Source organism: Manis pentadactyla, chromosome 4 (assembly GCF_030020395.1).
Source record: "Manis pentadactyla isolate mManPen7 chromosome 4, mManPen7.hap1, whole genome shotgun sequence".
NCBI lineage: Eukaryota > Metazoa > Chordata > Mammalia > Pholidota > Manidae > Manis > Manis pentadactyla.
This window is the reverse complement of record NC_080022.1, coordinates 57,373,204-58,485,032: the sequence shown is the minus strand read 5'-3', so window position 1 is coordinate 58,485,032 and position 1,111,829 is coordinate 57,373,204. Positions and strand designations below refer to the sequence as shown.

Here is a 1,111,829-nt window from a genome sequence, read left to right as displayed (position 1 = left end):
TTGCATCCTATAAATTATCAAAAGCTACTTTTGCCAACTATTTTGTCAGAAATCTGGGGCAATAGTATGTTAGATTGTCGTCTAAAAATGTCATCTCAAACATCATCACATTTTTAAGGTCACAAGACTACCCTTATAGTACTACCTAGAGATGAACTTTTAAAATTGTTATAGCTCATTTTAGAATAGTACTTGTAGCTGTAATAGAGCCTACAGTACCTAGAATTACAACTCCACGTTTGATGTAGCACCTACAAATACCAGAGCAAACTCTCCTAAGGGTGTTAAAGGTACTTCACAGTCATTTCTTAATTTGATCATGTTTTGCTGGTGAAGAACGACTAAAGTAGAACCTTCATGTAACATAAAAACGAAATAATAAAAACCACCACTTATTTACCTTTACCCTCCATAGAAGTCTCGGTCACTAAAATAGGCTGACAGTAACTGGCTGGGATGTTTCAAATAATGAATATGGGTGGTGTAGGAGTTCTGGAGGGCACAAATGCAGCAAAAAATTTGTAGTTCATACACACTGGCTTCCCTGCTGGCCCTTTTGGGGTGAGGCAGCAGCTGGGGCTGCAATTACTTCACCTGCCCTTGTATCCACCTTCAGCTTCTCAGACTTGTGGGCCAGCTGTGTAATTTTATGACAAAGGGATCTGGCATCTGTAGGACACCCATGCCACTAAGGTCAAAAACAACACAACCTGATACCAGTTTCAGACGAACCTTACAGGTTCCAGCTCGTGTTTGTGGTCCCAACTTACTCTCCAACTATCCATCTTCTCTTCCCAACTGCCCATGGGCTTCAGTCTGCAGTATGAATGCAGACCGCTAACAGCTTTGAGACTACTTCACTAGCTCCCACCACAAAGTCCAAATCCCTTTAATGAGTATCTTTTCTAGTGGTTCTGCTTCTTTGAACTCTTGATAAGAAAAATTCTTAATCTACACATTGTTATTCCTCCAAAATATGGTACCTCAGTAAATACATTTTCACTTTTGTTAACTGTTCATGGTGAATGAAAAAAGGCAGGTTTTACATTCAGTGCATCGATAAAATTAGATTTTGAGGTTAACTGCACAGTAATACATTTGGAACATTCAGTATTTTGTGACCTTAGATCTTCAATGTACCCTCTTATAAATTATACTCTAGCTACTTTTTTTTTGGTATAATTAATCTACAATTACATGAGGAACATAATGTTTACTAGACTCTCCCATCACCAAGTGCCTCCCAAAAACCCCATTACAATCACTGTCCATCAGCATAGTCAGATGCTGTAGAATCACTGTCTTCTCTGTGTTGCACAGCCCTCCCTGCCCGCCCCCCCCACATTATACATGCTATTCGTAATGCCACCTTTCTTTCCCCCTGCTTTTTCCCTCCCTTACCACCCATCCTCCCCAGTCCCTTTCCCTTCAGTAACTGTTAGTCCATTCTTGGGTTCTGTGTTTCTGCCGTTGTTTTGTTCCTTCAGTTTATTATTTGTTCTTATACTCCACAAATGAGTGAAACCATTTGGTATTTGTCTTTCTCTGTCTGGCTTATTTCACTGAGCATAATACCCCCTAGCTCCATCCATGTTGTTGCAAATGGTAGGATTTGTTTTCTTCTTATGGCTGAATAATATTACATTGTGTATATGTAACACGCCTTCTTTATCCATTCATCTACTGATGGACACTTAGGTTGCTTCCATTTCTTGGCTCTTGTAAATAGTGCTGCGATAAACATAGGGATGCATCTATCTTTTTCAAACTGGGCTGCTGCATTCTTAGGGTAAATTCCTAGAAGTGGAATTCCTGGATCAAATGGTATTTCTATTTTGAGCTTTTTGAGGAACCTCCATACTGCTTTCTACAATGGCTCAACTAGTTTACATTCCCACCAGCAGTGTAGGAGGGTTCCCCTTTCTCCACAACCTTGCCAATATTTGTTGTTCTTTGTCTTTTGGATGGTAGCCATCCTTACTGGTGGAGGTGATATCTCATTGTGGTTTTAGTTTGCATTTATCTGATGACTAATGATGTGGAACATCTTTTCATGTGTCTGTTGGCCATCTGAATTTCGTCTGTTCAGCTCCTCTGCCCATTTTTTAATTGGATTATTTGCTTTTTGTTTGTTGAGGTGCGTGAGCTCTTTATATGTTTTGGATGTCAACCCTTTATTGGATCTGTCATTTATGAATATATTCTCCCATACTGTAGGATGCCTTTTGTTCTATTGATGGTGTCCTTTGCTCTACAGCTTTTCAGCTTGATATCGTCTCACTTGTTCATTTCTGCTTTTGTTTCCCTTGCCCGGAGATATGTGTTCATGAAGAACCCATGTTTCTTGAATCAGTCACTCATGTTTATGTCCAAGAGATTTTTGCCTATGTTGTTCTAAGAGTTTTATGGTTTCATGACTTACATTCAGGTCTTTGATCCATTTCAAATTTACTTTTGTGTATGGGGTAAGACAACGATCCAGTTTCATTCTCTTACATGTAGCTGTCCAGTTTTGCCAACACCAGCTGTTGAAAAGGCTGTCATTTCCCCATTGTGTGTCCATGGCTCCTTTATCATATATTAATTGACCATATATGTTTGTTTTAATACCTGGGCTCTCTATTCTGTTCCACTGGTCTGTGGGTCTGTTCTTATGCTAGTACCAAATTGTCTTGATTACTGTGGCTTTGTAGTAGAGCTTGAAGTTGGGAAGTGAGATGCCCCCTGCTTTATTCTTCCTCCTCAGGATTGCTTTGGTTATTTGGGGTCTTTTGTGCTTCCATATGAATTTTAAAACTATTTGATCCAGTTCGTTGAAGAATGTTGTTGGTATTTTGATAACCATTGCATTAAATCTGAAGATTGCTTTAGGCAGGATGGCCATTTTGACAATATTAATTCTTCCTAGCCAAGAGCATGGGATGAGTTTCCATTTGTTAGTGACCTCTTTAATTTCTCTTAAGAGTGTCTTGTAGTTTTGGGGGTATAGGTCTTTCACTTCCTTGGTTAGGTTTATTCCTAGGTATTTTATTCTTTTTGATGCAATTGTGAATGGGATTGTGTTTGTGATTTCTCATTCTGTTAAGTCATCATTAGTGTATAGGAATCCAACAGATTTCTGTGTATTAATTTTGTATCCTGCAACTTTGCTGAATTCCAATATTAGTTCTAGTACTTTTGGAATGGAGTCTTTAGGGTTTTTTATGTACAATATCATGTCATCTGCAAATAGTGATAGTTTGACTTCCTCTTTACCAATCTGGATGCCTTCCCTTTGTTTTGTCTAACTGCCGTGGCTAGGACCTCCAGTACTATGTTGAATAACAGTGGGGAGAGTGGGTATCCCTGTCTTGTTCCCGATCTTAGAGGCAAAGCTTTCAGCTTCTTGCTGTTAAGTATGATGTTGGCTGTGGGTTGGTCATATACGGCCTTTATTATGTTGAGGTACGTGCCCTCTATACCCATTTTGTTGAGAGTTTTTATCATCAATGGATGTTGAATTTTGTGAAATGCTTTTTCAGCATCTATGGAAATGATCGTGTGGTTTCTGTCCTTTTTGTTGATGTGGTGGATGATATTGATCGATTTTCGAATGTTGTACCATCCTTGCATCCCTGGGATGAATCACACTTGGTCATGGTGTATGATTCTCTTGATGTATTTTTGAGTTCCGTTTGCTATTATTTTGTTGAGTATTTTTGCATCTATGTTCCTCAGGGATATTGGTCTGTAATTTTTTTTCATGGGGTCCTTAACTTCTTTTGATATTAGAGTGATGCTGGCTTCATAGAATGAGTTTGTAAATACTCCCTCCTCTTCTATTTTTTGGAAAACTTTAAGGAGAGTGGGTATTATGTCTTCTCTAAATGTCTAATAAAATTCAGTGGTGAATCCATTTGGTCCAGGGGTTTTAATCTTGGGCAGTTTTTTGATTACTGATTGAATTTCTTTGCTGGTAATTGGTCTGTTTAGATTTTCTGTTTCTTCCTTGGTCAGTCTTGGAAGGTTGTATTTTTCTAAGAAGTTGTCCGTTTCTTCTAGGTTTTGCAGCTTGTTAGCATATAGATTTTCATAGTATTCTCTAATAATTTTTTGAATTTCTGTGGGGTATGTCGTGATTTTTCCTTTCTCATTTCTGCTTCTGTTTATGTGTGTAGATTCTCTTTTTCTCTTAGTAAGTCTGGCTAGGAGTTTATCTATTTTATTTATTTTTTCAAAGAACTGGCTCTTGGTTTCATTGATTTTTTTCTATTATTTCATTGTTCTCCATTTTATTTATTTCTTCTGTGATCTTTATTATGTCCTTCCTTCTGCTGACTTTGGGCCTCTTTTGTTCTTCTTTTACCAGTTTCAATAACTATGACTTTAGACTATTCATTTGGGCATGTTCTTCCTTCTTTAGATAGCCCTGGATTGCTATATACTTTCCTCTTAGAACTGCTTTTGCTACATCCCACAGAAGTTGAGGCTTTATGCTGTTGGTGTCATTTGTCTCCGTCTATTGCTTGATGTCTGTTTTAATTTGGTCATTGATCCATTGATTATTTAGAAGGATGTTGTTAAACCTCCATGTGTTTGAGAGCCTTTTTGTTTTCTTTGTACAATTTATTTCTAGTTTTATGCCTTTGTCGTCTCAGACGTTGGTTGGTAGAATTTCAAATTTTAAAATTTACTGAGGCTCTTTTTGTGGCCTAGTATGTGGTCTATTCTGGAGAATGTTCCATGTGAACTTGAGAAGAATGTGTGTCCTGCTGCTTTTGGGTGTAGAATTCTGAAGATGTCTGTTAAGTCCATCTGTTCTAGTGTGTTGTTCAGTGCCTCTGTGTCCTTACTTATTTTCTCTCTGGTTGATCTGTCCTTTGGAGTGAGTGGTGTGTTGGAGTCTCCAAGAACGAATGCATTGCATTCTATTTCCTCTAATTCTGCTGGTATTTGTTTCACATATGTTGGTGCTCCTGTATTGGGTGCATATATATTTATACTGGTTATATCCTCTTGGTGGGCTGACCCCTTTATCATTATGTAATGTCCTTCTTTGTCTCTTGCTACTTTCTTTGTTTTGAAGTCTATTTTGTCTGATACCAGTAGTGCTACACCTGCATTTTTCTCCCTATTGTTTGCATGAAATATCTTTTCCCATCCCTTGACTTTTAGTCTGTGTATGTCTTTGGGTTTGACATGAGTCTCTTGTAAGCAGCATATAGATGGGTCTTGCTTTTTTTATACATTCTTTTACTCTGTGTCTTTTGATTGGTGGATTCAGTACATTTATATTTAGGGTGATTATCGAAAGATATGTACTTATTTCCATTGCAGGCTTTAGATTTGTGGTTACCAAAGGTTCAAGGTTAGCTTCTTTAATATCTGTCTAACTTAACTCACTTATTGAGCTATTATAAACACAGTCTGATGATTATTTCTCTCCCTTCTTATTCCTTCTCCTCCACTCTTTATATGTTAGGTGTTTTATTTTTTGTTCTTTTGTGTTTCCTTTGACTGCTTTTGTGAGTAGTTGATTTTATTTTTTGCCTTTAGTATTTGGTTGGTCTGCTTTCTTTGCTGTGATTTTGTTTTCTCTGGTGACATCTATTTAGCCTTAGGAGTGCTCCCATCTAGAGCAGTCCCTCTAAAATACCCTGTAGAAGTTGTTTGTGGGAGGCAAATTCCCTCTACTTTTGCTTGTCTGGGAATTGTTTAATCCCTCCCTCATATTTAAATGATAGTCATGCTGGATACAGTATTCTTGGTTCAAGGCCCGTCTGTTTCATTGCATTAAATATATCATGCCATTCTCTTCTGGCCTATAAGGTTTCTGTTGAGAAGTCTTATGATAGCCTAATGGGTTTTCCTTTGTAGGTGACCTTTTTCTGTCTCCAGCTGCCTTTAATACTCTGTCCTTGTCTTTGATCTTTGCCATTTTAATTATTATATGTCTTGGTGTTGTCCTCCTTGGGTCCCTTGTGTTGGGAGTTCTGTGGGCCTCCATGGTCTGAGAGACTATTTCCTCCCCCAGTTTGGGGACGTTTTCAGCAATTATTTCTTCAAATACACTTTCTATCCCTTTTTCTCCCTCTTCTTCTTCTGTTACTCCTATAATGCAAATATTGTTCCATTTGGATTGGTCACACAGTTCTCTTAATATTCTTTCATTCTTGGAGATCCTTTTATCTCTCTCTGCCTCAGCTTCTCTGTATTCCTGTTCTCTGATTTCTATTCCAATTATGGCCTCTTTCACCTCATCCAGTTTGCTCTTAAATCCTTCCAGATTGTTTTATTTCTGTATTCTCCCTCTTGCTCTTTTAACTCCTGCATATTTATCTGCAGCTCCATCAGCATGGTTAAGACCTTTATTTTGAATTCTTTTTTGGGGAAATTGGTTAAGTCTATCTCTCCAGGCCCTCTCTCAGGGGTTGTCTGGGTAATTCCGGCCTGGACCAAATTGTTCTGCCTTTGCATGGTGATAGCGGTGGCTGTAGGCAGGTAGCATGTGTCAGCTGGGAGAACAAAGTCCTTTCCTGCTTGCTGGTCACCTTGCCCTTCTCTGCTGCCTGTGTCTGTTACCCACACTCCTGGTGCAGCCTCCAGGTTAATCCCCTAAGCTGCTGTGGGCAGGGTCTCCATCAGGGTAGCACAGAGCCCTCAGGGAGTGGCAGGTGCGCCGGGTGTCCTGAGAGAGAGGCGCCCCTGCCGGGCAGCTGCGCACTGGTGACAGCCGTTGGGTCTGGACCAGCAGCTGTGCGCCAGGAGGAGATTCTGGGCGGCTGCTGGGGGCATGGCTCCTCCCGGGCCACTCTGCTGCTGCAGCAGGCTTGCGTGGGCTGCTCCGGAGCTGCTGAGCCTCTGCCACTGCTGGCTTGCACACACTGCTCCCGGGCCCCTTGGCCACTCCCCTCTGGTGCTCGCGGCCACTCTCCCGCTACTGGGCCAGTGTGTCGGGGTCTGTGCCAGCTGGCAGGACTGGCAGGCTGCTTATTGCCATGAGGGGCTTCAGAGCTGCGCTACCCCCCAGTGTTTAGGTCGCCTTGAGTTCCCCGGGATTCCCAGCTGCTGGGCTGAGTGTGCCGGGATGATTTCATCCAGCTGTAAGGTCCCTGTACCTTTAAGACTTTCAAAAAGCACTCGCTTTTCTTTTGTCCCAGGGGATCCGTTTGCAGGGGACCCACTCTCAGGTTTTGCTTTTCCATTTCTCTAATATCCAGCACACCATACACCATGTGTCTGCACTCCTGGTGTGGATTACTAGAGCTGTTTGTTTAGCTGTTCTGGGTTTTCACTCCGACTTTCTTCCCACCGGGAAGCTGGGGTAGGGGTGGGCGCTCAGTTCCCACCGGGTCGTGGTTTGTATCTTACCCCCTTTGTGTGATGCTGAGTTCTCGCAGATGTAGATGTGGCCTGGCTGTTGTACTGTATCCATTGGTCTCTTTTAGGAATAGTTGTACTTGTTGTATTTTCAAAAATATATGTAGTTTTGCGAGATTTCCGCTGCCCTACTCATGTGGCTATCTTGGGTCCTTCTCTAGCTAGCTTTTAAAAAAAGAAACATATGAATTTTTAGTGACAATGTCCTGGGAAAATCACCTTTGCAAAGTGAGATTGTTAAAGAATGTTAACATGTCAATTCCAGTGATTTTTCTTGGGACATCATTTAAAAAAATCTTAAATTGTATCAGATCCTTTCTCTGTGAATTGTCTTAGGTTGCTAGTAACACATACTCTTTAAATATATTCTTGAGAATATCCCCACTGGTAAACAGTATGATTCACACATGAATTATTTTGCTAAACATCTAATTTCACATATACTTTGAGATTATAAAATTAGTATTGCAACTAAAAACTGAGTAAAACAAGACTCAAGAATCTACAACTCTGGAATTAGTCTCATTTAGAAAACTTACTTCTGCTAAAAAAGCCTTAATAATAGGTGTATCCTGGATGCTCCTGAAAGGACCAGTAGCATTTGTTACATCAATATTAAACTAAACACAGCTACATTTACTTGATTAGAGAAGTATTTTAGCCCAGGGATGAAATACACTAGCTACATTTGATATGAGAATCAGAACCTCCATTCTAGTTTAAAAAATATCTATCCATCTTAAAACAGCATGGACCCTAAACACTTAATCTGGTGCCCAACTGAAGAAAATGGTATTGTTTTGCTAGAGGAAATGTTGGCTTGTGCAGACTATGATACCCGCACCAGAACCATTAGTGTTAAGATGGAACTATAAAGTCAAATTAGATTTTTTTTCTTTGTTAAATATCTAACATTTTTCTATCTCCCACTTGTTTACAATCACTACTAGGAAGCTTATTATCCAAAACTCATGTACACAAAAACATAAAAGGGCAATAGTGCCTTCTTAAAGCCTTATCTGCACAGGTGCTTTTGCTAAAACATTACCCCAAACTACTGTGTAGTTTTGAAGAGCTCCATAATCAAATAGCAGTACCACTTACTGACCCAAACAGGGCTACACTTTTCCTAACTACCAACTACATTGCAAGGTAATTATCACTCCCATTTTACAGACAGGAAAATGGTGAGAAACATGTCTCCCACCTGTAAATGAAACCAACATTCATGACTAGACTAGACTCTTATGCAGCCACTCCATTTACTCCTGAATAACTTAAGCAAATAGGACAAACATTTTTCTAATAAAAACCACTTTTATTTTTTAATCATTTTTTACTACCAAATACAGAAAAAAACTCAGTGTGGAGGCAGTGTTTGCTTGATTGCAATTTAACTGTGTTAAAACTTATGCTGCAGTACCCTTTCTGCAAAAAATGTTCACTGAAAAATAACAAGTATGGATACCCTTCACTGTAGCATCTGAAGTCTGTGATGCTATTTGAGCCAAAAGTTCAACCCCTTTTGAAGTCAGTATATATCTGTATTCAGAGATTGTGAGGGAGTAGACTTTGAATAGTTTATCCATGTGAAACTGACAAAATTTTACTTGTTTTGGACTTACAAAAATTGCAATGTCATTTGCCTTAACCTTTATTTACTAAGAGTCTGTAAATTTAAGCAAATGGTATTTGTGTTTAACTTTAAAAATGCTGTGATTATCAGTGTTATTAGAACTTCTTACTATCTATAGACATTCCTTTTGATAAAATCTTTAAAAAATTACTACAAACTATAAAAACAATGCTGTTTTTCTATATGGCATTTCAATTTTAAAAGTTAAAAAAAGTTAAAACTTGGATAAAAGCTACAATCCCAACTCTTAAATTTCCCTTAATCCTAGTCATTCAAACACTATACTCATTTCATAAATGAATTATACAATTTAGTATTGTACAGTAAATACAAACTGTGGACAGTTTCTATACTACTCCAGAAAAGGCAAATATTTTATTTCACCGAAAATATAAATTTACTATTTATAGATAGGACTATATGTGTATCCTCTAAGATTGTTGCTTTGCTCAACCCAGTTTCTACTCAAAATGAAAAATGAAATTACAGTTTTAGATAGAAGTCAAAACAACTTTGACAAATCTGGTGACAACCACTGCAATGATGGATTTCATCTTATTATTATATTTAAATATGTGGACTGAAAAGAGAACTTGATTTGTAAAATGAGGTAAATGTCATACATTCAACAGTGTAAATAAATACAAATAGTTTTACAGGAACATGACATAAGTTTAAGCTTTTTATTATCAAAGTCTTGTAAAACAATTTCAGAAACTGTACATCAACATGGCACAGACTAGCCTACTTTTGTTTTTACAGCACAAAAGTGAAGCTTGAAACTCCTGTAACTAAGAAAACAGTTGTCTAACTACTTTGCATTTAACATGGAATCACTGTGTGCATAAGATCACTATTGCAGTTAACAGTAACACAAATTTATTGGTTTCATACAACTTGAGATCAAATAAAAAGTACATTATCAAGTAGATTTGTCTTACTTAAAAGCATATGAAGGTCAATTTAAAATGCACTACCCTTTTTTTCTAACAGTGAGATTAAAACAAACTAATGAACAAGTGTAAAATTGAAAATTGGGACGAGAAAACTTTTTGTTTACAGGTGGACTCAGGCAGGTAGATTTCACTGATGTAGATGTGGAATAAATTATTTCAGGAAAAAAAAATTCCCAAACACCTTATGAAAAGTATACAACTCTAATTCAAAATATGCTATTTACTCACAGCCAAAGGAAGTTTCATTTGAAATCTTGTTTCTGTAATTAAAGCCTAATTACCCATCAAAAAAGGTTAGTGCACATGTAACCTTTCAAAGTTAAACAAAAGCCACAAAAATTTAGCCACAAGGCTTAAGGATTATCTATTTCAAATGCTCGTTTCCAGATTAACTACAAGAATGTTAATTTGTCATGTCAACAAACAGGACCATAAGTGGATTCATCATGTTGGAGGATTTTAATGACATTTAATATATTCCTGCCACAATTAACATGCAATCAGTGCATTCCCTACATGGCTCTATTACGGCAATGAATCAAATTCTAGAAATACTTGTAAGTGAACTTACTTAAGAAAGGAGATCATACAACATAAAACAATCCATGCCTGCTGTAGATGCATGCAGCTTTTCATTTTTGTTATGAGGCAGTACCAGAATAGTAAAACTGCTTGGTTACACAATCAGATTTCACCAGGTCAAGAACTGGTTACCCATGTATCATTTTGTAAAAGCTTTCGGATGTGATAACTAATATCAGTATCAGGAGCTGTATAACCATTTATAACTTAGAGCTGTATACATCTAGGTGCGAGATGAACAAATACAGCATGAAGAAACCCCACACAGGAATGACACTGATGCATGTGTACAGCGGGACTCTCCGGGAGGCAGGTCAGTCACTCATGTCCATGTCCTCTTCATGATGATCATCCCCATTCACTTTGGACTCTCTCAGCGAATCACCAGTTCCCTTTTCCACAGAACATTCTTTTGTTTTAGGGGAACCTGGTTCTGTCATTTTTTTCTCCTCTTTTTTCTCTTTCTCGCTGTCATACCCCTGCTCCTCTTCATCATAATCCCGTGTAACCTGCTTTGCCGAGAATAATAATAAAAGTAAACTTCACAGAAAAATCACTTCTTAAAAGTACCAGCACCACCCAAAATACCAAAGTACATTAGTTTGTAAACATACTTTTACATCTTTATCACTCTCTGATTTTCTTTCCCGATCTTTTTCCTTATCTTTACTTTTTTTCTTCTTGCTTGTTGAGCGCTCTCTTTCATCTCTGCTTCTTTCTTTGTCTTTATCTTTCTTTTTCTCCTTTTTATGTCTAGGATAACAGTAAAATATTCTCAAGAAGAGATATTTTAAAGCAACCATTCAAGAAGTTTTACTCTTAAGTTTAGCAACAAGTTTAAACTTGTTTAGATCCAAGTTCACACGGTATAAAGAGGATAGCAAAGATCCAATTTCGAAACACTGGATATAAACTGTGGGCAAGTAATATACACAAGACTGAGTTATGGGTCTAAAATGCCCAATCCTAAACAATGTTTACTATAAAACAGTTTCAAGTCATAAAGGGAATACATCAGTACATTCTTAAGCACTTTAATTCCTATAAATGAAGAAAAATTCCAGCACAGTTTTAAAAATGAAAACTGGTGGTTTCTGAAAAAATTAGGACAGATCTAAATGATTAACACAGTCTTACCTCCTTGGAGATGGTGAGCGAGACGGTTTTCTTTTAGGAGACCTAGGCTTTTTTGGGGATCTTGTGCCACTCCTGCTTCGTCGTCGTCGTCTTTCTCTAGAACCACAAATGTGCAAACTAGACTTTTAAATACAGTATTATCTAAAAAGTGCGGACACATCAGCCCATGTATATGCTAGCACTGCACTAGGAACTCCTACAGCAGGATTCTAATAATGAAGCCCCAGTTTCAAATACTATTTTGTGTTGAAGAACCACATGGGGTCCCTTATCAGATATACAACTAGCAAATATTTTCCTGTATGTGGGTTATCTTTACTTTTGATAATCACCAATTTATCTATTTTTCTTTTGTTGTTTACATTTTTGGTGTCATATCTATCTAGAAAACCATTGCCAAATTCAAGGTTATGAAGATTTACTTCATTTTCTTCTAAGAGGTTTTTTGCTTTAACTTTTACATTTAGATTTTTCATCCACCTTAAGTTAATTTTTGTATATAGTGTGAGCTTACTAGTTAAACAAGAAAACAAGTATTGCAGCAAAACGTGTAAACGGCACAGGGAGAAAATGGAAGCTTAGTGTCATATAAATTCCATTTTAAGTGTGAAAAATATATTTTCTGTGGAGTAAAGCTTGGAACAGACAAATGAGAACCTGCAATGCCTCTCATTGATCAATGAATCACTAAACATGGGAAAAATAATTCTTTTGAGGTATTTTAAATATAACAAAATGAATTTGATGTAATTAATTCAGTATACTTTAAGTCACTGAAACTCAGATGTTTCTTCAATTTCAAATCACTCTATACCATAAAATATTAAGTAAAAGACATGAATTTTCTTGATTCTTTACAAACTGCCTTTCAAAAAAAACTTCAATACCGAAGTATGTATCCATGTACAGCAAAATGTTTAATATTCAAAGCCTACTGATGTTCTTATAAATAAAGTGAAAAACAAATTCCCAGAATTCATAATTAACCTTACCTGCTTGCACTTCTGGAACGTCTGGCTGTGCTGTAACTTTTTGGTGGTGTTTTGGAACGTTTTTTTTCTTTGTCTTCCTTCTTTTTGTCTCTAATAAATGAATACATTAGATGATCCAGCTAATATAAATTTACATAGCGTTACATACCAAAACAAAAGCACAATGAGATCTAATTTCATTCATACAATATAAAATCTTGTTCTGATTTTATATAAACTTTTATAGAAACTCTATAGAAGTAATTTATAGAAGTAATTAAAAAAAAACTATTTTCTTGGTATTCCACATAAAACTTCTACTAGAACAAAGTGGACTATGTGGTGAGAAAATAATTAAGGACATTGACCAGTGTCTTAGTATGGTGATAAATACGAATTAAGTCCTACTGTTCCTAGGCTCTTCAACACTCCTTTTCTCTCAGCTGATTATTAATTCACCATGGCTTTGTATCCAAAACTTCTAAAGGGATTCCCTTACCCTATATTCTTTATTTTATTCCTTTCCTTCATGGATGTCCTGTCAAAATTAATAATCATATCACACACCCCATTATATGAACCTCTATCATGAGCCAAGTTAACCTTCTACCTTTTTTCTTGCTGCTACATATTATGGGCTATTCAGTGCTATCAAAAAATATCCCATCATAATGGACTGATACAACCATTAACTAATCTTTTTTAAAATTCTTATAGATTTACTTGTATTCCCCATAGCATTTCCCCCTTAAAATCATCATTTTCCCTAAGACTCTGGACAAAGGGTAATCAATGTATCTGTTGAGGGAAAAATCCCTTACGCCCACAAACACGTACAAACCCATCTTCACTATTCTATACTTTGAAGATTAAAGCATTCCTTTTGTTATTGTAAAGGGATCCCCTCACAATATACTCTCTATTTCACTCCTTCCTTTCTTTGGTTACTCTTCTCCCATCAGTTACTCTCCCCTCATTCAAGTCGTTATCATCTAATTTCTAGATTACTGTTAACAGTAATAACTTGAAATATTAACTCCCTGTTCATCACTTTTCAATCTATTCCTACTGCCTCTGTATCAGGTGCAAACTCCTCTTAGTGTGAACAACAAAGCCATATGTGTATGATCAGTCTCCTTACATTTTTCTGACCTCATTTCCTGGTCCTCCTACACCAAAATACTTGCTTTCAAGAATTCATGCTACCTTTGTAAACAACATTCTCTATCTGAAACCATGGATCGAACTCCCCAAGTCCATTCAAATCTATGAGAATTGAATTCTCAGGAGTCACTTTTCAATTGAGCCTCTTCTAGTATCACTAACAATGTCCCTTCCTCTTTAATTACAGTCATCTCTTTCCTAGTAAAAGTTCCTTGAAGGAAAGAATGTCTACTTCCCCTTTGTATGACAGACGTTTCATTAAGCAAACTTGTTTGACTGATGGATTAAGAAATGGTCACTCTGTAAAGTATGCTGACTAAAGCCTCCTTACAAGCTGAACACTCAGTAAGCAAAGCTATCCCCAAACCTCTATTCTCAGCTGAGTTATATGTTTACTAAGATACATTTTGTTGGCACCCAGCTGCCACATAAATATATAAATGGATAGGAATATAAAATAAAGGGCTGCTTCTAGAAAACTATTTTAAAAAGAGATAAAGGACAGTTGGTAAAAAAAAAAAAGGTTGTTAAAGTATATGTGTGTGGCAATTACAAATGGAAAAAAAAAATCTGGGCACTTTTCAAGAAACAGTCCTCTTGCCACTTTTAAAGGTGGTTCAAATGAAAAAACAGTGGTTTGGTTTTGCAGTACTCAAGACTAGACATACTAATTTAAAGGGGTATGGCCCTACATGAGAAAGACTAGAATGCATATTTAAGTCAAGGTGGGAATGTTTGTTTTTAATGACTCTTTACTTGTAACTCTCTGCTGGTCCCAAATCATAGGATAAGAGACTCTCTGAAGTATGGTTTAGTGTTTGGCACATAGCAATTCTTAATAAATGTTTATAATGTCTTGATGACATATATGATGAAATAAGGTATGGCTATCTGCCATAAATTCTTTGATATAAGGAGGTAGCACTAAATCCTTAAAGAGAGTATCTAGTAAGATAGCTAAGAATCTGGGCCTTCAGCCGTAAACACAAACCATACTTTACAAAAGAGCACAAGAAAACAAACTTTAAATCAGCCTCCTCAAACTTTAAATAATTTCTTCCCAGTCTAGCCCTATATTCCCATCATCACCTTTTGTCATTAAGCTGCACAGTATTTGGGCTCCTAGGACTCTAAAATCTGTCTTTCCACCCAATGTTAATAATCGTACCTGGTTTTTGATGTGCTCCTTGACCTTCTACCTCTCTCTCTGGAATGAGATCTTCTCCGTCTTGGACTTTTGGATCGTCGCCTACTCCTTGACTTAGAATGTGACCTCCTTCTTGATCTGCTTCTTGACCGCCTAATCATGTAAAAGGAAGCCAATACACACTAGCTCTGTTTGTGATGCATGTTATATCACTCAGCATCAGACAGAAGATTCAGATGTACAGGCTAACCACGTACTAGGCTGCTGCCATTACATACTGAGTTTATAAAAAAGCATCTTTGACACCCTAGAAATTAGTAACTTTTAGCACTTGTAATTCTTCACCTTTTATCTTTGCTCAACCTGTCAAGTCCTTCTATGCCCTCTGAAATTACAACTCGAAACTTAAAAATACTGCAAAGAAGAAAATACCTGATTCATTTGCATTTACCTTTCACGATTATACAGCATTTTAGGAGCTTGACTCCTCACTACTATAGGTTAAATTATCAAATACATGTCTACTACATGCTTTATAAATAGTAACTCATGTCTGCCCTCATAAGCCTCTAAAGTAGGTACCATCACTATTCCCATTTTATAAATGGAAATTACTTAATGTGTTTCTAAATGTTGTTCTCCGTAATAGTCTACTTCTTTTACAATTTAAGAGGAATCTTTGCAATGCAGGCCTTATGTAGATTTATACAATTCAGTTCAAATTGCTTCTTTTAATTTAGCCTCATTTCCCTTCAACATGTCACTGTCTATACATGACCATCTCTTTCCTGTTGTGTAGCAAAAATGTTTCTGTGCCTCCTCTCCCCCTCCATCCTCAATCTCATACTTTCTCTCCCAGCACTTAGGAAGTGCAATTAAACTTCTGCTATTGTCAATGATCCTCCTTCCCTTATTTCATTCTCTTCTATTTTGAGAATAATTAAAAATAAACTGCAGTCTTTTACACGGATTTCATTTAACTTCTAGTGACCATTCAACATCTTTATATGAAACATTCTGAATACTGTGTAAACTTTTTGCTTTCACTTTCTCAAGGTTCCAAAAGACAGACATTTTGGAAATGGGAAAGACTTGTGGTTCAAGTCTCATTTATAAGTCAGATGAAAGCATTCTTTATTTAGCTCTTTAAGCCTATTACTTCAGCAAAGGGAGAGCACTTCACCATCAAAGAGCTGTCATTTAAATGAAATCATGAAGTCTAGTTCAGTGCCTTAGTGCAGGGACATATATTTAATATTAACTCCCTCCTTTCCTCTTACGGGTGTACTAATATAGCTTCTGCTGCCTCATTCTCTAAAAGTTGTTTTAAACCCATTGGTAGCATCTTAATGAATTTAATAAATTTTTATTTTAATCATCCCTTACTTTTGATATTTGAACTATTTACTAACATCAATCCTTCTCAATAACACATCTATATTCTAGGAAATTTTCATTTACCTACCTTTCTTGTAAGCTCCACAAGGAAAGGGTCTATATTTACCTTATTCACCACTGTACCCTTGAGCATTTACTAATTACAGATCCTGACCTCAATAAAAGGGTACCAATAATATATTTTTGAGTGAAATACTGACCCTGTAAGATATTAGTATCATCACTTTCCTTAAAGAGTTAAAAAAAATTCTGGAAAACAAAAATTGGTGTTTTTAAAATTAAGTACTATTCATCTTTTAAGGGTTCTGGCTTTAAGAAAAATTTAAGTCAACAATCATTTTAGCTAAACTGAGGTACATTTTACTACCTTTGTAAGTGTACAAAAAAAAACCAGAAAAATTGAACACATTCTTACAGGTTTCTTTCTAAACAAATTGATTAATAAATATAAAATAGCTTAAGCAATCTAATAAGCAGAGGCACTGTATCAATCTATTTACTATAGGGTCTTAAGATAGTTATTTTTCAAGAGTAATATACTACAGAGCCACTTAAACACACTAGTTTATATGAGCTTTTAAAAATCAGAATATAAAGATTAGCATATTATGTCTAAGTAAAAATCTTATTCAAAGTAATGGTCATTTTTCATGACAGGATGTGTTAAGATACTATAGCCCATAATATAGTCTTTTCTCTGTTATGATGTGTTCTTTACAAGTGTCCAAAACCACTTTGTTCAAGGAAATATTTCACTATTATTCCCCACTGGGCAGGTCCAGGTAATTAAGATGTGAGAACCCTAGTATGTATCTGACATATTGCAAAGATAGATACAGGTTCTTGTTTCGAAGTGTTTTGCAGTGTTAAGCTATGCAAAGCGCTGTACTGGAAAATGAGGGTTTTAAGTAGCTCCAACACATCACATAAAATTTTAGCTTCACCTTGAACAACAAAAAAGGAGTTACTCAGGTAGAGGTTAAGTTATGGGAAAAGCATTAGACAGAGGAACACTGTAAGCAAAAAAAGGAAAGATGGCATGTTTAGCAAGTGCTACTGTGTAGAACGGTTGGTTACTGTTTTGGGGAGTGGCAAATGCCAAGTTGGGAAAGACAATAATAAAGAGCCCTGAATGCCATTCTAAGGTTTTATTTATCACCTTATTAAAGGCATCAGGGAACTTCTCAAGGTTTAATAGAGTTGTGACATGATCCAGACTTGGATTTTGAAAGAAATCTTTAAGAATGAAAATGGATGGGGAAAAGTGGGTGATGGAATAAAATACACTTACCCAACAGGACAATCCTGCAACATTCTGCTATAGACTGACTGCTTGTGTCCCTCTCAATTCTTATGTGAAACCCAGTCCCCAATGTTACAGTATCTGAGGTGGAGCCTTTAGGAAGTGATTAGGTCATGAGGGTGCAGCTTTCACAAACAGGATTAATGCTCTTATGAAACAGATCTCAGGTCCCTTACGCACTCCACCATGTCGGAGTACAGTAAAGAGGCGGCCAACTATAGATGTGGAAGAGGGTCCTCCTCACCAAACATCAAATTTGCCAGCAGTTTGATTTGGGGATTTTCCAGCATCCAAAACTTTGAGAAATAAATTTCTGTTGTTTATAAACTACCCTAGTCTTTGGTATTCTATTACAGCAGCTCAACGAATCAAGACGCAGTCCAACACAATGACTGGCCCATCATCTCACATAGTCCTTAAGGTTGAAATTATTTCAGAACACTAACAAGGCACTATTTGCCTTTTTTCACTACAAATGGGTTGACATTTGATGGTGTGGTGTAAAGGTGCTGGCATCTTAGTACAAATCAAGGCAATGGCAACTCAACTGCCCCAGCAGTCACTGTATTCTTCACTGGCATTTGCAGTTTGCACTTATAGTAGAAGAAAACAAACAAACAAACCGCCATTTGCACTAAGGATGTCTTTGATGAAGCAGTAAACAAAATAAAAAAAATTGCAGTTGAACGTTGAACATAGGGACACCAACCCTCCACACAGTTTCAAGCCTGCATGTAATTTTTGACTTCATAAAAATGTAACTAGTAATGGCCTACTGTTGACTGGAAGCCTTATGGATAACAAAAAGTCATTTAATATATATTTTGTATGCTGTAGGTATTATATACTGTATTCTTACAATAAAGTAAGCTAGAGAAAATAAATTTTTTTTTAAATTACAAGTCTCAAAAAATTTTCCAATTTTTGAAAGAAAAAAAAATCTGCATATAAGTGGACCAGTACAGTTCAAACTTATACTGTTCAAAGATCAATTGTATTAATTTTATTAAATGTAGTTCCTTGAGTACTATTAAAGTTGAATTATTGACTAGTAATATTAACTCTAGTCCCTTGAAAAATATTCTGTGCAATGAAATAGAAGTATGAATAAATCACTTCTGATATTTAGTAAAGTTTAGTAAAATTTAAGGAAGACACTTGTATACAAGCTTAACTACTTTTTCCATGAAGATCACCTGTACTAGAAAGAACCGATAAACTACGGTTGCTCAGACTTGGACCCAGTTAGCAGACATATTCCTGAAAAATGAATGAACCCTATCATTTCAAGGAAAATAACCAAATTTGTTGCCAATGAAAAAATCCAAGCTTTCAAGAGGTAGTTCTGGAAAATGTGAACCCACGATTGTAAACTTAATAACTTCCTAATATTTAACAGGGTTTTCTAATGAAATTTGTAGGGGTATTACCAAATGTCCTTTTTTAATACTGTATAACAGAATGTGTTAATACTTGAAAACTTGTTTAACACAATGAGTCAATTATTCTGCAAACCACCACCATGTAATTTCACAAAAGCATGTCTGGGAAAAAGATCCAAAGTGCAGGGAAATCAATAGGTTTTAATGTAATAGAATATGAAATGTTCATTATTATGATTTTATATTCCACACTGTAACTATCTTTTAAGAAACTATCACTTACCAAGTTTTGGTGCTATAACAAAGACTATCAGATTTAGGAAATTATCTGAAAAGACTATAAATTATTTTCCCTTTTCCAATTACATATTTGCATGAAGCTACATATTCTACATATACTAACCAAAATATATTTCAATAAGTAAGTGCAGAATCCTGTACATGTCTTCTGTTAAGCTAAATGTTAATTTGCAAGGAAGTAAAGCAAAGCCACTTTTCTAACTTTTTTGGCAAGTTTTATTTCACACATTAATATGAACTAATAGGTTTAACTATTATTACTTCAAAAGAGTTAATTTTTAATATGGCCAACAGTGACAGCTATAATCCACATAAACAAAAGTTCTCAGGGATTCTCTTATTTTCTACAAGTATAAACAGTCCTCAACACCAGCAAGACTGAGAGCCACTAATATAGAAGAACCTTACAAATTTATACAGGGATGTCATATGCAAAGAGAACAAAATGACTGAGTCTTACTCTAGGCAGGATAAAAAGCTTGATACTGTCAATTAGTTTATCCAGTAATACAAAGAACAATCTCAAACAGAATATGAAGGTGTCATTCGCAAATATGCATGCATTAGATGGCTAATATGCAGGTTGCATGACAACCTTTCCACTTATAAGTATCAGGAGTTGAGTGAAAACTCAGAACTGCAAGTCAAGTTTCAAGTCGTGTTCTTTCCATAGAACAGACTCAATTTAGTGCTAGAGCTCCAGTGCCTTCCTCTGCCCCCTGGATTTTTTTGGGTTTTCAAGTATCAGTCACCCATTCAGCCCATACCTTTTCTTCATTTATACATGTGTGAGCTAATAGCAGTGGTTACTAACCTATTTAGCTCCTTGTTAAAGTGCTTTAACAGGCAGCAAACTAAAGAATGTGACATACAGAAATTATCTTTGTCTTAGATACAACTGACTATCAAAAAGCAATCAATCTTACCTGTGCCTAGAAGATGAGGGAGTCCTCCTCCTCCTAGAACGTGATCTTGACCTCGAGTGCCTTCGTTTTTCTTCTTTCTTATCTGTATTTAAAAGAAAAGGCATCTGGATTTAGAAATCATCAAATCTGAAGATTATTCCCATTCAGGAGTTTTTCTAAGAATTTACTGTAATTTTAAACTTTTTTATATACTCCTTAAATGATACAAGTAATCATTTTATAATCAGAACATTAAAGATTATATATTCTGAAGTGATACAGCTTATCCAAATTAGACTTCTGATTTTCAGCTACCCAAAGTTAATATATTGACAGGCAATGGGATAACCATTCATTTTTTCTTTTTTCTCAAAAAGACAATCTGCAACAATAAAGCATTTATTTTTAGGCATTTGCTTTTCTTTAAACAAATGGCATAACAGAGTATCTTCACTATGGTTAAATAAAAAACTAAAATCAATTAGACTATTCCAACACAGTAAAAAACAACCCCATCTCCAACAACTAAAATATTACACCAAATATTAGATAACCCTAGGCATTACTAACATGTGGAATGGATCATTCCTGGACTGGATTGAGTGGGGGTGGCCTGCCCTGCACACTGTAGGCTGGTTAGCAACACCCCTGGCGCTCTCCTCGGCACAGTGATTATCATCACAAGTAAATGTCTCCAAACAGTCTGTCTCCAAATAAAGTATTTCCAAATACATCTGGGTGACAATCCCAACCCACTCCAAGAATCACACCACTACATGATCTTTTATCAAAATCTGAAAAATTAAAACATGAGTTATTATCCAACAATTAAGTGGAATTATTAGGTAAGTTTCCAAGCCTATGTAATAATCGTTTTTGCCAACAATCATATAATTTAAGATTCAACACAGGTGCGTGACATAATTTACCTGGTTCTATAGCAGCGGAAATTAGGGACTGTGCTTCTCGTACTCTCTTCATGGCTTCCTCTATTTCTTTACTAGAAGTATCTGATTTCAGACTTGGTGAAACAAGACCAGCAGCTACATGATTCAATCTGCAACAGGACCAAGAATTGAGGTCTGAAGTATTTTAAAATGCACAAACACATTTCAAATACCCAATATGTCACGTATCATTTCAGTAAGATAACTCTTCAAGAAAAAGGGGGGAGGATTCCATGATAATTTCGGTAAAGCTATAATATATAATAAAGTACCATTCTTAATATTTTCAGTGGCATCTGCATTTCAGGATGCAGAGTTATGTGGAATAAGAAAAAAACTATTCTGTTTATAGCTGAACATCCATAAACTTTCCACTAACACATTTTGAGAAATGCTAGTATGGGAATATGCTGATGCTGAAGATTTTTGAGTAACAGACTTTTCTTCATAGGATTTAAAAATTTTCTGTAACATAATTTTGTTGGGGAAGAACAGTACTTGTAAGTTTGCATATGAGGATAAATAGACGCAGAGACCAACGGCACACACACCAAAGTTACTCAAGAAATACATGACTAGAAAGGGTTAAGATGCACCGTAAGGGCTTACACACGTAAGACAAAAAAAATTATAGACATCAATTTTAGGACAGTAACTTTTTGTGAGGAGAGTGGGAAGTGTAAAAAAGAATGGGTACACAGGGAATTTCAACTATACTGGTGATTATAGGACAGGCACAACTCGTTTGCTCTGGGATAGCATTTCCCTCACTTCTGTCTCCCTAAGTCCTATTCATCCCTAGGGCTTAGCCAGTCTGATCTCCAAACTAAGTCCTCCTCTGTATAATAAGTTCCCATAGCATCTCTGTTATTCACTGTCGTTAAATGCACCTTTTACTCCATCTAAAATAATGTCTCCTTTCCTGATCAGAAATGTTATGAAGGTGCAAACTTACAGTAGGTACTCAATATATATTTTTCAGTGAATCAACTAAAGATTGCATGTAGCTCTTTTCCTGTCATTCTTGATATAAGAAATTCACGAAATTTACAATTGTTTTGGAACACTCAAATTTCACTAAAACAAAACCTTTATAGATTGGCTTACCTCTGGATCTTTCTCATTTCTAGAAAATAGAATTATGTATTGCATACACCTTGAGATAACTTTCTTTCTAGCTATCCAAAATAATGTGTTCTCTAGACATTCATATACTACATCCCTACCACAAATGGAAACAGAAAAAATCCTTACTTGGGATCAACGGTACTCATAAGCTTCAGCAACTGATCTGCAGCAAGAGACTGCAAAAACAAAAATTTTAAGAGTGAGAATACATAAAACAGTAAACGACTGTTACTTTTTCAATATGGTGAAATGTCCTAGGACAAACTGGCAAACCTACAAAAAGTAACATTCTAGGCACAATGATAACGAACAGAAACATTAATTTCAGCCAAATACATCATATTAATTTTTCCAGTAGTCACATTAAAAGATAAAAAGAAACAGGTGACATTGGTAGCTATAGTACTAGGTATCCAGAGCTCCTTTATGAAGTTAAATATGAAGATTATGAAGTTGGAGAGTCTAGATTTTACAGAACAATCACCTTCTGCTTATTTTAAGACTTTCTAAGTAATGTTTTAAAGAAATACATAAGTTTCCAAAATGCTGAGCCAGTATAATAACCAAAAGATTTCCACAAACGAATTTAGAAAAAAGTTTAGCCAAATCACAGTGTGAGACAACCAAAAATCCTGAGTAAATAAATGACAGAGAAACAAATTATGTACCCAAATTTTCATCCTTTCATGACTGCTTACTCTGACTCCCTGACATATTGTTGATATGTTGGTTCACTGCGAAACTACTCTCTTTGAACTATGTAAAACAAGAAATTCTTCAATGGGTAAGGGCCTATTAATGCAGGGGTCTCTTAGTTCTCTTTTTATTAAGTTAGCATAACAAAAAATTACTACACTATAGCAGTTACCTCCTGCTCTTGAAAGATAAACTAAGTTAATGAAATAAATTCTTTAATTATAAAGTGAGCTCAAAGTTGAAGGTTAAGTTATACCTGAGAGTTCAAGTTCGCTCCAGGAAGCCCAAGTGCAGCAAGGGCAGGATCAAGAGTAGGAGCTCCCAAAGCAGCCAATGGAACAGCGCCAATCTGTGAAATTTTAGATTTTATTCATTTAAAATACCGTTTCATACCAGGGAGACAAACTTTTCTTCTAATGGGCCAGATAATAAGTAACGTAAGTCTGTAGGTTGTGTGAATTCTGTTACAACTACTCAGTGTATGCCACTGTAGCTACAGAACAGCCATAGACAGCACACAAACAAATGGACATGGCTGTGCATCCATGAAAATTAAAACAGGGTCTAGTCCAAGGGCTGTAGTTTGCCTACTTCTGCTATAATACATCATGGCCTGATTTTTCACTCATTAAAGCACATTTTTCCTTAAAATCAGAGTTTAGGAAAAAAATACAAAAAATTTCAATGTACTTTGTGCCACTTTTATTTATTGCTTCTTAGCTCCAACTAAATCCACTGTTCTTTTGCTCTGCTCTGTGATACTGAAAGCAGCACCATTATAGGCATTTCGCCTCTGAAAGCTGGCATGATGTTAAGCTTTAATTGCAGAGGGAGTGGGAAGAACACTGGCAGTAGAAGGGGTTTCTCTTCCTGCTTCCTATATCCCCTTTCTGATTGTGACTGCTGCACCATGTAGGGTACTGAGTAATTTTCAGTGACATCCTCTGGAGCAGCTTCCCAACAAGTTCTGTGGTACCCCAGAGAATTCTCTACTACTCACCCTTTCGAAGGAGGTCTGAATCTTAGCCTTGAGGGGGAAGAGGAGTCTTCTCATCTAAATGTGTTTCTTTCTTGTGCTTTATTCCTCCTCAGCCCTACAAATAGTGGCTGCTTTCTATACCTGTGATTCCTGTATTCATTAGTTTCCCTAATAGTATCCCGTTACTAGTTAGTTAATTTCTTCTAGTAAACTTTCCCTGTTCAAATTACTGTTTGGTTCTATCTCTGCCTGACATAATTCTGAGTAATTAATAATAAACAAAAACCATGCAAAATCCTATAGCTTTGGATGCAGTCTGACCTTCTCTACCTACTCTCAAATAACATTTAGTAAATATATAGTACGAAATTTTCTGTAATTTAACTGTTTAAATATAGTGTTAATACTACTATAAAAATGACGATCTTAGTTATTGCACAATTTTATACATCAACGTTATCTACAAATTACCCTAATCCTCATTTTATAAGCAGAAAAACTAGGGGTTAAGAGACAAAGTCATACTAAAAAAGCTGAGAATTTATGGTGGTCTCTTTTTATGGTATTATACCAACTCTTTCAACAGGCAAATGATATAATAGAAAGAATGCTGCTGCGGCTCATCATTTACTAACTTCTGAAAACACTGACTAGTTACCACCTGAGTGGTTAAAATACATTGTATTAAAGAGCCTTTTAGTTCCAAAATGATATACCTTTTATGGCATATTCAGGGTTAGAGAGACATTATCCAATAAAATTTTTCTCCAATTTTATTTCATTTTCCCTGTATTAAACACTCCATTAAGAATTCACTTTTATTTCTAGCCATCTACTTAATGCAAAATGTAAGATAAGAGCAAAAGATCAAAGGTCTCTGAGAAAGAAAAAGCAAAGTCTGAACTTCACTTTTCTTTCCTCGTCCAAATTACATACTATTTTAAATGGCATGTTCTAAATAAATCTGATGCCTCATGAGATTTTTTTTTCAGTCACTTACGGGTTGAGAGCCAGCAGCAAAACCAATTTTAACAGCTATTTGTGATTTTCAGAATGTTCCTAAAAGGTAACTTCAAAAAAATTTTTAATATTATGATTACAATGTAGCCTTTTCCAATACTATGCAGATGTGACATCACTCTGAGAACTAGAATCACAAGAGCACTGTAAAAGGCTCAAATATGTTTACTTTTGACCACAATTCTGTGTTCCTTTCCATTCTTTAAGGATCCCATAGAAGTAGTACCTGGGTAAGTGGGTTAGGGGTAGGCAGGAGTCCACCACCAGGCAGAAGACCTGCCACTGCATTAGCTGGTGCCAACAGAGACAAAGCCTTAGTCTCATCAGGAATAACTCCTGCAGAGAAACATCCTAGCATTAGAACACATTCTTTTCCAAGACAGAAAACACACAAAAACACCCAGAAAATGTCTCCCTGATACACCACCTGAGTTTGTTGAAAGTACTTATGTTCGCTAAAACATAAAGCTTGATTTCTATGATTATTTATCATTAACTTTATGTCAGAATGAAACTTCAATGTGTGAAAATTTGATTCCTTTTGTCTACAAATGGTTAAGTTTCTAGAGTAAAAAAAAATAGCACAATACACACTACTTTTTTGTTAACACTGCCAAGATTTCATCACCTGTACTCGATTTTTAAGTCATGAACCAAACGTAAGCAAGCACAGTCGGTTCTCCAGGGGTGTGCTCTCAACTTTTCAAAAGCTGTTTTATGAACAACGACTCGTGTCGGCTGCTTCACTATAAAGCACACAGAAAAATCAAGATACACAAGACAAAAAAAGTTTGATTTAGGGGTTAATAATATGGTACAGTTACTATGATTTTCTTTTACACCTACCATACAAATTTTGTAAAAATTAAGAGAAGAAAAGTATGTAAAGGAAATATTCTGTTGGAATCAAGCGTAGGGCTTTTGCTGACTCATGAAAATGAATATGAATGTTTCTGAAGGTCTCTGAATACACACAGGATATGTGTGTGTGGAAGTGAGTGAGTGAGAGAGAGAGAGAGAGAGAATAGGTAAAACAACATGGCACATTCCTTACCTGTACAGTAAATGCTTTATGTTCCAACATGTGCCATGCTAACCATACCAAAAAAATGCTACTGTATAGTGTCAGTTCAAAAGCTAACTTAGCCCATACTCCTAAAGCCAAGAGCGACATGTATGTCTGTTTTTAAAGCCTAATCTGTGTATTCAGATAAAATCTAAGGGTCCTAAGACAAATATTTATGTAGACAATTTAAATTCTATCCAACAGCAAAAGCCCTATACAGATGGATTAAGCTGTTAATGTGCCCAAGCCCCCAAAATGAGAGTTCAATAATACAATTAAACTACATATTTGCAAATACCAGTAGTATTTCTGTAATACATATTAAGAAACTGCATCTCATCATAAAACATACAATATGTACAGGGCACTTAAGAGAAACTGGATAAGCTGCAGAAGAAAACTGTTGGGTGGTATTTTCAGCAGGGCCTGGTATATAGTTCAGGCTGAACCAGGGAAAAGAACTGTAAAACACAACAACAAAAAAGAAAAACCACTGTTAAATAAAGGTAATGGTTCCTTCCACCTATACTGAGAAGTGCCGATAATATAAACAAATGTATACTACACAGCACTGTTATCTTGCTTGTGTCAGAGCTGTCATCAATTTAGATACCAAGAGTTATGGAGGGTGGGGAGGAGATCATTTAGATATAGGGCATTAATGCATCAATATTAACAAACCTACAAAGATTATGGGATAATTTTGCATGCAAAATTATGTCTCAAGAGGATAATATTAAGTATCAACATCTTACTCAATTAGTGCATTTGCAACATTTCTGGCAAACTAAAATCCTCTTGAGTATATTGTGAGACACCTGATAGAAGATCTGCATCCATTAAAAAAAGAGTCATGCATCTGATCCTCTGATTAAAAAAAGACTATTTAAAAATAAAACTACAATTTAAAAATAGCAATGAGGCCCCTCACCAGTTAATTTTCATGCGTCAAGAGTATTTTTTTTACTGCTGCTTTGATAGAACCATGAAATACTGCATGAATGTGTAGAAATGAAAGAAAAAGAAACAGACAAAAGAAACAAACATTAACCAAGGAACCTAAATAACCCCCAAATCCAATACTATTAAGAGTTCCTTCCAAATCCAGCTATCTCAGTTTTACCAAATAAGACTATTCCTTACCGTAAGCTTTGTGTCTACTGTTTTAAAACACTGACCAAGAACAACACCAAAGTACAAGAGCTAAAACTAGGGTGAATGGTGACAAAAGGCATTGAATACATCAGTTATTTAGTAGTGATAACATTAATACAGCATACCATACCAGTAATTAAATACACCAAAAATAGATGTTGGAACTAAATATTCCTGTAACTCTACATATACCTCTAAATATTTCCCTTTCAAAACAAATCCACAAAAATATATATGAAAGCCAGTTACATGATATACTGTATTATGTTCAGGGTTTAGAAACTAGTATTTAGCCAATAAAAATTCTTTAAACTTAAAGCCTAACTAATGTTTTGCACATTATTCGAATGACTTGAACCTTGTTTTAAAACTTGTTTGAATTCTACAAATTTTCTCTTTGTGATAAATAAGTCTTATCCTATAACAGGCACATGGATATAAAAGAAATTGCTTACTCAAAACACACTAACTCAAACATTTATAAGCAAATATTTTTTAAAACCTTAAAATAGGGCTCATACATTTTAGTATCATGGAAACAGATCTGTTGTTATACATCATGCCTTAACCCATCTATTAATGTAATTTAATTATTTTAGAAAACCACAGAGGCAACTTTTCTCAGTTTCAAGGACTAGACATTTCACAACTTTTACAAGGCATGGTGTAAATGCTCACACTGGTATTCAAAGATCTGAAATAGCATCTAAAGTTAACAATATCAATCAAGATTCAGGTTCCACTGACCAGTTCGTTAAGGAAAGGGGAAAGCATGTAAATCCTGGTCAGTATATATATGTTAAATTACTAACTTAAAAATCCAGTAATTTTATATTTCAGTGATTTCTTTGATCAAAATTTATAGTTACCAAAAAGCAAATAAAGTAGCAGTACACTGGGAACAAACTAATTATAAAATATGCCTTAGAAAATTTTACAAAATGGAATTAAAATACTGCTGTCTTGTCACGGTGGCTTTTTTAGATCCCCAAACCCTGCTCATTATTTTTCTGTCAAATTACTTTAACAGCCTAAAATGTAAAAAGAGAGAAAATGTAGTTAACAAATGGTTACACCAGGAAAACACTTGGGGGGCTTGAGTGCTTGCTGGCCTTTAGTTAATGTCTAGAATCCCCTGTAGCTGCAGAGGACCCACTGTTTTTCAGTCATCTGGAAGAGTTTTGCATTTGCCTTCTCCACTACAAAAATCACACACACAAATAACAGAGAGAAGAATTTATTATTTAGAGATATTCTAGAAAATATAGCAAGAATGAACAAGAAAATCTGGCATAAAAACAAAACACCCAGTGCCCATCTGGCACTTAAACTATAGGAAATCTTGAACTTCCATAAAACCAAAATCATTGCAACCCTTGGTATACTGGAATTCAGTGTGGGATATATTTTTTAAAGGAATCTTTCAGAAAGAGTAAGCACTAAGTAAATAAAACTAACCTACTCATTATTCAAAACAGAAATAACATCATGCATTTATTGAAGGTTTCTACTTAAATGTACATGGAGTAAATCATTCACCTTCAGGACTTTTTCATAAAACAATTTTAACTAAGTAGACGTACTTAAAGAAATTACAACTACAGATATGAGTTTAATGAACTTAAAAATGTTTTAAAAGGATGCAAGAGTAAATCTTCTAAAAGCAGATCTGATTTCTAATTTTTAGAATGAAAAAAAAAAAAAAAAGAGAGAGCCTGCTAGTAAAAATACGGACCACAGTATAACAAGGGTTTCAAAATGTTAATAACTTAGATTTTTAACATGCTACTAATGCTCACTCTAAAACTATACTGAGGTAGATGGTCATCATAGGATGCCCACGTAGGTAGGTAAACAAAGCACAAACCTTCTGCATATGGTACGACTATCAAAGCTCTGTCAACGAACACAGTATTTGTCAGGTGCTGTGCCACGACTGCTGAGTCCGGATCATGAAACTTAACAAAGCAGACACGGGATGAGACTGGCAAAGGTGAATCACTAAAAAAAAAAAACAAGTAACATAAGAGAAAAAGAGTATCAGCTAAAACACAGATGATCCACAAACCATTACTTGCATTCCAAAAGTAAAACAGGCAGATAAAAAAAATACATAAGTGCACATATTAGTTTAGTTAATTATTTCAGAAGAAAATTAGTTTCAAATAAAGTATCACACACTGAATTCATGTAGCAAATTGAATACAGACAAAAACAATCAGTTTAAATTTAGAGTGTATCAATAATAGTTTGAAACTAAAGTCTGAGAGTTTGAGCAGACCACAGCACCAAATACTAGTTACTTATTTTTAAATACAGGTAACAAATTTTACTTTGGCTTACAAAACGTCATTATGGCTAACTTTTCAGGGAAAAAAAACAAAACAAAACTTTCCACTCGAAGGACACAAAAATATTGGGGGAAAGTACATCTATTTGATAATCTTAAGTTTTCCTGACTTGACTATTAAATTCTAGTTCTCTTTCACCTACAATATATAACTCCTAGGGATTATAAAAAATAAGGTTCACATACAGAAAAAAATTCAAGCACATCTGAGAATAGTACTCTACCCACTATTGAACAGAAAACTTCAGTAAGTGAAAAAGCCACTTTACAAAAACGTGCTTAAGTGCAAGCTATGGTAGTATAACCAAAAGAGATTAGGTAAGGAGCTTTCTTTTAATGTACAGGGTGGTTCAAATTTCTGCCACAAAATTCTCTGTAGAAGGGAAAGATTAAATTAAAAAAAGGTAGGGATTTCTCCCTAACCCTAAACCAGAATTTATTTGAAAACCAATGCCTTAAGGCAGTAGTAATATCATTTCTGGATATACATTAGACTATGGGGGTCCGTTGGGGGGGTACCCAAGCTCTCTACTCCACATCAATTAAGTCAAAACCTCTGATGAATGAAGTGTACTCAGTGTCTCCTCCTTTAATTCTCCCTGACAATTTTAATATGTAACCAGGGTAAAGTGCCAATGCTCTATTATAACAAGCCAATTACACCTTAAGACTCAATAATGAAAAGGGAAATCCTGTAATATATTCAAATGCTATGCAAATGGCGCTTACTGTTAAACTTTTCCAGTAAGTTAGATTTTCATGGGTTCATAAAGGTATATCGGATTTGGTTTTGTATTTCAAAGATAGTATTTTTTGTTGCTTTTTGAATAATTTTGAAGAAAATTTATCTCAATTTGGGCAGTAATATGATATAAAAACTTATATAATGAGGACTAACATGGAGCCATATAACCTGATAATAACTCAAACCCATAAAGGCATTGCCCACAATAAGCACAGATCCTAACCTAGGTTCAAACTGAACTGGCAATATATCCAAATGGAATTTAAGCCATCTTGTTACAGAAGCTTACTGCTGAGTATTTTTGAAAGGATATAGTGTTTTAAAATGTGGACACAGTGTTTTTGTGAAGCACTACTGGTCTAAAATTTAACAATGTTGCACCCACAGTAGAGGAAAGAATGCCATTTCAGCAGTTTCAATTCTAAAAAGCTAGTACTTTGTATCTCTTTTCTGACATCCACATTTTTAGGACTAAATAAAAATCTCTAAAGGCTGCTATTACTTTATATTTCTTAACCCCCAGAAGAATGCCTTGTGGAGTAGTAGACATTTAAATTCATTAAAAAGTGACCTCTACCATTTCTTTGACACTGCCTATTGTCATTTGACTAAAAAATAAGAAACGACTAAAATATTATGTTCTTAAGTAATATAAATAATAAACAGTTCTTTAACTAGGAAAAGTACCAACTATGCGTTCACAATGTATTTCCATTTACTTGACCATCTTAAAATGATCCATTTTTTTCCTTTTCCACTTATGTCACAGGAATGCTACAATTGTTACTTTGGCTATATCAAACCTGCAAGTGGTGGTGAGGTAAAGATAAAATATGAATAATTTAAATATCACAGAAAAGATAGTCACTGTGAGACAACTCACAAGGGCAAATTATCTCTCCCCACTTAATGGTTTTGTTTATAACAGTTGCTATTTGGACCCACAATTACATCCTTACACTTTCTCAGTTAAAATTAATAAAACACACATGCTAATATTAGAGGACTTAAGCCTGAAATTTTCATACCCTCAAATTTTGTGCAAGTACCACTTCTAAAGATGTAACTGTCTCTTCCCTTTAAGCATATAGCTGAGGCAGGGCAGTTGAGAAGAATGAGAAGCAAGACAGGGAAAAGTGAGCCCTGTATGATAATGCTTTTGCCCTTTATCTAACAGTGGAAGTATTGTTTCTAATGTTTCTTAAAATGCCCTCTAAGGGTCCTTTCAGAATCTGCTGCGATGCACAGAGAAAATTCAGATTTCTCTTTGCCATCTCAAGCCCAATGATTCAGAGAATCCCTTTTATAAGAGGGCTCAGATTCTGAACAAGAACCCCATTTGATGTATGTGCCCATTATAACCACAGAACTGGTTTAGCCACCAATACCACTCTCTTAACTCCCACCTTATTATGGCACTCACCATCTGAATGGAGAATTTTGAGCTTATAAACAAAGGCATCATCTATGTGCCCCAAAACAGCAGGTGTGTGACAAAGGAATTCAGTCAAATTCACCTGAAAACTTGATTCCACTGACATCACATGCCCTTTTCCTCACTGCGTTTCTTAATTCTAAAGAAACACAGTAATGTCACATTTATTAAGAAATTTTTAAATAATTTACTTAATGAATTTAAACTTGTCTGCAGTGTTATAGTAGTAGACTTTAGTTATTACATAACTGACATATGCTTCAATGGGATCATTACCAAATAAATTCTCTATTCTAAAATCCCACTAAAACCAAGCATTTGAAGAATACCTACTAAGAGTAAAAGAATGACTTTCACTTGTTCAGTTGCTTGGCTAAATATAGGAAATACTGATTAAGTGATAAAGGAGAATCATAACATTGAGGTTCTGACATTGGGAGAATGGCTTGGGAACACGTAACAACCTATGTGAATTTTAGTTCACTCATTTGTAGAACAAAGTAAAATACATTCTTCCTCTGAATTTTTAAGGACTAAGATAAAACAGGAAAGCAGCTAGCATTTAACAGACAAGCAATGATGAATTTCCAAAACACATTTCAGATATAACTAGAATTAAAGAAACTTTCTCTTTTTAGAAGAATGATGGAGACACTGACAGATGCTTTCAGACAGCTGTAGGGCTGTCTTAATATTATTTTTCTAAAATTAGAACATTATCTCCAGTGTGATCACTGGGTAAAATTATAGGCCAGTTTTTGGCTTGGAAGAACCAAGACATAGATGGATTCAATATCGAAACAAAGAGAGAAATCTTGAGAAGGCTGTTCCTATGTCTGTCATGATTCCAGTTCCCATAATATTTTCCTCCATAATAGGCATTTAAAACCGAAATTAGAGTTCAGTATGTAGGTTGGGGCTCAGTCACACATGTAACTTTTAGAAATGCTTTCCACCCCAGGTGCTGATGACCCAAGGAACTCATATTGTAGAAGAGGAAGGAAGTTAAACTTAACCTGTCAGTTGGTGATTGGTGCTACAGAGAAAAACAAAAGTTAGTTAAAGTGAATACAGAAGGTAGGGAGCAAAGGTATTGTTTTATACAGAGCCATCAGGGATGGCTTCTCTGGTTTGCTGACATTTGAGCTACAAAACAAAGTAAACAAGTGAATGGCATATACACCTAAGAGAAATTTTGTGGAAAAACCACACACACCCCATAAAAAATTCAAGTGGCAAATGTGTTTACACGAGTCAGAATTTTATATAATGTGAGCCATTCAATCTAATTTTATGAGTAAGAGAGCACATTTTTGGAGTATTTTTGGAATGATGGACCCTTTTAGACTACTTCTAGGACTCCACAGTACATTATCCCCAGTGAGCTGGTTTGGAACTGTAGCAAGCTTAAATAAATTGTCAATAAAGTATTTCCAAATTGTGCAGTTCAGATTACTGAGACTTAAAAAAAAAAAAAATCCACATTAAATGAATAAAGTAAGTATCTGTGAATGTACTATTCAAACTAAGGGAGCCCCTAAGGTAATGCAACGCATTCATTGTACTGAAATCTTGCACATTTTCAAAGAGAAAATTGTATGTGGGAACATACATAAAGGAATCAAAGAGTAAAAATGTGTCAAAATTTATCTCTTCCTCTCATAACAGGAAAGGGCCTCTTAATGCACAGAACCCCAGATCATGTTATCTGTTGTACATCAGTTATTATGGTTATGATGAAACTACTCCTTTGACTATAAAGCAAAAAAGCCAGACTCTCGTCCATCCTGACACCCTCTAAGATACTGACCATGAATTAGGTAAAAGAGGAACTAGTAAATTGCCTACATTTGTTATCTTTTTATAAATGCATCATAAAAAGAGCTCTTCAAAAACATTTTTAAAGACAAGCAACTACAACAAAATTCTTTGAGTAAATAACACGATTAAAATAATCAACTTTGTCACTGTTTACTGATTTTACTAACATTCAATAAAGGATATGTTGAGAAAACTGAACATTTACTTCTGTAGATTCATATTATGAAAGTTATGTCTTTCATTACTAAAGCAAGTCAAGTTTCCATTCAAAATAACTACATCAAAAACATGTTTCCAGAATTCTACACGTCATACAAATTAACTCTGAAACCTCTCTCTGCATATAGTCCCCTAAAAATTAAAAACACATCAATTTGAAAACATTAAGAATCATCTGAAAATATTTTACGATGAAATATGAATTAAGCATTAATTCTTAAATACTGCAGTATGATCAATTTCCATTAGTTTATAGCAGAAATGTACATAGATTGATTTAATACATCCACATAGGATTCCAATTTCCTATTTAATACATAAGTGACATTATAAAACTCTCAATGTACAGTGGGTACTGAGTAACATTTGAATTTTCATTCTTCCCAAAGAGCACATGACTAATTTCAGAAGTGTCATTACTGCAAATGCTTCTAATTATCCTATCTTAATAGCTTCTTTAAATTTTTGTTTGCAGTTAATTAATCCACTCGTAATATTTTGCGATAAAAATAAGAGAAAAAAGGTCAATTCTAAATTTAAAAATCTAAAATTCTATAAATTCCTTAAAAATAACTGAAATATCATAAATATGTGCATTATTTAAACAAAGGAAAACCCTAGGTTTCAGCTATAACCCATTTTTGTCATAAAAATTACGTATTCGGCCTCATTGAATTAACCTGTCAAAACATATTAACTGATTTATATTCACTGGATCACTTAACAGCAATACGAAGTAGTAAATGAACTGCCTATAAAGTTCAATATTAAATGAACACAGAAATGGATAATTTTGCTACTTTTCAAAGAAGCCAAGAAACACCTCATTTTTTTATAAAGAGATCAACCTACATACAAAATACGTAAGTGTAGTTTAAAGGCCCAAAGAGCGACCGCGTTGGTACAATTCAACGAAAAAATAAAAATCCTTCGATTGAGATGGCGTCTCCTAATCCCCAAAACCCTGGCCCTGACTCTCTGCATTATTAGTAGGCCTAATATGCAGATTATTTCATAAGTAAACGCAAAAAGCCAGCCTCTGATTAAAACATTTGTTTTAATAAACCTGGTCCACGGAAGGCTCGACAAGGGCCTAGGAAATGGTTTGGGTTAGGCCCAGGCAGGGGAGGAGTTAGTAAAAACGGTGATGGTGGACGATACTCACTCTGGCGGGAAGAGGCGCAGTTCGTCGATCTTGCCTAGGAAACCGAAGAGGGTCCGCATCTGCTCAGAGCTAGCGCTCGGAGAGACATTAGTCACCTGGATTACCTCGGTGCCGCCGCCGCCGCCTCCGCCTCCGCCCCCGGGCCCGCCGCTGGGGCCCGGGCCCGCAGTGCTAGGGACGACGGTAGTGTTGCTCATGGCGTTGCTCGCGTTCTAGCTCCTGCTTTAACACATCAAACACAACAACAAACAGTGAGAGGGAGGGGGAAGAGGAACCAGTTCGCCGGAGAAGAGACAAGAGGGTGTCCGATGCTACAGACGCTACAGGCTGCTGCCGCCGCCGCCGCCGCCGCCGCTCCGCCCCACCGGTCGCTGGGGAGAGCGCGCGCGCGTGTTCGCGACCACGAGAAAACAAACGGCCACCCCGCGACCCCGCCTTCAACCACCTCTGTCGCGGGCCCGAATTCCCCACAATGCTTTGCGGTGCACGGACGCGTCACCATCGGCTCCACCCCCGCGCAGGCCCAGCACGCCTCGCTAGCGCCAGGAGCGGCGAAGTGAAACGCGTCACCCCTTTTTGCTTCTGTTTTAGACCGTGTAAGTGGGAGGCATTAACTTTTATTTTTTTAAGCAAGGATTCGCTCCTCTGCAGAAAACTACACTGTTAAGCAACTATTCTTATTTGAAATGCTCACGATATTTATTTTATACAGAGTATCATCTACACATCTGTCCAGTTATTAATAAATTTCCACCCTACCTACCAGTATTTTCCTCCCTACCACTATAAAATTTTCTAAATCTTTACCGTACGTATTTTAATAACATCAAGTTTGTAACCAATTCGTTATGTCACCAAAACCATGAAAATATATTTTAATGTTACACGTAGTACCTCATAAACTAATTTCATCCCAGCAGTTGACTTTTGAAAAGCACACTTTACCAAACTCATCACTATATTGAAGTATGTGATCTCCAATTTCTACAGAAAAACTTGCTTTACGTGCATATTTTTACTTAGTAATAATTTACGTTTTTGATTATTAAAAGATCTTTGCCTAATTTTTCAGTTGAACTAGTCTTCCACTTTCATCCAGTGTTATACAATGACTTGCAGTACCCCAAACCTGACAAAATCTTTCATTTCACTGCGCCTTTATACAAGTTATTGGTGACTTCCCTTGTTTTATCTGATATCCTCTTGATATCCTTCCTTCAAGGCCACAACTTCTGCAAGAACAATTAGGGCTTCCTTTTCTCTGCTCAACAAGATACATATATTTGTTTTATTGACATGTTTTTCTCCTCCCCACAAGTGAGTTTTCTGGGTCAACTTAGGACTTAGCGCAATATGTCATATGTCAGTGTCCAATAAATGCGTTGAATACATGCATAAATATGCCTTAATTACAGTGCCATTTATTCTAAGATAACTGTTAAATAATTTTCTTGCCACTGAGTATTATGGAGGCTAAAATCTGAGGCCTTACATAATATTTTCATTAGTAAAACCTCTATGGAATAATGCAGTCAAGGGTGCAATTTTTGAAAGACTGGAACACAAAGTTCTGAGTTTTAATGTGTATTGGCTGTTTTCTTACTACTGAAGTCACTTCTGCTGGTTCTTATACAGAAGTGAAAAGGATTGGTTGAAGGTAACCCTCAGCAAAATTACAAATTACATCTAATTGCATGTCAATCATAAATGTGTATTTGTGAATGTAAAAATTGAAAGATAATCTATTTTCTCATACTGAATCAAACATATGTAACTGCTAGTTGCAGATTCTTTAACGGTTTAATAGTGTATTAGGAACCACAAAATGGAGGCCACCCTAGTGGCCCAGCCCAAATCACAAATTGAAATCTCAATAGGCCTGCACTTTTGTGAAACACCTGTCAAAGAAACCTAGCATACACCAATCACAATTCTCCAACTCAGCTTTAGCTAGCTTACCTTAACCTGGAAAATAGGACCTGGTAGCCTTAAAAGGAAGATTCCTCCTGGCCTCCACCTGGCCAATCATGCCGTTTCTGCATTGCTTCTAATGCTTTACAAAACTCCCTCTTACCCAAATTTCTTGGGAAGAGTGTTCCTTTGATTGTGAGGCACCATACTCCCCCAATCTATGGATTATCTGCCCTTGAATAAAGGACCTCAAACTCATCACTAAATTGTTTTAGTTTTGTCATCTGACAAGTACAAACACTTATTAGGACTACCTACTATGTGCCAAACACGCTATAAATGTTCTAGGATAAAAGGACAAATAACACAAAAACAGGGTTCATGTCCTTTTTTACTTTAATGTTAACATCTTTTTATTCCCTTTGGTGAACACACAGAAGTCTTTCATATTACCCTACACTTTTCTGTATGTTTGACGTATTTCGTAATTAAAATTACATCTTCAAATCAAAGAAAAATTGACAAAATCTTTTAAATCATCAGAAGTCATTTTACATGTAACTTGAAAAATGTAGAAATATATGGTGCTTCCATATGGAGAAACAAAGTGGCAAAAAAAAACATCTTATTCTTATAAGGAGGACTTTTGAGTATTTTCAAATCATCTAAGCAGCTAGAAAAAAATACTGAACTTAAAGCCAGAAAACTAACCTTCAATATTACCCTGTCATTTATGAAGCATCATTTGAGGAAATTTCCACTTTACTTCTAACAACTTACTTTGGTCAGGAGCTGAATCATAGTTTTGAAGATCCTCTTAGGTGTATTAAGTAGATTAAATAATTAACTATCTTGCATTATTATTGCCTGTTTCCCATAGATAAGAAATAGCTAAAGGCAAATAAATATATCAAACCAAATACTATATCCAATCTATACTAGTTTTATATGTTAGGCTCCCATAAACAAGACTATAAGAAGTATGAAATCTGGGGACAGATATCACATCTCTTATTTACTTCAACCCCAGTGTCTCAGAAGCTCTGAAAAAACTCACAAATTCCTTTAAGTATTATGCAAATATGCACCTACTCTATTCCAGGATTTTCCTAGACACTAGGAATACATAGAAAAGACAGGCAATGTTCCAGATCTCATGGAACTTCAGTTCTAGTATGGCAGATTTCCAATAAACAGACACAAAGATATAAAGGAGTACTACAGAAAATAAACCAGCTTATCTGGAGATAAAAGACGTGTTATCTCAGCTGAGTCTTTAATAAAAGAGGAATAAGCCATTTGAATCTTTGTGAGGAAGAGCAATCCAAGCAGAGGAAATAGCAAATTAGAAAGGTCTTACAGGTAAGAAAAAGTTTGACGTTTTCCAAAAAAGTAGGCAGACCACTCTTTGTTGAATGAATACTTTCCAGTTATATTTCAGAGAGAAACTTATATGGAGATTGTTAGTATGCAGAACGTGAAGTGAAAGAAGTATAAACAGGAAAGAGTCACAGCTCATCTTTGAGAGTGGATTAGGGAAGCCTCATGGTTATATTTGAGTAATATATATTGCCAGTCACTATTTCTAATCCAAAGCAAAAAAAATAACCCACCAATTTTGGCCTATTCAGTCATATTATGGTCTATATATGAACATTATTGTGCATGATTTCTGATAGGTTTTAGAAATACAGAAAATAACAATAGACTACCCATATTAGTATCCTACTGCTCATAGTTGGGGAACCACCACTACCACACTAAGAAAAATTTACATTGGAGCTTGATATTGGCTGGAAAGTCTATCAGAGAATATTAGAAATCATATTTTTTTGCTTAATACAAATCCACAGAAACAATATCAATCTCCTCACTTGTAATGAACAAGCTTTAGTTCTTTCCAATCTCAAGCTTCTAAAAGATCTCATCCATAAAGAATGAAACTAGACACACCAGTCACAAAAATTAATCTGAAATGGATTAAAGACTTAAATTCAAGACTGGAACCATTAAAACTCCTAGAAGAAAACATAAGAAGAAAGCTCCTTGACTTGGACTTAGCAATGTTTTTTTTTGACATGACACCAAAACCACAAAAAACAAAATTAAAAATAAACAAGTGGGACTACATAAACTAAAAAGTTTCTGCACAGCAAAGGGAACCATCAATAAAACAAAAATATAACCTATATAATAGGAAAAATATTTTCAAATAATGTATCTGATAGGGGGTTAATATACAAAATAATATAGAGAACTCATACAACTCAACAGCCACAAACAAATAATCCAATTAAAAAATGGGCAAAGTCCCTGAATAGACATTTGTCTAGAAAAGATATATGAATGGCTAACAGGTATGAAAAGATACACAGCAACACTAATCATTAAGGAAATGCAAATTAACACCCTAATAAGGCATCATCTCACACCTGCCATAATTGCTAGTATAAAAAAGATAAGAGATCACAAATGCTGGGGAGGATGTGGAGAATAGGGAACTCTTGTGTATTGTTGGTGGCATTGTAAACTGGTGCAGCCACTACCTCAAAAAATTAAAACTAGAACTACCGTATGATCCAACTGTCCCATCTCTGGCAAGGAAATGAAAACACTGAAGAAGAGGTCTGCACCTCCATGTTCAGAGCAGCATTATTTATACTAGCCAAGATAGGGAAACAACCTAAGTGTCTATTTACAGATGAATGGGTAAATACATTGTGGTATGTATATACAGTGGAATATTATTCACCATAAAAACGAGGAAATCTACCATTTGTGACAACGTGGATGGACTTAGAGGGCATCATACTAAGTAAAATAAATCAGACTGAGAAACACAAATACTGTAGGAATCCATACATGGAATCTAAAAAACAAAAAACTCCTAATTTATGGAATAATAGATCAGATTTGTAGTTACCAAAAGCAGGTGGTTGGGGTGGTGGTAGTGGTGGGGAATCTTCCAGAGGACAGTGTCCAATGTATATACTTTAGTTTTAAGATAAATAATGTACAACATCATGACTATATTTAACACTACTGTATGATGTCATACATATCAAAGTTGTTAAGAGAGTACATCCTAAGAGTTCTCATCACAGGGAAGGTATATTTTCTTCTTTTCTTTTGTATCTATATGAGATAACGGAAGTTAACTATTAACTTACTGAGGTAACCATATCATGATGTATCTAAGTCAAATCATTATGCTGTACACCTTAAACTTTGACAGTGCTGTATGTTAATTATAACTCAATAAAAGTGGGGAAAAAAAAGAACACTTGTAATAAAGATATTTCCAGGAAAAAAAAGATCTTATGTATTTAGAAGGAAGTTCTTCAATTAAAAGATAGAATAGGCACAGATATGTACAATCCCTCTACCTACTGAACACCATGTTGCCAGTTGGATAAGTGAAGTCACCTCTGCTATTGTTAGCCACCACTTTCACACTATTAAAAAGATGGTGGAGCCATCCAGAAACAATTTGGTAAATCTGCACAAGCAACAGGTCTGTTATCAAATTAGTTGTTAAGCAGTTCTTCCCTGATAGAAAATATACTTTCTGAGAACAGGGAAGGATTGTATTAATCTTCATGTTTTTGATGCCTAACATTATGCTGGAACAAAGTCAGCATTTGACAAAAACTTACAAAGTATCATCTATGTGCTAGAAACTTTAGAAATGCTTCACATAATCTGCTCAACAAAGGTTTCGTGGATGCAGATGGGATGCATTTGTTAGATTTACAGGGAAATTTGAAATAAATTCTCAAAGTATTTGGCTATATATTTTTTTCCCTACAGCTATATAGAATGCAGTAAGAAAAACTAGGAGATAAATTGCTGCTTACAATTCTGTTATTGTTAAGAAACTTATATTCCCATCTATTTTAATTCCTATTTCTAATTCTACAATTTAGAAAACTGTGTTTCTATTTTATTCTAACTATATAAATTGGATAAGTCTATAAATATTAACACCTATTTTAAAATCAAAATTGTGAATCTCATGTTTCCCCTTCTTCTGATCCATGTAAATGAAGGGGAGAGACTAAAGGATGAGTTAGTATTAGGGGATGGATGGATAGATGGATGGAAAGACCAATACACACAGCAGGACAGGAAATGTCTACTTAAAATATTTCCAGAGATACCAAGCCAAGATGGCGGCATGAGTAGAGCAGTGGAAATCTCCTCCCCAAACCACATATATTTATGAAAATAAAACAAAGACAACTCTTCCTAGAATAGAGACCAGAGGACACAGGACACCATCCAGATCACATCCACACCTGCGAGAACCCAACGCCTCGTGAAGGGGGTAAGATACAAGCCCCGTTATGGTGGGACCCAAGCGCCCCTCCCCCCAGCTCCCAGTGGGAGAAGAGCAGGTAGAGTGGGAGGGAGAGGGAGCCCAGGACTGCTGAACACCCAGCCCCAGCCATCCGGACCAGAGCACAGACACAGTGCGTGCACGGGGCCCTGGATTCTAGGGAAACAGGGCAGCAAGACCGGTAAGCCGGTCCCTGAGGCCGGCGCCATAGGACAAAGAAAAGCGAGCGGCTTTTTTTTCTTTCTTTGTTTTTTTTTTTGGCGAGTGCTTTTTGGAAGTCTTAAAGGGACAGGGACCCCAAAATTGGATGGAAGCGCCCCGGGACACTTAGTCCAGAGGCAGGGAAACTGGGGGTCTCTGGGCACTCTAACCCCCTGGGCAGCAGGGAGCATGGAGGCCCCTCACGGAGATAAATAGCCTCCCAGCCGCTCCCCCTCCAACGCGGCTCCACCATTTTGGAGCAGCGGCCCGAGACAGGCCACGGGCACAGCAACAGTGGAGATAAACTCCATAGCAGCCAGGCAGGAAGCAGAAGCCCTGTCTGTGCGCAGCTGCCCCAGCACAAGCCACTAGAGGTCGCTGTTCTCCCAGGAGAGGAGGGCCACAAACCAACAAGAAAGGAAGTTCTTCCAGCCATCACTCGTCCCAGCTCTGCAAATTATTTCTATCACCATGAAAAGGCAAAATTACAGGCAAACCAAGATCACAGAGACTCCAGAGAAGGAGACAGACCTAACCAGTCTTCCTGAAAAAGAATTCAAAACAAAAATCATAAACATGCTGATGGAAATGCTGAGAAATATGCAAGAGCAATGGGGTGAAGTCAGGAGGGAGATCACAGATGCCAGGAGATTACAGAAGTGAAACAAACTCTGGAAGGATTTATAAGCAGAATGGATAAGATACAAGAGGCCATTGATGGAATAGAAACCAGAGGACAGGAATGCATAGAAGCTGACATAGAGAGAGATAAAAGGATCTCCAGGAATGAAAAAATATTAAGAGGACTGTATGACCAATTCAAAAGGAACAATATCTGTATTATAGGGGTACCAGAAGAAGAAGAGAGAGGAAAAGGGATAGAAAGTGTCTTTGAAGAAATAATTGCTGAAAACTTCCCCAAACAGGGGGAGGAAATAATCAAACAGACCATGGAAATACACAGAACCCCCAACAGAAAGGATCCAAGGAGGACAACACCAAGACACATAATAATTAAAATGTCAAAGATCAAGGACAAGGAAAGAGTTTTAAAGGCAGCTAAAGAGAAAAAGGTCACCTATAAAGGAAAACCCATCAGGCTAACGTCAGACTTCTCAACAGAAACCCTACAGGCCAGAAGAGAATGGCATGATATATTTAATGCAATGAAACAGAGGGCCTTAAACCAAAGATACTGTATCCAGCACGACTATCATTTAAATATGATGACGGGATTAAACAATTCCCAGACAAGCAAAAGCTGAGAGAATTTGCTTCCCACAAACCACCTCTACAGGGCATCATACAGGGACTGCTCAAGATGGGAGCACTCCTAAAAAGAGCACAGAACAAAACACCCAACATATGAAGAATGGAGGAGGAGGAATAAGAAGGGAGAGAAGAAAAGAATCTCCAGACAGTGTATATAACAGCTCAATAAGCGAGCTAAGTTACGCAGTAAGATACTAAAGAGGCTAACCTTGAACCTTTGGTAACCACGAATTTAAAGCCTGCAATGGCAATAAGTACGTATCTTTCAATAGTCACCCTAAATGTAAATGGACTTAATGCACCAATCAAAAGACACAGAGTAATAGAATGGATAAAAAAGCAAGACCCATCTATATGCTGCTAACAAGAGACTCACCTCAAACCCAAAGACATGCACAGACTAAAAGTCAAGGGACGGAAAAACATATCTCAGGCAAACAACAGTGAGAAGAAAGCAGGGGTTGCAGTACTAATATCAGACAAAATAGACTTCAAAACAAAGAAAGGAACAAGAGATAAAGAAGGACACTACATAATGATAAAGGGCTCAGTCCAACAAGAGGATATAACCATTCTAAATATATATGCACCCAACACAGGAGCACCAGCATATGTGAAACAAATACTAACAGAACTAAAGGGGGAAATAAACTGCAATGCATTCATTTTAGGAGACTTCAACACACCACTCACCCCAAAGGATAGATCCACCGGGCAGAAAATAAGTAAGGACACGGAGGCACTGAACAACACAGTAGAACAGATGGACCTAATAGACATCTACAGAACTCTACATCCAAAAGCAACAGGATATACATTCTTCTCAAGTGCACATGGAACATTCTCCAGAATAGACCACATACTAGCCCACAAAAAGAGCCTCAGTAAATTCCAAAATATTGAAATTCACCAACCAATTTTTCAGACCACAAAGGTATAAAATTAGAAATAAATTCTACAAAGAAAACAAAAAGGCTCACAAACACATGGAGGCTTAACAACATGCTCCTAAATAATCAATGGATCAACGAACAAATTAAAATAGAGATCAAGGAATATATAGAAACAAATGACAACAACAACACAAAGCCCCAACTTCTGTGGGACGCAGCGAAAGCACTCTTAAGAGGAAAGTATATAGCGATCCAGGCACACCTGAAGAAGGAAGAACAATCCCAAATGAATAGTCTAACGTCACAATTATCGAAACTGGAAAAAGAAGAACAAATGAGGCCTAAAGTCAGCAGAAGGAGGGACATAATAAAGATCAGAGAAGAAATAAACAAAATTGAGAAGAATAAAACAATAGCAAAATCAATGAAACCAAAAGCTGGTTCTTTGAGAAAATAAACAAAATAGATAAGCCTCTAGCCAAACTTATTAAGAGGAAAAGAGAATCAACACAAATCAACAGAATCAGAAATGAGAATGGAAAAATCACGACAGACTCCACAGAAATACAAAGAATTATTAAAGACTACTATGAAAACCTATATGCCAGCAAGCTGGAAAACCTAGAAGAAATGGACAACCTAGAAAAATACAACCTTCCAAGACTGACCAAGGAAGAAACACAAAAGTTAAACAAACCAATTACGAGCAAAGAAATTGAAACGGTAATCAAAAAACTACCCAAGAACAAAACCCCTGGGCCGGACGGATTTACCTCGGAATTTTATCAGACACACAGAGAAGACATAATACCCATTCTCCTTAAAGTTTTCCAAAAAATAGAAGAGGAGGGAATACTCCCAAACTCATTCTATGAAGCTAACATCACCCTAAAACCAAAACCAGGCAAAGACCCCACCAAAAAAGAAAATTAAAGACCAATATCCCTGATGAATGTAGATGCAAAAATACTCCAGAAAATATTAGCAAACTGAATTCAAAAGTATATCAAAAGGATCATACACCATGACCAAGTGGGATTCATCCCAGGGATGCAAGGATGGTACAGCATTCGAAAATCCATCAACATCATCCACCACATCAACAAAAACCACATGATCATCTCCATAGATGCTGAAAAAGCATTTGACAAAATTCAACATCCATTCATGATAAAAACTCTCAGCAAAATGGGCATAGAGGGCAAGTACCTCAACATAATAAAGGCCATATATGATAAACCCACAACCAACATTATACTGAACAGCGAGAAGCTGAAAGCTTTTCCTCTGAGACCAGGAACTAGACAGGGATGCCCACTCTCCGCACTGTTATTTAACATAGTACTGGAGGTCCTAGCCATGGCTATCAGACAAAACAAAGAAATACAAGGAATCCAGATTGGTAAAGAAGAAGTTAAACTGTCACTATTTGCAGATGACATGATATTGTACATAAAAAACCCTAAAAACTCCACTCCAAAACTACTAGAACTGATATCGGAATACAGCAAAGTTGCAGGATACAAAATTAACACACAGAAATCTGTAGCTTTCCTATACACTAACAATGAACCAATAGAAAGAGAAATCAGGAAAAACAATTCCATTCACAATTACATCAAAAAGAATAAAATGCCTAGGAATAAACCTAACCACAGAAGTGAAAGACCTATACCCTGAAAACTACAAGTCACTCTTAAGAGAAATTAAAGGGGACACTAACAGATGGAAACTCCTATCATGCTCGTCGCTAGGAAGAATTAATATCGTCAAAATGGCCATCCTGCCCAAAGCAATATACAGATTTGATGCAATCCCTATCAAATTACCAGCAACATTCTTCAATGAACTGGAACAAATAATTCAAAAATTCATATGGAAACACCAAAGACCCCGAATAGCCAAAGGAATCCTGAGAAAGAAGAATAAGGTATAAAAATGTGGATTTCACACCCCAACTTCAAGCTCTACTACAAAGCCATAGTAATCAAGATAATTTGGCACTGGCACAAGAACAGAGCTACAGACCAGTGGAACAGATTAGAGACTCCAGACATTAACCCAAACATATATGGTCAATTAATATTTGATAAAGGAGCCATGGACATACAATGGCGAAATGACAGTCTCTTCAACAGATGGTGCTGGCAAAACTGGACAGCTACATGTAGGAGAATGAAACTGGACCATTGTCTAACCCCATACACAAAAGTAAATTCAAATGATGTAAGTCATGAAACCATAAAACTCTTAGGAAAAAACCTCTTAGACATAAACATGAGTGACCTCTTCTTGAACATATCTCCCCGGGCAAGGAAAACAACAGCAAAAATGAACAAGTGGGACTATATTAAGCTGAAAAGCTTCTGTACAGCAAAAGACACCATCAATAGAACAAAAAGGAACCCTGCAGTATGGGAGAATATATTTGTAAATGACAGATCCGATAAAGGCTTGACGTCCAAAATATATAAAGAGCTCACCCACCTCAACAAACAAAAAACAAATAATCCAATTAAAAAAATGGGCAGAGGAACTGAACAGTTCTCCAAAAAAGAAATACAGATGGCCAACAGACGTATGAAAAGATGTTCCATGTTGCTAATTATCAGAGAAATGCAAATTAAAACTACAATGAGGTTTCACCTCACACCAGTAAGGATGGCAACCATCCAAAAGACAAACAACAACAAATGTTGGCGAGGCTGTGGAGAAAAGGGAACCCTCCTACAATGCTGGTAGGAATGTAAATTAGTTCAACCATTGTGGAAAGCAGTATGGAGGTTCCTCAAAATGCTCAAAATAGACTTACCATTTGACCCAGGAATTCCACTCCTAGGAATTTACCCTAAAAACGCAGCACTCAAGTTTGAAAAAGACAGATGCACCCCTATGTTTTTTCGCAGCACTATTTACAATAGCTAAGAATTGGAAGCAACTTAAGTGTCCATCAGTAGATGAATGGATAAAGAAGATGTGGTACATATACACAATGGAATATTACTCAGCCATAAGAAGAAAACAAATCCTATCATTTGCAATAACATGGATGGAGCTAGAGGGTATTATGCTCCGTGAAATAAGCCAGGCGGAGAAAGACAAGTACCAAATGATTTCACTCATATGTGGAGTAAAGAACAAAGAAAAACTAAAGGAACAAAACAGCAGCAGAATCACAGAACCCAAGAATGGACTAACAAGTACCAAAGGGAAAGGGACTGGGGAGGATGGGTGGGTAGCGAGGGATAAGGGGGGGAGAAGTAGGGGGGTATTAAGATTAGCATGCATAATGGGGGGGTGGGAGAAAGGGGAGGGCTGTTCAACACAAAGACAAGTAGTGATTCTACAACATTTTGCTATGCTGATGGACAGTGACCATAAAGGGGTTTATAGAGGGAACCTGGTATAGGGTAGAGCCTAGTAAACATAATATTCTTCATGTAATTGTAGATTAATGATAACAAAAAAAAAAAAAAAGGAAAGGGGGATTACTCCCTGACAGGATAAAACTGTAAATCAACGATTAATGCATGCTTTAAATATCCTTAATTTTGATCATTTAAAGGGTGTCAGATGATCAGCTATGGAAGTACATTTTTCTGATAATATTCCTTTCTCTTAAAAAAAAAAAAAGCAGTTCCTGTGTGGTGACCTCCAATAAGTTCTTCACAATGGTATAAAGGGCATATCAAAGTGTGCGCATAGGGTCTGTTTGTGTTTATACAGAGGATCAAAGTCTAATTTGGCTACCCAGAAAACGAACTAAGATACGATATGAAGAAGAAATTCCAACATCAACATTCTCTGGAAGAGTCATTCCAGAAGATGATCATCAAAAAACTTCAGCAAAGATCCTGGCGCTGTTGCAGTTGTAGCTGCATTCATCCCACCGGTTCCTGGAATTGCCATTGGAATGAAGAAGGAGATATCTAAGCTGGCCTGTGCATACAGTAAAACAACAAATTTGACTGGATCTATACTGTTGGAACTCAACCAAGAATTAGGAGAAGTGCAAGTTGCAGCGCTCCAAAATCTTGCGACTATAGCCTATATAGTGTTAAAAGATCATATGGGATGTGAACAGTTCCCAGGAATGTGTTGTTTTAATTTGTCTGATTTTTCTCAAACTATTCAAATTCAGTTAGACAATATCCATCATGTCATAGATAAGTTTTCACAAATGCCTAGGGTGCCTAACTGGTTTCCTTGGTTTCACTGGAGATGGCTGGTAATTGTAGGTCTGCTTTGGTTATGTTAATGTGTGTGCGCAATTTAATTAGTAGTTTAAAACCTATACATGCTTAAGTTACTCTACAAGAGGATATGTCAAAGAAATAATCAATATTCCCATGTTTTCTTCCATCTGCTACTTCTATAGCTTTTCTTCTTCCTTCCTAATTACAACCCTTAAATAGAATTTGTGCCTCATATCGAATTTACCGAGTATCATAATTCCTCCAAGTGGTAAAGATACCTCAAGACAAATGCTGGACATAGAAGCCACAGGGCATAAATCTGCAAAGAAGTAAAAAGCTAACCTTTTCAAACAATATGGCTTCTCTCTCACTTACCAACTTTACATTTCCCTGTTTGGCCCCAGAAGATGACTGGTTAGCCAGAGACGGGTAAGATTCCTCAAGGGAGGAACAACCTAAGACAGGCACAGTCGCAGGGGGGCCATCAGGTGAGAAATTGGGGACCAACAGAGGGGAGGCTTAGAACCTCTTCCCCCGTTTTGAGAGAAATCTTCTGCATCTGTGGATGTTTTGTTGCCCTTGTCTAGCTTGGATTAACACTTAGTCTATAGGCACACACCTGATCATCTACATTTGCTCTCTTACAGCACTAAACTATGTTTTCTACCTTTATCTTGCATCTACCTACCACTTCAGCATTTTATTAAAAATAATAATAATAATAAAGGGAGAAATGTGGGATCCACATATAAATCAAGTATAAAAATCAAACGAAAAAAAATATTTCCAAATACTTGTTTCATATTTTTTAATTTATATGGTCTATTAACAGCAATGATTCTATATGTACATTTGAAGAAGTGACAGGGCAGTGTCTGTGTACACCTTGAAAATGTAGGCAAAAATTTATGCCATTTTTCAAATCTTTGTTTTTATGACTAACAGAGGAATTAGTAGTTTGGGCATTAAGATATTGGTAACTATATCAATGTGCATAGTATTCTCAGCTACGGAACATACATATTTCTTGGAAAATCACAATTTGTATAGATTCGTTTGGTTTTTTTGAATTGAATGGGGTCAAGAGGAATATTTGGATGGGGAAGCTACAGGTACTGACTACTCAATACTGTCCTGTATGTTACTATGTAAGACCCTTTGGGAGTCTCATTTGAGAAAGGCTGTTGGGGGAATGCTTCAGAATCTTAAAAAAGAAAAAAAAATCTAGTAGAGTTATAAGTATCTTCACTCTAGTTTCAAGCATTTTAATATTAGTTTTCCCTAGTCAAGGAATTAGATATTCTACAACTGAGCTTCCCCCCACCATGCTTAAAACTTTTCTTTCTCTTCATGATGGAAAATTATTTCTCAGGAGTCTAATAAAACTGGTAAATACAAAAGTATAAAAACAAAAGTGTACTCAACTCAGTAATAGGACCTACATTAAGTGAATGCTTTTAAAATGCCTTTTAATCCTTAAACATTTTTAAAAGGTGCTGCAATAACTAAGAATGCAGGCCTAGGGTCAAACTTAAGGGGCTCTACCACCAATTAAGATAATTGTGACCTTTGGCTTACTGTTTTTCAATTTCTTCATCTGAAATGGTGATAATAATAATACCCACCTCACTGTGTTGTTATGAGGATGAAGTGAGAATACTAAGACAAATGCTTAGAAAAGTTAAATATTAAGTAGTTATAATCCCTACTTTACAGACAAAATATTTCATTGTAAAAAATGAATGGTTACCTCAGTTGGATTCCATTTGATGCCATCACTCTATTTTAGGCTAGTACTACCTTGGACTATTTCACTTCATCATTCACATGAAAGATATGAATCAAATGTGTTAATTTATATGGTGAGAAGAGTTTCTTATTTAAGATCCCACATTTTAACATAGGTTTTTTTGTGGCTTAGTTTTAAAGAACATTATAAAGTAATAAATGCTAAATAGTATAAAGTAATGTTAAATATTCAAACTACAGTATATTAGTGTAAAAAAAAGTAAAAGACCTCTATTCCACTCACCTATGCATGTTCTCAACTACTCTAACAAGTGCTGCCTGCCTATCATTAGCCAGGAGTAAGTCTCAACTCCCTTATATGAAAAATGGGAATAGTGATACCATCTACAGTTTTTAAGATTAGTGATATTATGGACTTGAGGCACCTACTACAGCACATAGGCAGTCACAAATATATATCCTTACAGGAAAGTGTGTTCAATTTCTTTATCTTTTCAATGGACAAATTAGTAACAATACTTCTGTCTTACCTTAGAACATTATTGAAAAATATGAAAATACTTTGTAAACTGTTAAGTGATAGTAAATATGTGAAATACACTATTATTAGATGCTCTTTCTTCTTTAGAAGGTTCCCGCAATGGAAACATGACACCAACAGATCTCAACTTTTCATATTCATTTTAATTCTAAAGTAGCACTTTACCATTAACATGTATAGATAGACGATGGCTAAACAAAATATTCCTTTTTAATAAAACATAAATGTGTCATAGAAAAATCTTTGTAGGAAGGCTTCAATTACTTTTACATTTTTAGAGTAAGAGTATCAATTCTTGCCAAAAGTCACAAACAACTGCACATATGTTTAATTAATCTTAAATTAAAAGTACTGTGACATGGGTCAAAGCAATACTACCGATGTCCAAAGTGCAGATAAAAAAAACAATGGAAAATATTAAGTATATGAAACAATCTGAATTCCTGACACATGCTAAAGCTAAAGGCCTAATACTTTTTCCCCCAACTGCCACCCCAGTCACTTGATGAAACTATGAATTGCGGTTAGTTTCAAGCCACAATTTAGCCTGTGTTAAATCTAAAGCATATGAGACATTGACCAAATAATTATTCTGAAGGAGGGAAGTGATGGTGGAAATGAGTTAAAAAGAAAAGCAAAAAAGTCAGTATCTCAAACATGGAAAATAATTTAAGTATTTAATGGTAAATAATGCTATATTAATGGTAGATAAATTTAGTGATGAGTGCAAAACATGTATCTCTAGAAAGATGAGTAAAACTGGGTTCAGAGATTTGCATAGTTGAGATCAAGTAGTTAAATGTTCACTAATATTGCAGCATCCCATTGATGGTACCTTTCAAATTATTTAAGTATATGTAATTGTGATCTTTTAAAGGCTAAGAAAAAAAATTTATGGAGAACAAAATAGTGGGTGTTTGAAGGGGTTTGAATGTTAAAAACTAGCAAAACTAGCACTTACCTTTTTCTCCCAGTAAGTTTTTTTTTATTAAAGTGTTGTTAATATACAATGTTATGTTGGTTTCAAATGTACATCACAGTGTGTCAGTAGTCCCCATGATCAACTTACACTATGATTGTGAATTATTGTGCCCCTTTATTCCCATCCCTCTCCCCATTCCCCCTCAGTACACACTAGTCACTTCTCAGTGTCTGAGTCTACTGCTGTTTGTTCCTTCCATTTTGCTTTGATTTTATATCCCACAAATAAGTGAAATCATATGGTATTTGTCTTTCTCCGCCTGGCTTATTTCACTAAGCATAATACCCTCTAGATCCATCCATGCTGTAAATTAGCAATTATCTGAATTGCAATTGTGAGTATGAATATTCCACCTCTAAATTTGAGTATCAAATTTTTAAATTAAAATCTATTGACTATGATTGTCAACAAACCATCAAATTTTCATATTTCTCCCCCTTACCAACTTATCTTACACAAAGAATAAAGTCTCAGGGACCTATCTTGTGTTATTAAGACATAAAACAGATGGAAAGCTTGGCTCATACAGAACAATATGTGCCATGTATAATCACTGAATCTCTCTTTTTGAAGTATTGAGCAAATGAAGTTACAAGTTGAATCCAACAGAACAAAATTGTCAGCTGTGGGTGATATAAAGTCAAATTTTAAAATAGTTGATTTTGATTAGAACTAATTTTTAGGCAGATTTATTCGGTAATGGTTTTGTATGTATGAACATGAAGACAGAATGGTATTATAAGGTATACATTCTAGGGTTTGGTGCCCTAATTTTCTCTTTGTGTTGCTTTACTACTTTAAAAGCAAACAAATTCATAAAACCTATACAATTACTGTTGAAATTAAGACTTTAAGTCACAAAATACATCAATCTTAAAAAAATGAGCAAGAAAACAGCTATTAAAGGTTAGGAGTAAGAATCACTGGGAATAATGGAAACCATTTTCAGCTGATTTTAGAAAAACCAATAAGCAATACTACAGTGTTTTTTATTTAATGGAATAAGAATGCTTTATAACCAGTCCTGTTTCAGCTTTCCTTTTTCAATACAAAGAAACAACCAAAAAATAAAACTACAAGTAATTAGGATAAAAATGCTTTTTTAACTAGTTTCTCCACTTTTTTTCACATGAAAAGATGCTAGTTCATAAAAATAAAAGCCTTTTTCTAACAAGAAAATGAAAATGATATTTTCTTAAGGCTGGTGGACTAAAATTCTTTTGTACTGAACGTAGAGAGAAATATAAGACCCAACATTTGAATCTAATAGTAAATATCCTAGAGAAAGCTCACTGCTTCGTGACTCAAAAGAAAACAAAAACACAGGAAACAAATATACAAATGAATAATCTAAAATAAATGCACTGTCTTCATCATAAAAAAATTACCACACACAGCTCCAATAACAAAATATAATTCAAAGTCACATTTGAAATAACGAATAAAAATGCAAAATCTGTTCTGCCTTCAAATAAACAGAATAGAATGTTTTTACAGATTACTTTTAAAAGTTGGCAGTTACAGAGCTGAATAAGAAACAAATTTGGAACTGAAAACTAAAAATTTCAAAGGAAACAGACACCTGCAACAAACACCTTTAAAATTGAGTATTTAAAACATGAAGATCCCACATCCTATAATTTTGCTCTCAATTTTGATAATTTAAAGCAACTTATTAAAAGAGTAAGGGACAAATACATAAAGAAAACTTTGAATAGTAAGTATATGGGAATGTAAAATGTCCAACTAAGAAAATATTCAGTTATTTTAACCAACACAGGTTAGGTTCGACAACTCCAATCAATAATGACACTGTTAAAAAGTAAACCGGTTCTCTCAATAAATAATTTTCGCATAAAATAGCTGTGCTCACAGATAAGGAAATATTCTGAAAGGTAAACAAATACTGATTCAAAATAGGCTAAATCTAAATCTGTTACTTTACACAAACACAAAGTTCCTAGAAATGTCTGCAAAGCAAACTCACTTTGCTCTTTTGATAACATATTTTAAACAAATGTGTGCAAAAATTTTTGCATGAATTAGTGTCATTTTCCTTTCTTTATCACAATTTTTCCATTTGTCTCAATAAATCCATCTTATCAATTTTATCTTTCAGTTTTGAAAAAAATCTAATGTGTAGCAATGTTCAGAGTAATACAGCCGTATTTGGAAATGTCTTATTAAATTTTACTAGTAGAGATAAGACACTCTATCTTACTTTGATAATAGTCTTACTTTCCGTTATGTAACAAAACAGCATATTTTGGCTGATGTAATTCTTAGACTCCAAATATTTTTGGTTTCTTCACTTTCTTTTTCATTTTGCAAAGAAGCTAGGAGAGTGAAACCTTCCATTATTTTACTAAAGTGAATATAATAAATTGTAGCTAGACAAATTGTTACAAAAAAGAGACATCCATTTCATAGTATTTTAACAATATTTTTTTCTCAAAAAAGCAAATACTTCCACTTAAATGCTCATGTGAAAAAGGGTTGGTTCTTTTGCTTGTTTGTGTAATACATTCTTCCTAAAGTAATATAGTTGATATAAAGTCCCACAAATATAACCATAAATAACTATGCTGTCATAAAGTAGCTCAAGTCTAGTTCTTCAAAGCTTTCAGTTTCCATCAATTTGAGACAAAAAACAAGAAATTTCCCGATTCCATGTGGTAATAATTTTTACCCTCACTTGCTCAATCTGCATTTGCTACACAGGTACAAAACACAGTGTACTATGAATAGATACTAGTAAAATTCTTACAGATGTCAGTTTATATCTACTGAAGTATACCACAAGTGTACATTCACTTCAATTTTTCAGAATTACTTTGCCATTAAACATGATATTTCTCATAAAATGCAACAATGTTTCAACATGATACTATAATTAAATGTTGACAATGAAACGTTTAACTTCAAGTAGAAGCACAATAAATAAAAATATGCTTTGCCTTAATTTTTAAAAAAGTTGTACTGAAGAGGAAGGGGTGACTACTGTAACATTTTATACTTGAGCAATTCATCCTCCAAAGGTAGGCCTGCTGCATCCTAAAGAAGAGAAAAAGGTTTCTCCTAATAAATAAATCTCTTTTAAAACATAATTGAAGTATCTCTTAAAACAGTTCCAGAATAAAAGCAAGTGAAAATAACAAAATAAAAGCCACTGGACAAATCATAATAATTAACAAGAAAGATTTTGGAGGACTAACAAAGTTTGGATTAAGAAGAAAGGTTAATATTCCTGGCCACTTATAGAAACTTGTGATCTTTGGCAAGTTTCTTAATCCCTTTTAGCCTCAATTTCTACATCTGCAAAATTGGTCTTGTGCTATAAATAAGAGAGCAAAACAGGTATTATTAGTACTAAGCCTGGCACTTATTCAGGGGCTCAACAGTGACCTTACAAAAACTTCTATAATCCTTGCATTAAAACCTATTCTCTTTTGCCTGGTAGTTTAACTATGGCACTTTTCAACTGTTCACTTTTAGTGTAAATGATTGTATAAAACTAAGAAGAAAAAATAGGGTTAAAAATCGAATTTTACACGTAGGAAGAACCTGGACTCAGGCAAAACTGTGTGATGCAGATTTTATCAGTGGGCCATCAACCTACGTTTCAAATATCCTCTTCATCCCCAGTTGAGTTGATGTGAGCATAGGAGGATATATCACAGCATATACTTTTCAAAACAAAATCACTTCAGGCAGAAGAAAAGTCTAGCACTCTGTACAGTACTAAAGATGTCTAATTCTTAATTATTTGTTGAATCAGTAAAGTTGTGCATTTCGGACAGTAAGAAAACTGACTTATTTAACAAAATTTTCACTTTCTATTCTGAACTGGAGTCCCTTTCCTCACCAACAGGTCAATATTTAAACCTTTACCTTCACTTAATTACTTAAAAACCCTAATTAGATAGGAATTATTATCCCTAAATTAACGAAAAAGGTGAGAGCTTTAACCACGGTCAAGCAAACTGCCTGAAGTTAGTTTGTGAAATACAGAAGAAACTAGGATTCGAACTCGCATCTCTGCAGTTCAAAGTCCGAGCTGTTCTCGCTACACTAAAGCATGCACTTCCACTAGTTTCCTTAAACTGTCCAGTAGCGAGGACATTTACTATTGAGCTTTTTTTTTTTTCTCCTCTGTGGCGAACCCTTCCATTTCACACTGCCACCTGTGCTGGGCTATAAAGTAAATACAACGGGCAAGGTGCACTAATTCTAGGAGTCGGTGTATAGGCCCGAAGAACAGAAATCTGATTTATTTTGCACGCCGGCCGGAGGCCTGGCACCACCTTCACAAGCGACAAACACGGGCTGGGGTCCAGAGAGACTGCAGACCGCGCCCAAGTCTCAAGTTTTAGTCAAGGCCCGCATCCAGGCCAGGCGAGGAGAGAAGGCAAGGTTAGCCTTTCCCCATACTCTCGCCACGACGGGAGCACAGAGGAGAAGGTTGGAGTAGCAGTAACAGGGCAAACAAGAAACCCTAAAGGCCCTCTTCAGTCCATTAAACGCACTTACTTGAGCAAAGTAATTCCAAGACGCACGGCCAGCACCGGCAACGGGAAGGACTCCTGTCTCCTTCAGCCCCAGGCGCTCAGGGTGACGACATCTGGGCCGCGCCACGGAGAGTGAAGGCCCAGAGCCAGGCCACGAGCCCAGCGCAGCGAGCGCGCGCTCACAGCAGGGGCGCGGTGCTACAGTGGCGCCACCTTTAAGCGTCACGGGCAGGGCTCTGCTTCTGGACCTGTGGGTTTGAACATGTCGCGCCCCAAGGGAGTGGCGGAGCGGGATCCGCGGGCTGGTTTCAGGACTGAGAGGAGATACTGTGGTGCTTCGGTACCGCAGGGGCTTTTGAAGGCGGCGAGGAAGAGCGGCCAGTTAAATCTGTCGGGTCGGAACCTCAGTGAAGGTAAGATCCAGACGTACGACCCGATCGTGCGTCCTTTCAGAAAACACTTGCGCCTGGAGCCTCTCTTTCCTCTGGCCTGGCTTTGGCCACCTTTGCCTCTGGCTCGTAGCTGCATCCCCGGGCTCTAATTCAGGCACTTGTCACATTTCCACTAGCTCGGTCAGCCCTGTTCGGTTTCAACTTTTGGTCCGGGAATCTCTGGTGAAGGGATTCTGCTGGCCAAAATGTAAACCGATCTGCTTTCTTCTTATGGCTGAATAATATACACATTGTGTATGTGTACCACATCTTCTTTATCCATTCATCTATTGATGGACACTTAGGTTGCTTCCATTTCTTGGCTATAGTAAATAGTGCTGCGATAAACATAGGCGTGCATGTGTTTTTTTGAAACTGGGCTCCTGCATTCTTAGGGTAAACACCTAGGAATTTAGGTGGAATTCCTGGGTCAAATGGTATTTCTAGTTTTAGTTTTTGAGGAACCTCCATACTACTTTCCACAATGATTGAACTAATTTACATTCCTGCCAGCAGTGTAGGAAGGATCCCCTTTCTCCACATCCTTGCCAAAATTTGTTGTTGTTTGTCTTTTGGATGGTGGCCATCCTTACTGGTGTGAGGTGATATCTCACTGTGGTTTTAATTTGCATTTCTCTGATGATTAGTGATGTGGAGCATCTTTTCATGTGCTTGTTTGCCATCTGAATTTCTTCTTCAGAGAACAGTCTGTTCAGCTCCTCTGCCCATTTTTTAATTGGATTATTTGCTTTTTGTTTGTTGAGGTACATGAGCTCTTTATATATTTTGGATGCCAACCCTTTATCAGATATATCATTTATGAATATATTCTACCATACTGTAGGATGTTTTTTGTTTTACTGATGGTGTCCTTTGTTGTACAGAAGCTTTTTAGTTTGATTTAGTCCCACTTGTTTATTTTTGCTTTTCTTTCCCTTGCCTATGTTCATGAAGGAGTTGCTCATGCTTACATCCAAGAGATTTTTGCCTATGTTTTTTCCTAAGAGTTTTATGGTTTCATGACTTACATTTAGGTCTTTGATCCATTTCGAATTTACTTTTGTGTATGGGGTTAGACAATGATCCAGTTTCATTCTCTTACATGTAGCTGCCAGTATTGCTAACACCAGCTATTGAAGAGGCTGTCATTTCCCCAGTGTATATCCATGGCTCCTATATCATATATTAATTGACCACATATGTTTGGGTTAATATCTGGACTTTCTATTCTCTTCCACTGGTCTGTGGGTCTGTTCTTGTGCCAGTACCAAATTGTCTTGATTACTGTGGCTTTAAAGTAGAGCTTGGAGTTTGGAAGCGAGATCCCCCCTGCTTTACTCTTCCTTCTCAGGAATGCTTTGGCTGTTCAGGGTCTTTTTTGGTTCTATATGAATTTTAGAACTATTTGTTCCAGTTCGTTGAAGAATGTTGTTGGTATTTTGATAGGGATTGCATTGAATCTGTAGATTGCTTTAGGCAGGATGGCCACTTTGACAATATTAATTCTTCCTAGCCAAGAGCATGGGATGAGTTTCCATTTGTTAGTGTCCTCTTTAATTTCTCTTAAGAGTGTCTTGTAGTTTTCAGGGTATAGATCTTTCACTTCCTTGGTTAGGTTTTTCCTAGGTATTTTATTCTTTTTGATGCAATTGTGAATGGAATTGTTTTCCTGGTTTCTCTTTCTGCTAGTTCATCGTTAGTGTATAGGAAAGCTAAAGATTTCTGTGTATTAATTTTGTATCCTGCACCAGATATTAGTTCTAGTAGTTTTGGAGTGGAGCCTTTAGTGTTTTTACATACAATATCATGTCATCTACAAATAGTGACAGTTTGACTTCTTTACCAATCTGGATGCCTTGTATTTCTTTGTGTTGTCTGATTGCCGTTGTTAGGACCTCCAGTACTATGTAGAATTAAAGTGAGGAGAGTGGGCATCCCTTTCTTGTTCACCAATCTTAGGTGAAAAGCTTTCAGCTTCTCACTGTTAAGTATGATGTTGACTGTGGGTTTGTCATATATGGCCTTTATTATGTTGAGGTACTTGTCCTCTGTATGCATATTGTTGAGAGTTTTTATCATGAATGGATGTTGAATTTTGTCAAATGCTTTTTCTGCATCTATGGAGATGATCATGTTGTTTTTGTCCTTCTTTTTGTTGATATGGTGGATTATGTTGATGGATTTTCAAATGTTGTACCATTCCTTGCATTCCTGAGATGAATCGCACTTGATCATGGTGTATGATCCTCTTGATCTATTTTTGAATTCCATTTGCCAATATTTTGTTGAATATTTTTGCATCTATGTTCATCAGGGATATTGGTCTGTAGTTTTCTTATTTTGTGGTGTCTTTGCCCTGTTTTGGTATTAGAGTGATGCTGGCTTCATAGAATGAGTTTGGAAGTATTCCCTCCTCTTCTATTTTTTGGAAAACTTTAAGGAGAATGGGTATTATGTCTTCTCTATATGTCTGTTGAAGTTCTGCAGTGAATCCATCTGGCCTGGGCATTTTGTTCTTGGGTAGTTTTTTGATTACCACTTCAATTTTGTTGCTGGTAATTGGTCTGTTTAGATTTTCTGTTTCATCCTTGGTCAGTCTTGGAAGGTTGTAGTTTTCTAGACAATTGTGCCATAGGTTATTATTAAGCATTTGTGGAAGGAATAAATAGTAATATAAAATTAATTAATTAATTAATAATGTCAAATGCTGAGTGGTATATTGGAATGCATTTATTGATATACCCAAATGGTTTAGTCTGTTAAAGTTTTAGAGAGCAAATTAATTTTGACTCTTAGCTCCATGATGAAATGGATCAGACTTGTTTAGGTTATTGAATAACCAAAACCTTTCATAATATCTGGTGCATAGTATGTACACAATAAATGCTATTGAATGAGTTAATGTGCAGTATTTCATGGGAGAAAAGAAATATGAATGGATGAGACACATGGTATTTGTAACTTATGCATCAAAAAGCAGTCTTGTTACCATAATAAAGAAGGTGTTCCTCTATCTAGATGTAACCTTCAACTTTATTTCTTGTCACTCAACCTCTGACACCCATACCACTGTCACTGTGAATTATTTGTAGTCCCTGATATGGCCATATTCCTTTTCTCCATATCTCCGTATTCCATATCTCCGCTCATGTAACTTTGAGATACTTAATTTCACTGTGCCTTGTTTTCTCATAATATGGGAGTAGTAATAGGACCAAGTAATATTTAAGTGAGATAATACACATAAAGTGCCTGGTACATTAAAAAGTACACATAAAAATTGGGTATTGCTGTTATCATTACTATATCCAATCTAGTGGTTTCCTGGGCTTCTGGTTTTAAATCTCATGCTCTAATTCAATGTCATTAGCAAGAGTTGTCTTTCAAAAACACAGGTCTTATTATATCACAATATTTAATGGTTCCATATAGCTCACAAGAATTAGTATAACGTTCTTAGTGCAACATACAAAAGCCTTTTGAAATCTTACCCTTAAGTATCTGTAATAAGGCCTCCCATCTCTTTTCACAATCCTGTACTTTAACAACAATGACAGTAATAAGAATTGTGTTTTCCTCAAACAACCACATTTAAAGTTTTTTTTAGACCAGCTTTAGGTTTCTAAAAAATTGGGCAGTACAGAAAGTTTCCATATCTATCCTTTCCCCCAGCTTATAACTTCCTCTATTATTAGCATCTTGTATTAATGTAGTACATTTGTTATAATCAGTGAACCAATATTGATACATAATTATTACTCCCCTCCACTATCCCAAGAAAGAAAGCAGGAAGAGTTTATTAGAGACAGTTTGTACACAAGGGAGCCGACAAGAAAATCAGGGACTTAAGAAAGCATTTTTTGTGAGGTTTGTAAAGGCAGTCTTTGAAGGTCCAGGAGTTTGGATGTATGACAATGATTGCTCTTTCTTGATGATTTTATGCCTATATATCTCCAGGTGAGGCATTACTTGAGATACATTATTATTAATAAAAGTCCATAGTTTCCATTACTGTTCACTCTCAGTGTTTTACAGTTCTGTAAGTTTTGACAGATCCATAATTGCATGTATCCATTTCAGTATCATACAGAATAGTTTCACTGCCTTAAAAATTCCGAGTTCTAGCTTTTCATTCCTTACCCTGCTTCCCCTGAAGCCCTGCAACCACTGATCTTTTTAGTCATTACATAGTTTTGCTTTTTTCAAAATGTCATATAATTGGAATCACAGTATGTAGCTTTTGCAGACTGACTTTTTTCACTAATCAGTATGTATTTAAGGTTCTTCGATGTCTTTTTGTGGCCTGACAGTTCATTTCTTTTTATCACTGACATATTCTCTGGTATGGATGTACTATCTTGTTTATCCATTCACCTCTTGGAGGACATCTTGTTTGCTTCCAGTTCTTGCAAATTTTAAGTGAAGCAACTGTCTGTCTTTAGGTTTTTGTGTGGATGTAAGTTTTCAGCCTGCTGAGCTGTAAACATAGGAGTGCTGGGTCATATGGTAAGACTGTGCTTAGCTTTGTAGGTAATTGCCAGACTGTCTTCCAAAGTGGGTGTACTATTTTACCATTCCCACCAGCAGTGAATGAAAGTTCTTGATCTCTATCTTTGCTACCACCTGGTATTATCAGGTTTTTGGAGTTAGCCATTCTAATAGATGTGCAGTGTTACTTCCTTATTTGTTTTAATTTGCTGTTTTCTACTGACATATTGTAGCTCCTGGAGAAGTGTGTTCCGCGAGCTGGGCAAATAAACTGGTATGACTGAAGTCAGTCTCGGGAAAAACTAGATTGAGAGGAACCTGTTTATTGCTCACGATGAAGCCCAGCTTTGTTCTTCCTTCTGGCCTCTGCTCACACTCCTATGTCTCTTCTGTCCTAGTGTGTGATCATCTCCCCTCCTACCCTTCACAGGAGAAATTCTGTGGGCAGATCCCCCTTGATTGACAGGTGTTGGACCAATTACACAACAGTGGGGAGGAGAGAGCAGCTTCTCTCTACGTCTTGTCCCAGAGGCTGTGGGAAGAAACACCTATTGATATGTAAATATAAGGCCTGGCTAGACTTCTGGAAATATTGCAGTTTTACCCCACAAGCCACCTCTCCAGAATTCTCGCCTTATAGCTACTTGCTCCCCATCTTCTGCAATGGCCTCTCTGTGAGAAACCTGGAGCACTGTAAACAGACAATAACAACAGAAATACAGGTAGCGGTAAAATCATGATAATCCTCAAGCTTGAGGATCCAGCTAGGTTCAAAGTCCTATCCAGATTAAGTCCATAGCATGTCCGCTCCATAGGAGGACGGTAGCTGAACTGGTAGGGAGCTCTGTGCACACTCAAGCAAGCAGCAGCTGTAGCCAGGGGTTGGACCCAAGCTGCAAGGACTATAGAAGAGAATAACCTTAAGGGCAATAAGATATGTGTTTTAATGACACTAGCATAGGCAAATCCTGTCCCTCAGGTAGGATGCAGGCAAGATAGTGGCCCTATGATAGTACAGTGGCAGAAGTGATGTCTCATCCTGCTCTAGTATACCAACCTTTACTCCCTACCCTGTGGGAGTTACAGATGGATCAATACATAAGGTATGCTAGGCACATGAACTGGCCACAAAAATAAAACAAAACTTCCCTGTAAGATGCTGTTACCTCCTGGATATTTTGGGTACACTACCATGATCTATGGAGGCCACTCTGCTGTTACTCCAGGAACACACTGGAGGCCAGCTTCCAGGTCTCATCACCAAGGTGCCAGAAGGGCCAGCCGTCACTGGCCCATGTGTCAGAATGTCCAGGGCCATGTCCACTCAACAGTGTGTCCAGAGTTTAGCACAGTTGGGGCTGGCAGCAGGATGTTGCTCTGCTGGCCATATCCTGGCTTCAGTAACTGCTCGTTGGTTTGCACATGCAGTTGTATAGAAGAGGCAGCAGTGTGTGTTAGCGTGTCCACAGGGTTCAAGGCCCCTTTTCATGGCTGCTCATTCAAATGCCATAGCACTGGTCTGTAAGTGGACTGACCAGCCCCGTAGACTATTGGTGTCTGACTTCAAGCCAGATTTCAACAAACCACTGTACCTCTCTATCATGCCTGCCCTGGTAGGGTTTTAGGGCACATGAAACTTCCACTTTATCCCTAATTGCTGCACCTATTCTTGGAACCATGTCCAGTAAAGTGGGTGCGTTGATCGCTCTCAATCACCTGCAGCCGGCCATAGGCTTCAAAGAGACACTCTAAGCCTCTCTTGGTGGTTTGCTGACCTGCACAGTTTGCAAGAAGAGTAACCAACAGTCCAGTAGCTTTTTCGACATACTGATATCCTTCTGATATGGGTAGAGGCCCAATATAGTCTGTCTGCCACCTGACAAGGGGTATTGGCTCCTTTACTATTGTCCCATGTTGCTGCAGGACTTGGTGTAAGTCCCTTTTAGAGCATACAAGGCACTCCTGTGCTCTGCTGACTTCTTCAGAGGTCAACGGCAAGCCCCACTGATGGGCTATAGCCCACATTGTCTTTTGCCCTATGTGCAACAAATGCTGATATAATCATTGGACTACATCAGTCCTATTCAGATTAAATCCTATTCGGGCTTTTCTTCTAGCCAACGCACCTGGGCCAATGTGTCTGCTTCATCACTCCCTGGGGATGCCAAAGGCAAATGGCCAGTCACATGATATATGGTAACTGTCTTAGTCTGACCAGAGGCCCATAGGTCATGCCACAACTCTTGCCCCCAAAGGCGCCAGTGACCAACCATCCAGTTGGCGTGGTACCATGTTGGTAGTCACAGGGTCAAGCCCCGATAGATGGCCCAGCTGTCAGTACAGACAACTATTGGGGAGGACTCTTGGGTGATCATGAACCATACTTCCTGCAGATCAGCCCAATGACTGCTCTTCCCCTCTCTGTCCTCCATGCATATTGTCTCAGTCTTAGTATGGAAAGCCACAGCCTTCCACTTTGGGGGCTGCCCACAGCTGCAGCTGTTTGTATAGCAAGCATCTTCAGGTATAGGGGCTTTTTCCCTCCTAATAAGGACCCTTGGCTACCAATAGCTCAAAAGCAAGTTCTTCCTGCTTTCCACTGGTGTATGTCACTGGCCCCAATAAATGCTGGAATTCTCCACTTAAGGGGCTAGTGCAGAGGGTGCTACACTGCTGTAAATGTGCACCCCATTTGGCTAGTGTGGGCATCTGTGCCGTGCCACTCTGTGGCCTTTAGGTCCAGTCTCGCATCCACCCCATGATGGGATAAGTGGTTATTACCTTTGTCAGAGCTGTTCTGGTGATGGGCTCTGTAGCCAGCAAGGCATGGTACACAGCAGCCAGTTGCTTCTCTATCAAGGTATACTTGACTCTGCTTCTTTCCACAGTTGCAACCAGGATCCAATAGGTTGACAGGTCCATTCACGCCACTGCCATGAGGCATATGTTTTCGTATTCTCATTTGCCATCTGTATATCTTCTTTGATGAGGTACCTGTTTAGATCTTTTGCCCGTTTTTTAATTGGGTTGTTTGTTTTCTTACTGTTGAGCATGTTTGGCCTTTAATTCATCTTTTTATGCCATGTCTGTTCAGTAACTGATGGCTCAGTGAGTAAGTGCTATATAGAAGTAGGCCAGTTGCCTGTTGGTTATGGTTCTTAAAAATCTGTATGGTACAAAGTATGGATAAAAGCTACAGAAGTTTTTATTTTAATCATCAAAGTATTTGCAGAAAATGATTAACTCTCTTTTTGTATAAACTTTTGCTAAATTGTCCCTTAAACTGTTCTACACATTTTTGTACTTTGTAACATTTATTTTTTAAAACATTCTCTCAGTATTCTTATTATCCCCAAATATTATCACCTAAAATTATAAATTACATTCAAAAGATATGAATATCTTTCAGACTGCTGTTAATATGTATGAGAAATTGAAATATTTCATATAAATATATGAGATAATAAATATGAAAGTATATGCTATAGGGAGTTAGACTTATATAAATAGCATTGGTTGTATATCTACTATGCTTTTTACAGATGTTGTGCTAGGTATTGAGGAAACAAAATGACAACAGTTTTTACGCACAAGCGTTTTTCCACAAGCTTTATCCAAATTTAGTAATTAAGAATTATACTTGTTAAACAAATAATAACTTAAAATTTTTTGTTATACTCCAAGTCTTTCTTTCCTCCTTCATATTTATAGAATCACATACATATATTTGTAAAGTATAGTCATGTCTATTCTTTCTACATTGGAAAAATAGAATGTAGCTTTTAAAAGTAGTAAAAATTCTCTTGATTCTCTTGATAGAGCTAGGGCTTCTAGCCTCAAGATTACAGTGCCACTGTTTTAGGGTAATGAGAATTTGGCTTATTCATTATGTACAGTTTGTTTTGACAGGATATAAAGTGTAACATAAACCATATGTTTACCAAGGTTTTACATAACCATGCTTAAATATATATTAACCATGTTCTGCTGTACTGTTTAGCTTGGCTCTGTATTGTGGCTACTGGTTGTTTAATTGGAACTTACTGTGGTATTCTAAATAGCTAATAAGAATTAACTGAAGTATCTAGATTTTAATAACAGATAATTCCAGAACGAAATTATGCTTCCGAGTGAGTAGATATTAAAACAAGCTAATTCTTAAACACTTCATAGAAATGAAAGCAAGACACAAGAGCCTTAATCTATATTTAATAGCAGAATCTTGAGGTGAACATTTTCCTTTTACTATACTGAAATCCAGGGAAGTCTACTTGTTTGGATTATAAAACAAGGAACTAGTTAGTTAATTGAAAATACCATTCTGTTTCTTGTTCTGTTAAAATCACTAAAATTTAGTGTCTCGTTATCTTGAGATGTGTGTTTCAAGTTACTGCCAATGCCAGAGTTTGTGTAATAAATCAGTGCAAATTTAAATTTATCCCTTATATTGTCATGTTCACTCACCTGTACTGAATTAGCTAATAGGTGAATGCCATCTGTCATAGATATTGTCACAGGAAAAATACAGATTGGGAAGAATGGAATTAGATTCAGTGAGGCTTATCTTCACTGTAAAATTGAATGTACCTTTAAGTTAAAGTAATAAATTCAAGCATGTTTTACTCTTGAAGTGAGTGATAAAAATGTTTCCTTTTACTTATGTTAAACATTGTTTCATTTTTTTCTTACAGTTTCCTCCTGGACTTGAGGAAAGAGCAGTTTTTCTTCATGCATTCTAACATAACAATGGCTCAGTTGTTCTAAACAACAGATACATCCCTCTGAATCAACCTTAAGTTATAACTGAGTTAATACCTTCAATATAATTTTTAAATCTTAATCTGGAGAGTGTGTGCATGTGTATATGAGTGTATTTTTTTCTAATTAAGCATTAAATATAGTCTGAAAATGACACTGCAAGATTGTGATTGGTCAATAAGGGACTCTTTCTTTAATGTAATGAAGACATTGATGGTCATGAATAAACTACTATGGAGAAAATTGGAATGTTTATCAATGAGCTTTCCTTGATCCTTTACCGAGTACTTGATTTAAAGTGCTTATAATTGGGTAGGCAGTTCAGCGAATGAATGGTGTTTGTAGGATAAGCTGTTATCAAAATACTATCCTGCACTTAGCAAAAGCCTGTTTGTGCTACTGTTGTTGGATCCTAGGGTTAAGTGACTGTGGGTCCTCTTATTTAATCAACAAATCAACAAGGAAATTGGAAACCAAAGATACTAGGTTACTGGCCACTTTTATTAGTTGCACAGTTTAAACCAGAGCCTTAGGTATCTGATGCTTTGGTTAATGGTATGTCCATGGTGTCATACTTTGTATCTTAGTTATAAAATATTTACAGTATTTTAGAAGATGGGAATCAACATAGGTTAGGGTATAGACCTTAATGGGAATGATTATGATTTTCTGCCTCAAGGAAACAATTATTGTCATATACTATGGGCTAACATTGTATCTATGAACCTGTCCAAAAAAGTCAAAAAAGATTTTTAAATCTCTGGATGTGTTGCTCCTATAGTTTACTGGCTACACATTCTCTTATCCTTCCATGTAAGCACCATTTTAAATGTTTTTTTTTTAAATTTCTTCTCTTTCTCCATCTACCCACTTACAATTATCTTACTCAGATTACACAGTTATTTGCTATCAACCTATTTGTGAGCCCCCATTTGTATAATTAGCTGTTGTCTGTGGAAGAAAGAGTAATTAGTCAAAAAAAACATGTAAAGAGGTCTTTTTCTTTGTTTGGTAAGAGCCATGCTGTCTGTTGTGGAAACCTCTACTCACATATGGCTATTTAAATTTTAATTGACCAAAATTAAATCAAATTAAAAATCAAGTTCTTTAGTCAATTTAGCCACATTTTAAGTGCTTGGTAGCCATATGAAGCTATTGGCTACCATATTGAATAGTGTGAGTATAGGATATTCCCGTTATTGTAGAAAGCTCTGTTGAATAGTGCTACTTAAGGGCAGTATTCACCCTAGGACAAATTTATTCATCCATTTACTTGATATATATGCATGTATGTACATATGTGTGTGTGTGTGTGTGTGTGTATGTGTGTGTATTCCTTCAGATTACCTTGAATATTAAATCTGTATTTTAAAAATTGGCATTCTTTTTATTTTCAGTTTACATTACTGGGATATAATTTATAAATAGTATGTGTACTGTTTTAAGTTCAATGAGTTTTGACAAATATATATAATTGTGTAAACATTACCAGAATCAAGATATAGAACATTTCTAATACTTGAAAAGTTCCTTTATGTCCCTTTGCTGTCAGTCCATCTTTACTGCTAGCTCCACACAACCAATATCTGCTTTTTTGTTAATACAGATTAACTTCTTCTAGAATTTCATTTAAATGGAATTATACACTTGCAATCTTTGGTTTTAGGCTTCTTTTACTTAGTATAAATTTTTTGAGATTGATCCATGTTGCTCATATCAGTAATTCTTTTTTATTGTTGAATAGTTGTCTGTGTATGTATATACTTCAATTTATCTGTTCATCTATAGACGGACATTTGAGTTGTTCTAGTTTTTGGGTGTAATGAATAAAACCGCCATGAGCTTTTTGTTACAGACTGTGTAGACATGTTATCATTTCTGTTGAGTAACATACCTGAGAGTAGAATTGATGAATATGTATTAATAAATATATATTTAACTTTATATGAATTCACCAAACTTTGCTAGTAGTTACATGGGAGAGTCACTTGCTCCACATCATTACCAACACTTGTCAGTCTTTTTAACATCAGTTATTCTTGTGATTGTGTAGTATCTCCTTATGGTTTTAAATACCTTTCATTGATGAGTAATGATGTTGAACATCTTTTTAGCTGCTCACTATCTGTTCGTATATCTTTTGCCAAGAGTTCAGACTTTTTTTTTGTCTATTTTTAATTTGGGTTGTTTGTTAAGCTAGTAAGTTATAAGACCTTTTGTATTTTGGGGATACAAGTCCACAGAAATTGATCTATGTTACTATCTAATATATTCTCCCTGTCTGAGACTTGCTCTATTTTCGTAATTATTTCTTTAGAAAAACTTAAGTTTTTACTATTGATGAAGTCTAGTTTATCAATTATTTTCTTTATGATTTGTACTTTTTCTGTACTAAGAAATTATATCCATCTTGAAGCTGTGAAAATTATCTCCTCTGCTTTCTTTTAGAGTTTTTATAGTTTTATGTTTTACATTAATTCTATGATTGAATTTTTATAGTTTTATGTTTATATTAATTCTGTGATCTCTCTGGAGTCAATTTTAGAGCATGTCACAAAGTAATAGTTGAGGTTCATTTTTTTATCATACAAATTTACAGTACCAATATCATTTGTTGAAAAGCAGTTTCTTTCTCATTAAATTATCTTGGAACCTTTGTTGAAAATTAGTTGCCAATCATTCCCTGGAATTTTTTCTGAACTCTTCTATTGATCTATGTGTCTGTCATTGTGCCAATACACACTGTCTTAATAAACTTTATGGTAAAACATGAAATCAAGTACAGTTAAGTCTTACAACTTCCTTCTATCTCAAAATGAATTAGCCTACTTTATTTTATTTTTTTTATCATTTCAATGTGTATTTTAGAATCCACTTGTTAATTTCTACAGAAAAGCCTCCTGGGATTTTGATCAGAATTGTACTGAATCTATAACTGGGTTTAGAGAGAAATGACATCTTAACTGTATTGAATCTTCAAGCTGTAACATGGTATATTTCTCTGCTTACCAGGAACTCAAATCTAAGTTTTCATAGCAATATTTTATATTTATATACCATAGGTCTTGCTTATATTTGTTAAATTTAATACTGAATATTTCGTGGCTTCAGATGCTACTGTAAATATTTTTTTAAAATACAGTTTGTGATTGTTAATACATAGAGATGATTTTGGTACATTAATCTTGAATTCTGTGAACTTTCTAAACTTATTGCACATAATTTTTTTGGTAGATTCCTTAGGATTTTCTACATAGACGATCATGTTGTCTGCTAATAGAGACAGTTTTACTTTCCAATCTGAATGTCTTTTATTTTTGTTCTTGTATTGGTCAGGACCTCTAGTAAAATATTAAAGTAGTGAGAATGGGCATCCTTTCCTTGTACTCAGTGTTAGAGAGAAAGCACTGAGTCTTTCACCATTAAATATGATGTTAGCTATAAATTTTTCATAGCTACCCTTTATCAGGTTGAAGGAGTTCCCCTTACTACCTAATTTTTTGAGAGCTTTTATCTTGAATGATTGCTGAATTTTATCAGAAGCTGTTCTGAATTTCTTGACAATTGTGTGGTGTTTCTTTTTTTTTCCTGTTAATGTAGTAGATTGTATTGATTGATTTTCAAATGTTAAAGTAGCCATGCATTCTCGATATATTTCTAACTTGATCATGACGTATTATCTTTTTATATGTAGGTGCTACATTTGTTAAGTAATTTTGGTTGTATATTCACTAGGGATTTTAGTTTGTGGTTTTTAATGTTTTTTTTTTCCCCTTTTAATGTCTTTGATTTTGGTATCTGGGTAATTCTGGCTTTATCAGTGAGTTGGGAATTGTTCTTTCCTCTATTTTCTGAAAGGGTCTGTGCAGAATTAGTATCAAATTCTACTACAGAATTCACTAGTAAAACCATCTGTGCCTGGAGGTTTTTTGTGGGAAAGTTTTAAATAGCAAATTCAATTTCTTTAATAGGTGCAAGGCTACTGAGATTTTCTATTACTCTTGTGATCTTTTTTTCCCTTTGAAGGAATTTGTCCATTTCATCTAAGTTGTCAAATTTATAGGTATAAAGTTATTTATAATATTTCATTAATCATTTTAACATCTGTAGGATCTGTAGTGATACTCCTACTTTCAAAGAACCAAGCATTGGTTTTATTGCTTTCTTAATCTATTATTTTCTATTTTATTGATTTCTACTCTTTACTTGTTACTCTGCTTACATTGCATTTAATTTGTTATATTTCAGCCTTCCTAAGATTATAATTTAGATCATTGTGCAATAGAACTAATATGAAGCAAGACTAGCAGTGAATTAGTAATTGCTAAAGGAGTGCAGTGGGTACATGGAGTTATTTCTTTGTTTTTTTTTCCTTTGGTGTCATTAATCTACAATTACATGAGGAACTTATGTTTACTAAGTTCCCCCTTCACCAAGTCCCCCCCACAACCCCCATTATAGTCACTGTCCATTAGCATAGTAAGGTGCTGTAGAATCACTACTTGTCTTTGTGTTGCACAGCCCTCCCCATGCCTCCCCCCACCACATTATATAAATGCTAATCGTAATTCCCCCTTTCTTTTACCCACCCTTATCCCTCCCTTCCCACCCATCCTTTCCAGTCCCTTTCCCTTTGGTAACTGTTAGTCCAATCCTGGGTTCTGTGATTCTGCTGCTGTTTTGTTCCTTCAGTTTTTTCCCACATATGAGTGAAATCATTTGGTACTTCTCTTTCTCTGCCTGGCTTATTTCACTGAGCGTAATACCCTCTAGCTCCATCCATGTTGTTGCAAATGGTACGATTTGTTTTCTTCTTATGGCTGAATAACATTCCATTGTGTATATGTCCACATCTTCTTTATCCATTCATCTACTGATGGACACTTAGGTTGCTTCCATTTCTTGGCTATTGTAAATAGGTGTTGCAATAAACATAGGGATGCATCTGTCTTTTCCAACTCTAGTGCTGCATTCTTAGGGTAAATTCCTAGAAGTGGAATTCCTGGGACAAATGGTATTTCTATTTTGAGCTTTTTGAGGAAACTTGATACTGCTTTCCACAATGGTTGAACTAGTTTACATTCCCACCAGCAGTGTAGGAGGGTTCCCCTTTCTCCACAGCCTCACCAACATTTGTTGTTGTGTGTCTTTTGGATGGTAGCGATCCTTACTGGTGTGAGGTGATATCTCATTGTGGTTTTAATTTGCATTTCTCTGATGACAAGCGAAGTGGAGCATCTTTTCATATGTCTGTTGGCCATCTGAATTTGTCTTTGGAGAAATGTCTGTTCAGCTCCTCTGCCCATTTTTTAATTGGATTATTTGCTTTTTGTTTGTTAAGGTGCGTGAGCTCTTTATATATTTTGGATTTCAGCCCTTTATCGGATCTGTCATTTATGAATATGTTCTCCCATACTGGAGGATGCCTTTTTGTTCTATTGATGGTGTCCTTTGCTGTACAGAAGCTTGTCACCCTCTGTAACCATTTTGTTGGGAGTTTTTATCATGAATGGATGTTGAATTTTGTTGAATGCTTTTTCAGCATCTTTAGAGACAATCATGTGGTTTTTGCCCTTCTTTCTGTTTATGTGGTGGATGATGTTGATGGATTTTAGAATGTTGCACCATCCTTGCATCCCTGAGATGAATCCCACTTGGTCATGGTGTATGATCCTCTTGTTGTATTTTTGAATTCAGTTTGCTAATACTTTGTTGAGTACTTTTGCATCTATGTTCCTCAGGGATATTGATCTGTAATTTTCTTTTTTGGTGGGATCTTTGTCTGGTTTTGGTATTAGGGTGATGCTGGCTTCATAAACTGAGTTTGGGAGTATTCCCTCCTCTTCTATTTTCTGGAAAACTTTAAGGAGAATGGGCATTCTGTCTTCTCTGTATGTCTGATAAAATTCCGCGGTAAATCCATCTGGCCCGGGTTTTTTGTTCTGGGGTAGTTTTTTTATTACTGTGTCAATTTCATTGCTGGTAATTTGTCTGTTTAGATTTTCTGTTTCTTCCTTGGTCAGTCTTGGAAGGTTGTATTTTTCTAGGAAGTTGTCCATTTCTTCTAGGTTTTCCAGCTTGTTAGCATATAGGTTTTCATAGTATTCTCTAATAATTCTTTGTATTTCTGTGGGGTCCGTCGTGATTTTTCCTTTCTTGTTTCTGATTCTGTTGTTGTGTGTTGATTCTCTTTTTCTCTTAATAAGTCTGGCTAGAGGCTTATCTATTTTGTTTATTTTCTCAAAGAACCAGCTCTTAGTTTCATTGATTTTTTTTCTACTGTTTTATCCTTCTCAATTTTATTTATTTCTTCTCTGATCTTTATTATGTCTCTCCTTCTGCTGACTTTAGGCCACATTTGTTCTTCTTTTTCCAATTTTGATAATTGTGACGTTAGACTATTCATTTGGGATTGTTCTTCATTCTTTAAATATGCCTGGATTGCTATATACTTTCCTCTTAAGACTGCTTTCGCTGCGTCCTACAGAAGTTGGGGCTTTGTGTTGTTGTTGTCATTTGTTTCCATATATTACTTGATCTCTATTTTAATATGGTCGTTGATCCATTGATTATTTAGGAGCATGTTATTAAGCCTCCATGTGTTTGTGAGCCTTTTTACTTTCTTTGTACAATTTACTTCCAGTTTTATACCTTTGTGGTCTGAAAAGTTGGTTGGTAGAATTTCAATCTCTTTGAATTTACTGAGGCTCTTTTTGTGACCTAGTATGTGGTCTATTCTGGAGAATGTTCCATGTGCACTTGAGAAGAATGTGTATCCTGTTGCTTTTGGATGTAGAGTTCTGTAGATATCTATTAGGTCCACCTGTTCTAGTGTGTTGTTCAGTGTCTCTGTGTCCTTACTTATTTTCGGTCTGGTGGATCTATCCTTTGGAATGAGTGGTGTGTTGAAATCTCCTAAAATGAGTGCATTGCCTTCTATTTCCTCCTTTAATTCTGTTAGTATTTGTTTCACATATGCTGATGCTCCTGTGTTGGATACATATATATATATAAAATGGTTATATCCTCTTGTTGGACTGAGCCCTTTATCATTATGTAATGTCCCTCTTTATCTCTTGTTACTTTCTTTGTTTTGAAGTCTATTTTGTCTGATACTAGTACTACAACACCTGCTTTTTTCTCCTTGTTTTTTGCATGAAATATCTTTTTTCCATCCCTTGACTTTTAGTCTGCATGTCTTTGGGTTTGAATCTCTTGTAAGGAGCATATAGATGGGTTTTGCTTTTTTATTCATTCTATTACTTTGTGTCTTTTGATTGGTACATTCAGTCCATTTAAATTTAGGGTGATTATTGAAAGATATGTGCTTATTGCGATTGCGGGCTTTAGATTTGTGGTTCCCAAAGGTTCAAGGTTATCTTCTTTAGTATCTTACTGTCTAACCTAACTCGCTTATTGAGCTATTATAAACACTGTCTGATGATTCTGTATTTCTCTCCCTTCTTATTCCTCCTCCTCCATTCTTTATATGTTGGGTGTTTTATTCTGTGCTCTTTTGTGTTTCCTTTGACTGCTTTTGTGGGTAGTTGATTTTATTTTTTGCCTTTAGTTAGTATTTGGTTGGTCTGCTTTCTTTGCTGTGATTTTATTTTCTCTGGTGACATCTATTTAGTCTTCGGAGTGCTCCCATCTAGAGCAGTCCCTCTAAAATACCCTGTCGAGGTGGTTTGTGGGAGGCAAATTCCCTAAACTTTTGCTTGTCTGGGAATTGTTTAATCCCTCCTTCATATTTAAATGATAGTCATGCTGGATACAGTATTCCTGGTTCAAGGCCCTTCTCTTTCATTGCATTAAATATATCATGCCATTCTCTTCTGGCCTGTAAGGTTTCTGTTGAGAAGTCTGATGATAGCCTGATGGGTTTTCCTTTGTAGGTGACCTTTTTCCTCTCTCTAGCTGCCTTTAAAACTCTGTCCTTGTCCTTGACCTTTGCCATTTTAATTATTATGTGTCTTGGTGTTGTCCTTCTTGGGTCCTTTCTGTTGGGAGTTCTGTACACTTCCATGGTCTGATCGATTATTTCCTCCTCCAGTTTGGGGAAGTTTTCAGCAATTATTTCTTCAAATGCACTTTCTATCCCTTTCTCTCTCTCTTCTTCTTCTGGTACCCCTATAATGCGGATATTGTTCCTTTTGGATTGGTCACACAGTTCTCTTAATATTGTTTCATTTCTTGAGATCCTTTTATCACTCTCTGCGTCAGCTTCTATGCATTCCTGTTCTCTGGTTTCTATTCCATCAATGGCCTCTTGTATCTTATCCTTTCTGCTTATAAATCCTTCCAGAGTTTGTTTTGCTTCTGTAATCTCCCTCCAGATGTCTGTAATCTCCCTCTGGACTTCATCCCTTAGCTCTTGCATATTTCTCTGCAGCTCCATCAACATGGTTATGAGCTTTAATTTTAATTCTTTTTCAGGGAGGTTGGTTAGATCTATCTCTCCAAGCTCCTTCTCAGGGGTTGTCTCTGTTATTTTGGTCTGGATCAAAATCTTCTGCCTTTTCATGGTGATAGAGGTGGTTGTGGGGAGCTGGCGCGTGTGTCGACTGGGAGAACGTTCCTTCTTGCTAGTTTGTGGCCTTCCCCTCCTGGAAGAACAGTGACCCCTAGAGGCCTGTGCTGGGTGGCTGCGCACAGACTGGGTCTCTGATTCTTGTCCAGCCTCTGTGGAGTAAGCTCCGTGCTTGCTGTGGGTGTGGCCGCTCTCAGGCTGCTTCTCCACTATGGTGGAGCTGCGTTGGAGGGGAAATGGGAGGGAGGCTGTTTATCACCATGATGGGCCTCAGAGCTGCACTGCCACCCAGGAGATTAGGGCTCCTGGTGTTCCCTCGGATTCCCAGCTGCTGGGCTGAGTGTCCCAGGACGCTTCTGTCTAGCTGTGGGGTCCCTGTCCCTTTAAGACTTTCAAAAAGCACTCGCTTTTCTTTGTCCCAGGAGTGCCGGCTGTAGGGACCTGCTTGCAGGTTTTACTGTTCTGTTTCCCTGGTATCCAGCACCCCACACACTGTGTGTCTGCGCTCCGGTGCGGATAGCTAGGACTGGGTATCTAGCAGTTCTGGGCTCCCTCTCCCTCCCCGCTCCGACTCCTCTCCTCCTGCCGGGAGCTGGGGTGAGGGGCGCTTGGGTCCTGCCAGGCGGCGGCTTGTATCTTACCCCCTTCACGAGGCGCTGGGTTCTCGCAGGTGTAGATGTAGTCTGTCTGTTGTTCTGTATCTTCTGGTCTTTCTTTTAGGGATAGTTGTATTTGTTGTATTTTAAAAAATGTATATGGTTTTGAGAGGAGATTTCTGCTGCTCTACTCACGTCACCATCTTGGCTCCTCCTGGCCCTCATTTTTATCTATTAGTTTCTATGGTAAGCTGGTTTTAGAATGGCTCCACAGAATTTCTCAATAATTAAGGTTACTTATCTTTTTAGGGTTCTCTATATTCGTGGGGAGGGGAAGATAAGTGACATGAATCTTGATGCTGTAAGCTCTTAGAGAAATTGGGGTACCTCACAAACAATGGGGAAAAGAATGATTAGCAAGTCAATGTTTATGGAAAAGCAAATTGATACATGTTCTTATAACAGTACAGTATCAACAGTTGTCCATCCCCTGATTGTTCCCACAAAGACAAAAAGTTTTTTTAATGAAAATATCTGAAATAATGATAAAATTTTAATATTTAATGTAGATGATGGGTAACAGGTATTTTTTATTGTGTTGTGGGCAGACATCTTGTGCTGTCTACCTTCTTTGCCCCAAAAGATAATTTATTTCATTGCTTTTTAACTATAATCATCTTTATATATCTGTGTATAGGTATTAGAGAAAAACATATACAAATGCTCTCCATATTTTCTTTAGGAGTGGAATTGTGCATATCAGCTTCTTCCATACATTTTTTTAATGGCTTTGTATTGTTTTATCTTGCCTTTTTTTTTTTCTTCTGGAGCTCTTTGGTGACATAAGCTGTATTTTGATTAATAACTTCTTTTTCCTTCAAGAGTACCATCAATTTTTCATCAAATGCATATGCCTTCCCATTTCTACTGACTCCTTTGGTATTAGTGAGTAAATATGCCATTTCTGAGCTGATGTGTGTTTTCTCGTTCTCATTAGCCATCCATACCTACATAATAATAAATAATAATAATATATGGTAATTTTGATCTCAAAATAGTTGGGAAGAGTGAATTTTTATTTTGCTTTGCTTTGAAAATAAACATCTACAGAGCACCTACCTCCCAGAGTTGTGATGAGGTTTTATGAGTTAGAGATAGGAATAGATTCACATTCTGTATTTTCATATTTGCTAAGAGATTCATTGACAGAAGTGTAGAGAAGTAAAGGCTGTTTAAGCAGAGAGAAGGGGTAGAAGAGGGATCTTATAATTTATTCTAATATGAATATATGTACCTTGCTTTTTTGAGTGGATGTTAAGTCTCATGGATTTCAGGAGCTTTGCTACAGATTGTACAGAGTACTCATCTTGAGTTGTATTTTAGTGTCCTGAACTTTAAACGTTGACCACACCTTTTCATTTAATCTTGTTTTGAGATGATAGTCATTGACTGCAGAACATAACCAATCATTGCCTTAATTACTATCAGCTCAGAGTTCTAAATCATAGTAAAATGTAGTCTTACTTTTATAAAGGAATGCAGGACTCTATTTCAGATAGTTTTGCTACAACACTACAGCAAATTAATACCTTGGGAACTTCAAGTTTTACAATGATAAGCTGGACTCTCTCTGTTCAACTTGTACAGTCTTACTATATTAAAAGAATTGCTGTATTTGCTGCAGTAGAATTAACACTGTTTTGTGGTGGAGTAAGTAATAAAACTGTTATGACAGGTAAAATAGCTCCTACAAGAGTCTGATAGGCCTTGAAAATAACTCACTGAGAGACAAGACAATAAAGCTTTGCCAGAGTTTGAATCCCATCTCTTACTAGCTATAGAACCTTGGAAAATTGTACATTCTGTGCCCCATTTTCATCATCTGTAAGATGAGAGTAGTCAGAGCACCTACCTCCCAGAGTTGTTACGAGGTTTTATGAGTTAGTATGTTCAAAAGTGCCTGGTATTTGTAAGTATCAGCTATTCTTATTAGCTATTATTACTGTTAACAGTGTTTTCTCATACTTAGTATATACTTCTGATATAAAAGTTATAACATTACCTTATAAATGATTTCCATGCCTTCTGTGTTCTTTTAGTGTACTGGTATAACCAGAGTCCATTCTTTGTCTTGCATATCTACCACAATGTGTTGTGCAGTGTTTTTATAGTAAATGTAGTTGAATGAAGATAAAAGTGAGGTCTAATATGTAAGGTATGTATCACATACTCTATTTTTGAATAAAATCAGTTTTTAATCTAGTTGCAATTCATTGCTATTTGCTTGACTTATTTGAAAGTTTCTTTTAATGTTTCAGAAATTGCTTTTCAGTAGATAAACTGAATAGCTACTATAAAAGTATGTTACTTAGTTTCTCACTTCTTACTTTTTTTTTTTTCTTCTTGTGGTACTGGTGGAAATAGTGCCTCAGTGTGTCTGGAGAATAAATGTGGATATCCCTGAGGAAGCTAATGAGAATCTTTCATTCAGTGCTTCTGAGCGATGGTGGGAGCAGACGGATTTGGCCAAACTAATCTTATCCAACAATAAACTTCAGTCACTTACAGATGACCTCCAACTCCTGCCTGCACTCACTGTTCTTGATGTAAGTTGACTGATTATAAATATGAGTCATTAGTTGAAGAGACTAAAGCTAAATCAGGCTTCCATTAGCAGAAAACCCACATTCAGGTGGTAGAATGCAAGAAAGAATAACATATTACATGTTAGGCATAACATGATGGTTAGGAGCACATAGTCACATGAGGCTTCAAATTCTGACTCTGCCACTTGATAGCTGTGTGACTTTGGGAGAGTTACCTTTTTATGCCTCAGTTTTCACATCCATGAACTAGAACTTCTTCGTTTATACTACTACCTACTTTTTAAAAATTGTTCTTAGAATTAAATGGTTACAAACAGAATTGGCATTTAATAAGTGGTTGCTGCTGTTCATCTTTTGTTTATTGATATTTTTCATATTTCCCGTGCTGTATTTTCAGCTCTGTGACTGTTTTATAATTGGATATTTGTGGCTCTTTATCCCCTTCACCTATTTCAACAATAATAATATTACTATTATTTTTATCATTATTTTTCCAGACATTAAAGCAAGTACTTAAAATTGATTTTTTTTTTTTTACTTGCCTCCTGCACTGACTTAAATTATTGAACTTAAATTTTTGTATGTTTATTCAGGAACTATGTTTTTAGTCTCTGGTTGCTTTGTCATGTGGTACAGCATGAGTAATTTATTTCCCAGTCTACAGACTTCTGGTATACTTTACTTAGGAACACCAAAAATCTTCCTATTCATGTCTGAAAAAGATGGATAGATACAAATTTCTAGAGAACTTTCAATTTTCCTCATTTGTAAATTGAATGGTTTGGCTTAATTGTTCTCTGAAATTCCTTGTACCTTGAAAACTATGATTCTGTGAGAACATGACAGTAGTCCCCATCTTCTTCCTCATTTATTTTTTGTGTGTTGACATAAATTTATTTTGACATTTCTGATGACACAAATCATACCATAAGAAGATTAATTTCTAACCCTCTCATCTCTTTTCGAGATTAAAATTCTGCTTACTGGGGTGGAGGGTTTAAAAAATTTTTATCTTAATATTTTAAATTGATAACTTTTTCATGATTTCTGAACAGCAGTTTGGTCAATTTCAAACTCCTTTTCCTCTTCTATACACATAACAAATGACCAATAGTCCAACTCTATGCTATGAATTAGAAGAACAGGATTATTGTTGAAGGATTTGTACAGTGGCAAAGCTTGTATGGGGTTAATTGTAAGACTAAAATATTGACTTTGTCTTTTGATAACTTTTAGGTACATGATAATCAGCTGACATCCCTTCCTTCTGTTATAAGAGAGTTAGAAAATCTTCAGAAACTTAATGTCAGGTAAAATTTAAGCTACTTCAGTATTGGTAGTATAAAGCTATAAATTTAATATTCTTTATAATTTTTTTCTAACACTAGAACATTTTGTTGTATTATCTCAGAAGGTGCTTAAAGCTGAATAAAAGTTTTTAGTTTTAATTTTAAGATTTTTGATTTTAAAATTGCTACATGTTTTCTCATTTCACAAATTTAAGGCCAATTGATTTTTTAAAAAGTTTTTTTTTATGAAACAATTTTTAGTGATGATTTTACAAAATCTCTGTTGATATATCAAGTTTTAAGTTACTTTTAAGTTACCAAGTCCCAAAAATATTCAGGTGGTAAGCAATAGGAAGAATTTTTTTGTTTAATTAGAATGTCATTGATAAACAATCTTATGAAGGTTTCACATGAATAATATTGTGGTTTCAACATTCACCCATATTATCAAGTCCTCACCCCCCCATGGCAGTCACTGTCTATCAGCGTAGTAAGATGGCAACAGGAAGAAATTTAAAACAATTACTTTATTCATTTAAAATTTCATGGTTTTGATATTAATAGTTTTTCGACTTTTCTGAGGACTTTTGGGGTTCTATGCTTTTGGTACTCATTGATAGCTACACGGGGACTAGACAGCTAAGGCTCTAGTTAACTCTGTTGGCCCCTCAGTACACATTTCAACTTTCAAAAGAATAACTGCTTTTACGTGTTATATGTACAGATATTAGAGAAAAAGGGATTAGGGAAGATTTCATTTAGGAGAGAAAAAAAAGATTTTAAGTATTAAAAACAGTTTGAAAAACTGGTTTATAAAAAGGATATGGTTATAGATCTAAGATAGCATGGTCAAACCTGTTTTCTGCAGGTGAGTTAACTGGTTTGAGGTAAAATAGTTCCTCACATGACAATCTTCATCACGTGAAAAAACTTAAAATTACCATAAATTAGCAAAAATATCTATACATAAAATGGTGTTAATTGATAAGAACTACATCAGAACCTCTTCCCCTTATAAGTCAGACATGGATGTGGCCTGCAGAAGCAGAAATGGGGAGGCTGAGAGGAAAAAGTGAGGGAGTATGGAGTGGATGTGGCTTTAGCATTAGCTTTCCAACTCTTGATACATCTCTGCTCAAATAGATTCCTATAAAATATACAAAAAAATCAATTAAGTCACCAACAGTAGTAACCCATTTTTGAAGTTTTCAGGCGTTCTTATTTTATAAGACATCTGGCATTTTTGTTCCAACTACTTTTATTTTAATGCAATTTAAGGCTATTGTTATCCCTTAAAAGTTCCCATTTCCCCCTGTTACTTTTTAAATAATTGTATAAGGCATGAAAATAGAGTGAAATTCATAAGTGAACAGTTTGATTGACATAAATATGGGAACAAGTTAAGTCATCTCTTAATTATAAGGGGGTTTATCATTGTCAATGATTTGGGACTTGTCCTAAATCTGAATATCTGTAGAAGAACTGAGCTACAAAGTTAAGACTAGGTAGAAAGAAGAGTGGAATTGCATATTACATTCAACTGGACACACTAGGCCCTTCAACAGAAATAACTATTTTTTGTCTTGAGTGCTAGTTTTAAAACATAATCCCTGTATAAAATGTGACTCCACTGTAGTGTATGTGTGTACATATCTTTGTCAAAATTCTAAAACTCAGATACAGTATACAAAATTAAGAATCCAGTATATCTTTCACATAGGTAATATCAAGAGTTGGTTATAGGAAGCAGTCAAAAGTTCACAAATTGTTTGGTTAAGAACCTTCATTTCTTTGTTATTTTTCTTTGAAACTCTTGATTTTATTACTTTAGGTTACTGTCATTTTAGTAAGGGTATATCTTTCACATAGGTATATCTTTCACATAGGTAATATCAAGAGTTGGTTATAGGAAGCAGTCAAAAGTTCACAAATTGTTTGGTTAAAAACCTTCATTTCTTTGTTATTTTTCTTTGAAACTCTTGATTTTATTACTTTAGGTTACTGTCATTTTAGTAAGGGTATATTTTTAGGATGTAAAATTTTTAAGTACTGAAAATTGGTAACCATACTTCATTTTTTAAACGAACCCATGAATTTGGTTATAATAATGCTTTTATAAATATTATGTTGGCACCAGATTATTCAGCATTTATTTTATCAATCAATAGTCATAACAAACTGAAAGTACTCCCCGAAGAAATTACAAATCTAAGAAACCTAAAGGGCCTATATCTCCAGCATAATGAACTAACTTGTGTACCAGAGGGATTTGAACAACTTTTCAATTTAGAAGATTTGGTAAGTTGTGATTTTCCAAATTTTATCTAATTTGGGGCTGCGGGGATTTTTCATCAGACTTAGAAATTGTGTATATGATTGAAATCATGAGAATATGAACAGTTGATTGTATGACTAGATTATCAGAAACTCTGTATTTCGATTAGATCACTAAATTAATAATTGTTTATTTGTTTTTCCTATGTTTTCTTATGAAATCACCTTAGGTTTTAATTTAGGAATAGAGTTTGGGCAAGGGGTGGTAAGGATGCTTTGTTATTCAGAGTTTTTCTGACTTTAAGGTGTCTTTAGCATACCAATTTCCTTTTCTGCAGTTCCTACGTCCTTTTTTATAGCCCATTATGGCCCTCCTGGCCTGGAATGCCCACATAATCCCTTTAAGACCTTCGTTTTCTTCCCCATTTTTCAAAATGGCCATGTTACCTGGCAATATTTTCATTCTATCTGTGTCACATCTGAAACAGAGTTACCCATAAAGTATATAAATACTATTTTAATCATATTATTAAGAATAATAAAAAAAATACACACTTTGTTTAGTGCTTTACATATAGCAAGATACAGTTTTATCTCCGAAAACAGATAAAAAACTTAGGCTTATAAAAAATAACTTAATTCAAATCATGTAACTAATAAATAAGGAATTCAGGATTTTAACATAAGTCAATTTGATTCCAAAGTGTTTCCTTTTTTTTTCTTCCCACTTAATCACTGAGGGAGTAAAATTCCACTGTAAGGTATTGTTACCAACTAAATATGAGTTTGTTTGGTGAGTTGAAATAAAAAAATTTCACTAGAAGTAGTTGTCACACAAAATAAATATTATTTGTAGCAACCCCCGGGGAATCACTTCCAAAGTCAAGGCTCTACAGCAATGGAAAGCAAGTCTTTTTACTAGAATGATTAGCAAGGGAAGGTTTTACACCACATAATAGAGGTGGGTGTAAGTTCCTGCTGGTACAGTTTAAAAACATGTTTCTACATACATAGTTGTGCCTAGATTAATGTTGTAGCTCCCCCCTTGGTGAGGACTTTACTTTGATAATGAGGTAAAGGTAACTTGGGACACTTTTTGGCTTATCTGTAGAGGTGTCCCTTCTCTGATGTGGACCAAACTGATGTAGAACAGTTAGTGGTTGCTTTTCCTCCTGGAACTTAACTGAAAAACATCTATGAAAGACATTAGATGCTTTGGAAATCTTAGGGTTGTGAAATAGAAATGGGTCAAAACAGACTTTTGAGCTGCACAGGGTATTAACCTGTGACAATATCCTATCTGAAAGACTTTAGCTATGTTAGCAGATGGTCTAATACCCAATCTTTATTCCACATAGTTCTTTTCATAGTTCATTCTTGTTCTTTTCCCTACCACATGTTTTGAAAAAACTCATTTATGTCATTTTAGCCTTAAAGTTTATTTTTCACTAAAGGAAAAATTACTTCTTTTACTTCCATTTTGCTGTAAATATGCCCTCCTTGATATTTTCCTCATAGTGTTTGAAATAAAAAATATATACTGTTCTCAAACATTTCTTCAGTTATCTCTTTGTCTTGCAGTCTCATCAAATTGGAAATTAGGTTTGAAAAGTAAAAGGCAAGACACATAAAATGAATGGCAAAGGAGGGAGCTATCAGATTTTCTTATAAAATTTAATGGTAAAAGAGCTTTTTTTAAAAAAGCATCTAGGGTAGAAAGGAAACCTAATAACTATAGCAGTGCCCAGTTGTTTCCTCTTTATCGGTTCCCAGGTAGTCTTTTGCATAGTGAAAGGATGTTTCAGTTGAAAATTGTGTTCTTAAGGACTCATTAGCAAATAAGTCATAAATGTGAGCAGCAATATATTAAAACATTAAAAGTAAAACTGCTTAGCACAATGGCACTAAATAAATATTTATTGAATAAATTACTTAACATAAATACTGATTAATTTATATATCTTTTACTTTATATCTGATTATTAACTGAAGGACTTAAGTGTTTAACTTTATTAGTAATTATGCTGATTTGGGTTCCTTAAAAGGTCTTAAGAATTTGTGAATTTATATCTTTATCAGAAACTTTTTAAATTTAAGCTTTTTATTTTGGAATAAATTTGGATTTACAGAAATGTAAAGATAGTAAACAGATTTCCCTTATTTCCTTCATCCAGCTTTCCTGAGTGTTAACATTTTATGTAACATGCGTATTTGTAAAAACTAAGAAATTAACAGTGGTACAATATCACTAAGCCACAGATTTTATTAGGATTTTCCCAGTTTTTCCACTAAGGTCCTTTTTTTTATTGTTCCAGGATCCAAGTCCAGAATACTACAGTGCATTTAGTGTAACTTTTGAAATTACACGAAATTTATTTTTTAGTAATCTCTTGATTCTTAGACCTCAGAGTATTAGTGTCCTAGATTGTTATATTGTAGGTTATAAAAATATGTTACTTATGATAACAGTATTTTTTTAAATGTGCTGATCTAGCATTTTTAACCTTTTCTGTCTTCTTAATTTATTAGAGTTACAGAATACAATTGTTGAATGTTTGACTACATAAATGAAAGTCTTCAGAGGACAGTTCCTTTAAGTCATATTTTTCTTATTTATTGTTGTCACTGGCCCCACCTAGCAGTTTGTTGATAGCTAGTGGAGTACTCAAATACCATAAAAGGAGTTACTTGATTAATAACATTGTCGTTTAAAGTGAGTTTGAAAACAAAGCTCTGTCATAATTATTTAAAGAAAAAAGAAACAATGACTTAACAAAACATTGAAGTGTAGAAATTAATTAGGCAAGCTTGAATGAATGAACAGCAGAGTACCGTAGACTTCCAGACTTAGTCAAAGCAGACTTGCTGAGATCAGCAGAGGAACCAGGAGGGAATATTTTTTCCTCAAAAAATTTAAATGGCAATTTTTTTCAGCTTTATTTTTCTTTCTTTCAAGAATTTTTCATTCTCACAAAGATATTTTTCATTTCATATTCTAGTTTACCCGAGCAGTTTGCCCAGTTTATCATAGGTACTCAATAAATATTGGGTAAACAAATGGTTTTTTTTTATTGAAAATATGAATGTGATAAAGTATGACTTAATAGAAACCTTTGTGTAAAATATCTTTGAAGTCAGAAGTCATTCTAATTCCTCTCTGCCAAGTTATTAGCACATTGTGGGCCTACAGAATACTGAGGTAATGAATGACGATTTGTGAATATTGGTTACAAAACACATCACCTCTGAAATAGTCTTTTTTATGTTGTAATTCCCTCAAAATTCTGAAATCCCCTTTAGAGATCACATATTTTTAAAAATTAACTTATTCATTCATTCTCTCTTTCTCTTTTTAAAGGATCTTTCAAACAATTGTCTTAGAACTATTCCTGCTAGTTTTTCTTCTCTGTCCAGTCTGGTGCGACTCAATCTTTCCAGTAATCAACTGAAGAGTTTGCCAGCAGAAATAAGTGGAATGAAAAGTAAATTTTCTCTATTTTAAAAATATGTAAATTTTAAAAATATATAAATACAGTTGGTAACTGGATGTACTGTGTTGAGCATTTGGTAATGTACATAACTATTGAATCACTGTGTTATACATCTGAAACCAGTATAATATTGTGTAACAACTATACCTCAACTTAAAAAAATTAAAATACATAAATTTGAAGTTGGTACAACTTAAATTTGGAAAAATAAATTTTGAATATAATTAGTTACAGAGAAGTCAAATCGATTTTATGGTAATAAATGCAAACACTAGCATCTAGTTACATCTTCTGTAGGCCATTATTGTCCAGCAATTTCCTACACAGTTTCCCCCAAAAGTTACTATATTTTGGCATATTAAAAAGAGGAAAAGAAAATTTGGTTATGAATTGTAGTAAAATTATATACTTGAGAGATTGGTTAAGGTTTTGAGCTATGCTATCTTTTCATTCATAAATTCCTGCTCCATAAGTAATAATGTCAAATAATAGTGTAATAATAAAGTTTATCATTGAACCATCATATGTACAGTATTATAGAACTACTATTAAGGGATAAAAAAATTTAAGGTACATTCCGGTATTTTCTAAGTATACTTACATCATCTTAGCATTCTTGATTTAGAGTCCAAAATCATTATAGTGCTTTTTTTTTATTTAAAGGCAAATTGTTATTACTTCTTGATTAATGAGCACATTGCATGTCAGCTCTAGATTATTTACCTTATTTATTCTTTTTGGCTAGACATGTATTAGCCCTCTTCACTCTTTTTTTTTTAACGGTATAATTGGCTACCATTTATTGAGCACCTTAGTATAGATTATGTCTAGTCATCACAATAATCCTAAGAGGTTGCTATCATCAGCCTCACTTGACAGAGGAGGAAATGGGTGCTAACAAGGTTAAGCAAATTACCCAAGACTTTTCATTACCTTTTTTTTTTTTTAAGAATTAAATTTTTTTTTTTCCCTGGTACAATACACATACTAAGTATCCAAAAGACATTTGTTGAATTGAATTTTTTTTTTTTTTTTGAGAGGGCATATCTTATATTTATTGATCAAATGGTTGTTAACAACAATAAAATTCTGTATAGGGGAGTCAATGCACAATCATTAATCAACCCCAAGCCTAATTTTCAACAGTCTCCAATCTTCTAAAGTATAATGAACAAGTTCTTACATGGTGAACAAATTCTTACATAGTGAATAAGTTCTTACATGGTGCACAGTACAAGGGCAGTCATCACAGAAACTTTCGGTTTTGATCACGCATTATGAACCATAAACAATCAGGTCAAATATGAATATTCGTTTGATTTTTATACTTGAATTATATGTGGATCCCACATTTCTCCCTTTATTATTATTATTATTATTATTTTTAATAAATGCTGAAGTGGTAGGTAGATGTAAGATAAAGGTAGAAAACTTAGTTTAGTGTTGTTAGAGAGCAAATGTAGATGATCAGGTGTGTGCCTGTAGACTATGTGTTAATCCAAGCTAGTAAAGGGCAACAAAACATCCACGGATGCAGAAGATTTCTCTCAAAACAGTGGGGGAGAGGTTCTAAGCCTCACCTCTGTTGATCCCCAATTTCTTCACTCTTTTTAAGTCTCCCTTTTGTAGAGGATGTCAGAGAAATGATTTCATATAGTTAATTACAGATCATTTTCAGGTGAATTTGTAAAACTGTGCTGTTTTACTTTAGATTAACAATTATATGTATTTTATAGTTGGAGTGTGTAAGTTCAATCTGCCATAAATCGAATTGACATTTTAGAAGAAGCTTTACTTGTAACTACTGGTGGTTAAAACTATTTGGTTTTGTAATTTGTCAATAAACTTATTAAAAAGTACAGCTAAACATAAAATATAATATCTGGAGTATATAAGAAGCATGGATTTTTTTTCATAAATTGAGTAGAAATACCTTGAGAGAGGGACAGATAGAGAAATAAATAGAAAAATACTTAAAATTTACAGCATTTTTTCTTATGTACTGTATAATTAATGACATGTCCTTCAACCATGACAGTGATATTATAAGATCACAGGTAGGACATTAAGTTGTTATTTCACTATTAATAACCAATCCCAAGAAAAATATCCTAACATTTGTTTTGTTCTTTGTAATTCAAAATGTTTTTACATATATCATTTTGCCATCACAGTAGCTCTATATGTTGGGGAGAATGTGTATTACATTTTAGGGATTCATAAACCTAGGCTTAGAAATTATAAATCATAGAGCTAGGGTTTGATTCCTCTTGCTCCGTCCCCATCACTCTTTCTTACTACATACTGCTTGTATTCCCAATCAGGGCTCTTAGGTGCAAATAGTTATGAAAACTACAGTCTCTAACTTTAAAAGAAACTTTTTGTAGAATTTACTGGCTTTGGGGTGGGTCATATTGTGACATTTTTCTCAATGCTGTAGCTAAAATAAGATAAAATTTATCTGTTAATGGGAAATTAGTAGTTAATTTTGTTAATGTGAAATTGAAAGTAGTGCTATTACTTTTGCAAAGTAGCTTCTTTAAACATAGGAAGAAGCAGTCTAAGAAAGTACATTAACTTAGTCTTAAATTATGTTAAACTTGACATCTCAAAGTACAGGAAAAAACTTGTAAAATATACATTACAAAATATAGTTGTAAAATTGCCTATTCGAACTAGAGGGTTGAGAGTGAATTGTGTTAAGTATATGGTGACCATCACAAGTGTAAGAATCAGTAATATGGATTAGGGAGAAAACTGCTTATTGAAATTATAAGGGAAAGAAGACTTACTTTTCTCCATTTTTGTTTTCTGTTCTGCCTTTTAAGAAAGATCTTGGAACTAAGAGGTGCTGCAAGTAAGAACATTCTTCTTTAGCTATAGTATACATTCTTGTTAAGAGTTAGCTCAGGTGTTAGACAAAGCATGTAATTAAAGTAATAGAGAAAAGAAGGGAAAAACAACAGGGAGGGAGAGAGAGGCAGTATGGACAGATGGAAAAATAGGAGGGATTGCATAGAATACATAGAAATATATAGAAATAGGAAGGAAGTCCTGACACAGAAAGTCAGCTTGCTCATTTTAAATACAGATGTGTTTAAGCCACTGCTAGCTATATTTATTTGCCATTCATTCTTACAACTAATATGCATGTATATATATATATATCTATATATATCTATATATATCTTTATTTTAAAGTTTTTCTTTTTAAAGGTGTATAATTACCAAGGGAAATAATATTTCATAGAGTATAGTTTATACATCTTAGACTACTTTAACAGAGTGCTAGAGTACTTTGTTTTTAAATATGTCTTATAGGACTGAAGCATTTGGATTGTAATTCAAATCTCTTGGAAACTATACCTCCTGAATTGACTGGCATGGAATCACTAGAATTACTTTATTTGAGGAGAAATAAATTACGTTTTCTACCAGAATTTCCTTCTTGCAAACTATTAAAGGTATTATTTATTTGATTATTAATAACTATACATTTTCCAAAAATGAATTATGTAAATGAAATTTTTAACCTTTTTTAACATTGGGAATATGTTTTTCCTATATTTATATTTTTCAGAATTTTAGTATAACTAAAGACATTAATGGTATTGTTAGTAATAGATTTTTTTTAAAGAAATAATCAACTTTAAAAATAATAATTTATCCATGTCATCTGGTAAATAGTTTATAATTGGAGAAATAGTAGAAGACAAGGCCAAAATGGTAAGTTGGGGCCATATTGTAGGAGACCTGGAACACCAGGAAGGAATATATATCTAATTCTGTAAGTTGCTATTTTTTGTGTTTACCTGAACATAATCAGGTCTGTTTAAAATGAATTACTTTCTTTTGGCTTTAAGTATTTAACATTAACATTGTCTTTTATACTTGCTGTGCTTTGCTTCCTTTTATGTATACTCTTTTCATTAACCTGTTAAAGAATTTCTTTTAAACAGAATGGTGACAGTTATAAAAAGAACTGAAAGGTTATCTAATGAAATAAATTATCCATCTGATAATTATAGATTTCGTTAATGGGAAATCATCATATATAAGAATTACTAATGAAAATATTGAATGACTAACTGATTATACTATAAATAACTTTAAACTTAAGCTGATTTGTTTTAAAACTTAAATTTTTCATTAGTATAGTTCTTATATTTGTATTTTATTAATTCCATAAATGTAACTACTAAAGCAGTTCTCTCTTGGTTTTAAGAACTTTGAACTTTCTTCCAGATTAAATTTTATTTTTTAAATTACCAGAAGATTCTTGAAAATTTTATTTTTGCATTTTCATTTAGCTGTAAGATGGCTTAAACATAATTGAAATTTTAAGCATCTTAGTAATTAGAAAGTTGTTTTTTTCCATGTTTTTCAATGATTTGAAATTAAGATTTCAATTTTATTTTCATTATCTAATACAAAATTGAACACAGAAATACACATGATTGATCTTTGGTTTTGTAGGAATTACATGTAGGAGAAAACCAGATTGAAATGTTAGGGGCAGAACATCTTAAGCACCTGAATTCTATCCTTGTGCTAGACCTGCGGGATAATAAGTTAAAATCTGTTCCAGATGAAATTACACTGCTACAGTCTTTGGAAAGGCTTGACTTAAGCAACAATGATATTAGTAGGTAAGTTTAAAGAACAAATGAATAAGAAATTATGGCTGTATTTGGTTATAATTCAAAAGTTAAAATATTTGTAAAAAGCATATAGAAATCTTTTTTTAATGGAATTCAGTAAATACTCATTGAGCAGGTATCATGTGCAGACCTACAAAGAATAATTAGGTTTTTTCCTGTCAGCAAGCTTAATATGTTAATAGAATCAGATATAATTATAAGTTGCTCTAACCCATTAGAACTTAAATTCTAAGAAGTTTGGATTTTTATCTGTTTTGTTTACTGATCTATCTCAGTCAGTGCCTGGGTATATAGAAGGTGCCTGATAAGTATTTTTTGACTTTGTTAAAAGAATTTAAAGCCATGGGAGAGAGAGATTATTTGGGGGCTTAAAAGAGATACGGAAATCACAAGTTATTGAGAAGAATCAGGACAGACTTGTGTGGAAGAAATAACATTCTTAAATGATCTTTAGGACTGGGACTAGGATGAGGCAAGCTAATTGCCTAGATTACAGAATTTAAGAACACCCTCACTTTCAGGGTCATGTCCTACCCTAGTCCCATCATGTGACCTTTATAAAGGATTACCATGATTTTCAAGAGCACTTGTAAGGTCATCAGAATGATTCACTTGGTAGGGGAACTGTTACAAACAAAGCTTTGAAGTTCAGAAAATTGTAGGGATGTTTTCAGAGAACAGCAAGGAATCAAATTGCACTGGCAAATAAGGTACAAGTAAGGAGACTGAGAATTTAGGATTTGAAAGATAAATTAAGGCCTTGTGGAAGAGATCCTTGAAATGCCTGTGAAGATTCAATTTTCGTTAGTTAATGAGGAGCTATTAAAAGACTAAGAACAGATACAATTTGATTGTAATTTCTTTAAAAAATAAATTGGTGAGGATTAAAGATGGTGGCATGAGAGGTGAGACAGATGCTTCCTCCTAAAACTGTATATAATATGAAAATATAATTAATACAACTAATCCTGAGAGAGCAACAAGAAAGAGGACTGCTCCAGACTGCACACACCTGGAGGAAAGAGCAGACCTCACGGAACAGGGTAACTTACCAAAGCTGTGGCCCGGTGGGACCCAAGCCCTTCCCCCACCCCAGCTCACCAGTGGGAGGAAGAGAAATGGGGCGGGGAGGGAGTGGAGGCATGGGACTACTGAACACCTAGCTCTGGAGATCTATGCTGGGAGCACACATTTCATGGTGCTTTCATGATACTCTCATGATTACGGGGTTGGAAAGCTAAGACAGGCAGAATTCCTGGAGAACTGAGATTCCGGCCACTTGTGGAAAGCAGGGATCCCTATCCAGCTGCTCTGGGACAAAAGCTTATACTGGTGTGCTTGTCCCACTGGTTCAGGCAGTGGAGACAGGCATAGCAGCTGGGAAACAGGAAACAGCTCTTTCCTCCCCCCAGGCAACAATACACAGGCCCTGTGACCCCTGACATTGCTTCAGGGGCTGAGCAGCTCCAGAGAGTAGAGCCACTGGACACTAGAGGGTGCCATATACAAATATGAAATGCCAAAGGAACCTGGTACAGAGTAAAATTAATATAACCCCTGAGAAAGATGACATGGACCTCATGACTCTTCCTGAAAGGAAGTTCAAAATAAAAATCATTAACATGCTAATGGAGGTACGGAAAGATATTCAAGAACTCAGGAATGAATTCCGGTCAGAGATCCAATTGTTGAAGAGCACAATGGAGGGTATTAAAAGCAGGTTGAATACGGTGGAGTAGACGATAAATGAAATAGAAACTAGAGAAGAGGAATACAAAGAAGCTGAGGCACAGAGAGAAAAAAAGATCTCTAAGAATGAAAGAATATTGAGAGAATTATGTGACCAATCCAAACGGAACAATATTCGCATTACAGGGGTACCAGAAGAAGAAGAGAGAGAGAAAGGGATAGAAAGTATCTTTGAGGAGGTAACTGCTGAAAACTTCCCCAATCTGGGGAAGGAAATAGTCTCTCAGGCCATGGAGATCCACAGATCTCTGAACACAAGGAACACAAGGAAGACAACACCAAGACATACAGTAATTAAAATGGCAAAGATCAAGGATAAGGACAGACTGTTAAAAGCAGCCAGAGAGAGAAATAAGACCACATACAAAGGAAAGACCATCAGGCTAACATCAGACTTCTAAGCAGAAACCTTGCAGGCCAGAAGAGAGTGGCATGATGTATTTAATGCAATAAAGCAGAAGGGCCTGGAACCAAGATTATTTTATCTGGCAAGATTATCATTTAAATTTGAAGGAGGGATTAAACAATTTCCAGATGAGCAAAAGCTGAGAGAATTTACCTCCCACAAACCATCTTTACAGTCTATTTTGGAGGGACTGCTATAGATGGAAGTGTTCTTAAGGTTTAATAGCTGTCACCAGAAGTAATAAAACCACAGCAAAGAAAGTAGAACAGCTAATTACTAAGCAAATGCAAAATTAAATTAACTATTCCCAAAGTCAATCAAGGGATAGACAAAGAGTACAGAATATGATACCTAATAGATAAAGAATGGAGGAAGAATAAAAAGGAGGAGAAAAAGAAAAGAACCCTTAGATTGTGTTTGGAATAGCATATTAAGTGAGTTAAGTTAGACTCTTAGATAGTAAGGAAGTTAATCTTGAACCTTTGGCAAACACGAATCTAAAGTCCGCAGTGGCAATAAGTACATACCTATTGATAATCACCCTAAATGTAAATGGACTGAATGCACCAATCAAAAGAGGTAGAGTCACTGAATGGATAAAGAAACAAGACCCATCTATATGCTGTCTACAAGAGACTCACTTTAAATGCAAATACATGCACAGACTAAAAGTGAAGGGATGGAAAAAGATACTTCATGCAACTAAAGAGAGAAAAAAGCAAGAGTTGCAGTACATATATCAGACAAAATAGACTTCAAAACAAAGAAAGTCACAAGACACAAAGAAGGACATTACATAATGATAAAGGGGTCAATCCAACAAGAATATATAACCATTTTAAATATCTATGCTCCCAACACAGGAGCATCTACATACATGAAACAAATACTAATAGAATTAAAAGGTGAAATAGAATGCAATGCATTCATTCTAGGAGACTTCAACACTCCACTCACTCTGAAGGACAGATCAAACAGACAGAAAATAAGTAAGGACACAGAGGCACTGAACAACACATTAGAACAGATGGACCTAACAGACATCTACAGATCTCTACACCCAAAAGCAGCAGAATACACATTCTTCTCAAGTGCACATGGAACATTTTCAAGAATAGATCATATACTAGGCTACAAAAAGAGCCTCAGTAAATTCAAAAAGACTGAAATTGTACCAACCCGTTTCGCAGATCACAAAGGTATGAAACTAGAAATGAATTATGTGAAGAAGATTGAAAATCCCACAAACACATGGAGGCTTCACAACATGCTCCTAAATAACCAATGGATCAATAACCAAATAAAAACAGATCAAGCAATATGTGGAGACAAATGACAGCAATAATTCAACATCACAAAAATCTGTGGGACGCAGCCAAGGCCATGCTAAGAGGAAAGTATATTGCAATACAGGCTTAACTCAGGAAAGAAGAACAATCCCATATAAGCAGTCTAAATTCACAATTAATGAAACTAGAAAAAGAAGAACTAAGAGGCCCAAAGTCAGCAGAAGGAGAGACATAATAAAGATTAGAGCAGAAATAAATAAAATTGAGAAGAATAAAACAATAGAAAGAATCAATGAAAGCAAGAGCTGCTTCTTTGAGAAAATAAACAAAATAGATAAACCCCTAGCCAGACTTATCAAGAAAAAAAGAGAGTATACACACATAAACAGAATCAGAAATGAGAAAGGAAAAATCACTATGGACACCCCATAAATAAGAAGAATTATTAGGGAATACTATGAAAAATTATATACTAACAAACTGGATAACCTAGAAGAAATGGACAACTTTCTAGAAATATACAACCTTCTAAGGCTGACCAAGGAAGAAACAGAAAATCTGAGCAGACCAATTACCAGCAAGGAAATGGAACTGGTGATTAAAAACCTACATAAGAACAGAACCCCTGGACCAGATGGCTTCACCGCTGAATTTTATCAACATTTAGTGAAGACCTAATACCCATCCTCCTTAAAGTTTTCCAAAGAATAGAAGAAGAGGGAATACTTCCAAACTCATTCTATGAGACCAGCATCACTGTAATACCAATACCAGGCAAAGAAACCACAAAAAAAGAAAACTACAGACCAATATTCCTGATAAACATACATGCAAAAATACTCAACAAAATATTAGCAAACTGAATTCAGAAATACGTCCAAAAGATCATCCATTATGATCAAGTAAGATTTATTCCAGGGATACAAGGATGGTACAGCATTCGAAAATCCATCAACATCATCCACCTCATCAACAAAAAGGACAAAAATCACATGATCATCTCCATATATGCTGAAAAAGCATTCAACAAAATTCAACATCCATTCATGATAAAAACTCTCAACAAAATGGGTATAGAGGGCAAGTGCCTCAACATAATAAAGGCCACAAACCCACAGCCAACATCATACTTAACAGTGAAAAGCTGAAAGCTTTTCTTTTAAGATCGGGAACAAGACAAGGATGCCCACTTTCCCTAGTTCTATTCACATAGTACTGGACGTCCTACCCATGGCAATAAGACAACACAAAGAAAGAAAAGGCATCCAGATTGACAAGGAAGAAGCTAAACTGTCCCTGTTTGCAGATGACATGGTATTGTACATAAAAACCCTAAAGAATCCACTCCAAAACTACTAGAATTAATATCAGAATTCACCAAAGTTGCAGGATACAAAATTAATACAGAGAAATCTGTGGCATTCTTGTACACTAACAATGAACTAGCAGAGAGAGAAATCAGGAAAACAATTCCATTCACAGTTGCATCAAAAAGAATAAAATACCTAGGAATAAACCTAACAAGGAAATGAAAGCCTATACCCTGAAAACTACAAGACACTCTTAAGAGAAATTAAAGAAGATACCAATAAGTGGAAACTCATCCATGCCCATGGATAGGAAGAATTAATATTGTCAAAATGGCCATCCTGCCTAAAGCAATCTATAGACTCAATGCAGTTCTTATCAAAATACCAACAGCATTCTTCAACGAACCAGAGAAAATTGTTGTAAAATTCATATGGAACCACAAAAGACCTCAAATAGCCAAAGCAATTCTGAAAAGGAAGAATAAAGCTGGGGGCATTACGCTTCCCAACTTCAAGCTCTACTACAAAGCCACAGTAATCAAGAGAATTTGGTACTGGCACAAGAACAGACTCATAGACCAATGGAACAGACTAGAGAGCCCTGATATAAACCCAACCATATATGGTCATTTAATATATGATAAAGAAGCCATGCATATACAACGGGGAAATGTTTCTGTACAGCAAAGGACACCATCAACAGAACAAAAAGGCATCCTACAGTATGGGAGAATATATTTGTAAATGACATATCCGACAAGGGGTTAACATCCAAAATATATAAAGAACTTACACACCTCAACACCCAAAAAGCAAATAACCCAATTAACAAATGGGCAGAGGATATGAAGAGACAGTTGTCCAAAGAAGAAATTCAGATGGAAACAGACACATGAAAAGTTGCTGCACATCACTAATCTTCAGGGAAATGCAAATTAAAACCACAATGAGATATCACCTCACCACCAGTAAGGATGGCCAGCATCAAAAAGACTAAGAACAACAAATACTGGCGAGGATGTGGAGAAAGGGGAACCCTCCAACACTGCTGGTGGGAATGTAAGCTAGTTCAACCATTGTGGAAAGCTATATGGAGGTTCCTCAAAAAACTAAAAATAGAAATACCATTTGATCCGGGAATCCCACTGCTTGGAATTTACCGAAAGAATACAACTTCTCAGATTCAAAAAGACATATGCACCCCTATGTTTATTGCAGCACTTTTTACAATAGCAAGGATATGGAAGCAAACTAAGTGCCCATCAGTAGATGAGTGGATAAAGAAGATGTGGTACATATACACAATGGAATACTATTCGACCATAAGAAAGAAACAAATCCTACCATTTGCAACAACATGGATGGAACTGGAGGACATTATGCTCAGTGAAATAAGCCAGGTGGAGAAAGACAAATGCCAAATGATTTCCCTCATTTGTGGAGTATAACAATGAAGCAAAACTGAAGGAACAAAATAGCAGCAGACTCAGAGACTCCAAGAATGACCTAGTAGTTACCAAAGGGGAGGTGTGTGGGAGGGCGGGTGGATAGGGAGGGAGAAGGGGATTGAGGAGTATTATATTTAGTACACATGGTGTGGGGGATCACTGGGAGAACAGTGTAGCACAGAGAAGGCACATAGTGGAACTGTCTCATGTTGCTTCACTGATGGACAGTGACTGCATTGGGGTATGGGTGGAGACTTGTAATATGGGTAAATGTAGTAACTACATGGTTTTTTCATGTGAAACCTTCATAAGAGTGTATATCAATCATACCTCAATAAAAATATTGATGATAATGGGTTGGATACATTGGATAGGAGTGGTTTTATAGGTGGGAAATCTAAATAAACTCTATTAGATTTATAGAATATAGAATAATATTTATCATTAAGGAATATTTGCTATAGCCAATTCTTTGTGGTTGAAAATGTGTAGATTTATCTCTTACATAATGAGAACCTAAACTGTGGTGACAATGGGACTGGAAAGAGGAGGAAAGATGTGAAAAGCATGATGTGTTAGAATAAGTGTGTTGGAAATGAAGGGAGTAATGACCAAAGAATCACAAAAAGTTATTGAACCATAAAATTTAGAGGTGGAGATATTTTAGAGATATAAAAAATAAGACTCAGATTTACCTAGGATTATATACCAAGACTCAGATTTACCTGGGATTATACAGTAATTAGATGTCTGAGGTTTTGTATTTGGATGTCAGAAACTTATTTGCCATTCACAGGAGGAGAAAGGTTAAGCAAGGCAGATTCTTTTTTATGTGCTTACTTTAATAAATATTTTTAATAATCAAAATGGTTTTCTGGTGCACACAGGGCATATATTAGGTCTTGATAATAGATTTGAATTATTGGACAGTGAACACTCTTTTCACTTACTTCTGTTTATAACAAAATTAATAAGTGATCTGGATATCCCTAAAACTGCTTATCTTACAGTGAGTGAATGAAATAGTCTCTTGCCTCTTACAAATATTGACATAAATTTTTCCCCATGGCAATTTATTTTGGCTACTGCAAGAAAGCACTGGAAAGGAAATACCTAAAACAAAAAGTATGGCAAAATGTTAAGTATATGAAGTAATTGGCACAAATATTTCTGATATATATGTTCTTCTCTCCAGAGTTCTGCATATAAAGTGTGCATATCTCACAGGGCCTAGAACATAATGGCACTTAATAAACATTAGCTTCTTCTCCTCTAACTCTATATATCCTAGATGTTTATTCTACTCACTTTGTACCCCTCCAGAATCTTCTCTAACCACAATATGGATTCTTCGCTCTGCTACCAGTGTAGTTTTATAAAATAGAAATTATCAAGTCATTCTGCTAAAAAGCTTTGATGGTTCTTCATTGTTATAGAACTGTTTTCCAAATATGGCTATGTATCAAAATCACTAAGAAGCTTTAAGAAAAAAAACAATACATATGCTGAGGCACCAGTGAATCAGAATTTCTTACAGTGGGACCATAGAATTATTTTGTTTATTGTTTTAAACAATTCCTGGGAGATTTTGATACCTCTCGTTTTCCAACCAGCAGCTGGACTGTCTTACCAGATAAAGTTTTAGCATAACATTCAAGGGCATCTCACAGTCAGACTTCATTTATTCCCTATCATCTTTCACTCCTACAAGTATCTTACTCTCTGACTATACTGACCTATATAAATGTACTTACTTTTTCTACATTTTGTTCCTTTACCTGAGACTACCCTTTTCCTGCCTTCCCTGCCTGATGAAATCTCATTCTTCTTTTTAGGCCCAAAGCCAAGCTTTGCTGTTCCCTTCACCCTGTGCCCCCTTACTAATTACTACAGATCTAGTCTCATAGCAAATTTACTTGTTTAGCATTTGTCTTATTACATCTGTATATTTTCTATCCTACTTATTTGTCAATGTATAATATACATGGTATAAAATTCACCAATTCAGGTGTATAATTAGATGACTTTTAACAAATGTGTATGTTTGTATAATCATTGTCACAGTCATATAGAACATTTCTGTCCCCCTGAAGGTTCCTCATATCCTTTGCAGTCAATCCCTTTAACCTCTAACAACCACTGATGTGGTCTGTCCTTGTAGTTTTGCCTTTTTTAGAATATCATATAAATGTAATCACACAATGTATTTTTTGTGTGTGTCCATCTTTCATGTAGCATAAAGCTTTTGTGATATATTCGTGTGATTGTGTGTATCAGTAGTTATTCATATTTATTGCTGAGTGATATTCATTATACAGATATACTGCACTTTATTCATGTCTTTACTAGGTAGATGGTGGACATCTGTATTGTTTTCAGTTTTTTTACCATTGTGAACATTCATATAAAAGTCTGTGTGGACATTATTCATTACTCCTGGGATTGCTTATTTGTATGGTAACTGTATGTTTAACTTTAAATGTCTCTGTTTTCTGAAGTGGCTGTACTATTAATATGCTCACCAGTAATATAAAATAATTCTTATTCATTGTATTTTGGTTAATTGTGTATGTTTTTCTCCTTTGTTCAACTGAGAGCTCCTTAAGGGCAAGGATCTTGATATCCCTATGCCAATGCCTAGTGTATGATAGATGTTTAATAAATTTTAAGATTGAATATTTCTGTGTATAAGCAGGTTATCTTTTTTTGTACCAAAGATAAACATGACTTAGCTTATTGAATGAAAGAATGAATTGGTTGATTGAAAAAAAATTATTTTTGTCATCTTTTTATTTAGGAAGAATTTTATTTGCTTACTTGAAAGGCTAAAATCAAAACATTTAGTATCAGGATGGCTATCTTGAGTCACTGATTCATTCAAATTTATATTTTGAACATGTATTTTTCAGTAATAGATACAATTGAGCAAATATCTTACAGCTCCTATTCTTTTTAGCAATTACATTATGACAACTTTGAAACAAATCTGTTTGTTCTTTTACCTCTTCAGTATTTATCTCAAAGGAAAATATCTTAGACCTACATTACTTGGGCTTTCTTTGAAACTATTTTATGAAGCCTAGTTTGTCATATGATGTTAGTTTTATAGTCAATTATTTGGTTGAATTATACTTATCTTTAATGTTTTCCCTGAAATCAATTTAATCTTTTCTAGTCTACCCTATTCATTGGGAAAACTTCATTTGAAATTCCTGGCACTAGAAGGAAATCCTTTGAGAACGATTCGAAGAGAAATTATAAATGTAAGCAATATTGGAATTCAGCTCTGGTTTTAAATTTGAAATTCAAATATGCTTTTTGATCTATAAAACTACAAAGTATGTATTGGTGAATATATTTCTCCCTGTCTTTTCAGAAAGGAACTCAAGAAGTGTTAAAATATCTACGAAGCAAGATTCAAGGTACCTTTCTATTTTCTCATATATTTTGAAGGGTGGTGAAGTGTTAATAGTAATAAACTTACAAGTATTTTGGGTATAAATAACTAGAGGAAATAGTTCCTGGCAGGTGTGACACTGATTTTGAATCCATACAGGGCTACTTTGCTAAGTTCTGAAAAAAAAATAAAGATAAAACACATTTTTCAGGATATGTTAATTTAGCATGAACATGTACCAAAAGAGAAAATAATGCTATAATTTTTAATGCTTTACTAAAATAGTGATATATTCCCATTTTTATTTCATGTATGTCATTGTAGCATACATTAGAGCATTAAAAATTTGTTATACTAGTATATTATTACATAACAAATCACTCCAAAACTTAGTAGCTAAATAACAGCAGCTATTAATTTATCTCTTTTTGTTAGGTCTATGTCTGTTGTTAACAACTCTATTGGTTATGCACAGCTTGGCCTAGCACCATATTGCTAGTCAGTATGTTAACTGAGTAAGACAGTTTTGTACTGGGACTCATTCCTACCAATGAAAGTTTCCTTTCTTTTGCTTTCTTCTATAGAAAAAATGATTACTCTGAAACGAATCAGTTAGAAGTCATATTAGAATAATCAAATTTTTTAAAGACTTTTTTTTAAGAGTAATTTTAGGTTTACAAATTGAGAGAAAGGTACGGATTTCTCATATATGTTCTGTCCCCACACATGCATAGCTTCTCACATTATTGACATTGCTAACCAGGCTGGTACACTTTTTACCAGGGATGAACCTATAGTAACCTGTCATGATCATCCCAAGTTCATGGTTACCTTAGGGGTCTCTTGTTCTCATAGTTACCATAGTTACTTTTTTTAGTTGCACATACATGGGTTTAGACAAATGTATAATGACATGTATCTGTCATTCTAATGTTATACAGTTGCCCTAGAATCCTCTGTGATCTGCCCTGAAAACCCTTTTTTGCTCTGTCTGCTCATCCTCCCTATCCCCCAACCTGGCAACTTTTTCCAGTCTCCATGATTTTTTCTTTCCCAGAGTATCATATAATTGGAATCATACAGTCTATAATCCTTTCAGATTGGCTTCTTTCACTTAGTAATATGCATTTAAGCTTTATCTATGCCTGTTCATGGCTTGATAGCTCATTTCTTTTTAGCACTGAATAATACTCTATTGTCTGGATATAACACAGGTATCTATTCTCCTATTGAAGGACATAGTAGTTGCCTCCAAGTTTTGGCAATAAAGCTGCAGTTTTTTTGCATGTGGATGTCCTATTGTTTCAGCAGCATTTGTAGAAAAGACTTTTTGCTCCTTTGTATTGCCTTTGCTTTTTTGTCAAAGATCAGTTGACTATATTTATGGGGATCTCTTTCTGGGCTCTCTATTCTGTTCCACTGATCTACTTGTTCTTTTGCCAATTCAACTGTCTTGATTACTATAGTTTATAATAAGTCTTGAAGTTGGATAGCATTAGTCCTCGATTTTGTTCTTCTTTAATATTGTATTAGCTATTGAGGGTCTTTTGCCTCTCCATATACACTTTAGAATCAGTGTGTTGATATCAACAAAATAACTTGCTGGGATTTTGATTGGGACTGTGTTGAATCTATTGATCAGAGAAGAACTAATATCTAGACAATATTGAGTCTTCCTATTCATGAACATGGAATATCTCTCCATTCATTTAGGTCTTTGATTTCATTCATCGAGTTTTGTAATTTTCCTCATAAACTTTTATGTATATTCTGTTAGATTTATACCTAAGTATTTCATTTTGGGGGATACTAATGTAAATAATATTGTGATTTTAATTTCAAAATCTCCTTTTTCATTGTTGATAAAAAAGAAAGCAATTTACTTCTGTATATTAACCTGTATATTAGGCTTGTAATCCTGCAGTCTTACTATAATAGTTTATTAGTAGTTCCAGTAGGGTTTTTTGTTGTTGTTGGTTCTCTTGGATTTTCTAGGTGATTGTGTTATCTGTGAACAAATATAGTTTTATGTTCTCCTTTCCAATCTGTATACGTTTTAGTTTCTTTTCTTGCCTTATTGCATTAGCAAGGACTTCCAGTATGATACTTAAAGGAGTAATGAGAAGGGGACTTCCTTGCCCTGTACCTTATCTTAGGGGAAAACTTCAAGTTTCTCATTAAGTATACTGTTAGGTTTAGGGTTTTTGTAGATAGTCTATAACTTCCAATTGGAAAGTTCCCTTCTAATCTGAATTTACTGAGAGCTTTTATCATGAGTAGGTCTTAGATTTTTTAAAATGCTTTTTATGTATCTGTTGATATGACCATGTAATTTTTCTTTTTTAGTCCATTGATATGAAGGATCACATTAATTGATTTTTTTAATTAATTTATTTTGTTGTCATTAATCTGCAATTACATGAAGAATATTATGTTTACTAGGGTCCCCCTTCACCAAATCCCCCCCACATACCCCATCACAGTACTGTCCATCATCGTAGTAAGATGCTGTAGAATCACTACTTGTCTTCTCTGTGTTGCACAGCCCTCCCCATGTCCCCCCAACATTATACATGCTAATTGTAATGCCCCCTTTCTTTTTCCCCACCCTTATCCCTCCTTTCCCTCCCTTTATCCCCAGTCCCTTTCCCTTTGGTAACTGTTAGTCCATTCTTAGGTTCTGTGATTCTGCTGCTGTTTTGTTCCTTCAGTCTTTCTTTGTTCCTGTGGTCTTTGGGTTTGAGGTGAGTCTCTTGTAAGCAGCATAGAGATGGGTCTTGCTTTTTTATCCATTCTATTATTCTGTATCTTTTGATGGGTGTATTCAGTCCATTTACATTTAGGGTGATTATTGAAAGATATGTACTTATTGCCATTGCAGGCTTTAGATTCGTGGTTGCCAAAGGTTCAAGGTTAGCTTCTTTAGTATCTTACTGTCTAACTTAACTCACTTATTGAGCTATTTTAAATACTGTCTGGTCATCCTTTTTTTTCTCTCTTCTTATTCCTCCTCCTCCGTTCTTTATATGTTGGTTGTTTTATTCTGTGCTCTTTTGTGCTTCTTTTAACTGCTTTTGTGGGTAGTTGATTTTATTTTTTGCCTTTAGTTAGTATTTGGTTGGTCTGCTTTCTTTGCTGTGATTTTATTTTCTCTGGTGACATCTATTTAGTCATCAGAGTGCTCCCATCTAGAGCAGTCCCTCTAAAATACCCTGTAGAGGTGGTTTTGGGGAGGCAAATTCCCTCAACTTTTGCTTGTCTGGGAATTGTTTAATCCCTCCTTCATATTTAAATGATAGTCATGCTGGATACAGTATTCCTGGTTCAAGGCCCTTCTGTTTCATTGCATTAAATATATCATGCCATTCTCTTCTGGCCTGTAAGGCTTCTGTTGAGAAGTCTGATGATAGCCTGATGGGTTTTCCTTTGTAGGTGACCTTTTTCCTCTCTCTAGCTGCCTTTAAAACTCTGTCCTTGTCCTTGACCTTTGCCATTTTAATTATTACGTGTCTTGGTGTTGTCCTTCTTGGGTCCTTTCTGTTGGGAGTTCTGTACACTTCCGTGGTCTGATCGATTATTTCCTCCTCCAGTTTGGGGAAGTTTTCAGCAATTATTTCTTCAAATGCACTTTCTATCCCTTTCTCTCTCTCTTCTTCTTCTGGTACCCCTATAATGCGGATATTGTTTCTTTTGGATTGGTCACACAGTTCTCTTAATATTGTTTCATTCCTGGAGATCCTCTTGTATCTTAACCATTCTGCTTATAAATCCTTCCAGAGTTTGTTTCACTTCTTTAATCTCCCTCTGGACGTCTGTAATCTCCCTCTGGACTTCATCCCTTAGCTCTTGCATATTTATCTGCAGCTCCATCAGCATGGTTATGAGCTTTATTTTTAATTCTTTTTCAGGAAGACTGGTTAGGTCTATCTCCTTCTCAGGGTTTGCCTCTGTGATCTTGGTCTGTATCAATTTCTTCTGCCTTTTCATGGCGATAGATATATTTGTAGGGAGCTGGCACGCGTGTTGGGTAAGAGAAAGTCCCTTCTTGCCAGTTTGTGGCCTTCCTTTCCTGGGAGAACAGTGGCCTCTAGCGGCTTGTGCTGGGCAGCTGCGTGCAGACGGGGTTTCTGATCTTGCCCGGCCGCTATGGAGTTTATTTAGCTCAGCAGTTGCTGTGGGTGTGGCCTGCCTCAAGCTGCTTCTCCTATATGGCAGAGCCGCACTGGAGGGGGAACAGGCGGGAGGCTGTTTATCATGGTGAGGGGCCTCCGAGCTGTGCTGCAGGGGTTCGGGTGCCCAGAGTTCCCCAGGATTCCCTGCTGCTGGGCTAGGTGTCCCAGGGCACTTCCATCCAGCTGTGGGGTCCCTGTCCCTTTAAGACTTTCAAAAAGCACTCGCTTTTCTTTGTCCCTGGGACACCAGCTGCGGGGACCCACTCACAGGTCTTACTGTCCTGTTTCCCTAGTTCCCAGCACCCAACGCACACACTGTGTGTCTGCACTCCAGTGCGGATGGCTACGGCTGGGTGTTCAGCAGTCCTGGGCTCCCTCTCCCTCTCTGCTCCAACTCCTCTCCTCCCGCTGGGAGCTGGGGTGAGGGGCGTTTGAGCCTCGCTGGGCACGGCTTGTATCTTACCCCCTTCGTGAGGCGCTGGGTTCTCGCAGGTGTGGATGTAGTCTGGCCATTGTCCTGTGTCTTCTGGTCTCTCTTTTAGGGAGAGTTGTATTTGTTGTATTTTTAAAAATGTATATGGTTTTGGGAGGAGATTTCCGCTGCTCTACTCATGCCGCCATCTTGGTTCTCTTGCACATTAATTGATTTTTGAATGTGAACTAGTCTTGCATACCTGGGTTTTACCACTTGGTTGTGCTGTGTAATTATTTTTATACTTTCTTAGATTGAATTCGTTAGTATTTTGTTGAAGATTTTTGCATGTATGTTCATAAGAGATGTTGCTTTCTAGTTTTGTTTTCTTGTAATGTCTTCATCTATTGTGGTATTAGGGTAATGCTGGCCTCATAGAATAAGATTGAAAGTATTCCTTCTGCTTCTATCTTCTGAAAGAGTTTGTAAAGAATTGGTATAATTCTTCCTTAAATATTTGGTAGAATTCACCAGTAAACCCATGTGGGTATGGTGGTATCTGTTTTGGAAGGTTATTAATTATTGCTTCAATTTGTTTAATAGATACCGGCCTATTCAGGTTGTTTATGTCTTCTTGTGTGAGTTTTGGCAGATTTTGTCTTTCAAGGAATTTGTACCTTTGATTTAGGTTATCAAATTTGTGGGCATAGAGTTGTTCCCAGAATTCCTTTATTATCCTTTTCATGTCCGTGTAATCTGTAGTGGCATTCCCTCTTTCATTTCTGATATGAGTATTTGTGCCATTTTTTTTCCCCCCTTAGTTAGCCTGACTTAGAGGCATAATGATGTTGTTGATCTTTCTAAAGAACGAGCTTTTCGTTTCATTCATTTTCTCTATTGATTTCCTCTTTCAATTTCATCAATTTCTGCTAATTCTTCTTTCTTTTCTTCTCACTTTGGATTTAATTTGCTCTTCTTTTTCTAATTTTCTAAGGTAGAAACTTAGATTATTGATCTTAGGTCTTTCTTCTTCTCTACTATATTCAATACTAAATGCTATAAATTTCCCGCTAAACACTGATTTTGCTGTACCCAACAAATTTTGATAAGTTGTGTTTTCATTTTCCTGTAATTAAAATATTTAAAAATTTATCTTTAGATTTCTTCTTTGAGCCATGTATTATTTAGGAATGTGTGATTTAATCTCCATATACTTTGGGATTTTCCATTTATCTTTTTGTTATTGATTTCTAGCTTAATTCTATTGTGGTCTGAGAGCAGACATTATATTATTTCTATTCTTTGAAGTTTATTAAGTTGTGTTTTATGGCATTTTAAGGTAAAAGAGTGATTAAATATATTAGGTTATATATAAAGTGTTGTGTTATAACATGCCTTTGGTCAGAACTTAGTCATATGGCCACACATGTAAGGGAAACTGGGAAATGGTCTTTAAAAAAGAAAAAAAACAGCTTTATTGTGATAATTCACATACCATACAATTCACCCATTAAAGGCATATAATTAAATGGTTTTGCTTTATTAACAGATTTGTACAGCCATCATCATAGTCATTTTTAGAACATTTTCATCTCCTCAGAAAAGAATTTACTTGCCTTCTGGCTATTATGGTTAATGCTGTAATAAACATTTTTTTTTATTTGTAAGTGTCAGTGTAAATATATATTTTCATTTCCCTTGAATATATATCTAGGAACTGCTGGGTCATGTGGTAACTTTATGTTTAATCATTTAAGGAACAGCCAGACTGTTCTACAAAGCAGCTTCACCAGTTTACAATCTTACCAGCATTGTATGAGCATTCTGATTCTTCTACATCCTCACCAACTCTTACTGTTTTTTGACTGCTTCTAGATGTCCTGGTGGGTGTGATGTGGTATCTCACTATAGAATTGATTTATATTCCCCTAATGACTGATGATGTTGAACATCTTTTCATGTGCTTATTGGCCATTTGTACATCTTTGGGGAAATGTCTATTCAGATCCTTTACCCATTTTTTTATTGGGTTATTTATCTTTTTATATTGAGTTGTAACAGTTCTTTATGTATTCTACATATGTCTTTTGTCATATATGTGATCTGCAAGTATTTTTTAGCCCTCTATGGGTTGTCTTTCATTTTCTTGATGGTGTCCTTTGAAACACAAAAGCATTTTTTAACTAGTCAATTTATTTTTTCTTTTTTTGCTTATGCTTTTGGTTTCATATTTAAAAATCCTTTGCAAAATTCTGTTTTATGAAGATTTGCCCCATGTTTTCTTCTAAGAGTTTTATACTTTTGCTCTTGCACTTTTCTCTGATCTATTTTTCTGTTTTGAGTTAATTTTTACATGTGGTGTGAGATAAATGTAAAATATAATTCTTTTGCATGTAACTACCCAGTTTCCTTGCACTATTGTTGAAGAGACTGTTCTTTCCTCATTGAATGGTTTTGTTATCCTCATTGAAAATCAGTTGATAAATGTCTGTTTTCTGCCAGTACCATACTATGTTGATTGCCATTGCTTTGTAATAAGATTTTAAATCAGGAAGTGTAAGTCCTCCTGCTTTATTCTTTTTCAGGCTTGTTTTGGCTATTCTTGGTGTCTTGCAATTCCATACGATTTTTAGAATTGTTTATTAATCTCTACAAAGATGTCAGCGGGGATTCTGATAGAGATTTCATTGAATCTATAGATTAGTTTGGGGCATTTTGCCATCTTAGGTTTTTTTCATTTAAAAATCAGTAAATGTCCATGGATTAAAAAAAAAATTCAACCAATATACAAGGATATATAATGAAAAATAAATCTACCTCTCATACTAGGCCCCTCCTAAGAAAAATAGTCTCCCTCTTTACACTCTCCATGATGCCAATTAATAAAAGTAGTTGTTGAAAATATTCTATCTCAACATGTAATTTTGGTAGTATACATGTATATTTAAAAAATAATGCTGTGTTTTGCTGCTGGTTTAATATTGTCTCTCTGCTGATATAGTTTGGCAATATGTATTACATGTCCTTTAAAGTGACCTAACCAAACAGCTAGGGAGCTTCTAAATAGCAAAGCATTCATTTGGTAATATTTCCCTTTATATCTTTTGTTTCCATTAGCTATTCTGTGATTTATTCTGTGCTACTTATAAGTAAAATATTCATATCACATTTGCATGGAAAAGAGTAGTTGAATATTTATTGATTAATGAATAATTGAGAAGCTCAATGCAAGAGAAATATACAGTTAGCCCTTGAACATGGAGGTTGAGGTGCCTGTGTATAAATTTTGACTGCCTCAAAACTTAACTACTAATAGGCTACTCTTAACTGCAAGTCTTACTGATAACAAACAGGTGATCAACACATATTTTGTATGTTATATGTATGATATACTATATTTTTACAATAAACCAAGCTAGAGGAAGGAAAATATTTTTTCAGTTTGTCACAAATCTCCAACAATTTTTCCAATGTTTATTGAAAAAAATCCATATATAAGTATATATACACAGTTCAAATCTGAGTTGTCAGCTATACTTAGTAGTATTCAACAGATGTTTATTGAATGCTTCCTGGACTGGCACAAGATCAGGGATACTATTGATGTGCTTATATTATTTTGGCATGCCTTCCATTCTTAATAAATGAATACTAGGACTCTTCTTTTTCACAGTGATGAAAATGAATAATCTTATTTTGCTTCTATCTAGAGTGCTGAAGTCTTTTTTGCTAAAAAAAAATCACAAAGCTGTTTCTTTTAAATGTGTATGATCTTGTATGTTACCATATGATAGCAGTGTTAAGCATTATCTGGAGATTAGTGATGGGGTTGACTGTGTGTATTCATTCATGTTAGGAAATGTCTATTGAAAATAAAATGTCTTATATTTTAAAGAAAAAATCTTAATATAAATAATATGCCAAAAGCTTACTTCATTATGTGAATTACCAGATTTTAAGTGATTGGGGATAATCAGCTTCAATGTGTCCTAAGCTGAAGTAACAGACATACACCCATTGCCTATTTGGTATACATTTTGTGGGAAGTAATGCCTTCCTTTGTTAACGAAGTCCTTTTAAGGGACCATATTATTTTTCTTAAGAGGAAGAATTGCTTTCATTGTTTCTTCTGAGACATTGTGATTCTTCTTCTTTTTTTTTTTTCTAGACCAGTCTTTTATTTATTTATTAAAAAAAATTTTTTTTGGTATCAATGGGCAGTTACATGAGCAACATTGTGGTTACTAGACCTGCCCTATTATCAAGTTCCCACCACATACCCCATTACAGTCACTGTACATCAGCATGGTAAGATGCTATAGAATCACTACTTGTCTTCTCTGTGTTATACTGCCTTCCCTTTGTACCCCCACTGCTACATTATGTGCACTAATAGTAATGCCCCTTTTTCCCCCTTGTGGAGATTGTGTGTGGCTCCCCCTTATCCCTCCCTTCCCACCCATCTTCCCTTGTCCCTTTCCCTTTGGTAACTGTTAGTCCATTCTTGGGTTCTGTGAGTCTGCTGCTGTTTTGTTCCTTCAGTTTTTTCTTTGTTCTTATACTCCACAGATGAGTGAAATCATTTGATACTTTTCTTTCTCCACCTGGCTTATTTCACTGAGCATAATATGCTCTAGCTCCATCCATGTTGTTGCAAATGGTAGGATTTGTTTTCTTCTTATGGCTGAATAATATTCCATTGTGTATATGTATCACATCTTCTTTATCCATTCATCTACTGATGGACACTTAGGTTGCTTCCATTTCTAGTCTATTGTAAATAGTGCTGTGATAAACATAGGGGTGCATATGTCTTTTTGAAACTGGGCTGCTGCATTCTTAGGGTAAATTCCTAGAAGTGGAATTCCAGGGTCAAATGGTAATTCTATTTTTAATTTTTTGAGGAACCTCCATACTACTTTCCACAATGGCTGAATTAATTTACATTCCCACCAGCAGTGTAGGTGGGTTCCCCTTTCTCCATATCCTTGCCAGCATTTGTTGTTGTGTGTCTTTTGGATGGTGGCTATCCTTACTGGTATGAGGTGATATCTCGTTGTGGTTTTAATTTGCATTTCTCTGATGATTAGCGATGTGGAGCATCTTTTCATGTGCTGTTGGCCATCTGAATTTCTTCTTTGGAGAAGTGTCTGTCAGATCCTCTGCCCATTTTTTAATTGGCTTATTTGCTTTTTGTTTGTTGAGGTGCATGAGCTCTTTCTGTAATTTGGATGTAAACCCCCTATTGGATATGTCATTTATGAATATATTCTCCCATACTGTAGGATCTCCTTTTGTTCTACTGGTGATGTCCTTTCCTGTACAGAAGCTTTTTAGTTTGATGTAGTCCCACTTGTTCATTTTTGCTTTTGTTTCCCTTGCCCAGGGAGATATGTTCATGAAGAAGTTGCTCATATTTATGTCTAAGAGATTTTTGCCTATGTTTTTTTCTAAGAGTTTTATGGTTTCATGACTTACATTCAGGTCTTTGATCCATTTTGAGTTTACTTTTGTGTATGGGGTTAGACAATAATCCAGTTTCATTCTCTTACATGTAGCTGTCCAGTTTTGCCAACAACAGCTGTTGAAGAAGCTGTTATTTCCCCATTGTATGTCCATGGCTCCTTTATCATATATTAATTGACCATATATGCTTGGGTTTATATCTAGACTCTCTAGTCTGTTCCATTGGTCTATAGGTCAGTTCTTGTGCCAGTACCAAATTGTCTTGATTACTTTGGCTTTGTAGTAGAGCTTGAAGTCAGTGTGTAATTCCCCCCGCTTTATTCTTCCTTCTCAGGATTGCTTTGACTTTTCGGGGTCTTTTGTGGTTCTATAAGAAATTTTAGTACAATTTGCTCTAATTCGTTGAAGAATGCTATTGATGTTTAATAAGGATTGCATTGAATCTGTAGATTGCTTTAGGCAGGATGGCCATTTTGACAATATTAATTCTTCCTATCCATGAGCAAGGGATGTGTTTCCATTTATTGGAATCTTCTTTAATTTCTCTCATGAGTGTCTTGTAGTTTTCACACTATAGGTCTTTCACTTCCTTGGTTAGGTTTCTTCCTAGGTATTTTATTCTTTTTGATGCAATTGTGAGTGGAATTGTTTTCCTGATTTTTCTTTCTGCTAGTTCATCATGAGTATATAGGAATGCAACAGATTTCTGTGTATTAATTTTGTATCCTGCTACTTTGCTGAATTTGGATATTTGATCTAGTAGTTTTAGAGTGGCTTCTTCAGGGATTTTGTGTACAATATCATGTCATCTGACATTGTAATTATTCTTTGAAGTTTCTTTCCCTCTAACTTTCTTTATGATATAGGCTTTCTGAAAAGATTTTGGTGCATCGTTATAAACCATATATTTTTTACTAATTAAATATTAAATTCCAGACCCAGATTTGAGTTATTGGAAATAAAACATACGACTAAAGATAGTCTCATCAATAATATCTAGAAATCATGTATACTATTTTTACATATTTAAGGAATTTAAAAAATGGCTTTATAATATAAATATTGGCTTAATATAAGTTTTCTTTTACCAGATGATGGACCTAGCCAAAGTGATTCTGTTATTGAGACCGCTATGACACTACCAAGTGAATCCAGAGTCAATGTACATGCCATCATCACATTAAAAATATTAGACTATAGGTATGTAATTCATTTTTTAAACACCACAAAACACATAGTAAACTTTCAGAAATAATCCTTCAGAAAAAGGACAATTGATGAGGAAAAATTCATTAGAATCATTAGTACTTGATTTAGAATGATAGCAATTGCAAAAACAATGATGAAACATATACCTTAAAGTACAATGAACTTAAATGCCCATTCCTGTGATGATATGTGTTTATTATGCCTAAGAGATAGATAGATGGTTATTAACCATTAAATTTTTTTATGGTGAAGAACAGTTTATTATTATAAAAAATAAGAGAGTGACAGTATTGTTTGGTAATAAAATGTTCTGACTCAGTAACTAGCACCCAGAGAAGATTTTATACCGGGGGATTTGCTTTAGTAAATAAGAAACAAGTACTATTTACCTAATGAATACCTCCAAGGAGGCAAACCATTTATATATCTGAATACAAATTAAATAATATGTCATAATAATAATGTGCTGTGGTAGCACGTGTATTAAACCTGAAACAATTGTAATATTGGTATGTAAATTGAGGCAAGTCTAAAATGTTTATTATGAAAATGTATTCAACTGGTCAAAGAAGATACCTATGCAAAAATTGGGAATGGTTGTTAAATATTGTTTCAGTATTATATAAGGCAACAATGATAAAAATAATCAATACTTTCAGACCTCTTGCCATGATTGCCTCATGTCTGGGTAGTAAAATGAAAATACAAAAGAATACAGACTGAAGTCAGATAGGTAACCAGATTTATTTAATTATTTGCACAGCCAGCATCAGTATCTGTCCTCTTTTCCTTAATGTGTCAGTAGAAACTACCTCCTGGGCAGTCCAGATACAGCCTCCATTTCAGTTTTGTTGTGTTTCATTCACGTTTTTCTTACCCCTTGCTTGCTACTCTTTGATGTTTATAGGAATCACTACTAAAAGGCAGCTTCCTTATTTGATGCTGTAACAAACAGTGGTGCTCTTCCACACTTAAACTTTTGTCCCTCTTCTCACATAACATGGCATGGCAACCTAGCAACTTGTCTTCCACATATAATATACACTTTTATTCAGTAGGTATTTTTGGAGCCTACAAGGTATCAAATCCTATGCTAGGTGTTAAAATACACTGAATGATGAGACAGACTTGATTCCTGCCTTAGAATTTCTTAGCTTAGAATTTATTTAATCTCTGGCTTTCCTTCCCTTCATCCTGAGTGTATACCATTTATTGAATCCCTATTTTATGCTGAGCACTCCACTAGGTACTTTACATAAACTGTTGTTTTTAATCCTCCAAACAATTTATAAAATAGTGTTGATACAATTTTATTTGGGATAACAGTTCTCACTTTTTAAAGGCACAAAGCACATAAGACCATACACCTTAGATTGTTTTGTAAATTTCTTTGTAATTTGTTTTCCTCAGAGACTTTAACTGGAAAGGAGTATTCTATTTAAAATATAAATTAATTCTCAATCTCAAGGCATAAATTCCTTCAACTGAATTTTTAAAAATAGCATAAATCTTCAAAGTTTGATAGAATAAGTACTCCATGAGTTGAATATTTCTGACAGAAAAGATAAAAATACTTCATCTGCAAAGCAGAAAATGGTGCCTAAAGTGAAATAAATGGCATAATAACTGAGGTTTAGGTTCTTTTTACCTATCTGTATTACAATGTCTTTCTTAAACAATATTGCACTGTTGTTTTCTGGTTCATATAGTCATTCACTTAGCATTCCACTGAAGATTATTTTAAGTGGATGATATATTAGGCATTAAAATTATTAAAGAAGATTGTAAGGATAATAGCTAATTATAACAACATCAAATTGTTTAATCTGCAAATGTCAGAGTTCTATGCTTTCATTTAAGTATACTTTCACGTAAGATTGAATTTGCATTTATTGGAAATCTTACTGGAAATTTGTGTGTTTACATTTGCAAAAGATCTGGGATAAATAACAATAGCTCTTCATACTCTAATTTCACAGAACTGAGGTTCACGAAAGATAAATCACAAACTTGTTAATTGCAGAACCACGAATAATTTTGTCTGAGGCCATACTCTGTCTACTTTGTTACATGCTAAAGGAGAGATAAATTGGTTTAGGTTATGAGAAAACTAGTTTTGTATAATAATGAACTTTTAAAAATGATTGTTACCTATGCCCAAAGCAAGTTGACAGATAGCTCTATTAGAAATTTTTAAGAAAAGGGGTGACAACAATTTTTAAAATTATACACTTAGTTCTACTATAAGTAGAGGAATCCATTTGCTATACTTCTTATCCATGTACTGTATAACTATATAGACATCCTAGATTCTGAAGATGTATCTCTGCTTTTATTCATACTGAAGTATATAAATGCTCAGAAGATGTGACACTGTGTGACATAATATATTTTTGGAATTCCTAACAATTAACATTCTATAGACTAGCATTCTGTATGTGGCATTCTGTACAGAACTTCAAAATTAACTGCCTTGAAAATCTCCTTATAAAATCTTTAAAGCCCTTTAAAAATAAAAAGTAATAATCATATCTTTCTGGACTGTTAAGAATGATACATTTTAAACCACTTTTCATTTAGTGATAAACAAACAACTTTGATTCCTGATGAAGTGTTTGATGCAGCAAAATGCAATATTATCACATCTATTAATTTCAGTAAGAATCAGCTATCTGAAATTCCAAAAAGGTAAGAAGTATTGATGATGTCATTTCTGTTATGACTCATTCTCAGTTGTTTGCATCTTAGTTGCAAGAATAAATATTTTTCATAGTTCTTAAATTTGAAAGTATATGTAAAATTTCTAATATGTAAAAATCAAGCTTTTAGATTTGCTGTCAGGATAAATTTGCTTTTAGGGATCTTGGATCAAACAAGCTGACTGGGAATGAAGATAGGCATTAAAAGACATTATCTTACTACCTAATTCTTACTTTCTCAGTTTATCCCACAATCTGGTTATTCTTATACAAAACAGTGTTATTCTGTTGTCAGTTATTTCATTATATTTTTAGCCATTTAAAAGGCCAGAGGAAAAAGATAGTAAAGACAAACCTTGCTCTAGAGAGTTTCTAAACACAGTCCTCTTTCTCAAATTTTTATTTCACAAATCACACCTCTCATTAATTTATGATTGTAAAATAATATTTATTCATAAAATTTTAGACTAAGTGAAGTTTCAGACTAGGCTAAATAACTAAAATCATTTATAGTCTCATTGCTAATTTATTCTATCTTCATGGCATATTTTATTTCAAGCTCTTCACCATTTAGAATTTTATATACAAGTTGTATCTTCACTAGTTTATTTTTCATATTTCCCTGTTGTAAACAATATTTTTAAAATCTAACGTTTCTCTATTACCATAAGGTTGGTAATGGCAATATATAAAACAAAAAATATTGTTCTTTAGGCCATATTTCCAGAAGAATTACAAATCTAAGAGTATGGCTGTTGATGCATTCTATCCAAAAACTTTCCAAAAATGTTCTGTCAGTTAGATAGCCAAACATATTGTATCTTTCACTGTATTTTCTTTAGCACATCATTTGATTTTCTTTCCTAATATGAAGACAAAAATGATTTAGCATTATAGTTTAACTTTCACTTATCAAAAAACATATATAACATTTCGTGTTCTTATAGTTAAATAATAGCATACTTTAAAATGACTGATTAGTATTACTTAGAAATGTTCAACTCTTCTCTTTAAGCCTTTGACATGAGTTGCTTAGTAATGATACTTACCAAACTTAGGAATTAATGTTTTCTTGCAGCATGATTAAATGTAATAATAATCTGGATAATAAATATACTTTCAATGTTGATATATTTTAAAAACATTTTGAACTATTCAGAGACAGATGTTATATTATGCAGTCTAAAAAGAAAACTACTATGTTGCAGATTATATGTGTAATAATTTATTTTATGGTTTGAGTTATTAACATAATATAGTATAAAAATTTCTTAGGTTTGTTTTTTCTTTGCCCATAATTGGTTTAAATATAAAATAAATGGGTTCTTAAATTAAAATTGAACATTCGTTGAAAGTCAAATAGAAATTCTTGGACAGATAACATTAAAGCTGCTTAAAAATTATTTTTCTCAGTTACACATCCATACTGATTGAAATTTTTGTTAGAAAAATAAAAGTTACAGAAAACTTAGTTAGCAGAAATAATATAGGATTTTTCCCTGCTATGGCCTGATTGTAGCTTTGAAGTTCTGATGGTGAATTTAAGTGCTAATATTTTTTAATTATTTTTGTTTCAGGATTGTGGAGCTGAAGGAAATGGTTTCTGATGTCAATCTCAGTTTTAATAAGTTTTCCTTTATATCCTCGGAAGTATGTTTGCTTAAAAAATTGACATTTTTAGATCTCAGGTATTTATGGATACTATTGCTTTGGTTTTTTCATTACAACTTATCTTTGAGTTTTGCTTAGCTTTTGCCCTTTCCCTAGTAATTTCCTAAGTAAGTTTGGAAATTAGCCTGTAGTTTATTAATGATATTTTAGGAAAAATCTAAAATTAAGCATTTAGAAAATATTTTAATCAGACATTGATAACTTTTAGACAATTTACAGGGTAAGTAATAAAAAAAATTATTTAAAATATTAGAAAATATTAACACATTCTTTAGAATCATGCTTAAGCAAGATTACAGAAAACACCTGGAAATCGTTTGCTTCACATTATTTGCTTTCCTGAAAGTAAACAGTGTAAAACTGTCAAAACCCTATTCTGGCCCAGTAGCTAACATGGCTTCTCTTAAAAAGAACTTACTTTGTTTCAAGATATTATATGAAACATTCAGGGCCGGAAAATAAAGAAAAACACTATGAATGGCAACGAAAAGAAAAGAGGATCTGGATAATTTTCTTTAACCTATTTCTTTGCATTCAGAAGTCAAGCCTAATATGTAAAAGTCACACTTTCTACAATTCAACCTTTTTGTTTCCTCTGTACTTTTCTCCAGTTGTCTTTACTTATTTATTATAGTGTTGAATGACCCCCTGCTGATTTCCCTCCTTTTCCTAGAGTCTTCTACCTACTGATAACAGACATAAAAGCATATTTTAGTCACTTAATTAGAAAACTCCATGTATGAGTTTTCTATAGAAATTTTAATAGAAAATTTAAATAGAACCTAAGTTGTACTGAGAGAATCAGAAGTGTCACAGTTCTTTGAGGATAATAATATTTGTCTCAAGTTAGATAGTCATTTATTTTTTATTTGCCTGGGCTCTAACACTTTATCTATAAACTATATCTCTATTATCAGTAGGCTCCTACCGTTCATATATTGTGACTAGGTGTGTGTTTAATTTTTAAGTAAAGTTCTCTTGCTTTGCTCATACAATAGTCAGCTAAGTTATATTTGTCTGAGGATTTATTCTTCTTGTATAGATAAATTTTTTTTTACTTAAGGGATTAAAGCAAATCTAATACTCTGCTTCTACTTAGTATAAAATTGCTTCTATTTTGGGGTGGCAATTACATTGGCAAAACAGTATAAAACCACATTTTAGTTTAGTATTAACTTTAGTATTAACTGAGCAGAGAGAATTAATTCATGTCCCCATTGCTGCTGTCTTTATTTCTTTTTGTCCCATTCATCAGCATACATGGAGTTTTCTAATTAAGTGACTAAAATATGCTTTTATGTCTGTTATCAGTAGGTAGAAGACTCTAGGAAAAGGAGGGAGATCAGCAGGGGGTCATTCAACATAATAAATAAGTAAAGACAACTGGAGAAAAGTACAGAGGAAACAAAAAGGTTGAATTGTAGAAAGTGTGACTTTTACATATTAGGCTTGACTTCTGAATGCAAAGAAATAGGTTAAAGAAAATTATTCAGTTGTAATAGCCATCTAGTTGTATATAATTTTCTCACAAATAGTTTCTATTGCACAGCATCTAGAATCCAACTTTCTTGTTAACCTTTCTTATAACATTGTTCCTAGATCCTTTCAAAAGTAAATGAGATTCTATTTACTGCCGTCCTTCATCATGAGATCTAAAAAACACATGCATCATGCAAACTGAAATTCTAGAGTAGAAATGGGTTTGCTTAATACTTATGTAGGAGAAAGCTGTGTTTCTAAATATGTAAAATCTCTTTAGCTTCCTGTCTTTTTTTTCATGTATTTTTCAGTTCTTTTTGGAGTAGAATTTCATGTCTGTATGTGAGATATATATATACCAGTAAAATACTTGTAGTATCAAATGATGTGATATTTACAGGCATGATCTAAAGGGCTCAAGAAGTATTGCCAAGCTCAGTTTGGAGGAGATAAGATGTGAGTTTACAGTGCTTGCCCTGTTAAATCTAGTATTAGAGTTTGATTGCATTATCAGCTGGCTATATATCGGTATTGGACTTTGTGTGCTATCCAAATAATTGAAACAGCTGACTGATTCAGAATTCTCAGGACTCAGCCTTAATGAGATCAGATCAAAGATTGACAAACTGAGCTTATAATTTTTTGTCTGACCAACACTTAATTACAAATTAAAGTTGTAAAAATTTTCAAACTTTGTAAATCATCTTTTTTTCTCCAATTTAGGAATAATTTCTTAAATTCTTTGCCTGAAGAAATGAAGTCATTGATACAACTACAAACAATCAATCTTTCCTTTAATAGGTAAGAGACAGAACACACACATTTGTGACTAATGATTATTCTGGGTAAAATTTGTAAGTCTTATTAGAGAATACAACTAGAAGAGACAAATGAAAAGGCCTTATATTTTTACTTTATTTAAATATCCAGGTTTATTTTCACTTAGATCTACTTAGAATTAAAAGTAATGTTGCTTTTGTAGAATTTTCAACTGATGTCTAGCAGATATTTTAGTTCCTTTTAACCATTTAAAGAAACCTGTAGCCTAGTAGGAGGACATATATGCAAACAAATAATTTCAGTTGCTGTAGTGGAAGCATAATACATAGACAAAGGTGTTCCCTGAGGTTACTTGAAGGTAGAGCAGGTAGCATTAGACTGAGACTTGAGAGACAGACATTTACCAGGTACACAGGGATAGGGCATCTCAGGTAGAGCACATAGCATATACTAAGGCAAAAAGATGTGAGAGCATGGTGTGTTTGGGACACTTCAAGATGTTCAATTATGGCTCGGACCATAAAGTGAGGAAGTAGAGGTGTAGAAGTAATGAAGCTGGGCATATGAATAGTAGCTAGCTCTTTTAGAGCTTTTTACACCAAATGAAACTTAGATTTTATTCTGCAAACACTGTAAAGATACTGCTAATAATTAAGAATAGCTAATATTTATTGGGAACTTATTATCTGCTGACACTGGACCAAGTTCTTTGCATATAATATTTCATTTAATCCTCACAAAAGCCCCACATAGTATGTTCTATTATTAGGTCCGTTTAAAAGTCAAGGATTAGGAGTTAAGTAATTCACTAAAGGCTCACATAGCTAGTAAATTATAGAGCTAGGATTTGAGTCCAGGTGATTTGACTCTAGAAGTTGGTCTCTTAACAACTATGTCATTGTTTCCCATGATGAAAATTGATTCTAGTAACACTTTAAATATTGATAGTTAACATTACTGTATTCCAGCTACTATCCTAAGCTCCTCAAATATATGAATTTAATTCTTATAGCAAGTGTATAAGGTGAACTATTATTATTCCTCATGTACAGATGAGGCAGCTAAGGCATAGAAATGTTAAAATACTGCCTATTTAAGTTTTTGTTCTGTCTGCTCCATTATTTGTTCTGTCTCATATGTAGGTTATAGCATTTTTTCATTATTTAAAAATATCTGCAGTCCTCAGATCTCTCCTAATTTTTATTTGTAAATTGAACGATCAGGTCTCTATTAGTTGTCTGTTGAGCTAGTAATTGCATTGTCAAGTAATTGTCTTTGGGAGGTGGCAAAAGCTAACTCTGATTTCCGTGTGAACAGGTAAGTTACATCTCTTTAAATTACCTTGCTCACGGGTTGGTGCGGAGGATGAAGAGGAGGGACTACTTAGGGACAGTTTGGTCCATCTGTACTGCTGGCTACTGACTCTCCAGTCTCTCTGAAACTTGGAGTTGCCTTGATTTACCCCTCACTAGTTTATTATTTTTTTTACCTCAAGGCAGCAAAGGGAGGGTAGCATGGGGAAGTGAAAAGGCCACAGCCATGAAGCTTGCCTTCAGCCCATCCTTGTCCTTTCTAGTCCAGGCTACAGCTTTCCTTATACTGAAACCATGCCAGCCTCTGTCCCTCATGAGATACTCAATGATTTTGTGTAAATTGCTGAGCATTGCTTTGAGAGCCATCAGCCTTCTCATCTCTCTGTAGCATCTTCAGGAATTCTCTGGATGAAGAATCTGGCAGCCGATGCTAGTTGGTCATCTTTTCAAGAGCCAAAAATGCACTTATTTTAGAAATTTCAGTCCAAGCAAAATATAACTCTAATTTTTACATAATACATTGAGGGTGATTCTATTTCATAAGTAAAAGTGAACTAAGGAAGAATGTTTATATGGGGACATGTTGTAGAAAAATCTCAGGAAGATTTCCTTGACTCCTGAATGTGAAAAGTAAAACATGGGATATTTATTATAAACTTTGTTTGGTTTTATACAGTAAGTAGAATCTGTCCCAAGGTTTCTAAAATGTCTGTCTTCTTCCTATTCTGGAAAATTTGAATATAGGACCTACATTATAAATATAAAATATAAAATAACTTACACTAAAGAAAACTTCATATCATGATTTTAAACTAAAGATCAGCTAATTGAAGGAATGACTTTGCTTCTGATTCCAGTATATTTAGGTGTTCTGGTCATATTTTAATAGGTTCAAAATACTACCTGAAGTACTGTATTGCATCCCCACACTTGAAACAGTTTTGATTAGTAACAATCAGATTGGATATGTGGACCCTCAGAAAATGAAGACAATGAAAAACCTGATCACATTGGATCTTCAAAATAACGATCTCCTGCAAATTCCACCAGAGCTTGGTAATTGTGTGAATTTAAGGTAACTGCACCACTTTGCTAATTCATTCCATTTGTTTGACTGATTTGTTGAAGTGTTTTCTCTTGTTGAGGTACTCTTGCAGGAAAGCAGAAATAAAAAATGTAATGTTCTGTTAAAAATAAAAGGTAACAAAACTCAGAATCCCAATTCTGTTTTTCAAACTTACCAACTTTTTTTAGCTTTGTTTATATGACATAATGTATGTGCAAATGTAATAACTGATTATTTATATGGATACTTTTATCATCACTGTATGTGTATAACCTGAAACTCTCCTCGTGTCAGGGAATTATGAACTCCTTACTATGCAGAGAGGGCTTTTCAAACTCTGATTACAGACAACCACCATTTGTTTCAAGCTCAGTATTGTCTTTCTTATTTCTTATTCTTTGTGTTTGCTGTTATCTCTTGCCTCAAGTACCTTTACCCTGCTTTTATCAGTAATCACCCTAAACATCACCTTTGACAACCTTTCCTCTTCTCCAGGCATAGTCCCTCCTCTAATTTCCTGTTCTGCTTTATTTGGACTCATTTATAAATATCATTTATTTTTTCCTCCTTTAAAAGAGAGTTGTCCCCATGCCTGGAACATTGTAAGCACCCAATAAATGTTTGTTAAATGAATGTAAAGGGATGTCAATAGAAAGCTGTGTAGTTAGGCAGAATGTGTAGGAAGTAGCTCGGTTAGTGAAAGCTGCCTGAGATGGTTTGGCATATTTCACTTGGCTAGGGCAGCACTGGCATCTGCATTGCCACCCATGTCAGTTAATCACAGGAGTCAAGTACCAGGTGATTCTTGCTGTTTGCAGTGGCTACATTCTGTAAAGTCTTTGTGAACACCAAATTAGCAAATAATGGACCATTACTTATAGGGGAGCTACCGTTAGGTTCTTTTGAGCCTTTGGTCATAACATTTTCTTCAACCAATCAATACATACCCTTGTTGTATGTGTGTTTCTGTATTAGGACACCTTATTTAACATCGTTGATTCATTAACATTGAACTAGGCCAAACATCACAGTAATTTATGCCTGAATAAAGCTTATCTAATGTGTGTTTTCTCTCTTAGTCCCATGGCAGTCTTGTGTTTAGGAAAACTAGACAGCACTTCACCGCACTTGCAGGCAATTTTAAACAGTGAAATCACCAACAAAAAGAATAAAATGCAAAATATGTTTACTTATAGACCATAGAAAGGGCTCTTGTTTATAGTATGAGAACTGTAAAATAAGAAGGCAGGGCAACACCTTGTTCAACCTCAGCTGGGAATGTGCCTGTTGAGTGACTCAAATTTTTTGCTGCGCTGTCCATGTACAGAAATGACCTCAGAAGTGCCATGTGTATTGATTTGAGGTTACAAATAAATTTAATGAGTAGACAAATTAGCAAATATGGAGGTCTGTCAATAATAGATTCTACTATAATTCTTTTTTTAATAAATTAAGAAAATTAGTTTTTAAAAGAATTTCCAAGGCACATGGGAGTATTGAAGATATAATTTAGATCCTACTATATTATATGGTACGAATTATTTTTTATACACTTTTGTTTATACACTATTGAAAATTAATATAAAGACTTTTATCTTATAGTTTTAAAAGATATATTACTAGTTATATAAAGAAACAAATCAACAAGCCCTTAAGTCTGAAATTGAACCTCATTTCAGAACGTGTAAACAGATTTACGTATGTGTCAGGTTGAGGGGAGAGGGCAGACTTATGTTAAAATTTCCCAGGGTGGAGGGGGATATATTGATTACATTATAGTTATTGGCACAAGTATTTGTCAGTGTGCTCATTCTAATAGCTGTGTATATATAATTCAGCCATTTAGCATATGGTCATTGTAAGATTAAGAAGCAGGTGGATAAAATGGTGGTTCCTCTAATAGCTGTGTGATCTTGGACAAGTCTTTCCTACCTCCTTGAATTTGTGTTTCCTTATATATATCTTATCTATATAATATATGAAATGGGAATTTTTATCTCTATAAAGTAGGAATATTGATGGCATTTACATCATAAATAATATCTACTTATTAGATGTAAAGTCAGTGAATGTAAATTACTTGGCATGGTGCCTCTCACATAGTAAGTATTCAATTAATGTTTTGGTTATGATTATAGTTACAATTCCAATTTAAATGCTTAGATTTGAGAAGGGACAAATAGAAAAAATACACAAATTTTATTTATAAAATTGAAAATGAAAGTAGAAGAAAGGCCTCCTTAATGGAAGATGTTAACATTCTTAATTTCTCTCTTTTTTTTAGAACATTACTACTAGATGGAAATCCATTCCGCATTCCTCGAGCAGCCATATTAATGAAAGGAACAGCTGCTATTCTGGAATATTTGAGAGACCGAATTCCTACTTAACTTGCAGTTGTTTTAGTCTTGGTCATGTTAATTCTTAGAATTCTTATATTGATAACTAACATTTTCCTAAGGTGGTGTATACATTTATAATGGCGATAACCATGTACAGTGTTCATGCATTTGTTCTGAGTGTTTTGCAGAAGATTCATCCTACTCACTTTCATCTCCCTTACAGCAGAGCAGTTTCTTCAGAAATGAATTTTTATTTGGTGTAGTTTAATATTTTTATAATGACAAAGTATTTTTGTAGAAGTGTGTTTTTCCTCCCTCCCATGTCTGTTTGTGTTACATATAATGTGACCAACTGACTTGAATATGACCATCCAAATTCTACCGTTTTATTATATATGAGATTGAATTGAATTTTATTCAGTACTCTTATTTGGCAGTTAAAAAAACAAGTCTTCATTTTACATGGTAGGACTTTTATGATGTGATTGGTCTCAGTATAAGTTTTAAATTAACACTCACTCCCCTGTTTTTGTTTTAATCAATTTGAAATGTTTCTTTTCTAGCCTTTTCCCCATGTTCTATGAAATCATTTTGTCAGCATTGGTAATATTACAGAAATGCTGCACAAAATACAGCATTGGTAGAAAAAATAGTAAAAAATGTTATAATTTCTGTCACAATTTTGAATTTAAAACAAGTTTTCTTAATCATCTTAATAATGTTTCTATACTGTAATCTCATACTTCTAGATTCAAGAAAAATTTAAAGAGATTGGATCTGTGTATTTCCCACCGAGTGTGAGCATTTTAAAAATACCCTTTTTTTATTTAAAAAATGTACTGAAGACATTTTATTAATTCTATGGATAGCAGCAAAAGAAAATAACTAACAACAGATACTGCATAGAAATCTTGAAATGTACTGTGTTTAAAACCTACTAAGCAGGTATTTGTGTATATAATCTATTCTGTTGGTATATTCTAATCCAGTTTGTGCATTTTTTTAATTTCCAGGGCCTTAATTTTAAAATCTGCTTATACTCTTCATAAGACCAAATTGTAGTCCGTCCTGTGGTAATTTTCTAAAAGGGAGTTTGTTATAGGTGAGCTTAATTTAATAAAAGCAAATAAAACACTTTTAAGTGGTAAAGACACCTCAAGACAAATGCTGGGCATAGAAGCCACAGGGCATAAATATGCAAAGAAGTAAAAAGCTAACCTTTTCAAACAATAAGGCTTCACTCTCACTTACCAACTTAACATTTCCCTGTATGGCCCCGGAAGATGACTGGTTAGCCAGAGACGGGTAAGATTCCTCAAGGAAGGAACAACCTAAGACAGGCACAGTCGCAGGGGGGCCATCAAGTGAGAAAAAGGGGGATCAACAGAGGTGAGGCTTAGAACCTCTCCCCCCCATTCTGAGAGAAATCTTCTGCATACGTGGATGTTTTATTGCCCTTGTCTAGCTTGGATTAACACATAGTCTACAGGCACACACTTGATCATCTACATTTGCTCTCTTACAACACTAAACTATGTTTTCTACCTTTATCTTGTATCTACCTACCACTTCAGCATTTTATTAAAAATAATAATAATAAAGAGAGAAATGTGGTATCCACATATAAATCAAGCATAAAAATCAAATGAGTATTCATATTTGAACTGACTGTTTATAGTTCATAATGCATAAGCAAAACCGAAAGCTTCTGTGATGACTGCCCTTGTACTGTTCACCATGTAACTTATTCACTATGTAAGAATTTGTTCTCCATGTAAGAACTTGTTCGTTATGCCTCAGAAGATTGGAGACTGACCAAAATTAGGCTTGGGGTGGATTAATGATTGTGCATTGAGCATTGACCCGCCTATACAGAATTTTATTGTTGTTAACAACCATTTGATCAATAAATATGAGAGATGCCCTCACAAACAAACAAACAAACAAAAAAATATATATATATACACACTTCCAATTGTAAAATAAATAAGTAACCGGGATGTAATGTATAGCATAAGGAATATAGTCAAAATATTGTAACAACTTGGTATGGTGATAGCTGGTACCTAGAATTATCATGTATATAAATGTTGAATCACTGTGTTGTACACCTGAAACTAATGTAATGTAATACTGTGTGTCAACTACCCTTCAATAAAAAATAATTATCTGAAAAAAAAAAAAATTAAGTAAACTAAAAAAAAAAACACTTTTATTTATACCAAAAATATCAGAAGTAGGCTGATAAGTCATTATAAAACTTACCATGTAATCCTATTAAGTAGACTATTGATAGAATGCATATTAATTTACATAGATAGATGGATAGGTAGACAAGTAGGAAAGTAAATAGAATTATTGATAGCTTTTGGATGATTGAGGCATGCTCATATTATGAAAAAAATCATTGCAAATAAAGATAAATACTGTATGTTCATAATAAAAGTTACATTTTTTTCAAATACTAATTACAATGTTTATGTTTTGGTTATAAAAGAAACATGCTCCTTTCATACTACAACTCTGGCTGACTAAGAAATCTGCTTTGTTATTAAACAAGAGACGCTTTACAATAAGGTGACATTTTATTATTTATACAATAAAGAGACTTTTATGTTATTCAAAACACTTTTTTAAATACTGAAAAAGTTGAGTACACCAAAGCCGAAAAATGGCTCTGCTATACACTGCACAGCATTATTTTAGTCCCTGTATTTTGTATCTGTACAGAAAGCATCTTCAAAATGCATTCTAATCACATTGTACACTTTTACTGATTAGTGTCAATACATAAAATAAAACTTGAGAATACATCTTGCATTTGCAAATTAACTGACAAAGTAATTAATTTCACTGATTCAGTAAATTTAAAATATATATTCATAGGACTTCTTTCACATAAAATGAAGCAGCTTTCAAGGCCTTTATGGTCTCATACTGCAAAAAAAACCACTAAGTACATTCACAATCTATGTTAATAAAGTAGTAAACGTGTCTTCATTCAGTTTTTATTTACATCAATATGTAGTTCAACTAAAAAGTACTGTTAATTGTGATAGTTTTTAAACACATACAAAAATGACAATTTTTATATATAATTTAAGCTCAAAATCACAATTATTTCTCAAAATATTAATTACAATACAGCCATTTCAATTAAACATGTCATGATTTAATTTTTCTATAAAATGGGAATTTTTTTTTTATTAAAGGAAGCAATGTTTTGAATTGGCTAGAGTTTACCTATATAGAAAACCTTAAATGTTAAGAGGTGTTTCCTGACCTCCCGCCCCAAATTTGTATACAACCACCTAGACTAGCAAAGAGACAGAAAAGGCCCCAATTTATAAAGATTAAGCCTCTTTTGCTATACCGCGTGGCTTGTTTCTTCCATAAAAGCTTTATAAGGGAAGTGCGAATAAACTACGCAGTGAAATTCATGCATTAATATACATATGTCTTTGTAAAATGTTAGTGTTTACTGGTGCACATTAAAATGTTCACAAAGACTGCAAAAGAAGGCATAAAGAAGCACTTATAAAGACATCTACCAATTGCGCATTGTGAACTTGAAAATTACTTAATAATATAATGGGATTTCTCTGAAAACAGATCCCAAATCAAGTTCTCCCTCTGGCTAACCAGAGCTCTAGTCATTGCTGTGCTGCACATATGGTAGTAAAGTCAGATGTGAAGAAAGAATGTGACTCTAGAGACTTCATTTTACTAAAATATTGGCCCAAGATTGCATCACTGTAGGAATTTTTCTTAAATATACAGAGGAGTGAAATATTTCACTAACTGAATGATATGACCTCTAATGAAAAGTGGTGTGTGTGTGTGTGTGTGTGTCTAGCATATGGAAAAAATATTAATATAAATAGATAGGATTAGGACTTCTTTATACAGTAATAAAAGGATTATGCCCCAAAACAACTGAGGTCAAAGTAACCAATTATCAAATAGTCTAGGAATGAAAGAATTTTTATGGATACTTAAAAAAAAACCTAAAAATATAGTATCTAGTATCCTTTTACTTATAATTCTTTACAAACCAATTAAAAACCTATCACTATTCTTTGTTTAGAATTGCTGCTGTTAATATAATATTTCTTTGAATAGAAAGAGACCTGAATTTATATTATGGTGTACTTACATACACCTGGGTGGCGGGGAGGGGTGCCCTTGGGTGGTTCTACAATGGGGAAAATGAAACTATAGTACTTGCAAACCTTATTTTGCAAGTTTATTTGAGATGTTGAAATTTACAAATTCAGTACGTTTACCTCTGATTTTTAACTAGGAAAAAATTGCTTCCTATGCAGACAGTGTCATTGTCCTTAAGCGTCCTTTAGTCCCTTCTATGCACTGAATACAAAAGAAACTTGATCGGCTCTGGAGACAAAAATATCCAATTTATCTATCGATTATTTTTCTCTTATTCCAAACAGAATAGTAAGGCTTGCATTTTCAAGGAAGAAAATATAGTTGAAAAATGCTTAAACATCATAAAGCAATATTAAAACGTTTATTACATTCCATCGACATTAGATGTCATCAAAACTAAGCTTAATTTCCTAGAGTAAAACTTAGCATACAACATTCCTTACTGCCCAGAGCACATTCAGGGCATTCCTTACTTCCTTTCCATATTCAAGATCAACGAGAGTTCTCTGAATGGAGAAACTCTACAAGTATTGGAAATAAACATTTATTTCAGTGCACTACGTTCTGAAGATAACTTACCATTCTAGCAAATAATCGGAACTGCTTCATGTTCTATCTGCCTGATATGTTCATCTTAGTTTCCTTAAGGACTTCCCAAAAAATTATGGAAGACTTCCTGACTACATAAGAGATGCTTTTAGTGAGTGCTGGGGAAGGGGTAGAAACAAGGAAAGATACAATGAAATATAATGTGATTTATTTTGTCCATTCACCAAATGCTTTGCTTACTCTAGCTATCATAAAGGTCAATTGACCTGCATAACCGGGCATTATTTAACTTCATTTGTGCAAAACAGTTGCACAAAGAAAAACACCTATGTATATGTGTCTGTACAGAGACACAAAACCTGAGTCACAATAAAAAGTTTTTAATAGAAAACTTTTCTTAATGTAGGAAAATAACCTTTAAAGGGCCAAAAATACCTTTGTACAATACAATCAGCTAACTTTAAAACTTCAATATGCTTAAATATCACATACTTTATAAGACCCACCAAAAAAAATCATTTACATGTGATAATTTTCTTAACTATAGCTGAGATACTCATTTTTATTTTATACTCACATTTTTATTTCTAACATCTATTTTCATTCCCCTGAATTCATTGACTTTACTTGGAAAAAAATAAAAAGCACATTCAAATATGAGGACTGTTTAATTTCTGATGAAACAGTTCCTGCTTTTTATTGAGGACATAGGAGATTTGGGGTTGCTAGCATACAACTTAATGCCAAGCCACAATGGAATTCTGAAATTCAAAACATAATATACGATCTATTATTAAGAGAAACATTGCTTGGAAAAATATAGAGTTGGGCCAAAGGCTGCATGAAGCTATTCTCTCATTTGCAGACTCCCTTTCTGCAGTTAACTCTTAAAAACTCATTTTTCTATGCTCCATGTCCTTAGCTTACAGTTGGTTTCTTACCTTTTCCATTCTTGAATCCTAAATTGTCCCAACTGAAGCTCCTTTGCTTATATTCAGCTACCGTTCCCTATGTCCTCTAGTTATCGCTGTCTTTGTTATCTCTGCTGCTTCTGCAGGAGCTCAGTTCTTAGGGATGACTCCTTGTCCCTTAATATGCCACTTAACTACTCATTTAGGAGAGAATCTGTTTAAATGTCCCCACTGTCTTAATGTTAGATACTGATTTAAGGCTCAGTGAGGACATACTTTTTCCCTGGGCTGTATACATTTCAGAGGCATCCTGAGGATAATTTATAGGAAAAAAGTGCAAGTTGCTTCTTCATGCTGCCCCCAGCTGTCCATTGCCATTAATTGTGCCAGTTAAGTCACTGACAACTTGGAAGAAGAAACCATCTGAACCAATAGGTTCAATTCTTGCATGTATAGTTGGACAGAAGCGCCCTTGAGTATTTGTATCAAATTGGTAAAGGGGTTTTGGGCAGTGTCCAGGAATGCTGTTTTTCATCTCTGGGGTCGGTGGGCCTGATTTGGAGATAGGGTTGGAAATGCATGCATTAGGGTAGGGAATTAGAGGCATTAGCCTACAGAACTGTAGTCTTTTCCTGGCTTTTTATGTGACACTCACCTGAGAATCACTAGAAAGATAGTGCAAAAGGCTGAAAGCAGAGTCACACTTTTTCTGCCAACAGGTTTGTTACCATGGAAACCAACGCAGAAAAATGAAAATATGAAGAGAAGCCGAGAATTAAATATGGAGAAAATTGATAGGGGGTTGGTTTCTACATGGGATTTGAACATTGTGATTTAAAGAAACAGGATGGTCCTGCTGTGGCCAGACCAATGGAAATGGACAAAATGACTTGCCAGTAGCTGGCCCTAGAGGCTGACAAGTGGAGAGTGTACAGAGAAAGCAGTTCGCATGTTATAGTTTGGATAAGGGGAACTCTGTAAAAACCTGTTCCATCCCTCATGAGGTTGAACTCTTCAGCCCAAATGTTAAACATATGATCAAAGGTGCCCTCAACAAGCATGTCCAAGTTTAGCTTTTATAAATAAAAGCAGCCTACTGTAAGAATTCTTTTCTTACCCTTCCAAAGCCAACACACACTACCTGACAAAAGTATTGCACACTTAATATATTATTGCTTGAAATATCTTTTAAGTCAAGATTTAAAAAGTCCCCAAACACCACAACTTCCAAATCTGTGGCTCCCCTCCCCAACAGGCAGTTATTGTAATTTACCTAGAATTTAATGGATTTTTCTTTAAGGAAATAATTATTCCATTGCACCTGATTCAAGTCCTCCCTGTGTATATCTATCATTCTAGAATTGATAATAAACCAGTCAAACTAGACTCTAGGATTCTAGAACACTCTGTTACAAAGACTTAAAGTTTCAGTCTATTCTGAGGAAGGCAGACATACAATTGTACTCTCAGAGGCTCCAGGGAGTTGCATCTGTCCTGTCCCTAAGCTTCACAAAAAGCTGTTTTCAGAAATCCTGTAATGAATGTCACATTCCTGTGACTTCAGCCTTTGGCCCATATTAAGCGCAATTGCCCTGAGGAGATGAAGGAAAGTGACACTATAAGCAACTAGATTTGACCCTTCCTGGGAGCTAGTTTTTAAGTAGTAGTGATATCCTTCTTCACCTGTCCTACCCTCCCAACACACACACAAACTAGAAACATTACCCAGGAAGTAGAAGACACACCACTATTGGATAGATTACATCTGACTGCAAATGGTCTGAATAAAATATACTCTTCGTGCAGTGTTAAGTACACTGGACTTAACATTTCATTAAGAATGCTTATTTCTTTCTCACTAATGACTTGCTGTTCTATTTGTTAGAGTTCCTTAACGAATACTTTGACAATCTCAAGAGTGAGCTCTTGAAATGCCAAAACCCATGAGCTTTTGTTTTCCCAAGAATGCGTACACAGTTCTGAAATCCAGCTAAACACCTGAATTTTCTGACACTTGTAGAGTTTGGAGGCAAACTTGATAATGAACAGAGATTTGAGTACAATAATCTTGTTTATGCTAAAATCACTTCTTACTTATCCATAACTCCAGTGACTTTCAGGACTTGAAATTTCTATGCTTGGTTTTTGCAGGGAGGAAGCCTAAGACCAACCTGAGGCAGGGCTAATCACTAAAGCTACATAACACCCTGCTGTATACTAAGGACAGGAAAGCTGACCTCCTTCTAAGACAGCCAAATAAAACCTTCAAATAGGCAAATAAGGACTTCACAAGTAGCTATGCCTTTGAATTTGACATATAATAAAAGACCACTTCTTTTTATTTCCGACATGGTCTCTAAAATCAGGCAGCAGATGCCTGGAGGAAGACTAACTGGGCTAGATTAAATTAAAGAATCATTCGCTTTTTCTGTTACTTTGTACTGATTGCTTCACTGGTGGCTCGTACCTTGGACAAATGAGCTCCTCTAGGCTGAGAGGGTACCTGACACTATTGTATTTAATAGTTTTACCACATTCATTCATTCTTCAGATAATTTAAAACTGCTATAACAAGTCTTGTATTGAAAATTTAAATTTGATTCCTTCTAATTTTTGTAAAAATTTGATATCTCCTCTCAATTTTCTTGCAGGCTGTGTAAGTGTACCTTAGTTATAGACCCAAATTTTACATAGTTTTTTCTAGTTTATGATACAGTTCATTGTATAGTTCACAAAAGAACCAGTCTTGCCAATTTGGAGATATTTATTACTTTTCAACTATGATAAGTATTTGGAAATTAAAAAGCTGACTTATGAATGGAATGATGGTGTCTGCACAGCAGGCATATGATGATTAAGTTTACAAATCTAATGTACATCATGATGAACTATAGTTAATACTGGGAATTATATTGAATACTGGAAATTTGCTAAAGAGTAGGTTTTAGGTGCTCTCTCCTTCTCTGTCTCTCTCTCCACCCCCCCCCACACACAGAGGAAATTATGTGAGGAGATTAGGTGTTATTTGGCTTGACTAATTACAGTAGTATATACTACTATGTGAATATAGAAGTAATTTCATTATGTATTTGTAAATCATGTTATACACCTTAAGTATATACAATTTTTATTAGAAACAAGAACTAAAAAAGCAGGGCATCACATTTCATTGCTGTTCTTTCTGCATTAAGCTGAGGTATTAAATAAATAGTTCAATTTAATAGTGCAAAAAAGAAAAACAATGGCTTTTTCATGTTGGCCCCTGAGTACATGTAGGTACTGTTCATATACTTTTCATATAAGGTATTTCTCTAACAATATGCCCAAAGTGGTCCAGATGGTCAGGAGCCCTCTGATTGAGTATTTAAGAAGCACAGTCTTACTTTTAAGTGTAAGCATGCTGCACAATCCACTGCAAATAGTTTTGAAAAACTTAGACTTTCCAAGTTGATGCAGAGAGACACTAAATTGATCCAAGGTAAAACCCACCACTTCATCATCAAGTGGCAGCTAATTTTCCAGGCTGTGGTTGAACTCAGGTACTTTCAGAACCTACCTTTATTAGCCCGTTGCTGTTCCACCTCTAGGCTAATCCTAATCTGAGTAAAAAATTCTATGATTTATTTGCTCCTCAAAGAGCAATCAAAAACTCTGGAATTTTGTTGGCTATAAAGCCCTGTTATTCCTCTTGCCACTATAATCTCTGAAGAGCTTCTTTCCTCAGAATAACTTGTGGGAATTTTGATGGCTACCACTTTTTCATGCTTAGAGATGTTGCCCTGGCAGCTGAAATGGTCAACACTGGGGGACCCTTAGGGAAGAGTCTGGGGGATAGGGCACATTGACATTTCTGTCCATGTAAATGGCATGCAATGTGTCTGCATAGTGCCAGGCCCTCTCTAGTTTTTTATTTCCTGGAAAATTTCATCAAAGGTGCTGTTCAAGTTATATTTCTTATTGAACTCAAATGGGTCTTGTTCTGTTCTTAAATACAAGACATCTCCTTAATATGTAAAGAGTGTGATCTTTTTCTTGTATGGAGATGCATGATAAGTATTCAGAATATAGAAGTCCACCAGAATGAGGTACATGTTTCTTAGGCATTTCAAATACAAATGAATTATTTTAAAGCAAAGATTTCCAGAGACACTAAAGGTTAACTGTTCTATTTTCTCCTCTCCTCAGATTCATCTCAAATAGAACAGTACGCCTTCATTTTCAAGCTTCGGTGCCCTCCCCCGCAGGAAGGAGGAGCTGCCTCTGATTCTGCAGCCCCTCTGACTTTGATCCCTAAGAACAACCTCTTGGAAGGGCAAAACCCAATCAAAGTGGAAGCAAGAATCTAGTTAGCCTAGTGACTTCTCCTCCCTGATACGGTTTATTCAATATAATACTGCAGTTATTGACATTTCCACTGTCACTTGAGATGTTGCCCTTTTTGGAAAAGAACATATTTGAGGGACAGGAGCCTTCCTTTCTATGAGAATGAAAAAGGATTCCTTACTCACATTATAAAAACAATAAAGCTGGAATTACCCATTTTACTAGATTGTGAAAGAAAATGATGATACACTGTTTTCTATTATCACCTCATATTTTGTACCTATACCGAAGCATTTATTAGACTTTTTATGCTTCTGTCTCCCCACTAGACTATGTTTCTGGAGGGGAGGGACCATGCTTATTTATATTTATATCTCTCACTGTTCTCAAAATCTTTTTCTCATTAACATTTGTTGATTAAACTGAGTGTACTCTAAGAAAAAAATTGTTTTAATCACTGATAATATTTTTTAAATGATAAACCCTTAGACTGGCTTGAGTGCAAATGTTAGAATGGTCCAGAGGAAGACTTTGGAGAGAACTACTTAGACTCCTCTCTACACTGGACCTGTTTAACCTACACAAAGACCTGGACGATACTCAAATACGAGCATAAACTGTTGTGTTGGGTGTAAGCGAATTTGCTGAAGGTATTTCTCAAAAGTTTAAAAAAAAAGAAGATATTGTCTTTTACCTTTGAGTAGTTTATTATGAGATATTAGCCTAGGTCACAGGTATAGTAAAAATTATTTTTAGGAAATATGTGAAAACATTTAAAAAAAAGTGACTGACATTGTGTGTGTGTTAGAAAGAGAGAGTCCCAAGGTTGAATTTCTCTGAGAAATGGTCACAAACAGAGATCTGTCATGTTTACTTGCAACACCCATGGTTTCACAAAGAACATACCAGAGTGCTGTCCTGCTAGAGAGTCTGTCTTGATCATAATGAGACGGCGTGATTCTGTCAAGGGCAAAATACTTACCGCTAAGTTGAACACCGTCACAAGCACAGATGAAGAATTCTGTCCAAAGACAGAAGGACAGCTAATAAAGACAAGTGTTGTAAGTCAGGAACAGTTTGTCTAATGATTACATAGAGGAAAAATCAAATCTGTAGAATGAGACTTGCTTAATCCTTAACAACCTTTCCTTTGACAGGTGAATTCTGGTTTACTGAACTCCAGTAGGAGTAGGCGGAGTCTGGAGCATGACTATCATTCACTTATTTTACAGGAAGGTGACACAACTGGACAATCAGCATGTTGGTGGGAGAGGGGAGGCATGCAAGGCATGTTTCAAAGGGATCCAGGAATTTTTAATAGCAGTTACTCAGTGCTTTCTTCTCTTCCCTCAGCAGCTTAGGGCTTCACACCCCACCCCAGCTTGCATGACTTTCCTATTTGTTAGACCTGAAAATACAGCTTCCAACGTTTTTACATCATGGCTCAGAGAGAAAATGATCATGTTTTCTCTGCATCCTGGCATGCAGGTGGGTGAACGGACAAGGCTCTCCAGGCCGCAAATGAAAGCACAAAACAGAAGTCCTTGTGGCCTGAGGGCACCACTGTCTTAGTGCCCCGGGGGACTAGGCTGGCTATTGCACAGGAAGCACTGACCTAGAAAGTGCTCCCAGGAATGCAAAATTAAGATTCTCCATAGATAACAAAAAAAGAAAAAAATACTTTAGGTATGATTAATTCCCAAAATCTAGAGATAGTACAGTACCACCGCATTAACAAACAAAACAAGAAAACCGCTATTGGAGGACATGAATAGTACTTTCAAGTAAGTTTTCTCACCATTCTCAGTACAAATTCTTCCTAATTTTCATCCTAATATGTAGTTCCAGATTCTACGACATAAAGCCATGATGAAAAGCTTATGGAAATCTGAGAAGGGATGAAAAAGATGGTGAAATAGAAAATAAGACAAAAAAGCTAAAAGCTGTATTCAAAAGAATGAGACCATGACAGACACCTTTAAAATGTGTGGCCACATTGTGTATAATTTAAATTTGTTCGGGAGATACTTCTTCCCCAAAAAGAGAAGCAGCACACTTGGTGAGCAAACCCCAGATGGTGCACTAAAATCGGCAGGCTTGAGGTCATACAGGAGTTATAAACACCAGCCCCCAGAGAAAGTTGACTGAATTTGCTAAGAAAGAGAGCACTGTATTAACAGTTGGTGATCATGTGGCCAGAGGGAAATCATTTCCTTTGGAGCAAAATACCAGAGGATTTAAATAGTTTTACATAGACTTCAGGAAAGAACACCTTGTTTTCTTTCTACTTTGAGGTTGGAAGAAAAAGATTAAATGGTTGGCAGAGAAACACCATGAGTCCACAAAGAAGTAGGGTTTTGATGGCATTATCAAAGGAGAGGCCCAAACAAGGGTGCTGACTAAGCTCTGAGGGTGAGGGCACTATTCGCTTAGAAGTAAATAGAAACACTGGCCTTTTAAATAATGATGCAGTCATTACAGGCCCTGAAGTTCCAAATATCTAAGACCCAAAATAGCTTGAGGACATGTCACCAAAGCTGCCAGAGATTCTGTGCTCTCAGCACCCAGATACTCTGCCTGAGAGAAGGAAGTGGGGGAAATTGTAAACTACCCCTTGCATCCAGTTATCTCTTTATGAGATATATTTTGAAATACATTCCTTATACACTTTGTAGTAGGGTAAAATCTGATTATATTATGTTAATTACTTGTACAAATAGATAAAATGAAAAATTAGGAGTTTATATGAGATGTCTAGTTACTGGCAGGTGTCAGCTGGTAATAAAGGTATACACACATATACACATATTCAGATTGGACTAGTTTTAGAATTATGTAAGGAAGGCTATGTTAGATATACTTAATTCCCTGTAAGTTTTGGAGAGTTCATTTAAAAAACAATACATTTTAAATAATTTGTAGCAAATATCTTCCCACATATTTTGAATATCTGAATGAAGCTTGGTTAAGATAATGGCAGATAGGCACAAAATATTTGGAAAACACTAGCAAGTTAGGGAAGAGCTATTAAATGGGTGGATATAACAATTAAAGCGAACAATTGGGAGCATGAAAACTTTAAATCACACATTCACCTGAGGTTCAGAGAGAGAGAGCAGAGTCTCTCTCTGTGATGGTGTTTCGAAGGATTGATGCCACCTGAGATATTTAGTAAAAAAATACAGAAACTTAAAATAAGCTCAGAGTTCTAAACTCTTTTTTGTATTAATTGTAGAGCATTGTTCAAATTAATTTTTTCAAAAGTATGGAAAAGGTGTGTTAACAGTTTTATTAACAGTTAATTAACAGTTTTATCAACACAACAGGCATAAAAATGGACTGTCCAGTGTGTAGTTATCCAGGCTAGAGAACTGCAAGATTGCTATAAAATGTAGATGTCACAGCTCCATCTAGTGGCGGCTCTTATAACTGCAGACATGTTCCTAAAAAGTCTGGATTTGTCCCCACTATACATGATGATAGTATATGTCAGGCCTGAACCTAATAATTTAAACGGAGTATCTTATTGAGATGAAACGCATGATTTGTTGTTTTTATCAGGATGGGTTACTGAGGCAAGTGGCAACTTCTTCTCTCGAGGAATTTAAAAACAGCATTAACTCTTTGCTGAAAGTAGACAGATGAACCAGATCCCCTTAAAGTCCATTTCTATTTCAGGTAGACTAATGATTTTCCTCATTTCCCCACAGAACTTTTACCTATGGCTATATTGTTTGTTATTAGCCTTTATTTCAGAAAAGTGCTCTAGTGATATTTTTTTCTGCGATAACTTCATTGATTTTCCTTGTAGTGAGACGCTACATGACAAAAAAAATTTACCTACAACATTACAAATATAGTTGCCAGAAATAAATAGCAATTAAATCTATTTCTAATATATTCTTTACTTTTCATTTTAAATACTTCTTTCTACTTTTGGAAGAGTAGGAAGGAAACCAGAAACCAAGAAGAGCTGAAAGGTCAATCTTCTGGCCAGGAGAATGGGGGACAGGAAGGGAAATCTGGGGCTGAGGGAGGAGCATAGTCATCAAGAGACTGGAGGAGGCGTCTGAATCTGGGTCTGATTTCTCTCATCCAGTTTCTCTCTGTTCCCCTTCATCTGTCCTTGATCTCCCTTCTTTTACCTTTCTCATTCTTACTCCTTTAGTAACTTACTGGTCTCTCCCCTTCATCCAGCCCTCAATTCCGCTCTTCGTCGCTATTCTAAAATACTTACTTAAAATACTTAAAGTACTCTTAATACTCTAAAATACTCTTACTCATTTACTACTCCCAAATAAGGGTACTCCCTCAATTAATATTTAACATTTCATTTTCACTTCATTTTTGTTCAGACATTGGCATTTGTTTCATTCATGTAAATATATAGATACTGGGCTATATACAACCAAAGTACAGACCTCTGGAGAGTGTAAGGCACCATCCTATCAAAGAAAATGATGATGGGAGTTTCTTTCAAGGTATACATATGGCTGCTACATTACAAATTTCATGAAAAGAAGCCATCATCAGCCAGTGAGAAGATTCTCCTCATGTAAAGAGGATACAGCAAGTTCTCCTCATAGAAGGAATTTAAAAGACAGAGGCAGAGTAATTAATACTATTACTATAAGGAAAACATAAGATGAGAAATGGATATAACATTTGAGAATATTTCCACTCAAGTCTGTAGTTAATTTTCTGTGAAACCAGAATAGAAAAATATGGGAGATATTTTTGACAGAAAGTAAAAAGAAATGCTTTCCTGGCAAGGAAAACAAGAACCAATAAGGTAATAAAAGCAACTGTGGTTGGTTAGGGGCTTACCAGCCTGGGGTCTCCCCACTTACACATGGTTTTGCTTTTCAGGGATTGGATTTCAATTTTCTTTTCCTCTCTAAGGGAAGTATGTAATGAAGTCAAATGCTCATGGGAGAATAAATAACTTGCCTTCTACTTGAGATCAGCTGACCAGATTCTGACCTCTACAAAAGTTTGGGAGGAGGGATGTGGTTTTATCCCAGTAGCCCATATTTTCTGTGATCCATCTAAATAGTTCATCATGTTACTCCTATAGTTTTTGCAGTGGCCTGAGAACGTTGGCTGGAGCATATGACATTTTTACTTTCAGGATACAGGTGGTGGAATCTATAAAATAATGCTAAAATACAGTGTGTAAACATTGTTATTCTGAACTATGGCCAAAAGCTGTGGACAGACTTTTCTTTATTTTAAAACAGGCAGTATGAGGCAGCAATTTTATTAAATGTTATAGCTAAAGTAGGGTTGGGGACTCCCTTTTCCCAAGTACCTTTCCCTAGCCCCACCCCTGTATCACAACTCTCCTTGCTGTTCTCCACACCTCCAAATTTTAAAAATAGATTGAGCAAAGTCCTCTACCAAGTCATAATGTACAGGTAGAAGAACTTGAAAAAGGGGTCCAAAACCTGAGGCAACCATGCCCTTCCATCTCCTTAGTTCAGAGTCTCTTCACCTCTCCAGGACTTGGGCCTCTGCCAAAATGAGGGAACTGGGCTTGATAATGTCTAAGATGCCTGTAAGACCAAAATCGCAGCTCTCTAAGTTCAACATCACGCACTCATTTCTGAGAGACTTCTGACATCTATGTTTGTGACTTTTTCCAAGAAGAGAAATAAAACCCACACAAATCAAAAGAATAGATATGTACTCTGACTGTTGCAAAAGTGACTTAAGCAAAAGCCACTTAAACTTTTTGGACCCTATTAAGGTCCTTAAGACACATCAAAGGGAAATTAAAAACAACTGCTGAAATACAGCAGAAGAGCCCAAATGAAATTCTGAGGAGGAGAGGAGGACTAAGTTAAAAGGGGAAATTAGAAATGAAAATTAGGAATAAACTGAGGTGAGTGATCTGAGAAAGTAAAAGGTTCATGCTTTAAGGTTATGCAAATTGAACATCAACTTCTTGTTTAATTCAATATTTATTGTGTGTTTATGTGCCAGGCCCATCATCCATTTAATCATTGTACAAATATTTGTTGAGCATCTACTATGCTCTGAAACTATGACAGGCTCTAAGGATACATGGAAAGCAAAACTTGATGTGCCCTCTGAAAGCTCTTCTGTCTACAATCAATGTGTCTTTAAAGTATTGTCTGATCCTCTCAAGGAGCATACCATTGATAGGAGAGAAAGAACAAATAGCAAATAGCCATAACCAAGGTGGAATGTGATAAGTACTATAAATTCTACAAAAATTAATATGATACTAGTATAAGGAAGAGAAATTTCTGCCAATTAAGATTAGGGAAAGTTTCATGGAGGTGGTGGACCCTGTAGGATGCATGTAATTTTGATAATTTAGAAGGGGAATGGGAAGGGGAAGACATTGCAGTGGGGATGAAGGCTGAGACTGAAATGCACTAGGAGTACTCAGGGAGAGGTAAGGATTTCTGGGTATCTAAAAACTGAGTATGTATAGGTAAGGCAAACAGAAAACAAGCAATCCTCAATTCAGAGAATCAAACTTGGAAGAGCAAATCGATGTTTATAATATGTGAATATGTGTGATTCAACCTCATGCGAACAGTATTTTCATAGGAGGCTGAACAGCATGCAGTGAAAATGTTCTTCATTCCACTAAAGGAAGTGGAGTAAATAAACATGAAATGCAGCGAGCTGATAATTCATTCAGCTTGCTGCATTTCTGAGTGGGTCATTCTAATATTGGATCCTATGGACTACCATGCTCCCTGACAGTCTCTAAGAGCCAGTGGTCTTAGGAGAGACCCTTTGGCGTACTCAACACAGAAGAAGCTCTTCAGTCAAACACTCTATGCCTTTGAAAATATTGAACTCTTTCCCTCCCACCCCATAACATCAGGGGCATATAGACACAGTGAAGGGTGAGTTTGAGGGATGTCATTCTTCATTATATTCTCTCTTTTTAGAACAAACAAACTGGCAAACTTCCTCTCCACAATTCAAGGGATTCTAGTTACTCTTGATCTTATCCAGTAAGGTATCCATTCTTGGCTGTTTCTAGCCTATCTTTGCTCTAAATCCTGGCAAACATTCACTCCAAAGGCCATAGGACCCAGCAGGAGTCCTATCTGTAGTGCCAAATGAAACAACTGTGCTCAGACCCAAATGAGCTGTGACTAGGTAAAATGCTGCTGTTTCCTTTCGCAATACATGGACAGAGGGACTCACCACATTGCCTTGTACTGTCTTTGATCTGGAAGTTCTCTCATCTTTCCACTTGATTGTGAGATTCTGTGCAGAGGAGACCATGTTATATCCCTTGCAGTGCCTGGTATATAGTTGATGCTCAACAAATATTTATAAACATGGCATTTAATGTTTTTGTTCTATTCTTCAATAAAATGTACCCAAATATTTTGAATTGATGAATGACATACCTTAGGCTTCTTAGATCCTGCTACAGTAATTATTTTCCTATAGAGGAAATATGGAGTTTGCTGATGAAAATACAAGGCTTTGTACTAGATATTTTACTCTGAGTATAGCTATACCTGACTATTTGTAGGCTGCATGCTCCTCAGAAGGAAACATAACTGGTACAAATAACACAACTGTGCAACAGTGATGCTTTTAGAAAAAAAGAGATATATATTTGAAACCCAGGAAAAGATTGGACGATTCATTTAATTTGTTTCCTCCACACCCATTTCTACACCTTGAAAATTATGCTGGCTTAAAGAATGAAAAATTTTAAAAAAGAACATTTTTTTTTTTAAGGAGAAAAAATTATTCTGAATTTGAAAACCACACCTGTGGAAATTTGACCCCCAACGTGTTCTTTGGTTCAGGCCTGCATTGATTCTAACCTTAGACTAGTAAGAGACACAGGATTTCAGTGCTTTCCACATTAACACTGCTTATCACAACCTTCCACTTTGAGGTACTGTTTTTAACAAAATTAGACCCCCTCAAAAAAAGTGTTTTGTAGCGCAGGGTAATCTGGGGAGGTCCTGGGGCCCCTGCCGAGGGGTCTTCAGCTGTGCCTGCCCTCCACTGAGACCCCTTTGTTATCTTTAGTGCTCAGTGTTTGGCACACAGCATGAGCTGGCTGCCTGGCAACAGAATCCAACTGGGGAAACTACCGGATGACCTGAGGCTTCTAAAGTTGGAACCTGTGTATTAGTTTCCCTCTCATTTTTCTCTATTTCCCAGAGAACTGTTCTCAGGGAAGATTATGATAATCACATAGTTTGAAACCCAGGGGATTCAGTATTCTTAGATCTTCAATTATTCTTTTTAATCAAAACTTAGAGTGGACTTTTCTTTCTATTTGTCAGAAATTTCTGAATTCTCCAAAGTAGTAGGCGTGCAATTTTTACCCGCACCGGAAAGTGTTTCTAAACCATTCTCTCGCAGACAGTGTCAAAGGTGAGAAAGACTGGAACTTTTCCCAATACCCATCAGCTAGGAAGAGGCAGACTCCATGTGGTAAAACCCAACATTCTAAAAACAACTGGAGAAATGGTCCTATTACGGCATTGCAACTCTCACCCTGACACACAAGCTTTGTTTCCTGTTATCAGAGATGTATCTTAAGTGCACCACTTCTGAGCTTTGATTAACGCTACTATTCCAGGTTCCTTGATCACCCAAGAAGTTCCTCCCAACCTGGAAGCTGGAACTATCAGCTGATACTCAAGGAGTCTCCAGACAATCTGAACTCTAAGGGGACCTGTTGTCCGGTGTCAGCGGGATTCGAGAAGCCATTCACTGTCTTTGGAACATCAGGGGGCGTTGGAGGGACAGATCTATACCAGTCACGGCAGCAATGAAGAGAGGTCAGTTTTACATATTAGAAACAGAAATACTCCCAGAAGGTTCAGAATATAACTAGAAAACTTGACTGCAGCTGCTTTAGTTTTGTACAGTGGAGTGTTTTGGAAAATATATTCCCTGAAGAGTTTATCAAATGAAGCTGAAAGGAGGCATAGGAAAGCTGACTCCCAGGATCTCCTATAATATTAACCCACATGCTTTCTATAGTGCACATCTATCTTATTCCACAGCCTACATTCTATTTTCTTGTTATAATGGATACTTGGGGGATAGTCTTGCTGCGTGATGGGAAATATCCTGGGCCAAAGCAGGATGCTTTTCATAATGGAAGACAGTTGCATTGCTAAAGAAAATAGTTTTTGCAGGTGATCTTGAATCTGAAGATTTCCAGATGATTAGGTAACTACAACCGTAAGAGAGGGCACATCACCAACCCAGTGTTTAAACATTTTATTAAACCTCAGAAAGATTTAGCATTTCTGTGAGAGAAACTTTACCAGAACTTCAACCCTGCTTTTCTTGATACTAGAAAAAGGACCCATCTTAACTTACTAGATTTCATTATTTGCAAAACTTTTTACTGACTCCCATGTTTATATAAATCTGCTGTTTGGTCAATATATCAAGAATCAGTCACACATGTTGCCTGATTTCGAATTTACCAAAAACTTAGAGTGGTAAGCGGTGGCCTTACATTAACAAGATTTTAAAAATTGATTATGTTCTATCGTTGCCTCTTGTTAAGAGTGTATTTGTCAGAATAGATATTCTTTATCTGTGTGCCAAGACAGGGCAGAAATTAATTGAAGACAGCGTTAAAAACCAATAGAGAGACAAGTTGGCAAACACACACTTTTTCCCAAAGCTTTAAATTGTTGTGGAGGTATTGAATAAATTTCATGATTCAAAGCCAAACGTTTTTCTGGCTTCCTTCACCTGATCATGTTAGCAAATTCAGATACTTTCCACTTAATAGTGAATATATAAATCTAATTTTTTCAATGTTTTCCTCCCTCTGAATATTCTTTCTCTTTGACTCACTTGTAAAAAGATTTCAGTCCTACTATTACATAAGCAATTATGTTAGTGATATGTGTATAATCATCTTTAAGATTAAAAACAACTTAATACTGATTTGTCACCCCTCTTTAAAACTGCTTTCCATCTTGAAGGTGATAATCCAGTGTAAAGCTCAGAAACAACCAGGATTGTTTGATGTCTACGTAATTACAGTTCTAATGAACTGGGACACATACAGTTGGTAGAATTCAATAAGGAATAAATTAGCATAATGTAAATACTTCAAGGTCTTGCTGACTTTGAGTATTCCTTGTCAAAAGTACAGTTAGATTTTGAAGTCATTTTGTTTGTTTACATGACCTGTGTTGTCTAGAAGGCTGGAATTATCATAAGAGAGCTTTTATGACATAAGCCATGTAAACTGTTTGAAAAGTTGCCCACTAATGTCTATGTGGCTTATAACATCTGTGGCAATTCTACTAATAATTCTCAGTGCTTGCTCTTTTTTTTCTAGCTCTGATCTTTCTTATTGCCCTCCACTGTGTCTTACTGACCCATCAACAGAGACAACTTCCTCAGTAGAAAGATACCAATAAAACGCCAAGGCCAAGAGGCAAGTCTCTTGGAATCATGATGAATTCCACTCCTTTTTTGTTGTTGTTGGTTTTTCCTCTTGATAAAGCACACCCTTAACCTTTTTTTTGTCATTTTTGGTAACATACACCAGATTTTGATTTCAGGCAGCAAAACGAGTTACTCCAAAAAAGTCAATCCTCAAAAATCAATGTATTACTGGTTTTGGTCACCTATGGAATGAATTAGATTTTCTCCCCCTCAAGTGATTAGTGATTTTGTTCAGTCAACCTAAAACAAAGGGCCTCTCTTCTTTATATATATTACCTGCCTTTCCTCGGCCTGCAGCTTGGCAGTACAATTGACAGCGAGGTGCTCTGGCACATCAGGTTTCTTTCCCAGCTGGGCAGGGGTCCCTTTTCTCTTCTCATCTCCTTCAGAACAGGCAGGATTAAAGCACTGGCCTAAGACAATGCTGTCACATCAGGAGTGCAAGAAGTGTTTCCTAGGATCATGATTCTCTCAGCTTTGTGCCTCGGAAGCATCTCCTGATGCCCTGGGTTTGATGTGCAAACCTGACATAAGAAAAAAGACTTGGCAAGTCCTATATCTGGCTTTTCTCCCACCTCTGCCATAAAAGATTAAATTTTTTGAACTGATGGGATGATTTGAGGTGCTTCATTCTCACCAAACTACACTCATGGGTTTGTTTTTCCTTTAAGTGATCTTGTGAGGCCAGTAAGGGCCTCTGTCTTGATTAATGATGATCATCCTATCATAGCAGCTGGATATGTGGTATGGTGATTTGGTGAGAGCTTTTGATAAAGAAAATTAGGCTCTGAAAGGCATTTCTCATCAGAAACTGTCAATATATTAAAATGCATTTAGAAGTTACTTCTGGGAAACATATTAAATAGGCCAATCATTTAATCATTTGCTAAATGTCAAAACCTATAAAATCATGGCATAATGTCACGCTGACATAAAGCAACATCAAAATTAGTGCATCATCTATAAAATGAAGTATCAGTTGCCTTCAAGTGACAAATTCTATTGCCAAAAAATACCACTGTACTTCTAATAAGTGACACTCATTTTAATAGACCCTACAAAAATACAATATTTTTCAATGTCCCCATAAAACAGTTAACTTACAAATATTTATCTCAGAGCTTCAGTGACATCAATATATGATACTATTGTGAAAATCCTAATAGAATACTTGAAACAGTAGCATATAAAGTAAAATACATTTAAAAATAATAACTATTTGTAAAGATGAGAGAGAACGCATAAAACCAACTGTGGGAAATTATCCTGGAGTTTCCATTTAATATTTTAATCAGGTTAATGACTATATATAAGAAAATATTTTTAAGGGACTATGAAATGAATTTTATGACCATTACAGAGGAAAACAGTTCCAATGTAAAAATAACATTCTGTATTAACTCTGCTTGTCTTTCTCTCCAGTGAGACAGAATTCAGGATTTTATATAGTTTGAAACTTTTTTGGAAAAAAAAGTATTTCTGCCCACAAAACCAGGCATTGAAATTAATAATACAGATAGACCATAGCTCTGAGAAATTATATTTGAAGTTTCATATTTAAATACCAAAGTTGTTTAAATAGCCCCCCCATAACTTTCTAACAAGTCTCTCTTAATGATAAATTTTATCAATCCCCAAAACTCATTTGAAATGATTTAAAAATAGCAAATTAGATAAAGCAACACACAAATAAATTCCACATTTACAAGTAAAGAAATCACAAGGGCTACAGTTTAAAATCAACATAAACTTGAAAGAAATAAAGCAGTACCTTTCCTGCCACCCATCATTCACTGCTTAAATTTTTGGTGAAAATGATTTACCTATAGTGACCTTTAGTGTGGTTCTTGACTCTGCATGTATTATAATTAGCTAAAGGCATTGAACAAATCAGTTTATCCTCTTTTTATTCAGGTCCCAGAGATAGATGACTAATTTATGAAATATTTCACTCTGTGTTATGAGAATTTAGCAAATGAATATGGAACCAAATATAAACACTTTATACCATATGTACAGTTACTTTCATAAGGCATTATCATGTAATTTTTATTGAAAAAGATTTATTATAGTAAAGTCTTATTTTAAGATATATTTTCTTTCTCAATCCGAGATGTTTAGTTTATGAAAATATTGTTTTTCTCTATATTTTTCTTGTATATATGCCAACATATACCTTGTGCTAGAAATATTTTATGGGAATTACAATTCTTTATATTTGTATTTTCTATATAAAGGCATATACAACTTTGAGGCAGTGTTTCTGATGGAGAGCAGAATTCGTAGCTTGTGTGTGCTTCCGTGCTCCGAAATTATATGAAATCCACTTCGAGAAGAAACTTATTTGATTAAAAACAAAAACAAACAAAAACAAAACTGCACCAATGCACAGCCAGAGGCTGACAATTAAAACTAATACATAACCACATGAACATCATATTTATATAGTTAACATTTTTAAGGAAGATCAGTGCTAACATATAATATTATACATTTGGCACTAATGTTTGCCATTGGTCCAGCAATTGGCAAAATTTGTTTCTATGTATAAATTTATTTTTGAACATTAGGTCTGGCTAGACATATCTTCACTATTTATAAAAAATATTTAGACAGTAAGCTCACGTTGAATAACTAGGTCTACTGTGTTCTGGAAACTCTTCAGTAGTAATACAGCTTTTTCATGTTCCATATGTACAAAACTATGTCCATTTGCCTGTAAACACATAAATGAAAGGGCAGTCAATGCAAGATATTTGTTTATCACTTTATCATTGTTCCTAATAAAGATTCAAGGGAGTATTGAACAATTCAAAGTTACCAGTTTTAAAAATTCATAACAGAATTACAATTACGGAAACAACTAATAAATTTTACCCAGCTTCTACTCAGTTTATTAATTCAACAGATATTTATCGAGTGTCTAGTATATCTTACCTGGGATTGTCTTAGTACAATCCCAGCACACTACTAATATTAGAGATACACTGGTGAACAGCAGATAGATACCCTTGAAATATGGGAGTTGTTTTGTTGTTGTTCTGATTTATTTTGTTTTTGCACGAATTTAGTTGAGATGGTTCAAAAGTGTCCACAAGACCATTGGCTTTTGTTATATAATCACTGATATAAACCTATCAACATGGTCAAATATTTCAGTTATGCAAAACAGGACTGGACACTTATAGTTAAATCTTATTTTTGCACACTGAGAATTTCTCAGTTTATACATTTTTATATTAAAGACAGCATTGTTATTTCCCCCATTGCTAAATGCAATTATATTCATTACCCATACCAGTGGTTCTCAATCCCACTTAAATCCTATGTTTAAGAGATCCATCCTTCAGGGGCAAAGTTCACTGACTTTACTAACAGTGAATGTGCTTGCTATGTTCTAGTTAGAAATCATCAATCTATGTGATCAAAATTTATTTTAGACATAATTAGCCTAAGGATACAATTTCATTACTCCAACTGGTTATTATTTGACATTTATATCACAAAAATGCATGTGTTTCTTTAGTGAGTGCTCATTGCTCTTTGATTTTCTCTACATTAAATTGCTTGTTCTTCTGATTGGAATGATTTTTATTATCAATACATAAAGAAGTGGATCCCATAAACTTACACTGTCGTGAAGGCCAAAACTAAATACATACAACCTTATTGAAACTTGTTAGGAATAAATCTTGCAAATTCAATGAGTGACAGCTCTGTAACTGCTTTGGGGGTGCAGCCTGACACTCAGTTGATTTGAAGAGTCAGCCAAATTGCTTGGCAAAGTAAGATAACAGAGCCAGTTAATTGTTTGGCTTTTTCAATTTTCAATTGACTGATACTAATTTGGGGCAGCCATTGCCTGTTACTTTACTTTTTTTAAATACATTGTTAAAATGTGATCAGTATTTTGAATAACCACTCAAGATATTCCACTGCTTTTGGCTTCTTAGAATTTAGAACAGCAGCAGTACATCTCTAGCAATGCTGTGTAATCTTTATAACTTAGATTAAAGTAATGTGACACATTGATTGTATTTTATCACGTTTATTAAAATTGGTGGCCTAATGATGTGACAAAGAAGGTCCTAAGATTTTGCATTTTTTAACCACAGTATGTCTACAAATGAGGGTAATATGAAGGAAACCTAAATGTAAACACACAGAAATCTGTATAATTAGAAGTACAAATTTGTTCTGAATTAAAGAATCTCTCTCTGTCTCTCTGTATGTGTGTGCATGTGTGTGTGTGTTTGTATGTATAGATATACTTCATATATAGCAAAACTAATGTAGAAAACACTTTATATATAGTAATCACTCAACAAATGTATGCTGAACTGAATTAACATCAGAAGAGATAAAGTACTAGGATAGCCCAGCAGAATGAAAAGAGAAGAGGGGGAATTTCCAAGGAAGTTGTTTCTCTGAGGCATATAACAGAAGAGTTTCTTGGTACTCACACCTGGCAAGAAAGTAAAAGCAAAGGATGTAAGTCCTTGTCTTGTTTCAAGCCTGGAGTCCCCTCCAGCCCTGGACATGTGAATAGTTGGCTATTTTAAGTAAATTCTGTCCAGACAGGGACAGGAGTTTTAAGAAGATCCGTGTACATAATCATTTTTGTGATAATTGAAAAATAAAAACACCAGCGAATTTAGAACCTAGGCTTTGGCATAGCAAGCAACTGTGCACATTAGCCCAGCAAGCTAATGTGCAGGACCTTGGTGGGAGGTGCGGTTAGTTCATAGATATGTTTCTTCAGAAGGAAGAGAGACACGGAAAACATTTAAATGGAACTATTCTGAAAAGACAGGAAGAGATTGTGAGAGTAAGAGCAAATGAGAAGGAATATGAACTAAGCTAATTCTGTTGTTTTATAAAGAGCTACACCTCAGAGAGACCAAGCCATGTGACTGAGGTCACAGCTAGGGCTGAATTATGATACCATAATATTCCTTCCTATTATTTCTCTCTGTACTTCAGTAAAATAATAAAACCACAAAGCTTCCAGTGATTTGAACTGGTATTTCATTGATCATGATAAAATAATGAACATTTCCCCTTAAAACTGTTGCTATGTTACCTCCTAATATGATTTTGTTCTTTACGGTGGTTGCAAAGCAGAAATTCTCATTCAGATTGGTATCAGGTTTAATTTAACTTATTCCAAAAATACTGGTACAAATAACATTTAATCCTAAATTAGAATCTACAGAAATGCTGAATCTCTCATTCTTACTATGGTTTTAACTATGTACATTTCGTTCTCAAAAGTTGAAAGACTGTAAAGTCTATCTGTTAGGGCAGTGCCAGGAGTCTTGAAAGGAAATAGATTAAGAAGGAGAAAACTTTTAGGGCATGATCTATACATTTGGCATGTGATTGAACAAGGTATAAGAAACAAACAAGGATCAAACTGTGATGTCCTTAATGGCAGATGGGAACATTGGGGGAGCAGCAAGCTCCATGGGGAAGACAATGGAGTTTGTGGTACTGCGACACGCAAGAGGCATGTTGATCATATATTTAGAAATAAGAGACTCCAGTTCAGGAAAGAGGTCAGAGGGGCAGCATTAGCATCAGGGGTTAGGTTTTCTTGCAGTTTGGTATTAACTACATGGAACATTGAGAGATTTATCAGAATATACATTTACAAGGAAACAGTGTGAAAGACAGGAACCTAACTAGGGGAATGGGACAGGGCTGCAGCTTTGAAGAGCAGAACAGAACCGAAAGACAGTGTTTGCTGCTGACCCGGGCATCCAGAAAAATCCGTCTGGACGGAGGAGGGAAGAGTGAAACAGGGCCCAGTCCTTCCCGCCAGTGGATGGCAGAAAGCTAGCTCTAGCCTGATGGCCGGACTAACAAACAGGGATTCTCAGGGCTACCAATGCACTGAACGAGGGACCAGGAAAGCTGGGTTCTTAAGAGACTGAGGCAGGAGGAGAACTGGCAAGAGTCACCCTGAAGGGGATCGAGGTATAGAGTGCTCATAATGGTAGCAGGAAGTTCAAGAGAATCAAATATTTCCTACTGGCCCCAATTAACCCAAGTTTTCTGTATCACAGAGGGAAGAGCAGAGACAAGGTATCACTAGTTTAATTCTGGCCTAGATCTGGATCCATTTCCAATAAACCAGGCTTCAAGACATTCAGAAGCACAAATCAGGTTCTGATTCAAGACTAGTGAGACCCCTTGTATAAATCAGCCTTTAATATCACTTTAAAGCATCAGCTTTTAGCGTTCATTTGTAAGTTCAAATGAGAGTTACATCGTTCGAAAACAAACAGGCAGCTGATTTCCCAGAAGGAAATCAGCAGATTGATAAATTAGATCACTCCATTAAATAAATAACAGGACTCCACCTGTAATTCTAGTCCCCAGAAATGCTTTGGCTCTACACCAGCACTTCGGTGAACCTCAAGAGGCCTGTTTGAAACGCTACGACTAGGGACTGCCTGGGAATGACTTCAAAATACCAGACAGACTCTCAAAGATCAGAAAGCAAAGTATTTTAGAAAGTTTATTAAAGATTAAATGAGTTAATATGTGTTAAGTGCTTAGGACAGGGCCCAGCATACTATGTAGAATAAGTAAAAAAATGTTAGCTACTATTAGCTGTAGTATTTCACTAATTCTTTCTTGAACTTAAGAAATAAGGCACAAAAATAGGACAAGATATCAAAGGAGCTCTTTTGTTGTTGTTTAGTTAACCCTAATTTGTTTGTAAAGATGAAAATGTAGGGATCAGAGAGATTACATTAACTATTCAAGCTCACACAGATGTAGGTGGGCTTTGGGTCACAGTAGTCAGCTCTCAATAAACTGACACAATTTGTTTCACTGGATGTTGTGAGGTTGTAACAAATGTTTTAAGTTCATTAAATGAATCCACTTTTTAATATTAACTGAGCTATTTCTTGATGTGAAATATTATATTAGGCCTGATGCCAGGTGAGGGGATTGGAAGAAAGGTTTGAATGGAAGAAGGTAGAATAGTTCTAGAGAACCACCTCCTTCCATGCTTAGGATAGAAGAGCAAAGAGAAATTATATTGCTTTTGTTAAAACGAATATGGCTTCCATCTTGGACAGTTCAGACAAGGAATCAGAAAATTATATAACTGCATTTGTGTAGGGCTTTTCCGATTAAAATGAAGAGCAGAAGAAGCACAATATTTTACCTCGTAATGTTTTGTGTGACCAAAGCAGAAGAAAGAGCTGAGGAAATAAAGGCTGGTACTAGACAATGTTAATTGCAGAGTATAAATCCAGTGATGCTTGGAAAAGTAAATGTATATAATCTATGGATTTGATAATTTGAATATATGTATAATATATTAGGTTAATGAAAATTTAAAATATGATGCCATGTTTGGCTACATACTTTTTAAAATATAAACACAATCTATCATGGATTATAATAAAATGTGTACAATTTTGAGGAAATTACAACTTAATGAAAAATGAGAAATAAATGAATTACTTATTAAGTTAAAATGAAGTTAATAAGAAAACAGTCTAGAAAAAAAGATATCTGAAAATTTTATGCTTCAGGGATATATAATTAATGGGTTTCCAGCATAAGCTAATTTGAAAGTATAAAAGAACATTTTACTATAACATTTATGTTATTTCCAGAAGATATCCTTCCTTATTTTAATTCCATTTAACATCTGTGCCACAAAATGTTTTTTAATTGCCCTTTTGCATGATTTAAACATGAAAAGACTGAGGGTTAATGAAAATAATATTTGCAATTACAACAAAAAGTGGAGCTTTGCAATTACAGCTCATCAGTTTACTGTAAAACATACTTGGTTTCTGGATTCCATCCTCTTGTTCCTTCCTAGATTTATCTTTGATTTCCTTCTGGTAAACGCTTTCTTAAGTGGATAAATTATGGATGTTTATACACAGAAATTCTACAGAGGATGCTGTAATTCTCACAGGAATTATCTTCTATCCTTACTATTCAAAGCTTTAAATTTAAAAACTAGTCTCTGAGAAGGCTGGGCCACTGGGTTGATGGGATTATCCAATAAAGGCAGCAAGACTTTATTTAGAATCTAGAAGAGAAATGGGATTAGAGATTTGGGTGTGTGAGTTTTGGTTGATTTAAACTTACCCTCAAAGGACAAACACTTCAAGGGTCATTACACATATATTTTGGGCATTAGTTATGTATTCATACATTAGTACCTTTGAATGCCTTACAGTTCTTGGAATGAAGGAAACTACAAAATACAGCAACCGTATCAGCACTGTAAGGGTGAGCCTTCATGTTGTCCAATCCTGAGAGCCAGATATTATAAGAGACACTGGGAATATGAGATAATTATAATTATGTTTCACACTGACTACCTGTAATTAATTTCCATTTCAGAATTTTAATCTGATAGAGTACTCTCATTAAGTATTGGGAGGTATTTAGGGCTGAGTACACTGCATAATCAGTACGATACGGATGCTATGCCAAGTCATTTGAAAAATTTTCTTTTCTATCAAAAATCTGAACACAGACCTTAAATTCTTTGAGCACTCACAAAAAAATTTACATTTCACTTTTTAAATGTGAGAAAATTTGAACTCTTAGGGGTTTTACTGTATTATTTTTTTAAAAACTTCATAGACTAAAACAAGAATTTCTCTTCTGTCTGAGGTACACATGTAACTCGGCTTGAATGTTTCATGAATTCAGGAATCAAAAGAGACATGGCAAAACAGAATAGACTCAACAGAAGACTTTGTTAATTACTGGTATTGAAATTAAGGTGTGGAACTGATAATAAATGGTAATAAACTGATAAATAATAATCATGAAAACATTTACTTATTTATATGCTCTAATTTTAGAATGCTTGCTTTTCTTTTCATAGAAGATGATGTTGAGTATCTCTAACAAATGAATTCTCTACTTGGTTTGCACTGCAGTTCCCTAGCAAGCTACACTTCATTTCTTTACTTCGAAAAGAACTACAAAATCAACTTCTCATTTTCAGGGGCCTCTGCGTAGCCAAGCTGGTCTCTGTTTTGGTGGCAAGGGCAAGCTTGCTCTTAAAAGGAGACACCTCACATTACTTGGCACAATGCCTTGTACATAGAGGGCATTTAATGCATATTTTCCAAGTAAATAAATAGGAAATGTGATAAATATGATGCTATCAGTAAAGTTTGTCCCAGCAGGATCAGTATTGTATAATGAAAGAAGCTTAAATCAATTATTTAACCTCTTTCAACAATAGATTGTTGTGTGATATAAATGACACAAAATGGGTGCTCAATTAAGGTTATTTTTATTTCAACAAAATTATGGAATTCAGAGCTGTCTAATGAACTTGTCTTTATTGGTTTTCCTGTTTTAATACTTAACAATTTTTTTTGATTTGTGAAATCTACTCAGTCTTTTAATAATTAACTGAACCTTAAACATTATAAACTAACTAAATGGATAAAGAGATGCAGTGATACTCTGGCCTATAAAATCATGCACATTTAAAATATTATTTTGGTTGTCTTCCAATCAGACTGTATTTTTAAAAAATCATATTCTTCAAGTGTATTATATCATTATAAGCAATAATAAGTTTTCTCTGAAAACTAAGTTACACGATTACTGACTCCTCTACCCATTTGTTCCCATGCTCACCTCTTCACACCTCTCTGGTTTTCATTTCAACCACTGAATTAAGGTCCACTATAGGAAAGCATTAACTCATTTGGCCTTGTTGGGAAATTCTTTAGCATAATTTCCCAATATCTTAAGTTTATTTCTTTAAGGGTCCCACACTTCAGTTTGACCATAACAAAAATTTATCACTATTTTCTATAGCCTTTTTAGGGAGAAGTTTTAAAAAATTCAGAGAAATGAACATACTAAACTATTCTTAATTACTCACAATGATAATTATGGACATGAAAACTCTCTAGGATAAATCCATGGGCCCAGTAAGGTGCTTCTATGAGAAACATGTCCCAAAGTGTGTTCTTTGGAAATGGTTAATTGATGTTGTTAGTGAAGAGGGTTAGAACTGGTTAAATATGTTGGGAAACATAAGTTTGTAAGATTTCTCAGGTTCTTAATATGTTTGGTACATTGTGAAATCCTGGAGTCTGAGGTGGCTCTGAAACTTATTTGACTAAGGAACTCTTTTTAAAAAAGATATCTTAAGGAATGCCATTGGGAAGAACTATTCTATACTGAAATGACTCTGCTGTATATCTTGAGTTTTGTTTCTGTCTTTTAAAAAAAGTTTCTCTCTTCCTGGACAATGAAACTATCAGCTATGGTTCTTGCTTCTGGCAATGTGGCTAGATGCAGAGGCTTACTGCTTGGTGTTCTGCAAAACCAGGTAAGAAGACTTCAAGTATGAAATAAAGTCTTTCTTACGAGTACAGGCATGAGAATTAATGCATGGACTTTGTAACATTAACTACAGCTTCTCACAAGCATTGTTTTGAGGTTGTTGAATAAGTTTTAGCTGATTTTGTTCCAGCTAATCACACCTACTGGTCAGTAAGAGGCATACAACTTCCATTCAGACAAGAAAGTTTTGATTCAGTGGTTGTGTACAGATAAAACTTAAGATCCTTATGCAAGACCAAGCCATCCACGACATTTGTTTTAGACTGCTGGGAAGTCTAAACTTTCTTCTCACATTCTGAGCCTTGAAAGCTTTATCTGTCTATCTCTTCCCAGCCCCCAACCTCACTCCAAGTCATCTCCATGCCTGAATCCCCAACTCAATGATTAACTTTGAAATCATAGGTTTTTCTTTCTTTGTGCCTGGGGTCTCCCTCCTCAATATTCTCTCTTTCTATTCCCCACTCACGCATTCTGGCATAGGCCTGTCATCTCAGTTCCTGAAGACTGATCCCAGTCTAGCCCACAGGTAGTCTAGCCCACAGGTATTGCTCCTGCTGTTCATCCTCCTTTTCTCCTCTTGGTTAAGCCTGGAGGAACTACTGTTCCATTGAGAGTAAACCCTCTTGATAGAGCACTCCCAGCCAAACAAGTAACTGAAACTTGGTAGATTTATTTGTTGAGAGTAATTTCTTGAATTATGTGTATGAATCATAGGATCAAGATTTTTTAAGACTAGGAAATAAAAGGGAAATATCTGGTTTATTTGAATGATCATATCTTTCATTATCCTATTTTGGTATCTTAGAGATAAAGCCATAGAACCAGAAATCTGTTTTGGGTCACAAATTCCAAAACTCTGAAAATTATGGTAAGGTAGATGAGACTCTGGAATCATCTTCAATTTGGTATCATATTAATATACCTTACATTAGAAAAATCTGGAGGATTGGTAAAATTTGGATGTCACTAACTTATTATAAATCATTTATTTCTCTTCTGCTTGCTGAAGTTAGGCTCTTGTCTGGGGAAGGGCAGACAGGTAAATGAAGAGGATAAGGGCTGACTGCTATAATGTAACAGAATACAATATACTTACAAGTGAGCTTTAGGCTACAACTGTGGATCATGTTAACTATCCAATACAATAAATGATTATTTTCTAGCCTATTCATCTTTTCAACCTACTAACTATAATTCATAGATTTTCTATATTTAAACATATTTTAAATTGTAAAATGTATAGTGAATTAGACTGATTTTTTTTTAACTGGAAAGAACATTAGAAAAAGAAACAGTGAAGTTAAATTAATGAAATTTCCACTTCATAAATGGTCAAATATTGTGATGTTTATATGGTTCAACCTAATAACATTTTTAAAAATTTTGTGATCCATGTGCTTTTACTTGTTCTCTCTTACTCCTACACAACCTTTACAGAAGGTGAGGCTGTGAGGGATCTGTTCTCCTAGCGTGGTGCTCTTTCCTCATGCCACACTGTCATAACATTGTTATATAACATAGAACATTTTTATATAACTAAGCACAGCAAGTCATTTGAATGTGCTCATTAATTGTAGTGTGTCTATTCTGGTAAAAATGACAGAAAAATCACGTGAATATGCTTTTAATTAACATGATCCCTTAATGCATGTGTCTTCATGTAATTCAAATACCATGCTCACAATATCATAGGCAGAATAAGAAGAAAGTAATGGGTAAAAGAGTTACAGAGAAATAAAGAGATAGCTCTTACGTAATACATTTTGGGTTTGAGAAAGATTTGGGAAAGGTATATCTCTTTTGCTATTGGGTCTTGCATTAGATCAAACCCAATAACTGCCATCACTTAAGGGGCTCATTTGTTGTTTTTTATTTTTATCCTTTTGCCTGATTTTCCAGGTTGTATATTGTTATTAAGGTTTGTAAATAAATTTGTTCCAGTGAGGAGACATCCTAATGATCTTGTAAATGCCAGAAAACTCAATGTTATAAACCTTTTTTTCCCAATGTACTTTAAACTAAAAGTTAATAGTATTATAGAGAGACAAAACATAATTGTCCCTCTTAGCATCTGATGTTGGCAATGATTTTCATTACAATGAACCATTCTTATTTCTTTCAGAGAGTATAATTGGCCACTTGTGCTTTGTAACTAGTATGAATGAAACTAAATATGGTAGTTTATTTGATTAAGGCCTATGTGCATTTTTCTTCTGCTGAAAATTGACTTTGATTTTATTGTATTTGACATGATGAGTTCTATAGCAAAAATGAGTTCTGTAGCAAAAATAAAAGGTTACATTCTTGTTAGTCATCTGGGGGAAGAAGAGACAGCCCAAGTGTGACTCTTTTGCAGATGTTTGGCTTTTAAGTGATTGGGCTTAAAATTCCTTTCTTTTCTTGCCTCAGGTATTTATTTCTCTGTACACTTCATTGTTGCTGTACACCTCTCAGGGAATAGAAATACCAAACCCTCATGTCCCCACATATAACCTTTCTAGAATTTCACAACCAGAGAAGAGCACTCTAACTGAACAACTAGACATTAACTTAATGGTCATTTCCCTTCTGCAGGGTTATCTATATCAATATATACATATATTTAAAGATGGATATGTAATTTTTAAAATATCCATTTGAATATATTTCTTCTCTGCATATGGAGGAAAAAAAGCTTTCTTTTGCTACTTCTGTCATGGGTGAAGGCAACTCCCAGCCTTCTCTCAAGGTATGGAATGCTTCTTTGTCCAACCTGGCCTTCTGATAGATCAGGGATCTGAGATTAACTGGCTGTACATTTTTTTTTTTCAGATTCTGAGATTCAAAATAATTTCCTTGAAATTCAATAAAGAAAAAACAAGCCATTTCCTTCACTAAACAGTAGCACTTATTCATTGTTAGGGAGTTACATTGTTAGTTTATTCTTGGCTGTTTTTCATTTGATCAAATTACTGAACAGTTGAATTTTAGAGCTTGAGGGGACCTCAGATATAACATAAACCACAGTTTATTTTACATATAATGAATGTGAGTCCCACAGACATGATACAAAGTGCTTAAGATCAAAGGGCTAGTAAGGCAATCCAAAAATACAGAGCTTCCATAATAAAGTAGTAAAGAAAAAATTTAGGTTATTTTGTATGTCTTTTTTGTTTCAATGTTTTAACTCAAAAGACCACCTGCTGGCTTTTGTCTCCTGCCTGCATGGAATGCACTCGGACCTGTTGGATGATATTTTTGCTGTGACACTGCCATGGTTGGAGCAACTTGTATTCTTTTCTGAGAATTATCATTTTAGAAAACTTTTCATGATCTTGCTAGTTAGTTTAAAATATTTCTGTGGTGAAAATGTTATGGCAATTATATATATATATATATATATATATATATATATATATATATATATATATATATTAGGGTGTATATAATTATATATATACATATATATAGAGAGAGATGTATAATTATAATATATATGAATTTCTACTTTTCTGGGACTTTTTGAGAGAGTTTAATAGCAGGGCCCTTGTATTCTTGTAACTGCATAGCCAATCTGACTAGAAGGTTCCTTTCCTGCATGTCCTGTCTTTTTAGTATCCTTGAATCTTCAAGGTATTATGTTGAACTATTTCTTTCAATTGCTCCAAAGGTTAAATATCTGCAGCATCAGATAGTTCCACCTAGTTACATAGTGGGAAGTTCCTGGGGTCATAAGTCAAAATACTGAATCTTAAATAAATTTATGATTCTTAAGAGCCTTTCCCTGTGATGTAGGAAATGACTAAGTGGAAGTGAATTCAGAAAGAAAGACAAAGAAAGTAAAGTAGAATAGGTTATACCAAGCATTTATGTAATTGTTTACTGAAATCACCTTTTTTCTGATATGCAGAGCTTTAAGTTAGAGACACAGTCTTTTTCCATCAGGTAATACATTTTAAAAGTCACCATGTACAGCTAAACTTTTGTTCAAACATCTGAATAGGGGGATTAGAAAGATAGTATCATATGATTCACAGTACTCAAACAATAATAAACTTACTGTTGAGAAATTAAGCATATACCAGTTCCTTCTGCCTCATCTGAAGTCATATAAATACCCTGTTTGGGTATTTCATTACTCTTTACTTACACTTGATAACTGTGCATTGATTCCTATATGTATCACTTATATTACTAAATTATACTACTCATTTAAACAAAAATATGCAGAACACACACCCATGTACCAGGTACCAGGGATATAGGATTCTATCAGACTGACTTGGTTTCTGACCTGCCTCTCCAACCCCCCAAAAATAAATTGCCAAAAAGGCAAATAAGAAATGAGAGGACTAATTTTTAATCATTTAACTCAAACCATTAATAACACAGCTACGTATTTGTTTCAGTGTTGCCATTTGAAAGCATTGCTTTTAATCTGTCTTACCTGAAGGATCTTATCACCAGGCTGCAGCAGATTGGATGCTGGTCCATCAGGCTGAACCCTAGTAACAAAGATACCCTATAAGTCAGAAGTAACAGAGGTTAGGATTCTAATACCAAGAACTAGGACTACTTAAAACATTTTTCATTCATAAAGAAAACAGTGAAAAATTAAGAACAATTTACATATGTAAGCTTCAAAGATTATCGTATGATTCATAAATTAATCTCATGGCATAGTCTTATTTCTTTCTTACATAATTTGAAATATAGTACTAAATAATCTTTTGTATAACTTCTGAAATTATCTTGTAACTCTTGATTGAAAATGTTTGATAAGTTACAAATTCACTGTATACTTTAAAAACTTTACTAGAATTACATAAAAATACTGATTTATTTAATGAGCATTACTTTGTATATTACTGAGAATTTTAATAAAAAAGTACATGAACAAATTTAAACATGAAAATTCCAACATGTATTTTAAATAGAAGATTTATGTCTCCAGTTACAAAATCCCTAAATTGAATAATTTAGTTTATAAAGAAGTCAAATTAATTTTGCTGATGATGCATATAATGCAAACAATTACTGAATTTCTACTATATGTTAGGCTTTGATTGTTAGTATTATGGGGATATACAGAATATAACTTCTGACTTCAGTGAGCTCACAATATAGTGGAAGAAAAATCAAGAAAACCAGCAATTATAAGCAATATAACAAGTGTTATGATAAAGGTGTAATAGATAATTTTAAAAGTTGCACCCAGTTTATCCTCAGTGTGTAAGGACTTCCAAGAGGAGGAGATAATAGGCAGCTGAATCATAAAGTCAAGTTTATGGCATCTGCACATGAAAGGGGAGGAAGGCTATGCCAGGTAGAAGGTACAGCATGTACAAAAGTGAGAGGCTTGTTACATTCAGGGAACTGCAGGCAGTTCCATGATGCCTGCAGTGGTGGCAGAAGGCTGTGAGTGGATGGTGCTGGGAGGGTGGGAGAAGATCAGGCGAAAAACTAGGTTGGGCCACTTTAAGAGGGGCTTTAAATAGACATGCTTATCAGTTTGGGGAGCTACTGAAGTACTTTAATCACCGTTGTAACAAGGTTTTAGTTAACATCCTAACAATGAACTGACAAATGGATAAACAAAAAATATATATCTAGTCAGTGAAGTATTATTTGGCAATAGAAAGGCATGAAGTACTGACAACATTGATGAACCTTGAAAAGCAGCCAGTCACAAAAACCACATATTATATGAGTCCATGTAAATGAAATGTCCAGAAGAGGCAAATGTGTAGGAATGGAAATTCGTGTGTGCTAGGGGCTGAGGAGCAGGCGACTGGGAATGACTTATGTGTATGAGTTTCTTTTTGAGGTAATGAAAGTGTTTTGAGGTTCGATAGTGATGATGGTCACATGATTCCAAGAATATGCTAAAAACCATTTAATTGTACACTATAGAAGGGTGAACTTTATAGTTTGTGAATTACATCTCAAGACAGCTTTTTGTTTGTTTATAAGAAATATTAAAATAATAGAAGATAATATTTTAGTTATTTCTAAATATTATTTAGAATATTTCTAAACAAATGTTATTTAGAAAATCATCTCATTTGCTGATCTGCAAATTTAATGACTCTCACTTAACCCCATAACTTTGTATATATGTGTGTGAATGATTTTTAAAAAAGACTATAATTAAAGTACTTTTATTTAGCATTTCAGGTAGTTGTGAAACTTATTAGTTTAAAGCTTTTGAATGATTTCTAGCTTTCTGATTTCAATCTTTTTTCTTTTCCATTTAAAGATGAAACTGCAGATAGGCATCAAAATCCTTAGAAAACTGCCTAACTTTTAACCAGTAATTCAACCTCTAGAATTTATCTTAAGGAAAAAACTAGATAAGTATGCAATGTACATCTACTAATGTGTTCATCATAGTATTATTTATAATAATAAAGATTACAAACCACACCACAATGTCTGATAACAGGGAATCAATGAAATAAATTATGGTAAATCCATACAATAGAATGATATGCAGTTATTAAAAATGAAGTCCTACATGGTGGATATATAAATACAGTAGTGCTTAGTGAAACAAGCAGGTTATAAAATATTATGTGTGGTGTACTATTTTTGTTGAAATTTACTTATATGTATATTTGTATGGGAAAATATGTCAAGGATATATTCCTAAACATTAACAGTATTGCACTGGGTAATGAGATATCACACATACACACACACACACACACACACACACACACATATATATGTATTTCTTTTCACTTATGTTTTCTAAGTTTTTATCTATTTTTCACATATTATCTAATGTTTTCTAATATATTATCACATATATATTTCTTTTCACTGTGTTTTCTAATTTTTCTACAATAATTAGGCACTACTTGTAGTATTAAGAAAATTATAAAATCTTAAAAAATTCTTAGGTTAATAGTATCACTATTTGGAGTGATGCTCAAACAGGTAGTTACTTTTGTCAATACAGTTGTACAAATGGTCAATTACGAGGGAAAAAGAAAAATGGCTGTTTGTCAAGGACAGTTAAATAAGGCACAATAATGCATCCACCAGGCCAGTGAATGGCCCTGGTCGTGAAGACAAATAAAGGCCCTGGAGTCCTTTCCCCACTGGGTACCTAACTCTCATATGCGTCAGTCCAGGAGCCTGTATGTGAAGTCTGTCTCCCTGGCAGTCCCCCTCTAGGCCACTGGGCTCTCTGTACAACAGCAGAATAACACTGTTGACTCAAATAAACCACTACATCTCTCGGTGCTGAAGGTGAAATTGTTTTGATGATTATTTTATTCCAGCAGTCAAAGTCTGTGCTACCTAGGGAATTTGGACTGCTCTTCTTCAGATCACTGTATAGAAAGAGTTTTAATAATGTTTGTGTGATTCCAGACCATACGAGCCAAATCATGGCCATATCTGCCATGGTGGGAGGAGCTAGCAACAGTCTGCAACCCGACTGCTGAATGAATACAGATGCAGTGTCTGGCAGGCTTCATTCCATCCATCACAAAGCTCTGTGGGATTCAGCTGCTGTTCTGACGATTTGCTGTGGAGTTTACTCTTATGGTGGCTGAGTCTTTCAAAGCATTTATTGCTGTTTTCTCAAGCTTTAATATTTCTTTTCAATAAATACATTTCGTCAACGAAGAAAATGCTGTTCATTGGTATAGCCTCCTTTTTCCTCTGTATACACCCTATCAGCCAGCACACTGCCACAGTGGTTGAAACAGATAGGAATGAGTGTTTGATAACGGTCAGTTGCATTCATTATTCGTGGAGGTAGAATGTTTCCCAAAAGACTGTCTGCAAAGGCCAGGGAACTGATTCTTTGTTGTATTATGTATATAAACATTGCCATACGAAAGAGGCCACACAACTCTGAGCCCATTTTGTGCTCTGTTATGATGAATATTGATGAAAAATATGGAAACTTTGACACTGTTATGAAAAAGCTCTTTGGAGCAATGTGTCACTCTTTCCACAAATTCATTTTTAGTCTAAGACTTCAAAGAATACCAAATACAGAATTTGGTGAGGAATCATCACAACATTTGTACTCTGAAAATTAGAACCATAACTTCTTACTGTTTGGTTAAAAGCCATCTCTTAATTTCCAATCTGTAGTAAACCAGCTTGTATGTATCAAAGGTCCAAATTATGGCATCTGATCAACTTTGTAACTCTGCAGCAAGATCTAAAATATTTTGGTTTCTTGTAACATTTGGTAGAGTGCTGAATGTGGGGCAAACTATCATGCAATTTATTCAAAATCAGTGAAACAACCTACATACCTAAGGTTACATAGTAAATGATATTGCCCTAGGAAGGAAATACTTCAGTAACTCTTGTTCAGTGAGGTAGTGTCCACTAGTCTTTGCTGCTGCTTTAATGAGTTACCACAACCTTGGTGCCTTAAAATATCACAGATTTATTTATCTTATGGTTCTGTGGGTAAGAAGTCCAACACAGGTCTCACTCAGCTAAAACAAAGGTGTTGGTCGGGATGCATTAAATTTTGGAAACTCTAGGGAAGAAAATGTTTCCTTGCCTTTTCTAGCTTCTAGGAAATGTCCACATTCCTTGTCTCTTGGTCCCCTTCTTCCATCATCAAAGCCAGTAATCGTGTTTTTTTCTGACCTTCTTTTTATATTCGTATCTCCTCCTGACCACAGGCCTGAAGGATTCTGTTTTAAGGACCTGTGCGATTAGATTCACTCTCCCTGCACTGCTCCCATCCCCAATCGAGGATAATCTCCTCTCCCAAATTCCATAATTTGATCCCACCTGCAAAGTCCCTTTTGCCATGTAGTGTAGCATATTCACAGGTAAGAATTAGGTTGTGATTATCTTTGGGGAGCCATTTTTCCTATCACATCGTGTAAGAAGTAGATAAGAGCATAGCTCTATAGTTAGCCTGTCTGTGTTCACCACTTGAAAATTGGTGACCTTTGGTAAATTAATGAACTTTTGTGTACTTTTCCTCATCACTAAAATGGGTATAATAATGGTATGCAGCTCATAACTAGATTAAGTGAGTGAATACATTAAAAAAAAAAACTTAGGACAGTAGATGGCTCTCAGTATAGGGTCCAAAAATGTTACTGTAGTTATTAGAAGTCTGATAGTTGAGATATAATCCAGGATCTTTTTATCCAGCAAAGCCCATATTGAGAGCTTCTAAGACTCTAACTATACCAGATTTATGACCAAGATATTCTTTACTCTCAATCTGGAGTAGGTTGTAAGGCCATTTGTTGTCTTTCTCCTGTATTTCTAACAGATAAGAGGATTTGCATCTCTTACTTAGAAAAGGAGAAGTTAAGGGGGCTGGGGAGTCTGTCTTGCGTCACAGCGGTTTCCTAGCGCGGCTCTCAGGGATGACGGCTCCGCCAAGGCTCCCTCTCACCGGAGGGCTTTCTGAAGGCTTCTTGGTGCCTTTCAGGGGGCTTTTCATTCCGTAGCTCCGAGACAGGAGCATCAGCTCTTTACAGTGATGGCTGCTAGAATCTGCTTAATGGCTATGACAATTCTGAGTATGTTTTCTCATGCCTCACACCCCGTGACCAGCTCTCAGGTCCCTTAGTGACTTGGCAGCACACAGGTTTTCCCTTAGCACCACCTCTAGAAGGCTCTTCACAACAGAGTGAAGAAGGTAAGTGCTGTAGCTCTTTCCAAAGAATGTAAGGCTTTTCTCTCCTCAGCCACCGATACCTGGCTGTGCTTGAGTCAGCCACAGACCCCGTGGACTCAGGCATCACAGAGGAACTCCACATATTTGAACTAAAGCTGCTTTAGAGAGGGCTGGCCAGACGCTACATTCACGACCTGTTGCCATTTCACATTCTTCTTCATTTTTTAAACGAGCCTTTTATGCAAGTCATAAATGTTTTTTCCCAAAGTACCCATAATGGGTTTTTCTTTTTTAAAGTTTTGCTTTTTGCAAGTAATTTTGAAAAAGGCTGAGTATGAGAGGCTTTTCACAGTCCTAAGCTCTGACCTCGTCATACTGATTACCTAGACTACACAACTCTGGACATAAGCCTTAATGGACCCAGAAAGTTAGACTACAAGGCCAAAACTTAACATTCTAACTTTAGAGGGGAAGGAACTTTATATGGCTTTTTAATGATGAAGGTGAATGACTGTGACAGTCTCAGCTATTGTAAATGTAGACCCCAAAATAGAACTTGTCTTAAGGGAACTGGAGCTTCAATTTATGAAATACGCTTTTCCTTAAAATTCTGAAAATCCTTGGCTCTAGCTGATGCTAAGAAATTGGTTTCTAGGAAGGTCATATCTGAAACAAAAATCGCATACTATAACAATTAAGTTCAAAACACACTGGTTAAATATTATATAAGATATAGTATTTCATGCTTTCATATAACTATGGAAGTTCAAAGAATATTTCTGGAGGAAAAACTGACTCATAAAAATAGCAGCACAACCATCGAGTCAATAGCTCTTAGGGGGAATTTTTATTTTTATTTTTTGGTCAAAATGTGACAAATACTTTCTTTTATGAATTGGGCAAAGTTAGTATGAAGCTTTGTTATGGCTCATAGAAACAGCATTGCACATAATAATAGACTGTATTTACTTGATTCCTGTGATTATTAGAAGAACTGACCCATCAAGATAAGGGTATTATCGATAGTTTTCCTCCTGATGAGTCAGTCAACGGTGTGATGACAAAATATTTTAAGGTTAAGTGCTGAATGTGGAAGATTGGGCTTAGAACAATTTGCTACCTTAACAACTGAGGAATTTGTATGCAGCAAGAGAAGAGATTTATCCTATGGCCATTAGAAACTAAAGAAGAGGGGAGAGGGAGGGAGAGAGAAGGAAGGTAGAGACAGAGAAAGAAAGGGGCACTGGCAGCTGCATATGATGCTTCCATGTATGATTGAACTTCAGCTGACAAAACAATGAAATGTAAAATCCATAAAAGATAAACATAAAGAATTGCTTTAGAAACCTAGAAAATTTGAGCCTCAAAAGACAGAGATACAAATCTAAATTCTACAACTCACCAAAGTTCCCTAAAAATTTCACAAAATCTTATGTACAGATGTTTAAAGAAATTCCAAACTCACGGATTTTTAAATAAAGTAAATATTAAGCTAGAAATCACTTGGTTGCATTTGTACAAAAGTTATTAATGATGCACTGGAGCAACAAGGAAATAATACAACCCATAGCAATTGACAATGTGATTACAAATATCTTAGCAGCACCATAATGGAGATGATCCTAACAGAAGAAATGCACATTGCTTGCTCCTTAGACTTACATTATTCTTTTAAGTCATTGTAAAGGTTTGTTTAGTAGCCCCCCAAATATATATATATAGTTTTTGAGATACTGCTCTTCTGACTTGATGTAAGCATCCAAAAAGTAAGCAGTTTATTTCCTTTTATTTGAGATGCCTTTTAGACATGACAAATTGATTACCAGAATAATTTTTGTAGTTTGATGCTGATCATCATGCACTATTCTCTTTTGGGGAATTTGAACATCACAGTTACAATTATGTTTGGATTTGGTTACTTTATAATTACAATTTTTCTTTTACTAATTGCTCCGGTTTTCCAATTACTATCTAACAGACATCTCTGGGATGTGTATTTATTGTGATGGAAAGTTCATTTGTTTCCTGTTTTTACTTAGTGAAATCTTTGAGCTTAAAAAAGTTTTCTTTCATTTGATTTTCATATTTTCTTTTCAAAGTAAATGATCACTCTTCTTCACATACTTTTCAGACTTTCTGGCCTCTTTGGGAATAATAAAAGTAACGTCTTTTTCTTTTATTTTGTGTAGTCTTTAAAGCCTATATTTATTATGAGACTTCAGCTGGTGGCGAATATTTGGATTGCTGGCTTCATTCAGTTTACTGATTCTGTCAGAGGCCCCGATGGCATTTCTCCTCAGCTTCATACATAGCATAAAATAGTAAATACCATTGAAAACAGGAGTGGGTAACTGTAGATGGCTGTGGATTCTCTTTCCTAAAATAGTGTCTTGTTATTGAATATGGTTTGTGTATGGTGGTGGGTTTTGATCAACTAAGTTTCAAAGATAGGAGTGTTTTGTATCCACCATACTTAAGAAAATAGAATTAGTTACTAAGACCATGTATAGCTTTACTAATTATATTGTAAAGATGATAGGCAATTAAATGCATATTTGTAATTTTGCACCACCTACAGTAATCCTAAACTGTTATTACCTACTTACAATTTAATCTGACTCTGGATTATTAAAAATATAGCTTAAATATGTATATTTTAAATATATATTTTATCATATATATATATGTATATGTAATTAAAAAATAGTAATGTGCTCTAAATTCTGATCTCCTAGCCTAGCTTTCCAGCATAATTCTAGGACCTTAGGTTAATTTGGTGTCTAAGTCTTTCCTGGAAATCTATTCTCATCCATTTGTGGTTTTCCCCCAATTCATTCAAAGGATCTTAGGAAGGACTTAAATTGGAATTTACAGAACTTAAGAATCAACTCTTTGAGTTCTCATGATTTCTTCACACACTCAAAAGAGAAAAATGACACAATAAAAGCGTTTTGCAGTTACCTGGGTTTCTGTTTCACTTAGATTCTTCTGAGCGTATTTGTTGTTACTTGATTTTTTCTTTGGCATCTAAAGGTGTTCACTCCAAACTTCCCTGATCTTGATCAATATCTAGTTTTGCTAATAACTTTCTTTAGCTACCAAACAGATTTGGTTCAACTAGTGATTACTATTTCTTAGACAGACTAGGACTATATTTTTAGAATACAGCAGTGTCTTTTTTTAAACAAAAAACATACTTTTAATCAGAAAATTAAAAGGATTTAAAAGCAGATATGAATGGATCTCACTGCAAAAGATCTGATGTAGTTAATTTCAGGGTTCATACTGAAGTATCTGTTGCTTTGGCAGTCCTCTAGGTTAGATGCCATGGGTGAAACCACTCGTACTTAGGGAAGTATTTCTCATAGATGGAAGCATATCAGAATCTCTGGTACTAAAGTACTTTCAATTTGAAAGATGAAAATAATATTGCTTTGAAAATAGTGTCATGGACACTTTTGGGGACCTTCCCAGATTCCCATTATCAGGTTGGTGCGCTCATTCTGCAGGTGCTGCCAACAGCTCACATTTGACACTTCTCTTGAAAATTATTCTCAGCCTGAAGCCTTCTTACTGGGAAATGTTTGAGAATTTACATCTTCCCTGTGCTTGTCCTGCAGACAATGACTGGAGTTAGGGTAAAAAAGACTTTTCCTTCTCAAGGCGAGACAACTCTCCTTGATGGTAGTGTTCATGCTCCACAGCATCCTGTGCAATCAGGAGTCCACCAATGTACCACATCTTTGCTTACTCTCTTCCCTGCCCTAACTTAGATCTCTCAGTCCCTTATAGATTTCACCTGAGATAAATTCTTCAATTAACCACTTGTACAAAAATACCCATCTCTAGCTCTGCATTTAGGGGAATTGACTTTAGACAAACACAAACAACAAAAATTTAAAAATTGCCTGGTAGGGATAGGAGAATCTATATTTTATGACTAGTGAATCTTTGGAAGCCAAATTCAGGAGATAAAGTTCACCTCTGCTCCTTAAGAACAGAACATCTTTGGGTGTGGAATGGGGTGAAAAGTGGATATTGTTTCTAAATACATATTATTGAGATACATCTCAAATGTAGTATGGGTAAATGTAAAAACGTTCAACAATATTACTCTTGGAGAGACCTGGGAGTTGATTAATTTATTTTTTGTTTGGTTTATTTCTATTAATTTGACTTCATAATATTTCCCAGGATTCTAATTGGTTATAACCTTTTCAGCCAAGAAACTAGAAATACTATGAAGTCCTTGGAATACCACTTAACAAATGTTGTAGTAACTTCATAAATGAAATATGAAAGATTTCACACTTTCCAAAGACCTTTTTGACTCTTGATACTTAAATATCTCTCACTGATGGACCTATCAATACTTGTCAGTTATTACATAAAGTATTATATATGAACTGATTTTTGGTACTCTCATAGTTGGATTGAGAAGTGCCTGATTTTTTTCCCAATGACTAGCAACAAACTTACAAAAAATCTCTAGAGAAGTTAAAATGATATCACAGAACATAAAGGATCAAAAGAGACTACAATAAAAAATTTACTCCAACAAGTTGGAAAACCTAGAAGAAGTGGATAAATTCCTAGAAGCATACAATCCACCAAGATTGAATCATGAAGAAATAGTAAATCTGAATAGACCAATTACAGGTAAGGAGATCGAATCAGTAATCAAAGGCCTCCTAACAAGCAAGAGTTCAGGACCAGATGGATTCACTGGCAAATTCTACCAAATGTACTGTCTTGCCAGTGGGTTTCAGCTCCTGGCAAGTTCACTATGGATTCATAGACTGAGAAATGACAATGGAACATTCTTGGGGTAAAAGGGTTTATTACCTGGCTTGTTCTCCTGGCCATCGGTAGAGCACTAGAAGTATGCCTGCATCCAACAGTCTGCAGGTCTGTAATCCTCCTTTGTCTCTGCTTCCACCCAGAGCACTGGGCAGAGCTTTGTATAAAGTGACTCAGTGAATAATAGCTTCCTGCCTATGGATGTGGAAGCAGTAGTGTAGCAGCAGGCCAGTTACATCATCAAGTAGTTTAGGTTCAGGTGAGAATCCTGGCCATAGGAACCTTCACTTTATCCACATATGCAAAGAAGACTTAATAAATATCCTTAAACTTTTCCAAAGATTGAAGGGGAAGGAATGCTTCCAGACTCATTTTACAAAGCCAGCATTGCCCTGATATGAAAACCAAACAAGACACTACAAAAAGAAAATGGCAGAGCAATATCCCTGATGAACACAGATGTAAAATTCTCAACAAAAATTAGCAAACCAAATTCAACATTGCAGTAAAAGAATCATACATCATGATCAAGTGGGATTTATTTCAAGGATGCAGTGATGATTCAACATGTGCAAACCAGTCAAGATGATATACCACATTATCAAAGCGAAGGATAAAAATAATAGGATCATGTCAACAGATGCATAAAAATTATTTGACATAATTCACCATCCACTTGCTATAGAAATTTTCAACAAAGTGGGTATAGAGGGAAAGTATCTCAACATAATATAGACCATATATGACAAGCCCACAGCTAACATTATACTCAGTGGTGAAGAGCTTAAAGTTTCTCCTCTAAGATCAGGAACAAGACAAGGTGCCCATTTTTACCACTTTAATTCAACATAGTACTGGAAGTCCTAGCCATGGCAATCAGATAATAAAAAATAAATAAAAGACATCCCCATTACAAAGGAAGAAGTAAAACTGTCACTACTTGCAGATGACATAATTTTATACTAGAATACCCTAAAGACTCCACCAAAAAGCTATTAGAACTAATACAAAAAATCAGTGAAATTTCAAAGTATAATATCAGTATATAAAACTCTTGCATTTCTGTATACTAAAAATGACCTATAGAAAAAGAAAATAAGAAAACAATCTCACTTAAAATTGCATCAAAAGGAATAAAATACCTAGGGATAAATTTAACCAAGGAGGCAAAAAACCTGTACACTGAAAGCTGTAAGACATTGATGAAAGAAATTGAAAAAGACACAAATGTACAGTTATCTGTGCTCATGGATTGGAAGAATTGATATTGTTAAAATGTCCATATTTCCTAAAGCAATGTACATATTCAATACAATCCCTATAAAAATTCCAATGGAATTTTTCACAGACATAGAACAAATAACCATGAAATTTGTATAGAGCCACAAAAAACCTTCAATGGCTAAAGCAATATGAAGAAATAAAAACAAAGGAGGCACCACAAACTATATTACAAACCTATAGTAATCAAAACAGTATGGTATTGGCATAAAAACAAAGGAACAGAATAGACATTCCCATAAATAAACCCATGCATATATGGTCAATTAACTTAGGACAAAGGAGGCAAGAATATACAATTGGGAAAGGAAAGTCTGTATAATAAATGGTGTTGGGAAAACTGGAAAGACACAGGCAAAAGAATGAAACTACATTACTTTCTTATACCATACACAAAAATTAACTCAAAATGAATTAAAGGCTTGAATGCAAGCTCTAAAACCACAAAACTCTTAGAAGAAAACATAGACAACAAGCTCCTTGACACCTGTCTTCGTGATGAATTTTTGGATCTGACTCCAAAAGCAAAAATAAATAAGACTACATCAAACTAAAAAGCATCTGCACAGAAAAGAAAACCCTCAATAAAATGAAAAAGCAACCTACTGAAAGGGAGAAAATATTTGCAAATCATATATCCAATAAGGGGTTAATATTAAAAAAATATAAAGAATTGTTACAACACAACAGCAAAAAACAAAATAAAGAAACCAAACCCAAACAATCCAATTAAAAAATGAGCAAAGGATCAGAAGAGACATTTCTCCAAAGAAGACATACAGATGGCCAATGGACATATGAAAGGATACTCAATATCACTAATCATCAGTGAAATGAAAATCTAAACCATAATGAGATACCACCTCACACCTGTGAGAATGACTATTTTCAAAAGGAAAAGAAATAATAAGTGTTGGTGAGGATGTGGAAAAAGGGGGACCCTCATGCATTGTTGGTGGGAATGTAAACTGGTACAGCCACTATGGAAAACAGCATGGAGGTTCCTCCAAAAGTTAAAAATATCACTAATATGATCCAACAGATCCATTACTAGGTTATTTATCAAAAGAAAATTAAAACACGAATTTGAAAAGATATATGCACTCTTGTGTTCACTGTAGCATTTTTAACGATGAAACAGCCAAGATATGGAAAGAACCTGTGTCTGTTGATGGACGAATGAATAAAAAAGATATGGTGTATGAAATCTTCCCAGTTGCAACATGGATGGACACTGAGGGAATTATGCTAAGTGAAATAAGTCAGAGAAAGACAAAAACTGTTTGACTTCATTTATATATGATATTAAAAAAAACAAAACCAATGAACAAATAAAATGAAACTCATAGATACAGAGAACAGAATAGTGGTTGCTAAAGGGGGAAGGTGGGAAGTGGGCAAAACAGGTGAAATGTAGTTAAGGGGCACAAACTTCCAATTACAAAATAAATACGTCATGGGGATGTAACGTGTAGCACGATGACTATAGTCAATGATATTGTAGTGCATACTTGAAAATTGCCAAAAGAGAAAAATCCCAAAAGCTCATTACAAGAAAAAAAAATTGTAACTTTGTATGGTGACATATGGTAGCTAGACTTATTGTGATGATCATTTCCCAGTGTATACAAATATCATTATGTGGTACACCTGAAACTATTATATGTTAATTGTACCTGAATTAAAAAAAAAGTTTCTGAATTCTTTTCCACACCATTTTCTATTTATTTAGTTCTATACTAAATGGCTAAAATGATGTCGCAGACAGAACATAAATAATATGTAACTAGCAACTAATATATCTGTCTATGCCCATGGGCTTTAATTTTATTAAAAAATATTTTACTGATATAAAATATCACAAAATAATAGCAATCTTGATTCTAGATTTTCTGAAAATATTGCTGAGTTAAAATGTCCCAATTTTCTTATTTAAAATGGTACTTTTTAATAACCTTATTTTTTCATGTGTACACCCAAGTGATATTCCGTGAAGAACCAAGTGTGTGTTGTTGTATTTTATTATATTTTTCATAAACTGAAATCCACATCTTCTTTATATTATAATGTCTAGAGGTCATCATTATCCAATTGGCTAAAGCACACTGCCATCCCTTTTAGGAAAGCTTCATATAAACTAATCTTATTAACATGAGATTGTGAGCATTACATGTCTATCAAAGTTTCTGAATAGATTCAGGGTTTTTTTCCAACATGTAAGACAAATAATAGAATAGACAAAAATACATTTTTTATTTTTTAAAAATCTCACTTTTAATGTTCTCAAATAACCAAGTGGCATCCTGAACTTCAAATTGCAATGTGAATAAGATGCAGCTAAAATAATTGTGTTGTAAAATAACTTATGCTTGGCAATTATTTTTAAAACTTCGGTTTTATATATAAAAAAGATCTGTTTCAATCCCTTCTTAAATTTAGTTCAAAAATGCAGTCTATAGAAAATATTATCTCTATCCCTTGCTAATGTTACTAAATGTTACTAATTCATAGATTCTCCAAATTACTTTGCATTACATAATCACTTGACATAGAATTAAGAATGGGAGATACATAAATTATATTTACTAAATGAATTTAGAAATACATAAAATAAATCATATTTGTCTACTAGTTATACAAAATGAGGGAAATGTGGTATATGCAGTTTAATATTTATGTAGTAAATATATATCATATGCTATGTGGAGTTCTAGACAAATGTATTTGCTCTTCATGACTTTTACATCATGGAAAATACATGATGAGTAATAGATATATGGCATACAGTTTTTTCATAACTCAAGAGCGTATCTTTTGCAACCTTTTATTTATGAATCACCCAGTGTCATGGGGCTCAACAAACCTGGAAATTTATTCCTGTGCATTTTTAAGTTTGCTACTGCCAAGCATACTTCTGGATACTGTTATCCCCGGGAAAAGGTATCAAATAATTGCTTTGATTCTGCACATCTAACCCTCTTTCGTTCTTAACATTAATTATATAAAAACTTTTATTTGATGTATTACTCATCTCCATACAAAGAAAAAAGTCCCATTGTTTTCTAGGGGTAGAAGGAGGGCATAAAGAGCTGGGGTGCAATTCCTGCTGCAGGCTGTGTTGGATCTGGAGTCCATCTGTTAGAAGTTATGTAGAATATGATATAACAATTTATTCTGAACTTCCAGAGCATTTTAGAGTTTATTGGTGTTATTTTACAGTTTCAATGCCTCCAATATTCTTCCTTGGCTTGGGATTTTACCTGTATCATAGGCAAATTAAGGCATTTAAAAAAGAAATGGGTTCGTTTCTGCTATCATTTCTGTATATATGTGAATTGCCCACATCAGTGGTAAGGTGGGTGGGCTTTCTGGAATCTGCTGAACATGAATGTTTAGAATAAAACTGTGGAGAATAAGTGATTCCTTGGTCCCAATGCCCCAGTTTGTGCACTTACTGCTCTCAGGTGTTTTGATAGTAGCTATAAAATACTTTCATTTTGATCCTATGACTAGATAATTGCTCATGGGACTTTTCAGTACTATAACTTTAGAACATACAGCTAAAGGGGCTGAGTTTTCTTTAATATCTTTAAATGCTAGGAGCTTAGTCCTCCCTCCTCAAATGAGGCAAGGAAAGATAAACAGTCCTTGAATGATGAATTATGTGAATGCATCATTAAAAAGTCATGCATTTTAAGAGACTTTTGAAGTTACTACAACATTATGGTATTAGCCATCCATTAATCCAGTCTCTTCTTTCTAAAAACATCAAAAAAATGAAATAAAATATAAAAAAATTAAAAAAATCTAGTGGAAGTTGAATTGGTAAATTACTTGAATTTTTCAATCATAAATTATTATTTTGTGAACATCTAACTATAGGAAAAGATTACTGTGGTTTCTTCCATTGGCAGTATCACCACTGTAATGACACCTGAATTCAAAAGTTATATAATTGCTTAGTGATCCACTGTGTATAGTCTCCTTCTAATTATCTAGGTTTAATAGGGAATACATGCTGACTTCCAAGGAACTGCTGAAACAAATATCTAGACTATGGCTAATTAGAGGGCTCTGTAATACTTTCCATATTACAGTATCACATTAGTCTCTCAACTCTACAGGGCATATTTGTCATGTGGCTCTTCTGCTAAGTGGCATTTACAAATAGAGGCATGTATCATAGTACCTATTAAGAGAAAAGGATTGGGAGTCAGATCAATTTTGGCTCAGATTTGTCTTCCACAGATCAGCTAAATGACCTTGGGCAAGTTAATTAACCCCTTGAAATATCAGCAAAATGGGGAATAATAATACAACCAATGCAAGTTATGAAGATCAGATAAACACATTTTATATAAAGAGCCTAAGGCAGTGACCAGCACATTGTAGATACTCAGTAAAAGGCTCTTCTTTTTATTCATTTTATTATTACTATCATAGATTTGTTGGGTCAAATCTTTTTTTCATTCCATAGCAACTTGTTATCTTGCTAGCAGTATTTCTCTATAATAGTAATAAACCAGATTATGACTTTCATCCACTTCATTGGAGGGCAGAGGGAAGTATTACATAGGCCCATTTTAATCCAGTCCTTCACAGTTTCTCTTTCCTAATATAGACATACCTCGGAGGTATTGTGGGTTCAGTTCTAGACCACCACAAAGTGAATTATCACAATAAAGCAAGTCAAATGAATATTTTGATTTCCCAATGTAAATAAAAGTTATGTTTACATTATACTGTAAGCCTATTAAGTGTGCAAAAGCATATGTCTAAAAAAAGTACATACTTAATAAGAAATACTTTCTTGCTAAAGAATGTTGAGTGACTTTTAACTACTATTAATCCTTGTTTTTTCATCTATAAAAATGGATAATGCCTAACATAAAAGTTTCAACAGGGACTGAATGAATGCTAAGCCCCTGGTATAGCTATGGCAATCCATTAAAATGACTTTTCATGAGGCAGAGAGTACCTGGGGAAAAAGTAACCTTGAACAATCTATTTTTGAAGCATATAAAAGTTTCATGGAATATTCTCTTTTCAAAATAGGTTGTTTCCTGTAAATAAAACCTTCTAGTAGACACAGTGTGAGACAACCAACCACTGATTAGGAAGTCACGTGAGGTAGACAAATTTCAGATGACTGAATGATGTACCCTATCTGTATAGGCAGAGATTTAGTAGAATGGGGAGCCCAGGAACACCTTGGAGAGATTGCAGATTTGGTTCCAGACCAACACAACAAAGCAAATTTCACAATAAATGGAGCCAGTGAGTTTTTTGGCTTCCTAGTGCATATCAAAGTTATGTTCACACTGCAGTTGATTTAGTGTTCAATAGCATTATTTTTAAAAAAACAATGTGCATACCATAATTAAAACATCTTTATTGCTAAAAAATGCTAACCATCATCTGAACTTTCAGCAAGTTGTAATCTTTTTACAGGTTTTTGATCACGGAAGTGGTTGCTGAAGGTTTGGGACAGGTGTGGCAATTTCTTAGAGTGAGACAATGAATTTTGCTGAATTCACTGACTCTTCCTTTCACAAATGATTTCTCTATAGCATGTAATACTGCTTAATAACATTTTACCCACAGTACAATTTCTTTTTCCCCACAGTAGAATTTATTTCAAAATTGGAGTCAATCCTCTCAACCCTGCCACTACTTCATCAAATAAGTTTATGTAATATTCTAAAACTCTTGTCATTTCAACAATGTCTACAGCATCTTCACCAGGAACAGATTCCATCTTAAGGAACCACCTTCTTTGCTCAACCATAAGAAGCAGCTCTTCATCCATTCAAATTTATCATGTGATTTCAGCAATACAGTCACATGTTGAGACTTCTAGTTCTAGCACTCTTCCTATTTCTACCACCTCTGCAGTTCCTTCCTCCACTGAAATCTTGCACCCTTCAAAGTTATCCATGAGGGTTGGAATCAACTTCCAAACTCCTGTTAAATTGATATTTTGACCTCTTCCCATAATCACAAATGTTTTTAATGACATCTAGAATGGTGACTCCTTTCCAGAAGGTTTTCAGTTGACTTTGCCCAGGCCCATCTGAGGAATCACTGTCTGTGGCAGCTATAGCCTTATGAAATATGTTTCTTAAATAATAAGACTTAAAAGTCAAAGTAACTCCTTACCCATGAGTTGCAGAATGGACGTTATGTTAGCAGGCATGAAAACAACATTAACCTTGTCCATCTCCATCAGAGCTTTTGGGTGACCAGGTGCACTGTCAGTGAGCAGTCATATTTTGAAAGGAAGCTGTTTCCTTAGCAGATCTCAACAATGGGCTTAAAATATTCAGTAAACCGTGTTGTAAACAGATGTGCTGTCATCCAGGCTTTGTTGTTCCATTTGCAGAGCACAGCAGAATAGATTTAACCTACTTGTTAAGGGTCCTAGGATTTTCAGAATGGTAAATGAGCACTGGCTTCAACTGAAAATCACCAGCTGCATTAGCCCCCAACAAGAGAGTCAGCCTGCCCTTTGAAGCTTTGAGACCAGGTATTGACTTCTCTAACTATGAAAGTCCTAGATGGCATCTTCTTCCAATAGAAGTCTGTGTTGTTTACATTGAAAAATCTGTTTAGTGTAGCCACCTTCATGAATTATCATGGGTAGATCTGCATAATTTGCTGGAACTTCTCCATCAGCACTTGCTGCTTCACCTGCACTTTTCTGTTGTGGAGATGGCTTCTTTCCTTAAACCTCATAGACCAACTATTGCTACCTTCAAACCTTTCTACTGCAGTTTCCTCACCTCTCTCAGCCTTCGCAGAATTGAAGAGAGTTAGGACCCTGTTCTGGTTTAGGCTTTGGCTTAAGGGAATGTTCTGACTGGTTTGATCTTTTATCCAGACCACTAACACTTTCACCATAGCAACAATAAGGCTGTTCGGCTTTTTATCATTCAGGTATTCACAGTGCTTTTAATTTCCTTCAATAACTTTTCCTTTGCATCTACGACTTGGCTAACTGGTGCAAAAGGCCTAATTTTCAGCCTACCTCAGTTTTTGACATGTCTTCCTCACTAAAGTAGTCATTTCTAGCTTTTGATTTAAAGTGAGAGACGTGAGACTCTTCCTTTCACTTGAACACTTAGAGGCTAATATAGGCTATTAATTGGCCTAATTTCAACATTATTGTGTTTCAGAGAATAGGGAAGCCCAAGAAGAGGGAGAGAGATGGGAGAATGGCCAATCAGTGGAGCAGTCAGAACACACATATTTATGGATTAAGTTCATCATCATATATGAGTGTGGTTTGTGCTGCCCCCAAACAATTACAACAGCAATGTCAAAGGTCACTGGCCACAGATCACCATAACAAATATAATAACGAAAAATTTTGAAACATTGCAAAAATTACCAAAATATGACACAGAGACATGAAGTGACCAAATGCTGTGGGAAAAATGGTGCCTATAACTTATTTCATATAAGGTTGCCAACAAACTTTCAATTTGTAAAAAATACAGTTTCTGTGAAGCACAACAAAGCCAAAGACAATAAAATGAGGTATGTCTGTAGGTATAAACAGTTCTCATCTGTCAGTGAACCCAAAATAAATAATTCCATGATCAGTGAATCGGTTGTTCAACTACTAAGCAGTGTTCTGACAATGATATGAACTGGAGGACTATTGTGCCCCATACAGTTTATCTGAGGAGAGCACATTTGACTAGGAATACCTTCGGGTCTTTGAGAGGAGTTTAGCGTGCAAGACCAGATGCTGTTCTAAGCTCTCAAAGTCTGGGACCAAAAAGAAAACCTTATATATGAATTAATGGTGAATTCTCCCTAAAGCCTCTGTTAATTTTTGGACTGTCCCAAGTGTTTCTGCAATAATCTCACACTACCCCAGAATTTAAATTCAACTTCTACTCCACTGAACTACATAGCTAACTTCTTCCCAGTTTTATACTCCCAGCGTTTTGGGATAACTACTTCATGTTTTCCCTATCTGCTTGTATACCAGTCAAACAGTTTGGATGTTTTCTCACATTGGTCCTTGGCATGTGGATGAAACAGTGGGTCCCATCAATCGTAATGAAGAGAATTGGATAAATCTATTAGCTACTTTAATACAGAAAGTCCTTGATGTTTATTTTTTAGGACATTCCGCTATCTTGGGTACTTAGAATTTTGAGTGCCATTACAAAACATTCAAATGTTCATGAACAGCAAGTAAAATAATACAGTGTGCTTCTGAGAATATTTCTTATCCATGACTTGTCTATTGGAAGAGAGTCTGTATCATATTAAAGTTTAAGCTTTACATGACTAGGACTCCCACCTCTGACTCGGGTGTACATGTTGAATTTAAACATCTGTTTAATTTGTTTTCCCTCAACTTCAGCTATAAATCAGCCAACTCAAGAAGAAAAAAACGTGTTTTTCAATATTGGAGAGAGGAGTATTTTTAAAGTTCATTTTCATTGTCTTATTGTTTGGTTATTTCTGCATTGCTACAGACACTAGGTTCCACTCTAAATGTTATGCAACCACTGCAAGAATGGGGCACTGGAGCTAAAGAAATACAATTGAATTTCCAAAAGATTAAACCCTTTCCACGTGGATGGATTAAATTCTTGTATAAATAGTCAGAGCCAATGTCTTTAGATCCTCTGAACACTTTTAACTAAGTATCCACCATATTATTTGGTGCAACACAAAAAGGGGTTAATGATTAAAAGCAGTCTTGAGAGTCTTCTGTAGATTGGAACTATTAATTACTCCATCAATTTTGCAGTAATATAGATTCACTTTCCAGATTGTGAAGTGGTTAAGAGAGTAATCAGGCAAAGACAAGTGCTATTGAGGGGAAACCTTTTCAATGGACATGCATGTTATACAATTCAAACACTATATCTGTTGCATTTAACCCAAAGTGCGAATTATAAGATCATAGAGATAGTTCAGTCTCAGTAAAGTCATCAAAATGTTACAAATGAGAAATTAAATTAATAGTTATAAAATGTTCATATTTGTCAGAGTGGAAGAATTACAGGCAATGATTTGAAAGCCTCACACTTACTGACCCCTTCAGTTGAAAATAATGATAGAAAATCAATAGCACTCAGACATCTTGACTGTCTAGCAATCTGTTCATTCTTAAGTTAAAAATATTTATTACTGTGTGCCTTCCAAAGATATAGTGAAAAGCATATGCTGGTGATGAGAGAAAAATAAGCCTTTTAAATTTCAACTATTTTAAGAATGATGAGATTATTAATTTTTAATTGAAAGAACTTAGGAGATGTAAAATCAGACACAAAAAGTGAGGTGAAGATCAATAAGACATAATGATTTGAGACTTTTAAAAAATACCATCATATGTTTCTGATAATTGTTAACTTTCATACTTTTTATTTTCAGATATACTAATAATTTATTTAAATTTGATAAACATTTGGTCCTACTAAACTGTGATTATTTGTATTCTACTAAATCAATGGTTATCCTCTACATCACTTCAAAATGGAAACGCAGTAGTTACTTTTACACAGACATTTCCAATTAGCATGCTGCTAATTATGTAGAGCCACCTCATATATTTGTCTTACATATGAATTGGTGCTCCAATCAGCTGACCAAAGGAGATCCCATCTATAGGCACTGGGGATTTTTTTCTAGTGCTTTCCACTAATGTATATAGTGTGAATAGTTCGTGCTTTCAGTCTAACCTCTTTCTCTTCATCTCCAGAAAAGAAGAAGAGACAGGAACAAAGAATGGTAGGAAACAAGATGATTGGGAAGAAGTGGAGGAGAATAAGGGATTAAAGGCTGTGTTTCAGGCCACAGAAATCTCCAGAGTAAAGTAATACAACTGTTTTCAGAAGCAGGTCTTCTGATCAGAAAGTAATGTGTGATAGTGGTGAGTTGGAAAGATCTGGACCAGGCTGTGACTCAAAGGTAAGTGGAGAACCTGTGGAGCTTTTATTCATACCTAATTTCTAATTCATCATCCCACAGTCCTATGATGCCACTTAATGCAGTTTAATCTGATGAGGTCAAAAGCAGATAGTTTAAATTATCATCAAATTGTAATTAGTAATTGATTCAAAGCTGAGAGTATTAAACACAGATGGTTGCAGGTCGTGTTATATAGCTCTGGGTCAGGTTTTTAAAATAAAAGGGTCAGGTCGTCCACACTGGGATTAGACAGGCCAGATGCGAGCGCAGGCAGCATGTTGGATGTTCAGGAAATGGTTGAGGTAAGAGCTGGGGTGGTGGTGAACCTCTTCCCTTAATTTGAGAAACGGGTAAGTGTGAGGAACGGCGTAATTTCTCTTCCATGACTTATTCTGTTTTCACAGAATATTGTTTTTCGTGGTCTTTCAGCTCTACAATTCTAAGAGTAAGACACTTTATGTACATAATGACTTAAAGAGAGGTCAGCAGTGGGCCCTGGCACTGAATCATTATATAATCATTCTGTTACTATAAGAAAACATTTTCCCAAATAAGTGATCTGTAAGTAAACTTCTGGAAACAATTTTTTTTGGAAATTCCTTGTACAACTTTCTTTACAAATATATGAATTGTAAACAACACATAAGGCAAAAAGTAAACAACTTTCTTTTCAAAGAGAATGCTTAAATTTATTTGTTCTTCTTAGGATTTGTCAAGCACTGCAGTGAATTCTTGTGCTGAAAGAGTTTCTAATTGGTTTCATAGTTAGCTAGCTAGCTATTAAAGCACAGTAAAAAGACTTAAATTTTCTCTTGTAGATTTTTTTTTTTTTGCTGTAGAAGTGTTTTTCTAATTAAAATTGTCAATAAGAAACTCACTTCTTACCTTGTCAGAAGGTTTAAATGGATTTCCTTGTCCACTTATTCCACCACTGATACTAAATCCAAGGCCAGGATTCTTTTCTATTCTCACACAAAACTATATAAAAAAAATATAAAAAAGTAATCAAATATATATCAAAGTTAAACATCTTCAAATAAATTCACCCCTAGTAGAAAAGATTCACATTTCACTTTTGTTCTCAGGATTAGCCTATGTCAATTTGGTACACAAAGACAATATAAACTCTGACACAAAATCTTTAGTGTTTTTATAGGCAACAGTTATGATTGAACTTAGCTTGAAATTACCTGGACAAGCAGACATTAGGAAGACAAAGATACTACCATGTGCAGGACTAAATTTTGATTAGCAGTTTTAAAAAATTAAAAGCCTTATAAAAAGAAAGGATTATCCATTATTTTAATTATATACTTTATATGCATATATGTTCCAACTAACTAGAAAGGACTGTATGAATAAGTGAAAGAATGTTTACATATGTAGAGTGGGAGAAAATATGGCTATACCACCAAATCATCACTATATTATTACCAATGCACATCAGAACAAATATTGAAATGAGTTGAACCAAGTGTTCCCAGAGATTAGCAGGCCAAAGGTTAACAGAGTTAAGAAAAAAATGTAAAGAAATACATTAGCATATGTTTTATACTTATATAAGTATATACTGGAATAGTTCTTACAGATGACTAGAAACATTGATTTTCTTAAGTAGTTTTGTGTTTTGCCCAGCAATCTTGCTTAGACTATTAATTTGCTTATGGATGGATACAAATGGCCACACTTCTCTCTACATTTAAATTTTCAAGGTACCTTTAATTTCTACCTCTTAGATAGTTCAAGGCAAAGTGAGTTCTCTTCCTGAATTAATTAGCATATATTGTGAGTTACTGGAAACTGGATCAATTAGGTTTGGCCATTTATCCTTAATTCAGTCATATTTCATAATAGTAAATATAATGTTTAACTATTACATAGTTCACATGCAACACAAGAGCAAAAAATTATTTTTATGGTAGAATATGAATGATTACCTTCTAAATTATGGGTAACTGAAATTACCATAAGTATTCTCCCATATTTTTCTCTTAAAGATGTTTTGATTACAACTTTTCCTTTAATTGAATCAGATTTATTATAACTAGTTATCACAGGGTGGTAGAAACTATAGTTTATCATAGTTTTGTATTTATATGGATCATAGTCTGTGGATATGAACATACACTAGTCTGATGTACTGCAAAGAAATATTTTAGCTTTATTCAATATATGAGTCTTACCTTATAATCCTTGTTATTAATCAGTGGTTAATCAGAAAATGAGAAGAAAGGAACTAATATGATTTAAACATGCTATTTTGTGTTTCCCCATACATCTGGGCATTCCCAATTAAATTATTTAAAATTTGAGTTATATCTTCTAATGTGAAAATTTTGCATTGCACAATGTCATATGTGGAGATAAATGCACTTCTGGTTTTCCCTAAGCCACTGTAAAACCTGAAAGGACATGTATGCAACAGATTTTATTTACAAAGTAAATTGCTGAGAGTACTTTTCAGTTGTTCTCCTTCAAGATATTGACTATTTTTATTTTATATTATTGTCAATATGGAAGGCAAAAATCTAAGGGAAACAAATTTCATATGTGCCAAGTATATAAAGAACTGCCTCAATATATTTTTTAATAATAGAAATAATAAAGATGGCACTATGGCTTTATAAAAATGACAAACAACCATAAATACTGATTGGAAGCTAGACTACCCTTGGGCAGGCTGTGATATGGCTAATAGGTGTGTTGTAGCTGTTGTGCCCCATAAAGTATGTCAGAGAGAGTATTCACCTCACATATCAGGAGCTCCACCTGCCCGATAAGACCCAAAGGGGCCATAAAATGTAAGAAGAGAGAATACCTCACAGCCAAGAAGCATTCTGAAACCAAAGAGGATTGGCAAAGAGGAAATGCAGTGTTCTAGAAAAAGGTCAGATCTAGACCTTTTAATAGCTTATTAAGTGAGAATCAGCATTAAATTTTCTATTAAGGTGTTGATATCAACGAAGGAAAATTCTGGCTAAAGATAAAAGCAAAAGCCTGGCAGTCAATGATGAATATGCTTCTTTCAGAGTCTTTTTCCATTATTTGACTTTACCTGATACTTCTGGCCTGTGTTAATCATTCTCTAATTAAAGTACTGGTTCTTATTTTAGAAAGGCCCATGACAAATTGATTGTTATATAGCAGTGAAGCCCTGAGAGGCCATATCTGTAATCTCTGGAGGATAGTGATGTGATTTGCCTCACAATGCCTTAAAATCTAGTAGCAAGAACTAAAGAAATGGTTGCACTTGTGTGTGTACATGTGCATATACAGATAATGTGTGTGTGTGTGTGTGTGTGTGTGTGTGTGTGTGTGTGTTGGCAGGTGTAATTCAGGAATAGGGAGCTGCATCACAGAAAGGCACCAGATGATGATGTAATGAAATAGCTCTTACTATGATATATTTTAGTGACCATTCTTTTTCCTAGCATTATATATTATAAAGCTTTTGGTGGCTACCTGTTCTTGCTGCCTGAGATCCATTCATCCTTCTGGTAGCAATAACCTTAATTCCTCTTTCAAGAGCCATATACTTCTAATTCTCAGCTGTATGCTTTCGGAGAGTCGTGTTATCTAGATGTGAAACAAAACACTGTATCCCCTAAAAATATTATTGTTTACAGGATTGGCAGATAATCCAATCAAAAATATTAATGAGATGCCTACTAGAATTTCGAGGAAAGAGAATCTTGCTTATTTTTGCTGAGAGGTTCCTTGTTATTAATCAGTGGTTAATTAGAAAATGGGAAGAAAGGAACTAATATGATTTAAACATGCTATTTTGTGTTTCCCCATACATCTGGGCATTCCCAATTAAATTATAGCTGTTGAGCTATCTTCCTACCATGAGGGGAAAGCAATTTAGAGATAGGAACCAATCCATGGAGAGAGGGCATGATTTCCACTGAGCCTAGCATTAAGCCTTATCTGAAAGTTTGCTTTTTTCTTGAAGTTTCAGCTTATAGGAGTTAAAATATTTGCTTTTGCTTAAGTCTTATTAAATTCAGTCACTTATAATTAAAAGGCTAGTTGATAAAAAAAATTCAAGGAGAAACTTGCTTATTTGTAGATTCATTTTTCTCACCTTTTATTTTTAAAAGAAAACAAATTATATAACTTGTTTGACAATCCTTTTGGTAAGTAAAGCACACAGAACCTCAAATATCCTGTACTGTGGGAAATTCAAGGTAAGGTTTTGATCTATTGGAAGGTTATTAATTGCTGGCACATTAAGAAGGAACCTTGTAACCAAAATGTTTCACTTATAAGGCCATTTCCAGGCCTGAATCCTGAGAGTATTATCACAGAGAAGCTCTAGTGAAGAGGCATCCACAAATGTTATCTTTTCATTAATTATCTAGAATAATGTGTGGCACATAGTTAGCACTCAGTTAGCATTTGGTTGAATAATTAAATAGATGAATGGGATAATATGCATGTGCAACAAAAGACACACTCAAACATACATTGTTGTAAGTATATTATGACTTCTTAAATGTCCTGAGTGTTTAGAAGGTATGCTAGATCTTCAAAGGATTGCTCCAATTATGTAATTAACTGCTTGGAAAAACCATTATAGTTTGAAAGTGAAAATTGTTGTAGAAATAATGATTCATGCCTTTATTCCACAATTATTTACTGATTTCCTACTAAGTGCCAGGTATCTGATCAGACAGATAAAAATCTTTGCCCTCATGGAACATACATTCTAATGGAGAAGACAAATAATAAACATATAAACAATAAATAATTTCAGATAGTGCAGTGAACTGTGAACAAAATAAAGCAGGAAAGGGGGTATAGACTGATGTAACAGGAGTGAGGAACTATCTTAGGTAGAGTAGCAAAAGAAGGCCTCTCTGAGGATGAGACATTTTAACAGAAATGTGCATGATGTAAAGAATCAAGAAATGGACAATAAGAAAAATTGGAAAATTATTCCAATCAGGAGGAGCAGCAATCTTAAATGCCCTGAAGACATATAGGTCTTTGTAAAGTCAAGGAACAACAAGGTGGCATAATGATACATATACAAATTAACAAAATAGAATTGAGTCTCCAGAAATAAACCCTAATATTTATGGTCAACTGATTTTCAACAAAAGGCCCAATATAACTCAGTGAGGAAAGTCTTTTCAACAAATGGTTCAGGGACAACTGGATTTCCACATGCAAAATAATTATTTTTACCCCTATCTCACACTATATACAAAAAATAAGTCAAAGTAAATCAAAGACTGAAATGTAAGACCTAAAGTTCTAAGAAGAAAATATAAGAGTAAATCTCAATGATCTTAAATTAGGCAATGATTTTCTAGATATGAAACCAAATGTGATGAAAGAGATGTTTGGCTTTATCAAATTAAATGCTTTGGTGCTTCAAAGGAGAGCCTTAAGAAAGCAAAAAGATAACCTACAGAATGGGAGAAAATATTTGCAATGTATACATATATATATATATGTATATATATATATTTATATGATTAGGGTATACAAACAATTCACAATTTAATAAAGACAAAATAAACTAGTTAAAAAATGGGCAAAGAATTTTAACATTTATTCAAATAAGATCCAAATGATTATAAACACATGAAAAGAAACTCATATTAGTCATTAAAAAATGTAAATAAAAATAAGAATGAGATACTACTTTACAGGATGGCTATAATAAAAAAGACAGACACTAACAAGTATTGGTGAGGATGTGGAGAAATTAGAATACTTATTCATTGATAGTGGGAATGTAATATGTATAAAGTGGCAGCCACTTTAGAAAAGAGTTAGAAAGCTCCTCAAAATGGTAAACATAAATATCATTTAACCCAGCAATTTCATTCTTAGTTAACTAGTACTCAAAAATATGAAAACATACATCCACATACAAACTTACAGAATATGAAAACATACATTCATACACAAACTTATACCTGAATGTTCATAGCAGTATCATTCATAATAGCCAAAATCTGGAAATAATCCAAATGTCCATCAACTGATGAATGGATAAACAATTTTTGGTATGTCCATATAATGGAATATATTATTTGACAATGCAAAGGAATGAATTACTGATATATTCTACACTTATCACATTATGCTAATTGAAATTATACAGTTACAAAAAAATTCCACATTTTATATGATCTTATTTATATGAAATTTTCAGAATAGGCAAAGGTATAGAGACACAAAGTAGATGAGTGACTGACTAGGGCTGGGGATGAAAGGAGGGAAGGGAGTATGGAAAGTGACTGCTAATGGGTAGTGGTTTCTTTTTGGAATGATGGAATGTTTAAAAATTAGATTATGGATGCACAATCATATAAATATACTGAAAACCACTGAACTGTACACTTTGAGTGGGTAAACTTTATGGTGTGTAATTTATAGTGATGAAGGTGTTTAAAAAAACAATGACAAGATCAGTGTGACCAGAGAGGAAATAGCTAAGGAAAGAGCAGGAGGGGAGCAAGGGGCAGATCTGTAGGGACTTCATGCCAGAGTAAAGATTTATAAAGGTTCAGGAATTTCCAGGACAGTAGAAGAGCTTTTTAAGCAGAAATGTGACACGATCAGGTTTATGTTTTAAAAAGATCACTTTGACAGTGGAAAACAGACTGGATAGAAGCAACTGGAAGAAGAGAAAGCAATCAGGAGACCACTGAAATACAGGTGAGGGGATGGCCAGCTAAGGTGGTAGCAGTGCAGGTGATGAGAAGTGGAGGGTTCTGAATATATTTCAGTGGAATTTCTGTGTATTGTATGTGGGTTGTAAGAAAGGGGAATCAAGGATCTTTGGCCACAGCAACAGGGTGAAGAGAAGATCCATTAACTGAAATAGGGAAGTCTGGAAGAGAAGCAGGTTTGGTAGAGGAAAGGGCAGGAAATCAAAGCTCCTTGTGACTATGGTGAGTTTAAGAGGTTTGTTGGATATTCAGGTTGAGATATCAACAAGTAGGCAATTGCACATAAACATCTGGAGATAGGGGAGAGGCCAGGGCTGGAGATAAATACATTTTGGAGTCATCCATCCTGGAACTGATTAAGATCATCTAGGGGAGAGTATGGATAGACAAGAGAAGTGGGTCCAGGCCTGAGACTGGGTCACTTGACCATTTAAAGGTTGGGAGCAGAAAAGGAACTAACAAAGAAACCAGGAAAATGGCTAGTGTGTTAAGAGGAAAGCCAGAAAAATAGTGGTAGCCAAGTGAATAAAATGTTTAAAGTCAAGCCACATGCTGAGAGATCAAATGATATGAGGATGAAGATTTGACTCTGGGGCTTAGAAGTAGAAAAAATGCTTTATGGTAATGAAATTAAACTTTAAATTAAATTAGATAGTACTTTTACTTTTAGCTCTCAGTCTTATGGGTTACTATATGACAATGTATGATAAGCTGTGCTGTGCAATTATAAGGTAATGATTTTTTATTGTTACATACTGTATGTGCACTTCACAGCCATATGAAATCTGTATAAAATTTTTCTGAATTACCAAGATTTCTAATGAGCTTGTTCAATAGGCTCAAAAAGGTAATAATAATTATAAAAATATATAAATGTTGATATTCATGAATAATTAATATTTATGATCCTTCTATTTTCATACCTTTCTCTGTTGAGAATTAGGGATGCAAGTCCAACTCAAAATCCTAATTAAATCTTTTGAAAAGACAAATATAAATACTAATGTATAAAATTCTCTGATGTAGCATCATCTAGATCTTTCAGAAAAAACAAGTGCATATCTAGGAAAGAAAAACTCAAATGCCTTTCAGTCTGTAAATAAAATGTAAAAGTTATTCACTTCATTTCCTTCATTTTACACTTAAGAAAAACAAAAAGTTCATATGCACAATTAGTGGAACATGCACATTTATATCTTCCACATACATTTTTGCCTTGGATTATACATCTGATTCCTACTGCAATGTTTATTGAATTCTACTATGTGACTGCACAGAACTTATAAAGTTAATTTGTAGAATTTGTGGTGTTGAGTTATACATTATTGTGTCAAACTGTGAATTATAATTTGAGTTGCAGTATTATTTTGGTATTGAAGAATAAAAATCTGTGGGGAATGTATTTATAAATAGCAACACATTAAGTGGAGCAGGTAAGGTATGGAATGCCCCTGAAATCATATGAGTAAATAACATGCAATTAAAACCATTTTAATAAGTATTTTCTAACCATCTTTATTAAGTTACTGCCTTTTGATTTAAAAATCCAAAATTTAGATAGAACAAATCTTTACAGGGTTTTCTTCTTACATCAGGCACTCAGAATTGTGTAGTTTTCTTCACTTGGCCCTAATAGAAGAAATACTCACCTGGCACCCTTGTAAGCTCTTCAGGCAGCTGACTATACCATCTAATCTAAAGAAATGTCTGAAATCATGTGTCTTAGCTGATTGCTTCATGTACTCCGTGTATGATAAAGTGTGAAGATGATTTTTTTTTTAATGGTAGACTACAGCATCTCCTGGGAAGATTTTGGAGTTTTATTTTTTTACTCCTTAAATATGATGGATGCAAGTCACTTTGTGTAACTCACAGAAGCTGATTATAATATAATTCTAATGTAATGTTATAAGTTCTCTTTCAGGTACACACTTAAGTTTAACGTATACTCACAGGAACAGGCAGGAGACAGCCATGGAGCTCCAGCAACCCTTATATGTTAGGTTAATTAATGGGTATGTCCTCTTGTCTAAGGCAGACATGGACTCAAGGGTGTATTTTTTCACTGTTTTATTCTTCCAATGTGGGCTTACTCCTGACCTCTATGCTTACCTGTAAAGCAGCAGGCTGCATGCAGCACATATGTCACATAGACTCATGAAACTGGGTTTAATTTCAGCTCAGCTCCTAAACTGTTGTGTGATCACAGCAAGACAGTCAACATCTCTGAATCTCAGTTTTCTAGTCAGTAAGAGAAACTGTTCTACCCATTCCACAGCATTACTGATTAGATTAAGTCAGCTAATACTTGAAAGGATTTTGGGACATTTGAAGCATCATGCTGATGTTTTTCTTTCCTATTTTCTGCTTTGGTATCTATATGTTACTTTGCCTTGGATTATACATTTTCAAAAGAGAAATACCAAGTTAATATAAGTTTCTTTTCAAAATATTCAACAAGTTATGGATAATTTATGTATATGCTTAAATAGTACTAACAAATATTTATCAGCTGGCAAATTGTTGAACTGTAGATAATTCTCATTAACCAGGTAACACATAGACCAATGAAGTCAGTTTCTTTGGGGATGACCTCAAGGCATCTGCCTTTTTTAAGCTCCTGAGCAGATTCTAATATACCACTGAGCTTGAGAACAACTGATATAAAATATTATATTATGCAAGGGAGAATAAGGTGAATATGATCTTTAAGTTTCTACACTTGCACTGGGAAACAAAGGGAATAAGAGATAGGATGGATATAATGGTAAACAAGTCTCATGTAGAATGGGAGTCAAACCTTCACTTTATTGGCTTTCTTCATTTCAATACTTAACACAACTCTGATTCTTATCCTCTATTTTATTTGTCAATAATCAAAATAGTTAATACATTAAAATCCCTTTTGTAAGTATAATCCCCTGAGAATGAACATCAAGTGACATGTACATGCTTTTGTGTTGTAGATAATTTGTTAAAAAGGACATCCATTATCAGACATCAGATTTATAGTCCATAGAAATTAATACCTTGAATCTGGATAGCACCTATGGTTTAAATAGTTATTATTTATTTTATTTCATTTAATCCTAGAGTTGAAAACAGACTTGATACTTAATGTTTATGAAAAGCAAATGTATTAAATTAGAATTCTTGGGTATTTTGCCCTAATTGTGATGGGTAGTTTGAAAGTTGAGATGGTTTCATCATTGAAAATGATCACTAAAGTTTACTAAGCACTTCTTTATGGCTACACAAAGTATTCTTTGCATGTAAAAAAATGACATTCATTTTAACTGATTCAATGTCATCAGTAGTATCATTTATTATATGTTCATTGCTATATGAAACTTACTTTAAATCAGATTATAAATGCATTAGTTCTTTAGGTCACACTATAGGATACAGAGTTACATTTTTGTTAATACTAAAACATTCCACTTGTTCAGTACCTGTTGCTTTCAAAGCATTGAAAGTGTTCATGTGAGTTCAAGTCAACACACTATCTGCATAAGGTAGTTTTATAATTCTGAATTGTAGCTGAAATAAATTTAATTACTATTATTTGACAGAAGAGGACACTGAGTCCACAGCCGGCAAATGTCTGAGATCATATGATTAATTTAATTGTGAGATTGGAACACAGAAGTTGGCTTTTAGGTCAGACAAACCTGGTTTAAAATTCCAGCTTGATCAATTATTTCACCAAAGATCAATCTTTCACCAGTTACTTATTTTCTTTGTGCCTTGGTTACTTCACTTATAAAAAAGAAATAAGATTATTGTGAAGGTTAAATGAAATAGTATGTGTAAGCAGAACCAGCAACTTAATTAGTGGGGCCTGCTGCAAAATGAAAATGTGTTCAATGATCATTAAGAATTATAAGTTGGTGACAGAGCATTAAACCAAATACGGGGACTTTCAAAGGCAGGACTTTGTGCAACTACATGGGTCACACGCCTCTGAAACCAGGCCTGGGTGTAAGATACGTAGCATATATAACATATACATACTATACAGTAGTCCCCTCTTACCCAGCCACTCTGTGGTTTCAGTTACCCAAGGTTAACCACAGTCTGGAAGAAGATGATCTTTTGACCTATTATCAGAAGGTCAGTAGTAGCCTGACAGTATGTCACAATGGTTACATCATTCACCTCACTTCTACTCACCATGTAGGCTTTTCTAATCTTACATCATCACAAGAAGGGTGAGAGCATTACAGTAAGATGTTTTGAGAGAGAGACAGAGAGCAAAACTACATTCACATTATTACAGAATACTGTTATAATTGTCCCATTTTATTATTAGCTATTGTTAATCTCTTACTGTGCCTAATTTATAAATTAAACTTTATCATAGTTATGTATGTACAGGGAAATATCATACATCTAGGGTTTGGAACTCTGTGGTTTCAGGCATCCACTGTAGGTCTTGGCATGTACCTCCTGCAGATAAGGGGGACTACATCTAATATATAAAGCATAGTAGACACTCAATGCATGGTAACTGTTGTCCCTTCTTTTTCTATTTGCATTCAGACTTCTTTTCCCTAAATTAATAAATATGTATTATAATGGATATTTTGTCACCTGTAGCATTCCAGTAAGTAATTATTTTTTTAAAGTAAAATCTCTAAGCTTCACTTTAATAGAAATTATTGTGCTTTATCATTCTGCATAGTCTCTTTGTACTGTGATTATGATGTCTCCTTGCACCTAAAAACTATGAATGATTTAATTTTTGTCCATATTGTACAGCTCTCCACAACTTACAATGGGCTTACATGAATCCATTGTAAGTAGAAAATACTGTAATTTGAAAATGTGTTTTAATACACCTAACCTACTGATACATTATAGCTCAGACTAGCCCACCTTACACACATGCTTAAGACACATTAGATTACAGTTGGGCACAATTATCTAAAACATGAGACTCAAACTCCAAATTCTGAGATCTATTCCTAGTTATTCTCTTTCCTGAAGGCTATAGAGATAAATGAAGAAGTGGAGTGTTAGAAAAAGAAAAAGAGATGAAGGAAAACAGTATATGCCAGTCATTTAATGGAAAGTGTTTAAAAGCTGGTAGAGGAGGTGGGGGGGAAGCCCTGGTTTGTGGTGGTTGCTGATTTCCCTGGTGGAATTATCCCCACAATTTCAAACTGTCAGCGTGATGTCATTGAAGGTGGAGTTGGGAAGAGATGCACACGGGAGCTGGCTAGTATGCGTTGGCTCCTGTATGCCACTGGCATAGGACAATATTTAACACGGCCATGGAAGATTTAAGTTTTTACCTTTCAGTTTGAACGGCACATTCTGTTACAGCTATTAAAATGCTTGCAAGCAACTATAAATACATTCTCTGGAAGAATCATCATGTTCCAAATTTAATGAGCATGTAAACTTTAGAATTTAGTAATCCTCTCATTAGCAAATTATAAAATTTATGTACTTTTTGAGAAGGAATGTCAAAAAGGCCTTTATGTTTAGAGCATTCAGAATAATTGCATGTTACACCAAACCTACTATTTAAAGTAGGTGAAAGAGAGGGCATTAATCTCAGTGGACTTTTAAATGTGCTGATTCTGGGAGGGAAAAAACAATCATGTAGCTGCTAATAGGAATAAGTACATTAGAGAATTCAGTTCAGGTTATGATCTTTGTGGGAAGGGATATGAACAATTTTTAACCTCCTAAGATGCCTATGGTAAAGTATAATTTAAAAATTTATTAATTTTTTAGAACCTCTGGAGAATTAAAAATATCACATCATAACCTGATAAAAAATACTTGTTTGGTTTATTTTATCTTAAATCCAACACTTGGCCTAGATCAACAGAATAGGAAGAAATGTCTTTAAAAAGCTTATGATTCTGGAAATGGTTAACACATAATCTCAGCTTCAAGAAGAGTACTAAGAAATAGAGAAGATGTCTTGAGCAGCTGGGATCCAAATAATAGCTTTTAACAGTATAAAGGAAAAAACTGGAGAATGAAGGTAATCTTGTCTGATATGTTTAGAAAATAAAGTGACGTGATATGTGTAGCTTTGAATAAGCAAAATAAAGTGAAACCTTTATTAAGGAGTTAGGAAGTCAGTGGGAGCTTTGCCTGATTATATGAAAGAATGAAATAAGAGAAATTAATTTAATGAGAGTATTAAGATCATAAATGCCTTACTTCCTAAGCTTAAAAAAACTCAATAGATGAGATCCTATTCAGTTTTCTGGTTCTAAGAAAGAAAAACAGACTCTATAATGGAAAATTTTAGATAGGTCAGAAAAGCAGCAATTTTTTTGCTACACAGCATTTATCCGTAGCTTTTGGAGCATTTCAGAAATGTTTCTCTTCTAACTGCTCTTCATTATTTTCTTCATAGCAAAGCTTTATCTCTGTGATATTCAACAGTCAGAAGGTAGGACTCTAAAAAATGTTCCTGCAAATAGAGGTAAATACACAGTTTACTTTCCACACTGTCAATTTCACCAGCAGTCTTGGTTAATAGACCCAGTCCACTGAAGCTCTTCGTAACATTTGAAAGGCATGCTGTAGAGCTAATTTGGAGTTGCAAGTGAGTAGGAGAAGGTATAGGGAAAAACAGAAAAACTGCACCAGCTCATCAATTCTTCCTTATGTGAAGGTGGAATTTTCCCAGCTCTCATAGCCTACATGTTGTAGTCCTTAACCACTAAAAGTAATGGTAAAATCCCTACAAACAGCTCCACTCCATTCGACATTGTGATAGCCTTAATGTGTCCCATACAACACTGATGAGGGAAGGAAAACCATGGATTCATTGGAGTTTCCTAAACAATTCCTGAAAATTATCAATGATAAGAACTTTTCTCACCTGCTCTGGATATCCATCCACACTCCTTTGCCCTTTAGTTTGAATTAAGCACCGTCCAGGCTGAGGTCCTCGAGTGGCCTGTGAAGAGGGGATCTGAATAGGCAATGGTGACTGAAACTGCTGGATGGTCACTTTGTTTATATTCCCCTCGTATGGCTGCTGCTCCCGGCTGCGATGCTGAAGGCTTTGGGACCCCATCAAGGTCTGGATGTGGCTGCCTGCCTGTGGGGAAGATAATCTGTCAGACGAAGATTCCTGGTGTTGAAAGGATGTGATTAAAGTAGAAAACATGCACAGAATGCCTCTCCAGGAAAGTGGCATCATGTGGGCATTCAGCCACAGCCGGAAAGGATAATGAAAAAACAGTAAGGGTCCGCCTACTGTGGTTTATGAAAATGTTAATATTGGAGCAAGGTTGCATTAAACACACTCACAGTCATCTGGTGGCTTGCCAAAGATTATTTTAACTCTATTTTAAGGGAACAAAGTTCAGCCTGATAAATCTCAAGAGGAAAAAGAAATCATGACTTCAAGTGGAGTTCTACCTGCCGTTTCGTTTTGAATAATAGCGTGGAGAGAAATGTAATATATGAAACATTAGGGGGGAAATGATAGAACTTGTTTCCTAATCCTGAAACAAAAGTGTTGTATAGTTTCCTTTTTACTACAGGTGTATAGTAAGCTTGTTCGGGTGAGTATAATTAGTATCAATTTTCTGCATTATTAAATGAAGAATATAGTTTTTGTAATCTTTAAGTTACATTAATAATTAATCATGTGATAAATTCCTGTCTGCATCTGTACCTGGCAAAAGCACTAGATAAGGAAAGGTCTTCAAAGTGAGTCCTCTGTGCAGATTATCTCGTCATGGACTTTTAGAGAGATTCATCAGCACCTCATTTAAAGGGCATCTCTCATCCCTTAAGGGCAGTTTTTTGGAAGAGAGAGGATATGCTTTGGTCACTCATCTTTAAGCAAAATGGTGCATATCCCTGTTCCTTGTTCACACTGATTTTCTCACCTTCATACTAGCACCGGCTCCTTCAGTCATTCTACCTGGTATCTTTTCTACCAAGCAAGCAATTCTGCTTGTGAGCTGGTAACCTAGAACATGCCTTTTAAATTTAAATATGGTTTAAAATGGAGATCTAACATGGGAAGTGAACGCTTGTCATTAATACTTCTAAACCTATGTTTAGTGCTACGCTTGGTACTTTACCCATTGCTGCAGAAAGATCTGAGGGGTTATTTCCTGAATTCATTTTCTTTTTTGTTGATCTTTTAAGGGTAGATAATTTGGAATTCAAGAGTGAATTGCACTTTAGAATTCATTGGCTAGGAAAGTTTGTGAATTTCCCTGACTAATCAAGATTTTTGGTTATTATGAAAAAGTCAGATTGGAGGAATAAAGGAAAAATTATTGAATAAGTATTCAAGGAAGAAATTAATTTGAATTATTTTAAAGTCTATAAAGAAGAGCAACATAAGAGACATAGGAAATGATAATAATCGTGGAAAATCATTTGGAGAAGGTCGAAGACATACTGCTTAATTCCCAACAAGAGGTAATTTCAGTGAAGAAAAAGTTAAAATTATTATCTGACAATATGTAGGGCAAAATAAATAATCATTTGGATATATTTTTAGATATCCAACTGGCTGCCTTGTTACATATATACTTTTTACATTCAAAAACAGTAAAGATATTTCATTCATAAGACTGGAAGAAAAGAGGCAAAAAATTTCAGGTTATAGCAGCACAATTTCAAAACAATTCAGTCCATCACAATTAACCAGTGATTACAAAACTATACTACCATAAATACAACTAAGATAACCTCATAAAGGGCAAATGTATATTTCTCTGTTATATCTATTCCCCTTTCAGAAATCTAAATGAAAGGAGATGTTTCAACCTCAGCCATTCTTAAAGACTGAATAGCTAGCTCTGTGGTCAAATTTTTCCTTATTGTTAATTCAATTCTCTCCTACCTCATGGGAATCCATGTTCTCTTGTTGGGTAGAAGAGCAAAGCCATGGAAACACAGTGTCACATTTTGAGCTGCTGTACTCTGAATGACTCCCTGCCATGCTGAGTTAAGTAGTTAAAGAAAACGACTTCCTGGAGTTAGAGGAGCTATGGGTGTAGGCTCAGTAGGGCTGACTGGCTTGGCTATGGCACATTCAATTGATATTACGTTTATATCTGCTTCTCACCTCTACTGGTATAATATTGGTGGGTCTTCAGTCAGTGCTTGAGCCAGTGGGAAAGAGGAAGACCGGAAATTTATTTGAAAGTAATTATATAGACAAGTAATTTTAACACCCAGAAAAACTTAGAAGGATCCAGAACATAGTGTTAGTTCCACAATACATAATCTACACGAGACAGTCAATAAGGACTGCTTGACATTCTGCTAATGATCCATCCAAAGGTGAAAAAATTATTCTATATATAATATAACTATAGTAGTCTTTAGACTTACTTTCCTGGCTTTTCTCCAAATGGGACAGATATTTCCTTCCAATGAGCTCAGGATTATGCTTTGATTTGAGGGCAAACTCCATACCCTGCTTACCATCTCTAATGACTGCACAGTAACTAGCATTTAACAAATAATAGCTACCATCTAAACACTAGGTACCAAACAGTGTGCTAAAACTTACCTTATACATATCACCTCCTTTAATCCTTACATCAGCATTAGAAATAATTACAATTAATTATTATTATCCAACTTTCCTGAGGAGAAAACTAAGGAGAGGTTAATTCCCAAGTATCTGTGCAACTGGTAAACTGACAGGACCAGTATGTATATCAAGGCTGACTGATTATCAAAGGTCATGCTATTAAACACAAAATTATACTGCAACCCCCTTCCATATTTGCTCTCTCCCCCTAACATAGAATTGTGAAGTGAAAAGGAGCTTTGAAAATGATTGGGTGGTTGAGGTAGGATCTATTAAATTTCTTTAGCAGCTCTTTAATTTGCCAAAGGGCCATTCCTACTAATATAATTAGGGCTGTTATCTATTTTATATCCTGTGATGTGACTTAGAGATTTATAGTTAAGCAAACAGGATGCTGTTCTGTGGTATTTAGTACTTTTTACATGATTATGAAGCAATGAAATTCATGTTCTCAGATGGCTTGGCAAAACATAAAGTGGGCATAGAAGGAGCAAGCTGGGAAATGATTGTTTGCATCAGCAGCGGTTCCCTTCCTCACTACTGGGCTATAGGTTGTAATGAATGGGGATGGAGGATGACAGCCATAGGAAGCTAGGAATTAGCAATGAATTTCGTGTGACGTTAAGTAAACATAAATGACACAACACATCTAAAAGAATAATTATGTGGCAGTGGGAATGTAAAGAAGAAGTGTTTTGACTGGCATGAAAGCTTAAGAAAGGTAATGAGGGAGTTCATGATAAAGTAAAAAGGACTAATGAAAATGTAGAAAATGTCAGAGACTGTATTTGTTCGAGCAGAGGGTTAGCTATGAGAGCGTTGACTCATACTGGAAGGGAATCTGAACACGACGGTTTCTGTAAAGACTGTGCTACACATTCTGAATGATAAAAAGAAGTAGAAAAGATTTGACATTTATTTTGAACTTTCCAGGGAAGGTTGAACAAAACAACATGTATTTGAGGAGAATAGTGATGGAATATGGCGTTTTCAAGTTGACCCAAAAACATACTGTCAAATTTTACAGGGGAAAACTCCAATATCCATAGGACCCAAGAAAACGTTTGTGTCAACACCACAGAAAAGAAATGTTGATTTGATGCCAAATAGCACTGTTCGTGTAAAAATCATCCCACAGCTCATCAGCCTTATTATGAAGAAATTTAAAATGTTTGGGAGGTTTTGTATGACATAAAGGAAATGAATGTCTCACCATGGCAATGCTTTGGTTCACAGAATTCTCTTAGCAAAGAATGTTAGACTGAGAAGTATATTACCCAATTTGGTCATCTGTTTTACCACCCTTCTTGGCTCTCGAACCACTTGGTGTTGCTTCCAAAAATCAAACATAGCCTCAAATGATAACAATTTATACCACTGAGAATATGCAAAGGGAAACACTCATTCTTTAAAATTAAATCCAATAGGTTCTAAAAAATGTTTGGAAGCAAGTGTCAATAACACAATCATATATAAAGGGTAACTCAGGAATTGATTTTAAGAAACCTGCAGCATTCATTTAAATGAAACTGTTCCAGTAATTTTTTAAAACAACAACAAAACAGTTCTATCTTTTTCTTATTCACATCACATATTCTGTAATGACTCCTTTTTTAATATGCAAGTTTTAAAAACTGAGGCATTTCTAGATTTCTGCTTCCAGGTAGATGGAGTAGACATACTTTTCTCTATTCCCTCTGCTAAGAACAACTAAAAATCCTGAACACTATATAAAAACAAATATAAGAAAATTCTGGAAAGTAGACAGAAGAAAGCAGACCAGCTAGGGATCTGGGAACCAAGTAAACTCTGGTGGCGAGTTCCTTGGGTTTTATTTTTGTGTCATATTACCCAGACTGGAACTGAAGAAGCAGACAACCCCAAAATAATAACAGGTACAGAAGAGAAAAGCCCCAACAAAAGACTGGTCTCTCTAGTTTAAGGACCAGGAAAGGGAGAGCCTAGCAAAAAGAAAAGTTTTAGGCAATGACTACTTTACTATACCCAGATACCATAGAAAAAAACTGTGGCTCATCCAAAAATGCCATCAAAGCCCTGCAAAAAGGCACACCACACTCCAGCTAGGGTGATGTCAGAGAAAGCAAAATAGGGTGCCACTACATTGATCCTCATCTGCCTATAGCAAGTCTCTCCCCACCAAAGGCATCAGTAGAGACCATATAAGGAGCATGGACTTCCACTCCCACCCACAGTAATGAGTCAGCTCTTTACCTTCCTAATAGTGTGGTGTGAGATGGCCCAGCAGAGGGTCATGACCTTCACTACTGTCCAGTGATAACGGAGCCACCCCCATGAGATATCAGTGGAGACCATCTGGGGAGCTGGAACTTCCATCTCCACCCAGCAACGCTGAGAAGCTTTGCCTGAAGTGTGAACTGAAGTTGAGAGAGAAAATTTGAATTCCACATCCACCTGGCCAAAATGAGGCCATGCTCCACTCTTCTCCAGTATCAGAGAAAGCCAGCTAAACCAGGTTGAAATACAATCCAGAGTGTTATAATATAATATGAAAATGTCCAGGTTTCAATTTATACCAAGAACAAGGAAAATATCAAACTGAATGAAAAAAGACAATAAATGCCAACACAGAGAAAACAGAGATGTTAGAATTATATGTCAAAGATTTTAAGGCAGTCATTTAAAAAAAAAAGCTTCACAATCCAAGTGCCCATTGACAGATGAATGGATAAAGATGTCGTACATACACACAATGGAATTACTCAGCCATAAAAAGGAAATCTTGCCATCTGCAAAAACATGGGTAGACATAGAGGATATCATACTAAGTGAAATAAGTCAGAAAAGACAAATACCATGTAATCTCACTTATATGTGAAATCTAAAAAACAAAACAAACAAAAATACTGACAACAGCCTGTTGGTTAACATAGGGGAGAGGGTGGGGGGTAGGTGAAACAGATGAAGGGGATAAAGAGGTACAAATTCAAATTATAAAATAAATTATTTTTATGTGGAATGGAATGGAAATACAGCATAGAGAATTTAACCAATAATACTGTAATATCTTGGTATGAGAGTAGGGGTAACTACACTTATTATAGTGAGCATTTAGTAAAGTATATAATTATTGAATCAATATGTTGCATATCTAAAACCAATATAATATTTTATATCAAGTGTATTCCAATGGAAAAAAAAGCTTCAGTGACCAATTGTGCATATGCTTGAAACAAATGAAAAATATAGAAACCCAGTAAAGAAAAATTAGAATCTCAGAAAAAAAACAGAAGATATAATGGGGAAACAAATGGATATTTTAGAGCTAGAAAATACAATAACTGAAAAGCTGAGTGAATGGCTTTGAAAGCAGACTGTAGAGAATAGAGGAAAGAAATAGTAAACTAAAAGATAGGACAATAAAAATTATCCAATCTGAATAACAGAGAGAAAAAATACTGAATAAAAAAATGAACAGAATCTCAGGGACCTGTGGGACTATACAAAAGTTCTAAAAATCATATTATCAAAAGGGCAGGAGAAAAAAAGTGAGGCTGAATAATTAAACAAAGAAATAATGGCTGAAAAATTCGGAAATTTGTCAAAAGACTAACACCTACAGATTTAAGAAGCAGATAAAATCCTGTACAGGATAAATCCAAAGAAATCCATGCAAAACACTATAATTAAACTTCTGAAAACTAATTAAAGACACAGGAAAAATCTTAAAAACAGCTAGAGAAAAATAACACCATGACTACAGAGGAAAAACAATTCAAAGGACAATAAAAGTCACATCTAAAACCACTCAGGACAGAAAGCGGCAAAATATTTTTCAAGAGGTGAGGAAAATAAACTGTCAACCCCAAATGCTATACCAGTAAAAATATTCTTTGGCAATTAAAAGGAAATTGAGACATTCTAGGATGAAGGAAAACACAAAGGCAATTTGTTGCTACCAGACCTATTCTAAAGTGATGGCTAAAGTAAGTTCTCTAGATAAAAAGGAAATGATGAAAGAAGAAACCTTGGAACATTAGGAAGGAAGAACATTGCAAGCAAATATGTGGAAAAATACAATGAGCTTTCTTTCTCTTGAATTTTTGAAATTATGTTTGATGACTGAAGTAAAATTAGGACTCTATATTAGTAAAAATGGTACTTGTATGTAGAGGAAATATTTAAGACAATTATCAACAGAGGGGGGCTTCTGTGCTTTCCTTGAATATACTTTACTGTAACTTGAGGTTTCTATGCTTTCTAAACTAAGGTTTCTACATTTACTTTAACTACTAAGTTATGATGTGAGTAGACTTGCAAGTTACGTAGGATAATGTATATCAGGAACAATCACTAAGAAAGCTACACAGAGATATACTAAATAGATTAAACAAAATGAAATTCTAAAAAAGTGTTCAAATAACTCACAAGAGAGAAAAAGAAAACAGAAGCAAAAAAAGGAAGAACAAATAGAAAACAAAAAATTACATAAGACCTAAACTTTAATGTGTCAATTTTTAAATTAAATGCAAATTGATTAAATATACAAATTAAAAGACAGATATTGGTAGAGTGGGTTAGAAATTATAACTCATCTATATGCAGACCATAAGAAATCACTTCAAATATAACAATGTGGACAGGTAGAAAGTAAATGATCGGTACATATATAATGTAAATATTAATTAAAGGAAAAAAGAGATAGTTATATTAATACCATATAAAATAGACTTCAGAATGAAGAAAATAGAGATATGGATTTTATATATGAAAAAAGTGTCAATCCACTAAAAAGATGCATAAATGTTAAATGTGTACACAATAAACAGAGCTGCAAATCTGTAGAGTAAAACTGATGGAACTGAAAGAGAAATAGGCAAATCCACAACTACAGTAGGAGATTTCAACCCCCTTCTCTCAACAATCAATTGGAGAATCAGACTGAAAATTAGCAATATAGAAAATATAGAACTCAACAATGCATCAACCAACCAGATCTAATTGTCACAGAATGTTTGACCTGACAGCAGCAGAATATACATTCTCTTCAAGTTCCCACAGAATATTTACTAACATAGACCATATCCTGCACCAGAAAACAAATTTCAAAAAATTTAAAAAATTGAAATTGTACAGAACGTGTTCTCCAATCACAATGGGCTTAAATTGGAAATCAGTGACAGAAAGATAGAAGGAACATATCCAACCAAACGTTTGGAAACTAAACAATGCAGTTCTAAATAATTCATGGGTCAAAGAAGTATCAAGGGAACTAAAACAATACATTGAACTGAATGTAAATGAAAACACAACATAAAAAGTTTTATGAAATAGCTAAAGCAGTGCTGAGAGGGAAATTAATAGCATCGAATGCATATGCTAAATGAACTGAATGTAAATGAAAACACAACATAAAAAGTTTTGTGAAACATAGCTGAAGCAGTGCTGAGGGAAATTAATAGCATCAAATGCATATGCTAAAAAGGAAGAAGCCTCAAATCAACAATTAAGTTCTTATCTCAAGAGCCTAGAAAAAGAAGAGCTAAATAAACCCAAAGCAAGCACAAGGAAGGAAATAATAAAAAGAGAAGAAATCAATTAAATTGAAAATGAAGAGCAGATAGAATAGATGAAACAAGAGCTGGTTCTTTGAAGAGACCAATGAAATTGACACACTTCTAGCAAGACCAAAAGAGAAAAAAAGAAAGAAGACATTAATAAAATCAGGAATGAAGAAGGGAATATCACTAAAGATCCTGCAGACACTGTATGAATAAGCTAATACTGCAAATAACTCTACACACATAAATATGACAATTCATATGAAATTGTCATATGAAATGGGGGTCCTTGAAAAACACAAACTACTGTAACTCACCCAATGTGACATAGATAATCTGAATAGCCCTGCAACTATAAAGATTGGAATCTGTAACTTAAAAACTCTCCAAACAGTAATCTCCAGTCCCAGATACTTACACTGGATAATTCTACCAAACCTTTAAATAAAAATCAACACCAATTATACACACTCTTTTCCACAAAACAGAAGAGGAGGAAACACTTCCCAAATTATTTTATGAACCTGGTATTACCCCAATAACAAAATTAGACAAGGACAGTAAAATTTTAAAAAGGTATCTACAGACTAATACCATGCACAGATAAGTGCAAAACCCTTAACAAAATATTGGCAAATAGGGTTCAGCAAGATATAAAAAGGATTTATATATGTATATAAATTTATTTATATATGTTACATAATAATAGTAATTATGTAATAGCAATATATTTTATCTTTTATATAGTCAGCAATATATAAAAAGAATATATACTGTGACAGAGTGGAGTTTATTCTAGTAATACAAAGCTTGTTTAATATTTAAAAATCAACCAAAGCAATGTTTCATATTAATAGACTATAGAAGAAAAATCATGTGATCTTATCAGTGGAAGCAGAATATATTTGACAAAACTTAGCATCTATTCATGATTAAAACTCTCAGAAATATGGAGATGGAGGGGAACTTGGAACTTCCTCAACTTGATAAAGAACATATACAGAAAACCTGCAGCTAACATACTCAATGGTGAAAAACTCAATGTTTTGTCCCTAAGATGAAGAATAAGGCATGGATGTCCATACTCACCACTCATACTCAACATAGTGCTGGAAGTTCTAGTCAGTAGAATAAGCAGAAAAGGAAATAAAGGCATACAGATTGAAGAGGAAGAAATGAATTGTCCTTATTGGTTGATGGCATGGTTGTCTACATAAAAAACCCAAAAGAATCAACAAAAAATTCCTAGAACTAACAAGCAAATTGAGCAAGGTTGCAGGATGCCAGATCAGACGGATTTATGCATGCTAGCAATGAACACGTGAACACTGAAATTTAAATACAATACCATGGAATTACTAGGTCATATGGTATTTCTATTTTTAATTTCTGGGAATGTACTAGGAGAAAACAAAATCACTAATTTGAAAAGATACATGCACCCCTATGTTTACTGCAGCATTATTAACAATAGTAAAGATATGGAAGCAATGTAAGTGTCCATTGGTCAATGAATGGATAAAGAAGATGTGGTGCATATACATAACGGAATAAAACTACACCACAAAAAAGAATGAAATTTTGCCATTTGTGACAACATGGATGGACCTAGAGGGCATTATGATAAGTGAAAAAAGTCAGGAAAAAGACAAATAACATATGATTTCACTCTTATGTGGAATCTAAAAAATGAAATAAAAAATAAAACAGAAATGGACTCAAACACAGAAAAAAATGAGTTGCCATGGGAAGGGAGTAGGGAGGATGAGTAAAAGAGGTGAAGAGGATAAAGAGGTTCTAACTTCCTATTATAAAAGAAATAAGTCACAGGGGATAAAGTACAGCATACAGGGGATATAGTTAATAATACTGTAACATCTTTGTCTGGTAACTACATGTACCATGGTGAGCATTTTGTAATGTATATTGTCAAATCACTATATTGTATACCTGAAACCAATATAATATTGTACATCAACTATACTTCAATAAAAAAGGAAAGAAAAACAATATCATGTACAATCACTCAAAAAACGTAAAATATTTAGGTGTAACTCAAACAAAGTTTGTACAGAACTCATATGCTGAAAACTACCCAATGCTGATGAAAGATATCAAAGAAGATTTAAATAAATGAAAAAACGTGGTATTTATAGACAGGAGGACTTAACATAGTAATGATGTCAGTACTCTTCCAATTGATTCATAAGCTTAACAAATTCCTATCAAAAATCCTAGCAAGCTTTTTTTTATAGATACAGATAACATTATTCTAGAATTTATATTAAAAGACAATGAACCTAGAAGAGCTATAATGATTTGGAAAAGAAAAAGGGGAAGAATCAGCCTATCTTATTTCAAGATTATTATGGTCACAGTAATCAGGACTTTGTGGTACTGGCAGAGGGACAGACAAATAGAAAAATGGAACAGTTCAGAGAACCCATGATTAGACTCACAAAAATATGCACGAATGATTTTTGGCAAAGATGCAGTAGCAATCCAATAGAGGAAAGATAGCCTTTTCAACAAATGGTACTGGCACAACTGGACAACCATAGGCAAAATAAATGAATCTTGACCTATGCCTCATATCTTATATAAAAATTAACTTGAAACAGATGATGGATTTAAATGTAAAACACTGGGAGATGAAAAGTCAAGCTACAGAGTTTGAGAAAAGATTGGCAAACCACACACCTGGCAAAAGATAGTTATGTAGAATATATAAAGAGCTTGCAAAACTTAATTGTAAGAAACTAAACAATCCATTTAGAATAATGTTCAAAAGACACAAGGAGACATATCACCACAGAGGATACACAGATAGCAGCTAATAAACCCACAAAAAGATGTTCAATGTCATTAACTGTTAGAGAAATTCAAATGAAAACCACAATATCACTACACTTGTATCAGAGTAACTAATATAAACCATAAAAAAAAAAACTGACAATGATGAGGAGAAGTTGGATCACTTATACACTGCTGCTGGAAGTGTGAAACGTTAGAACCATTCTGGAAACATATTTGGCCTTTTCTTAAAAGCTAAGTATGCTCATACCATATAATCCAGCAATTACATTCCTGGACATTTATGCCAGAGACTTAGGACTTAAATTCACACAAAAACCTGTCCATGAATGCAACTTTCTTCAGAAGAGCCCCAAACTGCAAATTCTCCAGATTTCCTGTAATGGATTAATGGTTAAACAGACTGGTATATACGTGCCATAGAATACTAATCAGCAATAAAAAGGAAGAAACTACTGATACACACAACCTGAATGAATCTCCGGGGAAGTATGCTGCATAATAACAGCCAATCCAAAGGATTACATACTGTAGGATTTCATTTGTATGTGATTTTAATGACAAAATTATAGAAATGGAGTTATAGAAATGCCAGGAGTTAATTTAAAAAAATAATAGAGGTGGTTGAGATAACACAGTCTTTGGAGATGGATCTAGGTTTTATTCCTTGTTCTGTCACTTTTTAGTTATGCAGTCTTATGCAAGTCGCCTAAGCCCTCTGCTTATCATAGGAAAACTGTAGATAATGGTAAATGCTTCATAGAATACTGTGAGGATTAAAGACATTAATGTAATACATTGAACATACTGCTTGGCACATAGTACGTACTCAATAATGGAAATGAGAATGGGAAGTTCTTATCTGCTGTGTAAAAGTTTCACTGTTCTGTGGGCATAGCAATAAATAATCACCAAAAAGAACTAGTTTAAAACCTGCTGTAATTAATCAGTGACAACTTTCTTAAGAAACTGTTCCTGCAAGTCAGCCAGTCAGCAACAGTCTCAACTCAAGTAAGCAAGCTTTCCCAGTTCAAGGTCAATGAATCCCCAAATATTCCAACTTTGGAAATCCACTAATCCTTGAACTCCATGCTTCTCCAAGCTGTTTGATTCAGAGACTGTGCCTTACAAATTATTCGTTCAGAAGCAGTGACTTACATTTTGTTTCAGGTATTAAGAAGTGGCCTCTTTCATGGACAATAGCATATACAAATTAAAAAAAACAATTCCACCATAAAAAGGCATGATATTACTTACTTTTCACTAATTTGGCCAATATTTTAGGTTGTGGTGATTCATCTCCACTTTTTTCCCACTAGATACCACCATCCCCATCACTGTATATGTTTTCAAGACAAATATCCGGGTGAAGAGTACAGCCTGTGTCCATGACTAAGTAAATCAAAAGATGCTAACTCATGATCTTGGTCTCATTAACAGCCTGCTGTTAGGAACAAAGTTGAATGAAGATTTAGCTTGTCCATAATTAACAGATTTTTATCCAAAATAATAAATGTTGTAGTAGCTACCATTAATAAATTAATTAAACACTTGTATGACAGGTATGTGATAAGTGTTTCGCCTTATAGTTTTAATTGTCAGGACCTTTCTATAAAGTAAATATCACTGTCTTCTCTTCCCAGATGAGGAAATTCAACATCAAAGTTTAATAGGCTCAAGGGCCAATTAAAGACAAAGTTAAGGCTCACACTTCTGCTGCACCCCTCCTTAAGACCAAAAACAACAAAAAAGAAACAAAAAACACGATCTTAAGAAGAAAAAGTTGAGATGATGTTTTTCTGCAGCTTAGTACAGCTTTTATTTCTTAGCGTAATCATCATTTTGCAGGGCTTGTCTGAATATACAGGGCAGTTTTATTACTTTCACAAGCAGTTTTTGTGACAGGCCTTAGTTATTTTGTGGAAAATGGAGTCAGTATCAAGCAGGGAGAGGTGATAGAAATCTTAGAGATGATATAATCAGGAAGTTGGATGAGGTAAATAATTGAGAAACAAAATTAACAAAATGAACTAAATTCAAAGTGATGGAAATATCTGCAGGTAGGTTTCATCATGCTTAGAGTTCCTGATTTTATTTTTTTCTGAGATTCACAAAGGTAAGTAAGAACTTGTAAATGTTTCAGAATAAAGAAAAAGAAGGCTCAGAAACCAAGAACATTTAGGGATATCTAAAATATTTGATTCGTGTGGGATCAAGAATAAGTTAAAGAGGACTCAAAATTTATTTTTAAATACATTTAGGATGCCAGGGCTTTTTTCTTCTGAGCATGGAACAGAGAAAATAGTGTCAAGTTGTGGCAAAAAGTTCTTGCTAACTGCATATCAAGTATGTTGCTAATATAGAGGGTTATTTACTATTGCAACAAGGCTATGCTATAATGTTTTCTGAAATTTTTGGTTGGGTGGGGTTAGTGGGATACAATAGGTTAGTACTATAACATAGTGGTTAGTCTAGGCTGTAGAGCCAGACTATACTGGACTTCAGTCCTGTGCTCCTCAATTCCCTGCCCCTAGCTCCTTGTCCCATAAGTTGTGAAGATGGTATGAGAGTATGTATGTTAAGCTCCTTAGTATGGTGTTTACTATATATTGTAGATATTGTTTTATGTTATGACAACCAAACTATAAAGCTTTATTGTTTCCTCTTGTTTGATTTATATTCACAGAGGGTAGTTTTGATGCCAATAATCTTTGTTCCCCCATCTGGGTATTGGAGGACCAACTTGCACAAATATATGGAAGGGAGCTCTGAAGCTTCAGACAGGAGCAAAAGATGTTCTTTCTCTTGCTCTGTGAATTTGCTGGCGCAGTGCAGCATTTGGTGGAGGGCATTCAAAATATTTGCTGATCTTTAATTTTTTTCGAGTCAAATACCAGAGATACACTCCAGTGCTCCAAATAACAGATAAAAAGGTGAGGTACTATAGGGTCTTTCCCTTACAATAGTAGTTGGCTGATAGGCAGGCAGCATTCCTGGATTATTGAATCTCTATAAACATATTCTCCTATGATTAAATGATAACTTATAAAACATTCCTTTGGAATTGAAAATTACTGACCAAAATGAAAGAGCAGAATATCCATAACAAAAATGATGAAATTAGAGCTACATCGACACTTTTCAATTTACAATTTGTTTTGTGATGACACTGATTTATACATTCCTGAAATGAACTAAAAAAGAAAATGTTAACAAAAACAAAAAAAGTTTGGCTATCCCTTCTTTCACCCTTAAGATTTCCAAGAACCTATAGGTAATGGAGTAAGTCATAAAAATCAAGTGGCAAGAAATGGAATCTTACTGTTTTGACATCCTCTGTCAACAATCCTCAATCATCTGCCAGTTGTATTGTTTAGGTCTTCCAATTACATATGCAATCATGGACAGTTTTATTGCATTGGATTAATTTTGCATTTTCCTTTTGTTTTTAGATTTCTTCTATAATGAAGATAGTATAAAAGTAATTGAGTTATATCAATTCTCTGAAGTAGAATAGTCATTTGTTTTAAGGAACAACTGTCAAGAATTGATGTAATAAGGAGTTTTAATCTGCTACTCTTTCTGTTGCTTTAATCTGTGGCATGTGTTTTGTCTGCCTCTGATTTAATAGCCATTTGATAGATACTCTCTGGGTTTACACCTTTATTAAGGAAATAATTTAGAATCAGGCTGGATGAGAACAATCTCCTGACTTTATGACAGTGATGTCCTTCACTACTGGAGACAGCCGTCTTATTGCACTGGTATTAGGATGTAAAGGGATGTGTTCTGTGAGTTAAAGAATTCATGTTGTATTAAGTAGAAAAATCCAATACAAAAGCGACTATAAAACTAAACAATTTTTTATTCAGCTGTCACTTTTGCTTTAAATTAGAGAATAATTTTTCTCTAATTCATATTTCCACAACCTCCAATTTGCATTAGTTTTTAAGAACAAACTTAATTATATAAAATAGAAGTAGAGTAGGTTTTAAAAATATGTATGAATTGTATAATACTAAAATCAATTGATCAAAAATTATCATCCTAGTTGTTCAGAATAACACATCATAAATATTTGAAATAGATCACTAAGTAGAGGAAATTGTTTCCTTGATTTCTTCAAACCCTCCTAATTCAGCTACTATTACTAAGGACATGAAACTGCCTCTGAAGCATCCCATTTTCATGAAATTTTTGCTTCCTACAGGGCCTGTACTCTTGCTTTGGCAATTAATGCTTGTTTAACAAGCAAGTCTTTATACACATTCAGCCTTCTCTCTTTTATTTCAATAATTTTCAATAATGGGGGCATTGAATTAAATTAGATGATTTCATTATTATTTCTCTAGTATAGCAAAAGTCACGGCTACACTGATTTACTGGAAAAGGTCACATGGTCATCAGTATATAAGCTATGCCTTTAAAGAGTACATTTAATTCATCTGAATAACAGTTGTGTTACTGGTAACATAAAAGGAATACAATGTGACATTTTCAAGATGAGATGTGAACCCTTAGTTTATAATTCCTACAGTTGATTTTTGGATTGTTCTACATACTTAACCATTATTAACAGGTTGTTTTTATCCTGTTTTGTCTAGAGCAATAACCAACAGGTATGCCATCAAGACTACGCTGAGTCTATTCTTGTAAAGACAGAAGCATATATTTGTTAGGCAAGGGAAGTTTAGTGGATGTTTTAATACAGTCTCTAAATACAAGAATCAGAAATTTCAAAGAGTGTCAATGGGTGTTTGGTGGGTGCCTAACAATGTCATCAATAACTGACTTCTAACCACAAAATACACATAAGATAGAATTTTCACCTACCTATCTCACCTACTCCTAAACCCCTTCCTAACCTGGAGGGATATTTGTGTCTGATGGTGGACATGTTATCCTCCCAGGCAACTGACTGCTGCTTTAAACTCCTTTTTCAATCTAAGTGTGAAATTAGGAGTGGATACTTACTATTCACAAAAAAATAATCAGTTCCAGATTATGTCTGGATACCAAAACCCCAAGGAAAATAGAACTATATTATTGTAGATCTAGAGAGTCATTTTCAAAGTCCTACTAGAAACAGACATTCTTTTTTTATTTGGACACATTTGGTGTCTTCCCATTCTCCCTTCAAAATTGACCTGAAAAAGGTGGCTTTTAGGTCAGGAGAAAAACTCCGCATATATTTGTGTAAGAAATGTCTCTCTGGGGTAACAGATTGTGCTGAAATCTTTTTCTTTTGATAATTACAAAAATCTATAACTGTATGATGTTGTCAATCTGCCCTTTCACTGATTGACTTCTGGCTTTTTTTGGTCAGAGTTTACTAACAGTGAATGCATTTGGTTTCTCTTTCTTTCTGAAGCTCAGCAGCCTCAGTAGAATATGCCATTGCTAAATATCAATGTAGTCTTTATTGCTCAATACAAAGTTGTGACAATACGAAGAGTGGGGGTGACAGGAAGAGGCTGAGGGAGCACAGAGAATCTCAACCTAACAACTAACTCAGAAAGATCTCTTTTCCTAATGTTTAGAAAATGTTTGGAGTTCAAAATTACTATATAAATGATTCCAATCAGTTTCTGAATTTCAGTGATGGCCCCAAAGAAAAATTAATTCTGACCAGTAGAAAATTTGATCCTATCAGAAGAGAATAATGACGCTTGGGAAGGCAACAGAGAAGAGGTAGCCAGGACTGTGCTTGGCCTTACAGTGGTGGAGAAGATGTTCTCATTTGTTTATGGACTGATGGAAGTCAAGGCATTACTCATACTGCTTTGGGAAGAAAAAAATAAAAAGCTTTATTTTTATTTTATCTGATGTATTTCCTCTGTACAGAAGGAGAGTTTAGTGATAGAACTGACAATTGCTCATCATTATTTTGTTTCAACTTTACTTTAAACTAGAACAGATGCTCTTGATTCTGATGCTGTTAGTGGAAATAAAAACATTTCTATTTCTCTTATCTCTTATATAAATAAGGCTTACCACAGAGATTTTCTTATCTGCTTCCTCCACGTCTTGCGTTGTTCTCTTAGAGCCTCAAGATCTGTTCTACTTTCTGCCATCCCTACTTTTGCCACTATTTAAATATTTTCTCTCTTATCTATTTCAGACTCCATTTCTATGTAAATGGCTACATCCACTAACCCCTTCCCTGCATTTGATGTAAAGGACTCCAACTGCACTACTGACTGGTTTCTGTTAAATTACAAAAGCCAACAATTATAAATTATAGCTACTTTTATTCTGATTCCACATGTACATATATATACAAAATACTGATAGATAATATTTGTTTTTAATAGAATAGGTTTAGAGAAAGTTACTTTTCAATGACTGCAATTTAATGGTTTTAGTTTTTGTATATATAGCATAACAATAAAATGCTTTTAGGTAAATTGCTAAATTTCTAGGGTAAGTTGATTTTTCTTATGTAGTACTTTTAAACACCTACTTCTCATTTAAAAATGATACTGCCTTCTGAAAAGTTCTATAATTAACTGATTTTCATTACCAAGTGGAAAATCAATACCAGTATAAATCTTATTCAGTTGTGTTAAAACACAGATGATGGCTTGACCATATGGTCAACAGCACGCAATTGAAGATTTTCAAATGACACTTTAGATCTTATCTTAGTAAATATGTACTGAAAGAAACAGCATAATTCCATGTACTAAGATATACAGAATTCCAAAATTAAAATAAGGAATGAGTATTCATTCCCAAAAAATTAATTTAAAAAAGTTTTAATACTTCATAGGGTCTGGAAAAGCAAAAATTTCAATTTGGGGGGCTATGCAAGAATGGATAAAAAAGAACATGAAAATGATACAAAAAAACCCACATAATTTCTCTTAAATGTCTTTTAGCTTCTCAATAAATTCCTGGGCATGCTTCAGAGATCTCAAATATCTGGCAATCCCAAAGTCCTTAATGGCTGAGTTGGCATTGAAGATATGAGAAAGTAATGGGCAAATTCAGCTTCAGGGGCAAGTTTGTGAGCCAAGACTAACTTACTGCATTTTTATACTTTTCTCTTCAAATGTGTCCTCCTGATATTGAACCTTGGTACCCATCTTTATTACTCTAACTGCCAAGTCATTGTGCCTAGAGTAATAGACACTTGGCAAGAGAAGAGCCACTGATGCTAAGAGACTTTTGAATGTTTAGCTTACATATAAAGAATTTTCAGATTTAATACCACTAGGATTTTAAAGTCTCTTTGTTACCCTTACCAGAAGAGAAACATTTTAACTTTCATTTGTTTTAATATGCCACTTGAGCCTTTTTGCTATGTAGGGACAAAGGGCAGGCCAACCCAAGACTGTGCCACTGTGACATGCAGGCTATTTCAAAGTTGAGAACAATCAAAGCCCAAAAGCCTCCAAAAGAAACTTTGACCTTCCACCTCCCAACTGTGGGAGATAACTGCATTATAATATAAACTAGGTGTGGTAGACAGGGAGGGATGTGGCTAAGTCTGTTAAAATTCCTCTCTGCTCCCTCATTGTTTTTGTGTGGCCCAGCAAACATTTGTTTATCAAATATGTACCCTGTTCATATTTCTGTGAATTCCTTCCCTTTTCCTCTGAAGTCTCAGACCCCTGCTCGCTTCTCCTTGGCTCAGGGTGACATGTATACCTCACTGTTTCTGACTGTCTCTGAAACCCATGTCTGTGGCTTCCCCACATGTATGTAATTAAACTTTGTCTTTTTTCTACTGTTAATCTGTCTCATGTCAATTTGATTCTTAGACCAGCTAGAAGAACCTCAAGGAGTAGAGGAAATCTCTTCCTCCCCAACAGGTAGGATATTTTTCTGCTCCAACATTGTAACATAGTCTTACAGGCAATTGTCTTAGAATTTTAGAATCTCTTCCAGGCATCTCTCCAGGGATAGTCAACCTGTTTAAGACTCTCAATAGTTTAAAAGAATTTGTTGTCTCAGAGTTAGTTAAAAACAGCTTTGTCATTCCTATGGAGGAATCTACCAAATCAGAGTATAAAATCAGTCTTTAAAATGAAAATTTTTTCCATTTATATTTCACACTTTGACCTTCATACTATATCTGTTGGATGTAGGAGAGTGATCTAAAATATGTAGTCACTTGTGAGATCCTGGCAAGCAACCTAACCTAAACTCCAAGTCTCTGTTGGGAAAGTCTAAACTCAGTTCCTTCTTTCATAGAGTGGATGAAAGTAATAGTGCTTACCTCATATGTTTGGTGTGAGGGTTAGATGAAGAAATAGATGAAAATACTTAGCACATGCCTGATACAAAGTAATATTTGTATGGTCTGTACACAACGGTTCTCATGGGGACAGTGGCATAATTTAATAGACTGCAACAGTGAAAGCAGTGATGTGAGGATTCTAAAATCCGAATCTTCTGGAACCACTGTTTTCAGCTATTGCAAAAGTTTTTAATAGCACTTCCTCAAGTGCTCATGTGGTACTGCTTGGAATTTGTGGTGATTTACATAGCTGTGACATGTTCTTTTAGCAATGATGCCTAAACTTTTTGAATTAATGGACCTTAGAATTTGAGATTTTGGAGACTGATGTAGCAAGAGAGAATTAGAAACGACCTCCTACTATTTCACCATTAAAAAAAAAAGTCAGTTCAATCCTACCTTTTGCCACTCAGAAACTTAAAACAAAACACCAAGTCAGAATTTAACAACCTCAACATTTTCCCATGGATGAGCCACTCTCAGAAACTTAAGACAGTGACAAGTAGATACAGGAACAAAATTCTTTCTGATAGATGAACACTTTTTGTCTAATTTATGTTTCTAAATCTCTGGATCCACAACTTGAAGGGTACCCATGTTTGTTCTCTAATAGTGCCTGGAGTACTAACAGGCAGAGCCATGAGTATTACCAATATTAGCTTAATCAAAGAGCTATGATAGAAGAGAGAGAATCAAAAGTTCAATCAAAGGCTTTCTAAAATGGATTTCCCATTGAGGCTCTGCATCATCTCAGTAGTTTCTGGTCACGGTAGTGACACAGTTCCAGTACTACACAGTAGTAGGCTGACAGCAGGAGCTTTATAGTGGCATCTCTAGGCAAAGAGGTAAGATATTTAAAAACTCTTCTGCAGAGATGTTGAGAAATAGACTCAGATGGGGAACTGCCAATACTTTACCACTAATTCTCCTTTGATTCCCCACCTCGATTTGTAATTCAATTTCTAATTTCCCACTCTCATAATGACTACTCACTTCATGATAATTGCAAAATTAACATTGACTTTAAAAAACATTCATTGTGCATGAAATATAAATCGAGTAATAGAACAATTTTTACTCCTATTTTGGTAAATCCTGAAGCCCAGGCTAATAATCTCATCACCATTTTTCATTTTGTTAGGTTGATTCTCACTGAGTATTAACTTGATATATTCAATTACTACATAATAAAAACTAAATTTGAATATTTAAAGTATCCTTTACTTCTCTAGTCTGTTAAGTATTAGGTAGGCATATCTATTTATGGGTTCCAAAATCTCAGGTTTTAGGCAAAAGTGTTATGACATGGGTAGTCAGAAAATGCTTGTCATAATAGTAGGAAGAAGGTACATGAAAGATGATAAAATTTTAAAGACATATTACATTATTTCACATTTGATAAGAAGTGTAAAAGGTTAATGAAGTTTTCAGATAGATTAAATAATTATTTTAGTCTTTAATAAGATGAACTAGCCTACAAATGCTTAATCAATACAGGATTGCATGGGTTTTTTTTAAAGCAAGTTGAGAAGCAAATGATCATCATGATTTGTATTGATGATGTGATTAAACATAATATTATGGACTTTGAAAATAGGTTCCGGGAAAAATGGATGTATGAATGGATAATGTAAACACTTGTTAGTTCCGTTTAGAGTAATAAATGAATAAGGCTTTTCCATTCATGAGAAAATTATAATAGGCCTTTGCAACCGTGTAAGTGAATATGATTCCCCTCTCTGGTCAGGCAACCTGTCATCGGCTCTGATAGGTGCTCCTTCCGTTTCCTGCTGCCACACTCATCCTCTCCTCTTTCCCCATAAAGAAGCAGATTTCCCTCCTTTCCTGTTTGAATTTCCAGTGTCCTCTTCACCTGTGCTTCTTGTCAACCTTTAAATTTTATCACATGCTTGCCATCTTAAATATTCCATCTGTCTTCCTCATATCCCCGTCTAGATCTATCATAATTCTCTCTTTTCAAAAGGCAACTCCCTTCTTGACTTTTCTAGGTTTCAGTCTCTACTTATTCCTTAATGTAGGTTCTATGGATCCCACCCCATCAATTAAGTAAATTGTTTCTGTCACAACCACCAATGACCTCTTTGTTACTAAATCCAAGGAGCCTTTAGTCATACTTGCCTTGCTTGATGTTTTTTGGCACCAACTGACAATTCCCTTCTTAAGACATTTTTTTTTCCTATTGATTTCCAAGGTGGCATTTTTTTCCCTTGATTTTCTTTGCACAGTTTTTTAGTGGTCCCTGGAATGGAGAGCCCCATCTATTCTACCACAGCTGGTTAGTTGAAGCCAATCATATTCACTACTTTGGATCATTTGAGATGTAATCAGAGGTTTGTTGAGGGATTTAGGGAAGGAAGGTTTTGCTCTTGAGAGACAGCTACTGGAAACTTGGTGTTTTTCTCCCGATGAAGTTGGAAGAGGAAGCTTGCATCTCCAATTGTCATTGGTAGCCATCTTATAATCATAAGAGGAACCAATTTTAGTTTAAAGTCAACAGAATGAATAGAAGAGTGGGAGGGAAAAAAATTCTAAGTATTTAAAATTATATAACGAAGTCTAAATCTGAGGATTATCCTAGATCCTGGCTACTTCTTATGATGGCTAAATATTTCCTTAATGCTCATGGCTGTTTCCCTTGAATTTCCTATAACTTGCAGTAGAAAGAATCCTATTAATAAAATCTTTGGCTATTCCTTTTCTGTTCTTCTTCCTAAGAACATCTCCTAAATGTGTCCCATGAGTTCTGTGGTATCTACCTGTCTCACTCACTGCTCAATTATGATGTATGTTTTCATGATTGCTAAGTTTTTACCTCCAGCTAGGATTTCTCTCACTGACCTGTATCCCATCTTCACAATGCTAATCACACTATATTATATTTATCTGCAGAACTGTTGCCCTGTAGACAGATTAATAACATGTGTAACACCTGAAAATCAGGGTATTAACAATTATGTTGGGTAAAAGAATTGGATATTTAATGTATTTTTTTAAAAAGCACTGAAGTACTCATCAAGGGGAAATCATCACCTAGATTACAAATAAAGTATGTGATTATGTAGTGTGATGTATTATAAAGCACAATTATAAAATGAACACCCATTAGCTTAAGAACTAGATTCAAAATTCAACTAAAGAAATAGAACAGTACTGATAATAATACTAGCTTCTTCCCTGATCCTATTCCCAGTCTCCAGTTTAGAGATAGATAAAATTTTATGTTAAACATTCCCTCTTAAAAATAGTTTCCTCACTCATGTACTTATGTTTAGGCAATATAGTCTTGGTTTTGATTGATTTTGAGATCTTTAAGTATATTATTTTTAATATGTGCTATCTTCTGAAATTTGGTGTTCTCTCAAATTATATTTTAAAATGTGTATGCATTTCACAATTACAGTTAATTAATTTTCATTGCTGTAAAATATGCCTTTGTGTGAATAAGATGATTTATTCACACACCTTCCTAAGGCTAAACATTTGTTTTTTTTCCAGTTTTCTACTATTGTAAACATTGCAAGTATCTTGAGTAACATGTACAGTTTTTCTAGACTAATACCTTAGGAGGGCAATTGTTGCAATGTAGGGTATATGCATGTTCAGCTCTATTAGATAATTTGAAACCAAAGTATGCCTTTTATTCCAACAAGAAGTACAAAAGAGTTACAATGACTCTTATATTTGCAAACAACTTACATTTTTCAGATTTCTTAATTTTTACACATCTGGTAGGTATAAAAAGCATCTTTTTTTTGTATTTCCCTGATTGATAAAGAAGACTTAGTTTTAAAAAAATGTTTATTTACTTTTCTGATTTTCTTGTATTTTTTTTTTTTTGTATTTGCTATACGTGTTTCCTTATTGATTTGTAAGAGTTTAAAAAAATATATTCTCAGTACCAATCCCTGTCCCTCATATACATTGCCATTATCTTTTCCCAAGTTGTGGCTTTCCTTTTACTTCCTTTATGATGACTTAACATGTAGTATTATAATAACCTACTTATCATTCAGCCTACCTCATTAGGCTAAGAGGTCTGAAGTAAGACTCCATATCTTATTCACTTTTGTTCTCCAGATCTAGGAAGTGCTCAACACATAGTAGAGCTCCCTGGCATGTACAGTTACTCACTGTTTATTGAATGAATTGCTTTGACTTTAGAAATGGTGAATCAATCTTTCTGTAGTCAAATTTAATTTTACACAAATTGGCTACCCCGTACTGCTGAAGCCAAGTGAGTCAGAGTATACATCACACACCTTCTTGTACTTGCACTTCAAAGACGGGTGCCAGGCACGAGTAAGAGGTGATAGTATCTGCAGAGAGGTGGCAAAATGTTGCTTATAAAAATTCATTACCAACTCTGAACATTTGGCAATGTTCATTTTTCATTCTTTTCAATTCACTATAGTTCACCAATCTCCCTATAGTGGGATAATAGTCTAAATTTATCACAAAGTTAGAAATAATGTTAAGACACAAAATATGAATTACATATTACAATGGAAGTGCAAGATTTATGGTTTGTGTCATTAATTTGAAATTGGTTACCTTTTTAGTAATGGTGTCCGGAGGTACATCCCGCCTCCCAAGAGGATAAGGATTCCATTGGCCACTAGGAGATACATCTTCTTGTCCATTGTCTAAAATGTTGCTTTGCTGGGACGGGGTCTATTGCAAAAATGGTATGGCACTCTTTAGTGATGTAGCAGAAGTTTATCATAGTTTTCTGAAAAGCGTCCCTACTGATTATGGTAAAATTAATTTTAATTGCAGAAAAACATATATCCTGAACTAAAAGTATTATTATACACTATTTACTCAGAAGAGTTCTAAATTGACAACTTTTTGGAAGCAATAAGAAATTAACTGAAAATAACCATTTTAGAGTTATTTGCTGAATTTAAAAGAAAAGTTTAGATTATTTACAATACCTGAATAAAAATAATCAATAAAATGAACCCATTGTTAAAAACCACAACATTTAAAACGTGCTTAATTTGTTTCTTTAGTGTGATCTTACCATTTAGATTTGAAACCATACAATACATAGTATACAATTTCCAATATTCCAAACCATAACCTAAAACAAATATTATAAAGCTGCATTGATTCTGGGAGAATATATTTTGCACTAATCCAAAAATAGTGTTAACCCTAGCATAGTGCAAGATTTAATGTCACTATGACATCATCTACAGATAACTTTGAGGGAAAGAGTAAAACAACATAAAAAATATTGTGCTATCAGAATTACAGGGTAAATAAATCATGACTGCTTTAATTCTAAATTTATTTGTATAGTTCACTTATGCATTAAAATTTAAACTTGTCATATATATTTTACTTTTGGCTGACTTACTGCATATTATTTGAAACCAGTAATAGCACCGCTGTCTCTATTAACAGAATATTAAATATTTTGCGTGGTGGGTGGGGGTGGGGGTGGGGCTCCAGAGTCTGACTTGAGTAATAAATAGCAAGTAATCACACCCCCTCAGAAAGATGGCCTCTGGTGGAGGGATATAGTAGTGGGGTATTTTTCCTATGGAAGATTTACTTTTGGCAAAGGGTTTCTCCCCCTCTGACCTACTGGATACACAGGTACTGCTTGATTTCTTGGGGAATTCTTCTGTAGGTGAGTTATTATAATTAGTGTTTCTTATTCCATTTTCTGCACAGGTTTTTAAGGCTCCCTCTGCATAAGTAAAGCCTGGTTAGAAGTCTATGTGCAACTCTGTGGCAGGAATTGTCCTCCAACCCTAGAAAGGATGAACTGGGTCATTCTCTTCACAAGGGGCACAGATGGGCTGCTTGCCCGGCCTCTTCTGGTTCTATGGGATGGTCCTACTTATCCTCCCTTAAAAAACAAATGATATAACCACCCTATTTGTATTCTGACTGCATGCATTTTTAAAAAGGATTGCTTAGAACTATTTTAAAAAAGGATTTATTGTTACATTAGATGAAATTTTCCTAAGGTCTAATGGAAGGTAAGCAGGTAACTCAATTTTCTTTTGTATTTTGGCCATGTGAATCTTAGTCTATTCATAAATCTACTAGAAATTGTGAAAAGAAGAGAAAAGAAACAATTGAAACTCCTGGTTTAGTTAGGAATGAACTTACTTGTGTTTGAAAAATCAAATGTAGATAGTACATTTAAGGTACACATTACTTGAAATAATCAGATAGCTATGCAATTCTTGCTGCCAATTTTCAAGCGTTAGTTTTCTAGTCTTTCCTTTTCCAATATAATATATATGCATATGCCACATGCAGTTTTTCTAGATATAAAAATTAATATCTACATATTAAAATCAAGCACTTATAATTATGTAGGGAAGGTACTAGTGGCCAGTATAGTTTTTTGTTTTTGTTTTTACTTTCTTAGTACCCATTTCTTTTCTGGCTTCCTTTTTTTCACAGTGAAGTGGGATAATAAATATGTCCAACTGGGCAGGTATGTGTAAAACAGATTTTTTGAGAAGTGACCAGAATTCAACACAAGTATCCCATTTTTTCACCATATAATTTCCATCTCCATCTCTGTTTCTTCCACTAAACTTACTTCAACTGCCCAGACATGACTCCCAGTCACAGAGAGTAACTGAAAATTGCAGAAAATTTTTTGGCTCAAAAAAGGCTGAAATTAGTCAGTCAGAATCCTAATATCATGATGCAATAGACTTTTTCACCCATTTAGAAAATAAACTCTCTCTTTTTAAAATGGGAATTAACAACTGCACTAACTCCTTTATGTTACGGGGGCCAAAGAGAACAGACACATGCAGACACATGAAAAAATATTTTCACCAGACAGCAAAATTAAAGGAATTTCCTGAAAGCCATTTCCTTTATTAATTTAAGAACGATCTAGTCTTTTAGTTTTTCTTAAGTGAGACATCGTAGGGGTAACTTAAATTTGTAGAAATAGAAGGACAATGAACAATTGATTAATGTTTGTGGAAGGGGGGAACCCAAAAGAGAATTATGTACTGGGTTCACATTCTTTCCCAAAAGGAGTACAGCTATGTACAAAAAAATTGTACTTTTGATAAAGTGCTACTTTACTGTATATAAATGCAGTTGCTGCATTGTTAAAATTCTAGAAAAGGTTAAAAGGAGCAACTGAAAAATGTAAAAATGTAATGAAGTTTTCACTGTTGAAATTTATCTAAGAAAAAATAACCAAATTGATACTCAGTTATTAATTCAATTATTTCTAGTATTGCATTCTGGATATTTTCTTTGAGGAGAAGAATGAGTCTTCTTTTCCTCACTATATATAACTGATTAAATATAAAAGATATGAAAAATCATCACAATGCACCATTTCTGCAGCTTCTAAATTATGTATATCTTTACTATTTCAAAATAATAGAGAAAATGGTTAGTGTGATTTAGTGAAAAATCAGAAATTATCTTTGTTAAGAAATTCATAAATGCTATGAGAAGTTTTGTTGAATAGATGTAGTACCAAAGATGGGTGTGGACATTGGCAGATTTAACATTTATGCTTTTGACTACTGTGAATGATCACCAGTGTCCATGGAAGAATTTATAATTTTGCTGAGACATAAATGTGCATGAATATGTGTATGTGTCTCTCCCTATGTATATATGTGCCTGTATATGACTATGTGCATGCATAGTGTGTCCATGTGTACATATATGTGGATGTACAGGATTCATTTATATGAGTAAATGGGCTTTGCTGATCCAGTAGCTTTGCTCTGGTCTGTTAATTGATGGGTGTACTGAATGCTTGGGAATTACCCACTGAATTTTGCTGGAGAAATTATATGAAATTATATGGTATTAGAATTTTGCACTTTGCAAAGATCTTGGGATATATCCCTGAAGAACTCAAGGACCTATTTTGCTTAGTAATAGGCACATAGTTTACAGAGGGCATTGCCACAGATTCAAAATGTGTGTTAAAAACTATTTTTCCCAAATTATTTCCAGTGAAATTGTCATATTTTATGTTCTGAATAGCTTTTGAAAAAAGTAGGTATTACAGAGGCAAGTATATGCCAAGCCTGGATCTAAATGATTATATCTTAAGGGATTCAATCTGAAGGTGGTAAGGTAATGTCCGAATGGTTTTTTAACCAGCATTTCATTATAATAGAAAGCATCTGTAAGAGTACCAACATTATTATTTTGGCAATTTTAGCCATTGTCTATGAGGATTTATGTGGATTTACAGACTGGAGGATTTTTTCATAATTAGAAAGGTACGTGAATCCTTCTTGAGAGATAGATAGCCAATAATACATGCAGCAAAATCAATAGGAACTATAGGCATAAGTTACCTAAAGATGCTGCATATATCTTGCTTTGTTTTAAGCAGAGAAAAAGAATAAAATTAAGTAAATAACCTTTGAAATGAGGGTGAATAAAGACATATGGAAGGTTGGGAATATTTCATTCTGAATCATTTGCATAGATCCAGTAAAAAAGGACATTAAAAGTTTTAAAATAATTTGGGTGCAAACACTGTTACCCAAATTTCTATAATTCGAAAGATGGTGGGATTAGCATCAGCTAATGAAACTGATAGTAAAGCCATCTTCTTCCAGGCAAAAATTCCATGAAAGTATTATTTAATACATATATTTCCATAATTTCAACTTCTTGTCCCCCGAAATTATAACTCACATTAATGCTTGTTTTGATAAACCAATAAGCAGTAGGTGCCATGGTATAATATTATGAAGGCAGAAATTAAATTTAAAAAAAGGAAAAAATGATCAACTTCTTCAGTGTAGAAGAGGCCACACTGTAGGGGCTGCTAGATACCTGCAGATGGAAAGTCAGAAAAGGCCCAGTGATTTTTTTCCCCAGCCCTGCTGGTCTCTAGGGCTGCAGTAGTAGGTTTGAATAACTTGTGATTTTCTCGCATTCACAACCCTTGGTCTTTCACTGCTACCAAGCAGATTTCCTGGCATACTGAGTGCTCAGGAAATGCAAGTGGATCTTAAAGGGCACGAGGTAACTACTAGCAATTACTAAGCTTGACTGACTAGGAGAGTACTGTATTTGTGGCCCATAGGGTATGATTTGGGTCATGGTATGTTTTGGATTAGTTAACATATTCTACTTATGTATATACTGCCTCATTCCAAAATATGTACTTTTCTGGATTGTTCTGAAGATGTGAGTTAATACTGTAAAAAAGAGCTTTATCTGCTATTAGAAACTATGTTCTAGGAAAATGTCAGATATCACAAACATTTGTAAAAGTATCATCAAACAGTAAAAAACAGGGACTTGGGTGCAAGGCAGAGTTAGATTTAAATTCTACCAGCTGCTATGCTAGGTGCAGGTGTTACAACAGTAAAACAGTTAAAATGCATGTGTGTTTCCTTGACTCATGAGTCTCAGTTTCCTCATCTATACGGTGGAGATAAATACTTCCTTTGAGGGTCTGTGAAGGTTATGTGAAAAACACTAAATTTAAACTACCTAGTGATACCATTTACACAGCAGATTCTCAGTAAATCCAGGTCTTTATTCTTCTCCTAGTCTTCTACTGCTGTTAATCTGGGTAATAAAAATGGCAGTTTGAACTGAAATTTTAGTATTATATTTCTTTCTGATAACATAAAATTTCAAGACAATAGCTAAGCTCAGTTACAACAAAACACAACCAAAGAAGCACATGGAACCATTAATCACATTATAGAAAGTTGCCTTAATTGCTTTTTGGAGAGGCAGTAAACAAATGATGAATGAATGAATGAATGAATGAATGAATGAATGAATAGAAGGAAAATACAAATAATTTTATAATTGAATAGCTGATTTATGTCTTCAATGTTCTGGTTTAAATAATAGTAAATTTTTTTAGGATATTAGAATAAGCATCAATAAATGAAAACAAAATTAAATTTGTTAAGCTAATTTTGTTAGTATTTATTCACATTCTGTTATTATTTTAAGAGGTTTCATAAAATTACCATAGAAAATATTATTTACTGTTTATAGCACAGAAAGTCTATATTTAGCTTGTAATCCATAAAAAATGTACACTACTTAATATGGCATGTAATAAATATAAAAAAATAGAAATCTTCAAAACACATAGCAAAGTCTGGGGAATTTTTCTTTTCATGCACATAAATATTAACTGTATAAATACCTCATAAAGTGCAGAGTTCTTCAATCTTCATTCACATATAGTTAGATCCTTAATTAGTTTATTAAAACTTGTTTAAAAGAAAATTGAGAAAAAAATAAATAGGTAATGTTTGGTAACCTAAAAAAAAAAACACCTCAAAACCAAAACAAAAATATGCTGAATTAATGCTGCAACTAGCACAGATGGGTCCTCTCTGTCAATTACCTAAATCAATAAAAGATGCCCTGTCTGGGTTCATAATTTGCAAAGACAATTTCAGTGGGACAGAAAGCACAAAAACGTGCTCCTTTCTCCTAACTGCTAGAGATAAGGTTTGGTAAGCACAAAGCATAGGGAAAGGGTCTGGATTTCAACGTCTGAATGTTCCCTGGGGAGAGTACCACCTGTACCAAAGTATGACATAACCCCATTTCTAGAGTTTAAGTGATAATACATGAAAATGTTCAGTTAGATTCCTTGATTCATCCTTTCTGGGACACCCCAGAATCATTTGCCACAGAAGCTAACTAGAGATGGCCTGCGTTATCATTGAGGAATTTCATGAATGAAAAGAGTTACAGGTTTTCCATGAGAGAATGAACAGTTTTGTCAATTTTATCTATTGAAAAATGTTCATAAATTGACATTACTCAGAATTTTAGTGCAATTCTCAAGGCTAACAAGTATTCAAGGGCTGCAAAGAAATCTTGAATAGCTGATAGTAATGTTTATTATCTTAAGTAGTAAGACAAAAGTGTTGTAGTAGGTTTTATGCATTTATATATCAAAGGAAAATAAAATAATGCCTATCTCCTCTCCTGGTGGAAAGGGTTCAGGAAGTAGCCTTAGTCATAGGACCAGTTAGGGATGGTCAGTGGAGCCGAGACAGGGGCATCTGAGAGGCTGCATCTTAAGAGAGGATGACTCTAAAGCTTGGCAGAAAAACCAAACAATTTTCAAATTAAAGAGGCTCTGTAGAAAAGATGTACCTGAGCACAAAGGTGAAGGGACAGAGACTTAGACTGGAATCCCTGGGAGGAAGTAGAGCCTGGAGCACTCTTGAAACTGACTAAGCACCCAAAGCCTACTCTTGGTAGGTTCCCTGTAATGGCGGCATGATAGGAAAGCTGTACCAAATGCCTAAATGCTTAAATTTCATAGGCCCTGAACTGATAATTTGGGGTCATAAAATCTTTTAGGGGTAATGGAGTAATTGCCCAGTCTGGGTTGCCTTCTCTCTTTGGCCCCTTTTTCTTTTGATGTGGATAATAATGTATTGATGGTAATTTTAAAGTGGAGTTTTTTAGTACTTGGGTTATTCTTGGTTTGTGATTTAACCACCAAAGAGAACTCTTTTAGATTATCTCAGTGTCCAATGGAAGAAGGCTGAAAAGTCTCCACATATTATAACTCTAATATTTCTGATGAATGTCATCTTAGAGCTACAGTGAACCCATTCTAGGGTACCCCAAACAGGAGCAGAAAATTAATAGAGCAGTACAGAGGTACCCACTCTATGTCTGGAGAGCAATAAGACACTGAGAAAGAGGGCTTCAAGTGTGTACCATTTTCAGCACTGAATATATCAAAGCTATCTGTATTATTCTATAAATTGATGAGTAAAAAGGGCTAAACTTTAAGCAAAAATAGGGCTCTCCATATGATATAATTTCAAGGTGTTTAAGCAATAACTTCCTTCATACTGAGATCTTTCTAATCTCTTCACTGAATTGTGAAATTCCATAATTTTAGTTTGAGGCTTTGATTCTATTAATTGCCAAGCCCTCCAGGAGAAGGGCCTATTTAAGTTAAGATGTCTCATCTATTCCTTAGTGCAAATAATTTTCAAGGCCTTTTTGAGCTATGGTTTTATTAGGGCAGTGGATGAGTGCCCTGGGCATCTGAGAGGAGAAGAAGAACACGTTCCATGCAAGCAGAGGCTCCTGTGCTGCTGAGAGGGGTGCACTGGAGCCAGCCTCGTGATGGCTGGCTGCACTCCTGTCTTGGGTCTGAGTTCAGTGATGTTTCGTTTGTATCACTGACACTGGCAAACGCTGCAAATCTCTCCAGAGAGAAAGTTTTTCTCTCTGTAGAGAAAATTCCCCACATCCCACTGGTCTTTCAACAGAAGACTGAGGACAGGAAAAACAACATTCAAAAGTTTTTTAGTTAGTTTTTCTTTTTTTTCCCCAAAGTTATCATGGGTGTTGAAAAAGCTGTGAATACAAATGTTTCTTTGATTTTATTACTCTACTACAGTATCAAGAAACTTCCCCAAAGTTAGGGATTTTTATGAAGACTAATCAATAATAAAACATGAACTAGAGTTCGTTTGGCCCTCATTTTGTTGGGATGAGTTTGCTGCATATGTTCATTAGCCTTAATATGAGAGAAGTGTTTGGAGGTTACTGTCATTCTGTTATCCTTACTTTGCATTGCTTTTTTCCCCCTAAAAACTCACTAGATTAACAAGTATACTAATATAGTCATAGTGACATATTGTGTGAAAATGACTCATTAGTTTCCATCAAAATGTAACTAAGACAGAAGGCATTAATCAATTTAAACAGGTAAAATGTGTATTCTCAATTTTGCCTGAATAAAATAAGAAGAGATATTGTTTCCTCTTAGACAGTATATTCCCTTTCAAATGAGCCTACATTTGCATTTAAAACCACATAAACTTGCTACTTTTCCATTAGCCTGGGATGAGTAACAATTTGTTTCTTATGTTTTACCTCTTTGTAATATGTCCCACAAAGATAGAGGCTAAAGAAGCATTTAGAAGTGCCAGCCACTTAATTTCCATTCTAATTTAGGACTCTATGTCCTTCCATAAGAAATCAACTAAGATCCAACAATACTTCCTAGTTCTGATCTCAGAATGCATCAGCAAGAGAAGATAGGGCGAGCTCCAAAAACAGAAATGAAAAAAGAAAAAATACACACACACACATACAGAAGAAAGAAAAACAAAGAATAAAAGAAAAAGAAAATGAATAATAAAAGAATGAGCCTGAAAGCAACTCAAAAGCCATGAACCTGCTCAATCCAAAAAGCAAAGCTGTTAAGCAGAAACTTGATCATCAGTCTAGCTACAAATACTCACTTAGCAGCTCAACTGTTTGTGCTTTGCATGACTTGCTCTTGGGCTTTTTAGACTCTTGAGAGCCTATAAGCAGGGTAGTATGTGCAGCCTAAACACATTAAGTGAACAAACAACATTAACTGGCTTTGGTATGCTGACACATGTAAGGCAGTCCATACTTACTTTCTGAAGAGGTAGTTCTTGGAGATCAAATTTAGACTTAGTCTGCAAGTTTAAAGTCATGCTTCTGCCTGCATGCATTGCTGAAATACCTCCATAGGGCAGCATGCCAAGGTTAACTGTGTTGTGTTTGTAAGCAGCATTCTGAGTAGAGGAAATAATCATGTGACAGGGTGTGAACACATGCTCAACAAACTTGATTATTACATGAACATGTTTAAATTTATAACATTTAACTTTAAGCAGGCAAACGGTAACTTTCTTTTAAACATGCACTTGGTCAGACAGAAGCATACAGTAAACAGTGTTAGTTATGCACATAATGAGTACCATCCAAACTACAGAAAAGACAAAAAGCAAAGATACATTCTGTTTTATATTTGCTGTTAAGTCAAAGGCATACAACCTATCTCTTGTATATCATGACTGTAGTGACTTTAGACAAATATTGTTCGTCTGTGGTAGTCTAGGTAGTCTATCATAATTAGAAAAACTCAGTGAGTTCTTAATGAAATTTTGTCAGCTGCAAATGTCATGGTCTCTTTCACATTGTGAGAGCATCACGTACAAAAGACAAATACTAGCTTCTAATTCTGCAGTGTTTAAGCCAAAGTCAGTCTCCTTTATATTTCAGTCTATGGGTATAATTACAGCAACTCAGAAAAATAGCTGGTCAAAAAAAATCATTCAGTCTGACCATTGGCCAATTGAATATGCTGATTAATTTAGCTAAACCAGTCAAATAAGTTGTATGTGGCAGCAAAGTTTCTAATTTTTTTTATTTCTTAAAATTTACATTTTAAACTAGAGAAATTTCATAATGAAACTAAAGGAATTATGATTTGAATGATTAATACTATTTATCTGATATACCTAAATTCCTATAGAACACTCTGGTGATATTTGCATTGTGGCTACCTGTCAATAGGTGCATCTAAAGCTAGTCCAAGTATCTGATAAATAGTTAACTTTTTTCTACAAAACTTCATTTAAAAATTAAAGCATTTTTGTATGCCCTGTCATCAAATAGTTTCTGTGAGTATAATCCCCATTTTCCACCTATTATGGAAATATAATAATTGATAGCACTTAGCTCTTTTAACTAATTCTCTTATTTTGGAAAAAAAATCTACAGAAGTTGACTTAGTACACTTTTTTACAAAACTGAACATTATTGAACATTAACAGCAGGTAGCTATTCTATTCTAAGGGAATTATTGGCAAAGTAATAATTTTTAGCATCAAATTTCACTGAACTCAACTGAAAGACTATTATATTCTTAATGGTGTGCTTGTCTACTAATTATATTTGTTATGGATCCATGATTATTTCATCCAGAGCTTTTTCACTGTCATCATGCCAAAACTGAAAAGGACACTGAACATTTCAATCTAGAAGTTGAATGATTCTTTAAAGTTTAAAATTACTCCAGTCTAGTGCTCTCTCAGTTCCTATAGATGAGTAGCAGTCTTAGACATATGGGTTCATATTTTAAATATTCTCAGTCACAGTGGGGCTCTGTAGTGGAGGCATGAGCCTTGAGGTCAAACTAAAGGCAAAAACAAGCATCCTTTATCTTTAGCTGCCTCTAAAGGTCAACACTGAGCGAGACGTTTAACCAAAATATGTTGGGCTATTGGCTTATCTAATGTCCAGGTTGTTAGTTCACTTTTATAAGAAATGGGCAAAGACCTTATCGCTTTTAGAGTCACTATTTGATCTCCAGGGTTCAAATCACTCAACTAAACCTCACCGGGAAGGAAGGAAGCACACCACATCTCTGGTGCAGTCTGACTTTGGAAAGAATGTTAAGTAGCACAGCTATATCCAAACTAGTTTTACATAAGAAAAATCTGTGCTCCAGTATCCTGAATTCATCTTGTTGAGCACCTGGAAAGTTTTAAGTAAGATACACCCTGAAAAGCTCAGTAACTCAACTGAGAAGGGGAAACAAATGTTACTTGGAGAAAACAAGAGGTTGAGCTTCCAGGATCCAGTGGATTGAAGCAATTCTCTAAGGTAATTTCATTTCTTGGAATTAAATGTGAAGCTATTGCATATACATTGAAATTGCTCTAAAAGAAAGAAAGACTGAGGGCATTATAAACAAACAGAGGATATGTGGAGACTAATTTAAAAAGGGAGGTGTTATCACAGCAATGGAAAATACATGAGTTTATTTTTAGTTATCTGGATCTGGTTCAGGCAGGGCCTCCGGACTTCCACTGATTCCGATTCCTTTCCCAGTCCTGTTTCTTCCCCCCACATTCCCGCTCCAACTAGAGGAGTCACCTACTTTTCAGTAACTCTGATTGAAGGAGCAGAACCATTTATCTAGGAAACCAATAAATAAATGATGGTACCAAATGCTTAAAATTTTGTCTTTTCTTTTTCATGCTTTGTTTTCACTCACTCCTCTGTTGCCTCAAATTACTAGTCATTGTACATACGCTCCGAAAAGCTTCTTAAACCTTTCTTGACTAGTTCATCTTACCCTGTTAACGTATGGTCGTGTCTACACGAGGCCAGAGTTTCCAAACTGTACTGTATTATTTGGCCCCAAATATTTTCGCCCTCCAAGTTATCTGTCTACATGGAGGGTATAACTTGAGGTAAGGCATGGTGACAACCGACCAGGTGTCTCCCACTGACAGCCAGTCATGAGGCTTTGATGAGTCTCCCTTCAGTGGGACTGAGCACACCTATTTGAAACAGACATTCTGATGAAATATTTTGCAAGGAAGAACCAATTTCCACACTGAGAAACTAACACCCACACTCACATTCATTAGTTCACTCTTTCCCTAAAAATAGTTGTATTGTCATGTAGACACGACCTACAAACAATATAATGATTTAAGAAGAGTACACCTGAAAACGCAAAGTTCAATATTAAGGAAATATATATCAAATCAATACAGTGACCTGTGCTTTTAACAGGACACCAAATAAAATAATAAAACTATTGAGTGAAACATTCTAATCGTATATTGTTTCCTAGATCCTCAGTTTACACTGAGCACTTGAACCCAGAAAATAAGAACAAATGGCCCTATTATAACAGAAAGGACTCTTAAGATTCTGAGGTCAGTGCAGAGCACACAAAGCCCTCTCCACAGAAGCTATAAGGACGCTCCAAGATGATGGTTAATTGACCATAGTTCTGGACAACGAAATACCAGACTTGGAGAGATATGAACAGGCAACAAAAAGTAATTCTAGGCTTTATACAGTATTTTTTTTTTACTCTCCTTAATCACTGTGTGTTCCATGCTTTATTGTAACTAAGTAACTGAACCGGGATTAATTTCCTTTTTATTTTTACATACGAATTTGTACTGTAGTCTTCATAAAGCATTACTTTTGTTGTCTGTAGTATAATTTTAGTTTAAACATTTCTTTCTATGTAAAACACAGCATTCTAAATGGCAGGATTTTTTAAAAATTATGTGTAGGAGGGCATTCAATCTCTGCTTTTTTTATTTTTCTGTTTCTTGCTGGGAATATTATTGCTCATTAGAGGTAATAGCTTTAGTAGTCCCATCACAGTATGGGACACTCTATGCAAATTTGATAAACAAATTAGACCTGGCTTTAATGTAAGTGAGTCTGTGCAGAAAGGGGCACAATAACTCACTTTTTTTAATAGATTCAATAAAAATCCCACTCTTTAGGTCACAAGAGAACAGTTTTGGGTCTTAGGAGAGGCATTTTGCCTTAATGGCTGGATAGCAATTGAAGCATCATCCCATATAATAGAGTTGAATTCTTTCTTACTAACAATATTTAGACTAGGTTTGATAAATAATTCATCTACAGGTTACGGACGCTCAAAGAGCATTGAACAATATCCATGAAAACCTATTATGATCAATTTCCCCACAATATAAAGATAAATAAAATGCTGATCATCTAGTTATTCATGTAGTTCATGCTTCACTACATGTGCTTAGAAATGCCAATAAAGTAAAACTAAAGGCAGGAGGGATATTCTTACAGAGAAATGCCAAACATACCCTGTCTAACCTTCTAGCTTCTATATGTCTAAGCAGCTGTTGTCTCCAGTCTGCAGGCATTTTACCACAGCTCTCCTCTCCCTTCACTGGAGTAGGCCTCGTCTTTATATCACTGTTATCTGATGGCTTGTCACCATAGTTACCCAAGTTATAGTCAGATGGTATTTTTTCCAAAAGAGCTGCCATAGTAGGCCTAGCTGAAACTGGCCTGGTTTGGGAGGCACCGTAACTCTCTGTACTGTAGCTTCTCGCAGACAATGGCCTCCTTTGGGTAAGGTTTTTAACCGGAAAACTTCCCGCCTGAGCTTTCACTTCTTGATATGAAGGGTGTTCGTCTTCATACCTGCCATTCCTTTTCAGGAACTGGGACTCAGTCACTGAAACGCTGCTTTGGCGATCCAGACCGCCCCTATATGGAGGTCTGCCGTACCTATCACTCGGAGGCAGCTCATGAGGTTCACTGACCCTTCTAAACATGGCCATTTCTGTGGAACTCGCCAGGGAGTCGGCTCTTCTCAAGAAGCCTGCCCTGGCCCCTTGGCTTGCAAACTGGGCATTCATCACAGCATCCTCACTAACAGATGGCTGAGAAAATGAAAACATTTGCTCCATTGGTGCGTATCCTCTGTAAGCTCTCGGACTAACCAAATCCTTGGCTATGTTTTTGCTGGGCTGTTGAACGTACTCAGAATTGTGTTGGAAAGGGGGCGGGATCCTCTTTTCGGCCTTAACTTCCACTGCTCCTTGGGGATTGAAGCTTTGGTCAAACTGATAGACTTTTTTTGTCATGGAAGCTTTTTGTTGTTGTGGCCCTTTACTACTTCCGTACGTGAGCATCTCGTCATCCAGCATTGGGACTGACTGGCTTCGAGACATGCTGGACATAGCGTGCTCTGGTCCCAGCATTTTATCTGGTCGTTCATGGCTTCCTAAATGATCACTCCCAGAAGCATAGTTCTCTAGAGGTATGTTATACACCTTGTACGTGCCAATGTCAATCTCATCGATACTCTGTGACTTTTTGAATTTATTGGATTTGATATCTTTCATTAGTGGGGAAAGCCTCTCTGTGCTTTTGCTAATGGAAATAACACCTTTAGAAGATTCTGGGCGGCAGTGGATTTGAGAAAAGACATTACTAAGACTCCTGTTGGGATTGGAATCGTGATACTCCCATGGTACTCCCGGAGAAAAAGGACTGGGTATTTCAGCAGACTCCTTTATATGTTCTTTCCGTTCAGGCAATGGGCTGGTGGTGGGGGTTGTCTCTAATTTGGAAGGGAAAGCGGTCCTGTCTTCAAAAGGACTAGGGGTTCTGGTCCAATTCTGCCAAGGATTGGAAGGAGGCACTTCTGTTTCTGGTGTGTGTCTGTGTGTAGACTGCTCAAGTTCCAGGGGAACGCCAACAATTCTATCCTGCCTAATCAAAGGCCTGCGACTGTGAGAAGCTGCGCTTCTGGATTTTGAATTTAGGAGAGGATTGCTGTTGGCATTCTCGCCTGTGGTCTCCTCTGCGACAAACCCTGTGTTATCATAATGGGAGCTGTCAGTCCAGTTGTCGGTGAAAGCATCACTCATCGGCAGCCGGTCAGGGCGCTGCGGGAGATTCCCCGGGGGCACAGCCTCCCGCTGGCTGAGTAATGGCTTTGAATCAAGAGGCTGTGGGAAAGATTGTGCGATCCTGCGGAAAACAAGGGGAAGAAAAAACAGGAAAGTGAGGAAAAGCTGGGCCTTTGCCAGATAGAGAACAAGCAGCCAAGAATTTCACAATCCTTTGTTTAACGGATCATTCATCCAAACCTCACTTACGGGTAAGATAGCTTATGATTTCATGTCCCAAAAAACCCACCCTTTTGCTCTGCTCTTTGGTTACTTCGTAGTGACCATCACCTTCTAATATATTATGTAATCTACTTACCTATGACACTTATCGTGTAGTGCCTTGTGTCCTCTGCTAGAATGTTAGTAAACTCATGAAGGCAGAGCTTTTTTTTTCTCTCTTCAGACCTAGCATAGTACCTGGCATATAGTAGGTATTAAATACATATTTGTTGAATGAATGAATGAAAGAAATATATAGGTCCTTAGTAAGGGGTCCTAAAACCTATCTGGTAATTAGAACCACCCGATTCCTGGTTCCCATCCCTGGAATAGATTTAGTACATTTCTAAACTATTGGTTGAGTACACCTGTCTTGTAAATACTTGGTATTTATAATGGATCCAAATTGCCTTGAAATAAGTGTACTGAAGACATTAAATCCATTGTATAGGGGCCACATTCACATGTCTTTTTCTAGAATGTAAATGACATTATACCATATTATATATGACGTTTGGTCACTGGCAGTTTATACCAGTGATCACAGTATCTCCAGAAGAAGCTCATTTTTATAAGTTTATTCTAAACCATCACACATTAATAATATTGAATTATATATATTTTTATCAGTGAGAGAAGGACTTTAAAGTGCTTTTGTAAATTGAAAAAGAAGTATGTTTAAAAGTACCTAAATTAATCTCAGCTTATATCACAAATAATGAATTTATAAACTGAAAGTGGTAAGATTGTTATGATGGGCACCGATGAGTAGAAATAGTTCTTCGATTAATTACCAAAGAATGTATTAGTGATATTATCAGTAAAATATGAGTAAGAGTCACTTACTATCTATATCATATAATGATTTTTATTTGTTATTTGTAGTGTAAAACTGCATAGCAAGTTATGAAACAAGGGAATCAGACCTAGGCAAGTACTACCTCACTGAGTCACTTTACTGAGCTCTGTGGCTTTTGTTTTTTCATTTGTAAAATGAAAGTGATACAGAATAGGAGCCATTTTGGAAAGACTAAATATTTTACTTATCTCTCAACTTTCCCAGATGGCGATAGAATGATGATGATGATGGTGATGATGTTGATGATAACAATGAAAAATGTATTGAATATTTCCTTTTGTGTTATGCCCAAATGTGTCCTAAGTATTAGACAAACACTACTTTTGATTAAAAATTTTTTTTCATCTTATCATCTCAGCCTGTTAATTTCCTATCACCTTTCCCTTAGACAATGGTTTTGCTGAATACAATGGATTCACTCACTCTTGGAAATCTCAGGGGGACAACATTTGCTTACCTGCCCCTTTTGTTTTCTATGCCACTCATGTGCTGAATACAATTACAAAATAAAGATGATTCAATTTTTTTAAAACCTTGCTGGAAATAAGCATTTGGGAACAGAAAAGAGGGAATTCTAAACACACCTGTTACCCCACAAAGAATTATGTACTGCATCTTTAGCTGTTGTCTGCAAGGACCCCACTTTAACCCGGGTGTTAGAGGATCCTGAGGAAGCCTGGGAAGGTGAGTAGTCTGAGTAAGTGCCTGAGGAAACACTGTTATTCAGACAGTGAGTTTTGTCAACTTCAGACTCATCAGTTGATTCTGAAATGTAAAGGGGAAAATATTATAGTGCCATGAACATTGACAATTATAAACACAGAATAGCCAAGTATGAAAACAGCATACCAATTAATGTCAGAATACATATTTGTAAAATATTTCTATAGACCATGGTGTATAATAATTTACAGCTGATGATTCATCATGCACATGCATTTGTGGCATATTTTCCACTTCAGGTTCACACTGTTACCTTTTTTGTCCTTCCCTAGCAGAACAAGTTTGGGTGGGTATAGAGGAGTCTCAGCTAATGAAGGGTGAAGTTCCCCAATCCTCATTTCATTAGCTGGATGAACAAAAGAATCCTGAGAGATATAATAATACAGGACAAGGAAAGTAAACATTTAAACATTGGTTAACCAAAATGGCAATATCTTTATTTGGCTCAGATTTAAAGATGGGGCTCTAAAATTAATTCACTGTAGAGCACTGGGAGAAGTGAATCATGTCTATCTCTGAGGTAAGCACTAAAATGTTTTCTTTTTCTAATTTAAATGAGTCCATCAATCATCAGCATTAGTCATTTTTTGAATGCTGTGTATAGTCTGGCACTGTGCAAATAACTGTGGAGGTCCCAAAGAAAGACAAAATGTCACCCATGTTCTCTGGGAGTTTACAGTCTAGTTGAGATGAGATATATTCAGCAGAGGGCTGAATGATAAGCTATATATGAGTATATAATACATACATATATATGATATATACACACATAAGAGTTCTAAGGGGTGAACTTGCTTAAGAGTTCTAAGAGGAAAGTGTATCACTGACCAACTAAAGTTTTTTCATCCTTGGCCATAGTGGTGCACGACTGGTAAATCCTGCTTTTACTGCTAGCTGCCCTCTCAGTTCCTACTGTTACCCAAGTGATCTTGTCTTTAATTTATTTAGTTCTATCAGGCCTTCTTCCTAAGGTTTCTAATTTTCTCACAATCAATCTAGCTTGTTAAATCTTTATTCTAAATCCATTCATTGAGTGTAATTAGCAACATTGGTATAAGAATATAACTTTATAAAGAGAAATGAACATGTAAAAAAACATGAATTTTAAACTTCTTTAATTCATATTATTATTTCCAGGTAGCCAGAAAGAGAGCATTAGGGAAGACAAAAGACCAAATCCTCACTTCCTTCTGCATATAAAAGTCTCATCGATGCCCATGAGTAAGTAGTGATATAAATTTATGCATGACATTTGTCTTTGTCTTATTTTCTTTAAACTTTAGTTAACTTGAATTCAAAGAAGATTTTTCAGTTTTCTCATTCACTAGTACTTGTTAGTTTGGAACATTAATGTAACACATTTTAGAAACATTTTCTTAAATCAGAGAAAGAATATGATTGAGGACAAAACATGTAACAAATGAAATGGATCCCACCTTATAAGTAAATTGGTTGGTAATAATCAGAAACTCTTATTATAAATTTTAAAGCCCCACGTAGTGACAGATTCCCATCCATCTTTGCTTACTGCAAAAAAATATCCATTTCTTTAACTCTTGGCTTAAATCCTCTTTTGGGTTGTTTTTTTTAGGTCTGTATGAGAATATTTGCCTGTAAGAAACCTGGATATATTTCATACTTGTTAAATTATTTTAAGAGAATATTTAACTATATTAGGAGAATACTTAATTAAAAAATAATTCTTTTAAGAGAATATTTCAGTGGAAGCAGACTAAACGATCATCTAATCCAACACTATCATTTTCTAGAGGTGGGTTCTGAGGCTCAGCAAAGCCCAGGCTCACATATATAATTAGACAAAGATCTAGCATAGAGGCAGGATTCTCATGGGTTTCAGTCTGATGATTTTCCCTTATATTGTGCTGCCTCCTGGAGAGCTGAGCTGTGAGCAGATTAGAGACTTAAAATGCAGTATCAGATTTGAAGAAGGATAGGAAAGAGAGTGGGATTGATGGAAATTCTGGAGATGAAGAGGGAAAACTGTATTTTCATGGACTTTGAAAATTACTTCAAAGGTTAAGCATAAGAAACTTATGATAAAGTCTTAAGGTGATAGAATAAAGACTAAAAGCATTTACACATCTTTGCAGAAATTTATAAGTAGAAGTAGATGCACATTTAAGAAATGATGCAACAAAAGGCATAAAATATGTTAAGATTTGTCAAAAATATTTCAATTATAGGGTGACATATTTTTATTCTGTTTCTGCTTTATTATTTATTAATTAGGTTACCTTGGGAAAGCCAATGTTCCTTTCTGGACTATATTCATCAGAAAATGAAGGTAATAGATAATAGGAATTAATGCTAATTCCTGTCTAGTACTAACAGTTTATGAATCTAAATGTAGCTTATTTGTTGAAATAATACTTTAAAAAGGAAATATTCTTATGAAACTTAATATAGGAGCATAGGAATTTCATTTTCATTAACAAAACAAAGAGTTGTACAAGCCCAGAAATGTAAAAATATTTGAGGGTTTCACTATATTTTTCCTATGCCTTATGTAATCAGTGCTCAAGTTATTGTGTACATATAGATCAAACGTTCAAATCTGTGCCCCCAAATTGACTGGAGCTCAGCATGGTAGTTATGGTATAACTCAGACTTAAGTCTCTGACTCTGTTCAAGAATTTCTATTTTTACTTCAATGGAGCCCTAGTAGTTAGAAAGAGAGAATGATATCAACTCCTCATATATGTATCTCTTCTATAGAGTTCTGTGGTCCTCTACTTAGAAAGGTAACACTGCTGAAACAAGAATAATGTACTTACACTGACCCAGTTAGCCTCTGATCTTTATGAGCAAAATGATGAGGTTGCTGATGATAATGAATGACAATGATTCTGATGAAGATTATAATGGCCATCAATTATGGAGACCCCATTACATGTCTGCTACTGTGCTACTATGCTCAACACTTTATATATATTATCCCTGGGAATTATTTAAGTAATACCTTGTTTTTTAAATTAAGTTAGTTATTATCATCATCTTTGTTTTACAGATAAATAAATGGAGGCATAATTCAGGTAGTCATAATTCAAAGTCACAAACTTAAGTAGTAGAATCAGGAATTGAACTGAGATCTGTCCCATTTGAAAGTCTTCTGTGTGACACTGTGTGTTATATTATCTATGCTAAGAAAGCTTGATTCTCAAGTGGGCTTCATAGAACAGGCAAAGTTAACTGTCCAAAAAAGGAAACTGATCACTGACTTTGCGTCTATACATTCTTTTAATGGGTTCTAGAGGAATCAGGTTCTTGTTGGAAAAGTGGGTAAAGCTTTTGAAACTACATCTGTGTTGAAGACAGTGCAAGTTATGTGGTAGGGATTCAAATTTAGTGGGGGTCCCATTATAAGCACATTGAGCCATATTTCTTTTGAGGAGACAAAAGTGGAAGGGAAAGAAAAGGTAAAACCCTTTTTTTTTTTTAACCCATTGCCCTTCCCTTATTAAAACTAAATCTTGGCTGCTACTGCTGTAGTAAAGGGAACTTAAGGTAGAGTCAAAGAGAAAAAATACCTTGGGGTAAGGTGTAGTATTAATTAAAGCATTTAACGATGTTTTCAAGGGTAATTACCATTCTCTGTTTCCAGGAGAAATATGTGGTTCCTCTATAGAAAGAAACCGGACTGAGTCTCTTAACAAAGGGAAAAATCCAGAACTTTCACGAACATGATAGACATGGTGAACAGGTCTCTACTAAGTTTTCTGTAATGCAAGGCTGTGTCTCATAGAAGGACTAAAGGAAGGTGGGGCAGAAGGGGAGAAAATTATCTTATGGAGGGGGAGAGAATTATCATGTGCTATAGTTTTTCTCTGTACCAATAACTGAGCTTGGAGCTTGATATATTTGCTTACATCTCTACAAAAACTCTGTTACTATTATCTGAATTTTTAAAGATAAAAGCAGCCAAGGTTCAGAAAACTTTCAGTGACTTGTCAAGGTCACACACAATTGACAACAAGGTAGAATCAAGATCTGAGTTAATGTCTGTGAGACTTCAAAGCTCTTGTCCTTGTTCCTGAACTGTGCTCTGAGGCATCTGTGGTACTGTTGCTAATTCACAAGGATACATGGGTTATTTTAAATACCTGAGGGAAACAAAGCAATGCCTGGCATCAGTCAGATACTGTGTGAACTAGTAGCTCTCAGTTTCAACTTTCGATTGCATATTCCTTTTGATAAGGGTCTTCATGATGTTGTGTTTTTGGTGGTTGCTGGGATTAAAAATCCAGGTGCCACTTGAAAACCAATGTGAAGTCAAAATTAGAGTTGTAGAGTCCAACATGATTCCAACGTTGGAGGAGGTAGGTGGTGTCCAACAAGTGCACCCATTTCATTAATAAATAGTTTTAGTTATTTAAGAATGAAATGAAAGTATTATTTCTTTTTCAACTTAAGTGGATTATTTTTCAAATGACCACTACATAGGGCATAAATATTTCTTAAGCTGTTCAAAACTAACCACTTAATAAATGGAATTGTTAGGTATTTCTTTTTGTCCATGGTCCTTGTAACAACATTACCAAGATACAAAAGGCAAGAGTTTAGGAATCGCTAAGCCTTTACTTGTGTCACAGTTTTATTCACTGTACTATTCTCATTCCCTCCTCCCCTCCTCTTTTTCTGCCTTCCTCCCTCCACAATATTCTCCCTCATAACATTTTACCTTCATTCATATTCGATTAAGAAATTAATGCATAATATAAAGTATTAGATAATCAGAGTTAGGAAGGATTTCAATTTACTGGCCATTGGTTGATGGCTGTTGTTAAATACAAGTCATTCAATACACTGGTGATGAAATATGGACAGGTATGACAGCAAACACTAAATGAATCATTAATTCAACAAAAACTCAGAGACATGGTCTTTGCTTCCAATGAACCTCTAATTGGATGGAGAGACAGACGTGTTACCAGAGTACACTTGCCTATATCAATCATTCACTTATTCAACAGGAATTTACTGTGCCTCTACTCTGTACCAGGCACTGTGCTAGACACTGGGAGGACAATGGTAGACAAGACAGACATACCCTTGCCCTCATGAAAACTCACAGTTTATAAACAAAATAATCATAAGTATTTTTACTGTATTTAATGCAGATAAATAAGGTGATGTGATAGAGAAAACCAGAGGGTCCTCCTGAGCAGGTTGATCAGGGAAGGCCTTCCTGCCGAGGTGGTCTTTACGCTGAACGTTGAAGGATGAGGGAATGCTAGACATAAAAAGAACTGGGTGCTACAGGCTGAAGGTTTGTGTCCCCTCCAAATCTGTATGTTGACATCTGTGTGATGGTATTTGGAGGTGGGGTCTTCGGGATGTCATTAGGTTATGAAGGTAGAGCCCTCATGAATGAGATTAGTGCCATTACAAAAGAGACCCCAGAGCACCCCTTGGCACCTTCTGCCACGTGAGGTCACAGAGAGAAGATCCATCTCTAAACCAGAAATCAGGCCTTGATCAGACACTGAATCTGCTGGTGCCTCCATCTGGGAATCCTCAGTCTCCGGAACTGTGGAAGTTACATGTTTTTTGTTTATTATCGGCCACTCAGTCTCTGATGTTCTCTTATAGCAGCTTGAATGGACTAAGATACTGGGGGAAAAGCAAACACAAACTCTACAAGGCAAGTATAAAGGAAACTGAGTGCAGAAGGGACCCTTCCTGTTTTTCATCGTCCTGGTTCATATGGCCCTCCCAGCTGCGTTCTCTGTCCAGCACATGTTAAAACTCTTGGCATAAGGTTGGCAAATAGAAAGTGATCAACACATGTTGATTTACCTCTCCCTTTCCCTTTTCCTCTTTTTCTGCTGCATTTATAATCTATTTATCTTGTTTTTCTTTCTGTTATCTGCTTCTGGTTCTGCCTACTTCTATTATTTGGTTGTTCTTACTTTTCCAAATTTAACCACATAGATAAATATATCATGCAGCATGTGATACCTTCTACATTCTTGAAAGTAGGAACTAAATAATTACTCAAAAATGGAATACAGGCAAAACATACCATAAAAATGCTTAATATACACTGATCAGCTAGATATTTGGTTATCTGTATTTATTATATCTGGAAGTTGAAAATATGCAGTGTGGACCTTTAATTTGGGTACAGTAACTTGAGAAGAGAGGATAATGCAGAAAGTAACAGCTTCTCCTTGCTTTAGGATGGCTAAAATTTGGGAAAAGATCTAGAATCTCTATTTTAGAAAAAGTACTGAAATTACCAGTGAAATTTCTTCACCTCAGGAGGAAAAAGCCAAATGGAAGAAAACTACAAAAGGGTGAGAGTTATCTCAGAAATAAATATGAAACTGAAAGCTGAGCTCCAATCTTACCCCTATTTAGATTGGCTTCTCTAGCTAATTAAGAAGCTTAAATAGGCAATGCAAAGCCACTACAGTGCTTTTAAGGACCATAAGAGTAAAAAGATAACTCTTAAGGCTGTGAGGGACCTGGGGACAAGGGAAATCAATAAACGGACAGTTTTTACAGTAATGCAGGACTGAATTGAGGGCCTGAGGAGTAGAGGAGATACAGCTAGATGAACACATATAGGCTTTGGTGATGGCTTCGAAGGGGAAGGCAGTGCAGAGAAAGAAGGAAAAAGAAATCAGGACACCTCCCAAATTTCTTCCTTGAGTGAACTGGTAGATAGCGGTGCCAGCTGAGATCAAGATCAGGAATACAGGAGCAGAAGCAAATTTGAGGGAGAAACATTCAATTTAATTTTGGATTTATTAAACTTAAGGTGGGGCAATTTGAAGATTTGTTTTCTCTACTAGGATTATTATGAAATTTATGACCAAAGCCATCTTTCCCTTACCTCACCTGTGCCATCTCTATATTAAGCAATTTTAGGACTTTCTTATTTTGTAGTAAAATTACTCAGTTTATGAATTATCATGATCTAACAGGATTTTGGATGTTGAACTGTGATTACATGAAATTTAAATACAAAGCATATATGTATTTAGTGTGTCCCTAAGTGTTGGTTTTCTTGCATTGTATATTACTGCAATATTGTAGACATAAAAGAAAAGAGTATTGCTCTGCTTAGCTTATCTGCTATACTTTGGAAGGGAAAAGCTACAATAATACTTATTTTATAAGCAAAAGAGAAGAAGTAATGAAAACGAATATGTATTTACTTAAATTTTCTTCCCTAGATATCCAGCTGTATCCCTGTCTTGTGGGGCAGGCTTGGACCTCCACTCGCGAGAGTGCACACCATGCTTATTTTTGCTCAAGCTTTTCCCTTTGCCTGGAAGCCTTCTGCTTTTGACTTTAAAAGAATCACGCAATTATTAATATGCAGTTCAACTTTAAACTATTTCACATTACTTTTTATCTAATTGGAAGTGATTGCTTATCTCCCAGTTTCTTAGAGTATTATATTCTCTTTTATGTACCTGCCATGTGGTCATATTATGGTCAAATTTTATATAGTATGTTCCCTAATCACTTCATCTGTGTTAAATTTATCTGGCTAGGCTCTGAATTATTTGGGGACTATGCACACATTTTATATTTCTTTTCTCTCTCTCACAGTGTTTAGCACAGTGCTGAATATGTGGTTGGTGTTTAATCAATGGAACCAACTGATGCTTTGAAATGCAGATTTGTAAAAGAGTTTTGCCTGTCTAGATTTTTGAGAAGCAGGTACAGTAACTTCTAGATGTACTCATACCAATTATGTTTCTAATGAAGATAAAACAGTGATAACCAAGTTAGCTGAAGAGTTGATGAGACAATACAGAGGTGACATAAATGTGATTGAATTCTTGTCCGACTACATGATAAGGATGAATATCTAATTCATTCTGAAATATAGGAATAAAGCTTCACTAGATGCCAAAAAGCTAAATTTCAAAGTTATCTTCCCTTTTTTTTCCATAATAGTTTCCTATAAAGGTTGTAACCCAAATACAAAAAACATTAAAAAAAAATTGGCTCTGAATCTGATCAGGAATTTTACTGAGATTTGCAGAATAAAAAAAATATTCATTTAGCCTTTTCTAATAACTCACAATAAAAGTCTGGGATAGCCAAAAGAAGAATATCATGAAAATTATATAATGCATTTACTGGCCAGGCCTAGCTGGGGGAGCAGATTATTCCTTCTGTATACTGGAACTTTTGGAGCTATGTCAATTTTCTTAGGCCATAAGGGTGTCATTTATTTTTGATTTATTAAATGCAACCCTCATCATTTGAAAGACTAGAAAGACTCACATTTTAGGGAAAAAAATTGAACTTATCAAGAAAGAGCTGATCAGTAAAAAAAAAAAAATATGTAGTAATTCCAAAAAATCCAAACCACACTGGCAATTACCAATAACCTTGAAATACCTCCACTGTAATCTCCTTTGGGGCCACAGGCCACTTGTGTTCATATTTTTCTTTCACAGTTTGCTCCGTGTTAGCAGTTGGATTTGAATTCTCAATACGCATTCCATGGCTTGGCTTACCCACCAGATTTTGAACAGATTTTACCATAGTCTTTAAATCCTCTGGGTAAGGAGTTGGATATCGTTTTAGGTTTATTTCAACCTAGAAGTTTATAAAAAGAAATTGAACGTAAAAATACCTTCAGCAAGCATATTCACAAAACGACTCCATTTTATGTGCAGTAGTATATAACCAAATGCAATATAGTGAGTGTTGAGCTGGCTGAGAAACTGCTGCGGAGGAGAATGTGTAGGGTTCTTTTCACATTCAGCCTCGTGGGACATCTCCCCACCCCTGCCCACACTTCTAGATTAAAGAAAGTTTGGATTATATCCTTTCTTTAGACCTACTGCATAAATGGTTGAAACAGCAGTAGGTCAAACACTTAAATGAGTGGTACTGAAAGATTTAATCAAGTTACTTACTATCGGCTGCCTTTATACGTTAGAGACTGTTCCCTTCCTTATCTGATTTATGTCATTATTTTGATGTTAAAAATATCTTTGGAGTAGCAATGCAGGAGAGTGGAGGACACTCCAAAAGATTTATAAGTAGACTCTTCAAGTATTGGAGAAATGAGGGGTTGACAGTATCTGTTACCAAATATCTATCAGCTATGTAAGTTAGCATGGTACATGGAAAGGTAGGGTACCGAAGTCTTGTTAAAACCTAAAAAATTATGTTTCAGGGTGGCTTTTACATTAAGATTTTATCCTAATAAAGTAACATGGTTATGATAAAGAGAAATAAAAAATTGAAACCCTTTTTTAAAGATATTCTAGGGTAAGCATGTAAACTTTGTCTTATGCTTATCCAGATATTTATTTCTATTCTTGAAGTCATCTTTGGGTTATCAATCTGACTTTAGGGAACGTATATATTAATGATTCTTCACATTTAATTTAGAGAGATAAAACAGACATTCCATGTAGAATATCCTACCATCAGAAAACTTTTAATATAACATGGAATTGGTATTAAATTATCCATACCGATTAAGAGGGAATGGGAGGAAAAACAAGAGGCAGATTTACTTAGCCTGATTTATTCCATGCCTTTTTGCATCTGAGGAGAACCAACTGTGCAACCTGAAATGGTTTATGTGAGTGTGGTGAGGATGCGCCTGTGGCAAGTGTGTGTGAGGATGGGTGGCGGGAGGGGAGAAGGTGGAGGAGAAGCTGAAGGAGTAGGAGTGAGAAAGGGACAGAAAAGGAGAAAGAGGGCAGGGCACACACATACCCACCCCACCACCCCCACGTAACTCATGGCATGTAAGAAGCTGATGGTGGTATAGATCTGAGGATTGTAAATACGAATTCAAGCACTTAGGCTCATCTGCAGTTAGCAAATCCACCAACTTTGCTAATCTAGTATTTCTTCCTTGTGGCTCATTTTCCACAGCAAATATACAGGCAGTAGATTCCACTAGATAATGTCTAACATTCCTTTCAGTACTAAAAACACAAAATTGTTTTTCCAATACGTTTTTGGAAAGCTGATGGAAACCAGGTAATTTTGTTAGCTATATTGTTTAAATGTAATTTAATCTTTTAAATTCCCAAACAAATAAGGATGAAGTTGATACATATGGAAATAAAGCCATAAAAATATAGCCCAAGAAAAAAAATTATAAATTGTTAGAATGTTATATCAATATATTTCAAGGCACTTAATTTATAATGCATTCTTAAATAAATATAAAAAGAATGATATCCATGCTAAATAAAGTCCACTGGGATCCATGCATTCTTGGATCTGTTCAAATTGGTATTAAAAATGTTAGTCACAAATGAAACATAAGTTTTAAATTAAATTGTTGAACTTTTAAAAAAGTACTTGCTATCAAAGAGCTAAAAGTCCAAAAATTACATTTAAAAAATATAAATTATAGAATGGCATGGTTATTATGCCAATTAAGAATATTTTTAAATTTTTAATAATGGTATATGAATTAAAAATAATTTTTTCCAATAGGGTGTTGAATTACAACTCTATGCACCTTAAAAATCCTCAATGATAAAATTACATTTCTAAATTTAATCAAAGGCAAAAAAAAGGTGTTCTTCCTTAACTGACTTAAATAATTCATTGAATACTGCAATCCATTTTTTGTAGATGTTATATGTCATCTCTTACAATTAGATAAGTATTTACTAATGGCCATGGTTATATTTTCCTGCTATTTATAAGCAAGTTAATGTGATATTTTGGTCACATCAATAGAATATGTTTGAGTATTTTATCTCTAAAAATATTTAAATCTAGAAACAGAAGCAGATTTGCCATGAAGCTAATGAAGCTTATGCTTTAGGGACTGTCCTCTCCATGGGCTCTTTCTAAAGCCTCCTGAGAGGCACTGTTTATGTAATTACATGGTTATTTTATATATTTTTTCCTTAAAGAGGCCCCTCTCCAAACTCTGGAGGCTCAGGTCTCATAAAACTTGGGTTTGTTCCACCTAGACGTTAAGCTCCTTGTTTCCCATTTACCGCAGAACTTACTTGACTTGGACTCAGAAGACCTAAATTTAAGTCACAGATTTATCCCCCAAATTTATCAACCACTGATCTTTCTGTCCAGTTTCTACTCACGTAAAATGGGAAGGATAAAGTCATGGGTTAATCTAGAACTAAAATGAGGTAAGAAGTGTGAAAGTCATTTGAAAATTTATAAATTCTATGCAGGGATTAGATACTATTTCTAATAACAACTTCTACTTACAGATTTTTAAAATCTGGACTCTTTTGGCAATCTAAATTCTACCAAATATATATATACACACACATATATATATATATGTGTGTGTATATATATATATGTATGTCTAACCATAATACCTGTAACTGTTGGGATTATTTTTCAAATTGTATGCAGCAGCAACTGTTTGTTATTCAGTATCTGCCATGTGCCAGGCATCTTGTGAAATGTTTTATAGGGATATTTATTATTAGTTATTTATATAACAAATAATATTTATTTTATTAATTACATATATTTAAATGTAAACAAAAATGATTATAATTAATAATGTTAATTTATAATTAATTATAATTAAATTTCATTTCAGTTTCACAACCCATTATAGCATTTGTTCCCATTTTCCAGGAAGAAAACAGGGGCTGAAACAGTGTAAATTACTTGCCCTAGTCATATAGCTATAGGTGGCAAAGCCCAGATTCATGCCGCTCTTTGACTTCAAACCTTTTGTTATTGTAGTGTCACTTAGTTCAGAACTATTCTCTGGTTTAGGTGCAGCACCTATTTGCACAATCTTGTGGAAGAAATCGTGTAAGTCTAAAATGTGAATTTTATTGACTTAAATGAAAAGATAGTTTTAATTTTTTAAAGCACAAAGCTAACACATATTTTATAATTTCTTTTTAAATGCAGCTATAATACTTTATCATTTATTATGTTGGTAACAAATATGTAAAACTGTATTTGATAGACATCTACAAATTGTTTTGCCTTCTTACTTTCCAACTCATGTGTGCAGTGATTCAGAAATGAGCAAACATGATCATAAACACATTTATATTAATAGTTCAGTAATGCCCAAATACAAAAGCAGTTTCTCTACATTTTTAAATATATAGGCTAGAAATGTGGGCTGAAAAATATGTAAATTAATTTAGTACACAGGGAGGTGGGAAAAATGTCAAAATGTTTTCTGTGTCACTCACCATAAAGTATTTGCTCATTTTACATATACACTTTATTAAAATGAAAGATTTTTACCAAAATGTTATTTATTTTAATTTTGGAAAATAGAAATGTACCACAACATTCTATGTATTTCAGATCTAAATAAAGTGCAGTAAATGCAAATAGCAGTTGCAAGATGTTGGAGACCCACAAAAACTTAGCCATGAAGAGAATTAATAGCTGGGCATTTAGAAATAATATCTCAAATTCACACAAAATTGTGGTTTTCTTATATAATGATTAAATATTCATTTGATGTGATTATCAATTCCAGTAAGAGAAATAATAGTTAAATGCTTTGACTTGATTGTTAAATATCTTCTTCTAGAAATTAATTGGAACATTTTACAAAGAAAGGAAACCTGTGGTAGTTTTAGTTAGGATTCTCAGCTTGCCTTATATTGTACTAAGAATATAAGACAGAATAAGAATCTAGTCCATTACATGTGGATGATAAGGTTTACAAAAATACAGTGTTCTTTCACATCCCATTGAGACTTTTTCTTTCATTAAACTCTTAAACACCCAACCCACTGATATAAGAAAGCCCTATTTGCCACAACTCCCAAACCAATCTTCTCTTATAGGAATTCTCATCATCTGTACCTTCAAATTAAAGGGAAATTAATGCTTTTCAAAAGATGTTTATCTTTGTACTCAAAGTCCATTCTCAGCAAATCTCAATTCAAATCTCATGCTATTTTAACAATCAAGTTTTAGTTATTTAATCTGCTTCAGAATTGATATTACAAAAAAAAAAGGTGTGTATGTGTGGGGACAATTTAGATAGTATCAACAGTGTCATCAACATTCTGCCGACTATTGGTATCCCCCAAAAATTAAAGAAAAAATCTTTACAAAATAAAAGCATAAATAAAAATGAAGCACCCAACTCAAAAAACATGCCAGATATCCCACCCTTAAGCACCTCATGTTAATGTTTCCTCCCCTCTGACTCAGTTCTCCCCACCCCATTACCAATGTCAAGGCACAAAAAATTATTCGGGATCAAACATTGGCAATTGGAAGGTTTTATATGGTCAACACTTCTTACCCCAAATCATGCAGAACATACCCCATAAACCAGTTTCAAGGTTGCCTCTACATGGGGGATTCTCCTACCTCAAACACCTAGGCCTACCTGTCTGCCACTTAGAGAGGGAAGAGTGGTGGGCTGTGCTGCAGCTGGCAATGGAGTGCACATGCTCCTGTCCTGCTGGAGGCCACTTACACAACCCCATGCCAGCGGGGGGTCATTCGGGGGGACGGGCATATCTGGGATCTGCTGATCACACCTGGCCCATGGTGTGCAGCAATCGCCAGACAGTCTGGCAGGTTGGAGAGTAATCCCACGCTGGCCCCTTTCCCAGGGGGCTTGGCAGGAGTGATCCTGTGGGAGAAGGAATCTCCATTTTCTGGGAGAAAGAGGAGCACTGTAGCAATACTTTCATTTTATCATTTTTCTATTCCTGTGTTTGTTTGTTTTTTCACTCTGGGTAATGCATTTTAAACAACCATAAGAAAAGTAGTTTTTAACTCTTTGTAATAAAATAGTACCAATATCATATGAAGCTAAATTTTTCACACTCTGCAGCATTCATACTATACTATACACACTCTAAGTAGGGCATTATACTCTAGTCCATTTGGAAGTTGATGGCATAGGTCAGTGGTTCCTTTTTAAATTTTACATAAATTAAAGGTCAAATGGTGCTAAGTTTAATGTACATGTAATGAACCAGAAAGTGTTAATTTAGTGTAAGATTCCAGTATATTCCATTCATCATACTTCCATGATGATTTATTTAGAAGTTTGTTTGTGTTCTAATTTGTCCAATAGCCCATGGCACTGGAAATATTCAAATTAGTCAAAGCCAAGCAGTCTGAGATTTTGAAACACTTACTGTTTCACCAAGATAGAAATAACCAAATATAAATAAACATAAATAAAATACTCTCTAAAGTATAATGAACCTACTCTCATGATAAACATACCTTATCACATAACACACAAACAGGGCTTCTAAATAACTGTTTGCATTTACTATATTTTATGTTTTCCTTGACACACATACCAGAGTACATCAAATACACTCTTTTTTTCTTGGATCCCTTGAATATATCTTTTTAGGAAGAAGTATGTAGTTTTTGGTATTTAATGAAGTAAAAGAATGAATCAGAGGTCCAGTATAGAATGCATCATCCATTGTTTCTGGATTTAACATACAAAATCCTTAAAAGAAGAACTGAAATGTTCTAAAGGTCTTTGTTTATTTTTAGTTTAGCATTATGTTTTCTAGGAATTCATAAGTTTAAAAAATGTCTCTTTGGTTATTAGATAGCACTATCCAAGTATTCAGAAACATTATTTCTTTTTTAAACCCAAATCTTTAACAAAACTGTCATTTTTATTTGGGCTCTCCACAATGATATAGGAAGGACTTGTCCATTACCTTCCTGTGTAATTCTCTTAATATTCTAGAGTATGCTGGTTTAAGGAAAAAGTTTAGAAAATGGGAATGAGGGGACAGAAAAGAAGAACACATCACACAATCTAGATCTATTAATAGGAGCATATACAATTATTTAGGACATAATTCACTAAGAGTGAGAGCTGTTAGTACCCATGATGGAAAAAGTGCACAAATAATACCACAACAATTAGTGAGAGATTCAAGATGTTGCCATGATGATAACAAGAAGATCTGATGTTGATAGAATCCATGTCAATTCTGATATTTTCAAATTTAAATAATGGAGAAATACAGATTTTAAAATTCAACCTTGTTAGATTAGTTTCAATAAAAGATTTTTAAAAGTATGTTTTCTTGTGAAAAATTGAAGTTTTTTTTCCTTAAGCAACATCACCTGCACTCACCTCCTTTAAAACTTTTATTCACATTTAAGAAAACTCACACATTCTACTCTTATACCCCAGGGACATAAAATCCCTCAGAGATTTTAATGCCAATGTAATATTAATCCATTGCTTCTCCCAAAAATGTGTATTTTGGCTTCACACAATCTGAATAATGCCTTGCTCGGTGATTAAGAGAAAACCATTTCAGTGTTTCAAAGATGTACTGAGATGCTTAGGCAAAGCCTATCACCCAGATTTATTTGTTTTGCTTTTTCTCACCTTGAATCTCTTTCCTGTTGTTATTCCACAAGATGGGGTGGCATATCAAATTTGTTCAGTCAGAACTGGGAATTAGTCTCATTCTGAAGCACACCAATGCTTCCAAAATTACTATCCTACTATAATGAAAGGTGCCACCATAAGACTTGAAGATGTATCTGACCTTCTAGCAGAGGTCATGCAATTTGTCCCAAAGTCTATTTGAACATAGCAGTGGATAAACAAAATGCATACTTTTTATTTTTAAAATATTTTAAAAGGTTCACCTTAACTTTCCCAGCATTTTCATCATCTTCCTTTTTTTCTTCAAATTCAAAGGCAACAGTCATACGTTGTTGTCTCTGCTCTTCCCACAGAGTAGGGTTAAAGCTGTCACTGTCCGACTGGAAATCTACAGTTAGATTCCAAAGTATTATTGTTTTTTTTTTAACATAAAGTGTTGTTAGCAAAAAATGGCAAAAAGCACTACCAAAAAATACAAAAAATAAGAAAAGAAAGAGGAAAAGTAAAGAAATAAGTAAATAAAGAGAAAAAGAAAGAAGGAAAGAGAAAAGAAGGGATACAATTCCCTTGTTTTTGTTAAATGGTCTTTTAACATCTTAACTCAAATTCAGCTTTCCTAAGTATGCATTAATTATTACTGGGATTGGGGAGTTGTCCAGGGTAGGGAATGGGCTCTCCAGAGAGTAACACTAACAGTAGAGAAAGCTGGACTAAGCATTTTAAAACATTATCTCTTTTTATCTTCACAACAGCACAATGGTGGTTCTACTGTCATCCTCAGTTTAAATGAGAAAACTGTAGCTGAGTTTTAAGAGATTTGCTCAGTCATGCATTTTCTTTGTGGCCAATGCAGGATTCTATTCCCTGTCTGTGTGATTAGAGTTCATATTTGTAACCACTAAACTCTATTAGAATTTTATAAAAGGTACTACATAACATTGGTTTTTCAATAAAGTGTCTAAGATTGCAGTCTTTTTTTTTTTTTTCGCTGTGCATATCTAGGGCAGTGAAATAGAGGGAAATTTGTTTCTAGAGTTAAACAGGTGTGGAAAATCTGGTTTTTAACATTAAAGTCCAAATTAGTCTGAGTGTGCCTCAAATTCACAGGGAAAGAAAGGGCTTATAAATCTTTGATTTCCATCAAAATGTAGACTAATGGTAATTTGTTCTTTGTAATACTTTTGTGAAGATCTCATGAAAATGTAATAAAAGTACTTAGTCTAAATTATTTCTCAAAGTATGACTTTTGTCATATATTTCCTTGTTTGCTGCACAGGATCCTGAAAATTAATTTGTTACATTTCTGCCTTTAACCAATGGGTGACTTAAAGTTCACGAAAAGTTTTCTATTGCCAAGTCTTCTTTCCTCAAAGGGAAACAAAACAAAACTAGGCTAATTCCTTAACATCACACTTAGTACCTAACTAAATCTACCTAACTCCCTGGAACAAATTAGGGATTTAGTCCATAAACCTGGATTTCAGAAATTACCAGCTAATATGAGACTCTTCTCATTTCCCCTACATCTATTTGAATTGAAATATTTTGGTAATCTAGGAAAATTGAAATGAAAATGTAAGTAAAGTTGCATAAATAAAACATAATTTTTACTTAGTACTTTCTTTACACCCTATGTAAACATGATGGCTTTTCTTTAACAAACCTGAAAGATCGATGTTATTGAAGTTTCAAAAATACATACAAAAACAATCCTCTGTTTTCCTACTTCTGAAAGTCAAAATTGGGATAAAAATATCCTAAAATATTCTGAAATGACTCATTGACATTTGTAAATCAAAGACTAAAGACATTTATTATATCTATCCCTGAAAATAAGAAACACAGAAACAAATAATTCCTCTAAAAGTTGGCTTATTCAAGTGAACTGGGTGGATTAAATCATGGGTGGTTTAAGTCGGTTTACTCTTCTTAGAACTACTGTTATTTGGAATTACTGTTACCTGTGCTGGCTTGAACTAAGGCACTTATATGGAGTTCTTCCAAATGGTGAAGGACTAACCTTTAAAAATGTTATGAATAACATGATCAAAGGATAGAAGATTTAATTATTGAAAAAGTGTGTGGTTTTTCAACAAAGTATTTTCATCATAGTTGCTGACATTATTTAGGGAAACTCAAAAAAGACTGGTCATTACTTGAAAGTCATCTCTTCCTAGTTTACTCTTAACATGAAATAATTTAGGGCTTGAGATCACTGGACTAAATGTTTAAATTGTATTCAGAAATTAGGGAACACAGGAAATAAATCAGCTTGTTGAACTTTCCTTAGTATATAATTCCTTTTAGCTCATTTCAATTAGCTGGGTACCATATTTGGTTAACTAATCCTGTGTCATGCATTCTACCAAGAGAAGTTGCTCCTAAAACAACATTATTTTTATATGAGATAAAAAGAAGAAGAGTTATGTTTTAGGAATACTTAATATATTACAATGTGGAAGAGAAGATTCATGCTTAGGGTTAAACCCCAGATGATTTATGTGTGTCATGTAATTATCTTTACAGCTTGACCATGTGCCAGTATTCCCGGCCAGAGATCAGAATAAAATTAATCACTTTTATTCACAATCATTTAAGTACAGAGAAATTTTTACTGACAATTTACCTTCATCACCACGAGGTTGCTGGGGAAACATGTAATTAGTCAATACTCTTTGCTTTGTTTCTGGATGGGCTTCAGTTTGTAAAGGGATAAGGGCTTTGGACTGGAAGTAAAGAATACATTAATTAGATTAGATGGTCAATAGTCTGGACTCAACTGAATGAACAATTAAAAGAAGAACAAAAACAAAGGTAATAAAACAAGAAAGTATAACATAAAACAAGACTATTTCTGAGGAATAGTTTCAAAATGTAAGTTCTTCAAAATGAGATTTTCTTTTTATCTAGTATACTTCTTTACAAAACCTATTCATCTTCACTAAGCAATGTCTGTTTTAATCCTTAAGTGACCAAGGTGTGTTAAATTGTTTCAGCTGTGTAAGCTTTTGGTATGGTTCTACATGTCCTTTCATTTTCATGAACTGTTGCTCTAAAAACACAAATGGAATTTGCTATCAAATTCATGCTCTGCAAGATCAACTATGAATTTAATTAGGTTAAAACATAAGCATTATTTTTAAGAGATATTTTCATAACAAAAGACAGGTCCAATCTAGATAAGCAACTGTACTTGTATTGATATATCACAATGTATTTACCTATGGAAGATAATATTTCATTTTCTATTATTAATTTCATTTCAGAAACACTATTTTTGATAACATATTGATGCCTTGAAAATCTATAGTTCATTGATAATATTTGAATGGCAATTTAATTTTTAACTGCATAGAAGAAAGCAAGTGCCATAATGACTGTTGTAACACAAATATTATTATTATAGCTACATTTTACATTCTATAGAGGTTTATTTAAATTTTTCACAAAAGTAGCCCAATACCAAGAAGTCTGAACAATTCATTAACCAGTAGTTCTGCTTTTATGCTCAGAAAACAATGATAACAAACTAAATTCAAGACTATTTGTTCTCATATGGCTATATCCATTCTTTGGGATAACATTTAAAAATTTTAGGATTACAAGAAAAAAAGTAAAAGAGAACCACTAAACTATGTCAAAATTGTCTATAACCAGTTTTATGGTGAAAATCAGATGTCTTCAACTGCTTCTTGTAATCTTTTGGTTATTAAAATTCATTAACACTCAATTACTGATTCAATTATAATCTGTTTTCATGAGAAAAAGGAATAATATAAAAACACTTTTACAGAAAATACTGCTAATAGTTGCAAATGTCATCTGCAAATTTCCTGAATAAAGTTTTAGTGTCAAGTTGATTATAATTAAAAGTATGAGAATAAAAAAGAACATGGAGGATAATAATTCCCTCTTGTGGGGATTGTGGTAATGATTTCTCATGATTTACCTTCAGAAATATAATTAAAGTATGTTCTCTAAGGACACAGATGTACCACCTAGAGGTAAAAAGCTATAAAAATTATGATTTTGTGTATTAGATCTCTGAGAATGAAGTAGATGTTAATTTGAAGTATTTAAAGAGGATGAGGGCTATAGTATTGCTTTGTCTACAGCAATAAAATACATATTTGAATTGCTATCTTTATAAAAATATATCTTTCAGGGAATAAATAACCTGTATTCTGTAATAATTGTCAAAGGTATCTAATGGTAATTAGTAATTCAAAGTTTCAATTATAATTCATCTTAATAAACAAAATAAATCAAGGAATAAAAGTTTTTACCTGATTGTCAGAAAGCCACAAAGCTGCAAGCTCTTTTAGTTTGGTAAACGAGAATGGCAAATTCTTCAATCTGTGAAAACAAGAAAATTCCAATAGCATGGGTAGATATGGATATAGTCCAACTTCATGAAGAATTTAAAATACTGTAGTATTGATTTCATTCTGCTCTCCAATTCTTTCTTTGTTGAGTAGCCTGAACAATCTTTAAAAAGTAAAAATCTCTTGTTTTCAGTCCTTCAAATGTTTCCCATCATATCTAGGATAAAATCCAAAATTGTTGACTTACTTTGTCAGACCTTACAAGACCTGGTCCCACAAATCCACTCCAAAAGTTTCTGGTTCTTTTTTCCTAACTTAGTCCCATCAGCAATCTGCCTGTCAGCCGACTATGAGAATTAACCAAGCTGTTCTGTCTGTCTGGAATACTCTTTCTCCCATATGCCATGTAAGTAAAGCCCATATACCTTTAGCTCTCAGCTTTAATGTCATTTTCTCAAAGAAGTTTTTCCTGACTCCTCAGTTAAATTATTTCCCCCAACATAGTCTCAGAGCACTTTATTTTCCCTGCTGGAACATACCACAGTTTGTAATTATGTATTTATTTTTGTGATTATATTTTTACTGTCTGATATTCCCATAAAACTGTAGGCTCAATGAGGGCAAGGGGCCATATCTGTCATACTACTAAAGGAATTTACAGTTCCCAGCTTTATGATGACTTCCGAAAGTGTGACCTTTTGTTCTTTTACCCTTCCTATACTGTGTAGTAGATATTCCAAGAGGGAATCTTCAGTGCTTTGAGATATGTCGAGTTTGGCATCAGCCTTGGTATTCAGTTAAAATTATCTACTTAGCTATAGCTTCAGTGTTTGGAGAGCCAAATCACCACAAGTCTGCTTGAGCATACTATCAGATAACCCTGAAATTGTGCATGATCAATTAATCAGGATTACATAGGCTACCATCATAGCTAGTTAGCTAAATGTGCAATACATACAAGCCATGCTGATGGATTTATCGTTAATTTCTGCATGTTCACTCTTTAATATAGATATATCTTTTAGATATAACTTGGAATGAAATTTCCTTAAGTCTTTAAAATGTTGGAATTCTATCAGTCAAATGCTGAATAAATGTATTTTGATAATGGAAATGGAAAATGTTACAATAACTAATAAGGGTTGGGAAGCTGTTCATTTTACATGTAGAAGCAGTTAAGCACTTAAGTAAATAATTTAATAAATATGAAATGAATTGGCAGCTAATATAAATATAGAGAAAGTGTGCACTAGCTAAATAACTGTAGGGAGAATATAATACTCTTTCTGAGCTAATAAATATAAGACATGAATAACAATATAAAGAATAACAATGATTAAATTATATCATACTTTTCTTTTTGTAGAATTATTTGTTACATTAGCATTTGTAACATTAAACCAAATAACATGAAAGCTGCTTCTAGTTTTTAGTTACTTAATTTCATTTAAGCCAGAAATGATGAAGAAAGTTCTTAAGGGACGAATTTTTCACATCGTGTAGAGATGAACTAAAAGGAGAATATCAATTCTACCACATCAAATTACATAAGGGGAAAACTCTCCAGACTCATATACTACAAAATACATAACAAATCATCAACAATCCAGATATAAATGTGGAGTATCAAGGAAAGAAACTGTTAGAGAAGGATAAGTTGCACCGATACCTTGCTTTTCCAGTGACCTCTGTTGAAAGTGGACGTCTGTTTAGCATCACACACATGCAACACAGGAGCAATCTTGCAATTGACAGCTCAAAGGAATCATTGTTTCTGCACTATAAAATGCCACCCTTTTAAAATCTATTATATTATAAATATGAAATTGTAATAATCATGGCCTTTGAATAAAATTTCATATTAAATCTTTTATTCCAGCGTTCATTCTCTGATAGTAATATTCAATTTTAGCCTCAGCTTTGATGTTTAACCTCAGGTTAAGATGCATCGATTAATTTGTTAAAAATATTAATTTGGCTTTCTACTATGTTCCAGTCACTGTACTAGGAGATAAATTAATCTTATATTTCTGGTCTGACAAAGTATTTTAAACTCCTGATATTGTGAGATTCTTGATGCCTTATTCATATCTTTCTGCCTTAGGATCTAGCAATGTGTCTGCCCCATGGTAGGTACTCAAGTATGCTCTATTTGTTGAATAAATAATTCCATTATTTATTAGTAGCTCTTCTGATTATGGGTCATTTAAAGTATTCGATAAACATATTTTCTATATCATCATTCATACTGTTAATGAATAAAAGTTAAGCAGATCAAGAATATAGGAAGGGCTCTTAGAGCTCATCATGAAAACCCTCCTTCCAGGATGACAATAACAGAGCTCAATTCCTATGATATGTCCATGAGCATATTTCCTAATATTATTCATAAGAATATAATTAGAAAATTCTGAAAAATGTGTTGCTGGAAGTCAGGCACAACAATCAATAATGTACTTCTAACATTTTCCTGTCTGATAATCTGGTCAAAACAGGAAATGAGATTGTTTTGACATGACTTACTCTTGCTGCACCAGGCTATATGAAGCTTCCTTGTTACACTGATTTTAAAAATAAAATCCCAAACCTTTTAATAAAATGTTTTATTCTCTTACATGAGAATACTTTGAGCTACCAAGTGATAAGTTTTTGAAATTCACGGTATTTTTTTTTCTTAAAGAAATTGTAACAAACAAATGACAACTCCCAGACTTATCTTGAAAACTTTCAGATTCTGGAACATTCTTCATGATACCATAGATCATCTTTGACACTTTTGTTGTAAAGTCTTTCAGTTTCTCATACAATATTTGTCTGTATTCTATTCATATATTATGTTCTGTAATTGCTTTATCTACTTAGCATTTATCTTCAGTCACTATTTATTTTTATCCTTCCCTATTTGAGCACAATTGAGGTAGAAAGACCAATGAATTGCATTTCACTTTTCCTTTTTACCCATCTATCACTATAATACCTTCTTCCTCTTTGTCCTCCTCTGAACATGACTAAATAGCCATTTGACTGTCCTTACCATATTGTACAACCTTACAATTTTTGAATATTAGCTTATCGGCAATATTCTTACTAGCATTTTGGTGTTAGTGTCGATATATACATTGCCCAGTTAATTTATTGGAGATATATATATCATGTGTGTGTGTGTGTGTGTGTGTGTGTATACATGAAAACATGTACGTGTGTGTGTGTGTATATATATATATATATGTATATATGAAAACGTGCATACATACAAACCTATGTAAATATTTTGATTAATAAATGTTGCAGCTTTTCATTACAATTCTTTTTCCTTATCTTCATAATATTATGCTTTCTGAAGGGGGAGTTTGGCATATGAATTTGGATTATAGATTTTATAAAATTTTAATACACAATATAATTGTGTATTATATTTTAAAAATAAACACAATTTTAAATATAAACAAATCCTAACATTTATAAATATCAGTTTGAAAATAATTTAGCTTCTGCCATTTTCTAAATAAGACATGGATATTTGCATTCCACATACTTCACAAGACATGAAAATGTTTCCAAAATTTTTAACAATGATTTTCTTTTAGTAAATAACTACTATGTGATTGTGAAATGTTGCAGAAATACCTGTTGTCACTCAAATTTAAGACTCTTAGTTTCTGCATTTGTCCAATCTCTTCAGGAAGAAATTCCAGTTTGTTAGAGCGCAGGGACATAACTGTTACATTCTTACAGCTTCCAATCTATGGGTAACAAAGGAAAATAAATAAAGATATACAGTGTAAACTATTTTTTATATTAGCATTTATGACTTATAAGACAATTTAATTTATCTATAGATTTCTTGTATCACTTTTAAGTCTCTTTAATAAGCATATTATTTTATTTTTTATAATCTCGGTCTTTAAAATATATGTATATATTTATTCCTTTATATATTTAGGCAATATATACCTCATACTCTTACATATTAGGAAAGAAGAATTTCTTCATAATTTTATTATTAGAAAACTTATTAGCCTAATTGCTTTAATCAATCACATAGTTTTTGTCCATCCAAACAAATGTAACACATCTGTTTATAATAGGCCATAAATACTCAAAAAATGAAGTACTGTTGACATTTCCTTGGCAAAGCTAGCTTTATTTCATGTTACAATGGTATTTGTCATTTTCATTCATCACTTTTGGCTTTAAAATATTATACATTAATTATTGTTCCTTCATTATGGAAGTGTTCAGTAGAAAATGATAAATTGAAAGTAGACTTCAATTCTTTTTTTGATATTAATAAATGAAAATCCCCATCAGACATAAATCTTGGTGGATCCTGAAATTAAAATAATATTAATATGCAACATGTTACTTTAAAAAACTTACTTGCATTAAAATCTTTCACTTTAGAGATGGAAATGTAATTGCCACAAAATGTTACTTGTAACTGTACTTAATAGCAAAATATATAAATTAAATTATTTAAAATTGTATTCCTTAGCATGGATTAACTTACAACATTTTATTACTTTTCTTTGCAAGCCATGTTTTTAAGTCCAATGCATTTTCTGGGTCAAATATAAGAAATTATCACTTGTCATTTAAAAGATCATGATTAACAAATACCTATATACATAATTTTTATACAAATTCATCACTCAATTCATGAATCTACACTCCTTTGCACCTGTTAAGACAGCCCCCAAACAGATTCATTAAAAGTTAATTAATAAAGCAAGTTTATTCCTCACTTCTCTGGGTAATTCTGGAAGGAAATTCTCATCCACTGCTAATGTTCGAAGACTGTGAAGATAGCCAATAGTAGAAGGTAGCAACTCCAGTTCATTACAGCTGCAGTCAAATTCTTCTAACAACGATAAACTGAAAAGTTAAATACATTAGTTAGACATTTTAAAGGGTAAACTGGCAAAAAAGTTTTGTAAAGGCCACATATTCAAATTCACTAAAGAAAATAGGTTATTCATCTAGTAACTGTATAACATTATTAATTTAATTAACTTTGTCAGTTCAGCCAAATGGTTCACTATCATTTAATAAGTAGTTCAATTTGGTAAAGTAAATATGGTTTGTTTTTTTTCCCTTCCTAAGTTCACCTGTCATTTAACTGAACCATTGAAAATGACAGAAAAGGTTTTGTTTGTTTATTTTTATTCCACTTCAGTGTCATTTATAGCCAGATGTTCATAATGTATATCCTTGGAATGAATGCTCTATGGACTAACTGCCATGGGTAAGTGGAAGAGTGTGGAGCGCAGGTCCCAGGAAGGGAAGATAAGGGGGCAAAATATTAACAACAAAAACACTGATTAAATGTTAGGTATTTTATTAAGCCTTTTAGAGATAAAATCAACTAATCTTTTCCTCATAACAATATAAAATCTCTATTATTTTTTTTATTTTATTGATCAAATGGTTGTTAACAACAATAAAATTCTGTATAGGGGACTCAATGCACAATCATTAATCAACCCCAAGCCTAATTCTCAACAGTCTCCAATCTTCTGAAGCATAACGAACAAGTTCTTACATGGTGAACAAGTTCTTACAGAGTGAATAAGTTCTTACATGGTGAACAGTGCAAGGGCAGTCATATCACAGAAACTTTCGGTTTTGAAATATCTATTATTTTTAAACCCATTTTACAGATAAGGAAATTGACTAAAAAGATTTCAACCACAACAAATAGGAAAGCTGGGACCTAAATGCAGACAGTATGTCTCTGCTCTGTTTTCTTGCCTCTTAGCCTGTACATGTGTAGCAAAGGCTACAGATGGAGCTCATTTCATCCTACAGGTGTGTTTTGTTTGGTATACACAGTATTTTAAAAAGTGTTAGTAAACTCAACACAATGACTCAGACTTTTGCTGCCTCTTAAAAAAGAGGAAGATCTGGCAATGTGGGGGCCTGTATTCTTTTTTGACAGGGAATGGAAACAAAATAATGGCTGCTGCCTTCCAATGAGCACAGTTCTCCAGTTACAATCCCCACCACTCTATACACAGCCAGCTTTCCTCCAGATCTACTGAAAGGAATTCTATGAATACACCAGGGAGCATGACATTTCAATGCCTGGTTTGGGATAGCTGGGAAAGAGGGCCTGGCATAGAGGAAGCCCTAGCTGTATATAAGTTGTCATTGATGTTGTTAGTATCACTACAGTTATTACCATTCATACCATTGTTATTACTGTAACAGGAAGAAACCTCCAAGGGTGAAGAGCTCAGCATTGTAAAGGGAAGAATGAATTAGCGTTAGTTGGAGTAATGTTGTAGAATCAACCTCCTCTTTTATATCTTGGAGTTAGCTGGCTTAAGTGAAGTTTACTTCCATTATTTAGTTAAGAAGTAAAAACAGAAATTAAGCATGTGGGTTTTAAGTCAGTCAGGATGGATTTGTGTCCCAGCTCTGTCATTAACTAGATGTATTATCTTGGGTATAAAAAAATGAAACAAAGACCACAGTTCAAAAACTGAAGCTGATTTTATTTACCTGCCAAGCAAGGGAATACACCAGGAATGAAATTCTCTGAGTAGTGCTTTCGGCGGGAAAAGTCATTGTTATAAGAGGGTGGTATCAGTGGATTCTGCTCGCTAAAGATTAAAAATTTGCATTATGGAGAGTGTGGAATGAGTTCACGTCTGTGTACAGTTAGGTAAATCAAGTCTTATTATTCATGAGTCAGGAAAGAATCAAATTCAGTCACATCTAGTTTGACCCTGACCAAGGTAACTCATGATTCTTGATCCTTAGTTAGAACCAGATGTGGTGAAACGCAACATTTAGGTTTAAATAATATCTCTTAGGGAAATGCTACTTAAATGAAAAATTTTCTTTTATAAAGACAAGTCATATAACTTTTTCTCTAAGCCTTAGTTTCTTTATATGTGCTGTGAGGATATTAATAACCTCATGCAGTTGCTTTGAGAATTTTATGAAATATTGTTAGGTAAAGAATTTACCACAGTACCAGCCATAAAATAACATGCTCAGGAAACATCTTCTTTCTTTTTTGTTTATTAGGGGACTTTGATAAATTCATTTCTAAATCCCTTGAGGCCCCATCATGCAGGGGTGATCATTTGGCCGGGTGACAGGTATGCATGGTTGTGACTGTGGTGTGTGTGTGTATGTGTGTTGGTGGGGGCAGGTATCAGTTTATGTGGAAAACCCAATAAGTTACTTGCTCCTTTAAAAAAGTCTAGCACAGTATTTTGCACATACACTGAACTTAACAAAATTGGTAGAATTGAACATAAGGGGTTTTTATCAAGGGCTTGGGGTCATGAGCTCAGCAAGTGGTCATAAAAATATCAGGGATATTTTTAAAATAAAAATTTCAGATATATTTTTAGAGGTAGAAGTCAAAGAATTAAACAATTAAATATATAAGTTTTTTTTTCATTTTTTTCTCTCTTCATTATGAGGCTAGTCTGGAGTCACAGTAAGGCAGTCCTTGCTTTGCACAGTTCTGATATGCATAAATGTCAGTTTTCATGATTTCAGTAAACAGCATTAGCCTCCCAACATCATGGCTCAAATTTCAGTTACCTCAATATATTAACTATAATTGAGCAACATATAAACTTCACTGTTAACTCTTCAGTCCACAAATCACAATGTAATTAACACATGCACATAATGACTAGTCACTAGTCACATTACCTCTTTCAAAGCCTGTCAGTGACTGATCACTGCATATCCATTATTCAGTTCACACACAGACAGTAAATCATATAGTTGTGTTGGCTCCTTGTCAATCACCAATATAGAGACACTGGAGGCACAGTAATTTAATATTTACAGCACTATTACCATTGTATAAAGTTCACGGTCACCCTAATTCTCTTGGGTATTGATATGAAAATGTGAAAATTTGCTTTTTATCACAAAGAATAACTTCATCAATCCAGTCAATGGATCAAGAATTCTTTCAACTTTGAAAGTCTCTTATTTTACATAGACTTTTGAATAGGGCATCGATGATATAACTGGAGATCATGCAATTTCTTGAGCTGGGTTTCAGAAGAACTGTGACATAAAGTATATACTAGGGAATATTCCAGTACCATGGCAGGAATTAACAGCAAGTGATATACCTGCATTTTAGCAGAAACTTCAGTACAGTGTGCAAATAACTTTGCAGGATTTGAATGGAACAAAAAATGGAGTTGTGGAAGAAATAGCCAACTGTGGGAATATTGCCTGCCACCACTTGAAAGACTGTACATATGCCACCAGAGGAACGTGGTGAAAGCAAACTTGTTGACATAAATGAGGAAAGTGATTGTGAAGAAAAGGATGAAGATGGCCCAGAGGAAGTGGTGCTGGCAATAAATTTCACATTAAAGGAATTCTCAGAGATATTTCATGATATTTGAAGTATGAAGGATAAAATATGGAAGCTGATCCAAGCTTAAAAAGAAGTATGACAGTTCCCTTATGCATACAAAAGATGTTCACTATGAATTGTGACTTACATAATTAAAAGGCAAGCAATTTTCAAACTAATCTTGATAAGTTTTTTAAAAAAAATAATAAATGCTTATCTTAATGTCATACCTATTAAAATCTCAAGTAATTACTGTTTCAAGGGAGATAATTTAGGAAATGCTAGTCTAGTTTGTAAGTGTACTAGAGTTTTTAATTTAGAGGTGGGCAGAAGGGAGAAGAATTTATAAAAACAAGTAAGAAATCATAAAAAACAAATAAACATATTTCTTGAATCCAAATCCCAGAAATTCAAATTAACTGTCAATGATTTTTTACCTTATTAGACTTAAAAAATTTTTTGACTGAATGTGTGAGCACTTTCCATTTATTAACACATTTATCCCTCACAACCTTCTCACTTCTCATAATTATGATTATGATTTCTATTTTAGTAAGGAGGGAAATAAGGCTCTATGTTACTCAGTAAGAAATCAAGGAGCCAGGTTTTGAACCCAGAAGACCTGGCACCAGAGCAAAGGCAACCAACCACTTTGGTAAACTTTCTTTCTAAGGCAGCCTCGTTTTAAACCAGAAAGTCAGGGAACTCTGATGCAAGCACAATGGATAGGGGTTTGAGAAGGCAGTTAGCTGTTAACCTTGAAAGTAAGCTGAATCTAGATAGTGGGTTTTAAACCTTAGTGTGCATCATGATCTCTTGAAGGGCTTCTTAACCCAACGCCCAGAGTTTCTGATTCAATAGATCAGGGGTTGTCTCTGAGCATTTGTATGACTAGCAAGTTCCCAGTGGAAGTTGATGCTGCTAATCAGAGGACTACATGTTGAGAATGATCAGTGTGGACTACACTATGGAAAAACTTGAATATTAGTGTAAAGGAATTTTGGTTTTATCCAGTGAAGTGTGCATGCGTGTGTGTGTATGTGTGTGTGTTGTGTTTTTTTTTTACAGAGTACAGAGGTTATATGATAAATATAAATCTCCCTATTTATTCTATTTCCCAGCTTCCAAATTCTCCTCCCCAAAGACATCCTTCCATGCTCAGGGAACAGAGGGAAGCATGGTTTTTAGCATTTGGTACCTGAATTACAGAATTTTAGATGTAAGTAGATATTATAAATGAGGAAACTGAGTGGCAGAGAGGTTAAATAACTTGTCCAGTTCACACAGTAAGTGGCATAGCCAGGGTTCCCAACCATGCTGTTTAACTCCCAGGCAGTGCTCCCTGAACCATCCCTTAGGAGTCTCAGGTCCATAGAGAACAGACTTACCCAGCTTTGCATAGTTATTTAGATTTTCTGATTCCCAATCCGGTGGTCTTTCTGTTTGACCATATTCTATGAGGGGATGAGTTTTTAAAATATCCATTTGGATTTTTGAGTCTTTATTTCTTTTGTCCAAGACAAAGCTAAGAAAAAAGGTTTAGCATGCAGTTTCTCTTTCTATGGAAGATCCTTTCCCTCTAGAGTAATAGGCCCCATTAAATTACCAAATACTACAAATGTGACTAACTATTACATATATTAAGTGGCATCATAGGTAGTTCAACTAACAGTTTAATTTTGAAATCTGGTAACTCCTCTCAGTCTCAGTTTCTGTTTCTGTTGATGGGGAGATAATAATACATATCGAATAGTGTTAATAGGGCCTTTAACTAAATAAGAATGCATTTATAACACCAAACATATTTGGCACAATGTGAGAACAGCAAACGTTGTTTATTATTATTTTCATTCCATATTCAGTTCTTAGAGTGGCTAAACACAAATTGAGGTTGAACAACAAAAATAACCAATTTTACAAGCCATTTGGCAGAAAAGTCATGGAATCTATTTCAACTGTGAAAAACATCAAAAAAATGAATTCTTCCAGCAGTTTTTAGTAACTAGACTATTAAATATTACCAAAGACATATATAGGTCACTACAGCTGGTCTGAACATCCCTAGAATTTTGGTGCCCAGAGTTCTAGGTAAAATGTTTTGTAATAAAATGCAGACTTTCCACTATTTTAAAAACACTTTCTGTATTTGATCAGGGATGCCATAAAACAAGAGTCATAATAAAATTTCATCTCTAGCCTTTAAAACCTCTGATCTATCAATTCTGAATTCCCTAAGAAAAACAAAGCCATTATTATTATTATTTTTTACTTCATACAGTTTGCTTATTAAGCTATAATATAAAATTTTAGAAATTTAGTTTATTTTTTTGCCATCCATGCAAATACAAAGCATTTGTATGCAGGTGCTACCTTGAAGTGAGAATAGAAATTAGACAATGGCTGTCATAATTTTAATGTCTAAACTATGATGTGCTATAGAACAGAAATCTTCAAACGTTTTACTCTCAGGACCCCTTTACACTCTTAAAACTCACTGGTAATCCTAAATAATTTTTTTAATATGGTTTATATCTACTGGTACCTACCATATTGTAAGTTAAAATAGGGATTCTAAAAATATTTATTTGTTCTTAAATAGCAATAAGCCCATGACACAATGTAAATAATATATTTTTATACAAAAAGAAAACCAGTGAGAAGAGTGACATTGTTTTTATTTTTGCAAATCTCATCAAGGTTTGACTTAATGGAAGATAATTGTATTCTCACATCTGCTAATGTTTTCACTCGGATGTGGTATATTGTTTTGGCTGACTATTATCAAAAAAATCTAGCATTACACAGATATGTAGTTGGAAAAGGGGGGACTATTTTAAAAGCCTTTTGGATAACTGTGATTATTATTTGATGCTACACCAAAGCTCAGCAAGTGACAGTTTTTTAGGGGATAATTGTAATGTGGAATCTGAAAGTATGTGAATGAACTTTTCTTACTCTTCAGAACAATACATTAAAATCAACTGGTCTATTTTGCATGCTGAATGGGTCCTTTACTCATGCCTGATTTTGTAACTCTTGCATTGGTTATTTGGAAAATGTTCCTTCACTGAGTTATACAGATTTTCCAAATGTTGACAAATTTTACAAAACCATATCAACAAATTATATTCCTATCACAGCAGTCTTATCAGAAAAGCCCTTAAGTATTGGGAAGCTGTCAAGCTTACAGTGGCAGATAGTAATTTTCCAAAATTTTAATTTTTGCTTCAAAGCTTAAATTTTATTGTCAGCAACAAATACCATTGGTTTTCCTGAAGTGACAAGTTCACTTTACTCATTTTTGACAAAATGCCAAATATTCAAGTGTGAATAACCATAGTTTGTCAGTCATTCTCTCTCTTTTTAAAGATTTTATTGTTTTAGAGCTGTTTGAGGTTTACGGCAAAGTTGAGCAGAAGGCACAGAGATTCCCATATACTTCCTACTGATTTGTTTCAATATAATTTTTTATCAGTCCATTCCTCTAACACTTCCCTTTTATTTTCCCTGAGACAATAAACAAAGGAAGTTAATGGCACTTAAAAATAACTTTAAAAATGAGCTTTTATGATAAGATTCTTAACCTTTATCCCTCTAAACCAGAAATCAACTTTTGAACTGAATAGGCCCATTTGTCTTCAATGAATCTATTTCTTATTTTAAGAGCAAATAGTTATCAATGTTTTAAAATAAAAAGGAAAATGAAATTGATATGTAAGTAACCTAGCATACTTAAAAAAAAGAAACTTTCCTTTGTCTATTTTCAGGTTATCAATCTTTGTTAATTTGTCTCCACAGTTAGGGTAGTTTCTGTAAGTTTAAATGAGAAATGTGAACAAAATGTGACAAGATACCAATCATGACTTTCATTGGGATAAATGAAGTTGAATTCAGTTCCCCCTCAGTACTGACGTGAAGAAGAAAGATTAATGCTTAAGGATATAATTTGATAGGAAGAGTTTTATAAAAGCATGACGATAAAGATGATTACTTTTGTATACCCCAAAATAAAGTAAATTTCTCTATATATGGGAGAAAAAGGAAGTAACTGTAGAGAGAAACATACTGCATGGTGTGGATGTTAAAATCTCAAAGACGGTCGAGACTTTTATTACTTTCCAAAGTCTGACCACTGGAATCTGAATTTAGCCAAACTGTTCCACTCTTTGAAAGTGAGGTTTTCCCTATCAGGGGTTATTTGTCAACTTGGTGTGAGGAAGTGGGAGAGAAAAGGACCTGAGAAAACCTCTGGGGTTGATGGGTATGTTCCCCTCGATTGCGGTGATGGTTTCATGGCTTTATATCTATGTCAAAACATGTCAAATTGTAGACTTTAAATATGTGCAGTTTATTACATATTAATTATGCCTATATAATCTGATTTTTTAAAAAGCTGGGCCTCCCTCATTCTCCCCACAAATATGTCAAATCTGTTAAATTATGGATTTATATAATTCTTCACACTGAGATATGGGGCAAGACTCCTATAAAATGCTTTACACAATTTTAGAATGATGAGAGCTTATTGATTTTTGACTTTACACAAATTATAAACAAAAGTATTTTTCAGTGAAACACATATATTTCATAAAGAATTGTGACCCAAATGTTAATGACAACATAAAATTGGAAATAAATTGCTCTCAAAGAATGGAATATATATTATCCTTAAAAGGCAATGATGGGCTTTCTTCCCAATACTTCTAAAAATGCAAGCTAAAACAGATGCTTATCTGTTTAGCTTCTAAACATACATTAAATTGCTACAAACTACCAATTAGTAATATAATTTTATTATATTACTATAAGTGACATTTATATAGTACTATTACTATAAATAGCAATTAGTAATATAAATTACTAATAGTGTAATGGTAACATAAACCTACTGTAGAATAAAAATTGATTTGATTTTTAAGACATGGTCAAATGAATTTAGAGCTGCTACTCAGTCAAAAAACAGCAAGTTAATAGTATCTGGAAAACTACAAGCAATGTTATAATGGAAGCTCTGGGTAGTCACTTTGCTTATGAAAGAGTCATAGTCAAGTACTTCTCATGATATATAGTTGGGTATCAATGCAATGTTCAGATATAAAACTAAATTAGAACACATACAAATATATAATTAAATAAAATATGATCTAGAATAAATTTACATATGAATAGGGTTATTGGTATCACTAGTAGAAATGTTTTGTAGTAGAAAACTAAAGATATCCTTTGTTTCTGACTTTTAAGAAGCTCACTGGTAGGAAACTTTGGCACTTACTTTCCGATTGTATTGGGTAGCATTGTAAGTTGATTGTCATCTACTTTTAGAGTAGTTAGCTTTTTCAACAGTCCTAAAACAGAAGAAAATGTATTAATATATAAGGACAGATTTTGGATGGAAATGCAATATAAAAGAAATGAATCACTGGTGATGAATGTTTGTCATGCTAACTGGCTGCACTCTGCTTATATAAACATACAAAATTGTATTTGTGTGTAGTCTAGTTTTGACCTTCCAGTTGCAAAAAACTTATATCAAGGAGAGTTCAAGTACATCAATGCAGATAAGTAAACAAACTTAAGCTCCATAGAAACCCGAGTTGATGGTAATACTACACTTCCCTTTCCTATTATGCTACAAATGGGCCAGATGAAAATTCTCAAGCCAGCTGTGATTTAATATTTAATTAACTCCTAAGCACTAATAGCTAACATTCCTGTTGTGATACAAATTGAAAACAAATCTGAATTAAACCTAATAATCAACGAATGGATACGGAGGTATTGTGATGCAGTGTTTATAATTGTGGACTTGGAAAACTACCACATATGACCTCACACTCTTTGTAACCAAAACTCCTTGCCTTGGATCATCAGTAAGCACAAAAACTTGCGATTTTTAATATACCAAGTAGAACTGGTCAAGAATCGAGGTTACAACTATTTACATTCCACTGTCTGATTTATTCCCTCTGTATACTTATTGCTTGCTCTATTTCCAGGGTATTAAAGAGCAATAGCCACATATAATTGAAGAACAGCTTCCTTTAGCCATAACATAACCTTTAGTATCAATTTGGCTTCAATTATCAAAATCTAATGGCAAAGCATTGACACTTGGTTAATTTTTATTTTACCTTGGAAATATGCACATATACTATAGATTACTTGTTTTGCAGGAAACTTGCTCTGATGGATGTAGTAGGTTCCATGGTCAAATGTGTTTGGGAAATGCCAAGTTACACAAAATCAACAGATTTCTTTGGTGAAGTTTTTCTCGGAGCTTTTAATACAATCATGCAGCAATGTGACTCCTCAAAGTTCTTGTGGAATTTGTGTGTGCAAGCAGAGTATCTTGGATAGCTATATTTTGTCAACATGCTTTGAGATGCACCGCTATAGACTGCGCCCACACTTCAATATTTTGAGGACTCCTTAAAGGCATAGAGCAAATCACAATGAAATAATCCTGCATTGAACTTTAAATTTCAGCATGCTCAATTACAGATTCTATAGAAACACTCAGAATATCTAGTAAAAAGAATGTTATCACTACCAGACTGCCGTGAGAAAATACTACATTATTTGGAGCTCAGTACGTCAGCTTCTGTCCCCAAGACACACTTCTGAAAACAGCAGCACCTGGGAGAGAGGACAATACTCCCTGGCGCAATTTATCTCTGAAGTAGCAACACCCACTGGCATATTCATCTATGTTCAAAGAGTGCCTGCATTACTTTAGCTTCTCTAGTGCATATGTAAAAATATTAGACTCCTGAGTTTGTTCATTAACTGTGAAAGAAAACAGCAGACTATGAATTATAAAAGTTATATGACTTGGTGTCCCTAATCAAATTACTGCTCATGCCCACACCAATGGAGCTGCAGGAGGTTTAGAGCTTCAACAGCACCTCATGTTGAGGGGTCCCAGAAGGTTAGGGGGGACCTCCAACGTGGGCTACAGATGGCTGTGCAAGCACCATGAAGCCAGGTTGCAAAGCGCTCTAAGAGAATCACAGTTCCCAGGTATGAAGTTGTGGTGAGAAAATGTTGAGTCAGGTTAGGGGCTAAGGCCAAAAGGTTGATGAACAGTGTTTTTTTTTTTAATTTGGATTACTGTCTCTGACAAGTGACAACTTTCATGGATGAAGGAAATCAGGCCTCCCTGCTTAGATCCATGTCTGTGGTTTTAAGGGAACTTCCCTCATTTGTATTGTGGCTACTTTGTTACTCACATATTCTATCCAATGACACAAAGAGGGGGTCCTCTTTGGACAGATTCTGGAGCCACTGTAGGAATCTGACTGTCCTGGGAGTGGAAATAGGCTACCAGCCCCACCTTGATTTCACGTGACCTCCTTTGGCAGATGACGCCTTGGCTGCATTTCCAGATCCCATCTGCTGGGACTCTCTCAGGAACCAAAGGCATTTCAGCCTATTCCTTGCCTCTATTTGAGCCCTTCCTCAGTTCCTCCCCTTTTTATTCTGTACTCTCAACTAACAGGTATTAGAGAGAGAGAGTAAGGAGGCCTTTTACTATGATTTTAGCTACTTACATATAAATATGTAATAAGAAGTGGTGTCTTAAATGTTAATGTGTTACCAAAAATAGCTAATATTTACATGGTGTTTACATATACATATACAACAGAAATTTAAAAATCAAATAATTCTGCACCCATCAAATCTAATAATTATGCTAGCTAACACTGACCAAGCACTTACTATGTGCCAGGTACTGCTCTAAGCATTTCACATGTATGAATTCACTTATTCCTCAACTAAATCCCATACTATAACTACCGATTAAACAGATGATGAAACTGAGGCACTGAGAGATTAACTAGTTTGTCTAAGGTAACTTGACTACAAAATCCGTGTCCTTAAACTTACTGAATAAGGTAAATTATTTTGATAGTAAAAATATTTTATCCTCTTTTATTCAGTTTGTCTGCTCTCCAAAGATGCTGATTAGTAAACCTCTATCTAGAAGAGAAAAAGAGCCCCCTTCGTTTTCCCTGGAGACCCCCACAAGGGTAGGGACTTAGCCCATGGGACTTGCTGTTGTGTATATCATTCCATTCAAATACCCCACAGCTGCAGAACAACAAAAATAGGTGTGAAGGAAGTAAATATTTTATTTTGGGTGCTGTTTTCCTTTATTGATACTAAGAAACATCTTATCTTTTGTTCTTCCAAGTGTCAGTGGTCTAATAGAAAATCCATGCTCAGATACAGAAGACAAGATGTAATTTTCCATCCAATCAGGGCCAATGAAGTATTTCAGAGCCTTACATTTCTCAGCCCCCTATCTCAGATATTTCTCTTTTCCACCAAGAGAATTTTCAGAGGAAAGGCAGATATTCTGCATGTGAAATCAGGAACTCTGGCAACTCGGCAGTTGTATAAGGGCAGTTTTCCCTGAAAGAGTAATAGGTTCCAAAGATGGCTCAAGGAATGTCACTCTTTTACTTGGAGAACCACTCAGATTCTAAATGAAGGTGCCTGTCCTAGTCTGTTTTATGCCAGCCAAGCATCCAAATCTGATGTTTTCTATCACCAATATGCACTGCCTTCCCCAAACCAGAAGGCTGATTTCCTAGTCTGCTTTCTTAAAGGAAGATATTTTAAACAAATAGTTATATCATCTTTTATTTCAGTATGTGATATTTTCACTTTCAGGATTTATAATTGGTTTTTTATCACCACCTGTTCTTAGTCATAGCTCCTATTTTCTGTCTTATAAGTTCTATTATTTTTATGAATGTTATTCTCCTTTTATCTATTTGGGGATCTGCACATACTTAACATTTTTTACATTTTTTGATAACTTTGGTTTGCTTGGGATAAATTTCCCTATTTGTTTCTATTTTTGGTAGTTGTAACATTAGTTTTCCTTTCATATTTTTGCATGCTAATTTGTGATGGTTAATGTTTTCTCCTTACCTATGCTAACCCCTCCCTATCTGGCAGTTTTATGATTATGGACACCTGACCCCCAAGTTTCTAGAGTTCAGAACTGAATCTTATATTATTAGCAACATGGGGCTCTCATCTCACGTGGAGATTGCAGACCCGGTCCAAACCAGATGCTATTTGCTATAGTTTTCAGCAGTTAATCTGTATCTTCTCTCTCCTTCCACTGTTAGCTGTGGGCTTTTCAAGGCTCCTTTCACAGAAAAGGGGTTGTTGCCTCAATCTCCTGTAAATTCAGATTCACGTGTTATGCTCAAGGTCCTTCTATGATTTTTTCCCTGCAGAAATGGAACTTACTGCAGCCCCTGCTGTTTGTGACTGGAGACCATCAGGCCTGGGGTCCTCACTGTATTTCCACTCTATTTCAGGTTAAGGTAGATATTCATTCTTCTTAAGTGTGGCTAAATTATTTTATTTACTAAACATTTAAGGAGCACTTACCATAGGTCAGATACAGTTCTTGGTAGTAAGGAGGTGGTGACAAACAGAAATATACCCTTTGAAAGTAAAGTTTTCTATTCTCATTATGTCTTTGAAGATACATGGAGTGGTAATTGAGTAGGACTATAAGTTATATATCTTAACCAGATGGTTGTCTTAACCAAATGACCATCGTTGTCATCTTGACCAGACAGGATGCTCTTTTTAACCATTATACTTCCATACCTTCTACAATATAAAACAGTGTACCCTACCCTTATCTGATCATGTTTCATCCAGGATTTTTAATAAAACTATGGATATGGATCAGAGGGCTTCTCACAAATTTACTCAATCAGAATTTTCAGAGAAAGAGCCTGGAAATGCAGAAGTGAATAAATCTCTCAGATAAGTCTTATGTTGGAGAAATGGAGAAATACTGTAAAATATGTGATTATATAAATAAAAAGGTCATTAAATCTGGAAAGAAAGAAAATCTCACCTGTTTGTTAAAATTGTATTCTCTACTAGCCTGAAAGAATGGTGAAAATGGAAGTAATAGAATAGTGAAGAAAAATTGGGGAAACTGTGTTGTATTCTAGCTTCCCTTTAGTCAGCCTACCTAGGTTGTGATTTAATTTTCAGAAGCATTATGAAGTTCAAGAACATATGACATATCTCATTCAGAGTGCTAAAATCCTTATTCTAAAATTAAGTAATCTGATTGCCCTCCTAGGTGAGTCCTCTCATAAACAATAACAAGATACCTACATAAAAAGATTTACTCATTATTTAAATTAGAGATTTTTATTATTTTGCTCAAATAAAAATGTATAACAAAAATGGATTAAGCACTTGATATATATATACTAACAGACAAATAATCTGCCCTTGTGAATCTTTACAGCATATAAAAGACAATATCTTTTTAAAAATAATAGAACTATGAGACATTTATACTTATTATATATCTTTATATTACAATATTAAAAATAGAATATAGCAATACTCTGTGGATAGAAACTACTGTAATTCTATAGTGATAAAAGGGGACATACAGAGTTATCAAATTACTCTAGGATATATGCTCCTTACAGTAACATTTTACAATTTAGGAGATCTGAAAAAATTTTAAATATGTCAATTTAGTAGGATCGTTTTAATAGGAAAAGTCTTCTTTAATTGAGAACTAAAGTCATCATTTCATTTGAAGATATTGGTAATATACTATTTTATCATCTTGAATAATGAACTTGCTAATTTCTTACTATCATGCTGACAGTATATTCCCTACATCTACCAACAAACTATACATGCCAAAAAAGAAAATGATGTATTTGACATAAATATTCATGACAAAATGGTTACATTCTCACCTATAGAGTCTGGCAACTGTTGCAACATGTTGGATGACAGTAGGAGGTCTTCAAGGGCTTCACATCCAGAAATGTCCATGTCAACTGTTTCTATTCTGTTTTTTGACATATCCAGGTATACCAACATCTTTAACTTCCCTATAGACTTGATGACATTGTATAAACTCTGGGTTAGTTGAGACATTTTAAAGTCACAAAAACTGCAACACTGTAAAATTAATTTTAAATGCAATAGCAACAATAACAATAGTTGACTAGAATGTGGAGAAACTGTCACCCTCATACATTGTGAATAGGAATGTAAAATTGCACAGCCACTTTAGACAACAGTTCGGTAGTTCCTCAAAATGTTAAGTGTAGAGTTTCCATCCATATGACCCAGCAATTCCTAGGAATATGCTGAAGAATTAAAGAGATGTCCACACGAAAACACAAAGGTTCAAAGCAGTATTATTCATAACAGTTCAAAAATGGAAACAACCCAAATGTCTATCAATTGGTGAATGGATAAAAATAAATGTGCTATATCCATATATTGTAATATTATTTAGTAATAGAAGGGAATAAAGTACAAATACATGCTACAAAATGGATGAACTTTGAAAACATATGCAGTGAAAGATGCCAGTTGCAAAAGACCACCTATGGTATGACTCCATTTATATGAAATGTCCAGAATTAGCAAATGTATAGAGTCAGAAGGTAGATTAGAGACTGGGGAGATGGAAGCACAGAAGTGACTGCTAACGGTTTTAGGGTTTCTTTTAGATGTAATAGAAATGTTCTAAAATTAGGTTGTGGCTATACAACTATGTGAGTATTCTAAGCACTACTAAATTGTATACTTTCAGTCAGTGAACTTTATGATATGTGAATTACATCTCAAAGCAGTTTAAAAAAACACAACAATAATCTCAAAGTTGCTAAATAAACAAACAAATAAATAAATAATTCTGCTTCCAAAATGACATCTATTGACATCTTGATTCTTACAATTTCAAATGCACAAGAAATATTTTTAAATGTGATCTGGATTTTATCCTACTTAAGCATTTTAGATATTTTGTTCATTTAACAGTTCTTTTTGAGTATCTACTATGTACTTGTGGGCTTGTGCTAGGTATTGGAGAACAATCATGAATAAGTCAGCTAAGTATGGGAAGACACCTGTCATGATACAAAGTTTTGTCTTTAAGGAGCTCATAGTAGTAAAGGAAAATGTCAGATAAACAAATAATTATAATACCCTATGATCTATGCAGTTAAGAAAGCCTGTAGGAATGCCATAGAAGCACAAGGCTTCAAATTGCCTGAAAGACATTGCTTGTCAAGAAAGAATCTATTCCTGGAAGAGAGAACAGCACATACTTTAACAGAGAGTGTGAAAAACATGGCATGTTTGAGGAAGAGTAAGAATTCAAAGCAACTAAATATAGTGATGAAGTTAGGATTGTAAGAAGCCAACTGTTAAAAGGCCTTACATGTTATGTGAGGAAAAGTGAACTCCATCTTAGAGGCAAGGAAAGCTATTCAAGGCTTTTAAGGTGAGAAAGACAAGATCTGATTTGTACTTTGAAATACTAATGTCAGGGAAGAGTGAAGGGAAGGTCCATTATCACACTCAGAGAAACGCATAAGAAGGATCTGGGAGCAGTTTAGCTGAGGAGATGACAGGGACCTGAATTAAGGCAACAGAAGTGAGGATGAAAAGGTCGTGGGCTCAAGAAAAACTGAGAAGTGGAATGATTGGATTAATAACTATCACTGAGGACAGGGCAGGAAACAAGTCATCTGTGGCCCAGGAGCAAACAGCAAACGCTGAGCTGGGATGTGGGCTACCGAAGTCAGAGCAGGACGAAAGCCTTTATCTTCCTTTTCTTTAAGGACATGATTTGCAAAAAAATGTCCCACACACGGTAGTTCATCTATTTGTCTGGTCTACCTGTGTATACTTTACTATATTGTCTTTATTTATTTGATAGGGTATAAGGAAACAAATAAATAATAAATAAATTGATTATACACAATCAAGCACTTGTTTGGCACTGTGCTAGGTGCTTTATGTATATTACTTAGTTTACTAACTTTACATTGTTGCTACTCAAATGTGTTTTGCAGATCAGCAGCATTGGCACCACCTGGGAGCTTCTCAGAAATGTAGGATCTCCACTGCACACCTGACCTACTGAATCAGAATCTGCACTTCAACACCCATTAAAGCTTAGAGGTTAAGTAGTGTTACACATTGGATTCACTGGGAAAGAGAGACAAAGTTATGGGAAGCATGCTTAGGATGAATATTAGTGGGAAAAAAGGGAAGGAAGGAAGCAGAATGGGGCAGTTGAAGAAACTGGGCTGTGAAGAAATCTTTAGGAAGTCCTCAGCCGGCCCTATTTGGAGCCCTCAAGTTGGTGTTACCCTGCAGCTGTCTTGAACAGGGGTGAAGATGCTGGGCCTTTTTACCCCTGCAGTGATTGGTCATTGGATGTGGGTCCCCTGGAATTGGGATGTGTCCCTGGGTAAGGAGGTTCCCTTGAGCTGAGGCAATTCCTGAAGAAGAAATGCAAGCAGCATTCCCAGAAGCTGGGCACACAGTGTAAGTTCCCCATTCCAGGAGGATGATGCATGACGGAAGCTACAAGTACCGCCCCAAGATCACCCGGTTACTAAGAGCTGGAGATAAAATTCAAACTCACTGTTATTAAATTACAAACTACAAAGTGTACTGATTACACAGACAGTTCTGACTTCCAAGCTCCTATTACCCCAGCACATCTCTCCAGCCCTGTGCCTTCAGCTCCCCGTGTAGTCACAGTTGAGGACAGTCGTGGAGTAGGCGAATAGTGCTAGGCTAGGACGTGAGGACGTGGGTGAGTTAGACCAGAGGGCTGAGTTTCTCCCCATGCCTGGAAATATCACTTGGAAAAATACTATCACTTTCCACCTTAAGGTCATATTTACTTTAGGTCATTCTTCTCTTCGGGTGAGCAAGGAAAGATAATACATGCATTTATGTATATTTCTTTTTTTTTGTTCTCTTACCATGAGAACATTTCTTTCCTCTTCGAAGCTTCCTTTATTGTTCTCTCTAACACAACTCAATGCTTTGGTGTGAAGTTTCTAGACAGGTATTTTTTGGAAGCAAAATAACAATTTGCTGTTTATTTTTGAGTCTTTCTAAAACCTCATTGTCAAACACCTTATAAAGGCCAGGGTAGCCTGGAGTGACAAAGGCCCCCGGGGCCCAGTGTCTCAGAGCTGAGGTTATTGAATGCGGCGCCAACATTCCTCTGTATAGAGGTGTCTGTAGGTGAGAATGGACAGCAAATAAGCAGAAGTCATCAAATGCAAAAGAATATATTGGAGTTTGTTTATAAATATGGATTCAATTTATTGTTTAGTCATTATTTCGGTTGATTGACCTCAGAGTGATGGTCATAAGACAGAACTATGTAGACCAGTTATTGATCAATAGCTATTTGCTTCTCTGAAAAACAGATTGAAAAAATGATAGCCGAGACTTCCAAATGTATTTAAAAGGTATATTAACTTAATGTTTTATGATGTATAAACTAATAATAAGATAAACTTGCTTTATTTTCCCTGTGTCTTATGACACTGAATATTTAGGATTAATTATTCTGTGAAACTGATGAAAATGGGCTGAAGAATACATTCAAGATTAGGCTTTCAAAGCCGTGTGTTTCTAAGTAATTGCATGACAACTATTTGCCCGCACTGGCACTCAGAAAGCCATGCTATTTACGGCAGAGACTCGTGGGGTATGGCCACACAGAGCAAAGCAAAACATGAAATTCAAGTTTACTAACTAAAGTAAGAATCCACTTGAAGCTGGCAGTATATTACAGAAGTCTGTGCTTGCAACAGAGAAATTAGGCATTGTTATCTGTTTTACAGAAGAGTTCCTCACTACCTTTCCATTTAAATAATAAGCATGCTAAGGAATTTGAGGTCTGAGTTGATTTGCAAGGTTGGATTTTGGCCAGTAACAACTGTGACAACTAAGATGTACCTAATTCTCATTTGTACCTTCTATTGATTTTATACTGGTAGGATTTTGGAACATTGTAGTGAACAGCCACCTGTGGAGCCGATTTGAATGACAGTTCCATTTCTCGTGTACTAACTAAAGTACACAAGACCTGGGTCAGTTACTCTTTCTGTTTCAGTTTCTTCATCTACAATGTGGAGATGTTAATAAACTGTATTTTGTAGGGCTGTTACAAAGACTTAATGAGTCAATATTTGTAAAACATCTAGATAGTGTCTAGCCCATGATAAATGCTACGCAAGTGTTTTTGAATAAATAAAAATATTGCAGAAGCAAGTATAATATCTTCCAATTAGATATCATTCTGATTCCTCACTTTGCTCAGGGAACTGATAACTGTCTTACCTGTGTTACCCCAGGATTTGCACATACCTTGAATATGATACAAATCAGGCTCTACTATGTATAGTGGAATCCACATCTGCCTCTCCTGTTATGTGTGAGCTCCTCAAACAAATATATTCAAGGTCATTGAATATATCATATTATCTTTATAACCCTGACATTAGCACAGTTTCTGGTTCACAGAGGTGTATTTGTAAAATGTTTTTTTAACATATCAATAAATAGAAGATGTACATGCTTTTCTGTTTTGTGTCTATGATGATAGAATAAATGTATTCTTTTGATAAGAGAAGAAAGTATTTTTTCCCTAATCTTTTGCCAGATTTTCTCCTTTTTTGTGGTTTCAGGCTTTTTCAAAAGAGAATAAAGTTTTTTGTTCTAGTTGCTTTTGAGATCATTTTAAGAAATGTTTAATGTCAGTTCAAAAGAGGAATAAAATTGGCTCTGGGAACACACATCTAAATCTCAGTGGTGGCAGAATCATTACAAATCTAGCTGCCCTGGCTTCTTAGTCCAATGCAAGGAGTTTGGAGTTGGCCATCACCACCAAGAGCTTTGGTTGCCGTGTATGTGTGTGTGTATGTGTGTGTGTGTGTGTGTCTGTGCATGCACATGCTTAAGTGTATGTGTTGTGAATGGCAAGAGGTAGTGTTTTAAGGGAAGTTATTCACTGAATGAAAAAGGCAGGAATAGTCACACTCAATGAGAAAACAACTACTCAGGAGATATTACTGGACTGACTGTTAGTTGCAAAAGAAAATTGATTCTAACTTTCTATAACACTTTATGATTTGCCACTTGCCATTTTCAAGAATTCAAATATGTTCTATGGGAAATCACCTGAACTGAGATTTTTATTTTGTGGAAGAGCTCTGACAATAATAGCAGAGACCATTATCCAGTAACCTGTATGAATAAGGTTGATTTTGCAAAACTAAGACTTGGTATGATGGATAGCATTTTTATTTTCACATAACAATATGAGATATTTAGCTCTTAAAAAATGGTAAATGGGAAGAGATGAAAATTATAATAATCCTAGGAGTGCAAGAAGAATCTTTGATACATTTTACACACCTATAACATTCACAAAAGGTATATGAAATATTTAAAAACAAATTAGTGAAAAACACTTGGTGACTGGACACTCCTAACAAATGTACTTGTGCTTTGAAATACAAACAGTGATATTTGAGATTATTATCAATTAAAATTTATATATAACACAGATACTAGACAACACGGCATAATAAAAACTTACATACCCCAGGAAGCACCTGCAAAGCATTATTATCCATCCATAACTCCCTCAAATTTTGTATTTGATCCATAACTTCAGGCTGGGAGACAGGTAGGGAGAAAGGAGAGGGAAGAAAACCAAATTAGTCTTTCCTTATCATGAAATAAGATGCAATTTCTTGAAGCTGGAACTTGGGAATCTTGTGTGTTAATCCTCTAGGAAATTCCAAGTTCAACAGTCCTGCATCAAGACTGATAGTCCCTGAGGTGGCCAAACTGGGACTGACCTGGAAATAATCAGAGCCACAATAACACACATGAAAAGGCTATTACTTTCCCTTAACACCCTATAATTATTTTTTGTAACATTTATTATACTTTGGTTACTCAAACTGTCAGTCTTCTTCACTGGAGTAAGAGCTTTTGAAGTGTGGAACAATGTTTGTTTTTTAATCCCTGTATCTTCATATCTCCACTGTTTGCTATGGTACGTGGCACACAGTCGGTTTTTATTATTATGTGTGTGTGTGTATGTGTATGTGTGTGTGTATATATATATATATATATATATATATATATATATATATGCACCTTACACACAAATACCTCCCCCAAAACACAGAGGTATTTCATTGCTGTTATGTGATAATACAGTATGAATAAGATCACTCATTTCTTATCCGTTCATTTCCTCAAGAAATAATTATTTGTTGAATAGTGGTGATGCCTACTATGAAGAGGGCACAATGTAGGGTTTATAGTAATTCAAACCCAGTTGCTGCCTTGAAGTAGCTGATGATCTAACTGGGGAGACAAATGCACATAAATAACTAAAATACAAGGAAGCATAAGCATATGGGAGGAAAGAATAATGTACAGCTCAGAGACAGGAGAAAGAGAATATGATCAAGGTATAACACATAGTGCATAAGGAAATACTTTGATTCTCTAAAAAGAAGCTTTCTCTAAATTCTGCCTTCTGGCCAGGAGACTACATGAGAGGACAGAGGTTGCTTTTTCTCATAGCATTCTTTCTTGATTTGTGATGACCTTTTACTGATTTCTCTCCAGAAATTATTCCTGTACCCAATTGTAAGGCTACCTGCTTCCTTTGAATTTGATTCCTTCTTACCACTCCAAGGATGCGACTTAGGCCTAAACTAGTTAGTACATCGTATTGATTGGGCTAAAAGGCTGGACTCATGGGTGGGAATATGATCTATGCAGAGCAGATAGGAAGCAATGAAACTTTGACTAGGATTTCTGGGGAAAAGACACTTACTGTTCTCTGCTAGATTCAGAATAGAATGCTATAGCCCTGGGAGCTGCAGACATGAAGAAAGGGGGAGAGTCTGTTTCAGTTAAAAGATGGATCCTGATACCATTGTATCAGCCTGGAATTAAGTCAGCCTGGAATTAAACCACACCTCAAGTCAGATGTTTTGTCTCTTCCAACTGAAGGAATTATCACTGAAACAAGATACCACCACAGTTTAATAAAATTTAGGATCTAATTAGGAAAACAAGTATATTTTATAACATACTAATGGAAACAATTATATCAATGTTACAATTAGAATACTGGTTACTGTGAGTCAGCAGGAGTTACACACAAATGAAGAGGACTTTAGAGACTTCCGGGATTACTTTGGAGATAGTCTCTGATAACTTCAGCCTGCAACTGTAATGGACCATGGTACTACTCCTGGGAGAAATTTTAGTTATAACATGGATCAAAGTCTAAAGTTAGAGCATGGCATTCTGCTGTGGAATCAGAGGCAAGTGTGAGTAAGTGTGGGGGATTCTTTTTTTGTGTAAAAAAATATTCCCACCCTCAATTATATCATAGGGAACAAGCAGTGAACTACTCTGCCTCTATATTAAATTTGGAAAGGATGGAAAGCATAAATCAAATGCAGGAAGCACACTTTACTGTGCGGAGGGCTGACTAACAACAGCCTATGCATCCTGCAGAATTTAGGAGAATAGAATTACATACCAGGTTAAGTTCCACATAACCTGATGTATGTAAGAAGATGGAAATTAATGTATAAGCTTGGAACAATGAGCATTATTCAGGATAGACTGTGCTGTGGTAAGAAATTAATCCTGAAATCTTATTGGCTTACACAGCGGGCTTACTTCCCACTCCCACTGCATGTCCGCTGTGGGTTTCTGCCCCCATGACTTGGAGTTACCACCATCTTAAGCCAAAGCAGAGAAGAGAGAGTGTGGAAAACTAGCTGCTGCTTTTAAAGACCTTGGGCTGCAGGTGATACATTGTTTAGAACTGCTTATATGACCTCAACTTAAGTTCAAGGAAGATTGGGAAATGCAGGAGCAGTTAATGGAATATTTGTTGAACACCACTGTCCCTGACACACAGTGATGCTGTATGACTAAAAGAATGACAAGAATGAAATTCACAACACTTATATAATTTAGTCATCCCTTTATTCAGTAAGTACTTGGTAAACATCTTCTAAGTCCCAGACACTGAACCAGAGTCATAGCACACGGGATGGTCTCTGCCCTCAAGAACCTGATGGTCTGTTTCTGGAGCAAACATACAAAGAACATATACATGACAGTATGGGAATATGCAGAAGGGAGACCTATCTGCCTTCGTAACTAAGGCAGCCAGGCAAGAATTCATGGAGCTGAGATGAGAAGGAGTCTGTCAGCAGAGAGGACAGGAGGGGAGGCACATTTTAGCCAGAAGAAGATGGGGAGAAACAGCAGGATTTATGAGTGGGTTCAACAGGCAGTTTGCTCTACTAGAGTGTTACATTTGAAACAGGTGACTAGCAGAAAATTAGGCTAACATGAGAGGGTGGAGCCTATGAAGGTCTCACCTTTTGTAAGGCAGAGAAGACTTACACTGTGAGTGAGGAGCATTACCAAAAGATTGTCATTCAGAATTGATACAGATTTGTGTTTTGTAAATACCACTCTGTCCTCCTGGAAAAAGGAAAAGGAAAAACAGGAAAACATACTAAGGCTAGAAATGAAAGGGATAATGAGGAACACAGAGAAGCTGGATTCAATAATTGTTTAGAAGATGAAAGGGGTAGGACTTGGTGACTGGATCTGGGAGTGAGAGAGAGTCCTGCATGTTCACCGTTTCCCAGCACCAGAATACTGAAGTAGATTGGGTGTATGGGAGAGACTGAACTCAGTTTTGATCATGATTACCTCTAGGTTCAATGAGTCACTAGTGGATATGTGCAGGAATCAGATGGCTATTAAAATCTGAAGCTTAGAGAATAGATCTGAACTGATGCAGTTAGGTATCTTGTGGAAGTAGAAACACATGTGGAGAGCTCGGAACATGAAGGGAATCAGAGGTGCGGTTAACTGAGGAAGAAACCCTGGCGAACACTAACACTGGAAAGCTGACGACAATAGAAGGCAAGAGGGAATGGAGTCCAGGAGAGAAAGGGGTAACTAAAGACCCGTGAATAGAGTTGTATTAAGAGTAAAGAAGTGAGCAGGAGTGTCACTTTAGGTAACATTTTGATATTTCCAGAATATCCCACCTGGCCTTAGTGCATCTCCATATCAATATGTGTTTCCAAGGGGTGTAGACAAGTAGTCCATCTCCATATCAATAGGTGATTACTCTGGGGAGTGAGGACATATCTGGACCTGAGAAGTTGGGTGGGGCCCCTTTTTACTGCAGCCAGGTCGCTAGAGAGACACAGACAGCAGAGGTGGATGACTGCTTGTAGGCAATAAACAGGTTTCTCCCACTTATTTCTCCTTTTGACAGATTTCAGTTTCAAAGGGCTGGGAAAATATTTCCCACCCATAGTTACAGTCATACACAAGAGAGCTGCCCAATGAAATAAGAGACTAAAGATGTCCACTCAATTTTGGAAACAGGATATTGATAACCTTAGCAATAGCCATTTTATGTGATAAAGATATTATAGTGGGTTGAAGAGAAATAAGAGGAAAATAAATAGGGCCAATCAGATAGAATATTTTTTGTATAATTTGGGTGAGAGAAGGGGAAAGAAGTTGAGGAGCTAGGAAGAAAATGAGGGAGTCAAGGGAAAAGAAAGCTGATAGGGAGACCCTCACAAAGAGGAACAGATTAAAGACAAATATGGTATAAAACTCATGGAGTAAATTTCCAGAGGTGACAAAGAAGATGGGATTGATAGCACAAGAAGAGGGATGGGCCTTGAATAGGTGTGAGACTCAAGGGAAGATGGAGAGGGTGGTGTCAGTTGCAGCTGGGCATTTTAGGGGGAAGGCTGGGAGTTTCGGGGGGAAGGCTGAGGAGCATGAGTCAGGCCTCAACTTTTCTTCATCAAGTAGGTAGGAAGACAAACTATTGAGCAGGAGTGCACAAGAATTCTGCACACACAGAGCACTTGGGGAGAATCACGCTTCTGGCATTGTTTGAGGGGAATCAAAGGGGAAGCTCAGGGCAGCCAGGATAGCTTTATCAATGGAAATGATTTAATTCTTTGAGCCAGGCTGAGGACTAACAGTCTAGGGAAAAACAGAAGAAGAAACAAGAGATTTCAAGTTTCCATGAAGTCAGAGAAGAGTGTAGTCAAGTGAGAAACTGAGAGAACTAGAAGGATAAACGAGAAAGCCGAAGGAGTTTAAGGTTTCTGAAGTGTTTCCATGCAATTATACAACTCAAGCTGGAACCCCGGTAGAATGAAGTCTTGGTGTGTAGACAGGGAAAGATGCTGCAGGAACACAAGGCTTTATACACCACACAGCTTTCTCCCTTGGCTGTGTTAGGCAAAGTGGCAGATAAAGCTGACCAATTATTACAAAAAATCTCTCTGGGTTCTACCAGGGACCCTAGGCATCTCTGACTATTTGGAAAGGGATTACTAATGCTAACCTATTTTTCTACTTTACTTTAAAAGTTTTTATTTACTTTACTTAGTAACTAGTAAGGTAATAATTGTCCTATTGTATGGATGAAGGATCTGATAATCATTTCCTGAGGAAAATGAGAATGATTTAATGAGTGTTACATAACTGCCACTGGGATGGCTGGTTACTCAGTTCTTCTGGCTCCAAAGATGACATCATGTTATTGTTCAATATTTAAATTCTGAAATAATGAAGAATACTGGTGGTCACAAATGCCCAATAAAATAATGCATATGCTAGATTTCTAAAAAAGGTAATATTTATATTAAGTGTTATAATAAAATAAACCACTGAAGAAATTTCAGTAACTTCCTAGTAATAGCAGAGACCAAATATATTTAGTGGATCAATATATAAGCTGGTTGGAACAAAAGCCACAGCATGAAGATGATGCAGTGGCATTTCATCATAAACAGACACTTTTAAAGTGGGTCTAGGAACTAAACTCAATGGCTTACATCCAACCTAATGCATAAATTGCCTTTTTTCATACTACAGGACCTTCCTCAATTTACAATGGATTACATCCTGATAAACCCATTGCAAGTTGAAAAATACTCTAAGTTGAAAAAATGTAACCTAGCCTATGGAACAACATAGCTCAGCCCAGCCTACCTTAAAGGTGCTCAGAGCACCTACATTAGCCTACAGTTGGAAAAAATCATCTCACACAAAACCTTTATTTTAATAAAATATTGAGTATCTCAATGTGATTTATTGAATACTGTCCTAAAAGTGAAAAACAGAGTGGTTACATGAGTGCAGGATGGTTGTAAGTGTATCGATTGTTTATCCTTGTGATCACATGGCTGGGAGACTGGGAGCTGCGGCTGGAGAGAGTGATCAGAACTTCTTATCACTAGTGTAGGAAAAAATCAAAATTCAAAATGCGACCTGTGATTTCTACTGAATGCCTATTGCTTTCACACCATTGTCAAGTTGAGAAATCTGGAATTGAACCAAGGTCGGTGACCACCTATACCTTATTCCATGACAAAGTCAATCATTTCTATTAAAAATGAGTGAATTAACTCAAGAATGTCTTGACATATTCAATGCTGGTGACGGTGCTATGAGCTGAGAACTCAAACTGCTTTGAGGATTATAAATAAGGGTAGTCTTTTAGGAAAACATTTTGAATTATGTATCTCATGTCTTGAAAATGTTTATATCCACTTATAGGCAGCTATCCTAATGGAATGATCTGGAAACCATGCCATAGGAGAAATGGCTAAAATAACTCAAACTGTTTAGGCTGGAGAAGAGATGTAGGCATAAAAGACATCTGCCTTTGAATATCTGAGTGTTGTAAGGAGAGGGGCTGGATTTGTCCTATCTTCATCTGCAATTCAGAACTAGCATCAATGAGGAAAGTTGCAGGAAGGTAGATGTAAGTAAGCATCACACAAGGAGTGACATTTTCCCAGTTAGATTTGTCTAAAATGAAGTAGTCTAATTTCCTGTAGGATATAGCGAGTCTTCTAGCAAATGAATACATAACTCCCTAAAAAGTTATAAACAATAGGAATAAAACAGTAACAAAAAAAGGTAACTTCTATTGGATACTTACTACAGCAAAGCTTTTCAAAGGGTTTTTACATAAATTGTTCTCACTGAATCTTTTCAGGGAGGTAGGTACTACAATTGGCCAGGCGGTCAGCAGAGTGGTTAAGAGCACGGTTTCAGGAGCAAGACTGAATTACTGAGTTCAGATCCATATTGCCATAAAATCTTCGTTTGGGTTCCTTAGATGCATGGCAGTAGTATTTTCCACATGAGGATTATTGCCATAGGAGTGTGGGCACATGAGTATTGCTCTAATGAGGATTAACCGCATTAAAACATTCAATGTGCTTAGAACACTGTCCGATTTTAAGTGCTAGTATTCAATGCTCAGGGAACATTAGCTATCATCCCCACTTTATGGACAAGGAGATTTAGGCATAAAGAAGCAAATTACTGTGCCCAAAATTATATGGTTAATACATGGGGAAGACAAAAGGCTGATTCTGAAGTTTTATAAACTATAATGAGTAAAGTTCAAAAGGAAAGAAGTATTGCAGAGGAAAGTTGTATGTGCTTCCTAGCACAATACAACTTGGGCAGGCAGCCTGAGAATGAAGATGCAAAAGGAGATCAGATGCTAAAGACAGACTTTCATTCATTCAACATATCTATTCAGTTTGTATTTACTAGGAATCTATTATATACCATACCATCGAGAAACAGTGGAAAACAAGGCAAACCTACCGTAATGGAGATTACACTCTGGTATTTCATGTTTCCTAGGGTGGGACCCATAAAATACTAACAATTGGACAAGGAAAGTAATTCTGGTTTCATAATTTCCACATTCAGTACTACTCTCCGTGTAGATTGTAAGTTTTGATGACCTTTTTCAAATCTAAATTTAAGAGTGAAAACTATAACACATACACTCTCAACTCATAATTCAAACTAATATTCTTACCTACTTTCACCAAAAAGCCACAGCCACTTTGCTCTTCTACCCTGTACCTACACTGCAGCAGGTGGGCCATTTCCTTAAATCCACTCTTGCTTGAAATAGTTTCCCCATTTTTCAAGAACAAAGCCCAGATGTCTTTACTATATCCTGCAAAACAATTCTTATCCAACCCTCTGCTTTCTCTACACCCTCATTCAAACTTCAAGGAAAACCTAACTCTGCTGTTCTTAAAGGCACCATGCTTTATCTTGCAGTCTTTCCTTTGCAAATGTTCTCTAAGCCTGTTCACCAGATGCTTGATTGAGTTGGTTATCCTTCCTTCTGTGTTGCTACCCATATGGAAGCACTTTGCCTATTATACCTGGAGCTCCTTGAATCAGGGAACTGAATCTTGTTTTATCTTTCTATGGCAACTTGTGCATGCTAGTGCCTCCAAAATTCCATCTGACTTGAACAAAATACAGGATCTGCATTCATAATCAATCTTTTCCTCTACTCCATCTCAGCAACTCCCTCCCAATACCCCACTTAAACTTCACCATCACAAGTATATGTATGCCCTCTGAAGTCTCAGGTGCAAACACGGCACTGCCTGACCATCAGCTCTTAGGTTTCCAGGTCACTTACTCCAGTATCCCAGAACTCCCCTGTAGCAATTATTGATGTGACATATCACTGACATGATGCTAAAGTCAGACAATCAAGGATAAATAGCAAATCAAGGATGAAAAAATAATATTAAATGTAGAAATGGAAATCTTACATTAGAGCCCAGTTGATTAAGGAAATGCTATGATTTTAAGTATTTTCAGAATAAAGAATTTGCCGTTGCCAATGCAATTTTAAATTATAGAATTAGGTGATGTGTAAGTGTTTATTAGTGAAAATCATAATTATAGTAAACTACATAATTTCTATGTTATACCTTTTATCTCTATCTCATTGACGTTTGAAATGTTGAAAATGTGTACATATTTTCATATACTTTTGTATATATATACTTTTAGATACACCATATTCTATAATTTACACATTCTTATGAGCTATTCACTGAAAATATCTAAAACTATTTTATTTCTTCTGTATCAGACAAATATATTCTCCAATACAGATATTTCACTGAATGAAAAAAAAATCTGAGTCTGTTTTTAAAATTACCAGTTAGTCAAGGCCCTAACGTGGATTAATTTATAATAGCAGTGAAAAATGTTCTTAATGAAACTGCTAAGATGTATATTAGAATCTCTATATAGCATTAGTCATATTTTCTACAGATACTGGAAAACTTTTTGTATTACTACTTAATAACATTATTGGATTTTATTTATTAATACAGTGAAATTTAGTCATTTGGCAAACCAATAACCTGAAATCTCTTTACCCTGTTAGTTCCACACTCATTATTGTGAGCTTCTGGAGCAGGGCTTGCATCTTTGAATCTGTAACACTTAGCAGTGTGCCTGTTGCAAAAATACCAGCAATGACCCTTGAAGGTCATAAAGACGTACTGCAAAATTGAAGTGCCTTCTGAATCATAAAAGACTAGTTCTATTCAGAGTAATTTCAATGTAATTCCAAATTCAAATTCTTTGAAAATCAGTAACCAGTATCTAGTGTAATTAGTTCTCTAATAAACTGTAAAATGAACAATTACTTGAACAGAAAATAACAGAAATTATGTCGCCAGTCTGCTAAACAGTAAGAGTTGCATCAGATAAGAAACTGAACTGTCCAGTGTGCCTGCATTATCTTTTCTGCCTGAAAGTCAGTACATGATAAGGCAGGTCATTATGTCTTAGGTCAGTATCTTAAACTTTTTCAGAATAAGTGAGGACCTGTCTTAAAAATTACAGATCTTCCAGTGTGAAGACTATTTTGTTATGTGTTTTGTAGCAAGAGTAACTCATTAGAGACAGGCAAGAACGGAGTCCAGAGAAGACTCATTCCTATTTGGGTTCCAAAGTCATCTTGTCTTCAGTGTGTGTTATTAGGGAATGCTAAAAAAGGAGTCATCACCACCTCTAGCACCTAGCCTAGTGAATGGGTGATAAACATTTGTAAAGCAAAAAAAGAAAAAGATTAGTATTATCTGTAGAAGCCTTTAATCTTGCTGTGGCTCAGTCTTCCCATTAGAGAAGTGGAAACCCCTATGCTTATCCTACTTTACTTCACTGTGTGGTAATGTTAGGTACATTGGTAAAATTTTGTGTGTTAACGTCATGGGTCTTTAAACTGCATGGGTCTTTAAACATAAATTTTTTGAACACTACTAGAGTTCCATGGGTTAAATAGAATTTGAGTTATTAATTTACATATTTTAATTTTATCTTTGCTTAATATGTTATAGTTTATTACTCCTGGATATGTTATCTTCTATTTTTACACATATTCTACTATTTACTCATCATAAGTATAAGTTGTATACTTATTCTCCATTAAGGATCAGATCAGAACACAAATGGCACCAGTATTGCTGGATATTTATTATATTCGTTTTACCATATTCCACATAAACAATATAAACCGGTAAAGAAAATTTGTAACATTCTACAAAAGTTATCCCTAAACCTGGTTATGCTAATATTTATTATTGAAATAACAACAACAACAATAATAATAATAACCTAACAACTTTAATCTCATTGTTATTATTCAAATGTATTTATTCTTAAATATTCTAATTGGCCACTTCTAAAAATTTGATAAGTAATTGCCAAGCACCAACCTCATGTCCAGCACTCTGTTATGGAGTACAGGGGCATGGGCATGTGGGAGAGGGGAAACTCAAGAGTATTATACTATAATCTCAGATAAAATATAGATACAGGCTAATGGAGAAAGATTCTGGATCCAGAACCCAATACTGTGATAAAAATTACAGTAGTACACAAGGCTAAAGGAAAACAAAATGAATTGAGGAAAATAATGTTAGTCTACCTGACAAAATATTATATAGTAATTACTGAGAGAATAAAGTCAATTATTTCTTTGGCCAGATTTTAACATTTCATTGTTTCCACATTTGCTCTAAAGCTCTTTAAAAGTCTCAGCTTTATTTTTGCTGCACAAATTCTAGCATGTGAATTCTACCAATAAGTTATATATTTTTTATTAGATTTATACAACAGTTGAATGAGCTGTTGTTCACCAGGGTATATTAATTTGTCTATATGGTTCTACATCAGTACACCCAAATTATCCTTATTGCTACTGTGTTGATTCCTTTATTAACCCCCATTTGAAGGCTAATTGCTGCTATGTAATTTAGTAAAAGTATAATATTTATTGGTGCAATCTACAAGGATCAAGGTTATGTAATTTGAAATTACATGCTCAATTGTTTTGCTTGTCACTGTAAAAAATTTGGTATGTCTTACCAGACAAATTTTATATTACAATGGAGCAATGAGTTTTGAGGTTATAACTCGAATCAGTTTGTACTGAATCAACTTTAAATGAGATATATTCTTATCTCTATAATCTTGCCTAATATTTATAATTCAGGAACTCCCTAAGATTGTCCTTACAGACTTTTACCTTACTGACTTAGCTTTCCACCCACATTTTTTTTGAGTCCCTCTCAACCTGTATTGCCATCACTGTTTACCCATCATGCTCCTTCCTGCTCCCTCTTCTGCCAAGAGTTCTCTTTGCTTAGTTATTTTCCACTCATCCTTTAGATTTCAATTCAAGATCACTCCATCAGGAAAGTTCTTGTATGGCCAAATTCCAGTAGAGGCTCCTCAACACTCATCATGGCTGGAATCTTACATTTTTCAGTGTATTTAATTAATATTTGTTTCCTCACTAGACTATAACCTCCATGGTGGTAGGGATTATTTTTGTTTTCACTTTATTTTTGTTGAAGGAGAGCCTGACATAATGATCAATAGATGTATTCAATGACTATGTAACATATATCAAGCTCTGTGCTTAGTGTAGGGGATGTAACAGAGAATAAAATAGTCATAGAGCTGTATTCATTCATTCAAGAGTAGTTGAATGAGTGAATGAATAATAACTTGTAGCAATAATTATTCTATATCAATAATGAATCTTTCAATTTGTATCATGCATATGGTGCTTTACCATTAATGTTCTGTAATAATGCTTTGCAAGTAGTAGTTTGCTAGTGACTGTTTGCCAGATTGGTGTATGTACTAATATTCAAGTTCATTAATTATATCTGCATAGGTTGATGCTGGCTATGTCATAACTAAAGGGATATATTTTAACTGCAAATTTATTATCCTTTTTGTGACAAGTTAATCTTTTCTTCATGTGTGGACACACTATTTTTTTTTAAGTTCTGCTTTATCATTATTATGGTTATTTAATATTCAAATTACATTAGCAAGTCAATAAGGGATTTTGCTAAAAATGTGAACTCTTATCAACATGATATGAAAAAATAGTTGCCCAGATTTCAACTTGTAACATATGTTTTGGTCTATTTTTTTTCTTTTTCATATGGAGTTGTGAACATTTGCTTGGGCAGGTTAATTCTGTACTAAAGTTTGTACTTCTATGTGTGCCATGCTTCCCAAGTCAGCTCTGTAGATTTCTGTTGGTCATTGAGCACATCAAAACTACTTATTTTTGCTTTTATTAAATTAAAATTAAAATAAAAGTTCTGCTAATAAAAGTTTGTTTTATGTAGTGTGGCGGGGTGTAGCCAGAAGAACCTTTGTCCTTGTGGAACTAATCTAATCATCAACCCTCAGCATGCTTGTGGTCCCTCATCTCCATCCATTCATATGATCCTGCCAATCTCCTGGCCAGGATGCTGTTTTCCCACCCCACCTATCCCCACCCAACTCACTCTCCAAGGTCTGGCACGTCCTGCTCCATAGGGAAAGCTTTTTAAAATTACACCAGTCACCAGTCATCCTGTTAACACCAATTCCTCAGTGTTTGAGAACCTGTTGTGTTCAAATAGCCAGACCATATATTTAGAGGAAACACAAAGATTAGGGACTCCATGTCTTTACCTTATGATGCTATTATTTAAGGGAGAAAAAAGTTAGTATTCATTCAACACATACTTATTAACTGGTGATCATTTTCAAATTTACCATAGATAAAAATACTCTGAGGAGCTTAATAAAATATAGGTTCCTGGGCTCCACATGAAACTCCCAGATGAGAATTGCTGAGAGTTTAACCCAGGAATCTAAATTTTTAACAAGCATGGATGGTAATTTGAGGATGCTTCTATAGTATATAGTGATTGGATATAAAGGTTATTAAGATGAGTGCACAGATTCTCTGCCCTCAAGGAGCCCACATCCTGGTTGGAGCAGGGGGTTAATAACAATACAAGTCAAATATCATGTAATTATCACATTAAAAAATAGAAGAAGCTTGTGAGATGGTTTCAGGGGCCATAGGGAATGGAAAGTCAATATTCTGGATGTACTGAAACTATAAATTAACCTCCTTGGGTTCTGAGGGATTAAAATACCTTTATGGATAATATTCACCAAGCATTAGAGGAAGGAGAAAGGGAGGTGTGTGCTGCAGTTATGCACCTACATGGATGGCGACAACTAAGGCACAGATAAGAAAGAAATGGGTGTGGCAGACATCTTTTTATAGAGGGATTTATTGGAGGGGAAGATTATTTCCACCTCGTAAAATCAGGCAAGTTTTGAGGAGGTGCTGCATTTAAACTGGGCCTTGAGGAAAAGATAAGCTTTACAAACTACAATATAGAGATGAGGCTAGGGAAAGCAAGGCTATTCCAGAAGAAAGAATTAGGACCGTCAAGAAAACGGAGGCAAGAAAGCAAGCTACATGTACCAACCAGTACAATTTGGCTTAGTGAAGGGTATGAGAGGGATAATTTCTCTTTTTTCTTGTAGTTGTGGATTTAGGGAAACACTAGAAAGATAAACTGGATGTGATTTTAGGAAACCTTGAGAACCAGACCTCAGAGTAGCATTTATTCTTTGCACAGCTCACTTTTTATGCCTTTTCTCCACAGCAAACATACACTTCTCTTGAAGACAAAGGCATGTTTCATTACTGCTTTATCAGTCCCTTAGAATGGAGTGCCATGTCTGGCACACAGTAGGAGTTCACAAAATTTCTGTTGACTGATTAAGAGAGATCATTTTTATTCTTAAATGGAGGATCATGTGCCACTGGTGTTTTCTCTGGTTTGTTGCTGCCACAGTAAGCATACGAGGAGACTGTCACTGTTACAATTCCAGAGGTCATGAGCAAGGATGTTGGAGGTGTCTAAAAGGGAATAATATAGTCTAGCCCATTAGGAACTTTATGACAGATGCACACTTCTTTTTCATTTTCTCCACATGAACTATAAATATTTTCTTAAATTTGTATTCCTGTCTTGTTAACATAATACCAAAATGTGCACCTGGAATGGAAAGAAATAATTAACTTCTCTGCAGTCAACAGTTTGAACATTTAAAAAGTAATGACTGATTGTTGTAGTGTTATTTGGCCCACAACTTTAAGAAGAAATATTTTATTTTGTTTGGGTGGGTTTTTTTTTAGAGTTAAAGAACTGGCTCTCAAATTCTTTATGGATTGTGTGGCTATTGAAGAGGGTTGTGAAAAGTTTCATGAGAAAAGTCATGACCCCTAATCCACCCCTATAATAAATACATATGTCTAAGATAATGATTATACCCAAACAAGGAAAAAATATTTACTGGAAACCTACCATGTGTATAAAAATATTTTAGGTTCTGGAATACACTGATAAACAAGAAAGGCATATTCCCTGATTTTGTGAAACTTAAATTCTAATAAGATCTAATAGTTTGGTTCAATTATTGCAATTACAATAACAATAGCAAAAACAGTAATAACTATTGTATATTATCTTAAAGTTTGTAAAATTCTTATAAATCTGTGGTGTTATTTTTGACAACTCGCTTTCCTTCTGATTCTATACATTTTCCTCTATTTTTATCTTTCCATAGCGTCAACTATGTCAGTGATTTTCAGATCTCTTTCTCTAGCTCAGACACATTTACTAACTCCCAGATCTGTATTTCTAACTCTTTTAGGCATATCCACCTGTGTTCCAAAGGTAATTCAAACTTGGTGTGTTCAGAACTTTCATCTTCTCCTACTCAACTCTCTCCTGTTATATGCCTCTTATTTCAATTAATAAACATTACCCACCAAACCATCCCAATGACAACTAAAAACATATCTGATTCTTTCTCCATTTATCCACTCCCCTACCTTTTCTGCCAGTTCTTTACTTCTTGAATCCATTTTTTTCTTCATTCTGTTTTCATTTCTTAGTTCTAACTATGCAGTCTGTTTTCTCCACTATTATAAATTCCACTTATTACTGTCTCTATTCCTGTTACAGTTCTAGATCTAATCACAGATTCTTACACATAGCAGATTTTCAATAAACAATTACTGAGTTCTAATTCATCCTTCAAATCAGAGGTAAAATTTAAAATGTAGACTTGAGTATATTCCCCTACTTAAAATTTTTCACCTCACTGTCATTCATGAGGTAAATACCAAATTTTAAGCACGACATGCACAGACTCAAATGGTCTTGCTTCAGTTTATTTTTTCTAATCTCACCTCCCTTTATCTTTGTTTCCCCAGTGCTTTCAAAGTACCTGCATAAATATAGAGTAAATGTTGGTGAATGAATAAACAGCAAGTTGATTCAGATGTCAAAACCAGGTTATTTCCCTCCTCTCTCCAAGTTCCATTGAAATGACAAAACAGAAATAGGTTCATAAACACATAAACACTGGTGGTTGCCATTTTGCTTGCATTCTCTTCCTACTGTTCTACTGTATCATTTGCCTTTATTGAGGGTCTCATGTAAATATGCTCTCTGGAGTCTTATGAATCCTTTCAATCATCTAATATGTTGTAATTTTTGTAAGAACAATGAGTAGAATATAGCTGTATTAGTTTTTTTAATGCTGCAACAAATTATTGAAAACAACAGTGTAAACCAACACTAATTCATTAGTTTGCAGTTTGTACATCAGAAGTCAGGGCATGGTGTGGTTATGTTCTATGTTTAGGGTCTCAAAAGGCTAAAATTGTGGCGTTGACTAGACTGCATTATCATATTGGAATCCTTTTGTAAACTCATGTGGATGTGCAGGATTCTGTTTCTTAGGGTTGTAGGAGGGAGGTCTCTATTTCCTTGCTGGCTATTAGCTACTTACTTGCTGGGCTCGCTCTCAGGTCCTGGAGGCCAGCTACATACCTTAAAATATGGGTCCTTCCATGGGCCCTCTTGTACTTCCTATCTCTTTATTTAAAAGAAACCATTTCATTTAAGGGATAACATAATTAGGTCAGATTCAGTCAGGATAATCTCTCTATTTAAGGTAAAGTGACCTGGGACTTTAATCACATCTTCTAAAATCACTTCACAGCAGCACTTACGTTAGTGTTTCATTGAATAACTGGGGGAAGATGTCTGTATTCCTGCAGGTGCAGATCTTGGGGGCTTAAAAACAGGTCTTACAATTCTGCTTTCTACAGAAGTCTCCAATTGTTAATGGAGCTTATTAATAAAGACCACATAATTGTGTTATGTGGATACACAGAAAGCAGGAGACTGTTGGGTACTAACCCCCTCCATCACTTTGTCTTTTATCTATTGTACACAATTATGGTTTGTATAAATTGTTGCCATCATATTTTGTTTATATTCTTTCCTTTGGGTAATCACCTCTAGTTTCATGGCTTTAGATTGTAGCTATATTCTGATATTTCTTAAATATATTTATCTGGTCTGATCTTCTTAGCACTTCCACTGGTTATGTAATAGGCATATCGAACTTAAGATTTTCAGAATAAAACTCCTGACCTTTCCCTTTAAAACTACACCTCTTGTCACGAGGGTCTCTAATTGTCCTGATTAGTGAAGATTTTCCCCTGTACAAAGCTAGTTTGTAAAGAATGGGAATGGTAGGTGTTTTTCAAATGTGTAGACAAAACAGTGTCATGGAACATAAAGAAAGAGGGGATAGTGGCCCAAACAAAGGAACAAAATAAATCTCCAACAACCAGTGCTACAGAAATGGAGGCATTTGAATTACCTAACAAAAAATTTAAGATAACCATCATAAAATGCTCAAGAGCATTGAAAATATAGCAATATTTGCATTATAGGAATCCAAGAAGAAGAAGAGAGTGAAAAAGTAGAAAATGTATTTAAAGAAATAATGGAAAAAAATTCTCAAATCTGGGGAAGGAAGTGCACATCCAAATTGAAGAAGCCTGTAATTGTTTAAATAGGATGAACCCAAAGAAATCAATACCCAGATGTCTTATAATCAAAGTGGCAAGAGTCAAAAACAAAGAATTTTGAAAACAGCTGGAGGGAAGTGACTTGTATCATCTAAGTGAACTTCCATAAGACCTCCAGTGGATTTCTCAGCAGAAACCTTGAAGTCCAAAATAATGTGTGATAGAACATTTGAAGTGCTGAAAAGAAAGAACTGCCAACCAATAATAGTATGTCTGGCAAATTATGCTTTAAAAATGAAGGACTAATAATGTCTTTCCCCACAAAACAAAAGCTTAGAGAGTTCAACACCTGCCTTGTAAGAAATTCTAAAAGGATGCTTTCAAGTTGAAATGAAAAGATGCTAAACAGCAACACTAAAGCATACAAAAATATAATGCTTTCTGGTAAAGGTAAATATATAGCCAAATGCAGAATATTGTAATTCTGTAACAGCAGTGCATAAATCAATGTTAATTTGGTACAGAAGTTAAAGGAAAAAATATAAAGATAATTACAAAAGCATATTAACAGATACATAACATAAAAATGTAATTCATGATATCAATAGCAAAGTGTAGGGGAAAAGTGAAAACGTAGTTTTTATATACAATTGATGTTAAATTGTTATTAGCTTAAAATAAATTCTCACAATTATCAGATGTTTTATGTAAGCCTCATGGTAAAAACAGAGAGAATACCTATAGAAGATAGACAAAATAAAATGAGAAAGGATTCAGAACATGTCACTGAAAAAAAAAAGAAATGAAACACAAAGGAAAACAGTTATAGGGAAAAGACAGAAGAGCTACAAAGCAAACATAAAACAATTAACAAAATGGTAACAGTAGTCCATTCCCAATCAATAATTACTTTAAATGTAAATGGAGTTAACTCCTCAATCAAAAGACATAAATTCTTGTCTTCACTTTTTGTTTTTGTTTTTTGGCTGAGTGAATGAAAAAGAAAAAGACCCAACTGTATGTTTTTTATAAGAGACTCATTTTAGACTTAAAGACATAGATAGGCTGCAAGTGAAAGGATTGGGAAGATATTCCATGAAAACAGTAACAGAAAGAGAACAGGGATAGCCGTGCTTACGTCAGACAAAATACATTTTAAACTAAATACTGTTAAGAGACACGGAAATTATATAATTCTTAAATGGTCAATTCACCAAGAATATATAATTATTGTAAACATATATGCATCCAATATCTGAGAATTCAAAAATATAGAGCAAACTTTGAAAGAACTGAATGGATAAAGAGCAATTTAATAATAGCAGGAGATTTTAAAGCTCCACTTTCATTAATGACTAGGACATTTCACCCAACAGCATCAGAATACGTATCCTCAAGTACACCTGGAATATTCATTGGGATAGACCTCATGTTAGGTTACAAAACAGATCTTAACAAATTAAAGATTAAAATAAAATGAAGTATATTTCTGACCACTTGGAATGAAACTAGGAAATAATAGCAGAAGGAAAACTGGAAAAAGTCACAAATATGTGGAAATTAAAGAACATTCTCCTGAACAACTGATGGGACAAAGAATAAATTAAAGGGAAATGAGAAAATATATGAAGACAAATGAAAATGAAAACATATCAAAACTCATGGGATGCAGCAAAAGCACCACTAAAAGTGAAGTTTAAAGTGACAAATGCCTACATTGAAAAATAAATTTTCTATTGAGCAACCTAACTTTACACCTTAAAGAACTAGAAAAAGGCCAAGCAAAGCCAGAAGTTGACAGAAGGAAGGAATAATAAAAAATAAAGCAGAATTAAATGAAATGGAGAACACAAAAATAATAGAAAGAAATCAATGAAATTAAAAGTTGTTTTTCTGAAAAGATCAACAAATTGACAAGTTTGGCTAGACCAAGAAAAAAATAGAGAATACTCAAATAAACTCAGAAATGGAAGAAGTGATATTATATTTGATGACACTGAAATAAAGATAATCATGAGACTACAATGAGTAAGTAAACACTAACAAATTGGACAACCTAGAAGAAATGTATAAATTTTTAAAAACATGCAATATACCAAGACTGAATTTGAAGAAATTGAAAGCCTCTGAACAGGTAGTAACAAATAAGGAGATTGAATCAGCAACCAAAAACTTTCAAACAAGTAAAAATCCAGGATCATAAGGTTTCCCTGGTTAATCCTATGAAACATTTATAGAAGAATTAAAGTCAATCCTTCTCAAGTTCCCAAAAAATTTGAACAGGAGGAACACTTCCAAACTCATTTTATGAGGCCAGTATTATCCTGATAACAAAACCAGGCAAAGATACTACAAGAAAAAACTACAGACAACTATCCCTGATGAACAGAGATGAGAAAAATCCTCAACAAAATACTAGCAAACTGAATTCAACAACACATTAAAAGGATCATAGGTCATGCCATGTGGGATTTATACTAAGGATGCAAGGATGTTTCAACACATAAAAATTGATCAATGTTATACACCATTTTAATAGAATGAAGGATAAAATAACATGACCATCTCAATAGATGCATAAAATGTACTGACAAATTCAATACCCTTTCATGATAAAAAGCACTAAACAAACCAGGAATAAAAGAAAGTACCTAAACTATAGATACAGGCCATATATATGAAAAGCCCACAGCTAACATCATACTCAGTGGTGAAAAACTGAAGGCTTTTACTCAGAAACAAAGCAAGAATGCCCACTCTCACTAATTCCATTCAACATAGTCCTGGAGGTCCTAGCCAGAGTGATTAGGCAACAGAAAGATATTAAAAGCATCCAAATCAGAAAGGAAAAAGTAAAATCATCTCTGTTCTCTGATGATATGATTTTATATGTAGAAAACCCTAAAGACTCCACCAAACGATTGTTAGAACTAATAAACAAGTTTGGCAAATTTGTATGTACAAAATCAACAATCAGATTAAGTTGCATTTCTATACACTATCAAATAAATATTTTAAAGAAAGTTCGGAAAATAAAATTCACTTAAAGTAGCATCAAAATAAATAAAATACTTAGAAATAAACTTAAACAAGGTGATTGAATATTTATATATTGAATACTACAAAATACTGAAGAAAGAAATTAAAGACATAAATAAATGGAAAGACAGCCCATGTTCATGGACTGAAAAATCACAATATTTTTTTAAATGTCCATTCTACCCAAAGTGATCTATAGATTCAGTGCAATTGCTATCAAATATCAATGACATCTTTTACAAAAATATAAATAGCAATCCTAAAATGTCTATGGAACCTCAAAAAATACCAAATAGCCAAATAAAATTTTGAGAATAAAGAACAAAGATGGAGGTCTCACACTTTCTGATTTCAAAACATATTATGAAGTTACAGCAATTAAAACAATAAGGTATCAGCATAAAGAGAGACATATAGATCAAGGGAACAGAAGAGAGAGCCCAGAAATAAATCTACTCATACATGATCTTCAAAAAGGGTTTAAGAATATATAGTGTGGAAAGCATAGTGTCTTCAACAAATGATGCTGAGAAAATTGGAAATCCACATGCAAAAAAGATACAACTGGACCCTTATCTTACACAATACACAAAAATCAACTACAAATGGATTAAAGTCTTAAAATTGAGACTTAAAACAATAAAGTTTGTTAAAGAAAACAGAGGAAATACTTTATGACATTGGTCTTGGTGATGATTTCTTGGATATGACAGGAAAAGCACAGACAAGAAAAGCAAAAATAGACAAGGGGGACTACAAGAAATTAAAACGCTTCTGCACAGTTAAGGAAACAATCAACAGAGTGAAAAGGCAACCTAAAGAATGGGAGTAAATATTTGCAAACCAGGTATGTGATAAAGGATTAATATTCAAAACATAGAAGGAACTCCTATAACTCAATAGAAAAAAATCCCCAATGATTCAATTAAAAAACAGGCAGAAGATTTGAACAGATGTTTCTCTAGAGAAGACATATAAATAGCTGGCAAGTATATGAACTGTATACTTAAAATTGGCTAAGAGAGTAGATCTCATGTGTTTTTTGCTGCAGTAATTAAAAAAATAGAAAAGAATTCATGCATCTTACATAATATCCTTAGGAATAGAAATTTCATTTTTTTATTTGTAGGTTTAAAATCTTGAAGTCATTCTTAACTACTCTTCCCCTCATCCCTAGCATCCAATTGTCAATAAATCCTATTCCTTCCACCTAGAGGTAAGTTTACTTGAAAGTTAATGAAGTTCAAACTTTCAGGCCCCTTACTTGCATGAACTCCTTTCCATATCCTGGAAGGTAGCCTGGCAATGTTTACATGGCCAAACATTTTTGTACACTTTGCAAAAATAAGATTGTTTTCTTTTTTACAATTTAAAAAGTTGAAATAATTCACGTACCATAAATTTCACCCTTTTAGAATATAAAATCAAGTAGTTTTTAGTATACTTACAGAGTTGTGCAACCATCACAACTATCTAATTCTAGATCATTTTATTACCTTCCTCAAAACCCCAGACTCTATCTCTACACTCTCTCCTTTTCCCCAGACCCTGGGAAAACTAATCTACTGATCTACTTTATGTCCCTGGATTTGTCCATTCTGGGCATCTCATGTACATGCAATCATACAATTTATGGTTTTTTTGTTTCTCACTCTTTCACTTAGCATAATGTCTTTAAAGTTCATCTGTATTAGTCCTTTACTCTTTTTATTTGCCAAATATTATTCCATTTTTAGATATACTACATCATGTTTATCCATTTATCAGTTAATGGACATTGGGTTTTGTTCCACATTTGGCTATTATGAATATGCTGCTATGAATATTCATGTACAAGTTTTTGTGTGGTAAAGTGAATAATGGCTCCCCATAGATGTGCATAGCTTAATCCCCAGAATTTATGCATATGTTACCTTCAATATGGAATAGGAGACTTTGCAGAAATGATCTTGACATGGAGAGATTACCCTGGATTATTTGAGTGGCCCTATGTTATCACAAGTGTCCTTATAAAAGAGGGACTGGAAGGTCAGGGAATGCAGAGAAGGTGATGTGATGACAGAAGCAGAGGCTGAAGTGATGCAAGGAAGGGGGCAGGAGCTAAGGATTGCAGGTAGTTGCTGGAAGCTGGATAATAAGAGGTGGATGCTTCTCTAGAGCCTTCAGAAGGAACACAGCCCTGGTATCTATAGAACTTTAAAATAGTAAATTTGTGTTGTATTGGGCTATTTCTGTTGTAATTTGTTATAGTTCAACAATACAATTGTATTTTAGAACTTGGAAGTGGGTTACTGCTGTAAAAATACCTCAAAATGTAGAAGTGGCCTTGGATTTGGGCAGCTGTACTGAAACTAGAACAATTTTAGCTATAAATTTATGACAGGAAAAGCCTAGACTGCCTTGAGCATAGTAGAAAAATGAATGATAATGACTCTCTGCTAAGGAGGACTCCGGAGGAAGTAAAGAGCATGGTAAAGAAAATCTGTTATCTTCTAAAGAATACCTAAATCATTATGAAAAGACTGTTGGCAGCAATATGAACATTAAAAGCACTACCAGTGAGAGAGCTCAGAAGGAAATAAGGAACGTGTTCACATGGAAAAGGGAGGAAAAGGGAGTTTTATTATATATTAGCTGAATTGTATTGTATGATTATTTGGAAAGCAGAATTTGTGAGAAGTAAATTTGATATTTGTCTGAAGAAACTTCCAAGCAAAGTTTTGAAGGTCTGGCCTGGTTTCTACTTGCTGGTTATAGTTATATGCAAGAGGAAAGAGATAAATTGAGAGAACCATTAAGGAAATAGAAACCAGGATTTGGGAAATTTTTATACTACACAAATCACAAGAAAATACAAAAATTAGGAGATTCTCTGCCAGGAAAGTATGCTCTGGAAAGAAAGTGAAGGGTATGTATGGGCAACCTTTGCTAATACCTTGTAAGGATTAAAAGATTAGAGTATTCATTCACTCACACACAGAGGTTTCTAAAGAGATTAGGTATGTGTCTCATGGAACCTGCCAGTCATTTTAGAAGAAGCCAGGAATAAAATGGGATTATCCAGGAAATATCTGTGGAGGAACCTCTTATGCAATGGAGAAATCCTCAAGATGTACATGGAGACCCATAAGGTTAAGATTGTTGTATCAACAGAAATACTACCAGCATGGACTGGAAGGGACAGAGAGGACACAGTGAAAGAAGACTGTCAGATTCCTAAAATTTTATAGATAGGAAACAGGCTGATAAATCTACTCAGCTACAAAGACTTGCTTTTCTTCCTGAAAGAGGAAACATGATTCAGAAGTAGAGTCACAGGCACAGAGCAATGAGTCTTGAGGAGCAGAGGCTATTCCCAGCCTTTGAAATCTATTAAGAGTTTGCCTAGTTGGATTTTGAAATTGGTTCTGAATGTAGACTCTTTCTGTCCTTCTGTGTTTTTCCTTTTCTGTATGGGAATGTTATACTAAGCCTAAGCCTACAGTATAAGTGTTATCTTATGTCTATAGCACAATTGTATTTTGGAAGCAGATCAACTATCTTCTAACTTCATAGGTCTACCAATGGAGAGGGATTTTTTGCTCCAGGATGGGTATAACCAAAATCTTAGCCCTGTCTAATTTAGATGTTTCAGATAATGAAAAGTGGGTATTTTGAGCTGCTGACATTTTGTTCTTGAGGTGATGTTGTAATGGGTGAGACTTTGGGGGGATGTGGATTCAGTGAGGGCATTTTCATGTAGGTAGACATGTACATTTAGGAGCAGAGGCCAGACTGGGGTAGGCTAAATAATGGACTTCAAATGAAATCTATGTCTCGATTCCCAGAACCTGTGAATATGTTGCCTTACACAATAAAAAAAAATTGCAGTTACGATTAATTAAGGATCTTGAGATAGAGATTATCCTGGATTATCTGGATGGTCCCAAGGGTATCACAAAGGATTATAAGAAGTGGGCAGGTGGGTCAGAAAGCAGAGAGAGATCTGATGATGGAAGCAGAGTCAGATACATAATGACAGATGAGATGTGAGAAAGGGACCACTATTCACGTACAGTGAGCAGCCTGTAGAATGTGGAAAAGGCATTAGTTTCCTAAGTGGTTTCTCTGACTCCACATTGCCCCTTTCCATCAATTCTCAACACAGCAACGTGGTCCTGGTAATGTAATTAATATAATATAACCTACAGTAATGTAATAGAGCATGATGTAACATAACTTGATGTAAATAAGACCACAGGTTTCATTTGTGTAAAATCTCCCAAGGGCTTCCATTTTACTCAAAATAAAAGCCAGGATTAAAATGTCTTACAGTATTGCACCTCTCTCCACATACCCACTTCCCCAAATTAACTTATTACCTTCTCTTCTCATTCATTCTACTCCAACCATTCTAGCCTGCTTGCTGTCCACACATCAGGCTTGCTCTCAGTTCAGATGTTTGTACTCCTGTTACCTCTGTTTAGAACCCTCTTCCACCCAGATATTTGCATGGCTCACTCCTTCCCCTTCTTTAGGTTTTTACTAAAATGTCCCCTTCTGAGTGAAGCTTTCCTGGTCACCCTCCATACATTCTCATCACCCTTTCTTTATATTTCTCCTTAACATTTCCATTATCTCTTAGTTTTTTGGCTTGAAAGCCTGAAATAAAATTTTTCCTATTAATTTAATTTCAGATAATACATCCAGAAGTTAATGTTTCAATACATAAGTGAAGAAGTTGTGAGTTTGAATTTGAATATATCAAATATAGTTTTTGTTAGTATTTGGGTGATTCACAGTTCCTATTTGCAACCCAAGAATATTCTCTTGGCCTTACTCCATGATTGCATACTACTCCTATTTTCTCTGTAAAATTTTGATTATAAATTTGTACCCTCATTTAACATAGTTTGCCCTGGTTTAATTAGGAAGAATTTCTTTTTCCTTTAATTTCTCTGGCAAAAACTGTTGATAGAATCACCAGGGCATTTGACTATATTGAGATATATGCCATTCTTAGAAAAATGGATTTATGAAAGGCAAACAGAGCTAATTAATTTTATTCATAGAGCCCAGTCATGATATTGCAGTAATGAGAAATGGCAACAAGGGAAAAACTGCTTCCTTCAAAAACAGAGGGCAAAATGACTTATTTTACTGCTAGGAAAGGGAAAATTTGATAGCAGGAAAAATGAGTTTCTTTATTTGTATGTGTGACATTGGAGATTGCTTATTAAAGCTCTAGGTCAACAGATGTTGCATTTATAACAGTGTAGACCCCAATTTCATCCTCTTCTGAATAAAAACCTCCACAATTATTTTCAGTCTGAAAATACACTTTAATTGAATGTTTCATCAAGGAATCCTTTCAGATTCCAAAGTTGGTGGAAATACAGTTTTATTTATTTATTGGTCATTGTGGCAAATTTTGTACTTTACAGTTTCATGGAGAAACTCATTTGGAAGTATGTCTTAGTGAATTGAAATTGATTTTTCAAAGGATAGCTAATTATAGAATGATTGCTTTTCATATAAATTAAAGAATTTCCTCCATCTCTATTATTGTTTAATTTGAATTAAAAATTTCCAATTTATATAGGCATGATTCTGATGAGAAATGCCTGAGCTGTTCACTTCTAAACTCAAATGATTCACTTATTCATTCAGAAACACCAGTGCCAGTTGAGAATCTGATTCTCTGATAGGTACAAGCAAAAGTTTTCTGGAGAAAACAGTGCCAAAATTGAGTCAGCAAAAGTAAACATTTGTTTCATTAAGTGTTTAAACTATTGCCTTTCAGCTGCAGGCCCACTTTTCTATATTTTACTTTGTAATTCTGAGGTTAACAACATTTTTTTTTGACAGGTGTCCGTGTGTCAGACTGACAATGGGGGGACAGGAGAGACTTCCAGGCCAGAGGAGGAAGACAGAACCTGCTCCTTCTATATACTTCCTGGTCATTTTAGCATCTCTAACAGTGACCCTTCTCCCTGCAGTGACAGGAAACATTAGCAACAGCAGCTGTTCTCAGTTCGTAGTCACACAGCTAGCCAGCCTTATCACACCCTCAGAGACACCAGCACCAAAGGCTGCTACTGCTCTCCCAAGTCCTAAGTCCCAGCTGTCAAGTTTGCCAAATGCCTTACACTACGCTTTTCCTTTTGTTCCTTACCCTGAAGGTGTTAGCTGCTTCCTAGATGTATTCCCTCTGTGATCCTTCAGTTTCCCCTTTTTGCCCTTCCAGTTCTCTCCTACACAATCATTCTTTATATTAAACATTCTTTGCTACTGATAAAGTTTCCATCCCCTGACTGGACCTTGACTGATACAGAAATTGGTGCTTCCCTAATAATTTTAAAAGTAAGTTTTCTTTCTCAAGTTTCTCTTGATATATAATAACCTCTAGCAATGTCTGATATATATCTACAGGCGATGTCCTCAATAGTTTCACAAATGCAGGAAATGGAGGAATTAATAGATTATTTCAAATATTCTCCCGAAATGAGTGGCCAGTTATAAAAATGACAAATTATATTTTATTACTTCGCTCTTTATTTATAAGCCTTACCTGAAGGATAACTGACAAAATTTGATCAGTAGGTGTGATAAACCTACACTGTACTTACTTATAAAGGAAATTACTGGATATGTGAATGTAATACTTGCCTCAGGTATACATGCATCCTAGGTAATTAAAAATGAGCACAACTTGGGCAAACTAGAGAGTTGAAACCATGGCAGCCATACTTTCAGCAAAATAAGCTTCATTTTATTATTATCAATTTAAATTACAAGCTAAAGCATTAATTTAAGTACTCAAACTTTTCAAATTTCTATGAAAATACATTCATATTGCTTATATAGCTCAAACACATAGTCTATACAACCACCGGCATTTCTTCTCAGTGTCTCCATTCTTTATTTACCTATTTGATACTTTCATTTAAAGAAAATAACAAAAATTCACTGTGAATTATTAAAATTACAAAAAAGTAGAGACATGTGATCTGTTGATGCTTAGATTCAATATAAAAATATCAATTATCCATAAATGAATGCATTTCTAATCAAATTCTAACAACACTTTTTTTTCTTTTAGAGGAATCTGATAAACTAATTCTAAAATTTGTATGAAAAGTTAATCATTTTTCATAAGAAAAATGTCCAGGTGACTAAGTTAGAGAGACTTGTCTATCAGACCTCAAAAACACATTGTTCATGCTAACTAAGATGGGGTGGTTTTGGTACCCACATAGTGAACTAACCAATGAAGAAAGTAGCCTATGAATACTATGTGGAAATCACACTTTGTCAAAAGGTGGCACTCATACTCAGGTGAAGAGGAAGGAGTGCTTAATAAATGTTGCTTGGAAAACTGAGTTATCTACCTGTTAAGAAAAAAAACACTACATGCAATATAAAATAATTAAGCCCAGATGGAAATAAACTTGACTATGGATAATGAAACCTTCAAACTTTTAGAAGGAAACATATGAAAAGATCTGTTCAACTTTGGAGAGGCAAGGACTTCTTAAGCAAGAAGAAATGTACTAGACATATAAAAGTATACATCTCACTACATTACAATTAAGAACTTCTGGTCATAGAATGACACTGTGAAGAGAATAAAAGGACTGCAGAGACTGAGGAGATAGCTGCAGTCCATATAACCAACAAAAGATTGGCATCCAGAATATGTAAAAGATCCCTGGAAGTCTATAAGGAAAGGCAACCAATAGAAAAATGGGTAAAAAATGCATAAACATGTATTTCACAGAAGAGGAAACAAAAACTGCCATAAACATATGGAAAAAGCAACAGTCTCATTAGAAATCAGGTATATGCAAATTAAGATCATAATGGGATGCCATTATATAGCCATTACACTGCCAGAAATAAGAAATCTGACAATACCAAGTGTCGATGAAAATGCGAAGCATGGGAACTCTTACATATTGCATATTGCTGGTAAATGAGTACAACTGTTGTTGTTTTTTGAAAGCATTATATTCAAGTTGAATGTGTGCCCAATTAATGACCAGGAAATCTATTTCTAAATATAGGTCATAGATAAAGTCTTGCATATGGCATTTAAAGGAAAATTTATAGTAGCAATGGAATTAAAAAACTGGACAAAAATGATTGCTCATGAATAAAAGAAATAGTAAATAAATTATAATTAAAGGATAAATAATTGTAGTATAATCACATATTTTTAGAAAAGTTGAGAACAAGTGAAATGAAACAATGTAATGTTTAGGGATACATACAAATGTATGAACTGTTAAACAAAATTCAGGATTGTAGTTACCTCTGGGAATGAGGCAGAATATGCAGGTAGTCATAAAGGTGGTGATGTTTTAGTTCATAAGAATATGGTGGTGGCTTCATAGGAATAGATTTTATTATGCTTTGTAGCTTAAACTTATATTACATATATTATTTTATATGTATCAAATTTGACATAATACAATTTCAAGCCTCTGATTTTATTATCTTTTATAGTTGAGTTTTAATTCACTATTCTTCAACTATTATTTGACAGTTTTACAAATTCAGCTGTAGAGAAATCTTGTAATACTTATAAAGTATCCAATTATTTGAATTTGATACTCAGGCATTAATTCAAAATAGAATGTACACTATGATTCTAATATGGTAAGTAGAAATATCTCTATAAGAACACATATAACCCGTATGTCATAGTTAACAGTAAAATTTGAAATCTCATTTCTCTGAATAGCAGGAGATCAAGAAACCAGGCCTTTCCTTGGATCCTGCTCCCCAGTTATTCCTTTCAGGAGTCCCTTTGTGGCAAGGAGACAGAGGAGAGACAGGGAATCTCCCACACAACAGGAGATGCTGCCCTGGGGACCATCGCAATCCCTGTCTTCCTCTCCCTCTGCCCCCCATTGCTCTGTCCGTGGCCTATTGCCCCCGTTGCTGCCAGCCTCCCTGAAGCAGCGGAACTTGGAACCACACGCAGACCCCCCTGCAGTCTGCTTTCTGCCTCTGCTGTGCTCTGCTCTTCTCTTTCTGATTTTCAGAAAAGCTTTCTTATTTTGCTTCTTATGACTGACCCTTTTGATGAAGATTCCCATAGCAAAGCAGTTGGGGGATCTCAGGGACACTTCACACCACAGTAAGAGCTGAGTGGTGGTGATGCCAGCAACATGCGAATGGCCAGTGAGCCCAGGGAGTATTGCCTGAGCCCAAAGAACTGATTGAAGGTTCAGAACTGTAGATATAACCCGGGAGGCAGGATCAGCTGCAGACATCATCCCAGAGGCCATCATGTGCTGCCAGCCTGAGGCCATACAGCGTCCTTTGCACACACCCAAACTCCATCTTAAGGAGACAAGCAGGGGAAGGTGAGAGGATACTTGAGAGACAGAGAATTTTTATGCAAGGAAGATGAACACAACCCAAAGGGACCATGTAATTTTAAAAATCAGATTAAACTTTTAATCACATAAGAATAAGTCAGTTTTACCCTCAATCAACAGCTAATAGAAGCAGGATAATAACCAAATTAGTTATGTTCAAGAAAGTAAAATAATTTCTTTGCACATTCAAGACATACTGTAAATTACACCCTGTCACTCCTGTACACTGGTATTTACTGAGAATCACTTTTTTCCAGACACTGTGCATGCATTATTTCATTTAAGTCTCATGCAAGCCCTGTAAGGGAGGAACCATTATAACCTCCATTTTATAGAGAAGTAAAATGAGGCTAAGAGATGGTACTTTGCACAAAGTTATGAAGCTAACAACACAGCTAGAAGAGAAAAGCTGATGACTTAAGTGTTTAAATTTAAAAACAGTTAAAATACATTTTAGATTAATTGAATTTTGAAATCTGAAGATGTTTAAGCGGAAGACTTCAGAATAAAGAGGCTGGGTCTGCTTGTACAGGAGTATATGCTTTCTAATTTGCGTTGAAGGTTTTGGTCTTCGGGCAAATTTTAAAGAAAACTTAGGCCAGAAAAGAGAGTCAGAATTTAGCCGATTTTGATGGCAGTGAGATGGTGATATGAATTCACTGAAAAGACACTTTCAGTATATTAGAAATAAAAGGCCACTGGCCACTCCTCTCCACTAAGCAGCGTCCAAGGCAGCAGTTTTTAAGTATAGAATTTGAAATAATCAAGTCTTGGTTTAATTTCTGTTTGACCACATAAAAACCTATGAAAATTGGTGACCACTTTGCTCTTTGAGTTTCCATAAAGCTAGCATGGCAACATGTCAAATCAGGATTAAATGAGATAACATATGTAACACACTGAACATATGTAACAACTATGTGCCTACCACATCATTGGTGTTTAAAATCATCAATTCGCATCTGCCTATCCCACTTTTTTTTAGCGAGTCCTAATCTTACCCAGTTCTATGTGGCTTATTATATAATCAAACACTTATTTCCCGGATTTTATTTCATTTTTATATTTAGCAATGTGCATATTTTATTTTTATATTAAGCAAAATAAGCATATGCACTTGATGATTTAATACCTGGGTTTACAAAGACAGTGGAAAGGAAACAGTCTTTTGTGGCATATGATCAATTTAAAAAAAAGACATCCACTTACCAGCTCACTGAATTCATTATTGCCTAGGTCAAGTCTTTCCAACTGGGCCAGTTTGTGCATTGACCTATAACAGATGGAGAAAAATACTGCTATGAGGCAGTGCTTGACACATTACTCCAAACGACATTCCACCTACTCCCCAATCCTTGTCAGATTAACATGGTGGTATAATGCACAAAAATGGGAGAATTTTTCAGTGAAAGGTAAATTGCAAATATACACTAATTCATACAAACCGCCAGCTGCAGACCTTTAGTGCTTACCATGTTCCCAAGAGCCAGTCTACTTTTGGAATACAAGGCTAGCTGCTTAGCAAACACCTGGGAGACTTACTAATTAGCTACACTAGTAAGAGATATAGAATGGGGCTCCTACATCCATATTTTAAGGATCACCGCAGGTTTAGGAACCAATGGATGAAACCAATTTTTAACAAGGCCCTGTAAAACCTCACAATATAGCCACAATATTGTCATTGTCTACTTCCCTAAATGAACTTCTCTTATAGACAAACGGCTGTACATTGTCTCCTAAACATTGGCTTGGATATTCTGAACCATGGTAAAATCTTGGGTCAAAGGATGGAGGTACTCTAGCACACACATCATATGCAACCATAAGCCACTTTCAAGCACAACATACAGCATAAGAAAAGATAGTATTTGTTTGAGTTTCAAGTTTTATCTCCCTTCTAACCAGAATGTTGTCCTTCAGGCCTGACTACACAAAAATTCTGGAGGCATTTGACTCAAATCTTAGAAATTTTATTTCCTTCATTTTTCAAATGGGTACGGTAATTATCTTATAGGGCTTTTATGAGCATTACATGAAATAATATCCTAATCCAGACACAGGCTCTCAGAGATGCAAAAGTGTGTGTATTCTTTCTTCACTCAGCAACTGTTATTGAAAGATTATGCATCAATGAGCTGGGGTCTGGAGTACAGTACAGTTTTCTCCAAAAAGGCTTCACATTGTAGTTGGGGGAGAATTGCAATAAATGAAATATGTAAAATAAAATGATATACTAAAAGGTTGCAAGTGTTATGGAGAAAACTTAAGCAGAGGAGGTAGATAGGAAGAATTCAAATAGTAGGACTGCCATTTTTAATAGGGTGATCAGGTAAGGCTTTCCCAGGAAGACAAAATTTGAGTTGAGGCTTAAAGGAAATGAAGAAGCATGCTAGTGCACAGACTCCAAAACACAGACATGCTGCTTGCTCGAAGGCATCCTAGAAGACCAGCGGAGCTGAAGCAGAGTGAGGGGGAGGGGGCATATGAAAAAGGGATAATCTGAGGTCTTATAGCCCAATGTGGAGACTTTGATTTTGATTCTGAGTAAGATGGAGGATCACTGAAAGGATTTGATCAAAGCTGTGACTGAAGGGACTTGTTTTAAAAGGATCTCTGTGCATGCGGGCTTGTAAATAAACTGAGGACAAAGATGGAAGCCAGAAGATCAAATAGGAGGCTGATGGAATAAGCTGAAGGGGAGGTGATGGTGGTTTGGACCAGGGTTTTGTCAGTGGAGGGTGAGAAGTGGCTGCACGGAATAACTGTAGAAGTGAGAGAAAGTGAGTCAAATGTGACTTGAAAGGGCTTCTTGGTGCGAGCAACTAGAGGGGTGTGGTTGCAATCAAAGGCTGGAGAAGACAGGACAGAGCAAAGCTTTGGGTAGATCAGACGTTTAGCTTTAAATGTTCTTATGCCCCCTCCACCCACCCCTCCAATAAAGATAAATATGTGAGGTGAAGAAGGTGTTAATTAACCAGATGAAAAGAGTCCTTTCACAATGAATACATATATCAAATAATCACAATGTACACTTTAAATACTTGACATTTTGTCAATTATACCTTGATAAAATTGAAGGAATAAAAGTTATATTTGAAATTTCTATTTTTAAAGCTACTGGAGACGTCAAGCAAGCAGTTATATATACAAGTCTAGAATTGAGGGAAGAAACCCTCACAAGATAGATAATTTGAGCATGGTCAGCACAGAGATGGCATCAAGCCTTAGGAATAAGGTCGCCATGGGAATGAATGAGTAAGAGGACATGATGATGAGCCAACAAAGGAAAGCAGGAAGTGACGAGGGACAGAAGAGAATCTACAGGAGCAGGCAGTCCTGGAAACCAAGGAAAGAAGGTGTTTCAATGTAGAGGGAATGACAAATCATGACAAAACTGCTGATAGATCTGAGAACTGACCACTTAATTTAATAACATGGGGATGTGTGGCAACTTTGTGATGATCAGTTTTCTGTTTTAAGATTTTCCTAATGCTCTTTTTTCCCCCATTCAATATGCCTTTACCATACATCTGTCAATATTCTTTGTTCAACAACACAAAAATATTATTTCCTATTGTCTCTCAAGTTTTAGGGTTATCAAGATGAAAGGCATTATCCCTATTAATAAGTAGCTCATAATCTTGAGAGAAATAGCTTAGACAATGGACACTTTTTACCCAAAAGAATAAATGTCATCGAAAATATATGTGTAGGTTCTAGAGAGCATGGAGAAGAGGTACTTTTTCAGTGTTGGGAGGTGGGAGTGAAAAATAGAAGGCTGTACTGATGCCCCATTTGAGTGGTTGATCAGGCTACAAAATCAGAGAAGATGGCCTGTTTTGGAGGAAATGTTAAAAAGGTGGGTTACAAGAGATCATGGCCCATTTAAGGAACTGCAGATTAGTAAGAAACGATAAGACATAAGAAAAATAGTAAGAAATAAGATATAATATACTGGCAAGGGGCAGATCAAGAGGTCACCCATGTCAAGTCAAGAAGCTTGAGTTTTAGCTTGAAGGCTATGGACATCCTTAAGATTTAGGTAGGAATAATTGATCAGATTTGTATTTTATCTCACTCTGGAAACTTGGAATGGTTTGGAAAATGAGAAGAGGATACACTAGCAGAGGCCAAATAAAAGATTGTCTTGAAATCCATGTGGGACATAACTAGTACCAGAAACCAGACAACAGCAGTATGGATGACATGGTGGGAAATACGCGAGATGCACTGGTGAAGATATAATTGATAATGATGACTAACTGGATGTGGGAGGTGATGGAGAGGAAGAAATTAAAGATAGTTTCTGGATTGAGTGGCAGTGTAGGAATATTGGAATGGAATAAATTTAAGGTGAAGATAAGCTGGAGTCAGTGAATTCCATTTTAAACACCTGAGTGACTTTGAGGTGAATGTGAGAGAGTCTATCAAGGAAAAATGTGCATATATATGAGTCTGGAGCTCAGATAAAAGGTCTTGACTGGAAATAAATATTTGAAAAATAAGTAAGTGATGTCTATTCCACTTGAAAATGGTCTCTCCTTTTTAATGCATATACCAATACTTTCTTTTCCCATGATTTACTTGATATTTACCATTTACTTTCTTAAATTGTGAGCATTTCATACATATATGCCTTTTTCCCCCACCTAGATGTTAAAATATGTTTGAGATGCCCAGGAGGGCCTGTGTGGGACCACTAGCAATCCAAAGATTATTGTGAAGTGTTGGCCAGCATTGTAAGTACACCCACCTTACCTCTTGCCATATCTACAGCACTGACAGGAGTTTCTAGGGAAAGCAGCAGTAGTGGCTAGGCCCCATGAAGAGAGACTTAGATTTTCTTCTGATCCTGGGAATATGGAAGAGTAGAAAATTCTTGCAAATCTTGTTCCTAGGCTGCTTGCCCAACAAGGACACAACGAGCACCAAAGCCTTAGGAGTTAAGGTGAGGGGCCAAGTGGCGGGCCAGTGAGAAATGAGCACAAGAGCAGTGGAGCCCTTGCGTCTGACCTGACTGTTTGGCCTTAGGCTATGGATATTCTAGTGAGAACCACCTGGAGGTGTAGACCAAAGACCTTTCTGTGATTTCATGGACTCTAGGAACTCTGCAGCTCTCACTGATCCCTGACAGTAGACTTTTTTTCCCAGCCCTAGTAGTTGAGGACCAAGGTATTATTAAATGAATAAATGAGTAATGTCTAATACCTGGGTGTCCGAAAGCAAATTTTAATAAGGATTTATCATTTTTCCAGGCTAAATATTAGTGACCATTTAAACCATGCCTTTTGTGAAAAAGGTTTCTAGGGCCCTGGACACTCTGATCATTTTTAGGAATTTTCCTCTTCCAAAATAGGGTCAGGTCCAAATCTGGTACCTCTGCTTTTGTAAATAAAGCTTTATTGGAACACAGCCATGCCCATTTGCTAACATATTATCTATGGCTCTTTTGTACAGCAATGGCAGAATTCAGTAGCTGTAACACAGAACTTGAAACATTTCCTATCTCTGAGGGCCAGGTTGCATTCAGAATTGAACACTATTCTCTAGATATGGGATGATCAAGACAATGTATAAAGAGACTATTATTTATGATTCTATTAGTGTCATTTGTTTGATTCCTTTTGTGGAGGGATAAGTACCCTCTATGCCACTGCTACAGCTTTTTATTTTCCCATCTTAGGCTGCTTCCTTTGAAATATTTGGTTCATAAATTCATACCTAGAAAATGTATTTTAAATTTATAAATAGCTTCCTACCATTACTTTGTCATTGTTTTGAATGGAGCAACATTTTTACTTTTGTCTGTTCTGGAACAACAAAAAAAGGCTTCCCATGACATTTTCTGAACTATTTCCCAAAACTTATTTAAGGTCTGTTACTGAAAATACCTTTTCTTCTATTTTATCTCATTTTGATCATCTGAGTTTCCATCAATGTTTAACCACTATCACCAAAGTTTTCTTCCATCTTTATATTCTTATTTCTGTTTTTGAAGCTATCTTTACAGTATGATTTCTTCTGTTTTTTGAAGATGTCATTCAATATTATTTCTTAGATTTCACACCTTTAAAATTAACTGTCTTTACCTAGAAGGTTTTGCATAGTCTGTAACACAGCCTACTGCTTTTCTTGTTCATATGCGAGTTGCTAAACTACTGTCAAACTGTCCAAAAAATATTCCTTTTTAGAAGACTGTATGTAATAGGCTTTTAATTTCATCAGGATACAAACAAGTAAGACTTTGTCAGGAAAATAAAATAGAACTCATGGCCCTTTTATGTTAGTTCTTCGTGAGTGTTTGCTCCTTCGCTTGGTTTGTGCTACTTATGGCAGCTACCATGTGGGCACTGGGGTTACAAAGATTACTGGGGAACAGGGGTTCTCAGCTTCAGTGGACATTCCAGACTGGTGGACTCTTTGATAGAAGGGTCCTCTGTGTCACTGTAGAATGTTTAGCACATCTACACAGTCTTATTTGGAAAGACTTATTTTCTAAGAGGGAATGATCTTTAAAGGAATTAGCTCAAGGTAAAAAGTATAGGTGCTAGCATGAAAGCATGTGTAGATGGCCATAGGAGCTCAGAAGGAATACCTAACAGTTCAGTCATTAGGGAAAACTTTAAGGCGAGGTGACCTTTCAGCTAGGTTCTCAAGAACCTTGCTCTACGAATCATACAGATTTGCATATTTGAAAGGAAACGATGAAAATTTCTAAAGCTGAATTTTTTTCTGAGATTGTTCCATAGGTTCACAGTATTAACTTGTATCCTTGAAAAATGCAAAAGACTTTGGCCCAAAGTGAAAAAACTCTACAAATTCTTATTAAGAGTTTGTTGCAGGAAACTCTAATGTCCTACCCTCAAGGCTGGCTAAGAGGGGGATCTGGGGGACAGCTATCTTGTGCACTGTAGGGTGGCTAGCAGCGTTCAAGGACTCCACCCACCAGATATTGGTAGTACCCTTTGCAGTGTTCATGACCCAAATGTCTCCAGACATTGTCAAGTGTCCCTTGAGTAGAGGTGTGGCAGGGGTTTGTGTGCAGAATCATCTCCTGTTGAGCTCCACCATGCTAGAGGAACAGTCAGGCCTTCATCTCCTTTTTCCTAATCAGTGGGAGGATGAGCATCTTACCTCATCTTTGTTTACCTCTTTCCTAGGTAGCCTGTCTTTATGCAATTCAAGCCAGTCTGCCTGAGGGAGGCACTTATCTGACTATGCTTTTTCTTCTTTTCAGGAAACACATGTGAGTCTGGGACCTATCTCTCAGGCTCCCCACAAAATCCAGCTGGTGTGATTTTCCCTTACAGATGGCTGGCCTTAAACACATGATCACCACCCTGGGTCAGGGAGCAAATATTAGGGCTTGATCTCAAGTTTGGGCCACATCCTCTACCAGTACTGCTGACAATTTGATCTTCATCTGTGAACCGGATATCCTGCTGATTATTTAGATTCATTTGTAAGTTCACCTAGTTACCTAAAGGAGCAAGTTCTAATGAAATTAGTTATATTAAAAAGTAATGTTTAACAAACTATGGTCACGTTATAAATATAAAAATTATAGAAATAGATAAAATTTCTATGATTGTTACTTTAATCATTGCTGTATTATCCTTCCTATAAATCTTACAGCTGGCTCCTTTTCCTCAACTCAGCTCAAATGTTTCCTCCTCAAATAGTCCAGCCCCACTACCCAAAATAAAGTCTCCTTCCTGCCTCCACCTTACTTATTAACCAGTTTCATTTTCTTCTTAACACTTACCATTGAGAATGTTTAATGTAATATTTTATTAGATATTTTGTTTAATTAATTATAGTTTTAATACTGAAAATCAAAATCTTTTTTTATTTGCTTATTAATTATTTTTTCCCTGCTAGATTGAAGCTCCATGAAAGCAAATGACTTCTCAAACTTGTTCACAGCATAAATAGCTTTTTAGTAGTTTGTTTTAGTATTTGTTTAATGAAGACATTTGCCTGTGTATGAATGATTCTTTACTAGGGAGAAGTTTGAATTCTAGAATATTTACAAAGACAAACCTCTTAGTTTTTATCAGGCATCTGCAATAATTAATAGTTGCCAAGGAGGCCTGTTTTAATGAATACTGTAATGAACATACAGTAGCTCACATACTGTAGAATATACATACTGATAAAGGCAGGTAAGGCTGAGGTTCACCAGTCCCTGGATATCTAAATGAATCTTGTGTTCATTTGGTTTTCTGACATTTTCAACAATAGGTTTTTAAAAATATAAATAATAAAAGAAATATTAGGTGAAATGTTTAGGGAAGTTTTTCATGTCTGGCTATCTGAAATACAGCAACAAGGCTATGAATGTAGAGTAGTTAAGAGCATGGACTCTGGATCTGAATCCCAATTCTAATACTCACTAGCTTTTTGACTTTGAACAAATTAAAGCACATCTTTGCGCCTCCACTTTCTCATCTCTAATATGGGGATGATAAGAATCCCTACATCCTAGAGTTATTGTGATAGTTAACACAGGAAAAGCACATAAATAGTGCCTGATAACACGGGTAAGTGCTCTGTAATAGCTGTTAAATACTTAGGGAAGGCTTTGAGAGTTGCAAAAAACTAAAGAAATTGTCTAGGTCAGAGTTTTCTAAAGTTTTCCTAAGAACTTATAGATGTTGCATGATTAAAAAAAAATTCAGATGACTAGTTTATGTTGTCAAACTTGCTAAAAAGAAAAGTTAAACATATTTCTTATTGGCAGGATTTCTCAGATAAACTATACAAATATTCATTATGATTCTCTAACAGACAGAAATAGTTAAGACTTTTTCCTATTTATGTGACCAAAGAACATTTATTTTTCTCTCCTATATGACATTTCTTAGACTAGGAGCACACTTTGAAAAACTTTTTGCAGACAATGAAACAGTTCTTGTCCATCCCAGCCCATGAAATCATGGATCTTCCCAGTCCATGAAAACACAAGCATAGGTCTATTTAAGCAAATGAATATTTCAATTTTACTAGATCATCTTCATTTGTCTGCTTGAAAATCTAAACTGTCAGGCTTTGTACCTCAGTTCCTAGTGTCCACTTCAGGCTTCCCTTGTACGGACGACTGTTTTTGATATAGTTCCCTGGACTGACTTTCACATTACCCTTAAACACCATGTTGGTTTTTGCCATTTGACCTTATGCCCTGCAACCTCAGCAAAGGGAAATGCTCATTTTTCACTAGAGAATTAATAACTTGTTCAAGGTCACACAGAAAGTTAGTGACAGGACTGAAAAGAATGATAGAATCCCTCTTTTCCCAGCACTGGCTAACCATATAAATCTGGTCTGATATGTTTGGGTTGACTATTGTTTAAATATGAATGTTCTTGTGATAAGTATGTACTCTATGGCTCACTATAGTCTATGTCATAGGCCAGCATACTTTTACTTTTTCTATAAACTTTTCTATAACGATAGAAGTGTTTCAGGCTCTGTAGTCCATATCATCTCCCTCTCTCAACTACTCACTTTACCTTTGTATTGCAAAAGTAGCCATAGATGACATGTTGAAAAATAGATATGGTTTTCTTTCAATAAAGTTTTCTTTACAAAAAACAAAGATGCCAGATTTGGGCCATAAGCCAGTTTCCCAGCTTCTGGTCTACATTAGTCCTTAAAATTTTACATTCAAATGTCTGTATGGGTTTATGATTTAAGTATGGTCCCTAAGAATATTTAAGTTTTCAAATGTGTGGGTCCAGATATGATACATAAATTAAGGAGTGAGAATATTTATAATTAGGGAATTGCTACTAGATAACTATTTACACTTATATTCTATTTGAAATTCTCATCTCTTAGGGTATACGTTACTGAAATCCAGGAATAATTTTTTTAATACTGTCATTCTGGTTGCATTTATGAAAATTAAATCTTTACTTGTGTGCTATTACTTCATAACATTTATTCAATTGCAAATTTGGAAAAAGATTCTACTTGGAACAATGATGAAATAATGCAGTATTTTGGTGCATCTCTCATTTAGATAAAATTATACAATCCATGATCTTCTTTTTATCAGCTTCTGAGGTTTAATCTATCTAAACGTAAAATCACCTCTGAAGCCACATAAGTTGGCAGGACTGTTGTTTCCCCATAAATTCTCAGGGCAATAACTTGTGTTTGCTGACTCTTGCAGGATTCTGCAAATTTTTGGCATGTATTTATGCATTCCAGCTTTTAACTAGTCTTTTAAATGTGTTCACTCTCTCTAATTAGTGGCTATTCATGGAGCAAGGCTAGGAAAACTCCTCTCAGTTGTTAATGTTTGATGATTTTTTTCTCACTGAAGCTTAGAGAAAGAAAATAGTATCTACTTTACTTAATCTGTGTCCTATGTTTAATGGACATTTGCATTTTATAATTCAGACCTGACAATTCTACTTAATTATCATGTTCTTTCCTTGTTAATAATCTCTTTAAATGGACCTCATGTTATATATTTTAAAAAGTAAATCTCTTAATAGCACAGATACTGAAGACTAGAAAGCTAAGAAATTGACATTCTTTAAAAAAAATGCAACTACTGGCACACTTAATTTTCAAAGGAACATAAATTTATCATCTTTACAAATCAGGAAAAATTAAAATCTAGTGTTCAATGGCAAATAAAAAATTATTTCTATGATCTAATGTTTTATATAAAAATTCTCCTTTGATTATTACTATACCTTAAACATTCATCAGAGCTATGATTTTTATGTACTGTCCATCATTTCAATTAAATTTCCCCCTATGAACAACAAAAAGCTAAACTGGCTGCCTGGAATTTTCCATAAGGATATGTAGCCAGACTACACATCTATTATTTTGTCAAACACTACTGGAAGACTTAATCTTTTTGATGTTTGTTAATGCTTCTCAGTTAAAATGTTCCCCATTACAGTGGTTAAATTAGTAAACATTTAAAATATATAATTTGCATTAAGCTGTCATATTTTGAGTATTTCCTTTGGACATATTTTTTTTCTTTTAAATATTCAGCATTTAAAGGATTAAATTGATTTTGTGATGTTCTGTTGGAAAATGTGTCTGTCCTATAATTACTTCTCTAATGCACAACATTAAAAAAGTTTCTCAAATAAACTTTCAAGTAACCTCTCAAAAATACTTCTAGTTTATACAGTTGATATACTCATTCAATGAAGTAAATTGAAGTGAAAAATGGGACCTTAAAAGCAGCAACTGGCTATAAGACAAATTCTGCATCACTCCTTTTAATGAAAAATGTAATTAGATTGAGTAGCCTGAATTTTACTCCTCTTTCTATAGTCCTCTTGGGTTAATACCCAAAACCAATCATTCACTTTCTCCATGAATTTTCCCCAAAATTATTGTGCATTTGTAACTCATGATAATGCACAAAAATATCTTTGGGTTGTGATAATCTTACTTGTACAATTATAAGGTGTTTTAAGTTCTTTGTGGGGGAAAAGTTTTCATATAAGCAGGAAGTATGACTTTTATCTCTGTGGATGGTTATACTGCTAGAACTGAAGCTCCTAGTTTGCACAACGGCAGTCCAATCAAACGGTTATAAGAAACATAATCAGCTATGAAGATGCTCATTTTTACTAGAAAATATTTCAACCTACATTACATGCTTATGAAGAGATTTTGAATGCTACTGAAAAAATACTTAGGCAGAGTTAAAATTTTAAAACTTCTATAGAAAACTGAGCAGGGAACAAGTTCCTTTCCTAAGAGACTCCTTTAGCACCCACACAGACACACAGTTCAGGTTCACTGTTTCTTGGCTGTACTTCATAGAAAAACATATTATTTGTTACAATGGGCTTTCTAAATATTAACTGATGTACTTTTATGTAGATTTGGCCTTAAATGGTTGATACCCTAACTGATGTCAAATACAGAATGCAATTCCATCACCAAGATGTCAGAATTTAAACTTTAGAGGATAAAGGCTTTCAAAAATATTCTACCAAGTTGTTGTGGCTGGTTTCCCAGAAAGCTGTCATTTCCTCTCCTTTCTTCTGTGCCAATGGTACCTACCCTGCATCAGAGACCAGAAATGCCTGATAGTCACTAGGAAAACCTCCTTTTAAGTTAGGACATGAGCACATGACTCAGTTCTGTCCACTAGAACAAGAAGAGGAGGAGGGAAGATTGCTGGAGGAAATTCTGAGAAAGATTTTCCTCCTGATTTAAAAAGGGGAGAGAGGCATGAGAATTCTTTCCCCTGTTCTTCTTTTCTTTCTTCCACTTTTTCCAATGGTCGAATAAGAATGTGATGTCTGGAGTTGCAGCAGATGCTGTGCAACCATGAGGTAACAAGTCCAAGGATGAAAACCAACGTGCTGGGTATAACAGCATAGAAAAATTTAAGAAGCCCAGGTTTTTGATAAAATCATTAAGCAACTGAAATCAACTCTGAAACTGCTTACCATGAGACTTTGTTATGGGCAAGAATGTACCTACTATTTAAAAAAATCACTTGTACTCAGAATTGTTTCTAATAGCTAAAAGCATTCTTCCTAATGCACTCATTCCACTGAACTATTAGGCACACTTAAGAGTGTCCAAGATTTATTGGTGGCAGAGCTAAAGCAAACATAGAGGTCTTTTAAGTCTCAAAAGAGTCTAATGCACCACACATGTTTTTAGAAGCCTGATTTAATAATTTGCATTTCAGTAGGTTTTAGGCAAAACATAGAGAAGAAATAAAAGACAAGTAATTTTAACACTTTTGTTCTCAGAAATAAAATGACAATACTAAGCTATCAAGAAATGAATAACTTACTACTAAGTAAATTAAGCACAAAGGTGCTTTTGGAATCATGAGAGATAAAATGCATTTTAAATAATTTAAAAACAAATAGAAAATATATAGGAAAGTATTTGCATAGCTTTATATGTTAATCATAAGGTGAAAAAATATTCCACAAATTATTTAGAGTTTAGTTTATGTTTTTTTCTTTCCACATTTGACTTTTTAGTATTTTAGTTTTACATTTTGACAATTTCATTTTCATAAATTATTCTGTGGATTTTGGTATGATTTCTGATGTTTATGATTTCTGCTTTTCAGAAACTATGTGTTTTCTGTGATTCTATATACATTCTGTTTGTTTTACTTTCATAACTTTATAGTTTCAGAAATCAGGTAAATGTGTTATTTTCAAAGTCTGTATTCCTCTTCTGTTTTATATTGATTCTATCTTCAAACAAAATTACTTTACAAGTCTTTTTCTCTAAGTTCAATTTTTCCTTAAAACAATATTTGCCTTACACAATTAGTTTCTCTTCTATTAAAATTATTGTTAGAGATTCTTCACTTACCATTTGAACCTACATTAATGGTATATATTTTGAAAGTGTCTATTAATAATAGAAATAAAATTAGATTATGTTTAATAATTAAAATCATGTGTGCTTTCAGCTGTGTACATTCATTTAAAATAGCAATTTAAGAGTAAATTTCACTTAGGATATCTTTCTGATTGGCCTTAATCAGGACTAATTTTTTGCATGGATATAATTTGGCATAAAGGTTATGCTAATTATGATTATAACAGTCAGTACTTAGGCATTGTGAAATAAAATATAATAGGATACCTCTAAGAAATAATGGGCTGTACAAATAGAAATAACCATGGGTTAGAAATCTACTCTAAACTGAGACCATTGTGAAATGTGCCTCATAATGAAAACTCATTTCAATAAAACCACTGTAAAATAAAGTTAAGTCTAATTGTGTTATTTCTTATAGGTAATTATACAAACTAAATCTTGCTTTAAGATAGTCATAATTCAACTATTTCTTCTCAACATACTCTCAAGAAAAATTATATTCCCTAACCTGAAGTTTATTGAGGAAAGATTTACCTTTTGTTGGCACGATGAAGTAGTTAAGTAATTTCTCAAAGAGGAAGAAAGGCCTCATTCTTCATATCACTGGTATCAGTGTGGACAAAATAGCAAGCTGATTATCTGAATGTTTTGCTTTTGTGCTACATTGTGCTACACTGATACTTCACTTTACAAATTTTTTTGTAAATTAAGCCTTTTAAATTCATTAACCAAGTAATTTTTTCATTAGTGTAACGAACATCTATTGAACACATGCTAAATGCTAGGCTAAGGCTGGAACTAAGATGCACTTGTTTTCTTCAGGACCTTCACAACCTTGTGGGATGGTCATAAAAGCTTACAATTAAAAACAATAAAACACACTATGAGATTTTTCTTATGAGTGTGACAGTGATTCAAGAATTAACAAAACACAGTCTTTGCTCTGATGGAGCTTAGGTCAGAAAATTCATAAATTGAATGATTACAAAATGAATATATTAATTTATTATGCCTGGGATTCATGCTATCCAAATGTCAAAATGCTATGAGAACTTATAATTCAGGGCTGGACCTAGAAATGACTTCATGCAAGATAATATTGGAAATAAGGCTTAAGAGATGAGTTCAACAGATGGAGAAGATAGAAAGTGCATTCCAAGCAAAGAAAATGACATTAATATGAGCATTCGTATAGATATTAAAATATTGGGCATGTTCTGGTGATAGCAAAGTATTTTCTCAGTAAAATTCTGGGAACAGGGAGGTGATCAGAGGTGCTGTTTGTTTCCTTAATATTAATGCCCAAAGAAGAGGCAGAAAGAGCAATTCAGTCATAGAGAAGACTGGTTCAGAGACCTATTCCCATCTGGCTACCATAGGCTGGGTTTCCAGGGTCAAACCTGTACTAGACCTTCACACTGTAAATAGGGCCTTATTCTTAGGGATGGAGATCAGTGCAAAAATAAGATGATGGAGACCTTTTTCCCTACAAGGGAAGGAAGTAAGTAAACTACTTCTTAGTTCATTGACTTTACTAACATCAGCACCTCTGTCTTAGTTTAGCCGCTTTACTTCCTGCACTGCAGTGACTCAGCCTCTCCACTAACCTGCTTGTCTCTGCTTTCAGCTCCTCCTAATCCATACTTATTACTGTCACCAGATAAATCTCCCAAATAATTTGGTCATGTCATATCTGGGCTCAGAAATCAAATTATTTCAGGTAAAGGTCCAAGTTCCTCAAATTGTATTCAAAGAACCTTATAACTTGATACCAGCTTACCTTTCTGGCATTATTGCCTACAAAATTCCTGTACATATTACAATCTATGCCATAATGAATCTTTTCTAGAAACTTAAATGAGTTAGATTCTCTTATGGAGGCCGTTCTCAGAGTTAGCTTTGGAGGTCAATGGGACTAAGTTCAATCCTTTTCAATATATCTCAGAGGACTCCTCAGATTGAAAAAATACAATTCAGAGTGACTGCATTTTTATGAGGAGGAATTGTTTGGGAACTTTTTTTTATGATTTTACTTCTTGAAATCATATTGTTATATTATTAAAAAAACTGTCATAATTTTTATAGATTGAAAACAAGCAAAAAAACCCCAAAGCTTTTTGTTTGTATGCATCAACATGAAGTCTCTCATGTGAAGTTGGCCAATAAATTTTTTTTTCCTTTTTTTTTATTGCATCTATATGAGATGATGGATGCTAACTAAACTTCCTGTGGTGATCATCTCACAATACAGATACGTCAAAACATTATGCTGTATGCCTTAAACTTATACAGTGGTATTTATAAATTATTTCTCAAAACTAGGAAAAATGAAAAAAATTTGTTATAAATGTGAACAATAATCTTTCCAAATAAAAGGAAAGCGAATAAAAAAAAATCTATGTAAACAATCTTGTCCTAGGATGTCAATGAAACAGTAGGCACGGTCTATCACTATTTCCTAATTTAAGAGTTATTAAAATAGACAGATTCTGAGTTTTACAATGACGTAGAAGTAATGGAATTCCTATTACAGTGACTCCTTTTCTAATTCCATATGTGTTCTTCTGAACCAACCAATCTTTCCATATCAGTTCAGAGGCAATCAATAGACTCATGGATAATATTGTTTCTTAGAGTAGCGGTTTTCAAACTATGGCCTGCATGCCAAATCTGGGCCACTGTCTGTTTTTATAAAGTTTACAAAGTAAAAATCCTTTTTATATTTTTTAATAGTTGACAAAAATCAAAAGAAGAAATATTTCATGACATACAAATTAAAAGATATTCAAATTTCACAGAACACAGTCATGCTTATTTGTTTACACATTGTCTTTGGATCACTTTATGCTACAATGGCAGAGTAGTTGCCATGGAAATCTGATAGCCTTCAAAGCCTAAAATGCTTACTATTTGGGCTGTTGCAGAAAAAAGTTTGCTGATCCCTGAATCAAGGTGATACCTGTTGTAGACGGAGTGTGTCCTGCAAATGTTGGACTCCTATGTTGGCGCCCCAGCCCCCAATGGGTTGGTATTTTAGGTGGGGATTTTGGAAGGTAATTAGCTTGGGATGACCTCATGAGGATGGAGGTCCCAGAATGCAATTAATGTCCTTACAAAAAAGGAAGAGTGCACAGGGCTAGAGATCTCTCTGCTGTGCGATAACGCGGGGAGAAGGTTGCCTCTGCAAGCCTATGGAGGCCCTCAACAGGGGACAGAATTGGCAGGCACCTTGATCTTGGACCTCCCAGCTTCCAGAACTATGAGAAATAAATTTCTGTCATCTAAGCCACCCAGCCTATGGTATTTTGTTATGACAACTCGAGCTAATATAAAACCTAGTAATACCTAATTTGCAATACCTAAATTGGAAATGGTAGGATTAGCAATTTTTTAGTTGGGTGCCCAGCATCTGTCATTTTGGTAATTCCTGCATTGGGAGTATTGGTAGGAGGCAAAGCTTCCATGCTGACAAAGGAAAAAGCAGCCCGGACAGCTGGTGGCCAGCCTGGTTGCCACCAGCTGGGCCATGGTATTTCCCCACTCATCCTAAACGATTTCACAAGATGTCAGCCTTAGTTGAGGATTCTTCATGACCAGGATGTAACAAAATGAGAACAAGACAGCTACAACATCATTCCTGAGAAGGGATAAAAGCAAACGTGCTCTGCTTCCACTACTCTGAAGGGCCACTGCTTCTCCAGTGGCAGTTCCAGCTCCTCTGCATTCCCCTGGTTTCAGAGGTGAAAAGTACTAAAATCTCTGATACTGGCAGTCAAATTTCCCACTTTCAGAGAATACCCACTCAGAAAGGACAATTACATTCTCGAACCTTCTCCACAATCACCTATCACAAGTCCCTCCTGACTCCGTCTGTGATGCTATGTGTCATGCAGTCTCTTGCTGCAGCAATTAAGAAACCTGATGTTGGTGAGTGGGTATGTTTGGTGGTCTTTGCCTGCTGAGTATTAACATCCCTTTTAGAAGCCAGATACCAGATATGCAAACCTGTCTGGCACCAGTGAATTGGGCACCCAGGCTGTAGAATCAGACACAGGCTCCCTACTATCCATAGCTGCTGTGGACTGTGGAGAATGCTTTGTGGCTTGAGCACCGGCAGCAGCGCCAGGGCAACAGCAGGAGGCATTTCAGGTTGAGGGTGCAGCAGTGGTCGGTGCCTGTCCCTGCAGGGTGCTGGGCAGACTGTGACCTTCAGCATTCGGGGGTGGCGACAACAGTATTACACCACACTGTTCTTTTTAAAATTGCTTTTGCCTATTTTCTAAGTTTTACTTGTTTTTTTATTGTCAATTATTTCATTTACTCTGTGACCTTTCAGCTTCTACCATAGAACTGGTTATTGTGTGATTAGCTAAGAACCTACTTGTACAAGTTGTAACAATTGTCTACATAATTTCCCTATGCAACTTCACGCGTCTGATGAGTGAAATATAACTCTCCAGTTGCACAGATGCTCTTCTAAGTTCCAGTTCTAAATGTTTTATTTACTGAACAGACCTTTGAATATAGCACATAATCTTCCAATTTATTGTGTTGTACACACAACTAGTCATGTTCCCAGACCTCCTCTATTTCTTGTTTATGGAGCTGGTACTACCTAGATCAGAAATCCATGACTCATTATTCACCAAGCCCTATGGATTCTACTCCCTCTTAAATCTATTTCCGCTCATCTCTATAGTCACCCTCATAGTTCTAGTTCAAAGCTGCTTCCTCTAATGGATTACTCCCATGAGTTGTTAACGGTTACCATGTCTTCCACTGGGTCCTCTATAATCCATTCTCCAAGTAGAACTCCCAGAAATCTTTTAAAAATGCAAGTTATATGATGTAAATAAAAACTCTCTTTTGGCTCCCCTTTGCCAAAACAAAGTTGCTTCCAGAATAAAAATTCACATTATAGTGAAATGGTCAGAAGTGCTCTCAAGATAAGATTTCCAAGGCATGGTCAGTTGTGCTGCATGAAATGTGTAATGGCGGCCATGTTTCTGTATAACTGAGGCCCTTTTTGGTCTCTACTTTAAATAGGAAGTGACTCTGCTAAAAGGGACTTTGCCATTCCTGAAGTGCCACATGAACATCAATTGTAGTTGATTGTAGGAAGCGTTTATTTATTCGTGAAATAAATATTTATGAAGCTTCTACTATGTACCAGGCCTTATTCTAAGATAAAACAAGACAGCAGAAAGAAAAAGGAGTTACCAATGTTCGTGGAAAGAAATGTCTGAGAAGGAAATGTGTTATATCTTTAGGTTTAGCATGTGGTGGTAAGTGCTATGAAGAAAATAAAGCAGGTTGGAATGATTGAGAATATTTGGATGGCTGCTATTTCATAAGAAGGTGGTCAGAGAAAGCCATTCTAAAAAGCTAACATTTTATTAAGGTTCTGAAGGAGGTGACAAAATGTAATGATGTGATGTAGTGCATATAAACACAAAAAATTATACTGGATACAAGCATGAGTTCTGGAGTTATACTGTCTGGCATCAAATTTGAGCTCTGTCACTTATAAACCTTGTGATCTTGGGAAAGACACTTAAGTTCTTTGTGCCTCAGTTTCTGTATCTGTAAAATGGGAACAACATGGTAATCCAACTATATTTTTGGGTTATGCATCTTATATAAGTCTGTGAATAGAGTTGACCCTTGTGGGGATTAACAATGTGGGGGTTAGGAATACAGACTGCTGTACAGCTGAAAATTCATGTATAACTTTTGACTTTTCCAAATCCTCAAAAGCCTACTGTTGATTTTATGGTAGTAAATGATAAAATGCTGTAATATCTACATATATTTTATGCATTCATGACATATATAACGTTTCTTAGTTTTTTCAGTCTTTCTAGGCTACATGGTTCATCTGCAAGTTTTTTCTAATTATTGCAAATTGCCAAATATTTTTCCAATATATTTATTGAAAAAAAATGCATGTCTAAGTGGGCCTGGGCAATGCAAACTTATGTTGTTCAAGTGTCACCTGTACTCAGTAACAGAAGTTATTATTATCTTGAAAAATGTATGCTAAAACAAAGCACTGAGGTTAGAAAGAAAAACTCTCAACATTACACAATATCATCAATAGACAATAGGTGAAACAAAGCCTTTCATACATGCTAATTAATGAAGATTCAGAGGCTAAACTTTGGGTCGGTGCATAAGCACCCACAAGGGAAGTTTCATATCATTCATTAGATAGCCAAAAACTGGAAGAAAACAACTCAAATATCCATCAAGAGGTGCAAAGATAAACTGTAGTCTATTTATACACTAGAATATTATTCAGCAAAAAACCTGATTAACATTAAAACATGGACAAGTAAAATAATTACGCTCAGCAGAAGAAGCCAGGCAAAAAATGGAGAATATATCATGTGATTACATTTATATGAAATTCTGGAAAATCCAAATGAAACTGTAGTGACAGAAAGTAGAACAGTGTTTGTCTGGGTGGGGAGTGGGTGAGCAGTTCCAGAGGAAATTTTGAGGGTGGTGGATATGTTCATTATCTTGATTGTGGCCATGTTTTCACTGGTGTAAATATATTTCAAAATTAAAGTTGTACGCTTAAAGTATTTGCAATTTATAACATGTCAATTATACTTCAATAAACTGATGTTTTAAAATGAGATTTGGGTATTCTACTAACCAATGGTAGCAAAGCCTTCCTCAACCTCTTGAAAAATATATCATCACATATCCTTAATGCTCAATCCAGTTTGGACACTACTCAGCAGTGCCATGTAACTAAGAATAAGGCTTCTGAGTCAGGCTGCTAGGGTTCAAATCCTTCCTCCTCACCTTACCAGTTTTGTGACATCGGGAAAGTTATTTCTTTATGTTTCAGTTTCCTTCTTTATAAAATGGAGATAATATTACCCACTTTAAAGAGTAAATATAAGAGCTCTATGAGTTAATGTATGTAAATAATTTAGAATTCAATAAATATTAGCAATTAAATTACCCGTAAGAGTTAAGATTCTGGTGCTTAGATGAGGTAGAATTAAATGGGCAGCATTCCTTGCAGAAATGACTGAATCAGGCTTACTGCTCCTATTGATCTAATCAGTGTATTAGTGTACTTGGAGAAGCTCCATTCTGCTTTTCAAACCTCATCTCTTTACATGCACAAGCCAATGCATCCCAGCCAAATGAATCTCCAAATACTTTATATAATCATCACTCTGATTTTGCACATGAATTTTCTTGGCTTAGAGTACTTCTTCCACAGAACCAAGACTTATTGAGAGGACTGAATATATCTTTGAAATACTCAACACATAGTACACTTCTCAACACACTGCAGATTATCAACAAATGTTGGTCAAGCGCTCTGTGATTCTAATTTTCATTCTCTGCTCTTCATTGAGTTTTTTTCATGTTGAATACATTTATTCCTTATCCTGCCCCCTAAGATTGGCATTAACTGAATATATACCATTTTGCTTTTCTGTTAGAATTACTACATGACAAAACTAAGATGATAGTTTATAGATCTCCATCTCAGCGCATGCATATTTACTGCTCTTTTTTAATCCTCCATATTTTTAATTCTTCCTTTATAATTGTAGATGCCCACAGAAGCCTGTTGATCCAGAGCAGGCAGAGGAAGTTCTTTTGCTTTTCCCTAAAATTTTCTTCAGTTACATTATATTTTTCCTAAAGAGCAAAATGCATACCAATAGCTACATCACCAGAAACAAATGTTTGATTTTTAAGTATGAGAAATTTTGTATTAAAAAGTAAATTTAAAAATATCTTAGAATAACAAATGCTTTGATATTAGAAGTTACATAGTTTATATATATTGGCTTATATCAAGAAATACTGAAAGTAAGTTGTTCAACAATTATGTTATAGAAACATTCTGAACTGCCTACCGGTATTTTATGGCAATGACTGTATAAAACAATTTATATTTCAAAGCTTTACCAGTTTGCATGAAATCCTTATGCAAAGCATCAAGTTATAATGAAAATTATTATTGTAAACATTTTTCCTCCAGGCGAAATATAATATAGAATTAATATACACCAACAAATAACATAAGCTGCCAAAAATTAGTGTATTACCTGTGGCACTAAGGATATTCTTTATATGGTAGTAAATATCATTGGTTCTTAATAACTGAATGGGAAATATTTTTTAATAAACCTCATTTATCATGTCCTCAGTTTACCCTTTTGAGGACTGAATGGTTAATCTGTGATTCCAGAACACAAAATGTACTGAAATATTCTTAATAATGAAAAGCATCTAAAGAGAATAAGCAATTTTTGTCATGTATGACAAATATCTATAATCTACAAGAAGTATTAATATGATTTAACACCTAATCAAGTGCGTCAGAGGTAAATCAATTAAATGGGCAACACTTACATGAATAATTTGAAGTTGCTAAAAATATAATTTAAATGAGACTATAATCTGTAGGCATAACAATGCAGTTGGTACATTATGGAGCGCTAGAGACAGAAGTGGGTTTGAACTTAGGTTCTGTTACTTTCTACCAGAGTAATCTCAGTTTTTCATTGGTAAAAAGTGAGAACACACCCCTTACACAATTAGTTTACAAGGTTTAATTAAATAATATTTGTGGGTAAAGAACCTGTTATATCCAACAAAAAAACTTTAATTCCTTTTCATTGTCAAGGAATATAAGACCATTTTTGGCTAAATCAGTTTTTCCAAATTATTGTTTTATTCAAAGGGAAGACAAAGTTTGAGTTGTAATACATATGATTTCATGCATCTTTAGATCAATCAAAGTGTCAGCTGCTCAGAAGAGATTTAAAAATGCGTTTAAATACATCAATTGCTTTATATAGGATGTTGCTACAATATTTATTTTTTCTTATTTGGGTTTTTAACTCCTGCCTTAAATACCAATTCTTTTGTGTTACAGTCAAGTGTCTTTAATTAGCTACCAATTAAACAGGTCTTAACTACTCAATCTATCTTTCCACTTACTTCACTACTCATTTTAAGCACTTAGACCTTCAGCATAATCAGGCCGTACCTTATTCCATAAATACATTCTGGACTTCCTGCATCCTGTTTTTCCTCTGATAAGTATTTCAGTGCTTTGTTTCCAACAGTTGAAATACAACTTCCCCTTTAAGAGGAGATCAAATGTTCTCAAATCTGTCCTTATTTGAAGAAATAATCTTATTTTCTCTAAGTATTTCTTTTTTGGGGGGGTGGTGAAAGGTTACTTTTCTTCCTTTCTATCTTTCTCTTTTTTTCTTCTTTATTATATATACATAAAATCTACCAGCTAGTCTGCTAGGTTCCCTGGAGGCTGAATAAGGTGCCATCTCTGTCAAGAAACTTACAATTTAGAAACATAAAGAAGCAAGTTCATAAATAAATAACTAAAATCTAGGTGTAATACAGAGGACAGAAAGAAATATAGGCCTCATACACTGGAAGATTTAAAAATGGATATTAAAACAGCCGCTCGAGTAGGTGGATATCAGGTGAAAAAGGCCAAAATCATCACCTTATTTAAAATATATTTATGCAAAAGGCTACATGTTGAATGAGTCCATTTACACGAAACGTTCAGAGAAAGTAAATTCATAGAGACAGAAAGCAGATTAGTGTTTTCCTGGGTCTGGTGTGGGAGCTGATCATAGAATGACAACTGATTGCAAGTGAGCAGAAGGGATTCAGGGTGAGAGTGAGGGAAATGTTCAAAACTTCACTGTGGCGATTGCATAACTCAATAAATTTGTTAAAAATTATTGAATTATATACTTAAAATGGGTGAATTTCATGTTATGTAATTTACACTTAAATAAAGCTGTTGAAGGAAAAAAATCTATGGAGTGGCTTTTGCTCTTTGCTCCCTTAGAGGGGAGGGTGCCTGTGAATCTTAATAAATTCTATCCAAACACCCACAAATTTACTTTATCATTTCTCTGCTTAAAATCTTTTCATTAAAACCTCAAAATAAAGTGTCCACAAAATGAAGTCCAAGCAGGGCACAGGGGCTCCTTCATGATACTGCCTTCATCTACCTCAGGTTCCTCCTTCCGAGTGCATATTATTTTACACATTTAATCCCTTGTCACGTGGTTCCTTTAAGCCTCACTTCTCTTTCCGCCCCACTTGTGAAATTCCAATTTATTGTTCAAAGAATCCTCAGGCTTCACCTCCTTTGTAAATTCTTACCTTGACTTTGCCCACAGGATTAAATACGTTTTGTAGTATTTCTGTTGCTCTAACACATTTCTATAAACCCAAGTAACATCCTGTATTGCACGGATTGCTTTATTTGTCTTTATTCCCTTTCAGACTGGGATACGCCTAATGGCAGGGGCTCTGCTGTACTTAGTGTCTCTTATGTTAATCACAGTGCTTGACGCACAGTAGGCCCTCCACAAATGTTTATTGAACTGGACAGAATTAAAGGTTGGTATTCTCTCCAAAATTTGCCCAAGCAGAAGAGGTGACTAAGAGTTTGGATTTCAAATGCTATATCCATAGGTACCATGCAGTTGAAATCAAAGCAAGCCATGTGTGGGGAGAAAAGGAGAAATTACTGGTTTGATAGAAGATTTTTGCTTCAGTGAGATTTTGAGCAACTGCATTGTTTCCACCTCCTTGGGCTGTTCTAACCCCTTTCTGTTCTGAACCTGTTATTTTTACAGTAATGACATCCAGATGCTAAACCTTTGCCCTAGTAATATTGCTTGCTTTTTGAGGAAGTAAATAAATACAAACATTAGTCTTTATCCAACTTATATTGATTGCTAGTGGTAGAAGCCATGTAAACTAAAACTTACAACATCTAACATTACTCCTTTAAATTTTGTTTTTGACTAAAAATTGATAGAATCTTTTTTTTTGTTTGTTTTGGTGACAAATTAGATCTGCCAATTTTTTTCTCCAGGAAAAGACTTGATGGAAAAGAAACATAAAATGACAGAAACTGTAGTTGGTCAAATTTGCTAAAAACAAAAAAATAGGAATATAACTTTAATAGAGGAGTATATGAAATTCTTAATAAAAATGTAAGAACCTGTAACTTCTGGGAAAAATATGAAAGATGTATTCTATTTTCTGAGGCATTAAGAACCATAAAAACTGCATTCTCTTCATGAGATGTCAATTATATTTGAAGGACAATTTGATATGTTGTTCACATGGTGGCCCGAACTCCTGAGAGTGACTCTTATCTTATGAGGAAGGATTTTATCCTTTTACCATTTCATCTAGTTTAAAAAATGTATATATTAGAGGCTAAAAATTATGTAACTTTATAAACACATTTAATATTTTTGTTAAATTGCTATGTGTGACTTTTCTTAGAATAAAAGATTAGAGTGACATAAACATTGTGAATGAATTTACAATCACTTAAACTTGTTGAAGCACTAACAGTGACATAGCATTAAAGTGGGCAAAAATGAATCAAGTATTATATTCAATGGTATTTAGATTAATTTTTTACTTTTGTAATCACTCCTGCTGGTGCAGTTTTAAACCATTCCAGTTTTGACAACAGTTATTCGAGTTACCTGTGCATTTCTTAAGAAAAATCTCCTTTACCCTATATATATATATATATAAACTTTCAATTGCATTGCATTAATCCTAAAACCAGAAACACAGCATGGCTTACTGCAGTAAGCTCAGGTCAACAGAATAATTATTCAGCAGAACTACTGCACACTGCAGCAGACTTTAACTGCAACCCTTTAACACTTTAAAACTTTAGCAATGGAAAGTCCAGTTTCTTACTTGGGATAGGACAGAGGCAGAACAGAGGTATTTCTTCAGTCTTTAAAGCTACTTACATGCAGTGTTTTAGTAATCTATAAAATGGATTATGAAGGACATGGTGAGAGCACATTATAAAACTACACTAAAATAGCAAAATTACTTTAAATCAGATTCTTTTAGATTAGAAATATACCTTTTGTGTTTTTAGATTAGAAATATACCTTTCAGTATACAGTTTCCAGAGATACATGCAAAATGACAAGTCAATTTGCATATGACACACAGACCTAAAAAAAGTACTAACTCAATTAAGTAGATTTATGAATTTTTACATACTGATCTTCATAAGAACTCATGAAAACAATTAGTATTCACCTAATTTTAACTAAAAAAAAAAAACCTAACAACCACTTTCATATCTGTATGTGCTTTTTACAAAGGACTATGTACTTTAGGATATAACATCATTATTTTATACATTTCACATAATTAAAATGCATGAAAACAGAATATAATATTCAGAAACCACATTTCTACTACACAGTGTAGTTTTGCATAAAATAGCAGTTTGTAATTTCCTAAATAACAACATAGGAACAAAACCAAAAAAAAAATATGGGGGGGAACTATTCAGTTCAGTGTATCTTGCTCATATCTGGCTTATGAAAAGAACCTTCAAATTGTATTTAATCAAACAATAGTTCAATAGAACTACTCTAAATTCTTTGTATCTTCCATTGCTCCAAAAAGGACTTAAGATGAGGGGAAGGATGAATGTGCTATACTGCACCAACATGAAAGCCTCTGTACGTTGAATTTCAAACTCTGCAAAATTTCAATAGGAAACCTACTTTTCAGTCATATGTATAAAGTGGTAAGCGTAAATGCACCCATTATGTCGACTGTTACTTATTTTGCAAAAACATAATTAGAGAAACCCATTTTACATGCAAATTGAAATGCTGTAAGTCATTGAACTATACAAGTAAAGTTAATATGGTTAATTAACAAATATGTTTTATAGCTACAAAATAACTGTTTCACATTGAGTTACATAAAATGAAAGCATACATATAACCAACCAGTCACTGGCTTTTCATATTTTGACTTGGGGCCATCTGGGAATAATCTTTCACTTTGCAAAAGAATTTCACAATGGAACATCATGAGGGAGGATTACAGAAACACGGGGCAACCATATTCAGTCTCTGAAGAACATAACTGACTAGAGAAAATCTCTTTTTTACTGTGTTAGGATGACCTTTCAAATGATGCATTATTCTGATCTATTTTTAAACTAGACAAAAAATTATATGTGACAGCAGCTTTATGTAAGAAATAGTGTTGTTTGACAAAAATATGGGTATTAATGATTTTCTGAGGCTGGCAAAACTTCATATTCACTGATCGTTAAGGCAACTGAACATAACTTGGGAAAAAAAATCAGGTTTCTCTATTTTAGTCAAAACGTCATTGTTAAACTTTAACAAAGACCAAACATTTTGCAAAGCCCTAGGCAGTGAGAAGGCAGCCCCCATCAGCAGGTAGCAGGCCAAAAATGTTTGGTTTCATAATACAGTTTGGGAGAACTACCTCTACAAAGTCTATTCGTGCTGAGGCTCCTGATGCTGCCATTTCTGGTGCCCGAAAAGCTGCTGCCTCCACATCCTCTGTTGTAGGTGTCACTGTATAGTCTCAGGCGATTGGGCAAGGGGCACACTCTGGATCTTCAGATGCTAAGATGAGAAAAATCAATTTCAATGCCCAAAAGATGGAACTCCTAATGCAGAAGGTGACTAAAATAATTACTGATTGGTCTACAGTACAGGGACGTAGACAGTTGGCTTTCCTGTAATTCCACAGAAATAGGTTTTAAACACGATTTTCGTAAGGAGGTACTTCTCTAGGATTACGAAAAGTATTCGGTAAGATAGAAACAGAAAATTAAACTGAGTGAGATTGCACCGGATGACTAAAAACATGCATACTTCCTGAAAGGAGAAAGCAGAATATTCATATAAAGATCTCTGACGTGATAAACCATCCACATGAAAATGCTTGCTTAAACTTTCATTTCCAAGGTTATTTCTGCACACTTAAGTTAACTCTCTACAATAGCAAGCATTCTTCATGTGTGCTGTTTCAGGTAGAATATGAATGGGTCCAGTGGTACTTTTCTCTGAGGTTCAGTGTCCCTTTTTCGCTCTGAAAATAACAAAATTTGTTTTATAAATGTCCTCTATTATATAAAATGGTCTTAAGTATATGCAGAAGAATTCAACTTAATCTGTATAAACTTTGAAAAAAAGCTCTTATATGAGACAACATCACTGAAAGAAACCAGTGAGAGATACATACATAAGTGGATATACGGTGGAAGAGTACATTTGTTCCATCAAAAAATTTTGACTAAAAGAATGTTTTGGGTTGTAAAAAATAAATATTCCCTCTATTAATTTTTTTATTAAATATTTAAACAGCAAATTTTCCCAGCATCTTCATGTTCTAATAGAACTATTAGTAATTTGTATTTTGAAACATATTTACAAATAATTAACTTAAATCCAATATGGTGAATGCATGTATTAGAGAAAAATAATTTACAAAATATTTGCCAACTCTGGAAACAAAGCACTAGCTCAAATTAATGTACTGTGGCTATTTTGAGTTAAACCAGTAATGTATGTATCTTTTCTATTTTAAAAAATTGGCATTTTTTTATGATAGTCATTTATACAGCTGTGCACCTGAATCCGTTATATTTGATATATACTGTAAGTGACAAATGATCACAAATTATAATGACAGATTCTTATTAAGCATAATTTTTCAGTAGGAGCCATCCTGAATCAATTAATCATGCTATTATTATACTTTAATTTTGTTCTCTGTTTTCCAGAAAAGCCGACACATTTCAATTAATGATTTATACACATTTTTTTACAACTTTTGATGTACTACATTTTTTGAAATTAATTAAATGCTACAATTTTGCTAACATATAATGATGTAAAAATTGGATATGCTTAGATACAAAGCAAATTATGATTTCTCAGATAAATGCAATTGTAGTTATACATCATATTAAATGGTTATTAAATACCTTAACGGCATTAGAGATTTCTCTTTGTTGCATCTAAAGAGACTTTTATATTTTCAATTAAAAAAATAAAAATATAATTTTACATTACAATATTTTTGCATATAACCAAATTAATGCACATTAATCTTAAAGCATTTTCACAATGTAAGGCAAGAAGTAGAGTCTTCAAATCTATATGATTATTACATTGGAAGAACTTGGCAAATGCTCTAAAAGTTGAACAATTCAGCGCTTACAACAGACTAGGAATGCAACAGACTACTTGAAAAATTCAGCACTTACAATAGGTTAGGAATGCAATAGAATACTTGAAAAAACATTACCTATCTGTATGTTTAATTGACAGACAACACACACACAGATTCATTGTGAAGATATTTTGTCTCATAGATTTTACTAGAATCTAACTTCATTACTTTTGGGTATAGTATTACATAGTGATTTAAAAGACGTGTTAATTTATAAATCAATATAGCTATTTCACATCATTATCTAACTCTCCCAAAGTATATTTATGAAGTCCACATTCTTATTTCAGTAATATAAGGAAACTAACAGCATGTGTATAATACTACAGTGATTATTATATTTTATATATCTTACTATATTTTATAAATTAGAAGTAGATTGTGTTATGTAGCTCAAGTTCAGGCTCAAGTTGAATATAATTGTGCACTGGGTATTTTTCTTGGATAACTTGAAATATGTAATTGGATAGCTGGCAGACTCAAAACAATTAAGTCTTAGTTTTTTGTGTCATATCTCTCTGCCTTATCATTTGACTTTGTCACAGGGCATATAGATCATTCAAGAATGGATTTGTCTAACAGAATAGTAATGTAGCAGTCAGTATTTTCATTCCATTATTGAACCAGTCAAAATTCAACATGACCTGAAAACTTCAAGTATTGCAGAATACAATTTGCCTTTGAAGATAGGGCACAAGTACAAATCATTTTCTTTAAACATCAAGGTGATCGATCAATAGGTATATCATTATAATGGCAAGCAACACTTTATTCTTTAAATATATTGTATAATTTTCCCAGTCTGTGTATCATCTGCAGTATGAGATTATTACATTTCAATTAATTAAGAATGTGCTTTTTATTACAAAATGCAGTCATCTTTAGCTAACCAGTAAGAAAATGTAAACTATGTATATTGTTTTGTATATAAAAGGTAGAACTAAGTAAATGTGATGGTGCTCAAGCTAAACTGACCTTTGAAATACCTTTGCTCTAAAGTATACCCTATAATATTTCAAAGTATTTGTTGATATGCTAAGGAATTTCAAAGGAGCTTAAGAAATAAGTGGAACAGTGTTTTATCTATGGTCTCCAAGTCACTACAGAAGGGATGTGTTAAGAAGTGTTAGAGGGAGGGAATGACAGATTCTGGCTGGAGAATTCAAGAAATAATTCTAAGACAGAATCTGTGATCTGAGTCTTTATTTTTCAATAGGAGATTGCCATGCAATGAAAAAGAGGGAATTCTAGGCATAGGGAATTACAGGGATAAATTTATTAAAACTTTAAAGCAAGTAACTTATTGGGAACAGTGAGAAATTCTTTCATGAAGGAGTTTAATGTGGAGAACTGTTGGAAGATGAAGCATCTTGCCACATGTCCTCACACATTTATTTCTGTTCCATATTCTTTTTGTTCAACCTTAAATCAAGGGTTTCTTCACTTACTCAGGCCAAATTCTTACTTGTGCTCTTGATTCCAGGCCCTGTTAATACCTTTCAGGAAGGATCTAGCTTCTTAAAATTTCCTCTGTTCTCTTCAATGTCATCCTCTCTACTGGTTCCTTACTCTTGGGACTGTGTAGAAGCTACACCTCTGCTACCTTCTTTTCCACCCAGAACATATATACCTTATGCCTAGATCAGGTTAACATGTATTTCTTATTCATTGATCTAAAATTTGTTCAGCAACTACTATGTGCCAGGCAATGTATTAATCAATGGAGAGCAAGATCAGTTGGTCTCTGTCCTTCTTTCTCCTCTTCTGAAAAGGGCAGTCTATCTTATTTCCTCACCAAACAAACATTCGGTCATCAGCCCAGGCTCTCTGGATTTCTAGCCTCTCCAATGTCACTCATAGTTACTCATGCCATTTTTTGGTGCCATAGAAAGAAATCTAGAATTGACTCCTGCATCTGCTTCTGTCTGCTGACCTTAAGCTAGTCATTTGACTTCCCTGAGCCACCATTTTCTTAACCTGTGAGGACATAATGACACTTTTCTCAGTCTATTGAGTGAAGCTCAAAACAAAATATAATGCATGATTTACAGTGCTTTACTTAGCATAACAAAGTTCAACAGTGTTTTTAGGTGTCAGTGTCCAAAACTACTTCTAATCCCAAATCCAACAAACATTTCTTAGTCTTTACCTTTGGGATCTCTTTGCTGTCTTTGACTGTTCTCTTCATTGAAGCTCTCTACTCCTTAGAGCCTATGACAAGGCACTTCTGCTTCACTTGACACTTAGTGTGTCTTAAGAGCTCATTCTCTGCCTGTCCAAAAAATGTTGGTTTTTCTGTTCTAAGTCCAACGTTCCCATCACTCAATACACAAGGATCTGCTCCCATAGTTTCAAATGACATATGTAGTAATGATGCCACAATTTAGACTTCCAGCCCAATTATCTGTCTCTGAGCTTTAAATTCCTATATCCAACTGTATTCTAGATATAGAATTGGATCTTTGCCAATTGAGCTTATTGTTTCCCTTCTAACCCAGCTCCTTTCTCTGGCTTTTTTTTTTTTAACATTCATTTATGTTCTCTGTTCTACAGAACATCATGATTTCTTGCCTGAATTATTACAACTGTCTTGTTAATTCATCTCTTCTCCGTCAAATCCATATTCCATACAGTCACCAGAGGAAATTTAACCACATCACTCCCTGTTATGACTTGGATGGTATTTCCCCCACCCTCTAAATTCATATGTTGAAGTCTTAACCTATAGTACCTCAAAATGTGACTGTATTTGGAAATAGGGTCTGTAAAGAGATAATTAAGTTAAAATGAAGTCACTAGGGCAGACCTTAACCCACTACAACTGGTGTCTTTATAAGAAGAGGTGATCAGGACACAGATTCACAGAAGGAAGATTGTGAGAAGACAGCTACCCATAAGTCAAGGAGAGGGACCTCAGAAGAAACCAGTTCTTCTGAAGCTTTGATTTTAGACAGCTAGCTTCCAGAATTGTGAAAATTGTGAGAAAATAAATGTTCCTATTTAAGCCATCCAGTGTGTGATACTTTAATATGGGAGCTCTAGAAAATGAATACACATACCCTGTGTATATTTCTTTAACAGCTGCTCAGAGTGCATGAGATAGTATCTCAATCTCACAAACCCCATAGGGTTACCATTTCTTCCTGTCTGGCTTCCTTTCTGACCACTGTCTGCCATCATACTGTGTTTCAGCAACACTCAACTGCCTACAGATCCCATACACACTATATTCCTCACCTTTGTACCTCTGCTATTACTGTTATCTTCACCAGGTTGGTTTCTATGCAGTCCTTTAGATTCAGCTTAATTATTACCTTTCCAGGAAGCCATCCTTTGCCCTAATTAATTTTCAAGTAATGCACAAAGAAAAGTTTTAAAATATGGATACATAGAAGAGGGGGGTTAACTCTAATATGAATAGAACCCTATACCTCTTTAATGTTCTCCTTCTAGATTTTTAAGACAGATTTTTACATGATTGAGATTTTACTGTACAAGCAATTTTGCATCCTGTGTTTATCTGACTTGACATTATTCTTTGAGCACTTTTTCATTATTAAAAAACATAACTTTACAATATACTTAAACACTAATGTGTTTAATCATTCTATGATTACAAATTCAGATGTTTTTATTTATTGCCTTGGGCTTAATAAAAAATTGTATGCTAAAATTCTCAAACTTTTCATTCTATTCTTCTCTCCTGTTATTTGGATCTGTATATCAATCAGTTGGACCTCATTACCAGAGCATTTCACTAAATTTAATCAGTCCAAAAATAAACTAAATAGATCTCCTTAGCTCCTGTTCCATCCCTCCCATATCTCCTAAACCTTCTTCTATATCACTTTATAGCCTGGTAAGTCACCAAGTCTCCTAAACCAGCAACCAGTGCATCATCCCCACTTTTCTTCCCCTTCGACCTTTCCCACTTCAAATCCAACCATTTACTGAAGTGCTTTGATACTATCTCCTAAGTGTCTTTACTCTCCACTCCACTATCACTAATTTAAATTGGTTCACATGACCTCTAGGCTATTACCTCTAAATACATGACTCTGTCTCCAGATTCCTCAGTTATTAACTTCCTCAAATTCTGATATGCCACTCCATAGTTTAATTTTCTTCAGTGGATCACTAGATCCTTTAAAACCATGTTCCAACCCTTTCTCACTGCACTTTAGTAGGTGTTTTATATATATTTTTATGTGATTCAATCCTTCCTGCAACCTTGAAAGGGAATCAGCCTGACTTTTCCATTTTATATCAGTGCTTCTTGAAAAACAGTATTGTGACTATTTACATATATATATGTGTGTGTGTGTGTGTCTGACTCCATAACCAGACTGGAAACTTGGAAGAAAAAATTATGAAAACTAAAAATTGCTAGAGGGTCTAAATACCTATGTTGGCAAAACACTAAAAGAGAAAGAGGAGACTAAAAAAGATGAGGAACTTGTAATAAAACCATAATCAGAACTGAAATAAAAATATTGTTTACATTTCTAATTTGGCATGAAAATATATGATAATTTTGTAAAGTTTTCTAGAATAAAGCTTTTACCAAACTAGTTTGTTTGCACCAGCATTCTAAAGGGCCTGAAAAATGTGACTTACTACTCCTATTGTGAGTGTAAATATATCTACCCACTGTGAGTGTATATATCTATAAAAAAGTATATAAACTTTTCACAGTATAGTAAATTTACAGATATTGGAAAAACAAACATATTGCCAAAAACATTATTTTCCTAGGAACAACTCATTAAATAACAAGCAGTAATCAGTAGAGATACACATTCATCATTTCAAACATGGAAACTTAATGGAGTCTTGACAGTAAGCAATGATTATCAAAGGAGCATTGAGGCAGAATTGACATTCAGTGTAACGAATTAATTTTGAAGCTAATTGAAAAGAAACCTTGCTTTTAATAACACCACTATATGGAATGGTTATTGTTAAGATTTTTTATTATGATTTTTTTAGAAGGTTGATGCATTTGTTCTACAGGACATTTTGGTAATACGTATGTTTTTAAGGCAGGACTATAGTAAGAAATTTTATGAATAGAAAATAGTTAACCTTTGGAATCAGAAGATCTGTGTCTGAAAAGGTTAGATGCCATCAGCTCCTAACCTCTAAAAATTCTTTAAATTTAGTTTGGGATGATGAAAGGCTATAATTTTCTACCATTCAGCCTGCTTCGGTGTGTCACATATTATTGGTTCTTCACAATCTCTCCAGGTTTTTGCTCCATTTCAGACCCTACAGCTGGCATAGCAACCTTGTCTGCCTTGAAAACCACATCTCCCATAAAGAACCTTTAGCTCTAGTGGAGAGGAAGTAGGGAGAACATTCCGCTTACTATCATTTTCACCGTCTATTCTTTTCTTCTTTTCAGACATAATGACTTAAAAACTTTTTAGAAACACAACAAATGTTTTTCCATCAGAAGACTCACCTTTCTGGGCCTTTCCAAGACTTGAATCTTAGAAATGATAAGACACCTAAAGCCAAGGCACCCCACTGAATTTATGTGGGGTTTCATTCTTTTTCTATTTGAGAATTTTCCATCTTGACAACTGCAAATCTATCCATGATTAGAAGTTAGATGTGGTATCTAACTTTTTTATCCACCGTTACTCCTTTCCAAATGTTCCATCTACCACTAAATAGTCTTCTCCATTTGGTAGTAGCATCTAGGAGCTGTGTCTTCACTCATCATTACTATTGAATCTGAAGTTTTCCTGGTCTCAGGCTGATTTCCAGGTCACTCTTGAAGTGAATCAGACTTTGTTTAGTAGCTCTTTCTCTTTCTTCCATATGAAAGGAACTATCTTCAATGGCTCACTTATTCTGATGTTTTTGAGGACCTTAATTCTTTGGCTACTGGAATCTGGTGGCTCTTAGTATTGACTCTAAAAGTTCACTATGGCTCCTTTCCATCACACACCCTGAATTCTTCTCCTGATAGTTAGGCTTCTTGCAGCCAAGTGACTGAAGCATAACAGATATTTAATGAATATTTACCGAATGTTGGAAAGATGTTTCTTAGATGGTCAACTGACACCTTTACTAGGACCACAGCTGATTTCTTATGTACTTGCACTGGTGCTTAGATTACCCTTTCCAGGCAAGTCATTTTCTCCAGGTTTGCTGTGGGTAGGGTGGACATAGTTCTCTCTGCTAGGACTTCCTTAGGTAGAATAACTAGAATCACATAATTTTTATACTGTCGGTCTATACTCTTTCTGTCCCTAATGGCAAACTGTAGCAAACAACTTTCTGGTTGCAAATGGATCCTGCTGGTTTCTCAAGGACCAGCTTATCTTTGTGCCCCCGTGTTCTGCTTCACTAGAAAAACATGGTCAACTTCCCTTGGAAAGCAATAATTGCCATATATTCATTAGTAAGTATCAGCCTGCACTAGATTTCATTTATTAGTCTAAATATGTAATATGGGATTGCCTCCATGATTCTATGTATCCAGTGACAAAAGTATTTTAACCATAACTTTCACCAGTGATAGAAATCTTGCAAACTCTCTGTCAGCCTGATGATGTAATTGCCATGTTGCCTTACCTTCCAATACTTCAAATATTGCGCTATGGATGGATGATGTTCTTTTCTTCACATTGACAGACATGGAATAAAGTCAGTGACAGATTACCAAGCATTGCCTGCCACAGTGCTTGGAAGATTCAAAATGGGCTTCACTAGCAGCCTTTGGTTCTGGCCAACGCGATTTACACACATTCTTAATAGTACATGTTTGAATCTGTGTTGAATGTCATCCGAGACTTTTATTTTTTTATTCTTAATTTCATCAAATGAACCCATCCATCCAACCATCCTTCTATTTATTGTACCTACTTGTTACTGCTCTAAGCAATGGAGAGGGAAATATGAAAGATATTCTCCCATAAAGGAAATCATAGGCCTGAGAGGGAAATGAGCAAATATATAAACAATTACACTGTAATGGGATACATTTTTTTTCCCCAGAGAGAGTACAGAAAAGGAATGGCTGGGACAGTCTGAGTGGGTTCGGAAAGGATTTCTGGAGGAACTTATTTCCAATGAGTTATAAAAGATAAGTAAATTGGTCTATCAAAAAGTAGGGAAAGATGTAACAGGCAGAAGGAAACACATACACAGAGGCCCAAAGATTACAGTGTAATTTAGGGTGACAGGAGCATAGAGAGTGAGGAGGGTGACGTGGTGAAGAGAGGAAGAAGAGACAGTTGAGGGAGAGCTCATAAAGAGCAATTATCTTAAGAACGGTATGTAATTTTCTAATTGAAGGTCATTGACGTTATTAAGAATTTTAAGGTAGAAGTGATTGAAAATTTGCACTTTAATTTTGGAAAAACAGAATTGAGAATGACAAGAGTAGAGGCAGACAAATAGACACTTTTTTTTTTTAATACCTGAGACATAAGATAGTGACAATCTGAACTGAAACAATGGTAATGGAGATTAGGAGAAAGGAAAACAGATTTGAAAATAACTACTCCTAGTTGTAATTTTACTTTATGTAAAATTTATTTATGTGAGTTTTTGATTAGTGTCTGTCCCTTTTATTAAATATAAGCTCCATGAATACAAAGAAAGGGCTTGTTTTTCCCACCATCATATCTCCTATGCATAGCACAGTGCAGGATGCACAGGTGCTAAATAAATATATTTTTTAATGAATTCTATAATGAATGAATTCAAAAAAGTGCATTCATATTAAATGCATACTATGAACTGGGCAGTATCCCAGGAAGTGAGGATATAGTGATGAACAAGCTAGACAAGGTTCCTGTTCTCATAGAGAAATTTTAGAAAGGGGAGAGACAAGTAATAAATACAAGAATTTGTGATGGTAATCAGTGTTACAAAAAATTAAAAATAGCGTTTTCGGGGAATATTGGGATGGGAATGGTTATTTTAGATTGGAGGGGTATGAAAGACTTTTGGAGTAAGTGACATTTGATTGAAGTTTTGGATGATAAAAAAGGACCCAGCCACAGGTGGATCTGGAGGCAGAGAGCTCCAGACAGAAGGAAATGAATAAGCGAATTAGACAGATTTGACAGAGCTTGTTGATTGATTGGATGTGGGAGTAAGAAATAGGTTTAAGATGATTCACAGGATCTAGAAAATGTTATTTCTATTATTTCTAAATGAACTCGGGGATACCAGGAAAACTACAGATAGTGATGTAAACGATGAGTTCAGTACTGGAACCATTAACTTTCAGGTACTGTGATGCACTGAAATATGTAGTAACGGAGGAAGATAATTTCTTTCTGAGAACAGAAACAATATAGACTACAGCTCCAAAGGACTGTTACAGTTGTGTTCTCCAGGTGAAAATCCTTAATGACTATATTCAGTGAAATACATCTGCTGAAAGTCTCCCCAATACTTCCTCCTATTCCTCCTAGATTTACTTCTGCTTCAGAACTTTCAGTTAATTGGTCATCCAGATGTAAATGACTACTAATTTTTCATAGGCTTTAGATAGAGTTAATTTCAGGAATTATTATCTGGAAATTTGAACTCTTCTATTGTACTCTTCACTATAATGCTTCAAAACTGTTTTAATTCATGCTTTCTTGGAAAAATAGTTTCAGTTCTGTTGAAAGAGGTCCACTTCTTTTGGGGTCTGTTCCACTATTGTTATAGTCTATATGTCATATATAAGAACCTACTCCCAGTTTTCATGTTTAACCTCGATTGGGGGTCAGGTTCAGATCCATATAGTATCCTGCAAATATGTTTCAATACTGTCTTGGACCATAGATAATTCCCGTTATGCCCTAGATGAGAAAGGAGAAAATCAGATTTCTTTACTGAAGATGCTCTCGTGATTAGTTTTGGAAGGCGTTGTACTGACTAATGACCATCTGAACTAGAGGGTCCTTGTTTACAGATGTGCCAGAGACTGCCCTACTACATAAATACAGAGCTACTGTAACTTCACAGTGAAATGTTACCCAACAGAGAAGACTCAGCTACAAGGACTCTGACCTGATTTACCTGCCCTACTTGTCAGATAACTTTTTAAAAAGTGACAGAAAATAGGCTTTGGCAACTGTTTTTATCAAATGCGGGGGGGACTTGATAGCCACTTGTCTTTATCTAAACTGCAAGAATCCCTGTGATTTCCAACTCCACCACACAAAGACACTGCATGATTTTAGGGATAAAGTAAAGAGCCTCTGGTCTAGAACTAAAATTCTCAACTAGCTGCTTCTACCATACTATACACGTCAGACACTTCCATTGACAACTGGATCCTGCCTGCTTTTATAGGTCTCTGGTACCAGTTTAACACTTCACTCCCTTGAACTTGATTTTCTACCTCCTTGGATATGCTCAACTTTTATCAAACATTTTGCAAGACTTGCCTTCTTTAATCTAATTTCTGCTCTTAGCTTTCTTGTGAGCTAGACTAGTTAGGCTGCTTGTCATGTCCAGCAGGATTCATAATGCAGATTGCATCTGTAACATTTTAGGAGTCAAAGTCCATTAAAAAGTACCTGCAGTTCTCAAGTTACCAATGCTACATTTTTACTACAGCTGCATTTTTTAAGCAATATGTTGACACAAGATCATATTAAATTGTGTCCATTGAACATTGTTTAAGAATCCCATTAACTGAACATATTTAAAGAACATTATGTATGTACTTAGAAAAATGTCCATATTGCTGAAGATGTGATGGATCATAAATATTGCAAAGATTCAAAGAATGTTAAAACAATTGAAATAATCAATTGGTCACCATTTTCAGCTTCTTTTCTAATTGAAAATGCTATATATAATATATATATCGCAATTAAAACTAAAATATAACTTTTGTAAATGTAAAAATGTAATTATGTCACTACTTTTTTCAGTGTAGTTTGAATTTTTAAAAATTTCATTTATTTTTGTGTCTTTTTCTCTTCTACCCACCACTCTTTTACTTACTTCTCACCCTGACTTCAACTTCAAGTGACCCAAATATATAACCTAGCATATTGTCTATTATATTTTTCTTGATGCTAATATAATCACCTACAAATACACACAAATATAAGGGGTTGTGGCATTGTTTTATAAAAACGAAATCATATATATGCAGTATCCTGAACCTCTTTGTCTCCCTCAGTAATAACTTATAGAACATCATTTTAATGCCTTTATGGTGTCATTGCACCATTATTTACCCAGCCCCCATTTTTTAAATGAATATTTTATTTTCCCTAGTTTTATTTATTTATTTATTTATTTATTTTTTGTGGACACTTCAAATAATGCTTCAGTAAGCCTTCTAAGTTATCATTGACAGTAGTTTCTATATATTATGTAAGCCAGAGTCTAATTACATTTAATTTCAAGTGATCACCAATTGTACTAAAAACATTTATTAAATAATATACACTTTTCCAGATTTAAAATACTCATCTTGTCATATTTAAAATTCTCATAAATACTGAGATCTATTTCTGATTTGATGTTTTGTTTCAGTGATTTTCTATTTCATGACATTTTTTTGATAAAAATAGCTAATATTATATTCTGAAATTTGACAAGGCAAGTCTTCCATCATTAATACTTTTTGTTATAAATTTTTAACCATTACCCATAACCCATACAATTTCTCATATAAATTTTAAGATTATTTTATACAATTAAAAGCTTTTGGAATTATAAGGGAAGATGGGTTAAATAAACATTGAACTTTACTAATGAGTAATCTTTTAGAGAAATAACACGTTTATGATATTAAATCTTCCCATAAAAGAACTGATACTTTGCATTCAATCAGATCTTTTATGCCCTTCAAAAAATTTGTATTTTCCTTTTCATCAGTGTTTTTTTTTCTAGAATGGAGGAAAGAAAAACTATTGATATTCATATGTTTATTTTGTCTCCAACCATCTTGCAAATACCTTTGTTCATTTTACTAGTATATTAGGGCTTAGGATTGCTAAGTGTACATAAGTATGATTATATAGTTAGCAAATAATATAACTGTTATTATCAGTTATTTCTACTCAGATTTATAAGACAGACAGATCTATCTTTGGAACCCCTAATCTAACTTCTAAGAATTGAGTGATATTGGGCAATTTATTCAACCTCCTTAAGTCTTATTTTCCTCATGTATAAAATTGAAATCAAGAATGATATCTATATTATAGTGATATTAATGTGGATTAAATATGTTGGTAAATATAAAGCACTTTAGTACAGTGCATGGAAGGTATAAAAATGAAATGCTGGCTGCTATTTTTCCTGTAACTGCTGAAGAATTCATAGACAGAAAAACATTTTAAGTAGTAACTATAAGTCTTCCAGCAGTCTTGACTCTTAACAACTTTTAAATGAAGGATAGATATAAAATTTTAAGTAGGAAAGCTAGAAGATCTTGGATTCTTCTGGGTAACAAGAGATTGTCCAAGTGATATTGAACAAAAAAATGATCCAAAGAAAATGTCAGTGACAGCTAAGTATTTAGCAAAATAGAATCCAACAAAGAATATGTATTTCATCTTATGAGCCTTTTAAAGTTTAAAAAACAACAGTAAAAAAAAAACCCTTATCAGAGAATTGATATTTGTATAAACAAAGAAAAATAAAAGAGAAATAAAATGGTGAATTAAATTTTGTGAATTATGGAATCACTGGACAAAAAGGAATTGAGTTCTTAAATTGACAATAGTAGAAATAGATATTTTCAGTATAAATGTCTGCTTATATCATTTAGTTCAATTTAACTTATCAATAAAGGAATATCAATACAATTTCTTCAAATATTAACACAGTCTATTAAAATCTAACTAATTGGAGTAGGTTCTCTCGGAGAGATTTTTATTGACTTGAAGATGGGTCAAATGAACATATATTTATCAGTTTAAAGAAACTTTTCCACTGTTTTGGATCCTTATTCCTTCTCAACTTTGTTAGCTCTTAACAAAAACACTACATTTAGAGAAAGGTTGACAATGTGTAAATTTTTATAAGCAGCTAAGAAAAGCTTCCACCAAAGTGATTAATTTACACTTGTCAAAGATACTTAATATCAGAATCCATTAACCCTAATTGCCACAAGAGCAAAGTAAAAGGGAATAAAAATTCTTGGCTCAATTTATAATAAAGGGCTTCCCTAACCAAAAAAGAAGACAATATTCAGATTAGCTATCTGTCAAAAGCCTATTGGTTTGGGGGATTATAATTGATATAATAATAATAGTTTTGATAACATATATAGTAAATCTATATAGATATGTGATAGAACTATACAGGTCTATAATATTTTTAAAGAGCTATAGAATAAACATTAATCTGAATAATGCAGGGAACATAAAATAAAAAAATTTATTGTCTGTAAATAAAAAAAGTATTAACATTTGTCTTCATCCAGTTGCTGGAAATGATCAAAACTCTCAAGTCTGATATATTTATTAATATGATCTCATATACACAGATGGTACAAATAGAGCCACTCAATATTCAGAAACAGGCAATATTATGGGTTGTGTATGAAGCAATTGATTTGGGTTTGGGCGATAACAGGAAAACATTTTTGGAGGTACAGGGAAGCTCATTTTTGTCTGAGAATAGTGGCGTTCATTTCCTGATCAGTTACCTAGGGTTAAAAGTGTAATCTATAATTGCAAAAACCATTTCCTTAAACTTTATTCTTTCCAAATCTTCATAAAAATTTGTCCTTGATTGCCTCATTGGTGCCATTTTCTATTAAACACCTGCTCGGTATATAAGTACACACCATATTTTGCCCTTCTTATTGCTATTTAAAGGGGCTCTTTATGTTAACACAGAAGCTCAACTAAACTGAGTTTTGTGTGTGTATTGATTGAGAAAAATAAGTCTTCCTATAAAAACAACAGTTACCTTGCCTCTTTGAAGCTTTGTGGAGCAGAATCATCAGTCTAATGACTGTATTTCCCTCTATTATAGAATCAGGAAAAAGGCCCTTAGCTAAATTTCTTCCTTATTCCCCAGTGATCATCTATTGAACTTGTCTAATAGGAGGAAGCACCAAGAAACACGTAAAGTAGGAAAGAACTGGATCATTAAATCAAGTCAGATATATAGAAATACTTCCTGAATTTTCATAAATTCAAATGGGTTAGAAGGCAGAAGTTCTAATCCATTTGGATTAGAAGAGGCAGAAGTTCTTAATTTTTGGGTTCTCTGTAGGTTTTCTCATACTGTAAGTTGTCGTGGCATAGTTTGGATGTATTAAAAGATTCATGGCAACATAAAACAAGTCAGCAATAATTCAACATAATGGTTATAAGAGCATAACATCACACAGTATTTATGAAAGCATCCATAATGTTAAATTATTCTATATTCATCTTTATGTATTTTTTGGCTTTTGAGTAATACTGGTTATGATTACTGCCTTTCCCTAAACTAGAATGTATTCAGGAGAAAAATGATCACTTGGAGTCAACAGGCATGCATTTTATTTTGGTACTGGCTTGGCTATGTGTGCTTTGACCTCTCATTTACACACGTTGTGTCCATTCCATTCAGTGCCATAGTCCCCAGTCAAGGCAATATTCTGCGTGATACTCACTGCCATAATGATAAGAATGCTTAGTTGTAGCAAAAATAAATTTATATGTTAATTGGAATTTGGCAAGCCTGTGAAGTGTTGAGTGTTGATGGGATTCTCATGTGCCACAGCATTCTGGTTAAAAACAGCTTTTCTAAATTGGCCAGAAACAATTCCAAAGGTTTTGATTTGATCTCAGTATGATCTTCATGAATATTCAGGCAATTACGTTGTTTTATTTAAGACAAGAAATCTTTGAAAACAATAGATCTTAACCCTGATATAAAACTATGTTATGTATTTACTACCATGTAAGTATGGAAACAAGAAAGATAGTTGAATACTTGACTTTAAAAGTATTATAAAATGATAAACATTAGCAAATAACCAAAATATACAGATCTTCATTATCCACCATGTGAACAAAAAATAATAATTTGAAATATTTTAAACATTGTTTCCATAAATAAACACATCTTTCTTCAGTCACATTAATGACCCATCTGTCTACTTAATGATTTGATTGAGTTTTGGCTTGAATAAATTTGCCAGCTTTCAGTATGAGAATATGGGACACATGATGTTTGATTGGGAGAGTGGTGTTCAGTGATATACATAACAATACTGCCTTGTTGCAATTATGCTGTAAGTGTATCACCTGGCCTTCTGGTTCCAAGTTAAGATATGCATTCTGTGAAAATAATTGATATTTATGTCTTCATTTATTCAACAGTTATTGATCAATTGTTCACCTCTGTACAAGACAGGATGCCCGGCATTGCAGAGAGAGATTACTATGATAATTAAGACAGAAGGACTCAGAGGACAGCTGCTCAGGAACTAGAGGTCAGATAGCTCAGGAAATGCAAAAGGGCACTTGTGCCACAGCAATTTTGTGCAAATACCTTACGACTCCTGGTTTAGTGGGCCAGAGGGGGTGTTTCTAATATCAGTACATTGGCTTCCTGTGTAGTTGTTATCTGGATCCTGCTGGGTAACTGATACTTTGAGCTACAGCAGACAAAACAGGTGCAGAACTGGTAAGCTTGGAACCCAGAGGCCCTGTCACCATTCCCAACTCAAAGGATGAAAGGGAAAAGGAGAGACTTTCTATCACTGTAATATTGGTGTATCCCGCATGGGTAATGCACCCTTCCTCTCTTTTTATCTTGAGCAAGGACTACTGCAGCGTATGCTTCTCTCTGAGAAGCTTCTCTTGGCTTCTTTTTGCTCCCTTCCCTGGTAAGCTTAAGAACCACTTCCATTTATCACGCATTAACTATGTGTCATACTAGTGGTATAATATGCATATGTTATCTATAATTCCTAAATACATGACACATATGGAAAACTTAAATTCAAAGAGGCTAAATCATTTGCTCTATGGCACATGGTACTGAGGAGTGAAAAAAGACTTGAATTCACATTTACCCACTCTAACTAGCAAGCCTCTCCACTTGGCTATGATGGTTTTCCTGCTCCTGATGTAGGCAGGGAACCACAGATTGAGTTAGGGGAAAAGAATCCAGATTTTATTTTGTAATTTAAAAAAAATCAAAAGATTTTTTTATTAAAAAAATACTGGTGTACTTTGGAAATGGGCATTATATTTAAAATTTTTTTAAATTTAACTATTAAACTGTTGGAACAGATCATCTAACAGTTGAATTTTTTTCAAAGCAATACTTATTTTTTATTACATACATACTTTTCAAGCAACAATTTCATGCTGTGTGAGATTAATACAGATTTTTGGATTTCCATTGCACTGTCACCCTAAGTATGGTGGTTAAAATAGTTTATGATAAAATAAAAAATTCATATTCCTGTTTCATCTTACTTGTTTAGTAATCCCAGAGAAAAATTCAGTGTGCATTTCTCTTTGAAAATCTGAATAGAAAATAGGAACAGAAATCATAGAAGAAATTTCAGGGAAGTCAGTTATCCTTGTTACAATTATATCCAAAGTCTCAACTATGTTGATTTACTTATTTAATATTTATTTTGCAGGTAGAATAGGGATAGCAAACATAACAAGTTTATGAAATGGAATTTTTGGGCCCTCTATCTAAAACCTTATGAATGGAAAATCTCACAGATTTTAATAGGGAATAAATTTTCTTTATGAACCAATATTGAATGTTAATCATATTTGATAAAAAATACATACGAAATATTTTGTAAGTTACTGAATTGTAACTGAAGCAAGAATCTCAGGTTTTGCATTGTTGCTAAAAAAGGTAACAGCTCTCCACTCCAAATCAACTGAGTTCAAATTGTCATCTACTTTCTCCCACAATTTGCTTTCAGTTCTGCCTTTATTTTAGATTAGAGTCTTTCAACATAATTCTTATGACATTCTGCATACTTATTTAAAATGCAAATTTTTCTATCAGGAATTATATCTACAAAGAAAAAGAACAGGTGCTAATTTCTTAATGATAATTCAAGTAGAACAGAATTCCATTAAAATATTGATAATTTTACAAATTAGTAGATCACAAACCACCAAGTGATGATTCCTTCAATGCAACAAAATAACACCCTGTGTACCATCTCTTAGTGTCTTGTTTTTAGTCATAAAAGCAGTTTCATAAGGGGGATATGCAGAGTTGCATTTGGGTATCAGGAATGATTTAAAGCTTTTGTAGATGTTTCCATGCAGAATGCATTTAGCAATCTATAGCAACTCTGGCAAAATATGTCTATAACAAATTATAATCCATTATGGATATTTGGATACAAAGTGCTTTAAAAGGTTTGCTTCCCAGGCAACCACATTTGGCGATCTAGAAGAGACCATATTGCCTCACACTGTATCTTCATTATTTCTTCCTTTAGAACACATTTTCATTTTACATAATGCTATGGAAAGTCATTCTGTATAAAAAGCACTATAATAAATTTTCTCATGAGGAACCATAATCAAAGAATATACCCAGAGTTGATATTTGTTTTTTTAACTAAAATATGTAACATATTCATTTAACTAATCTAAGAGAGTAAATAAATCACATGTATAACTAATAGCATCAGTTTAAGCCATGTTTTTATATTGCCAACATTTTTTAAAAACAAAAAATAGCAATACCAGTTTGACATCTAGTGTATTCTCTTCAAGGCTAGTGATGGATGATTAGAATGACTAAGAGATATACAAATGAAATGAGAAGAAAGAAAAACAATACACCTTATGCTTAATTTTTCAATAATCAAGAGCCAGCTGCAGTGGAGAAATTATTTAATGAGAAATATCATAGAGCTTAACTTCCTATTCATTTCCAGTCCTTACAACCTATCAGGTATTTACTAGTGCCCACCAAGTGCTTGGCATTATTCTAGATACTAAAGCACTTCCTTCTACACAATGCCTGCCTTCATTCAGCAAATGTTTTTTGAGAACCTTGCTTATGCTCCTCATTGTTGCCAATATAAAGATAAATAAGATATAGTTCTTCCCTTTAAAAGTGAATAGTGTTCTTGGGGATATACCCATGGACAACAAATTCAATACATGTGATAAAGGCTCTCATAGAGGAATGAGCAGAATGCTATGGTGGCAAAGAGTAAAGAACAATTACTTGTGCCTGAGGTGTCAGGAGACGTGTTATAGAGAAAGTAGCACCTTGGATTGTACTTTTAACAGATTCAGAGTATCAAAAAGAAAGAAGGGCAAATAAAACATTTCTTCCTGACCCTTTCATGTCCTATTCTACTTCCACCTTGGATTCTGTAGTCCCAGACCCCAGTCACTGTCCTGTAAACAGCCTACGCTCTCTTGCCCTTCTCCTCCTCCATTTGCTGTGCTTGGCAAAACCCAGCCAGCAGCAAAGTCTCTGACTTTCTGAAGAAGACTGACCAATCTTGCTAAATGATTTCTACCCAATATATAGCCGTAAATTTCAAATGGGTAATTGACCCTGCCAGATTATTCTGTGACACCACCCTAGTATATCCACTTTCCCACTGTCTGTGAGAACCACTCTTTCACACTTTCTCTCATCTCCTCATATCTCTAATATTTCCTACTCACTCTCAGTTGGTGACTCCTCTTTATGTGGTCATAGAGAAAATCAAAGTAATTAATTGAGAATCTTCTTATCTTTCCACTCCCAAGCAACCAATACACTTATATTTTTATCTGTTTTCTCTAGGACCCTTATGTTTGCTTGTTAGAAAGATCCTTATTTCTACTCCCACCTCCTCCACTTGTGCTCCGAGTCTCATTCCCTCTCCTCCTTAAACATTTGTTCTTGCAATTATTTCCCTTCTCTCCTGAATCATTAATTCTTCTGTTTCTAGTGGATCATTCCCATCAGCTTGCAAATATACTTGAACAACACCCATCTTAAAAAGTACTTTCAATGACACCATATGCCCATCCAGTTACCGCTGCATTTTCGCTGTTCCATTCTGCAGCTGAACTTCTTGAAGGAGTAGACTGTACTTACCTCCCTTTGCTAATCCCTATCCTCTCCTTGACCACTCCAAGGTGGTCATACGACACATTACTGAAACAGCGCTCACCCAGTTACTATCAAATATCTTTATCTTGCTAATGTCAATGTTCATTTTTCTGTTCCCATCTTACTTGACTTCTAAGTAGCCTTTGATACAAATGATTCCTCCCTCCCTCTTTTTTCTAGCCTTTTGTGGCACTTATGCATTTGGTTTCCTTAACTCTCTCATTGATCACTCTGGGGATCTTTTGTAGGGACCCCTTCCATGCTCAAAGTATAAATATCAGGGTTCTAGGCTCACCTCTGGTTCTCATCCCTTTTTTATTTGTATCTTTTTTCCTTGGTTACTTCAACTAGTATTATAACTTTAAATATCTTTAATACAGTGATGACTTTAAATTTACATTTTGATCTTCCTGAGCATATATGATTTATGTACTCAGCTGCTTACACTTGATTGTCTAATAGGCACCTCAAACTTTCTTCCATTGCCAGTAACACTTCTGATTCCTCTCATCTGCTTTTCTTCAAATTGTCTGTCTTAGAAAATTATGCACCATCCATCCTGTTAGTGAAACCCAGTCTTTGGGAATGCTATTTAATTCCTTTCTTTTTCTCACCACATGTTCTTTGCATCTCTGCCTCCAAGTGGATCCCAACCCTGACCACTCAATATATCCATACTACAATCCTAGATGCAGCCACCATCATTTCTTGTTTTCATTACTTCAATCATAGCCTAGTTGGTGTCCTTTCAGTTGTGTCTACCTAAAATTCCTTCTCTGCAGAGAAGCCAGACTGACCTCTGTCAGCTTTGATCAAATCACACTTCTCCCTCATTCAATTAGCAAATGGTTTCCCTCTACAATCAGAAAATAATCCTAATTCTCAAACATGGCTCACAAGATGCTTCCCCCACCTGCCCCTCCAAACTTGTCTCATACTCCTTCACTCTGTGCTCACTGGGTTTCAGCTACACTGGCCTTTTTACTAGTCAGACATGTTAGTCTTGCTCACATTGGTGGTTTTTTTTATACCTGCTCTTCTTTGTTATTGTTTTTGCTCATCCTCCTGAACTTGGTATCTTTCTCATCATTCAAATCTAAATGCAAATGCCACCTTTTCACAAAAGTCTTCCCTGTAAGAGCTTACCCAAAAAGTAAAAAACAAAGAAAACCCTAAACCAAGAACCAGCCGATTAAACAAACCCCCCCTGACCAAATCCCAAATTTTCTATTACATCATCCTTTTTCCTTTAGAGTTGATTACCTATCTTCTTCACTTACTTCTTCACTTCACTTTCATTTACTGTCTCTACGAGACTGAAAAGTCATTGAAGAACAGAGAATCTGTCTCTATTGCTTATTGTCATATTCTCTAGCATCTAGAATAGTGTCTGACGCATGTTAAATACACACTCAATTAAAGTTATTTTTAGACTGATTTGTTCATTCTATGGAGTGAGAACTTACCAGGAAGTGTATAGAGGCACAAACTTGCAAGATGTGTTTAGGGAACTAAGTGGGGAGTGGTTGGAGGAAGGTATCAGACAGTCAGAGGTCTTGCATGTCATGTTTAGTGGTTTGGATGTGGTGGCACAAGCAATGGAAAGCCAAAGGTTTTTAGTTTTATATTCTCTCTTAAAGAGAGCCTTTAGGTATGATATCTTCCTTTTATAAAGCTAAAATATATATATAATTTTTAAATGTATATCCTTTTAATTGATGTAATAATTAAAGAGATAATTAAAGAAATGCTTTTTTGCTTTTGGAAATTCTACAAAATATTTAATTAAACTTTTGCTTTTAGAAATCTGTTAAATTTAGAAAAGTTTCACTATAATCAGAAGAATCAATAGCTTTAATAACATTTTAATGTAATTGAAACACAAGAACTAATTCATTTATCTAAAGTTCCACTACACATTTCTTAAGAGAATGTGCTATTCTTACTTTTTAACCAATTCATGTAGCATATTTCTATCCCATCTTTTTAGAACAAACATAAATCTGAACAGCTAATGCTTGGTAAGTCATAGCATTTTAATCTGATTGTACTTCCAGTCTTACAAAATGATAGGGCATTTACTTATAACTAGAAAAGATTGTTATTATGTATTAAATGTTAACAGAAGTTAATATAGCAAATAAAATTTAAATGTAAAAAAATAAATAGAAATGCAATCTAGTTAGGTCAAGTTTTGGGATCCTTTTGAGTATAAATTATGTAAAACTAAACAATAGAATAAGCAATTTGGCAAAGAAGAAATCACAATTTTTAAAACTCATGAAAGAACAGACTAAAATCTCATATTACTGAAAGGAAATATAAAATATACATCAAAGGAAATTAGTGTCACAAAGTTAATATCTTACTTGAATTTTTATTTTTAATATTGTACAGGCAACTGATCTTAAATGTCACAGAAACTGTGGAAAACTATAGGAACTTAGAAATATTCCCCTTGTGTCTGTTCCACAGAACATTAAGCTTTTTTAGGATGTATTTTGCATATTGAAAGACCTGAATTAACCCTGACTTCAGTAGAGAGGACCCTGTAGACAAAAAAGAAAGCTGAAAATCCACAGAGAGTTGGATACGTTTCATCTGTTTCAGTGCGTCTTACTGAGCCAACTATCAATAATGGATTAGTTTGGTGTGTACCCATTAAGAGTCCTTTTTAAAAGTAAAACTCAAAACATGGGTAGCAGGAAAGTCTTTGCAAATGCTGGAATAAAACAAATTTCCTGAAGATCAGTTTTTTTGCTTTTCTGTTTTCACTTACCAAAATACCATAAGCCCCCCTAGTGAAAATCAATTCGCCAATACTCCTTGAGTGACCACTATCACTGAGGCTGTGTCATTACGAAATGTGTACTTGGAAAGGAAAAGCATACTGTCAGTGTTGCTTACTTGACAGCTGGGCTATGGAGTTAGAGCTTCAAATAACATATTCAAGATGACAGGGAAAAAAATCTCTCACCAGATGAAGCTTATTAGATTTCTGAGTCAAACTATAATTAGATCAAAATTCCTGTGAAAACTTTGCCTTGAAAAAACTGTAGCAGATTTTCTAAGCTACCGTTCTGAATGCAGAATCTATGGGTGAAACCGATGGGAGACTTAAAGGATGATTTTGGACTTTTTCAGGCAGAAAAGGGAAGGATCTAAGAAAGATGCTTGGAGATACTAAGGTGCATAGTATATTGGATGTATCAGAAAGACCCAGTGGGATACTGGGAGGTAATGATACTGGAAATGTCCACGCCAAACTATGAAGGGTCTTGACGTGTTTGTCTTCTGCAAGCCATGAGCAGTCATTGTGAGCTTTTAAGTTGACATGTGTCAGGGCGTATTTTAGTGAGAAAGCTCTGACAATCCATCCATAGGGGATGGATTTCAGTGGGAGATAAGAGGAAGGAGGGAATACTGCAGAGTAAGGCAAGTAATATTATGGACCTCAAGTAGGGCAATGACAGAAAGAGAGGAAAAGTGCTTGAATGTGACATAAATTGATGGCCAGTGGATTTGAGAGTAGTAGGAGAGGAAAACAGGACTGAGATTTCGAATTTCTGTGGTTATGTGGATGGTACCATCACTAAGGAAGTGAATGTTAGAAGCCTGGGATTTCTGTTTTGTTTTATTTGGTCTGGTTTAGCTGTGGAGTGGTGGGTGGAGGAATGCTATGAAGATGACTTAAGTTTTGATATGTGGTGAATATTCCATTGGAGATCTGGCTATTGGAGTAAGGAATTGGAATTCAGGTAAATATTTGCAATTTGCCACCACAGAGATAGGCCCCAGGAGTAGATCTGTTAACTAGGTTCTTTGTGCCTTTTTATATTTTTCTGGCCCTACTCTCTGAGAACAAGATCAATACTAGTATAATGTTCAGAACATATATTTAGTAAAGATACCACATTAATCCATAAAAGGAAGAGCAGTCATCCATACTAAATTGTTTGAATTTGTAAATCTGCAGGGAATGGATTTAGAAAAGCACATGAAGTCACAAATGGTGGATAGGTTCCTCTTGGTGCTTGCTTTTGTTTACTTTTTATCATGTCTTTTAATATCTGAGTTCAATTACCCAAAGAAACTAAAAATTTTAAAAAAGAAAAAGCAATATTTAAGAATTGATAATTAGATAGTAAAGTTTTTATGTACTTTACTAAGCATGACAATCATTGATGTGATTCTTTAGAAAGAATGACACTGAAAGCAGAGAAGTTAAATAATTCATACACAAGCAGCAAGGGCCTGCATATGAATACAGGTTTGTCTGACTGCAAAGTATCTACTCAGGTACATGAAGGCTCTTCTCAGGTGAAACAGAACCACATATAGGCTAACGGTTTCCTGGGAGACTCAGCCTTCAGATCTTGGGAAACTGAAGCCACAGCACAGCACTTTCAACCTCACTATTTATCAGGCAGTTTTCATCTTTTGGTAAATTTAATAATCAGGGATCAGCGTGACTACTGATTGGAGTACTCTGAAAAGAGCAATTTGATCCCACGTTTTTTTTTTTCTTTGACTTTTGTGCCCTCTGGACCTAGCACAACTCTAGCTAACCACAATATTCTGAATCTTAATTTTTATATACTGAAAGTATAAGGCCAAAAGGAAAGATAATTCATTCACAAGACAGAGAATTCAGTCTTTTCTTTTGTGAATCTTTGGAAAGCATATGTTTGGTGTTTTAGAAAGGACTCTAATAATTACATTGTTATAGTGCATTATAATTTATAGAATGCTTTTAAATATAGAATATCATAATTATCACTTATTTCATTTAAATTTAAAATATAAGATCAATAAGACCTGAAGTAAGGAAAATACCTATTTCTAAGTGCAATTCTCTAAAACCGGAGGGCACTAATGTGATTATCTTTGGTTAACTAGCTGGCCCTATTGTCACTTTTGGTAAAGAATAACCCAGAATGGGATGGTACCCTGGGTTTAACAAAATACAAGGACTTGCAAATTGATATACATTGGTAAAAGCAAAAGGTAATATGGTTATAAATACACATTGTCTCCAATTTTGTATTATAGTCACAAAAACAGAGTTAACAAAAACATCAAAAAGCTATCCTGAAAGTTGTGTCTGACAATGAAATTTTTTGTTACAACAGCACTAAGGAACCTGTTGAAGTATTTCATTGAAATAACTAGTACATAATGCCAGAAATGAGAATAGAAAATGACTTAGTCACAACTTCCATTCAGAACACATATTATTTAGTGAATATTTCTTTATTATGCTCACAATGATAAGTGGTAGTAAGGTAAATAACAAAGGAAGGGAAGGTTTAAGAAAGAAAACATGACAAGTACATTATACTTTTTGTAAGTCTGCCTGCAGAGCAATCTTATCTAAAAAAGAATAAATGAACTAACATGCAGACTAAAAGTTTGCAAATGAATAAAAAATTGAGTGATAATTATGAATATAGAGTACTTACTGCCACTCAGGTAGGACAAAAGTAAATCCACATTACACACATTATTCACACATGTAGAACCTTTATCACTCAAATTCTCATTTTAAAAAATAACTAAACAGTTTAGTACATATGTGCAAATATTCCCCTTGCCTTCTATATTGGCAAGTATTTTAAAGTTGATAATTTTCTAGATGTAGTTTTTAATAATTCAAATAGAATGTTTGTTTCGAAATAACATTTTGAAATAAATTTTTATGTTGGAACCATACAATTCCAGAAAGTTTCAAAGAACCATATAAAAAACTTTTCTGAACTACTCAAGGGTAAATTGCAAACCTGGTGCCCCATGATTCCCAAATACTTCAGTGTTGCATTTTCTACACACAAGAGCATTCTCCTACCAAACCAAAATACAATCTTCTAAGTTAGGAATTTGGCATTGATACATTGCTACCATCTAGTCTTCAATATCCAAGCAAGTTTTGCCAGTTGTCCCAATAATGTTTTTCATAGCAGAAGAATCAATTCAGAACCACTGCTTTTAGTTATTTATAACTAACTCTTTAGTCTCCTTCAATTTGAAATAGTCTGTCAGTCTTTTCCTGACTTTTTAAAATCTAATGTCTCTCGTTAATACTGTTTAATGTAGCTCTTGTTTTAATTTATATATGTAATGCAAGGGAATCTTTTTTTTCTCAGTGCATGTCCAGATAAGTATAATTTTCAGTGCATTCTTTGAATAGTTTATGTGTGTTTTGTGCAGGTCCTTAGGCATTCACAGAGGGGGAATACTGTAGTTTCTGAGCCTTTGTTTTTAGGGGGAAGTCATTTAATAAAAACAATGATTCCTGAGTAATACAATCATGTGAATAATAGGCTCACCATTTGCTAGTTTTCAATACATGATTTAGTAGTCTCAGAGTAACATTCATGCTTGTACTTGGGAAAATTTTCCTTTAAATAATTCCTTAATTTTCTTTCCCTAAGGAGAGTAGAAAATTGCATGGATGATAGTGAAATATAATCCTGTCAACAACCCAAAAGAAAATATGCTCAATAAAATATTCACTCTTTTGAGTGAATATACTAGAAACAGTCAGTCATATGACTAAAACTGTCCATTTGGCAAATTTGATCATTTAAAATCTACAGGGCCATTTTTGGTGTTGTCTCATAGTATACTAGTTATTTTGACGTAGCTTATTTTACTTAAAAAGTCAAATCTACTTAGAGGTAAAAAGAAAAATGTGAAAACTCACAATGGGCCATAAATACATTGGCAATAGATACAAAAGGAATTTTAGAATTAATAGTTTTCTAGATTCAATAGCTTTTTTCAGCTTTCTCAGAGGGGTCCATGATCAGAAAGAGGTTGTCACTACTTCAGACTTATCACCTCTCCACTCACTCTGAATCCCTTCCTCCAGCAACTCTTCGAGTTCTTTACCCAAGTTTTTCATTTTTCCCTTTTGGAACTTGGTCTCCAGGGTTTACTCTGTTTTTTGATATTGCTTCTGCAATTCTACTGCAACACTTTTGAAATATTCCTCTCTTAGTGCATTATGACATTAGATTAAGGAATCACGCTTCAAGCCTTGTACCCCCAGGAGGCGGGGCAAATATAAACATTAATATTAGCTTAATCTGTGTTTCTTCTTTTTCATAAGACTTCCTATTTTCATAATAATCACAGATGCATTTACATAAAATCATGTTTTATCTCAGGTTGAACCAAATTATTAATATTATTAATGGATAGACAATATTTGAACGTCAAGGTATTAGAAAAATTCTTTCCCAATATGGAAAACTTTTCACTTAAAGATAAAAACCTACCATTATTACTAACCATTTATACGCTGCTACATTAACCTCTGGAAATGGATCCTAAATTTCATTTAAAGCAATTATTCTTATCCTTTCATTTTTATCTTGACACATACTATGTTTCTTGACTAAATGTACCACATTTTAATGACAGAAGCAAAGGAATGTTATACTACTTTTAGATTTCCTTTAGTTGTTATTAATTTCCTAACTTGAAATTATTTTCTTCCTTTGTCACGCCTTAGCTATTATGTGTAACTTGAAATCACCATGGGAAGGTGTGTGTGTGTGTGTGTGTGTGTGTGTGTAGATTTAAATTCAAGGCTCAGCTATCAGTCATTGGCAATCCCCAATCCCTTATCCCTCTCTGCATGTGTAGTGCTCACCAAAGACGCAGCTGATTATAGCATTTGGTATCCCATATACTTTTCTATGAGGAAAAATAATCAAGAGATGCAAAATGTCCAGGTCACATGACAGGTCTTTCTCATTGTGAATCAATATATCAACATTCTTGTTTATTTATCAAGTGCTTATGGTGAGCCAGGCACTGTTTTAGGCTCTGGTGACAAAACAGGAAAAAACCTCTCCTTAATGGAACTTACGTTCTCCTGAGATCATCTCCACTTCAATAAAGCATCAAAGTAATTCAGAGAACCATAAGGGCTGTGGGAAAAATCAAGTGGAATTGGGAAACAGTATAAAGGCAAAGAGGGGACAATCTTATATGATGGAATCAGGGAAAGCCTCTGAGGAAGCAGCATCTGAAGAAAGTTTTGGATCATAAGGAAGATCTAGACAGACAAAGATCTGTGTGAGAGAAATCTAGACAAATAGAATAGAACCTAGGGCAGAAGCTCCAAAATGGGAGCAAAGTCATTGCCTGACTCCCCCTCAAAAATATAATTAAGAGACTAATTCTGCTATGAGGAAAAATCATACCATGGAATCTAAAAGCTGTTTTGCTTTTGTTACCTAGTTTTTTCAGATGTTGAATGTCCAGTTATTACACATCATCAAGACCGTTTCAGTGAATTTTAAGCAAGTGTGTACCTGAGGAATTAAATTTCCTCAGTCATTGATATATCTATAGATACGATTATAAATAAATAGTGTAAGAAAAATTATACTAATTATAATACTTAGCCTTAAAATTATAATACTAACTTCTATTTAAATAACTGAAAGAATCTGTCCTAGAATTCGCACATAAAAGTGTCTCCATCCATTTAAAGGATACACATTTTAATGCACATTATATCATAATTCTTATACATTTTTACATTTTGCAGAGACTGCCAGGCATACAGACATTAAGACAGAAGATGAAAAGAAAAGAGAGTCACTAGCACCCTCAAAAGACTTGGCATTCTATTTGTACCCCTGAAGATATCATGAGCTCTCTTCTTGCAGTAATTATTATAAAACTAAAATTGACTTTCCTAAAAACTAAATTTCTCCCTTTATTTTCATTTGAAGTGCAAAATATAGGGTAGTAGGAAACTTTTAGACATTCCTTAGTCATGGGACTAGACTGGTGATTCAGAAGGTACTATGTACAATACCCAGTGAAAACAAGTTTATTTTTATTCAGGATAGAACTTTTCCCAATTCTCATTTTATAGACACCAAACTAAGATTCACTTCTCCTTATTTTATGCATGTCCTTGGTTCTTTAAATTTTGCCTATAAGCTAAGAAATGAACACACCAGATTGAATATAACCTTGAAAATGTTTTTTAAATGCAAAAACTGTTAACAGCTGTACAAGTTATACAGGCATAAAAATCTACCAAGGAGACTCAGTGTCCTTTCTACACATCTTTATAATGTTTTTTTATGTCAAACATAATTAAATTCATATTATTTTACTTCTTTTAATTCTGTTTGATGCTAGGCCACAGTCTCAAAGCCTACAGAATACCCATGTGCTGATTGTGAGTGTTCTTACCCATTACTCTGAACTGTTCACACAGCTATTTCATATAGTCCATATTATCAAATTTTAGTCAGGCTTTGATTTAGTAGTATGAAAGAATATATATTTAAAAACTTGGCAACCTGTATCAGATTTATTTTATATTTCACATCAAAACCATTATTTGAGAGCAGCGGGTAAAGGATTTTCTTCTACACACTCAGTTTTCTTCTTGACCCAAGTGTATATATATTTATATCAAGGGGACAGGGCTCTATCACCATGGTTCAGTATCTACTTAGCCATGTTCCACTCTTCCTTAAATGCAGACATTTAAGGCACTGGGGATGGAACTGGTGGCACTAGCTGCATTTACAGGAATCAGTGCTGAACAAGGAACATTCTCAACCATATTCCCATCTCTGTTTCTGCCTCCAACCTGGAAAAGGTCCCTTCCATTAGATTTATGCATAAGGTCTTGGCTTAGAGAAACTTAGGCCTACTTATTAGTGCAGAGTGTCCAGATAGGGAGATATTTCCTCCTTCTCCTGTTCTCTCCTTGTCTTCACTTATAGGTGAAAAAATAGATATTTTATTTCTATGTGTATATTTAAATGGAATCCATATCATTATTGAAAGTTTTATATTGCATTGAAAGAATTTTCACAAATAATGCCATATGTGAAATGCACTTGAAGGTATTTTAATGATACACTGGTTAAAAAAACAATCAAGAAATTCAATGAAGTTTTCTGTAGGATAAGGATTTAAAAAGTAAAAAAAATAAATTGTTTTGGTTCAGCAGAGGAAAGGTCCCAGAGTCCTGCAGATATTTGGAAAAATTAATCACTGAACTCAATATTTTTCTGCATTTCTTCAGGAAGGTAATAGTAGCAGTGTAGTATTTTCAACATTTTAACTGTAACATGTACAAGTCATTTGAGTCATTTTCAAGTAAAGAAAACCTTACCATTTTAAATAACTTTTGACTTTCAAAAATATTTTTTTTTCTGTACAAGACTCTATTTTAGACATGCATTGGGAAAGGCAGGGTGAAACAAAACATTTTATTAAACCAAACATTTTAGAAAATTTTGGGTATTGGTATTTACATAAAAATATTCTGTGTTTTTATCATAACCAAATTTTAAATAGACAGACTGGAAGAAAGGAATGGTATGAGATAATATATAAATACAAATTTTCTGCCTAACCACTGCAGGATCTCTAGAAAAATTTTCATCATTTTTATGAAATATTTTTGCATGTTCTTGATTTAAAAACAAAATCATCAGCATTCATAAATATAACTTGAAGAATTAAGCATCTGATTAAGTTGAACCTGTTGAAGCTGTTGTTAATTTCTGAGCTATACAAATGTCAGTTTTATAAGTTTCAATGCAGTAATGTCCTGGTATATGTGTTCAGCTATGAGAAAAACTTTAAATGGGTTCTCTCCACTTTCACTTGTAATTACATGGTTTTATATGCAGTATACATTCTTACTTAATATGAGTCTCTTAAAGTTTACTATACTTTTCAGCCTCTAGGGAAAAAAATGTAAAATAATTAACTCAAAGTGGCATAGCATAGACAAAATGAAAACAGTCGTTTTTTTCTACTAGCAACAAATCATAATTAAAAACTTAGAAAATATACAATCACTTACTTTGGTAGAGTTTTCAAGTGATTTTCTCTTAATTCCAAGATCCGCAATTTGACAAGTCTGTAAAAATAAATTTAAAAATTGTTTCTTAGTATTTCTCTATAAAACAATATTCCTGTGGTAAAGTCAAGTATCACTATATTATCCAAACATCCATGTCCAAACATTATGTATCATGGTTACAGATTTTAAAGAATTACATAAATTCCTTATGAGCAGGGTCACATCAATATTGAACAGTGGCAGATATCACTTTCCTAAAAATAAAGATCTTTCCAAGATACCATTGAGTCTAAGTCATCTAAATTTCATGTTTTCTAAAAATATATTCACTGTTTAATTGTATTCATTCAACTGATTACTGAATATCTACTAAATATCAGGTGCTGTGTTTACTGGAACATGGCAATGCTTTCTCTCAGGACTATAAATGAACTTGTAAAGCAAATAGTTTAGCTTAGTGATTAACAGCTTGAGCTTTGTAGTCAGACAGATCCGGGTGAAATCCAGATTCTTTCAAATCCTATCTCTGTGACATAGGAAAATTAATTAACCCCTCTCTAATTTAAGTTTCCTCATCTATAATGAACATGTGGTAATGGTACCAAATTTACAGGGTCTTAAAATATTAATGGTGTCACATAAATAAAGCATGATGACTGGCACATCATAGGATTTAGTATGTGTTAGTTATTACTATTACCACTAATTGCACAGTGGGAAAAGTATTACAATACGCCGTACTTCACTGACTCGAAGATGAACTTCTTAGCATTTCTGAAGTGGATGTGCATTAAAAATCTATCACATTGTCTATCCTGTGGCAGCACTGGGGTTGAGGAAATCCTGTGAAGAAGATCAAAGGTGTTCACAGCTTCTGCTGCTTGTGTAACATTTGTGATAAGCAAAGCATTTCACACTTAAATACTTGTTAAAGTTTGCAGTCTGGGACTCACTATTGTTACTAATGTCTATGAGCTTCAAGATGTACTTGAGGCTACTTTAGAACAAATACTACTTGAATTCCCTGAAGTCTTAGTGTTTTGGTAATATTTCACTATTTGAATTAGTTTTACCTACAATCTCCCAAATGTATTGGGCCCTTAGGTATTCACCTAAGGTGTCTCCCTCTTTCCTTTTTATTTTGACTCCTATCAAGTTTCTAATTAAATTTCAACCTTATAACTCTTAATCTTTATATGAAATAATGTTATTCAGTTTTTTAGAGCATGGGCATATTGCTAGTAAAAGAGGTTTCTTTTTTTTCATTATTGAAGAATCATTGATATACAATTTTATATTGGTTTCAAATGTACAACAGTTACCCATATTGTTAAATCCTTGTGAAAGAGGTTTCTTAAACACTTAGTCAAGTCTTCTGAATGCTCATACTAGTATGATGGTATTTATGACTCCTTTTAGTTCTTAGGGGCACCATATCTCAGGTTTTAAAGGGGTACTTAAGCATCCTTTTGTTAAACCATCCAGCTAAAGGTAAAGCTTTTTAGATTACAAAAATAAAATAGAACACATTTTGGCAGATAATATATATTTTTTATTTTGGTATCATTAATGTACAATTACATGAGGAACATTATGGTTACTAGACTCCCCTCATTATCAAGTCGCCACCACATACCCCATTATAGTCACTGTCCATCAGCATAGTAAGATGCTATAGAATCACTACTTGTGTTTTCTGTGTTGTACTGCCTTCCCTGTGCGCCCCCCTATATTATGTGTGCTAATTATAATGCCCCCTTTTCTCATTTATCACACCCTTCCGACCCATCCTCCCCAGTCCCTTTCCCTTTGGTAACTGTTAGTCCATTCTTGGCTTCTGTGATTCTATTGCCGTTTTGTTCCTTCAGTCTTTCTATGTTCTTATACTCCACAGAAGAGTGAAATCATTTGGTATTTGTCTTTCTCTGCTTGGCTTATTTCACTGAGCATAATACCCTCTTGCTCCATCCATGTTGTTGCAAATGGTAGGATTTGTTTTCTTCTTATGGCTGAATAATATTCCATTGTGTATATGTACCACATCTTCTTTATCCATTCACCTACTGATGGACACTTAGGTTGCTTCCATTTCTTGGCTATTGTAAATAGTGCTGCAAAACATAGGAGTGCATACATCTTTTTCAAACTGGGCTCCTGCATTCTTAGGGTAAATTCCTAGGAGTGGAATTCCTGGGTCAAATGTTATTTCTATTTTTAGTTTTTTGGGGAACCTCCATACTGCTTTAAACAATGGTTGAAATAATTTACATTCCCACCAGCAGTGTAGGAGGGTTCACCTTTCTCCACAACCTCGCCAACATTTGTTGCTGTTTGTCTTTTGGATGGTGGCCATCCTAACTGGTGTGAGATGATATCTAATTGTGTTTTTAATTTGCATTTCTCTGATGATGAGCGATGTGGAGCAACTTTTCATGTGCCTGTTTGCCACCTGAATTTCTTCTTTGGAGAAGTGTCTGCTCAGATCCTCTGCACATTTTTTAATTGGATTATTTACTTTTTGTTTGTTGAGGTGCGTGAGTTCTTTATATATTTTGGATGCGAACCCTTTATCGGATCTGTTATTTATGAATATATTCTCCCATACTGTAGGATGCCTTTTTGTTCTATTGATGGTGTCCTTTGCTGTACAGAATCTTTTAAGCTTGATATAGTTCCATTTGCTTGTATTTCCCTTGCCTGGGGAGATAAGTTCATGAAGAAGTTGCTCACGTTTATGTCCAAGGGATTTTTGCCTATTTTTTTTTCCTCTTCCTTCTCAGGATTGCTTTGGCTATTTGGGGTCTTTTTTGGTTCCATATGAATTTTAGAGCTATTTGTTCCAGTTTGTTGAAGAATGCTGTTGGTAGTTTGATAGGGATTGCATTGAATCTGTAGATTGCTTTGGGCAGGATGGCCATTTTGACTATATTAATTCTTCCTAGCCAAGAGCATGGGATGAGTTTCCATTTGTTAGTGTACTCTTTAATTTCTCTTAAGAGTGTTTTGTAGTTTTCAGGGTATAGGTCTTTCACTTCCTTGGTTAGGTTTATTCCAATGTATTTTATTCTTTTTGATGCAATTGTGAAAAGAATTGTTTTCCTGATTTCTCTCTCTGCTAGTTCATCGTTAGGGTATAGGAATGCAACAGATTGCTGTGTATTAATATTGTACCCTGCAACTTTGCTGAATTCAGATATTAGTTCTAGTAGTTTTGGAGTGGAGTCTTTAGGGTTTTTTATGTACAATATCATGTCATCTGCAAGTAGTGACAGTTTGACTTCTTCCTTATGAATCTGGATTCCTTGTATTTCTTTGTCTTGTCTGATTGCCATAGCTAGGACCTCCAGTACTATGTTGAATAAAAGCGGGGAGAGTGGGCATCCTTGTCTTGTTCCCGATCTTACAGGAAAACTTTCAGGTTCTCACTATTAAGTATGATGTTGGCTGTGGGTTTGTAATATATGGCCTTTATTATGTTGAGGTACTTGCCCTCTATACTCATTTGTTGAGAGATTTTATCATGAATGGATGTTGAAATTTGTCGAATGCTTTTCAGCATCTATGGAGATGATCATGTGGTTTTTGTACTTCTTTTTGTTGATTGATGGATGATGTTGATGGATTTTTGAATGTTGTACCATCCTTGCATCCCTGAGATGAATCCCACTTGATCATGGTATACGATCCTCTTGATGTATTTTTGAATTCGGTTTGCTAATATTTTGTTGATTATTTTTTGCATTTATGTTCATCAGGGATATTGGTCTGTACTTTTCTTTTTTTGTGGGGTCTTTGCCTGGTTTTGGTATTAGGGTGATGCTGGCATCATAGAATGAGTTTGGAAGTATTCCCTCCTCTTACATTTTTCAAAAACTTTAAGAAGAATGGGTATTATGTCTTCTCTACATGTCTGATAAAATTCACCAGTGAATCCACCTGTCCAGGCTGTTTTGTTCTTGGGTAGTTTTTTTTTGTTTTTTGTTTTTGTTATCTTTAATCTACACTTACCTGAAGAATATTATGTTTACTAGGCTCTCCCCTATACCAGGTTCCCACTATAAACCCCTTTACAGTCACTGTCCATCAGCATAGCTAAATGTTGTAGAATCACTACTTGTCTTCTCTGTGTTGTATAGCCCTCCCCTTTCTCCCACCCACCCCATGCATGCTGATCTTAATACCCCCCTTCTTCCTCCCCTCCTTATCCCTTCCTACCCACCCATCCTCCCCAGTCCCTTTCCCTTTGGTACCTGTTAGTCCATTCTTGGGTTCTGTGATTCTGCTGCTGTTTTGTTCCTTCAGTTTTTCCTTTGTTCTTATACTCCACAGATGAGTGAAATCATTTGGTATTTCTCTTTCTCCACTTGGCTTATTTCACTGAGCATAATACCCTCCAGCTCCATCCATGTTGCTGCAAATGGTAGGATTTGCCCTCTTCTTATGGCTGAGTAGTATTCCATTGTGTATATGTACCACATCTTCTTTATCCATTCATCTACCGATGGACATTTAGGTTGTTTCCAATTCTTGGCTATTGTAAATAGTGCTGCGATAAACATAGGGGTGCATCTGTCTTTCTCAAACTGGAGTGTTGCATTCTTAGGGTAAATTCCTAGGAGTGCAATTCCTGGGTCAAATGGTAAGTCTATTTTGAGCATTTTGCTGAAACTCCATACTGCTTTCCACAATGGTTGAACTAGTTTACATTCCCATCAGCAATGTAGGAGGGTTCCCCTTTCTCCACAGCCTCGCCAACATTTGTTGTTGTTTGTCTTTTGGATGGCAGCCATTCTTACTGGTGTGAGGTGATACCTCATTGTAGTTTTAATTTGCATTTCTCTGATAATTAGTGATGTGGAGCATCTTTTCATGTGTCTGTTGGCCATCTGTATTTCTTTTTTGGAGAACTGTCTGTTCAGTTCATCTGCCCATTTTTTAATTGGATTATTTGATTTTTGTTTGTTGAGGCGTGTGAGCTCTTTATATATATTGGACGTCAAGCCTTTATTGGATCTGTCATTTACAAATATATTCTCCCATACTGTAGGGTTCCTTTTTGTTCTTTTGATGGTGTCTTTTGCTGTACAGAAGCTTTCAGCTTAATATAGTCCCACTTGTTCATTTTTGCTGTTGTTTTCCTTGCCCGAGGAGAAATGTTCAAGAAGAGGTCACTCATGTTTATGTCTAAGAGGTTTTTGCCTATATTTTTTTCCACGAGTTTAATGGTTTTATGGCTTACATTCAGGTCTTTGATCCATTCCATTTTGAATTTACTTTTGTATATGGGGTTAGACAATGGTCCAGTTTCATTCTCCTACATGTAGCTGTCCAGTTTTGCCAGCACCATCTGTTGAAGAGACTGTCATTTCGCCATTGTATGTCCATGGCTCCTTTATCAAATATTAATTGACCATATATGTTTGGGTTAATGTCTGCAGACAGTCTGTTCCACTGGTCTGTGGCTCTGTTTTTGTGCCAGAACCAAATTGTCTTGATTACTATGGCTTCATAGTAGAGCTTGAAACTGGGGAGTGAGATCTCAGGATTGCTTTGGCTATTCGGGGTCTTTGGTGTTTCCAAATGAATTTTTGAATTATTTGTTCAGTTCATTGAAGAATGTTGCTGGTAATTTGATAGGGATTGCATCAAATCTGTATATTGCTTTTGGCAGGATGGCCATTTTGACGATATTAATTCTTCCTAGCCACGAGCATGTGATGAGTTCCCATTTGTTAGTGTCCCCTTTAATTTCTCTTAAGAGTGACTTGTAGTTTTCAAAGTACAGGTCATTCACTTCTTTGGTTAGATTTATTCCTAGGTATTTTATTCTTTTTGATGCAATTGTGAATGGAATTGTTTTCCTGATTTCTCTTTCTATTGATTCATTGTTATTGTATAGGAAAGCTACAGATTTCTGTGTGTTAATTTTGTATCCTGCAACTTTGCTGTATTCCAGTATCAGTTCTAGTAGTTTTGGGGTGGAGTCTTTAGGGTTTTTTATGTACAATATCATGTCATCTGCAAATAGTGACAGTTTAACTTCTTTACCAAACTGGATTCCTTGTATTTCTTTGTTTTGTCTGATTGCCATGGCTAGGACCTCCAGTACTATGTTAAATAGCAGTGGGGAGAGTGGGCATCCCTGTCTAGTTCCTGATCTCAGAGGAAAAGCTTTCAGCTTCTCGCTGTTCAGTATAACGTTGGCTATGGGTTTATGATATGTAGCCTTTATTATGTTGGGTACTTGCCCTCTATTCCCATTTTGCTGAGAGTTTTTATCATGAATGGATGTTGAATTTTGTCAAATGCTTTTTCAGCATCTATGGAGATGATCATGTGGTTTTTGTCTTCCTTTTTGTTGATGTGGTGGATGATGTTGATGGACTTTCGAATGTTGTACCATCCTTGCATCCCTGGGATGAATCCCACTTGGTCATGGTGTATGATCCTTTTGATATACCTTTGAATTCGGTTTGCTAATATTTTATTAAGTATTTTTGCATCTGCATTCATCAGGGATACTGGTATGTAGTTTTCTTCTTGGTGGGGGCTTTGCCTGGTTTTGGTATTAGGGTGATGTTGGCTTCATAGAATGAGTTTGGGAGTATTTCTTCCTCTTCTATTTTATTGGAAAACTTTAAGGAGAATGGGTATTATGTCTTCTCTGTGTGTCTGATAAAATTCCGAGGTAAATTCGTCCAGCCTGGGGTTTTGTTCTTGGGTAGTTTTTTGATTACCGTTTCAATTTCTTTGCTTGTAATTGGTTTGTTTAACTTTTGTGTTTCTTCCTTGGTCAGTCTTGGAAGGTTGTATTTTTCTAGGAAGTTGCCCATTTCTTCTAGGTTTGTTGAAAGGTTGTATTTTTCTAGGAAGTTGCCCATTTCTTCTAGGTTTTCCAGCTTGTTGGCATATAGGTTTTCATAGTAGTCTTTAATAATTCTTTGTATTTCTGTGGAGTCTGTCGTGATTTTTCTGTTCTCATTTGTGATTCTGTTGATTTGTGTTGATTCTCTTTTTCTCTTAATAAGTTTGGCTAGAGGCTTATCTATTTTGTTTATTTTCTCAAAGAACCAGCTCTTGGTTTCATTGATTTTTGCTATTGTTTTATTCTTCTCAATTTTGTTTATTTCTTCTCTGATCTTTATTATGTCCCTCCTTCTGCTGACCTTAGGCTCATTTGTTCTTCTTTTTCCAGTTTCGATAATTGTGATGTTAGGCTATTAATTTGGGATTGTTCTTCCTTCTTCAAGTGTACCTGGATCGCTATATACTTTCCTCTTAAGACTGCTTTCACTGCATCCCACAGAAGTTGGGGCTTTGTGTTGTTGTTGTCATTTGTTTCCATATATTCCTTGTTCTCTATTTTAATTTGTTTGTTGATCCATTGATTATTTAGGAGCATGTTGTTAAGCCTCCATGTGTTTGTGAGCCTTTTTGTTTTCTTTGCAGAATTTATTTCTAGTTCTATACCTTTGTGGTCTGAAAAGTTGGTTGGTAGAATTTCAATATTTTGGAATTTACTGAGGCTCTTTTTGTGGGCTAGTACGTGGTCTATTCTGGAGAATGTTCCATGTGCACTTGAGAAGAATGCATATCCTGTTGCTTTTGGATGTAGATTTCTATAGATGTCTATTAGGTCCATCTGTTCTACTGTGTTGTTCAGTGCCTCCGTGTCCTTACTTATTTTCTGCCCGGTGGATGTATCCTTTCCGGTCAGTGGCATGTTGAAGTCTCCTAAAATGAATGCATTGCAGTCTATTTCCCCCTTTAGTTCTGTTAGTATTTGTTTCAGATATGCTTGTGCTCCTGTGTTGGGTGCATATATATTTAGAATGGTTATATCCTCTTGTTGGTCTGCGGCCTTTATCATTATGCAGTGTCCTTCTTTATCTCTTGTTACTTTCTCTGTTTTGAAGTCTATTTTGTCTGATATTAGTACTGCAACCCCTGCTTTCTTCTCGCTGTTGTTTGCCTGAAATATGTTTTTCCATCCCTTGACTTTTAGTCTGTGCAAGTCTTTGGGTTTGAGGTGGGTTTCTTGTAAGTGGCATATAGATGGGTCTTGCTTTTTTATCCATCCTATTACTCTGTGTCTTTTGATTGGTGCATTCAGTCCATTTACATTTAAGGTAACTATTGAAAGATATGTTCTTATTGCCATTGCAGGCTTTAGATTCGTGGTTACCAAAGGTTCAAGGTTAGCCTCTTTAGTATCTTACTGCCTAACTTAGCTCGCTTATTGAGCTGTTATATACACTGTCTGGAGATTCTTTTCTTCTCTCCCTTCTTATTCCTCCTCCTCCATTCTTCATATGTTGGGTGTTTTGTTCTGTGCTCTTTTTAGGAGTGCTCCCATCTACAGCAGTCCATGTAAGATGCCCTGTAGAGGTGGTTTGTGGGAGGCAAATTCCCTCAACTTTTGCTTGTCTCGGAATTGTTTAATCCCTCCATCATATTTAAATGATAATCGTGCTGGATACAGTATCCTTGGTTCAAGGCCCTTCTGTTTCATTGCATTAAATATATCATGCCATTCTTTTCTGGCCGGTAAGGTTTCTGTTGAGAACTCTGATGATAGCCTGATGGATTTTCCTTTATAGGTGAACTTTTTCTCTCTAGCTGCCTTTAAAACTCTTTCCTCGTCCTTGATCTTTGCCATCTTAATTATTACGTGTCTTGGTGTTGTCCTCATTGGGTCCTTTCTGTTGGGAGTTCAGTGTATTTCCGTGGTCTATTCGATTATTTCCTCCCCCAGTTTGGGGAAGTTTTCAGCAATTATTTCTTCAAAGACACTTTCCATCCCCTTTCCTCTCTCTTCTTTTTCTGGTACCCCTATAATACAGATATTGTTCCTTTTGGATTGGTCACACAGTTCTCTTAATATTGTTTCATTCCTGGAGATCCTTTTATCTCTCTCTATGTCAGCTTCTATGCGTTCCTGTTCTCTGGGTTCTATTCCATCAATGGCCTCTTGCATCTTATCTATTCTGCTCATAAATCCTTCCAGAGTTTTTTTCACTTCTCTAATCTCTTTCCAGGCATCTGTAATCTCCCTCTGGAGTTCATCCCTTAGCTCTTGTATATTTCTCTGCATCTCCATCAGCATGTTTATGATTTTTATTTTGAATTCTTTTTCAGGAAGACTGGTTAGGTCTGTCTCCTTCTCTGGTGTTGTCTCTGTGACCTTTGTCTGCCTGTAATTTTGCCTTTTCATGGTAATAGAGATAGTTTGCAGAGCTGGCACGAGTGACAGCTGGAAGAACTTTCCTTGTTGGTTTGTGGCCCTCCTCTCCTGGGAGAATAGCGACCTCTAGTGGCTTGTGCTGGGCAGCTGCGCGCAGACAGGGCTTCTGCTTCCTGCCCGGCTGCTATGGAGTTTATCTCCGCTGTTGCTGTGGGTGTGGCCTTGCTCGGGCATCTGCTCCAAAGTGGTGGAGTCGCGTTGGAGGGGGAGTGGCCGGGAGGCTATTTATGTCCGTGAGGGGCCTCCGTGCTCCCTGCTGCCCAGGGGATTAGAGTGCCCAGAGATCCCCGGTTTCCCTACCTCTGGACTAAGTGTCCCACCCTGCCCCTTTAAGACTTCCAAAAAGCACCCGCCAAAACAAAACAATGACCACAAAAAAAAAAATTAGAAAAATTAAAAAAAAAAAAAAATGGCCGCTCGTTTTTCTTTATTGTCCGGCGCCAGCCTCAGGCACCCGCTCACTGGTCTTGCTGCCCTGTTTCCCTAGTATTGGGGTCCCTTTCCCTTTAAGACTTCCAAAAAGCGCTCACCAAAACAAAACAACAACAACAAAAAAAAATGGCTGCTCGCTTTTCTTTTGTTCTCCGGCGCTGGCCTCTGATACCTGCTCGCCAGTCTTGCTGACCTGTTTCCCTAGTATTGGGGTCCCTGTCCCTTTAAGACTTCCAAAAAGCACTCACCTCAACAAAACAACAAAAACAAAGACAAACAAAACAAAACAAAATAAAACAGAAAAATGGCCACTCGCTTTTCTTATGTCCTCTGGTGCCAGGCCTCCGGTACCCGCTCACCATTCTTGCTGTCCTGTTTCCCTAGTATCCAGGGCCCCACACATGCACTGTGCCTTCGCTCTGTTCTGGATGGCTGGGGCTGGGTGCTCGGCAGTCCTGGGCTCCCTCTCCCTCCCGCTCTGCCTATTCTTCTCCCGCTGGGAGTTGGGGGGAGGGGCGCTCGGGTCCCGCAGGGCTGGGGCTTGTATCTTACCCCCTTTGCGAGGCTCTGGGTTCTCGCAGGTGTGGATGTGGTCTGGATGGTGTCCTGTGTCCTCTGGTCTTTATTCTAGGAATAGTTGTCTTTGTTATATTTTCATAGATATATGTGGTTTTGGGAGGAGATTTCTGTTGCTCTACTCATGCCGCCATCTTGGCTCTGCCTCCTTGGGTAGTTTTTTGATTACCGATTCAATTTCATTGCTGGTAATTGGTCTGTTTAGATTTTCTGTTTCTTCCTTGGTCAGTCTTAGAAGGTTGTATTTTTCTAGAAAGTTGTCCATTTCTTCTAGGTTATCCTATTTGTTAGCATACAGATTTTCATACTATTCTCTGATAATTCTTTGTATTTCTGTGGTGTCCGTCATGATTTTTCCTTTCTCATTTCTGAGTCTGTTTATGTGTGTAGACTCTCTTTTTGTCTTAATAAGTCTGGCTAGGGGTTTGTCTCTTTTGTTTATTTTCTCAAGGACCAGCTCTTGGTTTCACTGATTTTTTCTATTGTTTTATTCTTCTCAATTTTGTTTATTTCTTCTCTGATATTTATTGTATCTCTCCTTCTGCTGATTTTGGGCCTCATTTGTTCTTCTTTTTCCAGTTTCAGTAATTGTGACTTTAGACTATTCATTTGGGATTGTTCTGCCTCCTTTAAATAGGCATGGATTGTTACATGCTTTCCTCTTAGAACTGCCTTCGCTGCATTCCAAATTATTTGGGGTGTTCTGCTGTTCTTTTCATTTGTCTCCATATATCACTTGATCTCTCTTTTGATTTGGTCATTGATCCATTGATTATTTAGGAGCATGTGGTTAAGCCTCCATGTGTTTGTGAGCCTTTTTGTTTTCTTTGTACAATTTAGTTATAGTTTTATGCCTTTGTGATCTGAGAATTTGGTTGGTAGAATTTCAATCTTTTTGAATTTACTGAGGCTGTTTTTGTGGCCTAGTATATCATTTATTCTGGAAAATGCTTCATGTGCACTTGGGAAGAATATGTATCATGCTGCTTTTGGATGTAGAGTTCTGTACATGTGTGTTAGGTCCACCTGTTCTAGTGTGTTGTTCAGTGCCTCTGTGTCTTTGTTTTCTGTCTGGTTGATCTGTCCTTTGGAGTGAGTGGAGTGTTAAAGTCTCCTAAAATGAATGCATTACATTCTATTTCCTCCTTTAATTCTGTTAATATTTGTTTCACATATGTCAGTGCTCCTGTGTTGGGTACATAGATATTTATAATGGTTATATCCTCTTGTTGGACTGATCCTTTTATTATTATGTAATGTCCTTCTTAACCTCTTGTTACTTTCTTTGTTTTGAAGTCTATTTTCTCTGATACAATTACTGAAAGACCAGTTTTTTTCTCCCTATTGTTTGCATGAAATATCTTTTTCTATCCCTTCACTTTTAGTCTGTGTATGTCTTTGGGTTTGAGGAGTGTCTCTTATATAGAGACATATAGATGGATCTTGAGTTTTTATCCATTCTATTACTCTGTGTCTTTTCTACTGGTACAGTCAGTCCATTTACATTTAGGATGATTATTGATAGATATGTACTTATTGCCATTGAAGGCTTTGGATTCATGGTTACCATAGGTTCAAGGGTAGCTTCTTTACTATATAACTGTCTAACTTTAACTCACTTATTACTCTATTATAAACACAGTCTGAAGATTCTTTATTTCCCTTCTTCTTCTTCCTCCTCCACTCTTTATATGTTAGGTGTTTTATTATGTACTCTTTTGTGTTTCCCTGGACTGCTTTTGTGTATAGGTGATTTTATTTTTTGCCTTTAGTTAGTATTTGGTTTGTGCTTTCTTTGCTGTGATTTTATTTTCTCTGGTGATATCTATTTAGCCTTTGGAGTACCTCCATTTAGAGCAATCCCTTTAAAATACCCTGTAGAGGTGGTTTTTGGGAGGCAAATTCCCTCAAATTTTGCTTATTTGGAAATTGTTTAATCCCTCCTTCAAATTTAAATGATAATATTGCTGGATTCAGTATTCTTGGTTCAAAGCCCTTCTGTTTCATTGCATTAAATATATCGTGCCATTCTCTTCTGGCCTGTAAGGTTTCTGTTGAGATGTTTGGTTATAGCCTGATGGGTTTTCCTTTGTAGGTGATCATTTTTCTCTCTCTGGCTGCCATTAGTACCCTGTCCTTGTCTTTAATCTTTGCAATTTTAATTATTATATATCTTTGTGTTATCTTCCTTGGGTCCCTTGTGTTGGGAGATCTGTGGGCTTTCATGGTCTCAGAGACTATTCCTTCCCCAGCTTGGAGAATTTTTCAGCAATTATTTCTTCAAATACACTTTCTATCCTTTTTCTCTCTCTTCTTCTTCTGGTATCCTTATTATGTGAATATTGTTCCATTTGGATTGGTGACACAGTTCTCTTAATATTCTTTCATTCCTGGAGATCCATTTTTTTCTCTCTGTATTCCTGTTCTCTGATTTCTAATCCATTAACAGTCTCTTGCACCTCATCCAGTCTGCTCTGAAGTCCTTCCACTGATTGTTTCATTTCTGTTATCTCCCTCTAGACTTCAACCCTTAGCTCTTGCATATTTCTCTGCAGCTCCCTCAGCATGGTTATGACTTTTATTTTGAATTCTTTTTCAGGAAGTTTGGTTGTACCTATCTTGCCAGGCCCTCTCTCTGGTGTTATTTCAGTGATTTTTGGACTTTTCATGGCAATAGAAGTGATTGCCCATGTGTGGCATGTGTGTCAGCTGGGAGAATAAAGTCCCTTCCCGCTCGGTGGTCACCTTGCCCTTCTCTGGTGACTGTGCTGGTTATCCGGATACAGGGAGCAGTCTCTGGGTTAATCCTCTGAGCTTCCATGAGCAATTTGGTCCTTGGGATAGCCTAGGGCACTGCACGGGGTCGCAGGCATGTGGCCTGTGTTCTACTGCAAGAACGGCACCCATTTGTGCCTTCCAGACTTTATGCTGGCTTCCTTGGCCTGTGTCGGGCAGCTGTGTGCAGCGTGTAGCCTCTGTGTCTGGCCTGGTTAGGTGTACATTGGGAGAAGACTCTGTGTGATTGCTGTGGGTGGCGCTGCTCCCTGGTTGGTCCACACAATGGTGGGTCAGCCAGTTTGCTTGCAGTGGCAGTGGAGGGAGATGAATGGCAGGCTGCTTATCTCTGTGAGGTGCTTCGGAGCTGCATTGCCACCCAGGGGGTTAAAGAGCCTAAAGTTCCTTAAAATTCCCAGCCTGCTAGGCTGAGTGTGCTGGGACGATTTTGTCGACCTTTTAAACCCTTGTCCCTTTAAGATTTTTAAAGCACCCACTTTTCTTTTGTCCCAGGGGAGCCAGCTTTGGGGACCTGCTCATAGTCTCTGTCTCGGATTTTACTTTTCCATTTCTCTAATATCCAGTACACCATGCAATGTGTGTCTGTGCTCCCAGTGCAGATTACTAGGGCTGTTTATTTAGTAGTCCTGTGCTTCCACTCCCTCCCCACTCTGATTTGTTTCCTCTCGCCAGTGAGCTGGGGTGCGAAGGGTGTTTGGGTCCCACTGGGTCACGGCTTTGTATCCTACCCTTTTTTGTGAGATGCTGAGTTCTCACAGATATAGACGTAGCCTGGCTGTTGTACTGTATCTTCTGGTCTCTCTTTTAGAAATAGTTGTATTTGCTGTATTTTCAAAATATATATGGTTTTAGGAGGAGTTTGCATCACCCTACTCACGCCCCATCTTGAGCACCCCTTGGCAGATAATTTATACAAAATTAAATTCTAATTTCAAGGGTTTTGGTTTTGGTATTATGTTTTCTGTTTGCTCAAATCTCTTTCCTTCTGTTAGGATGACTAAAAGAAAACTGATAAAAATTCAAGACAATAAGTATGTCTTAGAAAATGATAAACATTTTCTGATTTGATAAATCAAAACCACATATATGAATGTATGGTGAAGTGCCAATTCATTCAGAAACTAGCAAATGCTCTTTTGAAGATCTGTGATTTTTAAACATTTTCCCAGCATATGGTGTTCATAGGTTGTGTGATATCATGATCTGCAAAAGTAATGGAATTTGGGAAATGTTGATGTACTCTCCGGATGCAAATAGAGCCTGCTACATGTTAGGGGACTTCATTATTCCACTGAGATTTTTAACACCAAGAGATACATGCTGAGTTATAGTCAGTCTATTGTTTGAACAACTTAAAAAATGATCACTTAGACAAATGCAGTTGGCAACAAAATTAAAATGTCTCAACTTTTAAGGTATAAAATGCCTTGTATATATATATAAATATATGTAGTCTATTGCAGGACCCCTGGAAAATATTGAAAAGTATGAAGATGAAAATTAAAATTATCTATAAATTCACATCAAGGAACCAGTCTGTAATCTCATACATATTTCATGTTCAAACTGGAAGCATAGTTTATATATTTTATTACAATATGCTCTTAAAGATAATATCATAGAAATTAAAAAATATTTCCCTAAAAAAGGTTATAAATTGCTAATATTGTCATATGAATGTATCATAACATATTCAACCAATCTCCTAGCCTGATATGTTCTTCTACTTTCATATTGTAAATAATGATAAATAGCCTTGTCCATAAAACCTAGAGTGGTATCAGATGAGGACATGGCCCATTTCTAGAAATGAATTACAAAGGCCATGGTTAAAAATTTTTTCAAATCTTTAAAAGTGCACTACCCTTCCTGAAGGTCATAATATTCTACAATTCCATCAGCTGTGTGTGAGGTTATCTTTGTCCTCATATTCTGTAAACAGTTTTTGTGATGTGCTAGAGCACTAAGTCCTTTATTGTCATTTTAATTTGTATTATTTTTATTACCTGTGAGGATAATATTTTGCATGTGTTCATTACTAATTAATGTTTTATTATTAATTGCTTGTACATGTCATTTACCATTTTTTTTTCTAATGAGATCATTGTTTTCATACTCATTTGTAAGAATTCTTTGTATGTTAAGGATATAATTTGCTTTCACATATGGTGGATGTATTTCCTAAGTTTATTGTTTTTCCTTATTTTAAAACTTTTTTGATATTGTTTCATTTTAAAAGTATTTACATAGCCAAAGCTATCTAGCCATTTATAATATTTTCCTTTGTTTCCATGCTATATAAAAGTATTTCCAAGCCCAAGAGCCACAAATTATTTGTTTACATTTTTTCCAGATAATTCCTGATTTTTAAAAGTATTATTAATTCATCTTGGATTTATTTGATTATTAATGACATGTAAAGACCTAGTTTTACTTTGTTTTCTGAAAAATGTCTTATTAATCAACATTATCTCACTTACTGAATAATCCTGAGGGTTATCTTATCATAACTGTCATTTTGAAGACACCTACTAGCCCTGGTAAGATACTTACCTAAAGTGAAATTAAAATGTATCATTTAAATTTCTTATTCTTACCTTCCAAAATTGGCTGGAAGAAATTCAAGAAAGGCATCATTCAGGTAGAGCTGGGTCAGATTTAGAAGCTGCGTGAAGCCATCAGGGAGTCTGGAAAGGAGTTAAAGGTTTAGTTACTGCATTGATGTTGCCATAGAAACAGAACAAGAATATATATCTCTAAGGAGAGAAAATAGAAGTGTAATACATTTTTCAACTTTTCTTTGGTATCACAGTAATGGAAGAATTTATTGAGCATGTTGCTACAGCTTGAAAATTTTGCCTGTTATTAAAATAAACAACATTCACCCAACTCCACATTGCTCTCCTATGCTAAGATTTATATCACTGCCTAAGTCAGTGACGTCCTCTCTTACTGTGGCCCTAAACTTAGGCACACCAGCGAGATATTTTTTATGGAAATTTCAAGTTGTGTGCCATGTTTTATAATTTTCAACTAATGCTTTTTCTCAATAGAACACTCACATTTATAGCCAGGGAAGGATATTTACTTACTCTTTCATTCAGACATTAAAATACACTCTGTTACAGTGATGACTAAAGTTGCCCAGTATGAAAGGGGAAGGAGTATATTTTCCCCTTAACTGATAACATATGTACATCAAAATTCAAATTGATCCAATTCATTTTTAACAAAGATGAGCTAGAACATTGAAACAATAATTATAAAAAATCCTAAAGGCTTTAAGAGACATTGAAAGAGTCGAGAAAACATCCTCTGGGGAAATTTTACCAGTTTATAAAATATATAAATCTTTTTGACCAAAAAGATTCAACTCCAAGATTTTCCAGGAGACTTTTTCTTAGAAGGATTTTTATTTTTTTCATATAATTAAATTTCTATTTAACTGTTTTTCATTCCTTTATCTATGGTCTACACAAGACTATGGTCTTTTATAAAATATTTCTAAATAGTGTTTAAATTTGCCTTCCCCCCAACTTACAGCCTTTCTCCCTCTTTGCATTTACTGACAAAATTATTTGAAGAGCTGCCTGTACTCCCTGCTTTTTACTATTCTTGAGGAATAGCCACTGCTTTCTGGCATCTACCCCATCTCTATTCCTGACACTGCACTCACCGGAGCCTCCAGTGACCTCTCTGTCCCAGTGCCGCTGACTTCATTTCATTTCGTGTTCCTACACTGCCCAGCAACAGTTGCCATTGTTGCCTGTTCTCTCCTTGGCTTCTAACAATACCTGCTTCTCCTCCTATTCTTAGGACATTATATCTGAGTTTCATTCCTTGATTTCTCTTCCTCTGCCCAATCTTTTGCTATGAAATATTTTATATATATTAAAGAATAGTACCTTTAAAAGCAGTACCAGTGACCCTCCTGAACATCTTCCTATTTTGCCCTCAAATTCTTGAACAATGTTTATTGTTTTCCTTTTTAAAGGGTTTTACTACACTTACTTAAATCCCTGTAAAAGCATGGTTTTGCATGTTTTTGAACATTACTTAGATCAAATCATACTATGACTATTTTCCTAAGACTTAACAATTAGCATTAGATTTGTGAAATTCATCCATTTTTCTATAAATGACTGATCTTCATAGCATAGTATTCCATTGTGTGACTATACCACAATTTCTGTATTATTTCCCTTTTAGTGAACATTACAGTTGTTTCTAGCTTTTTTATTTGTTTTCTGTTATAAATATTGCTTTTGTAAATATTTTCAAATCTATATCCTGGTGTACAAAAGATTATTTAAGTTATATACCTGGTTACATGATATTACTGTCCCTTGGAAAAAGCTCTAAACTAATGACTAGCAAGAATATAAATACCTCAGTTCCCTCACCCACTGTGCCTGACAACCAACTTTTTGATACGTGTTTTACATTGTTGTCCAGTGTTCCCCAAAGAGATTCACATCCAGTGGTAAATAGGTGGTAACACACTCTCAACAAGTATTCCCCGAAACCATCACCTAAATATACTGCTTGATTTCTTTTTGAAACATTTGCACCTGGGGATTCCAAACTAAACAGAACTAATATTTTTATGTTAATTTATAGGTATCCTTTATACACTTTAGGATACTAATCTTATGTTGCTTATTGTTGCTGGAAATGTCTTGTTCCAGTTTGTATTGTGGAGTTGGATTGTTTTATATGACTTTAGAAAGCTGTTCCCTAAATTGGTTCTTAAAGAGTGGTAGGGTTCATAAACGTAGAAAAGGAGAAAGGAGGTAGGAGAAAAGTGAGAGCTTTTAGTAATGTAAAAGTAAAAATTCACCTGAAATGGGTGGCAGAGATGAGTTCCAGAGAGAATACTTTATGTATGAAAGAATTAGGAGTTAAGATTTAACAATGTCAGTAAAGGACAGAATTTAGAGGAAAATGAACACTTAAAGGTTTGAACTTTATCTTAATGCATTAAAAAAAAAATCTGTGGGAGATCAGTGTTTTTCTCCAGTTTTTGTTGTTGTTATAATACATTGGAGCTCATGTCCTGATAGTATGATAGCTTTTATGATAATAGTACTGATGCTTAATACATTTCAATCCACATTTAATTACGTCTTACTTTAACATCCATTAGGTTTGTAAACTCATTTGAAAGAATAATTTATGACTTTTTAAAAAAGAAGAATATGTGCAAAATGAGAAGAATGTTAAGACCTTTGATCTAATAATTTAACATTTTAACTATTAATAAGTAAGATGATTTTAGAACACTAATTTTCTAGTTATAGGGACAGTTTGAACTATACAGCTTTCATCAGACTTATTCTGCATATATATGCACTAAATGGTATTACAATGTATACTCTTTATCAAAAATATATTTATTAGTGCTTCTCTGGCAAAGTTTATGCTGCAGGAAAATCTGGCTTCAAATGTAGAATACTTCTTTAAGGATTTAAGAATCGACTACATTGTGCAGATTCCAATTGCAAAATGGACTGTTGAAAATAAGTCATATGGAAAACCAGAATACAAAGTAAGATAGTTTTTTCAGCCTGGTTATAAGCAAAATGGGTACACATTTTATACTCAACCTTTCTTTTTAAAATATGTAGAGTTAAAGGGTATATTTATATACTATGTCTTATTTTACACCACGTGCATTTTTTTATTTCAATTCACTTCAACAAGAATTTATTGAATGGTACTCTGCACTTAGACTCAAAATTAATGTCTGCTTCCTCTCTTTCCCAATAGGATTCTGTTCATAGATTAAGCAAAATGCTTGTACCAATTGTGCCTTATACAAGTGTTGGGCATTTGCTATTCCTGGGACAAATTACAAATTCCTTGAGGACAAGGACATTTTTATTCTCCTTAAAGATCTAGTATTTTACTTTGAAAAACATTATTTGAAAAATATAGAAACTCAGTAGGCCTGATAAAGAACATATTGAGCCATATTTATTTTTTATTTTATGTTCAATTTTTAGCTTCTAATAGAGACAATGGTCCTACATGTCAGCATCACCATTTCCAGGGGAACATATAAGGAGTGGTAAAGAAGAGGAAACTCCCTAGCAAGCCAGATAAACTTGATGAAGATGACAACCATATGTCATCTTTATCATTCTCCAACTTATTCAATGAAATCCAACATTTTACCCCAAGTTATAGGGCTCTCAATAATGAAATAAATTTATTATCCAAAAATAACTGATGTTTTCTACATTTGACTGATTTATCAAAAATGTAGAAGAGTAAATGTTTCATATATTAGGTAAATACTTCTTTCTCTACTGGAAACACTATCATTTTATTAATTGTCAAAAGTGGCACAAACTGCAACAAAGAAACGATAATAGAAATAGATACCTATACGATTTATTGGTTGAACATGTGACATTAATGTCAGAAGACCTAGGTTTGAATCAGAATTCTTTCAATTATTATCTCCATGAACTTTGCAAATATTTTAGACTCAGTTTTCTTATTTGTAAACGATACTAATATCCACTTTCAGAGTTGCTCCAATGATTAAATGATTACCTGCCCCATAGTAAAAATTCAGTTAATGGGAGCAATTTTATACACTTTTCCTTGGTATTGGTTTTATTCTGATCACTCAATATTAATTGTAATTACTAATTTAAATAATTCTATTAATGTTAATTTTAATATTGGAATAGGCATATTAAGGTTGGCTGCCAACATACTTGTTTCAACACTTTTCTTTTCTAATTGCTTTTACTTTAGAAGTTAAATGAAAACATAATACAGGCTTTGACCTCTAATAGAACAGTTAAGCCAAATTGAATTATAGGTTTTGTAAATTGTGATTAAGGTACCAATGTAAGATCTTCCACTTTAATTGAAAAGATCTTTTATATCTAAATTAATTTATACAGATAAAAATCATAAAATTAATATAGCAATACTATAGAATATTTGGAAAATAAAGAGAAAATAAAAATATTGCTCATAATTCCACCTTCTTATTATAACCATCACTACCATTTCATGTATTTCTAATTAATTTCTAGTTAGTTGTTTTAATATTACTGTAAACATGTATCATTATTTCCCCCTTTATTTTATAATTATTTTTCAACTTCGCTATGTACCCAGAGTGACTATGCAATCTATCATTCAAACTAGGACATTTTTGAGAGTTAAAAGGGAGCTATTATTAATCATTTCACATCAAGGGGTGTAAACTGGGATGACTTCAGCAAAGAAAGACATATGGTTACCCTATATATAATCTTAGTATCCACTGGTGGATGTACTGTAAATGCATTAGCAATTTCTTTATTTTTGAACATTAAGAATGTTTCATCAAAATGCATCTTTTAATTTAAATCAAATCAAAATGCTCCTTCTGAATTAGAAAAATATAGGGAAACAATCCCAGGAATTCAGATACTATGCTCATGTGTTTCCATCTGTAAAATGTTACAGAGATAATATTTACCTACTTCATAGGGCTGCTGCAAAGATTAAAATGAAGTAATGTGTCCAAAAGCCTGAGAAATGATAGTTTCCCCATAAATGTTGGTTCATGCTTTTCTCATTAAGTAGTTGTTTTCAATTTTATTGTGATAATTTCCACTGATGAGTTGGTTAAGGCCTTAAAGCTATACTATAAAGTTCACATCTAAAACTAAGACAATAATACTCAAAACTGTAACTTCAGTGTTTTCTGACTTATTACTTTGTAGATTTCCTGGGACAAGAAAATGACAAAAAAACAATAGAGAAAAAATCAATGAAACCCAAATCTAATTTTTCTAAATGAGCAATGAAATTGATAAATCTCTAGCTAGACTGATGAAGCAAAAAAAGACACAAATTACAGATGTGAGGAATGAAAAAGAGAGCACAGCATCACTAGTGAACCCACAGATTATCAAAGGGTTAAAAAAGAATATTATTAAAAATGAGATGTCAATAAAGTTGAAAACTTAAATAAAATGTACAAATTTCTGAAAAACACTAACAAAGATCTGTCAAGAAAAAGTATGTAATTTGAATAGCCCTATAGCTATTACGGAAATTAAATTTATAATTAAAACTTTTCCACGAAGAAAATTGTAGGCCCAGATGGCTGCATTGGCAAATTCTACCAATATTTAAGGAAGAAATAATTCCAGTTCTACACAAATTCTTAAAGAATTGGAGAACATTTCCCAATTATCTATATGAGGCCATTTTTACCCTGTTACCAACCAAAGAAATTACAAGAAAAGAAATCTAAGATTAATGTTTCATGAATATGGACAGGAAAATCCTTTCAAAATATTGGCAAATAAGAGCCATTAATTAATTAAAAAGTAATACTTCATGACCCTGGGATGCAAAGTTTGATCAACAGTCAAAAACCAACCAATGTAATTCACCATATCATTAGAAAAATAAAACTGTATCATCATGTCAACAGATTTTTTTTTAAAAACCTTTGGCAAAGTTCAACATCCACTAATAAAACATCTCAGCAAACCAGAAATCAAAGATGGGATGGAAAGATTCTAAAGCGCCCCCCATAACTCTCACTTGCTGATGTTCATGCCTTTATATAACATTTATCCTTCAAGTGTGGTAGGACTTATGACTTGCTTCTAATCAATGGAACATGGCAAACATGATGGGGTGTCTCTCCCACAACTGTATTACATTGTATGATTCTGTCTTGCTAGTAGAGGCACTCTGGCCTTGAAGAAACAAGATGCGTGAACATCTTAAGGAGAGTGTCACATGGCTGCAAACTGCACCCGCCTCTAGGCCCCTAGAGTAGCCTCCAGCTGACAGCCAGCAAAAAGCTTGGGCTCTCAACTTTATAAGAGCAAGGAAATGAAATATGCCAGTCACCTCAGTGACCTTGAAAGTGCATTCTTGTCCATTTTAGCCTCCAGATGAGAATAGAGCTTGAGTGTGATGCCCTGATTGCAGCCTGGTGAAACTCTGAAGCAGGGAACCCAGCTAAACCATGCCCAGATTCCTGACCCACGGGAATCAAGAGATAATAAATATGTGCTGGTTTGAACCAATAAGCTTATGGTAATTTCTTGCACAGAATTAGAATATTAACACGGGTTTTGATATCTGGAACTGAGCTTCTGCTATAAATTCTTAAATATGTGGGGGGCTTTGGAACCAGGAAGTGGTCAGAGAATGAATAATTATTAAAAAGCATCACAGAGAAAGCCTAGATTCCCTTGAAAAGACTAAAAGTAAAACTTTAAACTTTGAGAACCCTGCTGGGGAGGCTGAAAAGGAAGTGAGGGATGTTCCTTTGAAAATTTCCTCAACCTGATAAAGGAAAGTCTGTTTTCCCACATAGTGGGGAAAGTCTGAATGCTTTCTCCCTAAGATTGTGAACAAGGCAATGATATTCTCTTTTACCTTTTTTATTCAACATTGCATAGGAAGTTCAAGCTAGGACAATAAGGCAAGAAAAATTAAATAAATAAATAAAGAGCATACAGATTGAAAAGGATGAAATAAAGCTGTCTTTATTCTCAGGTGACATGATAATCTACCCAGGATATCACCCAAAAACTACAAAATATCTACTAAAAATAATAAGGTCTGTATAGAAACATTAATTGTATTTCTATATACTAGCAATAAACAATTGAATAAGAGATCATTTGCAAATGCTCCCCCTCCATGCCCCACAAAAAGATGGAATGTTTGGAGTTAAATGTATACAAAATGTATAAAAAATGTATGCAAAACATGTATAAGAGTTGTATGCTGGAATGTAACAATACTGATAAAAGCAATTTTAGAAGATCAACGTAAGTATAGAGATATATTGTGATCAGGAATAGGAATACTCAGTATTTTTGAGATGTCAACTTTGCACCAATTGATCTGAAGATTCAGTGTAATTCCTATAAAAATTCCAGAAGATTTTTATGTTTTTGTAGACATTGGCAAGCTGAATATAAAATTTATATGGAAAGGCAAAGGACATAGAGTAGTCCAAATAATTTTAATAAAGAAGAACAAAGTTCCAGGACTCACATTTCCTGACTGTATGAATTACTATAAAGCTATAGGAAACTCCAATAAATTGCTGCTTTAATGCACAATGGAATGGCTGTTTTGGAAAACAGTTTGGAAACTTAAAAGGTTAGCTGTACATGTACCATACTATTCAGAATACAACTCATAGGTGTTCACCCAATTGAAGTGGAAATATATGCTTATATTAACAACCTAAATGTCTCTCAACTGATGAATAGATAAACAAATTGTGGTATATCTATATAATGGAATACTACTCAAAACAAAAGAAAATTTAGTACTTTTCTTGAAATAGCACGGATAAATCTCAAAATCACTGTGTTAAGTAAAAAGGTCAGCACAGAAGTATGATATCATTTATATAACATTTCTAAAAGACAAAACCATGGGCACAGAAATCAGATCAGTGAATGACTGAGCTGAAGGAGCTTTTTGGGAGTAATGGAAATAGTCTATATCTTGATTATGGTTGTGGTTCCAGAACTCTTTTGTCAAAATTCACTGAGTTATACACCTAGAAATTTCACTGTATGTAAATTAAAAAATTTATATCTTAAAAAACTTGATTTTATCAAATGAATATTCATATTTGAACTGACTGTTTATAGTTCATAATGCATGAGCAAAACTGAAAGCTTCTGTGATGACTGCCCTTGTAATGTTTACCATATAACTTATTCACTATGTAAGAATTTGTACTCCATGTAAGAACTTGTTCGTTATGCTTCAGAAGATTGGAGACTGACGAAAATTAGGCTTGGGGTGGATTAATGATTGTGCATTGAGCATTGACCCCCCTATACAGAATTTTATTGTTGTTAACAACCATTTGATCAATAAATATGAGAGATGCCCTCACAAAAAAAACAACTTGATTTTAGTAAATAGCTTTAAAAAACCTGACTTTAAATTAGTATACTATTTAAATTGACTTTTCTACTGAGTAATTTTTTTCTGATCAAACTATTTATGTTTTCAGTGTTAGGCATTTCTTAACAAGATAGGTCATATTCATACATTTTTAAAAAGTGAATCATATGAAAGGAATTCAGAAACATAGTATTTATTCTTTTTAAAACATTAATAAATGAATGCAATTCAGAGAGACAGACAATAAAACTACAGACTTTAAGCTTTTTTAAAGCTGTAATTCATCATCTGACATCCACTTCCAAAGACCTTAGCATGATTACTAAATAAAACACACACTATTAGAATTAAAGAACTAGGAATCAAAACAATTCATCATCTACCCTGAATTATGACTCAAGTCAAGGATATGGCTGCAATCTCCATGTAAGAAGTTAGCAACATTTATTTCTTTGTGTTCTAAGAGTTCTGGAAAACACTTTTCAAAGAGTTTTGTTTTTACTTCCATATTTTCCTTTTGAGATAGAAAAGTTGTTATCTTTCAAACACATTTTATTGCTTGATGTTCCACACTTTCTACTAAAGGCCTTGAATTATTACACAACTCATTGTAAAGATCTCCATCTGAACTTCTCTTTCTGCATTCCATTTCATTCCTAGTCTCATGTACACACTCTTTTCCCCATCCATAAGAAGCCATCTCACTGCTCCCTCTCTTCAACTCTACTGATGAAAAATTTCCCTTCAAATTCCCTTTCATAAATTTCCTTTGGTCTTCTTCTAAAAATAATCCATTCATTAAATGCCTTTCCAATGGACTTCAGTTTCTTGCAGTCTCCCCAATTTCAACTTCAAAGGATTGAGTGATTTTTCCTAAATTCTACTGTCAGTTTTTGTTTAATTAAGACTATTATTTTATTTTTGAAGTTACACTCATTACTTCATTCCAACACCAATGATTTGTTTCCATCTCATCCAAACACTACCACCACTGTCATTAGCTTTTCTGTATTTTATGTCCACTTCCACTGTTAAGTGACTTTAACATTCAAGTTCATGACTCATGCAGTCCATTCACTTCATGGTTTCTTGATCTATTTGATTCCAAAGCACACTTTAATATTATGACAAAACCATAATTTGCCAACATGGTTGCAGCTGGTTTCATTTTTCCCACGGCATTTCTTTACTAATAGATCATGAATCACAAATATCCTGTTTCTGATTACAGCATCTTTACCATCCTTTTCTCCCATACTGCTATTCTCATAGAATTATATTTTTGCTCTTCCTATAAACTCTGGTGCACAAATACTCCTTTTCTGGCTGTACTCAATTCATTTTCCAGCTTGACCTGTATGATCAGCTATTTTCATGTACCTATGCACATTTGAAACTCTTGCTCTCTCTGGAACTTTCACCAGATCCATGATGCTAATTTTTCACCATGACTATAACTAATAACTGTTTCTTTAGTTTCTGCACTCTTCCATGGAATGTTGCCTAAGAATCACAGAAAAATGATGACAGAGTGTGCTTCAAAGTAATGCCATCTTGTGCCAATTAGGCCTTCACTGTTATTCAGCAATGCTTTTAATCATCTTTTGTTGAACTATTCTGATTTGATTATATCTTTCCCATCATTCCATTAAATTGAATTTTAAATGCAACATTTAAAATTCATTTATTATGTGAATTTTCTTTATCTGGGTACATTATTTTCCAATGGAAACATACACATAAATAAAATGTAGTTGCTCATACTCACTTAGAAATGGGATTGACACTGGCTTCAATAATTGTTAAACACTTACAACACTTTATATTTTCTGGAAATTCTTGTACACCTGAAATGTAAAGAAAAAAATAGTATATGAAAATGTTCCAGCAAAAATTCCTTATAGTTCTAATATTAAGAATAATTAAAACTATGAATTTTTATATAAATGCCATGACAATATTAACTAAGATAATAACTTAATTATTAGTATCATATAAACATACATTTAAAAAATTAAATTTATGGAGATGTGAAGATCATTTCAATCAATTAATTAAATGAACCAAACATAGTAGGCCCTGTTAAGCAATATTTTATGGTGGTAGTAGTTGGAAATTATATATAAAACTGAAGATAATTGTATATTAACATAAGATAGATCTTAGCTCTTTATTAACCTATAGAAACAAAAATGGCTTAAATTATTTGGTTATCAAGTGCTACTACTGAAGGAAAAGGAATTCAGCAGATACAGAAGATAAAATATTTGCTACTTTTATTTTATAAGATTGGGAAGATTGAACACAAACATGTGAAAAATATCCAAGAACACATCATAAAAACTGATCGATATTCCCAAACTAAAAAGGGCTCTGGCAAATTGATGCCATTCTTCCTTGCTGGCAGCTCATAGTTCTGCATCTGCCTGAAAGTGTGGAGATGTGAACAGCCCTTCCTCAGGTCCTCTCTAGAGTCTGCGGTAGTCAGCCTGGCTGATTAACCTTGGAAAACTGCTCCTCTGCTGTCACAGTTGTGCTGTTGGCTATGTGACAGAAAAATACAGGTTTTTTCTATGAAACTGCAAATCAGTAAGCCACAAACCTAATGCATAAATGTGAGGGTCAGAGGAATGAAAGATGTGGAGATCATTTCAAACAACTAATATAAATAAATCAAATAGAGTAGTTTCCTGAAAAAGAAGACTCTGTGAAACCATTCCTTCCTACCATTAGTATAATCATTTAAGTAAAAATAACGCAGCACTACCTGCTCTCAATTTTTGAAACTATTATTAAGCCTGTAAAAATTTCCATAGGGTACTAGTCCTGCACAATACATCATATCTAACAGAAGGATAAGGAACATTTTGCAGCAGGATTTACTTGGTAATAGATACTCAAGAAACCCTGTACCTCCCTAGACTCCGTGGACCTAGACAACCGTGTCCAAGGACTCTGAAGCCCAGTGAGGCAGGTGGGTAACCAAGCCAAGACAGGCCACTTATACACCACACAGTGAAGTTCCAGAAGAGAGTATGGGGACATTTCTTATGCCTTTTACCCTATAACCCCCTTATGCCCTATACCCTTGCTGAAATTTCAGCAGAAACTATACTGTCCTAAAATTATTGCTGACATATTTTTGGGTTCTTAATAAGAATCTAAGGAAACATAGGTGCTCCATTACGTAAGAATTGAATGAGAAAAGTCAATTCTCTTTTTTGGAAAAGCTATAACACAGGGCTGCCCTCATTAACAAATGCTGCCATTAAGAAAATGGCAAATAAGTCGATATGCTAAGCCTTGAGAGAGCCTCAACATATCCTAAGTACTCGTATTTGCTGGGATATCTGCAGTTAACAGGGGTGTAAGGCTTTTTCTTGTATCCCTTTAGCTTTTTCTGCTTAGTCACCAATCTGGGCTCATTACACGCTGGTGTGCCTGATGCCTTATCTCCACAGGTGCCTGCCTTAGGATGATTTTTCCTCAAATTATGTGTAAACCAAGGCATGGAAGCAGAAGCAAATTAAAATACAATTTTGAGGAAAAGACTATCTTTTTATCTTCTACTGAAAATGGAATTTCCTGCTGTGGTGAAAATGCTACTACATGATTTGTTCAAAATCTTATACTATGTTGCTTACAATTTAAACTTAAAATTGTTCTGAGCAGAGTCTATTGGAATAAAATGGAATCCCAAGTTTATCACTTACTGGTTCAGGAACACTAGGCAAGTGATTTAAATGTTCAATGCCTCAGTTTCCTACTCTGAAAAATGGGGATTATATGACTGGTTTCATAAGAGAATTGTGTCTCTATTGCTAAAGATAGAGCAGAGAAAGTAATTGGCAGAAAGTGCTGCATAAATGTTATCTATAATTAGAACAAAATACAAGCAGGCAGTGCCACTCAACAAAGGAACCAAATTTCATGTCAAAATGAGTTGGCTGGAGGTAGTAAGTTCGTGAAATTTACCTACCTAAGAGAACACAGCAAAGAGGTAGGAATTTGTGTGCTGAAGAATATCCCAATTATCTAGTCAACATAGTAGCTGACATAAATGCTCTTGCAGATGGGAAGTAACTTATAAAAAGTATTTTCTATGTACTTATATATTTAAAATACATATTTATATATTATAATGTAAATATATAAATATATAAAACTAGTTTATGCTAAGCAGTGTTTTTTATTTTTGCTGAGGTTTTCATATGTATATTAATTTGCTTCTGAAAGTTGGAACACATTTGGAGAAATAGAATGCCAGGGAAATTATATCATATATACTAAGTTATGAGCCCTAGAGTTCAGGAAAAGTTCTTGGAGCATATCTTTAAGTTGTAGTTCAGTCTATACATGGATAGTCTATCATAGCAGTTAAAAGCACAGGTTGGAAGGGTGACTGAATCCTAGTGTGACAACTAACTCTATAATTTTAGGTGGATATTATACTATTGTAGTGTCACTCATTTCTTATCTAATTCAAAGGGTCAATGTGAGGGTTAGATGATGGTATGAAGGTAAAGCAGTGTTGTGTCTGGCACTTAACTAAGTACCTAATATATGCTAGATAAAATTTATGTATTAATAAGAGGTAAGGTAACCATACTTCTCTATGCCACTGTTTAAAATAATTTAATTCTCTTAGTAATCCTGTGAGAAAGATATTTTAGGCAATACTATTTTCATTTTATGGATGAAGAACCACACATAGACAAAAATTATGTGACAGATTTAAATACCTAATAGGTATTTATAGATGGAAATACATATAGATTTGGATTTAATTCAATTTTTTTAACATCATATCTTTTGTTTCTTTTTACTCCATTATATTACTTCCTACTAAAATTATGTTAGATTTGACTATAGAAGCCACACACTTTTATTAACTTTTGAGACCTGTCTGGCCTCTAAAACACAGTATTTTCAATTTTTATAAAAATATTATAATTAAAAATTATAATATGTAAAAAGATTATATACATATATACTTGTTACATAAATAAATTTATCTTTGTTTTATATATATGTATATATATTTACATACACAAACACATTTTCTAAGATCGACTTAGTTTTGATTTTCAAACTTATTTCATCCAGAAAAAAGAGGATAAATATCTTTTACTTTAACAATACAACTTACTTCAACCATTTTTAGTTGTGATTACTGTAGGAAACTGAGTTGAGCATTTGTAGGCCATTAAATTCAAGTTCTAATCCCTATTTTTCTAACACAGGCCCATAATGAACTCTCTTCTTAGGCCATCAAGAGTTCACTTCTTTTGGGAATCCCTGGAATTCAGCCCATGATTTTAGATTAGATTCAAACCTAGGCAAACAGTTATTAAGGACTGTACTTGGAAATAATTACAATGCAAAATGGTATATCTAGTCTAAAAAATAGAACTATTACCTTATTCACAAATAGTAGATCAATACATCAGTAAATATCAATAAACATCAATAAATGTTTACCCTCCAAATTAGGACACTGTGGTAATATTTTCCCAGTATGTTCATTTTAGTAATGATAACACAAAATCTATTTTTAATTTATTCACAGGATAGAATTAAATGAGAAAGACATTTCTGTATGCTTAACTTAAAACAGAAACAAAGCTTTTAATGCAATGGAATTAATCAAAACTGCATTAACAGAACATTAATATCTTGAAGTGAAAAGATGTAATGACTTCTTTATCTGATTGTTTTCTTTGTTCTTCACCTCTTTAAAAAAATAGGTTGAAAAAGTTCCTGTTCTACTTTCAATTATTCAAGAACTAATCTAGTTTCTGGGTTAGTCATTCTTATTCTTTCCAGCTGCCTCCATTTAACCATTTCTCAGCTCTGTCCTTCCACCATAGGATATGCAGAGGAAGGGAAAGAGGAGAATTCTCAAACCAAACAAATATGTATCTTTCCTGACTAGCATGGGAAAAGTCGAAAGTCACAGTTAAATTTAGGTTTTATATATTCATTTAATTGTTTTTATTTAGATTACCGTATTACTAATGCAGACAACTAAGTCTTGACAGAAGGATCTTAAACTTATAAACAGTACAGTTTTCAATTTCAGTTATAAAATATAAGTATTGATTTCAAAATGAAAATCAAAACTAAAGTACCATTAAAATTTTGGGTTAGGCTTTAAGGTGGTTTTAAAATAGGAAGGCAAATATTTTTCCCATGCAGTGGATATGTCAAGCATCTAAATGTACCAAACAATTTTGTCATTATCAAACACAGAGCCCAACAATAGCAATAGCAACACTGATTCCTATAATTATAAATGGAAAATCCTTGAAAGGCAGACATGAGTGTAAGACATTTCTATAATACATAAACTTCATTTAATCTCACTTTTTGAATATATTTATTTAATGTAGTTTTTATCTGTCCTCATCCAGTCTTTCACTTAAATCCTTAGTCTAAGTATCATCCATGTAAATACATTTAAATTCTACCATCTGCATGAAAATTTATTCAATTATTTAAGTCCATATGACTCTCTCTTCTTAACAGCTAGCATATTAGATTGTATTATGTCTGAAATTAAGTAAGACTAAAAAATAATGAGATGTGGTATGTAGTTATAAGTTGAGGAGACAGTGCTTTACCATCTTATGTTTTTGATATTTGAGTCACTAGCTGTAACTATAGAGACCTTGACAGAAAAGAGTCATTCATACATTTAACAAATATTTATTGAGTACCTACTCTGTGTTAAGGAATTGCACCAAATATTGGGAATATAGCATGAAAAAGATGAATACATCATCTGCACTGGTGGAGCTTATTTTCTAGCAGAGGAATACATACGATAAGCTATAGAGATAATTAACATAAAATCAATATAAAGAATTATATAGTACTTAACAATGAGAAGTTCTATGGAAAAAGATAATTAGGGCAAAATAAAGATAGAACAGAAATGTCTGATACTTGTGAATTTAACCAGGGTAATTAGGGTAAGCATCATTGATTGGGAAGATGGCATTTGAGCAAAGACTTGAAGAAGGTGAGAGAAATAGGGATACAGGTATCTGTATGTCTGAGGATGGAAAGTAAGAGCATTTCAGGAAGAGGGAATAGACAGTGAATATGCTATAGATCTGGATATGCCTGGTGTTTTCTAGGAATAGCCAGGAGGACAGTGTGGCTAGAACACACTGAAGAAGAGAAGAATAACAAAAAATAGGTCAGATTGGTAATAAGGATGTACATGAGGGGACATAAGGGTGACAACTCATGTAGGGCTTCTCGGGCCATTGCAAGAACTTTGGTTTTTACTTTCAATGAAACAGATAGACATTGAAAGATATAAGTGTAATATAGTCTGATTTATAATTTGAGAGGATAACTCTGGTTTGAGTAAGATGGCCTTTCTAAGAGGAAGGCCACTTGGTGGCTATTGTAGTAAAACATGAATAGCATTGATGGTGGCTTGAAGCTGGGTGAGAGTGATGAAGAGAGTGAGAAATGAATGGAATCTGGATAGATTTTGAATATAAGATCAATAGGATTTCCTGATAGGTTGAATGTGGAATGTGAAAGAAAAATGGGAATCAAGGATGACTCCAAATTTTTTTCCCAAGAAACTTGAATGAAAGGGTTGCCTTCAATTTAGATATGAAAAGCAAGATGTGAAATAGGTTTTGGAGAGAAGATAAAGAGTTCGATTTGAACATTTGCAATTTGAGATTTTTTTAGACTTCTAAGAGAAGATAGATTTCAGGTAGGCATTTGCTTATGAACCCATTGTTTAGGGGAAAGGTCAAGGCTGCAGGTTAAAATATGGGGATTTATTATTAAAGATAGTACTTAAATCATGAGACAAAAATGTGAGCCCCATTGATGTGAGTGTGGATAATGAAGAAAAGAGGATGAAGAACTGAATCAGGTAGTATTCCAAAATGAGGATAGAGAGAAGAGGACAAGTCAATACATGGAGCTACATCAGTCAGAGACGGGAGAAGAAAATAAGAGAGTATGGACTTCTAGAAGTCAAATGAAGAAAATATATCAAGTAGAAAAGTGATCATCCATATTAAATGATGTGGATAAGTCAAGTAAGATGACCAAACACTACCTTTGGATTTAGTAATGACATCCATGTGAGCTTGAATGGAAGGATTTTAGTGGTGTAGTGGACTTAAAGACTGGTGTAGAATTAAGAAAGAAGAAGAGGAAAATGATTCTAGGTACAGAATATAGACAATTCCATCCTGAGCTTTTGCTGCAAGGGGAAGGGGTTTATTTGGGAGAAAAGAGCCAATGCATTTTCTTTAGAAGGAATACCAGCATGTATGTACACTGGTTACAATAAGCAAGTAGAGAGGAAAATCTTGACAATGTCATGGTGAGGAGGGTTGCTGGAGTGGTATCTGTGGGTAGGCAAGAAAGGATTGTGGAGAGATTGTCTTTGGAGAGGAACAGAAAAAGTTCACCTGTACTGTAAGGCAGGAATCAGAGAATATGGGTGCAGATGCTGGTAGATGGGTAGGTAATGATGGTAACTGTGGAAGTTATTTACTTAGAGTATTAATTTTCTCAGTGGAGTACGATCAATAGCCATGAAGATGGGAGAGGAGGTGTGGGAGGTCTGGAGACAAAGGAGAACATAAAATAGCCACCAGAAGCGGAGTGTCAACGGGCTAAGAAACTATAACATGATTGCTGGGAAGCATTAAGACTGCACTTCAGATTTGTGATCATGGATTTAAAGTGATAGCGGTCAGTATGGCTGAGCGTTTTTTTCCAGATCCTATTAGCAATAAGTGAAGAGTTAGATTCAGCCAGGGTTATAATTTTACTGAGCAAGTACAATGACATGAGAGGAGCAAGGGGGTCATTTGATTTTTGACCATGAAATTCAAGCCACGCAAAGACAACAAAGAAAAACCCAGATTTGGAAGATCTATGAGAAGGTGGTATTAATAGATTGGTGGTTCTGACAGAGTTAAATGATGGCTGGAATGTATAAGAGTGAGTGATCTGGAAAGATAGGATGATGGAATCAGAGAATGAGATTTGTCAGTTGATATTCAATTTCTTGATATTCCTGACAATACTAAATCAGATCTATTAAAATAATGGATACTCAGCAAGTGTTTGTTAAATTGCATCTAATTATATTTTCACATAGATACCTTTCAGCAATGAAGCACAATTTGTACAAGCATAGAAACCCTTGAATTTAATATAAAGACTTCAGATTCAAATAACCTTTTCTAAGATGAAAAAGGTAATGACCTCTTTCCATAAAATGTAATATAAGTTTCCTATAAATACCAAACTTTGAATGAGTTAGTGTTCTCTCAAATGCAGCATTCTGTCAAATTTATGACTATTACTTAAAAACTCTGGTATAAATCAGCACACATGATAATAGTTATTGTGTCTTCTTCAATTTTGAGAAGGCAGACAGGTTATTTGTATATCTAATACATTAGATTTAGGAGTAGAAAGTGTTAAATTTATTGCCAAAATGTTATAAGTACTTTGCTTTATCTTCACAAAAATTTTGTAAGAGGGTTTATTATTCCCATTTAACTAACGAAGAAACTGAGGCTCAGAGGCTAACCGGGATTTGAAACCAAACCAACCTTATCCCAAATACTATAATAATTTACCTATGCTACCTCATCAAATCTAGGATTTAAACTACTTTGGGGGTATAAGTCTTAGCTACCCAACATTGCCAATGCTGCCTTTTTAACAGAGCAGTGTTGCACATGTACTTCCCAGGTTAAACACCAACAACTCCAACTTTCTGGAACTCTTGAGTTGAATGCACATTCAAGACTGACCAAGTGACATTCTTACATGGAGTATTGTAAACTGCCTTTATTCTATATTTACCTTTGGTCAAATGTCAGATAGTATCAACTTTCTAGAACTTTGAGAGTGATGCTCAGGTAATAAACTTCTTTATTTCCAAGTTTAATATACCTACAAGTGCTATCTATAAGCCTAGTTCAGAATCTTTGTACTCTTTATATGTGATTCAACTGATAGTTATTAGAAGGAACAAATAGGAAGGGGTTATGCAAAATAGGCAAGGTGTCAGTATGAAGAAATGAAAATTGATGCTCTTGTAATAGAGGTCATGATGGGAAAAACTACAAAGTTAATACCAGAACTCTTCAAGTCTACTATTCTTAGTTTGTGTGGAGGCAAACGGTTACACATACTAATAAAAAAAATTAAATAACACAACTCGTGAGGAACTCAAGTCAGCCTAGAAAAGTTGTATGTTAATTAAACTAATTTGAAAAAGATAATGCAAAATGGAAAGTTTTCCATTCAGACTGATAAAAATAAAATAAAAATTTGACATATAAAAGGACAAGCCATATTTTTATTTTGGAAAATTAGTTTGTGTAAACCCATATTCCTCAAGGATATTTGGTAAATGGGGCAATACTCTACTGAATAGGAAGCAGTGATTAAACAGAGATTTCAGAAGGGGCAATCTTGTGTACAGGAGAATGCAAAGGCATCCAGCAATTAGGAAATTTGGAAGAAAATGTACATGTCAGTTAGGAGGGGGAGAGAAAAAAATAAGAACACAAGGACTGGAAGGGTTTGCTTGACTTCTAACCACTGGAGTGAAGGTAGCCAAGAATTCAGTAGAAACCTAAGCAAGAGGAATTAAAAAGTCTCCTGCAAGACTGCCTATTTTAGTGGCATTATAAAGAGAAAAACCAAATGCAGGCAAAATAATCAATAATTCAAGACAGTCATGCAGTTGTTTCTACCTTAAGATCATGTCTGGCAAAAATTTTGAGAAGTGTTTGTGACCAACAATGAGTTCATTCACAGAGGGTGAACCTGACTTGGTCAAAATGAGTGAAAGTGACACCTGATTCCCTCTCTCCTTCTCTTTCTGCTCAACAACAAACATATTGAGTCACTATTACGTGAAATGGAACTGTTTTATAATCTTACTTCATATTTGACTAATGAATATTTCTTTAATTATCAATCAACCACTTTACTGAGTACTTACTATGTCTGCACATTGAAAGTGACTGTTGTGGATCTAGAAACAGTGTAGGATGTAGCAGTTCTTGTTTTCAAGGAGTTTATATTGACACTGGAAAGGAATCTTGCAAAGTATAGAGAAAGCTCACATGCTCTTACTACCAGCTCAATTTTCTTCTCTTAGCATTTTCCAGGATTTACAGGGACACAGAAGACAGGTTAACGTCTCAGCTTAGAAAGGGCTCTGCTGTTAACTAAAGGAAAATTTATCAGTCTAGGTGACAGAGCCAACACAGACTTGAGAAGGATGAGGGGGTGAGGGCAGTTCCTTTCTTGTATACATTTAGTTATATTACCGGATTGTAAATGCTGTCCCCTGGGGAGCAGGTAACACACGTAAGCATTGCTTGTTGCTTTTATTTCCTGATGAAGACATTAGAAAGAGCTAAATGTCCTGGTGTCAGGCTGAGAAGGTGGCAGGAGAACAGACCTCCTTTTTGTTGCCATCGTATTCTTTAATGGAAATAGAGGCAGTTAAGCCTCAGGTTATTTTAACACTGTAATCTTGGGCAGAGTAAATTCTATATAAAAGGAAAGTGGCCTTCCAGTGAGGGAAGTGCTGGTGACTTTCAAACAGAGAGCACTTTAAGAGTGTTGAAGGGAACATTTAATAGGGCAAAATAATAAGCTCTACTCTAAACAAATGGTCTAACGATTTGCCAAACACCAAAGAACATATTTATTGCTGAGAACAACTGCATGGTAACAATTTATCCCCAACCCACATAAGGCTTCTCAAAATAGACTTCCCTAAGAATTTGTGTATACACTACTAGAGTCTTTATTCTTCATTTAATAAGCTCAAAATTTAGAGATTTTGTAATAATTTAACTGGTTACCCATATCTGCTTTTTCTAAGTATGTTTGAGTGAAACTCCCTCTCTTCAGTGAAAGTTGCGGATATTTGTCTTCAGTGTTTTGCATGCATTCCGCAAAGGGGTGGAATAATTGGCAAGTCAGTAAAACACATAATAATGCCTTCAACTCTGATTGCCTTTCATTATAACTAACAATAGTGATTTTGCCCACTATGATGCTGTTCAAATCTATTCTTGTATAGAAATAAGTTTTAGAGGATGAGAGAAAAATCACTTAATTGCTACAGAATTAGGAAGGGTTTTTACATTAATTCATTTTCATTAAAGTCCTTAAATTATAGTGTCAGTCCCTCTGAAGCTATGACAAATCAACAATCAAACTTAAAAGTGAATCACTGCCTAATTAAACCTTATCATTCATTATCTCGCTTTATCGTATGAAACAATTTACTCCATTTTGACCATGTTTCAGCTTTACAAACAGGAATAGACTAGTTATTCAGAGATCACAATATCATAAAATTTATTCATCTTTGATGGACATAGGATTTTAATTTTACTACTGAATTAAGATTGGAAGAATAAAGGATGAAAGAACCATTGGCATGGAAAGCCAATACATTTACCCATGGATTACTGCATGTAATTTTGGGAATAGAAAGACTTAAGAGAGGAAGAAGGGTGATTTACATGCAGCATGAATATTTATTTACCTCTCTCTGTTCTCTGCATGTATGTATAACTTTTTAAGAAAACTGAAATTTCTTAAGAATGATCAAGATTAATATGCTTATTTTTAAGAAAGAACAATAGACACTTTATTGAACACAAGAGGCTGGAGTCTCATTTTCCAGTAAACTTATTTCCAGTTCATTAGGTTTGTTCAATGTCCCAAGTAAGCAAATGAAGCTTGGGGTGCTTTCAAAGTTCCAAGTATATAAAAATCACTGATAGAGTATTTGTCCTAGAAAAACTTATAAAGTAATGGAGAGTAAAGAATATTATTAGTAAATCTCTTGCCTGTACCCTATAACCAGAGAATATGTTTTTACTACAAGCAACAGGAATATTGTTAAAAATTGCCAATGATCTTGTCTACAATATGAATGTCAAGAATAACAAGGAACTAGTATCACCCAAACCATGTTATCTGCAACATATTTCAATCAAAACAATACAATGACCAAAAAAGTCCCAAATATATTGCAATACTGAAAACAGCAGAGTAAACTGTGAGAAAGTACAAATAGCTGCAGTGGTAAATAGAAATGTGGAAATTAATGAATGGAAAATCAACCAACCAACCGACTGAAAGACTAATAAAAAGAGTATTATTTGGAAGATTAGTAAAGTATAAAACCTCTGAGAGGATAGATGATAAAAAAAGTTACAAGACAGATGGTATACAAATAATATTAGAAATATTAGGAATACAATGTTAAGAATACAAAGGAAAAAACAGCCACAGATAGAGATTTATAAAGCATGTAAGAGAATCCCATGGACAATAAAACTGAAACTTTATATAATGGAATAGATGATTTACTAAGAAGTTATAACTTATGAAAAGTTGCTCAAGAATGTATAAAGGAATAAGGATGGGAAAGAAAAATAAATCGTCATGCAGATGATATAATTTATACATAAAAATCCAAAAGAATCTAGTAGTTATATATTAGAATATATAATTCAGGACTGTTGCTGATTGTAAGATAAGATAGCAAAATTAGTAATGTTTTTATATGATATCAACTAAAATTAGAAAAAAGAACCTTTTCTAAAGGGATAAAATTAGAAAAAACTAGCAACTTACACTACTTAGAGATAACTCTGACAACATGTGAGCAAGTCTTTCTTGAAGGAAGTCACAAAACTTTATTGAAAAATGCAAAATAAGACCTAAATTAAGGTAAATACCATACTCATGGATTAAAATACTTACTATCACAAAGACATCAATTGTTCCCAAATTAATCTTTAAACTCAAGCCAATCAAAAAAAAAAAAAACGTTTACTCCAGTAGACTGTGAAGCTGAACCTAAGATTCATAAAGAATTGGGTACCAAGAACAGCAAGACATTTGAAAAAGAAAAAAAAAGGACTATAAAGGGAAGAATGATAAATTTTAGTGTATTAAAATTGGCAAGTTCCTTACGACAAATGCCATCCCAAGTAAAGTTAAAAGACAAGTCACAAATTGGGAGACAATGTTTGTAATTTCTTTAATTAACAAGAAACTAGTGTTCACAGTATATAAATCTTTCAAATCACCATGAACCTAATAGACAAGCAATCCAAAATAAAAATGGACCAAAAAGACGATTTGTAGAGAAAGATACTCTACACTCTCCAATAAAAATAAATGAAAAAAATTCCAACTTTACTAGCGATTAGGGAAATATAAATTAAAATATCAAGTGGACAATATTTGAAATATCTAATAACCAAGTGTTGACAAGGATATGGAGCACGAGACTTAGCTGGTACAATAAGATCCACATTGATCATTGAGAACAAATTTTAGAAATGAGGAATGAAATATTTGGAGAATAATATATATAATGTGTTAGTACTTCATTGACATTTTAAACACACTAAGGTGGAGGGAAACAGTGGAAGGGGATGAGAATTTATAGGTTTCTATAATGTTTTATTCATTTTTAAGAAATTTGAGTTATATCCACAATAAATTCTAACACTAATCTCCGTTGTGGGCATACTGTTGTCACATATTTTTTCTTCATGTTTAAAATGTTTAACAGTTTAAAATAGTTTAATAGTTTAAAAATTAAAACCACAAAAATTTAATGCAATGAATTGGCGAGTGTTTTAACACTAAATTGAGTTTTAAATGATGAGTAAGATCAAACCAAGTGAAAAGTGTGAAAGGTGATTTAGGCAGAGGAAATTTTATATATATATATATATATATATGGGTGTGTTTGTGTGTGTGTGTGTGTGTGTGTATTATACAGCATATTGCAATAATATAATAAAAATATAATGATTGTATATACTCATGGAGATGGTGAAGCAGTATTGAATGTATAAGGAAACTCTTCAGTACCTGGACCAAATCGTCTTTGACGGAATTGGCAGAAGAGATGGAAGTCAATTGTGGTGACTTACAATGCTGTGTTAGGGACCCTACTCTCTATCATAGATTAATTGAAGAATCTAAAGTAGGAGAGTAACAGTCATATTTGCAATTTAGAAAGAGTGCAAATGCTGCTTTGTGGAGAATGCGTTTGGTAATGGTTGTGGGAATAATGGGGATGGGGAGACCGATTAGGAGGCTATGTAAGTAGTCCAGGAAAGAGTCAAAGGGACTAAATTAAGATTGTAACAATGGAGATGGTGAGAAGGAAACAGACTTGAGATATACGAGGTCATTTGGCAGGATTTGGTGAGCGAATGCATATGGGAGTTGGAGGAAAGAATGGCTTTTTGCATTCATTGTCTATGTGGATAATAGTAACATTAACAGAGAACTGGATAATGGAGGAAAAGGAGGTTGGGTGGATGATAAACATGGTTTTAAACACACTATCTTTGCAGTATTTGTGGAACATATGTCTATGTCCATCATGCAGTTGCCTATACCAGTCTGAAGCTCAAGGGAGAGGTCAAAGTTTGATGTGATGTCGTCATTATCCTAAGGAACAAAGGTATTAAATATATTACTATATGGAAGGTTAATGCTGATTTTAGTGTCACTACAGTGTCATGTACATCTTTTATAGCACTTAGTGACAGCATTTAACAGGTTCTGAGTATTATAGTTGGGGACCTTATTTTATGTACGGTCCATAATAGAATGTAACATAAATAAATATATATATATATATATATATATATGTATGTGTGTGTGTGTGTGTATATATGTATGTATTTAAAATAATGCTTCTGTATAATGTTTATTTATCAGCCAAATGTGTACTTAGTACCTGCCATGTATGCTGGACTTAGTGTTTGTAGCTCCAGAGAAATGAGTAAGATAGGTCCTGATCTCAAGAGTTCAAATTCTAATAAAATCTTTATGGATACATAGAAATTAAATTAAAAAGTGAGATAAGGTCAAAACAAAAACATATACATGGTATAAAGTTATCACAGAGGAAGGAAAAATTAATTTTCTTTGTGTATATGGTATCACTAAAGTTTCTCAAATTACATGACATCTGAAATGTCTTCTTAAAGGTGAAGAGGACTCTGATTGATGAGGTATAGCAGTGGGGAAGAAGGAATATTTTGGACAGAGAAAATAGTATCATTCCTTGTGTAACAAGCCTGACACATTTGGGAATGGCAATTTGGTATTACCTGAGGATGAAACAGAAGTGGAATGGGTTAGCTGGAGATCTAGTTAGAGAGGTAGATGAAAGGTATTCCCACAAATTCGATAGATATTTTTCTGCACACAATAGTTCATTTACCTAAAGTTTTTAATAAAGAATTTTTGAAATACAGGATGAAAAATGTAGAATTAAGATTCCAGGTGGAAGAACTCAACAGGGACAGTGAAGACTGGAAGCCACATGAACAGCCACAATCAGGCTTAACCTCAGCCTCTAAGTGAATTAGTTTCATCATAAGCAATCATTCATCAAATTCAAACACATCTCAGGCAAATTTTTACATAGACTAACTAGTACTTGAGTGTGCCCCTCCTTCAAAATGGACATTTTACTTTCTGTCCCTATTCCCAATACTGATTACATTCTCTCATGTCTTGACTCTTTTTCCCGCTAGGCTCTCCCAATCTTGTCAACTGTAATGCTGACACTGCACTTATTTTCTGTTCTCTGTGTGTTTGTCATTTGACACATTCCCCAAAAATCTATTATGTTCCTTAAGTAACTGAATAGGTCTCTGCCACAGAAATCAGTGACAGCTTTTTAGGTATGCTATTCATGTGTTGAAATCTTCTACAGCGTGTGTAACTTCTAACGATGGCTGGTACATCATCATGCTCATCAAACCTTTGGTACTTTGCTAACTTTGCAGAATGGTTGGTCATGTTTTACATGACTTTTTGCATAAACATTTCCAGAATATAGAGATCACAATCACAACTAAAACTCCCTAAGCAATACTTCATAAGGATGTTTGCAGATTTACTTCTGAGTTGAGGAAAAGTAACTTGTAATTCACTTCCTGGCAACAAAAATTTCCTGAGGCAGGAGGGCTACTAGGAGATTATTATAATACTCATCACAATGTCCTATTTCTCAGGAGTTTGTTTTCGGTGATGAATTTTTTCTGATCCACTTTAAAAATAAGGTAAATTTTTATTTACTTGGTTGGATTATCCAGCTAAACCTTCCTGAAGGCCAAGGGATATGTTTGTGTTATATTTGGCCCTATAGTTCTCAGAAATTGTATTGTAAAAACAGAATTTGATGTGCAAATGCATATAAATATAGAAGCAGTACTAATTGTTAATGAAGTATAGAAATACCAATCCATACAAATATGTGACCTCTAAATCTATTCCTAAAAGAATAAAAGTAGATACGATGTCATCTTTCAATGGGCCTAAATCTAGCTGCTAGTCCCTCTCTCAGTTAGCATATGGTCCTTTTAAGATTGTCTTTCTGGAAAACTGCTAAGTGGTAAGTCAAGTAGATGTAGAAGGATGTGTATGTCCCTTGTTTGCATTCTCTTTCTTTCAAATGAAATGTTCTCTTTCATTCAGATGCGACTGTGCTTCATGGAATTCCTCAGGCCATATCCCTTACTTAAACTCTTCCCTAATAATAAAACAGTAGAAATTAATCTTCCTATTCTCTAAGAATTTACAATTGTAATTTGTGCCATATAGCTAAGCACTTTATAGTGTTTTATAATAGTCACTGTTTATTTATAGGTGTTAATCTTATCTCCTGTAAACTGCTCTATGACCCTTATAGATATGAATTGGAAAAATCATTAGCAATTCACACTGGTAAATTTCAACAGGTGTTCCATGTTCCAGAGGGCCATTCATTCATGAATTCATTCAATAAATGTTTACTGTGCTCTTATAATGTGCCACACACTGTTTTGGACCATAGCGATGCACTAGTGACCAAAACAACAATAAAATTAGGACATCAATGAATTTAACTCTAGTAAGAGGAATCTAAACAATAAATGAATTTAAATATAGAGTATGTTAGTTCTCATAAACGATATTAAGAAAACAAAACAGGGAAATAGATGATAACAGCAGGATCTTAATTTTAAACAAGATGGTCCAGAATTTCTTAAGGATGTCCAATTTGCCTAAAAATCAAAAGATTTTTCTGGTAGTCCTTAAAGACAGATTAAATTAAGATCCTTATTTACCTAGAATGTCAAGTCCATCTTATGTAACTTCTTCTTTTTTTTACTGTGCTTGAATTAGTTTGTTTTACCTTATTATTTTTGAGCCTCTTTACTGAAGTGTAATTGATACAAAATGAACTGCATACATTCAATGTATATAATTTGATGACTTTGAACATATGCAAACACCAATGATACCATAATCACAAACAAGGTAATAGACGAATCCAGCAATTCCCAGAGTTTTCTTTTGTCCCTGAGTTTTCTCCTTTTTGCATAGTGAGAGCATTTAACATGAGACCTACCCTCTTAACAAATTTTGAAGTGCACAATACCAAACCATTAACTATAGTTACTATGTTTATGGCAGATCTCTAGAACTTACTCATCTAGCATTAATGAAACTTTATGTCTATTGAATACCAACTCCTATTTGTCCTATCTGAACTTCATTATCATTTCTTAGGATAACCTTTCCTAAACATACCAACTGGATTATGTCCTTTTAGTAGGCATACCCTGCACATCCAGTGTATCCTTACATGCAATCGTTTATTCAAACAACCACAATTACTTGTGTAATGTCTACTGTATTCATTGGAATATAAGTTTCCTGAGGGCAGAGACCTGTTTTGTTCATGTCTGTTCTTTTGGAACTAAGCGTATTGCCTGAAATAACCAAAGCAACACACACACACACACACACACACACACACACACACACACACACACACACAGTTTAACCAACTAACTTTATAATGGAGGCATTATGTTTTATAACCCCAGAGTGCCTAGAGCTAACCCTTTTGACACTTGCTTTTATATAAACGGAGAGCCAAGTTCATTCGGAAGGAAATGAGGATTTAATGAATATATGAGTACATGGGAAACTCCCACAAACATTTGAAGGGAAACTTCTCAGCATGAATATCATCAACAAAATCACGAGACATACAAGTTTGGGCAGAAATACAACAAATACTCTTAAGCATGTATTATTTATCAGACTGCTCTAGAGGTTTGAGATACATCAGTGACCAAAACAGAAAACTCTCTCTTATCACATTCTCCGACAGGAGAAGATAGACAATAACAATAATAAATAAGCAAATTCTACAACATTGAGGAGATGGAGAGTTACCCTACGAAAAAAAAAATGGAGCACACTAAAGGAAATTAGGAGTTAATTCCAAGTCGGGTTAATCGAGCAGGTGGTATTTGAGGCATGTTGGAAAAATTTTTATTCTGAGAATGAGGAAAACAGTGTAAAGGCAGTAAAATATTAGAAAAGACTAAATCACATATCTGAATGCAGAGGGGAAATAAGGCCTTAATTAGCCAGGGACATTGGTAAGAGGAAGGGAGAGAGGATTTCTGTCTTTAATTTATAATTTAGGATTTAACTTTTCAACAAAATTATCTTAGAATGGCAACAAAATTAAAGCAAAAGTGTTACATCATGTTAAGTGAAAACATTAAAGCACATTTTCAGTTAGAAAAATTCAAGTTATGAAGAGATGAGAAGCTTACCATTTTTACTGATGTCGAGTTCTTTAAGATTAACTAAGCTAGCAATAGTGGTTGGCAGATTTGAGAGGTCATTATCAGGAATACTTAGTTTTCTTAGAGCTTGACAGTTGAACAATTGCTGTGAAAGAAAATAATGATTAATTAGATCTCAATTTGGTTAAATCCATTCATACATAAACTCAGTATCAAATTCAAATCACCATGTTTACAAATGTGGTAGTAAAAGGGCCAGCTAGAAAAGTCTCACCTTTTTTCACATCCACACTCTCGATTTTTTTCAGGGTGTTTTCATATTCCATCTCCCTGTTAGTGCCTTATGACTCTCTGCTACCCAGATTCAAAATCCAAGGTATTCTATTTTTTCCCTTTCTTTTTATCACTATATTCAATTTGCCACAGATCCTACTGATTTTTTCTTTGAAATAATTTCTGGAGCTGGCCATTCTTTACCAATCCCATAACTGCCATGATTCCCTCAATTCTCTTTTTTCACAACCACACATTACTTCCACTTAATCATGCTGAATAGTTGTTTATGTTACATACAAGAACTGTGATACAGTTGAATAGATGAGCTCACAGTTCTTCTGCGTCTTCTGTTTGTGTGCATCCTCAATATCTAGCAGGTGAAACATTCAGTCTCTGGTAGGTGGTGAAGAAATCACTAGTGATTGGTTCATTTCTGCCATCAGTCCAAGTACTGGATGGGGAGGAGTCAAATGTTAAAGCACTGGTTCTAAATCCAGCATGGTTTTCCTCACTGGTGGGTGGAGGTGCTTGTTTAAAAATGTGGATTCTTGGGCTTTACCTAAAGAAGTATTGATACAGTGGATCTGGGATAGGGGTCAAAATCTGCATTTTTAACAAGCATTCTAGTGACCTGGTTATTTTGACGTAAGTGTCTCCACTACCATATTTTGGGAAATGATGTTAGATTATTTTAGTTGTCCATCTTGACTACTCAAGATATGAACAGCTGGGACAGAAGTTTTTGTTCTTTTCTGGATGAATTTTCTTAATGAGATCTTTTCTGTTTGACATTTCTAATTCTGTTTTACTGAATTTCCACAGATGAAGTATCTGGTATCCACGACTATGCAATTGGCCTACAGTACATTTAACTACTGCTTGTTCTTACATGTAATTCATTATTTACAGGCAAAAACAATGCGCACATGGTTGCTATTTCTTAACTCATTAGCTTTTAAGAAATAGATTGTGCTGATTGCTACTTAAGATAAAAGATGCAGTTTCTTGCTTTTGATTATTCATTTTTGACTCCTACAAAAGTTATTTGCAACACTTCACTTAGTTCTAGAATTTAACATGCTACACAGAAATGTTGCTATTTTTAAAATAAAACCTAGAAAAGAAAACTTTGATGGGTAATTTCCACTAACTACTAATTTTCCCTTTAAAAAATAGAAAAACAGATGTCTGTACTCATGGTAAAAGTTAATTTAAATTTTTGTCAAACCTCTATCATTCTATTAGGACCATTATACCTACATGCAATGGTGGTTAGTTACAGATTCATAGATTAAAAAATAATCAATTGCTTCTTGACTGATATTGGTAAGATGTACTGTCCTTTAGTCTGATTACTATAACTATTTTATGCAAAATTCAAATGATTTCCATAAAAGAAGTTTTCCTTTTGTTTCGTTATTTATAAATTCGAGTTTCATCATCTCAACTAAATTTTCAATTTCTCTCAAGTATTAATAGAGGTTCTTATGTTTTTCTCCAATTTTAAATGAAATCACATCAGGAACAAAAGATATGGAAAACCCTAAACACCTTATTACATAGAAAATCCAAGACCTCTATGGTATAGAGGTTAAGAGCATGGCATTTTGAATCAGATGTAGGTTCGATCCCCATTCTGGCTGTGTGATCTTGGGCAAGTTAACAACATCTCTGACCTCTGCCAGTTTGCTAATCTGTAAAACGGGAACAATAACACTGCGTGACTTGAAGGGTTATTGAGGGGATTCAATAAGTTAATATATTCATCAGTTTTAAGTTCTGCATTTTTTCACATATTAACGTCTTTGATATTTGGGATGCATCTTACAAATAAGAGCAAGTTCTAATTTTTAAGGAGTGTTTCTTAGCGGTATTACAAAAATGTCTTATAATCAATGCCCTTGGACTTGATGAAATGAATTACTTGGGAAAACATGAAACTGTGTTTGACATATAGTAAGAGCTTGATAACTGTTAGCCATTAGTAATTTTTATATATACACATACCAAGGCACACCATATAATTATCTGTTTCTTACTTTCCTAGAAGATGAGTCTTTGAAGGAAGAAGTCATGTCCAATTTATCATGGCATCAACCTGTTTCACCTGAGCATACACCAAAGTGACCAGCACAGTGTCTTGTGCTTAGTATATACTATATAAATATATTTGAAAGTATTCTTAGATAGGTAAAGGGAAAATGAGGAGAGTGGTATGTTCCAGCCAGAGTGATACTCCACTGGATTGGAAGTTTCAGATAGGTAAGCAATCTCAGTGGAACCCAAATGTCCTAAACAGGGTGGCAAACTTTTCAATGAGTCATGATGTCCATGAATTGGCAAAGAAATTAGGGAGGCATTTAATGATTCTTTCAAGATTCAAGCTTTAAAAGAAAATGAAGTGAAGGATGATTATGAAATAGCTGTCATTCTTCAATATAGTACAGTAAATATAATTAATAGCTAATTAGAGTAAGACAGTTAATGGTTATGGTTGTCCTGTCTTTCATTTGCTAATATTTCACATTTCAAAGACAATACAATTGTTTTGAGTCTTAAAATATTTGTGTACTAAAGTGTTGTTGTTTTTTTCCCTTAGGCTAAAGGAAGCAATTCAGCTCTGACAGATATTGGTTTGAGAAGAGTGTGCAATTTAAAACTCCAAAGAGTACTGGTTAGGTGTTTTCTAAGAGAGCTGACACAAAAGAGAAAGAACTAAGTGTTCAAAAGAAAAAACATATTTGGGACTAAAAATTCTATATTCTAAGAGGTATTATTCATTCATTCATGGAAAACCATTAATTAATACCTGGTACAAATTACACAATGCTACGTGCAAGGGATACAAAGTGAATAAGACACAGCAACTGAGCACAGATTGCTTACAATTTAATATTTAGGCAATAAACTAAATACAGCATGGAAAAACTATGCCAAAGTAAACATCAGATGTGATGAAAACACACAGGTAGGATATCTGCACTAGTATGTTGATGATGCTGGTGAGGTTGACTCATGAAAGTATGCTGTGGAGGTGTGGAAGAAATGGATCACCTCAGGGCCAGCAAAGCTAGCCAGACAAATGAAGTCTAAAGAGAATTATGTTGTACCTTTCTTGTGGCATCTAAAGATATTCCCAATTCAAAGAATGTGTATCTTAAACAAGTTTCAGATATTTTTTTGATAGCATGAGGAGACTTGGATCTTGGAGTGAATGCTCTGAGTCTACAAATCTACATGCCTTTAAAATCTATGTTCAGTACTGAAGATAAAGACATGAAAAGATATTGTTAATTTTTGTTTTCAGCAGTATGTGGGCTAAATATTGCAAGAAAAAACTTTTAGCGCAGCAAAAGTATATGCACACACACACACACACACACACACACATTCTTTTAATGCACAACTGAGCTCTGGCTGGAAAATATGGAAAGTCCACTAGTAACAGAATAACAAGAAAATACTAACACATAGAGTTAAATTTGTATGCATTTAACTTTTGCTCTGGTCATATCTGTTGGTACCTGGTGGCTGAAGGCTGAGATTTTTGCAAGTGGAAGAGAGAAGACTGCTTGGGGTCTGAACACAGTCAGAGATAGGCTTAGAGACCACTCTGGATAGAGCTGGCTTCTGCTAAGGGAGACACACTCAGTGAGTGAACTAGAAAATGCAGTCCTCCCAAGGGGGTTTGTAGGGAATGCATGCCTCTCTCAGTTTTGTCTCTCAGTGAAGTAAGAAGAGAGAAAGAGAAAGGGAGGGAAAATGGAAGACAGGAAAAAAGGAGAAAGAAAAGGGCAGGGGGAGGAGGTAAAGAAGAAAAGAACAGGAAAGATGAAGAAAGAAAATAGGGAAAGGAAGTAAGGAATGGAGGGATAATTCCATTAGAAAGGAATGGTGGGAGGGAAGGGAAGGATTTAGGAAAGAAAAAAAAAGAGGAAAGGAAGAAAAGAAATGAAAAGATACAGAAAGAAAAAAAGAAAAAGAAAATTAGTCTTCTAGGGATTACCACCACAAACCTAACTTCTTCTGAGTTAGGGGCTGGAATTCATAGTATCTGTGAGGCTCCCTAAAATCCAATTCAGAAGTACAGGTGGTCCTATGTCAGTGTTGCCCCAAGTGCCTGGTAGAAATAAACACAAATTTCACCTGAAGGCGCGAATTTTAAATTCAGGCCTCAATGATTTCAAACAGGGAAACGTTTCAAGAAATATGGAGTCATAAAAAAAAATCACTAAAAATATGATTAAATGATAAACCTGAATGAGATGCTGCAGAAAAACAAATAATTTTGTCTTTAAGTGATGCAGATATTAGAATTATAAAACACAAAATGTGAAACATATGCATTTAATATGTTTAAGAAATAAAAGTGGGATTTGAAAGCATGATGATAAAATGAGAGATTATCAAAGAGAGCTCAGTAGATCAGGATAGTAGACACTGCTGAAGAAATTGTGAACTAGATGTGAAGATGATACTAGCTGAATGTAGCATGAAAGACAAGGAGATGGAAAATAGAAAAGACTGGCTAAATGACATGAAGATAGGATAAGATCTTTTTGAAATTCAAGAAAAAGTTAGTAGACAAAAAGAGGATGAGGTAGCTGAGCAATTCCAGAATTGCTAAGACACTTATCTTCAGACTGAAGAAGCTCAATAAATTCTAAACAAGATAAATGAAAAGGAATCTACATTTAGACTTAAATAAAACCACAGAGTATCAAAGGAAGTAGATCTTAATAGTGACAGAGAAAGTAGAGATTACCTTCAAAAGACTGAGAATGAGAAAGACAAGAGGATTTAACAACAATTAAGGCAATGATTCATTAGATGTTATCATTAAAGTACTGACAATAAGCACAATATTTATAGCTATTTTTTTAGTACAAGGAAAAATGGCAACCTTTTCAGACAAAGACAAACTAAGTTTACAACCATGAGATTTTTTACTAAAGCAGCTGTCTAAAGATATCTTTTAGGAAAAAGGCAAATGAAACAAGCAGACAGATCTGATCTGCAAGATGAAATAGCAATAAAATTCAATTTTTTAAAAAAAGGGAAATGTGTGATTAAAGCTGAACAAACATTGGCTATATAAAACAATAACAAAATATATAACTGTGGGACTAAAAAATCAAGGTAGGTCAAAACAGCATGGTAGTAGCATAAAAAAGAGACATATAGATCAGTGGAACAGAACTGAGAGCCCAGAAATAAACTCACTCATATATGGTCAACTAATACTTGATGAGGGAGCCAAAATATGGGATAGAATAATATTTTCAATAAAACTAGATAATCACATACAGAAGATTGAAGTTGGACCCCTATCTTATACTACTCACAAAAGTTAACCCAAAATGGGTTAAGATCTTAAATGTAAGTCCTGAACTATAGAACTACTAGAAGAAAATATAGGGAAGACACTCCTTGACATTGGTCTTGGCAAAGATTTTTTGGATATGACACCAAAAGTGTAAGCAACAAAAGCAAAAATGAATGAGTGGGACTATATCAAACTAAAAAGTATGTATGCAGCAAAAGAAACAATCAGCAGAGTAAAAAGGCAACCTATGGAATGGTAGAAATATTTGCAAACCTTTATCTGATAAGGGGTGAATGTCCAATTTATATATATAAGAAATTCATACAAATCAGTAGTTAAAAAAAATTCTGATTAAAAAACAGGCAAAAACTTGAATAGACAATTTTCCAAAGACATATACAAATGGCCTACAGGTACGTCATCACAGGTGCATGCTTGACATCTTTAATCATCAGGGAAATGCAAATTAAAGCCACAATGAGATGTCAATCTTTTGTTTTGGCAAGACTGTGGAGAAAAGGGAACCCTTGTATATTGTTGGTGGGAATGTGAATTAGTGCCACCATTATGAAGAGTACCCAATCAAGCTGGGGAAAATTCAAAGTCAAACTAAAATTCTGAGAAACAGAATTACATGTATCAGAGAAAAGATAAGCAGATTAAAAACATAGTCAGATTTTTGCATTGTTTGGAGGACGATAAAGACACTGATTAACTTTAAAGTTAAATATGCATGTTAAAATTTCTAGGGTAAAACTAAAGAAATAGAAATAAGGTGTATGATTTCTAGTGTGTAGAGGAAAAATAAGTGGAATGAGATAAAGAGGAGAAAAAAGATCTTTAATAAATATAATAGAAAACAGGTAGATACCTACATGAAGCAAGACAGAAAAAATGAATAATAGAGTGAATAAATTAAGACAAATATATCAATAGTTGTGATCAATAAATATGGATTAATCACTCCAATTAAAAGAAAGAACTATAAGAGTGGATTAAAATTAAAACAACAAGCTATATCTTATTACCAGTGATATACACAAAACTTGACAGAACAATGTTAAAACTGGCAAAATTAACCAGAAGATAATTTATGCAGCAATACTGATTTAAAGCAGAATGCCTTACTAAAGAGATTGACCACATGTTAATAAAACTTTTAGCTCACCAGGAATATATAATTCTAAACTTGTATGCACTGAGTATCCTAGCTTTAAAATATTTAAAGAAAAATATGACATATCTACAAGGACATATTATAAATGTAGCTTGTTCTAGCAGACACAAAGAACATTGAACTCAATTACTATAATTTTTTTAAAAGCATATATGAAAAATTTGCAATTAACCATATATAAGACATAAAGGAAGTCTCAACAAACTTCAAAGAATTAGTAATGAAAAGCCCAAATTATTGCACCATAATGCAATTAAATTGTAAATTATCAAAAGATAACTTTAAAAGCTTTTATATTTGAATGTACAGAAACTTAAATTTCATGACAGAAAAGAAATCATACTGAAAATTACAAAATACAAGCAAATGATAAAATGCTACATGTTAAAAATGGCAGGAGATAGCTAGAATAATTGGGAATAAATTGTAGCCTGACATGCTCCTATTAGAAAATATAAGGGGGTGAAAAATAAATGAGTTAAGCATGAAGTTGAATAAGACAGAGAACAGATAACAATGAAGAAGGGAAGCAACAATAAAGAAGAGTCCCTCACAACCCGCAATAGTCTATGAAACTGGAAGGACAGAGATCCTGAAGTAAACACGACTGGCTGCTCCTCAAGCAGAGGAACCATGTCTTTCGTGGATCTTTGTATGTATCTTATGAAAACTTCTGTCTTTAAAATTTTTTACTGTAACATAAAAAAGAGTGTATAAAATATAAATGCTCTTTTCAAGTTATAATAATAAAACAAAGATGTGTATTTCTCAATTCAGTTTAAGAAAGCTACTTTGTGCCCATCCAAATCATGTTGCTCTTTCCCAACTCAGTGAAAGGCAACTAATTTCTCGAACTTATTTTACTCATGCCCTCTCCTTCCTTTATGCTTTTACCACAAGTCTAGTAATCATAAAAATATATATTGTTTACATTTGTCTCTGTATATGAATGGAATAATACTGTATGCTTTCTTCTGCAACTTGACTTTTTCATTCAATATTATGTTATTAACATCTATTTTATGTTGTTAACATAACATTAACATTATTATTCCATAATCTGTGGAATCCAGTATTATTTCATAATATATTCACTCTTACTACCTTGTGATTCATATAACACAATTTTCTTATATATTGTACTGTTGATAGATCATGGATTGTTTCCAATCTTTTCTAATATGAACAATGCTGCCAAGAATATTCTTGTAGCATCTGCTAGGGCACATACACAAAAGATTCTCAGAGTAGTAAGACATATATTCAAATTTACTAAGTGATAGAAACTATTTTCCAATGTAATTGTAACAATTTAAATTTCCACCAATAAGGATAAAAATCCTTATTTCTTCATACCACACCTAAAATCTGATGTTTTCAGACTGTTTAACTTTTTTCTAGCCTGTGGGGAATAAAATGGGAACACATTTTACCTAATTACTGGTAAAATTGAACATCTTTTCTTGTTTTATTCATTTGAAAGAGTTTATCACATATTCTGGATACTAATTTTTTGACAGCTCTCTCAATATATACCTCACTTTTCATTCTTTTTATGGTATCTTTTGATTAAAAGACATTTACAGTAGTTAAGTTTATCTCTCAGCTTTAATATGTGCAGCTTTAATATCTCCTGTTTTTTTTCTTTCAGAACTTTTAATGCTTTGATATGACTCATTTTGAATTTATTTTTGAGGATGATATGAAGTAAGGATCCATCCTTTTCCTTTTATAGATGACCAGTTGTTCTAGCACCATTTAAAAATAGTCCATTATATCTCCACTGATTTGTAAGACAAATTCTGTTTTATATCTGATTTCCACATAAATATGGGTCAGTCTCTGAACTTGCTATTTCTAGTCCTCTGGTATATTTGTCTATATCTTAGTCCAGCTGACTGTGATTCATGCTGTGCTAGAGAAGAATGGGGAAGGAACATGAGGGAATGCCTGGAAAACAAATAAAAACAATTCATCCGGGCTTTGAGAGAGGGTTAGTTCTGTGAACAGAATGTGGGGTGGGGTGGATTGGGAAGAGCAGGGCAGTCCAGGAAGCTGTACTAGATGGAAAGTTTCAGAGGCATAATAGGGACAGGAAAAAAATTTAAAGTGTCTATATACTAAACTTTGTGGAGGGGAATAGAAAATGAAAGTTTCTAACCAGAATGTGAAAGGGCAAAGAGTCTGGGCTTTATCCCACACAGGAGGTGTTCAGTTGGTGATTTTTAATCATTTTTGAGTCAATCTTATGGATACTACCTCCAGAAACACACACACAGGCACGCACGCACACACACACACACACACACACACATGTATGTACACACATTTGTGTACATTTACATCCAATTTCAAGGAACTTGCAAATCTCCAGAAGTCCATGCATGTATCTATGAACCAGGTTAAGGACTTCTGTGATGGGTCATGATGTGTTGCTTCTAAAAAAGCAAATATGATAAAATCCATTCTCTTGTTTATACTTTTTCAATGGCACTTTGCTCTTGTCAGGAAAAGTCCAAATTCCTTAATGTGGTTTTCAATGCCCTTCACTTCTCCAGTTTCTCATTTTGTCATTCCCCTGTCTCCTGTCTCTTCCTCATGCTCTCCCCTCTACAGTCCTGCATTACCACATCTCCAGCCATGATCAGCAGCCCCCAGTTTCTGTTCCCACTGTGGTCTGTCTTTCCTTTGCAAATGCCAGGCCTCCAGCTGGAGCTTTTTTCCATCCCACCCTACCTTACCTCTCCTCTGCCCCCTTCTCCAAGCTCAGGCTCTCCTATCTTCCAGGTCACAGCTTAAGATGGTTTACAGGGTCACTTTTGTAACATTCTGCACTTATTCCTATTGAAGCCCAAAACGTCCCTATTTGGGGACTAATAGACTGTAAGTTTCTCCAGTTCCTGCAGCATCTGCAGCATATAATGCAATGCTTGACACATTGTACTTCCACAGTAAATAGTTCTTTCATGAATATTTTTATGCAAGGGAGTGGCAAATAACAAAACAGTTGCCATTTCTTGAGTGTCTATTATACAGAGACAAGGCATTAAACTAGATTTTAAAACATATCGTCTCTACTTTTCGCAACAACATTGTAAAGAAGGTATTATTCCTACTTTGCAGATGAGAAAACTCAGGTTAACTTTTATAAGGTCGTATACCTTATAAAGTGCCAGAGCCTGACTTCAAATTCAGTTTTGTCTGGTACAAAGCCATTTCCACTGCAGTACACGGCTCCCTCCACAGCATCAGATCTGTGCTTCGGCAAAATAACAGGGACAAGTGATGACATTTGGCGGCTAACTGGGGAAGAGAGTGAATGAGACCGGGAACCTTGAGCCCATCATAATGGTCCCAAGAGAATTAGGGAGGAAGACTCAGCTTCAGTGACTATCTACTGACAAGCAGGGATGTACATTAGAGTACCAGTGAATAGAGGTTAAAGCACTTTGCTAACCTTGAAGTGCAACATAAGTGCAAACTTTTATAATGTGGATTAGCATGTTATAATCACCTTTATATTCAGGCTTGGAAAATTAAGGATATAATAAAAATGTCAAGAATATGAATAAGTATATCTCAAAACATAGCTCTTTAAAAAGATAAAATATAAGCTAAAATACAAGATAAGATTTATTTTTCCACGACCCTGTGAATTTTAAAAAGATAAGCCCTTTTCCTAAAAGTTTCATGTAAGATCATAGATATTCATTGAGAGGGTTACTAATGCCATATGTTGGGACAAGTGGTTTCCGTCAGGGAAAAGGACTGATTGTCTAATGAGTTGGCATTGCTGAATGGCTGGTTTCTTAGAAGTTCCTCCTCTGAATCCCTTTAAAAGTGTTGAGGATATATAGTATTTCCAACTTCATTTGAAAGCTGTTTTCAAAGAAAGAATAATTTTGTGCACATTATAGTAAAATATTTTAAAATTATTTAGTTTAATACAAGTGTTAATAATTATCTTTACTTAGCCAGCTCAAAAATAATAGAATGAAAGATAGTTTGGTATGTGCACTTGGTGAAATTGTAAGCTTCAAATATGACATTTGTTTACTTTTTTCTTTCTCTCCGTTCTTCCTTCCTTTTCCCTTTTCTTTCTTTCTTTCTTTCTTTTCTTCCTACTTTTTCTTCCTGTTTTCCTTCCTTCCTGTGTGTATTCAGTAAGCACCCCTTGGATATCCACTTAGTGACAGACACAGTACCAGCATCCAAAGATGAATAAAAAGAGTCTTTTTTCTCAAGCATATAGTCATCTAGTGGTTATAAATACAGAAAAAAAGATGCAATGTAATAAATACAAAATAAATACTGTAACAGAGAGAGGGTTTTGCAGAGTGCATCTTCTTCCAAAAGAAACATTCGTAGACTGTGCCTTTAATCTGGAGAATTTGGATGTGTGGATTTGTGTGCCTGTCACACTATTCTACACTCTTCATATTAGCATCTACCCCTTAAATGTTCATAAGCAGAGAGGTCACTGACTCAGACTTTTGTTTTGACAAGCAGTCAGTACCTGTGACCAGAAGCAGGCAGATGGGTAATCAGAAAATATGTGGGTGAAAAATAATGAGAGTCTTAGTTAAGGCACTGTTAGGAGCAGCAAGGAGGAGACCCACTGGGAGGAGAAATCATTAAGACTTGGTGCCAGTAGCACATGGTAAGTCTCTAGCAGTGGTGGAACTAAGGGCTGTTGTCATGGGTGTGGGCTGGACAAGGGCTGGTAGCACCAAGGAAGAGTGAAGCTAGCTATAGGAAAGGGGAACACTTAATATCTCTCCTAATGCATTTCAGCATTATTAAATGTGCTGCAGAAAAGAACTCATTCTTTCCCTGAGCAAAAATGGCAACCCCAATAAAACCCCAAACATTTTATCCTAGAAAACAGTATATATCACTGCTGTTGCTTTTAAAATACAGATCTCTTCAGCAACAATTTGTACCAAGGTGTTGTTGATTCATTTCTCATGTTGGAATAGCAAGGTTATTTCAGCATTTGTCATTATCTTAAAAGGAAGGGAATCTATCTGCTTTATTGGCATAATAGCTGTGAGTTTGAATATACAAGTCATAGTACCTCACCATACTCATTCTACTTGATAATATTTTGTGTTTAAAAATTATGAATGAAAATTTTCTTTAACTTACATATCCATGATTATTTAATTGATGGTAGCAAGCTAATAACACCACAAAAGAAATAGGAAAAAGTGAAAACTGAATAGAAAAGCACAACTTTAAATGTTCTGAATTTTGACAAGGCTTAATTGTTACTAGATATTTGGGTCAAAATACTAGTATATCTATAATATTTAAGACAAGTGGTATGTGTTTGTGGAGGGTGGTGGGCGGTGAGTGCATGCACAGGTGTGCCTAGAGCATTTTCTCCCATTGCTTTTTTTAGTAACAGTTGGTAAAAATTTTTGGTTAATTGACAGTTATAAAAGTACTGGCTTTATCTACATAGAGTAATCAATATGGCTGATTGAATAATTGGGTTAAGAATGGCATTAATTTAGACTTCCATATTAGTATAAGCTGAGATATAAAGATTATATGTGTGTGTGTGTGTGTGTGTGTGTGTGTGTGTGTGTGTGTGTGCGTATCTATATGTTTTTGCCTGTCTATTCCTTGATAAGTTGTAGGTCATGAAAAATCCAGCCTGTGCTGACTAGCCCTAACTAGGTCATGAAACCAGAGAGAAGGTGGCCTATGGTAAAGCTAGTCTCTTTTCCACTTGTAATCATAATGGAAAGATAAACTTTGGAATCAAACAGACCTGGATTTGAATTCTGGCTCCACCCTTAACTAACGCCATGCTACTGATCTAGTTCCATAAATTTTCTGTAAGGCTCAGTTTAAAAAGCCCAGTTAGATTGCATTATAGTCTTATCTTTAACGATATGCTTTAGCCAAGCCAACTTCCCTGATCCCCTGCAGCAAAGGAGGATTCGTTTTCTTTTTACTAAAGTCTTGTATAATCTTGGTTCATATCTTTACATCAGCTTTCACAAAATCATATTTTAATTATTTAGACAGAAAATATTTAGTGAGATCCTAATTTTGGACCAGCATTGTGTTTCTTACTGAAACAAAAATTAAACAGACAGCGTCATATTCTAGTGTTTCTTCCTATTTTCCTAGAAGAGACTAGGCATCAGTAAGTATCTATTGACTGAATCGTTATCATAGGTTTGGAAAGTGCAGTTGTGGAGCTACACATGGTGACATGGAGGCACAGAGGAGTCAAATAACTGTCCCTGTGAGTGAAGAACAAAGGATGGCAGGTAGGGACAACTGAACTGAGGCTTAAAGTAGCATATGAGGCAGAGGAAACATAAGCTTAGAGGCAGGACAGAGCACTGTGTAAGAGCATAAGTAAGAGGGTAAGTTGTGGCCAGACACCAGGAGGCCTCATAGCAGCACAGGCTTGGTTGCATGGGTTTTTGTTCTGCTTTGTTTTTCTGCAGATTCAACAGAAGACGGGGCCAGCCTTAACCCAGGCTGTGGATCGGTCACATTTACATTTGGATAAATCACCGTTGGCTGTGTTAAGAATTAAGTGGGGAAAAGAGCGTGTGTGAGACATATCAATCAGGAGATGGTTCCATTAGCCCACTAAGAGATGCTGAGGGCCACAAAGGCTCTGCCATCACGGGGATGGATGAGATGAGATGTAGGAAGTATTTGAGTGGCAATACTGACAAGACATGGCTATTGGTTTGATGGAGAAGGTGAGTAAAGAATGACAGGATCCTGGTAGTGGGACTGAATGGATAGCCACCAACTGAGTGTGGGTAAAATTGCAATATTTCCAGAATCTCTCGCCTGGCCTTAGTACATCTCCATATCAATAGCTGTTTCCAAGAGGTGGAGAGAAGTAGGCCATTTCCATATCAATAGGTAATTATGAGGATGAGCAAGGGAATATCTGGATGAGGGAGGTTTGGTGGGGCCCCTTTCTGCAGGCGGGTCATGGGAGATGCAGGCAAGCAGAAGTAGACGACTGAAAGCAATAAACGTTTTTTTCCCACTTTATTTCTCCCTTTGACTGATTTCAGTTTCAAAGGTATTTTCCCTGGGCTGGGAACTTATTCCTCCAACCCCACTCTCCAGAGTTATGCTGAGACAGAGGGTATAGAATAGGGGACAGGTCTCTGGGGGAAATTAAACTTTCTGAGTGTGAATATTCAGGTAAATGCAGAAAGCACACAGAAGTCTGAAGGCTGAGCGATAGGGCTGAGCTGGCGAAGTAGATTTGTGCCTTCAGTGTGGTAGCTGAGAACGTGAGTTGGATGCATGGGATAACCTGGGCAGAATGGGGGGATAAGAAGCTCTCCCTCCCCTCTGAAGCTGTTACTGTAAAGGTCACAAGTGAAGCTTTATTGCCTGATCACATGAGTTATCTAGTTTTTGCCTTACGTGGCCTCCTAATGCCATTTGACAATATCATTACTCCTGCCTCAAGACCCTCCATTATCCCCGTACTGTGACTTTGCTCTAAGCAGTTCCGACTTCTGCCCATTAGAGACCCCCACACCCAGGTTAGAACGGCTGTGCAGGCTGGTGGCAGTGCTTCACTGGTAAGACAGAACCTTCATTAATGTTAATGAATAAATTCATGTGGTAAAAGTATATTACCAGCTTTTATGTAGTCAATTCTTAATTATTTAGAACAAAGAAAGAGAACCTTTGTTCCTATTAAAGGCTGTTGACACACAGAAGAGAGACAATTGAGGACCATGGGAGTTAAGTTCAACATAATTAACCCTTATTGCCATCTCAAAAGAACAAACTAATTCATTCACTGAAAATTTAAAGAAAACAGAAAACATAACTCCCTGGGCAATGAGTACCACACACACATACTTGCACATGCCAGAATGAAAGCTCAACAGCAAGGCTACATTGCTACCAGGAAGTCAGCAGTCAGTAAAAAAGTTCTAGAGGGAAAACAGAGTATTGGTATCTCCTCTAAGCTTGGTCAAGATTTAACTCATTTATTGCTGCTTTGGGTTCCCTGTGGAAATAACAAACTGCTTCCTTGTATAGATAGTATAAATATCTCTAGGATTTTATTAATAATTGTCACACACATTTTGAAGAATACAAATCTGCAAGATTTTCTCTTTTTATATCACTGTTAACTTAGGAAAGAAAACCATTTTCTTTCCATAAAGTGGCACTATTAGTTCTTATTTGTGGGTAAAATTGTAATATTCCAGAATATCTTGCCTGGCTTTAGTGCATCTCCATATGAAATGGTGTTCCTAAGGGGTGGAGAGAAGTAGTTAATTTCCATATCAATACACGATTAGAGGGGGAGTAAGGACAAAGCGGGATGGAGAGGTTCAGAGGAGGGTTTGCTTGCTTCTGCCCAAGGGAGCAGGAAAGAGACAGCCCCTAGGACGACAGTTTGTAAGCAATAAATGGGTTTTAAACTTTATTTCTCCCTTCTACTGATTTCGGTTTTAGAGGTATCTTGCCCCAGGATTTCCTCTACCCAGAGTTACATCATTTCATAGAAAAAAGTCAGTGTCAGTGTTTTCTATGGTACTGAAGCTCATAACATTACCACCATTTGTTGAAGGTTTCACATTTTGCTAGGCCCCATACTTACATTTCACACACATTTTGTTATTTAATATAGTCTATAATGATGAAGAAGAATTACCACAAAGTCAGTCAGAAGATGACAAAAATAATGTGTAGGTAAAACAAACCTACAAGGTAGATGTTATCTCCTAAATTAGGGGAGAAACTGAGACTGAGAACCATCCCCAGCCTGGGATTTAAATTCAAATACATCTGATTCTAAAACCCTAGGGCTTTCCAGCACCCCAGCTGTTGCACTTCTAACTGCCCTTCGTTGGCAACTGGAAGCTCTAGTGGAATTTTGGAGCTGAACTTTAACTAACTTTGAAATGAAATAATACTAGCTATCAAGCAATAAGTATGAGCTTACATTCCTATCCTTTTCTTCTCTAACTTCCTGTCATTTTTTAGCATCTGAGGAACTACTCATTATCTCAGGAAGCTACTTGAGGGTCTCTTAAATTTTTCTACTACAGAACCTTTAGCAACAGAGCAGAGCGAATCTGATTTGTTATCTTTGCAATTCAAATAAATTTTGCATTTGATTCCATAACAAAATCTTGTTTGTTAGAAATCTTAATTATCATTCTGGAAAAATATACCACATGTATGCTATAGTAAATCCTAACTTATGACCTCAGATATGTCCCTTTTTTTGGAAGCAAATGTTCACGTGGTGGTTTTTACATATGATTTACGTAGGTCAGTTCTACAGGAGGTCTGCCTCATCATTACACTGAAGTAATCCATGTTCTTAAAACAAGCTGAGAATGGCCTAACTTCCCAAGAGCCCCTGGTTCAGAATTGGATCTTGCAGTGGTTCTAAATCACACTAATTTAACCAGTAGATCAATTTGCATTCACTTCTAAAATGAAATCAGTATTTAGGGAATTGATAGAGGATGATTTCTCTAGAGTACAAAATAAAAGTTTTCTTTTGTCCTGGCATTTCTTCATTTTTTTGTTGCTTGGTTTTCTTTATATGAAACTTCTAAATTTCTAAGGAAATTAAAGTACAATTTCTCTACAGAATGTATTATTATACTCAAGGGAAATAATCTTACATCAGTTTCCTAAAGGTTGATTTCATTCTAGAAGTAAGTCCAAATTGCTTCATTAGTTAAATGGCCTCTGATTTAGAACCACCTGACATACTAAGGACTGAGCCAGGAAACAGGTAACATTAAAACATGCAATAATCAGCTAACAACTATTATAAGAACTAATGAAAAAAATAGATAGTAGATACCAAACCACCTTTATAAATTTACACTTGCACTTTTTATGTCACTTAATTAGCGCAAATGACACTTTATAATTTACTTGAGCATTAGACATTGACATTTATCGGTGTGTCTTATGGATCATTTTCAAAGGGAAGTATGGCTAGATTTGGTCAGGTCTACCAAAAGGTTAATGCCTGGTACTCTTCTCTTTCAGATCAATTCTCTTTCTTTCTTTTTATTTTTTTAATTAACTTTTATTTTTATAAAAGCATATATCAGTTCTTTGTCCTCTTATTTGCATCCTATAATCCCTCTTCTAGAGGTGGTTGCTTTCAAATTTTTTAAACTATTATTACTTATATTTGCTTCTAGATATCTAAAGAATGCACATATACTTTCACTTCTTATTTTATCAGTTGTAGACATTGCCTATTTGTTTTACAGTATGGCAGTTGAAAAATCATGTCACTTCTCACCATCACTCTCTTTTCCCTCATCTTCCCAGTATACTTACACCTAAATTTTTTTCTAAATCAGGAATTAATGTTGATGCTACTGATGTTTATTTTCACACCATGTTTGTTTTTTATTGATAAAAGTTTTTATTTTTCTGAAGTTGTTTCTTTTTTATTTACTTGATTTTCTATGCATCTTTCTTAAATTTTTCCAAAAGCTCAAACAACGGTGTCAAATGCCCAGCAATTATATTTCCAAATACTAAAGCACATCAGATCAATGACTAGATCCACATTTATTCTGGAAACTCACTCCTGCACCCTGTGTGGCTCCAGGCTGGGCAGATTGCCCTCATAGTTTGTTGCACACATGGCTTCCATGGTACTCATTTACCACTCCCTTAAACTGGGCTCTGATTTCCTGTGTTCCATACCTTCGGTCTGTTGGTTTAATCACACATCCTCTAGTAGAAACCTGGGAGTCACCTGTGACTCATTTTACTCCTTCCTCTGAAATCAAGATATCAAATAGATGACCAAGTCCAATAAATTTTGCCTCCTAAAAGCCTCTCTAACCCATGTCCTTTGTTCCATCCACAGGGTCACTCAGTTGTAATATGGACTCTACCATATCTCCCCTCTGCCTTTTTTTTTTAAAGAGAAGCCGGAAGTATGGATTTTTTTTTGTAAAATCTGATATTCTAAGTTGACTACTGACTTACTTAAAAAAAATGTGCAGGCCAAATAAAACATAGCTGTTTGTTTCTGATTTCTGGATGAAAGACAGATTTGAATTGGCAGTCCTGATTTTGATGGGGCTCAGCTTCAGATCTACCACTATCTTTTGCTGTCTTTATGAGGATGTTCAGCTGATATCACATTTGCTGAATGAACTAACAGATCAGTTTTATACTGCTTCCAAAAAATTGGCAGTAAAAAAATGAGTAAATGGATTGTTTAATTAGACTTCAGTGAGATTTGATATTTGGGGAAAAGTTAGAAGTAAGCAATAGAATGAGCAAGTCTTTAATTATAAGACTGTAAAACAGTTAAAAAAATAACTGGGATCCTACAGATGTCCCAGTTTCTCACTGACATAATTAAGAGTGGTTGATACCATAAACTTTGAAACAGTAAAACATTTTAAACAGAAATAGAAAGCTTAGTAAGAAAAATGATCTGAAATTTTCCACATACAATTTTTTAAAAATAAATTTGTCCTACATCTCACTTTCCCTTTGGCCCATAGAGACTTTACTATATCATTAATTTATTTAAAAAATCAAAACTATGCATTTGAATGCTGAAATAATTGTAATAAAAGAACAGATTTGGAAAAATATGCTTCAGGGAGGAGATTAAACAGAATCAAATTTTGATTATTTATACATCACTCAAATGACAGTTTTACTCTGCGTGTGGTGCTATGTGTCCAGATAAATTTTATACCTTTGGTACTGAAGGACAGAATAATGTATCCTGAATATCTCCGAGGGAGTGATAGAGTGGAAAAATGTCATTTTTTTCACTTTCATTTAAACCCAAGATCTTAGGACAGCCCTCCATGATATATGTGTGGCTACTTATAAATGTGGAGGTTAGGGACAATTCTATGTTTCTGTAAGATAAACACTTAGGGAATTATCTGTTAGTATGAAGTTTTCAAAATGAGGCAACTTTATTAAACAAATGGGAGTTTTTATGTTCTCCATTTGTGAATTGAGGCCATGTTTAATTTAGAGCAAAGCTTTTCATATTTCTCAATCATGACAATTGTTTAATCAGCAATTACAGTGATAGAAGAAGTTTCACTGAAAGATTCCTTTTGAGTAGAAGAAAAGAATCAATATCATTCAAGTTTTGATAAACCAAAATCAGAATTATGAATTAGCATCTCAAATTTTATCATCCTAAAATATTTCTTCTGTGGCTCCTTTGATATCAAGACTTCACACAAAATAAGCAAATGCCCTTGATTTCCAATTATTCTACTTAAAGGTCTGTGAAAAACATGGCCTCAGCTCCAAATCCTAAGTAGCAAATACCAGTGAGTGAAAAACAGCAATTAAATTGAAGATACATGATATGTAGGATATTGGAGGACACTTGTTTTTTTTTGTCCAGCACACATTCCCCTTTTTCCATTAGAACCTTCCCTTTAAGGGCATCTGCCTTGCATATTATTTAGAGAGGAGAGGCATCTGGAATTTGAATCTTGAACAAATATCATGACGACAGGGGAGTATTTCTGCCTCCCAAGATTAACAGTCTGTGGCCCATAGTGTTGCTGTGCTATGAATTCTGTGCAGTAATCCAGAGCTCTCTGGGTTCCTATCCTTTTCCCGTGGAAAGTCCTTTAGGCTCCTATTAATTTATGAGTCCCAGATATATTTACAATCAATGTTCATCTTTACCTAAAATGGTCAGTTAGTAATATAGCCTACAGGAAGGAAAAAACCAACCAAACAAAAAAACTGACAATACTATAAATATGTATTAAATAGTAAACCTATAGACATTTGTTCATGAATTTTTTTGTTATTGTAATGCTTATTTGTTTATGTTAGTGAAGCCAATCAACTTTATCAAACCTGTTGGTTTCTTATCAAAATTAGCCATTTCTCTTAACTCAAGAGTTATTTATCACTTTGCTATTTTCATAGTGCTTTCACTATTTGATCCTCAACACAGTCTTGGTAGATGGGCAGGAACGAATTTGTTAGCATCTACTGCAGATGAAGAAACTAAGGTTCAAAGGGGTTAAATAATATGTCTGAAGTCACATGACTTAACAGCGTCAGGACCTCAGTCCTATTTCTCCAGAACTCTTCACATTGGTACTGTTGTACCTCTGTGATAATAAACACTAACTATAGTCCTTTCTCTGTCAGAATGCTTCCTTCTGTTGTTTATTATTTTTATTGATTTAAAAAGAATCTCAAGTGAGTAATCACAAAACAGTATGTTTGAAAGAAATTTTAGAGGACTCATTCTCCCCTTCATTCCAACATGTGTAAAAGTACATTTCATAACATCCCTCCTTTACTGCTTCTATAGTCAGAAAGCACATTCCTTAATTTGAGAAAAAATTATGTGGCAGCTCTAATTTATATAGATGAAGAAAGAGATGTAAAGTATCCACTGTGTTTGGTAGTGGATTGTGGAGAAGACATAGAACTATCCCACCTACTTTCAATTCCCAGAATCAACTTCAAAAATTAAAAACAAGCCACTGCTAAATGAGAGTTTTATTTTTGGTGTACTATGCAGATATGCTCCAACTTTTCCCATCCTTCCCCACCTCTGGCCATTTCAGAGTTCTTATTCTTTATAAGATAGCAGTGTATCAGAGGAAGCTATGCAGCAATAATACATTGTTTAGGCAGTATCTTAATACTGTTATCACAATTGAATTGTACTAGAAATCTTCTTGACATATAATTAAGCCTAACATTTTGTTGGGGGAAATAAGTGGTGGTGGTAGTGGGTGGTGCTATTTTGTATAAAGTAAGGGGTAAAAGTTCTCTGGTAAGGTGATGTTTGAGCAGAGGCCTGAAATGAAGGTGCAGGCCATACAGAAGAGCAAAACTAGCAGAGAAAAGGATAGGGAACAAGTCTTACTTGGCTTTTATGTGTAGGCTCAGCATAAACAGCTCCAATACAGTTGTCATAGCCCATTTGGGGGTCAATAATTTGGAGCTCTATTTTACCTGCTGGCTACTGGCATAATTTAGGTGACTTTTTTGTTGCATTTTTTATTTTCTGAAGAGTCAATAAGGATTTCTGTTATTTATGGTCCAATGACTGGAGCCAGACTGTGACAAAATTTTTACCAGTCCGAAGCATCCCTCTTTGATAAATTTCTGACTGCTTCATATCAGGTGATGAATGTTTCTGCTACACAGTCCTGCATGAGTGACCAACATAGAGTAGTCAGCACCATGCAACTGTTTTTCTGCAGCCCTTGCCTGGCACCTAGCTTCCCAATGCTTGGTTTCTTCTGAGAGAAACAACTATAGATGGGAAGGCTGTATTTTCTGGTGTCTTTCAGTTAAACCAACAATATTCTATATTGGATGTATATTGTTAAGAATTTATTTTGATTTTTACTACATACCTTTATGAAATTGAATTTCAGCATTGCTCAATTAAAAACAAAATACTGGAAGAACTTGGGTATGGGAGCTCAACTTCATGGGTACGATGGACTACAAAGCCCCAGACTGATGCATTTGGGTTGAGAAAACAGTTATACACATGCGCCATAGAAAAATAGCATTTGTAGCAATTTGTCTGCACTTCAAAAATATTCTCTCTTATTTGTAAAAGGTGGCAGATGGTACATCCATACAAAGGAATATTATTTGTTAATAAAAGGGATCAAGCACTGATATATGTCACAACCTGGCTGAACCTTGAAAACATGCTCAGTGGAAGAAGCCAGTCTCAAAAGGCCCTATGCTGTATGATTCCACTTTTATGAAATGTCCAAAATAGGCAAATCCATGGAGAAAGAAGTTTCCAGGGACTAAGGCAAGCAGAGAAAGTGGAGTGACTGCTAATAGTTACAGTGTGTTTCATGGGAGGCAATAACAATTTTCTAGGATTAAACAGACTTGATGTTTGTATAACTTTGTGAATATAATAAAACCACTGAGCTATACTTTGTAAGGGTGAATTTAATATGTGAATTATAACTCAATAAAACTGCTATTTAAGAAATAAGAGTGTAGGTTTACTAACTATTTTTGTGAAGGAACTACTATTTGTTCTATGTTTATGAGTGTTTTCCACATTTTGCTGTTAAAGTATTCTTCTTACAATAAAATTACAAAAGTTTTGTATGAGATTTAAAAAATGTTCATTGAGCAAAAGAAAGAGAATGTTAATTGTCCCATTTTGCTTTGAATTTTGAAAGCCAAAAGTGAATTTACTGATCTGGGCCATGCTGAAACAAAATCAGAGCTCAAATGGAGACATTACCCATATGAAAATGAGCATGTTTTACAAATATACAGTTTAATATTCAAATTAACATTTGTTCCTTTTGTTATTTTTAAATATCTGTATGAATTCCCTATGTTTCAATTGTTTTGTGATCTGAGCATTTATGGCACTCTGGTAGGAATAAAGAACCTCTCCTTCCTCGTATATCAAATACTTCATTTGAGATCTCTGTAAGTGAAATGTTCATGACCTTAAATTTCAAATGTCTTGGAAGATTGAAAATATCCAGAATTAGGTTTGATAATGTTACACAATAAGTGCCATTTCCTTTTCTTCTGTTCATCATGAGCAAATGGGTTATTGCAAGCTATAGACACCAAGATCAAAATCAATTAAGATGCCACTTTTCTCTCACTTTTGGAATCTTTTACCTTCTTAAGAATAATAAAATTTCCCAATTTTACCCCTGAAAACAAAATTTCCATTACTCCTGAAAGACAACCCCAGTAACTTCTAGTTAAGTTTCTGTGGTGAGTTTGTACTATCATTTTGCTTTTGAAATTGAGCTTAATATTTGTCTCTCAGCAATTTTCTTCTTCCTTTCTCTCTGAGATATTATCTTGTCTACTTGTTTTAATTCTCACAGCTAGGAGGATAACTCTCAAATACATATCCAAGTCTGACCTCTCTCCTGAGTTCCATTACATTTTATTTAGTCCTCTGTTGGATATTTCCACTTGGGTAAATATTTTTATTGATAAATCAATGTCTAAAATCAAACAAATAACTAGAATGTGTCCAGAGGAAATTAATGAAGGTGGTGAAGTATCTAGAAAGAATGTGCTTGAAAAATGGTCAAAGAAACACAGAAACTTGTCTTGCAAAAAAAATTACTCTAAGGCAAAGTATATAAATTCCTTTAAAACATTTCAAGGATCCAGGCAGTAATGCCAGAGGTATAGGTTTTTGTCCAGAGAAGTCATACCTTAATAATCTTTGTTTTATCCTTAGTACCTAACCAAGTTTTGGATGGATACAATACATGGATTTATATTATTGCAGAATTTTCTAATAACCAGAATTATCAATAATACAATCATCTGTTTTTTAAGTTAGTGATTTCTTCTACTAAGAGAAGTGCTCATGAAGAGCCTGGAGGAATGTTTCAAGAGAAATAATATGTTAAAATTTCTGCGTTGGGTGGAAAGTTGGACTAGCTGTTTTAACCATGGGTTCCTGAAGAGCAGTGGTCCCTGCCAACATTCATGCGACACAAAACAAAATTTCTCTTCAGTTATGTACTGAACTTTTGACTTGTTACTGTAGCATAACCTATTTAATCTTTACTAATATATAGTCTTTGCTAAGGTTTTGGATAGGAATCTAACATCCCATGTGTGAAGTGAATTAACTTTTCCAGCTTGGAATTGCTTATTAGTAATAAGGACTAAGAAAGAGGACTAAGAAAAAAACAATCTCCAAAGTTGCGTCTACTCAAAAATGATATAACATTGTAATTCTGTGAGTTAAAATTCTCTGGGGAAGCAGTGGTATTATCACAAATGTGCTGGTAAAGTCGTTGGGGTCAAAAACCTATCATCATTCTTTATGGGCAGGAGGGGATTGCTTCCCTAGAAGCTGTCTTTGGAGATTTCAGAAAGGGATGATGTCATGCCATAATATTTTTTTTTGGCAGAGTCGATACTCAGAACTATCTTGAGATGTTATAAAATCTTACCTTTTTTTTACTCAGAGTAATTAACATGGAAATTTTCCTTCCTTTGGAAAAGGAGAATAATGACTACCAATTATTGAATATTTTTCTACTCTGGCATTCCACATGCATTATCTTACCCAATACTCATCTGTCTGTCTGTCTATCTATTATCTAATATAGCATCATCTGTCATCTATCAAAACCCAGAAGGCAGTGCTTTTATTTTCCCAGGTTTGCGAAAGAAGAAACTGAGGCTTCCAGAAAATAAAATCCCTTCCAACCAAATAACAGGGTTGGATCTCACACCAGGCTTGTCTGGGTCCAAAGCTCAGATTTTTAATCTCTACATTGTTTCTGGAGTAGGTTGTAAATGGAGAAAACTTTGTTAAATATGGTGCTTCAGATTTAGTTCCGTTCTCTCTTACATATAGTTAAACTGGTCTCATCTACCAAATTCACTCTCCATGAGAATAGAAAGTTTGGAAAAGCCAATATGTGACCAAAATTTCTATTCTCTTTTTAAAGTTCCTTGAATTTCAAGAAGTTTCTTGGCCGATTTTCCTCATTATTGCTTTTTACTCACATTTGCCTTCCCACACTACTTCCCACACCTGTTATGGTCTATTACTCTGTCTATAATTTTAAGTTCCCAATTCAAAATAACAAGCAAAACTGTTCTAAGTTATAAGCTGTGTGGGTTTCTATCACTGTGTGAAAGGCATATTACTTTGTATTTTTACCTTTTACTACAGAAAACTAGGCAATTTAGATTGAAATATTCTTAATCAAAAAACCTTCCTGTTATTCCATTATCTATTTTTGCATCTTTCTGACACACTCTTGACATGTCTTTTCCTAAAATTATTAACCTTGACTCTGTTCTCCACCTGTATAACATCTTACAGTAGAAATTCATGGCCAGCTAGAATACAATTATAAAACATCAGAAAAAATTTCATAGAAGGTAATCCTTATCATAATGTAATATCAACAATGCAAATGGCTATTTCATTATTCACAATCTGAAATCATAATGGTAACAATGCCAGAGGAATACAAAGAAAGCCATAGAACACTGTCAGCCCTCACCCACACGGCACCTGCTGTTCCACACTCTTGGCAGCTCTGCTGCCCCTTTCCTACCCCTTCCATATAAACCATCTTAATTTTTGCATCTGAGCTTTCTAGTCAATCTCTCTCCCCACTCCTCCAAGAATAGATCTCCTCTCTATACATAAGCTTTACCTCAGTATTTGGTTCTTTGGTTCTGATTACACATTATTGTGCATTCACCTCTAATGCTTCAGTGTCCTCTGGAACTATGTTGTCAGATCCTTGAGAGCAACGATTGAGATTTATTTCTCTTGTAGCCCCCTTAAAGCCTCAAACACTGTGTAGCGGAGTGGATATTAAGTAAATACTTGCTTGATTAATTACCCATGTTTTTACTATTTGTCTTATAAAGTCTGTTGCATAGAGCTAGGAAAATTATTTTAAATGACCAGATTGGCCTGGGCTGCCAAATAAAGCAAATAAAAAAATAAAGATTGCCCAGTTAAATTTGAATTTCAGATAAAAAGCTATTTTGTTTTTAGTACAAGTATATTCAATGCAATATTTGGGGTATAATTATACTAAAAAGTGTTTGGGGTTTTTTTTTTTTTAGTTTAAAATTCAAATTTCACTAGATATTCTTTATTTTATCTGGCAATCTAAACTGGCCTGCTCTAAGAAAATATACTTGTGCTTATTTCTTTAAGTCAGAGCCAAATGCCACATTTACAAATTGTCGGATCTTACATAGTTTTGTTAATCAGGTCCTATAGTATGTGAAGTTCCCTGCATTATTCTACCTGGCAGTGACAACAAATAGATTACCCATTATGTGAAAGTCACCATGCACACATGCTCATGAACAGGGAGGCAGAGATGAATAAGGTGCCACCTCTGCCTTCAAGGAGTTCATAGTCTATGGGAGAGTTGGCCCATTTCAGGCCAACTTCTACTTGATGTTCAATCTAGATGCAATCAATATGGCCCCCCAGCAATTTTTAAAAGCCTGACCCAGCCCTCCTGAGCAAAAATCCAAGATGAGACTATACACTTAGGTCACCAAAAATGAAGTATACTGGTTTTGAAGTGCACAGTAAATAGTTTCTGCCTCCAAAGTGTTATATAAATACCATAATTCATAATCCTAAATAAAAACAATTACTATTTGTTTTGATCAGAACATTATCCTCAGATTTTGATAATGAATTTAGTGTTTATTATGGAATTTTTTTTTCTGGTTCCTGGGTGTTTAATACGTACCTTTTCTTTTCAGCATAAGAATGGAAATGCATTGCAAGACATTTTTTCCCTCTGAGCCATCATGTAAATCCTTCATAGGTAAATGCCATGCCAACTACTTAATATAAATCAGTTATTTATGTGATCATTAGGAACCAGTGGTTTAAATTTTGAACCACTGATATGTGGCCTTGGTCAGCTTTAACCTACCTCTTATCCAATCTTAACTGCAGTAGTGAACAAGTTCCCAGGAGTCTTTTTCTTTGCATAGCACAATATCATAATGGTAAAGTGTGTGTTTGTGTGTGCAAAGTTTGATATTAAAATTTTTAGTTACAGTATTTGTTAATTGTTTGCTGGATAAATTCAATGATGTGATGTTTGTAATAATCAAACAGCACAAATTCCAGACACATATGTTTTTCATAGTATTATTAATTGCTTGTGTGTATGTAAAAGTATTTCTTAAGACTGGGAATATATAATTCAAGATTTTAAAACAATGTCATCATAAAATATGTTAACATACAACATACAGATTTTCAGTTCTGGAATAGAGAGTGTCATACATTCCCTTTCTTTTCTAAACAAAAGCTATTTATCTCAACCCACTGATCTGTATTTTCATGGAGGCCATTTTAAATTAAAATAACAAAGCATAATGCATAAAATGATGATTTCCATGGAATTCATTTGGTTATTAACATATTACATGTAGTTGCAAATCGAGTAGCATTAAAAGGTAATGAGAATATTGGGGAAAATTACATCAATTTGATTGATTTGTCAGTTACCCAGATAGAAGGCTATAGATAACATTATCATTATGCCAAGTCTTTGGAAATGATGGAATACTCATTTACAGTGTATATTTTATGTTGTAAAAAGTTACCTTCGGTAGCTCTTCAATTTGATTGGCATCCAGATACAGTTCCTCTAAGGTCCGTTCAAAGTTGAAGACCTCCTTTGGCACCTGCTGAAGACTGCAGTGGGAGTAATCTAAAACTGAGATGATTTCCTCTTCTCCTCGGAAACATCGGCAAGGCACCAGACGGCCGATGATTTTCCGCTTGGTGGTCATCTCCAGGCACTGCACTGGAAACCACAGAGAAGAAACAGCTCCTTACTTGGCTGCCTTTGGAGGGCATCAGCATGACACTTAAAGCTTAGAAATTTAATTTCGATATATATACACTTATATACTGCTCAAGTTTATATAGGAGACACACATGTATTACCTCATTTAATCCTTCAGCAGCCCTGCCAGGTGTGTGAAATAAGTTTTATTCTCATTTAACAAATAAAGAAATGGATTCAGAGGTGAAGAGACTTGCCATTATCACACAGCTTTGAAAAGGCAGCATCAGGACAGAATACAATCCTGACGCAGTGCAATGCTATTACCATGCTTACACTTGCCCCTGAAACATGGGTGAACGTTTTTTAAAACTGTGCACAAACTAGAGTGTGTTTGTGGTAGGTTAGATGAAAGGTGGATGGGGAGGGCGTGGGAGAGATGGAGGGGTATGGGAAGACTCCCAGATTTTCAGAGTCACTAGGAGCTACAGCAACCACCCAGCTGTGAAGCCACAGAGCTGCCTCAAGGCATGTGCACCCCTACCCACCTCTATGACCTATGGAGGAGTGAGGGATCTACTGTTCATGCTGTGCACTGCCTGCTGCTGTGCACTCACCCTATTGTGTAGAACCATGTGGCCACCTCTTGATACCTGTTTGTGTTGCCACTCAAATGTTTTATTAGGAACCGAGAGGAAAAAGAATTTCCAGGCCTGCACCTGAACCATGTGGCCAAGGTGTCCCTGTCCCCCAAGACTTAGGACTGCTTTCCTGTTCACTGATTCAGAATGTAGGCTCTTCTGGTCATTTTTTTTTTTGTCTCTTCTCTCATTCCCACAATGTGTTGAGCTTTTCTGCTGGCCCAGCTTCTCTCTCTTCTACTCCCTCTGAACTTGGGGAGTGTGCCTTACACCATGATCAACTTCATTCAGCCTCGTTCTGTTCACTGAATATTCCCTCCCCTTCACAGTTTCAATTAAACTTGGTACATTGATAGCCTTAGATGGCACATGGCGATTGTCTCACACCTTAAACACTTCACGGTTGAAAGTATAACTGTTATCTCCCTTGCTCTCTAAAAACTATTAGTCTTCTCTCATTCTGTAAAATCCCTGCTCCTCTGATGGGTTCTTTAATAAGACATAACATCTTTCTACTCTTCCTCCTTCCATTCACTTTATTTTTATTCTTCATGCCAGCTCTTGATCACTCCTCTTCATCTATTGATGACTTTGTTATCTGATTCATGGACCTCCTCTCAATCATAACTCCTTTGATTCCTGAGTTCTGTTCCCTTGTAACTTAATAACACCTAATAACTTTAAACTTTTTAGAGTTTTTCCCACCCTAAATTTCCAACTAACTTGATTGTAGTTCTACTCCTTCATTTTTCAGTTACAGGTTTCTAGAATGCAATGTGATGGTTTACTTTCCTTCTAACAAATTCCCATACATTTCTAACCAAGTGAAAAAAAGTATATATATAGCAATTTTGTTTTAAATTGATAGTATTTATTTTATTATGATTATATACCTTGCAATTCAATCACGTTTTATTACTTGTGCATCTTTTTGTTTCTTTACAAATTGCTTAATTTGTTTTCTTTCCTTACTTTTTCTATGTACCTTTTACTAATTCAACTTCCTGATTATCTCTTCTTGGTATAGTAAAGCAGTGTAATCTGTCATTTTACCCCTGGAATAATCCTGCAGGGGCACTGTATCTTTCTTCTCTTGTCTGAAATGGTTGATGTTCTAGACCCTATATGTATTCATCATCCTGGAATTTCTCTTCATTATCACTCCGTGAATTTTGTATTTCTTTCTTGTGTTATATCTCCTATTTTCTAGACATCCACGTCTTTTTCTCTTTAGACCTAATAACTTTGTGAGAAAAGATTTATGGTAGGTACATTTTTTGAGATTTTTCAATGTCTGACATGGTTTTGTTTTACCCACAAGAGATTGAAAATCTGACTGGATATATACTTCTGGGTCAGAAATATTTCTGGGTCAGAAATAATTTTCCTTTCATAAATTTGAAGTTGTTTTTACTTTATCATTCCCTTGCTTTGAAGGTTATTGTCAGGAAATCCAGTGCCATTACTAGTCAAAATCCTGTTTTACACCCACCTTCCATTACACCTGAATATTTTAGAATTTTTACCTCTTCCTTAGTCTTTTGATATTTCATGACTCAGCTTTAATGTGTTTTTTAGTCCATTGTACTGGGGACTTGATGGGCCCTTTCACTTTGGAAGCACTTATTCTTCAATTCTGTCAAATTTTCTGTTATTTGATAATTTTTCCTCTCCATTATTTTTCTTTTCTCTTTTTCTGCAGTTCTAAGTAGGACCTAACTTCTCTTTTCTGCAACTCTGTAGGATCTACTGCCTAGATTTATCCTATAATTCAATAATTTTTTTCTCTTATAATTTTTGTCTGTTTTTTAATTCTATTTTCTCAATTTTATCTTCCAAATCTACATACTGTATTATCTTTGATCTGATAGCATATTTTTACTGAACAAAAAGTATTTGTTTCTTCCTGAATGCTCCTTCTTCAGAGTGAGTATCTTATTTGTGTTTCAGGATCATTTTTATTTCTCTCAGAAGATATTCACTATAGACTTTTTGCCTTTTACCGATGTCCTTGTGTAAGTTCTGAATTCTATTTTCTATTTGTTTATTATGGTCTTTCTCTCTCATGACAGGGGTTTTCCACAGATACCTGGTGATCCTTGGCTGTCCTTCAATACTGAAGAATGAAGCTCCAAAAAGCTAATCGGAAGCTTTGTATGCATGACAGGTTTTACTACAGGATGATCTGGCAGCCAGCCAAAGAACCGTCTGGTCTCCTGCCTGGGGCACAGCTATACCCTTTTGTTGTGTAGAGCATTTTAATCAATTGTCCTGTTTCCAGTACTAAGTCTCTTCAGTTCCTTGCCTGGTACCTGTTGTCTCCAAGATGCTAAGGAAGTCTGTGGAATAAACCAATTTTCATATCCCTCTGTGGGTGTTTTATAATGTAGTTAACAATGTACTTTGTATGTAGATGAATATAAACTACATCTTCCCCTGTTTTCTCAAAATTTCTTGCAATTTCTTATCTCCTGATGTTTTCTCTTCTACTTTCTCTGTCCATGAGAATATATGCATTTAAAACTCCTTTTAGTCTAATGGAATCTTGGTTGTAAGAATAAATGAATAAGGAAGGTGGGAGATTAACTTCCAGGTTTAGAGGAAAGTTTTTCTTTAATCCCCTCCATACTTGTAATCCCTTCTTGCTTGACTTGTCAGGAGCCTGGGGCAGAAAACTACATCCTTCTTTCAGCTACACTCTTTTCCTTCGACTTTCCCTGACATCACACTCTTCTGACATACCTTTCCACTTCGGTTCCTCCACTTTAATCTTTTGAAAAGGTGTTAGCTTCTTCACAAACACTGAGATGTATGATACTAGAGTCCCCCTGCCCTCTCCGGCTCGTTGCCCTTCTGACTGTGCACTCCCCTCATGGTCTTCTTCATCTTTGCCAGCTCTTACTTCATTTAACGTTGCTGAATGGAGGAAGTGGATGGCCATAACATTTTTTTTTTCTTATCTTTACTCAGATTTATTTCCCTCATCACTTCCATTTTATGTTTTATGGGCCTCTCAAGCATAATGTGTGCAAAATTGATGTTATGCTCTTGAAAGTTCTGGGGCCCGTCATCATGGTCAAGAGACTGGAATCTGGAGTTAACTCCCTGGCTGTGACTCGAGACACATTACTTTACCTCTACTGGTCTAGTCGCCTGTAAAACAACAGTGTATGTACAAAGCACTTAGAACCGTGTCTTCAAGTTTTAAACATTTGCTAAGGGTGAGCAATTATTCTTCTGTTCAAGCCTCCTCCTCCTCCAGTGTTCTCAATCTCAGTGAACAGCAACACAATTGCCCTAGTTTCTCAAGATAGAAACCCTGGCATTGTCCTTGACTCCTTCAGCTCCCCCGCTCTGCACATCTAACAATGACCGAGTCGTACCATTAAACAGCCTGAACATTTCCTCAGTCCAGCCTATTTTTCTTCAAGTGCCCAGCAGCCTAGCTAAAACTATTATCTCGTCCATGTATACTCATCTCTCTTTCTATTGTTCTCCCTCCACTGTGCAGCTGGAATGGCCTTTTTAAAACACAAATGTAGTCATATCACCCTCTTGCTGCAAATACTACAAGGATGCCCCTCTGCCCACTAAACAAAGTCCAGAATTTTTAGTATGGTCTGCCAAGTATGATCTGGCCTGTGGTCTGACTCCTGCTTCCTACATTCACACCTACCCCCATGCACCCTGGCCAGTTGCCACTTTCCTCACTGCGTTCTGGGATTTTTTTCATTCATGTTTTCTTTTGCATTTCTAAGACTACATGATCCTTCTTTCACTAGAGCCTTCAAAAATAGGGTTGTTTTCGCATAGGGCACATTTCTTTGTCTTTTCAAAGAATTTAGATTAAGAAGAGAAAGTAACCTGGCCCTATTCATTAAAGCAGGTTAAGATTTTGAGAAAATGTTCCAACTATAGGCTGCATTTCTGTTTGATCATACTTGAACTACTTTTTCAATATTAATTTTGATCACTAGATTGAAAACTTTGTGAGGAAAGGGACCATTTCCAGCCTGTTCGACAATGTATATTTCTAGTAATGTCTCTTATGTGGTTCAGTACATACTTTAAAAATATTAACTGTATTAGCAAATAACTATAGGAGCTGAAGACTTCTATTGGTACAGTTCTCGCAAAAATTCAAACCAATTTACAATCTATCATCTTGACTTTTGAATGACAAATAGGCATTCATATGTTATTTTCCATATTTTAATAATAAACTAAGGTTTAGTGAGTCTGTGATGTGCATAAAGTCACATACATACTAATTAGTAGACCAGAGATTAGACTTCATATCTCCTTATCGCAAAGCCATTGACTCTTTTCCATTAGCAAACCCTGTATTACATTAACAGAAATATATATAGATCAGCATATCAGAATTTATAAGGACACAAATTTATACACACACATCTGGCAGTGATGTATTCATAAAATATTTCTTAGGTGCATGTCATGTTAGTCTGATATGACTGGTATCTAGTAATAAGTTTTAAGGAATTTTTTGAATGTCAAAAGGATAGAAATGTAGTAAGGTAGAATGAAGAAAGCGTTTCAGAATTGAATAGAGCACAGAACTGAGGAAAGCACATATACATTACATTACATTCATGATATAGATAGATAGAAGTGTATTGGCTTCTTTCTGAAACATGACCATTACCCAGTATACATACCACAAGGGCATGTAGATTTACATCCAGAGTTTGGACTTTTGACTCAGAAGCAATCTGATTTCCTGTGTTACCACATATCCTTGGTACACATCCAAAAGAGGAATTTCAGTTTCACAAAAGGATTTAAAGGCAAGAGAAAAATAGGTATTCATCTCTTTCTGTTAAGGCCCTTACAGTAAATTCCTTAAAATCAAAGATTAAAGCAGCCTTTTCTTGGATTCTCACAGCACTGCATGGATTCTCTTCTCTTTTGAATTCATATATCTGTGTGTGTGTGTGTGTGTGTGTGTGTGTGTGCGTGTGTGTTTATATAGTCTAAATTGGTTAGCTAAAGGGTTTTTTTTCTTTTTTTACAACCATAGTGTGCAATTGCCTCTCTTTCAACTTTCCCAAATACATATAAACAGCAGGGCTTGCAAACATGGCCTAACCTAGGCAAAGTAGTGACTAATCTTAACACATTCTTCAAATACTTCTCTACTGATTAAGTTGAAAGAGAACTGCAACCACTTGAGAATTATATTTGCAGTGGTTGGCTCAAGCAGCAAGAACATATGAATCAAACACCCAACTTTCAATAACTGTGCATTCCCTAGAATTTTAGACCCCTCTCTGTCCACTTTATCCTTGCCTCCTAGCCCATACCTGGAAAAATAAAGGGACAAAGGAAAGGTCAATCTTCCCAAGATTTCTTGTGATAAATACTCTGAATGCACTCATTATTTGACACAGTCTTACTTTTTTCAAGTGACAAATGTTTCTAATTTATTCACTGAGAAACCTCTGGCTTCACTAAGTATGCCACCAGGATATGGAAACCTGCCAAGCTCTCTCCATGTCCTACTTCAAGAAACAGCTTTTAAAACCACTTCCTAACTTCAAGTATGTCTCTGAAATCCCCTTATCATGACAACACACTTGGTGATTCTAGGACTTTCCAAGTGGAGCATCTGAGGTTTGTTTGCTTATTGTTGAAATGGTCGTATTTCAAAAATACTCAGATTTCATGGGTTTGTTTTCACTTTACCATTATAATACCAGAAGGTGTGTGGTTGTTATATATGATTTGATTTGCTATCAATACAAGGAAACTAGATTGTCTTCATGAAGATCAATGGACTGTTATTAGGACAAACCCTCTTGTGTTCTTTAATGTTGATATGATAACATCAGCGATCAAAATAAGAAATTGAGAAGCAAAGCATGGTGCTGGGTACCAAGAAGGAGCTTTTAAATATTTCTAGGTTCTGCTTTTAGATGGGCTACTTCTTTTAAGAACAACAATGCTTCCCAGGTATTTTCATCTAATGACTTCAAAGTGATTTCAAAGCATTCTGAGTATGATTTCTAATATAAGCCATCATCCCTGATTTAATTTCTAACTCCTTAATGAGCTACCTATTGTTAAATAAAACTCAGCTTGTCTAAAGCAGAACTTGGAAATATTTACTGAGTTCCTACTTTGTGCCAGACACTGTCTTTCCTTCTTGACTCCTTATTTTGATTGGTTGTGTTTTGTCTTAATTCTGTACCTTGGAATCATCTGTTACTACTCTTTCTTTCTTTCCTTCTCTATTAAACATTTTACATCTTCCCTTTCCTTTCTTCCCATTCACGCAATCTAGTTCAGAACCTTACTGTCTCCTAATAGTCCTGTAAAAATAATACTGTATGAAAGTATACTACTACCAGACTTATTTCCTTTCCAATCATTTTTTCAACAAATATTTATTAAATGTCTACTATGTGTTAGGTACTGGATTATATACACTGGGAAACACCAGTGAGTAAAAGAGCCCTGGTCCCTGTTCTAACAAAGATACTGGATAGTGAGGGCAATGAATATTGAAGAAAAAGTTATGAATGAATCTGTAATTATAAAATATGAAAATTGCCATAAAAGAAAATATTAAAATTGTATCCATTTCATTTATTGACTCATACATTAAATAATGAAATCCCTAAAAGGCATGTCCATTCCCCATTTCTACAAGCTTCACTGAATCTCTATTTTCAACAGTAATATTTGCCAGCCCATGTTCCTGGGGCGTATCTTCTTCCAAGAAATATGCAGTATGCATTTGTGTATTAAGATATTCAAGAGGTCTGTGATTAAGAAATATGCTAATAATTGTTCAAACCAGTGTTTCTTAAACCACTTTTCAAAATAGTAAAAAATTTAAGTTTATCATTGTAATTAGGAATTAGTATTGTGAATCACGTATTTTAGAAAAGGCTGGTTTACAAAATTCTTTGACACTCAACTTTCTAGCTATTTTACCTAATACTTCCATAAACATACTTTTCCATTTCTAGCTCTAGCTTACACCACTCCCAATACTGAATGTCCCTTATATATTCTCTTCATCTCTATCAATCCTACCAGTTTAAGGTAACTCCCTAAATAGCTTTATGAATCATGCTGAATGATTTCATTGTTGGTCATTACAATTTGTTTGCAGGTTTTAAAATACAAAGTACCAATGTTAAAGAAATCTGTGAATTGAAGCTTTTAGGAATGATACACAGAATATTCTATTTTATTCTTTATTTCCTTGCTTACTAGTCACTGTACATGCTGTTAAAAAACACAAAACAAAACATGGCATTTGAGTTTGGGTCACTTATCGAAGCTCAAATTCTTTTTAAAGTTTTCTCTAACTGTTCCAGACCATAAATATTGTTGCTTTCCTTGTCTCCCTTCTCCACTTCACTCCAAACTTTCTTCCAAAGATCTAAGTAGAAGCATTTTCCATGCAGTTGTCTCATCTCAGGGATTCTTTGCCTTTCGTGGTCTGACTCAATGTCAGTATGGTACCCTTCACATGACATGATGAAAGACCTATGTTTTCAAGCTGATAAAAAGAACTCAGACAAATAATTTTTTAATGGCATTTCATGCTGCTTTATATTCATTCTTCGATAATCATGATAGGTAACTTCTGATATTGTCTGTGTTTACTAATATTTTAATTAATGCTGCTGCTGATGGTTCTTGTGCTGTCAACATAGAGCAAATGCTGCAATTTTGAAACTCAACTAAACAAATAGGGTTTGTAGTGAAGATCTTTTAATCAATTAAGTTGCTTTGGGTATAAATCTACACAATTACTTTATAATTGGAAATATTTTAAGAGATTCATGAAACATATAAGCCTGCTTGATGTCACCCTTAGGCTGAAAGAAGAGTTAAAATAAAAGGGAAATTAATTTGAGAAGCTTTCTGCAAAGAAATTAAAGGCATGTGAGAACAAACTCATATATTTAATAATTGTTCAATGAAAGGTTTATGAAAGCTTAACATGGCAGAAATTGAAGACTCATTTTAACACTTAACTATTTTATTTTGAATCCAAAAATTATTTTTTTTAGTCTGATATGAGATTAAAAGTACAATTTCATACAACAATTCAAAGCACCCTGAGTATTTAAGTACTTATCTTTACTTATTTTGTAAGTAATAAATGCGGTATATGGTTTTTTTGGGGTATAAATTCTTACTGAATTAAATTGTTTAGGAGATGGTGAAAGGCAAGGGTATTTGAGAGAATTACAGAATAAAATCAGCAGCAAAAGCTTTGCAAAGATATTTGGAAGGAGCTTAAAGAAGATAGGAGAGCTCTTTTGAGTAAAAGCACCTGCATGAAAAATGGAGTCCCACTGGTGAACAGAATGTACTTCACAAAGATTACGGAGCTACCAGAGAAATCATTTCTACATTTCAAATTTAAACACGTGTAAAATTCTTCACAGACTCCCTGCTACTTTCACTATCAGTTCTGTACTGGTGAGCCAGGTGTGTCAGCCTCTGCCAGGACGTCTGTCTCCTAGAGGACCATGCTCACACCTTACCTCCCATGGCTTTATGCTTTTACATTTCTTCTTCTTTTCCTGGACTATGTTGCCTGATAATCTATCCTGGATTATTCTTTCTTATCATCTTCAATTGAATTCAAGGATTATCCTCACAGAAGAATTTTCCTCTACTACCCTTATTAGAGGTGAATTGTGTCCTCCCAAAATTCATGTGTTGAAGTGCTAACTTTCAGTACCTTAGAAAGTGATTTCATCTGAAAAAAGAGTTATGCAGGTATAATTAGTTAAGATAAGGTCACTGAAGAATAGGTGGGACCCCACTCCAGCATGACTGGTATTCTTATGAAAAGAAGGTTATATGAAGAGAGAGACATACATGTGAAGAGGCATAGAGGTGACAGCCATCTACAAGCTGAGATGATAGTTTTTGGAACAGATTCTTTTCACTTAGTCTTCAAAAGGCACCAGCCCTGATAATGCCTTGATTTAGTACTTCTCACCTTCAGAATGACAAAATGAATTTTTGTTGTTTGAGCTACCTACTTTGTGGTCTTTGTTTCAGTAACCCTAAGAAACTAACACAGCCCCTTTCCTTTAGCTTCCAATCAAAAGTCAGGTGGCTCTTCTCTAGCATCTATAGAACCCAGGACCCAATCTGGCATAAACTTATTGCAGTTGTTTCCTTGTCAATCTCTTGAGGTAGCATGAGTTCTTAACTAGACCATGAATTCTGCCTTTTGTTCTTGTTGCTTTTGTAATCCAAGGTGGACATGCAATGTGAAATTTCTTTTGTAGAAATTAATGAATAGAGGCAAAGATGGAAATTTTGTTTGGCCTTAGATTTAGCAACCTGCTGAAGGAGATTTAAAACAGCAATTTCAGATGAAGATGAAACTGCCCAACACAAGTGTAAAATTAGATATTCTGAGGAACAGCACATGTGACATCACAGAAAGAACAAAATGATAGGTTACTTCCTTCATTCTCAGAAATAAACATCCTGGCAAATAAATGACTCTCAATGTCTTTAATCAGCACATATAGTAAATATAATAAGCTACTTGAACCTAAAAGTTTCCCCATAGAGTCATATAAAGATTTCAGAAGTGTCTTCGAAAATTGAAACAATGGTTATCATATAGAAATGATGGAGATATTGTTTAGAAGGAGCAATTCTAATAGAAAAGAGAACTATATATCAAAATGGACATCCTAAACTGTAATAAAAGTAATGTGAAGAACATTTGAAAGAGGATAAAAATAGAAACTATATTACCATAGAAAGTACACCATTAATCAGCAAATCACATGGAACATACCTGAGTGATACTTTTCTAATCTGAATGATACTCTTCTATCACACTGACACAGGGGGAAAAAGTAGAAGTAACAGGATAAGAGCTGTTAAGACATTATGGACACTTCATTCTTCTCAATCAAAATTCTCTATTTAAAATTCCATTTGTTAAATTTCTTCAGAAATTAAAAGTAATGTATGTTTATTATTGAGAATTTGGAAAATACAGAAAGTTATAATAATAAATAATAAAATATAATAATGAGATAATAAAAAAACATGCTCCTATTACCCTGAAATAAAGTACTATTAACAGATTGCTTATCATTCATTTAAGGTTGCACTCTACATACATACAGATACATACATACATGAACATACATACAACGCATATATATTGTTAACATTAGATATATCATTTTGGGTCACGCTTTCCTAGTTATCATTATACTGTGAACATTTTCTCTCATTAAACAGTCCTAGAATCATACTGAAGACTATGAAATATTCTGTTGTGAATGTCTATCAATTTATTTGACAATCCTCTTCCTAGCCTAGAAAAATTCACGTAGTTTGAAAAATAAATACTTATTTTTCACCAATCATTGCCTTAAAACAGCATCGTTAGAAACTCTCTTCTTCCTCTTAGACAAGAGCTTCTGCCAACCCCACAGCTTTCTATAATTTTCCCCAATTATAACTAATGCTTTGATAAACTACTTTGCATATAAGTTCTTGACTATTTACTAGGTGGAAAATATTTGAACATTTATTCTTCTTGATTAATATTGCAAAATTACTCAATTATTTGTACCAATTGATACTACCCAGAGTATTATATATGAATATCCATTTTCTTGTACCATTGCCAGCAGAAGTTATCAGTTTATTTCCAGTCTTTGACAATTTGATAGAGCAAAGTGTATTTTGAGGTGTTTTTAATCTCTTCCTTTGTTTTTCCTTTGACTTATGCTTATAAAATGAGTTTGTTGAATGAATATAACTCAATGGGTTACTAATAGGAAATACTTATTTTTCACCAATCATTGCCTTAAAACAGCATCTTTAGAAACTCTCTTCTTCCTCTTAGACAAGAGCTTCTGCCAACCCCACAGCTTTCCAATTTTTCAGTTATAGGAACTATCTCATTTAGATAATTGAGCTCTTTTCAAGTAGAGTTCCAGTGCAGTGTGTGAATAAACCAAATATTTTTGGAAGTTTTCTATTGGCCATGGCTTTTGAGCAGGGGGGTCCATGAACAGAAGGACTATAGGATCCATACTCTTTATGTTCTTTAATGAGTACATCTCTATATTTGAAGGGTTAATAGAATTTAATCTTTCATTTTGTTGTGTGTTTGCAAATATTATTTACAATAACATGAATAAATGGGGAGAAAAATATTTCTAAGATTTTGTTCTCCATTGTTACTAATGGACCCTTTCAAATAGAAATGTCTGACAGCACTTTTGTTGACTTATCTAGAAATTTTGCAACAAGTCTTATATCAAGAACATTTACAATAGCCAAGATATGGAAGCAACCTAAGTCTCCATCAGTAGATAAATGGATAAAGAAGATGTGGTACATATACATGGTGGAATATTATTCAGCCATAAGAAAGAAACAAATCCTACCATTTGCAACAACATGGATGGAATTGGAGGATATTATGCTCAGTGAAGTAAGCCAGGCAGAGAAAGACAAGTGCCAAATGATTTCCCTCATTTGTGGAGTATAACACTGAAGCAAAACTGAAGGAACAAAACAGTAACAGATGCACAGACTCCAAGAAGGGACTAGCAGTTACCAAAGGGGAGGGGTGAGGGAGGGTGGGTGGGGAGGGAGGCAGGAGAGGATTGAGGGGTATTATGATTGACACACATGGTGTTGGGGGGATCATGGGGAAGACAGTGTAGCACAGAGAAGACAAGTAGTGACTTTGTGGCATCTTACTATACTGTTCGGCAGTGACTGCAATGGGGTATTGGGGGGACACAATAATATGGGTGAATGTAGTAACCATATTGTTTTTTCATGTGAAACCCTCATAAGAGTGTATATCAATAATACCTTAATAAAAAAAAAGGAACATTTATTTTTTTTACTGGCTCAGGATGCCACAGACCAAATAATTTTTTTAGTAACATAAATTCAATGTTTTACTTCATTTCACAAATCCAGTTAGAGCTAATCCACCTCCAACAATTATAGTGAGATTAACATGAATGTTGCCAGAACAAATTTTCTTTCTATTTCACATTTTCTAGGTATGTGTAGAACAAAATCAGGTACAGAAACGAGCATCACTGAAGACAAAATGTACCTGGTTTCTCACTTACTAGCAGAAACTGTCTTCCTAAACTGGCTGTGAATCAAGAGCCAAATCTAATCTGAAGAAGAAAAATAACGTGATTTCATCATTCTCTTGGACCATCTGCTTAGTTTTTAAGGATAGTTAGAAAATAATTCATTCCATGGATTTATACTCATTGTGCTTGTGTGTGTTTGTATGTGTCTGTTGAAGTTGAGAGCATGCAGTGTCAAAGTAGGGGAAAAAGTGGACCCTTTGAGATAAGTGAATATGTCACATAGACTAATCTTTTTAGCTTCTCAGAGTAAGCATTTCATTTATATTTTAAACATCTTTTTCCCATAGTAAAGGGAATATATTTAGAATAATTATTTTCTTCTTGTCCCAGACTCTTACCATGAGTCTTGTTTGTGCTTTTTTATCATATTTTTAAGAGATTTTTCCACTTAAAAAGAGTAAGTATGTACAATTATACCACTTCAATGTCAGAGTAAGAGACAAGATTTCTTGTTAAAAGTTTACATATCAGGTTAGTGTCTCAGATTGTTTTCTCTAGTCAATGTCACCCCCATACAGACTCTCATAATTGATAACAATATTTAATAATCTACTCTCATTATTTATTTCATCCCCCAAATCTGACCTTCTTAATGTACTGCCCTCTTCGGTCAGTGAACTGACACTCATCCAAGCTATACCTTTGGAACCATGCCTCACTCTTGTGTTTCCTATCATTTTTCATTTTCAATGTAACAAATGAGTCGGATTTTCAAATGTGGCTCCTCCCTGTAACCATTGCTGGAATGTTGTGTCATGTTGCCTTCTTCTCTTCCTTTGACTCTTTTTTTTAAGTGTTTGCTGTTGGGTTTTAATTTGGCTCTTTGTGTGTATATTCTTCCTTTTACTTCTTAAATAGCTTTCTAGTTGATTTCCACATAGCCTATCCTGTAAATGCTGTCAATTTCTTCCACCCAAGGCACATCCACAATGCCTCTGCTTTCCTCCATGCTTTTTCAAATGCTTTTCTCTGCTGGAATGATGTTCACTCTTTTTTTTAACTTGGAAAAATCTTAGTCATTCATCCACAAGACAGCCCAAATGTTACTCCCTCTGCCAGTCTTTTCCAGCTTCCTTAGGATGTAAGTTATTCTCTTATTTTGCCCTTAGAACACTGTTTAGCATTGATTTTGGTAAGTTGTCAAAGCTTATTTTGAAGACTCATGACACTAACCTGCTCAACCCTGTCAAGACAGACAATTTTCCAGAATTCTTTACTTTAAAGGTATCCATCCTTAACTAGCTAACAATTCAAATTTCTTTTTAGATTTCATCAGAAAGGATAGTCAAAGCACTTTCATGCTTTACTAGACATTACATATCAGTGACATCTAAATGGTGAATCATCTTTCTTATGAAATGTCTTCTGTAGCAACATTTATATTCTAAATAATACCCTGGACAGTTTATAATAAATAAGACCAGACACGATTCTGCTTTCTTTAACAATAGAATATCTTATATACTTAGTAAATCTATGGGTCAGGAATACTTCAGGTACAAAATAATATATATCAATTTTTAAAAATTCTTTGTCATTTGTACACACAGTTAAGCTCTGTAAATAATAACAAAATGATTGCCCAAGTTGAAAGCACCAATATAATTATATATTCAGCTACAAAAATTTAAATTAATGATCTATGGCATATCTCTGTGAAATTATAGTCACCTTTTTTCTGCTTTACTCTGAGAGTAGTTGACCATACTAATGCAGAATTTGGTAAACATTATTAAATAAATGGGTCACATAGCCCAAAATTATTCACAGCAATGGCTGAGATATCTCACAATATTTATACATACACACCCACACATACAGATAAACACACATATAAATATCATGTAATGATCATGTAATTTGAGGACACTAACCACACCCAAAATAAACTATATAAGATGATACAAAATTATTTTACTCATTAAAAAATTTTCCTTTAAAACTACTTTTTTAGGTTTGGAAATGTTTTTACTGGAAATATTCCATATTAGTTGGTTACATATAAACTTTTATAAGGCAGCATGGTTAAAGTATACTATATTAAAAAATCAAGAAACCTGCATTCAGGTCCTAATTCTGATCCAAACCATAAGTGTCTTATTTTGATGTTTAGCTTTTCATAAATAAAATAATTGTGGACTGAAATTGCTCAGATCTTTACCAAAAGTAATAGCTTATGATTTGAATTATTCCATATGTATAGCTCTGCTCTATTCAATTTCAAATCTGTAAGAATTTTAGGCAGTTGTCCTTCTGAGTTTTTGTGTTGCATACCTTGCTTAAACACATAGATACACACATACAGTTTTATATTTCTGTTCTTGCTCTTTTAAAATTGTATTCAAATCTCCATCAGCTTTTTCAATCTTAGCAACACTTTCTCACTAATACGTACTGGCTTAAACAAGATGAAAATTCATCTTGAACTGTCTTGGGGGTTTGAAATGTTGTGGGGGTTCTAAGTGGGGAAGGCTCTGATCAGATGTGCATTTGTATCTTGCTGCTGAGTGGAGAATAATTTGAAGGCTGGGAAATCACTCAGTAGGTTTTGAGTAATCTGCAGCCTGAAAAGAAGTAAAGAAGAGTGAAGTAAACATGGTAAAAGATTAAATAAATAAATAAATAAATTCTAGTTACAATCAGCAAAACTTGATGATTGGTCACAGCTGGCAAATCTCCTTGAGCTTGCTCCCATACTGAGCACCTCTGGAGACTACAGCTGAATTTATCAAATGTCCACTTCTCACCACGGGCTCTGTACTCTGCATTTTGGTGATATCTACCTTGACTGCTGGTTTTCTGCATTTTTCTTTTGCCAGGATTCTTCTGGCCTTTCATTTTTATTTCCTATTGTTTTCTGCTCTTACTTATTCCCTCACATAATAGGTTACAATATCATTTCAGCAGAGCCTTCCTGATCCTCCTGATCATGTTGGATTGGATTAAAGAATAGCCAGATTTAGCAAACAAAAAAAGTAAAAGCAATAAGGCAAACAATCACCACCACAACAAATAGGATACCCAGTGAAATTGAAAGATCAGGTAAACAATGGACAGTGTAAGTATGTCCTATGCAGTATTTGGGACATGTTTTTACTAAAAAATTATTTGAAACTTAAACTTAATGGGGCATTCTGTATTTTATCTGACAGGATTGAGAGCCCTTGCTAAATACTCCCACATGGCTCAGTGAATTCAGCGCTTACTGCCCATTATAGCTGTTTAAATGACTCTCTGCCACACTGATCTGCAGAATAAGATCTAAGTCTACCTTTCCTCACTGAATATTTCTGGTGTGAATTTATGAATGGATACTTCTACTGATAAGAAAAATATTCAACATAGCTGACAAGGTCAGCAGAAAACCCTTGGCCCCTCCACTTCTCTCCCTCCTCTAGGCTCTTCTTAGCAAGGTCAGCAGAACACTCCCGCCCCTCCCCCCCTCACTCCCTGGGCTCTCACTCCTCCTGGCTCCTCTTTCACCCTGCTTGCTGCGCACATCGAAATGCCACATATGAAAGTATAAATTGTTCCCCTTGCTTGTGCTCAGGGATCAGACCCTGGAGATTACTCCCCTCTGAGCCCGCCGGTGTGAAATAAACCTCCACCTTCCAAGACCTCCGAGTGCTGCTTGGTTCTTCTGTCAGGGATCCAGTCCAGGTTTTCCATAACGCTACTAGTCTGATCTGTTTTGGGGGTTGGACATTGTTATGGATTGAATTGTGTCTCCCCAAAACTCACAGGTTGAAGCCCTAGTTTCCAATGTGACTGTATTTGGAGAGAAGGCCTTTATAGAGGTAATTAAGGTTACATGAAGTCGTAAGGGTGGGCCCCAATCCACTAGGTGTCTCCATAAGAAGAGGAAGACACACAGAGATAAAAAGCCATGCAAAGCGCATCATCTGCAAGTCAAAGCGGGACGCCTCAGGGGAAAACAACTCTGCCAGCACCTGGATTTTGAACTTCTCAGCCTCCACAACTGTGGGAAAAATGCATCTGCTGTTGAAGCCACCCAGTGTGTGATATTTTGTTATGGCAGCCCTTGCAGACTAATATAGCAATCCTTGGTGTGAACAGCCATTGCAGGGCCAAACGCAGGCCTCCCCAAACTGTGCTGCTTTAGGATATTGATTACTTTAAGCTAAAGCAACTGAAGAAATAGCCAATACAAGAGGGATGCTGTGACCCACCTTTGTCCCCACCTGCAACAAGGAAATAAATCTCCCATGTGTGTAAGGTACCCTCTGAAGGGCCCCCACCCATAAGATGGCGAACCTCCTGCTTCTCTTCTGGGTCCTCGGTTCCCGCTGGCGCCATCTGAACCCCAATTACCCCTTCGTCCCCCTAATTGCAGCACCTACCCAATAGCCACCAGCCCCGTAGAAGCGACACCACAATCACCCCATGCCCCTTCCTATATAACCCAGCACCTTTCCCCAATAAAGCGGAATTCTCCGGTGAATTGCTGCTGTGTGTCGCTCCCTTCCTTTCATTGGTGCCGAAACCCGGGAGACAGGACACCCTAACTGGGCCCCGTCTTTCCCCAACACGAGCAGCAGCTTGCCCTTGTCCTCTTTTTCCGGCACTGGCTCCTCACACTCACCACTCCTCTTTGGCCTTTGGGTAAGTTTTCCCCCAGAGCAGGCCGCTCTTCCCCGAGCTATCGCAGTGCCATTGACCGTGATCGTCTGGCAAGGCCCTGACGTTCGAGGACGAGGAGGGAACTCCCCCCGCCTCAGGCCTTCACGGCTGCGGCAGACCCTCAGGCCCCTCCTCCAACAGCCATAAACGAGGTGACTCCTTTGCGGATGAGAACGCTCCCTTCCCCCCCCTTCTGTTCCTTCCGCCGAAAATTCCTTCTGCCGAAAATTCCTTCCGCTGAAAATTCCTAGTACTAGGTACCTCGGACTCCGCCACTCTGCCTTCTTAGAGAAGTCTGGGTGACGACCCACACTTCCTGAGAAACCGACTCGTATACGAGTTTCCGCAGACCACCAAGGATCATCAGGGGCGCCCTTTGTCTCCTTGCGGTCTGCTCCCAGTCCGAGGATCTCCGTTCGTCTTCCCCTGTTTGTCTCCTTCTCTGTCCTTTAGCCATGGGAGCCTCCTCATCCCTCCCTGAAAGTTCACCTCTTGAATGCCTGCTCAGGCATCTAACTACCCTCTCCCTGACGCCTGATATAAAACCAAAACTTCTCCGTAAATACTGCTCCAAAGATTGGCCGACATACCCCCTAGACAATAACAACCAATGGCCGGCAGGGGGAACTCTTGATCCTAACATCACTCGCGATCTTTTTAACTTCTGCCAGCGCCTGAAAAAATGGAAGGAGATTCCCTATATCAAAGCTTTTTGCCTCCTAGCTCAAAATCCCAGCCTCTGCACCACCTGTTCCCCACCCCAAGTTCTCCTAGCCTGCAAGCCGTCTCCCTCCCCTCCACATACTCCCACTTCCTCCTCGATTACCTCTGACCCAGCCGACGAACCTCCGCCATACAGGCTTCGCCCTTTAGCCCCTCCCCCTCCTACAACCCCTCCGTCCTCTTCCGCTGTCGCCACCTCCCCCTCCTCTCCCACAACAGCCCCTCCCCCTTCCTCCACCACCATCTCCTTCCCCACCTCACCCCCCTTGCAGTTCAAGCCTGAGCCTTTCAGCCCCCCTCTAAGTTCCAGGAGCCTCCTCTGTCTTTGCCCCCATCACCTGTTTCTCCCCCACAGACTGAGCCTGAACCCTTCAGTCCCCCTCAGACTCGGTCCCGAGGGCCTCCCAAAATTATCGCCCCCCTCCAGGAGGTAGCAGGATCCGAAGGATCATGCATGTTCATGTCCCTTTCTCCTTAGGAGATTTAGTCCAACTTGAGAAATGCCTAGGTTCCTTTTCCACTGATCCCACGACATATATTAAGGAGTTTCAATGGACCCTCCAGTCATACAGCCTCACACATCATGACATTTTCATGCTCCTGGCCAATACCCTCCTTCCTAAAGAGCATAGACAAGTTTGGGACTTTGCCCAAACGTATGCCACCGAAACACACAGGACTGACCCCACCTATCCCCCTGGTCCCACCGCTGTACCCGAACAAGACCCACACTGGGATTATAACACCGCCGTGGGTCTCCACTCTCGAGATATTTTTGCCTCCTGCTTAATAGCAGGTCTGAAAAAGGCAGCTCGTAAAGTAGTCAATTTTCAAAAGCTCCAAGACATAATTCAAAGGAGGGAGGAGACACCCTCTGAGTTCTTAGACAGACTCACTCAAGCCCTATTACAGTATACCAGCCTGGACCCAGAAACGCCTGACGGGAGACATGTCCTTATGACATACTTCCTAGCTCAAAGCTACCCCGACATTAAAGCTAAACTCAAAAAGTTAGAACAGGGCCCCACTACCCCACAGACTGAGATCCTAACAGTGGCCTTTAAAGTCTTCCATAACTGGGAGGGGGAGAAAGAATGCCATAAACAAAAGGCTGATCAGGCCAATTTCCAAATGTTGGCCCAGCTGATAAAACCACAACCTGGGCGCTCTTCTAAAAAACAAGCCCCCCCCAGGAGCTTGTTTCAAGTGCAGACAACAAGGACATTGGTCAAGGGTGTGCCCCTCCCCCAGATCTCCTATCACCCCATGCCCCAGATGCCACAAAAAAGGGCCACTGGAGGTCTGATTGCCCAGCCACCCGAAGGGGAGGCTGGACGAACAATCCCCATCCTAAGCCCGCCGTAGTGGGGCTGGCAGAAGAAGATTGACGGGGCCCGGGGGCTTCTTGCCCAACCATTTCCATCACCAAACAGGAGCTCAGGGTTACCTTAATAGTAGACGGTTGCCCCATGTCCTTCCTCCTAGATACAGGAGCCACCTTCTCAGTCTTGCGGGAATACCGGGGCCCTACCATGCCTGCCATTACTCCTATAGTCGGGGTAGGAGGTAAACAGATTTTCCCATTAAACTCCACCCCCTTTTATGCACAATCCAAGACAATCCCATACCTTTCTCTCACTCCTTCCTGGTTATGCCCCAGTGTCCCATCCCCTTACTAGGATGGGACATCCTTTCTCTCCTCCATGTTTCCATAACTATATCCACTCCCACAGCCCCCAGTACTCCCTTTCTAATGGCCCTCATAGCCGACGACCCCCTCTACCCAATGAAAGCTCCAGTTCCACCCTCATACATCCTGTAAATCCCAGAGTTTGGGACATTACAAGCCCCTCCGTGGCTCTATGTCCTCCTGCCTCTATCAAATTACGTGACCCCTCTCAGTATATCTGTCAGGCCCAATACCCCCTAACCACTTCAGCCCTCATAGGCCTACAACCCATCATTCAAGATCTTTTAAACAAAAATTACCTCAGACCCACTCACTCCCCATTTAATAGCCCCATATTAGCTGTTAAAAAAACCAACGGATCTTTCCGCCTCATCCAAGACCTTCGCCTCATTAACATGGCCGTCGTCCCTATCCATCCCTTAGTCCCAAATCCATACACCCTTTTATCGCAGATCCCTGCCTCGGCCTCCCACTTCTCAGTCCTAGATCTCAAGGACGTATTTTTTTTCTATCCCTCTGGACCCCTCCTCCCAAGATTTTTTTGCCTTCACCTGGACGGACCCATACACAAGACATTCTGAACAACTCACTTGGACAGTTTTGCCACAAGGCTTCCGAGATAGTCTCCATATTTTTGGACAAGTCCTAGCTCAAGACCTCAAACAGTTTCATCATGATCACTCCGAGTCCACCTTATTACAATACGTGGACGACCTTCTACTCTGCAGTTCCTCTTGGGAACAGTCTCAACTTGACACTGCCTCCCTACTTAACCTTCTAGCTTCCAGAGGTTACCAGGTATCCCCTGTCAAAGCTCAAATCTCTTCCCCTTCTGTCACTTACCACGGATTTCTTCTATCTCAACAAAGAAAGTCCATTACCTTAGACAGAAAATGGCTCCTCTCTGACCTGCCCGTTCCCAAAACCAAGACAGAAATCCTTTCCTTTCTAGGCCTGGCTGGGTATTTTAAAGCGTGGATCCCTAACTTCTCCCTGTTGGCAAGACCCCTATATGACCTCAGCAAGGGCCCCCCTGAAGAACCATTATCCTCCTCACCCCGACACTCTGTCATTAAGCTCCATCGAGCCCTTGTGGAAGCCCCAGCTCTCCATCTTCCTAATTTGTCGAAGCCCTTCTTATACATTCATGAGAGGTCCAGTCAAGCTCTAGGAGTCCTAGGCCAATATTATGGCCCATCCTTTTACCCAGTAGCTTATCTTTCCAAGCAATTAGACCCCACAGTTCAGGGCTGGGCCCCCTGCCTATGGGCATTAGCAGCTGGACAGCTCTTGCAGAAGGAAGCTCATAAACTGACATTCAGGGCACCCCTTACCATTCTGTCCCCACATCACCTAAAAGACCTCTTAACCTACAAAAGTTTACAGACTCTCCCTCCCTCCAGACTCCTGACCTTACTGTCCTCTTTCCTCCAAAATCCAAACATTTCTTTCCTCCCCTGCCCGCCCCTGAATCTGGCCACTCTTCTTCCTCTACTCTCCTCTCCTCATACTCCCTCACATGATTGCCTGGAAGCCCTTCACAACTTCCTTCCGTGCCACTCCACGATCTCCGAAGGAGCCCTCTCACACTCCGACTTCATCTGGTTTACTGATGGGTCCTCCTTTAAACATGAGGGCACCCATTACGCAGGATACACAGTAGTCTCCCTCGAAGACGTCATCGAGGCACAAGCCCTACCCCCCGGTACAACCAATCAACAGGCTGAACTCATTGCAGCCACCAGAGCTTGCACTCTGGCCCAGAACACGTCTCTCACACTGTACACTGACTCCAAATACGTATTCCACATTCTCTTGTCTCACGTGGCAGTATGGAAAGAATGAGGCCTCCTCACGACAAAATGGAATTCCATCACTAATTCAGCCTTAATTACTAAACTTCTAGAGGCTTCACAACTTCCACACCGACTGGGCATAGTCCACTGCAAATCACATCAAAAGGATGACTCCCCCATTACAAGAGGTAACAATAAAGCTGACAGAGTAACCTGGTCGATTGCCCTATCAGAAGAAGCACCAGACAGCGATCCGTCTGCCCCTGCGGTTTTAGCCTTATCACAAGACACCTTCTGTTCCCAGGACAGAGAGTCTCTCTTCTGCCTCTTACGCGATCTGTTCCATCCTAGCCCCCAATCCTTAATCCATTTTTTACAATCCTTTTTTCTCTCTCTCCTGAAGACAAAACCCTACTTGACCAAATCACCTGCAGGTGCACCATTTGCCAAAGCACTAACCCTAATAACCCCCTCAAGGCCCGACCCTTCCCGGCTCTTCAAGCATGGGGTAATGTCCCTGCCGCAGATTGGCAAATAGACTTCACTAACATGGCCCCCGTACGGCATACCAGATACCTACTCGTGTTAGTAGATACATTTTCAGGATGGGTCAAGGCTTTCCCCACCACTAACAAACGAGCGTCTGCAGTTGCCTCTATCCTTCTCACCCAGATCTTTCCTAGGTTCGGGATGCCCACTTCCCTCCAATCAGATAACGGCCCTGAGTTCACTGCCCAAATTATTCAGAACCTCTCCAAGTCGCTCTCACTCCCCTGGCATCTACACTGTCCTTATCGACCACAGGCTTCGGGAAAAGTAGAAAGAGCCAATAGGACTCTAAAAGACATCCTGACCAAACTATCTCTAGAACTACACCTTGACTGGGTTCGCTTACTTCCCTTAGCTCTACTCCGCATTCGGGCCCTCCCAAAGAAACCTTCCTTCTTGTCACCCTTTGAGATCATGTACGGCCGCCCAATTCTACCCCCAGGGCTCCCTTCCCACAAAGGACCGATTCCTCCCAATATGGCCCTTCCACTACTCTCTCTCTTCCGCACCGAATTGTGGAAATATCAGGATTGGCTCCTTCCTGATCCATCCGTCTCCCAAAACCCTCCTATCTTACAGCCCGGCCAACTAGTGTTTTATAAGCCGCCAGAGGATCGGCCCTCTCTCACCCCAAAATGGGAAGGTCCACACCCAGTTATTCTCTGCACCCCCTCGGCCGCCAAGCTCTTACTGCCTGATAACTCTGTCACCCCTTGGATTCATATCTCCAGGTTGAAACCAAACACCCAGGACCCACCTTCTCTGGACACCCAAGACCCATCAGTCACAACCCAGAGTCCTTCGGATACAGCCCAAGACGCTGTCTACTCTACCACGCTTCATCCCTCTGATCCCTTGAAACTCTGCATCTCCCGTTCACCCCCTTTGCCATCCATACCCGAATCATGACTTTTTACTCCTTTACTGCTCTCTCACTCTTTTTCCTCATTCCTATTGTCTTCCCCGCCACCCCAACCTCCTTTGTATGGCGATTCAAAGTCAGACAGACTTACACACAGCATCAAACAAAAGTTACTACCCTCATTGCCACATCAGACTGCCCTCTGAAAGGCTGCTCCGAGCCTTTATACCTCCACTTTCCTCCCTCCCTGAAGTGTTCACTAGCAGCTACCTTTATTCTCCCTACCTCTGCTTCCTCTATGACCAAAAACAAGCCTATTGCAGGCGATGGCCAGACACCTACGGGGGATGTCCCTACAGGTCTTGCATCATTCACTACATGGGTAACTCCCGGTACCCACAGTATTACTCCTCCAACCATTTCATAAAATATCCCAACAGCTCATTCTCCTTATTAATCCCAGATCCCTGGAACTCTCGATGGGCCACCGGAGTCACAGCCTCAGTTTACTATGGGGGGTCCTCGACCTGTAATCAGGGGTCCTCGACCTGCAAAAAGGGCTGCTTTCCTTCCCATCATGGTCGGTATCTCTTTGACCACCTCAGCCATTCATATCTCTCGAGAGTATGTTCCCTCTCATTCCCAGATCTCTCAAGTTGTATCCGACATCAGACATTCCGAAAAAGTTATTGTCCAAACTCTTGACAGCACCTCTTCATCTTCTTACCCCCGCTCCTAGTCTTGGTTACAGCTCATTCAAGACACCACCATCTTTCTCAACCACACCCTCAACACCGCCAATTGTTTCTTGTGGGCATCACTACAGTGCCCACTGCTGGCCGCCGTGCCCCTTAATATTTCCAACTACTCCTTCCATGCAGAAGGACAACCCTTCCGTCCCCTGGCAGACATACCCCTATGGGAACCAGAATACGCAGAAAATCTCACCATCCACCACTGTGTAGGCCCAACCCCTCCCCCCTCCAGCACACTTCACTGTCTCTCTATCTACACCCCTACCTCCGGCTCTAAGACTTTTACACAACCAGGTCACTTCTTTTCGTGCAATGGCAGTCTTTTCAACTCACTGCCTCCCAACTCCAATATACCCTGCATTCTCGTCACCCTAATCCCACAGCTTACACTTTACAGCATGGCAGAATTTCTTGAGCTCCAACCTCCCTTGCCCTCGTGCACAAAAAGGGCTGCTTTCCTTCCCATCATGGTCGGTATCTCTTTGACCACCTCAGCCATTGGGGCAGGGTTTTCGGGAGGAGCCTTGGGTCACTCTCTATGGGCAATTAAAGATCTCAACGACAAACTTGAGGGAGTCCTGACATCCACTGCCGATTCCCTGGCCTCTCTCCAAAGACAGATCACTTCGCTAGCTAAGGTCACCCTTCAAAACCGGTGGGCCTTAGATCTGCTTACAGCCGAAAAGGGCGGCACCTGCATCTTCCTTCGAGAAGAATGCTGCTATTACATCAACGAATTTGGCATTGTAGAAACTGACATTACCAAACTCACCGACCTTGCCTCCAGCCTCCACTCTGCTTCCAATTCCAACCCATTCTCTTCAATACTAACAAACCCCTTCCTCACCTGGCTGTGGCCCATTGCAGGCCCTATAATAATCATTCTTCTCACCTGTCTCTTCTTACCTTGTATAGTAAAGTTTATCAAATCCCAAGTCGGTAAAATCTCTAATCAAACTTTCAACCAGCTTTTACTCAGGAACTATCAGCTTCTGGCCACAGAAGATCCCTCACCCTCACATAACCTACCCACCACATGCTGAGATGGACCCCTCTCTCCACTGGAAACTGTTCCTGGAAACAATGGCCGCAGACGCCTGGCTTCTGGCACCCGTATCCTCTTGGCACCATTGGAATCAACAAGCCCTCGACCTATGGTTACAGGGAACCTTCATTGATTTCCAACCTGAAGGAGTCCACATCTACTCGTCCTTACTGTGGGGAGTCCTATCAACCCTTTCCTCCCGGTCCTCAAGCCCTCACTCCCTTCTCCGCCCGTTCAGCAGGAAGCAGAGAGAAAGCAACGTCCACAACCCCATAGAGGAGAAAGGGGGGAATGAAGGGCCCCCACCCATAAGATGGTGAACCTCCTGCTTCTCTTCCAGGTCCTCGGTTCCTGCCGGCGCCATCTGAACCCCAATCACCCCTCGCCCCCCTAATTCAGCACCTAGCCAATAGCCACCAGCCCCATAGAAGTAACACCACAATCACCCCATGCCCCTTCCTATATAACCCAGCACCTTTCCCTAATAAAGTGGAATTTTCCGGTGAATTGCTGCTGTGTGTCACTCCCTTCCTTTCACTCTCCCTGTTCCTGGAGGGGAGAAGGCCTCCTTATCACCAGAGGCAGGGAATTCAGAGTAGAGAAGGCCACATAAACAAATCCTGTTACTTTTTCCTAATTCACTACCAGCTCAAATGCTGTTTAGAGTTTCTTACTAACTGAAACTCTCACACATAACTTTACTTTGTCCTGTCAATTCCTCATAGATTTATTGTCTCTTTGTCTAAAATGAATAAAAATTGCTTGTTTTGGTCATTTCTTTATGTCTCAATTTCATTATTTGGCCTCTGTACCTACGTAACAGTTTTGTTTTTTTCTCCTATTAATATTTTTCATGTCCATTTGATTCTTAGACTAGCAGAAGAACCTTGAAGGGGAGAGGAAAATTCTTCCTCCTCAACACCATCATAAATCAATATACTTCCTCCCTTCTATTCAGAAAACTGACCAGCCATACAGGACAGCCCATAATCTCTCAACTCTTGTTTATTTCCTGCATCTGGTTGCTCTCTATATTAGACGACTTTTTCTAATGTTACTCATATTTGTGAAAGCTGGGTAGTTATGAAACCAGATTCTGACTAACAGATGACAAAGACTTTTTTTTACTGTAAATTTTATAAGTGAATTCAGTTTGCCTAATGACAGTTCTTTATTTAATAGCACAAACGAAGCAGCCAGTTTCTCCTCTGGTAATTGACATCTTGGAAATTCAGATTTATAGCCCTCATTGTACACAAATTAAGCTTGTTCTTGGCAAAATATGACTTTATAGCTACAATAACTAGCTCTTCACTTAATTAAATGAGATGTAAATTATCTAGCATAGTTAACCAGTAAATAGCTCACTTCCTCTTTGATAACCAAAATATAAATATTCAGAGCAATAAAAAAAAAAATGAATACAAGGGTCAACAGTCAAATCAATTAACTTTCTAAAAGTGTGCTCCCAATCTTATTTCAGTCTGTGCTCTCTCTTGTATCCATTCTGAAACTGCACAGTTTAAAACATCATGTAACTGCTAAGCAGCCAAGGCAGTAGAATGATGGCCTCAGGTCGTCCTAATTCTTGGTGAGTTAGAAGCATTCCTTCCTCTCTATTCCCAGACTTAGAGTGAACCTGCTGAAGGCCCGCAGCTGCCCCCTCTGTGACTAGCACCTTTAATTACCATGTTTAACTTTATCTCAGCCTGCCTTCTGCTAGCCCCAGCCAGGCCAGGGGAAACTATACAATTTATATTATATTTCATAGCTTGTGCCTACCCCTCTGTCTTTTCTTTTCCAAGTTAGAGAAGAAAAAGAGGAAACAAGCAACTTGATTTTCTTTCACTATGGCCTTTATATATAAGCTCAACCTAATCTCAACAATGTCCTTTCCCATCAGCATCATTTCACCTCTGGTTACCATAGTGACCAGCTACTACTATCTTGCTTTTTAGTCCCATCTCTCAAACCCTCTTTATTGTTCAATATAGCAATTTTGCATTATGCCCAGTAACCTAAAAACTGCTGTCTGGGGTATAATCATAGTCTGTTTTTCCTCTCTAAGGGATTTCTCACTTAGCCATCTTATTTTAGGTCCTGTTTGTTTTCAAACTGTTAAGAACTTACTTTTGTCTATCTACTTTTTACTAAGTCTCCAGGGTCCACTTAAGGTTTTTCTGTTGTTTCTTTTTTTCTTTTCAAGCTGCCAAGAGTCAAATTTGTAATTCCTGATAGTTTATTAAGTAAGACAGTTCAGCTCTTTCTGCATCCTCTTTCTTTGATATAAACTACCCCTGGGGGGGCCTTGCCTTTTACAACTAACAGATCCATCAGTGTGTTGCTTTTGAACAAAAACAGCCTTTTTTTTCTCTCTCTCTCTCAAAGGGGTATTATTCAATATTTCTAAGCAACTGGATCAAACAGCAGTCTACTAATAAACTAACACTTTGTATAAAAGAAAAACACATAAAGGGATTTTAAAAGGTAGGCTTTTTGTTTAAAGACTTCTAGATTTCAATTTTATAAGATACTCAATGAACTAACAACAGAAAAAAAGAAGGGAGTAAAAACTGGCAGAAAAATAAATTTTTAAAAAAAGGTCTATATCATTATCAGAGGTGCTATAAAATACTCAGTATTGCAGATTAGTACCAGCTCTGGGGTCAGAAAAGCAGAATGAGAGGGCAAGAACATGCCTATAAAAAATTATAAAATCAAAGCTTAAATTCCAGTTCTACCAATTACTAACTCTACCATCCCAGAAACCTTCCCAATAAAATAGGAATATTCCCTTCTAAATAGGATTGAGTGAAGTAATCAATGCATAATTCCATGTTAAATCTCAGTACATTTTCCTTCTTCTAGGACCCCAGTGAGGAAGATCACCACCCTCAAGGAATTCAGCCCTTCTTTGGCACGCACCACAGCTCTCAGTAAGCCCAGACAAGGTATTTTTCCCTCTGGAATGAAATAAGGCAGTTCCTGCCAAACAGATCCTTGTTGGACAAGTGTAATGTGAGCCCATAATCAAATTCCCTAGGGTGCGGTTGTGAAATAAATGCAACTAAAAGCCCCTTCGTCCCTTCCCCACCTGTCTTAAAAGAGCACAGAAGTACATTCTAGGCCTAATATTTATTAAAAGACTCTCAGCTTCTTAGACTTTGATCTAAAACTCTCCTTTAAGACTGTGGTGAGTTTAAGGATATTAGGGCTATCCAGGGAAAGACACAATCACAAGACAGTCATATTTCACAAGCTTTATTGGGTGGTATGTGGACAGGTTTGCAGGAGAGCTCTGGGAAGTTCCCCACAGTGGGAGACCTTCCAGAGATGGTGGTGTGGGACCACATCCAGAAGAGGAACAGGGCAATGAACCTCCAAGGGAGAAGGGAATTGGAGAGGGGGTTTTTATGCTAAATTATGTTGCTCAGCAGCAAAATAGGGTATCTCCCAGACAGAGAGGTGCAAAGGATAGTGGCTGTTAGGGTCTTTCGCAGTTATAAGGTTTGTCTTTTCTATGTCCATCATGTACTAGGTGAAGTTTTGTGGGGCATGCAAAGCAGCCAGACTCTAAATGGCTAAAAAGATACTTACTTAGGCTCCATTTAAAGCAATTAGATTTGAGCTAGCAGTCCTAGCCTGCTGGGAAGAAATAAACAATAGGGGCAGGTACACAGAGATAATCTTTTACTCATTTATATAACAAAGACTCATACTTTCAGAACCTTTGTTTATAACTTTATTGTCTCTGATCAAGTCAGAGCCTATAATATCAAAGACAATGTAAAGGTAATGATGGTGATAATAATATCCATGATGGATGTATTAATTAGGTGAGGGCCTACCATGAATCTCATAAGAGAAAGAGTTGGCAGCTTTATTCTCTTTAGGTAGATAAGGAGACTAAGTACCAAAGAAGTGAATGCCTGGTGATTCAAACACATGATGGTTTAACTACAAAATCTGTATTTATCCCCTACCCACACTCTCTTCTTATCATGAGAATAAGCCTTCATATTAAAATTAACCCAAATTTTCTGCAACTTTTCAGATAGCAATTTTCATCTTTTAGAAGATTTCTGTTCCTCTGCAAGAGAATCATAACTTATAAACACTAATGAGGTATTTTTGAAAATCAGCTTTATTTTCATATTGAAAATCTAATACGTCTCACTGTCACTCAAATACTATTGGATTATGTTAAAATATGGAGAAAATATTAAATAATGTTTTTATGTACAAAGAACTAAAAATAGAAAAATAGTAATTATAAAGTTCCTTATTTTTTCTCTAAGAGGTGAAGTGTAGCAAAGTGTCTTAGCAAATGTTCAAATGTGAACATCATAGAGTTACTGAATTAATTAATAGTTGTCTGTTCTTAGTGAATCAGTCACAAAAAGTAATAAAATCTTATAGGAATTTTTAAAAGCATGCTATATAACACTTTTTCTGCAGTGTCTAATCTCAAAAATGTCATATGTCATTTTTAAAAATAGAAAATTGTGAAACAAGTTCAACATATGAAATGGTGAGATTTGCAGAAAAGCAACATTATTATTGTAAAAATAACAGAGCAATGTCAATGTTAAAAAGTGAATACACCTTTCTAAGTTCCAAATTCTGAGCATTTTTACCAGCAAAACTGAGATAGAAATCCAATTAAATTTCTATTGCTTTCATTAAACTGAAAAATTTCACTGTATTAAAAATAAATTAATCAATCCATAGTGATGAGAAAGAGAGAGAGACAGAAACAGAAAGTAAGGGAGAGAGACAGGAGGGGTGTGGAGTGGGGGAAGGGAAAGAGGACAAAGAAGAGAGAGAGAAATCAAAGAGGGAACTTTTTGAAAGAATGCTAATACAATGTAGAAAAATGATAGAATATGTGCATTTTCCATTCCCTAATGGGAATTTAGTCAAGGATCATGAATGAATGTTAAAACTACTCGTAAAAAAACACTGTTGGAGTTAGAATATTCACACACGTTCAAATCCCACACAGTATTTACCAATTTTAAAGAAGACAACACACAATGGAGATATTTGGTACCAACTCAATTAAGTGGTCAAATTTACTATCACTGATTGTGGGACCAACTAGTATTATATGCCCTCTGAAGTGATAAGAAGCATACAGTAATTAGTAGTCTTGTCCAAATGGATTACTTAAAGATAATAATGAAGAAATGATTAACAAATCCAGTATCTGGACATTTTAAAAGATAACTGACCAACACATTTCAAAAAGTTAGTGTCAAGAAAATGTTATGAGACTGAAGGAATATTATAACCATGAATAAGCATGAACATTGATTGGATTCAAAACAAAACAGCTATAAAAGGCATTTGGGAGATAACTGGGGAAATTTAAATATGGACTATATATTGGATGATATTATGGAATAATAGTAAATTTTCTAAGCCTGATATAGTGTAGTTATGTAAGAGACTGTCCTTATTTTAGGAGCATTAGAGTGAAATCTTTAAAGGTGGAATGTTATAATGTCTGCAAATACAGACAGAGAGACAAAGCTAATGTGGCTAAATGTTCAAAATTGGTGAATCTAAGTAAAGGATATAATGGACTCCTTTTTCTATTTTTAATTTTTTTATAGATATGGACATTTCTTAAAATTTAGAAAAGATTTTTTTTTGTTATTTTCATGATGTTTCCTTGTATATTGCCACTGGACAGAGATGTTGTTTATCCATACAGCTTTTAAAAATTAAGTCATCACTCATCTTGTCCATAGTGATATATATATTTTTAAAAAATCTGGCACAGCATAAAGACAAATTACCAAGAGGATAAGGAAGTAAGGGATGGAATGTGAAGCGCTCAAAACTGTTTTTCAAAAATTTTACTTGAGCAGTAATTCTACCCTTAAAAATCTATCCAGAATTAAATGTGTATAAAGTCATGCATAATTGCTTATAAAAGCAAAATAAATTTGGAATAAATGTAGCCATAGAAGATTGGTTAGACAAATATAGAGTATACTCAAAATAAATATTATAGTTTTTAAAAATGATATAAGTAATGATAAGATGTTTATATTGGTTATATCAGTCCTACTCTGCTTCATATAGCTCCCATTCATTGAGATAATATTAATGTGAAATCCACATATTATTATTTTTTAATTCAATATTGATTATATTTGAGGAGAAAATAATTGCCATATATTGCTAAGAGCAGAAAAGCTTAACAAATTGCAAATTCAGAATTATTCCTTTTCATATGTGAGTGTGTGTATATGTGTATAAGTGTATTCAGACAGAGGTACACAGTTTAATAGGGGTTATCTCTGATGGCTTAAGGATGCTTTAAATTTTTGACTATGTGTATTTTCTAACTTTCTACAATGACTATTTTACTTTACTAATAAGTTTAAAAAATCAACATAAAACAATATACCATTAAGTAGGATTTTAAAAAAGTGACGCTATCAACCTTAATCCCCTGATATTTATGCTGTTTTACATGAAGTTCCAACTTTCACAGCATAACGTATTACAAGTAAGAACACCATATCATCAGCTCAGACTCCTATTTATGTCCACCTAAAGACTGATAGAGGACACTAAGCCTAGCTGGTGTCTATAGTCGCCGGTGGTACATCTGTGCAATTAACAATGATAGGAAAGCAAGAGAGACGATTTCTGAGTGGTAAAATTCTGCTTATATAGATGCCTGATCTGATTGAATAAAGCAAAATGCATTTGAACAAAATGACAACTTTAGCAAACACACTATTTCTTTATACAAAAACAGGGGCAGCTTTGAGAAATCTGTGGGAGAGGGTTTTAGTGCTAACAAAGAATGGTTTGATAGCTTAAAGAACTAGCTGACATACAATGCCAAAATTTGGGGGGGAACCTGCAAAGATTGATGTAGAAGGCCCCAATTTCCAACAATTTTTCTATGATTATTCAGAAATAAAATTAAAAATAAACTGGGAGCCACTTGTACCTAAGATAGATGAATTAGGTACTCAGTTAATGTAAATAAGGAAACATAAGCAGAAAATAAATAATAAAATCATGTTGTTATCCCTGCTTTCTGGACAACTTAAATAAAATTACTTCACTGACTTAATTTTCACACTCTCTACTCTGTCCCTGGGTGAATAATGTGCCATCTCATAGAATCTGAAGAAAGGCATGTTCACAAAGAAGTGGAACAAGGACCAATTATAAGCATAATTGCATGTCTAACAGGGAACATCAAGTATCATCAGGAATCTTGCCAGAAACCCATTAAAGGGCTTTGGATTAAGAGTCAGGAGGCCCAAATTCTAGTCCCAGTTCTGCAGTTTAGTAGCTACATGATCTGAGTCAAATCACCTTTTATTTTTTAAGTGTCCTCATCTATAAATAGAGTACATTGGCCTCCATTTCTATGATTCTCTAACTTAACTATGTCTTAAATAGTTAAGAAAATACAGGTTCCATGTATTTTTCTTTGTCTTTCTTCCAAAACCCATCTAGGTCTCTTCCTACCCTGAGATTTCCCCTATCAATCAGATATTCCTTTCACATCTGTCTTGTACAGGGTCTCTTATAAATTCTCGAGGCTTTGACTAACTCCTACTTTTCAGGAGTGTATGGAGGCCCTTCTAACCATAAAAATGTTTTATATCTAGGGTGTTAAAGTGGTTACTCCAGAGAAGTAATTTTGGCAAACATATATGTTCAAAAGAGTGTGTTGGTTACATTTCAGTTATCACTCACATGTAATTTTTTAGTTCAAAGAAAATAAAATATTTTTGTTTATAAAAAGGAGATAGAGCCAACTCTTCATTCATGTTGTCAAAACTTAAAGTCAAAATATTACAAATATATATTAAGCTTAATTTAGCACTGCAAAAATTCTCTATATCTTCTTCAATAGGGAAATCCATTATTACATTTGGTTAAATCTTATTTGTCTCTAGATTATTATCCCTTTACATCAACATGAGTCTTTATTTCATTCCCTCACAACAGATTGTTAACATACAGAACTTTAAAATAGCTACTGTTTTATAGTTCCTGAACTTAGATAACACATTCAGATTCTTTACTTCTGAGATTTTAAATGTACTTTTCTTAATTGACTAGAACTTTGGAATTTCTCAGTGATTGCATATTTTAGTCACAATTTTTATGTGTCTTCTTTTGGAGAATTAACTACATATATGTTTCATATTTTTTATTAGATTGTATAACACTGCCTGACTTTTAAAAATGATAACCTTCAAAAACATGTTTACCTGCCATAGTGTTAAATGCTTCCTTTATGAAAAAAAATACCTCTCTTTCTTGAAGTTATGATCCAGGCCTTTTTAAAGAAAGTCAGTGTTTTAAAAATTAGCTAATCATTATTATTATTAAATTGAAATTATTCTTCAAATTGTAATACATTTTTTTATTGAGACTTTCCATTGCATTACATTTATCTAGGCACTAAGTTGTTTGAAAAATAGTTCCATAAGCTGTATAAAGTAAATAAAGTAAAATTGTCTGTGCGGTGTCTTTGTTTTAATAAGTTACCTAGTTAGTAATAAAATATGTTATTTTTTCCTATAAAGTGAGAAAACTTAGGGACAGTATAGAGGTCATTTTCAAGTTTTGTCTGGAAATACCAAACAACAACTTCTTACTAATTAGAAAGATCTTTAAATAGTGTCACTCCTATTTCATAAATGCTTATGAACTGCTTGGAACATTTGGTGTTATTCTCTTGTCTTCAAAATGCAGCAGTCAAGAATCCTTGGATAGACTTGTTAGCATTCACATATGGGGACCACTTGTAATAACTTCACCATTGAACATTTTGTTCCAGATACAGTTTTCCAAAATGTTATTTGACAGTATAGTGAACACCGTTGAAAACTGCAATCCGAATAAATTACCTTGGAAAAGGTGTTTAAATACTTTTATCTTTTTTTTTTTTTCCAGAGGGCTAAATCAGGTGCCCTTTATTTTCTGTTACCATTTTCCAAAGGAGTTTTAGTTTCTTGAGCTGATTCCACGTTATGGTAAAAGAATGGTGCATTTGGACAGTTGCTGTTACCTAGCTTATAAGCGTACCCTGTAGGAATTGGTCCTTGCCCCTACACATAGCTGCAAACTGTAAGTCAAAATTCACTTCTTTCACTTTCCAAATGGGTAATAGTATGAAAAGAGTTGCAGGCTCTGTGACTGAAAATAAAAGTTGTGGTTTTTTTCCCCCTAGTAGAAAAAGTTGGTCTGTGCCCTTAAAATGAAGGAAACATGATTAGTTTTCACATTTCCTGGGCTAATGTTCATAGAAGGACTGGAATCTGTAGCCCAGTATTCTCTTTCCAATTCTCTCACTCTCCACAATGGCTGATATTTTGATGTAGCAATAACTACCCAATCTGTCTTGTTCGCAGGAGAGCACAGCACAGTAGGTGAAGCCAGTGAGCTGCAGGATGGCTTTATCTTTCTTTCCCTTGCTGCATATTTTATGGCCTTTAATGTAGCTGCATCCCTTGTTAAACACATACTCCAGGCAACATGACAGATGGGACTGATTGTGTGTGTGTGTGTGTATGTTTATATGGTATTTTTGAAGCTAGAACAAATCTGCCTTTTTTTTAGCAGTCTCTAGTTGGAACTCCATATAGCTGTACACGATTCTGGATGTTTTTGGGGGGTTGGGAGGAAGCTTGGATAAATGGGTGTTTAATGTATTAGAATTTCATATATGATTTCCAAAAACAAAAAAAGCAAGAACTTGCCAATACAGCTTAAATATTAAATTATTTTTAGGCCATGTAAGTAAATGAAACATCTATCTAAGAATAGATGTAATAAAAATAGGGCCCAATATATTCTGAATGAAGCAATGAAAAAAATCCCAGGTGACTGTCAGAGATAGTTGATGTTTGCATTAAGCACCAACAGTAACATGGGGATGCAGGGTTGTAAAAGTGGTTGGCATAATGGCATAACTGCATGTTCACTTAAATCCCTCTGGGAACTATTTTTACTTTATCTTTACACTCAGAGCTGCCATAAATTAATAATCATCAAAATGATTAACAGCTTTTATTTAACCTTTTCCTATATTCATCAGCATGAGATTACAGTAAGAGTTCATATTTATAATTGTAGGGTCTGTTTATTTAGTGTCTTCTTCTAACGAAATGTGAAGCCCCACATGAAATATATAAAACCAGACTCTTCAATATGGTCAGACCTTGCAGTGATATATCTAACTGCTTTGTAACTTCTAAATTCCCTAATTTAGAGCTTCTACAGAATGCTCCCTTTGTAATGATAAATGATCTAGGAAAAGCAAAATATAGCTGTTTAGTGTAACACAAATTAATGGGGGTGGCTATTTGAGTTCATTAGTTTTACATCTACCCCTGTGGTACAAGATAGGCAAAGATGAACAATTAATGAAGAACAGTGAAAGACAAGAGGCTACTTAACTGGAGGCCATGTAAGTAAATGAAACATCTATCTAAGAAGAAAATCTGGCAGTTAAAGGGGTTATCTGGCAAGATGATGGTGGAGAATAACTTGGAAGAGAGAATCAGTGGATGCACAAATAAAAATCTCTTACAGCAAAGTATTTAAAATAGTAGCCTAGCCCTTCATATTCATTTTCTCCACTCTCTCCTGGGATGCTGTGAGGAGATGCCCAACCCAGATGCCCTGGCAGATGGCACCATTCATTCTCCCAGCTGCTGGAAAGCAGCTTGCTAATGGCACACAGGTACATCCCTGTGGGCACTGTGTTTTACAGAAGGGGATTATCTCACCCTGGATACATTCCTCCAGTGACTAGCTGTTCCTGGTTTACAAGCCCAGCCCCCTTACCTCCCTTTGGCATAATTTGAAGGGTTTCCCAGCTAGAGTGCCACCCCACGGTTTTATCAGGGCCTCTGTTGCAACCTCACTGTAGTTGAATTTCTCTCTCTACCCAGTACTCCCCAATCATCCCTATCTTTAGTTCAGAGCCTATTTCCAAGGAATCCAATAATAATGAGATAATAATCTTTATCTCAGACCTTGTTTCCAAGGAACCCAATCTAAGACAGAGTCAGTTCTTTAATCTACACTGTTATGAAATTGTCAGATAGAACCAACAGATTCCATGAGTTCTTAGATTTCTTTACAGTATTTACTTAACTCTGCTGACCTTCCTTCCTCCCTTCCTCCCTCCCTTCCTTCCTTCTTTTCTCTCTCTCTTTTTCTTTTTTTCTTTTCTTTCTCTCTCTTTCTCCCTTCCTTCCCCCTTTCCTCCCTCCCTCCTTCCTTTCCTTCCTTTCTTTTCTTTCTTAGCATTTTTTCCTGTCTTGCTTCTGTGAACTTGCTTTAAGCTGATCCTCTTCTTACCTCTCTAAATGTTTTTTGTTTTGAGTTTGGGTTCTGGTTTTAACCCAAGTTTTGCTCTTAGTCTCTTTTCACCTTGCTTTGTACTTTTTCTTGGGAAATCTCATTTACATCCCTGGCTTTAGGTGCCATCCTCATGGTAAAACCTGCTGAAACCATAACATTACCGTAGATCTCTTTTCTATGTTTCCAGAACCCTCTTGGTATTGTTCTCTGGCTATTTCATGGCTGCTTCTGCCACTCTCTCTACCTCCCATCACGATCCCCACAATTTACACTGTGACTAGAGGTGCCACATTCAGTGAGCCAATACTCACTACTATTGTCATTGTTCCATTGATGCTTGAAAGAGTTGTTCCATTTTTATTTCATAAACTCATGACGCTATAGAATTTTATAATGGCAACAAAATGTTATGATGATCTCTCCATCCAATGTCTCTCATGCAAACTCTTTCTTCCTGGCAATATGGTAGAAAGAGAATGGTCTCTCAAGCCTGTAGTAGATTGTAATAGCAATTTCTCTTTAGTAACTGTGGTAACTGTGGTAAAGACACTTTAACTAACTACAGGACAGTTTTCATCTCTGTTACAGAGAAATCAATAGGTCTAAGTGGGAATATGTATAAATGTACTTGGATTACATAAAGTTACTCAATATATTTCCATTTTCCTCCTTTCTGCCTCTCTTTTCCTCTCCAGGTTTATGGTTCCAGCTATGGTTAACAACTAAATTCAGTTCCTAAATTCCAGCTAGAAAGCGCTCAACTAGATGACAGGTAGGAAGTGGGCTCTTTGTTCAGCACAGGAAATTGAGGGATAAAGCCAGACAGACTTGGCAGCATCCGGAATTCATTCACCTGGCAGTGGAACTCCTCAGGGCACAGAAACAGGGTTGCTGTACAGAGATCCCCAAGACAGCACAGGTCTGGCCAGGAGCCTGAGGTGTGTAGCTGGCAGTGTATCAGGGCCTTGAGAATGAAGCACAGATTGTGTCAAAGTCCCTGCTTCCCTCTAGCTTTCCTTTCCTATAATCACTACTTTTTGGCTCACTTTACCATTTAATGACTTTTCTTTCCTCTCAAAATATTGTAACCTTTAGGCAACTAAGTTGCATAATGACATTATAGTATCTGGAGAATCGCATCACTGATTTCATTCTTTAGATTTTGAATTTCTGTCCCTATAAATGCTACCTGTAACCTGTAATAATTGTTTGTTAATTTTAGGTTATTCACACTCGCCAATATTATTTTTAATATCTCTCCAACTATCTAGCAAGCACAACTGATGCATTCTCAGTAGGATATGCAGTTGAAGGTGGTTTTCAGTTAGAATTTATTTTTTAGTAGTATAGGCTTATTAGGCTTTAAGGCAACCAAATATATAAACCAAATTAATAAATAGATAATTATTTAAAAGAGAATTTATTTAACAATACCCAATTCCCATAGTATATTCAAATGATTTTATTTACAAAAATTCAGTAACCGCTCCCTTGTACAACTTTTAGGGGTCTCTTTGCCATTCACAACTACAGGTCTCTGTGACTTCTTATCTCAAAAGAGAAATTGCCTTTTGAGTGATTTCTACATCTCTTCTTTCTTCCTATTGCAGCCCATATTTCACACAGTTCTCGGGATTTGTCTTTCAAATTCATAGGCCTAAACTATCATTTTTCTGTGCAACACACACACACTCATAAGGAAGTGGATTTCATATGTTTTATTTACTGCTATCTCCCCAACACCCAGAACAGGGTTCAGCATATAGTAGATGCTCAACAAATATTAGTCGAGTAAATAAATTCTACTGTAAAAGTTGCATAAATTTATCCTTTTTTGGCATAATTTTGCAATTTTTATATTCTACTGTACAAATTACAAATGAAAACGATTTTTCAATAAAACTTAAGCTGCTAAGTTCTGAGTAAAAATTTCTGCACCAAATATACTTTCTTTTGAAATAAATGTATCCATTTTGGTTTGTATTTCATCATTGTTAAACGAGTATTTTAAGTAATGTTTATTGTTTGTTCATTATGTCCCATGCATCCTATTGATTCTTATTCTTACCCAGTTTTCATTGTCCTCAAATTTGTATTTCATATGAATAGCTCAAAACATCTCATTTATAAAGGCATGGGTGTTGCCATTTTTGTATTTATGAAGCAGTTATTGTCCCATTTTACAGATTAGAAACAGGTAATAAAAGGTTAAGGAATGTGATCATATTCATACAGCCTTAACTGGTAGGGCATTTTTAAAATTAGATTATTAAATTCTAGAAGATATATTTTAACCAGTAGACTGTACTGCCTCAATGACTTTCATATCTTTGTTACCCTTCATGACTGCCTAACAGTGTAACTTATAAAGAATAGGGGACTCTAAATATCATATTGCTGAATAGTAATTGAGTTTTATTTCCAAATACTTTTCCTAATAATTTGTGGGAACTATCCATTAAAACATGGAGGTAAATAAGAAATAACAAAAAGGACTTCTGGAATTTACTTAGTACCAGAAAAATAAAAACGACTGGTGTTCTCCTCTTCTTGGCATTTGTGAAATTTTTTTCTCTTAAACCAATGTCTCAAATGAAGTTACTATCTCTTGTTTATTGATATCCTTATCTAGGAAATAACATTTTCAGGATAGTTGTATTAAAACTATGAAATCATCTTTTCATTACACATTAAATATGTAAGTGTAAAAACTGACTATTTCACAATCACAGATGGATTAAGATTAAATAATTACATAATTTAGGAAGACATACTTCCTGTCATTATAATTTACAAGAACTACCCAAACTGCTTTCAGAGCATTAAATACCACTATAAATTTTAAAGAGAAGCAAAAACTAGTTAATTCTATTATGAAAAGAAAATATGTATTTTGCTTCATATAACTAAAAAAATGACAAACACTAACATCAGCAAAATAAAATTTTAGCCGAGGAAAATATTTGTAATACATTTGAAAGAAAACAAGCGCTGGTGTATATAATATACAAACAGCAGTTTCGAGGTGGTAAGAAAGAGCCAACACAATCAAAAGTTAGGCAAAAAATATCAATACACAATTTACAGAAGAACTTATGACTAATATACATGTGAAACAATACTGAATCTCTAGCAGTCAGGAAAACACAACTTGAAGTAATTCAGATAATTTATATTCAGCAGAAAGAGAAAGATAAGAAAAGAATTATTACAACCCATTTCTAGGTGGCAGTGTGGGGATAGAATATTTATATGTATATAATCCTGTTGCCACTAAGCCATCACAGCTTTTGAGTAGATATCCATCTATTAAATTTAGAAGGTCATATGCACCACATATGGATAATGGTAAAAATTGGAACAAGCTCTAATCAGGGCAATTTTATAAATTCTACCAAAATTACAAAAAGGTATACCATTGCATTTAGCAATTCCATTTCCCCTATGAAAAGCTTGCATAGATGCAAAATAATCTATGTATATGGTCATTCAGAGCAGGACTGTGATAGGATATCAAAGGCTTTAGTGCTACAAATCCACACAATGTGCTATCAAGGATTTGTAAAGGAATGAGAATAAAATAATAAAGTTCCTTACAAACAAATATGAAATTATCTGCAGTATTTGCTATTAACTGGAAAAACAAAGGTACTGAACAATGTCCAAATTTGCTATGATCTGTGGAAAAGGAGAAAAAATTATATGTGTCTGTAAATAGGTTTATAGAGGAAATTTATACCGGAAACTGATAATACCAGTTACCTCCCTCCAGAGAGCAAAATTGGATGTCTGGGATGGAACTGGATAAGACTTTTTTCAGTTTGTATTGTTTGAAAATTCTTCATTTTTGAACTACATATTACCTATTAACATAACCTATGTTTTATATAACAATGTTAATAATTATACATAATGCCTTTAAACTGAATATAGAAAAACGGTAAATTTTGTGTTATGTATATTTTACCATCTACATATATACACACACATATATGTATTAATGTATATATGTACATATATGCATGTATATATGTATATATAATACACATATACACACACACACATATATATATATATATATATATATATATATAATATATTTATATCCCAGCAAACCTAAACCTAGGAATATAACCCCCTGGAACAGAAGTAAATAAATAAGGAAATAAGGATATATACAAGTCAGCTTATATACCATTATATTATGTAACAAAAAATTGGAAATAAAGTAAATTGTCCATACATAAGGGACTGTTTAATAAAACTTACCTAAATATTATAGAATCAAATGCAGCTGTTAAAAAGAATGAATTATGAATGGATAAATAAATTGTGGTATGTCCACACAATGGTATATTATCCAGTGCTTGAAAAAATAAGCTCTCAAGCCATTAAAAGACATGGAGGAAACTTAAATGCATATTACTAAGTGAAAGAGGTGAATCTGAAAAGTCTTATACTCTTTAATTTCAAGCATATGACATTCTGGAAAAGGCAAAACTATAGAGACAGTAAAAAAGATCAGGGGTTAGGAGGGCAGGGATTTTTAGGGTAGTGAAACTATTCTGTAGGATACTACAATGATGGATGTCATCATACATTTGTCCAAACTCATAAAATGTACACCAACAGTGAACCCTGATGTAAACTATAAACTCTGGGTCATAATGATGTATCAATGTAGGTCATTGATTGTAACAAATGGACCACTCTGGTGATACATGTTGATAGTGGAGAAGTCTATGTAAGTGTGGTGTCAGGTGGTATAAGGGAATTCTCTACTTTCTTCTGGATTTTGTTGTGAACCTAAGACTGCCCTAAAAAATAAAGTCATTTTTATAAAGCATTGTAAGACCAAAAAGAGAAAAATATATTAGTCTATAATAGTAGACACATAAAAGTTTCTATTATACACAAAAACAATGCATAAAAAGTGGGTTTTTTTATACACAAAAACTACACATAAAAAGTGGCACAAATGCACCTAGAGAGAGAACCTGGAAAAGCCATATAAATTTAAACATCTACTTTGATGCATCTGACAGCAGAGGAAGCTACAAAGCTAGTCGAACTAAGTTTTCAGAGTAGGGAGAAACAAAGAAAGGTGAGTTGAGCATCAGCAGCTCCTTTTTTTCTGGAAGCATTTGCCAATTCTGTGACAGGAAGTAGTTGAAAATCCTAGAGGACTACATCTTAGAAACAGGGGACCACCAAACACAGACTGAGGCACTCAACCTCTATTCATCTCAGTCCCTAAAAAAATTAGGAAAAACACTCTTTCTACTTTATTTGCCTAGATATTATCACCTGGCAACTCATTGTATATTCAATGTCTTGCATTCAGTAAAAAAAAAACTTAAAGAGACAGGTTCATAATGAACAATATATAAGGGAATAAACAGACACTAAAAGTAGAATCACAAGTGATCAAGATACTACAGTTATCAGACAAGAACTTTAGAATCACTATGATATATTCAATAAGATAATGGAAAAGGTAGACAAACTTATAAAATTAAAATAAATATGATTTGACAGATAATTAGAATATATTAAAAAGGATCAAACAGATACTCTACAATTGAAAAACATAGTATGTGAAATTCAGAACTCAATAAATTAATTTAAAATTAGATTGGACTTGGATTAGTGAACTGAAAGACAGCTCAGTAGAGAATATCCAATTAAAGAGAGCAAAAGAATATGAAATAAAGAATAGAGTAAAAGAGAAATGTGAAAGTGAAAAGATCTAACATATGTGAAGTTGAAGTCTCAGAAAGAGAGAAAGAATGGTATTGAAACAGTACTTGCACAAATGATGACTAGGAATATACCAAAATTGATGAAAAGTTTTAAACCAGAAATTCAAGAAAATTTGCAAACCCCAAGAGACATGACTGGAAAGAAAACCACACTTAAGTGTATCATAATGAAAGTGCTGAAATTGAAAAATAAAGAGAAAATCTTAAAAGGAATGTAAGCAATGGCAAAAAACAATGCAATTCAAAAATAGGCAAAAACCTTGACTATACGTTTCTCCAAAGATCTATAAAGGACAATAAATACATGAAAAGATGCTCAACATCACTAATCATTAGGAGAGTACAAATCAAAACCACAATGAGATACCATCTCATTTCCATATACACACACAAAATAATGAGTGTTAGCTAGGATGCAGAAAAATTTGTTCATCTGGGCACCACTGGTGGGAATATAAAATGGTGCAGCCATTATGGAAAACAATTCCTTAGAAAACTAAAAACAGAATTATCATATGATCCATCAACTCCACTTCTGGATATATATACCCAAAAGAACTGAAAGGAGAGATTTGAAGAGATATTTGTACACTCATATTCAAAGTAGCATTACTTATAATAGTCAAAAGGTAGAAGCACCCCAAATATCCATCAACAGTTTTATAAACTATATATGATACATACATAAAAAAGAATATCACCCACCTTAAAAGGAAGAGAATTCTCACATACTACCATGTGGACGAACTTGGAGGACATTATGCTAAGTGAAATAAGCCAATAATGAAAGAACAAATAATGTATGAGTCCACTTATATGAGGTCCCTAGGGTAGTCATATTCATAGAGACAGAAAGTAAAATGGTGGGTTTCAGGGGCTGGGGAGAAGAATGAGGAGTTAGTGTTTAATGGGCAGAGTTTTTTCAGACGAAAGGAGTTAAGGAGATGGGTGGTGGTGATGGTTTCACATCAACATGATTTCTCTTAATGCCACTGAACTGTACACTTAAAAATGGTTAAGAAAGTAAATTTTATGTTCTGTTTTACCATAATTTTAAAAACAATTTGAAGAGATTTTAAAAGTCATTTAAATAATAAAACAAATAAATCATCAAAGGAGCACCAATAAGACTGATGCCTTTCTTCCAACAGAAAGAATGGAAGCTACAACAGTTGGAATGACATCTTCAAAGTTCTATAATGAGTAAAAATAATGTTCAGAAACAACAATGAAATAAAGAGTTTTCAGAGAAATAAAAATTAGAAAGAAAAATTATTTTCAGCACACTGGCACTAAAAGAAACTGTAAGAGTCCTCTGGACATAAGGAAAACATTCCCAAATGGAAACATAGATACATGGGAAGAAAAGAAAGACAGTTGAAAGGGTAACTATGAAGGTGAATGTAAGTGGGTATTGACCATACAAAACAATAACAGAAATGTCTTGAGTGAGGGTTAAGATACCTATAGAAAAATGCATCACAGTATTAATGGCAGAAGATGGGCTTAAAGTCTTCTAATGTTCTATCAGTAACAGGGAATTGTTAAAAGTAACTATTTGTATTAAACTGTAATAAGTCAAGGACAAATGTGGAAATCTCTCGAGTAACCACTATAAGACCAATAAAAGAAAGTATATCTAATAAGATAGAAAAAATTGAATAACAAGAAGTATCAAATTAATCCAAAATCTAAAAGTAAACAATGGATAAAGGAACTAAATCAGGTGGGTTAAAGAGAAAATATAAAGTAACATGATGGCTATATACTTAACTGTATCAGCAATTAAATATAAATATAAGTGGACTGAGTACTCCAGTAAAGGATCAGTATTATCAGACTAGATTTTTTTGTCTATTATATGATAGTTATAAGAAATCATAAAAAAAGAACATAAGAAGGTTGAAAGTAGGAGGCAAAAATAAATATCATGCAAATATTAACTAAAAGAAAGCTGTGCTAAAAACAAAGAGTAGACTTTAAGGCAATAATCATCATTAGAGATAAAAAGGGACATTTTGTAATGACAACGTGATCAATCCAAAAGGAATGCAAATATTAATTGTGGTTATATCGTTTGGGTGGCATTCCAAGCAGTTTTTACCTTTTTCATCATACTTTCATGTATTATTTGAAATTTTTACAATGGATAATTTCAATGACCTGAAATAAGACAATAAAGCTATTTTTATTGTAGACAAAAAAAGAAGAAAGCAATACAAAGATTCAAAAGAAGTCTGTTTCCAAAGACAAAGTTTAAAAAGCTTGAATGGTTATAATGCCCTAATTTCAATTATGAAAAAATTAAGTTTATAGTGCTAGGACAAGAAAAGTAAAATAGAACTAATGAGAATTAGGTAAAAATCTCACATAAAAGTGTTACATAATCCCATTTTCCCTTTAGTCTTATTTGTTTATTTAAGGATTTGAAACAGTCAAATAATTCAGAGCATTTTCTGTAAGAAGATGATAGTACTTTAACAAGAATGTGGGAATAATCCAAAGGGAAAAGACCACTGATTCACTGATTCATTCAGTAATTACTTAAAAGTACTTACTTTATGCAGATACTGGTTGAAGTTATTATTTGTGAGGCTGGGAAATAATAATAAAAAATATATATATATATATTGGTCTTTGCTCCCATTTCCTGACACAGGGTTCCTAAATCCCTTAGCATCTCCTGGAAAATGGAAATGTCTTTTGTCCTAATGAAGTTGACTCTGAGCTCCAGGATAACTCTTGGATGGGTGCTGTCAATGGAAGACAAAGTCATGATCAGAATCGTGGAATTTTTCAGCCCATCTCCCATTCTCCAGGGAGTTGCAGGGGCTGGAAATGGAGTTAGGAATTGATTATGCTTATGTCAGAAAGCTTCCACAAAATTGCAGTAGTATGGGGTTTAGAAAACTTCTAGGTGTTGAGCATATCCCCATACCAGCAGGATTATACACCCTGATGCTACAGGGACAGAGCTCCTGAGCTTGGGAACCCTCCCCTATCTTGCTCTACAATTCTTCATCTGGTTGTTCATCTGTATCCTTACGGTACCCTTTAATAAACTAATAGACATAAGTAAATATTTCCCTGAGTTCTGTGAATTGTTCAAGTAAATAATTTAATCCAAGGGGAGTAGGTCATGGGAACTCAGTTTGTAGCCAAGTCAGACTGAATATGTGGGTGACTTGGGACCTACTACTTGCCATTGCTTTCTGGAGTGTGGGTGGGTGGGGGCAGTCTTGTGGGACTGAGCCTTGAACTGTGGGAACTAATGCTATTTCCAGGTAGCAAGTGTCAGAATTGAGTTAAATTGTAGGATGTCCAGCTGATGTAACAGAAAAGTCTTGCTGTGGGGAAAAACTCCCATACATCTAGTGTCAGAAGTGTTGTGAATGTGTTAGGAAATGTGAGAGTAAAAAAGAACACAGGAAGACTGGGTTTTTCCCAACACAGAGGCAAATGGAATATTTGTTAGCCTACTGTGAGAAACCATTTATGAGATTACTAAATGAAATAATACTTAGTAGGATTGTCCAATAATAAAGATTTCTTTAACCAAGGTGCAATAAATTGAATTAGCTATTCCAATTTTGGGAAGTTTTAGGGTGTTTATAACTGAATGAAATTGTGAGAATAAGTTAATATGAGTTAAAAAAAATAAAACTACCTAAAGATAAATCTGAAACACATAATTCTATTATTATAACTGATATAGGAAGGATGTAAGGTAAATAATAAAGACAGTATACTGAAAGGATTCATAAATCTATGTAGCCTCCAGAATTGGATTATCTCCATTAGTGTTCCCAAAGACTGAATAACTGATGTCCAAAAGCTTTTTTTCCCTCAGTCATCCTTTAGGATTTTCAGCAGCATTTAACACTGTTAAACTCTATGAATATCTCTCTCTTTGGTTTCTTTAAAAATTAAGAAACAAAACAGAAATACTGGAAGCCAGTTTTCCTAGTACTTCCGACTATTGCTCAAATTTGGTGGCTGATTCCTCTTCCTCTAAACAGGATTTGACTAATTGAATATTGATGGTCTTGAGACTTGTACCTGTGCAATGTTCCCCTTTCCTCTGTACATGTTTTCTGTCGGATTAAACTCTGGTGGCTTCAACCACTATCTCTACTCAAATATATCCAGCCTATGTGTCTTCCAATCCTAGAACTTCAGTTCCCACTAACTGTGCAATGTCTCCATTTTGCTACACTAGAGGCACCTGAATTTCACACTCCGAACTAGTTACCATTTTAACATCCTCTACTGAAAGGTAACTGCTCTTATTTTAATGTTCTAGATCTCAAATAACAGTATCACTGGCAGTCCAAACCAAGTTCCTGTAGAATCCAGTGAAGAAGGTATTTGTTTCAAACTAAAGTCCCACTCTTTATTGCTCCTGCCACCACTTTAGTTTGACTCCTAAAATTTCCTACATGGATTACTGCAAGCATCAATTTCCTGGACTCCCACCACCAGATTCTCCCCCAACAGTCCACCAGGTGTTTTTCCTTTTTTATTAACTCTTGTTTTAAATTCTTTAATACCTTTTAAACTATGATCTTCATTTTCTTCTGAGCTAAAAATTGATGTCTATTAACCAAAGTATTTCTAGACACATTTTCACAATTTTCTCTCCATTAATACAAAGACAGCTCAACTGAATTATTTTAAAAGTCTGAATTTTTCAGGTGCTTTCCTTTGTACTTGCCTCAGTATAAGCTCGTATCACTGTATGACAACCCAAGATAAGAGTCTAAGTTTATAAACCAAATACACTAAGAGCTAATCATTTACATTATAATGATGTTTTTCATCTCTGTTGAGTCATTGGTTAGCATTCTTCTCAACAAAATATATGGTTCCAATTGCATAAATATTGGACAGAGTTTATATGTGAGGTGCTTATCATTCATGTGTTTCAGTTGTGAAGCCTTAAAAGATTGAATGGGAAAAAACTTCTGTTGGCTTATATAATTTATTAGGAATCTCTATTGTTAAGCAATTGAAACACAATTTTAAACATTTTTTATAATTATAGAATTTATAATACTCTAAGATTTTAAATAGAAAAATATTTATTTATAATTACTAAAATAACTTGTGGATACTGCCATCATTTCTTAGACATTTCTCTTTGCAAATTGTAAGCACCATTACCATTAAAAACTATCTGTTAAATTAAAAATTAACTGTATTGTTTTAACTTTAAAAAGATGTCTATTATTTGTGTATGTATAAAAATATATTTATGTGTGTGTGTATATAAATACATATGTATGTAATTTTAACTATAAAATCAGTTTCTAATTGCAAACTTAAATCCTTAATCCATACCAAGGAAAGATTTAATGTAAATGCTTTCTAAAATCCTTTTACCTTTAACATTTTGTGGTTCTATTACAATCTTCAAGATACATTTGAGAAAAAGAATCAACTCCAGGCACTTTAATATGGAACAATGAGATTTTCAAAGATTCTTCTTGCCTTTCAAATAATCTTATTTACCCATCTCACATTCTTAAGTCCTTTTTTAATCCATTCATCCAAATATGGCATGTTTTTATCACTGAACCTCCTATTCCATTTCTTGAAAATGTCAGTGAGTACTGATATATGGAGAGTTGCAGCTTTGTGTCTGGATTTCATTTGATATTACCTTGAAATTTTGAAATGTAACCTTCAAAAGTAAATATAATTTCACTGTATTTCTTAAAAGCATGATTATAATTTCTATTAATGGTTTCTGAGAGGAATTAATACATTTCCATAGTGGTTAAATATTCTCACTCTTTTTATGCAGGAATATATTGTTGAAATTAGGGCCCTAAAAATAAGGCCTAAGAGAGGATAACAATATTTAAACTCATGTTTCTGACTAAATAATCATTTCATTATTGTTAGAAATTTTTTTTCCTGAAATCCATAGTTATCATTTTTTTTCCTATTTTGTGATGTAATATAGTTACCATAAATACTATTAAGAATGAATCTAAAGTTACAAGACTACTTGGTCATATAAAGGAAAATTCCCAGAACACTACTGAATTCTATATATTTAAGCATAGGAAAATAATATAGTATCTACTTGCTAGTTATTCCTGTCTCTGCAGACTTCTAGGTTGTGACCACTTTGACTTGCATTTTTTTCATGTAGCGGGCTCCTTTAAAAAAAAAGAAAATTTAAAAATTTTAATTAACTGTACTGATAAATTGACAAATGCATCTAAATGAACATAATAATCAAGAATGGAATGTGAAGAGCTTAATCAGTTGCTTTTCTAATCATCAGGTTACACATCCTATCAGAGTAGTTTTACAAATACTACCACTTTAAATATCTGAGCTGTGAATATATAAATTCATTGTGGAATCAAAGGATGAAAGTATTAGTCAATAGTCCTTCTTAAAGCAACACTTCAATAGCTGCAAGGAAAATTCTTTGTATAGTGATTTTCCTTCTTGTTTTATTTCTAGTAACTAATAACTGTGAAATGTTGTTTTCCCAACATTTTGAATATTATAAAATTATTTCTTTTAAAATGTTACCTAATTTAGATTCTTATGGGTCAGAATTACCTTTAGCTCTAATTATTCAGAATGAATAAAGTTTTATGTTCTTACTATTACACCTTAAACTCTGAGTTGGTAATTCTCAGTGATTATTAAAACAAAGTGCTTTTACACTGGCACTCATTAGATGTGCCTATATTCATAGCTTGATGTGTTCAATATATTATTATTACAGTAATGGAGTCTAAAATATCCACATGTACTTGTAATAATTAAATGTATTTTAGAAAAGTGACTGCCATGAGAATAATGCAATAAACACATTTTTTTTAGTATTGTAATTGTGATCTATGAAATGAGGACCCATGGTTGATACAAGAAATAAAGAAGGCAATTATTCCTTGAAATTATTTGTTTGAATACTTAATATAAATCTTTTACATTTATAAAACCCAAGAATCTCTATATAATTATTAAATGTAGAAGTCAGGACTGAAGGGAACCTCCATTTCTCAGCAGAACAGAGAAGTTGAAAGTCCATGCACAGAGTCAGATAGGGCTTGCTTGTAAGAGTCATAAGGAAAGGTTTTGTTGTTATTATTTAGTTCAATTTTCTAATCAAAAATTTAAAAAGAGGAGTAAAAGGACCAAGAAAATATTTAAGATCTGCTTAATAAAGTCAATTGTACACAGTAAGGCTTAGATACTAAAAAATTCTCTTCTTAAAATTTGGACTCCAGAGAATATTTTGGAAAATAAAAACAGTAGTGAAAATATATAAATAGCAATTAAAATGCTGGCAATTATGTTTACTTGATTAAGTAATTCCTTACTTGTAAAAATGCACAGGCTTAGGATAGATAAAGCTTAGCAAGCCATGTGTTTAGGCTGAAGTAATTTTCTGATTATAAATGCATTATTAAAATGAATAGAAATTAACATTTTTGTAGTTATGATTGTTCTTTTGTCTTAACTTTTATACTAAAATTAAAAGTGATTTACATACCAACATTAATTACAGTGGTATATTACAAAATGCTTATAGTCCTCAATATATTATCTTGAATTTTATAGAAATACAAAAATACAGTCTGAATAAACACAACTTAATACAGTCTAGGTCCACAGATTAGAAAATGGAATCATCTGTTTTAGCTTCTTTATCTGTAAAATGGCAATAGTAATTAACATTAATTGTCTCATAGCTTTTTAAAAAAATGATAAAGTAAGCTCTTAACAGCTAAGCACTGTCCTTTAAAGAAAGGTATTTAACAAGTAAAATTAGAAGCCTAAAATATATCATTCAAGTACCTAAGAAAGTGATATATACTTTAAAATGTTATCTTCTTTCTAGTTTTTTGAAAATAAAAATCACCTCTGTACTTTCAGGCAGATTTATCATTCAATATAATGAAAGGAATATATGTCTGAATTTAACATAATTATTATTATATAATTATACTATATGATACTATACTATATAATATTACTATAATAATAGTTATTATTATACTATAGTTACAGGAATTGAACCCTGACATGGCTAGTGTTATATACATACTCTTCAGAAAAGGGAGATAATATTAGGAAGACACATTCTTTTCAACACAGTATTTCATTTTTCTTTTACAAAAGACCTAATACCAAGTTTGTTACATGTGACATCACATTTTTAAGGCCAATCTCGAATGAGAAAAAAAAAAAAAAGAACCTTTGGTAGAATAGAGACCAGAATACCAGCCTTGACAGTTCTCTTTTACTAAATAACTTAAAACAAGATACTTAAAAGAAAAATAAATTTTAAAGGTTAGTTTGTTTGTTATCAATGCCTTCAATATCCTGATAGGTCCAGTGTTTGCTTGGCTAAGTACCTGACCCTACAGGGTAAAGTCCATTTTAAAAGACTTAGTGGGAGAGCTTATATATGGAAGCATTGTTCAAAAGTCTTTTAAAAAATTCCTTGCTTTTGGGCTACATTCCTTCAGTGGTATTTCAGATTTCCAGTTTTTTAGTCAACATTAAAATATAACCCCTTCACTCAGAGCTTTGTGTGTAAATGATCACACACACACACACACACACACACACACACACACACACACACACAATCCATTCACTGTATGCATTAGGTGGATGCCAACGAGCACTAGCTAGTGCTCCTTATTTGCAGCCCCTTCCTTCCTGCACGGCCCAAACTGGAGCTGTTTAATCCCAGTATGACCTGCCTCTGACCTGCTACTTGGAAGTAGAAAGTACGCATGGAAAGTCATTAGGTGTAAGCTCCTACTTAAACCATGGTGTCCTGGTAGCAAAGCCTTGTTCAGTTATGCTTCTTTTCAGGGTTTGTCACTCTGCAGGCATTGAAATACATAACAAGTATTATTGGTACAGTGCTTGAGCTGTGGCTGACCTGTAAATAGGCTAGATTTGGATGCCAATCACTACAACTCTCAGCTTCATATTTCAATTATATTTTAATGAGATTGCCTAATGAAAGTGCTTAAATGTTCATCAAAACTAACCTTTCAAATCCAGAGGGCAAAATGGGCACTCCTGATAATACTAAAGTTTTAGATTTAGGTTTCCAATTACTACTGTATTAAAATAAATTTGCAGGGGGTTTGAAATGTCAAGAATGCTTTGAAATAGACATTGAATTGGGTAAGAACTTTAACTGTCTCATGGTTAATGTTCTCTCAGTGTTTTGTGATGTGACTACTAATAGTCTTTGACAATTTAATGTTAATAATGTTTTCAGAGCTAATGAAGTACTAGCACTAAGTATCACAGAAATTTGATAATACTAACTCAAGCAAGGATTATGGTAGAGAACATATTTAGGTTAAATAAAAAACTTGCAAGACATTTTAAGTAGCCACAGTCTGTTCATTATTTCAGGAGGAATTTCACCACAGCCATATAGACAGTGAGAATCTACTATACTTTGAAGGTCACCAGTATCTTCAGAAAATTCATTAGGGTTTGTTATCACATCTAACAGGTATCAACCTAAAAGAATTAGAGTCCAGAAAGCACGACATCATACACTCAACACTGGATTTTTAAGATCTGTGTGTAGCAAAAGACATCTTAGAGGTAGCACTATATACCATTTGAATACAAAGGCAGAGTTTTAAAGTCCAGATATCAAGGACTTTCAGAAACCAGAAGGGCAAAACAGAATTCCTAATGTAAGACTGAAGCCTTCTGAGTATCCAGCCTGTGTGGGCTCTGGGACAAGTTATGAATACATTTCCCTAGAAGAGTTTATAGTTGAGGGGCAGACATCCAAAGCAGACTTAAATTTAATCTGAAATATGGTATGACGCAAGTGTGCACACTGTTTGTAGGAGTCTGGAGGAGGGGCCTTCTGCAGGGTAAGGGTTCATGGCAGCGTTCTGACTCAGTGATCACTCAGCACCTTGGATGTCCCAAGCATTTTATATGTTTCATTAAATTTTTAAAGAATTTCAATCAACAAAACCAAGACTCCTTAAGTTTCTTCCATGTGCATGCTTTACATCAAGGCCAGTAAAAAGAAAAAAAAAAGTGTCAGAGCCTTGTGAATCACTATAAGGCTTTCATTTATTCCTTTTACATTTATGCCCCTTTCCAAATCCCTTCAATTCTACAGGGAGGGAGAGGAGTAGATGCCCATAGAGCTGCTTGGCTTGGGTGGTGCTGGTGAGGGAAGGCGGCCTTGCAGATGGACCCAAGACTGGACTAGATGTGGGGGGGGGGCACCCTTTTGCCTCCCTCTGCTATCAGTCTCCCGCCTTCACATTTTTTTAGATCATACTATCTCAGTCATGATCTTAAATAAACCTTAAATTCTGGGTTCATGTATCCACACACATATTTACTTACATCAACAATTTTTCTTCATTATCACAGACAGTAAGTCATATGCAACAATATTTCCTATGCATTTTTGAAACAGAAGTCATCAACCAAGAGAGACTCTCAGGAAGTTCATCTTTCCTATAAATCAACTTTCTATCATGGAGATTACCTCTTTAATCTTAAAATGGTTCTGTTAGGTATGTATCATTATTCTCTTTTCATAGGTGAAAAAACTGACATTGGGGTCAATTCATTGCTGGAATAGTTTATTCATTCACTGAGGAACTGAAGAGCTTTTTTTCTTGCCATGTACCATACCAGACTAAATGTTGCCACCAAAGACCTCACAATCTGGGTAGAAACAAAGCTGTGTGTTCACATCATTTGCTTCTCTTGGAAACACAAAAAAGACTGGGTTTCTGTGCCCACCATCTCCTACTGCAGCCAGAATGGGGCCAGGTGACTGTCTTTTGGACAATGGTGAATAAAGGTAACTGAAGTCCCTCCTAGGCCTGGCCTTGGGAAAAACCATCTCATTTGACCTTTTGGTTCTCTTTTCCCCTGTTAGGGGGCACAGACAAGTTAACACAGCTACACAGTAGGAGGGCTTCTCAATCTGCACTGAACTATAGCAAGAGGGAGAAATAAACTTTTATTGTACTAAACCGCTGATAATTATGGTTTAATCTGTTATCACAGTATATGCTATTCTTTTTTGCTTGTTTAATATAAAGTTTCATGGGCAAGACAAACACAAGACAATTGAATACAAAAAACACAATTTTTTGGAAGGGAACAAAATGAGTACACTGAGCTACAGTAACAAAAGGAGACCTTTTTATAGTAGGTTATCATGACTCAGAAATATCCCTTTCCCACCCCTCATATATCCAAGGGAGGAGTATACCACTAATGCTGAGTTGAGCTCTGTTAACTTTCTCTTGTCAACTGAATAGGTGGACATAATGGTGGACCAGTTCTCACTTAAAAGGCCTGTGTATTTCTGTTCATACTGTTACACCTCTGCCATGTATAAGAGCTATGAAATGAACATGTCCAGATTAGCCCACTGGCCCTAGGACAAAAATGAGCATACAGAGCAGAATAGTACAGCAGAGTCACCCTAGATGAGCTGACCTCTAACTGACCTCCAGACATAAACAAGCCGAAATGAGAAATAAACAAGCCCTAACCAACTCCCAGACATTTGGGCTAAATAAATGCTCTTTATTGCATGCCACTGAGATTTTGTTGTTGTTTGTTATTCAGCATTATTGTAGCAATAGCTAGTGGATAATCTTCTTAGGGAAGGTGGTCAGAGAAAACCTCACTTAACAGGTAACATTTAACCAGACAACTAAGGAATAAAAGAGAGCTATCTTTGTAAGCAGCCAGTAATGAAATTCCAGGGAGAAAGATCAACATTCAAAAACACACCAAAGTATATGGAATACTCTGAGGAGCTAAATAATGGCCATTGTGCTTGAGCCTAATAAGCATGAAATTGAGTAACTCAAGAACAGACTGGAGAGATAAGGAGGTGACAGATAAGACCTTGTCGTCCTGGTAGGAAATTAATTTAAAAAATTTCCAAGAGCCAATAGAATCTTCAGATTACCCGTTTAAGGCTAGTGCAGAAGTGACCAATGAGTTGGAAGAAAGGACAAGGAATACTTGACTTGAAAATGCACTTATACATAGCAAGCACATGATAGTTTTTAACTTAGACTTTATGCATTATATGTATATATTCATATATATATATGAATTGGTTTTGAGAATTATATATTCACATATATATACATATAGAATATAGAGAGCACATATTCATATATATATTGGCTTTGAGAGTTCTGATGGAGATCAGAGGCCCCTCCACATTTCCCCTGGTACTGATACCTGGTAAACCAGGTACAACAACTAAGAGCAGGAAGCCCAGGAAGCTCTAACCAATTTCAGAGAACAGTTCTGATCTCTCTACTTTAATTTGCCCAATAGTGTATATAATTTCTCTTACCCAAGGGTATATTCCCGGAACCCCTACTGTCTTATACCACTCCATAAAACTACATGGTCCATCCATCATATCATAGATAAATTTTCACAAATGCCTAGGGTGCCTAACTGGTTCTCTTGGTTTCACTGGAGATGGCTGGTAATTATAGATCTGCTTTGGTTATGTAACTGTATTCCTATTATGTTAATGTGTGTGCTCAATTTAATTAGTAGTTTAAAAACCTATACATGTTTAAGTTACTCTACAAGAAGATATGTCAAAGAAATAATCAATCTTCCCATGTTTTCTTCCGCCTGCTACTTCTATAGCTTTTCTTCTTCCTTCCTAATTATAACCCTTAAATAGAATTCGTGCCTCATATCGAATTTACCGAGTATCATAATTCCTCCAAGTGGTAAAAATACTCAAGACAAATGCTGGGCATAGAAGCCACAGGGCATAAATCTGCAAAGAAGTAAAAAGCTAACCTTTTCAAACAATATGGCTTCTCTCTCACTTACCAACTTCACATTTCCCTGTATGGCCCCGGAAGATGACTGGTTAGCCAGAGACGGGTAAGATTCCTCAAGGGAGGAACAACCTAAGACAGGCACAGTCGCAGGGGGGCCATCAGGTGAGAAATTGGGGATCAACAGAGGTGAGGCTTAGAACCTCACCCCCCTGTTTTGAGAGAAATCTGCATCCGTGGATGTTTTATTGCCCTTGTCTAGCTTGGATTAAGACATAGTCTACAGGCACACACCTGATCATCTACATTTGCTCTCTTACAACACTAAACTATGTTTTCTACCTTTATCTTGAATCTACCTACCACTTCAGCATTTTATTAAAAATAAAAATAATAATAGTAATAATAATAAAGGGAGAAATGTGGGATCCACATATAAATCAAGTATAAAAATCAAACGAATATTCATATTTTACCTGATTGTTGATAGTTCATAATGCGTGATCAAAACCGAAAGTTTCTGTGATGACTGCCCTTGTACTGTTCACCATGTAAGAACTTATTCACTATGTAAGAATTTGTTCACCATGCAAGAACTTGTTCGTTATGCTTCAGAAGATTGGAGACTGATGAGAATTAGGCTTGAGAATTAATGATTGTGCATTGAGCATTGACTCCCCTATACAGAATTTTATTGTTGTTAATAACTATTTGATCAATAAATATGAGAGATGCCCTCTCAAAAACAAACAAACAAACAAACAAAAACTACATGGTCCACCAGAGTGTGTAATGTACAATGAAAGATACAAAAGAATATAAGTGGGCCATTGTAACTAAATTTCACTGGCATCACATCTTGGCCTATCTGGGTCTTCATTGCTTTTTGTCAGTTCTACAGTAACAATATGCTTCTTCATGGGTCTGTAGGACACTAACTTTAGTTACCTCCAAGATGACTGCCTAAAACATTTCACATGCAGGTTTAATTTGGGGGAGAAAGGTAAGGAAAAGAAGAACATTTGCTGAGTGCTTATTTTATGCCAGATACTTTCCTAGTTGATTAGAGATGATCTTTCTCTCAGGCTGGTTCCCCCTACAGAAGACTGTGCCTATGACAAAAATTGAAAATAAATATTTTGCTTGGGAGGCAATCTTAGGAAATTCTAGTAGAAGAATAAGTGAAGAGGTGAGATCGGGGAGGGAAGGAAGCCAGTAATAGGTATGTAATGCAGTGATTCCCACTCTGGGAAACTAATGCTCTATCTGTGGGAAATATACCTCAGCGTGAGCCATCAGAGGGTTGAGGAAGGTGGGCTATTTATTATCCCATTCCCATCTGTCAATGGCTGAAGGCTGTTCCTGGAGGCATTAACTTCTCAGTACTTCCAAGCTTCACTGAACACAAGCTGAAAGAATTTTCTCTAGAAAATCAATAGTGTTTGCACTTAGATGCCATGGGCACATAGTAGCATGTTAAGGGTCAAGAGAATGTGGGAGGGCCCCCAACAGACACAGAAACTTGTTCTCATTTATTATTCCTCATTAATGTCTCCATTTTAGAGAGCCTTTCCCTTACCATTTAAAGACACATACCCTACCTACTTCTGTATCACTTGTTCCTTTCCTTCTGAACCCTTATCACAATTGTTCACTATTAATTTGCTTCTTTCCTTGCATATTTTCTGTATTTGTCCCTAAACTGTGAGCATAATGAGGTCAAGAACTTAGTATGCTTTGTTCAATAATGCCTAGTACAAAGAAGGAACCTAACATTTGTTTAGTCAGTTATTGAATGACAGCCTTAAGAGGTAGGTAGTATGATTTTCATTACTGGATGGGGATACTAAGACCATACTGGTGGTATTCCAATCCAGGATGGTTTCACATAAAACCCCATATTCTTTACCACACTATGATAATGACACCATGCTGTTTTCCTATTTCCTGCCTCAGAAAACTCAGTTATTTCCTATTTCCTATATCATTAAACCTAAATTCCTCTGCCTGACTTTCAATTCCTTTTATAATCTTGTTAGTTAAATTAGTCTTGCATCTTAAAAAACAATAGTGCACAGATATGTTATAGAATGAATGAATTGTTGCTTACAAACATATATAAAAATGACTTGCAAGTTGCTTATTGTCAATGATTAGTTTAATATGAGAAAACAGTATGATCTAGCCTCCCAAAAGGTGAATGTAAAAGGTTAAATGAATGTACATATAATTTCTGGAGCAGTCAGATGGGTGGGTCTGAGTAATGGTGAATGCAAGACTGTTTCTGAGGCCAAAATGACTGCAACAGTAGAACAGCAAAATTCCTTGTATTGATGTTAGGTGAGTGATTTTGGCCTGAACAAAATCCATGCAACTATACAAGCAAAATGTAACCAGAAAGGGTGGAGAACAGAGAATTCAGAGAAGAACAAAATGATGTATTTCTATTTATATTTGCTAAAGTTGTGTAGGTACTGCCATTTGCATTATATTTTTTAAGCATTAGGACAGGCTTATCAGCTGACAAAAACATGAAAAGAATTCAGCATTCAGTCATGCAGTAACAACATTGCTGAAAATGGAGAGCTATAGCCTGAGTACTAGGTTAAAAATTCATATAAGAAATAAAAAGGTAATAATATGGCCATATATATGTATATATGTATTTTGAATAAAGATGTGGTAGAATGTCTTAACTGATCAAAAATATTTGAAGCCCTTCCCTATACTATCAGGATCCTCCTTATGAGTGTTTCTTCCTATGGGAGGATCATACCTCCTGCTCCAGGGATGTCAGCCTCGGCCATGTGACTCGCAGTAGCTAATGGACTACAAGCCAAGGGGAGGCTTTAAGGCCAGCCTGTACTTCTACTAGTGTTCTTTGCCCTCTGTGACAAACTCGCGCTATGGTTTCCATTTTCTTCTTAGATTCTGGAGCAAAGAGAAAGTGGAACAGAGCCCTAGCTAATATGTAGCCAGCATGTAAATGACAGTGAAAAATAAATCTTTGTTGCTGTAAACACTAATGTTTGTGGGTTGTTTATTATTGTAATGGTGAATGTTATGTAAGAAGAAGCAGATAAAAGTGTCTTTCTAATTCTGGGAAAGTTTGGAAATTGAAAATCAAGATCTTGAAGAAAACCACTTTATAAATGGTATTAAATGTGTTCATAATATTCAAACAGTTTTGACACATTAGGGTACAAGGGTGTGTGATTCCAAATGAAATGAGAACTGAATTACTGAGTTGTAATGTGAAGGGGAGCATAATGTGCTGTCCCCACATATTCCACCAACGTGTATTTGATTATTTTGAATTCAAATGACTTTAGAAACAGTCAGTGCAAGAAGGACATCTGACCCTTCTGTGTCCCCCATGAGAGCAGAAAATTAACCTCCCATGTGAAAGTTACCTTCTCTGTACCAGGAGGGTAGAATGCATTCTCAACACCAAAGAATTTAGGGTTGTAAAGTCTATGTAAACAAACCTTGCTGCTTCTTCATTAGTTTACTACATGAAGCCCAAATCTGTCTGTCAGTTCTTCACAAATTTATTTGTTCTTTGTCTAAAAGGTATAAAAGCTTCCTTGTTTGGTCACTTGTTTGAGTCTCTTATTTTTATGGGGCTCCTGTACTTATGAAATCAAATTTGTTTTTCTCCTGTTAATCTGTTTTATGTCAATTTAATTATTAGTCCAGCCAAAGAACCTAGAAAGGAAGAAGGGAAAAGTTTTCCACCCCTACAGATGCTTACTTGAAATATGCAGGAGAATTTACTTGGTTAACAATACTTTTGTGATGCATTAGAAAACTTGAAATTTACTGCATTTATGTATTGAATTGATTAGATTTGCAAGAGTGGTTCAAGTCTTTGGGGAAGTTTTGCTTGTTACAGCAGGACTTGAAATACCTAATAAAGGAGATAAACTGTATTAGATTTATGAATAAAGTGAAAATATTTTTAAAAATAACAAAATTTTTAAATAATAAAGTTTTAAAGTAATTATTAAAATGTACTAGTTATAAAGAGAATAAGATTTGTATGCTTACCTTTAAAAATACTGAAAAATTAAGTTCAAGTTAAAAAAATTTAACTTTTATAAATGAAAATTAGTTTGCAAATACCCACAAATAATCTTCACTGTGCACAAAAGCCATCCTATGACATTATAATCTCACAATAATCAAAATCACCATGAAGTAGTAATGTATTTCCTATTTCATAGATGAAGAGATGAAGGCTCAGAGAAATTAAAGTTGTCCAAAGCAAAAATTAGGTAATCTACTCTATTTAATAATTCTATAATTCATAAGTTGTCTCTCAAATGTGCCATATAATGGACACCATTCTTTTTAATTGCTTTTAAAATGTTAATGTATGTTTAGTTATAAAATGCTCTAAATTATCAACTGTAAATAAATCTTTAGCTATTAGAGATGCTTGTATATCGGAAGAAAATTATTCTCTGGCTAATTTTTGTTCCCCAATTTTTTTTTGCTTCTCCAATTGTACAGATTATTCCTTAAGAAGAGAAATGATTTATTCTACATAAAGTACTAATAAAAAAGCTGTGCACATAGCAATTTCTCACTTAACTGATGAATGAAGTGCACCAAAAAATAAGAATTTTATTTTATTATCATTTTATTTATCTCCATCATAAAAGAATTTGAGGAGACTTATAAGACAAGTAGAACTAGCTTTAAGTAAAAAAAGGAGAGAAAAGAAAAGACCTTATTGTAAAACTAGTATGTTTACTATGACCTAGCATTGATGTATCTTTTTGCTTTCTGGAAGAGAGGCAACAAGGGAAATTATAGGCCACAAATTTTTTAAATCTGTTCCAAGGAAGGACATCAGTTCTCAAACAAAATTTTTCAAGTCTTTAATTTTTTGATTTATGTATCTTGTAATCCAGAATACCTGAAAACAAGAACACTAACCAGTTACTCTACTTTTTCAAGTTTAGAAAAGAAATGCAAGACATTTTGATAAAATAATAGTGATGAAATCAAATGCATGTTTATCTATATCTATCTACCTAATTATACTTTTATGTTGATAACCTTTTATTATGAAGTATTTTTGTGTTAGTTTAAGGACAAAGTTCAAAATAAAGTTGATATATCTTAACATTTACATTATATACATGCCATATATGCACACAAACACATATTTACACTATTTTGGGTATTTGAAGTACAGTGTAATCTCTTGAAGGTTTCCTATATATCAGAGATTTAAATTTATTCTTAGAATACATATGTAACTAGTGGGATATCATAAAAGACTCTAAAGTTATGCCATCCTTGGATAAACAAGCTAACAAGTGCAATTTAAGATTAAAAAATAATTGTTGATTCTAATAGTCCCATCTAAAAATTCCACTTCTCATAATCTCCCTAAAATTCTATCTAAAACACTTAGATTTGACAATGAAATATAAAAATATAGCACCAACTTATGAAACAGAGTAAAACAAGATTTGTGTTTGTCTTGAAGCATTAAATAATTAGATAAAGTAAATAATCTATTGTTTAACCACTTAAAATTTTTAAAAATTATGCCATGAGAAACTCATTTTCATGAGATTTTTCAAGATGAAATAAATTAGGACAAGGTAAAAGTGAAATATGGTTTTTGAATCTGAGATAAGATACCTCTGAAAGTTTTGTTTTTTTTCTCTTCAGACTCTTTTAGAGTCTCATAAGAACCAAAAAAGCATTAAGTTATTGAAGGCTGGAGTCTGTGCAGATGGATCAGCAACCCAGGGAATGGGCCACCTCATGAACTTTGCTTAATGATGGTGCAGATAATACATAACACCAGAAATATAAATTATGTCTATATAATAAACATTGCAATTGATCCTAGGAGAGGAAAATATGTCTGGATAATGTGCTAGTCATAAAACTGCTCACCCTTTCCTGACTGCCATTGATTTTTTTTTTAAAACACAAAGAATCATTATGGCTATTAAATGCTTATTATACTATTTCTAGAATACTGTCAACATTTCACATATCATCAGAAATATTCATCTCAATAATAACTTTCCTAAGTGCTATAATTACATATTCAATAAAAATTACTTTTGCATTCTTTTTATTTTTTAAGTTCACCTTTTCAGCACACTCAGTTTTGCTTGTACCCTTCATGATATATTGTGGTTCTTATAAGTTGGCAAAAATAGTCATCAAGTCAATAATTAAAGAGTGAGCCTTTAATAGTCTCTTTTCCCTTTTATCCTCCCACACACACAATTAATTTTACAGCAAGTTTAGTAAAGAGTTTGGCTGAAGGGCAAAAAAGTCTCAAAAACAAAAAAGCCTTAGGAAAAGCTTAAAATTATTTTGTGGCTGATGACATAAGAATGATTGTTCCACTGTGAATCCCTGGTAATACTGTCCTGCCAAACTATGATTAACAATGGGATGCCAGCAACAATGTTGCTGATCACAAAAGCTGTCATGTTTACTGTCATCTGCAGTGCTTGGTTCCAAAAGAGAGTAAGAACGGATGCACTTTTATGATGTGTTCTGTTTTGCCGATAGTAAACTGAGAGACATGTGACATATCCAATATCATAGGTGAAAATATGTTCTGTATTAAACATGGTGTGTGATGACCCTTGAGAAGATGGGTAACATTAGTCACTCTTCAGTCATGCAGACAAATGGCACAACAGTTCACATGTATTTCTGCCTTTAAAATTAAAATGGAAGTATTTAGTTTTGGTCTTGATAACAGGATGCTCAAACTCACACAGACTAAAACAACATAGTGCCTGGTTTGTGGACATCTGTTATAAAAAAATGCAAATGAACTTAAGAACAGAATTTAGAAATTACTGATGCAAGGATTTTCTGCACTTTATACCATATGGTCACACCATCAATTCAAACAACTTTTAAAACAAAGAAAAATCCAACCTTTCCTTTGGGCTATACAATATCAGGCACATTATTTAAAAATCATTGAGTACAAATATCTTCTATGTACTAATTTGAAAATAAATTAAGTCAACTCTTTCTAATATAGTATCCTCTGATTAAACAGTTTTCTTTAAGAAAACCAGAGAATCTTCCAAAGGGGCTAGAATATATTCCAGAGGACTTTTGTTTCACAGAAACACTTATTATTCTGCATATATAAACAGCCTCATGTGGATCAGTTTTAGTTGTTACTGGGTTCATCAGTAAACTCCAAGGAACATGAATTCATAAATACACCACTGGCTTTAACTTAATGATTTCCTTTTCATTTAGTATGGGCAATAAAACAAAAATTGAAGTGCAAGTAGTTTTCTTAGTGAAGATGTCTTCTGCTACTCATTAATCATTCATTCAATGAGCAAGTATTGCTAAGCATCACCATGTGCCAGGCACTGGGATCAGTGTTGGTGATATAGGTGTAGCAGAGGCACAGTCCCTGTCTCCATAGAGCAAAGAGTCTAGCAAAACAAAATTCAGAGCACAACAATCTATTAATACTATTTCTTCTTCTTGGAGGTATCTTACACTAACTTTATTCCAATGAGCCTAAAACATTTGAAATGCATTGGTTTTCTAAACTGGTATGTTGTTCCTTTAATGTACGTCTTAGTTCCTTTGTATGTGACATCTGATTTGACAATTTAGAGGGGAAGTTTCTTGAAGCTTGGTCTGTATCTTTCACCCATAATTAAAAGGCCACAAGTACAGTTTTTTTCTAGTATGATTTTTTAAAAAAAATGAACCTAATGCAAATCACTTGTGGTTTGGCAACTGCGGCTGCAGTGTGTCAGAAGTCAAGGATACCAGAGGTTAATGAGAGAAAGGTAGTCACAGTGAGGCATGGGAGGGTCATACATGTGGACAATACACTGGACACAGCCTGAAAAGTTATTTGGCCAGCCAGGATTCCTTCTTTCTGGGAAAGGCCCTACTACACGTTCAATAAGACCCTGGACCTGGGGCACAGAGAACTCACTCAAATTGCACTGGTTAAATTCTCTCCCTGCTGAGAAATAAAACTTGAAGTGAGGAAATAGTGATTTCCAATCTGTGGAACTGAGTGCATTAATTGATGGCACTTGAGAGAGATTAGAAATGAGCTCCTCTGCTGAGTTCTCTAGTCATTTTCTAGGTCCCTGTCCCATTCTTCTTCTTTTGCTCCTGTCTTTCCTGTTGGCTTGATTGAGGAAGTTGGGTAGCACTGCTATTCTATGAAGTAGCATAATCAGCCTCACAGTGGGTAGAAATTTCTCATGGCCTCACTGGTTTACTCTGGTTTTCCATCCAACATTGTGGGGCCATTATATGAAGGCACCAGGTAATGTGGATTTCTATTAGACCAGCAAAATAACTGGGTGTATCCACAATTATAACAGGATGTTCAAATACAGACTTCAGTAGAGGCAGCAATATATGACAGATGTAATATTCCAAAGCCAGATTGATGTATGCAGAATTTACAAAGGAATAATAGTAAATAATCATGTAGTGTTTATTACATGCCAAGAATTGTTATATGAGCTATGCAAATATTAACTAATGTAATCCTCACTATTGTCTTCAATTAGTAAACTGAGGCACAGAGAGATTAAGTAATTTACCTGTGTCACACACCTAGTAAGTAGTAAAGTTGTCATTCAAACACAGGCAGCTTGGCTCCAAGATCTGTGTTCTGAAATACTCCTACCTGTTGTTTGCTAATTAATTCAGGTTCTGCAATTTTCAGATCCCCCAGCCAGATCAACAATTTGAAAGGAATCAAAGTGCTGAAAGAGAAGGAGAATTTGTGGAGAGATTTCTTTGGAGCAGCTATTGCCATAGTATGAGTACCCTTCCCTCCCAAGGGTAAAGAATCCCTGATGCTACTTCTCTATCATTTCAGGCTGAGTGAGAGAAGCATCCATGAAACCCTTCAGGAAGCCTGAAATATATTTCCTGCAGTTGCAAAGACAGAGGCTGGTACTTGACTCATACTTAGAGAGCAAACACAGCGTATGCATGCACGCAACAGGTTATGGAAGGCTATCTGGCTGCATAGGGGTCTGTTTCTATTCCCAAGTTTGTTAGAGCAAAGGATGTGTGAGTGTTCCTGGCATTTAGAAGTAGTGCACACAAAGAAGAGAATTCATGTGGGTCATCTTTGGTCCTGTCCAATATAGCTGTCTACAGGGACAGTGAGGAACCCAGGCAAGAAGCTGCAGGGAAATGCAGGATTCCTAAGAGCTGCAGAAGGTATTGGGAGGGCATTCAGAAAAGAGGTGTATCTGCAGAGGTCAGAAAGAAGTAAAGAGTAAAGTCTGAGAAAGAGTAAAGTCCTCTAGCCAAGCAAGAACTCCCCTGTCCTTTAAAGCTTCTCCAGCTCCTTTAGTCTTGTGGGGGGCTCTGAAACAATTGCTAGAAAGTCAGAGAGAGGGTAAAGGGTATGGGAGTGAAAAGGCTCTGGCCACACCTTGCCCTAAACTCAATCAAGCAACTACAGATAGTGGAGTGGAGGAGGGGAGTGAAGCAAAGTCTTAAATTTGAATGAAGATTAAAGCACTGATCAATAATTTGGACTGACATGGTCTAATGACAAAATTGTTTTGTGACTTAAAGCAATCACAGAGCTGTCTATTCCCTAAGAGTTTGTCAATAACCTCCGGGACAGGGGAAGGTTATCCCCTTTAAAATGACAGAGAAAGATAAAAACATAGTTGCATGAAATATGGTTGTTCAACATCTTAATTATATAGGGATGTCTAGAACAGAAGTAGAATGTAATAAATTTGGTAATAGGGGTAAGAGAGGCTACTAGAAATTTTGTGCACTTTTTTGTATGTTCCTGGGAGCAGAAATGAAAGGTGAGGCAGATAGGAGTCTCAAATATGAGAAGCTTCTTGTTGATTTAGTTAACGGCAGCTTTGAATATAGCCTTTACTTTCTGGCACATATTTGGAGGTCATTCTGGATAAAGCATTTTGGCAGGGGGTCAATTTTGTCAGGCACCAGAGAGGTGGTATCAGCATAAGAAAGCACTGGGGATTAAAATCTAAATTAAACTAGCATAGGGCAATCTTCATGGAGGTATAGTGCTTCAAGGACTTGCAAGTATTGTCAGGAGAAGCTCTCTGGATTGGTTCTGGGTCTGGAACAAGCGTTCTAGGTACTGATGCACAGTCACATCATGGCAGACTGAGCGAGAACTTCTGCCAGAGCTGGTTCACAGTTGTAAGTGCCATAGGAGTGTGATGGGAGGGGACAGACTTATTGCTCACTTTTCAGGATTCCATGAGGAGGTATTTGCCCCATTTTCTCTTTTCCATGATGTGGAAAGAGTAGTAGGCTTTGTGGAGTTGAGCACAGATGTATAGCTTAGACCTTTCTCCTCTCTTCCTTCTGGAGCCTGCCTGGGGACATTTGGTTTTTACTCCAAAGCCTCAGCTGTAGGCCCTAATAGAGGAGGCTAAAAGTGTGAATTCAAGATCACTGTAGCCATGTCCTCAGGTCACTTCTGCAATGTCAATTTTGTAATAAATAAGCATAAACATAAGTAGGCAAAAAGTAGATTTTGGTGAATCAACACACCTAGAGGAGTTTTTGATGACACCAGGGTACAGGACTATGGCCTTTCAGCTTTAGCAAGTGGACCATGTAGGATTTGACTTGGTTTAATGTAGTTTACATTAGTTTTTTTTCCCAAGAAGTGGTTGTTTTTGTGGAGAAGGGACTCTTAACAACCTGTATTGGCCCTGCTGACCTTAGCAGATGCTGGCCATCATGTCTGAGTTACTGCTGTATGACCTTGAGCTTTGGGCTGGATAATCACACAAGCACTCTCCATGGCCTTATAATTCAGAGAACTCTCATTATGGATGTACCCACAAGAACAGTGGTAAATTTGATTAATAAATAAATGAAAAATAACAGGGATCCCTTACAGTGAAAGAATCTGCCCTCCCTAGGAGGAAGTGAAAAAAAGATAATAAGTCACTGAAATTACTGCATACCTAAAGGCTATGAGCAGGAATAACAAAGCCTGTACTTGGAGGACTTGAACTTTAAGAATTGAGTTTTTGTTCAGCATCCAGAAGGAATTGGAGTGGCATGAAAAGAGGCATCCTTCAGTTTTATTATCTGAATAGAAGCAGTAGAAAAATAAAAACAAAATAAAAGAAAACTAACTGATTACTTTGGAGGAAAGGAGATTTCCTTTGGAGAAATATTGAGATTTTATGGGATAGATTAGAAAGATATGAAATAGAAAATAGTATCTTGAAGGTCGAGAGAACCAAATATTAAAAGGAAATGGAGAGACCAAGTTCTGACTAATCCTATAGAGGAAAGTGGAAAAATGGAAGATATTTCAGCTGTATTAAATCAAACAATTGTGACTGGAGCCTAAAGAAATCAAATCAAAGCAGAGAGATGGAATTTCAGAGAGCAGTATAGAACAAGTATCTGAGAGGGGGCAGGACCAAGGAAGCTGATGTGGATATGGCCTTTTAAACCTGCAGATGAAGAGTCCAGAGTGACAGCAACTGTAAGCTACAACTTGAAGAATGGAGACACTACAGCAAGTGTCCCGAAAATCTGGACAAATTTAAGGGTAAAAAGGCAGAAAACCAACAAAAAATACAGCATTCTTAGGTGAGTTTCAAAGTGATAAGATCATTAGAGGTGAGGGTACAGGTATTGCTTTCCTCTTAGGGAACATTTCAGAATGTGGAGAAAATGGAAATTTCTGACCAGGATTCCTGCCTGGACTTAGTAGTGCTTATTGTATGTGTATATATATGTGTATATATATATATACACACACACACACACACACACACACACACACACACACATATATATATAAGAGCCTGTTTGCACACCTATAGAATGTTTACCAGGGAGAGAGCAGCTGGTCAGTCACGGGAGTACCAGCCCAGGGGAGGTGTGGAGAGAAACACGCATTCCCTCGTCTCTTCAGTTCCTGACACATAATTGGTCATGTATCTGCCAGTCACCAGAGGCCTGCCCACAGAGTCCTCCTGGTGCTAGGGGCGGGGAAGCAGAGAGCCGTGAGGGTGGGGAGAGAGCGGTGAGAGCGTGGGAGCAGACAGCTTGGAGAGGGGAGAAGGGAAGCCTGAGGGGAGGGCTACAAGAGAACGGCAGCTGGCAGGGTGAAGCCACGGACCCCGGTGCTAGGAATGGATTAATCCCACGCTGGGCAGTGGGAGGAAGCAGTGCCAGAGCAAGGAGGGACTGAGATCTACTTCTGAGGGAATAAACATGGTCCCCCTTTTAACCTCCTCAACTTCTTGCCCTTGCCTTTATTCAGCCTCATCTAATTCACAGGGAACTTGCCCAGGGTTGGGGAACCCCCTCCTCCTGGAGCAACACAGAAATTTATAGAATTTGCATTTGAAAGGAAGATCTAACAAAGACAAGCTATATTAAAGGAGACATACTACAGGAAAAGGCATATAGAATAACAGGAGGAAGAAATAGATCAACTAAGGGAGGAACTTAACCTCTTGGGAACTCAGTTCAGACCCTCTGAAATAGGCTCGTCAGATTAAGCAAATACAAATAAATGACACTGATGGTTAATTTTCTGTCAACTTGACTAGGTCACAGTGCCTAGACTGTGGTCAAACATTACTATGAGATGTTTCTGTAAGGATGCTTTTTGGATGAGATTAACTGAATTGGTGGACATTGAGTAAAGCAGATTGACTTCTTAATATGAGTGGGCCTCAGCCAATCAGCTGAAGGTATTCATAGAAAAAAGACTGACTGCCCCAAGAAAGAAGGAACCTCCTAGCAGATGGCCTTCTGACTTCAAGTGCAACATCAGCTACGTCTCAGGTCTCCAGCCTGCCAACCTATCTTTTAGATTTTTGGACTTGCCAACGTCCATAAGCATGTGAGCTAATTATTTAATAAATATAGATAAATCTATATTTATATAGGTAGTTTTAAAAAAAGAATCAACAAGCCCCAAATGGAGTCATTTCCCTGCCATAGCAGCAAGCCAAGACTTAATTACATTTTAAATTTTTGCCAGGAGTGTAGTCTTTTACAAGGCAATCTAAAATTTCCTGATCAGCACTAGTGAGGTAATCTGCATGATAAAAAAAAACCCTGCCTTTTCCCTTCCCCACCAAAACAGGATGTAATAATCCTTTCTTCTTGCCCTACCCTCCTTCCTATTAAGAACCTTCCATTTTGTACAATTCCTTGGAGCATCTCTCTACTTGCTACATTGGATGCTGCCCAATTCATGCATTGATTAATAAAGTCAATTCGATCTTCAAATTTACTCATTTAAATTTTGATTTTTAACAGTAGATAGATGGATGATATATATCCTATTGCTTCTATTTTTCTGGAGAATCCTGATATAGACACCAATTAAATTTGAGTTTCAGATAAGAAACACATAATTTTTCATATAAATGTGCCCTAAATATTGTCTGAGACATACATCCACTAAAAAATTATTTGTTGCTTACCTGAATTCAAATTTAATCAGGTGTCGTATTTTACCTGGCAACCTTTCCCTAAAAGCAGTAGAACAATAGAGGGAGACAAAACACTATATGCCTATTTTCATTTCAGTAAAAAAGATACAGTAAAAAGAAATTCTAGTCAAGGTCTGTCTGAAACAGTCCAATGTTGAGAAAAGCAAGTTTCTTGAAAGAGCAGACATTTATCTTCATTAAGTCCCCAGAAGCACACATTTCTGAAAATAACAACAGCTGCTTTTGGTCAGCAACATGCTGAGGTGAGCTCTCCAGACGAGAATGGTAAGAACGACAGCAGCTGAACAGGCCTAAGGAATCCCATCACGTCCATGGTAATGAACACTGAGGCTCCAGGACCAAACACACCTGCTCACCAGACTTTGTAGAAACCAGGCCATTGGACAGACTCACATTCAGTCTATTGTTCAAGAGGAAAAAATTAAAGGTTTGAAAATATTTCGTAAGAAAGAAGTCACTACAAACATGCTCTGATGACTAGGGTGTTCACCATTGCAAGTTTCTAAACTTTGCCAAAAGGCAAAAGTGTCTCAATAGCCCCTCTCTGAGAGAGGAGATTAAATACATAGGTGACATGTCATAAATGCGTCATTCCAAAATTAATATCTAGATGTGAGATTTCTCCCAGTTGAATTTTAAGTCATGGATCCTAGCCAATTAGTAGACTGGTGTGGCTAACTCGTTTACCTCCTTGCTTAGGTGTCATCCTTTGTACGAGGCCTATTCTATTCACCCTACTTGCAATTGCCCTCAAATCTCTCTCTACTCCTAAACCTCCATAACTCTGCTCTGACTTTTCCACAATATGACTCCCCTTCTAATGAATTATGACCTATTTATTTTGTTTAATATCTGCTTTCCCCAACTAGAGTATAGCTGCTGAGAATGGGAATATTTTGTGTCTTCTCAGATTTTAAATATGTGTTCATGATGTATCCCAAGCACCCAGAAAATGGAGAGAGGCATATATAGAGAGTCAATATTTGTTGAATAAATGATTGTAATTTAACCATATTACAGAAGCTTTGATAGTCATGGAGGACATTATTTGGGAGAACAAGTAGAACATGAAGTGTCATGACTTTGGTTTAGAGTGGTCTTGGAGTTAAATCTACTGTTCCTTCTCTTTGCCCCCAAATAATCCCTGAAAAACCCATGAAAGAGTAACAGTTGATATTGGGGGAGAGACTGCCCTAACAAATTTCCCTCTGGTTCTCTATTAACTAATGTTTAAGCCCAGTAGCTTAAGAGATAAAAATTCTAGGGAACCTTGTTAATGGAGATGCTTTTTATCCACTCATTTAGTTTCTCTGTGAAGAAATTCCCCCAACGCTCTTGGTCTCTTATCTCACTCCTAACTCTTGTTAGGAAGTAGAGTGTTTTACCTAATTCATAAAATTTGAAGGAGAACTAGACATTTGTAGCCCAGGCCCTTCCTGCATCTTTCTTTGAGATGGACTGCTTCAGGAAATATCTGCTACATTGATCTGCTCTTCAATACTACAAATTTTGTAGGAGGAACTCTCCACATGAGGAGGCCTGTGGTTTTTGTTCTTGCTGTGGTTGAATGGAGAAGTACGTACAAATATGGATTTAGTATGAAATAGTCCATTGTTGACAAATATCTCAGCTGTGCCCCAAACTAGCTTTTAAAAGTAATAAAGTTGATGCTTGATCTCTAACTGCCTGACATCTTGTCAATGTCTAAATTGGTTGCAAAACTGTTCTGGAATATGTTAAGTTATTTACCAGATGTCTTTAAACTCCAATAAATATCATGGCATGAATCAAGTTGTATCTGTTACAATGCATTCCTTTTCTTTGGTAAACTTTTATTAGAGTAATGACCATATATCAAATATTGTAACTAACGTTAGTGATAGACAGATAAATAAGATGTGTTTGCCTGCCCTTAAGCAACTCATAACCCAATAGGGAGGAAATAGATATGCAAGTGACAGGATGAAATACTGTGCTGGCTGTAAGTACTGCATTAACACTCTGTGCAAAGTGTTTCAGGGACAGGTAGGAGGAGGGAAGCCCTGCCCTCTGCCAAGGGGAAAAGGAGAAGCTAGCATAAAGGAATGAATTGGCAAACTGCTTACTACTGAAATGAGAGGAAGGGTGTAGGAAGTACTTAAATTTTATTTTTAGGAGTTTGTCACCATATAACAGAAACAATCCTTAGCAAAAATATGTAGCATGTGAAAAGTGTTTCTTAAACCCCTCACTTACATATCTATTTTCCTATCCTTCCTTCTCTTTCTCAGCATTCAAAGATCTCTTGATGTTTAATTCCTTCCAATTATTGAGGTCAATGATCTGAAAATCAGTTTTATGTTAAAGGATCTTATGATTTGACTGGAGTTATCCCTCAGAGAAATTTACATGGTAAAAGAAGTCCAGTGGACATTCAAGCCCTAACACAAATGATTGATTTACTAAGCCACAGGTGCCAGGAAAATATGTGATAGTGGGTCTTTTCTGAAATTGTATCCAAAGTAGAATCTTGGGAGAATCTGGCTGCAGAGATAACTAAGCTGGCTTAAATCTTTAGACCTTCCAGAGAAGAGCTTAAGTCATATTTTTTGGTAAGTTCTTTGTCTGAATTTCTATTATTATCTTGAATGGAAAAGCTGTCTAAAATGCATGAGCCTGGTTTCAATTTTTGAGTAAGTCCAAGAACATCCAGGCTGTGAATCTAATCTCCCTTTAATCTTATTTTTACATTATGACAAAATAATTAGTCAATAACATGCATTAATTTCAGGTATGTCAATAAAATTCGGAGTGCAAATTCAGTTTTTGTTATGACACGGTATAATCACAATCTAAGGTATTAATAGAAAGTGTAACATTTAATAAGATTTTCTAGCTACTTGTTGTTCTTGAGTGCTCTTGTACTAAGTCATACACATTATTCCATTGTTGTAGGACTTAAGAAATGATCACCTTGAAGATGGACCTAAGCAATGAGGACTGGGGAAGACTGCCACCTGGAAGAAGGTACTGAACTAGCGATGAGCAGAGCTGGGTAGGACTGTGCAATTCAGCAACTCAGATATTTTAGGCATGAATATTAATTTAAAATTCTTAAGTTGTCCATGCATGTTACATGCATTTCTCTGTATATATGATATTTTAAAAAATTTAAGGGTTAAGCAGAAAAGTGAATCCTGGAGAGCTGAAGCGAGGACAGAACATAGTGTGCAGTTTATACATGACGGAACAGTAGGAATACGATAGTTTCTGGAGTTAAACTTCGGTGCATATTCCAGTTTTGGCACTTATTAGCTGTGTGATAATTAACATGCCTAAGATCCAATAGCTCCATCTATAAAATATGACTAATTATTGTTTAAGCTTGAGAGGAAGAAGGGCTGGCCCTAGAAGGGAAGGGAGATGCCGAAGTGTTCTTATTCCAAACCAGAAAGAAATGGGATTTTTAAGAAAGTTAAAAGAAAAACTGAAGATAACGGCAACATAAACTGCTCACAAACTTCTGGGCTTAGATAAGACAAGAGAACACTGAATATACAGAGGCCTAGAAGTCACTTTAATATCAGCACTCAGATTCCTGATTGCCCAAGTATCATCTCTTCTGTCCCTTGTTCCCATTCCTAAACCTAAAATATTTTTGGATACCTGAGTATATAGAGACAAATGTATAGTATAAGCGATAATCTGGGGTATAATGTTGAATATCCTTATGCTATACCACATGGCAAATAGATTATCTAAGAGTGTTTTTAATACTAAACCAGCTCTTGAAAGTGATTGGTCCAGAAGCATAGCTAAAAAGCTTAAGCCAATGAGTTCATAGCATTCTCTTGGAGTATAAGAATAGCGATATAACCCAATTTAGGATAGTGAAATGATAGGAAACATTTTCAAGGAGTTTCTAGAAGGTTTTCTAGCATAAAGTGAAGCCCAGGAATAGTAACTCTTCCTCTGCACACTGACATTATGATGCACATATGTGACATCTATCACAGTATAGACTGGTGCCACCAGCCTGAGGATTTCATCAAATTTCCTTAGTAGATAACAGGTTTCCCTCCATCCTCCAACACCTAAGCCCCTCACCAAGTGAGTGAGATCAGAGTGGCACCAAGTCAACACACCATGGCTGAGTCATTGAGACATGGTTTGAAATAGGGACATAGTAAGGAACACCAGTATCAGGGACCCAGCACAGACCAGAGATGAAGTCAACTAGAACAGTAGCCTCAGGATCTTTCGAACTAAGGCATCCACTGCTACATTGCACTTAATGTTCCACACTTCTTTATCCTGTTTACTATAAATCATTCAAGGCTTGATTAGTTTCCAGTCTTTGACTCATTGATATATCTTTATTCTACAGGTCTTAACAAGGATGGTTTATCAGCTCCCTGAAGTATAAACTAAAGTGATAAAAATAAATGTCAAAAGAAGGCATAGCTAAAAAGCAAGATCACAGCAAAAGTGACTGCTGACAACTTGATATGGAGGAAAGCACAGATGGAATTCTGTTACCACATTTTACAATTATAGGGTGTTAATAAAACTGTCCTTAAATCACCAGGAAAAGGTTAAATCATGTTCAAGAACTAACATGAAGGCAGGAACATGACTAATTGTTATGATTTTTACCAAACTGGTTAACACAAGAATATTTTGACATTTAGAAAGGTAGCAGTCATTTGAAAACAAAATAATTTTAAGTGTTATCTCCTGAAAATATTAAATAGATTTTTATATTAAGGAAAAGTATAATATCACTGCCAAAAGGATGTAATTAAGTTAACATAAATTTAACTTTTACAAGGTAAAATAAAGAAAAAAAAACTATTCAATGAATTTTTCTTATTTTTCAGAAACTGAATAGATAGGAATTTTAGTTTCCATAGTATTTTCTCAGGTACTTCTGAGTAAAAATTATACCTTCAGAAATATTTCTCTATATGAAACCAAGAGTGTTTTTTTAAAAATAGGCCACAATTACAACAATACTACCAAGAATTACATAGCTACTGAAAATTAGATTAAAAACAAAAAGACATTATAGCAAAGCTATTGAAACAAAGACTAAGAAAACATAAATTTGAAAAAGAACTAAGAAAAAAATAAGAGTTCATAAACATTTATGGTTGGTATGTCCTCTTGATAAACTGACTTCTTTATTATTATGGAATAACCTTGTTTATTATATTTACTTTAAACTTACTGTTTCCTGATATAGTCACTCTAGATTTCATTTAAATAGTGTTAGTGTGACATATATTCAACCTTTTACATTTAAAGGGAATATCTTATAGGCAACATATACCGTTTTGCTTTTTTATCCAGTCTGACAAGCTCTGCCTTTTAACTGAGGTATTTATACCATTTACATTTTATGCACTTATTGATATTAAGTCTTGCCTGCTGTTTTATTGTTTTCTGATTGTTCCCTTGGTTTCTCATTCCTGTATTTCTATTTTTTTTCCTGCTTCCTGTGTGTTACTTGAAAAATTTTTTAGTTCAATTAAAAAAATTTTTTTGACAGTTATCTAAATTATTAAATGCTTACCTCAGCTAGTATAGTTAGTATCTGTCAACATAGAAAGATACTGCAGAATTAATAACTATATTCTCTATGCTGTACTTTCATTGCTGTGACTAATTGATTATGATTGAGATTTTGTGAATCTTTATACCCTTCACCTATTTCACCCACCCACCCAAAATCCTCCTCCATGGCAACCACCAGTCACTTCTCAGTGTCTCTGAGTTCAATTGCTATTTTGTCGATTTTGTTTGTTTTTAGATTCCACATATATGTGAACTCTCACAGTACTTGTCTTTCTCTGCCTGGTCTATTTCACATAGCATAATACCCTCTAGGTCCATCCATGATGTTGCAAATGGCAGGATTTCTTTCTTTTAATATTCTATTGTATATATGTACCACATCTTTATCCATTCATCTATTGATGGACACTTTGGTTGCTTCCATACCTTGACTATTAGAAATAATGTGGCAAAAAACATAGAGATGCATTATCATTTTGAATTAGAGATTTAGTTTTCTCCAGGTAAATTTCTAGAAGTGGAATTAGTTGGTTGTATGGTATTTCTATTTTTAGTTTTTTGAGGAACCTCCATACTGCTTTCCATAGTGGATGCAACAATTTACATTCCCACCAACAATGTAGCCTTACCAACACTTGTTATTTCTTTTCTTTTGAATAGTGGCCATGCTGACTGGTATGAGATGATATCTCTCTGTAGTTTTGATTTGCTTTTCCCTGATAATTAGCAATGTGGAGCATCTTTTCATGTGCCTATTGGCCATCCGTATTTCTTCTTTGGAAAAATGTCTATTCAGATCCTTTGCCCATTTTTTAATTGGATTATATGTTTTTTGGGTGTTGAGTCATATGAATTCTTTATATATTTTGGCTGTTAACCCCTTACTGGGTAAATCATTTATGAGTATATTCTCCCATATGGTAGGTTTTTGTTTTGTTTTGTTTTGTTTGTTTTGTTGATGGTTTCTGTGGCTGCACAGAAGTCTTTTAATTCGATGTAGTCCTACTTGTTTATTGTTGCTTTTGTTTCCTGTGACTTGTTTCTAGACAACAGGATATAAAAATGGTTATGGGATAGTTAGTGTCCTAAACCAGTTGATTGTGAATTAATCGAAAGTGAAATTGTCTTGGGTTAGCCTGGCTTAATCAGGTCAAAGCCCTTAAAAGAAGGACAGGGCCCTCCTCGAGGGGAGAGTCTCCTTGCTAGTTCCATGAAGTGAGCAGCCACATTGAGAGTGGATATGAAGCAAGGAACTGCAGGAGACTTCCAAAGTATAAAGGTGGACCCCAGCTGAAAGTCAGTAAAAAGTGGGGCTTTTGGTCATACAACCACAAGGACGAGGTCTGCTAAGTAAGCTTGGAAGTGGATTCTTCCTCAACTGAGCCTCTGATGACACTTCAGCCTAGTTATACCCTGAAGCAGAGAACCTGCCTAAGCCCTACTTGCTCTCCTGACCCACAGAAACAGATAATAAACGAATGTTGTTTTAAGCTACTAAATTTATGGTAATTTGTTACATAGCAATAGAAAACTAATATATCAATGTAAGATATTATTGATGGTCTGCATGGAAGCTGCTTCAGTAGAGTGAGTGACTGGATAGAAGCTGGATTATGAGTTTGAAGAAGTAAGTGGGAGGTAAATAAATGCGGTAAGCACTGGTCACTCTTTAGAAAGGTTTGCCTGGAAATAGAACAAGAATTAGGGCTGGAGCTGAATGGGGCTGAAGTTCTGAGGAAAAAGTTTTTATTTTCATATATGAAACTTACATTACATTCATACAACTTGAGCACACTTAGAAGTTTGTCTTTTACAAGAAGCAATTTATTTTTACTGAAAACATGCTTCACTATGTTAGATGCAACATAGCTAGGTATAATTCCATGAAATACTTGGTTAAGAGTTATGTCTGGTAACTTAATGTTGATCTTCACATTGTAAACATTATAAAATAGTATAAAGGGTTATTAAAGAAAGCAGTGTGAATTACGCTATTTAGTAAAATCTTCCTATATTCACTATTTCCAAATAAGAGGGCTCTCCTTGCATCTGGAGGATCTTATAATCTGAGTCATGGTCTACTATTCCTTTCAATTCTCAGTAAAGGGAAGCCACTACCATTTAGCTTGCTATGATGGTTTTCCACAGTGGCCGTTTTCCAGGAGAGTTGACCCCAGTGTTGGTCTGGATCTTGTACTGAATTTGTAGAATTAAAAAGAACTATGTCATGCAGTGAGCCAATTACTAACACAAATTACTATCTAACACTGTTGCAAGAATTTCAGCTTATGTCATTTGTTTACAACTTGCTCCTTGCCATGCATTTTTTTCTAAAATTAGTGGTGGTAATTTATGTGGTGGTATTTTTGTGATCAGAAATATGCTCTACTATCTTCACACCAATGTCTACTTTGAAATAAGAAAAACAATAATAGCAAGTGAAAAGAAACAGAGAGAAAAGAAAACTTATTATGTCCCAGGTTCTGTACCAAGTACTTAATATAAATCTCTCTCTTCTTGAAACAACCTTACAAGGTAGGCTCTATCATTATTATCATTTTTAAGATACAGTAAATTGAGTCTTAGATTAAAAAATATAATACTGAGGCTTCTGCCTCTAGTCACATTAAATACCACAACAGAGAAAAAACCCTTCTGTGTGACTCTAAAATTAATGTTTTAATTAACTAATATGAAATGCTACTTCAATTCTAAAAAAGGAGGCTTCTTTCTTAGGGAATTAACACTGATATCTAACAGGACAAGAAGAACTGTTTCATTATAATAATAAGGGATAATGAAGACCTCTTGAAGAAAATAACATTTGTAGGTTTCCTAGTTTTCGTTATGTCTTTCCATGTTCAATAATGTAGCAATCTAACGCTGATGGACAGTGACTGTAAAGGAGTATATAGGGGGGACCTGGTATAGGGGAGAGCCTAGTAAACAAAGTATTTGTCATGTAAGTGTAGATTAATGATTAAAAAAAAAAAAAAAAGCAGCTCCTATGTGGTGACCTCTAATGAGTTCTACACAATGATATAAAGGGCATATAAAAGTGTAGGCAAAGGGTCTGTTTGTGTTTATACAGAGGATCAAAGCCTAATTTGGCTACCCCGAAAATGAACTAAGATACGATATGAAAAAGAACTTCCAACATCAGCACTCTCGGGAAGACTCATGACAGAAGATGATCAGCAAAAAAAAAACTCCAACAAAGATCCACGCACTGCCACAGGTGTAGATGCACTCATCCCACCAGTTCCTGGACTTGCCATGGGAATGATGAAGGAGATATCTAAGCTGGCCTGTGCATACAGTAAAACAACAAATTTGTCTGGATCTATACTGTTGGAACTCAACCAAGAATTAGGAGAAGTGCAAATTGTAGCACTCCAAAATCTTACAACCACAGACTATTTATTGTTAAAAGAACACATGGGATATGAACAGTCCCCAGGAATGGGTTGTTCTAGTTTATCTGAAGTCTCTCAGACTGTTTAAGTTCAGTCGGACAATATCTACCATATCATAGATAAGTTTTCACAAATGCCTAAGGTGCCTAACTGGTTTTCTTGGTTTCACTGGAGATGGCTGGTAATTACAGGTATGCTTTGGTTAGGTAACTATATTCCTATTATGTTAATGTGTGTGCACAATTTAATTAGTCGTTTAAAACCTATCCATGCTGAAGTTACTCTACAAGAAGATATGTCAAAGAAATAATCAATCTTCCCAGGTTTTCTTCTGCCTGCTACTTCTATAGCTTTTCTTCTTCCTACCTAATCACAACCTTTAAATAGAACTTGTGCCACATGTCGAATTTACCGAGTATCATAATTCTTCCAAGTGGTAAAGACACCTCAAGACAAATGCTGGGCATAGAAGCCACAGGGCATAAATATGCAAAGAAGTAAAAAGCTAACCTTTTCAAACAATAAGGCTTCTCTCTCACTTACCAACTTAACATTTCCCTGTATGGCCCCGGAAGATGACTGGTTAGCCAGAGACGGGTAAGATTCCTCAAGGGAGGAACAACCTAAGACAGGCACAGTCGCAGGGGGCCATCTGGTGAGAAAATGGGGAGCAGCAGAGGTGAGGCTTAGAACCTCCCCCCTCATGTTCTGAGAGAAATCTTCTGCATGCATGGATGTTTATTGCCCTCGTCTAGCTCGGATTAACACATAATCTACAGGCACACACCTGATCATCTACATTTGCTCTCTTACAACACTAAACTCTGTTTTCTACCTTTATCTCGTATCTACCTACCACTTCAGCATTTTATTAAAAATAATAATAATAGAGAAATGTGGTATCCACATATAAATCAAGTTTAAAAATCAAATGAATATTCATATTTGAACTGACTGTGTATAGTTCATAATGCATGAACAAAACCGAAAGCTTCTGTGATGACTGCTGTTGCACTGTTCACCATGTAACTTATTCACTATGTAAGAATTTGTACTCCATGTAAGAATTTGTTCGTTATGCATCAGAAGATTGGAGACTGACGAAAATTAGGCTTGGGGTGGATTAATGATTGTGCATTGAATATTGACCCCCCTATACAGAAATTTATTGTTGTTAACAACTATTTGATCAATAAATATGAGAGATGCCCTCACAAAATATATATATATACATATATATATATATATATATATATATATATAAACACACTTTCAATTGTAAAATAAATAAGTAACCGGGATGTAATGTATAGCATAAGGAATATAGTCAAAATATTGTAACAACTTGGTATGGTGATAGCTGGTACCTAGAATTATCATGTATATAAATGTTGAATCACTGTGTTGTACACCTGAAACTAATGTAATGTAATACTGTTGTCAACTACCCTTCAATAAAAAAAAAAAATAATAATAATAATAATAATGTAGCAATCTAGCTGAATTCCTGTAGTAATATTCCAAAACTTGCCATCAGAATCCAGTTGATGGGGGCTTAATTGTTACAACACAGACATCAGTTATATTATGTACTTTACATTAGTCAACGAAACTTAACTCTGTAATATGCCTATTAACATTTGTCTTTTGTATCCATGACGATTTAAAATCATCTGCAGTCAGTCATTTGATGCAGGCTAGTGGTTTTCAAACTTGAACTTACGTCAGAACCTCCTACACTGGACCTGACTTGCAGAAGTTTTGATTCAGTAGATGTAGGTTACAGCCTTTAAAATTTGTGTTTCTAACAAATTCCCAGATACTGCTGCTGCTGCTGATCTGGAAACCACACTTTGAGAATCAATAGTTCACACCAGATTTAAAAGCCTTTTTCTGTAAAGATCAGGAAAAATTCTTTGTCTTCATGGCCCACATAGTCTCTGTCATGCCACTTGCACTTCCTTTGTAGTATGAAAGCAGCCATACACAATACCTACATAGGAGATGGCTGTGTTTCAGTAAAATTTTATTTACAGAAAGAGGTGTCAGGCTGAACTTGGTCAATGGACCACAGTTGGTCAACCTCTGGCCTAGACCAGTTCAGTACAAAAGGCTTGAAAAATTACTGTATATGTTAAATAGCAATTCTGTGAGAATTATAGATTTATTCACAAAAATCTCTTATAAGTATTTAAATAAAATCTGCATAATCATACCAGAGCCTAAGTTGACAGTGTTAAACAAGCATAAAGGAGAAACTCCAAAGTTTCCTATGAACCCAATAAAAAAGCAATACATTTATGCAAGAGTCTGCATCTTGTAGTTTTTAAGATGCTCATGAACTCAATCTTCATTTTCAAGTTTTAGTTTTAATTGGCTATTGTTTATAGTATTAGAAGCTATAAATCTATCAATTTAAAGCAAACTAACACTATATTGAATGACATAGAAGCCATCTCATTCAGATTGTTTATTGATTTTATTATAAAAAAGCAAAACAAACAACAAATTTGACTGGATCTATACTGTTGGAACTCAACCAAGAATTAGGAGAAGTGCAAGTTGTAGCGCTCCAAAATCTTACGACTACAGACTATCTACTGTTAAAAGAACATATGGGATGTGAACAGTCCCCAGGAATGGGTTGTTTTAATTTGTCTGATTTCTCTCAGACTGTTCAAGTTCAGTTGGACAATATCCACCATATCATAGATAAGTTTTCACAAATGCCTAGGGTGCCTAACTGGTTTTCTTGGTTTCACTGGAGATGGCTGGTAATTATAGGTCTGCTTTGGTTATGTAACTGTATTCCTATTATGTTAATGTGTGTACGCAATTTAATTAGTAGTTAAAAACCTATACATGCTTAAGTTACTCTACAAGAAGATATGTCAAAGAAATAATCAATCTTCCCATGTTTTCTTCCGTCTGCTACTCCTATAGCTTTTCTTCTTCCTTCCTACTTACAACCCTTAAATAGCATTCGTGCCTCAAATCGAATTTACCGAGTATCATAATTCTTCCAAGTGGTAAAGATACCTCAAGACAAATACTGGGCATAAAAGCCACAGGGCTTAAATCTTCAAAGAAGTAAAAAGCTAACCTTTTCAAACAATATTGCCTCTCTCTCATTTACTAACTTTACATTTACCTGTGTGGCCCCGGAAGATGACTGGTTAGCCAGAGACGGGTAAGATTCCTCAAGGGAGGAACAACCTAAGACAGGCACAGTCACAGGGGGGCCATCAGGTGAGAAATTGGGGATCAACAGAGGTGAGGCTTAGAACCTCACCCCCCCTGTTTTGAGAGAAATCTTCTGCATCCGTGGATGTTTTATTGCTCTTGTCTAGCTTGGATTAACACATAGTCTACAGGCACACACCTGATCATCTACATTTGCTCTCTTACAGCACTAAACTATGTTTTCTACCTTTATCTTGCTTCTACATACCTCTTCAGCATTTTATTAAAAATAATAATAAAAATAATAAGGGAGAAATGTGGGATTCGCATATAAATCAAGTATAAAAATCAAATAAATATTCATATTTGACCTGATTGTTTATAGTTCATAATGCGTGATCAAAACCAAAAGTTTCTGTGATGACTGCCCTTGTACTGTTCACCATGTAAGAACTTATTCACTATGTAAGAATTTGTTCACCATGTAAGAACTTGTTCGTTATGCTTCAGAAGATTGGAGACTGACGAGAATTAGGCTTGGGGTGGATTAATGATTGTGCATTGAGCATTGAGTCCCCTATACAGAATTTTATTGTTGTTAACAACCATTTGATCAATAAATATAAGACATGCTCTCTCAAAAAAAGCAAAAAAAAAAGCAAAACAAAAATATTCTACTTGACATGAGTGTGCCCAGCTTCCTTGCATTTGGTCTTTATTCAGAACAGGGTACTTCAAACTAATTAAAAATGCCAATGTACTCTTAAAAGTCTACTAAACTGTATATGCCAATGAACCCATTGTATTAGCGCTATCCTTATATATGTAAGTTCCTATAAAAGTGCAAAATTCAGATAAATTTTTGGCATAATGGAATGTGATTTAGTTTCCTGAAAATAATTGTATGCAAATACCATGAGGAAAGTTAGTATTAGGGGTCATCTTATAAACTTAAAATGCAAATATGTCAAATACTTCCAACAATGCTACAGACTAGAAATATTTAAATGAAATTTCTAGAGACAGTAATATATCTAATATTTAAAGTTTGAAGATGGAATAAAATGACTTTATGGTATGAAGATATGGTAAAATGATTTTCCATCTTTTAAAATCTTTTCCTAAATTCCATTAAATCAAATGTTTCTCTTTAATCAATGAGTTTATATTTACTTACCTTTAGATATTTATTCTTTAGTATATAATACAGTATTTTTCAGAGTCCTCAGTTAAAAAAAAATGTTGAGAGAGCACTGTACTCAAATGAAACTGGAAAATGATGATTTTAAACACATTTCAAACTTTTTGTCAATTCAGGACTTCTCAGAAACATTCACACTATGGTATGAATATCTAAGATGTGGTAGGTCATACATTCATTTCCAATCTCATTTGTACATGGAACCCAATTATCAGTAGAACATCTTGAAGTACAAGAGGAACACAAGAAATAATGTTTTAGTGTCTGAATCCAGCTACCAGGTGATAAAATGTTTTTAAATATAAATTAAATTTGATTCAACAGATATTGGAACCTCTATTACTTGACTGATCATTTAAAGGTTAACCCTTTAGTTTTACAGTGCTACTCACCAAAATTTGTCTAGCACATAGTTAATCTTATTAAACATACTTACACTCCTCTTCAGGCCTCTTCCGAAGTGCTGCACGAACTTCTTTACAAGGACTTCTCTGGTATTGCGGGGGATTCCTTCCCCTTATTAGGTTCTCCATCCTAAAAGAGTCAAAAGAGTATTTTAATACAAAAATCTGATAAATTTTGACAAGTAAATGGTCTAAGTCAAGAGTCAATATTTCAAGTACCTACAGAAGCTTTATAGACAACTCCATTGAGCAGCTAGCAAGGAGTAAGGCAGCAGGGAGTGGCAGGGACTGTGGTGAATGGGGGAGTATCCAACTTTCCAAGGCATTCCAATTTAGAAAAGTGTAAAAACACCATGTAGAGGAAATTCATATGTACATTCTCCAATTAGATACTGTTATGGACTGAATGTTTGTGTTCCTCACCCCCAAATTTATATGTTGAAGCCTTAATCCTCAAAGTAATAGTATTTGGAGGTAGAACTACTGGGAGGTACTTGGATTTAGATGAGGGCATGAAAGGGGTGTCACCCATGATGGGCTCAGTGTTCTTCTAAGACTAAGGAGGACTAGCGCTTTCTCTCTTTCTCTCATTTTCTCTCTGCCATATAAGGGCCTAATGAGAAGGAGGTCATCTGTGAATCAGGAAGAGGGCTCTCATCTGGAACTGAATCTGCTAGTACCTTAGACTTTCTGGCCTCCAGAACTATGCAAAACAAATGTCTGCTGTTTAAGCCACCCAGTCAGTGGTATTTTGTTACAGCAGCCCAAGCTGACTAAAGCACAGACCTACTGACTAGAGAGTCATTACTTGCCAAGAAAACAAATTTATCCAAAATCAGGTGCGCCTTTAGAAAAAAATGAACATAACGGTCTCTAACATTGTGAGTATCAGTTTTCAAGCATGGAATTGCTTCTTTACTTCCATGCAAATGACTAAATTGGGAGGGGTTTTCTAATGCGTATGATTGTGACTTCTTGAATAAGTAGTTAATATAATTAGCACACTTTTCGGTTATTAGCAACACTGCAATGCTGACAACCAGAAGTAATAATAAATGCATCAAATGCAACTTCGGTAGCATGTTTAACAGCATATATGTTGTGCTCACTGTTTTCTGGCTTTAGTAAACCTTACAGTTCTGTGTCACCGATGCACTCTACTCGTTTTGATAACATGAAAAATTACCAAGTGCTCAGGATTTGAAATTCGGAACAAAACCATCATATTTATTTATCATTTTGAAAGTATAAATGTAGCTTCAATCATAATTATTCCAATGGGATATCACTGGTTTTGATAATGGTGCTTATAGCCCATGTATCATTGAAAACAGCATGGTTGTAAAGAGTGATGGTGCTGGAGGGTCTCCTAGGGTTAGTGGTACAGAGGATTGTTTCTGATGTATAGAGAGGAAGCTTGGGAAGGGACGACCCCATGAAAGAATTATTTAAAATAGTGTGATGTATGGGGTAATCTTTCGTTCTAGAATAGTAATATTATTCCTATGGGAAACTGTCAGTGGTTCTTAAAAACACTCTGCCAAATAGACTTTCTGAAATCAATCCTTTCATATGTAGGAGCTGCATTATGTGTTTGTGTGAAAGTGTGTACATGTGTGTGTATTCATATGTCCATGCCTGAGTATATAAAGTACAAGAAAAGTTCTCAATGTATGATGATAACTTCAACCTTAGTTTCACTTGAAGCTCATGTCAAGTGAGAAAAATAGTTATTTCTCTTTAGGTAATAGTAAAACAATGATAGGAAACCAAGGGAAAACCTGAAGACTTTAAGACGTAATTTGCATTGGAGCTATGTATGGGGAACATATTAAACTTCCAGGCCTGTGCCTGCAATTTCACCATAAGGATTAGCCATGCAAACTAAGTTGTATAAAATTTTCTAATGTCTGACTCTAATTAATTCAATGCACAATTCTGATTACATGTTTCAGCAAACACATGAATTCCCATGATGCTATAATTACAGTCTCAGTGACTCACAATTTACTCACTAGTTTTTACAAGCTCAAGGCAGTAAAACACAGTAAACATAACCCACACATGCAAACGTCTGCATGAGATTGTGATGCGGTTTTAGAAACCAGTGATCACACTCTGATGAGGAATGACATGTATCTGGCTGGAAATATATGTAAGCCAGTCTCTTGGATGGGCTGTTATGTTTCCTTTTATATCTCTGATTATCAAACATGTGGAAACAAAAGTGCTCTAATTGATTTCCATGTAGCAATGCTTGAGGGCATGTCAGAAATACTGAAACACAAGTTAGAAGGTACTACCAGGACTCCAGGAGAGTTTTACTTATAAGGTTGTATCAAGGATCCCCAAGTCAACCGCCCCAGGAATCACGGAGCCCCAGGGTTGCGTTCTGGGAACACTCACAAACAGATCCGCAGGAGATTAAGCAATGGCAGCCATGGAGCATGGCTTCAACGGGCTAAACCTAGCTTCTGGACTCAGACTGCCTAGGCTCAAACTCCCATTCTGTCTTGTAAAGGATGACTTTAGAGAAAGATACTTAGCCATTTTGTGTCTTAACTGTCTCATCAGTAAATGGGCATAACATTAGCCATCTCATAAGATTATTGTGAGGATTAAATATGTTAATATGTATAAAATGTTATACATTGTGTCTGTCACAGTGCAAAAGCCCAGCAAATGAAGTTATTATTGGTCATAATTATCCCAAATAACAATAAAATAAAAAACAGATATTTTAAATGTTCAGTATGTTACAAAAAATATGAAAACTGGCCTTTATTTAATAAAAAAAATAACAGATGGCTCTACTGAAGAAAAAAATTTCTGGTTAAATAAATGTTCTGGTTATTAGAAAAACATAAAACATTCATGCACATGAGTTGACAATTTTCAGAAATGAAGAACTTAATAAATATACATCATTCTATTCAATAAGATTTAAGATTTACTATACGATAATCTCCCAAGGATACTAAGGTGGATAAAAGTGAGCCATTACTCTTATTAATTAAATGACGTGCTACAAAACTGATTTTTTCTAGAGATTTAGAAGATATTACAAAAACTGTAAAGTGTCTTTTGACCTTAGCAAGAACAATTAATATATCTTATAATGGATTCCCATTTATTATTTATTCCATTTAATCCTTACAACAACCTTGTGAAAGATCATTTTGAAGCTGTGGAAAATAAGGCTCAGAATTGTTCAGGGACCTGCTCATGGCCACAAAGGAAGCAAGAGGCTCAAATGAGACTTAATCAAGGTTCTCTGACTTTTTGTCTCTTTCTAGTTGTTTCTTAATCCATTATTTTCATGAGTCTGATTATTTATTTGAATTCCACTAGGAGACTACTTGAGATTCTACTATGTAATGCATAATTTAATTGTGATGAAATTCTTATTAAACATAATATCAATATTTATATTAATTATACTTATACATAAATAGTATACATAGTAGATATAAATATAATACTACATAAATATATATGCGTGTGTATATATATATATATGTTGATCTGCTAATTCCATGTTTTTTTCATCTTTTAGCTATTTTCACTGAAATGTTTGCTTCTATCAACATCATTTTAGTTTTTGAGAAGCACCAAAAAGGTAACTGGTACCAAAGAAACTCACCATAAATTATATATACAACACACTGATAGATGAAAAAAATAAGTCAAACAGCACTGAAAGTCCTGTTTTTTTCTCTGGAGTGCTAAATGTTATTCCCAGTGGACAACACACTTTGAATCAAATTAAAAGCTTCCAGAGCAATGTTTGTGTCCAAAATATTATATAACTGGGAACCCTCTATCTTCCGAGATTATACTTCTGGCTGCTTGAACTCCTCCTCCTCCAGAGTCATCTATGATCTACAGTTTGCAATAAATGGCCAGACAAAATGACCATGAATGAAGTCTTGGAGCACAGCCAGGACACAGGAAAGGAGCCATTTTAGCTGCTCCCAAGCTTGTCAAGCCACCAGCAGGAGTGTGTTAACAGTTTCAGCAAGGAGAGATTAAGTGTGATGACCACAGGCAAGACAGATACTGTAAGAACTCATTGAAGAGCTCTGAAAAGTGCAACCTACATGTCAAATGCTGGGAAGAAATAAGAGGCAGCCAGATTAATATTAAACAACATGAAAAAGAAATCAGAGGTTATGAGCAAAGGTGTCTACAACTCACTTGGTGATGTCTCCCAAAATTTAGTTAGGTCACAAAAATCACCTTAAGAGCATTAAGCCAGTACAGGTTCTCCCTTTCCCAGTACTAAAGATTTTGATTCAGTAGCTTAGGGTCAGGTCCAGGTAGAGTGTTTTTTTTTAACACTAATCAAGGGCTTCTAAAGTAGCCTACACTGGTACCAATATTGGCATTTGGGAACCCCTGTTAATAAAAAAGTATACATTTGGAGGTGTAGGACAGGGAAGTTCAATAAACTAATTCCAGGAGATAGTCATCTGCTGATACAGAGGAGAGGTGAGGGTCTGGTGAGGAGACTGCAATTAGGACAGGCACTACCAAAAGTGGGAAGAGTCGCGAAGGAGGCGTAGTCCGAGGCTTACCAAGTTGCCTAGGGTCAACCAGGTGAGGTGAACCTACAGGCTGCCCATTCTTAAGGCTCATAATCTCAATAGTGAAATGAATCTGCCAATAAGATTTGGCATATTCAGCTGGATTAGAAAACAAGTTTGGATTGATTTTGAATTGTGTATTAGGTTGGGGGTGTGACTAAAGGATAAAGGAATTTCTACAACATGGAGGAGGAAGAGGGGGAATGACTGATTGAGTCACTAGAAGACAAGGGAGTTGGGTTAAGAAAACAGACGTACCAGGAATCGGTATTTCTAAAATACCTATTATGTGACAGGTTGCTGTATTAAGTTCTTTATATTTATTTTATCTATATCATTCTTATTTTATCCATGGTTAACCTGAGGCTCAGTGATGTTAGGTAACTTTCTTCAGATCATGCAGCAAGTAAGTGTAAAAATCAGGATTTAAATCCAGATCTGTCTGACTCCAGAGCTCATACTATAAACTACTATGCAAACTATGTGATAGAACTTTCTGTGATGATGGAAGTGTTATATACGTGCTGTCCAATACAGTAGCTGCTCACCATACTCAGTTACTGAGCACTTGAAATATGGCGGGAGTGACTGGGGAGCTGAGTTAGTGATTTTTAAATTTTTAATTGAATGTCAATTTATTTAAATTTAAATTTTGATAGCCATATGTGACTACTGTAGTGGACAATACAGCATATCTAGAAACCCCTATTGAGCACTTAACTGGTAAAAAATACATTCAATACTGAAGATCTCTGAACTAAAGTCAACTACAGCAGGTACGTAAAATCCAGAGGTGTTCCAGATGCAGGTCTTTGGAGACAAATGAACAACTTAACTCCTCACTATAGAACTGGTTCACAGAAACCTAGGTGCCTCTTTGCAGGAACACACTTTTTCATGCAACTGCGGTTTTCAACTGTGGAGCACATCTAAGTGCCTTGCAACACATTTGAAACTCCTTGCAATCTCAGAGCTTCCACAGATACTGTTCCCTTTGCCTTGAATCATCCTCCTCCTAATCTATCTGAATAACTCCTAATTATCCTGTAGTCATCACTAACATATCACTTTTTGAGATACTGAGGGATCATGTGAACCCTTAATATAATTAGGTCCCAAAATATGGTTCCACTTCCGCATCCTGGAGTGTTACATCATAATAGTTATCACAAACTGTAATTGTATATTAATCTGGAATTTCTATTTAATGTGTCCCTTTCTCCTGGACTGTAAGCTCCAATGCCGGTTTTAACTGCCACTTCATTGGAAGAATTTAGCAGTGTTTAGCATTCATGAAGTATTTGTTGTTTGAATGAATAAATAAATCTCTCTCTCCTAATCTTACCCCAAGGGAAGATATATGTTCTTGGGATCATTTGTATGACCCACATAGTTGAACTAGTGAGTGATCTTCCAAAGACTGCTGGGACTTAAGAAATTCACTATAAATTATATACATTATCTCCAACCCATATGCTTCCCCTCAGTCAGTCGCTGGCATCTCCTGGTAGTTTCCTAGCAGGCCATCACTTTGTACTCAACAACAGCCTCTTCCCATCACCCTCTTTACCAGCTGCCGAGGCTGACCAGACATGAGAGAGCAGGTCAGACAAGCCTGGATTCCCTTTACTGCAGGGCCCAGGGGATGGGAGACCATCAGGGAGCTCCCGTCCTCAGCGTGATGCAGCTCTCTGGGAACTTTCCCCATCAGCACCAGGTGCCCCCACCAGGAACAGGGGATTATGATCAAAGAAAATGGATTTAATCATGACATCAAAAGAGCAATTAAAAAGTAAGATCAACTTGTCTTTCTTACAAGATACCAGAGATACTGAGGCTATTTTTTTCCCTCTCATTGAGCTTATTTGCTGCCTTGTGAGCACAACCCAAACTGGAGCTATGCAGTGCTTAAATGGGCTTATATGATAAATAAACAATATACATAAAATGAAATTCAGTGCACAAGCAATTAATTGAATATCTGCAAGCCCTTTGGCTTTGTGCTCTGTAGGCCCCCAAAAACTCCTTAAGGAATTTTTTAAATCACTTAAGTATTTATAAAATAAATTATGAAGAGTAAATTCCTTGACTTATTAGTTTCTAGGAATGTAAATATTTCAATTACATTTCAATAATTATCTTTAATTAAATCATATTAACCAAATGCAAACATTTTTACAAAAAAAAATCAGATTAGCATTTCATTGCGGTAAAAAGGGTACTCTGTGGTAAATTCACCAGTCTAAATATTAAAATATAAATCATGTGACAAAAGTCAAACATCTTTTTCTTTCTACAGCTACTCTACTATCCATGATATCCCTTAGCACAGGGCCTGGACAGTAAACACTCCATAAATACTTAACAAGTAGTTTAATGAATGGATAAATGAAGCCTGCTCCTTCCTGGCAGGAACATTTAGAAGATTCCACTTTTCATTACAAATTTTACCCACCCTTGAAGGCCTATTTTTAAGTCCCAGAAACAAATTCAACCATTTCACATCTATTCAGTGCATGTCCTCTGAATCTTCCATATTATATCTATTAAACATTTAGGAGTAACTAGTGATTTTCCAGCTAATACTTTTCTTCATATCAATATTTTTGCCCTTTACTCAAATAGGTTCTACGCCAGTTGAGGGCTTTGATATAGCGCACTACAGTTTTTAAAATACTTTCCCATAATTTATTGTATTTTATTTTCATGAAAATTCTGAAATAGGTATTAGTACATCACTGTTTATAGATGAGCTAGCTGGAAGTCTGAGCAATTAGGTGACAGCCACAGCAAGGACTTGCACGCTGGTCCTTTGACTCCCAAATCTCAGTCTTCATTTCTTAATTAATGCCACTATGCATAGAAAATATTGCCAGTGTTTTCTTTCCTCTAGCATCTCATAAAGCAGGATTCTTACCAAATGAGTCATAGATGTTCAATCAATCTTAAAATAGTGAATATTTATAAGTTACTCTCACTTTGACTTATGCATCTATAGGTCTAAAAACTCCACAGAAATAATTCATGGCCAGCTAAAATAAGTAAAAATTAGAGGAATTAAAAAAGGGAAATCTGCTTAAGCATGCATTTGGAAAAAGGAAGAATAAGATTTCTATACTGTTTTTGGAAATAATGTTAGTACTCTGACCTGCCACAGTAAAGAGAAGAATAAGGGGACAGCATGCCGTGACTATCCACACTCCAAGTTCTAAGGCCAGGTCACCCCCGAGACCTTTTAGAATTCCTTATTTGTCTTAGATTCAAGAAAAAAAGGGGAAAGAGGTGATAAAGCAGTGGAAAGTGCGCTTGCTTTAATCACTGAGCTGCTGTTTTCTTTTCAGGAAGGTTGAATCCGATCAGCACAGTGAACCAAAGCCCAGACTAGAACTGTGCATGCATATTAACCATACACTACGCATTAAAAAGGGTCTCAAGTATTTTTGGAGATCAAATTTGAACTGCAAATGACAGTGCAAAAATGATCAATACCCAATTATCTCAGCAAAATATACTGAGTTGATAGATAATAAGAACAAACTGAAGTTAAACAGCAGGATTATTGTGAAAAGTAATCATATTTTACCTACATTTAAACTGCTTAGAAAGAGAATGAAATGCTTAATGGTACAGAAAGGTAGATGACATGCTGTCAAGTTGGAAAAGAGTCAGATGCCTGATTTTTAAGACCAATGATTGACCAAAAATACAAGGATCATCAATCATTTCAGAGAAGAGAAACTTGTTTTACATTGCCATGTCACCCATTTAGAGAATGAAAAGCCCAATAGATATTTTTCCCACCCTTTTTCAAAGAAACAGAATTCAAAGTAGATGAATACCATTATGGACTTCTTAAAAATCTAGATTCTACAAAAAATCAACACTGGAATGTGAATGTTACATAATTTACTCTCTAGAGGTTGTAGCAAACAATTGTTCCAAGAAAATCTATGAAATTAATTAGAAGGGCATGTGTAGCAATGGGAAAAAGTCAAGCTCTTAATAAATTTAGGAATCACACCATTCATAAAATTTCATTTTCAAACTGATTTACTTCCCTCCTATTTAAAACCAATTAAGTTCACTAAACTCAGAGTGATTCAGAAAATAATTCCCTTAAAACTATATAGATTAAGTGGATAGATTAATAGATATACTTGCCTACAAAATGAATAACATCATCAGGATGGCAAAAATTTAAGAAGGCATAATAAATAAATCAGTACAACCACAGTATTCAACAGATGTTCATATTACTCTCAAGAGCAAAAACAGAGATGGAAATGTCGAAGCAATACATTAATAGTGAAAATTCTTGAAAAAGTTCTAATGTTGAAACAATATAATTATGTGAGAAAAATCTATACTAAAAAACAAGGAAAAATGTAGGTGCTTTAATACAATTATTACCATTCAAGTTACGATTACAAAAGATTATACCTGAACTATCCATCATTTTTAAAATTTAGTAACACATGGAAACTATTTCCTTAAAATTGTATTTTGAACAAAGTGAAATATAGAAATACAGTATAACTACCTGACATTTAGAAATTAATACAATTTAATACATTTGTAAGCCTACATTGATTAATTTTCTCCATTGTCTCTTTCCTTCTCAATAATGCTTTGACTTTAAAGGAAGAAAAAAACACCCGTGTTAACATTTGGGTTTCATGATTTTCAGTCAACATTAATACAGTGAGAAGACTAATGCCACTGAAATACAAAATCATCTCTCCTCTGGAAACCTTTGATTTTGCCCACCTTCCCAACTATCCTGTCTCTCTCTCCTACGACAGAGTCCTACACATACATCTTATCGCCCCCAGCCTCCACTAAAATTCCCTGAGGGTAGAAGTTGCATCATCCCTGAGGATCTACCACAATTCACAGAGAACAGTAAAAATTAAATATGCATTGTTAAATGATCAAATGAATGAATAGTGTAAGAAATAAATGTATGCCCTCTACGGCGCTGTGATCTCCCATTACACAACATCTTCCTATATATTATTTATTATTCCTCATTAAGTGCCTGTGGGCTTAGTCTTGTACAGGTGGAAGAAACCGAGACTCACTTGCCCAAGGTCAGCAGCAAAGCCAACTCACATCCAGATTTTCTGATTCCTGCTGGTCTTCCCACTTTAGCATGGCTGCCTAAATAAAGGAACTATTCTGCTCATTTTCAGGTCATTCCACTTTCACTTGGAGCTTTTTTAAGTCACAGAAATGGAACTACTATCATATATATATGGTAGATGTTCAGATACAAGAAAAAAATGTGTGTGGAAGGACTATAAATATTTTGTAAGAAAAGCATGTATTTCTCAGAGTGAAAAGGGGAGAGCTGGCAAATATAAATAAATATTAACTTTTCAAATGTACATAAATATCTAAACATATACTATAATACATAATATAAATGACACCATGGTCTTCATAATCCAAGAATGTAAAGACCAAGTTCTTCCCCAGAGTTCTGCCTTCAACCTGTTCTTCTGCATCTTATCCCTGATGAATCTCAGTTGTAGTTAGAGCCCCAGGCCAATGGTTCTCAGTCAAGAAGAGTTGATATTTTTTTTTAATGTCAGGACAATGTTCTCTTAGTAAATTCTCTAGATTTGCTGCATATGGTGTGGAGGCACAGAAGACACTCAGCATTTTCTTTAAATAAGTGAACTGTTATGATTAATCAAGTGAGTACTGTTAGATGACTATGATTCTCATCAATGAGAAGAAAGGAAAACATTATCAGAATCATATTTATAATTTGTAGGATGTTTTAAAGCATGAATACTTTCAATCACTTCATATCTTATACTAACCTTGAAGATGGAACACACTGTATCTTTTGCTAAGGGAAGAAGAGTTGGGATGACTCATCTATTTAGGAAGATAGGTTTTGGGGCAAACACAATTAAGTTTGTATTCGAGCCTGAGTGACTACCTGAACAGCCTAAAGGACTCAGATGGACATTACAGAACTATGCAATAATTCTAGGAGCATTTAAAAGTTTTGCTTTTTCTATAAACTTATGGGGTCATAACAAAGGATCACATCACTTGGCACACTGTAGTTTTGCCGTAAAGCTCAACATCTGGCATTACACTGTCAGTTCTTGCCTGCTACTTGCCCAGAAGGGTTTGCTTTTCTTTGTTTCCTTTTCTTATCTTTTATTGGCTTCTTTTGTAGGTAAGTAAATATGTTATCCATTAAAATAATGTTAGAGCATACATTCCCAGCCTCTAGGCTACAACTCTTGCTTTCCTCTTGTCTATTCTCAATTCAGCAGGGAGTCTTGTTAATTCATCAGTCAGCTCTTGTCTTTGCTCCCAGCACTCTGAGGACTTCATTTCACTCAGAGCAAAATGGTCTGCAAGGCTCTTTGTGTTCTGCTGCCTGTAACACCTCCCCATATCCCTTGCTCTACCTCTTAATCAATCCACTTTAGCATATATAGTATGCTCCTGCCTTATGCTTTTACTCTGGTAGTGTCCTCTCTCTGGAACCCTTCAACTTTGGTCAGGTCTGTACTTGGTTACTATGTCAATGACAACTGTCCTGACAGCCTGTGTAGTACTGTGCATTGAACAGCTCGCCCAGTATTGCACTGCTGCAGCAACACCCCTCATCCTCCTGGCCCTGTTCTACTTTTTCCTTTACCCAAGTGCTTATCAACTTCCACTGTCATTTTTTAATCTATTTATTTGCAAAATTCATTTTTTATTGACTATATATGTCCATATTTTTTGGAAAAGAATGTATATTATACAAGTGTTGCTGATTTTTGTTCTGTTCATCTATTAACTATTGAGAGATGTGTGAATAAATACGCTGGTGAATATGTCTACTTCTCCTTATACTTCTGTGAGTTTTTGTTTCATATAATTTGAGGCTACATAATTAAATATATAGAAATTATAACATCCTGATGAATTGACCCTTTTATCATTATATAGTGCTCTTAAGACCTAATAAGGCTATTTGCCTTACAGTTTATTTATCTGATAATAGAGATGCAAAAGTTCTCATGGATAGCCATTGCCTGGAATATCATTTTCCATGCCTTGAACTAAATATTTTTTGGACCTAATATTTGGGGTATGTCTTTTGAAAAGAACGTATCATTGTGTACTGCATATCCAGGTTTTTAAAGATTCAGTTTTAATCAGAACGTTTGAATTTATCTGATTTTATGGATAATAATTCAAATTTATTTCTGCAATCTTATTTTATACTTCCTATTTTTATGAGTTTTTTATTTTCATTTTCTTCTCTTCTTTTGAATTGAATTTTTTTCCTGGTTTCATTCTGTTTTTTGTCTTCAACTTTGGAAATAATGATTTCTATGTGTAGATATCCACATATTTAAAATTTACTTACTAATATTTATTGTATCTGAGACCTTTTACTTTGATCACTTTCCTTCTTCCTGAATTTTATCCTATAAAACTCTCTTTAAAGTGAGTCAGAAGATTTTAAATCTCTTAGTTGTTCATCTCAAAATATCTATATTTTGCACCTCTTCTTGAGAGATATTTTTGCAAGATGAAGAATTAAATGTGCACAGATATCATATAGTTCATTGAAGGTGTTATTTTTAACCTATGGCCCTGTTGTTGCTGTTGAGAGATCAGTTATGACTTTTAACTGCTCTCCTTTGAGAGGTAATCTTCATTTCTAATGATTTTAAGATCTTTTCATATGGTATTCTTCAGTTTCACTATTTGTGAATTTCTTTTCACATTGGGCTTGCTTTTCGATCTGAGATATATTGTCTTTCAGCAATTCTGAAATATTATCTTCCATTTTATCTTTGACTATTTGCTTGTCCTTGTTTTTTTCTTTTTTTAACTGTTTAAATATGTAAGTTAGGTCTTTGTAATGTACCCTCACTGTCTCTTAACACCTTGTTCTGGGGATCCTCTTTGCTCTTCTCATCCTACCTTCACCATTCTGTGTCCTGGTGTACTGACCTCTCTGTCATGCACCAACAAAGTTCCCTTACCTCCAGCATCAGGTGTGTTCAGCTAGTGAGAGGTGCCAGCAGGGTACTGAGTGTGGGAGAACAGAGGTACCAGTATTTGTTTCCCCAGCTGTGCCCTTAGTGGGCTGTGGGTCAGGAGAAGCTGTATTCTTCCACCAGAGTCTGCAGTTCCTCTTGCATGACCTTTGGTAATAGCTGCAATGACAGCTTTCTCATTTCCTGTAATCTCTCCTCTTCTATACTCCTTTAGACATGAGGTGAGAATGTTCCCGGCTTTGTTAGCTTCAAGTTGGCTCATCAGACCTGTTGGATTCTTTAATTCTGTTTATCCTGCTTTTGCAAATCCATCTGGTTATTTTTATAGACTCTTGTTTTTATTTTTTCACATTTTCTTTCCTTATTTCTTCAGAAGTGAGAAAATCCCCAAATCTGAAGACTTTGTGATCTAATTCTTCTGGTTCTTATTTCTCCTGACTCTGATTTATTATGGTACCATGCTCCTTATGGCTTCTGATTTCTTTGTGTGCATCGTGATTTTATCTGATGAACTCATTTTTCTTGGAAATTTTGTCTTTGAGGAATTTTTTGAGGTCCTGATTGGATCCTGAGGTCCTGTATTTACTCCAGAGTGTACCTAAGCTTTACTGCCTGACTGCTTGCCATTTTTTTTCAGCCATGAAAGAGGAGCTCAAGACTCCTAGAGTTTAGCAGGTACCTTAGGGTAAAATCTAGTTTCAATTTTTACCCATCTTCCAGGGTTCTTTCCTTGATTTAACTTTTGACTACTTCCTTATTCTCCAGGCAATTCATTGAAAGAAATGTAATTCATATTTTATCCAGATTTTTTAGTTGTTTTTTTGTAGGAAGGTGCTTTCAGGGTATGTAGTGCCTCATGTTGACAGTAATTTGTATGTTAAAAAAAATACACAAATTCAATTGTCATGATGATATGTTTTTGTAAGGGATAAAAACAAGCTAATAGGAAGTACTTAAAATATTGCCCTCATATTCAAAATATGAGGAAATTGAGCCCTAGAAATGCTAAATATATAAGCTGCAGGAGATGACGCAGATAGGAAGTACAACAGATAGAATTCAAATTCACATTTCTCTAATTCCAAAATCACTATGCCATAAGACCTCTATTGACCCTGGCTTCTTTGTATTATATCAGAATAACTCTGCTAATATACATTAGGCTCAATCAAGAGCCTTTAAAGGACCATGCTATTAGTACAAAAGTGATGAGTTAAAAACAGCTGCTGTATGGTACAGTAGAGAGGATCAGTAAAATGGTATACAGATTTTAGCCAGTAGATTTCCATGATTTTCAATATTGATAAATCAAAGGTATTTATTTCACTTGGCAGAAATGGCCTATGAACAAAAGCATGAAGACTAAGTAAGTCTGTATACTTGATGAAGACCTTGAAATAAGTTAATGTGAAAGGTAACATGATAAAAATTGGTGATTTCAGCAGGAATATTCCTAGACAAAATTTTCAAATAAGAAAAATATTCATCTGCATGAGCCCACAGGTCTCTTTCTGTTCATTTTTCTGGATTGCCATGTTTTCTCTGCCTTTATTTGATCTAGAGTCTCTGAAGATCTAGGTAAGTCAGTAATATCCTATAGTGTAAGAATTCAACATTACCCTTTACAATAGTTTTTATATAGAAAATTCATGAGGCAAAAAATAATATGTGCCCATTTAACTTACAGTAGTTCAGATATATAGCACCTGGATCAGGGCATCCTCAGGAGTCTTTACAGTACTTCTTCAATTAGGTTATAGTTGTATTAGGTAACAGGATACTATAGGTAACCTTTTAATCTGGTTCCACATGTGATTCTGTTTTTTGCTGAAATGATTCTACCTATAAGAAATATCTTAAAGTACTGGTAATTCTTTACATAAAATCATTTATTCAAAGGACAGTGCCATTAAGATTCCAATAAATTGTTTTAAACAAATAATTATAATGTTCTTGATTAGTCATTATACTTTAAAATATATTATTATGCTTTTAGTCTTCCAATTAGTCACAGAGTAACACTATCTCAGTAATATTTATCACTATTAGAAAGACACAAATGCTGGTGAGAAATTAGGTCAGTGTGAATTTGGGTCAGTAACCAATGTCTCTCATGCACACACAGATTCACAATGCAAGTATCTAATTTTGGGTCCATAATTGATTGTGGATTTTTAGACCTTAATGAATTACTTTGGTTTTGCTCCTAATTGAATATTTATATCTTCTATTTTCCTATTCTTTTCTTTCCTTCATTTTTGCTTTTTTATATAACTATAGTGTAGTAAAGCATTATGGTATTTCTTGTTATTTTCCATTAAATGATTTATCTGCCATTAACATTACAGACATTTGTCAGCATTTAATCAACTTTAAGACCCAAAAGTCCTATTTAATGGAAAAGCCCTTTTGAAACTCTACTTTTTACAGTGAGAGAAATGTTTGTACTACAAGACCTGTTAAATAACCTGGAGAATCTGGTTAGGAAACCAGAGCTACAGGTGGATGACTTCACAATTTTCTTAAAGAATATTCTGTCTCAGACGGAGCCAAGATGCTGGCATGAGTATAGCAGCAGAAATCCTCTCCCAAAACCATATATATTTTTGAAAACACAACAAATACAACTATTTCTAGAAGAGAGACCAAAAGACACAGGACAACAGCTAGACTACATTCACACCTGTGAGAACCCAGTGCCTCACAAAGGGGGTAAGATACAAGCTGCAGCCAGGCAGGACCCAAGCACCCCCCACCCCAGCTCCTGGTGGGAGGAGAGGAGTCGGAGTGGGGAGGGAGAGGGAGCCCAGGACTACTGAACACCCAGCCTTAGCCATCTGCACTGGAGTGCAGACACACAGTGCGTGGTGTGCAGGATACTAGGGAAACAGGACAGTAAGACCTGTGAGTGGGACCCCACAGCCAGCGACACTGGGTCAAAGAAAAGCGAGTGCTTTTTCAAAGTGTTAAAGGGACAGGGACCCCACACCTGTATGGAAGCATCAGGGGACACTTAGCCCAGCGGCTGGGAATCCCAGGGAATTCCGGGCACCCTAATCCCCTGGGCGGCAGTGCAGCTCAGAGGCCCCTCATGGCGATAAATAGCCTCCTGCCTGTTTCCCCTCCAACACGGCTCTGCCATATTGGAGCAGCTGACTGAGGCTGGCCATGCCCACAGCAACTGCAGAGCTTAACTCCACAGCAGCTGGGCAAGAATCAGAGGCCCCATCTGTGCACAGCTGCTCAGCACAAGCTGCTAGAGGTCACTGTCCTCCCAGGAGAGGAAGGCCACAAACAAGCAAGAAGGGACATTCTCCCAGCCGACACACGCGCCAGCTCCGCATAACTACCTCTATTGCCAGGAAAAGGTAGAAGAATTTGATACAGACCAAAATCACAGAGTCAACCCCTGAGAAGGAGATAGACTTAACTAATCTTCCTGAAAAAGAATTCAGAATAAAGGTCATAACCATGCTGACGGAGCTGCAGAGAAATATGCAAGAGATAAGGGATGGCGTCCGGAGGGAGATTACAAAAATGAAACAATCTCTGGAAGGATTAATAAGCAGAATGGATAAGATGCAAGAGGCCATTGATGGAATAGCAAACAGAGAACAGGAATGCATAGAAGCTGATGCAGAGAGAGATAAAAGGATCTCAAGGAATGAAACAATATTAAGAGAACTGTGTGACCAATCCAAAAGGAACAATATCCACATGAGAGGGATAAGAAGAGAGAGAAAAAGAGATAGAAAGTGTCTTTGAAGAAATAATGGCAGAAAACTTCCCCAAACTGGGGGAGGAAATAATCAATCAGACCACGGAAGTACACAGAACTTCCAACAGAAGGGACCCAAGGAGGACAACACCAAGACACATAATAATTAAAATGGCAAAGCTCAAGGACAAGGACAGAGTTTTAAAGGCAGCTTGAGAGAGGAAAATGTTCACCTACAAAGGAAAACCCATCAGGCCATCATCAGACTTCTCAACAGAAACCTTACAGGCCAGAAGAGAATGGCATGATATATTTAATGCAATGAAACAGAAGGGCCTTGAACCAAGAATATAGTATCCAGCACAATTATCATTTAAATATGAAGGAGGGATTAAACAGACAAGCAAAAGTTGAGGGAATTTGCCTCCCATAAACCACCTCTACAGGGTATTTTAGAGGGACTGCTCTAGATGGGAGCACTCCGAAGACTAAATAGATGACACCAGGGAAAATAAAATCACAGCAAAGAAAGCAGACCAACCAAATACTAACTAAGGCAAAAAATAAAATCAACTTACCACAAAAGCAGTTAAAGGAAACACAAAAGAGCATAGAATAAAACAACCAACATATAAAGAATGGAGGAGGAGGAATAAGAAGGGAGAGAAATAAAGAATCACCAGACAGTGTTTATAACAGCTCAATAAGTGAGTTAAGTTAGACAGTAAGATACTAAAGAAGCTAACCTTGAACCTTTGGTAACCACGAATTTAAAGCCTGCAATGGCAATAAGTACATATCTTTCAAAAATCATCCTAAATGTAAATGGACTGAATGCACCAATCAAAAGACACACAGTAATAGAATGGATAAAAAAGGAAGAGCCATCTATATGCTGCTTACAAAAGACTCACCTCAAACCCAAAGACATGTACAGACTAAAAGTCAAGGGATGGAAAAAGATATTTCATGCAAACAACAGAGAGAAAAAAAGCAGTCGTTGCACTACTAGTATCAGACAAAATAGACTTCAAAACAAAGAAAGTAACAAGAGATAAAGAAGGACATTACATAATGATAAAGGGCTCAGTCCAACAAGAGGATATAACCATTATAAATATATATGCAACCAACACAGGAGCATCAACATATGTGAAACAAATACTAACAGAACTAAAGGAGGAAATAGAATGCAATGCATTCATTTTAGGAGACATCAACATGCCACTCACTCCAAAGGATAGATCCACCAGACAGAAAATAAGTAAGAACATGGAGGCACTGAACAACACGCTAGAACAGATGGACCTAATAGACATCTATAGAACTCTACAACCAAAAGCAACAGGATACACATTCTTCTCAAGTGCACATGGAACATTCTCCAGAATAGACCACATACTAGGCCACAAAAAGAGCCTCAGAAAATTCCAAAAGATTGAAATCCTACCAACCAACTTTTCAGACCACAAAGGCATAAAACTAGAAATAAACTGTACAAAGAAAGCAAAGAGGCTCACAAACACATGGAGGCTTAACAACACGCTCCTAAATAATCAAAGGATCAATGACCAAATCAAAATGGAGATCCAGCAATATATGGAAACAAATGACAACAACAACACTAAGCCCCAACTTCTGTGGGAAACAGCAAAAGCAGTCTTAAGAGGAAAGTATATAGCAATCCAAGCATATTTAAAAAAGGAAGAGCAATCCCAAATGAATGGTCTAATGTCACAATTACTGAAATTGGAAAAAGAAGAACAAATGAGGCCTAAAGTTAGCAGAAGGAGGGATATAATAAAGATCAGAGAAGAAATAAACAAAATTGAGAAGAATAAAACAATAGAAAAAAATCAATGAAACCAAGAGCTGGTTCTTTGAGAAAATAAACAAAATAGATAAGGCTCTAGCCAAACTTATTAAGAGAAAAAGAGAATCAACACACATCAATAGAATCAGAAACGAGAAAGGAAAAATCATGACAGACTCTATAGAAATACAAAGAATTATTAAAGACTACTATGAAAACCTATATGCTAACAAGCTGGGAAACCTAGAAGAAATGGACAACTTCCTAGAAAAATACAACCTTCCAAGACTGAACAAGGAAGAAACAGAAAATCTAAACAAACCAATTACCAGCAACAAAATTGAAGTGGTAATCAAAAAACTACCCAAGAACAAAACCCCCAGGCCAGAAGGATTTACCTGGGAATTTTATCAGACATACAGAGAAGACATAATACCCATTCTCCTCAAAGTTTTCCAAAAAATAGAACAGGAGGGAATACTCCCAAACTCATTCTATGAAGCCAACATCACCCTAATACCAAAACCAGGCAAAGACCCCACCAAAAAAGAAAATTACAGACCAATATCCCTGATGAACATAGATGCAAAAATACTCAACAAAATATTAGCAAACCAAATTCAAAAATATATCAAAAGGATCATACACTTCGACCAAGTGGGATTCATCCCAGGGATGCAAGGATTGTACAACATTCAAAAATCCATCAACATCATCCACCACATAAACAAAAAGAAGGACAAAAACCACATGATCATCTCCATAGATGCTGCAAAGCATTCGAAAAGCATCCATTCATGATAAAAACTCTCAGCAAAATGGGTATAGAGGGCAAGTACCTCAACATAATAAAGGCCATCTATAATAAACCCACAGTTAACATCATACTGAACAGTGAGAAGCTGAAAGCTTTTCTCTGAGATGGGGAACAAGACAGGGATGCCCACTCTCCCCACTATTATTTAACATAGTACTGGAGGTCCTAGCCACAGCAATTAGACAAAACAAAGAAATACAAGGAATCCAGATTGGTAAAAGGGAAGTTAAACTGTCACTATCTGCAGATGATATGATATTGTACATAAAAAACCCTAAAGAGTCCACTCCAAAACTACTAGAACTGATATCGGAATACAGCAAAGTTGCAGGGTACAAAATTAACACACAGAAATCTGTGGCTTTCCTATACACTAACATTGAACCAATAGAAAATGAAATCAGGAAAACAATTCCATTCACAATTGCATCAAAAAGAATAAAATATTTAGGAATAAACCTAACCAATGAAGTGAAAGACCTATACCCTGAAAAGTATAAGACACTCTTAAGAGAAATTAAAGAGGACACTAACAAATGGAAACTCATCCCATGCTCTTGGCTAGGAGGAATTAATATAGTCAAAATGGCCATCCTGCCCAAAGCAGTATACAGATTTGATGCAATCCCTATCAAATTACCAGCAACATTCTTCAACGAACTGGAACAAATAGTTCAAAAATTCATATGGAAACACCAAAGACCCTGAATAGCCAAAGGAATCCTGAGAAAGAAGAATAAAGTGGGGGTGATCTCAATCCTCAACTTCAAGCTCTACTACAAAGCCATAGTAATCAAGACAATTTGGTACTGGCACAAGAACAGAGCCACAGACAAGTGGAACAGAATAGAGGCTCCAGACATTAACCCAAACATATATGGTCAATTAATATATGATAAAGGAGCCATAGACATACAATGGGGAAATGACAGTCTCTTCAACAGATGGTGCTGGTAAAACTGGACAGCTACATGTAAGAGAATGAAACTAGATCACTGTCTAACCCCATACCCAAAAGTAAGTTCGAAATGCATCAAAGACCTGAATGTTAGTCATGAAACCATAAAACTCTTATAAGAAAACATAGGCAAAAATCTCTTCGACATAAACATGAATGACTTCTTCATGAACATATCTCCCCGGGCAAGGAAAACAAAAGCAAAGATGAACAAGTGGGACTACATCAAGTTGAAAAGCTTCTGTATAGCAACAGACACGATCAATAGAACAAAAAGGTACCTACAGTATGGGAGAATATATTCGTAAATGATAGATCTGATAAAGGCTTGACATCCAAAATATGTAAAGAGTTCACGCACTTCAACAAACAAAAAGCAAATAATCCAATTAAAAAATGGGCAGAGGAGCTGAGCAGACAGTTCTCCAAAGAAGAAATTCAGATGGCCAACAGACACATGAAAAAATGCTCCACATCGCTAGTCATCAGAGAAATGCAAATTAAAACCACAATGAGATATCACCTCATACCAGTAAGGATGGCTACCATCCAAAAGACAAACAACAACAAATGTTTATGAGGTTGTGGAGAAAGGGGTACCCTTCTATGCTGCTGGTGGGAATGTAAATTAGTTCAACCATTGTGGAAAGCAGTATGGAGGTTCCTCAAAATGCTCAAAATAGACTTATCATTTGACCCAGGAATTCCACTTCTAGGAATTTACACTAAGAATGCAGCACTCCAGTTTGAAAAAGACAGATGCACCCCTATGTTTATCGCAGCACTATTTACAATAGCCAAGAATTGGAAGCAACCTAAGTGTCCATCAGTAGATGAATGGATAAAGAAGATGTGGTACATATACACAATGGAATATTATTCAGCCATAAGAAGTAAACAAATCGTACCATTTGCAACAACATGGATGGAGCTAGAGGGTATTATGCTCAGTGAAATAAGCCAAGGGGAGAAAGACAAATACCAAATGATTTCACTCATATGTGGAGTATAAGAACAAAGAAAAACTGACAGAACAAAACAGCAGCAGAATCACAGAACCCAAGAATGGACTAACAGTTACCAAACGGAAAGCGACTGGGGAGAATGAGAGGGAAGTGAGGGATAAGGGCAGGGAAGAAGAAAGGGGGTATTATGATTAGCATGTATAATGTGTGTTGGGGGAATGAGGAGGACTGTGCAACACAGAGAAGACATGTAGTGATTCTACGACATCTTACTATGCTGATGGACAGTGACCGCAATGGGGTTTGTGGGGGGGACTTGGTGAAGGGGGGGACCCTAGTAAACATAATGTTCTTCATGTAATTGTAGATTAATGATGACAAAAAAAAGAATATTCTGCCACATTTATTACTATATACTAAATAAACTAAATGCCATTCTTTCAATTGTTATACAGCAACAATCTTTTGATGTTTTAATGAGAAAAGCACTAACATGTTGAGAAGGGTGTGCTATTCTATACATAGCTCTTTAATTAGTCCTCTTGCTATTTATCTCCTCACTTTCCCTCTGTTCCATTTTCTAGATCAGTGGTTTCCAAATTTTAGACTGTGGGTAACAAAGTTTTCAGTAGGGAATGAGAATAATAAACAATGTTTTTAGGTTTGCATTAGGCAATCATTTTTCTGTTAAAATTTTTTTTCATATAAAATGGTGCTGATAATAAATGGAAACTATCATTATTATTCTAATAAATCTCCCATTAAAAAGTATCATTGCTCTGTGAAATTCTACTGTCTGGGGACCATTGAACTGCATGATCTTGGGGAAGTTCTTTTGGGAACACATGATATTCTTGACCAACTTGGTAAAGAAATAATGCAAAGAAGTAAGAGGAGGTGCCTAGCATGTTCTTGACACACAGTAGGCAAAAACAGGAGCTGAGTGAATATGTAATGAATAAAAGCAAAATTGTAAATATGGGTGGATATATTTGAATATGTTGTCCAATCAGTAATTTTACACACCAGTTGATTGTGAGGGTGATCTGCCTGGCAGCAGTATAAACACTATAATATGTACTAATGAATACTAAACCAAACAAATACCAATATGCATCACAAATACTCTAAGCCAAATCTATCCGAAGATGTAGGAGAGAAACAAAAAAATTATTTTCTTTTGTAAACCTAGCTCAATTCTTGTAGAAGAGTCAGGAGATAAAAATAACAACAAATAAAACAATCCTTATTGCATATACTTGATATAAAAGTATATTTTCTCATTTATTTAGTAATATGATAAAAATCATTAAAAATGATTTATGAGCAGCTACTTTGCTAGTATTGAATAAAAGCTATGTTTGCTATCCTTAAATTGTACAATTCCCAAACTTCTGACCTCAAATGGAATTTTCTTCTATGAGGAATAACATTATGTAAATAGGTATTGGTAAAAATACAAAGCTATATATACAGATGTATTAATAAGACTTTATTATGTCAATTTAGTGATCTAATAAGAAAAAGCTCTCTCATCATTAAGATTTATAAAAACCTTGTACTTAAATAAACTGTCTTCTGTGTTTGTTAAAATAATAAGCAGATTCTTGATCAGAAAATAATAATGTGTTATTGTAACATGAGAGGATCTATTATTTCATATTACTACTTCTTTTGTGTATTTTAGCTGCAGTCTAATGTCTAGCAACCAGGAGGTATGGAAGAAAAGTGACCTGTAACTAGACTGTTACAGACTGAATTGTGTCTCCACAAAATTTGTATGTTGAAGTACTAATCTCCAGTATCTCAGAATGTGAATGTATTTAGAGTTATAGCCTTTAGGAGACGTGTAAGTTAAAATTGGGCTACTAGGTTTAATCCAGTCTGACCGGTGCCCCTAGAAGAGGAGATCTGGACATACAAAAATATGCCAAGGGACATGCACACAGAGGAAAGACCAAGTTAAGATGCAGTGAACAAGTAGCCATCTGCAAGCCAAGGAGAGAAGCTTCAGAAGAAATCAAACCTGTTGTCCTCTTAAATCTGCACTTCTAGCCTCCAAAACTGTAAAATTAAATTCCAGTTTAAGCCACCCAGTATGGGGTATTTAGTCAGGATGTCACTAACAAAACAATACAGATTGTATCTCTAGTAGTCTTTTGTGCTAAAGGTTAAATGATTATTTTATTAACTAAGGTTTTGTGGTCTAATCACTGCCAAATGAGGAAAGCATTTTCTGCACTTGTCTGCATCAGTTTGGATTGAGATGGGAGAAAAACTGACTCTATGGTATGGGGGTAAGTCAAGATTTTTAAAAACTAGAATCCTGTTTTAGTATGAATGCTTAACTCTTAAATACTATCCTCTGTAATTTTGGAATTTTTTATTGATATTAAGTAATTATCTGTAGATGGGGATTCTTTTTTTTAATGAATTACTGCATTGGTTAATCACAATTTTTCCAAATACTAAGAGCAATAATTTTCAATAGGATATAAATCAAATAGCTATAGATAAGGTAAGGTAGAGGTAACTTTACTAGGTCAGAATCACAGACACTTCTACTGGGAGATACCTATCCTGGAAAAAAAAATTGAGGCACCTTGATCTTGAATGCTACTGTGAACTTAGCAGTGTTTATTGCAAAGTACAAAAAATATTCATGTTCATTATCTTATTTTCAATGATTGAGAAGACTCAGCTATATGAGTTACAGCTCAGACTACACAAGAAAGCCAATCATAAAACAAAAATAAAATCTCTAAGTTGCATAACAGCAATCTTTGTTCTGAGAATGAAACAGGTGTGTACACGTGAAATGCTTATAGGAATATTTGGTACTCAGTAAACAATCAGCAAATGTGAGTTAATTTTACTGCAATGTAATATCAATATTTGTAATAATATTTAAATATGAGTAAAAGCTTAAATTATATTTATTGTATTAACAAATACAAAATAAAGTGCATAAAATGGCTAGAAAAATGTCCATCAAATATTGCTCAATAAAATGGATGCTGAGGCTTAATTATACAGCTTCAATTAATAAGCTAACAACCAAAATGTATTGAGAATGTATGGAATTATATAATTCATTTACTCCTCATAGTAATCCTGTGAGGTCAGCATTTCGTAAAGGAAGACATTCCTTGCTCAAGGTCATTTACAGCTAGAAAGTGGTGGAGCCAGAATATGAATTCAGGTCATGTGGCTCCAAAGTCCACACTGTTAATCAAGAGAATAGAAAAAAATACTTTGTTTTAAACTAAAATTTATTTTGTCTACATAATGTTTATATGTTATCTTAGTTAACCCTCCAAACAACATGTGGTCATAATTTTTTTCCCCTTGAGAAAAATGCTATTTCCCAATTATGCTGGAAAAGTAAAAGTTATTATAATACGAAGGTCGTTAACCCAGAGCCTTCTCATTATAACTACCTGGGGGAGGTTCACATAGAATTCAGTGTGAATGGTGGCCTCTGGAACTGTGGATCCTGACAACCAGGAGTTATCAGCGGCATCCACTAGGCCAGACAGACCATCAGCTGCAGAGAGCAGAACCTGAGCCATGTTCACTACGACAGGCTCAGTGGCGATCACACTGGTGGAGACAAATCAGCACTCAATTTGATGAATGTAAAATAAACAAATGATGGTACACGTCTTTGATAATGTAAGACCTGAAGTTCAAACTATAGTGCATTATTTCAGAGGACATGTTGCCAGTAAATATGAGTCAGTCAAGAAAAAGTTACCATTCCACATAAAGCAAATTAATCCAATCACCACCTTGTTTCAACAGCACTGGTCAGCCCTGGTGCTGTAAGCTCATATAACAAACGTTATATACATTTACAGTTTGCAGGATAACTCATCAGACCTCATTTATGTTATTGAAACACTTGTAGTTTTGTTCATTTTATTACAGTTTATTATTTAAAAAGCCATTAGATCAACTTCATAGTTAATATATCATCTCATAAATTTAAGAACTCAAATTTTGAGAAATTCTTAGAGAATATTTGAGGAAAAAATTTCAAAACTTGAAAAATTTCAAAACTTTCAAAAAATTTCAAAAATTTCAAAAATAAGTAAGAATGTTTCCATTTTGGTGGTTACCATAATGGGAAGGCTTCAAATTCTTAGAAGCATTCAAATAGATTTCTCATAACCTTTTTCTCCTTTTTTATTAATAGAATCCCAATTTTGTTTAAAGTAGTCAGTCCCTAAATGTTAAAATCTTTGTTCACCCAAAATCTTGAATCTACAGATGGCAATATGACACAGTCCAGACTAAAGTTCTATAAGCCAAAGGCAGGCTCTGTTATCTCTGTGTCTCTTCCCTTTTCCCTTTCCCTTTTTCGTGATGACAGCATGGATATGATGGCACACAAGGCACATGCAACAGGAAGGCAATAAGCAGGATAAAAGTCATGTGGCTGGGTAGACAGCTTAGAAGAAGCTGGGTTTCCAGTGGCATCTCCGAGGTACTTTACTGGCCTGATGCTACTACTGCTAGTGGAGATGAGTATAGGGAAATAAAACATATGCTGATTTCAGTCGGTTTTGAGGGATTAATATTACTAAGAATTAAATGTAATCTATAACTTACAAAAATATCTTTTATTAATAATATGTATTCAAGCATACATATAAGGTCTGTGAATTCTTTAACTCCATTAAATACTTATCAAGCAGAAATTTATCACAGAAATCTGAGCAAGTTCATAGCTTTCTCAATGTGCCTAATTGCCCCAGGGATTCATTTGCTTACTGGCTTAATGAGACCTATTAGCTGTGAGATATGGAATACTGCACCATCTTAGGAGAAAACCTCTATCATGATGAATGGCAACAGGGTGCACAAATTGAAGTCAATCTACCTGAATCACTGGCCAGCATATCTGGTATGGGTAATTCTGATGATTTATCATAAAAATGTATGCTTTTTATTAATTTCATTTCTGAGAAGCACAGCCCATTTATGTTATTAAAACTATTTGTCATTCATTAAGGATGAATAAATAGCAGGCAAGTTGCCATAATCACTATAAACTTGTCTTAACTTTTCTCTCACTTGTTTGCAGGATAGTATGTTCAGATTCTCCTGTAGCCTAATACCCCCTATCATCTTTATAAAAATGAACTTAAAATGCATAAAAGAAGTACCTCAGGCAAGGGTTCAGGAATGACTCCTTAATATTGATAAAGTAGATTCTCTGCATTAAGAATGGTAGCTTTGCTTTTTTACCTAGCATCACTACATAAGTACACTGCTGGGAGGCATCTTAAGGTCTGCTTGGCACATGCTCTGTGTGATAGCTTGGCAACTTCAGTGAGGCTTGATGTTTCTTCTGATCACAACTCTTATTTTGGAATTTAAATTGGAATAAACACAATTTGCCTGCCATTTATTCATCATTATCTTTTAGGAATTTAAATTGGAATAAACACAATTAAGATATTTCTTTTCTCATCTGGTTTTGTTCAAATAAAAGATGAAGAGATCCACAGTTAACATTTTCCCATTTCACCTAAAAATGGTCTTGAAGTTTATATACAAAATACAGAAATCCAAATATACAGCTTTCTTTGGTAGGATGAAAGAGATGTGCTAAAATAGAAGGTGAAGGAACAACATAACTAAGTCAGTGACATACATTTAAGACTTCCACATTTTTGTTGTCTTTTTCTGAAGTTTCTTCTATTGATATACTTTGAGATTTTCATCCTGTTTCCAAAGTACATATAAGGCTAGCTCCCTTCCTTCCTTCCTTCCTTCCTTCCTGCCTGCCTGCCTTTCTTCCTCCTTCCAAGATGCCACAGTCACTATTTAAATACAAAGCTCTTAATATCATGTCTATGCTGTTCTTACTGAGCTTTTGACTTGAAATAAATTATCCAATTAATTTTGTCTACTACTGCCTTTACAAATAACTCTAGATGATGTTGAGTTGAAACAAATATTCTTTGAATTGACAGATGTCACTGGACCAAATCCCATTATGACCAAAATGGATAGGTAATTTTAGTTTCAACTACAAGGAAAGTTGGAATCACTTTTCTCTTAAACTTTAATCCTTTTTTTCCCCTCTAAACTAGTATCATAAACTAGGTTCAACTTGCCTCAGAAAACAACTTTGTGGAGTATTTTTTATTTCTTTAAATAGATTTATACATTTGAAACAATATATTAACAATATGAATAAGATATTAAAAAGTTATCATTATTTATGCCTCTAAATTCATTCCATAACTTACTTACATTCAGGTGATACCTCTGGTTTGTCACCTAATTAGAAAGGTTGACATTCATCACTTATTTTTATGAATCTAGATATGCCAAGCTGTCACTGGAGATGATTTAGCTGGAGGCCTCCATCCATAATTCTAGAACTGATATCTACACTTGTCATCACGGCTGTAACTCTCAATGAGGATAACATTCCTATCTGCGGCAGCTATAATCGAATGAAAGATGAGCTAAAATATACCCATTACGTTAGGTAAGCTATTGACAGTGCCAAAGTAATGATGCCTGCAATATGTTCCCAAATTCTTCTGAAGTGTGTTTGCAAATATGAAGCACTCAGAGTGCATTTAAAAAGAAAGAATTATAATTTTCTGATTATAAGGAATCACACAGAACATTTTATTCAGTGGGTATGGTTAGTAACACTAATTGAATGCAAAGCTTGTCAGGCATGCATGCATCATACAGCCAACGACTTCACAGACAGCCCACAGTGGGTGCTTAATGAATATTTGTTATTTGCATGAAACAATGTGCTCCTGTGTAACAAATGACATAGAAGCTTGGATTTTTATCAGAAAGCTTTTTGAGAATAATCCTAAGAATTAAAAAAAAAGTATTTGCTCTCTTTTTGTAAGGAAGAAATAGAACTAATGGTAAGGTAACAGGGAAAGAATTTTCCTGGAAGAAAAAAAATAAACACAAAATAAATAATGAAGCAATATTTTTACTGTTGTGCTAGGCCATTGAGTTTCATTAGCACAGAGTCACACTGACTTTAATAATTTGTTTGGGAAATGTTGATGGATTGTCTTACTGTATTTTGAAATCTCCTATTGTATTCATGCCTGTCATCATTCATAAAGGTTTCATATCTGTACTAAGATTAAATCTCCTTGAGGAGTGAGCCTTGTCCCCATGTGACTGCCACTGAAGGCCAAGATTAGTCTGTGACAGAGTCTCTTTTGATATCTACCTATTTGAGTTATTCTTACCAGGCTTCATCAGGCCCTAGGTAAAGTCTAGGGCTGCCTGCAGTGTAACTGGGGCAGTTTTTTTAATTCATAAGATCCACTGGTTTAGGAGGTCTGTTCACTAAACTATGTGCTCCTGCATGTTCACGGAGAAACCATGTTTCTCCATCTGCATGGAGAAAGGGGAGTCTCCTGTCAATTATTACAAAGGCACCATAGGGGCTAGCAGGGTCTTTGCTGACATCTGTTCTGGAGGGTTTAGAGCTTTCTAAATTCCTCCCACTTTTACCTCCATCCAATTCCGTTACCCAAATATATTAAAGATCATTAAAAAATAATAATTACAAAAAGATGGATATAACTATCTCCCTTCACTGTTTGACAGTTCTTCATATTTCAGATTTTCAATGAAATTTTAAAATGTCAAACAAAATCCTTCAAAATCTGAAGCCTATCAATCTTTGCAGCATTCACTTCCATCCTTCCACAGTCTGCAAATCTGCCTAGAGCCTAGGATAGGCAAAGCTGATGGATCTATTCCCCAATTTCCAGAGTAATAAGTAGTTTTGTCCCATTCAAAATGGGGCAATAATAATAAATAATAATGAACAACAATTTGGGAGTACTCATTGTGTGCTAGATACCATTCTAAGCACTTTATAAGGTATGATAGTTACTATTATTTATTTTACAGTTGAGTAAACTGAGGCCTAGAGAAGTAATTCACCAATCATGTAACCAATAAATGGTAGAGCCAGGATTTGAAGAGTACTAGGAGTGAGACAGAGAATCCAAGAATATCTGTGTGCTCACATTCCAATAAAAATAACCTCAGAAAACTGAAAATCTTGAAAACCTTCAACTTAACATCATTAATATTTACTTCTGTGTTAGCACACTATTATTTTCTCAAAATAATAGTAATATATTCTCAACATTTTGGGGGCTTTCTATAATCCATAGAAATCTCCCATACGCACTGTTTTATATTCAGACCTTCAGATATACTCTTTGTGTTGTCTAGAACATGTCCCATCACCTATTTTTACCTTGTGTCTCATGTTTATGCAAAAAAAAAAAACCACTTTGAATGTTTATAACAGAGAGAACTGAATGCAGTTATACTTTAAAGGAAAATTGGTTATACTTTCCTGAATGCGGAAAATTGGAGGTGGAAGAGCTAAGTGCAACAGGCGCCTGAGATTAACAACAGCAGGAAGCCAAACCACCATCAACACTAGTGTGCAGAAACAGATGGAGGAGGCATGTTTCTGAAGCCCAGATACCAGTTAACCTGGAGGAAGCTGGACCACAGTAGGCCTGTCTAGCAGGAGTCAGAACCATGGAGGAGATATCGCTGTTTCTAGCTAAGCTTCTTGCATCAAAGGAGTGGGAGAGAACTATTCTGGTTTCACCCTTTTCCTTTTCTCTCTTCACCAACCAGCATCTGGTTAGTTGCGGCCAGAAACCAGCTAACAGGTCATCTCATGGAGGGTGGAACAAGGCAGGGGAGGAGCCAGGACTGGCACTGAGTGCACATAGGCCCAGGCCCTACCCGTCTGGAGAAAGCCTCATTCTTAGGTCTTCCTCAGGAAGACATCCCCACTCCCCTTATATTCTCCCACAGAACCACACAATTCACTTCTCATCACACCTCAAGAATTATTTTCTAATAAAATTAACAATAGTTAAAAATTTGTGAGCAATTATCAATGGAATAGGTACTAAATGCTATATATATACTCACTTACACCTGCCAAGAATCACAACACAAGTCTGTATTTTCTTATAGGTTAAATTTCAGGGGGGTAGCATCCACTTCTATTTTGTTTTCTATAAGCCTAGCAGGTAGCATAGGTCTTAACATGTAATAAGAGACCCACTTGTTTTTATTGAATCATTAAATTTCCTAGAAATAAATCTGAGAAAAGGATTGAAGTTAAGCCTTGAAACTTTTTTCATTTTAGATAAGGGTATTTTCATTTGTATTCAGAGAAACTTTCTCAAAGAGTGACTGAATTTTACCATCTAACCTATGACAAATTAGCATGTTAACAAATAGCAACAAATTTCCAGGTAATAAAACTATATATTAACTACATATTAACATTTGAGAAAAAAATTGTCAAAAATGCATTTCTTTTAATTAGGTAATCTTTTTCAGAGTATTTCCGAAGCATATTTTTATGAAACTTGTGACTGGTGATTTTTATTCCTCTCTAGAAGTGATTGAATTTCTTCAAATGATTAGCTCATTTTTAATTATTAATCCTTATATGTACATAAAGGAATAGTAAAATAATTTAAAAATAAAGACTTTTAAGTCTTAAACAGTTTTTCTTATAGCAGATTTTTATTTAATATAGAGAAAAATCTGCAACTCTGCTGATGATTGAGAAACCTAAGCAATCTGGGCCCATAAGTATGGGAGATGCAGTCATTTGCCCATTCCTTAAGCTGTTCTCATTTCTTTAAAAATTCAATTCCAATTTGGTTTAAAAGTGATGTGCTTAGTCCTGGAGTATGAACAATGCATTTTTAAGCAAATCATGGGACTCCAATTCTTTGCCAGATAAACACTTTCCAAGCCTCCTCAGATGTGAATATGTGAGCCAATTTTGCCCTATGGGTGGAAAGACTGTTGAAAGGTTTCTGGGAATGGTGTGCCTTCCCTAAGAAGGAAAAAATCCTCTTTTATGCCAAATTCATCTTTCTTGTAGGGTTGCTTGAGACTGAGGAATCCATTTGAGACCTGAGATTCAGAAAGGCCAAGAGAACAATAAAGTCCTGAATATCATTACACCCCTAGAAAACAAAAACCACACACCAGAATATCCTACCTTCAGACTTCTTACTAAGTAGTTTAAACCTTTGTTTGTTGTCATTTTGCTAAAGAAGAGTAAAAAATTACAAATATCCTAGCAACTAAAATCAGAATAATCTTATAATACACTTTATTTGTAAGAAGAAAAATAAAGGAATTAAGTATATGATATACAGAGGATAAACAGTGGAAGTAGGTATAACTCTTTTTAATGTGAATTCAAACAGAAATCATGTTCAATTTTTATTATAAAAATATTGCAAACCAATAAATTGTCCTTGACCAACAAAAAAAAATGTTAATTACAGTGACAAATGACTTAATCTATTCATTATTTGACAAGTATTTATTGATAATATATCAAGTTTAGTTCTATTTGCTGAGAATATAGAGGTGAACAAACAAGACAAAATCCTATTCTCTTGAGCTAATTTTTCTAGCTAGGAAGTAGAGTGAGGACCATGCATACAGTTGGAAACTACAAGAGCTGTCTCTTTCATGAGACAAAGAATAGGCTAGAGGGACTTTTTACCTTGCTGAGGATGTGACAAGCTCTCCATTCAGGGTGGTATCAGACAGAAAAAAAAAAAAGGAAAAGGAAAAACCGATAGCCTAGCCTGTGAATCAAGAGGAGTTGGGATCACTCTAATCATGTCTGGTCTTAAACCTGGGCCAGTACATTTACCAATATGAAAATTCTGACTCCTGTACTGTCCTGGTAGAGATAAAAGCAACGGCACTATAAAGCCGAAAAGAGACAGCACCATAGAGCCGTCTGCCATCACAAACAAGGGGATTCCTCTGGAAAGTTACTCCAGCTGAAAATAAACTCAAGGGCTGAAATTACTGATTCTAAGAAGAAACAAACCAGCAGGTGATGAGTCTGCCAATGAAAAAATGGCACAGTGCAGTTACTCCACATAAATGAGAGATAATAGAAGTTGTAGAGTAAGAAATTTTTTGGAGGTGGAGCCAAGATGGCGGCGTGAGTAGAGCAGCGGAAATCTCCTCCCAAAATCACATATATCTATGAAAATATAACAAAGACAACTCTTCCTAGAATAGAGACCAGAGGACACAGGACAACATCCAGACCACATCCACACCTGCGAGAACCCAGTGCCTCGTAAAGGGGGTAAGACACAAGCCCCGGCCAGGCGGGACCCAAGTGCCCCTCTCCCCAGCTCCCAGCAGGAGAAGAGGAGGCAGAGCGGGAGGGAGATGGAGCCCAGGACTGCTGAACACCCAGACCCAGCCATCCGGGCCAGAGCGCAGACACAGTGTGTGCACGGGGCCCTGGCTACTAGGGAAAGAGGGCAGCAAGAACGGTGAAAGGGTACCGGAGGCCTGGCACCAGAGGACATAAGAAAAGCGAGTGGCCATTTTTTTTTTTGCTGTTTTGTTTTGGCGAGCGCTTTTTGGAAGTCTTAAAGGGATAGGGACCCCAATACAAGGGAAACAGGACAGCAAGACTGGTGAGCAGATGCCTGAGGCTGGTGCTGGGGAATAAAGAAAAACGAGCAGCCATTTTTAATTTATTTATATAATTTTTTAATTAAAAAAAATTTTTTTTTTTTGTGGTCGTTGTTTTGTTTTGGCGGGTGCGTTTTGGAAGTCTTAAAGGGGCAGGGTGGGACACTTAATCCAGAGGTAGGGAATCTGGGGATGTCTGGGCACCCTATTCCCCTGGGCTGCGGGGAGCACAGAGGCCCCTTATGGAGATAAATAGCCTCCCTGCTGCTCCCCCTCCAACGCGACTCCACCACATTGGAGCAGCCACCCGAGCCAGGCCACGCCCACAGCAACAGTGGAGATTAACTCCATAGCAGCCGGGCAGGAAGCAGAAGCCATGTCTGCGCGCAGCTACCCAGCACAAGCAACTAGAGGTCGCTGTTCTCCCAGGATAGGAGGGCCACAAACCAACAAGAAGGAAGTTCTTCCAGCTATCACTCGTCCCAGCTCTGCAAACTATTCCTATCACCATGAAAAGGCAAAACTACAGGCACACAAAGATCACAGAGACAACACCAGAGAAGTAGACAGACCTAACCAGTCTTCCTGACAAAGAATTCAAAATAAAAATCATAAACATGCTGACAGAGATACAGAGAAATACGCAAGAGATATGGGATGAAGTCCGGAGGGAGACCACAGATGCCAGAAAGGAGATTACAGAAATGAAACAAACTCTGGAAGGGTTTAGAAGCAGAATGGATAGGATGCAAGAGGCCATTGATGGAATTGAAACCAGAGAACAGGAACGCATAGAAGCTGACAGAGAGAGAGACAAAAGAATTTACAAGAATGAAAGAATATAAAGAGAACTGTGTGACCAATCCAAAAGGAACAATATCTGTATTATAGGGGTACCAGAAGAAGAAGAGAGAGGAAAATGGATGGAAAGTATCTTGGAAGAAATAATTGCTGAAAATTTCCCAAACTGGGGGAGGAAATAATTGAACAGACCATGGAAATACACAGAACCCCCAATAGAAAGGATCCAAGGAGGACAACACCAAGACACATAATAATTAAAATGGCAAAGATCAAGGACAAGGAAAGAGTTTTAAAGGCAGCTAGAGAGGAAAAGTTCACCTATAAAAGAAAACCTATCAGGCTTACATCAGACTTCTTGACAGAAACCCTACAGGCCAGAAGAGAATGGCATGATATATTTAACGCAATGAAACAGAAGGGCCTTGAACCAAGGACACTGCATCCAGCAAAACTATCATTTAAATATGATGGTGGGATTAAACAAGTCCCAGACAAACAAAAGCTGAGGGAATTTGCTTCCCACAAACCACCTCTATAGGACATCTTACAGGGACTGCTCTAGATGGGGGCACTCCTAGAAAGAGCACAGAACAAAACAACCAACATATGAAGAATGGAGGAGGAGGAGTAAAAAGGGAGAGAAGAAAAGAATCTCCAGACAGTGTATATAACAGCTCAATAAGCAAGCTAAGTTAGGCAGTAAGATACTAAAGAGGCTAACCTTGAACCTCTGGTAACCACGAATTTAAAGCCTGCAATGGCAATAAGTACATATCTCTCAATAGTCACCCTAAATGTTAATGTACTGAATGCACCAATCAAAAGACACAGAGTAATAGAATGGATAAAAAAGCAAGACCCATCTATATGCTGCCTACAGGAAACTCACCTCAAACCCAAAGACATGCACAGACTAAAAGTCAAGGGATGGAAAAACATATCTCAGGCAAACAACAGCGAGAAGAAAGCAGGGGTTGCAGTACTAATATCAGACAAAATAGACTTCAAAACAAAGAAAGGAACAAGAGATAAAGAAGGACACTACATAATGATAAAGGGATTATTCCAACAAGAGGATATAACCATTCTAAATATATATGCACCCAACACAGGAGCACCAGCATATGTGAAACAAATACTAACAGAACTAAAGGGGGAAATAGACTGCAATGCATTCATTCTAGAAGACTTCAACACTCCACACACCTGAAAGGATAGATCTACCAGGCAGAAAATAAGTAAGGACACAGAAGCACTGAACAACACAGCAGAGCAGTGTTGTAATAGACATCTACAGAACTCTACATTAAAAAGCAACAGGATACACATTCTTCTCAAGTGCACATGGAACATTCTCCAGAATAGACCACATAGTAGGCCACAAAAAGAGCCTCAGAAAATTCTAAAAGATTGAAATCCTACCAATCAACTTTTCAGACCACAAAGGCATAAAACTAGAAATAAACTGTACAAAGAAAACAAAAAAGCTCAAAACACATGGAGGCTTAACAACACGCTCCTAAATAATCAGTGGATCAATGACCAAATCAAAATGGAGATCCAGCAATATATGGAAACAAATGACAACAACAACACTAAGCCCCAACTTCTGTGGGACACAGCAAAAGCAGTCTTAAAAGGAAAGTATATAGCAATCCAAGCATATTTAAAAAAGGAAGAGCAATCCCAAATGAATGATCTAATGTCACAATTATCGAAATTGGAAAAAGAAGAACAAATGAGGCCTAAGGTCAGCAGAAGGAGGGACATAATAAAGATCAGAGAAGAAATAAATAAAATTGAGAATAAAACAATAGCAAAAATCAATGAAACCAAGAGCTGGTTCTTCGAGAAAATAAATAAAATAGATAAGCCTCTAGCCAGACTTGTTAAGAGGAAAAGAGAGTCAACACAAATCAACAGTATCAGAAAAGAGAAAGGAAAAATCTCGACGGACACCACAGAAATACAAAGAATTATAAGAGACTACTATGAAAACCTATATGCTAACAAGCTGAGAAACCACGAGAAATGGAGAACTTCCTAGAAAAATACAACCTTCCAAGACTGACCCAGAAAGAAACAGAAAATTCTAACAGACCAATTACCAGCAACGAAATTGAAGCGGTAATCAAAAAACTACTAAAGAACAAAACCCCCGGGCCAGATGGATTTACCTTGGAATTTTATCAGACATATAGGGAAGACATAATACCCATTCTTCTTAAAGTTTTCCAAAAAATAGAGGAGGAGGGGATACTCCCAAACTCATTCTATGAAGCTAACATCACCCTAATTCCAAAACCAGGCAAAGACCCCACCAAAAAAGAAAACTACAGACCAATATCCCTGATGAATGTAGATGCAAAAATAATCAATAAAATATTAGCAAACTGAATTCAAAAATACATCAAAAGGATCATACACCATGACCAAGTAGGATTCATCCCAGGGATGCAAGGATGGTACAACATTCGAAAGTCCATCAACATCATCCACCACATCAACAAAAAGAAAGACAAAAACCACATGATCATCTCCATAGATGCTGAAAAAGCATTTGACAAAGTTCAACATCCATTCATGATACAAACTCTCAGCAAAATGGGAATAGAGGGCAAGTACCTCAACATAATAAAGGCCATCTATGATAAACCCACAGCCAACATTAGTTGAACAGCGAGAAGCTGAAAGCATTTCCTCTGAGATTGGGAACTAGACAGTGATGCCCACTCTCCCCACTGTTATTCAACATAGTACTGGAGGTCCTAGCCACGGCAATCAGAAAAAACAAAAAAATACAAGGAATCCAGATTGGTAAAGAAGAAGTTAAACTGTCACTGTTTGCAGATGACATGATACTGTACATAAAAAACCCTAAAGACTCCACCCCAAAACTACTAGAACTGATATCAGAATACAGCAAATTTGCAGGATAAAAAATCAATACACAGAAATCTGTGGTTTTCCTATACACTAAGAATGAACCAACAGAAAGAGAAATCAGGAAAACAACTCCATTCACAATTGCATCAAAAAAAACAAAATACCTAGGAATAAACCTAACCAAAGAAGTGACAGACTTAAACTCTGAAAACTACAAGTCACTCTTAAGAGAAATTAAAGGGGACACTAACAGATGGAAACTCATCCCATGCTCGTGGATAGGAAGAATTAATATCGTCAAAATGGCCATCCTGCTCAAAGCAATATACAGATTTGATGCAATCCCTATGAAACTACCAGCAACATTCTTCAATGAACAGGAACAAATAATTCAAAAATTGATATGGAAAGTCCAAAGACCCCGAATAGTGAAAGCAATCCTGAGAAAGAAGAATAAAGTAGGGGGGATCTCACTCCCCAACTTCAAGCTCTACTACAAAGCCATAGTAATCAAGACAATTTGGTACTGGCACAAGAGCAGAGCCACAGACCAATGGAACAGACTAGAGAATCCAGACATTAACCCAGACATATATGGTCAATTAATATTGGATAAAGGAGCCATGGATATACAATGGCGAAATGACAGTCTCTTCAACAGATGGTGCTGGCAAAACTGGACAGCTACATGTAGGAGAATGAAACTGGACCATTGTCTAACCCCATATACAAAAGTAAACTCAAAATGGATCAAAGACCTGAATGTAAGTCATGAAACCATTAAACTCTTGGAAGAAAACAGGGAAAAACCTCTTAGACATAAACATGAGTGACCTCTGCTTGAACATATCTCCCCGGGCAAGGAAAACAACAGCTAAAATGAACAAGTGGGACTATATTAAGCTGAAAAGCTTCTGTACAGCAAAAGACACCATCAATAGAAAAAAAAGGAACCCTACAGTATGGGAGAATATATTTGAAAATGACAGATCCGATAACGGCTTGACGTCCAGAATATATAAAGAGCTCACACGCCTCAACAAAAAAAAAAAAATAACCCAATTAAAAAATGGGCAGAGGAACTGAACAGACAGTTCTCCAAAACAGAAATACAGATGGCCAACAGACACATGAAAAGATGCTCCACATTGCTAATTATCAGAGAAATGCAAACCAAAACTACAATGAGGTATCACCTCACACCAGTAAGGATGGCTGCCATCCAAAAGACAAACAACAACAAATGTAGCGAGACTGTGGAGAAAGGGGAACCCTCCTACACTGCTGGTGGGAATGTAAATTAGTTCAACCATTGTGGAAAGCAGTATGGAGGTACATCAAAATGCTCAAAACAGACTTACCATTTGACCCAGGAATTGCACTCCTAGGAGTTTACCCTAAGAATGCAGCAATCAAGTTTGAGAAAGAACAATGCACCCCTATGTTTATCGCAGCAGTATTTACAATAGTCAAGAATTGGAAGCAACCTAAATGTCCATCAATAGATGAATGGATAAAGAAGATGAGGTACATATACACGATGGAATACTACTCAGCCATAAGAAAAGGGCAAATCCTACCATTTGCAGCAACATGGATGGAGCTGGAGGGTATTATGCTCAGTGAAACAAGCCAAGTGGAGAAAGAGAAATACCAAATGATTTCACTTATCTGTGGAATATAAGAACAAAGGAAAAACTGAAGGAACAAAACAGCAGCAGAATCACAGAACTCAAGAATGGACTAACAGGTACAAAAGGGAAAGGGACTGGGGAGGATGGGTGGGTAAGGGGGGATAAGTGGGGGGAAGAAGAAGAGGGGTATTAAGATTAGCATGCATGGGGGAGGTGGGAGAAAGGGGAAGGCTGTACAACACAGAGAAGGCAAGTAGTGATTCTACATTTTGCTATGCTGATGGACAGTGACTGTAAAGGGGTTTATAGGGGGGACCTGGTATAGGGGAGAGCCTAGTAAACATAATATTCATCATGTAAGTGTAGATTAATGATACCAAAAAAAAAAAAAAGGCAGTTCCTGTGTGGTGACCTCCAATGAGTTCTACACAAGGGTATAAAGGGCATATAAAAGTGTAGGCAAAGGGCCTGTTTGTGTTTATACAGAGGATCAAAGCCTAATTTGGCTACCCCAAAAATGAACTAAGATACAATATGAAAAAGAACTTCCAACATCAGCACTCTCTGGAAGACTCATGCCAGAAGATGATCATCAAAAAACCCCAACAAAGATCCAGGTGCTGCTACAGCTGTCGCTGCATTCATCCCACCAGTTCCTGGACTTGCCATGGGAATGAAGAAGGAGATATCTAAGCTGGCCTGTGCATACAGTAAAACAACAAATTTGACTGGATCTATACTGTTGGAACTCAACCAAGAATTAGGAAAAGTGCAAATTGTAGCGCTCCAAACTCTTACAACTACAGACTACTTACTGTTAAAAGAACATATGGGATGTGAACAGTCCCCAGGAATGGGTTGTTTTAATTTGTCAGATTTCTCTCAGACAGTTCAAGTTCATTTGGACAATATCCACCATATCATAGATAAGTTTTCACAAATGCCTAAGTTACCTAACTGGTTTTCTTGGTTTCACTGGAGATGGCTGGTAATTACAGGTATGCTTTGGATATGTAACTATACTCCTATTATGTTAATGTGTGTGGGCAATTTAATTAGTAGTTTAAAACCTATACATGCTTAAGTTACTCTACAAGAAGATATGTCAAAGAAATAATCAATCTTCCCATGTTTTCTTCCACCTGCTACTTCTATAGCTTTTCTTCTTCCTTCCTAATTACAACCCTTAAATAGAATTCGTGCCTCATATCAAATTTACCGAGTATCATAATTCTTCCAAGTGGTAAAGATACCTCAAGACAAATACTGGGCATAAAAGCCACAGGGCATAAATCTGCAAAGAAGTAAAAAGCTAACCTTTTCAAACAATATTGCCTCTCTCTCACTTAACAACTTTACATTTCCCTGTATGGCCCTGGAAGATGACTGGTTAGCCAGAGATGGGTAAGATTCCTCAAGGGAGGAACAACCTAAGTCAGGCACAGTCGCAGGGGGGTCATCAGGTGAGAAAAAGGGGGATCAACAGAGGTGAGGCTTAGAACCTCACCCCCCCTGTTCTGAGAGAAATCTTCTGCGTCCGTGGATGTTTTATTGCCGTTGTCTAGCTTGGATTAACACATAGTCTACAGGCACACACCTGATCATCTACATTTGCTCTCCTACAACACTAAACTATGTTTTCTACCTTTATCTTGTATCTACCTACCACTTCAGCATTTTATTAAAAATAATAATAATAAAGAAAGAAATGTGGTATCCACATAAACCAAGTATAAAAATTAAATGAGTATTCATATTTGAACTGACTTTTTATAGTTCATAATGCATGAGCAAAACTGAAAGTTTCTGTGATGACTGCCCTTGTACTGTTCACCATGTAACTTACTCACTATGTAAGAATTTGTTCTCCATGTAAGAACTTATTCATTATGCTTCAGAAGATTGGAGACTGACGAGAATTAGGCTTGGGGTGGATTAATGATTGTGCATTGAGCATTGACTCCCCTATACAGAATTTATTGTTGTTAACAACCATTTGATCCATAAATATGAGAGATGCCCTCACAAAAAAAAAAAAAAAAGAAATTTTTTAATGTTCAAAGATAGAAATAAAGGAAGAAATACACTACAGAAAGCAAGTGTGTGTGTGTGTGTGTGTGTGTGTGATGTGTGTCTAAAGTATATCTAACTAATTATCCCAGTCATCTTAGGCAAATTTGGAAAAGAAGCAAGTAGAAATTAAATATTTGGTACCTGAAATAAATGAAACAATGGAAAGCTTAAACAATAGAATAAAACCAACTGAAAATGAGTATATTTTATGATTACTCTAAAAAGTTACCCCATATGCAGCATGCAGACTAAAGTAGATAGGAAATGTCAGAAAAATATGAAGGACTATGAAAGTTGTTTGTATATAGTTAATACGCATGTAATGGGATTTTGAAAAGGAAAGAATAAGGTAGAAGCAGTATTTAAAGATTTGACGAGCTTTTGCCCAAAGTAAATAAATATGTTTGCTTCAAACTGAAGCTCCAAGCAAAATAAATATAAGCAAATCTACAGTTAAATAAATCATAGTGTGATTCCAAAAGATTAATGAAAAGAGTTAGTTTTTAAAGATACAAGGTTGTTGACAGAGAATCAACAATTAGAACGGTAGCAGACTTCTCAAAAGCAAAAATGGTAGCCAGAATTAAAATATCTTCAGTGTTGGAAAAAGTAAGTGAAAATGTAGAATTTCACTTTATATTCACTGTTCTAACCCTTAAGACTGAGAGAAAAATAAAGGCATTTTCATTAAAAAGTTAAGAGATTCTCCTCCATAGAACTTTTAAAGGATGCTCTGTAGGAAGAAAGTTAAATTTGGGAGGGAAAGTAGGATGCAAAAAACACTGATCAGCAAAGAAGTTAGTAAGATATTTGGTAAATCTAAATAAGACTGATCTTAAAGATTAAATTTGATTACATGTGCAGCCTTTAAAGCTAATAACAGAAGTAAAATGCTATATGGTAATAATATGGCAAATTAGATAATTATCCTGCTGTTTTTCATTTCAACAAAATCTTACCCTATAACTTTGTCCTTGCATTCTTACAGGCCATAACTCTTAAATCAGTATTTGCCAGCCATTTTTTTTAAGTTTTCACAATAAATCATTTTACAAGTTCTCCTCCTCCACTGAATATTCTGAATATTCAAGATGATGCTTTCTTTCTAACTTGCCAAATTATCCTCCCCACTCTCACCCCATGGCCCTCATCCAGACCTAGTGGTGCCAACAAATAATGTATATAGATAACTCTTGACTCATTTGTTGCTCACTTGGGTACAAACCCATTCCCTACTGAAGACCTCTGCCACAAGGATGTTGGGAAAATATTCCTCTGTCCCCTCATTTTTGTCTGGGTTTCTATTTTTCTTCCTTTCTATTAGATAGATCTACTATGCCTCCCAGTTTAGAAAGCAATGACTTTATGAAGATGGCATTCTGTGGTGCCCAGAAGCTGGACCAGTGCCTGGATCTCCTTTGCGGTGGAGCCACAGTTGCTGTTGGTTGGCTGTGGGCAGAGCAACCTTCCTGCCTGTCTGCAGGCAGTGGTTGATCTCTGTCAGCAGCATGGGACAGGTACACAAGGAAGTGCCACCATGGGGCAGAGAAAAGAACAAGATAAGACACCAGAAAGAAGGCTAAATGAAATGGAGATTATCAATCTTCTTGATAAATATTTCAAAGTAATAGTCATAAAGATGCTTACTGACCTGGGAAAAAGAATTGATGATCTCAGTGAGAAATTCAACAAGGAGATAGAAAGTTTGAAAAAACTGAAGTGAAAAATTTCATGGAGGAAATAAATAGTGGCCTGCTACAAGTAGAGGAAACAATCAATGAGATGGGAAGTAGAGAAAAGGAAAACAACCAAGCTGAGGAACAGGAGAAAAAATAATTTTGAAAAATAAGAAGATGCTGAGAGCTGTGTGAGAACTCCAAATGAAACAATATTCACATATTAGGGGTCCCAGAAGGAGAAGACAGAAATAAAGGAGTAGAAAGGCTCTTTGAAAAAATAACACCTAAAAACTTCCCCAATCTGGGGAAGGAAATAGACACCCAGGTCCTGGAAGCACAGAGAGCCTCTGAGAAAAGGAACTCCAGGAAGACAATACCAAGACATACAGCAATTAAAGTGACAGAGATTAAAGATAAAGATAGAATCTTAAATGCATCAAGAAAGAATCAGACAGTAACATAAGGAAACCCTGTTAGGTTATCAGTAGATTACTCTGCAGAAAATTTACAGGCCAGAAGGGAGTACCATGAAATATTTAATGTATTGAAAGAGAAGAACATGCAGCCAAGAATGGTAGAGACCCAGTGAGGTTATCATTCAGATTGAAGGGGAGATTAAAAATTTCCCGGATAAACAAAAGTTAAAAGACCTCACCACCACTCAACAGGATATGTTAAAGGGACTTCTGTAAATGGAAATGCTCTTAAGGCTAAATATTTTTTACCAATGAAAATAAACCTACAGTAAAGGCAAAAGATGAATTACTTACTAAGCAAGTATGAAGTTAAACAAAACAAAACAAAACAAAAACATATGGTAGCAGAATGGATAAAGAAACAAGACCTACCTATGTGCTACCTACAAGAGACTAATTTCAGACCTAAAGATGTACACACACTGTAAACGATGGGATGGAAAAGCTATTTCATGCAAATTATAAGAGAAAAAAGCAGGAGTAGTAGTACTTATATCAGACAAGAAAGACTTCAAAACAAAGAAAGTAACAAGAGACAAAGAAAGATATTACAAATGATACATAATGATAATCAGTCCAACAAGAGGATATAACCATTATAAGTATCTATGCACCCAATATAGGAGCACCTAAATTAATAAAACAAACACTAACAGACCTAAATGGAGAGATAGCAACATAATCATGTTAGGGGATTTTAACATTTCATTTACAATGATGGACAGATCATCCAGGAAGAAAATAAATAAGGGAACAGAGGCATTGAACAACACATTAGACCAGATAGACTTAACAGATATATGCAGAACATTCTACCCAAAAGCAGCAGGATACACATTTTTCTCAAGTGCACATGGAACACTCTCCAGAAAGGATCACATATAAGGGCACAAAAGAGCCTCAATAAATTAAAAAAAACTGAAATTGTATCAAGCATTTTTTCAGATCATGATGGTATAAAACTAGAAATCAATTACCTTAGAAAAACAAAACAAAGAACCCAAGCAGATGAAGGTGAAACAACATGCTTCTAAATAACCAATGGGTCAATGAACAAATCAAAGAGGAAATCAAACAATACACGGAGATAAATGAAAACAGAAACACAGCAGTTCAAAATATTAGGGATGATGCAAAAGTGGTTCTAAAAGGGAAATACATAGCAATGCAGGCCTATCTCAAGAAACAAAAACAATACCAAATAAAAAGTTTAAACCCCACAACTAAAGAAACTAGAAAAAGAACAAATAAAACCCGAAGTTAGTAGAAGAAGTGACAATAAAGATCAGAACAAATATAAATAGAGAATAATAACATAACAGAAAAAAAATCGATGAAACCAAGAGCTGGTTCTTCAGGAAGATAAACAAAAAGACAAACCTCTAGCCAGACTTATGAAGAAAAAAAGAGAGTGTACACACATAAACAGAATCAGAAATGAAGAAGGAATAGTTACAACTGATACCGCAGATATACAAATAACTATTAGAGAATTCTATGAAAAATTATAGGCCAATACATTGGACAACCTAGAAGAAATGAACCTAGAAGAAATGGAAAAATTCCTAGAAAAGTACAACTTTTCAAGACTGGCCCAAGAAAAAGATAAAATATGAAAAGACCAATGACCAGTAACAAAATTGAATTAGTTAAAAAACTCCCCCCAAAAATCTCCAATACCAGATTGGTTCACAGGTGAACTTCAACAAGCATTTAAAGAAGAGCTAATACCCATCCTTCTGAATGTATTCCAAAAAAATAGAAGAGAGAGTACTTCCAAACTCATTCAATGAGGCCACAATCATTCTAATATCAAAAACAGACAAAGACACTACAAAAAAAGAAAATTACAGACCAATATCCCTGATGAACATAGATGAAAAAATCCTCAACAAAATATTACCAAACCAAATTCAAAAATAAATTATAAGGATCATTCATCATAACCAACTGAGAATTATTCCAGGGATGCAAAGATGGTACAATATTTACAAATCAATCAATGTGACAGACCACATTAACAAACAGAAGGATGAAAACCAAATGATCATCTCAATAGATGTTGAAAAATTATTTCACAAAATTCAACATCCAGTCATGCTAAAACCTCTCAACACAATGGTTATAGAGGGCAACACAATAAAGGCCATATATAACAAACCCACAACAAACATCATACTTTATGGTGAAAAGCTGAAAGCTTTTCCTCTATGATCAGGAATAAGACAAGGATGCCCACTCTCACTACTTCTATTGAACACAGCACTAGAAGTCTTAGCCACTGCAATCAGATAAGAAAAAGAGATAAAAGGCACTCATACTGGTAAGGAAGAAGTTAAACTGTCACTATTTGCAGATGACATGATATTGTATATAGAAAACCCTAAAGACTCTACAAAAAAGCTATTAGAACTAATAACTGGATTCATGAAAGTTGTAGGATACAAAATCAATATACAGAAATCTGTTACATTCCTATATACTAACAATGAACTGTCAGAAAGAGAAATCAGGAAAACAACTGCATTTATAATTGCATCAAAAAAAATAAAATAAAATCTAACCTAGGAATAAACCTAACCAAGGAGATGAGAGACCTAGCCTCTGAAAACTATAAGACACTATGAAAGAAGTTGAAGACACAAATAAATAGAAATCTATCTTATTCTCATAGATAAAAAGAATTAGTATTGTCAAAATAGCCATCCTACCTGAAGCAATTTACACATTCAATGTAATCCCTATCAAAATACCAATGGCATTTTTACATGAATGAGAGTAAATAATCCTAAAATTTATATGGAAGCACAAAAGATCCCAAATAGATTAAAAAAAATCTTTGGGAAGATGAACAAAGCTGGGGTTATTACCCTTCCTGACTTCAAGTTATATTAAAAAGCTACAGTAGTCAAAACAGTATAGTACTGGCACAAGAACAGACCTGTAGATGAGTGGAACAGAATAGACAGCCCAGAAATAAAACCACACATATATGGTCAATATATGATAAAGGAGCCATGAATATACAATGGGGAAAAGATAGTCTCTTCAATAAATAATGTTGGTAAACTAGACAGCTACATGCAAGAGAATGAAACTGCATACTGTCTAACTCATACACAAAAGTAAACTCAAAATATGACATGAAATATAAGACCTAAATATAAGACATGAAATGATAAAACTCTGAGAAGAAAACATAGGCAAAAATCTCTTGAACATAAACATGAGCAATTTTTTTTTCTGAACACGTCTTCCCGAGGCAAGGGAAACAAAAGTAAAAATGAACAAGGGGTAATACATCAAACTATAAAGCTCTGTATGGCCAAGGACCCAATAAACAAAACAGAAAGGCAACCTACAGTACAGGAGAATATATTCATAAATGATTTATCCAATAAAGGGTTAATATAAAAAATATATAAAGAATTAATAGACTCAACACCAATAAAAAAATGAATGATCCAATTAAAAAATGGGCAGAGGACCTGAATAGACACTTTTCCAAAGAAAAAATACCAATGACCAACAGGCACATGAAAGATGCTCTGCATTGCTAATCATCAGGGAAATGCACATCAAAACCACAATGAGATACCACTTCACAGCAGTTAAAATGGTCACTTTCCAAAAGACAGGAAGTAACAAATATTGTCAAGAATGCAGAGAAAGGGGAACCTACTTACACTGTTGGTGGGAATGTAAATTGGTGCATCCACTTTGAAAGCAGTATGGAGGCTCCTCAAAAAACTAAAAACAGAAATAACATATGACCCAGTAATTGACTTTTAAGAATTTACCTGAAGAAAACAAAATCTCTGGTTGAAAAGATATATGTACCCCTATGCTTTTGCTGCATTATTTCTGATAGCCAAGATATGGAAGCAACAAGAGTGTCCATCAATTGATGAATGGATAAAGAACAAGTGGTACATACATACAATGGACTATTATTCATCCCTAAAAAAAGAAAGGAATCCTGCCATTTGCAACAAAATGGATGGACCTACAGGATATTGTGCTAAGTGAAATAAGCCAGGTGGAGAAAGACAAATACTATATATCACTTATTTGTGGAATCTGAAAACAAAACAAAATAAAATGAACAAAATAGCAGTAGAATCACAGACAGTGAGAAGTGACTGGTGGTTACCATTGGGGAGGGCTGGGTAGGGAGGGTGAAGGGGATAAAGGGACACAAAAATCTCAATCATAATAAATATAGGTTGGTCATGGGGATGGAAGTGCAGCATGGAGAATATGGTCAATGGTTCTGTAATATCCTTCTATGTTGACATAGAGTAACTGCACTAGTGGGGCTGAGGGTTTAAAATATGAATAACTGTTAAACCACTGTGTTGTATATTTGAAATATCAGATTATATATCAATGATACTTCAATAAAAAAATAAAAAGAAAATTCCCTCTCATATGTAAACCTAAAAATAAATGGTAAATGTGGTCATATAATTTAATGTTTGAAAATTGACACAGACAATAATTTACTAGGGAGCCAACTAATTCTTAGAAGATAAGTATTGTAACTCTTCATTACTGATGATTATAAATGGTACTATCTTATAAGACACATATAAAATCCTGACTTTATAATGCATTTTTCATCAGTTAACAATGTGTTTATTGTAAAAGAAGCTGTAATGTGTTGATGAAAATATTGAATGGTTCATAAAATCTATTCAACTTAAAAAAAAACATATTCAAGACCACTCAAAAAAAATTAATTGTGAGTTATAATGAAATAGAGGATTTCAATCTCTACCATTTGATGCTGACCCTGGAGATTTCATCTTCTGGAAAAGACACCAGAAAAAATGTTTCCTTTAAGACAGTGGAAGGGACATAATCAGGCTGTTAACAATGAACACAATAGCAAAAGACTAAAGTGTTGTTCCTCATATCTTATATCCTCCTGGAGACCTCAAGTTTTTAAAGACTTTAGGAAATCCTTGAGAAGCAGACAAATTTTGAGAAAATGATAAAATGTTACCTAAAGACTTTTAGACCAAGCAGACAATTGCATGAAATAGATAACTTCCACCCAAGACCTTCAGATGAAATACAACTGCACAAAAATAGCTTCCACCAAAACCCACAGATCAAAATGCAGATTCTCTAGCATCATGGATTGTCCTTGCCTCAATCTGCATGAGTCTGTTTCTTTTCTTTCCTGACCTATTTTATTTCCTCTTTTTTGCTTTAAAGTTTTTTTCACCTGGTAATTATAATACTCTAAACTCTTTATCTTTAATAATGCCTTTTGCCTTCTTAGGCTTAATATATACATACATCCTAAAGCACATCCAATCCAGCTGTGGGGTTATACTCATTTTTATTTCAGTTCCATCCAGTGTCCTGTGATACCAGTTTATAATAACATGTGAACTGGTCTCCTGGATGTTTGGATTCAAACATTAAGGATTTGTAGAGGGGAAACACTCAACAAGTCAGAAAGCCAGGTATCTAAAACCTCTTTAACAGATGTATGTACATGGAAGGCTCTTGTCTTCACAGAATCAGCACTCAGAGTTCTTTCACAGGAGCTTGTTTTGGCTGCAAAATTTTCACAGAAATCAAGCTTGGAAGAAAGCTAAAAAAGTACTGGTATATATTCTGAGGTTATTTGATTTCTATATGAGTGATAAGAAAATCACACCACTTAGGCTAAACCTAAACTCTTTCGATTTTGATGATCTGATGACCTCTACCTTAGAAGTTTCATGGTCTGGTGGCATGATAATTCTTGATAAATGATAACATAATACTGAAATAATATTAGCAATACCATTTTATTACTTCAACTGAAACGTCCTCTAATAATTCTTATTAGATTTGGGGAACAGAAGTCTATTGGTTACCATTTACAATTTAGATAAGATCTGTTACCTCTATAAACTGATACCTGCAATCAGTCTCTGATATTACCCAGAATCCAGTTTGGACCATAATTTTCTCCCCTTGAAAGAAAATAGACAATTTAATTCAAGAAGGTTAAAACTGGACCCAAGTTTGAGTTAAAAACTTTAACCACTGAAGGGAATTTTGTATTGATTACCTCCAAGCTTATTTTATTTCACACTGTATAAGGAGTCTGAAAATTGGATGGACTCCTTCCTGCTGTACTAATGGTCTACATTACAGTTTACGATTAGAAGTGACCAAAAGAATGTAACTAAAAACTGCAGTAAATGTAATTTCTTGACACTGTTAAACAGTAATGTGAACAGGATTACTTTCCTGTACCTAAATTAAGCAATACTGAAACAGTACATGCTTTCCTGTTAATACATTCTTGTGTATACTTTTCTTATGCTAATATTGAGAACAAGAAAAATAAACTTGGGTATAGTTCTAAGAAATACTTGCTTCTGAAAGATAATTCTGGAGAATAACCAAAACTTTTGTCAAGATTAATATACTGTTATCAAAACACCTCATTGTGTCTTCCAATCCAAACCTATTCCTCTCCTTACAAAAATGCCTTAAAGTCTCAGGCTAGTCTCTTAAACCCTAAAAATCCTACCCTAACCTCCCTGTTCTGAAATATTATAAAGATTCTGTCAAGGTGTTGTTTTCTTTTACTGCACAAAGCTTACAGAATTTAGTTTTGCTTCATTGACATGTCTCTTTGCTTATTTTTTCAGAAATTGTTCTTTTAGAAAATTAACTGTTGACATATTAAAATTATTTCATGTGATCAAGTATAAATCACACAAGATGAAAGAAGTATACCAGGAAATATGTTAGTTATCGGGGGAGGGAGTACATGAAATTAAGAAATCACTACAGGTAATTCACACAATCAATTGTCTACAAATAGTCATAAAAGGGAAGAGAGAAAGAGGACTAACATGTATTTGGTAACCCTTCTTGAGAAGGGGTTTGATTCTTTAAATAAATCATCTCAATTAATTCTCAGAAAAACTCTGCCAATTTTCCAAAATTTTAGGTCAGGAAATTGAATGAGGAAATTAACTATTTTGTCTAAACCACCACATATATCTGGTGACAGAGATGTGATAAGAAATCAGGTCTTTTACCAGTCCTGAGTCACAAATTTCTTCCCCAGTTTTGCAATACTGAAATTTACTCAGAAATAAGTCCAAGACTATGAATGATATTATTATTTTATATTTGAAAGTGTAAAGTAAGTGACATTTTTTCATGGGAAATACAGATAACAAACAGACTCAAGGAGAATTAGAAAATCTAAACTTATTTAGAACTATTAAAGACATCTATCCAGTAGTTTATAATTTTATTCCCAGCACAAAATCAAGCCGATACCACCTCAAAAATCCTCGCTAAGCCTAGATAGTTTAGATAATCTATTTATCACAAACTATTCTAGAGATAGGTAAGAGAGGGAAACAAAGCAAGAAAAAAGAGAAGAAGGAAGGGAAGGTAAAAGGGAAAGAGGGGAGGGGAATGAAGGAAAGAGTGTCCTCCAACTAATATGAGGTCACTGTAACCTTTACGTCAAAAGAAAAGTCAAGAGCAATATGAGAGAAGAAAATTAGAGACTTATTTATAAACACAGTTGAAATATTTGACTAAAAAATCAGCACACTAAATCCAGTCAGACATAAATATTTATATCTTTTATGATCAACATAATTTTATTACAAGAATGCATGGTTGGTTTAACTTTAGACAGTTTATTTTTCCAATTTCCCCAATGAGTGTATTAGTTGAGAAAAAACATATGTCCAATAAGAGCAAAACATTTTAGAAAAATTTTAACTCTGAGTCTCTCATATATAAACAGACTAGGAATCCTAAAATTTCTTTTACTTGAGGAAGGCAACTATGCAGTACCCTCAGCAAACATCATGTTTAATGGTAAATATCAGGAATATTTCCTTTATATCCAGAAACAAATACATATCCACTACCAATATTTGGGAAATGAAGCTCCTAACATTTAACATTATACAGAGCTCCTGCAGTTTTTCTTCCTCCTACAGAATTTATTTCTAATATATATGTGTGTGTATGGTGTGTGTGTGTATGTGTATGTGTGTGTAAAGTCCTTTGGATCTGTAGTGATGTTAGATTTCACTTATTTACTTAGTAAAGAAAATAACTGGCCTTTACACTCTCCTTTTGCCTGTCTAAGAAGAATGCAAGCTTCCTAACAGGAGAAACTTTCATATAACAGGAACAGAAAAAATATTCATAGACTTATTAGAGTACAACAGAATTGAATAGAATCATATATGTGGTTACATGGTCTGAAAACATGAATCTGGACATCCATGTTTTCAAGTAATGCATAGCTCTACACTCTTCTTAGATAGTATTGTATTGATACACAAAGAATTCTTTCAAACTAGGAACTAAATAATTTATTCAATCGTTCAATAAATATGTTCCAAACAAAACCTACCACTAAAAATAATGACTTAATCCCACATATTAAGGGAATTTTCTGTAATCTATTTTCTAGTATCTGTATGGTTTGTGGTTACAAAGTAATATGGATTGTGCTCATTTTAACTAATTTAATACCCTCATGTGTTTCACATTATCAATACTGATATTTTTAAAAATGAAGATATAAGTGATATATAACATTGTATAAGTTGAAGTTTTTGAAGTTACCACATACTGATTTCATACATTAGCAAATTACAATATGATTACACCCATAGCATTAGCTAACACCTCTATCATGTCACACAATTAACATTTCTTTTTGGTGAGAACATTTAAGATCTGATCTCTGAGCAACCTTGAAGTATATAATACAGTACTGTTGACTACAGTCACAATGCTATACATTAGATCTCCAGAACTTACTCATCTTCTAACTATAAGTTTATAACCTTTGACCAACATCTCTCCAAATCCTCCACTCCCCAGGCTCTGGAAACTTTACATTTAAGTAATGATGGAAGATTAAAAAATACTGACCATTCTACTCTCTGTTTCTATTATTTGCCTTTATGAGATTCCACATATAAGTGATAAGAGTATTTATCTTTCTCTGTCTAACTTATCTCATTTGCCAAATGTATCAAGGACATTCCTCAAAGTCCATCCATGATGTTGCAAATGGCAGGATTTTTTTTCATTTTCATGGCTGAATAATAGTCCATTGCATGCATGTATACTTAGGTTGTTTCTATATCCTGGCTACTGTAAATAACCTTCTAGAATGACTATCATCAAGAAAATCAGAGATAAGTATTGGTGAAGATGTGGAGAAAGGGAATCCTTGTGCATTGTTGGTGGGAGTGGAAATTGGTCCAGTCACTCCAAACACTCTGGAGGTTCCTCAAAAAATTAAAGATAAAACTGCCATATTATCTAGCAATCTCATTTCTGGGTGTATATCCAAAGGAAATAAAAATAGGACATCTTTAAATGACCATCTCAAAGATCTTTGCAGACCTCACAATACATATGTAAGATACAATACAAATTTTTCAAAATCAACTTGAAGGTTAAAATAGGCTATATAGACAAACTGCTTAGGTACACTTCCTGGCTATTCCACTTCTTACTATTGCAACCTTTGTGAGTCACTTAGAATATCTTTGTGTCTCAGTTTCCATATCTGTAAAATGTGTATATTAGTGCTATTGACTTGACTCAGATGTTGTGAGAATTAAAAGTGTTATTGGATAAAAGTACCTAGAACAGAATATGAGATTGTAAGTATCACAAAACATTATTACTAAATATTAGCTTTTATGTCACTAAATATAAATGAGTTAAATCCTCCTATCATACTGCAAAGATTCTCAACTGGATCACAAAACAAGTCCAACTCTAAGCTATTTATAAATATCCTCCTGGAAGCAAAATGACAGAAAAGGTTAAAAGTAAAGCGTTAGACAGAAATATATCAGCAAACATGAGCCAAAAAAGATATTAAATATTAAGATGGTATAAAAGACATATTTTAAATTGTACAGGTTTAAATTGGACAGATATGGTAATTTACCTTTGATAAAGAACATAGTTATAATTAAAAATATTTATGTAACAAACAACAGAACACTAACACATAATCTGCAGAAATGTTACAAACACAAGAAAATTAAAATAAATGGGATAACAGTAGACAAGGTAATTCATTTTTCAGAAATTTTTTTCAGAACAAATGAGCAAAAAAGATGTGCTAAAAAAAAGTGAGACCTGATTACTATATTATTGTTGATTTAATAGTTGCAAATCAAACTTGGTAACTCATGGAAACTTTACATTTAAGTAACGATGGAAGATTAAAAAATACTGATCAGATATCCCACAAAGCAAGCTCCAACAGATTTGCAAAAGCACAAAAGGCAAAAGCTTAATTTTTATGATTTCATTGCATAAAAATTGTTAAGTAATAATACAACATTAGAAAGAAAGAAAAAACTATCACCTATTTGGAATTATAAAAAATACTTAACTTTTAGGCTAGAGAGAAAATTAAAATCAGGAACTGATACTGTTTAGCTAAATTATAGCCTCAAAATTATGTATTTATGTATTAATTCCATATATATTCACTGTTCTAATAACTGGGGTTCCAGTGATGAACAAGACAAACATGGTCCTTGATTGGCTGGAAGTTTGGCTGGGGAAGGGAGAAAGGCACTGACTCACTCACACTCAATAAGTCAATAAGTTTTCGATTAACCAAAGGGGAACAAAACCCTGAGAAAAGTAACAAAAAAAAACCCCCAAAATGATAAAACTTAGTGGTTTGGAATACCAAAAGACATAAAAGTGAAAAATTAATATAAATAAAAATTAGTACAGTGGGATTTTATACAGTAATTGTGTAAAAACATTAATCAGAAGTATGCAAAATGAAGAATGAATGGCATAGAAAATTTAAAATGGCATGTGGGAATATTTGGCACTCAGTTAATTTCAACAACTACCTACAGACAATATAATACATTCCAGGTATTGTGCAAGGTGTTGGGGATAAAACTGAGCAAAACTTTTTTTCCTTATATAGCTCAAAGTCTAGTGTGGAAGCTACAAAAAGTATCCAGGAAAATGAAGTTCAATGTGGTAAACGCTGGAGGGTTGGGAAGAAGCACTGGGTGCTATGGGCACACCTGAGTAACCGCTCACTCTATCTTCAAATAGCAAATAAGTTACAGGAAGAAATGCATGGGATCCAGGCAAGAAGGAACAGCTTGCAGAAAGTCTATGGGGTTAGAGAGAACACATTTTATTAGATAATCTAAATAAGATTCAGACTGCCTGGTGCAGAGAGAAGAAAAACATTAAGAAAAAAAAAAGGCTGTATTGGAAATAGAGGTCAATCAAAAAGTCTTGTAAACCATGGTAAAGGTTTTGGATTTTAACCTCAGGGAACCTTTAGAGTGACTTGAGTAAGTCAGACATGATTAGATTTAAGATTAAGCTGAACACACTGGTTAGTTACAGAGTTGAAAAGACAACGTGAACTATATTGAGATGGCTGATTATTGGGTTGAGTTTCTTTATTAAGCAGCCAGCCAGAGTGTGGTAAGATACAAAAGTAGAAACTAAGGTTTTACTGGAAGCTGGTGGCAGAAGTCTGAACAATGCTCTATTACCTAATACAACAGAGCTCTTTATTGAGGGTTATCTGACGCTAGCTGAACTTAGATAACAAAACGGCATCTTCTCTTCCCTTTTGTCTATTGCTCTTGTCAAAAGCTCTCTCAGAGCCTTATGAAGAGGGGAAGAAAGGGACACTGCCAAGGCAGGATCTTGGCATTCCTGAGACCTTGGCCACATGATATCAAACAGAATTAGAACATCACCTTGACCTTCCAAATCATCAAAATAACATCAAAGTCAATGATGATTATTATTGCTACAAGATAGAATTTGTGTAAAATGAGGAGAAATGAGGTCCTGTGAGAAAAGTTGGAGAAAATAAACAATTAAGAAATTTAAGTTAAAAGGGTATAAAAACTGAGAGGTAGTCAGAAAGAAAGGAGAAAAATGAGTGTGGTATGCAACAAAACTGTGGAAGAGAGGAAACCATGGAAGTGTCACTGTGGCCTTGGCAGGAGTAAGTTCAGTGGAGTGATAGAAGCAGAAACTGACACTGCGTTAGATTAAGGTGTAAAGGGGTTTTGAGAAATGCAGGCAATCAATGTAGACAATTCCCTCAAAGGGGGTGATTTTTGACTCATGTGCTCCAGGAGCCAGAAAGAAAAAGAGTGGCATTTTGGCTGCATATATGAAGCATTTATAAGATAAATGGAAAAATATTTATAATACATGTTTATCAATTTATAAGTAGCACCTAGAAATATAAAGCAGAAAGGTTAAAGGATAAAAACAGGTAATTAATAGAAAAAGAAACAGCCAATGAATATTTGAGCAGGTGTTAATATTATTACTTCAAAAATTAAAGCAATGCAGCACAATATTTATCTTTCAGATGAACTGAAATTACTTATTGATAACAAAGTAAAGAGGAAAGTATAGGTAAATGGAACTATTGATGTGCCAGTTATTGTTACAGACTGTTCTGTGAGGCAATTTGGCAGTAACTATTAAGGCTTTAAAGACTGAAATCCCATGATTTGTCAATAGCAATTCTATAAATATACCCTAGAGAAACATGTGCTAATCTCACTAAAGTCTGGAATAATGCACAACTGAAAGTAGTCCTTGGTAGCAAAGTGGACACTCTTTTCAGAAGGTTCACTGTGAATAGGAGGAGAAAGATTGTTGGTAGGTAGAGGGGACATGAGGTAATGGAGGGCAAGTTGTTTGTTGTTAATGGGAGACACTTGTAGAAGTTGAAATGAGGAAGGGAAAAAGCAAGTATCAAAGAGATGTTGAAATACATAGAGCATGGATAATGGATGGATGGAAACAAAGACAGCGTAATTTCAAGCATGTGCAGAAGTTACTTATAAGAACAGTGATATAGAAGGGAAGAGAAGACAATTGGTATGCTTGCCAGTATGATTTTAGACATAGTGACAAGAGAATGAAACATTTCATGTGTGGTGGTGTCTATATTATCTATGATTTAAGAAGAAAAGTAGCTTAGTTTGAGGGAGATGTAGTCAAGTTAAATTTTGGGGAAGTGAAAAGATAATACATAGTGTATACAATGAGAATAACAATATAACAATAAAATATAGAAATATTAACTCTAATGGCACCAATCTATGTGGTTATTTACTTTTGTCAACAGCTAATAAAAAGCAAGAGAGAACTTGTCAGTGAGTAAGAATAAAGAGAAAGAAATTGAGGATATATGGGGAGACAGTGGTTAATGTGATACAAAGCTGACCCCTGAAAACATGGCTTTGAACTGCATGGGTCTACTTACAAGTGGATTTTTTTCAATAAATACTATATATATATATATTTGCAAAAATCTGAAAAAAAATTTCTCTAGGTTATTTTACTGTAAGAATACAGTATATATAATACATATAACATTCAAAATATGTGCTAACTGTTTATATTATTGGTAAGGCTTCCTGTCAGCAGTAGACTATTAGTACAGTATTAAGGAGTCAAAGCCAGGACAAAATGGAGATGAAATAGATAGAATTGATAGAGAGAAAGCTGTCATGAGAGTAGAGTCTCAGTGTGTTTGAAGGATAAGTAATAGGATGAGTGACAGCCTAGAGAGGGCAGGTTGCAGAAAGTGAGATGCTAAACTAGGTTACAAAGTTATTTACAGCTTATAACAAGATCCAAGGGATGAATAAATGCTACTTGAAGAAAATACTACTGTGTCATAATACATAGAACTGTCAATCAACCTTAATTTATACTTTAAACAAAATCCCTATGCAACTGAAAATGTTGTCAAAGTGGTTATTATAATGTCTTTTTGAGAAGAACTGATAGATTTTTAAAAAAATAGATTTTATTTTTTAGAGAAGTCTTAGGTACAGAAAATTGAGCAGGAAGTTCACAGAGCCCCCATATACTCCTGGGTCCCCTCCAATCCAAGCCTTCCCCCATTATTCACATCCCAAATCAGAATGGTACACTTGTTATAATTGATGAATCTATGTTGATACATCACTGTCACCCAAAGTGGATATTAGGGTTCACTCTTGGTTATCACACAATGTATGGGTTTTGACAAACAATACACTTATTATAATGTATATATTATGTCATTACATCCGTAATAACCTGACAACCATTGATCATTTCAGTTTCCACAATTTTGCCTTTTCCAGTATGTTATATGGCTGAACTCATATAATATTAGCCTTTTTAGATTGGCTTCTTTGTCTTAGTAATATGAATTTAAGCTTAATGAATGTCTGTTCATGGCTTGATAGTTTATTAGCACTGAATCACATACCATTGTCTGGATGTACCAATTTATTTATCCTTTCACCTACTGTAGAAAACATCTTGGTTGCTTCCAATTTTTGGAAATTTTTAATAAAATTTCCTAAATGTCCATGTGAAGGTTTTTGTACTTTTAACTCCTTTGGATTTATACCAAAAGTGAAATGGTAAGAGTATGTGTAATTTTGTCAGAAACTGCCATAATGTCTTCCAAAGTAGCTATACCATTTTGCATTCCTATCAACAACGAATGATAATTCCTATTGCTCCACAGTTTCACCAGCATTTGGTGTTGTCAGTGTTTTGGATTTCTGCCACTCTAAAAGATGTGTAGAGTTATCTCGTTGTTTTAACTTGCAATTCCCGAATGACATATGATGTTGAGCATCTTTTCATGTTTATTTGCTATCTTTAAATCTTTTGTGGGGAGCTGTCCTCTCAGATGTTTTCCCCATTTTTTAATTGCTTATCAATTATTTCCTTCATGGATCGTGCTTTTGATGGTGTGCCTAAGAAATCATCACCAAACCCAAGGTTATTTAGATTTTATCCTACGTTGTCTTCTAGAAGTTTTATAGTATTGCAATTTACATTTAGGTGTATGATCTACTGTGAGTTAATTTTTTTTGAAGGGTGTAAGATATATTTCTATATTCATTTTTTTTTGTTTTGCATGTGGATGTCCAGTTGTTCCAGAACTAGTTGTTGAAAAGACTCTCTTTTCTCTATTGTTCCTTTGTTCTTTTTGGCAAAGCTCAGATAATTATTTTTGTGTGGGTCTATTTCTGGAAAATAATTACCTTTTATGTATTGATCTTATTTCTTATAACCTTGCTATAATTGCTTCTCACTTTCAGGAATACTTTTGTTTTTTCATTTAGATTTTCTATGTAAATAATTACATCATTTGTGAACAAAGTTTTATTTCTTCCATCTTATTGTATACACCTTTTATTTCATTTTATTGCCTTATTGCACTAGCTAGAACAATGTTGAAAAGGAGTGGTAATAGCAGACATCTTTCCCTTGTTCCTGGTTTTAGTAGGAAATCTTCTAGTTTCTCAACATTAAGTATGATGTTGGAGAACCAGTAAATTTTGAAAAGAAAAATCCCAATGAAAAAATTCATACACCCAGTATATTAACTGTACTATAATGCTAACATAATTAAACTATGGTATTTTTACAAAAATAAAAAAAATGCCAAAGTATAAAATTAGAAGTACAACATTGCCTGGAAACAATTTAGCATATAATAAATAGAGGTTTCAGCTCAATGAGAAAATGAAAGATTATTTAATAAATAATAGCATAATTCCTTTTTTGGAGGAAAAATATTAGATCTTTATATCAAATTATATGCCAAGTGAACTGAAAATTTAAATGGAAAACAAATCTAAACCAAAACTACAAAAACAGAAATCTTGAGAACACATTCATGAATAGTTATCCTAGAGTTGAAACAACTTTTATGATAATGAAACTAAAAAATAAAGGTGAGGACTAGAAGATGTGACATAAAAATGAATCTTCTGGAAGAAAAAAAAGGAAATACCATTAGCAATACAAAACCATATCTTTCAGTAAAACTGATAGAAGTAATTCAAACCAACCCTTTCAGCTGAAAACAGCCAAAATACCTGCATCACATATTTTTAAATATTTAACTAAAGGTATCAGAAAGCTAACAAAGCAGTAAAGAAATATTATCTGGGATAATATAAACCCAGAAAACTGAGTCTAGACTTTGGAACACCTTCTCATTTTGGGGCATCTGCCAATATTAAAAGGTGTAGAGAATCTGAGGAGAGTCTTTTGCTACTCTTTTGGGCTAGGGGGAAAAATAAAATCACAGTTCTCAAGCAAGATGTTCTTGATGACTACATTCCAGGTATAAGGGTGAATCAAATATAGACAGGTATCAAAAGAACCTGAACTCATCTTGAAGTCATCTCATACATTTAGTCTTCACAAAAGTTAAGGAAACATTGGCAGCATGAAAAGCAAAACATGGTTAATCTGCAATCACAGTGAGAGGTTTTCATTAAACTGTCTCAGTAACTGAATAGGAATAAAAAAAAGTCAGCAAGGATATAGGAGATTTGAATGATTTAAAAGTGATCTCATATACATTGTAGAACACTAGACCAAGAACTATAAAATATGCATCATATTCAAATACACATAGAACATTTATAAGTTTCTTTGAATTACACAGGAATGAAATCTACTACTCCCCCAGAATTGAGCAAGAAATCATTAGCAGAAAGATAACAAGCAAATTCCAGATATTTGGAATTCAGAATAAGTATCCTAAAAAAACCCATGGATCAGAGAAGAAATATAAATGGAAATTAGAAGTATGTTTGGAAGAATACTAATAAAAGTACTTCATGACAAAACTCATGAGAAGTTTGTAGATATGTTTGTTTATAGTTTACCTTGTTTATAGCCAAACTAAAAATTTTCAAACATAAATTCATGTATTAATTGAAAAGAAAGTCTTACAACTAATAATCACCCATTTATTTACATAAATTAGAAAAATAAGAGCAAATTAAATTTCTAAAAGTATAGAATTGGGAAATATTAAAGGGAAGAGAAAAATCTAATAAAATAACAAGTAAAAATATACAGTACAGACAACTAATAATGTTGAAAGGTGGTTTTTTGGAAAGATTGAAAAAATAAGTAATGCTCCTGATTGAGACTTAATCATAAAAAAATAGAGATGGCAGATATAATATTAGGAATGGAAATGAGGCCAATCGCTAGAGGTTATGGCAACATTAAAAAATTATAAAAGGCTATTATGAACAACATTAAGCTCATAAATTTGAAATTTAGATAAAAGACAAATTCCAAGTCAAAAACAGCTTATCAAAAGGAGGAAAAATAAAAATTAGTATATTCCTTTAATTATTAAAGGCATATAATTTGTAACTAAAACTTTCCTAATAGATAATTTCTTCTTCAGATAGCTTTAGCAATGAATTTTACTAATCATTTAAGGAAAAAATAATACCAACCCTTACACAAACTTTCTGAGAATACCTTACTAACAAGTAAGATAGAAAAGTTTCCAACTCATTTACACAGCCAGTTTAATCCTGATATTAAAATCTGTCAGAACAGAACAAGAAAAATTTTGAACCCAATCGAAGATTAATACAAATAACTAAAAAAAAAAATAGTCAACTGAATCTTTCAGTACATGAAATACGTTATGGTCTAGGTGGGCTCACTATAGGACTGCAGGTTTGGTTTAGCTTTTGAAAAAATATTAATTCATTTCACCACATTGAACAAAGAACAAATTATTATAAATTATAATACTTAGATCAAAAGAGTATATGATAAATTTCAATATTTAGTCATGAATAAAGTACTTTTAATAAGGAAGAAATAGAAAAGATTTTCTAAAAGGATAAGAGGTATCTACAAAAAAATTTTTATAGAGGCGGAGCCAACATGGCGGCATGAGTAGGACAGTGGGAATCTCCTCCCAAAAACATATATACTTTTGAAAATACAACAAACACAACTAGCCCTAAAAGAGAGACCAGAAGACGCAGGACAGTGGCCAGACTGCAGCTACACCAGCGAGAACCCAGCGACTGGTGAAAGGGGTGAGATACAAGCCCCGGCCCGGCGGGAACCGAGCGCCCCTCCCCCCAGCTCCCGGCGGGAGAACAATAGGCAGAGCGGGAGGGAGACGGAGCCCAGGACTGCCGAACACCCAGCCCCAGCCATCCGGGCCAGAGCGCAGACACAGTACATGCCCAGGGGGCCCTGGATACTGGGGGTACAGGGAGTAAGACCTCTGAGCGGGTGCTGAAGCTGATGCCCCTGTGACAAAGAAAAGCGGGGGCTTTTTGAAAGTCTTAAAGGGACAGGGACTTAACAGCTTGACGGAAACAACCCAGGTCACAGTACAGCAGCTGGAAATTACAGGGAAAACCGGGTGCACTAACCCCCTGGGCAACAGCTCTGAGACCCCTCACGGAGGCAAACAGTCAAGCAGCCCCCCCATCCATCACCCCACCGGGCGCTGCGAAAGCAGAGAAGCAGCCTGAGACAAATTCCGCCCACAGAAAGGGAAATTTCTCCCTTCCGGCCAGGCAAGACACAAAGACCCACTCTACACGCAATTACCCAACACAAGCCACTAGGGGTCGCAGTTGCCCCAGTAAAGAAAGGCCAGTAGTAAGTGAAAATTTTGGCCCTCCCAGCTGACAGTCAATAGCACCTGTCAACATGAAAAGGCAAAAAAATATGATCCAGACAAGACTAACCCAGACAGCTTCAGCATCTGCTACATCTTCCCCTGAGAAGGAATCTGGGGAGATAGATTTAGCCAGTCTACCTGAAAAAGAATTCAAAACAAAAGTCATAACCATGCTGATGGACTTGCAGAGAAATATGCAAGAACTAAGGAAGGAGAATTCAGAAATAAAACAAGCTCTGGAAGGACTTCAAAACAGAATGGACGAGATGCAAGAGACCATTAATGGACTAGAAAACAGAGAACAGGAACGCAGAGAAGCTGATGCAGAGAGAGATAAAAGGATCTCCAGGAATGAAAGAATTTTAAGAGAGCTGAGTGATCAATCTAAAAGGAATAATATAAGAATCATAGGCATTCCAGAAGAAGTAGAGAGAGAAAAGGGGATAGAAAATGTCTTTGAAGAAATAATTGCTGAAAATTTCCCCAAACTAGGGGAAGAAATGGCCTCTCAGACCACAGAGGTACACAGAACTCCCATGACAAGGGATCCAAGGAGGGCAACACCAAGACACATAATAATTAAAATGGCAAAGATCAAAGACAAGGACAAAGCATTACAAGCAGCCAGAGAGAAAAAAAAGGTTACCTACAAAGGGAAACCCATCAGGCTATCATCAGACTTCTCAACAGAAACCCTACAGGCCAGAAGAGAATGGCATGATATACTTAATGCAATGAAACAGAAGGGCCTCGAACCAAGACTACTGTATCCAGCACGAATATCATTTAAATATGAAGGAGGGATTAAACAATTCCCAGACAAGCAAAAGTTGAGGGAATTTGCCTCCCACAAACCACCTCTACAGGGCATCCTACAGGGACTGCTCTAGATGGGAGCATTCCTAAAAAGAGCACACAACAAAACACCCAACAAATGAAGAAGGGAGGAGGAGGAATAAGAAGGGAGAGAAATAAAGAATCATCAGATTGTGTTTATAATAGCTCAACAAGCGAGTTAAGTTAGACAGTAAGACAGTAAAGAAGCTAACCCTAAACCTTTGGTAACCACAAACTTAAAGCCTGCAATGGCAATAAATTCATACCTTTCAATAATCACCCTAAATGTAAATGGACTGAATGCACCAATCAAAAGACACAGAGTAATAGAATGGATAAAAAAGCAAGATCCATCCATATGCTGCTTACAAGAGACTCACCTCAAACCCAAAGACGCGCACAGACTTAAAGTCAAGGGATGGAAAAAGATATTTCAAGCAAACAACAGAGAGAAGAAAGCAGGTGTTGCAATTCTGGTATCAGACAAAACAGACTTCAAAATAAAGAAAGTAACAAAAGACAAAGAAGGACATTACATAATGATAAAGGGCTCAGTCCATCAAGAGGATATAACCATTATAAATATATATGCACCCAATACAGGAGCAACAACATACCTGAAACAAATATGAACAGAACTAAAGGAGGAAATAGAATGCAATGCATTCATTCTAGGAGACTTCAACACACCACTCACTCCAAAGGACAGATCCACCAGACAGAAAATAAGTAAGGACACAGAGGCACTGAACAACACACTAGAACAGATGGACCTAATAGACATCTACAGAACTCTACATCCAAAAGCAACAGGATACACGTTCTTCTCAAGTGCACATGGAACATTCTCCAGAATAGACCACATACTAGGACACAAAAAGAGCCTCAGTAAATTCCAAAAGATTGAAATCCTACCAACCAACTTTTCAGACCACAAAGGCATTAAACTAGAAATAAACTGTTCAAAGAAAGCAAAAAGGCTCACAAACACATGGAGGCTAAACAACACGCTCCTAAATAATCAATGGATCAATGACCAAATCAAAATGGAGATCCAGCAATATATGGAAACAAATGACAACAACAACACTAAGCCCCAACTTCTGTGGGACACAGCAAAAGCAGTCTTAAGAGGAAAGTTTATAGCACTCCAAGCATATTTAAAAAAGGAAGAGCAATCCCAAATGAACGGTCTAATGTCACAACTATCAAAATTGGAAAAAGAAGAACAAATGAGGCCTAAGGTCAGCAGAAGGAGGGACATAATAAAGATCAGAGAAGAAATAAATAAAATTGAGAAGAATAAAACAATAGCAAAAATCAATGAAACCAAGAGCTGGTTCTTCGAGAAAATAAACAAAATAGATAAGCCTCTAGCCAGACTTATTAAGAGGAAAAGAGAGTCAACACAAATCAACAGTATCAGAAATGAGAAAGGAAAAATCACAACAGATCCCGCAGAAATACAAAGAATTATTAGAGACTACTATGAAAACCTATATGCTAACAAGCTGGGAAACCTAGGAGAAATGGACAACTTCCTAGAAAAATACAACCTTCCAAGACTGACCCAAAAAGAAACAGAAAATCTAAACAGACCAATTACCAGCAACGAAATTGAAGCGGTAATCAAAAAACTACCAAAGAACAAAACCCCCGGGCCAGATGGATTTACCTCGGAATTTTATCAGACATACAGGGAAGACATAATACCCATTCTCCTTAAAGTTTTCCAAGAAATAGAAGAGGAGGGGATACTCCCAAACTCATTCTATGAAGCTAACATCACCCTAATACCAAAACCAGGCAAAGACACCACCAAAAAAGAAAACTACAGACCAATATCCCTGATGAACGTAGACGCAAAAATACTCAACAAAATTTTAGCAAACCGAATTCAAAAATACATCAAAACCATCGTACACCATGACCAAGTGGGATTCATCCCAGGGATGCAAGGATGGCACAACATTCGAAAGTCCATCAATATCATCCACCACATCAACAAAAAGAAAGACAAAAACCACATGATCATCTCCATAGATGCTGAAAAAGCATTTGACAAAGTTCAACATCCATTCATGATAAAAACTCTCAGCAAAATGGGAATAGAGGGCAAGTACCTCAACATAATAAAGGCCATCTATGAAAAACCCACAGCCAACATTATATTGAATAGCGAAAAGCTGAAAGCATTTCCGCTGAGATCGGGAACTAGACAGGGATGCCCACTCTCCCCACTGTTATTTAACATTGTACTAGAGGTCCTAGCCACGGCAATCAGACAAAACAAAAAAATACAAGGAATCCAGATTGGCAAAGAAGAAGTCAAACTGTCACTATTTGCAGATGACATGATACTGTACATAAAAAACCCTAAAGACTCCACCCCAGAACTACTAGAACTGATATCGGAATACAGCAAAGTTGCAGGATACAAAATCAACACACAGAAATCTGTGGCTTTCCTATATACCAACAATGAACCAACAGAAAGAGAAATCAGGAAAACAACTCCATTCACAATTGCATCAAAAAAAATAAAATACCTAGGAATAAACCTAACCAAAGAAGTGAAAGACTTATATTCTGAAAAGTACAAGTCACTCTTAAAAGAAATTAAAGGGGACACTAACACATGGAAACGCATCCCATGCTCATGGCTAGGAAGAATTAATATCGTCAAAATGGCCATCCTACCCAAAGCAATATACAGATTTGATGCAATTCCTATGAAACTACCAGCAACATTCTTCAATGAACTGGATCAAATAATTCAAAAATTCATATGGAACCACCAAAGACCCCGAATAGCCAAAGCAATCCTGAGAAAGAAGAATAAAGTAGGGGGGATCTCACTCCCCAACTTCAAGCTCTATTATAAAGCCATAGTAATCAAGACAATTTGGTACTGGCACAAGAACAGAGCCACAGACCAATGGAACAGACTAGACAATCCAGACATTAACTCAGACATATATGGTCAATTAATATTTGATAATTTGGTACTGGCACAAGAACAGAGCCACAGACCAATGGAACAGACTAGACAATCCAGACATTAACTCAGACATATATGGTCAATTAATATTTGATAAAGGAGCCATGGACATACAATGGCGAAATGACAGTCTCTTCAACAGATGGTGCTGGCAAAACTGGACAGCTACATGTAGGAGAATGAAAATGGACCATCATCTAACCCCATATACAAAAGTAAACTCAAAATGGATCAAAGACCTGAATGTAAGTCATGAAACCATTAAACTCTTGGAAGAAAACATAGGCAAAAACCTCTTAGACATAAACATGAGTGACCTCTTCTTGAACATATCTCCCCGGGCAAGGAAAACAACAGCAAAAATGAACAAGTGGGACTATATTAAGCTGAAAAGCTTCTGTACAGCAAAAGACACCATCAATAGAACAAAAAGGAACCCTACAGTATGGGAGAATATCTTTGAAAATGACACATCCGATAAAGGCTTGACGTCCAGAATATATAAAGAGCTCACATGCCTCAACAAACAAAAAACAAATAACCCAATTAAAAAATGGGCAAAGGAACTGAACAGACGGTTCTCCAAAAAAGAAATACAGATGGCCAACAGACACATGAAAAGATGCTCCACATCGCTAATTATCAGAGAAATGCAAATTAAAACTACAATGAGGTATCACCTCACACCAGTAAGGATGGCTGCCATCCAAAAGACAAACAACAACAAATGTTGGCGAGGCTGTGGAGAAAGGGGAACCCTCCTACACTGCTGGTGGGAATGTAAACTTGTTCAACCATTGTGGAAAGCAGTATGGAGGTACATCAAAATGCTCAAAACAGACTTACCATTTGACCCAGGAATTGCACTCCTAGGAATTTACCCTAAGAATGCAGCAATCAAGTATGAGAAAGATCAGTGCACCCCTCTGTTTATCGCAGCACTATTTACAATAGCCAAGAATTGGAAGCAACCTAAATGTCCATCGATAGATGAATGGATAAAGAAGGTGTGGTACATATACACAATGGAATACTACTCAGCCATAAGAAAAGGGCAAATCCAACCATTTGCAGCAACATGGATGGAGCTGGAGGGTATTTTGCTCAGTGAAACAAGCCAAGCAGAGAAAGAGAAATACCAAATGATTTCACTCATCTGTGGAATATAAGAACAAAGGAAAAACTGAAGGAACAAAACAGCAGCAGAATCACAGAACTCAAGAATGGACTAACAGGTACCAAAGGGAAAGGGACTGGGGAGGATGGGTGGGTAGGGAGGGATAAGGGGGGGAGAAGTAGGGGGGTATTAAGATTAGCATCCATAGCGGGGTGGGAGAAAGGGGAGGGCTCTACAACACAGAGAAGACAAGTAGTGATTCTACAACAGGTTGCTACGCTGATGGACAGTGACTGTAAAGGAGTATATAGGGGGGACCTGGTATAGGGGAGAGCCTAGTAAACGAAGTATTCGTCATGTAAGTGTAGATTAATGATTAAAAAAAAAAAATGCAGTTCCTATGTGGTGACCTCTAATGAGTTCTACACAATGATATAAAGGACATATAAAAGTGTAGGCAAAGGGTCTGTTTGTGTTTATACAGAGGATCAAAGCCTAATTTGGCTACCCCGAAAATGAACTAAGATACGATATGAAAGAGAACTTCCAACATCAGCACTCTCGGGAAGACTCATGCCAGAAGATGATCAGCAAAAAACCCCAACAAAGATCCACGCACTGCTACAGCTGTAGATGCACTCATCCCACCAGCTCCTGGACTTGCCATGGGAATGAGGAAGGAGATATCTAAGCTGGCCTGTGCATACAGTAAAACAACAAATTTGACTGGATCTATACTGTTGGAACTCAACCAAGAATTAGGAGAAGTGCAAATTGTAGCGCTCCAAAATCTTACAACTACAGACTATTTAGTGTTAAAAGAACATATGGCATGTGAACAGTGCCCAGGAGTGGGTTGTTTTAATTTGTCTGATTTTTCTCAAACTATTCAAATTCAGTTAGATAATAACCATCATATCATTGATAAGTTTTCACAGGTGCCTAGGGTGCCTAACTGGTTTTCTTGGTTTCACTGGAGATGGCTGGTAATTACAGGTATGCTTTGGTTATGTAACTATACTCCTATTATGTTAATGTGTGTGCGCAATTTAAGTAGTAGCTTAAAACCTATACATGCTGAAGTTACTCTACAAGAAGTTATGTCAAAGAAATAATCAATCTTCCCATGTTTTCTCCCGCCTGCTACTTCTATAGCTTTTCTTCTTCCTTCCTAATTACAACGAATTCTTAAATAGAATTCGTGCCTCATATCAAATTTACCGAGTATCATAACTCCTCCAAGTGGTAAAGATACCTCAAGACAAATGCTGGGCATAGAAGCCACAGGGCATAAATATGGAAAGAAATAAAAAGCTAACCATTTCAAACAATAAGGCTTCTCTCTCACTTACCAACTTAACATTTCCCTGTATGGCCCCGGAAGATGACTGGTTAGCCAGAGACGGGTAAGATTCCTCAAGGGAGGAACAACCTAAGACAGGCACAGTCGCAGGGGGGTCATCAGGTGAGAAATTGGGGATCAACAGAGGTGAGGCTTAGAACCTCACCCTCCCTGTTCTGAGAGAAATCTTCTGCATATGTGGATGTTTTATTGCCCTTGTCTAGCTTGGATTAACACATAGTCTACAGGCACACACCTGATCATCTACATTTGCTCCCTTACAACACTAAACTATGTTTTCTACCTTTATGTTGTATCTACCTACCACTTCAGCATTTTATTAAAAATAATAAAGAGAGAAATGTGGTATCCACATATAAATCAAGTATAAAAATCAAATGTGTATTCATATTTGAACTGACTGTTTATAGTTCATAATGCATGAGCAAAACCAAAAGTTTCTGTGATGACTGCCCTTGTACTGTTCACCATGTAACTTATTCACTATGTAAGAATTTGTTCTCCATGTAAGAACTTGTTCGTTATGCTTCAGAAGATTGGAGACTGACGAAAATTAGGCTTGGGGTGGATTAATGATTGTGCATTGAGCATTGACTCCCCTATACAGAATTTTATTGTTGTTAACAACCATTTGATCAATAAATATGAGAGATGCCCTAACAACAACAACCAAAAAAAAGTACACACTTCCAATTGTAAAATAAATAAGTAACCGGGATGTAATGTATAGCATAAGGAATATAGTCAAAATATTGTAACAACTTGGTATGGTGATAGCTGGTACCTAGAATTATCATGTATATAAATGTTGAATCACTGTGTTGTACACCTGAAACTAAGGTAATGTAATACTGTGTGTCAACTACCCTTCATTAAAAAATAATTATGTAAAAAAAAAAAAAAAAATTTTTATAAAAAATTATACTTATTAATGGAGTGTTAAAGTTTTATTCTAATTCTAAAAACCAAAGGTGCTATTTTATACTTTATGTTGTTTTAATAGTCTCATAAAGGACAAGAAATACAATGTATAAAGATTGTGAAAGATGATATAAATATATATACATAGAAAACCTCCCAAAACTTAAAAATAAATTATTATGACTAACAAGATAGTTTATCAAAGTTGCTGGATACAAGATTAATACTCAAAAATTAGTTTTATTTCCAAATACGAGAAACAAAACTTGTGGAAAACTGTTGAAGTTGGAAGAAAAATGCTATTATTAATAGCACAAAAATAGATTAGACTGAATTATGCATACAATATCTTACAGAATACCATAAAACAAATGTAATGAATGGCAAAAGTAAAGAATGTCATAGAGCTGGAGGATACATGGATTAGAAGATATAACATTACTGGGTTGTCAATTCTCCCAAGACTTATCCACAGATTTAATAAAATCCTAGTAACAATTACAACAGGTTACTGCTTCTTTTTTGGAGGGATTTGGCAAGTTCTAAATATGAAAATGAATCCAGTATAGTTAAGTATCATGTAATAGAGATAAGGGCCTGTATAAGTTTAGGCAATTATTTTAGGCAATAAAACATCTAGTACATAGAGTATATAGCCAAACCAATATAGGAGGAGGAAGAGGCAATGGTGAACAAGTAGGTTCCTTCCCAGAGGAGGGCAATCAGCAACCAAGAACTACTGCAAGATGTAGCCCTGAGTGGGTTGTAGACCTGAAGCTAGTCCTGAGCCTAACATCTATTAAGAGTAGCCATTTCACATAGAGTTGTAAGCTTCTAATCTTGAGTATATCTAATATCTTTAGTTTTGTCTTGTTAAATTGAATAATAGTACAGTATCTGATATGTCATAGGAAATTACTGGGAAGATCTTTCCTACACTCAGAAAAGTAACTTGTATGATTACAGAATTGTTCTTTCCCCTGAGTCACTGAGCCTTTAAAAAATCTGTTATAGTTCTTTTTACTACTTCTGCTTCAAAGTGAGTTTCTATACAGTGCTCCAGAATCTCTTTATTTTGAACATTACATCAGTTCTTAGGTTTCAGTGAGAGCCAGCATTTCCTAGGGGTTCTATACTTGGGATATTGATGTATTAAGTCCATCATTTCTTTTTCTGCTTATACAATAACTATGAGTTGTCCTGAAGTCCATATCAGAGATGTTAAGCCCAAATAGAATAATAGATGATCTTTAAGTTGTAAGAGGAATAATATTTTTTTCTTTTCATGACCTTTTTGAATAAACTAGCATGTAGGAAATGGTCCTGAACTAATTGAAAAGCCTGAGGTAGACCAAAGTCATTTGGAAAATAACTAAAATGAAAGTGTAGTCCACACATGGAGAGGAAAGTTGCTGTCCCAAAATGAAGAAAGAGGAAAATGCCTAGGGAATAATGATTTAGAAAATTGTCTAATTTTTCAATGTGATATTAATTCTCCACCTATATTGGATAAGTAGTAAACTTAGTGCACTAGAAAGTATATTCACCTACAATTACACAGAATAAGCAATTGTTATACATAAGGCATTATTAAGATAGATGATGAGTAAAGCAGAATTTCTTTTTTCAAGGAAGTTATGAGTCTAATTTCAGAGTAAGCTGATTACGCAGGGTACAATAAAATACAATAGAAATCCTAAGAAATATACAAATAGAAAACTGGGAGTTCAAAAAGGAAAAGATTATATATAATAATCTGATAAAGTTTTGGGAAAAGGTCAGGATTCAGAGACATACTGAAAAATCAAAGGCATTTAATTAGGCATGAAAATGCTGGAGAGGACATTATCAATGAAAGAAAAAGGATGGACAGATAAAGTGTGGAGAAAGTGCAGTGCAAGTTAAAAAAAGAGTGGTCCAGTCAGTGAGGGCTTAGATAAGGTACATGGCAATAAGGGGAAAAATGCCAAGGCATAGGAAGGGGCTTTGAATACATTTCAGGTTGAAATTTTAACTTAATTCAGTAGACATCTGAGGGGCACTGAATGTTTGAACTTTGGGAGTGATTCCATCAGTCAATAATCAGTAGGAAGAGTTGGACTTAAAGGAAAATAGTAAGAGAAAAAGCAGGTAAATTATTTAACATATTTATTACAACAGGTCTAGAGAAGGGTGATGAGATCCTTAACTGGCAGGATGGCATCAAATTGGAAGAAGAATGGTAGTAAATTTACCTCTTTCAGACACTGAACTTGGTAGAGCAGCTGCTACTAGACTAGTTAGAAAGACTGGCACAGACATATCTTTACAAATAAAAATGATTGAACCTGACAAGGCAATTTTCAAGCTAACACTGAGAGTAGAAAAAGAAACACCATATCCTAGGAAAAAGATTGAGTGTTATTATTAAATAACTATGATATTTCAGCCAGGAAATTTTCTAGTGGAAAAAAATCTCCTGTATGCATCTGAGTCAAGAACATGATCTAAATTGAGTTCTAAATATTTCCTAAAATCCTGAGCTTCCAAACAGTCTGAGTTAGAGTAGAGAATCTATGAAAAGTAACAGAATCAAATAGAAAATCAGATGGCCAGGCTTTGAGTTGGGACAGTCTTTATCTATAATGAAGTATGAGAAAGCGGCAAGAACAGAGACAATGGAATTGGATAAATTTTGGCTTGACTTCTGGTTACAAAGATGTTAGTTTCCTCATACTCATGCACCTAGATTTCTTCTTCTGTAAAATGGGATAACAACACTTCCTCATGGGATATTTTTGAATATTACTCTAAATATGGAAACAAAGCACTTTGTCAAGGCCAATTCACAATGAGGCTCAGTAAAGGATAATTACAGAAAAGAGGACACATATACACAAAACAAGGAAGTATCAAGTAGAAATGAATAGAAAAAGAGAGAACAATACTTGTATGAAGAGGAATATTGTCAGGAACTTTCCAATTGCAGCCATATTAAAAATAACTAATTTGAAAAACAAAACAGATTTTGAGAAGAGTTAACATTATTTACAAGTAAATTTTTTCAAAGTTGACTTAATATAAAATAAATGGATTTTCATATCTGCTTCTGCATATGGAGAAAATTTAGCCTCACATAGACAAGCAATTGGAAAAGGGGTGAATATTTTAAGATGATTTTGGATTTTCTTCATTGATACTACATGAAAGCTCCTTATTTCTTAAAGCCTCATTGCAATATAGAACCTGAAACTGTGTCAATGAATTTTTAATCTTCTGTTACATTTATATCCATGGCTCTCTAGCATTTTGAATGCATAGTTTACCAATAAACTTGTAATACCAAGCTCTGATCATTCTGAGAACACTGGATCACTGAGTTATATATATCTCTCAAATGTTGACACATTTCATTATACAACATCAATATTACCATCAATCTCATTTAAACACTGGGAATCCTCTAAGCTCACAGTAGCACAAACAAGTTTTCCAACATTCTAATTTTCACTTGAAACCTCAAACTTTATCATTTGCTACAAATACTGACAATTGTCCCTGAAATAATTGGCTCACTTTTTAATTTTTGAGGACATTTCTGCCAACTACCCAAGTCTGACTTGTCTTTTCTTTCAAGCAGAACTAGTATTCCAGGAAGAGAAAGACAAGCTCAGCTTGAAACTCTAACAATAAAACAAGGACTTGCTTTTGAGACAACCATTGTACTTTGGCATGCAGAAGGGCTCTGTGTACAAGTACCATTTCTTCATGCAAAATATGAAAAAGACTTGCATTAAAAGATCAATATGTATTAAAATAATTAGTCTCCATTCATCAAGGACATTTTTAAGAGAAACTGATAAGATTTCAACTACAAGGGGGTAGCAGGAAAGAAACCAGTGACTATTCCTACAGTTTGATGCCATATTTCTCATGTCCAGTCCTCTGGACATGAGAAAACACTGTTTCAGGTGAAGGCTCCAGTAGTTTTACTCACCACTGATATTTTACCATGAGTGCAAATGTCAACATATGGAAAAAGACAAAATGTTCACTAATTACTAAGAAAAGTTTTGGCCTTATACACCACCTCCCTACTCCTCCAAAGATCCACGAACCACAATCTGAGAACTGCTGATCTAGAAGTAGTAACAGATGAATGAATGGGACCGGGGTCTCTGAAGCACTAGAGCAGAGTCTGCACACATGCCAATCCTCTACCAAACAGTGCGTACAATTAGAGCACATACAGACTGTGACATGAGGAAGAAACTGGACTGGACATGAGAAAGCAATAAAATTTATTGTTTAAGTCACTCCCTGCTGAGTCTCTTTACTGAAGTAAGCCCCTCTGGATATAGAAATTGATACTTTGAAGTTGGATGTTACTGTGACAAAAACTAAAATATGGGGCACTAAGCTAATGCTAAGTGTTTGGGTCATAGATGGCAAGGAGACAAAGGCTATGACTCTGGAAAGCCCTATTTGCCTTTTCAAACATCTGGTAAAACTATCAACACGGATGACTTGGAAAGCAGACACCTGATCACAGAACCTACAGCTATAAGGGATATAATGAGAGAAAATCAACATGACCATGAGTGTTGGATGCTATTGCACTTTTCAGCAGAATATTATGAGAAAGAAGAACTTTAACAAGAACTGGCAGGTTTGTTATCAGAAATAATGGGCAAAAGAAAGTCCCATAAATTTGGGGCTTGAAAGAATGCTGAAGATAATTACTTTTAGGCTCCAAACAGTAGAAAATATGACCCCAAATTTTCTATCTGGGAGTCAAAGACCTACTAAATCTTAGCTCTTATGGCAAGGATCAGTTTCAGGATACAGCCTCCCCAGCCATGTCTGATGTCCTAATGTAGCTACCATTAAGTACAGAGAGACTGGAATGTACAGGGAGGAATACTGAGTGTAGTTACTGACAGAGTTGACAACCAAAAAAAAAAAAAAAAAAAACTTACCAAGTTTTCAACGAAATCAGGAGCCTGAACCTGTCAGATATTTAAAATAACTCTTTGGCCCCATACTTGCATGTGCCAGAAGTAAGGTGTGCACATGGGGCAGCCTCCAAGATAGGCACACCTTTGATGTTCACATCAGGTCTGTCATGGAGGCTAATGGAATATAAACAACTCCCTGGAGCCTGGAGCCAGGGGTCTTAGGAAAACATGCTTGAGTGTATTCTTAGAGAAATGGAATCATGTCTTACAGAATTAAGGAACACCTTTTCACCTGCCACAAAAGGGTCTTCATATCCTGCTTAGTCATATTTTATAATTATTATAGGTTAGTATCTTCCATTCTTTCTCTATCTAAAAATAAGTTTCGACTATGTTTTCCTGATTATTCTCCATCACTGCATACTGTTGTTATGTAAGAAGTTGTGGATTACTTCTCTTTTTAGTTTTTAGGCTGCAGGCCAACAAGGACCCACATGGAGATAACACAGAGAGGACTGCCTGTCCCCCAAGTACTGACATGGTGCTTTGACCTAGACCCAGAGACCAAATGGGATTTTGAGTTGCCTTTATGGAGAATGAATGACTATGTTCCATGTGTGGTAAAGGAGTGAAATACATATATGATGTTCTGATGAGTAGACTGTAAGATACTACTAATGCTTACCACTTTCCATGGTCTTCCCTTCTTCCACAGCAAAGTGGGAGTACATTTTCCAGACCCTTTCAACATGACCTTGTAACTTATTTTAGACAATGGAATGTGAGTAGAAGTGATGTGCGCAAATTTCTGAGTATTTAAATACCTCATTCTCTTTCCTCATCTGTTGGCTGATGGAGAAAATTCTAAAGATTTAGAGACAGTAGATGCAAGAAAATAGAAAGAGTGTGGATCCCCAAATGGCTACCTGTATAGAGTATACTCCACTGACCTGCAATGGACTTTGAAACAAATATGAAATAAACCTATTTATAACAATTATCTGCTGAGATTTGGGGAAATTTTTGGTTATAGACGTCAACTACCCTGACCATAATGGCTGACATATGGAGTCATGCAGACAAAATAATTTCCTTCATTTGTAGTCTCAAGCCCCACAAGCCCTCAGAGTAGTTCTGATATTTGACCCTAAGTATACAACACAGCCTTCAGCTCACAAAGACTTTTACCACACTCTATGTTTGTTGTTAATATGTTCTTATAAGTACCACTCTTAAGATAATTCTGACCTTTTTTAAAATTGGAGATACAGTAACTATTGATTGGGAACCTACTATAAGCCGGGCATTGTAGTAGGTGCTGATGATACAGTAATAAGCAAACAGATGTGATCCTTCCCCTCATGCAAATGATACGCTTGTTTTTGCTGACTTCTTTGCGTTTGGCTTATGTCCCCTTGATTTATTAGATGCCATCCTAGTCCCGCTTAGAGCTGAATCTAATCTCTAACTACTGCTACCACCCACATTCCAATGTGATCGGTACATCCTTCCAACTATCACAGCTGTGAGTAAAATGCATAAAAAAGAGAGGGTCACTAACAATGAGACTGGCCACCAGACAACTGCCAGTTATGTTACTGAATAGAAATTGAGTATCTTTGTCACATAGCTTGGGATAAACAGATGTAGGATTAAAAATGTTAATGCAATGTGGAAATTAGATTCTTCTCAAAGAGCAATGAATAACTTTGACTTCCAACATTTAAGTATTCTCTAGTGATTTAACATTAGACACAAGTTCTGACAGAATTTCTTCAGGAACACTGTCCCGTGGTACATTCTGAACATGGATGTTTCACTGGGTATGACAAAGTAGTTCATTATGGAATAATTGTTCAGTTTCCCTCATTCCCTCTACTCTGGCCTATCCCTTGCCGTGCTGAATGCATCCTTTCCAATTTGAAATGCAGGCCATTTCGTTTCTCTGAAAACCTGTTAAGGTCAACATTTTTGACAGTGCATCCTTAAAGTCTAAAGCCAAACTAACCTTGGTCATTCATTAGTAATGTGAAGTAGTTTACATGAAATTTATTTTTGGGTCATCTTTCTAGGCTTTAGAATAGTACTTTTTCTCAGCATAAAGTTCATGAATGCATCAAGTTATCAAGCTTTTGGAAAAAAATAAGTAAAAAAATTTCCTATTAAATTTTCTGTATTATAATAATGATAAATAACAGATTGCTGAATTAATTAAGTAAGCAAAAACACAGGACTTGAAGGCTTTACTATGCTATTTTATAGAGTATTTTCATTTTATTTAATACTTGATTATGAGGGTGCTATTATGGATTTATATATGGTATAGTACTACTAAAGATTTTTAGTGTAATAGAACTGATCTATTAAATATTTTAGGACTTAAGTAAAAAAGTTAGGCATTTTTTTATTAACCAAGAGGACCTGAATTTTACTAATAAAAACACACTTTGTAGTTATCTAAAATCAACACTAAATTTGATTTACTGCACTATAATTAAAATCCTGAAGGTTATTTTAATGTTTGTTGCAAACATCTTAAAGGCAGATATTAATTATACACTTTTTTTGTATGTCTTGCAATACTAGCACAGCAAGACTTTCTTATGTGGCATTTGAAAATTATTCATTGAATTCCTTTGATAATTACATTTCAATGTTGCCTTGTCTTGTAAATTCACAGTTTCATTAATAGGAATCTTGGTAATACATAATTGGTGATTAACTCCCATACTCTGACCAGCAGCACAAAGGGGGCTAAAATTCTTGTCTTTTCTGTGGTGAGGGTATGAAGGCAGGGGGTAGAATATTAAGTGATTGCTTCCTGATCCCATTGGGTATTTCCTCATTTTAGTATATACTTATAACAGTGTAAGGTTTAAAAAAAATCTTTAAAATTACACTAATTTTGCTAAAATGGTGATTTTGATTAACTGCATACTAACATGAACCTACATTTTAAACAACCGAATTTTTTGCACCCTCCCCTCTCAGTTTTCTTGTTTCATTAATATATGTATATACATGTGTGTGCATGAAATATTGCATACATATTTATACTCTCATCTTGTTTTAAGAATGTATTAAGCTTAAAATAAATCTCTTTACAGTGGTTTTAAATAAACAAAGGTTTATTTTTCCTCACACTATTAGAATTCTGAAAGTAGAAAGTTGTTGGCATTGATTTAAAAGCTCAACAAAGTCAGTTCCTTGTTCTCTGTTAGAATTTTGGTCTTTTCTGCAAGATGGCTACTGTTGATTACTTTCAACATGACAAAAAAGGGGAAAAGACACATCTGTAGCCTCTGCTTCCTTTAGTAGGAAAGTGAAACTATTTCAGAAATCTTCATACTCTTCTGCTGATGTTTCACTGACCAGAATGATTGTTACAAGGCCTACCCTAGCTGAAAGGGAGGCTGGAGATATGAGAAATTATTTTCTTAGGCTCCATAGATGCAAGTGATAAGGGTGAAGAAACCAAGAGTGTTTACTACAAGTGTTTATAAATGCTTTATAAAAGGGATTAAATTGTTAACAAAATCTAACAAATGATTTTAAAGGAAAAAGAGTAATTACATGGCTCTATAGTCCAGCATATTCACATTTAATCTTCACATTTAATGCCAAATATTTGGCTAGAAGTAAGGAAAAGTAGAGGAACACTACCACAGGCTCTCACAGGGACACAAATATAGTATACCTTAGCTAGTTTTTATCCTATCCAGTGAGCTAAATTGCAGAGAGGTGTATGTTACACTGAGAGACATTATATATAAGCTGTGACTAGCCTCCAAATTTGTGGCAAATGTTTCTAGTCATTCAAGTAATTAGAGTTGCCTGGTGTTATTAAGAATTCCACTCATTGCCACAGTAAGTAGATTAGTTGCATTTTACAAATGAGATAGATCACATAAGTCATTAAATTTGTGTATCTCTCAAGTCACACAGAAGTTAATAGGAGAGTCAAGATAAGTAATCAGTGCCAAGAAAGAGAACATGAATGGCAACAATGAAAGTTGCCTAAGGACAATTTAAATTGCTCCTGCTCCTTCCTGCACAAAGAACACAACCCATACAACCCATATTGGTGTTTGGTCAGTGATATCAGTGTGCCGCAGAGGCCAGGATAAATGGGTTTTATCTGCCAACAGCACTGAGAGGGAAAAATGCACACATTCCCTGGTTGATTTGCATTCAGTTTTCATGGCATAGAAAAGAGTGATACACAGTTATCATGTACTCCAGGGGTGTATGCCAATTGTATTTATTATTGCTTGAAACATGTTAGTAATGGGATTGGGCTTGTAAATTGTTCATTATAATGAACAGTTTATTATTATGCTCCCAGGTGTCTCTCTTAACAATAAAATTCTTTGAGAAAACCTATGTTTGTCACACTTATTTTATGTCGGTGTCTCTTCCATGTACCACTTTAAGCACAAAGGTGGTTAACTTTTGATAACATGAGTAAACAAATAAATTTTCCAATTAATGGTTTGTGTATGTATATGATATACTCATAAATACATCTTAATTAATATGAAATGCAAAGTAAACTGGTTTGTCAAGAACAGAACTATTATGTTTAAGATGAATGTTTTCCAATTGCTGAAACTTTATGAATGATAACACTGTGTTCTCACAATCATATGTTAGATACATATTCTTATAGTTTTCTCAGTAGTCTTTACTCTTTTCCAGGCTTTTTAAGAAAATCTGTAATTGTTTTCCATTATCCTTTCCTCTTGAATATATATATTTTTTCTGCCATTTATCCTGCCAGTATAACTTGACACTAAGAAGACATTTTTCTAGAGTAATTCCTCTTCTCTAGCTTCCTCTCATTAGTCAATTGCAATAGTTTTAGGAAATCCACCATCTCAGAAGTCATCAAAATGCTTACATTTGCCAAATCTAGAAACATGTTGCTTTGCTCAACATTTGGAAGTCTACATTCACTTAAGTAGCACATGTCTCAAAACAAACGGGCCCACTGTCTGCCAGGCAGTGCGTTAGGGGCTGAGAATACAACAGAAAACAAGACATACTTCCTGAACGCATCAACTGTACACAGAAGCAAACATACAGTGTGGTCAGTATCAACAGGGAGGCACTCTGAGCGTTCAGCAGCTACATTTGAGCACACTGCATGCAGACTGGGAGATGATGCTTGGGGCGGAAACTGAAGGATGAGTGATGGGCCATCACATGAAGATGGTAGGGAAAGGTAAAGTTGTTTCAGGAAAGGCCAAGGACTGAGGAAGAATGTGCCAAATTAGAGAACTTGAGATCGTTTAACATATCTAGAACTGATAGTGTGAAGAATGACAAAATGAGCCTTGACTTCAGTACTTACTGCTTATGCAATCTTGGGCAAGTTAGTTAACTTGGGCAAGTTATTTAAACCGTAAGCTTCAGTTTCCTCATTTATATAGTGTAGATAATGATATCTTCAATATAGGGTTGTAAAAATGACTATAATGTGTGTGTGTGTGTGTGTGTATATATATATATATTTAATTTATAAAATTTAAGTTAAAAACACTCGAAATGTTTGAGGTAAATTATATTACTTGGTGTAATTCAGGATACAGTTCCTCACACTCATACTCTAAAATTCCTGACATGTTCCTTCATTATGAGTATTCCTTCAGTCATAAGGAAGCTTCTATATCAGTAACAAGAGTTTTAGAATAAACGTAATCTTCTCATTAAGAATATTTCATAACAGCTTATTTTCAAGCTGTGGCCATTTTCTAGTAATTAAACCCTGAATATAAAAGCATATAGCAGAATGTCCAATAACCTAATTCTTAAACCTTTCATTAACTTAATCTACATTTATTCAAATATTTTCCAGGTATCTGAGATTGTTAGATCATAAAAGAGATTATTCAAAGACATCATTAAAATGAGGGTGACATAGAAAAAAGCAAAGGAAAAATGAAAACACATAAAGGGCTAAAATTCAATCCTCACTACTCGGAGATACTGAATTTACTCAGTTGCCATTTCACAAAAATATACCTGTAACCACCAAACCAATGTTTGTGGTGCTTTTGTAGTCATTTGTGGACATATGCGTGCCCAGAGTGGCAAAAAATTTGAGTTGCTCAACATACACAGCTTCAGCTGAGACTTTTGTCTTCTTGTTTTATTTCTCATACTTCAAAGAACTATCTTTTTGTGGTCTTTCTGTGCCACATTTTTGGATGTTTTTGTACTTGTTGATAATTTTGCCCTTTAAGATGCTCCAGAAGTACAGTGCTGAAGTGCTCTCTAGTGTTCCTAAGCCCCTAAAGGCTGTCGAGCATCTTTTGGAGAAAATACATTAGATATGTTTTGTTCAGGCATGAGTCACCATATTGCTGGCCATGAGTTCAGTGTTAATGAAACAATAGTATATGTTAATCAACTATACTTCAGTTAAAAAAAATATATATATATATATATATATAATATAGTATCTTTAAACAGAACTCACATAAAAAAAAGTTTATGTATTAAAATCAGTTAATGAAAACATGACCATAGCCTCACGGGAACCTAAACCTGTGTTCCCCCAGGAGCAATGATTCAGTATTCACCAATTCAGTGTTCTCAGCAACTTTTTCATAAATCAACTATCCTCATGTATTTTACTTCATGTAATTTGAAAATTACTACAAATCTAAAGTAAGGTAAATAGCATGAAAAGCAAAACAACCTAGGAAAAATATTTGTGATATTTAGTACAGCAAAGATTTAGTATCAGTAACATATGAAAAAAAAAGATGTAAAAATAAAACATATTAAGAGCAAGATGATCTTAATTTTGCTTTTGTTAAAATTGTAGATGAAATCATTGGTCACAAATTTCAAAAGTATTCATGAGAAACCTGAAGTAGAAAAAGTTGTTGACATAAGTGTTTTGAGAATCAAAGCACCAGGTTATTCATTATTTTTTGTTAGGGAAAAAATAGCAAATATTTATGTACATTTTCCATAATACTTTAAATTTATAACTATTTTCTTTTCATCATAAAGCTGCATGTCTTGCCTAAGTATTTTTTAATAAGAGCAACGATCTTTCCTACAAATCAGATTTAATAAAAAATTCAAGAACTGTTGAATTTGATGTGTCACTGTGAGCCTGAAGATGTTTGTTATAGAAAACTATATTTAGTAAGATATTTTGTATAGAAAACTGTTTTTCCTTAAATTTGTGAAATATATTTGCCTTGGAGATTGAATATACTCACCATTCTTGTATCAGTTCAACCACTATGAGTTATGATTAATTAAACTACTATGTAAGAAATATGTTTTCTTTTTAAATTAGGAGCATTTCTTTAAAAAGCACTGTCTCTTAAAATGTTCTTTGTCCCTAATATAATTGCTTTAAAATACAGCAAAAAAACTTGTTCATTCTTTCACATTGGCAAATAGTCCAATAAACATAAGACAAAGAAGCAATTTAAGAAGGCAGTTCAAAAGGCCATAACATGTGGGAAAAAATCATTATCACTTGTAATCACAGAAATGGAAATCAACAGTGAGTTACCAATTTCAGGCTATTAGATTAGAAAAGATTTTAAAAAGGAAGGGAAGGAAGGAAGGAAGGAAGGAAGGAAGGAAGGAAGAAAGGAAGAAAGGAAGGAAGGAAGGAAGGAAGGAAGGAAGGAAGGAAGGAAGGAAGGAAGGAAGGAAGGAAGGAAGGAAGGAAGGAAGGAAGGAAGGAAAGAAGGAAGGAAGGAAGGGAGGGAGGGAGGGATGGAGGGAGGGAGGGAGGAAGGAAGGAAGGAAGGAAGGAAGGAAGGAAGGGAGGGAAGGAGGGACGGAGGGAGGGAGGGAGGGAGGGAAGAGAGGAGGAAGACAAATTAAAGGACTGGGGCCTGAACCCAATGACCAGCCCTGTCATCACTAAAAATGGGACAACCTATCCAAAAATGGAGTATTCATTAAATACATATGTAATATATATATCACTCATTAGAAATCATAAGGTATGAGAACAATTATTCACATTGGCTAAAAACAGAGCTTTGAAGTTACAGAGAGATGTTCAAATCACATCCATGCCACCTAGCAGCTGAGCACTACTATATAAATTACTTAAACCTTCTAAGCTTCAGCTTCTTCATCCATAAAATGGAAATTACTATAGTATTCATATTAGTGAGATACTTTTTAGAGTTAAGTGTTATCATTGTTTATTTCTGGGGAGTGGAATACTGTTGACTTTTTCTTTCTTCCTTAGTTTTAGTTTTTTCTTCTTTCTCTTTTTCTGTATGTATGTGCATAAGAAATTAAAATAGACCCATTCATTTATCTAACCTTTTTATTTCATATGGTAAATTTTTTTTAGCTAAGATGGAAATAATATAAGGATTCACATATTGAAACATTTTCTACAATTGTGTACTATCACTGCTGAAGGAAATTGATCACCTTTCTGATTATGCAAAAGTGGGTTAGAGTTGAATGATCAGAGGATAAAATACTAACACTATTCGGCTGAATGTGGAGGATAGAAGCAACATTCTAAGAACTGGAATAAAGCAAGGTTGTCCCAAGGTCAAATTGTGAAATCTACAGTCTTCCCCCATTTTTTTTCTGTATTTACACACTAGTTCTTTCTCATCAAAAATAAAAAGTCTAATATGTTCGTTTGTTAACCAGTGAATATCCCATTATCTGGAAATTTTTCCTAGGGAGAAAGACCAATTTCATAAATATCATGTTGTACTAGACTCCACGAACACATTTTCTGTTAAATTTGATAATTTTCTGCTATGTAAAGTTAAAGATATATATGACAACTTAGAGAAGATCTTAGTTCTTACTTTAAAGTTATTTAGGTAAAATATTTGGTAGAATATATGATCTGTGAGGGCAGGGTTCTTAGAGGTCTTGTTAACTTCTCAAGCCCATCATCCAGCAAAATGTGCAGTACATTTAAAGCACTTAACAAGTATTTATTGAATTTCTTGAAGAAGCTGAAAAAAAATGAAGTTTCTCTTGCTAGTCTGTGATATGTCTTATTAAGTTACTTTAAGGTGCTGTGGGACACTGGCTGGCAAAGTGTCTTTGTATCACATGACCACCTCCAGTGAGTCAAAGGGTGAGTGCAGTGAAGAATTCCAAACGTGGTTGCAGAATTCTCAGGTAACAGGAGATGGTGCCACAGTTTTTGGGGGTAGATGCCATGCCAGCAGCCCCACAGAAACTTGGACTTTGAGGAAGAAGGCTATGACACTAGTTGGCTAGTGACCAAAGCTGACCAAAGTGGTGGCTAAAGAAAAGTGTCATAAATAAAAGTCCCTTCAGATTACTCTTGAAGACATGAAAGAAATGAAAGAGGAAAGGAATGAAAGAGAAAAGGCAGAGACTGGCAAGTGCCAAGTCTTTTGGAGCTGTACCATGCTAAACAATCACCAACATTTCTACACTGTGGAAAAAATTATCTGGACTACAATAGAATGTTAGTTTTATATTTGGAAAATGAAAAATCCAAAGTGCAAGAAGCCCAAGGTAAGAAAAGAATTCTACTATCTTGAATGCCAACTATTTGCTTTGAAAGAAAAACATACTTCAAAATAAAGAGAAGGAGCTGCTCAAACCAGGGGGTATGCCCCCTCCAAAGGGATTCCAGTAGCAAGGATGGCTCCAAGGACTTATTTGTGAAGCGTTTACATCAAGTTGCTCTTCAGGAAACTGACTTTCCAAAATAAAGAGAATCATTGCAAACAGTAGAGCCAATGCCTGTATTTCTGAGCACAGATTTGACTTTAAATATTCTAAGAGTTCAGGTGAACATAATCTCCGGACAATGTCTTTCATAGAACTCTGTTCATTTGCTGCAGTTTAAAGAAAAGTTACAATCATCTTGGTAAGTCTGGTATCTTGACTGACTTCAAAATGAGTCAGGGAAGTTTTCTGAACTGGAAAGAGTTAGATTTCCAGACCATCTAGTAAATATGGACATATCTGAAAATGTAGAACAAAATATTTGTCAGTGGAACAAGGACAAAATTAATATTACCAAGGCTGATTCACCTACAAAGAATTAGTAACATAAAAGGAGTCATTTTTGAGACCACATTTGAACAAACTAAAACTAAGCTTAGAAGTTCACAAGGAAGAAAAAGAGAAAAAGAAAAGCTAACAGAAGGAGAAAAAGTGTATGAAGTTACAGAAGGAACAGAAATGAAAATTTTTAAAAATGTCTAAAAAATATTTGGATGGCTTTGTCAATTCCAGCAATGCCTACAAATTTAATTTGGTTTTCTGACAAAATAAAATGGAAATGATCCTAAAAGAAAGTAACAATTAGTCTGAAATGAGCATTAGTGAATTAAGTCCAGGAGGTGACTATGATGACTTTTATTTGCCTTCTAAAACACTTTCTAGTACATTCACAGTCTGACAAATAAATAAAATAGAAGCCCAATTACTAGGCCTTCAACTAAGATCACTAAAACATACCAATCAAAAGTAGGCTAAAGGATTCCAAACCCACACAAACCCTTATCAGTACACCACTGAAAATCTTTAGTCACCTTATCGTAATCTGAAGGATATCACTGATGTCAACTTGTCTCCTGTACTGAAAATCAGAAAATCAAATCTTTTTCCAAAAAAGAATAAAGAATAAGGAAAGCCCAGCTTTGACCTTGACCAAGTGTAGGCACAGTCAGTGTGAACTATAAGGCTCTCACTCACTTTGGAACTAAAAACAGGGGACGATTATAGATTTGTGTTTCTTGAAATTTTCTATTTTCCAACAATAAAAAGAAAACACTACTCTTAAAAAAATATTAATCAAATAAAATGATGCTTCTGTTGGATGGATGTTGTTGAAATTTGTCCTCCACTGCTCCCCTTCTTTTGTTCAAAGATGTCATCTGTAAGTTGGGACAACCTGCAATGGACTCTATCAATCATGAACATTTTTCCAAAACCATACTGAAAATACGATGTTTTATCTTAAGGCTTCAATAAATTTAGGCTTATAAATTATTTGACTTTAGTACTACAATAGTATATATTTCTTATTCTGCTTAAAATCTTAATTAGAGTAAAAATGTGACTACACTTACTTTATTGGAAATCAATTAAGCTTTTTTAAAATTATCATGTTCTGCCATCTTTAGTTTTTTCTTAAGAGAGAGATAAGAGAGTAAATGAGTTTTTAAAATAGATGGAGGAGGTTTTGAAACTCCTTCCTACAATATTTGAGTAACTGGGCATTGAGAATATGGTTCACCTTAAATTGCTTGTGAATCCCTTTTACCATTGTTGTATTTAAATTCTCAAATAAAATGTGCTTAAGGGCTTGATTAGAGAATTGATGATTTCTTAGGGTCAGGGACTAGGTAAGTGACTAGCTCTGAACTAGATCTAAATATACATTGTTTAAAGTGATGCCTCAGTAAAACCAAAAATTATTATGCTCTAGAACTTCAGGATTGCTCTTTCTGAGGGAAAAACCTAAAAACATTAAATGTGTGGATGTCAAGGTTATTTGTGCTTGCTTTATATAAAACTCTTCCTCAACCAATGAGAGGTAATTAGTTCGTTCAGAAAGTCTGAGATCTACACACACATACAAACACACACACATGCACATACATATGTGTATTTGTAATAATTAAGGTGTGTCTATTTGTAATAAATAAGGCACATACATATGTGTATTTGTAATAACTAAGGTAGCTTTTCCCTTTAAAAACAAAATTTTTTATAAAATAAGGTGTTGTACAGCAAAGGACACCATCAGCAGAACAAAAAGACATTCTACAATATGGGAGAATATATTTGTAAATGACATATCTGACAAGTGGTCAACATCTAAAATATATAAAGAACTCATATGCCTCAACACCCAAAAAGCAAATAACCCTATTAAAAAATGGGCAGAGGATATGAATAGACACTTCTCCAAAGAAGAAATTCAGGTGGCCAACAGACACATGAAAAGATGCTCCACATTGCTAATTATCAGGGAAATGCAAATTAAAACCACAATGAGATATCACCTTATACCAGTTAGGAGGGCCAACAGAGAAAAGACTAGGAACAACAAATGCTGGTGAGGATGCAGAGAAAGGGGAACCCTCTTACACTGCTGGTGGGAATGTAAACTAGTTCAACCATTGTGGAAAGCAGTATGGAGGTTCCTCAAAAAACTAAAAATAGAAATACCATTTGACCCAGGAATTCCGCTTCTAGAAATTTACCCTAAGAATGTAGGATCCCAGTTTCAAAAAAGACATATGCACCCCTATGTTTATCGCAGCACTATTTACAATAGCCAAGAAATGGAAGCAACCTAAGTGTCCGTAAGTAGATGAATGGATAAAGAAGATATGGTATATATACACAATGGAATAGTATTCAGCCATAAGAAGAAAACAGATCCTACCATTTACAACAACGTGGATGGAGCAAGAGAGTATTATGCTCAGTGAAATAAGCCAGGAGGAGAAAGACAAGTATCAAATGATTTCACTCATCTGTGGAGTATAAGAACAAAGAAAAAACTGAAGGAACAAAACAGCAGCAGACTCACAGAACCGAAGAATGAACTAACAGTTACCAAAGGGAAAGGGACCAGGGAAGGTGGGTGAGAAGGGAGGGAGAAGGGGAATAAGGGGCATTATGATCAGCACACATAATGTAGGGGGGGCATGGGGAAGGCAGTATAGCACAGAGAAGATAAGTAGTGACTCTATAGCATCTTACTATGCTGATGGACAGTGACTGTAATGGGATATGTGTGGTGGGGAATTGATAATGGGGAGAAACTAGTAACTACAATGTTGCTCATGTGATTTTATATTAATGATACCAAAAAAAAAAAAAAAAAGCCTTTGGCAAGTCCAGGATGCTATGTCAGGCAGTGTGAGATGGACGATTTCAGTGAAGAGACCAATGGTGGGCATGAATAAAAATTCATGCCCTCCTATTTATATGTGTGTTTTTTTCATATCATGTCTTTACCTCACCTTGGATTATTGAAAAATTTTCCATCTTTTAGTACCCACATCAAATATTTCCTTTTCCAGGGACTATCCTCGAGTACCTAAGCCAGTCTTCTCTATCTAATCAGAAATATAATCACGTAGCACTTATCCAAGTACCTAATTTGCAGTTATTAGTATACACGTTGCATGTTCTTAATGGACCTATGTCTAAAGAAGACTTTGGCCTCATCGATGGCATGTAGTCAAGTACCTTGTACAAAGTAAGTTATTAATAGCTTGTCAAATACATTCTACATATTTAATAGAAGAGGCCAGTTCTATCAGGACAGTCATTTTCTCTAACGTGTGAAAACACTTGCCTAGCCAGCCAATCACTCTGATATCCAATGCGGTATCAGAAAACCACATCACTCTCACACATTTATTGAATGACTGATTTTTAATATTTTGTTTCATATACATGATTTGTCCTTTCTACCTTGTTATTGTAATACCATTGGTAGTAAATAGCTTATTTTACAGAGTAGACATTTTTTAATTTGCATGATTTTCTCTCTCAAATCCTAAAGTGGCAGGAAGTTTCTTAGGGCCACCCTAATACATGCTACTAGCTATCACTTAATGCCAGCAAACCCAGGGGGTTGTGATAAAAATGTTGGTAGATTTAGAACTACTTATAAAATAATTACAGCAAAAGCCATGAAACAATAACAAGTGAGACCAAAGATACCACAGACCTTCATCAAACCTAATATACCATTCATGTTATTCTCTGGGGGTCTTGTTCTTGGCTAGAGCTAATCCAATAAGCCAAATCACTAAATCAAGTTAAGGTATTATTGACTTAGTGTTTTTCTAGTTCCACACAGCATTTGAATCTTAACAGAGGACTTCTATAACTCATCTGCCTCTCACGAATTGAGAGGATTATTTGCGGATTTTACAAGTTGTAAATTATTTTGAAGGGCCAATACAAAACATCACATTGTTTTTTATTGATACCTATTTAAAATGAAAAATGATTTTGTTTTGAAGAGCAGAATAAAATTATGATATTTATTTATGTGGGCTAGGATTGAATCTGGAATGACTCAGACACATAAAATAAAATCAGTAAACTATATAACTTTTGACAGGTTTGGGGTTTTAGATCTTGAATTTGAAAATAGCATATCTACCTATATGAAGTCACAGAAAGAACAACATAGGAATCATAACTTTCCTGGTACAAAAGTCTCAGATAATACAGTTTGTTTCCTCAGGTTCAAAGGAAAATAAAAATAATCTTCAGATATTCAGGAGTTTGATAAGGCAAAAAAAGCAATTTGTAAGGCCAACATAAACTGAATTTTTTTAATACTGTTCATACATTTGAAAAATGATTAATTGATTTTCTAACCAAATTTTTTGAGAATGAAATCAAATTAATAAGGATATAAGATAGAAAATGGCATAAGTAAGGCCACTTCAAAGGAGTCTGGTCACTGTTTCCTAACTTGTCATCTTCATTCTGGTATTCCAAAGAATATACAATAAATTTACATTTAAAAATCAGAAATTTGAAGACTATTAAAGAGATATTACATAAGAAAAAAGGATTTTAGTGTTCTATGATCCCAAACACCTAGCATCTAGGATCTAAAAAGCAGTAAACAAAATAAACATTTCTACTTGTTTTTTGCTTAAAGACTTCCATTTCCATTAGTCTTCTGGATTAAGATATCAGTCAAGCAGAAGTTATGTGTAGAAAGTATCTGCTAAAATGGTATTTCAGAAATGAAACATAATATGAATTACAGTAATTGTAGGAGTTACATCTTTATGTAATGAAATGAGTATAAAATATAATTATTATAACATACCAAATTATTTACAACATACTGAAGCTCTTTCCCTAACAATCAAGGGAGCTCTTCCATTTATCACATCATATTGCCAAATTTCACCAGGATCATGTTGCAGAAGTTATTGATGTTACTCTGAATCATCTGAATTCTACTATTTCACCTTTATAACTGCAGTAGACTGAATAGTGGCCTCAAAAAGATAAGCCCGAGTCCTAAACTCTAATACCTGTGAATATGAACTTATTTGGAAATAAGATCTTGAAATCTCAAGATGAAGTTATGCACGTTTAGGGTGGGCCCTACATCCAACCATGAGTGTGCATACAAGAGACAGGAAAAGAGAAGAGAGACACACGGGGAAGCCAGGTAAAGCTGGAGTTACATGCTGGAGTGATGCATGTATGAACTGAAGAATGCTAGGGTTGCCTGAACCTAAGCCACCCGAATCTCAAAGGAGGCATGGAACAGACTGATTCTCTCTCTCTCACAGTTTTCAGAAGGGACCAACCCTGCTAACATCTTGATTCCAGACTTCTGGTCTACAGAACTATAGAGAACACATTTCTGTTGTTTTAAGTCACCCAGTTTGTGGTAATTTATCATGGTAGCCCTAGGAAACTAAGATGATACCACAGAACAAGGGTGTAGAACTGATAATGAACATCAACAATTTTTAATTAATTTGTTTTATCAAAGTCCTTATTTAAAATTTTGCATCTTAAGACTCCACAAAATTCAGATATACATATGAATTATGTATCATTAACACCTGTATACCAGTTGTAAGAATCACTGGTTTATTTCAAAGGACATTTACTCTTGTAGCTCACTTTGTGTATAATATTCTAATTATTAAGCATTACAGTCCATCTTGTTCTGCTTATTAAGAATATTATATTTGTCATTTAGTACCACCAATTAATTATCCAAAGGTAAACATAAACTACAAGTATGAATTAGAGTGAATCCATTTGGAGATGACAGGAAAATGCTATCAAAATTATAATTGAACAGGGAAACAAAAGATTTGGCCTCTGTTTCTTGCTCTGGAATTTTAAAGTCATAAGAACATGAGATTAACCAAATCTCAATTTCTTTCCTTGTGAAGTGAAACTGACAAAATTTGCTTAATCCCTTAGATTCTCTTTGAAAGAAAATGAAATGTATATGAAAATGATTTATACATTATTGGGTTATATACTTCAAAGTAAGTTTTCTTATTTAAGTAATGTTTTTGACCATAAAACATATATTTGAAAAGAAAATATATGTGTGAACCAGAAGAAGTACCTTTATAAAACTGAATCCAGCTGTCAAAATCTGTGGTTTTTTCTAAAGGTACAAAATACTATTAGTAATTGACTAAGAGATTTTATATTTGAATATCATTTGGTCCACAGAAGACATATATATTCATTTTATTTTTGTTAATTAACAAAAAAGAAGACAGTATAAAAGAAGCAAATAGTTTAACCCAGTATCTTTATTTTCTCATGTTGATCTGGCTAAAGTTTTATATATTGATATTTGTTTTAAAGTATTTGTCATCAGCAATTTAAAGATTACAAAGCTATGTTAAAAATAACCCTATTGACAGGGGAAAAGGTGCCAACCTAAGTCACTTTGTAAATGAAAAGTCTATAACACTAAAGGCAAAAGTAACTGCACATAAGTACTGTTGTCTAGTTGATAAAGATTGTTCCCCACAAGGAAATGAGATAACAATTCTGAAACCACTACATGTGTATTAAGTAAATGGAGGGCAGATGCTGGGAATCAGGTTTCTCACTATTGGAATGGGAGGTGACAGAGAAACAAGAGAAGGGTGGAATGATCCATGTGGTAGTGAATTAGAATTGGAAACAGTATGAACTCATGTTTAGTTTAACATAGGTATCAGTGGTTACACTACAAAACATTTCTACATTTTATATGTCACATAAATATATATATATACATACGTGTTAATATGCACACATAAATTTCTTTGTCAGCTGAAAGGGCCTGGAAGCAATTATACCCCAGTAGCAATACACCTAGTGCTCCAATTTTGGTTTCTAATATGTACCATTCATTAATAAAAGGTACCAGAGCTCCTTAAAGAAATGACTGATTCTTGGACTAGGACAGGAAATATATATACAAGATGAATCTGGAGCATTCTGTAGGTCCACAAAGTAAGGAAGTGATAAAAAAATGGGTCTATGTCAAAGCGACATAGGAGCCAAATGAAAGAGTACCTAATGCTCAAAGCAGAAACAATGTAAGCAATAAAATAAATAAAACTGTATTGGATTATAACCCAAATCATAAAAATAAAACCATGAGTCTGTTCTGGTACTTTAATCAACATGTTCTTACTCTCAAAAGCCTATAGCTCTCATGTAATCATAAAACAACAACATAACACAAGTTTCAATAGAGGAACAGTCTAAAAAATATCTAACTCAAAACTGCCAAGGTCATCAAAAACAAGAAAAATCTGAAAAATTGTCACAGTCAAGAGAAACGTAGGGAGATACAATGACTGAATAGAGTGTGGCATCCTGGATGATATCCTGGCACAGAAAAGGACATTGGATGAAAACTAAGGGAACAGGAATAAAGTATGAACTTCAATTGATACTAATCTATCAGTATGGGTTAGCTCATGGTGACAAATATTCCATATTAATGTAAGACAATAAAGGGGAAAGTGGGCATGAGGGTATATAGGAGCTCCATATAAAAGCTTTGCAAATTTTCTCTAAATCTAAAAACTTCTAAAAATGTTTTTAAAATGATTATATGCATGGAACTCTTGAGAAAGGAGCAGATTTATTCACCTATGCCAATGACCTCATATTCGATGTGAAACTAAGTTACATACTTGCTCGTGGCCACAAGTTATTAAATGAACTGAACAGGGATAAGTACTTGGTTCAATGTATTGTCCTCTATACTACAATATCATTTTATCTCTGAAGATAGGTATAAAATTCATGAGCGTACTTTTCAGTTACTTGCTGATGATCCCATTTCAGTAGACCCAGAACACAATTAGATAATACTGTATTGATGTGAGTCATCCAAGGAGGTCATAATAATTTGCTGCCAGGAGATTTAACTGTTAAACACTAAATAGCACTTAGTGGATATCATATTATACATTTCCCTTTTTAATTTATAGAATGTACTGAATAAAATTTTTTCTAAACATCATGAATGTGGTTCTCTGTATACCCCGATTCCTTATGAGGAGATTGGGTGTGTATTTTTACTTGTCTTACAGTTCTAAACTTGGTCCTTGCAATCACTGTGTAAGTGATCTTTTCCTCTATGACCATATGTCTAGCTTTTATTTTGTCATATACTTTGCTGGCCTTTAGCATTCACTCTCCTTCACTTCTGTTACTTCTGGGAAGTCTGCTGCCTGTTGTATTAAAGAGATCACTAAATATGGAGTTAGAGGTCTCAGGTTCTGCCCCTTTTTAGCAATATAACTGAAGCAGATCTATAACCTTTTTGGACATTTAAGGATTATATAAAGACACAATGATATATACTAAAGTCTATATATATTTGTTTTCTATAAGAAACGAAAGTAGGTAAGTAAATTTATAAGATTTTTGAAACAAAAATAGTTACAACAGAAAAGAATAGTACAGGTATCCAATAAACATTTACTGAGAATTAGCTTTTGTTTAGAGCTTATAAAATGTCCAACACTTTACTAAAGTGCTTTATATCCATTATTATATTAAATAAACCCTTCTGTAGTAGATTTATTACCATTTCCATGGACAGTTAAGGAAATTGAGCCCTGGAGAGGTTAAATAACTTGCTCACATGAACTTCAGTGCTGGAATTTGGGGGGCATAATATTTTTGATAATGGAGTAGTTTATTTTACTGTAAATTTCATTTTTTCCCAGTATATCTGGATAAACAGAGAACAAATGAAACAAGCTCACAGAATCACTGCAAAGAAGGTGCTGATTTTTCTTCACTCAAATCAGTGGTACAATTTGAACGCATTTAGGTGAAAGTAATAGAAAACCTGGGTTGTACAAAAATAATACCTTTTTAACTTGGCAAGTAAGGTAAAGTCTAGAGGTAGGTGTCTCTAGACAGTCTGATCAGTGTCTCAGAAATGTCACCAAGAAACTGGAGGAGATTCTATCTCCCTATTCTCCAACTCCTGAGTCAGATTCATTCTAAGACTGGCTCATTTTGTGGTCAAATATGGATGCACTGTTCTCAGGTAATATCCATGTTTAAGAAAACATGTGTGGGTGTTTTGCAGACCGCCTTTCATGTCTCATTGGCCAGAACTGGGTACAAACCAATCATTGGCAAAGAGACTGGAATGGCCATTACTGGACTAAACCAAACGTGATTTACCCTGGAGCTGGAAATAGATACATTTCTCCCTGGGATTTGTCAGGGAGGGAGGACAGCCAAATAAAATCAGGGCTCCCAGTAAGGAGGGATAAGGGACTCGATGTCAAATAGATTAACTAGTCATGTCAGCTGCTATCCCACAGTCAAGTAAACAGAAGAGCCAAGGCTAAAACCCCAGACTCCAACTTCCAATACTTTTCATTGTGGTATGTTGTTTCTAACTTATCAGATGTGACTTCCTGTGAATGAAATATTATTTTCTAATGCCTACATTAGAAAAGGTCTTATTATGGTTTCACTGAACTGAACTTAAACTGACAAATACATTATAACATGGCTTAGGATTAAAGACTGGAGTTCATTCTATATTCTGTCTAGTCTCTTGTTATAACTTAAATAAATGTTTTCATGAGAAAGAAGGTCCCAAGTAATGCAGTAAAGTTCCCAGCAAAAACTTAGCCTGTACATATGCTCAGAGATTAAAGAAGTACTGTAATGAGATAAATGATCAAGAAAGCTTCCAGTCTTCTTCCTCAGGTGTGCACAAGAATTCCTGGCACATGTAGCAAAATGAAAACAACGTGTACACCAAAAAAGAATCGATGATAATCCCATCTGCACTCCATTCTATTTCTGTGAACCTAGGCCTATTACTTACCTTCTCTAGTCCTTTCTTTATTTGTAAAACTGAGATAATTTCTACCTTACCCTTGTGAGGTATATATTAGCTAAATGTAGGAAATGAGCAATGCATTCTGCTTTTTTTTTCCACTTTCTCTACAGAGACTCTTACTAGAGCTTCAGATACATTTGAGACAATCACCATGCTTCATTTGCCATGCCAGGTCAGGTAAGGAAAGTGTATGAGCAAAGTATAGGAAATCCATGATGACACTGAAATAGTCTGAGGCAGGTGGATATAAAGGGAAGAGAGTAAGAGCCTCAAACGCGAACAAAGTTAACAATATTCAGTAGATATACTTGGAATGTGAAATCTGTAGAATGTCAGAACACTGGCTTTGCTAATGGCATCTTTGACTTAAGTATTTGTATTCAATATCCCTTTGTACATTTTTCTTGGGAACCCCTTGGTATGTGTGATGGTTAATTCTATGTGTGAACTTGACTGGGCTTCAGTGGCCATATATTTCGTCAAACATTATTCAGAATGTTTCTGTGAAGGTATTTTTTGGATGAAATAGACATTTAAATCAGGCTTTGAGTCAGGCAGGCTACCTTCCATAACATGGCTGGACCTCATCCAATCAATGGAGGACCCTAATAGAAACTGTCTGACCTCCCCTCCATGCAAGAACTAATTCTGCTAGAAACTGCCTTTGGATTCAAACTGAAACTCTTCTCTGAGTCTCCAGCCTGCTGGTCTATCCAATGCAATTTTGGACTCCCCAAACCTACACACTGATGTGAGCTAATTCCTACAATGGATCTCTCTCTTTCCTACACACACACACACACACACACACACACACACACACCTGTTGGTTCTGGAGAACCCTGATTAATGGAGCATATACCCTGGGCCTGCCCTGAGCATTTCATGATGTGGTGGTAAGGCACATATAATGGGAACAGAAGACTTGGTTACTTAAGTTGGAGCTGTGTCATTTCCTAACTCTTGGTATGTTTCCTTGGTTGCTTCTCAGTGCTTTACTCTTGTTTTTAGTATGTGACAGTATTCACATATACCTGAAAGAAAGCTATGAATATCAATGTATGTGAAAGGCATTTCCTAATTACAAAGTATAATATTGGGCATCATAATTATTCTTACCATGTTAGGCCTTATTATTCATACTGCTTGCTAGAAAAAGATCAATTGATGGAGACAAGGGAATTTCTCTCTGGAGAAACACAGCCTATGCTGCAAAAATCTAAACTTAACTTTGGAAAGTGCTTAGGAAAAAAATGTGAGACAAGGAACTATCTCCCAACTTCTGAGAATCACCATGAGCCTGCCCTTGTGTTGACCATATACCAAGTTACAGTTCAAAAAGGCCTTTGCTGAGATTACTAGCCTGGAATTGTACTGCTATGTTTGCCCGAGATATTGCCATCACTATATATTTTAACTTATCTAAAACAGATCAAAACATGCTTCCTGATGTCTATTTTCCTGAAAGTCTAGTCTCAGGATCACAGGTAAACCAAATTTAGTAATCTGACACATTGCAGCAACAGTGTAGGAAAAGCTCACACTTCATTAAACAGCTATGATTTAGTTAAATACGACTAAACCCATCTTTCCAAGTATGCATTAGGATGTGGGAGAGCACATTCAGATTTAATTCTGTTCAAGTGATACATTAACAGAATTTTGCTCCTTAAATCAATTTACCTCACACATAAAAATTTCATTTGGTGGCTGGGGACAGTTCCTCAGAGAACATTCTCTAGTGGTTTTTTTTTTTTTTTCTGTCAAGTCCTCCTTGCTTCCTCTCTCCCTGTTTTCTATGACTGGGATTAAAATGAGCTCACTGAGTCATAGAAGTATTTGTAAAGGTGAGAATTACAAAGAAAGTAATCATATTGCTGCATGTTTTTATATGACATTAGATGTTTGATTGATTGTTTTGTTTGAACTAGTATTCTATGTTGAAATTAAAGGTCATCTGAAATAGGTCAGTCAGTCTAGCAGACTGCCCCTCAGACATCTCTTCTTCGTACCTCCTCTGCACTCACTCTAAAACCTGGTCACTTTGGATTTTATCTAACCTCTTTCCATCAATGGCAAATTATTGAGCATTTATTATGGGCCAGGCATTCTCCTAGGTGCTGGAGATACTATGCTTGATGCTGGAAATCAAATTCAATCTGGAAGATTTATTACTTAAATTACAACTTCTGGGACCAGTTCCATTAAGTGGACATTTTTATTTATGGTATATGGTAGAAGGGTACAATGGCTAGATGAGGTGGGAAAGACAGTAAGTTTTCCTTCCTTCTAAAAACCTGCAGAACCGAAACCCTTTAAGTAATAATGGATTCCAATAGTGTAGAAAATAAAATATACTCTTTGTAGTCTCTGGACCTTGTACATGATTTTAAAAAAAATTTATGAACATCCCTCCAGCTTCTTCCCTTTCACTTCCCGAAATGTAAATGTCAATTCCACCCAAAAGTTCTCCTGTCTTTACAAGTCTTGGTTAGATGACGGTGCTCCTCTTTCATATCATGTACTTTCCTCTATCACAGAATAATAATGCTTGCCTGGGTTGTCTTCTGTCTTCCCACAGAACTGTTAACATTCTGACAGCAGTGACCATGGATTTCATGATTGCATTTATATCTAGGGCACACAGTAGGCACATATACTTGTCAAATAAATAAATGAATGGATTAGTCAAGCCACAATCAGTACAGAAATTACAGTTTCTTTCCCTAATCTAATCTCTACCCCATTCATTCTTTCATTTATGCATTCAAAAATTATATATTAAGCCTGTAAATCTGAATATCAAAATCAGAATTAAATACTCAACATGTTCTGCCTAAGAAAGCATATCTGTATAAAAATTAACTAGGTCATCAGTTATTGATCTTGAAATACTTATTATTTCCAATATACTCTATAAATTATCTTTTAATACTCCTCACATATCATCTATTTCCCTCTTGCTCAACAGTCCCCTTGCTCCCCAAACAGAATATAAGCCTCATGAGGACAGGGATTTTAGACTGTTTTGTTCAGTGCTTTACCCTGAGTTCTTAGAATAGTCCCAACATATAGCAATGACACAGTACATATTTGTTACATAAATTAAATAATAAATTGATGAGTATACAGTAGAAATAACTTTGGTTTACAGGGTAAAGCCCTGGAGTCAAGTCCTAGCTGGAAAATTCTGATAATACCAACTACATAGAGTTTGTGAGGGTTCAATAAGATAGTGCTTGTTCAAGCAAACTGGGAAACACCGACCCAATGTAAGGGATTAACAGGAATATTGAATTAGAAAAACACTGTGTTACAACAATACTGATAAAAGATAACAGTTGTATTTATTGGCTTATGTTTTTCACTTTTATAAGATAGTCAATGAAAAGCTGAATTCATTTCTGAAGTTAATCTGTCTGCCTCACCAACATACCAAATGACTGACAGCAGGTTGTGCCCAGTCAGCGTGCTGTGACTTGCTCTGTGGATCATGTGCAGCTCTTACAGCAGTGGAAGGTGGGAAGGCGAGGGAGTGCTGCTCACATGAGAGCCCCACACCCCAGCACTGAATCCAGTGGGACATTTGTGGGGGAGCTCCATCTGCGTGTGCAAAACAGGTACAAGGTGACGCTAAAATAAGTTTTCATTTCAAATGAGAATATATGTGGTCCAGCTTTGAGCTGAAACTTGTAACAAATTTACCACTGATCCAATGATAGACTTCCTGCTCACTTGATATGAAAGATGCAAGTCTATTCCCATTAAAGCTGAAAGTGTATTTATAACCATCATTTAGTAATAAAACAGGGTATCTTTCTGAAACACTTTCAAGATACTATTCTTTCCGACTTATCTCCATAATGCAAAGCATCATTTTTATATGCCAATTTGCTGGCACCTCAATTAAGTTCTGTGTATTAAGTACTCCTGGATTCCTACATAGGAATGCAGGCACAAGAACATTCCATGAGACAGCTGTTGCACAACGGTAAGGGCTCTAGAATCAAATGGTCAGAGTCTTTGTTCTGGGTTCACCATTTAATATGCTGTGTGGTCTTGAGCAAGTTACTTAACCTCTCTGAGTTTTTAGCTTTTTATCCCAAAGTAATACTAATACTAATGTTCCTGTGAAGAGCAAAAGAGGTAACCCTAATAAATAGTTATAATAATTCTCAGCACAAATTAAGTGCTCTTATTATGAAGAGAGACTTACCTCCGAACAGAAATGAAAAAAAAATGTCTTTGCTTTAAAGTACCTAGATGGTCCTTCCCCAGCAGAATCAGACCCATAGCTATCATTGCCCCTTTGTGTGTGATTGAGGATAATCACTTGGAAGAATCATGTAAAAGGTAATTAAATCCTCACATCAAATCACATAATCTACTCTATGTAAGACAGTTTAATAGCCTAAGAATAGGCAATCATTTACTGAATATATTATTAAATAAAGATTTTTTGAATAAAAATATGTGCCTTATTATAAAAGATGAGCAAGTTGAAGAAAATTTTACTGGAAACTGAAATGGTGTAATTCTAGTTAAATATTTTCAAAAGAGGCAAATGATGGGCTATCTGTACAGGTTTCATAATATACCATAATATATAATTGAAGTGCCATCTGGCAGAGTTAATTGCTGCTGGAATGAGTAATGTGATAACACCATTTCACCACATCTGATGCTTAGTGAAGCCAGCACAGGTTGACTTTATATGTGGTAGTGTCCATTGCACTGTTAGAAAAACAAAACCACATTAAGGAAAATCATGTAAAGTCAGAAGCTGCAGTAGAATAATTGCTATTGAACAAAAATATGAGCTATTAGGCAGCTGTTGGTCTAGTAGTGTTAACAGCCAAACATCCTGTGTTTGAAACCAAGCCCTATCCATTACCAGCTCTAGACCTTGGGCAGGTCACCCAGCCTTCTCATGCCTTAACCTTCTTCACTTGAAAAATGAACATGATGATAGCATCTATCTCATAAGGCAGTTAGGTTTAAATGAATTAGTCCATGTGAAATGTTTAAAGAAGTGCCTGATATATGGTAAACACTAAAAAGAAAGTAACAATGATCATTTTTACAAAATTCTCTTTAAGCACAGTGACATCACATCATCATCTATGTATGTTGATATTAAAAGGGAATGGTGTAAAACACCTTCTCGTCCTTTTAAGATAGTTTAGGTTACACCTCCTCCGTGTTGTTCAGGAGTTAGCCAGACAAATGGGGGCAAAGGGACTGAGGAGAGAAGCAACATAATGAATGGAAAGTAAATGCAGTATTTGACCAGCTCTAGGTGTTGGAAAGATACCTGTTGGCACCAGAGACTATGACGTAGAGTAGAAATATGGGTGGTAGAGAGAACAGTTAAAATGCTATTACAATGTTTCAGCCAGAGATGATAAGGATCTGGACTAAGGCACTGATAACAAGAAGAGAAAATCAAGGGTAAACATGAAAACCTGTATGGATAGAGCAAGGACAGGACTTAGCAATTAATAAATATAGGAAGCTAAGGAGAGGGAGGATTAAATATGTAACCCTGAGAAGCAAATTATAAAAGTAATGCCAGAGGTATTCCAGAACCCTTAGGAGCCATAATAGAATTGTTAGCATAAAAACAGAACCCTCCTAGGGGTTGCTTTGAAGATGAGAATACAATTGTACTATGTAACTGCTTGTATTCTGGAAGGTCTGCCAAATAAAACTGGTCACAGTAAGTGCCAAAAATTAGTGTAATCCTTCTGGGAAATAATTTGATAGTATACATAAAGAGGCATAAAACTGCTCATAATCAAACATACAATAATTTTACTTCTAATAAATCTTTTCCATGAGTTTTATCAATAAGAGGATAAAGAACTATGTACATAAAGGTGTAATTTGGAGATTATGGATACTAGGGAAACTGACTGCATAGCCTGAATGACCTTCAGGAGGAGATTAGTTATGTAGTATATCAACTTCATAGAATGTTATACAGACAGTAAGAATTATGCATTTTAATAATTCCTACCACTTACTGAGTTCACTGTCCTAGTCATTTCATAGATTATTTCATTTAACCATCATAATTCTCAACATTAAGTATTGTTATCCTGATTTTATAAGGAAAAAAAAATAGGCTGCAGAGAAATTAAGAAAATTTCCCAAGGTCACACAGCTAATGAATGGCAAGGGGACTGGATGTTGCCTGTGGATAGGCTGTATTAAGAGACATGGGATCAGTTGTGTGTGGTCATGGTTGTAATAAGCTCCCAGTTTCTGCTTTCACAGGTGAGAAATAGCAGAACAAGTACTGAAGCTCAGATCAGGTTCATCGGACTACAAAGCCTGTGCTCTGAGCACCAGGCTCCCCAAGTCACGTTTAAAGGAGGAGAGATGAACATCATGCACACTATGGTTTCAGCTGTAACCATAGGGCACACAGTAGGCACATGTATTTGTCAAATAAATAAATGAATGGATACCTCATAAAAGGTAAATGAAAGGATACAGGAGAAATGAGAACTGTTGTATTTTATAAGTTTCAAAAATTTCCTTAGATGTAGTTGCAATTTAGTTTTACAAAGAAAGGACATTTAAAAACAAGTAGATATTAAAGTTAAGGGAAAAGCCTTTTATATATATTTCATATGACCAAGCCTCTTGCTGACACCTTAAACTGTCAGTACATTTTTAAAAAATCAAAGAATAGATATTGAATATCTACTATTTGCTTAAGAGTGTAAGTTTGAAATATTCCTTTAACCACCTGTAAAGTGGTTCTAAAAGCACAATCACATAAAGCATGTGTTAGATATCCAAATACAGGTTTATTATTATTAAAACCACTTAGATTTTACTGTGGGTTTTTCCTGAACTTACATTAATTTTCACTAACTTGCTTATGTTAGAAAATGATTCTTTATTTTCCAATTAACTAAAATTCCAAAAATAATCAAATTTCTAAATAATCCAAATTATAGAATTCTCATTTTTTATGCTCCATTACTCAGCCTCTATTCCATGCTACATACTACAAAGTAAATAAACTTCATTTTCTGAAAAAACTGATCCTTTGAAAAACCTATATACAAAATAAAACAACATATTAATTAGAATATTTATTGTAAAAAAATTAAAACCTTGATGAGGAATTAAAAGGTAATATTTAAATATTAGGATTCTTAGGTTTGGATCCTAACCTGCCTGTTAAGACCTTGAGAAAAAATCACTCATCCTCTCTAATCACACATCCACACTTTCTTCAGTTGTAAAATTGGAAAGAAAAGATTTCCTTTCTCCCAGAGATGTTAAGCTTAAATACATGTTGGACATTTAAGCCAACATCAATGAAACTATTTATGATCAATGAATAGCATGCCTGATAAATGAAAATGTGAGCTGTTACTGTTAAATCTAAAAGTAAGTCGCTTGGCATTTCTATTCCCAGTGTAAGTTCTTATATTTCCACAGTGCCCCCTAAATACTCAGCTATGCTTTAGCCAAAATCGTATTAGCAGAAAACTGCCATAAATTTAGTCCTGAACTCACATCAAGCAATCTTCACCTTCTAGATAGAACTTTTACATTGGTGTTTGGCTAGCATTAGGTACTTGTAATGACTTAAAACACAAAAGTTATGAAAACACACAAGTGTTTCCAAAAAGTAAGCTTTTTTGAGCAAAAAAAAAAAAAACTAATCTGTTCTTTGTTTTCCTTTTTACTCTTTTGTTAGGGATCAAATAGCCTTTCTGAATTTTTTTATTCTCGGTCCCTTTCCAGTGATGTTCTTGTGTTCTCTTGAATTAGCAGACTTTATACAATGATTTAATTTTATTTAAAACCTTTATTAAATTCGAACATCTGCTCCTTTTTACAGACTGAGGAGATGCGGTCCCTGTGTGTTGGTGTGTGGTTGGGGGAAAGAGGAAAGAGGAAAGAGAATGTGAGAGACTCAAGATAACCTGTAACACTTACTGGGGCACGTGGCATAAGATAATGTGTTTGCCTTTATTCTCCCGTAGACCACAAGGTGTTCAAGGTAGGGATTAAGTCCATCCCCAGCAGATGACACGGTGCCTTGCTCATAGGAACCATGATTAGATTTAATATATTTTTTAAGAAGTGTTTATGGAGCAAGAAGGAGGGGGAAAAAAAGAGGAAATAGAAGGAAGAATGGCAATACTGAAAGAGATGAGGAAACTTCTTGTATTACTGTGGTAAGATGTTAGACCAGCCTTAAAGAAATACTGTATACATAGATAAGATAAATTGGCCAATACTTTATCAATAAGAATTAAAAATAAGCATTCCTTACTTCATCTGATTTCTGTTTATTCTAAGTGGATGAAGAAATGGATAGTTAAGTATCTACCTGATCATCAATCCTGAATCATAGACTAGATTTCTGGTGAACTTCCAGATAATATGGAAAAATATAGAATATTTATCTTGGTGATATTGGGTTATAAAAAACCCATGGGTTATGGAATCAGAAGGAGTTGCCAAAATACTAAAGATCAGATTTATATAGCTGAGTAAATAGAGTAAATCTGTCATAGAAATTGTAATTTTTATTATGCTTTTGTATAAGGAGATTATTTGAAGATCATATGGTATAATTTCAAAGCATGTATGATTTATGTTTGCTGGACAGAGAGATTTTTCTCTTAACATGTATGAGGAAACCACTGTTCTTCTAAATATCTTCTTACCTTTTACCCCTTTTGTGAGGCAGCTACATAAAATGTTCCCAACATTAGATACTGGTGTGAAAAAATGGAACTAAAATGTATATAAAGTGGAAGCTCTTCTGTGGTGATTGAACACCCCATCCTTTTTTGGCATTAATCACTCCTGTTTTTGTTTCTGCATGTTTATCTTGAAATCTTTAGGAAGTTTCAAGGAAAAAAACCAAATGATTTCCTTTAACTGCTGGCATGGCATCTTCCTTTTGTATGCTATCCAGAATCGACAATCAGTGATTATATCCTGGCATTTTCATGGGATTTTTTTTCCCATTTCAATTAATAGTTGTCATCCACAGGTAATGAAAATTAAACTTCAAGGTATGTATGGCTAAGGTTTCCTATATTTAAGCAAAATAGCTATAATTTCTAAACACTATCTCTCAATGTAACAACAAATAATGCTACTAATAAATAATTATGATTTTATAGCACCTTGTATTTTAAAAACATTTTCATGTTTATTCTCTCTCAATCCTGAGATTCTGTGAGAGAATAGAATTCAAAGAAACTACATTTCTACAAAGATCATACCCACTATATATTTTTCATATTTGTAGCTCACATTTGATATTACACCTGGACTAATGAACTGGCTCTAACTGAATACGACCTAATAGCTAGCCAGACAGCACCTCTGTAGACAGCTACAACTAGACCATGGCTGGCATTGTCAAGAGTAACTGCACACACCCTCAAGTTAGAAACCTGGAACATGGTATCTACCACCTCCTTAATGCTCCAAAGACAACTTTTTATATGACATTCCAGTCAATTTTATATTAGTGTACCACCTATCATGCCAGTGATTACTAGAAAAGGCTCTCCAATCCTCATTGTTGCTGACAATTTTTAGAATACAGTAGGCTTCCTTTGTGCAGAATATATATTCTTGAACTTCTGCAAAGATTGCAAACTGCATTCAAAATTTACCAGAGAAACTGTTCAGCACAGTTGGCTAATAAAGCAACAATTGTTAGCTGTTGCATTTATTGTTAATATTATTAGACTTTGCTGACTCTGATTGCTGACCAACTCTGTTAAGAGCTATGGAAGAATATAACATAACATGAGAAAAAGAGAAGGGATATAATTTACTATAACTTACATTATCACATTTAACATTCACAATAACTTACATAGGTACTGTATGATAAGAACTGGGTCAACAAAAACAAATAAGATGCTATTTCTGATGTCATAATGCTCATCTGGGTGGAAAAGACATAAACAATTAAAATATAGCATAATTAGCCTTTTGATAGAGATATATGCAAATTATTTTAATAACATAGAGGAAAAGCCACTGACTTTCTGGAATGTCAGGAAGACAAAGATTATACAAAAGCTACATGGAGAAAGTGATATTTTTCTTTTCATATTTTAAAGATATTTTATTAAAAAAAGAAACACCAACCAAAAATAAAACCCAACCCAAGAACTCTTGGTTCTGGGAGTCTGGAAGCAGCTTAGGTCTATGGGGAGGGTGGGACCTGGAAGACAGACAGTGTGGGGGCCTGTGACCCATGGGAGAAAGAGCAAGAGCCTGGGGAACCCAAAAAATGAATAGAAGTTTACCAGTGCTGCTGGCAGATAACATGGCTTAGGGCAAAGCAGTGTACCTTTTTGGAGTGCCTAGTAGCTCAGTATAGCCAGAATAGTAGGGGCACGCAGGAGGAGAGTTAGAGAGGAAGACTGTCCACATAAGTTACCCATGTACAAGGGCGTGAGGCAAGGAGTCAGGGCTGGTTTTGAATCAGAAGACCTGTCCTAAGTGGACCTGTATTTCATAGCATCAAGGCCAGAGAGCTCCATAGAGGTTGGATTGGAGGAAGAAGAATCCAGAGGGAGTGAGGGCCAATCAGGGGCCACTGAAGTGGCAGAGGAGATATAAACAGGTCCTAAGCTGGGGGACCAGTAGTGGAACCAATGAGGGAAAAGGAATTTGAAAACTATTTAGGGATTAGAGATCATAAAACTAGAAGAGAAAGCATATGCTGATAATGAAAGGAAGAAGTAAGAGATTTTAAGTCTGGGTGACTGAATAAGCAATATAAGTACTAATGAAAGAGAAGTGATTCAAGAAGGAAGACATTTCCTATCTACCAGCAATGTACTCTAAAATATTATAGCACACACATGCTTTAAAAATTTCCCAGACAACAGACAATAGGCTTCTAGATATTCAAATATGCACAATTTATTTCTTCAGGTAAATATACTAAAGGCAAGAAAGACTACCTCCTATAAGTGACATTATTTAGATACAGTTGTGAAAAGGGCATGACAATGTTAGGAGATAACTAGAATCACTGGATTCTGTTTTGTTCCACAGAATTCAGTAAATCCAAGTAAATAGTAAATCCAATTTAACAGTAAGTGGGATTCCTTACAATCTTAGAGTCTATTCCTAAGTAATGGGTAAAGAGCATTATTTTAGAGAAATAAAGAACAAATCTTTTCATAGCATCCATTGAAGCTTCTAAGTAAACCTTGAAATGCTAGGAATAAATTTAGGTAAAAATACCTTTTTTTACATTAATAGGTGGATTAAAAAATCTACATTGAAACTAAACTGAAAAGACATTTTATATTTCAGTTACAATAAAAATAAATGATATTTACCAAGTTATTGGAATTATTTAAAATAAATGGTATGTGTTATCCAATCCTCCCCCAATATCTTAATAGAACATGATTACTTTACAAACATTACACATCAGAAATCAAGGCTCAGAGAAAATAATCTGTCCAGAGTCTCACAGCTGGGGAGACGCAGCTCTACAACCTTCTCCGGCCACCTGAAGCCAAAGCCCTTGCTCCCAACTACAAATTTTATTGGGACTCAATTTTGTTCAAAATAATCAATAGGTGATGGGATTCAAAATAATCAGTAGAACAAATATTCCACTGTGACCTTTGGCAATTCACTGGCACTTTTAGGGAAAGTATTAACTCAATAAAGCAAGTGGTATGAAGACTAGCATTTATTAAGGCCCAACTGGTGATGCTAGGCTCTTGACTTGTTGCTTCGTATTTATTATCCCGTGTAATCTTGAAACACTCCTATGAGGGAGCTTATAATTACTACTGCAGTGGCTCCCATTTTACAGAGAGGAAACAAGATTATAGGGGACTGGAGGACGCATTGGGCGTACAAAGGTTACAGCTCATGGATATCAAGTAGAATGGAGATGCATTTGACTACATAGCCAGCATCCTACCCACTGCATTACAGTGCCTCCTTGACGGCATCTACAAGGTCTCTTTGGAGAACTCACCTCAGTTTAAACAGAGTGGAGTATCTGTATGAAGGAGCAGAGAATAGGTTTGAGAAAGTTGTAAGTGGAATTTGAAGGCTTGTGGGTTTCACCTTAAGCAATTGACTTTTCCTATGCAGTGGAGAACTATTGGAGATCTCTCAGAAGGAAAATTAATTTTGTGAGGAAGGCGTTCACAAAGATTAATTTGACAAATGGGTGAGGGAGACTCAAGTAAGAAAGACCAATTATAATAATATTTTTTAAGTCTTGTACATAAACATAGAAAGTAAAAAATCTTAAGAGGGTCAATATTTTAAACTGACCAAAATTAAACTAACTTTATTTTGGAATTTTGGTTTATCACTTAATGCAACTGGAGACAGCGAGCCTGTCAGACCAGCTTTTAATATCTCCACTATTTAACAACAGTAGATGTAAGTCTACAATAACCCCCTGTTCTCTACAGATTTGTATTAGAATCCAAAGTCCTTTCATTTTAAGAATTATTTTTGAAAGCAAAGACTTATCTAGTTGACATTCACCATATTTGTGGTAAAAGGAACCAAAGGCATCATCTTGTAAATATATAAGGTAAACAATGGGATAGTTTTCTAATTAAAATTTTTAGAAGGATGTCTTTCTTGGTAATAGTTCATACAGTTCTTTCTGAATCTCCTGGCGGCTGGCTGTGTCATTCTGACAAAGCCAGTGGCTGCAAGTGTTTTATCACATATTGTACTTCTAAGAAATGTCTGCTTATTCTTGACATAAGGCTGCAGGCTCTTTGAATGAAAATAAGTATTGACATCCTAGATACTTTTATATATCATGGGAATTATTTTCATAATTGTGACTTAACTTTTAAGTATATAAATTGTGTTCAAGATACAGATTATCATCTTTTCAAAAGTTTCACATCTCATCTCGCCTGATCTATGCAAATGTTAAATATATCCCTAAAAAAGGATTAAAATATTCCATAACATGAAATTTTCCTTATATAATAAGACTTTCCTGCAACACTAGCTTTTCAACAAAAGACGAAAGTACTTTTTCACTCTATAAAGTGTGCATGCTTCCTTTTCTCCTCTTGATTTGGCACAAAGACGTTTAATGGTTATTTATTTATTTATTCCATTCCTAAAAATCGTATTTGCTTATAATGTCAGTGAGGATTACATGAGGATGAAATATATAGTATGCCTAGATGAATTCCTGAAATGGTAATAGGTCCCTAATAAATGTTTGCTCCTTTCTTTTCCTTTCATTCCATTTGTACACAAATTCATTTTGAAGCATTTTTGTAAATGTTCAAGACTGAACATTTCAAAGGATCAGAAAGATAAAATTGTGGATCAGTACAGCAGTTGACACTCAATGACCACCTGTATGGACCACTATGTAGAGCATGGTGCTATCTGTACAGTGCTGAAAAAGAATATGATAGCAGAGGTTTCCCACAGGAAATGATTACTAAGTCAAAATAGGAAAGTAGCAGTTAATCAGGTGAAGAGAGCAGTTAATGAGAATAGCATGTGTAAAGGCCCTGAAGTTGTAGGAAACAAAGCCTTTTCAAGGCACTGAAAGAAATAAACATTTTTGGACATGTATCGAGTGAAGCTGGAATGTGGATAATAGGCAGACTTGAGGGACTTATAAGCAAGACTGTGGACTTCTGGTCTTTATCCCAAAAGAAACAGTAAATCAAGAAACTGTTTTCAGTGGGGAGAAGATAAGGTAGTTCAATTTACATATCCAAAGCATCACTAAGACAATACTGTGCTATATACTTTTACTTACGTTAGTTATTTAATCATCACCACATTTATGTGAAATGGATATTCTTATGTTCATTTCAAGGATGAGTTTATTGCGATAGAGTTAAAAATAACTTTCCTAAAGTTACCCAGCAAGGAAGTAACAGAAAAAAATTTAAATCCATATTCTTAGTTTGACTGCAATTCAACAATGCATGTCACTAAACCACAGATGCCAGCAAAATAAAAATTTGATGGACATTTGATAAAATAAAAATGTCAAGTCCAGGGTGGCAGAAGGCAAAAGAGGTTAAGCAAAAAAGGTAATAAGAATTTTATAATTTCTAAATAAAAGACCCCCTAAATATCCTCAAATATTTCTGTCATATGAGATAATAGAAGAATGAACTTCTGAGGAAATAATCATTCTGTCCACCTCGCCTCTGAAGCTTTTTTTGCTGATCAGCCTGGAGTCCAAGTTTACAAAGACTGTAACCAGTCTCAACAGGATATTTAGGATGAGGGGACTGTATGATCCCAAGTACAGACAAGCACAAAAACCACAGCGAACCTAATGAGCTTTATTCAGCAAAATGAGTCTTTTCATCTGCTTCAGATTTTCCTGAAGTTCTGTTTTCTCTACAATTTTGCTTACTTAGCTAGGCACAGAAGATATTTATTAGGAGGCAGAACTGGCAGTCCCAAATACTTTCCGTCTTGGAGAGGCCTTGAATACACACTGATAATTGGTGTGATAGAGCGAAAGCCTCGGGGAGTCTTTCTGTGAATAACATCATCCTCTGACAACTGAAGAAAAAGAAGATGAAGAGCTAATACAGTTGCAACCCTATCCATACTCAGAAAACAATTCAAGGGGCTTTGCTCAACTCTGAATTTCTTGAGAAAGTAAATAATGCCTATATTTTCTTTTAATTTCCCCAGTTGGGGCTAAAATATTTTGCTGTTAAAGTAGGAAGTGAGAAATTATAAAACAATTATACTTTGGCACAGTACTTCTTGAGTATAAAACAGTGATTTTCAAACTCAGCAGTCTTGTTTTTGTTTTGTGCACTGGAGTTTTTTGCACAATTTTACTTAATTAAAAGTGGTCCACAATTACAAAAAGGTTTAGAAACCACTCATCTATAGTGATTGTGTTACTACGCAAACTAAGGGTCCAAGTGGTTTCAGAAGAACATTGAAGGAGGGTAAACATGAATGATCTAATTCATTTACTTTTAAAGAATTTAATTAGAAATATTTCCAGTTGTAATGATTCCATCTGTTAACAAAACAAAAAGTAAATTTTTTTGTGAAAATATGGTTTATGAACTAAATAATAGTTATAATCCAAAGTTCAGGATAAAGCAGATATGAAAAAAAATAAAATATGTAAGGTTTTAAATATTAAAGGGAATTTCAGATTTTAGCTTTATCAACTGAGTTATCCTGAAAATTCCAAAGTACATCCATTCTTTAAACTTAAATCACTACACAATCCTCCAGTTTTTCATTAAAAAATTTGATTTCATAACTAAGCATCAGTGTTTGAAAATATAAGAAATTCTATGTTGTACACCTGAAACTAATATATAATGTCAATTATACTTTAGCAAAATATATTTAAAAAAGGAATTCTGTTTCCCTGGCTGAAACTGAATTATTGTTAATCTAAATTTCAAGATGAATTTAATTTTTTCAAGTGCCCCATGCTAGGGAAGCAGCAGGGCAAAAAAAAAATAATTTATTTGAAAAATTTGCAAAATATGTTGCAACTCCATGAAAGAAGAAAAAAATAAGAATATATTCACAAGTTCTGTATCAAACAGCTCTGTATTCTGGCCAGGATTTTAAGAACAGAAAAGGGAGACCTAGAGAAGTCACAGTTGATGTCCACTGTTGCTATTATCTTTGGTGCCATTCGGCTTGAAGGCAGTTATGTTAAGGCAGGAAAACTCTTCCAGAGTATAAATGCTAATGACACTATCCAAGAGGCAGACAATGATTTGGAAAGAGTCTGAGTTCCTAATGGCACCAACGATACCAGCGAGGATGTCTGCCCATTCATTCTCTTGCGGGGCTACCCTTGGTTGTGTGACTTGGTTTGGCCAATGGAATGTGAATGGCCATAAAATATGCTGTGTGTAAGCAGAAGCTTCCATTGAACTTGAGGGGGGCAATTTGGCCTCTTGCTCCTGCCATCTGTTAGGAGAACAGCACATTCAGTAAAGGCTACTCTTTTAGCCTGAATACTGGAGAAGACTGGGTGAGCAGAACACAGCAGAATGGCTACTGCGTCACACCTTTGTAAGTCTGTGGTTGTCAGCCACTGAGTTGTTTTGGGTTGTTAGCTACCACTGCAAACGCTAACTTGAAGGGATAAGAACTACCATACTCAGGTAAGCCACGAATTGCAACTGAACACGTTCCTAAATAAGGTGTCCATAATATGTATATGAATAAAGGATTATCACCTTACTTATGTATACACTCTCTGGGCAACAATTTACAGTGTGTCTTAACTGACAGAATTTAGAACTAGGAAATTACAAAGATGAAGGCTTGAACAAGGGGACTGCATGAGATAACTTGCAAAAGTGTGTGGCCCTGCCCAGAGAAGTCCACAGGGTGGACACCTGAGTAGCTACAAGACTACATGAGGCTGCAGAGTACTTGAGATAGGTTGTCTGAAACAAACTATTCCAATGGTTAGCACCCTTGTTCTCATTTCAGGGAACCAAATATAAAAGGACCAGAAGCAAATTGTTCTTTCCAACTTTAAAACATAATGAAAAGAGATGAAAGAAATTAATATTCAGAAGGAATGGATAGGCATTAATATTTTCTTTTCATACCAAAAATTAATTAGAAGAAAATCAAGATGGCAATATAAAGTGAGTCACACTTGTGCATACCCAATCATCATTTATTTGAAAACTTTTTTTCTTAAAAAGAAGTTTGAACTATTTTCCTCATAAAAGTATCTACTACATGTCCAATAATTTTATATAGGGGTATTTAGTTTTATAAATTGATGCATGCTCTGATTCATACTTCTTCAACATATCAGCCAGTTATTCAGTTTCCTTCATCTCAGTGTCAGTGTTATAGTTGCACTTGAATACCTCTCTCTTCAGGATTCTCCAGAAAATAATGTACCTCCATGTATTCAATTGTTCCTGCCAGAAATCTTGGAATAATCCTTGATACCTCACTTTTTCTCACTACCTCTTTCCTACTATCATTCAGCAATGAAACCCATAGGTTCTACAAAGCATATATCAGTTCTGTCTACCTCTTTCCATTTCCACTACCAAAATCCTAACCCAATACACCTTAATCTTTTGCCCAACCTACTGTAAACATCACCTAATGTATAAATCCCCACTTGTACTCTGGCCTTCCTCTAATGCATTATAAACACAGTAGCTCAAGTGATCATTAAAAAAGTATCAATCAGTTCACACTATCCTTCTGTTTAAAAATGTTTAATGATTTCACATAGGGTGCAGAATAAAAATCTCAAATTCTTAACCTCATTACTAAGTCCTGAGATGATCTAGCTCATGCCTGGCTCATATTAGATCATTCTCCCTCTCTTCCCTACTACCCAGCCAGACTGGCCTCTCAAATTACACTGTACTTTTTCCAATCACACCTCCCTCCAATACACCATCTTCTCCTGACTCAGAGTCTACATGCCATTTTCATGGCCTGATATTCTCCTGCTACCTCTGTCTGTCATCCTTGAGGTCTTATTTAAATATCATTTCACCAGAGATGCTACTTTTTCTGCTCAGACCCTTGTTATATTCACTCTTTTTTTCTGTCCTTTTTATCTCTTATTACAACTTGAAATTATATATGTGTAGAGTGACTTGTTTGTCTGCCTATCCCATTAACCTGTAAGTACCATGAAAACAAAGGTCACCTTTGTAATCAGGCCTTACCTGCACCTAGCCTGGCACAGAGTAGTAGCACAGTAAATATTCAGAATGAATGAATAAATTCATTAATTTGAGTAAAATTTGTTAAACTGAGAAAATGTTGCAGATCCCAATGGATATGGTAAATTTTTTATTACAAATATTGTCCCAACAAACTACTGAATGAGAAAATACATATCACCCTGCTTCTGTGATTCATGCATTACTGTGTCATGCAAGAACAGCAGCAGAGTTCTCAGACTTCTAGTATTTCAAATATTCATGTACACAAAATTACAAGTTGAGAAAGTCAAAGTGCTTGAAAGCTATAAACTTCCTCTGATCTGTGTATTTTTTTAAATACAGTTCTGTTAATTGTTATAATTTTAATGAGTCATAAAATATGAAAAATGTTTATATTAAAACCTAAATTAAAGAAAGGCATGTTCATATAACACCCCTGTAATTGTGACACCATACGTTGACATCAGGATTCCACTTTCAGTAGATTTCACTCAATGAATTTGAGAGGTTAAAAAGGCTAGGTTATCTTCAGTAACAAACAATCTCCCCAAATCTTAACACAACACTTTGTTTCTTGCTCGTGCTCTATGCTGAGTGCACGTGTGCAGGGACTTTATATAGTGTAGTTGTTCAGGAACAGGCTGATGGAGACTCCAGTGTGACAAATGCTTGTGTAATTGTGTATTCCATTGGGGGAAGAGAAAATAGCACACTAGGTCACAAATTGTTCTACTCTTGAAAGAGACTTCTCACTTTTGGTCTTTTTGCACTGGTCAAAATAAGCCATATGCCATGCATGCCTAATTTCTAAGAGGGCCTGGGAAGTACAGTCCTGCCACAGTCTCAGAAAGGAAAGTGAAGCTGAAGGGAGCCATGCTAATGGCTACAAGAGTGACTTAGAGGCATTCAAAAGCATCAATGAAACCACTTATTTTTTTCTTCATTATGCTGTGAGCTAGTTTGCTAGGGATTAAAAGAAAAATCAAGTGAGTCATTATATATGTACTAGTTTTGGAGACAGGCATTTAAACAAGCAATTACTTGATGCTAGGAATGAAGCATATTCTCACATTGAACTATCCTGAAAAAAATGACTTAAAGTGCTCTCTGGGTGATCACACAAATTACACAATTTTAAAGATTTGAACGTTTAAAAAAAGGGGATTGTTTATAAAAAAGAGGGATTAAGGAACTCTAAAGTTTCATTAAACTATATTCATATTCCATATATTATTTCATTCAACTAAGCACTCTAAAATTAATTTAGCAACTTAACATTGATCTTTACTCAGCTTAAGGGTAAATTCCTCCCTTGCTTCAGACCTGAAAGGGAGTGCAAAGCCTTCAAGGAGCACCTTAGAGTTTTCATTGCCTTCCTTTTCAGTCTAAATACTAGAAGCTATTATATTACTATTTATCATATGAGCCCATCAGACTATAATTCTTGACTTTCCAATAAAATGTCCTAAATTCTATACCAAAAACAATATTCCACTGCCAAACAATATTCAAAACACTAAATGACATTTAAAACAAGAAAATATTCATCCCTATTCCCAGACTCCAAATTCAACTTTCTTTTTTCTGCATTCCTATTTTTCACACATGATCCTATAAAGAAACTCAAAGGAAAAAGGGGGAAAAGATTTAAGAACATATTCCTTTCTGAAAATTATCAATAACTTTACACATGAAAAAAAGACATGCATCCTTAAGGTTTGGGGCTGTCCTGGTCACCCGCAGGGCCAAAAGGAGTGACAAGTACATCTCCCAGATTGACAGCAAAGAGAGGGACATGTTATTCCCATAGCAGTCACCATATCCCACCTATCAGGGCAGGATTTATGCTAACTCAGAAGTATCAGAAAAGGTATACACCTTGCTAACTGCTACAGAACACAATTATCCCTGGCCTGGCTCAGAGAGTGTATTTAGGGCGGGATACATAATAAGAGTGTAAGTGGGCTGAGAACTTGACATACATACAATTATATATTGGAAAACCAGATGTGAAATGCTGCTTATACAAACCTTGTTCTAACCTTTATATTCACCACTACATGTTAGACTTTAAGATAAACCACATTCTCAATTACCTATTGTGGTCCTAGTTTTTCCTATATATTTTCATAAATGGGCATGGACCCCAGCTCAATAAAGACAGTGATCCTGTTAATCCAGGTATTTATTAACTATTAATAAAGCTTATTTTCTTTATGATTCTTCTATAGAAAATAAATACACAATGCAGTTGTAGTAGTTTCTTCCTGTGCCAAAGTACAAAAATACATCACCTTTGTACCTTTCCTCCCTTGTTCATGTCTCACTTTGGTGTCTACTGGGCTTGCATTTCAGCAGGTTGCTTTTTGTCTGCAGGAAGCAAACCTTACATGTATCAGGTAGAAAAAGCAAACAAGCCAACAAGGAAGCAAGCACAAAATACCCTTTCTCCTTCTATTACACGTCTCAACAACAGGTCTTTAAATAAAATGAGATAAGTTGAAAGATAACATCAGTATTATTATAGAAGTAATTTAAACCATGGACTGTTGAAGGTTGACATCTTGTCTTATCTTTAACACCAAGTTTTAGGACATTCGGATTTTGTCATGTAAAATGGTGTGTGGGATTACATCCACAGATACAGAAATATGTTCCGTTCTATCACACCCACGAGTCCTAGAACAGTACCCTGAAAGCTGGCATGAATAAGAATCATTCTGCAAATGAAAAGCATAGCTAATGTGCTGATCTGTAGTGCACTGAGTTAGTCATTACGGGTTTTCTTCACTTTTAAACATTGTTGTTGTACCAAGAAGTCTTAATTTACCTTTTAAAGAGCGTTACTAGATATGACTATGTAAGTATGTCTGTTACATCAACACTTCTGTTTTAGATATTTCTATATGTCACTGCTTATAAACGAGATACATATTTTAAGACATGTACATCATAATATCAAAAATGCTTTATATTTGTTGCTAATATGTTTTGGCAATAAGTTAAAATCATTTTGCCCTAAGCTTCATAGTAACAGAAGCTTCTAGATAAAATCGATTTAGGATTTTCGGATTAGAAAAAAACATTAAATGAGAAGCATTTATTTCAAATTTGTCTAATGAAAGAAGAGAGAAGTTTAACAAATATATATAAACAGATATTCAGCAGTAAGAGGGAACTTATTATTTCAAAGAATCCTTCAACATCTAACTTTTTAAAGTAAAAAAAAATCGCATAGAAATGAGTATGTTTCACAAATTCCAGCTGTGTCATATTCATTTTCTTGATTACAATGTTTTCCTAACTCATATTTAAGGAAACATTTTATAGAAAAGCCCAAACTTATTTTAAACCATTCGTGTTTTCTGGTAAGAAAACTCATTTACTGATCCTTAATGAACTTAACAAACTTAGAAGAGAATTCATTTATTTGAAATGAATTGAACATTGCTCCATCATCTAATATATACTTAGTTGGCACTATATTAAGAAGACCAATAATTTAAAAGAACATTTTAATTTTCATTAGAAAGGACAGAGTATCCACATTTAGAATGCTTTAATATTAGTGAAATTAATTCCATATTTCTTACATAAAGGTATCTTTTTAAAAATAGATCCTTAATAGATGTTACAGCATTAGACTGCCTAGACAGTCAAATCAAAGTGGAAAGGTAAGGCAATTGTCCAAAAACTTAGGCCAAATAAAAACTCAGGCCAAAATCCAGGCCCAAAGTGAAATGAGAAAGACATGTGTTTTGGGTAGGGTCATACTGGCTGGCTTCATTAACTGGATTTATTGGTTTATAGGTTCTTTTCCCTACTTCTCTTTGCTCTGGTATAAGGGACTCCATTAATTTCAAGGGTGTGATTTTACTGGCAGAGTCTGGGACCCAAGAGATCTAGCCCTTTTTCTGTTTTTCTCACTAATAGTCATGTGACCTTGACATTTAAAACCTTGAGCAAGAAAGAAAACTTAGCTGGTCTCAGTTTCCCCTTTTGTAAAATAAGACCCTATGAAGTCCTTTCCATCTCTGAACTTCTGGAATAGTAAGATCACACCTATGTGTGTGGTGTGTGTGTGTGTACTATAAAATAGAGCAATTACAGCTGTATGGTTATGTGTGTGGTATGGCCAGTGTTCAACAATATGGTATTACCCTAAGGACATCACTAATATTTAACGATCACTTGAAGTTTAAATAGGTATTTGATTTAATTACAATAGCTTTTATAATTGTCTTAAGAAATTAATCACACTTGATGTATGGAAGAAAATTTTTTTCACGTCTTAAATTACACTGACTCAGAATAACACTGGAGTAAACATTCAAGGTAATACCAGTGCTCAAAATATGTGGTCTGAGGTACCTTGCCATTACTATACATGGCTCTGCAAGATGCCTACTCATAGTAAGAACTGCAGTGGTGAATGCATTAGTGGCAGAACACTTAAGCAGTTACTGCTCAAGAAGTCTAATTATTTGCACTTTTACATTATTTTAGTTAAACCACTTGTGTCACATTAAATTCTTTAAATTCAGCTGACACATTTTAGCTGTATGTCCATTACTCTTTTAGTGCAACAAATGCCTTCATAACACTTAGGCCCTATCTCAGTAAGGTACACTTCTTGCTTTACCTTCCATTACCAAATAATTTGATAATGCAAGCCAGCCATCTATAGAATATATTTCCACTTACGTAACAATATCCTTATCTCTTTCAATATAATAGCATAAAAATCAACAATTCTTTTCTTGGTGAATTAAGTCAAACAGCTTTTTTCCAACTGTTTTCCCCATCTTTAACTCCACTAGCTGCTCAGTATTTCACAGCACCACCTTCTTTTTCTACCTATGATAATCTAGTAACAATATTGATAATAATTACACTAACAGTATTTTTCTTTCTTATGATGAAAATTACAGTACTCACTCATTCTCAAACTACTTTATATCTTGAAAAGCACAAAATTTAATTCTCTCCATCTGAACAGACACAAACATCTACACATGTATTCTACAAGTCCCTTGTTCTTAACAGTTTTGTTATGTTACTACCTTGGGTATGGTATCACTATTTCCTGACGTTAAATATGCTCGAAACCTTACTGAATTTCATGTACAGCAAAAATACCTTGGTAGAACTGAAGAGACTGCATCTTTAAGAAACCAGTAAATGAATTCTCCATTGTTAAAATATTTAAACAGTTCATGTCAAAGCTAATATAAATTTCAATACTTCATCTCTGGTAACTACTATTGCTTTCATGTGTATTCAAGCAAAATAACATTTTGTATAGGGATTTTAGGTAATTTATCAAGCAGTGAGCAATGTAGTAAAAATGAGTGTATACAGGAATTCCTTTGGGTTATTAAGTTTATTAAGTAATTTTTCCATGTGTCATTGAATGACCAATGATGATTTTTCTATTATGATTAGTAACCTACATAGCATGTATGATACCTCTTTAGAGGCTTATATATCAAATATATCATCATAGTTTCAAAATAGACATGATAGCTATTGACTCAAAACTTGCTTTATTGAAAACTCCCTTAATGTACTTTTATGTGACAGATTATAATATATTAAACTCACTTAATTTATTAAATTTATAATTTATTAAATGTTCCCAACATGAATTAATTATGCTAGGGAGATAAGCAGCAGTGTCTTCTGTACTTATGTTAAACAATGGTCACAAAAGTGATGTGGTACATTATTGTCAACTATATATGTAGATGACTTTGAAAACCTGGTTCAAAACATTAAATTTTCATTATTAATTAGGAAATAATTCTATGTGCTACAGACTTCAGTCACTTAATAAGCATCAACTTATGCCTATGAAAGAGAGGGCATGGTATAACCAAACCTGGGCTTAAACCTTTATCTCTTTCATAGTTGTCACATGGATATGTCACTTTTGTCTTTGAACCTCAATTTTCTAATTTTTCAAATGGTGAGAATAATGCTTTTTACAGCGCTATTTTTAAGTAAGGCTCCTGACTCATGGTAGGTGTTTAGTAACTGGTAGTTACTGTTAAAATTATGATTACAGTTCATGCACTATGGTAAGGGAAGCAAGATGACAAGAGATGGTTCCTGATCACAAAAGGTCATGGATTTATGAACATAATCACTTAATTCCAAGGTAAGACATGATATATTTAATTATTTAAATAGCATACCTTAAAAATATACTATGCCATCACTATACACAACCATACATATTAGTATAGAAAAACTGATATGTACCAAGAAGTTTATGTGGCACTCTTCTAAAACGTCCAAATCACTTTTCATTTACCACTTTGTCTTATCATTTGCTATGTGCTAATGTTACAAATTAGCAACTTTTACAATATCATGAAAAGAGACTGATTTGGATTATTACCAAAGATCACATGCTAATTCCAGAAGTACCCAGGCTTTTCTTACTCCTTTTTCACTGCCTCAGGATAACTCAGTAGAGTATTTCCTTAAAAACATGAATGTTTGTAATAATCCAAACCTGATTTACAAAACATGGCAAAAGCTTCATAAAGGTAGTATTGTAATTGATTTGGGGCCACCATCTTTCAATCACTTTTGATTTATAGTGCCACTTTTCATTCTGAGTTTTCTTGACAATTCAGGATTTAGTATTTTAACACATTTACAAAACCTCCCATCTATGCACCTCCTTTTTGCTTTTATATTTTCCCAAAATAGAATGTAACTGCTACACTATAGGGTCCAGCTGCTATTCAAATACTAAAATTCCATTTTTTAAAATCCTGAGGCATTAAAAACCTTCCATTGAATATGGATGTAGCCCCTAGATTAAAGACTTGTAAAGTGAAACTTCAGGGTTCTCAAAAGATACTAGAATCATCTCCAATATATCTTTACTTGGAGACATGAATTATTTGATGGTCAAGTGGCTTGGCAAAAACTAAAGGTCTGTTCTATGTCACAGATTTGAATGAATGGTTCCCCTGAAATCATATTGCAAATTTACATGAATAACTAGACTCTGCCACAAAAGAACGTGGATGATACCCTACAAAGCAGTCATTGTTACCAGAAAGAACAAAATACTCCAAATAGTGTCTTGTATTGATAGTGTGGTTGTTATAATTGTTATACTCAATGAATAGTATATAGTCTCTAAATGAAGACATGTACAAAAGTTATGAAATAATTTCTGTGAAGAAAGAAAATGTACTAAGAATCCAGAGATAACTCAGATGGCAATTTATGAATAGTTGGTAATTTTTTTGTGTACTCTGCTAATTTGGGTATGGAATGAAGTTATAATATCATGGAATATATGATCTGTCTTTATGTGGAGGCTACACTCACAAGGAGATAAAATTATAAATAAGTCTATTTTGTTATGACAATTAAAACATAATATCTTCACATTTTCAACATTTTTAAAAGTGGGCATTTTAAGTCATGATTAAAAACACCAGGTTTTTATATCAAGAATTATCATATACTATGAACTGCAAATAATAGAGATCTAAGAAATATCCCTGGTAATTGACAGCATGTGGATAATGTAGTTATTTAATGACTTTCATAAGTAACAAAAATTTATAGTGATATCAACTTAATCTTCACAATTAAAAAATCCAAAGTGAATAAAATTAGACATACAAAAACTGTATATTTTGTTCTGTATTTCATAGAGGAAGCAGAAAAAAAATAAAGCTTACAAAAAAAAGTGGAATGAGATTTTAATTAAGAAAATTTTAATGCCTGCCTGAAGCAATGCTAAAATTCTTAATAAAACATGGTACTGTAACTGAACCAGGTTTATTTCTTTAAGAACTTGTTTCTAATTCTGAAGCTGCATGTGTGCAGGCACACACGTTGGAGAATGTAGGGCTGCCATGGTAAGTACACATCTTTTCTTGGACATTTGAATTATTTTTTAAAATGTATAAAGAACTTTCACTTCAAAATATGTCATAGAAACTGACTCTGCTTTCCCTACCATAACATATTAGTATGATGCAATGCAGCATACGACAGAAATAGCCCACATTTAAAAAACTTCAGTCCAGTAAGATGGCTTATAAAACATGGAGTGAAAAATGAAATTAGAAATCTCCAGTCAGGTAACTAATTGAATAGTGGGCCTAGAACAACTTCTACTGCCAATAAACTAATAAATAATCACACCTCAGGACAGACCTGGGACACCTCTAGGAGTCCAAACGCAAGCATCGCTAAACACCATCCTCAATATACTTTAGTCGAATGACTCTAATTTTTAAGGAAAGAAAAACCAGCTACATCCCTACTTTGACATTCTTTTCGCGGTGTGATCAGTGTTTCCAAGAAGCAGGGATTTGCCTCTGCTCTGCTGTCTCTTGGAAAAAGAACTCGTGGTGGTTTTCTTAGAGTCAGCTCAACGACGCCTGGATGGAGGCGTGACACTTGGACTGGGGAGGTGGCGGAAATCTGTTGCGAATAGCAGCAGGGTCTGAAGCGCTGGAAAACCCACGTGTGCAGGGGTTGGAGAACTTTTCCACCACGTCTCCCAGAAGGAATGCCGCACTTTTAAATAGGGGGCTAGCTAGAGCAGGGCACATAGGGTGGGAGGTGGGCGGTAAGAGAGACGTGCTGGGCAGAGGAGGTCAATCCCTTTACAGGTAACCACCTGTGCTTCTCTGCCGCATCTGCCCGCCTCCGGTCAACTTCATTATTTTCCCCTCTTGTCGGAGGACTTTAAGCAACCAGGATGCTGAGCATCTCATAGGCTAAGCCTGGAACAAAGAAAATCGAGTTCCTAATACTGTATCTCTCGCGTTGGAGAGATCACGTGTTCTGCTTTCGCTAGAATGCACTCTTCTCGCCTACGCTATAAAACCTCTATTGTGCTTAGAAATTTTGCCCAGCTTAAAATACTCTCGCATACAAATTGCTTTTCATCTGTCAAGAGAGCCACATTTCAACGTATACAGGTACACATATTTACGTGCTGACCCAGTTACCACTGCAGGTAAATCCTATGTGTTGAAAGTGTACTGGGAAAGTAATAGAAAAAAGCAGGTGGAGGACCTTTATGATTCACTAACCTCTCCCTCCCGCCCCACCCCCCCGCCATTTCCCTTTGAAGGAGAACTTCGACAGGAAGGTGGGAGTCGCATAAGGGTTCCTTTCTGAAGCCGATTCCCAGGAGTTGTCAAAGTGACCCCTTCCCTTCTCCTCCTGACGCTGTGCCGCTCGCTTGCTTTGTGACTTGGTGGGGAGGAGACGTGAGGGAGAGGGCGGAGGCAGGTCTTTTATTCAGCTCTGATGGCCAGGAAGTACTATAATGAAGCAATTTTTGCAGCCATCTCTGAATGGTGTGAATATGAAGTCACACAATTTTTAAAAGCATTCCGTACAGTCTCCCTCCCCTTGTTCTTGACTCTGCAAACAGTAAGACTAGAGACCTTCGGGAGCTAATCTAATTGTCTGTGAGCTAGGGTGTCATGATTATCCTAATGTTAATATCCTTCCTTCCAGGTAGGATCCGAAACTAGTCCCGCAGCCTTAATGACTCTAAGACGAGACCGCAAAATGCTTAAGGGGTCCAGTATTGGTCCTGGGAAGAGTGTAGGTTCACCAGCTGTCTTGCAACACAAAGGAGATGTGTGGGCAGGAGTTGTCTGGCATAGGGAAGGGAGGTATCGTTCTCCCTGACTCCCAGGGAAAGCCTCCACTCCATCGCTCCCCCACTTCTTTCTGTCCTCCAATCTGTCATACTCTTTCTTCCTCTCCATCCCCCTAAACCCCACCCTTTCCCTTCAACCCCCATTGGCATAAAGATATCCTAATTGTATTTTCAAGCAATTAGACATCAAATAGTATTGGTACACCTTCCAAGAAAAAGGGACAAATGAGACCTGCCACAAGTGTGTGTGTGTGTGTGTGTGTGTGTGTGTGTGTGTGTGTGTGTGTGTGTGTGTGTAAGAGAGAGAATCAAACCAGCGCTTCATCCTTCAGACACCTCCGGGAAAAAGCTGACTGGAGATAAACCCAAGATAATAAAGAGAAGCTAAGACTAACCTCAGCAGCACCAGTGGTCCCAGCACCAGCGCCCAGCACTCGTTCTTTACCTTTCCTTTTCGCATGCAGTATGTAACCCTTTAGGGTCTCCAGCCAACCCAGGCCCCGCGGTGCTCCCACGCACCCACACTGCTAGTACCCCATTTCCAAAAGCCCGGCAACCTACCACTTCCCCGCCGCCTCGTCGGGCCACGGCGAGAGCAGCTCCCAGCGAGCGCTGAAGGCTCCAGTCCTCCCGCCCCCGCCCCCGCCCCCCACTTCGCCCCCGGCCGCTTGGGTCCCACACCTCGGGCGCTCACGAACGGCGAGGCCCCCGCAGCCCCCTTGGCCACAGAGCAAGAGTGTCCTACTCACATCGCCGGCGGAAGAAACTGCCCATGAGGTTCCAGAGAGAGTAGATCGTGCTGCTGCCGAGGATTATTCCTTAAAGTGTTCGGGGGTCCGCAGTGGAGTGGGCAAGAGGGTCCTCGGAGGAGGAAGAGAGGAGGGGTGGAGGAAGAGGAGGAAAAAGAGGGGACTCCAGGCAGGTGTCACGTTAGACCATGATGCAGGTGCCCTTCAGGTGGACAGCCGGCAGGTTCCGGCGGGAAGCGGCCGAAGGGAAGCCCAAGGCGCTGGCGGGGGAGGCAGGAGCGCATCCACTCCCAGCCTCTGCCTGCCCTGCGCGCCGCGCTAGCGACCGCAGCACCAGCGGCGGCAGCGGTGGCGGAGGCGCAGCTCTCTCCCCACCCCCAGAAGGCTCTACAGACAATAAATCCCCGGCGAAGAGACGAGCAGAAGGCGAATCGTGCACCCAGCTCTGTAATACCACCTGCCCGCTGCCGCGCCTCTGCCGGGCGAGGATCCCCGGGGACCAGGGCGCAGCGGGTGGCTCGGAGGGGCCGTGCGCTCCGGAGGCTGCAGGCGACGGCGGTGGCCTGAGTGGGCGGCCGCAGGTCCCTCCGGCAGGAACCCGCTGCCCAGGGGCGGTGTGTCCGTGGATTCAAGCTCGGGGTTCGTCCGGAGTGGGGTCCTCCTCGGTGCAGTGGCTCGGCGCTCAGGTGCCAGGATTGGCAGGAGAGGAGGCACTGCTCGTGGCTCTTGGCTCTGTTTCCCCGCTTTCCCCGCCCCCTCTCTTTTTCCCCCACCCCCTTTTCCGACGACACCCGCTGCAGCTGCTTCAAAGTGTGAAAAATGTCAAGGAGATTTTCCAGCGATAGGAGGGGGTGACCCACGTTCACTGCCCTCGACCCCTTTTTGAGATCCTTGCCTGATCCTCTGACCTCTATTCGGGTTCCCCAGGTGAGAAGAAAAATCCCAGTCCCGCGGAGAATTGAAAGGCTTGCCTTCTCTCGGCTCCGTCACAGGCTGCTTTCAGAGAACGGGACAACAGGCCGAGCTCTCTGGGCTCCTTCGGTCTCCCGCGGTGGCGAGGCAGGTGCTCGAGGCACAGAACCGGGCAGCGCGCGTCTGCCGGCTGCTCCGCCCGCCCGCCCGGCCCGGGGCGCTCGAGAGGCGCGGCGTCCTGCAGCGCCGGCTACTCGGCGGCAGAAGCGGCTGCCGGCCTCTGCGCCTCCGCGAGCGCGCCTGCACCCGCACCAGCTCAGTGACGCTGCGCTCGTGGCTCCGCAGGCTCCTGCTATCTCAGCAAAGAGGCGGCCAGGAGCGCCTCCTCGGGGTTTCCTCCCCCGCCCGCCTTTCTGCTGCAGGTTGTTGGCGGCCAAGGAGAGAAGTCTCTGCTTGCGGTTCGGGCGCTTCACATCGGTCAAGGCAGCGACCTTTGTGCCTGTTCTCACATTCCCTTCTCATTCTGGGGCCGGGGTTGCTGCCCCGGGAGAGCGCAAAAGAGAAGGGGTTTCCCGACCATCCTTCATGTTTCCACCGCGGCTCCTCCTGGCACGAAGGAACACTCGCACACTCACACACACTCATATATTCCCTCACATAAAAGCACACACAAACACTTTATTCTCACACACTTCTCTTTAAACTCTCATAAGAGGCAATATGCTAAGAAATACTAATGAAGCTAGGACTATATTTAGACATCTCTTTTATTCTCTAAACCCATCTGGTGAATTCTCTCTTTGCAAATGGATTTGTCATACTGGAATCGTTCTTTTGTGGAATATCGGCTATAGGTTTTTTGTTTCCTCATTATGGGAGAGAATCTTCCTTTTAGTTCTCTACATCACTAATATAGTCAGACTGCATGGCATCCAATTGACATTCTGGGGTGTATGTAAGCTCACAGTTTCCTAAAAAGAAGATGAATTTGCTTATATTTTTAGATCTGCAGTGCTAAAATCTTCAAGGTCAAAAATCATCTTTTTCTGGCTGCGAGGGTTTGTCTAGGAAGAGATGATGGCAATTGACACCTAATCTTCAGAGTACCAAGAATGAGGATTATTCTTTACCTGGGCCGTGAAGGTGGGCTGACTTTTAAGGACAACTTCCAGTATTTCATATTATTAGCATGTAGAAGGGAAAAGGAATGAATATATTATGAAAAGCCAGATTATTTTAAAAATGCGTATAAAACACCACCAAATAAATGGCAAGGAGATGAAAAATAATTGCTAAAGAATAATTTTTTGAATTGACCTCTTTGGAGCTCCGTTTTTTTATTCACGGTTTTGTCCTTGTCTATGTTTTGTCACATCTCTGTCTCTCAGTTGGATGGAGTGCTATTAAAACCGATTGAAAATCTAAAAAACTGACCTCACACAATTATACACTTGTAGCGATCATTTATAGGCTTCCAGTTCTTTCAGATACAGTTAACACAGAACTTTCACATATATTCATTCATTTAGTCCTTTCCTAAAGCTATTCAGTGGATAATGTTATGCACATTTACAGGAAGGGCTCAAAGGCTCCTCTGAGAAAGATACCCATTTGCCCTGCACTTGAACTCAGAATTTCTTATTTCAACTACAAGATTCATTTTCTTTTACAAAAATATAAAAATTCTTCTTTTAAAATCACAGTCAATTAAGAGTAACAGCAGATTCTTGCAAACAGGCAACATACCTACCAATGAAGTTAACTTCCATTGTTAAGTGGAAATGTTTTCCTAAGTGAAAGAAAACAAGTTTATTTCTTTCTAATGAGGAGAAAGATATTTTTGGAACCCTAAATTAAAAATTGATAATTACCCTATATTATATTTCAAACCATATGTTCTCTCTTCCCCTTTCTCTATCCTAAAACTTCGATTTCAGGCCATAAAGATCCAAATGGATAAAAGATTTAAAATATGTGCAGATGTATTATAGTACCTATGGATCTTAACAAACGTGATTTTAGCATTTAAAAAAATAAGAAGGGAGAAAAGCATTCGCTGTAGAATAGACTTTGGATACAATGGCCCAATGTTTTTTCTAAGATCTATGAATCTTGAACAAAATTTGGCCACCTTCACTATTCAAACAATGAAGCACATTGGAGAGATTTCAGTGGTTTCATAGAATTATGGAACCATTGAAATGCAAATACAGATGCTGTCTCTAAACTCCAAGTTGCCCTGTCATCAACCTTCTGCAAATGCAGATGATTGTCTGAGGATTGGAGAAAAACTAATGCTGAATATCGTTAGGCTGTCATTCAGGCACAAGTCTAACACCACAAACACTAGCAACTTTAAAAATTAGATCAAGGCAGTTTTAAAGAATACTCTGTTCAGATTACATCTATGAATGGCTAGACATTAAGCCTATAAAATTTTGTAAATTGCTAATCAATTCCTTTGTCTCACACTACTAAAATTTTTGAAATGATAATCTGTTTCCAGGGTAAGTGGGACTAACCTTATTTGAAAATAAAAAACATGGTGATATTTAACTATCAGGTGCTAACTATCTGCCTAATATGTCTCTTTGGAACCCTGAAATGTCACCCTTGTCTTAAAAGATTTCCCCTCTGTCAATTCCTGGGTAAAATAAAACTACTTATAGAAAGTACACTTTTAGCTTTACCACCTGTTAATATCTTAACAAGTCTGGCTTAATTAGATATTGGACCTTGAGGAAATAGAATCATTGTTAAATTTAGACTTAAGGAGATACAGGTCTGAAGAGCTCAGAGCTAGTAGAGCCTGGCAGGACAGGGTCAGTATCGGTGCGACGCCAGAAGAGTAGGGGGTACTGCTTTGATAAGGTTAACTTTTATAAAGTAGGTGAGGAGCACTGAATAGGATGTGTGGGTTATTAAAATTATTCTTCAAATTTATTTGTTAGATGGATTTTCCTGAAGAAAAAGTCCTCTCAAATTAACAATCTGTTCCAGCTAAAGAAAATGCTGCTTTATTGTGGTCTTTAAATCATTTGGATTTTTTTTTAAACATTACATATTTAAGATATACAAAATACAATGAACAATGATGTACCTGCCCTCTATACACTATAGATGCTCCCTTCCTATATTTCTTCTCCTCTCACCCCACAGAGTTAACCACTTTCCCAAACTTTGTAATTATTTATATATTTGTACATTCATGAATTTCATGCACTTTCATGGCTTGACAGTAATTTTGTATTGCTTTGGAAATTTAACCTTTACCTAAGTGACATAATGCAGCATGTATTCTTCTGCAACTTGCTTTTGATTTTTAAAAAACCAACATTGTATGTGAGAATGATTTATCTTGGTATGTGTCATTCCACTAATGTTTTATTGCTTCATAATAGTTGATTGTATGAATCTATCATAGTCACATTCTCGTGACAATTTTTGCTTATATACATAATGCTGTTATGAATGTGTTTGTTTATATCTCTTATGTATGTGTATAAGAGTCTTTCTCATTTACCTACCAGCTAGGGGTGAATTTCCTGGACTGTCAAGTATTCAATATTAACTTGTTTTCAAACAGTTTATATACTTACTATCATTTATAAGCACTTTCCTTGATCCACCACCTGTCAGCACTTGGTATTATCAGACATTTTCCTGTTGTCCAGTCTGAGGGGTGTGAAATAGTATTTCATTATAGTTTAAATGCATATTTTCCTTGTTACTTATGAGATTGAACATCTTTTCATAGGTTTATTAAAAATCTACATTTCCAATATGAATTGCTTGGTTTATAAATTCTGCTCATTTTTCAATTGGGTTTTCTTGATGAGTGTATGTTGTGTGTGTGTGTGTGTGTGTGTGTGTGTGTGTGTGTGTGTGTGTGTAATCCTTAGTTATATCTCATCTTCAGTTTTCACTCATAATATGGTGTTTTATGAAAAGAAGTTTTAATTTAATCTTGTCAATTGTATCAGTACTTTCTTTTATGATATGTGCTTTGTATTTAATTCAAAAAGACATTACTATCCCAACATTATAAATATATGTTCTCATTTTTATATTCTAAAAGATTTATAATTTTAATTATTTTTACCTTTCAGATTTTAAATAATCTGAAACTGATTCTGTATATGGTGTGAGGTATGAGGTAGGGGATTGATTTTTATGTTTCCATTTTTTGCTTCCATGAGAAACTGATTGTATTATTGCCTCCTTTATCATATACAAACTTGGTCAATTTTTGGCCTGTATAATTAGTTCCATCCATCTCATTATACTGTATCAATTGAAAAACATTCCAAAATATTATAGTTTCATAATAAGCACTGATATATAGGGAAGCAAGTCACCTCATCTTGTTCTTCAAAATGTCACTGACTTTTCTTCCTTTCTTTTTGAACTATTAATTCTTAAACATGTTGTAGATCCATGATAGCTTCTTTAATTTTTCTCACACCACTGATCTCTTGAAAACAGATTGTGAAATCACAAGACTTTGTTCTGTCTAGTGCTAAATCAAACTGGCAATTCTCTTTCACAAGCAGTTCAGACTAAATTTATCATCTGAGTACTCCCAAGGAAGTTTATTGAAAATAAAATATGAGAAAAAAGACCAGCTAAGAAGAATGAAATAACTTTCAAAGAAAATGTAGATGAGTTCACCAATACATTATAGTGTAAAAATTTCCTGAGAATGTCTTCTCTATCTCTAGGCAGTTTCTTATCTATATAAAAATTAGAATACATTTCTTCATTCTATAATTAATATGTGTAGTTAAACCAACCTGAAGTTCTTTCTAATTCTAAAGTTGTATTATACCATGTTCTTGAAATTTAACATAGTACAGTATTATTAATTTGAAGTGTTACAAATTTTAACAATAGGTGGGAAATTGATGTTTTATCTAATGACAGCTGTAAACTACTGAAGAACTTCCAGTAGTCTCCATATATGATAATTTAAAACTGCATTCAAACCAGTGTATAGAAGATTTCATGTACACACAATCCAGAGCATATACCACACTCAACCTTCCCTAAGATAGTATTATCTTTTAATCGTAGAATCTGTATATTGCTGATATTGAATTGTTTCTATGCTAAATCAGTCAATGTAGAAACATCAATTATCTTTCCTTAGAAGTTAGGGCAAAAGAATATTTATTGCTTTTCTCTGCTTTTTGCTTTGTCACAGACCAGATGAATAACTGAAAACTAGCTACAATTAAAATCCTCTAATGGTTCTTTTTCAAGTAACTGCTAGAGTAGTGCCTTATTATGGTTAATATTATGAAGTTACATTGGCCCATCTATAATTGTTTTATTACATAGCACAATCTTGGAACCTCAATTTATAGTGCCAGGAATTTGCATGGTCCAGAAAGAGAATTCCTAAGAAAGAATATCTTTCCATTTAATGATGGTAGAATAGACATGCTAGAAAAATATGAGTATGCTTTTATTTGCTATGTAAGATCACATTTAAATACAAATGGAAATGGAGGTAACTATAAGTAGAATCAATTCTTAATTTTATTATGGCAAAATATACTAAGCTATGATAACTTTGGTAATTTTGTTTTATGTGTTTCTATGTTTTAGAGTCTGCATGATCTTGAGAGCCGATTTGCCTGACAGAAAATAGTCAAATAGTGGTGCAAAACACAGTAAGTTTATTTATTTACAGTAAGTAAATTTGATGAGTTTATCAAATTACTTATTTTTAGTAAAGGAAGGCTAGAGGATCTTAGACATCATATGTAGCCAGGAGCCCAGCACTCTTTGGTTAGGTCTCATTGTTTTGTTTTCTTCAAGACCAAAGAAATGCCTTTCAGTACACAAACCTTACTGGAACATTGCAGTATTTTTAGAATGGTGATAGTTACCATAGAATCTAATCAAAGTTCTACAGTGTAAACTTGATACTATTGGTTAATAAGAATACCTTGTTATTATTCAACTTTATTTCTTTAAAACATCTCAACTTTATCATCAGAAAAAAAGTGTTTTCTTAATATGAAACAAGTAGAAATTCATTTAGATTCAATTTATTGTATTTCAGTGAATTTCTACCCCCTCCACAGTTTTCACCTGATATTCTATAATCTATAACTATGAAAAGCCCAAATCCAAAACGATATGTTAGATGAAAATATCCTTTTTTACATCTTACTCTTGAATAGTAATTTAGGTGGCATATGATTCAAAGCCGGTGGTTATTAAAACAAAAACTCATAAACAAACTGAAAAATACAGAGAACAAACTGATGGTTGTCAGAAGGGAGGGGTTAATGGGTCAAATAGGGGAAGGGGACCAAGAAGCACAAACTTCCTATTATAAAATAAGTAAGTTACCAGGATTAAAATTACAGCATGGGGAATATAGTCAGTAGTATTGTAATAACTTTGTATGGTGAAAGATGATAACTACACTTACTGTGGTGAGCATTTTGTAATATATATAAATGTCAAATCACTATGCTGTACACTTGACACTAATATAATAGTATGTCAATTATACTCCAGTTAATAAAGTTTAGTTATTATTCCTCAGTACTTTGAAGATATTCCATTGGTTTTGTTCTTCATTGCGGCTTTCTAATTTCTTTGTAGCCAGTCTTTCCTCTCATTCCTGCTGTTGTTGAGATGTTCTATTTCTGTCTTTGACTACTGATGTTTTTAGGTCTGGATCTCATCTACCAATTAAGAATTTAAATCTGAGACATAAAAGGTAGAAAACCAAGCAAATTTAGCTCCTTTTGGAATAAATGTACTCTCTGATAAAGTTACAACAGAGAATTATATAATCTAGAAAATTATGGAAGAAAAAAATAACATATTAAACATTACCTAATCCTTTCTCTGACATTTTTTATATTTTCATTTTTTCTGATTACAGAAGTAATATGTGCTTATTGTTAAAATCTCAAGCAATGCAGACATTTTGTAAAGTAAAATATGAAATTACTCTATAATTTCTTTCCTTGAAATAACCATAGTAGTTAGTATATAGTATACTCTTCTAAATTTTTCTCAGCATAAGGTAACATAGAGCTATTAATTTTATCCCTCAGAACTAGTATTCTTAGTATGCAAATTGCCTTATAACTTGCTTTTTTTCTGAAAATTTTCTGGTGAAATGTCCTTCTATTTCAGTGATATCCTAATTCTTCTTGGTGCAGAATTATAGAAGAGATCCCAAAGAATGAGATACTTTAGGGAAGAAATCGGACAGTGAGATTATAGGAGTTGAATGTCAGAATGTGACATATCCATGACTCCACCACTTCTTTACAAAGGGCCTAAACTGTGGAAATAACCACTGTGTTTAGATTTCTTACAGCAGACAATGAAGGGACCAATGACTACATCCCAGCTTCTGGAAGGGAAGACAGAATCAGCCCACGAGGATGATCAGCTTATGGGTGGGTTATATATATAAAAATGTAAATATGGGAGAATGCAATCAGTTCTGAATGATTACATCAACAAGAAGTATTTTACAAGTTCAAAGCAAGGGTGGTCAGGAAATTTTTCATAAAGGTGGGAAGATTTCAAAGTCCTTGCCAATTTATGTTGAAAATCACCCATTGTTAAATAATAACCCAACTGTAGTTTCCTATAGACCTCACAAAGCTCAGGAAACCTTAACTCTCCTAAGGAGAGTAGCACATGTACATATGTAGAGAACACATGTGTCAGAATACACATTCCAGAGAATGAGAATGTTCCTGCCCTGTTCTTAGCCTGGGATGTGGAAAATAATTATCAAAGAAATCATTATTAGCCCCTTCTTACACTGACATAAAAGCATTTTCCTTACAGTTTCTAGCAGTTCTATGTCTGTATCATGGGACAGAGGAGCAGTCTCTTTTTTCTTTCTTGTTTCCCAAAAAGTTCTCAAAAAGAGTTATCAAAAAGAGGTCATCAAACTTAGGACATAGCATCTTCAATTACATTCTTACAATTAATCCAAACAACCACAAAGTGTTTATGAAGGAATGTAGAAAGAGCTTTGAAATAACAGCTAAGGTTATTAGGCATTATCCTACTAAAGTGTTACCTAAAGTATTAGGTGTTACCCTCACTAAAACTTAGCATCATTGGTCTAACTTTGAGTAGTCTTAAGTCCTACTTATATTCTTTATTGCCCTCTTGAACTATGGTCATTCATATACTCATTTCAATATCACATCAATTAATATTTGGTAACTAGGATGTTGTAAGAACACTTAACAGTCCTAGACATTAGGGGGAAATTGAAAAATGACAAGTCCCAAAGAATCCATACTTCCCCCTCCCATACAAAATTAACTAATAAATATAAAAATCCAGATGATACACTAAACAGGTAACCAGTTGGAAGTATACTGGTTATGAGGTTAAGAACAAGGCATTGAAGTCAGGCAGATCGAGGTTTAAATCCTGGTTCTGATAAAAATTGTCCAAATTTTGGCAATATCTTTAACCTGTCAATGCCTCAGCATATTCATCTATAAAACAGAAATGATATCTGCTTATCTAGACTGCAGAGTATTAAATAAAATAATACCTAAAAAAGTGTTTAACATATGCCTGACAGGTAGGAAGGGCTCTATAAATGATAGTTATTAGTTACCATTAACCTTCATATTTAAATGTTAATTTACTTTAGTTTCATATGACAAGCATTACAACTATATATAATGACTGCCTTCCCCACAACAGTATAAACTTTATGTGGCTCGGATAATGTTTATCATATTCAGCATTGCATACCCATAAACCTTGGCACATGGATATCATTGAATTGTATTTGTTGACTTGAATGAATAGGTAGCATCTGGGGAACTTTTACAGAACATTAATGATCCCAAACTGAAATTGGAAAACTACGTATCTACACAGTCACAGATGTTTGGATGGTGACTAAATAAAAATTAGTTAAATTTCAACAAATTCTGCTTTGGCTAGTGGGAAGGTGGAGTTAAGTGGGTTCATATATTTATGATAAAAACACCAATAAAGGTCAATTCAGTGATTTGTGTTTATTCTTATACTTTTATGGGCAGGAATTTGATGTAATGTTGTAAGGTACAAAATGATGAATAAGATTTAATCTTATGATCTAATAGAGAAGAAAAGCATAGATACAGGGGAAAGAATCAGAAGAACAATTAAGAAAGCACCATTAAAGTGCACTGTGAGTGTTCAAGTGGGGAAAAATTTTATTTCTAATTATAAAAACTAATTACTAATAACTGATTTATATATTTGATAAATTCTTACATGATCTACATATCTGTTTTCACAAGATCTTTTGACTTCATTCTCTACTTACTAACCTTCTTAACAGTTCTCTGTAGTAGACAGAATTACTTTCAGCCAAAGGAATCACTGAAAACTTCTTAGAAGAGTTGGCACTTCAGTAAGATTTTGAAGCATGAGAAGGATATTCGGAGAATAATATAAACAATGCTACATTTCCAAATTAAAACTATAACAAGATTTTTCATGCATTCTACCATTTGTTTAGAAAGAAATATTATCTATATAATTGTGGTTATTACCTTTATAGTTAAGATATGTTTTTCATTCATGTGTGCTTCCAATTATCCAACTTCCACTCCATGAGCTTGTGACATCACAAATGGCCCTGACTGCCCTTTGCATGACCTTTTACTCTTCCTTTCCTTTTTCCTCCAGCTTCTCAATTCCTGCATGACTCTTTAACAGAAAAGTATTATAGTTCCTATTTTAAAATTAAGTAGCTTTGTATGTTCAACTTGTATTTAAAATACCTAAGGAAAAATACTATCTGGGGTCTGATGTGAATGACTGATTGGCATGTTAGGCCAATGTTACCAGTGTTACCAGTTTATTTACCAATGTTACCAATGGAATCAGTATTACCAGTTTTGAAAATCAGAATCAAGTTTTTAAATGTGATAAAATAAGCTTCATTGTACTCTGAGCTCTTTGAGATCACAAGATTTATCTCTTCATTGTCTGGCATGCAGCATATGCTCATTCAATCTTTGTTTAATGAATATTTGTTGCATTAATATGAATAAATCACTGGTTAGTGGAGAATGGAAAAGTTAGTTGAATAGGGTTATGAATTCATTCACTTATTCCTTCAACAAAAACTGATTAAGTTCTAACAATGTTTAAAGAACCATTCTTGGTACTGGAGGTACAATAATTAACTAGCAGGTTCTGACTAGCAGGTGCCCATGAGGAGATTGCAGGCTAGTGGGAAAAACAGACATTAAGCCACAATTTAACTCTTCTTGTGGCAAGTGCTATGAAGGAGAAAGAACTGAGAACAAATAACAAGAGTATGTTACTGATTGTAAATCTGCCATTAAAGTTAATTTTTTATAAAAGATTCTCTAAATATGGCAAGGAAGATTCTCATTGTTACAACAGCAGATTCATAAACAACACAAAGAACTTAAAGAGGACAATTCAATTTTCTCCTTTTCTCTGATTAGTTTTAGCAGGATGTTTGAATGCTTTGGAAACTTGAAGGGACTGAGATGGGAATGCAGAGGGTAACTGAATGGACTTGTTTTAAACATTATTATATTCTAAAGCACCTATCACTATGCTTTACATACAATATAAACTCAGTAGGTGTTAATTAGTAAATAAATTAATTTATGAGAGTAAGACAATATAATGGGTTAAAAGATACTTAGAAAGAGTTGACTTACAAAAGTTTGGATTATTTTAACTGGGGACCGGCAGTGAAATTGAGAGAAAAAGGATATGAGACTGAGTTTTGTAAAGGGTTTTGTTTTCTTTTAAATTATTTGTTCTTCAATGCCTTGATTTAATCAGATGTTACTTTTAATGTGTCCTTAGCTCATTTACATTGTTGGGCTAAGAATCAGTGCTGGTCCAGAGAGATACTAAAAAAACAAAAAGTCTACCTATCACCTATCTATTATAAACCAATCAATCAATCTACCTACCTACCTATCTATCCATTACCAATGTAGTTTATAACTGTACTATTCTTCATTAGAATTTTCATTTTGGGATTATGCCATTTCTAATTTTTTAAGTGAAAATGTCATACTTTTAAAGAAATAAACATTATTCATTAAGTCACAAAATGTTGATTACACTGAATTAGGTCACCTTTTCTATCATAGTGACTGATTGGTAGAGACACTGATTTTCATACGAGTCCTCTCCCCCCTCCCCTTTGGTTTATATTAACAACTTCTTTGTGTGCTGATACACGCGAAAACAACTGATTATCCAAACTGGCAAGTGATAGATTCTGGTGGGAGTAGAGTTGTTTAGAAGAAACGGGTTAAATTATATCTCATTTAGGAGATGGTAAGGGACAAATATTGTTGGTGGTCTATGTTCAGCTATTATCCTTTCCTTCCTGATTAACAAAACCCAAATTTTGTTCAGATACTGAGCACTGACATAGGGAAAAGCAGGCTAGTCTATCATGATGGCACTTTGCTTGTGCTTGGTGTGGGTTTGCCATAAGTTGGGAGGAAAGGCCTGCTATAATCTCCTGGGGAAATATCTTCCTTTCTGATAAAATAGAAAGAGAAATATAAAAAAGCTTGTCCCTTCCCTTGCTTCTGACTTGGAATGGTATAAACTGAGGAAGTTATGCAGAACTGTGGCAGTCATCTTTAGACCATGAAATAAAAACAAGGGAATCACTGGTAAAATAACCCAGCACCCTGACAGTGTTCACCTGTTGACCTATTAGGACCACCAATTTTCAGACACTTTGTTACAGAAAAAACAAACATGACTTTAAGCCACTTTTAGTTGTGCATTCTCTATCACAAAATCAAAATCATTCTGATTCATGGAAAGTTTGTGTGGATCTAGTTTAAAAATAAATATATGGTTGGTTTATATTTTAGTGTATTGATATAGTATTTTGATCACAGAATATGTATTATACAAAAAACATAACCACATACATTCTGAATATAATAGTAACATCCTTGGACAGTCGTCAAGGTCATACTCGGTTTGGTATAATATTACTCTCAAAGTTCTCAAAAATGCTGAAAAGATAATATATTTGTTAAAGCACTAACAATAGTAGTTAAGTCTATCTGTTAGTGCAACATCATAAATTTTTATTTCTATGAGAAATACAAAGCTAAATTTTTAAAACACCTTACCAAATAGGTGAGGAAGGTGTTCTAGACAAATGGAAGAACATGAATTGGTTGCCCTGCAAATTATTCCCTGTGTCAAGAAAGCAACAGATGAGGGTCAACATCTATAAATTCTATTTAATAGGAAGTTTGAGAATTAAATGTTGCCATCTCACAGCACTTAAGATGCTTTTGGCTACAGAGATCAGAAAATATGACTCAAGTTAGTATAACCAATAAGAAGTCATTGGCTACAGCAATATATGAGCTCCAGTTGGAAAGAAGCTCCTAGGGGAGGTTGGCCTAATAGCTCAACAGCGTTATCAATGACCCAGGCTCCTTCTGTGTCCTTACTTATAGGCACCCTAGAAGATCGGGTGGTTGCTAACAATGATTAGAGCCATATTCTTTCTTGTTGATACACAGACATATGGTGTGAGAGGAGAAGGCTTTCTGTGCCTGTCTTCCAAAAGTTAGAAACAGTTTTTCTAGAAGCTTCTACCAAACTTCTTTCTGGTTCTTACTGGCTGGAATTAAATCACTCTGTCATTCTTTGATCAATTCCAGACAAGGAGAAATAGGACTCTTAGAACAGTCAAGATGACCCCAGAGCTAAGAGATGGAACATTTTTCCTGAGCCATGTGTGCTGCCTGGGAATGGCCATTAAAACTGAATAAAAGTGAGGTTCTGCCAGAAGGAAGATGTAGACAGGTGGGAAAGAGTGAAAAAAGGAAGCCAAGTGCTTCTTTACCAAGAGCCTATGTTACTCAGATATGGCAGTAAGAATTTTTATTCACTAAATTATTTAGTTATCATTATCTATATGAGATAGTGAGTATTGTGGTAGACACAATTAGTGACCTAGTATATCCCATCAGCTTTTTCTAGGTTATGTTGTGGTAACAACCCCACAATTCTTTTACAAAAACAGTGCTTTATTTCTTGCTCATGTTACACTGCCCATGCAGCCTTAGCTCCATGTCTTCTTCATTCTGAGGACTCAGGCTGAAGGTGTGTTGCCATATGAGACTGAAGATGTCAGAACCTCATGATGTCAATTAAGACTTCTGGGGGGAAGTGACATATATCATCACTTCTACTCACATTTTATTAGGTAAAGTAAATTTTATGACCGATACTAATAATGTTGAGGCAAGGAAGTTAAATCTTTTCACAGGCGGCTGATAATTGGGAAAAAATATACACTATATCAACATTAACTGACATGGATTTCCTCTCTCCTCCCTGACTCTTGATGTGTCTAAGTGGTGGAGCCAGGACTTGAACACTGGTTTGCATACCTCCATGCGTCTCTTCTACTCAGTGCTAACTGACCACACAGCAGTACAGAATAAATCACTTTTAGAAATATTTTAAAATAAATATTTATATTATTTACCAACTTAGGAATCAGTGGTATTCTTAAAAATAATTCTATATCAATTGTTTGCAGCTTAAGGTACATATAGTTATAGAAGTTCACAGACATTTTGGTCTCAGGGTCTCTTTACACTCTTAAAAATTGTTGAGGACCATAAAGAGCTTTAAAAATGTGGGTTATACTTACTGTATTTACCATATTAGAAATTAAAACAAAGAAAATTATTATTTTAAAATAACAATAGTAAGCCTACTATGTGTTAACGTAAATCACATATTTTTATTAAAAATTATTATATATTCCAAATTTTAAAACTCAGAAGAGGCATTGCTATATATTATTATAAACTTGCTTAATGTCTGATTTAACAGAAGACAGTTTATCTGTTTTACCTGTGATATTCATTTTTTTGTTGAAATATATAAGGGAAGTCTTTACATAGATATGCAGGAAAATAAAAGAAAATAAATTTAAATAATGTATAATGTGGCTATTTTCTTTGATATTGTACTAAGGTTTGACAAGTGATAGTTTCATTAAAGTTGGTTTCAAATAGAATATGAAACCATATCAATGCACTTTCTATAAAAAAATTCATTGGCCTCTTTTGCATTTTGAATGGATCTTTTACCCATGAATGATTTTGTACACCAAATATGTTCATTTCAAAATATTGGTTCACTAATTTATGAAGATCTTTCAAACGTTGATATAGTTCATCACACAATAAAAATCATATTTATTAATATTGACACTAATCTCATCAGAAAAAGAATTAAGTATTGGGTAGCTGTCAAACTCAAGGTAGCTGACATAAGTTCACCAAAATTAATTTTGCTTGAAAGCTCAGATTTTATCACAGACACCAATACTGTCAACTGCAGTCCTTGAGATGGCAAGCTTACTTTGTTCTTTTTTTAAAAAAGTGTCTGCCAACTAGTCAAGTATGAATAATCATAGTCTGTCTATCCAACATTCTTTCAGATAGAAATGGTTTTCTGTGAATAAAAAAAGGCAACTTATGTAATGGAAGAGTAAAAATATGTCCCCTTACATGTTAATATGATAATGTATGAGAAACTACAAGAAGATCTATCATATTCTTTTTTCTTTGCTAAACTTGGTCACACAAACCTTTAATAAAAATATTTTAAGCGAAAATTTTTCTTGAAATTCTGGGAAATTCTGGAGAGGATTTCAAGAAGGAATAAATGAACCACAATGTCAAAGCAGGATAAAAGTTCAGAAAGACAAAGACTTGGGACGAATCACTGTATGGTCAATGGAGAATTTCCAGGAGGTATTAGAAGTTTTTGTTAGGTTCGTTACTTTTTTTTGAACTTGCAGAGAAACAAGCAGGATGTAAGAAAATGGTAGCATTAGGCAGAAAGACAGACATGAGCGGGTGGAGAGAGAATATGACAGTAAAGCCCACTAAAAGGGACACAGATAGTTAACCAGATAAAACCAAAAAGCCAGAAAGGACTCACAGAGTTAATTAGTTGAAGTTTCAAGGGCCAGGAGTGACTTGGAATATCCAGACATTCTGCAGATGAAAAAGTGGCACAACTTTTTCAAAGGAGTGAGACTGAGAAGCGAGAGAAACATAGCAATGGTTGGAGGGGAGACCCTTTATGGAGAAATACTTATTTTTGTAGGTTGAAATGTGAACGTATTTACATTAACAGCAATGAGGTCCTGAGAGGAAGTTATCAAAGATTTAGGGGAGAGGGGAAGGGGAGCAAGGTCACAAAAAACATGAACCTGGATCAGGTGAGGACTACAAATGCAGGGCTGCCCTGAAAATAGGATAAGGGCCACCTGCAACCCCTGAAGCATGTAGGGAGAGAGCACACATGTGTGCAAATATATAAATGTTTGTAAGTGGGAAAAAGAAGATGGTGGTGGTACAAGCCAGACTGCCTTTAATTTTGTTAAAGTATAAAGCAAAGATATTTGCTGAGAATAAATAGCATTGAGGGTTTGAAGAAAACTTGGAGGAAAATAGTGAAGGTCTGAAAAGTCCTGTAGAGGAAGTGACTGAAGTACTAATTAAATGTAAAGAGTGGTCAAGTGCTGAGACTGGAACCCATGGATTTGTACCTATAGCAGTACCAGTTTGCATGTTTTAACATTTTTATCAAGCAGCACTCAGGAGCCTGGCTCAGAGAAGACCAACTGTGGAACTGATCAAGGGTTGAAGTTTTCACAAATGGAAGATGCAAGAGAAATGACTTTGAAGGATCTGAGGGTGTTGGGAGAGTAGTTCATGTAATCAACCAAGAAGTGCAAATAAGAAATTAAAGTTAGAAAGGGGCGAATAAAATGGATACCATAAATTAAAGTATCAAGGACCTGGCTATATTGATAAAGAGACATATTGTAGGCAAAAAAAGAAAGAAATTCGAAATTGAAGGAGTACTGAGGGATGAAGAGACCTAGGATGCACCATGGGTGAAAACAAGTGAAGTGTGTTCTAGGTGAGTTTCCCTGGAAATAAGAAATAACAGTTCATTAGTAGCCCAAATGTGTAGTCAATTTTCCCAATGCCATGTACTGACTCTTTGGTCTTTACCCTACTGGTTTCTAATATTTGTTGTAAGCCAAGTTTCCCTGTACATATGGGTCCATTTCTCTTCTGCTCTTCTGACTCTATATCAAATGAATCTATAATAAAACAAATATTTGATAGGTTTTAATATCTGAAAGGACAAGTTCCCCTTTATTATATTTCATAATATTCTTGGTGCTTCTGACCTCTTTATTAACATAAATATAAATTTTTGGCTAAGCTTATCAAAATCATTGACAAACCCTTGTGGAACTTCAATTGGAATAGCATTGAATATACAGACTAAGTTGGGGAGAATTTACCTTTTAGCAAGAATGAGTCTATCCACTCATGAACATGTTAGTTTGCTAGGTATATTCAGATAATCTTTCATGCTTTTCATGATCTTCCCCATCACCAACATTCATTCTTAGTTTCTTCACAGATTATTTTCATATTGTGAACACAACTATTTCTTGAACTTATTTTCCAACTGATGCTGATATTGAATGGGAATTATTCTTGATTTTCATATACTCATATCCACAAGCTTGCTGATTAATAATTAGCTATTGGTTCAATTGTTAATTCTGAGTTTGTAGAACCTACCAGTTTTATATGCAGTCATATCACTCAGAAACAATATGAAATTATTTTTTCCATCCAAATACCTAATCATTTGGGAGAAACATTTGAGTAGAGACCAAATGTAGTCAGGGAGGAAGCAATATAGGCATTTGGGGAAGGAACACTCTAGAAAAAGAGGTTTCTGTTTATTTGTTTTACAATATAATTTTTATGGCATCTATGAGAGCTATATTTATGGGTACATTTCATTCCAGATATTTAATAATATTCTCTCTCTCCCACCTCTCTCTCCCTAACCTTAGCATTTTCTCAACTTTCTCATTTTATTGGTATCTTTAAAGATATAGCTTTTCTTTTATTGATTCAATAGTTTTTACATATATTTTCATTATTACTATTCTATCATTTCCATTTGTTTTTTTCTTTTATAATGTCTTGAGTTAGCCTCTTAGCTCATTAATTTCCAATATTTTTTCTTCTTTAATGCCATTGATTTCTCAAGATACCTCGTAAGTTTTGATTTTTAGTATCTTTATTGCCATATTCTTAAAATTGTGCAATTTTGCCTGGTGATTTTTTCTTTGAAATGATTTAATAAGACATTTAGAAGTTTTTTTTTTATTTAAATCATATGATTGTTAGGGGATGTTTTGTTATTGATTCTAAGAATGTTTTATGGTCAGAAATGATTGAGTTTTTAATTTTTATTTTATTTCCTTGAAATTTGTTTTATAGGTTAGCAGGTGATCAAATTTTCAGCATGTCCCATATGTGCTTGAGGAGAATACGAATTCCCATTGTTCAGTTTAATAGTTACATAGTTTAAACCTTTTATTTTTTCACTAATTTTTCTATTTAATTAATCAGTTTCTAAAATGACTGTATTAAAACTTATTATGATTGAGATTAATCATTGTCTTTCCTATAATTTTGTCAACTTTTGTTTTATGTATTTTAATTCTGTGTAATTCAATGCATATACATTTAGGATTATAACATCTTCAAGGTGAATTCTATTTAGTGACTTTTTTTTTGTCTCAAATAATATTTTGCCATTATGTCAGTTGATTCCATTAATAGAACCACACCATCCTTCTATTAGTATTTACGTGGCATACAACTTTTCCATCCCTTTAATTCTAACTTTTTCCTATCTTTAGGTGTTCAGTATATGTCTGAAATAATAGTAGATATCCTAATAAGTAGCATAACAGGTTTTAATATTTTATTTTTAAATTTAAAAAATAATTTTAAATATAGCCTGACCCTGTCCTTTAATGAGTAAGTTAATTACATTTTTATTTGTCATTACTAATTTATTTTGACTTATATTTATAACATCTTGTGTTTTCTTTTTATCAGATTTTTAGCTACTTTTTTCCTCCTTCCCTGCTTTGTATTAGATTGTTCAAGTTGTGTATAACCTCTTTGTTTTCCCATCTACTGATTTGAAGTTTACATATTACACGCTTATTCTTTACATAAACACTTGACATAATAGAGTTTATTCTTAATCTGCATTTCTGGTTACTCCAGAAAACTTCAGAGACCTTATAATATTTGAACTCCTATCTTCCATGCTGATATTCAGTATTTTAGTTCCAACTTTATTTATATCCACAAATTCACCATCATTGTTATTGTTTTATGCAATCAGTGCTTATTTAGATTTGTCAATACCACTTACTATGTTTATTGCATTTCTTAAATCACATTCTTTTTTCTGGATGTGAATTTCTCCTTATTAATGGATAGACTTTCATAGCTATTTCAAATAGGGTCCATGAGAGGCAAATTCTTTTATGCTTTGTCTAAAATGTATTTGTTTTCACTCTTGATTCAGAATTTATGTGAGAATAGAATTTTAGATTGGTAAATTATTTTTCCGTAGCATTTTGAGTAATATATTCCAATAGTCTTTTGTCTCTATGACTGTGGCTCTTGTTTTCCTTGTCTGTCTAACTATTATTCTTTACAGGTGACCTGTCTGTTGTTTTAAGTTGTATATGCAATTGCAAAAATTAAATAACTTACATAAAGCAAGTAGAACAGAACATGGCACAAAGCAAGTACACAACAAATCATAACCTGTCGGTTACTTTAACATACATATTTTGCCTCTTGCGGGTTTTTTATTCCAAACTGTTAAGCTGCTGAATCTTTTGTTTATATTTTCTGCTAACTCTCCCATATGATGAGTTGTTTCCTTACATCATAGTAGTTTATCAGTTTTTTGGGGGCTTGAGGAGTATTAGTGGGGAGTGGGGTATGACTACAGCCATTTCTCAGTGGGATCTCCCAGAAGAGGTTGGATTTTTGTTGTGTTTTATTATCTTGAGTTATATTTGACACATGACATTGCATAAGCTTAAGGTGTACAATACTGATTTGGCACATTTATACTGCAATACAATTGCCATAATAGCCTTAGCTAATACCACTATCATGTCACATAGTTATTTTTTCTAGTACTGGGAATAATTGAAATCTAGTCCTTAGCAAGTTCAATATTAATAATACAGTTTTGTTGTCTATAATCACTGTATTGTGTATTAGGTCTCCAGGATTTATTTATCTACTATTTGCAAGTATATACCCTCAAACAATATCTCTCCCATTCCTCCACCCCCTAGCTCCTGGTAACCACCATTTTAATTCTACTCTCTGCATTTCTAATTTAGAATTTGACAGAAATTCTGGCTTCTTTCTGATATGGTTTTGATATTTTATAATACTCATTGAGGGTGTAATGAGTCAAGCTTTTATTACATAGAATAATAGTCATGCTGTCTGGAAAGTCTCACCTAAACTTACAAGCAGTCCTATGAAGGAAAGAACTGTGTATTAGATTCTACATGTAAGAGCTGTCATACAGTACTTGTCTTTCTCTGTCTGACTTATCTTACTTAGTCAGCATAATATCCTCAAGGTTCATCCATGTTGTTGTAAATGGCAGGATTTCCTTCTTTCTCATTGCTGAATAATATTCCATTATATATGTATCGCACAGATAGATCACATTTTCTTTATCCATTTATCTGTTGACAGACCCTTTGGTGTTTCCCTGTCTTGCCTCTTAGGAATAATGCTGCAATAAACATGGGAGCACATGTGTTCTTCAATAACCTATCATTTCCTTTGGATATACACCCAAAAGTGAGATTCCCAGATCATATGGTAGTTCTATTTTTACTTTTAATTTTGAGGAACCTCCAAACTGCTCTCCATAGAGACTGAATCAGTTTATAAACCTACCAAAAGCACACAGTTTCCCTTTCCTCTACATCCTCACCAACATTTATCTCTTGTCTTCTTGCTGATTGCTATTCTTGCAGGTGTGAGGTGATATCTCATCTTTATTTTGATTTGCATTTCCTTGATGATTAGTAGTGTTGAGCTGTTTCATGTACCTGTTGGTCATCTGGATGTCTTCTTTGGAAAAAATGTCTATTTATTTCATCTGCCTATTTTTAAATCAAATTGTTTTTTTGTTACTAAGTTTTATGAGTTCTATATTAATTTTGGATATCAATCCCTTATCAGATATATGGTTTGCAAAAATGTTCTTCCATTCTATTGGTTGCCTTTTAATTTTGTTCTGATTGTTTCTTTTGCTGATTTTTTGTTTTTATGGTTTTGTGGTTATATCCAAAAAATCATTGTCAAGACCAATGTTGAAGAGCTTCTTCCCCATGTTTCCTGCCAGGAGTTTTATAGTTTCAGGTCTTATGTTTAACTTTTTGACCCATTTCAAGTTACTTTTTGTGAGTAATATATTAAGATAGGGATTCAACGTCATGGTTTATCAGTTCTCTCTGTGCTTACCTCCTGTGGAGGTTTTTATTTGTTTGTTTTATTATGTTGTTTGCTTTTTCTTTCCTTGTGAGAATCCAATGAATTCTAGTTTCTGAAACTTCTCTAATACAAACTTTTGCATTTTGACTGATTTCCTAAAATTTTGCTAGTCCGGGACCATCTCTTATACTTCAAATCTTGGAATTCTTATTCCACAAAAGTAGTTTCAATATGAACCCTGCAAAACCCAGGGTATGATGGGAGCCTTTATTTTCCTCATTTTGGAAAGAGATGAGCTCTTTCATAATATCACCTTAGTACAGGCATCTGGGTTTCAGGTTCTAACCTTACTCTGTCCAAGGTCACAACTCCTGCTTCCTGCTGTTTGCTAAAATCACAAACCCTAACATCTAGGGACTGTATCTGTCCTACTTCCTCTCTAAATTCTCCCAGAATCAACTAATGTCCTTATTGAAATGGTATTTGGTTACTTCTTTCCTGTCACCCTGGGTTTTTCATCTCTTCCATTTGAGCTTAATTATATGTTTAAAAATTGCTATAAGTCATCAAATATTTCTATATATTTGAATAGGAAACTTTTCCATGCCCACTCAGTCTACCATAATGTTGGAAATCTATTTGCTTTTTATCTTGACTTGTGATAAGTGCCCAATTAACACCAGTTTTGGCTTCATTATTAAGCAGCTGGGTGGATATGTAGATCTAATGCTTAAAAGACATTTCTGTATTAATTTACTAAGAAGATCATGCATTTTGAGCCTATTAAAGACTTTATAACAGCAACCCTCTTTGGTAAGCATTATCCTCATCCTCTTTTTATAGATAGGGAAACCAAAGGTGAAATTAAATGAATTACACATAGGCAACAGATACAACCAGGATGATTATCCAAGTCATTAACTTCAAATACACGGTTCTTTCCTTCATAGGAGTGCTAGTAAGTTTAGGTGAGACTTTCCAGACAGCATGACTATTATTCTATGTAATTAAAGCTTGACTCATTACACCCTCAATGAGTATTATAAAATATCAAAACCATATCAGAAAGAAGCCAGAATTTCTGTCAATATTTTGTGTGCTGTGTCTCTTTTACATGCCCTGAGTTCTAAAATGTGGCCAAAGACTCTTGGGTCCAGTTGAGTACATGATAAGCAACTACTTTCATAAGAACTATATATGTGTGGTGATCTTGAATTCTATGTCAAACGTAAAACTTACTTTTTCTTTTTAGTTGACTCAAGAGGTGAACCATAGTTGGGATTTAAAATCATACAGTTTATCTTATTTCATTTTAAAATACTAGTAAATAAATCTATTTACATTTTTAATAGATTTGCTTATGGAAATTTGGCCTGTGGTCATTTGTCTGAGATGGAGAAGGTGATAGGTTTCATTAATACATTAGCAGAACCAGTGTATGTGTATATGTATGTGTACATACATACATACACATCATACCTATAAGCACATATAAATAAATCTTTCAGATGCCTTTGGGCTTTATAATATAACCATGTTTTAACATCATATGGAATTCAACTCCAGGAAATACATTTTTAAGATTATCAGTTTCCTATCTATGAATATAAGAGATAGAAACAAAATTAGAGATAATCTAGCTTTCTCTCTTTATTTAAAAGATGAAATAACACAAAACATAAAGCCAAGACTAAAATGCTAGTTTTAGAACCATTTAAATATGTTATGATTCTTCTCAAGTTGAAATAGTAAAGGTAATGCAGTGAAATTTAACAAAATGTGTTTGTAAAATTTATTTTAAATTGGTGTGTTAAAAATATCTGTTAACATTGCTAATCATCAGAGAAATGCAAATTAAAACCACAATGAAATATTACCTCACACCAGTTAGAATGACCACCATCCAAAAGACAAACAACAACAAATGTTGGTGAGGATGTGGAAAAAGGGGAACCCTCCTACACTGCTGGTGGGAATGTAAACAAGTTCAACCATTGTGGAAAGCAGGATGGAAGTTCCTCAAAAAACTCAAAATAGAAATACCATTTGACTCAGGAGTTCCACTCCTAGGAATTTATCCTAAGAATGCAGCAGCCCAGTTTGAAAAGACATATGCACCTCTATCTTTATTGCAGCACTATTTACAATAGCCAAGAAATGGACGCAACCTAAGTGTCCATGAGTAGATGAATGGATAAAGAAGATGTGGTACATATACACAATGGAATATTATTTAGCCATAAGAAGAAAACAAACTGAAGGCACAAAACAGCAGCAGAAGCACAGAACCCAAGAATGGACTAACAGTTACCAAAGGGAAAGGGACTGGGGAGGATGGGTAGGAAGGGAGGGATAAGGGGGAGAAAGGGGCATTACGAATAGCACACATAATGTGGTGGGGGGGGCACAGGGAAGGCAGTACAACACAGAAAAGGCAAGTAGTGATTATATAGCATCTTACTACACTAATGGACAGTGACTGTAATGGGGTATGTGGTGGGGATTTGATAATAGGGGGAGTCTAGTGACCATAATGTCGCTGATGTAATTGCACATTAATGATACCAAAATAAAAAAAAATCTGTTAACACTGAGCTTCATTAATTCTGTATTTTATGAGACCAAATTGTGTCTATTTAGAAAACATAATTGATTTGTTTGAAAATTCCTTGTTTTTTAAGTGGCTGCTTCACATGGTGAAATCAATTGAGTCATGATACAAGCTCACATTAAAATATTTTAAAATGTTAGAGCTAGCGTTTTTGTTTCAATTGTGTCACTACATTTGGAATTAGAGACACCACAAGTACTGATTTCTTCCAGTAATATTTCTTTTGAAATAAAAATAATAATAAAACAGATAGTTTTCCATTGGCATAACAGTTAGAATTATGGACTCTTGAGTGAGACTGTCTCTCTCCAGTTCTGGGCCAGTTACTCAACCTTTTTGTACCTCAATTCCATCTCCACAATGGGGATCATAATACTGTTGTGAAAATGAAATCTGTTGAATGTGTAAAGTGCTTAGAAGAGTACCTAGTACATAGTTATAGTGAATGAGTCAGCTATTGCTGTTTTTTTGTTAGTAATATTATTTTTAATTTATTTATTTTGTTGTGTTAGGAACACTTAACCTATCCTTTTAACAACTTTCTAAGTGTGTAATACATGACTGTTCACTATAGATACAGTGTTGTACAGCAGATCTCTAGAGTTTGTTCATCTTATTTAACTGACACTTTAAGCCCACTGATAAATAATTCTCTGTTTCCTCCTCATTTCATCTTCCCTCCAGCCACTGGGAACCACCATTCCCCTTGTGGAATCTATGGTTTTGACTATTATTTTTTTATTGCCACTATAATAACAGCAGAGATTCTTTAAGATAGCTTAGACAACCTAGAAAATGGAGTATAGAAACATATATTGAATTGTTCAGATCACTAAGATTTCTAGGACAATTAAATTTATGTAGAGTTTAGTTATCCAAACCAAATGTTCTGTTTCTAGACAGAAAGTTAGTTCCTGGTCAAGAACATCGTGATACTGTGATGCTGGGTTATCTAAAGCTCTTTTCTTGATCCAGGTTTGTGTTAGCCATGGTTCTCAACATCTCAAAGAAGGCTAAAATACTAAAAAATAATACCAATATTCCATATCATTATTAAATTGTATTTTGTAAGGCCAAAGGTGAACCATATAATCAAGGATTATGCATATACAAAGATATTATCACCAGGACAGATTGAGACTTACTGAGACAGCCTTCTCTGAGGTGTTGCCTAATTGATCTAAGTATTAATAATAAACTATTTATTTAAATTATTATATCAGATTAGACTCTTATCTCCTTTCTCATTCTTTCATATGTGACTCTGTGTGTCCAGCGAAAAAAGGCATTCATAACTGGCAATCGGAAGATTAGCAATTCTCCTGATATGTATTCACTTTTTCTGAGCATTTTTATGGACTATATTCTGGATCGTTTGGCTTATATCTGATTATATGTATTAAAGGAGCCATAGGTCTATGGGTTGAAAACAATTTTTTTAACCATAGAGTTGTATCTATAATAGACATCACTGTGTTTGCTTTACCAGTATCTATTGTACTTCTTTCCCATTTTGCAGCCATTATGCTAGTTCAGTGATTTTGACCACCCCATGAAAAGCAACTAAGTTGAGGTGATCAGGGAAATTCTTCGTTTCCTGCCATAGTTAAAGGTTTGGGGATGGGCACATAACTCAGGCCTAAGCCATTTGGTTCAAGGTAGTCTCCCGATCACAGTGAATGCAAGCAAATGTATTCCATTCAGAGAGGAGCTGAGAACATTATTGGCTATGGTTGGAGAAAAAGAAGCCCTCTCTCTCTTCTGAATGTTACCAAAGAAGCATTACGTGGTGGTTTTCTACCATGAGAAAGTCAACCTGAAGATGCAGCTAGTCCATGATAATGGCAGAGTTGAAAGAATCAGAGAGATGAAACTACAGAGCAATGTAGCTGCAGAGCAATGCAGATGCATCTTTGGAGACTTTTGCCCTTTTAAGAAAACAATTTTCTAGCAAGTTCTTTGATTCTAGCTTTAACATACTCAGAACTTGACCAACTTGCACATTTATTGCTATGCCCAAGTCCAAGCCACCTTCATCTCTTGCCTGGCTTATTGCAATCGTCTTCTAACTGGTCCCCACTTCTACCCTTGTCCTCACTCAGTCTATTCTCAGCACAGCAGTTAAGGAACTTGTTGAAGTGTAAGAACTTGCCACTTTTGTGCTCAGTACCCCCTAATCACTCCCCATCTCACTCAAAGTCAAATCCTACAGGCTATTTTATAATAGCCTATAAGGTGCAATGTGCTGTGAACACTGTTTCCTCCATCTCTCTCATTCTGCTCAGACCAAAGCAGCCTCCTTTCTGCTTCTTAGCATTCCAGGAAAACTTCACCTGAGGCTCTTTCACTGCTTATTCCCCATGCCTGGAATGCCTTCGCTTTAGATATTCTCATGGGTCATTCCCTCGCTGTGTCCAGGTCTTTATTCAGATGTTAATTCTTCAGTGAGATCTTTAAGACCAAACCATTCTTACAAGCACCAACCCCCAACCCCAATCATATATGCTCATCCAACTCTACCAAATTTTCTCTCAGCTTTATTTTTTCTCTAGGGTCCTTATCACCATCTAATCATTATTTATTTTACTTATTGATTTTGTTTATTTTTTGTCTTCTTTTAATTGAATATAAGTTCCAGAAAAATTTCTGTTTGGCTTGTTATTATATCTCCAAAACAGAGTTCATTTCCTGGCACAGAGTTGGTACTAAATAAAAATTTGTTGTTTTAAGTGACTCATGAATCTCTGAATGAAACTATGCCTGATCTCTCTGAATTTTTTTAGTTACATAAACAATACATTCCTTTTATTATTTAAGTTGATTTCATTTGAATTACCTTTTCCTCACAACTGACAGCATTGCAACTAAGACAGTAATTATATAATTGATGGACAGAATGAGCTTCCCAGAAGCAAACCTTGAGATGTGAAAGTGCTTTATTAAGAAAAACTTTGGTATTGGTTAAATTGTGTCCTAAGTTCAGTACCTGTAAATGAGACCTTCATTGTAAATCAGGTCATTGCAGATGTAATTAGTTAAGATGAGGTCACACTGGAGTAGGGTGGGCTCTTAAGCCATTATGACTGGTGTCCTTATAAAAAGGAGAAATTTGGACATAGCCATGAACACAGGGAGAATCCCATGTGAACACAAGGGCCAAGATAAGGGGGTGCTTCTACAAGTCAAGGAACAAAGATGGCCAGCAAAGCACCAGAAGCCAGGAGAGAGTCATGGAACAGATTATCTCCCAGCCCTCAGGAGGAAATATCCTGTGGACACCTGGATCTCAAACTTCCAGCATCCAAAACTGTAAGACATTAAATTTCCAGTTTGTGCCACTTTGTTTTGGCATCCCCAGGATAGAAACACAAACTGCTAGGAGATTGGGAAGTGGGACTGGGACAGGCAGGAAGGCGAGCAAGAGTCGAGGGCAAAGTTCCACAAAGAGTAACTTGGTTCAATCTGTGAACAGCGGAGGTGCCACCGCTGAGCTGTCCAGGTCAGGGGCAGGAGAGCAGGAGCTTTGGAACTCTGCACACAGTGGTTACGGGTCCAGAGTGCCCACTGGAACTGGGTGGCTGGAAGGTGCACTTGTGGCTTTCCTAGTACTCAGACAAAGCTGGGACCATCTGCCTAAGGCTAACCTCAAATAAAGATCCATGGGTACTAATTGCTAGTTCTTGGGACATTCTGTATGGAAAATTAGTAAAGACCCTGAGGATATGGACTAAGACCCAGGATGGGTTAGGGAGCAATTAAGAGGTATTGAATAACTGGAGAAAAGGGGGAAGTAGACATACAACCCACTGCTTTTCTGTCTAGTGAGGTTCTGGTGATCATTACTTGTTATTTGAGCTAGTAAACTTGGAAAAGACCCTTTTATAAATATGTGTGTTGAGTATCTATAAATAGCTTCCTGTTGTTCAAAATCATGTTTGATTTGAGCGTCATGAAGAACAAAATGGGAACAAATGAATAAATAAAATGTTAAGATAACAATGAAAAACTATGAAGGTTACAATTGTCTTTTAAATGATGTGTGCATGTGTGTGCATGTGTGTGTGTGTGAACTGAAGGGATTCATATTTATTTGTCTGCAAAGAAACACAATTTGTCCCTCAAAACACAGGTAAAGCAAAGAAGGACCTGTTAATTGATACTCTGATTTGTTCAGGTATACATGTGGTTTACCAGGTACAGAGGCAGTTTCATTTTGAGATATTTTCTTGCCTGCCCACGACTGAGAGACCGAGACAGACAGGTTCCTAAAAATTATACAAGAAGCTCTTCATTCCACTGCTTGTTAAAAGAGAATGCATCTCTATGTGTACCCAGTGGCAATAAGGTTAAAGAATTGTAGTAATAAAAGATATTGTCACCAACTATATGGTTGATCTTTTCTGTGCAAGAATCCACTGACTTTTCTATTATAGTCAGGTCAAAATAAATGTATGTATATTTTAGTTTTCATTTGTGACTTTTCAAAGGGTTTTTCATTTCTTTCAGGTCATTATTTCTGATACATTTGATCAAATCCATGAATCATTTGATGCAGGATTCTGACCCTAATATTGGAACAAAGGAAGGTTTTGTAGTCATAAATGACTGTGATGTCTTTTTAAAAAAATATTTTATGGTATCTTAGATAATGGACACAATAAATATTTGCTTTTCTATTATTTTTGAAGATTTTATTAGTGGCTTAGCCAACCATCACTTATCTGTTCCTCTTTGCTAATAAAAACCATACTTTTGTTCAAGAAACAATGTGGCCACATAGATGGATCAACATTTGTCAAATCCTATCATAATTTGTCTGAACAATCCTATTTGTCTTAGTCGGTTATTCTTTTGAACAATGAAATGCGAACATCTGTAGAGGGACTTCTCGGAAATATTTTTCTCTCTGGTAAGAGACCCACAAGATACTTGTGACCTCTAGGCCACATGCCAGAGACAAAAAATGCAATATGCATATGCCTGAGAGGCAGGGTGAAGAAAAGCCTGGGATCTTAACAATGTTGAGCTAATATAAACAAACTTGGGACCATCGACTTCTAGTTTTGTTAATAAATACCAAATGCTTGTTTGTTATTATCTACTATCATTCCATTTATTTTATGTGGTACTGAATGCATCCTTGCTGAGACTCTTCGGCATAATATATATATACACATATGTGTGTGTTTGTCTAAAGAATTTATCTTTGATATCTGAACATGAAGCTTGTACATCTGTGTTATTTCCCAATATTCTGGCTATAAGTTATTGTTTGATGTCACACATTTGTGATGTCTATGTGGCCTTCATTACCATCTTTTCCGTATAGTCTGTTTTAGCTCTCTTTGTTTTATTGGTCTTTCATTCAACATGATACTATCATGTATGTCCTTGAGTTAGAAAAATTGAGTTCCAGCCCCTATTGTGCCATTTAATTAGCTGGGTCAAGTTAAGCAAGATACTTAATCTCTCAAGTTTTAATTCTTTATCTGTAAAGTGAGGAAGCCAGTGATATCTTCATTATCTTTTATTATGAGAATTAAGTAAATGCTCAGTAAGTAACCAGCAATGACGCTTACAAAGATAATGCTTCTGCCCTAAACATCTGCATTAAGCATAATCTGGTGTGTTTACTTGTTTGCCAATAAACTCAGTTTTATGTTTTTTTTTCACTGCTATATCCTTAGTGCCTTGAATAGTGCCTGAGACATTGTAGGAATTCAATAACTATTTGTTAAATGATTCAATGGACTGAATTAGTGACCTTGTTTTGGTGGTTCCATAATCTAGGGCTAATGGTCTTAGAGAAAATTGCACAAAATTATGAGAAAAAAATTTATCTTTATAAGAGCATCAGTACACAAAAGGGATTCTGCAAAGAAATCAGGAGTTTCCTACATGCAAGATATGCCTGTCAGACAAGTTCTGCTTGTCTTAAAAATGTTTTGAATTTTTTTAAATTAGTTGTCAAATTTTTTCTTTAAGTAAGAGAGTCTCAATAATACTAGTTTTTCTTTGTAAGTCACTGAATGACAACCAGCGGAAACAGTAGTAGCTGCCTGTTTTAGACTGTGTAGGCTCTCCAAACCCCTACCACTCATTCCCATTTTCTGACACTAGTTGCCATCACTCAGTACATCTGCTCCATGGTTCTGTGTTGTTTTGTTTTTACTTCTTAATTTCAGCATTGTTGAGGTATAATTGACAAATAAAATTGTAATATATTTTAAATGTACACTGAGGTAGAGTGTGATTTGATATATGTAGAAATTGTGATAGGATTCCTCCACCTACCTAAAAACACATCTATCATGCCACATATTTACCTTTTTGGAGGGGTGGGTAGGAATTGCACCATAGTTTTATTAAGACTACTTCATGTATGACTATGAGCTGGCTAGGTCTTGTGGGCATTTGAGTTTGTGACTTGAATCTTACTTGAAGCTTGATGCTTCATGCTGATATGTACCATTTCCAAGTCTTCCTTTATGAAGGAACTTAACTAGAAATATTCAGGATTATAAACTGTTATTTAATTTATACTGGGAAGTCTTACTATACTTTTTCTTTTTTAGAAAAACTAACCATAATTTTTAATCCAAATTTTAAAAACATGGGTAATTCAACAGCTAATGTAACACGATGATAAAATGAAACTTCTTTTTCCATTTCATCCAATGCCCAAAGGCTAAGAACAAAATAATCTTTACCAGATACCCCTGAATTCTAAAGCTGGGTGCTTACATGCCTGTGTTGTATAGGTCAGTCAATCATGGAACGGATTCTCCCAGCTTTGATGATCCCCCTAGATCGTGCAAAAGAGAGGAGGCTGAAGAGTTGGAAAAAGGGATTCCTGGAGAGTGTTATGCACTGCGTGTTTTTTACCTCTACAAGGTGAAGAGTGAGAAATGCTTCCTTCAAGACATACAAGAGGGTCCTTGAGAGGATTACTCTGATAACTTGAATATATATCTCTTAGATTTTAAAGGGACATTAGTTCTTGTGACAGACTCATATCTGGTAAGGATAAAGGTGAAAAGTAAAAGGAGTTGTCTGCCTCGTAGTAGAGCAGAGGAGGTTTTCCAGTTTTTTCCTTCCTTGAAAGGAAGCTTCATTTCCATTTTGCCTGGCAGGAATGTGAGACTTTCCCATAAGCCTAGTAGACCCATAAGATGTACATAGTCTGGATCCAAGTTAAAATAGTATATTTTAAGTTTATTTTAGCTTAAATATATTTAAGCTAATGATTGAAGGTGTTATTGGATTCAAAAACTGAGGGTACCATCTTAAAAGGACATGTTACAAGTAGAGAGCTGTTACTGTCCACAGCAAAAAAAAAAATCTTAAATTAGGGAGGGCCCAGAAAAAGTATCCCTGAGACTCACAAAAGCACTACCACCCACAAGAGAACAAATCAGAAGGCGAGAGAAAAAGAAAAAAAGCTCTAAATAGAGTGGGAGCCTTCCATTCTTTCCATTACCACTTCCAGCCTTCACTGTAGGCTTTCTGGCCGAAAACAGTCCTGAGGATTGAGGGAAGATTTTAAAATGGGGAAGACTATGTTCTTTTGCAATTATGTTCTGCAATTATGACCTGAGCCTGGACAGTATAATTAATATATTTAGGTTTAAAAATGACCAGAGGACATTTTATTGTCAGAAAATAACCTAAAGTAGTTATTGCACCTACTAGACATTTTACCCAAGGGATAGAGAAAATGAGGCTGCAGACTGTATTTGACAGAGCAGTGATGAGACAGCTTGTCTTCTGGACAAGACATCTCTGTCCAGCATGTCCTTTCCATCCTCATGCTTCCCAGCGGCAGCCTCTTTCCAATTTTTTAGCTGCCTCTTCTGGTATTTATATCCAAACTTCTAAATATTATGCACACTTTGATTTCTCTTGATTAATTTTGAGAAACTACTTTCATTAAAGCAGTGAAGAGTTTGGATAGGCTCAGATCCTTTCTTTTATCTTCCCAATATGATTAAATAATAATTTTTGGTGAAATTGTAATATTTACATTACAAGGATTATGCAAATTGCAGACCAAGTAGGGTACTATGTCTATTTCATTTTTTAAGAAAACATTAAATTTTACTTAGAGCTAATTATTGTCTCATTTTTATCCATTTGCTTAGTGTTACATGTACCAATTGTTTTTTTCCCTAAATAATAGTTCTGCCAAAAACTTTACAGTAATGTTTGCAAATACTGCCAAACATTACAGGATTCATCATTTCTACATTTTTATTTTCATCTCCTTTCTTCTTGTCTTCCTCTCCTCTCCAGTTTTCCTTCATACAATTCTTTTCTCTGTTCCAATTTGGACAGATTTCATTCTCAGCTTAATGAATAGCTTCTCAGGATTTGCTTCACTTTTATTTTGGACATTTCCTCTGCTTATCTTCTTTGTTGCTCAGATTTTTCTTTACCTGTGTTGCTGAGGTTCACCATTTGTTGGTCTCCTAAAGAGATGCATGAGAAGTAATGGTTTTACTCTTTATATGCATGAAAATTTTAACTTCACAATTGATTAAGAGTTTTGTTGGATATACTATTTTAAGTTGGAACTCATTTTCTCTAGACATATTGGAGGCATTGCTGATTGTTTTCTACTATCTAGAGTTACTGCTGAGAAGTTGAATGTCATGTTTTCTTCTTATTCCTTTGAATCTAACCTGTTTTTCCTGTCTGAAGGTGTTTAGGATCTTCTAGTATACAGTGTTCATATATTTTGTACTGCTGCATTGGTATGGATCATTTTTATTCAGTGTGCTAGATCTTTACTGGGTCTTATCAATGCAAAGACTCAAGTCCTTTGGTTATGGGAAATCTTTTATTTATTCTTTGGTAACATTTCCCTTATTCTTTATTCTTTCAAAAACTTCTATTATTCAGATACAAGACCTACTACATTGATTCTTTAACTTTCTGTCTTTTCCTTCCTATTTTTCATATTGTTGTCTTTTTATTTTCCTCATCGATGGTATTTTCTAACTCTTAGAACTATTTTTTAAGATATTTTTATTTCAGTTACATTTCTCATTTTCAATAACTCATTTTTTTCTGTTCCATTTTCATAGAATTCTCTTATCAATGCCATGTTTTACCTTCTGATGATATTAATTATAGTTTTTCATTTCTTTTTTTTTAAACAAAATGGTCAGGAGATGAAAATGAGGAGTGATTTCCCCTGTTATCAGCTGTTATACTTTAATTTGAAGACCTTATTTTAGAAAAATAAATAGAACTTACCTGATTATTAAATTGTTTACTTCTTTCATTCTATTATTTGTAACTATTAGACTCTTTATTATTATACAAACAATGTAAGTAATACAAAACAGTAGTTATTTACATCACTTAATAAACTAGAAATTATTTCTCCTATATGCACATACAATGTTTGTTGATGATACCTTTGATATTCTGGTCACAAAAGTACTATTTTAATAAATCAGGATTGACATTTAAGTTTCTTTCAGCATCTACATTTTGAGATCCTTGCTAATATAATAAAATTTCTTGCAGATTAGCATATGTGTAGAATTGTTGAAATCAATCTTTCATTTACAGAAAATCACAACTGTTGCAATAGTACTTGGTTTTTGTACTTTGTTGCTAATTGGGGATCATACTTCCAAAAAAAATGCAGATTTTTCTCCTTGGATCAAAAAGCAGCCTATATTTGCATTTGCTGCAGACTGCTGAATGTCTGCAGCAGTTTGTGCTAAATGCACTGCAGATGCTGCAGCAACAATAATGTATTCATGATGTGTATAACCACATTTTGACATAAGCAGTTCCTAGATGCATCTAGTCAACTTCTGGCCTTTGCAAGAAATATAAATATAAATTGCTTCATATACTATGCATATCCATCAAATCTGAAATATAATAGACCCTTATAAATGGTAATATAAAAATTCATAAAGGTGGAGGGGAATAAAGTAATAAAAATTTCATTCAGTATAATTTGGAATCAGACAGGTATTTGCAGTATTTGTTGTTTGGATGTGGAGTGTCTAATTCATGCTACAATTTATTAGTCAAGTAATTCAATAAGCCAAAGAATGATACACATGATATCAAAAGCTAAGGAAAATGAAAGGTGAGGTTAACACCTTCCAGAGATGGATGTGGTTCTTTAGGTGGTTAATGGAACTGATATATGCATATTAGTTAAATTTTAAACTGTGTTATAATTGATAGATTCTCAATATAGAATTATGAAGATTTTCTTTCAAGTGTAAGGCATAGCCATCCAATTTTCCATCATATTTTTTCTCCTCTCTTTCCAGAGTAATAGAGATTTTAGCTAAGTAGAGTGCAACTCACAATAAAGATTATACTTCTAAGCCTCTATCTGAAGCTAAGTTGCCCACCTGACTACATTTTTTGACCAGTGGAATGTATGTAAAAACGATGTGTGTGTGGTTTTCAAGTCTTGCACCTGTTAGGAAGGGACAATGCCCATTGCCTTCCCTGTTCCCTTTCTGTTGTCTGCAATGTTAGCAGAGCAGTAAGACTTCTACTCAGACAAGAGCAACTCTTAAGAATGATGGAGCCCTTGATGAAGTCATTCTGTAGGGTCAACGAACAAATAAATGGACACTTACATATGCAAGAAACAAGCCCTTTCCATTAAGGTCTTTCACAAAATCTTGCCTGATCACCAAGTCAGAATTAATCTCTCCCATTCTTATTCACTTAGCATGTAATTAGAACCCTTCTTGTGTTTTCACCTCATCCTGGTTTGGATTGCTTTTTTATGTATATTTGTTACTCTCATAACTTTGTGACACAGTCATGCTTTTTCCTCTTTCAGTTCCACCAAGAAACAACTAGATTCCTTGAACAAGCTAATATTTTTCTCTCAGGGTCTTTGCACTTGCTATTCCAGCTACTAGGAATACTATTCTCATATACATAGTGTGTAATATAAGTAAGGTAGTGTGACTCATTTCATTCAGGACTCTGTTGAAGTGTCACCTCTCCTGAATGTCTTCCTTACCCTGTTTCACTTTAAATCTTTACTCTACTCCCATGAAACCATCAAGAGCCCTAGATCAGAAATTTTGAGGAATTGCTGAGATAGAAAGTAGGGAATATTACAGAAAAATTCCTGAGGTGATTGATGGGAGTGATTTGGGAAACTGAGCTCAGAGCACACAGACAGTAGTGGAGGGAAAGAAAACAAGGTGATTTCTTGGTGAACTGCATTTGGAGTAGCTGAGGGATTATCCCTTTTATTTTTTTTCCTTGTGTGTGGTTGAATAGTGAATAGTCAGAGTATCTGTCCACAGGTTTAAAGGAGTAAAGTGCACACTGAAACGTGGGAACAGAGAGTACCCGCATTAGCTAATCAACCAAGACAAGCTGTGAGTCCATCCCTCCCAGTATTTCATCACAAGCTTCACAGGCCGGCAGGCAAAGAGAGAATCTCAATACAAATATAAGATAACTAAGACTCATTGATGATTCCAGAAAAGTTGATACCATGGAAGAAATATCAAACTCAACATTGATATTAATAAAACAAAAAGAAATCATATTTATGAAGATATATTAAGAGAGTATATCTTAGCCTACCACGTCTAATCTAAATACTAGAAATACTGGAAGTCAGAAAGAAGGCAGATAGTGGCTAGAACAGGGAAGTCATTGCTCAGTTTTGAGTTTCAAAATAGAGATTTAAATTCTAAGACTGGACAATGGTTTAAAAGCTGAGCATAGATTATAAGGAACGTAGGTATTATAAAGGAAAGGTTGTCCTTGTTTTTATAAGCTGAGTTTTAACCATAAAGAGCAAAACATGGAGGACTGAAACAAAGATTGTCAGAGAGCAAAAACCATAGAAAGAGGAAGCTCAGAAGGGAGTAGCCTGGTGCTTCTTAACCAGCTGGTAATATTCCTAAGAAATGGCTATCTCTACACTACCTCCTGAAGGCCAAATCCTGATGTGTATGTGTGTGTATATGTGGGTGCATGTGTATTTGATAAAGGTGGATTTTCTGCTCTGATCTCCCAAAATGTACTTGTACAGAGTAGCAGGACTTTGGCTTCATCTTTCCAAATCCAGAAAAGCTGAAAACTTCTTAGAGATGCCCCGAAGACTAAGGCACAGTGGGGAGGGATGAGTCTAGACAGATATTGTGGAGACAATTGCTACTTGGTGAAGACAAGTAGCTATGGTATTCAGACCTCACCCTTACCCCTCCATCCCTCCACCATTACCAGCGTTGAAGGGGCAAAGACATTGAGAAGGCAAAAGAAGAGGATGTAGAGTTTGTGGGACATGGGGCAAGGGCTCAAGGTACATCAGACAACAAAGCTATGCAGGGTGAGATCCCAGACTAGACCATATGCATGGCAATGGAAATGAGTAAGGAGACAGGGTGGCTTTCATAGCTCTTCCATGACATCAAGATTATATATATGTTATATTGTGTATATAACATATATATAAGCCTCTGTAATACTTTTCAATTGTATAACAGAAACTCCTCTAGTTAAAGCAGGAAATTAAATGACATTCACATTCTGTTTTATAGACACCATTGTTGTAGATATTTAAATTTAATTAAGTAGAATTTTGAATGTTTCATGCATAAAATAAATGTAAAATGTAAATATTTTGTCAGTATTTTATTTTTAAAATTTTACTATAAAATCTTTTATTTTGATTAAGTTCATTTGACTGGATTATTTCAAATGAATTTTTTAAAGAATGATACATGGGTGATGCTTGCAGAGTCCTGGTGTATTTGAGAATGTCTTTTCATTGCTGACACATGTGAATGACAATCTAGATGGTCTAAGGCTCTTGATTTTCACCCTCATCCCTCAGTTTTGGACATTGCTCTACTGTCAACATCTAAATTTGCTGGAGAGACTATTAATAATGCAGAAAATAGTCTCTAGAGAATTGTGGTATGCTCTAACAATGTGGGAATATCACCTATATTATTTAGCTCTATGTAGTCTTTCAGGGATAAAAATGAAACCAAAAGTGATGCTAAAACTAAAGGACAACAAAAGAATCCTTTAATAACCTCCCTTTAATGACCATCATCAAATAGTGGTGCTTGTAGCCTATGGGTATACAAGATGATCCACTGAGGTGTAGAAAAAAATTTTAAAATCCCTAGTTATATTTATTTTATCTTATACTTTAAAAATGTATATAGCTTACATCTGTGCTTTACAGTAAGTTAATTAAGTACAACACACATCTAATATATAAATAATTAAGTGATCCCATAAATCAGGGAGGCACATGGTCAGACATTCTCACCAAGAGAGTGCATCATGAAGAAAAAATTTGATATTTCTGGATGCAGATCAAACTGCTCCTCCATCACCCATTGAATTTCCTTTTGTACCTTTGTCAACAAATGGTGTGCTGAACTTGTGTGGGCCTATTTCTAGATTTCTAATTCCATTCTATTGATATGGGAGTCTGTCCATCCCTTCACTGATATCACACTGATCAATGTAGCAATAATAATAAGTTTTAATATCAGATAGAGTACCTTCTTCCACTTTATTCGACTTTGTCAACATCATTTTAGCTCTTCTTGAGATTGTACCTTTGCATATTCATTTTAGAATAAGTTTGTATGTGTCTACAAAAGACCTGGCTACGATATGAATAAAAATTGTGTTAAACCTGTACATAGCTTGGCTTGGGAAGACTTGACATCCTTGATATGTTGAACCTTCCAGTCCATGAACACAGTATTGGTCTTTTTTTCCCCTCAAAAAGTTTCTTTGAAAATTATTGAAATACTATACTGAAATAACATGAATAATATTCACATAATATGGTAACAATCAGAAACTTTATTTTATTAAAATTTCTCTTTGTCTTTTCCCCATAATGACTTTTTTCATCATTTCCCCTGTAAGTTGCCTTTGGTTGTCAAATTTATAATAGCTTATTTTATAATAGCTTATTATTCTTTTAATAGTCACTGTATGTGTAGTGATATTCCTAGTTTTGCTTCTAGTGTTGCTGATTTGTGTCTTTCTAAAATTTATATCAGCCTTCCTATTGGCTTATCAATTTTACTGATGTTTTATAATACATTCAGCTTTTGTTTCACTGATTTTTCTCTATTGTTTTCCTGTATCCAATACACTGACTTTAGCTCTAATCATTATTGTTTCCTTTCTTTCACTTGCCTAAGGTTGATTTTGCAATTCTAATCATGTGAAGTAAAAACTTAGATTATTGATTTGAGACTTTTGAGACAAACCCCTTGTCGCAGATGAATGGGGTGGAAGCTCAGTTCCCCCAAAGGCAAGACTGACCGCCGCTCAGTGAAGTGGGGCACAGATCTGCACTGCCTCACGGTTTGCAAGTAGGACTGTAGGAACAACTCTCCGCCACCAGGAAGGAGGAAAGTGGAGGGCTGACTCGCATCTCTTTGCTGCTCCCCACCGAGCCCTACTGTCAGCCTGCTAGGGTAACCCTGCCTCACACACCACCTAGTTAAGTCTTGTTTTTACTGGGCAGTAGGGGAGGCTCAGCTGGCCACTGGATTCTGGTGATGCTATCTTTCTTGGGGAATCAGCATCAGAACACCGCATGGTTCAGCTTTTCACTTCGTCCCGCAGATACCACATATTCAGGGAATGGAACAGTTGTTACCTTCTTCCACGGTTGGGATAAGGAGGAAGTAGAAGGTCAAATCCCACCGAGCCCCATTCAGACCACCTGGGAAGGGAGTGATTGGCATAGAGAGAAATGTATTTTTCACCTGCTGTGCATGGCAGGAGTAGGGCAGGAATTGCCCAAACTGTTCCCTGTAGCTAGGCCACTTCTTTCCTGGCCTGGTGGCTTGGGCAAAAGCACCGTTTGAAGCTCTTTGGCCATTGCGATCCAGAACGTATTGGCAGTTCTGGGTCGAAAGCTCTTCTGCAGCGCCCTGTCTGGGATGTATGCGAGCCAATAAAGAAACCAAGAGAACCCACCACCACGCCATCCCTCACATCTCAGGAGCTCTAGGCGGTCCCCCTTCCGCCTCCCACCTTTCAGGGAACTTATGTCTTTGTTTGTTGTGTTCTGTTCAGTCTCTCTTTGCTATAAGGAAGAGGGCCTGGGGGAAATGGCCCTACTCCATCTTGGTGCTTCTGGAAGTCTCAGCATTTCCTTGTAAACTTCTACTTTTGAATATCTTATCCTTATTGTCAGAGTGCCCTGCTTACCTTGTTAACCCAATAAACAACTCCTACTCATCCTTCAAGTATCCTCATAGGTAAATCTTGGCAGATTTAGACATACAATGCTCGTACCTACTCTCAAAGCCATGTGAACGCCTTAATCATGCTTCCTGTCATACTGCATTGACAATAATCATTTACTTTATATCTTCATCCAGGCTGGGAAATTCTTAAAAGAAGGGCTTTTGCTTTATTTTTTATTTTTTTCATATCTCTAATGGTCGGCGCATTGCATATGTTCAATGTTTAGTGAATGCATAAATTTCTCCTTGCAATTAATAGGGCTTTACAGTTTTATAAAATTATTTATACTATCTTGCTTGTTATCTCAAGTACTATCTCACTCCTGCACTAATTTTGAGAATTAGATTGTTTTAATCTGAATTTATAAATAAGGAAACTGAAGTTCAGAGAGTTTAAAGGCCATGATGTCCTGGATTCCTAACCTAAGGTAATGTAATTTTGTGTTCCTATTTACTTTGAGACTAGGAAGGTAGATAAATATTTCACAATATCTTTAAAGTTTTTCAACAACAGGATGGAACAAAGAGAGTTATATCAATTAGAAAATTTGTATTATTAAAATGTTTCCCTCACACTAGTGAAGGGCCTCTAAATGGAGAGTGGGAACAATGGGAAAGAAAGCTGTAATCACCACTGCAAAATCATTTCCTCTGCCCAGTCTCCTTGAATTAAAATGGAAAGTCTCCTCGTGACAGAAAGAAGAAAATGAGGTGTTGATTAATGTTGTGCTGCCTTGTCTAAGGCTGTGTCAATAGATTACCACAAATAAAAGTAAAACACACATTTCACTTATATTCATAATTGAAATCTCCCATCTGAAGTTTGGTAAACAGCTGGATGGTCTAGAACTACTGAACAGCTTGTGTCCTGAAATATGAGAAATCATAGGAAAATTCACTTTCTTTGATGACATATATGCTAAAATTGATTTGTTGATTTGAGGTAGTATTTGCAATGTCCTTGGCTCATCCAAATTAACTGAATGTTTGACCTCCGTCTGGATGCCTGACACAGCCTCAGTGGAATGAATGTGGCTTGATTATGATGAAATCAAAGCAATGAACTGAAGTGTTTAAAATATCCTTTTTTAGACAACATTTTAACTAAAGCAAATATAACTCATTATATAATATATGAAACTTCTGGTCTGCAAGTGTTCCAGCAATAACCAAACTAAAATATCTTTATATTGGGTCAGAGAACCATACATTTGAATCAAACAAATCTTTGAATAAATACAAAAATTGTAAACAAATTTTAAAATATGATAACTTTAACATTTTCAATTAATGTCTTCAAATATATTACATTTTACTCCAGGTTAAATCTCAAAATATAGTAAAATCTTTAAATGATGCTTCCAAAGAGCTACTATGAAGCACAGAATAGGTATTTGATAGAAATATTTTAAATGATTGAATATTTTTATAAAATTCCTTAAAGTGTTTACTCTGTATACTTAACTTTCATCTGAATGAGACTTTATGATCTCATGACTCTTAAAACTTAACTTGTTCTTGATTATTTTTACCCTTCTTTCAAGAACCTGTTCACTTGTCATCAAAGCCCAGAGCTTCATTCCAAATTTCTTCCTTTTCTTGTTTCTTCCCTCTTACTTTCCAAGTTCTAATCTAGCCTGATACCTCCAGGTATTTTAACCTACCTTCCTCTCTCACCACATCTCCACTTAATTCAGTTTCTTATCACCTGTCACCCAGAACATAGCAACTGTCTACTTCCCTACCACTAATCCAGTCCCCCTCCAAAGCAATTTCCATCTATTGTTCCTAAAAGCAGGGTCCATTCACCCGAGCACAGGAACCATATAGAGTCTTTTTCACCTGGCTACACAAAAAGATACTAGAAGTAGAACATGCCTGCCAAAACACTAGGCTCCTGGAGAGAAATAAATCTCCTGGGAATTGACAAAGTACCAAACCTTAAAAACTAAGCCAATTTAAAGTATGTAATTATATTTAAAATATATAGTATGTGTCCCATATAGAATATTATATATAAAATATTTTATATCTGACATAAAATATATCATGAATGACTTTATATATATGATATTTTATGTATATGATGTATATATCTGCTTCTAACAAAAAAAAATGGTCTTTCACTCAGGGAGAAATAGTGTAATACAGTAAAAATCATAGTTTGGGAGTCAGACAGAAAGTAATCTAGACTTTTCAGAACCCAGTGCAGAACCCCTTCACTGTCCATTGTCTGCATATTTAGCTTTAGGTCTGACCCATTTAGGTTCCTTGTCCTTCCCTTCCCTTGCCTTTAAAAGGGAAGACACAGAGAAGGGAGGCAGCTGGATTTTCAGAACAAAAGCTTCTTAATAAAAAACACGGGTTTCTCTAACAATACCATGAGAAAAGCAACAGGAACCAAAATGTATGAGAAAGCAATTATTATCTTTCTTTCCCAACCCACCCAGGATACAAAACATTCAACCAGCTCCCTCCAGAGAAGTAGGCTGCTGTTTGAATAATCATTCTGAGAACAACAGGTTTGCTTATGTGTTGGTGGAGAGCAAGATACCAAAAAAGAAGGAAGAGGAGGAGGAGGTGGGAGAAGAGGAAGCAGGGGGGAAGAGGTAGGCAGAGCAGGGGAGAGGCAAAGAGGACATGGGAAAGCATGACAACTTCGGATTTTTAGACCTGGTTTTCAATTGTAAATCTAGTCCATTTAGATTTTTCAAGTTTCCTAAAATATTTGAACTTTGGTTTGTCACTGATACAAACTGCACTTAAAAAACCTACGACTTCAGAAGTAATTTCTAATAATGACAATAGCTAATATTTACTGTTTACTCCATGCCAGGATAATCTAAGTGCTTTACATACATTACTTCATTTCATCATTCAGCAACATTGCTGAGTAGGTTTTGTAATTATTAAAATGAGAAAATTTAGGCTTACTTTGCCTAACGTGACTTACACAAAAATTGGCAAGCAGGCAATTCAAAGGACGGATTCTGGAACATGAATTTCTACCATCATACAATACTACATCTGATTAAATGAAACTATGTATGAGAGTAAAAGTAATTCATAACATGTGCTAACTATGTCAATTTCTCTTTTTCTCTTTCTCTTTACATTTATATTAGTAGGAAAATAATGAAACCATAGTAATATTGTTTTTATTTTATACACCCAGGTATCACTAGTCTGATAAGTTTTAAAATATTTTAAAGATATTAAAATAGGAATAGAAACAGCAGGAAATAATCAAGGAAAACTCCTGGAGAAGGTAAAATATAAAATGACTTTAAAGGAGATGGTACATATTGATCAAAAGGAGGGAAGTGAGAAGGTACTTTGCCCTAGTCACAGATCCATATATGAAAGGCTATTGTTTTAAACAGAATTAGTTGTATAATTTTCAAATTAATTTTACAAAGTCTCTGTTATAAAAAAATCTTCATTTGTTAATAGACATGCCTTATTTCTTCAATAAAACTGACTTTGAGTTGTAATGACCATGAGCCATGTTCCCGGAACTCTTTAAATCTGAGAGTATTCAGCTCTTCATTAACATCCTGATTTCCATGTCCCTAGTGCAGCTCCAGCTGCTTTAGTCAGCGTAGGTGCATTATAGGAATGCTTTGATTGAATCAGGGGCAAACGTTTTCTTGCTTCTCTGGAAATACAACTCTCAATAACCAGAAGGATTCATAAGTCAAAAATGCTTAATACATAAAACAGGGGTAACTAAGCTAGCTAGTCACAGATTTTTTGGCAGAGATAATAAATTGCTATGAGGCCATTAACCAAATTAAGTGACTAGAACTTGATTTGTTGTCATTTTATTAACTTGCTACCTATGGGTAGTTTTACTTGGGTGGGGTCTCCACATACAAATTTGTTGTACTTGGTCAAATGATAGCTTCATGTCCACCCATATCCAGATATAACAGGTATTTGAGTGTAGAACATATCCATATTAAAGTTCTCCATATACTTAAGCCATGCAGTGTTGCCACTCTGGTTATGGGATAGGCTCAGCAAAACATTAGGTTAAACACTTGTAAAATGTTCCTGAAATGTTGATATAGATATGTCAATAATCATCAAAAAATAAGAATGTAATTCTTATTACATATTTATCTTATTTTACTACATATTTATAAATAAAAATCCCCAGTGTATATTCACTTAAAAGCCAGTGAAGTCTGTAAAAGATTAACAGAGGAATTCCTGTAAAGGGTAATTAATAGAACTAATTAATTTGGAACTATTAATAAGAACCAAGTATTGCGGTAGGTCTGTGCTGGGGACTGCAACTCTCCCCTGGGATCTGTCATTTTCCTCTATTTCTTTTGATATTAGGCCCCCAAACTCCAAAACAATGCTGAGAACTAGTTTGGTCTGCTAGAGACTATACAAACTTACAACCAGTTTGGGGCCAGTAGGGTGGAAGTTGAAATAATATGCACAAAATGTGTCAATCTCCTGACGGCAAGCTGTCTGCCCTGGACTTTTGCTCTTTCTTGTCCCTCAGACAGGAATTCAGGCATGAAGGCAGCCAGCTTCAGCCATGAGCACAACCCTGCCACAGAATATGAGGAAAGTTCAGTCCCTGAATGGCCTTGCAAAGCAGGACTCACCTACCCACGCTGGTTTGTTAGGTGACAATGAACTAAATTTCTTTTTTGAAGCAACTATAATTTTAGGAGTTTTGTTATAGTATCACAGCCTGCATCATGAATAATAAATGGGTTTTACATATTTCTTCTTATTTAATCTTTAAAACAACCAGATGGCATGGGTATTATTATCTCTATGTTAATGTTCGAGAAACTGGGCTATATAATGATCAAGTCTTCAGTTCATACACAGTGGAGAAAAGATTTGAGTATACAACTTACACCTTATTAACCATCATATGATTTTTATTTTCTGAATTCATGTCCCCTGCCCATTCCTATGGAATTTGCTGCTGAATGCCTTTCTGTCCTCTGCTCCTACGTGTCTAGCTGCTCTGTGACTTCCCTGCATTTTCTTGCTACCTCCACAGCTATTCTCAATCATTTCTGGGTCCAGTATTTCCCAGAACTTCAGGGGAGAGGTGTTTTAGTTTGCAAAGCATGAATTTTCAGTATATATAATTGAAAAACTATACCAAAAAAGTGCTATTTTTCATGAACAAAGAGAAATATATCTGTGCATTAAGAAGACCTATTCATTACATAAATATGCTCCATTCCTTATAGGTATAGCCACTGAAATATGGTTTGCTGTACACATCGAAAATTTCTGTTCCTGGCTCTCAGTCTTCCTCTCCTCCACACAATTTAATGACTTACATATCAATGATCTTGGCGGAAACTGGAATTTCAGGGTTTTTTCCTCCCAACCTCCAATGACTATTTCTTCCGCTCCATCTCAGCCATCTGTTCTTCTGGATGTACATCGGATGTTTTAATCATCGGAAACTGAGATTTCTCTGAGATCTGGATTTCAAACATCCCAATATTTAACCATAACTGTCTATACTTCTATGACATTTACTGTAGAACTTCAACTTCTTTAATTCTTCAGCCTGTTTGAGACCTAAAACATGAGCGCCACCTTTTCTCACTATTTCCTTGCCTCATCCGTCTGGTCTTTCCTGCATTCCTTGTTCTGGTTAAGTCCCACAGTCACTGATAACAATCACACCGTAGCGAGCATCCTCAGCTCATGTGTCCCTCTCCCGCTGTTGTTATCACCTAATATGTCCTCAACTCCAGAGAAACCAAATTACTTCCTCTCCTGTGCCTGTACCCCCAAGGAAATGAATATTGCCAGAGAAAATCACATAGCGCCGGTTACACTTTAAATTCATAATTAAAAAACTCAAACAGGTACTTAATTTTGCACATCAGTTCTGCTATGTTCTATAAAATTCATTTCTCACTTTCTGAAATAATTATTTTGCATTTTATTCTATCTGCTCCTATTTCCACTGGTTGTGGTAGATCAAGACTCCCCCCCACCCCCTTTCTGTTTTCTATATCCCATCCTTCTCTTCTGAAGGAAATGACTCCCTTCAATACTCTGACCTGTTCGTCACTCCCTTCCTTCTTTTTATCTCTACCTCAGCAGCAAGTCAGAGGGATGCTCTAACAAGGACCCCACCCCCTTCCTGTACCATCAGTTTTTCCATTTCTATTGTATATCATTCCCATCACTACATAAACCTGCCAGAAAGACTGAGTTATACCACAGATTTTATCATCTTACTTACCAAAAACTCTGCCCTCATCCCACATATGCCACTTGTTTCTATTCATGTAAAATATTTTGGAAGAGTCATCTACTGTCTTCATTTCTTTACATCCCGTTCATTCTGTTAACCTTTCTAATCAGTCCTCCGTGCCCACCAGGCCAGTGAAATTCACATTTCCTATACTTATCTTATTGGGCCTTGAAGCATCTTTCAAAGCAATTGACCATTCTCTTTTTGGAGAAATCCTTTCTCAATTTTTGCAACACAGTGCTCTACTGGTTTTCTGACAAAGGTTTTAGCTGCTCTCTCAAAGTATAACTATTACAATTCTGTGTGGATCTTAGTCCTTGGTCCTTTTCTTTATATATTCTTGCTAGATGAATTCATTCATTCTGATGACTTTGAAAATCATCTTTATGCTGTCAACTCTCATACTTGTATCTAGTACTGTCATTTTTTTCTAATATTTTGACTAGTATAACCAAAGGAATATTTGACTTTCCCACCTATGTATTTCATGAACATCTCAGAGTTAACATATCCCCAAATAGAAGTATTGAGTTTACCCACAAACTTATGTTTCCCCTTAGTCTCTTTCCATCTCACTAAATGGCACCAAAAGTAAATTAGTTGCTCAACTCAGAAACCTGATAGTCCTTACTGATATCTCCATCTCTGTAGATTGAATACCCATTCCACCCCTCATTCTGTTGGTTTTATATAATGTATTTCAAGTATGTCTGTGCCACTCCATCATCACTGTTTCGACCTTAGTGTAAGTAATCATCATCTCCAATCTGCATCATCTCCTAACTTGTCTCCACAGTTTTACTTTGCACCCTTATAATCTATTCACAAAGCCCTCATATGTTCAAAACATTTTCTAATTTAAAAACACTTCTGTATCTTCCCATTGCCCTTGGAAAGAAGTCCATTTTTTTCTCATGGCACACACTACCCGCCTAGTATGCACTTTCATTGCATATACTCCAAACCCATCACTCTCTCCCTTGACTCACTTCTACATTTCAGCCACACTTACCCTCTGATAGTCCCTTGTATATGCTATGCTCGTTCCTGTCTTTGGCTCTGCACTTCTCTCTCTGTAACTAGAATCATCTTCCTGGGGCTTCTTGAAATCTGGATTCTTCTCATATTTTAGATTTAAGTTTAAGTATCTCTGAAAGTAACTTTTTTACTATTTATAGATTTCTGGTAAAAAATTTTATCTGGAGTTTTTTTGTTGTTGTTAATGTATATCAGCTTGTCCAAGTTACCTTCATAGTATAGGGGAAGTAATACAGGGGAAGTTTTATAGAATTTGCTCTGTTTTCAAAAAAAAATTTGCTAGGAGGAATGCTAATGAAAAGAGGACTTTATGGACATTTCTTTGATAATAAAACTTCAGCATAGTTATTCAAGGTGAAAATTAATGCAAATTTTTTATTCTGACTATTTAGGTTATAGCCAAGTCGCTTAGCTTGTGCTTAGCTGTGATATAGAAACAAAAGCCAGTCTGTGCTATGGTTTGCATACTACTATTAGATACTGTACTCTGCTGTTTTATCTATTCGTCAGAATTTTCACTCCAGATTTAATGCTGCAAAGAACCCTAGGGTACAGGGTTAAAGCCAATATGAATTAAGGTCCTTAGATAACTATTCATGACACAGAGTACATAATCAAGTGTGTATTCTGCATAAAGCAGTCTTAAAAATTCAATTTGGCTGGTAATATGTGTTGCTGAATGTTATATTGGAATGGTGCTGCTCTTGTGATAGTAATTAAATGTCTTACTTGCTTTTATAAAACCTTAATAATTTGGTTGAAAAGAACCGTCTAAAGGTGAAACTGGACTTGGCAGGACTTTAATTTTATTTTACTACCTTTCAAGAAATACAGTTAGCTTTTTGTTAAAAAGCATATACAACATGGACATTAATGTTTCAAGTGTTGCCCTTGAAAGAGTTTTGCTCAAACAATTTGAGTGTATCTTTATATAGTGATGCCTCCCCAGAAATATCTGGAATTATACATTCCTACTAAAGTTGGTTATGAATAAGCTGTATGTATTCATGATGTGTACAGCCACATTTTGACATGAACCTTTCTCTTAGTTTTCCTCTGATTCCTACCTTATAACACCCTCATCTCTTTGAAAGAGATTCTATGAATTCCATTCCTAAATGATTTGATAGATACTATCTACTAAATCAACATTAAATAATAACAATGTTATGTCACCACAGCCTTTAATAGCCTCAGGGTCCACTCAAGACTCATTTCTACAAGACTGGTTTAGAAAAACAGTTTCTACAATTTGATTTTCTCTTTTTGAAAGAGCATTTCTAAATGACCAACTTTAAATAATATAATAATATATTTTGGCTGGAACATATAAGCAGTATGTATAAATTCCTTTTATTTGTGAATGTACTAATACATATAAAAATCTCAATTCCAAAATGATTGTGGTATATACCTGTACCAATCAATACTCTAAAAAATTAACACAAAGTCTGTTCTTTGAACCCATATTTAGCAAATGCTTACTAAACATGGTGCTGAGTTTGGAAGTCATACCCATGACTACAAAGAAAATCATATCATAGATGAAAGATAACCACAAAACATTTGATATTCTTCCTATTGAGTCTTCCAGGTGGAATGAATAACTGTTTTCCTTGGTACAATAAAGTGGAAAAGATGCCATCCCAATTTCTGAGCACACCCCCCCCAAACCGTGTGCCACTTCTGCCTCTGGGTTTTCTTGCCTCTTCTTTCTCTTGACACTTAGTCACCATGATGTGAGGAAGCCCAACAACTTTGTGGAGAAACACAGGTCACAGCCAATACCAGCATGCCAGCTGTGGTAACCAGTCTCTAAAGGCCCACAGTGATCCTTGCCTTCCGGTGCACATGACCCTGTATACTGTCCCCCACACTAAATAAGAGGAATTGTGAGACCAATGGGATGTTGCGGAAACAAAAGTGTGTGACTAGTATAGATGATACTCCAAGTCCTGACTAAAGTAAAGCCAATTTAATTAAAGAAGCCATTTTAAAAACAAACTACTGGGCTGCATTCTAAGGGGAGGAGAGGGGGGACTACTCCCCCTGCCTCAGCCTGCAGACTGGAGACCTGAGGATTGCAAGGATTTACTGAGTCCACTCAGTTTACTGAGTCCACTGAAACTCAAGAAGCTCTGCACTTACCTGTTCCTCTGCATGTAGCCAGTCCCCATCCCCTGATAGAAAGCTAGCCTAACAGGCAGAGGTGGCAGGAGAGGGGGAAGTGACTTCAGTAGAGCAACTGCTGTAATGTTGTCCACTGAGCCTCCGTAGTAAGTAACCCTTTAATAAAACTACTTTACTTGCCAAGCCACACTTGTCTGCCTGGCTTTTTGTCCTGTTGGTTTCCTCACAAGTCAGGTGAAGGCACTTCTTTTATATTTCCCTGTGAAATTAACCATAACAGTGACTTTGTAGGCTAAGCATTAAAAGCCATTGCAATTCTGTCCTGCTCTCTCTTGGACTACTCTGGGGAAAGCCAGCTTCCATGTCATAAGGTCACTTAAGCAGCCATATAGAGAGGTCCACATGGTGAAAAACTGAGGTCTCTGGCCAATACTAAGCATCAACTCACCATCCGTGTGAGGGAGCCCTCTTGGAAGCAGATTCTCTAGGATCATTCAAGCCTTCAGATGACTATAGCCCTAGTCATGATAGGTCCTACGAACCACCCAGCAAACTCCCTCTCAAGCACCTGAGCCACAGAAACTGTGAAATAAAAAGCAAATGCTTCTTGTCTTTCTAAGACACTAAATTTTAAATTGTCATACAGTAACAGATAGTAATACACCAAAGAAGCCCGCTTGCAAGTCAGTTTTCCAGGTCTAGTTCAGCCACCCCACTGCCACTGTATGGAACAAAAAGCAAGCCATCTTTGCTGAGTCCTCTCCAAATGGCAGACTTGTGAACAAAATAAATGACTGTTGTTGTTTTAAGCAACAAAATTTTGGACTCATTTGTTGTGCAGCAATCCATAGCTAGAACACATGAGGATCAAGCAATATATGTTCCTACTACCAGAGAGTTTACTGTACATAGGGAGATAAATAAATTCATAAATTTATGAACATGAATTATTATATTAATGGGGTAATAAATGGTGCCATCGGATCACAGAGGAAGAGCTCTTAACCTAGACACAAGAGTAAGATTCTGAGAAGGTTTCCCAGAGTAAATAATATCTGAATCTTGTAAGATAAGAAGCTTTTATCCTGGTATCTGGCATGCCTTATGAATGAGTATTATTTACTGTTTTATTCTTCCCTTCCCTTGGATGTCCAAGGTTACAGGCACTATAAATATCAGTAAATAACAGCTACCTTAACAGAAATACAATTCTATAAAATTGGTTGTTATTATTGAACAAAATTAAAGCCAATATTTGATAGGAACAAATACATTTAACATCTTCAATTAAAATGTTTTATGTTGATTACAGATCTGGATTCAGAATGTTTGTTTTTGGAATCTTTATTAAGCTTTTAAGGTGTCCACAGACTATCGTCTATTGTCCTACTGCCCAGTCTGGGCCATTCTAAAGCTCTTGGTTGATAGTGATGGGTGTGAGGAAAATAATCTAAGAAGCAAGCCTCTACAATTAATTTGTTTCCTAAGCAGCTTATTTGGGTCACCAAGAAAAATAACTTATACCATTGCTCAGATAAAGAGTTCTTCAAGACAGTGATACCAATAAGTAGAATTGGTGAGAAATGTGAATATGCAAATGCATACTCTTATAAACACTAACTTTTTTTTTTAGCCTTAAAAATCATTTATTTATTTAGTTGGTTAGTTAGTTATCATTAATCTACAATTACATGAAGAACATTATGTTTACTAGGCCTCCCCCTTCACCAAGTCCCCCCCCCCCACACCCCATTACAGTCACTGTCCATCAGCATAGTAAGATCTCAAACTGTTTCCCCTCCAATATATATTCTTCTACGTTATGGATTCTTATAGTTGCATTGTAATCCGCTATATAGATTTACTGTGATTTACTCAACGTATCTCTGCTTAAAAGCATTCTACCTTTGATCAGAACATGTGGCTCTAGGCCTTTAAAGAGATGCGAGAGACCGAGGCAATCAAGCAACCCGGGGAATTTGAACTGGCTCCTCAGGGGACATTACTTCTGAAGAATGCATTTGTACATGGGCAGTTTCCATCCTAACAGGTACATGGAGAAGGACGGACCACCAACCCACTTCCACCCATTTTATTTTTCAGAAAATTTGTCTCTGAGGGGAAAAGACTCCACTCTTAGCCAACTGCTCCTTCCCAACAGTGGAGCCCTTTTCTCAGTGGATACTTGGGAGGAAGCTACTATTTTACTCACAGATGCATGTGCCTTTGTGGCACGCAGAAACTCCTATTTAGCTTATACTTCAGCAAGCTTGGGGTGGCCGAGGGCCCCAACAAATCCAAATGCATGAGATCATTACAGTATAGCCTAAGTAACCAAAGGAAATAAGGAGGATGAGAGAAAACAAAAGTAAAAGGCAGACAAATGGCATGGTTACCTAAATACATTCCTGAAATCAGAGCAAAATGGCTTTTTGGTACTTTGTTTTATTGGAGGACAGGAGTAACTTTTATAACACCAATTGTTGGTATTTAATTCATCATCATCCTATATTTATTGAATGTCTGCCAAAGGTATGGCAATACCCAGTCCCTTCCGAACTGTCATCCATGGGTGGGGTTGGGAATGTTTTTATCTACATCTTTTTTTCTTTTAAAAAATCAACCATGCCTGTATCAGCTACATGGGTTCCCCCATCTGCAGCACCAGTTTGCTAGATTTTTAGTTTTTCTTGAAGGGAGAAATAGTAAAAGGCAGCTGTCTTTCCTCATCTTTGACAAGACTATAGCTTTATAAAATTGGTAAGAACTATGTCTGATAATTAGCTTTGATACCATTCTTTTTTTTTTTTTGAGAGGGCATCTCTCATATTTATTGATCATATGGTTGTTAACAATAAAATTCTCTATAGGGGACTCAATGCACAATCATTAATCAACCCCAAGCCTAATTCTCAACAGTCTCCAATCTTCTGAAGCATAACGAACAAGTTTTTACATGGTGAACAAGTTCTTACATAGTGAATAAGTTCTTACATGGTGAACAGTGCAAGGGCAGTCATCACAGAAACTTTCGGTTTTGATCATGCATTATGAACTATAAACAATCAGGTTAATTATGATTATTCGTTTGATTTTTATACTTGATTTATATGTGAATCCCACATTTCTCCCTTATTATTATTATTATTATTATTATTATTTTTAATAAAATGCTGAAGTGGTAGGTAGATGCAAGATAAAGGTAGAAAACATAGTTTAGTAAACACTAACTTTTAACAAGTCATCAGGAAAAACAGATACGCCATTCACAAAAGACTTCAAGCGCATGTTCCAATTAAGTGTTCTTTATACAACTAAAGTTCTTTCACTCATGACCTTAGTTTATGTTGATGGCACAAATACCTAGACCTACTCTGACATGGTGCTAATTAGACAAAGTGTGTCTGGCTCTATCTCTAATTTACTTCATTTGCACGCAGTATTATTTACCATGATGGCATTACCAAAGGAGCCTCCTTGGGGGCAATCAGGAGGCATTTGTGTATAGCCCAGCCTTAAACACTATCTTAATTGTACCTGGTGAAACATCCACTGTGTTGTTTACTTATGTCTTTCTTGTGGTTTTGAGAGCACACACTGCAACTTTTCCATTCTTTTTTTGTCTATTTCTTTCAACAGTTTACTGAAGCATGTACTTGCTACTAAATTCCAACACTAAACCAGCTTATGTCATCTAATTGTCTTTGGTGCTTTTCCTCCCTCCTATTAACGGAATCTTATTCTCATCAATGCTGTCTATGTTGAAGATATCTCTCTGGTTGTTCTAACAAAGACAAAGTAGCATTGTTTTAAATAACAGAAATGTTATGCAAAAATGTTATTATAAAGACTCTATATCTTCAATGGAGGGTCCATAATACCAGTGAATGCTGTCACCATGAAGTGACTATCTTATCATAGTCTAAGATGATTGCTATTATAATGGCTACATTCCATACAATAGAAAAGGGACAAGGGGGATTAGAAACATACTCATTCCATTTAGAGACCCAACCTGGAAAATGCACATATCACTTTGATTCATAAGTAGAACCAATCAAATAGACTCAACATAGTTACAAAGGAGACTGAGAAAAATAGACATTTAATGGAACATATGACATACTAAAACATGGGGGTTGTTACTAAATAGAAAGAAGTGACAATGGACGTCATCCAATACTGTGGAGAAGAAATACAGAATTGCTGTATTCTATTCCTAATTATGATTTTGGGGGAGATTTCTGTATATAGTAGATACTGAATAAGTATTGTTAAAGAGTTAAGATATGATAATATAAAAAAATCATAATCTTCCATCTAAAGCAGAGACTCAGGAAACTCTTAAGACTCCTCTGGTATCAAGAAATAGAAAACCACTAAGGACCTCATGTTCTCCTCTTAGTGGATAAAATAGTACTAGAAATTTCAAACTAGAAAATTAGGTTACTCTGCATCTCTCAGATGCTATCTTGTCTCTCAGTATTCTGCTTTTCTTCTGAGTTGGCTGCATTTATGTCCACCAGCAACACCTGCCCACCGTGCTCTGACTGGATCTATTTATACATATACATATGCTTAGATAATGGTCACCAGCTTCAGCTTTACGCCATGACCTCCAACTGTCGATTCTATTAACAAAGTTTTTTGGGTTCCAAATTCCTGGAGTTGGAATCATTGAGCCAACTGCTATTTCCTGACAATTTCATAAGTTTTTGGCTTATGTAAAAACTCGGACTCATCTAAGTTTTCTCTTAGGTATTTACTTTTGGATTTATCAGCATTACCAGGTGTCATTTTATTTGTTTGTCTTGCTTAGAAAAAAAAAAGCAAAGTTCTTAGGCCATTTTGTCAAAGGGCAGATATTACATCAAAATGAGAGAGGCTAGGGCAGGCAGTGATGACTGCCAGCAGTCGCCCGCAAGTCATCGTTGTCATCATCACCCTAAATCATTATCATCTTAGTACATATATGATTAACTTGACACTTTGTGATTAGACGTTTGCACGTCATGAGAGTGACATTTAGATAGAACCCTAGAACGTTAGATAGAACTTTGAGATAGACATTTGGCAAGTAGCAAGATAAATGAGTTTAAAATCATTGAAAAACTACATAACTGCTTAGTGTCAAGTACCTGAAAAAGGACTAAATAATACCACATGGTATGGGGAAAGGAAACATTAAGCTTAAAACAGTTGTGAGGAATTCCTATTTCTAGGAATAGTGGCCTCTTATACTCCCTTCCTATAGCTCTTAAGTGGAGACATAATTTTGCAGCAAATTTTGAATTAACTTACTGACCGCTGAGAAAATGCCAGAGAGATCTGAAGTGCTGATACTAACAAGAACTATGACAAAGAAAAAACTTAAGTGAGAGATATAAACAAGAAAGGATAGCAAGAGAAAAGAAATGTTATAAAGAAGAAAGAAAGGAAAACACAGTAAAGAAAACAGAAATGCATATCTTTGTGTAGAAAATTGGGTACAGACATATACCAAGAGATGAATTGCAAAAATTTTCAAAAATTAGCTTGAGCACCACTCAACTTATATTGGTACCAAGTATACAACACAGTAGTTCAATAGTTACACACATTATTAAATTTTCACCCCAACTAGTGTAGTTACTCAAATGGTTTTCATTTAAACTGTTTAAGGAATTTAAGGATATCAAATTTTTGATATTTTTTACTTATGTTATCTCAGGAAGCAAGGATGACTGCATGCTATTCATACCTAACTACCATTCATACATTCCATACATTTTTACTAAATGCCTGGTATGTACGAATACTACTGGCCTTCAAGTTAGACTTTTGTATTAGTGGTTTATTCAGTAAAATGGCATTGTGAGTGTGTTAAATACTAGTAAATGTTCTAGGTGCTTTGAATATAAAGTTATCTAGAGGAAGAAAATCTTTTCTAGGAATAGTGGCCTCTTATACTCCCTTCCTATACCTCTTAAGTGGAGACATAATTTTGCAGCAAATTTTGAATTAACTTACTGACCACTGAGAAAATGCCAGAGAGATCTTCTGAAGTGCTGATACTAACAAGAACTATGACAAGTTTATTATTTATTTAATAAATTTAGGCAGTCAATGAAATATTTTATATTTAGGAGGTCTTCTCTGACAACATGTTTATGATTTTGGAAAGAAAGCCTGAATATTAAAAATCAATAGATTATATAGATTCTGTGATGGTTAATTTTATGTGTGAACTTGGCTGGGACATAGTGTCCAGATGTGTGGTAAAACATTATTTTGAATGTTTCTTTGGGGGTGTTTTGGGGTGAGATAAAAATTTATATTAGTAGACTTTGAGTAAAGCAAATTGTCCCCCATATTTATCCAGTCAGTTGATGAGTTAACAGGAAAAGATTGACTTGTCCCAAGCAAGAAGGAATCCTAGCAGAGACTGCAACAGTGGCTCTTTCCCGGGCCTCCAGCCTGCTGACCCACCCTGCAGATTTCAGACTTGCCAGCCTCCATAATTATATCATATGACATACATTTGAAAAGAATAAGCATTTTAAGTCTGAAACACTTATTTCAAATGTATTTCTGAGGCATTATTTTCATCTTGTCTAAAGAAGTTTTTTCTAACGCCATCTCCAAAGGCAGATATGTTGTTTTCCCATTGACTATCACTCAAAAACATGTAGGATAACAAATGATGACTTATATTTCTCTTAGGAGAATATACTGAGGTGTTTTTAACTACCTTTCCAAAGAAGATAGTCTGGAAAAACTCCTGTGAAACAGAGCTGATATGGACCAGAGACAGGCCCACATGTTAGATTTAGTACCTTACCTCAGCTTGGCTGATTTTTATCTTTTGCTAAATTAAGTAAATTAAGAATTAATTACTTAAAGAATCAATTCACAGAATTAAGTAAAACAATGTTATGCTCACAAATTCATGAATCTTCAAGGAAGAAATCTATGTATTTTCACTTCCTTTTGCTTTTCGCATTGCTACTACTGTTGATTTCTTTCTTTATAAAATAACCCCCGTATGTCAATCATTAATAAGTTTTCAGATATATTTGTGTGTCTCTTGCATCCTTGGGCCATACCATTTTTGCAGTGTATAAATAATAAGAATGGCTCCAACTTCAGCAGAGTGAAAAAAAGAAACTTAAGTCCCTTGTCATTTGGCAGTGTCTGCCATTTCTGCCACATTTATCATTCATACTTGTCTACTCCATCCTAGTGAGCTACAAGTGTCACTGCCAGTCCTCAAGCTTCTAATGGTGACCTGAAGTGCTTAATGACTCTTGGCAAGTATGATTGTTCTTAAAAGTCTATTTGCAGTCCTTCTCTTCTATATTTAAGCTCTTCAAAAGATGACCTTGCTATTTCAATATTTTGTCATATCACTATATCTTCTAATGGAGTCTTAGAAAGACTGGCTTTTTGTCCCTAGTTTCTTCCAGCATCTTTTACTCTAGGCACTTGGGTACCTAGAAGCTAAAACAAAAGACATTTGTGTGGTATCACTCAGATTCTCATCACTAAATGTCCTTTGTCTCAAAGCAAACTCTCAAGGTGTGTTCAGATATGTTTAAACTCTCTGAGCTTTAGATAACTGTTTACTTATCCACTTCAGAAGTGGCCCTTTATTTCCAGTTTTCTTAGAGAATTTTAATTGCCCTGGTGTCCTAGAGCCCAACATCTTTATTCTGGAGCCTTTTTAAAAATGTCCCTTTGGTCTGTTAGATTCCTGTAGAGATAGAAAATTCCTCTTAAGCAAGAATTCCTTAAAAATTCCTCCTTATTTTCCCTGCTTTGATTTTCACAAGAGATGTCAAACAAACAGTAAACTGAGGCACAAAGAGGCTAAGTAGCTAGCCTATACACAATGTTAAGTATTGGGATTGGGAGAGTGTTTTCTCTCTTCAACATGCTAGTTAGGTGCATAGTCCAGACTAGGTCTTAGGTATATGTGGAGCAGAAAGGTAAGAAATGAAAGTCCTTACAATGTACAAGTTACTATTGCTGAATTCAGTAAATCCCTAATATCACACACAGACATGCACACACACACACACACACACACACACACACACACACACTCATGCCCACACCGTAAATTAATCAACCAACACTATGATGCTTCACTTCTAAAATGTTAACACATTCTAAGCCATACTGGGAGAGATTAATGCAATTGTCTATAACCAAAGAAAAATAAACTTGAATATAATTATTATATTCATCAATCTTGTCATTTCTGGTGAAAGTAGTGAATTATTCACTAAGGGTATGGTCTGCCAATTTAATGAGAAAAGTGTACACTGCTGATTAGTAGTTTACAAAAGAATATTCCAATTGCTTATTTTTTTGGAAGTAAAATTATAATTGTTATCTTCATCAACATTTATTACCAAGTGAAATAGCAAGCAATGGAATAAGCTGATTTAAAATCACTTCCTCCAGGTAAACACAGATATGAACAAAATCACTATCACTAGATCAATGTGCTCAAAAGTTTAAAACTTATATGGCTCAACACCCAAAAAACAAATAACCTGATTAAGAAATGGGTGGAGTATCTGAACAGACACTTCTCCAAGGAAGAAATACAAATGGCCACAGGCACATGAAAAGATCTCCACATCACTAATCATCAGGGAAATACAAATTAAAACCACAATGAGATATCAACTCATACCAATTAGAATGGCCACTATCCAAAAGGTAAGAAACAACAAATTTGGGTGAGGATGTGGAGAAAGGGGAACCCTCCTACACTGTTGGTGGGAATGTAAATTAGTTCAACCATTATGGAAAGCAGTATGGAGGCCCCTCAAAAAGCTAAAAATAGAAATACCATTTAACCCAGTAATTTCACTCTTAGGAATTTACCTAAAGAAAAAAACAAAATCCCTGATTTGAAAAGATATATGCACTGCTATGTTTATTGCCACAGTATTTGCAATAGCCAAGAAATGGAAGCAACGTAAGTATCCATCAGTAGATGAATGGATAAAAAATGTAGTACATATACACAATGAAATATCATTTAACCATAAAAAGAAAAGAAATCCTACCATTTGCAACAACATGGATGGATCTAGAGGGTATTATGCTCAGTGAAATAAGCCAGATGGCGAAAGACAAATACCAGATGATTTCACTTATTTGTGGAATATAAAAACAAAGCAAAACTGAAAGAACAAAATAGCAGCAGACTCATGAACACTGAGAAGTTATTAGTGGCTACCAAAGGGGAGGAGATGGGATTTAGCAGTGGGGAAAGGGAGAGGGAGACTAAGGGACACAATAATTCGCAATCACAATATAAATTGATCATGGGACTGCTGAACTACAGTGATGTACATTTGAAACCAACATGAGATTGCATATTAACAATACTTTAATTTAAAAAACATGCATATTCTAGTAGAACTGACTGTACCACAATTTGCTTATCCATCCTCCACTTGATGGACATTTGGGTTCTATGTTAAATGAAGTTTGGGGATATTTTCAGTAAAATTGTTATAAGCTAACAAACAAAAAAGATTATGGTTATTATTTACAACATAATACTGTATATTAAAATAATAATTTTGGTAATTTGGTTTTTTTTATTATTCATTTGATTTTTTATACTTGATTTATATGTGAATCCCACATTTCTCCCTTATTTTTTTTTAAATAAAATGCTGAAGTGGTAGATAGATGCAAGATAAAGATAGAAAGCATAACTTAGTGCTGTAAGAGGGCAAGTGTAGATGATCAGCTGTGTGCCTATAGACTAAGTATTAATCCAAGCTAGACAAGGGCAACAAAACATCCACGGATGCGGAAGATTTCTCTCAAAACAGGGGGGTGAGGTTCTAAGCCTCACCTCTGTTGATCCCCAATTTCTCACCTGATGGCCCCCTTGAGACTGTGCCTGTCTTAGGTTGTTCCTCCCTTGAGGAATCTTACCTGTGTCTGGCTCACCAGCCGTCTTCCGGGGCCATACAGGGAAATGTGAAGTTGGTAAGTGAGAGAGAAGCAATAGTTGTTGAAAAGGTTAGCTTTTTACTTCTTTGCAGATTTATGCCCTGTGGCTTCTATGCCCAGCATTTGTCTTGAGGTATCTTTACCACTTGGAAGAATTATGATACTTGGTAATTTTCGATATGAGGCAGGAATTTCTACGAAAGGGCTGTAATTAGGAAGGAAGAAGAAAAGCTATAGAAGTAACAGATGGAAGAAAACATGGGAAGATTGATTATTTCTTTGACATATCTTCTTGTAGAGTAACATAAGCATGCATAGGTTTTAACAAACTACTAATTAAATTGCATACACACATTAACAGAATAGGAATACAGATACATAACAAAAGCAGACCTACAATTACCGGCCATATCCAGTGAAACCAAGAAAACCAGTTAAGCTTCCCTAGACATTTGTGAAAACTTATCAATAATATGATGGATATTGTCTAACTGAATTTGAATAGTTTGAGAAAAATCACACAAATTAAAACAACACATTCCTGGGAACTGTTCACATCCCATATGTTCTTTTAACAATAGATAGTCTATAGGAGGGCAGAGCCAACATGGCGGCGTGAGTAGGAGAGTGGGAATCTCCTCCCAAAAACATATATTTTTTAGAAAATACAACAAATACAACTAATCCTAAAAGAGAGATCAGAAGACACAGGACAACAGACAGAATACAACTACACCAGCGAGAATCCAGCACCTGGTGAAGGGGGTAAGATACAAGCCCGGCGGGACCCGAGCGCCCCTCCCCCCAGCTCCCGGCGGGAGAAGAGCAGGCAAAGCGGGAGGGAGACGGAGCCCAGGACTGCTGAACACCCAGCCCCAGCCACCCGCACCAGAGTGCAGGCACAGTGCATGCTTAGAGGGCTGCTAACTAACTAATGAAATAGGGCAGCAAGACCTCTGAGCAGGTGCCGAAGCTGATGCCCCTGTGACAAAGAAAAGCAGAGGCTTTTTGAAAGTCTTAAAGGGACAGGGATTTAACAGCTGGACGGAAACAGCATAGGTCACAGCCCAGTGGCAGGAAATTACAGGGAAAACCGGGCGCACTAACCAACCCTCTGGGAAACAGCTCTGAGACCCCTCACGGAGGCAAACAGCGAAACAGCCACCATACCCACCCCCCGCCCCCGGTCCATTACCCCTCCGCGTGCTGCGAAAGCAGAGAAACAGCCTAAGGCAAACCCCGCCCACAGAAAGGGAGATCCAAAGGCCAGTAGCAAGTGAAAAGTTTGGCCCTCTCAGCTGACAGTCAATAGCACCTGTCAACATGAAAAGGCAAAAAAATATGATCCAGACAAGATTAACCCAGACAGCTTCGGCATCTGCTACATCTTCCCCTGAGAAAGAACCTGGGGAGATAGATTTAACCAGTCTTCCTGAAAAAGAATTCAAAACAAAAGTCATAACCATGCTGATGGACTTGCAGAGAAATATGCAAGAACTAAGGAAGGAGAATACAGAAATAAAACAAGCTCTGGAAGGACTTCAAAACAGAATGGACTAGATGCAAGAGACCATTAATGGACTAGAAAACAGAGAACAGGAACGCAGAGAAGCTGATGCAGAGAGAGATAAAAGGAACCTCAGGAATGAAAGAATTTTAAGAGAGCTGAGTGACCAATCAAAAAGGAATAATATATGCATCATCAGAATAGCAGAAGGAGAAGAGACAGAAAAAGGGATAGAAAATGTCTTTGAAGAAATAATTGCCGAAAACTTCCCCAAACTAGGTGAAGAAATGGCCTCTCAGACCACAGAGGTACACAGAACTCCCATGACAAGGGATCCAAGGAGGGCAACACCAAGACACATAATAATTAAAATGGCAAAGAACAAAGACAAGGAAAAAATATTAAAGGCAGCCAGAGAGAAAAAAAAGGTCACCTACAAAGGAAAACCCATCAGGCTATCATCAGACTTCTCAACAGAAACCCTACAGGCCAGAAGAGAATGGCATGATATACTTAATGCAATGAAACAGAAGGGCCTCAAACCAAGACTACTGTATCCAGCACAAATATCATTTAAATATGAAGGAGGGATTAAACAATTCCCAGACAAACAAAAATTGAGGGAACTTGCCTCCCACAAACCACCTCTACAGGGCATCCTACAGGGACTTCTCTAGATGGGAGTACTCCTAAAAAGAGCACAGAACAAAACACCCAACAGATGAAGAAGAGAGGAGGAGGAATAAGAAGGGAGAGAAATAAAGAATCATCAGACCGCGTTTATAATAGCTCAACAAGCGAGTTAAGTTAGACAGTAAGAAAGTAAAGAAGCTAACCCTGAACCTTTGGTAACCACAAACTTAAAGCCTGCAATGGCAATAAATTCATACCTTTCAATAATCACCCTAAATGTAAATGGAATGAATGCACCAATCAAAAGACACAGAGTAATAGAATGGATAAAAAAGCAAGATCCATCCATATGTTGCTTACAAGAGATTCACCTCAAACCCAAAGACATGCACAGACTTAAAGTCAAGGGATGGAAAAAGATATTTCATGCAAACAACAAAGAGAAGAAAGCAGGTGCTGCAATTCGGGCATCAGAAAAAACAGACTTCAAAATAAAGAAAGTAACAAAAGAAAAAGAAGGACATTACATAATGATAAAGGGCCCAGTCCATCAAGAGGATATAACCATTCTAAATATATATGCACACAACACAGGAGCACCAGCATATGTGAAACAAATACTAACAGAACTAAAGGAGGAAATAGAATGCAATGCATTCATTCTGGGAGACTTCAACACACCACTCACCCCAAAGGACAGATCCACCAGACAGAAAATAAGTAAGGACACAGAGACACTGAACAACACATTACAACAGATGGACCTAATAGACATCTACAGAACTCTACATCCAAAAGCAACAGGATACACATTCTTCTCAAGTGCACATGGAACATTCTCCAGAATAGACCACATACTAGGAAACAAAAAGAGCCTCAGTAAATTCCAAAAGATTGAAATCCTACCAACCAACTTTTCAGACCACAAAGGCATAAAATTAGAAATAAACTGTACAAAGAAAGCAAAAAGGCTCACAAACACATGGAGGCTAAACAACATGCTCCTAAATAATCAATGGATCAATGACCAAATCAAAATGGAGATTCAGCAATATATGGAAACAAAGGACAACAACAACACTAAGTCCCAACTACTGTGGGACACAGCAAAAGCAGTCGTAAGAGGAAAGTATATAGCAATCCAAGCATTTTTTAAAAAGGAAGAACAAGCCCAAATGAATGGTCTAATGTCACAATTATCAAAATTGGAAAAAGAAGAACAAATGAGGTGTAAGGTCAGCAGAAGGAGGGACATAAAAAAGATCAGAGAAGAAACAAATAAAATTGAGAAGAATAAAACAATAGCAAAAATCAATGCAACCAAGAGCTGGTTCTTAGAGAAAATAAACAAAATAGATAAGCCTCTAGCCAGACTTATTAAGAGGAAAAGAGAGTCAACACAAATCAATAGTATCAGAAACGAGAAAGGAAAAATCGCGATGAACCCCACAAAAATACAAAGAATTATTAGAGAGTACTATGAAAACCTATATGCTAACAAGATGGGAAACCTAGGAGAAATGGACAACTTCCTAGAAAAATACAACCTTCCAAGACTGACCCAGAAAGAAACAGAAAATCTAAACAGACCAATTACCGGGAACGAAATTGAAGTGGTAATCAAAAAACTACCAAAGAACAAAACCCCTGGGCCAGATGGATTTACCTCGGAATTTTATCAGACATACAGGGAAGACATAATAACCATTTCTCCTTAAAGTTTTCCAAAAAATAGAAGAGGAGGGAATACTCCCAAACTCATTCTATGAAGCTAATATCATCCTAATACCAAAACCAGGGAAAGACCCCACCAAAAAAAGAAAACTACAGACCAATATCCCTGATGAACATAGATGCAAAAATACTCAACAAAATTTTAGCAAACCGAATTCAAAAATACATCAAAAATATTGTACACCATGACCAAGTGGGATTCATCCCGGGGATGCAAGGATGGCACAACATTCGAAAGTCCATCAACATCATCCACCACATCAACAAAAAGAAAGACAAAAACCACATGATCATCTCCATAGATGCTGAAAAAGCATTTGACAAAATTCAACATCCATTCATGATAAGAACTCTCAGCAAAATGGGAAAAGAGGGCAAGTACCTCAACATAAAAAGGCCATCTATGAAAAACCGACAGCCAACATTATATTGAACAGAGAGAAGCTGAAAGCTTTTCCTCTGAGATTGGGAACTAGACAGGGATGCCCACTCACCCCACTGTTATTTAAATAGTACTGGAGGTCCTAGCCACGGCAATCAGACAAAACAAAAAAATACAAGGAATCCAGATTGGTAAAGAAGAAGTTAAACTGTCACTATTTGCAGATGACATGATACTGTACATAAAAAACCCTAAAGACTCCACCCCAAAACTACTAGAACTGATATCGGAATACAGCAAAGTTGCAGGATACAAAATCAACACACAGAAATCTGTGGCTTTCCTATACACTAACAATGAACCAACAGAAAGAGAAATCAGGAAAACAACTCCATTCACAATTGCATCAAAAAAAATAAAATACCTAGGAATAACCCTAACCAAAGAAGTGAAAGACTTATACTCTGAAAACTACAAGTCACTCTTAAGAGAAATTAAAGGGGACACTAACAGATGGAAATGCATCCCATGCTCATGGTTAGGAAGAATTAATATCATCAAAATGGCCATCCTGCCCAAAGCAATATACAGATTTGATGCAATCTCTATGAAACTACCCGCAACATTCTTCAATGAACTGGAACAAATAGTTCAAAAATTCATATGGAACCACCAAAGACCCCGAATAGCCAAAGCAATCCTGAGAAAGAAGAATAAAGTAGGGGGGATCTCACTCCCCAACTTCAAGCTCTATTATAAAGCCATAGTAATCAAGACAATTTGGTACTGGCACAAGAACAGAGCCACAGACCAATGGAACAGACTAGAGAATCCAGACATTAACCCAGACATATATGGTCAATTAATATTTGACAAAGAAGCCATGGACATACAATGGCAAAATGACAGTCGCTTCAGCAAATGGTGCTGGCAAAACTGGACAGCTACATGTAGGAGAATGAAACTGGACCATCGTCTCACCCCATATACAAAAGTAAAGTCAAAATGGATCAAAGAGCTGAATGTAAGTCATGAAACCATTAAACTCTTGGAAGAAAACATAGGCAAAAACCTCTTAGACATAAACATGAGTGACCTCTTCTTAAACGTATCTCCCCGGACAAGGAAAACAACAGCAAAAATGAACAAGTGGGACTATATTAAGCTGAATAGCTTCTGTACAGCAAAGGACACCATCAATAGAACAGAAAGGAACCCTACAGTATGGGAGAATATATTTGAGAATGATACATCCGATAAAGGCTTGACGTCCAGAATATATAAAGAGCTCACAAGCCTCAACAAACAAAAAACATATAACCCTATTAAAAAATGGGCAGAGGAACTGAACAGACAGTTCTCCAAAACAGAAATACAGATGGCCAACAGACACATGAAAAGATGCTCCACATCGCTAATTATCAGAGAAATGCAAATCAAAACTACAATGAGGTATCACCTCACACCAGTAAGGATGGCTGCCATCCAAAAGACAAACAACAACAAATGTTGGCGAGGCTGTGGAGAAAGGGGAACCCTCCTACACTGCTGGTGGGAATGTAAATTAGTTCAACCATTGTGGAAAGCAGTATGGAGGTACATCAAAATGCTCAAAACAGACTTACCATTTGACCCAGGAATTGCACTCCTAGGACTTCACCCTAAGAATGCAGCAATCAAGTTTGAGAAAGACCAGTGCACCCCTATGTTTATCGCAGCACTATTTACAATAGCCAAGAATTGGAAGCAACCTAAATGTCCATCGATAGATGAATGGATAAAGAAGATGAGGTACATATACACAATGGAATACAACTCAGCCATAAGAAAAGGGCAAATCCTACCATTTGCAGCAACATGGATGTAGCTGGAGGGTATTATGCTCAGTGAAACAAGCCAAGCGGAGAAAGAGAAATACCAAATGATTTTACTCATCTGTGGAATATAAGAACAAAGGAAAAACTGAAGGAACAAAACAGCAACAGAATCACAGAACTCAAGAATGGACTAACAGGAACCAAAGGGAAAGGGACTGGGGAGGATGGGTGGGTAGGCAGGGTTAAGGGAGGGGAGAAAAAGGAGGGTATCAAGATTAGCATCCATAAGGGGGTGGGAGAAAGGGGAGGGCTGTACAACACAGAGAAGACAAGTAGTGATTCTGCAACATTTTGCTATGCTGATGGACAGTGACTGTAAAGGGGTATATAGGGGGGACCTGGTATAGGGGTGAGCCTAGTAAACAAAGTATTCGTCATGTAAGTGTAGATTAATGTTAAAAAAAAAAAAAAGCAGTTCCTGTGTGGTGACCTCCAATGAGCTCTACACAAAGATATAAAGGGCATATAAAAGTGTAGGCAAAGGGTCTGTTTGTGTTTAAGCACAGGATCAAAGCCTAATTTGGCTACCCTGAAAATGAACTAAGATACGATATGAAAAAGAACTTTCAACATCAGCTCTCTCGGGAGGACTCATGCCAGAAGATGATCATCAAAAAAACCCCAACAAAGATCCACGCACTGCTACAGGTGTAGATGCACTCATCCCACCAATTCCTGGACTTGCCATGGGAATGAAGAAGGAGATAAACTCAACCAAGAATTAGGAGAAGTGCAAATTGTAGCGCTCCAAAATCTTACAACTACAGACTATTTACTGTTAAAAGAATATATGGGACGTGAACAGTCCCCCGGAATGGGTTGTTTTAATTTATCTGAATTCTCTCAGTCTGTTCAAGTTCAGTTGGACATTATCCACCATATCACAGATAAGTTTCCACAAATGCCTAAGGTGCCTAACTGGTTTTCTTGGTTCCACTGGAGATGGTGGTAATTACAGATATGCTTTGGTTACGTAACTGTACTCCTATTATGTTAATGTGTGTGCACAATTTACTTAGTAGTTTAAAAACTATACATGCTGAAGTTACTCTACAAGAAGATATGTCAAAGAAATAATCAATCTCCCTAGGTTTTCTTCTGCCTGCTACTTCTATAGCTTTTCTTCTTCCTTCCTAATTACAACCCTTAAATAGAATTCGTGCCATATATAGAATTTACTGAGTATCATAATTCTTCCAAGGGGTAAAGACACCTCAAGACAAATACTGGGCATAGAAGCCACAGGGCATAAATATGCAAAGAAGTAAAAAGCTAACCTTTTCAAACAATAAGGCTTCTCTCTCACTTACCAACTTTACATTTCCCTGTATGGCCCCGGAAGATGACTGGTTAGCCAGAGACGGGTAAGATTCCTCAAGGGAGGAACAACCTAAGACAGGCACAGTCGCAGGGGGGCCATCAGGTGAGAAAATGGGGATCAACAGAGGTGAGGCTTAGAACCTCACCCCCCCTATTCTGAGAGAAATCTTCTGCATACGTGGATGTTTTATTGCCCGTGTCTAGCGTGGATTAACACATAGTCTACAGGCACACACCTGATCATCTACATTTGCTCTCTTACAACACTAAACTATGTTTCCTACCTTTATCTTGTATCTACCTACCACTTCAGCATTTTATTAAAAATAAGTATAATGAAGAAAGAAACGTGGTATCCACATATAAATCAAGTATAAAAATCAAATTAATATTCATATTTAAACTGACTGTTTATAGTTCATAATGCATGAGCAAAACCGAAAGCTTCTGTGATGACTGCCCCTGTAATGTTCACCATGTAACTTATTCACTAGGTAAGAATTTGTACTCCATGTAAGAACTTGTTCGTTAAGCTTCAAAAGATTGGAGACTGACGAAAATTAGGCTTGGGGTGGATTAATGATTGTGCATTGAGCATTGACCCCCCCTATACAGAATTTTATTGTTGTCAACAACCATTTGATCAATAAATATGAGAGATGCCCTCACACACACACACACACAAATATATATATATATATATATATATATATATATATATATACACGCACTTCCAATTGTAAAATAAATAAGTAACTGGGATGTAATGTATAGCATAAGGAATATAGTCAAAATATTGTAACAACTTGGTATGGTGACAGCTGGTACCTAGAATTATCATGTATATAAATGTTGAATCACTGTGTTGTACACCTGAAACTAATGTAATACTGTATGTCAACTACCCTTCAATAAAAAACAAACAAACAAAAAACAATAGATAGTCTATAGTAGAATGATTTTGAAGCACTGCAACTCGCACTTCTCCTAATTCTTGGTTGAGTTCCGACAATATAGAACCAGTCAAATTTGTTGTTTTGTTGTATGCACAGGCCAGCTTAGATATCTCCTTCTTCATTCCAACGGCAAGTCCAAGAACTGGCCAGATGAAAGCAGCTACAACTGCAACAGTGCCAGGATCTTTGTTGAAGTTTTTTGATGATCATCTTCTGGAATGACTCCTACAGAGGATGTTGATGTTGGAAGTTCTTCTTCATATCGTATCTTAATTCGTTTTCTGGTAGCCAAATTAGGCTTTGATCCTCTGTATAAACACAAACAAACCCTTTGCCCACACTTTGATATGACCTTTATACCATAGTGAAGAACCTATTGGAGACCATCACACAGGAACTGCTTTTTTTTTTTAAGAGAAAGAAATATTATCAGAAAAATGTACTTCCATAACTGATCATCCGACACCCTTTAAAAGATCAAAATTAAGGATATGTAAAGCATGCATTAATCGTTGATTTTCAGTTAATTTTATCCTATCAGGGAGTAATTCCCCCCTTTTTTTGTTATCATTAATCTACAATTACATGAAGAACATTATGTTTACTAGGCTCTCCCCTACACCAAGTCCCTCCAAAATCACATGGCCTGTGTTATTTTCTAAATTAGGAAGTTTACTTTTTTCAGAGTAATTTTAGGTTCACAGGAAAATTGAATTGGAAGTACAGAGAATTCTTATGCACTCTGTCCCCTTGCATGAACAACCTCCCTGACTGTTGACATCCTTCACCACAGTGGTGCATCTGTTATACTTGATAAACCTACACTGAGACATCATTATTGCCTAAATCCCATAGCTTATATTAGGGTTGACTCAGATTAGTTCTTTTTAGCACCAAATAATATTCTAGTGTTTAGATGTACAACAGTTTATTCATTCACCTACTGAAGGACACCTTGGTTGTTTCCAAGTTTTGGCAATTATGAATAAAGCTGCCATAAACATCTGTGTGCAGGTTTTTATGTGGATTTAAGTTTTCAACTCATTTGGGTGAATAACAAAGAGTGCAATTGTTGGGTCATATGCTAAGAGTATGATTACATTTGTAAGAAAATGTCAAACTATCTTCCAAAATGGCTGTATCATTTTGTATTCCTACCAGCAATGAATGAGAATTAAGTACACAGACTTAAACTCAACAGTAAGAAAATGAACCTGGTTAAAAAAATGAGTGGAAGACTTGACAGACACCTCATTAAGGAAGATAGTGACAACTTACCTTACTAGAGGATTGAAAATTAAGACAACAAATGAAATACTAGTGCACACATCCTCATAAGCATTTGGCATTGACTGTGTTTTGGATTTCCAGCATTCTAATATGTTTACTTTCTATCTGTAAACCTTTAATGAGATGTCTGTTCAAATCTTTTGCTCATTTTTTTAATCAAGTTCTTCATTTTCTTATTGAATTTAAGTTTGCATAATTTGGATAACTATCCATTATTAGTGTTGTCTTTTGCAAGTACTTTCCCCCATCCTGTGGCTTATTGTCTTATTCTCTTGACATTTTCTTTCACAGAGCAGAATTTTTTAATTTTGATGATGTCTAGCTTACTGATTATTTCTTTCATGGATTGTACCTTTGATACTATTTCTGAAAAGAAATTGCTATATCCAAGGTCATAGAGGTTTTCTGCTATGTTATCTTCTAGGAGTTTTTTACTTTTGCAGTTTATGTTTAGATCTGTGGTCCACATTGAGTTAATTTGTGTGAAAAGTGTAAGGTCTGTGTTTAGATTAATTTTTTTTGCAAGTCAGGTCCAATTGTTTCAGCACCATTTGGTGCAATCTTTGCTACACTGAGTTGTCTTTGCATATATTTGTGTGAGTGCATTTCTGGGTTTTCTATTCTACTCTGCTGACCTATTTGTCTATTCTTTTGCCAGTACCATGCTGTCTTTATTGCTATAGCTTTATATTAAGTCTTAAATCTGTGTAGTGTGAGTCCTCTAACTTTGTTCTTCAATATCCAGTTGACTATTATGGGTCTTTTGCTTCTCTATGCAAACTTTAGAATTAGTTTGTCAATATACACACAATAACTTTCTGAGATCCTGATTCGTATTACATCAAATCTATAGATCAAGTTGGGAAGAACTGACACACTGACAATATTGAGTCTTCCTATCCATGAATGTGGAACATGCAACCAGTTATTTAATTCTTCTTTGATACTCTTTTAAACAAGCATTGTATAGCTTTCATAAAAAATTATTGTACACATTTTGTTAGATTTCTACATAAGTATTTCATATTTGAAGAGATTATTGTAAATGGGATTAATACATCCCATATTTGTTAATGATTTTTATTTGTTGTCCTTGATCTTTGTTCCTATCTTTGTCTTTCAGAATTTTCCTGCCTTTTACGTTTTAAACTGACTCCAGTTTATTTTCTTTCTTAGCATATCAATTGTTTTCACTTACTTTAATGATTTCCCTAGAATTTGTCATATACATTTACAAATAATCCAAGCCCACTTTTAAATAACACTATACTACTTTATAGGTAGTACAAATAGCATATAATAACAAAACATTCCTGATTCCTCCCTCTCATCCCTTGTACCATTTTTCATTCATTATACTTAAACATAAGCATATTGGATATATGTGTGTGTGTATGTATACACATTATATATATGCACATCATATATATTATATTTATTAATGTATACATAAATGCACTATTGCAATCATTTTAAACAAAGTTATCCTTTAGATAAATTAGAAATAAGAAAAAGAGAAGTTTTTATTTTATCTTAATTCAAACCTTCTCTGCTGCTCATCCTTTCTTTATGTAAATCTTAGTTTTTGACCTCTATCATTTCCTTCTCTCTGAAGAACTTAAATATTTCTTGCAAGACAAGTCTACTGGCAATAAATTCCCTCAATTTTTGTTGACCTGATAAAATCCTTATTTCTCCTTCACTAATGAAAGATAATTTCACAGAGTACAGAATCCTAGATGGGTGATGTTATTCTCCATTACTTTAAATATCCCACTCCACTGTCTTCTTGCTTGCAGTTTCCAAAGAGAAATCACATTTAATTTTTACACCTCTGTAGGTAAGTTTTTTTTTTAATTCTGGCTTCTTTCATGACTTTTTATATTTTATTTTCTGAAGTTTTAAAATGATATGTCTCTGTGTATTTCTTTAGTATTTATTCTCCTTGATGTTCTTTGAGCTTCCTGGATCTGTGGTTTGATATGTAACATTAATTTTGGTGAAATTCTTAATCATTATTGTTTCAAATAAATCTTCTGTTCCCTTCTTTCTTCTTCTGGCATTTCCATTACATGTATGTTACACATTTTGTTGTTGTTTAACATTGCTTGGCTATTCTGTCATTTTTTTAGTCTTTATTCTTTGATTTTCAGTTGTGGAGTTTCTATTGTTATATCTTCAAGCTCAAGAGATTCGTTCTTCAGCCATGTCCAGTCTACTAACAGAACTAGCAAAGGCATTCTTTATTTCTGTTATAGTGTTTTTTAATCTCTAGCACTTTTTAAATCTTTCTTATAATTTTCATCTTTCTGATTACATTGTCCATCTATTTTGCAGTTTTCTACTTTTTCCATTACTGGCTTTAGCATATTGGTCCTAATGGTTTTAAATTCCAGGTTCTATAGTTCTAACAAACCTGCTATTTTTGACTCTGGTTCTGAATCTCGCTCAGTCTTTTCAGATTTTATATATTTTCTCCTTTTAGTATGTTTTGTAGTTTTTTTATTGAAAGGTGGATATGATATATTGAATAAAATGAACTGAGATAAGTAGACCTTTAGTAATATAGCAGTAAAGTGTCAGGAGGAGATGAAGCATTCTGTATTGCTAAGATTGGGTCTCAGTCTTGTGATAAGCCTATGCTCCTGGACTGTCAACTTCTCTAGTGCTTTTCAGTTTGTTTATTTCCCCCCCTTAGGTGGGACAGGAAGGCTAGAGGGGCTGCTGGAATTAGGTATCCCCTTTCCTTCCTGGAAGGCTAGAGGGAACTGGAGTTGTTTATTTCCCTTTCCTCATGTTACATGTTAGAGGTGGAGTTGGGTATTTCCATTACATCAGGTTGGTCAGGCTCTGATAAAACCCCAGCAGGTCAGGTTCTGTTAAAATAACTTCTGAGAGCAGGCCTTGTTGAGAAGAATAGAATCCTCTGGTGTATTTCAAAATGTATTTTTCCCTCTCCCTACAGGTAGATTTAGGAGATTTTTCTCTTGATATTCACTGTGAGGACCTGAGAGAGCTCCTTGAGGTAAAACTTAACAAAAGTGTGGGGGCCCCTGATAACTGGGTTCCCCTGCAGTTTTTATCTCTCAGACTTGTCCACACTGAGCATACAGAAATTCTTCAATTATAGTTCAGTTTTCCCTACCCTTGCACTGGTTCCCACAAAGCTTTTTGCTTCTAAGTTTCTACTCCAGTAAGCTGTGATTCTCTGTATCCCCATCTGTCTCACCAATATTGAGGGCAGTGATTTGGCCTGTAAGCTCTTTTCAGTTATTGGTCTAAGAACAGTTATTGATTTTTAGCTTGTCCAGCATTTTACTTTTTGTTAGGGTGGAGTGGTAACTTCTAAACTCCTTATATGATAGATCAGAAACTGAAAGTCTGTGATTTTCACAAATAGGAAAGTATATTCTCTCAAACTAGAGATAATTTACTTTCTTTTTAATTTAAGGAAAATAAGGTCATTTTAGACTCATTGATAATGTAATGAGGTTATTAAGATAACATTTTAAATTTCATTGATTCCTGTCCAAGGATCAAAATAGTGATATTTATTAATTTGACTTATGAAATGGTCAAGTGTATGGCCATGAAGTTGTAGATCATACTTTTGAGTAGAAAAAAAACAGAGGCCAAATAAAGGTTGCTTCCTTGATGAGCTCAAACAAAGTGACTTAGCCTGGTTTGCCTATATTTCATAGGCCTGTATATGGACTAAAGAGTTTTTTGGGTTTTTTTTTTTGTATTCCAAGCACCCTTAAGACAATCTCTGGTCAATGAGGGCCACTTTCCATTGTCTGGGAAAATGTCAGCAAAATCACAGGATGGATTTTCTACGACTCATCAGGTCTTTGCAACAAAATTAGTCTCTGTAGGTTCTCAATAAATAATTAAGGATTTAAGCATATAGAAAAATCTAGAATATAGTTTAATCCATATTAGAATCATCTGTGAACTTTTTAAAACTATAGATACCTGGGCTCTACCCCTTTACATTTTCTGATTATGTAGATCTGACATATTACTTAAATACAGATTTTAAATCTGAGCAAACGATACAGAAAAAGATGAACTAGTCCAACTTGACAGGATAGGATACAGATGTCACCCATGTGGGCAGCTTCTGGAACTACTCCCTATTCTGCTCAGTGTTGACATGGACTGCATGAAGATGAAACTGTAAGTGAGGTAATCTCACAGATAATCTGACACTATGGAATGAGTAGGGGCTTTGAAGTCACTTTGACATGGTTTTTAATCCTGGCGTCACTATTCACTTAAGCAACAGTTTCCTCCTTTGTACAAACCAGATGCAAATAACCATAGAGTTCTTGTAATCATTAAATAATTGTGTAACGAAACTGACCCAATACCTGGCCAAGAGTTAGCAAAGATTTCTCTCATACAGTACCCTGCCTCTGTACATGTTAAACTCATACCTATGACTGAACACAACCAAGAACTGTGGTGCTTACCACACAGATATTCCAATTCAACTGGTCATATCTATAAGCAACAGACTTGCATAGAGGTACAAAGAGAAAATGGTTGGGTTATTTTAGTTAAAATGGATGGTTACTACATTATAAATAATGAGTTATTTCTAAGTAAAAAAGAACGTGCTTTGTTTTTAAAATTCCCTATTGTCAGCATTTGTTATTTTACTGCATGAAAATAAAATGCGTGTGCTTATGGATAAAAGGTGGGATGATCTTATGTAGATAAATGTCTTCTGTTTTTCTCCTTAATCTAAGTGGAGTGTATCCTGATGCAGACATTATTTCCTTTCACCCTTGTTCTTTTATTTTCTGAGCTTCATTCTATCTTGAACCAGGTTGTGAAGCTTTGCTAAATTTTCCCTGTGAGAAAATGATTTTGAGTTTGTCAACCCATCAACATGATGACCAGGAAATATTTGAAAGACAATAGACAATGTACATACCAGAAAGCTGAAAATATAAAGCAGTGTTTTCTACTTGTCACCTTAAAAGAGCATAACAAATTCATTGTTATCCTGACTTTGCAGTCAGCAGCTATTCTACATACAGTGGTCACATAGGTGCTACGGTTGTCACTAGCAGTAGAACTCAATGTATCTTGTAAAAACACCAAACATCACTGCGCTACCAAAAGAGAAATGCCCATTATTCCTAGTAAGTCAAGGAATATCAAAACGTCTGTGATTTGTTTAGCGTGTGGTTGGAAAACGTTGGCAACGAGGCTAATTGTGCTGTTTTGATATGTACTGGAGGCAGGTAGGATTGTTTCTGTCAACCGTTATCCCACTTCCTAGCCAGTTTTCCTATAAATGTGTGCAGCTGATTCTAAAGGGAGCATATGAAAGAGCATTTATCAATTATCAAAGTAAAGGACAAGAAAAATACATTTTCCAGGAAGACTGCCATGTGCCAGGCATTGTGCAAAATGCTGGGGATACAGAGATGGATACAATATGATCCTCATTTTTAAGATACTCACAATTTATGGGAAGGCAAAGTAAAAGCTCCAGTACCAGTGTGGTTTGTGCTGGAATGGAGCTGCACACATGCTGCAGTAGCACAGAGGTGTGCAGGAATTAAGGAAGTTTATTTGATAAGATGATAACTAATGGTGTATGTAATGCAGGAGAAGGGTGGTAGAAAGAACATCTTAGGTACAGTGAGTAGCCAGCAAGAATGAATGTGGGGCTTTGAGGAGATGGTAGTTTGATGCAATTGGGGTGTTGAATGCTGGCAGTCATGGCAAAAGATCATGTAGGTAAGGCAGGGAGGAATCGGGTTAGGAAGTTTCTCCGTGCCACAGGGCCCCAGATTTTACCCTGAAAATTACAAGATACTAGTTTAAAGGCAATGAATATATTTGCACAGAGGTTTTGTAGCAACATGGAAACTAGGGAAGACAGGAATATGAGAATTAAATCCCTTTAGGTAAGTGTTGTAATACTGTTACTCAGCTTTTACTCCCCCAGAGTGATTCCCACAAATGTTGCAAGAGGAGTATGTTAAATTCCACAGGAACAGATCATCACTATTTCTGTAACCAAGGACAAATAATACAACTCTCAAAAGCAAGCAAGATTCATGCCTGCCTCCAGGGACACTTCTCATTAGACAAGGGCAGCACTATTATGGCACTCTATAGGATAGAAAACCGTGCTGTATATGAGGACTCGTGGTAGAAAGGTATTTTCAGCAGTTCGAGAACAGACTACACCTTCAGCTAGCTGATCCAGGAATGTAGTCCCAGATGCTGCCAATAAAAGCCTTCTGGCACTCTGTGGGTAAGGCCTCTGACTATTGCTTCTCACTTCAAAGATGTCTGCCTTTATCTTAAGGTCACATATCTGCTTGAATTCAGACAAACAAGAAATAAATTAGCCCACTAAATTGTAGGAAGTCGTTCTCAGTATGTTCAAAGATTTAAGTCCCGGAAAATGATAAAATATGGCATGAAGACATTTAGAAACTACTAATATGATTCCAATCTATTTCAATAATGTCTTAATGCTTATAGGGGTGTGTTTTTACAAAAGGAGAATGAACTTCTTCCATACAGTTCTAGAAACAGAGTATGTGTGGAGAAATGATAGGGAAATAGACTTTATTTTGAAATAATAAAAATTTTTCTAAGAAATCAGAACTTCCCAATTTTAAAAGCATTGTTTTCTGTGGCTGGAGATATTTAGATTAGATATATGTTAGTCTGGTAATTGACTCTAGTCTGTGAAATTTTTTTTAATTTTATTTAACTTCTGTTTTATTGAGGCAAAGTGAAAATACCATGTCACACCACACCCAACCAACACTCAGCTCTGGAAATAAAATGTTGTGCAATGAAGATAGAAATGATAAAAAAGTTGTAATGACTTTTCTGCAAAGATACATGTATTCAATGAAAAGCTTGTCTTATCCTGAGACTCTGCCTGCCTGCCTGCCAGCCTTCTTTCCTTCCTTCCTTCTTTTTTCTTTCTCTTTCTTGTTTTTTGGTGTTAAGATATCCTTTCAGCTGGGAAATATTTGCAGATCTGAGGTTTTCTTGGCTGATGTCCTGATTGTCTCTAACTTGACAAAATGATGAGTTGGTAAAGCAATATTGTCTCCTTGGATACTTCTTGAAATGCTTATCTTTCATCAGCCATAAATCCCAGAATGTAGATAACTCCTTATAAGAGATGATAGAAAGGGTATGTATTCACTGGACAGATATGGGATAGGAAATATTTAAAGTTTTCTTTTCTTCCCAACTTGGAAATAAAACCAAGTAAATATAATTTTATTTCAAGAGTTAAAGGAATCTTTTCCCAGTATTTATTTGGTTCGTTTTAATAAATAGTGATTTTCTACCTGTTTGTCTCTATGGAAGAAAGCAGATCTAAAGTACATATTTGTTTTTTAATTGAACAAATGCTAGATTTTCCTTATTTTCACAAATTTTAGCTTTTATCTCAAGAGATGCTAGAATCCTTAATGTTAAGTAGCTTATGGTTTTATATTTTTTAAAAAAAGGACTGGAAGCAAATTCAATTAAGACATTTATAGTTATTACTTGAATAAACAATGCTTCTAAGTTTAATATAGAAAATATAGTGGTTTTATGAAAAAAATCAAGAGGCATGTAATACATTTTATGCTTCTAAGTAATTTTAAATCTATCCATGAAGAATTTAAAAAAGGTTTTGTACATTTTAATGTGAAATTTTTTTCCTGAAAATATCATTAATAACGGTAAACTGCTTTGCCATGATTTCAACTTGCCCAGAAATTTTGTAATACAAGAAAGGATCTTTGCAAATTGATTACTATTCCTGGAAAAGCAACTCAAAGCCACACTACTGATGACAAGTTAGGTATATTATCTTTGCTTACAGAAAGATAGAAGTTTAGAGAATGATGGTTGAGCAGAACTGACTATTTTTCCAATCAAAACCTCTGGTTGACATGCTTTATCTAGCAGCCTGAGTAATGTCCTCATTTTTCAAAACCCTGTTATTATGTGCCTGCTCAAGTCCAGGAATACAGTTGTGTTCCCTTTGTCAGTTTGCTATAGATAAAAGGAAAAAAAACCTATCAATATGAGGTTAGATAACAGATATATAACTTATGAATCTATTATTTCTCATGATGGCAAAATACATCAGAATGAGGCATCTGGGAAAGGAGGATGTTGAACAAATGGTAAGTGTTTTAAACAGATAGGCCACAAATCTGTGCCATGTGCAATTAGACAAAAGCCTCTGAAATACTGGTCAAAGACTGTCTAAAATCACTGAAAAATGAAAGAAAAAATGGTATTCAATTTAATAAATGTTTGCTGAGTATATCTTATGTCTCGGATATTATGGAAAATTCTGAGAAGATGTAAGGAAAAATATGCCACAAACTGGAGAAATGGACTAATATGTTGTTATAATTATGGAAATTTACTTAACAGTTCTATTGATATGCACTCTGAAATTACACCTCATTCCCCAAATATAACACAATTTTTAACTTTGTAAGCAAAGGGAATTCAAATATAAATAAGATATATTATTTATAATAAATCATCCCAAATTAAATATTATACAGTTTTTCAGCACTGGAGAGCAATGTAATAAAAATGCAGCAATTATACATTGTACGTGTGCAGTAGATTGGCACAATCTTTTAGAAAGATTACCAAGAAATGCCTTTAATGAGAAGTATGTAGTTTAAGTACAAAGTTCACAGCCTTTGAAACATGAATGGTTCTCTTATTCCCAAGAATTAATTCTGAAAAAGTGACACCAGATAGGAATTTAGCTCTTTAAAAGAAAATAAATAGCACCAAAATTTTGTTAAGTGTCTGGATGATATTTTTTCTAATTCCTTTAAAGTACTTGTACTATTTAAAGCAAAATTATGACACTTTGTTGTGAAGTTGATGTTATGTATGTTAGATATGTTGTGTAACTATAGCACAACAGATAGTGATAAATGGACCTACATGATTTCAGGATCTCTACATTTTCTGGAAATAGTACAGTATTAACTCTAACTAAACTGTATAATATTATGGATGTACTTTGAAATGCTTTGAGAAACAACCAAGAAGAACAACAAAAGTATAACTAAATTACCAATAGAGAAATTAAAATGGAATTTAAAAAATATTCAAATTATCTAAAAGAAAGCAGAGAGACCAAAAACAGAGTGGGTACTGTGTCTAACAGCAAATGAATAATAAAATATCAGGTTTAAATTCAACCATGTTAATAATTGTATTAATGTTGAATGTAGTAAGCACTCTAATTACAAGTCAGAGATTGCCAGAATGGGTAAGAAAAAAAAAGCAAGAGCAAACAACTTGTTGTCACAAGAGAAATACTTTAAATATAAAGACAGAGAAAAGATGAAAATAAATAGAAAAAGATGCATTATGCAAATAGCAAGCATAAGAAGTCTAGAATCACTATATTAATATCAGATTATATGGACTTCGAAATAAAGCATGCTACCAGAGATAAAGAACACTTCACAATGATGAAAGAGTCAAACTTAAGGGTGAACCAGAAATCATTCATGTGTGTTCACTTAATGCCCAAATATCAGAGTACTTAAAGCAAAAAGTGACAGAATTAAAGGGAAAAATACTTAAATCTGCATAGTTGAAGACTTACTTTTCTCTCTTGGCAACTGATAAAACAGACTAAAAACTCAGTAAAGACATAGGTGATCTGAACAGTCACCGACCTTGACCTAATAGATATTTATAAAATCCTAGGTCCAGCAATCTAAAATACTTTCTTTTCAAGTGCACATGGTATGTTCACCAATACAGACTATATGTTAAATCATAAAACAAGTTAAATAAATTAAAAAGAAATTAAAACCACATAGGTATAGGCATACTTTGGAGATATTGGGGGTTAAGACCAGACCACTGTAAATGTAAATGTACATGTAGTCCAAATGGAGTGAACATCAATGAGAGTAAACTAAAATAGAATTAGGAGGCCATTAAAGAAACAGAGTCTATGCATGACCTCTTCTCTGAAACTGTTCGTAGAGGAATGATGAACATTATATTCAGCCAAACTGTAAACATCCTGGACAAACATCTGCTGCTTGCAACAAAGTAGACTTTTTGCTTAGTGAATAGCCTTAGCAACCAATTATGCATCACTAAATGTAGGTTAAAATAGTTTTGGCCAATCATAATTCTCTCAAAACAGCTCATGTAAGCCTCTTCAGAGTTCCTATTTTTGCCTTTAAAAACCCTATGCCCTTCCCTCTCTTTGGATCACCCATTTGGGTTTCTTTCCAAATCTCTGTTCCCAGATCGCAATCTCTAAGATCACAAATAAATGCTACTAATTACTGTACTGCTTTGCCTTCTCTTTGGTCACCAAGAATAAAGCAAGTCAAATGAATTTTTTGGTTTCCAAGCGCATATGAAAGTTATGTTAATACAATTCTGTAGTCTACAAAGTGTGTAATAACATTATATCAAAAAAAGTATATAACCTTAACTTAAAAATACTTTATTATTGAGGTGGAGCCAAGATGGCGGTGTGAGGAGAGCAGTGGAAATCTCCTCCCAAAACCACATATATCTATGAAAATATAACAAAGACAACTCTTCCTAGAATAAAGACCAGAGGACACAGGACGACATCCAGACCACATCCACACCTGTGAGAACCCAGCGCCTCGCGAAGGGGGTAAGATACAAGCCCCCACCCAGCGGGACCTGAGCGCCCCTCCCCCCAGGTCCCGGCAGGAGAAGAGTAGGCAGAGCGGGAGGGGAAGGGAGCCCAGGACTGCCGAACACCCAGCCCAAGCCATCCGGGCCAGAGTGCAGACACAGTGCGTGCACAGGGCCCTGGATACTAGGGAAACAGGGCAGCAAGAATGGTGAGAGGGTACCAGAGGCCTGGTACCGGAGGACATAAGAAAAGCGAGCGGCCATTTTTTTTTTTTTCTGTTTTGTTTTGGCGAGCGCTTTTTGGAAGTCTTAAAGGGATAGGGACCCCAATACAAGGGAAACAGGGCAGCAAGACTGGTGAGCAGATGCCTGAGGCTGGCGCTGGAGAATAAAGAAAAACGAGTTGCCATTTTTTATTAATTTATATATATTTTTAATTAAAAAAACTTTTTTTTTTTTGTGGTCGTTGTTTTGTTTTGGCGGGTGCTTTTTGGAAGTCTTAAAGGGGCAGGGCGGGACACTTAATCCAGAGGTAGGGAATCCGGGGATCTCTGGGCACCCTAATACCCTGGGCTGCAGGGAGCAGGGAGGCCCCTTACAGAGATAAATAGCCTCCCTGCCGCTCTGCCTCCAACGCAACTCCACCATTTTGGAGTAGCTGCCCGAACCAGGCCACACCCAAAGCAACAGCGGAGACAAACTCCATAGCAGCCAGGCAGGAAGCAGAAGCCCTGTCTGCGCACAGCTGCCCAGCACAAGCCACTAGAGGTTGCTGTTCTCCCAGGAGAGGAGGGCCACAAACCAACAAGGAGGGAAGTTCTTCCAGCCGTCACTCTAAACAATTCCTATCACCATGAAAAGGCAAAACTACAGGCAGACAAAGATCACAGAGACAACACCAGAGAAGGAGACAGACCTAACCAGTCTTCCTGACAAAGAATTCAAAATAAAAATCATAAACATGCTGACAGAGATGCAAAGAAATACGCAAGAGAAATGGGATGAAGTCTGGAGGGACATCACAGATGCCAGAAAGGAGATCGCAGAAATGAAACAAACTCTGGAAGGGTTTATAAGCAGAATGGATAGGATGCAAGAGGCCATTGATGGAATTGAAACCAGAGAACAGGAACACATAGAAGCTGACAGAGAGAGAGATAAAAGGATCTACAGGAATGAAACAATATTAAGAGAACTGTGTGACCAATCCTAAAGGAACAATATCCGTACTATAGGGGTACCAGAAGAAGAAGAGAGAGGAAAATGGATGGAAAGTATCTTAGAAGAAATAATTGCTGAAAACTTCCCCAAACTGGGGGAGGAAATAATCGAACAGACCACGGAAATACACAGAACCCCCAACAGAAAGGATCCAAGGAGGACAACACCAAGACACATAATAATTAAAATGGCAAAGATCTAGGACAAGGAAAGAGTGTTAAAGGCAGCTAGAGAGAAAAAGGTCACCTATAAAGGAAAACCCATCAGGCTAACATCAGACTTCTCGACAGAAACCCTACAGGCCAGAAGAGAATGGCATGATAAATTTAATGCAATGAAACAGAAGGGCCGTGAACCAAGGATACTGTATCCAGCACAACTATCATTTAAATATGATGGTGGGATTAAACAATTCCCAGACAAACAAAAGCTGAGGGAATTTGCTTCCCACAAATCACCTCTACAGGACATCTTACAGGGACTGCTCTAGATGGGAGCACTCCTAGAAAGAGCACAGAACAAAACACCCAACATATGAAGAATGGAAGAGGAGGAATAAGAAGGGAGAGAAGGAAAGAATCTCCAGACAGTGTATATAACAGCTCAATAAGCGAGCTAATTTAGGCAGTAAGATACTAAAGAGGCTAACCTTGAACCTTTGGTAACCACGAATTTAAAGCCTGCAATGGCAAGAAGTACATATCTTTCAATAGTCACCCTAAATGTTAATGTACTGAATGCACCAATCAAAAGACACAGAGTAATAGAATGGATAAAAAAGCACGACCCATCTATATGTTGCTTACAAGAAACTCACGTCAAACCCAAAGACATGCACAGATTAAAAGTCAAGGGATGGAAAAACATGTTTCAGGCAAACAACAGCGAGAAGAAAGCAGGCGTTGCATTACTAATAGCAGACAAAATAGACTTCAAAACAAAGAAAGTAACAAGAGATAAAGAAGGACGCTACATAATGATAAAGGGATTAGTCCAACAAGAGGATATAACCATTCTAAATATATATGCACCCAACACAGGAGCACCAGCATATGTGAAACAAATACTAACAGAACTAAAGGGAGAAATAGACTGCAATGCATTCATTCTAGGAGACTTCAACAGACCACTCACCCCAAAGGATAGATCCACCGGGCAGAAAATAAGTAAGGACACGGAAGCACTGAACAACACAGTAGAGCAGATGAACCTAATAGACATCTACAGAACTCTACATCCAAAAGCAACAGGATACACATTCTTCTCAAGTGCACATGGAACATTCTCCAGAATAGACCACATATTAGGCCACAAAAAGAGACTCAGTAAATATAAAAAGATTGAAATCCTACCAACCAACTTTTCAGACCACAAAGGCATAAAACTAGAAATAAACTGTACAAAGAAAGCAAAAAGGCTCACAAACACATGGAGGCTAAACAACATGCTCCTAAATAATCAGTGGATCAACGACCAAATCAAAGTGGAGATCCAGCAATATATGGAAACAAATGACAACAACAACACAAAGCCCCAACTTCTGTGGGACACAGCAAAATCAGTCTTAAGAGGAAAGTATATAGCAATCCAAGCACATTTTAAAAAGGAAGAACAATCCCAAATGAATGGTCTAATGTCACAATTATCGAAATTGGAAAAAGAAGAAGAAATGAGGCCTAAGGTTAGCAGAAGGAGGGACATAATAAAGATCAGAGAAGAAATAAATAAAATTGAGAAGAATAAAACAATAGCAAAAATCAATGAAACCAAGAGGTAGTTCTTCGAGAAAATAAACAAAATAGATAAGCCTCTAGCCAGACTTATTAAGAAGAAAAGAGAGTCAACACAAATCAACAGTATCAGAAACGAGAAAGGAAAAATCACGACGGACCCCACAGAAATACAAAGAATTATTAGAGAATACTATGAAAACCTATGTACTAAAAAGATGGGAAACCTAGGAGAAATGGACAACTTCCTAGAAAAATACAACCTTCCAAGACTGACCCAGAAAGAAACAGAAAATATAAACAGACCAATTACCGGGAACAAAATTGAAGCGGTAATCAAAAAACTACCAAAGAACAAAACCCCCGGGCCAAATGGATTTACCTCGGAATTTTATCAGACATACAGGGAAGACATAATACCCATTCTCCTTAAAGTTTTCCAAAAAATAGAAGAGGAGGGGATACTCCAAAATTCATTCTATGAAGCTAACATCACCCTAATACCAAAACCAGGCAAAGACCCCAATAAAAAAGAAAACTACAGACCAATATCCCTGATGAATGTACATGCAAAAATACTCAACGAAATATTAGCAAACCGAATTCAAAAATACATCAAAACCATCATACACCATGACCAAGTGGGATTCATCCCAGGGATGCAAGGATGGTACAACATTAGAAAGTCCATCAACATCATCCACCACATCAACAAATAGAAAGACAAAAATCACATGATCATCTCCATAGATGCTGAAAAAGCATTTGACAAAATTCAACATCCATTCATGATAAGAACTCTCAGCAAAATGGGAAAAGAGGGCAAGTACCTCAACATAATAAAGGCCATATATGATAAACCAACAGCCAACATTATATTGAACAGTGAGAAGCTGAAAGCATTTCCTCTGAGATCAGGAACTAAACAGGGATGCCCACTCTCTCCACTGTTATTTAACATAGTACTGGAGGTCCTAGCCACGGCAATCAGACAAAACAAATAAATACAAGGAATCCAGATTGGTAAAGAAGAAGTCAAACTGTCACTATTTGCAGATGACATGATACTGTACATAAAAAACCCTAAAGACTCCAACCTAAAACTACTAGAACTGACATCGGAATACAGCAAAGTTGCAGGATTCAAAATCAACACACAGACATCTGTGGCTTTCCTATACACTAACAATGAACCAACAGAAAGAGAAATCAGGAAAACAACTCCATTCACAATTGCATCAAAAAAAATAAAATACCTAGGAATAAACCTAACAAAAGAAGTGAAAGTCTTATACTCTGAAAACTACAAGTCACTCTTAAGAGAAATTAAAGAAGACACTAACAGATGGAAACTCATCCCATGCTCGTGGATAGGAAGAATTATTATCGTCAAAATGGCCATCCTGCCCAAAGCAATATACAGATTTGATGCAATCTCTATGAAACTACCCGCAACATTCTTCAATGAACTGGAACAAATAATTCAAAAATTCATATGGAACCACCAAAGACTCCGAATAGCCAAAGCAATCCTGAGAAAGAAGAATAAAGTAGGGGGGATCTCACTCCCCAACTTCAAGCTCTATTATAAAGCCATAGTAATCAACACAATTTGGTACTGGCACAAGAACAGAGCCACAGACCAATGGAACAGACTGGAGAATCCAGACATTAACCCAGACATATATGGTCAATTAATATTTGACAAAGAAGCCATGGACATACAATGGCAAAATGACAGTCGCTTCAGCAAATGGTGCTGGCAAAACTGGACAGCTACATGTAGGAGAATGAAACTGGACCATCGTCTCACCCCATATACAAAAGTAAAGTCAAAATGGATCAAAGAGCTGAATGTAAGTCATGAAACCATTAAACTCTTGGAAGAAAACATAGGCAAAAACCTCTTAGACATAAACATGAGTGACCTCTTCTTGAACGTATCTCCCCGGACAAGGAAAACAACAGCAAAAATGAACAAGTGGGACTATATTAAGCTGAATAGCTTCTGTACAGCAAAGGACACCATCAATAGAACAGAAAGGAACCCTACAGTATGGGAGAATATATTTGAGAATGATACATCCGATAAAGGCTTGACGTCCAGAATATATAAAGAGCTCACAAGCCTCAACAAACAAAAAACATATAACCCTATTAAAAAATGGGCAGAGGAACTGAACAGACAGTTCTCCAAAACAGAAATACAGATGGTCAACAGACACATGAAAAGATGCTCCACATCGCTAATTATCAGAGAAATGCAAATCAAAACTACAATGAGGTATCACCTCACACCAGTAAGGATGGCTGCCATCCAAAAGACAAACAACAACAAATGTTGGCGAGGCTGTGGAGAAAGGGGAACCCTCCTACACTGCTGGTGGGAATGTAAATTAGTTCAACCATTGTGGAAAGCAGTATGGAGGTACATCAAAATGCTCAAAACAGACTTACCATTTGACCCAGGAATTGCACTCCTAGGACTTCACCCTAAGAATGCAGCAATCAAGTTTGAGAAAGACCAGTGCACCCCTATGTTTATCGCAGCACTATTTACAATAGCCAAGAATTGGAAGCAACCTAAATGTCCATCGATAGATGAATGGATAAAGAAGATGAGGTACATATACACAATGGAATACTACTCAGCCATAAGAAAAGAGCAAATCCAACCATTTGCAGCAACATGAATGTAGCTGGAGGGTATTATGCTCAGTGAAACAAGCCAAGCAGAGAAAGAGAAATACCAAATGATTTCTCTCTTCTGTGGAATATAAGAACAAAGGAAAAACTGAAGGAACAAAACAGCAGCAGAATCACGGAACTCAAAAATGGACTAACAGGTACCAAATGGAAAGGGACTGGGGAGGATGGGTGGGTAGGAAGGGATAAGTGGGGGGGAAGAAGAAGGGGGATAATAAGATTACCATGCATGGGGGGGTGGGAGAAAGGGGAGGGCTGTACAACACAGAGAAGGCAAGTAGTGATTCTACAACATATTGCTATGCTGATGGACAGTGACTGTAAAGGGGTTTATAGGGGGGACCTCGTATAGGGGAGAGCCTAGTAAACATAATATTCGTCATGTAAGTGTAGATTAATGACACCAAAAAAAAGGCAGTTCCAGTGTGGTGACCTCCAATGAGTTCTACACAAGGGTATAAAGGGCATATAAAAGTGTATGCAAAGGTTCTGTTTGTGTTTATACAGAGGATCAAAGTCTAATTTTGCTACCCCAAAAATGAACTAAGATACGATATGAAAAAGAACTTCCAACATCAGCACTCTCTGGAAGACTCATGCCAGAAGATGATCATCACATCAAAAAACCCCAACAAAGATCCATGCACTGCTACAGTTGTAGATGCACTCATCCCACCATTTCCCGGACTTGCCATGGGAATGAAGAAGGAGATATCTAAGCTGGCCTGTGCATACAGTAAAACAACAAATTTGACTGGATCTATACTGTTGGAACTCAACCAAGAATTAGGAGAAGTGCAAATTGTAGTGCTCCAAAATCTTACAACTACAGACTATTTACTGTTAAAAGAACATATGGGATGTGAGCAGTCCCCAGGAATGGGTTGTTTTAATTTGTCAGATTTCTCTCAGACTGTTCAAGTTCAGTTGGACAATATCCACCATATCATAGATAAGTTTTCACAAATGCCATGGTGCCTAACTGGTTTTCTTGGTTTCACTGGAGATGGCTGGTAATTACAGGTATGCTTTGGTTATGTAACTATATTCCTATTATGTTAATGTGTGTGGGCAATTTACTTAGTAGTTTAAAACCTATACATGTTGAAGTTACTCTACAAGAAGATATGTCAAAGAAATAATCAATCTTCCCATGTTTTCTTCCGCCTGCTACTTCTATAGCTTTTCTTCTTCCTTCCTAATTACAACCCTTAAATAGAATTCGTGCCTCAAATCGAATTTACCGAGTATCATAATTCTTCCAAGGGGTAAAGACACCTCAAGACAAATACTGGGCATAGAAGCCACAGGGCATTAATATGCAAAGAAGTAAAAAGCTAACCTTTTCAAACAATAAGGCTTCTCTCTCACTTACCGACTTTACATTTCCCTGTATGGCCCTGGAAGATGACTGGTTAGCCAGAGACAGGTAAGATTCCTCAAGGGAGGAACAACCTAAGACAGGCACAGTTGCAGGGGGGCCATCATGTGAGAAATTGGGGATCAACAGAGGTGAGGCTTAGAACCTCACCCCCTCTGTTCTGAGAGAAATCTTCTGCATACATGGATGTTTTATTGCCCTTGTCTAGCTTGGATTAACACATAGTCTATAGGCACACACCTGATCATCTACATTTGCTCTCTTACAACACTAAACTATGTTTTCTACCTTTATCTTGTATCTACCTACCACTTCAGCATTTTATTAAAAATAAGTATAATGAAGAAAGAAATGTGGGATCCACATATAAATCAAGTATAAAAACCAAATGAGTATTCATATTTGAACTGACTGTTTATAGTTCATAATGCATAAGCAAAACCAAAAGTTTCTGTGATGACTGCCCTTGTACTATTCACCATGTAACTTATTCACTATGTAAGAATTTGTTCTCCATGTAAGGACTTGTTCGTTATGCTTCAGAAGATGGGAGACTGACGAAAATTAGGCTTGGGGTGGATTAATGATTGTGCATTGAGCATTGACTCCCCTATACAGAATTTTATTGTTGTTAACAACCATTTGATCAATAAATATGCGAGATGCCCTCCCAAAAAAAAAAAAAAAGTACAGACTTCCAATTGTAAAATTAATAAGTAACCGGATGTAATGTATAGCATAAGGAATATAGTCAAAATATTGTAACAACTTGGTATGGTGATAACTGGTACCTAGGATTATCATGTATATAAATGTTGAATCACTGTGTTGTACACCTGAAAAAAATAAAACTTTATTATTATAAAATGTTACCCATCATCTGAGCGTTCAGCATGTTGGAGTCTTTTTTGCTGCTGGAGGGCATTGCCTCAGTGTTGATGGCTACTGACTGATCAGGGTGGTGGCTGCTGAAGTTTGGGGTGGCTGTATAAATTTCTAAAAACAAAACAATAAAGTTTGCTGCATGGATTAACTCTTCCTTTCATAAACAATTTCTCTCTGGCAAGTGACGCTGTTTGAGAGCATTTTACCAACAGCAGAACTTCTTTCAAAATTGGCATTATATCTCTTAAACACTGACACTGCTTTATCAACTAAGTTTATGCAGTATTCTAAATCCTTTGTTGTTATTTCACAATCAACACATCTTCAACAAGAACAGATTTCATCTCAAGAAGCCACTTTCTTGATCATTCATAAAAAGCAATTCTTCATCCCCTTAAGTTTTATCATGAGATTGCTGCAATTCTGTCACATTTTTAGGCTCCAGTTATAATTCTAGTTCTCTTGCTATTTCCACCATATCTGTAGTTACTTCCACCACTGAAATCTTGAACTTCTCAATGTCATCCATCCATGGGGGTTGGAACTAACTTCTTCCAAACTCCTGGTCATGTTGATATTTTGATTTCTTCTTATGAATCACAAATGTTCTTCATGGCATCTAAAATGGGGAATACTTACCAGAACGGTTTCAATTGACTTTGCCTAGATCCATTAGTGGAAAGTCAAAATTCTTCTTGATTCATGGACTGCGCAATAGATATTACGTCAGCAGGCATGTAATAATATTAATATTGTCTTACATCTCCCCCAGAGCTCTTGGGTAACTAGGTGCATTTTCAATAAACAGCAATATTTTGAAAGGAATCTTCTTCTGAGCAGTAGGTCTCAACAGTTGTGCTATCACCCAGGCTTTCTTTCATTTATAGAGCACAGGCAGAATAGATTTAGCATAATTCTTAATGGTCATAGGATTTTCAGAATGGTAAATGAGCACTGGCTTCAACTTAAAGTCACCATCTGCATTAACCCCTAACAAGAGAGTCAGCCTGTCTTTGAAAGCTTTGGAATCAAGCTTTAACTTCTCTCTAGCTATGAAAGTTCTAGATGGCATCTTCTTCCCATAAAAGGTTGTTTAATCTATGCTGAAAAATCTGTTGTTAGTGTAGCTACCTTCACTAATTATTTTAGATCTTCTGGATAACTTGCTTCAGCTTCAATGTCAGTACTTGCTGTTTCACCTGCACTTTTCTGTTATGGAGAAAGCTTTTTTCCTTAAACCTCATGGACCAACCCCTTCTAACTTCAAACTTTTCTTCTGTAGCTTCTTCACTTTTCTAAGTCTTCAAAGAATTAAAGCAAGTTAAAGCTTTGATCTAGATTAGGCTTTGGCTTAAGGAAATGTGGCTGGTTTGATCTTCTCTCCTGACCACTAAAACTTTCTCCATATCAGCAATAAGGTTGTTTGCCTTTCTTATCATTGATGTGCTCCCTGAAGTAGCTCTTTTAATTTCCTTCAAGAATTTTTTCTTTGCCTTCACAATTTGGCTAACTGTTTGGCACAAGAGGCCTTTATTTCAGTTTGTCTTGGCTTTTAACATAACTTGCTCACCAAGCTTAATCATTCTTAGCTTTTGATTTAAGGTGAGAGATGTACAATTCTCCCTTTCAGTTGAACAATTAGAGGCCCTTGTAGGGTTATTAATTGCCCTAATTTCAATATTGTGTGTCTCAGGAAATATGGGAGACCTGAGGAGAGGGAGAGGGATGGGGAATGGCCAGGCAGTGAGGCAATGAGAATGCAAACAACATTCATCAAAGTTCGCTCAACCCAAGATTGCTTCAAGCCCTCAAATTATTTAAAAAAACCACAATTATCTGTAAAGAGCAATAAAGCAAAGCACAGTAAAATGAGATATGCCTGTGCACTGTCTGATCACAGTGGAATTAAATTAGAAACTAAGAGGTATTAGATAATGGTAAAGTATTTAGAAAACTTCAAAAACTCAGAAATTAAATTACATATTACTAAATAATCCATGCGTCAAAGAAGAAATCACAGGGAAGTTATAAATATTTCCAACTAAATAATAAGGAAAATCTAATTTACCAAAACACATGAGATGAAGCTAAAACTGTGCTTAGAATATATAACTTTAAATGGATATATTAGAAAAAAAGATATTTAAAGTTATGACCCAAGTATCCACCTTAAAAAGGTAGACAAAAAGAACAAATTTAATCCAAAGAAAATAACAGGAAAGGAAATTACAGAAATAAGAGTAGAAATCCATGAACAAAAAAACAAGAAATCAAGAAAAATTAACAAAATTAAATGTAGAATAAAAGAATGTAGACTCTCAATATCAAGAATGAAAGAGAGATTATCATTATCACTTCCGATACTAAAAATATAATAAAGGAATTTTATGAACAAGTTATGCCCACAAATTTGTCAATTTAGATGAAAAAAATGAATGTTTGAAAAAATGTAACTCACCTAAATTGATACAACAGAATAATCTGCTTAACCCTATATATATTAAAAATATTAAAGTTGTTATCCAAAATTTTCTATAGACATTCCAGACTGAGGTTTTCACTGGAAAATTCTCTCAAGTATTTTAAGAAATATCACCAGTCTTAAATTTTTTCAGGAAGAATAAGAGTAGGGAACAATTACCAATTTATTTTATGAAGCCTGAGTAATTCTAATATTAAAATCTTAGAAAAGTGTACAAAAAAGAAAATTGTAGCCTAAAAAATCCTCATTAATATTGATAAAAATACTACCAAAGTACTAGGAAATCAAATGTTACAGCAACATATCAATATAATGCTACTCCATGACTAAGTAAATTTATTCCAGGGATGTGAAGTTGCTTTAACATTTGACAAACTGCTCTTACATGCAAAACATGTATACATCTAATATGCATGTTGAACAACAAAAGCCAGAACCAAAAGACTGTTTCTTATGATTCCATTTACATACATGTCAAAAAAAAATTAACCATTGGTGAAGATGTCACCAGAATGGTTACCCTAGGGTTAAGGACGGGGTATAAGCCAACTTCCATCGTGTTTGATAATAATATCTGTGGAATAAAAAGATGTATATACAGTATTATATGAATAATTTATAGGCTGACAGCTCTCTGATGCTTTTCTTCACTGCCTATTCCCTCACCACCTAACTCACCACTTCTTTATCAGTGCAGAGGACTTCACCTCTGACTTCACAGAGACAACTTCAAATATTGAGAATGATTTAATTTCTTGCACCCACATGTAAAAGCAACTATATATGTACAAATATCACTTTCCCTATTCAAAACTAATCATACCCCTCAAGCTGTCTGATATCCTTTAAATCCATCAGGATACAGAACGCTTCACTGATTCTTTCCTTAACATACATTTTCATGCTAAGTCTTATATGGCTCAAAATAACAAAATAAAAAACTCGCTAACGTTCTTAAGCCTCTATTGCCATCTGATTATTAATTTCTTCTTCTCCTACAAGTCTTCAGTGCAATTTATTTCCCAATAATAACTTAAATTTATGGTTTCTTTTCCTTTGTGTCTATAGTATTTAATATGGCTTTGTAAAATATTACTCAAAACTTAGTAGACTAAAACATCAGCAATTTGAGAAGGGCTCAATGCAGATAGCTCATCTCTGCTTCCAGATGCTATCGGCTGGAAGAGCTCAAAAGCTAGGGGCTAAAATCATTCAAAGGATTTCTCCCTCAAGCAGTTGGTGCTGGTGTTAGCAATGAGACACTAGTCAGGCCTGTCAGCCAAAACATCTGTATGTAGACAGTCCATGCAACATAGGCTTCCTTACAATGTGGTTTATAGGTTTTGAGGACCAGGGATGAGAGAGAAAGAGAGCGGGAGAAAGAAAAAAGATCTTTATTTCCTTTTATGATCTAAACTTGGAAGTCACATAGCATCACTTCTGCTGTATTATCACAAAGCTACTCCAATTCAAGGAAGTAAGTAGACTCCACCTTTGATAAGGTATGATAAGATTCTAGAAGATTTGGGATCAGAAATATTGCTCAGCCCATTTTTGAAAAAAAAAAAAAGAGTCTACCAGATTGTTTCATTCATCCTTCAGAAATCTTCTGATTACAGTCCTCATCATTGCAATGAAACTCATCTGCCAACATCACAAGCAACCCAGTAAGTATCAAATCAAATGGTATTTGTCCTCTTTTAATCTTAGTTTTCTTACCTGCAACATTTGGCAGGATTGACCACTTCTTTTTTCCTGATTCCTTGGCATCAGTATCTCCAGATTTCCTTGTGCTACTTGGATGTTCCTTCTCAGTCCCCATTTTAAGTTCTTTTTCTTCGACCTATCTTTTGCATTTTGATATCTCCCTAAGTTTGAGTCTTAGCTCTCTTCTCATCATTCCATCAAATCTATATAAGCAGTTACACATGATCTCATAACATCATCTATTCATTACACATAGGTGACCTACAAATGTCCTGAACTCCAAGTTGAAATCAACATAACCAATTGTTTGATAAATCCCTGTGCTTTTATATCTTACAAGCAAATTCTACTTTCTTCAAAGCCAAACTTTTCTTATTCATTTAGTCCTTCTTTCCTATCTCCACCTGTGCATCCTTTTGGATTTGTCCTGATGAAGCCATGGTCCTTCTGGAAGCAGTGTGTCATTCTCTTGATTCCCCCCTTTTCCATGTTGCAACATTATATTAGTAACCATACTCTATTATTTCCACCTCCTACAATTCATGCTTTTTTTCTTTATCTCTCTTGTCTGCAATTAAATCTTTTCAAGCTTTATTATTTCACACATAGACCACTGAAATAGTCTTGTAACTGTTATCCTTATTGTGCTCTCCAATTCACCCTGCACACTGCAAGCAGAATGATATTTTTAAGTGCAAAGTAGCACTCTTCTGGGTAAAATTCTTAAATTGCTTTCCATTGTCCAGCACAGTATGAATCCCAAAGTCTTTACATGGCCTAACAGATTTTTCAAGCGGTGGCTATGAACCTTCTAGTTTAAAAAAAACAAAAAAATCTGATTCTAATCTAATAAAAGTAGTAATAGTATCTACTGTTTGCAGTGCACAATGCATACACTGCCTTCATCAGCCCATGTAAGCTTTATAAAATTCTTTCATATTTGGAATTAATTAGTATTTACAGGCACATATAATTGTAATACATATTTTATAATTAATCTTTATAATTATTGTAATTTTACAGAAGAAGACATTAAAGCTAAGAAAAGTAAAGTTATTAGCCCATGATCACATAACTAATTAGTTGCATAGTTAGGAAGGATTCAAATACAAGTCAGCGTACTGCTAGAGTCCAGAATTTTATGCTCGATACTATGGCCACAATTAGCTACTTGAAGCTCTCTGAATGTGCTATGATTTTTAACCTAAACATTATTTACATGTAGGTTACTATTTCCTTGCATTTATATAGACAAAAGAGAGTTGAATCACATTTCTTTTAGTTTCCATAGCCTGTATTCAAAGGAAATTTAATTGTCACCCAGTAATTTGTCATAAGTAGGCAGTAGATCTAAATCCTGGAAAAAGTGAGAGGTAAACTAGAAGGACTTCTTTGCATTTTAGTGATATTTAATGCTGGAAAACTTGAACATAAACAGATTTTTCTTTGACAGTTACTTGTTTTTTCCAACCTTTACAATGGAGATAACAGTCGCTGATGTATTGTAAAGACTTTTTTTAATACCAAAAGTAAGGCATTCAAGTTTTCAAAGATGACAATTACAGTCATGACATTTATTTATTATGATCCTGTGGGAGACAGAGTCGTAGCAAGTGTTGCAGAGAGACAGAAAAGCAATGCATTTTCTGTTAAATTGAAGGTGTTGGAGTGATTTCAAAATATGCACATAGCTAGGAATTACATATGTATGCTGTTTGGAGGATGTCTGTATACTCCATGTCATTCTCACAGGGAAACCAGACTCAAGTAGATACAACAAGAAATAACTATGGATTTCCTTTTGACCATTGTTTTAATTGCAACAATGGTTCAAAGGTTTTACGTTCAATTTAGAAATGTGCATGTACCTGTATGGGAATTATAAAAATGTTCAATTCCTGGTTATGCTATTTAGTACACACTAAAGGAATGTAGCTATGTTGTGTTCCTGATGAGATAAATGAATCCATAAATTAGCCTTTGCACAGTGAAAATGACCAATAAGAAAAACTTCCCATTAAAGTTTGTTCTGAATTATGTTCTGTTTTTCTAGCTCAGCACTGGAGATCTTCTTGTGTTTGATAATTTCTTATGTATCTACCATTATAGCTAACATTTCTTCTTCCTCTAACATCAGTGATAAAAATATGTATAATTCATGTTCATATTTTTCAGCCCATTTAAAGAGGTAAGTGGGTCATTTTCATGCTATGTGGATGAGTAAATTAATCTCAGCAAACTCCAATTTGCTTCTCTGTAACACAAGAGCAATAATAGCAATTTCACAGATTTTGGTGAGTAGCAAAGAGATACCACTTTTGATGTGTAAACCAATAAATTGTGAATATTTGCCACCTGTAAGCTATGAATCATTCTCCCCAAAAGCCCCATCCTAGGAAGATTCTTGTTTAAGGACTGTTTTCTATGCTGAAAGAACTGAAAATATTTGCAATATTTTAAAGTATTTTGAAACTCTAAATTTGTTTAATAGTAAAAAGACATTTCCCATTACAGTCTCATCTATAAAAGGGGGACAATAAGAATATCCAACTACTAAGATTGTTGTAGGAATTCAGTGAAAAAATTACATACAAATCGCTCAGAAGAACACAGGGCATATGGTAAGTACTCAGTAAATATATTGTTATTATTAATATTGCTTAACCAAATCCACAAGCAAACATTTGGAGGCAATAGGGACCAATACAGAAAATAATCTTTTGTTCTCATTACATGAGGTTAGCTTGTTTTCTCCAGTGAATATGCCCCAAGATATTGGATGTGAACATGGGCTAAAGATTTGGCCAGGATATATAAAGAAGCATTTCCTCTACTCCGTTTACTCTATTCACTCCATAAACACATTTTGTAAACTTCCCAAACATAATATTTGATGACTGTCAGTCAACCCAGTGAGCTTAAATTTGCAAGAAAAGTATCTTTCTCAATTGGAAGAGATAATCCATCAATTTAGGAGACCCAATAAAGACAAAGAACTGTGAGGATTATTTATTTATATGATTAGGTGCTGTTTCTTATGTGTTGTACTTTATTCTAAATGCTTTAAAAATATTAACTAATTTAGTGATCATAATATGTGATAAAGGGAGCCTCTATTATTATTTGTTATATATATAAGAAAATTGAGGTACATAAGGGTTAAACAAATTTTTCAAGGTCACACTGCTAATAAGTGGAGCTGATTTGAACACACGTAGTCTGAGTCCACAGCCGTTATTAACTAAGTAGACTTTTTCTAGAAATATTTGGTGCCCTCAATGATACTGCTTATTTTTTTCATTCTGGTCAATATCCAACCCTTTGGCCTTTGACCTTACTGGACCATGGACTCAATCTCTGTGTGAGGATGTTAACTTTACTTTCTTATCATTACTCAAGTGTGGTTACTGGAAAGCACTCAGGCCTGAGAATAAAATTTTAGGTATTATTTTCCTTGTTGTGTGAACTCTACTTATTCCACTGTTTTCCACTAATGCATTATTTTTTGTGTGTATTTCACCAGGGCAAATCTATGGTTAAGTACATGGAAAATGCAAGACTAAACAAACTTAAATAGAATTTTTAAATCACAGGACTTCTCAAAACTTTTGATATTCTATGTGTATTGGGATTCTTCACAAGAGGGAATAAGAGAAATTTTTTCACAAACTCAGTTTGATTGGAACTCTTTTTAAACAGAAAATTTCAAAATCTCATATAATCAATCTTTGAAGAAAATATTTTGGAAATGCTTTGTTACTTCCTTTATCTCTGATATATGTTTCCTTATTTTTATGAAGAAGAGCTTATTTTTTATGATTTAAACTAGGCAAAAGTCCTGTAAATATGAAAAAGAAAAAAGAATATAGCTTATATTTATGTTCACTTTGATTAATTACTATGTTTTGGTGTAAAATCTGATCAAGTATTAAGAAAATTTCTTCCCGAGGAAGCTGGACAATACATTAGAAAACCAGGCTGAAATTAATGCTTATACTAATACAATGCATCCTCTTACAAAGTTGTGTCTCATTTCTTCATGGCAGGAATCTATATTACCCATCTTAGTATATCCCTTGTGCCTAGCTGAGTTCCTTGCACAGAATAGGTCTGAATGGAACGGAACTAACAGGGCAAGCTTTTTCAAAGAAATTTCAAGTAGGAATGCCCACTGTGAGTGCTATTAAGATTTTTTGTTCCGGGAGCATTGCAATGCTTTTGCAACACAAAATATATACCTCTTAAATCTGACAAAAGCTTGATTGTTGACCAAATACAGAAAAAAGAATAATTACGCTCATTGATAAGTAGAAAATATTTCTGAAGATCTGAATAAGAATATTTAAAGTGAAATGTTTTCAATTTGTCATTTAACTATGTTTTCATAAAGTTACAAAATAATTCCTATTTAAACACAATTTTTTAAAAAATAGGTAAATTTTCTCACAGTAGTGTGATAACTTTTACATCTGAAATGTCCCTTGAAATAGAGGAACTTCAGTCTGTGGTGCTCAGTGTTTTATATTGAATTCCTAAAAGCAGCATCAAAGATTTATTTAACAACCCTTCATGAGTGTCTACTGTAATCATTCACTCTCTTTCTTCTCACCAAAGTTCAATATTTTGTAAGTACTAGCTTTAGCAATCAGCACCCTAATTCCCAAACATATTCATTTAGGCTAACACAGACATAACCTCGGATTTTATGAAAATAAATAAATAAATAAAACATAACACACACACACACAAAAAAAAAACAAAAAAAACAAAAAAAAAAAAACCCTGCTTAGCTATTTTGTGGGACACAGAAAGAGAAAGAACATTAATTTTATTTATATAAGTCATACCATTGTATAATAAACAGTATTGCTACTGTAAACATTGAGACCCCTAGTCCACTATCCTAGTCTGCTATCCCTAAAGCCATATAGATCAATGTCCAATGTCTAAAAATTGAGACATTTGGGGCAGCTCCAAAGGAAAGAGTGGGTGTCAAAAGTATATAGCAGTGGTCCCAAGGTGAATCAGCCCAGGCTGACAGTACTGCTTATGAAAGTGCTGGTTATCTACACCCACAGGCGGTATAGATAAAGGACTAGAACATAGGAAGAAAATATCTTTATTTCCAGACTCAAATTTGAAGACTGCCTCTGTTGCCTGCTAATATTCAGGCCCAAACACTTCCTTTTTCATACCCTGCCTTCAGCATACTGAAGTGTTTTGTCATATTCAGATATGACTGATATAAGTGTAACTCTTCCACAATGGTACAATATGGAATTCATTGAAAATATTATCTTCTGTTATATATTCTTTTCTTCTCCCCTCCTCTCTCTCCCCATAGTCATGTAGCTACACAGCTGTTTAAAGAGTTTGTTCTCTAGAAATATTTTACAATATGCAATTCTCTGACTTAAACAAAATACGTGATGATGACATACATGCATACTTTAAATATCTAGCTGTGATCTCTGTTTAACAAAGTCTATAAAAATTCCAAGGGCTTGGTAGAGTTTTCTTTATTTTAATACCATTTGTTAGATTTAAAAAATAATTCTGTTCTATATTTAATCATGCCTCAGGACAAAACCAAATCTTTTCCAAATACAACCTACTTCCTTAATAAAGATTATCTTTATTTAAGATTCCTTTAGTAGAGCCTTTCAAGAATATATCCCACGTACTCTTACATAGAAAAGTATTAGAAGATGTCAAGTAAAATAATAAAGCAAATAATAAATATATAATTTTTTGATTATATATTTAATTCTAGAATTACATCCTATAATGAGATACATATTTTTAAAAAATGAAAGTAAACTTTACTTTTCCTTAGATATGGAATTTAGACTTTATTTTGAAGGTAATGTAGAAATAAAAATAAAACAACAAAAAACCAAACAAGGTAGGTACTACAGTTTTATAAAATTTCTGATAATTAATTGAGAATTAACAGACATTTCAGGAAGCAGGCCAAATGTTGAAGAAAGTTTGCAATAGATATAGAACACACATAATCCAGATGTTGGAGCAGTAGGCCATATGCATAAAATAAATATTAAAGATATGTCCATGGAGATAGAGGAAAATGTTGAGAGGAAGAATTGAGCTGGGTAAAAAAAAGAATCATAGAAATATTTTATGTGGGAAATATAACAATAGAAACAAAGAACTTGACTGATATCTTATTATAACAGAATAGTTATTATAATAAATTATTATTATCTGTCATTACAGCAGATTATTTTTCTTACAGAAGAGAACAATAAATTAGAAGACATAGAAATTAATAGAAAGTTTCCAAACTGATATGCAGAGACAAAAATGGATGAAAATAGACAAAAGAGTGAAAAGGGTATATATAGTAAAAATATTTAATGTAAATAAAATTGGAGTCACAGAGAAGAAAAAGGGATTGAGGTAAAAGTAATATTTGAAAACAAAAATGGTTGAGAATTTTCTGAAGATAACAAACATCAAAAATAACAGGGTGATGTAAGGATTTCTGTGAGCCTATGAAGAAATATCAAACAGAGCACTCCTAGGAATATAATGATAAAATCTTCTTAAAAAAAAAAAGTTTAAGAATAACCAGAGAAAACACATTACTTTCGAAGGAACGTCAATGAGACTGATAGCTGACTATATTGAACCATAAAGGACCCCAAATAGCTAAAAAATCCTGAGGAAGAAGAACATACCTGGCTGGAGGTATCACACTCCCTGATTTCAAACTGTTGTACAAAGCTACAGTAATTAAAACAGTATGATACTGGCACAAGAACAGAGAGCCCAGAAATAAACCCACACCTATATGGTCAATTAATATATGCAAAGGATGCAAGAATATACAATAGGGAAAAGATATTCTCTTCAATAAATGGAGTTAGAAAACTAGATAGCTACATGGTAAAGAATGAAACTAGATCAATGTCTTATACCATACACAAAAATCAACTCAAAATGGATCAAAGACCTAAATGTAAGACCTGAAACCATAAAAGTCCTAGAAGAAAACATAGGCAGTAAACCCTTGATCATCAGCATTAGAAATTTTTTCTGGCTATGTCTTCCTAGGCAAAGGAAACAAAAGTAAAAACAAACAAGTGGGACTTAAAAAATGTAAAAGCTTCTACACAGCAAAGGAAACCATCAACAAAATAAAAAAGTAACACTATATATGGGAGAATATATTTGCAAATGATATATCCAATAAGGAGTTAATATTCAAAAGCTATAAAGAACTCATATAGCTCAATACCAAAAAAACCAAACAGCCCAATTAAAAAATGGACAGAGGACCTAAATACAGATGGCCAACAGATGTATGAAAAAATGATTTCACATCACTAATCATTCAGGAAAAGCAAATCAAAATTACAATCAGATATCACTTAACTCCAGTCAGAATGACTAATATCAAGACAATAAATAAAAAGCTTTGGCAAAGATGTGGAGAAAAGGGAACTGCCATATACTATTGCTGGGATTGGAAATTGGTGTAGTCACTACAGAAAGCCATATGGAGGTTTCTCCAAAAACTAAACATAGACATACCATACTACCCAGCAATTCCACTTTTCAGAATCTAGCTGAAGAAAATGAAATCACTGATTCAAAAAGATTAATTCATTTCTTTGTTTATTGCAGCATTATTTACAATAGCCAGATATGGAAGCCACCAAAGTGTCTACCAACAAATGAATGAATAAAAAAGATGTGAGAGAATGGGATTAAAGATGGCTACGTGAGAGGAGAGACAGAGGCTTCCTCCTAAAACTGGATACAATTAGAAAATTTAATTGGCGCAACTAATCCTGAGAGAGCAACAACAGGAAAGAGGATGGCGTCAGACTGCACACACCTGGAGAAAAGAGCAGACCTCACCGAACGGGGTAACGTACCAGAGCTGTGGCTCTGTGGGACCCGGGCCCCTCCCCAACCCCAGCTCACTGGTGGGAGGAAGAGAAATGGAGCAGGGAGGGAGTGGAGGCCTGGGACTGCTGAATACCTAGCTCCGGAGATCTGCGCTGGGAGCACAAATCTACATTTCATAGTGCTTTCATGAGACTCGCATGACTACTGGGTTGGAAAGTTAATACAGGCAGAGTTCCTGGGGAGACTGGGATTCTGGCTGCTTGTGGAAAGCAGGGATCCATATCTGGCTGCTCTGGGACAAAAACATACATGTGTGACCGGCCCACTGGCTCAGGCAATGAAGACAGGCACAGCAGCCAGGAGGCGGCGAACAGCTCTTTCCTACCCCCAGGCACCAGTACCGCTCCCCTGCAACCCCCAACATTGCTTCAGGGGCTCAGCAGCTCCAGAATAGAGCGTCTGGACACTAGAGGGCACCATATACAAATATGAAATGCCAAAGGAACATTGTCCAGAGTAAAATTATTAATACAACTCCCAAGAAAGATTTAAATGATATGGACCTCGTGACTCTTCCTGAAAGGGAGTTCAAAATAAAAATCATCAACATCCTAATGGAGGTATGGAAAGACATCCAAGAACTCAGGAATGAATTCAGGTTGGAGATCCAATTATTGAAGACCATGATGGAGGGTGTTAAAAGCAGGTTGGTTACGGTGGAGGAGACAATAAATGAAATAGAAACTAGAGAAGAGGAATACAAAGAAGCTGAGGCACAGAGAGAAAAAAGGATCTCTAAAAATGAAAGAATATTGAGAGAACTATGTGACAAATCCAAGCAGCACAATATTCCCATTATAGGGATACCAGAAGAATAAGAAGAGAGAGAAAGGGATAGAAAGTGTCTTTGAGGAGGTAGTTGCTGAAAACTTCCCCAATCTGGGGAAGGAGATAGTCTCTCAGGCCATGGAGATACACAGATCTCCCAACACAAGGGGCCCAAGGAAGACAACCCCAAGACACATAGTAATTAAAATGGGAAAGATCAAGGGTAAGGAAAGATGGTTAAAAGCAGCCAGAGGCAGAAATAAGAACACATACAAAGGAAAGCCCATCAGGCTAACATCAGACTTCTCAGCAGAAACCTTACAGGCTACAAGGGAGTGGCATGATGTATTTAATGCCATGAAGCAGAAGGGCCTGAAACCAAGATAACTTTATCCGGCAAAATTATCATTTAAATTTGAAGGAGAGATTAAACAATTTCCAGATAAGCAAAAGCTAAGAGAGTTTACCTCCCACAAACCATCTCTGCAGTCTATTTTGGAGGGACTGCTATAGATGGAAGTGTTCCGAGGGTTGGATAGCTGTCACCAGAGGTAGTAAAACCATGGAAGGGAGGGTGGAGCAACTGATTGTGAGGCAAATGCAAAATTAAGTTGACTATCCCCAAAGTCAATCAAGGGATAGACAAAAAGTACAGAATTTGATACCTAATATATCAAGAATGAAGGAGGAAGAAAAAGGAGGAGAAATAGAAAAGAACCTTTAGATTGTGCTTGTAACAGCATACTAAGTGAGTTAAGTTAGACACTTAGATAGTAAGGAAAGTAACCTGGAACCTTTCGTAACCATGAATATGAAGCCTGAAATGGCAATAAGTACATACCTATCGATAATCACCCTAAATGTAAATGGACTGAATGCACCAATCAAAAGACATAGAGTCACTGAATGGATAAAAAAACAAGACGCATCTACATGCTGCTTACAAGAGACTCACCTCAAACCCAAAGGCATGCACAGACTAAAAGTCAAGGGATGGGAAAAGATATTTCATGCAAACAATAGGGAGAAAAAAGCAGGTGTTGCAGTACTAATATCAGACAAAATAGACTTCAAAACAAAGAAAGTAACAAGAGGTAAAGAAGGACATTACATAATGATAAAGGGCTCAGTCCAACAAGAGGATATAACCATTATAAATATATATGCACCCAACACAGGAGCGCCAGCATATGTGAAACAAATACTAACAGAACTAAAGGAGGAAATAGAATGTAATGCATTCATTTCAGGAGACTTCAACACACCATTCACTCCAAAGGACAGATCCACCAGACAGAAAATAAGTAAGGACACAGAGGCACTGGACAATGCACTAGACCAGATGGTCCTAATACACATCTATAGAACTCTACAATCAAAAGCAACAGAATACACATTCTTTTCAAGTGCACATGGAACATTCTCCAGAATAGACCACATACTAGGCCACAAAAAGAGCCTCAGTACATTCAAAAAGATTGAAACTCTGCCAACCAACTTTTCAGACCACAAAGGTATAAAACTAGAAATAAATTGTACAAAGAAAGCAAAAAGGCTCACAAACACATGGTGGCTTAACAACACACTTCTAAATAGTCAATGGATCAATGACCAAATTAAAATGGAGATCCAGCAATATATGGAAATAAATGACAACAACAACACAAAGCCCCAACTTCTGTGGGATGCAGTGAAAGCGGTCTTAAGAGGAAAGTATATAGCAATCCAGGCATATTTAAAGAAGGAAGAAGAAACCCAAATGAATAGTCTAACGTCACAATTATCAAAATTGGAAAAAGAGGAACAAATGAGGCCTAAAGTCAGCAGAGGGAGGGACATAATAAAGATCAGAGAAGAAATAAACAAAATTGAGAAGAATAAAACAATAGAAAAAAATCAATGAAACCAAGAGCTGGTTCTTTGAAAAAATAAACAAAATAGATAAGCCCCTAGTCAGACTTATTAAGAGAAAAAGAGAATCAACACACATCAACAGAATCAGAAACAAGAAAGGAAAAATCATGACGGACCCAACAGAAATACAAAGAACTATTACAGAGTACTATGAAAACCTATATGCTAACAAGCTGGAAAACCTAGAAGAAATGGACAACTTCCTAGAAAAATACAACCTTCCAAGACTGACCAAGGAAGAAACACAAAATCTAAACAAACCAATTACCAGCAAAGAAATTGAAGTGGTAATCAAAAAACTACCCAAGAAAAAAAACCCCAAGCCACATGGATCTACCTCGGAATTTTATCAAACATACAGAGAAGATTTAATACCCATTCTCCTTAAAGTTTTCCAAAAAATAGAAGAGGAGGGAATACTCCCAAACTCATTCTATGAAGCCAACATCATCCTAATACCAAAACCAGGCAAAGACACCACGAAAAAAGAAAATTACAGACCAATATCCCTCATGAATGTAGATGCAAAAATACTCAATAAAATATTAGCAAACCGAATTCAAAAATACATCAAAAGGATCATACACCATGACCAAGTGGGATGCCTTCCAGGGATGCAAGGATGGTACAACATTCGAAAATCCATCAACATCATCCACCACACCAATAAAAGAAAGACAAAAACCACATGATCATCTCCATAGATGCTGAAAAAGCATTTGACAAAATTCAACACCCATTCATGATAAAAACTCTCAGCAAAATGGGTATAGAGGGCAAGTACCTCAACATAATAAAGGCCATATATGATAAACCAACAGCCAACATCATACTGAACAGCGAGAAGCTGAAAGCTTTCCCTCTGAGATCGGAACAAGACAGGGATGCCCACTCTCCCCACTGTTATTTAACATAGTACTGGAGGTCCTAGCCATGGCAATCAGACAAAACAAAGAAATACAAGGAATCCAGATTCGTAAAGAAGAAGTTAAACAGTCACTGTTTGCATATGACATGGCATTGTACATAAAAAATCCTAAAGACTCCACTCCAAAACTACTAGAACTGATATCGGAATACAGCAAAGTTGCAGGATACAAAATTAACACACAGAAATCTGTGGCTTTTCTCTACACTAACAATGAACCAATAGAAAGAGAAATCAATTCCATTCACAATTGTATCAAAAAGAATAAAATACCTAGGAATAAACCTAACCAAAGAAGTGAAAGACCTATACCCTGAAAACTATAAGACACTCTTAAGAGAAATTAAACAGGACACTAACAAATGGAACCTCATCCCATGCTCTTGGCTAGGAAGAATTAATATCGTCAAAATGGCCATCCTGCCCAAAGCAATATACAGATTTGATGCAATCCCTATCAAATTACTATAACATTCTTCAACAAACTGGAACAAATACTTCAAAAATTCTTATGGAAACGCCAAAGACCCCAAATAGACAAAGCAATCCTGAGAAAGAAGAATAAAGTAGGGGGGATGTCACTCCCCAACTTCAAGCTCTACTACAAAGCCATAGTAATCAAGGCAATTTGGTACTGGCACAAGAACAGAGCCACAGACCAGTGGAACAGACTAGAGACTCCAGACATTAACCCAAACATATATGGTCAATTAATATTCAATAAAGGAGCCATGGACATACAATGGGGAAGTGACAGTCTCTTCAACAGATGGTGCTGGCAAAACTGGACAACTACATGTAAGAGAATGAAACTGGATCACTGTCTAACCCCATACACAAAAGTAAATTCAAAATGGATCAAAGACCTGAATGTAAGTCATGAAACCATAAAACTCTTAGAAAAAAACATAGCCAAAAATCTCTTGGACATAAACATTAGCGACTTCTTCATGAATATATCTCCCCGGGCAAGGGAAACAAAAGCAAAAATGAACAAGTGGGACTATATCAAGCTGAAAAGCTTCTGTACAGCAAAGGACACCATCAATAGAACAAAAAGGTATCCTACAGTGTAGGAGAATATATTCATAAATGACAGATCCGATAAAGGGTTGACATCCAAATATATAAAGAGCTCACACACCTCAACAAACAAAAAGCAAATAACCCAATTAAAAAATAGGGAGAGGAGCTGAACAGACAGTTCTCCAAAGAAGAAATTCAGATGGCCAACAGACACATGAAAAGATGCTCCACATCGCTAGTCATCAGAGAAATGCAAATTAAAACCACAATGAGATATCACCTCACACCAGTAAGGATGGCTACCATCCAAAAGACAAACAACAACAAATGTTGGCGAGGTTGTGGAGAAAGGGGAATCCTCCTACACTGCTGGTGGGAATGTAAATTAGTTCAACCGTTGTGGAAAGCAGTATGGAGGTTTCTCAAAATACTCAAAATAGACTTACCATTTGACCCAGGAATTCCACTTCTAGGAATTTACCCTAAGAATGCAGCACTCCAGTTTGAAAAAGACAGATGCACCCCTATGTTTATCGCAGCACTATTTACAATAGCCAAGAAATAGTAGCAACCTAAGTGTCCATCAGTAGATGAATAGATAAAGAAGATCTGGTACATATACACAATGGATTATTAATCAGCCATAAGAAGAAAACAAATTCTACAATTTGCAACAGCATGGATGGAGCTAGAGGGTATTATGCTCAGTGAAATAAGCCAAGCAGAGAAAGAGAAATACTAAATGATTTCACTCATTTGTGGAGTATAAGAACAAAGGAAAAACTGAGGGAACAAAACAGCAGCATAATCACAGAACCCAAGAATGGACTATCAATTACCAAAGGGAAAGAGACTGGGGAGAATGGGATGGTAGGGAGGAATAAGGGTGGGGAAGAAGAAAGGGGGTATTATGATTTGCATGTAAATGTGGGGGGTTGCTGAAAGGGAGGGCTGTGCAACACAGAGAAGACACGTGGTGATTATACAGCATCTTACTATGCTGATGGACAGTGACTGTAATGGGGTTTGTTGGGGGGACTTGGTGTAGGGGAGAGCCTTGTAAACATAATGTTCTTCATGTAATTGTAGATTAATGATAACAAAATAACAAAATAAAAATAAATTTTAAAAAAGATGTGAGATAATATATATATTTATATAAAAACATATATAAAATATACAGATATATAATATATAAAATTTGTATATAAATATATATAGAGAATAAAGATGTGATATCTACATATAGTAATACCACATATATATATATATACATATATAATGGGTATTAGCCATAGAAAAAAATGAAGCATGGGTGGACCGAGAGTACTATGCTGAGTGAAATAAGTCAGTTAAAGACAAATAACATAAGATTTCACTTATATGTGTAATCTAAAAAATAAAACAAATGAACAAATAACAGAAATAGACTCATAAACACAGAGAACAAGCCAGTGGTTGCCATGGTATGGGTGGGCAGATGGGTGACACAGGTGAAGATAATAAAAAGGGAAAAATTTGCAAATATAAAACAAGTCACAGGGATGTAAAGTACAGAACAGGTAATACAATCAATAATATCATATATCTTTGTATGGTGACAGCTGGTAACTACATTTATAGGGTGAGCATTTCAGAATGTATATAATTGTTGAATCACTATGCTATACACCTGAAACCAATATAATATTGTATATGAACTATACTTCAAATAAATAAATAAATACATAATGAAATGATAGGGTACTTGTACAAGGAGAAACAATCAGACTGATGACAAACAGTCTAAAAACAAAGATGACACTGCAGTACAGTGGGGAAAGGATGGTCTTTTAAATAACTAGTGCTTTTTTTATTGGTGTAATTATAAGAAAAAGATGCATCTTAGCCTCTAATTCACATATACAAATACAGCTTTTACATGGTTTGTAAACCAAAATGTGAAATTTAAAGCTATAAAAAGCTTGAAAAGATAAGATAAGAGAATATTGTTGCAGCCTTGTGATAGGGAAATATTTTTAAAAATAGGAAACCAAAAATATCCACCTTAAAGGAAGAGATTAAAATCGAACTACATTAAAAAATGTTTATAAAAAATCCATTAGTGGAACGAAAACCCCAGGCACAGACAAGATAATAATATTTGAAATTCAGATATTTCACAAAGGTCTAATATAAAGAGCATGCAAAGAATATGTATTAAGTCATTAAAAAAGGGACAGGTGGCACAATAGAAACATTAACAAAAGACTTGAATAAAAAGAATATATCTGATTGACTATAAATATATTAAGAGGTGTTCAATGTCATTAATAAGAAAGAAAATACAAATTATACCCTCAATCAGATATCAGTCCACTAAAATGGCTTAAAAATTCACAGTACCCACTGTAGGTGCAGATATGGAGAAACTATAATTCTCATGCATTGCTAGAGGAAGAATATGGACCAAACACTTTGGAAAACTGTTTTTACAAAGTCTACTAATGGTGAAAATATGCATCTTTATGGTCCTGAAATCCTAGACAAGGTATAAAGATAACATGAAAGAGAACTAAAGACATACTCAAGGAATGTTCACAGCGCATTATTCAATATAGTCCCAAACTTGAGATAAATATTAAAAACATTTAACAGTAGAATGAATATCAACAAAAAAATGAAATAAAACATTTTTTATTGGTGTAACCAAGAAATAAAAATGAGCAAATTGTTGCTTTAGGCAATAACACAAAGAATTCAGAAATATAACACTGAGAAAAGGAAGCCAGACTTGGAAAAGAACATGTAATGTTATTTCTGTTCATGTAAATTACAGAAGCAAAAACTAATTGATGGTAATAAAGGTAAAAATATTGTTCCCTTAAGATAGTTATGGAGGGATGTGCCAGGATTTTGGGGGTACTGATATCCTGAAATTGAGTGGTATCTATGAGGCTGTATTGGCTGACTATCAAGCTATATACCAAAGATTTTTTTTCATATTATGTTTAATTTAAAACATTATAACAATAATAATGCCGACAATAAAAATATTACTATAATTTGTTGACTGCTTATTCTAAGTTAAGGCCATAGTACTTTTTAAGTCATTGTTTCATTTAATTCTCCCTTCAATCTCATGAGAATACTATATTAATTTTGCTGAAGGCCAAAGGCAGTGAAGGCAAAGCCCCCAGGGTTCTCGATGAGCAGATCAAATTAGCTGAAGCAAGCATATTTCTTTGAGTCTTGGTGTTTGAAATAATGTTTTACAATACCTGAAACAGAATAAAATTGATCGTCTAGGAAGCTTGGCCAGCTCCAGGCATACCTACATATCACCATGATGTACACCCATGTAATTTGAGAAGCATAGCTCTAAGAAAGAGCCTTCAAAGCTATCCCAGAGTCTAGAAAGGTTAAACAACTTCGGTGTCAGTGATATAGCTGGGATTCAAACCCAGGTCTGCTGACTTCAGAGGGCAAGCTCTAAGTCACTCCATGGTGTTGTTCCCAGATGCTGCCTTAGATTGCACACATTGCAGGGAATAGCTGCCTGGTGAAGGTCTGTCTTCGCAGAGCAGAAATGAGAAATGTAATAAAACATGTAGGCCAGAATGACTGAGTACCACTTGGGACATAATTGCTGCAATAGTTATGAAAGAAGCCAGGTAACATTGGTGGAATCACTGCTATTGACGCTGATGAACTGAGATCTGAAAGAGTGTGTCGTTGGTTATCTAAAATGCTGACTGGTTGCAAGCACCCATCAGAAGGGTTTACTGAGTCATGACAAGCAGAGTAATCCAAGAGGTAGAAAAAATGGCAAGTCAGTGAATGTTAAGGAAACATTTGCAGGCAGATTAAGGGTGGAATACGATGGGTGGTTTTTATCTTTTTTAGAGCACCTATTCATTTCCCATTGGTCCAGGAGTACCCAGAATTTTGAGTGGTTTTACAGATAGATTAGTGGGAAAGGCAAGACATAGAGAATGTGGCTTGAAAACCTTAAAATACTCACTCTGCAACCATAAAAATCACTGTGATCCACTTACTAAAAATAACAAAAGTACTTAACATAATTCATAGACTTCAAATGGAAAATTTGTATCAGTGCATTTCAAACTTTCTCCCTAAGTTCCCTGAATGACAGAAGACAGTGAAGGCAAAAAAAAAAAAAAAAACAGTTTCTAGATGAGCAGCTCAAATTAGCTGAAACAAGTAGATTTCTTTGAGTCCTGGTATTTGAAATAATGTTTTAGAATAAAATTTATCATCTAGGAGGCTTGGCTGACTCCAGGCATGCCTACATATCTCCATGACAGATACCCATATAATTTAAGAAGCATGGCTCTAAGAAAGAGCCTTCAAAACTATTAACTGCAAAAGGCCATGAGAGTATTATTTGTCATCATTGTTAAAATTATTTTTATTATAGGACCATTACTTTGGTAAGAAAATTAGTCAGGAAGCCAATGGAACTTTTTCCATAAGGCATGTGCTCTAGAGGGTAGAGGCAGTGTGGTGAGGGCTGGCTGTTCACTTCAAGGCCAGGCCATCCTGGGGTTTCTATCCTACTTCCCTTCCCAGGGATTAACAGCAGGTTCAGGTGGCTTACCTTACTGTTTGTTGCCTGACCTTGTCAGACTTCCTATGAAAGCAAAGAATGTCAGATGTTACTAGATATTTTAATTGTGTATGTATCTGCCATGACTTATTTACCTGTCTGTTGATCAATTTGGTGGCAAATACTATTGTAAGAAAAAAGAAAAACTAATTAAAAGTCATCAGCTCACACATGAATCAATACCCCTTTCAAAAATGACTCATCAAAAGGGACCTAGGTGACAAATAAGTCAATTAGATACAAGTTTAGGTCTCTCTTCTACTCTGGGTCTCAGAGAAGATAATACATATTTCAGCCATATGAAATGGATAAGGCCTGTGACTTAGGGGCATTGCAAGTCTTTTGCTTCCCAGAAGAAAACATTTTAAACATCTGGTGACTCTGTTATTGCTTCCCCTACAAACTCCAAATATTTCACAGTCCCAGAAGAAGGAATTGCTAGAGCAGAAAGACCTACACAGAAGATAGTTTATAATTTAAGATAATATTGGCATCAGATGGCCTGGTTCAACTTTCAACTCTGTAATTTACTAGCTGTGTGAATTTGGGAAAAGACTTCATTTGGGAATCTTGTTTTCCTTATTGTAAAATGGAGCATATAATACCTACCTCACAGTGCTGTTCTTAGGATCAAATGCAATAATAGATGTAACATGCTTGGAGTAGTGCATTTGTATATGACAATCGGGGAGTACAGTTTATTGTTATGAGCACAGGTGCAGGAGACAGACTGACCAGAGTTTAAGATCAGGTTCTTCTATTTACTAGATATGTGATCTTAGAATGTTTCTTAAACCTTCTAAGCTTCAGTTTCTTATAATAAAATAGGGATACTAAAACCCACAAAACTAGGTCAATGGATACTATAATGTCTGACATACTGTAAACATTAAGTAAATAGTAGCTACTTATATTATTTTCTGGCTTTATTTTTCCAAATTTTCTTATTCTGCATGCTTGCTAATGGAATGGGACTGTAAAAACATATTAATTCTGCTAATAATTATACTTAATCATTATTGAGCCATAACCTACATGTATCTGTAATTACTTAGCAATGAGTAAGTATGTGGACAAAAATATCATCTTGCTGTAGTGCAGTAGCTAATACAATAATTGTTGGGGGGCAAGTCTCAATGCAAAGTGCTCTGGGAAGCTGGTGTGGGAAATTCAGAGGTAAATAGGTGTCTGCCCCCATGGAGCTAATGACACATTGCATGTAATAAACCATGGCTGTATACAAATAAGAGAGAAAGCTGAATATAGTGAGTGGTCTCTATTAGATAAGAAGGTATATTTGATCTGACTTAGAGAATAAAGAATGGTTTAACAGGGATGGCATTTAAGTAGGCATTGAAAGCTCAGCAGGATTTCAAAGAATAGTGAAAACTGGATATTTCTGCATTCTAGGTGGAGAAGACAATGTGAGCAAAGACACAAAAGCAAGAAATTACAGGATATACATGTAAAATGATGAATTTTGGCCCAAATATTGTGTTATATCACTTATCAGTGGAGTCTATAAAAGCTGAACTCATAGAAACAACTAGAATGGCAGTTTCCAGGGGGTAAGAGGTGGGGAACTGGGGATGTGTTAAAAGGTACAAACTTGCAGCTAGAAGATGAGTAAGTCCTGGAAATCTAATGTAGAGCATAGTGATCATAGACAATAATACTGTATTATGAACTTTAAAGTTGCTTAGAGACTAGATCTTAATTATTTTCACCACAAAAATAAATGTTTATTATGTGGCCTGATAAAGGTGTTAGGTAAGCTCAGTGATAATCACATTGCAATACATAAATGTATCAGATTAACACTTTGTATACCTTAAACTTACACAATGTTGCATGTTAATTAAATGTCAATTAAAAAAAGATCATGAAATTGTCTTCTGGAATCTTCAAAGTGGTCCCAGTTTAGTTTTGCTGGAGCCCAAAATGGTACATATCTTGTCATATGTTTGGGTGAAATCTAAAGCTGAAAAAGTACACTGGGGGCAAAAAATTGAGGTGTTCTTACTGCAATGTTAAAGGATTTGGGGCTTTTTTTTGAGTAGACAGAACAGAGTTTTTGAAGGGTTTTTTTAAAGCATAGGAATGGCAAAATGGGTTTGAATTAAGCACGACAAATATTTCCCCCCCAGAGTTACAGTGAGTTAATATTCTCAAAGTCCTTGAAGCAATATTTGTTAGATAAAAAAATTTAGATAACTCATATATCAACATAGAAGGTCTACCAGATTGGTAGGATTGGTGATTTGATTATAGCTTAGTCAGTGATATTGACCTATCTACCAAAACAAATACATAGGAACAAGAGAAATGGTCAGCAAAGACACATGGAGTCTGGAGAAGCAGTGAGGAGTGACTGTCATTGTCATTTAAGTTAGCAGAATCCCAGTAACATAAGGACCCATGTAGCTCTAAAAGAAATGTCTCTGCTTGAATACATTGGAAACCTCAATAGGTTTTTACTTCCTTAAACATATCTCTACTTTAGAAGAATCCTATTAGAAAACAAATCCACAAAAATAAATATTGTGGAAGGGTGCTTCTGGAGACTGTGGGAGGCACTCAGTTGTGATTAGAAATGGGAGGAAAGTAAAAGCCATTCTTCTGGAAGGACACCAGGAGTAATTTCAGCAATTCCTATTTCAAGTGGTGGCTCCAGAAGTGGCAAAGATGAGTGAGATCTCCTCACTTCCTGCTGAACAACAGAGATGGAAGCTTGAGGGATATCACCTGTGTGAGAGTTCTTGGACTCCTGTGGAACGATGATGACGTCTTACAGTTCTTAGCCTAAGAATTGTAACACAGATGCTTTTATTCCTCCAGTCATTCCAACATTTTTGTTATCTAATATCTTGAATTAAACTCCTACCTACTTTATAAACACTTTGAGTAGTCCCTGTTTTTCTGACTCCATGCTTTCTCTAGGACCAATGTCCTTACACCTTGGGTGACCAAGCTCTTTCTGCTTATCCTGCTCTCTTAAGCAGAAGCGATCATCCAGGACATCTTGAGAGACTGAATAGCTACTATACAGAGGATATCAAAGACTTTAATGTGGGCTATAGAATTAACATAATTTAAACTCAATTTTGCTATACCTCTGATTTTAAGGCAATGACTTGAAGGAGTCAGACTCTGAAAGGGAAAATAGTCACGTTTGGGTGGATTTGGATGACTTTGAGAAATTTGAGCCCTTCTAATACCGTGATTCACCCTTGAATGTAGGACTAGCCCATTTTTATCTATTTTAGTAAACTAGGCATCCCTTACTTGAAGAGCATCAATGACCTTATGATTTCTATTCCTCAGTTTCCATCCCATTAACCTGAATTTCTATTTTTCTATCAAATACCCCAGAGTTACAGTGAGTTAATATTCTTAAAGTCCTTGAAGCAATATTTGTTAGATAAAAAAATTTAAATAATTCATATATCAATACAGAAGGTCTACCAGATTGGTAGGATCAGTGATTTGATTATATGCCTAGTGGAACAAGTATGAAGTCTCACTATGGAAGAGAAATTTACCCACTAATATGTACTGCAAGTTCTCAGTTTATAGTAACAAAGACTGGGAAATTTGTTAGAATGAGAATGTCTGAGGTGCTACGTAAAGGACAATGAAACTGTATTATATTGAGATTATTTTAGTGATATGGATGCATTCATTTGATGGACTGAAGCGTGCTCCCCTCAATACTTATGCTAAGTCCCAACACCCAATGCTTAGAATATAATGATATTTAGAGATAAATCCTTTAAGGAGACAATTAAAGTTAAATGAGGTCATTTGGGTGGGCTCTAATCAATGTGACTGAAGTTGGAAATAGGATCTTCAAAGAGGTGACTGAATTAAAATGTGGCCATTAGCTGTGGGATCTAATCTAATATGACTGTTTCTCTGTGTGAAGAGGCAGAGACACCAGGGATTCACTAGCAAAGGCCATGTGAGGAGAATGAGAAAGTGGTCATCTGCAAGCCAAGGAGAGTGTTCTCAGGATAAATCTAACTTGTTGATAGCTTGATATTAGATTTCTGTCTTTTAGAACTGTGAAAAAATTAATTTCTGTGGTTTAAGTCACCTAGGCTGTGGTATTTTGTTATGGCAGCCCTAGGAAATTAATACACTGACATTCAGCATGTAATGTGCTAGTCTAGGAAGCCAGGAATGGATTGAGTTGTTTGTTTCATTGATTTAAAACTTTTGAGCTCATTTGATGCCTCAACTCAGTGATGACCTACATCCAATACTAGAACTTGCCTGGCATAATGTTGAATGGCAGTACTTAGGGACACAATGTAAGAATCAACTAGAAGTCTTGTTAAAACACACGTCGGGCCCCATACCCAAAGTTTCTGAATTAGTAAGTCTGGATTGAGGGAAGAGAGTTTGCATATTTTTTAATTAAGGTATCATTGATATACAATCTCATGCTCAGGATTCACATGAGCAACATTGTGGTTATTACATTCCCCCTACTAAAGTCCCCACTGCATACCCAATTAGAGTCACTGTCCATCAGCATAGTAAGATGATAAAGAGTCACTACTTGTCTTCTCTGTGCTATACTGCCTTCCCTGTGTCCCCCCTATATTATGTGTGCTAATCGTAATGCCCCTTAATCCTCTATCCCTCCCTTCTGACCCACCCTTCCCAGTCCCTTTCCCTTTGGTAACTGTTAGTCCATTTTTGAGTTCTGTGAGTCTGCTGCTGTTTTGTTCCTTCAGTTTAGCTTTGTTGTTATGCTTCACAGATGAGTGAAATCATTTGGTACTTGTCTTTCTCTGCCTGGCTTATTTCACTGAGCATAATACCCTCTAGCTTCATCCATAATGTTGCAAATGGTAGGATTTGTTTTCTTCTTACAGTTGAATAATATTGCATTGTGTATATGTACCACATCATTATCCATTCATCTACTGATGGACACTTAGGTTGCTTCCATATCTTGGCTATGGTAAATAGTGCTGCAATAAACATAGGAGTCCATATGTCTTTCTGAATTTGTGATCCTGTTTTCTTAGGGTAAATTCCTAGGGGTGGAATTCCTGGGTCAAATGGTTTCTATTTTTAATTTTAGGAGGAACCTCCATACTGCTTTCCACAATGGCTGAACCAAACAGTTTGCATTTTTAACAATTTCCCAATGATGCTGAGGTTGCTGGTCCACAATCTGAGAATTACCCTGGCAAGTATAAAGGCATACTTTTGACCAAGGAACTTCTCACTTCCTCAGTAAAGGTAGGACTAGTATCCATTAAAAGCTTTAGAGTGATTTCCTCCATCAATAAGGAATGATGTCTGGGAGACAGTGGGGATAATAGTTGGAGTACTAAAGGACGCTGGCAGCACTGAAAGCACCAGATACAAGAATGGGATACAGTTAACACAATAGAAGCAAAGCTAGAGGACAATCAAAATTTTTGACCCACGGGGAGTTTTAGAAGTGGCTAAGTAATCACTTTGTTTCCAGGAATAGAAGAAATGGATGGCTGATAAAATATTACTTGATGTAAATAACATAAAAATAAAACTCTGGGTCTGGTGGCCAGAATTCTGACTTGTCACAGGGCTTTTTCCAATCTCCATACCTAAGCCAATTCATAGCTCAAAAGTCACTCTATTGAAGGGGAGGTCAAGCTGCCTTGTACTGCCACAAGTAATATTGTAAATCTTCAAAACTTTACTAAAGTAATTGAGGAAATGGAGGGAAATAAACTTGGGGAGGGTTACTAAACAATGGCTCAGATTTGACACTAATTCCCAGGGACTTAAAATAAAACTGTGGTTGAATAGTCCATGTAGGAAGTTATAGAGGTCAGATCTTAAATAAAAATTTGGTCTAAGGCTTTCGATGTGAGCCCCCAGTGATCATGCAAATCAGTCGCTGAAAGTATAGTTGAAATAGACATTTTTGGCAATTATTAAGTCCACATTGGATTCCTGACCTGTACAGTAAGGTCTATTCCTAGGAAGAGACAAGGAAAAGCCACTGAAATGTCAGTAACAACCAAAATAGAAAACCAACTGTAATACTGCATCCCTGGGACCATGCTGTTTTGGCATCATAGCAAGAAGCATTCTAAATGACTTGATAAAATATAAAAATCTCTGTGTGGAAGACACATTAATGAAGACTAAGAAATATCTAGTAAAGTTTCTTTGAATGTAGTGCTCTGGGATGTGAACAAATGGAAAGATGAAATTCACTCCTTATAAAACCTACTACTCAGGAAAAGGCACAATGCTTGGTACCAAAAAACCTTTGAGACTTTAGAAACAGCATATAACTATATTTATGGGTGTTTCTCTGATTAAATTACTAAAAAAAATGCATATGCTTAAGAGTTTTGAGAGGTGCCTAGAGTAAGAGAAGAATTTGCCACATATCCAGTATGCAATATAAGCTTTCCTCCACTTGGTCTATATGACCCAGTAGATTAAATGATGCTGAATGCTCATATGATAGATAGAGATTCTATTAACAGAAGACTAGATGGGGTGAAGAACAAAGTTTAGAAAACAAAGTAAAGTCTTTACTTTGTTTAGAAAATAACAGTTCTCTTTTAGGACAACAGCACCTCACTTGTTATTGGTCACTGGTAATGGCTGAACTCCAGACCATGGGACAGCAAGTGATAAGAACTGGGCTTACCTGATCCATCAACACTGTGAGTGAAACAGCCTATCATCACTAAAGGGAAGTAGTAACACAAGTAGTAACACAAGGTCTGTTTTGAGCAGGTGGGGGGGGCATACATAAAGGTTCCTGGGCCATTATGGTAATTATAATGTTTACCCTCCTTCAACTCATTTCTATGACTCCATAGAACAGAGGTTGGCAACCCTTTTCTGTAAAGGAATAGGTAGCAAATATTTTAGGCTTTGGGGCATTAATGGTCATGATCTCACCTATTCAACTCTGCCATTTTTATGCATAAATAGTCATAGATGATATGTAAACAAATGAATATGACTATGTTCACATAAAAGTTTATTTTTAAAGGTAGGCTGTATTTGGCCCATGGGCCAAAAGTTTGCCAAACCATCTCACAGAGTTTCTTATAACAAGCTAGTTCAAGGGGGAAACGATTAGGCCTTGGCTTACAAATCATTGTTCATAATATGCTGGGACCAGACAGAAGAGAACTGTTGTAATATTACAGGCTCCCTCAAGGAAAGCCCTAATATAGAAGGATAGAGAATTCTTCCAAAGAGTAGAAATTCAGAGGAGAGGATTCAAGATGGAGGCATGAGAGGTGAGACAGAGAACTCCACCCAAAACCACAAATACCACAAAAATATAGTTAATACAACTAATCCTAAAAGAGCAACAGGAGAGAAGGCTGTGCCAGACCTGGAGAACAGAGCAGACCTCATGAAACAGGGTAGCATACCAAAGCCTTGATCTGGTGGGACCTTCCCCCACCCCTTCCTCCACCCCAGCTCACCAGAGGGAGGAAGAGAATGGAGCAGGGAGAAGGTGGAAGACTAGGACTGTTGTACACACAGGCCTGGAGATCTACTTTGGGAGCAAAAACCTACATTGCATGGTGCTCTGGAGATTAGTGGGGTTGGAAAGCTAAGATAGGTGGAATACTTGGAGAGACTGAAATTCCAGCTGTTTTTTAAGGACAGGGATCCACATCCAGCTACTCTGGGACATAGGAAAGATGGGTGGTCTGAGAGGCTTCCTAGCAGCAAGAGGGCTGATGAATGGATGGGGTTTACATTGAGCTAGCTGTGAGGGAGAAGGGATAGGTAGACAAGGTGGCTGGGCGCGCTCTGCCCAGCATGTTGGGAACTTTCAGGAGCTTCAGGCACTCCATACTCCTGGCTGGCTACTCAGCTCCAAGGCCCTCCACTGTGATACTCAGCCTGCTGTGCTCTCCTCCTGATCTGCCAGCACCAGCTTGCAAACCAGCAGTCCCTGCGCTTGTGTCAGGCCAGCCAGAGAGAGGTCCCACCTACAGCAGCTAGAGATGCAAAGCAAAGAGGCTTACAGCTGTGTGCTCAGCCCATTGGTTCTGACAGTGGACATAGGCACACCAGCCGGGAAGCAGGAAACAGCACTCTCCTGCCCCAGGCACCAGTGCCACTTCCCTGAGACCCCTGACAACACTCCAGGAGCTGAGCAGCTCCAGAGATTAGAGCTTCTAGGCAATAGAGGGCACCAGGTACAAATATGAAACATCAAAGGACCTGGTTCAGACCAAAATCTCACAAACACCAGAAAAAGTCCCAAATGAAACTGAACTCATTAATCTTCCTGAAAGAGAATTCAAAGTCAAAATCATAAGCATGGTCATAGAAGTACAGAAAAATATTCAAGAACTCAGGGTTGAATTTAGGACAGAGATTCAATCATTAAGAAATTTCATATCTGAAATTAAAAGCAGATTAGATGTAGTAGAAGAGATTGTAAATGGAATAGAAATTAAAGAAGGGGAATATAAAGAAGCTGAGGCAGAGAGAGAAAAAAGGATCTCTATAAATGAAAGAATATTGAGAGAATTATGTGACCAATCCAAACGGAACAATATTCACATTACAGGGGTACCAGAAGAAGAAGAGAGAGAGAAAGGGATAGAAAGTGTCTTTGAGGAGGTAGTTGCTGAAAACTTCCCCAGTCTGGGGAAGGAGATAGTCTCTCAGGCCATGGAGATCCACAAATCCCCCTACACAAGGGACTCAAGGAAGACAACAGCAAGACACATAGTAATTAAAATGGAAAAGATCAAGGATAAGGACAGACTGTTAAAAGCAGGTAGATTGAAAAAAAGTTCATATACAAAGAAAAATCCATTAGGCTATCATCAGACTTCTCAACAGAAACCTTACAGGCCAGAAGGGAGTGGCATGATGTATTTAATTCAATGAAACAGAAGGGCCTTGAACCAAGAATACTCTATCCAGCAAGATTACCATTTAAATTTGAAGGAGGGATTAAACAATTTCCAGATAAGCAAAAGCTGAAAGGATTTACCTCCCACAAACCATCTCTACAATGCATTTTGGAGGGACTGCTATAGATGGAAGTGTTCCTAAGGCTAAATAGCTGTCACCAGGGGAAATAAAACCACTGTAAAGAAAGTAGAAAAATTAATTACTAAGCAGATGCAAAATCAAGTCAACTACCCCTGAAGTCAATCAAGGGATAGAAAAAGAGTACAGGGTATGACACATAACACACAAAGGAAGGAGGAGGAAGAAAAAAGAGGAAAATAAAAAACCTTTTGGTTGTGTTTGTAATACCATACAGAATTCAATTAGACTGTTAAATAGTAAGGGAATTGCCCTTGAACTTTTGGCAACCACAGATCTAAAGCTTGCAATGACAATAAGTACATACCTATCAATAATCACCCTAAATGTAAATGGTCTGAATGCACCAATCAAAACAGACAGAGTCACTGACTGGATAAAAAAACAAGGCCATCTATATACTGCCTACAAGAGAATCACCTCAAAACCAAAGACATACACAGACTAAAAGTGAAGGGATGGAAAAAATTTTTCATGCAACTAATAGGGAGAAAAAAGCAGGAGCTGCACTACGTGTATCAGACAAAATAGACTTCAAAACAAAGAAAGTCACAAGACACAAAGAAGAACATTACTTAATGATAAAGGGGTCAGTCCAAAAAGAGGATATAACTATTATAAATATCTATGTACCCAACAGAGGATCACCTACATATGTGAAACAAATACAAACAGAATTATAGGAGGAAAAAGAATGTAATGCATTCATTCTAGGAAACTTCAAAACACCACTCACTCCAAAGGACAGATCAACCAGACAGAAAATATGTAAAGAGACAGAGGCACTGAACAATGTTTTAAAACAGATGGATCTAACAGACATCTACAGAATACTCCTTTCAAAAGCAACAGGATATACATTCTCCTCAAGTGCACATGGAAGATTTTCAAGAATAGGTCATACACTAGGACACAAAAAGAGCCTCATTAAATTCAAAAAGATTGAAATTGTACCAACCAGCTTCTCAGACCACAAAGGTATGAAACTAGAAATAAATTACACAAAGAAAATGAAAAAGCCCACAAACACATGGATGCTTAATAACATGCTCCTAAATAATCAATGGATCAATGACCAAATAAAAAGAGAGATCAAGCAATATATGGGGACAAATGACAAGAAAATTTCAACACTGCAAAATCTGTGGAAAACAGCAAAGGCCATGCTAAGGAAGAAGAAGAACAATACCAAGTGACCAGTCTAAACTCACAATTAATGAAACTAAAAAAGAAGAACAAATGAGACCCAAAGTCAGTAGAGAGACATAATAAAGATTACAGCAGAAATAAATAAAACCAAGAAGAATAAAACAATAGAAAGAATCAATGAAAGCAGGAGCTGGTTCTTCAAAAAAAATAAACAAAAATAGATAAACCCCTAGAAGATTTATCAAGAAAAAAAGAGAGTCTATACACATAAACAGAATCAGAAATAAGAAAGGAAAAAACATGACAGACACCACAGAAATGCAAAGAATTATTAGAGAATACTATGAAAAATTATATGCTAACAAACTGGGTAACCTAGAAGAAATGACAACTTTCTAGAAAAATACAACCCTCCAAGGCTGACCCAAGAAGAAACAGAAAATCTGAATAGACCAATTACCAGCAATGAAATTTAATTGGTAATAAAAAAACTATCTAAGAGCAAAACCCCTCAACCAGATGGTTTCACTACTGAATTTTATCAAACATTTAGAGAAGACCTAATATCCATTCTCCTTAAAGTTTTCCAAAAAGTAGAAGAGGAGGGAATACTCCCAAACACATTCTATGAGATCAGCATAACTCTAATACCAAATCCAGGCAAAAACACCAAAAAGAGAGAAAATTACACACCAATATCCCTGATGAACATAGATGCAAAAATACTCAACAAAATATTAGCAAACTGAATTCAAAAATACATCAAAAAGATTATCCATCATGATCAAGTAGGATTTATTCCAGGGATGCATGGATGGTACAACATTTGAAAATCCATCAACATGATCCACCACATCAACAAAGAAAGACAAAAACCACATGAACATCTCCATAGATGCTGAAAAAGCACTCAACAAAATTCAACATCATTCGTGATAAAAACTCTCAACAAAATGGGTATAGAGGGCAAGTACCTCAACATAATAAAGGCCATATGTGACAAACCCACAGATAACATCATACTTAACAGAGAGAAGATGAAAGCTATTCCTTTAAGATCCGGAACAAGACAAGGATGCCCATACTCCACACTTTTATTCAACATAGTTCTGGAGGTCCTAGCCATGGCAATCATACAACACAAAGAAATAAAAGGCATACAGATTGGCAAGGAAGAAGTTAAACTGTCCCTGTTTGCAGATGACATGATATTGTACATAAAAATCCCTAAAGAATTCACTCTAAAACTACTAGATCTAGTATCTGAATTCAGCAAAGTTGCAGGATACAATATTAATACACAGAAATCTGTTGCATTCCTTATACACTAATGATGAACTAGCCAAAAGAGAAATCAGGAAAACAATTCTATTCACAATTGCATCAAAAAGAATAAAATACCTAGGAATAAACCTAACCAAGGAAGTGAAAGACCTATACTCTGAAAACTATAAGACACTCAGGAGAGAAATTAAATAATATACCAATAAATGGAAACACATCCCGTGCTCATGGATAGGAAGAAATAATATTGTAAAAATGGCCATCCTGCCTAAAACAGTCTATAGATTCAATTAAATTCCTTTCAAAATACCAACAGCATTCTTCAATGAACTAGAGCAAATAGTTCTAAAATTCATATGGAACCATAAAAGACCCCATAGCCAAAGCAATCCTGAGAAGGAAGAATAAAGCAGGGGGAATTACGCTCCCCTACTTCAAGCTGTACTTCAAATCCACAGTAATCAAGACAATTTGATATGGGCACAAGAATAGAACAATGGAGCAGTTTAGAGAGCTCAGATATAAATCCAAGCATATATGGTTAATTAATATATGGTAAAGGTACCATGGATATAAAATGCAGAAATGATAGCCTCTTCAACAACTGGTGGTGTCAAAACTGGACATCTACATGAAAGAGAATGAAAATGGATTATTGTCTAACCCTATACACAAAAGTAAACTCAAAATGGATTAAAGACCTGAATGTAAATCATGAAGCCATTAAACTCTTGGAAGAAAACATAGGCAAAATCTCTTGACTATAAATATAAGCAACTTTTTTTCCTGAATGCATGTACCCAGGCAAGGAAAACAAAATAAAATATGAACAAATGGGACTACATCATGCTAAAAAGCATCTATACAGCAAAGGACACCATCAGCAAAACAAAAAGGCATCCTACAGTATGGGAGAATATTTTTGGAAATGACATATATGACAAGGGATTAACACCCAAAATATATAAAGAACTCACATGCCTCAACACCCAAAAAACAAATAACCCTATTAAAAAATGGGTGGAGGATATGAAGAGACAATTCTCCAAAGAAATTCAGATGGCCAACAGGTACATGAAAAGATGCTCCACATCACTAATTATCAGGGAAATGCAAATTAAAACCACAATGAGATATCTCCTCACACCAGTTAGCATGGCCAACATAGAAAAAAATAGGAACAACAAATGCTGGTGAGGATGCGGAGAAAGGGTTACCCTCCTCCACTGCTGGTGTGAATATAAACTAGTTCACCCATTGTGGAAAACAATATGGAGGTTCCTCAAAGAACTGAAAATAGAAATACCATTTGACCCAGGAATTCCACTCCTAGGAATTTTCCCAAAGAAAACTTCTCAGATTCAAAAAGACATATGCACCCCTATGTTTATTGCAGTTCTGTTTACAATAGCCAAGGTATGGCATCTACTGAAGCTAAGGGTCCTTCAGTAGATGAATGGATAAAAAAGGGGTCATACATATACACAATGGAATACTATTCAGCCAAAAGAAAGAAACATATTGCAACAATATGGATGGAGCTAGAGGGTACTATGCTCAGTGAAACAAGTCAGGCAGAGAAAGACAAATACCAAATGATTTCCCTTATTTGTGGAGTATAACAATGAAGCAAAACTGAAGGAAAGAAATAGCAGCAGACTCACAGACTTCAAGAAGGGACTAGTGGTCATCCCTTTGGGTGGGGTGGGGGTAGGCAGGTGGGGAGGGAGGGAGAAGGGGATTGAGGGGTATTATGTTTAGTACACATGGTGTGGGGCATCACGGGGAAGACAGTGTAGCTCAGAGAAGACAAGTAGTGACTCTGTGGCATTTTACTACACTGATGGGCAGTGACTGCAATGGGGTATGGATGGGGGGACTCGATAATAAGAGTGAATGTAATAACCACATTGTTTTCCTTGTGAAACCTTCATAAGAGTGTATATCAGTGATATCTTATTAAAAAAAAGAAAAGAGGAGAAATTCAAGCAGTATATCTAATTGACACCTTAGCAGAGAGAGAGTGGATCTACTCTGCATTTAGCCACAGTGATTCATTGAGCATAGCTAACAATTTGACCAGATGGTCAGGACTTGGAGAGAAAATGGTTGGCAAATTAACAAAAAGATGTACAGATGAGGTATGTGGATGGACTCCTCAGGATAGGCGCAGACAGTGATGACATTTGTGCTCCATGAACATACCCCCCAAAAAGTGTATTCAGAGCAGAAGAGTATCTCGACGGTCTGGTGTATGGGGTGAATCTTTGCTGTGGTCATCAACTTCCTTCCTTTCCCTGCTGTGCGGTGGGTTGGACTGTGTCCTGCCAAAAGATATGTTCAGATAATAGACCTGGCACTTCTGAATGTGACCTTATTTGGAAATACGGTCATTGCAGATGTAATTAAGGACCTTGAGTAAGATTATCTTAGATTTAGGGTGGCCCCTAAATCCAATGACTGGTATCCTTATAAGAGGAAAAAGAGGAAGATTTGAGACACAGACACACACAGGGAAGAAGGCCATATGAGTAAAGAGGCAGATATTGGAGTTTTTGCCAAGGAACACCAAGGGTCACTGGCAGCCTCAAGAAGTATGAAAGAGCCACAGATCAGATTTTTCCTCAAGGCCTCCTGTAGGAATCCTGCCAACAACCTGATTTCAGACTTCTGTCTTTCTGTACTGTGAGAGAAAAATTTCTGTTTTAAGCCACCCAGTCTGTAATGTTATAGCAACCCTAGGAAACTAACATATACTGCTTGCTTAAAGGAAAAGGGGACTTAGCATCAAAGGTTGAAGGCTAGGCACATGCTCAACCACCAAGGCTGATATGGCGACTGCCTGTACAGGGTTCCCAGCCTGCCCACAGATGAGACCAATGGTGAGCCCAGAAACATTTTCAAGGGAGACTGAGTCAGCTACCTAGTGGCAAATTGATTACACTGGGTACCTTCTCTCATGCAGTGGGCAGTGGTTCATCTCAACTAGTCACTTAATTCTAAGTATGTAAATGCCTTCCATGCTTGCAATGCGACCACATGCAGACTTATACAATGACTTGTTTAAGGTCATAATATGCCACAAAACAATGCTGCTGACCAAATAACTGATTTTGCATCAAAAGAAATACAGCAATGGGTTAAAACTATGAAATCCACTGTTTTTCCACGATCCTATTTCATCTGGCTTTATAAGATGTAGGAATGGCCCATTAACTAATTAGTAATGGTGCTGTGCAGGAGGCAAAAACCTTGTGATGTTAAAGTGTTGCTATGAAAGATATGGAAAATGTTTTGAAACATGCTGCTGTTGCTTCCATTGCCATACCTGGACTTCCAAAAGTTGAGGAAGGAGGTAAAAAAAATTAAAGTTGATCAAGATTCTGTGAAGAGGGATAGCATACATTAGAGTAGTAAAATTTGGTGTCAGCATATTTGCACTCAGGAAATTTCACAGCAACTCTTGTCTTCAAAAGAAAACTAATCTTCCCATTTCTTTTATAGGTGGATAGCTAAGGTAATGAAAAGAAACACTTTCAAAATAGAATTAACATAATGAAGCAGACAGGAGTCCAGCAGATGTGAATCCCCGTTAAAGTGCATTTTAGAGCTAATCCAATATTAAGAGTTGTGTGAAAGTAACAGGCTGTTCTATTTTAGTTAAATAATGAGTGCTTGGTAAAATATTACACTAGAAATTATATGTACCAATGATGGACTTTCAGTATTCCTATTGCTACCCCTGGTATCACAATTCTTTTTACAAATTTTAATTGTTGATAATTTTCTATTTCCTTCCCTTGATATTCTTTTTTTTTTATGTAAGTTACCCCACTGTGATAATTTGGGGGACTTGGGAAATTTTATTTTCTGGTTTTATTTTTAATTTTGATTGTGCACTCTATCCTCATTGTTACTGGTGTAGCTACCTCTATTCTTTAAGACAATGACAGCTCTTATAGAGAATGATGAAGCACACACATTACCAGCTGTAAATATCACTTTCGAAAAGTCATTGTGCTGCATTGAATATCAAAGTGTTTCTAATCACATCTATAAATCTTTGGAATATGATTAGAATATACAAGCCAAAAATAATGATTTCCATAATATGCCTAGAATTGGAACATAATGAAACATTCAATTTGTAAACCTGCAGAACTCGTTCTGATATTATACAACAAAATTTCAAGGTGAAGAACGCCATTTTTTAAATGATGCTTTTTAAATTAATGTATTGTATGCTGCCTTGTACAGTGATATCTCAATTAACAAATACCCTGAAAAGACAACTCTTTTAATGAGAATCATGCAATTGAAAAAGAAATCATCAATCATGCTAAATAGACTGCCTAAGAGTCTACCCTCCACACAAAAATCCTTTAGTGCCCACATCTATTCGTCAGAGCCCAGCGAAGGAAGGGAAGTGATTTTTAAAAAGCCAGTATAACATTTGTATTGGACTATTTTCCCACATATATTTTTTTTCCATTTTCTCTGCAAATCTTAGGGGACTATTCACAGAAGTTAAAGTGTCTTATGCCTTGTGCTTTCACCTATTAAAATTAAGAAAGTTCTGATAATTGGTGACCTGCTCTTGTGTATTGAGTGATTCCTGTAACTAAATCTCAAGTACAATGCTTTGTTGCCTTATTTAACTAATTACCATTTAACTCTAGTTTCCTCCAATTTTGTTAAAGTAAAATGACCAGTACATTTGTTGGCCCAAACTACAAACCCTTCTCAATGAATGATAAGTGCTTTTTCATTATTATCCTCATCTCTCTGCACTTAATCATTGTCATGAATACTACTTCTCTCATGGTTCTGAAAAAGAAATTATTGTAGTGGACCAGTGTAACTGGAAAGGAAGAAAACCATGATTTACCCATCTCTTTATCTACCATTATGCCTCATATATGGGGTGTGGAGTTGGGAGAGCAGATGTGCATAATTGGACAGTTGAACAGGAAATGTCTTTCTTGCAACCAGTGAATCTTGGAAGGAGATGTTAAGTGAGCATTATTTCATGTTCTAGTGCCTTATTAAACTCCAGTGATTGCTTAAGTTCAATGGTAAGCCAAATTCAGGGGTCTAGGGGAAGAAGAGAAGCCTGTCTACAGTTTGGTTAAGTCAAATTAGAGGGCATTCTGTATAGATTGGTCAGCAGGGACAAAAAGTTCAACTAATTATTTATGAGACAAATAACAGGTATTTGAGGGTCTGCATCTGACCTTGTCATGTATAAACAAGGAGGTTATCTGGGATCCTTATTTAAGCCATAGGGGGAAATGTGTTTCTTTGCAGTAAATCATTTACTGGAATACAAAAGGGTAGAGGGATTTCTTTACCATTGTTTTTCTGGAGCACAGTACTTAGGTAAAGTTGAACAGTGTCAGTGTTTAGTATCTCCTCTAATTGAAATAGCTAATTATTGGAAAGAACACCAACTCCTCTTAGAACAGTCAATCTGTTGTGCAGACAAAACTTGGCTGTAAATCTTATGTAAACCTATGGATCATCCACTCCCACGACCAAGTGAACTGCACCAGCTCTCTCACCCAGGAACTGTGTGGGGTAGTTAGAGAAGTCCACCCTTAAAGTTAGCAACAGTTCAGGTGACACCTGGATTATTCTGGATATTGTATTTAATAGGTGAAACTATTTTCCCCTTCTGTCCAGTATCTTCACATTTCTGCTTCATTGAAATCAAATAATCAAACATAAAACAGTTTTAAATTTTATCAGGTATTTCTAATATAAGGTTAATAGTATTTATCTCTTGACTTTGTTGGGAAGATTTGAGATATCCAATGATGATGGCTTAGATAAGAGAGGAAAGCTTGTGAAGGAAATACTTTGCCATATAGAGGTGACCTAAAACCTGAAAATAATTCTAAATGACTTTCTAACACTTATTAGTTTCTTCTTTCAGATCACTTATTGAGCACCTAACATATGCCAGGGACTGGATAATGGTAACATAAGAATGAATGGGATGCTTTCCCTGCTTGCTGTGCCTTCATTGTCTAGTAGAAAGGTCAAAATTTTAAAATTTGCTCATAACCCAATGCTGTAAGTACAAATTGAGGTTAGCACAGAATCTCACTATTACACAGGAGAAAATACAACAAACTGGCTCCTGAGAGGACTCATGGATCTCCTCACACAGGAGTGACACTGAGTGACATGCTGAAAGATAAATGGATATTAGCCAGACAGAAAATGTGGAAGGACATTCAGGAAGTAGAAATAGCAGTTATAGAGGCAAAAAGGCATATAAAGTGTATCATATTTAAAGATCCGCTGGTCATATAAGGTGGACAGAGAGTAGGCATAGTAGAGAAATAGTCTGCAGTGGGGCTATAGAGCAGGATATTTCTCAAAAGGTGATCTCAGGAACCCTGCATTAGAATTTCCTGGACTGATAAAAATTCAGATTTGTGGTCTTTAATTGAGACCTACCATATAAGACTGTCCATAGAGCAGGGAACTAAAATCTGCATTTTTAACAAACATCTCAAGGGACTCTGAAACACTCTAAAGTTTGATATTCTCTGCAAATTTAGATTATGAGGTTCATATCTTCTGAACCAAAGAGATGAAACTTTACAAGTGTTTAGGAACAATGAAGTTTTTAAAATTGGAGTTAGATTGCTCACATTTTCCATATAGTAAGATCACTGGTGGCAGTGTAGAAGATTAATGGGGAAGGGTAGAAGGAATGACACAACATAATAATAAAAATGAATTAAGATGTGATTTCCATAATCCAGGCAGGAGATATTGCTGTTAAGAGTTTAAACTAAGGTTAGGTGGGAAAAGATTTGAAAGATATTTAAAAGGTATAATTTGCCAAATTTCATGAGCAATTAGATATGGAAGATGAAATGGAGAAAGTGCCTGGAATGACTGAACTGTGTTGCTTCAGTGACTAGTGTGCCATAAAAATGTACATACATTAATGCACACAATGGTGTTCGTTAAATTTCTTAGATGCATCGCCTTAATAATAGTTTCAACAACTCTGGGAGGCAAGATTTTATCTTTGTTTTATCTCTCTTTTACAGTTCAGAGGACAGAGTCTAAGAAATGTAAGTAAAGTTGTCTGAATCCCAGATTATCTAACAGTTAAGTACCAGAGCCAGGATTCAAATGCAGGCAGGCTGAGTCTAGGCTCTATATTTTTACCCACTGCACCCACCATCGCTCCATAGAATTGACCAAAACATTGTATAGGAAAGGAGGATTGCTATTGTTCTACTCCTCCACATCTCACTGAAAACTTCAGGAAAGAAGATTGTTGTCCTAGCCAGATTATTGAACTAGTAAGAGCAATAGTTTCTTTCTCCGTACACTCTAGTCTTTGCTTGCTTCTATATTAATTACACAGTTCTCTCTTTTGTTGAGGTTAAGATCTGAGAATTAAAATGTTGGTCTTTCTTTGAATAGCATAGTATTAAACAAATTGCTCTGTTTAGAATCATAATGTTGGTCACCACTTCTGTCCCTATGGAGATGGCATAATTTATTTTCATAGTAGATGATCTTTCATTCAAAAAATAACTTCATAGGCTTTTTTGGGAAAATGAGATGCTGCTTATCTCCCTGTACCCAGTACACAATAGAAGAAAGTGAAACTTGTGTTCTGCATAAAAAAGCTATGAGATTGGGAGCTGGAAAGAAAGAAAGGAGACAAAGAAAGAAGGGACAAAAGGACAAGTGCGTTATTACAAATTTCTCAGTAGTACATCTGGCCAAAGGAAGAGCACCACTGTTGAATATGCAATTTTATCCTTGCCTGTGGTCCTGTGATGTAACCCTGAACCTGTCAGGCCACATGCTTTGTACTGATGGTGACTTTCAAGAGTGCTATTGTAAGTAAATAAAGGAAAAGTGGCTATGTCCCATAGATGAGTCCACGTATATCAGAGAACTTATTACTCTATAAAAGGTGATCATGTGCTCATAAGCCCATAAAAGTTTAAAATAAAATGTCATTGAGCAGGCTTTGGAAATTTACATACAATTGCCTAGAAATTTCAATCTCAAAAATCCAGTAGGAAATTCAAAGCCTACTTAATGATTTTTTTTTTAACTTGAGTAACATGAAAGAGATGGAGCTTAGGAGACAGGGAAGAGAATAAAAGGGAGATGGAGAGTGAAAGGAATTTGGAGGTAGGGCATTAGTGACTGAAAGGTGAGGGAATAGTATGTGGTAACGAAACGTTTGAGGAGGTGATACGAGGAGAACATTGCTAGGTGTCATGAACTAAAACTCTTTAGTATTTTTATTAAGAGAACAAAAGTTAGCATGCAGGTTCAATTTAATTTTTAAGCAGTTAAATTTTCCTAGGGTTTCTTCTCTTTCACAATGGATGGATATTTAGAAACCATATTTTCTAGATTCTCTTAACTCTAGGTTTTGGAATACAGTTTATGTTCTATAAATTAGGGGCATTTCAACATGATTTGTAAGGGCAAAGGGAGGTAGAGCCATGTTATTTTTTTCTTTGGCACTGTTAAATGGAAGCATGGGCTTTAGCAGATGTGAGCTTTTGTGGAGGTTTTGCTGTGATCAATATGCTTCCTGCAGTGTTCTGTCCTGGTTGGCAGAACCTAGTTACCACCTGGTTCTCCCCACTACACCTAGCAGAGGTTTCCCCTGCTGATCGAACCTTTAGCCCTTTCAGTGGTTTGTAAGCAATTAATTATTTGTATTAAGTCCCCTTGTGCTAAAAATACTTAGTGATTCCTGTGTTCTGACTGAAACTAGAATTTGGAATTGATAATGTTGAACTTCATCTGAGCCTTGTATGTCTAGAAAATACTGACAGTTATGAAATGCCTTCACCATTTTGTACCTGACCACTCTTGTCTTCGCATACTCCAAGATAAGACCTTACTCTATCTTTCCAGTGGCTCCTGTTCATCTGCCATGATTTCCTTGTTTACCTGCCTCTGTAAAACCCAGGTGCTTAACTTCTCTTTAGGACATTCTTCTTTAACAAATATTCTCCCTATAGGCAAATGAGCCTGAACAAAATAACCTCCTTGATTGTCTGTACATTTTGTCCTTCACACAATCATGCTTTGCTAAAATGACTCCACACAAAGATTACTTATGTCAGGAATTCATAAGGGCTATATCAGCAATTCTTTCAAGATCAATGGATGGGGCTTCCTCATTATTTTCTATGATCCTCCTTAGACACATAGGTTAAAGAAATCTCCTAACATCCCAATGTCATTGTGTGTTCAAATAACATTATAATTAAGAATTTACTGCAACTATTCTAGGATAGGTTTCTTATTTTGATCTTCAATAAAAAAAAATGCCTATTGTCATAAATTGTGTTTTGGCTATCAGGAAACAAATTGTTAATATAAGCCATCCTAAGACTGAGTGGAGAGGTCATATAACTCTTTAAGCTTCTATTGCTTGCATTTGTGTCCTGGAGCAGGTCACTTATCTCTAAAGTTTAGATCCTCTAAAAAAGAAAAATAACATATTGAAATTTTGTGATAATATATGAGAAAGGTAGCAGTCATCTTTAGGAAGGCATAGCAATATATCTGTATATTAATATAAATGTCTTCTATGAGCACACTTATCTAATAAAAATCCAGATTTTAAGAAAGAAAACTTACCTTTATAATCATAGCCTAAGACCCAAACACTTTTATTAGTGGCATTCATCATCTTGTCTTTCTTTTATAAATAATTCTCAAAATAAACAGAAATGTCCATTGGCACTTGAGACTACAGTATAATCTTCATGGAATTTTACACTTAAAGTTAAATCCTTTCTTTTATTTTCAAAAACCTATTCTATTATGCCCCTATGTTTTCACTATATAAGCCTATTTCTGTACCCAATTCCTAATAACTTATTTTCTCCATCAGTGATTCTGTCTTCCTTTCACATGTGCATAAATTATGGTTAGTGTTCTAAGCAGTGGGTGACAAGTGTGATGCAGAGCACAGTGAGAAATGAAAACCTGAGTTTGTCTTATTAGACATATCCAGTCTTGCTAGATCGAAAAGAAAATGAAGGTACTATCGGTCAGAGTAGACTAGTTCATGCTGCGGTAACAAACACCTCCAATTCTCAGTGGTTTAAATATCCATATTTTTATTTCTTGTTCACTCTAGGTCTCTGGGGAGCTCTCTTCATTGCAATGTCTCAGGGGCCCAGAGGACGGAGCAGCAGCATCTCAAGCACAGTAAGTTACTATACCAGAATGAAAAGAAGACTCCCAGGCTCAAACTCCCTGGCTCTGAACTAGCAAATGTCATGTTCACTCACACTCTCTGGTCAAGTTTAGTTACACAGCCCCACCCAATCTCAACTTGTGCCTAGAAGGTAGATGGGAGAAAGCCAGAAAATCTGATACACAGTACTATTAATGACTACCACAGAAACTGAGGGAGGTGATCAATTCTATGAGATTTTTATACATGTATTATTTGGGTTGTACAATCTGGGTCATTTTTGTATATGGTATTTGGGTTATACTTACATGGAGCAGATTAGAGAACTTGGTATATGTATTTGGGAGATGATCAATATACACAGGTAATCTTTCATGGGAATTGCTTTTAAAGCTATTGTTTCCTGTGTTCTCACTGTAAGATCATTCATGTATTTACTCAATATATATTCTGAATATCTGGTATATATCCTGAATATTACATACACTTATAATATATAAAAGGTACTTAGAGAATATGAAGATGAATCATCATGCATTGTATACTCAGGGAATGTATATTGTACAAAAAGAGATAAGACATATACATCTTATTATAGAGTTATAAAATAATAAATGTAAGAGTTTGAAAGGAGGAAAGATTACTTTGGGCTGGGTACAGAAATGACAGTTGAAGAGATCATATTTTTGTTGGATTTTGAAGAATTAGTAGCATCAAATACTTATAGAAGGAGGAATTACAAGGAAAGGAATGGTGTGTGAATGAAGTGACGATAATGAAATATTTTGCTCTGTATGAGAAACAGGATAGATCAGCAAAGAACAGTCAAGTGGAAGAGAGAGAATATTGGAAGTATAGAAAAATATGACAATAAAACAGATGACTTGAATTGCAAACATCAGCTACGAATTTCAACTGATTTTGTATCAAGTGTCATAAAGTTTGGAAAATGATCAGGGCATCTCCAGTGGGCCAAAAGATGAAATAATATTTAGCTGTGAATGAATTTTGAAACAGAATTCTTAGGAAAAGAAGTTCAAAGTGATCTAAGCAAAAGGCTAACTCTAGCACATTAAATATGTGTATATCTGCCCAAGATTAGTCATACTAGGTGGGACCAAACAATAGAAAAAGTAGTCATATATTCACTCATCCATTCATGCAGACATTCATTAGTTTAGCAAACACTTAAGAAACTCTGCTGATATGCCAGGCATAATTATAATTTAAAGACTGATGGTATCTGTGGGCAAAGAAGACTTTGATTCTAGAGGGCAAACTTTACCTAACAAATGACAGTAATAAAAAGGGATAACAGTTATGAGGGGGGCATGTTATAGAAATGTGTAGCTTGGGTACTTAACCTAATCTAAGAGTCAGAGGAGGCCTTTCTAGAGAGAAATAAGCATACATTTTACATCTCTTCTACTGTTGTTTACATCCAAGTTTAATGATTATAATCTGTCTCTATTGTCTATAGTAAGGGAAGGCAGGGTGTGGGTGGGCTAGAATCCTAGAAAATAATTTTTATTTTACTAAGTGTACCAGTCAGGGTTCTTGATTACACACAATAGAAACCAAGTCTAGTTGATTAAAGCATAAAATGAATTTATTGGGAAGTATTCAGGTAATTCACAAAGTCACCAGGTAGTCCAAATTAACAGGTGAATAAAATGAACACAAGGGAGGTTTTGTAGCCCAAGCGACAGCCAAAATCAGGATACAGAGCTCGTAGGATCACTGGCCCTGCTGATAAACACAAGTCTCAGCAGCGAACCTCCCAGACCTGCCAGTACCGGATCCTGCAAACTGCCTCTGGCAAGCAGCCTCTGGAGCTCGCTGCTGCCATGACTATAACTTCCTCCAGAACAGATTCCACTCTCCCTGACTCTCCACGTCACCATTCCTCAACTCGGAGAACAGACATGCTGCCGGTGCTGACAGACTCTAAACTGGTTCCCACAGTTCTTGCCCCCTGGTACTCACACCTTTGTGGAATGCCCTCTTCTGGAGCATGGGCAGGACCTGAAACCTACTTGTGAGCAATAAAGTAGACAGAAGTGACAGAATGTTTGTCATTATGTACATAAGATTATACTACCCAATTTCCAAAGAGAGACTCTTCCTTGCTGGCTTTGGGGCAGCAGCCCTGCTGGAAAGGCCCACATGGTGAGGAACTGAAGGCAGCATTCTGCTGACAGCTAGTGATAAACTGAGGTCCTCAGTCTGACAGTCCTCAAGAGACCACATGCTGCCACTGACCACATAAGCACGGCAGCAGATTTTACCCCAGCTGAGCTTCACATGAGACTGCAGCCCTGGCAGCAACTTGAGGAGTTGTGAATTAAGTATTGTCCAGACTGCTGACCCACAGAAACTGTGAAATAATAAATGTGTATTGTTTTAAGCCCATAAGTGTGTGGTAATTGTTATACAAAAATAGACAGCGACTGAGCCTAGACCTTAGGCCTGAACATGAGCTATGGGGGGAGTTGGAAAAATGAGCATCTGGACTTGTGAGTTTCTCAAACACAGGAATGAGTCTCAAAGACAGAGAACCTGACTGTATTTGTTTTCTGATGCAAAAAATACTATGAATTTGAGGATTTAGAACAGCAATCTATTCTCTAACAGTTTTGGAGATCAAAAGTCCAAAATCAAGGTGTTGCCTAAACCAATTTCCCTCCAAAGACTCCAGGGGAGAAATCTTCTTTGCTATTCCCAGCTTCTGGTGGCTTTTAGCACTTACTGGCTTGTGGCAACATAATTGCAATCTTTGTTTCTACCTTCAAATCGCCTTCTTTTCTGTATCTCTATGTGTCCTTATCTGTGACTTATAAGACTACTCTTATGAAACTTAAGGCCCACCCTAATCCAGTATGATACCATTTCAATCCTTACCTTAATTACATTCACTGAATTTTCATAAACATAAATGTGCTTTCTGACCATGAAGAAGTAGTCGGAAAGCATTGCCATGTGATTAATTTATGATATGTTGATTTATCTGGCAAAAGTTGATCTGGCCAGGCCATTTTCTTCAGTGTGATTTGAACTTCTGATTTATAATTCAGTCAAAATCCATTTTGGGGGAACTTAATGGGAAATTTCACCCTTATAGGAGAAAATGTTTTAGAATCTAATAACAAATCCATGATTTATCTATTTTATAGTTCCCACCCTTGTTCTAACCTGTGCTTATATGTGAAAAAGAATTCACATTCAAGTCCATTAAAATAAAGAAGGGAATAAAATTGTACATCCATTGTATTGCCCTGCAGACCCTGAAAAAATGGTCTCAGTGGAAGAAAGGAGTGGAAGATTCTTTAAATAAGAAGTTGTTTGAACTCTGTGAGTATTTCTACTTGTCTTTTATTCAACTTCAAGGCAAAAAGTTTTGCCAGAGCTTTTGAAGCCCAGGGATTCTTTCACTTGTGAATCATGGCCAGTGAGGTCATGTTTACTGTTTTAAAGGTTCAATCTATATTCTGATAGTGAGCCTCAATCAAGAACTCTCCATATATTTTCTTATGAGTTTCTATATGCTCAGTGGGATTGAGTTCTGGGGGTGGGGGTAGGGTTCCAAAAGGTAAAAAATAATATTTTGGATGTGATTAACTATAGAGACACAAAAGCCAGTGCTTATGATTCAAAGCAAAACCAGTTTCAGAAATTCTACACAAAGTTTTATAAGGATTTAGGTATCAATCCAGTAGTCATATGTTGATTTTGTAAGAAGATGTTGAAGATTGATATGAGCAATCCCAAACATCCCCTACATCCCCTGCCACCTCTGAAGGACTGTATTTCTTACATCCCCTTTTTATGTGAAGTTGGGTATGATCTTCAGTTTACGTAACAAATTCATAAAGGTAATCAATTTGGGGTAATTAAATGCCAATCCAACTCCTGCATATGATTGCATCTCTGCTTGTTAAGAATTAAATTAAGAAATATTTTGTAGTATCAGTCAGCATCATGGTATAGTTTAATGGCATTAAATAGATTCATGATAGAGCAGAGAGCTCTGATAAAGGCAATTTTCTATTTTGTGAACAATGTTGGAAGTCGTAAGTATATTTCTTCTATCTACAGAGTAAATTCTTAAGCAATGCACAAATAAAGAAGGAATATAATCTGGGACCACAGAAGTCAAAATTTTCATTGGCAATCTTTTAAACACTGTAGAATCCTACCAACATCAAAATATGAATATGTTTGTCACCTACTGATGATAAAGGTAGATTTAGCATCAAATTCTAGTTCTAGGTGGAAAAATCAAACCCAAGATGTTGTCTCAATTATTCAGTTTAAATATACACAGACTAATCTCTGAATCTATACTTGTACTGGAATCCAGTGTTCTTTAATTACCAACTTTCTTCTAATGGCAAGAAAAAACATTAGATGTATTATTCAAGGATACATCTAATCAGTCAACCCAACAAAAACTTAATACCATTCAACTGAGCTTCTTAGAGGTGTGAACATCTTATTCATTCACCCATTCATTTAAAAGTATTTATTAATCTGCGACTATGGACCAGGCTCTCTAATAGGTGTTTTTATCCTATATCAGGTATTTTATTGCCCTTAGTCCTCAAAATTCTTCAGAGTAGATGGTATGTTCTTCATTTTAAAGATAGTGAGAATCAGAGACGTTATATGGAATTCAGCAAAGAAATCATTTGGCTTTAACCAAATATATTCTGTAAATTTATATGAAGTCAAGATGTACATAAATAAACACTGTGTACTAGTTAGGGATTTAATTTTTTAGTAAAACGTAAACTAAAAGTGAATTAAGCAATTTGGGGTTTACTTTTGTCATATAATCAGATGCCTGGAGATGTCTGAAAATTTCAACTGACATTGGTTTAATAGCTCAAATATACCAAAAACAATATTTCTGAAATTTTCTTGATCTCTACCCACCCCAAACCCCTGCCCCAACTACAAGCATCACCATCTCCATATTCCAGGAAGAAGAAAAGAGGAAGAAAGTGATGCTGATTATGCTAATACAATTCCTCTAACCTAGAAAGCAAAAGCTTTCCCAGGAGCCATTCCAGCAGATTTCCACTTATACACTAAGATCTCTATCACGTGACCACTCTCTACTGGCAAGAGAATCTGAAAAAGTAAACATTTACTCTTCAACCTCTGTGATAGAAACAGCCAGGAGAAAAAGGGGTAGGAAATTAGTATTGGATTTCCCATATAATGCAACCAGAAATTATTGCAATACTCATATAAAACAACTACCTATATTTTTTGGTATGAAAACACACTTACACACACACACACACACACACACAAAACCAATAACAAAGCAATAAACAGTATGCCAGCCCAGAAAATGCACACTTATACAAGTGTGTGGGAGTGGTGAGTGAAATAATAATAAAAATCAACATCTGGAATCTAGATAAAATATACAGACATAGGAAACAGAACCAAGAAAGAAGAATAAGAGTTAGTTTTTATATATAACAGCTTACTTATAATCCAGGAAAAGTAGCAGAAAACACACTCCAATAATACCATTCCCTATCTTTTTTCTTATTCATGCTATTCTCCATCTAAATAACCCTTATTTATATTGTCTCATTTTTATTTATGATACCTGCTATTAAAAGCCTTAGGCATCTTCTAAGACATGTCTTAGATGATGATTTCTTGATGAAGACTTTGATTTCTCCAACAGAATGTGAACATTCAGACAACTGAACCCTTGTTAACACTTTAAAAACATTATTTCTTATATGATGTTTGCCTTGCATTTTTTTCCACTTAATTCTGTACTTGTTTTCCCTTCATAAGAATGTTTTCCTCAACTTTTTTGCTACCTCCAGCATCAAGTCTAGTACCTTAAGTGAGGGGGAAAAAAAAAAAACTGAGTGAAAGAAATTATTCGAAGAAAAACACAGAATTTTCTCCTGATGACTTCTGTTGATATTTAGTTATATCTCATCATACCATATAAGGCTATCATGCATCCTTAGTGAAGGTAAATAGTATTCACAGTTAAAGGATGATTCTATATAAAAATATTGAAATGGCATAATAGATTATAAGGATGAGAATTGATATAATGGATCTATTAGAAATGTAAATGCTCATTTATAAACATCATTGTGTAGAAGCACCATTTGCAGCATCCCATCTCCCATCCTTTTCAAATATTCTGTTTTATGTAAATTTTAAATGACCACGGAGTCTGAAGTCTACGGCACAAGATCAACTGTTAGACATAAAGGAAACAGTGATTTTATTTTAATAGTGTTTTTCTAATCAGACAAAGGGTTTTTGTTGGCCTCCAGGAGTGATTAAATTTAAATCCTTAAATTTAATTTATCTCTAAAGGTCAATTTCATACAAAATTTTTCTATCATCAGCATGGAATCCATAATCTCCCTGTCACATGTTGGTTTTGTAGAAAATCCAGCTGCTATCCTTTCAACCAACATTGAGGAAGTATTATTTACTTTTTAAATATGTTACTCTGTTGCCGTGTATGCTGACATCTACACTGTACTCAAGAGAAGAGTCAATTATTGTAATACTCTTGATATTGAATGACTATGACTACACAAGGCCCTTCCCTCAACAACAGCAGCTCGAATTGAATCTCATCCTACTAAACTAGATCATTCCTTGATCTGCATTGATTGCTTGACATTAAGTACATCAATAGCTATTTCAGAGTTTATTGTAATCTTCTGACTCATATAATACTGAGCATAATATGATTACATGATTATTATTCTACACTGCCAAAGCCAAAAGAATAGGGCTGTGGTAGAGTGGAGAATGTTTAATGACATAGCTGAGTAGGTGTAATGGCATCCATATTTCTTCCCCATGGTGATGTTGGGGGGGGGAGTGGGGAGACATTAACGACATAAAAGAAAGTTAAAAATCCACCCTTTGGTAGGAAAAGTACCTCTTGTTGCAGTTTGTGTAGGAGACAGAGACAACTAGAAGAGAAATGCACATATACAAAACAGACCTGGAAGCACAGCAGGATGCATGCAAAGCGTTTTAAAGGAAAGTAAACAGCAGGACTAGTATTTGAAATATTTACCAAGGCATTTTCCCCAGATTGTCTTGTAACCTTTGCAAGGGAAAGCATAACACAAAAGCGTGTAAAAGGAAATCACTTAGTATTGTAAAAATCAAGTCTTTAGTTTTTCAAAAGCCTAGACTTCAAAGAACTCAAATTTAGCATTCCAGAAATGATAACATTGAAAGAAAAAATGAAGAAATAGGCTGGCTACCCACCCCATCTCTCTTTCCAGACTAGATGGAAATTCTCTGGAAGGAAATGAGAGAAGGACAACAGAGAAAGAAAACAGCTTAGTCTGTAGTATTTCCCCAAGAAGTAGACTTGTTGCTTGTCCTGCCCTACCATGTACAGAGTTCTTAAGGAAGGATATGGGGAATATTATGGGTATACTTGAATATCTAAGAGCAGAGAGGAATTGTGACCTTGTTGCCAGAGTAGAGTAACCATGCAATAAGCATGCTGCCAGAGCAAAAGCTAAAGCAAGAACTAAGCTAACACCCTTCAAAGTGGAAGCGCAAAAACAACCCGTGGTCTGATGAGTTTAGGGCGAGTCGCATGTATCTTTCATACATGGAGACTAGTGTGGCCGTGAGACAGGGAGGCAGCAGGGCATAACTCCTGCCCAGTTAGAGTAGGTATGGGTCCTGGAAAAGGACAGTCTTACAAAACAGGGTGATTGAAATTGAAACAATGTAACAATTATTCCCCATCAGGACCCAGTGGTATAGAACAGCTCATTGCTCATAGTCAGCATAGGCCCATTAGCTTACAATAGAGTATCTGGTAAACCTTCACAGACATAGGTTAAAATATAACTAGCATTCTGGCTGAATCTATAGAAAACTCCCACTGCAGCAAGCATAAAACCCTAGACACCGAGACCCCAAACGGCAGCCTTGTCCCTCCCTGCACTTGCAGGGCGTTCCACACTTTCTCTTATCTTGAATAAAGCTCTCTCTCTCTGTAACTGAATAAAAACTCTAAATCTCCTGCCTTGTCTGTTCACGAAGTTCATTCTTCGACTCCGTGAACAAGCACCCCGGCATCAGCCATGGCATAGAGATTAGTACCCTGAATTTGGAACAAGGAGGGTGAGCAGTAGCCTGAGCGACCCTATGGCTATAGGTCAGATAGGAACACGTATGTGTCAATGATTGCCAGAATAAACAAATGAGAAAGTAGGCTTTATTTTGCTCTTTGACTCCTAACCTGGAAAGACCAAAGTGCTTTCTAATCCCCTCTTCCTATAGAATTTGGATGTAACCCCTGGGAAAGGATGGTAAGACTCTAAATTAACTGAATATAAATTTCCAGTTTCTGGAAGAATGTAGACTTAAAGTCCACTAATACAAAATATAACACTCTACTTCTTACACATTCTAACTTATAGCTTGCTCAACACATACAGTACAGCACTGATAATGACTCGACCTGAAGTTTAATGAAATATGACATGCCTTCTATATTTGGAAATTAGAGCCCAATATAAAATATTAATGTTCCAGTGCAGGTGGGTTTAAACAAGAGCATTCCTGGCTCAGAATATAGACCATGTGCGCAGAAGAAGAGCGGGGAATAGAAGAGGGTCAGAATTAGAGACTGAGTCTTAGGGGCATGGAATCTAATTTTTGTCATTTTCTTAAAAGAGAACAATCTCAAAGTTATCATAACCCAAATATATATTCCTTAAATAGTACACAATTACATGTAGTAAACAAAATTGACTTTCATTTCCACATCATGAGTTCATTCTTAACACGTCCATTCTTAACAAGTCAGTTTCAATATGCCCTAAGATTAAGAACATTTGGGTTACAATGTTACAAATGGGTAATTAACCAAAGTGTCTCCCCTCTGCCTTTTCTAAGTGGGAGTTCTCTGAGTGGATATAGTAAGTTAGTAATACACCTTACCAAATGTGTTTTACCAAGACCTCTTTTCTTTTTAGGTTTGCTGAATACTAAACATCCATCTGGAGTCCTTGGATTTAACTTGTTTGGTATAGATGTTATAATATCCTGGCATTCTAATTATATATGGATGGATATAATTTCTCCTAAATCTTTATCAAATACATATATGAAAACAAGCAGAGTTCATATGTCACTGAAGAATGGCACTAATGTGCCATTCCCATCAATCCTACTTGAACCCTAACCTGTTGAAAAAAGAAGTATTTTGATACTTAACCTAAATAATTATACCCATGTATCTATGAAGCCTGATGTTTCCTCACATATATGCAGTGTGCAGCAGAGAGTGGAAAGAAAAAAAATCAGTGTTTACTTAATGAGACTCTCCTGCTTAGAACATGAAATGTGTATCATGGGAGGGGAAATGAAATTTCAAAATGAAAAAGAAATTAGAAGAATAGACTGAACTATCTACATGCTTAAATGCCCCCTCCTGAAAGGATCTTAGTATAAACAAAATGACATCTGCTTGTTTACATGATCTTAATACAATGATCTTTGCATAAACAAAATGATATCCACACGACAAATGGCACCCCTAACCAGTTAAAAGAGATTTTACCTTTGTTCTGAATCCTAAAATACGATTTTGATAGAGATAAACAATTTTGAACTAGTCTCATATTCAACATTTCAGCAAGTTATCTTTAGAGAAATATTTGAAAAACCTCTGAATCTACTAAATAAAGGAGAATATCATCCTAACATTTGTTGTTACTGTCCTGAGTGTCAATAAATAATTCTGCATTTCTTCACATGCTGGAAGATTGTGGAAATGTCTTTTGCTCTGAAAGTTTGCTGTCAAAGAGTTTGTTGAGAACTTCTGTATTCTAGAGCAAGCAAGTGAGCCTCTGTTAATGGACTCCATGTTTGATCCTTCCTCTAATCCCCCAAATTCATATGTTGAAGTCCTAACCCCCAACATGATGGTATTTAGAGATGGATCCTTTGATAGGTTATCAGGGTCAGATGAAGTGATGAGGATGGGGCCTCAGATTAGTACCTTATAAGAGGAGACACCAGAGAGATCACTGTCACAACAAGTGCAAAGAAGAGGACTCACCCAGTGAGATGGCCACAGCCTGCATCAGGAAGAAAACTCTCACAGAACCGGACCACGTTGGTACCCTGGTCATGGACTTCCAGCCTCCAGAACTGTGAACAAATAGATTTGTGTTGTTTAACCCACCCAATCTATGGTATTTGTTATGCAGTCCCAGCTGCCTATTATAGTCAAAAAAGTATTGAGTGGGATCAGAGCTCCAGGAGGCCAAGGGAAGGAGAAAGTTTTCAGCCACAACTTCTTGTGTTGTCCAGGCCTACAAATCTTCTTCATCCTGGGGCTCCTACACTATCACCTCTCTATTTCCTCTTAAAGACCTCCTTCCCTTTTTCTTTCACTTCATGACTTTTGTCTTCTGATTTTTTTTTTAGCGAGTAAGAGTGTTTCCCCTTTTAGAATTGGGGCTGCTGTGTTCCTAAGATCTAAGGCTGACTCTACTTCAGGTCATGCAGTCATCTGCCCGTTGTTATTTCACTGAAGAAGCAGGTGGGGTTTTGAGTGTTATTGTGAGGTTGGAAGTGAGGGTGAGGGGCTAGGAAAGTGAAATGGAAATTGCTAGTGGCAATTTGCTGTGTGAGATGACAGAAGGAAATTGAGGAAGGATACACTGCTCCATAAGGATAATTTAATAGGGCAGAAATAAACAAAAGAGCTGCAATTGTGACATAGCTCAGTACTGCTCAGTGCTACAACTTTAGTACCAGGAGAGGGTTGAGTTGCCCACTTTTTAGGCGTGTGAACTGGATGTAATCTTAGGCATCTGGGCCTCAGTTCCCTCACTGGTAAGACTAGAAGTTTGAACCAGATGAATTTTAGGGTTGCTTTCAGATTTTTTTTGGAATAGGATGCTTTTCTTTATTTTTGCCTTGAATTCTGTCAGGCAAAGTTTCTATTTCAAAAATAATATAGGTCATCTTTATTCATTTTCTCTTCTGGTACCAGCTGAGCTGGCCTTCTTTACATCAGAAACCCTGCAAGAGAGAATTCTAGACTGAGTTCAAAGGGAGTTTAAGTCATGTAGTCCATTTCACCCAATGGAGCCATACAAACAATGCAGCCTCGATATCTAATGGAGACTCCATGGTCTCTCAATTAGCTTTTTTAAAGATGCATTCACAAACCTTTAGGAGAGATAAAATTATTTTGTTGAACAAATAATAGTCTTAAATATGTCTTCTAAATAGTGATTTGTATTCACTTTCCACTTACTGGTACCAGGCCATTAGTGAACAGTAAATATGCTTCATTTCCACCTAATTAAATGTCCTTCATTTCTTTAGTCATTCCTCAGATAATATGGTTTCTGGATCCCTCAGGCTGATGTCAAAATTGCTATTACAATGCCCTATTCTTGAAGCCACTTGCTAATTAATTGGATGGTCTATGGTTGAATGCTCATGCCAAAATTCAAGAAACCCTACCGTCAACAGAGAGCCTAGGAGATTCATTCACATTGTAAATCCAGGGCATGCTGTCATCAATTCAAGTGCAGGAGCCCATCATCTGATAAGGAGACCATGACAAGGTTTGGGGATTATAAAGCATATAGCTCTGGAGTTTGTTAAACAAAGGAAAAATGGCCTCATTATAATTAAAGATGTGGTACATTAAAATTCTTGAAGAAATGACATCCTTTGCAGTAAAAATAAGGGATAATTAGGGGAGAAAAGGTTTCCCTAATTTGTACTTTAAAAAGCTGACATTGATGCAATGCTGATGTGACACTGGCCTTAAAACCACAAGGCAAAAAGTAAATACAAACATGAGTCCATTTACACATGCTTTCTTGACATAAAAGGGACATAGCTTATAATTTCTAAAACATCAGAGAGTTCCTCATAGACATTCCCAACCAATAGCAAATTCCAAAATGATTAATGAAGGAGGATCTTTATATCTGTAGGATCATCCCTGACAAGAAACTAACTCTCTTTGATATCATCAAGACCATTTTATAAAGATTTGTTCTTTCTTTTCATTTGTTGAAGGATTCCTCATTTCATGCACAAATAAAAAACCTACATTACAGTGACAGAGCTTTTCCTTTAGGCATTTCTTACACTTTGTAATTTAAGAAAACATCACAAGTTCTCTGGGATTTCCCATTGCCTACAGAATACACCACTTCTTATCCTAACCTTAAGGTACTAGCACTTTCATCCCACCCTGTTTCTTCCCCTTTACCTCCCAAGGTGACTAAGGGTCTCATTGCATTATAGCATCAGTTCAAAGCCCAAAATTCCATCATCTAAATCATCTAAATAAAGTTCAATGAATTTAATTGATTCATTAATTAAGTGAAGCTTTTGCACATTTCCTCTCTGTCTCAGGACTTTTGAAACTAATGAACACGTTATCTGCTTCCAACACACCCAAATAAGATCACCGTGCAAGCAACAATTATAGGAATTACTGTAAAAAAAAAAAGGTGGAAAATGGAAGGTAAAACAGAGCCATTGGCCAATATAATTTTGAAATCCAACTAGGCAAGTCTAACTAGACTTCCCTGATTAGGCGTCAGGGCCTGGGAACAAGTCTCCTGGCTCTCAGTTCTGCTCCCTGGGCACTTGGTTATACCTTCTGAGCTCTCAGTTTCAGTCTCTGAGTCATCTTTCCTTTTTCATGAATAGTAAGTAGCAAGGGCTTGCAGGGGAAAATTTTTATCAGAAATTTGGGGGTTCAGGAACCTTTTTTAATTTCATGCTCTTTCTGTTTCTTATAATCCAAGCTGGTAATGTTTTTGCTGACATAATTTTCTCAAGAATCTTGTGGTAGGTCCCTGTGTGGATTTCACAGGGATTCGCTCCATTAGACAGAAGCCACATCCACAGATTTTTAAGATAATGCCTTCTCTTTCCTGGTATTCCGCTGAAGTGGCTTAGAGACAGCACTCAAGCTTCCTAGACACTTTCTCGGTTTGATTGAGAACATCTGTAAGGTACATCCTTAATCTCATATGAATCAATCCTCTGATCTTTTGATCTTCCTGAGGTTCAGCAAAGGACTAGAGTCACACCCTCAGCCTTTGCTCTAGAGTGTGCCTTCCAGACAGTGAATCTCTTAGTTAAATAATTCTTCCTCATCCTGTCTCTCTCCTCTCCCATTTTACTATAAGCAAGAAGAAACCAGGCTGAACCTTCAACTCTTTGCTTGGCAATCTCCTTAGCTATAGCTATATATCCAGTTTCACTACTTATAAATTCTGCTTTCCACTTAAGTGGAGGACACGATTTCTTCCACTACATAACAAGGATGCATCCCTCTTGCCCTCATTTTCAGTAATTCATTCTTCACTTACTTCTGAAACAGGAACATATTTCAATGTCCATGTTTCTCCTGACAGTCTGTTGAGGATAAAGTAAGTTTTCTTTAACATGATCCTCAACACTCTCTTCAATTTCTTGCAGCTTCTGCTTACTGCTCAGTTCCAAAACTATTCCACATGTTTAGGTATTTGTTTCAGTAGCAACTCACTTCCAGGTACGAAAATCTGTATTAGTTTTCCACGGTGATGTAACAGATTATCAGCTTAAATTTATCATCACACTTTATCAGCTTAAATAATAACCATTTATTAAGTCACAGTTTTGAAGGTCAGAAGTCTAGAAATGGCATGGCTCAATTTTCCTTTGTGAGTATCACAAGGATGAAAACCAGGTTTTGGCTGGGCCTGCTGTTCTTATCTGGGGCTGAGGTTCCTTTCCAAGCTCATTGACTGTTGGAACAATTCAGTTTGTAGTTATTGTAGGCTTGAGATCCCCTTTTTTTGATGGTAGGGGCCACTCTCAGCTCTCTGAGGTCAGGCCTCTCCATGACAGTTCACAACACTGATGTCTGCTTTCCTCCAGGCCAGCCAGAATGCAAATCCCTGACAACTTCTTCTTCTCCCGGCAGGAGAAAACTCTTCTTTTAAAGAGCTGGTATGATTATGCCAAGCTCATCATGATGATTTCCCTTTCTTAAAAATTAACTCTGCCATACGACATACCTTAAACATAGGATTTTAATCTACTACCTTCATTATAGATGTGTAAGTTAAAATTCCTGGGATCATTCAGGGCATGTACACCAGAGGGGTGGGAAATCTTGCAATCTGTCTACATTAAGTAATATGTAATTTTGAATGGCATCATCTAGCCCATGGTCTATCTCTAAAGGCCTACGTAAACCAGATGCAATTACTTTTTCCCACCCAAATACAATATCAAGGAGACAATAATGGTTACAAAGTTCTCAGAATTATTGTATTCTGAACTTCACTATCTAAATAATTCTTGAGGAATCCCAGTGAAATTTATATTGAGATTTCAAAACTCAGTTTACTAAATATAATGCAATAGAATACTAAGCCTTATATATATATATCATTTATGAAGAAACAAATCTTTTAAACACAGGAAATTCAATTTGTACCCTAAAATCAATTATCTTCTTTTCCTGTAAAAATTTAGCTTACAGAAAACTTTGTGGAAAGAGAAAAAATTATGTATGAACATATTTGCACACTAAATGTGTAATATTACACGTTTTATTACATGTATAAATTAATACAAATATAACTATTCAGTACCAAATGGGAAAAATAGTTTTGTTCTTTCAAATGCAACTGAGAAAGACTTAAAAGCCCTGTGTAGTAGTTCTCAATCTTAGCTACGCACCCCTAGAGACTGAAGAAAAAAAAAAATGAAAAAATCTCCTGTGTCCTAGCTCTAAATGATTCTAATTCAATTGCAGGTCATGGCCATAATTAATCCTGCAAACGGCCCCAGCTGGGGTCCTCAGGGAGTTGGCAATCTAAAGTGGGAAAAAGACACTTCAACATTCAGCTGCTTTCACCAGGATTTAATGTTAACTTTTTAAAGTAAAGTTTAATATAGAGAAAAAGATCAAAAGTCACAAGTTTATAGCTCAATTCAAGATCACAAAGGAACCACACCTATGTAATGCCCACTCACATCAAGAAATAGAAATACAATAAAGAATCAGAGCCTCCCTCATGACACTTCCAAAGCATTAAACATGTCCTTCCCCAAAGCATCCAGTTTTGGGATTTTTAACACCACAGATCACTTTTGCCTATTTTGAATTTCATATAAACAAAATTATAGACTATTTTTAAAAATCTAGATTCTTTCATTCAATAATCTGTTTGTGAGAGTCATCTGTGGTGTTAGATGTAGCAGAGATTTTTTTTCATACTCTATATTTCTTGAGTTGTATAAATATTTTACAATTTGTTTATCATTCCTCAGTTGATGGACATTTGGATTATTTTCCAGTTTGGGGCAATTATAAAAAATACAGCTGTAAGCATTCTTGACTTGTACATACATGTTTTTCCATGCATATATGTATATATTTCAGGTGTAGGACTGCTGGGCAATCCTAGTATCCATCATTCACTTTAAGAGTTACTTCCATATAGTTTCCTAGGGTGATTATACCAATTGATACTCCTACCTGCAGTGTGTGATCATTCTCATCACTTCATATATTTTCCAACACTGTTATCAATCTTCTAAATTTTTAGCTGTTATGGTGGCTGTGTATTCATGGTTCACTGCAGTTTTATTTTTCATTTCACTGCATTTCCCTGATGATGGCAATTTGGATATCTTCTAATGTGAAGCGCCTGTTCAACTCTCTTGCCCATTTTCTATTGGGTTGTCTGACCTTTCTTTTTGGATTTGTAGACATTATTTGTATTGTCTGGCCATAAGAACCCATTAGGGAATATTTTTTGAAAATGTAAAAATCAACATATTGGTTTTGCTCTCTTCTAAGGTTTTCTTTTGTGTAAAAATTTTTAATTTTAATGTAGTCAAAGATGTTCTTTTTGGATAGTTATTGCTCATGTGTTGTGTTCTATGGCTTTAGTGTTTTGCATTTTACTCTTAGGTTTATTAAACATTGTTTTTATGTATGGATCATGCTATACATCATGCAAAGATCTGGTAACTATTTTTCTGTACAGATATTCAATTAATCAAGCACCACTGGCTGGAAAGATTAGATGAAATTTTCTAGAAATAATTTGAGGTTCTAAATAATGTTATCTTATGCTATTGGGGTTGTAGATTTGCTTCTATCAGATCATAGATTAAGGGCATGTAACTTTATTGCAAAAGGAGATTGAGATGATTTGAATTCGTAGGACTGGTATATTTCAGATTGACCCTTATTCCTGAGGTATAAATTTTTGGTGTCCTAATTTGGTACCCCTCACTCTTGGTGGGTTCTGACTTCCAGGTTTTGTTTCCACAGTTTGTAAAAGTCGGCCAAAAGTTCTGCTCGCTTGATGAGCCTGTCAGCTATCACTTTCAGATCAGCCCATGCTTTGAAGGGAAAAGGTGTCCTAAGTGTCTGGTCTACATTTCTGTGTCCTTCATCTTTGGAATAGTAGTCTTGTGAACCCCACTTTTGGGTAGCTTAAAACAATGCTTACACATAGATCTTGTTTGATTGTTTTGTCAAAATGTTCTAGTTTTTCTCAGCAGGAGAAATGGCTTAAAATAAAGTACTCTGCATAGTCTGACAGAAAACTTTCAAAATGTAATTTAAAGCCTCTAATGGCTATTTACCTTCCTAATAAGAAAGCAGCACCTTTCTGTTTATTTGGCTCATATTGATATGGAATAAAACATCTATTTAATTTAATTCATTGTAAGTACTTAGCAACTTCCAATTTTTAAAAGAGCATATTTTAAAAGAGGCTATGTAGAATCAGCTGGTAACCTGTCAGTGAAAGAAATAGATTTGACAGAGAAGGGAGTCCTTTTGGCATCTTTCAGTTGATAACCCAGAAGAGGGCACTGACTCTGGGAGGCTCTCCTGGTAATGGGGGTGGTAGAAGTTATCCATGTTTCTAACAGTGGCATCTGGAACTAATGACAACCCCGGTTTCTGGAGTAGAAATGGTCCAATGATAATTATGGCTCAGAATCTGTTTTGGGAGAAGAGAAATGCTGTGATATCCTTTCACTTTTTGGTTTTCCCTCATTTATTGTTTTGTCACAGGTCTTTGGTCTCGACTAAAAGAAACACAGGTTGTTTTGAGACCATAGCTGTATGGTTAAGTGAAAGCCACAGATCAGTGCTGCTGTGCAGTTTATTCAGACAAAACAAAGACCAGTTTGGTCCATACCACCCAAGTTCTCTCTCTTGATCTTTCTATTCACATTCAAGCCTTAAGTATGATAATGTGATGGTCAGGGCACTAGAATTTGTGTTTACTTATTGGCACTGTCATATTTTTCATCCCTTGTTTCACTCTGGATAAGAATACATATGCTGAAGATAGTGGGCAAGAAAGGGACATTCAGAATCTATATATTTCTCTCAGAGTTTTCATGTTTGATACTTTCAAGCATTAGAAAAAATAATTCGGTTCATTTCTTTTTTTATGACCATTAGTGGTACTAAATAACTTAAAATATACAGGGACAAAAATTTAAAGTTTCCTGAAAGTGTGATCTACAAATGACCTGAAGAGATTTTCAGTGTCTCTAGAACAGAATATGTAGTATGCAATACTTAGGTTTGCACATCTCCCTCCAGTCCCAAATATGTCCAAATCTAGAGAAGGTCTAGTAATTGTCATTCTAAAAGTTTCTGTACAAGCACGATACTCTACCATTATTTGATATTTACAGTGGGAATATTTGTCACATACATTAATTCACAGAGCCTTCAAGAACAGGTGTGATTATCTCCAAATTCCCAAAGAGGAAACTGAGACATAGAAAGGTAAAACACAGGGATAAATTCAGGTGTAAATTAAGCTGGCATTCCACCCAGTTCTCCTGACACCAAGTTCAATGTGTGTTTCACTACATCAACTTTACTTTCTACAAAGAATCTATATCTTAGAAAGGGACTTTTTTTTTCACATGTAGCTTTCTAAGTTGCATAAGCCCAAACAGTCTAATATTTGCTCCAAGATAGCAATTATTGGGATAGTGTATTATTAACAACTTTCAGCACACACATTGGGCTTTTCATTTTCAGAGTGTCCAATTTTGAAAGGCACTTTAGTGCTCGATTGAAGGTTCTGTGCATAAAAGCCGTGCCCTGGAGAGAGCACATTTAACACCTGTGAGCGATAGTGCCATGCGAGGTTACCAGGAGCAGAGAGGCTGCCACTGTTAGAGAAGATATGGCTGACTTCTAACAGCCTTTGATGAATGACTCAGCTTCAGCTCCACAGAGGTGAAGCTCATCAAATCCATTCAGAATTGCCTTGTAAAATTTTCCTATCTGAGATCTTAAGCATTTTGTTGGCCAGCAAGTAAGTTACTGATAAACACTTGTCTTTCACTAATTTCCTGGTCTGACCGGAATTTGGGATCCTTTTTGTTGTTCATTCTCTTAAGCAAACACATACAGATAACAACAAGCATGGCTACTGTTAACAGCTGCAGATACTGAATACTCACTATATGCCACAAAACTCAGCCCAGAGCTTTTAACAACTGCCTTACTTCACTCATCACAACAAATTTATTTCATTTCATAAGACTAAAGACTACAGAAGTTAAGTAACTCACCCATGGTCACCTTGGCTAGTAAAGCCTGTCTGAGTCTAGAGCCCATTGACTTAACCACTTTACTGCATTTTCTTCCTGGATGTATTGAAGATCTATTTTTAGAAGATGTAAATGTGTCATAATTTAAATGAGAGAAAAGAATGGAAACTTATTTTTTCCTGTGGAATGAGAGTTTTTCTCATAAGTATGGCAACAAAAGAATGTTCTTAACCCTAACCCACAAGAGATCAGGAGATGGGGGAAAGAACAGTTATTAGTAATTCCATCCACTTTATATTCCTGAAAAATCAGAGTAGTTGGAAATTGAATTAAGAAGTCATACAGAATAAAGAGATATGGTGTCCAGTAACTGACTTATATATCTATGGAGCCAACAGGCCAGTAGAACAACTAGGGTTTTAATATGGTACAAAAGGTAAGGGATCTTAGACCTTAAAGAGGAAGGATGAAGACCTTTACAAGTCCAAAGAAAAAGCACAGCTTCAAGAGTGTGTGCTGCTGAATTCAGGGCAAAAAGGCATATAGGGAAACTGGGTCCTGCATAGCTGAATTTAACTCTCACATGTGTGGAATGCAATGAATGCAGTCCAGACAACAGTAGAAGTAACAGCAAAAGTATTCTCTTGGGAACTTTCCAAATCTGTACCAGTAGGCAGAACCGTATCTTCAGAAGGAAGTAGTTATAATTTAGAAGCTACATCCTCTGAATGGCTCTGCCTCAAACATGCACAACTTCGCAGCCCTGCTGGGCAACAGGAGATTTTATTCCTTCACTGTATTGTTCTCTGAAGTTACATAAAACAGTCTTTTTGATAATGTTATGGGTAGCCACACTTGACTTTTTCCTCAGTCCACAATGACCACTGTATCACTTATTCTCAGATAATAATTTTATACAATTATGTTCAGTCACATTCTTTCTTCAGAAGAAATTGAATTAGTTTATATTCCTACTATTATAAATCATGGAGCAAAATTATTCTTACTATTAAAATGATGGAGCAAACTGGAAATAGTTTCTTAAAATTAACATGGATAAATTTTACCTATTGGCACTCTACCATTACTATTGGGAATTGTGCTCTCAGGGCATAGCATTAACAAAGAATAACAGTGTCTCGGTTAGCTACTGCTAACCACCCTGGAATTCAGTAGATTAAAAAGTAACTTTTTCTTTGTTCGTGGTTTCGTGGGTTGGCTGGATGGATTTTCTGGTGTGGGTTCACTCATGCAACTGCATTCAGCCTGGAGGTTTGCTGGGGACTGGATTCTGTAGGGATGGTTGGAAAGCGAGGCTTCTCTTTGCCTGCAGTGATTTGTCTCCAGGGAAACTATGCAGGGCTTCTTAACACGCAGTTTCAGGCAGCATAACAAGAGTGTTATCCTCAATGCCTATCAAGCATCTAGTTTGTATCCAGTTTGTCTTACTGGACAAAACAAATGATGCGGCCAAACCTTGTGTCAGTGGGGGAGGGCACTACATGGGGTGAGGATGTGAATACCAAATTGCTTCACGGGGGGCTTCTAACATAGGAATCTACACAGTCAGTTACTCTCCACTTTGGCTTCATATGAGGGGGTTTTAAGTAGCATTTCCACTCGGACTACAAAAGTCTCACTGAAGGACTGACTACTATCAAATAGAAAAGATAAAAGTCCTATGGTTGAGGTAAAAGTTACCTCATGTGTCAAGGTTCTACCTGATTCCTGCTCTCTCTGATCCCTTCCCTACCATCCCTCCCACGACCATCTCTAGCTAGAGTGATCTTTCTTTAGCACTTCTTGCAGACAAGCAGAATCAATAGGAGATTATATATATTAAAAGATTTATCGCATGACTCATGCTGATTGTAAAGGCTGGCTAGGGAAGTCTAAAATCCATAGGGCAGGTCATGGGGATGGGAAAGCTGAAATTCTGGGACATGAGCTGAAGCTATTGTCCACAGGCAGAATTTCTTCTTCAGGGAAACTTCAGCTCTTACTGAGTCAGGCCCACCCAGATTATCTCCCTTACATCAGATCAATTAATTAAGGACTTTAATTACATCCATAAATATCTTCACAGCAACATCTAGTTTGGTGTTTGATTGAAAAACTGGGAACTATAGCCATGTTGACGCATCCAAAGACCAGCATAGCAATTTTCAATACTGGCTTTAAGATAGCAAATTTGAAACCTTGCAGGCCTTACTCTACCTCATAACTCACCGCTATTTTTTTTTTCTGAAAATGGTGTATTTTCTACAAGTTCTAGCCTGGCTGCCTAACTCTGACTGACAATACCTATCTAACCTTATATTCATCTTACCCTCCAGGCATAAGGGAAGAAGCTGGTTATGGAAGGTTCTAATTTGTTGGTCCCTTCACTGTCTTTTTGCCTGTTATTTTGCTTTTCTAGTTTTCCGACAACTATGATTGCTGCTGTGTAACTGATTCCCTACATTAAACACCCTCTGTTTAAATACCTGACATGATTGCTATTTTCCTGATAGGACTCTTGACTAAGAATGTAAAATATAGTATAACTCCTAGTTCACCATAGCAACTCAATGCATAGAAGTTATTAAAGTGTGTGTGTATGTATGTATGTATGTGTGTGTGTGTGTGTGTGTGTGTGTATATAGCTGAGTTTGGGTATAGCATTGATGATATGCATATATTTCCATTTTCCTTCCATCCCTATTTTTCTATTGATACATCCAACCATCTGCCCATAATTCCACCACAGCCTTTAACATTTCTATTAACTGTGACTCCATTTTCCCAGTTCATTAAGTCAAAAATCTGAGGTTAATCTTGATTTATCTCTTCCTCTCAGATGCTGTATCTATCAGTAAGTCTCAGTGGTTTCCTTTTAAAATATTTGCACTTCTGAACACCTATTCTGTCACCATCTTGATCTAAGCCACCTTCATTTCAACCCTTGAGTGGACACTGCTAGCTATAATCATAATAATCTTTTGGAAATGAGTAAAAAATTAAAGATATAAAATTTACATGGAAATGTGGCTATTTTTTTTTCAGTGCTTTCTGGCATTTGCTTTTCCTTCTGCCTAGAATGCTCTCTCCTAGAATCCACCAGGCTTGTTCCCACAATTCCTCAAGGTCATTATGTAAAAGTCTACTTCTCACTTCAGCCTCTCTTAGCCACCGCATCTTATATTTCAATCTCCACTCATTTCCTGTTTTTTTTCTTTAGTAATTTTCTTGTTTGTTATCTGTAGTCCCCTCATACAAGTCAACTTCCTGAGAGCATAACTCTTGTCCATTCTGTTCTTTGTTATATCATCAAGCCTCATACAGTGCTGGTATAGAGTGGATACTCAAAACACTATTTGTTGAATGAATGAATGAATGAATGTATTAATATTATTTAATTGATACAATGACTCTGGGAAGATGAATATATTATTAAGAAAAAAAAAAGGGAAAATATGAGGTAAAACAGAGGAACAGAGAATGAAAGAATATTTTTAGAAGTAGAAAATAGGTTTTATAGGGACATGAAATATACACTTGGGTAATTAACAGAAATGGTAATGGAATACTTAAGATCCTCTCTCTACACAGAGAGGCTTGAAAGATCTAAGGTTAAGAAGAAAATTAGGATGGCTTCCATCCTAAACTGCATTAGGGCATCTTGATGTTCATGTAACAACTTCTAGATTGAGAAATACCTAAGTAATCTTCTACCTGTTGGAAATATCCCAAATTGTTATAAATATGGTGGTCACATAGCAGTCTTGGCAACTTAAGTAGAGGCATGGAGTAAGGCAGGGACCAGCATCAACATGGGCCCAGGGAGATGAATCAGCAGGCCCCAAATGAGGTTAACATTTCAAAACCATAAATCCAGGGATAGGAGTGGGACTTAGTGAATTCGAGTGCAATTCAGGTTAATGTCATTTCTAAAGGATTTAATTCATGGTATATAGGGTTGTACTTGTCTAAATCTTGAAGATAAATGACAGTTGGGCATTCGTTGTGATGTCAAAGTCATAGTTAGGGAGAACCATCTAAGCCAATATATAGATACCATAACCAGGATCTAACCCTAGAAATTAGAACTGGCAGCCACTAATCAGCAGGTCAGAGTGTCAGCCATTTAGCCTTGGGTTTAGGTTGAGGCTCCACTCCCTACTATAGTTAGTTTAAAAAAAAGAAAAAGAAAAATTAGAGAGTTAGATCAAGCAGATAAAACTGCTACAAAGAGTAATGGCATTCTAACCTGGTCCTTTCTTGGGGATTTAGGGATTACATTTACCACAGTCACTTAGCCAAATGGATCTAGGAGAAGCAGGTTATTTACATACCAGTAATCCACAAAAGATACAGAACTCTTTTCTTTATTTTATTTGGCTCCTTCTTACTGTCTCAGTACCTCTATGAGCTGCAACTCCCAGATCACTACTGACAAATGCTGGGAAAGATATGAAGAGTAACTGATTCTAATATCTGGCTTCTTTATTAAGGTATAAATTTTTATTTTAGGAGAGGATTAAAGATGGTGGCATGAGAGGAGAGACAGAGGCTTCCTCCTAAAACCGTATAAAATTAGAAAATATAGTTGGTGCAACTGATCTTGAAAGAGCAACAGGAAAGAGGATGGTGTCAGACTGCACACACCTGGAGAAAAGAGCAGACTTAACGGAACAGGGTAACGTACCAAAGCTGTGGCCCGGTGGATCCCAAGCCCTTCCCCCACCCCAGCTCACTGGCGGGAGGAAGAGAAATGGAGCAGAGAGGGAGTGGAAGGCCTGGGACTGCTGAATACCTAGCTCCAGAGATCTGCTCTGGGAGCACAAACCTACATTTCATGGTGCTTTCCTGATACTCGTGTGATTACGGGGTTGGAAAGCTAATACAGGCAGAATTCCTGGAGAGACTGAGTTTCCAGCTGCTTGTGGAAAGCAGGGATCCATATTCAACTGCTCTGGGACAAAAGCTTATACCTGTGTGCATGGCCCACTGGTTCAGGCAGTGGAGACAGGCATAACAGCCAGGAAGCAGGAAACAGCTCTTTCCTCCCCCCCGGCACCAATACCGCTCCCCTGCGACCCCCGACATTGCTTCAGGGGCTGAGCAGCTCCAGAGTAGAGGCACTAGAGGGCGCCATACACAAATATAAAAAGCCAAAGGAACCTGGTCCAGAGTAAAATTAATGTAACTCCAAAGAAAGATTTAAATGACATGGACTTTATGACTCTTCCTGAATGGGAGTTCAAAATAAAAATCATCAACATGCTAATGTAGGTATGGAAAGATATCCAAAAACTCAGGAATGAATTCAGGTCAGAGATATAATTGCTGAAGAGCATGATAGAGGGTATTAAAAGCAGGTTGGATACAGTGGAGGAGACAATAAATGAAATAGAAACTAGAGAAGAGGAATACAAAGATGCTGAGGCACAGAGAGGAAAAAAGGATCTCTAAGAATGAAAGAATATTGGAGAGAACTGTGTGACCAATCCAAGCGGAACAATATTTGCATTATAGGGATACCAGAAGAAGAAGAGAGAGAGAAAGGGATAGAAAGTGTCTTTGAGGAGGTACTTGCTGAAAACTTCCCCAATCTGTGGAAGGAGATAGTCTCTCAGGCCATGGAGATCCACAGATCTCCCAACACAAGGGACCCAAGGAAGACACCAAGACATATAGTAATTAACTTGGCAAAGATCAAGGATAAGGACAGACTATTAAAAGCAGCCAGAGAAAGAGAGAGGATTAAAGATGGCGGCATTAGAGGAGAGACAGAGGCTTCCTCCTAAAACTGGATACAATTAGAAAATTTAATTGGCACAACTAATCCTGAGAAAGAAACAGGGAAGAGGACGGCATCAGACTGCACACACCTGGAGAAAAGAGCAGACCTCACTGAATGGGGTAACATATCAGAGCTGTGGCTATGCGGGACCCAAGCCCCTCCCCCACCCCAGCTCACTGGCAGGAGGAAGACAAACTGAGCAGGGAGGGAGTGAATGGCTTGGGACTGCTGAATACCTAGCTCTGGAGATCTGCACTGGGAGCACAAACCTACATTTCATGGTGCTTTCATGAGACTCACATGACCACTGGTTTGGAAAGTTAATACAGGCAGAGTTCCTGGGGACACTGGGATTCCGGCTGCTTGTGGAAAGCAGGGATCCATATCCAGCTGCTCTGAGACAAAAACTTATACCTGTGTGCCGGCCCACTGGCGCAGGCAGTGGAGACAGGCACAGCAGCCAGGAGGTGGGGAACAGCTCTTTCCTACCCCCAGGCATCAGTACCACTCCCCTGTGACCCCCAACATTGCTTCAGAGGCTCAGCAGATGAAGAATAGAGCTTCTGGGCACTAGAGGGCGCCATATACAAACATGAAACGCCAAAGGAACCTTGTCCAGAGTAAAATTGTTAATACAACTCCCGAGAAAGATTTAAATGATATGGACTTCATGACTCTTCCTGAAAGGGAGTTCAAAATAAAAATCATCAACATCCTAATGGAGGTAGGGAAAGACATCCAAGAACTCAGGAATGAATTCAGGTCAGAGATCCAATCGTTAAAGAACACAATGGAGGGTATTAAAAGCAGGTTGGATACGGTGGAGGAGACAATAAATGAAATAGAAACCAGAGAAGAGGAATACAAAGAAGCTGAGGCACAGAGAGAAAAAAGGATCTCTAAGAATGAAAGAATATTGAGAGAACTGTGTGACCAATCCAAGCGGAACAATATTTGCATTATAGGGATACCAGAAGAAGAAGAAGAGAGAGAAAGGGATAGAAAGTGTCTTTGAGGAGGTAGTTGCTGAAAACTTCCCCAATCTGTGGAAGGAGATAGTCTCTCAGGCCATGGAGATCCACAGATCTGCCAACACAAGGGACCCAAGGAAGACAACCCCAAGACACATAGTAATTAAAATGGGAAAGATCAAGGGTAAGGACAGACAGTTAAAAGCAGCCAGAGGCAGAAATAAGAACACATACAAAGGAAAGCCTACATCAGACTTCTCAGCAGAAACCTTACAGGCTATAAGGGAGTGGCATGATGTATTTAATGCCATGAAGAAGAAGGGCCTGGAACCAAGATTACTTTATCTGGCAAGATTATCATTTAAATTTGAAGGAGGGAATTAAACAATTTCCAGATAAGCAAAAGCTAAGAGAGTTTACCTCCCACAAACCATCTCTGCAGTCTATTTTGGAGAGACTGCTATAGATGGAAGTGTTCCTAGGGTTGGACAGCTGTCACCAGAGGTAGTAAAATCATGGTAGGGAGGGTGGAGCAGCTGATTGTGAGGCAAATGCAAAATTAAATTGACTATCCCCAAAGTCAATCAAGGGATAGACAAAACGTACAGAATTTGATACCTAATATATAAAGAATGAAGGAGGAAGAAAAAGGAGAAATAGAAAAGAACCTTCAGATTATGTTTGTAATAGCATACTAAGTGAGTTAAGTTAGACTCTTAGATAGTAAGGAAAGTGACCTGGAACCTCTGATAACCACAAATCTAAAGCCTGAAATGGCAATAAGTACATACCTATCGATAATCACCCTAAATGTAAATGGACTGAATGCACCAATCAAAAGACATAGAGACACTGAATGGATAAAAAAACAAGACCCATCTATATGCTGCTTATAAGAGACTCACCTCAAACCCAAAGACATGCACAGACTAAAAGTCAAGGGATGGAAAAAGATATTTCATGCAAACAATAGGGAGAAAAAAGCAGGTATTGCAGTACTAGTATGAGAGAAAATAGACTTCAAAACAAAGAAAGTAACAAGAGATAAAGAAGGACATTACATAATGATAAAGGGCTCAGTCCAACAAGAGGATATAACCATTATAAAAATATATGCACCCAACACAGGAGCACCAGCATATGTGAAACAAATACTAACAGAACTAAAGGAGGAAATAGATGCAATGCATTCATTTTCGGAGACTTCAACACACCATACACTCCAAAGGACAGATCCACCAGACAGAAAATAAGTAAGGACACAGACGCACTGAACAACACACTAGAACAAATGGTTCTAATAGACATCTATAGAACTCTACACCCAAAAGCAACAGGTTACACATTCTTCTCAAGTGCACATGGAACATTCTCCAGAATAGACCACATACTAGGTCACAAAAAGAGCCTCAGTAAATTAAAAAAGATTGAAATCCTACCAACCAACTTTTCTGACCACAAAGGTATAAAACTAGAAATAAATTGTACAAAGAAAGCAAAAAGGCTCACAAACACATGGAGGCTTAACAACACGGTTCTAAATAGTTAATGGACCAACGACCATATTAAAATGGAGATCCAGCAATATATGGAAACAAATGACAACAACAACACAAAGCCCCAACTTCTGTGAGATGCAGCGAAAGCAGTCTTAAGAGGAAAGTATATAGCAATCCAGGCATATTTAAGGAAGGAAGAACAAACCCAAATGAATAGTCTAATGTCACAATTATCGAAATTGGGAAAAGAAGAACAAATGAGGCCTAAAGTCAGCAGAAGGATAGACATAATAAAGATTAGAGAAGAAATAAACAAAATTGAGAATAATAAAATAATAGCAAAAATCAATGAAACCAAGAGCTGGTTCTTCGAGAAAATAAATAAAATAGAAAAGCCTCTAGCCAAACTTATTAAGAGAAAAAGAGAATCAACACACATTAACAGAATCAGAAATGAGAAAGGAAACATCACGATGGACCCCACAGAAATACAAAGAATTATTAGAGACTACTATGAAAACCTATATGCTAAGAAGCTGGAAAACTTAGCAGAAATGGACAACTTCCTAGAAAAATACAACCTTCCAAGACTGACCCAGAAAGAAACAGAAAATCTAAACAGACCAATTACCAGCAAAGAAGTTGAAGCGGTAATCAAAAAACTACCCAAGAACAAAACCCCTGGGCCAGATGGATTTACCTCGGAATTTTATCAGACATACAGAGAAGATATAATACTCATTCTCCTTAAAGTTTTCAAAAAAATAGAAGAGGAGGATATACTCCCAAACTCATTCTATGAAGGCAACATCATCCTAATACCAAAACCTGGCAAAGACACCACAAAAAAAGAAAATTACAGACCAATATCCCTCATGAATGTAGATGCAAAAATACTCAATAAAATATTAGCAAACCGAATTCAAAAATATATCAAAAGAATCATACACCACGACCAAGTGGGATTCATCCCAGGGATACAAGCATGGTACAACATTAGAAAATCCATCAACGTCATCCATCGCATAAACAATAAGAAAGACAAAAACCACATGATCATCTCCATAGATGCTGAAAAAGCATTCGACAAAATTCAACATCCATTCATGATAAAAACTCTCAGCAAAATGGGTATAGAGGGTAAGTACCTCAACATAACAAAGACCATGTACGATAAACCCACAGCCAACATCATACTGAACAGCAAGAAGCTGAAAGCTTTACCTCTGAGATTGGGAACAAGACAAGGATGCCCACTCTCTCCACTGTTATTTAACATAGTACTGGAGGTCCTAGCCACGGCAATCAGACAAAACAGAAATACAAGTAATACAGATTGGTAAAGAAGAAGTTAAACTGTCACTATTTGCAGATGATATGACATTGTACATAAAAAACCCTAAAGACTCCACTCCAAAACTACTAGAGCTAATATCAGAATTCAGCAAAGTTGCAGGATACAAAATTAATACACAGAAATCTGTGGCTTTCCTATACACTAACAATGAGCCAATAGAAATAGAAATCAGGAAAATAATTCCATTCACAATTGCATCAAAAAGAATAAAATACCTAGGAATAAACCTAACCAAATAAGTGAATGACCTATACCCTGAAAACTATAAGACACTTAAGAGAAATTAAAGTGGACACTAACAAATGGAACCTTAGCCCATGCTCTTGGCTAGGAAGAATTAATATAGTCAAAATGGCCATCCTGCCCAAAGCAATATACAGATTTGATGCAATCCCTATCAAATTACCAACAACATTCTTCAAACTGGAACAAATACTTGAAAAATTCATATGGAAACACCAAAGACCCCAAATAGCCAAAGCAATCCTGAGAAAGAAGAATAAAGTGGTGGGGATCTCACTCCCCAACTTCAAGCTCTACTACAAAGCCATAGTAATCAAGACAATTTGGTACTGGCACAAGAACAGAGCCAGAGACCAGTGGAACAGATTAGAGACTCCAGACATTAACCCAAACCTATATGGTCAAGTAATATTCGATAAAGGAGCCATGGACAAACAATGGGGAAATGACAGTCTCTTCAACAGATGGTGCTGGCAAAACTGGACAGCTACATGTAAGAGAATGAAACTGGATCACTGTCTAACCTCATACACAAAAGTAAATTCAAAATGGATCAAAGACCTGAATGTAAGTCATGAAACCATAAAACTCTTAGAAAAAAACATAGGCAAAAATCTCTTGGACATAAACATTAGCGACTTCTTCATGAACATATCTTCTCAGGCAAGGAAAACAAAAGCAAAAATGAACAAGTGGGACTATATCAAGCTGAAAAGCTTCTGTACAGCAAAGGACACCATCAATAGAACAAAAAGGTATCCTACAGTATGGGAGAATATATTCATAAATGACAGATCCGATAAAGGCTTGACATCCAAAATATATAAAGAGCTCACACACCTCAACAAACAAAAAGCAAATAATTCAATTAATAAATGGGCAGAGGAGCTGAACAGACAGTTCTCCAAAGAAGAAATTCAGATGGCCAACAGACACATGAAAAGATGCTCCACATTGCTAGCTATCAGAGAAATGCAAATTAAAACCACAATGAGATGTCACCTCACACCAATAAGGATGGCCAGCATCGAAAAGACTAAGAACAACAAATGCTGGCAAGGATGCGGAGAAAGGGGAACCCTCCAACACTACTGGTGGGAATGTAAGCTAGTTCAACCATTGTGGAAAGCAATATGGAGGTTCCTCAAAAAGCTACAAATAGAAATACCATTTGACCCCGGAATCCCACTCCTTGGAATATATCCAAAGAATATAACTTCTCAAATTCAAAAAGACATATGCACCCCTATGTTTATCGCAGCACTTTTTACAATAGCCAAGATATGGAAGCAACCTAAGTGTCCATCTGTAGATGAATGGATAAGAAGATGTGGTACATATATATAATGGAATACTATTCAGCCATAAAAAGGAAACAAATCCTACCATTTGCAACAACATGGATGGAGCTGAGGGACATTATGCACAGTGAAATAAGTCAGGTGGAGAAAGACAAATGCCAAAGATTTCCCTCATTTCTGGAGTATAGCAATGAAGCAAAACTGAAGGAACAAAATGGCAGCAGACTCAAAGACTCCAAGAATGAACTAGTGGTTACCAAAGGGGAGGGGTGTGGGAAGGTGAGTGGGGAGGGAGGGAGAAGGGGACTGAGAGGTACTATGTTTTGTACACATGGTGTGGGGGATCATGGGGAGAACAGTGTATCACAGAGAAGGGATATAGTGGATCTCTGGCAACTTGCTGAACTGATGGACAGTGACTGCATTGGGGTATGGGTGGGGACTTGATAATATGGGTAAATGTAGTAACCACATTGTTTTTTCATGTGAAACAATCATAAGAGTGTGTATCAATCATACATTAATAAAAAAATTTTGATTTTAAAGTGGCAATAAAATGAATGCCATAGAAAAGCAAAAGAGAAAAACAGCAATATAATAGTGTTTTAAATATAAGCATATGTTTATAAATTGTATGAGACATGAGACTGAAAAATACTCAAAAATATTAACAGAGTTATCTCTAAGTGAAGAAATTATCTTTGAATTTATACTTTACTTTTTCATTCTTCCTTTGGACTTCCCTATTTTATTGTTATATATTTATTACTTTACTTTTTTAAAAGTTGAATCTGAATTTAATCTAGGAAAATCTCAGTGTCATCCATTTGTTGTTAGTTCTGTAAATATCAAGAGGAGATCTTGTTCAAAGCCATAAATTAAATCATGAATATTTATTGTGAATTTACTCTGAGCCCATGACTCTGCCAAGTACTCAAGAACAATGATTCTTCTTTTTAAAAATATAGATTTTAGAATACAGTAAAAGTTTTGGGCAATTTCCTCTTAATAAATATACATCTGCCAATTAATATAATGTTATGCATGAAATTTAAGGGCATCTAAAAATCCTTGAAATCCAACTACAGGCCATTTTGTGCACCACAGGTTAAAATCTGAAGAGTGGGAAAAATATATATAAATCTATCTATTCTTAAGTTATCTAATTATGGAAACCAGTCCTCAAGCCATGAAAAGCTAAGCCTCAAGAGAGAGCCAAATGAATAGATGAATAAATGAATACATAAATAATCACATATATATATCTAAATATATGTATAAATTTTCTAGAAGGAAATATACAGTTAGTAGCTAAATAAGAGGAACATATATTAATAAATTAACATGTGCTAACAAATTATGTAACAATTACACAAAAGAGCAAAATTATGTCATGTAAATTGACCTATAAAATTGCCTAATTCAGTCTATCAACATAAAGCTATAAAAAGAAAACATACCCCAACAGTACTTGAAGTCCATCCAATTTCCTAGATGTGATAATTCTACTTTGCTGTTTTGTTGATATTGCTCTCTGTAGAATCAATAAAGAGTGCCAATAATAAGTTCCCCAGTCAATACAGCATTTATTTGGCTTTGAGGTACTGTAGCATAATGAAAATAATTTGGAGTTGAAAAAAAATCAGTTTTAAGTATTTCCTACCATTTGTTAAGTATGTTTTCTTGGTAAAATATTGACCTTTCTGATCCTCAGTTTCCTAGTCTAGAAAATGGGGGGATATTCTGGTTATTTATTGCTATGTAACAAATTAACACTCAGTGGCTGAAAACAATAACCATTAACTATTTTATTTTATCTCATGCTTTTTGCATCATTATGTTGGTAGGGTTCAGCTGAACAACTACTGTGCTCCATGAAGTGTTGATTTGAGATCACTCAGTGGTACTCATTTGGAAGATGGGCTGGCCTGGAGGATCCTAGATGGCTTCATGCCCTTGTCTGGCACCATGTGTGGTCAATGTTTGGACTCAGCTGGGGTTCATTAGTCGGAGCACCTATGTGTAGCTTCTCTGGCATGATACCTTCAGGGTAGTTGGACTTTGCTGTGGCTTAGGACTTGAGTGAGAGTTTTCTAAGAGAAGGGAAGTGAAAGCTGTCAGTGTCTTAAGGCCTCAATCTGGAAACCGGTACAGCATCACTTCTGCTGTGTTCTTTTTATTATGGCGATCACAGAGATGACCTACATGCAACATGAGGACATACAGTCTATCTCCTGTTGAAAGGAATGTCAGAGTATTTATGGCCATCTTTCATCTGCTTCTAGAAGTAGTGTATTTCCTACCTCATTAGAGTTATTATGAGAGCCAATAAAATTTAACACATATGAATCAGGTTTGTTGCAATACTTGAAAAAGTTAGAAAGCAAGCATGCTGCATGATTCTCTTCCAACAGCTGCCCCCACAGACTCCTGTCTTTTGTAGGGTTCATTTATCTTGAATCCTGTATAGAATATCCAGGTATCATAGAACCATTAATCATTCTCATGTATTCCAAAATTTTTTCCCAGGTTTTAATAACAGATTAGTCCATAGGCATTTGAAACACTGAATTCTCTTTGAGTTAAAAGCTTTTCGTTCCCCTTATCCTCTAGTGGGGGTGAGATCGGAAGGCCCTCATTCTTGTTTTTACTTGACATTTTTCCAATACCAGATAGTTGTTCCATGATACAATAGAAGATGAGCAAGGGATGGGGCAAAGGAGGTGTAATCTTTTAGTGATACCCACTAGATATAATGTATGTTTAAAGCCATTTCCTGTGTCATTTTTGTGAATCTCTGACTTTATTTCCTTGGTGTATGTGATAATCTCCAGCTGGCCACATCCATCCCCATTTAGCTTTTGACTCTATTACTTCTTGCTTCTTTATGCCAAGTTCTCCTTTGTATTTGAAGGAAGGAGATAGGCATAGAGTCATTTTCAAGTCAATTCAAGGTGGAATTATGCAGCTGTTTCCATACCGACACATGCAAATCACAGAGGCATCCTTGCTCAGGTGAACTCTAGAAGTACGGCTTGTTTTCAGTGAAGACATTTTTATTCTTCTGCTATAGGCCACTTCATCTAGTCAAAGTTGCTAACCTTTAGACTTTTTAGGCATGAGTCAGATACCAGTCAATTCATTCTTCAAATTCTAGGAGATGCATCAGACTCTCTTAACTATTAAAGCATCTCTTCCTCTCTGGTGAGATCCTCATCCACTCATTTTCAGTGATTCCTGTGGACTGTGGAATATAGGACATACTGGCAATTTCTGCTTTCTCTCCTCACAATTCTTTTATATCCTTGAGGTAGGTGTTAAGAATTTTAATACTATTTTTATAATTTTTAAAGCATGCCCTGCCTATATGATCCAATATTTTGGCTTTTTGTAAACATAGCAAAATTTTCATGCCCACTAAAAGGAGGGTCTATGTCCCTTCCCCTTGAATGTGGGCACACTTTTACCAATAGAATATGATCAAGTGAAACTGTGTGATTTTTGATGCTGGGTCACAAAGATGATGTAGCTTCTGGCTTGTTTGCTGGAACACTTGCCCTGGAATCCCTGAGCCTCCTTGAAAGAGGTCCAAATACCCAGAGGAGGCCATACTGTGGGAAAGCCAACAGCCTTTCTGTATCAATCATTTAGGTATAAAATGACTACTGTGGCCTACTCTATGTATAAGGGGTTCTTTCAGTATAAAGTAAGGGACTGGGCAACTTCATTACTATCTACTGTGAGAAGAAGCAAAGAAAGACAAATTATAGCCTATCAAATTGAGATTATTCTCAGTGAGTATACAGAATTAAGCCATCACAGAGTAAAGATCAATGATAAAGAGGGAATCCTGCACCATTTAAGTTCTGAACTCCCTCCTTTCTTGAGGCTAAAGAGATCATTGACCTTTGGGTTTATGAGATATCACAATAGGCGTGTAATATGGCCTTCCCTTACTTGTTTAAATTAAGAAAAATGTGTTTCTCTATCTTGCGCCAAAAGAATCCTGATATATGTAGCCTCATGTTTTAACATTCCCTCATCACATTCTGAACTTTAGCTATATTCTTTGATATTCTCTTTCCTCTTGCTAGTTATTTGTACATATATTCTTGCTGTCTTCTCGCTTCCTACCTATCCTTGATTCACCCAGCTTATTCTTGCCCATCCTATATATCTCAGCTTAGAAATCACTAATTTTAGAAGCACTTATTCCTAAACCCTCACATCAAACTTAAGTTCTCCTCAGTATTTCCATATTCCCAGTATATCTCTTATCTTATCATAGAACGTGTTTCACTAAATGTGCCTGTGTTCTCCATTAGACTGTAAGCTTTTTAAGATACAGAAACTTGGGTCATTCTTACTCACCATCATATCTCCAGATCCTACATTACTGTCTGGGACATGAAGGTATTCAATAGTAATCCCTCAAATAAATGTAGCTTACTTAAAACATGATATATACACTATATCACACATGCATGGCTAAAAGCATACAAATCACATTGATTATAAAGGTAATATATACAATAAAAAATGTGAAGCAAACAAGATGTGTTCTTTTTAATCTAAATAGTTTGTGCAGTTTCCTTCTTCTCTTCTAAATTGCAGTGTTTGTTTTTTCCCCACTGGATTTGCCTTCCTTTAAATACTTCTTAGACTCAAGACCCCTTCTTTTCCCTCTTTTCTGACAAAAGTGTCAACAATTTTGTGTCCTATATTTCATATATTTATTGAGATAAGGACACTCATTGACACAGTAGCACATTAGCCATTTATAGCATGTCAATAAGCCTTCCTTTTTCTGAAAGTGGAGAGTAAGAGTGACTTTCTGAAGGAAATTCTTTAATCAAAAAAATATAGCATAATCCATAAGACATCTGTGTAAAGATCAGCCCAGAGGGAAGATAATAATTTTAAGCAGGTAAGACCCTATATTCTCCTTTTGTTCTTTCTTATATCCTCTTTCTTTTGTTCATTCACTACTTCAGTATTTATTAAATATCTATTGTATAGAAGACATTGGACTAGGTGTTAGAGATACAGAGACTCAGAAGGCTGTCAAAAGAAAAAAACAGATTTGAAAAAGAAAGTGAATGCATTTCAGTCCTTATATATTTTAGGAGGATTTCTTGTTTTTTGTTTTTTTGCATTTGTCACAAGTAACAAAAGCTCAGCCTGAACTAGCATAAGCAAAAATGGAGATGATGAGCTATGAGTGGCCCATTCTGGATCATATGTACATTAGGACTCATGGACTCTGAACAGGTGCCAGCAAATAGGGAAGAGTCTCTAACTACCTATGTTGGGTCATGAATCATTCAATGATTACTCATTTAATGATATCAATGAACTGTGGCCATTGGGTTGTCAATGTTATGTAGAATGGCTCCTTCCAAGGTAATCATATTAATGGGTATTACTAGAAATACTAAATACTAAATAATACTAATACTAAATACCAATAATTACTAGAAAATGGGCGTGTATAGAAAAACTGTTTTCCTAGGACAGTGTCTCAATGATTTATTTAAGGAACCATGGGGTCACAAGTAGGTCACAAATTAGGGGATGAAGTCAGGGAAACTTATGAATAAGGTCTACCTAGAGCTTAAAGTCTTAAGTGATGAATAAGTATTTGCTAGATGGGTAAAGTTATTGAAAGTAGGAAACTACTCCAGGAAATGGAGCAGGTGGAACAAAGTCTTGAGAGTGAAATAGTCTGATGAGTTAAGGGCACAGTGTATAAGCAGAGTATAGATTATATCTGTGGATGGGAGAAACATGATTGAAGGAGGGGATTCAGGATGAGAAACAGATTGGAGGGGCACTGGATAACCAAAAATGAATTTGTTCTGTACATTAGCTACTTCCAAAATTTTAAAACAAGGAAATTTTTTTCCTGTAATTAAAATTTTACAGAGAAATCTAATATATAAAATAAATAAGACATTGGCTTGCTCTGGTTGAAGACAGAGAAATCAATACAGAAGCAAAGCTGGGACAACTTGCTTTCCCCTCCCTTAGATCCCTGGGATACCCTGAGAACTGCTGATGTAGGCAATGTGGTGTTAGGCAAAGGGCTGACAAATTGTATTTTCGAAAGAGAATTCTTAAACAGCATGCTTAATAGTGCTGAGACTCAAAATGAGCAGGTGACAATTTTCATAGTTCTGTTGAATGAAAAACTAAGGCTAGCTATAAGCTGGGATAAAGCGAAAGACACATTATAACATAGTCTCTTGGAAATAATAACCTAGCATTCAAAGATCACAGTTCATAATGATATACACAGCAACATGAGTGACTCTCAAAAACATGCTTAACAAAAGAAACGACACAAAAATGTACATAGTGCATTATTTCATTTATATGAAAATTTACAAAAGGCAAAACCAATTTCTAGGGACAGAAAATATATCAGGGATTGCCTAGGGCCCTGTCTGGTTGTGATGAGGGGGAATAGATTGCAAAAGGCCATAAGGGAACTTATTGGGCTGATGTGAATGCTTGTGGTGGTGGTTTCATACCTCAATAAAGTTGATTTAAGAAAGAAGAAAACCCCTCAATTCAGATTTGGGTCTATTACTAAATAATTGAGTGACTTTGATAAGTCTGGTATGTGCTCTGAGCTTCATTTTCTACAACTGTATGATAGGAATAATGAATAACACTTGTCCAGTCTACCTAAAAAATTTGCCTACAAGTTAAAAGTCAAATACATGATGGATGCAAAAGCACTTTTTAAATACAACACACTATAAGTTATGAGATGTTATTTTTGAATCAGAAATTTGAAGGATGGGATGATATTTTGTCCTTTTAAAGGGTTTGGTGAAGAGTTTGCCTACAAAGTCCATCATAAAATCCTGCTCTTCATTCAAAATTATCGTGATCAACTTTTTAAAAAGATAAAGAGACTCATAAGTGGTGAAAAATATTATTCATTTTCCTCAAGTTGGGCTACAGAAAAATTATGAAAAGGTACAATTCATATATATTACAGCATATATTCTTGTTAAAATAATCTTCCTTTATAATGATCAAGAAACATTTGTAAATCATTTACTATTCATGAAGTTCTGAGTACTTAAAATAAATGACATGCTTTAAATTTCATTTTAAAGTATTCATGATTTAATGTTAAAACCACCTTAGGGAAATATTTAGGAACCTAAAACTAGAATAATGAATTCTATAGCAAATATTTACTGTCATTTTCAACTATCTATAATATAGCATGAATATCCCACCTTGGGATAGCATGGATAATTTGGATTAGATTTCCACTATACTTGTATAAGAAAATAAAGGAGTTTGGACATAGCTTTAAAGCTCCAAAAGTTCAGATGAAATAAGTAAATACATAGAATAGAATTTCTAGGAGCCATTCTCTTATGGTCTTGGAAAAGCAAAAGTCACTACAGGAAACAAAAACAAAACAAACAAACAAAAAATACCTTTCATTCTACTTGCAGTCTATTAATATCTGGTTTGTGCCTGTTTCCTGTTGAAAGGTGCATTCATTATCTGAGAAGAGGCATCTCAGGTTGGCAGTGGTAAATTCTCCAAACTCCAGGCTGTAAACCCTCAGTGTTTACAGTCTCAAAACTCAGTTTTATAAAGCTATCAAGAAATAATATATTTTGTAGCAACAGGTGAATTTAAGAGCAATGAATGGAGCAAGAATACCAATACCATAGTTCATTATAAGAAGCATAACTGCTATAAGAAAACAGATATCAGGTGACCATTATCAATCTATTTCCTCCAAAATATAATTAGAATATCATTTGGTGGGTACAGGGTAGAATGAGGGCATTGGAAGAACTGGTTGTATAATGGTATCAAGCTAAACTAATTTGACATGTTTGTGTGATAATGAGAGTGGACTTTCTAAGGAGATAGAAACCAGAAGTACCATGAGGCCCTTTACTAAGGATCCTCTATTCTTGCCAGTGCTTCAGTGAGATGGACAGTCTTGCTTTGTGGCTCTTATGATTCTGCTATGGCAGACAAATCCCTCACCACCTGCAATTGATGGACTCTTTTTTCTTATAATTATTAATGTATTCAGTTTGATAATTTTGAATATGAATGTACTGAATGATAATTGGACCTAACAGATACTTTTTGCCATTGTGGAGGACAGTCTTATCTCCATCATTTTCAAGTTTTTATTTTTCCTAAAAATAACAACAATCACAGGTTCTTTCAGGAAGAAGTTATGTCATTTTTGTAGCTCTTGTCACTCAGACTTTAGAGCAGAGTTCTGGTCACATAACTAATGCAGAATTATTGATTGATTGATCTGCATGATCAAAGTAAATTCTTATCAGCTTAAACTAATTCCAAGTGTTTAATATGGTGAGTAATTAGGAATAAATATATACATAAATAAGTATTTCCTGAGTTAACATTTGTTTGTTGTCCGTCTTGGTGATATACCAGAAAACTCACTTGAATCTTTCTTTTCCTCAATAAAATAAAACATTTATTTTCTTTTTGTTTCTGTCAAGGATTTATTGCAGAAATCAGATAGACAGAAAATAAATAATGAACTACAAAAATTAGTGGAAGAGGACTAGCTTAGGCTGAGCATCTAAGATTACTTACTGAACAGCATCACAGAATGGCCACTAAGGGAGCTCCTGACTGTCTAACCTGGGAGTCTAGGAGTCGGGGAGCTGCCGCTCTACCTCAGAGCCTCAGGATCAGCTGAGTTACACTGAGGTCTGGAAGTCAAGGTGTTGCCACTAAACTCTCAGCTCTAACACTCTATCACTTCAACTCTCGATAAGGCATAAAAATAAGACACTCTCCCAACTACTAGCTTCAGGAGCATATAAATGCAGTTAAGTTTCATGCCTTAGCTGAAAGATTCTTAGCAAGATCAATGGTCTATGGGTTCCTTGCATTCTCCCTCAAATGCCTGCAAATGTAGGGAGCAGTCACTGAAACCTTCAAGAAAGGTAATAAAGAAAATCCAAACTTCTTTACCCTGGAGGGGACTCTGTCTCATTTCTTACTTTCAGATCTCACAGGGTGTACTGGCTTAGCAGAAGCTACATCACATGTGGAACTGAGCTGTTAGGAAGTCTGAGAAGCAGGATTCTAAGGAGGGACACATCCTTAGGTGCCAATCCTGTACTCACACAAACCTTAGAGTGAATACCTCCTTAAATTTGGGGGACTGGGAACCTCACCTGCCTCACTCTAGTCCTGGCCATGCTGAGAAGACTTTAGTTTTCCAGCCTCCCAAATGGCAGGGGGTTGGAAGAGAATATATAAACCAGTCGGCAATGGCCACAGTCCATCACTTCTCTGCTGAACATCCAGCCAGTCCTTCCTATTGCAGTTAAATTACCAACACAGTCCCCACGTGTGCCTTTGTCTACTGAGAGCAGCTACTCCACAAATGAATGAACTTTCAACACCTTTTCTCCATTTTCAATAAAAGACAATTGTTATCACCTGTTTGATACCCAAAAGAAAACCAAAGTCACTGAGAACATTCAGGAGTCTGCTTGGTATTTTATGTCTTTCTTTAAGAACCCTAGTAATCTTAGAAACATGATTCTGATCAATCTGATTCATGTGAAAAAATAACTTTTTATAACTCTATATTATTTTTTAACTAAGAGAGGAACTGTATTCTGTTATATTGGAGAGAGTTATTATCTTGTAGATGAAATGTCAAAAAAAAAATTAAAACCATGATTCATCCTTTGTGCCCAGTAGGGGAAAACATGATCAGGAGAAATTGATGCAATGTTTCACAGATAAATAATCCCAGATATTTGGATGTTGCTGAAAGTTCCTTGATGTACATTTTTCCCTTTGGACAAAGAACATTCAGACAGCTTACCTAGGATGATAATAAACATTTAATGAAGGAGACAGAATCAAGTCTATTTGCCTCTGAAGTAATTTCTCAGTTGATTTATTTGTGAAAGCAGATATGCATACTCAAGGGGAAAAATTGTCTTCAAAAGACACTAACAAGGCAAAAAAAATGCATCTAACATACTACCAATACACTCTACTAGTAAAGACAAAGTGAGGAAGGAAGACAAAGCAGAGGATGAGGACGACAACTGCACTTTTACTACTAGAGTATCCTAGGAATGGGTTTACAGAAAAGGGGCTTCCTAGTAACACCCTAAAGGCTAAAGGTGGAAAGGGTAACCCATGCAAATATTTTAGGACAAGGGTAAAGTGTTCAAGAACACAAAGTATTGAGATAGAAGCATGTCTGGGGTGCTGTAGCAGTGAAAAAGGGTTCAGCAAGCCTGGAGTCATAGGAAGTGAAATGAAAGAGAGAATGGAGAGCCCATTCATATTGGGCTTTCATTTTGAGCATTTGTAAGGACTAGTCATCAAACACAACTTAAAAATTAACAGATTAGTAAAAGATAGGAATGTCCTTAAGCTGATATAGGACACTTATGAAAACACTTAGAGCACATATTATTTTTAAAGATGAAATATTGAAATAATTATCTTTAACATCAGGGACAAGTCAAGTATGCCTGCTTTCACATTCTCGCTACTGTTCCTTAACATTGTGCGGCAGTCCCAGTCAGAATAGTTTGACAAAAAGCAAAATAAACAAAGGTGTAGTGATTAAAGAGAAAAATAAATACTGCAAATATGGAAGATGATATGATTTCTATTAAAGATCACCAGTGAATCCACAGATAAAATATAATCAATAAATGAATTTAGTAAGGATAATGGGTATAAACCAAATGAAAATAAAAGCAACAGTTAATTAGAAAATGTAATATAAAATAAACCATTTACTATAGAAAGGAAAGACATGATATCTAGGAGTAAAAACAAGTAGGACTTCTATGAAAAAATTTATAACATTTATTTGACGTTATTATGGAAGATATATTATGGAGAGGTGACCATGTCTTTAGTTAGGAAGATTCATTCTAATGAAAATGCTACTTCTCCCTAGATCAATTCTAATCAATATTCCCACAGGTTGGGAATGGGTAAAGGGGGTCAAAAGATAAAAAGAAAAAGAAATATTCCTACAGGATGTTTGTGGAACTTCACAACTAGTTTTTAAAATTATTTGATGGAGTAAAGGGTCAAAATAATGCTGAAGATTTTCTTTACTATAACAAAAATTACAATGAAGCTGTAATTATTTTAATAGTGTAGTATTGGCTCATTTCATAGAATACAAATGAAACAGAATAGAAAGTCCATAAATGGTCATATTTATGTATGAAATTTTAATTTATGACATAGTTGTCAGTGCATATCAATGGAAATGAATTGTTTTGGGTCATTACTTATCCACTCAGGGAAAAAATGTCAAGTTAGCTTTCTGCATTATTTAAAGAATCAATTTCAGATAGAATAGTTTTAAATGGCAATGAAAACTTCTGTAATTGTTATAGGACATTTTATAATCTCAGCACAAGGAGGAGTTTATTAAACAAAACAGAAAATGCAGATCATAAAACAAAAGATTGATAGATGTATTAGACTAAAATGAGTAACTTCTAATCGGCACAAGAAACCACAAAGACCACAAAATAAAAGCTAAGAACTGAGAAAATTCTCACAACCAACAAAGGATTCTTAGCCTAACAATCAATAAGAAAAAAAGGAAACAGCAAGTTAAAATTGAACAAAAAGCACAGACATTTCATAGAACAGGTATATGGATGACCTTTGAGTACATGGCAAGATACACAAACTCATTAGCAACCCCAGAATGGCTCATTGATGTCTCAATAACACATCATTTTACAATACCATGTTTGGCAAGAATGTGGAACGATGAGACCGTTCATTCACTGCTCATGAAGTGAAAACTGTTGGGAACACTTCGGAAGAGAGCTTGCCAGTGTGTAGCAAAGTTGAATAGGTACGGTTCCATACTTAGGTATACACACTAGGGAAAATCCCTCATGACTGCAGAGGATGGTGATTGACAAGGCAGAAATATTTGAAATAGAAAATAAAGTTAATATTTCAAATGCTGATCAATTATTGCATAGATTAACAATTGTGCTATATCCATACAGTATAATAATATTCAGCAGTGAAGATAAATTAATTACAGTTAAAATAAATTAACTATGAACTAGGTTAATCCAATTCCCCAAAACATAAAATGCTGAGGGGATTATACCACAAAACCACACACAGTATGATTCCGTCATTAAAAAGTTCTAAAATAGACAACACTAATTATATATTCTTTAGATCCACCTGTATATATGGCCAAAACAATAAGGAAATCAGTGGCTAATTAGCACAGAAATAAGAATGATGGTTTTCTCTTGAGGTGAATGAGGCTGGTGTGATTGAGGAGAGACACGTAGGGGGCATAGATGAAGCTCCTACAATACTAGTCATGTTATCTTTTAACTTGGGTTGTGGGTCTCCAGTTATTCCTTTAGTTGTCTTTAAATATGAGTATGTGTTTGGTAAATACACCAAACCTAAGGTATATTTAAAAATAATTGAAAAATGTCATGTTTATTTATTTATCCTTGTGAAATAAAATGGCTGAGATTTCTGAGTTATTTCTACATACATCTTTATATAAAGTGCTTTTATGATTTCACTCACACCAGTTGCCAGCTTTAATTGGTTACTTGACATGCCAAATTTTTTAGTATTTCCTCAAAAATCTAGGTCCATTTCCAGAGCTATACTCGTTGATCACCCAAGAGACTCATTATGTAGTAGAGGAAAAGTCAAATGAAAGGACTTTTTCAGTGTGTAACTAGCTTCAGGTCTGCTTGTTTCAGCACAGAGTGTCTAAGAACAGCTCAATTCTTCACCAGATGCTCTGCCAGCTATTTAGAGAAAATATCTTAATTCCCATGAACCCATGATGCATTTGTTATCACTTCAAGTTTGCTGATAAGAAACAGTCTCAAGAATGATTAAGTATTTGTATATGATGACTACCCACTTAATAAAGGGTAAAAGAGAAAATTAATTCCTGGTCTTCAGATTCTGAAGCCAAGGCTCTTCCCATTACACTTGGCCACCCACAAGGAGACTGGGATTGCCAGGTGCCAGAGCACAGTGCCTTCGATGGAATGACACCTTAATAAATATTTGATGAATGAAGGAATAAATAAATTAGTTTCCTGAAAATCTGATCTTCACTTGAACATTTTTTAAATTTTGTTTCTAGTCTGTGATTTTTTTTTTTCCACCTTCAGTTTTGTCTTTTTATAACCCTGAACTACAAAGGTGTAATTGGAAATCACACTTCCTTATACCTGGAACATTTCAGACAACATGCTAATCAAACAATTTTACCATAATCCAATTCTGTTAACTGTTTTCTTTTTTCCCCTTTTTTTTAAAAAAAAAGATACTATATCACACCTAAGAAAATAAGGTTGTAGCAATATATTAGGAGTAACTACTAATGATAAGCTTTGCTATGAAAATTTTGTAGGATAAAAGTTTTAAGTTATAAAGTGAATTACGCCTCTGTGTTACAAATTCTGTAATTTCAAAATGTTTCAATGTGATTGTATAATAGCCATATTGTGTTATGCAGAGAGAACTTCTCCTTTTCCCTTAAGATTTCCTCAAACTCAAACTTAGTTTATAGAGATACTCCCTTCCTTTCCACTGAAGTAGCTAGGCATGTTAAATAATCACTGTGCTTCAACAGCTTCTTAATTTATAAGCAAGATTAATGTGATCAGCAAGCATCTGTGCTATTCCCCAGGACCTCTATCCACCAGTTTGGGAATGTTTTGTTAATAGAGTCACAGGCTTTTAATGTAGAATTAGTGAACTGGAGAAGAACATTAATTTGCATGTCATACATGTAGTATTTTTTATACCTACAAATAATGAAATAAAGTACTTAGATTTTTGTGTGAAATAATTTCTAGATGTTAACAAGGGAATTGGTGCTGAGAAAAAGCCTGCTCATGGGCTTGCTGACTGTTTTCATGTGTCATAAAATAGCTACAGATTAGGTGTTTTCTGTCTTAGTGCTGGAAGCCAGAGTTTTCATACTGAGTAGTTTATATTTGATGTTAATGGAATGATAAATTATGAACAATTTCACAATTCCTTCCTCTCTTTCTTACTCGCTTCCTCCCTTTCTCTCTCTCTTATTTTCTTTCTTCCTCTCTCTGACTTTCCTTCTTCATTCACATTACTTGCCTTTCTTTATCCACTCTTACTTTTCTCTTCCCTTCCATTCTCTTCTAAGAGGAGAAAGACAACAAGAGCAGAACTTTAAAACCCTACAATTACAATAGGAAAAATAACTTCTGGTTTTGAATAGTGAAGTAACTTTAATAAGAATGTAGTGCTAACAACAAACTACTATCTTAATTTGCCACAACATCCATAATTTGCAATAACACAGTGTGGAAACACTAGAGAAAATTAAATATAGCAGAAGACTTCTAGACATGGAAGTGGATCAGATATTTGATGCTGGCCATTCTTACCCCATCCGAGTTGTGTAACTTCAGGCAGCTGATTTGATTTCCTCTTCTACAAAGTGGAACTTTTATTAAAGGAAACTCAGATGAAATTGTTTCATGTCAAAGCAAGTTAAAAATGGCAAAGCTTTATATCAGTGTAAAGAATCATTATTTGAGAACAAGAGAATGTTTCTTTTCCCCTCTTTAATGTTTGGAATGTCAATGGGCATAACATTTCTTGGATTTACTGTAATTCTATGTGGCTATTTGGAGAAGAGTAATTTGACAATGGAAGTCTTCCAAACTGACCTTTTGATAACAAGTTGGTATATTTGATGTTGGAGGGGGGACTCACGAGAATATCATTTTACCTAAGGCAAACCAGCAGAATGCTTTGCCTTACAGCAGTAATTCTATTCAGTATTCAACTTGTCAGCTCTGCTACAATTGGGAATATTTTAAACTGATTTTATCAGTTTAAATTCAAGTGCATAATGCAGAGTACATAAATATTTATCCAAGCTATCAAATGAGCCAAATTCTTAGAGTGACAGTAAATATATCTGTGTATATTTTAAATGATTAAACCTATTCTGGTTTCATTTTTACTCTGTTTCCATAATCCCCTCTCATGTAATGTGGTTTGTTGGTCTGCATTTACAGGTGAGTGTAAGCTTTCAGTCCTTGGCTTGCTTTCTCTAGACTGGGTATATCAAGACAAAAAATATGCTTTGATTCTCTTTCTTTTCACTCAGCAGAAAGCAAGTGAAGATTCTGGGCCTGGAGTGGCTGGCTCAAGGACACCCACATCTTCACTTCATAAATTTACATGCCGACTGAAGTAGATTGGGGAGGAAAAATGTCAGAGAAGAGATCTCGAGAAGGATTATGGAGACACTGAAGGCTTTCCTGAGTATGTCAAAATGAATTATTTGTAGAATATTACCCATAAATTCTTCCATGATGGTGTTTGTAGTGATTAATGTGTTGAAATCTCATAGTCTTCCCTTGCTACTGAAGAACACTTGGGAAGACTCCTGTTTTGAATTTTAGCTTTATTACTAATTCCCATAAGATTAGGTGAATACCATATAATCTCTGAACTTCAAATTTCATCTATAAAATTATAATAACATTAAGCACAGGAATGTTGATATCCTTTATTGTATATATATATTTTAACCCCCTTTGCCCATTCTCCCATCCTCTAACCCCTGCATATGGCAAGCAACCACCTGTCTGTCCTCTGTATCTATGAGTTTTTTTTGTTTGTTTGTTTCTACATGTAACAAAGATCACACAGTGTTTGTCTTTCTCCATCTGATTTTTTCACTTAGCATGATGCCTTCAAGGCAAAATATGTCTATCCATATTTTTGCAAATAACAAGATTTTATTCTTTTTATGACTGAATGACATCCCATTGTATATAAAATCACATTTTCTTTATCATTCATCCTTCAATGGATGCTTAGGTTGTTTCCATATTTAGCTATTGTAAATAATGCTGCAATAACTATAAGGGTTGCAGGTCCTTTTATGAATTACTGTTTTCATTTTATTTGAATAAGTATGGAGAAGTGTAATTACTGGATCACATGGTATTTTTCTATTTTTTGAGGAACCTCCACACAATTTTCCATAGTGGCAACACCAATTTACATTCCTACCAACAGTGCACAAGTGTTTCCATTTCTCCACATCCTTGCCAACACCTTTTATTTCTTGTCTTTTTGATAATAGCCATTTTAACAGGTGTGAACTGATATCTCATTGTGGTTTTGATTTACATTTCCTTGAAATTGGTGATATTGAGCATCTTTTCATGCTGTCCATCTGCATGCCTTCTATGGAAAAATGTCTCTTCAGATCTTCTGATCTTTTTTATTTGTTTGTTTGTTTGTTGCTGTCAAGTTGTATGAGTTCTTTGTATTTTTTTGATATTAGCCCTTTAACAGATACATGATTTGCAAATACCTTCTCTCATTCAGTAGGTTGCCTTTTCATTTTGTTGGTGGTTTCCTTTGTTGTGCAGAAGTTATTAGTTCAGTGTAGTCCTATTAGTTTATTTTTGCTTTTGTTGTTTTTGTTTTTGGTGTTAGATTAAAAAAATCATTGCCAAGACCTATGTCTAGGAGCTTACTGCCTATGCTGTCTTCTACGAGTTTTATGATTTCAGGTCTCATGTTTAAATCTTTAATCCATTTTGAGTTAACTTTTGCACGTGGTGTAACAGAGTGGTCAAGTTCCATTCTGTGCATGTGGTTACCCAGTCTCTCCAGCACCATTAATTGAAGAAACTGTCCTTTCCTCATGGTATAACTTTGGCTCCTTTGCTGTAAATTAATTGACCAAATATGCATGGGCTTATTTCTGCACTCTCTCTTCCGTGCCATTGATCTAGATGTCTATTTATATGTTAAGTTCATACTGTTTTAATTACTATAGCTTTAGAATAATATAGTTTGAAACAAGGCAGTGTGATGCCTCCAGCTTTGTTCTTATCTACAAATATATACATTGAGATTTAAATGGATAAATAATTTTGTCCCATGTATATTGATTTATTTTTTTTAATGAGCTTTATTCCCTGGGGACCATTAAAAACACTTCATTTACATGAACAATCATGCAACTTTTACAACTCTCTATGACTTAAACTGAATATGTCATTACTATTTGAGTTATCCATGAAACAGAAGTGTGAAGCAATGATACTGCTAGCATCCAGAGAGGGCAGAGATCAATAGTGTAATATTCCTAGGTTATTTTAAAGAGAACATCTGTTATGTCTGTTCTTTCTGCCTTGCTGTGATAATAAGAGTTCATTTTATCACCATCCCTCTCCTAGAAGAGTTTTTAGTCATGACATGAACCATGAGTCCTTCATGGTTGGTCATTAGAAATGCTGCATTTACTTCAAATTGATCAGTTGAGGTCTGTGAGTGGGACCTAAGCTAGATAAACCTGACTTCCTTAAGACAGGTAATTAAAATATAATTAATCAGAATACATTCTTGTACTCCATATTCATGGCTTCAGTAACTACCCCCTAGTCTTCATATCCTAGAGAAAATAGGAAAAGACTGAAAGAGAGTCTGATAACATAAGCATAAATGAAAAGTCCTGGGTACAGAACACTCTTAGTAATTTGTATTCCCTTGTATCATTATGGTATTTTATTTCCATATCAAGTATGATTCATTATGTTAATTTCTTTGAATTAGCAAAATTAAATTAAGTAAACAGAGAACGTCTAAGCTTTTCCCTCAAGATTTCCCAAGTTAGGGAAGTAGCCCTTGGTCTTGAAGTTACAAGGGAAGAATGAAGAGCACCTATGAGATAGATCGGTGGCTCATTCTTATTCTGAAGGAGTAAATCCTTCTTTAACCATTTGGAGTGCCCATGAGGACGAGGAAGAACAATAGTCCACAACAGAGTTAGCTGGCATTTAATCTGTTTTGCAATCTCCATCCCAGAAACGAGTGTCCTTAAACTTAAGTAATATTTTCATTCTTACAGACAGGTTACCTTGTTCCAGTTTCAGATCCATTCTTGGATTACAATTAGTAATTGTAGAGAGGGGTAAAGGCCCAATCTTCTCTAATAGCACTTACTTTCCCCAAATAACCATCTCTGTCTTCTATATTTCCAGCTGAAGTATTGGGAGATAGCTCTATACTTTTCCTCCAAATGATCTCATTAGTCCCTGGTTTTAAATCTCACCTATATGCTGATGGAATTAAATTTTCGTAATTTTATCCAGTAAAGGTCCCTTAAATTCCAGACTTGTGTATTCAGATTTCCAATTTTCCACTTGGGTGTTTAACATCATGTTTAAAAGAGAACTGTTCTCCCAAATTTTCCTTTTCAAAATAACTACCTTTATTTTCATGCTTAATATTTGGGAAAATATTTTATTCCCCCTTTGTAATGCATCAGTCCTATAGATTCTATACCTAAAATCTTCTCTAATCTTCCCATCTCTCTTTCTCTTTTTCTTATTTGGATAGCATCCCACTACAACGGACATCATACTTTTATTGAGGCTTTTGCAAGCCTTCCACTTCCTTCACTAAAGCTCACTTTCTTCATATCTTCACCAGAGATCTTTCTCAAATATCTGACAAAATCCAAATGTCTTCAAATACCACTTTTCTACATGATCAGTAATCTAGTCATAATAAAGAATATCCATTTCCCATAAAGTGATATACTCTTTCCATGTGCTAAGACTATACCTGGAGTTATCATCTCCCCATCCATTTCCTGATGGATTTCAATCCACCATTTAGGACTCATGAAGCACCACTTCTCTGAATTCCCCCTACCTTCAGGAGTTGCCTCTTTTTGTCACCATATGTCTACATCTATTAGAGTTATTTTAACATAGACTCTAACAATATGGAACAATGTGAATTTGCCTCTCCTCTTTCCTTATTAGACTATGAAATTTTTGATGCCAAAGATTTTTTTCTGCTCCTGTTCCTTTTGTCTTGCCTGTCTTTAATAAGAACCTAGCCAAAGCCTGGCATAAGTTGGTACTCAACTAATATTTTCTAAAAGAATAAATGTTACCACATAAAAGCATGATTTTATTTACCTAAGATAGATCATTTAAGAATGATTGAACATTATTTCTCTAATCTGTTAAGTGTTTGGAAGTTATACTCCTCCATCAACACCATCGTCACTCCTAAGTATTTGACAAACAAGTCTGAAGCCTAAAATTCTTTCCTAGCCAATGCTTCGAAGAGATTAAATAATTTATATGAGAATTGCATTTAAAGAAGAAATTATTAAATCTCTGGTATAGTTTCAAGGTACGATACCTTTATCTGTGAATTAAGGTTTGAGGCATTTTCATAATAGGAGATTTGAAGTTTGAACTTACAGTGATGTTTTAAGTGGTACTATTTGTGAGCATCCCTACACATAGAGAGATGTCATAATCATCTTTAGTTTAAGAAGAAAGCCCATAGGCTAGAAGAAACTAAGCAGCTCTGGCTGTAGCAATGTACAGGCATACCTGGGATACAGTCCCAGACCACTGCAATAAGTGTAACAAGGACATGAGTCAAAGGAATTTTTTCGTTTCCCAGTGCCTATAAAAATTATGTTTACACTATACTGTGGTCTATTAAAAGTGAAATAGCATTATGTCTAAGAAAACAATATACATACTTAATTAGAGATACTTTACTGCTAAAAAATGCTCACCATCCTCTGAGCTTCCAGCAAATCATGATCTTTCTGCTGGTGGGAGTCCTGCCTTGATATTGACAGCTGCTGACTGATCAGGGTGGGGGTTGCTGAAGATCGGGAAGGCTGCGGCAACTTTTAAAAATGAGATAACAAAAAAATCTGCTCCACGGATGGATTTTTCACAAATGATTTCTCTGTAGCATGTGATGCTCTTTGATGGCATTTTATACACAGAACTTCTTGACTTTGGAGTTAATTCTCTCAAAACCTGCCATTGCTTTATTATCTAAGTTTATATAATATATTCTAATTCATGTGTTTGTCACTTTAACAATCTTTACAGCATCTTGACCAGAAGTGGAGGATTCCATCAGGTTTCCATCTCAAGAAACCACTTTCTTTGCTCATCCATAAGAAGCAACTCCTCATCCCTTCAAGTTCTATCATGAGATTGCAGCAGTTCAGTCACATCTTCAGGCTCCACTTCTAATTCTAGTTAGTTCTCTTGCTCATTCCAACATCTATGCAGTTTCTCCCTCCAATGAAGTACTGAAGCCTCAAAGTCATCCATAAAGGTTGGAATCAACTTCCCCCAAACTCCTATTAATCTTGATATTCTGACCTCTTCCCAGCATCTGGAATAGTGAATTCTTTCAAGAAGGTTTTCAATTTACTTTGCCAAATCCATCAGAGGAATCACTATCTATGACAGTTATAGCTCTACAAAATGTATTTCTTAAATAATAAGCCTTGAAGGTAAAAATTATTCCTTGATTCACGGGCTACAGAACGGATGCTGTGTTAGCAGGCATGAAAACAACATTAATATTGTTGTCCATCTCTATTGGAGCTCTTGGTGACCAGGAGCATTGTCAATGCCTTCTGGGGACCTTAAACAAATCCTCTGTTTACCCTAATAGCCTAAATACAGCCAAATATGTCTGCCTTCACTCTCTCCTAATAATGAGCAAAAGATAAGATGATAAAATGATTATGAGGAAACAGTTTTATGAAAGGAAAATCTTCATCTAACTTAAGCAATTATTATTACCATATTAACATATTTAATGATAATATTAAACAGATTTAAAAGAAACACAATATTAATAAAGTAAGATGCTGGTGATGGTGCTCGGGTTTAGGAAGAGTCTGCCAACAGATACTAACTCTGAAGGTTTAAATTGCTCTCTAGATACCTGAAGCTATATTGTTTCTGAAACTCATTCCTCTTCACACATTTTCATTCTGTCATGCTTGCAAATTCAGATCAAGCTTGAGAATTTCAGAGCTACTGGGCATTTCAGAAGTCATTAATGTAATTGCTCTTCTATTTCATAGCAAGGGAAGCAAAAACACCCAGGAAGATTCCATAATTTGTTCTAAATCACCATGCCGGAGAGTAGTGGCACCGCCAATCATACATTTGCCAACTACAAATTCATTACCATTTCTGCCCCATGAATTTCCCTGCTACCCCCAGCATGAAGCCTGACTCCAAGTAAGAATAAATCCCATCTCTGACACTGACTATTTGACTTACACAACTCACTGACCCTCTCTAAGCATCAACCTTTCGTCTGTAAAGCAAGAAAAATAACAAATGGAGAATATAATTAAAGAAACATTTATAGGATGCCAGATTGTGCCCTTGGCTCTGAAGATATGGATTTGTTTGAAACACAGACTATTCTCCCAAAGACCTCCAGTTTGCAGTGCAACACTTTCTCAACTGTATTCTGTGGCATTCTGGTCCTAAAGGGGGTTAGTGATGCTTGGATGGAAAAGTATGGGGAAGGATTTGTTTTACATCATCTTTTCATGATTTGCAATGCACATTAGCCTCTGGAAGGCTTTCAGAAATTGTTTTATATTTATTTAGTATTAACAAATAATGATCTGAGATCATATATCTGAAAGTGACTTGCTAAGTGTAAAATAGAAGACAGATATAACATGCACCATGCTTTTTTCCAAATTCTTATTAGAGTTTGTCCTACTTTTTTACTTCACTATTTTTTTTTCTACCCTTAGTTCATGTCTTCTAAGTAGTTAGTCATTTATGGGCTGTAGAGGTAAATTCAGATTCAGCTAACATCATTTGCCAGGAACTGAACTAAGCACATTCCCGGTGCTTTCTGGATCAGCATATAATCATCAGTGTGAAATATACTGGCCGCTGTTGTGGGGATGATGCTGAGCTGAAAATTCCTCTGGTCACCCATGAGCTGGAGCCTCTCTCCAGGGTATCATGGATGGATCAGAGCACTTGTATTAAGAGCTCTCAGAATCAAGCTGCTGTTCACTATTCTCATCAGCTCCTTTGAAATTTGGTCCTTGATGAAATATATAAGAATTTGTTCTGAAAGCCATTTTAAAATAAGAACAATAAGAAACTGCTTTAGCATGTTAAGTAACAATCACTCTTAACAGTAACCAAGCACCACCTCCATGTGCCAGGCTCTGTATTACACAGGAGATCACACACACACACACACACACACACACACACAGGCATCATCAGTTCCTCTCCACAAACCTATCATTGTTGTTGTTGGTTTTACCCATTTTTTTAGGCAACTACTGAGATGATCCTATTTTGGGAGGTTTATCCTGTTAATGTGGTGAATTAGATTGATATTTAAATGTTAAAGTGAAGTGGCATGACTGGTAAAGCCAACTTCCTCATGGTATATTTTTATTTATTTCTGTATTGGAATGGCTAATATGCATTAAGGAAGTTCACAGAATGTTCATGAAGAATTCTGGTCTGCATTTTTCTTATGTTTTTGCTAGGTTTTTGTATTACGGATATGCTGGCCTTATAAATAAATTGATAAGTATTTCCTTCTAAAATATAAATATTTCTATTGTTTAAAATACATTGTAAGAATTGTTATTTTTTCTTCCTTAAATATTTAAGAGAATTCATAAGAACACCTTCTGGGTCTGAACTGTTATTTTGGGAAGTTTTGATAATGAATTTTTTCTAACATGTAATTGTTATTCATATTTTCTATTGCAAAATCTTGTGCCAGTTTTTTGAGTTGTGTGCTTTAAGATAGTGCTCATTTCATCTAAGTCATCAAATTCATTGGCTTTGTTGTTTATAATATCTCTCATTTTTTAAATATTTATAGGATCTGTAGCAATATTTCCTCTTTTATTCTTGATATTAGTAATTTATATTTTTTCTTTTTTGCTTGTTGTCAGTATATCTAGGATTTCATAACTTGTATTGATTTTTATCAAAGGACCAACTTTTGCCTTTGTTATCTTTCTCTATTATGTCTGTTTTCTATATTATACATTCTGTTCCTATTTTCTTTCATATTTCCACTTATTTTGAACTAAAATTTCCCTGACTTTTCTAGCCTCCTATTATAACATATAGAAAATTTATAATATAAATTTGGTAAATTTGGAAAATTATAATATAAATATGGTAGCCCATTATATTTACCCAGACATTTACACCATCCTAAAGTTGAAAAATCATAAGTTGAACCACTGAAAGTCAGAAGCAGTCTATAGTATCATTTATCTTAAGCCTGGAAAAATATAATTTATCATTCTTACATTATTGGTTTGTTGAGTCCAACAGTATAAGATGGGTCCCTCAGTTTATCCGAAAATGTATTTAATTCACTCTTATTTTCACTAGATGCAGAATTCTTGTGCCTGACTTAGTGGATGATATGTTGCAAAGAGTCTAAACTACGCCATCTTCCTTTCATTTCCTAATTGAAATGGAGTTTTATTTTGGCAGGTAATTAAATCGCTGGCAGACACTTTGATCCCACCAAGCTTAGGTAGCTTTATAGGTTGTATGCTTTAGTCCTGACATGGCTGTTCATCTAGGGTTTGATGCTTACTCCTTCCTATTTATTGAATGTCCAAGGTGGCCAGTGTAGTAAGGTCTGTCCTCACTGGGTAGTCTAGAACCCCAGTGTCAGCCAGCACTGTAGGATTTCAGATATGGGGCTGCAGCACTTGCTCTCTGCTAAATATCAGGAATCTTTCCCTGTTATGTGCAGTACAGTCCTTGTCAATAAATTGCTTGGCACTCCCTCTGACTTCAGGGGCTTCTCCCCTGCACAGTTACTTTTTGTCTGGTTCTCTGCCATGCATACTACAAGTGTCTCAGCAGCCTCAGTGCAGGCTTCGTCTCCTACTGTGTGCTAATCCGGGTCTATCTCCAGTGCCCACATTCCAGAGAACACCTCCAGGCAGAGAGCTGGGATGAACAGGGGACTCGACTACCTCTTGTATTACATTCTTTCAAAAATCTAGTCCTGCACTGCCTGTTTTTTACTGCCTGAAATCAACTGTCTCACATAATTTGTCCAGAGCTAGAGTTGTTTATAGCAGGATGGCAATCTCACCTACTTAATCCTATGGCTTCCTGAAATGGCTGGAAGCAGAAGTTTCATGATCATTTAAGTTTTATGTACCTAAACCTTGAATTGTAGGTTCACAGAAAATCAAGGGTAGCAGTACAAAGTATACTAACTATTCTAATGCCTAAAAATAGCAGCTAATTAGGAAATCCAAAGGATTTCAAATTTGATTATTTTTCTGCTATTAAAAATAGAAGAAAACTGTTGATTTAATGGCTGGACATGTGGCAATGGAGTTATATTTTATAAAATGGATACCTCCAACAAAGTTGTATATAAAGCTACAAGCTCTGTTTGATAACTATACTAAAGAAGCCCGCTAGTTTTCTTAATTTTGGCATATCTATCCTGGATTTTGATTATATTTTATCTGACAGTATTTCCATCAAAACTTCTATAATTTGATAAATTAATTCCTTATTAAACCAGTCTTCCTTATATTTTTATTTATTTTTCAAAATATCTCTATTTCAATTTGATATTACCCCTTTTTATACTGGCATGCTCCTAACCTCCTCCCACATTTTCTTGCTCCCAAATCCACCTAATAATTTTGTTTCCATTTTTCAGAATTGCGTGTAGAATCTACTTCTTTGAAATGATGTTCCCCCTCTGCCTGTAAGTTGTAGCTTACCAAAAAACCTGAATCTTCACTTTGCTAGCTCAAAATACTCTAGACTTGTCCTCTGTGTTTTCTGTAGATATATCCAGTTCTTTAAAATTACCTAGGGAGGGGGGTTTCTTACTGTACTTAATGCCTCAAACTTGACCCATTCCTTTTTTTTCTATAGTTGTTTCTGATCTCCTTTTGGGAATATTCCTGACATAAATGAACAAATCCACGAGCATTTAAGACAGTCATCTCAGAACTGGCCAAGACTGCAGTTTTAAATTAACTTCCTGACAATTTATTTTACAGATGAATATTTAAATGAAGAAGTCCAAACTTGAGGAAATAAGCAATCTTGTGAAATGGACTTTGCAAATAATAATAATAATAAAAATGACTTATATTCCCTATTTCTTTATGTAGCATCCATGCAGATTCAAATTGCTGCTGTTAACTTAGGGTGCCACATTCATTTTCAGAAATGTTTCATTTACAAAGAGGCAAGAAAAGCCCTGCTTCCTGATAAATACCTTGTATTTCCCGATCAGGTGAACAGAGATTAAATGGAAATACAGTTCATAAAAACTGTAAGCTGAAAATAAGTTCCTGACATTCAGTTGAAATGGCAGCTTAGATGGGAAAAGCAATTTTTTTTCATACCCAGCATCAAGTGTATCTGCAATATTACTGAAGAAGTAGTGAGAACTTATCTCCTGAGGTCATACAATACCCATTACTAAAGGAGTTTCAATTGCTTGTTCTGGGTTGCACACACACCTGGGCCTTTAGTGCATATACCTAAAGATACTTTGTAATTATGTTGACCATATTTTCTAAACCTAAGATCATGTCATATGGTCTGACAATATTTAATATTGCAATCAAGATTATTTTATAGGATTGAGACTATGATCATAATATAGATATGTATGATATAACTGAAAGATAAAACTAACATTAATGAATATTTATTATAATTCATTAGACATTGTACATTGCTCTATTACTCCTAGGTAGGAATTATTAGTCCTTTTTTAACATTAAAAAAATAAGATACAACTAATAAGTGAAAAGGTAAAACATGAATCTTAATCTGATTCTAAAGCCCATATTTTTAAAGTATGGCTCACTTTTCGAGGGAAGAAAATTACTTAGGAAGCCATTGAACATTCAGATTAAGATACTGTAAATTGAGATATAGGCAGTAGTGATGTGTGAAAACTAAATTACAATAATCGTGAAAATAAAATGCATAGAATTTGGCAAATATTTGTCTGTTAGTAGATGAGGGAGAAGAAGAAATTAGAGAAGATTTTAAGTCAATAGTTCTCAATTCTATCAGACATCAAATTCCCCATATATAAAATATTACTAATAACTGCCCCTTGCTTCTCATAAAATAAAATTTCTAGACACTTCAAAATTATGTACATCCATTCATTAAGTAAAATCAGTATAATCCTTTATAGCTGACATATAAAATAAATTACAGAAAAACTCTTGTAGCAAATGTACTTCAGTACATAAACCACAGCACAATTATCTTGGGAAGGTATAATGAAGTTGTTACGGTTTGAATGAATGAATAAATGAATGAATACAGGGATTCTTCAGATGTTTGCATCCATTTGAATGATCACTACAACTGCTACAGCTATAAATGCAGACTTACGGGATGGTTGTGTATTGTTGACTCAAACACCATGAGCTATTTGCTATCAATGATACAATTTTCTATAATGGTTTCTGAAAAACATTTGAATGCAAGCTTAGTCCAGGACAAGCAACAGCTGAGAAAATCTAGACAACGTAGAAGAAAAAAAAATAGGAGCCATATTTTCACTGACATGCCCTATTTTCTGTGCAATGTTCAGTGGATCACCAATGAGCTCTTATCATAAAACTAGCCATGGTCTCCACATTCTGTAAGGACAGAAATTCTGTCTTGACAGTCTTCCTGACAGGGTCTTCACACTCGGCCAGGCTGCTGTGACTGCTCTGTTTTTGAAACCAGACCAGTACTGAAAATCTCTGTGCCTGATTAGAACCCTGGTTCTCATTGACAAACCTTCTGATCTCTAGTCCCATGTGCCTGGGTACAAATATCACTACTACCTACAGGCATCTTTGAAACTTTACAGGGCCCCACCATCAGGTTACACCAGGTTCAGTACCAGTTCTGTATGCCCTAATGGGCACTATATTTGAACTGTTAGTGTTACAGCCAGAATTCTAGCTTCTTGCTCTTACCCCTCAGTCCTCATATTCCAGCATACATAGGGGCCATGCCTCAATGAATGAAGTCAGCTAAGGAAAAAGAGGTAATAGTACTGAATAGCCATTCAAGAAAGCTGGAGGTAAAAAGGGAATAAAGGACTTTTTCTTACATATATTATGGACTACATATAACTGAAAAGCTATCCTAGGAAAAAACTTCTATACTAGATGACAGTATTCTTTCAAATGAAATAAAGGAGGAAAGAGAATGGTAAGCCAAAAATTCAGAGTAAGATAACTCTTGGGGAGTAGTAGGGAGAGGGACATGATTGTGTAATAATGACTCTCAGAGGAGTGGTCATGTTTTATATTTAAGGTGAGTAGTAGGTAGCTGTTTTTATTATTATTTATAATACATATATTATTTGGGTGTGTTTAATATTTCACACGAAGAGAAGGCACTTTTTAATGGGGTGATAACAACCATAACATTCTTGAGAACAATGTGATCATTTGCTAATTGAGCATCATGTCCCAGAAACTCTGAAGGTAGTGATTATTACCTGTATGCTATAGAAAATCAAGTAATAATGATTATGAGCAGGGGCTCTGGAGCCTGAGGGCTTGGGTTCAAATCTAGGATCTGCCACCTACTAGCTATGAGTTCTGGGGTAGTTTACATAATGTCTTGGAGCTGCCATTTCCTCATCTGCGCAATGGGGATAATAAAGCTATCTACCTCAAAGACTGATTATAAAATACTCAGAGTAACAGGTTTGATTATTCTTAACTGATGATGTCAGGCCTCATAGATCCAAAATCTTCAGTACTTCATTGCTTAATTTAAGGGAAGGGCCTGGCATATAGGGAAAAATATACTATTTAAAAGAGAATAATTAATAAATCATGGTCTCAGGTAGTAGGAGAGAATGGAGCAATCTCATCTCTTATGGTTTAGGCTAATATGTATAACAGTGAATAACATCTCACTTCCCTTTCAGGAGTAATTTTTAAGCTTTTTCTGCCCTTTGTAAAGCCAGAGATTTCATACAAGATACATTTAAAGGGCTCTTCTTGGCCCCAGGAATAAGCATATTTGATTAGGTTTGATAGGAAGAATAGCAGTGCATTGGCTGAGGTATCAGTCAGACCAGTTTTTCCTCTCTCCAAATATCATATTTGATACTCCATCCAACCGAAGAAGATGTGCAATTTTCCACATTTTAAACTCAGTATACATGAAACCAGTCTATGTACCAAGTAGGGGCCATAGATGACTACTACTTCCACCTGAAAATATTTTGATCTAAAAGTCTGCAAGCACTTTGCAAAATTGGATAGAGTCATTATGAAGTAATTTGAGCATTTGCTAGGGAATGCCAAGGGTCCCTCAATGATCAGTGAACACACTGGTAATTCACATCATGATGGCTGTTTTAGAGGAAGTGTAACGTAGTGGTTAACAATATGAGCTCAGGATTCAGAGGGCTGAGCTTTGTATCCATTCTTACCCTCACCAGCTGTGTGACATGGACATTACTTAATCTCTTTGTGGCTCAGTTTCCTTAGTTCTAAATGGGCACATGAAACTGTATTGATGTCATAGGAGTTGCATAGTTTAAGTGAGTTAATATTATGGAGCATGTTATTCTGAGACACATGCCAGGCACTAAATAAGCACTCAATCACAGCTAAATATTAACATAATTATAATTAATTCTTTATACCACTGACATTGTTTCACACCAGAAGACTTTATTATCATAATTCATAAGAGATTGTAAAGCAATTAACTTGGTGAAGGAAAAGATGTTGCTTATTCAATTTACGATTTAAAAAAAAATAAAATGTAAGACACATTTATCAATAGGTTAGGAGACAACAATGGAAGTTAAAATATAACTTCCAAGCTGAGTATGTTCAAAAATGTAAACAGCCTTTGAAAAAAGTTACTTAGCGTTATTGCTACCAAAAAAATATAGATATTTGTACAAATATAGATATACAGATGTTCACAACAGTATATTTAATAATACTAATAACTTGGCAACAAACTAAATGTCCAACAATGAGGAATTAATGTACTAAATCATGGTTTAAATGGCCACCATTTAAAAGCCATATTATTGAGGAATATTAATTGCTGTTTAAAATGTCTAGTGTAAAGTAAAATAGCTACAGAAGAGCACATACATTATCACGATATATAAAGGCAAAGGTATTAGTATTTATATACAAATTGCACTACAAAAATTTACTTCAAATGGGGGCAGTTAGTGTTTTTCTTTATTTTGCTTTTCTGCATTTCCTAAGTTTATGGAACTAAACATGTATTAATTATATATTTAGAAAAATGTTGTTGAAATAAATTATGACAAATATTGGAATATGTAATATTCAAATCATAAAAATAATAAGACATTAGAGATTAAAGTTGGTGGTGTGAGAGGTGAGACAGAGAATTCCTCCCAAAACCATATATAATATGAAAATAAAGTTAATACAATTAATCCTAAAAGAGCAACAGGAAAGAAGGCTGCATGAGACTGCATACACCTAGAGAACACAGTGGACCTCATGAAACAGGGTAATGTACCAAAGCCTTGATCAGGCAGAACCCAAACCCTTCTCCTACCCTAGCTCACTGGCAGGAGGAAGAGAAGTGGAGCAGGGAGAGGGTGGAAGCCTAGGACTGCTGAATGCCCAGCACTGGAGATCTCCTTTGGGAACACAAACCTCCATCGCATGGTACTCTGGAGATTAGTGGGATTGGAAAGCTTAGACAGGTAGAATACTTGGAGAGACAGATTCCAGCTGTTTGTGGAAGACAGGGATCCACATCTGGCTGCTCTGGGACAAAGGAAAGGTGGGTGGTCTGAGAGGCTTCATAGCAGCAAGAGGGCTGCTGAAGGGGCAGGGATTGCACCGAGTTTGCTTCTCGGGAGAAGGGATAGGTGGAAAGGTTGGCTGGGCATGTTTTGCCCAGCAGGTTGGGAACTTTTAAGAGCTTCAGGCATTCCATCCACCTGGCTGGGTACTCAGCACCAAGGCCCCCCACTGTGATATACAGCCTCCTGGGCCTTCCTCCTGGCCTGCTAGCACAGGATCACAAACTGGCATCCCTGCCCTGGCATCAGGCCAGCCAAAGGGAGGCCTCAGTTATGGCTGCTATAAACACAAAGCACAGAGGCTTACACCTGTTTGCTTGGCCCACTTGTTCTGACAGTGGAGACAGGCACTGCAACTTGGAAGCAGGAAACAGCTCTTTCCTCCCCCCAGGCACCAACAATGCTCCCCTGCAAATCTCAACATTGCTCAGGGACTGAGCAGCTCTAGAGACTAGAGCTTCTAGGGGGCACCACATACAAATATGAAACCTGGTTCAAACCCAAATCTCACAAACACAAGAAAAAGAGCAAAATGAAACTGAACTCACCAATCTTCCTGAAAGAGTTCAAAATCAAAATCATAAACATGCTCATGGAGGTACAGAAAAATATTCAAGAACTCAGGGAGGAATTTAGGAAGGAGATTCAATCATTAAGAAATTCCATATCTAAAATGAAACATACAATGGAGGGATTTATAAGCAGATTAGATGTAGTAGAAGAGACAGTAAATGGAACAGAAACTATAGGATACAAAGAAGCTGAGGCACAGAGAGAAAAAAGGATCTCTAGAAATGAAAGAATATTGAGAGAACTGTGTGACCAATCCAAATGGAACAATATTTGCATTATAGGGGTACCAGAAGAAGAAAAAGAGAGAGAAAAAGGGATAGAAAGTGTCTTTGAGGAGGTTATTGCTGAAAACTTCCCCAATCTGAGGAAGGAGATAGTATCTCAGGCCATGGAAATACACAGATCTCCCAACACAGAGGACCCAAGGATGACAACACCAAGACATATAATAATTAAAATGTCAAAGATGAAGGATAAAGACAGACTTTTAAAAGCAGCTAGAGAGAGAAAAAAGTTCTCATACAAAGAAAAACCCATTAGGCTATCATCAGACTTCTCAACAGAAACCTTACAAGCCAGAAGGGAGCGGCATGATATATTTAATGCAATGAAACAGAAGGGCCTCGAACCAAGAATACTCTACCCAGAAAAATTATCATTTAAATTTGAAGGAGGGATTAAACAATTTCCAGATAAACAAAAGCTGAGAGAATTTACCTCCCAGAAACCACCTTTACAGTGTATTTTGGAGGGACTGCTCTAGATGGGAGCACTCCTAAGGCTAAATAGCTGTCACCAGCAGAAATAAAATCACAGTGAACAAAGTAGAATAATTAATTACTAAGCAAATGCAAAATAAAATCAACTACCCCCAAAGTCAATCAAGGGATAGACAAAGAGTATGGAATATGATACCTAATATATAAAGAGAGGAGGAGGAAGAAAAAAGAGGAAAAAAAAGAACCTTTAGGTTGTGTTTGTAATAGCATACTAAGTGAGTTAAATTAGACTGTTAGATAGTAAGGGAATTACCCTTGAACATTTGGTAACCATGAATCTAAAGCCTGCAATGGCAATAAGTACACACCTATCAATAATCACCCTAACTGTAAATGGTCTGAATGCACCAATCAAAAGACACAGAATCACTGAGTGCATGAAAAAACAAGTCCCATCTATATGCTGTCTAAAAGAGACTCACTTTAAACCCAAAGACATACACAGACTGAAAGTAAAGGGATGGAAAAAGGTATTTCTTGCAACTAATAGGGAGAAAAAAGCAGGAGTTGCAGTACTTATATCAGACAAAATAGACTTCAAAACAAAGAAAGTAACAAGAGACAAAGAAGGACTATTATAAATATCTATGCACCAAACACAGGATCACCTACATATGTGAAACAAATACCAACAGAATTGAAGGGGGAAATACAGTGCGATGCATTCATTTTGGGAGACTTCAACACAGCACTCACTTTGAAGGACAGATCAACCAGATAGAAAATAAGTAAAGAGACAAAGGCACTGAACAATGTATTAGAAGAGAAGGACCTAACAGAAATCTACAGAACACTCCATCCAAAAGCAAGAGGATACACATTCTTCTGAAGTGCACATGGAACATTTTTAAGAATAGATCATATACTAGGCCACAAAAAGAGCCTCAGTAAATTCAAAAAGATTGAAATTGTACCAACCAGCTTCTCAGACCTCAAAGGTATGAAACTAGAAATAAATTACACAGAGGAAATGAAAAAGCACACAAACACATGGAGGCTTAATAACATGCTCCTAAATAATCAATGGATCACTGACCAAATAAAAACAGAGATCAAGCAATATATGGAAACAAATGACAACAATAATTCAACACTGCAAAATCTGTGGGAAGCAGCAAAGGCCATGCTACAAGGGAAGTATATTGCAATACAGGCCTACCTCAGGAAAGAAGAACAATCCCATATGAACAGTCGCAACTCACAATTAAGGAAACTAGAAAAAGAAGAACAATGAGGTCCAAAGTCAGTAGACGGAGAGAAATAATAAAGATTACAGCAGAAATAAATAAAATCAAGAAAAATAAAACAATAGAAAGAATCAATGATAGCAGGAGCTGGTTCTTCAAAAAAATAAGCAAAATAGATAACCCCCTAGCCAGACTTTTAAAAAAAAAGAGAGTCTACACACATAAACAGAAAAAGAAATGAGAAAGGAAAAATCACTATGGACACCACAGAAATACAAAGAATTATGAGAGAATACAATGAAAAATTGTATTTCTAGAAGAAATAGACAACTTTCTAGAAAAATACAACCTTCCAAAGCGGACCCAGGGAGAAACAGAAATTCTGAATAGACCAATTAGCAGCAACGAAATTGAATTGGTAATCAAAAAACTACCTAAAAACAAAACTCCTGGACCAGATGCTGTCACTGCTGAATTTTACCAAACATTTAGTGAAGACCTAATACCCATCCTCCTTAAAGTTTTCCAAAAAGTAGAAGAGGAGGGAATACTCCCAAGCTCGTTCTACGAGGCCAGCATCACTCTAATTCCAAAACCAGGTAAAAACACCATGAAGAGAGAAAATTACAGACTGATATCCCTGATGAACATAGATGCAAAAATACTCAACAAATTGTTAGCAAACCAAATTCAAAAATACATCAAAAAGATCATCCATCACAATCATGTAGGACTTATTCCAGGGATGCAAGGATGGTACAATAATTCAAAAATCCATCAACATCATCCACCACATCAACAAAAAGAAGTACAAAAACCACATGAACATCTCAATAGATTCTGAAAAAAACATTCAACAAAATTCAACATCCATTCATGATAAAAACTCTCAACAAAGTGGGTTTAGAGGGCAAGTACCTCAACATAATAAAGGCTGTATCTGATAAACCCACAGCCAACATCATACTTAACAGCAAGAAGCTGAAAGCTATTCCTTTAAGATCTGGAACAAGACAAGGATGCCCACTCTCCACACTTTTATTCAACATAGTTCTGGAAGTCCTAGCCATGGCAATCAGACAACACAAAGAAATAAAAGGCATCCAGATTGGCAAGGGAGAAGTGGAACTGTCCCTGTTTGCAGAGGACATGATATTTTACATAAAAAACCCTAAACAATCCACTCCAAAACGACTAGATCTAATATCTGAATTCAGCAAACTTGCAGGATACAAAATTAATACACAGAAATATGTTTCACTTCTATACACTAATGATGAACTAGCAGAAAGAGAAATCAGGAAAACAATTCCATTCACAATTGCATCAAAAGAATAAAACACCTAAGAATAAACCTAACCAAGTAAGTGAAAGACCTATACTCTGAAAACTACAAGACATTCATGAGAGAAATTAAAGAAGATACCAATAAATAGAAACACATCCCATGCTTATCAGTAGGAAGAATTAATATTGTAAAAATGGCCATTCTGCCTAAAGCAATCTACAGATTCAATGCAGTCCCTATTAAAATACCAACAGCATTTTTCAACGAACTAGAGTAAATAGTTCTAAAATATATATGGAACCACAAAAGACCCCAAGTAGCCAAAGCCATCCTAAGAAGGAAGAATAAAGCGGGGGATATATGCTCCCTGACTTCAACCTCTACTATATAGCCACAGTAATCAAGACAATTTGGTACTGGCACAAGAACAGACCCATATAGACCAGTGGAACAGACTAGAGAACCCAGATATAAACCCAAGCATATATGGTCAATTAATATACGATAAAGGAGCCATGGACATACAATGGGGAAATGACAGCCTCTTCAACAACTGGTATTGGCAAACCTGGACAGCTACATGCAAGAGAATGAAACTGGATTATTGTCTGACCCCATACACAAAAGTGAACTCAAAATGGATCAAAGACCTGAATGTAAGTTATGAAGCCATAAAATTCTTAGAAAAAAACATAGGCAAAAATCTCTTGGATATAAACATGAGCAACTTCATGAACATATCTCCCCGGACAAGGGAAACAAAAGCAAAAATGAACAAATGGGACTACATCATGCTAAAAAGCTTCTGTACAGCAAAAGATACCACCAGCAGAACAAAAAGGCATCCTACAGTATAGGAGAATATATTTGTAAATGACATATCCGACAAGGGTTTAACATCTAATATATAAAGAATGCACATGATTCAACACTGAAAAAGCAAATAACCTGATTAAAAAATGGGCAAAGGATATGAAGAGACACTGCTCCAAAGAAGAAATTCAGATGGCCAACAGGCACATGAAAAGATGCTCCACATCACTAATCATCAGGGAAAGGCAAATTTAAACCACAATGAGTTATCACCTCACACCAGTTAGTAAGGCCAACATAGAAAAGACTAGGAACAACAAATGCTGGTGAGAATGCCGAGAAAGGGGAACCCTCCTACACTGCTGGTGGGAATGTAAACTAGTTCACCCATTGTGAAAAGCAATATGGAGGTTCCTCAAAACACTAAAAATAGAAATACCATTTGACCCGGGAATCCCACTCCTTGGAATTTACCCAAAGAATACAACTTCTCAGTTTCAAAAATAGATATGCACCCCTATGTTTATTGTAGTACTTTTTACAATAGCCATGATATGGAAGCAAACTAAGTGTCCATCAGTAGATGAATAGATAGAGAAGAGGTGGTACATATACACAGTGGAATACTATTCAGCCATAAGAAAGAAACAAATCCTACCATTTGCAACAACATGGATGGAGCTAAAGGGTATTATGCTCAGTGAAATAAGTCAGGCAGAGAAAGACTAATACTAAATGATTTCCTTCATTTGTGGAATATAAAAATGAAGCAAAACTGAAGGAACAAAATAGCAGCAGAGTCACAAACCCCAATAAGGGACTAGTGGTAACCAAAGGGGAGGGGTGGGGCAGGGCGGGTAAGGAGGGAGGGAGAAGGGGACTGAGCGTTATCATGACTGGTACACATGGTTTGTGTAGGGTCACGGGGAAGATAGTGTAGCTCAGAAAAGACAAATAGGGACTCTGTGGCATCTTACTACACTGATGGACAGTGACTGTAATGGGGTGTGTGCGGGGGAACTCGATAATAAGGGTCAATGTAATAACCACATTGTTTTTCTTGTGAAACCTTCATAAAACTGTATATCAGTGATGCCTTAATAAAAAAAAATGGAAAACAAAACAAAATAATAAGACATGAATTTTGAGAAAACAGCCAAAAGTTAAAACAAAAGTAAATATAAACACATTCTCTTTCTGCAGATTCAACAAACACACCCCAGGTGGTTTAATATCTCCAAAGGTGACAGAAATTTTTAAATAAACAATTAGTTTGGAAACCATCACAAGCCTAAACTTTTAGATGGCTAATTATTAATGCCCATTAGCTATTTTATGAACTTAACTGTGATTTCCATATTTATAATAAAAGGTAATGCTGATATTAAACAAATAATTATTTAGATTATTTGTGTTCTTAAAGCATTGATGTTTCTTTCATTACCAGAAATTTCATATATTAAAATGTGAATATTGTAGAACTCCTTTACACTTACTGATGCATAGTTTACCAAATACTCAGTAAATTATAGGGCCTTGGGCTAGGCAATTGAAATAGAGACTGAATTTTATGTTCCTGTTCAAAAGGCAAGTATATAAGTTATAATACAATGTGCTTCAGTAGTTTGTATTGTGTTGTAGATTTTAAGTTATATGTAGTTGTATATAGTTATATTACAGTGTGTTGTGTCTGTACCAGCACTTAAAATGAAATGAGTTTTGTTGAATTTCATTAACTCTTTCTAGAGGCTTGCATCATTAGTATAGAAAAGTTGATTTATCAACTTACTCAATACCCTATATATCCAAACAGACACCATATTCAAAGTGTGTGATACAGTACTTTAAAAAAACTTAGAGTCAAATCTTCTGTCCTTTTATCAACCTAGTTTAACAAAATTAGCATTAACCTACTTTAGTAGTAATTAGTCACTTATGGATATGGAAAAGTACCTTTAAATTGATTAAGAGAGTGACACCTGAAATTTGTGCTTTAAAATTAAGGAGTAATTCTTGTCCAACCCACTGGTTTTAAATTTTTTCTAGATCTTCACTTGGCAAGTAGATGTCTAGGATCCTGACATAATCAGGATTAAGTATAAAAGTATGTATAAATTTATATATATTTATACATATTATAAAAGGATGAGAATATATTTGGATTTTCATGTCATTGACATTCCATGGAATAAGAGTCCACAATCAATCCATCATCATTTTGAGTTGGTAAGAGATTTCATGATTCAAATCAGAAAAAAATATTTAAACAATCATTATAAATATAGGAGCAGTTTTTACTTTGATGGCTTGCAAAATTAGGAAAAAACCGTCTCAAAATCACGTAGTCACATCAACACATTAGCATTGCATCAGCTGGCATAGCTGTCTATCTATTTCAGAATTATTCAGCTTCATATTTCAGAAGATTTCCTAAGCCTTTATCTGCCCAGTACAATATGTAAACCTTGCTAGGTCTCTGCCAGTCTTTTAGATGGACCTGAGCCGATCAGTATCCCTAAAAGTTGTAGCCAGAACAGCTCAGAAGCAATTCTGCCCCCTTGAATATAGGTAATGACAAACTCAAAGTGTTGTGGAAGTAGAAGAGAATCAGGAATTCTTGATGATTAATGGGCAAAAATACTTTCAGTTAAAGAAAACACAAAATTATCTTGATAGGCAAATAACCATGTGCCGCTGCTTCTCACATCATGATCAAGACGCCCTGTCTACCATCTTAAGGAACTATGGCCGGAACTGATGGTCCGAAGTGTAAAAAACCCACCAAGGAAGCTCCTTGGAAGGGGAGTTAGGACAGCACAAAATAAAGTGGTTACCCTCAAGTTACAAAAGTTTGTTTTTCTGGTTTCAAAGAAGACCTTACATTAGAGAAGAAGATGAGAAGGAGGAAGGTGACATATACACAGTTCTAACTAATTAATAAACACTGTTCTTAATTACTTATGTATCTTAATTCATTTATTCCTCAAAAGAAATGCCCATTAGATTAGTACATCACTATATTTATTCCCACTTTAAAGATGTGAAAACTGAGCTCAGATAGGCAAATTAACTTGTCCAAGTTTACACAGCTAATAAATAAGAGATCATGGGTTCCACCCAGGCAGTCTGCTCTATGTTTGTGCTCTTAACTCCTCTGTTGTACCATCAGTAAACAATGAATGAGTGAATGGATGTATAGCAGCAAAATATTTTTAAAAGTCAGAAACCTCCACAACCGATTAGTCATATACACACTGCAAATGCTGCAGTTCTTGGCCTTGTCTCTGAGACCTGAACAGTGATAAGGAACTTATAACCCACAGGTTCCACAAAATCTAAAATCAAAAACAACTAAGAAAAACTTAAAGTCATTGCAATGTGAACATTGCAACAGGGCATCAATAGATAATGCGGCACGTTAATTACTGGAGGTGATTTTAATTATCCACCTCTCATATATCTTAATTCTTCAGGAAACAAAGCCCTCATCAATGTTTGTTTCCTCAGCATTGCGAGACTGATAAAATTTCCACTTGGTTTCTCATCTTCACAGCCCTGCTTTCTCAACCTGTCAACAGCTGCCTATGAATCAGCCAATGCCTGGTGGAGAGAAGCAGTGTGGACCAGTGGGATCACCTCTCTGGGGTTTTTTTGCTCCAAGATCTTAGTCTCACAAGACTTTGTCTTGATAACTCTCTGTCAACTGAAAACAGCTTTTCTCTCAAAATATTTCCAACTATTCTTTTGAGTGGGAGGCTTAATTCAAAGCAACGTAAATTAGTTCACCAATGTGAATTAAAGACCTGCCCTCCCACCTAAACTTTAAAGAAGGATTTCCCTCCCCCAGGACAGAAAATAGAGATGTTTGATCATTTGATCACTAGGACAATTCTCTAATTCTCAAATGCTCACCAACTGGTCCTGGGCAACTAAAGGGATGTAATCTTGCACACCACGCTATACGATTTCCTTTGTCTTCTTTTCAAATAGGCATTTAAAAAATGTCTGTTATCCCTCATGTTATAGATTATGTTAATAGTTGGTTAAATTTATTTATCTAATTAACCATGGGATTCCAGAACATCAGAGCCAGCATCGGGACCTTATGGGAGTAATGCACATCATTCACTGATTGAGACTGGGAATCAGATACACTAACTGCTTGATTCTTTGGTGATAGAGAGAGAGTGCATTTTTAGTTTTAGGAGGAACAGTTACACTATACTACTTAGGAGCACTATTAAAATTGTAGGCTTGAGAAGAGATTTATATATGTGTCCATGTGCACGTGTCGCCTAAGAGGTTGCTGACCAGCCAGTCTTCAGTGCTTCTTTCTGTTAATTAAATACAACATTTTGTTTGAATATACCTTCCTCCTATTCTCAGTTCAAATGATAATGGTATAGCTAGCTCAACCCCATCTACTAGCTCTAAGGTAGATCCAGGACCAAAGTCTGGCTAAGCAAAACAGAAAACCTTCTGTGATGGCAATTACAGTGTTTGGCAAATAACGGGACACAGAACCCACCCTCTTCCCATAACAGTAAGGCCCAGGACTTTTGCTAGAATTATTGGGAATGAAGCATACTGTGTCACTGTGGTCGCTAAGCTGAGATACAATAAATTTGAAATATTATGGGCCACCACAAGAATAGAGCCTACCTGTGACAGAACTGGAGTTGAGGAATAGAGGGAGAAAAATTCCTGATGATCTGGGCATTCTGTGATATCCATCTTTACCTAGAGGAAAAGGAAAATATTATTACATAAGTTTCCCAGAGATCAAAGAGAGTAGTCTGACTATCATCAAAATTTATACATTTCTTGTAAGTGTATATATCTATATTATTTATATTTTTGCTCTACCTAGTTTGAATTGGATATCTATGATTTGTATCTGAAAGGATCTTGGTTAATAAAGTTGATAGATATTTTCTGATTGCTTGATGGAGAAGGAATTGCTAAGCAAAAAAGAAATGGAAGAAACTTCAAAGGAGAAGATGTAAAGACTTCACTGATGTCACTAGATGACAGCCACTGTGAACTTCCTGTAAGACCCTTGAAATTGAGTAAATAAAATTGCTCTGTGTGAATAAAACCAAGAAATCAACACTGAATGAATAAGAGTTAAGATATGCAAAGTCACACTAAAGCTAGAATTTAGATTTTATTCTGGTATATAGTCTGAATTAAAAAGGTCTGTGGCTTCCTCTCTGTTACGTCTGGCTCTGTAAAGAGTTAGTCAGAAAGCCATACTGAACAACTTCACTGACATTATCTTTTTTGATCCAAGGAATCAGACCCAGAACACTTGACCCAAACATCCCACCAGTAGTCATGCTCTGTTCCCTTTTGTGCTTATAAATTGAGGCATTCAATTTGTAAAACTCTGTGTAAAATGCAGAAGCTCAGAGAAAAAAAAAGACATTCTTCCAGCAGGCTCCAGGATCCACATGAGGGTAAGAGAGGTTGAATAGGGTTATTTTCAGTGAGCTGAAAACATTGTACTTTAATTATAAAATTGCAGGTTAAATAAGCTAACAAAAAGGAGGACAGGAAATTAAGACAGAGGCAGTGTGGGAACCAAGGGATTTCGCCAGTCACTGTAGCAGATGCTAGATTTCCTGCTGGGATCCCTCAGAGATGTCTGCATTTCTAAAGTCAGATTTCTTGAATAAGCTCAGGAACTCCATCATATGGGGTTTTTAGATACACACCAACACATAAAAGGGCTTGATTACATTCTGGAAAAACAAAGTTCAACTAGGCCAATCACATCTTTGGACTATCAAATATTGGTTTGATTGATTAAATATAAAATGAGACAACTCCAGTTTGTTATTTTGGTGTCACATACAGTTCATATCTTTGATCCCTAAACCACAGTGATTCAGTAAATATTGTGAACGAACAAACGAAAAGTAAAAATGTCTCACAATTTCCTATCAAATCTCAACCTGCTTGCTTAGCCAGATTTGCCACTGGTTTCATGGAATTAAACAGTAAGTTCAGTAAGTCAAAATGTTTTATTCAGTCACTTTGTGTTAGGTTAGCTAACTATCAAGATAAATGGCTGTAGCACAACACTGTAATAAAAATAAGAATAGGAAATTTTTCTGTAAAAGAAAAATGCCAAGAAATGTCTATTGACTGCCTCTATTTTGTGATGGAAAGATGAAAACAACCTGGATTGCACAGAAAAGGATGTATTTCTATTCCATGTAAATTATTACTCTGGATTTTGCAATTTGTCACAGCATTAATGTGCTGGTTGAGAAACCATTTTAGCACTTGTAAATAGAACAATTTGAGCTTCCCTCAGACTGCCTCAGCTCTTTGAAGTCTGTCTAGTGGCCATATCAAGTGCCCACTGCATTATGTTTGCAGTCTGCTTTCTCCCACCCCTGGGAGCTTTTGCAACAATGATGTTGGCCATTTGATGTCTCCTTTCAGGTTTTTTTGATTTTGAAAGTAGAAAATAAATATAGTTGCTTATTTCTAAAACCAGTTTCACCAAGAAACCTGTATTCACCTACTGTTTATCTCCTTGAGTTTTTTTTCTACTAAATCTTTTCTACTTAAAACATGGAATAGAATCTAATAACTGTGTTATATCTTTTGAGTTTCCTTTAGCAACCCAGTTGATTGGCAGCAGCAATAGTGGTGTTTGTGCAGTGGGAGCTAAGGGTCTAGAAAGTAAAATCAAAGGACCTGCTTAGAGAAAAAACATTAGCAAGACACTACTCAAAACAGTACCTAGTTGGAAGCCTGTAAAGAAGCTGGTGGTCAGAGGAAGGCTGGAAACAACATTCATGATCATCCAGTTTGAACCTTCCAGGGCTGCATTACCTACCTACCTCCACTCTGCTCTGAATAAGTGGATTCTCTACTGGAAAGCCCAGGAATCACTCTAGATTAGTGCCTAACTAAACTAAAACAAAGTACACCCACAGAAAGGGTCTTTTCATCATTTTAGAGAATATTTTCTATTTCATCAGCTGCAGAAAATTAATGAGTTAAGTTTGCTGAAGCACTTGTCATAGAGGCTTAAGATTAACTGCAAACCATGTCTCAAATTCATGCAGAATTTGGATGTACCAACAAAAAATAATTTCCAAATGGTTTAATCATAACCCTTATATAAATGTAGAATCAGCATGTGTCCAAACTTTATTAACTCATTAATTGCTGAAGGATCAGTACAATAGTCAGGGTGGTTCAAAGGTTATTTTAGGAATGGGATAATATAGAATTCAGACAAAGAAATTTTAGAAAAGATTTTAGTTTAGATAAAATAAGGGAAAGTGGTAAATGTTATACAGTTCACCTTTAGGGTCAACTTTTACAAAAGAAATTATTCACATCTCTGCCATATAAAAATTTCCAAGTTCACATGTAACTTCACAGACTTAACTCTTAATAAATAATAAAAGGTAATGTAAAACAATGGTACATTCTCTTAAAAAATAAACTGTTAGTTGATTCTGTTAAACAATGCTTCAAATGACATTGAAAAGATATGCAAGCATTCTTTTGCCTTATTTACAGTTTTTTTAAACAGGATACTTATTTACTTATGTATGGGATACTTTTTCCTAACAATACACTAAGCAGATAGGAAGGAAATAACTGTGTTTACAGCCAACATGTGCCATCATCTCCTCAGTGTGTAATAGCCATAAATGATTAGTCTCTTCATTTTTCCTGTGTGCTGACTTTTAAATTACTGTTCTTATTTATCATATATTTCCTGCCTAAAATATTTAGAAAAATTTGGCTTTCTCAGTTTATAATGTTTAATAACTTCAGAGGCACATGGCCGGACTTGATGCTAGAATATCAAAGACAGATGTGATTTTAGATAAAAGATAAGGAATAGATAGACTTTTCTCTCCCAGTCTGGTAGATGTAATATGAAGAACAAGACTTTGAGAGACAGTGGAGAAAGACTGTAATACTAAAACTCAAAGAAATTGGTAAAATCTCTCTGAGTTAGATTTGAATTAGATATTATGACTTCTACTAGCTAATACAATTTCCTGAGTTATTCTGAGCTAAACTGGCTCTTCTCTCTAATTTTATTTTAGGTCCTAGGAGGCCATGGTTAGTACATTAAGAAATCTGGGGACCAATTATATTCAGATACTGACTGACAATGATGTCTTGTGTAGCTGATTAAATATTTTCTCAAGAAAATATCAATCTTACCCTTGAATCTCACTGGGATTAAGTATGACAATAGGCTTGACAATCCCATCCTTATTTTATTTTTTCCAGCAAATCATCCAGTGTGCCTGATTCTCATGCTGTTGAAAACAACATAAACAGACATGACTTTTGCCTTTCTAAAGTTAACCTTTAACAGCCAATGGTACAGGCAGAAAAAGTCAAGGCCTTCATTTAGCAAATACGTAAATCAAGACAACACTTGGTGTGTCTATAATTGATGAATTAGAATTTTACTTTTATTATGTAAAAGTGCCTGTAAATTAAAAAAAAATACATTAATCATCAACTCACATGAAGCAATATTTAATGTCCTAGAAGTAGATTATTAATCCCTAGTTTCTTCCAAGAATTAGTTTCTGTGTGCAGTTGTATATTTTAAGTGTAGGTGTGAGAGAGAAACAAAACATTATTTGCTTTTTCTTTTGGACAGTAAAAAATCAGTCTGGGTGAGACCAGACTAGTTAATACAGTCAGGAGAGTCAATATGACTTGAAAGAATCCCTGTGTACCGAGGTCCCTGACCTGTGACCTCTGGTGTGGAGGAGAGTCCCTCAAAGGACTGCATGATCCCACGATTCTCCAGTGGGTATATAACATCTTGAGAAGCAGATGTGAAGAGCATGAAGGGAGAATAAGGTTTAATGCAGCTTACTAGTTACTATGAAGGGAAACTGAGTCCAACAGAGGGTACAGGGAACCAAGCATAAATGTTCAAAAATGGAAGAAAGACTTTAAAATGTAACATAGAACAGCTTTGGTGAAACTGGTATTTTTGCACATTAGATAGTAGACTTAAGAAGGCCGAGGGAGTCTGAGTAACTGCTCTAGCCACAATCGTTTTAAATTCTTCATAGCCAATACTGCGATGATAATCAGGACTCATGGAGAAAAAAAATGTCCTATATACCTGTATATTGAGGCTGGCATAACCCTAAAAGGAGAAAAAGCCAAGGTGACAGGGATAGATCAGCAAGACAAAGATAGATGGGGTGACATGGTGTTGAAAGAGCAGGAGAAAGAATGGAAACAGGGGAAGCCAAAAAATAGGATCTGAACATACATACAAAGGAGCCACACAGAGGACAAGACCAAATGACGATGTCATAAACATGGGGTCAGCTACAAACCCAGGCACTGGAGGAATTCTCGGGGAAAAGAGATCAACTGGGCTGAAATATTCTGGAAAGGGCTCGTGATAGTGGGGGTGCATCTTCCAGTTTTGAAAATTAATAGGCCATCACTAGGCTGAATAGGAAAACTGCTCTAAAACAACTAACATTGACACCTCACTAAAAACAGCTAGTAGCTATGAAAGCACCAATCTTGCCAAATTAAAAATAAAACATGTAAGAGAAAAATAGAACAGTGTAAAATAAGATTTTTTTCTCAGTTCTACTGCATGTTTCTTTGCTTCTATTAAATATGTCTACTGTACTTGCAGTGGTATGGCCCTCAGAGATAAGGACATTTTCAAATGCCAAAAAAATCTGCTAATCTGGTTGTTAAGCAAGCCATGACTAAGGTAAAGTCAAGTCCAATCAGACGTATCTTTAAAAAAGGAGATTCTGAAATTTGATCTAAATGATGGCTCTGAGCATTGACTAGTCAAACAAGCCCAATCATAGCTATTGGTTTAGATTGGTGAATAACTGTTTTCAAGGTATTTTCACTTCACAGTAGTTAAGACCTGTAAGCTCTGTTAAAGCAGCATTGATTGTGAATGGTATTAAGCATTTTAAGATCCCAAAAATATAGAGCAAAATGTTCACCCAAGCTATGACAAATGTGTTATTTGGATCTAAAGTGTGATGGAAAATAAATACTTATACTGCAACAAAAGCCCTAATAAAATATTTGAATCCATTATGTTAACTAAAGAAGAATTAGTTAATGGAATTTTAGCTGAATTTTGAAGGAATTCAATGTTGAGAATTAAAGTATACAGTGAATTCTAATTCCTAAAATTATATCATATCATATAAGTGAAAAAATATTAAACAAATACAAGTAATTAAATGACTCCTGCATGATATTACCATATTCCTAAATAGGAACTTCTGATTAAACATATTTATAGGAAAAATAAGGGAAAATGATCCTATTTTGGGGGTGAAGGGGTCTTTTTTTAAATTGAGTTTTAATTTTTTTCCCTAGCCTTTGGTGGGGTAAATGTACCTTATGAAAGATGAACACTAAAGTTTTTGTTCTCAGTAGAGTCATTCTTTTCCACTGGCAGACATCAAATCACTCCATTCCTACACCCTCACTTCAGAAATATGTAGAACCAATATAAATATAGTAGTTATATTTCAGTTGGGAGAATCCTTTTTGCCCATCAACTATCTTTTACATGTTGTGGTTCTTTAATCAGACCAACGGAGTGCCTATTTAAAACATTTGTATGAAAGAGAATTAAGTTCAAGGCGACTTAAATGATATAGAGAGCACCACTTTGTACCTGTAATGTGCAAATCCACAATGAGGACATATTTGTCATGAATATTTATATATCATAAATCAAAATACTGAAAGCTAAATCTTCAAGAAGTACATGAATAGATAATAAATATAGAAATGTATCTCTTTCACCTCATGTTAGATTGCATAAACAAAAGTGTATGTGAGAATGGAAGTAATTTTAATAAAGGTATTAAAAAGTTGAAGTATAGATATATAGATATATTCAGTTAAAAAAGGACCTCATGCATGAAACAGTTAGAAAAATGGACTAAATATTAATCTCAAATAAAAAGTGATTTAATTCCAAATTTGAAATAGTATTTCAACTATTGAAACTCAAGTATTTCAACAATGAAAACTGCATTACCATATGATAATACAATTCAACTGTTAAGCAAGAGCAGATAATAGAATCCAAAGAAAATCTTCAGTTATCTCAGGTGGGCTCAGAAAAGGCTGCCCTTCTGAGATCACACAGTGTCCACACCTTACTCCTGTTGGTAGGATTCAAGAGCCCAAGGGTGCTCTTAGGAGGAAGTTGCAGGCTGCTTCTGGAGATGTTATTTTTTGGTGAAACAGTTTCCTTAAAATCCTACAAGGCATCAGAATTATTTCGTTTGGGTTATGGGTAAAATTACAATATTTGCAGAATCTCTCACCTGACCTTAGTGCATCTCCATATCAGTAGGTGATTACAAGGGGAAGTGAGGTCATATCTGGACCAGAGAGGTTGGGTGGGGTCCTTTTTGCAACCTGGTTGCTAGATACCCAGGAAAGCAGAAGTGGATGACTGCCTGCAGGCAATAAAAGCGTTTCTCCCACTTTATTTCTCCCTTTGACTTATTTCTGCTCAAAGGTAATTTGCTCCAGGCTGGGAACTTACTTTTCCCTTACTTCTGGTAGCACTCAGCAGGAACTCTGAACCCAATACCTGTCTTCATAGGTGCGATACTGGGAAGGCTGACCCTAGAGATAGTGGGGAGGTACCAGGAAACCCCCCTGTGGACCGGTGACTGCAGAAGGAGAGGGTGATGACTCACCCTTACCTCCAGCAGCAGTGGAGGGTGCGGCTTCACCTGGGAGCTCCCTATCTGTGGGGCATCCACCTGGGGAGCCCCTAGTAGTGAATTGGTCTAGGGTAAAGCACCTTATAGGTGAGTGGGCCCTTCCCCAGAAGTGGGGAAGGGTGGAGACACTGGAAGCTGTGGAATTAGCCCTCTGTGAGATAGAGGGCAGCTTAGAGGCCCTGAGTGGACTTGCAGCAGCTGGGGTTGTGGGATGCTTGTTTCTCAAGATAGTGGAAAGGATTATTGAAGAGAGAGACACATTTCAACATTGCTTGGAGGAGCCGGGTGATGACCCATGGGATGCCCTTAAGAAAGAGAGACAGTTATTGAGAAGACAGGTCATGCTCCTGGAAGATACATTAGCAGTGAGGAGAATCTGCACTGCAGGAGGCCATGGGGGAGGGGGAGGAAAGAGCGGTGCCTTCAGCCCTGGAGATGGTGGAGGATATGTCAGGGGAGGATGATGAGGTGGCACTGAGGGCCAGATTGCTGCCGAGGCCATCAGCCAGGGCACCAGCATCTCCCGTATTAAAGGCCTGCCTGGTTTTAATTAAGAACATAAAAATGCAACAACCGTGGGCTTCTCAGGGGGAGGAGCCACCCCTTCCCCAGGTTGTGGAGCACTCCGTGCTCTGCCCCTATACCCAGGATGAGCTGGTGAACATGAGCATCTGGTTTCAGCAGAAGCCCTTGGAACCTCTGTCTCCATGGCTTTGGCATCTCTGGTATATGGGGGTGGAAGACATTGCTATGTAGGGTTCTAAAACAGGTAAACTGGCTTTCCTGATGACTCACCCTTCCCTCCTGCAGCAGTTGCAAAGTGCCCATCACACCGCAGGATATCAGGCACTTCTGGATTGGCTAACAGCAGCCATCAGGGCAGTTTGGCCTAATCAGGGTGATTTACATACTTATCCACTAACTGGAAAACATATGCAGGGCTCCAGCAGGTGTTATAGGAGCTGGGAATGAAAAATATCACCTATAATGAGGACCCCCAGAGGACTGATGAGGAGTTGTTCACTGTGGGAATGAGAAATCTGGTGCTCCATACAGCAACCTCATCTATCTTTGGGTCCCTAGTGACTATTCTTATGACCCATAAGTGAGGCTACTGGTACTTCAGCAGATCTGGGGGAGGTTGAAACAATAAGAGCATGGAAGGATGTATGGGCTACAACTAAAAGGAGAGGTGCAAAGGGCCCTGTGAAGGTCTTGAGGACCCAGATGTGGGTAGATTTGATAAAGGCCAGGGTAGTGAAATAAAAACTTGATGGGCAGCCCAATAGGATCTTGTTAGAACTGCGGCACCAATTAAAGCCAGAGCAGCAGTTCTAGCCATTGAGGTCCAGGACATGGAAGCTGGAGGCAAAGCCCCATGCATGTCTGGCCTGTGTCCCTGCAAGACTTCCTGGGGGACAGTACTCAGGCTTCACCTAGGTTCTCACCCATAGGATGATTGGGCATCGCAGTTTGAATGGCAGCTGGGGGCAAGGTGACCACTTTAGGGGACCAGAAGCCACATGTACAATTAACAATTCATTGGTCTCCCATGAACATACAATGTGTCCGGGCACTGGTGGTCACAGGAGCTGAATGTTCTCTGATTTATGGCAAACCTGAGTGTTTTCCTGGGATCCCTGCTGTGATAGATGGCTATGAAAGTAAGGCAATTAGAATGAAGAAAGCCCAAATCCCATTGGGCATAGGGCGTTTACCCCCAAAGGAGTATGCTGAGTACATTTCTCCCATCCCTGAATATATTTTGGGGGTCAGTATCCTGCAGGGCCTGTGGTTACAGACCACTGCACATGAGTTCAGACTGAACGTATATGTGGTAAAGGCAGTTCTGATGGGACATGCTAAGCACTTGCCTGTAGCTCTTCCTATACCTCAGTGGGTGACAAATATTAAACAACATAAATTGCCTGGGGGCACAGGAAATTGGAGAAACTACAGGAGATGGAGAAAGTGGGCATCGTAAAGCTCACTCGTAGTCCTTTTAATTCCCAGTTTGGCCAGTGAAAAAGTCAGATTGCTCCTGGCATATGACCATGGATAACAGGGAACTGAATAAAGTCACATCCCCTCTGCATGCTGCTGTCCCCTCTATAGTAGCCCTTATGGACACACTCAGTCATGAACTAGGGATGTATCATGTTGTGGACCTTGCTAATGCATTTTTCTCTCTTGACATAGTACAGGAATGTCAGGAACAGATTGCCTTCTGTGGGAAGGCTGGTAGTGGACATTCACTGTCCCCCCAGGGATACCTCCACAGTCCCATTTGTCATGGACTTGTTGCCCAGGATTTGGTCACATGGAAGAAACCACAAATGGGGCAGCTGTATCACTGCACTGATGATATCATGCTCACATCTGGTTCTCTTGCAGATTTAGAAGGGGCAGTTCCTGGACTGCTGCAACATCTACAGGAGAAAGGATGGGCTGTGAACAGCACCAAGGTTCAGGGACCTAGTTTGCCAGTAAAGTTCTTCAGGGTTGTCTGGTCTGGTAAAACTAAAGTTATTCCAGAAGCAGTCCTACACAAGGTCTAGGTTTCCCCTACCCCTACCACTGTGGCAGTATTACAAGAGTTTTTGGGTCTTTTGAGCTACTGGAGAGTGTTTATCTTGCATTTGGCACAAATTCTGAAGCCCTTATACCATAGGTTGGTATGAAGGGGCATCTGGTTGGACTTGGATGAAACATGTGCAGCTGCTTTTACTGCTGTTAGGTGAGCAGTCAGAACATACAGGCCTTGAGTGTAATGGACTCATCAAGCTCCTGTGAGTTATATGTTCATGTAACCAAAGATAGTTATGGATGGGGTCTTTGGCAGCAGTTTGAACAGATCTGCCAACCTACTGGATTCTGGTCACAACTATGGTGAGGAGCAGAGGTCTGGTATACCTTGGTAGAGAAGTAACTGGCTGCTATGTATCATGCCTTTATGGCTATAGAGTCCATTAGCAGAACAGCTCTAACCAACATAACCACCACCTATCTCATTGCAGGGTGGGTATGAGACTGGACCAAAAGTTCATGGGGTGGCATGCCACAGATGCCTGCACTGGCCAGATGTGTGCATACCAGTGGAAAGCAAGAACTTGCTTTTGAGCCATTGGTAGCCAAGAGTCATTATAAGAAGGGAAAAGTCCCTATACCTGAAGATAATTCCAGTCATGGGAAGCCTCTGAAGGGGAGGACTGTGGGTTTCCATTCTAAGAATGAGACATTTTGAACGAAGGATGGAGAGGAGAAGATTAGTCAATGGGCTGAGTTGCAGGCAGTATGGCTCTTGATCACCCAGGAGCCCTCCCTTATAGTTGTCTGCACTGACAGCTGGGCTGTCTATTGGGGCTTGACCCTGTGTCTACTGACATGGTACTATGCCAACTGGATGGTTGGTCACTGGCTCCTCTGGGGGCAGATTTGTGCCAAGATCTATGGGCCTCTGGTCAGACTAATACAGTCACCATATATCATGTAACTGGCCATGGTTATATCAGCTTTGTTACACGTGAGGCAAAAGACAGTGTGGGTTGTAGCCCATCTGTGGGGCTTGCCGTTGACCTTTGAAGAAGTCAGCAAAGCTTTGTGTGTTCTGAGAGGGACTTACACTGAATCCTGGAGCAACATGGGACAATACTACAGGGGCCGATACTCCTTGTCACGTGGCAGAAAGAAACTACATTGGGCCTCTGCCCATATCACAAGGATATCAGTATGCCATTACTTGTGTGGACACGGCTACTGGACTTGGTTGTTTTTTCTGCACATCATGCAGATCAGCAAACCACCAGAAGGGGCCTAGAGAATCTCTTTGTAGCCTAAGGCTGGCCAGGTGGTTGAGAACAATCAAGGCACCCACTATACTGAAAATGTGTTACAAGTATGGGTGCAGCAATTAGGAATAAAGAAGAAGTTTCATGTACCATATAATCCTACTAGGGCAGGCATGATAGAGAGGGTAACTCGGGGGAAAATTCTGGGGCAAAATACCTCTGAAACTGAAATCAGTCAAAGGGAGAAATAAAGTGGGAGAAACCTGTTTATTGCCTACAAGCAAGTCATCTACTTCTGTTCACCCATGTCTCTCACTACCTGGCTGCAGAAAAAGGGGCCCCACCCAACTTCTCCTGTCTAGATATGCTCTCACTCTCCCTTGTAATTACCTATTGATATGGAGATTCACTAAAGCCAGGCAAGAGATTCTGGAAATGTTACAATTTTACCCTCTGAGAGGTAAAATGGTTTGTTGAAATCTGTCCTTAAGTTGTATACCAAGAGTCTATGTGGCTGGACAGTTCTCTTAAGGACAGTGCTATGGTGTTTGAATGAGAAGCCCCAGAAGGAGTGTTGAGTCCTGTGGACACACTAACACACCTTGCTGCCTCTCCAATACAACTCTATGTGCAAACTAAAGTGGAGTTATTGAAGTTAGGATATAGCCAACAGAGCAACATCCTGCTGCCAGTTCCCACTGCATTAAACCCTGAAGACTCTGTTGAATGGATGTGGCCCTGACCATTCTGACACATGGACCAGCAATGGCTGGCCCTTCTGGTACCTTGGGGAAAAGGTCGGAAGCTGGCCTCATGTGTGTTCCTGAAGTAACAGCAGAGTGGCCCCCAAAGATCACGGTAGTGTACCCTAAACATCCAGGAGGTAGGAGCATCTTATGGGGAAGTTTGGTTTTATCTTTATGGCCAATGCATGTACCTCCTGTAGCTCTGTATACTGACCCCACCCCCATCTGTAATCCCCACAGTGAGCAAAGTGAAAGTCTGATATATAAGATCCCATTCCTGCCACTGTCCTTTCACAGGACCACTCTTTTGCATGTATCCTACCTGATGGACAAGATTTGCTTGTGCTGGTGTCATTAAAACATGTATCTTATCACCCCTAGGGTTATTTTCTTCTATAGTCCCTGTGGCCTGGAACCACACCCTTGCTGCAGCTGTTGTGTGATGATTGCTCTGATCTCCCTACCCATTCAGCTACTGACCATCGGTGCCTTGAACAAGCTATAGACTTAATCTGCATAGTATTTTGAACCTAGTTGAATCCTCTGGTTTAAGGATTATGATTTTATTGCTGTTGTTATTGTGTGTTATTAGTCTGATTTCAGTGCTCCAGTTTTCTCACACAGGGGCCATTGCAGGAGATAGGGAATGAGTAGATTGAGAGGTAAGATTTCTGGAGGGCTGCGGGTAAAACTGCAATGTTTTCAGAATCTCCTGCCTGGCCTTAGTACATCTCCCTATCAATAGGTGTCTCCAAGGAGCGGAGAGAAGTAGTCTATTTCCATATCAATAGGTGATTTCAAGGGGGTAGAAGGGCATATCTGGACCAGAGAGGTTAAGTGGGGTCCCATTTTGCAGGTCATGAGAGACCCCGGTGAGCAGAAGTGGACAACTGCTTATAAGCAATAAATGGGTTTTTCCCACTTTATTTCTCCCATTTAACTGATTTTGACTTCAAAGGTAATTTGCCCCGGGCTGGGAATTTGTTTTTCCCCCAGAGTTATACTGGTGAACTCTGCAAGAGATTAAACTGTATCCAAAGACAAAGATCTTAAATCTGAGAAATCTTATCTGTTGGCCCCTGGTCTTTTTTCCTCTATCCATAGGTCAATTTGGAAAACAGCCACACTGAAGGAAACACAATCTTTAATCCAGCCTTTGCCTGATGCACTCCCTTTGTTTGGCAGGGAAAGCTTTAAAAAGAACACAGTTTGAGAAATTTCTGGAACTTCAGAGTTAATCATTTTCATGCTTGCTGATTCTACTGTTTCAAATACTGTATAGGATAGATTAGAGTTCATATAACAGAATTCACTCAATTTAGCTTAAGTAGAAAGGGATGTAACAGAGGGAATTTGGTGCTTACTGGTCATTAAGAGAGCTGGAGTTGTGTCTAGCAGGCTCTAAGTTCAACTTCTAGGAATGACTCACAGAACAGCACTGCAGAACTGGCCCTCAAAGAACTGCTACTGTGGTGGCAGTCAGGAAGCTGGGGGATTGGATGGCACCATTACAGTAGGAAGCAACGTGATCCTGCTGTTCTGCCACAAACCCTGCCAGTGTTAGGTAGCTGCTTGCTTCTCAACACTTAGGAAAAGGCTAACTATAAAACCATCATTATGAGGTGTTTTTTTAATTAGTTGCTGCGTTCCAAATTAAGTAACCCTTCCTGTGCAACCATGAAGATTTCATTCTAAATAGTAGTCAAGTAATCCTTAACAACTGGCAACAAAATATTTCAATCACCAACAAGAAAATTTAAAAGCGCCTTTGCTTTGATTCATCACATTTTTTTACCTTTTTTGTGAAATGCAGTATAGTTGTGTGATTAAACAAAAGGCTCTGATGCCCTATAACCTGAGTTCAAACTCCATTATTAACTAACAGGAAGCCTGAGGCAATTGAATCATACTAATCTTAACTTCATCATCTATAAATTGGTCATGATGGTAGTAGTGACTATTTATAGTCATTATATAAATTAAATGGCATATTATCCTGAAGTGCTTGACACACAGTAAGCCCTCAATGATGATCAAACAGGTCTTGTCACCACCTTATTACTTCATGTTCCCTTTTTCTTTTTAAGTACACTGTGTCTTTAAAGCATAATCTCACATCTGCCACCATCATTCTACAGGCAATTGACTTCCTACATTCCAAAATCCATTGTTGTTGTTGTTGTTTTTCTCAGTCCACATTCACAGTTTTTCTCCTGGCTTTGACATTGTTCATCATTCTCATAAATCCTTACCACCATTCACACTGATGGCACATGCCAGCTTTCACTCTTCCCTAATTCCACCTTGCATGCTTGGTCTGTTAGAGTAGCCACAGCAATACTCGTAGTCACCTTGTTCTTTACTGTCATTCTAGTGATAACTCTCATTACCTTATGCCTGTGTAATTTTACTCACTTATTGATGTCTGACTTCTTTTCATTATTTCTGCATCAATTTTGCATACCAACTGACAAATGAATATCTTTAACGTACTGCTTATGTCATTCTCATACTCAGAAATTTTCAGTGACTTTCAATTGTCTACAACATTAAGTTCAAATACATCTAATTTTCAGAACACTTCTCAATTTGTCTCCTACCATGCCTTTCAGGCTTGCATCCAATCATTTTTCTGAAAGGTGGCACTCATCACAAACCATGCTTCTATTGAGGCCTTTCTTCAAACAGAAATTTGCCTTGAATGCTCTCTCTCCAGCCATTCACACTTCCTGAACTCTTATTTATCCTTCAAGCTCTGGCTAAAATACTTTCTTCCCTAAAAAGCTTTCTCTGGTAAACCTCAATTAGGAGCAATCTCTCCCTTTTCACAACAGTGAAGCTTTATATCCATTACTGGGTGCATCATATACATATTAGAACCAATTTTTGGTAAACATGGACTACCTAGCATATTATATCAGGGTCAGAAAACTTCCTTAAGGACCAGATAATAAATATTTAAGTAAATATGGCTTAGGGATCATATGGTCTTAGTCACAACTACCCAACTCTGCCTTTTTTAGTGAGAAAGCAGCTGTAAACAACATGTAAACAAATATATAAACATTTTTCACAACATTTTAGTTACAAAACAAAAGATTAAAAACAGTGGGCCAGTCCAAGAGTTGTAGTTTGCTGACCACTGCCGTAAACTATCAGCTTCTGAAATGCTGAAACCAAGCTATGCTTATTTGAACACTGCTAATAATAATACTAATGAGTCATTCAGTATTTCCCTATAGTCTATGCCAGGCACTAAGTAAGTGTTTTTGTTCATGCTATTTATAATCACTGCAGTGACTTTAAAAAGTAAGTATTGTTAGATTTCATTTGTAGATGAGGGACTTGAGATGCCTATCACAAATTGAAATTCTTATTTCTATGTATTTGTTTACATGTTTGTAGTTGTTTCTCTAAAGGGAAATTGTATAAAAACAATGAATAAGTCTTTCTCATTTGTTACTGGGTCTGGCACAGAGTCAATATCCAACAAGTGCTTATTTAATAAATTAATGAATGGATTAAGCAAGAGCAGCTAACCCATGTGTGCAGGGTCACACAAACAGTAAATAATAGAGAAGGGATTCAATTTTACATTTTTCTTTCTTCAACATTCCTACATTTTCTTCCAGCAAATATTTCTTGAGAACCTAACATATGCCTGTGGCCATAAAATTTCAACCATACAGAACTATCCGCCATACTGTATATGATAACAGCACTTACAGAGTGCTGTTCTGAGTACTATATACATATGAACTTATTAACAAATCAGCCGGGTAGGCGGTGGTATTATCATGTCTGCATTACAGATAAAATGTCAACAAAGAAAAGCTTAAACAACTCACCCAAGGTCGAATGTCTACTAAGTGGTATAATCCAGTGCTTTGTTAAAAGAGCACACTTTATTGCCTTTTGATAAGTAGTTCCTGAATACTGATATTTGTTTTCTGCTTACCTCTTTTTTTGTCTTTATTAATAGCTTATGTTTTATAATAAGCTACCTTACATAGCACAAAGATCCATGTTTCCTGAGAACCACTCCTCCCTAAAATTCCAATTTAATTCTGATCATGCAGATGATTTCATTTTCACCTTTTCATTTGCTCATACTATTTCCCCAAACCAGAATACCTCCCATTTTCTCTGCACTCTAAATTCTCTCAAAGTAGGTAACCTTAAACATTTTTTTTAATAACACAAACTCCAAGAAGGTAGAAAAAATTCACTTAACTGCTAAACTATACCTGAATTTAGTCAGTAATTAGTATTCCCAGAATGAATTAGCCTGTAAGTCATATCCTAATGTTCGATATCTTACATCAATGTTCCATCTCACATAATAATGAGCTAATAATGCATACAATATTCTGCATACAAGTTTTGACATTTTGTACATTATATATTAAGTTTCTCATTGGTGACACATTAGCTACCCAAAATTTTGGAACTCTAACATAGGTAAAAAAGATTTTGACTATAGCATTATTTAAATTCATGGTATGTGATTACATATTCATATCTTTATTTTTATTTGGAATGAAATGTCACATGTAGGGATTAAATTGCTTAAGCAAAATAATATCTGGCATTTGAAAATAGATAACTTGCCAATGAGATGTAAGAAGTTCATAATTAAAAAAAGGATATATAGAGGAAACTGAATTGATTTTTGATGGCTACAGTATAAAATTAATAATATACTAATGTTAAATGTACCATGAATATATTAATTTTCATACATGCTACTCTTGGTCTTGGTTTTCCTATTTAATTACTGTGAATTGCAAATTTGATAAGTATTTATTTTAATGCTGAAGACAATACCAGAAAACCTTATTTCAAAAGAAAAAGCTACATTACAAATTGAAAGAATTCCTATTTCACTGATGGAGCCAGTAAAATAACATTCCAGTATACCAATGACCATCCGCATTACGCACTCTACAATGTTTGCATGAGGAAAACCACAAGCCAATACAGTATCTTGTTTTACCAGCCAAAGCAATTTTCTGGTTTATTTTATTGCCTGAGCATCACTGCATTTGAGGTACCTCTAGGTTACTCAGTAGGACATTTGATCAGAAGCAATCGTAGGAGACTATAATATTATCAGTCTTCCCAGAAGGAAAGTTTAGCACAGATGCCAGGGCCTGTTTAGGTACAAAAATGCCCCTTAGATAGTGGTGTAGGGGATCCATTGATACTGAATTAAAATTTTCCGGGTAAAATTATGAGGCTTTAACAAAATCAAGAAAATGTAGCCATACCAATAAATAAAGTAGATGGGAGTAGTCAAGTGGGTACATTTTTCCTAACAACTGATAAGTGTTCTCTGGAAATATTTAGAGCTTAGAACTGAGTTATTCATTTATGGTGCTCAATAGATACTGGTTGAATGAAGGAATACTGCAATTCAAGTTATAAATATCTCTTGACATAAAGTACTTAAAAAAAAGAAGAAAAAGGGAAGAAACCTAGTTGGAGAATATCCAATTTTAGGATGGCAGAGTTATGTCCAAAGAATGCCAACTAGTTCATACAGTAGTACCCTGTGAAGCCTCCCACAATTTTCAATTTAAATACTCATTAAGAACAAGAAAAAGATGAGAAACTTAAAAAAGAAAATCTTTGACTTACATGGTATTTATTGACAGAATCTGGGAGGTATTACAAGAAATAAGAAGGATTTTGGTTTCATCAAATGATGGTCTACAGATACTTTATGTCATGAATGAAAGTCCCTCTTTCTGCTTAAAATAAAATTGGAAGATAATGTGTCTCTGCTACAGTCTATTCACCTGATAAGAGAGCCAATATATGTATGCGCCAAAACCTTTTGCAGTTGTCCTTCCACCTTGGAAAGGCCATTAGTTCTTTGAGGACAAAGTGTGTTTATTTTAGTTCACCACTACATTGACACTAACTGGAACAGTATTTGGTTCTGTTTTGTATTCAATAATTACACTTCAGATGAGTGAGTTTTTAACTGGAATTTTTAAAATTTTATTTAAACAATTCCAACTCCTCCCCTCTCTATCTCTTGACCACCTACCTATTCTTTTCTAGTCTTTTGGATACAGCAGCCTCTGAGAAACAACACATTTTATTCTGAGAAATGTGGACTCCACAAGGAAATTATGAAGAACTTTTGTTAGTATAAATTAGACAAAGTAGTTTTCTTTATACATCACCAGTTTAGTGAAAAGAAGAAGGTAAAATGGCTAGGAGAATATCCAATTTTAGTATCTCAGTTACATCCATTGAGTGCCAACTAGATTCTACACATTTTACCCAGAAAAATCCATAGTCACCTACCTGTCCCTCAGGCAGTGTGTGCTGTATTCAACGGTGTTTACTGTGCTGTATTAAGTTTAGCAATTGGTTCTGGAGGCAGTAAGTCCTGATTTGCGGTCTTTGTTGATTTCTATGGTGCATTTTAAGATCATATGACTTAATGCAGAGTTACAGACCTGGCCCCAAATACCTCCACCACCAGCTACTTATAGCTCAATAACCAATACTTATATTTCCAGAACAAACAATAAAATATAAATTGTATAGCAAATACAATAAAAGTAAAATAATAAAAGCAAATAATAAAAATCTTCATTCTTCACTGTTGGCTAAGTACAAGTCCTTTATTTATTGCCTATTAATATATATTTATTCTTTCCTATTTTATTAATTAAGAAAATGCTGTGTCCATAGTAGATTATGAGTTCCTAAAAGCAGTCATTTATTTATTAACAAATATTTATTGTTAACTATGTGAATTCTTTACTGTATATCAAATAGTAGACTTACTATAGAGTGGCATTAAGAAAAGGTTTATTTAGTAACCTAAATTCTTTCAGGTATTTCTGGAGTCCTGTAAGCTTCACAGTTTCCTCCCTATCAGGCTCTGTGTCTCATGCATGCTCATGTAATATGTGTTGTCTGTACAACTCACATGAAAGTTAATTTTATACATTGCTTTACAGAGACTTATATATAAATAATCCATATCCAAAATAAAATAAGCTTCTTCTAGGTAAAGATTGTATCTTATTGTTCTGTATCTTTAGCACTCAGTCCAAGGATTTTTATAAACCAATGGTACTTTTATACTCTGTATGGTTTCTAGCAGACAGATTAGATTCTCAATAAATACTGGTTACATTTAAGGGAATGACTTTGTCAAACTCTTAAATAATTCTTCATTCAGTTTCTTGAGGTAGTTACAAAATTCATCTGAAAACTAAACATGATACCATTTAAAATACTGACTAAAAGTTACATTTTCTTCTACCTTTTGAAAAATGTATATGCAAAGTATATTAATTTTTGATTTACAATGATAAAATGAAATTTTCCTGACTAGCCAGTTGAATTTGGATATAAATCACACCATATTGTCAAACAGTAAGAGAAAAAATATATCACATTAATAAATCATTGAAATAACTTTATTAGCCTCTATGTTAAATATACTTTCATATTAACAGAAGATATTCATTGACGTCTGCAAGTGTACTTGATAATTAGGAAAAGAAAAGCTGATTCTCATAAACTCTTTAAGGTTCCAATCATATTAGCTCTATCTCTATGTTGCTGAAATAATAAAAGGTTATTAACCCAAGAATATAAAGAGTCAGAACTAGAGCATTTTGACTTTTCATCCAGATATGAGGTACCTTATAAACATAGCCACTCTTGAAGAGCATGTCTATGTAGTATTTCTTTTAAATTATGAAAACTGGAAATGGAAAGGCAAGTATGAATTGACTATATGTTAATCATTTTCTTTTCAATTCAATGAATGAAGAGGTGGACATGATCTTAAATTGACAATGACATAGTCCAATAAATATACTCACAGGGGTATCCTCTATCCTATTAAGCAGGAACTATAAAACTGTCTTCTCTGAATGTCCTCAATGATTTATTAAATTTCACCCTTAATGATACAAGATATGAGTTTAGAATACTACATTGGTATCCAGGTAAGAAAATTCACTTCCCTCTCTGTTACAGTATATCTGTTAAAATAGGCATACTTTCCTCCCTGATCAGTTTATTTTTTCATTTCAAAGTACACTGCATTTTTTTTGAATAGGTGACATATTTACCTATTCAAAAAGACAATGATGTACTGTAGAAAGTTTTCCTACTATTACTACAGTTGTTCACATCCATTCTCCTGCTTGGAGTAGTTAAATGTTATAAATGTCTTACCCATCTTTCCCTATGTGTATACAAAGCATTTATTCTTTTAAAATAAGTGGGAACTTAACATTTAAGTCTCCTGCAACTTACTATTTTTTGAAATTTAAAAATATGTACCTTGGAAATTGACCCACATCAGTGCATAAAACTCTTCATGGTGTTTTTTAAAAATAATTCCATAATTTTCTACTGAATATCTGTTGCCACAATTTATTTAAATAAGTGTCTATTGATGGCCTTTGATGTTGTTTCAATTTCTTACTAGTACAAATGATGAAATGAATAACTTGAACATATATCATTTTGTTCATGTTTAAGAATTCTGAAGAATATATTCTTTGGAGTAGACTTGCTGAGAAAAAGAATGTGTGCCTTTGTAGATTTGGTATTAGAGATGACAAAAATTACCTTTCATAAAGGTGGCACTTATTCACATCATACCACCATTGCAAGAGAACATTTTTCTTATTTTCTAGCCAAAACACTTTTTTATACTTCTGCCATTCCCATAGGTGAAAAGCACTATCTTCATTGCTCAGAGTGAAGTATGACATATATACAAAAATGTACACTAAATTGATCAGTCAATTGTCACAAGATGAACAATGCATGAAACCTGTACTCCGATTAAGAAACATAGCATGGCCAGCATTCCAGAATCCTCCCTTGGATCTCCAGGAACAATCAATCACCAGTCCATACCCATGGATACCCTCTATCTAACTTCTAACTCTATAGATCAGCTTTACTTGTTTTTGACCTTTATGTAAGCTTAATCAGTATACTTTATATGTCCAGATTTTTTCACTCATTTTTTGTCTGTGGAATTCATCCATACTTTTGTATATACATGTGGTTTGCTCATTCTCATAGCTGTATTATATATTGTGTGATTATTCTACAGTTTATATTCTACTTTTGATGTGCTTTGGGAAGTGTCCAGTTTAGGGCTTTTACAAATAATTATTCTATTGACATTCTTAAATATGTGTTTTGGTGGACCGATCAATGCATCTGTTAGATACAGATTTTAAAGTAAAATTGCTGGGTCACAGAACATACATACAGTCAACTTTAGTAAATTCTGCTGCAATTTTCCAAAGTGGTTGTACCAATTTTCACTCCTGCCATCAATGTATATGAATTTGAGTATCTCTACATCCTCACTAATACTTGAGATTATCTTTTTCACTTTTAGTATTATAGTGAATGCTTCTTAGTGTAGTTTGAATTTCTCTTAATATAAATGGAATGGGTTTTTAATATGTTACAACTTATTTATATTTATTTTTCTGAAATCTATTGGTCCTTTCTTCAAGCATGGAATATAACCACTTCTCAACACCTCTGCTACTCCCACACTGAACAGGGCCACTGATATTCCTTACTTGGATAATAAGAAAGCCCTCCTGACTTGACCTGCTTCCATTCTTGTTCTCCTATAATCTAACCTCAACAGAACAGTCAGAGTGATCTTGTTAAATGGTGAGTTACATCATGTCATTATCCTGCACAAACCCATCAATGCTCATTTTACTCAGACTTAGAAACCCCATGATCTGGCTCCCCATCCTTCTTAGACTTCATTACCAATCACTCCTTCTCACCTATTCTGCTCTAACGCTACTGACGTCCTCATTCCTCAGATACTCCAAGCATATTCTTAAGATACTCATACTAATTCTTCCTTATAGTATTCTTAAGATATTCTTCTGCCTAACTCCCTCAGTGTCTCCTGACTCTGGCATTCCTCATATCAATGACTCTGCTCTTTTTTTCCCTACCACTTATCATCTTCTGATACATTATATAATTTACTGATTTATTGTACTTATTAATTGCTTCCATTGTCAGAATGTAATCTATGTGGGAGCAGTGCCATTAGTTTGTTTTGTTCACAGATGAATTCCTAGTCCAAGATCAGTGCCTGGCATATAATAGATGATCAATAAATAAGTGCTAAGTAAATGATTCAATAAGATGTACCCACAAACCTTTACCCACCTTGTGGTGGCCTTTATCTAAATGCTTTGTAGAGTTCTCTGTAAGAGCAGAAAAGTAAAAATTTTATAATATGAATAGCAATTATGTTACTATGTGTTTATTTGCCATTTGTCTGCTTAGAAATCATTGCTATGTAGAAAGTAAAATTTTTATGTAGTGTAACTTACTGTTTTAACTTATGAGTTCTAGGTTTCATGTTAAACATAGTAAGACCTTGGCACATTAAGATCATTAAAAAAATGTTTGCTGGTACTTTTGTGGTTTGGGTTTTTAGCTACCTGAAATTTATCAGTTGTCCTAGGTTTTCCAATATCATTCATTAAATAATCCAGATTTCCTGTACTGATCTGAAATATAATCATTGTCATCTACCTAATTCCTATATGACTTTGTGTCTGTTTTCGACATTTTACTCTTTTGCATGAGCTGGTCTGTTTATTTATCTACCAAAACACAGTGTTAATTAATTTATTATAGTTTTACATTATATTTAATAGCTGCTAGTTTCTCCTTATTGCTCTCCATTTCTTAAAAATTTTCCTGGGCAATTTTGTTCTCCTACTTTTTATTTCCTGCCAAATTTAGAATCATTAGCTAATACCTCCTACTGAAAATACTAACAGTATTTTTATTGTGATTGAATTACTTTTTGATACAGTTCTAAATAAACATCTTTAAATCTTACATGTCTTCCTGTTTCTCTAAATCTTTCGGCCTCGCTAAGTAACATTTACTTTTTGATACAGATTTTATGTATCTATTTATTTATTTTTAATTATTTTATTGGTATTATGAATAGATAAATTTTCTCATTATATCTTCTAAGCACATTTTTCTGCATGTATAAAGGCTACTGATTTATTTATGTTAATTTGGTATGCAGCCGCCTCACTGAATTTACTTATTGCTTGTACACATTTTTAATTGATCCACTCTGTCTAAAGAAACATGTACTTTTACTGTCTTTAAGTAATAATTGTGTTTTATCTCTGTCTTCATTTTTTAAATCAATTTCTTCTCTCAAGTGAACATATATAGTAAATACAATGTAACTTGCAAGATATTCTATTTTAAGTGTTTTTAAAGGTTTTGTTCTACTTGATGGGTCATGGACTAAGAGAGATGAATTTTAGAATGACTGGATTTCTATTTTATTTCTTCTTGTAACTCCCATAATTAATGCTTTATTAATATGATACCATATTATTTAGCACATAGATATTGATTCTTATTTGTGCATAGAGGTCCTATAGTTACAAAGTGACTCTTCTCATTTACTGTTTCTTTTCCCCTGAATTCAACATTGTTTAAAATTATAATAGTGATCCCAATTTTCTTTTTGTCTGTTTTTCTTTTTGTCTGTTTTTCCCTGATATAATTTTCTCCCTCTCTGTACACACGCATATAGAGATATATATGTGTGTATGCATTTATGTGTTTTCAATCTTACTAAATCTCATTTTTTTTAATATAACAGATTTAGGTTTTACATTAGGATCAAATCATATATTATCTGCTTTGCTTTGAGTACTTCTATCTTCTATTATTTTTTCAACATTTCCTTTTGGTTTTGATCACTCACTTTAAATACATATTTCTACATAATACCTTAATTTTCTACTTTAGAGAGTATCAATTGATTAGTGAGAATAACAATGGCAGATTTCATCTTCCTTTCTTTTCTACTCTCTTCCTTTCCTCTTTCCCCTTTTCTCTTTGTAGACTGTATTATTATTAATTTTTTAGTATTTACCTTGTTTTGCTAAATAAGTTTTTACTGGATAGTCCCCACTCTTTTCTCAAGAACCTCCATGTGTAATTCTTCACTCCATTCTGCGACCTGAAAGGCTGACAATATGGGTTATATCAAAAGGTTCTGTTGCCTTCTAGCTTTTAAGTGGATCAGTCAAAGAAACACCTTATTGAGTGGCTCTGTGCTATAGTAGGGGCTCCCTTACCTTCAGGTCAAAGAGTAGGAAGAGACTCCCCATTGTTGCTAGCTCCTGGGAACTTCACCATGGCTCTGCGGTTTCCTTTCCAACATAAAAAAAAAATGTCCGTTTGTCAGCTCTTCTTAATTATCCCATTCAAGTGTATCATCTGCTTCATGCTGGGAACCTGATATATTATTTTTAATCTATCCTTACTGATTTATTGACTTCACATGGTGTCTCTTGGCCTTTTGTTAGTAAGCGTAAGAAAGTCAGAAGGCTTATATTCCCTCCCATCATTTCTCTTTCTTTCACTCTCAGTTTCTCTTTTTAAATGAAATAATTTCTGTTTTGTCTTAATTTAAACTACTTATATTCCACATTATAAACATAACTCTTCATTTATTTAGTACTAGACTCATAGCCAAATAGATTTAGTGTTCATACCAGTTATTCTGTTATAATGTTCCAGTCAACTGGGTCCAGAAAATCTGTTCTATAGTACTTTTTTCTTTTTTTTTTTAAGACAAAATCATGTACTCCTGATTTCTTACATGTTGAAAAATATTTGTGCCCTCACACTTGAATGATTTTTGGCTGAGTACAAAATTCTTAGGTGACACTTTTGTTTCTTGAAAACTTTGTAGGACTTTCCCTGAAGCCCCCTCCTTCATGCCCACAACATATGCATTTATGTCTTTATACTCTTGTGAAGAAGACTAAGATCTCCATGGGATTTTTTTTCTCCCTTTTTCACATCTTCAACATTTTAAAGTGGCTTATTTATTTAGATTGAATTTTTAACATGATTAATATAGTGGACTATTGTGTATCAAATTTTGCTAGGTAAATTCCTCCAGGTCTTCTTTTATTTCTTGAAAGTTTTCTCTGTTCCATTATTTTACCTTCCTTTTTTGTGGAATCCTATAATGTATATTTTAAATGTCCTTTTTAAAAATTTCCCATATCTACCATTTTCCTACAATCTTTGTTATATATTTATTATCCCTATTTTATTTTGTTCAGTTTCATCATTCCTGTCTGCTAAGCCTCTTACTGTATTTTCAGCTCTATTTATTCTTGATCTGCTTATAACTTTGTCTTCATTTCTCCTAGTGTCCTCACCATCTCTTCCCTGAAATCTTGTATCTCTGCCTTGTACTCTTTTTCTATAAAAATTATAGCACCACTAATTAAGGACAATTATACAGCGATATCTGAGAACAATTTTTTTTTTTTTTTTTTTTTTACTTGTTGACAGGTGCTTTCCTTGTCTTCTTTTTTTTTTTTTTTTTTTTAAATAAGTATTTTTTATTGAAGGGTAGTTGATGCACAGTATTACATTACATTAGTTTCAAGTGTACAACACAGTGATAAAACATTTATATACATAATTCTAGGTTCCAGCTATCACCCTACCAAGCTGTTACAATATCTGGACAATATTCCTTATGCTATACATTACATCCCGGTTACTTATTTATTTTACCATTGGAAGTCTGTTCTTTTTTTTTTTTTTTTTTTTTGAGGGCATCTCTCATATTTATTGATCAAATGGTTGTTAACGACAATAAAATTCTGTATAGGGGAGTCAATGCTCAATGCACAATCATTAATCCACCCCAAGCCTAATTTTCGTCAGTCTCCAATCTTCTGAGGCATAACAAACAAGTTCTTACATGGAGAACAAATTCTTACATAATGAATAAGTTACATAGTGAACAGTACAAGGGCAGTCATCACAGAAACTTTCGGTTTTGCTCATGCATTATGAACTATAAACAGTTCAAATATGAATACTCATTTGGTTTTTATACTTGATTTATATATGGATACCACATTTCTCTCTTTATTATTATTATTTTTAATAAAATGCTGAAGTGGTAGGTAGATACAAGATAAAGGCAGAAAACATAGTTTAGTGTTGTAAGAGAGCAAATGTAGATGATCAGGTGTGTGCCTGTAGACTATGTGTTAATCCAAGCTAGACCAGGGCAATAAAACATCCACGTATGCAGAAGATTTCTCTCAGAACAGGGGGGGTGAGGTTCTAAGCCTCACCTCTGTTGATCCCCAATTTCTCACCTGATGGCCCCCCTGCGACTGTGCCTGTCTTAGGTTGTTCCTCCCTTGAGGAATCTTACCCGTCTCTGGCTAACCAGTCATCTTCCGGGGCCATACAGGGAAATGTGAAGTTGGTAAGTGAGAGGGAAGCCTTACTGTTTGAAAAGGTTAGCTTTTTACTTCTTTGCATATTTATGCCCTGTGGCTTCTATGCCCAGCATTTGTCTTGAGGTATCTTTACCACTTGGAAGAATTATGATACTCGGTAAATTTGATATGAGGCACGAATTCTATTCAAGGGTTGTAATTAGGAAGGAAGAAGAAAAGCTATAGAAGTAGCAGGCGGAAGAAAACATGGGAAGATTGATTATTTCTTTGACATATCTTCTTGTAGAGTAACTTCAGCATGTATAGGTTTTAAACTACTAATTAAATTGCACACACACATTAACATAATAGGAGTATAGTTACATAACCAAAGCATATCTGTAATTACCAGCCATCTCCAGTGAAACCAAGAAAACCAGTTAGGCACCTTAGGCATTTGTGAAAACTTATCTATGATATGGTGGATATTGTCTAACTGAACTTGAACAGTCTGAGAGAAATCAGACAAATTAAAACAACCCATTCCTGGGGACTGTTCACATGCCATATGTTCTTTTAACAGAAAATAGTCTGTAGTTGTAAGACTTTGGAGCGCTACAATTTGCACTTCTCCAAATTCTTGGTTGAGTTCCAACAGTATAGATCCAGTCAAATTTGTTGTTTTACTGTATGCACAGGCCAGCTTAGATAACTCCTTCCTCATTCCCATGGCAAGTCCAGGAACTGGTGGGATGAGTGCATCTACAGCTGTAGCAGTGCGTGGATCTTTGTTGGGGTTTTTTGATGATCATCTTCTGGCATGAGTCTTCCAGAGAGTGCAGATGTTGGAAGTTCTTTTTCATATCGTATCTTAGTTCATTTTCGGGGTAGCCCAATTAGGCTTTGATCCTCTGTATAAACACAAACAGACCCTTTGCCTACACTTTTATATGCCCTTTATACCCTTGTGTAGAACTCGTTGGAGGTTACCACACAGGAACTGCCCTTTTTTTTTTTTTTGCTTTGTTTTTGGTATCATTAATCTACACTTACGTGACGAATATTATGTTTACTAGGCTCTCCCCTATACCAGGTCTCCCCTATAAACCCCTTTACAGTCACTGTCCATCAGCATAGCAAAATGTTGTAGAATCACTACTTGCCTTCTCTGTGTTGTACAGCCCTCCCTTTTCTCCTACCCCCTCATGCATGTTAATCTTAATACCCCCCTACTTCTCCCCCCCTTATCCCTCGCTACCCACCCATCCTCCCCAGTCCCTTTCCCTTTGGTACCTGTTAGTCCATTCATGAGTTCTGTGATTCTGCTGCTGTTTTGTTCCTTCAGTTTTTCCTTTGTTCTTATATTCCACAGATAAGTGAAATCATTTGGTATTTCTCTTTCTACGCTTGGCTTGTTTCACTGAGCATAATACCCTCCAGCTCCATCCATGTTGCTGCAAATGATTGGATTTGCCCTTTTCTTATGGCTGAGTAGTATTCCATTGTGTATATGTACCACATCTTCTTTATCCATTCATCTATTGATGGACATTTAGATTGCTTCCAATTCTTGGCTATTGTAAATAGTGCTGCAATAAACATAGGGGTGCATCTGTCTTTCTCAAACTTGATTGCTGCGTTCTTAGGGTAAATTCCTAGGAGTGGAATTCCTGGGTCAAATGGTAAGTCTGTTTTGAGCATTTTGATGTACCTCCAAACTGCTTTCCACAATGGTTGAACTAACTTACATTCCCACCAGCAGTGTAGGAGGGTTCCCCTTTCTCCACAGCCTCGCCAACATTTGTTGTTGTTTGTCTTTTGGATGGCAGCTATCCTTACTGGTGTGAGGTGATACCTCATTGTAGTTTTAATTTGCATTTCTCTGATAATTAGCGATGTGGAGCATCTTTTCATGTGCCTGTTGGCCATCTGTATTTCTTTTTTGGAGAACTGTCTGTTCAGTTCCTCTGCCCATTTTTTAATTGGGTTATTTGTTTTTTGTTTGTTGAGGCGTGTGAGCTCCTTATATATTCTGGACGTCAAGCCTTTATCGGATGTGTCATTTTCAAATATATTCTCCCATACTGTAGGGATCCTTCTTGTTCTATTGATGGTGTCTTTTGCTGTACAGAAGCTTTTCAGCTTAATATAGTCCCACTTATTCATTTTTGCTGTTGTTTTCCTTGCCCGGGGAGATATGTTCAAGAAGAGGTCACTCATGTTTATGTCTAAGAGGTTTTTGCCTATGTTTTCTTCCAAGAGTTTAATGGTTTCATGGCTTACATTCAGATCTTTGATCCATTTTGAGTTTACTTTTGTATATGGGGTTAGACAATGGTCCAGTTTCATTCTCCTACATGTAGCTGTCCAGTTTTGCCAGCACCACCTGTTGAAGAGACTGTCATTTCGCCATTGTATGTCCATGGCTCCTTTATCAAATATTAATTGACCATATATGTCTGGGTTAATGTCTGGATTCTCTAGTCTGTTCCATTGGTCTGTGGCTCTGTTCTTGTGCCAGTACCAAATTGTCTTGATTACTATGGCTTTATAGTAGAGCTTGAAGTTGGGGAGTGAGATCCCCCCTACTTTATTCTTCTTTCTCAGGATTGCTTTGGCTATTCGGGGTCTTTGGTGTTTCCATATGAATTTTTGAATTATTTGTTCCAATTCATTGAAGAATGTTGCTGGTAGTTTCATAGGGATTGCATCAAATCTGTATATTGCTTTGGGGAGGATGGCCATTTTAACGATATTAATTCTTCCTAGCCACGAGCATGGGATGAGTTTCCATCTGTTAGTGTCCCCTTTAATTTCTCTTAAGAGTGACTTGTAGTTTTCAGAGTATAAGTCTTTCACTTCTTTGGTTAGGTTTATTCCTAGGTATTTTATTTTTTTTGATGTAATTGTGAATGGAGTTGTTTTCCTGATTTCTCTTTCTGTTGGTTCATTGTTAGTATATAGGAAAGCCACAGATTTCTGTGTGTTGATTTTGTATCCTGCAACTTTGCTGTATTCCGATATCAGTTCTAGTAGTTTTGGGGTGGAGTCTTTAGGGTTTTTTATGTACAGTATCATGTCATCTGCAAATAGTGACAGTTTAACTTCTTCTTTACCAATCTGGATTCCTTGTATTTCTTTATTTCGTCTGATTGCCGTGGCTAGGACCTCCAGTACTATGTTAAATAACAGTGGAGAGAGTGGGCATCCCTGTCTAGTTCCCGATCTCAGAGGAAATGCTCTCAGCTTCTCGCTGTTCAATATAATGTTGGCTGTGGGTTTATCATAGATGGCCTTTATTATGTTGAGGTACTTGCCCTCTGTTCCCATTTTGCTGAGAGTTTTTAACATGAATGGATGTTGAACTTTGTCAAATGCTTTTTCAGCATCTATGGAGATGATCATGTGGTTTTTGTCTTTCTTTTTGTTGATGTGGTGGATGATGTTGATGGACTTTCGAATGTTGTACCATCCTTGTATCCCTGGGATGAATCCCACTTGGTCATGGTGTACAATATTTTTGATGTATTTTTGAATTCGGTTTGCTAAAATTTCGTTGAGTATTTTTGCATCTACGTTCATCAGGGATATTGGTCTGTAGTTTTCTTTTTTGGTGGGGTCTTTGCCTGGTTTTGGTATTAGGGTGATGTTAGCTTCATAGAATGAGTTTGGGAGTATCCTCTCCTCCTCTATTTTTTGGAAAACTTTAAGGAGAATGGGTATTATGTCTTCCCTGTATGTCTGATAAAATTCCGAGGTAAATCCATCTGGCCCGGGGGTTTTGTTCTTAGGTAGTTTTTTGATTACCGCTTCAATTTCGTTGCTGGTAATTGGTCTGTTTAGATTTTCTGTTTCTTCCTGGGTCAATCTTGGAAGTTTATATTTTTCTAGGAAGTTGTCCATTTCTCCTAGGTTTCCCAGCTTGTTAGCATATAGGTTTTCATAGTATTCTCCAATAATTCTTTGCATTTCCGTGGGGTCCGTCGTGATTTTTCCTTTCTCGTTTCTGATACTGTTGATTTGTGTTGACTCTCTTTTCTTCTTAATAAGTCTGGCTAGAGGCTTATCTATTTTGTTTATTTTCTGGAAGAACCAGCTCTTGGTTTCATTGATTTTTGCTATTGTTTATTCTTCTCAATTTTATTTATTTCTTCTCTGATCTTTATTATGTCCCTCCTTCTGCTGACCTTAGGCCTCATCTGTTCTTCTTTTTCCAATTTCGATAGTTGTGACATTAGACCATTCATTTGGGATTGCTCTTCCTTTTTTAAATATGCTTGGATTGCTATATACTTTCCTCTTAAGACTGCTTTTGCTGTGTCCCAAAGAATTTGGGGCTTAGTGTTGTTGTTGTCATTTGTTTCCATATATTGCTGGATCTCCATTTTGATTTGGTCATTGATCCATTGATTATTTAGGAGCGTGTTGTTAAGCCTCCATGTGTTTGTGAGCCTCTTTGATTTCTTTGTACAGTTTATTTCTAGTTTTATCCCTTTGTGGTCTGAAAAGTTGGTTGGTAGGATTTCAATCTTTTGGAATTTTCTGAGGCTCTTTTTGTGGCCTAGTATGTGGTCTATTCTGGAGAATGTTCCATGTGCACTTGAGAAGAATGTATATCCTGTTGCTTTTGGATGTAGAGTTCTATAGATGTCTATTAGGTCCATCTGTTCTACTGTGTTGTTCAGTGCTTCCGTGTCCTTACTTATTTTCTGCCCAGTGGATCTATCCTTTGGGGTGAGTGGTGTATTGAAGTCTCCTAGAATGAATGCATTGCAGTCTATATCCCCCTTTATTTCTGTTAGTATTTGTTTCACATATGCTGGTGCTCCTGTGTTGGGTGCGTATATATTTAGAATGGTTATATCCTCTTGTTTGACTGAGCCCTTTATCATTATGTAGTGTCCTTCTTTATCTCTTGTTAGTTTCTTTGTTTTGAAGTCTATTTTGTCTGATATTAGTACTGCAACCCCTGCTTTCTTCTCACTGTTGTTTGCTTGAAATATGTTTTTCCATCCCTTGACTTTTAGTCTGTACATGTCTTTGGGTTTGAGGTGAGTTTCTTGTAAGCAGCATATAGATGGGTCTTGCTTTTTTATCCATTCTGTTACTCTGTGTCTTTTGATTGGTGCATTCAACCCATTAACATTTAGGGTGACTATTGAAAGATATGTACTTATTGCCATTGCAGGCTTTAAATTCGTGGTTACCAAAGGTTCAAGGTTAGCCTCTTTAGTATCTTACTGCCTAACTTAGCTCGCTTATTGAGCTGTTATATACACTGTCTGGAGATTCTTTTCTTCTCTTCCTTCTTGTTCCTCCTCCTCGATTCTTCATATGTTGGGTGTTTTGTGCTGTGCTCTTTCTAGGAGTGCTCCCATCTAGAGCAGTCCCTGTAAGATGTTCTGTAGAGGTGGTTTGTGGAAAGCAAATTCCCTCAGCTTTTGTTTGTCTGGGAATTGTTTAATCCCACCATCATATTTGAATGATAGTCGTGCTGGATACAGTATCCTTGGTTCAAGGCCCTTCTGTTTCATTGTATTAAATATATCATGCCATTCTCTTCTGGCCTGTAGGGTTTCTGTTGAGAAATCTGACGTTAGCCTGATGGGTTTCCCTTTATAGGTGACCTTTTTCTCTCTAGCTGCCTTTAACACTCTTTCCTTGTCCTTGATCTTTGCCATTTTAATTATTATGTGTCTTGGTGTTGCCCTTCTTGGATCCTTTCTGTTGGGGGTTCTGTGTATTTCCGTGGTCTGTTCGATTACTTCCTCCCCCAGTGTGGGGAAGTTTTCAGCAATTATTTCTTCTAAGATACTTTACATTTCTTTTCCTGTCTCTTCTTCTTCTGGGACCCCTATAATACGGATATTGTTCCTTTTGGATTGGTCACACAGTTCTCTTAATATTGTTTCATTCCTGGAGATCCTTTTGTCTCTCTCTATGTCAGCTTCTATGCGTTCTTGTTCTCTGATTTCAATTCCATCAATGGCCTCTTGCATTCTATCCATTCTGCTTATAAACCCTTCCAGAGTTTGTTTCATTTCTGCGATCTCCTTTCTGGCATCTGTGATCTCCTTCCGGACTTCATCCCATTTCTCTTGCGTATTTCTCTGCTTCTCTGTCAGCATGTTTATGATTCTTATTTTGAATTCTTTTTCAGGGAGACTGGTTAGGTCTGTCTCCTTCTCTGGTGTTGTCTCTGTGATCTTTGTCTGCCTGTAGCTTTGCCTTTTCATGGTGATAGGAATAGTCTGCAGAACTGGGACGAGTGACGGCTGGAAGGACTTCCTTTCTTGTTGGTTTGTGGCCCTCCTCTCCTGGGAGAACAGCGACCTCTAGTGGCTTGTGCTGCGCAGCTGCGCGCAGACAGGGTTTCTGCTTCCTGCCCGGCTGCTATGGAGTTAATCTACGCTGTTGCTGTGGGCGTGGCCTGGCTCGGGCCGCTACTCCAAAATGGTGGAGTCGCGTTGGAGCAGGAGCTGCTGGGAGGCTATTTATCTCTGTAAGGGGCCTCCCTGCTCCCTGCAGCCCAGGGGTTAGGGTGCCCAGAGATCCCGGTTTCCCTACCTCTGGATTAAGTGACCCGCCCTGCCCCTTTAAGACTTCCAAAAAGCACCCGCCAAAACAAAACAACGCCCACCAAAAAAAGAAAAAGAAAAAAAAATTTTTTAATTAAAAAAAAAAAAAAGTTTTTTTAAAAAAAAAGGTGGTCGTTCGTTTTTCTTTATTCTCCGGTGCCAACCTCAGGCCTCTGCTCACCGGTCTTTCTGCCCTGTTTCCCTAGTATTGGGGTCCCTATCCCTTTAAGACTTCCAAAAAGCGCTCGCCAAAACAAAACAGCTAAAAAGCAAAAAAAAATGGTCGCGCGCTTTTCTTATGTCCTCTGTCGCCCAGCCTCCAGTGCCTGCTCACTGTTCTTGCTGCCCTGTTTTCCTAGTATCGAGCGCCCTGCACTCTGGCCCGGATGGCTGGGGCTGGGTGCTCAGCAGTCCTGGGCTCCGTCTCCCTCCCGCTCTGCCTGCTCTTCTCCCGCCGGGAGCTGGGGGGAGGGGCGCTCGGCTCCCGCGGGGCCGGGGCTTGTATCTTACCCCCTTCGCGAGGCGCTGGGTTCTCTCAGGTGTGGATGTGGTCTGGATATTGTCCTGTGTCCTCTGGTCTTTATTCTAGGAAGGGTTGTCTTTGTTATATTTTCATAGATATATGTTGTTTTGGGAGGAGATTTCCGCTGCTCTACTCACGCCGCCATCTTCCGCCCCTCCTCCTTTCTGAGAACAATTTTTATCTGCTTCATGAGAACAACTTTAGGTAGATGATTTTCATCTGCAATTTGTTTTTCTTGTTCCTTCCTTTGTTTTTTTTTTCTTATGAAAATACTGTGCCCGTTCCTTTTGGATTCTTCATATTTGAATGAAGCATTCTTTGTTTTTTTCCCTCAACTAATTCTTTGTAGGAAATTTATGTTGGCAAAGTGCCATGGCCATATTTTGGGCTAGCAGAAATTTTTCTTGGGATTTAGTGAATTCTTTAGCCTCAACTTCTTAAATGCTGATGGATTTAGGTAGCTGTAAAGATTGCTCACAATGCGAACTCTTTCCTATTCTGGTTCTTGGAACCAAACAAAATAAAGAGAAAATTTCATGTCAAGTGTATGCACCCTACTCCCTTCATTGTAAATATGAGGTTTTGATTTTGCATTTAACTGTTTCCTTCAATTTGGAAAGGTTTACTTCGAAGTTTTTCTGAGATCTGCAACCACTAGGATTTTCTCTCTCATCTCTCTTTCTCTTATGTGGTAAAATATATATAACATAAAATTCACTGTTTTAACCATTTTTAGGTGTTCAATTCAGTGGCATGAAGTATAGCTGCAATCTTGTGCAACCTTCACCACTATCCATTTTCAGAACCTTTTCACTATCCCAAGTAGAAATTCTGTACTCATTAAATAATAACTCCCCAGCCCTCTCTACTCCAAGCCACTTGTAACATCTATTCTTTTTCTTTTTCTATAAATTTACCTATTCTAGATACCTCATATATGTAAAATCACACCATATATTTCCTTTTGTGCATGGCTTATTTCACTTAGCCCAACGGTTTCAAGGTTCGTCCTTGTTGCAGCATGTATCAGAATTCATTCCTCTTTATGGTTGGGTAATACTTCTTTATATGTATATACCACACTTTCTTTCGCCATTCAAGTATTGATGGACACTACAGTTGTCTTTTTACCTTCTGGCTATTGTGAATAATGCTGCTATGAACTTTGTTGTACAAGTATCTGTTTGAGTCTCTGCTTTCAATTCTTTGGGGAACGTAAGTAGGAGTGAAACTGCTGAATGGACATTTCTTTTACTACTCCTTCACCTTTGTTGATGTTCATTGCTTCTGGCAATGCTTCCATATATTTTGTCATTTATAACCACAAGACAGCTCATAGTTTTATTACAGAGTATGTTTTTGTTTCCAGTTTTTATTTTTCTTGCTCATTTTGGATGGTACCTGAGAAGAACATGTGGGCTAGTTGATTGGTGCCTTAAAATTATATAATATTAGTTAATTGATGTAATTTATTCTGTAGAGTAAGCCATGATAAGGTAATTATTACTCCTATTTGATAGGTTAAAATCTGTGACATAGAGCTTGAGTAATTTTTCAAAGTAATAGAGCTAGCAAGCTATCCAGTTGGGAGTGTAACCAGCTCTTTTCAATTCTATAACTCAAATTCTTTTCTCTTTAGCAGAACTCTACCTACTGTAATGACTAAGTTAGCTTTCAGTAAAATCAAATATCTCAGCTCAGTACCAACAATTATAAATGTAGACATTAAGCAACTGGAAATGTTTAATCCATTTGGTCCACTTCAGGATACAGCTAAAAACCACTGACTGGAGAAGCAGATTTTTGACTTGGCCATTGCACATATGTGTCTGCTCAAAAGATCAAACTCCCACTTAAAATAAGATAAAATTTGCTCAATTACCTGGGAGTTCCCATTTAAAGGAGTGCCTCAATCTTCTATTTCTTTTTCTGATCTTCTTTTTATATTTCCCTATGTCTTTTATATCCATCACAGCAAAAATTGAATACTGACATAGGTCCACAGTATTGCCAAGCAATGCACATACCTGTGAACACCACCTTTACTATGAACATTATGCTTTTCTTGGCTTAAACAAAATTTTGTTACTCTCTTTTCAGGAAGGCCATTAATTCGTTTATCTAGGTGAAAATATTCTTTCAATTTCAAAATTACATTTACATTGTTATATACACTGCACATATGATATGTATACTTAGGGAAATGAAATGACTCTTACAATCAAGTAATAGGCTAAAAACTTAATATTTACATAGAGTTATAAAAATAATTCTCATTTGAAATAATCTCATTGATCTTTATTATAGTTGTGTTCAGATTTCAGTGTTTGTTTGGATCTTAAGATATGTTACATATTTATGTACTGTCTCATTTCAGAAATGATTTAAAGCAACATATAAAAGGATATGTAAAATAAAGTAAGAGAGAGTGGGGGAACCAAAATAAAAAGAGCTGATATGTATGTGTTTGTGTGTATGTGTGTGTGTTTTATAGATACTGGTATGGTGAAATACTTTCCCAAGAATATAACCAAAGATTTAAACACAAAGAAAAATTCTTGTGACTTTAAATATATTACAGAAACAATTTTGGCACCTTAAAAATACTACATATGAGATAAAATTTAAATATAATAGGTTAAAATATATATATATATCATAAATCAAGCTGTCAATATCTGTAAGGAAGGATAAATAATTAAATAAGGCAATTTCAGAAATTCCTAAGTGCCTGACCCAATTGCCTGCTGATAGTATTCTAATCTCATCTCAATTTATAATGTAATTTTTCACATCACAGTTTGACAAAGGCTCAGAATTTTTCTTTAAATTATGTCATGTAAAGGCTTGAAAACAAAAACTAAAGAAAACAAAATGCAAGTAGAGGTATGCATTGATAAAATATTTCTCCAGGGGAAATTTGTGTTGTGTATGAGGGTAAAAGTTGGGAGCAACATAGATGTCTAAAAAAAAATACTATTAGATGTGTAGATTTTAATGTGTCCAGAGGGTAGGTTCTTATATAACTACTAAAATGTTGCCAAAATATTTAAAGATACAGAAGATATTTATGATATACTGATAACTAAAAATATTGTTAAAATATAGGATAGTTCAATTTAAAAACCTGTATCATTGTCTTTTTTTATCTAAACACTTGGATATAGATTCTTACTTGGAAATTGTTTTGAAATTATTTCTGGATGATTTATTTTCATCTCTGATTTTTTTGTTGATACTACCCTTTTCAAATTTTCTACAGTGAGCATGCACTGCATTAATAACTAGAAAAGTTATTTACATGAAATAAACTGGTTAAAGAGATGAAAGAAAAACAAGGTTAGGGCATAATGACCTAACCATTTGATCTGGACTCTTAGAAGCCAGTAAGTAGTTTAACCTCATCCAGAGAGAAAAAATGACCTATTTGAAAGAAACCAGTCATGGTATTAAGCCCAGACATGAATTACTCTTAAGGTTGCTTTTAAAAAAAAACATTCTGACATAAAGAACAATATCTTCAGCAATATCCTTAAAACCAAAGAAGATTTAATGGTGCATGACATTGTTCTTTTCCTTGGTTGACTTTTATTCATCTTTCAGATCTTCAGTAGGGATGTTATTTTCTCTAGCAAGCCTTTTCTGAAGCTTCTAGGCTGGGTTCTAAGATCCTCTTCTTGGCTCTCAGGGTTGTAATTACCTGTATACATCACCAGGCTCCAGAGGGGCCAAGACCATCTCTGTTTTGTTCATTACTATATTCTTGGTCCTGCACCCAATGGTTAGCACATAGTAAGTGCTCATTTGTTGAACCAAACTGTATTTTATAAGACTATCTATTATTATAAATTTCAATGTAGACTATCATTGTATCAGAAAAAATGATTTGATAGGAGATGTAGCCTATATAATATAGTCTGTTTATCTCTTCACTGATCTGGCTTGATATTTTAGAATATCTGGAAAGGTGAATGGATGGTTTGTTCTGCATATAACTCCTCTTATATATTATATCTCCCAAATGAACATTGGAAAAAATATTGGGTTACAGTGAGCTCAGATTTGTTTAGTTACTGATAAGATCCTGGTACACAATTATTTACGTGTTATCAGTTATATAAAGACCCATGTGCCTTAAGAGATCATGGGAGAAAATGATAACATCCATTTGAAAACTCATCAATAGGATCAATTATTTTCTTCAAAATGTTTTAATTTCATTGTTGCACGTAAGTAAATAGACAAAACTAAATCCAAATTATGTTCCTTATTTCACCATCACAATCATTATATAATTCAAATAAAAGTTAAACAACACAAACTTAGTTTTCCCTGACATCATTAGAAATGTGCTCCAGAGTTAAAATAAAAAAAGGCTACTTGATTCATGGCATTGCACTTTATTAGGCAGTCAAACCTTTTAAGCTAAAACACTAAAATATAAATTTTAAAATGTAAAATAATTAGTTTTAGCTCTGCTTTTTGCCATAATTATGCACCAAGGCTGGTAATTGTGCTGGCCTAAATGTTATCATATGCCCTAGAATTGTTAGACCTAAATCAATATAAATATTATCATCCTAATTTTAACATTAACCAGGTGATAAATGTCCACAAACACAAGAATTTCCTGATAACTAATTAGAGAAAAATGTTTGTACACATTTGAACTTCTACTAAGATTGACAGTATCAACTGAGGTTATAAGAGTAAGATAGATATTTCATATTTCTATCAAAAATTTCTAGCCAGACAATGAGGACATTAATTAGAAATAGAAACCATATCTATTATCAATGCAAATTAAAATGTGTTTGATAATTTATCAATTTCCATGAGTTTAATCTTTATGTAAACCCATGATGTATCTTTCACTTAATTAAAATGGGGCGATTGCCTCTCTTCATGTTAACTGTAGTGTAACAATAATCATTTCAACCCACTGTATGTATTTAATTACTTTCCAAAGTATTATTGGCTTTAATGATCACCACTCAATCTATAATAGTTGATTATAGCATTCTTCACTTTACCAATTTATTAATATCAAATAATTTTTTAGTAACATTGCCATAGAATTTTATTTATTTAGTATGCTTAAAGGATATTTGATATAATTTTCTTCTTTTATATATTGAGACACAAATGGCTAAATGAGTTGCCCATAATCCAGAGCTAGTTAGTGACAAAGTTGGGACAATTTTTTACTTCTCTTAACTCCCAAGTTAGCACACATATCTCCCATAAAAGAAAATGAAAATTTTAAATGCAAATAATTTAGTTATGCATAAGTCCACATTAATAGAGATTTTTAAAACATTACTGAATCCCAGGGATACAAATATTCTATTAACTCATTCTTGAATCATTAAATTCACCTTTTATTTATAGGTAGAAAAAGTATATCTATTAATAAATCAGAATAAACTTCAATAATGTGATTTCAAGAGAAGGAAATTATTTGAAAGAGAGCTGTCCTGAGAGACATCAATGCAAATTCATTAATTAGCCCTTGTATGTATTAGGATCCTTAAAATGAATTTTTTCCACATTGACCATATTTGTATCCATATTTTTATCATTAATTTCCTAAAATCTAATATTAAAGTAAAATCACAAATTACTTTTCCATTTTCATACTTCCATTTTGTACTTTCCCACTTTTGTGCTAGGTTGTTCTGCTAGTTAACTTCCTGAAGTTTCACATTAGATATAAAGTGTTTAAACAATTGTCATCTCATTACATCTCATGATGTCACTATCTGTCAGGTGATGCAGGGTATGTATACACACCCAAATAGGTTATTTTTTAAATTCAGGGTGAACATAAATTTCAGTCAACAAATCAGTAATTTATGGAACAGAAAATATTGCTCAACTATTTTTCTCACTTTTAAAACTCTTTTTTGTAGGAACTATATTTTGATTATAAACTATTAAAATCCACCTTTATATTAAAGACAGATACATTATAAAAAAGTGCACATAAATGACAGCCACTTCCTGATTTCTCCCTCAGAATCTCAAATCACTGAATAAAATTCGTGCAAAATATGATGATTTTTACTCTGAAAAAAGCAGTGGTTAAATCATTTTTAACTACAGGCCAGATAAAAAGTATTAGTCTCCAAGATGTAAATACTAAAGTCTATGCAAGCAGCAGCTGCTGGATTATCTCCAACAATCTGAATTTACTTACTTAGCTTAAAAAAAACACTTCCTTATATTCCTAACCACAGCTTTTCACAATCAAAACTGCCATATTCTTCACATAATTACATCTAAGCACATCACTAACACTCCAAAAATGGTCTCTATGCTGTTTCTTGTAAATTTCTACAGTTGAAACCCATAACTAAACGCTAAATTTTCCTTTGTGCTCTGACATTTAAAAAGCAACATACTGTATTTACCACTCTCCATTAACTTCTTTGACTGCATGAATTCCCTCCATTCCTTTCTGTTTTCTACATGTCCCAGAGTTATCTTCGGTATTCTGTGTCACTAAATCTACACCCAGAATATCCCATTAATTTTCTTGTCTTTCCTCTTACTTTTTCTACCTTTAAGAGTTTCCGTCTCATTTCATTGATCAGTTACTCTGCCGATTTAATCCTAGAAAACAACTCTTCCCATAATAGATCTTGTATTCTCCTTACATATGCTGAAGACCCAGAAGAGAAAGCAATACCCAGCAACAACTTCTTATATAGCATAAGCGCCTATCTAGACAGAGGGTGAATAAAGATGAATACAATATAATTCTTCCCCATGTGGAGGGCTAACTTAGTAAAGAAAAACAATTGCATGTAAATAAGTGCAACAATGTAGGTCTCAATCAATTACCTAATTGATCAAATCTTTTTCGTGTATCTGAATGAGGACCTATATGAAGAAGGCACTGGGGTACCTACTCTCTACCCTGAGAGATGGTAAAAAGCAAAATAAACAAAGTCCTTTCCCCTGTGGAATTTATATTTCAATGAGGGGGTAAAAACTGAATGTAGTCATTTAAATAGCACTTTGGAGACTACTAATTTATCACCTCTATTCTTTAGTGCTAGAACAACATTCTCATGCTTCATATATTCTAAAAATATGGCATTAAACAGAATGCTTTGACCTACATTTTATGTATATCAGCCTTCTGGTAATAATGGACTGAAATCACAATAATCATTCTCTGGCTATTATTTGCTGCAGTTGCATCTGTGAGCTGAGCTGGGTAACTGGGACGCTTCCAACCGTAAAGCCATTTGGAACTGTCATTTATCTTCATTCTGCATGGTGATATTTCATCTCACCAATATCCCCGTATTGACAAAGCTTACAGGGACTATTTTTTTCTTTGCTTATAAATCTTTGGGCACTGAACATATTAAAAAGAATGTTTATGATCAGTAGATATCATGATTTACCAAAGGAAATCAAGGAATGAAGTCTGATTTCCTAAAGGAAAGACATCCCAAAAGCTTCAGGCAATGTTACATCATGAAATTTATGTATAACTTTGAAGTAAATTCAGCCAATCAATCATAAATGAAACAATTACCTCCATTGATTTTTTACATCAACTCTTTGGGAAAGGTAGGGCAGGTGTCATGATCTTCACCTTACAGGGGAGAATACAAAAGGCTCAAGATCATTGTCAGTAAGAATCTTTGGATTCCAAAGTAAAAGGTCTGCTACTACAAAGGGAGAGAGGAATATAATGTATCTGGAGAATGGAGAATTTCATCTTTGTGTTAGGAACTGTGTTGATGAATTATGCACATTATCCAATTTAACTGAATAGGAAAATAAGAGAGGTGCAAAGATGATTAAAAAGCTGATATCCAAGGGAGCCTCACAGAATAAGAATGGAAGAATTCCCACAATAGGTCCAAGTAGTAAGTCCATCTGGTCCTATGATATTCCTGTTCGAGGCACTTAGAGACATGCTATCTGTGACTGCACCTCAACATTTTGCGATGACAGTGAACAAGAGATACATGTAGAAGACATCAGCCTGGCAAGAAGATCTAGCTTCTAGCTCCAGCTCCCATACACACAAACGTGCACATGTACACACATACACACACACACAGCTTGTCTTGTAACTCTGAATAACAAACTTCTCTGAACTTTAGCTCTCATTATCTCATATGCTCATTAATAATGCTGTTTTTACTAGTAATACATTGGCATTAAAGTAATCTTAAAAAGCCCAAAGTCCCTAACTCACTGGGTTTACTGACTTGTAAAAAGAGTTTAACTGGCAAGGGCTAGAGAGAGGTTTCCTTAGAGGTGAAAAATAATTTACAGGAAAAAGAGAGCACATGTTTATTTTGTTTCCAACCCCATGTTCTTTTGAAGGCTTACAGGCAACTTCTGATCCTGATGAAGTAATGGTGGTAGGGAAATAATTCCCTGGGGCCAACTCTTGTTGCTGGCTCTGGAATCCATATAATTATATGCACGATTTTTCTCTTTGTTAGCAATAAAGCTAATGACTAGGCTGGCTTATCCATGGACATTTTAGCAGCATTCTAGGATTGTTGCCTCACTTCACTCCTGCAGAATTCTGTTTAAACATTAGACCAGCTACATTAGCAAGATGCACCAATCAAATGCTTGATGGAGCTGATGAAAAGCTTTCAAATAAGTTCCATATCAGAAAATTCTACTAATTCAGAATAAGACTGTAAGATGTTTTGATTTTATGATAATGCTGGTCAGAAGCTCATTATCGTTTTGGTTGCAGAATTTCAAAATTAGCATTGATCTTATTGTCACTGATATCCCACAGATTTTTTTCCTTTGAGATGAAAGAACACTGAGTAGTGAGCAGACACAACTGCAGGCCTTTTATGTGGTGCAGGCCTATTGATATTTGAGCCTCAGAACATACACAACATCCTTCATTTTTCTTTATTTTTGTACCTTTTCTCCTTTTCCTTCTCTGTATCTTGCTTTCCTGGGTATCGTTGATGGAAGAGCAAGGGGTATTTTTCAAAGGATGAAGTACTACTGGAGTTGTAACATCCTCTACACAGCAGGGAAACCAAATAAATAAAAGTCCTCTTTTTCAGGACTGTACCTAACTGTGCTCTCAGGAATGTTAATTAATTGAGAAATACTGCCAGAAATAGAGGTGCAAGCATTAGACTTTGAAAATGAACCTGGAGTCAGATATGTATTTGTTAATAGATAAAAGAAGAAAAAGGTTTGCAGGAGGGATTGCTGAGTTTTTATAAGGTGTTTTCAAGACAGTTTGAATGTAAAAGCTTCGTATCTACTGGGTACATTTTTCTTAGTTCTCGTCCAAAACAGCAGTTTTTAGAAAGAATGACACTAGCCTAAGATATTACATAATGTGATATCCTAAAAATAAAATTTCTGAACATCAAATTTTCTCAGTGTCCTGAGGTTCCCAAGATGAGTGGAAAAATGGCTTTGAAATAGGGTACAGGATTGAAAGCTATGGAAGGAAAGTTAAAGCATACAAAAAAAGAGCATAGAAGCTTAGGAAGCACCTTTATCTGCTTATTTCATCTATTCCTCTGCTGATAGCAGAGTTTCAATCAACTAATCAATCTACTTTCCCTTTGATCAGATACGGCAGTTGTCTTTTTTAAATTATCTTATTTAAAATATATCGGTTTTCCTATATTTTGTATTTCCTCTCAGGATAGTGCTTGCAAACTCACAAGTTGTTTGTAGTTTCACATCATGTTGAGGCAAGATTCGAAAGCCTGACATATATATCAACCAGTCTCCTATTCATCCCATGAATTGAAGTCGCACGTATTTAAGCTGGGATGTGACCTTATCCTGATCCCATTTATTTAACCCCTTTCATTCCAGCTGGCTCTTCACTGGTTCCTCCAGCCTAGTGTCCCCACCATATCCTTGCCTTCATTACATTCCTAATTTATATGCTCTAAATATATTAGTCTGAGATCCTGTGACTCTGCATATGATAATTTTAGTATTTTGTACAACACCTGAGTTTAATAAATATGAAAAAGGGGAAGTAAAAGGATGTAATCTCTCAAGTAATATCTCAGACAGCAAAATCAACTTTTTTCTTTTCTTTTGCTCAAGTTAGCTATTTCTCCAAGCATTCCTTCAGGATACTCTGTTTCAATAGTAGCCATCATTGCATAAGAATTATATTCATGGTCCAGATAAGTTTTACAGGTTTTTTATTTTGTCACGTTTTTTTGTCTGATGCTGTCTCTGAGCACCACCAATCCTGAGTATCTGTAAGGAATCCCTGCTATAGAGGGTAGGGGAAGGAAAGGAAATAAACAATGGTACATTTTCTCCTGTCATTTTCTCTTTTCTTCTCTCATGCCTTTAGGGACATCAACCAGTCTAGGAGACCAGAAGGTTGATTTATTGTTTATGGAGCTTTCTAAATAAATCTCTCCTGATAATGTCTCCCATGTTTCCCTTTTATTTTCTTATATGGCACTTACCATAATTTGTAAAATGACTTATTGGAAATGGGATGGAGAGAAAACTCTTCCTTAGAGAGGATCCAAATAATACAGATATATTCCTCTCCAGGGAGTGAAGCTTAATTCTCTTCCCCTTGAGTGTAGGTCAGAGTCAGTGATTTCTTTCTAATAAGGAGTTTGGGAAGGTAAAATTGTTCCTTTGCAGTGGAGACACCTTGCTCTACTTGGCCAGGTGGTCAGGGTCAGTATCAGGCTGATGGCACGTACCCACGAATGTAGTGTGATGGAAGTGGAGCTCACCTCTGGAGTGTTCTTCCCTCAAACTCATAACCCCAGTCTAATCATGAGAAAGATATCACACAAACTCTTAACTGAGGGACATTTAAACAAACAAAACTCCTTAACAGTGTCTTCTAAAATTATCAAGCGCATGAAAAGTAAAGAAACACTGAGACACTGTTACAGATTGAAGGAGACTAGGACATGATAATTAAAAGTGACCTGTTATACTAAACTGGATTTGGAACACAGAAAGGACATTAGTGGAAAAACGGCAAAATCCAAATAAAGTTATTAGTTTAGTTAATGTTATTTACCAATGTTAATTTCTTACTTTTGACAAATGCACCATGGCTATATAAGGTGTTAACATTAGGGAGAACTGGGTGAAAAGTATATAGGATCTCTCTGTACTATCTATTCATCTTTTGTATAAATTTAAAATTATTTCATACATGAGAAAACAAAACTCAGACTCATAAATACAGAGCAAAGTGTGGTGCTGCCAGAAGGAAGAGGGATGAGGGAAAAGGCAAAATAGGTGGAAGGAGATCAAGAGGTACAGGCTTCTAGTTATAAAATAAATTAGCCACCGCATGGACAGCACAGTCAATAATATTGTAATAACTTTGTATGACAACAGATGGTAACTACATTCATTTTGAGCATTTCATAATGTATATTAATGTCAAATCACTGTATTGTACACCTGGAATTAATATAATGTCAATTGTACTTCCATTTTAAAAAAGTTTAAAAAGAGTGAAAATATTTAGTGGGTATATATTTGTTTAATGTCTGCCTCCTCCATGATACAGTAAGCTCTAAGAGGCGATGAACATGACTACATGCCTCTTTATTCCTGTAAGATCTCATGAAATGTTTGTTGACTGAATAGGTATAACCAGATTTAGACCCACACTAGAGTTAGAAATGACATGCGTAAGAAGGACTTTCTGATCTCCCCTGAAGCAGGTCTGTGGTCTTTCCACACAGCAATACTACACACAGCTGCATGACTTCTTTCAAGTTCGCCAACCTGATTCCAGTGTGTTTATGGGTTGGAGGGGGTCTTCCCACAAACACCACCAAACAATTCTCAACCAGCAGCAGGGTGTCCCATAGTTCAACTCAGTTCTGATGCTGCTATCTTCCCAGAGACAGCACCAGATTCCCCAGATTAAGGGCCCTATCCTATAAGACAGCCCTCCATGCCCAATTCCAGACACCAGTCGCAAGCACCAGGCTGTTCCCTGTGCTTCTGACCTACCAGCTACAGATAGAGGTTCCAATGACCTTCCCCTTAGGTTTGATGAATTTGCTGGAACAGTTCACAGAACTCAGGAAAACACTTAAGCTTACCAGTTTAATAAAGGATACCATATAGGATAAATGTTAACAGCCAGCTGAAGAGATACACAGGGCAAGTTCCCAAATAAAAGAGTTTCTATGCTCATGGAGCTTGGGGCCTGGCTCAGTGGTGGCACAGGGAAGCTTTCTGGCTCCCCAAGAGTGGAAGCTCTCTTCCATGGAGAAGCAGGAAGAGACATGGACCTCTCATGCATTTTCGTGAGGGCTTCATTACATAGTCATGATTAACTATATCTTTGGCTATCGGCTGATTCAACCTCCAGAGCCTGCCCTTCAGCAGGGTCAAAAAATCTCTCATTCATATACAAGACACATTTTACCTTCTAGGCTCTGAAGTATTTTCAAGAACTATATATATATTATATTATATTTATCTATCTATCTATATATATATATACTATATATATAGATAAAGACCAGATATACCTGGGAAATATATATTTGGTCATCTAAATGAACAAATATGTATTTCTGATAACTCATATAGCAAGGTCATAAAAACTTCATGTGAGACATGCTCTTACACTCAGAAGGAACATTCTTATCTTTGACAATGAAGGGACACATAGAAAAATATAAACAAACAGGCTTTGCTAAGTTATTCCTAGTTAACACTTATCTCAGCTTTGTCTGATCACATATTTCCATAATATTCCACTCTTCATCAAATGAATATAAATACACTCAAATTTAACCACTCACTCCTGGTAAGATCTAGGGAAATGTTTGTGGACTGAATATAACTCTTTATTTCATTTCCTGACCAAGGCTCCTGTGTCACATAACAATGCCATGATGAAGGATCCCATGTCACATAAAAATTATATTAAATAAGTTTGTAGGCTTTTCTCTTGTCAGTCTTATGTTACAAAGATCCCAGTTGAGAACTTAGTAGGGTGGAGGAAAAAGTTATTTTTAATCCAGTTACTAAAAGAGAAATCTGATAATCAGGTCATCTAATTAGAAGAGAATCATAGAATGTGAAAGCTAGAAACATAAACAAACAGTGGTGGGTAAAACTTCAATATTTCCATAATTTCTCGCCAGGCCTTAGTGCCTCTCAGTGTCAGTAGATGTTTCCAAGGGGTGGAGAGAAGTAGTCCATCTCCATATCAAGAGGAGATTACAAGGGTGGGGAGAGCAAGGACATATCTGGACCAGAGAGGTTTGGTGGGGTCCCTTCTTCAGTCGGGTCATGAGAAACACAGGCGAACAGAAGTAGATGACTGCTTTTAAGCAATGAACAGGTTTCTCCCACTTTATTTCTCACTTTGACAGATTTCAGTTTCAAAGGTTATTTGCCCCTGCTTGGGAGCATATTCTCACCCAAGAGTTACATTTGGTGTAGTTGGCAGGATCTCTGAACCTGAAATTTGTCTTCATGGGTGCAATGCTTGGGTGGGATGCCCCTAGAGATTGTGGGGACATACCCAGAAACCCCCCTGTGGATGGTGGGGAGGCACCAGTGGCTGCAGCAGTGGAGGGTGATGACTCATCCCTACCTCCAGCACCAGTGGAGGGTATGGCTTCACCTAGGAGCCCCCTACCCATGGGGCTTCCACTTGGTGAGCCCCTAGTAGGAAACTGGTCTAGGCTAAAGCACTTCCTAGATGGGTGGGCCCTTCCCCAGAACTGGGGAAGGGTGAAGAGACTGGAAGCTGTGGAATTAGCCTTCTGTGAGATAGAGGGCTGCTTAGAAGCATTGAGTGGCCATGTGGCAGCCAGGATGGTGGGATGTTTGTTTTTTGAGACAGTGGAAAGGATTATTGAAGAGAGAGACATACTTCAGCATCACTTGGAGGAGCTGGATAATGACCTATGGATGCCCTTAAGAAAGAGAGACAGTTATTGAGAAGATAGGTCAAGCTCCTAGAAGATACATTAGCAGTGAAGGAGGAGGCAGCTGGAGAAGCTACATTGCAGGAGTGCATGGAGGAGGGGAAGGAAGGAGCAGTGCTTTCAGCTCTGGAGACGGTAGAGAAGATACCAGGAGAAAATGAGTGGATGGGGTCGAGGGCAGAACTGCTGCCAAGGCCACCACTGACCATCCCTACCCATGTTAGAGGCCACGAACTTGTAATAAAGAACATAAAAATGCAACAACTGCAGGCTCCTTAGGAGAAGGAGCCGCCCCCTCCCCAGGTTGTGATGCATTCCATGCTCCACTCCTATACCCAGGATGAGATGATGGATATGAGCATCTGGTTTCTGCAGAAGCCCTCGGAAACTCTGCCTACATGGATTTTGCATCTTCTGGATATGGGGGTAGAAAACATTGTTATGTCAGATTCTGAGTTGAATGGACTGGCTTCCCTAATGATTCACCCTTCCCTCCCACAGCAGTTGCCAAGTGCCCATCACACTTTAGGGAATTAGGTGATTCTGGATAGGCTCATAGAAGCCATAAGAGAAATGTGGCCTATTCAGGTGATTTACATATACTTACCCAATAGATGGAAACATATACAGGGCTCCAGCAGGTGCTACAGGAGTTGGGCATGAAAAATACCATCTATAATGTGGACCACCAGATCTCCAGTGAGGTTGTTCACCGTATGAATGAGAAATCTGGTACTCCATAGAGCTTCCCCAACTCTCTTTTGGTCCCTAGTGACTATTCTTGCCCCCACATAATGCAAACCATAAGTGAGGCTACTAGTACTTTAGCATATCTGGGGGAGGTTGAAGCAGTAAGACGTTGGAACAAAGTATGGGCTATGACTGAGAGGAGAGGTACAAAAGGCCCCATGAAGGTTTCAAGTACCCAGATGTTGGTTGATTTGATAAAAGTGGGGGAAGTGAAAGGAAAATTTGATGGGCAGTCCAATAGGATCTTACCAGAACTGTGGCACCAATTAGAGCCAGAGCAGCAGTTCCAGCCACTGAGGTCCAGGACACAGAAGCTGGAGGCAAAGCCCCATGTCCAACTGTGTCCCTGCAGGACTTCCTGGGGGACAGTACTTAGGCTCCGCCTGGGCCCTCACCCCCACAGGAGGATGATTGGGCATCACAATCTGACTGTGGGGGGGTCAAGGCCCCCACCATGGGGGATGTGGCAGGAAATAGAGTCCACATGGAGAATTAGCAATTCATTGGTCCCTCGTGAATGTACAATGTGTCCTGGCACTGGTGGACACAGGAGTTGAAAGTTCCCTGATTTATAGCAACCCTGAGCATTTCCTGGGGCTCCTGCTGTGATAAAAGGTTATGGGGGGAAGGCAATTAGAGTGAAGGAGGCCCAATTCCCACCGGATATAGGGCATTTACCACCAAAGGAGTATACTTTGTACATTTCTCCCATCCCTGAATATATTTTGGGGGTCAACACCCTGCAGGGCCTGTGGTTACAGACTATTGTAGGTGAGTTCAGACTGAGGGTACGTGTGGTAAATGCAGTCCTGAGGGGACATGCTCAGCACCCGCCTGTAGCTCTTCCTGTACCTTGGTGGATAACAAATACTATGCAGTCTAAGTTGCCTGGGGGACAGAAGGAAATTGGAGAAACTCTACAGGAGGTGGATGAGGGGGGCATGGTTAAGCCCTCTTAAAGTCCTTTTAAATCCCTAGTGTGGCCAGTGAAAAAGCCAGATGGCTCCTGGTGTATGACTGTGGATTACAGGAAAATGAATAAAGTCACACTCCCTTTGCATGCTGCTGTCCCCTCCATAGCAGCCCTTATGGATGCCCTCAGTAATGAACTAGGGAAGTATCATTATGTTGTCGACCTTGCTAATGCATTCTTCTCCATTGACATAGCACAGGGAAGTCAGGAACAGTTTGCCTTCACTTGGGAAGGCCGGCAGTAGACATTCACTGTCCTTCTACAGGGATACCTCCACAGTCTCACCATTTGTCAGAGACTTGTAGCCCAGGACTTGCCTACATGGAAGAAACTGCAAATGATGTGGCTGTATCACTACATCGATGATATTATGCTCATGTCTGATTCTCTTGCAGTAAAGTTCTTGAGGGTTGTCTGGTCAGATAAGACTAAATTTATCCTAGAAGCATTCATAGAGAAGATCCAGGCTTTCTCTACCCATACCACTGTGGCAGTATTACAAGTGTTTTGGGGTCTTTTGAGCTACTGGAGAGTGTTTATCCTGCACTGGGCACAAATTCTGAAGCCCTTAAACTGGTTGGTATGAAATGTATCAGATGGGACTGTGATTAAACATGCACAGCTGCTTTTACTGCTGCTAAGTGAGCAGTCAAGATGTACAGGCCTTGAGTGTAATGGACTCATCAAGGCTCTGTGAGCTAGATGTTCATGTAACTGAAGATGTTTATGGATGAGGTCTTTGGCAGTGGCTTAAACAGACACCAACCTATTGGTTCCAGTCACAAGTATAGAAAGGAGCAGAGGTCTGGTACACCTTGATAGAGAAGCAACGGGCTGTTGTGTACCACACCTTGCTGGCTTTGGAGCCCATCACTGGAACAGCTCTAACAAATATTATATCACCTATCACATTGTGGGTTGGGAACAAGACTGAACCCAAAGGCCATGGAGTGGCATGGTACAGATGCCTACACTGGCCAGATGGGGCGCATACTTACAGTAGCATAGTGCCCTTTCCACTAATCCCTTAAGTGGAGAACTCCAGTGCTTATTGGGGCCAGTGACCTATACCAGTGTAAAGCAGGAAGAACTTGCTTTTGAGCCATTGGTAGCCGAGGTCCTTATCAGGAAGGAAAGCCCCTATACCTGAAGATGCTTGGTATAAAGATGGCTCCAGTCATGGGCAGTCCCTGAAGTGTAGGGCTGTGGCTTTCCATCCTAAGACTGAGACAATATGGATGGAGGATGGAGAGGGGAAGAGCAGGCAGTGCGCTGAGTTGAAGGCAGTATGGCTCTTGATTTCCCAGGGGCTCTTCCCTATAGTTATCTGCACTGACAGCCATGCTGTCTATTGGGGCTTTACCCTGTAGCTACCAACATGGTACCATGCCAACTGGATGGTTGGTCACTGGCCCCTTTGGGGCCAAGAATTGTGGCAAGACCTATGGGCCTCATGTCAGACTAAGACTGTTACCGTATATCATGTGACTGGCAATTTGCCCTTGGCATCCCCAGGGAGTGATAAAGCAGACACAGTGGCCCAGGTGAGTTGGCTAGAAGGAAAGCCTGCCTCTGATGTATTTCAATGGCTTCAGGCTTTGAACATCAGTATTTGTTGCATGTAGAGGAAAAGACAATGTGGGTTGTAGCCCATTGGTGGGGCTGCCATTGACCTTTGAAAAAGTTAGCAGAGCCTGGAAGGAGTGCCTTATGTGCTCTAAGGGTCTTACACAAAGTCTTGCAGCAACATGGGAATATAGTAAAGTGGCCGATAGCCCTTGTCAGGAGGCAGATAGACTATATTCGGCCTCTTCCCATATCACAAGGATATCAATATGCCATGACTTGTGTGGACACAGCTATTGTAATTTTGGTTGCTTTTCCTGCACATCATGCAGATCAACAAACCATCTAAATGGGTCTAGAGCATCTCTTTGCAGCCTATGGCTGGCTGCAGGTGATTGAGAATGGTCAAGGCACCCACTTTACTGGACATGTGTTACAAGAATGGGTGCAGCAATTAAGAATAAAGTGGAGTGTCATTGTACCATATAACCCTACCAGGGCAGGCCTGATAGAGATTTTTGATGGTTTGTTGAAATCTGGCCTGAAGTCAGACACCAATAGTCTACAGGGCTGGTCAGTTTGCTTTTGGACAGTGCTACAGCATTTGAATGAGAAGCTCCAAAAAGGATCCTTAAGCCTTGTGGATATGCTAACACACATTGCTGCCTCTCCTATACAACTGTATGTGCAAACCAAAGAGGAGTTACTGAAGTCAGGATATGGCTAGAACAACATCCTGCTGCCTGCCCCCAACTGTGTTAAACCCTGGAAACAGTTGAGTGGACATGGTCCTGGATATTTTGACACATGGACCAGTGATGGCTTGCCTTTCTGACACCCTGGAGAAAAGGCCTGGAAGCTGTCTCCTGTGTGCTCCTGAAGTAACAGCAGAGTGACCCTCAAAGATCATGGTAGTGTACCCAAAATGTCTAGGAGGTAAGAGCATCTTACAGGAAATTTTGTTTTATCTTTATGGTCAGTGCTTGTACCTCCTTTAGCCTATACACTGACCCATCTGTAACTCCTACAGGGAGGGGAGTGATGGTCTGGTATACTAGACCAGGACAAGATCCCATTCCTGCCACTGTCCTATCACAGAACCCCTCTCTTGCATGCACCCTACCTGATGAACAAGATTTTCCTATACCGGTGTCATTAAAACATGTATCTTATTGCTGCCTGTGGAATGGGTGAGCTATGGATTTAATCTGCATAGGATTTTGAACCTAGATGAATCCTCTGGCTTGAGGATTATCATGATTTTATTGCTATTGTTATTGCATGTTGTTTGCCTGGTTATAGTGCTGCAGTTTTCTCCTACATGGGCCATTGAGGAAGATGGGGAGCAAGTAGATTGTTAGGTGAGATTTCTGGAAGGGTGGGCTGTGGGTAAAATTGCAATATTTTCAGAATGTCTTGCCTGGCCTTAGTGCATCTCCATATCAATAGGTGTTTTCAAGGGGTGGAAAGATTACAAGGTTGGGGGGAGTGAAACATATCTGGAACAGAGGAGAGCTTTGGTGGGGGTCCTTTTTTGTAGCCGGGTCATGAGAGACACAGGCAAGCAGAGGTGGATGACTGCTTTTCAGCAATAAATGGGTTTCTCCCATTTTATTTCTCCCTCTGACTGATTTTGGTTTCAATTGTTATGTCCCTAGGCAGGGAACATATTTTCCCCAGAGTTTCAACAGTGCTTACTTTTTTTTTTTTTTGTAGTGAACCATTATCTTTAAACAAAACCAGCAGTCAGAAGTTCATAAAACAGACAAAAACACAACTGCTGTGTTTTTCCTAAAGTCCCACCCAGAGGGCTTCCCTTGGTACTTGCAGAACTTCATGAGGAAGCCTTGGACTCCAGGAAATCCAGTTTGAAAAACAGTGACATTTTCTCACTGACAACACTAAAGCCCTGTAGGGGAATTGATTTGACCAGATAGCACTTACACATCTTTGACATTCAGAAGACCTAACTTTCTCAAGGATTTTTCCTAATGAAGTTAGTATGGGTTGCTTATATGCAAACTATGTATTTTTTTCCCTCTTATTGAAATTCTAATTTATTCTCCCTAGAAACAAAGGCACTTTTGAACAGGATAAGAAAAACAGTACTCTGTATCTTCCCACCTTCTTCATGGTTTTCTTCTTTTTTATGGGAATTCTTTTTTCAGAGCCCATCAATGTCTATGATCAGAAATAAGTCAAGGCCTCTTATTGGAACTTTGTAAATTATATTCCTCAAATCCTAGTTTCCATGATGACTGCCACATGCATTTGATGATTTATGAATTTCTCTAAAACATGACCTGTGTACAATAAAGTGAAATGTTGAGAAAGACATTCATATGAAGATGTGTAAGTCTAAGTCTAGATCTAATCAGTATATAATAAAATGTAATGCTAAGAATAAAACAATTAATTTAGAGTGTGTGCTCAGCCTTGCCAGATAACTCAGAAATAAATAAATCACTTCAGGGCATAAATTATATGAATTAGAAATAACAAAGTATGATATAGTAGAAACATTACTTGAGTGGGTCATCAGGAAATCTGGGCTCTACTTCTGATTGGGTCATAAATTCTATATATTGATTTGTAATTTCTAAGGCTCAAATCGAACAGGCATAGATGGGTCCCTTTTCAAAGTTGTGTTTTGATCTGCATTTCTAACAGCATCTTCGCTGGGGGAGCCAGGATGAGAAAAGAGAGCTGTTTTTAGGAAAGCATTCCCTCTGCTCTTTCAGGAATACAGGGAATACTTCATACATATCCAAAGAGTTCTGATAACTGATTTTACCTTCATACATTTTTCATGTCAGTGCACCTTCCCTATACTAATGAGTCTTTTCAGTTAAGTCCTCTCCTGCTAATGAGGTCTAAAAACCGAAGGCCAAGTAATGAGTGGATCAATAGCGTCCATTAAAATCTTTTTGTAGAGCTGCTTCTAATTTTATCTCCTATGGTGTGACCTCAATTTGCATAAGAGAGATGCTACTAAAACTTACTGGCAGGGCTGATTGATTGAACCTGACAAACGTGGGGGAGCAATTGCCTAATTTAAAACTCATCCAAAAGATGGTGAGAATGATTAAGGACTATGCTACACTTTGATAATCCCTGTACTGCTGGTTCTTAAAATTAACTTCCTCAGTGTATTTTCCTTTGGTCAGGGATCAAACACCACACAAATAATTGTAGGCCAAGGCGGTAGTGAACAAGGCAGCAGGCATTTCAGGTGCTGGAGGCAGAAGAAATGCCTTACCCTAAGGCATCTGGCTGTCTAGAGTCAAAAGTTTACATTCTGGTTTGTGACACCAGCACTTGGGCGTTCTTACAACTTCCCACTGTTAACTGTTTTAATATGAGAGCTGTCCTAAGAGATCCTTCCACACAATTCACTTTCAGTTGTTGCCTTGTTCTTATATCATCCTTCTAATGTTTCTTTAGTGGTTAAAGGCATAACTCTTCTTTTTTCTTGGAGGCTGTCTTTCCAGATATTTCTTCCACCCATATCTCTTTTTATGGAATATAGCTGTTTTTAGACTTGTTTTCAGTACAAGCAAGTGATCCTAGAATTGTTTTATTTTATCTCAAGTGTTCTCATTCAACTTCTCTTTCTCAGTTGTTTCTATTACCATTATTGAATGAGGCGGGGTACATCTATTGGTGTACAGAATGAGAGAGTACAGCAGTTGGCAGAACATTAAATTGATATTTAAAAAATAATATCTAATATACACTGGGTGCTTACTGTATATCTGGCAATGGATTAAGTATTTACATAAGCCATATGACTATTTGCACAACATCCTTATTTAAGTAACCTGATTGGCCAATTTATAGATGAGGAAGCTAAGGGCTTTAAGGCAGTTTAAACAGAAATGGATTTAATACATGCTTATAAAAATTCTCTGAAAGGGGAAAGGATGGGCCCTACCTAGGCAGGGCCTCTTGGAACCATGTCCAACAAACATCACAAGACAGCACTAATCTGATCTTCCAGGGAAAAGGTGGGGGATCAGGAGATCCCTGCTGAGTTACTGAATATAAGAACACAGAGCAGCAAGAAAGCACCAGGAAACTCTCAAAGCCATCATGGTCTCCCTTCTGAATGACACTTAGAAAGCCAGACACCAGAGCAGTGCTGCAGAAAAAGCCTTCATTTCTATATTTTTAGATATAAATTTTAGATATTAGATATAAACATTAGATACAGATATTTTAGGTACAAAAGAAATTAAGTGCAATGGGCATATAGTCTACATGATCTCTCCTTACCTTTCAAAACTTCCCTGCGGGCAATCTAATGGGTGAACCTAATTTGTCACCAGTTCTTAACTGTGAGGGAATCTGGGAAATGTAGTTTTCAGCGTTCCAGCCTCTGGAATGAGGCATCCTAGAAGGAGAGAATAGATGTGGCGTGCCAATCAAACAAGCTATATCCAACACAGCAAATACGCGACTGTGACATAGCATGGATCTAGTAATCAGGGCAGTTGAGATCACAACTCAGACTGACTTGTCTGCAATGCCTGAGACTTAACCATTACACTACACTGCCTCCACCCCAAGATGTTTCATATCTCTGAAGGCAGCTTTTGGGGGAACATTAATTTATGTGTTGAAAAGGAAAAATTTTCCTAACAAGAAAGAAATAGGAAATGGAAAAAAATAAGCTATCAGACATTTTCTTTCTTTAAAGTTATTAGCTTATTACAGTAATTAATATGCTATGTACATTTTTGATATTGATGAGAACATGGGTTACTTATGCTTACTTCCTGTAAATTATGTCAAACCAGAGAATGTAGCTCCTTTGAAATATTTTGTGTTCAAATCCCATCATGCTGTGATCTGGAGGAAGGCTGATTCTTTTGATATTATTGTTATAATTTTATAGCATTTGCGATCCATAATTTAAGAGCCTAAATATTTATCTTAGAAACTTTGGCCAGATTCTCCAGATATCTTCAAAGTTCTGGGAGAGTCATCCACAATTGTCAAAATGCATTTGACTTCATTCTTCATGATATCCAGTGATGAGATGGACAGACAGCATTCCTGTGCCAAAGGAAGTGTAGGGGACACAACGATGCCACCAACAGGAGGCCCCTCCCTCCGTTGCCCTACAGACTGGAGGTGGAGTGACAGATACTGCTAATGATATCCCATCTGTCTTATGTGCTTTGAGATATTTATGCATCTTATGCTGTTATGTACTTTAAAGCGTCACAAAGCAATTTTATGAGACTGAGAGCTTTTCCTTAGTCTTTAAAAAAAGGCTGTTACTGTTATTACCAGTTTCAGTGACTTTTCTCTTACACTGACATGTCTGGGAAAGAGTTCAATACTCTGCAACAGTGTATCCACAAGGATAGGACATTTTGTTAATCAGAATACCTGATTTCTCTATCCTTGACTTTATATTTGAACTTGACTAAGTGGCTCCACTTCTCAGTCTCATTCATCCTCATAAAAACAGAAAGCACATCATTGGGTATTTGAATACTCAAAAGAATCTCAGGCCTCCTCTATCTCATGTCCTCCTGATTTCTCCTTTAATAAAGAAGATGGGCATCTTTTTACATAGCTTTTTATCTTAAGGGTAAGAATAGAAGGTTAATGGAGCATTTGCCATATTCATTAATTGTTTTTCCTGTTTGGGGTTGCTCTTTGCTAAAATGTTTTGTATTATGTTAAGGAGCCTGCTGTCTCCAGTTAGACAGATTAGTTTGAGTTTTCTGAAGAAACAAGAGCAGTTATTTGAGTGGAGGAAGCTGATAAATTTGCTTGAAGGAAATGCAACTTACGGGCATGTGAGAAAACTGCAGTGTTAAAAAAAAAAACAACAGAAAAATTCCCATTCCTAGCTACCACCTCTTTTTTGGTTTCTACAGTGGCTGGATAATAAACACGCTGCCAGATAGAGGACAAGAGACTCACATACCCTTTTGGTGAGTCTCATGAAATAGGGTCAATTATTCAATAATGATCTTTGATTCCTATTATATGTAAAAAAAAGTCTACAATGTTCTTGGGCCCTCTGGTCTCTTTGATCTTTGTCATGCATTTGTTGAAGCAATATGAGCCAAATCTTTGTACCTTTCTGAAATGAAAAAGACTTGGTGTCTTATACATGGTTTAGGTGGCCAAGGACCTTCATTTTTTAAGTGGTTGAATATCCAAGGGAAAAATGACAAAGATAGGTAACTAAAGGCAGAAAACTTCTCTCCTAAGACCTTATTGGCTATTATGTTTAGTTCATTCAGCCCTGCCTAAACTTGCCAAGTAGATTGGAATACTTTACACATTGTTTACAATGGATATGAACTTCTGAAACCTGAACTCCCTAGATTCAGAGGGTGAGCACAGTTCTCTTTCTTTTATCTCTTTTGGGGCAAGGCCGTCTTACTTGTACCTCTTTCAAGTCACTTGTAGCATATGCCTTGTTCTTGTGGCCACTGGGTAGGAAGTGGTTCTAACAAATAGTAAGTAACCTGTTAGGTTGACTACAAGCTGATTGGGCTGGTCTACTGGCAAGGCAGGTTTTCCCTTTCTCCTTGGAATCTCTTTGTCTTTGTTTTTGCCTCTAAAAGCTGTTTAAGAGGGTGATCTTTCCAGCTAGAGGAATATAGCTATTTGGCCAAAGGTATTTCTTCCTTTTTATCTCCCACTATATTTTAGACTTACTGAAGCATGGAGCAGAAACTCTGTCGTAATTATATTTTTCTTTCCTATAGCTATATTTTCCTCACCTGCTTATACCGTGAAACTGACACAATCCATCACCTTTATCAAATCACTTTTTTAAGTATGGCATTTTTCTTGTGTTAGGCCCTCTCCTCTCTCAAGTAACAAAAGGAACCATGACTTTTGCCCTCTTCAAATTTATTTCCAGAAGAGGTACTGCTACGAAAAATAGTATTTGGCATTCTTCATGACATTTTCATTATTATTCCATCATTTTTATACTATTTTATTTTTCATTGTATTTTGTCCAATTGTAATCATGTTTGTGCCTGTTTTTCACACTAGATCAAATCCCACAATAGAAGGAGCATTCTCTGCTGTTCATCACTCTATCACCAACATTGGCCTAGTTGATTTTTTTATTTGTTACATAATTAAACATCAAAAGCAGTTCATGATTAGGAACTATTATTTTCCTTCTACAGATAAGAAAACTAAGCCTTCAAGATGCTAAAGTGTCCTCTTAAAAATTACACAGCTACTAAGTGGCAAGGAATGATTGTTACTCAGAGATCTCTGACAGTATAATATACAAAATTCTAGTTCACCTGTAATTCTGATTCTACCTGCGGTATTGTAATTGACAAAACTTGTCTTGGTCAAGCATCAACATAAAGATTAATAGCTTTTTTCCCCTACATATGACCCAAGCATGTTAAGGGGCTCAGTTAAGAGGTGTTGTATAAATCAGCAGCATTATGTTGAATCTGATATGATAATAAGAGGTAACAGAACTGTGATAGGTGATACAGCTTTTGATTTTTTATAGTGTCCTCTTGCTATTTTGTAATCACTTTACCTGTTTCTTAATTATGCATTCTGAACAGTGATGTCACCTGACTTCATCTCTAGAGAACATTCGTTATTTGTATTATATTTAAATATATAAAAACTTGTCATCATTGTAATGCCTAACATAATAACATTAATAACTATCATTCATCAAGTATTTACAATGCGCCATCATTCAGTTGGTAAATATCTTCAAATCAAGACAATTCTTTAAATAGTCTTATGGAATATATACAATCACTATCCTCATTCTTCAAATAAAAGACTGAAGCTTACAGAGTTTTCCTCATATTCAAGGCTCAGCTCATATGTTACCTACTTAGAATTTCCTAATCACCCTATATTCAGTCGAATTCTGGCTTCCCATACCCTTACACTTCTCATTCTGTCTTTTTACACTGCTATGTTAAAAATATTTAACCATTGTGTGAAATAACATATATTTGTATGTTTACTTTTTTTTGTTTTTCAGTCTCTTCCAACTACAAAGATCCATAACCCTGGGTTCTCTTTTTGTTACCACCATATCTCTAATGTCTGAAACAAGGCATGGCACAGAATTAATACTAGATAAATAATTGTTGAATGAATAAATTAATGAAACAATTGATGTGGAAACAGTGTCTGGACCTGAAGAGAGAATTTAGATCTTCTGCCTTCCAGTCCAATTCTCTTTGCTCTATATTATGTAAGATTATATAAGAAAATTGAAAGTTTATTTTTGTAGTTGGGGATATGAAATACAGATATTTTCTTTGGTTTTATTTACGACTACATAGTTTCTCTTAAATTGTATTGGATTAACAAGATCAGAAAGAGAAGTTTTTAATCTGCTAACAGAGCAATCTGTTGCTAGGACTGTGAACAGATTGCTGGTGCTGCTTCTTATGAATCAATGTCATTTGTGAGAGCAGGAAATCTTCATTGGACATTAAGCTGTCATCACAAAGTTCAAATTACTGTACTTTTCAGAATATACTTACTTTCTTTTAAAATGCTTACATTTCGTAGTTTTACCCTCTTTGATTAGTTGGGATTAGTAGAGCTTTACCCTGTATCTACATAGACCTCTTTGATATGGCTCATCAAGCTTGAGTCTGAAAATTGACGCTTGACAAAATCTTTCTTACTCATTTTACTACAAATTAGAAGAATTTAAAGAATGAGAGCTCAGGAGCTGAATTTGAATTAGGATGACTTTAAAACACAAGTCAATTAGCCAAGAAGGTTGCAGAAGTGAAATCATTTCATTTGTGATCCTGCTCCGTGGGGGTCCTGATGGTTCCACCTGATTAGCTTGGCTGTTTTACTTTTCCGGCAACCTATACCCAGATGGCTGAGACTAAGGACTCAGTTGCAGCTAGAACTTGTGCAGCTCCTCTGCAGATATTATTAGTAAAGTACATTAGCAATTTCTGACAAAGAAGGGCAACAGCTTTATAAAGTCCAGTTTGAAAGCACCGTATTTGCAAACCTCTGCCACATGCACTGCTTTGGCTTTAACTGGTCCTTATTATTATTATTATTAATTCTTTTGGGTAGAAATGAGTCATGGAGGGATTTCTCACTAAGTGGATTTTATGATATGATGTTAAGGTTCTCATGTGGGCACATAACTTTTTCTAAATGAGAAATCATACATAGGGAAGACCATGTGCTACCAAACTAAGCACTTGTCTTGCTGGCAATAATTAAGCTCATACACTCAGAATTACAAGCTTAGGAAGAGTGCAATGTGTTGGTGCCTAATCTGGTGGCTTGCATAAACAAGCCTAATGTCTGAAACAAGGCATGGCTGAACGTTAATACTAGATAAATAATTGCTGAATGAATAAAATAATGAAACAATTATTAATCTCTGAATGATCTCAGAGATGAGTTAAATCTAGCAGTGGTATTTTTCCAAGGGCGGCATGAGGCAGGGTAACCATGACTGTGAAATAGAATTACTGTTAAAAAGAGACCATTCAGAGAATCAGATTCAAAGATTGTTCAAGAAAAAGCTATTCTGAAACTTGTGAAAGACAATAATGAAAACTTCATTCAAGAGACTATTGCAATAGTGTTTTACAGTAGAGGAGAAAGATTGGGCTCAACTCCAAATATAAGGAAAAGTAGGGATTTATAGCCAAGAAGCCGATTAGGCAGTAAATGAATAGAAATTAGTAAAAGGAAATGTCACAAATGGGTGTGTGTGTGGGGAGGGGAGTTCCGCTTAAGCAGACTGAACAGGATTTTTCAGAAGGCAGGCCAGGGCGATGAGAGATCCCCTGGGGGGCGGTGGAAGTGAGGACTTTGATGAGATGTAAGTATGCAAGGACAACAAGAAAATGGTTCACAAAACTTAAGTCTGTACAGAGGAACATCATGGACACAGAAGTGCAGAGAGACTGGAGACAAGACCCCGAATGCCTGTGGGATGATCGGCGATGTTTCCTTCACATGTGCTGTCCACTATCTGTCATGATGGCGGAAGTGAAGGCAACTTGGAGACGGAGAATAGGACTGAGCATATCGATGAGTTACTCCTAAAAGGAGGATTCCATAAAGCTAACTATCTTGACAAAAATGAAAAGATCAAGTGAAAACTGTGTTTGTTCTCAAATATGAGAATTTTGGAATCCTATCTGCTATGTATTATCAGCCCTGCCTAGTGATTTTTAGGTCAATTTTGAAAGTTACTATTAGCATGTTTTGAGATAACATCCCTACATCATTCATTTAGCCTATTTTTTTTTAAATTTTATTTTGGTATCATTAATCTACAATTACATGAAGGACATTATATTTACTAGGCTCCCCCCTTCACCAAGTCACCCCCATATCCCCGTTCACAGTCACTGTCCATCAACATAGTAAGATGCTGTAAAATCACTATTTGTCTTCTCTGTGTTGCACAGCCCTCCCCGTGCACCCACACACACTATACATGCTAATCGTAATGCCTCCTTTCTTTTTTTCCTGCCCTTATCCCTCCCATCCAAACCATCCTCCCCAGTCCCTATCCCTTTGGTAACTATTAGTCCATTCTTGGGTTCTCTGCTTCTGCTGCTGTTTTGTTCCTTCAGTTTTCCTTTGTTTTTATACTCCACATATGAGTGAAATCATTTGGTACTTGTCTTTCTCCACCTGGCTTATTTCACTGAGCATAATACCCTCTAGCTCCATCCATATTGTTGCGAATGGTAGGATTTGTTTTTTTCTTATGGCTGAATAATATTCCATTGTGTATATGTACCACATCTTCTTTATCCATTCATCTAATGATGGACATTTAGGTTGCTTCCATTTCTTGGCTATTGTAAATAGTGCAGCGATAAACATAGGGGTGCATCTGCCTTTTTCAAACTGGAGGGCTGCATTCTTGGGGTAAATTCCTAGAAGTGGAATTCCTGGGTCAAATGGTATTTCTATTTTGAGCATTTTGAGGAACCTCCATACTGCTTTCCACAATGGTTGAACTAATTTACATTCCCACCAGCAGTGTAGGAAGGTTCCCCTTTCTCCACAACCTCGCCAACATTTGTTGTTGTTTGTCTTTTGGATGGTAGCCATCCTTACTGGTGTGAGATGATATCTCATTGTGGTTTTAATTTGCATTTCTCTGATGACAAGCAATGTGGAGCATCTTTTCATGTGTCTGTTTGCCATCTGAATTTCTTCTTTAGAGAACTGTCTATTCAGCTCCTCTGTCCATTTTTTAATTAGATTATTTGCTTTTTGTTTGTTGAGGTGTGTGAGCTCTTTATATATTTTGGATGTCAACCCTTTATCTAATCTGTCATTTATGAATATATTCTCCCATACTGTAGGATACCTTTTTGTTCTATTCATGGTGTCCTTTGCTGTACAGAAGCTTTTCAGCTTGATATAGTCCCATTTGTTCATTTTTGCATTTGTTTCCCTTGCCTGGGGAGATATGTTCAAGAAGAGGTCACTCATGTTTATGTCTAAGAGATTTTTGCCTATGTTTTTTTCTAAGAGTTTTATGGTTTCATGACTTACATTCAAATCTTTGATCCATTTTGAATTTACTTTTGTGTATGGGGTTAGACAGTGATCCAGTTTCATTCTCTTACATGTAGCTGTCCAGTTTTGCCAGCACCATCTGTTGAAGAGACTGTCATTTCCCCATTGTATGTCCATGGCCCCTTTATCGAATATTAGTTGACCATATATGTTTGGGTTAATGTTTGGAGTCTCTATTCTGTTCCATTGGTCTGTGGCTCTGTTCTTGTGCCAGTACCAAATTGTCTTGATTACTGTGGCTTTGTAGTAGAGCTTGAAGTTGGGGAGTGAGATTCCCCCCACTTTATTCTTCCTTCTCAGGATTGCTTTAGCTATTCAGGGTCTTTGGTGTTTCCATATGAATTTTTGAACTATTTGTTCCAATTCATTGAAGAATGCTGTTGGTAGTTTGATAGGGATTGCATCGAATCTGTATATTGCTTTGGGCCGAATGGCCATTTTGACGATATTAATTCTTCCTAGCCAGGAGCATGGGATGAGTTTCCATTTGTTAGTGACCTCTTTAATTTCTCTTAAGAGTGTCTTGTAGTTTTCAGGGTATAGGTCTTTCACTTCCTTGGTTAGGTTTATTCCTAGGTATTTTATTCTTTTTGATGCTATTGTGAATGGAATTGTCTTCCTGATTTCTCTTTCTATTAGTTTATTATTAGTGTATAGGAAAGCCACAGATTTCTGTGTGTTAATTTTGTATCCTGCAACTTTGTTGAATTCTGATATTAGCTCTAGTAGTTTGGAGTGGAGTCTTTAGGGTTTTTTATGTACAGTATCATGTCATCTGCAAATAGTGACAGTTTAACTTCTTCTTTACCAATCTGGATTCCTTGTATTTCTTGGTTTTGTCTGATTGCTGTGGCTAGGACCTCCAATACTATGTTGAATAACAGTGGAGAGAGTGGGCATCCCTGTCTTGTTTCCTATCACAGAGGTAAAGCTTTCAGCTTTTCGCTGTTCAATATGATGTTGGCTGTGGGTTTACGATATATGGCCTTTATTATGTTGAGGTACTTTCCCTCTATTCCAATTTTGTTGAGAGTTTTTATCATGAATGGATGTTGAATTTTATCGGATGCGATTTCAGCATCTATGGAGATGATCATGTGGTTTTTGCCTTCTTTTTGTTGATGTGGTGGAGGATGTTGATGGCTTTTTGAATGTTGTACCATCCTTGCATCCCTGGGATGAATCCCACTTGGTCATGGTGTATGACCCTTTTGAAATTCGGTTTGCTAATATTTTATTGAGTATTTTTGCATCTACGTTCATCAGGGATATTGGTCTGTAATTTTCTTTTTTGGTGGGGTCTTTGCCTGGTTTTGGTATTAGGGTGATGTTACCTTCATAGAATGAGTTTGGGAGTATTCCCTCCTCTTCTATTTTTTGGAAAACTTTAAGGAGAATGGGTATTATGTCTTCCCTGTATGTCTGATAAAATTCCGAGGTAAATCTATCTGGCCCAGGGGTTTTGTTCTTTGGTAGTTTTTGGATTACCGCTTCAATTTCGTTGCTGGTAATTGGTCTGTTTAGATTTTCTGTTTCTTCCTTGGTCAGTCTTGGAAGGTTGTATTTTTCTAGGAAGTTGTCCATTTCTCCTAGGTTTCCCAGCTTGTTAGCATATAGGTTTTCATAGTACTCTCTAATAATTCTTTGTATTTCTGTGAGGTCCGTCGTGATTTTTCCTTTCTCGTTTCTGATTCTGTTGATTTGTGTTGACTCTCTTTTCCTCTTAATAAGTCTGGCTAGAAGCTTATCTATTTTGTTTATTTTCTCAGAGAATCAGCTCTTGGTTTCATTGATTTTTGCTATTGTTTTATTCTTCTCAATTTTGTTTATTTCTTCTGTGATCTTTATTATGTCCCTCTTTCTGCTGACCTTACACCTCATTTGTTCTTCTTTTTCCAATTTCGATAATTGTGACATTAGACCATTCATTTGGGATTGTTCTTCCTTCTTTAAATATGCCTGGATTGCTATATGCTTTCCTCTTAAGACTGCTTTTGCTGTATCCCACAGTAGTTGTGGCTTTGTGTTGTTGTTGTCGTTTGTTTCCATATATTGCTGGATCTCCATTTTGATTTGGTCATTGATCCATTGATTATTTAGGAGCGTGTTGTTAAGCCTCCATGTGTTTGTAAGCCTTTTTGCTTTCTTTGTACAATTTATTTCTAATTTTATGCCTTTGTGGTCTGAAAAGTTGGTTGGTAGGATTTCAATCTTTTGGAATTTACTGAGGCTCTTTTTGTGGCCTAGTATGTGGTCTATTCTTGAGAATGTTCCATGTGCATTTGAGAAGAATGTGTATCCTGTTGCTTTTGGATGTAGAGTTCTGTAGATGTCTATTAGGTCCATCTGTTCTAGTGTGTTGTTCAGTGCCTCTGTGTCCTTACTTATTTTCTGTCTGGTGGATCTGTCCTTTGGAGTGAGTGGTGTGTTGAAGTCTCCCAGAATGAATGCATTGCATTCTATTTCCTCCTTTAATTCTGTTAGTATTTGTTTCACATATGTTGGTGCTCCTGTATTGGGTACATATATATTTATAATGGTTATATCCTCTTGTTGGACTGAGCCCTTTATCATTATGTAATGTCCTTCTTTATCTTTTGTTACTTTCTTTATTTTGAAGTCTATTTTGTCTGATACTAGTATTGCAACCTGCTTTTTTCTCTCTGTTGTTTGCATGTAATATCTTTTTCCATCCCTTGACTTTAAGTCTGTGCATGTCTTTGGGTTTGAGGTGAGTCTCTTGTAAGCAGCATATGGATGGGTCTTGCTTTTTTATCCATTCTATTACTCTGTGTCTTTTGATTGGTGCATTCAGTACATTTATATTTAGGGTGATTATTGAAAGGTATGTACTTATTGCCATTGCAGGCTTTAAGTATGTGGTTACCAAAGGTTCAAGGTTAGTTTCTTTACTATTTTACTGTCTAACTTAACTCGCTTATTGAGCTATTATAAACACGGTCTGACGATTCTTTATTTCTCTCCCTTCTTATTCCTTCTCTTCCTCCCTTCTTCATATGTTGGGTGTTTTGTTCTGTGCTCTTTTTAGGAGTGCTCCCATCTAGAGCAGTCCCTGTATGATGCCCTGTAAAGATGATTTGTGGGAGACAAATTCCCTCAATTTTTGTTTGTCTGGAAATTGTTTAATCCCTCCTTCATATTTAAATGATATTCGTGCTGGATACAGTATTCTTGGTTCAAGGCCCTTCTGTTTCATTGCATTAAGTATATCGTGCCATTCTCTTCTGGCCTGTAGGGTTTCTGTTGAGAAGTCTGATGATAGCCTGATGGGTTTTCCTTTGTAGGTGACCTTTCTTTTCTCTCTGGCTGCCTTTAATACTTTGTACTTGTCTTTGATCTTTGCCATTTTAATTATTATGTGTCTTGGTGTTGCCCTCCTTGGATCCCTTGTCATGGGAGTTCTGTGTACCTCTGTGGTCTGAGAGGCCATTTCCTCCCCTAGTTTTGGGAAGTTTTCAGCAATTATTTCTTCAAAGGCACTTTCTATCCCTTTTTCTCTCTCTTCTTCTTCTGGTACCCCTATAATGCGGATATTGTTCTGTTTTGATTGGTCACACAATTCTCTTAAAATTCTTTCATTCCTGGAGATCCTTTTGTCTCTCTCTGCATCAGCTTCTCTGCGTTCCTGTTCTCTGTTTTCTAGTCCATTAATGCTCTCTTGCATCTCGTCCATTCTGTTTTGAAGTCCTTACAAAGCTTGTTTGATTTCTGTATTCTCCCTCCTTAGTTCTTGCATATTTCTCTGCAAGTCCATCAGCATGGTTATGACTTTTGTTTTGAATTCTTTTTCAGGAAGACTGGTTAAATCTATCTCCCCAGGTTCCTTCTCAGGGGAAGATGTAGAAGCTGTAGAAGCTAGGGTTAGTCTTGTCTGGATCAAATTTTGTTGCCTTTTCATGTTGATAGGTGCAGTGGAGTGCTATTAACAAGTCTACCAGCTGGGGGAGTCAAGACTCTTTCCAATTGGCTCCTGGCCTTTCTTTACTGGGACAACTGCAACCCCTAGTGGCTTGTGTTGGGTAATTGCATGTAGACTGGGTCTCTGTATCTTGCCTGGCTGGTATGGAGGAAGCTCCCTTGCTGTAGGCGTGGCCAGCCTCAGGCCGCTGTTCTGCTATGGCGGGGCCCCAGAGGGGTAATGGATGTGGGGCTGTTTGGCTATTTACCTCCGTGAGGGGTCTCAGAGCTGTTGCCCAGGGGGTTAGTGCACCTGGAGTTCCCTGGAATTTCCAGCTGCTGTGCTGTGACCCGGGATGCTTCCATCCAGCTGTGGGGTCCCTGTCCCTTTAAGACTTTCAAAAAGCACTTGCTTTTCTTTGTCACAGGGGCGCCAGCTTCAGGACCCACTCAAAGGTCTTACTGTCCTGTTTCCCTAGTATCCAGCACCCCACGCATGCACTGTGTCTACGCTCTGGTGTGGATGGTTAGGGCTGGGTGTTTAGCAGTCCTGGGCTCCCTCTCCCTCCCTGCTCCAACTCCTCTCCTCCCTCCGGGAGCTGGGGGGAGGGGCCCTCGGGTCCCACCGGGCAGCTGCTTGTATCTTACCACTTTCACCAGGGATGGGTTCTCGCAGGTGTGGATGTAGTCTGGCTGTTGTCCTGTGTCTTCTGGTCTCTCTTTTAGGATTAGTTGTATTCGTTGTATTTTCAAAAATATATATGTTTTTGGGAGGAGATTCCCACTGTCCTACTCACGCCGCCATCTTGGCTCCACCTCTATCTCTCTTTTAGCCTATTCTTTTTCTGACGAATACCAGGACAATCACTACCTTTCCTAATACTAACTACACCCATGCACTTTTAAAATAAAACTTGTCTAGGTATTTTATAAGCTTTATCTTATTTGGTCCTTGAAATACTCATAAGTAGGGTGTGTGTGTGTGTGTGTGTGTGTGTCTGTTTGCACTCATGTGTGTATTCATGTCCTTCTATCAGATTGAAGAAACAGAAATACAGAGAGATTAATTAGCATAGCCAAGGTCACACAGTTTAGAAGCAGCAAAGCTGGGACTTAAACCTGAGCCTTCTAAGTACAAATTTGGGACCTTAAAAAATACTTATATTGGAACATTACACATACAAGAGGGATGTTATTTTTTCTTTCCATGTGGGTTAAGATTGTGTCACAAAAAAAATCAGAAGGCTTCAATAATTTTCCTACATACTCAAAAGATAATATAGGTGCTTGTTTGCTTGATGCTTTTTAAGAACTAAAATATGTTCCTGTCAGGGCCTCTCTAGTTGGCACATGATGGAAATATGAATGCATCATTTTTGCAAAAGCATCTTCTCCAAGTGACATGGGCCTGGGAGGCTCAGCACCTATGAAATCACTTAGGGTCAGCATTGGTCAGTTGCAGTGGTTGGAGTCCAGGCAAAAGAAGCCCTGGTAAAGGACAAAGACAAAGCCCTTGGGAGGATGAGTGGCTTTTATTCTGCATAGCATCAAGGGCTGTCCCTCTGATTCTATGCTAGTGACTGGAAGGGAAACAGCAACAGAGAATCCTAGCTGACAGATGGGTTCATTTAACAACCTACAGGCCACTTCATACTAAGCACTGTGCTAGTTACAGGGGATCCTAAGGGAACAACAATGTGTGCCCATCTTTAAAATGCTTGTCATTTATTGGTCAGTGGTATGTTCAGGAAATGTTTGCAGCATCATGAAAAAAACAGAAGTCTGGAGTAACTATATAGGATAGAGGGTAAGGAAGCACAGTGGTTAGGACAGACTCTGAGGTCAGAATGCCAATGTTCAAATGCCACATATGCCACTTACAAGCTGCATGACTTTAGCCAAGACAGTCAACCTACCTTTGTGTCAGTTTCTTCATCTGTAAAATGGGCATGAATTTGCTTTACAAGGTTAGTTGGAGGGTTATACAGTTTAATATTTTTAATGTGTCTGGTACATAGTAAGCACTAAAGAAAATTTTGTTAACTAAGAAAGATAGGAGCCAGGAAAGACAGAAAATAAGATTGCACAGGTAATAAAATGAATATTTTATTTGAGTGTTTACAAATGTTAGGAACTACGTGGCATTCAGCTTTAACTGTATCACCACATAAGTGAGTAGGTTTATGATCTCCATAATTCCAAGCTTCTCAACCTCAACACTTTTGACATTTGAGGGTTGATCATTCTTTATACCCAGGGTTGGCTGGGCTTCTGAAGGATGTCTAGGAGTATCCCAGGCCTCTACCAACTAGAAGCCAGTAAGCACCCCTCACCCCGGTTGGAAAAGTCAAAAATATCTCTAGACATTGTCAAGTGTCCCCTGGGACACAGAGTCACCATAAATTGAGAATCACTGCTAATCAGGAAAAGGAGGCTGAGAGAGGTTAAGCAATTTTACCAAGGTCACACAGTGGATGATGGTAAAACAGGAATGGGAAATTAGTCTGTATGACTTCCATAAAGACAAGGATATAAATGAATAATATCATTTAAAGATGAGAACATAATAAGGTTTAATGAAGTTTCTAGTCTCAGGTTGACAAATCCCCACTATAGGGATTTACTAGATCATTCATTTGGCAATAGGGCAAACTTGATCAAATGTGTGTTTGGCATGTATCATGGCATGTGGATTGAGGTGAGCAAGAACTGTGAAGTGAAAAGTTATGCAATTTCCAGATGAGGCATGATGAGTACTTGAACTCAGGGTAGACAGAACAAAAGAAATAATGAGTAAGTCAACTGTAGGGTACAATTTGTTGATTCTTCATATTTTTATTCAGCCTATGTGAGGGACTCAAAATCCCTTTGAGTTTACTTCAGTAACCTTATCACAAGATAAATATAAGAAACTGTTATTTAAGTTCACATTGTAGAGAAAGTGGCTGACTTCCTGATAGATTAATTACAATCCCACAGGGTCATACAAATTGTCAATGGTTCTTCATCCTTCAATTTAATCCCTGGAACCACACTTTCTTCTAATCTAAAAGGTCCCTCACACTTCCTTCTAATCTGAAAGATCTCCCATTACTGGTTTTGAGAGAATGGATGTTTACAGAGCTAATCAATATTAGTTTAAGGTATCTGCTTCAGTCTACTTAATGACGTGGCACTACCCTGAAGAGTCTTTTCAAAAAGGCAAGGTTCTTAATCCTCTCAACTCTGTGTCTGATGTTAATCCCTTTTTCCTCTCATTTATCTCCCTTTCTTCAAACTCCCTCACCATCTTTTCTTCTCTTCCCTCTTCCAGTGTGATACAGATTGTACAAAGCACACTGAATTTAATAATCATAGCAATAGGACCAACCAAAAGAGCTAACATTTATTAAATATTCACTATATGCGCAGCATAATTTTAAGCTCCTGCATTTACTAGTTTACCACACTTAATTCTCACCACAACTTTATGAGTATACAATTCTTATCCTCATTCTATAGGTGAAGAGCCAGAAATACCTCCCAGCATCATCAGAATCAAATGAGCTAATGGATGCAGCAGCAAACAGCAAAACACGCCAGATTTGAGCTGTTGTTATTAATTCATTTTTCTGACTTCATTATCCAACAAAGTGAAATCTGACAACTCTACTTAACCTAGACCCTTAAAACCTACAAACAATAATTGGAATGGAGAGCAGATGCTTGCTATTTACAAGGCTTGTTCTAACAAATAACAAAAGCTCTATGGTTCCTGTTTATGTAGTTGAAAATGAATTTCTGTTCATTTTGAATCAGGCCAGGCATAATTAGGATTAAGAACTAAGTGGAGTTGAAAATGACAGAACGTAAGTGTCATCTATCTGCGTTCAAAGAATTAACCTGAATGACTGAAAAGTGCAGACCTTATGTGTTTGATTTCTGTTCTCCACTCAAAATATGGAGGGATGGACTTGCTGAGAAATAGACTGTCCATAAAAAGCTAGTGTTGTCACGGCATCTGACCTCATAACAGCTTTTAAGGCTAAGTTCAGAAATGGTGCTAAGAGGAATATGCCATGATGTTGTAAAAATCTGATTTTCTCTAAAAAATCTGTGGTGTTTTAGCACCATCCTATTTCCCCCAACACATATACCCTCTATCTTGGTTCACATTTCTCACTACTACCGTTAAGTATCATTCTAAACTTAGCAATTTCTTTTCCATTGCACCCATGTTAGAATATTTGTGTAAGTGGTTGGCTCAGAATTACCAAAGAACCCCTGGTTTTCAGATACATATGATGGTCTCAGCTCAGTCTTCATCCTTTCAACCATTCCTCATCATCGTGTTTCATTTTCTCTTCTTCACTCCTAAAAAATTTGTTTCTTCAGAATATTTAGTTTAGATTGTTCACTTCAGCCCTTTCTCTTCCCTCTCCCCTTCCCCTTCTCTCCCTACTCTCCTACTCTTTCTCTGTCTGTCTCTCCTTTTATTCTTTCCCATGGACTCACATGCTGTATTTGTCTAGATGATGCTCAGACTCACATGCTACACCTCTCTTTTTTCAAATGTTCTAGTAGTCCTCAAAAATAATGGAGGCCTCCCTCTCTGGGCTTAACTATACCATGAGTTCTACAGTTGCAATTAGAAAGATTTTTCAGGCTATCAATAGACCAAATCCATGAAATGTTCTCACTTTCCCCTAATGCCCCATTAAACAAATGCCAGGAAATACTGCATTCAGGCATCTTTGTCAAAGGTGGGATTTTTCAATGTCCTAAGAAGTCCTGCCAGGCCTAGCCTACATCCTAAAAAGAGTGGATATAGAAAGCTCTTTGCTAATAGTCTAAAGACAAGTTCCTTTGGGCAACTGTTTTCATCAAGGAGAAGAGGTTGTTCTGATTTCTTTCATTATCCTCCTTGTGTAGAAATTAAGAAACATCTAGGCATAATTTTGTTTTGCTTTATTCAATATTCAAAGGGACATATTTTCCTACAAGTTATTTATTTAGGCATAAACATAAAAAGATAAACAAGTATGATTTCTAAGTAAAATGGCTTTAAGTAGATTTGCAGATGTGTAATTTCTTAATGTAGGGAAGAAATGTACCTTTATGAAAGGTAATCACAGATTGACAGTCTCTTACTAAGAACAATAGAAAATAGCCACCCTTTGTTAATTTCATTGGTGGAACGGAGAGGATTCTCTGGAGAACTGCCCTTTATTTAACATTATCATGTTTGAACTCCAGATATATTTCCATTCTGATAGGCAATGCCAAAGAGATGGCAGGCAAGTTTCTTAAACAAACTATGTTCAAAATTAAATTTACTAATTTAACCTCAAAATCTGCTCAAAGATCCAACCTCAAGTTATGCAGACAACATCAATTTAATCTTTCAAACTAGAAACCTCAGAGTCAATTTTCTCTTATCTTTCTTCTTTATCCCACATAAGCCAACAGGCACCAAATTCTGTTGTCATGTGTTACTGATAGAACATTGAGTATATGGAAATTGTAAAGATATCTATCCCCCTTTTTGATTCTCACAGCAACTGCCTTAATTACCTCTCCTGTGAACTATTGCTATATCCTTCCCATGGGTATTGTTTCTCAGTTTTCCAATTTTATCTTTCATCTCTTCCATTCTACTTCTCTAACCTTAGCTCTTCCTACTACCTTCTTTGGAAATTTTACTGAATTTCTCTGTCTTCCAGACCTTAGCATACTTTGTTCTCCTCAACTCCTGTTTGTATTTTATGTCTTAAAATAGATGTCATTTTTTTTCCTGTTTGCTGTCCTTTTCTAAACATTTTCTCCTAAAAATAAAAAATAAAGTAAATCTGAAAATCCACAGAAGCTGAGATAGGAAACATCCTAATGTTTCCAAAGTACTTTCTCTTTCCTTAGCATTGTATTCATGTCATATAGCACCGTCCTTGCTCACTGACATGTACCTACCTACATACCACATTACAGGGAGGTGTATCAGGACAGATATGATTTATTTCTTGCTCTTGTAGCACAGTACTTAGAACAGTGCTCAATAAATACTTGTTGAATGAACTGATGAATGGTGCTCATTTCCTCATTCATTCTTTTGCATTTTCTTTATTCATTCAGTGAACTCATAGTGTGTGTACTCTTGTTTAAGACACTGTGATAGGTGGTAGGTGGAGAAAGTTATTGGCTTGCCATTTCCTACTGAATTCACTTCAAGTTTCATCTAAAAAGTAACAACCCAGTTTGATTCCCACTTGTCTTTCCAAGTATCATTTTTTCTGTAAGTACTTGTCTATAAGCGCTGTCATATCACTGACTACACATGTTTTTCAGCGTGCTCACTACCCAAATGTTCCAGGGACACTCACAACAATGTGATTTTGGCCTTTCTCCTTGTTCAATATTACATATACACCAAAAAAGTAATCTTTATATTAATTAATTTAATAAGCACTTATTGTTAACCGGATATATGCATGTTAGTGTGTTGAGTGTTGAGGGTATGTGGGTTCCTACATCACAGCGTGTCCTCTCTCGGAGCTCATTCTTTTGAAACTTTGAAGTTTTCTCTATACATCATGGTTCTCAACTCACCTTCTACATGAAACCTTTCCTGATAACCTAGTCACACTTAACTGCACCTCTCCTTCTGCTCTCCCATTTTATAATATTTCCAAATCTAACTACTATTTATTTCATTCTACATTGTCAGTTGTTTATGAAGGTCTGTCTCTCCTGTGCCTCTTGAAAGATACAGAATATGTCTTAATCACTTCTTGATATCACAATACTGGCCTCATATAAACTTGAAATAAAGTCTAAATAAACATGGCCTGTGCAAATCAGATTACCCCAAAAAAGAAATGCTTGTCTTAAAGTAAAGTTGCCAGAGAGTTTCCTTTCGAATTTAAAAAAGCAAAGTTTGCCATATCCTGGCTTGTCTGTTACAGTATAAACTCCACTCTATCTTGTTTGTATTTGCATTCGCACATAGCACAGTACCTGAACATCCTAGGTACTCAATAAATAGTTCCTCAAAGCACAAATAAGCCAGTTAATTAGTCTTGTTAACTAGTTTGTGATTTTAAAAAAACCCTCAACTCCTTGAGCTTCAATTTCCTCATCTATAAAATGGTATAACAAGTCTTAACTCACCAGTTCTTTGTGATGCTTAAACAACAAAGGCTTCACATGTTGAATGATGAGCTATCATTATTATCATTTGCTAATTTTAAAGTTATGTCTCAGGAATCATAAACACAACTAAGGTCAGCATGATTTGTGGGCTCATTAAAGAGTCAATTTCAGTGAGCACACTATCTGTCCTTTACGATTTCTCTTCATTTTCTATGCTCAAAAATGCATACAGACAATTGAAAGTAGACTGTTTCATGTTCCCTCCTCACTTTCTGGAATTCTGAAATATTGGTCATTTTGACAAGGAGGTTTCAATATATGTATGAATATGAAATTTTAGGATTGTTTCAGACCACTGTGCTCATCTGATTCTTTCTCCTCTACATGAATGCAATGTGTCCCTCACATCATGACTTAATGGTCACCAAGCCTCAGCTTTAATACCTCTGATCTGAGAGTTTACATATAATGATATCTTGCCTTTCACTGTAGTGAAATTCTGCTTTCCTCAGTTTTCCATTAACTTCCAAGAATTGTTTTTGTTCCTTTCTGGAACTCCACTGGAAAATTCTACTTCTGTTCTGGACCATCTGAACTTTCCCTATCATAAGGCCTTGCATGTTGGAGAAAATTGCACTATAGCAATGTAGGAATCAAGTTTGAGACCTTATCAGACTAATAGTGTTCTCATAATTATCAGTCATGGTCCAGAAGCAGAGAAAAGAGCACACAAACCAAAGTTCCAAGGCAAGGTGTAGATTTTAGGGGAATGTTAGCACAGTGTCCAATACATGGTAGGCAGGCAACAAATTGCACTTCCTCATTTGATTTCGTTTGATGCTGTCATTTGATTCAAACAGTAAAATCAATCTTTCATGTGCCAATCAATGGTTCTGTGGATAGGGCACTGTTGTGGTTGTCAAGAATGGGCTCTGCTACTGACTATATCACCCTCAGCAACTCATTTATCTCCTCTGGGCTTGAGTTTTCTTATCTATAAAGTCATATCATCAGATTAATTAAACTATGGTACTTTCAATCTCTTAAGATTCTCTGATTCTGTGGGTTTAGTACTGCTGCTGTACAAGGGGGTAAACACATGAGATTTATATGATTTGATTATGTAGGGTTTTGAAAGCCAGGAAAAAGAGTTAATTATAACACAGAAGTCAAAATATGTTCATGCATATGTATATTATAAACATCTAGTTAGCATTAGAAACCAGTGAGAAATGATAAGATATTAAATTGTACTGGGACAACTTATATATGGAAAAAAATTATATCAGTATCCTATACCACCATACACAAAAGTAAGTTCCAGACTGATTAAAGACAAAAACATGACAAGCGAAACTTCACCATTTTCACCGTTTTTAAAAGAGAATACAGGAGACTGTAATTATACCCTGATAGAAAGGATTTCTTAAATGAGGTGGGGGAAAACAGTAACAAGCCATAAATGAAAGGATCAGCAAATTGATCCCATAAGTAAAGTTAAAAGAGAAACCTTGCCCTGGGAGAAGATATTTATAATGCATGTAACAATAGAAGATTAGTACTAAGAACATATAAAGAAAATCTACAAATCAGCAAGTAAAAAACAAACAACCCATTAGATAAATGGATAAAGGTTATGAACACAGGGTAAAAGCTGAATGACAGAGAGATACTAAGGATATTCAACCTCACATTTTTATATCCATTAGTAAAATTAAAAGTCTGTTAATTGTACTCAGAGGTAGGGAGTCCAAGTGGTCTCACAGTGGTTTAGGAGGAAGCTGTTTCAGTGCTGAGTCATTTTAGACAAAGGGTTGTTGAAATGTGGACAAGAATTTAACATACTGAATAATTAAAAGTAGAGCTTTTAAAGCATAGAATCAGAGAGGTACGCAGTGCTTCCTGAAGTTGATCACTCTAACAGAAAAAACTTACGGTAGCAAAAGAGGTAGAATACAAGTAGTTAAAAAAATCTCAGTTAATCTTATGCACCCTTTGCCATTGTCCTGCCAGAAATCTTGTTATTTAATGCTTGTCCTGAATTTGCCTTCTATGACCATATGCCACTAAATAAACCATTTTGCTTATTCCCTTGGTATAGTATTACCAGTAACAGTTCCCCAGTGGACCTGATTGTATTGCTTGGTACTTCTCTTGAGTACTTGCTGTAATTCAACATGTATGTAGTTATGTGTGTGTGTGTATGTATGCATATATTTATACACATACTGCTCAAAACTCCCTCTCTCTTTTGACTTACCATTTGCTCCTGCTTTCTTCAACATCCATCTAACACTAGATTTTGCCAATTCCTGGCCTCTTTTGCCAGAACTCTGGACCAGTTCTTGAGCCTTTGGACCAAAAATGCACTGGGCATTTTGGAAAAACATATAAATCCCAAGCTTGTTGGAATAGCTGAAATCCATAAAAGGACATCTTGTTGAAAGGCATGGTGGGATTATATGGTAAGTGATTTGATAGTAAACTAATGGTTTTGCAAATAATTGTTCCACCACATGAAATAATCACTTTGGTTGAATTGTTTTTGTAACTGATTGTTTTAATCCTGTGTTTCAAATTTAGCAGTTACTTCTGGCTGAGTTTTTTTTTCTCATTTCTTCACTTCACTAAGAAAACAATTTCTTTCTGTCCTTCAGAATTTATCTCATCCTCTGTGACCTCTTGGCTTTCTTTGGTAAATCAGATGCTACATTACTTGTTTTTGTCTCTATCACCGAATGCTTTCTGTGTCACTGATGTTTGCTGACACCAAGATTTTTTTTAGTCTGATGAGTTGTTGCTGTATGAAAATGTTTTGCTTTTGTGACATGAACATGTATTCCTGGATATGCAAATGGAATTATACTGGCAATGCTGAATCAGGGCTAGTTCTGAAACAGTGGAATAAATAACCAGAATTTGTATGTGGAAAACATAAGTTTAAAGTCCTAGAGTCTTAGATTTTGAATCTTTGGCTCATTCACTTGTGGAAAATGAGAGAACCTAATTCATCTTTCTTAACTTTAGTTTTATGGATTATATAGTGAGCATATTGCCATATTTCCTTAATTTTAAGGTAATATCAAATACAGGACATGTCATCAAATCAGTAACATGGTTTCACAAAAATGGAAGTTATATTAAATATAATGCATACATAAATTACAAAAAAGTATAAACAAGTAGATGTTTTAGTATCATGAAACAATAATACTTATCTTACAAAATTTTATAATTAAGAAAAAACCTTGTTTTCTTATTAGGCACATCTGTAGGGTATGTATGGCACAAAGCAGGGATTCAAAAATGATAACTACTATCACTATATAACTGAAATATCAGCTGATATCTTGCTATTGTTTGAAATTTAATAAAAAATTGACCTGAAACCACAAACTCTATGTCATGTCTCACTTCCTAATATTTCTGCCCATCTCTGGGGGTTTATGTCCTCCCTGGTAATTCATAAGCCTTTGCTTCTCTTGAGCTCTGACTCATGTCACATTTTGTCTTCTCTTGTCTCTGATCTTCCCCACATTCACTTAGGTCTTTGTGTGTATGGCAGACTTTAATGCACAGTCAATGATTTTATTACCCTAAAATATTGAAAACAACTTATAATTGGAAACTTGTTGTTTTCTTTTATAAAATCTCCTTGGCTGCCTGGCTCTAAGAAATTTCTTCTTAGTTATGTTCTTCCTCAGACTATGGATTCCTGTCACGTTGCTGATCTATTCTTTTACCAGCATCCTCTTTATTCCCTACTTTCTTCATTACAAAACTTGGTAATTTTTCATGAAGAATACATTTTTTTCTATGTATATACTTAATTATGTCCTTTTAACCTATGTACTTGACTCCTACCTTTTACATCCAAATGACTAACCAAAAATATGCTGACACATAGAGAATTCTCTCCTTTAACATAAGTCTGATGCTAACTATCAATATATTTTCCCAAACAGCTACAGTTCATGCAGGATGTGTTTAATGTTGTCTAGAATGTTAAACCCAACTTCCATCTATATTTTACCTGTACCCATACAACTGAACATGGCTGGAGGGAAACCTAATCCTGTTGAGTGGCCTTAGATTTATGACCATGAACATCAGCTCTGCCCTTTGTGCTGCAATCGTACTGGTCTCACTCTGTTTACTGCCCCCATTCTCCTAAATGACCATTTCCCATTTCTCTGTCTTTAACACCACAATGCCAACCTTTCTTCTTCATTCTCTTCTTTTATCCCCAGCTTGGGCCATGCCTTCAGTAATTTCATCCAGTCTCATGACTCTTTTTTTTTTTTTTTTTTTTTTTTTAATAATTATTTTTTATTGAAGGGTAGTTGACGCACAGTATTACATTACATGAGTTTCAAGTGTACAACACAGTGGTAGAACATTTATATACATAATTCTAGGTTCCAGCTATCACCCTACCAGGCTGTTACAATATTTTGACTATATTCCTTATGCTATACCTTACATCCCGGTTACTAATTTATTTTACAATTGGAAGTCTGTCCTTTTTTTTTTTTTTTTTTTTTTGTGAGGGCATCTCTCATATTTATTGATCAAATGGTTGTTAACGACAATAAAATTCTGTATAGGGGAGTCAATGCTCAATGCACAATCATTATTCCACCCCAAGCCTAATTTTTGTCAGTCTCCAATCTTCTGAGGCATAACAAACAAGTTTTTACATGTAGAACAAATTCTTACATAATGAATAAGTTACATAGTGAACAGTACAAGGGCAGTCATCACAGCAACTTTCGGTTTTGCTCATGCATTATGAACTATAAACAGTCAGTTCAAATATGAATACTCATTTGGTTTTTATACTTGATTTATATGTGGATACCACATTTCTCTCTTTATTATTATTATTTTTAATAAAATGCTGAAGTGGTAGGTAGATACAAGATAAAGGTAGAAAACCTAGTTTAGTGTTGTAAGAGAGCACATGTAGATGATCAGGTGTGTGCCTGTAGACTATGTGTTAATCCAAGCTAGACCAGGGCAATAAAACATCCACGTATGCAGAAGATTTCTCTCAGAACCGGGGGGGTGAGGTTCTAAGCCTCACCTCTGTTGATCCCAAATTTCTCACCTGATGGCCCCCCTGCGACTGTGCCTGTCTTAGGTTGTTCCTCCCTTGAGGAATCTTACCCATCTCTGGCTAACCAGTCATCTTCCGGGGCCATACAGGGAAATGTGAAGTTGGTAAGTGAGAGAGAAGCCTTATTGTTTGAAAAAGTTAGCTTTTTACTTCTTTGCATATTTATGCCCTGTGGCTTCTATACCCAGTCTCATGACTCTTAATGTTACCTATATGCTGATACCACACACACACACACACACACACACACACACACACACACACACACACACACACCCAACTAGGGTCACTTCCTCCCTTACCACTCTTTCCCTCAAGCTTCCTACTAAATATCCTACTGTCTGCATGATATCTTCACTTGGATGCCAAATACCTATAACAAACTTTATGTCCAAAATGGCTGCTTCCCCATTCTCTTCCACAGTTTGTTCCATAGATTACATTCCAAATCTTAGCTGGTAGCAAATCCATTCTTTCAGTCATCCAGGTCTAAAATCTTAAAATCACCCTTGATGCGTCTCTCTCTAACACACATCACTCCCAAATAGTAAGTTACATTGATAGTACCTTTAATATATCACAAATTCAACCACTTCATAGGTTCTTTTCTGCTACCTCATATGATAATCTTTTTACCAGATTATTACAGTAGCTTCTTAATTGGTATTTTTTCTATCTCCCCATGCCCTCCTGCAGACTATTCTCATAGAATATCCAGATACACTGTTAAAATCGAAGCCAAAGCCTACAGTGGCTCTACTTAGAATGTTCCAATGGCTCCCCAATTTCCCAGAATAAGAGCTGAAGTCCTTCTAAAGATCACAAAGCTCTGGTTATCTCAACAACCCCCTGCCCATTATCTTGCTGTCCTCATCTTCCACTACTCCAGTCACACTGACAGCCTGGAACTCACCAGGGATCTTTGTAGTGGCTATTCCCCCTGCTAGCATGCTGTTCCCTCAGTATCCACACAACTCATATTCTCACCTTGTCCAAGTCCTTCCTCAAATATAATCCTCCCATGGAGTCATGTCATGACTACTTCATTAAAATTAAAATTGCTTTTGTCTGACTTTGACTTATATATTCATTTAGCATAATACCTTCTAGGTCTACCCATGGTACCACAAAAGCAAGGAAATCTAAAAATAAATAAAAAACCTAAATCAGAAATAGAATCATAAATATAGGAAACAGACTGGTGGTGGCTGTAAGGGGAGGGTAGATGGGCAAAATAGCTCAAGGGGGAAAAAGAAGTACAGACATCCCATTATAAGCTAAATAAGTCATGGGGATGGTAAATACAGCATAGGAAATATAGTCAATAATATTATAATAACTTTGTATGGTGACAGACAGTAACTACACTTAATCATGGTAAGCATTTCATAATGCAAGTAATTGTTGAATCACTATATTGTACTACTGAAACTAATATTATATATCAACTATACTTAAATAGAAAAAAAAACTAAAATTGCTTTCTCTACCCCAGCATTCCTGAAAACCTTTATTAATCAATTTTTTTTATATAGAATGTATTACTTTCCTACTTAACATTTATTTAATTTGTCACCAAGGAAGGCACACAGGACCAGAACAGAACCCTGAAGCAGGGACCCCCTGCACTGGTCATCTGTTACAGGGTAGGCAGCTTCATTTGTATTTTTTCTACTTAGAACATTTAGCTCTTATTTCATCCAAACCTGACAAGTTTCTTCAGTATTAGGCTCTACACTAAACTGACAGTTTTCCACTGCTTCCATTTTGTTCCTTAAGGGTCTATGACAGAGGAAACTTTATGCTGTTGCATACTCATTTCTGCTAGAACTCACCCCTACTGGGTGAGCTGGATAGAATAATACATGAACTTTTGAAAACCCTTCTTTTGGGCTTTTACCTTAAACCCTAAACCAGAGCCAGTCCAAATACTCTATATTTCCTTACCTCTTTGGAGAATGTTGGATGCATCATAGTTTACTGGTAAAGAACATGGTCTCCAGAAACAGACAAATCTGTATTCCAATCTTGAAGCATATTAGCTTTGTAAACTTGGGTACATTATGTAACTTCTTTAGCCTCAGTTTCCTCATCTCAACAATGAGAATAAAATTACCTGCACTTCATAGGTTATAATGGATAATTGAGATCATGTGCAGTGAACATAGAGGACAATGTCTGGTATACACAGTATTTTATGAGTGACAGTAGATTTATCCAGAACGGCCCATTCCTTATATAACCTCAATCTTATCAAATCAACTGCTGGATAGAATAAATGGTCTCCATCCAATTTTATGTTTGATCTATTTAATTTTTTTCTGTTAGAGATTTCACTTCCAGTACTTTGGAAGGATATACAGAGTTCTATTCTATGGCAGCCTCATTATTCAATTTTTCTTCCTATATGTCTTTGATGCCAGCTCAGCCATATGAAATTAGAGCAAAGTAGGAAGCTTTGTGATCAATAACACTTCCCTTAAAAATGCTTAAGGTTAATGGATAACTTGTTTTTATGCTATGTGATCATTAATATGAAAACTTTTGAATTATAACTTTACACTAAAAATGGAGTTTAGGAAAGCTAAAAAAAAATGCTGTATATAATGCTCTTTAATTGAGATACTCAGTTAATCCATCATTCTATGAGCAGGTGATGTTTCTGGGAAGTACTCAGTAGTTTCTGGGGACAGATACCTAGAATATTATTGTGCTACCACGGCATAGCATGAGAAAAGAAGAATGACTGATGGGTCCCTGCAGCTATCCAGTGATCTATACTGCCAGAAATGGGACACATGGGGGACAGTGGCATGATGAATATCTTTATATCAGTGCTATGCCATTTATTCCTACGCTGTGGAGAGAGAGCAGAAGGAGTACATTCTATCTGAATCTCCAGGAGATACCACTGCCAACTGATGTAATCATGTTTATTAAGCAATGTGCTATTCCAGAATTCCACATTAGTGAGCCCATGCAATCACTTATACATTCAGCAAAGATTTTCTGAGTGCCAGCGCTGTGCCAGGTGCTGTGGATACTTTGACAAGCAAGGCAAACAGAATCTCTGCTTTCAAGGATGTTATATATCCAAAAACAGATAACATGAGGAGGAGAGTTGCTATAAAGCTCACAACAGAGAGCATAGATTTAGGCAGGAGAGTTGGGACCAGGGACATTAACTCCCCACTTCCCTCATTTTCATCTTCTCTCTGCCCCCTCACTCTTTCCAACAACAGAATGTTTGACTGAATGGTGAGTTGCAGAAGGAAAACAGAGCATGGCCAACTCCTCTGGTTTTTCTCTTTTGAATAAAGAGCCTCAAGGGATTGTGCACATAATCTTCATTTCCCCAAGAAGATAGTTCCACAGAGGGACTTGGCCCTGCAGGGAGAAATCCAGAAATGGGGGAGGGTTGGCTCAATTCAGGCTTCAGCATTTGGAACTGTGCCACATTCTTCAGTTGGCTTTATGGAACGAAAACTGAGCTGATATTTTGATATGTATCCATCTGTCCTGGGCCTAATTTCTCAATAGACTCTGAACTCAGAAGAGAAAATAAATATGTTATTTATCAATGTCCCTTATACCTCATCATCTTGGTGCCTTTGTCAGATGCTTGAAAAGTAGATGTGAAAAATTGGAATTTAAAAGCCAAATTAATCCATGGGCAGATAGAGATTGAGGGTTTTGGCTTTACTGAGGAGACACTGAAATCTGGCAGCGCTTTAGTAGATTCAGCTCTATGGGGGCTTTGCCTTTGGTGAGGGAGGATGGTGACACTTGGGGTATTGTAATAACCAGGGACTGGGCAGGCCTTTGTGACTGACCCTAATGTGATAAGACACATAAGGCAGAACACAGAGGAAAGAAAGAATGTGCATCCTATCCAACCTCACTGTAAGATAGAGAGAGCTTTAATACACCAGCTTTTTCAGGTCTTTTTGGGCAGAACAATTTTTTTCCTGCATTTGTTGAATTTCTCAATGAACTATAGACTAAATCTTTAAACTCAAGTTCAATGAGGGCTGCTCAACAGTGATATATATTTTATACCAGGCATAGGAAAAACATTCAAGCTCATGTACTTTAAATTCTGTTCTTCTTTATGTAGCTGATGGTTCAGGGCTAAGTGGGGAACCAATCATAGTGAAACTTTAGGATTCCTATAGGTTGTCTATAGGCCCCTAGGTCATTTTCCCCTCTAAACGTCATCTTAGGTTAGTGCTCTGATTTATTGATTACAGAAGCCTTGATTCATGGCTTTACATTACAGAAATCCATACCTTCGTATTGATCATGGAAGTGTGTTAGTTTTTATTAATTAACAGTTAATTAACATCTTGAAAGGACTGGAGAATCTGACTTCTTGGATTGATATAGAGAAACAATTCCATGAATTTTTTGCAAACCTGTGAGCTAAGAAGGAATGTATTTAGATTACTCAGCCTTTTGAAGTCAAGCTTTCTGAACAAATCAAGGAGGGACAGAAAATTATTAAATCAGTGGAAAAAATTTCCAAAAGATTAAAATGAATTAAAGAACATGATAGTTGTATTATTTCTGGATCAGTAAGGATGATGAACTACAAAGAACAGAGAAAGAGAGTTGAGTTTTTAGAGGATGTGAGTTACTTCTCTACAGGGAGCCTGGAAAGGCAAGGTGCTGAGGAACAGATGGCAGGAATCTTGGTGCTCAAGAGGCCCCTGTAGTTCAGGCTTTGGGAATATCAACAGCATTTACAATGCAGGAAATTGTATGGTGATTCACCAGCACAAAGAAAGGTGGAGAAGAGGTTTCAAGTGTCAGAGAACTTTTATCACAAGCAGCAGTGGCAGTGACCACTGTGACACAAACTGAAATGCTTGCTCACAAGAAAAGGGAGCCTGTGTCTCTAGACAAAGCACATGACACAGCCCCAAGTGCCAGGAGTCTAGGTGGGGTGAGGAGTAGAAATAAGAGGCTCTGCATATGCCAGATGGGGAAGAAAGGTGTGTCTAATAAGATGTGGTGCCTGAAGCTGCCACTTGTGCTCAGTTTTAATGTCATTGAAAGAGGGCAGGGATGTCTCAGTGCTGTTCTTAAAGACTTGAGATGATGCAAAGGTGGATCCTTCCCTCCCACTCTCCCTTTACAAATGGCAAAAATAATGTACAATTAAATTTATGGTAGATTATTCTCATAAGAGTTTTACAGGCTGTAGCCTTCAAATAACTGACATGAATTAACAGTTATTCTGAGAAACTCTAGAACTAAGATTTGCATGTATCACTCCTCTTTCCCTCAACTACTGAATTCCTGCTCTCATTTCTGGCAACAATAATATGGGTCTGGACTGTACAGACTGGGTTCTGGGAATAATATTTCTGTAAAGGCTAGAGACTGGTGTGAATATTTAAATTTTGTAGGGTGGGATTGATGTTGTCATATTCTTTTATGTCCATATTTTAGAAAAATTATGTCACACAAGAGATTTTAGGCTGAATTAATTGCACCTTGAACATGCATTAGAAATTGTTCTCTTTAGTAGAATATAGTCCAGGCAGCTAATGACTCAATCCCAACTACCCAACCAATGGATTCAGGATCTGACTGGGTCAGAATGAGCAGAATAAGAAATGATCATCATTAAAAAGTTTAGCAACTATTTGATCTTAACTTATAAAGAAAAAAGGATGTAACTTTTGGACTTCTTTTGTAACCATGTTTGTCATAAAAGGAGGTGGCTTTTATTCAAATTTGGGACTTATTTAGGATTATTTTTAGGCAACACATCTAGTTTAAGTCAGGGTGGAAAACTAAATAAAGAATGGACTTTCTACCCAGGATTCAGAAGAACTTTGAAGTTAGTTCCATTCTGGCCCATTTCTGAGCAAAAGCTCTGACAGCAGGAGCTAAACTGACTGCCAGTTACCTGGCAGGACTTTAAAGGATGGAGGGGTTGATATGGCGAGATGCCCTTATAAATGTAATAGCATGACCATCCTAACCTCTTTCCACTGGTAAACTAGCCACACCTATAGTAGACCACAGACTTGAAGAGTAAACTGTTAAAGGAATAAACAACTGGGGGTATTGAAGACAGACACTCCACATTCCTAATTTTTCAAAGGGCAGAGCATGAAGAGAGGAGAGAATTTCTACTCTGCCTGCTGGGAAGTAAGGTTTTAGAAGGAAGCCTCTTAATTTCTCTCCATTCCCAAGGGAGAAAGAGTGATTTGTCTGACTCATCTGTTTGGGAGAAGACTCAGCTCCCACCTGTTCTGCTGTTCCCCTGGGAGTGGCGCTCTGGCCTGCTCTCCACGATGCCTACAATTTGGGGGATTAAGTTCAGTTCAGGGAGAGTTGTAGAGGTCTATGTTGTTGCAAATTTATAATTATATTCTCCAGTTGGTTTTGTCTTCTACATCTTATTTCTCAGTTGGATCCTAACTCAACAGATCAAGGCTAGATTTTTATTGCCTCTACTAAAATCCTAGAAAGGACAAACTGTAAAATATTGGCTTTCCTGGTGAACTTTTCAAAGATTTGAACAAATATAAGTTGTTGGACTGGGCAAAGAAACAGTCTTGGTGATTGGGGGTGGGAGCAGAGTTTTCCTAGGCTAAAGGGAATAACTACGTAAAGGCATGGCATTGAGAGAGCAAATAATATATTTAATAAGCTGAAGTAAGTCCAATATGATTGGAGCAAAAAAAGTAGAGAGAAAGCAGATCTGTATACAGGAGAAAGATTGTGAAGAGCCTTTCTATGGAATTGAGATTTTTGTCCAAAGACAGGTTTGCCAGATTAAGCAAATAAAAATATAAGATGTTCAGTTCAATTTAAATTCAGATTAATAAAACAAATAATAAATAATTTTTAGGACAAGTATATCCCAAGCAACATTTGCAATATGTGAGGTATACTTATACTAAGAAAGTATTCATTGTTTATCCTAAATTTAAATTTAACTAAATGTCTTATATTTTATCTTATAACTCTTATCCTAAAGGAAATGCAAACCACTGTAGTCTTAAAAGCATTGAAGTGATATGAACAGAAATCATAGAGAAAGAAAACTAGTCACCCTGGCAAACATCTCTTTTCAAATGGTCTCAAGTTTCTTTTGGGCCCCTTTCAACATGGCCTCACTGTATTACCAGTAATAATGAGAGCCTGCTATATCCTGCGACTCATGATACCATTGCAAATACAGTCTGATGAAGACAAATTACAGATTACAGTCTCAATAATATGGCAAACAAGGCTGATTTATAACAAAAATGGGGATTGGATTCTATCTCTTAGCATTCATGCTCTACAGAGTAAAAGCAATTTGCAAAAGTGACTGACGACTACAGCAATTTCACTTGCAAAACTGAGCACACTCATTTTGCCTCCATTGAACTCTAGATTTCATACTCCCTAAGCCTCTACAAAGACTGTGTTTATTGTGCCTGACCTTTGTAGAATGCAGTGACTTCTGCTGAGTTTGTGGCCACCTCAGTCTGAATCACAGTGAGATGTTTTAAGTGGACTGACACTGTGATTACTAAAACAAGACTCATCAAAGGAGCAACCCCATCCCAGGCTACCTGTAGAAGAAATGGGCACATTGTCAGCGAGCAGAAACTGTTCTCCCAATTTAATATCCATTTTCTAAACAAAAATGCCCATTTTTAATCATGACTTCATCTGTTTCCTAAATACCTCTGTGCCCTCTCTTTGTAACCTTTACCCTAGAAGTCCTCTCATTTAGCAATTGTTAGAGTTCTAATTGCAACTCTCTGCAGCACAGTAATGGTCAGATAGGAATGAGTTGTTCTCACCTCGGATCGGTCAATTTATAGGCTTGCAACTGTGTGAGTACATACGAGGAAACCAGTCTCTCCATAGGAGGTCAATAACCAAAGCAGTAGGAGCATTGTTGAAATGGGAGAGAAAAGAAAACTTCAAAGATAAAGTTTGAGAAAGTACTTGACATTATTTTACAAGGCCAGGAATGTTGTTGTAATATATGGTAGTTATTTGAAAACACTTCCCTACTAAAAAAATTTAGCACATACTGTTAGTGATGTTCAGTATGTCCACCCAGTCCTAGCTTCAATATTATAAAAGTAAAACTGAAGTATAAGAAATCCAAGTGTAAGAGGCTGGAGTTATTACATTTTTGGCCAAGCCATGACCATACTAGGTGAAATAGAGTTCAGCAAATAAATTTCAACTCTAACATCTGATGAATGATTACCATGCCAGGAATTATCAACACTTTAATGATGACTGTTTAATACTAACTACAAGGTAGGTATTATTATCCATGTATTATACAAATGATAGGATGGAAACATGGTGCAAGTTATATGCCAAATATACACAGCTCAAGAGTGACAGACCAAAAATTCTACCTAGGCAATTTAACTCTAAAGCTATACTTTTAAACATTACACTACTCCTATTCTGGGGAGCAGTTTTTGATAGAGGAGAACACTTACATGGCCTACAGAACATGAATGTAGATTAGATTGGATTGCTTTGCCTTGGTAATAATGTGCAAGTCTAATAGTTTTCTCAATTACCCTTTGCTCTTCCATGATTCTAGGTAACTTTATGAGGATTTATGGAACATAAAGAAAAGTATGTGTGGCTGTGAACAATACTTGCTCAAAGCAACAATCAATTCTGTGTTTTGATTTAATTTATATCCATTCATTCTTTCATTCAACGATCATGCAAAAAGTGCCTGGTGAGTGAAGTGCACTATTTGATTATTGAGACTTTTTTGCTGATCAGAAGAATTGTACAGCTTATAGGAATATACAGACATGCAGGGAAACAATTAGAATGGTAATCACATTGGCAATAAAAGTTACCCAGTGGTCTACTAAGCCTTTAATGCTCTAGAGAATATGTAATTCAGTGTCCCAAAGACTCCCAGCCTTTATCTTTCACCTCCCTGCTTACTCAGGACTTTCCTGCCTCCTGCGAAATACCCCCAAAGATTTCTGGAAATAGCCAATGAGTGCTTCTCCTGGTACATGAACTGAGCCATCTGCTGCAGGGACTTTATGGTAGACAAACGGATAAGAAGGATCACAGAGGAAGACCACTTCTGAGTTCTCATGAAATTATTTATGGGAACTTCACTATGGCTACTGCTGATGGTGGCCCTAAGTTGCTCTTCTCCCCATACCACAGTGAAGGAAATTGCCCCTGCTCTGATCCTGAGTTACATTTAGTTAATAGGTTATTCTGTTGCAGAACCTAGTGATACCCAGGGTCTCACAGACTTTCCAAAAAAACACTGTCCCCAGCTGTCACTCTCCTCTCTCCAAAAGCCAACAACCTATCCAAGGGATTAGGCAGGGACATATGTTTCACTGTTTTCCATTTTTGTCTGTCTCTCAAGAGCTTGAAACAAACAGATAAACACAAATAAAACAAACATTTCCCTTGTCCTTTGGCCAAAAAACATACAGTCTCATGCAAAATACTCATGTAAATTGTGACTACCAATCCACTAATAATGTGCACAGCCTGATTTAGATTCTAACAGGACATTCAGCTACACATAGGACATGGTGAGTGCTATAGTAGAGACGTGAACAAGGTGGTTAAGGAGTACCAAGAATACCTCTCTCTGGGGGTTCGGGAAATTTTTGCTGAAGTAGTGACCCAAAGGCTCAATCTTGAAAAATGAGCAGAAGTTCATTGTTCAATGAAGAGACATTATGACATTGGGCAGAGGAAATAGCAAATACAAAACTCTGTATGTAAAGAGCTTGGAGTTCTTGGGTGAGTGGCAAGTGCAATGAGCTTGGGGCATCAGTTGTGTGTTAGGATGAACAGGTGGGGAGGCTGTGTAAGGAACTGAGGCTAGAAAGAGAGGAAGGGACCAAATTCAGAGTGGCCACTACCCTGGTATATTTTCAGTCAAAATTTTTCTAAGTAGCTCTCAGTGTATGGTAGGGAGGAAGAAATCTTATTCCTCTCTACTCATCTTTGGTTCATTGGCCAGGGTCTCATAAATTAGATTAACAAAGAGACAAACAAATAAGTTTGCTAGCATGTGCACTGCACACATACTCAGGTGGACACCCAGAGATGAATGACTCACAGAGATGGTTAAAACTTGAACATATGTAGTATCTGAACAAAATAATAATAAATTTTAGAGAAGCAACAAGACAAAAAAAAAAGAAAAGGGACTTGTAGCTTCTAGGAGCAGCAAATGTGGGAAGGTAAATATAAAGGAAAAATACAGTAGATAAGGGCTAGTTTTAGCAAGGTTAGTTATGCTGATTTCTCTAGTGACTTCTCTGGGCTGATATGGCCTACAGTTGTTTCCAATTATTAGGTTTGTCCTTTCTGCTAGAAAGAGAAGAGCTGAGTGCCTTTACAAATTTCTGTCCTATTTTTATGCGTACAGGGGGAGGACAGAGAGTTTTGCTTATATTTTCTCCACCTCAATTGACCTTAATAATCCTTATGCTAAAGTGGCATATTTTGGAGTAGCATACTCTACTATCCTTCATCAGTAAAGTTAGGTTTCCATTCTTCCTTATTTGTAACATACTCTTTAACTCCATTTAGGAAAGAGAAGAAAAAAGATGAAGAGGAATATGAGGATGCACAATAAATCCCAAAATATTTAATTGATGAAGACTTCAAGGGCAAACTGAGCAATGCAATGAAGTCTGGGAAGTTTTGTCTTAAGATCTTTTTAGGTATTTAGTTTTAATCATAATGGCCTCATAATTTCCTTTAATCAGATTTTAGTGTTTATGACTTATTTTTATTTAGCCTGAAATAGTGGACTATGATTTCACAACAATGGTAGCAATTGACCTTTGGGTTACTATTTGAAGATGATTGTCACCCACATCTGATTTGCATTAGGAAAGCTTCTAACTAAACCCTCCGGGACTTTAGCCCTATCCCTGACTTTTCCCAGCAGAAGTTGGTAAGAAAGAGCATTTTGACCGTGATCATGTATTTGGTGGAGCTCATCTAATCAAAAATCCTAAACGGGAGATTCCCTTTCTTTCTACCCTCTTTTCCCTTAGAACAATATGTTGCTGATGAAAAATAAAGGACTTCTCTGTAAACTCAAGTTTCCCTGCCTGTCTACTCTAAGGTCTAGAATAGGGTGTGGGAAGATTAGGAATTCCGCTGTTACCACACATCTGACCGTGTTCTCCATGCCATCACCTTCACATGCTCATATTTTGATTTTTGACTGCCTAGCTTTTTTATCTTTCTCTGAATTGAGTCAAAGCACAAGATTGTCCTTTCCAAAATAAATACACCTATACTTAACTGACTAGATGAAACAATGGTGTCATAGTAACAATATTTTATATCTGATGGCAGTCTCTATTGCTCAAATTGTTCTCACACACATTTACTCTTTTGATCCTCACAATAATCACACTGAGTTGGCAGTGCAAAGACATTATTCCCATTTTACAAAAGAGGAGACTACCCCCAATGATCAGGTAGCGTGCTCAGCCTAGTTAGCTCTCTGGAACTTTGCATTTTGTCATCCAGAGAAATTCACTTATATCCTGGATTCACTGTCCCACAATAGCAGTGTACCAGTAAGATTATAACAGTGGAGTGGGGAGGGAATTAGTATGAAAAAGCATGGTTTCATCTTTCGTCTGGTGCTTACCATCTATGCCTTGAGGTGAGTTACTTAAATTTGTTGACTCAAGTCTCTTAAGCTGTAGCATATATATTATTAGCTTATATATATATATATATATATATATATATATATATATAGTAATAGCTTACTATCATTATCATCAGTATCAACATTATTGTAAATATTATGTAATATTGGATAATAGGAAATACAGTATGCAATTGAAGGGAAGGAGGTTTAGGTATTTGTTCTTATTGTCTACATGGTCATAGAATTCAGATGACCAGAAAACAAGCTTATATTTCCATCTAGATATGCTTGCATTTCAAAAATTCATTAGGTCTGACTGTCTGCTGCTAATGTCAGAATGCTGGTTGAGCTTGGCTGCTTTCGTCTCCCACAGCTTCATAAAATCAGAAAAAAGAATCCCTGAAATATCATTATGGGAGCCATATTCATGAATTATTACCTGTGTTTCTGGACCACAGTGAGCACTCAAATTTATTTTTATGATCTTCTTCCCTTCCGTGTAACTTTGGTCTTTTATTTGGCCAGCTAATGACTCTAGTAAGATTATGAGGAAATCGTCTAACATCAGTATTCCATCAAATTGATTTATTGATATTTAATGTAATGTTAACAGTGCCTTAGTAAATCCCTCAGACATGTTTTGAACATACATGTCCTTATTCTGTCCCCAAGACAGAACTTTATTGCTCATTTAATGAGAAAAGTAAGCTGAAGAAGGGACTGGATTTTTTTGCTATATATAGAATCAGTCATGTAATTTGACCTGTCATCAAAAGTCAATGTATTATGAAAATCAATAGTAAATGCTTTCTAGTGTAACCTGTAACCTTCAGCTTAACTTTTGCTTGCTGTCTCTAAGGGCTGCTGCTGTGGGAAGTGTATGCCTTAAAGATTTCCCTATCTTGATACCTTGGGAAGTTCAATAGCCTTGAAAATCTAAATTACTCATCTCTGCTGTGTGTTTATTGCCATCATTCAGTTGAATGAAATTAAACATGCCACTTGCACCATCACACAGAAGAAAATTATAGAACAAGTTTTTTTAAATGTTTGTTTATTTAATTAAGCAACGAATAGAATTCTGTTCTATTTCAGCTGTTTGATAAAAGAAAATACAACATTAAAAAAAGGGAAAGCATTAAGTTTCTATGAGAAGTTCTGCAAGTGAAACCAGAACTGGGCATTACATTTAGATGCTATTTATGCCACTGGTCATCCACATTATTTACCAGGAAGGCTCACCAATACCTAAAATTCCACCATCTCTACTTTCCGAATTTTGTCCTTGGAAGTTCTTTTGAAATTACTTTCATTTTTGGAGAGAGGGGTGATTAATTCCTAAGACAGAAACAATAGGAAGCCTGGGGAGGATCTTTTTCTTGGTTCTCAAATTTCCTTTTTTGTGCCCACATTTAAAATGCATAGATTTCACATGAAAATTGGGATTAGTGGGTTGTCTTCAAAAGTAAGCAAATCTGGCCACACTCAGCCTACATTTTCATATGACGAGCACCAGTGCGAGCTGAGCAGCAGTTTCTTCCTTTACAGGCACGTGAACTCCAACTGGCTACACAGTCGTCACCCGTCTCTACTGTCTCTGCTCCAACTGGCTGCTTTACTCAGTTAAATTGTTGGCATGGCACCTGAATACATTTGCATTTATCTATCTATTGCTCTATTGATCTATATTTAGATTGATCAATACTTTAAAAATTATTAGTATTATTATTATTTAACAACAGAATAATGCTTAAAGGGGAGGTAGGCAGCTTCAGTCTACCCTGGTTGCTTTACATTTTTTCCTAGCATAAGTGTAACCTTAGGCAATTTCTTTTTTTTTTTTATTAAGCTATCATTGATAGACACTCCTGTTTTGTGAGGTCTGCTCTGTTCTGCAGGTGTGTGCAGTCTGGTGCAGCCTTCTTTCCTGCTGCTCTTTTAGGATCAGTTGTATTAACTATATTTTCATATAATATGTGGTTTTGGGAATTCTCTGTCTTACCTCTCATGCTGCCATCTTTAATCCCGGCTCCTAACCTTAGGCAATTTCCTTAGGTAATTTTCTCATTTGTAAAACCAGAGATAATATTCATAAATCTCTTTTTTTGTAGTTTTATGACAGTAAATAAGATGATACATGCATATAAAGCATAATGCCTAAAATAGTAGGTGTGCAGTAAATGTTAGCTACAAGCGTTCTGTGATATACCAAAATAAATGTGGTTCAAAACATTGTGCATTCCTATCACTCCATTTCATATAAAAGAAACCCTGCATCAGGATCTCTGATTTTCAGTTACATTCTCCCCCTTGAAAAGTCTGGGATAATTGCCAATGGACAAGCTGCCTCTATCATTCTGGATGAATCTTTTGGTCTTGAGCTTTGAACAGGATAATGAATGAATTAGGGAAGCTGAAGCAAACATGTGGGTGGTTTTCCCTTGTCAGAGCTTTGATTTAGATTCCTTGCAGAACAACAGGGATATTCATTATATTTTCATTCCTTTCAAAATGGAAAGAATAGCAGAGTTTCAAAAACAAGACAGTAATGCACTACCTTAGAGGAAGTTGTTTGACCAAATTTAAAACCAGCCTCTAGGAATCAGGGCATAGATGCTTTTCTCATTATTTTTCTTGCCCATTATTTGACCATTATCTGTTCTGATCCCTTCCTACATATTTCCCATTGTTAATGTTCTGCAAATGTGATTCTTGGATCCAGTAAAGGGTCTGTAGCTCATGTAGAACAAAGTAGATCATTAAGTAGATTTCTGATTTATTCTCTTTAATTTCTTTTTCAGGAGCAAAAATAGAAACTTGTGGGTGGAGGTGGAGGATCTCTGATTACAATCATGGACAGAGAAATGGTTTCTTCTGACATCTTTTTTTCTTTCACAGAGACTAAGCAAAATTGCAGTACAGTTTAACAGTACTCTTCTTAACTCACTGCAGGTTGCCATGGAAACAGGAATCTCGCATCAACATGAAAGGCATTTAGGGAATCTGTTAGGATTTAACATTAGCATGATCTAAGCATCCTTGCTCATCATAACAACACTAGCATCTCTTTTAGAATGTCATTAATGCTCATTAAATTTCTCTGTATGTGTTTTTGGGGATCCTCATATTGCACTTGAGGTCATTTTTTGGAGTGACCAAATCCTCAGAGAATATGCATTTTGTAGAACTATACTTAGCTCATCTAGCATGTGAAATAAGACGCCCTCCACTTACACTGTTATTTTCACATGATCCAGATTTAGATTTTAATGGAGAAGAACATGATTGCTATGGCAATTAAGGGAATCTGCTAATATTTAGGAAATTTATTTATAAGAAAAAGAATCAAATGGGAATTTTTGTTCTATAAACAAAGTTTAATATAAATAGGACTTTTGTTCACTTGTGTTAGACCACTTTTACATTAGCTCTCACATGTGAGTTCAGTTTTACTAAATAGTATATTTTTAGTGTTTGTTTTTGAGAAAAGTTTACTTAGGAATCTTAAAACACTAAAAGATTACATTGCCAGCAAAATCATCTGTATATTTTGAGGTTATTTTCCTCTCCTAAGATATAAAAGATGTGTTTAAAAAGCCACCAATTGTTTTTAACAATTACAGACATGGTTGAATTACCATTTTCTCTTATTTCACAAAAGAAGGGAATTCTGGTGGACTTGTTGGGGGAAAAAATGAGAGGACTGTTTGAATTATGTTTTAAAAATTTCAATTATTTTTTATGTGAATTGAAGTAAGTCACTGGTTCAGCAGTTAATCTTCTTTCTCCAGTTGAACAATATCCTCCCAAATTGGTTCTGTGTCTTCCCATTACTGAAAGGTTCTGAGTGGCTCTCAATGACTAGGGCACAGGGCAAGCAGCAAGTTGTTGTACTAAACAATATCAGTTTTGGAGACAGAAAGCTCAAGTTCAATTTTCAGCTACACTGCCGGCTGGGTGACATTGGCAAGATCCTTAACCACACTGTACCTCCATTTTATCATGAGGTTGGTATTAGGATTAAGTGAGCTAATCCATGTGCACTGCCTAGCAGATTTCTGCTATAATATATACATATCAGCATATAATATATACACAATTAATTTTAAGTATCATTAGATTAATTTTATAGTTTGGATAATCTGACAACACAAGTAAGCCAATATTTCCCTTTTTACTAAAATCAAACATCTTAGCAGAATTTAGCTCCCCTTCTTTTCCCTAACTTTGCTGTTCATTTTCTTGAAAAGTAGATTCTAATTAATATAATGTCTGAAAACCAGAAGATCAGTAAGAGTTGAAAACATGAAGACTATGCACAAACTGGAAATCTGCTTTGTAGATGTCAAGTTAAACAAAACCAAACAACCAGTCATCTGTTGTTGGGAAGCATCAAAATGTTTTTATCTGTTGTCTAGTCACTGGCTTACCTAGCTTTTGGACCATACTCAATTAGTCTCTAACAAAATATTTATCATGAACAGACTGAGAACTGATGATTCTCTAACCTGATACTTAATGTCTTACGTGTTGATTTATAAAGATGTGAACGAATTACACCTCTTTCCAATCTGAAATGAAATCAAAGTGCATAGACAAAGCAGGAAATCAGATGGAGACAAAAAGTCATCTTAACTAATGACTGAGATGATTAGCTTTTAAGAATGTGGCTTAGGTTTGGGTTGCTAGTGAGATTTTTAAAGCGGTACCCAGAATTAGATAAATGTAACACCAGAGCTCTGGAATAGAGCAGCCTCCTGGTTGAAGGACAGAAGTTACCACCATAAAACTTGTGATGCGGAAGAGAAGAGAATGCATGCTCACAGCGGGCAGGCAGTTCCCAAAAACAAAGGAGAGAGCAACTGAGATACCTATGTTTAGCACCTGTGCTGGCCAACAGGTGGGAGCACATGCTCTTTAGAGGCAGGCAGATCACAAGAGAAAGAAGGTGGGGAGCAGAGTCAAGACAAACCTCCCCAGCCTTTCACCCTCTCGGATCACCAGCCCCATGAAGAGGAGTGAACTGCGAGAGCAGGGAGGCCAGGACGGTCCCCCAAATCGATGGTCTTCTCCCTCAGTGGAGAGGAAGTGCACTAAGTTTGTGAGGCCTGCCATACCAAAACTAAGCTAGATGGCTTAAGCAACAGCAACTATTTCCTCACAGTTCTGGGGGCTAGACGTCCAAGATCAACACATGGGCCTCCTTCTGAGGCTGCCCCTTTGGCTTGCAGACAGCCCTCTTCTCCCGGGGGCTTCACATGGGCTTTCCTCTGTGTGCCTGTACAGCTGGTGTCACTTGATATAACCAAATTCTCTCTTTTTATGGTGACATAGGTTAGACTGTGTTAGGGTTTACCTGATCCAAAATGACCTCATTTTAACTTAATCTCCTCTTCTCTTTAAAGGCTCCATCTCCAAATACAGGCATATGCAGAGATACTGGAGTCTAGAACATCAACGTGAGTGATTTGGAGGATACAATTCAGCCTATAAGAGTAAAATGTTTCCTGTACAAGACCACAGTAATAAGTAGAGATTTCACATTTTGATGAATATTTTAGTAACTGCCTTTGTTTTTTTCTTAATTGAAAAAAAACTGTCTTGTCTTCTTAGATAGCTTTTGGGGGAGCTAAGCAGCCTTCACAATGAGGGACAAACTTGCAATCAATAGCTTATAGTATCAATGGTGAACACAAAATGAGAAATTGTCAAGTGTATCTTAAAAAGAGAATTTACTGTCTAATTTCTTGATAGACATACTAAATTTCAGCAAGTTCAAAATGTTCCAGAGTGGCTAATCATTCCAGAAATGCCAATAAAATGAAAGGATAGACTACTTTTTGAAAAAGGAAAGATTGTATTTTACAAAAGATTTATTTTGTTATATTTCTATGTGACATGGGGTTCCAAAGTCAAATTAAAATAATTTCCTCCTCAAGAATAATTTGTTTTAATAAAGGTGAACACAGAGAGAAAGAATAAAGATAAAGCTCATTAGCTTTGGAATGCATAACTATAAATTAAATTAAGTGAAGCCATAAAGAAAAATCAGTTGTTTTATTCACAGCATCAAGAAATTTATGAATGTTCATAAGTTATCTGGTGCACTGCTCCTTGAAAATCACCTCTATATTCAGATCTAAAGATTTCAGATTATGTAATCTGACTATGAAACAAAGAGAAATAAATAGAAGCTTCTTCAAACATTCCCAGATTCATGCCTAGGTACCAATGTTCTGCTCTTCCTTTGCGAATGCTTCATAAATGAGAAAGACTCAGGACTATGCTTACCCTAAACTTCTGGATTCCCCTTTAACCCAAAGCTAGATAATAGGAAAAAATGGAATTAAGGAAAAAAAAATCTCAGTCCCTATGATTTTAATTGTATTAAAATTACTGATATTCATATCAAGAACTAAGATTAATAGAATCCTATCTCCATATCAGGAACTGGTAAAATGTTTAAAAATCCATTATTTCAAGCCTGTCTTGAATATAATGACCAAGGCATTCTTCTAAAGGCTGTGGGAATAGGAACACATGGAAAGAAACATGGTGTCTGACCCCTGTGTACTCACAGTCTAATTGGAAAAACACAGACATTAACAACTATATAGCAACTGTAGCACTTGCTCATGAAATCAAGGTTAACTAATGAAGAGAAACAGAGGAAGCAGATTCACTATGTTTAGATGATCAAGGAAAACTTCTTAAAGGGGAAGACATTTAACCTGGGTCTTGAAGAAAGAGAAAAATTATGTAGGAAATTTTTCCTAAAGGTTAAGGCATAACACAAGAGAAGGACAACAGAGAAAAACATATGATGAGACATAGTGAGTAGAGTGCTTGGTGTGAAAAACAGTTTGAAATCAAATAACGGAGAACCTTGACTATATTTTTGAGAAATTAGAGAAATTAGAACAATTTGTTCTTCAAGTATGTGAAGGGTGGCATATAGCAGGTGGACAATTTTCCCTATGAGTGTCTACTAGTCAGGTTTTCAAAGGTAGCCTGAACATGATTGTTCCTTCCCAAGTTCATTTATTATTCTACATACCCAAGAGTTTTGAAGATGTGGTTACTCTAATATAATGTCCTTACATAATCCATCATCTCTCCTTGATGAACATAATGCAATCATAAATAGAAAATTTCCAGTTTGTCTAATTAAACACAAAATCTAAATTCTTCCCAGATCACTCCTTTAATACTTTACATAACTTATACCTTAAGTTTATGGCTTTCTGTTGAGTTTTATCTTCTTGTCTTTTTTTTCTACATTGTGAATAAAATCCTATCCAGAAAGCATGTAGTTGATAAGTATGCCTTGTAGCTTCCACTTTATAAAATCTCTCTCTTTCCTCTGTTTAAGTATCATTTCTAACATCTCTTGTTTCATCATGCCGGCCATTACATCTTCAGTCCATATGCCATTAGCAGTGCAGCCAAAGCTCGGCGAGGAGCCATTCTCAGGTGCAGAGAACTCAGCAGTGATCTCCTTCAGGCTTGGCAGCATCACAGAGGGCTCCCCCCACTTCTTGGCTCATGGACCTGAGCAGAGATTGCAGCCTCACCCTAAGGGTTTTGTTCTTTTGAACAAATTCATGATGTTTATTGATTAATGTTTCTGAAATAAATTACACTGAAGTACTCTACTTTTTGCACATGTTGTTGAATCTTTCTTAGTTTTTGATTGGTTCACTCTCAATGGTTTAAAAATGCGTGGACCTCTTCTTAGTGAATTGCCTCTAATATATACAAATGCCTAGTTGACATTTCTACTTAGATGTCTCATTGGCATCTGAAATTTAATATGTCCAAATACAACTCCACATGCTGCCTCCACCACTGCCTTGCTCATTTCATTAAAAGAAACCATTATTCACACAGTTGACCAGGCTTTATACTTAGGAATCATCTTACACTCCTTTCTTTTCTCTCACACTTTAAATGCTATCTGTCATCAAGTCCTGTTAGTTATATTTTCAAAATATATCTCAAATCTAACCTGCACTACTACTTGCCAAATAAAAATGACCTGGATTGCTGCATAATCCTTCTAACTACTGTCCCTGCTTTCATTCTTATTCCCTTGCATAATATCCTTCAATACTTTCTTATTGAAGTCAGAAAAATATCTTGCCTTGTTTCATGGTCCACATCTAGGGCCCATAACCCTCCATCCAAAATCTGGGCAAACTTATTGGAAGGCCTGGCTGCACCCTCTATGGTGCAGGTGGAAGATTCAAACCTCACTATGTCCTGCCCCAGCCCCACTAATAACCACAGTAAAAACCCTAAGCCAATATCCTTTGCCCCAGTCAAGTCATTTTTGGACCAGCTTAGGAAGCCCACCCTGTTCTTCCAGAAGGCCTTCTCATAGAAGGAATAAGCCTTTCATACCCTTTTGGGGTACAGGTGTGTGTGTGTGTGTGTTTGTATGTGCAGTTATCAGTCTTGACATCTCAAACAAATTTTGAGTAGGGGTCCATCCTGCTTCTGCAAGATGACTATAAAAATGAATGAATGAATGATTCGTCTGTGTGTTTCATCTTACTCCTAAAACAATTCCAAAATGAACTGTTCTTTATCCATCATTTGTCTTCTAACTTGTTCTTTGTTTTCCTGTATTCCCTAAGAAGGTTGTGCTCCTATATATATATATATTTGTCTCTCCATCTATTTATTATTTTTCTTTTCTATCAACTTAGAGTTTTCACACTGGCTTCATTTACTCAGTGTTGTGCATACCATTTTTGTTGTTGTAATTATACATATATTTTTTATTAAAGTATTGTTAATATACAATGTTATGTTGGTTTCAAATGTACATCACAATGGTTCAACAGTCCCTGTAATCAACTTAAATATTGTGATTGTGAATTATTGTGCCCCTTTATCCCCCTTGCCCTCCCCCACTGTACGACCCCAACCCCTCCTCCTTGGTAACCACTAGTGTTATGAGTCTAATGCTGTTTTGTTCCTTCTATTTTGCTTTGTGCATACCTTTCGCTTCAATTTCTTCACACCTAAAAAGTCTATGCATGGACCCCCATAATTTATACATACAGGCTTAGAGTTTGGGGTTTCATTTCTTCTCCTGAGAGATTTCTTGATATCATTTCTTACCCAGTGATAACATTTACAAAGGCTCTCTCCTGACTAAACTCTAGACAGGTTCTTCTGGCCCTGACTAGGCCCCATCCTTGGGTGTATCTTTAAGAGGCCAGTTTTAGTAAGAATCCTGCAGTCAGTTTAGTCAGCATCTCCTTCCCTCAATATCTGATCAAATTCCTCATCTCCCACTATACCCCCAAGTGATATCAGATCACCCTGACCTGCCCTCAGCAAGAATCCTTTTCAGTCAGTTTAGACAGAATCCCCCCTTATCCCTGATGTTTCCTCTCAGTAATTTTCTATCCATGGATCCCTATCCTGCTCCTTGACTATAAATACACACCTTTCCTTATATTTAGAGTTAAGCCAAATCTTTCTTCTGTACTGTAAAACTCCACTGCAGTAGTCCCTATACATATCAATGTAGTCTTGAATAAAGTCTGCCATTCCATTTTAGCAAATGTCAGATTAACTTTTTCTTTGATAAAACTCTTGGCTATTTTGAGAAGAGAGAGAGCCTTCTTTCCTGTTTATCAACTTGCTTGCCATTAAGAACAATTTTTCTGCTCTAATGGGAAGGTGACCTTCTTCTATTTACATCTGTCAAATTTTCTAGCTTTTGAAAAATTAATTTCAACTACTATCATATTATGGTCAGGAAACCCAATATATCTTATTTTATTACAACATCTATTTATTAAAACATGATCGGTTCTCTTGGTGATCACATCACACTTTTGATAATACTAACCAACCTAAGAAAACAGATTCTCAAAGCCAGTTTCTGTAATCATATTCATGTACAAATGAGACCTAAAGGGTAATTTCTCTGATCACTTTTGTTTATTTCTAAATGTAGACACCAGCAGTGGAATTTACTCCTCATCTCATGCTATAAGGTGTACACAGAACAAGTGTTATACCTCCTAGGAAACTTCTCTTTTGCATTTATAAGGAACACATATTCCCAAGCCTTGTCCTCATGCTCTCTCAATAACAGCTGCGGCTTTTTTCTTGACATTTATGTCTTTCTAAAACAAACACATAAAATATCACTCCCTTCTGTTGTTTAGTGATCAGCTATTGCCCATCAATTCATGACACACATACTATCACATGCCTCCCCTTTCTCCAGGGTTAAGCTCACTTCCACTCTGAACAATATTTCAGAATTCTAATCGAAACAGTATTCCAGGTGGCCATTCCAGTATATTTAACACAGTCTCTTATAAAAAATACTGTTTTGCATTTTTCTTTAACTTCTGTAGTTAGTTAGGGACTGATCAGAGAGGGGTCTGTAGGCTGCTCAGGCCAGGCTTTGTCGTGAGTCTGGACCATGACCCAGGAAACAGCGGCTGCTTCACTGATCTCGACACAATCTTATTGATGCTCTCTGAATTGAGAAAGCTAAAACTTCCACTAGCTGAGCGAACAAGAGATTGAGACACAAAATGGAATGTTTCTCTATTAATAGACAAAATGTGATACAACTAACTAAAAGAGCAGGATATTCATGCTTTTTGATTTGCACATACTATTGCTTTAAGAACAGCTGTATGGGGAACTGTAGGACTGTATGAACTGGATATAACAGTAAGGGCATCATAAAGGCTGGTATTATGGACCTACACCATTGTGTTGAACCACCTCCACTTGCACAGACAATCCTGCCAACCACAAATTCACACTTTCCCATGGAGAGTTTCTTATGTTTGGGTCTCCATGCAGACCTCTTCCATGAAATAATAGCTTAAAAATAATATCTACCTTAATATTAGTACCTACAATGCTTCTAATGTTTAGAGATAATAATAGTAATAACAGGTGCTTACTTACTATATACCAGGCACTGTTCTAAATAACTTTTTGTCCTTATAACAACCTTTTCAAGTAGGTAGTTATTACAATCTCCATTTTTAAAAATGTACTGAGAAATATATATTCTTTAAAAAAGTGTAGAAAATGTGAATAACAATAAAATGAAGACCTACATATCCACCACCTAGCTTAAGAAATAGAATATGTATCTCCTTCCTTTCTTACTCTATCCCAATGAACCAGTACCTTGAATGTCTTATAAATAATTCCCTTTCTTTCTATTGGTCTTTTGGATTGTCTTGTATCTTACTGATTTGCAAGGCTTTTTTAAAAACTATATCCTGAATATCAATATTTTATATATGTTTCATGTGAGTTTCTGACACCTTCTCACAGTTTATGGTTTTTCTTTTTGCTCTCTTTACTGTATATTTTAATTTTAATATAGTCAAGTTTACCAATCTGTTTATGATTTACAATTTTTGTTTCTTGTTGGAAAAAAATCCTTCCCAACATGATATCATAATAATAATATTCTATATTGCTTTCAAAAGTTTTGATAGTTCTTTCTTTCACCTTCTAAAAATGATTTTTGTGAATGTTATAACAGACAGGTAATTATTTACATCTTACAGATGAAGAAAATGCAGCAAGGAAATTATCTTACCCAAGGTCACAGGTGGTAAGTTGTAGAGCTAAGATTTGGGCCCATGCAGTCTGATTCTGCAGATCACATTCCTATACTGCCACTGAAGGTATAATTTGAAACATTATACAGATGTAAAAACTAAGTCTCAACGAAGTTAAGTGACTTGCTCAAGGTCACACAATCAGTAAGAGCTACAGATATCTGCAAACTTCAATATGCCTTGGACCAGAGTTTGTGCAGTTTCTTTTGTATTTTCAGCCATCCTAGATCTGTCGATTCTTTTTCCACCAACTCTCTGTTCTCTCTGCTTTATTTCAGCAGCCATTTTATTCTCTAATTACTTCTGCGGGGAGCTGGTTTTATCCATACTGTATTTAACTAGTTTAACTGACAAAGTGAAAATTTATCTCCTAGTTTTAAATTCATCTTATATCATCTTTTTTTGAGTTTATCACATAGCCTTATTTCTTAGTCTGAATTTATATGTAATTTTCACCTCTTAGAGCCCCATCTGCTGACCTTCTAATATTCTGCATTCAAATTCTATTTATAGCAGATCATCTTACTTTCAGCTTCATGTTACCTCTTTTCCAGTGATTGCAATTAACACTTCAAAGATTTCTTTGATGTTGCTCCTTTCTTTCTCCTTGGGTTCATCTTTTATTGCTCCTTCCATTTGATTCATACTCAGCTACTTCTATAGAAGTCAAGGATAATAGCTGACTTTTCCCTGTCATGCCTTGCAAGAGCACAGATAAAGGTAAACTTTTCAATATAAGTTGGCTACTGTTTCTGAAGTGAAGTAAAAATGCTCAGCTTCTGTGGTTACTTTGAGTGAAAATGAAGCAAGCTTTCCACTTATGGATTTTTAGACGGTCCTTGATTCAGCCTAAATTATTTCTAAGTATAACATTTATGCATAGAAACTACTCTATTCTGCTAATACATCTCCCTCTGTTCAAAATGTCATTTGCCTTATTTTCACATACTGAAAGGCTGCTTATCTTTTAAAGGCAAGTCAGGTATCACCACCCCACCTCCTGTCATGGACATGTTTCTGACCATCTGAGGGAAAATCCATGTGTTTTTTTCTGACCACCTAAATCAGAATCTAAGTGCACACCCAAGCAGGTCACATCACTCTTGGCTCATTATAATTAGTGTTGTAGGGTATTACTACTATGTATGTGGAGTCCCCTAGTTTACTTCAAAGCCCTTAAGGAATAAGACCCAGACTGAAACTAGGAAATCACAACTATAATCATCTTTCTTATTTAGAATGTAGTTCCTCTATGATCAGAATGTTATAGGCCTACTAGATAAGCCTTCAGAGGTATTTACTGAGCTGAATTGAATTATATGCTTAGTTGGACTTTCTTCTTACATGAAATTATCTAGGACTTTGTGCCTTGAACTGTATCATGCAGCAAAGATAATATCATGACTATAACCTAGGCCCTGCCTCATAGACTACTGAGGTAAACAGATAAGGAAACAAAAGGGGGTTCATGCAGTGGAGTGGAAATGCAGAAGCTGAGGAGGCAGCACAACTGCTTTGGCACTTGCTGGCTCTAGAGCCTTGCATATGTCTCCTAACCTAATGATGTTTGCACTTCTTTCACTTGCAAAATGAGGGGCAGAAATTTCCATCTTTCTGAGAAGCTTTTAGGTTTAGAAATAATGCACAAGGCATAATTATCAGTAAATGGGAACCATTGCTATTATTATCATTGTAATATGATATTGCATATTAGCAAATATGAAAGCAGCCATGTTTTTAAAAAGCAGTCCAGATTTTTTAAGCCAGTTTGGACTGAAGGACTAATCAAGCTAGATGAATCAATAGAGTGTAATGTCCACCCAAGCCAAACTTGTTCTTGGGACACAACAGCGCTTGTAGAGATGATCTACTGTCCAGATCACCTCAGATTTCATGTGTACAAGAATGGAAATTAGATAACACTTACTGAGTGATTACTAATGTCACATTCTTATTAGGTGTTTCAAATACATCATCTCATTCAATCTTTGCAATAACCATGTGGGAAAGGAGGCTTATTATCCCCATACTATACATAGAGAAATGAAATTCAGGGAAGTTAATCTCTAATATTGTAGTCTAAAATCTATGTGGTGTGTGTGTGTGTGTGTGTGTGTGTGTGTGTGTGTGTGTGTGTGTGATATAAAAAGAAATCATAGCCACTTTACTAGGGAGCATGTTATTAAATAGTGACTTTGAACATTTACCCTTGTTAACTGCAATTCAGGTGGGTTTATAGGACAATGCTATCTCTTTACCAGATTGAATGACATATAACATGTACTACTATACAGCACAACAACTGAAACCTAAGGTACCTTTGGAAATTTCCAATCTGATTTTTCAGAATGTAGTAGGCATATGATTACTAGCAAATGCAAGAGTCATGTTTGCCCTCCTATATAAGCAGGTAACAACTGTACCTCCTAGTTAGCAGAACAGTAGAATATTATTTCTATATGAAATTGTTTGTTGGAATCATCATTATTATTGTGAAATCTAGGCTGAGTTGATACAAAAAGCATAATTAAACATTGCTATGAACTTTGTTGGAATCATCATTATTATTGTGTAATCTAGGCTGAGTTGATACAAAAAGCATAATTAAACATTACTATGAACTTTGTCTTTGCCTCTGGTGACAAAGCAGAGACTGGTTCTTCGGCTTCTTTTTCTTTGAATTACTGAAATATTGTTTGCTGTATTTTATCTTTCATATATACTGTGACGTAGTCAGTCTTGATATTGTAGTCCTTTAACTGAGGAAGTATTTAAAATTGCTTTTCTGAAATAATATGCTGATTATTCAGGGCTAAAGTATTAATATTCTTGTGCTCTGCCCCTATGATTTTAAATGAGAAGATTCACACACAAATGTTGTATCATATTTATATGCTGTATATATAAATAAACATATTTCCCATGTGTTTTATGTGTATATATCTCCCTAAAGTATTCTTTTCAACAGAATAAGAATTAGCAGAATTTTAAGAAAAATTGAGCACAGTTATAAATGTGCCCAGGTCTGCAAATTTGAAAATCACCCAGCTAAAATTCTTACTATCAAAGATAAAAATGCCATGTAAAAGGAAATGTATTTTCTGTGAGGAAAGGTAGACAACTATTTTAAGTTAGGACCTGTCGAAACTGCTGTGGCCTCTGTATGGCCTCCTTAGCCCTTGGCTACAAGGACAGTGAGGAGCGGCAGGAAACCAGGACCCAAGGAGACAGAGCCTGGCTCTGTGACTCTAGTCTGGTCGGCGTGCCCCTGCTGGCCCCGTTTGGGCAGACCTCACTACTCTGTGTCTGGGGGACAGGAGGAAGAGGAATGTCAGACCTGGCCTGTGAGGCAACTGATGTGATTGAGCCGGTGGTGTTCCCAGGAGGGAATGAATCTCAGTCTTGAGCAGGAAGTCAAAGGACACCAAGGGGAGGAAAACAATCAACTGGGAAGAGCTAGGCAGGTTGCAGAGCAGTTGAGGTTATGAGGCAAAGGGAATAGGCAAAGACCAAGGGACCTATTTTGTTTTCTGGAAATAAAAGTGTCAACATGGTGGAGGGATTGGGGAGCAAAGAATACTGTGACTCAAAAGCTACTTGGACTCAGTCGTGGACACTGCTTTTCCATGGCACTCCACACTGCTTCTGCTGGCTACATAATCTGATCTGAAGCCCTTCACATGACAGTGATAGAGCATCTTTTATGGCCTCGGACATCACCACAATTGCTTAAAGGGCAGAAGTAGGCTGAGAGGAGCTTGCGAAGGTAAACTTGGCTGTGTTTCCTCCACTGCTAACATACAATTAAATGCTCTGTGAAGTATCTGGGGACATTTATGTGAAAAACATCATGGAAATGAAGGATCCCTTTGCCTTTGTTCTCTAATCCAACATGTCTTGTTTCTTAACTTCATTCAGTTATTCTTTCTTAGGCACTTAGGGGTTCCCCAAAAGCTTGAGGTGGGCTTGGATAGGGAAATTTTGTTTTTCACATTGGGAAATAACTAATAAATAATTCTGAAATATTAACTTCAAATGACACACCTTTAACTTTGCAAGCAGAACAATGGTTATTCCTTCCCCAGCCTCTCATGTATTATCTGGTATGTCAGTAACAGGCTGCAGTTTTAGGTCAACTTAATTTCTGGCTATTGCTGTGCCAGTTCCTGCCCTCATACAATGGGGAATGTCGAGCAAACTCACTAAGTGTGAGAAATTTGCAGAAAGTTTACTCACAGTCTTTTCTCTTGGAAAGCACAGCTTCTCATTTCTGCACACTTACGCATTTCATGGGGACGGAGTGGCCTATCCACACAGCTTCCACCAGGCAGCCATGAAGAGAGGATGGTGGTCAAGACGAGGTGATGAAAGTAGATGTTACTTTCAACTTAAGATTCCACAGAAAAGACCTGAGCACCTAGCAGTATATAAAAGTGGTAGGTAGGGAAGTTTTTTGAAAACTTCAGCTGGAAAGACAGAATTGGCAAGGTCCAGGTATATAAAATGGTCCAGGAACACTTTAGATTTCACTTTAAAGGCTGGCCTACATTTTAGCACACCCACTCTCTTTAGATCCATAGGTAACAAAGAGCTCCCACAAGCCCTTTCTCATTGGGCCCTTAGTGCAGGGATGGCATGATTGACCACACGCTGAAATAGTTTAACTGTGAATTTAGGTGAGTCATAGCCTTGAAGCCTGAAACCTTAATGCCCATTGGGAGAATTACTTGGATTGTAGTATAATGGAATCATAAATAAATATATGGACACAGCAAAAGACTAGATTCAGCAACGTTCTTATGAGGAAGGGCCTGGTATACCACTGAAATTAGCTCAGACTTCATTTTGTAGACGAAGGACATCTAAAAGATTTTAAACAATGATAAGATAAGTATTCAACTCCTTAGTAAACATGTATTGAGTGCCTGCTGTATGCCAGGTACTGGGGATGAATAAAACACAGTCCTCAATCCCAAGGAGGGTACAGTTTAGTAGAGGAAGACTCTTGTGTAAATAAATAAGCGCAGTTAGATATTGATAGTGCTATAGCAGCATCCTATTTTATGTTATTTAAGGTGATCAAAGAGGTATGAGGAATTGATCAATTTAACCCAAATGTTTAAAGGGTTTAAGAAATACAAGTCAGAAGAAGAGGCTGATGAGATGACTTTTGAAAGGTCAGTGAGGCATCATTAGGTGAAGAAGCAGGGAAAGGGCATCTGAGCAGGGGCAGAAACATGATCAGGGGCATGGCACTTCAGCCGGCCTGTCTGGTTTGGGAAACTGTAAGTCGTGCATCTGAACTGCGGGTATGAGGGGTTGTGGAGCAGGATCAGCTAGAGGGACAGATAATCACATCATTATACATTTGTTCAAACCACAGATTGTACAATAGCAAAGGTGAGCCATAATGTAACTATGGACTTTAGAGGATATGAATGTATCAGTGTAGGTTCTTCATTTGTAAAAAATGTATCATTTGGGTTGGCAATTTGATAATGGGAGAGGCCATGCATACGTGGAGGCAGCAGGTCTAAGGGAAATCTTTGCACCTTCTGTTAAATTTTGCTATGAACTTTAACCTGCTCTAAAATACTGTTTATTTTTTTAATAAAAAGCACCTAAACCAAATAATGGTGATGGAGAGGGATGATCAGAAATCTAACATTTAAGGCTCTTAACATGATGTGGGAATGAGGAAGAGGGCGTTTCCTAAATTGACACAGTGAATTCTGGCCTGGATAACCAAGTGTTTATTTTATTGAATACAATGGCCACTTTTTAGATGAAAGGGAAAATAGAGGGACCAAGCCGCAGCTATAGACTCAGGATTGAATCTATCCAATCACTTGCACTCTGAGCCTCTATTTATAAAATGGCAATAATATCTTTCTCACAGGGCTATTTTATGTTTAAATGAAGTGAGATGATGAAATATCCCAACACATAGAACGTATTGGACATAAAGGAATTTGCTTTGATCATATGTCACCCTACTTTATAGCAATTATTTTCCTTTTTCACTCTTACCAGTTTATGAAATGACTGCTACAGACTTAGGTCCTTAAATTCTTGCAAGAGATGTTGAGGAAAAGCTCTGAAGAAAATTCCCCACCCTTGTGCCCCCATCTCAAGGAAGTCCACATATTAACAAGTCACATAACACAAGACTCAGTCTGGATTCTGTAATAGAGTCATTTACCAGCAGGCAGACATGCTGATGGTTATGTAACACGTCGAAAGTTAAAGGAAGTCCCAGGTCTCTATCATTGTAGAAGTTCTAATAGTACCTGAATGAAAGATTCACACCAAAGAGTTATGAAAAATCCCAGTGGCAGGATTCCAACCTATTGTTGTAGTCTCATGGGAAAAAAAGATAATCAGAAAAATGGTCTAACAGAGCTAGTTATGAATCCTAACCTTTGATCACCCTTCTGCATAATATAAACATTGAGCTCAACAGACTCTATAAATGTATGCAGTTATGTTTAATAACAATATTATAATGAAAATTGTTGTTTTAGAAGAAATAACAGACAGCACAACAAATGGGAAGGCCAGTAAGGCAGGTAGAAAGCCCTTTGGAATCAGGACATGTGGATTCTGATTGCAGCCCTGCCAATGATGGACAGAATAACTTTTGGGCAAGTCACTTTGATTCTCTGACCTTCCATGATTTTTATAATGATTTATAGGATTTAATATAATTTTCTAGGTAAGAATGCTTCAAAAACTCTGAAATCCCATTTAAGTAGCAAGATTAAGATGCTACCTCTGTTGTCACAGTTATCATCATCACCATAACCACCTCAAATAACTTGACTCAAATTTAGTTTCAAGTTTAGAGTATTAATCAAAATTGGAACGCACTAACCATCAATGGGCATTGTCTTGAGCAGCACGGTCCAATCGATATATAAAGCAAGACATATGCAATTTTTAAATTTTCTAGCAACCTTATTTAGAAACATAAAAAGTGGAACAAGTGAAATTAATTAAATAATATATTTTATTGAACCTAATGTGTCCACACTATTGTCATTTCAACATGTGATCATTACAAAAATCATTATTCAGATTTTTATATAGTTTTTATATTAAGTCTTCAGAATCTGGTTATGTATTTTACTTTAGCACATCTCAATTTGAATAATGAATTTTCATATGTTTGATCTGTATTTAGATTTCATAAAAATTAGACTAAAGGTAGATGCACATACCCAAGTTGCCCCAAGCATAAAGTTTTCCCATAACTGAAGTGAGGGTTAGTTTTTAAGTTTAAATTAGTTAAGATTAAAAATTCTATTTCTCAGTTGCATTAGGCCCATTTCAAGTGCTCTGTAGGTCAAGCGGTCAGTGGCTACCATATTCGACAGCACTAGCTCTGAATAATGTATGCAGGTGTTGCAGCTGGCTTATTGTAGATAAAATATTGTAATGCAGCAGGCACTAGGCACCAGCAAGGACACGGGGGTACAAGAGCATAAAAGTCAATCCATAAGAGTAATAGTAATAATAATTCCTCACACTTCATTTTAAGAAGAACTTATTTGATATTTAAACATGTGCCACATGCTAGGGATTCAGTGATGGATGTTCCCGTCCTTGAGTAACCTAGCAGCCAACATGAAGTTAGATTAATAAAAGCTCATAACAATTTACAGTTTAACTACAGTTATTCAGGTGCTATTTAGTCTACTCAATAAACTGTGAAACTAAATAGAATTATTAGAGTTTCTTAGATGAGGGAAAATGCTATTCCACAACACCATAGTGTAACTTGGGGCTGAAGGACCACCTGGCAGGCTCACATCAGAGTGGGGAGCCTAACACAGGCCCCCTAACACAGCACTGTATACCAGGGAGCACCTTCTTTTCTTTCACAGTGATTGGCAGTCTAGTTCTTCAGTTAGTATATTCACATTATCAGATTGTGGTCCACAGGGAATGGTGAAAGAACTTTAGAATTTAGTGGGTCTTACCCTTCAGGAATTAGTCTTAGGATCCATCAGTAAAGCCCCCTTTAATTCAGAGACGTTCTGGGATTGAATACATCTTTCTTTCTCTCTGTCATAACTACTGGAAACTTCTTTTATAAGGTAGAAATAGGTTACAAGCTTACCTACTTTAGAATGAGAAATCAATTTCAAGACTCAGAATCTGTCTGAGCAGGGTCACAGTCCTTACGGCGGTAACAGAGAATTCCCTCAGGAAGATCCAAATCCTGTAAGGTGCATCCCACATAATGAGCCTTCTCAGTTCCATGGACCATAGCAATTTATTTCCTCAAGAACCTGAAGCTACCTTGCTCTATGCTCCCCCTATCCAGTATATTTGACGTGTTTAGGCACATGTGCTCCACAGCTCCAGCTGTCTCAAGTGTCTCATAGAGATGTAAGTGTGACGATCAGGACTTTTCTTCCTCTGGCAGGGGAAGAAAATCCCAAAGTGTACCTTTTTTCTGTAGTAGCCTTGTACCTTTCCATTGGACAGCTTGACTTCATTCTGCTTCATTCGCTTTGAAAACCCCAACACATAAAACCAAATCATTATTTTCCTTGCCCTGCTGACATAGCCAAGAGTAAAAAAAAACAACATTGTACACCATTTTTCTCATTTTTTATCTATCTATATTCATTGTGCTTATCCATGTTGCTGTGCTAAAGGTTGAACTTAAAATATTGTATAATGCAATGTTTTCTGCCCACTGAGAAAGTGTCAAGAATGATACTTTAGGAAAATGTATGTTTCCTCTGAAAAAAACCTTAAATATAGAACTTATGAAATGTAGTTAAGTTAAAAGGGATGGCTCAATGTACAGCAGGGCTCAACTGTGTGCTTTAAAAAAGAAATGCTTTATTCTGAATTTCATCATCATGGTTGTATCAATTTTATCTTTGCAATGTGTAAGGAGAAAAAAGACTCAGAAAAGGCAGAAGAAGAGGAAAGGAGAAAATAAAAGAATGAATAACAGACTTCAAGAGCTTCATTACTTTAATGATGTTTTATTCTGGTATTGCACATCACCTTTTACTATCAGTCCTGTCCCTGTTGCATAATCCTTCATCACATAAAAGTGGACTTCTGCCCCTCTTAGAAGGACTTCACCCTAAACTGACTTACCTGTCTCAGGCTGTATACCATACATAACTCTCTTCAAACACTCATTTTTTTTTGGATCTGATGCTTAGCATGGTATTTATAACTTCAACCCAAGGTTCACTTTGGGATTTTGATTAAAATAGTCTTTTGGCTATAATGCCTCAGCTTGTCTTCATTTTATAGCTTTGGACCTGCTCATCCCCCTGTGCAGTACAGTCTGTACTGGGAGAGGGTCAGGCAATATTCCATATCTGTGTCCCCAAATAAAGAAGATATAGAACACTGAGATCTTGATATTTCCAGTGCTTGATGAACAGGGGAAAGCTGGTTGGATGGATGGGTGGGTGGATCAATAGATGGATGGATGCATCAATGATAAGATATGGAGAACACAAGGAAGGATGAGGCTAGACAAGGTGACTATAAATGCAAGAAGTTCTCTGTTACCCAAAATTCTCTGAACTGACACTTCGCTGGTTCTGCAGCACAGTGATAACTACTGATGCAGCTAAAAATGACCCTGAAGCTCGACACACTAAAATGACTTCTGAATTCTCAAAGAAAGTGCATGAGAGGCAATTCAATACTCATGATATTGGGTGGAATTCAAATGTTCTGAATTGGCAACTGAGTCAATACCAAGGTATATAACACGGATATAATTTTTTCGAATCATAGAACTTAGAGATGAAAGCTAATTCAAAATTTACTTAGTCCAACAGTCTTATTTTATGAATTGTTTATATTCTCTGAGTCTACTTTTTCTTGAATTACTCAAGAACTCAGTTCTATCAAGTTTGTTCCCACCACTCCCACAAAGTACATTTGTCAGGGTTATTGATAACCTGCAGATTACTAGATTCTAGGGTAAAGTCACAGTCCTTATTGTACTCAACCTATCAGGAGCTTTTGAAACAATTGTTCACTCTTTCCTTGAAACTACTTTTTCATGTGGTTTCCAGGACAACATTTTTTTCTTGGTGTTATGCTTACCCATGGACCCTCCCTTCTCTCCTTGATGGTTTTACCCTGGCCTCTCAACTGTACTCTTGCCCTTGTCTTCTCTGGCCCGTTCACTCCCTTGGTAGCGACTTCCAATCCTATGGCTGTAAATCTATCCATATTTAGGCAATTCTCAGGTTTTCATCTTCAACTCTGAGCTCACCTGTGCTCCACACTCACTTATTTTACAGTTAACTCAATATTTCCACTCATATGTAACTATATCTACATTTTTATCTATATGCCTACATCTACCTATTTCACTCTGAGCTTTTGATTCTTCTCTACTCAACCCAAATCTGTTTTTTTCACAGTCTTCCTCATCTCAGGAAATGGCCTACAATTATAACAGTCATCACTATTTCTCACATATCTGATATTTAATTCAATGGCAAAAATTCCATGCAATGAAATCTACCGTCAAGACAGATCTAGGGTCTAATTATTTCTCACTGCTTTCCCTGCCACCACCCTTACCCCAGTCATTAGCAGTGGTTTCTAACTGATCTTGCTTCTACACCTGCCCCACTAATAATATATACTCCATAGAAGAGAAAGAGTGATATTTAAAAAAGCAGATAGTGCTCAAATCTGCTGAAAGTCCTCCAATGGACTACCCTCAAACTCAGAGTATAAAGGACCCATTTCACCATAAACTACAGACCATACACAACCGGGTCATTCTAACATTCTGATCTGGTCTTTTACCACTTGCCCTCCTTCACTGTGCTCCAACCAAATGGCAACCTTGCTGTTTCTGGAACATGCTAAGCATGATCCATGTTGCCTCAGGCTCCTTAACCTTGCTGTTCCCTCTGCCTGGAATTTATCTTCTGCAAAAATGCACATGGCCACTCCTTTATTTCCCTTAGGTCTCCATTCAAGTATCACCTTAACAGGAGCTTCCTCTGACCCTTCTATTTAAAATTGTACCCTCTTACTTCTTTTATAACTCTTAACAATAACTTGATACACACTATATGTCTATCATTCATTTTGGCCTCCTCAAATATAACATGAATTCCACGAGACTGGTACAGTGCCTGTTTTGTACACCATTCTCAGCACCTAGAACTACATCAGCCCCTAGTAGAGATTTAATGGCTATATATTTTAAAATATGTGAATGAAATAGAAGCTCAGAGAGAAGTTTGGAGAGTCAGTAAAACCCCCTGATGCCTGCTGTGGTGGTTTCCTGCCTGAACATTAGTAGATCAAAACCCAGTCCAACCAGGTGAGATTGTAGAGAGTGGTGCATGGTCACATACTGTAGATTAAGTGTAAAATATTAACAGTTCATTCAATAATCACTGTTGAGTACCCACTTTGTGCTACTGAGGTAAAGACATAAATCATGGACAGTCCTGCCCTCAAACTGCAAAGAAATGCTCAGGTAGTTGTGGGGTTTTTGGAGCCCAGGAAGGAATTCTCCCAGACCCATGGTGTTTGTGAGGCGGAGGATGATGATGCCAGTAAGTCCTAAAGAGTAAACAGTGGCCAGGCAGAAAAAAAGGGCATTCCAAACAGTAAGACACATGAAGACCCCTAATGTCAAGAAATAACCCAGCATGTTTAGGAAATTGCAAGGAGTATGGATGAAAGGAAGACCACACAGACGAGTGGGAATAAAGAGATGCATAGGGATCACCTGGTGAAGGCTTGCAAGACTATTCTATGGCATGTGAACTCTAATACTTAAAGGCTGTTGGGAAACTCTGAAATGTTTTAAATAGGAGAACAACATGAGAAGACTGGCATTTCAGAAAGATAGCTCTATTTGCCAATACTGAGAAATTCTCTTTGAAAAGAGATAGAAGGGCCACTTAGGAGACAATTGTCATAGTACAGGCACAAGGTAATGGGGGTCTGGTCTAACGTGGTGACAGTGAAATTCATTATATTACACAATTCCTTTGGGATTACAGCTTTTGTAGTAAATAAACATCAACATGCTGTCTTTATGTTCCTGAAAGGAAGCAAGGATAGAAAATAAAAATCATAATAAAACATCCTTCAATGCCAGTATGTCAAGTTTCTCTCATTCAGAGAGCAGAGGGTATATATACATATATATTTTTTAAAAAGATTACAATCTTGATAATCAATCTTGACAGCAGGGATTGATATCAGTGACAAAAGTAGAAAAATATGAGAAGCTTGTAACGGTATATCTGAGATAAGAACTTAGGTTTTTTGAAAAGGCAGAGACAAGCAGAGGCAATGCAGACACAAACTTGCACAATTAGGGAGGGCTGGGATCTGGGGAAAGAAGTGAGACCTTTCAAGGGAAATTGGAAGCATGACACTGAAAATGATATCCTTCTCAGGGCTGGAAGCAGGCCAAGACCCAGTGGGGCTGTTCTCACCCTTTACACCAGGAGGCTTCTGAAACCTTGTATCTTTTTACAAAGAAGGACTATTGCAATTGTGAACAAAAACTTCCAAGGGAGAAGCAGAGAGAGGATTGGCAAAATAATCTGATTAAGGGAAACTGATTTTCCACAATATAAAACCCACTGGCCAGTGGCTTATTGTTTCCTAATAAAGATCAGATTTTTAAGGCTCAAGTTCTGATGTCTAATGATACATGGGAAAGCACAGATGGAAATTTAGAGAATGTCAGAGAAATTAGAAGATGAAGTTTTAGAAGTTCAATGTTCTCAGTTGCTCAACCTCCCTGTCCATTATTTCTCTCACTTGTAAAGTAACAGTTGTAATCCCTGCCCTGCCAGCCACAGGGTGGGGGGAATTAAAAGAAGAGTAAAAGCACTTGGAAATTGCAAAGCAATTGTATATTATTAATATTACCCTTCAGGCGTTTTTCTAGATGATAAATAAGTCATTCAGCATGATAAATTTTGAAAGCTCACATTGAAAGATACTTTTGCATTTTGCATTTGTCGTCTGTTTCCCCCCATGAAATGCTAAAGTCATTCTTGATTGTAAATGTTCAGACTCACATTAAACAATTAAAAAATAAACACATTAAACAAAATTAAACTCACATTAAATCTGACTTCCTGGATAAGCTACTGCTTTATCTTCCTTTGTCCTTTTCCTAGTTACTTTTAGACTGTTTGTTCAAAGCAATCATTGGTCAGCAAGTGCCAACTAAATAGAACTTTGTAGCTTCTGGGATGACAAACACACAAGATGAAAAATGAATAGTTGTAAAGAAAATGTGAATAAGCCTCAAATGTTATCATCCCCACAGTCTCTGGCTATGGTATCTTCAATATTGACCTTGACAGATGTATGCCAATGATTATATGGTCAGAACTCAGATGCTAGATCCCATGGTCTATGGAAGTAGCCTCTTAGATTAGTGCTTTAAATTCAGGAATTCTTAGAAGTTTGCATGTACCAACCACTTCCCACTCCTACTTACTTTACAAATGTGCTATTTCAAAATGATACAAAATCTTGGGAAATGTAATTGAGGAGAAGTTCATCCCTAACGTCAGGGGCAAACATCAGGGCTTGGTTCTCAGAGCAAATCACTGTTCCTATAGTCAGGCTGCTAGTGTACAGGCACAGGCACAGGGTAAGCCAGCCAGAACACTGGGTTGCTGGTAAGAAAGGGTGGAGAACGTACTCTGGCCTCTGGGAAGGACCACTCAGAGTCCCATCAAGAGTGAAAGAAGGCTCACTTTGGGAAATGAAAGCAATTTAGCATGACTGGAGCTTAGACTGGGAGAAAAAGTATGAGGGGCTAGTGGAGTGAGATGGGGACAGAAAGTAAAAGGGAGTAAGACTGTAAAGGGCTTTCTATCAATTTTACAGGTGGTGGAGGATTGTCTTAGCTATTTTTGACTAGGGCAATGCCTAGACCATAACATGTAGAGCGGCTTTGACATTATACGTATTTGCTCAGGGCTTGCGTAGCAGCTGTTGGCAGGATTTGATGGCAGTTGTGGCCTCACTTAATGATTAAGAAGACTTGTGAAAAAGAGGTAGTGAAGCTTGGGAGCTAAAAATCTACTTTCTGGAGTTAGGTAACCTGAATAAAAATCTCAGTGAGCTGTGTGGCTTTGAACAGTTACTTACCTTCTTAAGTCTCAGTGTCTTCATCTGTAAAAATGAGGGAAATAAGAGTATACATTTCTTATGGTACTTACAGAGATTATTAAGAGTGTTTAGCCCAGTGCCTGGAAATATATCAATGAAAAGCAAACACATGTTTGCTTTTATCATCATAGTTGTTATTTTTCTGAGTGTTTTCCATAGTTTATCATGGAACATATACCAACTGAATACATACAATGTGAAAGGGCTGCAAAAAGTGAAAAGTTCCCAGGTCCAGGGACTGTAGAGCATCCAGACAGCACTGACCTTTGGTTTGGCTGAAGCTCAGTGCCTCATTGACCCTGTATTCCAACCACAGGGTTTCAGCAGGCCCCACATTCTCATTAGCTTTCACAGTTGACAGAACCAGCCTAAGAAGAGACATGAATCTCTGTTTTCATGGTGACACGAGAAGGTTGATAGTGTGTTTAAGCAGGGTCAGGTAGTCTTTAACTCAGTCCCACTGGGAATATCTTTAGACCATGGCCTTGGCCTCTCCTGTACAGTGATCTGAGGTTAACTGCAAGCCTTTCTCATTGAGCCTAATGAAAGTAGGTGTCCAACTTCAAACATTTTCCTGAACAAATATTCAGAAATATTTTAATGGAACCAAATGTGCCTTGTAGCATAATTTTTAAAAATATGTATCAGTGGAACATCTGAGAGATTTCCTGTTTTTCTCCTTGGCTGTCAAGTGGATATAAATAATATTTACCATGTGCCAGGTACTATGATAGATATTTTCTATACATTACCTCACTTGAACCTCACAACTCTTTCATTCTTCTTCCCATTTTATTGACATTACAACTGAGGTTTCATTGCTTATGAGGTAAAGCCAGGATTACAACCCAGGATTACAAAGCTTAAAGGTCTTATCCACTATACTAGAATGTCTATTATGAAAATGATGAATTGTTTCCTTTTAGGATTGTAATCCAGATTCCTACTGAGACCCTCACTGGCATTTCTCTCTTTGAGGTCAACACACTTGTAAAATATAAAATACTGTATGTGCATATAAATCTGTATTTGATACTGTTCATGAATGATATCACACTACTTAAGACAATCAAAGCATACAGGTATGAAGACCAATAGATGTTAGCAATCTGTGCACATAGAAGCTTTAATTTATACTATATTATTACAAGTAGAGTCTGCTGTCTAGGGAGAACTAATTGGTACAGAAATTTCTTCTATGTGTTCTTTAAAGGCCTTTTTCATTTTATGGGTTTCAATGACTTCTTACTATCTCATGTCTAGTCTATAGGATAAACAATAATATCAACACAACAATAATAAAAACTATTAATAATAATGTTACTAATGTCATTTATTGAGTTGGATATGCCAAGCGTATAATCATTTATATGTGTTATAATATTTAATAAGTACAAATTATCCCCATTTTACAGATGAGGAAACTCAGATTCAAACAGGTTAAGCAATATGCTCACAGTCATCCAGGCAGTATGAGATAAGATTTCAAATACAAAGAGAACTGAATCTAAAGCCTTTACATGTTCTCTCTACTGTAACCTGCCAGGAAGTTTTTTTTTTTTTTCCATTTAGACCATTTCCTCTTGCCTACACTAATCACACATACTTTATTATCTTTCATTCTGGAATTAATTATAATTAGGACTGTTATTCTTTTCAACCTCCCTTCCTCAGAGGACCGAGGGCTGACATTGCCTGCAGGGTTGTATGTGGCTAGAGATAGAGAAAGCTTTGGGGGAGACCAAAGGACAGGGGCATGGATGTGAAATCGAATTGAATAACAGGTCCCAAATAGAACACTCAAATTCAATAACCAAAACAAGGAGGTTCAAACTTAGTGAAGACTGAAAAAGCTGAGAGGGCCAGAGGAAGGTTTTGACAACTATTAATTGTCTGCAGTTTACTTTGTAAACTGCTAAACAATGTGGCATAAGCATGTATGTGTGTGTTTGAATTATAGGAATTCTGGATCAGAAAAGCCCTGGTCCAGAGTTGGTTGATATATTTATCAGTTATGTTTATCTTCAATCTGTATCACAGACTTTGCTAATTAACTTAATAAATATTAAGAATGGGTTTCCAGTAGTGAAAAATTAGTGCTATTAGTATCTACGCCTTAGCTATAATATTTTGGAGACAATCCTCACTTTATCATAAGTAGGAAGTCCAGGGAGACCTCCTCCACCCTTCACCCTTCAGGAACATGCTGCGGGCTAGATTCTGAAGTGGTACTAAGATACATCTAACTATGACATTAGGGGATTCTGTTCACCTGATGATGACTGTAAGGTTAAACGAATCCGGCTTCTATATTTCCATCACCTCTAGTGAACCCTGAGATAGCATGTTATGTTCAGAGCACCTAAACAACAGAGAATTGGCACATCTTTGAATGTATAGAACAGGCTGATGAGCTGTTATTATTACAGCTTTTTAAATAAAAATCTTTTCTAAGAAATATCTCCAAGTGTGGCTGAATATTCCATGACATTTGCTTTTATTATAACCTGATATCTGGGTAGAGATGTTGTCAGGGAATAACTATCACTCATTCCTATCTAACTACAGCAGCTATAAAAATCTACCACAAACAATCAAATGATTAGACATGAGCAATTTGGCGAATTTGTTTCTGAACAATGGCAAAATTCCGAGCCTGGAATGTAAAATCTGTGGGAATGACAGTGGGGATGGAGGGCTGAATATAAATGGAGAATTGTTTTGGACAATTTGTCAGAAAAGGTATCAATGTCTGCTTCTTGCATTTACAAATGAGTCCATTTTGGCATCAGCTACCAACAGATAATTGAAATCTAAGAGCTTGGGTGGAGGTTGACACTTTTTTTATAACTAAGCTTTCCTTATTGATGATTTTATCTACCCAAAATAATCACAAGAAAAAATGAACGATCAACAGCTCTTCCATCTATTATATGCCAAATACTTAGATACTTCCAAGAACCAACTGTTTATCTCCACATTGTCCTACCATGCCAAGAGACCCATTCTTTTACCTTAGTATCTGCCTAGGCCAGCTTCACTTCATTTTAATAAGTAATTATTGAATACCTAGTTATGTTACATATGTATCACAGACTTCCATCATGAAAATCCTTAATAGACTTAATGTGATTTTACAAATTTTTCAGACCATATGATCATCTAAAACAGAGTTTAGCTCAGTGCGGAAGTTGATGCTATGCTCAAATCTTCACATTGCTTTTACATTTCCCTAAATACAAGCAACATTTTGGATTCACTATTCTATGTCCTTTTTTGTCATTGCCACCAATGGTTATAAACTTCCTTGAGAAAAACAAAGTCTGTGTGAAGATTTTCATTAATGTAAGTGAAACACGATCTCAACTCCTTTAAGGAGCTTATAAGTGCATCAACACATAACAATGCCATTCATCTTTTCCAGATTTTTTTCTTTCTTTCCCTCATCAAGCAAAAATAAAGCAAATGAACAGAGAACAAAAGTAAACACACAAATATACACACATATGACACACAAATAAAAAACAAAGAACCTCCTCCTTAATGACTTTCTAGAATGCTAGCGATCTTTTGCCAGTGACGTTGACAGAGCCAAAAACTTACCGGCTTTCTGGTTCGTTAACACACTGTTCAACAGATATAAGCCACACACAATAAACCTGTCCCTCTTTCTCAAGTATGTCTAAAAAAGATACAGTGAAACCTATCAAAGCATGTTCTACAAAGAAAAGAGATTTTTTGACATGATTATACCTGTTTATGCCTATTTGTGCCTGTGCTTACCTTTGCATTCAGCATAGAAAGGTCAATATTTGGAAGAGAACAAGAAGGATATTTGTGAAACTGTAGGAACACACATTTTGTATGGAAGTGCTAGCTGTGCCTTCCACACTGTTTCTAAGCCATCTCCATAGGAAGCCAGGATGCTACCTATTATTTTTGTGAATTGAGATCTTAATTTGCATCTGTTTTCTATTGGATAATTCCAAGAAATTGAGATCACAAAGTTTAAAAAGGTGAATACCTGTTTAATGTTCCATGGCAGTCAGATTTTGTGCTTGGCGCATACTCACAATAAAAGCCTTGCAGGCAAGAAGCAGAATGAGCAATTTAACCAATCATTGACTGCTTGAGTTCATTATGTAAATAGAAAATATGGCCATTGTATTAATGGGTGGAAAAGGGAAAAATAAAGTCTTATCGTGAGCAGGTCATTGTTTAAAAAGAGACTTATTTTAATGTCTGTCAATAAAACAGGTCTTTTAAAGGCAATACGTAAATATCCAGGAAGCAAATTTATTTTGAAATTATCAGCATATGGAAACCTAACATTAAAGGTGCTAATACAGCATTTCTATTTTCTTTCCTTGTTGGGTCTAATAAATAGTAATCACAAACTTTAAAATATTTTGTATTGTGAACAGTTCATAGACATTTCTAGAAAGGTGCCTTTTTCAGTCTCAGAAACCAGCCCTTACTAAATGCCTCTTAAATGCCAAGAACTGCATATACCTTGTCTGTTTTAATTCTAGAGGTGGCTCTTCCCTTTCATTTATTTATTTTTTTTTGTGATGAAGGCTTGATGTATCTGTCTGATGATGTATCAGTTAGCTACTGTTGAGTAAGAAAAACCACAAATCTCTGTGATATATAACAGAAAGCTGATACCTTATGCATCAGCAATCAACTCTCCTCATCTTGGTGGGACTTCTCACATGTCTGGAGGTCACCTGGCTATTGGCTGAGGTGACTGGAGCAGTCTGGCTGTTCCATGTGTCTCTCAAACTGCCATAGGCTGTGCCCGACACATCTTTCTCATGGCCACAGCAAAGGTATTACAAAAGGCCTTGTGGAAACATGCAGTTGCTTTTATAAATCTGTTAGCTCATTTCTATTAATACCTCATTGGCCACAGCAATTTATATAGAAAATATAATCTTCCCCTTGATAGGACAAGCAAAAAGTTCCATGACAAGGGGTGAAGAATTGGGCCCATTAAAGCAATTAATCTCCCAAGGATGACAAAGGCTTAACGTTGTCTACTGATTTCACCAAATTGTTGTTCACATTCTTTTAACTTTTGACATACCTGCAATACTTACTGCTTTCTACACAAACTAAAAAACTAGAAACCAAACTAGACTCTCAACAGCCGTTCATAGACCATTTAACTATTCAAAATCCTTCTCAACTCATTTATTATTTTTAATAATCATGAAGATGGCGGTAGTAGCAGTCACCATTCAATTGACACTTACTATATGCTACACACTGTCTAAACACTATTAATATTAAACCTTGGTCTAAGTCTCAGAACTCCTGTGGTCTACTCCTGATCTGGGAATGCCCTATGGCTGAAAGCATCTAACTGTTTGGTGTTGCATGACTTCAGGTTCAAGAGTCAGAGGACCTTGATATATCTGACTGATCTGTGTTTTGATATCCCTCATATGCTGCCAAAGTTCACTGGACTTCTTTCTGTGTGGGTGCAGCTCTTCACCCTGGCTGGAACTCTTCCCTGAGATCCTCTACCTGGTTTGTTTCACCGCTGAACTTCAGCCTGATTCTCACTTTTTCAAAACTTCTTTGATTCTCCTATCTAAAGTGTCACTCTATGATATATCCACTGTATTTAGCATTACACTGAATTCTTTTTCATAGCATATATCGGTACTGAAAATTATTTTACTTCTTATTTGTTCTTATTGCCTATATTTCTTAAATAAGTCTTAGCATTCTGTGAACAGAAAACTTGTCCAATTGCTCACAGCTTTATTTCTAATCCCCAGAAAAATATCTATCATAAAAGGGCATTTCATAATATTTTTAAATAAGTGAATAAAAGATGAAGTGTGCAAACCATTTGCAACTTAATTAACTCCCTTCCTCAGTTTCTGTATTAATTAAATGGGGGAAATTTGGCATCTTTCATATCATCATGAAGATTTACAAAATATATAAAAAATGCTTGTAAGAGTGCCCAACATAAATCAGACAACACACAAAAAATGAAAGGCATCCAGATAGGTAAGGAAGAAGTTAAACTGTCACTATTTGTGGATGACATGATAGTGTACATAAAAAACCCTAAAGAATGTACCCCAAAACTATTAAAACTAATAACTGAATTCAGCAAAGTTGCAGGATACAAAATTAATACACAGATATCTGTTGCATTCCTATACACTATTGATGAACTAGCAGAAAGAGAAATCAGGAAAAAAATTCCATTCACAATTGCATCAAAAAAAATAAAATTCCTGGGAAACCAAGGAAGTGAAGGACCTGTACCCAGAAAACTACAAGACACTCATGAGAGAAATAGAGAAGACACCAATAAATGGAAATAGATCCCATGCTCATGGATAAAACAGGAAGAATTAATATTGTCAAAATGGCCATCCTGCGTAAAGAAATCTACAGGTTCAATGCAATCCCTATCAAAACACCAACAGCATTCTCCAATGAACTAGAACAAATAGTTCTAAAATTCATATGAAACCACAAAAGACCCTGAATAACTAAGGCAATCCTGAGAAGGAAGAAAAAAGCTGGGGGAATTATGCTGCCTGACTTCAAGCTCTACAACAAAGCCACAGTAATTAAGACAATTTGGTACTGGCACAAGAACAGACCCATAAATCAATGGAACAGAATAGAGAGCCCAGATATAAACCCAAGCATATATGGTCAATTAATATACGATATAGAAACCATGGATATACAATGGGGAAATGACAGCCTCTTCAACAGCTGGTGTTGGTAAAACTGGACAACTACATGTAAAAGAATGAAACTGGATTATTGTCTAACTCCATACACAAAAGTAAACTTGAAATGGATCAAAGACCTGAATGTAAGTTATAAAATCATAAAACTCTTAGGAAAAAACATAGGCAAAAATCTCTTGAATATAAACATGAGAAAATTTTTTCTGAACACATTTCCTTGGGCAAGGGAAACAAAAGTAAAAATGAACAAATGGGACTATATCAAACTAAAAACTTCTGTACAGCAAAGGACACCATCAGTAGAACAAAAAGGCATCCTACAGTATGGGAGAATGTATTTGTAACCAGCATATCCAACAAGGGGTTAACATCCAAAATACATAAAAAACTCACATGCCTCAACACCCAAAAAGCAAATAACCCGATTAAAAAATGGGTGGAGGATATGAACAGACACTTCTCCAAAGAAGAAATTAAGATGGCCAACAGGCACATGAAAAGATGCTCCACATCACTAATCATCAGGGAAATGCAAATTAAAACCACAATGAGATATCACCTCACACCAGTTAGAATGACCAGCATCCAAAAGACAAGGGACAACAAATGCTGGCAAGGATGCAGAGAAAGGGGAACTCTCCTACACTGTTGGTGGGAATGTAAATTAGTTTAACCATTGCGGAAAGCAATATGGGAGTTCCTCAAAAAAACTAAAAATAGAAATACCATTTGATCCAGTAATTCCACTTCTAGGAATTTACCTGAAGAAATCAAAATTCCTGATTCAAAAAGACATACATACCCCTATGTTTATTGTAGCTCTATTTACAATAGCCAAGATATGGAAGCAGCCTAAATGTTCATCAGTAGATGAATGGATAAAGAAGATGTGGTACATATGCACAATAGAATATTATTTAGCCATTAGAAGAAAACAAATCCTACCATTTGCAACAACATGGATGGAGCTAGAGGGTATTATGCTGAGTAAAATAAGCCAGGCGGAGAAAGACAAGTACCAAATGACTTTCCTCATTTGTGGAGTCTAACAACAAAGTAAAACTGAAGGAACAATACAGCAGCAGACCTGCAGAACCCAAAAAGTGACTAGGGGTTAACAAAGGGAAGGAGCTAAGGAGGGTTGGTGGAGAGGGAGGGATAAGGGGATTAACAGGCATTAGAATTAGCACTCACAATATGTAAGTCACGGGGAAGGCAGTACAGAATAGAGAAGATAGGTAATGACTCTATAGCATCTTACTGGTTTGATGGACAGTGACTGAAATGGGGTGGGTGGCAGACTTGATTGTATGAGTGAATGTTGAAACCACAGTGTTACTCGTGTGAAACATTCATAAGATTGTATATCAATGATACCATAATTAGAAAAGAGTACCCAACATACAGCAAGCACTTAATAAGTATGTTATTATTATAACAGAAAGACACATAAGAATCTATCTGTACAACAAAAAATGTACTTATTTACTATATTTCACAAAGACTGTATTGAATAGGTAAGCTAAATTAAAAATATTCAGATACTTTGAACCTACCTCTTCAAAAGACAACTAGTCATCACGTAGGCTTACATTGGTCTTGCAACTGCACATAACCAACATTATTCCCAAAGAGTAGTACAGATCTTAAGACTTTTCTCACATAAGGAGGCTATAAAATGTGAGCAACAAAGTAAAAGACAATGGCCATAATGACTAATAGCAAAGGCATGGGCATAAAGCTGCTTCATCTGGTTAAAATGTTAGAAATACTTATGAGTTGTGGGTGTGTTTGCTTCTGTATTTAACTATTGGTGCTGACCACTCACCTAGAAGAAATGACAATTTCTTGCTTGCCCTTTTTCCATTGGAAATCATAAAACCTTTAATTGAGGCTGCTTCATTACCTATGTATTCATGAAACTAGCCTATGTATTCATTCATGAAAACTTCCATTTTTAGACTATCTTCCATGTTAATAAAAACATTTTGGTGTAAAGTAAGCCTTTTACCCTAAAATCCTATTTTACAAAGTTGACTTAAAACCTGGACTTTATTCAGTAATTTAAGAATTACAGAATTACAGATTAAGTTTGGATTTTTTTCTTACACATTGACAAACAGTCACACCTACCTTATTTCCAAGCATTTAAAAAATATTGTTTGGTGGCCTATTATGAACTTTGTTATAGGTGTTGGGGAAAGAGCAGTGTATACAGAAAATCAAGTCCTGTCAATGATATTTACATTCTAGGGCTGGGGAGAGAGATTAAAAAATAAAGTAGGTGTCTAGAACAATCTGAATCTCAGCTTTGACTCAAATGTATCTGATAGATCCAAGGGCCATTTGTGAGGCTTTGGCATCTGAAATGGGGTGCAGCCTGAGTAACTGCCAATCAAGCATTGTGCCTTCTAATGGTAAGTTAAAGAAGCCTGTTCCCTAACATAACACACCAGTCCCTGTAACTGATTAGCTCTCTGTACTTCGCTTCCCTTCAGTAGGAGCAGGCATCCTGCCCACCATCTTTGCAGCCTGTCTCCCAACCACCTGTACCTGCTGTTCTTGTTATTTCTTTGCCCTACTATTTCTTCACTGCTTCTCTATTTGTTCTATCTTCCCTTATTTCACTACTCCTGCATTCTGTATACTACCTATTTTATTGTGAACTAGCTTGAGTTTTTTTACCATAATGTTTTTTCTAGATCATAAGAGCAATAAAAATTCAATTTGTAGAAATTCTAAAGATATAGTAAGAAGATCATTCCTATCATCCCAATAGCACAACCCAGATATAACATTTTTGGCATATTGTGTTTGCCTATGAACTTTTCCCCACATATACATCATTACCAGATAAGTGGTTTTTCTGAATTGCTGATATTTTCTTCATTTTGGAGGAAGCCAAGTATCACTCTGGTCCTTTGTTTCCCATACATCTGTTCTCACTCATTTTCAAGAGAGGAAAGATTAGATTGGTGAGTTTGGAAATGGAAACTGGTGCATGAGCTGTCGAGCCTCTTCCTCTTTTCATTCTCTTGGGACCCAGTTGACTGCAGAGGCCTGTACTTCCTGTTCTGCTCCTCCCTATGATGAATCTCAGTGAGGTGGGTACCCAGTGGGAAGCCTGCTGCAGCAGCCCAACTCTGCTGAAGACTGAATGGGAAACGGTCTAATTCTGGAGTATTAGAAAGCTCACTTTTCATTTTCCTCAAAAGCAGCTTTTATGGATATAAAAGTGGTATTTTTAGCCTTCATTTTGAGGACATTTTTTATCTTATTTTTCAATTTGCTTGGAAACTGGACAGGAAAGAAGGATGTTGCTGTATTCCTCCCAGAGACATAAAACACCCACATTATGTGATGGGTGATGCAATGTGTTACCTAGATGGCCCTTGCCTAAAGGATTTTTGTCCCAACTGCTGGAATTGTACCAGTACAAGGCTGCCAGCCCCTTCAGGGTCCACCTCAGGTGCAAACAGCAACTTCATCCAAGATCATGTCTCTTCCTATGGAAGCCCACATCCAATAATCAATAACTAATTGACACAGGGTATAAAGTCCTGGCCCATCTTCTGGGACATTCAATGGCTAATTTAGCTCCAGAGTTCCCTGGGGGCCAAAAAGGTCATCACTGGGCATAAGTCACAGCTCGATTTCTTCTTTTGCTTACAATTGCTTTCTTTTTCTTTGTTCCAAGTATTATTCCCTAGGGCTTTCCTTGAGAAATACCAAGCATACCAAATTCCATCTCTGAGTCTGCTGAGTCTGCTCCTGAGAAACATAAAGTCTCACATTCATACATTCAAAGACACACACATTATTATTATTATTATTATCAAGGATATCTGTTATAATAGCTATATATCATTAAGGAGACAGTATAATAATAGAGGAATAATATTGTATTTAAAGGTGATTCCATAATTATTCTATCTAGCTCCTGTTCTTGGACATTCATGATATTCCTTATTCTAGCTATTTTAAATATCACATCAAACATCCTTGCTTACAAATGTTTTTGCACATGTCAGATTATTTCTTTAGGATAAATTTCAAGGAGTGAAATTACTGGTTAAGCAGAGATGCTTACTTTTAAAACTTTCTGATATTACTATCAAATTGTCCTCTTAAAAAAGCTTACACCAATACACACGCCCACCAGCAGAGAATGTGAAAATCTATTTCAAAGCCCTCTCATTAACACTGATATTTAAGATGTTTTCTTGTTCAATTATATTTTTAGCTTCCTTATTATTAGTGAGCTAGAAAATTTGTTTATATATTTATTAGCTAATATTTATTTTCTTGTGAATTACATGGCCACATTCTTTATTCTTCTAAGTTGTTACTTTCCTTAATATTGTTTGTTAAATCTCTTCTAAACTGAAGATAATTGACATTTTTATAGTACTGACATTGACATGAAAGAAATCAATCATTTTCTACATTTAAGATAGAGTTCTTTTATGATATAGTCTATGCCAGAGTTCTTAATTGGGGGCAATTTTGCTTCCCAGGGAATTTGGCAATGTTTGGAGATAATTTTGATTGTCATGATTTGGGTGTTGGAGGCTAGACAAGAGGAGCTATTGGAATCTAGTGAGTAGAGACTAAGGATGCTGCTAAAGACCCTACAACAGGAAAATGCCCAGCAACAAATCATCCAGTCCAAAATGTCAACTGTACCCCGAGAGAGAAACTCTGGTCTATATAGAGTTCTGAAAACTTCTTGACTGAGTTTACTCATAGATGCATATGTGTGTGTAAAATTTTTCAATTATCATTTTTTCTGACTCATTAATGTGGGATGAAATGAATTACTTTGTATATGTATTTTGTAACTCTAAATATTATTTTTTTAAGTATTTTTATATTTGATTTTTCTCCTATAGTTAATATTCTTCTGAGTTTTCTATTTAATAATTTTGTTCTTGATAAAATGCAAATGTTATAATTTGAAATTATTTTATATATAATGTAGGATAAAAACAAGTATATTGATATTATTGGAAATCAGTTTTCCATTCTTCCAGGACCCAGCTTGTGGTAGATATCAACTTTTACTTTATTTGTAGTTTAGAGCTATTAAATGCTACATTGTTTCTTAATATAATAGTATCACTTAAAGTAGCTACTATTTATTGAATCTAGTATGTGTTACTCTACTCACTGATAAACATACAGTATTTCATTTGTTCCTCATAATAATTCTATGAGGTAGATACTAGTTCCCCTACTTTACAAATGAAGTTCAGATATATTAAAAAAAATGTCAAATGACACACAAATAATATATGTAAGATTCAAACTTTGCATGACCAGTTTCAAACCCTATGCTATTTCTATCTAAAATATCAAAAATGGGGCTAAAACATCAAATATTTAGCTGATAACTGATACCATTTGTTCTTGCAGATGAAATTTGGGGATCATTTTCAGTTGCCATCACCTTTACGATTTGATCGGAATTAGTTGTATAAGACTATTTGTTATTTTCAATTAGCCACTGATTTTAGCAATAACTATCCCTATCCAGGTCAGTGGTAGGATGAGGCACTGATAGTTATTTTTTAACAGTTTCACATTGAAGGATCAATAACTGGTATTGATACACAGTGTGCATATTACTTCAATGTCACAAAATTTTCAATAACTTTTTAGGTTTTATAGGTATTAATGGTTATGTATATCATTCTTCCACAAAATGAAAATTCCTGTCATATTCATTTTTTTCTTAATTTTTTCTCAGCATACATAAAATGTCAGTGTGGAATAGTTAGAGGTAGGTAGAGCAAATGACAAGTCACTCTAAGAGATAGGCAACTAAAGGCTTCTGGGAGTTGGTCATGTCATAAACTTTCTTTGCTGAAGAAAGACTCCCAGGGAACCTTCTTCCAGGCTAAAGCTGCTCTACCCTCCCACTCTGAGACACAGTAATGAGAGGGTTAACTATTTATTATCCAATTATTTGCAAGTGTAATTGTCCATAATTTGAAGAAAGCAAATTTCATGCTTTCTGGAGCTTATAGGAAAGAGAGAAAAGATTCTTATTAACTAGTAGGGCTGAAGGAAGGTGAGTTTCTTTTGACATTTCTCTTTCAAGAAAGCTTCAAACACTGAACTGAGGAAAACAAAGATGTTAGATTGCTAGAAAAATAATTGCAGCACGAAGCTAGGAAGTACTGTGAGTGGTGGCCAGCTGAGTGAATTCAGAGCTCAGGAAGGTCAGCAATGCACTCTTGTCTTGACCAGTTTATAACAGGAGCTACATTACAACATAAGTAACTTTGAAGGTCTGCTGTACTGCATACTGCACTGCCCTTTGTCTGGACTACCCCTCAGAATCACATCATAAATTCTCCTGCTTTGTTTAAGCTATTTCAAATGGGTTTGTTTCACTTGAAACCAGCAAGTCTAACTAATAAAAAACTAGAGTAAAGAATTTAGATACTGAATCCTTTGCGGAAAGATATATTCCCTCCATCTCCAGGAGAGAGGTGAAATGTACACTTGCCCTAAATAATAAGAAGTTTGGCTTCCCAGGGAAATCTATTTGATTACCTCTCGGGCTACTTTGCCAAAGGTAAACTACTTTACAAGCCCTTTTTGTGGTGCAGGTTGCACAACAGGTCAATTAGACAATGAAAAATCACTTCTAAAAATTAATTCAACACACTCCACTAGCCTTATGTGGTGCCAGCAAAATCTCTAAGATATATAATCATAGCTTTGAACAGAGTTCAATAATTTGTCATCAGCTGCTAGTCGCTATAAATTATTTCATTTCAATTCATTTGAAGTGTGATTGTATATGGGCTACTGTGTGATCTGGTTGAGGAACAAAAAAAGACAAGTCACTTCCCTTGGGAAATCTGTATTTTTTTCAAGTTTGCCTTTCTGCCCTGAAATAAATCATTGTATACTTTGTTACTTCCCTTCTTCACTTTTGTTGAATAAATCATATTTTTGAGTCATGGCCCTTGAATTTCAGGTAATGCTGCCTGGGCAAGTGAAAGCTATGTGGCTGGTTCAGTGATTCAGGAAAAAACAATTTACCTTCCAAAACAGAAAGCTCTCAAAAGAAAATAAAACAAACAACAAAAAAATACGTGAATGTAAATGAATTGATTTCTTGAAGCTGTTTTAATCTCCAACAGTGATGAGTCTATGACTCCAAAAGATAAATGTATGAGACCAAGAAAAAACCTATCACCTTCATGAAGAAGAGAGCCATCCACTGATGATGACTAATTGGTGAAATATTTTGTCTATTGCTGCTTTTAAAATCTTATCTGCAAGAGATCACGGGAAGATGGCGGCATGAGTAGTTCAGAGGAAATCTCCTCCCCAAAACATATATATTTATGAAAATACAATAAATACAACTATTCCTAAAAGAGACACCAGTGGATGCAGTACAACAGCCAGGATACATCTACATCTGTGAGAACTCAACATCACATGAAGGGGGTAAGATACAAGCCGCAGCCAGGCAGGACCCCAAATGCTCCCCCAACCCAAAACCCGGCGGGAAGAAAGGAGTCCGAACGGGGAGGGAATGAAAGCCCAGGACTGCTAAACAACCAGCTCTAGAAATCTGCACCCAGAAGGCAAACACAAGGTGCACGGGGTGCTGGATAGTAGAGAAAAGGAAAAGCAAAACCTGTGGGCAGGTCCCCGCAACCGGCGCCCCTGAGACAAAAGAAAAGTGAGTGCTTTCTGCAAGTCTTCAAGAGACAGGGACCCCATAGCTGCATGAAGTTGTCGCAGCACACATAGCCAGCAGCTGGGAATCCCGGGGAAACTTAGGCGCCCTAAACCCTGGGGAGGCAGTGCAGCTCTGAAGCCCCTCACGGCACTAAGCAGCCTGCCAGTTGTTCTTTCAACTGGTGTGAACCCTGAATCTTCGGCCCAGTAGCGGGAGAGTGGCAGCACGTGCCGGGGACGGCAGCGCCGGAAGGGACTGGGAGATCCATGCGCCAGCAGTGCCAGATGGGACCAAGAGAGGCTTGTGTGAGCCTGCAGCAGCATGACTAAACAGCCCAGGCGCAGCTCATGCGCACCGGCGGCAGTGAAGCCAGACGTGCCCATTGGAGGCCCGAGCGGGAGAGCCCCGAGCAGGAGAGCCCCGTGCGCACCTGCAGCAAAGCCAGAGGGAGCAGGCGTGCTCCCAGCAGCCAAGGAATCCCAGCCCAATGCATAGCCACCTGGGCCAGCCCCAAAGGCCACTACAGCTGCCCGGCAGTGGTGCTGCTAGCACGGAGGAGTGCACCTGGCATGCCTGCCACTCCCCACAGGGCTCCATGCTGCTCTGACGGAGACCCCGCCCACAGCAGCTTAGGGGATTAACCCGGTCACTGCTCCAGGAGTTCAGGTAACCATCACAGGCAGCGGAGAAGGGCAAGGCATCCAGCAAGCAGGAAAGGACTTTCTTCTCCCAGCTGACACACCCGCAACCTGCCTACAGCCACCACTATCACCATGAAAAGGCTAAAAAATTTAGTCCAGTCCAAGATAGTTCAAACAACACCTGAGAAAGGATCTGCAGAGACAGACCTAACCAGTCTCCCTGAAAAAGAATTCAAAATAAAAATCATAAACATGCTGACGGAGCTGCAGAGAAATATGCAAGAGCTAAGGGATGAAGTCTGGAAGGAGAGTACAGACGTGCAGAGGGAGATTATAGACTTCCAGAGGGAGATTACAGAAGTGAAACAAACTCTGGAAGGATTTATAAGCAGAATGGGTAAGATGGAAGAGGCCATTGATGGAATAGAAACCAGAGAACAGGAATGTATAGAAACTGACGCAGAGAGAGATGAAAGGATATCCAGAAATGAAACAATATTAAGAGAACTGTGTGACCAATCCAAAAGGAACAATATCCACATTATAGGGGTACCAGAGGAAGAAGAGTGAGAAAGAGGTATAGAAAGTGTCTTTGAAGAAATAATTGCTGAGAACTTCCCCAAACTGGGGGAGGAAATAGTTGCTCAGACTACAGAGGCACACAAAACTGAGAGAAGGGAATCAAAGAGAACAACACCAAGACACATAATAATTAAAATAGAAAAGATCAAGGATAAGGACAGAGTATTAAAGGCAGCCAGAGAGAGAAAAAAGGTCACCTACAAAGGAAAACCCATCAGGCTATCATCAGACTTCTCAACAGAAACCCTACAGGGCAGAAGAGAATGGCATGATATATTTAATGCAATGAAAAAGAAGGGCCTTGAACCAAGGATACTGTATCCAGCATGATTATGATTTAAATATGAAGGAGGGATTAAACAATTCCCAGACAAGCAAAAGTTGAGGGAATTTGCCTCCCACAAACCACCTCTACAGGGTATCTTAGAGGGACTGCTCTAGATGGGAGCACTCCTAAAAACAGCACAGAACAAAACACACAACTATGAAGAATGGAGGAGGAGGAAAAAGAAGGGAAAGAAATAATCATCAGACTGTGGTTATAACAGCTCAATAAGGGAGTTAAGTCAGACAGTAAGGTAGTAAACAAGTTAACCTTGAACCTTTGGTAACCACAAATCTAAAGCCTGCAATGGCAATAAGTACATATCTTTCAATAATAACCTTAAATGCAAATGGACTGACTGCACAATAAAAAGACACAGAGTAATAGAATGGATAAAAAAGCAAGACCCGTCTATATGCTGCTTACAAGAGACTCATCTCAAACCCAAAGACATGCACAGATTAAAAGTCAAGGGATGGAGAAAGATACTTCATGCAAACAACAGAGAGAAAAAAGCAGGTGTTGCAATACTAGTATCAGACAAAATAGACTTCAAAATAAAGAAAGTAGCAAAAGATAAAGAAGGACATTACATAATGATAAAGGGCTCAGTCCAACAAGAGGATATAACCATTATAAATATATATGCACCCAATACAGGAGCACCAACATATGTGAAACAAATACTAACAGAATTAAAGGAGGAAATAGAATGCAATGCGTTCATTCTGGGAGAATTCAACACACCACTCACTCCAAAGGACAGATCTACCAGACAGAAAATAAGTAAGGACACAGAGGAACTGAACAACACACTAGAACAGATGGACCTAATAGACATCTACAGAACTCTACATCCAAAAGCAACAGGATACACATTCTTCTCAAGTGCACATGGAACATTCTCCAGAATAGACCACATACTAGGACACAAAAAGAGCCTCAGTAAATTCCAAAAGATTGAAATTCTACCAACCAACTTTTCAGACCACAAAGGCATAAAACTAGAAATAAACTGTACAGAGAAAGCAAAAAGGCTCACAAACACATGGAGGCTTAACAACATGCTCCTAAATAATCAGTGGATCAACGGCCAAATTAAAATGGAGATCCAGCAATATATGGAAACAAATGACAACAACAACACAAAGCCCCAACTTACGTGGGAGGCAGCAAAAGCAGTCTTAAGAGGAAAGTATATAGCAATCCAGGCATATTTAAAGAATGAAGAACAACCCCAAATGAATAGTCAAATGTCAAAATTATCGAAATTGGAAAAAGAAGAACAAATGAGGTGTAAGGTCAGCAGAAGGAGGGACATAATAAAGATCAGAGAAGAAATAAATAAAATTGAGAAGAATAAAACAATAGAAAAAATCAATGAAACCAAGAGCTGGTTCTACAAGAAAATAAACAAAATAGATAAGCCTCTAGCCAGACTTATTAAGAGAAAAAGAGAATCAACACAAATCAACAGAATCAGAAACAAGAATGGAAACATCAGGACAGAACCCACAGAAATACAAAGAATTATTAGAGAACACTATGAAAACCTATATGCTAACAAGCTGGAAAACCTAGGAGAAATGGACAACTTCCTAGAAAAATACAACCTTCCAAGACTGACCCAGAAAGAAACAGAAAATCTAAACAGACCAATTACCAGCAACAAAATTGAATCAGTAATAAAAAAACTACCCAAGAACAAAATCCATGGGCCAGATGGATTTACCTCAGAATTTTATCAGACATACAGAGAAGACATAATACCCATTCTCCTTAAAGTTTTCCAAAAAATAGAAGAGGAGGGAATACTCCCAAACTCATTCTATAAAGCCAACATCACCCTAATACCAAAGCCAGGCAAAGACCCCACCAAAAAAGAAAACTACAGACCAATACCCTGATGAACGTAGATGCAAAAATACTCAACAAAATATTAGCAAACCGAATTCAAAACTACATCAAAAGGATCATACACCATGACCAAGTGGGATTCATCCCAGGGATGCAAGGATAGTACAACATTTGAAAATCCATCAACATCATCCACCACATCAACAAAAAGAAGGACAAAAATCACATGATCATCTCCATAGATGCTGAAAAAGCATTTGACAAAATTCAACATCCGTTCATGATAAAACTCAACAAAAAGGGCATAGAGGGGAAGTACCTCAACATAATACAGGCCATATATGATAAACCCACAGCAAGAGGCTGAAAGCTATTCCTCTGAGATTGGGAACAAGACAGGGATGCCCACTCTCCCCACTGTTATTCAACGAAGTACTGGAGGTCCTAGCCATGGCAATCAGACAAAACAAAGAAATACAAGGAATCCAGATTGGTAAAGAAGAAGTCAAAGTGTCACTATGTGCAGATGACATGATATTGTACATAAAAAACCCTAAAGACTCCACTCCAAAACTACTAGAACTAATATCGGAATTCAGCAAAGTTGCAGGATACAAAATTAACACACAGAAATCTGTAGCTTTCCTATACACTAACAATGAACTAACAGAAAGAGAAATCAGGAAAAGAATTCCATACACATTAGCATCAAAAAGAATAAAATACCTAGGAATAAACCTAACCAAGGAAGTGAAAAACCTGTACCCTGAAAACTACAAGGCACTCTTAAGAGAAATTAAAGAGGACACTAACAAATGGATACTCATCCCATGCTCCTGGCTAGGAAGAATTAATATCGTCAAAATGGCCATCCTGCCCAAAGCAATATACAGATTTGATGCAACCCCTATCAAATTACCAACATTCTTCAATGAACTGGAACAAATAGTTCAAAAACTCCTATGGCACCGTCAAAGACCCCAAATAGCCAATGCAATCCTGAGAAGGAAGAATAAAGTGGGGGGGATCTTGCTCCCCAACTTCAAGCTCTACTACAAAGCCACAGTAATCAAGACAATTTGGTACTGGCACAAGAACAGAGCCACAGGCCAATGGAAAAGAACAGTCTCCAGACATTAACCCAAACATATACGGCCAATTAATATACAATAAAGCTTGGACATACAATGGGGAAAGGACAGTCTCTTCAACAGATGGTGCTGGCAAAACTGGACAGCTACATGTAAGAGAATGAAACTGGATCACTGTCTAACCCCATACACAAAAGTAAACTCGAAATTGATTAAAGACTTGAATGTAAGTCATGAAACCATAAAACTCTTAGAAAAAAACATAGGCAAAAATCTCATGGACATAAACATGAGTGACTTCTTCATGAACATATCTCCCTGAGCAAGGGAAACAAAGGCAAAAATGAACAAGTGGGACTATATCAAGCTAAAAAGCTTCTGTACAGCAAAGGACACCATCAATAGAACAAAAAGGTATCCTACAGTATGGGAGAATATATTCATAAATGACAGATCTGATAAAGGATTGACATCCAAAATATATAAAGAGATCACACACCTCAACAAACAGAAAGCAAATAATCCAATTAAAAAATGGGCAGAGGAGCTGAATAGACAGTTCTCTAAAGAAGAAATCCAGATGGCCAACAAACACATGAAAAGATGCTCCACATCGCTAATCATCAGAGAAATGCAAATTAAAACCACAATGAGATATCATCTCACACCAGTAAGGATCGCCATCATCGAAAAGACAAACAACAACAAATGTTGTCAAGGGTGTGGAGAAAGGGGAACCCTCCTACACTGCTGGTGGGAATGTAAATTAGTTCAACCATTGTGGAAAGCAGTATGGGGGTTCCTCAAAAAGCTCAAAATAGACTACCATTTGACCCAGGAATTCCACTTCTAGAAATTTACCCTAAGAATGCAGCACTCCAGTTTGAAAAAGACAGATGCACCCCTATGTTTATCGCTGTACTATTTACAATAGCCAAGAAATGGAAGCAACCTAAATGTCCATCAGTAGATGAATGGATAAAGAAGAGGTGGTACATATACACAATGGAATATTACTCAGCCATAAGAAGAAAACAAATCCTACCATTTGCAACAACATGGATGGAGCCAGAGGGTATTACGCTCAGTGAAATAAGCCAGGCAGAGAAAGACAAGTACCAAATGATTTCACTCATATGTGGAGTATAAGAACAAAGGAAAACTGAAGGAACAAAACAGCAGCAGAATCACAGAACCCAAGAATGGACTAATAGTTACCAAAGGGAAAGGGATTGGGGAGGATGGGTGGGAAGGGAGGGATAAGGGCGGGAATAAAGAAAGGGGGCATTACAATTAGCATGAATAGTGCATGGGGGGCACGGGGAGGGCTGTGCAACACAGAGAAGACAAGTAGTGATTTTACAGCATCTTACTATGCAGATGAACAATGACTGTGAAAGGGTATGTGGGGGGACTTGGTGAAGGGGGGAACCTAGTTAACATAATGTTCTTTCTGTAATTGTAGATTAATGATACCAAAATAAAATTAAAAAAAAAATCTTATCTGCAGTAAAAATCTTTTTTGAATGAAAAATCACAATTGGGAGATTTTCTCCATATGTGCTAACATCTTTATTTTCTATGTTGGTTCTCTGCAAACGGGTCTAAACCATGTGACTTTTCTGAGTGGTAGCTTAAATAACAAAATGATGTGTGTTTTCTATCAGCTGTGCAACTAGTGGGTACTCCCTAAGAGTTGGACTTTGGAGTTGGTTTCATTTCTAAAAGCTGTATAATAGTACACAAATAACTGAAAATTCAGGCTTATTTGTACAAGGTGGATAACAGTATGTATCTCTTAGGGCTGCTGTGAGAATTAAAGGTAATAATTCATGGAAAAATGCTTGAAGTTCTAACTATTTTTTTATTAATAAAATTCATTGATTCACTCCTCAAGTTTTTTCTGAGGGAGCCCTGTGAACCAGGCATTGTTCTAGGCTTTAAGCATGTACACAAGTTCCATTTCTTCAGAAAGCTTACTTACTAGTGAGAGAACCCAATGTTAAAAATAAATAAATAAATATATCTTTTAATACAGACTTACAATGTTTTTACTTCATGATGATGAAAAAGTGATACGCATTCTGTAGAAACTATTTCGAATTTTGAATTTTTATCTTTCTCTGGCTAGTGGTGCATGGTACAATACTTTCTTCCTTTTTTCTTTTCCTTACACTCCCTTCTCTTTTCTTTTTTTCTCTTCTTTCCTTTCTGAGAGGGAGTGGACAGTGGGAAGAGGACACTAGTTTCTTTTGCTATACTGTTTTCATAACCACTGTTCTTGGCTCTTGTTTTGGATCCTGGGACCAATTTCTAATTCAGACATCCTCAACTATCTCTCATGTCAAGAGCCAATTGAGATGACATCCATCAATGCCCAGCATTAACAGTGTCATCCCAGTGAGCTTCAGCCTGTCTGAACAGATGGGGCTTGAATCTCTGGACTCATTATTTACCTTCCAAGCCCATCCTCTTCTCTGGCAAAGCACTTGGAGAGAGTTACAGTTAAAGCCAAATGGCCTGCATTTTTATTCACAGATTGCACATTGTCCTTTTCTTCCTTCTGGCACCACAGTTTAGCCATTTATCATCTTTACAGAACTGATTCAAGAAGATTTGTACAGCTAATCCACACTTCTAAATAATCTGCTATGGTGTAATCCTCAGCAATTCTGAATTTTATCTGGAATTCACAAGGAAGATGAGTGTTGTTGGCTTGAAAGCCATGTGAAGTAAACCCTGACTCTATCCTACCTGGCTGAAATAAACCAGAATACTAATTTCTGGTTTTCTGTGACAACTTTTGGCTGAAGAGGTAAAAGATCACTGAATCAAATTATTGAACATCTCATGGCATGTACAGAGTAGACCATGGAATGCTAAACACACAAAGTGGGTGAATAGTATAACTAGGGTACATAGAACAATCAACAAATTGCCCTTGTTATCCCTCTTATCATTATGAAACTGCCATCCTTTTAAAAATTATTTCATTTCATTTCTCACTCTTGAAGTCAATGCAGTACTACTCTCTTTGAAGTTAAAAAAAAAGACAGAACAATGGACTCCAAGTATTATTAACAGAAGTATACTGAGAATAAAAATACAAAGTTCAAACAGAGGTTGATTATTTTTACATGACAATGTTGTACATATTTTAATAACAGACTTGAAAGACAGCATGCTAAAATTTTGGACTGCCACACCAAGAAATGATATACTAGAAGTTTCAAATTGATAATATACAGGTAAAATTCTGCTTTTAGAGGACTTTTGCTTATCACAAGTTTCAGTTGCAGTGTTAATTAAAAAAAAAAAAGTTACCACAATAAAAACTTGGGGAATTTCAAATAAAATTGAAAACATTCTGCCATGGAAACAATCAAACACTTTTGACCCATGTTAATTTAGGATTTGTTCTACTATAAAGTTTCCAAGCTCATAAATCTATAAATTGATCAAAAGTTTATTTTTTCACAGTACCGGCTTTTAGATTTAAAAAAATTATTTTTTCTATTTTTCCATTATATTGATATTAGTTTTCTCCCTCTTAGCTTCATCCTCCCAATTTATTTTTGTTTACTGTGCATGCCTAATTTCTTAAGATAAATACAAAGTTCCTTCATTTTTTTTCATTTTCTTGAAAACCAAGGTAGTCAAGGCTATACATTTTTCCATGTGTATTGATTTTTCTGTATCCAACATGTATTTTGACATGAGATGTTCTTCTATTTTTACTTTATAAATCATTTTTAATTTAACTTTTGATTTTTCTTTTTAATCAAGTTTTCTGTTAATGTCCTTCAAATTGTTAAGATTTTTTAACTCTTATTTATTTCAAGTTTTATTTGATCGTAATCAGAAACATGCCTTCAAAAATCTTGAATTTTAAAAAGTCTTATGATTTTTTAATGCAGACATACATGAAATAAAATTCTAGATATTTTATATAATGGTTGTGATATTTTATATATTTTAAATCAAACTTATTGTTTGAATCATTAAAGTCTCTATAGTCTTTTAAAAATTGTATCTACTAAATCTTTTCAATTCTGGAGAGGTGCTTTGAAGTTGTCTGTTATAAATTCACAATTGTCTCATTTTTTCCCTTTCTTCTTATCTTTTTAACAGTTATGCCTCTGCAGTTAGGTGCTGTATTGTTTGTAATATATATGCTTAAATCATTATATCATCATATTGAATTTTGCTTCATTATCACACAATGACCTATTTTAGACACTTTCACACTTTTAACATTAAATGACAACTTGTTTGATATTATTTCCTGTACAGTTATCTACTTACAACAATTTCTTAATATCTCTTCAGCAAGTTATACTAGTTGGGATATGAGATAGACTCCCCTAAAAGTACAGTTATTCCCATCCCACAAATACCAAGGTAGGCGAACCACATTTGAATAGTGTGGCTCAATAGTGTTAAATCTAGGGCTTCTCTCTTCTCAATTTACATATTCCATCTTGTGTTCTAAAATAGCTCTCTATCTTCTTCTATCACAACCACATGCTGTCTAATTGGAACAAATGAGTGGGCAGAACCTCCCTTACAAGGGAATTACATGAAAGTTATAAATGTCGCTTCCATTTTTATTCATAGCCCATATTTCAAGTTTTAACTTTTCCTTATTTTTGCTGATTTAGTCCAGCAATTCATTTACTTTCCCCTTTGGATAATTTGTAAGTTCTCCTATATATTTCCATTCCTTTTTCAGATACAGAACTTCTAAATATAAATTGAAAAAGTTGTTACATTCCTCCACAAAGACGATCTTGTGTAATAGAGAATTTGGCCTTAGCCCAAAGACAGGTATATTATTTGCCTTCAGTTACTTTGAGATAACCTGTGAACCCTGGCGATTTCTCAATTAATAGGAGTAACTTTGTTATTCATGGTCAGACCCTCTGATAACACTTGCTCATGTATGCAAATGAGATGACTCATGGCAGACCCCTAGGTAATTTATGCTAACAAGAAGACTCAGAATAGGGACTGGCCACCATCAGAAAGACTAACCAGGTATTTAGAGTTGGGACTCTGAGAGACATATTATTCAGAAGACCACCAGGGAAGGTCGGTTGTACTGGAAATTGAATTTAATTATGTGGGCAATAACTCGATCAATTATGCCTACATGATGAAGCCTCAATAAAAAGGCTGGATACCAGGCTCGGATAGACTGCCAGGTTTGCCAATACTCTTTCATGCATTGCTACACATCAGTGCTAGAAGGCTAACACATCCCTGAGGATAGGGAATATTTGTGTTTGAGATCCTCCCAATCCCCAATTCTGCCCTAAGTATCTCTTCTTCTGGCTAGTTCTGATTTCTGTACTTTTGCTATAATCAAAACAGTCATAAGTATAGTGTTTTCCTGAATTCTGTGAGTTATCTTAGCAAATTATTGAACTGGAGGAAGTCTGTAGAGACTCACAAATTTGTAGCAAGCTGGTTTGAAATGAAGATGGCCTTTGTGCCCCCTGAACTTGTGGCTGATGTCAGAAGTCTTAGGAAGACTTGGCTGTCTTGTGACTCAAGGACTGTGGCCTTAACCTCAAGTTTGGCTAATTCTGGGTATTCTATTGCACTATTCCCCTACCTACCTAAAAAATGTAAGAACATAAGAGTACTTCTACTGTACTCTGTTGTACTCTCTCTGCCTTCAGATGAAGTGACAAATATGTTTCACATCTCCTCTTTTTCTTATTCCCACCCCAGTTCTTGTTGATATAGTTTATTACCTCTATTTCTGGACTATTAGTAGAATTTATCTTGAATACACTTTCTATATTTCAGGAAACTTTATTTAACATTGCATTGCTAATCCCAAATGATCTGTCACTATTCATTTAACTGTTTTATTGCATCACTTATTTACTCCTAATTCATTATTTTTTCCATCCTGAGTTCTTAGCTCTTTCTCCTGATCCTTTCTTTTTTTTAATAGTTCAAGTTCTTCAGTTTTCCTCAAATGTGATAATATAGGCAGTGACCATCCATCTGGATTTTCCTAGGAAGTCCTATCTGTTTTGGTATAAGTATTGATAGTGCCATCTTTCACTTCCAGTTAGGATGATGAATTGCATGCCAGTCTAATTTTCTTAGTAAGTCCTGTTGTTGTGGAGCAATCGTTAATACTGGCATCTTTCACTTTCAATTGGAATGATATATTATGTATCACCCTATGTAAAGGAACACACATTCTGAATTCTTGAATCTCTCAATATCTGTCTATCCATATATCTATTTTTTTAATGTACCTACTATTATCTATCTGTTTATTTATTTACCTATCTGCATGTTGATATCTTGACCAGATATAGGTTTCTGGGATTTTAATTCTTATATTTTACTCATTTAATTGTATTATCCCACTGTCTTCTAGCTTATTTTCCTTTTGTAGGCACTTTCATCTTTCTGTCTGAAACTTTAAGAGATCTTCCTTTTTATGTTTAAATTTAGAAACTTTTATGCCTAGGTACATATCTTTTTTTATCACTCATACCAGGAACTCAATTCATCTTTTAAAATGTTAAAATCTAGTCTTTCTTCAGCCCAGGGATATTTGTGTTGAATAGTTGTTAAATTAGTGCAACCCTTACCTTTCTTCTTTTCTCTTTTCCTGGGAATTCTATTATTGGCATTTTATATCCTGGATCTATTCTCAGAATCTATTTGCCATCAATATCTCCATTTAAAAATATTCACCTCTGAGTTTTTCTGTATTTCTTCTATTTCATCTTCTAGGATATTAAGTAAGATCTTAACAAGGGTCATGCTTTCTTCAGCTTACTTACCAAGTTGTTTAGTGGAAAATCATGTTTTATTAGTAAGATTTTTATATTCAAAAAGTCATTTCTGTGTTTGAATCTCTAAGAGTTCATATTACTTTTTCTATTCTAGTTGACATTTTTCTCCTCCAGCAGCTATATTTTGTCAGCCCTCTGATCTTTTGGTTGTCCTCTTTCTGCAGGTGTGGGTCCCCCTTTAATATGTTATGATTTTTTGTCAGCTTACTAGAGACAGATTTTGGCCTCTGAAATTCCCCATAGTAACAGGCCCACAAATTATGGGAGGTAGAACATTTTCTGTCCCTGTAAGCTGGCAGTGTGAGGAAGATGGCCTGGACTGATGGTGCTCTGAATGGTCAGCAGAAGGAACGCTTTCAGATCTTTATAAACTGTAAGCTTAGTAAATCTCTTATCTCCACTCAAAAAACCAAATCTCACTGTTCACCAGACTACTGGCACTATGGAAAGAATGACCATTAAAGAGAGGGAAACAAAAAGGCTGACCTTAAAAGGGAAAGCTCTGGCTCATTTCCTGGTCCAGCTGAGTAATAGGAAGCAGCAGAAAAGAGAACATGCATGACCACACCCACCAGCTAATGAGGACAGTCGCCTTGCTATGTCTCACCCATCAGAGTAATGGTACTCCTCATTGAAGATGAATGAGAAAAAGGTCAGGACAATGGAGAAATCATCCGCTAGAACTGGGAGAAAAGTCAGATCTTTCTTTGCCTCTAAAAACATGTACCAGGTGCTAGAAATGATGAAGGAGGAAAAATAAATACATACATACATAAATAAAACATTTTTTATCTTCAAGGAGCTCAGTGATTAGTAGAGAAATCAGGCAGGTAATCCGGACAAATAGAAATATAATAGAAGTTTGCTGAAGATGATATAGATGCAGAGGAGAGCATCATGAACTCTACCTGGCAGGGTTAATAGTAATCTCCCAGTGGAAGAAATGTTAAAGTAGTTTCTCAAAGTCACCTTGAAAGATTAGGAATTTGCTAGGTGTGCAAGAAAGTTTATCTTAAGCAGATGAGGAAACTGTTCAAAAGAATCAAGATATGAAATAGCATAAAAACCCCTTGTATTAACTAGAGTTTCAGATCCAAGTGGCACAACATGGAGAGATAAGTCTCAAAAAGCAATAACTGTCAGAAACTGAAGATCATAAGAAGCCTTTTGCATCATGCTGAGGAGTTTGAGTTTTGTCCTACAGGTGTCAGTGATAAGTTTGCCTCTTTGAATTAATGGGCAAGATAGCTACAACAGGTTTTAAGAGAGGATAATACTTTCAGGAAGTCATGAAAGTCTTGAAAGAAGGAAAACCAAGGATACATTTATTACAATGTATCATTAAGTATGATGGTACCACCTCCTCCCATTCATACAACTTGAGTGACTTTCTCATGCAGAAATTAGTAATTAAGTTTACAAAGCCAAATCAAAGTTTTTAAGTCCCTCCTTACAGACTTGATTTCAAAGGAACAAAAATGTAGAAAAAATTTAAAAATTGAATTGGGCTGCAAAACTGACTAATTGTTTTGTGTTACTAACAAAGGCTCACCATTAAAATAATAGTGCCAGTTTGGAAAACACAATAAGAAAGACAAGAAATTGGAGCATCAAACCATCTAAGGTGGAAAACTAAAAGAAAATGACTTTTCATGACTAAATTCAATAACAGTGCAACTTGGTTTTTTATTCAAAATTGGATTTTACTATAACAGTTAAAAAATTATTTTCCCTTTAGGTGGTGGCCATGATAATTAAAGGCAATCTCAAAGGCATGATTCAAGTGTGATATTCAGAATAAATTTACTCAGCTTTCTGGAAACAACAATAAACAATATTAAAGATAGTGGGGCATGTGTCCTATGAGGAAGAAAAAAATAATTCCAATCAATTAGATTTGATTTGGGTGTTATTTTCTATGACTATGCTTTGCTTTGTTTTTCTTATTTCTGCCATATGTTTATTATGTTATAAATTAGTTGTCTTTAGCAAAATTTAATTAGCTGATATTTGTAAAGCTGTCTAAAGACAGGCTTTATATAATTGCTAAGAGCTTTTTTATTATTAAGTTTCAACATTTTCTCTGTGTGCTTGCTGCATATAAGGAACATTAATTTTTTAAACTGCAGTAGAATGTCGCATTCTACGTAGCTGTATAGAAGGGATCAGGGGACTCTGGAGCATTTGAAAGAACATTCTTAAGGAGCTAATTTCTAAGCTACGTAATTATTTGTAGATCTCAGATATGCGCCCAGGCATTTCAAGGTCCAGAAACAATCATGCTCTAGCCACAAAGTCACCGTCCTAAACATTAGCAAACACAGGATATGAAGATAAGCATTCAAGAAGGAACACTGTGTAGTATTCATGAGAAAATATGTAGTGTGATTGAGAAATGACTTAATCCAATTTGGTATTAGATAAAAGTAGTTGCTGGTGAGGTTGGAGGTGGCTGGAGCTAATTACTCTCTACAGCCCAGCTATCAGCTTATAAAGACAACAAGTCACGGATTATTCCTCAATTCTGTCCCCTTCATGAACATTCATTACATTACTGTTTATTAGCAAAGCTGGTACAGAGTGGGTTCATGCAACCTGTTTTCTACACTTGAAGAAGCTCCAGCTCTATGTCCTTTTGATGTTTCAATCACTTGAAGTGGTTTTGATGAGGACATAGCAAAAGTCTGAGACAAGGAATCCATCTAATGGGCAATCCAGATGTTCTCCAAAATCAACAGCTGGATATAGGACCAACTGGGAGATCAAGAACTCAGATACCATCTTTGAGAGGTGCAGAATACAAGCAAGAATGGTTTAGCCACACCATGTATCTTGAATATTTTCCATTTTTCTAATAAGGCTCCTTTTAATAAGTAATGATAATCAATAACATCAATCTCACAAATAAAAAACTATTTTTTATGCCTGCTTTCTACTTATTAAAGTATCAGTTGTTCTTAGGCATTAATAGCAGAAGGATGTGTTTCTTTTCTACCTTATCATATTGTTAGCTGACTACCTCTAGACCCTAAGTCCTGATAAAATGGTACCATCTAATCACCCCAAAAGTAAAAATTTAAATAACTTACATACACATACTATCACATTAACTATACTGAAATGTTTTAAAGTAAATTAAAGACATTATGACAAGTGTACTGGAAAAAGTACAGGATTTTGAACAAAGTCCCCTTTAGCAAATAGCTGCTAAGGTATTTGATGTTTCAAAAGTTATTTAACTTCCTGTAGTCTTAATATATTCATCCATAAAGAAGGGAACATAGTAATACATATTTCATAGGATTATAATGAGAATTAATTGAATTTTTGAAAAGATCTTTATAAATGGTAAAGCATTACTTTTAGGTTTCATAAAGGTTAAATGATCCTTAAAGGCAACTGAAAGTATATTTGTAGGCAGAGAAGGAGGACTTCCTCAGTCCTGTTTTATGTCATGGATTTTGCTTTACTGAAAAGATAGAAAAATATAAGCTCTATAATCTTTAATGTCAAAATAGAAAACCTATAAGCTCCATATTCTTTGATTCAGTCCTACCTAATAAAAATCATACTAATGCAAGACTATAAGGGATCTTATTAACAAATGTTAATGAAAATTGGGACAGAATAAAAGATTGTAGATTCAAGTACAGGCAGAAAGAAAAATTCTAAGCTGTAAAGTCATTTACTACTCACTGATAAAGATAAAATTTGGGGAAATTTGCAAGTCATTTGACCTAGAGTCATTACAAATATACATTCTATTTCTTGTTAGAGTAAGATCTGTGATAGGGACCGGACAGAAGCACCACCTTTTTGAATAAGCCCACCTGCCATCTAGGAGAGACCTAGGTTTCATCTTACTTATGCTTCAAGCATTCTCTGGAGGACATGTCAGCAAGCCACAAGCCCACCTTTTCCCCGACCCCTCCCCTCAAAATCCCAGCAGAAAACCTGGCCATAAAAAGCCTCTTAGCCTGTAAGAGACGCCTTCTTTGTTCTGCTGGCCAGAACAGAGGGGTTCCTCTCAAGTTTAGCAATAAACCTGCTTGGACTGTTGAGTTTGCGTCCTTTCTTTTCCTTTTAATCTGTATCAGATTTATACCTGTTCTCTATCTCTTTATCATAAAATGTCTTGGTTGTTTTTGAAGAATGTCCATTAAGGCTGTGGAGTTCAAAAGTTTAAAGTTCACTCTGATGGAAGGTAACCAATAATGTGAAACAACACATTCTTGTTTGCATGGAAAAAACATATTATGATTCACAATTGTTAGCTGCCTCTTCCTGGAGGAGGTATAATTTTATGACCCATTGATGACAGAATCAGACAATTAAATGAGACTAGAGATGACTGAATTGCTGAATGAATAGCAGTTTTAAAAGCCAGCTCATACTTTTCCTTTGTTATGAGTTCAGCAATGTTTCATACACTGGCTTTTCCAGAGAGCCGAGAGAGAAGACAACATGGAGAAGAGCCAGAGGCCACTCCAGGATGATGCAGAGCATTAGTGATAGATGAGGCTTTGCTACGGCAGTCCACTGAGATCAGAGAGCCGTTGTTAATGCAGTCTATCCTGACCTGTGTTCACTCAGTGTTTTACCCCCAATCTGTACCTTCCTTTGTATTTAAGATATTTAAAATTCCATTGTTACTGTGTTAATCAGAAAGTATCATATTCTGTGACTGACTTTCTTCCTTCTGGCCATATAGTGACTGACATTAATTATTTCGAAAAAATAATACTAAGGTTTATTTTCTCGAACAGCAGCTCTACCTGAATCCAATTAACAGGAAGACAGCAAGGCAGGTTTCTTGTGCCCTATATAAGAAAGGAGAAGAGTGACCCGAGGCATGTCATAGTCACTCGATAAATATTTGTGGGATAAATGGATAAAATATGCTACCAATTAACTCAGGGAACAGTGACAGGTGAATTGGTCCTTTTCCTATAGTCCCGGCTAAAAAACAATTGTATAAGAACCACAAAATTTCAATGGATGAAAATATTAATAAATTTCCTTACTTTTCGGTCTGTGGGACAGCAGTGGTATGGTTCTGTGTCTAATCATATGTCCTGGATAGGTCTGCTCCACACATTTCTCATTGTCAGATAGTGGCTAATCAATGAATTCTCTTCTCATGCCTAACAACAGAAGCACAAGAGGGTAAGCCAAACCATGTGACTATAGCTTCTGTTTGCATATCAGTGCACATTTTATTACTCAAAATAAGGCATAAAGGCAAGCTCAATGCTAATGAGAAGCAGAAACATTCTCTACCTACTTTCCTGGCAGAGACATGACAAAGTGTGTAGACATAAAGTTGCAAAAAAGGAGGGTATAAAGAGTTGGGACAAAAATGTAATCTAACTCACCTCCAAAGATGACTTGTTCTTGAACAGAAATCTAAAGGTAACAACAATAAATAGCAGCAACCTCCTCTATAGGACTAATCACCTCATTGAAAGTTTTACAATTTTGAGATGGTCCACAGAGGATTGCTTAAACTCAATTATCATAATCAGTGGAAATTCTGAAATGGGCTAATGCGTGACATGGGAATCGATGCTAGAAACAAGTGATCTTTTTTAAAACGCTAATTTTCAATTCAAGAAGTATTTGTGGATTTTTAAAATACATTTTGAACAGGGCTTTATACTGATACACATGTAGCTATAATTCATACATTAGTGAATATGTATAATGGTTATTAGATCATTTCTAATATTATGTGCTAACTGGGTTAGAGCACAGAAATCAGAAATTTGGTCAATACCAGTCTGGAGGTTTCTGTGAAGGTGTTTTTTAGATAAGATTGACATTTAAATTAGTAGACTTTGAGTAAAGCAGATTATCCTTTATAATGTGGGTGGACTTTATCCAATCAATTAAAGACTTTGAGAGAAAAAGACTGAGGTTTCCCCAAGGAGGAGGAAATTCTACTTCCAGACTGTCTTTGGACTAGAGCTTCAACATCAGCTCTTCCATGGGTCTCCGGCCTGTTGGCCTGACCTGCAGATGTTGGATTTGCCAGTCTCGCAATTGTGTGAGCGAATTCCTTAAAATAAATCTCTCTATATATGTTTATACGCATGTATCCTACTGGTCCTGTGTCTCTGGAGAGTCATGACTAACATTATCTATGAATGATAGAAAACATATTAAATGGAAGATAATTATAAATGTTATAAAATTAAGGATGATTAATGCATGTAAAAGTTCTCTCATTTTAAACATGAAGTAAAAGTTATCCACTTGTTATTAGCTGACAATTAGAGACTAAATGAAGAGTGCAGATATAGCATCATCATCAATTCTACTTTCTGCACCAAATCTTTTAAAATTTTAGAAAAAATATGTCCAAAATGTGAAAAGTACAGGATATAATGGAAAACAGTATGGGTGTCACCGGCAGAACAGAAATTTGAGGGTCACCTGAAAGGTAATATATTGACCAAAAGCAACAGGAAAGGAAACCACAGCCCCTTAAATAGGAAAATCTGCATGTAAATTCGGAATTTTAATGATTCTCAAGACTCAGAATCAGATTGCATGGAGAGTCAGAGAGGACCCTGCACAGATTTCCTAAAAAGGACTATGTGGTTGGAACAGCTGCGTACTTTCTCCTCTTTTGCTCTGACTGAACAGGAAGCAGCAGGGCCCTATCATTTCTGAGGCTACTAGTGTAGGCAAGGGGGGGTCTGAGAGAAAAGCAGAGCAAAGCTTGAGTCATCTCCAGTTTGCAACATCAGTGTCAGGTAGGGGTGGAATGGTGGGGGAGAGTGGAACAAATTAAAGGAGACTCCTGACAGAACAGGAATGACCCACAGTGCTTCAGAGTCAAGGCAAACTGTACCTGTTCTGGTAACAACTGGTGGAGGCATAGGGAATGATCCTCAGTCTCTCTGTCCAACACACCCTAAAGTGAAGCTTGTCTGTTCATTACCCATACAAATACAAGCTTTACATACATTAATATCATACTGTGATCCAGTCATCCTGAAACTCTGTTAGATCACTTAATGCCCTAGGCCTACATGACTTCTGCTATTTTCATGCCCTTTTAGAAGCCTTTCCCGACTTCTGTACTTTGGTATGGGCCTCTTGCTCATTGTTCCCTCCATGCCACTGACCTAATTTTCCTCAAAGCAATCTTTACACACTGCATACAATAATATATATTTGCTTTTCTGCCTCTTTCACTAAAGTGTGTGCTCTTCAAGGTGGGCTGTATGTGGTGTCTATCTCTGTAGAAATGGCATATGGAACTTAACAAAGACTATGTAAATGTCTCTTTTTTTTTCTGAATGGACTTCCCATCTAACTACAACATTAGCTATTCCTTTTGATGCAAAACACTAGTTGAGAAATAGGATTTGGTAACAGGATTCAAGTCTTTCCTCTGTTACATACTATATTCATGGCATTAGGTAAGTTACATAACCTTGGTAAATCTCGTTTTTCTCATAGCTCCTACTCCACAGGATGGCTATACACATTTAAATAGTATAATTCATCAGTACACAGGCTAGAGCACTTTGAGTCTGTTCAATAAATGGAGGTTATGGTCATGGTAATAGCAGTAGTAGAAACAGAGTAATGTTGTAACATTACAAAACATTTAAAAACATTTAAACTTAAAAAAAAAAAAACCTGTAATTCCAAAGAAACCATAAAGCATACTGAGTTTCTACTATAGTGATTCTCTGTATACATGCTCAGACCTTGTCCTGTCCCAAACTGAACTTGCTGCATCATGCTCTTCTTAATCTGCAATCCTGCTCATTCTCCTGGATTTTCTGCCTACTGCACAGCACTGACATCCATACCTCCGGCTGATCTGGTTACCTGGGAGGCCTTTGTGATTCATCCTCATGCTCAGCTCCTACAGCCAATCAGCAAACCTTGTTAACTTTATAATGCAATAACTACCACACTAGCCTCACTACATCTCTTCTTGCCAACTTTAAGTGATTTTCTAAACAGCAGCCCAAGAAAATTCAACCATTTCTCTTCCCCTCAATGCTTCCCATTATGTAAACCTCTTCCCATTTCCCAAATGAGGTGCACAAGACCCACAAGTCTGTGGTCTGGCCCAATACTCCACCACCTTCACATCCTGAGCTCCTCCAGGTTTTAATTCTTCTGTTCCTCCTACTGTTCTTGCTCTTTCTCACTACAGCACCTTCACACAAGCTGTTTCCTTATCTAAAATAGATTTGTCAATCCTTCTTAACCTGGCCATCTACCATTTGTGATTCAGGTTTCACCGCATGTGTGATTTCCTGCAGGCAGCCTTCCCTCACATATCTCCCTCTAATGGCTTATGCAACACAACACTTGACCTGTTTCTCTGTATTGCAAATGTTTGATCAGTCATCCTCCTTTTCTGCTCCATCATATGCTGAACTCTATGAAAACGAAGACTAGGTGTGACTTGCTCACCAGTGAATCCTCAGTACTTGTACCACAGAGTAGGAATACCAGTGCCTCTGCATAAGAAAAATGAATGAGTGATTAAGCAAATGAGCTGCTTTTAAAGCCTATTTTGAAGCTATATCTGGGTCAAACTGGTGGGTGTAAAAATCCTTTCGTGTCTATTCCAGCCGCTGGGGTGACCCTCGAAGAATTGCTGCATCCCTGAGGTTTCATAGCTGTCTGTAGCTCGTCTGTTTGAAGTTCAGCAGTTCTATGAGGTTTTGTGGTGTGAAGTATAGCAACTCTCCACTCCTCAGCAGTAAGAGACTTTTTCACACTTTATGAGACTGAAAGTGCTGATTCGTTCACTGTGAATTTCTTCTTCAACTGATTGATTTTATTTTTCATAAACTTAAAATCACTTCTCTAAAACTCTATTTGATTCTTCTGTTCAGTCCTCTGTGTTTAGAATGCCACTGCCTTTTATCACTATTGCAATCTATAAAATCAGTCTGCTGTGCACACTGGGCCAAGGTCTTATTTAGTTTAGATATTCAAACTTTTCTTTTTGAATTAAAAAAAAAAGACATTTCTAGACATCACTGATTTGATATATGTGGAATGATGCCCTCACTGTCATTTATAATCTTAGTGTTTTGAAGAAAGCCCTGGAAAATCTATTCCCTATCTTTATTATCAGTTTCCCATGAGAGGAATACTTAGATGCCTGTGGTAAAAATTAAATTCTTCCCAAAAGTTTTGGCAAGAGCCACTTTTAAGGACAAATAAAGGGACTGTTCATCATAATGGAAAAAATATATGGATTTTGGAGTCTGATAGAAATGAACAAAGTCAGAGTCATCGCTCTTTGACTTCTTTGCCATACAAATTTTGGCATTTTAATAAAGGCTCTAAGACTCATTTTCTCTATTTCTTTAAAAGTTTACCATAGTACCCATAATAGGGCTGTTTTGAGTGTTAATTGTGTAATGCCCATAAAGTGCCTTTTATGTAATTTATTATGCACATAGTATGAGTATATAAGTTACAGTTACTGTTATTCTTCGCAATGAAGCCACATCTGCAGCAGTGTTCACAGCAATAATAAGCTGGTACATAATCTGAACCTGAGTGATGCATGTTCATTCTGCTAATCTTTGTAAATAGCCTTGTGGATGAAAGTGCACCCTGAGAGCTATCTTTACAGGTTAGACTATCAGTATGATCCAAATTTTTTCCTATTTTCCCTTAGGGTGGTTCGAGTATTTATACAAAAGTTACAACTAATGTGCAAAGTGCCCTGCTAATGGAACACATCACAACCTTGTGTTTCAACTTTCAAGATCACCTAATGTCAGGTGATATAACTGTAGCTTTTTCTGAACTTCATTCTTGAGATATGAAATGGTATATTCTCCTAATATGGCCCTGCCTCTAAAGGAATTTTCTTGAATCTTGAATCTGAAAGCAAAACATGTTTAGAATACTGTTCAGTCTGAGGCCAGCATTTGCAGGGGCCTAAAGATTTTCTGGAGTCAGCGCGTCACGCCTGCTGACTCAGATGGAAAGCATTCTCTACTTCAGTATTGTGGCTAAGGTAGGATCTGTGACTTCCTTTTAACCAATAGTACATGGCAAACACAATGACTATCACTTCATTGATTAGGTTTATTATATGGCAAAGGTGAGAGGATAACTCCTTTGATTTGTCTTACCAGATTGGAGCAAGAAGTAAACAGCCTCATTGTGAACTGCTTACGGAAAAGAGCATGTGGCAGGGAAATCTGTGTGGCCTGTAGGACCTGAGAAAATTCTTCAGCCAACAACCAGTAGGAAGCTGAGGCCCAGGAGCAGAGCTGCCAAGAAATGAATTCTGCCAATGATCTGAATGAGCTGGAAAGTAGATTCCTCTCTAGTCAAGGCCCTGACAAGACGACAGCCTTTCTAACACCTTCACTGCAGCGTGGTGAGAACCTCAGCCGAGAACCCAACTAGGCCATTACCTGACTGCCAATCTCAGGAAACTGTGAGATAGTAAATGTGTGTTTTTTTAAGCTGCTAAATTTGTGACAATTTATCTATCAGTAAAAAATAATACAGTGGCTTGAAATGAAAATGATTTGTTCTTTTGCATGTTTCTTTGGATTGACTTGGTCACATGTGGGCTCAGCTGGGTAGCTGTATGTCTGCTTTCAGCCAGGAGCTCAGACAGAATGTCTGAGATGGTCTCACACTCACTCCATCCTCTCTACATGTCTATTCAACAGGAGAGGTGGGCTTTTTGCATGGTGCTCACAGCACTAAGAAAGAGAGAATATATGTTGCCAGTTCTCTTAAGGCCTGGACTCAGAAGTCCTACAACCTCCCTTCCACCATGCTTTACTGGTGAAAGCAAGTCACAAGGCTATTCCAGGTTCAAGAGGGACAATAGGCTTACCTCTTGATGTGGAAGCATCAAGAGCATCCTAGAATGAGAGAAATTGTTGATGGCAGTGTTTATGGGCAATTTGCTACAACCCACACTACAATTCACATCCATCCCACTTGCAAGTCTCTCATTTCCACTTAAGACCTAGAAATCTTATCAAATGATGGGATCAGGCTGAAAGTCCATTATCTTGTGACCTATAGTCATGTCCAAATAAGGTTCTTCCAATATGAATGTTATAAATCTGGAGACTTGTATTCCAAAACACAAGTTCAGCATGTAATACCAAAATGCATATTCTCAGAACACTCTATTGTTGGACTAAGAAAATTCCTTGATCGTGATTCAGTTCTGTTCCCTGAGATTGATTTTCTATGCCTCTAAACTCCGTCCTTAAACTCCTGTCTTGTGCTCTGAATCACCTTTCCTTTTGTGTAAGAAATGTCCTGTATGTATAGCTAAGTGACATTCTCAGTCTTCATCCTACCATAGAAAGTTGGTGGACTAACAGTCTCTTTTCATTTTAAGTTCCCTTTGACCCTTTTCATCCAATATAATTCAACTGCCTTAAAAAAATCATCAGTTTCCCATGAGAGGAATACTTATTGCATGTGTGATTTCCTGCAGGCAGCCTTCCCTCACATATCTCCCTCTAATGGATTATGCAACACAACACTTATGCCGAATATTGTATTCAATTCTGTCTGCATAAGCAGTCCTTTCTCCTTTGCACTCCTTTTATGTACCACAATGCCTCCTACAAACAGGTGCTATGTGAAGTGTGAGAGCTGGGACTCTAACACTGAGGAAATACTGGTGAAAGCTGTGTGGTCTTTTCAGTGGCCATGTTCAAATGCAGCTCTAGAAGGTTCTAGTCTCCTACAGACCATATCACTTTTAATAATTTAAGGTATCAAATTATAATCTACTACATTAGAAAAATGCCACAACTATAAATGTCTTCAAGGTGGGTCTCTCTAGAGTTTGGGTTGAGATTCAAGGTGCCCTGGGATTATATTTTTAAAATTCTTGGAAGGCCTTTGCTAGTTGCAAGGGTCAATAAGTCACTGCCTTAAATCTTTCCACAGTTCTTAACAAGCAGTATTACAGCTATACCATTGATTTGATCTAAACCCTGAGGCCACATTTTACTGTCAGGACCTCAGTTTGAACTTTGTCCTGAAGCTATTTCTTACTTTGAGAACATTTTGTCAGTTTGAGAAATTAGTAAGACCTGGGTTGAAAATATTTCTTCTCAATTCTTCTTGAAAAATGAAAAGTTTCTTATTTAGTTCATCTGTCTCTTACATATCTTTGCATAGTTAGCTGAAAAAAAAAAAGCAGCTTTCTAAATTTTGCCTAGAAATATCCCCAGCCAGATCTAGGATTCATTAGGTACTTTTTTCTGTCTTCTATGTAAGTTCAAGCAACAACCTCAATTTTTCTGCCAGTATTTACGTGACCTACCCTTTCTCTGGTCTTCAATAGCAATTCTCCCAGTTCCCATTCTTCCTCCATTAACAGTCTACACCGTTCAAACCTCTGCCAGCTACCCATTCACAATACTAACATCAGAGAAGAGGTGAATGCATTTTGCAGATGAGGGGATTGTGAACAGTTATGGCAGAGTACAGAGATGGATGGCCTCTAAATATTTATCAACACTTCCTTCCACCCCTGTACAAGTATTCCACTCTTGTCATGAAGAGGTGGAATCCATTTCCTCTCTTCTTTAAACTGGCCTGGTGTCATGACTTGCTGGAATGCAGCTGAAAAGACATTCTGGGCCCAGTTGCTTCTCCCTCTTGGAAGATGGTCATCAGACCAGCAAATGTCAGGAGTCCACACTGCAAAGGGGAAGATGACTCCTTGGCCGTTTCAGCTGCTGCTGCCTTCTCAGGTGAGCGTGACCTCACTCAGCCTAGACATCATAAAAAAAGCCACCCAGTTTAGTCTAGCCATGCACAGAACTATGAGAAATAATAAATAATGCTTTATGTCACTAAGTTTGGTAGTGTTTTGCAAAAAAAAAAAGCAACAGATAACTGAAACAAATCTTGATCATGGAATCGCATACAATAGTTATCACATACATGTCAGTTAAAACTGGAGTTCCTTCAGGCATAGCTCTGATTTATATATAATCATGGTACTAAGCCAGTTGTTTGAATACATCAAAATAAATTATCTGAATAATGTAGGATTGAGAATAATTTATTTAATTATTTAGCGATTTCATTAAACATTTTTGATTTGTATGAGTCAGAAAGACCAAAGACTGAGTAAGAAATGTATGTGGACTCCACAAATGTATAGGAATTGATTACTTGATATTCTTTCTGTTATAAGGTAATCGTAAATTTCTTAACAGATGTATATACCAAAAGTAGAGTCACTGATACTGAACACTAATAATGTGCCTACTAGTTATGCTTTTATTCATATAATCTCATATTAGGATGGAGGATTAATCAGTTTAGGAGAAGCTCAATGTAAATCACCCTCTTGCTTTGTTGTCTTTGTTCATTAGGATTCTATCCTCAACTGAAAATACAGTCCTGTAGTTAGCAATAACCAAGCAAAGGTTGTTTTGGACCAAAAAACTATATAACTAATCAAACTCTACAAACTGTAGGTTAGGAAAACATAAATCTTAGGCTGCAATGAAATATACTCAGATCATCATTGCTTTTTCTATGGGGAAACTGAGTTTTCAGGGAGATCAGGAATCCTGCCCAATAATGTATTCAATTCTGTCTGCAAAAGCAGTCCTTTCTCCTTTGCACTCCTTTTATGTACCACAATGCCTCCTACAAACAGGTGCTATGTGAAGTGTGAGAGCTGGGACTGTAACACTGAGGAGATACTGGTGAAAGCTGTGTGGTCTTTTCAGTGGCCATGTTCAAATGCAGCTCTAGAAGGTTCTAGTCTCCTACAGACCATATCACTTTTAATTATTAGTTACCTGCTATAGCTGCCCTTATTTTCTGTAATATGAAACTGCCATTACAATGTTTCAATTTTTAATGATCCTATGTCAACTTCCTTATCCTTCAAGAAAACCTATTAAGGAGAAGGAAAAACAAATTATCATCTAATAAAAAATATTTCTTTTTACTGAGAGTTCCCTATGTGCTCCCAAAAATTCTATATCTAAAAATATATAATAATTTATATATCTAAGGACTAGTATAATTTATCATTGTTACTCAGGTGGCATGGGATGGACAATTTGTCCTAAAAATCAACACAGACAGCAAGGTAAATCATGTTATTACAAAAAGCTAGTAGAATGAAATCAATGTGCTCAGGTGGTTAATTTTATCTGGATATACTGCCAGTAAACAAAGCAGGGGAAAGAACCATAGATCAGTATTTAACATATGTACCTTATGGAGCTCTCCAAAAATTTAGCTCCCTGGTTCACACCCTCAGAGACTGATTAAGTGTATCAGTTATGGGTCCAGTGAAGCTCATAGGAAGTGATTCAAAGAGTTTGTTAAAGGGACTATTTTAAAAACCAAATTAATGCAAAAATCCATGATGAACACAATACCACAGTTTTAAATAAGGTGTCCTACAGAGCCACACTGAAACCTGAGGCAAGGAAAAACTCAGTAATAGTGATCCTGTCTTTATTTAAAATTTTAGTATGTGTTTGTCATGGAATTTTTTGATCAAAAATTTTTTAATTAACTTTGATTTTTATAAATTTGTGCATTAATATATTTATCTTTATTACTGAGTTTTGCTTTTATTTTTTGGCATATCTCCATCCCTTAAGTTTTGTGCTCGAGACATGAGCCTAGGTTCCCCCACACCACTTACATCCTGGCCACACAGAGTATATGACATCACCAGACATTAGGCACCACTTCTAACGAGATTCAGGTCACAACTTATTTATCACACCTATGACTTGGGATTATTTACTTCACCTCTTTAAGAATTTATCTAAAAGGGCTTTATGAGAATTAAATGATTATCTTTATGCAACAGTGCAATACCTGGTATAAAGTAAGTTCTCAGTAAATATAAGCTAGCATTGTTATGTGTGGAGTTCTAATTTTATTAGACTAAAAAGCTAGTTCTTCTTTTTATATTATAGACTAAAATATTCACTGAGAATTTTAAATAGTACCCATGGCAACAAAGAAAATTTCTGTTTGTGCTATGCCTTCTAAGAGATCTCATTCTAGACTAGCTATATCTAATAGTACTTTCTGAAATGATGGAAATAGTCCATAATCTGCACTTTCCAATATGGTAGCCACTAGCCAGTTCGACATGTGGCTAATGCATCTGAAGAACTCAAAATTTTAATTTTATTTCATGTTGATTTAGATTTAAATAGTTATATATGGCTTGTAGCTACTTTATTAGACAATGCAAGTACAGACCTCTGAGATTATGAATTTAATTTTTTAAATGCCATGAGGAAAAAGGGGAAACAATATGAAAGTATATAACCAAAAGATTTGTTACCAAGGAAACAACTCCAATAAAGGTTGTTTCCCCCAATCCAAACTTGAAGGGTTAGTCTTTTCTTACTACTCCAGCTTTTGCAGATTTGCCTACATAGATTATATCCAAAGTTTACAGTCTTTGCAGTGGTCTCCAAAGTGAGTGCTACAAACCTCAGAGTTCACAAGTAGATCCACTGAGGGAAGGGAGGACTTGAGTTAGAGTGCATGATATTTATTTTTAATACAAATATAAGGAAAAAATTAAGCTTTGTAATATTCAGCAAATGATATAAACTTTCCATAATTGGTGAATAAGCTTAAAAATCACATGCAACAATTTTTTTTTTAAGTACACTTAATGATGCCTTTCTGTCATTCGGATTTATAAGTACTTTTCAACTATCATGGCCATAAAACTCAGAATTATAAAAATGAAGTCAGAATTAGACTTTAATATTGCTATATCACAAAATATTAAAGCAAGACTAAAAGTCACCAAGCAAGGGAAACAAAATAAAAAATACACAATTGGGACCACATCAAACTAAGGAAACCATCAACAAAATGAATGACAGCCTCCTGAATAGGAGACTATATTTGCAAATGACATATCTAATAAGGGATTAATATCCAAAATACATAAAGAACTCATGCAATTCGGCACCAAAACACAAACAATCTGATTTTAAAATGGTCAAAGGACCTGAACAGATATTTTTCCATAGAAGACACACAGATGGCCAACATGCTCATGAAAAGATGCTTAACATCACTAATCATCAAGGAAATGCAATCAAAACTACATGAGATACCACCTCACATGAGTTAGAATGGCTAGTATCAAACAGACAAGAAATAACAATTTTTTGTGAAGAGGAAATCCTCCTACACTGGTGGTGGGAATGTCAATTCGTGCAGCCAATATTGAAAGCAGTATGGAAGCTCCTCAAAAATAAAAAAACTAGAACTACCATATAATCTAGAAATTCCACTTCTGAGTATTTACCCAGAGAAAATAAAAAATTTAATTCCAAAAGATATACGCACCCTTATGTTTTTTGCCACATTATTTACAATAGCCAAGATATGGAAGTGACCTAAGTTATGTTCATCAATGGATGGATAAATAAGATGTGGTATACATCCACAATGGAATATTACTTGGCCATAAAAAAGAATGAAATCTTGACATCTGTGACAACATAAATGGACCTACAGGGCATTATGCAAAGTGTAATAAGGTAGAGAGAAAAAGACAAATACCATATAATTTCACTTAATGAGGAATCTAAGAAAACAAAACAAATCAACAAACGAAAAACTCCAAAACACACTGAAAAAATACAGAGAACTGGTGGTTTCCAGAGAGGAGGGGGTGGGGGCATAGGCAAAATAGATGTAGGAGATTAAGAGATACAAACTTCAAGTTATAAAATTAAAAAGTCACAGAGTTATAAAGTTCATCACAGGGAATACAGCCAGTAATATTGTAACTTTGTATGATGATAGATGGTAACTATACTTACCTTGGCAAGCATTTCATAATGTATATAAATGTCAAATCACTATGTTGCACAACTGAAACTAATGTATTATATATCACTTACACTTCAATTAAAAAAATGAATAAAATTAAAATTTAAAAATCAGTGAGGCATATTCACATTGCTTTCCCCACAAATTAAAATATATTTATATACTAAAAATTATATTTTAGTAAGAGTAAAAATTATTTCATACCTTTAATATTTACCTCATTCCTTTAAAGTGCCTATTTGCATATATTATATAATATTAATAATATATTAGTGCCATAACACATGTAACCCTTATTTTAAGGAATAAATAAATAATCATATATTGGGAAAGTCCTATTTACTTATACATGTGAATTATCAAAAAGTGTTTTCTTGAATGGTTTATTTCTTACTTTATTTTATATGTCTTGACTTTTTAATTAGGTTCAAAGAGCCTAGGCACATATATGTTTTGCACTTCCCTACACAGCCTTTAGGATATTATTTAGCATGTAAGAATAATAGGCAACAATAAAAATAGCTATCTCTTATCAAATGTTGTCAGAAATTATATTCGTGCTTTACAGGTACAGTACAGGCTGCCAAGGAATACTTTGTTTAAATGTCACAGCACATCTATGAAGTAGGTAACAACACTATGATATGATATACCAAGAAACTGAAGATCAGCTAAAAAGTTTCTCAAGTTTACAAAGCTAGTGACAAACTTGTGATTTAAATGCGTTTCTTTCTAGATCTGATTCATATTACTAATGAAATAATTATAGTGTTAATTATGCCTAAGAGTGATTTTTATTACATGCCAGTTCTAAGTGCTTTACACTGTATTATATAACCCTTACAAGAATTCTATGAAGTAGGCACTACTATTACTATCCTATACCGATTTTATTAACTAGAATTCAAAATATAATTTAAATAACTAACCCAAGCTAGTAATTGGTGGAGGCAATATTCAAGCCCTAGAGACCATCTCTTAAGTACACACTGTTCTCTCTGGAGACTATGTTCTTTCCGATATGACACCCAACAACCAAGATGTTGATTGTCGTTCACCAACAAAAACAGTATCATGGTCAATCTCATCATCCTAAAATCATTTCTAGGTTTTTATACTTGCAATGAGTTCTTGAAAGAGCTAAGATTAATGAAGATCAAAATGTTCGAGGTCAAAGCCAGAGAGATAAACATGAAAACTGAAAAATTTGTCCATAAAAATTAAGTTCTGGATTCCTTTAGATAATTTAAGCATAAGTGTTTTGTTTACTTGTTCAGTTTAACTTTAGAATTGTCTCATTTCTCCCCTTCACTGAGCACGTCTGCTGGTAGGGACAATGTGAAGGAGAGTTCTTTTCATAATTAGTAATAGTGTCTAAGAAGTTCACTGTAAAATATATGGCAAGTTGGTGAGCCCTTATTTAAATCAGTTTTTAAAAATGCTACTTGTGAATTTTGCACTCTAGGCTTTCTACCTGTGGCATCCTGGAACTCAAGTCATTTGCAAAAAGTTTAGATTTGAACATTGTAGGCTGTCTATGTACAATCACTCTAACAATCTACCCTATGTTATTAGTTATCAGTTGAAAGGTCTTCAAGAGAAATGAGATGTAAAGTGCACTACAAGGCAAATATACATTCTGTTTATAATTATGAAGATACTTGTTAGATGCTGAGGAACCCTAAGTTTAAACTAGTTTGTACTTTTCCCCATAGAGTCGTGGAACACTCACTGTGACTATGTTTTTTCATTTCAATTGAAAGAAAATTTAGTCTCAATTCACCGATTATGATGCTATGTTGTATTAATAAGCCTTCTATAATGTTAACCCAGCTGGACACACTTGACTAACTCTGGAAAAAAGTGGAGGAATAGGTTAGCTGTCTGGCCCAAGTTCTAACTTTCCATCTATGAGTTGGCCCTATTTGCTGACACTGCTACTTGGAAGATGAATAAACCAAGTTAGAGGAGTGTTTATAAGAACAATGGAAAGGCAAGTGCAGAAAAGGAAGAGAGAGAAGGCATTCGGAAATACAACTGTTACTATTCACTAGGCTTTTCAAACAGACCTCTTAAACCTAAGGAAAAAACCTAAGAGTTACAGGAGAAGGACTTTCAGCTCAGTTCAATTTAATTTGGAAAATATGATTCCTTACCCCCAGTCATGGATAAATGCAAATAGAATATTTTTGTTCAATAATAGCATACTGTTGGGTACAGTCACAGATTGAGTAACCCTGGATGTGACCTTTTCAAATGAATTTCTGGAAAGAACCACATCAGGCAAGTCTAGAACATATTTTTTCCCCCAGATTTTCTCTCTTTCTCTCTCTTTCCCTCCCCCCCACCCTCCCTCTCCCTTCCCCACCCTCCCTCTCCCTTCCCCACCCTCCCTCTCCTACCCTATCCCTCCCTCCTGCCCTCCCCCTCCCTCTTACATATTTAGCTATCAATTTTATTAACACAGGGCAATCAAGCATAGATAGTGGGGGTTGGCTCAAGGGGTCTGATGTTTTCTTCAAAGACAATAATGTCTCTTGAGAAGAACTGTATCACTGAACAGTAAAAATAATTTTAATCATATACTAAAATACATCATGTACTTTATAAATAATGTTATTTCTAACTAAAACTTTGACATGCTGATAATGTTTTGTAATATACTGGATTATAGAACTATATGGATTAATTAGACTGTAGAGACCATTATGTGAACTTCTGGTACAGTAAAAAGAGAATAAAGATGCTCTGATTTCCAGGGATTGGTAAAGTGAGCAAAGGTTTCATATCCCATCCTTAAGATAATATTTCATTAAAATTTCAATAAACATCTATTGAGGACCCAATATGTCAAGCAGGACTCTGAATGTTTAGTAAAAGGAAAAATGCAAAAGCCTATGTTCACAAGATTATGTGACAAATGTGGTAAGAGATAAGACCAAGGGAGATATTATCATGTATTTCTATAGATACTGTGTAAGAAAACTTGTGAGACAAGAATTTTAAAGAAGAGCAGAGTTAATTTACTCCTTTTAAGATAAGGAAGTTCACTGCAGAGGAGAAAACAGAAGAAGAATATTCTAGACCCAGCAAAGCTAAGATAATGATAGATAATATTCATGGAGCAACTACTGGACATTTTACTAAAATTCTAAGTATGAACTAGCTCATTAAATTCTGATTGAGAAAAATCTTCTGCAGTAGGCAATATTATTTTAATTGCAAAAACAAGGATGATAAATCTCAGGTTAAATAACTTACCAAAAATCACAGAGCTAGAAAATGGTAGTACCATGATTTAAACTAAAAGAATATGATTCCAGAACCCATGCTTTTAAACAATACATTATATTACTTCCCAATTGTTCTGAGATATAAAGTAGCATGATGTTTTCAGGGAGTATCCAGAAAGTCAATGAGGTACTTGTTTAAAGTAGAATTATATATTTATGTATGTGTATGCATATCTGTATCTGTATGATATAGTTTAGTCTTGGTTTCTGAGAAAGTAATTGCATGAGACACATTATAATTATGTCTTTATTGTTTTGTAGCCAATATAGACTCTAAACACCTCAAAACATGGAAACCAGTTTTTTCATCTCTATTTCTCACTAGGACTAAATGAAATAATACATTTTTTTCATCTATTCATCCTTTTTCTAATAATAGTTTCTAATTTTTGTTAAGAAACCTTTCTTCTTAACCCATGAGTTTGATGGGGCTAACTTCTCCCTCAAAGAGCATATGGGAACCAGCCAGGAAACTAAGATCATCACAATACACCTGTAAAGGTGTTTCATAGATGGCTTTTGACACAATCATAGCTGGTAAGAATTGCTCTTGGGGATTAAAGGGGCTATACTGGGAAGAAATAATTACTCTTTCAGCTTAGGTTATGAAAGAATAGTATGTAAGGCAGAAACCATTATTAATCATCTTGCTACTGCATTTTGGCAACAATTCTTATTCTATTTAAGAATGAAAGTGACAACAAAAAAAGATATATGACATTATTTGAGTCTCAGCCTGTGGATAGTAATTGAAACTAATTTGACTTGGGGGTTTTCAGCTATGTGAATTAATACAAATGTTTCTTACTTAGGCTAATTCAATTATGACACTCTGTTAGCTGAAAATGAAAGACTTCTGAACAGTACATTATTATACACACGACACTAACCTAAGAGAGTTACAGGAGAAGGACTTTCAGCTCAGTTCAATTTAATTTGGAAAATATGATTCCTTACCTCCAGCTACAACACTATGGTAAGCAACTTCTGTCATGACCCTGTAATAGTTTCCTGTGGTTATGATAACAAATTACTGCAAATGTGGTGTCTTAAAACAGCAGAAATGCATTATTTCACAGTTCTAGAGGCCGGATGTCCAGAATCAGTATCACTGGGCCCAAATCAAAGTGTCAACATTGCCGTCCTCCCTCTGGAAGCTTTAGAGGAGAGTGCATTCCTTGGCCTGTAGGTTTATCACCCCAGACTTCAAGGCCATCTTCAAATATCTCTCTGCTCCTTATCTCCTTTTCCTCTCTCTATGTAAATATCCCTTGGCCTCCCTTTTATAAGGAAGCATATATTGTTTTTAGGGTCTACCTACATATTCCAGGATAATTTCTCCATGTCAAGATTCTTAATTTAATCACATCCACAAGGACTTAATCTGCTGTATAAGGTAACAATCACAGGTTCCAGGGATTAGGACATAGGTGTACTCGGGGGAAGGGGAGATTTTCACAACTCCCACAGCCCCATTTGCCAGTAGTCACACTCTTGTATAATACCCTCCCCTTGTGTGGGGGCTCAATCTAGTAACTTGCTTCTAATGAATAGAATATGGCAAAAGATGGGATGTCGCTTCTGTGATCAGGTTATAAAGCACTTTGACTTCCACCTTGCTGATCTTTCCTTTCTGTTGTTTTCTCAGCTTACCCGCCTTGATGAGGCAAGGTGCCATGCTGGACAGGCTCATACTGCAGGGAGCTGAGTGATGCTGCTCACCAATAGCTACTGAGAATCTGAGGCTCTCAGCCCAACAGTGCCAGGGGACCTGAATACGAGCAACAGCTGTACACATGGAATCTTTCCTAATCAAGTCTATTGATCGTAGCCTGTGAGAGACCTGAAGCAAAGGACTCTGTTAAGCCATTTTCACATTCCTGACTCAAGGAAACTGAGAGATGACATGTTGTTTTAAGGCACTAAATTTTGAAATAACTAGCTAGGCAGTAACAAATAATTAACAGGGCACTAACTAAATTTTCATTGAATTAAAGTGATAAGTGAATAAGACATAACTGTGAGTAGATGGTCTGTGTGGTACAAAATAAGAAGACAGGTATGATCTGAAAAAGATTCAAGTCCAATAATTAATCAATGATAATTTGTAACTCTCACAGAGATGGTACACTGTTCTGTGTTATTTAATGAGGAAATTTTGTCTGAATATAAACTTAAAGTAAAATATCTACTATAAAGTATATTCACGTGAAACCTTTGATAAACTTAAGAGAAAGTCACTAAAGTTACTGATTCTGTGTTTTTTGATAATGATGCAAATGTGCTCTTTATTCCCTTTAGTTTCTGAAAACCTGTGTGTTTGTTACTGTGTAACAACCACAAAAGTTTCAGTTATTATTTGCTGATACATCTGTGGTTTGAAGGGTTAAGTGAATAATCAGTTGATCTAGATAAATTCTAGTTTAGCACTTCTAATCTGCAGGCTAAGTCCTCGTTGGAGCTACCAACCTCTTGTGCTCCTGGAACCAGTGGGCTAGCCAGGGCAAATTATTTTTCGAGCACTGGCAAGAGGAAAGTAAAAGCATTCAATGATTCTTAAGTAGAGTTGCCAAATAAGATATAGGATATCCAGTTAAATTTGGAGTTCAGATAAAACAACAATTTTTTTGGCATAAGTATGTCTCATGCAATATTTGGGATATACTCACACTAAGGTGTAGTTATTGTTAATTTCAAATTTAACTAGACATTCAGTATTTCTATTTGTTCAATCTGGAAACCACAGCCTCAAACCATATGTGAAACTGGCATATTATTGCTTCTATCCAAATTTCATTGGCCAAAGAAAGCTGCATGGCAGAGCCCAGAGTAAGGGGTCAGGGACATATATGACATGGAGAGGAGAAAGTAAATTTTGAGCAACAATGTAATCTATCACAATTTATCAAACCTTGTAAAAAGATCAATAGAATATGTTGGATATCTTAAACTTTTTTACTTTTAATTTTGAAAAAGTCATGTATGTCAGCAGTATAAAATAATATAGTAGGATCCATAGACCAAAATGTAAAATCAGTCTCAGTATCTTTGTTCTTAAGTTTTACAGAAAAGGTAACACACAAATATTTCCCAACAGTATGTCAGTTAAATTTAAATACTTACTTGATAAAATAATAGCATTTTTAAAATTTTCAATTCCTCCATTCAAATTTTGTGCCTATTGTATCAAAATAATTCCATTTATCTGAATATGTTTTTTATTATACCTGGTTACAATGCAAATTTCTATTTCATCTCCGGGTTAAAGGATGCATTCCAAGAACAGCTTCAAATATTTAGTATGTTTGAAGTTTTTTAAAATAAAAAAAACTATTTTTTAAACAGTTTTAGGATCACAGAAACACTGAAGGGAAGGTACAAAGATTTCCTATACAAAACTCTGTCGCCACACAGGTATATCCTCTCTTATTATGAACATCCCTCACCAGGGTGTACATTTGTCACAATTGATGAACCTTTACTGACACATTATAATCCCAAATTCCATACTTTGTCATATGCTTCATTCTTGCTGTTGTACTTTGGTTTGGACAAATATATGGCATGTATTTTATCTTATGGTCTCATACAGAGTATTTCACAGCCCTAAAAATCCTTTGTGACCTGCTGTGCATTCTCACCAACTCCTGCAACCTCTGGCAACCACTGATTTTCTTATTTCTCTGTAGTTTTACTTTTTCCAGAATGTCATATAGTTGGAATTAGACATTATGGAGCCTTCTCAGATTTGCATCTTTAATTTAGTAATTTCATTTAAGGTCATTCCACGTATTTTCAGGACTTAATAGCTTATTTCTTTTAGCATTGAATATTATTCCATTGTCTGAATGTAGCACAGTTTAAATAAACTCCACTTACCTACTGAAGGATATCTTGATTGCTTCCAAGTTCTGGCAGTTCTGAAGTTGTTATAAACATCTGTGTGCAGGTTATTGCATGGACATAAGTCTTCAACCTCTGGGTAAATACCAAGGAATATGATTGCTGGATCCTGTGGTAAGAGTGTGTTTAGTTTTGTAAGAAATCACCAAACTGTCTTCTAAAATCACTGTACCATTTTGCATTCCCAACAGCAGTGAGAGCTTCTGTTGCTCTGTATCCTGGTCAGTATTTGGTGTTGTCAGTGTTCCAGGTTTTTTGTCCTTCTAACAGGTGTGTAGTGGTATCTTGCTTTAATGTGCATTTCCCTGATGATACGTAGTGTGGAGCATCTTTTCACATTCTTATTTGCCATCTATATATCTTCTTTGGTGAGATCTTTGGTCCATTTTTTTAAATTGTGTTGTTTGTTTTCTTAATTTTAAAAGTTCTCTGCATATTTTGGATGACAGTTCTATATTGGATATTTTCTCTTTTTTTTGCAAATATTTTCTTCCCATCTGTGGCTTGTCTTCCCATTCTTTTGACACTGTCTTTCACAGAACTGAAGTTTTTAAGTTTGAAGAAATCCATCTTATCCATGATTTCTATCAAGGATGGTGCCTTTATGTGTCTAAAAAGGCATCAACAGAACCCAAGGTCATGTAGGTTTTCTCCTGTTTCCTTCTAGGTGTTCAATAGTTTTGTAGCTTATATTTAGGTATGTGATACATTTTGAGTTAACTTTTGTGTAGGGCACAAGTTGTGTATCTAGATTCACTTTTTTTGCATGTGGATATCCAGTTGCTCTAATGCCATTTATTAAAAAGATGAGCTTTGCTCCATTATATTATTTTGGCTCCTTTGTTACTGATCAGTTGACTATATTTAAGTAGGTCTATTTCTGGCCTCTCTCGTCTGATCAGATGATCTGTTTGTCTATTCTTTCACCAGTACCACACTGCCTAATTCCTGTAGCTTTACGGTAAGTCTTCAAGCTGAGTAGTGTCAGTCCTCCAGCTTTGTATTTCTTCAGTATTGACTTGACTATTTTGGGTTTCTCTCTCCACATAAAATTCAGAGTCAGTTTGTCAATATCCACAAAATAGCTTGCCGAGATTGTATTGGGATTGAATTGAAGCAATGGATCAGATTGGGAAGAACCGAGAAAAATTTTTAAGCATGTTTTTCTATTGGTTATTTTATAAAATCAGAGCCCATTCAAGCATCTCTGGTAATTTTGATCCAGTAACAGAACTGTTTCACTCTGGATTAATGGATCATTTTGTCTTGTCCTAATTTGGATTTGTGATTTGTGCTTACTCAGTTCCTGGTTTATGCTTTAGTATAACATACTTTCAAAAATGCAAGGTGAAGCACTACTAATATTACCTCATGGTAGAAATCATTCAGAAATAAACATATAAGCAAGAACATGGACAATATGGGAGCATCTCTTGCCCATTAGAATGAGAAATCATTGTTGGAGGTCATGGCCTTTTGGACGCTTAGATACATCTATTCACTTATTTATTCATTATTTAGTCTATAGGCATTTCCAAGTGTCTACAACATAATAGACATTGTGCTAGATACTGAGAATGAAGAATGAAGAAGGCAACAATCTTCTTAAATAACATAATACCTTTTTTTTTCCTGAGTACAATACAATATACCACCCACTGCATACATCATTTTAGGTAATCATCACTGCAAGTCAGGTAAATGGGGAGTTTTATTACTCATCATACCAGGCAAGAAACTGAGGGCTATGAGGCTGGACTTGCCAACAATTATTAAAGTTAATGATTCATGGGACCAGAATATAAAACCAAATTTTTTCCCCTCTAGAAACCATGTGTTTAGCCCTAATTTCACTGTCTGGTAAGAAAATGTCTATGAATGTAGAAAACAGAATTGTGCAGGTCCTTTAGAGTCAAATAAACTCAGGTTCAACTTTTTACTGACATACACTGTATAATCCTGAGCAAGTTAAAGTTCCAGTGTTTATTTGCAAGGGGAAAAAGTGGAAAAAATAGCAGTGATACCACAGGTTTCTTAGCCAGCATCCTGCCTGAAACACAAGGCATAGAGCCCAGCAGGTACTCAGTAAATCCTTGTGCAATAAACATAGTAAAGCATTAGAAGCATTTTGCACACCTTTCACAGCATAGCAGCAGTACCAAAGAAATGTTAAATTCCCCAAACTCCCCTGACTGCTGGAGGTCTGATTTCTAGTAAGCACCTGATTCTTTTTTCAAATGAATTATTTTTCCTTATTGTATATGTTCATCCAATTTGTAATAATGGCTAGTTTCCATCCGGTAGTAGTTAGGACTCATATTTACTTACCCAAATCAACAGAAAAATGACTAGTGAAGCTCTGCTTTACTGAAACACGCACTTCAGTAATTATGCTACACAGGAAACATTGTTATCACTGATTTTGTCATATCACATTTAATTCACACAGCAATTCCAGAAGGAAACTGTCTTTCATAACTTTAATAAGAAATGATAAATAATTAGTTTGGCTTTATCCTTTAACTCCTCACTGTAATAACCAAATTCAATGATATTTCTTGGACTTGTGAGTTGTATAAAATATGCGAACCTAGTTGTGTATACATAAAACAGATCAAGATACAGAAGGATCGTCAGTCTGTCTGGGTCAATTTTGTCATACCTGCATAATCATTCTAAAGAGCATAGTTGTAATGTAGGGGTCTGTACTAATTTGTTAAGCACACTCCAGGTCTGAGGGAGTGATCAGTTTTAGATAAATTCTGTCTGGTAACCTTCTTCACCTAACCACTGCTTCATTATCCCAAGCAGTAAGGCTATATTCCACTTAAGGAAAAGCCCCAAACAGAGCCATTGCAAACTGCTTGGTGTGGTTTAATACTATGGGGTTGAAGAAAGCAGAGGATAAATCTGAAATATTTGTTTGACTGAAAGAATGTTGTACTATTCATCAATAAAACAGTACAGGAAGGGATGAGATAATTTTTTTATAGATAAGATCATAAACTTAACATTATTCAGTTTAGCTCAATTTTAAGTCAGATTAGTTCTAAGATGTAACATGAAGTTGGAGGCAGTATAAAATATCTTTGGACTCAAGAATAATTTGATTGAATCCCATATCCTACTAGCTGTGTGATCTTGGCAATTTTACTTGTTGATCTTGTTTTTTCTCATTTCTAAGTAAAGATAATACCTCCCTTCCAAGATAGTTATAAGAATAATAAATGGAAAATACTTAGCACAGAGCCTTTTATAGTATAAGACACCCAGGTGAAGATGCCTAGTAGGCAAATTAACGCATGGTATGGAGCTCAGAGCAAATTTGGAGCTAAGGAGATAGAGATTTGAAAGGCACTACTATGTAGTAGTAAATATAAAATGTCCTCAAATTCCAAAAAGTAGTAGTTCAATTTGAAGACCAGAATGTTAGGCCCACCTGAAGATACCATTCAATTAAGTTTCATCACTAGTTATAATCTTAACCCTGAGTATAGTCAATCATGATTTGACTTCCAGGTCCTGTAACCAGAAAGATAGCTAGAACTTTAGAAACCCGGAGTGACAAGTTAGTGTTTCTGCCTGTCTGTTGAGTGGTGTGTCCATGTTGATTTCAAACTAAATAATCATCACTCTATTGGTGAGTCCGATGATGCTTTTATCACAGTAGGATAAATTCCCCTTGTCAAAATTGGCAGCAATTATGCAAATGAACTTGAAGGGTTCATTAGCTAAATGGTAATTGGGGAAACTCACATTAAAGAAATGATATACAAAATTTCTACCAAGCAAAATCACTTCATTTTTACAATAAACTTTAAAGGCTCATTAGTGAGTGATAAATAAATCAAGATTTTAGAATCATTTTATAGATATTTAATGTATTCAAAGCTGATATTCTGTTCATGATGCATTTTAATACTTTATATTAAAATTTTAAATCTGACATTAAGATATTAGGCATTATTTGAAAGTAGAGCATTGTGTTGCCAATTAAAAGAAATGTAAAAATCAACAAGCTTTTACTTGAAGCAAATGTGAACCTTTCCTAATCATCTCAGGTAGACATGATAAATCCCTCATATGTATGGCAATAATAACATCAATCACTGGCCTTACTCATTCAATGAGTTTGAAAGTATTTCCTCTCTTCTATTTTTCAGAAAAGCTCATATTGAATTGGCATTATTTTTTCCTTAAATATTTGTTAGATTTTTCTAATGAAATCATATGGGCCTGGAGCTTTTTTGTGATAAATTTTAATTTGAAATGACTTCCTCATAGATATCATATAGTTGAATCTAACTTTTTCTTCAACCCTATATGACACTCTCTATCTTCAAATGGGGTATTTAAATCATTTACATTCAATGGGAATACTTACATAGTTATATTTATCTTCTTGCTATTTGTTTTCTATTTCCCTCATCTCTCCTTTTTCCTCTTTTCTTCTTTTTTCTGTCTTCTTCTAGAGTCCCTGAGCATTTTTCATGATTCCCTTTTATTTTTATTATCTTGCCAGTTATAATGATTTTTACTTTAATGGTTGCCTTACATTTTATAGTATATATCCTTATTCTATCAGAGTACAACCTAAATGATAGTACACTACTTCATAATAATATAAGAAACTAATAGTATACTTTTCTTTCTCTAACCTTAATGCTATTGTTATAGTTTATTTACAGACATGTAATAAAACCCACAATGCACAGTTATTACTTTTGTTTCAAAAGTTAATATCTTTTAAAGAAACTTAAAAAAACAGTCATGTATTTACCTGCATGGTTGTCATTCCCTGTGCTCTTATTCATGTAGATTCAGATTTTCATCTTGTAGCACTATTTTTTTGTCTGAAGGACTTCCTATAGTATTTCTCGTAGTGTGAGTCAGCCAGTAATGAATTTTTCAGCTTTTGTATGTCTGAAAGTGATTTTATTTCACCTTCACTTTTTAAACATATTTTTGCTGGGTATAGAATCCCATATTTACAGTTTTTTCTTTCCATACTTTCAAGATGTTGCTATATTTTCTTCTTGCTTGCATTGCTTTTAAGGAGAATGTATTTTTCTTTGTATAAAATGTCTTTTTTCCTCTGTCTGATTTTACAATTTTATCTTTATTGCACATTTTGAGGAACTTGATCATCATGTACCTTAGTTTAGTTTTCTCATAGTTCTTGTTTGTGGAATTCATTGGGCTTGGATCTGTAGGCTTACTTCCCACCCTTCACCATAGGGACTCTGATTTTGTGTATTGGACTTCTTGAAGTTGTCCTAGCAGCTCACTGATGTTCTTTTCATTTATTTTGACATACTTTTGACCTTGGCCTTTTTAATATCTTCCATGTGTCTACTTAACTATTTGAACATATGGAATATAGTTATAATAATTATTTTAATATCATTGCCTACTAATTGTAACATCTGTGTCTATTTGGAGTCCACCAATATATTGACTATTCTCACTGTGAGTCATGTTTTCCTGCTTCCTTGCATACCTGGTAATACTTGATTTGGTGCCATACATTGTGAATTTTACCTTTATGGTACTGGATATTTTTGTACTTCTATAAGTATCATTGAGCATTATTGTGGGATATGGTATAGTTTCTTGGAAATAGTTTGATCCTCTTAGGTCTTGCTTTTATAGTTCACTAGGTGAGTCTTGAGTGGTGCTCAGACTAGAGTTAGTTATTTGCCACTATGGAGGAAAAACCTTCTTGATTACTCTACCCAGTGCCTAGTAAATGTGTTTTCTACCTAGGTAGGTGGGGCGAGGCACTAATCCTAGCCCAGTATAAGTACAGAGGAAGTGTTTCCTTCTTTAAGCATGCTCAAGTTCTTTCTTCACATACGTGTACTGATCACTAGACAGTTGATACTTGATAGGGATCCTTTATAAATCTCAAGTGGAAATGAAGGTTAACATATCATGCAGCTCTCTGGTTCTCTGCCATGTAAGTTTTTGTTTTTTAACCTCCTACTCACCTTTTCAGCTCAGAAAGTCTGCTGTTTTTAACCTGAATTCCCCCTTCCTTAGCTACAGCCTGAAAACTTTCTCAAAGCATTATGCTTGGGTAATCATATGGCTGTTTCATGCATTTGTCTTTCATGGGTCATCTTTAATAAACTGTTCCAGTACTTAAAAAGAACTGTTTCATATATTTGACTTCTTTTTTATCTTGTTTTCTGAATTGTTTCAGATTTTAGTGTAAATCCAGATCCTACTTCTCCATCATTTTAGATTTTAAGTTAGATGTGAATATAGTATCTGAATTCATACTTTTTCTTTAAAAAGGCCATATTATTTACCGCTATGCCACAGTACATTACTGCAGATACTGATAGGTTACTTTTAGAGAGAGAAGCATCACTTTTTCTCTTACAGGGAATTATAAAGGATATACAGGAAGTACTAAGGAGGTAGACAGAGAGCTCATATATCACTGAAGGAATAGAAAAAGTCATCAATAGCAAGGAGAGGTAGGGAGAAGGTCATGGAAGACTAAAACCTGGATCTTTCACGGAATAAAGAGAGCCAGAAATCCAATGAGGGATGAAAAAAGAGGGTTGCCAAGCAGCTATATACAGCCAAGTTGTGGTTGGACAGCACAAACCTCTAGTAAGCCAAGCTTGGTGGTTCTGGCAAACACTGTAGCCCAAAAGCAGAAGCAGAGTACAGAAAGCTAAATGTGATGATGACATGGGGCTTGGTACTGAAATGCCAAGGGCGAGGGAGGATGTCAGCAATTGAAATAACAGAATTCAGTAGGGTTGATAGAATAAAGCACCATTAGGCCATGAGGAGATTCATGTAATAATTTAAGATAACAATATTCTAAGATATCAGTATGGGTGGGAAAAATGTTTTGTGTGTTAGAGGAAGGAAAGCAAGAGATGACAGGTGAGGATATTTTGGTTTGGGAGAGTATTGAGGTAACTCAAGGATATTCTGTTATCTGTGACACGTAACTGATTAGAAGTGGAAATGAAGGTTAACAGAAGCAGAAATTATTTGGCCGTGAGCTCAAGTGTCTGAAAGATTGAAAGGAATTGAAAGGAATGATATTTAGAACCAGATGCTGTAGAATTTCAGGTGGAAGGGAACTAGTTAGATGTACAGCATAATCCCCAGTGCTGAATTCCTGAGGGAAGGTCAGTGAGGAGTCTGGCTCCAGCCCAGAATCCAGTGTGTGATCGTTCTGGTTCAACCATAAGCAATTACAAAGCTTTGCCTGACAGATCTCAGAGGGGGAAGCTGCCCTCCCCACACCAGACTTGGAGGACGGCCAGTGCATTGCAGTTTTCTGGAGGGGAAGTTTCAGTCAAGGACTAAAGCCCCCATCCCTGGGCAAGCCAGACATGCTCATATAACATGCTTGCATTCCTAACATTGTTACCTCTGCTCAGAGGCTCCTTAGTGTGGGCCTTGGCTAAGGTGCTTTTCTCACTTTAACTCAGTACCTTTCCACTCCTATCCCTTACACACACACATGCACCCCACATAAACATACAAGTCCATAAAAAGGCAGGAACCTTTGTTAAGGGCTCCTGATAGTAACATGATTCCCTGTTTGCATTAACTCACTTGAGATTCTTGTCTGTTCCTATCCCATGAAAAGAAATGGAATACTGAGGAGCCAGTGCTACATTTTGTCTCTTGCTTGCTCTGTCAGAGTAAGTGAAGAAAGGCTTGAATGTTACTTTCTGTGTGGCTCATTGTCTCAACTGATCACTTTGACAGGGGCTAAAAATTTAACCATTTTCAAACTAAAATGAAATTACTTCAAGATCCCTATATTACTAAAAACTATAAAGGCTCTGCAGTTGTCACTGAAAGAATATTACATTGTCCTTGTCCTAATACAAAATTTCACATATGAAGATTTTTTTCCTCTGTGAGTTTCAGCAAATGGACAAAAGGTAAGAAAACGAGTTAGGTTAATCATGGCATTCTTAGGAACTGATGCACAATGTCGTAATTACATCAGTTAGGCAAACACTGATGATGATTACTTAAAGACACCATGATAGACTATGTGGCTGATAATCATACCTGTTCTTTGAAGATCAAAAACTTACTAATTTTATATAAGGTGCAGTGGTGAATTCAGTGTGTTAACCATGGCAGACACGCAGTAAATATTTGTGATTTTTAACTAAATTAAATACTTAGGTTGTTTTATTTTGTTTTGTTTCAAATTTTATCTTTGTTATTCATACATCATCCAATCACTTACTTACACGTTTTTCATCAAATACGTCATTATGTGTCTACTATAAGCAGCCACTTTACTAAGCTCTAAGAAAAAGATGAAAAATAAATAGTTCCTGACTTTGGTGAAATATTAGTGTTTATACAATGCTAGCTCTCTTATAAAGACCACCATTCAGTGTTGATAAGAGCAGTATCAGTGAGACTGTGCTAAAATCTCAAGAGGAAAATAAGTAACATTTAAATATCAAATGCAATGAAGATAGTTGATGGTGGATGTTATACAATAAGGAAAAAATAATAAATAGGGACATTCCTTTAAGGATTTTAGAGAATAGCAGAAAAACAAATATCATACTCAGATGTTTTTATATTTGTGCAAGATTATCTCCTCTTGTATTTTTCCCCCAGCAATATAGCCTTGTCTCTAAAACATTGCCTGTTTGCTACTCTAAGAATCTTATTTTCTTCCTCCCTTCCTCTCTCCCTGCCTCACTTTTCCCTTCCTTCTTTTTTCTTTCATAATCATATAGGATTTAAAAACCAGCTACCTGAGGAGAGAGGATAGAGGTTAAATTTTTATCTCAGTAGGAAGTGTAGCAAGAAATGTTGTTAGGTAAACACTTGACCTAGATATACCTTTTTATGTGTGGTGCAGTGGCTTAAAATTGGGAAAAGTGAACTAAAAATACAGGCTATGTAAATTCACATAGAATGTCCTCCTGGAAATGCTTAATAATTTGCTTGATTCTAATTGCAGTACAAGAATTAGATGAGTGCCCAGATCTCAAGTCAAACAGAAAAATTGCCTAGATTTTTAAAAGATGCATTTCTTGTGCCATTTTGGAGATAGAAAACAAAAATAATCCCAAAGGCAAAAAAAAAAACAACTTATTAAAACCTTTTGAGATTACCATTTAAATATATGTTTACCATATCATATACACATATATGCTTACTTAAGAAAAACCCTCTCTTTGTTGTTGTTGTTGTTGTTAAAACCAAAGGAAAACCTGTAGGCAAAATGGGTTCTAAGGAAGAAGCATCTTTTATCTTTGACCAATAATTATCACAGTTATCTTACCACCTGGGAAAATAATATATCCTTGTTAAATATTTTGGGCTAAAACAAAGGTTTGAATTACAGCATCACATTTAGGGATGATAAAAACAAAATTGTTGTTGTTGTTATTGTTAAGTGCCTATTAATACAGCAGACATTGAGTAAGTGCTGAGGTAACAGAAATAAATAAGACAGGATTCTTTGCTCTAGAAGATCAATTAAAAGGACAAGCCTGAACATGAAATCAGTACAATGTATATGTGCCATAACCACTCATTTAAAGTACAGTGAGAACCCAAGATCTGGGGGAATCTATCAGTGCTGGGGGCAATCAGGAAAGGCTTCAGAGAGAACATGATATTTGAATTGGATCATGAAATTTTAATGTGATTTTTCCAATTCATCCTTAGCCCAAGTTTTATCCATATGCCCAAGATCCAAAGCAAGGAGGAAGTACTCACCAAATACCTCTGGGATCTTGACTCTCCTCCCTTTCAGATTTTGGCTTCCCTTATTTCATTTGAACAGGAGAAAAGATGATGATAGGGCCATACCTGAGGCAGTAAATCCAGTAGAGGCATCCAAGCAAAGACAACGACAGGAGAAGACTCTGCCAAATGCCACTGTCCTCATGGGGGCTTGTCTAGTTTCTGCAGCCATCTGGAAATAGGAAGCATAGACAGAGAAGAACAAGTATGAGAGATTTATGGACCAAGAGGCAGAGTAGAGAACAATCAACATTACAAAAGGAAGACTGGAAATATATAATTATAATGCCTTACATTTGCATAGCAGGTCAGAATTTCACATCTTTTTCTTAAACAGCATTTTCTTTAATCCCCAAGCAAATCTGTAAGACAAACAAGGAAAATACTTTTTTATTTGACAATTGAGGAAATTGAAGTTCCAACAAGTTAAATGAGTTACCAAAGGTCACACAGCTTCGCCTCCTAACTACTAGCCGGGGAGTTCTCCTCCGCTCCTTACAGTTGAAGTGCAGCACTTCTCTGGGGATATGCAAGCTGTCGCTATGCTAGGATGAACAGTGTTCTAGGAATCATGGTTTTCAAGTTTGATTCTTATTCCTGCCATTCATTCTCGTTATGATAAAGGCCAAAAACAAAAGGCCACTGTTCTTTCCTATTGTGGAGAACAGGAAAGCACATCAGTAAGTATCAGTGGAGGCCTGATTTGTTAAGTGCTTGATTTTTTTTCACAGTTCCTGATGCAGAGGTACATTTATAACCTGAAATAATATATACTTGTGCCTAAAACCTGTACCATCCGAAGTTGCCTTACCTACCCCCTGAAAGTACCCAAAGTATAGTGACTTAGTGGTTTTTTAACCAGAAAAAGGAGCAAAACCTACAGTTTTAAGATGCACAACCATACTATAGCACATCATAGAACAAGGTCAAAGGAGGCACATGCTGCTCTCATGTTTGATGAAAGATACATTAGAGGCACAGCGTGGCTCTCAATTATTTTCTCTTAATTTTATCTTTCTTATAAACCTTAAAATAGTACAGGCTTCCAGGATGTTGAAAATCTTTGTTCCCTTATGACAGGTAGTCTAAAACAAAGGACTCAAAAGAGAGGCATAGTGAAAGGAACATTCAGGAGTTTGTCCATGCAAAGTAACCGAAATGGTGACCCTCAAGAGCAAAGGATACAAATGTCCAGTGCTTACCATTTCAGGCATTTGTGGAACAATCTACAAGTTTTGCCATATTTGCATATCACCTGCATTGTTAATGTTCCTTTGACTTGAAGAGTTTTTTGGGTTTTTTTGCTTATAGCAATTTATCTTATAGGAAAATCTTCCCTCTTACTCTGTTAAGAAGTCTAAAAGAAAAATGACAAAAAACTACTATTAAATTGTAATAACTGTTGTCCACATCAAACTTTTAGAATGTTGCTGCTCTATTCATTGGAGAGAGGGAGGGAGAGGGAAAGGGAGATTTTTCAGTACTGGAGAGGGGCTGAAGATACAGGGGCATCAAATTGAAACATTCACTTTGATGATTATCAGAAGGTACAGAAACAAAGTGAAAAGAGTTTGATTATCATTTAATACCATTTTAGCATACTACCTAAAACCATGTCTAACTTGTAGCTAATACTTTGAGATATCCTAACTTAGTAATTTTCTTTCTTCATGTATACAGTATATAGGGAATTCTTAATTCATATGTATTAAATATATATTAAATCAAATCTGGACTGACTATCTCTTTAGTAACCTTTGGCCAGGTTACCTTTAAAATCTTAATTGGGTATGTGGAGGAGGGGCGGAAGATGGCGGCGTGAGTAGAGCAGCGGAAGTCTCCTCCCAAAACAACATATATCTATGAAAATATAACAAAGACAACCCTTCCTAGAATAAAGACCAGAGGACACAGGACAATATCCAGACCACATCCGCACCTGAGAGAACCCAGCGCCTCGCCAAGGGGGTAAGATACAAGCCCCGGCCCCCCGGGAGCCGAGCGCCCCTCCCCCCAGCTCCTGGCGGGAGAAGAGCAGGCAGAGCGGGAGGGAGACGGAGCCCAGGACTGCCGAACGCCCAGACCCAGCCATCCGGGCCAGAGTGCAGGGCGCTTGATACTAGGAAAACAGGGCAGCAAGAACAGTGAGCAGGCACTGGAGGCTGGGCGACAGAGGGCATAAGAAAAGCGCGCGACCATTTTTTTTTTTTTTTGCTTTTTTGCTGTTTTGTTTTGGCGAGCGCTTTTTGGAAGTCTTAAAGGGATAGGGACCCCAATACTAGGGAAACAGGGCAGCAAGAACAGTGAGCAGGCACTGGAGGCTGGGCGACAGAGGACATAAGAAAAGCGCGCGACCATTTTTTTTTTGCTTTTTTGCTGTTTTGTTTTGGCGAGCGCTTTTTGGAAGTCTTAAAGGGATAGGGACCCCAATACTACGGAAACAGGGCAGAAAGACCGGTGAGCAGAGGCCTGAGGCTGGCACCAGAGAATAAAAGAAAAACGAACGACCAACCCCTTTTTTTTTTTTTTTTTTTATTAAAAACTGTTTTTTTTTAATACAAAATTTTTTTATTATTATTATTATTTTTTTTTGTGGTCGTTGTTTTGTTTTGGCGGGTGCTTTTTGGAAGTCTTAAAGGGGCAGGGCGGGTCACTTAATCCAGAGGTAGGGAATCCGGGATCTCTGGGCACCCTAACCCCTGGGCTGCAGGGAGCAGGCAGGCCCCTTACGGAGATAAATAGCCTCCCAGCAGCTCCTGCTCCAACGCGACTCCACCATTTTGGAGTAGCTGCCCGAGCCAGGCCACGCCCACGGCAACAGCGGAGATTAACTCCATAGCAGCCGGGCGGGAAGCAGAAACCCTGTCTGCACGCAGCTGCGCAGCACAAGCCACTAGAGGTCGCTGTTCTCCCAGGAGAGGAGGGCCACAAACCAACAAGAAAGGAAGTCCTTCCAGCCGTCACTCGTCCCAGTTCTGCAGACTATTCCTATCACCATGAAAAGGCAAAGCTACAGGCAGACAAAGATCACAGAGACAACACCAGAGAAGGAGACAGACCTAACCAGTCTTCCTGACAAAGAATTCAAAATAAGAATCATAAACATGCTGACAGAGATGCAGAGAAATACGCAAGAGAAATGGGATGAAGTCCGGAGGGAGATCACAGATGCCAGAAAGGAGATCGCAGAAATGAAACAAACTCTGGAAGGGTTTATAAGCAGAATGGATAGAATGCAAGAGGCCATTGATGGAATTGAAATCAGAGAACAGGAACGCATAGAAGCTGACATAGAGAGAGACAAAAGGATCTCCAGGAATGAAACAATGTTAAGAGAACTGTGTGACCAATCCAAAAGGAACAATATCCGTATTATAGGGGTCCCAGAAGAAGAAGAGAGAGGAAAAGAGATGGAAAGTATCTTAGAAGAAATAATTGCTGAAAACTTCCCCACACTGGGGGAGGAAGTAATCGAACAGACCACGGAAATACACAGAACCCCCAACAGAAAGGATCCAAGAAGGGCAACACCAAGACACATAATAATTAAAATGGCAAAGATCAAGGACAAGGAAAGAGTGTTAAAGGCAGCTAGAGAGAAAAAGGTCACCTATAAAGGGAAACCCATCAGGCTAACGTCAGATTTCTCAACAGAAACTTTACATGCCAGAAGAGAATGGCATGATATATTTAATACAATGAAACAGAAGGGCCTTGAACCAAGGATACTGTATCCAGCACGACTATCATTCAAATATGACGGTGGGATTAAACAATTCCCAGACAAACAAAAGCTGAGGGAATTTGCTTTCCACAAACCACCACTACAGAACATCTTACAGGGACTGCTCTAGATGGGAGCACTCCTAGAAAGAGCACAGCACAAAACACCCAACATATGAAGAATCGAGGAGGAGGAACAAGAAGGGAGAGAAGAAAAGAATCTCCAGACAGTGTATATAACAGCTCAATAAGCGAGCTAAGTAAGGCAGTAAGATACTAAAGAGGCTAACCTTGAACCTTTGGTAACCACGAATTTAAAGCCTGCAATGGCAATAAGTACATATCTTTCAATAGTCACCCTAAATGTTAATGAGTTGAATGCACCAATCAAAAGACACAGGGTAACAGAATGGATAAAAAAGCAAGACCCATCTATATGCTGCTTACAAGAAACTCACCTCAAACCCAAAGACATGTACAGACTAAAAGTCAAGGGATGGAAAAACATATTTCAAGCAAACAACAGTGAGAAGAAAGCAGGGGTTGCAGTACTAATATCAGACAAAATAGACTTCAAAACAAAGAAAGTAACAAGAGATAAAGAAGGACACTACATAATGATAAAGGGCTCAGTCAAACAAGAGGATATAACCATTCCAAATATATATGCACCCAACACAGGAGCACCAGCATATGTGAAACAAATACTAACAGAACTAAAGGGGGATATAGACCGCAATGCATTCATTCTAGGAGACTTCAACACACCACTCACCCCAAAGGATAGATCCACTGGACAGAAAATAAGTAAGGACACGGAAGCACTGAACAACACAGTAGAGCAGATGGACCTAATAGACATCTATAGAACTCTACATCCAAAAGCAGCGGGATATACATTCTTCTCAAGTGCACATGGAACATTCTCCAGAATAGACCACATACTAGGCCACAAAAAGAGCCTCAGAAAATTCCAAAAGATTGAAATCCTACCAACCAACTTTTCAGACCACAAAGGCATAAAACTAGAAATAAACTGTACAAAGAAAGCAAAGAGGCTCACAAACACATGGAGGCTTAACAACACGCTCCTAAATAATCAATGGATCAATGACCAAATCAAAATGGAGATCCAGCAATATATGGAAACAAATGACAACAACAACACTAAGCCCCAACTTCTGTGGGACGCAGCAAAAGCAGTCTTAAGAGGAAAGTATATAGCAATCCAAGCATATTTAAAAAAGGAAGAGCAATCCCAAATGAATGGTCTAATGTCACAATTATCGAAATTGGAAAAAGAAGAACAGATGAGGCCTAAGGTCAGCAGAAGGAGGGACATAATAAAGATCAGAGAAGAAATAAATAAAATTGAGAAGAATAAAACAATAGCAAAAATCAATGAAACCAAGAGCTGGTTCTTTGAGAAAATAAACAAAATAGATAAGCCTCTAGCCAGACTTATTAAGAAAAAAAGAGAGTCAACACAAATCAACAGTATCAGAAACGAGAAAGGAAAAATCACGACGGACCCCACGGAAATGCAAAGAATTATTGGAGAATACTATGAAAACCTATATGCTAACAAGCTGGGAAACCTAGGAGAAATGGACAACTTCCTAGAAAAATATAACCTTCCAAGATTGACCCAGGAAGAAACAGAAAATCTAAACAGACCAATTACCAGCAACGAAATTGAAGCGGTAATCAAAAAACTACCAAAGAACAAAACTCCCGTGCCAGATGGATTTACCTCGGAATTTTATCAGACATACAGGGAAGACATAATACTCATTCTCCTTAGAGTTTTCCAAAAAATAGAGGAGGAGGGGATACTCCCAAACTCATTCTATGAAGCTAACATCACCCTAATACCAAAACCAGGCAAAGACCCCAACAAAAAAGAAAACTACAGACCAATATCCCTGATGAACGTAGATGCAAAAATACTCAACAAAATATTAGCAAAACGAATTCAAAAATACATCAAAAGGATCATACACCATGACCAAGTGGGATTCATCCCAGGGATGCAAGGATGGTACAACATTCGAAAGTCCATCAACATCATCCACCACATCAACAAAAAGAAAGACAAAAACCACATGATCATCTCCATAGATGCTGAAAAAGCATTTGACAAAGTTCAACATCCATTCATGTTAAAAACTCTCAGCAAAATGGGAATAGAGGGCAAGTACCTCAACATAATAAAGGCCATCTATGATAAACCCACAGCCAACATTATATTGAACAGCGAGAAGCTGAAAGCATTTCCTCTGAGATCAGGAACTAGACAGGGATGCCCACTCTCTCCACTGTTATTTAACATAGTACTGGAGGTCCTAGCCACGGCAATCAGACAAAATAAAGAAATACAAGGAATCCAGATTGGTAAAGAAGAAGTTAAACTGTCACTATTTGCAGATGACATGATACTGTACATAAAAAACCCTAAAGACTCCACCCCAAAACTACTAGAACTGATATCGGAATACAGCAAAGTTGCAGGATACAAAATCAACACACAGAAATCTGTGGCTTTCCTGTATACTAACAATGAACCAACAGTAAGAGAAATCAGGAAAACAACTCCATTCACAATTGCATCAAAAAAAATAAAATACCTAGGAATAAACCTAACCAAAGAAGTGAAAGACTTATACTCTGAAAACTACAAGTCACTCTTAAGAGAAATTAAAGGGGACACTAACAGATGGAAACTCATCCCATGCTCGTGGCTAGGAAGAATTAACATCGTCAAAATGGCCATCCTGCCCAAAGCAATATACAGATTTGATGCAATCCCTATGAAACTACCAGCAACATTCTTCAATGAACTGGAACAAATAATTCAAAAATTCATATGGAAACACAAAAGACCCCGAATAGCTAAAGCAATCCTGAGAAAGAAGAATAAAGTAGGGGGGATCTCACTCCCCAACTTCAAGCTCTACTACAAAGCCATAGTAATCAAGACAATTTGGTACTGGCACAAGAGCAGAGCCACAGACCAATGGAACAGACTAGAGAATCCAGACATTAACCCAGACATATATGGTCAATTAATATTTGATAAAGGAGCCATGGACATACAATGGCGAAATGACAGTCTCTTCAACAGGTGGGGCTGGCAATACTGGACAGCTACATGTAGGAGAATGAAACTGGACCATTGTCTAACCCCATATACAGAAGTAAACTCAAAATGGATCAAAGACCTGAATGTAAGCCATGAAACCATTAAACTCTTGGAAGAAAACATAGGCAAAAACCTCTTAGACATAAACATGAGTGACCTCTTCTTGAACATATCTCCCCGGGCAAGGAAAACAACAGCAAAAATGATTAAGTGGGACTATATTAAACTGAAAAGCTTCTGTACAGCAAAAGACACCATCAATAGAACAAGAAGGATCCCTACAGTATGGGAGAATATATTTGAAAATGACACATCCGATAAAGGCTTGACATCCAGAATATATAAGGAGCTCACACGCCTCAACAAACAAAAAACAAATAACCCAATTAAAAAATGGGCAGAGGAACTGAACACACAGTTCTCCAAAAAAGAAATACAGATGGCCAACAGACACATGAAAAGATGCTCCACATCGCTAATTATCAGAGAAATGCAAATTAAAACTACAATGAGGTATCACCTCACACCAGTAAGGATGGCTGCCATCCAAAAGACAAACAACAACAAATGTTGGCGAGGCTGTGGAGAAAGGGGAACCCTCCTACACTGCTGGTGGGAATGTAAGTTAGTTCAACCATTGTGGAAAGCAGTATGGAGGTACATCAAAATGCTCAAAACAGACTTACCATTTGACCCAGGAATTGCACTCCTAGGAATTTACCCTAAGAACGCAGCAATCAAGTTTGAGAAAGACAGATGCACCCCTATGTTTATTGCAGCACTATTTACAATAGCCAAGAATTGGAAGCAACCTAAATGTCCATCAATAGATGAATGGATAAAGAAGATGTGGTACATATACACAATGGAATACTACTCAGCCATAAGACAAGGGCAAATCCAATCATTTGCAGCAACATGGATGGAGCTGGAGGGTATTATGCTCAGTGAAACAAGCCAAGCGGAGAAAGAGAAATACCAAATGATTTCACTCATCTGTGGAATATAAGAACAAAGGAAAAACTGAAGGAACAAAACAGCAGCAGAATCACAGAACTCAAGAATGGACTAACAGGTACCAAAGGGAAAGGGACTGGGGAGGATGGGTGGGTAGGGAGGGATAAGGGGGGGAGAAGTAGGGGGGTATTAAGATTAACATGCAAGGGGGGGTAGGAGAAAAGGGAGGGCTGTACAACACAGAGAAGGCAAGTAGTGATTCTACAACATTTTGCTATGCTGATGGACAATGACTGTAAAGGGGTTTATAGGGGAGACCTGGTATAGGGGAGAGCCTAGTAAGCATAATATTCGTCATGTAAGTGTAGATTAGTGATACCAAAAACAAAGAAAAAAAAAAAAAAGGGCAGTTCCTGTGTGGTAACCTCCAACGAGTTCTACACAAGGGTATAAAGGGCATATAAAAGTGTAGGCAAAGGGTCTGTTTGTGTTTATACAGAGGATCAAAGCCTAATTGGGCTACCCCAAAAATGAACTAAGATACGATATGAAAAAGAACTTCCAACATCAGCACTCTCTGGAAGACTCATGCCAGAAGATGATCATCAAAAAACCCCAACAAAGATCCACGCACTGCTACAGCTGTAGATGCACTCATCCCACCCGTTCCTGGACTTGCCATGGGAATGAGGAAGGAGATATCTAAACTGGCCTGTGCATACAGTAAAACAACAAATTTGACTGGATCTATACTGTTGGAACTCAACCAAGAATTTGGAGAAGTGCAAATTGTAGTGCTCCAAAGTCTTACAACTACAGACTATTTACTGTTAAAAGAACATATGGCATGTGAACAGTCCCCAGGAATGGGTTGTTTTAATTTGTCTGATTTCTCTCAGACTGTTCAAGTTCAGTTGGACAATATCCACCATGTCATAGATAAGTTTTCACAAATGCCTAAGGTGCCTAACTGGTTTTCTTGGTTTCACTGGAGATGGCTGGTAATTACAGGTATGCTTTGGTTATGTAACTATACTCCTATTATGTTAATGTGTGTGCGCAATTTAAGTAGTAGCTTAAAATCTATTCATGCTGAAGTTACTCTACAAGAAGATATGCCAAAGAAATAATCAATCTTCCCATGTTTTCTTCCGCCTGCTACTTCTACAGCTTTTCTTCTTCCTTCCTAATTACAACCCTTAAATAGAATTCGTGCCTCGTATCAAATTTATCGAGCATCATAATTCTTCCAAGTGGTAAAGATACCTCAAGACAAATGCTGGGCATAGAAGCCACAGGGCATAAATATGCAAAGATGTAAAAAGCTAACCTTTTCAAACAATAAGGCTTCTCTCTCACTTACCAACTTCACATTTTCCTGTATGGCCCCGGAAGATGACTGGATAGCCAGAGACGGGTAAGATTCCTCAAGGGAGGAACAACCTAAGACAGGCACAGTCGCAGGGGGGCCATCAGGTGAGAAATTGGGGATCAACAGAGGTGAGGCTTAGAACCTCACCCCCCCTGTTCTGAGAGAAATCTTCTGCATACGTGGATGTTTTATTGCCCTGGTCTAGCTTGGATTAACACATAGTCTACAGGCACACACCTGATCATCTACATTTGCTCTCTTACAGCACTAAACTATGTTTTCTACCTTTATCTTGTATCTACCTACCACTTCAGCATTTTATTAAAAATAATAATAATAAAGAGAGAAATGTAGTATCCACACATAAATCAAGTATAAAAACCAAATGAGTATTCATATTTGAACTGACTGTTTAGAGTTCATAATGCATGAGCAAAACTGAAAGTTTCTGTGATGACTGCCCTTGTACTGTTCACTATGTAACTTATTCATTATGTAAGAATTTGTTCTCCATGTAAGAACTTGTTTGTTATGCCTCAGAAGATTGGAGACTGACGAAAATTAGGCTTGGGGTGGATTAATGATTGTGCATTGAGCATTGACTCCCCTATACAGAATTTTATTGTCGTTAACAATCATTTGATCAATAAATATGAGAGATGCCCTCACAAAAAAAAAAAAAAAAAAAAAGGACAGACTTCCAATGGTAAAATAAATAAGTAACCGGGATGTAATGTATAGCATAAGGAATATAGTCAAGATAATGTAACAGCTTGGTAGGGTGATAGCTGGAACCTCGAATTATGTATATAAATGTTCTACCACTGTGTTGTACACTTGAAACTAATGTAATGTAATACTGTGCGTCAACTACCCTTCAATAAAAAAATAATTATTAAAAAAAAAAAAATCTTAATTGATGGCATCAGACATTCAACACAAATGTGCCAATTCCAAGCACAAAGTAAATGTTTGGTAATAAAAATTGATCAGTATTTAGATCTGTATGGACAGAACAAAAAGGTATATATTTTCATTAACAGACTGAATGATAGGGATGGAGGCTCCTGTATATTTTGTGCTAAGCAGAGTCAAACGAGATATATGCTATTTCTATTTTTGCATTAGTACATTAGGTAGCATACTGACCTACAAAGTTTCATATAGAATTTAAAGAAAACATAACTTACATATGTTAGCCATAGTATTGATATTATGGAAGAAGCCAGTGCCTCTTTATTGACTCATCTGCTTGAGAAAGCTGACCTTTATCTAACTAGAATTACCAGTTTAGACTTGTCCCTAAAATGACTGTAGCACATGTTCAGTGTCAAACATTCAACTGTTATTCTCGTTGACATTTTTCTTATATTCTGTTCTAATTTCATCCAGGAAGCAGACTAAGGCTGTACCATGTTTTAAAACTAAAGAGAGTTCTGTACAGCCATCAAAAGGATATGTTTTACTTATTAATACTGGTTCCAGAAAACCTAGAGGTGGAATACAAGGAAATATCTTTTGTGAATGATAGACATCATTCTAGTTCAAAAGCACTACAGTGGCACTGAAAAGTTAAAAAAGAAATAAATACAGAACCTTGAATGTGAATGTTTTTTCATAAAGAATAAAATAAGAGAGTGTTTACTGGATCACCATATAATTAAGATAAAAGCAAACAAGTTTTGTAATGATACATACAGGTTAATATTAGGAGATATTGAAGCATGTTTTAAGTTCTACATATAAGTAATCCAGTACCTTTAAAAAATACTACATCATTCAGGTTAAAAATAGGATCTTGGGCCAAAGTAAATAAATGGTCCTGTTTACTTCACACTTTTCAATATTTATAAAACCTACAAATTATGGAACTAAAAAGTCATGAAATGAAAATTTTTATGACTTTATTAGTTCAAAATTATCTAATCACTATTCTGCTCAAATCCAGGAAGATGGACTAATTGATGACCCTTCTAGCTATGTTCAGCACAGTGATTCTACATGGATACAACAATGGTAAAGGAGACACTGGAATCAAAATCTTAAAATTTTGAGGTAGCCTACATAACTGGTGGGAATGCAAAATTATGTAGCCACTTGGAAGACAGTCCTTATCATGTGATCCAGCAACCACACTCCTTTGTATCTACTCAGAGGAGCTGAAAACTTATGTCCTCACAAGAACCTGCACACAGATGTTTATAGCAGCTTTTTTCATAATTGTCAAAACTTGGAAATAACCAAGATATCCTTCAGTAGGTGAATAATAAGTAAACTGTGCTATACCCAGATAATGAAATATTATTCAGCTCTCAAAAGAAATGAACTATCAAACAATGAAAATACACTGGGGAAACCTAAATGCACATTTCTAAGTGCAAGAAAGCCAATCTGAGGAGGCTATATAAACTGTAAGTTTCCAACTATATGACATTCTGGAAAAGGCAAAACTGTGAAGATAATAATATGATCAGTTGTCCCAGGGGTGAAGAGTGGGGGAAAGGTGGATGATCCGGGCACAGAGGATTTTTAGGGCAATGAAAATGTTCTGTATGATAGTACAATGATGGCTATATGTCATTTTCAAGCCATAGACTGTATAACACCAAGACTGAAACCTAATGTAAACTATGGATTCTGGGTGATTGTGATGTGTCAATGTAGGTAAAAATTAACTATTCTCCTTGGGAAAAATTACACTATTCTGGCAAGGAGTGCTGTTGGCAATGGGAAACATACACATGTGTTGGGGCATGGGAAATCTCTATACTTTCCTCCCAATTTCACTGTAAACCTAAAATAGCTCTAAAAAATAAGGCCTTGACAAAATATTTAAGGAAACCAATCATTGTCAAAGTAAAGATATTGAAAAAGTAATAACTGTGTTCAAATGTCTTATTAGATTTGCAGATTATGTTTGACAAAGCAGACTCAAACACACTTACATACATTATTTTCTCAGAAAAAGGTGATAAGTTAATTTTATGAAGCTATAGCTACAGGGAAATCTTATCTTCAGATAAGCCCTTATGTTTAAAAGTCTCAAAAAAAAATGGACCAAATAACAACTCACTGTAACATCTTAGAGTCATAAGACTGGACATAATCAATTTTAGAGGGCACTTTGAAGAGCTCCTCGTTTAATATTTGATTAACATTTACAAGTCTCAGCAAAGTGATCTTATTCATTTAACAAACGTTTACTGTGTGTTTTCTGTATGTCAGACCAGACTCAGTGTCTGTAAACTGGATCCTGCCTAACCAAACTATCTTGTTCAGCACAGTTCAATTTAGAAAATTAGAAAATTCTTCCTTAATTCATTGATGGGGATTATGCCTTTGAAACCATGTGGGCTAAATTTGCTTCCTTTTTCAGAAGATATCCTCCAGAATTATGAAAAATTTCCAGTTTACCAAAGCAGAATACAGAACAAACTATATCCCTTTCTGTGTTCTAAAGTGCTTGTTACATACCTATTTTTAGTGTTATGTTTAGTCCTTTAAAATGCTGATCACAAAGATGTGATTATTTGATTTTGCAAGGTTCAATCCATGAGCCTCTTCCCACTTTGATCAGTCTCTGTTGGTTATTTTTTTATTTCAAAACCTCAGGACTGTACATATCTCTCGCAGACTTCCCAATTAAGGTACAGGCACTATTTTTTGTATTGACTGCTGGTCATCTTAAACTGAATGTCCCACAACCACATCAAAGTAAAATTCCTAAATCTCAGTATCTTCTCAACAGATTTGCATACTTTCTATCCTGGTAAATAAAGCCACTAGCCACCATTAATTCTGTAGGGAGGATTCCTTGAAGTTTTACATTTCTGATGAATTCCTCCTCCTCATTATCTCTCAAATATGGTCTCTTCCTTTAACTGTGTCATTTTATTAGCTTAGACATCTATTACCTCTCATCTATATCAGTGGAAAATCTCCAAATTGGTTTCTTACTCCTGTTTTTCACCCTCTGATCACATGCCATACTCTTCTAAGAATATGCAAATCTATTATGTCAGTCTCCTGCTTAAATTTCTGAAAACACTGTATCATGCACATGATGTACACTCTTGTAAAAGATTTTCCCTTTCTTTCCTTCTCCATTTTGCACAAATTCTACCCCTTCAATATTCCACTCTAATTGAGATTTCATTGACCAAGTCTTGGAGAAATCTGGACTCTTATTTACCTTTTTGTATTAAAATCTAAGTTTTATCTTATTCCTTACCTACCTTTTTGTATGGGAACCAGAATTTGTGAACGTATTGGTGATATTTTCAGTTTCCTAGCCACATGATAATGTGAGTTACTGGGTAATTTTCATCATGTTCCTGTTTTCCTTTCAGTTCTCTCCAGTGTCTTTTACCATCAATAGTGATCTCATGTGTACTCAGGAATTAATGGTACATTGATGTCAATAGGACATACATACAAAGATAATGTGTCAGCTCAAAACTTAACTATTTTTTCTGGAGCTATTCAACAGAGTATAGTCATTACATACATGCAAACCTCTTGCTGGGAGCTACATAAGGTTTGGAAAACATAAGATTTAGATAATTAATTATTTAAGACAGTAAGTTAAAGAGTAGGCAAATAGATCCTTGTTTTTTTTTTCACTTTGTCATATTTTTAGTGTCATTTACTTTATTATGAAAATCTGCATACACAACAGTAGAGAGAATGATATCCTATGAATTTTTGTCTCTACTTGCAGTAGCCGTCTGTGTGTGACCTGTGGTTAGTCCTTTAGACTTTGTATTACCTTTTCACCTGTGTTCTCAACACAGAATTCCAATACCTCTCCTCAGAGCTTTTAAAAATAATTTTTCAAGTAAAGCTTTCTGCTGGAGATGCTAAATACAATTTAAATACAAATATAATTTAGATTTAATGGGAGAACTGGGACATGTAAATACAGCAATCAGAGTAAGAGAGCTGGGTGTTGACTGTTTTATTGATGAGCACAGGGAACTAGGAATCAAGGTTGCAGTTATATTCCCCACCCCCCCGTTACTTTTTGCTGTTATCAGGAGAAAAACTTTTAACCTGTCTCAATCTATGCTTCTGGAAAGAAAACCTGCTTTTCTTTTCTGATGTGAGCCTTAACTGGATTATTAAGGCTGTCTGAACTCACTTTTTTCATGAAAAAAAAAGATATACAATTAAAAAATAAATATTGCATCATTCATAGGGATGTTTTGTATTAGAATATTTAGCTTGCAATGCTCAGATAAATGATACAAAGCCACCTGTATGGATTTCCAGACAGAGTATCATGTCCTAATGGTTCAAGAATTCAGCAGTATAAGTGTTCATAGGCCATTGGTCAAACCTCAAGCAGAGGTCATTTCAAGAGAGAGATGATATGTGACCAAGTAAAGACCCCTCCTCCTACCAGCTCACGCACAAGGCTCCAGTATCCTAGGGGAAACAAGGGTCTGGAAAACCCAGATGCCGGGAAGTCTTTAGTAGGATGAATGAACAGTAAACTGTAAACTGAGGGTAAGGGCCAATTGGATAGAGAGAGAGTAACAGAGCAACAAGTAATTCTCTCAGGTCACTGGCCTGAGTCAGTGGTCGGCTCATAATTCTTTGTCCCAGAACATTCTGAGTCATGTTTACTGAAAACAAAGGCAGAGAAGAGGGAATTTCTGGATGTCTCACAGCTTTCATTAATCTTTCTTCTTTCCTACTAGAAAGTTCTGGTCTACCACTACCAGCATTACACTCTGAGGCAGGTAGATAGGTGCTGCCCCCAAAATGGATGAAGGTTCAAAACCGAACAGGAGAGGGTTCTGAGATGCCTCTATGGGGTAGACCACTTCTGAACTAAATACTTTTCTCCCACTCAACTCCTGACCACTGGCAGTCTCCTCCTTCCCCTATTCAAACTTCTGTGCCCATGGACAACCTCAGGCCAGATCAGCAACTCCCTGCCCTTCAAGAAGGATAGAGTTAGTAATCCACTAAATGCTTCACCAGACACTCCTCTTGCCTAAACTGGAAATCTCCTCTGTCTGCCTTACCTCTGACTTTCTGTTGGATTTTATCAACCACTTTGCTTTGTGCATTCCTCACCCTCCTTTTAATAAAAGGCCAGACCTCCTCCCTTTCCTTTAGCTGACTCACATTGTTGTTTGTTTGGATTATTGACCACAAAAGGTTTGGAAAAGGATTTTCGAGATTACCTAGCCCATATTCTCCAAGTGGTACTGATCACCCAATGTACCCGCCTGTCTCAGCTCCTAAACCTCCACTCACATAAAATTCCTCCTTTCCTGGGCAGCTTTTCTCATTTAGAGGCAATTAGAAAGTCTGTGCTATTAACTGCACAGGCATACCTTGAAGATAGGGCAAATTCAGTTGTAGACCACCACAATAAAGCAAATATTGTAATAAAGTGAAAATTGCAATAAAGCAAGACAAATGATATTTTTAGTTATCTAGTGCATATAAAAGTCATGTTTATACTATACTGCAGTCTATTAAGTGTGCAATAGCACTATGTCTAATAATGTACATACCTTAAGTGAAACATACTTTATTGCTAAAAAATGCTAACAAGCATCTGAGCTTTCAGCAAGTCATAATCTTTTTGCCAGTGGATTGTCTTGCCTCAGTGTTAAAGGTTGCTGGCTGATCAAGGTAGTGGTTGCTGGAGGTTGGGGTAACTGTGCAATTTCTTAAAATAAGAAAACAATGAAGTTTTCCACATTGATCAACTCTTCCAGGTTTCTCTGTAGCATGTGCTGTTCTTTCATTGCATTTTACACACAGCAGAACTTCTTTCAAAACTGGAATCAGTTCTCTAAAACCTTGCCACTGTGTAAATCTGGGGAAAGGAAATCCAAGGGCAAAATACCTCTAAAACCGAAATCAGTCAAAGGGAGAAATAAAGTTTAAAACCTGATTTTTGCTTATAAACTGCAGTCCAGGCTGTCTCTCTCTCTCCTACTCAGGCAGAAGCAAAACCAGCGCTCTTCCTAAACTTTCAGGTTCAGATAAGCCTTCCATTACCCAGGTAATTACCCATTGATATGGAGATGAACCTGTCTCCACCCCTGAGGAAAGCTTATTAATATGCAAATGCACTAAAGTCATACTTGTCTCACCCCTGAGGATGCGGATGCACTGACATTGCCCAGATCCATCAGAGGAATTACCATCTATGCAGTTGCAGTCTTACAAAATGTATTTCTTAAATAATAAAACTTCAAAGTTGAAATGATTTCTTCATCCATGGGCAGCAGAATGGATGCTATGTTAGCAGGCCCAAACACACATTAATCTCATTAAACATATCCATCTGCATTCTTGGGTGACCAGGTGTATTGTCAATGAGCAGTCATATTTTAAAAGGAATCTTTTTTTCTATTGAGCAGTAGGTCTCAACAGTGGGTTTAAAATATTCAGTAAACCATGTTATCAACAGATGTGCTGTCATCCTGGCTTTCTTGTTCCAGTTACAGAGCATAGGCTGTGCAGATTTCACATAATTCTGAAGGGCCCTAGGGTTTTCAGAACCATAAATGAGCACTGCATTAAAGTCACCAGCTGCATTAGCCCCTAACAAGAGAGTCAGCCTGTCCTTTGAAGCTTTGAGGCCAGATATTGACTTCTCTAACTATGAGAGTCCTAGATGGCATCTTCTTCCGATGGAAGGCTATTTCATCTACACTGAAACTCTGTTGTTTAGTGTGGCCACCCCCATTCATGATCTTAGCTGGACCCAGGTAACCTGCTGCAGCTTCTCCATCAGTACTCGCAGCTTCTCCTTGATGTTATGGAGACATGGCTTTCCTTAAACCTCATGAACCAAACACTGCCAGCTTCAAACTTTTCTTGGCCTTCCCAGAATTGAAGAGAGCTAGAGCCTTGCTCTAGATTAGGTATAGGCTTAAGGGGATATTTTAGTTGGTTTGATCTTCCATCCAGACCACTAAAACTTTCTCCATGTCAGCAATCAGACTGTTTGGCTTTCTTATCATTTGTGTGCTCACTGGAGCAGCTTTTCCTTTGCATTCACAAGTTGGCTGACTTTTTGACAAAAGAGGCCTCACTTGCAATCTACCGTGACTTTAGAAATGCCTTCCTCAGTACTTTTAATCATTTCTAGCTCTTGGTTTAAAGTGAGAGAGGTGTAACTCTCCCTTTCACTTGAAGACTTAGAGGCCATTGTAGGGTTATTAATGGGCCTAATTTCAATATTGCTCTTCTGAGGGACTAGCAATGCCTGAGAAAAGGGGGAGAGACAAGGAACAGTTGATTGGTGGAGCAGTCAGTTCACATACAACATTTACTAAGTTCACTGTCTTATGTGGACATGGCTCATGGCACTCCAAAACAATTACAATAGTAACATCAGACATCATCGATCACTGTAACAAATGTAACAATAACGAAGAAATTTGAAATATTGCAAGAATTACCAAAACATGACATAGAGACACAAAGTGAGAAAATGCTGTTGGAAAAATAGCACTGACAACACCAAAAAGCATTGCTTGACTCAGGCTGCCACAACTTTTACATGATATCTACAAAGCACAATTGAATGAGGTTTGCCTGTACCTCAACAAAGCTGGAGTAGATAAAGCATCTGTACATGATGCTTAAACAGGAGGCTTTGATTTTAGACAAATAACAAAAAAGACTTGGGTTAAGATAAGTAGAAAGGCATTTGATTCTCTCATTTGCACCAATAATCCTTATAAAATTACTTTGAAAACTTAAAAAAAAAAGAATTAACTTCCTTGTATTTTTAGTTTATAATATATAAAATGATTCCAATAATGCTTTACCCTGACCGCCTCATAGGGTTGAGGAAACCTAATGAAATTATGTGTAGCTTTAATGTATGGCCCCTAAATTGGGTCCAGTGCTAAGGCTGATCTGAGCATACCTTGTGAGATGATGTGGTGCCTGCTCAAAGAATTCATGTACTTGTACAAGTGTCCTAGTAGGTGGATGAAGAAGGGAGGTAATTGTAGCATAAAATAGGTTAAAGAAAAGCATTCTTTCTACTTCCATGGTGATCACAGCATTCCTCTGGCACCTCAAGGGTCAGCAGATATTAGCATTCTCAGTGAACAGAGGCTCTAGCAGGTATCTTTAAAGTAATTTGGAGACCAGAAGACATTAGCAAAAGAATCCAGTACAGACCCGAAAGAAAACAATGGACATCTTAAGATAGCAATAGCTCTCACACCATATTGGGAGACAAGGTCAAACATTTCCTTGGGACTCCCAGAAATACCAAGGTGAAGGAGCTCCCAGTTTATGGGCAAATGGGGGCCAGATGCCACTGCTACTGTTTTTAAATATTAATATCACTTATTTATACCCAGGAAAGAAAAGTTGGATTATTTATATTAAAGTGATTTGCAAACTAAAAAGTTTTATGCAAAAGTAATGTAATATGCTTTTAAAGTGAGTAAAACCTCCCAGCATGTTTCTTTTATTATAGATGAATAATTATAAAATAATAGAGAAACGTATCTGTCTCGTGATACTAATGTGCAAATCTGAATCACTATTGAAATGCAGAGAAAACAGGTTGCTGTACTTTTCTCCTGACCAAGCTTCTGTCTATTTTTAGACATGTACAGGAGTGCTGCTCTTGAATAGCTAATTAAAGAGCTAAGGGGGAAAGTCAATGCAGAGGAAATTTTTTGATTAACTTATACACTGCATTTATTTCCTCTGGAAAAATCTGCATCATCCATCCACAAAGCATCCCTTAGAGAATGTTCTTTATCAAGTGCCATTTCTGGGAAAGGAGAAGAGGAGGGAGGGAGTGTAAGAAATACTAAAGAATCCTTCTTCCTTCTTAAGCAAATCCTTTTTGTCACCTGTGCTCAATTTTATAATCTTGGAAACCACCTGTCTCAAAGATGGATTTCCCTCGAACCGCAGTATGCTGAACTTTGCCCAAAGTTAAAGCAAACATGTTTTATGCATGATCTGGAAGTCTAGATGAAAGCAGGGAACAAAACAACATAGACAGTGCCTTTCCCACTTCTGCAGACTAATTATGGTCAGCTTGGGCTGCCTGACAGAATCCCAATTCTACTTTTAATCTAAATCTGGAGTGGAATGTCCCTAATGCATATATTTCCAGGATTGCCATGGGCACCAGGCTTTGTTTTCTATTAACATCAGTCATTTTATTGACACTCCCAAACAACAAAAAACAAATTATTCAAGAAAGCCTGATTCATGGGAGGCACTAAACAATCCCTGGTCATTAGTTGTTTAATCTACCCAACACTAAGGGACTACTCATTGTCAACCCTGGGCTAAAATGGGAATAAGGCAGCGAAGAAGACAAAGTCCTTCATGGAAATTATATGCATAGTAAGTGCATAAATAAGGATTGTATTTTCAGATACTCTTAAAATTCTATTAAAAAATAATGCAGATTAATTAAGGGAGTGAGTGCGGGAAGGTACAAATTGTAAAAATCTCAGGACAGAGCAGCCCAGACAGACAGAACAACAAATGTAAAGATCTCGAAGGGGGAATAAGTTTGGCAAATGGAAGTAACAGTAAGACAAGATGGAGGGAAGAAAGAGTAACACATCCCAGAAATGATGGGATTGACGGACATGGACATTTTGTAAAACTTTGAGGTTGAAAGTGTGTCGGGAGATGGCTCTGACTGCATTGTAGAGAATGGACAGTATAGGCAGGGACAGAGACAGGTCAACAGGTCAGAGGGTGGAACTAACAGGAGGGCAGTCAGTGTAAGTTTTGATGAGAGTTCTTGCTTTACTTTTTTTTCAGTTTTTAGTATAACTGTAAAGAACACAGTCCTGCGCAACTTTTGTGAGATTCCTTTTTAAAGAAGTCTGTTGCTAGGGAGGTTGCTAAGGAGACTGAGCAAAGTCTGGAAGAAAAGTGACTTCAGTATTTTATGCAGATTTATTTAAATACCAGAAAGAGGAGCCTGGAGTAGCTTAATTCCCCAAACGAGGAAAATGTGTGAGTTAGAAAAGGTCAGAGGGCCTTGTGTGTGTGTGTGCATGTGTATGTGCTGTGGATGTGTGTGTTTTAACTACTCCCAGGAGAAAGAGATTGGTCACATACCTCAAGGAGACTGACAGAAAAAGAATTTGTGTGGAAAGGAGCTGTAACTTTTGATTCAAGAAAAGTTAGAACGAGCTGAGATTGCATTTGCTGATCAAAAAAGCTGGGAAAAATAGGAAGCTTGAACTCTTTTGAGGAAGAGAACAAAGAGTAGTAATAGAAAAGATTGTCTCTCATTAGAGATGGTTTTCTATGGTATAAGAACAGACTTAGACTTTAAAATTAGACAAAGATTCAGCAGTCACTTAAATACCATGAGACCTTGGGAAAACTTCTTGAATTTTTATGAGCTTTGGTGTTTTCAACTATAACATGAGGAGTTAAAAGTTCACCTAGCTGTTTGTGGCCAGAAAGGTTAGTCACCCACCAACAGCTTCATTCTGTTTTCCATGGCCAGGAATCTTGGGAAGACAACTGCCCAACTGAAGTCTATATTTCTCAGCTTCCTCCTGACTCCTTGCTCCCCACTCCTGACTCATTGCTTGGTCATATGAGCTCTTCTGGCTAATGGGACATGTCATTTCCCAGGCAGTTTTTCAGAAGCAGTTGTACTACTACACTCGCTATTCTACCCTGTTGGCTGGTAAGTGTGGGGGATGCTGAAGCCCTAACAGATAGAAGAACCACAAGACGGAGGAAGCCTGAATTCTAGTCACCACATGGAGGAAAGCATATCGCTTAAGAGGATAAGGTCTGGATAGCTGGATGTGCAGAAATAAACTAATTTTGTCATTGAATTAGTAAATCACTAAAATTCGGAGGTTGCTTATATAGCAGTTTGTATCGCCATAACCCATGCATATGCTTATTATGCACATTGCCAGTGGTGCATAGTCCATTACTTGGCAATGCGTGTTTGACAGATCAAATTACAAACAGTACTGATTTTGTTAGCTTGGCAAATTACTTAATTTCTCTGAGTCTTAACTCACTCTGACACAAACTATTATATCTCCCCTAAATATTTTCTTCTCCACTCTGAACATCCCCAGTTTTGTCAATTATTCTTCAAATGGAGGAATTTTTACATCTTTCATTATCTTTGTCTTTTCTGAAAGCTGTCAGGTTGGTCAATGCTCTTCTTAAAGAGCACCATTTAGAATTAAATACATTACCAGGAATAAGGGTAATCCAGTGGGGTCCATAACCTTGCTTGTTTTGAATGCTAGACATCTATTGTAGCTAAAGATTACATGGAAGCAGGTGAAATCAGTGTCCTTCTACTTACTAAGATAGTAATGAGCTGATATACATAATTGAGTCTACACCTTCATTGTATACTGATGCAATCATATTCTGTAATCTGAGCTTTAATTTCATTTTACCTATTTTAACTCACTGTTTTACAATGGGTGTCACTCATAACATTTACTCTTCATCCCAACTTTGTGTTATTTCAATCTGGTAAACTTGGCTTCTATATCTTTTTCCAAGCCCTTATCAAAATGCTGAACTGAAGAGGCAAGTCCATTATATTTTATTAGGACCATTTTAAGTATCCCAACAAATATCCAGATTTTTAAGTATATTTTGCCAAAGCAGCCATCAGTCATCTTTATAGTCAGGAAATTATTTAAAAATATCGGTAAATTTCCACTTTTACTTTTCCTAGGTAATTTCAATATCCTGTTTACCTACCCATAATTAATCCAATATTCAGGGCCCATCTACTCAAGAAGTAAATGTATTCAAAAAACACTTAACAAAGTAGTTCTCAAAGGACAATCACACTTTCAAAGGGGTGTATTAGAAATTTTAGAGTATTTTTTGGTTGTCACACTGATTAAGGGGCCTTCTTGGAATTTAGGGTGTAGGGATGATCAGGGATGCTATACATACTACAATGCACTTTAGAGAATTGTCTCATATCTAGTAACTGTCAAGTACCCTATGGGAGATTCATGTAGATGAATAATGTACAAGCCTAGATCCTAACTCTATTTTGCATATAAATAAACACACATTTGCTCTGTTTTAATTGCATAGAATTTTTCAGATGCCATTATAGTAATAAATTAAAAAATTACTTTTTAAAGTATTCTACCAAGATTTATTCACTTTTGAAAAAGCATATAAAAAGTTACAAAAATCTTATGAAATTTAAGTTGCCAATACAACACCCCTGTCTCTCTCTGCATTTTTAGTTGTCACATTTGCACTATGTATTAGTCTTTATTTCAATTAACAAAGATAGAAATGTAAATAGTGTTCAGATGATTGCTTTCTTTTGTTCTTTAAGTTAAATGTATTTTATCATAAGTAACTGCAAGTACCTAACCACTTATCATGCCTTCTAGTGCACTCATATCTTATCCTTTACATAAAGATATGCATATTATTTTATTATAGGTTAGTTTATTCTTATTTTTTTCTTTTTATTAGAGTTAGGACATAATATTGATATCTTTTTTAAAATGTGTGTAGGTAGGTCATATTAATTAAATTTCATGACAGTAAATGGGCTATTTTAAATTATTTGCCATAAAAAGGAAAGAGTTGGACTGGGTTAAGAAGCATCAAAATTAAATACTTAATGTATTAAGGATTCCTGTGACTGATTGGTGGGGACTAGATAAAGAATTAGAAATAGCTTCTTTTAAGGAGTAAAAGTCTGAATTAGAAAGAGGTATATACTGAACACAATGATTGACATACAAAGAAAGTACACAAGACACACAGAAGAGATGCACCTGATTCAGTCCTGGGAATGTAGCAGGGGCTGTCACTGCCCCTTGACACTCAGTGTTGCTGAACTGCTGACAGGTTTTTACTGCAAGCACCTGTGAGTCTCTGCCTGTGGACTTCCTTGATTATCTGTCTGTCAGCATGTTCAGCCCATGCTCAGGACAGGCTGGAAGTGCCACCAGGAGAATGTCCATTGCCTCCCAATGCTCCATCTCTCAACCAATGAGAGACAAGAGTTGGTGCATACATACGAAGGTTTCCTCATTTTTATACATTTTCTCAGAGGTTCCCAGTATGATTGAGCCCTAACTGCCCACAGTGGGAAGCTGCTTATTAATTCTCCCTGCATTGGCTTCCTTACTTCCATATACCATTTTCGCACCTCCGTTCCTGTGCCTCCTGGATTCACTGCCAAAATAAACTACTTGAACTCAAGTCCTCATTTTACAGGTTGTAAAATTCATTTACATGTTTGCTTGAAGATCCATTCCCTATCTCCTGTCTGTTTTGTTTTGTATCTCAGGGAACTATATTTTCCAGGCTCCCTTGACAACTGATATCTACAGTTGGTTTGGGCAATGCAAGTCATTGGTAGAAAAACGAAGAGCAAGAAGAGACAAAAGCCAGGGTATTTCTAGTTCTCTCATCCTGTGGTGGCGTTTCCAGCAGCAGTTGTGCTGAATGATACTGTCCAGTGCAGTTCTCTAGCAACAGCGTCTTTCTGGTCTCAGGTCCCAGCAGGCAGCCCATACTGTGGGATCCAGCTCTTACAGGACAACGCCAGGTCCTAAAGTCTATTAAACCACCTGTTCCTTGTTTCCTTCCAGAGTGGTGTATCTGGAAAATTTAAACAGTTTAGTATTGGTGGAATATTTAGTATAAGATGGTAAATGACAGGAAATGAGTGGAAAAGTAGGAAGCAGTCTGGTGAAGGGAGACCTCAGTTACATGGAATTCATCCTGTTAAGTAAAATTTCCTCAATTCAAATACTGTCTTTTATTTTTTTCCTATCAGGAAATCCATCACAGAGTTGAATTATTCAACACTATGTGAATCCATGCCTCCAAAATACAAGGCAGTTTTTGCATGTCTTTTAGTAGCATAGTCTGTATATTTCCTTTGGTTAACAAAAGTATTCCCCACCTTGGGCAATTTAAATATTTCTTAGAAGACATTATTGTGATTCATACCTATGGAATCTAAGCAGAAAACAGCAAAGAGACATATGAAGGGATGACAATACAATGTAGTGAGATGGATATCAGACTGGGAGCTGGACATGTGAATCCTAGAACCTGCTTTCCCAAATTGAGATGAGGATGACATAAACAAGCAAATCAAAATATAACAACAAAAACCACTAGAAACTACTTCAACATCTAGATACAGAAGCACCCCTCAAAATGCTTCCTGACTCCTACTATGTTAGAGAAAATTGTAGGCCAAAATTAAGATGTATATGGGGCAAAATACTCTGCCCTAAATGCTTTACTACTACTTACCTTTTCAAAGCAAACAGAATCTAAAGACTGTTTAAGGACAAACTGTATTAAGACAATTGAGGGAATTATAAGGTAATTAATTGCCTTTATTCTCTGTCCCTCCTCTCTGCCATAAAAAGAAGGGTACTCCACAGTGGTTGCCAAAACCCTAAAGTGATAAACCACAGAATATTGAAGATCAGAAGTTTAATGCAGGCATGTAGCAGCAATTTCATGTCTCCTCATGTTTTCAGAGGTTTGATGAATTTATTGCAAGTGTTGTTAAATTAGCTGAAGCTTAATTCATTTTAATCAGGATATATTTAAAAAATAATAAAGAAGAAACCCTATAAAGTCACTGTTGTTATTTTATTTCCAATCCCTGTCCACAAGTTCAGATCTCAGCAAAAGTCATGATTAGTTAAGAACTAAATTCAAGCAATTTGGACATAAACTGCATTTGATTGATGTAGACACAGAAGTGGGTAAGCACAATTCAGGCATTTCTACAGAAGACCCAAGTGCTTTCAAGTCTTCATATCCTAGGGTACATTAAACCACCTTAGTAACAACAACAAAAAGTTATTTTCCTTTGTAGGAGATTGGCAATTTCCCGGGCATTACAGTATGACATTTTTTCCAGATAGGCTGTCAAAAACTAGGGCATTTCATTTGGCATGCTTTGCCAACTAGTTTCCCTTCTGACTTACAAAAACAAGTGATACCTCATCCTTCTTCACTGAATTCACTCAGATGCAATATAAACTAAACTCTGTGGGCTTTCTTCAAAGTGATACGAAATTGAAGAATTCAAAAAATACCTATTATTTTGCCTCTACTGTATTGTAGCTTATACTAAGTCAATCAGATTTTCTTGAGGGGAAGCAAAATTTTAATTTTTATTCTGAAGTAGGTCTGAAGTGAGCTTGATTCTTTTCAAGATCTTGGCATATGTGAAAGTCTGTAGTGAAGTTAGGGAAAGGCAAGAAAAGAGACTGGCTCAAAATTAAGTTTATACTACTCAGTTCACTGAAAAAACAAGCACAGGTTCAATTCAAAGGAATCAAAAGCCATTGTGCTTAGAGAAGACAGCAGAGTCAATTCTCTAAGGGAGCCACTTCAGGTCTGTGCCTTCTTCTCAGATCTGTCTTCAACATATTTCTAGTCTGAAATCTCTCTTGCCAGAATTCTCAAGACTTCTGTGTACAGAAGAATCCCTTGGGACACTTGTTATATACATTTTCCTGGGGCCCCATAAACAAGCACTGTGATCTTAAGGCAGGTCTAGGTAGCTGCACTTAAAATAAGAACTTTAGGTATTAGTGATCTAGGTAGTTTAGAGACAACATTTTAAGAGAAAAGCTATGAGAATTAATAAGATCTCAGCATAATTTGCCTTCCGGGAATGCAACCTTTCCACCTGTTTCCAAGAATGATCCACTGTTGCCGTTCTAGAGCATGAGGCCCAAACTGTGGTACCTCGGCCTAGCATGTGCAGCAGTACTCCCTGTGGAGCTTCTAAAGGTTGTGCATTACTGGGCTTCTCCCCTGACCCCTAGCTTACTGAACAAGAACCTCTATGAGTCAGGGTCAGTGTTAAGCTTAGACATATGCTTTTTTTTTTTAAAACTCTGTCAACTATTCTGATGCATAGTCAGAATGGAAAATCACTTGAGGAAACTGAAGCCAATAAACTGTTGAAAGCATTAAAGGACAACGTAATGTTGAATGACCCTCCACTAGAATGGTGATCCAGGATGAAATACATCTGCTGGAATGTGTTAGTGATCAGAGTATTTCTCTATTGACTACTTGATTCCAACTCTCTTGTATGAAACTTAACCATAGACAGAGGATGGGCATGGAGGATTGAAAGAAAGATGACTCACATATACTATGTAATTATTAATAACAATCCTATGAAAGGTCATTTTCTCCATTTTACAGATAAGAAGGGAGGTTCACAGTGGTTAGGCAACCTTTCAAGATCCCACAATGAGAAATAATAAGACCTGATAATGAGAGCCAGGTCTGCCTGACACTAAATTATCTCAAAATGCTGTCATTTCATTCATTTCCACCCTCCTTCAGTACATATTGCCATTCATTAGCTAGTCTGTGAAGAGAGTACACACAATACCAGGGAAGAAAAAGGTTAAAGTACCAGGCCAGAAGAGAAATTCAAAAGAAGATACAGAGAACTAATGTGCCTAACTAAAAACAAACAAATTGAGAATCTCCAACCATCAGGGTTTAGATTTAGAGAAGGGTTTGGCCAACGTCTGGGTTGGGATCACTTCTACTAATCAGGAGATTTACAAATACAATGGGTCTAGTGGAATCTGATTTGGATTTGTGAATCTGGAGACTTGGCTTTTCTAATACATTCTATTGATTTTGGCAAAACTTAAAATTTCCCAATGTTTGTGTGTCTCGAAAATGAAAGTCTACCTTGAAGAGATGTTGAAATGATTAAATAATGTCACCATTTAAAAGAGATTGGTACAATATAGGCTCTCAGTAAATGTCAGTTCCTTCTTTCTACTCTGTCAATAAGAAAAATGTGAGAAGAAACTCTTAGAGGGTAATGCTCTAAGAGATAGGATTAGAGACTGGCTCTTCTCCCATTATAAGGCTCCCATATTCAAAAGAAAATGTACAGGCCTAGGAGTAAAAATATTTGGTGTCATAAGTCTCAAATATATCCCTTTGCTCATATAACCTATAACATTTCTAGATGGAACAAAAGATTACTTTGCTTTTTTTTATGTTAATGGTGAAGTGACTTCTATTTCTAGCATTTACTTTCAGTAAGTAATCAGAATATCTTTCCCTAATTCCAGTTAACTATTTTCTGACATACTGCGTTGTGTGACTTCTTTGCTTTATAAGAATTTATCAGGTGTTGAGCCATAGAGAACTACTTTGAGGGACAGGCTACTACATGATCCCCAAGTATTCTGTAATTTAGAGATGACCAAGATTCTAAAAATAGCATATAGTGGAGAAAACTCAGTCAAGAAAATAGGCAAAGATTTCTAAATATCAAATTTTTAAGGAACCTCATTTATTCTTGAGTGGTAGCAATTTACCACCACATTTATACTTTCATTAAACTGAAGCCCAATAAGGTTTTCAATCAATCTAAAAAGAATTTATTGATCCCTTGTGTCATGTAGCTTATGTCTGACAGGTCTGGCTATAAATCCTGGCTTTAGTTATTACCTTTAAAATTCTGAAAAAAAAAAAAGCTCTAAATTTTCTTGAGTCCCGAAGCCTTCATATATGAAATAGTGAATTATGGATTCCTTCCTTAAAGTGATTCTGTGAGGATAAAGTTAGATAATTTTGTGGAGTCATATTCTAGATATATTTTTTTTCTTAGATGATTCAAATACATGTACCTGGCAGAGTCAGAGAAAGAGAATTTGAAATAGTGTAAGTAATTTCTACGGACAGTGTCTGTGTTCCCTCCAAATTCATATGCTGAGAACTTAATCCTCCAGTGTGAATGTATTTGAAGATGGGGCCTTTGGGAGGTAATCAGGTTGGGATAAGATAATGGGGATGGAGCCTGGATAGTGGGATTGGAGCCCTTATGAGGGGATAAAGAGATCTGAGCTCTCTCTCTCTACCATGTCAGGAAATCTCTAGAGGTCCTCATCGGAAACTGACCATGCTAGCACCCTGATCTCATATTTCTCCATTCCCAGAATAGCTAAAAATAAGCATTTGTTGTCCAAGTTACCGAGTCTCTGGTATTCCTGTTACAACAGCCCCAACTAAGACATGATAATACCTGCCATCCACTCAATGAGCAGATGTCACAGAGCATGCACAAGAATCTGCTATTCCCTGGGATGAACTCATTTCCACTTGTCTTGCCCATTTTGGGCATCTCACCATACAGACTGCTATTCTAGAGTTTTAAAAAGTATATTTTCCCTGACATGGTTCTTAAATGACAATCAGCCACTTTGTCACCTGCTCAAACCAAGAAATAGCAATCTGTTTCTATGATAAAGAATGACATCCAAAAAACTAGATGTATTGGTGTTATTATGAGATTTTGTGACTATCTATAATTTACTAATATATATATTTTTTACCTTTCCTGGAGAATCAGGTAGAACTTAACATTGTGAGGAACAGAAAAACCAATTCAAACTCCTTAAGCAATAAGAAAATCTTTTGTTTCCTAATCCTAGGTTAGGGATAACTCAGGACTTACACAGTGTTCCTAACACATAGGTCTTTCTCCCCATTTCATAGTTCTGCATCTTCATTGTTGGGTAGGTTCATAGAAGATCCTTCTTTCTTGGTCCTCAAAAGGTTCTAGAACCTGTGGAGAGAGGGATTTGACTTTTCTTACGGCTCAAACCAAAGCCCAGGAATTGTGCCTTAGTTGTTTTTGCTTGGGTTATGTGATATCCCTGAATCAACAACTGTAGCCAAGGAGATGGAATTCACTGATTAATTTAATTCAATCAGGGCCCACTCTGTGATGAGACTAATGCCATCCAAATTTTACAGGGTTAGGAAATGAGAGGTTGTGTTAGAAAGGCAACCTGATGTTAGGGAAAGACTAACAAATAATCACCATATGCACTATCTTTAGAATCTGATCCTCCCATAAAAAGTGACTCCAGAGGAACCATGTGAAACTCTCTAACCCTATGGTGGGCATATGTGTAAATGTCTTGTCTATTCCTCTGTCTTTGCCGTAATTGGATTTCTCACCTTATGTAAGGCTCAAAGGAGAATAAAGATAAAAAGAAGGATAAAAAAACAATTTGCCCTCAAGGACTATTCTTCATAAAAGAAAAAAAACAATTTATGAGAATATAAAATTATGTGCTAAATTGAGTAGTACAGATGTTAAAGCATTTTAAATTTCTGACTTTGTCATACATTATGAATAAAATATCCTAACTCATGGCCTTCCATTTTATAGGAGTGTTTTAAAAAGATGGTGGGTTTCACAGTTCAATTCCAAAATCAGATCAGGCGGCTATAAAATAGCACAAATTTTAGAAATAGGCAGACCTGAGGTTGAGTTACTCATTGAACCTCCCTGAGATTATTATATTAGAGGTTATAAATATCTACTCATGTAATATTGGGAGGATTAAATGAGGAGATGCACCTAGCACACTGCCAAGCACAAAGCAAATAATAAATAATCATTATTGTTATTACCATAATTTGTGCCTGATAGTCTGATTTGGCATCCAGTCTCTTCCACGGAGATAATAAGGATCACATAAGTATAATAGTTTGACATTTTGCCATGAACTGGAGTTTCGGTACACACACATAGACACACATACATACACACACACGCACACGCCACTTCTCTGCAGAGTTGGCTGCAGACCCAATACCTCAAGGATCAAGATGGAAGCTGCAGAGTGCAGAGTGGACATGTGAGTGAGCACAGGAAGGAGCATTGCCCACCCTATGGCATTCTGCTTCATCCTGCCCCATCCACACACATAATTTTCATGAGTAGGTGGTATCAAACCCTTCATCAAGTGTGACTCATTTCCTCCCCAGTATATGAATCAAAGAAGAATAGAACATGACCAGACCTCCAGGCATTAGCTGAATAATGCCATCCTTCCAGGAAGTTAAAGAAATACACATTAAATATCCAAGTGGATTCACTTGATAACTATTAGGGAGAAGGAATTCTGTTCGATAAAGCCACTCCATCATTCTGTTAGAAACTGTCACAGAAGCTGCTAATGACATAAATTCAGAAAAATTTTAACCATTGAAGCAAAACAAATCAATCAAACATGAAGAACTAAATGTCAAGTACAGGTCTCTTTCCTTCTGAAGGGTCCTCAGGTCAGCTGTTCAAAAACATGGCCTGCTCTCTCATCAGCATCTTCTTCTAGCTGTGTGTGTGTGTGTGTGTGTGTGTGTGTGTGTTGGTATGATTTCTGTCTTTGCTAGCAAACCAGAAATAGCCTCTTATTTCCAATGTGCATGTGTTTGTGGGGGTGGAGAGAAAAAGAGAAGAAAAGTGAAAATCAAGTGGAGGTGGATGGGGAGAGACAGCTCCCAGTTCCCCAGGCTTGCAAGGTCATACAAGGCCCACTCAGGCCTCAGACACCCAGGCTGATCACCCTCCTTCTGGCCACCCCTCTGGTGAGTCACGACCAGAATCTCCACCCTTCTCTGCAGGCAAGTAGGAGATTGTTTGGACTAAAATCAAACAGACACAGTCCCTGCTGCAGTGTACATCCACTTTAAGTTCTTGTTATCTCCAGAACAGCTCTTGATATTTTATCGATTTATTCACTCAGGGAGAAAAAATATCATTGAGAAAACACAGGTTATCTCCATTGCCTGCCAGTGCTGAGAGTGCCATCTTTTGAAAATGTTTACATTATTTTTTAATAAATGAAAATGCTCATCTTCACCTTCCTCTGGGCATTTTCCTCCTCATCCCCCTTCTGTTTTAAGATTGATTTCTTCATCTAGAGTTAGGCATTATTCATGGAAGCAGCATTTATAAAAAGGTTAATTTCATTCAAGTCAGTCACAACTTGCTTAGTCCTGGGGCCAGCTTGAGCATGGGGAGGGAGTCCCTGGGAGAGGAGGTGTGACCATCCCTGAGAGACGAGGCAAGAACTTAACCCCTGACTCCTTAAGAAGAGGTGTCCCTAAGATAACTTACTCCCCAACACTGATGCCTGTGTCAGCTGCTGATTTAGAATTAGACTCCACTCTTAGTGTTCACCCTTACAGTGTAGAGAAAAGAACTGGGTAGCCAAGAGTTATTTGAATGAATCAGTTAACAGCCACTGAACTGTGCTAGGTGGTTACCAAGCAACAGTCTCAAAAGCTTCCTGACAGTTCTCTTCAGGATCTCTCTCCCCTTTCCAGTCGACCCTTTTTTACTTAGCCTGTGCATTCTGCCTGCAATACCTTTCCCCTTCTGTTCTTGTTGAATCTCTAATCACTCTTCATGACTTTCCAAGTGCCATCTCTCCCTAAGCCCTTTATGGCTCTACCACTCTCCATGGAAGATGAAGAAGAGGAGTGGGAATTAATCTAATTGGTCCAGATCATCTTTTTGAGCAACGCAAGCACACAAGTCAGAGGTCTCTAACTTCCCCCAAGCTTTAGTTTATATGTCCACCACTTTCTCCATTCAGATGAAGTCAGGATTATGGTACCAACATGAAATAAAACATGGGAATTTAGGGCAATGGGGTCTGTCTCAAAAAGGACCAAACACATCCAGTAGAAAATGTAATGTAAAATCTCTTCTCCCTAACAGTTCTCAAGCCTGTGTGATATTGCCAGGCACAAGTTGCCTCCTACCTAGCTTATAAAGAAAATATATCTCAAATTAACTAATTTTACAGAGAAATATATAACTAAAAAAAAACCCAATCAATCAATGAAACTAATGGAAAATTAAGGTTTGTCTACATCTTATCACTTCTAATGAAAAATATTTCCATTTGAATTTCACTTTGTGTTTTTTCATGGAGTTTTAACATGTATTTGCTTATTTTTAGAGGGCAGAGTATGATCTCTGGTGTCCAAACAGCTAAGTTTCAGTTCCACTTCTGCTATTATTCACTATAAAGCTTTGGCAGAACTATTTTACCATTTTAAATTCCTTTATTGGGAATATGAATACTAGTTAACATTTATTAAGCATTATTATGTACTAAGCATTGTGCTGTAACATAGGCTTTACATATGCTACCTTATTACTCATAAATGCCATCAGGTTTGCCCCAAGTTACAGATAGGGAAGATGATTATAATAATTGCATTTATTATGAACACCTATTGAAGAACCCTTCATACTTGAGGTAGATACTAGTATTATGCTGTATAAACAATTAGGTGACTGAGATGCAAAGAGGGCACTCATCTGCCCAAGTTCCTACAGTTATAAGCTTAGAGCTGGATTCCAACATGGCTCTTTCTCCAAAGCTTGTGCTTTTCATCAAATGTACCACTATCCTAAAAATACCTGCTTCTGAGCTACCTCATGTGTTTGTTGGGAGGAACCAACGAGACTGTGAAAGTGGAAAGGTTTGAATGCTATAACTTTGTATCAGGTATGGGAAATGCATGTATCTGTGTCACAATCTTTTTCTGTCCACTGAAGACTGCTAACTGCAGAGGTCAGCAAATTAAGGCCCTGCAGGGGACTAAATCCTGCCGCGTCTTTATGTAAATGAGATTTGTTGGGACAGGGCCACACCCATTCATTTATGTATTGTCTTGGCTGCTTTTGGTCTGCAAGAGCAGAGTTGCATAGAAGCAACAGTGATCATATGGTCTGAAAAGCCTAAAATATTTACCATCTGGCTCTATAGAGAAAAAAAATTGCCAAACCCTAGAATTTTCTACTACACAATACTCAGTTGCACAGTCATTGCTCCTGGCACCCACTACCAGTTGACTGAAATTTGACAACAAAAAAAAATTAGGGTATTCCCATGATCTAAAAATATCAATTGGAGAAACTGAATCACTAATAAATTGGTGGGCTCAGGTAAGGTCACAGGAATATCTAGCCATTCGGGAACTTGGGCTTCTTGTTGCCTTGGATCCTTCCTCCTTCTTCAATGTGGGGTGGAAAGCTCTCTTTTATAACCGTGGGACTCACCCAGTTAAAGAGTAAACCACACCCCATCTAATTCTGGAGAACCTTCTGCATGTGGCCCCTGCAGTTTTTGATACCACACTGTGACTAATTCTGCCACCTAAATGAACCAAGTCTGATTCACCATACATCTAAATACAGAAGGAAAAAGGCAGATGGAAAGAGCTATCTGAAAACCTGCAGGAGAAAGCAGTGGCTGCAGAACGAAGTGGGTGAGGTGGGGTATGCTGCCTGTTCTGATACATTCAGAAATTCTGTTTCAACTCAACTTTAAATCTCATTATCTTATTTTTAAATGCCAAGCACAAAATGGCCACAGCACAGCTATCCTAACCTTGGGAGGGATGATTTTTAAAGTATACGAATTCAGCCACATACAGAATGAGCCGAGATCAGCTATGCAGCATATGTAGAACAATGCCCAAGAGCTTATCTGAAAGGAATATTGTGCATGCAGATTTCTAAGACACCCACATCACGAAGATAATGCCAGTGAGTTAATCAAATACTTTTCTGCCTGCACAACTGTGATACCTAAAGCTGCTAGGAACATCATTTTTAGACATCCGTGGGAAGGATTCTTTTTTGTAATTCTGCCTTTCTTTAACTCCCACCACATGTCTAGGCTTGCCTTCCAGAGACACACACTGCCACCTTTTCAGAGCACTTTTTGGGCATTTTTTTTGCCATGGACTAAGTTGTCTTCTTAGGGCTGATTACAGTAAATGCTAAAATGGTGAACATTATCTCACTGGCACTACAAGAACTGAGCTGCATGCAAGTCCAGTTTGGAGACCCTGGAATTAAGCCCATCATTCTTCCTTCCCCCAGTCTGCTTTTGACCCTGCCCCCCAAGTCACCATCATTCTCCTCAAGCATCTAACTAAAACAAAGAATCAGTCAACTCTGACACCTTTAATTGAATGTTTCCTGTAAACCAAATCCTAGGAAAGTGGTGGCACGCAAGGCAAAGAGTCAACATTCAGGAAGATAATACTCTGATGGGTTAGCAAAATAAATAAATAGGATGTGCAAAAGAATAGACTAAGTGCTATGATTGGAGTAAACACTGGTGAAGATAGACTCACGAGAGGAGAGGGAGTGTGAGGGAAGGCCCAAGAAGAAGATGTATCCAAGCTGAGGGATGAAATGTAAATGAAATTTATCCAAGAGGTGACAGGGGAGAGAAAACTGTTCCAGCCATAGGAACAGCATGCACAAAGAACTGGAGGAGAGAAAGCATTTTGAAATTGCAAGAAGGCAAGTAAGATTAGTTAGATAATTAAGCACATAAGTTTGGTGGTCAGAAAGATCTGAATTTGAATCTCAACTGTGTGACTTTGGGCAAGTTATTTGAACTTTATGCATCTCAGTTTCTTCATCTGTAAAATGGAGGTGATAACAACCTACCTCCTACATAGAATTATGAAGATTAAACAAAAATAATGCAAGTGGCACATAATAAGCACTATTACTACATTAGTATTTAATTATAATTCATTATGCATATTATTATTGTTACTCTTTTTTTATATTAAAATGTTGCTTTTTATTGTTAAGCCCCAATTTATTTTAAATCTCAACTAAAAAATAACTGAGAATCATAATACCTACCTTCCTGGATTTTTACAAAGATTAAATGAAACAATGCCTGGATTAATAATAATAATAATACTGTTGATCACAGATAATGCTCTTAAGAAAGCTTTTGCCCACAAGTAACAGAAGACCTTTCGGCAAAGTCAAAATAAAAACAATAAAAATAAATAATAGTGGGTATTTTCTCACATAAAAAGAAACCTTATATAGGTATATAGATACAGGTGCAGGCTGGTGCTGTAGGTTGACGGTGTTTGGGCCGGCATTTCTACAATTCTCTTGAAATTTCCCTTTGCTTGTTTCTTCCATCAAATATGGTACCTTTGACTCCTGACATTAGACACGCATTCAAGGAAGGGAAAATGGGGAAAGGGTGATGTCAGACAGACGTGTTCCCTTTGAATAATTGCTTCCAGGAAACTTCTACCTACAACAAATTTACCAAAACTGCACCATGTGGCTACCTCTGGTTCAGAGGAAGCTTGAAAGTAAGCATTTATCTGAGGCATATTGCCATGCAGCTCAATTGGAGTTGCCAGTAAGGAGGGAGATAATCAATATTAATTAGGCAATCACCAATTTATGCCATCATATTGTTTACCGAATCTTCTATGTGCCAAGATGTGCACTGAGTGAGTGCTTTATGTGAATCATTTCATTTACTCCTTGCATTTAATACAATGAGGTATTTATTATTAGTACTGGTATGGTTGTTGAATGGGTAAGGAGATAGAGACATAAGAAAAAGAGTAACACAGAGCAGGCATTATCACACAACTCCTAGGTAGTGAAGGTGTGTGCCAAAGACAGCTTGACTTCAGGGCATTGAGCAAAATAAATATTCATAGGGCCTTGCAAAAAATGTCCTCATAACTACGAGCTATTATTGTGGTTGGAATAGTGTGTGAGACCACAAGCTTTCACTTTGTCTGAACTTCAATCCCACAATTCTGGCACTCAACTTTTTCTAAGTATCTAGGTTGAACATTGTCCTCCCACCCAGCCCCATTCACCAGTACTCCCTCCCTGAACTGTGTTTCTTTAGCTAGGGATCCCATCCTAAATATCTTTAAGTCCACCTCTCCATCAATGCCTCGCTCTCAGGGAACCCAAATGAATCCTGCTAATCAAATAAAGGCAATTGAACAGCCTTACCTGCTAGTAACACAGAAGGAATGGATTAGCTGCAAACTGTGACTGGAGCCCCTAAGCCTGGAAGCAACTCAAAAGTTTGTTTTTAAATTCTAAAGGCCTGAAGTCCTGCTTTCCTAGGCATAGGATCTGTCCCTTTGCAGGCTCAAAGCAGTGGTCCTGGAGGGAAAAGGAACCGTAGGCTGGAGGTTTATGGCTGGAGACAGACTTTACAAATTCCATCTCTTCTCAGCTAGAGTAACATCTTCAACCTCTTCTCTTGTTCCTCTCCTTGGGCCACTCTCATCTCTGATTCAAGGGTCTGGAATTAGAAAAGTTCTGTGTTTTTTGCTAGGAAAAGCATAATAGGAATATGTGGCATCAGTGTCTTGGCCTAAGACTTATCATGCTGGGAATATATATCTTCATTAAACATCAGTAATTTAAAATCTGTGACAGTATGGAACACTGTATCCTAAAAGCAGCATGTACCTAGACCTAATACAAAGCCAGCAGTGGATCCACCTCAAATAGAAAACAAATAAAAAAATAATCCAAAACAAAACAAAAAACCCACAACAAGATAAATATCTCTGCCTCTGTTTTTCATTAGACTTTACACATGGGAATAATTTGAGCTCAGTCAGTAACACAAAGTTGATGCTATTTGTTCGCCCAAAGTTACTTTTTTTAACCATGTTTCTACAAAGGTTCACCCAGCAATGTGCCCTCTGCACTGGAACCCCATGGTCAAGCAATTATTACCAGTCCCAGTAGGTATTCTTGTCCAGATGACCCACCAGTCTAGACAGCTTCAGTGAGGATGTTCCAGGTAGAATCCTGCTCTAGGATAGTAAATTGACAATCAAACCTGAGACTTTTCAGGATAGTAAAAAGACTAGCAGAGAGCAGAGAGAAAATGCCAATTCTGTACTGTGGTTAAAAATACAGGAATTGGACACATCTGGGTTTTAATCCTAGCCTGTACACCCTAACTGTGATTTTAGGCAAATTACTTACTTAATCTCTTTGAGCCCAAATTTCTTCTTCTGTGAAACAGAAAGGATATAATATTAATTCCTAACAGGATGAACTTTAACTTAATGTATGTAGAGCCTGCTACACAATTAAGCATTCAGCAAATGGCAGTCATTTATATGAGAGACACAGAGCAGAAGCATTAACAGTATATGTTTCAGCAGAGGAATCTGATCCCAGGGGAACCAGGACTCCCAAGGGAGGTCTCTTTTTACTGGAGATGTTTTCTCCAAGCTCACTTTATCTTATGTCTTGCATTTTTCTCTCCTCAGCTAGAGTTGCTATTCTGAAATATCCATGTGCTAGCTCCCTATTGTCCTACCCACAGCTATCTGTCAGCCGGTATGCCCAGCTCTAGCAACTAGCTCTGGGCAACTTTTGGTTACAAGATAGAAGTTATGACAACTCCAGCCACAGGGTCTTTGCACTGTTGGTGAGATTGATCAGAGGGACACTTCTCCTGCTGTGACTAATCAGAGTAGTACATCAGCCTGAGACATCTGAAGGAGCTAGAGCCCTCTGGGTCTGCTTGTAAGAAGGCAGAGTGCTTTCCACTGTCATCAGCAACTTGTCCATGAACAGCCTTACCTGCTAGTAACACAGAAGGAATGGATTAGCTGCAAACTGTGACTGGAGCCCCTAAGCCTGGTGCAACTGGACTGAATAGGATGAGATGAGACTATTTGAAGCAATAGAAAGAAAACTCAAATTTTACTGCCAAACAGAATGTTTAAAACAAAAACATTAGGCTGAAACCAATCTGCCTTGGTCATTTGAATTACAGGCTATCTATTTTCTCTATGATGATCTCAGCCTCCACCTTTTTCAGTACAATTTACCATGGTTTGTCTGAGTTTTCCTTATTAGAGGTTACAGCTGCATGCAAACTTCCTTTGCTAAATAGCTATTGCCTGAGACAACTATGTAAGATCTGTTCATGTACTCCATTAGAATGAAAAGCCCAAACTGATTATTTGGTAAAGATACTTTAAACACAAAGTATTTAACCCACTCATCCTCATACAGCAATTATACCATAGAGAAGAGGAAAGGGTAAAGGGGAGGCAGAATTCCATTTCCATAAGAACAATATATGCACATAGGAAGTTGCAATTCTGAAGCACAATGGATATTAGAAATCATCTTTGGAGGAAAACCAATTTTATTTGTTTTACGTAATAATGAATTCAGAGAAGTTTTCAAAACAGGAAAATTGGCTGATTAATTAAGGCTTATTTCTGAATCTTTTGATAGGCTGAATATCTACAGACAGCAAGCCAACTCTAAATGTCCTGCATGCTTTCCAAAAAAATGTCTCAATATGTCAATTTTCTTCCAAGAAAAGAAAGTGAAATAGCTGACGTTTCCTCAGAGTAAGTGGAAAGCATTATCTCTTTTCTGCAAAGTAATAGGCCAGCATTAAGTAGTTTTCTTTAGATAAAAAAATGAATTTTCTTTCTCCGTATTGTAAGGAAAACTGTGTATTTCCTCACAACTGTGCAGCACTTCAACAACAACAAAAAAAGCCATCCACTGAGATTAAAGATCATCCCAGACATCTAGTTTCTCAGGGCATAGATTCCCTGCAGCCAAAAATGAGATGAACTTTGGGATCAGGAAAAGAGCTCTACAAAGCCCCAGTCTGTAGTTGAGTTGACTTGCCCAGCATGACACATTTGGATTAACCAATCTTTTTAAAGCAAATGCTCCCTTAAAGAGAAGGTAACCTCTAATATCATTAAAGACCCCAGTGTTGCTCTGATTGTTACACACTTTTCTTTTCTTCTTATCTGTAATCTGATAACCGGTGGGAAGCCACGAGAACAAAGACATCTCAGACACTGTACATCAATCAAGGAATCAGTTATACTACAATGCCAACTCAGCTGGTGGTTTTGAAATTTTATGCCATGAGCCAGCATAAAATGTAATCATTTCAGGGTCAGGGCGTATTATGAAATAGCAAAAAGCCTGCTTTAGAGCTTGAGAGGATCAGCAGGAAAAGATTTTATTGACGTGGATGATGGTAGCACAGATAAAAATCTTGACCATTTCAAAACTGTTTTTGATAAACAATTCAGGATAAAGGAGGGCCTTACATAACATTTTCATGGGACTCATAGGCCCAAAAGGCAGCATGGGAAAATTTAGAACAAAGGGCAGTAGGCATGTTCCTAGAACACCATTTGCACATCTTTTTGAGTATTTATCTGGCTAGCCCCACTGAACATGGAACATCACTGCTAGAGGAACACCTTCTTTTAAAGCCCAAAAAGATTTTTAAAATGTATGCATATATATTTTTTCTATCACTGAGAATCCAGTAAGATCTACTGTGCTCACCCCAGTACAAGAGTATAGCAGCATTCTAAAGTCCCTGAATCAAGCTGGTCAGAGTTTATTGAGTTTATCACTGATCTTCTGACATTAGCTGGCCAGGTGATAAGCGTAAGCACACTCAAGTGAGCTAGGTCCACAGTAAAGAGGGAGAATATAGATTACATTTCCTTATTTCTCTAAATTCCAGTTATGTAAAAAGATCCGTTATCCTAGCACATTCTCTCTTGTGAAGCTCATCTTTTTTCAATATAATCTAGGGACTGAGATGTGTTTATCTGAATGTGAGTCCATTCTGCCCATTTTCTAATACTAAGAACTTCCTTCCTTAGATCTCCCTCATAAGTCCTTTTCAATCATTGCTGTTGTCAACACCAGTGCCATCATTTACACTTACCAAACACTGACTACAAGGCAGTTCTGTGCTAAATGTTTTCTACACATAATTACATTTAATCCTCACAACCACCTTGTGAGGAAGAAATATTATCACATGTAAAAATGAATTAAACTCAAAGACATTAACTTGTCCAAGATCACCCAGTTAGAGAGTCACAGAATTGGAATTTGATCCTTGTCTGCCTGAATTCCAAGCCCATCTTTTAGGCATTACACTATACCACTTCCCAAGGCTGTAACTTTAATCCATTTTCTTGTTAGAGTTTTACATTGCAGCGACCAAAGTCATACAATACCCAGAAAAAGGAAAACCACAGTTTACTTTAAGTTTAAGGGGTTGGAGAAAGCCAGTAACTCTGCAACAATCCAAAAATTACATTATAAATAAAAATGCTTTGAAAACAACACCCCCACACTATATTTTCACCATACTAAACACTTGTTACTCTAACTGGGCCCTGTTTTACACTTGCTTTCTGTTTGTCTTCAATTATATTCTTAAAATTTACAAAATGACCACCTTTCCTTATTATAAACACTTAACATGCATATCAACAACATACTTACTATCAGTGTTGCTAAGATCTGTCCCCTCCAAAGTCCTCTACCGATTGTAGGCTTCCTGCATGTGTTAAACCTTACTTGGTTCTCTTGCCTGTGTATTGAAGCGTGTCCCCTCAGCATATTCCAAGCTCTCTGGCCCATAGCCTTAAGAACTCATCTCCTTGTTTTCCACTGCAAACAGGAGGGAGTGCAGTCAATAAAGGATTCTTTAAAGCCCTTTTCATATTGTGAGCTTAAGACAGCCCCATTCTTACTTACCAACCCCACTCCTTAGTGGAATAGAAACATAAACATTATTATACCTCCTAAGTTTTAAGCCCTGGTTATTTAACTATTTTATGCCACAATTCCATATCAAAAAAGCATCTGATTGACTCATAAATCTTAAATATGAAAAGGATCTCAGATTCTCTTCAGTCTGTACAGAATTATAAAAGATTCTTCGAATATTATGTTAATTTTTGAACAGCAGTAAAAATGAGTGTTGGTTCTCTTTTACCCAAAAAGTCCCGTTAACCCTTGGGGCCGATATCTCCTAACACCTGTGTGGCTAGTTAGGGGATAACTTCTTTATTATTGGTAGTGGGTATGCATTTCTGAGTTTTATTATGCAGATTATAGCACTAGCAACTAGTAAAAATAAAATAATAGAATACAAGGTACCTGCATTTAAGGGGTTTGTGTAGCTCTGCTATAGAAATTCTGATTATACTAGATGGAAGGTAAAACTTACTGTTTACAAGCTGCCAAGCACTGTGTGAAATATCTTACATGCATTGCCTCCCTTAATCTCTATAACACTTTGGGGTGAAGAAATCATCAGCTTTTGTTCATATTTGAGGCAATAGGCACAGAAAGGTTAAAGAATGTGCACACATTATCACAACCAGGGGAGGTATAGGGTCCAAATCTGGATGCACGCTCTTGACCACTAGACTATGTTAGCATTTATTAAAGTGCTACGGAACTAAATCCTCTACTACTTCCAGCAGAGTGGAACACAAGAAAAGTTCATCTGAAAACAACACCATGAATAAAGAAAGACTCTAGACTATAAAGGAAACCATTTTCCTAAGTGCATTGATTGGTCTTACCCAATTATTCATTCAAAAAAGCATATGTTGAACCTGTTTAATGATAAATATGTGATAGGTATTAAATAATGAGTGTCAGCTGCAAAAGCAGGAGGAAAGGGGACGAGGGCTCCAGGGTGGGAGAGCTGTTCAAGGGATCAGGAGGATGAGATGAAACCAGAAGAAGACTGAGAAAGCATGGTCATTGAAGTCTCTAGGAGATCTTGATGTCCTAGAAGCTAAGTGGAAAAGGATTTCCAAGAAGGAGGAAACAATCACTGGGTAAATGCTCTGGCATCCTGATGTGAGCCCTTTTGGAACAGATTGGATTAGAACCCATATTAATCACCTCATTTTAACTCAATCACTTCTTTAAAGGTCCTCTCTCCAAATATAGTCATATTCTGAGATGTTGGGGATTAGGGCTTCAACATGTGGATTTGGGGAGGATGCAACTTGGTTCATGACACAGTACATATGAGGTAGGGCAGGGAAATGGGACAAGAGTCATGCCATTGTAAAATCTACTTAGTCTGTGAAAAAGACCCAGGTTATTCTTTACCTTAATCTACAGGCTGTTCTTCATCTTCTTCCAGCTGCTTAATTCATTAAGTAACTTTGTAACCAGAACAGGAGATAAACCTCTGAAGTGTAAAAGAACCTCTGTGGATAAAGAATGCCAAGTCTAGATAACCCTATTCTTAAGAGAAAACTTCAAAGGAATTATGAATCACCTGTATACATCATGCCCTATGATGACTCCTACCAAAGGCCCTACAAAACCCCAAACCCTTAAGAATGCCTCCTATATTAAGTTGCCCACACTCTCCTTTCTTTGAGTGTGTACTTTTTGCCTTAACTAAAGATTTCTTACTGCTCAATTTACTGTGTTTTGTCTCTGCGCTCTTCCAGTGGTGTCTTTGCCACTTTGCTGTTTCATTCTATTTTCCAGACTTAAGCACAAGTCTTCACGCTGTCTCTGTTCTACTCCAGGTAAGTAGGGAAGGGCTGCTGAGAGCTCTGATTTGGGCTTGCAAGTTCCCATCACCTGGGTGACCCAGGCTCTTTAGTAGCCTGTCCGAAAATCTCCTTTCTTTGCCTTTGGGAAGTTCTCAGAACATAATCTCACTCCATCCAGTGCTCTGTGGTTCCCCCATATCCTGAGGTGGTAGGGGCTTAGTCCCCATGCTGTGCAGATTCAAGAAGACACTGGACACCAGGTGACCCTGGCTTTAGGAGTTGGCAAATGATTTGCCCTATGTCAAGCAGGAGTTCAAAGAGCTTCCCTTTCCCTGCTCTGTTCTTCCTTCTTCTCTGCTGCCTGCAAGGCAGCTGCCATTCCCTGCTACTCTTGCTTTAATGAATTCCATCCCTACCTACATTCATTGGCCTGTTTTAGAATTCCTTTTCAATCAGAATCAAGAACCCTCCCCACTGTCCATGTTGAGGTTTCACCTAGTGCACAGGGAGAGACCTCCCTAGATGTAGCTACCTGGCAACATGTATAGGCAACTCTTTTGAGGAGGTATGCTGTATAGGGGGACAGAAAGTTGGGATGATAATTGGGTTCATCCAAAAAAGTTTTCTGTTATACTTTTTATGACAGAAATGACTGTATAATGCTGAATACTGCTATACATGGGGTGGTGAGAGGAACAGTTAATTAATATGCAAAATAGGAAATTAAACAGAACACAAGTATATATTATAAATAGTTTATTTAAATGTACTCCTGCTTAAACCTTTAGGAATGATATTAAGAATATATTATTCCAAATTCCACCTTCAAAGAATGTCAATGGATGCCCAGGAATAGAGCTCTGGATTCACAAAAATTTGGAAAATAGATTTATTCATTAAAGGACTTCTCAACTTCTTTAATAAGCAAATGTGCCTTCAGTTTTGAAGAAGGGGATAGACCAGTCAGTGTTTCCTACCATATGCAATGACAATTTGTATTTTCATAGCTCATTTAATGCTTCTAGGGTTCACTGTACATTATTTGGGAAATAATTCTTAATGTTAATAATAATAATAACAGTTAATATATATTGATTTTCCACTGTGGTTAAAGTCAATGGGTCTCAATCTCAGTGGAAAATCATTTTAATCTATCAGTTGCCAATGTTAATGCTGTGTTGTTTTAATCATTTCGTATATACTAGATCAAAATTTCAGTATGGAATGGTGATTCTGATGAACAGCTAGAGTTGAGAATGATCCTAAGCTACTTCCTGAGCATTCTTTCATTAAATGGTCTTAACAGCTTTGAAGAATAGGTTCCCACAGCATAGTTCAATTCATAAGGAATGGCAAACATTTGGCTTTAGAACTACCATTCCCATGTCCCTCATCTATGGAAGATATTACGCTGTTTTTTCCTACTTTATCTTGACTTTGCTGGACAAACCTTCTTAAAACAGAGCTCAGACAACCATTATCAATTTGAATCAGCTCAATAAAGTGAATTTATTTGCTGTTTCTGTTGTACTTAAATTATTTTATTGAGGATACCCTATCTAACCTTTGAAGTCAAGATTCTGTTGCTTATGGTGGGCAAAACCAGTAAATAGCCATCACTCCACTTACAGAATGTTGTTGCTTTAACAAGATGTCTTTTCCCCTATGTACGTTTTTCACAAATACTCTAAAGGGGAGTTGATTTCAGACCATTTTTCTCTTAATACATAGTTGAAATCACCTTAGGAGGAAGGAATTTTTAATACAAGGGAGAAAGAGGGGACATCTATAGTGATAAATTGCCAGCTGAGGTTTGAACAGTTAAAATATGGTTGAAGCAGAGGTAGCATCAGGATAAAAAGAGAAGAATTGGAAGAGAGAAAGAAATTAAAACAAATTTGTAGTCTTTTTTTTTTTTTTGCTGAGGATCCAAATAACTCTAACCCTGTTATCAGGGTTTTACTGCTTTTAAAATATTACCACCTACATGTTACATTTTATCATTAATAGGCTGTAGGGTCAGTTTCTTTATTTTCCATACCACCTCCCTTGTTTTCATGGAAAAATGTTTTTAAAAATTCAAAAAAGAAGTTCAGAGCTAATTATCTCATTGTATATACATTATTTTGAACACACATTATTAATGCTCTGCTTATTTTTATAACGAAAATTACATGAGACTTTGGAAGTCATTTCATGAGTTTACCAGCCTTTCTAACTTTTTAAACTTTCTCACCCTGAATTGGAAAGTTAGTACCCTGGTACAAGATTTAAATGTCTTAGATTCCAAAGTACTTTGAGTCTTTTGCTTTTCTGAACTTCTCACTTTAATTGGCATTTTTAAAATGAAAACACCCCAAAAAACCACAAGTAAATTATCTATAAACAAATGAAATACCTCATCTTAGATCAAGGAATAGATAAAATAGCCAAGCTGTAAAACTAGAATGGAATACAAAGAGAAAGACAGCATTTAAGATCAGATCACGTTGGAAACATTCTCCAGAACAGATCACATAATAGGGCACAAAAAGAGCCTCAATAAATTCAAAAAGATTGAAATTGTACAAGCAACTTCTCAGACTACAATGCTATGAAACTAGATATAAATTACACAAAGAAAACAAAAAAAACCCACAAAAACATGGAGGCTAAACAACATCCTTCTGAATAATCAATGGATCAATGAACAAATTAAAGTATAAATCAAGCAATAAGTGGAGACAAAAGAAAACAAAAAAATACAACAGCTCAAAATTTGTGGGACTCCACAAAAGCAGTGCTAAGAGGAAAGTACACACACACAAAAATCACAACTGAAAAAGGAAAAAGGAATAGTTACAACTGACCACACAAAAATACAAAGAATTATTAGAGAATTCTATGAAAAATGATATGCCAATAAGTTGGACAACCTAGAAGAAATGAACAAATTCCTAGAAAAGTACAACCTTCCAAGACTGACACAGAAAGAAGAAGAAAATGTGAACAGACTAATTACCAGCAATGAAATTTAATTGATAATCGAAACACCTCCAAAAAATGAAAGTCCATGTTGAGATGCCTTCACAGGTGAATTCTACCAAATATTTAAAGAAGAGCTAATACCTATGCTTCTTAAAGTATTCCAAAATGTAGAAAAGGAGGGAATCCTTCCAAACTTATCCTATGATGCCAGCATCACTCTAATACCAAAACCAGGCAAAGACACTACAAAAAAAGAAAATTGTAGACCAATATCCCTGATGAACATAGATGTCAACACCCTCATTATAATATTAGCAAACTGAATTTAAAAATGCATTAGAAGGATTATCCATCACAACCAAGAAGGATTTATTCCAGGGATGCAAAGATGGTATAATATTTGAAAATCAATCAATGTGATACACCACATTAACAAAAAAAAGGATAAAAACATATGATCATCTCAATGCTGAAAAGCATTTGACAAAATTCAACAACTATTAATGATAAAAACTCTCAACAAAATGGGTATAGAGGGATCATACTTCACATAATAAAGGCCATATTCAACAAACTCACACAGCTAGCATCATACTTGATGGCAAAATGCTCAAAGTTTTTTTCTCTAAGGTCAGGAATAAGACAGGGATGTCCACTCTCACCACTTGTATTCAACATAGTACTGGAGGTCCTAGCCTCAGAAATCAGACAAGACAAAGAGATGAAAAACATCCAAATTGGTAAGGAAGAAGTAAAACTGTCATTATTTGCAGATGACATGATACTATACATAGAAAACCCTAAAAACTACCAAAAAACTATTAGAACTAATAACCAAATTCAGAGAAGTTGAAGACAAAATTAATACACAGAAATCTGTTGCAGCCTATATATGAACAATAAACTAACAGAAAGAGAAATCAGGAAAACAACTCCTTTTACAACTGCATCAAAAAAATATGAAAAGATGTAGGAATAAACCTAACCAAGGATGTGAAAGACCTGCACTCTGAAAACTGTAAGACAGTCATGAGAGAAATTAAAGAAGACACAAGTAAATGGAAATCTATCCCATGCTCATGGATAGGAAGAATTAATATTGTCAAAATGGCCATCCTGTCCAAAGCAATTTAGAGATTGCAATGGAGGCTAATCAACATCCTTCTGAATAATCAATGGATCAATGAACAAATCAAAGTATAAATCAAGCAATAAATGGAGACAAAAGAAAACAAAAAAATACAACAGCTCAAAATTTGTGGGACTCCCAAGGACTCCAAGCAATGCAATCTCTATCAAAATACCAATAGCATTTTTCAATGAACTAGAACAAATAGTTCTAAAATTCATATGGAACCACAAAAGTCCCCAAATAGCCAAAGCAATCTTGAGAAAAAAGAACAAAGCTGGGGGTATTATGCTCCCTGACTTCAAGCTATGCTACAAAGCTATAGTAATCAAGACAATTTGGTACTGGTACAAGAACAGACCCATAGACCAATGAAACAGACTAGAGAGCCCAGATACAAACCCACACATGTATAATCAATATATGATATTGATTCATATCATAATATATGATAAAGGAGCTATGAATAGACAATGGGGAAAAGACAGCCTCTTCAATAACTGGTGTTGGGAAAACCAGACAGCTACATGCAAGAGAATGAAACTGGATTACTGCCTAACCTCATACACAAAAGTAAACTCAAAATGGATTAAAGACTTAAATGTAAGACATGAAACCACAAAACTCTTAGAAGAAAACATAGGCAAAAATTTTCTGAACATAGGCATAAGCAATTTTTTTCCTGGGCAGATTTCCTTGGGCAAGAGAAACAAAAAATGAACAAGTGAGACCACATCAACCTAAACAACTTCTGTACAGTAAAGGACACCATCAACTGAATAAAAAGGCAATCTATAGTATTGGAGAATAAATTCATCAATGATTTATCCAATAAGGGGCTAACATCAAAAATATATAAAGAACTCGTATGACTCAATGCCAATAAAACAAATATCCTGATTAAGAAATAGGTGAAGGACCTGAACAGACATTTTTCCAAAGAAGAAACTCAGATGGTCAACAGGCACATGAAAACATGCTCCACATCGCTAATCATCATAGAAATGCAAATGAAAGCCACAATGAGATATCACCTCACAAGACTAGCTACTACCCAAAAAAAGAAGAAATAACAAGTGCTGATGAGGATGTGGAGAAAAGGAAACCCTCCTACATTACTGATGGAAAAGTAAATTGGTGCAGCCTCTGTCGAAATCAGTATGGAGATGCCTCAAAAAACTCAAAATAGAAATACCATATGACCCAGTAATTCTACTTCTAGGAATTTACTAAAGAAAACAAAATCCCTAATTCAAAAAAATACATGTACCCCTATGTTTATTGCCACATTATTTCCAATAGCCAAGGTATGGAAGCAACCAAAGAGTCTATCAATAGATGAATGGATAAAGAAGTTGTGGTACAAATACACAATGAGTATGATTGAGCCATTAAAAAGAAAGAAATCCTGCCATTTGCAACAATATGGAGAGATCTAGAGGATATTATGCTAAGTGAAATAAGCCAGGCAGAGAAAGACAAATACTATATGGAATGAACAAAACAAAATGAATAAAATAGCAGTAGACTCATAGACACTGAGAAGTGACTGGTGTTCACCATAGGGAGGAGTTGAAGTGGGTAGGGAGGGAGGGTGAAGGGGATAAAGGGATACAAAAATTCTCAATCAGTATATAAGTTGGTCACAGGGATAGTAGCACAGCATGGAGAATATAGTCAGTGATTCTATAGTATCTTCCTAGTTGACAGTAACTTCACTGGTCAGGGTAAGGATATAATAGTGTAGGTAACTGTTGGACCACTGTGTTGTATACCTGAAACTAATACAAGATTGTATATCAACTATACTTTAATTTTAAAAAAAAGATCAGAATACATTGTGGCACTCTAAAAGAAGTCAATGAGAAATCCCCGAAGACTGTGAAAATAACAGTCCGAAGAAACCAAGGACGATAAGGGGCCTAGCTAATGGTGAAGATTCCTTATTCATAATTAATGCTCTATTTAAGAATTATGCTGAGGAGACAGTTGCCACATGTTTATCAGCATCAAGGTTATTAAAGAAATACATCAGTTAACAGGAAAAACAACACTGTGCTCCAGCTCACATTGTAAAAACCAAAACCTCATGAAATCTATCCTTTTTAAAAAAGGGAGTCAATCTGTTAAAGGAATGAATGCCTGGCAACCTTTATTCTTCATTTTAGCCTATCTTGCTTTTGTAATGCAATGTGAAATGGGCAGATACAACTAATGTTAAAAGAAACACATTTTTTAGCAGCAAAAATTCCCTCTTCTTTCCAGATTTAAATCAAGAAACCTGAAGCTTTTCTATTTAATCAGATTGTTGGTTTCATGAAGATAACTGATGTCAAGAAGCAGTGTCTAGTTAGTAATCTGGCCAGGGCAGAGAAACAATGCGTGCAGGGCTGAGCTGCATTCAGCCTGAGGTGCTCGGGTTCCGCTTTTGGCACTTTTCCCATCTAGTAAAGCTGTTGTGTACACTGCTGGCAGGGTACAAGTCATGATAAATCTCTCTCCATTAAATACACTTAGGGTTTGGGAACTTTGCATTTTCCCACCTGGGAACAGACTCCCTGCTCTCCTGACTCTCTCACCCCCACCATATGTAATGCAGCATCTTGGCACTATAGCATTTAACACTTCTGAAAAATGAATTATATCAGCATCTCCCGCAGTCAGCAAAAATACTCAGTCTAAGGAGCCACAGAAAGGCACAACTTTTACAAATGCCGGTCACCGTATTTAGTACAAAGAGGGGACAGTGTTCTTAATATGTCTACTTTTCCCATTCCCCGACATACGGACATGAGGTGTGAGTGGTTTGCAGCTGAAGACTGTTAATTATCATTCTTGGTGATCATTTGCATTTATATAGCACCTTTTATAGAAGCAAATAAAACCATTAAAGCTATTATACTAATGAATGCAAGGCTCCAAGTATCATTACCTCTGTGTATGGTGAGGCAGAGAGGGTCTCAGAGGAGCCAAAAAGGAGTGAGTTAAGTTCAGGCTGCCCTCCTATTTGCCTTCCCCAGACTCAGTGGTTCTCTTGGAGCTTTCAGGCCCTGGAAGAAGTCCTTCAACACTTCGAAGAGGTCATTTTTGAGCCCTGTAGGGACCAAATGCTGGTCATCCCAAGATGTGTCACTTCCCCATGCAGATTATTTTGAGCTGAAAATCATCAAGACCCAGAAAGACTCAGGAAGATACTTTGAACACCCACTCCACCCCCACAACTTCTTAACAATAAGTTGGATGGAGGAACTATTCCAGGGGTAGAGCTATCACCACAGACAGATATGTTATAATGAAAACTAGGAGTGATAAACAGGAAGGAAATAACAAAGCCTGTTCATTAAATTCCGTCTACAGGCCCCATTGTTTCTCTGTGGCCCATTGAGTATTTTGTTTACCAAATATTTACTCTTATCATATTCCTGTGATTTACTTCCCTTTTCCTTTGACGTTGTAGCTTCCTACCCTCTTCTTCTTGGTTCAGGATGACATAATATATCTCATTGTCCTTGACTGTCTTTGGAATCCATGTCTGTGGCTTCCTCATAGGTACTTGATTAAACTTTGATTTTATTTTTTCTTCTGCCAGTCTGTCTCATGTTAATTTGATTCCTAAACCAGCTAGAAGAACCTTGAGGGTAGAGGAACCTTGAGGAGTAGAGGAAATGTATTCCTCCTTAACTGCCTCATTTGATGAAAAATTACTTTACAAAATTGTTGGGAGGCTCTGATTTTAAACTTGTGGCAGACACACTCTGTGTTGTGTTCCAGCTTATGTCTGAAGGGGTAGAGCCATCCTTGTCAATGTTTGCCTTCCTCAGTAGAGCCCCAAACTTTATCATGGGGTGGTGTTCCTGGGACCAGGGGACTAAGCATTCTGCTCTGTCATTTGAAAGGTCTTATAATCATGGTCTCTCAAGATTAAAAATGACATTAAGGTCATCTCTTTTGAGCTTCCATTAATTTCATCTATGGCAGCCTACAAAGAGATCCACCAGCTTATGCTTAATGCCATCTGTGTAGCCAAATTGCCACTGATGAAAGAAACTTCTGAACAAGACTAAGTCTCTCACTTATTCAGCAGGATTTACATAATGCCTTGCCAATGTCACACCCTGAGGACACAGTGACTAACCAGAGGAACACTGTCCCCTTCTCAGGCAGCTTAATCATACCCCTCCCTACCATGATGTTAGGACTTTTAAGCAGGTTGAGGAAGGATGAAATCTGTCTCCCCTGAGCACCACCTTGATTGCAATGTCCGACCAGTATTTTTTAAATTTCTGGTAAATATATTTCCTGTAGGGAAAATGGTAACTTTATGGCCAGGATTCTCACCTGATCTTAATCTCATCCACTATACACATGATGAGGTAATACTTAGCCTGATACACAGGAAGCTACTTGCATACTCCCTGAGTGAACTGTCAGTCATGAACGTATCTGCCTGGGAGAGAAGCAGGGATCCTAGAGAGAAGAACAAAGAGGGACGCTGCTGAGCACCATGCTAGGAAGGGAGAAGGGAGGCTGAAGGAAAGGGGAGCAGGAGGGAGTGGAGACAGAGCCTTGAACAGAGGCAGTGCCTGGGACAGAGACTGAAACCAGGGCCAGAGGTGGAGACAGTCTTGCTGCCTGTAGACAGCCAGGTGACTGTTGTGAGAATAAAACTTGGTATGATCCCCTTTTTAATCCCAACATCCCACTGACATTATTTGTTCTCATCGAATTCATAGTAAACTTGCCCAGAGCAGAAAACGCCCTCCTGCCAGAGCAATACTTCTCTTGGAAGAAAGAGCCTTTTTCTCTGCAATTTAAACTTTTAAGTCCTAAAACTCTGCCTAACCTTGTGCTTACCTATCACAAATTGTACTGAATTTGGTAATCATTGTATGGGTTGTTTGTAAATACTATGCACAACACTACTCCTCTCCTGGTTTATAAGTAGGAATGATACTTGTTTATTTTCTTTCATTGCCCCAAGTCTGGCACCACAAGCAGACAGGCACATAAACATTTGCTAAAACTCTTTAGGTATCCCTTACTTTAGTGTTTCATGAGATAATTCCTTTCAATACTTATGTTATAAGATAAGCAGAGGCGTATTAAACCATGTAAGCTTATTTAAGCAAAAATGATTCAAATCAGGCAGTGCCAAACCAGAAATGGTTAGAAGCACTCCACCAATGAGAGCTGGGGGCAATACTTTAAAGAGAAGATGCAGAAGCAAAGCAAGGAAATTGTTTTACTGGCTATAGTTTAAGCAATTGTTTTATTTAGGAAAGCTGGTTGGCTGTTTATGATCAGTTGACCTTAGGTTTTGATTTCTTAACATTGAGGTGTTTACAGGCTCACAATTTGGTTTACTTACTAGGCTGTTAGGACATTAGACACCTCATTCTAATGGCCTCTTATTAACTGAACACTTCTGTCACAAATACAAGCCAGAAAATATTATAAGTGGACAATTAATAAGTACCCAAGCATGTTTTTCTTTTAACATAGGTGATTTGTTCATTAGACGAATGAGAAAGTTTTGAGTTTCTCAAGGTCAGATTTGCCCTAAGTGGACAGATTTCTAATCAAAGACTCAAAGTCATTTATAGCAAAGAAACATAAAAACATTTGCATTCTCAGGCTATTAAAAAAAATTTTTGTCAGAATATTGTGCCTCCATCTAGATTTGGGAATTAGAATCAGATAATGCACACTCTGACATAATCATTTTTATCACACACTCCCCCAGGACTCAGTGGCTCCTCCCAAGCAATCAAGAACAATCAATTATTGTTCTGGTCCTGTGCTACTTATCTGTCACATTAAGATGATGAGCACATTTTTATTTATCCCAGGCCAATTATTTTCCTAAATGACTATATAGAACTGTCTGAAAGATGAGATGGAGAGGCCATAAAGAAAAGTGGAAATGCTGGCTATTTGGGTAGGGCATGAGGGAAACCCCAGGGTTCAGGATTTGGTCTTCAACATTAGATAACTTTTTTTTTTTTCCATACACAGAATTGATTAGCATCTCTAGACTGATTCATTTGCCATTTCACAAAATATCAACATAGTTAAATTCCTAAATATCAATTTTCAAAGGCAATATATAACTTTTGGTGACTCAAATAATTATGTCTAAGATTTAAGGCACCTAACTTGTGCTGTCAGGGTGCACAAGAAATTATTAGTCAAAAGGCTATTGTAGGAGCATATATAGTAAAGGGAGAATAAAATAGAACAAAACTAATGGATATGAACATTGGAGTAAGAACTCAGAGATTTAAATTCCAGTTCTACTAGTAGGTAGATAAAAAACTAATTACTTTGTGTCTCAGTTTATCTGCAAAACAGGTATAACAATAGTACCTAATTTACCTGTTGTGAGGAACAATTGAATGCAGACCATGGCTTGAGTAAGCATTCAGTGTATTACACATTTTCTGAAATCAGAGTAAAAAGATTTTTACAGTCTAAAAGCAAATTTCATTCAGGCTCTGTAAAAAATCTGATGAATTCTCTGTGATCATAGTGGAGTTTACCACTCTGGTAGTGGTAACCAGATAATCATAGTTCATCAGATTTAGTATTCTTCTCCTTTAGGCAGCTTCAGCTATGTTTTCCCAGATTCCTGCCCTTTCTCAACCACTAGCAAACTTTTCATCACTCTAGGCCTTAGCTTTTCTATAAATCTTCCTGCTGGTGACTATCCCTTTGTCTTCGTGATTGGTTTCAAATGTTGCCAAGTCCTCTCTTCTATGTTTTAGCAAACTGTCACATAGAGTGGGATCTTTTGATTAGTGGGTGATTTGTACTAGGTTGAATTTAAAGCTAGCTTTAAACCATCATGTAGAAACTAGTCTCAGAGAGCACCTGGGTGTATAAAACCCTCTATGTGTTTACTAGAACACTCTAGAGCTCCAGTAAGATAGTCACTAAGTCACATGGCTACTGAGTAATAGTCTTAATTGAGATGGGTTTTAAGTGTATGCTGCACACCAGAATTCAAAGACTTTAGTATGAGAAAAAAATGTAAAATATATCATGAATAAATTTTTATATTGACTACAGGTTGAAGTGATACAATTGTTGACATATTGGGTTAAATAGAATACATATTTACAATTAATTTCACTTACTTCGTTTTACTTTTTTAATATGGTTATTAAAAATTTACAATACATCTATGGCTCACATATTTTAATTGGACAAGACTGTTGTAACAAAAGAAATGAGTTTTCTCGAAGTAACTTGTTCTCATTTAATAGAACTTTCCTAAATCAAACATTTACTATGTACATTAGAATCTGGAAATATCACTTTTAGGAATTAGCCTGATATAATCAAATGCATGTACAATGTTCATCATTTTGCAAACATAAAAAATCCATCCTGAAGCAATTTGGTGACCAAATTAGGATACATACACACTGAGGAATGTCTTGCCACCCTTTAAAATGGCCATATCAATTTTTATTTCTTGTAGTGGGCAGCTGCTGCTTTCACTTCCCACTCTCTATTTATCTATTTTTCAGGAAAATTACCCTTTCTTAGGAAAATCACCCTTGTTCACATTCTCGGTATCACTAACTGGGCTTGCCCTACTCTTAACATGCAAGTGGCATGTAATCCCAGCTTGATTAATTTGTATTCTACCCTCCTCATCTTGATATTTGGTTCAAATGTAGTCACTTGATCCAAGCCAGTCCAATTAGAGAACCTTGGTACTACGAAGAACTGGACTCAAGTGAGAGGATCATATGTAAGTCTGTTGATATTTGCAGCTAAGTGTCCTTCACTTAGTGATCAAACAGATGTCTTGGAGTCAACAGACAAAGGTAACTTCAGCTTGTGTTAGAGTAAATAAAATACAATAATGATATATATCCAGGATAGAGAGGAGCTTACATTATATATGATGGTCAGAGGAGGCCTTAAGATGACATTTTGAGGTGAGACGGAATGAAAAGGAAGCAGGTCCACAAAGACTCGGGAAAATATGCACCATTACCATATGCAAAGTTCTTAAGGTAGGAAGGGCCTAAACATGCCTGAATATCAAAGTAAAGTCTACTGGGGCTACATAACCAGGGAAGAATAAGAGAAGTCATAAAGACAGACTACATCCAGATCACATAAAGTCTTACAGACCATGACAAGGTTTAAAGTTTATTCTATTCGTAGTGAAAAGCTGTTAGAAGGTTTTAAACAGAAGGGTAATGTCTACAAATCTTAAAGGAAGCTATTTTGTTTTCCCTTATGGTAAATTTTCTACAGTTAAGTATCAAGCTCACTATAAGGGAAAAAAAAGGCATATTTCACAATCGTCACTCAGAATAAGTGTACGTATAAAATCTCTAGCATATCATAATCCCCATCATTAATTTTTAAAACATGGTGATTATGACAATGACTGTTTAAGTGCGGCATTGCATAAGGCAGAGATACGCCATCCTCCAGCCTAGCTCTCTTTCAACCTGAACAGTGTCCTGGGGACAAAGGCTAAAGAAACAAGAGAAGCTGGGAATATTTTCAAAAGGTCAGCGAGTGTTTCCGCGGAGAGAGGACTTAGACAACCATGCAAATCAGTAAAGTCCCAGAAGGACTGTTGCTGAAAGAAATCAAGCCAGGTCTAAAAGGAAAACTGGCAACGCAATAAACCTTTAAATGCCACTCCACATTTGGTATTGATTTATTTGCTCCTGGATTTACCTAACATGCCATTCTTACGGACACATCTGTAGGAGACCAAGAAAACACTTCTTTTTTTTTTTTTCCTTCAAGCATATGTGTATATGCCATTTACCTTTACTAATGACTGAAAAAACTTGAATTTACCAAGCCAATCCACTTAGGCTTAGGTAACATACTGAATTAAAATGAACCTATTCCAGGCCAGCTTTGTGAAAAATTTTGAGTTGCCTTTGAGTAAGCAACTTAGTCTCAGGTTTCCAATTCTGATCACTGTTTATGATCTTAGAAGGTGGCTTTTTAAAAACCTTCCTCAATAGCAGTGTTCCTATCGCTAGTCCCCAGACCACTCTCCATCCCAACCAAAACCTACTTCTGCCTTTTAATAACATTCAAGTGAAAATGACTAAATTGTAGTGCTAACCATACCTGTGGTTATGGAATTTCCATAGGACATAATGGGTACTCAGTAAATGTTAAATGAAAAATATTTTAGTGGAATTTTATAATGAGCAAAGTGCTCATTATAAGGAATACATTGATAAACAAAACACAAGGTCTGCGCAAGTAGCTAAAACAATCATGATAATGCAGTGGGATAAGTGATATGATGGATATGAATGTAAGATATTACAGAAGCATAGAAAGGGTATGTAGGGCTGCTTCCTGGAGATGATGCATGAATTGATCCTTAAAAGATAAATGAGATAAGCAGAGAAGGAAGGACTGAAGGGCACTCTAGGGAGAGGCAAGAGAAATGTTGCCTCTCAGCTTGTGTTAGAGTAAATAAAATACAATAATGGTATATATCCAGGATAGGGAGGAGCTTACTTTATATATGATGGTCAGAGGAGGCCTTAAGATGACATTTTGAGTTGAGACGGAATAAAAAGGAAGCAGGTCCACAAAGACTAGGGAAAATATGCACCATTACCATATGCAAAGTTCTCAAGGCAGGAAGGGCCTAAACATGCCTGAATGAAGTGCAGAGATGGTAGTCTGATTGTGTAATTTCAGGCACCAACCAATAGATAGAAAGACAAGGAAACACATTTGGGCTTTCCTCAATGCCTGAAATCAAGTATGCACCTAATAAGCTGACTCTGACAATATAAGGCATGGATTGCAACAAGTACAATCAAAAGTTTAGAAAGGTTAATAAACTCCAATAAAGCAAAATAATATCTACTCCATTTCTAATATATCATACCATTTATTTTTAGAACCCTACTTTTAAGTTTAGCCCTCTAGTTAAAAATATATTACAATCTGCTTTATGCCAGCAATATTTTGAAACAGCCTTATACAAATATATATCAACAAAATAAGAAGTAGTGAAGGGGTTGGGGAAGAGTTCTTAGGTAAATTCATGCTATATTTTGCATGTTGTGCAGTGTATTTACATATTATGCAGTAAAATCATGCTCTATTTTTTATGGTGGCCCTGGGTGTGTGCTGTTCATATATCCCTTTAAGAGAAACTGCTGTGAAAACCATAGTTGGCAGATAGCTTCCAGCTACCACATCTCTGGATCCACTACAGAGTTCCCTCCAAGCCCATACTAACTCTGAGTTGCTGAAAGCTAATGCTGAGCTTGGTGGGAGTACAATAGCTGTGCCATTTCTGACACGTGAGACTTCTCTGATAGGTGATCTTTACTCTGTGCCTCCCCTATGCCCGGGATGAGACTTTCTCGGAACTGTATGGCAGTCTGAGGCCCTTCCTACCCAATCTTTGTTCCTCCTCTCTCTCCTTCCCCAGGGCTCAGGCTTGCATCATCATGCATTACCTCTCCTCTCCTTCCTCCCCTCACCTTTATCTTGATGGGCATTGCTCCCAGTAAATCTCTTGCGTGGCTAATTCAAGAAATATCAGCCCCTGCTTCTTGGAGGACACTAACCGACACCCAATCCTTATACTTGCCAGAGGTGGACTCCTTTTTTGGTTTTGAGCTTCTTAACACCATTGATAATTGTGGACACAGCGTACACTATGAAATCACTCCACGATCTAATAGTATGGTAATATAAGAAGAATAAGACGGGGAAAAAAAGTGCAGTTATTCACACAATGATAGAGTGAAAAGGGGGCATGTTTCATCTTGTTCTTCTGCTCTGGGTCTCACAAACTGAAATCAAGAGGGTGGCAGGCTGAGTTCCTTTCTGGAGTCTCTTGGGGAAGATGCCTCTTCCAAGTTTCCCCAGACTGTTGGCAGAATCCAGTTTCTTATGGTTGTAGGACTGAGGTTCCCTTCCTTGCTGGCTTTTAACTGGGGGCTGACCTTAGCTCCTAGAAACCTTACTCCAATCATTGTGCATCGGCACCTGCATACCGGAGCCAACAATGGCACCAAGAATTCTTTTCACACTTGCAGATCTTTCTAATGTCCCTTTCTGCTGCATCTTTTTGGCTCTTCTACTGTCCTCTTCTGCTTTTAAGGGCTCATGTGATTATATTGGGTGCAATTGTATAACTCAGGTTAAACACACTATCTTAATATCATCTGATTAGTAATGTTAATTTTACCTGAAAAGTACGTAGATTATTTTTTGATGGACTCATCAAGGGACAAGAATCTTAAGCAGAACATCTTTAGAATTCTGCTAACCATTTTGTGTGTGTATTCAAGATAATCCAAATGCAGTATGTCCAAAACTGAGTTTATCTTTTCCCTAATCCCTTATTCATTACTACTCCTCTCTTGCATTTCCTATCCAGTGTCATCTAAAGCAGAAACACAGTGTCAACATCTTTTATGGACACATCCAAATAGTTGTTCAAAACCCAGAAAGAAAGAGGAGATCTGGAAGGACCTTAGGCTTTCACTTGGGATGCCAAGGTCACTTCCTAAATGTGTCTAAAATACCTTAGATCTTCACCAACCTTACCATTATGACCCCACTTTAGATTGTTGTCTTTTTCCTATATTTCTACACTATTGCACTAATTTCTTTTTCCTCTTATTCCCTACTTTCTGCTTCACAATTCCCATTCATTAGAGCAAATACATAAAATTCAAATTGAGTTTCCAAACTCAGCAATGGTTGGCTGGGTTATTTCAGACAAACTTTCCTGTTGATAACAACTTAGAAGTAGGACAAATCAGGCTTAAAAAAAAACCAAAGACATTTAAAAGTTACCAACAATAAACTTTTAAAGGCCAGAATATAGGAGAGGAAAGAAAAATAGGTAAGCTTGGCAAGGGGTCCTACTTTTCCTATTGAGGATTTTTCCAATTCTAAAAGTATTGTTGGAGATTTTGAGACGGTAAGCAGACTTTTTGGCAGATTCAAGCAGCAGGGAGAACCGAAACTGGACTTCAGGACTCACTGAGCAAGAAGGACCCTGGTATATACCTAGACTAATACAACTCCAAAGGGTTAAACACAGGAGAAAGGCTGGTGGCCGGGAGAAGAACAAATCCCAGCGTTATATTCTCAGGCCTTTATTATATGAAGACAATTTGGTATTGCTATTGTCTCTAGCATAGGTGCATGCTAAAAGCAAAATTAAAACCTTTTGGAATGTCCATAGTTTCAAATTATTTTTACAATTGTTATATACAAAGCTCCTTAGGTAAAAAAAAAACAAAATAACAACAACAAAAAAAACCACTAAACTTTCAAGAAAAAATATGTAATTAAAGGAAATAAGAAAAAGAGCAAAAAGTAAAAGTAGACCCTCCAGGGATATACGTAATTAAAATTTCAAACTTAGTCATTAAAATAAAGGTGATAAATATGATCACATATTTAAAATGCAAGGTGGAGAATTTAAGCAGCATAGAAACTATTTAAAAGATCAAATAGAAGTCCTGGTACTGAAAAATATAATGGAAAGTAGAAACTCAATTGACTTAAGAGAAAAGTAGATATAAATAAAAAAGAATTAGTAAAACCAGAAGGTGGTTTAGAAGGATATATCTAGAACATAAGAGAAATAGGGGTTATGTTAATAAGGACTGTCATAGAAGTAACTGGAGTTCCAAAGGAAAGGCAAGGAAGAGTGGTCTAGACCAATATTTGGATCCAGTTTGAATTTATTAATATAGATTGACAATTATCTTAAATGTAGGAAGGTTTAGATGCCCTCATTTTCATTCCAACACTTTTTTTTGCACCTCCTTTAATGATGCTAAAACTTCAAAATTCATAAAAATTAATGTATAAACATACATCATGAATACTCTAATTCATAGAATTTAAGAGATTTTTCTAAGCCATTTTGATAATTCATGATTTTTGCCTTTTAAAGTTGCCTTTCAAATCTAATTTTCACAAGTATGATTTCAATGTATATGTATCAAAATTCCAGTTTATGCTTATGCAGCTGAAATAAAACCAGTGTTTAAGAATGGCCAGACTAAAGAATAAAGTCTCAGCTACTTGCCTTGGAGTGTAAGACCGAATGTTATACAGTCCTGTCCGACTGCTAAGTTTCACCTCCTCACACTCTTTTACTTTAATTCTATTATTTATGGTTGAATTTACTTATATTTTTATACCATTTCAAAACCATTTCCTCTTTTTCTTCAGCTCTTCTAACTAGTATTCATGTAACAACCTATTCAAAAGTTCAGGTTTAAAATGCCATTTAACTAGAAGTTACTGACGCAGTTTCTCATAAGCATAATTATTATGGGAAAACTAAAACCCAAATAAAGAACATAGAATATTTTTAATAATCTGAACAATGCTGATTTAATTTTTAAATGTATATTGAACATCAAATATATATATATATATTGCCAGGCTCTCATGTAATATTTTAAAACAGATGAGAAAAATGAGCTCAATCAATTTTCAGGGGTAAAATTTATAAGAACATTATTCTCTGATGACAATGCAAAAAACTCTAAAGTTAGCAACACATTGTAACCAACCAACCATTATTAGAAAAATTGCCAAAGTATTAGAAAATCATCAGACTATACTATTCGTTTTCACCATGGATTACAGTAAATTCTTGATGGCTTAAGAAGTAAAATTTAATCATGAAGTTATAAAAATTAACATAAGGGGAATATTTGAGTTACCTTAGGTTATGGAATAACATTCTTAGGATAAAGCAATGAGAACAACTACTGAAAAGATTCTTTTAAAATAGATAATTCAAGTATTTTGAATATCAAAAATGTAAAATTTAAAGGAAAACTTACACATTAAAAGGACACATTAACAATAGATTTCTCAGAATATTTGGTTCCTGTACTACTAAGGGACTCGAATATTTTCATTTCTCCAAATGAATTTCAGAGAATTCCTTCTTTTACCCCGGTTTTTAATTCCTTTAATCATCTTTAAGACCATTTTCTGTACTACCAAGTTCTGCTTGTTCTAAAGGTAGGAAGCACAGAATTAGATATATCTCTCCAATAAAATAACTCCACTATAACATGACTCAGGGGAATGAACTAGCTCCTGTTCCATTTATATTCTATGTTTAATCTAGTCTTATTTTGATACAGTCTGAATAATATATATCACATAAAACAGCCTTATCCCATGCATGCACATCATTTTCTGATCAAAATATATTTTCTATCTCTATGAAAAGTAGGATTTCATCTTGAAAACAAGATTTTGATACTGTCAATTATAATTATGAAATAACTCATGTATAAATGTGAAGGTACTTTGGAATTAGTATCTCTAAAGAATCAATAAAGGACACTTGCTAAAGGTGAGACTCCAGAGCTGATCACCTGGGTTCACATGCTGGTTCTCTCACTTAACCTCTATATGACCAAGGGCAAGCTAATTTCTGTACCCCGTTGTCTAATTGGTAAAATGAAGATGAATTAATTGACTACATATATATTAATATATCTCTTGGAACAGTACCTATTCAAAAGTGCTATTATTTAGGTGAAATTAGCTTGGCTTTGATAAATTTAAAAATATTTTATTGTCTATAGTCAATAATCATATGAAGATATGTTTCATATGTACTACCAATTAAAGAAACCAAAAAACCACAATGAAATCCCATATTTCAATAATAAATTATCAAACTTAGAAATAATAATACTTTTTAGAAAGTGTATCTACAGAGATTCTAATAAATTGTTGATGTTAGTGCAAAGAGACAAAACTTTTCCAGCAGTCTTAAAAATACTTATACCCTTGGACCTACTTATTCTACTTCTCAGAATGTACACTATATAAATAATAAGAAATGCTGACAAAAATGAATGTACAAATATTCCTATCACATCATTATTTACAGGCTTAAGAATTGAAATCAGCCTGTTTCCAACAGTGCTATAGAAAGATTAAATAAATTACAGCCTATTTCTATGTAGCATTAAAATTATATTCTCAAAACAGTTTAATATCATGGGAAACTCAAAGTATAAAGTTCATTAAAGCTGACTATTAATGATGATGTTAACTATTTGGATAATTCTGATAAATAACTCATTAGTGTAAGAAATGTTTTCAATGTAAGTTTTATTTGTACTTTAAAAGTTTTATTTAAGGTGTCCAAATTTCTCTTATGGGATAGCCTTTATTTATTTTTGTTCTGTCTTTTTTTTTTTCTTTAGACATTAGGTCCAGAGAACTGAGTTAATCCTACTTCTCAGTTCATTGTACATTATCATGATCAATTTCTTTCCCCCTCACCCTCTTTTCCCACATGTACATGTATACATACACACATATATACATTTGTGTACATATTATCTCTTTAGGAATACATGTATCATATTCTGCATTCACAATATAACAAATAAAGGTTTTAAAGCAAAGAAAAGTAGTTTTCATCTTCATTGTAATCTGTAGTAGAAATATTTTTGAAAGGCAAATTAGAGGGAGTACAGGAATCAAAGTCAAAGGATCAGGGTTTAAGTCTTTCCTCTTCCTCTTACCAGTTATAATACCTTGGGCACATCATTTAACTTCTCTTAAGTTTCATATTTTTTAAAACATAAACAGGGGTGGTAACAACAATATTGCAGGATAATTTCAATGATTAAATGAAGTACGGATGTTTAGCATCTAATAAAATGATTATCACATCATAGTATTTAGTAGGATTTACAAGGATGTAATTTAATCATAAGTTCACAACACAGAGCTTAATAACATAAACTAGATTTCTGTGAAGATAAATGTTTTCTTTCCATCCTTCAATGTTAATAAAATGTTCCATGGACAAGATTCATTTCCAGAAAAGGAAACAAAAGATTGAAGCATCTTGTCTCAAACAATAACTACATTTTATATTTCTTTGGGCTAAGAGTACTCATGTATACTTAGAAGTTTTCCTTGTGAGCTGGATTCAAAGAACTACATTCTCCTGAACTAGCCCTCAACTTAGTACCACATGGTATTGAGGAACATTCCCATTACTGTCATGCACATTTTGAGATCAATGTATTCCACTGTATTCTACTCTTCTAGCTTTGTTATTAGAGATAGATTTTGATTCATTGAAGAGACAAACATTCCTAAAGAAAACATTATATATATAAAAATTTAATTGCATTGTCTTCTGAGCACATGAAAGTTTTGCATGGTTATAAAAAACTTTTTATGGGGAGATAGCAATTACAAATATCAGTGGATGAGCAATATGTATGTGGGAAGACTAGGTTTTAACTCACATAATGTAAATAAAAGAGAAGAAAGCTGTGGCTCTACCCCAGATTATTACACATTGTGGGTCATGACATTCTACATATAAGTAATTTATTTTTATTGCTATTATTCTTTTGTAAAAGAGCAAATCTTCCTGTAAAGAGTATAGCATTGAATTCTACACAGAAAATTGTGCTTGCGCTTTTCAACGTGCTACACAGAACTCATGAGCAGCCATACGTAAAGTGTGCTGGATCCTTGGTAAGCAAGGAAGCAGATATAGGATGGCCAAGGAACAGATAGAGAGGGGATGCAGGCATAAGATGTCAATGAAATATTTGCTAGTCTCCCAGTGTTCTAGGGCTAGCCAAGATCTTCACTCTAAAAGGGTAATTAAAGGAAGTCCACACTCAGACACATGTTATTTCACTGGTGAAAACCAAAGACAAAGAAAAATTCATGAAATCAGCCAAAGAAAAATGACATATATACCTATAGGGGAATAATGATTCAAATGATAGTGGATTTCTCATCTGAAACTATGGGGGCCAGAAAACTGTAAGACACTTTATCAAGTACTGAAAGAAAAAAAACTGTCAACAAAAAATTCTATATAAAAAAAAAATTCCTTCAGGATTAAAGGTGAGATAAAGGCATTCTCAGATAAAAGAAAACAAGGTAAGTAGCACTGAAAAAAAATATTAAAAGAAATTCTTCAGGTAGAAGAAAACCTTGGGTGGAAAGAATTTCAGAAATGAAGGAAATAGAACAGAAATGATAATATCTGGTTAAATATATTAAAATATTTTCCCTTAAGTTCTGTAAAATACATGTAACTGATACATTTAAAAATGATAACATTTCCTAGTGAGTTTTGCAATGTATGTAGATGTAATATATATAACTACTACAAAAAAAATGGGGAAGAGTAAAGGGATTACATGGTGCAAGGTTTACAAATTCCATGTAAAGTGATAAAATATTAATTCTTAGTGAATTGTGTAGTTAATATGTATAATATAATCCTTAGAGAAACCACTAAAAACACTGAGCAGAAAATATAGTAAAAAAAAAGTAGCCAATAGGGAAATTAAAATGCATTACTAAGAAGGATCAAATAATTTGAAAGAAGGCAGAAAAGGGAAAACCAAGGAATAAAAATAAGATGAAGTTAAAACAAATTATAAAATGCTAAACATAAATTTGAACATATCAATAATTATATTAAATGTAAATGATCTGAACACATCAAGCAAAAGAGAGAATGTCAAATTGTATTAAGGAAAAGGGGTCCAAGTATAAACTGTTTATAAGGAAGCCACTTTAAATACAATTATGTAGAAAGGATCAAATTAAAAGGATGAAAAAATATTTCTCAAAAGAACCTGGAGGAGCCATGGTAATATCAGACAAATTGCATAGCAACTCAAGGAAAATTACCAAGAATGAGGAAGGATGCCACATAATGAAATGATAAAAGGATTAAGTCATCAACAAGATATAATAACCTTAAATGTATATGTACCCCACAACAGAGATTCAAAATACTAAGAAAAAATCTATAGAAATGAAAGGATAAGTGGACCAACTCACAATTTTGGTTTGAGACTTCATCACTCCTCTCTCACTGATCAATAGACCAAGTAGGTAGAAATCAGCATGGATACTTGGTCAGTTGAAAAATACCATCAACCAATTAGATATTTTTGACATTTATAGAACTTTCCATATAACAATAGCAGAGTCCACATTTTCTTCAGATGCACACAAGAAAACTATCAATACAGAACATGTCCTGGGTCATAAAAAAAATGAATAAATGTTTTAAATTGAAATAGTAGTTTGCTTTCTGGCCATAAAGGAAGCAGAAAGACGTGAACAAATCCTTCAATAATGTAAAATTAAGCTAAAATCAAGGGAATTTTCAATAATTTGCAATAAAAAATGGGGATATAATATATCAAAATTTACAGGATGCAGTTAAAGTAGTTCTTAAAGGGAATGTATAATTATAATTATCAGTTATATAAAAGAAAGGTCCCAACTCAATAGCGACTTTTCAACTTCAGAAACCAAATAAAAGAAAAATCCGTAACAAGCATAAGGAAAACATAATAAGGAAAAGAACAGAAATCAATGAAGATGAAATCAGAAAAAAAAAAATAGAGGGAATTAAGAAAAACTAACCTGGTTGTAATCATTGATTTTATGTGTTAACTTGCCTGGGCCATGGTGCCCTTATATTTGGTCAAACAGTATTCTGGATGTTTCTGTGAGGGTGTTTTGGATGGGTTTTATATTTAAATTGGTGAACTTTACGTAAAGCAGAGAGCTGTCCATAATGTGGTAGACCTTCATCTAATAAGTTAAAGGCCTGAATAGACCTCCTCTGGCGAAGAAAAACATTCTAAAGCAGGCTTCCCTTAGACTTCATCTAACACACCAACTTTTCCTGGTTTTCCAGCAGTCTGCTTTTAGACCCAACCTGTAAAGTCTTTCCTAAATTAATCACCATTTAACAGAATAAAAATGAATTTTTGAATCATGACACTGGCTAAAATAATACATAAATGTTAATTAGTCCAACCATTTCTGATTCATGAAAATTTTACATAGTATCTTTCCTATTTGATTATCAAACTTCTACTTAACAATTTTCTATAAATTATAAATTCTGTATAATGGAAGCAAGGTGCATTTTAGAAACACAGAGACCTGTGTTTGATACATGGTTTTCTCAATAAGCAACCACGTGTTTGGGCATATCAGTTTACTTCTTTAGATCTCAACTACCACATGTTTTTTTGCTGTTGTTGTCATTAATATATAAGCACATGAGCAACATTGTGGTTACTAGATTCCCCCCATTACCAAGTCCCCACCACATACCCATTACAGTCACTATCCATCAGCATAGTAAGATGCTATAGAGTCACTACTTGTCTTCTCTGGGATATAGAGCCTTCCCCATGCACCCCATACATTATGTGTGCTAAAATTGTAATGCCCTTATTCCCCTTCTCCCTCCCTTCCCATTCATCTTTCCTAGTCCCTTTCCCTTTGGTAACTGTTAGTACATTATTGGGTTCTTTGAGACTGCTGCTGTTTTGTTCCTCTTAATTTTTGCTTTCTTCTTAGCCCCAAAGATGAGTGAAATCATTTGGTACATGTTTTTCTCTACCTGGCTTATTTCACTGAGCACAATACCCTCTAGCTTCATCTATGTTGTTGCAAATGGTAGGATTTGTTTTCTTCTTATGGCTGAATAATATTTCAGTGTGTATATGTACCATATCATATTCATTCATCTACTGATGGACATTTAGGTTGCTTCCATTTCTTGGCTATTGTAAATAGTACTGCGATAAACATAGGGGTGTATATGTCTTTTGAAACTGGGCTCCTGCATTCTTAGGGTAAATTACTAGGAGTGGAATTGCTGTATCAAATGGTATTTCTATTTTTATTTTTTTGAGGAACCTCCATATTGCTTTCCACAACGGTTGAACTATTTTACATTCCCACCAACAGTGTAGGAGGGTTTCCTTTTCTCCTTATCCTCATCAGCATTTGTTGTTCCTAGTCTTTTCTATGTTAGCCATCCTAACTGTTCTGAGGTGATATCTCATTGTGGTTTTAATTTACATTTCCTTGATAATTAGCAATGTGGAGCATCTTTTCATGTGCCTGTTGGCATTCTGAATTTCTTCTTTGGAGAAGTGTCTGTTCAGATGCACCATCCATTTTTTAATAGGGTTATTTGTTTTTTGGGTATTGAAGTATGTGAGTTTTATATATTTTATATGTTAACCCCTTGTTGGATATGTCATTTACAAATATATTCTCCCATATTGTAGGATGCCTTTTGTTCTGCTGATGGTGTCCTTTGCTGTACAGAAGCTTTTAAGCATGATGTAGTTCCATTTGCTCATTTTTTATTTTGTTTCACATGCCTGAAGAGATGTGTTCAGGAAAAAGTTTATATTCAGGAGATTTTTGCCTATGTTGTCTTCTAAGAGTTTTATGATTTCATGACATACATTCAGGTCTTTGATCCATTTCGAGTTTACTTTTGTGTATGAGGATAGACAATAATCCAGTTTCATTCTCTTGCATGTAGCTGTCCGGTTTTGCCAACACCAGTTCTTGAAGAGGCTGTCAATTCCCCATTGTATGTCCATGGCTCCTTTATCATATATTAATTGACCATGTATGATTGGATTTATATCTGGGCTCTCTAGTCTGTTCCATTGGTCTATGGATCTGTTCTTGTGCCAGTACCAAATTGTCTTGATTACTGTGGCTTTGCAGTAGAGCTTGAAGTCAGGGAGTGTAATTCCCCCTGCTTTATTCTTCCTTCTCAGGATTGCTTTCTCTATTCAGGGTCTTTGGTGGCTCCATATGAATTTTTAACTATTTGCTCTAGTTCATTGAAGAATACTGTTGGTATTTTGATAGGGATTGCACTGATTGAATCTCCTTCTCTTTCTGCTAGTTGATCATTAGTGTATAGGAATGCAACAGATTTCTCTGTGCTAATTTTGTATCCTGCAACTTTGCTGAATTCAGATATTAGATCCAGTAATTTTGGAGTGGACTCTTGCATTTTTAATGTACAATACCATGTCATCTGCAAACAGGGACAGTTTAACTTCTTCCTTGGCAATCTGGATGCCTTTTATTTCTTTGTGTTATCGGATTGCCATGGCTAGGACTTCCATAACTATGTTGAATAAAAGTGGGAGAGTTGGCATCCTTGTCTTATTCCTGATCTTAAGGGAAAGCTTTCATGTTCTCGCTGTTAAGTATAATGTTGGCTGTGGGTTGGTCATATATGGCCTTTATTATTTTGAGGTACTTGCCCTCAACACCCATTTTGTTGAGAGTTTTTGTCATGAATGGATGTTGAATTAATTTTGTTGAATGCTTTTCAGCATCTATGGAGATGATCATATGGTTTTTGTCCTTTTTGTTGATGTGGTGGATGATGTTGATGGAATTTTGAATGTTGTAAGATCCTTGCAACCCTGAAATAAATCTTACTTGATCATGAAGGATGATCTTTTTGATGTATTTCTGAATTTGGTTTGCTAATATTTTGATGAGTATTTTGCATCTAATGTCATCTGGGATACAGGTATGTAATTTTCTTTTTTCATGGTGTCTTTGCCTTGCTTTGGTATTGGAGTGATGTTGGCCTTGTAGAATGAGTTTGGGAGTACTCCCTCCTCTTGTACTTTTTGGAAAACTTTAAGGAGGATGGGTATTGGGTCTTCACTAAATGTTTGTTAAAATTTAGAAACAATCTAGTCCAGGTGTTTTGTTCTTAGATAGTTTTTTGATTACCAATTCAATTTCATTGCTGGTAATTGGTAGATTCAGATTTTCTATTTCTTCCTGGGTCAGCCTTGGAAGATTGTATTTTTCTATAAAGTTGTCCATTTCTTCTAGGTTATCTAGTTTGTTAGCATATAATTTTTCATAGTATTCTCTAATAATTCTTTGTATTTCTGTGGTGTCTGTAGTGATTTTTCCTTTCTCATTTCTGATCTGTTTATGTGTGTAGACTCTTTTTTTCTTGATAAGTCTGTCTAAGAGTTTATCTACTTTGTTTTTTTCTTTGAAAAACCAGCTCCTGCTTTCATTGATTATTTCTATTGTTTTATTCCTCTCAATTTTATTTATTTCTGCTCTAATCTTTATTATGTCCCTCCTTCTACTGACTTTGAGCCTCATTTTTTCTTCTGTTTCTTGTTTCATTACTTGTGAGTTTATACTTTTTATATGGGATTGTTCTTCTTTCCTGAGGTAGGCCTGTATTGCAACATATTTCCCTCCTAGCATGGTCTTTGCTGTGTCCCATAGATTTCCTGGTGTTGAAATATTGTTGTCATTTGTCTCCATATATTGCTTGATCTCTGTTTTTATTTATATAGTCATTGATCCATTGATTATTTAGGAGCATATTAGTAAGCCTCCATGTGTTTGTGGGCTTTTTCATTTTCTTGGAGTAATTAATCACTGTTTTCATACCTTTGTGATCTGAGAATCTGGTTGGTACAATTGCAATGTTTTTGAGCTTACAGAGGCTCTTTTTGTGGCCTAGTATATGAACTATTCTTGAAAATTTTCTGTGCGCACTTGAGAAGAATGTGTATCCTATAGCTTTTGGATGGAGTGTTCTGTAGATGTCTGTCAGGTCCATTTCTTCTAATGGGTTTTTCAGTGCCTCTGTCTCCTTACTTATTTTCTGTATGGTTGATCTGTCCTTTGGAGTGAGTGGTGGGTTGAAATCTCCTAGAATAAATGTATTGCATTTTATTTCCCCCTTTAATTTTGTTAGTATTTTTCTTACATATGTAGGTGATCCTGTGTTGGGTGCATAGATATTTATAATAGTTATATACTCTTGTTGGACTGACCCCTTTATCATTATGTAATGTCCTTCTTTGTCTCTTGTTACTTTCTTTGTCTGGAAGTCTATTTTGTCTGATACAAGTACTGCAACTCCTGATTTTTTTCTCTCTATTAGTTGCATGAAATATCTTTTTCAATCCCTTTACTTTCAGTCTATGTATGTCTTTGGGTTGAAATGAGTCTCTTCTAGGCAACATATAGATGGGACTTGTTTTTTATCCATTCAGTGACTCTATGTCTTTTTATTGGTGCAGTCATATCATTTACATTTAGGGTGATTATCTATAGGTATGTACTTATTGCAATTGCAGGCTTTAGATTTGTGGTTACCAGAGGTTCAAGGGTAATTCCCTTACTAACCATCTAATTTAACTCGCTTAGTATGCTATTACAAACATAACTTAAAGGTTCTTATTTTTTTCCATCTTTTTCTTCCTTTTCTATTCCTTATATATTAAGTATCATATTCTGTACTCTTTTGTCTATCTCTTGATTGACTTTGGGGGTATTTTATATGATTTTGCATCTGCTCAGTAATTAATTATTTTCTTTTGCTGTGGTTTTATTTCTCCTAGTGGTAGCTATTTAACCTTAGGAATATTTCTATCTGTAGCAGTCCCTCCGAAATGCACTTCAGAGGTGGTTTGTGGGAGGTAAATTCTCTCAGCTTTTGCTTATCTGAAAATTGTTTAATCCCTCCTTCAAATTTAAATGATAACCTTGCTGTGTAGAGTATTCTTGGTTTGAGGCCCTTGTGTTTCATTTCATTAAATACATCATGCCACTCTCTTCTGGCCTGTAAGGTTTCTGTTGAGAAGTCTGATGATAGCCTGATGGTTTTTCCTTTGTATGTGATCTTTTTTCTCTCTCTAGCTGCTTTTAAAAGTCTGTCCTTATCCTTGATCTTTGCCATTTTAATTATTATATGTCTTGGTGTTGTCTTCCTTGGACCCCTTGTGTTGGGAGATCTGTGCACCTCCATGGCCTGAGAAACTATCTCGTTCCCCAGGTTAGGGAACTTTTCAGCAATTACTTCCTCAAAGACACTTTCTATCCCTTTTTCTCTCTCTTCTTCTGATACCCCTATAATGTGAATATTGTTCCATTTGGATTGATCACACAATTCTCTCAATATTCTTTCATTCCTAGAGATACTTTTTTCTCTCTGTGTCTCAGCTTCTTTGCATTTCTCTTCTCTAATTTCCATTCTTTTTACCATCTTTTCTACTACATCTAATCTGCTTTTAAATCCATTGTATGTTTCATTTCAGATATGGAATTTCTTAATGATTGAATCTCCATCCTAAATTTGTCCCTGAGTTCTTGAATATTTCTCTGTACCTCTATGAGCATATTTATGATTTTTTATTTTGACTCTTTCTGGAAGGTTGGTGAGTTCAGTTTCATTTGGCTCTTTTTCTGGTGTTTGAAAGATTTTTGTTTGAGCCAGGTTCCTTTGACATTTCATATTTGTATGTTTTGCCCTCGTGCCCAGAAGTTGTATTCTCTGGAACTGCTCAGCCCCTGGAGTGTTGTTGAGGATTGCAGGGGAGCAGCGCTGGTGTGCAGGGGGAGGAAAGAGCTGTTTCCTGTTTCCTGGCTGCACTGCCTGTCTCCACTGTCAGAACCAGTGGGCCGAGCACACAGGTGTAAGCCTCTGTGCTTTGTGTCTGTACCTGTCATAGGTGGGGCCAGGGCAGGGACTGCCAGTTTGTGAACTGGTGCTGGCAGGTCAGGAGAAAGCACAGCAGACTATATAACACAGTGGGTGCCTTGGAGCTGAGTAGCCAGCCAGGGGAATGGACCACCTGAAGTTCCTTAAATTTCCCAGCCTGCTGGGCAGAGTGTGCCCAGACCACCTGGTCCATCTACGCCTTCTCCCGTGCAGCAAACTCGGTGCAAACCCCGCCCCTTTAGTAGCCCTCTTGCTGCTAGGGAGCCTCTCAGACAACCTGCCTTTCCTTTGTCCCAGAGTGTCCGAATGTGCATCCCTGTCCTCCACAAACGGCTGAAATCTCAGTTTCTCCAAGTAACACACCTGTCTTAGCTTTCCAAATGCCCTAATCTCCAGAGCACCATGCAATGCAGGTTTGTGCTCCCATAGCAGATCTCCAGGCTTGGGTGTTCAGCAGTCCTAGCCCTCCACTCACTCCCCGCTACACAACTTCCTCATCTTTTAAATGGGGAACTTGTAAAAATTAGAAATGATATATAAAGTACCTAACACACTGTAGGGGCTTAATAAATGTTATATGTTAATATGTAGTTTACATTGGTGGTACAATAATAAGGTCAGATACCTTTCAAAATGTTTCCTTTACTATATTTAACAATATGCATAATAAAGGTGTATTTTTCCTTTTTTCTCTGACACTCTGACACCTAGGACAATTCCTAACACATAAAAAGTGCTTAATGATTTTGTTATTATTTGAATGAAAAATAGCTGTTCTCAATTTCTTGGTCTCATGATCCCCTTACACTGCAAAAATTACTGGGGACACCAAATAGCCTTTGTTTATTTTGGTCATATCTATCTATGTTTACTATATTGGTGGCTAAAAGCAAAGATGAATCCAATTAAAAATAATAAAAAAATAAAACCACTACTTGTTGACATAAATAATAAATATAACAGAATAAAACAACTAACTTGATTTATTAGTAAGACATGAATTTTATATTTTTGCAAAATTCTTTAATGTTTAGCTTAACAGAAGTTAGCTAGATGCTCATATTAGCTTCAGCATCCAATCAATCACAATATGTAGTTTTAGTTTAAGTATATGAACAAAATCCAGCTCCACAAAGATCTGAGTAGAAAAGGAGGTATTTCAGGTAATTATAAATATTCTTACTTGATACTACACCAAAATGCAACAAATGGTAGTTTTATCAAAGTTATTTACAATGTGTAATCTGAAACTGTGTCAGAGAATTCTGTTACATTATATTTCATTAGTCTATCTGTATTCTGAATTAATCCTTTACTTATATTCAATTATGTAAAGCCATGCATGGATCATTTGGAAAATATCAGTTCAGTGATAATGTAGATCTTCCATATATGAACACATTTCATTAGATGACACTATTAATAGATCACATTTGTTAATATCATCACTGAGGTTAGCAGGAAAGTTTTTTTTTAAGTATTATTAAGTTGTCAAGCTCACATTGGTGAATACAATTTGCCATAATTCTTATTTTTACTGGAAAACTAAGTTTTATCATTGGCAACAAATGCTGGCAGTTATTTTCCTTAAAGTAAGAGTCTCACATTGTTCATTTCTTAGAGAATTCCTGCCTAACATGTAAGTCTAAATAACTATAGTTGGTTTTTCTGTTATTTCATGAGAAAAGGCAAGTATCTCGTTACTCAAATAGTGGCACAAATGCTTTTCCTTGGGGCAACCATTGTACTTGGTATACAGAATTGCTTATGTGTACTTCCCATTTTGTCATGCAAAATATTAAAAAACAAGTACTCAAAGGTCAGTATTTAATAAAGTTACTAATTTTTAATACTTTATTAAGGACATTCTTAAGTGAAATTGTATTAAAAAAATGTTTAAGTGTGTGATGGTGAAAAGCTACCCGGACAGGCTGTTGCCGCTACTATATGAGCAATTTTACCCTCCCTAAGCTTTCTGACCTAGCTATCCTGTAGCAACTCATTATTTTGAAATTCTGAAATTTATTTCTTGCATTCTTATAAAATGATATTGTTTAACTTGGAATATCAAAATAATGATTTTTTAGAGTTATTTTTATTATCAAAAGGTTGGTGAGATTTTGGAATGTACAATGGCAGATAGCCAGGGATAGCAAAGTAAAATCACAGAGACAAAATAAATTAATCTCTGAAAAAGTATATATTTATACCCTAACTCTACTACCTTAGAAAATTCAAAATACATAAGCATACATCCCATTAGCTATCAGAGTGAGGATATCATCACACTTCAGGCAGCCTCTGGAAAGATGTATAAGTGCCCTATACACTTACAAGAGAGTAAGAATGAAAACAAAAACAATTATCATCTTAGCATTACTATAAAAATAGCTTTGAATTCACTTTAACTCTTTCTTAAAGGACCTACTAGAGGCTCCCAGATCAAACTTTAAGAACTGATGGCTAATATCCTTCCTGGAAAATTCTGTGGGTTAGAAAAATGCTGCATTATGATGCGCTAAATAGGTTTCCTGGTCCTAGTTTTTCCTTTTTTTATGGCTAGAGACCCAAGGCTCTTCAAATCCACATTTAAACTGAAAGATTCTTTTTAGTCCACCAAAAAGAACTGTACATTACAACCTCCATTCAGTGCAAAAGCTAGCTGAGATAAAGTCACCAGAGGCCAACAACAGAGGCCTGGAGTAAAGTACGACACACACAGCTTCAACCAGAACAATTTTAAAATCATTTGATCAGGCCACATACTAGGGCCCCTTCATCTATCACTTTATGCCTGTCTGTGTTCCTTTTCTTGAGATTCTGTTTTTGTGTAATGTTGCTGGGCATTCTGTCCTCAATTTCCTTGTCATACAAGTGAAAGAAGTGTTCCATCTGATCTGAAGCCACATGTCGGCACCTGTTCTCTGGGTTGATATTGTTCATTATTTCCATTTCTCTTCCCCAATACTGCAGAATTTTTTATCTGTCAACAGCAGCAACAACATTTCTGTTCTCTTTGTGCCTGCTATTCTTCTTTACGATGTCAAAATCCAGGGTCTGTTGAGTGCCCTTAAGTCTCAACAAATCACTTAAGGAGTGCTCCTGCTTGGATGTCCAAGTTTTTGGTTAACAGAGACTTATAGTTAAGCCTTGGTGAAATACAAACTTCGACTTTTTTTATGTAGGTAGATAACTAATTGAAAAATTGAGTCAATTGTTTATACTGTACTAGGAGACAATTACACTCTTAGTATGCAAAAGAACATCTTGTTTCAGGCCCAAATACTAAATATCAGTCTAATCCACTGCAATCCAATTCAGTGTATATTAAGAATCCCACCAGGTAGGCACCACATATATACGTATGGGTTGGAATCCTTGGGCAATGAACAAATGATTAAACTTGGAGACATACACGGAAAGTTTGGAGCTCTTTTATTATTTTGTTTTTATTAAGGTATTCAATCTGAATGCCTTTTATTTCTTTGTGTTGTCTGATTGCTATGGCGAGGACCTCCAGAACAATGTTGAATAAAAATGAGAGAGTGGGCATCCTTGTTTTGTTCCTGATCTTAAAGGAAAAGCTTTCATCTGCTCACTGTTAAATATGATGTTGGTTGTGGGTGTCATATATGGTCTTTATTATGTTGGGTTACTTGCCCTCTATACCTAGTTTTTTGAGAGATTTTATCATGAATGGATGTTGAATTTTGTTGAATGCTTTTTCAGCATCTGTTGAGATAATCATGTGATTTTTGTCCCTTTTTATGTTGAATTGGTGGATGATGTTAATGGATTTTGAATATTTTACCACCCTTGCAGCCTTGGAATAAATCCTACTTGATCATGATGGATGATCTTTTTAATGTATTTTTGAATTTGGTTTGCTAATATTTTGTTGAATATTTTTGCATCTATGTTCATCAGGGATATTGGTCTGTAATATTCATTTTTTGTGGTATCTGCCTGGTTTTGGTATTAGAGTGATACAGGCCTCACAGAATGAGTTTGGAAGTAATCCATTGTCTCCTATTTTTAAAAAAACTTTAAAGAGGATGTGTATTAGGTCTTCTCTAAGTGTTCCATAAAATTTAGCAGAGAAACCATCTGGTCCAGGCATTTTGTTCTTAGATAGTTTTTGATTATCAATTCAGTTTCATTGCTCATAATTGGTCTGTTCAGATTTTCTGTTTCTTTGAAGGGTCTATTTTTAGGGAAAGTTGTCCATTTCTTCTAGGTTATCCAATTTGTTAGCACATAATTTCTCATAGTATTCTCTAATAATTCTTTGTATTTCCTTGGTGCCTGTAGTGATTTTTCCTCTTTCATTTCTGATTCTTTTCATGTGGGTACACTCTCTTATTTTCTTGATAAGTCTGGCTAGTGGTTTTTTTATTTTCTCAAAGAACCAGCTCCTGGTTTCTTTGATGCTCTCTATTGTTTTATTCTTCCCAATTTTATTTATTTCTGCTCTGATCTTTATTATGTCCCTCCCTCTACTGACTTTTTTGTTCTTCTTTTTCTCATTTGTTCTTCTTTTTCTAGTTTCAGTAATTGTGAGTTTTGACTGTTCATTTGGGACTGTTCTTCTTTCTTGAGATAGGCCTGTATTGCTACATCCTTTCCTCTTAGAACTGCATTCAGTGCATCCCACAGGTTTTGGGGTGTTGAGTTGTTGTTTTCATTTGTCTCCATGTATTGCTTGTTCTCTGTTTTTATTTGGTCATTGATCCACTGATTATTTAGGAGCATATTGTCAAGCCTGCATGTGTTTGTGGGCTTTTTTGTTCTCTTTGCATAATTTATTTCTAGTTTCATGTCTTTGTGGTCTGAGCAGCTGGTTTGTACAATTTCAATCTTTTTGAATTTACTGAGTCTCTTTTTGTGGCCTATTATGTGATCTATTTGGAAAACTCCATGTACACCTGAAAAGAATGTGTTATGTGCTGCTTTGGGGTGTAGAGTTCTATTGATGTCTGTTAGGTCCATCAGTTTTAATGTGTTGTTCAGTGCCTCTGTCTCCTTATTTATTTTCTGTCTGGTTGATCTGTCCTTTGGAGTGAGTGGTGTGTTGAAGTCTTCTAAAATGAATGCATTACATTCTTTTTCCCCCTTCAATTCCATTAGTATTTGTTTCACATATTTAGGTGCTCTTATGTAGGATGCATAGGTATTTATACCGGTTATCTCCTCTTGTTGGACAGACCCATTTATTATTATCTAATGTCCTTCTTTGTCTCTTTTACTTTTTTTGTTTTGATGTCTATTTTGTCTGATATAAGTACTGCTTCTTCTACCTTTTCTTCTCTTTTATTTGCATGAAATATGTTTTTCCATCCCTTCACTTTCAGTCTGTGTATGTCTTTGGGTTTGAAGTGAATCTCTTTTATGCAGTGTGTATATGGGTCTTATTCTTCTTTTCCATTCTGTAACTCTATGTCTTTTTATTAGTGCTTTCAGCCCATTTACATTTCAGGTGATTATTGATAGATATGTACTTATTGCCATTACAGGCTTTAGATTTGTGGTTACCAAAGGTTCCAGGCACACATCCATACTGTCTATCAGTCTAATTTAACTCATGTATTACACTATTTCAAAAACAATCTAAAGGTTTTTTTCACCTTCTTTTTCTTCCTCGTCCACTCTTTATATATTAGGTGTCATATTCTGTACTCTTTGTGTATTCCATGCCTGAATTTTTGGGAATTTAATTTAATTTTGCATTTGTTTAGTAAGTAATTGGTCTACCTCCTTTACTGTGGTTTTATTTTCTCTGGTGACAGCTATTTAGCCTTAGGATCACTTCTATCTAGAGCAGTTCCTCCAAAATACACTGTAGAGACTGTTTGTTGGAGGTGAATTCCCTCAACTTTTGCTTATCTGGAAATTGTTTAATCCCTTCTTCAAATTTAAATGATAATCTTGCTGAGTAGAGTATTCTTGGTTGGAAGCCTTTCTGTTTCATTGCATTATATATATTATGCCACACCCATCTGGCATGTAAAGTTTCTGCTGAGAAGTCTGATGTTAGCCTGATGCACTTTCCTTTATACATGATCTTTTTTCTCTCTCTGGCAGCTTTTAATACTCTCTCCTTGTCCTTGATCTTTGCCATTTTAATTATTATCTGTTTTGGTTTTGTCTTCTTAGGGTCTCTTGTGTTGGGAGATCTGTTCATTTCTATGACCTGAGAGACTATTTCCTTCCCCAGATTGGGGAAGTTTTCAGCTATTATTTCCTCAGAGACACTTTCTATCCTTTTTCTCTCTCTTCTTCTTCTGGTACCCCTGTAATGTGAATATTGTTCCATTTGGATGGGTCACACATTCTCTTACTATTCTTTCATTCCTAGAGATCCTTTTTTCTCTCTGTGCCTAAGCTTCTTTGTATTCCTGTTCTCTAATTTTTATTTCATTTACTGTCTCCTCTACCTCATCTAATCTGCATTTAAATCCCTCCTTTTTATTTCTCATTTCAGATACTGTATTTTTTAGTTTCTATCTCTTCTTAAAGTCCTCCTTGAAATCTTACCATTTTTGTGTAGCTCTGTGAGCATGTATGATTTCTATTTTGAAATATTTATCAATAAGCATGGTGATTTTAGTTTCACTTAGCCCTCGTTCTGGTGGTTTGAGGGATTTGGGTTTGTAGCAGGTTCTTTTGCCATTTCTTTTTCTAATGATTACTATGGAATAATAACTTTGTGTAGGTAATGCCCTCTAGTGCCCAAAGCTCTATTCTCTGGAGCTGCCCAGTACCTGGAGCAATGGCATGGGTTGTAGTGAGACATTCCAGTGCATGCTGGGAGGAAACTGCTCTTTCCTGCTTCTCGGCTGCAGAGTCTGCCTCCACTGAGTAGGCCAGCAGGCCAAGCATACAGTGAGGAGCCTCTGTGTTACACCCTTGTAGCTGCTATAGACAGGGCCGTCCTTTGGCTGGACTAAAGCGATGGCAGTGGCAGCAGGTTTGTGAACCTGTGCTGGCCTTGATGAAGGAGTGGCAGGCTGTGTATCACAGTGGGGGGCCTCAGCACTGCATTGCCAGCCAGACTGATGGAGTGCCTGAAGCTCCTGAATATTCCCAACCTGTTGGGCTGAGTGTGTTGGGACAAGTTTGTTCACCTATCCTTTCTCCTGAGCAGCAAGCCCTGCACAATCCTTGCTCCTTTAGCAGCCCTCTCTTAATTGTGAAGTCTTTCAAATTGCCTGCCTTTTTTTTGTCCCAGAGTAGCCATTTGTGAATACTTGTTTTCCACAAGTGGCTGGAAACAGTCTCTCTGAGGATTCTACCTATTTTTGCTTTCCAACCCCTATAATCTCCACAGCACCAGGTAATGTAGGTTTGTGCTCCCAGAGTAGATCTTCATGGGTGGGTCTTAGCAATCCTGGGCTTGTACTCCCTCCCTGATCTGTTTCTCTTTGTCCTGTTGGTGACCTGGGGTGAAGGGAGGATTTGGGTCCTGCCAGATAGTGGCTTTGCCACTTTACCCTTTTGCTTGTGGTCTTCTGCTTTCCCCAGATGTAGGCCATCTGTTGCAGTCTTCTTTCCTGTTGCTCTTTCAGGATTAGCTGTATTTGCTGTATTTTCATGTTATATGTGGTTTGAGGAAGAGGTTTCTGCCTCACTTTTCACACCACCATTTTTTCCCACTGAAGTTTGGAGCTTTTAACATAGCTAGGATAAGTGACTTTAGGCATTTGTGGCATATTAGTAAGCATAATTCATTGATTTATTTTTATTGTGCTGGTTTGTGTCTACTAATACTGTGTTAGGCAGATGACAGTTTACAACTGTGTAGATGATTTTAAACTCAAATGGCTTGAATAAGTGGCTTTAATCCCCAGGCTTCAGTGGACAGTAGGATTTTAACCTTGGTAGGTTAAACCTTGGAAATTATTGATATATAGTTCAGAGATAAGTAGGTTTCCAGACAAAATAGAGATTTCAATGAGTACCTTGAATGTTCAAAAGACACAACAAAAAAGCAGTAGTGCTAATCTAGCTCCAGGGTAAAAGTTACTTGTGACCCATCCAAGGAACACTTAAAAACATGCCTTAGAATGATCAAGCTCCTCCACTCTAGTAAATTAACTGCCTACTAGGACAAAACCCAGAGTTCTTTTAAAAAAGATACCATAATCAAGATACCTTACACCATACTATCAACAATATGCAATAAATAATAAAAAAAGAACTACTTATGCAAAGAAGCAGGGATATGTTACCTAAAACCAAGGGAGGAATAAACCCCTAGCAATTGATGGACACAGACACAGAGCTAATAGACATTTTGGAATTAGTAGATAATGATTTTAAGAGAGAGAGCTATTATAAATATTTTAAGGAATTTTAAAAAAAGATAAAATAATAAGTGAAGAGCTAGGAAATTTCAGAAAATAAATTGACAACAAGAATAAAATGAAAATTCTAGAATTGAAAACTATTACATTTAAAATAAGATATTCAATAGATTAGCTTTATAGCTCATAGGACATTGCAAAAGGAAAAATCTGTAAACTTATGTATAGGAAATAAAAATCAAGCTTTAAATGAAGTATAGAGGAAAAAAGCTGAGAAAAAATAACAAAGCAATGTCAAACAATTTAACATGAATAGAATTAATGTCCCAGAAGAGACAGAGAATACTGCACACATACACAGACACACACACTTAAAAAAACAATAGCCAATAACACATTTCAATAAAGAACATCAAACTGTAGATGTAAGTACCTAACTGAATCCCAAGTAGGATAAACAGAAAGAACACCACATCAACGTAAATCAGAGTAAAACTGTAAAACATAAAGATAAAGATAGAATTTTAAAGCTCCATAAAATATGATAAATGACAACTAGAAAAAAGAAAGATAAGATTCTGGCAAGCAACAATTAAATGGAGAGGAAAGTAGAATGATGACTTCAAATTGATAAAAGAAAAGAAAAGCAAATACTGTCATATTAGAATAAAATATCTGTAAAAAGAACCATTGAAATGAAAGTAAAATATTTTTTCAGAGAAAAAAATGCTGGTAGAATTTGTCTCCAGCAGTTATACTATAAGCAATGTTAAAAAAATTGTTTAGTCAGAGGGAAAATGATATCACAAGGAAAGTTGGACATACACACACAAAAAAATTGAAAATGGTAAGTGTATAGTAAATAAAAAACTTTTTTATTTAACATTTTTATTTACTTAAAAGATAACTAATATTAGAAGAATAAAATAATACTAATATAGCATGGGTTTTATAATACGTAGAACAAATTATATGACATAACAGTATAAAAATGGGAGGAAATTAAATAAATCTATATTGCTATAATGTCTTGTATAACATATGCAGAGATATAATATTAATTCATGGAGGATGGTGATAAGGATACATGTACATGTATAATTCCCTATAAAAAGGTAAAAATCAGTAAATAAAAATAAAGAGATATATTTAATAAGCCAATAGATGAGTTAAAATTGAATACTCAATAAAATTGTCTTACTTCTGGCTACTATAACAACATACCATAGAATGGGTGATGTACACAAAAGCACATTGTTTCTTATGGTTCTGGAGGCTGGAAAGTCTAAGATAAGGCAGATAGTAGGTTCAGTGTCTGATGAGGGCCTTCTTTTTGGTATGAAGAAGGTTACCATCTCATTATATTCTCAGATGGTGGGTAAAAAGAGAGAAAGCAAGCTACTTCTTGTTTCTTCTTTTAAGGGCACTATTATCATCAAGAGGGTGCTATTCTCATGACCTAAATACCTTCCAAAGGCCTCATCTCCAGATACTATAACACTGGGGATTAGGCTTTCAACATACGACTCTAACTTTATTTTAGCTAAAATCAAGTTAGAAAAAGAATTTAAAAAGAACAAAACCAAATCAGTTAATGATAAAACAAATAATTGTGATTTTTAAACTAATCATATAAATAATTATACTAAATGTAAATGGACTAAACATTTAAATTAAAAGGCAGATATTTTTAGGCTGGATTTAAAAAGCAATATATAAGTAAATTGTTTTTATAAGACACAACTGAAATACAGGCACACTTTAAGTGTATGCTTATATTTAAAGATATAGTTTAACTATAAAGATAAAAGTAAAGGAATAATAAAAATACATGCCATGCTAAAAACCAGGATAAAAAAGTTAAAGAGGCTTTATTATTATCAGAAGAAAATAGAATTTGAGATAAGAAACATTACCAGAAGTTAAGGAATAATTAATAATGACAAAAGGATTATTCATCAAGAAAAAATATAAATGGGAACACAATAATAAAATTACAATACATAGGCAGCAAATACAGACAGAATTATTGGGAAAAAATGACAAACCTACAGTTAAAGTTGAATACTATATCACTGTTCTCTTAATTGATAGAGAAAAGTGGACACAATTCAGTAAAAATGTAGACAAAGTGAGTAACACTATCAACCAACTTACAATAACTAGCATTTATAGAATACTATACCCAATAACTGTACAGATACTTTTCATGTGCACATGACACATTAATCAAGAATATTGTTTTGTATACTGTACCATGAAATAAGCTTCAATAAAACTTTAAATATTTAAATGATACAAAGTATTTTTTTCTGACCACAGTAGAATTAGATTCGAAATCCAAGAAAAAATGATATCTAAAAATTTTCCATGGGTCAAAGAATAAATCCCAAGGAAATTCAGAAAACATTTTTTTAAATGTTAATTAAGTGAAACATAAAACCAAAAAATATCAAAATGTATGGGAGTGATTAGAGAGAAATTTATATCATTAAGTATTAATAATAAAGGTCTTAAATCATTAATTTCCATTTTAAGAAATGAAAAAAGGAAATTCAATTCAAAGTAAGAAGAATGGAAATAAAGACAGATGTCAAAATCAATGAAATAAAAAAACATCAACAATAGAGAATTGTTTTTCCTGAATGGTTCTTTTAAAAAAATTAAGATTTAATATTTTTAGAGGTATTTTAGATTTACAGCAGAGATTTCCCTATGACCTTACCCCCACATATACATAGCCTCTCCCTTTGCCAACATCACTCACTAGAAAGGTATACTTTTTACCAAGAATGAACCACGCCGGCATATCATAACCAAAGTCTGTAGTTTGCCATAGGACTCATTCTTGGTGTTGTACATGCTGTGGGTTTGGACAATATATAATGATATATATCTATATTATAGCATGATATAGGGCATTTGCACTGCCTTTAAAATGCTTTGCAATCTGCTTATTCCTCTTGCCCACCCCACCACTACCACCTCTGGCAAACACTGTCTTTTTACTGTCTTCATAGTTTTGCCTTTCCCAAAATGTCATATGGTTAGAGATGCAGTATGTAACATTTTCACTTTGGCTTCTTTCCCTTAGTAATATACATTTAAGGTTCATCTATATCTTTTCATGGCTTGATAGACATTTCTTTTTACTGCTGAATACATTGCATTGAGGTAATGTAGTTTATTTATCTATTTACCTGCTGAAGGACACCATGGTCACCTACAAGTCTGGCAATGATGAATAAAGCTGTTATAAACATCCTTGCACAGGTTTCTGTGTCAATAAAGTTTTCAACTCTTTAGAGTAAATAATGGGCATGATTAATAGATCACATGACAAGAGGATGTTTTCAGCTGTCCTTAAAATACCCACCTAGACTTTGCAGGGAGTTGTGATTATCAACATTTTCTCCACAATTATTTTTCTTCTAAATTTTCTGATAAGACAGCAATGTATCTAATGCCCTCATTTCTCTAGAACTTACCAAAGTTATTTAAGTCTATAATTCCCTGTATTAACTGCCTTCTAAGCTGAGCTACTTAGTGTGGTTTCTTTTTTCTTTAGCAAACTCTGACTGATTAAATCTAAGACAAGTATGATAGGCCTCAGTGTCCTTGATAATTCAGAAATTTTGTTTATTTTTAAGCACCTATTATATTCCAAGCATTCTTTTTAAGTGTAATTGTATATTCAGAGATAGTTTGGTCCTTGCCCTCATGATGTTTGCATTTAGTGGGAAAAGATCAGGCAATTAAAACTGTTTTAAAGAGCATCTTAGGTGATTCTAAAGTACAAACAGTTTTGATAGCCACAAATGAAAATTTTATTTTTCCTCCAAATCTGTTTTCCATTCCTGATCACTCATTTCTCTTAATGGTAAAATAATGCATCCAGGCATTCAAGCCCTAAAAGTAGGAGGCATTCTGGACTCTGCTCTTTCAGTCCCTTTTCTAATTCCATAAAATGTTAGGTTTTATCTCTTAAATAGCACATGAGTATGTTTCTTCCTCTCCATTCTATTATACCTGAATTATAATGATGAAAAGTTAAGAGATTTAGAACCAGATAAACCCTAATTTTAAATTCTGATTATGCCATTTTCTGACTATGAGAAATGGAATGCATTATATAATTTCTCTAGGGCATAAAAATAGTAGTGCATACAACTTTTTTTTTTGAGGATTAAAGATAATATTTGCAAACATCTAGTGCAGGGTCTAGCTCATTAGTAGGTACATTCCTTCTCTACCCATGTCCTATTCATGTTTCATTGACAATTGAGGGTTGTGTGGACTACTTCAATAGGAGTAACATCCTAACTGACCTCTCTTGTCTATTGTTGCATCACTTAAATCTCTTTTGCTTAATGACTCTGGAGTTTCTATTGCAAAATACAAATTTAGTCATATTCCTCTCCTACTTAATGACTTTCAATGTCACCTCAAAATTTACAGAATGAAGTTCAACCTTTTTAAAATACTCAAAGACTTTTATTAGGTGATTCCTAGGAACTTTTCCAGCCTTCTCTGACCTTCGTTGTACGTATCTGCTATCTCAACCAAGCCAAAATCTTAGATTTCATGCATGCAGGAATTAAATTGATAAACATAAGTCTCCTCAAATGTGGTATTAAATTATAGCTTTGCTACTTGTCTGATGTTTGGCAAAATCATTTGGATTCTCCTGGTTTCACTTTTCTCATTTTTAGAGAAGATAGTAGAACCCATTTCAGTTGTTCTGAAGTTTAAATTAAGATAAACAACACTGAAGTTGTCTTTAGGCTGCAAGATTTAATGGAAATGCACAATTAATGCTGCTTGGTGTTGTCATTTTGTTGTGGTAGTTGTTACTTTTATTTATCAGTGTGTGGTGATATATTATGGGGTTGAACACTAGATATCTTTAGTCCTAAGTAAAAACAAACTATGATCTATTTGCTTAATGGCTAGACAAATGAAGAGCAGGAAAGATGTAGAAGGGGTATTTGGATATCACTAAATATAGTGAATTCAGAAGAAAATTTAATTTTCTATTTTGGTGGAAATTTTCTTCTTTGGTGCATTACTATACAAACCATAAAATCTAAAGCCTGGTTTGTAATCTGATTTGCCATTGTAAAAGAAGCTCAAACTTTAGTTTGATGAGTGTTCAAAAGATCAGGCTTAATAAAAGTTGATCAGTGAGTGATAATCATTTTAGATCTCAACCAAAGAGTTTTTCTAAGTCTTTGAGAAGACCAAGGGTTCCAGAGATAAACTTGATAAACTAACCAACTTAAATCTGAGAGACAATTTAGAAAGGGATTTAGTGAGTCAGTCCCATCACTGTTGTGTTCTACCTGTGGTTGCGAAGGTAACAAGAAACTTGGGATTCCAAGAATGTTTTTTTCTAAACTTGCATCAGGAATAGCAGTATTATTAGTCAAATGACTGTCTCCCAGTATGTCCATGTAAATTTCTAGATGTCAATCTTAGAAAAGAAACTAAAGTTCTATTGCGTTTTTCCCTGTAGACAAATATATGTGTATTTTAAATAAATCACCTGCTGTTTTCCCATTTAACATCTCTGTCTCTATATTATACCACTGATTTTATTTGTGGTTTACTTTATTACTGGCCATTGTTTGTGACCTATCAAACTAACATAAATATTAAAATACACTCTACTCTCCAGAGAAGAAAATCTACCCCTACTAAGAATGAACAAATGGGTCAACATAATATAATGTCCTAGGGTAGAACATTTATGTATTCACTTATTCATTCAATATTTAATAAATAACCCTGTGCCAGGCCTCTGGTAGAGCCTAGGAAAACAAAAAGAATAAAATAAAAACATAAAACATGATCTTCACGAGCCTCTAGAGAAGCAGATCAATATTTAACAGTAGAGTACTTGTTAAAAGCTGCTATTTTTAAAAAAATCCTCCCCTTCCTTATTGAAATTAGCAATGCATTTTCCACTTGAGAAGCACCTCTAGGTCTGAGAAGAGGCCAGTGTGGGGTCCAAAGGAAAGGAAAGGTGAAGTTGTTTGCTAGAGTGACTTCAGGCTGTAAAGGAAAGGAGCACAGTTAACCCTGGTATTTCTCTCTAAGGCACTTGTTTCAAGGTGACCCAGAAAAAAAAATGCCAGGAAATTGTCAGAGAAGACTTTAAAAAATATATTAGGCTATATTATCCCTAGATTGCGTCTCTTCAGAAACTAAATGGGTGGATATCAATGTGGGCCATAAAAAGTAACCAAATCTCAGCATAGATGCTAAATTAACAATAATAGCTATTACTTTTTGAAGCACATGCTGTGAATCTTATATCTATATCTAAATATATGAAAGAATGGGGATAATGAGAATAACAGGTACATTTATTAAACAACCATATGATCATTTCTAGAGAGGCAAAAAAAAACATAACTAAAATCTAACAACCATTCATAATAAAAATTGTCAGCAAACGAGTACTTGAAGGTCACATGTTTATAATAGTTTAATGCCTCTCCCCAACTCTTCTAGATCCTTTCTATTCATTCATTCATTCATTCATTTGTTCATTCATTTGTTTTTTCCTTAAAGGCATCTCTAAGTAATATCTCTTGGATGTCTTATCTTATCTGGGGTCTGCTTGTAGGAGACACAGAAATAGTACAACTGTATTATTTCTCATTTGGGTAAAGTGTATTTTTTAAATGTCAACTGAGTTAGAATTGCACAGGTTTCTACATCCTTCTATCTATTTGGACTGTAGATTACAAGAGAGTATTGAAGTCTCTCAACTAAAATTGTGAATTTGCCTATTTGCTCTTTCAGTTCCATTCAGTTTCTATATTTTGAATCTCAATTATTAGTGCCATATACATTTAGGATTGTTATCTCTTTTTTGGTGAATTAACCCTTTTTTAATTAGGTAATGACCACTTTTCCTCCTGCTAGTAGTCCTTGTATTGAAATCTATGCTGTCTATATTAATAAAACTACCATATTTTTCTTTTAGTGTTTGCTTATCTCTTTATCCTATCACTTTTAACAAACCTTTGTATTTGTAGTGATTTTTTTCATCAATAGAATAAAAAAGCAGAGCCATGCTGTATGCTATCTGGTAACCTCTATCTTACTTGGAATAATTAGACCTTTTACATGTACTGGAAATAGCATTGGATTTAAATCTACTATCTTATTGGATGTTTTCTATTTATTCCATTTGTTCTTTATCGTTTTGTTTTCTATTTTTACTGCTTGCTTTTAGATGATTATTTTATGAGTCTATTCATTTTCATTATTCAATTATTAGTTATACCTTCTTTCTTTTTAATAGCTATGCCTTCTTTCTAATTTTTAGAGTTTGCCCTAGAGTTTGCAATACAGTTCTTTAATTTATCTCAGTTTATCTTCAGACTATTTTACAAATTCATGTATAGTATACAAACCTTACAACAGTTTTATACTTTGATTTTTTTCTCCCATTTCTGTTATCATGGTCATATGCTTAAATTTTACATATGTTACAACTGATTACTAAAATGTTAAGACTTTTGTTTGTAATGGTCTTAATGGTCTTGTAAAGTGATTAAAAATAAGAAAAATAGTGTATTTTATATTTATCTTAATCTTTATCATTTTGGAAGCTCTTCATTTCTTTGTCCGGTATCATATCCCTCTTGCCTGAGAAACTTCCTTTAATATTTTTGTATAACAGATATTAGCAATGAATTCACTCAATTTTTCTTTTACTTTTAAAGCAAAATGCTTTATTCACCTTCATCTTTGAAAGATGTTTTCACTTGGTATATAATTTAAGGGTTAGAGGATTTTTCCCAGTTCTTTAAAGATGCCACTTTTCTGTCTTTCATCTTACATAGTTTCTGGTGAGAAGCTTCCCATAATCCATATCTTTTTTTTCAATATCTGTAATAGCTCTTTCTCTGTCTACTATTGTTGTTTTGTCTTCTATTTTAGTTGCCAGTTTAAATATGCTCTATTAAGTGTGCATTATTTTGTATTTATCTTTCTTGTGTTTCTGTGAGCATTTTGGAACTGTAGTTTTAAAACTTCTACAATTTTTTTGGAAAATTTTATGCCATTTTCTCTTTAAGTGTTTTTTTCTGCTGTGTTCTCTCCCTTTAGTTCTTCCGGGACTCCAATTACATGCCTATTAACTCATTCAATATTGTTCCACAGTTGTTGGATATCTGTTCTCTTTTAATTCCCTCTGTTTCTCTCTTTGTAATTTAGTTTCAGTATTTCCTCTTCATCCATATTCAGATTCACTGGTTCTTATCTCAGTTGTGTTGAGTCTATTAATAAGCCTGACAAATGAATTCTTCATGTTTTATACAAGTTTTTTGCTTTTGTTCTTTCTAGCATTTCCATTTGGCTCTTTTACAGTTCTTTCTCTCTGCAGAAATTCCCCTCTCTTTAGGAATGTTATCAACATTTTCCAGATGTTTTAAGATATTAAGTATAGTTGTTTTAAAGTCACTGTCTGTGAGTTCCAACAACTGAGTCATCCTTAAGCCTAATTCCATTGATTGTTTTTTCTCTTGAGAACAGGTTGGGTTTTGTGTATGTGCATGCTTTCAAAATAAATTTAAATAATAATTTAAAATATTATTATTATTGAATGCCAGACATATTGTATATAACAGTAGAGACTGAGTGAAAGAGAATTTATGCTTCAATATTGGCATGCCTCTTTCTTGGTTAGGCTGTGAAAATTAGGGTTGAGTCCATCTAGTCAGAAGGTAAGCTGGATTTGGGCTTTGTCATTGCTATGGTTACCTTCCAGTCCCCATGAATAAAATTTCTCTGAGTTTTTGCCTCAAAGTTTGTGCTCCTCCTCCAGTTTTCTGCCATCCCAATATGCTTACACAACATAGCAGGGTGCTCTGCTCCCACACTCACCCTTCCTCTGTATCAGGTTGGTCTGCTTGTTCCTCAGCACTTCCTGTGCTGGTGGTAGGGAGGCTCTTTGCTGCCTCGTCTAGCTCAGTACAGGTAGGCTCTGTGTGCCTGGGTTTGGGGCAAGGCTTCCTCAGTGTTTGTGTCCCTCTTCTATGGGCAGCCAAACTGTCTAGTATCTGTAGTAGGTCATGTGCAGGTGAGAGTTTTTTGCTCCTCCTCCAGTCGCAGCAGATCTCTAATAATTTTACAGCATTTGGGGCAGAGAATTCTTGTCTACTACTTCACCATGAGTAGATAGTGCTTTCCCACACTTCTTTCATCAGGAACGGGCCTTGGTGGTGACAGGGATTTCCACCCTTCCCCCATTAAGGCTTTTTCTGATTTGAGAGAAGAGTGTATGCAGGGAAAGGGGCTTCATGCCTTGCCTGCAGTGCTGGCAGATTCCCTCCTGCACACCACCACTTAGGGAAGCTCTCTCTGACTCCTAACTTGCCCCTTATCTAGGAGTGAATGCATCTAGGCCTCCCAGTGATTTTATAGTACAGTACTAGCTCCTACTTGGCTTTTAACCCACCATTAACATTGTAGCAGATTTCTTTTTACCTCCTTGTATGGCTGCCACATCTTTCTGCTATTATCTGCACTGGTGATCCAGGCCCAGGGTTAGAAACCACAGTCAGTGGTTGTATTGAAATGCAGTTCTATTACTTTATTTTAATCAGTCTTGGTGTTTATTAGCAGTAGCAATGTCCTATGAGCTGGTATTTTTTTAAACATAATTTTTACAAAATCTGTGAAAGTATTTCTTATTTCATTCATTGTAGTGAAGTGAAATGTGCTTTCTGAGAAAGGTGTATACACTTCTTGGTGTGAGATTCCAGAGAACAATACTTAACAATTATACTTTGTTATTCTCATTGTTTACCTAAGAAAGAAAGAAAAATAATAACCTGAACAGTGAATGCCGGGAGTCTCTAGACCTTTATGGTGGAAACTGACCAACATCTCCTAGAATAATCACACTCACTGAGCAAGTAATGAAGTAAGGATTTGAACTCATGTGGGAAAGAAACGAAGCAAGCTTACAATATCTGTGAATATTTTTGCTTTACCAGGAATACCTGGGAATGAACAAGCTGAACTGGTCAAACTCCCTTGCAAACTTACTAGAAGAAATAAAACAGAGAGTCCTTAAGATGTGAAATGGTTTTAGCAGAATATATCTGGTCTGTCTAGGTTGCTTATTTTACATACCCTATGAATTCATAGATATATGGGAAGTGACCCACTGGAAAATGTCATATGAGCTATACTGAAGTATAAAAAGGAGCTGTTCAATAACCAAAATAGTTCCTTCTATAACAGGCAATATCCTGTATGTATTGCTTAGAACATCACATGTTTAGTCAGAGCCAGAATAGGTCCTAAGGGACCCAGAGAGCTGCACTGTCACTCAGATCTTTCTAAGGTAAAAGAATGCATCACCTATATTTTATCCTCACCCATATCCTTTGAATTGCTAGCGAAGTTAAATACAGTAAGATATCTGATTCTTGTGAGTCAGATTTTACAATCTGAACCACTTCCTTTTAATCTCAGTAGATGTCTCTGTACAGACCTCTCCCACTGTGCAATAATGCTTGGCTTTGTGTGGTATGTGATCAGAGTCTAAAAAGAATCACTGGGTCAAGATTCAGAATTTATGCCATTTTACCACACAAATTCTTTAACCACATACAGGAAGTTTTGAAATACTACTATGCTTTGGTTTCTAAAGTATTACTATGTAATAATAATGGTGTGATATGTGGTAGAAAGTTTAGGAAACCAAAAATTTCTGTGTAACCCATATAAATACAACAGGAAATCAGTATTTCACATTTTTGCAAAGTACAGAGTATAAAAAATAGTGGATTCTCCTTAGGCATGAGGTATCTATGTTTGGCTATTTTGTGATAGATCATTAATCTGCTTTCATTAACAGCAGCCACACAAAGTGAGTCGCATGCTGTAGGCACTGTCCTAGATGCTTTTTTTCTTATGGTTTCATTACACCAGAGATAAAGAGACACAAGATATAATAATTTCTCAGGGCTCAACCTAAGCACAGCCAATACCAGGCTTTGACCATCCAGGTGCTACCACCTGGTTCATGAGAATTGCTGATATACACAGGCTTTCATCAGGACTGGCTCAGTCTGGGTGGAACTGAATCTGCAAATTATGGTTATCAATTTTATGGAGCAGAGGAAGGGGCTTCTTAGAGCAGGTACTGATCACAGAAACAAAGCTGATGAAATATTTAATTAATGTACAATGAAAATTGAGATCTAGTTCTATATATTTTATACTATTTCTGCTTTTAAATAGGACCACTTGCTTTTGTATCCTTTGGCATGGATTTCTTTGATTGCTCAATATATCTACAATAAAGACTTTGCCATTAATTAATTATGCTGTATAGTTTGAATATTGTACACATATAGCTCTCTAGTAGGAACCAAATTTTGTTTTTATTTTCCTTGAATGATTTTGTTTTTATTTTCCAACCTGATTTTTTCAATCTATCACATATAAAGTTGGAAGAGCCTCTAAATTTAGTAAACATCATGCCTTATTTTTAGGTCATTCATTTCCAAACAGACATACACACCCCCAAGTTATTTTAGAACTACTCATGCCCTGACCCTGACTTCTGAGCCCCTGGGTTCCATGCAATTATTTATTTTTTTACACTGATAAAATTCATGCCGCCCAAGTAGCCGCAAAAACAAGTCAAACAGACAGACCCATTGGTATTAAACTTATCTAGAAGACTTTGAGAGTAGTGATAGGGAGGGCTTATCTGTGCAATATATAGAAGTACAGACAGAATTGGCTTATCAATGTTGTCCTCCTTCCCAGAGTGACTGTGTACCTTTTTTAAGTCAGCATAGTAATGTCCTTTGCTGTCCTGCTTAGGGATGGGGCTCAACATGAGCAACCATGATGGCTTTTAAGCAGCTTGTTTGCCAAGCAGATAATAATCAGCCAATATTTTGACAATAGTACTGAAAAACAACCAGTTTTCCTCTCTGAGTCAGAAGACCTTTTCAGATGTCTTAATTAAAGTTCATAGTAGAATCATATTTTATCCCTGATGTCTTTAATTGGTCTCTTGTCAGGGAAAGGGAAGCTTGCCACAGTATATTTTTTAACCTTATGAATTTCCTGCTCAGATTGTTTATACATTAGTTGATTAGAAAAAAAACTTCAGAAAATGAAAATCATTTGAATTGTATAGAGAAAAATAAATCTCTAAGTATAATAGAAAATAATTCTAATTATAGAATGATTATATAGAAATAATTTTTACAGAAAATTAATATATGAGATCAGAAGACCAATTAAAAAAATTATTAGGTTTATGATCCCACATAAATTCCTAAATTTGTCTCATTCTTGATTATTTTAATCTATAAAATGGAAAGAAAATATCTGATTGGCCAATTCTATAGGGATGTTATAAGTATCAAATGAAAGAATGTGCATACAAGTCCTAGTCACTGAAACACATATAAACATGTTTGATCCACCCAATTGTGCATTTACACTGTCTTTTGAGAACATGATTCGCTTCATAAATTAGAGTTCCCAATTAAATCATGCTTTGTCTTAGAGTAAGTATGGAAGAAGTTTCATCTCACATATCAACATGGTAAGTAATAATGGCTGCCTAAAATACTATGATGAGGACTCTGAATAAGTTTCAGGTTTAATAGGAATAAATACTGTTGTTAATAACTAGTAGTATTTCTCATGGGGACCAGTATGAGAATACAAGGAGCCATGCAGGTCATGTGCAAGAGCTTCCTTAAAGAGCAAGGCAATTATTCTAGTAAACCAGATATCCCTGCCAACTCAAGGACAAACATTCACACAAGAACATAAAAGATTTATATAACTTAGCAGCCGCTCCTCCACCTGGCCAAAACAAACCTAATATAGTCTTTTTAAAGGGTAATTCGTAGTATGATCTCTTTGTATGACCCTAATAAGTTATTGAGGCCACTAAAAAAAACTTCCCTTGAAACAGAAAAGGAGTGTTAAGAATCGGGGAGCTAACTGTGAACTCATGACAATGCAAGATGAACTCAGGCGCTCTGATCGGGGAGGTGAGAGTTTTCCATATTGCTTCACTCAAGGAAGACTTTCCAGGATATAAGGTTGCTCTTCAGTGAAAGGTTTGAAGAGTGCATCTCCCTGTATGAACCTCCTAACATGTTGTCAGGTACTGTGAAGGCCACATTAAAATCACTGACTTTTTCATAATTACAGATGGCTATTGATGTCTGTCATGAATTTTGAGATGTTTTTCCTCAAAGTGATGGTCTAAAGAGAAAGTATGACACTGTGTGGTTTGGACAATTCATTTTTTTTAACTTATTTATTAAAATGTGGTCCATTTTGGTATTGTGAATTCCAAATCATGGATAATGACCCCCAAAATTCTGGTTGATACATCTGCCTTGTTAACATTCACTGAACCATCCATTTATTTATTCAACAAATGATATTTGAAATCTGTGCCAAGCAGTGTGTTTGATGGTGATGATACAATAGTGAATAATATAAGACTAGCTTCACAGGACATTTCTAACAGAAAAACAATCATTAACCTGGTAATTTCACATGTAGGAATTGCTACAAAGGACTTAGTGCAGCCGGCAAAGATCATAATAGGAAACCTTAAGTCTGTGAGAGTAGGGATGCTAAAGCCCCCAAAATTTGTAGTGACTAAATATATGAGGGTGGAGAAATGGCAACTATTTTCTAGATGAGAGGCGAGGAACTGAAATGGTAAATTTAGCTAAATGAGCCAGCCAGTCTAGATTAAAAACAAATAAAGATAGATGAGTAGGTTTGTTAGAAACTGAGTCACCCAATGTGATGTATATTTTTTGATGCTGATATCTTCTGTGTTTCCACCCAAGACCAAGAAATTGTAAATGTCTTATTCTTAGGCTGACTTCAGAAGCACAGTCCTTTTCTTTGGATGCTCCCTGTCTTTTTCCACACCCTCAGGAATGAGTTATCAAAACCATCATCTACAGCAAGAATCTGAAAAAGGCTTTTTACATTCCCATGGAGTAATGGCAGCTGCCTAGAAACTATCCATACATCCTCAAAATACATCCAGATAAACAAGAAGAGAATAAGAAAACTCACTAGGGGTGGTCCACATCCAATGACTGGTTGACATGGCAATAAAAAAGGCCTCAATTTGGGACAACTGTGGAAGAACTTCCCCAGCTTTAGACCTCCCTGTAGGGCCAGATGACGTGTTAGGTGAGGCTGCAGTCCGTGTCCTGACACACCTCCTTCCTCTCTTCAGTCCTGCTCCCTTTTCCCTCCCTCAAGGAGAAGCAAATGTGAGCACTCTCTGCTAAACGTCTGGCAGGATGTCTCTTTGCTCTGAACTGAATTGTACCCCCCACCAAATCCATTCCTTGAAGCCCTGACTCCCAATGTGATGCACTTAGAGACAGCACATTTAGGAGATAATTAAGGTTAAATGAAGGCACAAAGGTGAAGTCTTGATCCAATAGAATTGTTGGTGTTGTAAGAGAAAGAGACCAAGATCTCTCTGTCTCTCTATGAACCTGCACAGAAGTATGGGCACAGGAGCGCACAGTTAGAGGTGGGCATTTGCAAGCCAGGGAGAGAACCCTCACAGGAACCTAACCGCGCTGGCACCCTGATCTTGTGAGAAGTGTGAGAGTAGATTTCTGGGGTTTAAGCCCAGTCTAAGGCATTTTGTGACGGCAGTCTGAGCGGACTAGTAAGTACACTTTGCCTCAGATCTGCTTCCCAGGAAACCCAACCTGGGACGGTGACTCTTTGTACCACCACTGAATGCAATCAGGGCAATTCTTCGGACTCAAAAGAAAATGAGAGAACCCAATGAAACAAATAAATTATACACATAAAGATTTCAATATGCTTAAGTGCTTTCTGAGTTGAAGCTCAAGCTTTCTATTTAGAAAGTATCTTCTCAGCCCGAATTTCTCTAAGAAGAGCACAAAACTATTCATCATATTCATGACTTAGGGAGAGGCTGCCTCTGGTCTCTGCATTTCTGGCAGGTGGAAATGGAGAGATTGTCATTTTCAGTACGTCATGTCCCCAGCAGTGCTGAATCACTTGAAATCCCAAACACCTGCATCATCCCCTCAAGGCTTCTTACCATAAGAATGCAAGACACTGCAAAGCTCTGAGATGAGTGATAAGGAGAGTCCACTGAGCCAAGAAAACAACAAAGAACTTTGTAGAAGCCTCTGGAAATGTAGCATTTCTAATCAACACGTTGTCCGCTGTGAGCAGAACTAAGATCTGCCCTCCAAATTGCTGGGGGTGGGTGAGGCTTTTGTGGGAATGCAGGAAAACCTGAATCTTGCCTTATAACCATCACTTCAAGTAAGATTTCTAAGGCAGATTTACACAGGGTCAATACTGAGGAGAGAAATATAGTACAGTTCATCACTGAAGATGGGCCAGCACCTGATCCTGCAATAAGGACTCTCTGGTGTTGGTCGATTTAATGGACCCTGTGGAGACTGGAAGTCAAGGCAGTGCCTCTATTTCCACCTTAAGCCCAAACTCAGTTTTTAGGACTGTATTTCCTCTGGCTCGAAGCACAGAAGCAAGGAATAAGGGAGATGCTTGGAAACCGAGCACACTTACTTCCACTCTTCTCCTCATGCTGCTGCCCATTAGGAAGGCCTTCATTAAACAGTGTTTCATCCACACCCTCCAAAAACCTCCACTTGCCCTTTAAGATTCTCCTGAGTGAAGATGTTCTGATTTCCTCCAGCAGAGTAAGTTACTCCTTAAATTTGTGCCTTCCACTTTAGATATCTCCTATTTGCACAGTACAGCCTTTTTGTAAATATTTATATATTTGTTTGTTTTTATTAATGAGAGAATGAGTTTCCTGGGAGACAGGGACCACATCTTGCTAATCTTTCTGATGAGTATAACACAGGATCTGACAAACAATAGGTGTCATATATCCAGGTGTCTGCAGTCACACAGCATCTGACCACAGCCTTTCTCTCCTGCCTCAAGGCCCACTAAACCTACTGGCCCCTCACTTACCACCCTGCCCCTGCCTTATCCACAGCACACTAACTCACTGACCTGCAAGGATGCCAGGTATAGCCACACCGTCCTGCTTTGCCCCTGCCTGATGTTCTCCGATCATTTCAAACAATAAAAATCTTCATTTTTCTCTGAGGTTTTATTTCAATATTGTTTCTCCAACACAATCTCCTCTGCTTTCCCATCATCTCTTGCTGAGTCCTTTCTTTGCACATACATCACCCTTTCTCTGCACTGGGCTATAAACTCTTTGAAGGCAGGAATCTGGTTTTACTCCCTTTTCTGCACACGGTCATCAGATGGATGTATGGACCCCTGCTTCTGTCCCCACAAAATCTTCTCTATCTTTTGTATCTTCTAAGCTGCAAACCTGGAGAACCCCTAAAACTCCTGCTCAGTCACCATTTTCTGTATTTCTTGAATCCATCATCTCTTTTCACCGCAGTGACCCCAGCTCAATGCCATCTTTTCTCTACACAGAGAGCTGTGTTTGCTATCAGTCGTCTCCTCACCTATAGTTCTAGCCACTTGCAACAAGGATCTTTCTTCTACTCTGGACTCTAAGAACACTGAAGACAAAGCCTCTACCCTATTTGTCACTCATTTTTGTTAAGCACTTCCAAGGGCCTTTTCCATTCTAGTTTTGAAGACAGAAGCACACACAAGTAAGACTCTGTCCCTTGTAGTGTTTGGCATATGTAGGATTTTCAGAAATAGTTATGGAATGAATTGATGAAAAAGGAATAAATATTTTTTTAAGTGCATGGATCATTACCTTCCTCCTACTTAAAACTCCTCTGTGGCCCATAATCATATGGTAATTGTTTTCAATAAAGAATGAAAAGCAATTTAATAAGAATGAAGTCTTTCCAAGAAATTACATTAGATCAACTGGATATCCATATTTTTTTAAAATGACCCTCATCTTATACTATACACAAAAGTAGCAATATAGATCATAGTTCTAAATTTAAAACCTGACACACTACAACTTCTAGAAGAAAACAAAGTAGAAAGTCTTTGTAACCTTGGGATAGACAAAGGGTCATCATATATAACACAAAAAGTACAAAACACAAAAGAAAATTAGACTTGATTTCTTGATAAACTAGACTTTTGCAATTCAAAATACCATAAAGAAAAATGAAACTATAAGCCATGGACTAGTGAAATATTCACAACACATATCTCAGACAAGAAAGTTACATTCAGAATATATCAAGAACACTTACAGCTCAATAATAAGACAAAAAACTTCATTAAAAATGGGCAAAAGATTTGAACAGACTTCACAGAAGAAAGTATGCAGTTAGCTAATAAACATATGAAAAGAGGATCAACATTACTAGGTATCAGGAAAATGTAAATTTAAAACAATGAAATGCTACTACACACCCATTAGATTTTATGAAGTTTAAAAGATTGAATCTTCCAAGCATTAATGAGGTAATGGAATACCTAGAAGTTTTAGATACTGCTGCAGAATGGTACAAGCACTATAGAACAGTCTTATAAAAAGTTAAAAGTAAAACAAAAGATTAAGGTTATGACCCAGACATTCTATTCCTACATACTTACTCTAGAAATGAAAACACATGTATACAGACTAATACATGAATAATCATAGCAGTTTTATTAAGTAACTTATTAATTTATTATACAGATTTAAATAATTTATTTATTAGTTAGCCAAAAACTAGAAAAAACACAAATGTGTATCAGCATGAGAATGTATAGGTAACTGTGATATCCTGTAATGGAGCAGTATTCAGCAATGAAAAGGAATGGCCTATTGATACTTATAATATAAATGAACCTCCAAATCATTATGCTGAGTAAAGAAAGCCAAACACAAATGCATACATACTGTATGATCCCATTTATATTAAATTCTAGAAAATAGGAACTAATGTATAGTGATAGGAAGGAAATCAGTGGATGCCTGGGGCAGATTGGGAGAGAGATGGACTATGAAAGGGTATGAGAAAAATATTGAAGTAACAGAAAATAATATATATGTATTTTTTATTGTGGTGATGGTTTCATGGATGTACAAATACATCACAATTCATCAAATTGTATGCTACATATATGCAATTTACTGTACTCTAAATGTACTTCAACAAAGTTGGGGGCAAATCCTCAGTGGTTCCCTATCACCAAAAAGTAAAGTAAAATCTGTGTCATGGGATTTTGTTAGTTAAGCTCCTGCCTCACTCTGGCTTCCTCTCCAGCCACTTCCCCCACACATTTTTTGTTCTAGTAGGACTAAGCAGCATCCTAAAAATTGCTTTTCTTTGTCAGCTCTTGTTCAGCAGAAAGTTCATCCATTTCCTGTTCACCTGAAAATAACTTCTCATCCCTCAAAACTCAGTTCAGTGCTTGGCCTACAGTAGGTGCTCAACAAGTAATTGTCCAATGTGTCCAGTTGTCACCTCCTTTTGGAGGCCTATTGTGACTCTCCACACACATTTCCTGGAGTTAAAGTTAACTATTCTTTCAATAACTTATTAGCACCATGCCTATTCATTGTATCTGTTATCATCTGCTATTGCTTTATGTGGAGTTCCATGTCTGCTTCCCTACATGTAAACTCCTTGGGGACTGTGGTAGAGTTCTAAGACAGCCTCCAACATTCCTGTTGCATGTGCATGCAAACCTTCTCCCAATTATTTGATCAAATGCTAATCTAGGTATTGTTGCAAAGAGTTCTGCAGATTTAATTAAGGTCCCTAATCAACTAATATTAAGACAGGGAAATCATCCAAGTAGTCATGACCTTATCATGCAAAGCCTTTAAAAGCAAAGAGTTTACTCCAGCTGGTACCAGAAGAGGAAATCATAGATTCAAAGCATGAGATTCAATGCACCTTTGCTGGCTTGAAGAGATGGAGGACACCAAATAGGGGGGAACGTGAGTGGCCTCTAGGTGCTGAGAACAGCTTCTGACTGACAGCCAGCAAGGTAACTGGGACTTTAGTCCAACAACCCCAGGGAACTGAAATTAATTCACAAACTGAATGAGTTTCAAATGGATTTATTTCCAGAGCTTCCATGTAAGAACTCAGCCTGGCCAACATTTCCATTTCAGCCTTGTGATATCCTAAGTAGGGAACACATTTATGCTCTACCAGACTCTGGAACTCCAGAACTGTTAGCTAATAAACACCTGTTGTTTTAAACCTCTACATTTGCCATCATTTGTTACACTGCTGCATATAAATAATACAGGAAAAGAAATCACACAAATCACACCTTATTTTGTAGTACATGGCTTCTCATGTAGTAAGTCCTCAATCATATTTTTAAGAAAGAATGAAAACAGGACTGAGAAGAGGGAGGGAAGGATGAAGGTTAAAAGTGAAAAAAAAAAAACAAAAAGAGAAAAAAGAGAGGAAAACATTCTAGTTTCTAGAACAGTGGCTCTCAGCCTTCGCTATATATTATCATCCTATGGAAGAGAGCTTTAAAAATTACTAGTGGCTGGGTCCCATCCACAAAAATTCTGACTCATTTGATCTAAATGTGGCTTAGGCATCAGCACTTTAAAAATCTCCCTAGATGATCCTAATGTACAGCCAAGGTCGAGAACCATTGTTATGGCCGCTCCTGTGTGAACTGACTCCCAGGGAACAGCGGCTCTGCAGGGACTTCAGGGGATCAAGGCCTCTGTGGAGACTAGCTGGGTCCTCAAGGTCATTACCTAGACAGCTCTTAGTTTACTAGCTGTGTCCTGTGCCACAGTTAGCTTTTCTCAGTATGTTAATGGGTTTCACTCCAGGAGCTATTCATTCATTCTCTCTATTCACACGTTCCTTACCTGAAGTTTAAATAATAATCCCTTGGCATTTTAATAACTTCTCAGCTTCCACACTATAGCTTTCTTGGCCCCTGCTGATCACATGATTTTTTTATCTGCATGGTTCTCAACTGCAATCCACAGAGAGAACTTTGGTAATACTCTGATTAGAAATGGTGAATTTTATTATCTGGTTAATACTGTCTTTCTCTATCACCAACACCTAAAAATCTTTCTCAGTTAAATAAAAAAATTGCTAATCAGAGTTCTTTGAGGGAGGGCTTTATAATAGAAAGAGGACTTTCACAGGATTCTGGGCTATAACTCTGGTTTGGGCCCTTATTAACTATATGTGATATCTGGCAAAAGAGTTAACTACTATTAATGATACCTTACCTTCATTAAAATGGAGAAGTCTTTATCTCTTAGGGTTGTTATTAGACTTATAGTATGATTGTGTAAATATTTGTTACAACAGCAGAGGTGTGTATGTGTGTATGTACATATACACATATATTCAGATTCAAACAATCTATTGGAGTCACTATATATTTATGATATTCTCCAAGAAATTTTTTAGAAAAAAAATGTAAAATATATCAACAAATCCTTTTCCTGGGGAAAGTAAGAATGGATGAGTAGTATGCTCTACATGGCATGAAGGTACCATTTATCTATGAACTGATGATTCTTAAGTCCTGTTGGTCTTTCAAAGGGATGTGAGAGTGGAGAGAAAAGGGCATCCCCATAAATTTTAGACAGGTTTCCTTTTGAGCATGTTCTGCATGTCAGAAACTATGCAGTCACCTCAACGAATGATCGAAGTATACAGAGCAACCCTGTGAAACAGGTATTTTTACTCCCATTTCTGCAGGAAAAAACATTGAAATTTAAAGATGTATTTGAACTTGGTCATGAGCAGCATGGTAATAAGCCATGAGGGTGAGATTTGAACTCAGGGCTCCTTGGCCTGCCAACAAATCCAGCATACTTGGTTTGCATTACCCAGCCTTGACTTAGGATACTGTCAAATTGTAAATAATAAAATCAGTTAAGCACAACCAGTAAGGCTGAGAGGGGAGGGTGGGGACACCTTTCAGTGGGAACCAACCTCAAATGTGAAACCTAGCAGGGGAAGGTACTCACATTTGGGAGTTAATGGCCAGGAGAGGGCAGAAATCCATGGAGATGGATGGGCCACTCAGGTAGTTGAAAATTTAAATAAAAAGTTATCAGGAGATAGAATGGGTACTTTTTTGGTCATGTCCATACACAGCTAAAATGATCTCAAGCTTAATGGTGCATCAGAATCCTCAGGAGGACTTGTGAAAACACAGACATCAGGCCCTACTCCCAGCATTCCTGACTCTGGGTGTAGGTGAGGCCAGGAGATTTGCATTTCTAACGAATTTCCAGTGATGCTAATGTTGCTGAGCTGGTGACCACACTTTAAGAACCACTAAACTAGAGACACACAGCTGTATCTGACAGGACCAGCAGATCTCTTTGGGGGGGCCAAGTCACTGCCAGATAGGTAACAGCAGTGCTCAAGAGTGTGAACACTGCAGCTGGACTATCTTTTTTCAAAAGCTACTCTATTACTTTCTGGGTTGATTTTGGGCAATCTATTTAACTTCTTTGTACCTTAGTTTAGATAGCTAGCTAGATAGACAGCAACTAGATATGGAAATATGCATAACATTACCTGGCACATAGGAAACCAAGAACTAGTTATCATTATGCATCAGTATGTCAGGGACATAGGATGGTGGATGTAGGGATGGCCCACCTAAATGCCTCTTTGAAGGGCACTTGTTCCAGCTATGGGGAGTGCTGTTGGCAGATACACTCCAGCTGCTAGTCCCTTCAAGGATTATTACCTCAGCTATAAAGAGCCACCTCACCAAGCTCAATTCCTCCTAAGCACACCACACCCAATGACTGTTAAGGCAGACATATAAAGACCAGGTTATTCTGGCCCAGTGCAGGAAGCTCTGACCACCTCTCCAGTGTAGAGCTTCCTGTGAGGTCAGCCCAAGCTGTTCAGCCTGCATCACGGCTTGACTCCTCCCTGTGCTCAATCCTGCTTCCTTCCTTCTCTCTCACAGGGATTGGTCCCAAGGACCTCCCACCCAAACTACTATGCGCTAAACTACATCTCAGTCTGCTTCCTGAAAACTCAACCTGCAATGTCTTAAGCCCTTTGAGACCAGGAGAGAGCCCAGTATATAGTCAAAATCCCAGACTCAGTTCTTGAGTTTGGGGCCTGATTTTATAAAATTGTCTAGTGAATAATAGCATCCGTTCATTGCTAGTTAATGTGCACCATGGATTGTTGCATTTAATCATCAGAAAATCACTATAAAGTTTCCCCAGCATAGAGATAAAAAGATTTATAGATGTTAGATAACTTTTATCCACACTCCTGTTAAATAACATGGTCATGAATAAAACACAGGCATGTCTGATTCTGAAGGTTGTGCCCTCATACATTCCGGCTCTGGTTTCTCATTAAAGGAAAAGCAAGCAATATTTTCACAGGGTAAGAGACTTGGGGCTTGGGAAAACTTTCCTGATTCAAGGAGGTCAAGTTCTGTCTGAAAGTGCTGTCTCCTTTAACAAAGGTAGGTGCTTCTGAGTCCCAGGGGACTGACTGTAGGTGCTCAGGAGGTTCAGTGGGCCTCCTCATTACAGGCTCTGGGAATTGGGACCTCTGTTAGTCATAAAGAGGTGGTACCTGACAAGGACTCAAGATCTGTGAATTTTCTGACAAGCTGCATGCTAGTTCAGATTCTAAAATAGTATATGTAGAAGGGACACTCCAGGCAAATGCACACATTTTATTACCCGGCAGGACATTGATTGGTTCCTGACCCCAGGCAAAACTCTAGCATTGCTGAGCTGTACCAGGCAGATAATGGGGGCAACTCTGCCTTATGGTGGGCACACCTCGGGGGCCCTAATCAAAAGCAAGCCTCTGCTTCCTTGGTAGCATACCCCAGGACCACACCCTAATCTTGGCCCTCTAAGTAATATCACACCAGTGGTGAGTAAGGACAATGAAAGATCAACCCAAAAATAGAGATTTTTCTCCCTAAAACCTGGGAAGTTGGCTGAATCCTCCTTCCTGTCCCCAAACCTTATCTTAATAGTACAACTGAGACACAGGTTACTTTTCTCCATTAGGTGTATGGTAGGAATGTAATATTTCTCCCATGTAAAACTTAGAGAAGGCAAGAGAAAGCAGTAATTTATGGATCTGAGCCTCCCCTTACCACCATAGAAGAGGCCCCCCACAGAAAACCCACTTTTTTAATCTCTTTGCTCAGCACACCAAAAATTATATCCCAAGCACCAAGACCCAATAATGAACTTGACCCTTCCCTATTGGCACTACTTGGGAGAGAGGAAAAGGTGGTGGTGTAGCAAGTTCTAGAACAACCAGCAACCCCAACAGGTGTTCCAGCAACCCCAGAGGTGACGAGGTCAAGACATACACTGGCAGGTGACAAGAAACTGCCTTCCCGTTTGAAGAAAGGCAGGTCTGAGTTCACTCCCAGCTGACTTGTATTTCCACTTCCAGAACATCGCTGCTTCCTCACCGTCCTCCCCCATTCCTTCTCCCTCTTCCCTGTGCTCCTGCCTTCATCCCTCTGGCTTCCTTTCATCCTTCTGTCTTTCCTGTCTTCTTTCTTTCCTTATTGCCAGTTACTTCTTTGCAAAAGCATTAACTGAGGATCTCTGAGGAGGATTAAAATACTATGCAGAGGTTCAGATTAGAGTTAGAACAGGAAGAGCACCACTTCACACATTTAATGTGAGACCCAAGGCTATCAACTTAGCCTGGCCAACTTTTAGTTTCATCATCCGAAAAAATGCAGATAATTTTGGTACCTACTTCCATAGAAGGTATGGGAGATTGAACAGAAGAATATGCATAACACTATAATGCCTGGTTCAGAGAAATCGGTTTATATTAGTATTTATTATCATTATTTGGGAT

General features: G+C 35.9%; 3 protein-coding genes across 12 annotated transcripts; 1 reads left to right on the top strand and 2 right to left on the bottom strand.

Annotated features, from left to right (window-relative positions):
* Positions 1-9,664: 9,664 nt before the first annotated feature.
* SRSF11 (serine and arginine rich splicing factor 11) lies at positions 9,665-55,707 on the bottom strand. 6 transcript variants are annotated; one of them, XM_036890168.2, is made up of 13 exons: positions 55,581-55,707; positions 34,967-35,185; positions 29,099-29,232; positions 25,237-25,346; positions 23,268-23,360; positions 22,442-22,491; positions 21,170-21,297; positions 20,262-20,343; positions 14,974-15,105; positions 12,663-12,752; positions 11,671-11,787; positions 11,148-11,286; positions 9,665-11,045 (listed from the first exon to the last, which is right to left on the bottom strand). In XM_036890168.2, exons 2-13 carry the CDS (start codon positions 35,161-35,163, stop codon positions 10,848-10,850), a joined length of 1,470 nt encoding a protein of 489 aa, XP_036746063.1. In that variant the 5' UTR covers positions 35,164-35,185; positions 55,581-55,707; the 3' UTR covers positions 9,665-10,847. The 6 variants fall into 6 exon arrangements, with proteins under 6 accessions (XP_036746063.1, XP_036746064.1, XP_036746065.1 ...); XM_036890169.2 differs by having other exon boundaries at positions 34,967-35,188; positions 55,581-55,696; XM_036890170.2 differs by lacking the exon at positions 55,581-55,707 and having other exon boundaries at positions 9,665-11,042; positions 34,967-35,416.
* Positions 55,708-55,751: 44 nt separating this feature from the next.
* On the top strand, positions 55,752-123,352 carry LRRC40 (leucine rich repeat containing 40). The gene is made up of 15 exons (XM_036890167.2): positions 55,752-55,971; positions 76,786-76,967; positions 78,204-78,277; positions 80,425-80,554; positions 83,889-84,012; positions 87,343-87,485; positions 88,498-88,670; positions 98,060-98,147; positions 98,261-98,306; positions 109,423-109,531; positions 112,121-112,228; positions 113,817-113,927; positions 116,113-116,190; positions 118,372-118,557; positions 120,833-123,352. Exons 1-15 carry the CDS (start codon positions 55,821-55,823, stop codon positions 120,936-120,938), a joined length of 1,809 nt encoding a protein of 602 aa, XP_036746062.2. The 5' UTR covers positions 55,752-55,820; the 3' UTR covers positions 120,939-123,352.
* Positions 123,353-139,720: 16,368 nt separating this feature from the next.
* Positions 139,721-635,884, bottom strand: LRRC7 (leucine rich repeat containing 7). 5 transcript variants are annotated; one of them, XM_036890160.2, is made up of 27 exons: positions 635,174-635,884; positions 514,554-514,651; positions 432,253-432,455; positions 405,377-405,494; positions 387,436-387,514; positions 377,351-377,440; positions 361,706-361,762; positions 305,569-305,632; positions 275,388-275,462; positions 269,706-269,850; positions 264,212-264,284; positions 255,341-255,470; positions 254,223-254,338; positions 250,557-250,626; positions 248,897-248,996; positions 246,534-246,658; positions 244,270-244,518; positions 239,325-239,525; positions 231,193-231,304; positions 230,801-230,981; positions 227,537-229,217; positions 223,523-223,663; positions 214,677-214,796; positions 190,815-191,036; positions 178,155-178,247; positions 156,078-156,152; positions 139,721-144,002 (listed from the first exon to the last, which is right to left on the bottom strand). In XM_036890160.2, coding segments are annotated over exons 1-27 (4,728 nt in total). In that variant the 5' UTR covers positions 635,176-635,884; the 3' UTR covers positions 139,721-143,894. The 5 variants fall into 5 exon arrangements, with proteins under 5 accessions (XP_036746055.1, XP_036746057.1, XP_057356299.1 ...); XM_036890162.2 differs by lacking the exon at positions 223,523-223,663 and having other exon boundaries at positions 635,174-635,883; XM_057500316.1 differs by lacking the exons at positions 223,523-223,663; positions 635,174-635,884 and adding an exon at positions 480,521-480,596.
* Between the last annotated feature and the right edge of the window lie 475,945 nt (positions 635,885-1,111,829).

Coding starts and splice junctions, on each gene's coding strand:
- SRSF11 (XM_036890168.2), bottom strand. CDS start 35,163: ATGAGCAACACTACCGTCGTCCCTAGCACTGCGGGCCCGGGCCCCAGC. Junction 29,233..34,966: donor CTGCGCCTCTTCCCGCCAGA/GTGAGTATCGTC, acceptor TTTTTTTTTTAG/TGATTCACCTTTGCCAGTCT. Junction 23,361..25,236: donor CCCCTAACCCACTTACCCAG/GTACTACTTCTA, acceptor AAAATTTCACAG/ATTGGCGCTGTTCCATTGGC.
- LRRC40 (XM_036890167.2), top strand. CDS start 55,821: ATGTCGCGCCCCAAGGGAGTGGCGGAGCGGGATCCGCGGGCTGGTTTC. Junction 87,486..88,497: donor CTTCTTGCAAACTATTAAAG/GTATTATTTATT, acceptor TTGGTTTTGTAG/GAATTACATGTAGGAGAAAA. Junction 116,191..118,371: donor ATCAATCTTTCCTTTAATAG/GTAAGAGACAGA, acceptor ATATTTTAATAG/GTTCAAAATACTACCTGAAG.
- LRRC7 (XM_036890160.2), bottom strand. Junction 250,627..254,222: donor TTAAATTTGAGTGACAACAG/GTATTTCTGCAA, acceptor TTGTTTTCACAG/ATTGAAGAATTTGCCATTCT. Junction 223,664..227,536: donor AAGCTAGAAGGTTAGACAGG/GTATGTTTGGCA, acceptor TCCTCTACTCAG/AATGCTGCTTACAAACACAA.